General features: G+C 36.9%; 1 long non-coding RNA gene and 2 other non-coding genes across 7 annotated transcripts; 2 read left to right on the top strand and 1 right to left on the bottom strand.

The window, feature by feature from the left end:
* Positions 1–287,707: 287,707 nt before the first annotated feature.
* On the top strand, positions 287,708–287,814 carry LOC116664628. The gene has a single exon (XR_004321146.1). It is a non-coding gene; the product is annotated as a U6 spliceosomal RNA (small nuclear RNA).
* Positions 287,815–572,714: 284,900 nt separating this feature from the next.
* On the bottom strand, positions 572,715–1,152,003 carry LOC106730238. 5 transcript variants are annotated; one of them, XR_004320690.1, is made up of 9 exons: positions 1,151,364–1,152,003; positions 1,114,253–1,114,429; positions 1,089,419–1,089,531; positions 1,007,911–1,008,187; positions 972,435–972,543; positions 850,949–851,000; positions 826,686–826,745; positions 776,388–776,439; positions 572,715–572,806 (listed from the first exon to the last, which is right to left on the bottom strand). It is a non-coding gene; the product is annotated as an uncharacterized LOC106730238 (long non-coding RNA). The 5 variants fall into 5 exon arrangements; XR_004320693.1 differs by lacking the exon at positions 1,007,911–1,008,187 and adding an exon at positions 871,899–871,977; XR_004320691.1 differs by lacking the exon at positions 1,007,911–1,008,187 and adding an exon at positions 618,791–618,816 and having other exon boundaries at positions 572,723–572,806.
* Positions 872,353–872,424, top strand: TRNAP-AGG. Its single transcript has one exon. It is a non-coding gene; the product is annotated as a tRNA-Pro (tRNA).
* Positions 1,152,004–1,153,433: the final 1,430 nt, after the last annotated feature.

Below are 1,153,433 nucleotides of genomic sequence, written 5' to 3'. Positions count from 1 at the left end.
ACACACACACTGGGTAACGCCACTCTTCCCCAGTCCTCCATGCCTGTCCATAAAAAGAAGCTCCAAAGATGAATAAGGCACTCAGTGTGGGTGTGTGGACGGCTTACTCTTGTGTCAGGAGGGAGTTACAGAGAACGCCCAGCAATCAGATATGTTAAGCACGCTAGTGAGGTACTTAGCACACAAGAGATGGTATTGTGGTTTATAATTTGGTACTTAATAATGTAGACTCAGTCTGTAATTCCTTCCTGTACACACATCACACATGGAGACCACTACAAATACATGTTGCTTCTCCTAGGATTTACAGATTTGCAAATCTTAGCAAATCTTAGCATTGGAAGGGATTTTAGATGTGAACTGACTGGTGTGGAATATACTGAAAGCATCTCCCTCGACTCAGGCACCCTTCTTCACTTACTACATTTTAAGTTTTATGCTCTTTTAAAATTAAAAAAAATTTTTGTTAAAGTATAGTTGATTTACAATGTTTCAGGTGTATAGCAAAGTGATTCAATTATACATATATTTATATAAATATGTATCATTTTTCAGGTTCTTTTCCATATAATATAGGTTATTATAAGATATCAAATATAGTTCCCTGTACTATACAGTAGGTCTTGGTTGTATATCTATTTTGTATATAGTAGTGTGTATCTGTTAATCCCAAATTCTAAATTCATCCCTCCCCACCTTTCTCCTTTGGAAACCATAAATTTGTTTTCCATGTCTGTGAGTCTCTTTCTGTTTTGTAAAGAAGTTCACTTGTAGCATTTTTTTAGATTCCACATATAAGTATCATGTGACATTTGTCTTTCTCTGTCTGACTTCCTTCACGTAGTATGATAATCTCTATGTAGTTGTAGGCTCTTGATTGTAAGGTGAATCACTCTGTCCATTAAAACCCCTGGGTCATTTTTCACAGACTACTGTAAGGCCTGTTTTCCCTCTTCTTTCATTTTTGCAGTTGAATTTTTAAACCCAAGAGTTGCATTTACATATCCTTATTATGTTCCACTTTTCTGAACAGTCAAGGATATTTTGAGTTCCTCTTTCATCATCTATCAGAAATCTCAGGATCACTCTCGGCTCCTCACTTCTTCTCACACCTCACATCCATTCCATCTGCAGAGTCGGTCACCTTGGCCTTTAAAACATATTGGATGCAGTTCCTTCTTGTGCACCTGCCATTATTACTCTAGTCTGAGCCACCACCATCGCTTGCCTAGGTCTTAGCCCCTGCTGTCAACTCAGCCTCTACCCTTATTCCCTGACAGTCTGTTTTGCTCCACTGTTAAAATTTAATGATCTTCCTTTTGAGGAGAGAGGAAATGGCACAGACACACAGAGAACAGCAGCTTCAGTCACAAGTCACAAGCAAATACAGGGCCCAGTTTGTCAGATCTTCGCAAAAACTCACTGGTCAGTTCCAGCAGACTTGCCTCAAGCAGGGGGGAGCCCCATGCCTGTCAAAGCTACCTCACCTGTGATGTTCCTTGACCCAGGCACTGGTCTCTGTTTCAGGGTGGCATAGAATTTTCCTCTTTTAAAATTTTGAGTGATTTGAACTCATAGTTCACAAGCCGAATAACATTAGGATTTTACTGATAGCTGCAAATAAAAATGTGCAATCAGTGGTTCAGGATGTGACGTGAGTTCTCAACACTGTGGTTGAGGCCACCCAGTGACCTGACCAAACTAGAGTTTCATGACTTGGTGACAAAGAGACAGGTGTTCCCAGGCCAGGACACATCAAAATTTCTCAAGACAACCGATAAATAAAGGAGAAAAATATAAGGAGAAAATCAGGTTCCCTGTTGTCTGTCACCCAATGGAAACCAGATGATCAGGGCATAGAACGGAAGCCTGTCTCCTGGCACCACTACCACCTCCAGAGGGAATGAAACAGTAGTTGTGTGTAAAACAGAACCAGACCTGGCCAAGAACTAGGCTGAATCCAGGAACCAAGAGACAAATGGTTAGAAATGGAAATTGGGTTGTTGGGAATAAAAATTCCACATTTCCACAGCTTTTGACTTCAGGAGCTGAGAAAGACAAACCTGGATGAAAGAAGCCTGAGTCCTGCATTTATCAGGTAACATAGCTAATTAAGCCCCAGGGGGTGAAAGAAAAACTCAAGAGGTTGAGGCGGGAAGCCCCATAAAAAAAACGGCAGGGCCCGCAAGCAGGGCCACTACTCTGGTGCCGGCACCATCTGGTTCCCTGGCCCAGAGGCTCTATCTCACTTTTCACCTCTGAAATGGCTTGCTTACCCCTAAAATTCTATTGGTTCCCTGAGCTCACTCCTGATTGGTTATTTCTCTCACTCCTGATTGGTCTATTTCTACAAAGCTTGTTCTTGGTTGGTCAACTTCTGTTATACTCTATTTGCATATGATGCTGCAAAGTGTAAAACTGGCAGCCAATAAAAGCCTGTGTAAACCTAAAGCTGGGGTCCAGAGCTTCGAGTGTTAACTCCTCTGGTGCCGCTGGTGCCATAAACCTGAGTTCTCCAGCTCTCCAAGGGCTGCTTGGTCTCTCGCCAGGATCCAGGTTACTGTCACAGCTGAGCTGTAACACCGAGCTGTGAAGCATTTTTCTGCAGCGAGGCGAAAGCAGTAAGAAACCGAAAGGATCTTTAATTGCAATCTTTCACAAAGAAGACCAGCCTTCAGAATTGGGTTTCCAAGTAAAGGAAACAGCAAGTATTTACGGAAGAAAGCCCTTCAAGGTTACCACTGGTTAGCTGTTCATGATGGGAAACAATGACAGGTTTCACACATAATGATTACATCTGAAGGATTATCAACTCTCTGTAGATGCTAGTACAGCAAAAGTCAGGGGTAAACAGGTTCACTCTTGAGTTAGCAATTTTGGGGAAAGGGCTCAAGGTCTCATTTATTTTGAGGGCTAATGTTTGATAGGATCTTACTATTTTCAAAGTTTATCTCCTGATATAAAGTGCTTTTTAAAAAATGTTAGTTAAAATTTTTTTTTAGTATGGAGTGTGTTTGGTCACAATGGTGGCAGAGCAAGACAGAGCTTTGCTTGTTCATTATATGTATCAGTTTCTCTGGTTAATGTCTATCTTCTGCTTTTAGAATGAAAGCTCTATGAAAGGTTTGATCTCTGCCATATCTGCATACCTGGACTAGTGTCTTGGCACATAGCACAGGAAACTATATTTGATATTTTTGTGGTAGCTTATGGTGAAAGATAATATGAAAACAAATATATGTATATTCGTGTATGACTGAAGCATGGTGCTGTACACCAGAAATTGACACAACATTGTAAACTGACTATACTTCAATTAAAAAAAAGTAAAACAAAAAACCCCAAAAAACATTGTAAATCAACTATACTTCAATAAAAAATAAAATAAAATAATTTTAAAAATAAAGCACATAGTAGGTAAGTATGCAATAAATATTTGTGGAAGGAATGAGTGGATTTGGGATAGTAGATCTTTGTTCCAGCTTTGAACTTCTATGAATTTGATAACCTACATTCTGTGTCATCAAACTAGCTGCTATGACATTAAATATTGAGGGAAGTCTGAGCAGACCGTTGTTAATCCTCTGATTGAGAACTCTTGGGGATGGTTAATGGAGTGATTTCTCTCATACTGATGTCCCCACATTTTTTTTTTTTTGGCTGGGAGAGGGGGAGGTAATTATGTTTGTTTGTTTGTTTATTTATTTATTTATTTTTAATAGAGGTACTGAAGATTGAATCCAGGACCATGCTTGGTAAGCAGGTGCTCTACCACTTGAACTATACCCTCCCCTCTCCCACATTCTTGAATGTTGAAATTGAAAGCTCCATCATAGATGAGTTGATAGGGGAGACCACTTAAAGCTGTGACTGGAACCATACAGGATGGCAGTGACTCTTTCAGAAAAGTCCTGCAAGGCAAGAGTTAATCCTTCTTTTCCCAGGCATGGCTCAAAATTGACAGCACTCTTGATTGCATTGATTATTATCAACACCTTATTCAAATGTCAGCTTTGTAGAATTGAAGTTTTTTCAGAAATGGTATTTTTTCATTGTTAAAATTAGTTTCATCATTAATAAGCTACCTTTTTTTTTTTTTTTTACTAAATTAGACTGGGTGTTAAATACACAGAAATAAAAGGGAGTGGTTTCTACCTTGAAAGAGCTACAAGTCCTATGAGAAGGACACTGTATAAATAATCTTGCTCCTGTGTAGAAGGTGTTTACAATGTGCTATGGGAGTAGGCGGAAGGCTGGGGAGCAAGGAAGGGCTCAGTTTAGATTGTCCACGTCAGTTGTGTTAAGGGCTGTCACGGAGGCGGAGGTAGTAAGAATGGAGAAGAGGGGACAGAAATGAGAGATGTCAAAGCATTCAAGGTTTCTTTACCCAATACTTATTGGGCATCTCCTACATGACATGCTCTAGGTTAAGTACTAGATCATAGAGAATAAGGCATAATCTCAACCTTTGAGGAACTGGGAGTCTTCTAGGGTAGAACAGACAGAAAAATAAATGTTATGATGGAAGCGTGTATATATGCTACATGCTCAAAGAGGAGTCGAGGGCGACCAGTGGTGGGAAGGGAGATGATCAAGGTGATACTGAGCTGAGTCTTAACATGAGTTTTCCAGGTGGACCAGGTGGAGAGGGCAACCTGGAAAAAAGAGCAGAATGTGCTTAGGCAGAAGAGGCTGGAACAGTTGAGTCACTGGTGCTTGAGACAAAAGGAAGGTAATAAGCATAGGAAAAGATTTAGCTAAGCTTATCATTCAGCTTTTGCTGTGTAACACATCTCCCCAAAACTTCATGACTTAAAAACAACCACCATTTATTTATCTTATGATTCTATAGACCAGCAATTTGGGCTGGGCTCAGATGGGCAGTTCTTCTGGTCTTAGCTGGGCTCACTTTTGTATCTGCCGTTGTTCTCAGGACAGCTGGGAGATACCTGATCTAGGATGGCCTTAGCTGGGATGACTCATCTCTGGTCCACGTGGTATCCTGTCCTCTAACAGGCTAGCCAAGACAGTGCGCAGAAGTGGGCTCAGATCAGCCTCCGCAGCATCACTTCTGCTGCATTTTACAGGACAAAGCAAGTCACAAGATTACTCCAGATTTATGGGGTAGGGAAACAGACTTCACCTCTTGATGAGAGGAGCTTGCAATGTACATTGCAAGGGGTGTGGATTCAGGGAGGTATGAACAGCTGTGACCCTTTTTGCTATTTACTACAATATGTATAAATATGGAAAAGAAAGATACTTAGGGCTTCTCTTCTCTGCAAATGTGGATTGGGGCAGAGAGCTTAGGAAATTGATGTATCTTGGGAACATCAGGCTATAAAAAATAGAATAGGGGCATGATTAGAAAATGAATGGCATATTGAGTAAGATGGAGGGTCCAGCTGAGAATGGAAACCATATATCGGAAACAAAGCATGTTTAGGCTGTTTTCCTTCTCTGTCAACTATGATGAACAGCAAAGATTTATCTGCATCACTGTGACTCTGATGGTTTTTCTCACAGCACACTTGTAGAATGCTGGAAAAGAGTTGACTCATAGCATTATTTTCTGATTAATGATAATAAGTAATGACTTGTTGGCAGGTTTTTAGTGAAATTCAAGTCCTTTTATTTTCAGTATTAAAGCAACAGTTTTCACTTTCATTCACTCACGCACTCATTAATTAATTAATTCATTATTTCAATACATTTTTCTCTTGCATATCTACTCTGTGCCAGGTACCGTTCTAAGGGTGGGAAATACATTAGAGATTCAAACGGAAAACAGAGCTTTTGTGGAGCTTACATTTCAGTGAGAGGGGAGAGAAAGTAAACAAGATACGTTTGAAAACGTAGAGTATGTTGATGATAAGTGTTAAAGATAAAAATAAAGCAGGGAAGGGGGATATGAAAAAATGTTTAAAAGTTGTCACAGTTTTAGAAAGGATGTCAGGATTGGCCTCACCGAGAAGGGGCCATTTGAGAAAAGACGGGGAGGAAGTATGGAGTGGGAGGGTTGTTGGTGGGGGTGGATCTTAAGACCTTTAGTCAGTGTGATGGTCTTTCCTCTGAGTGAATTGAGGAGTCCATTGCGGAGGGTTTTTTTTTTTTTTTTTTTAATTGACGTATAGTTGATTTACAATGTGTTAGTTTCTGGTTATACATATGTATATTTTCCTTTTCATATTCTTTTTCATTATAGGTTATTACAAGCTACTGAATGTAGTTCTCTGTGCCCTACAGTACGTCCTTGTTGTTTATTTTACATATAGTTGTTTGTATCTGCTAATCTCAAACACCCAATTTATCCCTCACCCTACTCTTTCCCCTTTGGTAACCATAGTTGTTTTCTGTCTGTGAGTCTCTTGCTGTTTTGTAAATAAATTCATTTGTATCATCTTTTTCAGTTTCCACATATAAGTGATATCATATGATATTTGTCTTTCTCTGTCTGACTTAGTTCATTTAGTATGACAATCTCCAGGTCCATCCATGTTGCTGCAAATGGCATTATTTCATTCTTTTGTTATGACTGAGTAGTATTCCATTATATATATATATCACAACTTCTTTATCCAGTCATCTGTCAATGGACATTTAGGTTGCTTCTATGTCTTGCTTATTGTAAACAGTGCTGCTATGAACATTGCAGTGTATGTATCTTTTTGAATTAGAGTTTTCTCTGGATATATGCCCAGGAGTGGGATTACTAGATTATATGACAACTCTATTTTTTGCTTTTTAAGGACTCTCCATACTGTTTTCCATAGTGGCTGCACTGTTGGAGAGTTTTAAGCAGAAGAATGAGGCAATGTGACAACATTTTGAAAGGATTAAGTGTCTGTCTTGAAATTAGAACTTCCTCTGAGACGTGGGGCAAGGACAGAGCAGGGGGGCCAGTTAGGAGGCTGTTGTACAGGAGAGGGAGGCTGGTGGCGGCGGTGAAGTCGGTAAGAAGTGATCAGTTTCCCGAAAGATTTTGATGGCAAAGCCCACAGTCTTCATCTTCTCTGTTGGACTTTTAATGTTTTAACTAAAATTATTTTCAAGGCTTATTGTATAAATAATACCTCTTCCCCCTGGTTTTCTCAAGGAACTTTCTTTGTAAGTCTTTTAGGAGAGTATCTATTCCATGACTGACCCTTGAAGTTTACACTAAACAAGGAGGTGAGGAAGGGGGTGAGGGGAGGGTGAAGTGAAGGGGAGAAAAGCGGAAAAGACATGAGGTCTGATTGCCAGGCCTGGTTCCAGTCAAGGAGAATAGGAAGTCCTGACAAAAGTCTTGCTCCACTCTGCAGATTGGTTTTATTTTGGAAAAAGGAGTAGGAACGGTTAGGAGGATCCTATTGTAAGATTTTGATGATTAGGCCGGGAGTGTGGGCCGTGCCACTCATTGGCTCATATTTGTTGTGCACCTACTGTGTGCCAGGCACACTGAAGATGTGGGGGGGGACAGTAAGACAGAGTGACAGCCCTCAGGATGCTTGCAGTCTTGTGGGTCACACAATGGAGCACACAGGCAATGCTGACACCGGGCTACGGGACACATGGGAGGTGCATCTAACTTAGCTTTAGAGAGTCAGCGAGGACTTCCTGGAGGAAGAAGGCCAGAACCACAAGAAGCAATTACCTAGGCAAATATAAATGGGTAGGAGAGTGGTATTTCAGGCCGAAGAACAGAGTGTACAAAAGATGGAAGATGAGAAAGAGGGAAGTTCCGAGTGCCTTAAGTGAAGGATGCTGGGAATCGGCAAATCATAAGACCAGATGACATGAGTAGGTCCTTGTAAACCACAAGACTGCCACAACGTAAGATTTCTGCTATGTTCCTGTCTCCTGGCTTGCTTTGTTTTATTCTGGAAAGCAGCTATGTTTGCGACTGTACCATCAAGCCCTGCTTTTGTTTTATTTTTGTTTGAGCTTCTTGGGTTTTCCTCTTTTCTATTAGCAAGGGTATTAGAAATGAATCAAGGAAGAATCAGAGTTTACTATCAGCCACTGCAGATTTATTACAGATCTTAACAACCTCTGCTCTTAACTTAGCCTACTTGTTTGCTTCTATTGTTTCTTCTTCTTCTTCTTCTTTTTTTTTTAAATGGAGGTACTGGGGATTAAACCCAGGGCCTCGTGCATGCTAGGCATGGGCTCTCCCACTGAGCTGTACCCCTGCCCCCTCTATTGTTTATTCTTTATGAGCATGTAAAAATATCACGGACACAGAGTCCCTGCCACTGCAGTGTCCAACTTTTGCTAGAGAACATGAAAACAAGACACATTTACACATATTATTGGTGAATCTATTTCCTTCCTTCTTTCCTTCTTTCATCTCTCTCTTTCTTTCTTTCCTCTTCTCCTTTAATTCTCATTTTATTAGAATTAGAACCCTTCTCTGATGACTGTGCTTCATGTGGGTGCTTGAAGCACAAAGAGTTTGTTTATAAAGACTTAATAAAGGGATGGAGACTCCAGGTGAAGAAGGAAATGCAAACTTGAGTCCAGTGGAAACTTTTGCCTGGAGAGGGGGATGCGTCCTCTCTCCCCTCCCCATCTCCCAGGTACCCTTCCATTTGTGCCGGCTCAGCCTTATCCTGTCCTTCCAGTTCACTCTCTTGCTGCTCAGCAATCAGAGTTGATGTTAAATCACTCCTTTGTTGCTTAGGAGACTTTACATCTGGAAGGAATTTAGAGATTATCTGGATTATTGTTCCCCATCTACCAATAAGGAAACAGCCTCCGAGAAGTAAAGAGCTGGCCTTCAGGCACGTGTCCCATCCACTGCCGAGCCCAGAGGAGCCCTCAGACCAGAAGCTGGGTTTGCTGACTTGTATATGAGGGTCTGTTCCCTTCATCTGTTAACTCTCGCCAGAGGCAAAAAAAAAAAAAAAAAAAGGAAAAAAACAGCAGTCTTAAGATTGCATGGGTTTTTGCTTGATATGACTACTTGATATGACTTCAAAACACTTGGGTAGGGAGGTGGGTACAGCTCAGTGGTAGAGGTCCTGAGTTCAACCCAAAGTATCTCCATTAAAATAAACAAATAAATAGTAAAAATGAATAAACCTAATCACCCCTCTCCAAAACAAATGAACAAACAAACAAACAAAAACCTAAAAACCAAAGGGAAAAAAAAAAAGAAAACCACTTAGGCAGCTGGTGTTTTTGTTAAAGCAGTTGATCTTGAGACATTTATGCAAAGTTATACAATACAGCAAATGGTATAGATTCTAAGATTAATGCAGGGATATTAGAAAATGATTAGTATTGTGGGAAGTATTTTACTGTGTACGCACTCCTTTAATTTACTAGTTATATATACATAAATATATAAAATATTTTACAAATATAAATATATAGACATACCTATATATGGTTGGCTATATGTCTGTCTGTCTGTCTATGTATCTATCTCAGGTTTACATGCAGCTTTTCCAGAAATCTATTGCATCAAGTGAAGCCTGATCGTGGGCAGGAATTTTGTAACTCACTCTAACTGTGTTTAAAAGGCTCAGTGAAAGTTTTTGATTTTCATGCTGAACTCTGCAGCAGTTTGTGATAGGTCAGTTATGGCTTCTCCCCTAGAGTTCCAGTTGAGTGTGTGTCTGAGCCAGCAGACACGGGACTTGGGTAGGAAATAGGAGATACTTTTTGTTTTGCAGGGGTAAGAGTAGATATGACTTATCCTGTCTTTATAGCCCTCTGGTTAGATTTTCTTATGAAGGGTTCCTTTGACTCTTCAGGCTGGGACCTGTTCTGTGATCACTACAGCTTTTCAAGTCTTGATATGTACTTATCTCTTTAGCAGGCTTCTATATGTTTTAGAATTTTAACTCTTTGTGATACAATGATAAGTAAGCAGTGGGAAGCCACCGTAACTGTTTCTTCCTGAAAAGTCAAACAGATAAATGTTCTTAGTCTATCCAGACAACTTAGGCCTGTGTTAGTAGGCATGGATAATCTTAATGCCTAAATAACATTAAGAATTTATACTGTAAATTTATTAAATATGTCTAGCAATTTCTCAAGCCTGTGAAAGCCAAGTAATGTTTAAAAAATAGGTTTAATAGTATTTGACATCAAAGAAAAATTCCTTAAAATTAGAATAAATACTGCGGATGAGCGGCAGCTCCTTACTAAAGAGTAAGAGCGCAGTGGTACAATCAACTGTATTTGTTCTTTCTGACATCCAGTGGTTGAGTTGATTAATCCGCACTCTGTGAGATTAGTGAGATGCGTCAGTCTGCAGCATTAACTCACGTTTTTCTACAAATGGTCCTATTATTCTGTCATTGGGTTAGGCTGGGGGAAGTTACAGTAACAAACAACCTTTCCTTTTTTTTAATATCAAAAAAAATTTTAACACCTATATTGTGGTATAGTTCCTGTGTAGTAAACTACACATATTTCAGATGTACAGTTTGATGAATTTTGATAGATGTGTACACCAATGAAACCACTACCACAATCAAGATAGCTAACATTTCCATCACTCCCCAAGAGGTGCAAATTTCAAATTCCCAATTTATCCCATCTCACCCTCTTTTCCCCTTGGTAACTATAAGTTTGTTCTCTATGTCTGTGAGTCTGTTTCTGTTTTGTAGACAAGTTCATTTGTGTCCTTTTTTTCTTTTTTAGATTCCACATATAAGTCATATCATATGGCATTCTTCTTTCTCTCTCTGGCTTCCTTCACTTAGAATGAAGATCTCCAGGTCCATCCATGTTGCAGCAAATGGCATTATTTTATTCTTTTTTCATGGCTGAGTAGTATTCCATTGTATAAATATACCACATTTTCTTTATCCAGTAATTTCTCGAAGGACATTTGGGTAAACAACCTTTACATTTTGATGGCTTAGTGTAAAGAAGTTTATTTTTTGTCCCTGTCACATGATCAATGAGAATTGACAGGAGGGCTCTGCTTATCATAGTCATAAAGAAACACTCAGGGAAAAAAAACCACTCAGGATGATGGGGATTCCAGTTCAGTCTGAGCTTCTGTGTTTCCTGGGAAGGGTGACTGGAGTTTGAAAGAGTCTTACCCCGGTAATTAAATGATTCTGCCTGGAAGAGACACGTATCATTTCTACTCATATTTCATTGGCCAACATGGGTCACATGCCCACACCCAGTTAAAGGGTTCAGAGCCACACAGTCCCAAGAGTCTGGAAAGAGGAAAAAGACCAATGATGCAATCATGTTACAGTAGTACACTGAACTGGTAAGATATCATCTGTAATGCTTTTTTCTCCTCTCTGCATTTCCAATAAATGAAATAAGATAATGACATTTCCAGTGATAAGTGATTGATTTTTATTTAAAAGGCCAAGTAGATTATTTTAGAACACCCTCTTTTATTATTTTTACATAGCTGCAGTGTGTGGTCCCTGAGCCCACAACCATTTAATTTATTTATGTCATGCCCAGAAAACTTACTTAAATATTGAATTCAATTGTTTTATAATTTCTAGAGTTTGAATTACTCTTTGTCTATTAGATTTCTTCTATAATTTTTGAAATTTGTTTAATTAGTTGAGAATCTCTCACAGAAAAAAAAAATACACTTGTATACAACAAAACCCTTAGAACCTTAAATCTAAAGGCTCCAGCTTATTGAATACGTCCTATGTGAGGGGCACATGAGTAGGCACTTTACCTAAGTTATCTCATTTAATCTGCCCAGCAATTCTGTACTATTGGTATTATGGTCTCTATTTTATAGGTGTAGAAACAGACTCACAATAGTTAATCAGTTAACCTAGGGAAACTTCCTTTATGGAGCTGGGATTTGATCCAAGGCCGTTTGACTCCACATCCCAGCCTCTGTCCTGTGTAATTTGCAGCTTCCTTGTACCCAAATTAATTCTGTAGCATAACAACTGTTATTGTCTATCTTGGCCTATCAACTTGATGATGTTGTTAATGATATGTGCACAGAAAGACTTTCTAGAACATCAAACCTCTGATTACAGCCCTTGAGCCACATGAGGAAGCAGCATGACTTGATAGGTAAAGGGCAGAGACTTTGAAACTGCCTGACAGTTGCTTGACTTCTTCCAGCCTCAGTTTCCTCCTCTGTAAAATGGGGCTAATGATATACCTTACCTACCTGATCATTTATGAGGATTAAATGAGTTATTTGTAAAAGAATGGAGCCTGGCAGAATAGGTGTTGTATAATTGTTTTACACAAATAAAATCAGTGGTTCTTTGTCATGAGGGCACAGAGTTGTGCTCTGGTCCTTTTGGTTAATGATGAGGTTCAATGTAGCTACAAAGGCATGTGCATATGTTTGCCCTGGACTGGAGAAATGGTTTTCAGAGGAATCCTATGAAATCTTTTGGAGGATGGAGAGAAGAGGTGTCACGTGGTCAAAGCATTTCTATTGAAGAGATTGGGTTTTGGTTGAGGGGCTTCTTCACTTTTCCTTGTTGAGGGCAAAGTATGTAGAATTTCAGGGACTGCTTGGATGTCCTACAATGCAGGTGCCGCTGGAGCAGTGGGTGCTACTATACCAGGATTCTTCCCCAAGCCCTCGGCCACTGTCGTTTGACTGTTCTGCCCTTGAGGCTGACCAGCGTGGAAATAAGCATATAGGGAGGGTGTGAACTTTTCTTACGCCAACCTGAAATTCGAAAAACAATGAATTCTGGGATAATTTAGATCTCAGGGCATGAGACTAGACCTTTTGGACACTGGGTTAAGCTGCTAAGAGCTTTGTATCCCCTGGGAAGGGATTTATAAAGTGCATACTTTGAACTAGACGTTGTGTTGAATTTGTCTACAGTATCTTTAAAAAAATCATCACAGCAATCCTGTGAAATAGATTTCCCTCATTTTAAAAATAAGGAAACTGAGACTTAGAATGCTTGAAATATGCTCGAAGCCACCTCAGTAGTACAGAGAAGAGGATATGGTTTGAGCTGATATTCATTCTTTTCACAGGGGAGAGAGGGACTGAAGGCAGAGGAATCTGCTCAACCATTTCTGTAAGTGGATTGTTTTTAAATCAAGGGTTTGAAAGTTGGAAACTGGCTTGGACCTAGGAGTGTGCGTTTGGGTAAAGTGGAGGTAGTGGGGTAGTTGGTACCTTTTTTTTTTTTTTTAACCAAAGGATTAGGAAATAAATCTGTCACTTAAATTTTTTCCCCTAATATTTGTTTTTTTTTTAAATGGGTGGTAATTAGGTTTATCTATTTATCTATTTATTACTTAGTTTTAATGGAGGTACTGGGGATTGAACCCAGGACCTTGTGCATGCTAAGCATGTGCTCTACCACTGAGCTATATATACCTCCCTGCCTCACTTAAAATTTTTTGAAACTCTGAACAACCAAGAATTCCCAAAGAGGTCAGGGTAGAAAACCAGGAGTATCTCTTTTAGGCAGAGGGAAGCTATCCAGTTTTTGACAAGAATGGAATAAAACTATAATCTTTATATTTTGTGGAAGAATGTGTCCAGGCTCCATCTATTCTGTAGGTGGTTGGCTGGCCACTTCTTCTCTCCTTTCCTTAGACAAACTATGTTCCAGAACAGATGCTGCTAAGTTACTTGAGTGGAACAGAAGACCTGAACCTGAGTTAGGCAAACGGAAGGTGCTTCACTACTTGAAAGACGGTTAGGGAGTGAGTTTCTTGAGTGTGGAGACTCCGTGGGTCTCAGCCCCACCACAGTACCTTGTATGCCATGGCTTCTATGTGAATATTTGAAACTCAAATGGGCTGTAAGAGCAGTTCTTGACAGTTTCTCCAGATAAAACAGAATGCAACCTCTGTTTAAATGTGCAGATTCTTTCTCGTTTTTGAAATTATGGACAGGATGGCTATTAGGCAAAACTCACAGCCAAGGATATGCAGCTGTGCGGTTTGAAAGGAGCTTTATTATTTGTCAGGAATATTCTGATTTATGTTTTTACCTTTTTTATAGTGAAACCAAGATAACTTCCTATATTTGACCCATATTTGGTATATTTGGAGTTTTTTTTTTTTTTTTTTGTACTTTTGTTCATATCATGACCACCTGGACTTGTGCTGTTTTACTATAGTGATTTAAACTAAAACATGATAGCCACTGTGAAATTACATTATTAAAATCAACATCACCACCAAAACAGCAGCAACGTTTCGTTCTTAATGGCACTACTTATGGGTGGACAGAAACATATTTGCTAAAATTTTTTTTCATGTTGGGAATAACATTTTAGGACAATCAGTGAAATTTTAAGTTAATCACTAGATTAAAAACTCCCTTTTATGTGTATTAAAATTGTAACTTCTGAATTTAAACCTTATACTTTCTGGATTGTTATACCTTTTTCCCTATTCACTTAAAAATTTTAAAAAATTGTGGTAAAATATACACAACAAAAAATGTACCATCTTAACCATATTTAAGTGTAAAGTTTAGTTGTGTTAAGTACATTCATGTTGTTGTGCAACCAGTCTACAAAACCCTTTTCATCTTGTAAAACTGAAATTTTTGTACCCATTAAAGAACAATTCCCCACTCCATGGTACTCCGAGCCCCTGGCAACCACTATTCTACTTTGTATCTTTATAAATTTGACTACTCCAGGCACATCATGTAAGTGAAATCATACAGTTTTTGTCTTTTGTGACTGACTTATTTTCATGTAGCATGTTTTTAAGGTTCATACATATTGTAGCATGTGTCAGAATTTTCTTCCTTTCTATGTCTGAATACTATTCTATTATATGGATGTACCACATTTTATTTACCCATTCATCCATCGATGGGCACTTCAGTTGCTTCTACCTTTTGTCTATTGCAAACAAGGCTGCTATGAACGTGGGTATACAGATATCTCTTTAAAAAGAAATCCTGCTTTTCAGAGGAAACCATAAACAAAATGAAAAGACAATTTATAGAAGGGGAAAAAAATATTTGCAAACAATGGGACTGACAAGGGACTTATTTCCAAAATATAAAAGCAGCTCATACAACTCAATATTAAAAAAAAAAAAACAAAAAACACCAAAACTCAGTCAAGAAATGAGCAGAAGACCTGAATAGAAATTTCTCCAGCGAACACATACAGATGGCCAACAGGCACACAGAAAGATGCTCAATATCAATAATTATTAGAGAAATGCAAATCAAAACTACAATGAGGCATTACCTCACCCTGGTCAGAATGGCCATCATCAAAAAGTCTACAAATACTAAATGCTGCAGAGGCTGTGGAGAAAAGGGAGCCCTCCTACACTGCTGGTGGGAATGTAAATTGGTGAAGCCACTGTGGAGGATAGTATGGAGGTTCTTTAAAAAACTAAAAATAAAAAAACTGAACAAAAGAGTTACCATATGATCCAGCAATCCCACTCCTGGGCATATATCTGGAGGAAACTCTAATTCGAAAAGATACATGTATCCCAATGTTCATAGCAGCTCTATTTGCAATAGCCAAGACATGGAAGCAACCTACATGTCCATCGACAGATAACGGGATAAAGAAGATGTGGTTTACATATACAATGGAATATTACTCAGCCATAAAAAAGAATGAAATAGTGCCATTTGCAGCAACATGAATGGACCTAGAGATTATCATAGTAAGTGAAGTGAGTCAGATAAAGGCAAATACCATATGATATCACTTATATGTGGAATGTAAAAAATAATACAAATAAACTTTTTTACAAACCAGAAATAGACTCATAGATATAGTAAACAAACTATAGTTACCAAAGGGGAAAGGGTGGGGAGGGATAAATTAGGAATTTGAGATTAGCATATACACATATTACTATATATAAAATAGATAAACAGTAATGACCTGTTGTATAGCACAGGCAACTATATTCAATAACCTATAATGGAAAAGAATAGATATACATGTGTAACTGAATTACTGTGCTGTCCACCTGAAACTAACACAACATTGTAAATTAACTATACTTCAATTAAAAAAAAAAAAAGGAGATTCTTCTTTCAATTCTTTTGGATATAAACCCAGAATATGTGATTGATGGATCATTGAGTAATTCCATTATTTTTTTTGAGGAACCACCAGACTATTTTTTAATAGCTTTTTCTTATTCACTTTAAATTAATTTTTATTTTTTACCAGAGTAACCTGTGCATGTAAATAATGAGGTAGTACTAAGAGGATTCAGTTACTCCACCCATTTCCCTAAAGTAATTAGGTCACAAATTTTGGTTAAATAACCAGTGTGTACATTATTATGACTATTGTAGATATTTTACATTGCTGAGCCAATGTGAGCCGTATGAGAGGTTTCTTTTTCTTGTACTAATTTTATTTTTCAGGTTGACAATAACATTTCAGGCTAATCAATGAAATTTCAAGTGCATAGTTAAATGATGAGTTCCCGTTATGTTTCTTTCAATTATTCCTAGAATTGTTAATGTCTCATTTTTTACTGGCTCTGGCTCTGGCTCTGCACCGTTGCTGTATTTCCCAAATGCTTCAGTAGAGCTGTCAAATGCTGTCACTAGTTTCACCCAAATGCTCAAGCACGCAGGTCGTGCTGTCTGGTCCCGTCCCCCTCGGCAGCCCTCCTCTTGCAGCTGTGCCCTGCAGCTCCACTCTGGCCGGGTTGAGCGCTAGGTCTGAAGCACAGCATATGTTCTGGGACTTGTCTTCACCCACTTTGTGTGTTGGATGCTCTTCCTTACTTCTCCCATCTTATGCTGACTTTTGCTTTTTTCTACCTTGCTTTTTGCTTCCTGAAAATTTTAGAATCTTTATTCCCAGTATAAGTCTATATTCACTGTGCTTGGAACATGGTGGGGCCTTTTGTACGATTTCATGAATGGATGGCTCCCTTCTCTGTTCATCTCCGTTCTCGCTTAATGAAACTTGTATTATTTCAGGTTGGATCTCTCAAACTAATTCTCTGATTTTCTTCTTCATCTCCTAGTTTCCGTTTCTTTGTCTTTTTGTTCTATTTTGGGAGATTTCCTTGATGAAGACCACACTCCAGACTTTACTGAGTTTTTCTTTTTGGTTTCATATCTATTAATAATTTTCCGGTAACTCTTTTTTGTGCTCTCATTGCTCTTTCAAAAAAATTACCTTCTTGTTTCTGTTTCATGAAGGCACTACGTTCTTTTCGCTCACTGAGGACGTTTAATATGGATTTAAATTTTTTTCTCCTTTCCTTTGCTTACAGTTTATCCATTTCGTCCAAGTTTTCCTTTTCTATTTATTTTTATGATCTCATTCTTCCATCCGAAAGTCTTCCCTCAAATTTCTAATCATCCTTGGTTGTCTGTTTCCACTTAAATGTGGGCATAAAAGCGCTGATAGAAAACTCTGTGATCACAGGTGGGCTTCTCTATAGTGTGATCAGGTTATGAGCTGACCTTGTGGTCAGGGAAGCCTTAAAGATCAGGATTGTTAGATCTTTTCTCTGGGCTGTTCAGATTCTCCCATAAACTCCTCAGTCTCCTTCCAAGAGATGTGGCCCTGGCTGTTAACACTCTGGACATACAATAAAGGTTTTAATAAGCAGCCTTCATTGAGTCCTGATTTGTAGTTTTGCATCTCATTCCTGCCCTCAATTCTCAGTGCCTCTGAGCTTGGTGACTATCATGCTGATGAAACTGCCTTCCTAAAGCTTATAAGTTGCTATTTCTCAGTTCTATTATAATTTGCCTTACTGGCGATATCTGAGGTTCTATGACTATAAGTTAATAGAATTAAAAAAAAACACATTTAACATTCTGGAAAGACAGCAAATACTTTTCGAAAGTTACATGCACAGAGGAAAATAATCACAGAGAGAGGAGGAAGAGATTCCCCTAGGCAAAAATGTTTTCAAGAGATTTAATTTTTGACCTGACAAATACAACTGATAAAAATAGGAATGCCAAGTTACTAAGCTGCTGTTACATGTGATCTAGCAGTGATATAAGGCATAAGACAGCTCACATCTGGGCGGCCACAGGACGAAGATGGAGATAGTAGTTTGAAACAAAAATAGGTGAAACACAGACACACACAGATGCAGCCTCTGAAACCTGGATGCCAGGAGGGATCTGCAGGAGGAAGTAGAAGTTCCTTCTAAAGCCAAGAACAGGGAGGAATTCGGAGGGAGAGAAGAGCTATAGCATGAAGCATGGTGTGGTTAATGTACAAGTAGGAGCCTTACAAGCTGAGACCAAGAAGTGCCAAGTGACCCCACTGGCTTTGATCCATGACCATGAACCATCTCCTCCTTCTAAGGGAGCAGTGAGACACCCTGTCCCGGGACTGTGCCCCTTACCTTCCAGACTACAGTCTTGTGAGGTCCTGCTGTAGGAGGATGCTCTGGTCCCCTGGGTCTGGCCAGGTGGCTGATTTCAGGTCTTCCTCATGTCCAGTGGTGGAGGGAGCCTTTCTTCTTTGCCTTTAAGAGCAAATACAAGGCCTTTATAACTAGAGTATCAGAAAATAGCTCTGTGCTCCCAGATGTTAGCACTTCTGGCGGGCTGCCTCTTGTTTGCAGAGACTTAACAGTTGCTTTGGAGCCTCCCAAAGGGTTCATCCTCTACTTCAGCTACTTCTATAAATTAACCTCTTTCTTTTTCCTTCTTTTGGAGAGGGATGGCCCAAGCCTTGGGATTAGTCCCTCCCAAAGGCTTTCCTTCCTCAGCCCCCTCCCTAGGCTCTGTAGGGTCAGACCGGTCTGTGGTGGTGGGGTGAGTGAGGAGAGTGTGCTCCATGCTGTGGAGCACCCTGAGTCCCTGGAGCGGGCCCTGCTGTGTCTGGGCTGCAGTGGGCAGGGACACTGTGCTTCCCTGTGCAATCAGTGGGGGGTCTGCAGAGGCTTCTGTAAGCACAACCTTTCTGTGAAATCTCTTGTATTTTGACAAAAATTCATGCAATTAAAAAAAGCTAAATCCATACTGTTTATGTATTGTTCTAATATTGAAATATTAAATATTACATAAGTAAAATAATATTATTTCCCCTCCAGTCTTCAAATACCTTTGATACTTACTCTCGATCATGTGAATGCGAGCCCTTTGTGGCTCTCTCCTGTGAACGGGGGTTATGTATGGACTAATCTGAGAAGTAAAGAATTGAAAAGAACATTGAACCAGACATCGGAGAATGTGGCCGTGATCCTGGTTCTCTGCTCACAGGCCATGTACCTGAAGGTTTACTGCCTACTTGCTCTGAACCTCTGTTTTCTCATCTGTAAAGCTGGGAGGTTGGAATAGACATTCTCTTTTTTTCCTCATTAGCATTTCTCTTTCCTAAATTACCTAGATTTTGCCTCAGCATTCTGCTTCATTTCACACAAAATCATAGCCACCCTGTAATCTCTATGGACCTCCTGTTATTTGCAATATTTGTGCTTAAATGATATTAGTGCTCCCTGTGGGGTTGTTGGAAACCATCAAGAATAGAAGTTATTGCAAAGCTCTTTATGTTAAGTACAGAATAACATAACGTTATGTTAATTTTTTTTTAAATTGAAGTATAGTCAGTTACAGTGTGTCAATTTCTGGTGTACAGCATAATGTTTCAGTCATACTGTTGTCAGTAGATGTGGTCAGTGTCCAGGTTCTTGTCCCATTCCAGAAAGAATTCAGAGACAAGATGCAGATGTTAAGAAAGTAAAGTGGGGATTTATTAAGGGGTAGATAGTACACTCTCAAGGGGATAGCAGCAGGCTCAGGTGAGTGGCTGCCCTGAGTTTTTCTGGCAAGTGTAAACATGAATGGGTGGAATATTCATTGAGAGGGAAGCATTTGGGGTCGTATTCCCTGATTTTCACCCCAGCTCCACCTTCCGGAGGGGAGGAGGGATTTTTGTCCTTATTTAGTCTGGATCAGAAGTGTCCTGGTGTCGGTGCACGATGGGTACTTCTACCTGCAGGCTAATTTTATTGTAATGACGGCATAATGAGCAAAAGGTTACATTCGGACACTGAAGATTCCTGCCTTTTCCCACCTTTCTCCAGGCTGCTCATCACCCCAAAAGGTGTGACGGTTTATCAGCTCAGATGTTCCTGCTTTTTTTTCTCTGCCCAGGTACCCCTGGTGCTTACATGATGAGTGGTTTCCTGTATTTGGCCTGTGCCCCTCCTTTCTGCCCATTTCCTGCCATTTGGCCCGTGTCCCCCTTTCTCGGCTCATATCTAGCTCTCTGCCTGCTCTGACAATACATATACATACATATATTTATTTCCATATTCTTTTTCATTATAGGTTACTACAAGATATTGAATATAGTTCCCTGTGCTCTACAGAAGAAACCTTTTTTAAAATCTATTTTATATATAGTAGTTATGTTAATTAATTTTATGCTTACGTGGTTCCAATTCCAATCTGGTCTTTTCATTTGAATATACATTTGTATTTATGTATGAAGTGTGTATGAAGTGTGTGTAATTAGGTTTGTCAAATTATATTCTTGGCTTAAAGTCTCTTCCAGTCATGATATTTTAAAAATATCAAAACATTTAATTAAAAAGTAGAATTGTTTTGACTGTTACCGTTAGAGGAGAGATGTTAAAACCCACAGTGGCTTGGAGGTACTTTGAAGACGCATACATGCAGGTCTGAAACGCTGCTCTGTGTCTTTGATGTGACAGAAATTGATTAGATGTTTCCAAACGATTGTGTTGGGATTTAGGGATTTCTTTTTATCCTTGGCATAGAGTTCAGCTATTTTTCAGGGGGACAGAGTCCTGAAGTAGAGTAGGTACCCTTTTATAAGGTCTTTCTCCACCTTACATGGGATAATCTACAATTTACTCACAAGAGCTGGATGCCAGGTCCAAGGGGAAGGAACTTGGGGGATATTGCAGTTTCAAAATTGGGTCCAAGGGCAAAGAACTGGGACCAGGGGAGGAAGATTTTAGCAAAAGTTTCTGGCCAAGGAGACTCTTAAAATCTATGGAGATATTTGAGCCTTTGTTCTCACGGTACGTGTACTATCGTTTGATCGGTTATATGAGCAGAACATGTTCTTTTTGAGAACGTGGCTGTTCTCTGAATGTTTATCAGGGTTCAGTTCTGCTCAGACAGGCCCAAAACCTTCTACACCTCCAGTCCCATCTCCTGCCATTCCCCCTAGTGATCCCCAGTCTCTAGCCAAGCTGAACAATTTGCTATTCCCTAAACAAAACCAGTATGTACTCACGTGTTCCTTTCTTCTTTGCCCAGCTGGTCAAATCCCACTTCCCCTTCAATGGAAGTTTTAGCACCATCCTCTGCAGGAATTCTCTGCTGGTGGAATCTCTGCCCCAGAGGGAGTGAGATGGCCACCTACCATGTGCTAACACTCTCCTTGATCATTTCTCATCTCACATGTATTGTGATTTGGGGTTACTGTCTGTTCCACTGCTAGACTGGGCACTCCAGGAGAGAGAGGATGGACTGAACCATATTCAAGGTTATATCCCAGCCTGGCCCAGGCTCAATAAATGTTTGCTCAAATGACTAGTGCATGTCATGCCTACCTGGGTCTGTGTTTTCTCTAGACCATTTTGTCTTCCCCACATCAGTCAGATAGGCCGCGTGGGCTAGTGTTTTGAGGGCATGTGCTATGAAGCCAGTCTGCTGGTTGGATTCATGCATCTACTACTTACTAGCTGGGTGACTGCTGTCAGCCCTAGTTTCCTCGGCAGTAAAGTGGGGAACTCATCGGTAAAATGCGGGGCCTCAGGTTCCTCATCAGTAAAATGGTGTGTGTGTGTGTGTGTGTGTGTGTGTGTGTGTGTGTATTTAATGAGCGCATGTATGGAAAGCATTTAGCACAGTGTCCCACGTGTAATAAGTGACTGTAAGTGATTATTACTATTATATTAGTTTTATTGTTACTTTTTTTTTAATACTCAAGAGCTCCATTATGTGCTTCTGGAAGCCTAAAGAATTAAGTAACACCCCACTTCATCACACCCTGTGGTGTGAAATATCTTCTCATTTATTTAGAAGAGGCTATTAGTCTTGATGTTCAATGGAGCTCTTACAGGAGAGGCAAGGAAACAGGCATGAAATAACCTTTTGTGAAAAGAGCTATGGAACTGTCCCATATGGCATTCTTACCATTGGTGGAATTAAAAACTCTGTAATAGAAAGCTTCTCTTCTCAAGGGGCCGCAGCTCTCTGAGAGTAGAGCCTTCTGCTCTCCTGTGACTGATTAGTGTGGGGATGGATGTAAACTTGCCATCCAGCAGAGAGCCTGATTGAGTAGTACCCTAATGGAGCCACTGGCAAAGGATAAACCAAGATAGAAACAAAGCTGCATTCCAAATAATGCTCACTGCCTTTCTTGATACTTTCCATTATAATTCATTCCCATTAGAGGCACTTTGGACCGTTTTAAAGCTATTACATTGTAATTTCAGAGAGCTGACTGTAAATTTAGAACACGCACACACAGTTTCTTAACAATTCAAAGAAAATAGAAAGAATTGTAAGATTTGCCATCCAGAATCCAAATTCCAAAACCAGCGAGATGTTGAAATACTGCTCTGCATTTCATTTGAACTCAACAGACAACACCTTTCAGAAGATAATCCAAACTTTAAATTATCATTCCTGTGCTGATTGTGTAAATGTATATATCAAAGAGGGCAGAGCATTGAAGATCCGAAGGAGGAAAGGACCTTTCAAGAATCAAATGATCCTGAATTTGGTTTGAATCTTCAGCTAAGTTGTATTTAAAAAGTATGAGCTTTTGCCTTCCTGTTCAGGTGGCAGTTAAGTTATATGACAAAGTGTTAGATCAGTACAAAGAACAGCACATCTACTACAAAAAGCAAGTGCCTAATCTGTGACTCAGTGGCACTAATTCTATATTTGGCCTAGCCAAGGCAAAAAAAAAAAAAAAAAAAAAAAGCCTAAGTTAGTTAAGTGAAATCTTGCCAAGAGTTTTAAGACACAAATTTTACTAGATAATAGAGTTTATAGAGCTATGCCACATGGGCCACTTTGCAGACAATCTGTAGTTCAGGTGTACTGTGGGGTTTATTAATTTTTCTTTTAATAAATGTTCCTCATGGTCAGAGTGTTGATAGCTTTAATTGAAATAGCTTCAGCTTCTAGGACCTTCTTCCTAAGTCGGGAAGTACCACAGGCAGCTTTGGAATAGAGGGAGGAAGGAATAAAGGAAGAAATTGGAGCCACATTCTTTATTCTGCTGCCACATGGTGTTCCCCCCTGCCCTCAGCTAAAGGAAAGGGCTTCCTTCTCCCCAGGCCAGCATGGGGGTTGGGGGTGGAGATGAGCAGTTTAGGACCATTTCTGAGCAGACAGCCATTTTTCCCTGACATGTACTGTGGTCCTGGATGTAGTGCTGAATCTTTTCATAGCAAAACAAAAAACAACCTGATGCATAGTGAACAGTTCTGGAAGGAATTTTCATGATTATGTAGTCTCAATAGCTCATTTTGCAAATGACAAAACTGAGGCTCAGAGGAGGGACCTTCCCAAGTCACATGATGGGTTAGGATAGAGCAAGAACCTGTGTCTTCCCCACCCTCATCCTCCTGGCATTTTGGAGGCACGTGTTCTGTTGTATTTATCTACTTGGGTGCATCCTTTGATGGAGGGCAGCTACTTTGCTTGGCACACAGTGGGCTTTCTACCCTCGACATGACTGACTGACACTCTTCAACTCTGCATGGAAACACTTTGAGTTTACTCATCAATCCTTGTGTACTTGGATGGCATTATAGTACCATCTTTGAACACGACGAGACTTTTGTATTATGTAAAAACCACTCACTTTGAGGAGTGGCCTTGTGCACGTGGGCCATCGAGTGGGGTGAGGTCTTCAACTTCTTTCCTGCGCTCCTCCAGTGAATGCCCTTGTGGAGTGGGTGCAAGCTGCTGCTTCCCGAGTAGCAGACTCTCTCCCGAAATGTGCATTTCCCCAGCAGGTTAGGCTGTGTGGTGCACGTGGTTGAATGTTTCAGTTATCTATTTCTGAAAAATGCCCAAGGCACATCTACCCACTGAGAGCCCTGCAGGGATTGACCCTGAGATTCTGCCCCAGACCTCAGCACCTCCTCGTGTCCATCACGGCTCAAGGATTCCCCAGCAGAGGTAGGATTAGACAGTGAAGATTTATTGCTTCAGTATCAGCCTTTAACCTCTCTTGTGAACCTCTCCAATATGGTGGGTGAGTGAGCCTCATGTTTATGAAACGCTTTTTAGTTTTCTGTTTCTATATTCAGCCTACTTGTCATTCAGATTGGGTTCAAATAGTGGTCATGCCACTAGGTCTTTCTAATAATCACACATCACTGTTCTGCTTCCACTCAACGTCCTGTGTTCATCCTCAAAGACTTCCACTAAAAGCATCCCATTTTGTCTTCCCCTCCTCCTGCTGAGGATCCCTCATGCTGAAGTTTTTTTATTCATCTCTATGATCTAATCGCCTTTCTCACATAAATCATGTTTTACATAAACTCTACTATAGCATAGTATATATCAGAGGATGAGTGAGATAAACCCTATTATCTCCATTTTATAGATGAGGAAATGAGGTTTAAGAGACTAAATCATTGCTAGTAAGTAGCAGATGTGGGATTCAGACCCTAGGCTTTCAACCGGTACACTCTCCCAGTCCCACCTGCCTTAAACTGGTTTCAGCATCTTAAATCTCACTGTTGAAATTATGCACAAAAATCTGACATTTCTCAGTGACTATTAACTTGTATGAAAGCCAAACTAGGAGCAGCCAGGAAACCAGGATATTTCTGAACTTAAATTCTCCTATCTTTAAAATCTCTTGTATTACTTGTATCTTGCCTTTGCATCCCTACTTTTTGCAAACATCTTTGGTACTGAACTATAGGATGTCTATTACTCTTTGAATTTCTTTGATTCTATTGTCTGCTGGGTATATGGTCCTTCACAGAGGGAGTCAGGTGGAGAAGGAGCTCAGCAGAAGTGTGAAGGCCTTAATACTCCATTTCGCTTTTGGCTGTCTTCAGGTATCACGGAAAAAAACCCACATATTCACGTTTCAATGACAATCTAGGAAAAAGAATGATTTTCTTTAATATCTTTAAAAAAATCTTTAAGAATGTATTTTGTATAATTTGAGAGCAGTCTTTCCAGCTCAGAAGTAGAAAATTTGTTCAGTTTGCATCTATTGTTTTAATCTTTAGCTAATTTAGATACTGCACAGATCATCTCTGATCTGAAAATCTGTTTTGAAGGCATTCCACATATTGAAGGAGACAAGTTGATGAGAAACGTGGTGACGCTGACTTCTTCAATAAAAAAAAATCAGCTCCTGTAGCAAAACTTTTGTGTCGCTTTGGGTTTGTGCAGCTGTGCAATAGGCATTTTGAGATATAGAAATATCATACTTGGGGGAAATTATATTGGCTTTGGGGATAGTAAAATAGAAAGTTTGGAACTTGGAATGGTCCCTGAGTGTCTGAGTCTTAACGGTAGCGATAATCAGAGAACTTTCTTTCAATTTGGTTTGAGAGAAGTTGGCTGGACTGAGTAGAAATTCCTCTGATAGTATCTGAATAAAAATTCAGCCTACTGAGACAATCCAGGCTCCACCAAACTACTATTTTACCCCAGATAAATGGAGTAAGTGTGCTAGCAAATAGTCCTGACTCTGAAATCTCCAGATGTACATGGTGTCTGATTTCTCTAGTGCATATTCTGATCATATTTAGTCCAAACTCCCCAGAAGGTGCCTTTCTGTTTTGCTCAAGTTTAATGAAAATGCTTGGCTGTACTTCTTGAAGGAAGGCTAAGGGTAGAAATATATTAATTTACTCCAAATGGCAATTAGAGAGATCTCTATTATCATCATGGACTCTGTCATCTGTCAATTTGCCAAGCATGAAAAAACATATGATTGCTGCATAGTACCCAATGGGAAAAATGGAATTCTCAAATGTGTAACATTTTAATTTACCTCATGAAACCTCCAGGGGAGCTGCTACTTACAATTCTGTGAGTTCAGTTGCTTTTTGAGGAGAACAAATGTAACCAGGAACCGCCATATCACACAGCCAGCGATGCAGAGACTTCGCTGTGGCTGCTTCTGTCTGCTCTTCTGCTATTGCAAGTATAAAATGTTGGGAGTTCACAGTATGTGCTGATACCTTGATTAAGGAATTTTCTGGAAAGTGAGATCTATCACAACAGCAGTGTTAAAAAGAAGGAATCTGAAGCTGATGTATATTTGTGCAAATGCTGGCCTTGAGTTTGTGCCATTTTGAAGAAATAAACAGCCCCAGCCTCCAGGTTCCTCTGTTTCGCTGATGGTGACGACCTCTGTGAGGCTGGTCGTCAGCATGCTCAGCCTCTCATCTTTCCCATTCCACCTCAGCACCTTCCTTTCCCCTAAATTTGGGAAGGATCTGAGCTCAGCTAGGCACTGAGAGGTTAAGCCTTCTCTTTTCTACTTAGGGGAATTCTCTGCCTCCTATTTTAACTGAATTTCTGACCAGGAGTTGTGCTTAGAAACTTTCTCTCTTTATTAATAAAAGCAATACTGTTCTACAACAGTAACCCATCAAATTATGGAATTGTTTCACATCCTTAGCAAAATAATACCAGCCCATATAATGACTCCCTAGTTATGGATATAATCACTACAAATAGGGAATAGAGAATTTCTCTTTTGGGAGATTGGCTTAGTAGTGGCTTAATATTTCTTAATGATCATATAATTCATAGCCTGTATAATCCATAAACCAGTACATTGACTTTCTATTTCCTCCAACCCTTTTCGTGCCTCTATTTGGAATTTCCAATCACTAGACATCCATTCATTCATTCATTCATTCATGCTACTGCATACCAGCAACTGAATAGCATGTGCAAAAAAGAGTTACAATTGCAACTCAGTTCATTTCTACTGGAAACTCTTCAGCTTGCTGGAAGGACCTCACGTTCTCATTGGCTTTGATGGCGAAGGGTTAGTTCTGAGTCGGTGTATTTATTTTCTATTACTGCTTTAACAAATTATCGCAAACTTAGTTATCCAAACAGTACAGATTTGTTACTTACGGTTCTGGAGTTCAAAAGTCTGAATGGGTTTCCCTGGGCTGAGATGGAGCTGATAGGGCTGCATTTGTTTTGGAGGTTTTAGGGGAGATGTGTTTCCTTGCCTTTTCCATCTAGAAGCTGCCTGCATTCCTTGGTTTGTGTCCCTTCATCCATCGTCAAAGCTGGCAACGGCGGGTCGAATCCTTATGTTGCTTCTCTCTGGCCCTTCTTCTGTTACAGTATCTCTCTCTCTCACTGCAGCTAGGAAAGTGTCTCCATTTTTAAGAACTCACACAATTAGCTTGAGCCCATCCAAGTAATTCAGGATAATCTCCTCATCTCAAAGTCTTTTACCTTAGCGACACTTTTTGCCATATAAGGTAACATATTCACAGGTTTGGGGAGTAGGATGTGGACATCCGTGGGGCCACTTTTCTGCCCCCCATAGTAGGGTATGGAGAAGCTATTCAACTCTTGTAGTCTTTTCAAGTGCATAATTTTAAATGAAGAAAAGTCTATTTATGAAAGTAGTGTCATTATTTAATAAGCGAAGGATAAAGCTACAGTCTTGACTAATTTACTGAAGGGCATGTTCACAGATCTAGTAGGTGCTGTATTTGGCTCCTAGAAGGCAAATGTTTTTCCATCACTATAACTGAAGCACACTGAAAGACTGAAAGATTCAGTAAGTGGAGAATAAAACAAGATCCACAGGCCTGCCAAATTCCAGGAAAGTCTAGACTAATGTTCTATATTGTATTTTCTTTCTTAAAAGAAAAGACAAAACCCAAATAGTTTAACTGAATACAGAAAACTTCACATGAAAAAGGACAAGTTTCCATTTTTCCAGCATCTATAGACACACTTTCTTGTTCTCAAAATAATTTACTTTCTTGGTGAATTTGGTCAAAATGGAAGATATTGGAACAGTTTCTTGTCTTGGTACAAACTGGATGAGAAGATTTCTTATTACTGTTTCCTAATTGGTACACAAGGAAAATCTCTAAAACAGCACTCTGTTTTCTGAGAAGTTGAAGATCCCCAGTGCAGAAATGGCAGTGATGGGATGTGGATGAAATGATGTTTGGACCATGAAAAATGGACAGGTGATGGAGCAGCAGTGTCATGCACATGACTGGAGGTCAGGCTTAACATGGGACCATCACTTCCTTTTTTTTTAATTTCGGAGTTTGTTTGTTTATTTATTTATTTATTTATTTATTTATTTATTTATTCATTTTAGTTGACATATAGTCAGTTTACAATGCTGTGTCAATTTTGGGTGTTCAGCATGTTTCAGTCGTAAATATACATCCATATGTTCCTTTTCATATTCTTTTTCGTTGTAGGTTACTACAAGATATTGAATATAGTTCCTTGTGCTATATAGAAGAGACTTGTTTATCTATTTTATATATAGTAGTTAGTATTTGCAAATCTTTTTTTTTAAGTGAAATCAAGTTTATTTAGAGAGATACACACTCCATAGACAGAGTCTGGTCCATCTTACTCAGAAGAGAAGGCGACTTAGGCAATACACATTCCAGAAGCAGAATGTGGGCCATCTTAACAAGTGAGAGGGAGAGAGAGTGAGAGGTGTGGAGGTGTTTAGTTTAAAGTAAAAGTAGATACACACTCCATAGACAGAGTGCGGGCCGTCTCAGAAGGCAGGAGAGAGAGAGAGAGAGAGCGAGAAAGACAGAGACCGGCCAGAGTATTTGCAGATCTTGAACCCCCAATTTATCCCTTTCCACCTTCTTTCCCTCCTGGTAACCATAAGTTTGTTTTCTATGTCTGTGAGTTTGTTTCTGTTTTGTAAGTAAGTTCATTTGTGTCTTTTTTTAAAGGTTCAACATACAAGTGATATAATATGATATTTTTCTTTCTTTTTCTGGCTTACTTCACTTAGAATGACAATCTCCAGGTCCATCCATGTTGCTGCAAAGGGCATTATTTTATTCTTTTTTATAACTGAATAGTATTTCATTGTATAAATATACCACAGCTTCTTTATCCAGGCATCTGTCAATGGACATTTAGGATGCTTCCATGTCTTGGCTGTTGTAAACAGTGCTGCTGTGAACATTGAGGTGCATGTGTCTTTTCGAATCATTTTGTTTTAAATATAATTTCATAACAAGCCCTTGTTCTTTCCTGGTTGTCAGTAGGGAGAGGAGTGGAAGGAAAAGGGGAAAAAAAAGAGAAAATTGGAGACTGAATGTAGGTGAGAAGGACAGGGAAAGCTAATAGATTCTTGCAAAAACACTTGACGTGCAGCCATTTAGGATCAGAGAGAAAAAGTCCAATGTTGGATTTCAGTGATAACAGTTAATGATAATAATCACGACCTGTTATGGAGTGACAAGCCCTGTGGTAAGCATGTCACTTGTTTGCCTCATTTAATTCACCACGTTCAGTGAGGAGGTACTATTATGATCCCCATTTTATGGAGGAAGAAATTGAGAGAAAGGGAAGTTAAGCCACTTGCCCAAGGCCCTGCAGCTATTGGAGCCAGGATTTTACATTCCATTTGGTTTACTCATCATCCGTCTCACCCCCAGAATGGCTTGGATTGGGTGAGGCTGATGGCATCTCATGGGCAAATGTCTGCTGCCTGGCTGACCTCTCGGGGTGGTCCTGAGGGCTGGCGTTCTCCTGGAGTTGCTCTGATGTGGCCACTTTGGGGAGCTGCTGTTTCTGCAGTGGACCGTTGGCGTGTGTCAGTGGTTGGGTGTGAGCACAGCACACGTTTGTGAGTGGGGAGCTGGAGAGAGTCCCCTCCTGCTCTACTTAGGAGGCTGGCCCATCACCAGCTGGCTTCCAGCTGGGCAGGTTCTGGGGCATCAGAGGGGAGTTGGGCCAGGTCCCCAGGCCACCTCTGCATGTCCCCAAGTGCAAAAGGCATGTTCTGAGAGATGGGCTCCGAGGCTCCTCCCCTCCCCGCAGCAGGATGACTTACCTGGTGTTGGTTGGATGGAGTCCCAGCCATGGTGGGGAGGAGCAAGCTCAGTGCTTAGAATGATGTCATCCCTGCTCGGCAGAGACAGCATCCAGCATCTTAAAAATATCTGAGTGGATGTGTACATATTTATCAGGCCTTTCCTCCCTACGAGAACAAAAAGAATCTATGGAACCCAAATGAGCCTGTTGGGTTCTGAGTCCCAACAAATGTTTATTAAGCCAACAAATGTTTACTTGTTTATTCAGTGCACATTCTAGAGTAAGGACCATTTCTGATCCTTTGAGAGACAGCATGCCCAGCACACAGTAGGCATTAGAAGAATGTCAGGTGAACCAACAAAAAGAAGTAAAAGACTTGGTTTCCAGTTTTACAAATTTTAAATCCTGGTTGGAGGAAACTATACATATGTGAAACCAAGGAGAAAAACTGGAGATGTAAATGGGGCAAATCCCGGAACGCACAGAGCACTGGAGAGCAGCAGCCCTCGGCAAAGATTTGGTGGACGTGGGTTAAATTGTGAGGAGCACCTGAGAGTGTAGGAATAAACTGAAAGCAAGTTGGCGGGGGGCAGTGGGCAGAGATTTTGGGAAGAGGTGGAGCTGGGAAGGAACACGACACATCACAGGAAGAGCAGAAGGAACACTTGGATCTGTGCTGCGGTTCCGACATTGAAGCAGAGCTGATGGGGTGGAGTTACAGACAACCTTCCGGAAAGGGCGGCTGGTGAGAAACAGGAGTGGGTGTGGTTGGACAGAGGAACAGGTTGGCTCGTGGATGGCCTTGACCTCCAGAGCAAGGGCTTGTTTTTCATCTCGGTAGTCCTGGGGAGATCTAGGTTCATTAAGACATTCACTACACATTTGCTGAACTGAACTGAAGACAAATTCGGAAACAATATATAAAATTAATTGGAAGGGGTTTTAAATCTGCATTTCTTATTTGATAATATAACTTAGATGTTGTCATCAAGAATCAGAGGTAGCTTTTTATGGGACTTAGGTTGTGCGGAGAGATATAGCCTAAGAACTAATTCTAAAAAGGTGTCACTCTTCTGAAGTCCCTTGCCCACCTCCTCGTTTTTGGTGGGGACAAAGGAGGCAAGGTGGCAATAGGAAAATAATCAGCTTTCGGGTTCCAGAGTTGCCCAGTGCCCCATGGGCCTTGTGCATGGCGTTCATGAGACGTGTTTTGCTAGCCTCTTAGACCAAGGGGGCAAACAGACAGGCGTGGGAACCAGCCCAAGCCAGGGTAGAAGCCTGCACATCTCCTCTGGTGCAGAGAAGCTATTGTTCTCCCAGGCACGCTGGGCCCTGCATTTACTTCATCTGGTAAAACCCTAAGCCCAGTTATTACAGATGCCCTGTGAGGAAGCCACTCTAAAGACCCGCGTGGGGCCCATTAGCGCCTCAGCAGCGGCTCCCTGTGCGCCGGGGAACAGCAAGACATCATTTCAGTGACTCCAGTCCGTACCCGCAGCGTGAGAGCCATTTTAATCTTGACTTTGCCTCCTCATGCTTCATTGTATTTAGAGCTAGGTGTTTTTCTGCCATTATTTGGCGGTTTTCTTGCAAGGAAGCCATTTTATAAAAAATGCCTGATTATTGCTGCCAGAAAAATAATATCTAACAATTTCCTTGAACGACGGAGACTTAAAAGTTAGTGTTATTCAGACAAATGCAAATAATTTCAACAATTACTCTGCACTTAATCACCACCACATCGGGTCCTCCTGGCGTCCCTTCTGTCACTCAGTGTGCAGTAATGGAGTGTTTCAGGGAAGTAAACACCGAACACAGCCTTAGAGGGGAGGTATTCACCCTTTGCCAGCATGTCTCGTAGGAAGCCTGATCTGTTTCAGCAGAAACTAGTTGACGATTAAAGTGACCCTGGGCTAATATTTATGCTGTTAGGTCCCAACAGCCAATCAGAGGACATCACACATTCCTTCCAAGTGGTGAGGCTGGGAGTCAGACCTTGGGAAGTGATGAGTCCTGAAGTAGCTGAGTGGAGCCCAGAGGTGGGCTGCCTTAGGGAGTCCCGGTCTTGGGAGCTGTAATCTCCCTTTTTAAAGATGAGTCTGACCATCAATGAAAGCCTTTGCACGGGGGCAGGTCGTGGGGAGCTCAGGTCCCGTGTTGCTCATTCAGAGGCTGTTTGAGAGCAGGTCCTGTGCTCCCTGGGGTGTGTGGCATAAGGGTTCTCCAAAGCTTTCTGAAAGGGCTAAATGGATGTTTCTGATGTGCTGATACCCAAGAGAGCAAGTTCAAACCTTTTGAGGGACTCAGCTCCGACCCTCGCTCGCAGGCAGAGTAATCACAGCTAAGCACGAAGATCCAGGCTGTGTCTTCTCACCCCCGCCGGTAGTCGGTGGAAACTCTGCTGGAAGCCTGGAAAAGATATTGCCATGAAACTTCCCTCTAAAGAACTTTCGAACCTCTTTTATAAAGCAAGGCTGAATAAACTTGTTCCAGGGAACTGCTCTTTACCTGTATTGTCCTGGGGAAATGGGGTCTTTGCTGACAAAATGCCAGCTGGGTATCTCTTACATGAGATTTCTGAATTGCTGGAAAGAGGGTCTTAGATCTCCTCCGCCTTCCAGAGAGGAGATTCTATTCACATCCTTCACTGAGCACCTACTAAGGCCGGGCATCACGACTGGCACTTCCCCTGGGTAAGTCCTCCCCGGTATGGGCCACGTGTGTGGTTGTCTTGAACGATGGGGACCGTTTCTGGCCCCTATCTTCTGGTAAAAGGGCAGAGTGTCTTTGGATGAGTTTGGAACACCCAGGGATCACCATGGCTGTGACTAAATGGGGCTCGGGACCGCTGTGTGCACACTGTGCTCTGGGCGGTGGGTATCAAGACAGCTCCTCTCAGCACACCATGTGGTTTGCTAGCAGCCCTCCCCTTGCTTTCAGCCAGGCTCTTTCCTTGCCTTAGAATCCCCTGCTTGTCCAATAGGCACCTCTTGATTCAGAAGCGCTGAGAGCGGAGCTGGGGATCTGTATTTGTAACAAGATCTCAGATAACATCTATGGACACTAATTTGAGAACCAGTGGCTTAAAGGATAAAATTCTAATTACTTGGCCCAAGGGATATGTCCTTTCACAGTCTGGCCCAGCCCATCTTTCCCGCCTTCTCTCCAGGGCTCAGAACTTCTCCTGGTCTCCTCCCACCCCTGTATGCTCTTGCTCCTGCCCTTCCTGCCACCTGCCATGCCTTTCTCCTTTCCCTACTGACCAATTCCTCTTTCTCCTCTGAGACCCTGCTCAGATGTCAGTGTCCTTGTGAAGTCTTCCCTGAGTCTGGCCAGAAGAGTTTCTCACTCCATCCTGTCTTCCTGACTGGCCCCCTCAGGCTATGAGCACCTCCCCACAGGGCCTGGATTTTGGCTCATTGGCCATAGCCCTCAAATCCCATCATGGTGGGAACTGGAATGAGTATGAGTATACTGGAAATATTGGTAAATTGCCAATAGAGTGATTACTTTTATTTTTTTGTGAAGAAAACGGATTTGTTCTGTTTGTTTGGTGCCCATTCCACCTGGAAGTTCAAAAGAATTAAGTTTCCAAGAAGAAGAAGGACATAGTGAGAATTCAGTTGTCCAGAGGACCCAGGAGTGGAGGAGTTCCATAGTGGGTGACATTTATAAGACCGACTCCCCTCCCTCCCTCCCTTCCATTTATAACAAACAGTAATAATAGCTGCTCTTGAGTAGTAAGGGCACAAGGGGAAGCATTAAGTGACTGCTAATTGAAAAGATTAGGGCCACAAGGACAATGTGTCACTGTAAATGCAAAATCTGAGCATGGGATCACATTGCAAAAGAAAGGGTCATGGTCTCAAGTTCTCTTGAAAAGCAGGGTGATAGAACACATGCCCTGTGTCCACCACGGACCTCAGGCATGATGGCTTGTGATTTAGGAAGGATTTATTGCATCAGTGAGTGTCCAGAATCAATCCCGCATGTCAATTTCATTACTAGTTTCATCTAGAACAGGATTTGTCACAAGGGCTCAAGGATGTAGCTCAAGGGATTTCTGTACCCTCAAAATTATTCATGAAATTTGGCATGAGCTTATACGCATTTACCTGTCCATTGTTTTCATCCATTTTAAAAGGATCTCTAGAGGGTGGGTAGCGCTCAGTGATAGAGTTCATGCCTCGTATGCACTAGGTCCTGGGTTCAATCCCTAGTATCTCCATTAAAAAATAATTTTAAAAGTTTAAAAGTTTAAAAATTTAAAAATTTAAAAAAATATAAACCTGGGAATTTAGAAGCACAGTTCTAGAAGTCCCCTGGAGTGGAGCCATATTCTTTAGCAGCCAAGAGGAGAAGGGGCTTCAGAGCAGGCTTCTGAGTTCATATTCTGTCTTTGCTTATTTACTCACTGTGCGACTTTGGGTGAGTTACCTATCTTCTTGAGCCCTAGTTTCTTCAACTGTAAAATAGGTTAATAACTTTACCTACTTCACAGGATTGTTGTGAGGATTAAATGAGTTAATGCATGTGAGTCGTTTAGAACACTGTGACACAGTAAGCATGTGATTAATGTTGGCTGTGTTCATGCTATTATCGTTGTTTTTATTATTTTATTATTATCATCTAGTGAGCCTTGAATCTCTGACAGCCCTTTATATACCTGCTCCCTTTGCAAACCTCTACTTCCTTTACCCCACCCAGCTCATTGCCCTATCATTTGGCCTATAAGCTTAGGGACAGATAGAGTATCTCTTGTCTTTTGTAGTGAAATATCCACAGTGAACTGATCTATTCCTACTTTCTTACCATTAATCAATGATGCCCTGAATTCTTCAGGGCTATACTCTGCATAAATAATATTTTGCATAATTTTGCATTTTCTGCATCATTCTATTTTGCTGCATAACAATGTGTCAGTTCATTTTCCCCCTTTCTGTGCCCTGGAAAGAAAGTCATCTGAAATGGCTGGCAATCTCACAAGTGTTTGCTCGTTAACATTACATCTTTGAAACATTCCCCAGAGGTATGCTAATAAGCAACAAGCAAAACAACAATAAAGAAAATCAGGGGAGAGAAAAATATACACTACTGCAAAACAGATTTGTAGCTTTCAGTGCTTACCAGTCACTCTGCTGCTCAGCCTCTGAGCCGTTAATTGTATGTAATTATGAAGTGCTGAACGATGAACGGTCCTGACTTGAAGCTGGGAACACAGAGCGAGGCTATATTCAAATGATGCATCGATCTGTGAAGAGTAATATGCTGTTTACAATCTCAGTGAGTTGCTTCCCTCCTAGTTTTATGATTCTTCAGATAATATTTTTAGTTGTGGAGAAACTTAAAAAAAAAATGGTACAGATGAGAGAGAGCATCTTCCACATCAGGAGTTTAGGGACTTGAATAAAAATGAGATCTGCTTTCATTAGCTTATACCTCAGGATACAGGATTTTCATTTTGATAATTTGGACCTAAATCTTACTATGAGTATTATGCAAATGCTCTTTAAAGCAAAGGAGGAGGGTGCTTGGGAGCTGTAAAAAGGGCCAGGAGAGAACCAACAGCTCTAAGTGTGAGCAGTTGCGAGGTCTTAGAAGAGGAGAGGGCATTTTGAGTTGCCCTTTAAACCTACCTTGAATAGTTTCCATGGTGTGGAAGCTTTGAAAATGGCCATGATGGTGACTCTTGAACTGTCAGTAACCTTGAAAGTAAGTTAGAGCCAGCTAAGATTTTGGAAACCGGTAATTGTACTCAGTTTCATTTAGTTGTTGTTTATTGTACTTTCTCAGCCCAGAAAAGGCATTCTTTAGGCTGAATACACTAGAAAACGTTTCCTAATCATAAAATGACTGAAGGGACTATAGAATCTCTTGAAGACTCTGTGTTTCTATGTTTTTAATAAGTATTGAAACATTAGTTTCCAGAGTTAGACGTTCAAGCTCTACCACTTACTAACTACATAGCTTTATAGCCTTGGTCAGCCTTCCGTTGCCTCAGTCTGTAAGAGGGAGATGATAACAATATGTTTTCTTCTTATGTCGCTGGAATGTTCAGAGGATCAAACAAGAAATTGCCTGTGAAAGTGGTTCATCGACTGTGGTGTTCCATTAATATCAGCTGTTACTGTGGACCGATTTCTTTACCTCCTCAACTGCATAAATTTTCATCCCACTGATGTAACAGCTGTCACTTTTTGGTGCCAGAAATTGTGTTAGACACTTCACGTATACAGTCTAAGTTGATTCTTGGAATGATTCCATGAGACCAGTAGAATGATTTCCCACCGTGGTGAATGAGAAAATGGAGGCTCAGCAAATTAACTTATTAAGGTCACACAGCTAAAAATAGAAGTGAGGCAGGGACAAGTCTCTATTTGTGTTGATCAGTTAACAGATTACTGGGAGATCCACTTAACAGAAATAATAATGCGTTAAGCTTGGTAGATACCTGCCATAGTCACGACAAAGACTTTCTACCTTTGGTTTAATTATTCTTCGTAAGACAGATTACAAACCATGTGTTTTGGCAGACAAGACACATAATTTAGCATCATGATTTTCAGACAATCACTCAAGAAGCTTGTGAAATAGGCAGATTCTAGGGCCAATCATCCAAAGTCTTAAGTTAGGAGGTTTAAGGAGGGGCCTGGGGATCTGCTTTTGAATGAATTTTTCCAGGAGTTCTCCCAGGGTTTGGAGTGACTGGGAGACCACAGTGAAGAAAAACTGAGAGTCTGGCTGTTTGTGAGTCTTGGGAGCAGGATGTGTTCCTTTGCATAATGCTTTTTCCTGTTTCCATACAGTTCTTTCAGTTAAGTAACATGATAAGCCTTCTTGTGATGACAGCATATAGGCTGATTCAGGTGTGGTTAATGCTGAAAGGCATTAAAAAAAATCAATCTCTGCTAGTTTTTTTTTTTTCTTTTTCTACAGACCTTATAGGAAAGCTGTAAAACATAAGTCGAGTAATGAGAAATTAGGACCTGTTTGAATTTTTGAGCCTCGAAAGTGTGTTCGAAAAAATTTCCAGCAGCTTTAAGAATCATTAACTGAGATGTATCATAAAGGGCATTATTAGGGGGGTTCTTGAAAGTTCTTCTTTTATGAGCAAGGGACATTAACAGATATTTCACGAAAGAAGAAATGCATATGGAAGTGTCTTCAACTCCAATAATAATCAAAGAAATGGAAATTAAAGCAACAATATATATATAAATATTTAAATTTTTTAATAAAAATTTTAAGATTACACTCCATTTATAGCTATTATAAAATATTGGCTCTATTCCCCGTGTTGTACAACACATCCTTGGAGTCTGTCTTAACACCCAGTAGTTTCTCCCCCACACCTATATTGCCCCCCTGCCCCCGTCACTGTAACCACTATTTTGTTCTCTATATGTGAACCTGCTCCTTTTTTGTTGTATTCACTAGTTTGTTGTATTTTTTCGTGGTGCTGGGAAAACTGGACAGCTGCATGTAAAAGAATGAAATTAGAACATTGTCTAACACCATATACAAAAATAAACTCAAAATGGATTAAAGACCTAAGTATAAGACTAGAGACAATAAAACTAGAGAAGACATAGGCAGACCACTCTTCGACATAAATTGCAGCACTGTTTTTTGATTCTATCTCCTAAAGTAAAGGAAACAAAGGTAACAAAAGCAAAATAAAAGCAAAATAAACAAATGCGGTCCAGTTAAATTGAAAGGTTTTGCACAGCAAAGGAAACCATCGACAAGACAGAAAGACCACTTACTGAATGGGAGAAAATATTTGCAAATGATGGGCCCAATAAGGGGTTAATATCCAACATATATAAATGGCTCGTACAACCTAACAACAAAAAACAAACACTGTATTATTTTTTAACCTAGCACATTGGTGACTGTTTTGACAACTGACAAATCAGATTGGATGGCTCACTTTGAGCATCTATCACATTATTCTCAATGGGAATAGTATCACACCCCTTAGCGGGGTAAAAAACTGGTTCCTGGGGGCAAAAATGTTTTATACTTTTGTGGCTAAAGCACAGATGTTCATACAGTACATAAACAGATATAGGGTAGAGTTTTGGTTTTAAACATTAATGGGGGAGGGAAGTGATTAGGAAAAAAAGTGTCTTACAAGGCTCCTTAGTGTGATAGTAATGAAAAAAAGGTTCAGAAACACTGATCCAGTGGAATGCTAGGCACACAGTAGGCATTTCATAAATTCTTCCTCCTCCCAGAGCATTTAGTTTGAGAGCAGAAGGTGGCGGGGCTGATGTGTCCCCCAGCCCGGGAGAAGGTTTAGTCTGAGTTTAACACAAACAGGCCAGGAGGTAGGGGGCTAATCCAGGCCCTTGACTGAACAGGTCAAGTGCAGGAAGCAAGGCAGGCGCCAGCGAAATGCTGCTGCTCAGATGTTGTTTTGAATGCACACTAGCTTAGTTATTAAGCAGAGGCTTTAAAAATATTATGCAAGATTTCAATGTCACAATCAGTTTGCTATTCAAGAATAGATGAATATTCAAACCTAACAAATCCATGGGATAAATAATTTCTGCAGTAAGTGTAATATAATCTCTTGGGTCCCAGGGATAAATGCAAAATAAGTACAGCTCTATAGAGTACGGGGAAAACAACCCAGACAAATTCCTATGTGTGTTTGAAGGAGAAATTATTCTATTCACATATAATGTCTGTCTATCTATTTGTATATAAATCTTAGTTTTAAAAGAAAAAAATTAATACAAAAATAGAACAGTTAAGTACTTCCCACTTTCCTTTTCTGTTTGGGGTAATATTGTTTTAACTATTTTACTCTATGGGTAGAATTACTCATTCTATCTTTGCCTCTCTGGCCACATTAATACTCTGAATGTTAAAACATATAAATATGATCTGGATACCATTTATGAATAGACTCCCTGTTATAATTGAGAAACATTATAGAACATAGAGCAAACTCCTTCAAGGAAGTTTTAAAATGAAATCAGGCCTGCAGAGATGCTCTTTGTCAAAATGAGTCTTGCAGGACTGCCTACTTTACCTTCCTTTGGGTTTGGTTAACACACCTCCTGAATTGAGCACGTCCTTCACCGAGGACCTGTGGAGCCTCACGATGGCTGTTAGGGAGCTGAAAACAGTTCTTTGCCAATAAATAGTTTTCTTACTCAACTTTGTCAGAGGGAGCCTGGGCCCCTTTTCCTAGCAAATGAGGCTTATTTCAGCCTTTTGTCCCTGAGGGCCTGAGAGCCAGGAGAAACTCAAGAGAACCAGTTCTCTTTGGAATGTACAGTCCAGGTGAATGCGGTCATGGATGACGTAATTCCCCCCACCCCACGTCTAGGTAGATACCACACAAAGTTATGAAAGAGAAAAAAATTATTTTAGCTTCCCAGACTTACCCTCTCCCTTGTCCATCCCAGGTTGCCCACCCTAGTCTTTTTTTTTTTAATTAAAACTTTTTTATGGGGGGTGGTAATTAGGGTTGTTTATTTATTTGGAGGTAATGGGGATTGAACCCAAGACATTGTGCGTGCTGAGCATGTGCTCTACCGCTGAGCTGAGCTGTACCCTCCCCTCTGCCCACTCTAGTCTTGATCTCCCTGACACCACAGCCTCAGACACCGTTTCCTCTTTCCCCACCCAGAGCTTGTTGCTGCTCCAAGGGGAGAGAGGAGCAAGGAGAGAATAGGGGCTGCCCTCATGGAACCTTTCGTGTTCTAGATCACGTCCTCTAGGGCCGCTGGGTGGGAATTCCAAGACATAAGCCAAACGAAAAACACCTATGGGTTGAGGAAGATTGACTGACCCAGTGTGTCCTCATGGATTTGCTTCTGATGGGATCAGAAGCAAGTTTTGACTCTGAACTGGTGAGGGGTGCTAAAAACTTACGCACCTAGTATTATGCAGGCAGGGCTGGTTCTAGCACCACAGGAGACAATGCTGGTCTGTCGACTTCCAACCTCCCTTCACATGGCGGCCACGGGACGTGCCCCTCAGGTCTCTGACAGGTTTCCTGACTGCGGATAGCACAGTTGACCGAGGGCCCCAGCTGCTGTGCTCTGAAACCCATCCCAAGTTTCCATTAAAAAATTTTTATTTTTAAATTTATTTTTATTATTTTTTCCCAGATTTACTGAGGAATAATTGATATATCACAGTGTGTAAGTTTCAGGTGCACCATGTGATGATTTGGTAGATGTACATACTGAGAAATTATTACCACAGTAAGGTTAGTTAACACCTCTATCACCTCACATAATTACCATTTGTGTGTGGTGTGGTGTGTGTTGAGAACACTTAAGATCTACTGTCTTAGCAACTTTTTTTTAAAATTTCTTATTTTTTTATTGAAGTGTTGTCAACTTACAATGTTAGTTTCATGTGTACAGCAAAGTGATTCAGTTATTCATATACATACATATATTTCAGATTGTTTTCCATTACAGCTCATTACAAGAAATTGACTATAGTTCCCTGTGTTATACAATAGGTCCTTATTGTTTATCTGTTTTTATGTAGTACTGTGTATCTGTTAATCCCAAACTCCCAGTTTATCCCTCCCTTCTGGTAACCACAGTTTGTTTTCTATATCCATGAGTCTATTTCCAGTTTGTAAATACAATTTATATTTTTTTAGATTCTTAAGTGGAGGTCCTGGGGATTGAACCCAGGATGTCATGCATACTAAGCATACACTCTACCACTGAGCTATACCCTCCCTGCCCATAATTTTTAGGTCTCTAATACAGTGTTGTTAGCTATCTTCGACCAAGGCCATGCTTCTGCTCAGCTGCTCCCAGCCAGTGACTAAATAAGGAGGGGATTGTTTCTGGGAGATGTGAGACTTCTCTGATGGGCTGTTTCACCTCAGGAGTTGGTACCAAGCCTGGAGCTCAGGCCTTCAGGTCCTTGACCTGTGCCCCACTGAGTGGTGATCTGGAGAGAGGTTCTGGTTGGGTCCAGAATGGCCCAGTCTCCTGAAGAAGACGGACAGTGGCCTTTGGAGTCTTTCAAAGATCAGGTGCAGAAGGAGAAGAAACACTGGTTGAGAGGCGGGCAAACATTCCTCAAGCCTTTTTAAAATGGAAACAGCTGTGAACGGTAAGTCAGATGAAAGAGTCTGTTCACTGCCTGAGAGTGAGTTTCTGAGATAAGCTTTTCTAAATAGTTGCCCGATCATCTGTGCCATCCACAGACATTGTCATTCCATTGGCATTGGTGTGTCTTCCCTATTCGGGAGTCTAGGGTGCTGATCTGTATTGTTAATGACAAGCCAGGGAGATATAACATTCAGAATAAGCAGGCATCAGGAATGTTTATGTGTCCTGTTAGCTAAAAACTCAGTTTTGTGCTGCCAATAAAACCGGGTGACAGCTTTCTTCCAAGAATTTGTTTTCTTTGCCTGTTATTTGAAAATGTTGCTGTGTCTCAGCTGTACTTGGAAGGCAACAAATGGGACAAGATACGAATACGGCATGGTGTCAGATTCTGAAGACACCCATGATAGCAGCAAGACTTGTTTTTAGATGATAAACAAAATCCTTTCTAGAGTGAAGAAGAGAGCGGGTGGGGAAAACCTGTTTCTCTAAATGAGTGTAGTGGATTGGCTGAAAGTATACTCCTATTTCAAAACTTTCCCCCAAGATCCAGGAATGTCATTGAAGAAAAAGCATGACCTCTTCAAAAACGATGCTGGACACACACACAAACCTGGACCACATGCACGTCTCACACAGGATAGGTGCCCTATCCATTTTTATTGATAATGGTGATTACATTAGCTATGATGTATAACAAATTGCCCCCAAAACGTTGTGGCATACAACAAGAAATATTTATTATCTCACACAGTTTCTGTGGTTCAGGAATCCAAGAGGGGCTTTGCTAGGTGGTTCTGGCTCAGGGTCTCTCCTGAGGTTACTGTCAAGGTGTTGGCCAGGCCCATAGTCCCCTGAAGGCTCAAATGGGGCTGGAGGAGCTGCTTCTAAGGTGACTCACTCACATGCTTGGCAAATATATGCAGATTGTTGGAAGGAGGCTTTAGCTCCTTGCCACGTGGACCTCTTCATCCATAGGGCTGCTTGAGTGTCCTCACAACATGACGGCTGGCTTCCACAGAGCGAGTGGTGCAAGAGAGAGAGCAAGATGGAAGCCTCAGTGTATTTCATGACTGACTCTCGGAGGTCACTCTCCATCCTTTCTACCACAATTTATTAAAAGAGAGGCACTTAGTCCAAACCCAAAGAAGAGAAATTCAGCTCCACCAAAGGGAGGGGTATCAAAGAATGTGTGGACTGGTTTGAAACCAACCACAGTGACCTTTAAGATTTATGCAAAATGGAATACTTACGTTCCTCACAAGAGCAGCTGCTTCCCTCTGAAGATGATAAAGTCTCTGACATCAATCCAGAAAAACTGTCACTGTCACAGCATAGGTCGATAAAAAGAATGATGGAGAGTAAATGATCTTTTCATGGAAACAGATGAGAAAAGAAACCAACTTTCTGATGTTAAATGTGAGAAGGATTCACTCTTCAAGTTTTAGATGATGGTGGGTTTTATTTTGAGTTGAATAGCAAGAGATAAGGTTGAGATTTTTTTCATTCATGAAGAATGCTTGAGTGTGGGATTTGGGCCTCCTTCGTTCCCTGCTTTAATATCAGGATCCTAATTTAAATCCTCTTTTCCTCATGACTTATCAAATTTCCTTCTTTAAAAAAAAGGCCTCTGCTTTTACTCTGGATGGTGAGTCACTCTTCTCCAGAACTAACGTGGGGACACATATGCAATTGGAAGCATGAGATAGGGTTGAGTGAAAGACCCTACTTTGCTTCCTCTGTGATTTGGATCTCCTTTTACTTTGAAGTGTGACCTCCTCCCCCAGATGTCAAATCTGACTTTTATCAAAGACTAATTCTGAACTTGGGGAACAGGAAAGCTTTGCTCCAGCTATTTTGGATCTGTTTTCTCAGATCTAAAGAGAGATCTGATAGCACTTAGGACACTTTAACATCCTTGGCAAAAATAATTTGCACATCTTAAAACCAAGCGGAAGATGGTAATTATTATAGAGAATATTTCACGGGTGGTGAATTAGTCATGGCAATAGATTTCTGGATGGGAGGATTTCTTAGATGGTGGGATGAGATAAATGAATCACGGTGTATGAACACATCATATGAATGTAAAGGGCTATTCATCATCGTTCCAAAATGTCTCAAAATCTAAAAACGATATTCTGATAAAATGGCTTTCATTGGCACAGCTTGTTTAAGGAGATAACTTTTCTCCAAGTGGGCAGAGGGGATGCTGATCCCGCATCTAACTTGGTTCCCATTTTGGGTCTCTCTTCATTCTGGGGGAAAGCAGAGCTTGGCCGTGTCAGGGCAGCACAAGCCTGGCTGTTGGACACATCTCTATTTGAGTGTTAGGGCTGGGAATTGGGAACGGCCCTTCAGCGAATCCAGGCTGGTAGTGACCCTTTTTCATCCTGGTGTTCGTAATCATTCCTGGAGCTTTCGTGCTCCGACCCCATTACTGGCCTATCACTGACTTCCCTAGGGTAGAGAAGATGCTCTTTTGATGTTGACTGTCAACCATCACATTGTCCCTATTAGCTGATAACTCAGTCTACAGTGAGGCTGTGTGTGCATAATCATAGTGAAAAATCAGAGTTTTAACAGCTCAGGGAAGCATCCTGGGAGAGCAAGCACAAACTTCATCATGGAAAAACCCTATGCGAACAGGAATCTACTCATAGTGTTTTCTCTGCTGTGTGTTACTTGGGCATGTGAGTAATTACTCTACACATGATACCGGCCCTTAGATTTATTTACACTCAGACATGTTCCCCACGCGTTTGCAGGACAGAATCCATGGACCAGGATAAATGGTGACATTGCTGTGGGTACTGATGAACCATATTCAAGGTTGGCATTAGATTTTTGGTAGGACCCCCCTCTTCCCGCATAATTAGACTAATCAAGACAGAGATTTAAGGGGCTTAGCCAGGACTTGAAAGAACAGCTGCTCAATGATAAAACAAAATTTAGATAGTTTTTTTTTTTAACCTAAAGGAATCTGTGGTTTACTTTCTTTTTCTTTTTCTTTTTTTTTTTTAAAGCAAAGCACCTGTGAACCAGAATGCGGGAGAATTGCAGTTTTTATCTTTATGATAATGCTTGCCACTCTGATCCGCAACCTGAGCTGAAGTCTTTTTCCTCTTGCCATCTTCTGCCTCCCTCTCTCTTTTAATCTCTGCTAAGTGCTTGTTGACTTGCATGTGTGAATAGTAACACCTACGGACGGGCAGGGCTCCGGAGACGCAATCTGGTTGCCAGCTTCTCCTACCGCCATCCCCATCAGCACCTTGCACAGATTTTGAGTGTAATCAGTGTTTCTCCTTACTGCTGTGCCTGATCCTGCCTGGCTCTGATTTTCCTCCTCCGGCTCCCTTCCCTGGCGTTGGCGTGGCAGCGGATTGCTGGGAACAGCTCGATTTCACTCTACAGAAATACCAGAGGGATCAGTCGGAGGGCTATTCCTGTGTTCTAGAGGCAAATAGCTCACACTGTCTTTTTTAATCGAATAATTTCTTGCCTGTTTTGTCATTGATCATATCCTTCGTTTGAAATAAGATGATACTCCAGCTAGGAATTACAGGTCTCCATTGCAGTGCCCTTTGAACACTAGCTTGGTATTAGGAGAGAGATGAGACCAGCTTCTAATCAAAATTCACTGCATGAGGTTCTGTCTTTTCAATAGGGGACATTAAAAAAAATTGGGAAGAGAGGGGAAGAGGGAGGAAGCCATAAACATCACCATAATGGGAAAGTCCATGATAAAAGTGAAGGAGTCCACTGGAGGAAATTTTTTTTTTCCCTTGAGAAAGCAGCCTATCTTTCCAACACAAGGCCCCCTGTAGACTTCAATGACTGACAAGGCTGATGCTCTATATTAGCGTTCAGTGGGGGAAATGCGTTTAAGCAGTTCCCAGTGACTGATCGCAATGCTAATGGCAGCGTCTTTCCGAGGAGGCTGAAACCCCTGCAAATCTGCACCCCAGACACCTCTTCCTCTGGCACTTCCCTTCCAACCCATCTGCTGCCAACCAGAATCGCACAGTAGGATGATTGGCCAGGAGGTCTGTGCCATCTCGGGGCAAGCTTCCTTTGAACTTGAAATACATATCCACCTTCGGACACAGGGGCACACGGGTGGCGTCACATCTCCGTGTGAGACCTGGAGAAAGGGCATGGGTATGACTTCTTTCCATTACCACAGGTTTTCATCTTTTACTCACTTATTTTGCTTCTCATATAATGTTTTCAAAATAGCTCCAGGAGCATTGTTTGAAGTTGCAGCAGCCACGGGATAATTCACACAAAGTACCCTTTCTTCCCCCTTCCCAGACATTCCAGGCTGTGTCTGTGTATTTTTAAACCTGTCCGTAGTTATTTCAGATCAATGGCTGTGTCTGCTTAGTCCCTCCTCCCTCCTGAGTATATGAGAACCTCTTTAAAGATATAAAAGTGTCCTGTGAATGCTTTCAGCTGTGAAACGTTTTGTGCAAGCATCAGGTCCCTTTGTTGTATGAAAACCACAAACTTAATATTCCTATAAAATAGGTCTTGGACTTAAAAAAGGCTAGTTTGTTGATCTATTGATTGCCCCAGGCCAAGCAAGCTAATTCTTCAGCACTACCTCTACCTGTATTGAACAGGTTGATCCTTCCAGGTCAAATAACACACATCGCTAAAATAATATTAAGGTTTGTTGTGGCACAAACCAAAGAGCTGAGAAGATCCATCATTATCACCTGATGCCTCTGCTCTTTAATTTATATGATTATAAAAAGATGGAGGAAGAAGCAAAGAAAAGTACTGGGAAATGTATTCAAAGTGATCTACAGTGTTCTTAATAAAAATGCCCTTCCTTTATGAGCACCTGAATGGGCATTATAAATATCACCAGCAATGGGAATTTTAATCAAAGCTTTACAGGTCTTTCTTTTTCAAGACTTTGACTTCCTGACCAAGTTAACTTCTAGCCTGAGAGTTTCTGGCTTCCGTATTGATCTTAGGAGGACCCTTGCTTCTATTTTTGTGTTGGCTCTTTACCAGTTTAAGTTGGTCTCCTTTTGTGTTCCTCCAAAAGTGATTTTTCTTATAAAAAGGAATATGGTGAACATTTTGTAAAAACTTTTGAGAATTACTCAGGAAAGGAAAGCAACAGACTGGATGTCATCTTACTCACGGAGAGAGGTGCAGGGACCACCCCCTCACGTGATGCTGTGGGGCATCTGTGAGCCTTGAGCTGTAGACGATGCAGGTTTTTCCCGCTTGTTTGGCTGCGCTGGGTCATCCTCAGACTTTCTCCTTTTCCTACACAATTCAGGATTTAACCGGATGTTATCTCTGCAACAGGCGCAGTCTTGGTCAGTAAAAGGAACTGGGAGATGTGAATCTGAACATGGGGCAAAGTATCAGATGACCAAAGTGTGATGTTGCTCCTTTAAAGCTCTGACTGGCTATGAGGAAACAAAGAAGGAAGCAAACAAGAAACTTCCATGGGACAATGACATGGAAATGTCTGTGGAAGTCTGGAGATGTACTTAGTAACTGAGCGCAGTACTAAGTGCTTTGTAAATAGTTGCGGAAGGAAACTATACATACAGACAGGAATGAACAAAACAAGAGGGGAAGGGAAACAGAGACAGCCACGCAAGAGAGAGGCAAGTAGCGGGGGTTAATTTTCTCAGGAGCTGCTTTCTCACCTTTCCTTCCTAATATAATGGAGATCTCAGTTTGAGAAATTGAGCTGTGTTTATCCCTGGGTTTCTTTGTTCTGTCTGGGCAGGTAATTGGGAGACACTGCTGATACTCAAGGACTCAATCTACTTTCTGACTTCAGAATCTACCCTACAGTAAGACTTCACAAGAGCAAACACATCTTCTAACACATTGTAAAGGTATTATACATGAAAAAGAATGGAGTATATCCTGCAAGCAGCTGGGCACATTTCCCCATTCTGATTGGCAGAACGACTGGACTGTATAGGCACCTGCATTTAGAATTTCCCTCGAGCTTAGTGGTTCTCAAAATTAAATCTGTTTAAGAATTCTGGCTATAGAATTGAATGCAGGAAATCAGAAGCACTGTACTTTGTGGGTGATTTTAAGGGTAATTTTATGTATATATAATTAATTCAGATATAATTTAGATAGTACAGTATTTACATTTATTATATATGATTTTTAAGGGTAATTTTATTTATTTTATTTTGCTGTACTCCTTGATTTTATTTATTTATTTAAAATTTTTTTTTATTGAAGTATAGTTGATTTACAATGTTGTGTGAGTTTCTGGCATACAGCAGAGGGATTCAGTTAGACGTACATGAATATTCTTTTTCATATTCTTTTTCACTATAGGTTATTACAAGTTACTGAATATAGTACAGTAGTAGGACCTTGGTGTTTATCTGTTTAACATATAGTAGTTTGTATCTGCTAATCCCACACTCCTAGTTTATCCCCCTTTCAACTTCTTTCCCCTTTGGTAACCATAAATTTGTTTTCTATGTTTGTGATTCTCCTTCTGGTTTGCAAATAAGTTCATTTGCGTCATTTTTTAAGATCCCACATGTAAGTGACATCATATGGTATTTGTCTTTCTCTTTCTGACTTACTTCACTTAGTATGATCACTCCTAGGTCCATCCATGTGGCTGCAAATGGCATCATTTTATCCTTTTTTGTGGCTGTGTAGTCCCTAATTTTAGAGCCTAGGTCTCTGTAGAATGTGACTCCACCATAGATCCTCATATGCTCTAGCTGACTGTGAGAAGGACTCAAAAGTGTCCCGGGGAGAATGAGCCTGGCGTGAGACAAGAAGAGGGATGCTAGATCCAGACTGGTGTTCTTCACACAGCTCACTGTTGCTTGGCTTAGCCCTGCAGCCCTTAAGGGAACAGAGGAGGGAAGATGAAAGGTTCTTTCCTGAGTTTCTGGGGAGGCAGAATGGATGGGAAGACCAAGTCTTAGGCCTCTTCTGCTATGTTTTGCAGAGGAAGCAGATGAGGGTGTCGTGATTGGATGATATTGGAAGCTTTGGCCACACTCCTGGCAAAAAGCAGAGGACGCATCATAGTCATCCATGACAGGAGAGGATGAAGTTGGTGGCTGGTACATGGCAGGTGAGAGATCTCTGTGAGAGGACTTCCCCGGTTAGAGGCAATTTATCAAATTAAATTAAGAGTTTGAGAGTTAGTTAAGAGTTCTGATTCCAGACACAGACAGACTGCATTTATATCCCAGCTCTGCCATTTAATAATTTGGAGTTCTTGGGCAAGATAGTTACTGATCTGCTCTAAGTCTCATTTTCCTGTGTGTAAAGTGGATAATAATTTTACTTGCCATGCAAGGTGGTGATGAAGATTAGAGACATACTTAAAGCACCTGCCACCGATGGTAGCTGTGACTATCCTTTTTCTTACTTGGGTACCTTTCATAAGGAGACGTGATGATTTTGAATTGTTCATCCCTCCACTCATAATTTATTGTGTATGTACTGTGAGTTGAGTACCAGTCCAGACTCTGGGGATGTAGGAAGGCAGTGAGCTGGAAAGCAGGTATGGCTGAAAAGAAGCTATTTCATAGAAGATGTGGTATCAGGATACTTGAGTTGGATTGGGTTGTGACTGTGATTTGGGATAAAAAATTGCCACCATAAAATTGGATCTTAGTGTTCAAGTGAATATTACACTTGAGCAAGATTCAGCGACATTAAACCTCCTGTCATAAAGGCAGAGGTAATGGCTTTTTGTGGGCAGAGTAGTAGAAATGCTTCAATTGTTAAGTATTTATATAACCCTTTATATTTGCAATGAATGCACTTCATCATTTCCCAGAAGTTAATGTCTAGAAATATTTCCTAGTGGGAAGAGACTGCCATGCCTAGCACTTTGTGAGTTTTTGGCAAGTATTAAAGGACCCCCAAGAAGGCCATATTCAAGAAAGGAGGGAAAGCTAGCTTTAAAGTAAGGTGAGGAGAGCTAACGTCTCTTTGCTTCTTTGAGTTGTCTTCCTCTGGTCCCCAGTCTGAAAATTTCCTGGAGAGTAACACAATCCCCTGTAGATGCATCTGACTCCTTTCGGTGCACTGGTTGGAGAATTTGTTCCTGGGGAGTGCCTGGCTCGGTACCATTCCTGCTCTTCCCTATGTGATGACTCTTCCAGGACTTTCTTCACTGTTGGGCACAGGGTGTGGGGCCTCAGACTGGCCAATAGGGCTCATAATGTTACATGAACAGGGATGAGAGAGGAAGAGGCTAAGAATAATGACTGCTTATTTTTCTTACATGAGACTTTTATTTGATGTAACTACCACTACATTTTCAGCTAAGAATAGAGTTGATTATATTCCATTAGTCTTCCATTTGAATCAGAATTTCTTCCCAGGAACATGGTTTTGCTGTCTAGGTATAATTTCTCTCGACATTTCTACCATCAGTGAACAGGAACGATTACTGTGGTGTCTCTGCTTTCCAGCTCGAGATACTCAAATGCACCCAGTTTAGCTCTCTCAATAAAACAAAAGTGTGGTAGTGCCTCTAGATTTCTAACAGATGAGATAAAAGAATAAAGAAAGTCATCTGCAAAAAGGGGGGACATGCAGGACTATGTGAGATGTAACTGATGTATAGATAAAAAGAAAAAAGAGTTACCACTGATTGAGTAGTTATCACATTGGAGGCAAAGAGCTAAGCATTTTACATAGATTCTTCCTGTTTCAATTTCAAGACAATACCACGAGGATTATATTATCACTTTTATTTTGCAGATGATGGTAAGGAAACTGAGGCATGCAGAATAAGTAGCTTGTTCAAGTTCATGTGCCTGGGAAATATTGAAGATAGGGTTTGAACCCACAGATGACTCCCAGATGACTGTCATGTGTTCTTGATCACTACATGATGAGACCTCCCATTATGTAATGAGATTTTAAAACAAATGTGCCAGAGTATATACATCTAAATAAAGACTGTGTCCTTCTAAACCATCACCTTGAAAGATCACACAACTATTTCAGTGAAGCCGCTATAGCTCAGAACATTGTTGAAACTTCTTTTGAATATTGGCAAATCTTAATCCTTTGAGGGTGGATTTGATCTTTGGAAATGTCTATAAGTCACTTGGAGTTGAGTCTGTTGAATAAGGTGGATCATCAAGTTGGCTTGTTGGATGGGTCTAATTTTTCATCTAAATAAGGTGTAATTATAAAGACATATATGGACTTAACATGTCCTGAACGCAGTTCCAGAAACATTTTGGGCAATGGAAGTGTGACCGAACGTGTACATCTGTTGGGTGATTACTTTGAAGGATGTTATAGGAAGTCCACATAGAGTTTTATTTTGGGATGCTCACACCTTGCACAAACATAGATACACTTGTACAGACTGAGTTGATGAGCACGTTAAATCATCTTTAAATGTTTTTGTAGTTTAAAAGAATTGTCTTTTCAAGAGCAATGTGTTGTCTCAACAGCTATTTAAGCATATTCCTTGCAAAATGTTCCGTCTATCAAGATGTCCTGAATTGCTATGCATTGAATTCCCTTTTGACTCCTTTGTTCACATTATTTGTAACTTTTTCTTTATGTAAATATAGAAAAATGATCTTGTACATGCTTCCTGCTCTCTTCCCATTTCATATTTATGAGAGAGAGAAAAAGTTGGAAGGGAAGTGCTGAATGAGTGAACATTAATAGACTCCCATATCAACCTATGTAAAAATATATTTTGTGAAAATTGAAGTCACATGCTTTGAAGCACAGTACATTGAGGATAATGAAGCTGAAAGCAAAGTTTGAGTTCAGAAATATATGAAATAAGAACATAATCATCTACAGTAGTACAAAAGTCAGAGGTGTGGTGTGTTGAAGCCCAGAAGAGTTTGAAATTTTAGGTAAAAACTTTTGTTAAAAATTTCATGCTATAAAAATTGAGAAAGTACTTTGGTTGCCACGCAGTAGTATCCTGGGGCTCAAACAGGCTCACGGGAGCCTATTGCTAAATTTTCAGGGATTTTGTGGGCCAGTTGGTGTCATGTAGGTAGTCTGAAGTCAGCCATGGGAGGAGCGTGTGCAAATTGGCAAATGCCACAAAGAGTGATTTTTTTTTTCCCTCTCAGGGACTGCGAGTAATTGTTAAACATTACTAGAACACTACTAGTTGTATGTCTGTTTAAGTTTTACTTATCTTTGCCCCCTATTAGCATATGCATTATTCTCAGAATTATGATTCTGAGGGTCCCTCCTATTAATGACATTGGGAATCATCATGGAAACTAAAGGTTTCTTAGATCAACAGAAAAGCAAACTGATTACTTCCCAAGATTTCCCTGGGACACACTATGTTCTGCGGAATTTTACGTGAGTGGTATGGTGAGCAAATCTCTGGGATTTTCTGGAATTCTTATGTTCAGCAGACATAAAATACCACTTGCTATCTTCGACCCAAGGAAGTTGTGAGGATTCATACAGATAAAAGATAAAAAACTGTCTATAAAGTAATGATGCTGATTTGCACAAACCAGACCCCAACAAGTGTCAGGACTTCATCTTTATACTTCACATGTGGTGAGACTCTGATGCAATAAGCGTCGTTGAATCGATGCCCCAGATCTTCTACCTTTGACTGAACATTGTCTTCTTCAACAGTTTCCCTTTGGAAGGCAGTGCATTATTTAAATGATGCTTCTACTGCCCAAAATATATTTGGATCTCCTTTTGGAGGTAAGTCAGAGTCACTTCACAAACCAAACAAGAAAACGCATTTAATTATTTTAGAGCCACAGCTCATCTTGTACTCAGAATGGTGGTATCTAACAAGGTCGTGCTTTTATTATCAGGGTCTGAATGACCTGCGGGTAGTTTTCAGAAGTTAAACCTTTTCTCAAAAGATGGAAATTTGCCATCACCAAAGAGAGGGGCGGCGAGGGGAGAAGAGAGGGACCAGACACTCTCATGCATTGTTGAAGATGTAAAAATTTACATAGTCTCTTTGGAGAGAACTTTGGAAATGCTCATCAAGTATAAATGAACTTAACCTTTGACCCAGCAATTACACTTCTTGGAATGTATCAACTGATACACTTATAAAAGTACAGAAATAATCTTGTACGGATTATTTATGGTAACAGGAAGAGATTAGAGGAAACATAAATATCCAACAATAGGAGACATGTTAAGTGATTATAGAACATCCATAAATTAGAATACTCTTCCATCATTAGTAAAAATGAGGCAGAGATATATGTGCTGATAAGGAACAACCTCTAAGATATTATGTGAAAAAACAGAAAAGTGTACTACCATCTTTGTTAAAAAAAGGATATAAATACATATTGATTTATAAGCCTCTATATCTATATATCTATGTCTCTATTTGTATTTATCTCATCTCTGGAAGGATTTGAAGAAACAGGTAGCACACTCATTCTAGGGAGGAGAACTAGGAAACCAAGGGCAAAGGTTGAGAAGGGGATATTTTTTTCATCTTGTAATATTTGAATTTTTAAATACATACTTTCAAAAAACAAATAGAATAAGTGTCAGGCACAAGGTGATTTTCATGCAATTTCTAAAAGTTTTCAATAGTGGCAATACCACTATTTAAATAAAGAAATGATAAGGGTGCTATGAACAAAGATTTGCCACTTGGAGGGGACGCAGATGCATATGTTTCTTGAATATATATATGAATCTTAAACAAATATTATATATATATATATAAATACATGTAAGTGTATGTGTGTGTGTATGTGTATGTGTGTGTATATATATATATTATGTTATATATGTTATATATGTTAAAGAAATGTTTCTCTATTTTAATCTCCTTTTACAGAAGGATTCCACATTGGTGGGAAGGTGCTAAAGACAACAATGTAATGCCTGGACCTTAAAGACTCTGCAAAAGCAGGGACCACCATGTTTATTCATACCTAAGCCTAGAACGGTGTCTGAGTTAGCAAGCTGCAAGCAGTGTAAACCAGCCCTAACTAATTTAAGTAGGAAAGGATGTCAGACAGCTCACAGCATTCTGGGAGAGATAGAGAACCAGGCTTAGCGTTATGTAGCCAAGATAATGCCCCAATCAATGAAAAGTGCAAATGCTACTATGGATCCTGCTGATATCAAGATGCCTGAGTTGGGACCATTGTCACACTCACTTTGGACCCTGGGTGAAGCTGTAGGCACACTTCACTTTGCTTCTGTCCTATTGGTCCGAAATTAGTCACATGACCAACAGGGAACTGTATTACTTATGCTGGATGGCCATGTGCCCAGCTAAAACTCTGATGCTCTGTTACAATAAGAGGTAGAGGGGAGAATAGATATTGTGAGGCAATTAGCAGTCTGTCTCACAATGACTCCATGATGAACTCAAATATGAGCTGGTAAAAGTTAGGTAAGACTCATCTCCATGGATCTTGATGTGAAGACTTTAGACTTGAGTCAACTTGAATTTATGTCCCTAAAAATGATTTTCTTTTTCTTGCTGAAAATATACAAAACCATTGATTTTTGTTGTTGATTATTTTCTTGTGGTTTTGGCTAAACCACAGGAGCATGGAGCCATCTAAGGCATCTGTGTCTGCTGGCAGTTGGAGTAAGAGAAGTACTATTATAGTTCTGCCTTACTGGAATGAGTATTTTTAGGTTTGATCCAGTTAGAATTTTACCAGATTTGAACAAGTGAGTTTTCTTTTTTGGGGCGCACTGGAACCCGTCAGAGAGTGTTTCCTGCGCTGCAAGACTATTAGTGGAGTAGAGAGGCTCTAGCCATCAAATTCCTTGACCTGGGAAGGATACTGTTTTTCATTAACAGGGTACTTTCATTTTCTGGAATATGGTCAATAGTCAGGTGATGTTCTGGTTCATGGGAGACTCAAAGTAGCTGTGCAAATGTGTTCTCTCTTCTGAGTATTTGCATTTCCTGCTTTTCTTTTTCCTTGAAGAACATTACTGCTGGATGACCTCCAGGTTATCCAAAAATTTAATAATATTTTTATTGTTTGAGTGTGAGAGTTTTCTTATGTGTGATAGCCTGTGGAAATTGAGAAATGGTGACTGGTGAATCCAAGAGTATACTGGAACTCCACCAGAGATGCCAGCCTTTCTGATGCTGAGCAGCTGAGTTGTAGGAGCAGTCTGTGCCTGGATGGTGGCTATGGTTACAGCAAGGATCACACTGGAAGGTGCCTTATGTTGGATCTCCAGAAGGAATTAAACATAAAAGTTGTAATTTCTCTCAAATTCAGTGATATACCGGTTTCATTTGGTTTCAAGAAGCTACTAAGCATTTATGCAAATTTAAAAGAGGGGCGGTCTCAAAAATTCTCATAAGCAAAGAATTAAGACATTAAGCCAATACTTCTAATGCTTTAATATGCTAGCCCTTTAAGAGAAGCTCTCCAAATATTTACAGTGAGAGCCAAACTGTAAGTCATATTCTTTAGCTTGCAAAAATATGTTAAATAGGTTACACAGAACAGTCTGTACTTGGGAAAAGGGCCTTTGATCATTGCTCGTGAAGCCTGAGATTTGAAAGTGTTTGTGTTCTGTTTTAAATGTTCACATCCCGAAGGGTCTTATTTGATTCAGGCTTGTTTTCTTAATTTTTCCCAAAGTACTCAGAAAAATTCTGGTTTTTAACAGTTACCGTTCAAGGAAGAGCTCCTCACCACTGGGGTTTCCTTCTTTTGCCAGTTTGTCTTTTCTCCTCTGTTTGTTTATGGGGAATGCTGTCTTCTGTGTTTTTTTCTGAAAAGACTAACCTCTTGCCATGTCTACTGTTTATTCTCTGAGACTCTGGGTGTCTAAGGAATTCACTTCAGTATCCTATCATCCAGTCTCTCCTTCCAGGGGTGTCATACTGATGAGAATTGTGTTACGTGGTTTGGGAAAGTGAATTTTTCTTTGTTTTGAGGGACAGCATTGCAATGACTCCTTCAGTCTTCTCATCTGAGTCTGTCTTGGTGGAGTACAGAATTGTGATTAAAACTGTGAAATACGTATTATAATGGAACTGCTCTCTTGGCAAGAGTGGCCTTGGACAGTACCCTCAATTAACTACCGAGGATACAAGTGTGGCTGTAAATGACCAGGCTGAAGTTTAATTTAAATACACAAGCAGCTAAAAATGGAACAGTTGGCCTTTTAGCTGAGCTAAGGCATTTTATGATTCACAGATGGCTCTAGAAATAAAGAGGTGCAATAAATAGATACCAACTGCAAACCCGATCCTTCCCTGCAGGTACAAAGCTAAAGCCTGGCATTACTCTGGACGTACTTGTCACCTGTCCATGTGCACGTGTTCCTTACCAGCTTTTTAATTTCTGGAAATAACCCTACTGGTACCCAACTTACTTAGCCTTAAGATCTCTGGGTCACTTTGGATCTTCTGTTGTTTGTTCTATAATTGTGGTCACTTACCAAGTCCTGTCCATTCCTCTATTTGAAATCTGTCCCATCTTGAAGAAGGCTGTGCTTTCCTGTTAGTCTCACCTCCACAGCCCTAGTTCAAGGCTCGATGGATTATTGCAATAACCTTCTGCCTCATCTCCTTGCTTTGGTCCCTCTTGTTTTAATGCATTCTGTGTTGAACATTATTAATAGGCTCAGTCTTTGCAATGTATTATTTTCATCAAATTCTGTGATCCCAGTTTAAAAAATAAAAACCCTCTATTGGTTCCTCATGGGAAAAGCTCCAAACTTCTTGATCTAGTTTTTAAGCTTTTATTTAATCTGACTCAAATTTATGTCTTCTTACTCCCCTCTACAGATCCAATTTCTCGAAAGGTGATTTCTTGACTTTCTTCTTTCACTTCTGCTTTTACTGCCTCCCCTCAACCCTCCCAGGGTAGAGTCTGGCCTGACTCTTTCCACAGGCTGTTTTCTTATTTCTGGTATCTGCCCCCTGTTGGATGAGGCTGGTCTAGAGAATTATGCAGGTTTCCTGGCAGGAGTTGGTACTTGCCCACTGCTAGTTGGAGCTTGGTCCTGGACCTCTGGTGGGTAGGGGCATGCCTAGACGTGTTTGCGGCTCAGGAAGTCAGCTGATGGGTGGAGCTGTGTTCCTACCCAGTATGCTGTCTGGCTAGAGGCTTCCCAGCACTTAAACCTACAGGCTGTTGGGTGGGGCTAATGATCCAATCAAGATGTCAGCCTCCAGGAAAACTCATGTAGGTGGACACTCCCAGAATGTCCACCACCAGCTTTTATGTCCCTAAGGTGAGCCGCAGCTGTCCCCTATCTCCCCAGGAGAACTTCCAAAACCAGCAGGCACGTCTGGCCCAGGTTCCTATGAAATCACTACCTCTGCCCTTGGACCTGGCACACGTGAAATTGTGTGTACTTCCTAAGAGAGTGAAGTCTCTTTTCCCCAGTCCCATGGGGCTCTGGGAGTTAAGCCCCATTGGCCTTCAAAATCAGATGTCCTGGAGTCTCCTTCTCCCAGTGCTGGAATCCCAGGCTGGGGAGCCTGACATGGGGCTCAGAACTCTCACTCCTGTGGGATGGTCTCTGTGACTTAATTGGGTCGCCCACCCCGGGTGTATGGGGCCCGACTATATCACGAGCACGCCTCTCCTACTGTCCCTCCTATTGTCCTGCCTGGGTTTCCTCTTTATGTTTCTGGTTGAAGATCTTTGTTGTTAGGTTCTAGTCTTTTTCTCAATGGTTGTTTAGCAGTCAGTTGTGGTTTTACTGTAGTCATGAGGAGAGGCGAGCTCATGTTCCTACTACTCCTGATACAGGAACAAAAACGGTCGTGGGGCATGAGGAGGGCCGTGTCCCAGGTCTCGGATGAGTCCCTGGGACATGCCCTGTCAAGTGTGGGTCCTTGGCTTCGTGCAGGGATGAATTCAAGAGCGAGCCACAGTTCAGTAAAGATAGATTTATTTAGAAAGATACATACTACTTAGAATGTGGGTGAGAAAGGCCACAAGGTGTGGGGGTTGGGTGCTCAGGAGTAAAAGTAAGTACACACTCCATAGACAGAGTGCGGGCTGTCTCCGAAGATGAGAGAGAAAGAGAAGCAGTGAGGTGAGGTGTTGCCAGTTTTTATGGGCTCAGTAACTTCACGTGCCAACAAGTGGGAGGGCCATTCCAACTACCCTGGGGAAGAGGCTGGGATTCCCAGGAATTGAGCCACTGCCCACTCTTTGATCTTTTATAGTCAGCCTTGGAACTGTCATGGCACCTGTGGGAGTATTATTTATCATGCTAATATATTACAATGAGCATATAGTGAAGCTCAAGGTCCACTAGAAGTCAAATCTCCCACCATCTTGAGCCTCAAGGTCTACTGGAAGTTGAATCTTCCTCCATTTTGGTAGTAACTACTGTGAATGGCTGTGCCCTGCTCCCTTCCATCCTGTCTCACTCCACCGTCTTCAAAAATAATCTCCCCTACCTGTTTCTCAAGGCACAACTCTAGTCTCATCTCTTGATGAAGTCTTCTTTGTTCATTTCAGCCCATGTTGACCAACTCTTGCTCTGAGCTCAGAGGATATCGGAACTGCTAGAGGCCCGAGTGGTTGTTGAGTCCATTGGCTCTTCCTGCAGGTCATGTAGTTTATACTCTTATTACTGTCTCCTTTACTAGACTTGGGGGCATATCACGATTTCCCATTCCTGGCAAAGTGCCCAGTATATGGCACTTGGCAAGATGATGAAATGAAAAGAAACTGAGACCCAGACCATTGGCAGCAGTCCTGGACCAGGGCTTCAGGATGCACCCAGTTCTTGTGGTTCTCAGTGTACCTCTGAGTACAAGACTGGGTGGAGTTTTCTCTTATATTGTTATTTAATAATGCTTAAGTTTAATTCTTTGATGATTTTGGAAATAGCTCTTAAATGCCACTCTCTCTCTGTTCCCACTCTTCAGAGTTAAGGGTCATCTTTTTCTTCTCATTTGTATTCCTCCAAAACGTAAGTCCTAACAGACCAACTGTTGTGAGCAAAGTTGGTGGAGAGTTTCCTGAAGGTGTCTGTCCTTCTCTGATATCTCTGAGTGAGAGCACAAGGTTTGGAAGAGAGAGCAAACTTTTTCTGAGTGTTGGCCATGGCTGAGCGCTGACTCTGGAAAGAGGTTTTTTCCTTCCAGTTTCCATTTCTGGTACACTTTCGCCTCAAACTTCTGGTTAAAATGAATTTTTGAGTGTAGTCGGTTTGTACATTTCTACTGAGAAGACTGGCATTCTCTTTTCTCCTCCCCCCAGAGTGGTCGGATGCCATCTGCTGTCTGCCTTCTAGTTTGGATAAATATCCAAGGGGATCATTGGACTAGTATCCATTACATCCTCACTCTGACATTGGGACTTTATGGAATGAAAAGTGACCTAAGATCTTAGAAATGTGTCATATTTCAGCTGGGGTGGCTATGGAGTACATATTTTATATATTTTCTTGTAGAAAAGTCATTTTTCCCCCTGTTGAGCCAGGAGGCAAATCTGCAGGACTTGAATTTAAAACTTTTAATAGGCAATCACTATCACTCCATTATCATTCCACCGCCAGAGGGTGCCTGGCATGGCTAGTATGGCTGTAAATTATGGGCCCTTTATGATTGGACCTGAAATATACTTAGCTAATTTACCAGAGTGACATCTCCCATCTGTGTGGTATTAGAGCATTCTGAGGTGGCCAAAGTTCTGATCTATTTGACTTGTTTAAAAGCAGAGAATGGTTTTTACCCTGAGAAGTTGAAGGGGGCAGGATTTGAGTCACTTACAAATTATTTCAAGAATCCATTTCAGAAGGGAAGCCTGTTTAGATCTCACACTTTAAATTAACACTCTGAGACCCGGTACATTTCCATTGTCACCTTGGAAATGTCTCCTAAGTGCCCCTGCCGAGTCTCCATTCCCACTGTTTCTCCTTCCGAACCTCCCCACCAAAGTGGCTGCCAGATCTCTCCAGTTGCCTTTTCTGAGGCCAGCCCCACTCTCCATTCTGGGTAGCATCTCCTTGTCACATCGATCTTTCTTAAACACCTGCTTCATCACGTCAGTTAACAGTGGTTTCTTAGAGAAAGTGAGAATTTTTGGTCGGCTAAAACGGACAAATGTGGCTGCTTTCCCCATCCTCAGAGTCAGGGCTTTGTGATTGCGGTACATCTCGCTTCCTTCCCAGCCATCTCTTGTAGCCTGGGGATCTGGGAAACCTGGAGACTGAGAAGGGATAATAAAGCAAGAGGTTGAGTTAATGACCTTTCCCTAAAATCTATTAGATCTCAATGCATTGCTTCTGTAAGGGGATTTAGAAATCACCTTTCCCCACGATCTCCTCCCCACACCTTTCCATTTCATAAATGAATTTATAAATGAACTCCAGAGACTGTAGTTCATCCAGCCCAAGTTCATCCAGATATTAATGGCAAGATGTCTCGACCCCAATCTATCATTTCTCCTCTTCTTACTCTTCTGGGATGTCAAGGCCCTCCATGACCTGATCTCTCCAGTTAATCTTTGGTTCTTACAACTCTCCAACTCAGCCAGCTGTTCCGATTAAGGTGGATTTTTAACTCTCATGTGAAAGTGAAAATCCTGTGTCTGCGACTATGTTCTTAGCTTTTCTTTTTCCTGGAATACTATCCCCTCTTCCTTTTAATGGTCTTGTTTTATTCACTTGTGCCATGTGTTGGAAGAAGTGTGGATTTTAGAACCAGGTATTTAAGCATCTTGCGTGATCATGGGCAAGGGAGTGAGTTTGCTTCCTCCTAGGATAGTTGGCCTAATGGAGACAATGTGAGAAATGGAGTTGTTTAGTTCCTGGCACATAGTAGGTTATCATAAAGCAAGATCTGTTTTCCATCTTTAGTCCCATCTCAATGGCCACACAGTCCCCAGTGCCTCTCCTGACCATCTTCTCTCTCACCTCCTCAGGACTCCCGCAGTCTCTCAGTTCAGCCCGTAGTTATGTTTTCTGATGTTTGCTGTCTGTAGTGATTATCAGTGTTGCATATGGTTTATTCCCTTTTCCCTGTAAGAGGGTTTGTCCATCTCTGCCTCGTTGCTGTTGGGCTTGATCATGTGACTCGCTTTGGCCAATGGAACATGAACACATGTGACGTGGACCACTTTCTTCTTAGGGAAACCATGTTTCTGTCAGCTCTCTCTCACCCCTGCTGCTACAAGAATGGCTTGTTGCATCCAGGAGTTGCTTGAGTCCTAAAATGAGAAAATGTGGGGTGCTGTGGGAGTTGACCTAAAATGTGAGCACAAAAGAACTGTTTGTAGTTGTTAGCTTATGGGGATTGTTACTGCTGAAGATTCTTCCAAACAACTCCTGTTTTCTCTGGGTTAGTCCTGCTCTCAAAGTAGATTTAAACTTCTTTAGTTCATAAACTCAGGGGTCCAAGAAGTTTAACACATTTCACTCCTACAGTACTTCTGCCTCTGATCCTCTATGCAGCTACATAACTAAAAAACCCCAAAAGAACGATGCCAGCCTTTCTTGGACTCCCCTCCCCTCATATACCTCCCTAGGGTTGTGCTACAGTTATTATGGGGGCCCACATTCCTGGGGTAGTGAGTTTTGTTCAGATGGCCATCATCCCTGTGGACACGGTGGACATGACCTCTTGGGGTCTGGGTGGCTCTATAAGGCCATGCTCACGGGATGGGAGTCTTCAGCAGGGTTACCTGATCCAGATGCAACCCAGGACCACTCCCGGGTCTCTGCAAATGTTACCAGTGAGCAAGGACTAGTTTCCCTCTGTGCTTGAGACCCATCGACCTCTCCCTCTCCCCTCTCTCCCCCTAATCCAGATGCACGTCTTTCCAATCTTGGGGAAATCCTTCCTCTTTCAGATGTTTACAAGAAACCCTGTCTTTGCTCTCAAATTCTCTTCCCATAAAAATTGGAAAGCCTTGCAAGCTTCTGTTTTCCTTCCTTGCACCTGCTTACCTAGAGGCAAGGAGCAGAGAGCTGACTGTACCTATCTGGCTGCAGTGGAAGGAAAAGGGAAAAGTCAGAGAACAAAACTAAGTATTTCAAGTTATTATGAAACCACATTTCCGGTTTAGGGCAGGGTTTCTCAACCTCGGCACTATTGATATTTGGTGCTGGATAGATCTTTGTTGTGGGGACTCTCCTGCGCATTGTAGGACGTTTAGCAGAGTCCCTGGTCTCTCCTCACTATGTGCTAGTAGCATCCTCCCACCGCTGTGACAGTCCAGAATGTCTCCAGATATTGCCAAGTATCCTGGGGGTAGAACTGCACCCAGTTGAGAATCACTGATTTGGTGTCTGAACTGAGCTATAACCTTTGCTTTCCCCAAGACTTAGCAGAGTATTCAACCCATAAGGAGGTACTTAATAGATATTTTCTGGTTGAAGGAATAAAAGTAGTGAGTTTTAGTTACATTTGGGCTGGTGGAGGGGGTTGGGGGCTGCAGTTCCTTTTTAATGGGGGAAGTGAAGGAAAACAAATGAGTTTGTCTTAAAAACATTTCTCCTTCCCCACCCTGTTGCAGGGATGCCATTTAGATGGGTGAATTCTCAAACCAGTGATTGTTCGTGAGGGATGCTAATGAAATTCTGAATTCAGTCACTCAACCAGTGTGGTGATTAGCAAAAAGTTGCTTGAGGAAGAATATTTATGAAAAGGAACAACAGAACAAATAATTTACACACCGAAGAAGATAACTCCTGGGAGAGCATGAATCAGTCATAGGGTTCTTGCCAACGTCCCAGTCCCAGGGTCTGCTGAGGGGTTTGTGAGAGCGAAGGATGGAAAGGTGAATTGAAATCCCACGTGCCGATAAAGCTGCATATGCTGTCGTGGCTCCTGGGCTTCTGAAGACCTTTTACACTGACAGGAGCTTTTCCCTTGAAAGGTGAGGTCTTTTGACATGAGGTTTCCTTAGTGGGGTGAGGATCCCATACTGGGCAAGAGAAGAGATTGTATGTTCTTTGAGTAGGAGAGGTGAGTCTTTTGTGTGAGTGAGCGTGTGTGTGTTTGTGTCAGAGTTGAGAAAGGCATTAAAGGAAAATGGTTACTTATGTTTTATAGGAAATTAATCCTCCCTCTTTTCTTGGATACAACGGCAACCCAACTATGAAAGTAAAAAGACTAGCGAGGGGTTAGCATCACTCATGTTCTGTGCTGCTTATTGCCTGGTTATAGCGAACGAGGTGCTTCTATCTTCAGACACACAACAGATCTTCTGTCATCTTGGATTTTTGGAAATTTGTATGTGCAAACACTTGGCAGAGCTGGTATCTTTGCAACCTTTCTTAATAATAACAGCAGACTGCTGTTCAGCGCCTGGGGTACAATTTAGTGGGTACATCTCATTTTGGCATACGTGTGAAAAGGAAACCCTTGTGTGGTAGGATTACTTTACCATTATGATATTTCAGAAATTGCTGCAATTTAAATTACCATGGGGCTGTATTATTAAAGTGAGAGATTTATTCAGTTTACACCACAAATCCCCGGAGAGATAAGTGTGCCAATATTATAGGTAAAATCAGAAAAGTAAATACCAAGTCTGGACACCGTATTCCTTTCCTTTAAGTAGTATTTTAGTTGTATGATGATTTTTTAAGGACAAGAGCAGATGGAGGAGGGTTTAATCAGAATGTGAAAAATTAGGCTCAGAAGGAACCAAGAATTTAAAAAGAAGCTTATTTGTTTTAGACAATAAGCTATAACTGCTGACCTTACAATAGCATATTTTTTTTGCATTTTTTAAAAGACTCTACCAAGTGTGGTATATTTTCTCCTCCTTTCCCACCCTCCCTGCCAACTCTAAGAGGTTTCAGACTTACCTCCCCTAGACTTACCTTTCTCACTGAAATTTCCCCTTACTTCCTCTCGCCCAGTTATAGCCATCAATTTCTAGAGATCAAGGCCCAGACTCCCTTTGCTCCCAGAGTCTCCCTGCACTTACACTGATCTGTACACTGATGACTTGCTTGCTCGGGTGACCTCCACACTTCATTTCAGAATTTTCTCCTGGAACAGAGTTCTATCAGTGTACTCAAAAACTCTCTGTAGGCAGCTATAGAGAACAAATTAGTGGTTACCAATGGTGGGGGGTGGGACAATGTAGGGGTGGGGAGTAGAAGGTATAAACTACTGGGTGTAAGATAGGCTCAGAGCTGTACAACACTGGGAACAGAGCCAGTGTTTTGTAATAACTGCAAATGGAAAGTAACCTTTAAAAATTGTATAAAAATTAAAGAATGTATTACAGAGAATAAAGCTTTATGGGATGCTAATGTTAATAGGCATCACATGACAAAAGGGGCAGGTGTTGAAATCGGTTGGAAATCCCGTGTAGACAAAGCTTGCCACCTTACCCCCAGCTCCCTCACCGGACTTCTCAGTGATGTGAATCTCCAAAGTGGGAAAACAGTACATAGTAATTCCACATATTGCTCACAGATTTTTTTTTTCCTGTAACATCTATTAGCATTCCGTAGAACAGAACAGACGTTGGGAATGCTAAGTTAGACTCTGTGACTAGATGATGCTGGCTGTGCACATGCCGCTAATGAAGGGGGTGACTGAGATCAGAGGTGGAGACTACAAGTATTAGCGGGAAGTCAGGAAGGGAGCATTTCCACGAAGGTACCAGCTACAGGAGAGCAAGACAAATGGTCAGTAAATCTGATCCGGTTCCAGATAGGCACTGAGAAACTAGTAGACAGGGCGACATATCCCGGGGCTTGTGGGATAGAGAAATGACTTTGAAAGTGCTGTGCTAAAATTGTCAGAAAATCGAGATGGGAAAGAGATGGGAGTGAGCGTGATTATTCATACATTCACCAGATATTTATTGAGTATTTAATATGTATTAGAGATAGGGTTGCAGGAATGAAGTCACCAAGAATGACCTGCTCAGAGAGCTTGATATTTAGAATTTGGAGTGGAGAGGAAGAGGAAGAGGGGAAACCAGATCCTCAAGACATCTGTGCAGACGTTGAGAAGCAAGAGTAGGGAGTGGTCTGCCTGAGTTGGACTACACTGGAGCACGCTGGCGCTTCTGGCCTGGGGGCAGGGCATTCTCTGTAATTCCCAAACCCTACTGCTTAGCAGGATGCAGGCTGTCGACACACAGCCTGATGGCTTAGTAAGAGCAGGACCAGCTGGAGTCAGCCCAGGGGACCTAGCCATCCATGCTGTGACGGAAACAAGGACAAACTCCTTGTGTTGCTGAATAGGTTCTTGGTTCGTGCAGGAAAGAATTGAAGAGTGAGGCATAGGAAAGTGAAAGCAAGTTTATTTAGAGAGATGCATATTCCATAGACAGAGTGGGGTCCATCTCAGAAGGGAGAGAGGCTTAGGAGATAGACGGTCCATAGGCAGAATGTGGGCCATCTCAGAATGAGAGAGGGAGAGACCAAGAGGTGTGGGGTGTTTAGTTTAAAGTATAAGTAGATACATACTCCATAGACAGGGTGCGGCCGTCTCAGAAGGCGAGAGAGAGAGAGAGCGACCATGAGGTGTGGGGTTGTTAGTTTTTATGGGCTCAGTAATTTCACATGCTAATGAGTAGAAAGATTATTCCAAGTACTTTGGGTAAGAGGCAGGGATTTCCAGGGATCGAGCTCCTGTCCACTTTTTGACCTTTTACAGTCAGCCTAGGAATGGTCATGGTGCCTGTGGGTGTGCCACGAGGCTCAGGGTCTACTGGAAGTCGACTCTTCCGCCATCTTGGGTCTAACCAGTTTGTCTTGTTCTTAGCTGCTGTGTCACTCCTTCAATGGCTGTGCTCTGCCCTCTTCCCTCCTATCTCACTTGCTCCTAATGACTTCTTGGTTTTCAAGAACAGAGAGCCCCATTGGAGATGAACTCCCCTTCCACTTTCTTCTCATTTGAGAGGCACCTATCACATTTCTACAACCATTTGTTTCCTTTATTTCCTTCTTGAATTAACTCCCACTCACATTCTTTTATTTCCAATCACTGTTCAAAGACAGGCATATTATAATAGTTGGAAAAAAAAAATAAGGCAATTTGAGCCCTCTGGAACAGTTCCTCATTCTTCCTGCCAAGAATGTCCTGTTTCCACAGCAGGAAGTTCAATTAGCAAATCCATGAATCAGGATTTTAATGATACATTTATCCAGAAGGAAAATGCTAGCTTGACATCCCCCCTGTCCCTTACTTGTGGGAGTCACACCTTGCCACGGACTGAACCTGGGTCCCTGTGGGGAAATGCAAGATGGTGAAATGCAAGCACGTTGGAGGAAATTTCTTTTCTTTTGTTCACCAGTGTCGCTGTAGTTAGGAAGAAGCAAGAAGCAAGAATTCTTGGTTATCTGAAAAAAAATTAGAGTTGACTCTAGAAAGTTAAGAAGTATCCTAATTAAGAAATTTGCTAATTGTTATTCCTTGCTGTGTCTATAGACTGTGTTTGGTTTTAAGTCATGACTAAGCATCTGAACGTTTCCTCTACCTGATCGTGTTCTCTGCTGTCATTCTGCCTTCCCCACTGCCAGATGTGCTCTTTGTGGCTGAGGACATTCCTCCTCCTCCTCCTCCTCTTCCTCCCTCGCTCTCCTTCGCCTCTTCCTCCCTTCCTGCTGCTACTTCTTTTTCCCACTGCAGCTCTTGAACCTAGAGACCCCTAAATATTCACTGAGCATCTTCTATTAACATCTTTAAGAGAAAATTGCTTTCATCGTCTCTGTGGTTAGATATACCCTAACCTGAGTAGGAGGCTCGGCAAAAGGACTGGGTGTTGGGGTAACCAGACCCATCCTCTCTGAAGGCTGTGGCCCACACTGTCCAGAGTGAGAGAAGAGAAAACATTATTTGTCAGACAGGATCTTAGGAAATTTTGTTGACCATATCACCTCAGTCAACTCTCAGAGTCTGGAGGTAGTTTAGAGAGAGAGGCTTCGAGAAAGATTCAAGCACCAGACTTACAGTAATTCCCTAAATCCTTTCCAAAAGCCATCCTTCTCACGAAATGGCTAGACTGTACGCACTGTCCACACCTTTGTTGTACATATGGCAACCCTGACCCTTGGTCCTTTGAGGTCTAATCTTGTTTCTGAAGAGGCTGAAACCATGATCAGACTCCTTGGCTCCCCATGCCAAATTGAAAAACTATCAAATTATTGATTCTACATATCAGATGGGGGAAATACATTCTTTTCCTTTTCCCCTTTTCCCTGTTTACAGAGGGAACTTAACTGGGCTCAAGGTTTGCAGGCATATTTGTTTGACTCAGGGAGAGAAAAGGAACAAAAGAAAGCCAATAAGGGATGTCTGGTCACTCCAAGCCACCTGCCCCAAGTTGTCCCCTAGCGGTGAATGGGAAGAAGACCAAAGAGTGAACAGTTTCTGTCTTCTCTGGGTTCACTGCTAATTTCATCTTAACATGACACATAGTATCCCATGTTCGGGGGGAGGGTATAGCTCAAGTGGTAGAGCGCTTGCCTAGCACGCACGAGGTCCTGGGTTCCATTCCCAGTACCTCCTCTGAAAATAAATACCTAATTACCTCCCCCACTGCCAACATAAAATAATTAAATAATACAATTAAAAAAAAAATCACACATCCACACTAGTTAAGCTTACCTATGATAGAAGAGAATTTGTAGGCCAGTGAGGAATAAGAACTATCTCTTTAAAAGTGTGAGTTAGAGGTGTTTAAAAAGGAAATAAAAAAAAGAGGTAGGAATCACACAGTGATTCTTCTAAATGAAACCCGGAGCTAAGATTTCATCAAGACATTATGAATTTTTAGGATATTTCTGCTACAGGCTATTCAGTTTAGGCTTGTAGGAATGAATACTATGAAGGATAAAAAGAACTTTGAAGTTGGCTGAAGAGTTTATCTTCAAACGTTTTTCCTGGTGTACCCGTAAAGAATTTTGAAAAACAAAATATTCCTTCCCACATTTTAAACTTAATTTCTAGAAATTTTAACATACATTTAAGTAAAAGATGTAATTTACCACATGTAAATATGGACATTCCGAAATAAAGCTGTTAGATTCCTCTTACTCTATTTTACTGAATTTCTCTTAGACTCTCTCAGAGTCCAAAGACCACAGTAATTTACACTGAAGGTGGATTTATCTTATGTATTTTCCCAACCATAAGTCTCAAAATGTTAACATTTTTTTCTGTATAGAGTTATTACATGTTGGGGTAATTACTAAATAAAAATTAATTGGAAATGCATCATGTAATGAGACAGAAGTTTTAAAAATTATTTCTTATATTTGCAGATGAATTTTCCTAGCATGAAACAGAATTAGCATCAATATAAAATCTGTTTTCATTTTTTATGTTTTAAGCATTTGAAATCTGGTTCAAAGTGAGTAAATGGAAAGCTGGTTATTTCAGTGTCAGTCAGTTCTTTGGATTCCTTTTAAGTTAAATGTCAAAAAAATAATCAACTAGTGATCTTTCATTAGAATAGAGGAAAAAAGTTTTTAATGAATGAATTGCTTGACTCAGTCTTTATTTAATCGGATTAAAAGCAGTAAATTGGAAATCATCTGACTCATAAAAGGACACAGAGCCCAGTTAGAGAGTTACACACTTTCTCAGCAGTGTTTTGAGTGATATCTTTATTGCTGAGGTTTCTTCTACCTCGCAGGGCAATGCACTGATGTGAGATCTAGCCTGGGTGAGGTCTGCCTTTCTCTCATAGAATTCCAAAAGAGCTTTCACTGGGGAAAGGGGAGGAAGGGCCCAGAGTCAGCATGGTGCCCCGAGGGCATGTGTCCTCAGGAAGATCACTTTTAGGCACTTGAGGATCCTGAAATGGGCTCCTCTAGGACTGCCCAAGAGCCTTAGAGAGTTTTTGCACTTAACCTACCCCAGTTAGAAGACCACTCGTTTAGGGATGATGCAGATGTATGTACACTATGGGAAGTGGGCCCTTTTGGAGTAAAACCTCAAGGATTTGGAGTGACAGAATCTGTGAGAAAAGTTAAGAGAAGGGAAGGGAATATACAAAGAGACAGCCTAGTGGGTGGTGAGCAGTTACCCTTCATTTTATTGAAAATATAATAAGAATCAATATAATGCATTTAGACCAGAGTCCAAAAGGGTTCTACCATTGGGATGTACCATCGATTCTTTTTCTGAGAGATGTTTAAGAAAGTTGTGACTTGGTTTAATAATAAAATTTTCAAGCTTTGGGAGACTGCTAGTAACATATTTTTTTGCTGGATCAAAGATAGTCCAGGATAAAAGGTACAATTAGAGTGAAAATTATTTTCAATAAATTTTACTTGATTTGACTGCATAAGGGTATAGTTACTGGTTGATTGTGGTAGTATATTGGGCTCTATTTTCAAATAAAGTTCTGCTTTGGTCATTTACTTGCTGTGTAACCCAAGGAGATTTGTTAATTGTCTCCAAGCCTCAGCTTCCTTATCTGTAAAGCAAGGGCTACTTCATAAGACAGTGAAGATTAAATGAGATAGTATGAGATAATTAAATGTAAACTCTTTGCATGCTACTGGCACATACTAGTTGCTCAGTAAATAATAACTAATAGCCAAAAACTGGAGGGAATTTCAGTAAAAAGATTTTAACTCACCAGAGCTATATGAAGAATTCTTTGACTTTTGAGTCTATAAATTTTCCAGTTTTTATTCAGCTGTCAATTACTTGGTAACTCCTCTGTGAATAGGCATGGATGTCAGGATCCCCAATATGAGAAGCAGCGCTGAAATGCATAGTAACAATTAGTGAATCTTTCAGTCCCTTGGATGTGGTGAAGGATTTAGCAGTGGGGAGATTACTGTGGATTGGGGGTTGATAGTCTTTGATTCTCACCCTTGGTACAGACACTAAACAACAATGGTCATGGGCAGAAAATTGGACTTCAGCGCCATTTGCAAAGAAATGAGAATGCTGGTCAAACCTGTATGCAGAGGGCATCTGGTTAGTGTAAACAGGTGAGGTTGCAGGAGTGTAATACACTAGGTGCAAAATTGTCTGGGTTGTGGTTCAGGGTAACATCTGCCCGATTACACAGCCTTTGCAAAGCCTGGGTTGGCTTTGCAGAGCGGCCAAGCAGAAGTCCCGGTGGGAGAGGCATATTGAGCAGGATTTCCAATATGTGCTCTCAGATGTAGAAGGGTCTTCAAGCTTCCTTTCAGCCCTATAAATCTTATTCCTTGGATACATTTCATCTCTTTAAAAAAAAAATTGAATTTGATGGCCTCCCAATTTTCTGTTATCAGTACTTGAAAGGAGATCGTTTCATATAATAGACCAAATAATGCAAAAAAGAAAAAAATTGCAAATATAAGAGCATAAAAAATGTGTCAGAAAAGGAATTAAAATTATGTTGACAGCTTTCTTTTTCGTCTCAGGAAAGGATGAAACTTTTCTAAAAGATGAAGATGGTTGGTAATATGAAGTCCACATTTAATAAAATGAATATAGGCAGAAGGCACTTGCAGTGCTGTCAGCTTCTGATGGAAATATATTTAAGAATAGATGTGATTTTTCAGCCTGCAGATTTATATTTGCCAAAGAAGCACTTCTATAAGGATTCCAGAAGTACTCTGGTCCTAAAGGCCTCCTTTGTCTTTTTATAGTGTAAGCCCTCAAACAGAAATAGGAACTGCTAATTATACAAACACAAATCTTCACCTTGTAATTCTGCTTAAACCTTCAAAAGAATAAACTCGAGTTTGTGAAGGCTGCAGAGCAAAGGTAAATGCCCATTTTTCTTAAATAAAAAAGTAAACAGTGACTTAAGGTTAACTTTCTGTTTCCTGGTAAATCCTACAATAGGAGTCTTGAGGTGGCCACATTCCCTTTGAAGAGAGAAGTGGTTAAGATTGATGGTCCAGTTGATAAATTGATGGTTTCAGTTTTAGAACTCTTGCAAAGGCATCATAGCTCATCTAAATTCCACTTTAGAAATCTCCAGTTTCCTTCCGGAGGGCAAGAGAGGCAAAGATATGCTCATTATCACTATGCATGGCTTCTGACAATTAGCCACATTCCAGAAGCATCATCACAAGTCAGGGCAAGCCTTGCTGCAGGGCGAGTTGGGGGCTCCACACACCTCATTCACCGGGATTAAATCATTCAGCATCAAATGGGAAACCAGTCAGGACTTTCAATTATAATTCAGAAATGTGTTCCGTTTTACATTGTAATAAAAAATAACACTCTGGAGTGAAAGAATCAGATAAAGCACAGTTACAGGAAATGCTGAGGGAACAATTACCAAGAAGTGAAATTAGAAAGCTGTAAATGGATGGGTGAAACCTGCCTGGAATAAACAGAGCCTTCCTTTTGATAAACGGTCCTCACAGACAGTGACATCTTGAGCCTCCTAGGTCATGAACATTCCAGGAATGGTCCAGTTTTTGTAAGACTGGTTTAATTGTTAACGGGGTGGGGTCGGGCATTAAATTCTCACTTGATGTTACAGTTCGAATCTCCAACGAGACTCAGCCAGGTAATGCAGGGTAGAAGGTTGTTCCCGGCCAAGCACATGTATTTTAATAAACGGCAGTGATGTATTTATTAAACTAAGGAGATTTCAGTTGAAGCCAACTAATGATTACAGTTGATAATGAAAGTGTGCCCTTTCTTAATTGGTGAAAATATTAATGTTTCTCTTCACATCAGCTCAGATTATTCATTTACGATAGAGATGTTCAACAGTGCCTATAAACATCCTTCCTTTCTAGGCGATGGGAAGGAGGAGGCAAGGATTTCCACAACAATTGAGTCCCAGAACTGGCATCTGGAATTATCATACTGAACTTTAGAGTCAATTCAATTGTTTCCTATCCAGACAGAGAAACTTGGTGAGAGAGAAATGATGTTGAGACTTAGAAAATGCTTGAGAATGTTGTCTATATCTTAAGCCAAAATGTCTAAAATTAAGTATCGAAGCCTTCTTTTTACATAATTATATTTGAATATATTTATCATAATTTAAGTAATTGTATTATAAAGGGTTATTTTGAGTGGACTGTGCAGCCAAGGACATTGAACGAGTCAGGCGTCCTTCTTATACAAGATGACAGATGATGCTTATATGAGTCTAGTCTGTGTTAAGAATATTCTTATGCATACTGACTCATTCAGAGTTATGTGGTACCTCTAAAGGGTAATAATGTATTAGGTTCAGACTTTTGCTGTAACAGACTACTACAAATTTAGTGGCTCAAAACAGCAAAGATTTATTATCTTAGAAGTCCGGAGTCCAAAATGGCTCTCCCTGGGTTAAAAATCAAGGTGTTGGCAGGGCTGTGTTCTTCTGGAGGCTCTAGGGGAGAATTCATTTCCGTGCCTTTTCCAGCTTCTAGAGGCTTCCTCCATTCCTTCAAGGCAACCGTCTGTAGATTGTCACTTGGAGAATTACTCTTTTATCTCTCTTTCCCAAATTTAAGGACTCTTGCCATTAACTAGAGCCCACTCAGACAATCCAGGATAATCACCCTATTTTAAACCTTAATTCCCTCTTGCCATGCAATGTAACATGTTTACAGGTTACAGGGATTAGGATGTGGGGATTAGGTGATAAAACACAGAGATGTTAAGTAATTTGCACAAAGTCATACAGCTAGGAAGGATCAAGGGTAGAATTTGAACCTGACACTGAAGTCCATTCTTTTAATCACTATACTATACCACCTCCTCTGATACTTTAGCAGCAGGAGATTGGACCATCCAAGCTCAACAGTGTCAACATAGCCCTCAGCTAGAATCTACACATGCTCCACATAGTGGTTGTGGGTCCCTTGATCTAGAGGAGTAACTAGGATGACTGTATGTCCTTCAGGATAGTACTTGCTGGCTTTGATCTTTTACAATTCTAACCTAGGTCAAGACAACAGAGAACAGATAATTTATTCCTCCAGAGGTAGTTGCATTTTCCTACCTCCTTAACAAATGTTTATTAAGTCTTTATTCAGAAAAAAAAAATCCTTATTGAGAATTTTTCAGACATTGTGGTGGCTCTGAGGAACAACAGGTTAGTTATTGCTCCTGCCTTCCAAGAGGTCACACTCACTGGCAAAAAGACACAAAGGAACAATTAGAAAAAAATGTGGTAAGTGCTAGTACAGAATTGTGTAGAAGGTGGAATTCTATTACTTCTGCCTCCAAATCACATCCTGACTATTTCTTCTCCATGGCCAACCCTTAGCTCAAGCCAACACTGTCTCTATTATATGGACAAGAGTTTCCTCATTTGTCTTTCTGCTTTCCCTCTTGAATCCCTTACAATCGACTCTCCAAAGACCAATTCGAGTAATTTTCTAGAAAATACAAATCAGATCTTATCTCACCCCTGCTTGAATCCCTCCAGGAGCTTCCACTGTGCTTAATATACACTCTGTGTGTGTGTGTGTGTGCGTGTGTGTGTGTGTGCATATATATATATATGTATACACCTCTGTAACACGTTTTGAAACCCCTACAGGGTCTGGCCTTTGTTCATCTCTGTAAACATACCTCATACTCTCCTCACTTTTACTCACTGTTCTCTCACCAACCTACAGTTTTCTTAAACTGTTAATACACCAAGTTCTTCCTAGCTTCGGGCCTTTGCACGTGCTGTGTCCTCCGCTCGCTGTGCCCTTCCTTCTTGCTGGTTCCTTCTCCTCTTTGAGGTCTCAGACAGCTTGGCTACTTAAATGGATGCCTCCCTCCGTCATTGTTTCTGTTTTTTCCTTCACAGTTTGTACTGTCTGTAAGTTTCCTCAAGGCAGCAACCATATCTAGAGTCCTGCACAGCACCTGGAGCACAAGAGGTACACAATGAATATTAAAAAAAAAAAAAAAAAATCCCAAGTAGCCAAAAAGGAACCAATTAATTCAGTCAAAAGAAATGATGCTAGAATCTTCCCCTAGGGTTGTAGTGGGGGCTACAGGAGAGTTGGACAAAAAGAGGAAATTCACAGTGTACTTAGTGTGGCATCTGGTGTTGATGGAGTGTTGACTACGGTTACTTTCATAAATGGGTCAGGTAGTGTTTCAGTGTAAAATTCCATACTTATTTATCTCTTTAAAATACGTCTTAATTTTTAAGAGGGAGAAAAAATGGAGCATTTGTCTCCATTAGAGCTGAGTTTCATCCCACTTTTAGGTCTTTGCATGGAACAGCTTCACCAGAGGACTTTCCCTTCCTCCTTACTTTGAGGGCAGCTTTCACTCTGGTTCCTGGTTCCATCTTTCCCCTGAGAGTTGTCTGCCCTAATTGGACTCAGACCACTGCTTACTTAGCTTTACTAACAATTCTACTTGTTAATAAACAGAATTAATCTTGATTAAGCCAATTTATTCAAGTTATATTCTGATTCCTTGAGGGTCTGTTTCCTTAGGCTTTTATGTTTCTATCCTAAATTCACAATTTTTTTTTCCCTCTCTGAATGCATTTTCTTCCTCCCTTCATTCTCAAAGTAAACATGTTTAAAGTATAAAAAAGAGCTGATGGATGGAAATAAATGCGAGGCAAAATTCTCCTGACTTTATTCCCTTGCATCTGGCTAGTTGCATTTCCTTTTGTTTGTCATTTTAACTAAGAGACATGTTAATAGCCAAGTCAGATGTGTTCCCTTGACTTAGAGGTGGTTAGGCAGTTCAGAACAAAACTGGCTGGTTTGTTTGTACTGCCAGATGGCTATGGCTCACCAATCTGCAGTCAAACAGGGCTTGTACATCATCGTTTCCCTGCTGGAGTCCATGGGGATCCGTTTTCCAGCCTCTAGAAACATCCTCCACAAATCTCTGAAAGCACTTTGCAGAAAAACACTTCAGCCTGATTCAGTCAGCCTGCATCCAAAGTTTATCATCTGTTTTGACACCTGAAGTCACTCTTGTTCATAGACTGAGCTGCTTTGGCTGCACCCCTGCCTGGAGAACGTTCTCTGGAGACATTCTCCCATTTGGGAGGACTGGAAGGTGCTTATCTGTTTATGTTCTGTTTCCTGGTCCTCATATAATGAACCATTTGACTTCAATAGGCATATGGCCTGAGGTTATTAGTAGATTTTTTTCTTTTGCTTCACTGATATATATATAGGACTTAACTTCAAGGCATTGACCTCATTAAGATTGACACCTAAAATAGAAGATTATTGTTGGATAAGTAACTATAACTGGGCACGGGCTGCCCATTCTTTACAGGTGTCATTTATTGAATTCTGATATGTGTGTGTGTATATATATATAAATAGATATATATATAAAATATATTTATTTTATATATATAAATATATATATAAAATATATATAAATTCTTAAGGTGGAGTTTGTTGTTCTACATAGTAGATCTAATGTGAGCTCTCTCATACTCATTTAGTTCTTCTCAACCAAGATGCCACAAAGGAATTATGCACTGATCTGTTAAGGCATCCAATGCATGTAATGAATTAACTTTTTGCCTATGCATCTAGAGTGACTTCCATTCTTGGAAAAACTGAGACAAAAGTTATACCAGTCATATTCTGTAAAACTCAGTTCTCTGGTGGAACTCTGAGGGAATCTGGTGTCTGCTTTAGAATCTAGATTTTATGGAATCAGCTCTTTGTGTGGTACTGAAAGGCCCGTGTTAGAGATGAGGCCACCAACGCTCATACTCAAGGAACTTCCTAGTTCCTTCAGAGGCCCCGCCATCATACCAGCCTAGGAAGGTTGACTGCTTGTCTTCAGTTTGTTTCTCTTGGATTCGGGATTGTCTCTGATCTTTATTTCCTCTTAGTGTCAATACGGTATGCTCACACTGAAAATCCTTATTCTAGTCTCAGTTCTGAGAGGTACCACTTTTCTGACCTTTCCTAATCTCACCTAGTCCACATTAGGAATAATAATGTGAGTCCTTCTATCTCAAAGGAGGATCAAAGAAGGAAATATCCTTGAAAGTACTTTATAAAATACCAAGCCATATAACTGTTGTAATGATTCAGGCAATTATAATGTAGGGATGGGCAGTGGATTTAGATGGATCTGCATAAACAGGGGGTTCAAATTCCGATGGACACAGCTAGTCACACACCCAATTCAGGCAGCCAGAAAAGCTGGCACAAGGCATCAGTGATCAGGACACTCGATACTGAAGAACAGGTTTCTATAAGCCACCTCGAAGAGGTGGTGCACAGAACGGAGGGACTACACCTGAGAGAAGACGCGTGAGAGCACCCAGCTGGAAAGGAGAGTTAGGGAGCTGTAGTGAGGGGAGAGCCCCAGCCCGAGGGAAATAACAGGGGACTCCTTTTGGCCATTGTGTGTTATCTTAGTAAAATTCACTAGTGGAGCAAGTGCAAAAGCAGAGTGCTGAAATTATTTAAATTAGCATATGCCTAAGTATATTAGGGGCTGAAGAACCAAACTATGTGCTCAATTTGACTTGTACTTTTGGAACATATAGGGAAGCTGCCTCAAACTGATGAACACCTTGGAGTCTGACATATAAGAATTTACTATCAAGGAGGAAAATTAGCAAGTGTACATAAAAAAACTTTATATCACAACTTGGAAATACAACGATAATAATAGTAACTTAAAATTATTGTGCATGTTGTATGCCAGGCAGCATTTTAGGCACTTTTCTTATTTAATTCCTGTAATAACTCAATAAGGTAGGTACCGATTTTACCTTCTCCATGCTATAGCAGGCTAATTGAACCCTAGAAAGTGTAAGTGACTTGGCCAAGGTGACACAAGCAATGATTGGCATAGCCATGTTTTGACTCCAGAGTGAATATTCCTGTTTTCTCGTCTAGGCTGCTTTGAGGCAGAGGCTGATAAAGTGCTTGTCAGTAGAATGACCTTAAAAAGCTGGGATGGCAAAACCAGATAAGGCCATGAGATAGAACAAGAATTTAACTGAATATCATTTTAATATATTTATGAGTTATATAAGGTTCTATCAGAGATGGAGACTGGCAAGTTGCAGGATTTGGTCATATTCAAAGATACTTAGAGCTAGATGAAAGGATATCTAAAATCTTGAGAGCCAAAGAAATTCAAAATCCAAACAAGTAACATACTAGCCTGCGTGGGTTATGAGCTACTCAAGATCCACTTCTCTTTTGCTTTGAAGCTCCCATTATACACTGTAAATAGGACTCAGTAGGTCACATGAAGAATTCAATGGGGACTGGAAAAAAATAAAATGGAAGATAAAAAAGGAAAAGAACAGAGAACCAGAGATGAGTTGAATAAAATGTTGAAAAGTTTATGAGTTTGTGGTATCTGTTGAATTTTATTCCAAGGAATAGAGTGCGATTATACCAAATAGATTAAAGGCTATGAATAATTTGGGCTAATCTTAATTTTATTTCTGAATGATAAGAGGGACTAATGTACACATTCATGTTGATATTGAATTCAGCAGATTAAATGTGCAGTAAATACGCAGGTCAGGTGATATTAATGGAACCTGCTATTTACTGAGCACATATTTATCAGATATTTTGGAGACTAGTTGTGCGTTTCTCATTTAGTACAACTCTGTGTCCTGTGTTACACATACTACTAGTATTTCCACTTTACACATAAAAAAATGGGGCTTACAGAGGTTAAGTCATTTACTCAGGGTTATATGCTACTTGCCAGTAAGTGACAGAATTTGGGTTGAACTAGAGTCCATCTGATGCCAAGGAGATCATGGGCATGTCTATCCCTTAAGAAAAAAAATTAAAGTACAGTTGATTTACAATATTATATTAGTTTCAGGTGTACAACATAGTTATTTAATATTTTTATAGATTATACTCTATTTAAAGTTATTATACAATATTGGCTATATTCCCCATGCTGTACAATATATCCTTATTTGTTTTATATATAATAGTTTGTACCTCTTAATCTCCTACCCCTACTTGCCCCTCTCCTCTTCCTTCTCCCACTGGTAACCACTAGTTTTCTCTCTATACCTGAGACTGTTTCTGTTTTATTATATTCATTCATTTGTTTTATTTTTAGATTCCACATGTAAGTAATAGCGTACAGTATTTGTCTTTCTCTGTTTGACTTGTATCACTTAGCATAATACTCTCCAAGTCCACCCGTGTTATTGCAAATGGCAAAATTTCATTCTCTTTTATGGCTGAATAACATTTCATTATGTGTATATATATATATCACGTCTTTTTTATCCATTCGTCTGTCGATGGACACTTAGGTTGCTTCCGTATCTTGGCAGTTGTAAATAATGCATTGAGATGCATGCATCTGTTCGAACTAGTACTTTCATTTTCTTTGAATACATGCCCAGGAGTGGAATTGCTGGATCATATTTTTGTTTTTTTGGGAAACTGCCACACTGTTTCCCACAGTGACTGCACCAATTTACATTCCCACCAACAGTGACGAGGGTTCCCTTTTCTCCACATCCTCGCCAGCATTTGTTATTTGTGTCCTTTCTGATGATAGCCATTCTGACAGGTGTGAGGTGAGATCTTCTTGTGGTTTTGATCTGCATTTCTCTGATGATTAACGAGCATCTTTTCATGTGCCTGTTGGTCACCTCAATTTCGTTTTTGACAGATTAAAATTTCCCCATGAGGTCCTAGGGTATGTAGGTGAAGCTATTTAGCTGACTACTTATTTTATAGGTAGAGTGAGGATTTTGATCCCATGATAGAGCTGGTGATAGAGCCTGCCTTCAATAATCAGAATTGTTGTATCAGAGTACCTGGTTTCCTAGTGAAGCTGTATTAACTTTAAATTGAAGTGCTCATGGTACCCTGCCTTGTAACATGATTATGGAAATATCAGATAACCCTAATGTTTTATTCACAGGGTCATACTTTTAATAAGCCACTCAGAAAAATAATTTAAGTGAATATATCCTAGTAGACTCAGTTTAGTAGACTATTTATTTAAATACTTAATGGTTTCTATTTTTATTAGTTAGGAAAAAATACAGTGTACACTGTGAAACAGTAATGAATAAATTTTATTTTTTCCAGAATCAATTCAGTATGATGGTTTCTGGATTGGGTTCCCTAGGAACAGAACTGGAGATGAGGCCTTAGGAAATCAAATGACCTATTGGGGGGAAGGTGCTCCTTATAAAAAGGGAGGGAGAAAAGTAGAATAAGGCAGGGGAAAAAAAGATTAGCAAGAATGTCACCTCAGCTATAAACCAGCTCACTCTGAACCCACAAGGAAGCCCTGGAGTGTAAGCAGTATTGTAGAGTTGACCCCATCTTGAGGTATGTGTTATCCAGTCATTGGTCAAGATATGCCTCCTGGTGGTGGTGGGTGAAGCTTCCTGTGCAAAGCAACTCCCATTTGACAGAATGCAATTCTCCTTCAGAAGTGGGTAGAATTCTCATCACTTAATACTCATAGCCTAGGGATGGGTGTGATGGCTTAAAAAGAGCATTTGGGCAAAGAACCAGTAGCATCCATTCAAGTACACACCTACACACCCTTGTACTGCTCAGATCATTCTGCTCTCACATTAAATTCATGCCATTCAAACACATCTTCAGGATTCAGGACATGATTTCTGGGAAAACTTAGAAGAGGAAGGTTAGTGGGATGAACTACAGTCCTCCACTGCTGTAGTTTGTCCCAATGTCATAACTGATATCATAATTTCCCCCCTCTCCCACCCTTACCAGACTTCTATTCCCTTCGGTGAATCCTTGATGAATACTTCTGCTGGTCTCCGTGGCTTGCTTGGTGAATCAACCCAATGGCTGAGCCATCCTGTGTGCTTGGTTGTTTGGTGCCTTTTCTGAGAGGTCTGAGCCTTTGACTCCATGTCCTTATTAGTCTGTGGTTGCTGTAACTTGTCCATTTGCAGCTATGACTGGGCATGGCAATAACTGGAGTGTCCACTGGATCACTTTAATGCTTAACACATTTTTTTCAAGCTCCTATTGTGTTGCTGTGGTATTGATGATTGTTGCGATTTTTCTTTTCTTTGCTGCTGGTCTGTTTTATGAGGATTCCAAAGTGACCAGGAATCAGCTGTAGCTTTCAGTTTAGTGGAACTGTCACTTCTCCCTGTAGAGCAAGAATTCTCCCACTGGAAACCAGGACCTTTTGACCCACAAAGCCTGAAGTTGTGGGATAGGGAAGAAACACCTTCCCCACATGGGCCACTAGGAGAGTTTATGAGCTGGGTCTCTTCTGTTTTATCAGTGGGTTCCTGAACCTATGTATTCTGGCTATTGAGGCAAATACTACACACTGGCAGTTGGTTTAAGGTCTGCTGTATTCCCTGCGGGAATGTGGAAGAGGCACCTCCAGCTACTCATACGCAAAGCATTGTCCACCGGAGGGTCTTTGAACCTGCTTCTGCCTGCGATGTCTTTTTCTGCAGCCTTTGCTGGGCTAGCTCCATCCTATCCTTAAGACCTCAGCCTTCCACGATGCTGATCAAAAGTGGACTTGCCACCCACCTCCTCCTGCTTGCTGGGCTCTCTCTCAGCCCCTTACTGCCTCCTTTGTGTCTCCTTTCATCCTTATTTGTCTGTTAACTTATTTTTCATTCATCTCCCCCAACAGAATCTGAGCCTCACTTCAAGTTTATCATTTACTATTTGTTGAATGTGAACTTGAACAATTTTACTTTTTTTGTGTACCTTCCTTTACTCCTCAGTGAAATGCTAGATTAAATGCTGAACTCTTTGCACTACTGTACATAGATACTTGCTACAATTCATTCATAACAGCTCATGCTTTAAACAATCCACAGTTAAGTGTCTTCTAAAAAGAGCTGAAATAAAACTCAAGCAATTTAAAGAGTTGTTAATTGACTATACTTCAATAAAAAATAAGAATAAAAAAGAAATATAAAGAGTTGTTAGAAGGAATAAATTTCATATGTCGTTGACAATGTATACATGTGGGCATTAGAATTGGGTTTGGCTGGCAGTGACAGTAAACCCCAAACAGTGGTTTAAACAAGATAGAAATTTACTTAATTTTCATATTAAAGTCTAAAGGCAAGTGGTTCAAGGCCTGTGCTGTATGGTTTCAGACACCCAGGCTTCTCACATCTTGTTTCTCTGCGCTGTATTTGTGTTATGCATCTGCATTAAGATGCCCCTTTTAAGGCCATCTCCTGCTCTGAGACAGTGCTCCTGTTTCAGCCGTGACTTTTGCCCTCTGGCCAGCCGGAAGGAGGAAGGGAAAGGGGTAGATTGTGCCTCCTTCTCTGAAGAACAGTTCCTGGAATTTTCCTCAAATATTCTCCTCTACATCTTATTTCTGACTCTGTCATCTTGGTACACTTATCTTCAACAGTGGCTGGGAAATCTGGTCCTTATTTCAGGCTGCCTGTTAATCAATTAAAACTAAGGGGTTCTGTTAGCAGGAAAGAGTGTAGAACGGTTGTTGAGGGACAACTAGTGGTATTTGCCATGATGCATGCCTACAGTCATCTTTTTAGCAATGTCCTTTTTTAAAATAGTTTGTGTGTGTGTGTGTGTGTGTGTGTGTGTGTGTGTGTGTGTGTGTGTGTTGGGGGGGGTAAGTAGGTTTATTTATTTATTATTAACCCAGGATCTCATGCATGCTAAGCATGTACTCTACTATTGAGCTATACCCTCCCCAATGTCCTTTATTTTGTATGCAACAAGTTTTGGGTATACTGGAAATTCTTTCTGGTTACTCTGCTACATAAAAAGTAAATTTTGTAAGAACACTGACATTTCCATATGTGCTGTTTGGTCTTGTTTTCCCACATTTCCTGGTTTGTGATTTTATTTTCCAGCCTGTTTTACATGTGTTTGACAATATACACTGTAGTTGTGTTATCCGTCAGAGTCTGGTTGAACCATTTTTAGTCTTGGCATTTAACATTGCATAAAAAATTGTTTTTCTGCAAATTCGCAAGGTTAGGAATGCTAATCAGGGCAGGCTTACATTTCCTTCATTCCAATGGTTTTGTTTTCATTACAAAAACCATATTACTACTTCGATTTTTCTATTACAAACTCCAGAGTTGCTATGTTACCTCAAACTCACTCTTCTCATGTTCTTAAAATAAGGACGAAAATAACTTAGTTTAATTGTATTTCTCTGTAATTTGTCTTTATTGTAGCAAGTTAACTATGGCTTCTAGTGGTGCATTTCAGCATCACTGGGAAGATTTAAACAGTCTGAAGTAATCACAGTGCGCCTTTGTAAGGAGTAATGAATAATATCTTGGTTATTGAGAGCAGCTTCTACTTTTCATAATGGTAATGTCAGGTGGAGAGTAATTCCTAACTCAAGGTACTTGACTCCCTAAGGGGTGTACGCTAGGAAATCTCCAAACTGCGGAGTTTGTAAAAGCATATTTCCTGGAGTACAGTTCCTCAGATGTCTGTATGGGGAACCCTATTTTAAAAATACAAACAATGAACCGTAAAACACAGCAAAAGTGGTTTTTTTGTTTGTTTGTTTGTTTGTTTGTTTTGGTTGGTGAGGATACTGGGGAGATTGTATCTTTTTTTTTCTTCTTAGTGATTCTCACTTAGAAGCTGGAGATTTTACAGTATGTAAAAGAGGAATGACCTAGGGGGTTAAGGAGGGACTGAAGTAGTCTGATTATCTTGGTGTTGATTTAAAAAGTTACTCATCCCTGTTAGAGTTTTTCTGTACTATCCAAAATCCAAATTTTTTTTTTTGAATTTTTTTTCTTCCCTCCGGTTTCTAGGGTGACCTTCTTGGCGGCTGCCTGCTTCTGTGTTCTTAGCTTTTGGAACTGACAGCGGTAAACGTGTGCGTTACTTCCCCTCTGTGGAAGTGGGGTCACCTCTATAAACAGCTTTCCTTAGGATAGTTGTTTCCAAAACATATCTTTCATGCCGTCTTCATGATTTTCTTCTCATGTGTACTATTAGTTACTAGTTTTTCTTTAAACATACTCCCTTTAAAAAAATCTTGAAATGCATTTAAAAAAGAAATGTTACATTATTACTGCAAGTAAAAGTCAGTTTCAATTGTCACATGAAGAAAACTATAACAGTAAAAAATGAAAAAAAAAAAACCCTACACACTGTCATTAAATAAAGAGCAAAGAAAAGCAATACTATCAAGTTATAAGCCTAAGTGATTTATAAAATGCATACCTAAAAGTAAGTTCCTTGAGGAGAAGAATGAATTTTTTTCTCATTCTTTTTTATTGGAGTATAGTCAGTTTACAATATTGTGCCAATTTCTGGTGCACAGCATAATGTTTCAGTTATACATATACATACATATCTTCGTTTTCATATTCTTTTTCATTATAGGTTACTACAAGGTATTGAATATAGTTCCCTGTGCTGTACAGTAGGACCTTGTTGTATATCTATTTTATATATAATAGTTAGTATCTGAAAATCTCAAGCTCCTAATTTATCCCTTTCTACTCCCTTTCCCCCCAGTAACCATAAGTTTCTTTTCTATGTCTGTGAGTCTGTTTCTGTTTTGTAAATAAATTCATTTGTGTCCTTTTTTTTTTTTTTTTAGATTCCACATATAAGCAATATCATATGGTATTTTTCTCTCTTTCTGCTTTTCTTCACTTAGAATGATGATTTTCAGGTCCATCCATGTTGCTGCAAATGATATTATTTTATTCTTTTTTATGACTGAGTAGTAGAATGGAAGTTTTTTTTAATAGTCAATAACAAGGAGATAGTAGGTTTAATGTCATCTAATTTAAAACAAAGTTGAAGTTCAACTTCAATAGTATCATGGTTTGATTTTGGTGTCACTTAGCACAGAGAGTGTCACTCACAGGTGTATATGGCCAGAACGAGCCAAGGGTAATTTGTTGCATTTTCTAATGAAATTATGCATGCTTGTACATATGAGAGCTCAGTGATGAGTGTGGAAACATGGTTATGTGAGGATCCTTCTTAGAAACACAGGCCATCATTGTTCGTAATGCTCCCAAGTGGTTAAGAAAGCCAGTTACTCAAGGTGAGAATGGCTCATGCCAGTGCCAGGGCACAGTGCCTTGTTCAATCTAAATAAAATGGGTTACTGCGGTTGCAACAACTGTTGTCTCCTTCCAAGCCACAGGACGCTTGGGTGTGTTGTACTAGTTCTAATTTTTTCCTAAGATACTTTAAAATAAATATGGAGTTACAAAGAATGTTTCCTGATGTAATTCATTACTCAGTGGTTGTCCACCCCATCGTATTGCCCTTGAGGGAAGAGGTCCATATGCTGTTTGGCTCAAGTTAACAATCTGTAGAAGAGTGTTGATTTAAGGAACTGTTCAGAAATTTTCATCTGCACCAAGGTCTTTACTTGGATTTTTGTGCATGAGAAATTTCAGAGAATGGTGTATGTTTCAGGATATTTTAGGGAAAAAAATCTGGATCCTATCCCTGATGTATGTCCTCTAATTCTCAGTTACTCTAAATGCAGAGGCAGATACCACGTTGATATTTGATAAGGTAGAGGAAATGATTCCTGGAAGGGTCTGGGAGACCCTGTCATTGGCTATTTCTATGCAAACCATTATAACCTAGAATTAAGGATGTAGCAGGTTTCTTAGAGTGGTATGTGTCTTCTGAGCGCACAAAAAAGGCTTCAAAACTCTCCAATTTGCAGCTTGTAATAGCTTATAGTATAAAAACATGGGCTTTGAAACTCTGCTATAAAGGATAGAAATGAGAAGACCTCCTTGAACTCTCTTAAGATCTTTAAGAAGTCACTTAGTTGTGTCATTTCTATCAATAAATGACCTTCCAGTGAGCATGGTTAAAATACAGAATCAAAATCTAAAAGCTAGAATGCGCTGGCTTAATAGAGATCGTGTTTGGAAGTACTTTTGTCTGGAAAAGATTTGTCAATTTTTTTTCCCATTGGTCAAATGTATATTGGACTCAGTCTCCAAAGACTTCTTTGAGTTCTACACTTCTTATAATATTAAGATTTGGAGATCTAAGCTATTTCCACTGCCAGTTCTCCCAGTGGATGAGGGGACAGAAATGATTAAAGGTGGTTATCTTAAAGTTGCCAGTTAGGGATTTAAAAATGCTTTCTCAAATGAATTCAGCAATCTCATACAGGGATGTTAATAGTATCTTCTGATTTTTGTCCTAGAGATGTTCATTGTTGAGGAGGGAGGCAGGCATTTACACAGTTGTGTAAGTGATACCAAATTGTGATAAGTGATCTATAGCTATTTAAAATGGGAAAATGTGGGGAAGAGAAGGGAGTGATTAATTCCTGGTGGGAGACAGCTTTAGAGAACAATTACTTTAACAGAACTTTAGAAAATAAGGAGTTTGCCTTAGGGAAAATGAGAGGAAGTCATTTCAGATAGAAAGAGCTGCTTAAGCAAACGCATGGTGGCTTGCTCAGGGGTGGATGTGTCACCCTGTGGGGTTGGAGGTGGGTGTTGCTAAGAGTGAAGAGAAGAGGAGTCTCGTATGTGTTGGAGTCACTTGGGAAGGCATTTCAATTCCACACTGGGGAGTCTGGATATTATTTTGTAGAAGGAACTTGAATAGTGGCATGATACCATTCAATTGGTTTTAAAAAGATAGCCTGGAACAGTTTGGAGGAGGGTGGGATTGGAAGCAGAAAAAGTAATTAGGAGCTTACGCAGTCACCTGAGTGAGCAGATATGATGAGCTAGTGTGGGGATAGGAGGCGAGACAGACTGAATATGGGTCAATAGGACTTAGCTATTGATGGACATATAAATAAGTAAGTGTAATTTGTTGTTGTTAGTCCTGTAATAAAGGCACGTACAGGGTACTGTAAAGGTCAGAGACAGCTTCATAGATGAGAGGACATTTAAGAAAAATAGAGGCTTGGGGAGGGTATAGCTTAAAGTGCTAGAGCACATGCTTAGCATGCACGAGGTCCTGGGTTCAATCCCCAGTACCTCCTCTAGAAAATAAATAACTAAACCTTATTACCTTCTTCCCCCCAGAAAAAAAAAAAACACATTAAAAAAAAAAATAAAGGCTCACCAAGCTTTCAGACCTTACAAATGAGGATGGCGCTTGCCAGCACCAGTGTCCTCATGGTAGAACGAGCTCCCCAGAATTGGGTCTGTGTCCCCAGGGTCTGCTCCAGGCTCCTCCTGCCTCTCTGGGAGATGCTCCAAGATCAGTAAGTGGGTCTGACCCAGACTCCTTTCAAGTGACTGCTTCTGCCCTAGGTCCCGGAGTGTGTGAGATTTTTGTGCTCCCTTTAAGAGTAGCGTCTCCATTTCCCACAGCCCTCTGGCTCTCCTGAAAGTAAGCCTCACCAGCCTTCAAAGCCAACTGATACAGTTATTATAAGACTTAAATTTTCACTGTGTTCCAAACACTGTGGCAGCTCGGGGACAAGTGGTTATTTACCAGAATTTCATTTTCCTTAGAATTTGCAAACAAATGAACAAAAAGCAAAGAGAGTTTTCCAGAGTTCATTTTCTTTTTGCAAGACCATGCTGCATTCAATACAAGATCTGGAATCTCCCTGAAAGGACAAAAGAAAAGAAAAACCTCCAAATAAAACCCAAACCAAAAGTGGTTTGTGTTAGGACCAAGTGGTGAAAAATGGAAAACTCTACCAATTGGTCTGTTTTCTTTGGCCCAGTTCCTACGTACTTTTCCTAGGGCTCTAGGGTCTGTTTCTTCACTGGAGAAAAATTTAAAGATGCATACAGGGAAAAGGATGCAGGCTTTGATGACGTCTTCCCCTGGGATTTCATGGAGCTTCAGATGCACTGGGGAACCTGGAGCTGTGACTCAGCAGCAGGAATTTTTGGAAATGTGGAGGCCATGGATATTTTTGCACTTTTTGTGTTATGATTGGATGACAGCAGCAGAGAGCTGAGTTCAGCTCTGACAGCCTGCCAATATCCCTTGTCCGGCAGTAGCTGTTTCTGACATTTACATGGTGAGGGACTAGGTGCATCAGAGGGGCATCAATCTCTAACCTGCCCTTAACTTCAGGGGCTGATGGCAATGGCTTGCATTCTTTCTTCTTGGAATTTGGTGTTGGAGTTTGTTTATAGCTAATGAAGCTTTCCTGTTATGAAGCCATACATTTAGATTGGTGTTCCGAGAAATCTCCAAAGGCTGTTCACATGCATTTTGAAGAGCCCTTTGAACATCAAATGGCTCTCCTGAAGAAGGCTTTTTATCAGCTGAATGTGAACAGAAACAAGATTCAAGGGGAAAAAGTCCCCCTATGGGCTTTTTCTGAGGTGAACCACAGAGAGGGAGCTCTGGTTTGGAAAGCTGTGCTTACTTAAGCTTTTTACAGTACAAAGACAGTAGGGTTCTCATCTTCTTCCCTGTATTTACTCGGACCCTTGAAAAAGGTAGTTTTTTTTCTTTTCCCTGACCCTGAAAATTGTCTTTCAGATTTTTGGTGTATTTTAGTGGCTATGCCATCTCTGAAACAAGTGATTATTGACCAAAAGTTTGCTTTCTTTAGAGTTAGTGAACAAACAAAAGCAAAGAGGCAGAGTTCTCCTTCAGAGGTCATTTCTGGACTTTGCAAGCCAAATGCTGAATCAGCTGGGAGGAGTGTCTCCACTGGACAAGTTGAAACCAGAAGAACCCAAAAATAAAATCCCAAAGAGTGAAAATAAAAATTCTGTTGTCCTGGAGATGCTACCCATTTTCAGTTGGGAGAGGAATTAACAGCAGGAGCTTAGCTGGTGGGGGAAGCAGGCTGATTCTCGCTGCTGGGGTCTGCTGGGAGGAAGCTGTCAGACAGCAACATGATATATTATCCTTTGCAGACTAAACAATACATGTAAAAATAAGTAGCCATCAATGTTAAGATCCTGTATTGCAGGCTGACACATGCAAGCGTGTACCTCACAAACAGGTTAGTCTGCCATGCTCCCTGTCTTCTGAGATGCTGGGAACCAGCCTAACACGGAGGGGCAGGGGAGGGGGAGGGGAGGAAATGAAGAGATGTCGCCCTCTAGTCACCCTTGGTGTTCTTGCTGCAGCTGTGGTGGGTGAAGAAATTCATAGTCAAATGTTGGGCGTTTGGGGAAGATAAGGGTCTGGAATTTGCAGATACATGCCACTATATATAAAATAGATAAACAAGGTCCTACTGCTTAGCACAGGGAACTATTTTCAATAGGTTGGAATAACCTATAATGACAAAGACTATGACAAAAAATATATATGTATATGTATATATATAACTGAATCACTATGCTGCGCACCTGAAACTAACGCAACATTGTAAATCAACTATACTTCAATAAAAAAAATAATATTTGACTGAAGGGACGTGGTTTTGCAGTGGCATGAGAGTGCCTGAGACCGACTTGGAGTTTTACCAGTTGTTCTCTTTTAAAATAAAATGATGCAGTTTATTTTTACCATTGCACTGAGGAGAAGTCCTGTTAACTGAGGTTGAAGGGAAATTGTTAAAAAAGGAAAACCATTTTCAGACAGTCTTTCCTTTTGGCCCCATAGCTGACCCCCACTGATTTTTAGTTTAGTATCATTTTGTTATTAGACTCCAAAATCTGACCTCAAGGGACCCTTTAATGTGTGGATTTTTGAGCTATACATTACTGTGAATGGCTGGGTTAATCTCCTGAGTGCTAAGAACCAGTTCTTTGTTCCTTGAGTTTCTAAACACCAGAAATATGCCTTCCTCTTAAAAGCAAGGTGAGTAAGTAATATGGAAATTCACTGCAAGTGATCAGTTATACCGAATGGATTTCTAAGGGACTTTTTTTTTCTGTGTCTGACTCATTGTTTGTTTTCTGATCTGCATCCTAAAGAATATGAGCACGGATTGGGTAGTAATAGATGCTCCATCGTAAAAAGAGTTCTGTGAACAAATCAGTTTGTGACTCTCTGGCTAAACAAAATCGTGTGTGTGCGTGTGTGTGTGTGTGTGTGTGCGCGCGCGTGTGTGTGTGTGTGTGTGTGTGCGTGTGCGCGTGTGTGTGTGTGTGTGTGTGTGTGTGTGTGTGTGTGTGCGTGTGCGCGCGCGCTCGCGCGCGCCCTTAAACTGCGGGACCGCTTAGAGCCTTGTCTTGTCGGTATGCATTGGACTTCCGATGCAATACTTTCCAAATCGATTTGACCATGGAACTTCCAAGGAACCCAGTTTGGATTCTGGATAGATGGATCTATTTTTTGTAGGGTTTTACAGAAGAAATACTATCACACAATTTCTATAACCTTAGGTTGTTTATATTTGTAGTATTGCCAATGTTTTGAATAAAAGCAAAGTTTCAGTAAAAATGTCCTAGGAGACTTTTTTCCAGGTAGCTCCAAGGCCAGGAAGGAAGCACACTGATTTTCTGACACTTTGTTTAAATGTTATTCTTCATGTTGACACTATATAGGCTGGTTAATACTTTGTCTTCATTTCTAGTCCAAATTCTTAAATTCCAACTGTTCTATTTTCAGTGGCAAGGATAACAATTGAATTCTTAAAAATGTAAAAAAAAGTTTTAAATTAAAAATGACTTCCTTTTCATTGTAGAAAAGATAGAACAAGTGTAAACAACCAAATGGAAGAAATAAAAATCACCGGAAATCCTGACACCCAGAGAAAACCTCTGTTGACATTCTGCATAAATAAGAGTTGCTAACAGTAGTTTGCAGTTGTGTTTTATTTGGCTGTGTAATATTTACATGTTTTTGAATTATAGTGCCAACATAAAAAATTGTGATTTCTCAGAAACACACATATTTCTAGCTTCTTCTGAAATGTCGGCGTCACGTGATCTGTGTTGTGGCAGGTCAGGTCACAGAGCTGAGCAGGGTTGCTCTCTTTAGGAAGGAACCCCGTGTCCTAGTTAATCTGCCTGTAAACTGAGGTATTTCTGTTTGAAACCCCAGGTATAAGTCTTTCCATTCTTTTCCCTCTTGGATAACATTTAATTTAAAAAAAGGGACTTATCCTTTCATATTCAAATATAAGCTTTTTCCTCTTAATATTTTATAAGCATTTTCCCATGCCATGAAATATTCTGAATCACTGCTTTTGTCTGCTTCATATTCTGCTATATAGGTATACCATACTTTATCTAACCAGTCCCCTACTCTGTTGGACTTTCATGTAATTCCTTGTTTCACGTATTAAATATACAACACAGGGGGATAAACATCCTTTGGGCAAGTCTATGTGTAAATCCAGGATTGTTTCTTTAGGGTAAAAAGTCCTGTACTTGGGATTGCTGAGTCAAGGAATATAAATACTTTAAAGACTTTTGAGACTATTTGCTAATATTCTCAGCTGCATTTTCACATGCTTGACAACAGAGTTATCTCTTCAGAGCTCTTAGTAGGCTAAGAGCTTGTGTCTTCCTAGGAGTGTGACCGTGAGCAGTATTCCCCACGCTTTGACACAGGGCTCGTTTCTACCTACCTCCCAATAGCCCACGACACAGTAATGCTCTGCAGAGGAGTGTCTGAGAAATTTCAAGCCAAATTGGTGGTTCTGAGAAAAGTACTGAAAGGTAGAGGGCGTTCCAACCAGCTGTATTTACATCGCAATTCTGTTCAGCTGTCAGCTAGGCGTAGTGCTTCTGTATATTGTATTATGAATTCCTATCTGAAGAACAGTTTTCTTGAAAAGCTTGCAGACTGCTCCGGGCAGGGACTTCTTCTCACCCTCCTTGCTCTCGCTGACACCGCTGCCCCCTCTCTCCCCCGTCTTCCTCACCAGTGCTGCCCTGGTCACCCCTGGTTGTTTCTTTTCTTATGGGTGAAGAAAAGAGTAACCACCCCCAATTTTTTTTTTTTATAACTTGAACTTAAACAAACTGACAAATAAATAAACTCACTGTAGAAATTTGGGAGAAGCAGCATGTTTTGCAGTGTGGAGCCATAGCAGGTTAGTGTCTACAGGGTATTGAGGGCGAAGTTGGAGAGGGAGGCAGGGGGAGGTCATCTGAGAAGGTCTTTAAAGGGAGCGACCTCACGCCTCGTGGAGAAGGGATTTGAGGGGCACAAGCCCGAAGAAGGGAGAAGAGTTAGAGGTCATTGGAGTGGTTCAGGTGACAGAGAATGTGTGTGTGAGTGGTCAGGGTCTTGAACTAGAGCTTTGGTGGAGGAGGGATGTGTGGTAAAACCAGAGAGGAAGGAGAGAGCACTGAGGATGACTTTTCAAGTATCTCAGCCATCAATAAGGTATGAATTTTTGTCTATGTATAACTTCCCAGAACCTTTATATCCAACTACATTCATGGAAAGGGTGAAAAAAATTAAATTTTTTAAAAAATTGAAGTGTAATTGCTTTATAATGTTAGTTTCAGGTGTACGGCAAAGCAATTCAGCTATACATATATATTTTTTCTTTTCAGATTCTTTTCCATTATATGCTATTACAAGAAATTGAGTATAGTTCCCTGTGCTATACAGTAGGTCCTTGTTGTTTATCTATTTTATATATAATAATGTGTGTCTGTTAATTCCCCAACCTCTAATTTATCCCTCCCCACCCTTTCCCCTTTGGTAACCAGCTTGTTTTCTATAAGGGTCAAATGATTTTAAGTACACATGTTTAGGGTTAATAGGCTCTTAAGTATATAGTGGTCTTAAAGTTTTTTCAAAGTTAAAACAACTTCATCTAAAAAAATTGAAGTATGCTCGACATACAACATTATACTAGTTTCAGGTATGACAAAATGATCCAGTACTTGTATATATTGTGAAATGATCACAAGAAGTTAACATCCATCACCACACATAGTTATGGAATCTTGTTTTTTCTTGTGATAAGATGTTTTGAGATCTACTCTTATTGACTTTCAAATATGAAAGACAGTACTACTAACTATAGTCACCATGCTGTACGTCACACCCTCAGGACTCATTTATTTGATAACTAGAAGTTTGTACCATTTGACTCCCTTCACCCTTTTCACCACCCCTTTCCATGCCTCTGAAAACCAGCAATCTAAAGCAGCTTTATTTTTTAGTTAAAGATCTGGCTAATATGAAATTATTAGAGAAATGCAAATCAGAACTACAATGGGGTGTCACCTCACACCAGTCAGAATGGCCATCACTGAAAACTCTACAAATAGCAGAGGAGGATATAGCTCAGCGGTAAAATGCATGCCTAGCATGTACAAAGTCCTAGGTTCAATCCCCAGTACCTCCATTAAAAAAAAAAAATCCTAATTACTACCCTCCCCCAAATTAAAAAAATTTAAAAAGTCTACAAATAATAAATGCTAGAGAAGGTGTGGAGAAAAGGGAACCCTTCTTATAGTGTTGGTGGGAATGTAATTTGGTGCAGCTACTCTGGAGAATAGTATGGACGTTCCTTAAAAAACCAAAAATAGAGTTACTGTATGATCTAGCAATCCCACTCATGGGCAAACATCCAGAGGGAACTCGAATTTGTAAACACATATGCACCCCAATGTTCATAGCAGCACAATTTAAAATAGCCAAGGCAAGGAAGCAACCTAACTGTCCATCAACAGATGAATAGATAAAGAAGATGTCGTAGATATATACAATGGAATATTACTCAGCCTTTATGCTTTTTTATAAAGCATGAAACAATGCCATTTGCAGCAATGTGGATGGACCTAGAGATGCTCATACTAAGTGAAATAAATCAGACAGAGAAAAACAAATATCATACGATATCTCTTGTGGAATCTAAAAAAATGATACAAAGGAACTTATTTGCAAAACAGAAACATACTCACAGACACAGAAAGCAAACTTATGATTACCAAAGGGAAAAATGTTGAAGGGGGAAGGGATAAATTTGGAGTTTGGGATTAACAGATACAAACTACTATATATAGAATAGATAAACAACAAGGACTTACTGTATAGCACAGGGAACTATATTGAATATCTTATAATAACCTATAGTGGAAAAGAATCAGTCACATATATAAAACTGAATCACTGTGCTATACACCTGAAACTAACACAACATTGTAAATCAACTCTACTTCAATAAAAAATTTAGCTAATATTAATAAAAAACATTAATAAAGTATTTTTAAAAATCATTTCTAATCTTAATATACAAACTATTTTAACATGTGTGTATTCTTTTAGAACTACCGGGCTAATTTCTCATTAAACTCTTAATGAGTCATTATTTATTTTTTATTTTTTTAAAATATGATCAGAAATTTCATTGCATTCTCACTATTTTCTGGTGCTGCACAAAACTTTCTTGAAACAGGAAAAAGGCTGAGAGACTGCCTGCCTCTTGTTTTGAATGTATATACACAGTGCTCACTCGGGCGTGTCTAGTTTTAACAGGCTTGCTGCTAACTTATTCACTAAAAAGGAATATAGTAGCAACTTTTCTTTCTTCAGGCTTTAGTCTCTTTTAAAGTCATCAAAGATGACCGCCATTTCTTCCTGCAGTTTATTCATTAGTTCCCACGTTTAAAAGTTAGATTTTGCAACTTTGAACCTACAGACGTGAGTTGGTGTTTCTTGAGGGGAGTGGGAGGGACAAGAGGAGAGTCAGGGGGCAAGAGGGTGGAGGGTTCCCTGGGAAACAAACTTTGAAGTGGAGATCTGCAAGCAGAAATTTTATTGAGGAGGTTTCTTGGGCATAAGCCCTATCAGGGAGCAAAGAAAGCAGACTTGGGCAGAAGGGAAGTTGAAGTATGCAGTCGCCACAAGAGCCTCAGCCAGTTTCTAGAGCTGAGAGGGTCCTCCAGAAGTGTCCTTAGGAAGGGCAGGGTCTGGGCCTTGGTATCCCTGCATTGGCCAGTAATTAGATGGGAGCTGCCCCTGGGAAGAGGGAGTAACCTGGGATTCTGGCAGCTCCATTTATCTGAGGGCAATTCCTGAGGACTCACCTGTGCCTGTCACCTGGAAAAAAAAATGAATTCTTTGATTCAGGAGGGATCAGAATGGTGCACCAGAGGCCCATCAAATTCCATATCTCATGCCACTTGGATCCACTTGCTCCATGTAATAATTTTATCCCTTCTGAGAACTGCTCTTCTAAAATTATCTGTGGTTCCCTTTTGCTGGGGAAACATACAAAGTCAGTGACATAAACTGCCAAGTCTGTTGCTGCTCTGGTCTCAGGACTGCTTCTGGTACTCAGCATCTCCCTACTCTCGGGTCCCCTCACCTGTAGCACTTGTGCTGGTCTGGGTTGCCTACTGGGGTTGGGGGGGGGTAGGTGTGACTCGTTTACGCTAATTCAAATAAGTCAGACAAAAAAAAGGACAAACACCATATGGTTTCACTCATATGTGGAATCTATAAAACCAAATGAACGAAAAAAAAACAAAATGAAACAAAAAACATACTCATTGGTACAGAGAACAGATTAGTGGTTTCCAAAAGGGAAGGGAGTTGGAAGTGAGCAAAAATGGTAAAAGGGTCAAATGCGTGGTGATGGATGGTAACTTGTGGTGGTGATCACTTTGTAGTGTATATAGATGTCAAATTAGAATGCTGTATTCCTGAAACTCATATTGATAAAATGTTGTGTTCCCTGGTGGAAGTATTCCCCCTCTAAACTTGTGGGACCTGGAGGCCCATGTTTGTGGGAAGCACACATTTTACAAGGGATCACTAGAAGTCGTGGTGAGACATGCCACGCCTACTTTTGTCTTTTGAGTCCCAAACTCATATTCTACCTCCTGGGGAAATAGTACTATACAATTGTGGTTGCTTTAGGGTAACAGTGCTTCCCTGAGAATGGCACCCCATCCTTACTAGCTATCATTTCACTTGCTTATTTATTTTTTTAACGGAAGCACTGCAGATTGAACCCAGGACCTTGTGCATGCTAAGCCTGCGCTCTACCACTGAGCTACACCCTCCTGCCCCTAGGTATTGTTTCAAAGCTGGCACCTCAACGATGTCTTCAAAATCCATTCCATTGCTTTATAATGCCAGCAGCTTTTAGATGCTGCAGGATGTGATATATATCTCTGTAACTCCAAGGATGTGACGTAGGCTCTTGGACCCAATGAGATACAATGTAGGATCCTCTGTCAGCGAATCAAGAACACTCTGTGAGTGCCATACATATGCTCAAATAGTGCTGCTGGTTTAGGTCCTGCAGGGCAAATAGCAAATCCATACTTACAGTAACTGTTGATTCCAGTCAGGATGATTCACTGCTCCTTCTAGCATAGAAGGGGCCAATGTTACAAAACGAGTCACTTTTTGCCCATCTGATACAATTAACATGCTATCACGAATGCAGTGGACTAACGGTACGTTTTCTGTCTTAGCCACGTCAGGGAATGGCGCTTAGAGGCTCCCACTTGGCGTCCCACGCTATGACAGCTCTCACCCTAGAGGCCAACAAACCGGTGTGCTCTGGCATTCTGCCAACGATTATATTTTGAGGGGACCAGACAAATGACCACTGGGTGTGTCCTTGGTCCAGTGGACTCATTATGAAGCCGACCTCAAATACAACTATTTATTGTCTGACCCCTTCACTCCCTACTCTATAGTGGGGCCATTATGAAGTTTCAGGCCTCCAAGTGTCAGTGTCAACTTGGAGCCTGCGTCCAGTATTCCTCCAGTGTCTTGGTATTTCTCTTTACCCAGTGTGTGGTTACCCAAGTAGATGTCATAGGTCCATCTGGCAAAAAACTGGGTAATCATTACCATATACATTTACCTTGGTGTTTCAGGGTCCTTCATCCTGGGGACCCAGTCTCTCCTTCAGTCAGTGGGTCTTGGTTTGAACAACAACAACAACAAAAAAACAGGCTCAGATCCAGAAACTGGACAAGGATAATTCCTTTTTTTTAAACTTAAAACTAAGATCTTACATTGTATTTTCCTTTTTTAATTGAACTATAGTTCAATAGTTGACATACAACATTATATTCATTTCAGGAATACAACACAGTAATTTGACATTTATATATGTTATGAATTGATCACCACAATAAGTCAAGTAACATCTGTCACCATACAAAATTCATACAGTATTATCTACATTTCCTTTGCTGTACAGGACAAGGGATAATAACTTTAATAGGGAAGTTTCTCTAATCCTTCTGGTTATCCATTCTATTTTTTTTTTAATTTCATAGACTGAGAAATACTCTTTTTTGCCACTTACATGTCTTATGCTTGTGGACAGTGTGTTCTATTAACCATCGCCACTGTTCTGTACACACAAGAGCCCTGGATCTCACTTGGACCATGGCATTTATCTTGCCTCTGATGCTTAAGTATGCCCATTGGCCTCAATTATTTTGGAATTCTGTCATCCTCTTCCTATTAGGGAGCTGGGTTGTGTAATGGTATCTCTTTCTGTTAGCCCTGGCTTATGAAGGACAGCCATTCTTGAGCTTCTCAACAATGTTAGTGCTTCTCTAATCAGAATTTTTGCTACTTTCCTCATTGCTTTAAGTAGACTTCTGATCCTCCTGTGGAACGTGGTTGGCTGACGAGTTCCCTGCATGTAATGCTATATCCACTCTAGCATGTCCACTTCTGAGTCTTTTGGTCCCTTGCCTATCACTTACTATACCAATCCTGACATTTCCATGTCACTTGTCGTGGGCCATCAATTTTTCCAGGCATCCAAGGACCAGCCCAGCAGCATGTTTGTCCCATCTTTTGGGGTCCTTGCAAGGGTGTAAATCTTATATTCCTTTTAGAAATTAATGTTCTATGCCACAGTCTCTCCCAATCAAGCTCCTTCTGGATCCAGCCCCACACATAGGCTCCTGGCTCCTGCTGGTAAATGTTGACTAGGTCCTTCAGTGTGTGATGCCTTTCCTTCTAACAGACCCAGTGCTTTCTGGCTGGGTTATATTTTGACTTGGTCTTGATTACTGGTCTTATTTACTAACTAGGAAGGGGGGTGCTAGAGGGAGATCATGAAGGGGGCGCTCATGTTGTCCTGCCATGTAGAAGCCTCTGTATTAACTGTAAGCAGAGCAGGGAGTGGGGGAGTTTCCAGTCTTCAGCATAGGGGAGTGGGACTCTTCTGTAGGGGGATCTGGGTTTTTGTTTTCAAAAATCTTTTTTTTTAAATTGAAGAATGCCAGTATACAATGTTGTGTCAATTTCTGGTGGACAGCATAATGTTTCAGCCACACATGTACATACATATATTCATTTTCATATTCTTTTTCATTATTGGTTAATACGAGATATTGAATATAGTTCCCTGTGGTATACAGTATAAACTTGTTGTTTATCTATTTTATTTTATTTTTTTCCATTTTTCAGTTGAAGTATAGTTGGTTATAATGTGTCAATTTCTGGTGTACAGCACAATGTTCCAGTCATGCATATACATATATATACATTAATTTTCATATTCTTTTTCATTAAAGGTACTATAAAATATTGAATATGGTTCCCTGTGCTATACATAAGAAATTTGGTTTTTTAGCTATTTTTATATATAGTGGCTAACATTCGCAAATCTCAAACTCCCAAATTTATCCCTTTCCACCCCCTTTCCCTGGTAACCATAAGATTGTTTATTATGTCTGTGAGTCTGTTTCTGTTTTGTAGATGAGTTAATTAGTGTTCTCTTTTTTTCTTTCTTTTTTAGATTCCATGTATGAGTATTGGTATTTTCCTTATGGTATTTTTCTTTCTCTTTACGTCTTACTTCAGTTAGAATTACGGTGTCCAGGTCCATCCATATTGCTGCAAATGGCATTATTTTTTTCTTTTTTAAATGGCTGAGCAGTATTCCATTGTAATACCACAGCTTCTTTGGATCTGGGGTTTTAAGGTTTCAAAGTGCTTCAGCCTAGATGTCTACATCTGAATTCTCAGGAATCTTCCCACCCAGTCCCTGGTACAGGAGGTTTGTCAGGGTTGAGAATACAACCTTCTCTTTAGCTCTGCTATCCTTGTAACTAAGTCCTGAGACTAATTCTTAACTTTTTCTATCTTTTGGCTGCAGGAGATGAAAATGTTTTTATATGTTATCATCTAGGACCTTTGACAATCATAATTCACATTAAATTGGTGATTAATCCCCCTCAGCTTTTCATTGTCTTTCTCCAGTACATTGATAGCACTCATTCATCGCCTTTATAGTAACTACTTCTCAACAGCCTGAGATAATCACCGGTCATGCACCTCCTTCTGTCCGTATCCCATCCCGGTTCACTACCAGTGAAGATTTTAACATTTGCACTCCTACCAAATGCCAGGGGCTTTAGTCCTGCACCTTCCACCAGGCACCTTCCACCAGTGATGGAGCCTTTATTGCCAGCCACCTAGCAGGTAGAAAAGCTTCAAAATCCCATTTTAGATTCTGCTTTCTCAGTTGCTCCTGGCATCACGTGTGTTAGGTTAGGTTTCCTGGGAAACAGACTGTGAGACAGAAATTTAAGTGCAGGAAGTTCACTGGGGAGTGATGTTGGGGAGAATACTTGTGAGGAAGTGAAGGAAGCAGGGAGAGGGAGAAGATGAGCTACAACCCAGTCACGGCAAGGACCTCAGCCAACCCCGTGGGGAACTCTGGTCCACGATGATGCTTCAAAGCAGTTTCAAACTGAGGCAAGGGAGCCAGGCCATTGCATCCCCGCATCAACTAATCCTCAAGGACATGGAGTAAACTTGGATGGGGCAATTTCCTTGGAGTAAGCGCACTATCTAGGGAGGAACTCAGCTATGAACTGTCAGCAGCCACCACTCCTGGCAGGTGAGGGAATTAATACCTTGATCTTGATGACAGAACTGGGACGTACCGCAGCACCCACTACAGTGTGGTCTGAGATTGCTACTTGGATGTCCAACAGACATCACAGGCTTACCATATATAAAGCACAGCCCTTGTGTTTTTTTCTTTCTGAGCCTCTTTTTTTTTTTTTCAGACTTTTTTTCTTTGTAAATGCCATAATTATGGATCTGTGAGGAGCAGGCCATAGCTTTTAGTTTATTTGTTTCCTGTCTAGACCTCCATCTAGTATGCTAGCAAGTCCTCCCAACAATGACTCCAAAAACTATATTTTGAGTCCATTCACCTCTTTACATCTCTACCGCTGCTACCTCAGTCAAGCCACTGTCACCTCTTGCCTGTTCTGCTGCAGCTGCCTTCTGGGTCCTTGTGTATACTCTTGTCTTCTACAATTAATTCTTCATGTGGTAACACTGTGATCTCCCAAAAATGTAGATAAGACCAGATCACATTTTTTCTTAGATACTTCATAGTTTGTATTGTATTTAGAAAAAAATCTAAACTCTTTACCATGGGGTACAAGGTCCAATATTATCTGTTTTTTCCCAAATTCTCTGACCTCACCTTTCCTGCTCTCCTCTATCAGGACAGTCACTGTGATGGTCTACCCAATAGTCCTCTTCTCCCCTTCTTAGCAACAGGATTTTAATTTTTTTTATGATGTCAATATTCCTAGGTGATGGAACAAGACTCATCCATACCAAATATGAAAAAAGAATCCCTGCTTTCCCAGCCTACTTCGCTGCTAAATGGGTGGGTGGGGGGTGTTTATGAACAACTCAGGCCAATAATACTAAATTGAATTTTGCTAGAGGGTTTCTGAGAAGGTTTTTTTGCTTGTTTGTTTTGTTTTTTGTTTTTGTTTTTTTTTTTTGCTTTCTTATTGAAAGGAGATGATGCAGCTAGCACACTGGTCCTTCTCCATTCTTTCTGTCATGAATGTAGACGTAGTATCTGGAACCACAACAGCCATCCTGTAACCTTGAGGAGAAGACCTAGAGAATTACCGAAGTGTTGACTCTGAAGGTATTTGGTCTCTGAACTGGACTCTTTATCACTCAAACACTAAACTCTACCGCCTCCCAGGCAGGCCTGTATGCTAGTTCTCAACGACCTGAGACTTTTCTCCCATATTGTCCCAAGGCTGGCTCCTCTTCATGCAGATCTCTGTTCGCCTCCTCCACGGGGTCCTCTCTGACCACCCAGTCCCAGGTAGCACTGCTCCCTCCAGTCCTGCCCATCTACTCTATCATGATGCATGTGTATATATTTAAAATAGCACTCAGAATTTTGTGAAAACAGCTTATTGATGGACTCCTTTTTAATAATCTGCCTCTTTCCACTAGAACATGAGTTTCGTGAGAGTGGGGATGTTGTTTGCCTTGTTCAATACTGTTATGACAAGGATCTGGCAGACAGTAGTGCTAATGAATGTTTGTTGAATAAATGAATAAACACCACCAAATACTAACCGTATTTGATCTTTCTTTTGACCCTCTTGAGCTTCATAGTTTTGTTGTTGTTGTTGTTGTTGTTGTTGTTGTTTTTGCATAGGGATCCTGAGCAATAGCAGTTAGACTGATCGTACAGTGCTGTGAAAGTCAAATGAGATCACATGTGTGGAGATGCGTGGGCACATGGAGCTCTCGGGACGATGCAAACTCTGAGACTGTGAGTGACAACCGCCCTTTCTCATTTCTGAGTGTTCTGTAGTCATTGCCAATTCCCCTCTTTTATTAGACTCTTGTATATGTAGAAGAGAGTTATGAGCTTAGGAACCTGGGAAAGTAAAATTGAATGACTTGATTGCACTGTTTATTGCAGCAGGCACCTGGGAGCACTCCAGTTGCTATGTTTGAATGTGGCATTACTTGGTCTGGGGATGGCAGAGTGAATGAGTTTGAATTTAGTGTACTAAAGGTAAAGTCAACATACAGGCAGTTGCTGGCAGAGTGGAATGATAAAGGTGTGATTATCTGAGGAATGTGATCGGGGCTTTAAAAATCAGGCAAATCATAATAATAAAATCAGAAATTGGGCTTCATCAAAAGAAGGGAAAAAACAGAAGGAGGCATTAGGGAAAGCTGTCATTGACTTGTTAGAAACAAGTATACAGAGGTATTTTTGGCTACTGTTTACAAAGGTGATGCTAGGGGAAAATTATGAAAACTAGAGAGATTATTTCTTGATAATTTAAAAATGGAGGTAGACTGGGCAACACCCCTCTCTCCATTGTTTCCAACCAAACATAAGAGCTTAATACGGAGAACAAAAACTTAATTACTACCCAGATATGAGCTGATGGATATCTAAGAACATAAAAAAAGAAAAAAAAGAGTTATCTGATATTACAGTGGAAAGAGGACTGGACTTGGAATCAGACAATGATTAGTTAATTCACTAAATATTATTGATTAGTTATCTTCCATGTCTAGACATTGCTTGGTTCTGAGAATACAATATAGTCACTACCATTAGGGAGAAACTCCAGAAGAGGCTGTGGGCAGGTTGGCAAGCAATTTTAATAGTGTCATAATACTCTAGTAAGGGAGAACAGGATGCTTTGAGAGCACACAGAATCAGTCCTTCTGTGTGTGTGTGTGTCTGTGGGGGTGTGTGTGGGTTAGGAATATGCACTGGAGGAAGTGACATCTAAGCTGAGACAGAAACATGCTAAGTTGGTTTGTGCCACAGGGCCTTTGCACTACTTGGTCCCTCTGCCTGGAATGCTACCCACTAACCTCTGCATAGCTGACCTTTTGATATTCAGTTTTTAAAGATCTTCTCAGAGACGTCTTTCGTTTCACAGAAAATTTCTACCAAATCACCCTTCTATTTTTTTTTCAGAGCTTTTATCATTATATAGTATTTTCTGGTATTTTTTATTATTTGTCTCCCTTTAAAATATTTGCTCCAAAGAACTTGAACCTTGTCTGCCTTTTCCATCACTGGATGGTCAGTGCTTATAACAGTGCTTGTCTCAGAAGAGGTGCTCAATAACTATTTGATGAATAAATGGTAATAGCAGTGGGAAGAGGGAATGGGGAGAGGCCAAGAGAGAGGAAGAGAATGTTCTGTTAGAGAACCCAACAGTTGTTGTGGGTTCTAATTGATTCCTAAGTCCCTATTAAGTTTTGTTGGAGAAACTGGATCATTTCTTCTCAGGGGAGCCTCCTTTGCCTGTGTAAGGGACTGGCTCTTGTGCACTGATGGACTTAAATTTCAATCTGATCGTATTCTGCTACATAATTCAGAGTTAATTTTAACTCTGTGTTGGCACTCTTCCTTGGTATTCCTGTTCTGTTTCAGAGGTCTTAATTTTTAGATTTCCTTGGTCCTTTCAATTGGATTGAAAGGGTGAGTGGTCAATCTGTGGGTTCAAGTTGTCATCTTGAATCTGAAAGTCTGAAATTTTACTCTGGTAGATTTGAACACAGGTTGCTTTTCCCCATAGACCTCTGGTCTGTGTTAAGAAAAGGAAACATACTTTAAATTACCCTGTGAAAAGCAGAATTAGAAAGGAAAAATTGCTGTAAAAGCAGTTACAATGTATCTAATGCAAATCAAACATTTTGGACTAAGCCCACCAAGCGCTTCCTCCTGTGACTGTGGGTGATCGCATCTAACATGCACGTGCCAATGAGGCCCATCCCCCACCCCCAATAAATTGCATTAATATGAGGCTGGCCTCGTGGTGACTGGTGCTACACATGCCTTCACACCTCACGGTCTAGGAGACCATTTACTAGGAACCACAGTATAATAAGGTAAAGAAAAACTCTTCATGGAAGGATTTCTTGGGGAAGCCAACTCCATGGACTCATCAGCTCTAGAACTGGATTTTTAGGTTCAGAAAAGTAATTTTACTGCTATTTTGTTGGGCGGTAGCCAGGCTTCCATGATTCTAATTTATCCACCTGAATGTGCTGGTGTACATTGTTCTGCCCAGGATATCTGCTTCTAGAAGACTCCCTTAGGAGACCACATGTTGAAGAGACCTAGGAATAGAGCAGAATATAAATTTAGAATAGATTTATACAGAAGAATGAATAAAAGTCCAAGAAAAGCTAAGTTCACTTTGAAAAGAGGAGCAAAGTTGGAGGGGGTGTTGCCCCATTAGAAGTTAAGATCGTATCACAATGCCATGAGAATACAAGCAGTGAGGTTCTGGCTCAAGAACAGAGAAGCAGACCTAATGGAACAGGACAGTGTCTTCCAAGAAGATGTGAGTGTCTGAGGCGAGGTTTTGATAAAGATGGCACTGCAAGTAAACGGGGAGAAGGTGTAAAGGGAGTAAAGTTCTTCCTTCCTTCCTCTGCCCGCTTTTTATTTGAGTCGCTTTACTTTGCTGTTTCACTCTTCCGTCTCATTCAGTGAGAGGGTGGGTCCCTGCTCCGAAGGAGGAGCCTAACTCCAGGTTCCTAACTTAGGAGGCAGTGGAAGTGAAGCAAAGGAGGTGGTGTTCAGATGACTGGGACCTATTTCTTGTCTAGGTGCCAATCCAGAGTCACAGGAGGCTGGAGAGGGATTTATGGGTAAAACCCTAATTAGTATAACCCAAATGTAACTGAGCTCCTTGGGCAGCCTATGCCCTTGCTTCGTACCCTTTTTGAGGCATTTCAACCCCAAATCTAAATGCAATACTCAAATCATCAGGCAGTCAGGTGGGTTCACGAAGACTTGGGAAGAGGAGACACACGGCCTTAACATACCACATTAAACATCTTTGTTCTCCAGCTGCCTGGTCTCATCTCTCTTCCTGTTCCCACTCCACACCCAGAGTCTTTCCATGACCCTCAGGCCTTTGGCTCCCCCTCTTAGCTTACCCACTTTTCTCAGAAAATCTCTTTCAAGCTTCCTCCTTGAAAGGCAGAAGGGAACTGTCCATAGCTAGTAGTTTATTTTCCCTTTGCCTGGAATTTATGTGCAGTAGACTACACTTTCTTGCTTTCCGAAAGCCACAGGAGGCTCATCCCAGACTTGTGGTCTCCAGATCCTGGTTAGCACTTCCCGGGGGCGCAGCAACAATGAATGTTAGTCAGTAAGTGGTGATGGTCCTGTCTTAGACTTTAGGGTATGGCTCCTGTTTTGGGCTCTTATCTTACCCTGCACGATCTTTGTGGACTATTTCTAGTGTTAATTATCTTTGATGGCAGATCTTCTTTCACTTCTGGTGAGAATGGGCTTATTGTTTGAAACCTGAGTGTAAGAATAGACTATAATGACTTTTCCCTGCTTCAAATGAACTTTTAAATATTCATTTCATATTTGTTTGTTGGAGGTGGCAGGTACTTTCCCTTCTGTGTGCTTAAGATAGAAAACAAAGTTTCAGCAGAGAACAGAAAAACCTTTATTTGGAAACTTTATTACTTGGTGGAATATATAGATATATGTATATATTATGCATATCTTTTATGGACATCAAATGGACATTCTTCTATACAGGAAGTCTCCACTCTAGTCTTGTCCTTTCTTGCTTGACTGTCACTGACATGGGAGTCATTGTCAATACACTAGTGCTTGAAAATAAACTGTGGATCTGGAGTTGGCGGTGAGATGGAGAAGAAGCTGTGAAAACCAGGAGCAGTTTAGGGGAAGTGAACACTCCTCCCTCACCCCAGGCTAGCTCCCAGGTAGTTCTGTTCTAGTTAATGTTGTTCCTTCAGCCCCATTATTTCACTTTATAATTCAGCCTGAAATTCCAGCAGTCAGAAACTCATTTGGGCAAATAAACACCTGTTAAAAACATGCACTTATCTGCAGAAAGCATAAGTAATGTTCTCACAGGTAGAATTAATCTCTCCCTTCTCTATGTTTTTCTGAAGTTACCTTAATTCGGTAAGTTACCTCTTGCTGTATAACAAATCATGCAATGTTTAGTGGTTTAAAGAACAATGATCATTTTATTTGCTCCTGATTCTGTGTGTCAGTGATTTGGACTGGTATCAGCTGAGTGGTTCTCCTGCCGGTCTCTCTGGGGATCACCCATGTTTCTTCAGTCATCTGGGGGTCTTAAGTTAGACTGGCTCATCTCTTTTGCCAGTGGACCTATCTTCCAACAGACCAGCCTGAGCTTCCTAACATGGTAGCATTGCCTTCTAAGAGAGGGAGACTTCAATCTGCAAGACGTATTGACGTCGTGGCTCTGATATCACACGACACCATTTTTGTGGCATTTCATTGGTCAAAGTAAGTCAGAGGTCAGCCAAAACACAAGGAGTGAAATAACAGGCCCCTCCTATTGATGAGAGGACTCACAAGGTCTCATTCCAAAGGAGGCGTACCTCCAGGGATGGGAGGAATTGTCGCCGCTGTCTTTGCAGATAGTCTATTTGCAGATAAGCTTCTGCGATGCATGCATGGCTTCGTTTCTGAGCTGCCAGACAGTGGGAACTTTTACTCGATCATCCTGCACCACAGGGACTAGAGCCTTTCACAAAGTGGGTGTTTGATAATGGTTGGCTGGACCGAATTCATATGTAGAGGAAGGTTACCTTGAGGCCTGCAAAAAGCCAAAATCTGGGTGTCTGAACATCAGATGAAGTTAGGGAACTTGGGGTAGACTCAAAGGCTGGAAGCCTCAAGTATGTTGGGCGTCTGCTGAGACAACAGCCTCTGGGTGTCCATGGCGGGCAGGGAAGTTCAGGCAGGGCTAGGGGTCAGAACTGAAGTCAGGCATCAGGAAATGGGAGGGGGTGGAGTTCAGTAAAGAAGCCTGGTAAGGGAGTTCAGGCTTTGGGATAGGTTGGTGGGTCAGTAGGGCTATCTGGGTGTGCCTTTGGAACTCAGGACCGCGGGTCCCAGGGGTCCTCCACTGCGGCTTGAAGAGGGGTGTGCAGATGAAGCCTGGCTGTGTTTACTGTTCCCTGGAATGGGGCAGGGTTCTGCTAACTACTGCAGCAGGTACTAGGTCCTTGAAAGAGCCCCTGAAATTCTGCCTCTCTCTTGCTTTGTAATTCTTCCTTCCTCATCTCACTCCCACACTTCACCATTCCTTCTGGTTCAAACAGTTAAAATTCCCTGCCTCTAAAACGACTCCCTTGACCTTCCTTTTCCATAGTGATGGCATCCTCCTTCATTTTCTTAAACTGTCCAATGCTTATTCAACTCATAAGACCCTTTTGTTTCTCTCATGTATTATTAATATTCTTTTAAATATTTTTTTCTAAATCTAAATTACTGGCTTCTTGAGAATAGGGATTGTACCTTGTATTTTCCTGTGCTCTTTCCATAAAACAGTGACCTCCCCATAGTAAAGGCTCAATAAGCATTTCTTGTTTGGTATATAAATTAGTCTTTGTTGCATAAGGACCCGCTTAAATTAGTGGCTTATAAACCCACATTTATTAGCTGACACGCAGTAGATGAGGGACGTATGGACTGAGCTCTGTCAAGCAGTTCTTCTCTAGTCAGCTGGTGGAGGGGCTGGCGGCTGGATGATTTAAGGTAACTTCACTCGTATGTCAGTGGTTGGCAGGTTATCAGCTGGGTATAGCTGACTAGTTCTCTGCCACGTGGTCCCTGGTCCTCCAGAAGACATGGGGTTTGTTCACATGGCAGACTCAGGTTTCAAAACACAGCAAAGAAAAGGGAAAGCCCCAGTGCTTTTCATCTCCGCTGTTACATTTGCTAACATCTTATTTCCCAAAGCAATCATATGGCCAAGCCCAGCAATCATATGGCCAAGAGTGGAGCAGTAGAGCCTACCTCTCAATGGGAGTAGCTGTAAGGTTATGTTACCTAACTCAGGTACAGCTGTTCACTGCTCAGAAGCCAACACTAGACAGGCAAGTGCTGGCTGGAAGGGAAACGTTGCTTTATTCAGAAGGCCAGCAACCTGGGGAGCAGGCAGACTTATGTTCAAAACCACCTCCAAAGATTCTATTTGACCATGAACATTTTTAAAGGAAGAAAGAAAAAGTGAATTGCAGTTAATCATTTGGGGAGGGGGTCAGAGTCTTCCATATCTTCCCCTGTGTGCAGACTTCCTTCTGATAGGTGGGTGATGTGGTAACTGGGAGGTGTTCGAGGAATCTGGAGGTCAGCCTAAATTTACCATCCCTCACCTGGGTGAGGGTCTTAGTTCCTGCAGAAGAACTCAAAGATGTATTGTTATGTTTATTCCTTGAGGGGGAGCAGGACCCATCTTTATCACTTCACTATTGTTTCTTTACTGCTCCCCCCTTGTCTCTGCATTCCTTCCCTTCCCTGATTAGCAACTGTCTGAATCTGCCCTTTGGAACTCAGGGAAGGAGGCGGAATGAAGCTCTTGTCCTACTGAAAAGAAACGGGGGTGGGGGTGGTTGGGAGGAAGGATTTGTACCCAGGAGTCTCCTACAGGGTCCTGCTCGGTTTCAGTCACATTGTAAAGCAACATTCTGAAAAGGAAATAATTTGTGGCCATTATTATAATCAACTCATAGCCTGCCTTCTGACCATCAATTATTCATATTTCTCTCACATGCAAAACACTTTCAACTCAGGACCCCAAAGTCTCTTTTTAATTTTGTCACCAGGCTTGAAGTCTAGGATCTTGTGATCTACATCAGGTCCAGATCCGGCTCCTTGGGTGGGCAGTACTTTTGCTATAAGGACCTATGAACTAAGAAGACAAGTTATAGAGCCGCCTTGTGAGATAGGGCCAGGATAACTACAATAGAAATGTCTATTCAAAAGGCAAAAAACAGGAATCACATAGAACTTTATGGTCCAAAGGAATTCTGAAGCCCAGAATTCCTTCTGGGGTCTGGGAACGATCCTTGATTAGGGCTGGATTCTGTTCCCTGGGTGTGGCCCCTGAGTCCATTATTCTTTATAGCTCTGAGCTCCATCTTTTAAGATGTCTTTCATTTCTGTGAGAAATGGCTGGTGTTTGAGGCCGAGTAGCTTTATGAGTCTGCTTCTTTCTCCTAGCAAGCAGGAGGCCCAGAAGCTTTTCTTCATTTGTAGGTGTCTCAGTCCACTTTAGTCATCAGAACAACTCTCCTAAAATCTCTGTGAGTTTCTCTAAGACTCTGATTCAGATCTACTCCATTCAGTAAAAGTCTCACCTGTGATTCTGAGATAGACCTCTCTCTTCTATGGGAGCTGTATCAGGCTTCAGTGGGACCAAAACTTTAATGAAAGCACTTTGTATAGCTGAGAGAGCCTACCAGTCCCTGCCAAAAATCTTTCAAAGGTACTATAAATGGGCTTTCAGGATCACCTTGATTTGATCTTTGTCCTGAGGCTGTTTCGTAACTTGAGCATCTTCTACTACCTTGAGAGACTGAAATCTGAGACAATTTTTTCATCCAATCCAGCAAGTTGTGGCTCTTCTCTGTAGCTTTGAAATTCTGTTTGCAAACTGAGCAGTTCTCCTAGCTCCACCTCTCTTCCCACACTTTCTCATAATCAGCTAAAATCAGCCAATGGACCCTTCCAACGTTCTGCCTGGAAATCATCTTGCCAAGATCCACAATTTCATTAGGCTCATTTTCTATCTTCTGAGTTACCGTAGGTGATAGTTTTGCCAATTGTTTCTTTATTGCCTGACACCGGTGTCATTTTCCTGTCTACTATAGCAGGTTCTTCATTGCTCCGAGCCTCTGCTAACAATTTGCTTTCCGTTTTTCAGAGTTGCCTAAAACTGTATTTGCTGCTTTTCTAGGCTCTGCCCGCTACCTAGTCTTAAAGCCAATGCTTTAGATTTTAGCCAATGTTTTAGATTTTGGTATATTAGGACTCTAATTCTGGAGTTAGATTTCTCTCTGTTAGATTTTGCTTTGTAACAAATCATTGCCAAACTTAATGTCTTGAAAGAAGAAACATTGATTATTTCACACAATCTGTGGATAAGTTGGGTGGTTCTGATTTGGGCTGGCTGAACCTGGCTGAGGGGGTTCAGGATGACCTCTCTCCCATGGCTGTCAGTTGCCTGGATGTCTATGGGGTTGATGGAGCTGACTTGACTGGTGTCTTTCATTTCTTCTGTTACAGTAGTTGCACTTTTGCAAAAGTATCAGAAAAAGGCAAGCACTTTTTGAGTCTCTGCTTGTATTATGTTTGCCATTATCCTTTTGATCAAAGCAAGTCAAATGGCCAAGCCCACAGTCAGTGTGGGAGGGGACTGCCAAGGGCAAAGATAGGGAAGGGAGCCATTGCAGCCATTTTTGCAAACAGCCTCCTGCATTTGGTATAGCCAGTGTCCCTTTTAGGATTTTAATTTTCATTCGGTATTTGTTGCATTCCACAGAAAGAAGTTCCTAAGAAGTAGCATCTAAAGTTTTGTATTTGTATTTTTCCCTGCCGCCCAAACCAATGTATGTTTACAATGTTCACGAACAATAAAGGGAACTTTCATATCTGATAGGTGATGAAGTAAACATTAAAGAATGTTTCTTTCCCCAGTTTTTGTAAAGATCTTATTTGTGAGGAATTGCACGTAATTTTGTATATTCTTTTTTCACAAAATGTAGGCTCTCAATTCTTTGAAAGCATTGCCAATGATATTTAGTTAACATGAATTTTTTTTTTTTTTTTTTTGTCGTCTAAGAAGCAAAAACGTTTGGGGGTGGAGGGAAATAGCTCAGTGGTAGAGAGTGTGCTTAGCATGCACGAGGTCCTTGGTTCAATCCCCAGTACCTCCATTAAAATTTTTTTTGAAAAAAATGCATTCACATTTACTGCATTGTGGTATTAACAATAATAGCTCTTACTGCTTAGAAAACCAAAACCAAAACAACCTGAGATCTTCAAAGTTTTTTCCTTAATGGAGAACTGGGCTTCTAAGTTTTTCCCCTTAATGGTGGACTGGGGATTGAACCTAGGACCTCATGCACAACAAGTGCACACCCTACCCCTGAGTTTTACTGCCCGCTCCAAGATCTTCTAAGTTTTATATTGACAGTGCCCCATCAAGAATTTGCAAGAGAAACTCCTAATGGTAATATCATTTAAAAAAAAAAAAAAAAGCAGCCGAGCAAGATAGTTGAAGAGAAATGGAAAGCAATTAGCAAGCAGTTTAAAAAAATTAGTCTGGTGAGGAGCAGGTAAACCAAAAGAGTTATTAAAAAAAAATCCTTGTGCTATGTGATGGTTAATTTTATGTGTCAACTTGACTAGCTATAGGGTTCCAGATATTTGGCCAAGCATTAGTCCAGGTGTGTCTGCGCAGGTGTTTTGGATGAGATTAACATGTGAATCAGTAGACTGAATAAAATGAATTGCCCTCCTTATGTGGATGGGCCTTACTCAACCAGTGAGAGGCCCGAACAGAACAGAAAGGCGGACCTCCTTAATAGAAGGGAGTTCCTCCTGTCTGACTGCCTTGGGCTGGGACACCAGTGCTTTCTTTCCTTTGGCCTCTAACTGGAGCATGGGCTCTTTCTGGGTCCCAAGCTTGCTGGCTTTCAGACTGGAATACACCATTGGTTCTCAGCTTGCTGTCTGCAGATCTTGGGACTTGTCAGCCTCCATAATCTCATGAGACAACTCCTTATGATAAACTACACACACACACTCACACATACCCAATTGCTTCTGTTTCTCTGTAGAACCCCAACTAATATAGGCTAGAAGGTTAATTGGAAAGGAAACAAAAAATAGAATTACAGAGAGGTTTCAGTTGATGAAGTTGTCTTTTAATGGAGAAATCCATAAGTGCCATTCTAGAGAGAGAGTAACTATGCCTCCTCCCCTGAGGCTCTTCTAGTCCAGAATTGAAGAGAGGAAGATCTGAATGAAGGTGCAGTGGTCGCTATGCAGTTCACTAGTTTTTATGTGAATTATAAAGCTTGGATATGACAGAAGAAAGCAAATTACAGGCTGATTTGAAGATGTTTGGCAATACCCAAAACCAACAGGGGGACGGCATGCACACAGCAGCAGGCAGTGGGGAAACCCAGCACGAAGGATGGCAGGGAAGGGGCTGCAGGGCAGGAGAACTTGCTAAATTCAGAATCAGCTTCTGCATAAATGGGAGTTGGCAGAATGGAAAAATGCCTTACATATTTCTAACAAAATATTAACTACTCTGGAAGCCAGGCTAATGCTTGGGCTTGAGGAAATCAGGAGATAAAAGGAGAGCAGAATTAGGAGTACCCTTTTAAAGGTGCTTTAGGGGTGGATATTATCTGGAAAATGGTAGCTTAAATGTTTTGGGGGTCACTAATGTTCAAATTAGAAAGTTCCTGAAAAATAAGAAATAATTACAAAGCCCATTAGAGTTTTATAGTAGTTGTGGGAAAAATAGTAGAAATAACCTTTCCAAATTTAATGAGGGAGTACATTTAAAGGCAAATTTTGATGCAGTGAGAACGCATTTATAACAGAGGGATGTTTTGTTTAATTCCTGTTCACGGAGGGTATTTGTGCCTCGTATAGAAGATGAATATAGGTGACTAGGCAGGTTATTTTCTTTTATTAGATGTTCAAATGAAGAAAGTTGGAAGACAATGATGATGAGAATTTTAAAAGAAATTATAAAATAGAATTGAGTTTGGAATTCTTATAATTAAAATGTTATATGAGAAATTTTTTCACATTATAGAAGACTTGGACATTAGGGGAAAAGTCACCAACAGTCCCAAGACCTCACTACTATCACTGTTATTATTTTGATATATTTTATTTCAGTATTAAAATGTATTTTTAAACATAGTTTTAGTTCGGATCGGTGCATAGTTTTCATCTGGCTTTTGTCATTCTATTATAAACATGCAAGAAAGATCATAATTTTAAAATATTCAACATCCTTTTCTCTTTTTTTGCTCTAGTGGGTACCCAGCTTTTGTTCTTAACTTCCCTAGGCACACAAAAGTCTGAGGTTGCTACAGAGTAAATGCCACGCCCCAGGCTGGAAGGTTAGATGCCTGTTGGCTACTTACTCCATGTCTATCTCACTGGTCTTTGCGAGAACACTGATTTTGTTCAGGTACCATCCTCCTTTACATGATTCAGGGGAGGGTGACCCAGTCTCTGGCTTGAGTCCTTCCTTCATCTGGGCCAGAAGACATGAGGGTGGGGAGTCTTTTCTTGCTCTTAAGAAGACACCAGCAGAGATGGTCCTTTTAACGTCACGTCTAAGGTTGTGCCTATGGGTGGCAGAACCAAATTATGAAAGGAACCTAGAATGATATTGATAAGCCTAAATCAATTAACTCTGAAACCTCTGGCTTCTGTTGAAGCACATTTGAGTTGAATTTTTTATATCCAAGGATAAAAGATCCTAACTGAAAGATGGAGGTCATATTTTGGTTTGACATTCAAAATAAAATTATGCAGTAGGTCAAGAACAGTGCGAGTCAGGCTTGAGAGATTTACTACATTCTCTCACACTCTCTCCTCCCTCCAGCATACTGACCACTGAATCTGGAAGATTTAGTTCGAGATGTTCTCCAACTGTGTAGTGGAGATACTCCTGCAAACCCCTAAGACTTAAGTGGGAATTAGAAGAAAGAAGGTATGTCTTAGGGACAGTAAAGGACATGGTCAACCTTTCTGGGCTCAAGGGACTGTGGGACTGTGGGAGGGATGAGGAGAGGAGGAGACAGGGAAAGAGAAGGAGAAAGGGGATGAGAAAACAAAGCATTCAGATATGAGTTTCCTGCGCTCCTTTCTCTACTTTAGGAGTGGAGATCCATTCTTGGGGGTCATCCTGAGCAGAAAGAAGGGGATTATTGCCTTTTCTCCCCTTGGCCACAGCCAGAGGGAAAAGTAGCCTAAGATGTTCAGGCAAAGGGCAGGGAAGTGAGATTAACTTTTTAGGGAGTAGTTCCTGTGCAGCACAGACGCTAAAACAAAAGCCAATAGGCCTGTAATGGGTTTACGTAAGGTGGAGGCAGGGGTGGATGCCGGGCCAATGGGCTGGGTGGGGACTGGCTGAGGCTCCGAATTCTTCAGTGTACACCCCAAGGGAGTCCTACTGGACTGAAACAAGAGAGACCTGACCACACGTTATACCAGTGGAAGGACTCACCCATGAATGCAAAGCAGGGCAGTGCTGAGGACAGAGGATGAGAGGCAGCAAACACTTAAGTCCAGCCAAGGCTAAGGGCCCCATTCTCTCCCCTCTTTGCCACCATGTACCACAGTCCATCCTCTTATAAAGAGAAACAGACTAGCTGACAGAACAAGCAATTTTATCCAAGAAAGCCTGAATAAAACCCAAAGGGAAAATTATCATTGTTATTATTAAATGTTTAGATTGGAGAAAATCTCAAACTGGACAGAATAGGAAAAAGTGATTTCTTTCTCATTTACTCAATGAATGGGAGCTCAGTAGGATGACCAAATTAAACATAGGCAAAATAAGGATATTACATTTTCCTTTGTATTTCCAAACAAAAGTGTGAGTTAAATTATATTTTTTTCTGTGCTTCAACCTAGTCCTCATTGCTGTAATTTATAACAGTGGCACAGTAGTCCATTAATGTTATATATTTTATGATTAGGTTTAATGACTTACAAGCATTGTACATTTAGGTGAATGTAAATAATACAATGACAAACATCTTTGAGCAGACAAATTTTTCTGCATTTTGGGTTATTTCTCGGGTTATATTTCTGCAACAGGTTTGCCTATTCCAGCAAAATGATTGTTTTTGCTTTTATGCTGAATTCTTCTCCAAGAAGGCAATTCCAATTTCCCTGGCTGTTAGCGCCAGAGTCAGTTACAGTTTCCTATCTTCTCTGGCATTTAATATTATTAAATCTATTTTTAAAATATGGTACCTGAAAAGCATTTGTGTTGTTTTAATTTGCATTTATTATTAGGTCCATGTAACATATATTTTTCAAAAATTCCTTTTCATCTGTAATGATTAGTGCTTATAATTTGTTATTTCCTTATATGCAATATCAAACACTTCGTGCTTTTAGAAAGCCAGAATGGAAATGTTGTTTACTATAAAGTGGTTAGTAGATTTGATACTGGTACTCTTGGAGGACATTAAGACACAGTTTTGCTGTTGCAGGATACATTGTCTATTTTGTTTTTATAATCCAAAATAGAATTGGCTGATCAATTCGTAAAATATATTTAATTCCAGCTGCGTGTTGTGGCCTTAGAGGACATTAAGAAGGATGGGAAGCGGGAGCGGCTGTTCAGAAGCCCCTGGAGCAGCTCCGTCTTGGGCGGGCTCACCTGGGGTGAGGCCCCATCCCTGAGCCTTAGCACATTTCTACCCGGTCCCCCCTGGTTGCCTGGCACCGTAACCTCCTTGACAAATTTCCTGGCCACAACTTAAAAGAAGGAAGTTTTATAAAACAAACAGTATAACCTCCCACTCTTGAAAATCATCCAGCAGCAAATATTGTCAAGTTTCATGGCTTTGATCTCTTTTCCTTTGCTCCGTTGCCCGCGGTGAGTGTGTCCCAGCAGGCGCGGGCCGCTTGCTTGACCTGCTCTGTGGGGGTGCAGGTTCCTTTCTTCTTATCACATCACTCCACACTGTGTGAGATTCCTGTGTCATCCGACAGAGTGTCACCACCCTCCTTTGGAAGTCAGCATCTGAGGAGATGACAGAGGAGTCACAAGGGTGACTGAGACCTCTCCCTGACCCCACCATCCTTCTTCACTTCCCACAAATAGTGTGACGTGACCTGTCCCCACATATCTGTATCTTGGTGACCCTCAGTTCACTCTCATTGGACACTGATGAGAAAAGCAAAATTGCTGTCAGTGCTTGCCATCTGGGGAGCCTGCCTCCAGCTGCCCCTGGAACAGACCTGCCCTGGGGAGGACCGTCTGGATCCCCAGGCAGTCAGTCCTGAAGGGTGAGATCAGAGGTCAGAGTTTTTCCTCTAGTTAAGGTGGGCTACCTATAGAAATACTAAGATTTATCACATTAAAAAAAAATCTAAAACAATCCTACAATATTAAAGAAGAGAGTGAAAACAGAAAGAAAAAGCAGCTTTATCCCACCAAACAAAACTATTTTAATAAATGTATATTCCAGGTCTTTTTTTTTTTTTTTTTTTTGCCAGTTTCTACAGATCTAAATTGTAATGTACACACAGTCTTGCAGTTTGCATTTTTGTTTCTGTGTGTATACAAACAAGCTTCCATGCTGTTACATAGTGTTGTACAGATATGGGTGACTTCACAAAATCAGACATGGTGACACCGGGCTCCTGGCCAGTGATTGGCCCAGAGATGCCCAGGTGACCCAGCTGTGGCCAATGTGATGTGACCGGGGTCTGCCAGATGTGTTTCTAGGAAAGAGGAGATGCAGAGGAAGGGCCAGCTCTCCTTCTGCAGGACATGGTTGTGTTTGCAAATGGTGCTGGTTACTCAGCCACCATCTTGTTACCAGGAGGCCAACTACAAAGCCAGCAAACACACTGCGGATGGCAGCTGTTTACTAAGTACTGTTATGTCCAAGGTGTGCTTCTGTGAGTAAAATGAACACATCATGGTCCCCACTTCTTGAATGTTACAATCTACTGGGGAAGACAAAGAGTCCTAAAAAATTATAATACAAGGCAGCACGGTGCTTCTTTGAGCGCTGTTATTGTTGAGCTGTGCATGGAAATAAAACTCTCCAGTGCTTTACCTGTTGGCAGTTCTACGTTAGAACCACCTCTCCGTGGTCTGATGGGATTACCACATATCCCTGGGTGTAGTTGTCTCATTTGTAGAATGAGGAGTTCAGACTATTTGGGGTCGAAGTCTCTTAATTATTAATAAGGTAATATTTTATATTTCTCCCAGTCTGGTAATAATAACCTGGCATGTGAACAACTGAATTAATGACTCCCTAGAGTTATTTTTTTGTTTGTTTGTTGGAGGGGATTGCATTTTGAGAATGTTGGGAAATTATGTAAATGTAAAACAACACAGTGAAAGAAAAAATGGAACGTGCACAGATGTTTGGTAGGCAGCTGGAATTAGATATACTTTGCAAATTGATGGAACAAAACCCAGCCAATTCTATCTTGGATTATAAAAATAAAATAGACAGCAGATTCTGCAACAGAAAAATTGTGTGTCCTGGAAGAGCTAGGAATTGGAAGGTGGCCTGAATGACATCTTCAGGATTGTGAAGGGCACAGGGCTAATCGTTCATCTTCTTCGTTTTGTGTCCCCCCCATCAGTTCAGTAGGTCAGTGGTGCTGATTGGATGATGAGTCAGAGCACATGAAAAGAAACCTATTTCTACTCTGGGTTCTCAGCACATAGATTTATTGCCCCTGTATTCATTTCAGCAACAAATATAGAACCTAGACTCAAAGTGACAAGTTTAGAAGCAAAGCAGGGTCTGCAGTTGAACACATACCCCAGGATAATGAAATTTTCTCCTTGGAAACCAAGTTTTACCTTAGAGGTTAAGAAAGAAAACCAACCCTGTACAGTATTGTCAAGTTGGCTAGATCCACACTTAAGTGTTTATTTTAGAAATATTTTTGGGATAGGTTTGTTTATTTATTTATTTATGCAGGTACTGGGGATTGAACCCCAGACCTCGTGCACACTCAGCATGCACTCTACCACTGGGCCAAACCCTCCCCGCTAGATCCACACTTCAGATATGTAAACATGGCTTTGACATACCCCAGTGCCAGATCTTTTGGTGCATCAGTTATTGTAGGACTGCCCCCAAATTGCCTGACTTTGCTTTGAAAACTTTGCATTCCTCGAATTACTTATTGGGAATTTACTAGAGAAAAGAAAGTAAACCAATCAAACACTCACCACAAAAGCAGACACAGAAGGAAGAGAATTTAAACTTAACGTTTGAAGACAGCCTTCCCTCTGTGGCACGTCTCAGGTCAGAGACTCCTCTGCTCTGAAGTCTATTTCTTCAGTGGAAAGTTTGGAAGTTGATGACTGACATTTGGAAGATTTCCCTTACTGAACGTTTTAGGATGAGCCCTGACCAAAACTCTGCTGCTGGAAGTCGAAGGTCTTCCTCTCTGCAGAGCTGTTAGAATGTTTAAGTCCTTTTAGGTCACAGCATATCCACCAATTAAATTTGAGCTTCTGTCACGATTGGGTTAAGAGCAAGCTTGAGCACCCACTGGCTTGGAAACATTAAGACAGACTAAATTTAAATTATTGGACGTGATTAGAGATTAACAAAATGACTTTTAAAGTACCCACAGAGAAACTATCTTACCTTATGGCATCTGCTATCCGTGTTCAAAATGGCCTGAAAAAAGTACCTTCATTTTTCGATTAAAGAGAGCAAATGCAAAGGCATGGGAAACAAAACAAAATGTTAAAATAAATGCTAATCCAAAGAATAATATTTCAAGGCCAAAAAAAAAAAATGCCCTCTATATTATGGCCACTTTTTTGGACACAGTCTTTTCTGATTGGCTCTTGTAGTCACTAAAAAACAAAACAATACAAAACAAAACTTTTTTTCTAGTTAACAAAATAATTCATGCCTGTATAAGATTTGTGTTATGCAAATACATAATGGAAGAATAAAAATACTTCACAATCGCACCCTCAGAGCTAATCATGATGTCAGTTTGCTGTGTATTCCCTCATGTCTTATTATTTTGTATTCTTTTAACACTTTTTTTCAAATGTGTGTTTATTTTCTTTTATCTTTTTTCAACTCTCAATCTTTTCATTTCACTCTTCTTTTTAGTGACTGAAACTATGTCATGTTTAAGTGGTCTGTAAATTTTGATAGCATATATGAAAATGTTTGTTTTTTAGGATAAAATAGGTGACAGAATTTATGGAAATAATGGAGGTAAATTCATCCGTCTAGGAAGAGTAGTCTACAATGCCATCTCCGCTTTCTCATTGCCTTTTGTGTTCCAGCCTGGTTTCTGCTGGAGTTACCTGTTAAAGTCAACAGTGACTGTTGAAACTAACGAAAAATTTCTGTCTTCTGTTTACTTGCCCTCCACCTAATTGCTTCTTCCTTTTTATAAAATTCTCCTGGTGTGTGAAATAACCATCCTTTCCTGACTTTCTGCCTTCCTAGCTTGCCTCACTGCACTAGTTAAGCGTTACTGGAGGTCCTCAGGGCTGGATCCTAGGTCCTTTTCAGATCTTTACCCTCTCCCTTGATGTGCTGATCATTTTCGTGATTTTAAGTACCATCTCTATGCTGGTGAGTACAAGTGTCCAGATGGCTGGACATTTCTTCAGGACTCGCGATTCATATCTAACTGCCTTCTTGACCTCTCCCTTTGAATGTCTCACATGCATCTTAAACTTAGCATCACAAATGAGCTCTTGTTTCCCTTCCAAATCTGGCTCTAACCAGTCTTCTCCATCCTGGCAAGTGGTTCCCTTGTCCACCTGGTCACTAGAGTGGTCATCTGGTAGTCATCTTTGACTCTTCCCTCTGAAATGTCTTGGATTCGTCTACTTTTCTCTTCCTTTACCAACCCGACTCTGGTGCCAGCCACCATCATCTCTCTACTTGTCCCTTATATTCTGCTCTAACTCTATTCTATTCTAACTATGATAGTCAGAGTTAAAGCACAAATCAAGCCACTGTACTGCTACAAATCCATCAGAAGCTTCCTAGTGTTACCAAGAATACAGTCTGACTTTTTACCATGGTGCACGGGATGCTCGGTTATCCAGATCGTGTTTTCATCTTCATCCTCATCTCACAGTACTCTCTCCTTTGCTCATTCTGCTTTGTAAAAAGAAACCTCCCAAGCTCCTTTCATTCAGAGAGCCTTTGCCATCATTCATTTACTTATTTATTCACTCAAATCATCCATTTGGTCAACAAATATTTACTAAGCCTCTCCTAAGGAGTACCAATCACTGGTTTAGGTGTGGTCATATAGGGTTATTACACGTGTGAGTTGGCATTTGGACACACTGAGAAGAATTTGCCTATGAAGATTGCAAAAATATCTTTCTGGCACTCCTAGTTTAAGTCAGTTCATTTTAAGAAAAGAAGGGGTTGGTATATTCTGTTACCCTTGCTTTTAAGATATTAGAGTCAGAACTCTACAGTCTAAAAAAACCCTGTGATCTCAAGAGGTAACCTATTTTCATGTCAGTTTTCTGTGCTTCACCTCTCATACGTATATCATAATGGCTCATGTTTATGGGGTTTTTTTTTTCATTTTTAAGAAGTTTGCATTGGGGGAGGTGCATCTTCTATTTATCTTCAAGGGGACATCTTGATTCTGTACTTCACAGTCAGCAATTTAAAGTCACTATTACACTAGGAAAGCAAATGGACCAGAGCCTAAAGGGCAGATCCAAAATCATATGAAAAATGACAATATTTTACAATGTAGAGAATACAATAATTATACATTCAAACCTCATCGGCCGCTGAGGTATCATTTAGTAACGTCCCGCAATTGGCTTCCCAGCAGGTACACTCCAAATGTAATGATGTTCTTGTGAAGCTTTTCTTTACAGAATCATTTCTCAAATGTGTACAAATTGCTTTGTGCCAGCATGGAGAGCCCTTTTAGCATTTCAACTCAGATTTCAGAGGAAGACTCATTAATTAGGACTTTTTCAGCCAAATTCCCTCACTGACAGGGAAAACTGATGACACATTACTGAGATGATACTAAAGTTCATCTTTGTATCTGTGAGAGATGTGTGTGTGTCTGTGGGAGAGAGATCTCTTCAAAGCTGAAATTTTCGTTCCCAAGTTTATGATGCTTCACTTTTGTTGATTTTATGTCTTGTGTCTCCAGCTAGTTGAAAAAATCTTGAGGAAAGGACAAAATCATTATTTTCCTTCCTTCCTCCCTCTCTCCCTCCCTCTCTCCCTGTATCTCCCCAACAAACACACCCATGGTTTATAGTATATAACAGTAAAGAATAGATACTCAATGTAATTTTTCCTGTTAGACTATAACCTGGAGACAAAGAACTATCTTATTCATCATTATAACCTCAGTGTCCAGTGCCTGGATATAGTAGGTACTCACTAAATTTTCTGAATAAATCAATGAATAAGTAAATTTTGTTGGTTAGTTGACTGATGAACTAAAAGGCACTTACTAAACCCCTAGAAACCCTGGAGAAGCCCCAAGGAAGTGGATGCTAAGTACATAAATGGCTGATTCTATTTCATATTGAAGACAGATTTGTGGCTCAGTTGAACAATTAAATCAAGACATTTGGGTATAACTACCTTCTGGCCCAACTATTTGTATGGAACTCCCCTAGAGAGAGCCAGGAGGCATCACCGTGTGTGAGACAGGTGAGACTGGAGAACCGCTGTTACCTTGGAGCCCTTTTGGGCTCTAGCATTGGACCTACTTCTCCTGGACCTGCCTATGCTGAGACTTTCCCTTCTTGTGTCCATCACCCTGGCAATGAGCTTGCAGGCTCATCTTTGTGTGTCCTTGGGCGTGTGGCTCTGGCATAAAACTGTGCACATGCTTAACTTGGGGGCAAAATGCTGCCAAAATGACTTGTTCTGTGAGAACCAAATGGGGTTGTCTGCTGCAGTGTCCCTTCTGTGTCAAGTTAATGCGGTCCTGGTTGTGCTCCTAAGGTCAACTGAGTTTCTGATACAGATGAGCTGAGCTAATAAACAATTAAAAAAACAGAATATGGTGAACTCAGTGAGACTCTGTACTAGGACCGTCTCCTATGCGGAATTTAAAGGCCATTCGGTGTGTCTTTACGTTCAGTTCATCAGACTTTTGATAGACTGTTTGGAGGTTCTTTTCTTTAATCATCAACTTTTAATATAAAGTAACACATATATTTATTTATCTTAAAAACAGTGTCTGCTATGAGTGAAAAAACAAAACAAATAAAAAACTTGAAAAAAACTAAGGATCCCATAGGGGTAAACCACAGGCCATTTACGTAAATTTGATTAAAGTCTATTACTTGGCATTAGACCTATTTTTTAAATTAACATACATAGGATGTGGATACAGATATAAAACATTAAGTTTCTCAAGTTATAATATTGAATTCCTTAGCTATGGCCCATAAAATAATGTCCAAGTTCTTCACTTTAAAAATCTGGGCTCTTTAAGATTGGGTCCAGACCTATCTTTAGAAACTTATTTTTCATTACCCTCACTCATGGACTTTTTAATTTAGCCTAAACCTTTACTCTCCATAAATATGCTTTTGATCATGCTATTTCCCTGCCTGGAGTTTTGACTTTCTCTTCTTCTCTTTTCCTTATTCCTAGATCTGGAAATGGTTTTACCTCTCTTACCTCAGTTTCTCTCTTGCTGTCTGTGCTGTTTTATCTTTATTCAGCTCCTTGTATGTATCTTATCATCCCCACTAGATTGTAGTGACCTCTTTAGGGGAGGATGCAGGTCTGGTTCTTTTCAAGCTCTCCCAGAACATGGCATAGCATCTTGCACTGAGTAGGTTCTCAATGAATCTTTGTAAGTAGATTAAACTTTTAAACAGTTGGAATTAATGTCATATGTAGGAGGCATCCAGGGAGCTACCTGAGCCTGAGGAATCTGGAAATGATAGTACAAATCCATATATTTCCCATTATCCAAACCACAAACTATAGTCAGCTCTAAATAGTTTCATCACTGACCAAGTCACCTTTTGGAGGAGGTATTTGGTATAGAGTTTGGTGTCAGAGAGACCTGGTTAGCCTCATGGCCTTGTGAAAATGAGTGAAATCTCATTCTTCATATCTGCAAAGTGGGAAAATAGTAGTTCCCAAGTAGAGTTGTCGTGATGACTAAATAAGTAAGGGAAGACTTTTATAGTGTCTGCCAACTCAATAAATGTCAAATAGACAAGACTTGGAATAATAGTTCAGTCCAAGGGGAGAGGCAGTAGGGTGTCGGGGGCTCTCCCACCATCGTCTGAGTTTTGACAGGAGTTTTCATGGATGAAATCCGGAGCTTCATGGGCTATTTTTACCTCCCTTTGGATTGGGGTCAGTCTGATGACCAGCTTTGTTTTTAACTTTGACATTGGCTTTTACCCTCTATTAGGATCAGTGCCCTAGGGCAAGACTGTGGTCCTCCTCAGTGGGCACACAAACCTCTCTAGTCTGATGCTTCTGTCCGATGGGATCATGGGACTCTGACCTTGATCCATTCCACGCCACTATTCTCCCAACCCCATTCAGGAGAACCCAAGGAACATGGGAAACTCTTCTTGATAAAGCACCACACTCTTCCAGGGGAGGCTGAAATGTGTGGATGGTGTTTTCATGAGGCACTGTTACATAACAGTCACATACACAGGAACAACCATAAGGCCTGATGTATGGCTCTGTACGGGCGACTATGTCTTATTTTATTGTCATTTCCTATTCTATAATGTTATTTGTTGTGCTAATGTAATGCACTTTATTATAGCTTCTAAATATATTCTAGCTAAACAATATAATTAATTATTATTATTCATACTTGTATTTGTGAGAGACAAGTTAGTATTCCATTCATTTTCAAAACCGATTCACAGTAGTGAGGTAACTTTTTGTGTGAGAGAAACTTCTCAGGAAGGGATTACAACCAGGCATCTCCTCAGCTGAAGGACCAGACCGTTCCCCAAACCCTCAAGCCAACTTTCTTTTTGATAAACTACATCTGGAACGTGGTCAGGAGGCTGTTATTACTGCAGTGTGGAAACATGAGAGAATTCTAACTTTAAGTGACACTCACTTCTTATGCACTTAACATTTTCATGACAATTTCTTCAAACTCTACAAAAAAAAATGCTGAAATATGAATGCTCTGAATGAGTCATGCTGCACTCAAGGGAATTAAGTTATCCTTATTTCTGTGGGTTATTGAACCCACGCATTTGATTTATTTCCTGTCATCTGTTTTGTAGAGTGTATATTGGAGTGAATAAGGGGTAAGTGAATTTTCACAAGACCTTGGAGTTGGAAACAGCATTCGGGATCATGCCCAATACAAGAAGCCCTGCCCCCAACTCCTGACAGGGGGGCCTGAGCTGCGTTTTACACATTTTCAATGACGAGCTGACTTATCACTTCGGCCACTTCAGTTTTCAAAAACTATACATTGTTAGAGGGCTCTTTTCCTTCTTTTCCTCCTTCCCTTTCTCTCTCTCTTTTCATCCTTTTCCTTCTTCTGTTGTAAGTGAAAATCTGACTTGTTTATATTTCCACTCACAGGTCCTCCAGAGCCATATATATATTGATCCAGATTTTCTTCCCCACGTTAGCCCTTTTGGTGATTGATGCTAACTCTCATGCTGGCCCCAGGGAGCCTGGTGTCGGGAATAAATATCACGGTTTCATCAGTCATTCTTCAAGGACAGGTTTCTCGGTCCTTCACTTCTCTGGATGAGCTTTAGTTTATCAAGTGTCACTTTTAACACTTGGAATCCAGCCTGGAAGGTCGTATTGTGGACAACGAGCTGTGCCTTCCACGCCCTAAGCGCTGTAGTCTGTTAACTAGTACCAGAGCCGTTAAACACTGTCCTTCCACCAGACTGATATCTGCGTCACTTACATCGTGTTATTGGTTCATATGATGGCAATTCAAATTCCTGGGTCTTTTTCTTTAAAAGTAACTTTCTTCTTATAAAAGTATAGGATATTGTGATTGTAGAAACTTTAGAAAATATAGGTAAGAAAATAGAAAAAAATCACCTGAGTAAATTCTTTATACTTTAAGAATGTATATTCTCAAATATATACACCCATATATTTGTATATTTTACAAAAGTGAATAATACTAGACATATTAATTTATAATCTGCTTTTTCAACTTTTTATATCATAAAAAAATCTTTCCACTCTAGTAAATATGAAATTACTTTATAATATTTGATGTTTTTATAGTTTTCTATTGGGCAGATGTACCACGATTTATTTAACTATTTCCCAAATGATAGTTATTTAAGGTGTTAAATTTTTCTTTTTCAATAATGAACAATGCAGTGATGGGTATTCTTGTACATCCATTTGCATATTTATTTGATAAATTCCCAGCAGGGGAATTGCTAAATCAGAACAGGCACAACTCCAGAAACTGCTGGCCAATTTACACTTCCTCTGGCAGCACAGGAGATTGGGCTCCTGGTCGATTCTGATGATAATAAGGGTGATGGGGGGCCAGGTGTACCACAGGAACTTGGAAATGTGGACATGGGGACGACGTGCTTGGCCAAATGCTCAGGTATATTCTTGTTATCGGTGAGTGTGCACGTGTGTGTGTGTGCATGCACGCGTGTGTGTATCTGGCAGATTTCCACGCGTGTGTAAATAAGAAAACGTCTAGCTGAGCATGTGCAAATGAGAGAAAGTTGTGTACCAGGGTTTACGGGAGGAGAGGTGACAGAGGACAGTGTTGGTGATGCCATGTGAGGAGCTTGAATGAGAACCACTTTGAGGGGATTCTTTGAGGTGTAGGAAAGAGTCCTGTAGGATCTAGTCTGTGCAACTGGGTTCCTTGGTCAGTCTTAGATTATAGGGATAAAGAGCTTTTCTGACATTAGCATCTCTGCTCAGTTCCTTATGTTGTTCCCGTGGCTCTCACAGCTGCAATGACTGGAGATCCATCTGCCACTCGCTAGGCCATCTACCAGCCTGTCTAGCTGGACTTCTTCCTGAAATCTGGTATCCTGTCTTCAATACCACGTTCTGGCCTCCTGGATTTATGCAGCTGACCTTAGTTTCTTGATCTGAAGTTTTACTCCCATGTCCTTTTTAAAATTGGATTTATGTCTCTAGGAACAAGAACTAGCTTTCAATGATCATATTCCAGAAATTAATACGGTATCTGTAACATAGATTTTCTGAGGTATCCCTAAAGATTTGAGAAATAAACAATTAAATATGACTTATTTTTAAAAATCTTTGTAAATATTTTTGTATCAATTGATTTAAAAAATAGGAGAAATCCTTTGTTAGGGTTCCCAAGAGGCAATCCTTGGTCAGGCTAAGTAAAACACTTTCTTAGTTTATTAAGAATAAACTGTCATTCTTTAGTTTAACACCCCTCAGTAGTGTCCCATCACTCTTAGGGAAAAGTACACACTGTTCAGTGCCCTCTTCAGTCCTGTGTCCCAGCAAACCGTGCTTTGTTCTTTATCCGCAGTTACTCCACACTTCCTTTATCTCAGATAAACACATTTCCTCTGTCTGGATGCTCTACTCTTCTTTCTCTGCCTGCAAATGATTACTTAATCTTCCAGATTGGGTCAGACATTACCTCCTCCAGGAAGACTGCCCTGATTTTCCCCTTACTCTAGGCCAAGGGGATCAAATGGACCAAGGTGTCTGATGAGACTGAACTGAGCACAGATTCCTCTAGGTTGCCTTGGCTGCATAATCTCCCTCTCTCCACCATGAAAATGAAATCATGGTAGGAAAAGCCACAAGTGAGTAAAGTAAATATTAATCAGAGCAGGAGCAGCCGCGGTTTAGCTAGCAGCAGCCAGAGGTGAGGTCTGTGAAGGAGATTTGGAGGGATTTGAGCAGCAGACAAATGAAATCACGAGGGAAGGAGTATTGGTTGTGTGTATAAAAAGGATAAAGCAGTCCTGCTGGATTTAGTTGTGGTCCCTGTGGTACCTGTAGCCAATAAACTAATGTCCACATGGCCTCACATACCTTGTCTGATTCCATTGCACCTGGCAGGGAGAGGGGTAGCAGATCAGCGCCACTAAGGCCTAGGGTGAGGCAGAGCAGACTCTCCTAGAGGACTGGGGACCCTGGAGGGTCAGCTCAGAACAGAATGGGAAACTAGTTCATACTGGTTTCAATTGTCTCTGTTCCTACACATGTCACCATCATTCCCCACCACGGGCATTCCTTCTCCTAGGTCCTTTCTTGGGCTCTGCCGTGTCGCTGGACCCCTTCTCTTGTTCCATGCTGATTTTTCTCTCCTTTTGTCCTTGGAGTCTGGACACTCGTACCTTCACTCCTTCACATCCTTTTGAGCTCGTCGGTGAAAAGTTCATTTAACTCCTCTCAGTCTGTTCCCCCAACTAGCGTACCTCTGCATCAGCAGAAAAGATCGTTCATGAGCTTTCCCCCGCAGAAGGCTGGTTTTCCTGTTAATCTATACAGCTGCTTCAGAAGCAATTGTTGTCCTTTATGTCTGAAAGCAAATCTTCTTTCCTGGGCCCTTTAGAGTGTTTCTAGGGGTGGGGTATCGAGAGAAATGGGAGAGGACTCTGGAATAGGAGAAAGAACCTTGGTCTCTGAGTCAGAAGACACTGTTTTAAATGTGCAGATGTGTGACACTGGGCGCGCCCTTTAATCTCTCTGAACTCTGGTTGCCTTATATTAAACCAGGAATAACAATAATGGTTGTCGCAAGGATGCAAGAAGAAATGCATTTAGGGTGAGCAGGACAGGGGCTGGATCAGAGCGGTTGCTCAAAATTGTAGTCATTTTTTTTAAAAAAGATACTTCTTACTTCTATGGTATTATTAGTCATTATTGTGGCAATGGTCTTGTTTATCTTTTTTATTTTTTTTCTCCTTTGAGTCTCATAATCTCACACCCCAGCCAACACTTGGCATTACCCAGCTTTCTGAGGTTCGGCACTCTAATTGTTGTACAGTTAGATTTCATTGTTTTTTTAACTTTCCTTTCCCTGATTACTCATGGATTTGAGGGTCCGTCCATGTGCTTGTTAGTCTTCAGGGTTTCTTTTATTGTAAATTGCATTTCCTAATCCTTTGCCCGTTTTTCCTTGAGACTGCTGTCTTTTTATTTTGGATTTAGGGATTTCTTAGGCATTCTAGATATTAATCTAGAACAAGTACAGCTTTGTGGATACCTTCTCCCACTCTGTTAGCACTCTATTAGTTATACCCATGGTATTCTTTACTGAACTAAAAAGCTTAATTTTAACAAAGCCTAATTAGTCAGTGTTTTGCCTCTGGGTTTGTGCTTTTGCAGTTTGTTTAAGAAGTCCTTTCTCATCCTTAGTTCGTGTTGGATATCCTACATTTTCTTCTACTAGCCATTATAGCTTTTAGGGAATTGTTATGGAATTAATGTTTGCGTCTCCCCCAGATTCATACATGGCAATCCTAACCCCCAGTGTAATGGTATTCAGAGATAGGGCCTTTGAGAGAATTAGGTCTTGAGGGTGGCAGCCTCATGAATGGATTAGTGCCCTCTTAAGAAGAGACATGGGAGAGCTTGCCTCTTCTCTGTCTCCTCTCCTTCAGGTGAAGATACAGCAAGAAGACGGCCATCCATAAACCAGGAAGTGGGCCTTCACCTGACACCAGGCCTGCCAGCACCTTGATATTGGTACCCCAGCCTCAGAACTGGGAGAAATACATATTTGCTGTTTAAGCCAGGCAGAATATGATACTCTATTACAGCAGCCTGAACTAAGACCATAATTAATCCAGTTTGAGTTTGTGTAGGGCTTTGCATGTGGTTGAGCAGGGATCCAGTTTTATTTTCCTTCTTGTTGTCTTCATTATATTCCTAGGACTTAATCGGTATACAGTTGTGTTCAGTAAAGTCTGAATGAAGGAACTGAGGTTTCGTCAGAAGTGGGGAAAAGAAGTGTTTGTGTGTATGTGTGAAGTGTGTGAGTGTGTGGGGTGTGAGTTTGTGGGGTCTGAGTGTGTGTGTGTATGTAAATCCTATGAAGGATATTTCCCTCTGACTGAGGAGGAACCTGGTAAGAACTGATCGGCAGAATCCCTTCCTACTGCCCCCAGCTCAAGTACTGACTTAGGGCATGTGTCAGGGTGGGAAGAAGGGAAGGGAAGAATAGATTTAAGAAAATATCTGTTGATTGAAATTTACTCAAATTTCTCTTTTCAATTCAGTGTTATTTGGGTCAGACTGTGATGGAGTTAAGGATTGTATTAAAATATGTAAGAGTTGGTACTGCACAGACACTGACCATTGAGGATGAATGCTTTTGATATGTCATCCTGGTATGTTCTGGCTGGATATTAACCATGGAAACAGTAGCTGCTAGATGTTATTAAATGATAATACATATAAAAGGGCTTTGTGAACTAAAGATTTACAAAAATGCTAGGCAATACTATTATCTTTATTTGCCTGATTACAAATGGAATTTAAAAAACCCTATTTTTCTATATAATATTGATTCTGGTTGCTGAAATACAACTCTATGAACCAATTGTTGAAAGAAGCCAATTAATTAAAAAAAACTTACTTTGACTTTCCTGAAAAATTCCCTGCATCTCAGTGTGACCTGACATCAGGGTCAACCAGCTCTAAAGAATGTTACCTCTTCTTTGATCTGTGACCCTGTTGAATTTTTAGTTCAGATAAGTTAGAGGACACCTTTGTGGCTCTCCAGTCTGATTTATGACTGTTTTCCTATTTTTAGCTGGATGTAGGGAAACCGATTCCAGAAGGTGGAGCTCTTTCTCAATGTTTGCTCAGTTTTCACCAAGGTGGAGACTTCTCTTTCACCGCTTTTTCTACACTGACTTAGTCATAACTTAGTACAGATACTTACAACAGTGCCTGAAATTAGCATCAAATGTCGGTTATGTGTTTCTGTAAAATAAATTTTTCCCCAAGGTATTTAATGGAACAGCTATGACTAATTTCCTTCTGAGAGCTGATGAAACACCACTGTTGTTTCTTTCCCCCCTCTTTGATTATCTGCATCAAAGACTCAAAATGCCTACACTTTACTATGAAGCTATGTCCAGGTCCAAGATCAAATACTGCATCTTTGATCCAAATTCTAATCGTGCATATCAATGCCCTGGCTCTCGTGTTACATGGTCTGTGTTGCCTCACTCCTCCTGTATGTTAACAATTTTGAATGTGGGGCTTAGCAGCTGCAAATGTATTTGATCGTAAATATGCATATAGCAAAAGAGTTCTTTCTGGTCTGGATAATCCATTTAGTGCTACATCTACAGGCCACTCTATCAACTTGGAATTATGCATAGGAAACAGAATTAAAAGAAAGAAATGTCTAGAGATTGTCACTTTAGAAGCAATATGCTGAATTTTAAAATAGACATTCCTGAAATAATGAGCCAATTTCTGGGCTTAAGAGGATTTTAATTTTTTGAAAAAGTTAGTAATGTATTTACTTAAGGAAATGCCATCTGAAACCTTAACTATAGAGTATAGCTTGAACTAATTTACTAGTAGATATTAACAAAATTCAAAACTTACATATGGAAATCAATAGAAAAGTTGTGATATCGTTTCTTCAGTGAACCTTCAGGAATTTTGTGCAGGAATAAAAAAATGTAGCCAAGGTGTCCAGCATCTGTGCCCACAGGTGTGAGAGCAGAAAATATAGCACATTCTTTTTTCATTTGTCCTGTTTTCTTCTCCCCCTGCCACCCTCTTTTCTGATGTTTGACTTGTGACAATATAGAAAGCACATCTCAAGTATGTGGTATTTTTCTACCATTAGCCTTGAACCATGATGAGTTGGCAGTAACAATGCATCAGTGGGGTGTAGTGAACCAGGTATATTAGGCTGTCTGCTAAGGTGCTGAGATATGTTTAAGGAAATTAGAGATAAGGAGGAGTAGCTGCTGCAATAGTTCCCTGAAGTTTCTAGGTATTAGGGAGGAAGACTGGAGATCACCCCAGTCATTTCATTGCTACTGTCCACTCTTCATGCTTCAAGGTGAATAGTAGGAAATACACGTAAACTTAAGTCTACAGATACTTACTAAGCGCTCAAAAAACAATGTTACTAGCAGGACTCAGGGATCTGAATAAACATGGATTTTGCCTTTATGAAGGACACACACAAAAGAAGAATTGTAACTATTGTGATAAGTGTTGTAATAAAGATCTATATATTTGTATTTCTGTATATTTATGAAGTGAATTCATTTCTTTGACTCTGGGTTTCCTCATATACTTTCCCCCACTTAATATGCATCTATTAAGTTCCAATGAATATACCATAGACTTTTCACATTTTTTTTTTCAAATAATTTAATTTAATCTCCACAACAAGGTTTGAGGAGGATATTATTAACCATAGTTTTCAGATAAGGTTTGAAGCAGTTAGAAAAGCAATGTTCCACTGACCACAGTTTGTTATCTGTAACATTCTTTTCCAGTGTCACACACTGGGACCTAGACAGTCAGAGGCTTGAGTTAATATATTCAGGTAGGATACAGTAGGAACTGTCCAAAATTTGGGGTCTGTAATCCTCATGAAATTATTAAATGTAAAGTTGTCCTTTTCCTTCAGTGGGTTTACCAGAAGGCCTTCAATATTAAAAGACCAGTGATCTTCCATTTCTTTAAAAAAATTGAAATAGATTTGACATATAACATTGTGTAAATTTAAGGTGTATAAACTCATTTCCTTGTGGCTATTGCAAGAATGTTACTGCATTGTGCTTTCAAGGAGGGCTGCAATCTTTCAGGAAAAAAATTTTCTCTCCTTTCCTCCTTAGCCTGAAACTGCTACCTCCAGGTGCAATCTTGTCTGTGAAAGTCCCAGCTGAGGGTCCTGTCTAATGATTCATTGGCACTTGTTCCCAGAGACAGCAGCTCAGTGGTGAGTTGTGGTGGCACTTTTGATCATAGCTCCTTTCAGAAACCTCTGTGGACTATAATAGCAGCTACTTCTCATTATGTCCCATCTCTTTCAATATTGCCTCGGTGTCTTCGCAGACAGTCTCACATTTCAGCACCACAGTGGAGGACAGCTCACAGCACTTTCCGTGCCTATTGAGTTCTTCAGGGGTGGATCTGTGGATGAGGGTGGGTTCACCAGGGAGGTGAGCCAAGGTTACAGGTCTACTGTGAAGTTTCCTTTTAGCAGTTCTGAACCTCCAAGGCAAGACACAGGTCTTCAGATTCTTCAGTGCAGAGTGAGCTCATATGCTCCTTATGGGTTACTATGAAGTACCTACAATTTCTTCCAGGCAATATCTAAATAAAAATTCATGTTCATATGCCTCCTCAGGTGGTCGTGAAAGCTGGAAGTAGCCTTAGGGAATCTCATATTTCTCTAAACTGCGTACATAGAACTAAGTTTCAGCAGGGTCCCTGGGTTAGGTACTGGAAAATAATCCCCTTTTGATTCTTGGTGTGTGACTTCTGAGGTATCTCCTGTCATTGACTTAGGGAAAAATAACAAAAAACCAACTTTCCCTTGTAAATAGTTCTGCTATGAACATTGGGGTGCATGTATCTTTTCAAATTAGAGTTTTCATTTTTTTCCGAGATGTATGTCCAGGAATGGAATTGTTAGATCATATGGTAGTTCTAGTTTTAGTTTTTTAAGGAACCTTCATACTGTTTTCCATAGCGACTGCACCAATTTACATTCTTACCAACAGTGTAGGAGGGTTCCCTTTTCCTCACACCCTCTCCAGAGTTTAATATTTGTAGACTTTTTGATGATTGCCATTCTGACTGGTGTGAGGTGATATCTCATTGTGGTTTTGATTTACATTTATCTAATAATTAGTAATGTTGAGCAACTTTTCACGTGCCTGTTGGCCATCTGCATGCCTTCTTTGGAGAAATATCTATTTAGGTCTTTCTGCCCATTTTTTGATTGGGTTGTTTTTGTTGTTGTTGTTATTGAGTTGTATGAGCAGTTTGTATATTTTGGATATTAACCTTTAGTTGGTCACATCATTTGGAAATATTTGCTCCCATTCTGTATGTTGTCTTTTCATTTTGTTGATGATTTCCTTTGCTGTGCAAATGATTTTAAGTCTGATTAGGTCCCATTGGTTTATTTTTGCCTTTATTTCCTTTGCCTTGGGAGATGGATCCAAAAAAACATTGCTACAATTTATGTCAGAGAATGTTTTGTCTGTGTTCTCTTCTGGGAATTTTTATGGTGTTGTGTCTTATATTTAGGCCTTTAAACCATTTTGAGTTTATTTTTGTATATGTGTGAGAAAGTGCTCTAATTTTATTGATTCACATGTAGCTGTTCAGCTTTCCCAACACCACTTGTTGAAGAGACTGTCTTTTCTCCATTGTATGTTCTTGCCTTCTTTGTCAGAGATTGACTGTAGGTTAATTAATTATTATAGATTAATTTTGGGGCTCTCTATTATGTTTCATATATATATATATATATTTAGATAGAGATAGATAGATTTTGTATGTGTGTGTGTGTGTGTGTGTGTGTGTGTTGTGTGTGTGTTGTGTGTGTGTGTATGCATGAGCATATGTGAAGACATGGAAACAGTTCAAGTGCCCATCAACAGATGATTGGTTTAAGAAGATGTGGTATAGGGGAGGGTATAGCTCAAATGGTAGAGCACATGCTTAGCATGTATGATGTCCTGGGTCAATTCCCAGTACCTCCTCTAAAAATAAATAAATAAGTAAACCTCATTACCTCCTCCCCAACCCCACCAAAAAAAAGATGTGAGATACATACATATATATAAATAAAGCTCGCAATGGAATATTACTCAGCCATAAAAAGAATGAAATATTGTCATTTGCAGCAGCATGGACAGACCTAGAGAATAGCATACTAAGTGAAGTAAGTCAGACAAGGACATATTATATGATAACACTTATATATATGTGGAATCTAAGAAATAATACAAACAAATCTAGATACAAAACAGAAACAGACTCACAGACATAGAAAACAAACTTATGGTTACCAAAGGGGAAAGTGGAGGAGGGATAATTTAGGAGTATGGGATTAACAGATACAAACTACTACACATAAAATAGAAAAAAACAAGGCTTTACTGTATAGTACAGGAAACTCTATTCAGTGTCTTGCAATAACCTAGAATGGAAAATAATCTGAAGAAATATATATATATATATATATATATATATATATATATATATATATATATATATATATATATATATATATATATATATATATCTGAATCACTTTGCTGTATATCTGAAACTAACACAATATTATAAATCAACTGTATTTCAGAAAAACATGAAAGCCAACTAGCTTTCTTCTAGGATAGCTCTGGTTTTTCCTTCTGTCTCTTCTCTCCCTCACCCACCAGCTCAAAGGTTTGAAAGAAATGCCTTTTTCTTAGGGGTTTATCTGCAGTGTTCTTGTTTAGTCCTCATCCTCTTCATTGCTAGGGAGGGCCTTCTTTTTCTCTCCAGTTTAGCTGAGGAAATTAATTTTCTTGTTACTGTTTCTTACATAGTACTGCTAGAAACAAGTAAATCGTAGGTAATTATTTAACCATTTCATGTTAAGAACATTTAACCATTCCATGTTAAGAAGCCCCACGAAGTGAAAACTGGCAGCTCCACACAGCGTGAGCTGTAGATCCCTCTATCTCTGCACTTTGTAAATCCCACATGGACAGGTAGCTGTGTGTGGTGTCGCAAAAGAATAGCATTTGCCCTGAGGCAATACTGCTGTTCAACTACCGACTATTTAAACTCGGGACTATTTCTGAAGCAGAGGTAGTGTCCTCACAAACAGTCCTTTAAAAAGCCTCCTGAGGGTGGGGGGTAGAGTTCAGTGGTACAGTGCGTGCTTGGCATGCATGAGGTCCTGGGTTCAATCCCCAGTGCCTCTGTTAAGGGGAACAAAAAATTTTTTTTAAGTAGTGAAAAAAAGAAGCCTCAGGAGCCTAAAGGTCTGTGGCTCCAGAACCTGCTAGCTGAATTAGGTTTTAAATTAGTATTCGAAGTGAAGAGCTATGTGCACTTGTCACAAGGCAGGACATATGAGGGGTTGTTTACTTGAGTCTTGGTTGTTTGAGAGAAGGTGACCCCAGTGGGTTCAACTGTATTCACACATTCGGTCAGTCTTACAATTAAGTTCCTGGTAAAGTAGAGAGACTTAGTACCCACCAGGAGCTTTGGGGAAGAACCCAGTGCAGACCTCCCCTCTGTTAGTGCCACAGTTTTTAAACCCTCTTATTTTATTATAAATAAGTGGGAGTTTTGAATTCTGCTGTGTACTATATCTTGAATTGTTTCAAAAGAAAAATAGCATTTGAGTTATCCACCTAAGACAATTGATACTCTACGTGCCATGTTTATCTTGGGGTTTTGCACATTCCTTGGCACACCAGGCACACAGACACAATTAGAGAGGGTAACCCTGGATCAGTTCTGAGCTGCATCCCTTGGTCTAAGCCTCTTGGGATAGGACCCAACATGCATGGTTCCTAGGAGCCGCCAGCTCACCTTCTCACCCTGTAGTCGGACCATATGAAAGCCGCACTCTTACGGTCCCTGAGCTTAGTTATGAATCATTCACTTTGGCCCATCTCAGACCTTACTCATTGACTTGCTCTCATCACTGCTGGCTCCTGTTGAGTCATTTGTCTTCCTAGTTTGGTCCTTGCCTCTGTCTTCTCCCCTGGGTTTAGGACTGCTCCCCAAGCTTGGTCTGTCAAGCTCTATCCTTGATCCTTTTCAGCCTTTCCTTTGCCTACTAATCCTTGGCCCCTTGGGCAGTCCATCCCTGCCCCCAGAATACCTGATTTCAACACAGCTCACTCCCAGTAACATCTCCTCCAGATTGGCTAATGTCCCATGAAGAGGGCTAAGGGTGGGTCCTGCTCTCTCAACAAGGAAGTGTACACAGACAATAAGAATGTAGAATTGGGTAATGCTTTTTAGCCACAGTTTCTTTCAGTATGTCCCAGAGCATTGAACTGGACTAACTTTTCTATCATTTTTTCAATTAAAATACTGTTCTCAACCAAACATTAGTCTGTGATAGTTTTAAATTACCATGCATGATTCACAGTGATTTGATATTAACAAAATTCCTATCTGAATATGTTCTGGAATAGGAAGTTGATTGGGAGTCATTTCATGAGTGGAGGAGAGCAATTTTAAATTGTTAGAACATTTCACATATCTTACCACTGGGTTCAGAATGGTTTCGTGCCTGCCTAATACAGGAGAATGTGAAATTGCCGTCAATGAAATTTTAATCTGGGGCTCTGCATCTGAGGGGAACTCTCCAGCAAATAGTGAGTTTTCTCACCACCCTCTCCTCTTGGGACATCCAGCCAACACCTAACTAGGCTTCGAGTTGTTAACAAGCTCCACAGTGATCTAGTCTCAGTTTCAGGCCTCAATTTCCTCTCTATTTTCTGTTATTTCAGAAATGGAAAAGGTCACAACGTATAACAGTTTTGACAAAAGCAAACTCCATTTCCCAAACTGCAGAATAATTATTTATTTCCCAGAAAACTGAAGCCTTTTTGGGGGTAGCATGTCCAGCATCGGTAGTATGAAGGTGCTTACACAACACCTGGGATTCAAAGTGTGGGGAAGCAGGTGAGGTTTTCTTCGGCTTGCATATTGCTAAACATCTGAATCTCAGTTTTATTTTAAGTTTAACTCAATGAGTTAAAGATTTCCACGTTGCTGTAAACTGTGTGAAAAGTAGATTCCTTACAGACTTGAAAAGTCAGGGGCTTGTTTCTTACTGGCCATTGAGAAGTGAATCCCTGACAAAAAAAAAAAAAGTTATCCTACCGGCAGTTCATCTCTATCTGATATGTTAAGACTATCGGGTATGTTCAGACATAGGTTCATGGTAATATTACTACCTTAAGTAAAACTGAAAAATAGATGAGGATACTTTTTTTTCTTAAACAATAGAAATTTATTTCTCACAGTTCTAGAGGCTGGAAAATCCAAGATCAAGATTCAATAGGGTTTAGTTTCTGGTGAGGAATTTCTTCCTGGCTCGAAGACGGCCACCTTCTCGTTCTCATTGTGTGCTTGTATGATGGAGACCAAGGATACTTTCAGGGTGTCTCTAACCTCTCTTCTTTTTCTTCTCTTCCAATTTTAATGATCCCTTTCAAAAAGTCCGCAGTACTCCAAAGCTTTTCCAAAACACATCTTCGTACCGTTTCAGCACCAACCCCTCCTTTTATAAAAATAAATGGAAGTATAGTCAGTTTACAATGCTGTGTCAATTTCTGGTGTACAGCAAAATGTTTCAGTCATACTCTCAGTCTTTCCTCTTTAACTCAGGGTAGTCCTCCTTCCTTTCTGTCAGAATATTTTGGTTCAACACGTGTCTTCTGGGAATTCTGATTCTCTTAGTGCATTGTTAGGTACTAATGGATTAATCTATAACCTATCACAACCTACATGTCTATTTTATTATTACTATTTTCAGATTTTATTTATTTACTTATTTTTAAAAAAGCATACAATGTAATGCTTTAATATGTATATAATTTGGAAATGACTACCACAATCAAATTAACACACTTATTACCTGTTCACCATTTTTTTTTGGTAGTGAAAACACTTAAGGTTTACTCGCTTAGCAAATTTCAAGTACACAATACAGTATTATTAACTATAGTCACCATGCTACACTTGAAATCCCCAGAACTCATTCATCTCATAACTGAAAGCTTATAGCCTTTCATCAATATCTCCTCGTTTCCCCCACTCCTCAGCCTCTGGTAGCCACCTTTCTATTCTCTGATTCTATGAGTTCAGTTTTTTTAGAAGTGAGATCATACAGTAATTGTCTTTCTGTGTTTGGCTTATTATACTTAGCACAGTGTCCTCCAGCTTTGTCCATGTTGGTACAGCCGTTGTGGGAAATGATATGGAGGTTCCTCAAAAAATTAATAGGACTGCCATATGATCCAGCAATCCTACTTCTGGGTATGTATCCAAAGGAAGTGAAATGAGTATCTCAAAGAGATGTTGAGGTATCTGCACCCTAGGTTCATCGCAGCATTATTCACAATAGCCGAGAGAGAGAATCTACCTCAATGTCCAGCCATGGATGAATGCGTAATGAAAATGGTATACACACATACACACACACATATATATATATTTTTTTTCATCACGTATATATTTCAGCCATAAAAAAGGAAATCCTGGTGTTTACCACATGTTTATTTTTAACAGTTCTTTGGAGACAGGAGGTGAATTCCCAGCAGTGACTCTGACCCTGGCAGTAGGAATTTCTGCCCCACGGTAGTTAGACACAGGGATATTTTTGAGCAGGTAGTCCTTTCCCGTGCCTTCCAAAGCCTTTGAGAAGGCCTTTATCCTTCACCGTTGACCGCGGATAAAGCCTGCAGGGACTACTGGTGTTTCTCCTATGTTTACTGAAGGACGAATCTCAGAGTACATTAACTTGTAAGAAATGCATAATAAGGCAGGCATGCAGTGGTTATTAACTTGTTTCAAAGGCAATTTAAGAAAGCTCAAGTCTGATTAAATGATACAGAAATGATGTTTCTGAAGAAAAGATCTCAGTTCATTAATTTTTAAAATTTGCTCCCCTCCCCCACCTTTTAAGCTGCAGTGCTTTTTGTTATTCTGTTATTTATTTATTTTTCCAAAAAGCTGTTTTGAAGTCTCTGAATTTTCCTCCTGGGTACATTTCACTCCTACTTCAGTCCCTCAACACCATTATTCAAATGTTCAGTATTTAGAATCACTAAATGTCTTTCCTGGGATTAGAACTTTTATTCCCGATTATCTAATGAATGCAAATCAAATATTTATCATGTGATTGTGATTAAAAAATATAAATCCCCAAAGATGTTTCTGTTGAAGCAACTCTTCCTGAAAAATATTCTTGTGTTTTTTTAACTGTTACTGAACAATTGTGAAGTGCATCTTTTGATACTAATATTGATAAAATTAAATCTCTATAAATATTTTAAAAGCATGATTTCTCATTAAATCCCAGGAAGCTATTTAAGTGTATCAAGAGTTCCTCATTTTAAGTGACTTGAGGCAAAGTCACCTGTCTGGGGGCTCACTGGGAATCAGGAAGGGTGCTGTTGAAACACACAGCCCCCGATGTCACCTTATGACATGCAGCGGTTTTCAAAATGAGCTCGGGTGAACACAAGCAGTGGCTACACCACCTTGAAGCAAAGTGGAATGTTTGTCTGTATTATTTAGGATAAAAGACATCCTCTCAATGAAAAAGAATTTGAGGGAGATATTTGTCATGATTAGTTATAGTGCATTGATCTGAGAAAGTGCTCAGGAAAGATGGGGAGACTCAGAGGTTCGGAGGTTTAGAGTGTGATGCCAGGAGCTGCCTTAGCTTTATGTGGCTTCTTGGGGCTCTCAGAGAAAACAAAGGTGAGTGCATTCAGGTTTAGGTGAAGTCTTGGAGAAAACCAAGGAGCAGAATGGAGGTTGAAAGGGAGGTGTATAAGGGCAAGTGTGGTGCATATTTGCTGGCAAGAAGGGAGGAGAAGTGAAGCTATGAGAGGGAAGGAGGCACTGAGGCTTTGAGGCACAGAGATGACCCCACTTCTGAGCTCGGGGCTAAGCATTCCACAGCAAGCCACATTTCATCTCACAGCATTCCCAAGAGGCAGGTGTTAGCACCCCAACTCACATGTGGGGAAAATAGGACACAAGGAGAGTTTAAAAGCTGCTTGAGGTCACAGAGCTAGAATGTTTCAGAATTAGAATTCTGACTCAAGCTTTAAAGGCCCTATTCTGTAGCCCAGGAGTTTACATCCATGATTCTGCTGATTCATGATGCAAAGGTACCGGAGAGGTTTCCTTTCCTTAACTTGCCTACCTCTCTGAAGGATGATTTTTCTCTCTGACCTATTTATCCCTTGAGATGCTCATGCACAGTGACCAGGTCTCCCCATAGATGGGCTGTTCACTGGGCGTTCTCCTGATTTCTTTTCATCACGATGCCGGTTTTAGCCCAGCTGGCCTGTGTCACTCCTCATTTAGATTCCAGAGAGAGGAGGCATCTGGCTTTTGGCAGCCCCAGCTTGGTAGAACCCCTGAGTGGCTTCTGGAGAGAGATGACCTCAGGGACATCAGCCATTCTCCCTGAGGTCCAGGGAAGGTGGAGTGTGGAGGTCCAGCTCACGTTATTCTATGATTAGCTCTGACTTCTGCAACTGCTTTCTCTCCATGCTGCTGCTTCCTGCATCAGGCAGGAGCCGTGGAAAGCCAGCTTGCACCTGTGGCTCTTGATGGGGTGTCTCTCCATGAGGTGAGCCAGGGCAGTTCCACCAGGCTGCAAGGTAGCTGTGGGTTCCCTACCACCACTGATGTTCTGTTTGGGATACCATTTGGAAAAGGCCACTAGGGTGTGAACATCTGTAGAGATGTACGTGTTCTCCCAGGTGGGATGGTTTCAATGCCGTGGTTGCCACCACTTTACCATAGGCATTCTGCCCTTTCTAAGAGCTAACATTGTGGACTTCAGTCTTTGTGATTATAGACTCGCAGTGGAAATGAGGACTCAGGGACTGAGTTTTGTATTTGTATCCATAGTGTCTGGGTCATTGTCAGGTATGTGCATGAGTCAGAGAGAATACTAAATATTTGTTGAATGAACAAATCATTAGTGAATGGCAAGCACCATTTGCTGGGATTTATTAAGAAGTGTTCTTGACAAAAGTCTTGTAAGAGAAAGTGGGGAAGTTGTACAAGGAAAAGAAGGAAACCAAGCAAGCAAGATCCCACGGAGGCCAACTTTGGATAAATCCCATGGAAGAGCTCTTGAGATAGCATTAATCACACACTAGAGTTGTCCATATCAGTGGTGAGGGCACTGAGGTATTGATACCCTGCATCAGTGATGAAGAGCTACCCCAGGGCATAAATTCTCCTGCTCTCCAGGTCTCGGGTTGTGACGGTGGCGCTGCTCCTGCAGTGTGAGGGCAGCCTGCTGACAAAAAGGTACAGTCATTGGCTGCTGGGAGTGAGGGCACTAGGGTCTGACATATGCACAGAAGCCTCAATACTTAAAGTGTGGCCCATGGACTAGCAGGACCAGCACCACCTGGGAGTGTGTTCAAAATGCAGAGCTTCAAGGAATTGTGAAATCATGAGATACCATATACCACAGTGAAGTCTGAAAAGTGCTATACTAATGGGATCCGAGAGACTGGGTGCAGTGCTGACATTGGCTGGACAGGGTTAGGCTTAGCAATTCTCCAAACTGAGAAATTCCCTGCCAACTGCTTCCTGAGGGGAGAAAACATGCTCAGCATGTGCCTCTTCCCAGGGGCAGCAGCAGTAGAGGAGGGGCTGATGGCTTCAAAATCCACCTACCCACCAACTACCACAACAAAATTCTTGTCCTTGAATTGCAGACACTGGGAAATCAGTGTTCGGGTCTCTAGGGAACAGAATGCTAATGTGTATATTGAGTTTTGCCTGTACAAGGACCATAAACTCTACAAAATGTAACATGTATCAGTCCTCATAATAATCTTGAGGTGGATAATTTTGTAATGACCACTTCCACTTTATAGATAAGAAAGTAAAAATACAGAGAAGAAACTTGCTCTAGTCACCTAGCATGTGGTGGAACTTGGAGTCAAATTTGGGTTCTCTGGTGCTTAAGTCCTTTTTTTGGCCACTGATCTAAGCCGCCTCTTGGAGGGGGTTGGGAGCTGACAGTGACTGCTCCTAGAATCCTCAAAGTCACATACCTTGGCTGCCTATGCACAGAGTCATCTTGAATTTTACTATATATTCCCTTCAAATGGCTTAATTTCAGGAGGTATTGCTTCCCTTTTAAATAGTCTCAAAAGTTCTTTTTGGGGGGTTTTATTTTTTTTACATTTATGTACTTAAAAAATTGAAGTACAGTGGATTTCCAGTGTTATATTCAATAACTTGTAATAACCTATAATGAAAAAGAATATGGGAAAGGATAAATTGGGAGTTTGAGATTTGCAAATATCCACTATAAAGTAGAGAATCAAGCAGCGTCTTCTGTACAGCACAAAGAACTTACTCTATCTTGTAGTAACCGATCATGAAAGAGAACATGAAAATGAGTACGTGTATGTACATGTGTGACTGGAACATTGTGCTGTCCACCAGAAGCTGACACAACATTGTAAACTGAATATACTTCAATTTAAAAAAAGAACATCAAAAGTTCTTGAGATGGAAAATCACTCAAGGCTGAGGCGACAGTGACACTGTTGTTGCTGGAGCCTCTCCGTGCTGGACTGAGAGGTGAGGCTCATGTGTCCGTTGGGTCAGATGCCTGTGGGCAGAAATGACCTGGCTCCAAGCCTTGGAGACTCCCAGGGGAGTCTGTTAGCGGAGGGTGCAAGTGCTAGCAGAGGGGTGGGCTCCTGTCCTCACCCTTCCTTCCAGAGCTCAAACACAGCTCCCCCAGGTACTCCCCCAAAGGCACAGCATTCTTCAACACACTGCGGGAAAGGCTCCCTGAGTGTGGAGGCAGGAGCCATTTCCACATGGCCGAGGCAGCTTGCCCCTGGCCTGGGTAGTTATGCGCCTAAATGGGAAACACAGGTAAAGAGAGTGAAGCACTGTCCCGCTGCACACGCTGATGGGGGCAGGGATGGGAGCCTCTCCTGTCACCTTGGTTTAATTAAGGGTGGCTGGAGGAGGACTTTCTTCAAGGAAATGCCATGAGTGTCTAAGGGATTTTTGAAGCAGGTGGCTCATTTGCGGTGTAAGGAGGGTGATTTTGTTCCATTGAGCAAATAGGCAAGGAGATGAAGAATGGTGGTGACGTTTAATTTCACTTGAAGGAGTTATGGACAGCAACATGGTGATGATTCCTGAGAGGCAGCAACAAGCCAGCAGACTCACTGTTAATGTCAGGGACTTTTGCTTGTATTTAAATCTTACTAGTTGCCTCTGTTCCCCCACTGACGGGTCGCACAGTCTAGAGCCCATTCCCTTGCCTCCGTTCTACCACGAGGAAGATGGAATTATTTCCATTCCTGGGGATCTGGTGATTCATGGGGTTCACCTCGGGAAGGAACTGGAGAGCGGTCCTTCAGCAACATTTTCTGAGCCTTGCAAAAATGGTGGGATGTGGTCCTTGATCTGGAGGTGCTCCCAGCCCAGGCTTGCCCACTTGTTTTTGAAGACAGAGAGAAAGCTAATTTTAATTTGTATTTTCTTTCAATTAAATTTTTGTTTCTTGGCTTAAGGATCCATCCTGCTGCTGAAAATCTGTGCTTTCTTTTTTCCCATTGTCTTGCACTGTGTACATCTTCTTTAGCAACTGTGAAAATCCCAGTGATGCCTCTAACTCTTCTCCTTGAATGGGGGGAAAATGCTCTACTGCCCACTGAGTTTTCTGTCAGCAGAATAACTCGCTCAACTGTTTTCTCAAGTCTCCTCTGGAGGGAAAGGCAAGTGTAAAGGCTTTGATTGTAGAGGCTATATTCTTCCCCAAGGGCCTGCCTGGGAAGGCTGGTGTTCCTAGTTTTCTTGAATTCCTAGGTTGCTTGACTTGGAATAATGCTATGAATTCATGTAAGCCTGGGCACCTGGCTCTCCAGGAACTTTTCCTTTTTTCCATAATGAATTTTCTCCCCACAACCTAAGTCGTTGGTAAGAGTGAATGAGCCTGTCACACAAATTCCCGAGGCCTTTCAGTTGTGGCCTCTCCAGCTCTTATTTCCCGCATCAAAGTCCAATGAGGAAAACAGAAACCACTCTACGTATTTCAAATAAAGTGAATTGAATACAAGGTATTGGTTACTATGGGTTAGGGAAGAGATGAGTAGTCAAGTAGAGGACAGTTGGTATTCTAGGGGTTAGAAACAACAAGGAGCTGCATTACCCTTACAGGGAGAAACAAAGGGAGAAGCTGGTGTTACTGGAGCCCATGGGTTGGGGTCACACATATCCGTCCGTCTGGTGTGAGCTGGGATCAGGGAAAAAACACAGCCTCTGCTGGAGCTGCTACTTAAGACAGACAGGGAGTGGGAGACCTGCTCTGGTTTCTCCCTTCCTCCTGCCTTCCAGCCTCTTTCTAGTGCTCTTGGTGGCCAAACCCATTTGGAAGCCAGCGGATGGGGGAGCATGGGAAACAGCCGACAGGGGCTGGTCCCTCTGCATTAGAGGAGAACAGGGGAAGGCTGGGAAGGATTTAGGAGCAAATGGGCCCAGGGCCAGCCCACCTGGGGCACAGCACCAACACGGGTCTTGCCCACGGGTCTCCCCAAAGTTCCTGAGCAGTGACAGCCCTCTGGATCATGGTGCGCGCTTGGTTGTATGTGTTTGGGAACCCGACATAAACGTCTGTGTGAGATCCTCCTCGTTGCTTGTTTGGAGAAGTTGCAGAGTCTGTCACCTCTCCGATCACCTTTCATGTTCTTTTTCCTATTTAGTCTTGTTTTCCATGCCACCTCCACATCTTCCTGCTAACTCTGGACTCAGACTTCCTACTAGCCAGCTCAGAGTCGATTTCCCAATCTGCAGAGGGTTCAATTTCATCCTAACTAATTTGGCCCTGATTCCTCTGCACTCCCTCACCCCCTCCTTGGTCATTAGGAATCATTTTCTCTGATAAGGTAATTGAGATGTTGGGCATAATGTATCAGCTAACATGGCTATATAAGGATTTCATATTAATGAAGACACAGCGGTAAGGCTGTGATTCCAGTTCCTGTTAAATATAAATGCATCCACTGCATTGACACTGACTGGCAGTAAACTACTATTCATTAAACTCACCAAGCTTATATTATTCTCCATAGACACAGCTGGAAAATTATCCTTGGGTGCCACAACACTAATTTTAATTTTAAAGAAATGAACCATGAACTGCTGAAAATAATAATTCTCAATGATGACACCTGAGAGGCTGTTGTGGGTATCAACCAATATATTAATTTTATCTCTAGTTTCCAAGCTGCAGAAACCCTCTTGTGCTAGTTACAGAAAAAATGTGTTAAGGCGTGGCCCATACACCTATATATATTTGTAAAGCTTCTCTACTTTGCTGAACAAGTCACTGCTCATCCTTTAGAGGGTCCTCCTGTTTGGAATTGTAGGGAGTTGACCAGGTAGCCGTCTTTCTGATAAGTGTATTACAATAACATTGCCAACATTCTTGTTTTAGGAGAACCGTATTTTAAAAAGATGCCATTCCTATTTAGAAAACTGTGTTTCTCTTTTTTTCTTTTGGTTGATTCGAGCAGCTGCTCTTTGAGACTGAAAGAATCTGTTTTGCAACCCAAGTGAATATTCTACAATACACTACTACCAAGTGATATATCCATGGCTAGGCTCTGAACTAGAGATGCAACAGCTAAAAAGAAACCCACTTCTGAATTCCAAAGGAAAAACGAGTCAGCATTACATTTTGATTTCAACTTATCACCATCAACATCACCACCCATTTTGCCTCTCTGTTTATAAATTTTCTCAGTTTTGCCTTTTTCATTCAGGTTCACTTAACATGTTGGTGTGGTTTCTTCAGTTATCCTCGTCGTGTTAAACCCCAGTTCCTGTTTCTATAGCTCCCTGTTTAATTGCACCATAGATTACAAGATGGATCTTATTAGGAAGCCTGTGTAAGCCCTGAACGGTGAGAGACTGGCTCTACATGGTTGCAGTTTTGTGCGCACCATGTGTTTGAAAATCTAATAATCGAATCCCCTCATGCTGAAGGAGAAGAAACTGCAGTTACTTGTTCTTAATTATTTAAATTTCAGTCTTTTCCCATCTCAGAAGCACTCCCATGGGATTAGCGGTTGACCTACCAAGGAGAAGATTTATTTTATCACGAAGATCTGGTGGTTTACTCAGAAGCAAGTGGCCACTGGAGATTTGGAAGAGTTTAGTAAGATGCTCTCCTTTGAAATCAGTGCTTTGCTCCTCCTGCTTCCCTGCAAGGTTGCTTTGAGGAGATGGGATTTTGCATGTAAAGTCTGATTTGCTTCAGGAAGCATGACTTTGCATCTGTAGATAATCTTACAAGAGTTCCTTTGATTGCTCTTTATTCAGCCCTGCACATAGTTCCAGAAACCTAACTTGTTTTCTTCTCATATCAGGAGGCCAAAATCTAGGCCAATGCCCAAGATAACCATTCCTAAAAATTTCCCTCTAAACACAATTTTTATATCTTTGCTTGAAAGCACATTTTTAAGAAAAGCTAAACCAGACAAAAAGAGAAATATATTATTAGCATACAAACTCAGTTCAAATCTCTCATGCTTTGTTTCGTTTAGATTCCATAGGTCAGAGTTTTAAAATTATTATTTTACAAGTTTCTTGAGGATATGAAGAGTCTAACAATTAATATCATCTCTAGCACTCAGGACAGTTCTGGGTATAGAATGGGCCTTGAATATGTTGATTAACTAATTGGACCTGATTTCATTGTGATGATGCAGATTAGTGAGAGTGCCTTGTTCTTGGAGATTAGGATTCTGTTGGTTAGGGTGCTACATTTTGCAAGTAAGAAAAGATCCAACTCAGGTTAGCTTAAAGAATAATGAGGCTTTTATCAGCTCCTGTACCTGAAAAGGCCTGAGCCAGCTGTGAGGGGTGGGGTGGCGGCAGGGGAGCTCCAGCTCTGAGATTCTCTCGGCTCTGTTTCCAGTTGGTCTTGTAAGAGGGCGGCCAGCCTCCCCTGGGACTACAGGAAGAGAGAGAAAGCACTACTTCCTGGAGTCCTGAGTTCACCCAAGTCTTCACCCCCAGAGACTCAGTTTCACTTGATCTTAGGTGAGGCTAAGGAGTTGATATGCTTGAAGGGCTCCCCAGTTGACTCTAATGTGCAACCAAGGCTGAGAACCACCATTCTAGTATGCATATATACCCGAGTCAAGGTGGCTTAATGAGATTTTTGTCTCCTTGGAATTTGAACATTGAAATACTCAGAAACTGAGTCTTGTTGGAATTGAGACATGTTGATGATAATGGTCTGCAGAGAGGATCTCTAAACTGTCCTGTTGAGATTTCTAGATTTACTGTGGTACTTACTTTTCTCAATTGTTGGCCTTCAATTCACTCTTTGATTCTGTGAGACACCCTAGTTTTCTTCCTTCCTTCCTTCCTTCCACCCATCTGTCTATCCATTCATTATCCACCCATCCATTATCCATTCATTCACTCATCTACCTATCCATCTATTCATTCATTATCCATCCATCCATCCATCCACCCATCCACACTTCAAACATTTATTCAGTATCTAGCTAGTTGCTCTCTCTTTCCCAGATTTCATGTAAGGAATCTACAACAGTGGTTTAAAAGTCTGACTTGGGTAAAAAATTTTATAGCCTGCTGTTCCCACTCTTGTCTTGGTTAACCCAAATACTTTCTCATTCTTCGGTCTGACTTTCTTCAGTTTGAAAAAAAAAAGACATTCCTTGTTTTATGTTGCACTGTGTCCTCCTCTTGTCCAATTTCTTGCCTGCCAGAGTGTTAGCCACCCCAAATCGGGAGACAGTTTGGAGAAGTGTTTACCTGCATGGGCTCTTGAGCCAGTCTGTGTAGGTTTGACTGTATCTCCTCTTACAAGATACCTAGTTTTTTGTTTGTTTCTTTCATTTCAACTTTATTGAGGTATAATTATATTGATGTATGACATTGTAAGGTATTTAAAGTGTACACCGTGATGATTTGATATAGGTATACACTGTACCTAGTTTCTTTTTTAAAATGATGATCATAAAATTGCTTCTAACTCGTAAGATGGTTGTGACAATTAAATGAGATAACCCGTGTAAATCATCTAGCATCTTTTCAAGGTAAATATTCAGTGAGTGAGAGCAACTGTTGGTCTAATCATCAAGTGTTCTGTTCCTCAGAGCATGTATATCTATTCTTTCTGTAAAGGGTCCAATGCAGCACAAAAGCAGCCACAGACAATACGTCAGCAAATGGGTGTGGCTATGTCCCATAAGAACTTATACAGAAGTAGGTGGTGACTGGCTATGGCCCATGAGCCATAGTTCGCCAGCCTCTGCTTTGGAGCGACAGGGGCTACAGGTGCGAAATAATACAGTTGTGGAGGAAGGCTTCTGCTCCGGAGAGGGGTGGTTTATTGAAACCTATAAGAAAACTTCTATTATTTTCAAGAACTAATAAAATTCTGGGAAGAGGAAGGATGGGTCAGGACTCCAGTCTTGGCAGGACTTTAGGCCATAAAACATAGGCTTCATCATTATCAACACACATTTATTGCTTGTACCATGTCAGCCGGTGGGAGGGGAAGGTCTAGAGGACCCAGTGCTCCCTGGGAGGGGCTGCACATCTTTTCCCCTCGATATACTTGTCACAGGCGTGGGTTCTAATGTCAATGGTGAAACGAGGATTCCTGGGACAGTAGAACCAAAGTTTCCTTGTGGGAAATCATTTTGTGAGGATAAACATTTCTCCTTCGAAGTGCTTGTTTAGCCATGTGGAAGCTACCCAGGGCTGTGCCTAGAAAGGAATTCTTTAAGGACCTTCCTGCATGTAGTTATAGTTTCATTTTTCAGGGCAGTGGAGCAAGGCTGTGAAAGTTTACTCTGCATTTAGAGGGGAAAAATGTGACACCTCGCTGTCCCATTTATCAGGAGCTTGGCTCTTTTGTGGGCAGAAAGGAGACTTGTAAAGAAGACAAATAAAACCACCGGGAACAATAGTGATTCACTCTCAGAGAGCTCTCGCTCAGCCGTATCCTCTCATTTCCTGGAGTGTAAAATCAGTACCGTTCCCCACAAAACAAGAAAACCTACATTGAAATCCCGAAGTGAGACAGAAGGAGAGACCCTTGAGGGATAGAAACAGGGGAAGAGAGAACCAGGGAAATGAGACAGAAGGAGTAAGAATTCTTTCCATTGTCCCAGGCCTCTTCTGCCACAGATGGAGAGAGACAAGGAGAGAGAGAGAAAGGAGATGCTATTGGCCTTCAGAGATGGGATAAAACAGGGCATAGTTTGTTGTGACACTTGAAACTAATTTTCATCATTTACGGCCTCATCTTACTGGGCTGCAGTTTATTTTGCTACCTGGTGTCTCAGAGAGAGATGTACAGACAGTTAACGGCCCTAGGATGGCATCTCCAGTGGGCTCACATACTCATTCATCCTGTTTAAAAAGCTAGCTCATTGGTAAGATAATGGTTCCCCTGGGGCCCTAAAGTTCATAGAATAATATTTATTGGCTATTCATAGCTCATGTTTCTCTCTGGTCAGCAGGTACATTTCTTAAGGAAAATGCATAGGATCGAAACTTAAAATACCTTTTGCTTCTCTAGCAGCAGGTGAGAACCAGGGATATGTGTGTGTGCTGCTTTTAAATCAGGGACTTTAACAAAAACCTTACTTGCGTGAGGGGGAGGGCTATACTGTTTGTTTCAAATTTTCCTTCTTTTCCTGTGACTTCGTTTATGGAAGAAAATGTGCTGTTTTGCTTTAGCCAATAGAAATTTATTGTTTTTTTCCCTCCTTATAGGTCTTAGAATTTAACATGAGCTAGCCTTTGAGGTTTTGCATTTGGAAAGGGTAGCAGCTGGGGTGATGAGAATTTTCTCCAGGGAAAGTGGGGAGAAATCTGAGATAATAAGCATTGCTTTGTTTTGCAGATATACTTTGGGAGTTTAAAAAAGCTTTTGAGGAAAACTTTTGGACTGACAATTTTGAAGGTCAGAAAATTTGGTTTACTCATGATAGACTGGCCATAATTTCACAGGTTCATAGACCACAGGACTTGAAAGACATTTTCTTAAACCAAAAAGAAGCTAGACCTCGGTCAATAAAGGATTTCAGGACAAATTGATGGCAGTATTTCCTTGGGCTACAGACTTTACTTCTGTTACAGCCACATCCCACTTTTGATTCTAAAGTGTGTTGAGGTCTGATTTTTCAGATTGGAATGAATTAAATGAGAGCTACTGAATAACTCACGTGGCTCCTTGTGTGGCATTGCCTGTAGTCTGTGCCTTGGGATGTATCAGGGCCATTTCTGTGATGGGGTAAGAGGATAAAGCACCCGGATGGAAACACGTTTTCACGGACACTGTTTGTAGACAGAAGCCAAATTCACGTGCTTGTCTGAGGCTAGAATGACTGTACTCGGATGGAATTGGTACCATGCACTGAGTTACATGCCCTCTCAAAAAGGAGTGCTAGCAGAGAGACGAGGAGTGTTTTCACACTTAGAGAAATGGTCTAAAAGCTCGTGGGAATGAGAAAGTAAACCAAAGCAGGTTTGAATCGCCTCTTCTCTAGGGACTCAGAATATTTCAAATTTCCGCTGTGAGCTGTGCTGCTCATTAGACTGCTGCGGAATGTCCATTCAGGGTACGCACTTCATCAACGGCAAAATGAAGATCAGAGCTTTCACTGTCTGCCTTTCATTATCCCCATGGACCTTTCTGGGAGATGTTTATCTCTTCCTGGAAATGAAAGTCACACTGCCTGCTTCACAATTAACCCCTTGAGTGTCGTGTAAAATGTGGGACTCAACTCCTTAGCTCTGGAAATCAGAGTTTGTCCTAAGGACACCCTGAACTGAGCAATAAACTGTTCATTGATTCTGAATCAACAAGAAAGTACAAACATGAGCCTGGTCACAAAAGGGGTCGGCAAACCAAATGAATCTCTCTTTCTGCCTGCCTGCCTGCCTGCCTGCCTTCCTTTCTATTGAAGTATGGTCGATTTACAATGTTGTGTTAATTTCTGGTGTTCCGCATAGTGTGTCAGTTATACATATTTATTCCTTCTCAGATTCTTTTTCATCATAGGCCGTTACAGGGTATTGAACACAATTCCTGGTGCTATACAGTGGGACCTTGTTGTTTCTCTATTTTATACTGAATTTCTTTTGAGGTTTGTGATGGTCTGTGTAGCGTCTTTCCCTGCCCTTCTTCTGAAAGGCATTTGTAGATGTGACACTCATGACTGCTGGTGAAGATCCTTGTCATGTAATCAAAGCACTACCCCGAAGACCTTTTTCTTCATTGAGTCATATGTTCTAATTACTTAAGAAAATTGTCCGAGCAGGGACATGATGTTATACTTGATTAAAAGCTATGGACGTTTGTTTATAATGGGGAGAGTTTCCTGCCTTTACTAGTTTTGTGTTCTTAGGCCATTTCAAACTTTTATTCATAAGTAAAATATTTCCGTGGGGACTAACCTTCATTCCTATCTCTGTAGTCAATATGGAAATAGTTCTGGAGACCTCTGTTCTTAGAACCCACTCATCATCACACAACTGCTTGTTGTAAAGAAAGGTCGTAAAGAAAATGGACCCTATTAGGGCTCCTGGAAGTCATTTTTGATGCCATGTTTGATGTAGACCACAAGCAATGAAGAACACACCCCAGTTATAACCTGCCCGTGCCTATGGGTGGCTGTCCACTCTACCGCTGGCCCACCTCCACCCGGTTGCTGGAAGGTCATACATTTTTCACAGCATGGAAGGCATTTTTGCTCTTCTCTTCTGAGCAGAAGTCTCTTCTGTCCAGATACCTATTTCAGTCCAGCAACTAAACAGTTGCAAGAGCTCTTGAACCTGGCCTTTTGGTGCTTCTGAACCAGCAGGTGCCTTGATCACAGACATGTAATTGTCGAATGAGATAAAAATGCTAGCGAGTATAAATCTGGTAGCCCTGGATTCGTATCTCTTCTTCCCATTTGCCATCAAAGGACTTGAGTACTTGGGGGAGAAAAGGCTGAAAGATGTTCACGTCTCATGTCCTGGTCCTCTTGGTGATGTTTGAATCAAAGATTAAGAGCAATTCGTGAGACTTTGACTTTTCCTTGTTATCCTCTTTAAGAGGAAAAATGACATAATAAGAAACATATGCCTGCAAAGAATGTGGCATTTGCTGAAAGAAACTGTTGGTGTTAAAGTCAAGCACACTGTCTTTCCCCATTCAGACTAGGGCACATCCCTGTCACTTTGGCTCACACTTTCCCTCCTCGGATGTGACAATGTCCCTTTGCTATGGGGGGCGTGTGTGTCACATTTTTCTGTTTCTGAATGAAAAAATCTTCTGTTAAAATTCTAATAACTCCTACACTTCTAAGAAGCTCTAGGCTCCTTAAGGGTGAACATGTTTATAAGTTCATTTTATTTGCTTCTCTGTGAAGTGGAAAGAGGAAAAAACTGAAAATAACCGTAGAGAAAAATTAATCAAGTTATGTAATGTGTGAGCTGTTTAAAGCCATGAACATAATTTTACCTTTGAGAGAATATTTTCTTCTCTGATGTCATTCCTGCTATTCCACATCCCTGAGTTCCCCTCTCCCATCAGACAGAATTGGGTTCTCTGTCCCTGACCCTCCTTCATGCCAGCAAATCTTCAGTGGAGCTTGGTATCCATAATATGTCCAGTACTGTAACTGTCTGTATGTCCTATTGAGTCATAAACCTATTGAGGGAATTTTGTGCGTCTCTGAATTTCCTCAAACAATAAGAAAGCGTGCTTTATACACTGTAAGTGCACAATACATGCTGAGAAAACTAATGGAGGTGTTTCTCCTTGTCCGTTTGAGCATTTTGGAACAACTGTTTCCTTCAGTAGTAAGATGCATACCTATTCAAAAGACATTTACTATATTATGTGCCAGATATTGTCATATGTGCTGGGGATACAGCAGAGAATAAAACACAGAAATCATTCCTGTGGCTAAATAAAAGAAGGACACACACACACACACACACACACACATATGCAGTTTGAAATGGGAGTTAAGGAGAAGAAAAAGTCAGGGGAGCAAACTTCCACTTTCTGTGATCTAAATCAGATGTTTTTGCAAAACTAATTTGAAGATGATGCATTTTAATGTTTTTAACAAAGGTGTTCAAAACTCACTGAAACTCTCCATTTGGAAGATTTAAAAACAGCCTTCAGAGAGGTGAGTGCTTACAATGGTAGACATCCAGTATTTTCTTCAACAAAATCACATAATGATGGAAGGGTTTTCAAACATTCATTTTCACAACGCTCTTTCCAGGCGTGAACTTCTTTTGAAAAGCAGTTGCTTTCTTGCTTATTGTTAAAAACATCTCATTGACCTTGAAGGGACAGATTACGTATGTAGCTGACAAAGATCTGGTAGGGAGACGGAAGTGTCAGCTTTGCCACTGTTGTCTCCTGTTTTTATTTGCATTATGAGTATGTTGGTTTCTTTGCAGAAATATCTTAAAGCCACCAGAGTGTTTGGCGAGGATCAGTTTGATTAAAACTAGATAATATGACCTGTGAGTCCACTTAGTTGGGCACATGTAAAGTGCAATAGAGAGCAAAATGCTGAAAAGCAAAGAACAAGCAAGGGCGGGGCTGTCTGTTCCTCTACCACCCCTTTCGGATGCATCTTCTAGAGAGGTGACATCTGACGACCTGGCAGCCGGACATCTGTGTGGAGTGGGGGTGCCGGAGCTGATCTATAGGTTAGATGTTAACAGACCTTGATTTCTTTCTCTTTTTAAGGATTAAAATATATTAAGAAATAATAGAAGTCCTAATATTTTTTCAGGACCCCAGATGATCACCTTGCCCTCTTCAGGGGTTTGAGCTTCCCATGTGGGAGAATCTGTCCTTGGTGCTGACATTTGCAAGTGGGGAGCTGGAAAGCCCCGAGGACCCATGAAGCATTAAAAAGTTTTGCTGCTCTGTTGTTTGTAAGATCCCATCAACAGAAGAGCAACCAAAAAAATAATGGTTTGGGAGACATAGATAATTAATTACATCACAGTAGTAATTGAGAGCAGTTAATTAAACTTTCTTTGGCTAGTCATTGTTTACCTTCAAATGCAAATGAGTGTCTACAGCTGTCCAAAAAGTACTGTGTAACTTACACTTTCTAATAGCTTAGGCACCATGGGGATGGCTTCCAGTAAGGATTCTTCCATTTATAAATTTCATTTTCCAGCTAGTTTCTGTCTTGTCTCTCCTTTCACGTTCCCCAGGTTGGGCGTGCCATTGCCGGGGAGAGGGTAGACTCATTTCTTCCTCCCTTGCTTTTGGTATCAAGTCATCAGTGTCATCTCAGGCAGGAAAATGGTTCGAGCCCAAAGTATCACTCATCTTAAATTAATGAATATTTCTAGTGACATACAATTCTGTGATGCTTTGTTTTTTGTTTTCTTTTTTTTTTTTTCAGGTTTTTTTTTTTTTAATGGCTCTGGGAAAACAAAGAAAGCTTTTCTTGTTTGTTTGCTAGCTTAATGGTGTGAAGGTACCTCTCAGAGTTAAAAATTCTCAGGGCTGCTGCAGAGTAAAAAATTTCCTTAACCTTTTCTTTTTTCCCTTTCCTGAAAAGTATCTTGGGAGAAGAGTGAACTGTTAAGAGGAAGAGGAATTGCAGATGGTGTGTGGTCTCAGTGTTGATGAGTGTTGCCACAGCTGAATAATGTTGGCAGTCCAGGGACGTGAAACGGCAGTAGAAAGAAAAATATTTAGTTTTATAAACATGAAGAGGTGTGTGGGCGGAAAATGTCCCTGGAAGTTTCCCTCCCTCCCTCCTTCCTTCCTTTCTTCTTTCCTTCCTCACCTCCTCCTTTCCTTCCCTATTTTCTTTCTATAGAGCATAGGAACATTTACAGCAAATTCTGTTGTGCTGGGGGGAGAAAGAAATCATTTATTCCAGATACAAGGAGTTTAAAGGTACCCAAGAACCCCAGAGATTTCAGAACCTGAGTGAAGTGAGAAGGGTGAGCCCATGACAGGGCAGCCCCATGTTGGGGGTCAGAGCCAGAGAAGGTTTTAGCAGGGCATCCGTACCGGTGGCAGACTTGTGGCCTGATGTGGGTGTCAGAAGTTGGGATGCCCATATCTGCTGCGTGTGGACAGTCAGGACAGGGTCTCAGAGCCCAAGCAGGCTAAGGAAAGTATTTACATGGGCAGAGTGTGACAGCCTTTTGTAAAACTCGATTTTCTCCCTTTATGCCCTGTAAGGGACAGGAAACATTTTTTCCACCTCTTGAAGCCAAGGGAAGCATTGCTAAATCAATGAAGGGTTGACCTGCTGCACCTTCACTTTCGACTGTCACAAAAAGGGATGTGAAAGATTAGGAGGAAAGCCCTGGACACATAAAGCATATTCTGCGGGAAGAAATAGGAAACTGATATTTCAAAATGTTTGGATAAAAACATAAACAGAAACCTACCAGTCAGGACTCCCAGTAATTTTATGTTTGTGCTTACAAAGCATGAACAAAAATAGGAAATCTCTTACCTTGAACATCACCTTCAGAATGGGAAACAAGAAACTGCTATTTTTTCCCCTCCTCGGCACGACTTTGGCATGACAGAGAGAAAAGGTTTCAGAATCAAATTTTGGATTTATACTTTATGAAGGGCATCGCTGTCGGGCTGTGGGGAGGAAAGACATTCTGGCCTGTGAAACTGGGTAGATCTCATATAGAAGGTGTCAGGTCCTTCTTCGGAAGCCAGTACGTGATCCTCCCTGCCTGACTTACGAGCAGAGACGGTGCAGTCAGAGAGGGCGAGGGGTCTGTTATGCCCTCACCGTAATTTCTCTGGGTGCCTCCAGGGGGTCAACCTCTTTCCATACTGTGGCTTTATTTGTACATCTCTTCTTTAAAGAAGCATCTATTTTGAGCTGAAACACAGCAATTTTTTATTCCTTCATATTCTCTCACTGTGATAGGAAACATTTTGCAATCTCTGCGCTCCTTTGGCCATTTAATTGATGGTTATCCTTGAGACTTATTTTTCTGATGCAGAATTTACCTTTTATTTATTTATTTGTTTTTAAAAAATAGGTGGGATGTTAGAACGAGTGTTGTGTTGGTAAATGTTTAATAACCAGCTTTCAAAATAACTAAGTAGCTAACAGCCCTGATTTCCAACACTTAACAATGTCTGTGGTGTAAATACTTCCACTAATGGTTGATTTCAAGCTACCAGTGTGATACAAGAAGCTCACAAAATTCAATAATCAACCATTGCAAGCTAGTACAAGCCTGCTCCAGCACAGCCCTGCAACCCTTACCCAGAAGTGATTCCTATATAACTGAGCTAATTCCTTTTTCTTTTTTTATTGAAGTATAATCAGTTTACAATGTTGTGTCAATTTCTGGTGTACAGCATAATGTTTCAGTCATATATGTACATACATATATTCCTTTTCATTATAGGTTACTACAAGATACTGAATATAGTTCCCTGTGCTCTACAATGGGACCTTGCTGTTTATCTATTTTTTATATAGTAATTAGTATCTGCAAATCTTGAACTCCCAATTTATTCCTTTCCACCCCCTTTCTCCCCAGTAACCATAAGTTTGTTTTCTATGCCTGTGAGTCCCTTTCTGTTCATTTGTATCATGTTTTAGATTCCACATATAAGGGATATCATATGGTATTTGTCTTTCTCTTTCTGTCTTCTTCACTTAGCATGACGATATCCAGGTCCATCTGTGTTGCTGCAAATGGCATTATTGTATTCTTCCTTATGCCTGAGTAGTATTCCATTGTGTGTGTGTGTGTGTGTGTGTGTGTGTGTGTGTGTGTAGGTTGCTTCCATGTCTTGGCTATTGTAAATAGTGCTGCTATAAACATTGGGGTGCATCTATCTTTTTGAATTAGTGTTTTCTCTGAATATATGCCCAGGAGTGGGATTGCTGGATCACATGGTAAGTCTATTTCTAGTTTTTCAAAGGAGTTGATACTGAGCTAATATCACTTTTTTTCCTTTTATCCATTTCTCAGTAAGAAACAAAAGAAGAAATAGAACTTAAATATTATTAGATATATTTAAACCTGATGTGATTATGAGTTACTTCCCCTCCCCCCTTTAAATGAAAACAGAGAAAAAGAGCTGTTTAGATAAGACTTTAGGATTAGATTTTAAAATAAAATGAATGCTAAATGAGTCTATACATATATTTTCTGGAGAACTGTAAAAATAACATTTAAACCTATCCCAGATCGACCATATCAAGTCTGGCTGGTGGCTGAGAATTTTCTAGAATGAAAGCTGAAACTTTCATCCAAGTCTCTTTTGATGTTTGATTTTATCAAGAGAGAGGTCTGTATGTTATTTTCTTATAGTTTTGAGATTACATCAGTCCACCATATGAGCTATTTTTATTTTTTGCTTTTCTTAAGTAAGGGTTCACAAGAGAGGGTTAGTCATAGTATAATGAGCACAAATTCCGAAATGGAAGCAAATTACTAGTCAACTGGCTTCCTTCAGCTCAGATGTATCCTGGGCTTTATTATGGTCATTGACCTTGGATATTCTAGGAGCTTGAAGTAAATTTTGAATCAGCTCATCTGCCCTGATTTTTAAATTCTAGAAATAGAACATTTCCTGACATGATACACAAAGATATAGATTTTAAAAATGACATATGGAGGTTTCCATCTTTGTTTTCCTAGCGTTACATTTTTATTTTGAGCAGATATGGATCTTCTTTTCCTCAAAAGGCTAAAGTTCAAAGTTAAAATCTACAAATCTACAAAATCTACAAGTTTATTCTCCTTTTTAGTCTACACCTTCATTTTCTTTCTCTGTCCCTTGGCTCCCTCCTTTTTCTCCCTTGGCTGTTTAGTGCTAGCAAACTGTGAACACTGAATGTAAGCTTCTCTTCTTTTCACCTTTGATGCACAACATTTGAAACTGCTTGGCATATAGTAGGCTTTTAATAAATTTCATTGAAATCCATTTTTAATTTTTTCAGATAATTTCTTTGCTCATTAGGCAATATCCCCTGGTTCTTAGATATTTTCCTTTGGATAGGAAATGAGATGCCGAATAAAGAACATATATGGAGAAGATGAGAAATAGTGGATTTTGATTTGAGATGGTTCATCACTGGCAAGTGTAAGAAGAATTTTTTAAGAAAAGCCTTCTTTTTAATAGGGCTGAAACTTAATTATTGAAAAAATGGAGTTCAGCATTAGGCTGATCAACTGTCTTGGTTTGATTGGGACTGAAGGGGTTCTGGGATGTGGTACTTTCAGTGCTAAAGCTAAGAAAGTCATGGGCAAACCTGGATAAGCTGGTCATCCTAAGACTGAATGCATATATAGGATGGGAAGGTACTCTACAGTCGTGGTTCTCAACTGTGAGTATGCTTTGGAATCAACTAGGGAGACCTGAAAAGCAACAACACTACCTCAGGATTCTGACATTGCTAGGATGTTGCCTGGACATCTGGGTTTTAAGAGCTCCCCAGACGATCCTAATGTGCAGCCGGGGTGGAGACCCGCTTATGACAGGAAATGCTTGGTGTGGGACAAAGTTGTTCTCATGGCTCTGGCAGTGTACAGATCATCTGGGCTTGCTGAGCTAGGCCTGATGGCAAACTTTGATTTGGGTTTGAAGATTGGTGAGAATGGTGACTTGGACTATGTTAAAGCTTACTTTGATTTTTGCTGCTCTTTACTACTGAAGTAAAAAACAAGCAACCAAAAGCTATACAGTAAATCAGGAAATAGCAGAGTGGATATAGTTCATCAAACTCCTCACATGCTCCTCTTGGGAGGCATCTTGACATGGACCACATGGTTCTGGTGGCCTAGGAAACTCTCCTCATCAAGAGCTCAGAGCTGTGGGTTAGCCACCTGGGTCCCCTAAGGGTGGATAAATAGTCACCTCAACACTAAAACTCCACCTAGCATATAAGGTATTACTGCTAACCCTTAGTAACAAATTTTTGCATTTTTTTTGTTACTGAATCATTGACTTTAAAAAGTTTGGCCATAGCCAGAGAACAGCAGAAAAATACAGCTGTGGATTCTACTTGTACATTTTTCTTACGGTGCACACCAACGTCATTAACCTGACAAGGACTCTGTTGAAGATGGGTTGTTAGAGAGGGAGTTTCTGTTTTACATCTTCAGAAACGGAAGCATGTCCAGGGGAAATTTACCAAACCTAGCCAAGGAAGATGAAGTTAGAATCTGCTTTCCTTGATGCTCTGGGAAATTTACCCAGCACTTCATAAAAGCTTTAGCCACTCTGTACTTCATTTGTAAAGGGGCCAATCTCTTCCTAATGAGAGAAGGATGGAGATAACAAACTCATTATTCATAGGTTACTGGAGAGTCATTGTGTGGAAATGACTTTCACTCACTTTTGATCTGGGTGGTATGGGGATACATAAATCTAGCAATAAAAGGCCTTGGCTCTTGTGGATAAGCCCTGAGGTGTTCAGTCCCCTAACAGTTTGCCCTTTTAAATTAAATTAGAATTCTACCTTTATCATTTAGGCAGCAGCATTGCTTTCTGGTCAAGCTTTGTGAGTTTTTCTAGAGGTGTGGGCATAAAAGCCTGTCCAGACTCGGTCCTCTTTCAATTTACTGAAGACGAATTGAACGGCTGAAAGTTGAAAAGGAGTCATGGTGCTTTGCAGCACTCTGAATTGTACCAGTTTGGGGGTGTCTTCAGGACAAGTGGCAGAAGGAAGGGACATGTTTGTCTCTGTGCAGCCTGCCTTCTCCCCAGTGGCCCACCTTCCACCCAATGTGGTTTTTCTGCTTTGATGTCAGTGAATGGGGCTGTTACTCACACGGCCCTGTGGACACTGTTTTACTGTAACGCAATTATCTTGGCTTCAATACATGATTAAAATTTGGACTTGAAGGCTGCTTATGCTTTGTTGAAATTTTATGTCCTTTTAAGGACCTAGACTTTTTAGTCTGGCATCTTTTTTTTTTTTAATTCACATTGGAAACACAGATTTCCCGCATTGTAGGATTTAACTGAAAATCAACCAGCTATTCCTGAACTTTGACCTCTCCAGGGCTGGCCACCTTTCCCTAGAATCTGTCCAGCAGCAGCAGCAACAGCTGGGTTGCTCCATAGTAAAGCTTCTTAGTAGAGGCCCAGGCTGTATCCTTCTGCATATCATTTGCTTTTGCACGATGCAGTGGGGGTTCTGCCTCTGATGTGGAGGATGAACTGTCAGAACATTCCTAGAAAATGATCTGATTGGCTTTAATTCCTCCAGAGAAGGGTGCAGGGTCGTTTGCCCTATTAAAAGCATCAACCCTTCCAAAAAAGATGTGGAAGGAGAGCATTTGCTTTAGGAATCTTCAAAAGTGATGGAGGAAAGTGTGTCTCAGACAGGAAAGAAATCTCTTACATAGTGCGTGTGACCTAGGTTCAAACTGAGAAATGATTATAAATTGTGTCAGTCTTCAAGCTATTAAAATCCTGCTCTCCTCAGCAAGTGAGTTTTCAGGAGTTCCTCTTTAGATAGGGTCACAGAGGGCACCCACCATCCCAGTAATGAACTCTGCCTTTCTGATGAGACAGCGAGCGGCAGGCGGTGGGCTCCGTGACTTCTACATCCGCCATGCGGCAGGAAGGATGTTTTCTCACACGATGAGCGTGTTTACTCTACTGTCACAACAGGAATGTCAAAACCTAAAGGGCCAGCCGATAGGCTGGAAAACAGATTTCCAAGTGTGAATGCTTATTATGAAATGTAGTTTCCAGGGAGGATTGACTTCTTTGAGAGACTCCTCTGGGTTTAGGACGAAAACTGTATGAACATGTCCCGATGCCTGGAAGGAAAACTAGAATGTGGTAAGTGGTGGAAATTTGGAAACTAGTTAAAAGGACCTTGGCTTTGCCCATCATGTCACACAGCCCTGGAGTGTTAGGCAGATTAGAAATGGAGAAATATGTGATTAGTGATTTAGAGCACTTGATAAGACTTTTTAAAAAAATTGAAGTGTAGCCAGTTTACAATGTTAACTTCATGGTGTACAGCATAATGTTTCAATCATACATATACATACATATTTTCATTTTCATATTCTGGTAAGGCTTGTTTAAACTGAGATTCTTTATTGAGCACTTATTATTTGTAAGCACTTACTATTTGTAAAAAATATTGTAATATTTACATTTGATTTTTGCTATCAAGGAACTTACAGATCAGTAGGACAGATGAACTACAGCTTCACATAAGCAGAGTTAAATTTGGTTTGTGCAAAGCACCATGGGGCGGGTATAGTGCTGTGGCCGTTTGGTGGAGAGACAACTCATTTCTGTCTGTGTTGATCTGGAAATTTCATCAAAGAGATGGCATTTGAACTGGGCCTGGAAGGATGATCAGCTAGGTGGAGATGGTAGGAAGCTAGTCCAGACAAAGGTGACAGCATCGGGGAAGTACAGGATGAGAAAGAGTGAGAGGCATGTTTGGGGAATGGCTAGTGGCTGATGAATGAGACTGTAATGTTTGTAGGAGGGGCATGTGGAAGATGAGATGGGCCAGACTATAGGAAACCTTGACTTCAGCATGTAAGAATTTCTCCTTGATTTGGTTGTCATCGCCCTGGTTTCTAGCCCGTGTGGATCATGACAAAAATAACCCCTTATTTATTTATTTATTTATTTATTTATTTATTTATTTATTTATTTATTTATTTATTATTTTTAATTGAAGTATAGTTAATTTATAATGTTGAGTTAGTTTCAGGTGTACAGTAAAGCAATTCAGTTACACATGTACATATGTGTGTATTCTTTCTCTGATTCTTTTCCATTACAGATTATTACAAGATATTGAATACAGTTCCCTGTGCTGTATAGTGGGTCCTTGTTTACCTATTTTATATCTAATAGTGTGCATATGTTAATCCCAAACTCCTGATTTATCCCTCCCCGCCTCAGCCCTTTTCCCTTTTGTAGTCGTAAGTTTGTTTTCTGCATCTGTGAGCCCATTTCTGGCTTGTAAATAAGTTCATTTGTATCTTTTTTGCTTGTTTGTTTAGATTCCACATATACGTAATATACGATAAAAAATGGCCCTTTAAGAGGCCAGCCTTGCCTTGCTCTATGTGCTGAGTCTGACTTGGTTGTGAGGAGAGTCAAAAGTAGTTTGTAAAGAAGATTAAAGTACTAACTAGTCTAAAAAAGTACAGTAGGTTTGAGGAAGCATTGGACTCTGACACTATGCCCTTTTTATTCACAGTATTTTGAATGCCTTCTGGAGGGGAGGGTGGAAGTGTTTCAAAATCTTGGATGAGCCCAGTGACTCTCGCTGTGCTGAGAGAACAAGGGAGCTGAGCATTGCCTTAAGAAATGCCTTCTCGAAAGATCTGAGAGATTGATTTCAGAGCATCCCAGCTGACCTTGAGATTTAGACAAATGATCTGTTGTTTAAAATCTGGGATAATGAATAAGGAAGTAGAATATGGGCCCCCTAATCTCCAAATCATCGAATGAAATGAAATTTTAAAAATGTTTCCTATAATAGTATATCTTTTTTTTTTTTTTAAACTAATTGTTTAACTGTGATTCTAAAACTGAGCCTGCAGAAGTGGGAGAAGCCCACTGGTTTTTCTGTGTTAGGAAGGGTATTAGTGACAGAATCTTCTCATGTGAGGAGGGAACTGTACCACAGGTGACCACAACCTCATTCTTTTCTGGAAGATCTGAAATGAGAGTGTCATGAGCTGACTGCTTTATTCACCCATCTGCCAGGTAATAATCACTGGGGTGATTTCAGTATTTCTCCAACTCCTTCAGAATATGTCGACGTATTAACTTGCTTGGTTACTGCATGTCTGCGAGTTTTCACGCTGATTCTTTTTGCTGAGGCATTCAGTGCTGGCACACACCTCCTCTTCATGGTATCTAACACACATTTAAATTTTTCTGGGGGTGGGGAGGTAATTAGGTTTATTCTTTTATTGTTTTAGTGGAGGTACTGGGGATTGAACCCAGGACCTCGTGCATGCTAAGCACGTGCTTTTCCACTGAGCCATACCCTCCCACAATGCACATTTAAAGGGCATTTTAACCAAAGGATCAGAAGGATCAGAGGCCTCTTGTAGGAAGAAATGAACGTTTATTAACTATCTATAACTATCAATGCCAGATAGCTGACCCAGCACTTTCCATCCTATGCATTATCCCACTTGATTCCCACCACAAAACTGTAAGGATATTAGACCCTTTTTTTGGATGAAGAAACTAAGGAACGTTCACCCTGTGGAAGTGATTTGCCAGCAGTGAGCAAGGACACCAGGATTTAAATCCAGGCAGATTTGAGACTTAGCTCCTTTTTTCCACCGGCTGTCTTTTGAGGTTTTGAAATCCATGAAAACTGTCTATTCTGACCACAGACAATCTGCTGAGGAGCTTAGAAATGAGTTGTCAGGTTGCCCTTTGGTTCCTAAACCTGGTACTTCAGTTTTATTCCATCTCTCTCTCTATCATCTGCATCTCACTGGCCTGCCACCGACATTTTTCTCCCCAGTGGTTCTGATTGTAGGAAAATAGGGGATAATGATGATCACCACAGGCCAGGAGAAGACTGACATGTGTGCACTTGTGTAGCCTGGACATTCCTTAGCAACAGAAGGCTGTTTTGGGAAAACCTCCTCACCACAGTGCCAATTCTTTTACACTTTGGGGTTCCTTGAAAAGGAAGCATCTTTTGATGACAAACAATCACCTCATCATATTCAGTCACCTTCCCCACTGTGGGTGTTATGTTTGCTTGACTTTAGCTACAGACACACCTTCTGTGTGTAGCTGTAACGGTGTGTATGTCGGTGCTGATTTTATGGTGGGTCGTTGACAAGTAGAGTGGGATAACGGAGAATGGAGAGTGGAGGTGAGGTTACTGTCCTGACTCGTCTTCCTGTTGTAACCAGACTGTCAGAGTTGTTCAAATATACTGCATCCAATTGCCCCACCCCCTGGTCCCACTGGAGCTGCTTTTACAATGTTGTCTAGTTTATAAGCTCAATGGACAATTCTCACCTCTTATCATACTTGACATTTTTATGTGCTTTTCACACGTTCACCACTCACTCCTTCCTAAAGAAAACTCTTTCCTTGGAGTGCCTGTCTTGTCATTGTTCTATATTTTTGTCCTCTGACTTCCTTAGTCACATCTCAGCCATCTTGAGAGTTTTCTGAACTATTCAATCTTTACATGATGAAGATTCTCAGGACCAAGCCTTCTATCCTTTGCACTGGACGTATTTGGACCCTAGGTGATTTCATTTGTTTCTGGGGCTTTAGATCTTTTTTCCAATGACCCCTAATGTTAAACTCTTAGCTCCAACCTCTGTCCAGGTTCAGGTCTATATGATATTCCTTCTTGGATGTACTGTAGGCCCCTCAAAATGGACATGTTCAAACTCATGCTCTTCTCCCTCAGACTCACCTTCCCATTATATCTCCAGCTCATCAAATGGCTGTACCCTTTACCTGGCTGCTCATGCCAGAAACCTAGCCGGCATCCCTTTCCCTCACTATGCACATCTAGCTTCATCATTGGCATCATATCCTACTGAGTCTACATCCTAGATATCTCTTACACCTCTGCCCACAATCCTATTGTGAATTTCCACCATCTTTTTTCCTGAGCTGCTGCTGTAGCCCCTACTTGATCTCTAAACAATCTCTCTCTTAAGTACATTTTCCATTCAGTGCCCAGATTTATCTTCTTGATATGTGATCTGATCATATCACACACCTGTCTCTAACATTATCCCCAAGCTGCCATTTGCTTTTATGATAAAAAGCCCACATTTTTAAAGGAACCCTCCTACATTGTTGGTGGGAATGTAAATTGGTACAGCCAATATGGAGGACAGTATGGAAGATCTTTAAAAAACTGAAAGTAGAGCTGCCATAAGATCCAGCAATCCCACTCCTGGGTATATATCCAGAAAAGACAAAAACTAATTCAAAAAGATACATGCACCCTAATGTTCATAGCAGCACTATTTACAATAGCCAAGGCATGGAAGCAACCTAAATGTTCATCAGCAGGTGATTGGAGAAAGATGTGGTATACATATACAATGGAATATTACTCAGCCATATAAAAGAATGAAATAATGCCATTTGCAGCAACATGGATGGACCTAGAGATTATCATACTAAGTGAACTAAGTCAGACAAAGACAAATACCATATAATAGTATATGTGGAATCTTAAAAAAATGACACAAATGAACTTATTTACAAAATAGAAATCAACACACAGACAGAAAACAAACTTATGGTTACCAAATGGGAAAGTTGGGGGGGGAATAAATTAGGGGTTTGGGATTAACAGATACACACTACTATATATAAAATAGATAAACAATAAGGACCTACTATACAGCACTGGGGACTACATTCAATATCTTGTAATAACCTATAATGGAAAAGAATCTGAAAAAGAATATGTATATATATGTAAATGTACAACTGAATCACTTTACTGTATACCTGAAACTAATACAACATTGTAAATCAACTATACTTCAACAAAAAACAAAATTCAAAAAGAGTTAAAAAAAAAAAAAGAAAGCCCACATTCTTGATAGGCTTGATTTCTCCCACCTCTTTGGCCTCATTTTTGGCTGTGCTCCCCCTTACGCATTATGCTTTCAGCTCATGGGCTTTCATTCAGCTCTTTGTCCTCATCTCATCCTCAAGGACTGCCTGGACCACTTGTCTCCTTGTTTCCACCCTTCTCCCAGACGCCAAGCTTGATCCACTTCTATTTATCCTTCTGATCTCAGATTAGATGTTGCTTTCTTCATGAATATTTCCTTGACTGCTCCTTTCTAGCTGACAGACCCACACTATCATACACTCTGGCAACACTTTAAACGTTTCCCTTGTCACACTCTATCATTTGGACAGATATTTGCTTAACATCTGTGTTTCTGCTAAGATGACAAGCTCCAAGCAGTATTTGAGCAGAGACGTGTTAATTCTTAATGCCTTGCACAGTGTTCAACACAGAGTAGGCACTCATTATACACATTGATTGAATGAATGAATGAATGTCCTTGGGGTGCCTATAGACCTATAATGTCTAATACAGTAGCCACTAGCACATGTGGCTTCCGAGCAGTTGAATGTGACCTGAAGTGAGATGTGCTGTAAGTGTAATACATACACTAGATTTTAAAGACTTAATAAGAAAAAAAATGTATAATTATTCATTAATAAATTTTTCTCTTTACTTCATGTTTACATGCTATTGTGTTGGACATGTTGAGTTAAATAAAATAGAATAGTAAAATTAATTTCATCTTTTTTTAATAATCTTTTTAAATGGGGCTTCTAGAAAATTTAAATTACATGTGTGGCATGCATTATATTCCTTTCGGACAGTGTTGTTATGGAGTATCACTTTGAGCTGAAACTGAACATCAAGGCTTTTACACTGTCTTATATTAAAATGTTAAAAGCCTCCATTTTAAAACTTTGTGCATTGTTCATACTGCAACCTCATTCTTTCCTTTTCCAGCGTGCTTGGTTACTAGGCTTGCGGGGTCGTCTGTCTCCCTGTCTTGCACCTCCCTGCTCAGTTGCTAATTTCTCTGCGGTCACAAGGGTGCTTGAGAAAGATCTGTAATTGGCAGTCCCCTTAATAGTGACTGTGGGGAAAATGTGCCCTTGGTGCAGTGATAGTGCCCACTTGTCAAGGAATCGCTATACTCATAAGTCTAAGAACTACGTGATTGGTACGTGAGTGAGAAATAAAAGGGGGTGTTTGTCCTTGAAACATTTCCTTCTCCAAGTCTGACTAAGCCACGTAGCAATGGTTTTGGCATCTGCTAATGAACAGTCCCTCCTCCACCCCTCCACACCGTTGCTTAGGTTTCAAAAAGAGTTATTTGGAAATATCTGATTTTTCTCTATTTTCCCTTAAAAATATGAAGAGTCTCTGTTGGGAGGCTTTACATTTGTCCTACACATTTTATTGTTTTTGCCTTTGCTGCGTTTGTGTTAGTGATCTATTTTGAATATTTGTCGTAGTGAACTGACTTAATTTGAACATTGCAGGGAAAAAGCACCATTTTCTAGTTATCTGTTACCTCAGTGTTACTTAATCTATTTGAATGCTGTGTGTATTAGTCAGGATTCTCCAGGGAAACCCAACCAATATATATCTAGACCTATACTAGATCCACTTCTATGTCTAGATAGATATGAGGAAGTATAGGATAGGATTTGGCTCATGTGATATGGAGGCCAAGTTCCACAGTCTGCTGTCTACAAGCTGGGAACCCAGGAGAACTGGTATAATTCAGTCTGAGTCTGATGACCTAAGAACCAGGGGAGCTGATGTTGTTAAGTCCTTCTTTGAGTTCAAAGCTCCCAAGAACTAGGAGTGCTGACGTCCAAGAATGGAAGATGAATGTCTCATCTTAGGCAGAGAAAATTCTCCCTTCCTCTGCCTTTTGGTTCTATCCAGGCCCTCAACAGATTGGGTGATGCCCACCCACATTGGTGGGGGCCATCTTCTTTACTAAGTCTACCTATTCCGTTGCTAATCTCTTCCAGAAACACCGCATAGACACACCCAGAACTGATGTTTTACCAGCAGGCTGGGTACCCTTACTCCAGTCAAGTTGACATACAAAATTAACCATCACACTGCAGATACTATGGACCATTCACAAAACAGAATAGAAATGCTTTGGCTTTGTCTTCAAGGAATTTGTACTCAGATTCATTACACTCTCAGTTTGGACTTTGTAACAGTCTAAGGCAGGCTTTGCCTGGAATGGGAGAATTACATGAGAGAAGCACACCGACTGAGATTCTCTGGCTTTTAAATTGGCTTTGTGTTTGTGCCCAGCAGTGTCTGATTAGGTTCATCATTAATGTCTGCATTTTAACTCTGATCATGTTCAGAAAAAGTCACCCTTGTTCCCTATGAATTGCCCTTTTAGAAGGGCTGCTTTTTCCATCTTCAGTTGATCAATACCCAGGGCATACAGAGTCTAGTTGTCTATTTTTCTGTGACTGTTGGCAGCACGAGGCCATCAGAATTGACTATTTTGAGTCCCGAATGGTGTAAAAGAACCTCCTTGATAGGCTCCCTTGCTCTCTGTGTCACATGTTTATGAGAAATAGAGGAGTTGTTTTTAACTTGGTGGGTGTTGTTCTGGCTGAGTGGTCCTTGTCTCCTGAGCAGAGCCCAGGGGAGGCGCAGGTGGGCTTCAGGTTTAGTGGCCTCCTTTTTACGTCTCAGACTCACTGGCTCATCCAGGTTGTCAGGATGTGAAGAGCCACCTGAAGAAAGGTCTTGCAAGCCCCTCACCACACAACCCACTTGTCTTGGGGATGTCAAGAAAATTAGTGCCACTTGGGTGAGTCCTGCACAGGTGCTATGGACCCCTGAAGTGTCTACTACATACCCATCCACTTACTTATCAGGTATTTTATTTTACTCTTTATTTCACTTTATTTAAGCCAAAACAAAGCAGTTAACTCATATCTCCTACCCTCCTACCCCCACCTGTATTTTAATTGTGCTTTTCTCTCTCTGATGCTTAATTTACAAGAATAAAACATGTCAGTTTCCAGAAGTAACTTATTTGATTCTTTTTCTCCCCTTGAAAAAGCAATTTTTTCTAATATCCCCAGCAAAGCAGGAGATGTGATTTCAAGTAGGTGAAAGCAGAATAAACTTTATTTTAAAAACTGTCAATCATTAATTGATTAAATCCATAAAACAAAGGACCAAGAGATGTCAAAGATTTGGAGTCAGGCCTGAGAAAATTAAAATAAAACAATTAAAAGTATCATAAGTTTGAGGAAAATAATCTGACCTTTACTCCCAGAACTCTTTTGATCTTTATCATGCAATGGAGTCAGACTGTAGCGGGCTGTGTTATTACAGACTTCTCGTCACCCTCTCTTTCTCTGGGAACTCCTCTTTGCTCAGGACAAAATCCAGTGGTAGGTGTGATGTGCTCAAAATCCCTGGCCAGAGTTGGCCTCCTGACCTGAGCTTGGGTGTTCATGTCCTCCTGGGGTTTTTAAATTTGCCAAGTGAGAGCTGATGAAGTGTCTTCTCCCTGGTGGTGAAAGTCATAGGAAGTCACAGGAGGTAAACTGCTGAGTGCTGCCCAGAACTTGCTATTTGGAGAGGTTAGGAGGCAGTGAAAGGGGATGGGGGCAGGGGGTGGTGGTGGAGAGGAAAGAAGAGATTTTTCTTTAGTTGTGGTCAGGCTGCTGTGCTTGACTCTGGCCCTGCATTTTCTGCTGTTTGCTTAGATGATCTCCTTGGATTTCATGAGCTGGTCTGCTTAACCTGATTTAATTTTTTTCTCTCTTTGCAATCAAGATAGTCATGATTCATACACTGTCTTTAAAGCTATTTTCAGAGGACAATAGGGATTTGACAACATAGCTTTCAAATTGCTTATAATACCCAAGTAAAAGGCTTGCTAATTTAGCTTTCTTTGGGAGTAATTTCCAGTTATAGGTGCTCAAGTATTTCACTTTAACATAACATATTATAGCAAATGTTCTCTTGTGTACATTTGGTGCGGTGTTTAGTATACAGTGCCAACCAGTGTAGGGAGAAAATCTCTTTCGTATAAAGTCCAATTTTATGACTGGTCTTAGACATTAAATTAAATTTAGACATTAAATCATTAAGCCATTAAATCGCTGAATCATGAAATCACATTGATTCCATCTTCACCGTTAAAATGAGAAAGTTTTAATCTCCTGGAACTTTCTGTTGCAGCTCGTGCAGGTGGAGTGAAGGGTGCTCTAGCTTTGCTGTAGCTGGTGGAGAATGCTGCCCAAGTAAAGCCTCAGAGGAGAGAATCCCAGCGAGATTGTACTTTTGCTTCCAAAAAACCTTCGACTCACCATCTTGGTGACCTGTCAGGTAAGACTGGTCCCCTTCTCCTGATGAGGGGCAGCTCTCAGTTTAGATGAATAATGACCTGAAGTAACTAGTGGAGAACCATTGTCTGGTTTGTTTCTTTTTCTTGATTTTATTCCTTCTGAAAGAAAATGGCTCTGACCCCAAATTTAAAAAGATGTCTTTATTTCAACTGAAGCAAACGACATCAGTTTGACTGAGATCAAGCTGAGCAGTGTATCATTTGTAACATCTGAAGCAATTTTTTTCCTCCAATTTCCTGAGGGTTGGAGGACAGTTGCTATTTAAAAAGACATTTCTCATCAGCATTCAGATCTTTGCCAGAGCATGAGTATAAGCCTAATGGTTCTGTGTCTAGCACCCACACATGGAACCCATGTCAAAAGACTTTTCTTAGTGTTAAATACTTCGGTACTGTTTTATTCTTTACACCTACAGATGATTTGCTCAACGTTATTTTTCTAAGTCTAAACTGCAGCATACTTAGACAAAATTCAGCCTGCCTAAGACATTACTCATTAAGGTCCTCCTTAACTGGGTTTGCCTGGCCTTGAGAGACAGTAGTGATGAGCCCCACCTCCCCAAACTATATGACTCTGTGGGTCATCATATCTGGAAGTATTCTTTAAATCAGATAATAAAACATTTGTAGAGATTGACTGAATTAATGTGAGCTACAAACAACCTCCTATAAACATTTCTATACAACACAGTGTAAGGTTGGATAGTATTTTTTAAAACAAATTTCCAACTCCTTCTTCAAAGAGGAGATTACTATCCAAAACCGTATCATTAAAAATATAGGTTCTATTAATGTCATTCAGAACTATTTCCTTTGTGCCCTAATGCTTACATCCTGGGGTATCGGCCCTGGCTGTCCACCTCTTGTCACTATGTCCTGGGCTTTCCTCAAACACGAATGAGTCACTTATTAATTGATTGGTTCCTGCTGAAGATTGTACTTCCCTCAAATAGGCTACAGAAAAAACGAACCGGCTTTGCCTGTTAAGGGAAATGACTCACGGGGTGTCAGCACGTTGTGCCTGCTTTCCCTCTGAGCGCTCGGTCTCTTTGTGGAAAGTATGATTTTTCTGTGCTCAGGGACCAAGAAGGACAATTAAAACTCTTCCTTAGTGAGAAGAGTCACTTCCTTCTTTGAGTCCAGGCCAGAAATAGACCTGTCCCACTTTGCACAGCACTCCGATATGTTTTCTAAAACCCCAGAAAGCCTTCTCCAAACAGCAACACCTCAAAATCATCACTCAGTTACTTCATGCCCCATATTGTGTGGGCTTTAAAAAATCAACTTTTTTTCCCTGTGAAAAACAGCCATACCCAGCATTTTTTCTATGAAATGTCTGGTGACGTTGGGTTTATGCCAGTGATTTTCAGCTTTGTAAGGTAAAGTTAAACTTAAAAAAAAAAAAACCTCATTAGAAGCCAGACCACATTTTGATAGTTTTGCTTTATTTAACCATAACCTTTCTGGGAGTGAGAGTGCCTCAGGAAGCTTCCAGAAGGCTTGACTGAAGTGTGTCAGTGGTGGAGACGATCAAGGAGCACATACAAGAATATAAAATGGTACAGCCGTATGGAAAACAATAGGTTTCTCAAAGAATTAAAAATACCACTGCCAAATGATCCAGCAATTCTACTGCTGGGTATGTTTCCACAGGAAATGAAATCAGTACCTCAGAGAGATGTCTGCACGCTCGTGTTCATCACAGCGTTATTCACCAAAGCCAAGGTATGGGAACACCCCAGATGTCCACCGATGGATGCGCGGATGAAGGAGATGTGGCATACAAATACAGTGGAGTCTTATTCAGTCATAAAAAGAAGGAAATCCTGCCATTTGCAACAATAAGGATGAGCCTAGAGGACATTATGTGAAGTGAAATAAGCCAGACACAGAAAGAAAATACCAAATCATCTCACTTACATGTTAGAGCTTGTTTGGACGTTCTAGCAGGAGAATGCAGCTACTCATGTACCCTTGCCCAAGTAGAATGGTCCTCCTCTATCGAGGATGGTCGTCCTCTTCCACTGGGAGGGACACACGTGGAGTGGTGAGGGAGGAAGGGGACACCCGCTTAGCCAGCCAGATCAGCCTAGCTGAATCAACCCTGGCAATCAATGGGGTGACATATGTCGCAGCCAGATCGCCCTCACATCCTGTCTCACTTATATGTGGATTCTAAAATATTTGAACTCATAGAAGCAGAAAGTAGAACAGTGACTGCCAGCAGCTGGGGTTTGGGGAAAGTGGGGAAATGTTGGTCAAAGACTATACGCTTTTAATTAAGAGATGAGCATGCCCTGGTGACCTAATGTGCTGTGTGGTGACTACAGTTAACAGCACAGTATTCAACACTTGAAGTCTGCTAAGAGAGTAAGTATATCTTTGATGTTCTTACCACACGCATACAGATGGTAACTATGTGAGGGTGATGGATGTGAAATTAACTTCGTTGTGATAATCATTTCACAATATATATGTACAGCAAATCACGCCATTGTGTACCTTAAATATACACAATTTTATTTGTTAATCACACCTCAGTAAAGCTGGAAACAGAAAAGAAACGGCGGTGACTGTAGTGCAGGTCCAGCTGTTTCAATGTTCACGGCGGCAGGTGCCGGCAGCACTCAACTGCATGATGTGTGCAGACAGTGATGCGGGATAAATGATCCTTTCTGAGGCTCGCGGCATGTGGTGATGCCCTTAGGGCCCTGGAAAAGGATGTAAAAGTAAGGTTGAGTGGCTTTCTGTGTCTTCCTGAATTTGTTTAAGCCATAAGATGGCCTGTCTAAAATGTCTTGTAGACTGAAAAGTATGAGGGGCTGAGCCAAGCGGGAAAATTCAGAGGAGTCTGATGGATCTAAATTTAGATGGTAATATGTAATTACTTTGGACAGGGTTCTTGGATGAGAGCAGATGACAAAAAGTGGTGGGTAGGTTGATGGGGAGCTCAGATGGAAAGCCTATCAGAGTGATCTGGGTGAATATCCCACAGTGAACTAGACTGAGATTCTGTTAGTTGAGTAATGGATTTTCTAAATATTCATTGTTTAGGAAAAAAGATGGTACCAGTCGGAAGGATAGAAAGTAATGAAAGTGAATAAGAAATATTGAGATGTAGCTGAGGACAATACCACAGAGGTCATTACTATGTTTTCTATAGGATGGTAGTAATTAGACACCAAAATGATGCATCCACTGGATTGAACTTGGAGCAGTTGGTTCTTAGGGACTTGAGTATTTTTGTTTCGTTGTTTAGTTTGAGGCATTCTAATGACCTGTCCTTTCCTTATAATATTTATATGGTCCCTTTTACATGCAATTCAATGTTAATTAATATTAGTCTTTAGTATACTGGTTATTTCCATTTGTATGCTGAGAATTATTCTTCTGTACATTGTGGGAGAGGGGGATGGTTAAACAAGACAAACTGTGAGGGTTCATGAAGAAAACATTAGAACTTTCATTTAAATTTATCATGTGTAAAAAAAATTTATCATGTGTATATTACATATGTGAGAAAGAAATTAAGCTTTACTAATGTTTAATATGCACATTGGCGCTGGCTCCTTTCCTCAGCGTGCATGTCACATGTCATGTGTCCCAAACAAACGCGATGAGAGACACAGGGGCTCTGCAGTTAGTCCCTAACCCCTGTGCTCACTCTCAGCATGCTGCAATATTTTGCTGGTCATTTGCACCTGGTTAAGTACATCTGTGGATTATAGTCTAGATGTAAATAAAACCCCTCACAAAATGGACAAGCTGTTTAAAAAGATTCTAACCAAAGAATCTGGGCTTGAAGATAAACTAGAAATGCCAGGAACTACAAGGGAATCACTGAGCTGAGACTCCTAGCCTTAATTTTAACTCTTTATCAGTCACATCACAAACCAATCACAGCTTGAAGCCATCAAGAAGAGTTACAAAGAAAACTACTAATTTACGGTTGTTAATCATCAATCTTATTCAAAATACATATTATACCAAATGATAGTAGGGAAGAACAATAGTACACGCATATATTTATAAACAAACAAACAAACATACATACATATCCTGGCGGTGAGTACTCAAAATTTTTTCCCGAGGGGCTGGATATATGATTAAAAAATTTGGAGACGGCTGCTCTTGATTATTTCTGTAGCATACAGCATGCTTTTCAATCTTCTGACATCTGTTTAAAGTTATTAAGATACCTAGATGTGCAACTCACAGTTTTATTAGAGAAAGTTACGGGATGTTATGAATCCTTGACAGCAGTGAGGTTGGGTGACGATGCCCCTCTGAGCTTCAGGGTGCTGGATCCCTTACATTTTGCTTCTCTACCAACTTACACTGTTCAGTTGTGTCTGGTCTTCCCAGGAGGCTTCCTTGCCAATAACAACCCTCTCTTTCATGCTATCACTAGGAAGACTGCATTTTTTTTTTTCAGTCCAAAAAGCAGGACAGGGCATGTAATAGTGGAACACTTAAAGTCAGATATGTTTTGAAAATCTGGGATGCCTGATTGCCATGGCTAAGTGTATATGTGTATAACGAATGCTAGGCAAGTGAAAGCTCAAAATTACTCTTGACTGTTTGAGACAAAGACTCTTTTCAAGCATGAGTGTATGTGGAAGGATGAGGTCTCTGCGTTGCCTTTGTTAAACACCGCATGTACTCAAACTTCAGTTCAGTGATTGCCCAGTTTTTCAGGGTTTGCGTTCGGTTGGAATACGACTCACAGTATGTAAATGAGGCAGTAATCATGTCTGCACTTTAAAAGGTGCTGGGTCTGAGATCAAGACAAATTTGGCATGTTTTACGTCCTGTGTTCCTAATTATTTGATCAGAGTTGATTACCCTTTAGTTCCATTAGGGAAATGTAATTGAGTAGGCATCTGTAATTCAGTTTCGTGTGTTTGTTTTGGGTGCATATGTTTTTATGTAGATACTCGTGTGTTTTTAGTTTTCCTCCCAATACTTAGTGTTAAAGCAGATACTAAAAAAGAAGATAATTTCCATTCTACCATGATGGCTCAGGGTACGGGTGTAAGTAGTTTCCATAGCTCAGATTTCTCCCATTTCTCAGCTGATTTATTGTAGTCCTTTCAGTAGCTTGTTGTTTATTTATTTTATAACCAGTCTTTCACGTCTACTTTTTAAGTCATAATTTGCTCTTAGGATGGCTTAGAAAGAGTATTATTTTTGAAAATATTTTCTCCAGAGATTATTTTATACAGTAGAAGTTTTTTTTTGTTAAACAAATTTTGTATCACTTAATATCTTCTATAATAGAAAAATATAATGAATTACACCAGATAGGAAATAAGCCCAAGGCGTATCTTTGAAAGAACTCAGGATATATAGCTCCGAGAAGTGTCAGTTTTAATTGAATAAGGAATCTGTCTTAGAACCAGCAGATTGTCTTTTTCACTTTACTTGCTATAAGTGATATTACAGACTTACTAAATAGGTTTTCTTTCCTTTTTTACGAATGGAAATTAACTGAATGAACTAATGTCAATTGTAATAGGTTCTGATTGACCAGACACAGATCGCGTTTGGGTAAATCAAACAAGCTTTATCCAGAGGTTACAGAAGGAGGTCACAGCAACATCAACCAGGGACAGACGGACGGACGAGTAAGTTTCCAGGTCACCTAGAAAGGACCTCCCCAGTGGGTACGCTGTGGTGGGTGGGGAGTCCGAGTGGCCGGTTTTTACATCAAAACTTCTGGAAGCTCCGCGCTGCCCTCCATGCCCAGCCTCTTAAGCCTGAGGCTGGAGCAGTTCTGCACGTGTAGTTTGGATGTGGGCTGGGAACACTCATCCGAGCCAGATGCATCTCATCCACGCTGGTGTTAAAAAATATACAAAAGGTCTCCTGTGTGTGGTTCAGTAAACACACTTAAGCTTGAACACAGTGCTCATTTATCATCTTCAGGCTCCCGAGGTCCTCAAAGCCTGGGCTTCCAGTGTCCCTGAACTGAGAGCCACAAAACGAGGATGGGGTCGGTTACCCAGACAGCTCCAGATTCAGGCTAGCAGGTCCTGAGACGAGTAGTAGGGTTATCCTGCATGTATAAATGTAAACTACCTGTAATCACCCCACCCAGAGAAATCCATCATTTACATTCTGGGGGATATTTCCCTAGGCATTTCCAAAACAAAATCATCCCAGGATGCTGTTTAATTGTTTGTTTTTACCTTGACAAAATACTATAGCTGTCTTAAAGACGCCTTTTCATATTAATAAATATTGTCTGTAATTATATCATTATTTTAATGGCTACATAATGTTCTATGATATGGTTTTATATTACCAGTTGCCAATCAGCTATTGATCAGCATTTATGTTGTTTTTATCTTTTTTGTTATTATAAAAATGCTGCATTGAATTTCCTGTAGTTATGCTGTCAAGTTAATTTTTTTCCTCTCTCCTAATTCTCTTGCACAGTTTGTGGGGAGACAGCTCATGATTTAATGACATTTTTTAAGTGCTTCATGAAAGATATTTTAACTGTGGACGGTCTGCCAAACAAATAATGGTTAGAAACTGGCCAAGGGTAGAGGGTAGTCTTAGACTAAATTAATTAAACCAAGAAAAAGAATGTTTTGATCAGGAAGGAGTTGTTTTTCTTCTAGGTCAAGTTTGTCATAGTATAATTTACATAGAGTAAAATTTACCTTTTTTAGGTGTTTGGTTCCGTGAATATTGATAAATGCATATATATAGGTAAAATCTTTTTACCTAACTTTTCCTTCACTCTGAAATGTTCCCTCATGCCTCATTTTTTTTATATTGTGTTATTTTTTAAAATTAAAGTATAGTTGTTTTACAATGTTGTGTTAGTTTCTGGTATACAGCATAATGATTCTATACATATGTATACATACTATTTTTCATTATAGGTATTGCAAGCTACTGAATACAATTCCCTGTGCTATATAGTAGGACCTTGTTGTTTATCTATTCTGTATATAGCAGTTTATACCTGCTAATTCGAAACTCCCAACTTATCCCTCCCCACCTTTTCCTTTTGGTAACCATAAGTTTGTTTTCTGGGTCTGTATATCTGTTTCTATTTTGTAAATACATTCATGTCATTTTTCCTCTTTTTTTTTTTTTGGAGGGGGAATTAATTAGGTTTACTTATTTATTTTTAGAGGATGTACTGGGGATTGAACCCAGGATCTCCTGCATGCTAAGCATGTGCTCTGCCACTGAGCTATACCCTCCCCCTCCTCATGTCATTTTTTAAGATTCCACATATAAGTCACATCATATGATATTTGTCTTTCTCTATCTGACTTACTTCACTTAGTATCATAATCTCTAGGTCCATCCATATTGCTGCAAATGGCATTATTTTATTCTTTTTTATGGCTGAGTAGTATTCGTGTGTGTGTGTGTGTGTGTGTGTGTGTGTGTGTGTGTGTACACACACCACAACTTCTTTATCTGTTTATCTGTCAATGGACATTTAGGTTGCTTCCAAGTCTTAGCTCTTTGTAGTCATTCCTCTCCCCCAACCCCAACTCCTGGCAACCACTAATCTATTCTCTTATTATATAGTTTTTACTTTTCCAGAATGTCATGTAAATGGAGTCATACTGTATGTAGCCTTTTGAGCCTGGCTTCCCTCATGTGACATGATGCATTTGATATTCATCCATATCATGACATAAATCACTAGTTTGTTCCTTTCTGTTTTATTCACCAACTGATGGACATTGGGTTGTTTCCAGTTTTTGAAAATTATGAGTAAAGCTGTTAAAAATATTTACATATAGGTTTTTATATGGACACATGTTTTTATTTCTTTTGGTTAAGAATTTAGGAGTAGGGTTGCTGGATTGTATGATAAGGGCATTTTTAACTTTATAAGAAGCTGCCAAACTTCTTATGCAGTGAAGGTATCATCCTGCATAACCATCGTGTATGGAGTTCCAGTTGTTCTACGCCCTCACCAGCCCTTAGCATTGTCAGGTTTTCTTCTTCCTTTCTTTTTAAATTCTAGATATTCTGGTGGGTGTATAGTGGTATTTCATTGTGGTTTAAACTTGCATTTTCCTGATGACTGAAGATGTTGAGCATCCTTTCATGTGATTTTTTTTTGTCCTCCATATATCTTCCTTGATGAGTGTTCAAAATTTTCCCCAATTTTCAAAAATTGGCATTTTAAAATTAGGTTTGAGAGTTATTTGTATATTTAAGATACAAGTCCTTTGAAACACCACTTTTTGAAAAGGCTGTTAGAAGCACTTTGGGAATGTATAGTAAGACCTCTGAAAATCTCTTTCTTAGAAGCAATAAAAACACTGGCAACAATCGTGAAAATCAATTTTTTTTTTATAACTCTGAAAATTAACCAAAGACTTGCAACAATCTGAGAGTTATTTATTCAATAAAAATGACTGACTCTCCATAAGAATAGCAAGCTTGTGGCATTTTAACTTGCTCTATTCGCATCCCCTTTTCCAAACTCTGTGGTAGCCTTGAAAACCAGCAGCCTTGCCAGCATGGTAGTTAGGGAAACCAGCAGCCTCTTCCACTGAAGAGGAAGATTTGGAGCTCCCTGCCCCGCCCCAACCCCTTTCCCAGGGAACTGTTAGTATTGGACCTGTCAGGAAAGTCCCTGGAAAAGACCACTTCACAGGGGTTGTCTCTGTTTGACTCAAAGCTTACTTAGTGGAGAAAGCCCTTTCCCTTTGATGTTGGTCAAAAACAAAATAATCAGCAGCAAATCTTTAAAGCCCAGCTCCCTGTGATAATAATACCAATTGGGGCAAACAAGAGGCTGGCCAGAAAAACTTCACAGTAAAATATGGGGAATGAGGTGTACAGAGGGGGCTTGAGAAAGCTCTGACATATTCCTGGCACTGTGATGGCCTTGTGCATGTGCAGCGCTGTGCAGTGCCGGGAAAGACCTGGGAACATTCCACTTTCTCACCTCTGGAGGGTCTTTAGGAAGTAAAGGCTAAGGACGATTTTCCAACTGCCAGAATATAGAAGTCATGCTCCAACACACACACCCAAAGTCCCTTAGCAAAGGCTGGGCGAGTTATTGGTTCCAGGCATTCAAGGAAATTTCTGCTCAGTTGTTAGCTGACCACCAAGCCAAACAAGCAGAGACTTCAGTGGCTGCACATGACAAAGGATATGGACTTTACAGAATTTATAGTCCAAGAAAGTCACTAAACAAATGGATGGAAGCAGCAACAGCAACAGCAACAGCAACAACAGCAAAAGCAAAATGCCTGGTGGGGTGTGTGTGTGTGTAAATCTTATTTTCAGAGTTGCCACATTAAGTTATTTAAAATATCCGGCTCTCAAATAAATATTATGAAACACACAAGAAACAGGAAACTGTGGCCCATTTATAGGAAACAGCAGTCAGAAGAAACTGTCCCTGAGGAAGACTTCAACAACACTATAGATATATATATACGTATGCACTACATATATGCACATATATACAACTAGACCTAAAAGACATATACAGAATCCTCCAGCCCACCCTAGCAGGATACAAATTCTTTCCAAGTGCACAAGGACCATTTCCAGATAAACCATATGTTAGGCCATAAAACATGTCTCAGTATGACCCAGAAGGCTTCACTGGTGAATTCTATGAATTTTAAAGAAGGATTAATATAAATTCTTCACAATCTCTTCCAGAAATATAGAAGAGGGTTACTTCCCTATTCATTGTATGAAGCCAGTGTTCCCCAGATACCAAAAGCAGACAAAGACATCATGAGGAAAGAGAACTACAGATCAATATTGCTTTTGAATATAGATGTTGAAATCATCAAAAAATACTAGCAGACCAAATCCAGTAACATACAAAAGGATAATACACCATGATCAAGTGGGATTTATCCCAGAATTGCAAAACTGTCCAACATATGAAGTTTATTCAAAGGAAACAGTCAATAGAGTGAAAAGACAACCAACAGAATGAGAGAAAATATTTGCAAACCATGTATCTGATAGAGTTAATTTCCAAAATATATTAGGAACTCCTACAACTCAGTAGCAAAAAACTCAGATAACCTGATTAAAAAATGGGCAAAGGATTTGTATAGATCTTTATCCAAAGAAAACATCCAGCAATCCCACTTCTAGATACATATCTATTTTAAAGAAGTTACTATGCTCCCATTGAGACATAAGATTGGCTAGTGAAATCTCCAAACATAGACAGAGTCTCAGTCTTTGACATTTGTCATGGGTTAGATAGAAATTGCCTCTATGTCGTTTAGATCTAGAACCATAGAGTAGACTGTGTTTCCTGGAATAAGGCCTTGAATAGTAGAGTTGTGTATGATGTTTCAGTATCGGATCCTTCTAAATTTGGAGCTCTTTCCTCTGTGTCTGATAGTTTTTATCCACTATTCCGTGTACAGGATAGCCCTGTACTATGGGGGAAACAGATGGAAAAGACAAAGAGCCCTAAAAGGCTTTATGGTTAGTCTTCCTTAATTGTGTGTCCTATTTGCCCAAGTAGAATAAAAGGGCTTTTTGGATAGCGATAACCACGCAGAAATAACAGTCACTAACATTTCTTGGGGTACTTGGTTTGTACTGCCCATGAATGATCCCATGCAGCCCTCACAACAGCATCAAGATCCATTTGATAGACAGGAGAGTGGAGGCATGGAGGGGTTGAGTAACTAGCCCAAGGTCAGGTACCCAGTAAGTGTTATAGCTGAGGTGTGATTGGAGTCAGGTTGATCCCAAGGGTACATTTTGAAATATTGATCTGTATGTGTTTCACATGTCACTGCAACTCACAACGATTGTAATTATTTGATAGCCAACAAAATGAAATAAAAATATAAGTCCATAATAAAGTCATAAGGCAACAACATGGCATCAAGCCCGCAGTAAGGACTCAAGCTGCTGAATTTTCTAGAAGTGGGGCTTTAACCAGGTTTAAAAATAAACAAGTTCTTGACATCCCTGGGAAGAAGAACGCTGTGGGAACTGCTGGTCAAAAATGCACATCACTGAGCTCCTCCCAGCGGTTGTAATTCAGGTCTGAGAGTAGTAATGTGGGAACCTGCATTTTAACAAAAAACCCATATCATGCTGATGCAAGTAGTTGGTGGCCCGTAATTTGAGAGACAGTGTCTTAAAGACTTCGGGACTTGACTAGTAAGAGGAAGAAAAAGCAGGGCATTCAGGAACTGCCTATAAGGTGGGGCATGTAGATGAGTAGAGGGAATAATGGGCTGTTTGCCCCAAGCTGTTGGTTCTGATTGTTGGGGCCGCATCACTCACCTATTTATCCAAACACCACCTGTGTGCTGCTTCCTACAAGTGCAAGCACTGCAAGAATACAAAGACGGATAACGGCGTAGTCATCTTCCTCAGAGAGCTTCACTTTATGGAGAGGCAGGCATGTGCACAAAATACAGCAATACAATAGCACAGCAATGCACGTATGTATCTGCTAAGGTGATGCTACAAACAAGGGCCATGAATAAAGCTAAGATTAACTTGGAAGGATGAGAGGGGTTTGAACACAGAGAGACGGGTATAGAGCAGTCCAAGCTAAGGGTACTAAGTGAACAAAAACATTACGGTGGAAGAATGCTGAAAAAGTTCTGGAATGACAAATAGTGCGGTTTGGGCATAAAGGGTGTGAGAAACAACAATGTGTAAGATGACTAGAGGGAAGTGTGTCGACCAGATTGTGGAGGTCCTTAAAAGTCAAGGCAGGAATTTAGACTTGATCTTATCAGCAGTGGGAACCATGGGAAATTTTGGTCAAGGGTTGTGAATTAATGCAGTCTGGTAGTGCTGAGTAACGGCCGTCATCGGATTAGAGTGATGTCTGGGACTGCTTAGGAAAATACCAGTTCTCAAGCCCCTCTGCTGTAGATTCTGATTTAGGTCTTTGTCAAGGCCTCGAAACCTGAATTAAAAAAAACCCACCCATGTGATTCTCATGATCAGGACTGTACAGACAACACTGAAGTGAGAAAAGCCTGAAAGCGGGAGAGAAGCTGGGAGGCCATTGCTGTGGTTTAGATGAGAAGTAATGGACAGTTCTAGACTTGGTAGCGCCTGTATTGTGGACTGGAGCAGATAGACTCAGAGCTATTATAGAGGCAGAATTATAATTATTAATAAGGCTTAGTGCCTGGATATAAGAGATAAGGGAAAGACAATGATTAAAAAGATTTTTCCTTGGGTTTCTGGAAGATGTTGGTGCCATCAACCTCATCAGGGAATCCAGGAATAGAAGAAACAATCATTGAGTTTTAATGGAGTGCAAATTTTGAGACGTCATTAAGACATGCAAGTGGAGATTCCTTCATGCAGTTGGGATGTGGGGTTTGCCTCCCTGGAGAGGGTTTGGGAGCGGAGGTATCGATCTGGGAGTCATCAGATGAGAGGTAATGATTAAGGACATGAGAATAGACCTCAAAGTGTTGAGTACCATCTACAAAAAACTTGGAGAAACTAGAAGGAGAAAGAAAGGAATAGTCTGAGAGCAAGAAAGGCTGTAAATGAGTGCAATGTTAGGAAGTCAAGGGAGAGAACATTGTAAGAGTGAGGCAAGAGTCAGTGAGGTTAAATGGTGAAGGCAAACACTTTATTTTCATACTGTTGGCCTTGTAATCGAGTTGTGACTTAATTCTTAGAGCTGTGGTAGACATGGAAATTTTTAACATTAATGCAGCTGGATCAGTCTGATTGACAAGCAACTTTCCAGAGGCGACAGAATTGTAATTCTTCCCCGTTTCTTCTAGTCTCTTGAGGATTTAAAATTGTATGTAAATCTTTAATTGTCTGATTAATTCAAGGTGCTTTATTTGTGTGATATACTTCATTCTTTCAACTGGCTGGTCATTTTTGTAAATGTAGCTTTGAATGGTTTCTTGTAATAATTCAAATTTATGTAATTTAAAAAGCACATCCTGTGAATTGCTATGCCGTTGCATATTCTGCTGTTGTCATAGCAACTAGTTATAGTCACCTCCTTTTCACCCGACTGTCTCAGTCTGGTCACTGAAAATTACATGCAAATGTGAGCTTCCACATCTTAGAGGAAGGGTAGGATGAATGGGGAACTTATGATTTGTTCTTTTCTCTGCTGAGAAGGTTAAAATTCAGAAGACTCGAGACCAGCTTGTGTTTTGTAGCAGGTTAGAGGAGAGAAAAGGCTTGTCGAAGAAACAAGCAGTTGGCAGTGCGGAGGAAGGAGATACGCCCGTCCCTGGGGCCTGAGGAGGAAAAGTAGGAGTGTGACAGGGGACCGACCATCCCAGACTGAGGAGTGACCTGGGGCTTTAATGTGGCAGGAGGCTATGGACTCCTAGGCTCACCCACTCTGAGCCCTGAAAATGTCCGTCACTAATCTGCCTCCGTTTGTGAGAGCAACCAGAACCAACTTGGAGCTGGAGGCATCCTCTTGCTTTCCTGGAGGTAGGAAACCATGAGGAAATGAGATGGAGGCTCTGCCCTTACTCCCTGCAGGGCTGCAGAAGGGAGAGGAGGGAGGGTTTCTGCATTGTAATACATTTTGCTGTTGTACCATCTCTGCAAGTTGTGGCTACAACTACAATACTGTATTCAGCTATATTCTGAGTTTAATAGGCTTTTGTAGACCAATCTAATAGGTATTGTACAAGGACTCCAAGCATGATCTTTGGAACCCTGTGGAGCTGAGTTTAAATTCCTGTGAGGCCATTTACTCCTTATGTGACCTTAGGCAAATTTCTTAACCTTTTGATGGCTCAGTTCTCTCATCTATAAAATGGGCACAATTACCTATTTCACATAGTGTTTTAATGATTTGCTGAAATTATACAAAGCACTAAGCATAGCGTTTAGCATACAATCAATTGTTAAAATGGTAGTTCATGTGGTAAACATATTCTAAATTCTAACAAACGTGGGACAGAGACTTCTGTTCTAAGTTGCATCCACATGCCATGGTGAAAGTCTGGCTTGAGACAGCCGCTAGGCTGGCTGACTCTTCTGCAAAAATTTAAATGGCATTCTTTATTCAACATATATTTAGTAGGGGCAAGGAAAACCTGACTTTCTATTAACAAAACCTGACTTTCTGGTAGCAAAAATTGACTTCCTCCTAGCAAAAATTATCTGCCTTGTTCTTCATGTTCAAAATAAAAGGATTATTATTTGTACTGAACATTATACAACATTTAAATTTATTTAAAATGGTCTTATTTTATGGTGTTCCATCCTTCATAAGTGGGTAACATTAGCCACATTCACCAAGGACCTTACATGGATTTAGTTACAAAATCTTCATAAAAATATGTGCAGCAAGTTAAAAGGATTTTTCATTATATATCTCTCTGGGATGTGTGGACAAAAGTATATGCCCTTTATTCTGTTTCTAATTAATCTGGTCCTTAACAGTTAAAAAAAATGAACTGTTAACTCTGATTGCACTCTGCCCTCAAGATTTAAACAATTTGTTTTGGTGGAGCTCAATTTCTAGAGGTAAAAATGGTTAATCTCTTAGATTTTGAGTCCTTTTCTCCCACCTCATCTCCTTTTGAGATTGTTTCTGGATATTGGGGGAGAGGAAAGTGAGGCATGACCATGTGGTGGTGGGGGTGTCCCTGGCTTCTGAGGTCTCTGGGAGGGTAATCACGTCTTCATCCTGGTTGCCCTCTGCCCTGCACAACTCACAGTTTGCTCTTTCCCCTCTGCCGGGCAGAGAGAATTCTACCCTAGTTCTCCTAGTGTGGAGAACAGAGTCTAGGGTGACCCCCAGTAATTTCAGTGTTCATGTCTTTGTGTGATCCCACCCCTTGATTTAGAGTGAGACCTGTGAATTGCTTCTAATCAACGCAATGTAGCAAATGTGATGTGTCGGCAGTCTTAAGTGAGTAGGCCGTGGGACCCAGGTCAAAGTTCACAATAGCTTGCGCATGTGAGGTAAGAAGTAAATGTACGCATGCGCTAGTAGCATGCGTCAGCATTATGAACAACACGCATGTGCGAGCATAATAAAAGGACAAGTGCGTACACCTGAGCGCGCTTGCCACCCGCTTGTGCTGCAATAAAGTGCTGTTTTGCTCCATATCGGCTCCTTCTGCCTTCTTCCAGTTGGGCAGCTCACCTCCTCAGATCCTCCTCCAGCCTCCCGTGGCTGACACGATGTCACACCCGTGGCTAAGTTACATTATATGGCAAAGGTGGAGGGATTTTACAGGTATAATCAAGGTCCCAAACCAGCTGATTTGGAGTAAATCAAAAGGAAGGTTATCCTGGGCGGGCACGATTGATCAGTTGAAAGCACTCAATAGAAGGACCAGTCCTCCTGGAGATTGAAGAGCCCGAGCAGGAGAGACTCTCCTTCAGTTTTGATGAAACAATCAGCCATGGTGAGGATGCCCACGTGGCAAGAAACTGTGGGTGGTCTCTAGAGCTGAAGATGGCCTCCGGCCAACAGCCGGTAAAAATTCAGGGCTCTCGATTTTATGGCCACACGGAGATGAATTCTGCCAACAGCTTGATAGAAGTTGTGAGCTGATTCTTTGAGCCTTCAAATGAGCGTGCAGCCTGACAACACCTTGACTGTAGCCTTGGGAGACCCTGAGCAGAGGAACCAGTTAAGCCCCGCCTGGAGTCCTGACCACGAAACTGAGGTAAAACAGGTGTATTGTCTTAAGGTGCTAAATCTGTGGCAATTTGTTACATAGCACTAGAAAGCGAATACACCTGCAAAGACCCACCCTCCCGATAGCAGTTTCACGCCTCCGAAGTCAGTTCTGACTCTCCTCCAGGAGAGACCTGACGTCTGCTCTGCGGCCCTTGCTTTGAGTCCACTTTGCCTCCCGCCATGGTGCACCTTCTGCTGGTCCCCTTGGCCGTCCTGCAGCTACTTCCAGGTCTCATCTGTGCCACAGGAGAACCAGGTAGAGTTGCTCAGAGATACTAAATTTTAGCACCTTTCTTTGACCAAACCACACCTACAAATTCACCAGGCAACTCCCCAGGTTGGTGTGAGAGCCACTCAAGGGCAATCTCTTTCAGAAGTCCTAAGCAGAACATGAGGTCAGTTTTTCTTCTGCCTTTGGCAGTATCCTTACTTGTTCTGTGCACAGAAATCAGGGCACATGCTTCTGGCTGCCAATGCTCCCTCCTTTCTCTTCTACAATTTCCTTGGGGAGTTGATAGTGAAACCTCTTTCCTGCCCACCGGCATTACATTCTTTCTTTGACAGAACAGTGAGCTACATGCCTTCATTATTACAGAAAGTTGCATTTTCTGCTCTGTGGGAGGACTCTGGGAGTTTGGCAACTCCAGGCTGAATTGGAAACTCCAGGATTGGTGGCTGATATGTTAAAGGAGGAGATAAAAAATTTAGAAACTCCCTCATTCATTTGTTCATTCATCCACTAAGTATTTATTGAATGTCTCCTATTTGTTGCGAGTCTATTCCCGGGCTCTGTTCATAGGCGATGCAGCCACAAACAAGAGAGAGAAAAGGCCTGTTCTCTTGGAGATTATAGTCACTTAAAATGAATGCCTGATGTTCAAGGTTATTTCTTGCTGCCTAATCTTATTTTGTGTATTAAAAGCTGGATATTACTTCATTCTTCCTTTGCATTCTTTTAGTGAAAAAAAAAAATTCTTCTCTGTCCCCAGCCAGATGACAGTTAAAGTGATGATCTCATACTCAAAAAAGGCAGGGGAAAAAAGCGCATTAATGATTTTCATAATATTACCATCACTGAAAATGTTTAAAAATAATTTTCCCCTGGATTTAGTGTTAGAAAGTGTTTTTCATATATAGATTTCTGTAATTGTTTTTCGCCTTCCAGGTTTCTTTGGTAATTTTTCAAATAAGACAATGAAAAACTTTAAAACTTTAAAATTTGGATGATAAAATGATTTCCAGGAAACTGCACTACCACTTAGGTTTCCTCAGAGTTTCAGGTGATTGAGAGCATTGACCCAAAATAACCATCAGCTGGCAGTTCTCAGGGTTACTGAGGCTTGTGGTTGTACTGTAAATTTTGTACACCTGCTGCAAAAAGACTCAACGGAGGTCAGTTGGTACTGTTGAGAAGTCTTTTAAAATTTAATTTTATTAAAACATTTCACTTAAGGTCACTCTTTTGGCAGGAGTGAGGTCAATTTCCATTTCATTAATTAAGGAATTATATGTGGAAATGAGATAATTGATAACAATATTTTCAATTTATACCAGTGATATTTTAGTAGCTGCTATGGATTGAATGTTTGTGTCCCCTGCACCACCACCCCCGTATTCATCTGTTGAAACCCTAATTGACAATGTGATGGTATTTGGAGATGGGTTCTTTGGGAGGTAATTAGGTCCTAAGAGTGGAACCCCTCCCACTCCCCATCATAGCATTAGTATCTTTAGAAGAAGAGACGTTAGAGAGCTTACTTCCTGTCTCTCCCCCTGCCACGTGAAGACACAGCAGAAAAACAGTTATCTGCAAACAGGAAGAGAGCTCTCATCAGAACCCGACTGTCCTGGCACCCTGATCTCAAACTTTCCAGCCTCTGGGACTAAGAGAAATAACTTTTTGTTGTTTTTAAGCCCCAAGTCTATGGTAATCTGTTGTGGCAGCCTGAGCCGATAAGACTTACTGCTGAAAGACTGGTGCCCGACCGAGCCGGCCTTGACTTGTCCTCTCTGAGTTGCGCTCATGCACGCGTGGGTGGTGTGAGGTGTCATAATCAAAGCCTGTGGCAGAGCTCTGGGTAGAGGGCTGGGGCTCATGGGGCGATTCCCCTGCTCCACTTCCCCTAGTCGATGCTTACACCAGAACGTGGTGTCTGCTTATATTTATGGTTTTATTTCTGTCATTTACTCGATACTGTATTATTTTAAGCAAAATCCTTTATAACTAATCTAGTACAGCAGCTTATAAGATCAGGATATACTTAATGACAGAAAGAAATGCTGAAAGGAAAAACTGATGAGAACTCTAGGAAATGCACCCTCTTTATACTACAAGATGTGTGCCGAGTCCTTTTTTTACGTAGCTACAATAGTACTGCAGATTTGGGCTGCAGCGGGGAAAAATAGAATGGCAAAGTGCAACCCAGTGCCATTTAGAAAATTTGGAACACACCAATTCAATTATATTGCCTGCCATTGGTGGAAAGTTCTGATTTTCGTATTCCTCGCTGGCACAGGAACTAGGAACAGAAGGCCACGAGGAAGGCTTATGTGACATGCCACTGTGTATTTCTATCTGGAGTGATATGGCAGATAAAAGAGAGACCTACTCGGTCTTCTGAATATACTACATCAAATCCTATGATTGGATGCTATTAAACAGAAATAAACACCTAGGGCACAGACGAAATGGGGAAAAGAAACAACTGAATAAATAAAGCATAAGCAAGAGACTTTGGTTTTTGAAGGGAATCAGCTTTTAAATTTTCTGTTGGAAAAATGTGCAGTATACTGTATATATGTATTCACATGAAATATAATGTGTATGTGCAGTCGAACTGTAATAATTCTACCTAATAAAACTGAAAAAGGAGAAACAAAATTTTTCAGTTGGAGCTCAGTATTTAAAATCTGCAATTACCTTAGTCTCCTCCCAATTTGAATCTTTCCTAAACTCATAGGGTACCAAAAGAAGAGTTGTTTAGAAGTGCAAATGGTGATAAGTACTAGAAATAGGTAATAATGTGATATCTCAAAGTTCCGTGATATGAAGATCCTTTGTGTTATTCAGTGCTTTGGGAAGTCAGCCTGCTGTTTTGAGTATACGTTGTGTTGAGGTGTGTGGGAATCCTAATTGGGTGGTGGAAACTTTGAGGATCCAGTGAAAAGGAAGAGGAAGTGATCCTGGGTCAAGACAGAACACTGATAGACAGTGAGACCCAAAGTGGCGCCTACCAGTAGACAGAACAGTTTCCCCCCTCCTGGCAGCAGAGACGGCTTGGTTATTGATGTACCTCAGGTGGAGACCAGACACGCGTTCCAGGACAGCCTGCGGTTTCCTGGAAGGGGAGGCATTCCATGCCAGCTTTTTCATGGAGGAGAGCCAGCAACAAACGAAAGAAGAAATGGTTGTTTGAGGAAGAGCAGAGAGAGATTTTCTGGCTATTTTTTAAGACTTGGCATATACAGTGGAGTCCTGGCAAAGCTGGGAGAAAACACAGAAGCAAATCTTGCTTCTGGGTCTTGCATAAATGTTAGGGAAAAGGAAAAAGCATGTGGTCAAGGACAAAGATAATGGTTTTTGCAGGTTAAGGTCATTTGAATTTTCAAGGTCAGGAAGTGTATGCACTTAATGTGTAACACGTGGGCTTATCTGAGAACTGTTTCGGCTATTTATGTACTTGTAACTTTCTAACTCCTTAGCCTGCTTTATTTTTCTAACACGGCGTTTATCACCACCATGTTATATATTCATCTGTTTATTCTTAGTTTCCTTCTGCTTGCTTTATAAAGGCAGGGACTTTTCTGGCTTCATTTATTTATGTCTGTCGAATGGTATCAGATGCAGACTAAATACTGAAATAAAGGTATTTATATATTATTGTGGCTAATGCTGGTCCTGGAAGTCCAAGGTATTTGCAGGAGTCTGAGATAGAATTGGGGGAGGGGAAGAAAAATGTGCCTGTTAGTGGGTGTAATGGTCTAAAAAGATGCCCACAAACTGATCCAAAATGTGGAGGCTGAGTTCCCTCTCCTCATGTGTGGGCTGTACTTAGTGACTCAGTTCTAAGGCACTGACTGTGGCAGAACCAATGGGTGTAACTTCTGTGTCTGGGCCATAAAAGACGTGCTGGTTGTTTTCTTTGTTCTCTCTCTGGTACCCTCGCTCTCTGTTTACTCTGGGGGAAGCCACCTGCCACGTTCACAAGCAGCCCTGGGGAAGGGTCCAGGTGGCAAGGAACTGTTGTTCTGGCCAATAGCCAGTGAAGAGCTGAGGCTTCTGCCAACAACCACACGAGTGAGCTTCGAACAGGTCCTCCAGCTCAGGTCAAGCAGTCAGCTGCCGGCAGCCCCTGAGAGCATCTTGTTTGCAACTTCATGAAAGACCTTGAGTCAGAGTCGCCCAGCTAAGGCACTTCCAAATTCCTGAACCTCAAAATTGGTATAAGAAATGTTTGTTGTTTTAAGCCACTAAGTTTGGGGGTAATACGTTTGGCAGCAACAGATAACTACTACAGGGAGGAATCTGCCCCCGAGAAATAGTCTGCCCCCTAGAAATGGTTTAGACAATGGCAATAACCTGGGAGATGAAAGGAAAATGGTGTGGATGGCAATGCACAGATCTACTCCTACATATTTTTATCTCTTTTTTCCACTTGGTCTCTTTTTTGGGGAGAAGACCATATGTTTTACATTTTTACAACCTCCTGCAGTGCCTACTCTCCTGCACGTTATCAACAGCTAATAAATGATGATGATAAGTCTTACAAATGTATGATGCAGTTCTGAGCTAGGACAGAGGGCAGTTTCTACGTCAAGATGTCCTTCCCTTTTTCTATTCAATTCCATTGTGTAGATCAAGATTTGTCATATCCAGGGAATGAAAAGTGTGTGTGTGTGTGTGTGTGTGTGTGTGTGTGAGAGAGAGAGAGAGGAGAACAATCTCTAACAGCCACATCATAGCTTTTCAGACTCACATCACATACAGCCTGAAAACATGTACCAAAACAGATTTAAACTGCTTCGTGATCAATTCAATTTTTCTTGAAAATTTGCTGAAAATCTGGTCCTTACCTAACGGGGATTTAATTAACTCCTGGCCAGAAAATTTTGCTGCAGAAATATGTTTCCTTTTAACTAATTTAAAATTCTTTCAAGACGTGAATGCATAATATCGAATGCTATTAGACATTGTTATGGATTTGGAAAAAGATTTCTCTTAGATTTTTAAAGGAAAAGTATGTAGTCCCTCTCTGAGAGTTTGTTATGCCATGACCTCTTTCTCAGCATTCAGAAGTGGAAAACCCTGATGAAGTTGTCTGTCTTAACCCTGGGCAGTGATGTTGGCTTTGGGAGTCAGACTGACCTGGGTCTCACCGTTTACAAGTTATGTGACCTTGAGAAAATGACGTAGCTTTGCTGATGTGTAGCTGTCCCATCTGCAGCCCCTCTCCCATTCTTTCACCAGATCAACTCAGTAGATGATGACAGTGATGATCTAGGCACTGTATTTGAAGCCAGTCCACGTGGCGATAGGCTGGTAGCTTGGTACTTAAAATGATCTTCAAATTGGGAAAATTATTCTGTTGCCCGCTGCCACCCATGAGGTATTCTACAGGGCACAAGTTTCATGGTTTCGATTATACAGACATGACTATGAGGGAGGGCTAAGTGGGCTGAACGCAGCCTCGGGGTCAGAGCTGGCTGTTAGGGGAATGTGTCGGCAGAGTCGTGGTATAAAAGGGCACTGCATGTTCCTGCCATCACTCTTGGCTTGTGTCAGGCGTGCTTTAGAGTGTGAGCCCAATTTAGGTGTAGCTATATATTTTCAACGTTGTAAATGAATATGAGTGATTTAGAAAAGGTTTGTGTGTGTGTGTGGACCAGGACGGTATGGCTCAGCACAGACTAGTTGGGTGAATTAATTATGTCTCGATAATAAGCCTGGCTTTCCAGCTTGAAGCATATTCTGTGCTTGAGGCTTCCTTGTCAGTGAAGAGAGTAGGCCCGCCGCTCCGACCAGACAGCAGTGCGATGTGGATCTGGGAGTGATGAAGTTGCCTTAGCCCTCAGTGTCTCTGAACCAGAACAATGTGAGAAATAGAAACAATAGCCCCAGCTAACAATTACTTATCGCTTAACTATGTGCCAGGCGACATTGTTTTTCACATGGATCATACAGCCTGACACCCCCATTCTCTGCCCTCTGCCTCAGGCCATCTTAAAAGGGAGCCGGTATTCCTGGCTACTGTTGGCATGGTGGTAGTCACCCTGTGCTTTATTATTTCCCCTCGCCCACCCCAAGGACCTCGCTTCCCACTAGCTGTTGGCCTTCTAGAGTCCCTCTTTCCTTTCTGTCATGATTCACTCTGGAACATTTCCATCATCTATTTTTCTCTTGTCTCTCCCCACCACCCCCAATAACCCAGCGATGTTGAAGAGAGTCGTTTAAACTTTGGTAACTCTCTCTCACACGGAGGAGGTCATTCATTCAGCGTGCTTTGTTGTAGGCACGGAAGGGAGAGCAGTGAATAAACAGACCAGAGTCCCTGCCCTGGCTTACATTCTGGTGGGGGGAGCTGGATGATACACAAGACAATGAAGGAGGACGTGTAGCACCACAGAGAGTGTCAGTCCCGGGGAGAAGAATAAAGCGGGGAACGGGAATGAGGTAGAGATGGGAGGAGACGTCGCAGTTGCAGACAGAATGTCTAGGGAAGATCTTACTGAGAAAGTGGCTTTTGAATAAAGAGTTGGAGGAGGTGGAGAGTGGCTTGTGGCTGTAACCTCAGCTGGGGCCCCATTAATGAGCAGCAATTATTTTGCACATCTCTTTGGACTCAGTGTCACGTACTACAGAACTTTCCCAAATCCCTCTCTTTAAGCTCCTTCCAAGTCCTTACCTTTATGAACTCAAGGTGTTTCATCCTTTACCTGGTAGGACTGAGCACAGAAGTTATTCTGCTGATATTTATTGAAAGTCAGTCATACAGAATGATCAAATAATCCTGATCTTGGGAGCTTAAATTTTAGTTTATAGAGCTTATATTTTAGCATCACTACCCCGTCTTTTCTTTCTTTTTTCCTCCCTCCCTCTTTTTTCTTTCTTTCTTCCTTTCTTCCTTCCTTTCCTTTTCTTTCTTTTCTTTCCTTCCTTCCAAGTGTCTCCATCTTTATTCTCCTGCCCTGAAGGTTTATTGTGGTACAATTGACAAATAAAATTGTAAGATATTTAAAGTGTACCACACGGTGATCGATACACGTATACATTGTGAAAGGATTCCCTCCATCTGGCTAATTAACACACCCAGCACCTCAGATGCTTATCTATTCTTTACTTACTATTTTAAAGGAGTAACTTAGCTTTTTTCCACCCATTTGTGCTATTGATCTCAACTTTTGCCTTCCTCTAAAACTGAGTGCCACCAATAATTGCCCTTTTGTTTGTCAAATCTTTCCTTTCCTGCTTCACTAGCTGCTCACTTCCCTACTGCTTACAGGTATGTTGAGGCCGCCCCACTCCTAAAACACCTTCTCTTAGTTCTCCTTCCAGTTGTTGTACGTACTTACTCCCCACTTTCCTTTCATTGACAGTCATCTTGAAAGTTTCACTGCATTGTTTGTCTCTTTACCATGATCGTTTCAAATGGAAAATCAAAGCACATGGTGTATTAAATGAACTTATTTACAAAACAGAAACAGGCATATGGACATAGAAAAGAAACTTGTGGCTGCCAACGAGGAAAGGGAGGGAGGGATAAATTGGGAGTTCTGGATTTGCAGATGCACACTATTATACATTAAATAAACAAGGTCCTGCTGTATAGCACAGGGAAGTATATTCCTTATCTTATAATATCCTATAAAAAAAGAATATAACTGAGTCACTTTGATGTATATCAGAAACTAACATGACACTGTAAATCAGTTATACTTCAATTAAAAAATAAAAAACAAAAACCCCACATGTTGTATGAGACAGAATAAGTTGACATTGGGAGTGTTCCAGAAAATCTAGGGTAGATTACCCTGATTCCTACCTATGAACTGAACCCACCCATGATTTTAATGAAAACGCTCTCTTCATAGCCCCCAATATCCAAAGCAATTTTGTCTCATTGCGCTTGAGCTCTGTGTGGAAATTTACAGTTGTTGGCATTATTGATGTCCTTCCTCTTAGCAGGGGACAGAGCTGTCTCCATTATCCCAGTTTTTTGAGGAACGTGACTCCTGACTCAAACTCCTTATTCATTATTGGTCTGTTCATATTTTCAGATTCTTCACAAATTTTGGCCTATTCTGTTGCTGAACTTGGAGTGTCTCTTCAGATTTGAGAAGTTCTTAGTCATTATTTGTTTAAATAAGCTTCCTTTCCCTACTCCCTCCCTCTCCCCTCTGGGACTTCAGTAACATATAAGTTGTTTCTTTTAATGGTATCCCATAGTTCACATAAGTCTCTCCAACTTTTTTTTATTCCTTTTTTGTTCTCCTTTGACTGAATAATTTCAAAGCATATGTCATTTACTTCACAGATTCTTTTTTTCTTTTGCTTGATCTAGGTTGAGATATGATGCTCTCTATTGCATTTTTCATTTAATTCACTGTATTCTTCAGCTCCAGAATTTTTTCTGTTTGGTTCTTTTTTATGATTTCTGTCTCTCTGTTAAGCTTTTCATTTTGTTTGTGTGTCGTTTTCCTGATTTTTTGAAACTGGCTTTTTGTGTTTCCTTCCAGCCCACTGAGCTTTCTTTTTTTGGGGGAGGGGGGGATTAGGTTTATTTATTTATTTATTTATTTATTTTGAGAGGCGGTACTAGGGATTAAGCCCAGGATCTCGTGTATGCTAAGCATGCGCTCTCCCACTTGAGCTGTATCCTCCCCCACCCCCGACATTGAGCTTTCTTAAAACAACTGTTCCAGTTTTTTACTGAACAAATTGCAGATCTCCATTTTTGGGGATTTAGTTACTGAAAAATTATTATGTCCCTTGGGTGGTGGTGTTTTCTCGATTTTTCATGCTCCTTGAGTCTTGTGTTGCTGCCTTCACATCTGAAGAAGCAGTCACGTCCTCCAGTCTTTAAGACTGGCTTCAGGGGAGAGAGTCCTTCCTTCAGCCCTGCTAGGGATTCTGAAGCTTCCTCAGACTTCTTCTGTGAATATACCTGCTGGTCATTTTTTTTTTCCCTCTTGTGGCAGAATTCTTAAGCTTGTATACTCTCTCTTGATCCTGTACAGGCCAGGTGCTGACAGCCTCCCTTTTGCTCGCGCCTAGGGTGGTGCTAAGTGTTTGTATTTGTGTGTTTTCTCCCATGTCTGCAGGGTTAGGCTGCTTTCTGCACATGCTCACTAGCCGTCTGGAAGAGCTCGCTCTTCCCACCTGCAAGAGTGCACAGGCTGCAGGTCACAGGGCTGGGGGCTGTGTGGGTTTGGTGCAAGGAGTGTTGGGGGAGCTCATGGACTAGATGGGGAAATTTGCAGTGACTTATGGGTGAGCTTCCTGATGGGGTCTGTGAAGTAGCTGGTAAGATCCACTTAACCTTAGTACATTCTGTCCTCATCCCTGGCTGCTGTTCTGCAGATGCTCCCTGCCCCACAGCTCACAAGTCAGTGTTCTTGATGGGTGAGGAAGAAGTTGGTTTCTTTGACAATATCCTACAAACTGGGGAAGCTGGGTGCTCACTTGTGCATTCCCATTCCATGGGAGAAATATGGGCCAAGAAGGTCTCTCTTGGCACTGAGCTGTGCTGTTTTGGGGGAGGAGTGATGCAGGTAAAGTGACACTGTTCTTCTTATCCTCTTCAATACTTCCAATCTCAGAATTTTTAGCTCCAGTGGTGTGCTAGAACTTCTCCACTGAACTCCTGGACTTCCCCAAAGGCTCCTTTGTCCATGGGTGATTGTTTAACTGGTGTTCTTTGGGGAAAGACAGTGGAAAATTCTTATTTTGTCATGATGATATCATCACTCCTTAATTTAAATGCAGCTTTGCTTTATATTAAAGAATGAGAAACATTATAATGTTATTAGTTAACTAAGCCATTTTTGTTCCAATTGAAAGTAACATGGGGCCTTGACTGTAACCACTAATTTAGCTTTTGTTCACGTTAATAGCAAGTGATATAAAATTACCTGATATAAAAGAGTCCTGGATTTATTGGAATCAGATTTCGTTTTTCAAACTTGTGTAGGGACTAAGGATATTCCTTTTGAGATTCAAAATTATTAAAATACCTTTGATGGATGAAAGTAGCCCCAACTAAGTTTGCCTGGAAGAAGGTACTTGCTCTTAAGGAAAAACTCATAATGTAAAGGCAGTTCTGGACTAGTGATTTGGGATCTCTACTAGGTCCTTGAGGGTTAGGGAGGAGAAATGATATGAAACTAAGCACGTGAAGATTTTTTTCTTACCAACTCTCCTTACTGTGAGCATGCTCTGAGGAAACTGGCTATACATATTTGCAGTGAAAAATTATAACACTCATGGAAAGAATGACCCCCTTCTGCAACCTGAGGAAACTTGCTACTTTGGGAGGGTCTGGACCATCAACAGGTGATCAGATAAGAACCTCAGCCCCAGTTGCAAAGCTTCAGCTTTCTAGGCTTTGTCAAGTGAAGGCTCTAGAACAATTGTCATTAGCAAGGAGAGGGGAGGAATATTTTCTGACTACCCAAATTTTGACTGTCTCTAGTATTTTGAGCTGGCAGCGTTAGCAGCTGGCAGTGTGATCCTGACCTAGAGCTGTCCAGTGCTTCTCTGGACATTACTTCACACTGAAGACCAGTCTTCAGTGTACATATGAATCATCTGAGGATCTTGTTCAAGTGTAGGTTCTAATTCACTGGATAGGCGGTGAATCCCAGGATTCTGCATTTCTCCTAAGTTCCCAGGTAATAGTAATGCTTCTGGCCTAAAGATCATACTTTGTGTAGCAGAGAGTGATAGAAAGATTTGTGGCCCCCAAGAAGATCTAATGCCCTAATCCCCAGGACTAGGAGCGTGTTACCTTACATGGCAAAAGACACTTTGCAGGCGTGATTAAGTTTACTAATCCACTGACCTTAAAATAGGAAGCTTATCTTGGATTATCTGAGTGGATCCAATATAATTACATGAGCCCTTAAAATCAGAGGAGAGGAAAATGTCAAAGAGATTCCACATGTGAGGACTTCACATACAATTGCTGGTTTGAAGATGGAAGGGCCATGTGGAAAGTGTGAGGAGGGAGTGGATTCTGCCAACATCCTGAATGTGCTTGAGAGTGTTCTTTTCCAGAGCATCAAGTAAGGCATGGAGCCCTTGCCTCATTTGTGATCGAATCAGACAGTCCCGCTGAGCTATTCTGTGTCCAGAATTATGAGCTACAGAAATTATGAGATAATAAATGGGTATTGGCTTAATTGCTTAATTTGAGGTAATTTGTTATGACAACAATAGAAAACCAATACAAGGCAATCTAGAGCACCTCGAATCAGCATGAAATCATCCTGCATTAAGAGGGTAAATCTGAGTTCCAGATCCAGGGAAGGTGTGAGAACAATCAAAATTGGCCTTTGCATTGATTAGATTCCTAGGTTTCTCAGAATTATTAAGGAAGGCAGGAGCCTGACAGATGAAGGATGCTCTCACAATAAAGAGATGTAGGGCCTTGGAGTCATATTAAAATAGGATATTTAGAGAGGTTCTCCAAGCTGGCAACTTATAGGTCATAATATATATGCAAATTATTATGTATAATTATATGTGATATGTATAATTATAAATAATGTTTTACACATAAAGCCATATATTGTATGAATCCCTTCATATGTAATGTCCAAAATAGGCAAATCTATAAAAATAGAAATATTAGTGGTTACTGAGGACTAGAGAAATGAGTAAGAAGATAGGGGAATGGGCACAGTTTCTTTTGGGGTGATGAAAACGGTCTGAAATTGACTGGTGATGGCTGCACAGTTCTGTGAATAGACTACACCATGGATTTGCACACTTTAAATGGGTGAATTGTATAGTATGTGAAATGTATCTCAATAAAATTGTTTTTTTTAAATAAATAATGTGTTAGAAGTAGTATCTATGTACTGAGAGAGAATTCTTTATGTATTTCTGCACTCTTGCAAGCAAAAGCACTGACAGCTTTTCCTGCAGACAATCCTTTCAAGAATGTTTGTATAGTGAACAGCCTTGGAAGATAGAGTGATGTCTTCCTCTGGAGCAGGGGCAGGTTTATTTACTGTCCAGTATAATAAAGACAATATTATACCGTAGGGCAGATTTGCTTGCTGCCTATTATAAAAAATTGGGTTTCCTTTAGCTTGATATTCCTTGGCTGTGATGAAAACCCGCTATGTGTACAGCGTCTCTGGGAGATGCTCAATGTTACCCCCACGGGACTTGGGCAATAAGGAGAACCAGTGTCAATGTGAAGTTTGTGCTTGCTGTGCCGTGAGTAATCGTGTCCTTCATCTCTGACCTAGAAATTTCTTTTCTTCTGTCATTGACCACGAAGGGGTGGCAGGCTAATTTGTTATGTTAGCACCAAGGTTAAGTTAAAACCTCAGACTTTCACAGTTCTTAACTATGTATGAGAAAACCTGTGTGCGATTGTGTTTGTTTATGATTGTGTGTGTATGCGCATGTAGATTTCAGATTTTAAAAAAATCTGTCAACAAGTAAGTTGAAGATTTACCTATTATGGAGTAGTCTGAAGTTTGTCAATACCATGAATTCAATAGGTTTTTGGCTCTTAAGCCATGTGGTGTATATTGAATCTCTTGCCATCAAAGAAATATTATGTTGAATCAGCAAGAAGTCCAAAAGTTTTACGGAAACAACAGCTATGTTAAGTATTTTTTGATATTTATTTTATTACCATGGTTGACAATGTTAAGTAACATGTATCTTTCTCTAATATTACATTATTTGGAATTTTTGGTTTTCTTGCACCGTTCCCATTAGTGTTGGTTTTGTTGTTGCTGTTGGAAGTATCTTTGCTTCATTTAAATAATAATGATAGTAATGATGATGAGCTAGGTTCTTGATGAAAAGTTTTCTTAAATAATACATTCTAAATTTGGGGCCTTGAGCCTTTATAAACTTCGTAAGAGGTAATTATTATTCTTCACAATTTTTAGGAAGATTTAATTTTGTAGGAGTGTCTCAGTATAATACCTATAGTCTCAGTATAATACAAGAACTGTTGTACTTCACTGGGAAAAATATCAAAATAAAGCAGATTTATTGTTCTTTGTAGGCAGACTAGGTAATTCTCTAAACTATGGCAGCTCTGTTTTCATCTTTTACATCTGTCCAGGAGGAATCTACATGTGAAGGTAACCTGAACAACATTCAGTGGGTTTCATTTTCAAAAAATGTGTACTTGGGGGTCTGGGAAGTTTCAGACACTTGAAGTATAGCATGTTTGGCATCGGCTATTCCCTGGTATCTTTCCCTGTCAAGGCCGTCTTGTCTTGACCATGCCTATTTAGTCTCTGTGTTTACTAGGACAGATCAAATATTTGCATGCATAATTGTTCCATTTTTATGAAAAGACTATAAACGATTATATGTGTATTGTTTTATTGTTTTTTTGTTTTTAATCATCACAGTTTCTCCATCTGTTCTTCATAGGTTTCTGCCAAGTGGAAAAATATGACAAAGAATCTAGATCCAATGCTACATTTTTTTTTTTGAAATTTTGAGTTTGTTTACAGAGGAAAAGCAATAACAAGTAATTGTGTATTAAGGTGTTGTTCCTGTTTACTGAGTAGAAGATGATTTCCTGCCAGACCTGGTTGAATTAGGGTGGAGGTGGTGGGGATGATGGAGGAAAATAATTCCATCTAAAACAGAGTTGTCCTCCTTGTATGGACTCGGTTGACCTGATTAATTAGCTTTTAAATTTAAAATTTTCTCAGTTAAACATTTTTATTTCTCTTACTAGGTGTTTTTTTGAGCACCTTCCGTATACAGTGCTTTTTCAGCTAAGCAATGCAATTCTTTTCTTTTAAAAACCTAACAAGTTTTGCCAAGCTCTCTTTATTCAACAAAGGAAAAAAAAACCAAGCTTTCTTTGCTGCAGTGGTACAGATTTGTGTTCAGTATTTCGAATCCAACCCTTGAATAAGATAATTTTTCTTTTCCAACAGATTACTGTCAAAATACAATTTTTTTGGCTGTTATGTAATATCTTGCTAGAGAGGTATTAATTCACTATTTCTAGATTAGTAAAAATCAATTTAGGATATTAATAAAAGGTCACCAAATGGCCTGAAAGGGAGGGAAAAATCACCTCTAAAAAAGAAGGATAGTTCTTGTTTCAATAAAATTTTAGAACCGTTGGCTTTCTCTTCCATGTTCTAGCTCCCCCTTTGATTCTCGTTGGGCTAGTAAAGTGCTGTGATTTGAGACTGGACATTTTTCAGCTGATGATGGGACACCATTTTAATATTAGGAATCCTGCCTTCTCTTTTTCTTTATTATGATGTTGATGCTTGATTTGGTTTTTCTAAACTATTTTGTAATACTGGAAATATAAATTTGACACCCATTACTGAAAATACAGCAGTGATTTTGGTGTTAGTTTGATATCTGATAGAATCTGACAGAGATGCTTTTATTCTATGAATTATAAAGGTTATGTAATCTTCCTAGAAATGATGAGTTTTATCAAATCATGAAAATGAGCTTATACAATCAGAGGCATGGAGTTTGTGCCTTTTTTGGTCCCTGGTGTCTCTTACTGGCTCAGTCTCACTGAAGCCAGGGTGTCTTACTTGTGCTGCCATTTCTGCACTAAATGTTACTTGTAAATACCAGTAAAAGGAGCATTTTTTTCATATGGCAGAGAATGTTCTTTTTATGATAGTTTATGGAAGGATAATAGGTTAAAAGTCCAAAGCACTTCTGTTTTTTTTTCCCTAATAATGGAATGAGATGGGAGTTGATAATGTTAACATTCCTCCCTTAGAAGGGAAAGTAATATTTCCTTTCCATGTGTTACCCCATCAATAGTTTTTCACATACCCTGTCCTCCCACGATATTTTCTGTATTTTCTTTGTTTGAGGGGAGTATCTTTAGCAGTTTCTTTGATTAAAGTGGGAAACATTCTCGGCAGCCTTCACAATGCTGTGCAGGTTCTCAGCTCAGCACTGGCTCACGTGTACCTTTTCCTGTGAGGCAATCCCTAACGTCACCATACCGGACAGCACACTCAGCAGGCAACGGGCTTTCAGACCTCCTCCTCCAACTTGTCTGACTCAGCCCACGTAGAAGTACCCCTTCCCCTCGTGTTAACTCATCTACCTCGAAAGAAGCCAATCACTTGGCTCTTTCTCTTGTTCTTCCGTGTTTGTGTGTTTTGACTTTCTGACTGCTGTGTAAACTCTGTGGGAGTAGAAGCCATGTTTTATAAGTCTCCTGTAACCCCGTAATGCTGGGAACAGAGTGGCAACTCAGGGAATTATCTTGATTGATTGGAAGTGACATCCTGGACTCCAGTATGAGCAGGGGTATTAGGTCCCATGTGTCTTTGGCTCTTGTCTTAGTCAGCTTGGCGGCTGCAACAAAAATACTATAGACTGGCTGGCTTAGCAACAACTGAAATTTGTTTCCTCACAGTTTTGGAGGCTGAGAAGTGCAAGATCAAGGTGCTGGTGTGTTTAATGTCTGGTGAGGACCTGCTTCCTGGTTTTGTAGATTCATCTTTCTGCTGTGTCCTCACCTGGTGGAAGGGACAGGATCACTCCGAAGTCTCTAAGGCTGCTAATCCCATTCATGAGGGCTCCACCTCATGACCTGATCACCTCGAAAAGGCCCTTCCTTCAAATACCATCATACTGGGAATTAGGTTCCAACATACAAACTTTAGGGGGATACAAACATTCAGTCTTTGACAGCTTCCTTTCTGGAAAGACTCAGTGCCTCTATGCTGAGGGAGCTTAAAATGTATTAATTGAATAAATGAATGAGATTGTGAATGGGATGAAATGGGTCTTTGCTCATTGAATTAGGTGAGACAATCTCTTAAAGCCACAGAAATGGCATAAAACTTGGCTGAAAGGGAGTGAGGCTTGCAGATGGCTATGCCAAGTGTGGTGGCAGCCAGTGGTACAGGGCACTGGAAACTGGGAAAAATGGGGAGACGGTAACAAGTTTCTGCTTGAAGTGATAAGATAACTTGCTTGGACCCATGCTCTATGGGGAATAAAAGCTCCGATTAAGAATCTCGGCTTCCTACTCCCATTCCTGAAGCCTGGCCATTTTTAATTTTTTTAAATCACGTTTTAAGAGTCTGACTTTTTTGAGTGAAAACAAACCTTTGTATATATTCTTGGAGAAAGTAATGGAGAGAAAAACTGAACAAATGAACCTAAAGCTACCGACCCAGGAGCAGCTTCCAACAGAGGCGGTGCTGCTTTGACAGGTTGTTTGTGACAGAGAGCTGCTCTCTTTGAAATATGAGCTGAAGGTGCACTTTTACGTGCGCTTTCAAAGCGTGTTCCTTGCTAGGTGTGAGCTGTGTTGCCCGCTTGGAGCACGTTTTCCTGCAAGGTTGTCTTAGCATCAAACTGTCACTATCAGAGGCTTTTTTGACTCCACAAGTGGGATGGCGAGTGCAGCGTCAGTGGTGAGCCCTTACATCGGGATTCTTTGAGCCGGTGTCTCTGTAAACGTTTCTCAATATTCTTTTGTTTCTGCAGCAGTTTACATGTCATCTCATCACCACTGACCTCAGTGGGGATGGGATTTTCCAGTAAGCTTTGGTGTGTTTTGCTTGTGAAAAATACATTTTAGAGAATAGAGCTGAGGTACCGTGGCCTAGAGTTCAAGGTACAGACGCCCTGGTGTTGACTCTGGCCTAGCGGAGATTTGTTATGGGCTCTGTTAGCAGAACTTGAATTGCTTGGGGAAAAACTGGTAATTTTCTTCCGTGGAAAGAAGCACCTGGAGTACTCAGATGCTCTCCTGACTTAGGGAAGAATCTGAGGCCCTAAAAAAAAATTCCCAAGAGCTGGCATCTATTTGATCTGTTGTTAAAATTATGCTGAGAGATTTTGGAGAAAGGTAACATGGAGGAACTATGTAAACATAATGCCTTAAAATCAGATTGAGAGTTCTAAACTTGTAAAAGGATACATTTTTCCTTTTCCCATCTGTATATTAATCTTTTAATGAATTACTATCTGTGGATTAATCTTTTGCATTTTTTCTTAGTTGGAGGGGTAAAGATCTTTCCACCTTTTCAAGGATAGTTTCTCCATTTTTGTCAATGATCTCATTTATTTGGACTATTTTCAGGTTAGTAAAATACATTTCTCTCCCCTTTTTCCATTTGCATGTTTAATCCCTCTGTCTCCAGTCGCTCCTTTGCCATTTATCTGCAGTAAATTGAGATTTTCTCATCATCCTAGAATCCCCTTCTTTTAACCTTGCCTTCCTTTTGGCCTACTGTTCTATTTCTGTTCTTACCATTAATTGTCCTATTCAATTTGCCTTCACGGGTTACGCATTATGTTGGGTACTGGGGATGCAGAGGTGAATTAACACAGAGTATCTGCTTTCAAGTAGCTGATTGTCCAGTGGAAGGTGCAAACAAAGCAGCCGATGCGGTAGATTATGATAAATACAAAACCAAGGTAGGTATAGGAGTCTAGAAGGATACAGAGCATTGGGCCATGTGACTCCATCGAAATGACCAGGAAGCTTTCTCAAAGCAGGTGCTGCTCTAGTAAACTCATCAGGGACAAGCAGTAAAGGTAGCTTTACTACTGCACGGACAGAGGCATAGAGACACAGGAGAATAACTGCTTGATTTGGCTGAAGAGTAGGAACTTTGGAAGGCACACTCAGACAATGATTCTGTTAACTACGATGGAAATTAGGCAGAGGTCCTGGGTTCAATCCCCAGCACCTCCATTAAACAAACAAACAAACCTACCTAATTACCTCCCCCAAGCCAGGGGGGAAAAAGATAGAAAATAAGGATGGAGGTGCCAGCAGATTTGGGATGACAAAAGAATTTACTTCAGTTTTGGCCGTGCTGAGCTTGAGTGGAGGGGCATGGTACCAGTGGTGCATAGGGCCCAGTTTGTGAATGGCCCCATATGCCATACAAAGGAGTGTTAGTTTTTCTATTGTTTCGTAACAAATTAGTACAGACTTAGTGGCTTAAAATAACGTAAATTTATTATCCAACAGTCAGATGTCCGAAATGGGTCCCATGAGGCTGAAATTAAGGTGTTGGAAGAACCATGTTCCTTCTGGAGGCTCTAGGGGAGAATCCATTCCCGGCCTTTTTCAGCTTCTAGAGCTGCCTGCACTCCATGGCTCATGGCTACATCACAAGTTCTGGAAATAGGGCATGGACATTTTTGGAGGGTCATTATTTTGCTTACCACATAAGGTGTTTGAATTCATCTTAAAGGCAAGGGGTAGCTATTGACACACATCCATCCAAAGAATGTGGTGATGCTTTAGAGATTTATGCCTCAGAAGGATCACTTTCTTGGAAATGTAGTTATTTGAGGCAAGGTGGGAAAGGGTACTGCAATTGTCTGTGCAAGAACTATGGGGTCCTGAAACACTTGGTAGTAATGAAGAGCATAACAGAAGGTATACAGAAATTTAAAAAAAAAATGAAAAAAAAAAATCCCCTCTCTTCCCTGTCTCCAGCAGAGGTCACAGTGTTTGGCTCCAGGCATAGCCTTGTTTGTTTTTTTTTAATTACTTTTTATTGATGAATAATATTTCCATTATATGGATAGCCTTGGTGATTAGGGAAAGGTGTTGTGTGATCTGAGGGATCCCCTTGGCCTGTAAATTTTGATAATATCTGAAAAATTAACCCTGGAGATTCACTGTATTATGGAAGCCATCAGGTAAAAAATTGTTGATTGATTTATCTGCCCTGGAATATTCAGATGTGAATGTTCCCCCCACCCTGTGTTGTAGGCATTTTAATTGAATCTGAGATGACTTTCTCAGGATGATGTTCTGTGATAAGATGTGATGGGACCATGTTTCATTGGTGCTGTAGAACTTGGCTTAAAGTGGGTGGCTAGGGAATCCAGGAATATAAACTACATATTAATTAAAAATTTTCTTGATGCTACAGATATTTATTGACACCTCCCCTGGGCCCAGCACTGTGCTGTGTGCTGGGATAGAGTCAGCCCCCACTGTGGATGAGCTGACATGACAAAAGGAGTGTGTTGGGCTCTAAAATAAACCCATTGCCTTGGGAGTTTTGTCTCAGGCTAGCTTGGTCTTTTCCAATACAGTATTTATCACCAGCAGATAAAGTTCAAGACAAGATTTTTCCAGAGAGAGATGACAGGTGGTAATCTGAAGCATCTTGTAGCTTTGCTTCCCTTCTTTTATTGGACTTTCAGTTCTGATACAGCCTATGAGACCGGAAGAGAAAGAGGCCAGGGAAAACGAGAGCTCCCTCCATCAACAGGTCTGGAAAAGACCTGATTCATCAGTGATGAGTTTGCAAATTAGGCTACAATGAAGTTTTAGAATTATCTGTGATTAGGGTTTTCTGTGTTCTCATCCATTATGTTTCCTGTAAATACAGTGTGTGACACCTACTAAGCATTAATTAAATGTTAACTGATTTACAGTTGAGTTAAATATCATTTCTCCTGTATGGGCAGATAATAAATGCTTTTGCTTTCAAGTATACCTGAGTTTTTCAGTTCCACAGATTATGATACTTGAAGATCAATAATTAGAGTATTTAAAAACACACACATACACACACACACACACAGATGAAGGGAAAGATACATCCCTTATTTTAATGCTCCTAGACTGAGTGGGATAAAGATTGGGCTATAGAGGGTAACAGCTTACTAGTGTATGGCGCTCGTTCAAGATTCTTCAAGAAGACTGACTTAATTTCAGCAGGAGAATGCAGTAGGATTAAACTTTGGTTCTTTTCTGCTGGTGCCTTTACAGATTACCTACTCAGATTTTCTAACCATAGTCAACTGCCTCAATTCTCATTGAAAATATTTTCATGAATGAATGACTGAAAAATTGTGCTGAACACTGGAATTTGACACAACATTGTAAAATGATTATATATCAATAAAAAATGTTAAAAAAAATAAATAAATAAACAATTTGCTAGATAATAAAAAAAAAAAAAAGAAGAAAATATTTTCAACTCAGAGAACCAGGGAGGCGCAGTCTGCTTGAACACTTGGGAACAGAGTAGATGTCAAACCTGGATGATGAATTTGGCTGCTTCTACACTGCTGAGTTGATGAATGGGAACTGCTGATAAATCCATACAAATGGGAACTTTCTGGAAGGCAGGGCAGTGATGAAAGACAACTGTTTTTTTTGCCTGGTGGTTCCAAGTTGTCCTGTGTTGCTACGCTCATGGCCCTACTCGGGGTATACACCTTCCTTTCTGTGTTGCTAATGGTCAGTTTCCTTTTGCGAGCGCTGGTTTCTCAAAGGATGTTCCAGGTGAGAATTTGGGGGTTAAGAAATTGCAACTCAGAGCTAGCGTTAACGTTTTTGGTTCACTTGCTGCTTACCCTTATAAATGCTTTAAAAATAGTCCTTTAAAAATACTTTTTAAAAAAACTGAAGTATAGTCAGTTACAATGTGTCACTTTCTGGTGTGCAGCATAATGTCCGGGTCATGCATGTGTGTGTGTGTATATATATATATATATATATATATATATATATATATATATATATATATATATATATATATATATATATATATATACATTTTCATGTTCTTTTTCTTTAAAGATTATTACAAGACATTGAATATAGTTCCCTGTGCTGTACAGAAGAAATTTGTTTTTCATCCATACGCATACGTTTCTGATGAATAGGTGACCAGTTTAAAGAAAACCCTGTATCCGCTGTGCTGACTGTAGAATGTTATTACTCTCTCACTTAACTCCATCAATAATGTTCATTAATAGAATTCTTATATTTTTGGTCTTTACTTTGACCAGGAATCTCTAGCTTCCTTGCTTTATGAATATTTGAAATGCAATTGTAGAAAATGCTCTATTTCCCTTTCTTGAGAGAGCTGCTTTTCCCTTCCTTGAGTCTCCTATTTCGATAGCATTTTATATAGCACTAAGCTGCCTCTTAGGCCTGTCTTATTACCAGCCCTGAAGCTCACTAATAATTCATGCTCCAGCTCTGTGACTTGGTAACTTTAATTAGCTATTATTATTTGCCAGAAAAGATAGTTTCATTTACGAGTTTTTTCCCCCCACCATGGAACAAACTACTTAAGGAATACAGGTATTTAAAAATGAAATAATTTTATTTGAACTGCATTTTAGGCTCCAAACTTATTCTTCGTTGTATTTTTTTAATTTTTTTAAGCTTGGAAGCTTATGCATAAAATATTTTTGTAGAATTGCATAGTTTTGTGCTTTTAATGCTTACAGTATTTTGGAAATGCTTTCGCTTTGTCTTTTCGCAATATCCCATTTTCCATCACCATATCTCATCTCAAATGATTAGTTTTACATATATTCTTTTGTAGACTGTAAACTTGTGAGACATATAAAGAGCTGCTTATGGTTTTGTCTAATATTTCATAAGCTTTTGTACTTAGTCGAAACACTTTTAGAGACTTAAAAAAACTACTTTTGCTGTCCTATTTTGACACTAGTCAACTTGAAGGCTATTGGACCTTCAGTCAGGCAGAACTTGGCCCCAAGACGAGGACTGCCCATGCATTTCTCTGGAAGCACAGTTAGGGTTGCTCTGAGAAGGCTCTGCACATGTTGATCTTTTTATCAGAAAGTATGGCTGTCCAATTATCCTAAAAGCTCTAATAAAAAAAAGTTTTAAAATTAAATTATTTTGAATTCAATTTGAATGCTTCAGAAATCCTCAGAAATAGGGAGAGCAAGGATGTTGCCAAATCTTTGGGCTTTGAGCCATTGGGTCTGACCAATAGTCCTTTGAGCTAGAACTTTGAAAACAGATGGTGAGATGATTGTATGAGGTAACAAGTTCGTGATTAAGTGTAGTACAAAAGAAAACCTTTAGAACTGAAGAAAATTTGAAAACTGTTTGAGTTTAATTTTCTTGGATAAATTAACTTTCATCTAAATAAACATCTCTACATAAACCTGAGAAAACCCAAGAACCCATTCAACAGAGTTATTTTTATTTGCTTATAGAACGACAGCATACGAAACAGTCCGGGAAAATATTCCAACTAGGGCAAATCCTTGGACATTTGGAGATTTACACATATTTACCTTCTTATGAACTGTTGTATTCAGGCTGAAGACATCTTGGAGAGATTGCCCCAATCTCTTTTGATGTTTACAGCTATTTTATTAAATAATCTCTCTTCTGCTTTTAACTTCACAATATGCAGAAATCTGTACATTGTCAGTTCTGAGCTTCTTTTGCTGCTATTTTAATTATTTACAATAAAAACTATTTCTGTTAGGCAAGTCATTTTATTTATTAATTGATTGATCATCTAATTTCAAATTAGGTATGACTGTGTGTGTATGGTTTACCACCATGACATTGTATGTGGTTTAAGTGATTATGGAAAGGACGGTGCTAAGTCTACCGAGTCCCCAAGAGCGCATTGACCATACTGGAGAAAGAGTTGTTCCTTTCTCTGACTACATTTCTGCCTCTGCTACAAATAACCTTCAAGTCTTCTGGGATCCTGGTTTGGTTTTTGGCCACTTGCTAATTGGCGTTCAAATTACAATTTCACAAATTATAAACAGAGTGTTAGGTCTCAGGGTATAAAGCCCATTTTTTTCCTTATGCAAAAATTAATTCATTTCTGTGAGAAAGGTGACATTATCTTTCACACTGATTTTAGCTTCTTGGAATAAATGACACTGGAAGAAAGTCTGTTTCCTCATTATGCTACAGCACCCCTCCATTCAAAACCCGGGGCCATATTACGTTTTATACTCCTTTTGCTGCTTTGCCTTGTTAAGGTTTCTGTGAAATGATTTCAAGAGCTGATTGCATTTCAGAGCATGTTTTAAGTGGAAATATGGATCCTCCAGGGAATTTATGTTATCTTGGAGGTGCTTTAGAAGAGGGAGAGAAGCAGAGATAAAGTGAGGAGAAAGCAGGTAGAAGGGATCTTTCACGTTTAGGTGTGTGTAGGGAAAGCCATATTAATTGATGGAGGTTTATTTTATGGGAACTCTAAATGGTAGCTCTTAAATTGTAGCTTTACATTTTCATCTACTATTTTTCTCTCTTTTCTTTTTTATTGTAGTGTAGTCAGCTTACAATATTGTGTCAATTTCTGGTGTTCATCTACCATCTTAATCAGAATTCTTTTGGTTGCAAGTGACAGGATATCCAACCCAAACTGGCTTGGGTTGTTTAAACAATGGAGTTTATTTGCACATATGAGTGAGATATGATAGTCCCAAGTGTGCCTTGATTCATGGCTCAAACCATGTTACCCCAGACTGAATTCTGTTATCCATTGTTGGCTTTGGGGACCTCACACAGTTATGAGGTGCCTGTCAGCAATTCAGAGATTTAGATCCAGGGTGAAGAAGCAAAGCTCCTTGTCTCAGTGTTGCCAGGAAATGTCCTGAGAGTCACCAGGACTCGACTGGATTGAGTTACCTGTCTACCCTACACCAGTAGTTGTGGCCAGGGAAGGTCTGACTCTGGCTGAAGGAGCTACCCCCCCAGAACTGCAGAGGGGGCCTGTTCTAGATCACACTATTTGAAAGTGGGAGAAGCAGATCTCCAAATAAAAACTGAGGCAGTTGCCAGAGTGGGGAGAAGGAATTTAGGGAGGCAAAGGGCGAATGTCTAGTATACATACCATATGGATCCCACCTTGGAGTGGATGTACTCTATAGATGTTATGTTGTGTGTTCATTCCCAGGACTTCGTAGAACTCCGAAACCTCAATACCAGCTGAAGTATAATCATCAGTAGGAGGGATCTGTTATATTTATTATATACTCTCAGGCCCCTAAAGAGCAAGGATTAATTCTGGTTACAACTTTTAACCTTTAATTATTGAATCAAGTAAGAAAGAGACTACTTCCAGCATCCAAGTATTTTATATTAAACATACCTGTAAGTCTTGAAGATGCTTTGAAGTTTAAAACCATGGTGTGTAGCCTTTTAGAATCAGATAAATTCTGTCAGCTCTCTCTCCAGAAAAGAAAATACATGGGCACATAAGCACAAAATATGGTATGTAATTTGGGGGTTTAGCAATTCCAGCTGAAGGTGAATAAAATCCCACTACTTACCCAAAGCTTGAACACCTTCTATGACACCCTAGCAAAACATTGTCCTGTTTAAACTTGACATCTCCAGGGCATGGCCCAACTTTGGCCCTAGACACCCGGGGCAAAATGGCTCTCAGTCTGCTAATCACCTCAGGAGATTCCTCAAGGCTTCTCTTTCACCCCTCATTTAAACCTAGGCTTTTACTTATTTTCCTTCATCTGAACAAGGATTGTCTCCCCTGTGCCCGTGATGGGACATCCTCTCCATCCATGATGGAGAGCTCATGGCCACTAGAGGGCGCCAACACAGTCTTTGGGCTGCTTCGGCAGTTCCTGCTTCCATGGAACCCAAACCTGTCCTTTTGTAGCTTCTGCCCTTTTGTGTTGTCCTGCCTCTTGAGGACATGTGGCATAAGCTCCAGATTACAGACCAGTGCCGGATGGGGGACACATTTACTCTGTCTATGTTCTTCTGGCAGCTTCACCTCCAGCACTAAGCAGGGGCCCCACCCAAATCACACCTGAGTTCTCCCACCCAGTGATCTTTTTGGTGAAAATACTCAAATCACTGGGACAGGAGAAACATTCCGTTTTTTAGCTGTTGCATCGGCAGTTCCCTTTTCTGTCCACTCAAACCAATAATTCTGGAACGGGAGCTCAGTTCGAAGTCTCTTAATTACTAGTAATCTACCTGCAAGTTGCATTGGTGGGTGTAGGAAGCTGGTGCTGTAATCTCAGGGGGTCAGTGTGCCAAGTTTGCTTGATGTCATGAGGTTTCATTTTCACTTTAAAGGGCAGATCACATAGACTTTCCAGCAGGCACTCTTCTCTTGTAAGCCCGCATTTGCTCTGCAGTCAGTAGATAAGTGGGGGGCTACGGGTGCCGCCAGCATTACCGCAGTCTCTTGCTCTTCATTTCCCAGAAGGATTGTCTCTGTGCCAGTGGGATGAGCTTTTTTGGAGAATCTAAAATGTGGAGCTGCTGAGCCACACAGGCAGGGAAGCCAGTGACAGTAGCTTTTCAAGTTGTCCTCTAAACTGGGCAGGAGGGATCGATCTGGGGAAGCTGATGCCAGAGTATGACTTGGACATTCCTTTCTGTCTGTGGTCAGCACAGGATTTCCACTTTGGACTGGAGCCAGCCCGCTGTAGGAATTATTTGAGTGTCTAAGCAGGATTGACATGATGCAGACGTGGCCACCCAGAGGCTTGTTTGCTCCCAATGCCAGTCTGTGTTTCTAAAATCCCCACCAGGTGCCAACATCACAGAGGAAGAGGTGTGAACTGGGAAGCCACTCTGGGGGAGTTAGAAGTGAAGCTGGATGAGATTGGCTCAGAGCAGACTCCATAGGAAATGAGGGAAGAGAGAGAAGACTGCAGGGAGAAATTCGAAGGCAGTCATGAAATACTGGATACTAACCAGGTGATGCCCAAATACAGAAGACGTTAATGCTGAATGGCTGAATGGGAGAAAGTGACACGACACTAACTTGATGGAGCACTTTGTAGTAACCTCGCCTGAACAGATGACACTTACGTAAATGTGGTCAGTTTTAGGTCAGGCAAGGTATGAATGTTTTCTCAGGTCCTACCTACACTCTGAATTTTGCCTCACATAAAAGTAGGACAAATGTTAGAAGAAATCCTATCAGGGAGACTCTGGCTTACAGGGGGCCCCCTCAAAGGTGGCCAGGCAAGCGGGTTGCCAGGGAGAGCGGAGCAGACCTGTTGGCAGCCTGCCTCGTAGCAGCTCTTCTCCCGCTCTGAGCCGGCAGCTGGGCTGGCCAAGCCTGCCCCGCTCCCCAAGCCAGTCCCGAGACCTAGGATACAAATGAGTAGTAGCCTTCTCCATGTCCCTTCCTCCTGCCTCCTTCCCTTCCTTTATTTGTCCCTTCTGTCACCTACAAATATTTACTAAGCACCGACCCTGTGTCAGGAATTGGGTTTGGTGGTAGGATTCAGAGGGGAAGATGAAGATGTAGTCCCTGCCCAGAGCTTGCAACTGAGCAAAAGAGAGGGAGAATCAAATAATCGTCTAAATCCACCTTAACAAGTGCCACGAAGGGGAGGCACAAGATGCTGGGTAAGTGTCTAACAACAGGGCCTTAGTTTTAGGGCTTAGGGAAGACTTCTATCAGGATGCACCATTTGAGCTGAGGTTTGAAGGATGGATGGGAGTTGCTATTTGGCTGGGAGTTGGGAGGGACACTTTGGGTGCATTCCCTCCACCTGTCAAGGTCTGATGAAGGGAAGAACATGAAATGTTTGAAGAAGTGCAAATCACGCTGTGAGTGGCTGGAACACACAGAGAGGAAGAGAACAATTTGATGTGTGTCTGGAGAGATGAGTAGGCAGCAGGTAGTCCTGGCGGGGCCACGCTAAGGTTTTGTTCTCTGCCTTACTCACAGTGGGGAGCTATTGGTGTGTTTTGAGAACCGGGGGAAGGGGTAGTGGAGTGGGGATGTCAGCAGGTTTACATCTTAAAAAGAATACTCTGGCTGCAGTGGATAGAATGGAAGGGGCTGGGTGAGTTTCTGGCTGAGGTAGGGGGAGGAGTTGAGGGGCTGTTTCAATCCCAGGGAGGTGATGGTGCCTGGATTCGAGTGGCAGCACCAGAGAGAGATATTTGGAAGATAAAATTGCAGGACTTGGTAATGGATTTGATATGATACGTATGTGTGTGGGTCTAGGGAGTCATGGAACATTCCAGCATGACTTCTATGTCCTTGGCTGGCAGAAGTAGATGGGTATTTGTACCACTCACTGAGAGAAGAAATTGTTAGGGGTGAAAAGTCATGTAAGTTGTTCTTGGACATGTTGAATTTAAGGAACTTTTGCAACTTTTTTCCACCTTTAAGATGGGATTGGAAGTTAATTCCCAGCACAGATGGGAATCTTGCCTCAGCCACAGTGTTCAAATCCAGACCCTGTCAAATCCTGCCCTGAATGCTCAGCGTCTATTCAGATCTGAGAGGTGATGTTTCAGGGCTTTGGCATCAGCTAGACTTGATTTCCAAGGCTGTCTGTGACTTGGACAATTTACACCTAAACCTTGGTCTCCTTTTCTATGAAGTGAAAGACTCATTGAGATGAAAGATGTACTAATTAGTAAGGCAGGACACTTTGGATGCTTGGCTTAGGAGAAGTTCTGGGGTATTTTTATAAACTCACTTAGGTGAGGGTTGCTAAGGAGAAAAATGCCTGCAGGCTGTTTCCTTATCGCCTGCCAATTCTGCAGGGATACGGGTCTTCACACTGCTCAGGAATGCCATCCATGCCATCCATGTAGCAGAACCTGTCAACCGTTTCATCCAGCACCATCTTTCAGACAGACAAGACTGAAGTCCCAGTAGGACTCCCCTCTGTCTTATTTTACTTCCGTTTATCTTTCTTTTTCCCAAAGCTGCATGGCAAAAATAGACACTTGGTTTCTTCCACTCACTTTACCTTCATTTTGTTTTGTCAGTTCCAATATTCATCTTTTCTAATCGTTACTGACATTGTGTGGATCACCTCGCACAATGTCTGGCATGCAGAAGCTACTCCACCGTCATCATTTCTTTCTCAGCAGAAGTCGCTTTTGCATTTGCAAAGACTTTCTTTAAGGCTGTAATTGCTCACATGTGAGCGAGTAGTTAAAGCACCCAGTGGAGCAGAGCTTTCCTCCCATGTTTGGTCTGACATTGTTATGAGATGCTTTAGAAATGGTAGAAGATGAACCATGGGGAGCTTCTGCTAAGAAGCTGGCATCCTTAAGCCCAGTCTCCTGCTTGGCCAACTACTAGGCTTCAGAGATGTCACTGGATTTCAAGGCTTCTAGGGACACAACAAGGCTTGGCGGGGGGGGGAATTTTAATGCGTTGCTCCTAGAAGATGGCTTTTGGCCATTCTGGATGGGACCTGGGCTTTGGACCAGTCTTTTGCTCTAGGAAATTTCTCCTAAGTCTTTATTTAACTGTTAATATTGAATGTTGAACTCATCTTTGTTCACTCAGTAAATACTGCTGATGCAACCATAAAATCCTATTCTTATCAAAAATTTAGTTCTCTTCTTTACATATTTTCTTGGTACTGGGAAACGACATGTGTGAATCTCTCTTATTCTTATTCTTATCAATGGGAAGGTGCTAAATTAGAAACTTTCATTTAAATGTTGCTAACTGGACTCCTTGCCCATGATTTTCACAGTCTCTCAGGTGTTAGGCACGGGGCTTTGTTCTTGCTTCTTGATTTTGGAGAGTAGGGGTCAACAGGGAGATATAACATAGATAATTCAAGCATGTTTAGCAAATGATTTACTAAAGATTAGTTTCTCGACACCAGTCTTGCCCTTTTCCATGCATGTGAGGAAACATGTTATTCCAGGGGAAATTACCATGTAACTAACACCTGTCGTCCAGGCTCAAAGCAGCCAGCACATTGGCTTGTGGTTCTGTGTTCCTCACTGGAATTATTTTTCAACTGGAAGGCTTTTCTGAAATCAGAGTTGGGCTGTTTAATGCTGTGTGATTTGCAGGGAGAAAGAAGCCCTTGCTCAGTGTTTCCTCCAGTCCTTCCCCAACGGCTGATCCTCCCACGGCTCCCACTTTCCCACACATTTCTGAGTGAGGGCTTTATCAAAAAAAAGTGGCTACAAAAGTTTTCTTTTTATATCAACCTAAACACCAGGTTCTACTACATGCAAATGGGATGCATATGATTGCAGTGATATCATTTTATTAAAACCCATCTCATAACCCAGCTCTAAAAGGCCTTCTGTTTCTATTACAGCTCGGTTATTGATGCTAAATAGTTCAGCAAATTGGGTTGTTGAAGCGCATCTGCCATGCATTATTCATTACGTGCATCTTCCACAAATCAGCGCTGTCTGTGGCCTCATCCTGGCATCTCTGTAGCATCACTTCTCGGGGCGTGTGCTTCCTTTGAGAGCCAAGAAACGGTGTCACAGGCACAGCCATCAGGCCCACACTTGGTTACATGGTCGTCCTCGAAGTGAAGTGCATAATGGGGAAAAGGTTTAATTAATGTTCTCCAGTAATGTGTCTGTTTATAAAGAAATAATGTACTATAAAATTAAGCAACGTATAGCGAATGTACCTCCTAATGGCAAGGCTGGCATTTTAAGTGATCAGTAAATCACTTACATATTAAGACTTTCTTGAACAAGGGTAATAAAAGGAGACATTTGGAAATGGTAGCTACCGGTGCGTACAATTAGCCACTAAATAAAACATTTTTATTGTGATTGCGGTGTTCATCACATTGTGGAACAGCCTGATCAGGAAATGTGAGAAACTGTACCTGAAGATTTTCATTTCTAACATGATGAACCCCTATACTGGAATGTAAGTCCCAGATATTTAAACCGGCACATGACTTTTTCTTGAGAGTACAGCCCTGCTTTAGTTTCCTGGGGCCCTGGATTGTTTGTAAAACTGCTCAACCTGCTTCATCCCATGGTTAAACCCTTCTTTATTTGGATTGCGGTATCTAGGTTTGGGACTTCTCCCAGATTCCTACCTCGGGGCTGTCTTTCCAGCTCTTGGGGCAGAACTCTATTCTCAGGTCTTTCCTGCTCCCCTCACGGTAGAGGGGACTGTCCCACTTCTGGCCTCTATAGGCATGACCAGTCCCACATGGTTTCGCTGGTCCAGTTCTTTGGTAGGTGATAACCCATTGCTTATGAGGAAGAATTCTGCAGGCTGATCTATAAGGCTTGATGTCACCCAGCTGTCCCCCGGATCTATTTCACAATCCCTTTATGACTGGCCTCCTTTGATCATGGAGGTCACACCCAAGGAAACTGAATGGACTGGGGGCTGTACTATGTTCCTCCAAGGATTCAGGCTTTACCACTAAGCTCCTCCTTTCTGGCATAATACAATTTTATCATTAACATCTTCTACTTTAAGCCTTATTAAACAACATGCTCCCAAACCATCATGTGCATTTCCCTCCCTCACTAATTAAAATTAAAAAAATTTAAAAATGGAACATTAACAAATGGTTGTACTTAGTAGTTAAAATTAAAAACAAACAAGAACTTGGATTCTCTGGTCTTTGCATATTGTGTGTGATGAAATGGAAATTGTCAAGTGTTGAGTCAATAATATATTCAAAATGCTCTAGAAAACATTCATTTTTGTTTAATCTTTTATTAGGCTAATATATATGAGATATATTATCTTTAGAGGGCTTTGTAAAACAAAATTGTAAATTCCAAGATGTTGTGCTTAATGGCTTGTGGTGTCTGAATCCCAGATCTCCACTGATGAATATTTGGCAGGTTGGGAAGTGAGATGAGGATTTAATGAACAAAATCTAATCTAAGAGATGGAAATGCTGTTCCTCTTAAATACAGAGAAATTGATGGGCTGGAAAAGGCACAAACGGTTTCGACAGCAGCACACAGTGATTTCCATAGTGGAGGGGATGGAGGCTGGCTGGGTGGGGCATATGCTAGTCAACCACTGCTGGGGACGAAACGTGACCAGTGGGAATTATGAAGCCTGTGTCGTTCCCATGCCAGATCCCCTGCTTTAGTTCATGCTGGTCCAGGGCCCTGAAAGGAGGTGCTTTCGATTGGCTTAAAGGCCAATGGATGTTTAACTTGATAGAACATCTTGTAATCATGTGCTTTCTTACTGTGACTTTGAGTAATTGAGACATAACTGTTGTTAGAAGATGGGGATTTAGCATTTTAACCAATGGAGATGGTTCCTCTTATTTCCAGTTAATATTTGGCTCTAAATTCCGATCAAATTTCTCATCTAGTAGAAGTTAAAATCTCTTTGAAATCTCTCTAGTTGGGATTTAGTTATGAGCCAGTGCCAGTTGCCAGGGGCAACCAGGGCAGAGGCAGGTAATTAATTAACCTCTGTCATTGTGTACAGGTTAAGCCACTGAGTCCTGGCTTGAAAGCAGGTGGAAGTGCTTTGCTGGGCTTGGGGAAGGGGGAAGAATGGCTTGGCTTCAACCCCATTGGGCCCCTCTCCACCTCCTTTTCCCAGCAGGAAATTAGTAGTTTTTGTCTGGAAGTCAGTATGGGAAGAAGATGAAGAGGCAGGGCACGAACTCAGGATGCTTATGGAGAAAAGATCCTCCAAGGGAATAAAACAAAGCCATGAGATGGACATTAGTTATTGGTTAGTGCCTAGCAGGTGGCACGAGGTCCCTTTAACCATTTGCGCGTGGAAGAGGGGATGGGAAACTTCTGGGTAGTTTGGAGTTCACTCCAGCTCTGGCACTGAAGACCCACAGCACTGGGGGTGGCCTGGAGGTCTGGATTCACAGTCTGAGTGAACGACAGACATGGTCCTAGAGCGCTAGTGATGCCGACACAGCTGTTTGCTGGCCATCCCTCTTTAGGTGGCCCACCTGGGTGGTAGGTGGTGAGTGGCCCTGGGCCTGCAGGGCTAATGGTCTCCCCAGAAGTGTCAGAGGATGGCAGATGAGTTTGCTCCGGAGGAACAACGTAGAAACCTTGGGGGCTTTGAAGTCTTCACGTAATCCAAGGAACAAGCCAGAGCAGAGAGTAATGGCTGGCTTCCAAGTTAAAATTTGGAATGAGTTAATAAGAATTAGAAATAAAATGATGACCAGCCAATCTGAGAGCTGAGCAGTGGGAAATGGTCTATATCTTAGGCTTCAGACTGACTTTTGAAAATATTACTCCAGAGAAGAGTTATTTTTATATTTGAAGTTTGTTTTAATTTGGCTGATGAATTCTTGCTTTCACACAGATAGAAATTCGTGATATTCAAATGTATTTTGCTGTCATTACGGACAAAATACAACGGATGCATGGGCTTCCTGTGAGCTATGAGAGTCATGGGTCAGCTCTGCTCAGGGAACTGGAGCGGGGGCAGGCAAGTGATTTTACTTCCTGTAGAATCTGGCCTTTGCTTCCTCTACTGACTGAGGGATGATTATTGCGTTGCCGGAACATTGGGAAAGGGTGAGGAGGGGAAGTGGGTTCTGTGTGTGTGTTTATCTACTGGAAGTAAGCTCTGCACAGCAGGGAACTTAGGCGTCTGCTCGCTGCCATGTCCTCAGGGCCTGGCGTATAGCAGACGCTTGACGAATAGCCCTTTACAGCCAGCTGTAAGGCCCTGCATGATCTGCCCCCGGCCTCTGCTTACCACCTCTCCGTCCTCCTTTCCTGCTGTCTTTCCTGCTACTCATGCAGCCTCAGCCACATGTTCCTTCGTGTAGTTTCATCTACACTCCAAGCCTACTCTCACCTCAGGGTCTTTGCACTGGCCGTTATCTCAGCCTGGAATGTTCCTCCTGGATTTAGGAGGGCTCTTTTCTCATCTTCAGGTTTCTGCCTAAATGTCACTTCGTCAGTGAAGCTTCCCTCTGACCTTCTGTTTAAGTTAGCTCCCCCATCTTCATGGACTTCTCTGTTTCTCATCTTAGCTTTATTTTTCTCTGTAGCATTTATTGCCTCTGGCATAAACATGCACATGTCTGGTTTGGGGACTGATCTGTTTTTAGTGACTCAAACAGAAACTCCAACAGGTGAAGGATTTTGTTTTGTTCACTGCTGCTTTGCAGGATCTAGAACAGTGCCTGGTGCCGAAGAGGCCCCCCCCCCCCATAAGATTGGTTGAATGAGTGATGGAATGAATGAATCTCCCATATTGTCTTGACTATACCTGCACATATTAATAACAGAGAAACTGTAGCTCTGTATTTTCTACTTTATTCACATATATAAATTAAAATAAGTGATTTCACTGGGGCTTGTTCCACAAACACACTTGACACGCTTGAGTGGTTATTTACACAAATACTGCAAAATAGATACTTACTTTGAGACTGAAAAAAAAAAAGAGATGCAACTGAACACACAAAACACAGGTTCAAAATCAAAATTTAACGTTCCATTTTGCTAGTATGAGATCAGAATCAATTAAAAGGCCCCCAACGATGACTTTGACTGCGGTAGGGTTTATCGTAGGTTTTCCTTGTTCCTGGGCTGTTTATAGTCCTCACTCCTGAGCATGGAGTAGGGACCTGTGCTCTTGGTTCTCCAGCAAAACATAACTGCTGTTTAGATCTGGAACTATGTATAAAATAGATAAACAACTATAAAGCATGGGGAACTATAGTCAAAATCTTGTAATAGCCTATAATGAAAAAGAATATGAAAAGGAATATATATCTATATATAAAACTGAATCACTATGCTGTCCACCAGAAAGTAGCACAACATTGTATACTTTAATTTAAAAAGAAACTGTGTAGGTCTCGAGCATGGATGACTTTCCACTGCATCCAGTGACCCCTACACTCGAATTGCAGAGGATAATGCTGTGAGAGCTGAAACTGCAAAAAATATTTCAACCAAGAAGTGATTCTTTTGTTACATAAAATTTCCTACAAACATCCAGAATTAAAAGTGAATAAAACTGCTATTTAAAAAAAAAATTTAAACAAAAATCTCCCTTTAAAAAAGTGGGGGGAGATTGCTTTCCTTTGGTTAATTTTGAGAGATGTTTTCCCTGTGTAGTTCTTTGAGAAAGTGCATGGATTGAGGCATTTAGAAACATTTTTTTTTCTTGCCTAATAATCTGGCTCCTAGTAAATAACTCCTGGGAACAGTGGTGAACAGTGGAATCCCCCTTTGAGGGCAGGTGATGGGCTCACAGGCAGCGTGTAGACAGGCATCAAGATGCTTTAGCTCCAAGCAGTGATTTTGAAGTAAACGTCTCTGCATCTCATCTGATATTCTGCTCTTGGCTGCATTAACTGAGCTCAAAGAGTGACTGCCTCCTCCCAAAGCTGACAAAGGAGCATTTCAGAGAGGGGAAACTAATTTATTCTGATGGCTTGTCGAGCATCAGCCTAACTAGCCTTATCTTTCTGCCCTAAAAGGTGCAAGATTCTAACCTTTGCTTCCCCAGCATCCACATTAAACAGCAGAATGGCAGAGCCGTTCCTACCAGGAGGCATTAGTACAGCACATTAAGAACAAGGAGGATTTAAAAGCAGTGATCTTTTGAAATCAGGGGCCAGATGATCAGTTATATCGACCTTCATTTCTCTCTTATTAGCAAAAGACATCTTTCTGTTTTACTTCAAAATGGTTATCAGGAAAGTGACTGAATTCTCTAAGCTTTTATGTACGTGACACAGAACTCCTGGGCGCGTGGCTACTGGAGACATATTTGGGAATAATAATGTGCCAGTTGGACTTTGCATGACTTTCTTCACAAAGAGCTTGGTGAATGCATTCCTGACGTGGGGGTTGTGGGGCTGAAGATTTGGGAAGTTCTCTGTTAGCCAGAGGAAAATTCCTGAATTGCAATCTTTATTATTTTATTTTGGCTGAAATTCACTCTAACTACTCTTCATATGGTGTCTAACTTAGCCATCCTAGAGGGCCGGTTATGTGTGCTGTGTGGTGTTGGCATGGTGGGTACTGGATCCAACAGCAGCCAGGATGACCTTAAAAAAAAGTGGATTGGATCATGTCACTCTGGCTTGGCTGTCTAGCAGCTTCCCATCTTGCTTAGCGTGAAATCCAGAAAAATCTTTACTGTGGCCCCAAGGGGCTCTGGGACCATCCCCGTCTCACTTCTCTGAGCTCATCTGCTCCAGCCACTCTGGCCTCGAGTGTCCTTCAAGTGCCCTGAGCTCCACCCAGCCCCAGGTTTTTCCCACCTGCTCTTCTCTCTCCTTGGAGAGACGCCTTAGGTCTCCATGTTCCTTTGTCCCCCTCATCATTCAGGTCTCAGCTAAGCTCAGCATCCCCTCATTCTTTAGTCTCTCCTGAGCACCTGATGTAACATTGCCCCTTCTTTCCTCTGTCTCTTTGTTTCATGTGACGCGTGACACTGACTTATCTTCCTCATTGTGTTTATCTCTATCTGAAGTGCCCCAGGACAAAGATTTGAGTTTAGGTCATTTTTCTAGGAGATGATCCCAGGAGGTACAGGTGAGGTTGTGTGGAAGTGAGGCTGGACTCAGTAGAAGCCAGTGTGGGGAACGTTAATGAGCAGGTGACGGCCATGGGCAGTTGGAGCTCATTGCCACTGGGGAACCTGAGTGAGGATGTAGGAGAGCAAGTGTCAAAGCTGTCCCACCTGAGAGCGAGGGTGCTGGGGTCTTTACCCACTAACTGTAATCTGTTTTTGGTGGAGGGCTGTTGCTGAGGCTCTCAAGTCCCCAGCTCTTTGGGCGTGTCCTGCATGAGGGTCTGGCAAGGCAGATGCAACGTCTTAGGTGCTCACAGGTTGGAGCTGTTGGCTGGTTTGCCTGCGAACCGTGGGTACAGAGGCACAGGGGTGCCACAGGCAGAGCCCTCTTGCTCATTGTGTGTAGACTGGTTTATCGACTGTCCCCCTCCTCTAGAGTGTGAGCTCCCTAAGAGCAGGGATGTTGACTATTTTGAGTTCCCCAGACATGGTGCCTGGAACCAAATAGACACATAGTACCCATCAGATGAGTGAATGAAGAGACATGGTGTTTCACTGGAGAACACAGAGCCTCTCATGTTTATTTCATTCTAAGGCAGGTAACCCTGATGTGGCAGATTCAGAAAGGAAGAGATATCACAGGAGATTTGGAAGTGGCCAAATAAATTGAGGACGTCTGGGGAAGGAGGGAGGGAGGGTTTCAGAAAGATTGGCAAGGTATGCTGGAAATGCTCTCGGGCTCAGGCCCAGGCCGAGATGCAGACTTCATGGGAACACTCCCTTTGTAAGTGGTCGCGGTCAAATCCTCCACCCTCTCTGGGATTCTGTTCCTTCAACTACTTCCGCTGCTTCACAGAGATGTTAAGATAATAAAAGGAGATAGTAGATTTGAAAGCTCTTCTACTAAAAAATTACTCTTCTGGAGAAAGCTAGTATTTAACTGCTGAAAATACGTTATATTCAAGGTAAAATGGTTCCTAAGTGCTGAGTCCCTTTAAAAAGTGATGGCTGCAGGCAGTAGCCATTTTGATGGACAGTTACTGCTCCCGGCGGAAGTGAGTAGAACCATCCATTTCCATGGTGTGTCTGACACCCTGTGGCTGAGGAGAGCCTCAGGGGCGATCGAGTGACTCACCTCATAGAAAGCTGGCAGCTGGGGAACCAGGGGATGTAGGACACGTGTCTCGGGTAACAGGAATCCGTATCTCTGGAAATCCGTTGTGATAAAGTGAATGAGCCAGGGGAGCCGGGGAGTAGAGCTGCAGGGCAGACAGCTTCTTGCTGCAGTGAGAACCGGGTGTGGAGGGCGAGCTTCTACTCTTACTTGTGGCGGGACGGTTGGAGTGTTCGAGGTGATCCTTTGAAAGGCTTTGATACCTCGTCCGCTGGACACTTGAAGGGCTGGGGCTGGAATATGAGTAGGGCTGGAGTATGAGTGGCCCTAGCCTGGTCCCTCTGGCTCTGCGCACGCATCAGGGGGCCCCTCATCCGTGCACGTGGTCCGCTGCCCCTGCCCGAAAGACCAAGCTCTAACCTCCGGCAAGCAGCCGCCCTGGCCACCCTTGGCCTGGTGGTTTGCACTCTGGGGGAGCGTGGCCTGGCTTAGGAGTGGTGGGCCAGGAGAAGAGGGCTGCAGGGGCCCTGGGGATGGGCGTCTCCTGTTTGGGTAGAAAGTTCTGGGCGTGGGGTGTGGACTAGAAGGAGGGAGGCAGGTCTGGGTGAGCAAGTCCCTTGACTTCTTGGACTTGTCACCCCAGGGGAAGAGGTGCAACCAGGAGAAATCCAGAGGCAGGATCTCTAAAAAAAAAAAAAAAAAAGGGACTCAGGACAGGGGTGCAGGTTCCAGATCTAAGAGAAATACATCTGATAGCCAACCGACGTTGCCCTCGGCAGTTAAAGCTATAACAAAGCATGAGTAGGCAGGTTCACTGCAAAAGCCCCTAACTGTCCAGTGAGACACCTCAAGGAAGCTGTTTTTTGGAAGAGAAAGGTGGGTCAAGGCAAACTCTCCAATGGGTTGCCACTTGACTCAGGGTAAAATCGTAGTCTTTGCAGTGGCTGTGAGGCCAAACGTGGTCTGCCACCACTCTGTCCCATGACATCCCTGACCTTACCTGCCCCCTTCCCACTCCAGCTAGCACCCTGCGCTCCATCCACAGTGGCCTCCTCGCTGCCTGTCAAAGGCGCCAGGCGTGTTTGCAACAGCTCTCCCCTCTGTGTGGAATACTCCCTCAAACTGCCCGTGCGCTCTGTTCAAATGTTTCCCCCCAAGTCACCTCACCTGACCAGCCTGTTCAACACTGAACCAGGCACTCTGCATCCCCCCATCCCTTCTGTCTCCTCCCGCTACCCCACTCCTGACCGCATCTATCACCTATTCATTTACTTACTGACGATTTGGTCTGTCTCTGCCCTTGGGGAATGTAAGGTTCATAAAGGCAGCCTCTAGTCCCCGGAAGAATGCTTGGCACCTGTAGCTGCTCAGTAAATCTTTGTGGCATGAATGAAGTAAACTGGATTAAGGTAAGTAGCAAACATGGAGAGGAATTCCTGAAAAAAGATCATCAGAGTTTCTTAAAATGCAGAGGCTGTATAATTTCTGAAATTCTTGCCGTATGCAGAGGGATATTTAAATGAAGGCTTTTCTTCCTGACCAATTTTCTTGTGGCTTCGTGGGTCTCACTTTTCGAGCCAATAGCATTCACTGTCTCTGAGTGTGAAAATTCAGCCCAAAGCAGAGAGTCAAAGAAATCCAGGGGAGGCTCTTGAAATCAACAGAAACTTCTGGGAAGATTTAGAAATGTTTCATGGAGATCAGATTGTGCACATTCGGCCTCGTTTCTCTGTATCCCTCTCAGTTTTTCCTCTCCCCTTCCCTCTGCTCTCTTTCTTCTCCTCCTCCTTCAAATTTGGAGCCAGGTGCTATGTTAGGGCTGCAGGACCCAGCGATGGACAGGGTCAGTTCTCAGGAGTTGACAGTTTGGTGGGGGAGATTTCTGTGGGAAGAAGTCATTTCAGCAGTGCGTGGAGAGTGCTGTCGTGGAAGCATGCCCAAACGTTGTCGGAACAAAGGTCTTGAAAGATAACTAGATAGGTCAATGGGGATGTAAGAGGCGGCCAGGGGAGCACTGGGGCATGTGGGCGGAATTCTATACATTGGAGACTTGGAAGAATATGAACTTATTGTTTAAACATTCTTAAATAACAGTCTTTGGTTATTTCTAAAATGCACTACTTTTCAGGTCCCTTTCCTACCCATTCTGCCTAAATTCTGTCTGATTTTCTCTCTATATATACACATACACACACACACATATATCCATACCAGTTATACTGTTGGTAAAGATATTATCAATATATCAACAGCACCTATAGTAGTAATTTTAGCAACCATCCTCAGGCACAGAGCCAGGCCCTTGGCATCAGTGACCTCATTTACTCCTTATAACATGTCTGAGCAGACGATACCGACACCATCCTCATTTTATAGTTGAGGAAACGGAAGCATCATGAATAAGTAACATGCAGTGACATCATTATTTGAGTCTTTCTGAGTTGGATTGTCCTTGTGTTCTTCCCACATCACCAGTATGTGTCACGAACACATTTATACTCTAAGATGAAGGAGAAACGGAGAAACAGACATGCGAAAACATGCTGCTGAAAGTGGCAGCCTCAACAAACAGCCAGTGTATCTGTTCTGGAGAAGTGATAGGTTTAAGAAACCCTCGAGACTGAGCAGGACTCAGGGACTGCTGCCTGTGTCTAACTGCCGTGAACTTTTCTATGCCCTCCGTTTATAAACAGAAACATCTGCTTTATAATAATGCTCACTTCCCTTAGAGTACTTAAGTGAAATTATCAAAATTTTATTTCATGGTTTTAGAGAATTTTAGTGCTCAGAGAGTTAAAGAAATGGTGGCAGGTCTCTGTGCTGGTGTAGTATGATGGGGATGTCTTTGTGGTCTTTTGTCCATGAGATTTAATCCGGTTCTCTAGGTATATTGGTTCTCTAGGTACACCAATATATGTCTTATTCCTGTTGAATTGTGGTTTCAAACGCTTTCCATTTATTCCCATGGTACTTTGGGCTAGCCAGAAATCTCTAAGGACACGTACTCCTTTCAATTAACATTTCCCAGAGCGCTGGAATTCACGTAACTCTTCGATAACCAGACAGTGATTCCTGATCATGGTGTCTGAGACATTTTAGAGGGTCTCCAGTTATCTGCAGGGATGCAAAGAATTTAACATTTTCTAATCAAATGTATTAGAATTTGTTCATTATTATTTTAAACATAGGATGAATTATCTGTATATGACTGAAAAACTCAGTGAAGGGCCAGTAGCCCTTATTTGCTTTAATTGCAAGTAACTTTGGCCACTATTCAAAGTGCCCGTTGCGACTTGTAGCAATGTAATGTTTTAAATGAGAACTTGAATTCTTAGAGAACCTGAAATACAGGACTGTGTCCAGTAGGTTTTATTGTACGTGTCTTTGTATTTGGGGGTTTCTATTACACATAAGGTTGTTGACTACTAATTTTATAATCTGCTGATGGAATAAAAATATGTACATTAGCCCCATTACAGGACTTCCTTCAATTCCATCCCATTCGGTTCTCTCTCTGACCCACATATATGGGTGTGGATAATTGGAGTAACTGAAAGTTCCTCTTCCCACATCGTTTTACCTGTGGCAGTGATGTGCTCATCAAGATTTTGTAATAAAGAGGTTCTCTAGTGACAATGCTGGGTATACCTGTTGGGCATCATCTTGGAGAAAATGAGTTTTCACCATGAAATCTGAATATCATAAGGGCAAATATAAAAATAAAGTGTGAACTTAAGAATAAGGGCCATTTCTGTCTCATTCACAGTTGGATCCCAATATGTGACACATATTAGGTGCTCAAAATGTTTGAATGAATGGATTCACTCGTAAAAGGGGTGTTTAGCAGAAACAGGCTTGCAGACATAGAGAACAAACTTGTGGTTACCAGAGACTAAATGGGGTGGGAAGGGATAAATTGGGAATTCAAAATTTGCACCTCTTGGGGAGTGATGCAAGTGTTAGCTATCTTGATTGCGTGGTGATTTCATTGATGTAGATGCATCTATCAAAATTCATCAAATTGTACGTCTGAAATATGTGTAGTTTACTGTACAGGAATCATATCACAATAAAGGTGTTAAAAAGAAATAAATAAAAGGGGTGTTTAGCAAGATGCTGGACATGGGATAGATTTGCAGAAACTATTCGCTGATCTAGATGTGAGCCTTGGACCTTCATATGTGGGAGCTGGAACAGCTTCCTAAGGCTTGGATGTAGGTGTGGCTTCCAGTGGGGACCGAGTTAGGTTAGACATAAATTTTTCACTTATTCTTCTTTCTTCCTCTCCTTCGTCCCGTTTGCTCCATTTATTACCATCTTGCTGTTGCAGCCGGCTAATCCAAAACCCTTTGTGGTTCAATTCCTTGAACTTCCTCCCATAGTATCTTTTAAATTTACATCCCAAAACTCACTGTGAAGTGACTGCTTCAATTCTGGACTCTGCCCAGTGCCTAAAATAGTGTGAGTCCTAAAAATACATGCACTCTGCCAAAAAAGTTTACTACATACTCAGTAGAAGCTTTAAACTCTCCCTCGAAGGTTAGAGAGAGTTGGCTCAATGGCAAAAGCAAATTTATTTAAATACCTTTTTTACACTCGTTTCATAATAGTAACATTTTATCTTTTTTACAGTGATTTATAGGCAGTGGAGCAGACCAGGGGAGTCGTGGAAAAAAAGCAATTAACGAATAAAGAGAAAAGTACCACTAGTGAAGGGGAAAAAAAAAATCTTCTGAAAGCGAAAGAAGAGAGAATAATTGATGGTTCCATTTTAGCTTAATGTTATTTCTGGATCTCTTTTATAATGTGTTATTTACTGCATAGTTTATAGTTGACAGAAAATAAACAGCATTTGCAATATAATGTCTTTAGCTCTGCCATGCACTTGCTCATTCCACTTGCCTGTCAAACTAGAACTTCAGCCAACATCCGTCAAAGTCTCCTGTGATGGAGTCTGTTTTTAATAAGCCCGGCACTATAATTACCTTATTGCAAAGTTAAAGCCAAATGACACTTATGATGAAGGTTTCATGGCTAAACAGTAAAGTCACTGAAGCATACGCGTACCAACTGTCAGACAGGAAATAGCTGTTCCAGGATTTGTTTCTTTATTGCTTGACGAGGGTCACTTCATTTGTACTTGGAAACTTTGTCCCAGCTACAACAGGTAGGAGAGAAGCAAAAAGAATGAGTGTCATGGAAAATGACTTAGAAAGATAACCATTATACATAAGTTTTTGAGAAGACTAATTACTGGGTGTCTGTGCTCAGAAACACATCTGTGTTGGGTGTTTCCACAAATACTTTTTAACTTCAAACTCCCTGACAATCCAAAGGGTTGAAGCATTGTCTGAATGTCACAAGTGAGGAGTCTGAGGCTCCGAGAGTTTTAAACTATGTGCTTGAGGCTACCCAGCTGGTGCGTGATAAAACAAAGTCGCGAACCCAGTCTGGATTATTCAAAGTGAGATGAAGTTGGCCCTTTATGTTATAGCTGCCATAATGGGAGGAGTTTGGCCTCACACGGTCCAGACTGTGGTCTGAGTGGAAGTGGAATGCAGTTTAGACATGTCCACATGCTGAGCTCCTGAAAGTAAGAAGGCAGGAGACACACTCAGATGAATGATCCCTGTCTGCATTTTATGGCCAAGATCTGTCTCTGGTTGATGTTGTTTGAAGTTGTACATTTCTGTGACAATCCCAACCAATTGTGAATTGATACGTCAGTGAACTTCGCATCACACGTAGCATCTTTCACCGAGGAAGCTCTGGAAATAAATGGAGTCTTGCTCTTCATCTTCGCCTGTGTGGACGACAGTGACAAAATGTGTGTCTGAAAGCTTAGGAGCATCATTTTTATTTAATAGATGAGACTCAGTGACTCGTTGAATCATTCGGCTCACTCTGAGCCCCCAGGCTCCTAAACCTGGGATATCCTTTCTCCATCCAACCTCTCAAAGCAGAAATATGAGGCTTCATTTCTGCCCCTTTCTCGAATTACTTCTGGGCAATGGGAAAAATATCAGATTCTTTTTCCAGTTCTCTTGAGGGTTAATGCTGCGTCAACCTCAAGAATCTCTCTGCGGGCACATCTGGGGAGAGGAGGGCCCCGTAGTGGCTCTGCTTCTCAGTGGAGGGCTTGACCTCGGTGGCACCAGACTGGTAATTAATTTACTAAGCAAGTAGGGTATTTTGATTATCAGGAGTAACTCCTTACAAGGGCAGGGTTTTCAAAGAATGAATGGATAAAGGGTAAAAATACCTGGTTGACTCACAGTCACGTGGTTACAAAATCTGCGTAAAAGAAAGTTGTGTTTCAGGCTGTGGGAATTGACATCTGGGTGTTGCCCTGCTATATTGGCAAAGATGGTAATTGTTGAAATCGAACTGTCGGCTCTTGGGTGGCATCTTGGTACAACGCCTAGGAATGGCCTCAGCTGAGCCATCAAATACTGTGCAACATACAAAGGGCAGCGAGGAAGTCAGCTAACACATGGGTGGTTTGAAAGCTGGCGCCCTTCCTCACTAGACAGAACACTTACTGTTCTCCACCTCCACTCCTCCTCTTAGTGGGTTGCTTCTAAGGTTGGGTGGGGAAGAGTGTCTGAGGGTTGGAGTGATATGGGGGGCTTCAGGACTGGTTTGGCTTGCTTTTAGTGGTCCATGGAAGGGGGATCTGGCCCTCGATTTTCTGCAGATTTCTCTAAAAGGTAGAGTACTGGAATGTCTCTGTCATCAGCTTTGTCTTCATGCCACCATTTCTGAGACAACAGTCTAAGTTCTCTCTCAACAGTTTGCTGTATTCACATGTTGTACCCAGAAACTTTGCGATTTCCTATCATTTCTACTAAGAATACAAGTATTGTATCTACAGTTTTCAGACTTGGTAGCTTTTCACGTTCCACTATTCCTCCAGCCACATGTAATCCCTTTGCAGTGTTAAACTTGCTCATGGCTAGACCAAATGCATACCTGATGTAAACAGGATGGAGTTACTTTCAAAAGAGCATCATTGGTGAGGAGCTTGTGGGGGTGCATTCGGGCCAGTGTCAGAGGGAGAGTGGATTCACTTCTGTTTGTGCCTTTCGCTTGGATTTAAGAATCATCAAATAGTTTTGTGTGTTATTTCCATCCTCAACATCCAGACCAGGTACAACAATAAAATAATTTAAAAAAAACATTCATGCAAACATATATCATGAGGAATAATCATAGCTACACCAAGGGCCAGAGATGAGCAGGATTAAAAAAAAACGCTGTTGTGAGTTTGGATTATTTGAGAGAGGCATCTCAGTAGAGTCAAGGGCATGACTTGAGAGGCAGAGTGGCTGAGAAGGACAGTTCCTGGCTGTGGTGGGGGACAGGGACAGGGAATGCCAGAGCAAATGCCTGGGATCAACCAGGCCCTATCATGCAATGTCTGCATTGAATTTTAAAACTAATAACCTATAATTACTATTCAAAATAAGATTATAATGGTCACTTAATACCTCCATATTAATGCATACACTTTAAATTTATGGACACCATTTTTAGTGTTCTATTGAAGAATATTTCTTAAAGTCACACCAGAATCACCTGGAGTGTTTTGGGGAAGCAAACAAGCAAGCTTATTTCTGGGTCCTTTCCCGAACTTTCTAGATCTGAAACTCTTTGGGTGCTGCCCTGGATTCTTCATTTAAAATAATCTCCAGAGATGACTCCTGTCCTCACTCAAGTTGGAGGCTCACTGGTAAAGAATAAGCTGCAAGTTCATGTGTATTTATAATGAAAGCGACTTAGGGAAACGGTACTGTGTAACAGAAATCTTGTCACGTGAGGGCTAAATGTTGCTGGTAAGTGGCTCTTCTTGCATCTAAGTGTTGTCAAGAAGGTATCATTTGGCTGCTTCAGGCAGAGCCTTCTGGGATGGAGTCTGTATGGATTTGGGGCCTGGACCTCAGCTTTGCATATGGAGGAATTAAATTGGATATATTTGCCTACAGGGAGGCTGACTCATGCTAATAAATTCACAAGAGACTTCCTGATTGACCACAATACTGCTTTACTAATTTGTGGTAGAAGTTATGTCTGACTCAAGAACCAGGACCACAGTGGTGAGCCCCGAGGAGAGACAATACACTTCAACAAGGGACTCAGTGAACAAAGAGTTGTCACAGCATTTTGTCTGAGCTCGTCTCCTCTTTCTAGACTGGACTCTCCTTGAGCGTTTCATTCCGGATACCCTCTTCATGTACTGCAGTGCCTGCTGCAAAGTCAGCCCTTAACAGAGAGCTGCTGAATGAACAAGCGATTCTCAGCCAAGGGGATCAGATAATTGGGAGGCATATCTAGGTTGACTTAGGCCAGTAGGATGGCTTGCTATTCTGCAGACCAGGGGATATTTCTGTCTGTTAAGAGTAACCTCTATCCTGGGCGTTGGTGGAAACGGACACATTCTTATTTCACACTCTCCTTTACCCCTCTCTGTGCAGACACCTGCCCTATGTTTTATATATATAGCTCTATCGCATATTGTCAAGGTAAATTCTGAGTAGGTGACCCTTTCTTGATTTGTTTAATAAGTTATATGTCAGTTGCTTGCCTGATGCCAGCCCTGACTGCCTTATTAAATATGAGCACTACTGTAATCTCATTTAAATAAACACTCTTTTTGGTGGCTTTTTAATTTCTCACTTCAGAGAATAGAATATTTCTGGCCTTGCTTTCATATTCTGGGACATTTTTAATTTTCAGTTTTATATTCACTTGTAACAGATTGTCTCTAGTGTTTGTGATGAACTTTTACTTATTTGTGCAGAAGTTTTTAGATAAGATGAACCAGTGGAAGATGCACAAGGACAGTGCTGTGAAAATTTTAAGTTAGGGAAAGAGTTACATTGTTCAAAAGGACAATGCATGTTTTCTATCAAACATACGCTTGGGCATTTATACATAGGGTGATTTCTCCCTAGGCTGAAATCTAGACAGTAAAACCCTCTTAAAGGGAAGTAAACCTCTTATCTTGTTGATTCTTGTAGAGATGGGGCCTTTCTCATAACCTTCATACACTTGAAAATACTTTAAAATTCTGACATCATAGTCTGCCTTCTCATCCTCCTCACTGTCTGAACTTACCTGAAAGACTTGGAAGAAAGAAAACAATCTGAAGAGGAACTTCTCCAAGAAAAGAACATTTTCGTTGCTGAGAAATTGATAAGATCTTTAAAATATGTCATATGTGGAAAAACTTACAATGACTGAATATCTGTCTACCTATCATCTGTCTGTCTGTCTGTCTGTCTGTCTGTCTGTCTCTCTCAATCTAGCAGAGAGTCTTTTTTCATTTAAACAGCAAGATCTCACCAGGTCATAATTTCAAGCCATTTGAACTAGAGAACAGGAAGTTTGTGTGTGTGTGTATAAATATATATATTTATAATATCTGAAAACATTGAAGCATTGAAACTCCATGAAGTTTGCACATAATGTAGTAAAGTATCTTGTCAGAGTGGAGAATGAACAAGATGAAGTCAGTTTTCTTTACCTGTTGGTGTATAAGTTAGTTTTACTAAAGAACACAGGCAATTTTTTTAATCAAAATAAGGTATAAAAATAACTTCTCAATTTTTCAATTTGCCTATTTCATAATAAAAGGAAAATAAGAAAATAATTTCTGTCCAGATTTCTTTATGGGATTTTTCCCCCTTTATTTATTATTTCTCCTTTTGATTGTGACTCAGCCAATCAAAACCATAAAAGTGCAAGTTCAGAAAGTGATGATGTGCATAAAATGCCAGACTAGTAGTGATGGATGAACCAAAAAAAAATTTTTTTTGTCTAGGATAGAATTAATTGTGCATTTTTTTCCCCTGATGGCTTTGTGAGTTACTGGATTTCCTTATTAGAGGTTATTCAATAAATTGTTGGGTGAACTTGTCAGTGACTTATTACATATTCATCACTGGAAAATATAGCAAATAGCATGTTAGGAAACATTTAGTAAAAGAGCATCTACATCTATTAGTGCTGTTGTTTTTTCTTTCTTTTTTTTTTTTTTAAGAAGAAAAGAATCCAAAGATGTTTTCATGGTTTGCCTTTGTGTGCGAGTCTATTAAGAGCGAGGTATTTCCGCTGCCCACATCTTGGTAGGTGATTGCAATTAAGGGTGGCATTGAAATACTGTAATTTCATAAATGCCTTAATTGACTAAGCAGCAGGAATTTACTGAGCTTTTATGAGATGCTTGGTAAGGTCTTGGGCATGTAGGGGAGGAAGGTGAGTTTCAAAAAGACCTGAATGAATTGAAAACAAACTGCTTATCCAGAAGTGTTCTTGGAGTTTTGGGCATGAGAATCTCAGCCCCAGGACTCTCCTGAAAATCCTTGCCATGCAGTAATTCCCTGGACAATGTTTTTGTTCATCTCTGTGAACTCTGAAAGTGCATTCTCTTTCGTGAAACTATTGAAAGGGAAACCAAGAAGCACCCCTGGGGAGGAGAATCTGGTGTTGGAACTGAGACATGTCCTGATTGAACGTGTCCCATTGTTTTAAACATAGTTCAGTTCGTTAAATTCCAGAGGTCTCACTCACGTGGTTAAAAAAACAAAAAGATTAATGATGGATGCTAAGCCTAGATTGGACCTTATATCTAAATAAAGTTGACTCTATTGGGGGCTGCTTCTCAATCCATATTTCTGATTAGTTAGTAAGTTCCTTGCCATTGTTATAACGCTACTATATATAAAATAGATAAACAACAAGGAACTTCTGTATAGCACAGAGAACTATGTTCAATATCTTGTAGTAACTGTTAATAGAAAAGAATCTGAGAAAGAATATATTTATATGTATAACTGAATCACTTTGCTGTACATCTGAAACATTGTAAATCAACTATATTTTAATTTAAAATAGACCACAAAAAGAATTTTTGAGACAAAAAATTAATGGGGTTTAAATAGCTGGTTTCCTGATTATGTGACCCAAAATTGAAAGTGTATGACATCTTGACTATGGACGTTCAGGGGCAAGAACATTTAGTGTGCATTGGACAATCACAGAGGCTTGATAAGATAGATTGTCAGCGAGGCTCTGAAATATGGCCGCTGTTTTGCATAGACTCAGAGAGCAGACATACTGGGGGAGAGAGTAACAGAGGTGGAAGCATAGAGCTGGAAATGTGAATTCCATGTGTGTGTAAACGGACTTGATAGGAAAGCAGTTCCCAGCGAACACAGACCATGGGGCTTGACGCTCTGTGGTAGAGGGCTTTGAGGGCTTGCAAGAGAAGTAGAGAAGGTTGTATTCAGCAAGGCAGGCAAAAAGTTGCATTGTAAATTACTGAAGGAGCGAGAGAGGGCCACAAAGAGTGTTCTGACCCAGTGATTGGAACAGATGGGGAGAGACTGAAGTCAGTTTTATTATAGGGAGAGAAACCAAATAGTGGGCCTGCCCCCAAATCTTCATGGCTCTAATTCTATTTTCTTTCACATATTTGATGCAAATGGAGGCCCCTGGTCAGCTGCCTGACCCCATCGTCTTCCCACCCTGGCTCAGTGCTGTCTTGCAGGGACCTCTCGTCTGTGGCTGTGGATGCCCCAGCACGCAAGCCCAGGCTCTGTCTCCCACCTCGACCCTACCCTGAAACAATGGCCCTGAGGACGTGCCACCTGTGGTGGTGTCTGCCCTCGGGAGAAGGGACCCAGGGAGAGGCCTGTGTAGGTTCAGCTCAGGGGTGTTTGGGCACCTGGGGTGAAATCCAGAAAGAGAAGCACAGCTCCAGGTGGGCTCATTGGCTTGGCCCCAAGTCCTCCACATCCTGTGGGGACGGGCTTGGCGGGGAGGGCCAGAACAGGGGCCACACAACAGGGTCCAAGTCCAAAGCCTCAGCCGCCCTGCTCTCAGTGCCACGTTTCTGGTTAGTGCTTTACGCCCAGAGGCATTATGAGTTGCATGGAGGCATCTTGACCCTCTTTTTTGTTCTTTTAATGAACTTTCACAAAACATTTGCTACATTTTTGTGAAAAACACTTCTTAGGACAAACGAAGGAAGCAGCTCCTTATTCTTCCTGAACGTCTCACCTCATTTCTTATAATTTCCTCAACAGGAGAAGGGCAGAGAGACAGGGTCAAGTCCTGTCAATTTCCCAGGCAGGGCTTTCGTATTATTCTTTCACTTATTCAGGAATTTATGGAACACCTTTCTTGTAGAGCATCTTTCAGGCACTGTACTGAGTAGATCCTGCAACTATAGGCAAAATAGGCACTCCTTTTTTTCCCAAGGAACTTACACACTAGAAGGGAGGCAGACTTTAAATAATCAAAAGATCGCACTGATTAATGTAATTAATGATAATGCATATAATTACAAAAGATACAACTAAAGAATATGACCCACAGTGAGAGGTTAGAGAAGGCTTCCTTGAAGGAGTGATGATTATTGAATAAATTGAGAAGTGAGAATTTTTTTTTACAGGGGGCACAGCTATTGGTAAGATCATAGAGGCATATTGACTGTTCAAGGAACCATGGGAATGCAAAGATGGAGGAGAAACAGAAGGGTGCAGAGTAACAACTGGCAGCAGGCAGAACATGTAGATGATTTAAAGAACATGGAAGTTATTAAAAGGTCTTTATCCTAAAAGTAATAGTAAGCTGTGGAAAGACTTATTTAAAGGGGATATGATGACATGGTCAGATTGTATATTGAAAACCTCCCTCTGGCCACATTGAAGAGAATACATTGGAAGGAAGGCAGGGGGCATGTGAGGAGACCAGTTAGGAGGCTGTTGTAGTAGGAAGGAAAAGATAAATAGCTTGAATGAGAGGTGATAACAATGGAGATGGAGAGAAGTAGATGGATTTGAACACTATTTAAGAGGCAAAATAAGTCAGACTTGTAGACAAGAGATTCCAAAGATGATTCTCAAGGATCAGCCCTAGGACTTTTATCCCTGTCAACATTTAGTGGCTGGTGGACCAGAAGGAGCCTACAAATAAATGTGAGAGGAAGCAGCTAGAGGACCAGGAGAGTGTCATCCAGAGGCCAAAGGAAGATAGATTTCAAGAACAATGTTTCTGAGATAATAAATCAAATGGAGAGGGTGAAACATCCTTTGGATTGGACAATGCACAGATCACTGGTAACCCTAGCAATGATTGTATCTGTAAAGTGATGGCGGAGCCAAAATCAGTGGGTCAAGAGGAAATGGGTAAAGTAAATATGGGTAATTCCAGAAATTTGGCTGAGAAATGAAGATGAGCTAAAGGTCTATATGGGTGTGAAGAAGGAATTTTTTTTTTTCCTCTAAGATCACAGCAATCTGATGTTTACATTTTCATGGAGGAAGACCCAAGAGAGAGAGAAAGAAGTTGAATACACTGCAGAGGGAGGCCTCTCCTTGTCTCCGCATCCACCGGTGGGTTGTCGTTATTTCATGAAAACTTGCTGTTCGCTGGAAAAATTCAGAGGGTAAGACTGGAACTTTGAAGCAATAGCGATAGGGCTAGGGATTTTCCCGAGGCAGAAAGAACATCAAGGAAGGAGTGACAGCTCTGATAATTTACATTCATACCTTCCATTGTTTTGCAACCGCAGCAGAGCTTGCCATTGTGCTGAGTGGGGCTGTGACTGCTATAGACCTTTTTCACAGAGCCTTTCACTCCTTGGGGTCCCCGGAACGGTGCGACAGTAGGTATCTGTGCTAGTTTCTGAAGCTTGACTTACTTCCATTGAAATCACAGAGAGAATGTTATTTGACTTATGAAAGGAGTTAGTCAGCCATTCACCTAATTTTGAAAGAGTGACAGGAATAGGGTGAAAGAAAAAGGATATTGAACCAGAACGGTACAACTTACAAGTTATCGAGATGCCTGAGGAAGATAAAGACTTTTTTAATACTTAGGGTCATAATTCATTTAAATGAAGTTAAAAAAATCAGTTTTCAAGACAATGCAAACTCACTAATGCAGACAAACTTTAAAGAGTGGATATCTTTTTAAAAGTTTGAACTATAGAATAATACAGAAATCTAGGTTAGCTACTTTAAATCCTTATTAAAATGAGCAAGGGTATGAAAAAGAAAAAGGGTATATTTCTTTTAAGTATATGAAGTTACTCTGTAACTATTAAAGCAAATCATTAGCATTTCTATTTAATAAGGTGGTGTGACAAATTTGTGTTGTCATGGTGTAACCGTCCATTGTTATCTCATAGTTTCTGTGGGACAGAAGTCAGGGGTGAGTTAGCTAGGTTTACTGCTCAGGGTCTCACAAAACTGAAATGAATGTGTTGGCCAGGGTTGTGATCTTATTTGGAGCTTGGGCTCCTCCAAGCTTCTTCTGGTTGTAGTTATAGGACTGATGCCCCATTTTGTTACTGATTTTTAGCTGGGGCGACTCTCAGCTCCTCAGGGCTGCCTGCCATTCCTGGCCATGTGGCCTTTTCTGTAATATAAGAGTTTGTTCTGTCAAGGCCTTCAGAAGAGTGTCTGTTGCAACTCTGAATCTCTCTGTCTTCTTTTGTCTCTGAACCCTAGACCCTCTTTTTAAAAGGTTCATCTGATTAGGCCAGACTGACCCGCACTCAAGAGGAAGGGATTGTGTAAGGTGTGCACACAAAGGGCAAGACTCTTGGGAGCCATCTTAGAATTCTGTCTCCCACAAATGGTTCAAATGAATAGTGGTTAATAAAGAGACTATGTACAGAGGAGTGAGCAGGACAGAGGGAGCAAAGGAGGGATGACAATGCAGCCAGACACTAGCGACAGTAGAATGTTGGTATCAGAACCTGGTGAGAGTTTGGACCGTGAGGGAACACTGTGGCTCTGGGAGAGGGCAGCCACTGTCAGAGTATTGGACTGAAGCAGGGAGGGAACAGAAGAAATCACCTACCTCTCCCTTCCTGACTTCTGATCCCCTGTGGGTGGCTCCCATGGGCCAAGCTGAATTTAAAATCAAGGGCTCAGAGCTTGGATCAGGCAGTCCATATGAGACAGGAGGGAAGAGGTCAGGGTACAACCATGAAAAGAATGACACAGCTGTTGAAGATTCAGTTCCCAGTAGACCTTGAAGCCCAAGAAGGTGGGAGATTTGACTTCCTGTAGACCTTGAGCTTCATTATATATTCATTGTAATACACCAGCATGCTAAATGACATGCCCACAGGAGCCATGACAGTTCCGAGGCTGACCATAAAAGGTCAAAAAGTGGGCAGTGGCCTAGTTCCTGGGAATCCCCACCCCTTCCCTAAAGTAGTTGGAATAAACCTCCCGCTTGTTAGCATATGAAGCCCATAAAAACTAACAACTGTGCACCTTATGGCCGCGTTCTTTTGCCTTCTGATATGGCTGCAATCTGTCTATGGAGTATTTATCTACTTTTACTTTAAACTAAACACCTACCTCCATGCCTCATGGCCTCTCTGGCCTTCTGAGACAGCCTGCACCCTGTCTAAGGATTAGATATTTCCCTGAATACATCTCCTTTTACTCAACTATGGCTCACTCTTGAATTCTTTCCTGTACAAAGCCAAGGACCCTCACTTGGCAGGGTGCATCTTGGGGACTTGCCCGAGACCTGGGACATGATCATCCATTTTCCTGTATCACATAGAGGTCAGCCTTGCAGGCACCAGAGGGGAAGAGGTCAGTGACTTGACCATCACAGTGTTCAAGAAATGGTAGTTGTTACGAATATGTATGACTGAAACATTGTGCTGTACACCAGAAATTGATGCAACGTTGTAAACGAACTATACTTCAATTTAAAAAAAAATTTTTTTTGTTATGAACATAGTTTTTGTTACGAACATAGTTATAAGAACATATTTATAAGTCTTAGAAGTATGGATGGCTGGCTTTCCCCATCAACATTCTAAATAGTTCTGGTAGGTGGGTGAGGACATAAATACGGGAGAAAGGAATGGGCCAATTTATTGTGAGTAGAACCATAATAACAAGCTACCTTGACCACATCCCCTTGCATGGAGGAGATAACTGACACATATTTGTAGCAACTGGCAATGTAATGATGAAATTACAAACAGTTCTTAATGAATAGGAACTTATTTCACAAGTATATGCCAAAGGAAGAAAACAGAATAATAAATTACATTAGTACTTTAAGAAAAAAATTCAGTGGGTTCCATTGAAAATTCTTGTGCTACAGGAGTGTGTGAACTTGTTCAAAGGAGGGAGGCAAGAGAGTGCATTTCCCTTTTAGGTTCCATTGACTGAAATGTATGATTATATTTTACTGTATCCATTAACAATGGCTTATGGAAACTTTTGAGTAAATTTTGAAATCAAAATTATAACTCCTACAACAATCACATGGAAGCCACAGCTATCCAAGGAGAACCCTCAAAGTTAAGATTAAAGTCTCTTTTATGAATTCCTTCAGTTGCAATAATGAAAGAAGTAGCATCTACTGTAAACTTTTTGGCACCAGAATTTTAAAATTAATAGTAATCCTTCCTCTGGCAGAGTTTATTTTTCATCTTATTGTGTAAAAAAGCATTTCTGTTTTCTTTTGAAAGTGTGATTTTTAAACTCCAGTGAGTGTAGGGACAGAGCAGGAGGGGCGTGGCTTGTCAGTTTCCATCACAGTGACAACTGAACTTGGAAATTTAATCATTCACATTGGACAGGACAGAGGGAGACCCAGATTCTGATTATCAGGGGTAGCATCTCTTTCTATTACATATCAGAAATGGAAAATAGAAATTAGAAACCGTTTTACTGTGGGATTTCTTCTTACTTGCCAATGATGGTTGATTATTCATTGGTGATTAATGAATTTAGGTTTCTAGTCAAATTAATAATGTTTAGTTAGAAATAAAGAAAATAACACATATTTCACATTTCTCTCCAAATGTGCAAAGTCTGATTTAAGAACTTTTCAATGTTCCACTGCCCATAATGCTTATTTTTATTTTTTGCATTGAAAAAATTGCCTTAATGTTCTAATTAGCATTTCCATCATATTCGCTAACACACTTTCACACTTATCTTATGCAGTGAAAAACTATAGTCAAATATTTCCCTAGGAAAATTAAAAGGTTATTCATCTGGATACATTTTTTTTTCTGATAAATATCACATGAGGGACCTCAGAAGGAACACTGGTTAGATATTCTGAGGACAGAACAGAAAGTCTGAGGCATGGAGACAATCTAATATTATGCTAATTTCATTTTTAATATTAGACTTAGAAACTTTTCTGATCTACCTTCTGCTTTGACTATCTATATCCACTTATATTATTTAAATTGGCCCAGTAAATGTAAAAATACCTCTCTGAAATGTATGTGGAAGGTAGGATTGTACCAATGTAGACCATCTGGTATTGTTTGAGTACCAGTGGAAAAGTTCCATTTTTATTAAAAAGACTTATTTTACTTCCTTAAATTTTATGAGTTGTTCAAACCAATCTAAGCTTTTCCTTTTCTCTTCAAATTTTCATTATTCTCAGATATCTAGCCTGGGTAACAATAATATAATTTTATTTCATGATTACTGCTACTCTATTTGTAATTTTCCAGTTTAACTCTAGTTATTCCAGAAATAATGATCATCTCTAGGTAGTTACAGTAGCCCCCACATTTTATGGTAGTATAACCTACCACTTTATCATTTAAAGGCTATAGTTTCATAAATATTTAAGAATGAAAGCTTGGAAAATAATGAGTGTTACACCTTTGTGAACAACTTGAAAACCGTCCAGTACTTTTGCTCTTTGCACTTTTTAGTGTGTTTTCTGTTTCCTTCTTCAGACTTCAAGTTCTCCCTGGAAAAACATTCACCAAAATAGGTTGAAATAACTCCAGAAGGAAGTACTCCATTAGTATAATTGGGTAGTTCTCTCTCTTTGTGAATTGGAAGGAAAGGAGCTAGGAAGCAGCATTATTTTGTGTCCTTGGAAACACTATTCAAAAAGCTGCTCGTTTGGGAGGAACTCTCTGACCTACTTTGCGCAGTCCCTTGGCCACATGGCTGGTGGAAGCCTTGTTCTGCACACCACTTCTGTCCTGGATTGGGAGGGCTCACAACCCTTCTGGAGGTGGGATTTATGATCCTCCTGTCCTGGGATCCCACCTTCATTGTATACAGTGTGATTTATCTGTAGTCCTCTGGTGGAAAAATACGTTGTCCTGTCATAAAATGAAAATTGTAATCTTTTGAACATTGAAGGAAAACCAGATAGCCCGATTATAGAAAATCCATTTTTTTTTCAGGCTATTTGACTTCAACAGAAGTAATATGTCTGTGGGTGTTAATAAATTGTAGTCTGACCTGTAGTTAATAAATTAACAGTCTGATCTGTATTGTGCAGAATTAGACTCCCTTAATGTTTGCTTAACTTGCTCTCCGTGCCAGAATTTCCACATTCTGAATGTGATAAGAATGTGAAAATTTCCATAAAGCGTAAATGCAAGTGACTGTTTAGTAACTGTTATGATGAGTGCTTGACAATGAACTTCAGTGTTTCCCTGTAATTCCAGTTTCTGGAGAGACAGTAAACTTAATTGTTTCAGGAAGCTGTTTAGATACATGGTATTTACACTCTAGTAACTGTGAAGTTTGGGTAGACAATTGAGTTGGCTAGCCCCGCATTTATTCAGGAAATTTGTCTAGGATAAGTTTATTTTGATTAGTGGGCTAAAGCTGTTTTATCTTTATGCCCTTGTTGTTTCTGGCATAAATTCTAGGTCAAGGTAACTCTCAAACTGCTAAATGAGTATTTTTCAGTGGAGTCTTGTAAGTTGGGGACAGTGCTCTTAAATCTTCTTGGCTGAGTTGCCATCCACTGAATTACTGGGCTGAGATAGGATCAAAGTCATTTTTTATATCTAAAAAAGTTAAGTTTTTATTTAAAAAAAGACTCAGTGCAGAGAGTATCTTCAGTCATTGAAAAGGAAGGTCACTGTGTATTTTTCATCCTTATAAATTATTAGCTGAAGCATTTGAAACAATTCCAGAGAAGAAGACATTCACATTTCCTACTATGAGCAATTGTAGTTCATGCCAAAACATTCTCATGATTTGTGTTTTTAATCAGTTTGTTGTTATTATAGTTAATCCGCCTACTATCTCTGAGAAGTAGGTTAAAATTATTAACCCTGTGTTATGGATTGGGGAATGGGGACACGTTCATGTTAAGTGGGGTCACAAGCATCCCACACTGAGTCACTGACACAGGGAGGATTTGTCTGATATTCCTGTGTTGTGTTCAAGCCACAATGTCTTTGATTTTACTTGTAATGAATCACAATATTGTATCTGTGTTCATATTTGGAAAGGAAGCACTGACATCTGACCATCTTTCTTTTCCCCTTTCCATAATCCTTGTGAGCCGTTAAAGATAAACTACTGTGGTTGTTGAAAGACTATAACGTCTCTTAATCCTTTGTGAGATGTGCATGTATTATGGTTGTAACCAACTTTCATGTTAATATTAAAGATCTTAGACAAGTCTGGAAATCAAATTAAAATTTAACCTATAGGTATATTTAATTGCTAGTCTTTTCAATTATAAGTGGAGACAATCAACCAAAGAGTATTTATTGAGCATCGGCAGACTTTGGCCGCAGACTTTCCTAGGCAGCTGTTGTGATATCTTTCTCCCAGGCAAGATACTGACTACACCTGTGGTAAATTTTAGGTCATTACTCAGCCTTCCTGGGTTGGTACTGGAGGACTTAACTCAGATAAGATCATGTTATAAAATTTCAGAGCTGGAGAGCTTAAGAGTCATTGTTCCATTCTCACATCAAATATTGCTGCTCTCTTCCCCCACCACACTCCTGGAGGCACAGCTCACATTTCATATACAATTTGTTCTGTTTGACCCTTCGCACTCCAGGCTCCAGCTGCCTGGGATAAGTGCCGTGAGGATGTTCTGCTCTCTCCCCTCATGACCAGCTTCTGTACTTGAGTCTCCTTAATCAGGTCACGCTTCCTCCCCTCCTGCCCCATCCTCTGTACCATGTCCCATTGACTCCCTAACTCTTAACTCCTACTCAGTTTTTAAGTCTCAGCTTAAGTGCCACCTCTGAAGGGAGTATTTCCCCAACATCTAGCCTAGATCAAGTCCCTTGCTGTATGAGCTCCGATAGCAAACAGCCTATACTTTCTCTTTGGTGAAATTCACTCTGCTTCACTTTGCTTGCTGCTAGATTATAAACTCCATAAAACCCTGGACCATGTCTCTCATCTCCATCTAAGTGACAAATGCTTAGTAGAGTCCTAGAGACAAAGTGGATGCTCAATATGTACTATTTGGTTGGTGGGTTGGTTGACTATCTCTAAGCATATAAGAGTGAAAAATTAGCAATTAATATACACCTTTGGTAGTACTTTCAATGTATAAAAGGAACAAGAACTTCTCCCTCATCCTAGGAAAGAGATTGAAGAGAAAAAAGAAGACTATTACAGAAATAAAGACAAAAGCAGAGATTATAACTTTAATAACAAAGTGGAATGTGGGCCAAATAATATTCCCTGACATAAAGCTAATTCTTTTTAATGCTAAAAGTTGGAATTCACAAGGGACATAATTATAAATTACCTTGCCTGTATATTTATATATAAATCACCTTACCTATGTAATTATAAATTATAAAGAAATCTTTCCATGTGGTGAAAAATTGAGACCATGGTATGGGACACAAACGAGAGAAATACCGTCATAATGCAAAGGAAAACATTAAAGAGATAAACGTGATAAAAATAAGAAAATAGGTATGGAAATTCAAGTTATTTTCCTTATGTATCATGGATACATAAGTATTCTTGAAGAATAAGACAGAAAAATTAATGTGGAATAAAAATCAAGGAAATATAAATATAAGAAATTTTTGTGAATTGGAAGATCTGAATTTGGGAATGAAGTTTCACCATAATCTATGTGTAATAAAAGAGAAAGAAGCTTGGTTTAGATTTATTCTAGTAAAGAATAATAAAATTTCTTTACATACCTAAGCACATAACCCAAACAAATAAAAATGAATTTGACATCACATTTCTTTTTCAGACCACAAAATAGTGTGTGATGATACTTAAAGGGTATTTTGGGAAAAAATGGGTTTTTTGAATGACATGTTTTTTCCAGGTTGGAGTTCATGTGTAACAGAAGCAGAGAGACTTTAATACGCAGAGTTGCAGAATATATATGTAGTACTTAGGAGAAATTCTAGTTTGGTCTTCCTGGGGAAAAAATTGTAATTCTCCTAAGAAAATTATCCATTTTCTATTCGTATACTCACCATGAATTATGCAACCACAGTGTTTTTTCTTTTTATTTTGATTGTAGGAATGATGAGTTAAATATATTTGAGGGCCACCGTGTTGAGGTAAAAGCTGCTAATCTCCACTGTATCTGTTCTTCTCTTCCTTCTTTATATGATAGAACTTTTAGCCGATTACATGACTGCCCAAGTAAAGATTATATTTCCCAATTTTCCTAACAACTAGGTGTGGCTGTGGGAATATATCCTACCCAGGGAGATAGAGTGGGATTGGTGTGAGCAGTTGGAATGCAGGTGTAATGAGGCATCACCTTGAACCGTGTGAACGTGGCCATACCTTAGAGATGACCGATCACAAGATAGAAAAAGTGGCTTGGGTCTCTGAAGACTGTGTAGAGCAGACCCACCTTACCTGCTTGAAATTTTACCTTACTTGCAATGAATTTTAAATTCATTGGTTGTTTTTTTTTTTTTTTTATCTCTGGCCCACCAGTGGAATTTTAATCAATACACACAAAAAGTCTAGGTACAATGCGTTTAGAAGTTTCAGTCCTAGCTCCAATTTTATCTTTATCATTATTTTTCCCTCTTTGACTATTTTTAATATTTCATCTTATTTTATGTGTCTTTGGATACTTGCTTAACTATTCTAAATATATATAGACACACTCACCTTCCTAATAAAGTTACTTGAAGACATAATGTAAATAACCAAGAAGTGAGTAAAAATCTAGACTCAGAAGTGAGGAATTAACAGTACAATAGGATCAATGTTGAACATTGAAATAAAATAAATGACAGTTGTAAATATAGCCAGATTATCTTTTTCATCCACCTCCCACCCTTTCTTGGGCGTGAGATGTATGAGGGTGCAAGAGAGAAGGAGTTTGGTAATACAGCTCAAGACTCCCTCTGTGCCCAGACTTGTCATGAAAAGAATAAAACACAGGCTTGACTTTCAGATATCTACCTGTAGGGAACAGAAAAATACTTCCAATAAAAGTCCTTCACTTTAAGAAACTCATGACCTTGAAGGCCAGCTTGGAGCTCATCGTCTTTAATTCCTAGATAAATACATAAACCAGCTAAGAATTTTTGGCTCTTGGTGGGGAGGGTAACAAACCCTCTATAAAAAACAAATTGTTTAGTCATATAAAACAAAGACCAGATTTAAAAATAAGATCCTGGACAGTGTAAACAAAAATTTAAATTTGTGGTTTATTTCATAATCCCAAATTGAATCTTACTTTTTTTTTTTTCTAAGCAGTCCACTATGGAATTTTTCTTAGAAGCAATTAGTCCCAAGTCCCCAGATCCTTTCACAGTAGTTGCTGCTGAAAAACCTGAACTCTATATCTCATGCCCAAGAAAGATGTGCAAATGAACTGCTTCAGTGTCTACTTTGTCTGATATTAATATTATCTTTTACATTCTTTGGTCCCCTTTGCTTGGTTTACCTAGCCTATCTGTTTGTTTTAGTTTTGTTCTAAGGAGATTGGTTTTGGCTTTTTCATTCTGACAGTGTTTGTCTCTTAACTGAATTAACTATTGAAGAGTAACAGCCAACATCATATTTAATGGGAAAATATGAGTGGCTGTCCTAAAATCAGAACTAAAGCAGATATATATAAAATAGATTATAAAACAAATTTCTTCTGTATGGCACAGGGAACTATATTCAATATCTTTTAGTAACCTACAATGAAAATGAATGTGAAAATGAATATATATGTATATGTATGATTTGACTGAAACATCATGCAGTACCAGAAATTGATACATTGTTACTGACCGTACTTCAATTAAAGCAGGACCTGAGATTACCATTATTATCCAACTATATTCTTGAATCTATGGACAGTGCAATGAGTTATGAAATAGAAGGAGGAGATACCAATATTTGAAAAGATTAAAAAATCATAATATCCAGATGATATGAATTTTTGGCTTAAAAAAACCTAGGAGAACCATTTGAAACTATTATGACTTTTCAGTAATTTCAGTAAACTAGCTAGAAACAAAATAGGGAAATAATATAATGCTAATAGTTTTTTTTTAATAAACCAGTAGTAACTAATTAAAATATAATAGATAAAAGTATAATCAAGTTCCCATTAAGAATAGCAATATCCATTTTACCAGCAAAACATTTTGAGAGCCTGTTGTGTACCTGCATTGAGCTACAAATTGTGGTGGGTGAGACTAACATGCAGACCTGCAATCACGGTATGTTTGGTGCTATGATCCAGGTAACACGCAGGATGAGGATGCTCCAGCTGAGTTCTGAAGGAAAAGTTGGGTGAATTTTAATAGGAAAATGTTATTCAGGCATAGGGGGTGACAGTGTCTCTTTTGAGGGGGGATCTCACTGATTCAGTAAGGCTGGACCATCGGCTGCAAGGAAGGACTAAGAGCGCTGAAGCTGCCAAGAAAACGTGTGGTCAGTTCACTAAGGCTTGTGGGCTGTGTTGAGGGCTGTAGGGAATTCCGTCTGTGACCCTTGCTGTCTCCTCTCTCCTGCGGCATTTTGAGGGTGGCAGTCGCTCAGCTGATATTGCTTCAATTTCTGTCATTCTGTCCTGAAGATATTTGATGTGGAGTTCTCCCTGCTCCTAGATTCTGCCTTTGTTACCAGGGTAATGTATTTGAATTCCTTTCTGACTGACAGATGTGCTGAGCAGGGTGTTTCCCCTGCACAGACTCCTTCCCAGGGATTCGGTATCTGTTGGTAGGAGCCTGGCAATGAGCCTTGGGCCCTGAAGCAAGGTTTTAAAATGGTCTTAATAGTCAAAGAGATAACCCATTATGGTGCACTTGAGGTCACCTGAGCCCACGAAAAACCCAGATGGGGACATTATACAGACTGTGTGATCCCACTGGGGTTAGCAGACCATGGCATCATGGTACTGTGAGCATCTGAGTCTGCCTGGTGGCTACACTCTGGAGAAATTCATGTCTGAAAGGTCTTTTGCTTAGGGAAGTGCCTTTCAGGTCTGACACTGGGTTTTCACAAAGAATAGTGAAGTTCTGTTTAGAAACTGGGGCAGTTCATTGCTTCTGCCAGTTGAAGGTAATGAGATTCTCGCTGGGTGGGAAGATCATGGGCTGATGTGCATGGGGCTGTGGTGGTCAGACATGCCATTGGCCTTCTGGCTTTTAAGATTTATCAGTTAATTTCTCAAGAGAGCTCATCCATCTTACTTGGCAGTGACTGAGCCACTTGATGGTAATATTAATGATAGCAGTTAACATTGATAGAGCAGGTAATATTATTCAAGGCTCCATGCTAAATGCTTTCCTTGAGTCTTCACACCCTTGTGAGGTAGATATGAATCATCATTCCCATTCTACTAAGTGAGTGGATTGAGGCTGGGGAGATGGCATCTTGCTCATGGTCATATAGATAATGCTTTGTGGGAGTGGGTTTCAGACCTACACCTGTCAGATTCCCAAGTGCATCCTCTTAATTAGAATGCCACACTGCCTTGGGGGTTTGGGATTTTGAGAAGTGGAACTCAGATCTGGAGTGGTCGGTCAGGCTGTCATTTTCTATGCAACAGACACCAGTATGCAACTTGAATGCAACTTTGTTGACTCTAAAGCTTTTCTCTACCCTAGAAATCTTGTTATTGCCCACTTTTTAATAAGAAACATGCACAGAGAGGTCTTGGGATAAGATGGAGCTGATGATCATTTTGGATACATTAGTCTCCTTTCTAAATGGCTTATGTCAACTGGTCTGGAATAGAAATGTGGAGTGGGAGGTACAGATGAAGGTAAGCAGTGAGTACAGACGGGTAGAGCAGCATCTGAGATGTAGACTGGGTGCAGCTGACAAGGGTCAGAAAGAGGAGCTCATGGGAAAGCTCATAGTTTGTCACAGAAGCATGAATGTGTGTTCTGATGAGCAGACATTTTCTCCCCATGAAATCCATGTCCATCTAGTCCTGCTTGAATCTCGCCATTCTGATCAGGTGGAAGGAACCAAAGAATGCACTTGTTCAATAAAACCTCAGTGGTATCTGAAGTGCCAAGAACCTATGAACATAGTGATAAACACTATAACCTTGGGTGGGAGTTGAACTTGGAAGCTGAGGCAGGCAGTAATAGACTTGGTACAGAACTGTGACTTTGTAGATCCCTGAGCAGCTTGGTAATTCTGCCCAGTTTATATTTTTATTAGGTTACCTGTTTGTTGTAGTTTTTGCCTTTTCTTAACTGGAAGCCTGTTGATCTCTTTATCAGGATGAGCCCTAAAAATGAATAAAGGCTATTTTCCAATATATCACCTCCTTATTTTAGGCACAGTATTGTTTTGGGCATGACGTTTGGCTAAGTTTCAAATATTGTCTCTTGAAATCAAAATAATAAGAAACAAAATGAAATTTAGTTATTTATAAATGGAAAGTGAATGTTACTTTATTATACATGACATTAATAAAAACCAAGTAAAGTGTTAAAAAAAAAAAAGGTTACTAAGTCAGTACTATTTATTTGTCTATTTTAAGTGGAGTTGTAAAATCATGTATGATTTTTTCTAAAGGGTAGTACTTTAAATCTACTACTTGATGGGGATAAACTAAGCTGATAGTGTCCCGTGTCTTTATGATCTGAAACACATGGTTTGGGGTCTGTGGGCAGATATGCTGGTGATGACAGCCCATGCTTTTTGAGCTATGATGAGATACACGTTGGCTGGAATACTTGGGAATGATGGTGGTTTAACTCCCCCTATTAAGCATATGGTGTCGTCCACGGTTAGAACTTACTCCTAATGGTGGCAATATCTCACATTTACAAGGCACTTTCATCATGCAGGGTCCCAGAGTGCCCTCTGAGCGTATGTTTACAGGGACAACTATTCTCTGTGATGCAGCCATTTCTTAGGAGTGAGACAACATCCATAAGGCCACAACCATGTGGTGCCCACCAAGAACACGGGTGATAATAACAGTCACTCAAGACTTAATTTTAAAGCAACATAATCTACTCACCCAATTCGACAGGCACACGGATATTAACATCCTTCAAAAGGTTTTTAGAGAGCCTGTGATGATTATGAAGTTATGCTTGAATTTTATGTGACCCTTGATAGAACACTGTCTCTTAATGTCTTGCCAACTTAGTATTTTTATTTTCAGTGGTAATAGTTCTCTCTTCTGACTTAGTAAAAATTAGATGTTGTATGTTCCCTCTACTACCCATATGTTCTTTGGAAATTTCTAATTTTTGTATTGCCTTTGTTTATGTTTGTGCGGGTTTCCTCATTAGGAACTAATCACCATGTCCTGGAAGGATACCAGAGAGACTTTTAAATTCCTTCCAGATATCTGCCTTCATAAAGGCAAATACAAATGAAAAATAAGAGGCTTAATTCTACCTGTGGAAAATAGAGACTCTTCCCTTTTCTTAGAAGATTTATTTTAGAAAATTTGTAATTTCAGGTTCCTTCTGTCTCTTTGAAATGCATGTAAACACCTTTTAAAGCTAAATAAGTCTCTTATCAGTTTCTTTCTTTGACCCAAGAATGTCTTTCTCAAGGACCTGGAAGCAATTCTTGGAAATATAATCATCAAGGAATATAGTGCCTCTAGTTTCCCAGTTTCTATAAGAGAGTAGAGGCTCACTTCACAGGGTGCCAGCCTCCAAAACCACCTCGCATCATAAAGGTATGGGAGAATTATTATTATTTTTTTAAAGATAAAACCATCTAGCTAGCACCAATGGTCACTTTAATTACCAAGTGAGTATCAGATGAACCATGTGTGACAAATGGTGCTGTCAAGTCCTCTTACCTGAGGACTAGTTATTTTTATATATCTACGTGTGTGTGTGTGTCTGTCGTGGGTTGTATCTGCTGAGTAAACAGAGGGAGATTTCTTTCTGTCTTTGCAGTCTCTTAGTGGATTGTCTGTGATGTGCTTCACATTCTGGTTTAATGCTTATTTAGCAATAAAACTGTTTTCTTTGTCACTTACTTTTGCTGAGAACTTTTCTAGATTGGCAGGGGATTTTGTTTTTAATTATATTTCCCCAACACCTTCCTTTGTGGGAGTGCCATTGGGTGATTAGTAAAGGTTTATTAAAATAGCCTAGGCACAGCTGTTAGAATTTCTTGTGTCATGAAAAATTAGTGCAGCCGAACTGCGCTGAGGATTGTTCCATGTGCTTTAATACATTTTTCTTCTGATTCTCTAAGAAAACCTGAGAGATGTCAGTTTCATTTTCTTGTACATTTTAAAAGATAAAAAGATAACTATTCAAACAATAATACATTAGTTATCATTATGTTACCCAAAAAGACGAAGGGAAAAACCTCGGTTCTTGTCTTGCCTGAAAGAGAAGAATTCAGATGGGAGATGTAAGCATTGTGTAGTGAAAGATTTTAAAGATTTAGTAAGTAGAGCAAAAGTGCACCTCCAGGAGCAGGAGGCGGGCTGATCCAAGGGAGGACAGCAGTGGTCTTTGTCCCCTTCTCTTACGCCCTCGCTTAGAGGTGGTCTCTTGATTGACGGCTCTTGCCCCTGGAGTGCCTGGTCATGCTCGTCCCCTTTTGTGCATGTCCTTACCCATGATGCACGCAGAAAAGCCCATAGGGGAGACCTAAACTGCAGTGTTAATTTTATTACAATGAGCATCAGGTCATGTACAGTTAGGTCCTCGCTACCATGCAGTTGCGGCTGTTGGGTTCTAACCCGTTTTGTTGCTGGCACTCTTTTAGAGGAAGTAAAGCCCCTTTATGTGAAGGCAGGCATACCACCATCTTCTGGACCATCCTCTTTCTCCTCCACCAGATCTGTCTGGTGCCCCCACTTACCTAATTACCTAACAATTATATACATTTTATATATTTTATAAAATACCATGGAGGGCTAGTGTTAAAATTCCCTAAATTTCACTTCTGAGATTGAGCCTTTGACTCCTTCTCCTGCCATCTGCCTCTAAACCTTGGCACCTGCTTGGAATCCTTTTCTTCTTCCCTTCTTCACTGATCTTGGGGGAAGTCTGCCTAGATGGGAAGGGTGGAGCTAGGGAAGATGCTGTGTGCCTGTAGGCTCTACTGTTGCTTGGTGGCCACTCAGTATGCCAAGTCATTAAACCAGAGCAAGGCTAAAGGCTATTAAGACAAATTCCTTTTGATCTCTTTCCATCAACATTTGGCCAGAATAAGCATACCTCTTTTTATTTAATTTTTTTTCTTTGCCACATTAAAATAATTAATTAAAAATATTCAAGTCTTTCCAATAAGCTTTCGGCTTCCATTTTTCATCAACATTTAATGAGATTTAAATATAATTTATATACTATAGTGAGCACAGAGCGCATGGAAGGGAGTCAGTGCTAGGTGTTGTTAGGTATTGTAGGCCACACAGTGGGGAAGGTGGAGGTGGAGGGAAGATGGGGAGGAATACAGTGACCTTAAATGCAGTTATTATATCACTTTTATGTAAACTTAAGAAAATTCTATAATCCCTCTGTGAGTCTGTCTCCTCATTTTCTGGGTGTGAATAATGCCAGATGATGTATTAAAATCGGAAAGAGTTTTGAGGGTAAGATCAGAAAGCAGAATGGAAGAGGTGAGTTCCTGCAGGGGGCTTTGGTGGCCTCCCCTCCTGCCTTCAGGATAAATACCAGGTACAGAGGCCCAGGGAGGTATGTGATTCAAGCTTTCTCCTCAGCCAGTTCTCTTGACTCACACACAGGTTTTCTAGCCAGCGTTCAAGAGGCACTGAGTTGCGTACCTCAGCACTGGTCCTCAAATGGACTTCATCAGAAGGGTGCACACTTCCAGTTGCAGATGAATATGTCCCAGGGATGTCATGTCCAGCATGGTGACTGTAAGTTAACAGTACTGTACTGTACCTTGGAAGTTGTTAAGAAATCTTGATCCTTCTCAACACACACACACACACACACACACACACACACAGAGTAACTGTGTGAGGTAATGAATTTTTAAATTTTTTCTTGTGGTTACCAGTTTGCAATATATATGTGTATCAAATCATCACATTGTGTAACTGAAACTTGGGTAGTGTTATATATCAGATATGTCTTACTAAAGCTGGAAAAAAAAGATACCTTGGGGGAAGTTGCCAGGCTGATGGAATCAGAATCATGGGGGTTGGGGCTTGGATATTTGCATTTGAAAACTGTCTAGGTAATTCTTATGTTCATTATATTTGAAGATTATTTTTTTAAAAACCTTTTTTATTTTTCAGTGGAGGAAGATAACCAAGGTGAGCCAGCTTTCCATGTTAATCTTAGTCTGGTTTCCTTCTGCCATTGGGGATACCTTTTCTTGCCACCTATACTTAAATATGTGAACTGATTCCAAAATCAGCTTAAACTAATTTAGCAATTGTGTGGTTAGATTTTTTTTAAATTGAGATATACTTGATTTACAGTATTACATTATTAGTTTCAGATGTAGAGCCTAGTGATTCAAAATATTTATAGATTATTCTCCATTTAAAGCTATTATAAAATATTGGCTGTATTCCCTGTGCTGCACGATATTATCTTTGTAGCTTGTTTTACACATAGTGGTTTGTATCTCTTACTCTCCTACCCTTGTCTTCCCCATCCTCCCATCCCTTTCCCCGTTGTCAACCACCAGTTTGTTCTCTGTGAGTCTGTTTCTGTTTTGTTACATTCACTAGTTTTATTGTTTAAAGTCCACATATAAGTGATAATATACAGTTAAAAATTCCATAGGATTCATTCTTAGGTCAAAAGTTGGTCTTCCACTTGGACTGTGCACTTCTCTCTGTTAGCCTGCAGACTTGGACATTGCTCCTCTGGAGATATCTCCACCGTCCTTTGCATTAGGAGGGGCTCCGCTGTCTGTCCTTAGCACCAGAGAGGGGACAGTCAGCCGCACAGGGAGCTGGATCAGCACCCCGGACGGCACCCCCGCAGTCACTGCTGTGCTGGCACCAGACCAGGCAACCACCCCCCACCTTCATCTTGTTTCAGGTGTAGAACAGGAAACTGCATTCCCGAGATCTGCCCTTGCAAATATATTTATTTGTAGCTCTGCAGTGGTAGCAGGAGCATGAGGCTAAACGTTAAAAATGGAATTTTCTCGGTGAGCCAAGCGGAGAATTTTTCATTTTATTCATCATTCACCTGCCACTGCAGCAAGTTTCTCCCAATCCCTCCCAAAGTTTTAACACAAAAGATGGAGATTGGGAGGTGTGTGAGGTATTGATGCCACGGTTAGAGAGTTCAATACGTTGAACAGAAGCAGAGAGATTTCATTTTCCAAACAGCAGCAGCAAACAGCCCTGACCAAATGGCTCTGCTTATTTGATGGCAGTGGAAAGGAGAGAGTCTGCCTGGTTCCTGAGCTGACTGGCACGGAGGGAGGCTAGAGAAGATGCTGGCCCAGTCTACGTGTGTTCTGACACATTGAGGAAACATTATTCCATGAAATAAGTTTATGTCTGATGTCAATTGGTTTGCTCAGGTGCATTCCTTTGCTTCATGCTTGAGGACAGATGAACACAAGTGGGGAAAGTCATACTTAGAAATGCCCTCTCCGGAGCTGCTGTGTTGTGGTGGGGACCACATGGTAGCTACAGCGGAGTGCAGAGTCTGGCAGTACCTACTTCATGAGGTTGTTTTAAAAAGGAAAGGAGAGAGTGCAAGTGAGATGCTTAACATTGTACCTGATGCAAAGAACGTGCTGAATGAAAACTGGTTATTTGATTTTATTACTGATGCTTTGAGAGGCAGCCTAATGTAGCAAGGTTAAAAGTCCAAGCTCTGACTCCTGCCTGCCTGGGTTTCAGTCTTGGCCCTGTGACCATGGGCAAGTGAAACTCTGGGCCTCAATCCTCTCCTGCAAAATGGGAATAATGATACTGTTTCCACCGTGAGGCTGTTATGAGGACTAAATGTGTCTAAAATAATGCATGCTACAGAATGCAACGTGTTTGTCATTAAAAAAAAGTGCTTTACATGACCTATTGCTAATGCTCAGAAAAAACGGCGGGTATTATCTGCTTTTTATAGAGGAGGAGGATAACCAGGCACACAGTTTCTAAGTGCTAGAGGCGCAATTTGAACTGCAGTCCCCCTGCCTCCAAAGCCCATACTCTCCCCAGAAGCAGGGCTGCCATCTAGCAAGCAAAGTTCTAAATTCCATTAGTGCTTTTTAAAACTTTTATCCCACATTTGGCTTAAACTTTGACTTATTAGCCTGAAAAATTACTGTGTTACCTTCATGAGAGAGGTTTTGTTCACATCTTACTTGCCCATCACTTGATTTATTTGAGGCTGAACCTGAGATTTTATTATTAGTGTTGTGGTGGTTATTACCATTTTTAGAACTCGGTTGTATGGGCTCCTAAAAACAAAAACTAACATTTTTATTGCTAAATAGTAAGTCTTTTATTACTAAATCTCTACTGTTTAAGACACTGAGTTGAAAATTAGGAAGATAAATTTAAATGGTTTTTACTTTCTATTTTCACAATTTATTTTTACTTTTTATAAGCATATTTTATGACAGTTGTGCAGTATTTAGCATGTCTTTCTATGGAAATTTTTGGAAATTAGGATTTTAGGAAAGGGCTAAGAGAGGTTTCCTTTTATTTATTTATTTTTTGTCAGTTTCTGTTGGAGGGCTTGAAGAGGACGCATTTATTCATTCATACACCCGAGGTTGGGGTGCCCTCGAAGTGCAGATGCTAAGCTTGGAGAGGGCCACGCGATCGAGGCATGGCTCCATCCCCAGGGACGCTGAGGGACGGGAGCTTATGTGAAGCAATACACACGTGCTGGGAATGATCAGCACCACCCAGCAGAAGAGAGGCTGCTTACTCATCGGTTCCAGTTCCTCTTATCCTATTAAACACCTTAAAACCTGGGCATCAGAAGCCAGTTTTTTTCCCCTTATCATGGTAAGGCCATGACTTGGCTTTAGCTATCCACCTCCTCCCCACGTCCTGATCTTTATAATAGGTAATTGATACGTCTTAATTCTTCTGTAGAATCTACACAAACACGATTTAAGTTGCCTCCCTCCCTCCCAGCCGGATATCTTCCCCTAAGTCCCTACTACAAGAAAATTCCTAAGCTGCCTCTGTTTCTCACTGATAGAGCATCTCTGTAAAAAATTAGACTTGCAGAAGGGATCTCACTTTGGTCTCTATTGTTTAAGACCCTGTAATCTGATCTTTTATGGTGTTTTCCTACTGTCTATTCTGTAAGTTAAATTTCCCCCTCCCAGTTACCCTGGAACATGTACGTGTTGAGGATATTGTCTGAAACATCGCTGCTTTATTATAAAGCTCCTGGATTCCTCTGCTCTTGTCAGCTCTTGGGTGAGCCCTGATGTTACAGTCTGTTAACAGAATTAACTGCCCTAACTCTTTGCTTAATGAGGAAAGTAAATTTCAGTGATAGATCAATTAAGCAGATGTATTGATCTGTTGTGAATTTTACTGGCTTCTTTTCTCATATTAAGAAGTTGTATAGATTCAAAAATACATAGGTTATCAAAATTTTACTTTCTACAGATTATTTCCATGCCCTCCCCGCTTGTCCTTGGTTCTGTGTTTGTCCTTCTAAGGCAAAATTTACAATATGCTATTTTACTTGTAGAGTTAGAGACAAGATATCCATATATTTTTCTAACTCTACTTCCAATCTTTCTTTGAACCTAACATCCAGCCTCATTTATCACTTATAAAGGCACTTTGAATAAAAGGGACAGAGTACAAATGCCAACAATGTGTCATTTCACTACACCTGTAATGAAACTATTGTTAATGGTTCTATCTATCTATCTATCTATCCATCCATCCATCCATCCACCCACCCACCCACCCACCCATCCATCCATCCATCCACCTATCTACCTATCCATCCATCAACCTATCTATCCAGCCTGAAAAGGACAGAAAAAATTTATAAGAAGTCATCTTTGGTATTCTTTTCTTAGAATTCTTTCTCATCATAAAATCTTATAAAAGGTTTACGCAGCTTAGAGCAAGTGAAACATCAGTGAAGGATGCTGTATTAATGGATGTAGGGACAATGAAAATGATGTGTTTGAACGAGGAATAAATTGGTTCACTCTGGTGGTGCATAAATTCTATCAGGCCAGTTGGACACAGTTTAATAAATTTTGTTTCATTGCATGAAATGCTTACCCATTAGCTGGAAATAGTGGTAGTGTCTCCGAGAAGGAAGAAAGAGCTACAAGAGCAAATTACAAAATGTGCAGACCAGATCACCCACCAACCAGAGGCAGTAAGATTTTGAGGAATAGGAAACATGGAGTACAAAACAATATATTGCTGGTGAAGTCTGGAGCAGAGCTGGTCTAACGCCCCTGGTTTGGCATCTCTGCCATCTGAAGTCCTCTTACTTTAGGTTTGGCAAGTGTATGAATTTTGTGTTGCTGTGTAACAGATGACTGCAAATTTCATGGCTTAAAACAGCACACGGTGATCATCTCACAGCTTCTATGTGTTGGGAGTGTAGGCAAGACCTAGCTGGGTCCTCAGAAACAATATAGTTAAAGTGTTGGCCAGGACAGTGGGTCAGCTTCCAAACTCACTCAGATTATTGACAAATGTCATTTCTTTGCAATTGGAAGACTGAGAGCCCCAGTGTGCTGCTGAGCTGGCCGCAGCTCCCAGAGCCCTTAGGGTTCCTTGCCACACCATCCACAGGGCTTCTCATGCCCTGGCAGTCTGCATCTTCAAAGCCAGCAAGACAGAAAGAAAGCAGCAAGTCTGCAGGCCAGATGGAATTTTACATAACGTATTCTTAGGAGTGATGCCACATCACCTTGGCCAGAGTCTGTTGGTGCGAAGCAAATCACACGTCGTGCCCGTACTCATGTGGAGGGGATCACAAAAGGGCAAGAAAACCGTGAGGCGGGATCATGGGGTCACTTTGAAGTCTGCCTGGTATATTTAATCGGGACACTTTGTAATAGGGAAGAACAAATCTGACTCCATATTAGATTTGTTCCTTTAGTTCTAATGCTGTGCTATGGTTCCTGTGCTTAGTAATGCTGGCTCTACCTCTTTTGTAAAAGAATATCGCCTGTAGACTGAAATATATAGGATAGCCTATTCTCAAGGCTCTGACCTTTAAGGGTATAATACTTTCCCACTCATATAGAGATAAAAAGTTACAGAACAGTGAGTAGCATTTGTCTTGTTGGAGGATATTACAGGAGCATCATGATCTGACTTACATGGACAGCTCCAAGAACAAGGGATTCCGACACCCAGAAGTTTGCAACAGCCAACCACACCCCCTTCCCTTTTTAGTACAAAGGGAGCCTGAATTCTGACTTGTGGAATATGGTTCTCTAGGACATTAGTCTGCCATCTTCTTGGTCTTCTGGCTTTCTCAATAAAGTCATTATTCTTCGCCCCAACTTGTCTCCCGATTTATTGGTGAGCAGAAGTTTGGACTCCATAACAATTTGAGTCATGCAGAGAAATGGAAATCACCCCCTGTACAGGGCATACAGGTATCTCCAAGACCGTGATCTGTCTGCAGAGTCACCTAGGCAGATCCTCAGTGAGCCCTCTTTAGGCGGGAGAGGAGGCAGCTACCCTAGCTTTTCATGCTTTAATACCTGACTTTGTTATTGTCAATTGCTGTGTTTATCTTTAGAGGTTTCGTTGGGTGAGAGAGTTGTAATGAACTAAAAACTGCTTTAAACTGTTTCCATCTAGTTGAGATTTTTCTTAGGGGGAGGAGAACAGGTTTTTGTTTTGTTTTGTTTTGTTCTGTTTTGAGTTTTATCAAAGTGATTTTGGTATTTTCCAGCATGCAGTATAATTCATCCCCAGTTACTGGAAAGAAATATTGTACCATGAACTCCTTGGCTGTGTTTGCTGCCACACTGCCTAACATCTTTTGCAAAACCTGGTATATTTTGTTTTCTGTTTTTGTTTTTGTCTTGCTTAAAAATAAAGCTAATTGGTTGCAATCAGAGGTACTAAATTCATTGACCCAAGGAACAAGGAAGCTTTTACTGAAAAATGTTTAGTCTTGTGATGATTTATAGCCAAGATGATGATTATTTAGCTACATGAGGATCTGAGACTGGTTTATTGCCCACTGAGGGGCTGGCTCAGATAATGCTGCTCATAAGTATGTTTTGATGGTTTTTCTTTCATAACAATTCATCTCATTTTTTCCCTCCCCTTTCTTTGTTGCCCCATTCCTTGTCATTTGTTCTTCAAATTGCTTTTGGGTACTCCTTAATGCTTGCATTACCACATCTACAGACCTAATATGAATAGTACACTCTGCCTGGAACGCAAGCACTAATTGAATTCGCTTGCATTCAGTGATTTTAATGGGGCTCTGGAGTGTGTTTAGTGACAACTTTTATGTGGAAGACACTGAAAAAATTAACATGTTACATTTAGTAAATTAGCAATTACTTAGCTCCATTATATCACAACCAGTCACCTATATTTATTAATATTATATTCAAAAAGCATGGCTTTAATGCTAGGATCCAGGTCTCTTTGTTTTTGTGGGACAGTGTTTATGTCAGCATTCTATTTCCCCTTCCAAAAAAAATGTAGTGAATGAATTCTTGGGTGAAAAAACCCTAGAATGTAGCAACCACTGTTATTCACTTTACCTTTCTTCTTTTCTGACAGACCCTTCCAAAGTGGTCTCAGTGAAAGCTGATCTGTCCCTAATTACAGAAGTAAACGTTGGTTGTCTCAGCTCACTTCTGGGCCACCAGTAATGTTCTCACCAGTAATGCTTAGGAAAAGGTGGTGAGATGAAGTCTGCGTGTAGGCTTTTGGGAAATTTATTTCGCTGTTATAAAGAGGCATAAGAAGAAATAGTCCCTCTTTTGCTTTTTGAGATTGTGTCCACATGTAACATCTGGAACTCTGGCAGCCTTCTTGAGGCCATGCGGGCAGTTGACATGCTGAAGATGGCAAAGTGTAAGGAGGGAAGGAAACAGAATCTCTATGATGTCATTTAACTTCTGAATTAGCCTATCCTGGAGATGCCCTACATTGGTACATCTGAATATCTAAGATAATACAATATTGTTACTATTTAAGTCAGTGCAATAATTATTTTTCTTTCATTCTTTTTTTTTTCCCCTTTCCTCCCTCCTTCCATTCTTACTTCCCTCCTTTCTTGCAACCAAAGGCATCTTGATTGATTCCCAAAGGTATCTGGGAATCAGACTAGAAAAGTGAGTTATCTTATCAAACTTTCTACCTTCCTTCTACTTTTTTTAATGATTATTTCAATGCGGATTTTTTTCATGCTTGTTTATTGAATGGATGGAGGGGCTACCCCCTACCTTATGTTATCATTGTGAGATTGACAATAATCAAGGCAAAGCACAAGCCTAGTAGTCAATAAATGGCAGCTACAATTGTTATATTAAAAACAAACAAACAACATTGGGGCTGGAAATTTCTACTCATCACTTATTTTTAGATCAATTATCATAGGCCCTAAAAAATTCTTGATGTGTGAATAAGATTAAGAGGCAAAGGATATATGAATGCACTGCCTGCATCTACCAAGCAGCTATTTATCGATTGAATGGATTTAGAATCAGCTCTTTTTCAGAAAAAAGTTCCACAGAGGGTTTGTTTGTTTGTTTGCTTGCTTGCTTTTTTAATCTCTGGCATATGCTTGCTGAGCTACAAAGCCCAATTTAGAGCCTGCAAGCCTGGGATCCAGACCCAGGTTTGCTCCTTTTAGAGATCAATGGCAGGTCACTTTCTCAACTCTGGGTCTTGGGCTCCTGCCTAGAAAATGGAGAAGGCTCTATCAGTGTTTGCGTACTTCCCTGATGATAAAAGTTACTTTCTCCATATGGGGTAGTGTGGGAATGTGGGGTCCAGCTTTTCTACCTATAGTCCTGGGCGTGATCACGGGCATGTCAGCTAACTGCTCTGAACTTCGGAGCCCTTGTTGGTAAGATGGAAATGACGCCTCACAAGATGGTGGTGAGTGGGTATCAAATATAACGTGTATGTGAAGATGCTCTTGTAAATGACAAAGTGCTACATAAAGGTGAGGTGAGAGTGTACTGTTAGGGTGATCATCATGGACCATCTTTTGTAGTTCCTTGTGAAGCCTGCATTGTCTTTTTAGCCCATTTTGTTACTACCCTTGGTCTACTCTAGCAGGGTCCCTAAGATGCTTTCAGGGGGTCTGCAAGGTCAAAACTATTTTCATTATCATTCTAACACATTATGTACCATTGTCACTCATTCTGTCACAATTGGACTTTTCCTGAGGCTACATGATTGATACCATCACAACAGACTGAATGCAGAGGCAGATATGAGATTTCTAATCAGCCGGATTTGTAAACATAGAAAACAATGCCACTCTTCTCATTACATTTTTGGGAGGAAAATAGTTATTTTCATAAAAAGTATGTCATTTATGTTCACATATAGTGGGTTTATTTTAATTACTTTTAAATGAATTAATGTAATTCTTGAAAGTTCTTGGTTTAACTTTCAATATGGCAAGAATCCAGTGAAAGCCGCATAAACACCGACATGAAACCTTACGTAAACAGTCTTTGAAGTTGTCGATCACCTTTAAGATTGCAAAGGACTCCGAAGACCAGCACATCTGAGAGTCGCTAGTGTAGACTGGGCTCCTTTTCTCTGACTCTCAGCGAGCACTATGCTCCCTGTGTCTGCTGCCTTCCAGGCAGAACGTCTTTGTCTGCTACACTGATAGTTCCTACTTAATGGCCAGTTTCCGGTTTCCTTCTCTCTTTCTGTGCCTCTTCTCTGCTCAGGTAGGAACCTGAGCACTTGTGACATGGGTTGATCTCTGTTTTCTGGATCTCACAGTTATCCTTTTTCACTTCCTTGGTCAGGAATCTCTGGCAAGTCTCCGTCCAGGCAATGTAGCATAGCAGTAGACTTCTGGGTTTTTTTTTTTTTTTTTTCTGTCTCACTTCCAAACTGTTTTTCTATTTTGGGGGATCCCCATATGGTTGACTTTTGGTGGGAGGCACCTGCATCTCCCACTTCAGTAACTGAAGGGAGCAAATGCTCCTTCTTTACACTCGTGGGCCATGGATACAGCCATGTGGCCTAGCCTTGACTAACTGAATATCCTGCCTGAGGCTTTGACTCTGGAGTGGGTGATGGAAGGAGGAAAAATGGGTTAGGATTTATTTGTGATGGCATAAGGTATCCAGTCATAATGATAATGGGGACACTCACAGTGTCAGGAGTAGCCATGTCCCGTGGTGATGCGGGCAGTGCTAGTGGCAGTGATGTTTTTACAAAGTCTGGGATCCTAATACATCGATGCATTTGTTCCTGCCCATTTGATGTGCTTTCTCTGGCCTTCCTGTCAGTTCTGCAAGCTACCTGATTTCCTTTCAATATATTCCTTTTCTGCTATGTTAGCCAGAGACCGTTTCTATTTATAGTCAGGAATTGCTAACACTTCAATAGTGCTTTCTGTGTGCCAGGCACTGTTCTAAGCACTTTGCTTATATTAACTCCTTTAATACTCAAAACAATGCTGTAAGAAAGATACCATTATAACCTGCTTTCTACATATGGGAAAAATATGATAGAGAGGTGTTAAATGATGTTCCCCAAATCACACGGACAGTAGTGGCTAAGCCAGGATGCAGACCCAGGCAGACTGGCTCCAAGCCCAGGTTTTCAAGCTCTCTGAACCACTCTGCCTGAACACATGCATGACTGAGACAAACATATTGTTACCAAAGGCAAGATCATGTGCTCGGTGCATCGTGAGGCTGAACAAACTGAAACATGGAAGTTTGGAGCAGAGAAAGGCTTATTGCAGGGCCGAGCAAGGAGAACAGGATGGCTCATGCCCAAGAAAACCCCGAACTTCCTGAAGGGTTTCAGCAAAGCATATTTAAAGGTCAAATAAGGGAGGGGGTCGCAAGGTACGTGATCAGCTCATGCACAATTCTCTAATTGGCTGATGTTGAGGTAACAGGGCGGTATCAACCCCTAGGTGCCAGACGGTCTGGGGGCCACGTGCTCTTGATCATCAAGTAGTTAATTTCTTCCTTTTGGTGGTGGTATTAAGCATCTGAAAAACTCAGGAAATATGCATGAGATGCTATTATCTGGGTGCATCAGAGAAGAGCTACAGCAGAGGATCGGGAGGAGGGGTCTGACCCTGGAAGGTCCCCAGGGTCCTACTCAGTTACAATATAAGTGTCAGTTCCACTGAGCAGGCAGTAGGGGCTTGTGCCATGTGAAATCCGGGCCTTTCATCAACTCTGACAACTATAATCCTTTTGACACCAGACATGCACCTTAATTTGAAGTCAAATTTTAAGAAGTAATAGCAAATTAGTTAATGGTTGCCTATGGCAGGTATTTTTCTAAATATTTTTTATTTCCCTTTCTTGCTAGGCTTTATATAGATTGTAATGAGAGTCTATTTAGGATCTGTCAAATCAAGTGGTCACAGACGCTCGACCTTTAGACATAAAATGTATTTTTTAAAGAATAAAACATCAATTTTTTTTTTTTTGTGCTACAAAAGCAAAAATAAATCCAAGCAGGTAATGAAATAAACCTATTTTTTAAGTGTTCCATCCTGGGATCTCTGTTCTAGAATTCAGTAAACAGTTCAACTTTGGGTTGCTTCAACACTTCTTCTGGATGCTTTGCGGGCTCCTTCTGATAACCATTTCTGTAGTTCAGCTCGTGTCTGATGGGAGAAGTCATCTACATTGTCATCATCCCAGTGATCCTTCCAGGCGTGTATCTTCATACGTACACATACGTATATACCTATATTAGGTGTATGTTACCTGGCGTGGCACTTAGTGTTTATGGCTTGCTGGTAGTTGAAATGGGGAAGTGACCAATGGTGTAATGTGGCAGCACTTCGGTGTGTGCTCCCCAATAACTCAGGATAATCTAGAATGGGTCTTATTCCTTCAGCCTCCATTCTCACCCTCCTCTGCTCTCCAGGGCTAAGCAAGGGAATATGGATGCTATATTTTATTTTTCTGAGACCATAAAATGAACATCAGGCAGTAGAATTAATTAGAAGAAAGAAAAAAAGTCAAACAATACATACATTTCAGGGCGTTAGATCAGTTCCATACACTGCATTGTGTAATTACTAACCACACAGCTTCTCGGCAATTACATCATCGTGAGCAGTGAAATTACATTTCGGTGATAATTTAAAAAGTACAACTGTGGCAATCCAGTATTAATAACTCTGAACATGATTACCGAAAGCTAGTGTCTATGGTTCAGTAAATACTACTGCTTGTCGTTGGAGTTAAATTTTCATTTACTGTAGATTTAACACGTTACCTCTTTAACCTTCATCAGTGTGTGGCTTGTTCTCTAAAAGTATCATGATCCCATTCAAACAAAGACAGAAAATAGTGCCGCGGACCCCTGACAGGGAACAGATAGTTTGGCTTTGAAAGCAGTGTTCCAGGGAGATAGTGGTGTAAATGTACCATACTGAAAGTTTTTTCTTTTCTAAGTATCTACCTTTATTTTGCTCTCCTTTTTTTGGGTTGAGAGGGTAATTCATTTTATTTATTTTAATTAATTAATTATTTTAATGGAGGTACTGGGGATTGAACCCAGGACCTTGAGCATGCTAAGCAGGCACTCTAGCACTGAGCTGTACCCTGCCCCACCCCCCACCCCTGCCCCGAAAAAGCTTTGATAACTTGGTGAGGAAGAGGCAACGGCAGAGATGAATTCTAATACGATGAGAAGAGCCTAGCTTTGAATGCAGGCAGAGCATCGAACTAGCTGGCCAGTCTCCTCCTGCTCCACGCGATGACAGCACGCCATGTTCTCTTTGGAAGGCATCTGAGGGTTCATTATTTTCCTCTGAATTATCAGATGCTGTCTTGCAGCCTAAGACTCCTTTTCTGAACTTCAAGAGTGGCTCAAGTCAGGGCTTTGGGCAAAATTTCACTCCAGGGATACTGAACTGTGGGAGGGTTCAGTTTAGATTTCTGTGTTTGGTCTGGTTTTACCAGAGGGCCGCTCTTTGATCAACACTGTGGTCAAGGCTGTGTAATTCTGGGCCTTTTAAGTGCTGCTTGTGAAATGCCCTAGCTCTGCTAGGGAAACTGGGTCAAGCAGAGCTTATGCTCCTCATGGAAAGAATTTCATATAAGTATTTCTTTTTTTTCTATCATAACTATGGAGAATCAGGAAAAGTTCCTGAAATAACACAATTGCTTGGTGGCACTTAATGGATCATGTAGAGTAACCGTGTTTCTCAATTAGGCACAGAGCAACCGAACTACCTAATGTTTCCTCTCTTCGTTGTTGTGTTTGAGCACAACTCCCTACACTGCACAGACACACATCTCCCCTAAGGGTTCTTTTAGTTTTACAGTTCTGGGTCTGTTTTATCACTGACCCTGTGTGGGGCACATCTGCAGAATTTTAAGAGGGATGGGAAATTGATGTTGTCCACTCTATCTTGTTCCCTTCCACTGAGTTTTGAAAAGTGTCTTGGGAACTTCTGTATGTCCTTCGAAAGTGTTTCTTCTGTTGACTTTTCTAGAAGTTGGGTCACTGGGATATGCCAGGGTGGATAGTAGGACATTGAATTGGCTCCCTGGAGTACAGAATCAGGGTGATAAATTGGACTATCAACACCTACGAGACTGGGAATTGCTTTCGATTTGTCTTCTCTAGCTTGTTTACCTGAGGATAACTTTTATACCAACAGCACACTTTGCAACAGACACTCACGTAAGACAAATGCAGTGCTGAAATATGAGGGGAGAGATCAGACTAAGTTCAAGTATTTTAAAACTGATGGGAATTCCAGAAGATGCAGGGTAATAAAAGCCATAAAATGAGAAAGAGCCCATGTCATAGATTTAAGAGAATTAATGTCTTAATTGTGAGAATCCATGGACCTTGGAACTCGGCAGTATTGACAAAGCCCTGCAGCCCAACTTGGCCATATACAGGGATCATGGCTTGATCAGAGCTCTGGGTAAATCAGTGCAGTTAACTTGTAGTGGCTGAGTAGACACAATGGTAGACAAAATGGAACAATTCTCCAATAATCTCCATGGCATGCTTTTTTTTAAGTTGAAGTATAGTTGGTTTACAATGTATTAGTTTCTGGTGTACAGCATAGTATTTTTAGTTATACATGTATTTCTTTTCACATTCTTTTTCATTATAGGCAATTACAAGCTATTGAATATAGTTTCCTGTGCTATACAGGAGTAGGAACTTGCTGTTTATCTATTTTATATATAGTAGTTAGTATCTACAGATCCCAAACTCCCAGTTTATCCTCCCCCCCCCAGTAACCATACATTTGTTTTCTATGTCTGTGAATCCATTTCTGCTTTGTAAATAAGGTCATTTGTGTCATTTCTTTAGATTCTACATATAAGTGATATCATACGGCATTTTTCTTTCTCTTTCTGGCTTAGAGTGATGATCTCCAGTTTCATCCATGTTGCTGCAAATGGCATTATTTTACTCTTTTTATAGCAGAGTAATATTCCATTGTATAAATATACCATAACTTCTTTATCCAGTCCCCTGGACATTTAGGTTGTTTCCATGTCTTGGCTATTGTAAATAATGCTGCTGTGAACATTGGAGCACATGCATCTTTTCAAATTAGAATTCTCTCTGGATATATGCCGAGGAGTAGAATTGCTAGATCAGTATGAGGAATCGCCATACTGTTTTCCATAAAGGCTGCACCCAACTACATTCCCAGCAACAGTGTAGGAGGGTTCCCTTTTCTCTGTCCTCTCCAGCATTTACCATCTGTGGACTTTTTAATGATGGCCATTCTGACTAGTGTGTGGCATCCATGACATGCTTTGACAGACGGAGTTGCTATCTGCTGGTTGTTGGTAGAAATCATCACACTAGTGGTAACTGATGAAAGTTTTGCCAGCAATTGACAGTCCAGACTACCTGGCCTGATATTAAATGCAAAATGGGAAAGTATTCAAAAGTACAGTTTAGCACAAGGGAATAAACACAGGCAATTTGCCCCGCAGCCATCAATGGGAGTGATCACAGAAATTGTCATTCATTCATTTAGAAAATCCTGAGTACCTAGAAGAGGCCAGGCATCCTTCTAGATGGCTATAGCAGTGAACAAAATAGTGAATATCCCCTGGCTCCTTCATGGAGCTTGCATTCAAGTTGGGGGACACAGGCAGTAAATAATGTGAGTAAACTATTCAATACGTTCGATAAGCACAATAAAAAAAATAAAGGAACAGACAACATGGGAAGTGTGCTAAACCATACTTAACTTCTGCTCTCCTGGCTTGAGGAGAAAGTGAAAACTATTCAACAATACGTTCTCTATCTTCTGGCTTATTATCTAAAATAAAGAGAAAACCTGGGGAAATCATAACTAAAGGAGCCAGGATATGAAAGATTCTGAGGCTGGCAGGGAGAATCAGAATGAGGAATAAAAGGGAAAGAGGGGAAGAGACGGGGTCAGAGGAATACCTGTATCACAGGAGTTTCTCACATGGTATGATATTTCTCAGCATCAGAGAAGTCAGAATCTTCTGGAGTGGATGCAGATTTAAAATGCTGGACTTCACATGTGACAGAAAGCCAACCTTGCCTCCTGTCCTGCCCCTCTCCTCAGTGTGCTTGTCCCAGCAGTACCTCCAGCTTAACCTCTGATGCCTTAAAATAGTGTGAAAAATCAGAAGAGCAGTCTGTGCTTTTCTTAACATGTAAGTCTCAAGACATATCCAGTATTTGGTCCAGTTCTGGGTGTCACAGTTTAAGAAAGACAATGCAATCTAGCGTATATTCAGAAAAGCCTGATGAGTATGGTGAGAACAGAAAGCAGGTCACAGGAGGCATGACTGAAAGAACTGGAGATTTTTAATATATTGAGTAGAGTTAGGTGTGTGACCTGTTAGCTATTTTCAGATATCTCAAATTTTGGGTGGTAAATGGTTTCAACGTGTTTTATGTAACTCAGAGGGAAAAACCAAGATCAGACAGCAGAGATTTCTGGGATGTGGATTTCCACTGTACCCCAGCTGTTCTACTCTAACAGCTAGATATCTCAAAATTGGAATGAAATGTCTTAAGAGACAGTGAGATTTTTGTTATCAGAGGCGGCATCTTGTCAGAATAGCCACTTGAGGGGCTATTCTAGACGGACAGAAGCCTCTATTGCAAGATTCAAACTCAGTTGAGAGATGTGATGGTGGCGTGGATCAGGGTGGCTCTTCTGGAAGAAGATCAGAGAAAGAGACAGCTTTCTCTGTCTCGTGTTGCAAGGGTTGGATTTCATATTTGGCCTGGTTATAACCACTGTCTAGAACTGGTGTTTGTAAACTGACTGTGCATCAGAATCCCCTGGCCCCATCCCTGGGAACTCTGATGTTGATGGTCCGCTTGGGACCTGGGTGTGGGAGTTTTTAAGAAGTTCCTCAGATGAATCTAATGTGCAGACACAGTTGAGACTACTGGTTAGAGGAAAGTCCATTCCTGGCATCCAAAATCTTCCACAATCCAGCCCCACCCTGTTCTCACTTTCTTTCCCACTATTCCATGGGGAAATCTTGGGCTGCAATCAGTTCTACCTATTTGCTATTTCCCAGACCTCTGTTGGATTTGTCTATACTTGGTCTGTGATCATGCCCTAAACTCCACCAGGAATATGGCCCTCCCACACCCTTATCCTGCTCACCACTGTCAGTCCTACCCTAGTCATGGCCACACTGCTCAAAATCCTCCAGACTTTCAAGTGCCATCTTTCTAACTGTCACCTCCCCTGTGAACTTTAGGATCTTGTTCCTGTTCTTGGAAAAGTTTTCCATCTTTCACCATTAAGTATGATGTAAGCTGTAGGTTTGTCATATATGAACTTCAGTAGGTTAAAGTATGTTCCTTTTATACCCAGTTTGTTGAGGATTTTTATCATGAAAGGATGTTGTATTTTGTCTTATGCTTTTTCTGAATCTAGTAAGATGATTATATGATTTTTATCTTTCATTCTATTAATGTGGTGTACCACATGTATCCATTTGTGTGTATTGAACTATGTTTGCATTCCAGAGTTAAAAACCACTTGATTATGTGTATGATCCTTTAAATGTGCTGTTGAATTCAGTTGGCTAGTATTTTGTTGAGAATTTTTGCATCTATATTCATTTCATGGGTGTATATATTTTTTTTTCTTGTACTGTCTTTATCTGGCTTTGGTATCAGGGTGATACTGGCCTCATGAAATGAGTTTGGAAGTGCCTCTTCATCTTCATTTTTTGTAAGAGTTTGAGAAGGATTAGCATTAATTGTTCTTTAAGTTTTAGGTAAAATTCACCAGAGAAATCATCTTGTCTTGGGCTTTTCTTTGTTGGGAGGTTTTTGATTAATGGTACAATCTTCTTACTCACTATTTGTCTGGTCAGATTTTCTATTTCTTCATGATTCAGTCTTGATAAGTTGAATGTTTCTAGAAATTTATCCATTTCTTCTGGATTATCCACTTTGTTGTCATATAATTGTTGATAGCAGTGTCTTATGATCTATAATTTTTGGTGGTATCCGCTTTTATGATTCTTCTTTCATTTCCGATTTTTTCTTGGTTAGTCTAATTAGAGGTTTGTAAATTTTGTTTATATTGGAAAAAAAAAACAGCTCTTGGTTTCACTGACCTTTTCTTTTTTTCTCCCCCACCACCATGGTCCCCCCACCCCCATCTCTATTTCATTTATTTCTTTATTTCTAACCTTGGGCCTACTTTTTTCTTTTTCTAGTCTTTGAGGTGTAAAGTTAGGTTGTTTAAGATCTTTCTTTTTTCTTGATATAGACATTTATTGCTACAAACATCCTTCTTAGAACTGCTTTTGCAGTATCCCACAGGTGTTGGTATATTGTGTTTCCATTTTCATTTGTTTTAAAATATTTTTGATTTCCCTTTTAGTTTCTCCTTTTACTCATTCATTGTTCAGGAGTATGTTGTTTAATTTCCTCATATTTGTGAAATTTACAGCTTTCCTCCTGTTAATGATTTTTAGTTTTGTACCATCATTGGGAAAGATACTTGGTGTGATTTCAGTCTTAAAGTTTGTGAAGACTTGTTTTGTAGCCTATTATGTGATATACTCTGAAGGATGTTCTGCCGTGTGCTCGAGAAGAATGCTGCTGTTGGATGGAATGTTTTGTGTAGGTCTGTTGGTCTAAGACCAGTGGTTCCTTGTTGATTTTCTGTCTGAATGACCTAATCATTATTGAAAGTGGACTTTGATCTTTGACAGTTTCATTTAATGAGTCTTGGAGAAGACTGTTACGGGTTGAAATTATGTGGTGGCCTATTAGCTTCAAAAACCTGATGTCCGAGTCTTTCCCCTGGTTTGGGATGTTCTCAGAACTATTTCTTTAAATAATGTTTCTGGTCCCATTTTCCCTTTCTTCTCCTTCTGGAACTCCAATAATTTGTGCATTGGTTCTTTTGATGATGTCCTACAGATCAATTAGGCTTTCTGCATTTTTTTTTTTTTTGGTTCTCTAACTAGGTAATTTCAAAGTTCCTATCTTCTTTTTCTCCAAAGGCATTGGTTATTTTATTTATATACATATATAATTTAGTTATTATATAGTCATAAGAATATTTTGTGATTCCATGAAGGAACGTTCTGAAGGCATAATCTTTTTTGGTGTGTGTATGTGTGTGTATATATATACATATATACATACACATATATCTATATTTCTTGAAGTAAAGTCAGTTTACAGTGTTGTGTCAATTTCTGGTGTACAGCATAATGCTTCAGTTATTCACAAACATACATATATTCGTTTTCATATTCTTTTTCACCATGTTACAACAAGATATTGAATATAGTTTCCTGTGCTATACAGTATAAACTTGTTTATCTATTGTCTCTATATTAGTTTCTTGTCAAAGTTCTAGCTCACTTAGTTTTCTTCTCTTTGGTTATTCTTATGTTGATGCTGTCCATTGTATTTTTCATCTTACTTATTGAATTCTTTAGCTCCAGAATTTCTGTTTGGTTCTTTTTAATGATTTGTATATCTTTGATAAATTTCTCATTTTTGGTATACATTCTTTTGCTGATTTAATTGAATTGTCTCTGTGTTTTCTTTTAGTCATTGTGTTTCCTTAAAATAGCTTTTTTTAAAACTTGATTAAAAGTACTTTATTGCTAAAAATGCTAAATATCATCTGAGCCTTCAGCGAGTCATCATCTTCTTGCTGGTGGAAGGTGAAAGTTGCTTGGATGGCTGCTGACTGATCAGGGTGGTGGTTGCTGAAGGTTGGGGTGGCTGTGACAATTTCATAAGATAAGACAATAATGAAGTTTGCCACATCAGTTGCTCTTCCTTTCATGAATGATTTCTCTGTAGTATGAAATGTAAAACAGCTATTTTGCATTCTTCATTCGGGTAAAAAAATAGATCTCCATGTCTTTGAGTTCAGATACTAGAAGGTTATTGTTATCCTTAGGTGATGTCATGTTTCCTTGATTTTTTAATGTTCCTTGGAGTTTTGCACTGTTGTCTTTGCATTTGAAGTAGCAGTCACCTCCTTAACCTTTACTAACTTCCTTTAGGGGAGAAATACCTTCCATCGGTCCTGCTGGAGATTCTGAGTCTTCTCAGATCTTTTATAGATACATCTGCTCTACGTTTCATGTCCCCTCTCGTGGCTGAATTCTTAAGCTGGTATGTCTTGATCCTATGAGCACCAGCCTGGCTGCTGATAGCCTCTCTCTTGTTTTCCTGAAGGTGGCGCTACAGCTCAAATTTGTATTTTCTCTCCGGCCTGCTTTCTGTGTGTGCCCTAGAGCTGTATACCAAAGCCAGTCTTCATAGCGGCCCTCAAAACTGTGCCCAGGCAGCCAGCCACAGAGTGAGGGGATGTGTGGGTGAGGCACACAGGTTGCTGGGATGCCTCTGGGCCAGTGGGGGACTCTGCTGGGTAATGCTTTCCCATTGGCTCATGGCTGAACGAGTACACAGTGCAGCCAACAGGACTGCATTCCTTTAATGCTCTCTATTTTGTCTGCCTCTCTCCCGTTATCCTTCCTCCTCCTACTCCTTGAGCTTCTGATTTAGTACTATGGATGCTGCAGGGGAGAAATGAGTCTGTCTGGCTGTATCTTGTACAGCTGGGGAAGCTGGGTGCGCTCTCAGCTGCTCCCTTTCCCCTGTGGGAGAAATCACAGGCTGGGAAGTTCTTGCTGAGCCCTAAGCAATGCTGGCTTGGGGGAGGGGTGATGTGGGCAAAGGCAAGCTGTTCCTCTTACCCACTCTATCCCATCATAATTCATATAGATATTATTTTCTCTGATGAAATACTGCAACTTTCCTGGAAACCTGCGCTTTTATAAAGGCTCTCTTGTCTGTAGGTGACTACTTAAGTCAGTTTCCTCCAAGTGCTCTTCTTGGCTGCAGCTAAGAGGGGCTGGAACTGGTTCACTGGCTACTGTGGGGACCATAGCTGGTCCTGAGGCCTGTCTGCCTTTTACTTGATGCACAGGTGGGCAGGACATCTCCCGGTACCTTTGAGTATGGTGCTGGGTCCCACAGCTCCCACAGAGGCACTTTTGTTTGTAGGTGAATGCTGAATTTTTGTTGTTGAGAGGAGGGACAAAAATGAGGGACACCTAATGCCACCATGATGCTGACATCACTCCAAAATTCCCTGTGGGACTTTATAGATAATTTGAGGTTGAGTGGTTGAGTGCACATCTTAAAAATACTGAGATTTCTAATCTATGGACATGTTTAAGTCTCCATTTATTGAGACCGCCACTCTTTTCTGAGCTCTGATGTTCTGTATGCTCCAATGTCTGTGCATTTACTCCATTGCCATGATCCTGGCAAAAGACAAAAGGAGAATTTTATCTGATCAAGACTCTTGTTTCTCCCTTAATATTCCAAGATATTTCTAACACCACCAGTAATTAGACAATGTGTTTTGAATGTCTCTGGTTACCAAAAGTTTATCCCTCAGGGCTTAAGTTCCCATTAAAGGATTTCTGAAAAGAGCAGAAGTATTCTAAAGCAGTGAGTAGAGAAAGAACAAAAGGAGCAGGGAAGTCATTACGCAAACATACGGACAGTCAAAGTTGTTCTGCCTTGAGGACATGTGATGTCAAATATCTAGCCAAAGATCTGAGTGGGCAGATTAAAAAAAATTTCTTTCGCACAGCTTGTCCACCTCACTTCTTGTTTGAATGTTGATCAGTTCTCTGGTAACATCAAACTTCTTCAGCCATAACTCTTTCATAGACCCCAATATTTCCATCCCAATCAGGCAGTTCTCAGTTGATGACGACTTTTCTCATGAGTCTTAAATCCAAACTCGCTTCTTTACTGACATAGAATTTGGGGGTGTTTCTCTGCCCTCTGGCTTTTTAGTTTTCATTCAGGGAAAGTCTTGTTCGAAGTGATTGCAGGCAAATTAGCTGATGGGACTCTACAGCTGTGATTTTTCAGAAACCGCACCATAGAAAGAGGCAGTTTTTTCCAGCCTTAGGTTTAGTGCTTTTTAACTGTAAGTTTATTAAGTGGTAACAGGCCTGTAGATGGGTTTAGCTGCTTGTTCCTATTGAGAATATAAAGCAGTCTCCCAGTCTTCTCAAGCAAAGAGGTTGTTGGCCGCTTTTACGTGAGGGCTAGGATGGATGGACTTTTTAATGCTGCCCAGAATTTAAAGGCTCATAATGGATTTACTAATATTATACTTTAGTAGAGAAACTTAGGTTTTGAGATATGTGTTGTTGGTTTGTTGTGTCTTTCACACATGAAAATTAAAAGGAGACTAGAACACACTTTTCCAGTTGAGAAACAATTTTGTTTTATGTCTCTAATGTGGAACGTTAATCTTAAGTTTGGCTAGCATTAAGCCCAGGTTGACTGAAACAGAGCAGGGCCCTGAGGGGTTCTCCCTGGTACAAATCCTTTCGGTCCCCTGTTTCTTGTTTGTAGGAAATAGACTTCATTCAGCCTCCTTGACCTTCCCTGAGTTCCAAAAGACAGATTCAGACAGTTGCTAATCAGGGAAGGGAGGGGATGCAGAGACAAGGGAGGTACAGCCGAGAAACAGTAGAGCAGCCTTGGGGCAGGGTCTTGGTTCCTCCACAAGCAATGTACATAATGATGTTTTTGAACTAAGCACCCCCCTTCCCCCACGTGGGGGATGGTAACTTTAGGCCATGCACAAGATTCCTGGAGCACCAGCCTGTGACCTCACCACAACCAATCAGAAGAAAGTCACACACCCTGCAGCCCCGACCCCAAATTTTGCCTGTAATAACTCCCCGAAAACCATCCTGGCGTTTGGGTTTTTAAGCACTAGCCACCCATTCTCCTTGCTTGGCCCTGCAATAAACCTTTCTCTGCTCCAAACTTGGACATTTCGGTTTGTTTGGCCTCACTGTGCATCAGTTACACGAACTTTTCTTCGGTAACAGACTGAGTGAGCTGGGCTGAGGGTAGAAAGTCTGAGTTCCCCAGTCCTCTGCAGCCTCCCCTGGTGACTTGTGTTGCTCAGGCTAAAGTAACAAGTTTTATGAGATCTGTCAGCTCAAATGGTATTTTCATACTTTGGACTAATTGGGAGATGATAGTGGTTCCTGCCCTAGGCACCTTAGGGAGTTTTAAATTGCATATTAGACAAAAACCATCCTAAGAAGAAGTTTTGTGACTAACCAAGAGGGAGAATCAGAAACTGGGGGACAGAAGTAGGACGACTGAGTATCATGCTAAAGGAAATGTGCAATTTCAAAGTAGAATTTTTATAGACAATAGGGCCAGTTTGGGTACTCTAATGAGCTGAAGTGGGATAATTCATTTTCTGGTTATGTAGAAGTTTTACTTCTTTCTTCACTTTCCTTATTTCTTCTTTTAAATATAGTGTAATTAAACTTTTAACCCACTTAGGACAATGGTTTAATTTTCTTATTCCTCTAATCTTTCAGTATTTTGGAGTGTTTAATACCTTTTGCATAAGAATGAAATATACTAAAATTGTGTCTTATGAATGTAAACTTTATGATTGTCTAACAAAATTATTTGCTTTACAAAGAAGACCAAGGAATGTAAAGTACCACAGAGTTCACAGTCCTTTTCTTTGCTAGTGGGCTTCTGCATTTTGAGAGTCCTGAACATTTACTCATTCTGCAGTGGACAGAGGAATGGGAGAAAGCCAAAGGTAAAAATATTTCTCTGGGACTAGACTAATGTGAGAAAGCCTGCTATGGTCAGCGACTCAGTTGTTACCTGAAATAGTATTATAAAGGGGAAAGCTTGGATTCCAGGATTCAAGGGAGCCATTAGCAGCAGACTGTTGAGCATTTCTATTTCCAGTTGGACAGCACAAAATATTTAGCTCAATAAATATTCAGGGGTCAAGTTCCTCCAGCCATCTCTTTCAGTCATTTCTGTGTTGGAGGGTATCTAAGACCACCAGGCTTGAGGCTTTGCTAGACAGATTTTCAGAACTTAGAAATGTTGTACTCATGGTGATGGTTTATTACAGAGAAAGCATTCAGATCAGAATCAACATGGGTCAAAAAGGAAAGTGGGTGAAGTCCAAGAGAAACGAGATGCAAGCCTCCAGGTCCCTCCATACCACCCAGTGGAGTCACACAGAGATGCCCTTAATTCTCCCAGCAGTGCTGTGTGACAACATGTGTAGTGTTGCCAACGAGCAAAGCTCACATGGAGCCTTGGTGTCCAGGGTTTTTATCTGAGGTCAGCCATGTAGGCATAGAGCATCTTCATGACTGACCTTAGCTGTTCAGTCTCTAGCTCCCTCCCTAACACCCAGAGGTTAAACTAAGAAGGGATGTCCCAGTGCGTTCAGCATACAAAAACAATCACCGCAAGTCACACTGTTAGCATAAACTCTCCGGCCAAAGGGATAGAAGGTGGTCAGAGGGCTCAGGAATATAAAACCAGTCTGAGAAGGCAGGATATCCCTAGGAATCAGACGATGTCTTGCAGGAGCTGGTCAGGGGCCAGTCTTCCTGGAAGTAAGTCCTTTTTTTGGAATGTGTGGGGTCTGAACAACCAGGACCTGATGGATTAACCGTTCACTTTATAACTTTAAACCTGAGAGGCTAGTGACGCGATTCACAGAGCCCAACACAACAGAATGGAGGTTCAACTTTTGTGTTCGCCACCTCTGCTCTTAATTTTTTTCTTTCTCCTTTTTCTTCAATCCTAAACCATCTTCCTTCAAATCAAGGCAGCCTTTCTTTCTAGTTCTGCTCTCTGAAATTATGGTGGCTTTATTTTAGTCATAACCCAAAAGGAGACAGAGATAATATTTATGTCTATTTTCCATAATTCAGATTTTGTAAGGATAACTTAAATGCTGTAACTAGAAACACTTTCCCTGTGCTGGGTAACTCTGATGGAATAATGTGATTGTTGGGCACACACATAGAGAAGGTCTCTTCAGGCCTCGATGTCTTCCTTTTTCTTTTTCTGAAATAACATTTTCGTCTAGTCCCAATGTAGCAACATATAATGAGAATTTTCACTTACTGTGCACAAGGAAAATTGCCATTTTGCCAAACAGTTATCCTAAATGCAGCAACTTAACAAGTTATACTAGAAATGAGTTGAAAGTATACAGAGAGCTCACCGCCTCCACGTATGGATAGCGTGAGGTGGGGTGTGTAGGCTGGGTTTGCGTAACAGACGTTGTTGATTGGGATTAGAAGAGCTGCTATTAACTCGCTGGCAAAATACATGTTTCTGAAGCCAAATACCTGGATGATGGTTCCAGACACGACAGCCTCTGAAAAGCAAAATATGAACCAAAACAGACCAAAAAAAGTGTCTATTTTACAATAATGGAAGTCACACATTTTGGATGTGTGGAGGGGGGGTGAGAGGGGAGCGCTTCACCACATATGTCCTGATGCAGGTCACCTTGGCTCTCACTTTGGGCGGCAGGTGCTCACTGTTGTAGGGAAGCAATGGTCTGGCTGACGGGGCTGGCTCGCAAACTGAAATCCAGGCTTCACTTCTCAGGAGCAAAGTCTGGTTCATTGAACAATTCCCAGTGGTACTGAAAGAGTATTTTGAGGACAGTTTTGGATTTTAGTATCTTCTTGTAACTTTTGTAATCTGTATTTATGCAAATGTCAATAATTGACTACATAATGCTACCCCCCATCCCCTCCCCCCCCCCCCCCCCAGAAACTGATGTTACTGTGCTGTTGTCTGATTCTGAGAGATGATCCTCAGCCCACTGCTCCAGGGATTAAGAGAACAACATTTCACTGTGCTGTTCACTGGGGCTGAGATGAAGGCCCAACTACACGTTGAGGAACAGTGTTAGGTCCCAGAGTTCAGGGCCTTTCGAGGGGTTGTATTTAGAGAGAAACCCCAGGCTTAGTGTATAAGATGTGATTACTTAAACTCTAAGACAGTTTCAGACCCTAGAAACCATACAAACAAGCGGTATCCTGAAGCTTTAAACCCTTAAAAAAGGGGACTCCTCTCCCATGGGCCTCTCGGGTGTTGCCATGGAGGTCCCTGCACAGCAGAGATGCTCTTGGTGAGTGGAGTGACCCTGCTGATGGAGGAGCTCACTTTACCATCCAGGTGGTGAGTCCTTGCTGGTCTCATCCAACAGAATGCAGTGCTATGAACAGCTGACCGTTGAATACTGCTTCCCTTTCTTTCCTTTCTCAAATAGGCATTGTTTGTCATTATTCTCTTTTCCTTCTATGTCTGCAGATGAAGTTTCGGTTAATCAGTTGACCATAGATGGCTAGATCTTGAGGAAAAACCTCCAATCCTGATGGAAATGTATGCATAGTATTCAGAAATTCTGAGTTTATGAGAATTTGGATCATATCTCTTGGAAAAAGGGATAATACATCATTGGTTATATGTGATATTTGCATTATGCTAAGTGAAATAATTTTATATGTGTATGTTTGAGAAAAAGGATTGCTGTATGCTTGGAGTTTAAGGGTGATGAATATAGTAGATATCTCCTGGTTTTATTGGTCCTGAATCCATTTTCCTCTTTCTCTAAAAAGATAATGCCCCCGTTGTGTGTGGCACGTAGGGAGGACCATTCTATGTCACTGTAGGAGAGGCTTAATCTGGTCTTGCCTCCATCAAAGGGGCATGTAGTAGCCCCAAGCCTGAACAGTCATGTTCCTGGCTAGAGAGCTTGGTCCAGGAAAGGACATACAATACCAAACAGAACTTTAGGGGAAAATACTTTCTTTATACTGGGTTTGTTCAACTCAAAAGATGTGATTCTTGGGCTCTAATGGCCATCATGCTCCCACCATGCCTGTCTCTTTTCTAAGGGATAGAGAGAAACACAGAGCCCTTTTGAGCACTTACATCCATCCATGTTTCCAATCAGACCTCCTTCTCAACATTTTGATGTGTAAACTAATGATCCTTCTTTCACTTAAGGTAGTTTGAATTGGAACTCAATTGCATGCAACTGAAAGGGTCCTGGCAAATATAGAAATGGGTCTTGGCTGAACTCTGAAACTTGGCTGATCTCTGAAACTAAAAGTGAGCTGTTAATGGCTATTTGGCAGGATTGTCGTGGGAATTAAAAATGCATTATAAACATTGAGGTTGGGATTGGAAGGTTTTATCAGTATGTCCTGTGAAGACATATATTCTCTAGTTAATATTTCTTTTTCTTTGTGTTCCCAGATTAGACAGTATAGTAACTCTCCTTTAAATATATCCTTTTATTTCTTATCTGTCAAACAGAGCTATTTGAGGATAACTTGTTCCCTCTTTCATCATAAACAGCTCTGCCTTCTAGCTTTCACACTCATATAGAGAAACAAGCTAATGATGCAGGACCTGGGGGAAGAACCCAATACTCATAGTGTTTAACTCTCTGTTAACAGATTCCAAGGAGGAAAATGGGTGACAATCGTCTAGTTAATAGCAAAGATTAAAATTGCATAGTGAAATACAAAAAAAGGGATTTTGTCTTTTGTGTTTAATTTTTTTTTTTTTTTTGAATGTCAGAAACCAGCCAATAGATAATCCTATAGCACTGTGGGCCATCTATGGTCTCAATTAAATCTCCTAAGATTTCAGGGAGTGAACAGTTTTCCTGCTCTTTTTAAGTTGCCCTGTAACTCGAGAATGCCATAGTGGAATCTTGACACCTGTAATAATGGTCTGGCCTTTCCATGGAATCCAAACTCCTGCCCCAATGGCCAACCTGCTCTGAATTCTAGGAATTAGTTGTGTATGTGTTTGCGTGTATCTGTGTGTTTTAACATTGATTATCTATTTATATTTTAAACAGAGTATCTGGTAAGGGAAAACATTAAGAAGGAGTTACAGTCATGCCCGTTTTTATAAAACACTACTTTGGTATTGGACAGTTAGCTTAGAAAGTCATACCATAGTGAGGCTCTAAAGGAAAAAGCACTTGGCCAGTAAAGTTTGCTATGGAAAAAGAATCAGAAATGGGTCTGAGCATGGGATGCTGATGTCACAGTTACTCTGTACAGAGCCAAGGATCAGCATGGGGTGTTAAAGTGCTTTGGGGGAGGTAGATGTGATAGAAAGAAGAAGGAAGAATGAGATTTGACCAACTTCAAAACTTCCCCTGGGATCAGACTTGAGTAATGTAGTGATCAATTCCATCCTCCAGCCTGAGAAGTCCAATGAGTGGTCCTTTGGTGAGTTTTGCAGGGGGCAGGGCTAGGCTACTGGGGCAGGCTTTCCTGGTGCCCATTTGCGGGACTCTAGGTGACAGCTGGAATGCCTCACGTTTCTTGATATTATTTTCCTAATTCTTAACTGTTCTGATACTAAATACCAACTATGACCTCATTTCTTTTTCTATTCAGTAGCATTTTTTATTTAGCTTAAATATGCCCGCTTTGTTTTACTTTTTGAGATGCCTAGATAACATTGGGAAATTATTTAAGTTAGGCACCCTGTATTTTTTAAGAGAAAGCTTACTTTCTCTGTTTCCTTATGATCAATCAGAGAGCCAGGCTGACATGGTTTCCAAGGTCACATTGGCCATTCCCATTTTGACCAGTAAAAAGGACAAAGACTGGAAGTTCAAGATCAAAGAATTCCTCTTCAGTGCGAGTTGCAGAAATTGCCCAGCTTTGTTCAGATCCTATCAGTGAGGGCTTGTTCACAGGGCCGCTTTTCATTGCAAGGGAAGCTGAAAAATGCAGTCACTACTTGTGGCCCAGCTACAATACTGTCGCCACAGAAGAGGAGGGGGACAGATTTTGAAAGATACCTCACGGTCCCTGCCATAGATAACTTTGTATAATTCCTTGAATCTGCCAAGGAAAACCGTGTATTATATCAGAAACTCCCTTTTTTCCTTGACTTTGAGAAAGTTTGAAGCTAAATGTAGTGGCTCTTAGGGTAAGTCATTTCTTTCTTTCTTTTTTTTTTTGGTATGTTTATTCATTACTCTGAACAGGTTTTTGATCTCCATTTTTACTGTTAATGGTCTTGTATCTCACACATTTTAATATTTTAAGTCATTTCTAATCCTTTTGGGAAGTAGGAAGAATATAAATAATACATGGAATGACACAGTGTGGTAAGGAAGCTGCCCAAAGCGTGGGTGATGTAAGAAGACTAAAAATGTAACTGTGTTTGGTAAATTTGAGTTGTTGATCTGCTAGGAGTGTGGGGAGGAGAGTTCCTTGGGAGGACACTGCAGCATTTACATTCATGAGGTGGGCAAACAGTAGTGGCAAAAGTCCAGGCAGTGTAACAAGAACAAGAAATAGGATGACCTCATGTCTGAGCAGCAAAGTTGCCTATCAGTATATAGGCAATATGTCTTGTCCCACAACACATAAGAATGACTGTTTTTTTGTGTATGTGTGTATGTGCTGCTGAATGATGCATTTTAGAGTCTGTGAATCAGTTGTTCACATGTCAGCAATCACCATCAGGATAAAAAAAAGCTCAGTGAGTTTTAAGCACTTAACATAAGCTCCGCACCCTGTTAATTTCAGCGGGAGCTATAACACAGGGCGCCCTTCCTCATGGATACTTAGACTCTTACAATCTCAAGAGGCATAATGTTATTGTACTGCAAAGCATTTTCATTCACCCTTATGAACTCCCCCTCTATCCCTGAACTTGGCACAGAGTGAATGCTCAACAACTAATGCTGGATGAATGAACAGCATTAGGATGTCACTGGATGCTAAGCTGAAATTTGAAATAGGTATTAGAAGTTTCAGAAATATGCAGAATTTCTACTGATATTCTCTATGCCAAGGTTTTGTTTGTGTGCACTAAGAGAAACTAAAACTGGGTCACTAATCTGACAAGGAAATTTATAGTAAAAGCCTGTTTCATGGCTCCTTCTGGATTTATTTGTCAATGAACCTGCCCACCGACTATCCTTCTTATCACTGTGAGAAAATGTGTGCCCTGTTCACATAGCCCTTTTCCTGAGCGTTTTGTAACAATATGCAGGCACCTAAGATGTGGGTACCTTGAACTTCGGCTAATAAAGGGATTATGCTTTTAAAATATCTCCTCGTTGACATTTATTAGAAAGTATGCTTAACATTTTATTAAGCTATAAGCTTTCCAAAATTGCTCATATTTTGAGCATTTTCCACCTTTGTTGGTGGTGGTTTTATCTTTGTTTATTCTGCCTAGATTCTGTTGTATTTAAAAAAAAAAAACTTCCAAATTCACTAAAAAGTCACTTGTTACATATAAAATCTGACACTTCTATAACTACCTATAATTAATGTGTCCAAATATGTGTTTATATATATATATATATATATATATATATATATATATATATATATATATATATATATATATATATATATATATATATATATATATATATACATATATTTTTTTTTTTGGTGGGGGGAGGTAATTAGATTTATTCATTATTCTTAGAGGAGGTACTGGGGATTGAACCCAGGACCTCATGCTTGCTAAGCATGTGCTCTACCACTTGAGCTATTCCTCCCCCTTCATATATTGTTTATATGAATACCCACAGAGCATGGACTAATGGTTGCTTATTGGAAATGACGGGGCCTTTCAGCTTTCAGTTGTTGATATCTTTACTGTGTGGCTTTGGGCTGATCATACTTTATCCTTTGGTGACAGAGTACTTTTTCATCAGTCAGCTTTACATGACACTGTTTGATGATCTCATTAACATTTGGGAAGCATTCAGAACCTGGGGAAATAGAAAAAGTTAACGAATATAATTAATAATAATAGTATTACTAGGCATAGTCATCTTACTTCCTGTGCTGGTAAGGGAATTCTTGCTTTTCCCACTGAAGAGGATTAAGGAGTCTTTTGATAATGGGGTGTTTATTGAATATGTCATAGATGTGAAGTAAATCAATTACCTAGACATAATAACCTATGTAACTTTCTGCTAGAGAAGCAATTCAAATGGGGCTTTAAGAAAATTATTTCTCTGTGCTTTATGAAAGTTGTTCACACTTCAACAACTAGGGATATTTGAAAGACCCATATCGTAAACATATAGGAGTTTACATTATCCGTAAGAACTCTGATTTAAACAGATAACTTCCCTAGGTAAGTTGAGGTCTTTTCTCTCCTGCCAGGGAAGCCTTGTGAGTCCTCCAAGAAGCAAGCATTTCAGGAAATAAAGTAATCTTTTCCCAGTCACCTGTCAATACATAGGCATATTTGACTTTATAAAGTAATTAAGCTTTATGGACTCTCTAGTTGCAAATTTTCGTTGAAAGATAAATCTGAAAATGTTTTGTATTTTGTGAGATTTCCATCTTCCAGAATTTTGGACTTAGTTGAGTGTTGCTTGCCTTGAGTTGTGTTAGGAATGGGACTCAGTGGATTGACTTCTCAGCAACATACTGCTTCTCTGTGGAGCAGTCCTGCCACCTTCATCAGCCCTCCAGTGCCACACATGAGACCTCACTCTGTACACTCCTCTCAATCAAATCAGGTCTTTTATCCCCGCTCCCTCCCTGCCTGCAGTGCCATCTTGAGCCAGTGACTGTCCTCTCAGTTCCACATCCCTTGGCTTTTCCTGTCACAGTAGTCTTAGTTTAGGTTCCCAGAAGGCAAGACTGAGGCAGTGGATTTACATGTTACTAGAGATTGTGATCCTAGGAGGCAGGAATGCAGGACAAGGGAAGTGAGGCAAAGGAGGAAAAAGAGCCAATACAAGGATGTGGTGGGAGCTGGCTGCTTCAAAATACAGATGATTGCTTGATGTTGGGGGGCTGTTCCCTGAACAGCCGTGTAAACAGCTTCTCGAGCTTCTCCATCCGAGGACAGAAAGGACACTGTTGGTGCCCCACCAGATCCTCTTTACTGGCCCCGTTCACCCATCCCCCAGCTGCTGTGTTGGCGGCCAGCAACTCCTCGACGCTCTCTGCTCTATTTGGAGCTCTCTCTGGGATATTGCCAGAAAGTCGCTGCAACACAAATTTATAGCCAAGACCCAGGGGCAGCCCACAGCCACTGGCTGACTGACAGGAGGGTCAAAGGACTGATCCCTTGCCCCGATTCATGTTCCAGTGCCCCGTGCGTTCAGACTGAAGCTACTTTTCTGCTGAGGTCAAAGTTTTGCTTGGCTCCTTCTCCTGCCATGATCAGCTTTCCTCACTCCCTTTCTTCCAAGAGCCTTCTTCCATAAATCCTATGAATGTACATTTTTGCCTCAGATTTTGATTCCTGAGTTTGAATGGGAATCATTTATCTGCTGGCTCCTGTCTCATTTGGTTCTAAGTGTCAAAGGGAAGAGAGGCAAGAAAGACACTTACTTAGTTCAGGTAGGAGGTGATGTGCTGTCAGGGTGCACCAGTGTGAAGTCACTAAGAGCCTGTGTGGAGGTGGCTCAATGTGGCAGTGACTGGAAGATGGAACAGATGAGGCCAAGAGTATCTGAAATGGTCCATATGAGAAATTTGACACAATCCACCCCTTGGACCACTCCCATCCTTCCATTACGTCTCTCTCTCTCCCCTGTCACAATATGGGGCCTCTAATACTGTGACATGGTGCCCTCACTTCTTGCCTGGGGGGGAGGTACATGTCACCGAGTTTCCTTCAAAGTGGCAGCTAGCTACATGCTCTGAGACAAGACGTAAAGTAAGAGAAGCTACCAACACAAATGCTGCAGCTGGTCCTGAGGCCTGATTTAATAAGTATTTTTAAATTTCCCACAATTTTAAATGGTGTTCCTGATTTCTCTCACTCTTTATCAAAACTTTGGCTAATCTGAGTTGCTTGTCTGGTGCCATGATCCAGGCTTCTTCCTGCAAAAGTCTGAGTCCTTGGTTGCTTTGTACTTATTCGGCTGTGGTTGCTGCAATTTACTGGTAACTATAATCACTGGGTGCAGAAGCACTCAAGATGCCCTGGGTTCCAGGTACGTGGCTCGCTGCCCCATTGTTTAGCAGACACACCAGCTCGTTTTGGTAGTCAGGGAAAGCCATCTTTGCCAGCACAACCACACCTTTATTTTCTTCCTAATTCCCTGGAATGAGGAAGCCAGAGTGACAAGAGACAAGATGGTGAGCATAGATGTAGCCCCTGGCAGAAACTCCCTACATCCCACCCCCCACATCCCCCCCAACCACAGACAGACACTTCGGGACCAGGATCTCTAACCAGTTAGTGACTAAAGTTATAGGAGTAACAAGCACGCATCCTGCAAGTAGGTGACTGGGAGAGGTTGAGTCGCCAGTTCTACTTTTACCCCTTGGGTTGCAGACGTGTATTCTAGTCTTTGGGTACACAGCCCCACATATCAGCCATTGCTCCCTAGATGAAGACAACTCAATCTGAAGGATGCTGTCTCTAAGGTGATGCCTTGGCTGTGCCTTTAACAGGGCACTTTTCCATTCTAGTCTGTTAGGCTAGCTACTTCTGAGTGATGGAGTTCATGGTAAGACCAGTGGCTCCTGTTGTCGTCTGTCTTCTGTCATATTTCCTTAGCCTTATGATAGGCCCGTTGGTCAGAGATAATATTGTTGAGGGGGCATTTTAGGGTTTTCTCCTAGGCTCTTCCTACCATAATGCCTTATTCCACAGGATATGGCTATTCCATTATAAAAACCTGGGAATAGAGAATAACAAGAAGCTGGGTCCAAAGACCCCTGGACCAACTGTCAGATACACTTGGGGCAAAACTTCATTAATTGATTGGTTTCCATAAGCTCCCATCTCTAAGCAGAGGATCGTGATGACATTTGGGGTCCCCACATATTGCTCAGACCCCATATCTAACTATTCTTGGGAAAGTTGCCACCCCCGACCCCTCAGTGCATAATTATGCAGGAAAATGGCACCATGTCTCTTTGGAGAAGAATCAGAATGATATTTACAGTACGTATTCCCAGTAGCATTGAAGGATCCATTCTCAGGGAACCTGGCCTCCTCATCAGACAGTGGCCTGTATAAACTGACTTGGATCTGGGAATTACAGAAAAAACCACACTGAAAAAAAGTTGTAGTGGTTGACATTGTCCTTCTGCTGGCCAGCTCTCAATTTCTTGTTTATTGTATACATTAAGATATATCATAAACCTGTTCTGGTGTCCACCTATTTTGCCAGGAACTCCATGATATATTAACTATTCCCTGAAATGGTGTATGAGAAGTTTCTGACACAACTACTGTCTTTCCTGTAAACACATTTCTAAGTTTGCCAGTGGCCTTGGTTGATGGTGCCACTTACTTAGGGTCAATAGATGAGGAGATTGAAGAGTCGATAGTGAATTTAGTGTGATTCATCCTGCATTCTGCTGACATGCAGGTGAAGCTGAACATCTGGGTCTGGTGTTGGGGAGGGGCCTTGCTTAAGGTAAAGATTTGAGAGCCATCTGGTTATAGGAGGTAGTGGAAATAAAGAAAGTGAAGGCTATCATCCAGAGAAAGAGCGAGCTCTAAGAAAAGAAAGATTGAGCTCAAAAACAAACAAACAAAAAAACCCAAGCACTTTGTAAATAGCTCTCATTGCATCCTCAGTCACTTCACAGAACCTCTTTTTCACTTGAATTAAAAGTCAACTCTGCCCACTTCCCCAGCAAAACTCTCAAGCCCATGCTCTTTGTCACCATGCTCCCTCACACCACGGGTTCCAGAACATACTCTGGGAGCTCCATGGCTGCTTCCTTCTTTGGTTGGAACACTTTCTAGAGCTCCTTACTGTTGTGACTTTCTGCACTTCATTCGTCGAAGGCATTGTTCTTTTCTGCTTCAACTCTGCCATCAGCCAGTGTTCATGAGCCGTGCAACGGCACAGCCCGGGTGGTAGGTTACATACACTCGTAGTTGGTGCCCCTCCTGCTGGTGATCCTCCCTGGGAAAGAATTACACGTCGCTGCTCTGTGGGCCTGAAGCACGGACACACAGCTTGATTTGGCCACGGAAGTGTACAAAGAAGTGATGAGTGTCATTTCTGAGGAGAAGCTTTGATAGTCAAGTCATGGTTTCCCATGCTGTCTTTCCCTCCTGTTGGAAGGCTGAGCGCATTCCCGATGGAGGTTACTTGGTCAGTGCGGGCCACAGTGTAACGGAGCAGAGCTTTTTCTGACCTGAGAAGGACATGTAGTCTGAGTAAGAAATCACTATTGGGTTTTTTTTTTTAAATGAATTTATTTACTTTTTTTTTTCAGATAGAGGTACTGGGGTTTGAACCCAGGACCTCGTGCATGCTAAGCACAAGCTCTACCCTCCCCCCAAGAAATCATTATTGTTCTAAAGTAAGGATTTGGTGTCATTTGTTATTACAGTATAACCTATCTCTACCTTCTAGAATTCCCAGTTTACCTCAATTCCAGTGATTACTCTCAAGGCCACATCTAGATGTTTAATAATCTCTGGAATAATTACAACTCTAAAACATTAAATGTTTATATACAATCTGGATTCACTAGCCTTTTATTCTTCTAGCTCTCTCATTTTCTCACTTTGCACTTGACCTTAGGTCTTGTGCCACTTGACATACATTCAGACTCTCCTCTCTAGTCACCACTAGAGTGAAATTTTGGTTGGGATTTGGCCTAATTTCGGAAGGTACCACCTGGCATCATCTCATCACATGTCCTGCTTTGTATAGTCCACACTTCCTTCCCTAAGCCTTCTCTGAGGGTATAGCATAGGGTGTTTCAGGAACCTGTTTGGCATTCGCTCACGTGCAAATTGGAAATACGATGGTGTTCATGTCCATGGGATCACCTTTGACCAGGGGTGTCTGAAAGTACATGGAAAATCTTTTATTCTTTTGTTCCCTGAGTGAAGAGTTATGGACATATTTCTTAGTTCTCAGAGGATCAAATGGGATTGAGCACCAGTTTATGTATCAGCGACTGACTTGTTAACATATCCTTGTATTGGCTTTCCTTTTTTTCCTGTTTAACTCTCCCTGGTCCTCATTCCGGTTCCTTGGAGTTTCTTAAATAAACTGTCCACCGACGAGCCTCTGTCTGTGTCTCTGCTTCAGGGAAACACAGACAATGACAGTTTTCATCAAGCTCTCTAGATTATCCATCCCTCAGTTTTCTCCTTAGTGCACTGCACTCTCATGGCTTCATTTCTTCCAAATATTACTTACAAGCTTGTGATGTATCACTCCCACTGTTTTCTTATCAGTGCTCTCAGTATCAGAGTTTCCCTGTTTCCCTCTGTACTGGATCCATTCTGTTAACTGATTTGGATCAACCTCCTGCCATCTCTGCACCTCTATCTTAGATGCTGAGAGGTGCTAGGTGGAATCAGAGTTGAGGGAACTGAGTTAAACTGATGGTCTCCCTGTGAGTTGCCCTTAATCAACTCCTCTTCTAATTCTCCATATCACCTTCCCCGAACACTGACCACCCTCTTCAATACACGTACCCCACTACTATTGCCCTTTCTCTCAGGGGACAAACTTTCTTCTCCATATAGAAAAAAAAAATGTGCTTGTCAAGAGAGGTGTACCCCTTGTAGAATTATATCTCCACCCATACCAATTTACCTGTGTCTGTTCTAGCACCTCATTTCCTTTTAACCTAGAGGAGATAATCTCTTCTGATGTCTAAGGCTGACTAATGATGCCTCCGTTGGTGGTCTTGATTTCATTAATGCTGGTTCTTATTTCACGGTTTCCCATGTTCTCTGTTATTTATACACTTCAAAATATTGGTATGGCTGAGGTCTCCTTCTAAAGAAACCCTCATAGACCCCGTCCCTACATGTGTTATCATTTCCCTCCACTAGCAGGGTTTTCAAAGCATGTCCCATAACTGCTTTCTTGTCATTTTAAGGGCCATTCTCTGCAGCCCATTATAATTTGGTTCCAGCCCCAGTATCCCTTTGAGTCTGTTGTCAGTTGCTTTCTAAGGGACAAACCCTAAAGACTCTTTTATTTATTTATTTGGGGGGTTTGTTTGTTTCTATCTTGTTTCATCTTGCACAGTGTTTACCAGTGCTGACCTCCGTCTTCTTGAAAATCTTTCCCCAAGCCTTCAGAGGTTTCCCTGTACACTGGCTGTCTTTCTACCTCTCTGAGTTTCCTTCGCAGTATACCTTTTCTTTCTCAAGTCCACATTTCCCATAATACTCACCTCCCCTTGACCAGATTTTGTTTCCAAACAAAAAATCGTGTGCGTGATGTACAGTGAGCCCAAACAAACTGAAACGTCGGAGTTTGGAGCAGAGAAAGCTTTATTGCAGGGCAGAGCAAGGAAGACGGGCAGCTTGTGCTCAAAAAACCCAAACTCCCTGATGGTTTTCGGCGAAAAGTTTTTATAGGCAGAATTTGAGGTGAGAGCTGCAGGGTGTGTGACTTTCTTCAGCTGGTTGGTGGTGAAGTCACAGTTGGTGTTCCCGGAATCCCAGGCTCAGACTGAAGGTTACCATCCTCCACCTGGTGGGGGTCTTAGTTCCTGCAGAGGCGCTCAAAGATGTGTATTCCTTAAGGAGGAACCAGGACCCTGCCCCAAGGCTGCACTATTGTTTCTTGACTTTTCCTCCCTGGTTCTGTACCCCTCCCTTCCCTGATTAGCAATTGTTTGAATCTGCCCAGTGGAACTCTGGGAAGATCAAGGAGGCTGAATGAAGCCTATTTTCTGCAAAAGAGAAACAGGGAAATGAAAGGATTTGAAACCAGGAAGGATGGCACAGGGCCCTGCTTTGTTTCAGTTTCATGTTTACTAAGCCGGCTTCTGATTACCATTTGGTTTCTCAGGTAGGTTTGCCTACAGGGATAGAATGCATTGGTCAGGGGATTTCAAGTAGACTCTGAAGGCTTGTTATAATTCTCATTGTAATGTAATTAACTGGCATTCTAATTTACTTATCAGCCTCTCATCTGACTGTTAAGGGTGACTCATCCTTTGTGAGACTGCTAACCTCTTTGAGCCTTACTAGCAGAGGGCAGATACTCGGACTTGGTGACCATGGCTCTGCAGTGTTACTCCATGAGGAGCAAGTAACCTCCTGTGGGGAACGTGCTGACTTCATTTCCCTGTACCTGCAATCGTCTAATTGTGAAGGAAAAGCCGGGCTGGTCTAACAAGATAACTCACAAGTCTAAGTATTGGAATACTGATCTGAGTTCTGCTGGACTAACTTGTAAATCTAAGTTAATTAGTGTTGGTTTGCTGTTTATGTTTTTTTGCTAGCCAGCTGGGTTTTTGAAGATACATATCTGGCTTTGGAATGTTGGTTTGCTGCCTCCCCACCTCCACTTTTGTGATGATAATGCTGCTAAAGCTGTTCCATGCCTATTGGCCTAATACCCCAAGCTTGTACTTTACCCTATAAAACCTCATGTGCATGTCTTGGAGGTGCTCAGAGCTTCAGAGCAGAAGCCCCTCTGAGCCCGCCGGCGTAATACATCTGAGTACTCCCACCCCCCGAGTGGTGCTTGTTTCTTGACTGGCCTGTCGTTTCCGTAACATTATGAGAACAGTAAGCAGAAACACTAAGGGTCCACGTGTGATTGAAAAAATGAATTATTAATGACTGATGTCGTATGGGGCTAAGGAGATTCTTTAAAAAAAAAAAAAACCAGATACAAGTGAAATGTAAAAATTTCTATTTCATGGGTCCTACGGTTATCTGCCTTAGAAGATGGGGCTTAGTATAGTGCCTGGTTTTAGAAGTTACTTTATGAATATTTATTGACTGAATAATAGGAGATTCTCTATATAGAAATTTAAACTTTTATCTGCATGTAGACTCTTTTAAAATTAAGGCTGCAATATCCACATCCCAGTTAAGTGGATGTTTTAATGACCACCAAGCACACATCATATATTCAAATGCTTCCATGAGATGCCATCATAATATATGTAATTTTTAGTCTTTCTAACATACTCCAAGGATTCCTTTCCCCACTCAATTTCAGGAAGAAAGATGCTTTTGTTTCTTTGGGGTTTTGATATTGGTGTCTGGGTACTTCCCAGGATTTAAAAATATCTAGCTACGCTTGTAGAGAATATTGTATTCTTGGGATTTTGAAGAGAGAGATTTCTTTGACATGTAATAATAGTAAAAAAAAAAAAAGTTATATATATATTAAAGTCTTAATTGATAAATTCTAGCTAGTGTGTTCGATTTTGCACTCTACAGAATAACATGCAGGAAGCTTGGACACAAGTATAGTAATGGCCCTTTACGGATGTTGTACCCGCATGTTTTTGGCAGATTTGATATTAGCTGTAAAAAAAAAAAACAAAGTAATAGTGCAGCAGCAAGGCAAGTTGAAAGCCTTCCTCTGAGAACAGTGATGACTCATCTGTTTTATTGCTGGATTTAAGAGGAACACTTGTTTTGAAAAATGTGATTTTTCTCTATTGCTGTGTTTAATTAAATGCAAAAGCCCTAGCGTGGAGAAACCTTTAAGACTGCAAATTTACGCTCATAAAAGTCAGATAATGGAAAAGTGAAGGTTGTGATAGCAATGTTAACTCATCCACAGCATATAGGTTGTATTTTGGATGACTAATTAGGCGATTTAAATAGGGGTAATGCCAATGAGGTCTCTTTCCTCTGCTCTCTTAAATCTGGGACTATTTTAAACTAGCCTTTCTATATGCATCATTTAGTAAGAGCCACAAATACTTTTAGTATAATTTAGTGTTAGTATTTCTTTCTAAGAAGTTGTATTAGGTTTGAGACTAACCCCACGTGGCTTGGATCAGTTCCGTTGTGGCTAGTTTCCTTCTAGTATATTTTCTCTGAATAATGTTTTAAACTTTAATATGTGGAAGACTAAAATAATAAAGCAACCAAGAAGATTCTATAGCCACTTTATTGGAATATTTTCCAAGAGACCACAATTTAATGGTCTTGTAATAAAGCTACTGAGATGGAGGATTTAAGAGGAATCAGTGCCACAGAAAGTATGTGGGTTTTGGAGCCAGACAACCTGTGACATAGTTGATATGTGACTTGAAGTAATTTACTTATTTTTTCTGATTTTGTTGGCTTTATAAAATGGGGGATAAAACCACAGTGCAGGATGCTTGTGACTAAGATGCTAATGGGTTGTGAGTTATTATTTCACTATTATTTCCACAGAGGGTGGAGTTACAATGATGTTCCAGTAACATCTGGAATATTTTCCTCTTGCCATCCAAGTACAATTTATTGAAAAACTAGTCTGACATGTTTCCTGATATGATGGACATCTGATACATTTTGTAAATTGCTTGCCACATAATTCTCTTCCTGCCTCTCCTCTGGCCCTCCTCTGATGCATTTTCCATACTTCTGCCACAGTGATCTTCCTGAAACGAGTATGATTGGTTTACCTCCTTGTTTAAATGCTTCAAAGGATCTCCATCGCCTTCAGGATGAAGTCCCACATTTGCCCCACATGTCTGCTTGGATGCTCCACAGTTAGTCTGTGTCTGTGCTTTTCTGCATACACAGCTGCTTTGCTTGGTATATATGGCTTTACACATTTCATTCATATGCTACATATTCTCATTCTTTTCCCTAATGACCTACTATGATGTGACTTCTTCTGGAAAGCTTTCTTTGAAGGCTTCAGCCAGAATTAGGTACCCTTCCTGGGGCTGGGAGAAGCATGATTCTCTTAACTTCCTCTTTCATGGTTTTTATTCTTTGTATTGTAATTGCCCATCTACTTATCTTAGTAGACATCCTTGGGTTAGACATTTTTGAGGCTAGTGTCAGCATTTTATTCATCTCACTATCTCCAGGACTCACTATCTCACTGTCAGGTCAAATAGCTGATAAAGAGTAAATGCTCAATAATTGTTCACTTGTGATGCAGATGCATGTGTAATGAGCATGATTGGGATCCCTGGTCCTTGGCAACTGGCTTGTAGAAACCCCTTGGAAGCATGCTGAGCTCATCTCAAAATACCTTCTAAATGGAACCTCCCTTCTAATGTATAATACTTTTGGATGGGGGCAGGGAGTAAAAGTAAGGCAGTGGTGTATATATGTGGAGTAATTTCTACCATAATGCAACTAATTTTTTAAATTATAAATGACAACAATATACTTAACTGTGTTGCCTGTGGATGACCAGAACCTCAAAGTGAAGTATTTCTTTTAGATTCTCCCTTAAGGATGGATCAAGTTGCATCAATCATTGTTCTATGGCAATATCATAAGGGGTGCTATTAGTTTTCCTTTAATTTTTAAAATCCGCATCTCCAAATGCATAATAGCAGCTGAAGATCAGAGCAAGCCAGATATATGAGCCACCTGTTCACTTTGTGTCAGGATTGGACACAGGCAGTAGGAGAGCTTGGCAGGGTGGTCCATTGATGTTAGGGCATTTTCCATCTAGACATGGACTCCTTACCTTTAGGTTACAGTAGAAATGCCATGGACAAGGTGTCTTACTTCAGGTCAAATGGTGGGCCAGGGAGGCTACTAATTAATTTTGGAGGGATAGAGTTAGGTGGGTTTTTATTTTAAACCACTGTCAATTTTCAAAATCAAATTTGCAAGTACTGATTGCAATCAGGCATTTAAAATAAATGAATCCAGTGCTTGCTTCAGCAGCACATGTACTAAAATTGGAACAACATAAAGAAGATTGGCATGGCCTCTGTGCAAGAATGACATGCAAATTTGTGAAGCGTTCCATATTTTTATAAATGCCGCAGAGGATGTGGAGAAAAGAGAACCCTCCTACATTGCTGGTGGGAATGTAGTTTGGTGCAGCCATCAGGGAAAACAGTATGGAGATTCCTTAAAAACCTAAAAATAGACCTACCATATGATCCAGCAACCCCACTCCTGGGAATATATCAAGAAGAAACTCTAACTCAAAAAGATGCATGCACCTTAGTATTCATAGCAGCACTATCTACAATAGTCAAGACATGGAAACAACCTAAATGTCCATCAACAGGTGGCTGGATAAAGAAGTTGCGTGTGTGTGTGTGTGTGTGTGTGTGTGTGTGTGTGTGTGTGTGTGTGTGTGTGTGTGTGTAATGGAATACTACTCAGCCATAAAAAGGATAAAATAATGCCATTTGCAGCAACATGGATGGACCTGGAAATTGTCATACTAAGTGAAGTAAGCCAGAAAAAGAAGGAAAAATACCATGTAATATCACTCGTATGTGGAATCTGAAAAAATGACACAAATGAACTTATTTACAAAACAGAAAGAGACTCACAGACATAGAAGACAAACTTATAGTTACCAGGGGGTAAAAGTAGATGGGGAGAGACAAATTGGGAGTTTGGGATTTGTAGATACTAGCTATTACATATAAAATAGATAAATAGTAAGGTCCTATTATATAGCACAGGGAACTAGATTCAATATCTTGTATAATGAAAAAGAATATGAAAATGAATATATGTATGTATATGCATGACTGGGACATTGTGCTGTACACCAGAAATTGACACATTAAAACACAAAGTTGACACATAAAAAATTAAAACTAATATTACCATACAATCCAGCAATTCCAATTCTGGGTATTTATCTGAAGAAAACAAACATTATTTTGGAAAGTTAAATGCACCCCAGGTTCATTTCGGCATTATTTAAAATAGCCAAGATATGAAGACAACCTAAGTATCTACTTACCGATGAATTGATAAAGGAGTTGTGTTATGTCAATGGAATATTGCTCAGCCATGAAAGAAAATGTTGCCATTTGTGACAACATAGGTGGTCCCAGAGGGTATCATTCTAGGTGAAATGAGTCAGACAGAGAAAGACAATATACTCTGTAATTTCTGGGGTAGGATCTAGCTCAGTAGCAGAGCACATGCTTAAGCATGCACAAGGTCCTGGGTTCACCCCCAGTCCCTTCATTAAAAAAAAAATTGTACGATTTCTTTTGTATGTGTAATCTGAAAAACAAAACAAACAAACATAAAGCAGAAACAGAGTCATACATACAGAAAACAAATGGGTGGTCCCCAGAGGGAAGGTGGCTGGAGGGTTGGGCAAAACAGGTGATGAAGTATAAGCCTCCAGTTTTTTTTTAAACTTTTTTTTATTGAGTTATAGTCATTTTACAATGTTGTGTCAAATTCCAGTGTACAGCACAATTTTTCAGTTATCATGAACATACATATATTCATTGTCACATTTTTTTTCACTGTGAGCTACCACAAGATCTTGTATATATTTCCCTGTGCTATACAGTATAATCTTGCTTATCTATTTATAAACCTCCATTTTAAAACAACCAAGTCACTAGGATGTAATGTACAGCACAGGGAGCAGAGTCAATAGCACTGTAATAACTTTAGTGACAGATGGTTCCTAGACTTATCACGATGATCAATTCATAATGTATATGAATGTTGAATCACTATGTTGAATACCTGAAACTAATGTAGTATTCTGTCTGCTCTACTTCAATAAAAAAATAATAATTTGAATTTACAAGCTTTAGAGCTAGAGTCATGTATTTTTCTTTTTAATTATTATTTTCTTGGAAAGCTGAGTGTTGAAAACACATCAAGCCCTCAGCAGGGAGTGTGGAGAGACTGTCTGGAAGTTTTATGCGAAGTTACAGCACAAGCTGGCTGTGGGTGATAGCACAGGAAGAGCTGGTTACCAGACTGTGAAAATCTAGGAGAGTTGGCCAAAGAATCACTAGAGATTGATTAGTGTCATACTGTAAGTAAAATTTAGAATCCTTAACACATTTGATGTGGTTTTACACTCCACCTGCAGAAACACAGTCAATGCAGGCTCTGCACTGAGTGAAGTCATTGAATTTTATCCTGTAGCTTCTGTCTGAAAAAAATCTTCTCTGCACATAAGCTCTCCAATTTGCTCCTACGTTCAGGAACACAAGAAGGAGCACACGCAGAGATAGTTTTTAGACAAAGAAGGGTCATACTTCTTATTGTTAAATATTTTAAATATAGTGAGTCATGTGTATGAATATTTATGAAAACAATTACTGGTAAAATGAAATCTCCTGCTTAGTTGTCTCATCCCATTTTTTTTCCGAGTGAAGATTCTCATAAATTTTATGTTTACCCTACCTATGCATGATTTGATGCATATGTACTTCACTTAAGTGAAATAAGTATTATTTTGCATGGTTTCCAGCTTTGTAACTGACACCGCACTGTAGATTCCTTCCTCCCAACCCCCTCACAATGTATTTCTGACATTGTGTTATTGGAATATACTGTATTTATCTATTCTGCTGAAGGGCACAAATCATTTTCAATTATTTTGCTGTTAAAATTGTGCTATTTATTTATGCATTCATTCATTAAACAAATCTTTATTGGCTGTCTAATGTGCTAGACACTGTACTAGGTGCTGAGGATACAGCAGTGATCAGAACAAAAAAAAATCCCAGTTTTTATGGAGGTTATGTTCTTTCCATTTCATCTTCTTTTGTGTCCTTAAATATTGTTTCATACTTTTTCTTATAAAGATATGTCACATCTTTTGTCAAATTCATTTTACATACCTGATATATTTTGTTGTTATAGTGAACAGGATGTATTTTTTCCTATTATACTTTCTATTTAGTTATTACTGGCATATGGGAGTTCTGATGGCTTTGATGAGTTGATCTTGTATTCAAAAACCTTGCTAGTCTATACTGACACTTCTAATACTGTTTCCCATAGTTTCTCTTGAACTGCTTAAAACTGTCTTCAAATAGAGTTCGTGTTGTTTTTTATTGTCTAGTTTTAGTTTCTCATTTTTATTGACAAGAAATGGTAAAGGACACTCTTGTCCTGGGACTGTCTTTCATGAGAATATTATTAAAATAGTCTTTATTAAGCATAATGTTTGCTGTAAGTTTGTTAAATACTCTTTATTAGGATCAGGTTAATGAAGTTTCCTTTTATTCCATGTTTGCTAAGAATTTTTTTGTGAATAGGTCATGAATATTAGTCACTGGGTTTCTATATTCATTGAAATGCTATTTGCCCTGATGATCTATGACCGCTGGGCATCAATTAATAGCTTTGGTGATGCTAGTCATCCTTGAATTCATGAGATAGACTCTATTTGCTTGTGATGCATTTAGCAAAAGAACACACTAAATTTGATTTACTAATGTTTATTTAGGATTTTTTCCCCTATAATCATAAGTAAAATAGGCCTAAACATTTTTTTTTCCTTAAACTTAGCTAGTCTTACTTGGTAGTCTACGCTACTTTCATGAAGCATCCTTCTTGTTCTATTATCTGAAAAGTCTCAAAAGATGGCATAATAAAATGGTTGTTTCTTTAAGGTTTGGGAAACGCAAAACCATCCCCTTACCATGTTTAAGTCTTTTAATTGCCCAAATTCCTTAACAGTTAATGATGTATTTTGGATTTCTAATTTCTCTTGAGTAAATTTTTAAGAAAAAAAATCTACTTCATAAACTTTTTCAAATTTATTGGTATAAGTTCATTCACAGATTTCACTTATGGTTTTCAAATCTAATGTATATTTCTAATTAGGGCCCCCTTTTCATTCCTAATATTTTTACTTACATATTCTCTCTCTCATTTTTCTCCCTTCCTCCCTCCTTCTCTTTCTTTTAAAATCTTTTTTTGTGAGAATGTTTTTTCAAAGTATCAGCTTTGATTCGTTGCTCTCTGTTGTTTCCTTTTCTATTTCATTCATTTCTGTTAATCTCCAATTTTCTTTCAATTTTTTTATTTTGGGGTTTAGTCTGTTATTGTCTTTATAGCTCCTTAAACTTAAAACTTGGTTTCTCTAATCTTTCCTTTTTCTATAAATGCACTTAAAGCTCTACAGTTTCCTCTAGCTGTTCCTTTAACTATATACCATCCCTTTTATACGACATTTTCATTGTTACTCACTTCTAAATATTTCATTATTTTATTGCTCTTTCCTCTTTAGTACAGTTCATATTTTATGCTTTATAAGGTTTAGAAGCATCCACTTTTATTATCTTATTTTCACTTTCTAATATTAAATTAAACATTGTCAGAAAATAAGCATCCTACTGATTGAAATTTTGTTGAGTCTGCTATTGTGGTTTATTACATGGTCAACTTTTATACATATTCTGGATTTTCCATATGTGAAAAGAATATATAGTTTCTTCTTATCCTCTGTAGGATGTTATATCTATTAGATATAACTTGTTAATTTTAAGGTCAAATCTTTAGACTTATTACCTTTTTTTTTTTTTTTTTTTTTTGCCATTTCATCCCTTGGTTTCTGACGGATATGTTAAAATCTTCCATTATATTGTGGCTCTTTCCATTTCTATATATAATTCTGTCATTTTTCTTTGGCTATTTTGAGGCTGGGTTGTTAAGTACACATACGTTTATGATTATTACATAGTGAATTTTTCGTATTAATACGTCATGCAATCTGTCTGTGCTTCTACTAATGATTTCTGCATCAGATACTGTTTTGCCTGGTCTTACTATTTCCATTCTTATAGAAGTTTAACTTGCAGTCACTAAATCCTGCCTCTGGATTGCGAGCTAGTGAGCCCTGGGCTTCATTCCATGCTCAATGCTTTGCTCCGCATTCTGTTGAGATATTTGTATTGTTTTTGAGTTTGGCTATTTTAAAACCATCATATTTTGTTAATCATTACCATATGTTTGGAATATAGGAGGTGTGTCAAAATGTGAATTCTTCTGATTCTGAAAATTGTATCAGAATCACCTGAGGTGCTTGTTATAAATTCAGATTCTCTTGTCTTACCAAGAACTAGTTAGCATCTTGGGGTGGTACTGGTGGGATCTAGGAATCTTCATTTTAAACAAGATTTGTGTAGGATTATCTTGTGCACAAAAGTTTGTGAACCACTATTCTAGAACATGATGCAAGCCATTGTCATTTTTTTCTAATCTTTCATAACATTTCTCTGAATATTTAGACATGATCCTGTTTTTGCATGTCTGGATGGTTTTTAGGTGGGTGGATGAACACCACAGTTGAGGACACTATAAGATTGATTCAGCTACTGGGGAAACAGCCAATAAGCCTTTTGATGAATGTAGCTGGGTGGCCTTGGGCACATTAATTATACTTTTAAGCCTCATGAGTTAACTAGATCTGTTTGGTTTAATAAGTGAGATTATGTATACCAGTGTCTGGCACTTAATAAATACTCAATAAATAGTAGTAGAATATGTGATTACAAAGAGAGGTCTGAGGCAAAAATCTTGAACTTTCCAAAATAATAGTTCCCCCAAACTTACTGTAGTTTCAATTTTTAAAACTATGCCCAGTACCTTAGAATCAGAATTGGTCCACTTTGGAGGAAGAATGATAGAATGCTTCTGAAAGAGCTTAAGTCATGAAAAAGAAGATTTGCATTTGACTCCAGTTACAAGTTGTAACTCATGTTCTAATAATTCCTTGTTTAATCTTTCTGCCTATTTGAAATCTAATTACATTCTACAACAAAATTTAGTAAAATTGGTTTTAAATTTCTCTAAAATCGGCAGGTGTAATTGAATGAATCGATATTTTCAATAAGTGAACTGGCATTCCATGAATCTCAAACATTAGAAATGTTTCTAGCATTGAAAAAACTACGTTACTATGATCAGTAGTTTCACCTGGTTTACCACCTCTTGTTAATTCATATATTTAGAAGGAATATTTTTAGATGCATGAAAATTGGTTAATATTTGGCACAGAACAGCAAAGCATGAGTTTACTTTAAGGAAAAGATCAGGATAACCAAGAAGACAAAGGTAGGAAAACATTTCAGAAGATTTCCTCATGTATATTTCCTTGGGAATAAGGCTTGTCCACATGCAAAGTGTTTACATCTCTGTTCCTGATACAAATAGTTCTGTCTTTGACTCCCATTTCTGCTGTTATCTGACTGTGAACAATGCTCACTGTCTTTGAAAATCTCAGTTCCTCCTCTGTAACAATGGGAAAAATAATAGTACCTATATTATAAGACTATTGTGAGGATTCAATGAATCAGTGTGTTTAAAGCTTTTAGGACTGTGTCTAAGCGTAGAAAGACCTAGTAAGTAGCAATTACTTTCATTAGCTTTCTAACACATCATCAGTATTATTTAATGGCTTCTTTAGTCTGTAATGAATATAAATAACATGGAGGAAGTACTTACTGTGTTAAACACTTTGCAACTCTACGAGCAAGTACTGTTATAATATTATTAGTATTACAAGTTTACATTTAAGGAAACTGAAGAACAGAAAGTGAAAAAATAAATGAGCGTCATAATAGCCAAGATTTGAACCCAGAGATTGTGTTTTGAGAGCTCATATTTTTTTCCCCACAATATTTAGGAATTGGTGGACAAGCATTTGCCATTTTACTAGAATGACCAGCCCAGGGATTATAAATCCTCAAACATTCATTCAAAGTTGGAGGCTGGCTTCTTAAAGGAAAGATTTCATCAGGTTATTCTCAGCAAATAAGATAATATCAGTTCATTGTTATTTCAGTGATATCTGCATCTGTTTCTCCTAATCTCTTTTTACTACCCTCCCCCCATCCCTACCAAGCTTATCTATCCATCTGCAACAGTGAAGCCTTTATATAAAATGAAGAGTGTCTATAATGGGACATGGACCAAGCGTTTGTACATTGTTTCATTTATTCCTATCAAGATAGCTTTTAAAAATATCTCCTATCTTGAGTAAAATTTCACGCTGGAGAATATATAAATTATTAAAGAATGATCTACTGTCTTTCATCAAGAAAAATTGATTTTCAGAATATAAGTTTAAGAGTGTTTTCAGGTGTATTCATTTTTTCCCCACAGAGTGCAAAGATTAATTTACCACCACGTCAGTGAGAAGGAGTGATTACAACAAACTCCCGTGTTGAGGATAGTCATTAAAAGTAAGCAACAGATATTTCACAGGTCAAGTATTTTGTCGGTGAGCCTTACCCTGGCTATTAGTTTTAAAATGTTGCTCTTCAAGGCAAAGTAAATTCTTGCAGACAGATCTTCTCTTTTACAAGGTTTCTCTTAGGGGTGGGTTGAGAGTAGGGTGAGGTGGTTGGCATTAACTCTTTTCTGGATGATAGAGTATAAATTTGTCACCTCACAGCTTAGAGTTATGTATCTGCCCAAGTCTTCAGAGTCCTCTTGAGTCATCATTATACATTCATTGCATAGAGTTAATCTACTGAATTGGTCTGAAACATTCAAAGTGGTGTTTCTGTAAGAGGTCTTTTTAAAAAGCAAAATCTTTTTATAGAACCGTAACTGTTGACTTTTGGCTATACAGAACCTATAGTATAATGGTCCTGTAAACATTAAGTAATAATTGCAGATGACTGGAGAAAACCTGTGCTTTTAGGAAAAGAGGTCAGTGTCATGGTGGCATAAGACATCCCTTCTTTTTGTCCCCCCTTTTAATAACAAAAATTCGTATGATAGCACTTATATGTGGAATCAAAAAAAAATGATACAAATGAACTTATTTTCAAACCAGAAGTAGACTCACAGACTAGAAAATGAACTATGGTCACCAAAGGGGAAAAAGAGAGGGAGGGTAAGTTAGGAGCATGTGATTAACACATATACACTACAGAGTATAAAACAGATAAACAACAGGACCTACTGTATACTATTGGGAACTAAAGTCAATATCTTCTAATAACCTATAATGGAAAATAATCTGAAAAAAAATATGTGTAACTGAATCACTGCTGCACACCTTCAACTAACAAAACATGGTAAATCAACTGTAATAAAAAATTAGATATGGTTGACATATAACATTAAAAAAATTCAGTATCCATCCACAAACAAGAGTGCCTCCGCAGGAGTTTTGGGACACAGCGCCACTTGCCAAAGGCCCCAGGAATAGTCTCATCCACGTGTGCATCTGGCAATGGGTAGACAGACTTTGGTATGAGCTGTGGACCAGCTCCAGACCCTCTCATCCTCGGTCAGGGAGGGAGTGCCTGGAGACAACTGATTCAGGCAGACACCCATGGCTGAGAGAGCCTTTGTAGAAGACTAATCTCCTGATTTCTGGCACTAAGTTGGAACAATAAGAATAACAAAACTACGAATTTGGATGTATTGGTGAGGGTAAGAGCAACTCTGCCAGTGCCGCCTCTCCCCTGAGGCGGCACACTTCCTGATTTCACACTACTACAAAGCTGTAGTCATTGAAACAGTATGTTACTGGCATAAAAATAGACACATAGACCAATGGAATAGAATTGAGAGCCAAGAAATAAACCCCCACATTTGTAGTCAACTAATATTTGACAAGGGAGCCAGCAGTAATAGTCAACAGGGAAAGGACAGTCTCTTCAATAAACAGCTTTGAGAAAACTGGATAACCACAGGCAGAAAAGTGAAATTGGACCCCTTCCTCACACCGCTCACAAAAATTAATGTGAACTGGATTAACGACTTAAAATCTGAAGCATTAAAAGTCCTAGAAGGTAACTTAGAAAAACTTCTTCACACGGATCTTGGCAACAATTTTTTGGATATGACACAACAAGGCAAGCGTCGAAAGCAAAAATCAATAAGGGGGACTGTATCAAACTAAAAAGCTTCTGCACAGCAAAGTGAACAATCTATAAAATGAAAAGGCAAGCTATGGAATGGGGGAAAATATTTGAAAACACTATGTTGGAAATTTGGTTAATATCCAAAATACATAAAGAACTCATAGAACTTAATAGCAAAATTTTTGCTTAAAAAAGGGCAGAGGAATTGAAAGGACATTTTAAAAACAGAACTGAATAGATATTTTCCCAGATAGTAACAAGTGGAATTCTGGGCAGTGAAAACAGCATATGCTGAATAAAGTTCAAGCTCCTTAGCTAGGCATTCAAGGCCACCGATTAACACTCAGCTTGTGTTTCTGCTGCTGGCTGGGTATGTTATCCTTTTCCTTTCCAGTTTTTTATATATGACTTGGGAGCTGACACTATACATTGACTGTCCTCTCTTTTTTTTCTTTCTCTCCATTAAAATTCATCTTTTAAACATTTATGCATTTCTTTTTGGTATTTTAAACCTGCCATGCAACTTTATCTTATATAGTTGATGTTCTACTTATTTATTTTAAGAAATTTTTTGAAGGAAAGTAATTAGGTTTATTTATTTTTTAATTAATCAATTTTTTTTTGGATGGAGGTACTGTGGATTGAACCTAGGGCCTTGTGCATGCTAAGCATGCACTCTACCACTGAGCTATACCCTCCCTCCCTTACTTGTTTATTTTGAATTGGTTAATTCTTGAAATTTGTTTTAATATTATGTATCTGTTAATATATGAAAATATTTTTAACTTTTTAAAATGACTCAAATAGTCATGTCACCATAGAACTCATTGTGCTTTTTCAAATTAGTAAGCAAGGGCTTGCTTCTGCAAAGTGAGATCGAGGGCTATGTATCTCATATACAACTTGTGTCTAGGATAAATCTCATATTCTGAAGGAAAAACTGGGCTGGTCTGACAAGATAACTCATAAGTCTAGGAATGTGAAGGAGAGGCTGGGCTGGGCTAACAAGTCTAAGTATTGGAATACTGATCTGAGTTCTGCTGGACTAACTTGTAAATCTAGGTTAATTAGTGTTGGTTTGCTGTTCATGTTTTTGCTAGCCAGCTGGATTTTCAAAGATACATATCTGGCTTTGGAATGTTGGTTTGCTGCCTCCCCGCCTCCACTTTTGTGATGATAATGCTGCTAAAGCTGTTCCATGCCTATTGGCCGAATACCCCAAGCTTGTACTTTACCCTATAAAACCTCATGTGCACATCTTGAAGGTGCTCAGAGCTTCGGAGCAGAAGCCCCTCTGAGCCCGCCGGCGTAATACATCTGAGTACTCCAACCCTCTGAGTGGTGCTTGTTTCTTGCCTGGCCTGTCGTTTCCGTAACAATACCACATCTTGAAAACTACATTTCTCTTTAAGATTTTAGATAATTCAGTCTTCTCAAAGATTCAGGCAGCAGAGCCACATGGTAAGATTCAGACAGACTTGGGTTGAAATATTGGATCCCAAGTCTGGATTCACTACTAACTGTATTACATTGGAAATAATATTTAACCTCTCCAAGCCTTTCTTTCCTCACCTGTAAAATGGGACAATATGTATTCACAAATGTTTATGGATTGCTTCCTGTGTGCTCAGAATTGTTCTTGAGGTGATATTTTGAGTATTAAAAGGTTGAAGGAGATTCCGCGTGGCACAAAGTTGTGCTCAGTAATTGCTAATTCATCATCTCCATCATCTCCCCTCCATTTATTTGAAAGCATGATTTTATTTGAACAGCACCATCTGCTAGAGAAGAACTGATTTATGTGGAGTTTTCCTTGGTTCCTTTGTAAACTCTGGGCTGCAGACAATGGAGGTGTTTGGCCTGCACAGTGTTTAAAAACAAAAGAATTTGAATATTTTTAAGGATGACTTGTATCCCTGAGTTAGTTTCACGCCTCATATCCCTTATTACATTATCCTAGGCCCATGGCTCTTAGCCTTGGACACCCATCAGCATTACCTGGGATGCTTTTGAATATCTGTATGTCTAGGATGCATCTTAGACAAACCATGTTAAGAACCTCTTGGGGTAGAATCCAGGCATCAGTGTTATTTAAGACTCTTCAGGTGATTCCAAAGTGCAGCAAAGACTGAGAACCATTTAGTGGGTGGGGAGGCGATTTATTTATTTCTGTGAACTTTGTAGCTCCTGAAGGCAATGGATCTCATTCCTGAAAGGTGGTCCTATGATCTTAACTTCTAGAACAGCCTTTTTATCTCATGTAATGTTTAGACTCTGGCTCATATCTTTCTGGTGGAGGGCAGTCATCCTCAGTTCCCTGTCTGCCTCTGAATATACCCCCTGAACTGACAGAACTTTGCTGTGGATAAATGTGCAGGATTATCCCTGACCCCTGTTTTCTGGGATCTTGGAATTTTTCTCCTGAGCTGTGAAACCAACTCCCCTTTCACTCATCCCCTGGAGGTCAGGCCTGCAGGCATCACTGCCCCCCCCCCCCCCCCCCCCCCCCGCTGTTCTGCCTTAATTTAGGTAGTCGGCATCAGGTTCAGGTCGGAGCTGCCCAAATTAAATCTTTCTGCTTAACTGTTGAGCCACTTTCCCCAGAAATGCTATTTCGCTTGTGCTCCTGTTGGGAGAAGCGCTGACCCCAAATGTAGAGACGTTAATATGAGGAAAATGACAACAGATGTGTCCTGAGCTAGAAATGTTGAGGCAGGGTGGGAGGCAGAATCAGTGATGATTTTCAGAAGGTTTAAAAGTAAACCTGAATAATTCCCATCTGTGTCTAACCTAATTTTTCTGTCTCCAACAATGTGTTTAAACAAACATATTGTGGAACTCTCAGCTGTATAATTTTAGTTGTTTAATGGGCTCAATAAAACCCTTGTGTGTATGTTTGTAATAACCTATTTGATCTGTGAAATTGAATGCCCAAGTAGATCGTCTCAGGGAACTGTTGGCTGCGAACACTTGCCTGTATTTTATTGTTTCCCGTGAAAGGTTGTGATTAGACATTGGGAGAGCAACTAATGCAGGCTGCATCTGAAATCACAGTTACCAGTTGAACTCTTGCCATGCATTTAAGGTTACGTAAACAGCTTGGTGGGCTTCACAGAAGGCAGAATTTAAGCCACTTGCATGAAATGGTGATGTAAAAATCCCTGAACAAACATCAACATTAATAATCCTTTAACAGTTTTATGATGGTGGTTATAAAAATCAAGGCAGGTTCCCGGAATCATTTCTCTCCCACTCTGTGATGAATGCATCCTTTATTATGAGATTTCATTGTTCAGGGTCTTTGGTAACCATGGAGCAAATGGCCATGGTGGCTCTTTTGAATCTCACTATTATTGGTTCATTTTATTTAATTTGGCTTTTCAATTTCTCCTTTTAGCTGGAAGTCACAAATTAATTGCTCTTGTGCTTCCCATAGAGTCATTGACCTAACTTGAGTTAGAGCATTTTAAATTTAGTATTTTAAAATTAGTCAGAGTATTTTAAATTTAGTAAATTCCCCGTAGCTGGGATGAATCTAATCTGTTCAACCCTCAACTTTCCACCGGTAACTCTAACCTAAATCTCTATTTTTGTTGCATTCTGAGTTCATTAGTCTTACTCTGGATAACCATTTCCGCTCACCTCACCTGCTCCTTTAATGGCCTTTTAATCTTCTTTGTCGAAGATATTGCTTTCCTTCTGAGCTGACCTATTACTAAATACACTTGACAAGTGCTTGGGAAAATGGCATCTCTTCTCCTTGCCCTTCTCCAAAGAAGAGCTGATCTATATTCCTGTTGACCTATAAAGGATGTTCACTAAAACATGACCTTGAGTAGGTCACCTGTGTTCACAAAACTCCAATGACTCCTCATTTGCTTTCAGAATAGCATCTTGTCTGAATTTCCAAATCTTACTTTGTCTATGAAGCCTTCTTGCCTATCCTGGATATAGGCAATACCCTCTCTTCTAGAAATTTAAAGTACTATTTTCTAAACCCCTTATAATTTATTGTCCTGTATTGTAGCTATTTTTTCTGCTGTCTGTATCTCATTCCTCTGATAGATAATAAACTCCCAGAGGGTTCCTCCCACAGAAGAAGTGCTCAATAAATATCTGTCATTGATGAAAACAGATGATAGATTGTATTTTGTTGGAGGATTGGAGGCAGAGTCTCAGAGGTAATCCTATAATTTTAGGCTTATCCCCTCCCCCATAATAAAACAGGGAGTCTTTGTTGAAGGCTTGTGATGTACCTGGTATTTCTCTTTTAATCTTCTAAATTCCGTACGGTTAGTGCTATTAATGGCTGAGGAAACAGAGGCATAGAAAGTTCTAATCACCCATCTAAGATCACATTGCTGATAAATAGGTAACTTAGATTTGAAACCAAGGGGTCTGATTCTAAAACATATACCTTAATGTTTGCCCATCCTGCCTCAAGACATTGCATCTGGACTAGTTTAGAATGGAAATTGCAGGGGCAAATTTCAAGAATCTGTGTTCCATGAATTATGAGGTCCCGCAGAAGAGTTTCAGGGGTTGCCAGAACGTAATTTCAATTACAAGTTCGCAACAAGGCCTTGATACTGCTAATCTCTGTCTTTGGAGAGGAGGAAAGGTGCCAAACCCCTTGTAGAGTTATCCTGGTTGAGGCTCAATGTGAATGAGGTGAGGCTTAGAATTCCACCTCTTTGATCAAGTCCAAAATGTTGGGTTTATACCGCGTTGTGCTTAATCTAAGACACCATGAATTGCCAGATACATCATCTTCATTATATTGAGAAAAATAACTGCTGCAATGATCATGGCACAACATTTTCTTATCATTTGGATTTTTAAATTTTACATTTGGTGAAAGAGCTCCTTTAGTCTTATTTATACACGTAAACAACATCACTTGGTCCAGGCGTTTCTAGAACTGCTTTGTATCTGGAATCTGAATCTCTGATGTCTATGTGTTTCAGACAGCATCATCCTTTCTGCCATCAGGGGTATAGGGGAGGCAGGATTTCTTGAAAGAACGCTCACTAGTTTTTCTTACAAGCAACTGATAGCAGTTTTGCGAGACTGGGTGCATATGTGCAGGCTATCAGATTTCAGCTCCGCTGCTTCCTGGCTGACAGCAATTATAAGACACTTCACGTTTTCAGAGAAGTGTAATGTGAAAAAGCATTCATCAGATTTGGTGAAATACAGCAAATATAATTTCACTAGAAAAATTGGTTCCACTATTTGAAAATATTTGAAAACCTCTCGCTTTGTCAGAGGAACCTCAGTCTTGGGGAATCAGAGGACCTGGGCCGAGTACTGCCTCTCCTGACTGGCTATAGCCAGCAATATGATCTCTCTGAACCTCAGTTTCCTGAACTGTGAACAAGGAAAAGCACACTTACCGCACAGGCTCATTGCAAAAATTAAAAGAAAATTTAAATGCCACCAAAGCAGGAATGTTTCTAGCTTGTTTGCCACTACCTTTCCATTGTCTGGAGCAGTAACAGGGACTCTAACAACTATATGTTGAATGAATGAACCATATGTGGCAAACCACATGCAGAAGTATCCATGTCGCCACGTTGCCCTGGGGAAAGGCAGTATATTCTCACTGAAGGAGAAAGCTGAGCAGGGAATGTTTTAGTCGGAATATAACGTTCTTTAGTCTCTTGCTCCGTTTTACCTTTGGCTTTGTGATTGTGAATTCTGTCTGCTTCCCCAGTACTGGCAATTTCTTCCAGTCTAAAATTGCTTGGTTATTTTCTTGTATGGCAAAGAAATTCTACATAAGTGTAGGTCAGAAAGCAATTCTGTCCCTCTTGAATCCTTAAAAATGTCATTTATTTTAATTTTCTTATATATGTTTGTTGTTGAAATATTAAAAGATACAGGAAATGTGGAAAAGAAAAAAAAAACATAATTCTAGTGCCTAAAGAGAACAATTCCTAATACTTTTTTCTTATGTCCTTCACAGTGCAGCGTACACATTTTGTAATCTGACTTTTCACTTGATATATTTGAGCATTTCTCCATACATATAAATGTTCTTCACCAACATTATTTATGATGGGTACTGTGTTATAATTTTCTGAGTAATCTACACTTGCTGGAAATTTAGATTGTTTCCAATATTTCACTATTTTAAATATCACAGCAATGACTGTCCTTGAATATTTATATTTATGTGCATCTCTGATTTTTTTTCAGAATAAATTCTTGGAAGTTGATTTATAGGGTCAAAGGGCTGAAATTTTACTCTAATTTAGTTAAGAACATTGGCATTTTAGCTGAAAGGTTTATCCAGAAGGTAATAAAATGAGGAAGGTGGTGGAGGTATATCTGCCTGGAATTGCCTGGGCTCTGCTAGATTCACCCTCTCATTTTCTCAAGGGCTTATCTGCTGTGTTGTGGTTTCTGAGTGATATTAGGGCTCATGAGTTGCTGAGACTGTCAGATGTTAGGACTGATAAGCCTCTTACTTATCTTTCTTTTTCCATCCAAAAAAAAAAATGAACGTGATGTCCTCACTAAATGACGGGTAACTATGAGGAACAAATCCCATTATTCCCTCATTTCATTTATATGATGAATGAGTTAGAAATGGAATGCAATGTCTGAGCACCAGGGAATCTGATTGTCACAGCATGAAAAGCCTTTTAGTGATAACTGCATACATGCTCCCATATTCCTGCCAACAAAGTCAATACAATCTTAGTTCGAATGGTAGATGTATTGACTCCCATGTGGAGCCACTGACATTTTTACAAATAACTTGCAGCATAGTGTCACTGTGTTTTGCCAAGCTGAATCCTGCTAGTGAAGTCAAATAGATCCAGGGAAGGGTTCAGTGTTCAGTGCCGCGGGAAATAAGGAAGGGAAGAAAAAAGCCTGGATAACTCTCCTAAATTATAATGCAAACCTGCCCTGGAAATGTGTATTATTTTTCTGAATGTGTTCCAGCTGAACTGGGGGAAAAATAACAACAAAGACCATAATGGCTCTTTGGTGGATATTGTCTCCCTTCTGTTGGCAGTCGTAAGAAAGGCTCCAGGCTGTTATATCTGAAAAGCTTCTCACTGGTCAAAAACCAAAATTCCTCTCGGCATTTTTCTGCCTTTGAACTCGTTTTGTATCTCATTTATTAGGAAGAAAAATATGAAAATGGTTGGATATTGACCGAAGGGCAGTACAAGTTTTGCATATTCCTTGCTTCTTTCTAGGGATGAGGATGAGATGGTTTCATAACGAGCGGCAAGAAAGGCTTTGTGAGCCAAGAGCTTTGACCAGGATTCCTACAAAGTGCTATATTCTTTGGTTAACTCTTTTTGTTTTTTTTTTTTAATATGGATTTTAATTTTTAAATTTATTTCAGTGAAGGTACTGGGGATTTTACCCAGGACCTCGTGCATGTTAAGCATGTGCTCTACCACTGGGCTGCACTCTGCCACTGAGCTATACTTCCCTCCTGGTTAACTCTTAAGAATTTAATACTTGTGATGGTTAATTTGATATATCAAGTTGACTTGAGACAGGTGCTCAGATTAAACATTATTTCTGGGTGTGTCTGTGAGGGTGTTTCCAGATGAAATTAGCATTGGTAGACTCAGTAAAGTAGATTGTTCTCAGTGTGAGTGACCGTCACCCAGTCCATTGAGGGCCTGAATAGAACCAAAGGCAGAGCCAGGAGGGTTTTTCCTCCTTCTCCTCTGTTGTTTTTTTGCCCCTGTTCACTGCTTGAGCTAGAACATCTCATCTCATCTTTTCCTGCCTTCAGATTGAGATGTGTGCCATCTGCTCCCTGGTTCCCATGACTTTGGACTTGGTTTGAATTATACCACTGGCTTCTCTGGGTCTCCAGCTTGCAGGTGGCAGATAATGGAACTTCTCAGCCTCCATATTCATTTGTGTGAGTCAGTTCCTCAAAATCAGTCCATCTCCCCCTCTCTCTCTCACCACCCCCCACCCACCCCCTACGCCACAATGGTTTTGTTTCTCTGGAGAACCCTGATCCAACAATTCACTCTGATTTTCCTTAAGGGAAAACTCAAACCTCATTGTATTTATGGTCCAGTGTATGGGTCATGGACTTTCACTCTTACAGGTTCAAGATTCTGCCTTAGATCAGATTTAGTTTATACATACGCAGCTAGACTCAACTGGTCAGCCATTGGCATGAGAACTGAGTGGCCTCTGGGAAAGTCTGTCTCAGGGACCCAATCTGAAAGCCTTAGTCACTGCAGAAGAGAGGCAGCTGTGAGCACAGAATCATGCCTACGCTTTGCCTGAATCCTGTCAGGGCATACGCGCTGCGGGTGAAACTGAAAGTGCTACTTTAATCCTTAAAGAGATGCTTTTACAACTTTCAGAGCTCCAGGCAGGGGGGTGGGGGGGCCATACTGAAGTGTGAGCCCAGACCATGGGCAGAGCCCTGGGCGGTGGCGCGGTGGGGGCCTGAGGGACCTTGCAGTGGAGGGCCTGTGCCCCACAGGGCCAGGCTTGCTGTGAACACGTGTGCCTCAGGCCGTCCCTGCAGTGTCCAAGTCTCCTGGAGTGCTGGGGGTGAGGGGGGCGGGGCTGGGCCTGCGGGACGAGCATCATCATAAGCCAGTGAAATCCATACCGTTTCTGTTGCTGTGACCTCATTTACACACTGGGAAATTAGAGCCCTCAGGTCAGCCTTCGGTTCACAGGGTATTCATGAGAATCAGTTAGTTAAAAAGTATTAATGTTGCGGAGACCTAGTATTAACCATACAGAGACCAGACGTGAAAGAAAATTAGGAGAACTAGTCAAACAGAGCTGCGCCGAAGGGCAGGAAACATTGGAATCTGGTTCTTCTTTTTCTTAAATGTGTATGCACTGGGAATATGACATTTTTTTTGCCCCAAGCTGAATGGCAGGTTATCTATATGATGTGGTTGTTTGGTGGTGGTGGTGGTGGGGTGCCTACACTTTTAACTAAGCTGCCCTGTGGATACAAAAGGCCAGCCTGCTTGCCTCAAGCTGGAATGCTCTGTGGAACCAGTAGCGCTCTTGAACTTGCCACGGGACCAGGCTCAAACGGACACACACAGACTTAACCAGGTTCCAGGCACTATTGTAAGTACTTTACCTACCAACTCATTTAATTTCCACTGTAACCTGGTGAATCATGTACTGCTTTAGCTCCATTTTAAACCTGAGGAAACTGAGACACAGGGAGGTTAAATAACTTGCCCAAGACCGCGTGGCTGGGAAGAGGCAGAACCGGAATTTGAACTTAGGCATCTGGTTCCAGAAGCCATCTTTTTAACAAGATGCTGCCCTGGTGCTTAATGCACTCACCTTTTGGTAGAAGTGTTTTAATGGTGTAGAGCCTATAAACTGTGTGTGTGTGTGTGTGTGTGTGTGTGTGTGTGTGTGAATTGGGGATGGTACTGGGAAGTAAGTGATGACAGTAACTACAAATGCAAGTCAATGATATTCTACCGTTTTGGAAGGAATTTTACATTTTTAAAGAAAGTTAAAAAATTAAAGTCGAATTTAAAGTTATCAGCAAATGGGTATTACAGGTTCTTCAGTCTGAGTCCTTAAATCTCTCCCAGTGTACTAATCCCTCATGAAGGACAGCAGCCTGATTTTGCTTCGTACCCTTTGACAGAGTCACCAGTCGCTGTGTGCCACCTGCTGGGTAGGGAAGGGATTAACTTTCATCTGATGAGCTGTATTTTATAAATGCAATTAGTCACAGGCTTCAGGGAGATGAGGTCATCCGATTTATACAGTGCCAGCATCAAGGCTGTATGTGCTCAGCTTCTGTCCAGAGGGTGAGCCTGCTCTTCTCCATGGAGGTGCTTGGCCTTAGCTTCTCAAACAAGGACGTTCTTTCTGCACGGCAGCCCTGCCTCCCTGTGCACTCACTCTGGCCTGGACAGAGAGGCCGTGAGAGTCAAACGAGTCTTCTTTCCATCGTGGGGGGCGTCTCCCAGCCTCGTTTGCTCCTGGGCTTGGAGCACCGTGCATTCTCTCCCAGATGTCTGTGGCACTTCTGGTCGCCAGCTTTTGCAATTTGTTTGGCATTCATTTGTCTCTACCGCTTGCTTTCCTCACCTGTGAGGGGAGAGGAGATATATTTTGCCTGGCCACTGTTTGTACTCTCCCTGGGCCCCTCTACACAAACCTGGCACGAAACTGATGAGCTGTCCCTAGGCAGAGAATCCACATTTCTGAGGCCCCCCAGAAGCCCTTTAGTAGCTCTGCATCCTCCCTCTGCTGGCAGTGAACTAGTTTCCAGCTCAGAGGCAAGGGCCTCCCCAGTACAAATCCTCTTCTGGATCTGAGATTTATTGCCATAACACAGACTTACACACACACACATTGTGTGGAACCTTAATATTGATGGAAGCAATGGGTGTCACCACTCCTGTATCTCCTGTGTTCTCCACCTTCACTATGTGCAATCCTGTAAGCAGACTTGGGTCATGGCTCACCAGTCAGGCATCTACAAGACCTAGTTTCTTCCTCGAACATGTTGGGCTTAAGAGTGCCATTCAAAGCTGGATTGATTGGAGGGCACTCGGGGTTTCAGTACCTTCTAAGGCAGAACTCAGGGAGTGTTTGATCTGTGGTCTCTTTGAGCACTCTCCAGCCCACTGTAGGGTCTCTTCAGTGTGGATGACCTTTAGAAGAAACCTAGCATTTTGTGGCAGAGGAGGACTGGAGGGGTCAGAGAAAGCACTTCTCTAACAGCTCATTTCCTCAGACCCACAGCACACGGGACCAGCTCTTAAAGGTTGCTTTGGCCATAGCTGGCCTTATTCACAGGGCCCAGCATGCTCTGCGCTGCTTTGGGAGCATCTCTGGAGCAGTGCTTCCCAGGGCAGCCAAGCATCTTGGTTGTGCTCTAGCCCTGAGGCTGCAGTTCATGCAGTGCTAGGAGACACCTTGCTAGAGGCCAGCTACTTCACACTGTGGCCATGTGAAGGCACTCTAGTGTCATGAGGCAAAGCTTTCCCAAATAATGCACAGGTGAAAATGGCAGTGAATAGACACAGCAAAGACCCTAAGCAGGAGGCTATGCATCTGCATACCCAGAGAAGGAGAAGGAAAGTTGGTGAAGGAAAGTGTTAGTGAGACAGGAAGGGGGGCGGGACACAGCTATTAAAGGAATAACACAGTAGGTAGCACCAAGATGGCAGAAAAGTCAACTCCCAGTAGACCTAGAAGCCCACGATGGTGGGAGATTTGACCTCCAGTGGACCTGGAGCTTCGTTAGCTTCATTAGCATGGTGAATGACACTGCACCATGACAAAAGCTAACCATGAAAGGTAAAGGAGAGGGTGGTGGCCCAGTTCCTGGGAATCCCCACGTCTTCCCCAGGGTAGTCTGAATAATCCTCTCACTTGTTAGCATATAAAAACTAGCAACACTATACCTTGCGGTCACTCTCTCTCTTGCCTTCCAAGCAGATAGTCACGTGATCTAAGGACTGCTTGACAGGGCCTTTGAGGGAAATGGGGAACCACAGTTGCCTGGTAGAGAAGTCCTGTGTCTCCCAGGAGTGGGTCGGCCTTAGTACCTGTTGCCTCAGCCATCCACGGCGAGCAGCCCATGAAGAGTGGCCTTGCTGTGGACACAGTGGTGGATTTCAAAGTGTAGCAGCGGGGGCTCCAGGCCAATTATGTTCCCTGTCGGTAGAGGTTTGTGAGAAGCATTCTCACAGCCACGGCAATAAAGGACTCAATGTGGAGCAGGCATGAGGCTGCCTGGGAACATAAACAGAATTATCCCTACTCAGGGGTGGGAGAGAGATGCTGGGTTTCTGAACACACTGGAAGGAGGACCTGTTCCCTCCAGTGAAAGAGAAGGCAGTCTTGTCGTGTTACCAAACAAAAGTTTGTGTTCCTAGTGTACAGTGAAGCCAAACAAACCAAAACGTCAGAGTTTGGAGCAGAGAAAGGTTTATTGCAGGGCCAAGCAAGGAGAGTGGACAGTTCATGCTTGAAAAACCTGAACTCCCTGATGGTTTGTGGGGAAAAGTTTTTACAGGCAAAATTTGGAGTGAGGGCTGCAGGGTGTGTGACTTGCTTCTGATTGGTCGGTGGTGAGCTCACAGGGCGGTGCTCCAGGAATCTTGTGCTCAGCCTGAAGTTCCCATCCTCCACTGGGTTGGGGGGTGGGCTAGTTCCTGCAGAAGAACTCAATGATAGTGTTCTATATGTTCCCTGAGGAGGAACCAGCACCCTGCGCCTAGGCTGCTCTGTTATTTCTTGACTGTCCCTCTCTTGTCTCTGCATTCCCTCCCTTCCCTCATTTGCAATCCTGTTTGATTCTGCCCTGTGGAACTCAGGGAAGGTCAAGCAGGTGGAGAGAAGCCTATTTCCTATGATAGAGAAACAGGGGACAGAAAGCATTTTTACCAGGGAGAATGCACAGGGTCCTGCTCCATTTCAATCTCCTCAAGCTTTCTGGTTTGAGAGTGAAAGACAGGAAGAAGCAGATAGTCACATCCAGGAAATGGGAACAAAGTAAGGAACCCTCTGTGGGAGAGGGACCCAGCACCCAGCACAGGGCTAGCAGAGAAACGCAGCCCTGTCAGCACAGGCCCAGGTTGCAGCCATGGGAGAACCAGGCACTGTGGAAGAGATGATGGCTGGAAGAGGTGATTCTTGTGCTGGCAGTGAGATACTGTATTTCTGCCATGACACAAAATGTGGAGAAGCAGCATTGACTCAAGGTCAAGTCAAAGAGAGTCCTAAGTTGTGATGACAGTAGCTGGTGTCTGTGGATGTGAGTCGGGGAACAGAGTGGATGGGGAGCTCAGGGCTCTAACCATAACACATCTGGGGAATCTCCTTCTCATGCTACGGGGAGGCACCTGTCATACGTGCATGTGCCAACTAAGGAAGTGTTTCCGTTTTCTCTTCAAGCACCAGTCAAGGATGATGAAAGCAAATGGTGCCTAAAGAGGATACAGAGTAATCACATGGTTAGAAATAGTCTGATTTGTGTGGCAGAAAACTCTGAGTAAATACAGGCAGCAGGTAAATAATTTTCCCATCCTGGGTTGACAAGAACATACACTGTGTTGGGGAGGGACCCTCTTTTCAGAATAAAATGCTCCCAGTCACTGGCTGACAGCCTTTAACTTATTTATTTTTACGTAAGCCACACTGAGCCCAATAAAGGGACCTGGCCAAATTAGCAGGATCTGGGTTCTCATTCCTGGAACTTGCTAACAGGAGGGTATCAGTCAGGCTTACAAAATTAGCATTTTACCGATAGCAACGCACAAAGCCTTTTAATGACGACTTTGGAGTCTCTGGGCTTAGGCTCTTGACTGCCTGTTCCTTAGCAACAGAGGGATTGGCAGAGAATGTGTTTTGATGTATCATTAAATAAAGGCTGCACAATGCTGAAAACTGTGGGCAGAAATTGGGATAATTGTATTTATTTTTTAGTGTATTATGTTAAAAATAAACAAAAATCCTTTATGCCCTAGAAAATGTGCTCTCAGCTTGCTCTCTCTCTCTCTGTCTCTCTATCTTTCTGTCTCTCTCTCTTGTTTTCTGAACCCTACCATTTCTTTTTCTCATTTTTTCCCCCTGCAATTTAAGCACAGCATTTATCTTTTTTTATGGACAGCATTTCAAGATTTTTTCCCTAGCTCTGTTCTATCATAGAAAAATTGAATCACATGCTATCACAGCCAAAAGGGGTCTGAGGGTGCCTTTAGCGACCTGCCTGGTTTTAGTCTTACAGAAACCATGCACAGTTGAGAGAGGGGAAGGGAATGCCTAGATCTGACATGTCTTTAACGTCACAGATTAATCATCACCTCCTCTGAACAGCCTCCCCGATGTCGCAGGAGTTGTGCGGCCCCTTGTTTGAATGGCTGTGCTCCATTACCACTCAGTTGTTAAGACACTGCCTTGTGGTTAGTAACTTGTTTGCCTCTCATAAGTTCCACAGTGACTCTCTTGCTCATTGTCCCACACCCGGAGCCTCATGCAGTCCCTGACTTGCAGTAGATGCTCAACAAATTGTCCAAGGCCGTGCCACCAGTTGGTGAAAAACTAGGACTAAGAGCTAGGCTTCCTATTTTAGTTTACTGTTTCGTTTACTGGGACTCCATGACCTACTACACCCGTTACAGTGATGTGGGGGAGATGAGCACGTTTGGAGGAGCCCAGCTGTGCTGAGTCTTCCCGCTGCTCTCAGTCAAGGGGAATGGATCATAAAGACAACCACATCCGACCTGCTGTGGCCACTGGGGCTCCAACTGCATCTCAGCTGTGGGCCAGTCTGCTACATGGAGTGAGCTGGGCTGTACCTCGGGTCCTCCCACTCTCCTCCCTCACGTTTAACAAGAGAACGAAGTACTTATGTTATCAGAGAGCAGGTTCTTGTCTTGTCACAGAAATAATTCAGAAATGAGACCAAGGGGTCAAATAGTAAAGTGAGGATTTTTTAAGTGATAGATATTATGCTTTCAAGGGGAGAGCAGGCAGACCCAGGTGGGTAGCTGCCCGAGTTTCTTTGACAAGCTGGTTATATGGGGTGTAAAATGAATGGGCAGAATATTCACTGGGTGGAGGGGTTTGGGGTCCTCTTTCCTGAGTTTCATCCCAGCTCCATCTTCCTGAGGGGAGGAGGGATTTTAGTCCTTATTTAATCTTAATTGGGAATCAGATGAGGGAACAATGAGCGAAAGGTTACATTTGGATGCTGGAGAGTCCTGTCCTGTCCCACCTTTCTTTATCTGCCTCCAGGACACTTATCAACCCAAAATGTGTGATTTCTTATCAGTTCAGAGGTTCCTGCTCTTCTTGGCCTGCCTAAGGGCCCCCGTTGTTCACAAGATGTATGGTTTCCTGCCTTTTGGCACGTATCCCCCTCCTCTGCTCATATCGAGCTCTCTGCCTGCTCTAACACTTATCTGCAGGTGCTGAGCTAGCCTCTGGTGACCCAGTAGTTAACAAAGACAGTCAGGGTCCATGCTCACATGGAGATGATGTCTAATCACAGGCACTTCTGGCCCCTCACACCTTTAACTCCACCTTATATCTCAGTTTTCCAATTCTCTCACTATCGCAGTCTCTGAGACTTACAAGGGAGATATCTCTAGTAAGATGCTCCTGCCCTATACATTTTCTTTCCTCATTAATCAGACTCTGATGGAACCCTCTGTACCCAGAAGTCGCAGCCAAGTGACTCCTCTTCATATCCTGCCTATTTGAAAGGATACATTACATTCTCTGCCTGACTTCAGCACCTCCCTTTTCTTCATAACCATCTACATTCTGGCTTCTGCTTCTCATCTCCCCAGCCCACCTTCCATTAGCCTTTACTTCAGTATTGCAGGAAATTTCTCTCAAAGTCACCAATGATTTTTAATTGCCAAATACAGTGGATAGAATTTTAATATTTATTGTGCCTGTTACCTCTGCGGCACAGCAAACCCTTGACACTTGGATGAAATATGACCCAAGAACATCCTATACCCTAGATTCTTGAATATCACTGCAGCCTATAATGTCATCACAACGTGCAGTAGATTGCAGCTGGAGAATTCTGCTGATTCAGATTCTTAATGAGAGTTAATGTGTCCTTGACAATAAGCAGAAGAAAGTGAAGCTACTTAGAGAGATGGATATTCCCTGCTAAGCGGTGTGCTCTCCGCACTGGTGGGGAACTCAAACTGGTGCCCTCACTACAATCTTGATTGTTACTTGTCATGAAATTTGGAATTGCTCAAACAACTGAAACTGATAAAGTTAAAGCTCCACATGCCTGCGGCTACCTTACTGTTGCTCCCTCCATTTTTAAAACCTCTTTCTTCTTTGGCGTTGGATCCCTTGATCCCTGTTTCTTCCAAGTCTTCATGATGGATTCCTTTCCTTGTACCCATCTCTTAAGTATTGGTGTGATGTACAGTACTGATCTCAGATAATTTCCTTCTTACTGAATAAGATTCTGTTGTGCCTGTGGGTTTAATCATTCCATCTTTTCTGTATGTTTAGCTTCTAATACTGGATGGTCCAAAACATAAATGTGCCGCGGGAAAGTCATGTCTGTACCAACGTGACTGCTGTTACAATGCCATCATCCCCCCAAGTGCCTGCAGCACACACGCCTGTGCTGGCTATTTTCCATTTGATCTGTTCTCTACTTGTTCCTGCACCGTTCTGTGCTCGGAAGGGCTGACCTCTAAGATCTGTATCACCTTACTGTTTGGTTAGAGATCAGAAGACAGGAGAAGAGAGGTCAGGGCGTCCACGGCCCTCTCCCCCTCCCTGCCTGGAAACAGTACCAGCAGTGGCCGTACTCCTCTGTGGCCATCAGTTTTGCTCGGTGGCCCCTCTTGCATGGCTCTGGTTTGCAGTGGGCTGTGATAACATGGTTCACGCCTGGCTTTACTAGCCCCTGGTTGCTTCACCATTCTCTTTTTGGTTCTCTTAACCATACCCACACTTCTGTAAATCATCCCTTCATTTGAAATCTCTTTAGTGAAACAATCCTGAACATGCCATCTGTTTCATACAGGTCCTTGAGAGATGCTGAACTAACTGCCTTACAGAGACAGGCATTAGATCATCTCCTCCCCTTCCTCAACTACTTTAGCTATTTTGCATGGTAACTATTGCAGTCTCAATTGTACAGACTCTTAGAAGCAGGGAAAGTCATCTGCAAGGAAAGAGCTCTGAGTCCTACACAACCTAACGATGTAAGGATTGGGCACAAGACAACGGATCAGTGGGTAAAGCTTTGAAGAAACAGTGAAGTTGATGACTGAGTCTTCTTTCTTCTTTCTCTTCATTATATTTTCCTTAGTGGCACCAACATGAACTTTCTAAAATTCAAATCTAATCAGGTTTCTCTCCTTAAAAACCTCCAATGGCTCCCTGGTATCCATAGAAGAAAATTTAAACTCCTTCATGTGGTTCACAGTTGGTTCATGCTTTGACTTTTCCTTGTCTTATTCTGACATCACTCCTGCCCATTCCTGACTGAGCCCCACTGAGCCTTTGTAGGCACCGTATCAAATATTTAGATGAGTATTTTTCTCTCCCCAGCTTCTCTTCCTTTGTTTCCTCTCTGGCTTAATTACACCATTAATCATTCAAATCCTAAAAGTCATAATAGACCTTATCTCCTTTAACTGCAGCATATAGTAATGTGTCAAATGCTACCTGTGAGAGAGACCCTGCTTCACACTTCCTAGAAAAGCCTCTCCATGTGGCTTTTTAGTTTTGCACATCCAGAAGAGTTTGGTATACAGTGGGGAGGTGAATAAATTAGCTCAGCATCCTGAAGGCATATGTCAGTGAAAGCAACAGAAGTTTCCAAAGAGCTTGTTCTCTCTAGCTTTTCCTTAGCTCCTTTTTTTTTTTATTATGTCTTTATTTCTTCTAGAAATAGATTTTCCCTTCACAGTGTATGCTCCAATAATGCTGTAACAGAGATGGAGAAAGTTTCCATGACTGTGAGGGTTTCCATAGCAGAGCCACCATCTAGTGGCCTTGGAAGAAAATAGGAATAATTAAGAATTCAGAGGCAGTTCACCATCGAAATACAAATTTGGCAGCTTTAATTTTGGAATTAAAACATCCAGATTGTGTTCATTTAAAATGTTTTATATTGGCATAGCAGATGTCTTCCCTGGGGAACAGTCTTAGCAATTAAATTATATAGATGTATATATTTTTAAATCCATTATTCTGCAGCATTGTTGTTTTATGTCACCAGCCAGAGGAAATTATAAAATGGTAATAATGGCAGACATTTTAACAAATTCCTCTTGTACAGACCCTGATTCAATGGGGAAAAGTGCCCTGAGATATTAAAACAGATAGATGATTGTCTTAATCTAAAGAAATCTAAAGGACGGAGGCACAGGAGTGATAAATTAGGAGTTTTGGAGTAGCAGATACAAACTACTATATATGAAATAGATAAACAACAAGGTCTTACTGTATAGCACAGGGAACTACATTCAATAATTTGTAATAACCTATAATGAAAAAGAATATGAAAAAGAGTATATATACACATATAACTGAATCACTATGCTGTATACCAGAAACTAACACATTATAAATAACCTATACTTTAATAAAAAAAAGTTCACTATGCTATACATTTAAGATTTGTGAACTTTACTGTATGCATGTGATAACTCAATTAAAAATCCTTACTGGATTTAGTAAACTGTAATAAGTGAATAATAACATTACACAATTAAAAAAATGTATTACTAAGTCATTGGATTTAACTACTGAATAAAAGGAATTGTTATTTTTTGAAAAAAAAGAAATCTAAAGAAGAAAGAGTGCACAGTTGGATTTGCCAACTCATATTAGGGTCCACAAAGTGCAACTGGAATTTCTAAAGAGAAATCTTACATACAAAATTTTTGATGCTTTATTGTGAATTTTCTGAGATGAAGGAAAAGAGTTGGTGTTTTGATAAGCAGATTGTACATTTATTATGTTTTCTTTTATTTTTTTGACTCAGAATTTTGAAATTGACCTAGGTATTTGCCAGGGTGCAGCCAGGAAAATGAAAACCATTCATGTGTTCCAAGTATGGAGGCTTTTATCCAGGGAATTGCAGGCTTCCAGAAGTTGGAAAGGCTAGAGAGACAAGGTTCCAGAAAGCCACCAACAATGATGTAGCTATTAATGGCTTTCCAGGTGTTCACTGGAAGCTTCTGCGAATCTCAAGGACTCTAGAAAGCTCTTGGCAGCATCCCTGAGACAAGCAGCCCTGAGACAGGTAGTCTGCAGGGCCACTATCTTAGCTGTCTTCTGCAGCCTGGAAACTGCCTGTGTTAGGTAGTCAGATGAGTGGGGGGCACTGGGTAGATAGGTGGAGGGGAGGTAGGATGGCCCAGAAGACGGCGGTATGCCCACCTTCAGCATTAAGGGGCTTTACTTCCTCTGAATGAATGCTAGCAAAAAGTTGGTTAGAACCCGATGGCTGCAACTGCTTGGTAGTGACAAGGACCTAACTGGACGTGACCCAATGCTCATTATAATATAATTAGCATTGCAGTTTAGCTCCCTGCCCCCACCATGGGCTTTTCTTTGTGCATTGTGGGTAAGGACATGCGCAAAAGGGGATGAGCATGACTAAGAACCCCAGAGGCAAGGGTCATCAATTGATCAAGAGACCACCTCTAAGTGAAGGTATAAGAGAAGGGGCAAAGACCATTGCTATCCTCCCTGGGGTCAGCTCACCTCCCGTTCTTGGAGATGTACTTTCCCTTTGCTAAATAAAACCTTTTAAATCTTTTGCTATACAACTCTTCCATCTCCCGTTTGAATTCTTATCTTTTGGGTAAGACAAGAACTGAGGTCTTTCATTTCCCCTTTTGGGGTAACACCTGTATATCCACAAATGTCTGCCTGTAGCTGTCTCCAGAAAATAATGGCTTCCCTCCATGCTCCGCCTTCCAGCTTTCACACCAAGGGCTCTACCCTGGCAGGTATAACCCAGAATCAGGTGAGGAAGGGGGCTTGGGGTGGGGAGCTGTTTCTGCCTTCCCCTTTCCAATGCAGAGGAGGCTATAGGAGGTGCGCTAATGTGGAAAGGGCAATATATCATTTTCAGTGACAGAAGTTTCATATACAGCAGCAAATTTCAAGTGGCATTGGAAAATTCTTTATTACTTTTTATTGGCAAGAAAGAAAAAATATATACTGGAAAGAGAATGGTCTTTGGAGTTGACATACCAGGGTTTGACTCCTAGCTCTACCACATCTTAGCTTTGTGATCTTGAATGAGTCACACCACCATTTAGAGCCTTTGTTTCTTCATCCAGAAAAATATGGATAATGATGTCCTTTTTGGAGTGTTGCTTTGAAAAGTAAAAGAAATAATCTATGGAAAGCACTTAGTTTTGCACCACAGGACCTGGTGTATAATAAGCAGTCAGTAAATGTTAGCTCTGTAAGAAATTGAAACTGGGGGCTGGCATTCAGGGCTATAGCAGATTGTCTATTTCTATGCCTTGAGCAAATTACAACGTTGTTGCTACATTTGTAATGGCTTGGCTTCTCCCTTGTAATACGTTACTTACAATTTTCAGTATCAATAAGCTTTTCTCTCTTCGTGTATTTCTTTTACAATTTTCTCTTCCAGAAGCAGCAGCATCAGGAAGGCAGCAGAGTTTGGAAACTTGGCCAATAATTGGCTGTGTCTCCCTGAACAATTAAGTTCCTTTCTTAAAGCCTTAATCTCCTTATGTGTAAGATGATGAGCTTGAAGTGTTGGGGGGGAGGACGAAGGGATGACTTAGACTGTTTGAGTATCTGTTTTGTTTCATTTGCCCAGTACTTCCTTGCCTGGTAAGTCACGTGTTAACCACTGTGAGGGTGATTTAAAAAGATGTATGTAAAAACGTGGCCCCTGCCACTGAGGACAATATAATCCAGTAAGTTAAAAAATATCAAAGAGAGACATATGGAATATACTTGTTGCAGAGTTCTGGCCTGAAATTTTAAGGTTTTTATCATGGTAAGTCCAGCAACTACATCAGAAGCTCCAGAGAGGAAGGTAAGCATTACCCGTTTTAAAAAACATTGTGAAACAGCAACGATTTACTGTACAGCACAGGGAACTATATTCAGTATCTTGTAATAACCTGTAATAGAAAAGAATCTGAGAAAGAATATATATATATTCTTTGCTAAATAAAATATGTATATATATTTATGCATGTGTATGTATATAACTGAATCACTTTGCTGTATACCTGAAACCAACACAATATTATAAATCAACTATCCTTCAATTAAAAAAATATAGCCCACTGGTTCCCCCAGGTGGTGGTGTGACACACAAACGACTGGTTGAGTTCTGCAGTCATCCTGTTGTCAACACCTTGGCACACACTTTCTGAGCATCTGCACCATCCTAGGCCCTGTTCTGGGATGTGGGTATCTAGGTGACTATTTTCTCTACTCTTGAGGATTTTTCATTTTAGCTGTTTGGACATAGCTTTTACAGAGTTGATGTGTACTAGTTACCATGAGAAACGTTAGTAGGGTTGGAAGGCTGTCAGTCATTATATTAAAATTTAACTCAGTTTAATTTTCTCTGAAGTTTTGCCTGCGACTCCTCATTTCCTCCTCTTACTGGGTTTTGATTTAGGAATATGGATGGTGTTGCCTTTTCTAATATCCCACCAAGTTAAATTTACAGAGTATCATTTTGTGCACTGAATACACTAGTCGTCATCTATAAAATGTTAATTAAGGAAGGACTTTAAAAAGCAGCATTAGTCTCAGTTTAAGTGTTGTTTTAATTGTGAAAATGTATGACCTACATATATAATTAAAATTAAGTTGCACTAAGAAAAACAGGTAAGTTGAAGGTTGTTCAAGTGGTGCTGAAATGAATTAGAGAAGTTACTACTAGATCAGTGTTTCCGAACATGTATTAAAAAGATGACCAAAAAAAAAACAACTCTTAAAGAATCAAATATTCCAGTGGTTCTTCGCAGCGTTGTTCCTTTGAGAAGTAAGGATGCTGTGAAACATAGAAGGTTGGTTTACTGTAGTGGTAATTGCAGTTTGGGGCATATTTTTCCCCAGTAGGGATACAACTCACATTGAGACAAGTGGTTCTTTTACTGAACCAGACTGGGGTCTGCTTGCCCTCACGTGGTAAAGCCAATCCACTGACACAGGGTTGTGGTGAAGGAAAGTGCAGCATTTACTGCAGGGCACCAAGCAAGGAGTTCAGGGCAGCTGGTGCTCAAATAGCCCAATCCCCCTGATGGGTTTCAGGAAAGTATTTCTCAAGGCAAGGTGAGAGAGGGGTGTCCCAGGGTGTGCGATCAACTCATGCACAACTCTCTGATTTGTTGATGTTGAGGTAACAGGGCGGTGTCACAGGGGTTAATTTTATCAATCCTCAGGCGCCAGAATGTCTGGGGGCTATATACATGCTCATGATCATCAAGTAGTTAATTTCTTCTATTTGCTGGTGGTTTTAGCCTCTATAAAACAACTCAGGAAATGTGCATCAGATACTGTTATTTGGGTACTTCAGAGAGAAGCTAAAGTAAAGGATATGGGGGTGGGGTCTGTCCTGGGAAGGCCCCACACCATCCTGCTCAGTTACACTCCTTTCAAAGATTTGTGGCTACACAAACACTAACGGATGGGGCATTAGTCATGCAATGGGAGAATTAGTTTAAGTTTTAAGGCACACTAATCCTTGACTTCTCATACCTCAAAAAGTTGATACTGGCCTTGCAATCCTGTTGCAAAACAGTATTTGATGGATTCTGTAGCATCCTGTTACTCATTACTGCTTTGTACAAGCTCTGCTGGTACCATTTCATTTTTGAAAGCACCTGATTAGAGATGTTGGAGATGGTCTGTAACATCTTTGTGTATCGCTCAGGCCATGCTTTATAATGAGGACAGGGATTTTCAATTCGAGAGTCTGACATTAAAATGGGTTTTCTTTACTACATTAACCTGTCCTGGTAACAGGTTGTCATAGTGTACCATTAAGCATTCCGCTTGCATTATCTCCAAGTGAATCTGAAGTTTCTTTGTATTGAGACCGACAGAGATTTGTTACAGAGTAAAGGAAATTTTGCAACTAGAAAGGACAAACCCCTTTGATTTCTAATATCTAAAATGTCTTGCCTAACTGGGTTATTTTACTGGCAGTACGGTAGTGAGGCCAGTGAAAAGTGGAAAGTGAGGTTAACGCATGTTATACCACAAGGTGATTACTTTGTCTTCCTCTTTAAAGTCCTATATTAGCTTTCCATTTTTGCCAAGCTAAATCCCCAACATCTTGGCACAGCTCTCCATCCTCTGAGTCTGGTTTACTTTCCCACTCTTACCTCCTACTGCTCTTCCCCCCACCTCCCACCCACAAGAGTCCTTAAAATCCAGCCGTGGTGAAATACTTGTCTGCCTTTGGTGGTGTCTCTCCCCTCATAACCCTCAGTTTGCTATATCTACCTAACTTAGAGACAAAACTCAAGTGACAACTCCTTTGAGCAGCCTTCCCTGACCAGCTCAAAAGGATTACAGAAGGATTAATTGAAAAATGCAAAAATTTTGAATGTCCCACCAAATTAACCCATATCGTATCAAATTAATGTGATATGATAAACTAGAGTTTATCCAGGCTAGTTAAAGGACTGTCACAGCATCCAATACGTGCCTATAACTTTATGTTTATCAGTCTCTAGTGCAATTTCTATGGACTGGTTTTTCTGCCTCATATTGTTTTTAACATCTGTATCTCTGGTGCCCAGCACCATCTTTGGCATAGAATGAGATCTAAGAAGTAACATTTGTTGAATGTTACTATATTCCAGCCACCTTACTAAGTCCTTGGCATGCTTTAATTCACTCATTTTCATTATTACCCTGTGAGTCAAGAGCTGTCATGATCTCCATTGTACAGATGAGCAATCAGAATGATGGGAAGTGTGGTCCATTTCCCAAGGTCTCTTAGTAAGGGACAGAATCAGGATCTGAATGGAATAGTCCCAAGACCCATGCTTTTAACCATGACATGAACTTCCTCCTTTGTGGATGGTAGATTCTCAAAAAAAAATTTGCTAGATGAACAACAATATAATTAATCTATGTATTCATTAGTAGCAAAGTTTACACAAAGGCCCTGTGTGTCTGCATTCTCAGTCCAGTGAAGCTTTTAAAAATTTTTTTAAAATCTATTTTTAAACATAGTGGCAAACATTTGCAAATCTCAAACTCCCAAATTGATCCCTTCCCACCCTCTTTCCCCAGTAACCATAAAATTGTTTACTACGTGAGTCTGTTTCTGTTGTGTAGATGATTTCATTAGTGTCCTTTTTTCTTCTTCTTCTTCTTCTTTATATTCCACACATGAATGATATCATATAGTATTTTTATTTCTCTTTCTGGCTTACGTCACTTAGAATGATGATCTCTAGGTCTATCCACATTGCTGTAAATGGCAGTATTTTATTCTTTTTTATGGCTGAGTAGTATTCCATTATATAACTATACCACAACTTCTTTATCCAGTCATCTATCAATGGGCATTTAGGTTGCTTCCATGTCTTGGCTATTGTATATAGTGCTGTTATGAACAATGGGGTGCATGTGTCTTTTAGAAGTAGACTTCCCTCCAAGTATATACCCAGAAGTGGGATTGCTGGATCATATGGTAAGTCTATTTTTAGTTTCTTGAGGAATCTCCATATTGTTTTCCTAATGGCTGCACCAAACTAAATTCCCACCAGCAGTGTAGCAGGGTACCCTTTTCTCTACACCCTTTCCAGCATTTATCACTTGTGGACTTTTGAATGATGGCCATTCTGACTGGTGTGAGGTGATACCTCCTTGTAGTTTTGATTTGCATTTCTCTGCTAATTAGTGATATTGAGCATTTTTTTCACATGCCCATTGGCCATTTGTATGTCTTCATTGGAGAATTGCTTGTTTAGATCTTCTGCTCATTTTTGGATTGGGTTGTTTGTTTTTTGTTAGTGTGTTGTATGAGCTGTTTATATGTTCTGGAAATTAAGCCTTTGTCAGTCACATGATTTGCAAGTATTTTCTCCCATTCCATAGGTTGTCATTTTGTTTTGCTTATGGTTTCTTTTGCTGTGCAAAAGCTTATAAGTTTAATTAGGTCCCATTTGTTTATTTTTGCTCCTATTCTATAGCTTGGGTAGACTCCCCTAGGAGAACATTGCTGAGATATATGTGAGATAATGTTTTACCTATGTTTTCTTTTAGATTTATTGTGTCTTGTCTTATGTTTAAGTCTTTAATCCATTTTGAGTTTATTTTTGTGTATGGAGTGAGGCAGTGTTCTAACTTCATTGATTTACATGCTGCTGTTCATTTTCCCAACACCACCTGCTGAAGAGACTGTCTCTTCTCCATTGTGATTCTTGCCTCCTTTGTCAAAGATTTATGTACTATAAGTCTGTGGGTTTATTTCTGGGCTCTCTATTCTGTTCCATTGATCCATATGTCTGTTTTTGTACCAATACCACACTGTTTTGATTACTATAGCTCTGTAACATTGTCTGAAGTCTGGGAGGGTTATTCCTCCAACTTCATTCTTTTTCTCCAATATTGCTTTGGCAATTCTGGGCCTTTTGTGATTCCATATAAGTTATAGGATTGTTTGTTCTAGGTCTGTGAAAAACGTTATGGGTAATTTGATAGAGATTACGTTAAATCTGTAGATTGCCTCGGGCAGCATGGCCATTTTAACAATATTGATTCTTCCAATCCAAGAGCATGGGATATCTTTCCATTTCTTTAAGTCATCTTTAATTTCCTTCAGTGAAGCTTTTTTAATACTAACCTGCTTCATACTTTATCAGTCAGAGGAATGATATAGAAAGTATTCTTAGACTGAGAGACCTGCATTCTGATTAAGCCTTGCCATGAACATGCTATGTGACTCCAGATAAGTAAGTTTACATATCTGAGCCTCAGTTGCTACTTGTATGAAATGAATGAATTGGACTTAGTGAATACCAAGGAAACTGTCAACTCTGGTTTTATCCTTCCTGAGTATAATACCATTTGCCTCCAACATGTAACTAAAATGGATATTTTAGGTGCTGCTACCAAATATTTCAAAATTCAGTATATATAGTGTATAAATAATCCTGCCACCTTAAGTTGTATTTAGTTCATGAATAATAACTGGTCTGCCCCACCAGTCTCTTTATCTTTGGGAAATCTAGTTGACCTCATCAATTTACAATTTCCTTCTCTATGAAATGAGGATAATAATAGTATTTGTATCAGAGAGGTATTGTGAGGATAAAATGAGATAATGCATGTGATATGGGTTGAATTGTGTCCCCTTCAAGATTCATATGTTGAAGTTCTAACCCCCACCTTGTACCTCAGAATGTGATCTTATTTGAAGATGAAGTGTTTACAGAGATGATGCTAAAATGAGGTCATTAGTGTGGGTGCTAATCTAGTATGACTGGTATCCACATAAACAGGAGAAATTCAGACCTGAGCCAGTGGTACGTGCCCTGTAAATACTGGTGTATTAACCATATGATAACAGTTCCCTCTTGTTGCTCAAAAGTAGTGCTTTACACTTTTTGATGTGTATCTTCATGCTTTGTTTTCTCTTGTGTCATAACAATGAATAGATTTAGATTAAATTCTGTTCATAAGAACTTTAGGGAGCAAAGAGATACGTCAACTGAAAAAATGTACTACCTGAAAGTTGAGAGTTACGTTTTATTCAGTGGACTTACTGAGGACTGTAGCCTAGGATACAGCCTCTCAGAAAGTTCTGAGGGACTATTCCAAAACAGTCAGGGAGGAGCCTGGATATGTAGGAGTTTTTGTTGGAAAAAAAAATATAATCAAATATCAAAAGATTATTACTAATCACAAAAACAGACATCTCAAATTAATGATTTAGTGTTTTTCTATGTCTGGGGAGATGCAAGAGTCTGGGCTCACGGAAATCATTCTTTTGATATGCATCCTAACTGTCTAGGGCCAGTATCCTGTTTTCTCCATCCTGAATTCCCCTTAGGGTGGGTGCACCATTAGGGGCAGCTGCAGTGGCTGGTGGCTTGGTGGGTGCAACATCCTTTGTTTACTGAAATGACAGGTGACGTTCTTTGTTCATAGGTATTACCTCTACTTTACAGATTGGCAAACTGAGGCAAAGGGAAACTAAAGGCCTTTTCTCAAGCTACTTATGTAATAGTTTTAACTAGGGTGAGCTTCAGAATTCAATTCCATACGTTCAATGGTAGGCATCGTTCTATGGACTCTGGCCAGAAGACCAAATGATATGGACTTTACATTGAAACCAACCACCTTTCAATAGAGAAAAAGACGTGAGACCAGTGTGTTGGTTACTTATCCTAGGGTCACTCTTCCTTATTCTTCAGTTCATAGAATCCTAACTTTGTTCAAGCAGTAATTTGCTAAGCCCCAGGTGACTGATTGGTTTATGACAGCAAAGGCATTCTGGTTTTTGTAGCCCAGAGGATCGTAACTCACATAACCAATAAATGTGTAAACAAGTAGATTAAGGAAAATGTAAGTTAAATCTACAATATCAAGAAAGTGGTTAACCTTCTTTTGGAAGAAATCAAAGGGCTTTTGGAGGAGTTGTCACTGAATATTATTTTGAACAATGGAAAGTTTTCCAGGTAGATGAGGGGCAGGAAGTCCTTCTAAGTAGTCAGAACATTATATGTAAGGGCAGAGATGAGTATGGCCCTTGGGTGTCAGAGAAAGTGACAATAAAGCAATTTGCTGGTGTTGAAATGTAAAGTGCAGGGTGAGAAGTGCTAAAGATGAGGCTGAGTACATCTCTAAGTTAGGTTAGATTCCTAAGGCTTTATATCGTGTGTTTAAGAAACTGAACTTTATTCTGTGATGAGCAGATGGTGAGGAACATTTGATTTTAAGCTGGAGAGAAATTGTGGTCATGGTAGTCATATTTGGTGTTTAGAAGGGTCAGTTCTTCAAAGCATAATTTGTGTGTGTGTGTGTGTGTGTGTGTGTGTTCATCTAAATCAGGAAGAAATATGAAACTATTCATGTGAGAGACAATGGAAGCTTAACTAAGTCAATAACAGCGATCACTCACTCGTTCATTCACTCAATCATTTATTGAACACTGTCTGTATTAGTGTTCCCCAGAGAAACAGAACTAATAGGATATATAGTTATGTATAAAGAGATTTATTATGAAGAACTGGCTAATGTGATTACAGAGGCTGAGGCGTCCCAATATCTGCAGCTGGCAAGCAGAAGACTTGGATTGGAACTTATACCATTAGGTCTCCTGCTTCTCAAGCCTTCAGTCCAAGTCTAAGTCCAAAGGCAGGAGAGGACCAATGCCCAGCTTGGAGACAGTCAGGCAGAAAGAGCCAATCACCTTTACTCTTTTTGTTCTATTCAGATGTTCAAAAGATTAGATGGGGGCCACTCACACTGGTGAGGAAAATCTTTGCTTAATTCACTGAGTCAAATGTTAATTTCATCCAGAAATGCCTTCACAGATGCATCTGGAATGATGTTTAACCAAACATCTGGGGACCTGTGACCCAGTCAAGTCAAGCTGACACAAAATTAGCCACCAACAGTCCATCCTTTGTCAACTTAACACCCATGTGCATCTACTTATATCATACTTAATCTCCAAATAAAGATAATAACAAGGTCATAATTCTACCTAACGTGGTACAACTATCCTGTAGACAACTGAAGGCACATGAACCCCTTCCCCAGAAGAGGAGGTAAAGTCCTGGAGTGATGTTGACTGATACCGACATCCTATGACTTAAATAATATGATATAAAATGAATAATACTTAAATACTGTGACATAAAGTCAATGTATCAGTGTTACATGATAACAGAGTAAAAGAAGGATAAAGATGTTTGTCTTATACATTAATAAATATATACGTGTATACACACACCGAGAAACCTGTTTATAACAAAATGAGAAAACACTCATGACAATTATAGTCCTTGTGTCTACAACGGGTCATGTGGTCATGGCTGGTATTTATTACTACTCCGTTTTCTACCCACTCTGCATTCCCTTTTCCTTCAACTTGTACCCCAGCTGGTAGTTGTTCTTTACATGGCGGAGTGAAGGAAACCTTCAGTCCTGGTCTGGGCCCTTAACAGTGCTGTCTGGATGGGGCTGTAGTTTTCTACTGACTTGAATCAAAGGATAAGGTAATTCTAAGGGATGTCCTAAAGGGTCTCCTGTATTCCAGACATATTCTTCCTAACCTCCTCTGTAAAGCAGCAGATCAGTCTCCTCTTGGAGGTGGAGATTAATCCCCCCAGCCATCACAGTAGCTCCCTTCTTTGCTTGTCGATTCAGAGCAGCCAGGAGGCAGTCTGAGCTTCCAATTTAATGGAATCATTGTTGTGTTGCTTGATGGACGCGTTCTTCCCCTTTGAATTAAGACCTCTAGGTCAGCAGAGTGTAACATCGCAGGAACAGGAAACAAAACTTCTGCTAGTGGGTCACTAGGGATAATAGTGGGTCATACCACTTCTGTTCCTGCCCCTGGATTCCTGGACCCATGCATCCTGGCTGTGGGGAAAAAACAGCATCGGTATTGATTGGATACTGATTCAGAGAATACACAGTTTTCTGGTGAACCTTGTCCCAGCCCTGCAAGGTATTACTGCCTAGCTGGGGATGAAACTGAATTTTCAAAAGGCCATTCAGGGTTCTATCAAGCATCTATGTCAGAACGGTGGGAACATGGTAAAACCAGTGAATTCCATGAACACAGGCCCATTGCTGCACTTCTTTTGCTGTGAGATGAGTGCCTTGTTCAAAAGTAATGCTGTTTGGAATTCAGTTGTCCCTTGGTATCTGCGGGGAATTAGTTCCACGACCCCCCATGGATACCAAAATCTGGAGATGCTCAAGTCCCTTATGTAAAATGATGTAGTACAGTCAGCCCTCTGTATCCATGGGGTTTATTTATGTTTATTAAAATCCTCTTCTGAGGTCACTCTTTAGTGAGCCTTTACATGGGACACATATCTTCATGTGTTTTGTCCATGCGGAGAGGTTTTCACATACATCTTCCCCAAATTTCCTTCTCATCAATTTTCTAATCAGGTTCCTCCCAACTCCCTCTCCATCCAACCAAACTAATAGTCACAGCTCATGAATTGGTGCATAATTGCACACCTGGCCATTTCTTTTTCCAGGCAAAGTAAACGGCTAAGTACACTGCCTGAAGTTCTGCCTCCTGGGAGGATTTCCCTGCACCGCTGTCTTTCAGGGCTGTCCGGGGAAGGGGCACTAGTGCTGCAGCTGTCCAATTCAGGGTGGAGTCCACACATCACACAGAGCTCTCCCTACACCAGGCCCAGGTCGCCTCTTCCTCTGTCAGGGAACTCCTGATGAAGCCTTATGTGCAGGCTGCGAGAGAGAAGGTGTAGCAGGAGAGGGGAACGCGGGCATTTGGGCCACTTTGTGACTTCAGGGCCTGCTCAGGTCCAAGCTCATACATGTCCATTTCGTTTGATGATGGAGTGCCCAACTCCTTAGCCTGGTGGGGCAGATAACAGCCAGCACATGATGCTCAGCTTGCATGGTGACTTGGTTAAGTGTTCAGTTTCTGCTGATGCCCAGAGGCAGGTCAAGAGCTGTTTTTCAAAAGGAGAATAGTTATTTGCAGAGGATGGCAGAGCTTTTTTTTTTTTTTTTCCCAAATCCAAAAGGGCTGCTCTGTGATTCACCTACAGGGGCCTGACCAAGGCTTCAAAGAGCATCCCTGTCTGTTAACAGGTACAGAGAAAGACACATTCGCTAGGTCAATAGCTGCATCCCAGGGTCCCAGCCTCCCTTTCATTCAAGGGGTTCTGGGTCTGTAAACTGGCTCTAGTTTGGAAATTGGTGGCAGGACAGTGACTCTCTGGTTTTACAATTCAGGTAAGACTTTTGTTTACTTGGCCTAGTATTTTTCTGTCTATACAGATCAGGTAGGAATTTAGTAGGCTTCCTACCTACTTCACTTCCAGGAACACCAGCTAGTGCCACAGGTCTGCTCAAGTCATACTATTCTGATTGCTGCTTTGACCCTGCTGTCCATTCCAGTATCTGTGTCCACCTTGCTTTTGGTGATTGAGTGCTGCCACTCAGCCCTGCCATCCCAGGATCTCATTACTCCCAGTGTGTTTACATTTCCAAATTTGGCGACTGTAGCTCCCATTGTAAGGTCTGGTCTACAGTGGAAAGTAATCACAGAACTCTTCAAGGAGGCCATGGCTCCAATCACAAATGTATTCTCATCGTCATAGTGCAAGATATGTCTTCTGGACCCTCCAAATAGGGTGAGTAAGTCTTAAATGACAGATCTACCCTAAGCCTTTGAATCTCTTCCTCTACTTTAAAATGAGGCAGGTCTGGTATTTCTAATTTGCTCACTTTGGGCCACCTTTTGGTCTATGTTTCAGGCAACCCATCAATGAAACAAAATGTGAGAACCTTTCCCAACTCCTTAAACTGCAACATCAGAGGCAAAGCCTCTGCTTAGTGAGCCCATTTCAGGCCATTCAGCCTGATCCAATTTTATATACCTTCCACCGTTATCTCCAAGCCTCTCTATCCATTCCCATATACGTTCCCTGGATTTCTGTCTGTGTTAATTAGAAAACTCAAGTATTTCTCTGGGAGTGTAATTCATCTCCTCATTGGTTACACATTGTACCTCACTTTGAGGGACCAGCTGGGACTTGAGTCTAGTTACAGATCTAGAAGCAAAGACGCATGGTGGGGGTGGGCCCTGCAGAGACAGAGTCAGCATTGTTGTGCATGGCACCTGCTTCAGAGAAGGACATTACAGTGTCCTCAGTCAGTGCAGGGCTAATTCCCTCAGACCTGTGTGGACAGACTGAGAGAAACCACTGTGAGTGAAGGGGCCACTGCCACTAGGTGTGGGGAGGATGCTTCTACTGGAGGGTGAGGAATTGACTTCCACTGTCAGGGAGGGATCATCAAAATTTAGGGGTTCAGTGTTTCCAGCTTCACCAGGGTCTTCCATATGTCCCCATCCCAGCTTATGGGGTCCCATTCTCTCCCATCCAATGCTTTCACTTTAGCAGTAGACACCTTGTGAGGCTGAGAGACCAACTTGCCTTGAAATTCAGCCCCTTGCAGGATGAGGTCCTGCGTTTGCTTAGCAGCAATTCAGCCCTGTGGCTGCAGGAGGTAAGGCCCTCCTTCAGGACACACATGGAAGTTCTTAGGCCATTTCTGTGCTTGAGCTGGGAACTCAAATCCCTGAGCTCATTCTTTTCTTTCACTGTTTTCTCCAGTGACACTAGGAGCAACCGATCAACATCGTATTTGTTAGTTCTCCCCAAATGTCCAAAAGGATAATAGACAGAGTCACCTAGCTCCTTGCTGCTTTTAAGTGGTTGATGAAGAGTATCCAATGCAGATATTTCTGGTATCTCTGTAAACACCTGACACTGTGGACGATCAGTGCTTTCTGTACTACTGGAAATAGTCATGAGCATCTTAAAAATGTAATCAGGTCAGGGAGTCAATTCCAGAAACCCCAGGACCAACTCAGAAAACTCAACTTTAACATTCTGTTCTTCTAGAACCACTCTCAGTACCAAAATCTCTATTAGGATTTTTCAGAAAAACATAGCCAAAAGGATGACTATATATATAGATAGATAGATCACACATACATAAAGAGAATTATTTTAAGGAATTGGCTCACATGATGATTTTGGAGGTTGACAAGTCCTAGGATTTGAAGTTGGCAAGCTGGAGACCCAGGAGAGCCAGTCTGAGTCTGAAGGCCTGAGAACCAGGAAAGCTGATGGTATAAGTTCTAGTTCAAGTCAGTCTGAAGGCAGGAGAAAGCCAGTGCTCTGCTTGGAGACAGGCATACAGAGCTAACTGTTGCTTGCTCAGCTTTTTTATTCTATTCAGGCCACTCACGTTGGGGAGGGAGCTGGTCTTTACTCAGTCTACTCATTCAAATGTTAATGTTATCCAGAAATACTCTCACAGACACGGTCAGAATAATGTTTCAGCAAAAACTGGAGACTCGTGGCCCAGCCAAATTGACACATAAGATTAACCATCTCACCTTTCTGTGCTACACGCTCCTCCAGACAATGGGGAATTACATCAGTGAAAAAAACAGACACGATTCCCTGCCCCCCTTCAGCTCCCACAGTGGCGGGAGACAAATCATAAAGAGAATGAGAGAAAAGAACAGGGGTCTTCTTGACTTCAGCAGCTAGGTTGTGTGGTGACACTGGCATCACCTGAGCCAGGTAGGAGGGGATCCAAATCTGGAAGGAGCCCTCCTGCCTCCCATCTCCTCTTTCTTCCTCATCCCTCCTCAGTTGTTACATTCTTATGCATTCTTTCAGTGCCCTGCTCCCTGCTCTGCTCCGGTGTCGTGCAAGTTTATCATCAGTGGGAGACAAGAGTCACATTTTGCCTCCAGTCTTTCTCCAGGTGTTTCAGTGGCAAATTTAGTTTGAGCAACCCATTAATTAACAACAACAACAACAATACTGAGCATCTATTATGTGTAAGCACCCGTGTGGTATTTGCCATGTTGCAGTTTATAGAGACAAAAGCACAGAGGAAAAGGTGTCCGTGAGTTGCAAGGAAGAGGTCCCAACAGGCTGGAATCACCAGGGGCTGCACACAGGGCATTTGATCTCCTTGTTGGAGACTAGGCAGGATTTCAGTCCATGAATGGGGAGGATGAAAGATTTTCTTGGCCAGTGATTCACAGCCTTCGTTGCATTTTGGAATCACTCTGGGGAGCTGTAAAAATAGCCATTTGTGGGCTGTAAGCTGTACTTCCAGTAATTTTGATTAACTTGGTCTGGGGTGAAGCCTGAGTATTAGGAATTTTAAATCCTTCCTAAGGGTTTCTAATGGGCAACCAAGATTGAGAAGCATTGTTTTAGGCAGAGGTGATTTAATGGACAAAGATGCCAGGACCAAATGCCAGGAGCATCTGGGGATGGCGAGGCCAGATTCCCGAGGAGGGATGTATGTGTGTGTACACATGGGTGTCATCTGTCAGAGGAAAAGGGGTCAGATTTTGGAATGCCACGAGGGCCAAAGTGAGAATGTTGGGAAACTATGGAAGGATTTTGAGCAAGAAAGAACATAATCAAAGTTTTTTTTGAAGGGATATGATTTATAATTTGGAAATTACTTTGACGGAATGCTTTGGCAGAATTAAAAATGTTGGCAAACAGTACTAGACCCGTGCTTCTCAAACTTTACTGTGCATCATACAAAGCTCCAGGGGATCTTACTAACCTGCACATTTTGATTCAGTAGGTTTGCTTTTGGTCAGTATAGATGAGTTTACATTTTCTAGAATTTTATAAATTGGATCACATAGCACGTATTCTTTTTTTGTTTGTTTAGTATCAGTCAACATAATTACTTTGAGATCCCTCTATGTTGTGTGTGTGCCTTTTCAGTGCTGAATCGTTTTCCATTGTATGGATGTGTCACATTTGTTTACTGAATTTTAATGGACATTAGGGTTGTTTTCAATAGTTGGCTATGATGAATAAAGATGTGGTAAGCAATCACGTAAAAAAAAAAAAAAAACTGGAGCCTGAGACTGCACTTCTAACAAACTTCCAGGTGATTCTATTGCAGCTGATCCATATACTGTTACTAAACAAAAGTTGTGTTCCTGATGCACAGTGAGACCAAACAAAGTGAAACGTCAGAGTTTGAAGCAGAGAAAGGTTTATTGCAGGGCCATGCAAGGAGAATGGCTTGAAAGACCGAAACTCCTTGATAGTTCTGGGGGCAAGTATTTATAGGCAAAATTTGGGGTGAGGGCTGCAGGGTGTGTGACTTTCTACTGATTGGTTGGTGGTGAGCTCACAGGACGGTGCTCCAGAAATCCTGTGCTCAGCCTGAAGTTCCCATCCTCCACCTGGCGGGGGGGCGCTAGTTCCTGCAGAAGAACTCAAAGATACTGTTCTGTATGTTCCTTGAGGAGGAACCAGCACCCTGCACCAAGGCTGCACTATTATTTCTTGACTGTCCCTCCCTTGTCTCTGCATTCCCTCCCTTCCCTGATTAGCAGCTGTTTGAATCTGCCCTTTGAAACTCAGGGAAGGTCAAGGAGGCTGAATGAAGCTCAGAAACAGGGAATGTGGACCCCACAGGGTCCTGCTCCATTTCAATACCCCATTTTGAATATCGAGGCACTGCTACTCAGAGAGCTCCTCATATGTGAGAAACTAGAGCTAAAAACCAAGAAGCACAAGCTAAGAAATGTATTGGCAATTCTTCACGGTTATTTTCCATTTTTCATAAGCTTAGAACATAGATGGTGTCTTCTGTATCTTTGGTTCTTACAATGACTTGACAGTGCTTTGTATGGATGGGGACTCTATATATTTACTAAGTGAATGAATTATTCCTTACAATTAATACCGTAATGCTGCTAAAAAACATTCCAGCTCCCTCATGTGCCCATGCTCACACTTCCCACTTCTTTCCTTTTATTCCTTTAGGGAAAGAATCCACACTAATTGCCTCTGTGTTATTGCTGCTTATGATGTTTTCTCGTTAATTTTAAATATCTTTCACCAGGGGGTTTATTTCTATAGCAGTTGTAGACTTCTGGCAACCTTAGTATTTCTTTTTCCATACTCAGTATAACTTCATTATTTTTTATTGAATTTTATAAACAGCTACTCTTTTATAAAAGAACTAATCAAGTATTTGGGTCGCACCCCCCCCACACACACATATACACTCACTTAGGAAAAATACATACTCTGAATTGCATAGATTTCAGTTTTCAAGGAGAAAGATAAAATATTTCTCAGTTTAATATGTCTAGATGAAACGCATTTTCAAACATTTGGTACTAACCTCTATACTTTAATATCTAGCAATCTACCCTTCATTATGTTAAATGCATTTTAAGAAAGTACCCTGTGTAAAATCCACAGACGACTCGCTGGCATGCAAAATGGGTTCATCCCCATAAAAATGCAAATTAACTGTGTGCAAACGTAGGCCTTGAGCATTTGTATGGAAAATAAAAAAAGCCTTCTCACTGAGCCCTGAGGAGCTCTACCACCAATGAGCTGATATGCAGCCACTGTAATAGCACCAGACACATTCCAGGGTCTTTCTCTGAAGATATTTCCTGAGTATTTAACTCAAAATTCAGAAGTTTTTAATCAGAAAGTGGCTTGCTTGCAAAGAATCAAAGACCTGTTAGGCCTTTGCCAAGTAGAGTAGAGCCTGCATCCTGTCAGCCTGAGATTATCTGGGTGTTGTAAATTTCCTAAATGAGAGCAGAAATTGTGCAGTAATTGGATCAATGAACAAAGAGAGGTAATTATTTAACTCGTGGCAGGCAACAACCACTAAGCCTATGGCCGTCTTCTGCCAGGGCGATCTGGAATTGTGTTGTGTGCAGTAGTTAGAACACCTGCTTTATGACGGTCACACACTATGGCAAATAGCCGTTTCTTGTCTTCAGCAGGGAAAACGTTGTTGAAATTTGGTACCAAGTTTACATGTGTATATTCATGTCTTCAGCGTCTGATGAGTATGATATATGTGTTACTATATTTAACTCCCCATGATGATTTGTAGAGTGAAAGCACTGGAAATACTCTGGTGAAACTACAAATTGCCCTTCTCTCTCTGTTTCCAAAAACGTTGTGTCATTTAGCAAATCACTTTTTCTGATGTGTTTGATCCCTGTGGCTTTTCAGTTTGCTTCTACCCAAGGCTGTGTGAGTGGAGGGGAGGAAACTCACACAAGTCCCTGGGGTTCCGCGATCCAGAAGGAAGCCACGTGTGAGGACGAGTCCTCTGTGTGCGATCTGAGCCAGTCTGTCCTTCCTGGGAGTGGGGCGCTTCCTCCTCCCCCGAGGTTCTCGGGGGCCCTGCTTCTCTCTCTCTCTCTCCATGTTTCTCTCGCTTTCTTTCCACAGCTCTGTCCTTGGGGAGAATGGGAAGACTCTGGTGAGCAACTACGCTGAGTTCTTTTGATACATTGGCTACATAAAGTGTAAAAATGAATGGGCAGAATACTCATTGGAGGAGGAGGGGTTTGGGGTTAAATTCCCTGATGATCATCCCAGCTCCACCTTCCTGAGGGGAGGAGGGATTTTTGTCCATATTTAGTCTGGATCAGAAGTGTCATGGTGTCAGAGCATGATGGGTAGTTCTAATCTGCAAGGCTAATTGTATTGAAACGAAAGCATAATGAGCTAAAGGTTACATTCACACACTGGAGATTTCTGCCTTTCCCCACATTTCTTTGCCTGCTTCCAGGACACTTGTCACCCCAAAATGTGTGATTTCTTATAAACCTGGAGATTCCTGCTTTTCTTTTTCTGCCCACGGACCTCTGTTGTTACAAGATGTATGGTTTCCTGCCATTTGGCCTAGGCCCCCTTTCTCTGCTCATATCTAGCTATCTGCCTGCTCTAACATCCTTAATGAGTTCCTTAATGTTTTTCTAAATGTTGGACCCGCCCATGTTGTTTTAAAGTAAGCCTTGAGTATGTAATTATAAAGCCAATTGACCAACAAAAAATTCTACTCTGGTTAGCAGAGTTTTCCTAAATCTTTCTTATGCAGTGCAATTTGTAAATGAGACAATGTCTATGTTAGCATATGTCCTGGAGTCTGGCCCACATTGACAGCAAGGATTGGCAACTGTTGAGGCTTTTCTCTTTTATCTTCATCTTTCTGTCTTCCTCCTCCTCCTGTCAGTGTCTGCCTTAAGCAAAACGGCATAACAGGAGGTGGGGGGGTGCAAGGAGATGTGGGTCAGAGGGCAGGGTGTCCTGTGCGCTTCCTATGGAGCAGAGTTCTGGGGACGACAAGGTCCCAGGTAGAGAATGTCCTTGCTCTATTAGGTGGCCTTCTTAGAGGCCTGTGCTCCAGCCTGACAGGGAAGCAGCAGGGGTTCTCCACGCCCCGTAACTGGCACACACTTAGAAGAGGAAGCCACAGGACTGGAAAATGCCTTTAGGATGAAATGAAGATCCACAGAAAGATGGGGCAAGACCTGAGATGGAGGCCTCAGCAGATACACCCTGGTCAGGATCCAGCCTGACTCAAGAGCTGAGTGGGCCGTCCTCTGTGAATGCCCTGTTTCTGAACCAAAACTGGGGTCTGTGCCTACACACAATAAAGCCTAGCTGCAGACACTGGGTTGTGGTGAAGGGAAGTGCAGCGTTCATTGCAAGGCTCTATAAGAGGAGGCTGAGATAGCTAATGATCAAAAAGCCTCGACTCCCACCTGCGGTCCAGGGAAGAGGTTTTATTGGCAGAATCTGGGAGGGAGGGAGGGCTGCTGGGTTGTAACCCCACTCTGGTAGGTTGGTAGGGAGGTAACAGGGTGGGGTTCCAGGAGTCTCAGTCATCAGCCTTCCGGTTCCAACCAGTCTGGGATCCCACGCTTGTGCTCAGTCTGAGGTTACCATCCTCCAGCTGGATGGGGGCCTTAGTTCCTGGAGAAGAACTCGGAGATAAATATCAAATTGTTATGCAGATCCCCTGAGGAGGAACCAGGACTAGTCCTCAGGTTTCTCTATTGTCCCCCCACCCCCATGCCCTTACTTCTCTAATTACTAATGGTTTGAACCTGCCCTCTGGAACTCAGCGATAAGTCTAGGCAGCTGAAACCTTTTTCCTACAAACAAGAAATTGGGGACACAGAAAAGCCCCACAGTGTCCTGCACGGTTTCGCCCTGAACACCTCTGGGAACCTTGATATAAACCTGGAGGGGAGGGCGGGACCCCAAACTGATGGAGATGAACTTTCTGCCTTCTTGGAAAGAGAAATTCCATTAAATCATTTTAAAAATAGAGTTATCACTCTTGCACACTTGAGTTTCTAGGCTTAGACTCATACTGACTTCATTAATAGACTGATAAAAATATGTCTTGCAAGGCGGCCTACCACCCTCTTTTTAAGGCCACTTGTATTATAAATCTTCTCTTTTTTAATCTTTCCTTTTTTGTCCCTTCCTTTTAGTTCTCACATTTTCCCCCTTTTAATGTATAATTAGAAGACTTGATGCCCCTTTTTAAGTGGGGAAGGAGATAAACTATGTCAAGAAATAAATCTGGCAACAGCAAGTTTTCCTTCTGTGAAACAGTTTGGCCAAAGAATCATACTGGTGGTTGCCGAGACAGAGTACACCTTGCTGGTGGGGGCCGGGCCACTGCACACACCCATGCAAAGGACTCTGAAAAAGACCTGGAGTCTTTCAATCCATTGAAGAACATACAGAAAGGCATCTACTTCTCAGGGGCAAGATTAATTTTGTAGAATACACACAACTGAGGGCTGTTACTGAAAGAGTAGAAAACTGACAAGATGGCTCTTGAGTTGCTCAGGCCTGTACTTATAGCTAAACTGATCTTAAACTATCATGCTCCCTCCCCCTCCCCTCCCGCTGTGCATTCTTTTCTTAGAATAACTTACCGTTTTACTTTAGAGGTCTTAAAAGAAAGTCACGGACTGACCCTCAAGTAAATGGGGCAGACCCTTCTAAATTCCTCCATAACAGCAGCAAGTTCTTATCAAGATGAAAAGAATGTAACACCCTGTAAAACGCCCTGATTGTTACCACATTTTCTGTTTCATCCAGCTTTTCTGGATGGGCTCAGAGTCTTTAAGGCACTGGCCTGCTGTGACTCCCCTCTGCTTGGCAAAGCAGTAAAGCTGTTCTAGTCTATCCTCCCCAAACTGTGCCTCTGACTCTCAGTTCAGTTATCGGGGCACAGAGGCTGGTTTTTTGGCAGCATTACTGATCCTGTGGAGTAAGCCTTTGCTCCCGTCCCAGTTAGGGCGTCTTGGGTGTGGTCCTAGGCTAGTTGAGGTCCAGGATGAGGACTGGCTGGATGAAAGCCTCTGGTCAGGAACCTTCTGTGTATTGCACAAGTTCGTCTCTAGCGCTGGAAGGCTGGTCACTTGCTAAGAGTCCCACTGCCATAAGCCCCTCACATGCCATTTTGGCTCTAACTGAAGATGGTCAATAAGACTTGTCTTTGAAGGCAGAAATTGAGGGAAAGGAAGAATTAAAAACAGCACAAGACTGTGATTGTTGAATTTTTCAATGCTGGTGAATGATAAATGCAGGAGTAGATTTTTTTCTGGTAAACAGTTATGGCAAACACAAAGAAGGCCCCTGTCTAGCTGAGGGAGGCAGAAGAGGGATTCGAGGAGGTGGGCTGCCCAACTGGAAAAAGGCGCAAGAAGCCGACATAGAGCAAAACAGCACTTTGTTGCAGTACAGGCGGGCGGCGCTCAGGTGTACACACCTGCCCTTTTAGTATGCTAGTGGCGCATGCGTATTGTTCATAATGCTGACTCATTCTACTAGCGCATGCGTACATTTACGTCTTGCCTCGTACACATGCCAAGTTATTGTGAACTTTGACCTGGGACCCACGACCTACTCACTTAAGACTACTGACAGCCCCCAACTGTGATTTTAAAAATGGAGTATATAGTCAGCTATCTTGAAGGGAGCCTTGGATATTAAGGGAGGCAGGCCCAGCTGAGGGCAGACTAGTGCAGATTGACTACACCCAGTTGGGGGGAGGGGGGCGGAGGCGTGGTCGGGAGCGGTAGACACAACACCTGTGTGGGAAAGCCCAGTCCCCGCGAGGAGCTGACTCTGATTAAGCAGGTCGCAGGCAAGGGCAGAGAACTCCAGCAGAATCCAAAACGTTGTAACAAAGGTTTGGAGTCAGAAAGAACACTGAGAAAACAGCCCCTTGAAGACAAGAATAAGAAAAGAAATAGAGGCAATGGCCAGACACGCCTTGAAATTCCAAATAGCAAGCCCGTGCTGGTGAGGCGTTTTCAGCTGAAGCTGGGGGCCTCGCCCCTCGGGAGGGTTAAGTAGCTTAAGTTGAATCGGGTGCGCGTGCTGGCGCTGATAGAGCGGACCCAGCCTCCCGTGAGGCAATGTAAGGCGTCACCTTCTCTCTCGGCGTTTCCCTTAGTCTCATCCGGCTCAGAGAACTCTGACTTCTCTCCCACACGCGGGGGAGAAATCTGCCTCCTTGTCTGGATCCTTCACCCAACACGGTAAGCTCAAGGTTTTTTTCTGGACTGGCTCCTTCTCCTGAAGTTTGTGACTGGTTGCTTGCCTGGCTTTGGCCGCCGCTTGACTGATTCCGCTTAATGGAATCAGACAACTGGTGCTCAGTGGGTGATGTTTTTCACCGAAGAGGCTGTTTCATGGATATATAAATAGAGCATAGTGCTAACTGTGAACCTCTGTTATAATTTACATTTTTAAATCCTTGCAACGGTTCTACCTTTTAACTCTCATGAGTGTTTTGCGTATGGCAGCCATTTGTTAAACCTTGAAATGATCCTTACTTTGTATCTGGCTCACACTCCGATACATTGGTCTTTCCCAACACTGTTTTCTTATGCATTTCTCATCTTTTTTACGCTTATGGAGATATCATTTACATCAACAAAATTCACAGATTTTAAGGATATAGTTTGATGCATTATGACAATTCTTTACACCTATGTAACATCCACTCAAATCAAGATAGAGGACAGTTCACCATCCCATCAAGTTCCTTTGTAACCCTTTCCATTTGATTCCCCAACCCGCAGAAAAACTGGCATCTGATTTCAACCCCGACCGATTTGTTTTGCGTGTTCTTGGACTGTATATAAACGAAATAATTTAACACGTGCTAATTGGGATCTAGCTTCTTTTGTCTAACAGTGTTTAAAGATGTATTCATGTTGTTGCATGTATTAATGGTTCATTCCTTTTCATTGCTGGGTGGTATTCCATTGTGTGACTATATCACAGTTAATCTATGCTACTGTTAATAAACCTTTGAGTTGTTTCTGGTTCGGAGCTATTATGAATAAGGTTTTTATCTTCATTCTTTCACAAGTTTTTTGCTTGTTTTGTGGTCATACTTTAGACATTTTGGGGGTTAATATTTAGGATTGACACTGCTGGGTCATGTGGTGTTTCCAAGGTGGTTGTGCTATTTTATACTCCCAACTAATCATTTCATATCCTTGCCACTATTTAGTGTTGTTTACTGGCTTAGCCTTTCTAGCAGGTGGATATGGCATCTCATCGTGGCCTTACATTACATTTTCTTGATGACTAAGGCCTTTTTATGTTTGCCATTCTTTTATCTTCTTTTCTGAAGTGTTTGTTCAAATAGTTTACCCACTTTAATTAAATTGTTGGTCTTTTTAAAAATTGAATCATAGGACTTTAAAAATACGTTTTAGATACCATTTTTATCATATATATGTTGTATTTTCTCCTATCTGTAGTTTACTTATTTATGTTGTTTCTTGATTAGCAGAATTTTTTAGTGTTTTATGAAGTCTGATTTATTAAACTCTTAATTTTATAATTAGTGGTTTTTATATTATACTGCCTGTGATATCTTTGCCTTCACTAAGTTCACAAAAATATTATTTTTCTTCTAGAAAACTCATGGCTTTTGTTTATAATCCATTCCAAATTAGTTTTTGCCTAGAACTCTTTCATATCTAGTTAGATTTTTCCTATATACTTGATATTTTCTGATAATACTGTAAATTTTTATTGTTTTAAAATTTTTATTTTTCTGTTTATTGCTAATATATAGAAATACAACTGACTTGAAAATATGCTAAATTCATTGTTCCAGTAGCTTTAAAAAAGATTTAGAATTTTCTATGTATACAATCACGTCATCAATGAATAACATTTTTTTACTTTCCCTTTTGTATCTCATACTTCTTAATTTCATTTTCTTGCCTCATTTACTGACTAGAACATCTAGTGTAGTGTAGAGTAGAAGTGATGAGAGTGGACATTCTTGCCTTTTCATGGGAAAATCATTTAGTCTTTCAGCACTGGGTATGATGTTATTTCTAGGTGCCCTTTTTCAGGTTAAGGAGATTTCAATTCCTAGTTTGCTGAGAGTGTTTATTTTTTTAAAAAATCAATATTATGCCTCTATTAAGATGATCACATGATTTAAATTTTTTTGTTTATACTTTTTCTTATTTCTTTTACACATTGTTGGGTTTGACTTGCTAATATTTTAAGAGGATTTTCCTACCTTTGGTCATAGGAATATTGCTCTGTTATTTTATTTTCTTGTGGTATTTTATCAAGTTTGGTATCAGAGTTATACCAGATTTGTAAAATAAATTGGAAAGTGTTTCCTCTTTTATTTAGGAAAGAGTTTGTGTAAGATTGGTATAACATTGGTATTATTTCTTCTCTCTCTCTTCTCTTTTGTGATTTCAGTAATGTTACATGACGATGTTGTCCTGCCATTATCAGAAGACTTGTTCAGTGTGTTTCTATTCTTTACCTTTGTACTATTATTTGAATGCTTTCTATTAACCTGCATTTTAATTCACTGACCCTTTCTTCTATTCTTAAACTTATCTCATGATTTATTTCTTTCTAGCACCATATTTTTCAGTTCTAGAATTTCTATTGGGTCATCCTTACAGTTTCCATTTTCCTGCTGAAATTCCCCACCTGTTCACACATGTTGTTTATTGTATCCAATTAGCATAATTAACACATTTGTAATGCTTTTCTTAAAAATTCTTCTCTGCTAATTTCAATATCTGGGTTTTCTCTGGGGATGCTTCTATTAACTTACTTTTTCCCTCTTATTTGGGGTCATGTTTTCATGCCTCAATATTTCTTAGAAGTTTTTATTGTATTGTCAACACCATGTATAAAAAAGAATCTGACGGAAACTGAAGTAGGTATTGTTTATCCCCAGAAAAGGCTCAAGTTCTACTGGAGTTAGTACACTTCCCCTGCACAATATTAAATTATACACTTACTCGTATACTGGTACCTTGGCCTGCTCTCATCTTGAATATTTGATTTTGTCTGGTCTAGTATATGGTGTACTCTAATGAGATACTTAAATTTCATATTTTCAGGGAAAACAAAATAAAACAAAGCAAAAAGTCTTTAACACTGGGTATAAACCAGAGGTAACATCTCAATGGGTAACAAACATAATTATATTATTTACCTATTCCATCTAAATACGTATTTCTTTAATAAACAATATAAATGAGTGTAATTACTGTTGAGATTCAATCATTGAGATTTAATCATATATCTCTGAAAAGTAACACAAAAAAACTTCCTTTCCTCATTGGATCACATTGCAACTTAATTTCTTAAGTCAGTCCTCTTCTCAGCTAGAATGTAAACTCCATAAGTTTAGGCAATTTACTGTATTCATCCATGAACTCTTTGTTTCAAGTAGGAAGACACAATAGCAAAAATCCACCCGTGTTGGTTCTTTGTTTATGTAATGTGTAGAGATGACTTGCATTGATTGGCACATGTGAAGCAATGCCAGGATTCAGACATCCCATGCTTTTTAAAAAAATTATTTATTTATTTGGGCGGGGGTAAGATCCCATGCTTTTTTGGCAAAGAGATAAACTCTTATATTTAGTTAAAGTAATGCTGATGAAACCCATAGCTTGAAAAGTCTGATTGAAGGTAGCTGACTGCAGAGGTTACAGGTGCCCTTTTTGTGAATGGGAAGAAACAGACCATTTTGGGGAGGTCTTTGACATTTCATTGTTGTATTGCCTTATTGGCTTGAGAGGCAGGGATCTTGTAGCTCCCCTCCCCACCATGACATATCTTAAGCTCTGGATGACCTGTAAGTGATCAGAAGGGGCCCCAGGGTACACAGCAGCATCAGTGACATTCCCCATGGCATCAGAAAAGTAGGGCCCAGAATGCCCCTCTTACCCTCTCCAGCTCCTCCCTCTGCCGTTGCTCCTGGGACTTACGGCTCATGGCTCACACCTCTGATCCCTCTTTCCTATTCCTGCATCCTCTCAGTACAAACTAAAGAACTGTGCTTTTTTTTTTTTTTTTTTTTTTTTTTTTAAGACACTGAACAATTGGTATTTGTTTTGTGTATATGTGAGTTTTATTCTTCAACATTAACAGAGACCTCAGCAACATTTTACATTGCTGTTGCTGGGTAAAGATGATTTCAAAACTCTTAAGGAAGACCCTCTAAGATATTTGTGTCACCAGGCTGCCAAAGAAATGACTTGGGAAGAATCTTCTTAAAAATGACAGTGGTTAGAACTAAAGGAATTACAAACATTAAAAAAAAAAAGCTTAGATGTCACCAGAGGTAGATGTGAAATGAGATTCATTTTCTAAATTATCAGAGGAAAAATATTTTAACAGAACTAATTTGAAACATTTATCTATGTTATTATATCCCATTATAGGAGGAGATAGGTAATTAGATATTTATGGGGACAAACTCCTTGTTCCGACTTTTTTTTTTTAAGGGAGAAAAATGTCCCTTTATGAAGCCTTGTCAAGAGAAAAGAAAGTCTGAGGGATAGATAATGTTTGTGATGAGTACCTCAGCTGTGATTTCGGTCCAGATGTTTTATTTCCTGTGATGTCCCTATTTAATTGGTAGCAGATTCAATATAGTCGCAGATGTGAGCCAGTGAAATGACGATGATGAAACCATTACACTGTATAATTGTTTTAGCTGTTTCAGTTATTTTTTTTCTTCTTCTCTAAAGGCCTATCGTGTATTCTCATCACAGATAAAATGTGTGCATCTGGGAAAAGCCGCAGCATGTTGTGTTTGGTAATGATTACCTTTGAGATTATTTTTCTTGAAGTGATTGTGGATTTTTCTAGATGTTTTGTGTAAACTTGCAGTTAATCGATAAAATAGTAAAACAAGGAAACAAAACAACAACACAGTGGACTGGAAAATTGTTCCGCATAAAACACTGAATTGCTGGGTGGCAATTTGTTGGAATAAAAGATTGAGGCGTTCGCATCTTTGTGGTAAAGAAGAAAATCAGGTAAGTTCATTTTGGATTGGAATTCTAATTAAGGGCTCTAGCTACTACTATGATGATCATTAACTATTTCTCAACAGTTGATCTTAGTTTGCTGAAACATGCTTTTATTTCTCCTCTACCCTCTGTACGTTCTTTCCTTTTACACGTTCTATAACAATCAGGGCATCAAAGCCTAGTTTAGCTATTTCTAAGGGAGCCATTGGGTGTTTTGGAAATGTAAGTTTATTAGTAAGTCTGTAACTTTATTGTACTTAATGAAATGTAAGCAAGCAAGCAAACAAAAAACAAACCAAGAAAACCTCACTGTCCATAATGGTTTACATGGAAATGGTCTGGATTTCTACAAAACTGTAGTTGTTATTTCCTGTGTTCAGATGTGCTAAGTTTAATCATCACCTTGCTATAGAATTTGTTTTCATAGAAGACATATTTTTTATTAAAGTCCAAAAGATTTTTCTGAAGAAACATGAAGATAGTAGCATGACATTGTTTCCCTTGCATCCTCATTCTATACGGATTCAATAGTGTCACAATGAGGCTCCAGTGTAGGATTTATAAAGCAAATAAGTAAACTACTATAAAAAATGTGAATATCCCCAATAATACTTTTCCTTCTATAAACAGGCTGTATCATATATTCAAACACCTACTCTCCTATGCTTTATTTTATGTTAACCAATCTATTTCCAGCCATCTAGCAAGGGCAGTTACAACTGCCTTCAAAGCTAGCGCCCAGGTGTGAAGTCATTAAGAGAGGTGATGGAGTGCTGCCTGAACTTTGTGTCTTGAAGACACTTTTTTGTAAAGATCAAAACTTCAGTGAACACCAACTGGTGATGCTTTTATTGCTGACAAACTGACAGGAGGGACTCAGAACTACACAGAAGCAACATTTCAAGTATCAAAAAGCAGTTTTACGGCACACTAGGGCTTTGATACGTTCCTGAGTTATAGAATACAAGTTTTGGATCTTTTCAAACTTCCTTGAATGAGGTACTTCCTTCTAAATGCTGGCCCTCTTTAGGAGACGAAAGCTGACAATCCTGTCAAATGGGATGTTTAAAAACTCTTAAGTGTATAATGGTGACTTAAGATGGAAAGTCCTGTTTGGACCTTTCTCCTTTTCATTGGCTAAAGATCAGAAAGAACAATAATAAGCTTTTACTTCAAGTGTTTTGAAATTTAAAAAAAATGTTTATCTTTGCAGGTCCATTTAATAAAAAACAAAGGAAACGAACATGTAAAGTGAGATATGATGAGCTTATTTAATATTCAGTTTTGATGTATATTAGGTGATTTCTGATAGTTTTGGTTTATAGAATTGAACTATTAAAATAATTTTTAAACTTGATTTCTCAAAATCAGGGGCAGTTTAGAACATAGTGCATCTTGCATAGGGGTACCCATTGGGAAAGATTAATTTTTAACTTTTTGTAATCCTAACTCCATTAGATGGAGCAAATCTGATTGTCCTTGTAGACTGAAATCTCACAATGTGAGAGTTGTGGGTTCAGGTTTATTTGGGGGCGAGATGAGGGCTATAGCTCAGGAGACAGCATCTCAGGTAGCTCTGAGGAGCTGCTCTGTAGAGGCGGGATGAACTCTATTTTATATGGTTTTAGTGAAGGGGGTTATGTGCAGTCAAGCACACATTTAGGCAGAGGCTTATTGCTGGTCACGAGGAGCAGATGTCACTGTGAATGATTTTAGTGCTTTTCTAGTTATGAGGAGATGCAAGAATTTGGGCTCATAAAATCTCCTGAAAATACCTAACTATCTGTTCAGCCAGTTTTCCGAGAGCACAGAGTGCCTCATTCCTGATCTCCACCCTGAACTCCTTTCAGGGCAGGTTGGAGGTCAGCGGCTGCAGTGGCTCATGATTTAATCTGAGCACAGGTACATGGCAAGTGCCAACGGGATTCAGTCCTTGTAGAGGCAGATGGCAAGAGCCAATTTTTAGATGGCATCCGGAACAAGATTAGTAATTTCATATGTTTAACCTAACAACCTTTTTTTTTTCCCCAGCCCAAGCAAAGATATAAAATAAATGTGAGCACGTATGAAGAATTTAAAAAAGAAAAAAAACACAATCACCATATAGGTTTATTAAACACCATTTTAATGCTCTAAGAAGGGCAAGGGAGGCAACTACTATTAGTTAACTAAACAGTTTTTCTAAGAGGCAAATGGTCCTTGAAGAATCATTAATGGTGCTTAGGGAATTTGTGATCCTTGTTTGGTAGGAGTGAAGTGGGTACAGGGAATCTGGTTGTATTAGTTTTTTTATTGCTGTGTAACAAATTACCTCAAAGGCAGCTGATTAAAACAACACAAATTTATTAGTTCTACACATCAGAAGTTCAGGTGGACTCAGTGGGTTTTCTGCTTACAAGGTCAAAGTCAAGGTGGGGCTGGGCTGGCCTCCTGTCTAAAGGTTCTAGGCAAAAGTCTGCTCTCAAGTTCATTCAAATTGTTGACAACATCCAGTCACTTGTGGTTGTGGGTCTGAGGTCCCTGTTTCCTTGTTGGCTATCGGTCAGGGGCACACTCTCAGCTGCCTGAGGTTCTGCCATCTTTAAAGCAGCCACTGTTCAAGTCCTTCTCATACTGAACTATCTCTTGACTCACTCTTCCACCTTCCTCTTTGCCACTGGCAAGAGAAATCTCTGCTTTTAAAGGCTGGGGTAATTAGATCAGAACCACTTGAATGATCTTCCTTTGCAATGGTGAACTGTGCCAGGTCATATAACATAATAGAAGTGATATCTCATCATGTTCACAGGTTCACAGGCTGTGGAATCTTAGGGGCCATTTCTGGGAACCCTGCCTACCACAAGGATTTTGCAGTTTTGAGGGCGGAGAAGCAAAAGATTGATTTAAACATTGACCTTCCTTATCTTTTGATCTTTGCTTTTCTTCCCACTCAAGTTGTCTGCCTTCTTTCTATTGTCTTGTGGTAGAAGTGTGGCTGGTTGAAAAGCAGAAATTGACTGTGATTCTTGCTGGCATTTGTTTTGAAAAACTTTTAAGACAAGAGAAGGTAGAAGTTGCCTGGCTAGTATTGAAAAAAAAATTGTTTCCAAACACCAAGGTAGCAGGATTTCCCCTTATGCTAGAGATCGCCAGTTGAGGAAAAGGCGAGGTAAAAACAGATGTTTCCCAGGCAGTGCCGCTGGGAGGCAGCAAGCTCTTGAACTAAAACCATTGTCAGCTTTATCTGGGCAAAGAGGTGTATCGTCAGCCTTAGGAAGGACTATGCCACCTGTGCCACAGAAGTGCCTGCAGTCACACGTGGCAAGGGGCTTTAAGGATCAGTATGGTTAATAACTCAGCGACTGTGGTGACTGATGAGAAGATCTCAGACCTCTCCTCTACTTTCCTTAGAACCCCCTCCCCCGTCAGATTCCAAAACTGTGGTTTGACTTGCTGATAGAGAAGCTAAAAACAAACAAACAAACCAGGTTAAATATAGAGTCAAGTTAAATTGTTTCAGAAAATAAATGTACTTTCCGTGTGCCTGGGTTGGGGGATTGTTATTCTTACCACCTTCCTCTTCTCTTGACAATTTCCCCTATCACCTCTTCCTAATCTTTGCTAACACAGAAAATGGAAACTCTTGTGGTTTATAAACACTAGCACTACCTTCAGGAGAGTGGAAGTACTAGGTGGTCAATTCACTCAAGCACTAAAAGCTAATGAAACAAAGAGTTCTGTGCTACGGAAACCCCAGAAACTATTGACCTTGGGCTGTATCCTGTAGTACTACTGGTCTAGGGCTGTCTACTTGAAGTTCTCTCTTGGTTTCGAGATGAAAGCGGCACCTCTGGGATTCTGGGATGTAGTTGCCCTACATTTATGTTGACTAGGATATGCTCATTGGTTCCACTTTTGGCCTATGGAACCTTTTCAGTCCTGTGATAGTCAGATCAGGCTGAGTTATGCTACAGTAACAAACTACCCCCAGATTTTGATGACTTGCAAAAGTTTATATCTTGCCCTTATTACCCGTTTATCCCGAATCACTGTGACTCTGCTCCATGTCAGCTTCACTGCGGGATCCAGACTGCAGAAGCTGCCCCTCTCTGAGATGCTGATCTCATGACAGAGGCACGAAAGAACATGATGACACCTGAAGCTTCTTTTCGGAAGGGGTCTATCTCATTGCTTCCATTTTATTGGCAAAATTAAACACAGAATTAAGGCTGACATCTGAGGGATAGCAATATATAATCCTATCACTGGGAAAGGAATAATTATTTTAAAAAATATAATAGGATCTACCACAAGTTCCCCCCCCCAAAAAAAACCCCATTGATTTTTATTTCTGATTCATTTTATGCAGTGATTTCGCTACTCTGAAATGATTTCTAATTTTCCATTTTCTCTTTTTCTCCTAATTTATGGTATCACTTACGTAGGGTTTAGAAGTTTGTTTTGCCTTTTGTGGGTTGGATGGATTTTAAAACATAACAAAGTATTTCTAGGTTATGCCAGCTTCCCTCTGACTTTCTTGGCTATTCCTGGAAGAGATCAATTGTCCTGATGTTGTCTGGACCAGGATGCTGATGCCGATTCAAAAACTGAAGTAGCTGGAGGCTCTGGCTCATGTCTGTCTCCGTTCACAGTTTATTAAGTAACCAGCATGAACAGGGGCTCTGTGAGACTCAGTCTTAGGAGGTAAGACAGAGTTCACTGGTCCCTGTCGGGGTTAATGAGCTTATAACGTCATCATTCTTTTTGTTTTACTTTGTTTATAATATCTTTGCCATCTTAATGATACATATAATTGCACATACATTAAAAATTAATTTCAACCCAGAAATCTTGAAATAAACAATAAATTCACGTATCCGAGGGAAAGTTTGGCTCAGAAGGGAATTATTTCAGCTCTAAGATGTTCAGGAATGGATATGAAGAGCTACAGGGAACATACAGATTTGAAATTAAAAATGAGCCATATAATTTTAGAGCCAGACGAACTTTGTATTTATCAAAAATCACCAGGTAACAAACTTGAGGGTGTTACTTGAGGTTGGGTGACAGTTTCTTTATTATACATAGCCTCTATTCTAGTATTGCCAGCTTTGTCACTCACATTTTGTGACTTCGGACATTTGTTTTCATTGAAATGATCGACTAAACTGTTCAAACAGTTTTAGAAGGCAGACATCAGTATAGTAAATTTCAAAAAATTCCTAAGAAAAATATTTGTCAGAATTAAATGAACAAGAAATATTTGATTTATTTATTTTCTTTAAATAGGAAATTCCATCAGAGTTTCCTTCCTATATGAGGTGGCACCAGAATCTGGGAGGCTTACAGTTAGTTAAAAAAAAAAAAAAATGGTGGGAGATGATGTTCACATTTTCCAAGCCAGTAATGGGGGTTTGAAACTTGATAGCTTTCTGTTTGTGAGCAGCACCTAGGGTAGGAGGAGCTTTGTGGTATCCTTTGGACCACATGGCCAAGGATCGTATGCCCTTGGGTACATCATGCTTCATGATTTGCCCCCACCTTGAGGGCACTTTCTCTAAGCTCTGAGGGCCCAACTCTCTCCCTTTCCCTCCCTACTCCTGTCTCCCACTCCTTTTTTCAGTTTTGTGGAAATTGCTGTTTCCTCTAGTTGCTTTAAAGAGAGAACTGCTGCCGTGTTTTGCCCTCAAGGGCACAGTTTTCTGCACAGCAGCAAAGCTGGTATTGAAGCCGCTGTGTTCGTGTGGCCTGAATGTTGCTAACAATCCTGAATGGATCTAGAATGTCTCAACTGTGCATTAAGTGTTTGGTTCTTCTCTTTTCAATGAGAGAATGGCCTTGGTTTGTCATTTGATAAATATTTCTTGTAGGTGTTGTAGATGAAACCACTCCAGAAATTGATTGGCACGTGAATCAAACAGCATGCCTTGCTTTTATCTGAGCTCTGATGAAGCCAGTCTGTCTACCTGCATCCCAACAGATGGTCTACCTTTGTTGACACAGTTTTCGTGATTCTTTTTCTTTTAGCACCAGTTTGACAGCCCACTCCTGAAATAACAGAACTCGGGGAGTTTCCCCAATGAGTTTTTCTTGTTGCTGCCAGTCATTAACCAAGTGATTCCTTGATAATGTCTTGACTGTAAACCACCTAAGCTCCATTGTATGTCTTAATCGAATTGTCTGGGTGCTTCGTCCTGTATTTTGTGTGTTCCTGGCACGCTGCAATAACATTTAGTATGATAGGATTTCTGTTGGTTTTGAAAATGACAGTTAATTGTAACCAGACCAGACTGGGTAAATAGAACTATTTATCCAAGTTCACATTATCACGAGCCCAGGAGTACCGGTGACAGGGAAGTTTGAAGGGTGTAATGAGCTTTGTGCTTCTGTGCAAAATGTGTGGGGTTGATAAGGTGTTGCTTTTGTGAAGCACTGGGAAATTAAATTGCTGAATGATGCTAAGCATTAGTAGGAATGAATGAGGTCTGTCTGTACCACGGGCCAATGACAGAGAGGGTGAACAGTGTATTTTATGATCAATAAACTATAACCTATGAAATTTAGTATGTCTTTCAATTATATATGAAGGCAACACACACTCTCTTAGCAGCACCTGTGACTTTGTCATTAATAGAAATCACAGGTGTTTTTATATTGTGGTGTTGCAGATATTTCAAAATATCATTTACACTCAACACTACTCTGAAATTATAGGTGTTGTTAGATACACCGCTACCTCCTGTAATTTAACGTGTAATAAAGAAGCACGTATATTGTATGATAATAAAAATTGTGATATATCAATTTGACTGGTTTTCTTTGTAATGCTATTTATTTTATTTGTGTTCATGCATTTGACAAGAGGTCCCCGGCAGCAAAGGGTAAGAGCCTTGGCTTTTATAGATGCCCTGCTTCTTGCCAGACCACGAGCGGATTCCTCTTTCTAACCTCTTTCTTCTCCTTGCTCTTCAGCCCTGTCAAGGATGTCTTTTCAAAGGCATGCCTTGCCTGCCTGCCCTGGATATGAGCACACATCCCCTGTGGCTCTGATTCTCTTTGGAAATTTCAAATTTGCAAGTGTGATTTGAAATGGGAAAAATAAGCAAGTAAAAATATATAGGTCCAAGATATTGATGCGATATAATCTCTGAGAGCTAGAAAATGCTAAGTAACAGAATACAGTTCAAAATATCTACTGTGTCTATTCAGGGACTGACCTCTTGAAACTATTTAAGCTTTTTATGGACTTTGCAAACCCTTCTAAGGGGTGGCTCCTGGACGATAGGGTACATGACTTGTTTAACATCATTCCTCCTTACAGTAACCTCAAGAATCCAGGTATTTGTTCGCATTCAGTTAATGTTTCTTGAATTGAGTCCTAAGTGAGAAATGCAGTTTTGCAGAGAGATTGAGAATATGCATGTTGCTTTGATTATTTCATTAGTGGTTGACATCTTGATGTTGCTAAAACCTGGTTTTTGGTAACAATAGTCACTAGAGACACATAAAATGAAATGTAATTCTACAATGAAGGCAACAGTGACCTACAAAATAAACAGGATTCTGCAGCGATGTTGGAACATTATTGGATCTAGCATAGTTATGATGTCAACTGAAGTACACTGCTTCTGTGCTAGATCGAAAGCTGTTCTCAGGCACCAGCTGCTTTTCCTGGTGTAATTACAGGTACTCTTTCTAGTTGTCAGTGTCAGAACACAATTTTATTGCTGTAGCTGACATGACATCCCCTTTGGAACTAAATAGATAACATCAGGTTTAAGATGACAATGTTTCTCTTTCTCCTGTTTTAGCTGCATATTTTATTAACTTCAGTTATGAATACATTTAAGGGATGCCCAGAAAAATGGACAATTTGGTACTGTAAGAGCTCAGATGTTTCAGAGAAGCAAACTTTTGTACTAGTGATTTTTAAGCATTAGCTGTTTTCTGGTGAAAATTACGTTGATAAAAGGTACAGATATTCCTCCCTCTTACTGTCTCACAATCTTAATCCTCTTCATTTTTATTTTCATTGCATTTATAAACTTCCAAGTTCCTATACTTGATGTGCATTGTTTATTGTCAGTCTCTGTCTAGAATGTGAGCTCCTTGAAGGTAGGAATTTTGTTAACTGACGTACACAAATAATCTGAAGTGATCCTAGACACAGTAGGTGTTTAATGAACATTTGCTGAATAAATGAGTGACTGATACATAAATGAATAAAGCCAAAGTGTATAGCACGTGTGTTTCTTTGCTAACTCGATAGTTTAAAATTTATCTCAAAATCTCCTTTTGGTCAGTTAATCCTGGTAGCTTAACATCACTTTCTAGATACTTTTGAATAACTGTAATTGATAACAATAGACTTTAAATGTAAGATAATTTATTTTATCAGTGGTGACTGAAGCATAAAGCAATATGGGACTAGTTAGGTTAGGTGATGATCACTAGTGATTATGTTAACTGTGTCACCAGCCTAATAATGTGAAATTTGTGAAGTGTTAGCATTGACATTTGTTACCAGCTTCCTACAGAAGTGCTGAGGATGAACCAGACAATGTGTATTGAAAGCTTGAGCCTTTCAGGAAAAGAATCAAGAAACTGATTCTGAGAGGTGGTGTCGTCAGAGCTGAGCACAGATTGTCAGCCATTGTAACAACGTAGGCCATGAGTCGCGGTGGTTGGTTAGGTGACAGTGCAGAAGGGAAGCTTGTGGAATGGATTTTTGTTTTTGCCTCCTAAAGATCAGCAGCTTGGAATTATTTTCTCTTACCCAGATACTGAACTGAATTTTTAATTCTGATTCTAATTTCTAATTTTTTACTTAAAAAGCTCATATCCTCAACAGCGAATACTTTTAAGTGTTGAATTAAAAAAAAAAAAGGTTTCTAGAATAGAGCATGAAAGGACCAGAGGACTATTTATTCACAGGTAGAGATGTCATTTTAAATGAAATGTTGGCCAGATAATCATCAGGAGTATGAATCAATGCACTCACTCCCAGTAACTTTAAAGAGCAGTCACTAATTACCCACTCCTTAGGAAAAACACGTGATTTCTTAGACTGCGGAACTGTACTAGCTTGGTTTGATTCTTTGAAAAATCTTTGCTCTGAGGAAAGAGAAAAAAATAAACTATGGTTCTTTCCTCATGGCACTGAAACAAATAGCTAAGAAGTGAAGTGTTTAGACAAGTGTCATTAATTATATTATTAATAAACCCAAGAGCAGAGTTAACAGGATTCAACAAAAATGAATTGGATGCAGTAAAAAAAAAAATTTGTCCTGGCACGCCCACTTTTCTTTTTGCTCCTATACCAGGAATGATAAAGAGAATAAATGGGCAAGGGAAGAAAGAAATATATTTGATACAGTTGAAGTCTGACCACTTTGAAAGGATTCTTAGAGGAAAATGAGGGTGTCCCAGCCATCCTAAGTTTATTGCCAGCATCTCCTCCTCCATGATTATACTTTAATTCATTTGATCCTAAAAATAACCCTGTGAAATCAGCATGATTATCCTCTTGTGTTTGCTGTATGAGAATGTGATGCTCAGAGGTAATACATTGAATTAAGCTCATTTGGACCAAAATTTTGGATTGCAAATCCCATGTATTTTCTGTTATGTGTGTTTCGAGGGCAGCAGCTCCTAATTTCAAGCATGTTGGGGTAAAATCATAATTCTAGATCCCTTAAGAGAACAGCTCCTGTTCCCATGATTCTGGACCTTACATGCCCTCAGATTTCATGATCACTTTTGCCTTTAGAGGCTGTCGTGGCATCTGAGAAGATTGTTTCACTGATTTGAGCTTGAACATGGACCTATATTTAAGGATTTAGGAGCTTAATAGCTTCAGTGGGAACACAAGCAGCAGGGAGCATCTTTGGAGTGAACTAATTAAACACCATAGGTGAGTCAGATTAGGTGCACATTGGCGAATATTTCAGTGAAGCACACAGATAACCTATATAAAATATTAATAATATGTAGATGTAATTACAGTGTGATTCTTTCCTTAAATACTCACCTATCATCTCCAGGGTATTAAGACAAAACCGTTAGAGCTCTGAATATCCAGATGAGCAGTTTCCTACCCAGTCTCAATCTAGCCATTCTGGCCTGCCTCCCACTCTTTTGGCTTTTGAACCCCCGTGAGCCTGGTTCTTTTTCTGTGTCGGTGCTCAGAGGTTCTCCTTATTGACAAGGCCTGGGCATATCAGGTGCTGCTTTATACTCTACCTGGGGTAACACTCCTATGTGATCGACGGTGATTTTAGGTAAGAAAAGGATTTCATTCCTTGGCCAGAAGAATTTTGTCCATTACTTGAATCCGAAACTGGATCCAGCATATATGTCGCCTTCAGTTAACAGGGTTACCACATAAGTTTTAGTCCAAAGGACCCTTTTGAGGGGACACTATTAATAATTTTACCAAGACAATAGTCATGAGCAGGGTCTATCTTAGGCAAACCAGGATACCCTATCAGTGAAGGATTGCTGAGTGAATGAATGACCGTCATGTCCTTCATTCCCTGTTAATGTTCTGTCTGTGACTGAAGTTCTGGAAATCTAAACAAGTCCTGCTCTGGGGCCGTCCAGAAACTCATCAATTTAGCCACTTTGCATTTCTTCCAGGTAGGGAACAATGACAAGATCAAAGTGTTCTGGCTGCCAACAATTACCTCAAAGGGGAATGCTAGTAATTACACAGAGCGGAGATTTAAAAGTCACATTTTGAAATACTTTCTATCATTGGAATCTATGTAGAGGTTTCTCCTTGACTTTGAAGAAAAGGCTGATGGCATTTTGTTACAAAACACATCACAGAATCTGTCCTCCAGAGAAGCTTCTGCATCTTTGTGAGAGATGAGTTTTCTGAGCTTGGATACGCTTTTGTGGTGTGCAGAATTCAGTGATCAAAGGCAAAAGGTCAGCAACGAACGTGACGCTCCATCCTCATGATCTACTCAGATACAAAGGTCTTTAGACGAGGCATCTACGGTGCTCTCCTACTGCCTCTGATTGGAAGCTGTGACGGAATTGTCATTTTCATGCAAATAAAAGACGTTAGCTTTGAAAAAGATGTGCAATGAATCTCTTCTGGGGTTCCAAGAAATCTACTGAATTCAAATACATTTGGATGCTATAAATGATACCAAAGTGAGAGGAGGAGGTGGACTATGTTCAGGAGGACAGCTCTAAAATGATCAACCTGGGGTAAACCGCTGCCACAACTCTTTATATCACTTACAAAATAGTAACTTGTCTGAATTTCTGAATCCATTTGAGAATCAAACGCTTTTTTAAAGCAAAAGGTCCATCAAAGAAATACACTATCTTCATGTGGAATAAAGTGATTTCTTATAGCTCTCAGTTGTTTTTAACATAAGGTTGACCTTTAGGTAGTTTTCAATTATTTCACACTCATGTTGTGTTAAGAGCCTCAGTCTGTATATAAATAGAAATGTTCTTGGCTGTTAAATTCCACAGCTTCTAAAGCTTTAGATAATATATGGAAAATCCGATCTCTTTTTAAAATCAAAATCCAAATGGAAAGTTGAGTGTTTAAGCAGTTTTGTGTATAATAGTACTCTCGAGCTATTAAGAAAGGGCAAATTGTAATGTGTTTTGAGGGCAGGCTCATTCCTTACTAATGTGCGTTTGAGAATTGACCCATAACAGCTCTTGTATGTAAGAAGGATTAAGCATTAGAGGCTACCGTGTTATTAAATATAAAACTTTAATCATTTCCTTGAAGCATGTTAGTGATGCGATGGAAATACAAATTATGAGAATCTAAATTCAATCCTGTTCTTGAGACTGGATGTATACACTTAGTATCAAATATTCTGAAGCCACGGTAAAGATTTATAAGAAATGGGACATGTTTTGAAAGATAGGAAAATTAGAAAGAAAGAAAGAATAGCGGCTGAAAGTACTTCAGTACTAGTTTGCGTGGGGGGGTGGGGAGTAGGTGGGATGCATATTGAGAAGTACTTTGGTAGTGGACTAATTTGAACTTGGTGAGTGTGCTCTAGTGAGGGAGAAGGAAAAATAAAAAATGGATCCAAAGTTTCCAGTTTGGCTGAGTGAGGGGACGAGCATGGTGTGAAAGGACAGAGGAAAGGAAGGGAGAGGAGTGCCCCTGGGTGTAGAGGGATGAGGCGTGCACAACGGTAACAGTTAAATGACATTATTCTGGAAAGAGCAATTTAGAATGATTTTCAAGTAGGATAGTAAGGAAAGAAAGGACATGGTGGAGACAGAGAATATTCCAAATGCAAAGACCCTTAGACAGGACAAGGTGTGGAAATGAGTAGCCACAGAAAGGTTTACTCTGTTCCCTGCAGAACCCTGATACCGGGTTAGGCTTCAAATGGTCCAGAGGAAAGGTATACATTTGTATGCACATTTTTCAACTGCAGAGCACCTTGGTGACAAATTGGATGTTTTAAAATATATTTTATCTTACACAATAATTGTATATGTAATTGGTTCCTGTTGGTTCTGCTCAGTGGTGATAAAGAAGGAGAAATTCCTCTTTTTGTCACTACGTAAAGATGCTGTTGTAGTCTCTTTGGGCTCCTATAGCCAATTACTATAGACTGTGTAGCTTAAAAAACAAACATTTCTTTCTCTCCGTTCTGGAAGCTGAGAAGGCCAAGGTTAAGGTGCCGGCAGAACCAGTGTCTGGTGAGGCCCACTAATGGCTTGTAAATGGCTGTGTTACGGCATCCTCACAGGACAGGAAGTAGTAACCTAGCTAGGTCTCTGGGCTTCCTCTTTTTTTTTTTCCCTCAGTGGTAATTAAAAAACTTTTTTTTAAATGGAAGTATAGTTGATTTACAACGTTGTGTTAGTTTCAGTTGTACAGCAGAATGATTCAATTTTACATATATATATATATATATATACACATATATATCCCTTTTCATGTTCTTTTTCATTATAGGCTATTAAAAGATACTGAATATAGTCCCTGTGCTATACAGTAGGTCCTTGTTGTTTATATATTTTACATATAGTAGTGTGTATATGTTAACCCCAATCTCCTAATTTATCCCTCCCCCTGACACTTTCCTCTTTGGTAAACCATAAATTTGTTTTCTATATCTGAGTCTATTTCTGGTTTGTAAATATGTTCATCTGTGTAATTTTTTTCTTAGATTCCACATATAAGTGATATCATATGATATTTGTCTTTCTCTGTCTGGCTTACATCACAATTAGATAATCTCTAGGTCCATCTATGTTCCAGAAAATGGCATTATTTCATTCTTTTTATGGCTGACTAATACCCCATTGTACATATATACCACAACTTCTCTATCCAGTTATCTGTCGATGGGTATTTAGGTTGCTTCCATGTCTTGGTTATTATAAATAGTGCTGCTATGAACATTGGGGTGCATGTATCTTTTCAAATTAGAGTTCCCTCCAGATGTATGCTCAGGAGTGGGATTGCTGGATCATATAATAACTCTATTTTTTGTTTTTAGGAACCTCCATACTGCACCAGTTTATATTCCCACCAACAGTGTAGGAGGGTTCCTTTTCCTCCACACCCTCTCCAGCATTTATCATTTGTAGACTTTTTAATTATGGTCATTCTGACTGGTGGGAGGTGACACCTCACTGTAGTTTTGCTTAGTATTTCTCTAATGATTAGTTATATTGAGCATGCTTTCATGTGCCTGTTAGCCATCTGTATGTTTTCTATGGAGAAATGTCTATTTTGGTCTTCTGCCCATTTTTTTGTTTGGGTTGTTGTTTGTTTTATTGATAATAACCTGTATAAGCTGTTGGTATATTTTGGAAATTAATCTCTTATTGGTTGCTTTGTTTGCAAGTATTTTCTCCCATTCTATAGATTGTCTTTTCATTTTGTTTGTGGTTTCCTTTTCTGTGCAAAAGCTTTTAAGTTTGATTAGGTCCCATTTGTTTCTTTTTGTTTTTCCATTATTCTAGGAGACAGATCCAAAGAAATACTGCTGTCATTTATGTCAGAATGTTCTGCCTTTGTTTTCCTCTAGGAATTTTAGAGTATCTGGTCTTACATTTATGTCTTTAATCCATTTTGAGTTTCTGTTTGTATATGGTAGTAGAAAATGTTTTAATTTCACTAACTAATATGTAGCTGTCCAGTTTTCCCATCATCACTTATTGAAGAGACTGTCTTTTCTCCATTATATTTTTTGCCTCCTTTGTTGTAGATTAATTGACCATAAGTGTGTGGGTTTATTTCTGGGCTTTCTATCCTGTTCCATTGATCTATGTGTTTGTTTTAGTGCCAGTATCAAACTGTTTTGATTACTGTAGTTTTTGTAGTATAGTCTGAAGTCAGGGAGTGTGATTCCTCCAGCTCTGTTCTCCTTCTCAAAACTGCTTTGGCTATTAAGGGTCTTTTGTGTTTCCATACAAGTTTAAAAATTTTTTGTTCTGGTTCTGTGAAAAATACCATTGGTAATCTGATAAGGATTGCATTGAATCTGTATATTGCCTTGGGTAGTATGGCCATTTTAACAATATTAATTCCTCCAGTCCAAGAACACGGTTTATCTTTCCGTCTGTTTGTCTTGTCTTCAATTTCTTTCATCAGTGTCTCACAGTTTTTGGAGTACAGGTCTTTTGTCTCTTTAGGTAGGTTCATTCCTAAATATTTTATTCTTGATGTAATGGTATATGGGATTATTTCCTTAATTTCTTTTTCTGATATTTCATTATCAGTGTGTAGAAACAGAACAGATTTCTGCATATTAATTTTGTATCTTTCAACTTTACTGAACTCATTGAGTTCTAGTAGTTTTCTGGTAGCATCTTTAGGTTTTTCTGTGTATAGTATCATGCCATCTGCAAACAGTGACAGTTTTACTTCTTCCTTTCCAATTTGGATTCCTTTTATTTTTCTTCCTTCTCTGATTGCTGTGGCTAGGACTTCCAAGACTATGTTGAATAAAAGTGGTGAGAGAGGGCATTCTTGTCTTATTGTTGATCTTAGAGAAAGATTCAGCTTTTCACCTTTGAATATGATGTTAGTTGTGGGTTTGTATATATGGCCTTTCATATGTTGAGGCATGCTCCCTCTTTGCTCACTTCCTGGAGAGTTTTTTTAAATCATAAATGGATGTTGAATTTTATCAAAAGCTTTTCTGCATCTATTGAGATGATCGTATGGTTTTTATTCTTCAATTTGTTAATGTGGTGTATCACGTTTATTGATTTTTTGCAGATACTGAAACATCCTTGTGTCCCTGAGAGAAACCTCACTTGATCATGGTGTATGATCCTTTTAATATATTGTTGGATTCAGTTTGCTAGTATTTTTTGAGGATTTTTGCATTTATGTTCATCACTGATAGTGGCCTATAATTGTGTGTGTGTGTGTGTGCTGTCTTTGTCTGGTTTTGGTGTCAGGGTTATGGTGGCCTCACAGAGTAAGTTCAGAAGTGTTCCTTCCTGTGCAATTTTTTGGAATAATTTGAGAAGGATAAATGTTAAATTTTCTCTAAATGTTTGGTAGAATTCACCCGTGAAGCCATCTAGTCCTGGACTTTTGTTTTTTGGGAATTTCTAAATTACTGATTTAATTTCAGAACTGCTAATTGGTCTATTTATATTTTCTATTTATTCCTGGTTCAGTCTTGGGATATTGTACCTTTCTAAGAAGTTGTCCATTTCTTCTAGGTTGACACTTTTTTGGCGTACAGTTGCTCATAGTTTCTGGCCTCTTAAAGACATTAATCCCGTTTGTGAGTTCTCCACTTTCGTGACCTCATTATCTCTGAAAATCCCACCACCCAATACCATCAACAATGGGATTAGGGTTGCAGCATATGAATTTTGAGGGGACACACTTAGTCCATTGCAGATGAGTCTTTTTGATTTAATGTAATAATACACTTTTCATTTTTAGGAGTAGAAATAATAAGATGAGGAAAATAAAACTTAGGGAGATTAAAAAACTTTCCCAGAGTTACACAACTAGTAGATGGGGAATTTGGCATTCAAATCAAGGACACCTGCCTTTAAAAACTGGTAGTCTTTGTTATTATAATCTGTAAGATAGTTGTTTCAAGGAATAGGAATGTATATTTGGACTAATGTAGATTCTCCTATTCATGAACCATTCACATATGTAAGTAAACTTACTTCATAAAGTAAGTGCAAAAATTCACCCTTAGGAAATTAAAATTATATACCATATTCTGGAAGAGATGATTTTAATACAAAAAGCCATCATTTGTAATTTAAGAAATTATCTGGGGAAGATAAAGATTATTTCTAAATATAGTGATAAGATGCTCTTGTTTTCCATGGGATTTTGTTTTTAATAAATCTTGGTTTATTGTATCATGTAGTAGCAGGAAAGAGAAGCTGAAATAAATCAATGTTTTTGTGTTTTTGTAAATATTTACATACAGTGCATACACACAACAGAGAAATCGGAAACTGAATCTTAAAAAGGTAAATGCAATTTCCTAGGTATGGTAGGTTTGTCTTCTGTGTATTGACAGCATTAAGTAGGAAATTGGGTGCATTTTCTTTGACTTAATTGATTCATACAGGGGAAGTTTTATGGCTTGAAAATCCAATAGACTGTATTTGCATTACTGTGTGTTACTCTTTTGAGGGATAATAGGTCAACACTAAAGACAGTACAATGTCCACCAGTCTTGTGGTGAGGTCAGTAATAAGAGCCAAACAGAGGCTTGGTGGAAGTCTGGTACTGAAAGCCCTAGGATTAGAGAAAGCCCAGATTATAAATTATATCCATTTAATCTTTTTTCCATGATTCTCTGAAGCTGCTTATGTGAAGAGCTGATAACTCATGCCTCCTTGTTTATGACAACTGTTATATTAAGGGCAGAGTGACTCCAAATTTAATCTATTGACATTTCTGTAAAAAATAACCTTGTCATCTTCCCTCAGTAGTGTTCCCGTATATCCTTGGGTTGTGTAAGTCTAAAGCCTCAAAACTCATCAGTCTCTTTGTTTTGTGACATGAGTGCGCATGTGCGCACACACACACACACACACACAGAGTTATAGCCTCAGATGTATTTTTATTATTACTAGATTTCTTCGATTTATGCAGGATGTTCAAAGAGAAGCATAGTATATTCATTGTTCTTAAGACTGTAGGTTTGTGTACTACCATAAAACTGAATTTAAAAAATTGATCATTACATTTTTTCCTAGTACCTTTCTTGAAAAAAAGCACTGCTGAGGTACAGAGATATTTTCAGCATAATCTTTCAGATCTCCAGGAATTTAGGGTATGCCTGAATGAGCCTGATTATAATCCTACTTCTCAGTGTATAAACTAGAGAAAAGTCACTTTTCTTCTTCAAATATACCACTGTTTACTACATTTATCATTATTTTAGTGCTCTCTGTTGAGCAGGTTAGAGTAAAACTATATCATAACGATCTGTCAAATCCAGAATAACAGTTCCGTGTGGTATACCATCATATTTGGGAAGGTATAGCGTAACTGTAATATTGTATATATATTTCAGAGAAAATTCTTATAATCTGATCTTCTCTGTGTTTGCAAATTTTATTCATTTTTAAGCAGCTGTATTATTTTGTTAGGTAGGCATCTAAAGGAATGCATATATATTTTGTCTTAAATGCAACTTCTTCTTAATGAGGCAAGTTTTATTTTCTTGGGAATGAAAAATTAGTGAGCAGGTATGCTTTTGGGGAAGATTACAACTTCTAGTTCTCAAAGTAGCTCTGAGTATTCCAAACGTTCATATTCTTCCAATACCTGCATTTTTCCTGTTGCTTTTCCTGGAATGCCAAATATTAGAGTAGGGCTCCCCAGAGCTAGCTGAGCCTTGTGATAGGCTAGCTGTTACAGCAATGAGACTGGAAAGAGGTAGTTTATTTCCGTCTCTCATAATAGTCCAGAGCTAAGGGATCCAGGGCTGGAGGGGTGGCAGTGTCATCCTAACATAAAACTTCAGTGCTGGCCCCTCTGATGGCATTTCCCAGCTAGTGGGAAGGAGGGACAAGGAAGTGCAGGCAGGAACAATTAAGGAAGTGCCTGGAAGTTATGTCTAACACTTCTGTTCATATCCTGTTGATTTAAATTTAGTCGGGCCACCATACTTCAGTGCAAGAAAGATTAGGAAATACAGTCTGTTGGTGTGTGGCCGTATGACCAGCTGAAATTCTGGGACTCTGTTATTCTGAGGAAGGAGGCAGCACAGTTAGAGGACCTTGTCAGGGTCAACCGCTCTGGTTCCCATGTATCTCTGCCCACCCTTGTACACCTGTCTCAACCATGTACCCTTGTTGACCCCTCTCTATGTTCTATGTAGGAGAGAACATGCACCTCTCCTAAGAGGTGACTGTGCATCCCATCCATTGCTCCGTCTGAGTCAAGGTCCAGGATCTCTGAGGGGTGCCTGTCTTCTTCCTTAGGTCTTCCTGCAGCTCTTTGAGGTTCACCAATCTATAAAATAAAAGGTGAGATATCACCCAGGCTGTCCCCATGGCTGATGGACAATGGAGGAATGTTAGTAGGCTAATAAATTTCATATTTAAGAGAGAAAGTGGGACTATCCTGTAATTACTGGTCTGGATCAGTTACCGAATCGTATCAGGTAGACACTGTGAGGTCTCTGCTCTGCTAGGAGGGTGAGTTCCTTGGTGAGCCCATCTTGCTGCGTCTGCCCCGACAGTCACTCCTTTTGCCATCGGCTGTGGCCTCTGGGATGTTCTTCTCTGATTTTCTTTGGCTGGATTTGAAGTACGTGTCAGAGAGTGTGCTTTCCTGGGCATCACACCCAATGTTTCCATCACACAAATCTACTCTCTGTAATAATCTGTATGTTCATTAGAGTGGTGACTTATACCATAGGGACCCCCAAAATACAGTGGCATAAATAAAACAAGTTTATTTCTCTCACGTAACAGTTTAGAGGTAAGGGGTCTGGGCTAGTGGGGCATCTCCACCGTCCTCAACATGTATGGCTTCTGGGTCGTCCCAGTCACTGTCACATCCTGCTTAGTGGGAAGAGGTGGGGCCGCCCGTGTTGAGGACAAGCGTCTTGAGGAGCCATTCTGGAAGTCACACACATCACGTCATTCTCATACAGTTGGCCCATCCTCTGCCGTTAGAGCACCTGGCTGGCTCAGGAATGGACTCTGGAGTTGGGGAGCCACGTGTCCAGCTGCAGCACTGCGGCTCCCATTGTCAGAAGGAAGACTGACCACTGGAGAACAGGACTGAGTGTCTTCTATTCCTTGTTTTTCTCAGTAGGCCCATTCTTCAACTTAAGACAGAGAAACTGCAAATAACAGCAAAGCCCAAAATCCCTCTAAAAAACAGAAATAAAGTAGAACAACCAACCAAACAAACAGAACCCCCCAAACTTTGTACTTCCAGTGCAATTAGAATTTTGGGATTTAATTTTTCTGACACTTTCTTATATTTTCTGGTTCAATTCTTCTGCTACAGGTGCAGTAGCCAGAAGGTGACAGAGCCCTTTTGACTATGACTTTGTTTTGGATGAATCACCAGTAGTCCTGTCATTCCTGTGAAGACATGGCTCTGCTACAGGTGATTTATTCCACCAAAAGTTATGATCACAATGGTTTTCTCAAAAGTCCACGTTCTGTATTAGGGTTCTCCAGAGAAACAGAACCAACAGGAAATTTCTGTAAACCACTTATCCAGACTCATCAAGTTTGAACGTTTGCTACATTTGTTCTATCATTCTCTCTCTGTCTCTTTCTCTGCCCACAACACTTTACTATTTTCTTTTTTTCCAAAAAAAAGTACCACATACATCCTACTTCTTTACCTCTTAATACTCCAGTATGTATTTCCTAAAACAAGAATATTTTCTTACATACTATTTATAGTTACCAAATTATCAAATTCAGGGAATGTAATACGATACAGCACTTTATCATTCATGTTCCAACTCTGTTGCTTGTTCTAATAATGTCCTTCATTGAAATTTCCCGTCTCCAGTCTGAAATCACACACCCAGTCTCCTTTCATCTAGGACAATTCCTCAACTGTGTTTTCTCTTTAACGGCACTGACATTTTTGAAGAATACGGTCTAGTTACTTGCTTGTCTGTTAATTTGTGTTTGTTTAATGTTCCCTCCTGATTAGATGGAGGTGATACATTCCTGCCCTGAACATCACAAAGATGGTGACGTGTCCTTCTCAGGGTATCACATTTGAAGGCACAAGATGTCCGTCTGTCCCTCGTAGGGGATGCTAATTTGATTACCTGATTCGAATTTTGTCTAGCTTCTTCACCACATAGCCACTTCTTCTCCCGTTCCAATGAGTGAGCAGTCTGTGGGGAGGTTGTGTGTTTAAGAAGTTGCTGAGTTAAGAGAAAGAGCTCCTGTGGATGCCATTTCTAGGCCTGCAGCACCGAGCCTTGGGTCAGCCTACAGACCCAGCAAGAAACATGTCTACAGAAGATTGAGGCTTTCCTTGTGTTGTAGAAGGATCGGTCCTTGATCTCTCCTGCGGCTGCAGTCCAGATTAAATGATAGAAATGATCAAGCTTGGTTGTGTACTTCCCACTTGAGGATGTCTCCTCAAGGAACTCAGGAGTCATCCCTCACCTGTATCCTTGGTCTCAGGAATGACTTCAGTCTCATTATTTGCTGGTTGGAAGTAGACTAAGGTGAGAACTTCATTCTTACTAGCATCCCACCAGTCCCAGGCTTATTTGTCTTACCTAGTTTATCTCCTTTTGTTTGTAAGAATAATGTGTAAATTGAGTTTTCATTGCTTGTAAACTGGTTCTACTTACAGTTATTTTAAGAAAACGGAAAACTCCTATTCTTTGGGATTAATCATGTTTTGCAGGCTCCTAAAGAGTCCATGTGGGTGGAAGCAACCGCATTCAAATAAAAAACTCTGGGCTCCAATTCAGTCTGACTGTCCTATACTATCTTAAATTTACATAGTCACAGACCTGTGGTCTGCAGCCCAGTTATGTAGGGTTAAGAATGATATGTTTAGGCCTATGCTGTCCACAAGTGGCAAATAACTACTGTATTGGTTATTGAGCAACTGAAATGTGCCTGGTCTGATTTGAGGTCCACCTTCAGTATAAAATTCACACTGAATTTCGAAGACTTAGTATCAAAAGAATGTGAAAGATCTCATTAATCATTTTTACATTAATTTTATGTTGAAAGAATCTTTTGGATATATTAGATTAAGTTAGGGATATTATTAGAACTAATTCATATGTTTCTTTTTACTTTTCTTAAATGAGGTAATTAGAAAATTTAAAAATGCATGTGTGGCTCACAGTATATTTTGTTTGATAACTCTGCCTTAGGGTTTTCATTTTACAGAATGAAGAACACATTTTCATATCTGTAGGCAGGAAAAATATGATTTAATAGTTCCTACACCTGATCTCAGTAGTAGTAATTTGCTTGTTACATGAATCTGTATGTAGATAAAAAAGGAAATCATGTTGTATCTATAATCAGTGGTCTGATTTTTTAAAGAGTAGCATTAATGTTAGTAAGGAGAAATGGTATTTTCACATGTCTTCCTTTGTTTTACACTTGCTCCTGCAAAAAAAAAAATTCTAATAATTGTTATTAGTTGAGACTGCTTCTAAATTACATTCCTGGCTGGATCAGTTTAAAAGAATTATCTGGACTTGAATGGACAATAGAGTCTCCTTCGTTGAATAACACATAAGAATAATAGTAATAAATATAGCTGTTATTATTATAGGAAATTAAGACTATGGAATATATTTTGGAGTTTCAAAGTAATGACCGCCTTAAATTCAGTTATAATTATAAGGAAGATATATTTTTAGTTGTAGTTCTGATATAATTTCCAAGGAAAACAAAAAAAGGAAAGTTTAAAAATATGTACTAAATGAAAATAAAATGAAAAAAAATCATGTGAATTATGGACTCACTCACTTTATGATTTAAAAGACCAGAACCTTTAAAACCAATTTTGGGGAAGAAAGGAGAGTCTGAGTAAGGGCATTTAAAGAGGCAGTAACAACAACAAACTATCATCTGTGATCAACAATATATCAGAAAACAACCAGGTTGTTTCAGAATAAAGGACATTGGATATCCTTTGAATTAGCTCAGCTGTATTCAACACTTACTGCATTGTCTTTATTCTCCTTATGTCACTGTTGACCAGTGACAGCTATACTGGATGGTGCCATTTCCCAGAATGGAATTGAGAGTCACTGATTCAAATGGACAGTGACTGACTTAATATGAGATTTTATAATCTCATTAGTTTAATTCATGAGAACCTTTTTACTCTTATATCTTAAAACTTGCAAGCATATTAAATATTGCAAAATTGTTTCAAATTTTATATTTATTCTTTGGCTTATTGAAGTATGAATGTTGACATATGTTCTCAAATCTGTATTTTTATTGCTCCTTTACTGACTTTTAAAATATTCATTAGAAGCACTAAAGTGTACATTAACTTTCTCCACGGTGGCTTTTACATAAGAATAGTTTAAAGATTAGAGTATCTTAAACAATTCTTAAAATGTTTGAATTTTCCTATAATTTTTCTCATTTTAGTAGCCACATGCTTTATATTGATTTTACTTGGAAATATGTATTAAAATGTAATTCTAAATAACTTAATTAAAATTAGATTTGGTAAAGCAAATGAAAAGGAAATAGCAGGTTCATTTTTCAGAGAGAAAAAAATCAAATTTCAGTATTTTTATTTGGAATAAGTTGAAATTTTTTTTTAAACATTTTTTATTGATTTATAATCATTTTACAATGTTGTGTCAAATTCCAGTGTTCAGCACAATTTTTCAGTCATTCATGGACATATACACACTCATTGTCACATTTTTTTCTCTGTGAGTTATCATAACATTTTGTGTATATTTCCCTGTGCTATACAGTGTAATCTTGTTTATCTATTCTACAATTTTGAAATCCCAGTCTATCCCTTCCCACCCTCCACCCCCCAGCAACCACAAGTCTGTATTCTCTGTCTATGAGTCTATTTCTGTCCTGTATTTACGCTTTGTTTTTGTTTATTTGTTTGTTTTTGTTTTTGTTTTTTAGATTCCACATATAAGCGATCTCATATGGTATTTTTCTTTCTCTTTCTGGCTTAGTTCACTTAGAATGACATTCTCCAGGAGCATCCATGTTGCTGCAAATGGCATTATGTTGTTGGTTTTTATGGCTGAGTTGTATTCCATTGTATAAATATACCACCTCTTCTTTATCCAGTCACCTGTTGATGGACATTTAGGCTGTTTCCATGTTTTGGCTATTGTAAATAGTGCTGCTATGAACATTGGGGTGCAGGTGTCATCCTGAAGTAGGGTTCCTTCTGGATACAAGCCCAGGAGTGGGATTCCTGGGTCATATGGTAAGTTGATTCCTAGTCTTTTGAGGAATCTCCACACTGTTTTCCATAGTGGCTGCACCAAACTGCATTCCCACCAGCAGTGTAGGAGGGTTCCCCTTTCTCCACAGCCTCTCCAGCATTTGTCATTTGTGGATTTTTGAATGATGGCCATTCTGACTGGTGTGAAGTGATACCTCATTGTAGTTTTGATTTGCATTTCTCTGTTAATTAGTGATATTGAGCATTTTTTCATGTGCCTTTTGATCATTTGTATGTCTTCCTTGGAGAATTGCTTGTTTAGGTCTTCTGCCCATTTTTGGATTGGGTTGTTTATATTTTTTTCTTATTGAGTCGTATGAGCTGCTTATATATTCTGGAGATCAAGCCTTTGTTGGTTTCATTTGCAAAAATTTTCTCCCATTCCGTAGGTTGTCTTCTTGTTTTACTTCTGGTTTCCTTTGCTGTGCAGAAGCTTGTAAGTTTCATTAGGTCCCATTTGTTTATTCTCCAAAGGAAAACAAAAATTTAAAACCTTTGGTCTATACATTTCCAGATGCCTAGGTGCTATTTTTACTACATAAATAACTGATTGTTGTAATAACCAGTGGGAACAAATCTAAAATGATTTATATCCCACCACTTTTAGATAAATTAGTTTTTAAAATTGATTTATATTGATTTTATTTATTTAAAATTAGATTTAAATAAATCACATAACAGAAAAATAAAAACCCCACAGAAGTACCTGTGCCCTAAACATAAGGGTTAATCTATTCTTTGAAAGATACCTTGATATTATTAATCCAGTGCTACCAATGAAAGCTCCATGAGGTCATCAGAGACTCAGATATCTTGCTGTCTTTTTTCTGTGTCATTCTTGCCTGTGACTTCTGTCCTCAATGATAGCTCATGGTTTGTTACGGCTGCTGGAGCTCCTGCCATCACAATAACATTCCAGGAAGCAGGAAGGAGGAAAAGGGAGGGAAGAGAAAAAATACCAAGAACCTTCCAGTCAAGTAGGCTTCTCTTTAAGGACTTTTCCTGAAAGTTCTATGTAAAACTTCTGCCAATATGTTGTTGGACAGATCTTAGACAAAGACCGTACCCACCTGCAAGGGAGCCTGGGAACAGGTTCTATTAGCCAGGCTCAGTGTTATCTTGAATAAAAGTCCTTTACCAAAAAAGGAGGAAGTGACCACTGTGTAGGCAAGCAGTCTTTGCCACATGTATTTCTGGTTACTAAGGTATTGAATGTAATGAAAGAATATTTCTATCAGGTAAGACCATTGGAAGATGCCAATATTTGATGATTTTTAACCTACAAATATGATCATTTCTTAGGGTTTAGCTTAATATTTTTGGCAAGTTGGCAGACTTGAGTTCCCCAAACTGGCTATGAAAGTACTAGAAGAAATATTGTAAAGATAAACAAGCAAGCAAGCAAATGAAAAACACACATTTATATAATTTCATTATCCTAAAGAAAACTACTATACAGGTAGTAAAGAAGTGCAAATATGCATTTTTGAAATAAAGGAGACTTAAAACTGCTGTATCCCCTGAGAGTGTCCAAGGGGCGCTTAGACCTTTCATACCTGAGAGGGGCTAGGGGTCAGGAGAGGAACCTGTGGACCAAGACTTGGCCCTGCATGGAGTAGGAAGCTGATTGGGAGACCACTTATATAAAGCCGGGCCTCAGACCTCATTTCCTACTGTTCTCTTGTCACTTCTACTTCTACCACAAGAGCCCCCTTGTTTCTCATTGAATGAGGTACTCAGAGTTTTTGCATTGGCTGTTCCTTCTGCCTGGAATGCTGTTCCCCCAGATAACTGCTTGATTCACTCTTTATCTCAGTCTTTGGTCAGTGCCACCTTCTCAATGAGAACTACCTTGATCACTCTATTTAAAATTGCAAACCCTACCCTACTACACGCACCCCTAATTTTTACCGATTTTTTTTTTGTTGTTCTTATAGTTTTTAACATCTCCTATATACTGTAAAATTTACTTTAAAAAATATCTACTGTCCTCTCATCCCAGACAGAGAGTAAGCTCTACCAGGGAAGGAATTTCTGTCTGGTTCACTGTTCCGTCCCACGTGCCTAGAACAATGTCTGACACTGTATTAGTCTCAACGCATCCTTGTTGAATAAAGGACAATTTATTGTTTTTCATACTAGTTACGGGATTTGAGTTTTGCCCTATGAAATCTGAAAGTTAGGTGGCTCTTTCTATTTGCTAGCTTGCCCTAACTCACTCAGGCAGGTGCTGGCAGACGGAGGTGTACTTCTAGGACCATTACACAAACATCTGGTCCACTCAGAAACCAAGTAGTTTGCCTGTTGTTTTTTTTTTTTTTTCCCAAACCCACTAAAGTAACTTTATTTGACTCCACGAAGTTACTGATATTGGTGCAGCCTTAGATTGGATTTAGGGTTCTTTTATTATATATCCCATAATGGACAGCAGCGTTGTGTTCTATTTTTCTACTGACTTTATAGCAGTGTCAGGGAGCAATAAAGTAGTTTCATTTTCAGTTTGAAACCAACCTACGTACTCTTAAGGCTGGTGAAAATGTATTGCTTCAGTTTTTTTTCCAAGTGTGACATTATACACAAAACAAAAACTAAACCACTCCAATAAATAAACTGGTGAGCTGCCATTAATTTTTACGTGCTGTCAAAGGAACTAAGAAATTATCTGTTGCTCTCTATCACTAAGCCCACATTCAGAGATTCACTGAAGATAATGTAAAATACAACATTGTGGCCTGGAAGTAGGACTCTTACCCCTCCAGACAATAAAGAAATGGAGCCACATATTCAATTTCTGGGACTCATGTTGGATTTGCATCACCAGAAGCAGGTCCCTTTTTTTAGTTAACAAGTGTGTTATTGAAAGACTGTGTGATGCCTCAACACTGATTTAAAATATTAAATGCTTTTCATTTTTATTGACTTTATTTAAAATTTTATTTTTTATTGAAGTGTAGTTGATTTCCAATATTAGTTTCAGGTGTACAGCAAAGTGGTCCAGTTATACACACATGTACATATATATGTATTTTTTTTTCAGATTCTTTTCCATTATAGTTTATTACAAGAAATTGAATATAGTTCCCTATGGTATACATTTGGTCCTTGTTGTTTATCTATTTTATATATAGTTTGTATCTGTTAATCCCAAACTCCTAAATTTATCCCTCCCCCCCTTTCCCTTTTGTTTTCTATGCTCGTGAGTCTATTTCTGCTTTGTAAATAAAATTTGCATCTTTTTTTAAGATTCCACATATAAATGATATCACATGATATTTGTCTTTCTCTGTCTGACATACTTCACTTAATATGATAATCTCTATGTCCATTATGTTGCTGCAAATGGCATTATTTTGTTTTTTATGGCTGAGTAATATTCCATTGTGTGTGTGTATATGTATATTACTCTAGAATATTAGTGCTTTTTAGTAGAAGTTTTCTAGATATGTTGTTGGAAATCTTGGCCTGAATTCAGGGAGGAGAAAAGGGATGGGGAAGGCAAAAATGAGTCATTATAGCCACCATGTACTCAACCAGCCCACCTACCTTCTAGATCTTTGAAATATGAGACATCTCTGAGAGCTTTCATTTGAACAAAATGTTACTACACTTACAAATTGACCTGAGGAATTCCTTTATCAAAAAATACTGAGATCTCATTGTACTTTGTAATCTGTTACCTACTTTTCTAACTTAACATCACATTACAATCTGTTAGAAAATCAAGGAATTTCTTTAAAATGTTGATTGCCATGCTTAATTTTTTGCATAAATATCTGTATATTTTTCTTTAAAATGCTACCCCTGTATATGATATAAACTTTTTGATACTCTCATGAAACCTGCATTTATAAATAAATCTTTAATAAACAGAAGCATATTTTATCTGTTTTCTGGTTTTGGAGATTACCAACAAAATTACCTAATTTTGTAAGTTAATGAGTGCATTTCTTTTCCTTAGTGAATAAACCAGCAATTCTTTGCAAGACCTTAACTTTACATGAACACAGACTGTGTGTTAAATATGTGATGAAAAAGACTTTAATTATAAGCATCAAAACCTTGCATACTTATAAACATAAGTATTTTATAAACACAAGCTTGTATTTGTTTTGATATAATGAAATTTCACAAAGCAGTTGGTGTTCAGATTATGATCTAAGTACATTTCTAAGCATTTGTTAAATCCTTGAGTGACACATTGGATAGCATAGTGAGAATTGACTGCAATTTCTCATATCTAATGATGGTTAATTGTTCAGAAAACAAGCTCAGAATTCACACTCTCATGATAGGGGTGTACCACTGTCAAATCACTTAGATATAATTATGATTTTGTAGTTGTAATGACTAAGTGCATGTAATTAACAAAACAACTTAGAGTGATAGGAGAAGAGAATGCTATGAAAATGTGTGTAAGTGATACCAGTTTATTCTTACTTGAAAACTGTGTGATGTATGTGTGCGTTCTGTTTCTAGAGGAAATACCTTAAAAAAGTGCATAAATTCAAAACCCAATACAATGCACACAATGAAAACAGAGCAGATGGATTTCTATTGCAGTTAAACTCACGAACTTGAGGTATAATGTATTAAAATTTTTCACAAAGCTACAGTGAGGTACTAAAAATGGGTTGAGTTTCAGATTCTCCACATTAATGGTGGGTGCTAATTTTTGAGCCTGATTTTTGCCACTGTCTTTGAACCCTCTTTGGGTATAAGTGAAGGGAAGAGGAGGAAAGGAGTGACAAGTTCAGGATAATCCTGAAGTGTGACACTCCAGATTGGACCCAACATTAATCAAGGCTCGTGTGACTTGCTCCTCCAAGGGAAACAGGAATATCAGATGATAAAGGGCTTGGTTGGGCAATGGTCTTCACAGTTCAGTTATCTGATTTTGATTGTGGTTGTACTTCAGTTTGTTCCTTTGATTTCCACTTACTTTTTCTTACTATTAATTTTTATGTATGTAATGTTTGTGACTTCTAACTATAAGTTAATGTATCTGTGTTTCTAGTATCTCCTTCTAGGAGATAAATTCTGAAAGTCAGAAGAAAGGTGTGTTTTTCTCATTCTGATTTCTTAGACAATTCTATAGAAGATGCTTAATACATATTCAGTAAATCTTTGTTTTTTTGTTTTAAATTTTCCACTTAAACTAGATTCCTTCTGTTCTTCTCCAAAGAGGCAAGATATGAACCTCTGGATAGAATACTTTGTTTTCCAAAGTACTTAGATATATGTGCTATTTAAAATTCATGAACAGGCTAGATAACATTTCAAATCCTAGGAGTAACTTTCCGCTTGATGAGTCAAGAGACTTCATTATGTACTTCCCCTTTGCCCAGTAGAGTACTTAGAATAACCCATACTGCCAAAAATATTCTCTCATCTCTACCATCTCAGATTTCTTCTCATTTCTTCGAGGAAAGTTCTTGCTCTTAGATTTTGGTAATATAATGAGCAATTATTATCATTACATCTCATACCAGTTTTCCTCTTAAGGAGAAAACTGTCTCTGCTTGAGAATATAGTTCCTTAAAAAGCTTGGGGAAGACAGTGACACTCTGAAATCCTAAGTGTCAGCAAGGAGACTGTGCCAATATGTCAGGAGGAGAGGGAATAATCAAATGCTGGCTCAAAATGATAGAGACAAATGGTATAATATTGGCATAAAAACAGACACATGAATCAGTGGAACAGAATAGAGAGCTCTGAAATAACCACACATACATGACCCAGACACATAAGGTCAATTTTTTGACAAAGACATGAAGAATACATAATGGAGAAAAGATAGTCTCTCCAGTAAAGAGTTTTGGGAGAACTTGACGGCCACATACAAATAATGAAATTGGATCCCTAACACCAGTCACAGGAAAATAAACTCAAAATGGATTAATGACTTGAAAGTAAGACTTGAAATCGTAAAACTTCTGGGAGAAAAATAGGGGATGAGCTCCTTGACATTGGTCTTGGCAATGGGTTTTCGGATTTGACACTAAAAGCGAAAGCAATAAAATCAAGAGTAAACAAGTGGGACTGAATGAAACTAAAAAAAACTTCTGCATAATAAAAGAAAACATCAACAAAATGAAAGGTGACCTATGGAATGAAAGAAAATAATTGAAAACCACATCTGTGTTAAGGGGTTAATACCAAAATATATAAGGAATGCTACAACTCAGTAGCAAAATAAATGAATGAATGAATAAATAAATAAAATAATGGGTTAAAGATCTGAATAGACAGTTTTCTAAAGAAGACATATAAATGGGCAATAGGTACATGAAAAGGTGCTCAACATCACTAATCATCAAAGAAATGTAAGTCAAAACCACAATGAGATACCACCTGACGTATGTTTGTATGTCTATGATCAAAAAGACAAGAGATAGCAAATGCTGGTGAGAAAGGGGGAGAAAAGAGATCCTTTGTGCACTGTTGGTGAGAATGTCAACTGGTACAGTCATAATGGAAAACAGTATAGAGGTTCCTCAAGGAACTAAAAATAGAACAACCATATGATCCAGCAATCCCACTTCTGAATGTATATCCCAAGGAAATGAAAAAATTGACATCAAAGAGCTATCCATACTCCGATTGAATTCACTGTAGCATTAATCACAGTAGCCAAGCTATGGAAACAACTTAAGCATCCATTCATGGATAAATGGATAAAGAAGATAGGATACACACACACACACACACACACACACACACACACACACACACACACACACACACTGTAATATGTATGATGAGTTCAGCCATGGTAAAGAAGGAAATCCTGTCATTTGAGACAACATGGCTAGACCTTGAGGGCATTATGTAAACTAGACAGAGAAAGATAAATACAAAACTGAATTCCTAGAAAAAGAATGTAGAATGGTGGTCTCCAGGGGCCAGGGGAATGGAAGAAATGGGGAGAGGCTGTTAAAAGGGTACACATTTTCACCTGTGAGAGGAATGAGTTCTGAGGACCTAATGTATAGCATAGTGACTATAGGTGATAACACTGTGTTGTATAATTGAAATTAGCTAAGAGTAAATCTCAGGCTTTCTCACACATACACACACACACACACACACACACACACACAAAAGTATGTGAGGTAATGGTGGGAATCCTTTCACGATGTATACATATATCAACTCACATTGTACACTTTATTATAATTTTTGTCAATTATACTACAATAATTGGGGGAAAAGTAAGTGGCAGAGTCAGAGGGTCACAGTGTGTTGGCTGCCAGTTGCTCTGATTGGGCGAGGCTCATCATTCTCAGTTTTGAGGGGAGTTGGTGGGGGAAGAAAGCGTCTTTCTATCCCTTTCAGGTAATTCCTGATTTGTGAAGCAAACTTAGATAGTATCATGTGTTGAAACCCAAATCATTTTATCTAAATCTGGTTCCACAAGGCTCCAAATTACTGTAAGTTTCTCCTAGATTGTGGCATGATGATGCCAGTTTCTGCTTCTGACATTATAGTGAATTTTTACTCTTTTGTGAAATTCTGTGGCCTTTGGAGAGGAACTGGGAAAGGCTGATGTAGGGATTGGGAATTTAAAAACTGATGATCACAGAATTGCATGAGTCTATTTAGATAAAATGTGTGTGTGTGTGTGTGTGTGTGTACAAGTCTGTGTATAGAGATACAGAGAAAAGGAAAAATATCACTTAACGGATAAATGCTCAGATGTAAACAATTTTTTCTTCAGGTGTGGCCTTGTGGCTGAGAAATTTAAAATCTTTTCTTTCCCATTTATTATAATAATGTATTTCTTGGAAACAGTATGTTAGCATGGGTCTTCCTTCTACTAAAATCTAGATAAGGTTGCTTAAAGCACAGTGTGTTTTTCCTCAGATCTCTTGGGGGGTTTATATTATGCTCACATCTGACTCCAAACCATTTCCTCAGATTCATTGAATTCAGGAATTGAAACACCTGTCTTTGCTTGCTGCCTTTATGTTACTATGTGGAATCCCAAATATGAACCTTGAGGTCTCATCCAATTTCCACAAAAGCTATTCTCATAGAGCAGATGTATATAATACACTGACAGTCTATGGGAAGATGAGGACAGATTTATCCCGCAGCGGTGCCATTTCACATTAGGAAATCTTTCTTTCTTAATCCTCTCTATAACCTGAGATTTTTCATCAGGGGCCTCACCCCTCCTAGATTCTGGCCACACACCATCTGGGCTGCTTCTCTCTTTTCCCTTTCCCAGCTCTTCTCTCCAACTCCTTTTGTCCCTGGATAGCCCAGGTAACTCCAAACTCTACCTCTTTTTTTGTAAAGCAATGTACTTTTTCTCAGCTCCTAAGCACGAAACTCATTTGGATGTTCAGAACAAAAGACTCCCTTTGGAAAGAACTACCAGAAATTGTGGTCCAAAATAGCACTTTTCCTCATTATACTTCTTTCATAAGAAGAGTAATGAGAAAGATGGTTTTTTTCTTTTTTTACCAGTCTCCCCTCTTCCCCAGAAGGTGGATGATAGAATATAAGATAAGAAAGCAGGCTTTTAACATGTTCCCCACTTTTTTTTCCAATCTGTATTAAACAATCCAAGGACAACAGCTTTTGAGAAATGTAGCTCATAGGAGAGCAGCCTGCATGAGGGCGTCCTTGGGAGAAAGCTCTCATGGTCGCATCTTAGAAGGTTAATGTTATGTTTTGGATGAAAATGTGGGAAATTCATGAGCAACATGAAAATTTGTACTTTCTTTTTGTTCTGCTAGTTGAAAAAAATTTTAATTCTTATTTTTTATTGAAGTGTGGTTGATTTACAATGGTAGTTTCATGTGTACAGCAAAGTGATTCAGTTATACATGTGTATATATATGTATTTTCAGATTCTTTTCCATGACAGCGTATTCCAAGAAATTAAATATAGTTCCCTGTGCTATACAGTAGGTCCTTATTGTTTATCTATTTTATATATAGTTATGTGTGTCTGTTAACCCCAAACCCCTAACCTACCCCTCCCCTCACTTCCCTGTGGTAACCAGTTTGTTTTCTACGTCCTTGAGTCTGTATGTTAGTTGGAACTTTCAGTATTTTGCAAGGTTGAACTTCTTTTAGAATTCAAGAAACAAGTCATGGGTTTCTGCCAGGTGTGGGCACATACTTTGTAACTTTACAAACGCAGACATATTGCAACCTGTTCTTGCTATTTCATCATCTCTGGATATATGACCTGAAACAGTCTCAAAGATGGGTAGGTGGATAAGAACACAAGTATTCCTTATCAGAATGTATTTTAAATTTTGTTTGATTTAGGTGAGATTTCTATTACAAGCTGACCTTGATTTGAGAAGGTGCCCATGATATTTGTTTCCAAGGGCTATTCTAATGTCACTCGCCATCCCCAGTGTGATGTACTAATGTGGTGGCAGAATCTGTGTGACTGATAATGATGTGCGTTTGCCCACTGCTGTGAGGCCTGGGGCCTGGGGAGTGCCCTGGGCTGCCGACCTAAGCATTGAGATTTGGTGTTGTTTGTGGACTGTCCTTGTTACATCCTCTGGACTGCATTTCCTCATTCATTACTCAGAAATAAGTGATAGAATTCTGTAACCCATCATTATCTTTCTCTTCCCCAGTACAATATTTTCCACACTTTGGGAGTGGAGTGGTATGAAAAATTCAGTTTTCTGGGCTTTACTCTAGACCCACTGAAACAGGCTCAGAGGGGATAACCCTGTTTCTATGGAAGAGATACTCAGTTTTGATGGCCGTCTGGACATGAGAGGAAATTTCTAAGGACCAAGATGCCTCACAAGCTGTAGTTGATTAAAAATGCTCGGATATGACCGTTTCTTCACCAATTCCCTTCTTACCCTCCTCCCTTTTTCTCCCCATCATCGTGTGATTTGGAGATAGAGAGACCAGTACGGACAGGAGAGGTTTTACTTGCTTGGTGCTGTTACGTCTGGTTTTAAAATCCTTGTGGTGTGGTACAGATTCAAATTCTGGTTCTTTTTTTTTGGAGGAGCCCAAGGCAGAGGTCTGCCTTTTTTTCAGTTCTTCTTCTGAGTCTTCGACAAGAGTTCTGGGGAAGAAAGAAACTTAGATTTCTGTAGCCCAGGAGACAACCAGCTTGGGGTGAAAGGTTAACCTCTGCTGATAACTAGTCACACTTTCTGAAGCCCTCTCTGCCCTTATTTGGCTTGAGTTTGGAGGGGACCTAGAGAGGGGAGGGGAGGGGAATCCTGGCACCCATCTTCAGAATGTGTGGGCATAACATTCTTTATTTTCAGACTTGGACTCCAGCAATAGCTATGAGAGGGCAGCAAAGTTCTACTTAATACTGTGTTTTCAGAGTAGCTCTTCTCTTCCCAGTATCAAAGAATTACATTTATACATAGATATAGTACCAAACTTTTCAAATAATTACCCAGGACCTATTGAGATGATCATTGCTTTTAAATTTGAATGATTATTGATTATTGGTCAAAGTTTCTAATAATTTCTAATTTGAGTCATAGTTGTGATCTCCACTCATAGATTCATAATATTAAGCAAGCATGGATTTTCCTGGTTCGTGTGTTATTTTTTTTTTAATATGCTAAGTTTGATTTGCAAGCCTTTTAGCTACTGTATTAGATCTATAGTCATTACATGAGATAGACCTACTGTTCTGTTTTTGTTTTCTTCTTGAACTATGTTTTTAGGTTTAATATCATGGTTATGTTGGTTTCATAAATAATACTTGTTGGATTTATAAGTTCTATGCTCTGGAAAAGTTTTATCAATCACTGGAATTTTCTATCCCAGTTCTAGTTTCTGCTTGTGCTGTATCACAGCAGGATTTGGAAGCATGTGGAGATGGACAGGCAGTCGTTCTGGTGGATGCTGGGTCAGGATAGGCTGTTTAATAGGTGTACTTGGTACCCATGGCACCCAGAATAGTCCACTCTTTTTAGTCCTTCCCCCACTCTGTGTACTTTCATTTCAGCAGCTACAAGTCACTTAGAGAGGATCACAAAGAAGCAGGTGCTCCTTTTGGGTGAAAACAGTGTGTCTTTTCCATCTGAGGAAGAGGGATGAAAGAGCTCCAACTTTCCTTTGACACATGGCGCAGAAAAAGTTTGAGAGATCATTTTATCCTTGCCATGTCGCTATGGTAACCTGGCTTTCAGTAGCTAATAGTGTACTTGCTTTTTTCTTTCTTTCCAAGTAGGATAATTTATACCCATGCTCAACCTTTTGAACAGCAGAAGTAAGGCACCCGAAAGTATGGACTGACCCCTCTGTATTTAGGAAAATTTGCATTTAAGAATTATTCACTATAGTTGGGGAGAGAAACTATGAATTCGAGAGTCTTCAAAGTAAACTAGAATATTTCCTACTTACCTGGTAATTGTGTTGGCTCTCCTGTAGCAGTTGGCTTTCGGTTTAAAAGAGAAGGATGACGTTACAAGTTTTGTTCCTTCCTGAAGGCACTTGGCCAAGACGTGAAGCCATGGGAATGTATGCTTGCAGCAAATGGTGGTTTATGCAGTGAAAAAAATCTGTCCTGCTCAGTGGTAATTGAATATTCCTGTGGTAAGACATGGAAGTAAATTGATATGGGGCTGTAATTTAAAATTATGAGCAATTCATGCCCAACTTCCAATGATTCTGTTATAAATAAGCCCTCTTTTGGTCTGCTATAATTCTGTTTTTTGAAAACCCTTGTAGCGTAAAACTGATGGGATGGTATTGTATTTTCTCAAGAGAATAAAACCTTTGTTTAATTTGGATAAGAAGAAGAGGAGAAAACAACCTAAGAACAATGCTGTCTTTAAGTAGGTTACACCCCAGGCCCACCCTATTTATAATGGAATAAAAAAAAAGTTCAGCAAAGATGTTTTTGTAGTTGCTGATAGAGTTATGGTTGAAATCTCTAGGGGGAAAAAAAGACTATGAAAAGAATGTAGACATGAAGGAAATTAGAAGCAACCTGTGTTGAGGCGGGTAGAATTCTGCTTATACAGATTAGACAGGACAAGTTGAAAGAGGCTAAAAAGAGTTGTGTATGGGTGTAACTATTCAATTAGGGGGATGTACAGACTCAAATCCATTTCCTTTGATAAACGTAGACCTAATTGCCCTATTAATATAGCAACTAGATGGAAGGACTTAGGTAGAATTGCATTGGGAGCTGCTATCCCTTTGAAACTTTGTCCAGTCTTAAATCTTTAACCACTGAGTAAGAATATCATTTGACTGAAGTTTTGGTGCAGAAATCTTTGTCTTCCTAACATGGGAGTTTGTACCTCCCTTAAGTCCTTGGAGTTGGACTAGATAATCTTGGAAAAATAAAAAATACCTTGACTGAGCACACAGACAAAAACGAAACAAAATAAAGAAAATTCATAATATGGATACTTTTGTGTTTACTTCAGGATGATCGTTATGTTTGTAATTTAAAATGTAATTTTTTGTCCAACTATTTCATTTCTTTTATTTATTTTTCTTGAGGGGGGGAAGGTAATTAGGTTTATTTATTTAATGGAGGTACTGGGGATTGAACCCAGGACCTCGTGCATGCTAAGCGTACACTCTACCACCGAGCTATACCCTCCCCCCTTACAATGTTTGTAATATTTAAGGTAATATAATATCTAAGTGCATACATAGTGTTTAGTTTATTAGGTCTAATAAAGGAGTAAGTACTTAAGAATGCACTTACCAGGTAAGTGAAGTACTCACAAATCAAATATATTAAATGTATAAATCCAGTTTAAAATATTGAAAGAAATTAAACTGAGTTAGGGACAGATTGCTTAGGAGAGTTTAATTTGCTCAATTTCTGTTAAAAATGTGAGTCAAAAAAAGTCAGGCTGGCTGGATCCAAATTTTGGATCTGTTGATTTACTGACTCCTGATCTTGTACAAGTTACTTCATCACCTTGTGACTCAGTTTCCTCATTTGCAAGAAGGAGAAAATAATTGTACCTACTTCATAGGGTGGTTGGGAGGATTAGAAGAGCCAGCACATACATGAGAACTGCTCAGAGCAGAGCCTGGTACATGGTAAGCCTTACACACATGCTTGTGGTCATTGAGAACAGTAACGTTAGCTCTCACAGCCTTCTTACCCTTAGCTTTTCATCTCCCTCAGGGATGTCTTCTGTGTTCTTCCCCAGCCTCCTCACGCCACAGTGAGTACTTCCTCATATGCCCTGGTTACTACTTCTACTTGGTACCATTTACAGTGGTGTTTAAAAAAAAAAAAATACATATATATATATGTATATACACATATATATTTAACCATGACACCATATATATATAAGCTTTAGACCCCTGCTCTCTCCTTTAGAGTCTCATGACCTTTGGCTAATCACTTAACATCCCTGAGGCTCAGTTCCTAAGCAATAAAATGGGAATAATAATGTCTACCTTCACTGTAGACATAAGAAGTGAATTAAATTTATGTAACAATCCAGGCACATAATACACCTGAAAAAGTATTATCTCTTTTCAACTACAAAAAGAATTACCCAAGTCATACCCTGAAGGTACTAATGTACTTCACTTGGGTTTACATATTACATGACAAATGTTATTTCCCTTGAACAAATTATTCAGTTCAAGTATATCAAGTTGATAGGTCCTATGCTAAACAACAAAAATAATTCAACATTTTTTTAAACAAAAATGCCAATGTCCCTAATAGTAAATGAAATTAAAAAAAATTGAATGATTCAACAGGCACTTAGTAAGTGCTATTTAATTTTGTCATTCAGGTTATCACCCTCCCATCCCTTAAGAAGGGCTCCATCCTGCCAGAACTGGCCTTCAGCTTTTAAGGCCAAAAAAAAAAGGAAAGGTGAAAGGATCAGAAGCAGTCAGTCTCAGGCTGGAGAAGGAGTGTAGGAGAAGAAAGCTGTGTGAGCATGTTAAGGACTATGAGGAAGTGCGTTGAGAACATGGTGAATTAGTAAGTAATGCTGTGATTATGTAGACCCTACTAGTGAAACTCACAAATTGGTATTAATTTTGGATTTAGGACTGTGTTCTTTCAACCACAAGATGTCATATATATATATATATATATGTATGTATCAAGGATCTAAAGCTTAAAGATTTTTATATCCTACAACCTTGGGGATGTAGGCATGTCCTGGGGAACCTTTGCCTCACCTTGGTAACCTCTTAGTTTGAAGACACTCTGTGAGCAGCAGTCCCTCTTGTCTATGGGGCATACATTCCAAGACCCTTAGTGGACACCTGAAACTGCAGATTGTACCTAACCCCATGTATACTATGTTTTTTCCTATACATACATACCAATGGTAGTTTAATTCATAAATTAGGCACAATAAGATTAATAATAACAACTCATAATAAAACAGAACAATTTTAACATACTGTAATGAAAGTATATTAATGTAGTCTCTCTCTAGATATTTTATTGTTTAAATTTAACGCCTTTTCCATCTTAACTAAGCACTTACCATGCGTGCACTGTGGCCGTAACTTTTGCAGTTTGAGGTTTTGACAGCAAAACTAGCACGAATTCCTTTTTCCTTCTTCAGAATTTCATGGATAGAATGTTCGTTCTTACCACAGATTTTAGCAACCTCAGCATATACTCTTTTTTCCTTATTAAGTTGAGAATTTTCAGCTTTTCACTTAAAGGAAGTGCTTCACAGCTTCTCCTGGATATATTTGAATTGCCAGTCTCACTACTCTTTCGCTTTGAGGCCATTATTAAGTAAAATAACAGTTACCTGAACACTAGCACTGTGATACCTCGATAGTTACCTGGTAACCGAGACTGCTGCTCACTAGTGGGCAGGATCTGTTGGGCAAGGGTTGATTCACAGTCCGGGTGGGATGGGGACAGCGTGATGCAAGATTTCATCATGCTGCTCAGAGGGGCACACAGCTTAAAACTTACGAATTGTTTACCTCTGGAATTTTCCATATAATATTTTTGGACTGTGGTGGAGAGGGTAACTTAAACCACAAACAGCGAAGCCATGGATCAGGGGACGACTGTCAACTAGTCTCCTATCAGTGTGTAAAGTACTTCATGGGTTAATCTGAGGGAAGCCAGAGTCCTCAAGAACTGTTCGATTTTGTTTTCTGACTGTAACATAGAAAGTGTTTAAGAATTTCTATATTGTAAGATTCTCTGTTCACATAAAATCATTCAAATTTAGCACATTTATTTCCAAATAAATTTTGAGGTATAGACATTGCAGAAAACTCATGCTTAGTGAAAACACCAGTGAACATTGAAACCATTTTTGGTTGTAAGTATTGTTCTGGGAATGTTATTATGTAAATGTGATGGAAATTTTATTGTTTATACTTACAAGAATACATTCATGAAGGTATTCCAGGTGTGTACTCACAGCATTGAGGAAAACCCTGATATGTGAGGAAAGCAGCACTGTTACTTTTTGTTTGTATTGTTAAATTTATTTATCAATTCACAATAAATTAAAATAGTCTAGAAAATCTTTTCATTTAGGAATTGAAGTTTGTAACATCCTTTTGAAACAAGTTTCGATTGTAACAGAAAAATAACCATCAAATAGATCATTGAAGTGGAATAAGTTAATTTGATCCAGAAGCTGTGCACAATAGATAGTGGTTGGCAGTTTTGCAGCCCGATTGAGGGCTGTTTCCTTTGTTGGGGGGCAGGGGCAGCGTGAGCTCAGGAGTGAGTGAGGGGCCCCCTAACTGAAGTCTCCCTATGTGGTTAGAGTGTTGGACTCACATGGCACACAGAGGAGCAGAGTGCACCAAAACATCATGGTCAAGAATAGAGTGACGAATAGAGGTGCATTGGAACATCAATAAGGCTTATTACCAAGAATGATTCTTAAAAAATTAAGCAGGATGCAGACAGTGATGGAAAATTAGAAAAAAAAAAAACAGGCTTACATAAACATATTAAAGAGGACTATAGATGTTGAAATTTGAGAACTGGCATTTTTAAAATGATTTTATTGGCTTCTTGAAAACATTTATTTGAAACATTAGACTTCATAGATTTTTCTGTTTTCCTTTTTGAGCTCTTACCAGTTACATGTAAACTATGCTGCTGAAACTGATTGGGTAGTTTTTATTGGCTAAAATAACAGAAGAATGTATTGCAATGTTAAATTTCACTATATTAAGCCATGTATGTTTAGTTATCTTGAAAATAGATGAGATGTTGAAGATGTTTCCCCAAACTGGGAATTACAGATAGCTTTAGAAATAGATTCTGATCTCCCTATTGTAGAAAAGAATTTTAATATTTAAAGTGGCTTAAATGGAAAGGTCATCAAATATTTCTACATACTCTACTTTGCTAGGTGAATTCTTCAAGTTCGAAGGCAGAATATGTTAGGGACCTTGGTTAAAGAGAGCCTGGAGAAATATAGTCTATGGATTTATTTATTTACTTATTGAAAAATTTTTTAAATTGATGTTCAGTGAGTTACAGTGTGTCAATTTCTGGTTTACAGGACAATGTCCCAGTCATGAATTTACATACATAAATTTGTCTTCATATTCTTTTTCACTAAAGGTTATTACAAGATACTGAATATAGCTCCCTGTGCTATACAGGAGATATTTTCTTTTGATCTTGAAAAAATTTTTTGTATATATATTTTATTGAAGTATAGTCAGTTTACATGTGTCAATTTCTGGTGTACAGCATAATGCTTCAGTCATACATGAACATATACATTCATTTTCATATTCATTTTCACCATAAGTTATTACAAGATATTGAATATAGTTCCCTGTGCTATACAGTATAAACTTGTTGTTTATCTATTTTATATATATGGGTTAGTATCTGCAAATCTCAAATTCACAGTTTATCCCTTCCCACCGCCTTCCCCACCCTGGTAACCATAAATTTGTTTTCTATGTCTGTGAATCTGTTTCTGATTTGTAAATAAGTTCATTTGTGTCCCCCCTCCTTTTTTTTTTTTTAAGATTCCACATGTGACATCATTATAGTATTTTTCTTTCTCTTTCTGGCTTACTTCACTTAGAATGACAGTCTCCAGGTCCATCCATGTTGCTGCAAATGGCATTATTTTATTTTTATGGCTGAATAGTATTCTATTGTATAAATAGACTGCAGCTTCTTTATCCTCTGTTAATGGATACTTAGTTTGATTCCATGTCTTGGCTATTGTAAATAGTGCTGCTATGAACATTGCATGTATCTTTTTGAATTAAGGTTCCCTCTGGATATATGTCGAGGATTAGAATTGCTGGATCATATGGTAAGTCTATTTAGAGTCTTTTGCAAAATCTCCATACTGTTTTCCATAATGGCTACACCCAGCTACATTCCCAACTTTAGTGTAGGAGGGTTCCCTTTTCTCCACAGCCTCTCCAGCATTTATTGTTTGTATACTTTTAAATGATGGACATTCTGACGGTGTGAGGTGATACCTCATTATAATTTTGATTAGCATTTCTCTGATAATTAGTGATACTGAGCATTTTTTCATGTGCCTGTTGGTCATTTTGTATATTTTCATTGGAGAATTGCTTGTTTAGGTCTTCTGCCCAATTTTGGATTGGGTTGTTTGTTTTTCTCGTATTAAGCTGTATGAGCTGTTTATATATTCTGGAAATTAAACCTTTGTCAGTAACATAATTTGCAAGTATTTTCTCCCATTCTGTAGGTTGTCTTTTTGTTTTGCTTATGGTCTCCTCTGTGTGCAAAAGCTTATGAGTTTAATTAGGTTTCATTTATTAATTTTTGCTTCTTTTTTTCTCCTGTTGCCTGGGTAGACTGCCCTAGGAGAACATTGCTAAGATTTATGTCAGATAATGTTTTGCCTATGTTTTCTTCTAAGAAGTTTATTGTGTCTTGTCTTATATTTAAGTATTTAAGCCATTTTGAGTTTATTTTTGTGTGTGGTGTGAATGAGTGTTCTAACTTCATTGATTTACATGCTGCTGTCCAGTTTTCCCAACACCACTTGCTGAAGAGATTGTCTTTTCTCCACTGTATATTCTTGCCTCCTTTGTTGGTGATTAATTGACCATAAGTCTGTAGATTTATTTCTGGTTTCTCTATTCTGTTCCATTGATCCATGTGTCGATTTTTTCCAATACCCTGCTGTTTTGATTACTGTAGCTCTGTAGTATTGTCTGAAGTCTCAGGGTTATTCCTCCAGCTTCGTTCTTTTTCATCAATATTGCTTTGACAATTCTGGGTTGTTTGAGATTCCATATAAATTTTAGGATTATTTTTTCTAGTTCTCTGAAAAAATGTTATGGGTAATTTGATAGGGATCACATTAAATCTGTGGATTGCCTTGGGAAGTATGGCCATATTAACAATATTGATTCTTCCAGTCCAAGAGCATGGGAAATCTGTCCATTTCTTTAAGTTATCATTAATTTCCTTAATCAATGTTTTGTAGCTCTCCATGTATAAGTCTTTCACATCCTTGGTCAGATTTATTACTAAGTATTTTATTGTTTTGAATGTAATTTTAAAGGTGATTATTTCTTTACTTTCTTTTCCTGCTATTTCATTGTTAGTGTAAAGAAATGCAACTGATTTCTATATGTTAATCTTGTATCCTGCTACCTTGCTAAATTCTTTTATCAGCTCTTATAGTTTTTGTGTGGAGCTTTTAGGGTTTTCTATATATAGTATCATGTCATCTGTATATAGTGACAATTTTACCTCTTCTCTTCCAATTTGGATCCTTTTTCTTTCTTGTTCTTGCCTGATTTCTGTGACTAGGACTTCCAAGACTATGTTGAATAGATGCAGTGAGAGTGGACATCCTTGTCTTGTTCCAGATCTTAGTGGAATGGCTTTCAACTTTTCACCATTGAGTATTATGCTGGCTGTGGGTTTTTCATAAATAGCTTTTATTATGTTGGGATATGTTGCCTCTGTACTCACTTTGATAAGAGTTTTTATCATAAACAGTGTTGAATTTTATCAGATGCTTTTCCTGCATCTGTTGAGATAATCATGTGATTGATTGCCCTTTCTTTTGTTGATGTGCTGTGGCATTGATTTACATACATTGAATCATCATTGTGCCCCTTGGATGAATCCAACTTGATCATGGTGTATGATCTTTTTAATGTGCTATTGGATTCCGTTTGCTAATATTTTTTGAGGAGTTTTGCATCTATGCTCGTCGTTGATATTGGCCTGTAATTTTTTTTTTTTTTTTTTTTTTTGGTAGTATCTTTGGTTTTGGTATCAGGGTGATGGTCGCTTTATAGAATGAGTTTGGAGTTCTCCCTCCTTTTCAATCTTTTGGAAGAGTTTGAGAAGGACTAATATGAGTTTTTTGTGTATTTGGTAGATTTTCTCAGTGAAGCCGTATGGTTCTGGAATTTTATAGGGAGGTTTCTTAAAATTGCTAATTTTATTTCATTTCTAGTAATTGGTCCGTTCTAGTGGTCTGTTTCTTCTGGATTCAGTCTTGGTGGACTGTATGTTTCCAGAAACTTGTCCATTTCTTCTAGGTTGTCCAATTTGTTTGCATACAGTTGTTCACATTATTCTCTTAGGGTCTTTGTATTTCTGTGGTGTTGGTTGTAATTTCTCCTTTTTTCTTTCTTAGTTTATTTCTATTCTCTCTCTTTTCTTCTTGTTGAGTGTGGCCAGAGTCAATTTTATTTACTCTTTCAAAAAAGCATCTCTTGGTTTGATTGATTTTTCTCTATGTTTTAATCTCTATTTTATTTATTTCCTCCTTGATCTTATTATTTCCTTCCTTCTGCTGACTTTAGGTTTTGTTTGCTCTTCTTTTTCTAATTCTTTTATGTGGTAGGTTAGGTTGTTTACGTGAGATTGTTCCTGTTTTTTGAGGAAGGCCTGTGCTGCTATGAAATTCCCACTTAGGATTGCTTTTGCTGCATCCCATAGATTTTATGTGGTTGTGTTTTCATTGTCATTTGTCTCAAAGCATTTTTTTTATTTCTTCTTTGATTTAATCATCAGCCCATTGGGGTTTTTTTTTTTCATAGCATGTTGTTTAATTTCCATGCTGTCATTTTTTTCTCTTGTTTTCCTGTGATTGATTTCTGGTTTCATTGCATTGAGGTCAGAGAAGATGCTTGAAATAATTTCTATCCTCTTAAATTTGTAGATGCTTCTTTTGTGCCTGAGTATATGATCTATCCTAGAGAATATTCCATGCACATTTGAAAAGAATGTATATTCTGTTTTTTGGGGACGTAATGTCCTAAAAATATCAACCAAGTTCAACTGTTCTGTTGTGTCATTTAGTATCTCTGTTGCCTTATTGATTTTCTGTCTGGAAGATCTGTCCAGTGATTTTAATTGGTTGTTAAAATCTCCTACTCTGGTTGTGTTCCCATCAGTTTCTCCCTTTGTGTCTGTTAGTATTTGCTTTATGTATTTAGGTGCTTCTATATTGGGAGCACATATATTAACAAGTATAATATCCTCATCTTGTATTGCTCCTTTAATCATTATATAGTGTCCTTTTTTAATCTTTCTTTATGGCCTTTGTTTTAAAGTCTATTTTGTCTGAAATCAGTATTGCTACTCCTGCTTTCTTGTTTCCATTTGCATGAAATACCTTTTTCCATCCTTTCACTTTCCATCTATGTGTGTCCTTCTCCCTAAAGTGGGTCTCTTGAATGCAGCGTATGGTAGGTTCCTGTTTTATTATAGAATCTGCCACTGTGTCTTCTGATTGGAGAATTTAGTCCATTGACATTTACAGTAATTATTGTAGATGTGTGCTTATTGCCATTTTGAACTTATTTTTCCAGTTGATTTGGTGTTTCCTTTTTGGTCCTTTCTTTTTCTTTTTGTGGTTTGATAATTTTCTTGTTTTTTTAGTTTTTGTGATTCTATTGTATGCTTTTGATTTGTGGTTATTCTGTTTTTCAAGTATATTAACCCATTACTATATTTGTTTACTTTAAACTGATAGTCATATAAGCTCAAACACATCTTAAAAAGAACAAAAAAACAAACAAAAAGAAAATCTGTATCTATTTTCTTGCTCCCCTCTCCCCCCTTAATGATTTTGATGTTCTCTTTTACATCTTCATGTTTATTCTATTGCAACTCATTATAGTTACCTCATTTCCAATTATGGTTTTCTCCTTTCTATAGCATCCTGTTTATTTTCTATTTAGAGTAGACTTTTCAATATTTCTTTTAGCAAAGGTTTAGTATTGCTGAATTCTTTTAGTTTTTGCTTGTCTGTGAAATTCCTTCTCTCTCCTTCTATTCTAAATGATAGCCTTGCTGGATAGAGTATCCTAGGTTGTAGCTTTTTCTCATTTGGGACTTTGAATATATCTTGTCACTCCTCCTGGCCTGCAATGTTTGTGTTGAGTAATCAGCTGAAAGCCTTATGGGGGTTCCCTTGTAACTAACTAACTGTTTTTCTCTTTCTGCCTTTAGAATCATTTATCTTTAACCTTGGCCATCTTATAATATGTATTGGTGTATGTCTATTTGGGTTCTTCTTGTTGGGGACCCTCGTTGCTTCCTATATTTGGATATCTGAATCCTTCTTTAGGTTTGGGAAGATTTCTGTTGTCCTGTCTTCTAAGTCACTAAGTCATCCCTCTACATCATCTAGTCTACTTTTGACAGCCTTTAGCTTGGCTCTTATCTCAGCCATTGAGTTTTTGGTTTTTAATTGGCCCCTCTTTATAATTTCTATTTCCTTTTCATAGTATTCTGCATGTTTATTTATAGTCTCTCTTACTTCCCTCATTGTTTTCATCATCCTCTTTTTGAAGTCATGAACTAGTAGACTATCGAGGTCTATTTCATTGATCATTCTTTCAGGGGATTTCTCTTGTTCTTTTAATTTGAAGTAGTTCCTCTGCTTCTTCATTTTATTTATATCTCTCTGGCACTCTGGATTATGCAGTATCAGTTATCTACTGTGGTCTTGAAGGGCTGTTTTGTTTTTTTTAAAGATGTGTTCCTGTGTAGATTGTGCACCTCTAATAATTTTATTGCAAGGTCTTTTTTTAGTGAGAATAGTTGCCACATCTTTCTTCTGGGTGTGTTGGCTGTTATTCCCTTGATTGGGGGGTGTGGTCAGTGTTGTGGTGATCAGAGACTGCCCTGGTTGTTGAGTGGGGCCTCCTTTTTGTTTCTTCAAACCCATAGAATGTACAATATCAAGAATGAACTGTAACATAAACTATGCATTTGAGAGATTATGGTGTGTCAATATAGGTTCATCATTTGTGACAAATGCACCACTCTGGTAGAGAATGTGGATAATGGTGGAGGCCCTGCATGTGCAGGGGCAGGGGTATACAGGAAATCTCTGTACCTTCCTCTCAATTTTGCTATAAACCTGAAAGTGCTCTAAAAAATAATGTCTTGTAAAGTCTTAATAAAAAACAAACGAAACAGGAATACAGAAAATATCAGATTTCAAGGTGACTAGCCAAACTGCTTTAAGTAATGCCTTTGTATTTTTATATTGACATTATGTTTACTGAAATTTTAAATTGGTGAAAAACACTTAATTCTAAGTTGAGGATTTATAGTTGTCACACAAGGGATCCAATCAACTGACCTTTTGACTTTTGTATAAAATACTCTAATTTTGGTGACAATTACAGAATGCTGGGTGTGTGTGCTTAGACACAGGTCTTAAGAATAACAATGTAGAATATAGCTGCCATACAAAATACTGCTTAATCATTTTAGTTTGATGGATGAGAAAATTATGCCTCTGAACTGTGAATTACAAAATCTCTTGGGAGTAAACAATTTGACACAAATGTGACATTTGAAGATGAAATTGCATCAATAATGTGGTGACTCCTCCAGGTTTGTTTGGAATTGTCAGTGGTGATTTGGAAAAGAGCTCAGACTGACTGTGCATCTGCTTCAGTAGCTGTGCTGCTCCTTATCAGGCTCAGTGTCAAATAAACTTCAGAAAGATTTAAAGCCTTGGAGATAAGCATGCAACTGAAAATGCATTCCTATTACGCATTTAAGGCAGTGTGGTACTACCTGTTCTCTAAACTGAATTTTAAACAGCTGGAGCTATTGGGAACTAATTTTCTGGGTTTAATGCTAATTTTCATGGCTCATTCTTACTGCACTTTATTGTAACATTCCATTTTAGAATATAAATTTGGAGTTATTTTAAGTGATTTTATAGTTGGGGATTATTGGTGAGAAGCTGCAAAGTGATTTCTGTGGCACAAACTTATTAAAACTAGCTTATGTTGCTGGTTTTTCTTACGCACAGGAGTCATTGCCTAGCAAGAATTACAAGTATGAGAACACCTGATTCCTTTTGGCATGACTATGATCAGCTTAGGGCTTATACCGCGAGACGAGTGGTTTTCATGAGCAGTCATCTGTTGTGTGTGCTGAAATGATTTAGTGCATGTTCCAAAATGCATTGTTCTACTTAGAAAAAAAAATCATAGATGATCTGTACCATGTTTCATTGACCCAATACCCTCTTCAAGATGATGTTGAAGGAAGAACATGGGTGAGCTGACTGGTGCATCCCAGCTGATCACATCCTTCATGGCTCTGTGGTTTGGGCAAGTTTCATAACTTCCCTGGACCTTAGTTTCCTCAATGGTGAATTGGGTATAATAATTCCCTACCTCAAAGAGTTGTTTTGTGATATTTTAAAAATAACAACATACATGTGAAACTACTTTTACAAAGTATGAAGCCTTATATAAAAGTTGGGTTAAGACTGCATCTCAATTGAGTTGCCCCTGGGGGACATTTGGCAATGTCAGGAGACAGTTTTGCTTCTCCAAACTTGAGCAGGAGGGATGTTACTAGCCAGGGGGAGGGTGCACAGTACAGCCTCCTATAACAAAGAATGCTCTGGACTCAAATGCCAAAAGCAATACCAAGAGCACTGATGCTGAGAATCCCTGGGTTAGCACTTAGAAATCCCAAACATTTATGTACCTCTAAGAAGCTTACTTTCTTAGTTTTCAACAATTCCTTAGTGGCTATAAATGACATATTGGCTACTTAATTTAAATTTTAATTCCAAATATGCTTAAAAATAATAGTACTTAACTATAGCATTGCAACTTATTTGCCTTACATTTTGGTAATACGTTACCACATATATTCACTCCTTTGTTAAGCTTTATACAAGGTCGTATAATTGTGATGCATGAAAATTCTCTGGAGTCAATTTGTAGGATTCCCAAATTCATACATATTTTAGTTTTTTTCAAAATCTTTTTCTAATAGTCTTTAATGCTAGGTTATTATATGTTCATAATCCGTTATTTGAAAATATTAAGCCAAATGTGTTTCAGACTTCAGAATCTTTTTGGATTTTAGACAGGCAACATCATGCTAACTTTTCTAACTTTTCATATATGCGTATTGTATAGTAGCACATCATGGTCTGGGACTGTGTGCTACATGCAATATTTATTCAGCAAACTGTGTAAATAGGCACACTAAGTGGGTTGAATGAGCTTATATGAGTTCAGATCACTTTTTACCACTAAAATAATCTAGGTTGGGTTTTGTGGCCAAATAAATTAAAAAAAAGGCTTTCAGTTTTCAGAGCCCTTGTGAATTTTGAAATTGTAGATATGGTGCCATGGACCTGTTTTTTCTACCCTTTTACTAAGCATAATGCCCCATGTCTGTGGAGTCATGTTATATCACCAAAAAAAAAATAACACGCAGATAGGCACCCCTCTCCCAACCATTTCAGTAATTGTTGGAAAGGGCATGTGTATTTGAAACATGCCCTGCTGTAATTAACATTCTGAGTTACGCCAGACTATATAAGTAAGTGTCCCAGTTAATGAGCAGTTGCAACCAATTTTCATAGTTAACAGGGAAAATATACCCTGCAAAATGAAAACACTCATAGAAAGGATAGAATTTATAACACAAGATGTTTACAAACTATAATTGGATATATCCAGTCTGAGAGTGAATGTATTATGTCTACTTTAATTACTAGTAAATATGTATGTTCAGAACTTGACACAGCTTCAGAACAGTGTCACCATGACCATGTGTAATTATGTATCCAACTCTCACTGTGTTCCCTTATGAATACTTAAAATTTAAGACTCAAGAAAGGGATAATGGGACAAATACTTGAGAAGTGTAATGAATTGGAGATGCAAGAAAATGCTTCTTAAAGACAGTGTCTTCTGCATAAAAACTGGACATGGAATGTGTAGAATTCATACTGAGATTTATATATGAGTAGCTTTTTCTCTGGCCAGTTCTTCAGGGCTCCTTCACACTAAAGCACATGATACTGAAGTGTTTTAGGGCTTTTTCTCATTATCTCTCATATGCTGTAGGAGCCTTGGCCCTGATTCCTACACCTTGTTAAGTCAAACATCTTTGATGTAGATTTCCTTGAAATCCACTCCATGGTTGAAACCCTCCAAAATAACTTTGGTTTCAAAGACTGTGGTAGTAGACAACCTGAGAATACTCCCACTATAAAAAATTTATGAGTGTATGAAATACAAAAAATATCTTCTGAATTCCAGAGCTAGGAATCTAAAAAGTAAAGAACACTTCCAGCTCCTAAAAATGGAGAGGGAAACAGATTCAGGAAGGATAGATCTGAAACAGCAGTTAATGGGGAACCTAGAATTTTAAGACTTACATGATGAGAGGAGACATGGCTTTGGATGAAGAGAGGAAGCTGAAACAGAGTTTCTTATAAAACGCCAATACCTTCAAACACCTATACCCTTATAACATGATGGGATAGGGAAAAAAATACTCGTTGGCTAGGAAATATGACAGAACAAGTTGGTCAAACTTGGTTTTGACACACAAAGAAATAAATACTTGTTTAAGAAAAGTTTGTAGTCAGAACTTCCTTTCATGTTCACCAAATGTGTATCCTCAGGAAATTGACAAAATGTATCTTTGGAGTAACCAGCAGAAGAGATGCCTATTGTTTCTATGGAAACAGACAGATTAAAGCCCTGCTCAGTATACGCTAATGACCCAAAATTACCAAACTTCCAAGGCAAAAAATCAAGAACGACTTAGCAAACATAACAAATATAGGGCATGACCCTAAAAATGTATGATCCCAGTACTAAACCACAACGTAAGTATTTTAGATTATCAAAGTAATAAAGAAGGAAAAAATTAGATGGATAAGAACAAGATAAAACATTACGAGGCAGCCATATGAGATCGCTTATATGTGGTATCTAAAAAAAAAAAGAACATAAATACAAAACAGAAACAGAAACAGACTCAGACACAGAGTACAAACTTTTTGTTGCCAGGGGGAGGAGGGTGGGAAGGGACAGACTGGGAGTTCGAAATTTGTAGATACTGACAGTCATATGTAGAATAGATAAAGATTATACTGTATAGCACAGGGAAATACATACAAGATCTTGTGGTAGCTCACAGTGAAAAAGAATGTGACAATGAATATATGTGTATTCATGTATAACTGAAAAGTTGCCCTCTACTCTGGAAATTGACACAACATTGTAAACTGACTATAACTCAATTAAAAAAAATTACCAGGCAAAAATTTAAAAATGGCATAATTGGTTGCTAGAAATAAAAAATATTGTCCAGTAGAAAAGCTTAAAGATAAAGTTAGAGAGAGTTTAAGATAAATGTCATGACTTATAAGGGGTAGTTATCCAGAATAAAGCCTGAGAAAAAGAGGTAGAAAATATGGCTAAGAAACATGGATCACTGAATGTTAATTGAACATAACCATCTATAAATGGGTACTAGACAGATAAAATTGGGGAAATAGGGGTTTTTTTTTAGCATTTTTTAATTGAGTTATAGTCATTTTACAGTGTTGTGTCAAGGGGAATATTATTGAAACAGAAAATAATTGAGAATTTTCCAGAATCTTCCAGAGTTTTCAGACACAACTTCTCAGATTCAGTAATTATGATGAATCCCAACACAAGATCAATTAAACTAAATTCACATTTGGAATATTATAATGAAGTTGAGGACAAAGAAGATTTTAAAAGCATCAGAGAGTAAAGGCTTAGGACATACAAAGAGGGTGATAGACTGTCAGCTAATTTATCAATAGCAATAATAGAAACCATTAAATAGTAGAATTATCTGTAAAGTTATTAATCTGGAATTCTATACCTAGGTAAATGATGATTTAAGAGTGTAGGCAAAATAACCATATTCAGACAAATACTGAGAGTTTCCTAAGAATAGATCCTAAAAAGGCAATCAAGAATGTACTAAAGGAAGAAGTCATACCCAGAAAGGAGGCATGAGAAGAAAAATGCAATGCTGAGCAAACAAATTATTAAACATACAGTAATTCAAAATACCACGGCTGTATAAAACAATGGTAGTAATAAGTGCTTATTCGGGAGTTACAAACCAAGCCGGAGATAGAATCCTAGTGAACGGTAACAAGCAAGGCCTAGGAGAGGCTATTCATTCATTCGTTAACAGTATTCGTGGGTCAGGCAGCTGCTTTAGGTGCAAGAGATACAGCAGAGAGCAAAATGGCGAAAGTCACTGCCCTCACAGAGACTTCAGTCTAGAGAAGAGATAGTTGTCTCCTACCAAATATCAAAGTAAAAATCGTACAGTATATCAGGGGATGATATAAGTTAGAGAAAATGAGAAACAGGGCAGAAATAAGAAATCCTGTTAGATGAGTTGTAATTTCAAATAGAGAGTCATGGGGGCTTCACTGAGAGTGACATGTGAGCAACCATTTGAAGGTGGTAAGACATTCTGGGCAGAGGAAAGATAGATGCAAATGTCACAAGGAGGGACCTTGCCTGGCATGTTTGAGGAAGAGCTGAATCAGAAGAAGCGAGGAGAGTAGTGGGAAGTGAAGTTAGGGAGGATTGGGGGCTGGATGACAGCGTGATCCAGGGTGTGTTGGGAGGAGAAACAATTGGAGGCTTTGGAGCAGAAGAGTGACAGGGCAAGAATTATGTTTTGCAAAGATTATCTGCATCCTGTGTTGGCAATTACCTGTTGAGAAGAGGAAATTGGGTAGGCGGAGGAGCTGGACACTACTGCAATAATCTGGGCAAGAAATGGCGGATGTGATGTTTCTAATGTCCTTGTAGTGTTCGGAGGGGGCAGAGAAATTGATGAGTTTTAGAGATTAAGTTGGATGTATATGTTAATGCTAACTACTCAACCATATAATATTACCACTTTTATAAGTAAAAAATCATCAAATATTAGCAACTTCATATGGTTCAACATAGCAGAACTTTAATAAAGTTAATAGGAAAATCTCAAAACGTTGAATGGAAAGATAGGAAAAGAAAACTGAAGACCCACAGAAAAAGAAAAATGAATACAAAGCACAGAACATGATGGTACAACTCTAAATGTATCAGTATCAAAATATATCCAAAGGGACTAAATTCACAGTTAAAAGACAGAGCTTGTCAGTTTGGAAAAAATAAAACTGCTCTAAGTTCTTAAGAGAGCCCTAAAATGTAAAAGACAGGATGGGGGGAAAGTAAAAACATGAGAAAATCATACTGGGTAAGTATTAGTCAGAAGAAGAAGATTGGTGAAGTTATATTATTTTTTTTAAAAAATATACTTTAAGGATAAAGATGATTCTCAGGAGGGTATAAAGTGATATCTCATTCTCCTAACATCATAATCTCAAAATATGTATGTAGAGAAATGTGATGAAAATACGCAGAATCTAAAATACCAACAATCATGGAGAGTTTAATAAACTTTTCTCAATAGCTAGAAGAAGCAGACCAAATGTTTTATTAGGTTATAAAGGATTTGTTTATAACAATTAGTGAAATTCATCTATAGAGTAAAAACTCATGCCAAAAACATAAAATTTATAAAAATGAATTGTTTTATGCCATAAGCCAAGTCTCAAAAATATAAAAGGTCAATATCATACAGGTCATGTTCTCTGGTCACAGTGCAACTAGTAGCAATAAAAGTGGTAACATAAAAACCCCTGCTGTCTGGAAATTAACACGTCTTAAATACCTCATGGGCTGACATTTATATTTAATAAATATTAGGAAATAGTAGATATTGTAAATTATTCGATAGCAATTGATATCAGATTATGAAAATGCTACAAATCAAATTTCAGTATTATAGTGAAAATAGAATTTAATGGAAACGTATAGCCTATAATTCTTAGGAAGAAAAAAGCCTGTGAATTAACTAAGCAGATAACTCTGGAAATGAAGTAGTAGAAGAAAAGCTCTAATAAACATATAGCAGAAAATATTAGAATGGAAAGCAAAGAAACAATGGAAAAGATCAACAAAAGTAAGAGCTAGTATTCTGAAAGTAATAAGAAAGTGGTATAATAAAATAATTGGCATGCTTGATCAAGACTAAAGACAGAAGGCACAAATAAACAATATTAGAAATGATAATGACGTTGTAATTATAGGTAAAATATAAGAAAGTTAGAATTCTATGAAAAATATTATGCCAATAAATTTGAAAACTTAGATGGAATAAGCTATTTCTTAGAAAAGCGTACAAAACTGTCTCAGGAAGAAATGGAAAAACTTACTAGACATATTAAAAATAAATATGAGCTCATCTCTCTCCAGACCCTGGGCCTACTTAGTTTTACTGGTGAGCTCTGGTACACACTGAAGAAACAGATGCTCTCAATCTAATGGTATAGAAGAAGGTCATTGTTAATCCTTTTTAAAAATATGTATACCATAGTACTTATGCTTTTAAATTTAATTTTAGGCATATAGTTAGGCTCTGAAATTCTATATGTATCCTGGAAACTCTCAGTTCTAATGAGCAATTGGTAGAAAAAGGGATTTCCAGACAAATAAGAACTATTTATGAAGAGCAAGTAGATAGAATTCTTATTTTAGTGGTATTTTCAAAGAGATTGTTAGATAAAAGTGAAAGATAAGATCACACACAAAAATATATGTATTCATTACCTGTTTGGAATGACCTATGTATAAGAATTTCTATTTGTAGCCATTCTTTTTTCTTACAGCCATTTAGGTGTCCTTGTGTCCTTATCTGTAGAAAGTCCTTCCTGAAACATTTCAAAGGTATAATGTTATTTCTTGAAGAATATAATCTTTAATCTCAAATCCTTATAAACCAATTATTTCTCATGGAAGATGATATCCAATTTAGGGTTTTTTATTTTATTTTACTGTATTGTAGGATAGAAAGTTTACCATGTTGTATCACTTTCTGATGTACAGCACAATGTTTCAGTCATACATATTCATTTTCATTAGAGGTTACTGTAAGATATTGAATATAGTTCCCTGTGCTATAAGGAAGACATTTGTTGTTTATCTATTTTATACATAGTAGCTGGTATATGCAAGTCTCTAACTCCCAATTTATGCCTTCCTACCCCATTTCCCCCCGGTAACCATATGTTTGTTTTCTGTGTCTGTGAGTCTGTTTCTGTTTTGTAAATAAGTTCATTTGTGTCTCCCCTTTTTTTAGATTTCACATATGAGTGACACCGTATAGTATTTTTTCTTTCTCTTTCTGGCTTACTTCACTTAGAATGACGATCTCTAGGTCCATCCATGTTGCTGCAAATGGCATTATTTTATTTTCTTATGGCTGAATAGTAGTCCATTGTATAAATATACCACAACTTCTTTATCCAGTGATCTGTTGATGGACATGTAGGTTGTTTCCATGTCTTGGCTTTGTAAGTAGTACTGCTATTCACGTGCTTGTATCTTTTCGAATTAGCGTTTCCTCTGGATATATGCCCAAGAGTGGGATTGCTGGATCATATGGTAAGTCTGTTTTTAATCTTTTGCAAAATCTCCATACTGTTTTCCATAATGGCTGCACCAAATTACATTCCCACCAACAGTGTAGGAGGGTTCCCTTTTCTCCACAGCCTCTTCAGCATTTATCATTTATGGGCTTTTGAATGATGGGCATTCTGACTGGTGTGAGAATAAAATAAGAATTCTATCTACTTGCTCTTCATAAATAGTTCTTATTTGTCTGGAAATCCCTTTTTCTACCAATTACTCATTAGAACAACTGAGAGTTTCCAGGATACATATAGAATTTCAGAGCCTAACTATATGCCTAAAATTAAATTTAAAAGCATATGTACTATGGTATACATATTTTTAAAAAGGATTAACAATGACCTTCTTCTATACCATTAGATTGAGAGCATCTGTTTCTTCAGTGTGTACCAGAGCTCACCAGTAAAACTAAGTAGGCCCAGGGTCATTGTAGCTTTTATTTGCATTCCTCTGATAATTAGTGACATTGAGCATTTTTTCATCGGCCTATTGGTCATTTGTATGTCTTCATCAGAGAATTGCTTGTTTAGGTCTTCTGTCCATTTTTGGATTGGGTTATTTGGTTCTTTTTGTTAGTAAGTTGTATGAGCTATTTATATATTCTGGAAATTAAGCTCTTGTCAGTCTCATCTTTTGCAAATGGTTTCTCCCATTCCATAGGTTGTCATTTTGTTTTGCTTATGGTTTCCTTTGCTGTGCAAAGGCTTGTAAGTTTAATCAGGTCCCATTTGTTTATTTTTGCTTTTATTTGTATTGCCTGGGTAGACTGACCTAGGAGAACATTGCTAAGGTTTATGTCTGAAAATGTTTTGCCTATGTTTTCTTCTGAGAGGTTTATTGTGTCTTGTCTTATATTTGAGTCTTTAAGCAATTTTGAGTTTATTTGTGTGTATGGTGTGAGGAGTATTCTAACTTCATTGTTTTACATGCTGCTGTCCTGTTTTCCCAACACCACTTGCTGAAGAGACTGTCTTTACTCCATTATATATTCTTGCCTCCTTTGTTGAAGATTAATTAACAAAGTCTGTGGATTTATTTCTGGGCTCTCTATTCTGTTCCATTGATCCATGTGTCTGTTTTTGTGTCAATATGACACTTTTTTTTAAACTGGATCAAAACAATCTAGGTTATTTAACTCCATTCTCTACACATATGTTCAGGAATTTTTTATCTGTCTCTTCCCCCTCTAGATATAAATGTAAGTTAATAAGGTAGTAGCTTTAGTAGATTTCTCATCTTAAATCATGTGAAAATGATTTTTTTCATGACAGTAGTATATGTAGTCCAGGATAATACGAAAAGGCAATTTATGAGCAAAACTTTACTTACTAATCTAAACACAAAATTCCTAAATTAAACATATGACAATTCAATTTCAGCAGAATGTTATATAACAATACATAACCATCAGGTTGTGTTTATTCTGAGAATGCTAGTATACTTAACAAATCAATAATAAAGGAGGCAATTCCTATGATCTACACAGATGCAGCAAATAAATGCATTTGAAAAAATTCAGCATCATTAATGGTAAAAATCTCTTACCAAACTATGAATAAACCCAAGGAATTTTACTTACCAAAACCACATAGTAATGTCAATCTTAAGCACTGTCCATTCACACACACACCCTCCTCAAGAGGAGTAGCAGAAAAAAAAATAGGTTTCCTCATAGTTCTTGTGGACAAGTGAAATTTTTACTGCTGAACATTTCACTGAGGGTAAAGCCCGTTGAGTGCCTGATCTTCTTTCTGCAGTGGTTTCAGGCTACAGGTGACTTTGCTGATGACAGAGCCTCATTTCTTGTTCTTGGAGCAGTTATTAATTCCCCAAACTGTAAGTTCCAGGTACTGGCTTTTTTACAAAGTCAGCAGAGTTCTGAGTCCATGATTTTAACTTGGTCTTGCTTTTATCTGACTCAGAGATTTTTCTGTAATTTCCCATTGAACTTAGAACTGATTTTTAAAATACGTTATTATAATTTATCTAGCATTTGAATGTTTTATAGCAGCTAAGGAAATTTAGCACTCCATATATTTATTGTTAAATATTTTAGGAGACTTAGCTCTTTGTGCTAATAGTTACAAATACCTTTCCTCGTTAGCCATTTGACATTAAATATCTGGGTCAGCACACACCACAGCCCCTGACACACAGCAGACGCCCAGTAACTGTTTCCTTTGCTATTGTGTTGTAGACTACTCTTCCCACTCCTCACCCCTAGAATTATATACAGAGAAAACTCCAGGCTTGGAGAAGGCAACTTATCTCATAAATTGACAGTTCTCCTGGATGAATTAATTGGTGCGTTTAATGGAATTTTAATGAAAATGGTAATAGGACATTTTTGTTAGGGAAAAAAATGGATTCTGAAGTCCATATGAAAAAAATAAGCAAGAATCGCTATAAATGTGTGTGTGTGTGTGTGTGTATGTTAGATGTTTTATGTATTAAAGCATGTATTAAGTCTACAATCATTAAAAATAGCCTGATACTGGATAATGGAATACAATAGAAAATCTAGAAACACATGTAGATGCTCATTGGACTTTAGTTTGTGACAAAAAATGGCATTTAAGATCAGAAGTAAAAAGATAGATTTAATAAATGGCTTTGGGAGAATGGGTAGACATCTGGAAAAAAAAAAAAAACTACATCTTCTTCTAAATTCAGAAAAATTCCAAGGTATCAAAGAGCTACTTTTTTAAAGCTATGAAAATCTTAGAAGAAATCATGTAACAATATTTTTACAATCTGTTAAATGGAAAAGTCCTTTTTAAGTATGACTCTAAGCCCAGAAAGAAAAAAAAACCTATGAAAATATTTACAATTTATATTATAATCAGTGATTAATGTTCTTAGTATATAAAGAACTCTTCAACCCAGTTAAGAGAGGCCCAGCCACACAATACAAAAATTGGCAAAGGATAGGAATAATGTCTCACAGAAAAGAAAATTCAAATAATTCTCACATATGCGAAAAGCTTCTCAATATCATGCATAAGAAAAGAGCAAATAAAAACTTGCACAAGAAAAAAGCAAATGAAAACTTTGACTTATCAGACACCACTAATTTGATACGCAGTGTGTCGAGGAGTGATAAGGTAGATCTTTAGTATTTGAAATAAATCAGTCTGGACATCTGTGAATAGAGTGGATAAAGAAGGGGAAAGAAAGAAATGTACTTTATACTGGATAAAGAAACAGTTGTAAGGGTTTGAAATCAGGTGAGAGATGATGGTGTAGTGGGTGAAAGCTTTAGCATTTTTGATGGTAAATAGTGGCCAGTTATGGAGGTAGAGAAGGCTGGACATGATAAAGAATTAAATGTGAGGAGTGATGGAAAAAGGAATTAAGAATGACTCCTAGTTTTTTGATCCATGCAAGTACATGGATATCAACAACTCCATGAGCTTGGAAAGAAATCCTGACCGCTAGAAAGAAACAGAACCCAGCTGACCCTAGATTGTACGACCCAGGACCCAGATGCAGGGGTCAGTTTTGCTTTGTCGGGCTTCCAGCTCACAAAAACTAGGAGATAATAAATATACCTTTGTGATAATTCATTTCATGTCAGTAGAAAACTAATACTTAAAAAAAATTCTATTCTATCTTTATAAAAGTAGTATTCTGGAAATGTCAGTTCCAGTTGGTCAGTAATGATTTTTGAGTCATGTCTTTCTTACTGATTGTCTGTCCAAAGACAGAAGTGTCTTAAAATCTTCAAGTATAATTTTGGATAGTCTGTTTCTCTTTTCAGATCTGTCAGTTTTTTTCTTCATTTATTTTACAGCTCTGTTTTTAGGCACTGGCATATCATTTGAATTGGTGAATTGATTCTTGTCATTTCAAAATGTGTTTATCCCTGGTAATGTATTTTGTCCTAAAATCTAATTTATTGATATTGACACTGTCAGTCAGGTTTCTTTTGATTAATGTTTTCATGATATATTGTTCTTAATCCTTTTATTTTTAATCTTTCTGTGTCTTTGAAGTATTTCTTGTAGCAGGGTAAGCCTTGTTTTTTTTTTTTTTAATCAACTCAGATTTCTGCCTTTTAATTTGAGTGTTTAGGCCTTTTACCTTCCATGTGATCACAGATACATTAAGATTGAAGCGTACCACGTTTCTTTTTTTCTGTTTGTAACATATGTTATAGTCCCTCATTCCCTGGTTTTTGGATCAACTGACTGTACATATGTATTTAATATTAGTATTGACTATATTCCCCATGACTACAGTTCATCCCCATGATTCATTTATTTTGTAACTGGAAGTTTCTACCTCTTAATGTCCTTAACCTATTTCACTCATTCTTCTACCCTCTTTCTCTTCTAGTAACCCCTTGTTTGTACTCTGTTTCTGTTTTTTAATACTTGGTCATTTGTTTTGTTTTTTAGATACCATATGTAAGTGAAATCATACAGTATTTATCTTTCTCTGACATATTTCACTTAGTGTTAGGTCAATCCTTGTCACAAATGGCAAGATTTCATTCTTTTTATGACTAAGTAATATTCCTTTCTCTCTGTGTGTGTGTGTGTGTGTGTGTGTGTGTGTGTGGTGAATGTGTCTGTGTAAGCGTCTGTGTACGCTACATTTTCTATTAATGGGCACTTAGGTTACTTCTGTATGTCGGCTATTGTGAATAATGCTACCAAGAACATAGGGGTGCACATATCTTTTGGAATTAGTGTTTTTGTTTTATGTGGGAAGCTGTCCAGAAGTTGTTGATCATATGACAGTTCTATTTTTAATTTTTTGAGGAACTTCCATGCTGTTTTCCACAGTGGCTGCACCAATTCACATTCCCACCGGAGCACAAGGATTCCATTTTCTCTACATCATCACCAACACTTGTTAATTTTTGTCTTTCTCATAATTGTCATTCTGACAGGCATGAGGCAATATCTTATTATGGTTTTGATTTGAATTTCCCTGATGATTAGTGATGTTGAGCATCTTTTGAAGTGTATGTTGGCCATCTGTAAGTCAACTGAATATTTTTATATCACTTTTATCTCCATTAATAATTTTTAGTTCTAGCTCTCTTAATTTTTAAGTGATTGTTCTACCATTTGACACGCATCTTTTAGTTACTATTCTCTACCTTCCAATTATATTGACTACTTAATGTATAATGTAAAATTTCACAACAATTTTCCTCATATCTTTTATTATTGTCATACAGTTTGCTTCTATATATGTGCTCCCCCCAAATATATTTCTATTAGTTTTTTATTGCTGCTGTGACAAATTATGACAAATTTAATGGCTTGCACAGTATAAATTTATTATCTTGCTGTTCTGTGGGTCAGAAGTTCAGTATGGGTCTCACTGGGCTAAAATCAAGGTGTCAGTGGGTTGCATGTTTTTCTGGAGTATCTAGGGAAGAATCTATTTCTTGCTCATTTGGGTTGTTGGCAGATTCATTTCTTTGAGGTTATAGAATCAAAGTCCCTATTCTCTTGTTGGATGTAATGTGATGGCCTTTCCAAGCTTCTAGAGAATGCTGCATTCCTTTGCTCCAGGTCCAGACCTCATGTCAAATCTCTCTGACCCTTTTCCATCATTGTATTTTTCTCTCTGACCACAGCTAGGAAAAGCTATCTGCTTTTAAAAACTTGTGTGATTATATTGGACCTATGTGGATAATCCAGGACACTCTCCTCATCTCAAGGTTCATAGCCTTAATCACATTTGCAAAAGCGCCATTTATCCTGAAATGTAACAAATTCACAGGTGATGGGAACCATCTTTGAACACCATTATTCTGCCTCCTAACTTGTTAATATTTATGCTTTAAACAATCATTTATCTTTCAACAAAATAAAGTAAAATAAAATCTTTCCTTTAATATTTACCATTTCTGTCACTCTTTGTTGCTTCATTTAGACCCAAATTTCCATCTGACATAATGCTCCTTCAGCTTGAAGACCTTCCTTTAAATTTTTCTGAGTGCCTATCTGCTGGTGACAAAATCAGTTGGCCTCTGTTTGACTAAAAATGATTTTATTTTGCATTTATTTTGGAAGAATATTTTCACTGGGTATAAAATACTAGATTAATGCATTTTTTCCAGAACTTTAAAGATGTTGCTCTTTTGTCTTTTGGCTTGCATTGTTTTTGATGAGAAGTCAGTAATAATTCCTGTTTTTCTTCCCCTCTTTGTAATTTGTCTTTGTCTCTGGCTGATTTAAAGATTTGTCACTTTTCACATGAGTTTTGTTTTGTTTTTTTTTTTAGCAATTTGATTTTAACATGCTTCGGTGTTGTTTTCATCATGTTTGGGGTTCATAAGTTTCTGTGATCTCTAATTTTATATTTCCATAATGTGCCAAGTGGCATGGAACTTCACTCTACTCGTGTGTAGCTGTGTATTTGAGCAAAGTCTCAAATGAATCCAATTTGAGCCACCACATCATTCCTGGAGTCCTTTCTCTCTCAACTCAGCAAAACAGCTATACCCTGCTTAGAACTACCCCTTCTTACACACTAACACAAGTGGATCTTGGAAAAAGCCACAATGATTATAGGGCTGGTGTTGCTTGTTTTTATTCTCTGAGGTCATGGTCTGCTGCTGTTTGTCACCTGGTTTGGTTTTCTACTTGTTGAGAGTGTAATTCTGGTCTAATTGCTAGTTGTTAGAAGCATAAGCTTGGTACTAATTGTTTCATCGTGGCTGGGTGCAGAAATAGGAAGCATTCATTTAAAAATTTTATTGTATAAAAACAGATTTCCCTTATTTTAACTGATATAGGCCATACATGAAAGGCAGAAATATAAATTAGATGCCTTTCGAGTATTTAGAAAGAGGTTGAAAATAAATATATAGTTTATAAATGACCTGGTAAACATGTCCGGTTGGTTAATTAAAAACTATTAAGTTAGTTTCCTGAATTTCATCATGTTCACTCATCCCTCAAAGTTGTGTGTAGAAGTGAGCTTGGATGAGGGCATCAGATTTCAAACATTCTAGAACCAGAACCGTATCATCATCTACTCTTGATATTCATGCTATTAGATGCTCTGCATATGGCTCAGTGTGTGCCTTACTTGCCAGGGGTTATTTTAGCTATAAAACCAGCCTTTAGTTTCTAAATCCTTGTATAAAATCTTACCAAATCTGAGCTAATGTAACATCAAAGGAGTGAGATAGAAACTTATTCTTTCATGAAGTTAGTGCCAGTATGTGGTCTCCAAGACTAAGAAATTCAGTATGACATAAGGCAGATTTAAAAAAAAAAGTTTAATTTTCAACATGAATGATTTGTAAGCGGTAAGTAGACAAAAAGACTGATGAATTTGACAATTTTAAAAGGACAATTCAGTCGCATTTATGTGGGTGCATTTATAGAGCCCAGGAAAGTTGAAGGATATTTCTTACCCATAGTGGAATAAAATACTTACCAAGAAGTAAATATGCATTTGTGCTTAAAAAAAAAAAAAGAATATATCCTGACCTGACAGTGTGTGGAAATGTTTTTCTCTTGGGGAGTGGATAATGCTTACAAAAAGAATACTTGAATTTCAAGACTCAGCTGGTTTAATATCTCACTCAATTGAACACAGCACAAATGGTAGGGAGCCAGCTGATATGATTAGTTTGGAAAGGCCTTGACATTCATTTCTTCTTATCCTGAACGTAACGGTCCAGCAGTTTTCTTATTGTTGGGGCACTGTCTGATCTGCAGCCCTCGTCACTGTGAATGCTTTTGTTTTTTTAAAAAAACTATTATGATTCTTTTTTTTTTTTTCAATTGGAAGTAGTGGGGATTGAACCCAGGACTTTGTGTATGCCAGGCACACACCCTACCACTGAACTTTGCCTCCACATTTGTAAATGCTTTGGATGTGACCAGCCATCTTGGCTAATTCTGAATTCACTGGAGCTATTAAACAAACCAATCTATAATGAGGCTTTTTTCCCGCAAGCCTTTTGCATATCTTCCTCAATGGGACACATTTAAAAAATAATTTAGTGCCAATTGCAAATCAGCATCTATACAGAAGCCATTATGTTTTTATGTACCTTAGAGCACTCTGTTGTAAGACAAATGCCATTTATGAGGTTAATTAATTTCCATGTGGTAGCTGACACTTCTGTTTACAGACTCATAATAAACGCCCACATGACAAGTGGAAGTATTTGCTATGAAATACACTATAGTTTACTCTATATAAATGATGCTTTCCCATATTCAGTTTCTTTAGGCTGGTTATTACTGTAAAGTTTCTAAAATGTGCTTTAGGATGCAAAGGTCTATGTGGATATCTTTAGTTCCTTAAGTTTTATCTCTAATTTTCTAATCATTTTTATCCTTGTGGTTGCTGTAGAGTCATTAATTTTAAAGTGATGAAAAGCAATATGTTTATTATGATTATCCATTCTGAAACCTTATTTAGAAAGTCTCTCATTTTTCAGTTATAAATCTTATTGGACATCTTCCCCCTAGTTCTTGCAGCATACAAAAGTTGTAAGATTCTGCTGATTTATTAGAGAAGTGAGTAGAAGATTATGGGTAACTTCCACATTGAAGTGTAATCTTTGATCCCTGTCACCACCAACTTTTCCTGGTCCTCAGAAGTGATCATTCATGTAAAGGACTGTTATAGGTACCAAAGCTATTATTCAGGCCAGTAACAATGGATCCTAAAGACTTAGAGATGGATCAACTTGATAAATCCGCTGGCTGTTCTGAATGGACACTCCCGCTGGTCTCGTTAGTACAGCAGTCACATTCAGAGTACCACTGAAATCACTCTTGCTGCAAGAATGCTGAAAATGAATGACACAGAGCCTTTTTTGAGGGCACTTGCTGTAACAAAATCTCATACACTGTGTCATCTTAACAGCGCAGAACCGTAATCATGATGGCTGATCTCTATTACTACAGAAAGTTCAACCAATTTTACCCATAAGGCTACCAGGATATTCCTGAATGCCACTGTTTTGGCTCCATAAATGTGATAAGCACTCCTGTCCTTAAATGATAAAGGACTAGGGATTGCATTTTCAAAGAAAAATGCCCCCATGAATATATGAGTGAGCATCTCAAAACCTCAAGGACTGTGAAGCTAACAATTATGCTTGGGAAACTCCCTGTAGGAAATACGATGGTTTGCTTTGTTCTGAGATTCTCATGTTCGTGTTGTGGTGCTATGATCTTCCGTGTTTGAAACTCAAGATGAAGTAGACCTTCGTCTTCTGTTGAAAGGCCTGACCTTCAGTTTCCTGTGATCCTTTGGTTAAAAGAAATAAAAGGACCTTTTCTTTCCTGTAAGATTGTCTAACAGGCATTGATAACCTTTTCAATTCCTCTGTCAAGCTAGGTGGGGCATATTGGAATAAGGTATGTCCCTGCTGAGTAACCTTTACCGGTGACCCGACATTTTAAGTGCTTCTTGTTCCATCCTCTCCCTAGAGCTGTAGAATCTTTATTACCATCCTTATTTTCAGAGGAGAGGAGGAATCTGATAGAAGAAAATGGAGAATAGACGTGGATGGAAAGATGTACTAAGTAGCAGCTGGAGCCAGACCAGGGAGCCTTCCTCTGACCTATTATAATATTTTCCCTGGATTTGACAATCCCAGGTTGAGAGTTTAGGGTTCTTGCTTATTAATTGCATTGTTTGTTTTTCTAAAAAAGCTATTATTCTGTGGCAGTGTCAATCTCCTAGTTTATTTCCCTGATAATGTCATTCTATGGTAATAAAAAAGCGGTGGTTCTCCACCACCATTTTTATTTCTGAAACACATCTTTTTCTAGTATTTCACTGGTGAAAACCATCTAATGTTTTCTATTGCCTATCCTAGAAAAAAGTTCCAGCTCTGTAAGTCCCTAACATGAGACCTTTTAAGATCGGGCCTTACCTTGCCTTTTTAAGCCCCTTCCTGTCATATCTCCCAGCATCCTCTATGTTCCAGCCACAATGGCCATAAGAATACTTGGTTTAGAGTTTTGTGCTAAATAATTCAGAGCCAAAGTTCCTCTCCAGCATCATCCTGACATCTCTTCATTCTCACACTTATTTCAAATCCCTCTGCCTTCCTGCCATAGCTCTGTCATTTCTTTCACTGAACACTTTTATGGTTGTTTGTCAATTATTTCAGTTCTCAGTGATACTTGCTCTTTGCTTCATATTACCTCGTGGCTTTTCTTTATCTGGAATGCACCCTCTAGGACTCCTTTTCACTTGTGAACTTGGTGACTGTGCTTCTATTTGTCAGGGGCTTTGTAAAATGTCATCTTCTTGCTTCCCATCCCTGACCCCTAGAGCTTGTCACACTTACTTTTCTTGCACTTTAAAGTAACTTTATTGTAAAAATTAGCCTGATGATTAGATCCCCAGTCTATGTGAGTATAGTTACCAAAACATGCATCTATATTCATAGGTTACCATCTGCTTGTCATGAAGCCTCTCAGAACTAAGTGAGAAGTATTGAAACAGCTGAGCACCTCTTTAAGGAGCATCTCTTGAGCTCCTAATGACTAAGACTTGGTCAACTTTTGGTTTAACTCCAACCTCAATGAGTTTTTCTGGGAGGTCCACGAGTCTTGTGTTAGACAGGTGAGACAGATCCCAAACTGCCTGGAAATACAAAGAGGTTGCCCTGAGGCTGGGGATGAGGGATAATGGGGTGCATTTTGGAGGGACTCAGTATCCTATGTAAAGGGCCATAGGTTTTGGCAGAGATCCAGCTTTGGAATCAATCTGGACTAGACTAAAACCATAAGGGAAATAGCAGGGTGATGAAGACTTCTTATGATTCTTGAAATATGATTATGGGCTCTAAAACTGCTCTTCTTTGGGACAAATTTCCATTTAGTGTTTTGTTTTCCATATTGATCTCTCCCTCTGGTCCACAAAAAAACCCAGAATGTTTCCACCTTTGGGTAGGTGTGTCTACCTGGGGTTATTCCAAACAGATTAATTTATAGTTTGATTCTACCAGAAGGTAATTACAGGGGATGAAGTTTTATTCAATGATGTATTGTTATCATAAGAGCGTTTTTCTTGGATTGCAGTCTTATGGGGAGAGAACTGAATGTCTATGAAGGAAATATAACGAAAGCCACAAATTGATGCTTTTAAGACTGTTCATTTGTTAGTGTACGTGGATGAAACACATTACCTCATCACAAATCTTCTCATTTCAAATTTGTTTTTTATTAAGGGAAGCAGAAAGGAACTAATATCTGATGAGTGCCTCCATGAGTGAGGTGTTCTTCCAAAAAATTTCCACATTATATTTCATGTAATTCTTCTGACAACACTCTGCTTTGGCAGATCAGGCTCAGCGGTGTTAGGTAATTTATTCATAGTCACTCAGCTAGTAAGGAGTGGCCCGCGTTTTGAAACCAGGTCCCTGTTTCCAGAACCCTATACCATGCTATCTTTCAATAAAAACAACAACTACAGCAACAGTAAATTTTAAAGTATTATTTTACTTTTGATAATGACTCCCTTCTGATAATCTCAAAGACACAACATGCATCTGTAAATAATTATTATAAGTAATAATTATAAACACGAGTGGTCGTAACAGGAAATGTTTAACAAAAAATGGCTAGAATTATTTAAAGAAGACCCGTGCTCTGTGTGGTTCTGGCTCACGTTTGAAATGCAAGAGGCATTGACCACTTTGAAAGTGGTTAAGCTTGGGCTCCTTATCTAAAGCAAACTTCCTGAACTTCTGGGTGAGATTTTCCCATCACACAAGGTGGCTGTGCACAAGGGTACATTTCATCGGGGCCTGCAGTGCTTTCTGAGTACTTTTCTTCATCAGAAAGTATGTTTCAGAAAAATCACAGTTCTGAATGCTATGTTTCAAGAGGCAAAATTCAGTATTATAGGAGTTGAAAAGGCCTGATTTTGGACGTTAAAGTTTACTAGGCTGTGATGATAATTTTTTTTTTTTTTTTTAGTGTTTGGTGGAATTTAACCTTTAACAGAATGATTTGCTAGCTCTAAATTGTCTAAATGCCCAGACACTCAGACTTACACTAAAATACTAAGTTTCTTCTTAATCTTGAAAAAGGTTATTGAAGTAGATTAAACAAGTGCTTAAGGAACCAAGTGTATTTGACACCATCCATTCTACCTTATAATAATACGATTTCTATAAACTTTTGACATTTAACAAGGGATCTGCTGATGCCTCTGTCTCAAGGACAATTCTACCAAGAAAAAAAAACAAACAAAAAAAAACTCCTAAAAGATAAGATGATGAAAACTTTCTAAAGTGGCAATATTTTAAACACATCTTCAAATGCAAAACAGAATCATGGTCCCTCTGAAATGCTTTTTATAAGTCCTGTTGTATAATGTGTTTCTATAAAATACCTGTAGTCATTTGTTCACATTTCTGTGAAACTTCTTCATACAGTATTAATAGTAAGTGTAGCTTTGTTTTAGATGCCAAGGATTTCAAGATTGTTATGAGGATTTATGGTTCTTCAGCTATCCTTCCCCCTTGCTTGGAATATTATATATTCATTGAGTGCTTCCTGTGGAGCTATGTGCCATTCTTAAAGGTTTACATTTTGCAGTTGGGAACGTTGAGATACCGAGGTTGAATAATTTGCCCAGTGTTATCCAGTTTGGATGTGAGGAGCTGGGATTTGAACCCCTGTCGCCTCCCTTGGCAATGCCAGCGCCCGCTGAGGACTGCTGATTCTCTTTTTTTTTCTGCCCCTGCTCTGTGATGTGTTGCTGAGATGATCATGGCTACATGTGATGTCAGCCGTCACTCCAAACTAGACATGCCATTGCTTATTTGGCCAAGTTTTTCGGTGCAATCTTGTATAAAATTGAATGGGTTGTGAGCGTGTTACCGGAAAAAGGGAAATAAGAATTACCTCAGTTCTTAATCACCCGAAAAAAAGAGATTTTTGATGAGAGACAAAAAGTGTGATATAAGCAAGATTTTTATTAGTGAAGTAAAGAAGTAGTGGAAGGTAGTCCACTCCTGAGAGCTGGGAGTAGGCTAGTCTAAAAGAGGAAAAATGGCACTGTTCCCTCATTTTTCCTGTTTTTATATCCTGGTTTTATGATTGATTGATTGATTGACAACTCAGGTTCCCTGCGCTCTGGCTGATTGACAGCTCAGGTTCCTTGTGTTCTGGGTTGTTCCTTTCTCCTCCCTCTCCCCTTCCCAGTGCTCATTTGTATCTAAACTACCTAACAGGGGGAAAGAGGGAGAGAGAAAAGGAAGCTAATCCATAAGATACTGTAAATCTAGGAAATACTGAGGGTGCAGCCTGACGTGAAAAGCCTGCCTGGGCAGTAAGCAGAGAAAATCTGTGAAGCATAGAAGAGGGGGAGCTTCATCTGGAGACAAAAGAATAAAGACTAGAAAGAGAGGTGCGCATTTCTTTAAGGTGAGAGGATTGGTGAAGGAAACTTTCAAAGTTTGGGATCACTTTGCACAGCAGACATCACTGAAACAGATTCAGTGACAGATTTTGAATGACTTCAAACGATATCGCTGTAGCGTTATTTTTATTATTAGTACTACTAGCTCCCATATCAGACACAAGGAGGAATCATCTTCTGATTGGCTAAGCTTGAGGTGCTCCTGCCTATTTTATTAGCTGCTGAAAAACACAGAGTTATTGTCATGAATAGGGATGAACATCTTTCATGTTGCCGTGCAAAACCCCGTAAATAGAAGGACATCACAATTGCTGGGATTTCCTTGCACTGAGAGACTTGATGAGAAGGGGTTATCAGTTTAGGGTGACTTAGGAAAGCAAAACCCACTCTAGACATTTCAGCCAGAGGGAATTTAATACTGGGCTCTTCGATACCTAGGTGGTTGGCTTAGACCTACTAGGGAACAGTGGAATAGCTCAGAGGTTAGCAACAGCACAAAGCTGCTAATACCTGCAGGGCTGCAAAGCTGACGGGTTACTGGGAGGGAGCTAAAACTAAGGCAGTTACTACTAAGCCGGAGCAGAACTGAGAGTTACGAAGTTGTGGCCATTCCCAGCGATGCTTCTAAGGTGGAAAGAAATACCTGTGTTTTCCCCTTTCTCCCACTTTCTAGTCTAGCCCGAGTGACAAGATAGCCTGAGAATGATAATTATTAGGAGAAAAGCTGGTCACATACCTGAGAGCAAACAGGCAAAGATGTTGGCACATTTATTAAAAATGTGTTTCAGAGAATAAGGAATCCTTGTTAGGAGGAAATGGAATGTAGGTATTTGTGAGGTTAAGATCCTGTGAGGTTAAGCCCAGCCTTGATGCGGAACAAAACTAGGGGAACAAGTAATGGTCTCTGTAGCCCAGACCCCATGTATAAACAGCTGGAACACGGGGGTGCAGGGAGAGAGCTGTCTCTCCTCCTGCTCCACTTCTCTTGCGGTCCCCTCACCTCATCCCTCACCTCAGGGGCCGCTCAGGCACGTGTGTGATCACTGCCATCCGCACATCTAAGCCTGTTCATCCCATCCTCCCCTCTGCCTGCGTCTACAGGTGTAGGTGCTGCTCATCAGAACAGACAGTAGCAGAAGTTGGCTGTATCCCTCACTAGACCATAAAGCCCGTGAAGCCAGTGTTCAGTTCCATGACCCACAGAAAGTGTGAGATAACGAATGAGTGTTATTTTAAGCTGCTAAGTTTGTGGTAATATTTTTATGCAGCAGTGGATAACTAATACAGGAAGAGCCTGTGTTAACGTGTTCATCTAGCCCTTAGTGTGCACATAAATATTTCCCAAATAAATGGATGAGCCTGTCAGATGTTTACGATGCACCACTAAGCGTAAAGAATTACTTTGAGTGTCCAATCCAAACAAAAGTGAGAGACAAAAATCCTGTTATACCAAAAGTACAGATCGATGGTAAAGCCATTGCTGGGAGTAGGCAGTAAAATGTAGATGCTGTATCATCCAGGAGGGTACAAACATTGGAACCAATTAGGCATTTATTTTATTTATTTATGTTTTGCATATATATATTTTATTGAAGTATAGTTAGTTTATAATGTTATGTCAATTTCTGGTGTATAGCATAATGTTTCAGTCATACATGAACATACGTATATTCATTTTCATATTATTTTTCACCATAAATCACTACAGGATATTGAATATAGTTCCCTGTGCTATACAGTATAAACTTGTTGTTATATATATATTAGTCTGTATCTGCAAATCTCGAACTCCCAATTTATCCCTTCCCACCCTCTTCCCCCCAATAACCATAAGTTTGTTTTCTATGCCTGTGAGTCTGTTTCAGTTTTGTAATAAGTTTGCTTGTCTTTTTTTTTTTTTTTTAGATCTCACATGAAGTGATATCATATGGTATTTTTCTTTCTCTTTCTGCCTTACTTCACCTGTTAGTGTAACACATTTCTTCTATTACAAAGTGAGAGGTAGAGAAAAAGAGAAACACAACAGAACCCAACTTGACAGAGGGCTCCAATTTCAGTGAGCTGGCACTGAAGGCCTTGAGTTGCTGAAACTGAGAAGAAGAAACCTCTTTATATTTTCCTGGGGTTTCAGGAGGGTTGTGGAATTGGTTTTGTGTGGCTGATCCTTGGTATCTCTTCAGCAAGAGCATCTTTGCTAGTGATCCTTGAGAAAAATTGTGCACCTCTAGACCTGAAAGATCTCAGCTTTGAAGTTAGGAAGTTGTTCCTTTCAAAAAGTCCAAAGGCTGGATGAAGTTAATTGTTATCCAATATATTTATTTATATGATTAAGAATTTCTTGCGGATTAACCTGAGTGGCTTATATTGTTATCTATGAGTTTGTTTTTAATCTCTTTTCAAGCAATTATAAGAAAATGTCTTAGTTTTACAGCCCAATTTGTGTACTAATCTTTCACGACTTAAGATGTTAGGTTGAAACCTCGTCAGAAGGCAGCTGGGTCAAAAGTCTGGACTCTGAATAACTGAAGTCAGTGTTCTCAAGGGAAAGGAAAATGGAAATACACTTTAGTCCACGAAAATAGAAAGAAATAACCCATTTCTTCCTTATGGTGTGCATGCCTTTTGTAGAGATGTCTGAAAATAACCTGCTGGGCTTCGACTCCCATTTGAAGATCAAACACGATGCTCATGGTATAAATTACAAAGCTTTTCTTGTGTCATTTTTATGAAGGAGAATGATACATACTATGCTTTAAATTATAGTAATGACCTACTTATTCAGAGGTGGAATTTCTGACAACCTCTCCCCTTGGGAACTCAGCCCAAACTTAGAAGGAAGAAAAACCAGCCCTGAAGGCTGACATAGCGGTTACAAAGGCATGCACTGCACCCCTAGGGTTGGAGCCTTATTGACTTCCCTTTAACGCACAATTTTTAACAAGCTCGGTGAGCTGGCTCCCTAGCTCGTAGCAGATGAGAAACTATAAACTGCAAAAGAGGCAGAGAAGAAACCGTTGGAGGAGGTTGTCAACACAGCCGTGATGGCTCACAGTCTGGCTGGAGAGGCAGAGACAGTGAAACTCTAAGGCAGGTACAAGAAGAGAATTACCTCCCTGGCCAGTAAGGATCCTCCATCATCCAGAAAACGCACTATGATGTCCAGCATTCCCTGTTCATGAAGTTAAGAAGTCATGTGTAGCAGTCTAATGCTTTGATATGAAACTGTGTATTTTTCAATTCCTTCTGCCGCTTCCCTTCTTCTTATCACTGAAACAGCATGAAAGTTACCTCTGTTGCTGTGCTGTGTAGGTTAGAGATGGTACAGAAAGAAGAGAGTCAAATTCTTGGCTTTTGAGCTCTTGTGCGTACTTTTATATATCTAGAGCAGAGATAAAAGTCTTAAAAGCTGCAGCTTTCAATCGAAAGAGCCAGGGACTCAGGTCAGAAAAATAAATTTCATAAATTCCACAACCTTGGCTTTAAATAGCAAGGCCTGGGTCTTGGAAGATTCAGGGCATAGAATCTGAGCTATAACTGCTAGGAGGGGAGGCATGTCTGATGAGATAAATGTCCTTTTCCTGGCCAGAGGTGATAAGAGAATTGAAGGAGTATGTGGCTTGAACTTAGATGCTGCTTGGGTCCCTGAGAAGGGCCCAGTGCCCCTTTCTGCTTTGGTAAGTCTCAGGGAGATGGTAGTGATTAAAACCTCATATAGACTTAGGGGGTTTGAAAGAAGTGTCTCTCAAGAGACAGAGGTAGAGGACCTCTGCGAGACTCCTAGGTAAGCCATGTGTCCCGTATGATGCCAGGATGATAAGGTAGCTGTATGTCAGTGGGTTTCTCAGCACATAATCTTTCAGAATTCTCTAATGTAGTGTGAGAGTCCATCAAAAAAGCTCCGGTCCCACCCACTCCCAAGTTCCCCTGAAGTGGCTGAGATGAGCCCACACACTTGGTGTAATTCACAGCATCAGGAGGCCATGTGTGTGGACCTGCCTGCCACAGGCAGAGGCCAGAGAGATGAGGATGACTCAGGAAAGGGCAGAAAGTACAGGTGATGGCAGCCTCTGCTCCCCTGTCCTCTCCTCTTTGACCTGAGCCCAGTGTCCACCTAGTGAGAAGGAAGCAAAGAATGTGAGGGGAGAGCCCTGGATGGACTGAGTAGTTGCTTGGAAGAGACTGAATTTCAAACTGGAAAGACTGAGTTAATTGGCAAAGATGAAGAAACAGAGATTCATAAGGTGTGAGGTCAATTGAGTTACTGAGAAGTAAAGAACAGGATAATTTTTGCCCATCCGAGTAGGTATTCTAAAAGATATAAAAAAGATTTTCACTTAAAATGGTTAAAATGAAAAAAAGATTTTGGCATTTGAAAGAGACATAAGGATTCACTTTTACAGAACATCTCGCCTCTTCATAATGCCACTAAAAACACACCAAATACACAAATCCTTCAGGTATAACATAGTAACGGCATTTTTATAGCCGCTCACCTCACCTTTTCTGTGGCAAAGCCCGAAGTACATTGCCCTCGTAGATGCTGTTTTTAGAGAACAGAAAAGCTTGCAGCTCACAATCGGTTAAATGCGCCTGAAGCACCATAATGTATGTGATGCACGTAGTAAGAATACTGATCGTGTCCTAGAAAGGAGGCCCGTTGTCACCCATTTTCATCTAGAGTTGCAAGGATATGCATCTCAGTCTGTCTCTTCCCCTGTGCACGCCTGTTACAGCAAGGGAATGCATTTTCTTAGTTACTCCCAGTCCTCTCAGTCCTCTTCCGCTCAGTAGCAGTTTTCATACATGATTAACACTCAGATAGCATTTTCCACATTAACCTTGTGATGTCTGATAGGGAGGACAGAGATGGATACTGCCTTGCTGAAATGTGTACGCATCCATAATGAATAATGGCAGCTCCTCGGTGACCATGACAGGGCATCTCAAGCAAGGTGAGGACCGGGTTGAGAAAGGTGCTGAGTCCAAAAAGCAGTATTTCACAAGTTGGCTAAGCATGCAGTTTCAAACAGCAGCAAAGATCCTCCCTGTTTGGTCCAACCCAGACGTCTCATGCTGTACCCAAGGAGACTCAGCCACAGCCTGTCCTTGACGTCCCTTTCCCATGGGGCATTGGCTTAGGTGGGGCTGCAGCATGTCCTCAGAGAGTTCCTTTCCCCACTTGTGCTCTGATCAGGCATCTGGAGCCTGCTGAGGTATCTCTGTGACTTTCTGTACTGCACACGTTCCAGCAGGGCTGTGGAGGCATCTGTGAGGGGTCTAAGTGAACGAGCTTAAGAGGCTTGAATGCTACTTGTGTCTCCCAGGGGTTGAAAGTGAATCAGCTCTGAAAAACTAATCCTGAATGGACACATTTTTATTTCCATTCTCTTAAAAGACTAAAGGTGATTTCTTCAATTTGTTTTTCTTGATCCTTGCGTCAGTAAGTGCCTCCTAGACTCTGATGTGCTCCTGCTTTGACTGTTGCCAGTCTGCTTCCCTGATGCAGACTTCAAGGCTTATGAGTCAGTGACAGCATTGCCTTCTCTGACTCACGCATACTCCGTGACACATGTTGAGACTTCGTATGGAAAACTTCATGCATTACCATGTGTTGAGACGTGATGTCTTCCCTGAGGAATTGTTTTGTGGATGAGCAATCATGCAATATGGTACCGCTTTTTCTAGTTCTTTGCTCTGTTCATAATGGAGTTAAATGTAAAGCAGAGCAGGAATCAAGTATCCTGCTGTGTTGTTAGTGTTGATATGCTTAGGTAGCACTGTCCATTTCAATATTTCATCCAGGATGGTCTTCTCCATTATTTATTACTGATGCCTTGTTGCTTTCTTATGAAAGGTGGAGTAAAGTGCTTCTCAGACTTTACTGTATGAATTGCCTTTGAATCTTGTGAAAATGTAGACTGTGACTCATTAGGTCTTGAGTAAGACCTGAGGTTCTATGTTTCTAGGATGTTTTCAGGTCATGGAGATACTGATGATCCATGGACCACACTTGAGTGGCAAGGCTACAGCAGGCATTGTGTTGGAAGGAGGATTAAGAGACGGAAAGTGTTCCATCTATTTACTTGCAGCACTCCTGCATTATCTCCAGTAGGGTGTAGTCTTTATTCCTCCCAACCTCTCCCTATGAATTCCTACAGTCTCTGTTGCATGGCATATATCTATAGTACATGATAGAAATGGCCCAAATTTCAGTCCTCACTAATGCTGTGACAGTGTAGTGGGTCCACATAAACTCTGTAGATCTGTATAGAAATCTTTGCCCCAGTAAAGTCTTTCTGCTTTAACTCTTCTTCCTTTAACTGATGCATGTATTGATAGTCAGGCTACTAAAATTTTTGCCTAGATTAATATAGAGTTGAAAGTGAGAATTTTAGCTCCTCAAGAGCGTAACAGAGAAAAGAACGAGCACATTTAGTTCATCAAGCACTTACTGACTACCTTCTTTATACTGCACTCCTTAATTATAAAGGCTGAAAAGAGAAATGAAATATATGGGAGACATGCCATATTAATGGGAGATATGAACATATTAATACAATGTTACAAGTACATATTGTTAATATTGATAAATCATGCACACATTTACCCAACTCAGTGAAATTTGCATCTGGCAATAGTATTTATCTGATATTCTAGGTAACAGTAACGGTACAAATACTGCTTCAAATTAAAAAAATAGCCCTCAGCCCCATGATGTGCGTTTCCTCCGTCAGTCCTTCATTGGCCACTGGATTTCAAGTTGAATATTTGAGTAGGTATACCAGTTAACTCAGATTCTTTTCTCCTCAGGTAAAATGAATCTGCTCCCCTTCTCTAAAACTAGACTAAATGCATCTCTTGCCACTTGATTATCTAGTATATGTGTGTTTGTGCATATGCTGATGTGCACTTTTGGTGAATAGCATAAAACCAGAGGTATACATGGGGCAAATCACACGTTACATTAAGACAATGAAGGAGATAATCGTTCAACAAAGTTTGAAATGACCTCAGCTGTTTCCTACAAAGTAATCCTTTGTGTGATAATATTCAGTAATCTTGACAATATTTTCTAATGATGTCTACGTGTTGATGGCTGCTTTGAAGAAAAACTTAACCAAATTGGTACAGTAACTGACATTTTCTTTTTAAAAAGGGCTTTCTGAATTGAATTCAATTTTAGTGAAACTTTAGTAACTTCTGTGTGCATATATGTGTAATATTTTTCTCTATAGAAGAGAAGATATGGATTCTCTGGTCTGAATCTGCAAAATTCAGTGGAAAAAAAGATTTTAAGATGAGAAGGAACAAATTAAAGAAGTTAACAATGTTTTATGAAATTCTATGAACATGTAGACAGGCAGTCCTAGGATTAGAATGGTCGATCTTAAAAATTGCATAGAATTCTAATGGGGAGGTTAGGTAAAGGGAGACAGGTGTGATAAGGTCTTAAATTAGGTTGGTGAGAGAGAAAAAGATAAAAAATGTGAAACGAATTGCAGAGAAAGAATGTGTAAGGCTTGAGAACTTACTGAATGTGAGGACAGGAGAGGATGTGATTCCAAGATTGTATGCAAGGTTGTTCCAATGCGTGTTGTCATTAACACACCAAGGAGATCGGAGGGAAGAATTAATTACTGAAGAGTGTAGAAAATGCATTTATTTCATACATGTGGAATTTAAGCATTGGAGGACAGCATATAGTAGATGTCAAGCAGGTAGATTTTGTGGCTCAGGAGAGTATTGCCTGCAGTGTCACAGCTATACATCTGAGTGTTGTCTGCATTTAAATTATAGCTGAAGCTGTGGTAGCACGTGAGGTCCCCAGGAGGGGAGAAGGGAAGCTAGAGAATTCTGAGCAACTCTTTGGAGGTGAGAAGTTTTGTCTGGAAAATACGGATTAATTTCAAGAAGGAAGTGATAGGTATTGTCAAATTTCAGGATATGAAAGCATTTTGGTCACTACGCTGATTGCATCAGTGGGGTAAATTGTTGAACTCTGCCTTAGTATAAGACTAAGTGTTTGTTTTCTGTTACACAGAAAAGAAACCTGCCTACTACAAAGGCCAAATAAAGTTAGGCTTGATTTAAATTGTTTCACCCAAGGATTATTAGTCTTACTTCTCCCCCTGCCCCTTTTTTAAATTGCCTTTCTGGGTTTGGAGCACTAATTCTGGAGTTCGGAGTCTCCACCGCTATACGTGATGGATGCTGTCTGTCTCTTACTTCCTTTTCCACTTTCCCATGCAAAAAATAATCTAATGTTGCTTAAGCTCCGCTGCTGCCCACATCAGTAAGAAACCTCTGTTTTGAATATAGTGCAGTGAGTTGCTCTCTTCCTTATTTTTTTTTTATTGTGGCAAAACACATATAATGTAAAAATACCATCTCAACAGTTTTTAAGAATAAAGCACTGCAGACTATATTGCACTTTTTTCTGTAACAGATCTCTAGAACTTTTTCATCTTGCAAAACTGAAACTCTCTCCCCACTGAACAACAACTCTCCTCTCCCCTTCCCACCACCCCCCAGCACTCGGTAACCACCATTCTTCTTTCTAAGAATTTGACTTCTTACATATCTCATGTGAGGTGAGTCATGCAGTATTTGTCTTTTTGTGACTGGTTTATTTCATTTAGCATAGTGTCCTTGAAGTTCATCAATGATGTCAAATATGACAAAATGTGCTGCTTTTCTAAGACTGAATAAAATTCCATTGTGTGTATGTACCACATTTTATTTATCCACATACCCATCAGTCGACATCCAGGTTGCTTCTGCTTGATGGCTACTATGAACATGCTTCAGTGAACATGAGTGTGCAAGTATCTCTTTGGGATTCTGCTTTCCATTCTTTTGCATAGGTACCCAGAAGTGGGATTCCTAGATCATGTGGTAATTCTGTTTATAATTTTTTGAGGACCCTCCCTCCTGTTTTTCATAAAGATTATACCACTTGACATTCTCACCAGCAGTGCACAAAGGTTTCAATTTCTCCGCATCTTCTCCAACGCTTATTTTCTGTTTTATGATAGTGGCATCCTTGTGGGTCTGAGGTGGTATCTCGCTGTGGTTTTGATGTGAATTTCCCCAGTGATTTGTAATGTTAAGCATCTTTTCATGTACTTGTTGGTCATTTGTATATCTTCTTTGGAGAAATGTCTATTCAAAGTCCCATTCTTCAATTTGCCCATTCTTCAATTGAGGTATTTGGTTTATTTTGTTACTGTTGAGTTGTAAGAGTTCTTCATGTATTCTGAATATTAATCCATTACCAGATAAGTGGTTTGCAAATATTTTTCCCATTCTTTAGGTTGCTGTTCACACTGTTAATGGTTCCTTTGCTGAACAGAAGTGTTTAGGTTTGACATAGTCCCATTTGTCTATTTTTATTGTTGCAGGTGGCTTTCTTCCTTCTTGTAAAGTGGGAAAGTGGTATTACTGACTCTAAAGTGATATTTGAACGTTGACCAAGAGAGACAGACACTGATCTCAAACTTCCCAGACCCATAAGGCCTGATATTTTCTCACCATTTTGGCATTGTGTCTTGAATTTTCCTTAGAGTCAGTTTATTGGGAGTGAATTCTATAAGATCCTTGGAAGGTCATACTTCTGCTGTTTGTCAAGATAGGACATATATTTCTGCTGATGGTATCACTGTTGGGTAAGGATTGGGTCAGAAGACTGTAACTAATGGTTCCCTCAGCTGTAACACCTTGTTACTTTTTATATACAGCAACACAATTCAATGAAGGGAAGAGCTTCTTCCAAAGTCAATTAATTGGGAAAGGCAAATAGTCCAGAAATCACAGAGGAGTTGCAGGTTGTCCCTCTATTGACTAGAGCTGGAAACAAAGCTGCTTAATGCAGTGTAAGGAGTTGTCATCGCAAGTGGGGCTTCGCTCAGTTTACTAAATGTATTGACTGTAGGATATAAACAAATCCCTTGCAGACAGATTTAAATGCATGGCAATTACAAAAACAGCCATCCATTTTTCTCTCTAATCTCAGGAGAGAGGGAGTAACAGCTGGTACAGCCGTTTGCCTCCAGGAAAAAGCACAAACAGCAATGCCGCTGCTTCCCTCTTTATCACCTCCCTTTACAGCAGTGTTGCTTCCACTCATCCTTTAATTGATATGAGAGCAAGGATTACTGTTTTCTGTGAGTCATAATTTCTCCATAAAAATAATCAAAAGCTCTGAGGATGAAATAAAGCCTTCTAATTCTGCTTGCATATAATTAAGTCATGTCCAACAGCTTGGTCAATCATTCTGTGCGATAAGGGGACAGTAAGATGAGACTCTGTAAGCACATCATACCCAAACATCAATAAGCTTGGAGGGTCTAGCTAGAGCAATGGCATAGCCACAGTCAACTGTATGCCAAGGCCATGAATTCACTTTCTTTTTTTTAAGATGGCTGCAGACAACATTGGTCCTCTACCTCTCCCATTCTTTAATTGAGCTCTGCCCTCCCACATCTAAAACGTGATCATTCTGGCCTCAGCCACCAAGGTTCTGCTGCCATCGTAACTCTTCCTTCTACTGTAATTGTTACCTTGTCCATTCGAGCTGCTAGAGTGGAGTACTGTAAGAGTGGGTGGTGTATAAACAGCAGAAATTCATTTTTTATTTCTCATCGATCTAGGGGCTGGGAAGTCCAAGACCCCGGCTCTGTAGATTCAGCGTCTAGTGGGCGCCCACTTCCTGGTTTATAGAAGGCTGTCTTTTTGCCAGGTCCTCACATGGCAGAAGGTAAAAGAGAGCTCTCTGTAGTCTTTTTTTTTTTTTTTTTTTTTTTAAATAAGAATGCTAGTCCCATTCATGAAGTCTCTCCCCTCATGACCCAATCACCTCCCCAAAGCCCTGCCTCCCAATGCCATCGCTTTGAGAGTTAGGATTTAACATATGCATTTGGGGTGACACATTCAGTCTGTAGTACTTTCCATCTGGCCGCTTTCATCTTTTCACTGTTGATTGGCAAACTGAAAGCATGGTGTTCCCAGGTTCCCACTCTCTGCAGAGTAGTAAATAGTAATGTCCAGAGAATATTCAAATGATTTAGGTTAGTTCCAGCACGATTCACAGCTGTTACCCTAAAATGTGTCTATCCTATAAGAAGAGTAGATACTGATTCCATGAGAAAAGCTACCTGGAAATCTGAAGATATCATTAAAGACAGAGAGATTAAATCTTTCAATTCCAGTGTTGGGGCAAATTAGATTGGCTGTTGTGATACAGAAGAAAATTAATATTTTACCAGAAAGATAAAGAAATGTGCTGAAGAAAATATGATTTGAGGAAATATTTAGTACCTGTTATAAAATCACTTTTCTGATGATGAAAACATTTTATGAAGAACAAATGAAAGAAAATTAATGCTGCAGTGAAACAGAAGCACAGACAAATCTACACTGAAACTCTATTAACAAGATGAAGTGCAGTCCAGGTGTCTTACAGCTGCCAACAGTGCAATTTTTCTTAGCTCTTGGAGTGCCATTTGAACGTTTGTTAAATGGAAAACCCTCTACAAGGAAGTTAGTATAATTGGCAGTGTATGGAAATTAACCCTTGGAGGTTACACAATTCATACTGCTTAGTCCAAGGGAGTGTCCACTTGATTTATAACTGAACCTGCATTTAAAAATTTCAGTTACAATAAATGTGCCTGGAAGATTTTTAAAAACGTTTTATTTTGAAATAATTGTGATTCACAGGAGTTTTCAAATTAATACACAAGGAAGTCTCACGCATCCTTCCCCCAGCTGCTTCTATGCTAACATCTTGTACAGGTTATAGGGCAATAACAAACTAAGAAACTGGCATTGGTACCATCTATAGAGTTTATTCAGATCTTGTCAGTTACATGGCTATGAAGGTTTTCTCAGAAAATTGTTATTATTTTATTGTAATTCTTTAGATGGCCTAGATCTAGAGCTTTTAAGCCTAAAAATCAAATCTTGTCTAAAATGGCAAAAAGCACAAATGGATACTTGTTGTCCTGAAAGAAGCTGCATGTACAGTTTGTGTAACGTTGAAGAGTCCACTACCAAAGCGCCACTCAGAGTGGACTGCTAGTAAGGCTTCCCTGATTTGATACAGAGCAGCAGCCAAAATTGTAAGAGCATCTCTTTCTTTAGACTGAGTTGACTTCAGTTAAGAAGGATTAACAGACAAGCAGTCTTTGATAGCAGTCATGGAATGGTTTACCTACTATAGCATTGGTCATCCATTTAGAATATTTTGGTTTTCATTTTCTCAAGATGTGCTCAGATTATTTTTGCTGAGTAGTATGCTATTGATTTTCATTTATAATCTGGTTTTTGCTTGTTTGCATTATGACTGGAGGCATCTGTGGCCTTGAACATCCTTTGTTTATTCTCTTATTCCTATTGACACTGTTAGATGCATTCCACCTGGCACACTGTAGAACAATAAATACTATTGGAAATGAATCGCTCTTTTGACTTCCCTGTTGGAACCAAAGACTTCATTTTCCTCTTAAGTTTGCTGCAGCCAGTGAGGTTCCCCAGCTCCAGCCCTCAAGTCCTGCAGGGTCTAGACCCAGAAATGATTTCTTTGAGGTAATAAATGAACCAGCTCCTATCTTATTAGTGCTTTCACGTACAAGCACCTCATCACAGATTTTCTAGCTATTCATTGGTTAATTTATTTGAGGGATTTCCCTTTTCTTCCTTAATTCCTTCTAGATCTAATGCTAAATATGTATGAGACTTTGCATAAGTCACTTTACCCCTTTAGGGTTGTTTTCTCATCTATACAGGGAGACTGAACCAGATAATCTTAAGTTTTGTTGTATAATTTAGTGGTTAGCTTGTTAATTGTAACTCCTAAGAACACAGATAAGTCCTGAAGATTTTCACCATTAATTAGAAATTGTCTATTGAGTGATGACTATATTTTAGAATAAATCTCTATATACACTATGTGTATATACCATTATAAAAATTTAAATACGATTTTTTTTATGCAGAAAGTGAGGAAATGAGGTTCTTGACTTCTTCGTTCATCCCCTCATTCCATCCTATTTACTTTCTATACATGAAAAAAGATAACAACACTAAGTAATTTTATATTATTTATCTGGCAATATATGCATATACGCAATATATAACATGTAGTCCACTTTGTTTACAGAAAGCTGAATTATGCACTATATGTGTTTTGCGTAGCTTGCTTTTTCCATAAACAATATATATTAGTTTTTCCTTGCCAATACTCTTTTTATCATTTGTATTATATTCCATTATATGGTTATTCTACAGTTTATTTAAGCATTTTTCTTTGGGTACACATTTGGGTTGTTTCTAGTCTTTTACCTGTTACAAGCCATGTGCTTTATAATTTTCAAATATATTGTATGAGTCTGGTGGTTTTAGTGTCAATGCTGCTGAGGACAGAATTAAAATATTGCTACTGAGGTAAGAGAAGTTGAATAAATTACTTCTTCAGCCCTCTCTCTCCACTCAATTAGCTGCTTTTATTTCTCTCTCTAATTCTAACTTAACGGTCTTTTAAATTTACGTATTCCGACCTCCTTTTTACTCCCTATCTTTCTAATCTCACTTGCTGCTCTTCATTTAGGCGGAGCGAGAGCCAGGCATCCCTAAATTCTGAAAGGCTAATTCCTTCAAAGAAAGTTGTATTTAGTTTATTCAGGCTTGTTTATGTTTATTAATGTTTGCCTCCATGAAGGTCCTTTCAACATTTCTAAAACCAAGCATGTGACTTGAATTTTCTCTGCTCTTTCTTCCAAAAGTAAGAAATCTTAGTAATAATGGTCCGAGCAAGTTACAGAATAAAGTAAACCAAGAAAAGTCTGATAGTGGAATAAGCGACAGAAGACAATCTTACCTGTTGCTCTCATCTTAGTAACGTTTAGCTGTTGTTGAAAAAATGTATTAGAGGCTGGAAATAGGTAATAAAGAAGCACAACTGTTGGTGAAGGGATTTTGGAGATTCTGTTTATGTCATCAGTTTCATTTTACTTATTTTACCTCATTCCTCCTCCCCTTCTCTTTCCACTTCCCCGCATTTCTAGGAGGAAGTCAGTATGATTTTTAAGAATGATAGCTAGTGTATTAGGCAAGTAACAGCTGAGCACGTTCAGGTTCAAACTGACCGCTTTATGGTTCAATTTCTTCATCTGTGAATGGGGATACTGCAATTTCCCTCTTAATATTCTCAAGATTAAAGTGCTTAGCACAGTGACCAAAACATTGCAAGTGCTAAAAAAAAAAAAGCTGTTAAGTATTAAATTATTAAAAGAAATTTTGCAAAATGTATGACATGTGCATTGCCCTGAAGAGGCTCCAAAAACTAGCTGAGGGAATACCTTTGCATCTGTCCTTGTATACATCTATCTACATTGTTCTAAAAAGAATTTAAATATGTTGGAAATATAAATGAGGTGCTATTAGAGACAGAGGAAAAAGTGACTTTTACTTTGAGAGAAAAGGAATAGAGCAGGGTAAACAAAGGAAGTGATGTTGAAAAATAATTGGAGTTTTTGACAGAGAAATGTAGTGGTGAGAAAGGCCACTGTGTATACAGAGGGAACAGTGTAATATGTTGTATTGGGTGAAGACGTCGGAGACTGAGAGCAAGGACTCAACCAAGAGCTAGAGGTTGAATGGGAAGGCAGAAAAAATGGAACTACCACCAGAGCAGTTAGGAGAGGGTGAAATTAAGAAGTATGAGAAAAAGGGTTGGCTCTGGAGAAAAAGGAAGGGTCTTCGACCGAGTTCCTAGGAAAGGAGGTAATTAAAAGAAGAGTTAAATTTAGAGGTGGAGGAGAGAGAAACGAGGTGTTTATGGTCATGCAAAATATTTGTTATTGTTTTGATTGGTTATAATATGAAGACTCTGGGATGATCCTTTGAGGATGTGAAGAAAGTGATGAATACTTAGAAAAGCCATTTGGGAAGTCAACCCAGAATGAGTAAACAAAAAAAAGAGAATAGCAATGAGAATTTGCTTGAGGTTATAAATCTCTTCCAGGTGTTTCTTGACCTGATAGATTCCCCCAGATTGTTTTGACATCACTTGCAAAGACCACTGCTTGAGTCCAACATGCTTTCAACAAATACTTATTCAGCACGTATTGTATGCTGGGCACTAAAATGATCATAGCTGACATTTATTGTGTGTTTACTATATGCCAAGCACTTTGAATCTGTTATTTACTCCTCCTCAAAACCTTTGAGGTAGATACTATTTTCTTATCTTATTTCACATAAGAAGTCATTGAAGTCAGAGAAGTTAATGAGAAAGTTACAAATTCGCAAAGCACGGCTGGAATGCAAGCAGGCCAGCTACAGAGCCTATGCCCTTAACTTGTATGCTATATGTCCCTGCCCAAGGTGTAGTGAACAAAACTGACACGGCCCCGGCCCTCTGGGGGAAAAACAAATAAAACTTGCATATAAGTAAAATAATTACAAGTTATGGTGAATGCTAGAAAGGAAATTAATAGAGTAGTAAGCTCAGTAGAGATAACAGGACAGGATGGGGAAGACGTGGGGACGTGGATCTGCTTTAGAGAGGTGAGGACACCTCTTCACAAAGGGATGATTTAAAGTGAAACCTGAGGGTTAAGAAGTTGCCAACCAAGAGAAAACTTTGGGACAGAATATTCAGGCAGAAGAAAGAATACCTGGAGGATTTCAGATGGGGAAGAGCTTGGTATTTTTGAAGACCTGAAAGAAGACTGGAAAATAAGAGAAAGTGGGAAGCATGACATAAAGATGGAGCTATAGGCGAACATCGCATCAGTTGAGGTCTTGAGTGCCATGGTAAGAAGTTAATATTTTAAGTGATTGTGAGAAATCATTGAAGGAATTTAACCAGCAAAGTGACAAAATCTGATTTATATTGCAAGTCAATATCTCCGGCAGATTTCCGAGAAGCATGGATAGGAATGAGTTAACGTGGCAGTTGGGAGGCTGGTAGGTGGCTCTAATAACAGATCGGGAAAAATACGATGGTGACTCTGACTAGGAAGATGGCCAGTGAGGCTGCAAGAAGGGCAGTGGTTCCATGTATATTGTGAAGGAGGAATCAACCAGTCTTAGAAAGGAGAGGGAGCAGGGAAGTCTCAAGGATGACTTGTACAGTTTTGGCTTGAGCAGTTAGGTGTATAGAGTTGCAAGTTTAAAACATGAGGAGACTGGAGGTATGGAAAGCTTTAGAGATACAAATCAAGAGCTGATTTTGGATATGTTAAATTTGGGAACTTGGAAACATCCAAGTAGAGATGTTTTGTCATGGGGTATGCAAGTAGAATGTAGAGGCGTATCATACAACTGTTGAGTTCTGCATTCTGCTGAGAATGGGCAGTTAATAAGTGGGTTTTGAACCATAAATCAAATTTAACGAAGTTTGGTTTGTGGCTTCAAAGCCATCTAGTAATGTAATTATATGTTTCAGTAATGAGTTCAGGGAGGACCTTGATTTCTTGATATTTTTCCATGAATCAAATGAAATTCTGTAACTATATCTTAGCAGTGATGACCCACTAACTAGAAATGTGAGAGCAGGGTCTATGCTATGTACATAAGCAAGACCAAATCACTGGCTGCTTAGGAGGAATGTGAGGGCCAACTTTCACATGTACTAGCTCTGATCATGAGATGTTCCACATACCATTTTGGTAAATACATGGTATAAACTGAGCCTGTGTGCATATCCGTTGTCTTTGACATTCTCAAAAAAACAAATAAACAAAAACAGACCACTGATACTTTCTGTTTTGCTGTGTTCTATCAAAAAGAAAAAAATCAGACTGGGACTGTATAAAATTATACTTGTGCGTATATAAAGCAGCTGTGAACCACTGAGCCGTGAAGGACCCCTACAGTCCTCTAACTTAACTATCTTTATGTTTCTTGACTCTCTCGGCAACACTCTTGCCAAAGGGCAACTAGATGATTCTCAAATACCCCTGGTGTTGTAGAATTCTCCACCTTCAGAAGGAGTCCAGTTTTTCATTGGGAAGTCTAAAATACTAGAAAGTTCCTTAGTGAGTCAAAAATTGTCTCCTGATTACTTCTATCTCCTGGAGATATGGAGCAAAACACACTTATTATGTGGAAGTCTTTCCGGTGTCCCCTCTCGTTCTTTATTTTTGGCCAAATGTCCTCATTTCCTCAACATTCTTCACATGGTATGTTTTAGCCCCTTTACCATCTTGGTTAACTTCCAAGGGCAGTGCCATTAGATAATTGAACGTAATAATCCATATGTGGCTTCATTAGCATAGAATAAATTAAAATTATTACCTCTTATATTGTAGATACCATTTCTGTTAATTCACCCTAAAACTGCATTAGTTTATTTGACAGACATATTATGCATTTGTGTGAACTTTTAGAACAATAATAAAGACAATAATAGTGACAATAGAAATATCATTGATGCAGTGTTGATTTTATGCCAGTCAGTATGCTAAGCACTTTATATGCAGTATCTCAGGAATTTGAATTTAAAATTTACCCTCGCCCAATGTCTTTTTTACATGCTTTTACAAACCACGTCTCCCAACTTGTACTTAAATGTATAGGTTTTGGACTCAAGAGAAGGAATTTACACTTTTATTCTTAAATTTAATTTTTATTATATTTGGCACATACAGTCAATCTCAATTCCAATTTAAATTTCTGTCATTTATAGATTTAACAAGTATTTCTTCTCTACTTTAAATCATCCTATTAACAAAAAAAATGAGCAAGACAAGGTCAAAGGTACCGTCAGGTACCACATCGCTAGAAACTTTCCAATAGGGCAGTCCTGATCCCTAACAAGAACCATTTAGGAACAAAGTTATTTAACTCTAGATTTGTCCCATCGCCACCCACACACCATCAAACTTGTTTCCTTCCGCGTCTTCTTTTATCTCTGTAAATAGCATTATCATTTAACCTGCTTGCTCGAGACAACCACCTGGAAGTCATCTTTAATTCTTTTTTTCCTTTCCCCTATCCAATCTATCAACAAATTGTCCCGACATACCATAAACAGATTCACCCTCGCCATCTCCACAACCATTTCCCTGGGCTCGGCTGCCATCACGACTCCCTCTTTAGCTCTGCTCCTCCCACCCAGCAGTGTCTACTTGCCAGATTCCAACCAGTGTGTCAGATTGTCCCTGCTCTACTTAAAATCCACAGATACTCTTTGTTCTCACTTGGAATGAAATCCGAAGTCCTTACCATGTCTCAAGTCCCTGTGTGATTTGGCCTTTGCCTCTCTCCTTTACATCTACCATTTTCCACTTTTTTCTCTTCCTTGAATAAACCAAGTTTGTTCCATATCAGGTCTTCATACCTTCTTTTCTCTCTGTCTGGGATGCTCTTTTTCCTGTTCTTCACGTAGCTGTCTGTCCCAGCTGTTAAGGTGCAGACCACGTATCCCCTCATCAGGGAGGCTTCCGTAGGCTGTTGGGACACCCCCTCCCCACACACCGTGCTGTTCGTCTCATCCCTTTGCTTAATTTCTTCATGCCACCTGTGCGTCTCTGAAACTAGTTTGTTGTCTGAATTTTCCACTAGGCTACAAGGTCTTCAAATATTAGGACCTTATCTATTTTTTGCATCACTCAATCCCAGGTGTCTCTAATAAATGACACACACATAATAATAAATGACAGCACATAATAGGTGCTTAGTAAATATTTGTTAAGGGAATAACAAACTTATTTTACTAACGGCCAACTCACTTTTTTGTCATGTTGTCCACAGGAATGTAATGAGTTTACCAAAATATCTTATTTAAATTGATATTTATATACATATATATATATATAATGGGCCCTTTTTATAGATTTATTAGTTAGAAATCTTGATAAGAAAGAAACGATTTGAATTGGACATGAGCTTTCTTAATGGGCTCATTAGTCAAGTTATGCATGAAATTAAATTTATAAACTTCCTGAAACTGTTTGGAAGATTTTGTTTGTGTGCATGTACATATTTTGGGAGGATAGATATGCATCCTGTATTGCAGTTATCCATCCCATATTTTGGGGGCAGATGTATCCATAAGTTGAATCAGATTTCTGAAAGGGTCTCTCATCATTCATGAAAGGTCGCCAGCCTCTGAGCTGGTCACGCCCACACACTTTCCTTTCACATTTGGGTCCTGCCTGGAATTTAAGTTTGCGCTCAATACACCTTGCCCCTTTTGAAGATTGGACTCACATTTACTGTCTTCACTGTTCTTGCCGCTTTCACTTTTTCCACAGTTCTCTAAAGATTACCTAAAGCAGTCTGCCAATTTCAAGTGAAAGTTTGTTCAGTAACCTGAAATATAATTGTCAGGTCAAAAGATGTGAACTTCTTTACAGCTTATAGATGTTCCCTTACAAGCTCTCCTCTCATTTTGAGCCTCATTTCCCAGGTAACCAACGTTTGTTCTCCTCAGTTTAGTCTAAATATCTTTTCCCTTGACAGTGAATACAAAAGCAAGGTAAGAGTTGAGGAGTTCAGTTTTCTTTTTGTCGTCTGTCAACAATACGCCATCAGCTTCAAACAGCGGGTGTGCGTCTCCTTCCCGGATGGGCTTCTTTCTTTGGAGAAACTCATATTTGCAGGTAGCACACTAAGAAGTATGTGCATGAGGCTGAAAGGAGAGGACAACAAAAGCAATACTGTTGTGGGCATATTGGAAAGACCTCCTGGGGTAAATGATGGGGGGACGTGTTGATGTGTTCCTGACATAGGTCACAGACCTGGGACAGAAACAAGAAAACAGCAGGGTAGGGGCCCTCCAGCCATTCAGATACAAGCACATTCACAAGGCTGTTACCAGCAAATCATCATCAATTATCACTACCTTTCAAGTTGTAAATTACCAACAAAGTAGGAAGAAGGCCTCTAAGGGTCTGAGAGAATTGTTCACTTTGCCCTGTTCTGGCTGCTTCTGCTTCTTGGGGGGTACACTTGGTGCATTCCAGGTGCTATGCTTGTTTTCAATGACATCATTGTGCATCAGTGGATAAATACATACATTTGAGTATCTGACTTTTATTGCTCCTTATCTCCTCCACTTTTTCTTCAAGACCCTAGAGGAAAGTAGCTCTGGGGTTAGGGGTAGGGTCTAGTGAGAAGTGTGGAAGATGTTAATTTGGGGAAGGTGGTGAGTGGGAGGGATCTGAACCAAAAGTGTGAGCTCGCTTTGGTAATGTGGCAAAAAAAAGGTTGACTTGAGAGATTTAAGGATGAATGGGAGCCTTCGTGTTTACTCTCCCATTTTATTTTAGGGTAATTAGCAACCTCAGCCACTAGCAGCAATGAAAAAAGACTTTGACACCCACTGGAAGAACATGAGTTCACACATTTTCCCAAGATTTTCCAGACCAGGGGCTGAAGATGCCAGGAGTGTAATGGGTGCCGTTCAGAAAGGATCCTTCAGCCTATACTGCGGACATGGATCCAAAGCAGTTTTCTAGTTAGTTCTCTGTAGCTATGGTTTGCCCAACAGTTTATCTGCGTAAGTGGAATGTGGAAATGGCTAAAGTATCTTGCAAGATTGGGATTGAGTGAAGAACTGAACAGTAATTTCCTCTCTCTCTCTCTCTGTCATTTGTAGATTTCAGATAGACCTTTTTACTATTCTGTGATCTACTCACAGTGGACAGATCCTTCTTTGTGTCATTTATGTGCTGTCAAATAACTGGTCAGGGTCAATGAGTTGCAATGTACTTTAGACAAAGCAGCCACTCCACAGAGGGTTTTCAGTTTCTGCTGGGGTGTAGGAGCCCGCTGTCACTGCGGGGTGATACTGCACACTTTGGTTTCTGTTCTTCACAGCCACCCCTGCCCTGTGGATCTTTCCCTTCCAAGTTCCCCCTCCCTAGTGTGATGGAAGTCTTTAACAAAATGAATGAATTTTCAGTGCCTTCTTTCCAGCATATTTCTGCTAAATGAGTGCAGAATCATTTCCCTATATCTAAGGAGACAAGTGTGCCACTGTGAGGAATATTTTTAAAATTATAGATAAGCTTAATGACTTTAAACACAGTTTCAAACATAAGTCTTAAAGATGAATCCCCTGACTTACCATAAGCAAGCAAACAACCATCCAGCTACCTAATTAACCAAATAAACCAACTGACAAAAGAAAGTGAGAAAGTGTGAAAAAAATCAGAAAAAGAAGCGAAAAGAAAATTTCCCTCACCCATAATTATTTTCTGTTCAGCCATTGGTTTTAAGGTAGAGCATTTGTACATTTAGGAGGTATTTGGAATATAATTAATTAAGAAGAGGCTTGTTTGGAAATCTGATTATTCTGTGAGTAGATAAGGCCCTGATGATAGCATCTATAAACATAAAAAAGACCAACGCTACAGTAGTTTGTTGAAGGTTTACCAAATATATTGGGTATAAAACCCTTTGGAAAGTGAGGAACATAGAGCTATTATGGATTTTTTTCAGTTTATATTGTTTGATAATACTGCAGTTTACACACACACACACACACACACACACACACATACATTCACTCTTCTACTTCCTCTTTGGAGGTTCTGTGATTTTCATACACACATTTTTTTTTCCCCTGCAAAGATCTTGAAATGAATTTTAGAGGAGTCTGCAGTGGAAAACATTAACACGCTTCAGAATACGACTGAGTTTGGCACCTGTAATAAATTTCCAGTGTCATTCTCTGAACCTGATAGACCTTGCTAGAATTTTAATAGCTTCTCCACATACCTGGAAACACAGCTAAAGTGTCTGTCACCTTTGGAAAATAATCATTCTGACATGCTTTATTCACTTACAACTCATTTGACACATTTTCAGTTACATTTAAATGTAAGCCTCATTTAGTTCCTCATTTCAAATAGCAAAGGTTAGGTATTCATGACATAAGTTGTTCCCAGAGATAGACAGACCCAGATCAACAGAGTTAGAATGTAACCAGAATACAGTACTCTTGTTAAATCTTCTGTATTTAAAATACATTTGCAATTAATTACAAATGTCTCTAATGGGATTTCAGGCTAATGGAAATATCAGTATTGATTGTTGCACAACTCACTTGCATTTCTCCCCCTCCCTGGCCAAAAGTGTCATTTCTTTTGCTCACAGGGAATATTTTATACTTGAAAACTTGTAGTTTGCTGAAAAAAGGAGAGAATTAAGTTGTTATTCAGAACTTGCATTTGAAATCTTCAATTTGAAATATTTTTCTTTCCATCTCAATTTAAGAAGGCATAGAAGGACTTCATATTTTGGAGGCATTAGGTAATTTCATTTCAAAGCTTGAACGATTTGGCAGTCTATTTAAAATACAGATGGACCAGGAACTGAACTTGCCCGTTTTTTTTTTAATTTAAAGAGAATTTGTAGCTGAGGGAAACTTAGAAGGAAGACAAAAGCTCAAGAAGTGGCTAGCTTTTCAGATTTGACGAGTTTACCACTACCAAACTCCCATCTCGAGGACAAATGGTGCTTTATGCCACCAGACCCCTGATGCACGTCTTGGAGGACGGTTTGGATGATACAGGATGGATGTCTACTTAGTAGGTAGCTCTGTGGCCAGGGGTTGTGGTTGATATTCAACTTATAATATGGAGGTGGAGGCGAAGGATGGTTTCACCTTCCTCCAGGTAGAGCACGGTGTGTTGAAGAGGGCTCAGAATAGGATCTTGTTCACCCTCAAGCACAGTTGGCTATGCTGTTTGCTAAACAGGTGTGTAAATTGTTAAATTAATTAAACAGTTAAATGCTATTAGATTGAGGTGTTTCTAATACCTTAGCAGCGTAGGTAAGCAAACCAAAACCTAAGCCTGAAAATGCCTCGAGGTTAAGAAATCAAAGCCTAAGAACAAGGAATAAGCTATGACCATACAAGGGTTTCCTTGCTTCGCTTCTGCCTTTTGTCCGTCAGTCTTCGCCGGAGATCCTGTTGGTGGTGTGTTTCTAACTACTTCTGGTTTGGCACTGCCCTATTCAAATTAATTTCTGCTCTAATAAACTCTTAAACTGAGGCATATGCATTGTTTTATCTTTTAACAAAATGTTTCATTTCCTCATAGTTTCACTCAGCCCTTTGAAGAAAAGGAAAAGGGGGGAGGGGAAAGGAGGAAGAGGTGGGCGGGGGGGGGGGGGGTGCTTAATCCTTGTCCTGCTGAGAATGACAGCCAGCCCATCAGGCCTCGGTGTGGCGATGTGACCTGGAGATGCTCTCTTGGGTGAGCGTGTGTGTGGGGAAGGGCTCTCCTGTGAGGAGGAGGATGGTTCTCCCTCCCAGGCACAGTGTAGGAAGGGAACTTAGGGGAAGATTGCTCATCATAAAGTGCTGCTTGTTCAATTACATTTGTGCTGGCCTTTGGATTTTCCAGGGTGCCTTTATTTTTCATAATCTCTTTTGTCCTCTGAAACAGCTCTGTGAAGTGGTTCAGGCAGGCATTTTCCTCAGAGGCGAAAGAGAACTCTGAAACTCCAAAGCAGGCCTTTAAAGCTTGTTTACTATGCTCTACTGCTTCCCTGGAGGAGCTGTGGAAAGAGAAAGATAGAATGTTCTCCTGGTGAACACAGTAGGATCACATCATTTATTCCCTTAGTTCAGATAGTGGCGTTAGTTTCTTATTTCTACCACCATTCTCCCCATCACCTCACTCTCCCACGCTAGCACACACACTTAAAACAGCACGGACTGTGGAACAATTGGGCATCCATATAAAAGACGAAATCCCCCCACTCCCTCCAAACCTAGCCGTACAAGGTTTAACCAAGATGGACCATAGACACAAATATAAAATGCAAAATTATAAAATTCCTGGAAGAAACTGTAGAAGAAAAATCCTTGTGGTTTTGTGCTTGGGAACAACTTTTTAGATGTAACACCAAAAGCTTGTTCCATGAAAGAAAAAACATATATTAGACATTGTTAAAATTAAAACGTTGCTTTCTGAAACATACTGTTTAAAGAATAAAAAAAAAAAGATAATCCATCAACTAGGAGAAAATATTTACAAAACACATGTTTGATAGAAGATATATATTCCAAATATACAAAACTCCTAAAATTCAACAATAGGAAAACAAAAACCTTAATTAAAAATTGGCAAAAGATCTGAATAGACACCTCACCAAAGAAGATATACAGATGGCAAATAAATGTGTGAAAAGATGCTCAACGTTATTTGTGTATTAAAAGAAGAGTGAAATGCTACTATACATGTATTAGAAAGTTTAAGTCCAAAAAACTGACAGTACCAATTGTTGGCATAGATGCAGAGCGACAGGGACTCTCATTCATTGTTGGTGGGAATACATAATGATATAGCCATTTTGGAACATGGTTCGGCAGTTTCTTACAAAGCCAAACACAGTCATGCCATACAGTCCAGCAGTTGTGCTCCTGGGTATTTACCAACTGATTTTGAAAATTTATGTCCCCATAAAAACTTGCATGTGAGTATTTGCAGCAGCCTTGAATCACCAAATCCCACAAGTAACCAGGATGTTTTTCAACAAATGATTCGATAAACTGAGATACATTGATGCTATGGAATAGTATTCAGTGATTAAAAGGAATGAACTATCAAGCTGTGTAAAAGCATGGATAAATCTTTACTGCACATTGCTTGGTGAAAGAAGCCAGTCTGAAAAATCTTTATGCTGTACGCTTTCATCATATTCCACTCTCGAAAAAGCAAAATGTTTGAGTTGATAGATCAGTAGTTGCCAAACTCCTGGGAAGTAGAGGAGGATTAAGTAGGTGAAGTATAGGGGATTTTTAAGGTGATGAAACCATTCTACTCCTCTACATACTTCAATGGTGGGTACATGACGTTTTGGGTCTCAAGGCCCGTACAATTTTCCAGCACAGAGAGTGAGCTTTACTGTATGTAAATTTTAAAAATTAAGAGGTTGAGGGATCCCAGGCTGGAATGCAGAATGTGGTGAAAGAATCTAACTGTATGAAAAATGTATGAAATAATCTCATACTTGAAGGTGGGAGAAAAAGCTGCTGACCTACATAACTCTGAAGGAGTGGAGACTGTAAGACTAACGGCAAGTGGAAGTGTACCTAAGCACCATACTCTAGTTGATAAACTTGTTCCCCACTGAGATACGGATGTATACTGAAATTGAACAATGGCAGACGTTGGGAGCAAGGTTTTCTATTGTCAGTGAGAGGTTATAAACAAGCAAGGGGAGGAAGCAAGAATGATCCATGAAATATTGAATCAGATGAGCCTGGAATATCTTGTCATCTTACAGTGGTAGGAGGTAAAGAAGTGCTAAAAGAGAATAAACAAACCAAAAAACCCCTCCGTGATGGGAGTATGTCCAAGTGACACAGGAGCTGACTGGAAGTCCTCCCACTGGCTGACACTGGGACAATTTGAGCAGCGCAGTAAAGTAGTATTAGGTTATATCTCAGAGTGTAAAGTAACTATCCATGAGTCTATATGTAATGTAAATCCATGATTGAATAAGTAAATAAACTGAGAGAATAGACAAATATGAGCAGAAGAATTCTAGATAATTTACCTAGATACTCTGTCCTCAGGGAGGAGGCTCAGAATTGTCATTCAGTGCTCCTTAAGTATGGTGTGCATGACTTTCTTCCAAACAGTACGTGCAGTATGTCTAGGGGGAAGGAACGTTGGAGAAACTGCACACAACCTCTGCTCGGCGAGCAAGGTTACCATCACCACTCATGAATTCATGTTGGTAGTATGTAGTCTTGATATGATGTGATGAGAATGGCATTTTTATCTCTATGGATTTTTTTTCCCTGAAACTCCATAACTCTAATCAACCTTGAGAAAAACAGCAGACAAATCCCAGTTGAGGGATATTCTACTAAACACCTGACCTCAAAACTGTCAAGGAAAAGTTGAGAAACCATTACAGCCAAGAAGAGCCGAAAGAAACATGATAGATAGATAAATGTAACATGAAATCGTGGATGAGCTCCTGGAACAGAAAAAGGACATTAGCTAAAAGTTAAGGAAACATGAATAAATTATGAACTTTAGTAAATAAAGATGTATTGATACTGGTTCATGAGTTGTGACAAATGTATCATACTAATGTAAGACGTCAACAGTTGGAGACATTGGGTGTGGGATACAGGGGAACTCGCTGCACAATTTTTGCAATTTCTGCAAATCTAAAACTGTTTAAAATTTTTTTTTTTAAATTAAAAAAAGAAACTTGAGAACTCCTAGAAAGAAAAACACAAACTGAACAAGTCTTACAGGAAAGTGAGAATCTTTTGAAATTCCCCACCTATTCTCCCATTGGCTGCCAGGTATTTAAGAGTTATCATAAGAGCAGAAAATTATAAGTAATCAGAAATCTACATGGAATTTTTTTGTTCTTTCCATTATTCTAGTGAGATGATTTTCTAAACTTTGATATGCATAATAATTACCATTCAGGGTTGTTGATCAAAGTCATGTACACTGTACTCTTGATGTAAGGGAACTTCTAGGGTAATTAGATTTGTGTGACTTTGGCCTTGTACCATGACTTTGTAATATAGCCCTGGAGTAAGATTCTGTTTTGCTGTAACTCATCTTGGCCAAGGTTGGATCCTTTGGCATGGACCAATGATAACGATGTGTTATGGACCAAGGATTATGATTGATCCTATTTTTCTGCATCTATTTATTTTTTGAAGGAAGCAATGAGAAAGAAAAGGAGGGGAAAAAAACCCCAACCCTTCTATTCTTCTTTAAAGGACAAATTTAAGTGTGTCCTCTGAATTTTTCTCCAAGACTACGGTGGCATAAACCATTCTGTGCCTCTGAAGTAGAAAATCTCCCAGAATGACAGGCATCAGTGTCTGCTTCAGACGTTGAAGCATAACGTCCTTGTCTGAGGCTTCAAGTAGAATCTGTAGGGGCAGCTGCTCCCTGTATCTGAAGGGGGTGCTACACTGAAGACAGGAAGAAAGCCAAGTAGAGCTTACATTTATCCACTCACCATTCTCTTGGTCTAGTCTTGGGGATGCCCCGAGGTGAGACTGGGCTTTTTAATAGGAAACATTGTGTAATCCTTTACTTTTATTAAGCAAACTTAAAGATAATAAAACCTATGTACATTTATTTTAAAAAGAAACTAAATTGTAATTTAAGGGAAATATAAAAGGAAAGTCACAATAAAATAATACACACTTCAATATGTTATATGCATGCATAGTTATACTAGAAGATCGAAAAAGTTTAAAAAAAAACCCATGAATTTCTGAAACACTCCTAAGGTGGGACCCAAATGTCCCATTTGGGACACTGAAGAACCATATGACCCAGGGGACGTGTAAATCTAGGTATTTTAAAAACATGTCTTTAAGAGTTGATGCCCCTCCTGCTGCTTCCTAGGATGGGTATGAGGCCCTTCAGACGTCTCGACTGATGTCTGCTCATCCTGCTTGTTTACTCCACAAAGTCCACGCATGATCAGTTTAATTGACTCTGCAAAGCCCCAGGTTAGTCCTAGGCAAAATTAGGAAATGAAACTTTCTCCTGTCCTTTCCTTTTATTACTTGGTTCTCATCCCAGGTCTGTGCCCCAGAGCCGAGGGTCTCTCTCTGTACTTCCCAAAATTTCCCACCTCCGCCAGGGTTAGCAGCCCTTTGTCCTGTTTGTGAAGGCCGAGCTGGGTGTAGGACTAGCCTGTCTCAGTCTTACTGAGTGTCAGAGCTGGAAAGGATAACCGCTTACCCATTCAATAAACACGTTTTTTTAGGGCCTACTGTCAGATATTTGTGCCTGGGTTGGGGCTACCAAGGTGAATGAAAGGATTTCCTACTTGCAAGGCATTTACGTTGTGGATTGCGGCACCCCTTGGTACAGATGAGCACGAGAGGCTTCTTACAGAGGGCAGTGCTTGAACTAAATTTTGAAAGAGTTAAGATTAGAAAATTGAAAAAAAAAAAAAAAAAGGCCTAATTGTCCTTGTGTATTCATTCCATTCCCCTGCCTCCAAGAATTACGGCTTTGCATGCAAAAACCTTCAGTACAGACTTCACGCTGCACTGTTTCCTTAAGACATTTGCTTGAGTATAGTAATTTTAGAGAGAATTCCACGCTCAGGATTTTCCTGAAGGATGCTGACTTGTTACTGAAATGAGCCTGCTCCCATGCGCTGCGGAGTGCGTCAGTGTGCAAGTGCAGCCAGCAGCCCTGCGCTGGCTCCAGCCTGCATGCTGAAAATAGCCGTAATGATGCTGCTGTTTGTTTTGCCTGCAGCATTTCCTCACAGCTGTTATTTTACACTCCTCTAGATACAGGGATGCTCTGTGAAGATCAGTGATGTTTCAGGATGAATCCTTTGAAAGCCTAGACTGCGGCAGTTCATTGAGGTTAATTACAATTCCCGGTGAGCATTTGCGTAGGTTTTCTGGGCTGCTGTGAATATCCAGAATCCCAAGTCTTCCTTCTCATTTTTGAAATGGGAATATTCTGTACTGTCGAGTGCCTGTGCTATTACCAGGTTACCCAGGCCATACTTCTGAGAGTGTGTTTCATGGGATTTCTGATTAATGCTGCTCATTTATTTAATATTGTGGCCAAAGACCATGCATACACCTAAGGAACCTGAGGGAAGTAGCAAATCCTGTATTTTAAAAATGAAAACATCATATATGTCTATGCTATGAATCATTCCGATTTGAAATGAGAATTTTATTATTTTTTTTTAAAGTATTGTCATCTTTTGAGTGATAAAATGTATTTGGAGGGGAGTCAGGGAAGTGGCCATTAGCTGAAAGGACTGAAAAAAGATTGTAGAGTTTCTGAAATATGTGTAAAAATTGCATTTGCGGGATGATTTAGGGTTGTTTCTGTTTCACATGCATTGCACTTTTTGAATGCTTATGGGTAAAATGACTTGATCAATTATTATGATAATGACACATGAGTCAAATTATGAGTTTAATTATAATTACCATCTTTATACAGAGTTAATTAATCATAAAAGGGTACATTATATAATCTTTCTGTTTAATGAAATTCATTATAGAGGCTCCCAAAGGCCTAAATATAGCTTAAAACAAATTAAACCTGTGCCTGGGGTTAAGACTCTTAATGCAAATGTGGTCTGGATTAGTCACTAAAAAGGACTGAAGAAGACATTAGACCCTAAAGTGTTGAAGCATCAGACCCTGATGGCACATCTTTTTCCCCCTAGTAAGCAGGACACATAATTTAGAGACTTTCTGAGCAGCCTTGAAATTTAGCGATAAAGCCGAGACCATATAATTTAACTAGTGTAGATGATACTAATGTCTGTATTCAACACCTCTGAGTGTAAGGAGCTACATTTTAAAGACTTGGAGTCATTTACAAGTATTGAAAGGGGAATCTATTGAGGATGTACGCTTTGCACCACTGACAAACCCTCACGTTCAGAGAAGCAATAAGTAAGAGTGATTAATGTACACTGTGCTATACAGGCGATGAGACAGAAAATGTCTGGAGAACAAAAGAAAGAGAAGGTAGAGGCCTGTGTTCCTGGCAGAGCTAAACCCTGCTGGTCAGTGCACAGGGCAAACCCTGCATTTTCAGAAGTTCCTAATCAAGATTTGTGCCAGTGTATTCCTTTATATTGCTGAACAAATTAGCCTTGGTCCCAGGACTGGAATGAAATGAGTCACAGCTGATGGAAACTGGGGCCCCGGATGATGCAGAAGCCTAACAGGTAGGGTCTAGAGAGACCATGGGACCCTGACTGTTCAGAAACAGCCGCGAAAGTCGTGAAAATGGCACGCAGCATGTCAAACCTTTCTCCCCTGGTTTGGCCCGGCCTCTACTCCCCTAGGTAGATCCTTACTTACTTAGTGCTATATTTTGGGACAGTTCCATGAATAGGTTTGCTTTTATGTATGGTTCTATCTCTTCATCTATGTTTGTTTCTCATTTTTAAGTAAATACTTTAGGATTTGGATAGGTTTTCTTTAGCTATTTTGTAGTGACTTTATGGACCTTCTGCTGTTAGAAATTTCATAGTAAGCTTTATTTTGATTATGAAAGTAATTCACTCTAGAAAAAAAATAAAGATTAACAAGACAAATGATAGTAATAACTAACACCAATATGCTGCTTACTGTGGTGCCAAGTGTTATTTCTAAGGGCTGTATGTACTCTAACTCATTTATTCTATGAGATTCAAAATAGTTTCTAAAGATCTTTAATCCCATTACTGATTTTAGGAGAGGCACAAAATAGGAGCAGAACAAATATTTGGTGAATGTTCGTCAAATGAGATCAACATTTTAAGACAGTTGATATATATGCTTTCAGACTTTTATTACAAAAATGGGATTATACTGGAAGAGGGGGGAGTAGGGGGTTATTTTTTAATGGGTACAAAGTTTCTGTTTGGGATGATGAAAAGTTTCTGGAAATGGATTGTCTAACATTGTGAATATACTTAATGCCACTGACTTGAGCGCTTAAAAGTAGTAAAATGGTTAATTATATATTATAGATATTTTAGCATGATAAAAAGAAGTCCTGAAAAAATTAGGACCATAGTATACGAAGTGTTTGGAGATTTATCTTTAAAAAAAAAATGAATGTCTTTTTAACCCATCCTCAGGTCAATAAACGAACAAGATAGATGAGTATCTGTAGCAATCATTCTCATTTTTTTTTTAATCCCTCCAATACACTTGTGGGTTTTGAGGCACTTTCACAGGTGTCCCCTTTAGGTATGAGGTCAGGAGAAGGTGGGTGGTGGTGTCAGAGCCCCATCAATGATTCTGATAGAACCATCTTAACTTATCTATGATATTCACACAATATAGACCAGACATTATTTTATTTATTGCCATGTTCCAATTTTGGACTTTTCCTGAGCTTTGGGGAAAACATTTTAAGTGATAATTGATGCACTGTCCCATGTGGAAGATATATAATGCTATTTGGCTGGTGCTGCATGCACTGAATTGCCAGACAATTCTAGGAGTAACCACTGGCTAGAAAGACTTACTTATGGAAAGCTAAATAGAAGTCATGGAGAAAGAACCCGGGATTTTCTCTACACCTATCCTGATAACATTCCCCTGCCTCTTATTTAGCTGGTCCACTCTGTGGCCTGAATGTTTGTTTCCCCCAGATTCATGTGTTGAAATCCTGATTCCCAGGGTGATGGTATTAGGCAGGGCTTTTGGAAAATGGTTAGGTCATGAGGGTGGAGACCTCATGAATGGGATTTGTGCCCTTATAAACGAGGCCAGACAGAGCTTCCCAGCTCCTTTCCCCATGTCAGGATACAGCAGAAAGACACCATTTATGAGCCAGGAAACGGGTTCTCACCCAACACTGAATCTGCTGACACTGTGATCTTGGACTTCCCAGGCGACAGAACTGTCAGAAACAAATGCGTGTTGTTTATAAGTCACCCAGTTTTTGGTATTTTGTTGTAGCAGCCTGAGTGGACTGAGACATCCACGTACCCAGAGTATTAGTTGCTGAGTCTCTCTGACTTCTGCAAAGGCAGAAGAGGCATATGTTGTCATGGTGATGGGATGGATAATGAGAAGGATTGGTAATTTAAGCAGGGTTTTGAGCTGTGTACGTTTCTATAAAAGCTAGATGTGAGACGTGACTTTACCTGAAGGAGTAATACTGGTGAGAGATAAGAGGTTGAAAAACAACCTAAGGTTCAGCCAGCTAGAATTAGAGACTAAAGTTATTAGTTTTAATAAAATTCTGCCATTCTGGCATTTGAGTATTTACTAAGGGGGTCACCTACTGTATTGGTTTCTTAGGGATTCTGTGACAAATTAGCACAGACAGCATGTATTAGAACAACAGAAATTTATTGTCTCACAGTTCTAGAGTCTAAAAGTTTAAAATCAAGGAGTTAGCAAGGCCAGACTCTCTGAAACCTGTAGGGGACAATCCTCTGCCTTCTCTAGCTTCTGGTGTTTGCAGTCAATACTTAGCCTTCTTTGATCTTAGGTGCATCACTCCAACCTCTGCCTCCTCCCCATGGCTGTCTTCTCCTGGTGTGTCTTCTTCTGTGTGTCTCTTCTTCTCTTTTTATAAGGGCACCAGTCATATTGAGTTAAGGGCTCACCCAACTCAGTGTGACGTCATCTTAACTAATTACATTTAGTCCCATTCTGAAGTATTGGGGTTTAGGATTTCATATCTTTTGAGAGAATACAATTCAACCCGTAGCACATACTAAGTTGGTTCTTAAATACACGGTTACAGATTTTGAGTCATTTCAACTTAATAGAGGCACTCTAACTTTTACCACGGATGCACTGAGATGCAGAGAACTGAAGTGACTAGCCAAGGCCAGGTAACTCCTTATAAGCAGATAAGATGCTCCGAGGTAGTTGCATTCTTCCTTGGGATGCAATGTATTGTCAATATCCATTGAGTTCTGGGAGGTGGGGCAGCTCTAACCCTAAACCCCTGTGTGTTAGTTTGTATGTGTGAGCATCATGTATGTACATTGGTGTGAGTGAGAGTATATGAGTGTAACTGCTTTGGAACCAAGAGTTTGAGACTTTGCCACGCTGCTAATTGCTGAATGATACAGGTAGGGTGACCAAAAGTTCGTCATAGAAACTGGCACGTTTTTGAAAGTGAAAGGATGCCATTAATGATTAGACCACCAGGAGAAAAGGGATAAACCAAAACTATACAGGCCAACTAAGATGTATGATTATCCTTGATACGAGAAAAGTTATTGGACCTCCCTGGGTCTTAGTTTTCTCGCTTGTAAAATATGACTTTCATCTCTAAAATTATCATTAATTCTAGACTTCAATTAAGACTTAACATCTTGATTATGAGCTTCAGTGAGCCAAAGCTTTAACTGAGTTTGGGGCATTGATGAGAATTGAACTAAAGTGGGTTTTTTTGTTCTGATAATCAGCTTTATTGAAGTATAAATCTAGGAAAATCAAATAATTTCAATGAGTTTTAATGGAAGTATACAATTGTCTAGCTACCAAAGTGATTTAGAACATTTCTGTCACCCATCATTTTCTCTGTGCACCTTTGTAGTCAATCTTAACCCTACTCCTAGCCTGTGCAATCCCTGATTTGCCTTCTCTAACCAGTTTTGCCTTTTCTAAAATTTAATTTAATTAAGAAAAAGAAGATAGTCACATGCGTCTGGCTTCTTTTACTTAGCATAATGTTTTAAAAATTCACCTACATTGTTGCATGTATCAGTAGTTTATTCCTTTTTATTACTGAATAGTATTCCATCATATGAATGTAGTGCAATTTGTTTATCTGATCATTAAACGATAGACTTTGGGATTGTTTCCAGTGTTTTGCCTAATGTGAATAAAACTTTCTTGTATATTCAGGTACAAGTTTTATGTGGACAAATGTTTTAATTTCTCTTGGACAAATACCTAGGAGTGCAGTGTCTGGATTGTATATAGGTGAATGTGAAACATTATAAGACATTGTCAAACTGCTTTCCAAAGTTGCCATATCAATTTGCATTCCTATCAGCAATGTGTGAGCGTTACAATGCTTTATGATTTATGCCAACATTGGTTTTTGTCCGTCTTGTAAAGTAGTGTTTCCTGGGTGTTTAGTGGTATCTCACTGAGCTTTTAATTTGCATCTCCCGAATGACTATAAATGTTGAGTTCCTTTATCTGTATTTGTTGATCATTTTTATATCTTCTGTGGTGAAGTGTCTTATCAAAATCATTTATTTTTTTAAAAAAAGCTGGTTACAAATCCTGTATCTAGTATTTATTTTATAAACATACTTACAGGTATGGCTTGCTTTTTTTAAAGTTTCTGAAGAGTGTCTTTTGAAGAGCAAAAATTTTTAATTTTGATGAAGTCTAATATATTTACTTTTTTTCTTTGACAATTCATGCTTTACTGTCCTGAAATTTGGTTTGTCTGATACTAATATAGCCACTTGAGCTTTTTAAAAAATTACTGTTGACATGAAATTTTTTTCCGTCCTTTTTAAAATTTATCTGTCGTTATATTTTGAGTGGATTTCTTTTTGAAAGCATGTATTAGGCTTTCGTTTTTTATCCACTCTTTCAATCTTCTTTTTAATTGACTACAATTTTCGTAAAGATGAGTTTAATTTATTAGCTTGATACTTGTTTTTCCATTTGTCCATAATTTTTTGGTTCTTTTTTCCTTGACTTTTTTGCATTAATATTCTATTTTCATTTATACTTTTGGCTTAGAATCTATACAATTTTATTTCTTTTTTTAACACTTTTTTTTATTGAGTTATAGTCATTTTACAATGTTGTGTCAAATTCCAGTGTCAAGCACAATTTTACCATTTTATTTCTTTTCTACATTTTACAATCTATATCTTTAGTTTATTACAGTCTAGCCTCAAATACTATTAATCCGTTTCACCTGGAATGTAAGAACCTTAAGACCACATAGCTCCATTTCTCTTCCTGTCCTTTGTGCAATTGTTGCACGCATTTTACTTCTACACATGAAATTGATGTCTAAGCATATCTTTATTATTTCTGCTTTGAATATTCAATTGTCATTTAAAGAATTTTATAATGAGGGGTATGTGCCTTTCATGCATACTGAAGTATCCAGCACTTCTGTCACTCCTCAAAGTTCCATCTGATGTCATTTTCCTTCTGCCTTAAGGACTTATTTTAATATTTATTGTCATGTAGGTCTGCCAGTAGTCAATTCTTTTTTAAGTTACGCTTTTAAGTTAAAGGTCTGTAGTCTGTGTTTATTTTTGAAAGATATTTGCTTGATAAAAAAATTCCAAGTTGACTTTAACTGCTTTAACTGTGCCTTTCTCCTCTTGCTTGCGTTGCTTCTGCAAAGAAGTCGGCTCCCATTTTTATGCTTGTTGTTCTGTGTGTGGTGGTGTCCTGGGGCCAGCTTGTGCCACCTTGTAAGAGCTGATGATGAGCCTCTGTCCCAAACTCAGCATTCAGGGACATCACATTGGCGGATGGAAACAGGCCGAATGGGAGCACATATACCCCAGAATCAGCAAATACTGCAAGTCATGTTTTTTTTCTCCCTAGAGAGCATGTTGTTAAACATTCATCAGCATCGCATTATCCTTCATAATCTCTCTCTTTCTCAGGCTGCTTTTAAGGTTTTTCTCTTACCTCTGTTATTCAGCAATTTTATTGTGACCTGACCTTGTGTGGTTTTTAAAATTTCTTTTACTTCAAGTTTGCTGATATGTATCCGATTTGGAGGTTTGTTTCAGACACCATTTCTATATATGAAGATAGATATATATATATTCTGTTCCTTTCTCTTCTTCTGGGATTCCAATTACAAATATGTTAGATTATTTGATATTAGGCACAAATTACTGAGGCTCTGTTCACTTTTCCCTCTCTTTTTTCTCTCTAGAAGTTTAATGTGCATTTTTTATGTCATCTGTTTCTCTCCCCATCATGTTCAGATTTTTCTCTACCCTCTTGAACTATTTATAAACACCATTTAAATGTACTTTAATACTCATTGTACTACCTTTGTTTTTTTTTTTTTTTGTTTTGTTTTTTGCTTTTTAAAAAAATTGATGCGTGTTGTCAGTTTACAGTGTAGTGTCAATTTCTGGTGTACAGCATAATGTTTCGATCATACATATACATGTATTCATTTTCATATTCTTTTTCATGATAGGTTACTGTAAGATATTGAATATAGTTCCCTGTGCTATACAGTAGAAGCTTGTTGTTTATCTATTTTATATTTAGTAGTCAGTATCTGCAAATCTCTAACTGCCAATTTATCCCTTCCTACACCTTTTCCCCTCTGGTAACCATAAGTTTGTTTTCTATGTCTGTGAGTCTGTTTCTGTTTTATAAATAACTTCATTTGCCAATTGCTTCTTTTTTATAGTAGACATTAATTTTTGTGTATGTGACATCTTTTCAAATCTTGAAAAATTCTAATTATATGTATTTTAAAGCTATCTGCTATTTCTTATGTGGGTTTTGTTTCCTTAGATATTCATTCCATGTTTGGTTCTAATCTCTGCTATTTCTGTGTCCAGTTCTGACTGGATATATGGTCCTTTTTCTCCACATACCTAGTAATGTTTTCATTGGATGATGGTTATTGTAAATTACATGTTCTTGGTTGCTGTGTTTCATGGTATTCTCTTAAACTGTGTCAGACTTTATGCTAGCATAAAGTTATGTTATTTGAAATCAACTGGATTATTTGAAGCTTTAATTTAAACTTTGTTAGGGTGGGTCCAGAGCAGCTTTTGATCGAGGGCTAATAGAGCCCCCCTACTAAGGAGACATCATAGAACTTTATTTAATGCCCTTTGTATTACAAGGTATTTCCACACTGTCTGATAAAAAGGTAAACAATTTCTAGCCCTGGGTTAACTCTGCCGGTCACTTTTCAGTGATTATTTCTCTGGTCTTGGGTAGTTTCTTCTCACACAGAGCAGATCAGTAGTTAGCCACAGATTCTCCAGAGCTTTCTCTGTGCACTATCCCTCCTCCGACAACAGATGACAAACTCTAGCTGTCTGGGCCTCCTCAAACTCCAATCTTTCTTCCTTGAACTTTGTGGGACTCTAGACTCCAGCTGGGTTCTCCTTCCTCTCATTGTGGCTTAGAAACTGATCTGGGACAGTCAACTGGTGCAGTCCCAGGGCTCCCGTCACTTTCTCCCTTTAGTCTTTTTTTTGGGGAGGGGTGTTTAATGGAGGTTCTGGGGATTGAACCCAAGACCTCATGCATGCTAAGCATGTGTGCTACCACTTGAGCTAGACTCTCCCCCTTTCCCGCCTTGTTCTTGAGGGATCAGAGACTTCTACAGCCTGCGGTTCAGGTTGGAGTTGTAAATATCATCCCTTGTATGTCATTATAATTGGAATCAGAAGGCAAATATTATTAATTCAGTTATAAATACTGTGAAGCAAATCATGTTTCTTGTATGTTTATCCTTGATTGTAGACACTAAACAATCTCTTAATCATTGGTCTCTATAGAAAATACTAACCAGTGCAGTGTTCAGTCCTTACCTACTTGGTCTTCAGGGCCTGCCATTGCCCATTAGTCATTTAATAAATACTATTTAGTACCTGGAGTATGCCCAGTGCCATTTCCAGTGGGTTTAAGCAGAATAAGATTTACCCATTATATATTTTCTAAAGGATATTATGAACACTTTCTATAAAGCAAACCTGAAGCTGAGATTTCTTTTCTCTGTTTAAATTCTAAACCTTCGTCTTGCCATCCTGCTCATTCTTCTTTCATACGCAAGAAACATCACTTCTGCTCTTTGAAGAGGAAAAAAGCAGAGGTGATCACTGACTGTGAATTTCTACTATCTTTGGAAAAGGGGCTATAAACTATGGAGGAATCTATTTCCAGTTCTGGTTGTAAAAATTTGGAAAGCAATGGAAAAGATATATTGTCAAACAGACACATTCTGATTTCTTACCTTGGGAAGAACACAGAAAGCATCATGCGTCACATAAAGGAAGGAAAGAGCACTGGCATGACCGGCCAACGCAGGAAAATCTATCCAAATCTTTGAAAGCGATCATGTCTTTTTGTAGGTAATAAGTCAAGCGTTCCATCCTTGGGCACTTTGTAGTAAGTGGAAGTAGGTAATATAAAATATAGCTCTTTCCTCTTTAATATACCTCCACACTCCTCTTTATTAGCCTAACAAATCTGCCCTGTCTCTCGGCCCTTTTGCTTTTTAGCCATCTCACTATTTTCCATCCCTGGAAATGCCCTTTTGCTGCTTCTCTGACAAAGCTTGCCTACCATACTAAAATCAGTGTCGAGATCACGTCTCTTCTGGAAGCCTTCCTAGATGCCCACTTAGCTCGAGCTCCCTTGACTTCAAGTTTCTTATTGAGAATAATTGATTTTTAAAATTGTGTACTTAGTTGAAATGACTCAAGCAATCATAGCTGACTACACACATAGGCATGGAATCACAAGAAGTGTACTTACGGTAGGCAGTATTTCTTTGATACAATAAATAACAAAGAAGAGGATACAAGTTTTGAGTTGTATCTCTAGAATGGAAGAATAAATAAAAACCACTAAATTACATAGGCTGACACCCCAGGATTTGATGTCAACCCTTTCTAGTCTTCTCTTTAATGCCTCCTTACCCACACCAACACTATAGTTAAATTTTACTTTGTGTTTTCCCAGCTCTGGGATTTTGTTTATTTTCCTTTGAAGATCATTTTATTTACTTCTGTTTTTCAGAGAGCAGCTCCAAAACAATCTTGTTCTAAAAGCCTTCCTAGAGCCTTTCCCATTATGCAAAATTTCTCACAATTATGGGCAGCATATTCAAAATTTCAACTGTGATCTCTTTCCCTATCCTGGGATAGAGTTTTTTTTCTAAGCCCCAGAAATTATCTTCATTTAAATTATGTAGGTTTTCGATACCTTTCGGTGATTTTTACTTGATCCATTGTTGATTATTTGCTTTGGAGAAGAAAGGAGCAAAATAAAAGTCTTCTTGTCTTGTTTTGCTTCATTATAAACTTGAACTTCTGCCATAAACTTCAGCCATGAACTCCTATAGCACTAACTTTCTTTCTTGTTAAAATTATATTTATAGATCCTGCTTTTATTTCTGCAAGATAAAATTGTAGTAAGGCAAAGAAAGACTATACCAGACACTTACTTTCTGCAGAATTTTATTACCAATTAGGTGGAGAGTTAAGTCTGGTGGGTTTGTTGCTATTTTCTGTATTTCACTTTGTGTCAATTAAAAAACCTACACATTTCTTTCAGAGAACAAACATTTGTTGAGTGAGTGCTCATTAGAAAAGACAACTAATGTACCAAAACATTAATTTTTTTCCATTTATGCATAAATTCTGTATTCTAGAGGAAGCATTTACCTGCCCCCCCCCCCAAAGATTAAAATGATAACAGGAATGAAAAGAGAATAAAAGGGTCAATTGCCACCTCTGGACAGTCAAAACACATATTGCAGCATGGTAACTAGCTGAAATTCAAACAGTTTTGAGAGAAACAGGGTTTTCTAAATTCTTTTCTCTCCTCCTGTAGGGTATTCCGTGGTGTGGATGCTGAGTGCCAGGCTCTCTGCCGTGGGATCTGTTTTGTCATGGAGGATAAGAGGCTTGTAGGCAGGAAAATGCAGACAAGTGGCTGGCTTAGTGTAACAGAGGTTCAGAGGGACCCACTGGGGCACCCAGAGTTGAGAAGAGCCCTGGGACACTGCAGAATCTTGACCAAGACCCAAGCATTGGGTTATGAGATCTACCAACTCCTGAATGTAGGGCCAGCAGGGCAAGCAGGGATGAGACAGGAGCCATCACCCAAGGCACCCAGGGAGCCAGAGCCCCCTGCACATCCCTCTTCCCTCTAGGTCACATAAACCGTGCCTGTCCCCACCAGCTATACTCTGAAGCCATCTTAAAAATGACCAGGAGATGGGGACAGAAATTTGAAACTAAGCCATTTTGCTTAAAAAAAAAAAAAAAAAGTCTGAGCATTACCTCAAGGGGGATATTTATGTATCACATCAGATTGAGTTGGTCAGAGTGGACGTTGAGTGTTTTAATGGTTTTGGTTTGTTTTCCTGTTTCTTTTTGTTGTGTTTTTGCTCTGTTCTCTTGTGGTATACCCCATAGTTGGGAACGGTGAGGAAAAGATGAGTCAGAGCAAAATTAAGGGACTAGATTTTTTTGATTTTTCTACACTGAAGAAAGGTGTGAATAGTTCTGTGACCATGGTCACACTTACTGTGTACCAGGCCTTCTGCTAAACGCTTGAACTACAATTGGCAAGAGGTGTCATGATGGCCCTCATAGAGTCTGCATCCAGTGGCTTAGGCGGACAGCAAACAAAACAACAAAAACACGTGGTCGCACATTGTGATAAATGTTAGGCAGAGGTAATGATGTGAGTGGGGGTGGAGTCAGAACAGCTCTGAAAGGTAGAACCTCAGCTGATACCGCAAGAGTGAGTAGGTAGCAGGCAGAATAGGGAGAAAGAACAGATGTGCCTAAATCCCTAGCCAGCTGTCTGATCAAAGACCAGGAGTGCTAGTGGCTCTTAAAAAAGGTGTGAGACGTGACTGGGGAGACAGGCAGGCGCCAGATCCGGGCAGGCAGTGGAGGCCATGGGAGGGGTTTGGATTTCAGCCTGAGTGTAGGATGGCTGTGTGCAGTTGGCTGAAGAGAGCGGATGGCCAGCATCTCAGGATGATGACTGGGGAGATAAAGGGTTGGAGTCAGAGAAGGAATGAGTACCGGAAGACTTGAGAGATTTTGTCAGTGACCTAGGCCAAGGACGACCGTTGCTCGGACCAAGATGATGGCGGCAGGAAGAAGAGTAGCAGACACATTCAGAAAACCCTCTCTTCTTGAAACCCTAGCTGCTGCTTTATGTTCTCTGCCGACATAGCTCTCCTAGCAGCTTGCCCTACAAATGAATGCTACTCTTTTCTTTCTCTGGATCATATTAGAGGTGGGAAGGGAAGAGATTACTGTAATTTTAAAGGAGCTGCCTAAAACTGGATATTAGACACCACAGATCTTTGGTGAGTTGGTCACAAGGGCTCCTTTGCTGGTGTCCTTCTCCTGAGGCTCCGCCCTGCTGGCATTTCAGGGGCTCTTGATCTCAACAGCTCCATCCTAGACCAGCCTCTGACGGCTACCTCTGATGAAGATTAAAAATGGCCCGTTCCCGAACTTTCTGAAACTAAACCTCTACGATTCCATAGACGAACGTCAGAGATCGCCTAAAACAGGGAGACAAGCTATTTCAGTGATTTAAAAAGCATTTTGCCGCTTACATTACACAGAGTGGAAGAGATAGCCCCTGTCTAGCAGGACTGTGGTGCCGGCGCCACGTTACGTGAGTAACGGCAGCGGGAGAGGGAGGGTGAGAATGGAAACAGCGCTGCTGCTTCCACCAGCTAGTGAATTGCCAGCCCGGCACTGTAGGTTCAGGGGAGGCTCAGACGTGTCTTGGACAGTTGTCTTCTTTGGTAGAGACACCTTTGTAATTGTAAAAACCCTGTAAGTGACCTTGGAGACTTGTGGTTTTGAACTGGAATGGAAAACTTTCTGTGGGGCTAGTTCTGCCATTTTTCCTACTGATCACCGCCGCCAGTTTACCCATCTAGACAGACCCTGTGATGGGATACATGGCTTCTTCTACTCTGATGCTTACAAGACAACACATTCTCTTGCTGCGAAGCTACGGAGCTATTTATAACACCCAGAGAACGTTATGCTCTCTTACTGCTCTCTGACTTTGCTTATCTATTTCTCTTGCCTAGAATGCCCTTCCTGTGCATAAGAGATATCTATGTTTCTGCTCAGCTAAGTACAGCCTGCTCTTCCCTGGTTCTCCCCTTCCCATCTTATCTGCCGCACTCCACATGGAGATATTTCTCCTAGATTCTGAGTGCATCTTATAGATATGCCCCTTATAGAATTTTCACTTTATGCTGTAATTGCCTGCTTTGAATTCCTGCTCAATTATAAACTCTCCAAAAGCAGTCTTCATTTTTGAATCCTCAGCACTTCAGGGAATGCCTGACACTTATTGGGCACTCAAAAATTACTGAGTGAATCAAGGCAATAAATACACAGTTGTAACTGGAATTCCTACAGCACGTTTGACCACAAAGGTTAAGTTCCTAAGGCTTTTATTAACAAGGCGCTAGGTAACCTGGTGTTTCCCTTCTGCCCTCACTGCTGCCTTTCCTTTCTGATTGCCTCTCACTCCTCTCCTCCTGGCTCCCTCCGCTCAGACGCGCTGTGGTATCTGCTGTTCCTCAGATGTACCAGGCGTGCTGCTGCCTCAGGGCCTCCACGGGGGCTGCTCTCTCTGCCAGGAGCACACTGTCCTCAGGTACCCAGATGGTCCGCTCCTCTCCTCCTTCAGGTCCCTGGACACAGGTCACATTCTCAACGACTGCAGTCCTGTTCCCCTCCCTGAACTAACTGTTGACCCTCTTACCCTGTTTTATTTTCTTATTTTTTCCATAGAACTAACTGTCTTTTAATATATGAACATACATCTGTCTCTCTCTTCTTGCTAGAATGTAACTTCATCAGGGCTGGGATGGTTGTCTGCTTTCTTTACTGGTATTTTTCACTGATGTATCCCTAACGGCACAGAATAGAGCAGTGTGTAGAGCATCGGAGACACTCAGTGAATATTTGTTGAATAATGAATGTATTAATATTCAAAAGTGTTTCTTAGGGGATTCCTTATTAAGCCACTGTCTTATGTTAATACTGTCTTACTCTGTTCAGGCTGCTATAACAAAATGACATAGACTGGGTGGCTTATAAACAACAAATTTATTTCTCACAGTTCTGGAGGCTGGAAAGTTCAAGATCATGGTTCCAGGAGATTTGATGTTTGGCAAGGGCCTGCTTCCTACCTGGTTCCTTTTCACTGTGTTCTCCCATGTTGGAGAGCTCTGTGGGGTCTCTTGTATAAGAGCATTTATACAATTCATGAGGGCTATGCCCTAATGCCTTAATCATCTTCCCCAAACTCCACCTCCTAATACCATCACCCTTATGAATTTTGAGAGGACACAAACATTCAGACAATAGCAAATATCATAGTGTCAGTTCATTCATTTGCTTTTCCAATAGACATCTAGGACCAGAGGAAATGAGATAAGGGCAGTGCATCTCAATGGAGAGAGAAATGGGCAGGCTTGGACACTGTCTTGGGTTGGGAATGGGAAGCCCAGGAAAGGTTTCACTTGTGAGAATCCTCGAGTGGCCCATGGATGGCTGTAAACTACGGTGGTGGAGAAGTAGAACAGAAGAGGTAGCCCTGAGAGCAGGAGTTATAGAATTTATAAAACAAATCTAGGCTTTTTGCACAACTTTGCTTAGGGTAAATCCTACCTAAAATAACTTCTCTCACCATAGTTTTCCTCTGAATAGATTAGCTGCATTTTGGGGATTGATATATTGGACAGAGACCCAGGATGGTCGTTCCCGTTGTGCTAATGATAGCACAGAATAGTTACCAGTTTGATGAACTTACAGAGTGTTCTAAAAATTTTATTCCAGAGCAAATGGATTCCACATAGGAAAGAGGGCCTCAGGTAATATGAAAATAGAACTTAATATTTTTGACCAAACTCTACTTAAATTATTCGAAGTTGAAATGAAGTAATTAATTTATAGTATATAATGCCTATTTTGTAAAAGAGGAAATATGTTTACAATCTATTAGTGACATTTGTGTGTGTGTGTGTGTACCATTATATTGACATGGAGAGTTAAAACTGCCTCAATATATAAACACTTTGCCTTATTCTTGAGCCCGTTTTTGTCATTCTTTATCTTTATAAGAATTGAGCAAAGATTTAGAAAGATTTAATATTTAACATTCAGGAATCTTGCCTTGTCACCTATAGTATTTCAAGCATATGACAGAGGAAACCATATTTGAGATATGAAATTGACTACTATTCATATCTAAGATAAATGGAAGGACAATATATCAAAATGTGTTTCAGTAAGCTGCACCCTGTGTTGATCTATGATGTTTTGACTTCCAAAAGAAAATTATATCTTTATCCTACAGGTTTGAGAATCGTATTAATACTGCAGGTTTCAGATGCGTGATGCAATACGTCTCCCTTGGATTAACTTTGCTAATATGTCTTATTCAAGACTAAACCACAATAATGCCACATATTTTTCATCACCATTGCAGAGGTAAAGATTAATATGATGATATTAAAGAAGAAAGCATGGTATCTTGAAATGCTGAAAGTTCATATTTATTTTCTCTCCTGTTAATAAAAAGCACTTTGAAGAAATTCTTTATACTTCAGGTCATAAAATGATGATGTAATAAAGACATGAAGAAACATTTTCCTCTAAGCTGTAGTGCTAAACATTTGGACGGGTACATCAAGTATATTTCCTTTTCTCTCTTCTTAAATATTGACTGTAGAGACCACATTTATAAAGTGCATGCAGAATCATTTAGAAAATAAATCTAGGACTACACTTTTCTCATTCTATGGAAGAGCTAGGCCAGAATTTGGGGGTTCTTTTGTTCCTAGTTGGAATACATATTCATGTCGATGGTTGCTGCTATGATGTCTGTGTCTGCTTCATAGCACTTCAGTCAGCAGTGGGACGTAGATGTGCATTGGCTTTAATCTCCACCAGAGGGGCAGTCAGTTACCTCAATCCAGTATCACACTCCAGGGGTGGTCAGCTAGCATTTAATTAGCAGGGCCACATTCCAGAAGCACTATTACAAATGCTTTAACTTTCTTTATCCCTAGCACCAAAGATTAGCTAATTAGCACATTAGCAATGGGTTTTCATTGGCAGAATTAATAACGTGTTAATTAGCATAATGGTTGATATAAATAAATTATGGGGGTGAAACTGGTGGTTTAAAATGACAGATTGGCTAACATATTTTAGAAGCATTCCTTACCTTGCCTAAACAGGATATAAATTTGATATAAAATTATAGTGTAGTGAGCAATGACACCTGAGACTTACTGCCAAAATGGTCTGCTGCGCTGTCATGGCTTTGGAGGATTCTGATTTCCTGAGGCTCGCTATCAGGTTAACTGGATTCTGCTTCTAGAATATGTTCAGACATGCCCCCTCCATCCAAGAGAAGTTTTTGCACAATGTATGGTTAAAGTACTTAAAAAGTCAGAGCTGGGATTTTATTAAACTTACAGAACAGGTTTTAAGATCATTTTATGCCTGCTTGCTAATCAATATGTGTATCCCAATGGAAGTATTTGCTTTCTTTACGATCTGGTTGTGAGCATAAAAGAGATGTCTACATTACCCGTCCTTCCATTTACAAACTTACCTGTTCACATGTTTATTCATTTAATACTTCAACAAGCAATTATTACAAATCTGCTACTTACCAGGCATTGTGTTTTTTGCTGGTGTTACTAAACTCAGCTTCAGCTGCTTGCTGCTTGAAAGCCAATACTCAAGAGGCAAATGTTGGTAGAAAGGAAAGTTGTTTTAATAAGAAAGCTGGCAATGTGGGGAGAAGGTAGACTCATGTCTCAAAATCAACTCTGAAAGACTCCACTCAGCCATGACAGTTTTTAAAGGAAAAAAAAAAAAAAAGGAATGATCTCAGCGAATCATTGAGGCAGGAGGTTGGATTCTGCATCCTTCTCCATTGCGTTCGGACTGGCTGACTCCTCATTATCTTTCTTCAGATGTTATCTTGTCCACATGATCTGCCTGCAGGATTGCTAAGGGGACTGTTGGAGGTAGAGACCTAGTCATTCTTTAGCTACTTAATTCTTCACTCTTCTTTTAATCTAGGAAAAGAATCAACAGGTTAGGCAATGCATGATGTACATTCAGGAGAGCATAAGTCAGGAGTTAGGTTAAGTTGCCTAGTGATCTCATTTCTGCAAGATTTGAGGGGAACAGAAATGGGCAAACAGGAAAGGGACAAAAGAGCTACTTAAATGGGGATATAGAAATAGAAAAGATGAGGCCATCAGGAGGAGTCCATGTTTATTGGCAAATACAAAAACACACAGATACTTATAGATAAGTGCAGAGTGTTATCTACAGAGCACCACAGAGGGCACAATACCCAATTAAAGGGGCTTCTGGGGCAAGTGACAATTAAGTTGATCACACTGGACAGATTGGATTTGGTTTGTTGAGGGAGTGGGAATAAAATAGGTAGAAAAGACATGAGCCAAGGATTGGAGATGAGAGACAGCACAGGGTGCACAGGGCAGACTTTTGAGAGGTGAGGATGTAGAGAGGGGGCCTGGACCAGGTCACAGAGGCTTGTGTGCTGTCGCTGTTAGAGAGCATGTTCTTTATCTTTGAACTGTCCGGAGCATCTGAAGAGCTTTAAGCTCTGGAGTCACACATTAGATTTATCTTAGATGACTGACAGCAGTGTGAAGGGAGACTCATAGAAAGGCACTAATTTAAGAAGCTGTTGTAGTGTCTGAGGCAAGAATTTATAGCAGGGATTAACACGAGGGAATGGATTTGAGAAGTATTTAAGAGAGAAAATTTGTGATGTGAGAGTGGCAAAGGGATGAGAAGAGTTGTTGAGGATAATAGCAGGTGGTAACTGACATCATGAAATAGTCAAGGTTTCCAGGCAGAGGTACTGAGTAAGATGAATAGTGGGTAGAAGAATAATCATCAGGGACCTTGCATGGGAGATGTGATGGAAGAGCAAGGGGAGAGGGAAAAGCACAGTATAGGGTAACCAGTATGGCCCTGAGCTGTACTACACTTTAGATAAGTTTCTTCCTGACTACAGGCTCCTAAACTTCCTTTTCTTCCACTTACAACAACACTTACAATTGTAAATTTTCCTTTGTCCCTTTGAGATGTAAATCTTCTCCTAGCCTCTTGCCAGTTTTATATCCCAGGAGTGTTTTTCTGCAGGGACCTAGGAGCCATCCTTTTGAAAGTTACAGGCATACCTCCCTGTTTTCATTGAATGTAGCTTTTTCGCCCTTCACAGAGACTGTGTTTTTTAAAATTGAAGGTTCATGACAACTCTGTGTTGACCCATGATGGTTAACACTTTTTAGCAATAATTTAAAAAAATTTTTAGACATAATGCTGTTGCACACTTAATAGGCTACAGTAGAGTGTAAACATAGCTTTTGTGGTTTCACAGTACATAGAAGTTATGTGACTGGCTTTATTGCGATATTTGCTTTATTGCAGTGGTGTGACACCAAACCTGTAATATCTCTGAAGTGTGCCTGTGGTCATCAGGAAAGATAGTGCTCCCATCTCCCAGTCTTTGTTGGGAGATAGGAGCCTAACTTTCGTAAGCACATGTGTCTAATCTCATTGACCAACCTCCCCGTTGAAGTCCACCAGTGCTTTTCCGTTAGCTCACCCCAGTATTTCAAACCCCTCCTGCCTTTTGTTTCAGTAGAGTTGAGTTCAGGCTCTCTCCCCTGTTGCAATAATCTTGAATAAAACCTTCCTTGCCTGTTTAACTCCATCTAGTGCGATTTTTCTTTAAGAAGAGGTAGGAAGAGGCCAGGAAAACAGGGAGGTCACAGCAACAGTGGAGTGGAGATTGATGAAGCAACCAACACTGTCAAAAGTAGCTGAGAGAAATGTTAACGAGTTCGACGGTGAAGAGTTCCTGGGTGCTTCGTGTTGGGTTGCCTGCCTGGCACTCAGGGAGCACATGGTAAGTTTTGTTGAATGAATGCAGTGTTGAATTAGTGAATAGAGGGTGAGCAAGTAGTAACATGATGCGCAGATGTCTTTTTTGAGAAACTTGGGTAAGGAATGGAAAAAATTATCTGGACAGTATCTAGCGATGAGTGAAAGTCTCAAGGAAGGGATTTTTTTCCTGACAAAGTCTTGAGTTTGTTTTCAGGTGAGGTGAAAGACATAGTAGAGAGGGAAGGAAAGAAGTTGTGTGTAAAGGAGTCTGACGTTGACAGAGGAGCAAACTCCTGAAGGAGGAGGAGAAAGGGACAAGACTTAGGTAGGGAATTTGGCCTTGAGCAGGAAGAGGACTATGTAATCTGAGAATAGAATAAAAGAAGCAAGAATGGCTATGGGTGTAAACAAGGAGGGCTCTGGGGTGACAGGGATCTTGTGCGGTGCGCTGATTTTGTTGGTTAAATAAGGTTGACTGCTGTGAGAGATGTGGCCTTGAGTAAACTGATGGTTTCTTACATGGAGCGTTTTTGGGGATGACAAAAACGGTGTGGCCTTGTGAGGAAGTGACTAATGTGAACTGAAGTGAGAATCACTGGAGTAAAGGCAGCTCAGAAATTGGAAGGTGAGGTTGTTGGAAGTTTTGCGTAAGTTAAATTTTCCTAGGATTATAATAAACATAGGGTTGAAAATTAGATTGTTGGAAATTAAATGTGATTTAAATTTAATTACAAATAAGATTTCATGGAAGTTAAAACTTCCTAGGATTAGAGTAAATATGGGCTGGAAGAGAAAACTTTAAAAGAATCTAAAGAACCCAGTAAATGGAAAGGATAAGGCTGTATATAACAAATGGGTAAATCTCAGCACTGAAAAAACTTTCTCATGGTAGTAATAGCTAACATCGGGGTGCGCCAGGCAGTGCTCTGCGTGCTTGGTATCTGTTCGCTCATTTCACCATTTACAGGCCTATGAGGCAGACACATTGTTCCCATTTTTCAGAAGAGGAAACCGAGTCCTAGAGTGGTTATATAATGTGCTCAAGGTCTCACAGCTCGTAGGCGGTAGAGCTAGGACTTGAACTCAGTTATGCAGTCTGGCACCCAGCCTTGGTCTCTGGTCACTTTGCTGTTTTGCCTTTGCAAGAATGTAGGAGTAATGGTCTGGAAGAGGCAATGAGAGATTCTGCAATCAGCACTCTGAAATTTATATAGCTTTCCCTGGAGAATCAAGCACAACAGTGAAGACTATTCTTTGTAAAGGCTGAATACATAAAGTGGCTTATTTATAAAAGAAAAGAGATTCTAGAAAGGCCTGAGGAAGAAGGTACAGTTTCAACAGTAAAACATTGGTTATAATCTAAACATCTTCCAGCAAAGTATCAGTTATATGAACCATGGTGAAATTGCATGGTAGAAAAATGATGCAGTCATGAAAATACAGAATATTTAATGACACAGAAACATTCAGGATGTATTCACTGAAAAGTTGGCCAAAACAAAATACTGTGGCACCATTTTATAATAAAGAAATTTATATGCATAGCTATGTATATAGCTATAGCACAGTAACAGTGATAGAGAATAAAAACTTAATAAAGGCGGGGGGGAATTATTGTAAAGATGCAATCAGCAGTGTTACAGATGCAGGGACTGAATTATTGTCCTCCCTTCTGGGACCCAGCACCAAGGAGCCACTAGGAGTTGATGTCCCAATCTCTCTGCCTCTCAAAGACTGGTCTTTCTTATTTAAGGTTTCTGTGCTTCTTTGTCTTTCACTCCATCCCTCTTAATCTGCTTATATAACACATAAGTATCAGTGGTAACTGCCGTTATCATCAGTCTCCCTGGATTTCATCTCAGATTTTTGAGATAAAGTGTGAAGAGAATGACATGATTTTTGGCTAGCCAGGCATTGGCTTCCTGATCTAATCCACTGTGACCAGGAACATGGGGTCATGTGGGAAAGCAAGGACTCTGATTCTGGGGAAAGGGTATAGCTCAAGTGGTAGAGCGCATGCTTAGCATGCATGAGGTCCTGGGTTCAAGCCCCAGTACCTCCATAAAGAAATAATTAAATAAGAAAACTTAACTACCTCCCCCCAAAACAAACAAAGTGCAAAAAAACAACTACACTTCAAGGCCTCTGATTATGCCCCATGGCCTGGGGTGATGGGCAGGGGAAGTTTCTGCAGCATATGATTCCAATATGAGGCGAGGGATGAACATCCTGTATATGTAATTAGTGTATATCTAGACGTTGGTATTCCTATGATTTATCTTATTCTTTTTGCTTTTAAAATCTTTTCTAAGTTGTCTAAAATAAATCCATAGTTTTGTAATAAATTTAGGTTAAAAGAAAAGCAATGGGAGATACAGGAGAGAGTAAGTACAGACCAGTCAAGAAATGTGACCAAGAATGCTGGGGGTTAAGATGGGTTAGAAATCACTGGGTGTGGGGAGGGTACAGTTCAGTGGTAAGAGTGTGTGCTTAACATGTACAAGGTCTGAGTTCAATCCCCAGTACCTCCATTAAAATAACTAACTAACTAAATGAAACTAATTACCCCCCCAATTGCCTCCCCCTCCAAAGAAAAACAAACAAAAAAACCACAAAAAAAGGAGAAATAATTCACTTCAAGTATGTTTGATAATATTTGTTTGTCAGTGGTAGATTAAAGGATCTCAGGTGATGTCTGATTGAATCTTGGGGCTGATGAAGCTGTATTGAGATTTCTAAAAAAGGTGATCAGGGCTCTACTTAGGCTGGAGACTTATGGGACTCTGGAGGAGGGCCCTCTCCTTAATACTTTACTGGCAAAGCTAGCTTGTCTCCTGAAGGTTGCTGAAGTTACGGAAACTAATATTACAAAGCCTTGCCCATGTGTATACAGTCTCATATTCTCATTTTAAAACATTTTATATCATTCCAGATTAAATGTTTTTCAAATCAAATATTTGCTTCTGCAAACTAAGGAAATAGACTCGAAGATCTGAATATTTTCTATCAGGATCCGTGATGATACACCATTTGGGGTCATAGATGTTTTCATTAGAGTTACGTCTTTAGCTCACTTATTTCTGCTGTGGTGACTTGACAGAGTTAGCTGTGATGCTCTTGTGTGGGAAACATCACACAGGTGAGGGACATTTGTAAGAAGTAAAGTGGAAACAATCTGAATCAGCTGAGCAGAATAATTGCAGGATCATACCTTAGTGAGAATTTGGGAAAGGATGCTAGAGTCCTGGCGTGACTGGGAAGAGATGCTTTCCAAACCATAACAAATGCCCTTTAATGTGTTGCAAAGCATTTTAAAACCAGGATTTCAAAATTTGTATTTTACATTTTATCTTTGTACATTGCCATTGAAAGGAAGAATGTAAATTTATTCTTTCACCTCCAAGAATAAATGCATAGATCAAATGCTAGATCAGATTTTTGGATAGGCAGGTTGGGTCATTTGTATATGATATTCCTCTCCTTGGGGATGAACTCTCATATAGAGCTCCTATGTAACCTGATTTTATAAATTGACCTGAATGGTCAGATCCCTGTCTGATCTTAGTCCCATTTCTTGGAAATTTACCTCTTCTATTTAGATCTGCTAGTCCTCTCCTTCAATATTAATTTATCACCAAGAGACATGTGTTAAACACCTGAAATACCTTTTTAAGAAACATTTTAATTTTTAATTTTGTTGGGAGGAGGTAATTAGATTTGTTTGTTTGTGTATTTATTTCTGTATTTATTTTAATGGAGGTACTGGGGATTGAACCCAGGACCCTGTGCATGCTACGAAACATCTTTTAAGTACGTGGAGTATATTTGGTACTCAGGATACAAAGATGTATCTTTGACTTCTTGGATATGTGAACCTAGTAGGGGAAGTAAATACAAGGATACCACAATACTATGTGAAACTGCCAAGTAAACATACATTCAAGGGCTAAGGAAGCCCAGAGGAGAGAGAAGTGATTTACCTTGGGAAAGTCAAGGAACTGTTAGTCTTCTGTGTTGGCTCTTAAAGAAGGTAATTGTATTTCCTGATTTACCTCGATGGTTTGTTTATGCTTGTTGTCCCAGGGTAATTCTTAATAGCTACCTCTTGAGTCAAAAGTATCCTGATAGGCACCTCACACTCATTAAGTCATCCTACTCTTAAAAGATGAAAGAAAAGAAGTCGGTTGGATCCAGGTTCCCAAAACCCAGGTACACCCAAGGAAGCAATTTCACTTGTTTCCTACAAGTTTTGGGAATCCTGGGTTTTAGCAGGAAGTGATGTTTTAGAAAGATGACTCAGATGGCAGTGTGGAGAATGGACTAGAGGAGAATCCTGAAAAAATAGATGAGGTGGTTATTGTCATTGTTCATGTGTCAGCAAGGCAGCCCTGAATTCAGTAGTGATGCTGGGGGTAGAAAAAAAGAAATCAGAAAGTAACAAACTTAAGATAAACACTCATTTGTTTGGTGTAAGATTACATTAATGCATGTAGTTTTCTGTTTAGAATGAGTACTTTTGCTATTCCAAATTATAATTAATATTATATACAACCATCACTTTTGAATTCTGGTAGTTATTTGAGATAATTGTTTGAGTAGCGGAGAGTAAACTTAGCAGGTTTGTTTTGTGGAAGACCAAATTCAACTCAATACAACATTTAAAAAAAAATTATGCATAGAAGCTTTGTAATTTTTAACTCTCAGGATAAACCAGTGGTTTAAAGGAATGACCAAAAATACTTTTTAATGTTTAATCTGTTTCTTAAAATGTGAAGATTTATCCATTTATCTTCCTTCCTACATATTTGTATATAAAAGTCTCACCATTTACCCCTCTCAGTAGCCTCCATTGGCTGTGAGTAGGCAGCTGTTTAACACATATATGGGGGTTATTAATCCAGCTTTTTTTTTTTTTCATCACCCAAGTTGCTATAGTAACCAGTGACAGTGCTGACTTCATGATTCACCCTGCACTAAAACTGCTTTTGCTTTTACCCGGATGAGTTTCAGTTGCATAATACCCTCTAATTTCCTACCTTTTGCATCTTTTCATTCCATATCCACCTTGTTCCAGTCCATCCCCCAACATATTTCTTAGTCTGAAAATGCAGCAATCACAGTTTTTCTCAAAGCAATCACCTTATTCAGATAGAATGTTGAAATTCAGCAAGAAGAGAAGTACATTTCAGAGACTCCAGATTCCAATGAGTTAACCAGAAGAAATTCTCATAACAGGAGTGATACCTTAGGGTTTTAATAACTCTTTTTAACTTGAATCACAGAAAATTTAATCAAGCTCCGTTGTGAGCTAGATGATCAGTGTTTGAAAACTCCATTTGTTTTGGAATATGATTTGAACTTCCTTAGGCATGATCTCTTAGTATTTCAGAAAAAGAGTGAAATAGCTTTTCCATTTGTAAAATTTAAACATCAAGGATGTGATACAGTGGGGGAGGGTATAGCTCAGTGGTAGAGTGCATGCTTAGCATGCACAAGGTCCTGCATTCAATCCGCAGTACCTCCATTAAAAATAAAAATAATAATATAAATAAATGAACCTAATTACCCCCCCAAAACACAAATGAGCCAAAAAAAATTTTTTTAAAAAGGATGCCATACAGCAGTTATACATGCCAGTACAGAAATCCCTAGCCCATATGACTTTTCACTTTTACCACCTTCTTAAAAGAATTTCAGCCTACCCCTCCTAACCTAGTTTGTGGGGGTGATACTAAATAAAATGACAGAATCTTCTCTTAATCTAGTGAAACAGGTGAAGTCGGACAGACATGGTTTGATTGTGGACTCTGCCACTTACCACCTGTGTGATAGAGCAAGTGACAACCTTACTGTCCTCTAAAGGAGGTAAAACTAAACCACAGCTTGGAAGGCCCTCCATGACCTGGATTGTGCTGGCTTCTCACACCTTACCTGATGGCACCCCCACCTCCAGAACCCCCTTGCTTACTCCATGCCCCTCAGTGAAGCCTACTGCCTATTTCTTGAATGTGCCAAGCTCATTCTTCAGACTTTGCTTTTGACCCTCCCTCTGTCCAAAATTCTGCTTTCCTGGTTTTACAAGCTGAGCTCTGTCTCATCACTCATATCTTATCTCAGATATCTTCTCTAAAGAGAGATCTTTTGTAAAATAGCACCCCCCATCTCCTCCACACCTTTGCCCAGCCATGTTGATTAATACAAGCCTGTTCTTTTTTTTCCTTTGTAATACTCATCACTAGCCAAAATAATACTGTGTACTGCTTGCCTCCTCCCATGAAATTTCACGAAGGGAAGGGTCTTCACTGCTTTCTTCACAGCTCTATCTCCAGGGCTCAAACAACGCCTGACAAATGGTAGGGGCTTATGGAATATTTATTGAATGAATGAATGAATGCATGCATGACTGCCTGATTTTTACAGGGTGTTATAAGTGAAGCATTTGACTCAGGGTTGATGCTTAAATGATGGCATTTATTCTTATTAAGTATACAAGTACTTTTGCTCTTGAAAGTTGTCAAGTGTTTATTCCAGTACAGAAATTAAGTTATTCAGAAATAAATGACCTTTGTTAAATAAAACCTCCATATATTAACTTACTTTAAGTAAGACATCTGTTTCTTTTTGGAATTCTGACTGATACATCTTTTTTGTTCATCAAACAAAAGATTGCTTAAGATTTTTAACATTCAGCCTTGCTTTTTTCTGTATAACTTTAGGAGTCTTTCTCTCCATATCCAGGTAGGAATGACTAACTTTCCTTTGCTGTTTTCACGTTTCTTATATACAGCCATCATGGCACTTACAATACTTTATTCTATTTTGGTGCTAAAGCATCAGTAATCTTTATTAGACCATGTCCTTGAGGAGAGGGCTTGTATCTTACTTGTCTTGGTACCTATAATGCCAAGTACAATGCTGAGCTCTTAGTGGCCTCTTACTCATTAATTATCAAATGAATAACTCTAAAAGGTATCAAATACCATATGCATTCCCATAATGTGTATTTTTATCATGATCGCCAAGACTTCAAATCCAGGCTTGTAAGGATAATACTAGGAATCTTACAGGTTTGGCACTTATTCTGAGAAGGTGATAATTGACATGACTCAATGCTATAGTACAAGTGAAGAGAGCAAAGGAAATAGGTCATGTTAAATATGAGGTTCCAAACTATAGGATTTAATATTCAGCAAGGCAGCTAACAGCAAGGAGGAAGTTGAATAGGGAAACAACACAGCAAGAAATTTGAGTAGGTAACAATGTTACAGCTTTCCATCCCAAATCAATTTTAACTACATACAATTTTTAAAAATAGTGAACAAAACTTATGATTAACAAAGCTTTGTGTTAAAATATTTGTCTTCCTGGTTTAGAGTTAGGTTCCAGTGCTTTTCAGAAGGTATAAGCTTTGTCCTCTTTCTGAAACGGGTTCCTCCTTTTTTTTCTCTTTTATAAGTAAAACATCAAAAGGCAAATGACCACGATGGACTGTGTTTTATAAAGGTAGTATATTAATGGTGATTACAAATTATGCTCTAGTGTTACATTAAATACCATTAGGTATTTTAGACAGAATTATATCTTTACCATACATGAGCAAGCCAGCAACAATTTAAATATACTCTAGATATGTAATTAATAACTTAATGGCCCTCACAGTATTAGCGGGAAAATGTATGTTCTTCATTGCGTTTGTAACGATATTACAAGAGTAAATTAAAATTCACCTACGTGCCAGAAGAATATGAAGAAAGCAGTTCTATTACTTGTTTAAATGTCTCGTAAGACAAATTGACATAACATATAACTCAAATGAGCCCACTTAGTCATACCATTTCTTCAATGGAAGTCTTGCTGCTGGCTTCAGATCCTCCAGGCCTGGTGCACAGTAATCTGTATAGATTATTTTTTTCTTTCTTCAGGGACTGAAGGCCACATCAAAGTCTAGTAAGCATCTGATGACTTTGTTAGTTACTTGGTGAAGATTTTAGAGTCAGTATTTCACAGAACTCTGATAGTCAGATTGTATCTTTGAGGCTTCAAAATGCTGAAAATGAGAACAAATCGGGCCCTCTGCATGGGAAAGTGGGAAGCCACCTATGTGGTATGTTTTGAGGGAAAAAATAATGGTCTACCTGCCAACACAATCTTCCCCGTTAACCTAAACTTTTGTCTAAGATTTCTCATCAGCATAATTTATTTTGAATTAAAACAGCCTTTCCTAAAAGACTCTGTTTTAATATAAACATTCAACCCCTGATAGTGAAATCCTATTAATCAACAAATATGGATAAACTCATAATCACAGATTAGCTTATGAGTGAGAGTAGTGCCCCTGAGAATTCCATCCTGGTTCCTTCCCTCGTTCCACTCCAACTCTAATGCTTGAGCATTCTCTTTCACCTCTGCAAAAATACAAATTTCCAAGGGTCCCCTGCACATCACCTACACCAGGAGTGACCTCTGGGTGCCTGCTAAAATGCAAACTATTGGGGCATCTGCCAGGCCTACTGTGTTAGAGACTCCAGGGCAATGTTGTGAAATATGCACTGGAATATTTTTAGCTTTCTAAGTCATCACTGACCTATTTGTTCATGGCTCTTTGTCTTTATGTTGGAGGCCTTCTTCTTCTTTTTTAAATTAAGATATAATTCACATACCATAAAGTTAACCATTTTAAAAGGTGTACAATTCAGTGGTTTTTAGAATATTCACAAGGTTGTATAATCATCACCATTATCTGGAAGAGGCTTGAGGCAAGTGCCGTGGAGAATTCAGCTGTGTAGTAAAGTCAATAAGTGGTGAATTAAAAGGATTAGACATACTGCTAAGTGAGCTAAGTTGTTATGCTTACATGAGATGTTGTGTGGCTTCACCCCTTTCAATAGTGACGTTCACCAGCTTTCAGTAGAAACAGTGCATGGCGGGGCTGAGAGTGGGGGTGAGGATAAGAATGGTTCCAAATTTACCATTTGGGGCCTCACTCAATATGGTAGCTATGTTGTGTATGTTTGTGGTAGTTAGATAGAGAAAAATATTTTAAAAGAATAATCCATCCACAACAATACATCTAATGGTAGTCCCTGTGGCTCTCGGGCGGAAGAGCCGGACACGTGCCTTCTTACAATTCTTAAATTAATACAACCTGTGTAGAAGACGGCTGTCTGCCTCCGCAGGGGTGGAAACGGGCCTTATTAGGCTCAGCCTCTTGAATGCTACTCACGTTCTCTGTAGATGGGTGTGAGATAGCAGCTAACGGCCTCCTCGCTAAATAAAACTGAACAACTTTCATCAGTAAGACTCTGAAAGCAAAGCAGAGTGATGTCTTTTAGTCACAGAATTAAAAGTGAAATTCTCTCTCTCCACCTTCAATGGTACTAGTTTATAAATTTTAGGAGAACTTTGAATATTATTTACATATGTATTTTTGGGATTATTTGCTTCTTACCATCTGCCAAATTTCTGAGTATTCTTTTTAGTTATTTCTTTTCATGAAATTTCTCTTTTTAAAAGTAGGAACAACAAATGGACCGAGTCAGTACAGTGGGAACGTCATGGAATGGTGACTTTAAGCCACTGCAAGTTCGAAACTTCGAAAAATTCAGTTGCTATTCTAATGGCTGTTTTTTATGGCACAAATTGGAGTGAAAATTTTGACATGATCTAAATTGGATTAATCCATAAATAGATGACTTGGGTTTGATAAAAATTGGTACTTAGGAGAACAGATGCTTTTTTTGTGCGATGTGTTTGTAAGCCAGTTAGAGATTTGTCAGATCTCCATTTCATGACTGAAAGCTACTCCCTGAGTGACAGTGGACAAAAGTGCTCACTTTGAAAAAACAATAAGGCTGATTTAGTAAAAGTAGGTTCCAAATATGTAAGTGATTCTTCAATTACTTGACTAAATTAAACTTCTTTTTTTCAATCAAAGTGATCTGAATATAGACAGAATTTGAGTACCAAAAACATCCCCCATCTCACTGGTGAATAATAGAATTTCCCTTATTATTTTTACGAAGCCCCATAGAATTTTCCTCCCGTCTCCACTAGTATATCATGTAAATACGTGACTCAGATTGCACATTCCAGGCCAAAGTGAAGATGCTTTTTTTTCCACCCTCCCCCAAACTTAAAAGTGTCTCAAGAGGGAGGATTTTAATGAAACCGCCTTCTCAGCCTTAGCAATTGCGTCTAGCCCGACACTGAAATGCTTGTTATTGGCAAGTTGAAAAATTTTACATCATGAAAGATTTACATGAATGATGTAAGGCTTGAAATGTTTTATGGCATGTTCATTCACACTAAATCAGCCTTTGCCTTTTTAGACTTTTCTTGCAAGACACTTATGCAAATCCAAGATGACAGGAATGGATTTAAAATGATTTTCAGCATCTGAGGATTAGGAAAAAAAATGACAGACCCATAAAGTACTGCACTTTTTCTGAGAGTGAAAACTTCCAGACATTGTAAGCTGGAACAGTCTGGAATGAGAATAGATAAACAGATTAAAGCTATTAATTTCATCTTTGTTGTTAAAGCAGCTCAATTCCTTACTCTCAGGATGCCCTCGCTGCCCTGCCGTGGGCATTGGAAGGTAATCCCATCCTTGGCATACAGACTGCTCTGCTCAAAGGCTTATCTGCTGTGTTTTCTGTGTTATTTCTTTATTGTGTTGTGTTGAACTTCACATAGGAGAGTTTTACATTTTATGCAAAGGTTTTATGGCAAAGAGTTGAATAGTGATCTGACAAATTTAACACAGTTCTCCACAGAAGTTGACTTTTCTCATGAAAGAGTAGAAAACAATTTTGTTGTGTACTTTTTATCATTAAATAACTATGTGAAGAGTTGTATGTCAAGACATAGAATTTGTTTATTGCACCCCCTTCTTGGTTTTCAGACATTTGTTTTCATTTTCTCACGTTCACTGTCTCTATCAGCGGGCTCCAGGGAGTGAAGGGCGCAAGTGTTGGTGATGAGTCATTCAGTTATTTGACAATCTGCTGAAGAATCTAGAAAAGTGAATGGGAAACTCTAGTAAAACCCTAAGTGCCGTGGAGAAGAATTACACTTGGGGTGGTTGTGGCAGATTCTGTTTTCCAAAGATGGCCACAACAATGTCGTCCATCCTACATTCTCTTCTACCATGTGACCTTGACCTCCTCTGTCACGAGATAGAGTCTAATTCTTCTATTGATTCTGGTCTGGCCACAGTGACACTCTTGTCTCCAGTAAAACCAGACAGAAGGAATGCTGCAGGGTTTCTGAGGATAGGTCAGAGGGAGGGTGACAACTTTGGCCTTGGGCACTTGGGACCCTTGCTTTCCAGAGGCTCTCTTTTAGAATGTTCCTTTTTTGAACTCAGCACCCTTTGACCTGGACAAGTTAGGCTGCTCTGAGCCCTGTGTCTCAGAATGCTGCACTTTGGAATATCTCTTTTGCAGTTTGCTAAGACTTCTCTTGTGCTTAGGGCTGGCAGTGCTATCTGGACAGGATGCCTCAGGCTAGACTGAATCCTAGACCCTCAGATCTGTTTCTCCAATCCTCTATGCTACACATGGGCTTGACCAGCAAACCCCAAGATTCATGCCTTTGCAGTTGTCCAGGGATCTCTGTGGCTGGGCCCAGTTTCTGAAATGGCAGCTTGTTGAGCAATTCACTCCTTCTGGCCTGTACTATATTTGTTTTTTGGGGATAATGTGAATTTGAGCTGTCAGAATAGTGCTGCCATGCTGACGTGGGGTGACTCAATCTCACATTGGATACAGGATGGGTCTAGGGCCCTGGGCTACTGATAGCCCATCTGTGATTCCAGGGCTTGAGTTGTTATCCAATGTTGTGACTACAGTGCAGGCTTCAGCCTGCAGCCCTGGGAGTCTTATGCTGGGATAGATGAGTGATGGACATCCCTTATGCCAATGCAATGGCTCTTTCCATTCTACCTATAGCACTTAATGGACAATTATGAGAGAGATGCCCACTTCATGTGCATCCATACACACACACACACACACACACGCACACACACGGAAAAGGGAAAAAAAACACCCAAAGCATTGCCAAGGGATAAAGAAATCAACAGAACAAGACTCAGAAATCTCTATGAAGTTGAATATTGAGTAAAGTGTAAGTAACTGAGTGAGAGATGCTGAAAGGAGAAGACACTGAGCTTAGGAAAATGTTAGCAGTTATTATTTCAGTTTCAAGGGTGCCAAATTTTAGACTGAAGGCATAGACATGGATGACTGAAGCAGAGTGAAGAAGCCACTGAAGTTTCCAAGGAGGCAGAGGGACTCACAGACGTGGTTTTAAATGTAAGAAATAACATTTAAAATACAAACCAAAATTAATTATATATAACCAGATATTTATAAATGTTCTAAAGCCCAGATAAAGGACATTTCTTGTGTATCACTCTAAAAAGAAATTTAGCAGAAATACAACAAATGGTTAGAAACCTGAAATTCAGCAGGGGGAAAAAAAAGAGCTTTAAAATGATTATATTTGAAGATAAATAAATATGTATATGCCAGCTATATTTTAATTTATGATTTAAATAATATTTTTTATTTGTAAATAAAAATAATACTAGGAATGGCATTTTATCCCCAGTGTAATTTTTACAGTTTGTACTCTACTTTTTGTAACAACAGAGCTCCTTTCTGCTGACCTAGCTTCTACCTCAAGGTCAATGTAATGTTTTAGTTCATAAGTTAATCACTATCTGTCTTTAGAAATGTTGGCTAACTTCAAGAAACCTTAGGATTTTAAATCAGTTTTTGGAATAAATGTCCCATATTTTGTTATAATACCATTTTTTTTTATTAAGGTAGAAGAAATAATCACTCCCATGCAGCAACTTCATTTGGTAGCTGATAGTAAATAATTAAGAACAATCTGGGAATGAGTGAAAATTCTGTCCTAACAATGTCTGATTCCTCATCTTCCTCCTACAAAAGGTGGTGATAACAGGACCTGTATATGTTATATAACTGGGAAAACCAGCAATAAAAATAACATAATTTGGCTTCTCCATCTAGAAAGAACTCAGATATGTGTACTTTCCTCCATCTAGGGAGACGTAGTTCCTGTCTTTTATGACCCTATGGCTGATATTTCTGTGACTAACAGCCTGAAGGTAGGAATAATTAAAAGTGATCTCTGGACATTAGAGAAGTGATCCATTGAAACCAAGACACATTTTGGTAGGGAAAATTCTGAGGTGGAATAACTACGAAGCAAAGACTTTCTAAACCCAAGTATAACAAAGTATTGAGGAATTGTAATGAGATACAAATTTGCAATGAGCCAGTAACAGGTGGTGGTATCCAGAAAAGCAAAAAGGATACAGTTAATTATGAAGAGAATGATAATCCACTAGCCTTCCTAATGAACACATTCTTGCTGATTACTTAAAGTTGGGATTCATTTCTGCATTTTAAGTAGGATTAAAAAGACTAGTGAGATGGACAGAAGGTTAGAGGAGGAAGACTTATAAAACCTGTGAAGAGGTTTGAATGTAGGGCAGTTAGGGTGACCCCACATCCTGGTGGATACTTGTTCCTGCTTAACTGTTTGTAAGCGATCAGTTATATGGGTTGACTATTTCATTGGCATTTTCCAGTGGGTGAAAATGGTTATGAAGAAGATACTCAGCAGCTTTCCCCATCTCCCCACCATCTTAAAGTAAAGAAGCAGAGAATTTGACACAACATTGTAAAATGACTATAACTCAATAATAAAAAAAAAAGTTTAAAAAAATAAAGAAGCAGAGAAAGGGACAAATGTTCTTTCCATAGCTACAGTCTTACCATCTAGCACTTCTTTTGGTGAAAACCCTCATGGCTTCATATTTACCCTTGGAATACAGTTCAGAATGTGTCACCTGGATTACAAGGCTGCCATGAACCTGCCCCTGGCTCATCTCTTTCTACTTCTTTTCTCAGTCTTAATTCCCTCCTCAGACTAAACTTGAAACTTTTCCAGACCAACACTGTTCTCATCTGCAGGCTAAAGAAGCATGGTATGTGGATCAATTCTAGAAGCTTCTAAGACTTGTCAAGCCTATCTGTGTGCTTTCAGTCAGAACTTTCACTGCCCCAGACAATGTTGGTCTTTCTTGTCTTTAAACCCCCAGTACCTCAGCATGTGACCTTATTTAGGAAGAGGGTTGCTTTAGATGTTATTACAGTTGACCTTTGAACAATGTGGGGTTAGAGGCTCTGACCGTCTGCACAGTAGAAAAGCTGCGTGTGATTTATAGCTGGACCTCTTTTCTGCAGTTCCTGTGTATCCCCAGTTCCTTCCCATGTGAGGTTCCATATCTGTATATTCAGCCAATCTCATGGAGTCCTGTAGTATTTACTGTTGAAAAAAATCTGAGTATAAGTGGACCTGGGCCATTCAAATATATGTTGTCCAAGGGTCAGCTGTAGTGGAGATGAAGTCCTACTGAAGTAGAGTGGACCCCTACCCAACGGGACTGGAGTCCTTATGAAAAAGGGCACACACACTCAGCGAGAATACCATGTGAAGATGGACTTACGCTGCCCACAGACTGAGGAACTGCCTTCGTAGGCCTGGAGCAGATTCTTCCTCAGCACTTTCAGGGAGCATGGCTCTGCTGATACCTTGATCTCTGAAACGAGGCTTTTCTGCTGTTTAAGCCGCTCAGTTTGTGGTACTTTGTTATGGCAGCCTTAGCAAACTGATACAGCGGGGAAAGAGGAGACTCTTTTCCAAAATTCTTGATTAGGCTTCTAGATTATTATTGCATGGAAGTGACAGATTTATTAAGGTTTAGTTGCTCAGAAATATTCTGGAAGTGAAGGGATAATTGAGAAGTAAGTTAATGATAAGGGAAACAATGTTGTATATGGAAAATGGGCTTTAACATTAGAAAGATCTGGATGCAAAATACAAACCTACAACATGTGACTATTTCTGAGCCATAGTGTTCTCATCTGTTGAGTCTTAGTGATGGTAAATGTCTATCTTATACAGCTGAGGTGAGATGCAAGGCGATAACATCTGAAAACCGAACACAACACCTTAAAGCAGTGACAGTGTTCTCTGGGAGTACTCCGTAAATGAAAACTCATTAGTATTTATTATTATTATTATCCTTCAGTTAATGTTAAGCCTATAATGATTCCCCTACAGAAAGAGAGCAAAACTAATTTTATTCATCTTTTCTTCTTGATACTAGATAGGAGAATCTTGCAGCCTGCCTGATTGGCTAGGAGAGAGTTATGGGTGTATCATTATGAGCCTCACCCGGGAATTCATTGGTAGATAGAATTTGCGGCTTTGTAAGTAAAGTGATTTAACCTTTAAATAAACGCATTAGTTTATCTACAGTCCAGTGCAGTCCCAACTCATCCTGAAGAGCATGTTCACCAAATCCGACATTTCCAGCCTAGAAAGGTCTCCTCATCAAATACTTTTCTTTGTGTCCCAGGACATTTTGCTTTATATATGCAAACTAATACAGTAGGACAACAGTCAACTCAAGAGCATTATTTTTTTGATAGTAGAGGTAATGCATTCTTATTTTAGAAATTTGGAAAATAGAAGGAGGAAAATAAATCTCTCTCTTTACAGTAACCATAGGTAAAAAAACAAGCACTAAGTTCTTGATGTATATCCATATATGTGTATATATGTATATGTATGGTATATATAACATAGATAACTTACATATATACATATATGTATTTATGAATAAAAATGAGTAAATATGGCTCTGTCCAGACTGTTTTGTAATTTAAAATACCTTTTATATTTTGAACATGAGTATTATTTTTCAAGAATATGAGGCTTAAGAACTTGAAATATGTGTCTTTATACTTACATATTCCATGATTTAATAACCAATCCTGTATTTTACACATTTATATTGTTTTAAAACATTGAAAACTGTTGGTGTGAATAATTCTTAAATGTGATTCTTTGTGAGTGAATCTAAGTATCTCCTTAAATTCCTGAAAGTTTGACTTATTATTAATTAACACATGAACCTTATTTTGGGGACTGATCTGTAAAAAACCAATCCAAGAAATCTGACTTGGGGTGCTTTTTCACGTAGAGCCTATTTTGACTAAATTCAGTAGAAAATACAGTTGTAATTAAATAATAAATAGATTTCATCTGTCATATTTATACATAGGAAAATCAAATATCAGGCCTCTTGTTTTAATGTTCCATAGACAAGGCCTTTGGTTGGCTGGACTCCAAGCTGGCCTGAAAACACCGTTGTCTCATCATTGTCATCATCATTATTATAATAGCTAACATTTGTGAAATGCTGCAGTGGGTGCTTTTTGTATTATTTTAATAAATCCTTTCAAGTAAATAGCACTATATAGAAGGCATTATCATGTCCATTTTGGATAGGAGAAAAGCAGCCTAAGAAATATTAAGTAAGTTTCCAACACCCCACAGTAAATGACAGAACAAGCTGAAAGTCAAGCCCAGGGTTGTCTGACTTCAGAGCACAAGTTCTTACCCATTATGCCCTAAGACCTCTCCAGACTTTCAGGGATTCCCAGGATTCTCAAACCTATTCACAGTTTGGATCTACTGTAATCTCTCTTAATTAGGTACTTCTTATACCTTCGTGTTTATCCTATCTCAAAAGTGTACTTCTGCTTCCAGGATTGTGCTGGCTTCCTGCTAAATACCTGAGCCCTGGAGGCCTCTTTCAGGGCATTAGGAAGTTTATGCATTCAAGAAGGGCAGACCATGCAAACCTTGCCCAAGCCCCATGCTGCTGAGGCTTCCTGGCAAAGGCGCTGTGTTCTGTACACTTCACTCTGTAACCTTAGGACTAATCCAGAAATTATGTAATTAAAATTTATTTTAAAGCATCATTGATGATACCTGGGGTGGAGAATATAGGTTTTTATTTTTGATTTAGCATGGAGAGCACATGTGGTTGTTAAAATCTTACAAACTTGACATTTGCTCTCATAATTCTCAGAGAACAACGTGAAAAGGAAATATTCAAAATATCAGACATGTTGTACAGAAATAATCTCTTTACATTGACTAAAGACAGACAAAGGTAAAAACATACATTTGAAGAAAGAGATTTATATAATATTTTGAATGTTTGAAAATGTCATGAGAGATGTGGGTAAGTTTAAATAATGTTAAAACCACAAATGAAGTTGTTAAATACGCTTTTAAAAAATTAAGTAGAGATTGGATAATGAGTCTTCCTTTCAAGTAATTATTTCAGTATTGTTAGATTTATCTAAATTCAGTAATTGAAAAATACATTTTATGCTAGACTTCGAAAAAAGACTGGAAGGAAAAGAGTGCAAAATTTTGCAATGATCTTCTCTATATTAGACCTTGCCCCGGTCTCAAAAGCTTGTGTTCTTGTCAATCCATTAGGTTGCTTTCTACATTTATTCAGATTTAACATGCAAAATATAAGATGTATATAGAAGGATTTGTATTTTTACCTCACAAAAATGAAAAATGGATTTTGAAGGTTCCCATTGGTGTATTTATCACAATGTAAAGATAAGGGGTGAGGGTGGGGCGACCGAGAGAGAGAGACAAGTAGACAGGCAGATATGTATACACACAAAGGGAGAGAGGGAGAGAGAATGAATTACTTGCATCTTTTCTTTTTAGATCTAATTTGTGAGAATGTTTGCAAACCAGAACAATGATACTTGGCTAAACTTTGGTTGTTCCCCAATGTCTAATCAATAAAATTCAAATCTGCTTGAGTCTTAGGTTTTGTGTTGTTGGATAGGGGAATGATATTTTGGTTCTACCAAATCTGAGTTTCTGCATAGCATCCAGGTTTATGTGTAGAATGTGAGGTTTGGAGCTGGAGAAAGGTTAGACCCTTAAAAAGAGAAGGAAGATGGCCTATTACAGTGCCTGACACCAAAGCTGCCACTCCGTAAGTGCTTTCTTTTTCCTTCTTAGGGAGTCAGAGAAGAGGCAGAAAGTTTTAGAGAAGTTTGCAATCACTTAGGATGAAGAGCAGGATTGGAACTGATGAAAGAAATGAAATATGCTTTCTCTTGTCTCTCTCCATCTCAGGAACCATCAAAAATTTACATCAAATTTACATCAAAAAAAGGGACTGAGGTGGGAGGGTATAGCTCAAAGTGCTAGAGCCCATGCTTTGCATGCACGAGGTCCTGGGTTCAATCCCTAATACCTCCTCTAAAAAAATAGATAAACCTAATTACCTCCCCTCCCCCCCCAAAAGGGACTGATATCTGACATTCACTGGTTAAGTAATTTGTTATGTATAAGTGCATCTCAGGCTTTGCAAAAATCATATATGAAATGCACATTTTGATAAATTACCTTATTTTTACGTGCTTAACAGGATTCTTATAATTGTAGGCTCAAGATCATACTGGGAGATAATTCTCCAAGGGTCTGTCATATTCGCATATGTGTTTGTATTAGAAGTAGGTATGTAAAGTATTGTCTTATAAAGTTCAAGTTAGATCTTATTTTCACAAGTGACATTAATACAAAATCTCTCAATTACAAAATGTTTCAGAGACTCAACTGTTGATCCAAACAGGTTAAAAGTAAAAACACAAATAGGTTAAAAGTGAAGGGATGGATCAAACAGTATTAATAAATAAAACAGGAAAGAAAACCATATCTATGTGATTTTAATTTTGACAAGTTAATTTTAAACTTGTTAAAATTAAAAGGCATGTACATAATTTAAGTCTCAGTTTGTAAGAAAATGTGATCATATATACCAAGGAGAGTCTCAAAGGAAGAACATTAAAATATTAGCATCTATGCAAAAAAAAAAAAGTATGGGAAAAAATCCATGTGAAAAAATTATGAGAAAAAATATATTTTACAATATAAAAACTGTACTTTCCAGAAGGAAATCTACTTCAGAATGACACCTGCACCCCAATGTTCATAGCAGCACTATTTACAATAGCCAAAACATGGAAACAGCCTAAATGTCCATCAACAGGTGACTGGATAAAGAAGAGGTGGTATATTTATACAATGGAATACTACTCAGCCATAAAAACCGACAACATAATGCCATTTGCAGCAACATGGATGCTCCTGGAGAATGTCATTCTAAGTGAAGTAAGCCAGAAAGAGAAAGAAAAATACCATATGAGATCACTCATATGTGGAATCTAAAAAACAAAAACAAAAACAAACAAAAACAAAGCGTAAATAAAGGACAGAAATAGACTCACAGACAGAGAATACAGACTTGTGGTTACCAGGGGGGTGGAGGGTGGGAAGGGATAGACTGGGATTTCAAAATTGTAGAATAGATTACACTGTATAGCACAGGGAAATATACACAAAATGTTATGATAACTCACAGAGAAAAAAATGCGACAATGAGTGTGTATATGTCCATGAATAACTGAAAAATTGTGCTGAACACTGGAATTTGACACAACATTGTAAAATGATTATAAATCAATAAAAAATGTTAAAAAAAAAGGAAAGTGTTTTGAGCTTCATATGACTTAAAACACAAATGTTTTAAGCAATAACTAGGGAGAAATTTATAGTGTTAAGTATATATGTTAGAACTGAAGAAAGGTCTCAAATCAGTGATATAGGCTTCCATTTTAAGATACTAGAGGAAGAAGAGCTAATGAAATGCAAGAAAACAGAAGAAAGGAAATAATAAAGCCGAAACCAATAAAACAGAAAATGGAAACACAATAAAGAAAAATCAAAGTCAAAATAATCCTTCTTTGAGAAGATATATCAAACTGATAAATCTCTAGCCAGACTAGAAAAAAAGAGAAGACAAAAATTACCAATAGACAAATAATATTAACACAAATAGATACTTTAGTTTTAAAAGAATAATGAAAAGAACAATGAAAAATGATATTATGACCAAAGTTTTCCAAATAATTTGATAACTTAGATGACCACAAAAGAGACAAACTTCTAAAACTCACTGAAAAAGAAAGAAATAAAATGAATCAAGAGAATTGAATTTTTATTTACAAACCAGCTCACAACGAAAACTCCAGGGCTGGATGGCTTCTCTGGTGAATTCTACTAAACATTTACGAAAGAAATAATAGCAACCCTATTTGAACTCTTTCAGAAAACTGAAGAAAAAGGAACACTAGAGAAAAAACTGATTTTTAACAAAGGTTCAGAGGTAATTCAGTAGAGATATGTTCGTACTTCTAGCAAATGATGGAAAGTTGCAAATCTGAATGCAAAAAAATCATAAAGTTAAATGTAAGCCTAAAATTATGACTCTTCTAAAAGCAACCTTAAGAATAAACCTTTGCCACTCTGAATTAGGCAAACATTCCTTAAATATGACACCAAAATTACGACCGATAGAGGAACAAATTGACATGTTGTACTTCATAAAAATTTTAAATGTCTGCTCTTTGAACTGCATTTTAAAGGAATGAAAGGTGAAGCACAGACTGAAATAAAATGTTTGCAAATATCCATATATCTGATACAGGATTTTTATGCAGAATAGATAAAGAATTCTCAAAACTGATATAATAACTTAATATAAAATGGGCAAAGATTGACCAAGGTGAATACAAACTGAACTACAATGAGATACCATTAAATACTTAGTAGAGTAACTAAAACTTAAAAGTTTGCTCCTACCAAGAGTTGGTGAGGATGTAGAAGAAATTTCAAACACAGCTAGTGGGAATGTAAAATGGTACAAACAATCTGGGAAACAGTTTGGCAGTTAATCTTAAGAGTTTAAATACAGTTGACCCTTGAACAACAAGGGTTTGTACTGCACGGGTCTGCTTATACAGATTTGTTTTCAATGAATATATACTGTGCTATTAAAGGATCCAAAGTTGGTTGAATCCACAGTTGCAGAGCTAAGGATACTGGAGGGTGGCTGTCAAGTTATATGTGGATTTTCACCTGCCCGGAGGGTCAGTACCTCAACCCCCACGTTGTCCAAGGGTCAACTGTATACCTATGTCTAATTCAATTCATTTCAATAATTTCAATAATTCTAAATTTTACCCCAAAAGAACAGAAAGCACACATCATTAGAAATACTTGGACACAAATATTCATAGCAGCTTTATTTGTAATAGCCAAAGACTGGAAACAAACCAGATATCCACCAACAGTGGAATGGATGAGCAAATTGTGGTATATCTATAGCATGGAATACTGCTCTACAATAAAAATGAATGAACTACTGTTCACTGTATATAAGCATATACATGAACATGTATATGTTCGTATGTATATTACAATAAAGTAGATGATCTTCAAAATAATTATGCTGAGAGAAGGAAGGCAGAATAAAAAAATACATACTGTATAGTTTCATTTATATAAAATTCTAGAAAATGTGAAAAGCAAATCAATGTTTGCTGGGAAAGGGAGGAGGCAGGAACGGGGAAGGATTACAAAGGAGTACAAGGAAACTTTTGGGGGTGAAGGATATGTTCATTATCTGGATTATGGTGATGGTTTTATGGATTTATAAATTTGTCAAAAATTTTCAGATGTTTTTAAATAAGTGTTTTAAACTTTAAATATGTGTTAACTTGTTCAACATGTCAAGTGTAGTTCAATACAAAATGCTAAAAAAGAATTATGCTCCTTAATTTTAACTTGAGTATTCCCTCTGGGGATTTATTATAATTACTAGTTAGTAATTGTCATTTGTATGTGATCTTGTTCTGTGTCTAATCGTATAAGGGACAATTTTAGGCTAAATCATTTTCTAACAAGTACCACTGAACACACTAAATGGAAATAACTCTAAAACAGTTTTGAAGATTTGGTTGGCAATCTGATGTAATGGATAAAGTGACGTGAGGACACATTTGTCTTTTAGATGTGTTTAGTATTACATTGTTATTTGTGCTTTAAATTGACATTTCTTTTTTTTTAACTTAAGAATGTTTTAAATGTGAACATGTCCTAGACAAGAGTTTGCAAAGCATTAAGATTATTTATATCTCATACAGTTATTTCTGGAATATTCTAGAGCTTGGTGAATGTGTACCATGTGGGAGGGGGAAAAATATCTCCAGGTGCCTGGCTGGCAAATAGGAAGAATATTTGTTGTCTACAATATCCAGAGAAGAACAGTATTTCTCATGAGGGGTTATTTACAAACGAACAGACCTAGAACAGTCCCTTGGGTTCTGCGTGTAACCAGGATGAGACACCGATCAGCCTACTCCTGTTCCTCATTTCTGATGGAACAAAGAGGATCAGAAGCCTAAGTCCTCTGTGCCAGGTCAGGCAGCTTGGTTGTTATGTTGAGTCTCTCTTGACTCTTCTTAAGATACCAGCCAAGGTTCTGCTATTCCACTTCACCCTGATGATTGAGTAAAATGTGTTTTTTTTTTTTCTCCCTGTCATATTAATTTTATTTTGAGCAAATGCTGACATAAAACTACAACGTAGTATCAATCTTATTTTGAGAAACTGGGCTATCTGATTCTGTTAGATGGAGTGAATGCCCACGATTTGTTAGACATGTGGAAATAAAAATCTTTAAGATTTGCACATTGTAGAAATGTCTGAGGAATATTTTTCTGAGTATGTCATTATTCTTTTCTAGACAACTAAGAATGGCAACAATATTTCTGTGTGTGGATGAGGCTGAAAAGACAATAGAGAACTAACTACCCGTCACCTCTACGCTGTGTACACCTGGCGTTTGTCATTTGCTTCGTTCTAGGGAGCAGCAATGTGAGTATCTTGTTACAGTTACTTCTGAGCTGTGGCTGAAGAATTTCATTTATAGCTGAGTGTCATCTTGACTGGTCTATCGCTGTTTTACACAATTGCATCAAGTTGCTTGAGAATTTTGACCAGTGGTTGATAGAAAGCCTTTTTTCAAACTCCCTTTTTCCACAGTGACTTCATTTTTGCTTCACTTACACAATAGCTATTAGACTATTCTGCAATTGTTTTTCTTTGAAATTCTTGATCACATCTTGGGGTAGCTCTGTGGTATGATCTGAACTCTTCATTGCTGGAATGGCTATTTTCTAGAAACTCATTGCAGCTCATCTTATCTTTCCATGGAAAGAGGTATCCAGAGAATGCTCAGGGTCCTGAAAATGTTGTCCCTGCTGGGTCGAGGTCCCATAGCTGGGTAAAAAGGTGAGAGATGCTGGTGATTCACAGACAAAATTAGTTCTGAAGTTTGTTGTTGAGGCTATGACGTTAGACTTCCAAGTTCCATGCCAGCCTTATGGTTTCAGTCTGAGCTCACATGTACATTTAAGTATTCATTCATTTAACAAATATTTCTTCATTACTTTTTCAGACCTGGTAATAGGGCTTCAGTGGAGAATAACGGAAAAGTAATTTTGGGGTTATCATCTAGTGAGAATTTTAGTCTAGGCAGTATCTTATGAGTTGAATTGTAGCCCCCTCCCCAAAAATGTTGAAGTCTTAAGCTCCAGTACATCAGAATGTGACCTTATTTGGAAATAGGGTCATTGCAAATGTAATTAGTTGAGACCACATTGGCCCAAGGTTGGGCCCTCAATCCAATATGACGGCTGTTTTTATTTAAAAAAAAAAACACAAAAAAAATCTCCATGTGAACACACAGACCTATTTGTTCCCTTGGCCACTTGCTCCTGTGGAAATTTGAGAAAAGATGTGTAAACAATCCTGAAATAAAGTTCAATGATTAAATCTGAGACCATTTGATTTGGAAAGTACTTTCCAAGGTCTCTGATTTAACCTGCTGCTTTATGCAGTGCTTCTTTCCATAGTGTGAATTATATCATGTTCCCTGTGAGAGTACGCACAAAAATGAGTGGTTACTGCCTTACAGGACAGTAATTGGACTTAATTTTTCTATTTTAAAACTGATCAATATGTATAACAAAAGTTACTGTCATAACCATTGTAGGTGTACAGTTACGTAGTGCTAAGTGTATTCACATTGTTGTGGAACTAATTTCAAAAAAGTTTATAAGAACTTTTCTTTTATCTTGCAAAACTGCAATTTTGTACCTACTAAACTCCCCATTTCCCATTTGAGAACTCTGCTGAAGTTCTTTTTTCTAGTGATTTCTAGAAGATAGAATTGTCTTCTTTCCTACTAAGTATCTAATTCTACCCTTTAGAGTTGATCCAACTGGCATAATGCCTTTTCTGTATAAAAATCCTGTAAATTATTATTTTGCTGTTTTTATGTTGTTGTTTCTGTTGTTGTTGTTATTTGCCTTCCAGGAACTCACAGGCTATAAAGTACCCACATTTAACCAGGAAGCAAAGTCTCTAAGTTACAGCTAATGTTCCTTGGATTTTTTAATCTCTTTTTTTGTGTCTGTTTCCACAATGATTACTCTGATATACTTCACTCACTTTATGTCTTTTGATTTCCATAAATCTCTTTCAATGTTTCAAAATTATCATTTAGCTTAATATGGTATTTTAAGCACACTTTTCTATTACATTTCTTCTCTAGGACTTGTATGCTAGTCTTCCATTTCCTGTGTTTGTCAGTCTAATTCATCAGGGCAGTTTCGAAGTCTTATTAATACCCTTCCATGCCCGTCGACATGTTTTTTGGTTTTTGTTTTGTATTGGGAGGGTGATTAGATTTATTTATGTACTTAACTGCGGTTAACTCATGCGTGCTAGGCACATGCTCTACCACTGAGCTGTACTTTCATCCCTACATAATGTTCTGACTCCTCGCAGAAGGTCCCTCTTGCTGCCTGCTTCAGCCCACAAAGTCTGAGAGGATGGAGTGTTTCTAAGCACCATCTTTCAAGTTACATACAACTGCGATTATATTTTGTCTCTTCCAGGAATGTGACCTGGGCCAATATATTTAGTTTCCTGAACTTAGATTTTCATCATCTGTGAAATGGGGATAATAATAACAGAATGTATCTAGTACACTTTTGCAAGAATTAAATGAGAAAGGGCCTGAAAAATGCTGGTCCTGCATTTCATAGTAAAAAAAATCAATGTTGTGATTTTTATTCATGTTGTTATTATTTCTGTACATTTCACAAGATGACCACTTTATGTATATAAATCTTACTTATCTTGTTAGAATTTAAGATTTTTCGAGGCAAGAACCAAAGCTTAAACTTCTTTTGAACTCTCTATTGCCACTAGTACAATGCTGTCCACATAGCATTAAATTAAATCCTGTATTTAATGAACATATGAAGATAGTTTTTCTTAAAATAAGGAGAGTTGGACCAAGAGATTTAATGGAAGGCTGGTAGATACCATGTTTCAGAAATCATTTTCTCATATCCTTACTAAGATATGTACAGATCCGTATCATAAAGAGGAACATGGCATATACCTCATTAGGGCGCTGCAGAAACATTGATGCTATTTTGACAACAGGAGGGTCAGGGCATCTGTGTAGCAGCTACAGGATCGCTAATGATGGATGTGTGTATTTGCCCATCAGTCCTTTGGTCAGTTGTGTATAAAACAGGAAACTTTTCAATAAGGTGTGGTTTGGAGAAAGTTCAATTTCTAGAATCACCGTGCTGTATGCCATAGAAAAAAGGAATTAAACTTTGCTTTGGAGCAAGAGATTGTGATGTTCTCTAAAGTATGTGCTCTGCAGTGTGTCGATCGTGGCCTCTTACTACGTCATCATGAAAAGTTCTACATTAGCCACAATCCATACCATCATTTAATGCAATGTCATTTTAAATGCGATTATAATGCAAAGCAAATTTTGCTTTGATACAGAAACCAAAGTTGCACTGTAAATATTCACATATGGAGTACAAAGTCTTTATTCATGACTGTAAAGGCTCCTTTTGAATTTCTTTAATACTTAGCATACCGTATGTTTATCCAGCCAGCACAGGAAACTTTCTTTGATATTACCTAGATTCTATTTTTTCTTTTTCTGCTGCACATAATTACCTTTGTTGCTTATTCTTACCATGATCCAACTTTTAAATGAATTCATTAATTTAGCAAATATTTATTGACTGTCTTCTACATGACAGACACAATGTGAGGAGCAGGGAAGATGTTAAATAAAAGAGGCACACTTACTACCCTTAAAGAGCTTATATAATTAATGATTTAATTACACATAAAATTAAAGATGACTTTGATTTTAGCAATGAAATAAGGGCTACATATAAGTGATATAAAAAATAAGTCTAAAAAGAGTTCATCTAAATGGTATCATGTAACAGTGCTAACTCAATGTACCCATTAGAAATTTCAGTTCAAATTTATGAGTAATTAAAACAAAGATTGCTGACGTAAAGTGATTTTGTAGGTATAAAAATATTATTCTCTCAATGCCTCTTCTTGTTTCTTTGTTATATTCCACTTCTCTTCTAAAGCTTAAAAATTGTCCGGTTAGTATTTATAAAATCAGATGTTCACAGGTTCATTACAAGTTATGCAGAGGATAAGAGGTTTTTGGGTAGTGACTCACAATGTCAATATTTTCCCCCATAAGTAAAGATGATAGCACATTATTTATAGAATTAATTTTAATTAAATGTAGATTTTTATGAACTATAAATAGACTACAAATAGTCAAATCTCTTAATGACTATGTAAGAAATAGTTAAGAAATGACCTATGTTTGTTATTCTCTGATAGGTAAATAATGAATGAGATTTTCTACATATTTTGGCTTACTCAGCACTTCAAAAAGAATTCTTTATTGTATACCTAGTTTTCTAAACCTTAGAGGGGATTATTGTTGAGGCTTGGCCTGTCGTGGGAAAATATACCCTTAAAATGAATATAAAATGACAATTAGAGTTCACGTTTCCATTTTGGGTCTTCATATTTTAAATTGTGTTGTATTTGGCTGAGGTATTTCCTCGTGAATTTAATGTGAACTTGGGAGTGAGAAATGTTATAAAATTCAATTTGTGGCTTTTCTAATGTTGCTTATTCTAAGTTGCATATAATCTCTGGTGATACTGCTTAGAAATACAAATTAGTATTTGCTGTATTGCAGAGAATTATAAATAACCTTGGCTCCCCCCCGCCAAATTTATTTGTTTAGAGGCTCCCCATCCCCCACCAAGACAACATTTCCTCCCCACCTGCAGATTGTTGATATTGCCAGCATCTCCCTGGAGATGGTTCCTTGCTATATTATGGAACTAAACAATGTCGAATTCAATTTAATACAACATAACTATGTGAAATGTTATCCCAGTTTTTTTTAAAGAGGTTGATCAAAGAATACTTTAAAAACAGATTGAGAATATGATTTTGCAACTTCATATTTTAACAGGTTCTTTAGACATTCGCTCTTCTTTCTAATCTCCTAGCATATTGCACTATATTGTGTAACCTGAAACTCCGGGGTTAAGGCTTATCTCAAATGTAATTATGATTTTGTCCAGCAGATTAGGCTGCCTTCCAACGCTGTTTTCCTTCATACTACTAGTTTAGTGACTTCTGTATGTAATGTAGGGTGTTTGCTGGGTAATATGCCCGGGAGATGGTCAGAAAGTTCATATGCAAATATGAAGTAAAGTTGTCCTGATGTAATATTTATTATACATCTGGCAACAGGTTATCATTATGTGACAAAAGACATAAAGAATAAACTCCAGTACAAAATATTAACCAACCGACTGGGATAAATGGGCTTTATTTTAGGCACTGGTTTAAAAAGAAGTATGTGATTATATTAATAAAAATGACAGTAAAAAATACTTTAATTTAGGGAAGACTAAAGGCCTTTGCTTCTGCTATTTTTTTTTCCTGTCTGATATATTCATCTTGTGCTCCTACCCATTCAAATTCTTCATATTTTCTAGGGAATCAGACAACCATCCTGTACAAGTCTTTCCCTGCTCTTCCAGCCCTCAGTTTACATTATACTGTATTTTTGCTTGTTATTGTTAAAAAAAAATATGGTTGAGAGGAAATACTTGGAAAAGCCTGTCATCATGTAATTTTTTCTCATCATTATCATAAAGCACCACAGATGGTTTTCTACTGTTTTATATTAAGTGTACACTTATCATCAATTATTCTGAAGCTGCAGAGTATAGTAATTCTTTTCTTTTTGACAACTTATATTACATTGAAAGATTTTGCAAATGTTCCTAATTTCTAGGATTAGTCTCATGAAGAATGCCTTCTGGAGTGAGGAAATTCATAGGCATGGTTATTTACTTTGTGTTGCCTGTTTGGTTAAAGATGATAAAATTCAAACCTGTGGTCAGTTATATAATAGACTCACATTCTAAAGAGCTTCAGAATGTTCCTGTAATGTTTCTGCTTTGGGACTGAGAAGGAGTGAACCATTGCTGTTTATGTCCTCAGGTCTTTGAATTATACAGAGCGTCCCTATGCAATACAGTCCTTTTAGCAAGAACTGCAGATCTTTAAAAGGGCTCTAAACTGAAATATTTAAAATGTTCTCAACCCAAAATATTACAGTACCTGAAGAGGCAATCTTATAGTTACTAGCTGGACTTGATTTGAGGCAAAATGGGCACTGAATTGCTAGAAACAATGATCAGCAACAGATAAAAAGTCTTTGTATACAGACACTTAAAAAGTCAATTATTAACCTTTCTCATTTTAGCTACTTGTGACATTGGGAGGGACAGTCGCTTAAACTTTCTGAGTAACTATTTCCCTCTTTAAAAATTAGGAAGCATAACCTAACAACCCCAAACCTATCTTTCACTCTAAAATTATCAAGTACCTGCATTCTTCTGTGTGGTATATATTGCTGTGAATAAAATAGAAAATAATGAAATGATGACATAACTTAAATACTTACCATTACTAAGTGAAGCCAGTAAACTACACTTCTGTAAATCTTCTAATAGACTATTGATTCATAATCTCCTCTTAGCCTTGTTTGGACTTTACAGCTGTTACTTGCATAGAACCCACTAGGCCATGCCTGCAGGAGGCCAGTGCTCTCTCACATTGGACTAAACTGAGAATCATATCAAGGACTCCAGTACTGATGTCCTCAACAGAATCACCTTTTTCCTCTGGCTTCCCATTCTACTTTGTACCCGTCTTAAAGAATTCACCACCTTTGCCTTGTATTATGTGTATTTTTTGTATGTGGCAAACATCCTACTTCCTAGGGATGCAAACTATGCTTTATAATTTCCACAGTTTTTAAAATTGACTTAGCATATAGTCATTTACTAAATAATTTGTTGAATTAAATGCATTGGCTTTTGTTTATCTGTCCCTTAAAGATTAGATTGACAACTTTCAGACGTGCGTGAGATTACTTGATCCATGAGATCAAATGAGATTCAGAATGATATTTCCGATGGAACATCTGGTCAGCCACAAGTGGCTGAGATCACTAGAAGGGTCTACAACTGCCCCTGATTCAGGGGATTCACTTGAGAGGTGACTGTAGCCTGTGGCCTTGAGGCTTGCCAACACCAAGGATTTCTAACTTTTTTTTAAAGAGTTGAAGCATAGTTGATTTACAATATTATATGTTTCAGATATACAGCATAGTGATTCAATGATTTTAAGATTATTCTCTGTTTAAAGTTGTTACGATATAATGGCTGCATTTCCCTGTGCTGTACAATATATTGTTGTTGCATATTTATTTTATACATTTTAGTTTGTATTTCTTATTCTGCTACCCCTGTCTTCCCCTTCCCTACTTCTCCTCCCCACTGGAAACCACTAGTTTGTTCTCTACTTGCAACTCTGTTTCTGTTTTGTTACATTCACTCATTTTATTTTTTAGATTCCATATATAAGTGATAACATAGAATATTTGATTTTTTCTATCTGACTTTTTTCACGAAGCATAATAGATTCTAAGTCTGTAGACCTTGTTGCATATCTCAATATTACATTTTTTATGGCTAAGTAATACTCCATTGCATATATATACCACAACATCTTTATTCATCTGTTGATGGACACTTAGGTTGTTTCCATATCTTCACTATTGTAAATAATGTTGCTATGAACATTAGGGTGCCTTTTCTGTATCTTTTCAAATTAATGTTTTCCTTTTTCTCAGATATATGCACAGGAGTAGAATTGTTGGATTATATGATAGTTCTATTTTTAGTTTTTTGAGGAACCTCCATACTATTTTCCACAGTGGATGCACCAATTTACATTTCCACCAACTGTGTACTAGGGTTCCCTTTTCTCCACATCCTCACCAACATTGATGATTTGTAGACTTTTTGGTGATAGGCTTTCTGACACATGTGAGGTGATAACCTCATTGTGGTTTTGATTTCATTTTCTGTGATGATTAGTGACGTTGAGTATGTTTTCATGTGCCTGTTGGCCATCTGTATATCTTTTTTGGAAAAATGTCATTCAAGTCTTCTGCCCATTTTTAAAACAGATGATTTGTTTTTATTTAATATTGAGCTGTATGAGATGTTTATATATTTTGAATATTAACACCTTATGAATTGAATCATTTGCAAGTATTTTCTCACATTCAGTAGGTTCTCTTTTCATTTTGCTGATGGTTTCTTTTGCTGTACAAAAGCTTTTAAATTTAATTAGGTCCCATTTGTTTAATGTTGTCTTTGCTTTTGCTTTGGGATACAGATATCTACAATATATGTCAAATATTTCTACAATTTATGTAAAAGAATATTCTGCCTATGTTCTCTTATAGGAATTTCATGGTTTCAGGACTTAAATGTATGTCTTTAATCCATTTTGAGTTTACTTTTGTGTATGGTGTGAGAAAATGTTCTAATTTCATTGTTTTACATGTGGCTGTCCAGTTTTCCCAGCACCACTTATTGAAGATACTGTCTTTTCTCCATTGTGTATTCCTGCCTCCTTTGTCATAGATTAATTGACTACAGGTGTGTGGGTTTATATATGGGTACCCTATTCTGCTCCAGTGTCAGTTTTTGGTGCCAGTACCATGCTGCTTTGATTACTGTACCTTCGTAGTATAGTTTGAGGTCAGGGAGTATGACACTTCCAGCTTTGTTCTTTTTCTTCAAGATTACTTTGGCAATTCTGAGTCTTTTATGGTTTTGTATACATTTTAGAATTATTTGTTCTAGTGCTGTGGAAAATATGGGTATTTTGATGGGGATTGCATGAAATCTGTAGATTGCTTTGGGCAGTGTGCACATTTTAACAGTATTAATTCTTCCAATCCACCAAGAGCATGGATATCTTTCTTTTTCTTTAAATCATCTTCAGTTTCCTTCATCACAATTTTATAATTTTCAGAGTATCACTTCCTTGGTTGGTTTATTCCTAGGTATTTTATTCTTTTTGATGTGATTTTAAGTGGAATTGTTTTCATGCTTTCTTGTTCTGATAGTTAAATATTAGTGTGTAGAAAAGCAACAGATTTCTGTATATTAATCTTGTATTCTGCAACTTTACTGAATTCGTTTATTAGTTCTAACAGTTTTTTGGTGGAAACTTAATGGTTTTCTATACATAGGATGATGTCATGTGCAAATAGTGACAATTTTACTTCTTTCAGTTTGGATGCTTTTTATTTCTTCTCTTTTTTTCTCTCTTTCTTTTTTTTTTTTTTTTGTCTGATTGCTGTGGCTAGGACTTCCATACTATGTTAAATAGAAGTGATGAGAGTGGACATCCTTGTCTTGTTCCTGATTTTAGAGGAAAATCTTTCAGCTTTTTACTGTCGTGTATGATGTCAGCTGTAGATTTGTAATAAATGGCCTTTATTATGTCAAGATATGTTCCCTCTATGCCAACTTTGATGAGGTTTTATAGTGAATTAAAAGTGAATTTACTCAGATGATTTTCCTGCATCTATTGAGAAGATCATGTGACTTTTATCATTGCTTTTGTTAATGTGATGTATCACATTGATTCATTTATGGACATTGAACCATTCTTAACAGCCCTGGAATAAATTCCACTTGATCATGGTATAAGATCCTTCCTATACATTGTTTGATTTGAATTACTAATATTTTGTTGAGAATTTTTGCATTAGTATTCAGCACAGATAGTCACCGGTAATTTTCTTTTTTGTAGTGTCTTTGTCTGGTTTTGGTATCAGGGTAATGATGGCATTGTAGAGCAAATTTGGGATTGTTTCCTGTTCTTCCTTTTTTTTTTTTTAATTTGAGAAAAGCTATTAGCTCTTCTTTATGTATTTGGTAGAGTTCCCTTGTGGTGCCATCTGGTCTGTAACTTTTATTTATGGAATTTTTAAAAAATTACAAATTCATTTTTTCTACTAAGGATCGGTCCCTTTGGATTGTCTATTTCTTCCTGATTCAGTCTTGGAAGGTTGTACATTTCTAGAAATTTGTCCATTTCTTCTAGGTTGTTCAGTTTTTTTGGCATGTAACTGTTCACAGTATTCTCTTAGGATTTTTTTGTCTCTCTGTGACAGTTGTTATCTATCCTCCTTCATTTCTTATTGTGTTTATTTGGCCCATCTCTCTTTCTTCTTGATGAGCCTGGCTGAATGTTTATTAGTTTTATCTTTAAAAAAAAAAAAAACTAGACTTTCTTTTTATTGATCTTTTCTGTTTTTTAATCTCTGCTTACTTCCTCTCTGATCTTTATTATTTCCTTCTTCTGACTTTGGGCATTGTTTATGTAATTCATCTAGAAACTAGATTAAGTTGTTTATTTTAGATTTTTCTTGTTTCCTAAGGAAAGCCTGTAATTGTATAAACTTCCCTCTTAGAACTGCTTTTGCTGCATCTCATGAATTATGGAAAGTTGTGTTTCTATTTTTATTTGTCTCAAGGTGTTTTCTGATTTCCTCTTTGATTTCTTTATTGACCTATTGGATTTTTAGTAGCATGTTGTTTAGTCTCCCTGTGTTTGTGTTTTTCCCATTTGCCTTCCTAAATTTGGTTTCTAGTATCATATTGTTGTTGTAGGAAAAGACACTTGGTATAATTTCAATGTTCCTAAATTTGTTGAGACTTATTTTGTGGCCTAGTATGCAATCTATCCTGGAGAATATCACATGTGGAAAGAAAGTATATTCTGCTGTTTTTGGGTGGAATGTCTTGTAGATGACTATTAATATAACTAGTCAAATGTGTCATTTAAGACTGCTGTTTCCTCATTGATTTTTCTGTCTCAATGATCTAGCCATTGATGTAAGTGAGGTGTTAAAGTCCCCTATCATTGTATTACTGTAATTTCTCCCTTTATGTCTATTAATATTTGCTTTATATATTTAGGTGCATACATATTGGGTGCATACATGTTAACAAGTTATATAGCCCTTCTTGTATTGATCCCTTTATCATGATACAATGCTCTTCTTTTTCTTTATGGGCTTTGTTTTAAAGTCTGTTTTGTCTGATTAGTACTGCTACCTCAGGTATATTTGCATGAAATATCTTTTTCCATCCCCTCACTTTCAGTCTGTGTATGTCTTTAGCCCTGAAGTGGGTCTCTTGTAAGACCATATACATGTCTCGCTTTTTAAAATCCAATCAGCCACCTAATATCTTTTGATTGGAGCATTTAGTTTAACATTTAAAGTGATTATTGATAGCTATGGACTTAATGCCATTTTGTTACTTGATTTCTGGTTGTTTTTGTAGGTCTTCTCTGTTCTTTTCTTTTAGTTTTTTTTTCCCCTTGTCGTTTGATAATTTTCTTCAGCGGTATGCTTGTGTTCCTTTCTCTCTAGTTTTTGTGTATCTATTGTAGGTTTTTGATTTGTGGTTACCATGGTTTTTATATATGTTGGCTTGTAACTATATCTACTTGTTTTAAATTGGTAGTCATTTAACTTCAAAAACATTCTGAAAAGTCTACTTTTCTTACCCCCCCCAATATTTTTGTACTTCTGATATCCTATTTTGTATCTTCATGTTTATTCCTTTATTTTTTATTGTAGTTGTAGTTGATTTTATATTTTTTGTCTTTTAATATTTATACTAGCTTATTTAAGAGGTTGATCCTCAGTCTTTATTACATATTTACCTTTACTAGTGCAACTTTTCCTTTCTTATAGATACTTTTTCTATTACACTTTTATACTTTTTCTTTCTTATAAATTTATTGTAGCCCTTTTTCCACTTAGAGAAGAACTTAAAAAAATCTTTTTAAGTTGTTTTTTTTTCCTGGTGTATAGCATAATGTTTCAGTCATACATATACATATGAGAAGACCTTTTAACATTTCTTATAGGTTAGGTTTACTGTTGATGGATAGCTTTTGCTTCTCTGAGAAGTTCTTTATCTCTCCTTCAATTCTAAATGACAGTCTTACTGGGTAGAGTATCCTAGGTTACTGGTTTTTTCCTTTCAACACTTTAATTATATCATGCCACTCCCTTCTGGCCTGCAAAGTTTCTGCAGAAAGATCTATTGATAGTCTTATGGGTGGTTCCCTTGTATATGACTCTTTGTTTTTCTCTTGCTGCCTTTAAAATTCTCTACCTTCAACTTTTGCCATTTAAATTATGATGTGTTTTGGTGTGGGTCTGTTTGGGTTCATCTTGTTTGGGACCCTCTGCCCTTCCTGTACATAGATACTGGTTTCCTTCTTCAGGTTCAGGAATTTTTGAGCCGTAATTCCATCAAACACATTTTCAGTTTCTCTCTTTCTCCTTTAGGGAGCCCTTATAATGCAAATTTTTGTATGCTTGATATTGTCTGAGAGTACTTTTAAACTGTTCTAATTAATTTTTTTTTTTTTTTTGCTGTTCTGATTGGGTGGTTTCCATTATTCTACCTTCCATATCATTTGTGCACTCTTCTGTACCACCTAGTCTGCTGTTCATTCCTTCTTGTGTGTTTTTCATTTCAGTTATTGTGTTCTTCAATTCTCACAGGTTCTTTTTTATATTTTCTGCTTCCTTTGTAAAATTCTCAATGTGTTCATCTATTCTTTTCCATAATTCAGTTAGCATTCTTATCACTAGTGCTTTGAACCCTTTTTCTGGTAAGTTATTTTTGTTTTATTAATTTTTTTCAAAGGTGTTCTTTTCTTTCAATGGAAGCAAATTCATCTGTCCTCTCATTTTGCTTAGCTTTCTCTCTGTCTCTATGAAATGAGGTAAAACAGTTACATATTGCAGTCTTAAAGAGGTGTCTTTGTAGAAGTGTCCCTATATGGTCTGCCTATGCCCCGTGGCTTTGGTGGGAGGGCTGAATCTGACATTAGCATGAGTTATATCTTTCCCTAGGGTGTGCTGGCAGCTCTCATCTTGGTAGGAGGTCGGGCTGGAGATGGAGAGACTGGGACAAGAGCCAGGTGTGAACCATTGCTTCTCCTCTGCTCAGTGGCCAACACTACCCTTTCAGATGCCATTCTAGGTCTGAGCTGGCTCTGCCTCTCACAACTAAGCATTCCTCTCATGCTGCAGCCCTCACCCTAGTGTGGAGCTGTGTTGTGAAACAAATGGGGCCAAAGTAGGAGCTTGGCTCTGGCTGGGACACATGCTAGGGGGCAGTTGAGGGAAATCAGCCAAAGTCCTGTGCAGTTTTAGTCTACTTTCTTCACCTTGTTTCAGGAGTAAGGAAATGTGTGCATGCTCTTCACAAGCAGAGTCTAGATTTCTTACTCTTAGTCCCACGATTTTCTAACTAGCTAAGGGGACTCATCTTCCCAGTGTTGTACCCCAGGACTTATTATCCAGTATGTGACTCAAACTGCTCAATCCCCAGGAAAGAACCCTGCCAGGGTAATCCCCTTTCTCTTCTGTGTCCCCTCCCTGGGGCACAGGTTCTGACCTGATAGCTTCTCTTCACTATCTACCTGATTACATCTGGATTTTTCTTACAGCCCTGGTTGTACAAGAGCCTTTCTGCAAATCTTCAGTTAGTTTTGATTGCACATGTAGATGTACTTTTGCAGTACTTGTCAGAGGCGGTGAGCTCTGCATACTCCTACTCTACCATCTTGATCTGACTCATCAACACAAAGGATTTTCAAGACTTATCTTATCCACAGGATTCTCCTTATTATAAGATACTCTCCACAATGTTTCTACTGTATTTTCCTGATTATAAAATACTATCTAGACTTTAAATATTCTTTTTCTAGATCATCAACTTTTGGCAACTTCATTGTAAGATAATTTTAAATTAATGTAAGGAATTAGGCGTCTCAGTAGGGAGGTAGAAGACGGTGCAAAAGCAATGTTATTCAGTAGTTCATGTCAGAAAATGAATGAGAAGGAAATCTGTCACTGAACCTATAGGCCAATCAGGGACTCACTCTAATAGGTACCTGGCCCACATCCTAAATTAAACTCAGTTAACCAAACAGATCTACCAGTTCTTGGTTTTTTGGTTTGGCCATAGAATAAGGTTATAATTTACATGTGCTATTAAACTGGAAAAATAGTTAGACAATTAGAGTGAGGAATTAGAATGTTTGAGCAGATGTTACTACTTCTTAGAATGTGCCAATGCTGAGTACCAAGCCAACTGCTAGCAAATTACTTTGACCACAATTGTAAGCATAATTAAATTGCCTTTGAGCACTAAGGAAACTTTGAACCTCTATGTATTCTTCAGATCATTTAGTGGCAGATATCTTCATAACTATTTTTTTTTTCTGTTTAAAAAAGAGGAATAAATCAGAGCTACAATTACTGTGATAAAAGGTAACTCTTAACTGGGTTAAAAGAAAGCACAGAGAAATCAAAGGTGCAAATTAAATTTCCATAATGATAAAAACATTTGCATGCTATCAAACAGTGAAATACCCTATTAGCTGATAAATAATCTCATTGCTGTGTACCTCAGTGTAGCTTTCTCACATTTTATGATAATTATTTCTTGTCTGGGGACATTTGTTAAGAAAAGCATTCAACACTCACTAACAGAAAGGTCATAAGATAACACACCTTTCTAATTAAATTTTAGTATGAATCAAATACATTCCTTGATTTGCACTGTGTCTAAAGAATTTGGCTCATATGATCACAGTTGATTTGTGGCAATCATTAGAATTTAAAACAAGTCAAATAAACAGAAAAGGGTAATAACAGTATAATAAGTATATTTTAATGCAGCTTTTAAGGGCATGTGTTATTAATGAAAGTATCTATAAGTAGTTCTTTTCAGAAATTTTTATATTTGTAAATATTAAATATTAATATTCTTGGATCAGATGACCAAAATGTTCATTATGCAGCCTTTCTTATTACTCTTCTCTGTATCTCTGTGCCATTTCATTTCATTTCTGTTTATTCTTTAGAAAGATAGGGGCTCAATATTGACAGCATTTTCCAAAGCAAATAGGAGAATTTAATTTTTACCCCTTAATCTACTCATCAAAGATTTTAAAGAAAGGTCAATTTTACTTTTGCTATAAGATGGCTAAGAGGGGGTTCTTGCTTATTGGAAGGAGACAGGTTACAATATGATACCCCAAACTGTTTTCTAGTTTAGAAAAATAGCATAATACAAAATTGTTCAGAGAACAATAATATTGTTAAAATAATAGTTAACTTTTACTGGCACACATGTGTCAGACACTGTGCTCAAACTGAAATAGTCATTTATTCTCTTAGCAGCTCTTTGAGATGGTTTCTATTATTATTCCTCTTTTACAGATCATCAGATCAGGATAGTCTGTATATTTATGAATGTATACATTTAGCTGTATATGTATATGCATACACACAATGGAATAATCACACTTACATATACTTTAAAATCTAAATTACTCAGTTCAGCAGTATGTTAAACACAATCTTTCCAAATCAATAGAGAGAAATCGTTACCTTTCCAGCTCCCTAATATTCTAATTCTTTTGGCAGATACTCAGATTGCTAAAAATTTTTTCTTTCATTAATGATACTCAAATAAAAATACTTATACACATTTTCACTTCTTTAGTTGTCTTTATCTTAAAGTGGATTCTCTAGGTCAGAGAATTGCATTTATTTAAATGTTGTGATACAGACTGTGAAACTGCTGTGCAGAAAGATTTTACCGATGTACAGTACACTCAGGTCAGTACTGTTGATGGGTCTTCATTTTCCCTACTCTATTATCAGCACTCAGTACTCACTTAAAAAAGACTGATGGAAGCTGATTGATAAAATATTGGTAGGAAGGCATGATTACTTACTTCAATTTGTATTTCTTTAGTTATGAATGAAGTTTTTTTCATTATCTTTATTCAAAATTTTTGATATTCATTTTATTAAATGTCTGGAAAAGTACATTGCCTTCTACTCTAAGGAGGAGTTTTTTCTTTCATCTGTCTATCTCTGTATCTATCTATTATCTGTCTGTCTGTCTATCTCTGACTGGACTTCTGGATTCTTACTTTTTCCTGTGGGCTATAATCACTTGATGTTGTTAAATTGTCCCAGATTGACCTGTGAGGGTCCTTTAATGCTGGCTTTTGTGTTCTATCGATATTTTGCCCCATTTCTTTGAGCACAATTTTACCTTTTGACACAGCAAGATGCAGAGGAATGAAGAAAAAAGACAAGTCACCATTTGGCAATGGCCAGTGACAAATGTTTTAGGCAGACTCATTAATGGATGCTAACACTAGTAGGTGAAAATGCTTACATAGACCCACAATAGCTCCCACAGGATCCGTATAATTAAAAAGAGAAAATGAAAAATGTTAAGGTGGAGAAACCTGATGACTCTAACTTAACCATTCAGTTAATTAAAGTTAAATCACCAGTAAGTAATAAGGCAAATCTATTCCCGTATCTCTTGATATGATGCACTGAGAAGCACACATCCTTGGTGATAATCCTTCTCTAAAGACATGAACTGCATCTAATCACAAGAAAACATCACACAAATCTGAACTGAGAGATATTATGCATAATAACTGCTCTGTACTCTTGAAAAATGTTGAGGTCCTGAAAGGCATGCAAAGACGGAGGAACCATATGGACTTCACCTAAAAAGATATGACAACCAAATGCAATATTTGATCCTGAATTAGATCCCGGACAAGAAAAACAATTAATTTTCTTTTGCTTATAGGACCCAGGTGGGATATTGGCACAATTTGAATATAGCTTCTAGATTAGATGGTAGTTCATTTTCTGATTGATAATTATAATTGTGATTATGTAAAAGAATATCCTTATTTTTAGGAAATACACACTGCATCATTTAAGGATAAGGTACATTGAATCAGCTTACTCTCCAATGGTTCAGAAAAATTAAATACACACATACAGAGAGAGAGACAGTGAGAGACAGAGACTGAGCAGGTAGGGAAATAGGGAAGGATGGGGGGAAGTAAATGTGTTAAAATGTTAATATTTTGGGACTTTGGTAAATGTATAAGAATTCTTTGTTCTATTTTTGTAACTTTTATTTAAGTCTTATTTTAACAAAAGCTTTGCTTCCTATAAGTCTTAAAATTTTTTTAACACACACAAAAGGTTAAAAAAAAGTTGATTTCCTTTAACTCTGTTCTGCTGTCAGTCCTTTCCTTAATGATTTTTATGTTCTGCTTTGTAAAGAGCGTCATTATGTTCTTTAATGGGATGAAAACATTTTCATTTAAACTTTTGCTGAAATTTCTAATTTGGGCTGTACTTTCCCCATAGGCTAGGACATACAAAGGAGATCAAACCAGCACTTTGATTTCCTGCTGACCCTTGATGATAAATATAAACATGGCAAAGAGATCTGTGGCCTAATTTAGAGTAAATTCACATATGGAGAAGGAATTTAAATGTGTTTTATTTGTTTTGATTTCCTCATATGGGTTTTACTATTCTGATCTCATTCAGTTTATTTAAAAAAAATCTTAAAACATATTTATGATAATTACATGTTTAACACCAGATACTAATTTTTACTTGCATGGCATTCAGATAAAATGTAATTTCTCCTGGTACTAACAGTGACCCTGCGGCTTTGATTCATGCGACGGAACTGTTAAGATGAAGCTGCTCTCATGAGTTTCTTCCAGCACTTTTAATAATTAACTTTATAGATGGCATTCGGGATAAACCTGCCTTATACTCCATTTCACACAAAAGGGAGCTGGACTGAAATAAGACCGTGGAGCAGTTTAAACTATAATAGCACCAGGTTTTCAAAGATGAGAATTTATTTTAGAAAATAAGTCTGAGTTGCCTCAGTACAGGATATGTGGACTATCCCATGGACAAACTTAGGATCAGAAGTGAGACAGATGCAAGTTGAAGTTGAGCCAGTGAGGACCATAGAACTCTGTACTTAAGAATAAAACCCTACTCCTTAGACAACATGGGACCCCACTGGGGAAGGCAAGGAGCGTCCAGTGCTAATGAATGAAAGCGTATTCTCAAGAATAGGGCTAAGTTAGACATTTTAAGAAGACAAGGATGCAGTAAATTATGCAACAAATACTGCAGTTAAATGGAATTTAGAGTGATGTGAGAATAGCTCCCTGTTTAGCAAAGACCAGCTGTGGAAAAAAAAAAAATCTCATAAAACGCAAGGTAGTGCTGATGCTTTGTGATGCATTCTAGCTGTCTTCTGAATTCTTCTTTGGGTGCTTTGATTAACCTTGGTAACCCCGTCCTCAGCCCAGTCCTCAACCATAGCTGAGCTGCTACAGAATTATGAGCCTGCTCAGTGTTGGGTCATCAAATTGAACGATGCAAGTTTGCTAATTCCAGTCCTTTTCTCCATTCTGGGACTCTGGAGTGTAATGAATCATGAAGAAATCTGGTGATCCTAGAGTGTTGTACATTTCAGCTTTTACTTCTCTTCCTGAATAAGTTCCCTTTCCACCAGAAAACTCAGTCTCAAAATTTATCATTATTTTGATGAAAAACTTTTTAGAAAGGATTATATGGACTATTTGGAAGTCATTTTAGGATCACATGAACTGATACTGTGTGTATGAATGTTCACCACTGTTGTTGGAACCCGGTGAGCCTTCTTACCATGCCCTTGCTTCATAGAGTGTATGGTGCATAAGAGAGCATTCAGAGCTCATCAGAGGAAGTGGCTAATCTCTGAGTGACATGGGCATTTTGGAGAGCCAAATTGGCAACCATTTGGAATTGCATTTTTAGATGACTTTCAGAGAATAAAATTATACATGTTATAAAAACAGGTAAGATACCCAGCATATTTACAGACTTCCATTTTATTTTTCCTTCTGTGTCTGCTTTTGAATATTAGATAGTAATGTCAATGTGGTTGATGGGTGGGTTTACTATAGAAACATGGGCGACCCATTGGCATATGTTGTTAAGATCTTGTCAAGTAATGGGAGAGTCCTATGTGTCTGACTGTGGCTAGCACATGACTAGCGTGTAGCTACCAGCTTCCTCTGCATGTGACTGGACTGTGAGCTGAGATGGGTCCACCTGCCAGGGATGATTCTCCAGGTGTTTTCCCCCTTATCTTGATGCTGTTATCTAGTTGAAGGTATAGAGTTAAGTCATCACGAGTTCCAAAATAATTGAGCAGAGCAGAGCTCTACTGCCTGGGAGTACTTTGGAATATGAGTCAGAAATAAGTTCTTGTATGTTAAGCTACTGAAAGGTTGTGGTTTATTTATTATAGCAGCTAGGACTACCCTAATAAATATAGAAGGTGATAATTAATAGTATAAAAAATTACAGCTAAATTTAAAAGCGAGCAGGAGAAGAATATAAGATCAGATTTTAAAAACTCATAAAAATATTAAGAAAATATTAGGAAATAAATATAGAGGGCAAGCAAGGATGTTAAATAAGAAATAAAGTAGATAGAAGAAATAAACCATATTCCAAGTGTGAATGAACTCATTTCCAGTAAAAGGCAGACTACTAGATAGAGTTAGAAAACAAAACCTAGCTGTATGCTGTTTACACGAAATAAAGTGCAAAATTGATGAGGAAAGGTTGACAAGGAAAGAGATCTCAGCAAAGATATACAGTTCTGAGCAAGTGAAAACCTAAAGAAAACAAGGGTGGCAGTATTAATAACAAGGTCATTTTTAAAATTTAGAGCACAAAACAAAATAAAAAGGACAATATATAATACAAAAGGCATATTTTTGAAGAGGTTACATTAGTAATAAATCTGCATGAAATGCACTCGGTAACAAAGAAAACTTTGGCAATTTTTTTTTAAAAAGGGCAATTGTGTTACTTTCTGCTCCTAAGTCAATCCAATTGAGGTAATTAATTAGAAATTGAAAATAAATTTTAACTAAAGTTAGAAAACACGTACCTATATAACTCTTGTATCAATGAAGAAATTTAAAAAAGAAATGATCAGCCCTGCAAAAAGCAGTGTAAAGGCGAGCACTTCATACATATGGAACATAGGAAAAACCAAAATGTAAGGGATACTGGATAGCTTTAAAAGGCCTCTTATCAAAGAATAGAGAAAAGAAGAGAAATCAATTACTCGTCTTAAGAATTTTAAAAAGTGCACTGACTAGGAATTCAAATCAAATTCCATGACCATGGGGATTTAGTCTTTTTACTCCCAATTTTATTGAAATATAATTGGCACACCTCACTGTATAAATTTATGGTGTATAGCACAATGGTTTGACTTACATATATTGTGAAATGATTACTGCAATAAATTTAGTTAGCATCTATCATCTCATATAGATAAAAAGAAGAAGAAAAAAAATTTCCTTGTGACCAGAACTCACGATTTACTGGGTTTACTTTCCTATGTATCATATAGCAGTGTTCACTGAAGTCCTCATGTTGTACATTACATCTTTAGTAATTGTTTTATAACTAGAAATTTATAACTTTTGACAACCTTCCTCCAATTCCCCTCCCACTGACCCCCAATCTCCCAACTCTGGTAACCACGAATTTGATCTCTTTTTCTGTGAGTTCGATTTTTCATTTTTTATATTCCACATATAAGTAAGATCATGCAGCATTTCTCTTTCTCTGTCTGACTTATTTCACTTAGCATAACGCCCGCAAGTCCATCCTTGTCACAAATGGCAGGAGTTTCTCGGGGTTTTTTTTAATGCCTGAATAATATTCCATTGTATATACATATCACAATTTCTTTATCCATCTATTTGTTGATAGACACTTTAGATTGTTTCCACCTCTGGGCTATTGTAAATAAAGCTGCTGTGAACTTGGGGATGCAGACATCTTTCTGAGTCTGTGTGTTCGTCCCCTTTGGATATATTCCCAGGAGTGGAATTGCTGCATCATGTGGTCATTTTGTCTTAATTTTTTGAGGTCTGTTTCTTTAGATTTGTAATCTTGGCCCCTAGCAGAGTACCCAGCTCATAAGAGACCTTTAGTAAATATTTGTTGAACAAATAGGCCATAGGAAATCCAGTAATGAAAACAGCTGCTGTTCACCAAGCATGTACAAGGTGCCAGCCACTGTCCTTGGTGTGAATTAGTTCACCTACTCAGCAATCCTGTGGAGGTATCCCATTTTTATAAATGAGAAAATGGAAGCTTCAAGAGGTCAAATGAGTTGCTAACCTAAAAATTTAGCAAGTGTCAGGGCTGAGGTTGGAACCCATGGGTCTTATTTCAAAAATTCATGAACCGAATTACTATTTGACTCAGGAACAGTAGAACCTGAATAACTTTGCAAAGAGAGGATTCCATTTTTCGTACAATTCGAGGGTATCAAATTTTCATCTGCTGGCCAGGTGTAAATATGGAGCTCTGGAAGTCCGTGTGACTGATCAGGACAGGCTAAGGCTAGCTGCACACTGCACTGTATTTCTTCTGAGAAGCAGTGGGTCAAGCAACAGACTTATTTGGTGGGCTGTGTTAGTTTCCTGTAACTGTTGTAGTAAGTCATTCACATACGAGTGGCCTAAGCGACAGAAATACATTCTCTCACAGTTCTGGAGGCCAGAAGTCTGAAATCATGGTGAGCAGGGCTGTGTTCCCTCCCAAGACTCCAGAGGAGAATTGATTCTGCATCCGCCCATGTCTGGTGGCTACAGGCATTCCTTGGTTTGGAGCCATATCCCTCCAGTCTCTGCCCCTCCTGCACGTTGCCGCCTTGTCTGTGCGTGTGTGCTGGCTTCCTCTGCTTCTCTTTGTAAAGACACCCGTGATGGCATTTAGAGCCCTCCCAGATAATCCAGGGCGATCTCCTTATCTCAGAATTCTTCACTTCATTACATCTGCAAAGACCCTTAATCCAAATAAGGCAATATTTGCAGTTCTAGGAACTGGGACTTGGTATCTTGGAGTGGCCCTGACTCATCTACTACAGGGATTTACCGAGACAGAGCTCCAGGTTTTGAGTAGAGGCAAGGCAGGAACACATCCATCTGAACAGTGCAGGTGAAAACTGTCAAAAGAACTGAGAAGAGGGGAATCATTTGGACTCAGGTTTGGGGGAAAAGCTGCGTGAAAGTAGGAACTGAGCTGTCTGAGGAAGACGGTAAAGAATTTTGTGGGGAGAGGATGAGCGGAGACCTGGAGCTGGGTATGATGAATGAGATGAATTTTGAGATGACAAGAGGGTCTGGTAAAGATTTCTCAGGATGGTCAATATTCATCAATTGTTAAGTGATTAATATCCAATAATAATTTTTTAAAAACCAGCAGTGCATGAATTGTGAGGTGGGAGGCAGCGTTCTCCAGTAAAACTCCATTCTCTGGCAGATGTTGAAGCAGCAGTTCAGAAATCCCAAATGTTCCCCCGTACGCACATCGCGGGGGCCATTTGTCTCCCCATATTTGAACTCAAACCTGCACTGTCAATAAGGAGTCTCTGAGATCCCAAGAGTGGGATGCAGTCCAAAGATACAGATGCCTTTAGGAACATCGAGGTAACATCTAGGGATTTGAGAACCAGAGCCTCTGCTCTTGAAAGATGATCAGTCTCTACTGATGTTGCTTCATTCTGAATATAAATCCTCATCTACCCAAGTTTTCTGTACAATATCCTCAGCTCACTTCTGTGTCTCCCAGCAGCTGATCGCTTGGGGCTCAGAGCGACTCTAGTAACTTTATTTTTGCAAAAGGTGCATTTATTCTTCTGGGGAATAACATCATTTTTCTTCATTCTTTCTGACATTTTGTCCATTATATTTTAAAATTGCCCATGGGACAGAAATAAATAGCTCAGGCTTCTTTAAAAACAATGTGCAAATTGAATAAATTTAGAAGCTGCTTGGTGTACCTGATGCTGATGGAAGAGTGTCTTTCTTCAATTTATTCAGTTCCCTTTTACTCCTAAAGGAGCCTGGTTATTTATTTTGGTTCATGGCGATAGCTCTTGGCGTCAAGGATAGAGCCAGAATAATTACAAGTAGCAGTTGGGCAAAACTATAGCCGAGTCGAGGCATTACTGAAAATCTGATTTATTCTCTGTCTTGTAAGGTAAAGGCAACAGCCTGATACCAGACAAACTATATTTGTGACTTGAGATTGTAACGTTTAAAAATCCTGCTCCAGTGTAAATTACTTGTGTGTCTGTGGTTCTGAGGAAACTCGTCTCGCGCAGAGGTCCTCAGTGTTCCCTGCTTTGTTTTCACAGGGGAGTTGCACTCCTCAGGGAACTCTGGCTCCCAGCTGGCTGCCAGGCTGGAGGGGCCTTTCAAGCAGCAGTTTTACAGTGAAACCCTTTTGGTCTAGAAGGAAAAGAGTACTCTTACAGGAAGTGGACTTCAAGGGTATGCTTCAAAGCACCTTCTGGTCTTTCTTATCCCTCCTTCAGTTTTGAAGCATGTTAAGAACCCTGCTGCTTCTTTGAACTTTCCCCCAGGCGCACTTCTGACCCTGAGACTTGGGTCTCACCTGGGTTCCACCACCCAGGTGGGGAAGAAGTTGGCCAGGGAGAAAAAAAAAAAACTAATATCCTAGCTCTCCTCTGACTCTGATTGATGTACGAAGACATTTCCTGATGTTCCAGCTTGCTAGTCTTAGGCACGATCTAAAGAAAATAGATAAAAGAGCTAAAATTGGATCGCCCCAGGTTTAGGTGAACAAAGCTGTAGGATGTAAATAATGCCAGGAAAAGTTAGGAACAGAACTAGCTAAAGATGCAAAAGGCTAGAAGGCTGTTTGCCAATTATTATCATTTCAAGTACCTATGTTTGCTCTGGTAAAGTGGGGATACACATAAAATATTCAAGGAATTTTGACACATGATTTCATGTCATGGTACTAAGTGTACGTATGAGCTCAAGTACTACAGGCTTACCTAGAAGACATTGTGGGTTTGGTTCTAATCCACCTAAGAAAGCAAGTCACACGAATTTGTGTTTCCCAGTGTATGTAAGTTGTATTGAAGTGTATACTTCAATAAAAAAAGAAAAAAATTGAGAAAAAGTTATGTTTACACTATCTTGTAGTCTATTAAGTGTTCAGTAGCATTATGTCTAAAAAAGTACATACCTTAATAAAAAAATACTTTGTTCAAAAATGCTAACTGTGATCTGAACCTTCAGCCTGTCACTGTAGTAACATCAAAGTTCACTGATCACAGATCATCATAACAAATATATGAATAATGAAAAAGTTTGAAATATTGTGAGAATTACCAAAATGTGATACAGAGACACAGAGTGAGCACAATGCTTTTGCAAAATGGTGCTGGCAATCTTGTTCGACGCAGGTTGCCACAAACCTTCAGTTTGTAAAGAACACAGTATCTGTGAAGCGCAGTAGAGCAAGGTGTCTGTATATAACGGCGATGCTATTTCCTACTTGAATTACAACATGAGTGGGTACAGATATCATGGCTTACTAATGCTGGTGTAGGTAATACAGAGCCATTTTTAAGGGGATTTTCCAATATTGATTAATGTCTATCCTGACCTATATTCCATTAGAAATGACTGGAAACTTTATCCAAGCTAGTTCAACATAAACACACTCAACTGGGGATTTCTAAGTCAATCCCAGATCCCCTAGGCCAGTTCCCTCCTCCACCTCTGCGGTGGGCAGACATCTAAGGTAGACTCCACGGTTCCTGAGTCTAGAGTTTGCATGTTTCTCGGCTGTTCGGTCAGTCACTAATGTAGGTTGCTGTGAGCAGCTTTTGCAGATATGATTGAGGTCCCAAATTAGTTGACTTTGAGGAAGGGAGATTATCTTGGTGAGCCTGGCCTCATTGCATGAGCCCTTTAAATACAGGTCTAGAGGTCAGAGACAGAGAAATCAGATTTGAAGCTTGTGAAGGATTTGATGTGAGGGAGAGTCCTCGTGGATGGCATGAAGGACGGGAGAGGCCACATGGCGAGGGTGCAGGCAGCCTCTCAGAGCTGAGAATGGCCTGTTGCTGGAGGGCAGAGGGAACAAAGAGTACCCACCGAACTGAGAGGGAATCTGGTGACCAAAAGATGAGGAAGGCAGGCAGCTCCACAGCACCAATGGATCAGTTTCTTACAGGGTAATTTACAAACAATGCAACAATGTTTCAGCAAACAATGATCCAGAAACACTCACAGCCACACTCCACACCGCCAGGGAGCCTTTGGGACAATTTCACAGGTAACCTAGGGTATGTGCTTGGAAACAGGAAGTGCATCCCTAAGTCAGGATTTATGAATGGGAACATAGTCCTGTGCATGCGGGGAACACGTCAGCAAAGGTCTTCATCATTGTTTGGGGACTAACAGAGCACAGAGGCCACTTGGTTCTAAAGATTGTTAAACAAAATCTGTTAACTACAAAGCACTCGATGACAGGGAAGTAATTACCGCACAGGACAGTCCTGAGTGGGGTCAGTGGAAGTACAGGAGGGAGGGACTGTACGGGCCCAAGGCGGTGTCGGTCACGCCAAGAGCCATGCCCGAGTTTAGCCCCCAAGAGCTGACAGCAGGCCCGGAGTGAGGCTGTGGTCCCGCAGGTTCAAGGATCTGAACTCTGCCAGCAACCTCGGTGAGTCCGGGAGCAGAGATCTCCTGAGCCTCCAGACAGGAGCTCAGGCTGGCCGACAGCTTCCTTTCAGCTGTCCTGTCCCACAGGGCCGTGCACTCGCCAGTGTGCAGCTCTCCATGCGGGGCCGCTCGCTGCAGAGCAGTAGCTAGCTAGCACAGCCTCCTTCCTGGAGGTTGCGTGCATGTTCTAAAAGGCCAGCGGTTTCAAGGTCACGGCGGCGGGAGAGAGGTCAGGAAATACCAGGCACGCGGGTGTAATCAGCCCAGGTGGGAACCCCATGGTCGCCACCCCATGGTCGACTCCGCACTCCTGTTTGCATTCCGCCGCCTCCCGCACTGGCGTCTGCTGTGTGCGCTCGGCCACCTGCTCCCCGGTCAGCGTCTGTGCCGGTCAGCGTCTGTGCCGGAGCCGCTGCTCTCCCCCGCTGTCCTCACCTCCTCCTTCAGAGGCTCTGCGAGGCTGTCCTCACTCTGAGATTCCTGGAGTCCCTCTGCAGGCATTTCTAATCCATTGTTCCTCGTCGTCTGGACATGGGACTTGTCTAGAAGGCTGGGAAAATTCCTGGAGCTTTCTAGGGGAAGAAAGAAATTGTGCTCTCAAAACTCCAGACTTGTTTGAGGCTCTGTCCTTCTCAGCTCACCGTTTCTCCAGCCCCCACACCGGATGTTGGACTCAGGAGAGGGTCAGGGTGTTAGTTCCCTTCTTTAGAGATTGTCATTAATGTCTAACTATGGCTTTTCTCCTCAGCACCTTCCAGGACAATTCTATATCCTCTTGAATGGGAAACACTTGTACAGCAAATGTTCTTCCAGTTTTTGTTTCATACCCAGGTTTTGGTTATATTAAATTAAAAGCCAGTAATTCGGCACATTTGCCCTTTGGTTTTGCTGTGACACCTCCACCAGTGAGTACTGCATAAGGGTGACGGGGTGTGAAAGGACTATAGGGAAGGAAAAAAACACACGAATTAATGCCTCCAACGTTCCTTCACAATGCACAGTTTTTTAGAGCAAGTTAAGAAAGGCACAGCTACTCAAAGAGAACATGAGCGTCTAATTCTGCATTAAGATTACTCAAGAATAATGACAGAGGAACTAAAAGTACTCTCTCTAGGGCAGGGTATTTAAAACCAAGTTGTTTTAGATAAAGAATGAGTTTAATTAGCATTGCTATCATATAATATTTTTCAAGTATTTACTAGGATAAATATTTTATTAAGATTTTCCAAATCGTAATCCAACATTCAGGTTTTGAAAGGATACTTGATAAAGATGAAGCTTTTTGCAAAGCTCTTCTGGAGAAATTAGCCTAAATGTTCTGATTTTTTATGTTACTTGAATACATTGGATTCCATATTTTTTCTTACCTGAAAAAATATTTTTACTGGATAATGAATATACTTGAACAATATGATGGAAGGATTTGTAGAATAATAAAATACTAGGACTATTATAAGGAGACTTAGTGGTAATTTGTTTTAAATTTCAGCCATTAATGCTGCACTGTGTATACTTAACTTACTCTTGTTTATAAAGGACATTTATTAAATTCTAGCCCACACTGTAAATTAGCAGGAGTTTAAACTGCTTTGGTCAAAGATTTAAAATTGATCTATCACCTAGATGTTAAAGAAACTGGTCAGTGAGAGAATGATTTCGATTTTGACTTTCAAAAATGTATCTTTAAGAAAGTAAACTAGTTTAATGTATCCCACTGATGGAATACTCATTTAGTATTTCTAATTCGAAAACCTGCTTTGTATGAATGAGATGTTTCCACAAAGGTAAGTGATAGAGGATAGTGTTGATAGCACTGTGTGAAACAGACATGTTATAAAATATTACAAACTTGTTGGTAGCTCAGGGTTAAATGCTTTTGTGTAAGCATTGTACACAAAGTAAACTTGACTGGTAAATCTTGTAATTTACCAATTCAAATATGATTTCTATAAATGTAGGGGGTAATGCTTGTGAATAGCAAGTTTTAGCAATATCCTCTTATTCAAATTTTGGGCACTCTGTTAATTGATGGATACTGAGGTTCAGTACATCAGGTTTGCCAACAGAAATGAAAAATTTGGTGTAGGGTACTGCTGCTTGTCTTTGATGGCACTTGCCACTATTTGGTAATTATCTAGTAGATACCAAGGCGTGCAGGAAGAACACATGTCTAGTAATTAGGAAACAAGTTGTGTCAGGATCCTTACCACTGGCCAATGCTAGAAACTCAACTGGTACTGGTTAAATGAACAGTGGAGGCTCAAGGAGCTTCATTGGCAGCCTGAGACAGTTTTTGAGGATGTCATCACTTATATTCTTCCCCTTTGGCTTTCCACTCTATCATTTAGTCAAGCTTTGGTCTCAGAACAGCATCAATCTAAGGAGAGCAGTGACTCTTAAGGAAGTCTCCTGGCCTTGCTTGAGCTATAATTCAGCCCTTGAACTAATCACAGTCACCCAGAGGGGAAGTGGGGTCTCCGATTAGTCAGCCTGAGTCATGTGACTTGAAGATCTTGGCAGAAAGCAGGCCTTCCTAATTTACAAACTCATCCCAAAAGCATTGAGTGGAGGAAGTGCAGTTCCAACTTGGAAAGACCCCCATAACTAAATCCTCTCTACCTGTGTTCTATCACATTTTTTCTTTCTTTCATTAACTAGAAGTGTGGCCAACAGCAAGGCACTTGAATAGTCTGGGCCCTGGTTTCTTCAACTATAAAATAAGGTGTCGTGCTCTCTGATTGGTATTCATCCTTCCTTCCGTCTGTCTGTCCTTCAGTTAGTGCCCACTCTCTGCCAGCACCAGGCTAGTCGTTAAGAATCCAAAGATTAATTATGACCCCCCCACTTGATGGTGTGGTGTGGGGAATAGACAGAAGGGAAGTAACAACGGTACACTCTTATGTAGAGTAGTGTGCAGTGTTAGTAATGCCAGCTATCACTTGGTAAGAATCTATTATGTGCTAGATTCTGGTCTATGTGGTTTATGTACATTACAGTATCTGGCCCTCACATGACATAACAAAGCAATTACTGAACTAAAGTATTTTAAATATGAAAAAAACCCCAAAAAACCAAGAGTAGAGGAATTTGGTAAATTACTCAGGAACAGATGATCAGTGGTAGAAGCTGGAAATTTTGGATGAACACTAGACTCTAGATTCTCTGTTCTTTTCACTCTTCCATAAGCAGAGAGGGAAACACCACCTCCACAGGGAAGGATCAGGGAGATCTTCATGGCAGAAGTGACATTACAGCTGAGTGGAAGGTTAAGAACTTGCCAAGCGGAAATGAGAAAAAAGCTTGGAAATGTGTGGTTTATCTAAGGAACAGTGAGCAAATGTTCCTGGAAAGTTGGGTCAGGAGCTCCTGGGGAAACCGAGAAAGGCAGCTGGAAGAGTTGACTACAAACTGAGAGGGGCCTTGAAGCAAGGACATTTGGACTTTATTGGTAGATGGTAGAGATGCTATGGAGAGTTTAAGACAAAACTTTGAAGAATCATATTTTGATTTAGAAATACCATCAGAAGTCCTTTTGATACTAATAGTTTAAGTAGTATCACATGCAATTGTACGTTTTATTGAGTAAGTTAAAACAGAGGAGCTTGAAACAGTGTGTTGAACAATTATTGTTTTGAGTTCTATAATGTCTCTCATATAAGAGTTAACATATTCTTTATTTTTTCCCCCATACTGTTTCTCTTCTTGGTTGTCATTTCCTGAGTACCACATGGATGCAGAATTTTAGATTTTATGTTTTTACCTGATCTCCATTTTATGTAACGAACAACAGATTCAGAAAGCTCGGACTTGTCTGTGGTTATATCTATGACTGGGCTTTCCAATTCAATGCTTTTTTCATACAAAGTACCTTGCCTTTGTGTTAATCAATAAATAGGATGAGTTAAATGTCTTGGGGTCATTTTCTCTGTGGGAAAAGACAGTACGAGCTGAGGGTGATCAGAGTGGCTGTGCTTAATCACAAGGCTGCCATTGCACTAGACTTAATTTTTTAAATTTTTTACCATGTGGAGTGTGATAAATTAAATGGAATGAACAAATCAACTAACTGTATATTAATGCTGTTAAATTATTTTTGAATCATTTTGTCTGGAATTTAATTATGTTTTCATGTTAAACCATTTTTCATTTGAAAATGCCCTCTAGTACTTACAGTGATGTCTCATTCATTACAATAATTTCTTTGAGTGTATCACATAAAAATTGGACTTGAGTTATTATGGCTTTTCTTGAGATGACGTTAACCCTCTGGCCTGGTGCTAAGAACGCCTTGCCACTTTAAATAGATTAGAGAGGGTCTTGTTACACTTAATAAAGATTGGCCATAAAGGACCCTAAAATTGCATGAAAGTAAAAATTTATATGCTTTGAAAAAGTAAAAGCACAACCCAAATCTCTTGTATTTTTATCTACTTTTTATGATAGAAGGTACAGATTCCCTGGGTTTTTATTTTGAATGAAAGATTAGCTACATTTAAATAATCAAACTCATCAAACTTCCCTTTCTTGAGCCCTTTTCCTTGATTCTCATTTCTGGATACAGATGAGGGGCAATACTGGTATTACAAGTCATTTTGGGTAAACAGACTCTGAGTTTAAGTGCTGTGTCTGGCATGTGGGATGGTTCAACCACATTCACCTTGGAAAGAAGCTTGCTCTCACATTCCTCTCTCTCTCTCATAGGAATAGGTTTAATACATATGTGTCCTCAGGTCAGTATATATCTTATACTCACATTAGAACTTTTTCTTTCAATAATTCTTTGTACCCATGGACTCTTAAAGCCAATGCCCACCTTGTTTGACTTCCAATTTCATTGCACCATTTGTTGCTTGGTTTTATTAAATTTATAAAATGTTTCCCTGATTTACGTGCAATTATATTTGCTCTGTAATTCCCCGGTGCTTAGTGGACACGTTACTATTCCTCATGGTTGGCTAAAGGGAAGTTTTCAGTCCACAATTATGTTGCTTCATTTTTGCTGGTGCAGGTCAGATAAGGTGACGGATTAGTAGTATACAGTCTTTATATTGTGTAATGTCTTTGCTGACACAAGGGAAGTTTATGCATATAGTAATGAAATTCTCTGTTCATCAAATAGTCTAGGAAAAGCTAATCTTTAAAATGTAGTATTGATAAGAGAAAGGCTGAGTAGGTGGAAATTATTTCTACCTAAGGGCATAGTGGGTAATATTAAGATGAGAAAATGAGTTAAGAAAAGCTTCAGGAACTTGGTTAAAACTGGGTCCAATGATTGTACTTTCCCGTTAATGCTCATTTGAGGATACATGCTTCTCTGAGGAGAGTCATGAAAAGACAGCACACATTTTTATTCCTGTTTGCAAAAGTTTCTCAGACTCCAGGAGACTGCCTCAAAACTGCTTAGAATGAATTTTGCAAGTTGCTTTTTATTTTATTCTGGGAAATAATAGGAACAGTCCATACTAGAAGAGCAGAAGGTGACATTTCAGAATGCACTTACGCTGATGAAGTAGAAATATTTCAGGAAATGTTCAAAACAGCTTTATTGAGGTATAACTGACCTAACAGACTGTGTCTGTTTAAAGCGTACAGTTTTCAAGATATTATACATCTGTTAGAGCAGGCAGATATCTCGATATGAGCAGAGAGAGGCGGGCACAGGCAAATAGCAGGAAACCCTACATCATGTAAACGACAGGGGTCCCTGGGCGGAGAAAGAAAAGCCGGAACCTCTGGACTGATAAGTGGTCACACTTTTTGAGGTGCCAAGTGACCTGGAGGCCAACAAAGAAAGGTAGGAAAAGGCAGGACTCTCCAGTGTCCGAATGTAACCTTTTGCTCATTATGCCCTCATTTCAATAAAATTGCCTTGCAGATTAGAAGTTCCCATCATGCACTGCCCCCCGACACGTCTGATCCAGACTAAATAAGAACAAAAATCCTTCCTCCCTTTGGGAAGGTGGAACTGGGATAAAAATCAGGGAATACAACCTGCAAGCCTTCCCTCCCCAGTGAATTTTCCACCCACTCATTTTCACACTCTGTGTAACCAACTTGCCAAAGAAACTCAGGGCAGCTGCTCACCTGAGCCTGCTGGCTCTCCCTTTAAGAGTGTACTGTCCATCCCTTAATAAATTCCTGCTTTACTTAATCTCTGTATCTCATCTCTGAATTCTTTCTGTGACTAGACAAGAACCTAGTAACTGGCGGGCAACACATCTAGACACAATTCTTTTATCAGATGCGTGATTTGCAAATGTTTTCTCACATTTATGAGTTGTCTTTTCCTTTTCTTAACAGTAGTATGTTTACACACTGTAATTTTTATGAAGTCTAATTTATCAGTTTTTCCTACATGGATTGCACTTTTGGTGCTGCATCTAAGAAACCCTTGCTTATTCTGAGGTCACTAAGATTTTTCTCCTATACTTTCTTCAGAGATTTTGTTTATGATCAATTGAGTTAAGTTTTGTATAAGATGTGAACTATATATTGAAGTTTATTTTTTGTGTATGGACATCCAGTTTTTCATCACGATTTGTAGAAAAGACTATCATTTCCTGATGGAACTGTCTTTGCAACTTTGTTGAAAATTAGTTTTCCATGTATCTGTGTGTATATTTCTGGAGTCTCCATTCTGTTCCATTAAGTTACTTTTCTGTCATTACAACAGTACCACACTGTCTTGATTACTCTAGATTTATAAGAAGCCTTAAAATCAGGTGGTGCTAGTTCGCCAGCTTTGTTCTTTTCTAAGTCATGTTGACTATTCTAGGGCCTTTGCATTTCCATGAAAATTTTGGAATCAGTTTGTCAGTTTCTACCAAAAAGCCAAACACAATTTGGAGTGAGATTGTATTAGATCTATAGATTAATTTGAGAGAATCAATATCTTAAAAAATCTCATCCTCTGACTCAAGAACATGATATATCTTTCCATTTATTCAATCTTTTAAATCCCTCAGCACTATTTTGTAGTGTTTAGACCTTGCAGTATTTTGTCAGATATATACCTGAGTATGCCATTTATTTGTGATTATTGTAAATGGTATTGTTTCACAAAATTCAAATTTCCAATTGCTTGTTGTTATTTTATAGAAATGAAATTGACTTTTGGATGTTGTTTTTTTATCCTGCACTTTGCTATTAGTTTTTTTTTTAATAGATTACACTGAGTTTTCTATTATTTAAATACTTGTATGCTAATAGTCTCATCTGTCACTATGCTTGATGTTTAGGGGCCATGAACACTTAGCAGATGCTTTCTCTAAAGTCACCTGTGAAAAATTTAACAGTTCCATAACAATTAACATTTAGATCTCCAACAGAGAATGCATGGTGTTACGGGAGTTATGGCTGGGACCCAAATGCAGCTAGAAATAAAATAACTATCTTTTGCCAGAGACCATAACTAACTAGAAATTTTAAACGGTTCCCTATATGTTAACGCCCAATAAATATTAAATATTAGTACAGTTAGGTGGGCTGCAGCTCTTCTTCCCAATATTGATTTACCTTCATATAACATTTATCTTCTAAAAAAATAGAATAATGCATTGAGGAAATCCGAGTGTCTCTCTTTAGATCATAGTTTTCTGTTCTTTGTCCTTGGGAACATTATAAAGAACTTTAATTAGGATTAGCAACAGTATTCTGCCTTTATTAAAGTACATTTAATGAGACTGTTTGGGTTATTTCCTCCTGAATAATTTCAAGTATTAAAACTTTGTTCTTTTAAGATGTTTACAGAGAACTAATCATAGCCAATAAATCACTTTCAGAAGTGATTTATTCCAAAGACAGATTTATATTGAAAGCATTCTCTCTACCTATTTAAAGACATGAAAATGCAAAATAATTCTAACTTGCATGGAATTTTTCAGGTAAATAGTTTCTTTTGATCTCTTTTAGGGAATCTGCTTTCTAATAAAAAGCTTTTGTTTTAATTATTAGGCAGTTAGATAAAGATATTTTGGAGAAATTGTTCTTATCCTATAAATCTGGATTACACTGTCCTGGGTGCTTCTAAAGCTTTCCATTTTTTTCTACTCATGACATTGCTCATTCTGTGTAGGGATTACCTGTTTTCATGCTGATAATCTCTCTCACTGTCAGCTCTGTGCAGTCAAGGTTCCCGTCTCCTTCTTGCTGCCTAGCATGGCATGGCAGACAGAAGGCCTTCCAAAAGTGCTGCTACTGAACAAATGAGTTACTTGAAGACATGCTGTTTTAGATCTAGTTTTAAGTAACTAGAGTCTATGAACAGTGTTAAATCGTAAGATGATTCATTTAGAATTCATGTAGAATTTTAGTCATCTAACTTGTATATATTTAAACATTATATAAGTAAATAATAGTATTAGCAGGTAAACCAATTATAATCTTTTTTAAATATAATTTTTTTTATGGCCGGGGAACTAAATATTTTTAACATCATGTGATGCTAATATTCAAAACAGAATGTTAGTTAAGAATACTTTGTTCCCCTAAGCCGTTATCTACAATTAGCATATTGCAAAATTGTTATTGTAGCATTTCTTCCTGTCACACTGTTACAAAGTATGCAAATATTAATAATAAATGCATCTTCAAAGGAAAGTCGATAAATTTGCAGCTAGCTATATTTGTTTATAATTCTAGTTTAAATTAAATGGAAATGAAGTTTGAAACTAATTATTAAAATGTGGGTTTTTTCCTGTTTGTAGATGTCGCTATTCATACAGCCCTACTCCCTGATCATGCAGCTCAGGTATGAGAAACGATGGTGCATTCCCTTTGCCTTTGGTTATCTAACATTTAGACCCTCTGTTTCTTCTGCTTCAATTACTTAAGGTTTCTAAACGTTGCAGACAAAGGAAGCTTTTCAGCTTTTCTAATTGATACCATGGAACTATGGCTTAGCACCAAGCATAGAATTAGAAATTTCAAAGAGAATTTAGTGTTGACTCCAACCCCTTTATTTTGAGGAAGAAGCATATATTATGTTTGGAAGTTCTATAATAATAGATTTTAAAATTCTTATCTTCAGAGATTTAGACTTTACCTAAATCTGCTTAACAAAAATCCTCCTAGGTGAATGAAAACCATAAGGATTATAAAAAGGGGAAAATCCTCTGCATGAGACAAGCTCATATATAACTCTAAATTTCAATCAGGATGCATATTTATCAAAATGTTTGAATTTATTGGATCCTGAGTTGCCAAAGGAACAATACTGTAGTATAAATCACAAGAACTTGGGTCAGGAAAAGGCTACTAGAAAGTCTGAAAATATTACTAGGAATTCAGTTCCATACTGCAGGGAAATAGCAGGGAAGAGCTGTATGACAGTTTGGGTTTCTTCAGAGTGGAGCCTGAGACAAGGATTTTGGAGCAGAGATGATTTAGACAGTGACTCCAGAAACAGGAATTAGGGATCAGGGAGGGAGAGATGAGGATGGAGGGAAAGGCAGCATGCTGGAGTGTTCTCAGAGTTGCTGAGGTGAGTCATGAGCATTAGATTCCACTGGGACCTCTAAGAAGGGTACAGAATGCCTCTCAGAACTTTTCCTTGAAGGAAGAGGCAGAACATTTGTCTCCAGGGTCCTGTCTTTAATTGGTTGAAGGCTGTCTCAGGGTCCCTGCCTATCCTTTGCTTCCAAGCAGTACTGGTGACAGATGACAGATGAGCGGGCTCCTGAAGTTTCTGAGAAGGAGTTGGGACTGAAAGCAGGAGGATACAGAGTTCCTGCTTCAGATGAGATGCTGGTGGTCCCAGGTGAGACTGAGCCCACACAGAACTGTCCACCAGAGCTACAGCCGATATCAGAAGTGGTGGGACATGAGGTATCAATTAGCAGCACCTGATCTTAAATGAGATGGTCACTTAGGCAACCTGGGAGTTCCAACACAACAAAAGGGCGATACTGGTGACGGAGGAGAGACAAAGAGAGGAAGCAGAAAATAGATTTGTAGTTTTGAGCAGCAAATACATTCTAAATCACTTGGTGGCTTCTCACTTTGTGTTTTGGAATTTCTTTTTTCAGAGCGAGCAGATCACCAAGGTGGTAGTTGGAACAGTGCACACGGGGTGATCTAGTTTACATTAGAAAAGTAGATTTTGACTCCAGAAAGTATGTGGAAACAAAAGAGCACATGGGCTTGAATTAAAAAAAAAAAAAAAAAGGACACAATAGTAGAGAAGTTGGAAAAGAGTTCAAAGAGAACAGAAAAATAGAACAAATTGAAAAAGTGAGGTGGGTGAGTTACAGAAAGAAACTGAAGATAGAAATAAAGGTATTAAAAATTAAAACCATATTGGAAGTAGTGAGTGGAATACATGATGAAAAAAGATAATTTATAATGCTAGTAAAAGCTCATATTTACTTACTATATTCCAGGAACTATTCTGAGGGTGTTACTTGTGTATAGCTCATTGACTAATCAGAACTACCATTAGTTAGTATTACCATTATCTGTGTTTTATAGATGAGGAAACTTAGGTACAGACATCGTGACCTGGCTGCATCTCTCTATTAGGAGTCCAGTTTTCCCAACACCATTCATTGATGAGACTGTCATTTCCCTATTGCATATTTTTGGCTCCTTTGTCAAGTTAATTGACCCTCTGTCAAAGTAATTAAACCCCCTATATGTGTGGGTTTATTTCTGGGTTCTCTATTCTGTTTCATTGATCTATGTCTTTCTGTTTTTATGCCAATATCATACTGTTTGGATTACTATAGCTTTGTGATATAGTTTGAAATTAAGAAGTGTGATGTCTCTAGCTTCGGTATTCTTTCTTTTTCACTTTGACTAATCAGGATCTTTTGTAAGTTTAATACAAATTTTAAGATTCTTTGTTCAATTTCTGTGAAAAAATATCATTGGAATTTGGATAGGAATTGCATTGACTCTGTAGATGGCTTTGGGTTGAATGGCCATTTTAATAATAATTAATTCTTCCAATCCATGAGCATGGCATATCTTTCCATTAATTCATATCTTTTTCAATTTTTTTCATCAATATCTTACAGTTTTCAGTGTTCAGGTCTTTGACCTACTTGGTTAAACTTATTCTTTTTGATGCAATTGTAAACAAGGTTGTTTTCTTAATTTCTCTTTCTGATACTTAGTTGTCAGTGTATAGAAATGCAACTGATTTTTGTGTCTGGATTTTGTATCTGCAGCTTTACTAATTTTAATTTATTAGTCCTAACAGTTTTTCAATGGAGTGTTTAGAATTTTCTATTTATAATATATCATCTTCAAAAAGTGACAGTTTTAATTCTTTCTTTCCAATATGGATCCCTTTTCTTTCTTTTTCTTTCTTTTTCTTTCATAACTGTTCTGGCTAGGACTTACACTATGTTGAATAAAACTGGTGAGAGTGGGCATTCTTGTTTTATTCCTGATCACCGTTGAGTATGATGTTAGCTGTGGGCTTGTTTTATACAGCCTTTATTGTGTTGGCATATCTTCCCTCTATACACATTTTGTTGAGAGTTTTTTTTTTTTTTTATCATAAATGGATGTTGAATTTTATCAACTGCTTTTTCTGTATATATTGAGGTGATCATATAATTTTTGTCCTTCATTTTATTAATATGGTGTACCATGTTGGTTGACTTGTGGGTGTTGAACCATCCTTGTATCCCTGGGGTAAATCCCACTTGATCATGGTGTATGATCCTTTTAATCTGTCATTGACTTTGGTTTGTTAGTACTTTGAGGATTTTTCCTCTATGTTCACCAAGGATATTGGCCTGTAACTTTTTTTTCGTGAGGTATCCTTAAATGGTTTGGTGTAAGGGTAATGCTGGCCCCATAAATTGAATTCTGAAGTGTTCCCTCCTTTTTGGGGGGGAAGAGTTTGAGAAGAATTGATATTCATTCCTCTTTAAATATTTGGTAGAATTCACCAGTGAGGTCACTTGGTCCTGGATTTTTGTTTGTAGGGAGGTTTTTGTTTTTGTTTTTTATTACTGGGTCCATCACTTTACTGGTAATCAGTCCATTAAAATTTTCTGTGTCTTCAAGATTCATTCTTGGCAGATGTATGTTTCTAGGAATTTATCCATATCTTCAAGTTTGTCCAATGTTAGCATAATGTCCTCACTTATCTTAACCAAAAGGCTGCAAAGTGATCATAGCAGTGCCTTATAATATCATATATTTTTGGTATCAGTTTTCATTTCTGATTTTGTTTATTTGAGTCATCTCTGTTTTTCTCTTGGGGAATCTAGCTAAAAGTATGTTAATTTTGTTTATCTTTTCAGAAAAACAGCTCTTAGTTTCATTGATCTTTTCTAGTCTCCTTTCAGCTATTTTATTCATTTCTCCTCTGATATTTGTTATCTTCTTCTACTAAGTTTGGACTGTATTTGTTCTTCTTTCTCCAGTTCCTTGAGGTATAAATTTATGTTATTTGTTTGTGATTTTTCTTGTTTCTTGATGTAGGCTATTTAGTGCTATTAATTAACCTCTCATTATTGCTTTTGCAAAAGTTGTGATGTTATTTTCCACATTAGTTCATCACAAAGTATTTTTTGATTAATCTTTTGGTTACTTCTGACTCTTTGATTATTCAATAGCGTGTTGTTTAACCTCTATATATTTGTGAATTTTCCAGTTTTCTTCTTGTAATTTATTTCTAGCTTCATACCATTGTGGTCAGAAAAGATGCTTGATGTGATTTCAGTCATGGAGGAGTGGCCTCATGTAGGAGATGAATGTTATCATTCAACTGTACTCTAGCTCTTGGTTGTATCTCAAACCTTTGTAGTTATCCAAGCAGCCTAATTTATTTTTTAGCAACTCCCTGTAGTTGAGGTTGTGCCAGGACCTGTCAGTTCCAAAGGGAAGGATCTCAGACAGCATCTAGATTCAGGCTGATTGGAAGCCAGACCCTCATGCAGCAGGTTTTAAATTATGAAACAAAAAATTATGGTCCTGTGAGATCATGAGTATAAGCCCTGTCTGACTGTGTCCTGGAGATGGCAGTTGATCAAAAACTGTCTCTCTATTTGTTACAGTTCCATGGGATCCAGGAATACTAGCCCCACTGGCCACGAGAGCCAGTCAATCCAGGGTCATCCCATGGGCAGCAGCTACAAACACTGGGGCACCTAAAATTTGTAAGATACTGGTACTCTGGAGCATGGCAGAGGAACGTGAACATATTGCCTGCCCTCCAGGATCTCTGGAAAGGATGTCAGTTGACCCTTAGATGTGTGTGTAATTAGAAGCCTGCACATCAAGCAGCAGCTATGAAGATAAGCTAACAATCCTCCTTCACAGAAAAACTGGGCTCCTTAGTGGTTGCCTCTCTGCCATGCCCTGGGGATGGTAGCCATAGGAACCTCTTCTCTGCTTGTTGCAGTCCTGTGGGACCCACAGTGCATGTCTCGCTGACATCCAAGCCAGGAGACCTAGAGGTGTCCTCTGGCTGGCAGTTGCATAAGTTGGAGCACAAGATGAGGGTGCAAGAGAGGAGGTACAAGAGGCATTTCGAGGAGATACATGTGAACTGGAGTGAGGCAGAGAGTGAGCGCAAAGATGGTGTCCACTGGCCTCCGTCTTTGGGGAATATTTCAGTAGACCTCTAGATGTGTGTTAAATTAGACGTTTGCCCCTCAGGCTACATGTATGTTTCAGATAATCAAGTAAGCTCCACTCATAGGAGTTCTGGGTGCTTAGCTGTCAGCGGGCACTGGGGTGGACGAGTCTGCATGCAGGAATCCTTGAAGAACCAATTCTCAGTCCTCTATGGGCTGTGGAACTCGCGGATGCAAGTTCCATTGACTTTCAAAGTTGTGTGTTTTTGGCGTTCATCTCTCAGGTGCAAGTCATAAAAGTTGGGGGGCCAAATGTGGGGTTCAGACCCTTCACTCCTCAGAGAGAAGCTCGGGTTTGTGAGTTTCCCCCCTGATTGTGGGTCGCTGTGTGGGGAGTGGCGTTTATGGTAAGATTGTGTCTCAGGCTCTCCTGCCCACTTCGATGTGGGTTTTTTTGGTTTGTTTGCCTGATGTGTAGGAATCACTTATCTATTTGTTTTTTTTATATCTTTATTTTTTTCTGGGAGGAAACTGTTTCATGTATAGCTGTAGATTTAGTGTATCTATGAGAGAAGGTGAGTTCAGGATCTTTCTATATTGCCATCTTGAATTGGAACCTATTAATTTGACTTTGATTTTTAAAATGGGCAAATAATAAAGTAGGCAGAATATTGGAAAACAAAGTAGCCAGTCAGCATGTGAAAATATGAACTAAATAAATGTGAATTTAAATACAATAAAACATGATTTTTTTAAATTCTCAGACTGGCAAAAATGAAAAAAAAAAAAAAAACAGATTAAGTGATAGCAAGGGTTCAGGAAATGAAAACTGTTAGATCCTGTTAGTGAAAGCAGATGAGCTCTTAAATTTATAGGACAAGAGTGGAATAGAAGTGCCCAGTGTTCAGTCTGCCCCTGTTCATGTTCCAGCCCCCTGTAAATCATTCACCAGAAGGAGCCTGGCAACACACATCTGCACATTCAGGTTCCACCCACCCACACCCACCTTCACAATCCTCCTTGGCCACCCCTCAAACCTCAGAGTGTCACTTGCAATCCACCCCAAGAAGAACAGATCCAGGAAGAGACCCTTGTAGTCCCTGGAGGCAGGCTCAGGTATGTTTGGCAGGAAATTCTCCAGTCCCCAGTACTCAGATTGTGATCCAGAATAGAGAATACAGGTTCTGGCTGGGCATAGCTTCTTAGTTCTGGGGTTTCATCCCATTCTTGGCAGAGCCATGCTTAGAGTGGGGCCAGAGGAGCCCTCTAAAGGGCAGCTTAGAGAGGGATCCTGGTTGCCCAGCTCTAAGGGTGGTTTAGAGTAAAAGTGTAGATTAGCATCTTTAGGGAAGGTTTTTAATAATATCTATCAAACTTTAAAACTATCCTGATGTCCATCAACAGGGAGTTAAATAAATTTTGATACATTCATACAATGAAGTTTCATACAGCCATTTTAGATACTGAGATACTGAAGTAAGTTACCATATACCATAAAAAATTGAACTAAATTAAAAGGCAAAGACCAAGGTGTAGAATGGTGGATTTAGATCATACTACATATGTTTCTCTTTTTACCATCCTGGAATGTTGCTCCAAGATTTCCTATGCTACATTCTTTTCCATTGTCTGTAATTCAGTTATGACTGAATTATGACTTGCTTTCTTCTTTTTAGAATAGACAGCAGTTAACACAAGATAGAGGAATTGGGTTTTTGAGAAGAGAGTGTTTTGAGTGGAGTGAAGAGAAAGTTTTTAATATTTTATCCCCACTCATATTTTCTGGACATGGGACATTCGTTAATTTATTATTAACCATAATAGTAAGAATAGCATGTGAAAGGAGACAGAATGAGTGTGGTTTTAATGTTTATTTTACTGCTGAGTAACAGGCTCAGAGGGACTGGGCTGACCCCTGTGAGGCAGCGACAGAAAAGAGCGCAGGTAAGACAGGTGGGTGGGGATATTCACAAGAACATCTTCAAACTAATTTTCTGTAGGAACAGTTTACTTTGTGAACATTGTTATTAATAGCATGAAGTCCCAATTTTTAATTCCAGTCACTCTTGGACTTGAAGTTCAACCCAAACAGCGGTTGGTCAGGCACAGTTTTAGAACTGGAGAGTGCTCTGGACAGGGCATGGAATGACAGAGGAGATATCTTCTTTCCTCATACTAGGTTTACTTTTGAATATATTTTTCCAGCCAATACAGAAGGGAGAGGAAGAGAGAGAGGACTTTCTTCTGTCTTCCTACAGTTATGAAAGGAAGGAAAATGGACATTTTCTGAGACACCATTCTTTTATGACTAAATCACAACCAACCAATTAAATAGCAACATCGTAACTATATACCTGAAGGCAATAGATATAGATGATGGAAATTGAAAAAAATTTCAAATTTGTCGAACCATGAAGACCTCAAAGGAAACTCTGTTCTCTCCATTAATGGGAACAGTCCGCATATGCCATTTTATTCAACTTCTATGCTTTAAAAAAATGTAAACAGAAACTAGAAATTCAGAACAGAAAAGATGCTGTCATCAGGAAACCGGCATCTAATGTTTAATTCCAGAAATGTCACTTGCCCATTGGAACACATTTACACACTCAAAAAGTTGTGGTATACATAACTTGAAATGGAAAGTGACTAAATTTGAGCTGAGAATTCCTTTTGTCCTTTTGCACCTTAGACTGTGTGCAAGAAATACAGTCTTTCTAGGCAGAGAATACACGGCTTATTGTTGAAGGAGAAAGGCCTACAGGAACAGCAATTTATCACCTGAGTGTAGTCCTAATGGTTTTCTCTGGATGTGGTTTTGTTCTAATCAGCCCTGAAAATTCTGGAAGGAAGTGCATTAACTGGTCTCCCAGGATCTGATTTTCTCCCTAACAGTCAACATATTAGTCAGTACCTATTAGTCAGTGGCCAGCTTTGACAATTGTGGTTGATAGTATTACTAAATCCACTTACAGTGAACGACTGAGAATAAAAAATTCATTCTCTTTTATAGTCAGGCATTTGATAATAGGCATTTAAAGACATCCCTTTAATTACTGAGGTGGTGGATCAAGTCCATTTTACCCTGACCCCTGCAAGTGTAACATCTGTTAAAGTTATCACCTCTCCCCCAATATGACTGCACAGTGTTGATTAACTAAGCATGTGGTCCTTCCAATTTGGTGATTCAAGAGAGCCCATATATCACTTAGCCCATCAGAAAGCATGTTCAATTGCTTTTGCCTTCATTTATTCCCCCACAGGACAGAAATGACTCTTAGCTTTCCTGATTAAAACACTATGGCTGTGCTTTAAGTTTAATTGTATACATTGCTAGTTAATAGCAAACACTTCCCTTGGGCATAAACTTTTAAATCTAATTTAGACTGACTCTCTGTTATGATAGAGGCTCCAGCTTGGGAAAAATGAGAGCGGTCACCGTATCTTTGGTCTCTCAACATACACAGTGCATCCTGGAAATTCACAGAAAAAGCAAATTCAGGTAAATTTTAGAGACAAAACCCCAAATAAATAATCCTAAGAAAATATTTAATTTGAATTAAAATAATGTCCTGATAACTTTCACATAAATAAAAGAAGCTTATCTATCTGGAACAAGCAGGCACCTTGACACTGAAACAAAGATTCTGGAAAATACATGCGATCAATTGCAAACATTATGATCTTTGAAACTGGTGACTTTCCCTTAATGGATAGTAAAAACAAAAAGCCAATAAATACATATAAATATGGAGGAAAAACAATCTGAAATGTTAAATGAATATAAGCCCTTCTAATTGTTATTTTTAAAAATCCTTGAGCATTCTCAATAACTTAATTTTATTATCAATAAATATTGAGAGTTTAAATGAAATTTATATTTTTTTTTAACAAGAGTTATTTGTATTAAGAGAATCTTTATTTTTTGTACTTTTAAAAATTTCCTTTGTTATACAGAGAGTTGGTCCAAGGGAATGACTTCTTAAAATCAAATCTGTACCATAAACTAGTGTAGATTTAGAGATTTCCAGGCATGTGCCTAAGATATACATTTGTCATTAATCAGTACAGTGTTTTATATGGTAAGTAGAGGGTAGACAAAATAAGCACAGAAAAAATAGGATTTAAAATTTAATTTACACAATGGCATATTGGGAGTAAGTAGTCTATATTCATATTTGCAGGTAAAATGAACACCTAGTAACCTATGTGAAAATAAGTGAAAATTTTTTTATGAACAGAAAATATTTTTGGTGGAGTGGTGGTAGTGGATTAACAAATGGTGTTATCTATTTAAATTTTGGTTTAGTGACTCCTTCCCCTTTTTTTCAGCTGATTTATTTAAGTGAAATACAGATGTAAGATCTTATTTATATGTATCAGTTTCTTTTTAAAGAGTCACTTTGATAATGTTTGCGTTAGTGTTTCTGTGTTTTAATCAGTTTGAGGTCCATTGTGAAGCAAGGCCAATGAGATGGCAATTTTGAATGCTAGCTAATATAATTCACTTGGAACACTTACAGGGCACTTACTACGTGCTGAGTACCATTCTAGACTCTTGGGGTCTAGTGCTGAACTAAAGCAATGACATCCCTGACATCAGGGAGTTTACATTCTAGTGAGGAAGACAGACAATGCAAATGAACACATACATATATAAAATATTAGAAAGATAAATAAAACAGCACAAGAGGATCTAGAATAATGGGAGATGGGTGTGCACAGTGGTGTGGATCCTCCTCTCTGGGAGGGTGATGTTTGAGCAGAGCCTGAAGGTACTAAGGTTTATGTGAAAATTCGTGTGTAAAGGGAAAGGTGGAAGGAATTGGGGAAGAGCCTTTGAGTCATAGTGATGAAAGGGAAAAGGCTGTGCTTTGAGAATGTCACTGGTTTATTGGAGAAATAAAGAAGATAGTAAGGCTAGAAGAGAATAAGTGAAGAGTGGCATGATTAAGGTGAGGGATCAGAGCATGGGACCAGGGCATGAAGAAGAAAGAAAAAGGGAAATTTTATTCTAAATATACTGGGGGTGACTAAGCAGGAGAGTGAAGTGGTCAGATTTGCATTTTAAATATCCCATTCTAGGTGCAGTGTGAAAAACAGAGTGTGGGTAGAGCAAGGGTGGGAACAGGAAAACCAGTTAGGAGATTGTTGCAATAGTCCATGTAGTGTCTGGACCACCGTGGTGGCAGTGGTGAGAAGTGACAGGGTTCTGAATTTTAATTTGATATGTTTTTATTGCGGAGATGATGGAAAATCGGCTGATAGATGCAGCAGTGGGTGAGTAGATGAGGAAAAGGCAAGAGTTAAGAATTACTCCCTGGTTTAGAGTGAAATAGCAGAGTGGATTATGCTTCCCAGTTTCTGAAATGGAGTCACTTCAGGGGTCAGAGGAATGATTCAGGAGTTCTGCTTTGGACTTGGTAAGTTCGAGTTATCTATGAGACATTCCAAAAGAGATGCCGAATGTGGCTGCATTTATAAAATGGTCACTCAAGGAAGAGACCAAAGGCAGATGTACATTTCCAGTTCATCAGTGTACCAATGTTACATAAAGCCATGGGAAGGGGTGAGTTCAACTATGGTGTCCTTTCAGAATAGAAGGTTGGTAAATGGAACTACCCCAAAATTGAGAAGAGTAGAAATCATCAGTGGAAATCCAGGACTGGTCAATGAGATAAGGAAAGCCAATTTTAATAGTTATACCCTGAAATCAAATGATGACTACTGGTTGGAGTAATGATCTCTTCCTGGAGTCGCCTCTTCCTGAGACACAGGAAAAGATGCTTTGCTCACAGAAGCAAAAGGTGCATTTTATGTGCCTGGACTTTGTGTCCTAGGTAGATGGAGAGACATGGAGAAGGGATAGTGTCTGTTTCTCTACTTTTGCATCAAAAATAATGAATTCTTTCCTTTGAAGGTACCGAATCATTCACTACAAAGGCACTAGCATAAATAGGAACATCACATTTTTGATAGATGGAAGTCCTAAGTAAACTTTAGTTGTTGTAGAGAGAGTAAAGTGGAGAAGGGCACTACGTGTGGATTTAGGGAAGCTCATTAAAGGTCATTACCATGTTCCAAGTCAGAGAGGATGGTGGCTTACGCTAGGGTAATAGTGATATTCCAGAAGGGCTGGAACCCAGCCAACCTGGAACCAATGTGATTTATTCTAGTGCCAACTAGGTTTAGTAGTTTCAGCGCCTAAAGGGGTTCTTTTAACATAGGATTTAATAAAGTATCAGTATTTATTGAGAAAAGTTAATTACTCTTTGGAACAAATTGCTTGTGTTTCACCAAAAGGTTATTTTAGAAATGCTTATCCACAGGGCAGTATAATTGTCTGTTTCATGTAGTTAAAAGCTCTGTTCCTTGTCTCTAGGAACCTGGGGATGCCCTTCTCCAGGAGTGGCTCTTGAAAGATTCTGTCCCTGTTCTGATCTAGGCGTCTTCTCCTTTTCTTATCTGACTCCACGTCTTTCTCCAGGCTGCTTCACTGACCCACGATGGTGTTGCATTGATTCATGCCTTGCTGAATTCTTTATATCACTGTGGATGTCAAAGAGTTCTACATTTCTCACAGGTGTTCAAAGTTCAGTCTTTAGAATATTTAATTGAATTTCTGTTCCCAAGTTATTTCTCTTATTTACTATTGGGCACTGATGAAATTCACTAAAACTGTACAGTCCTCTTATCAAGATGTCTGCCAGAGTTGGAAGGGGTTATATGGAAATTCTCTGTGGCATTCAGTGAGAAAGAATAGCTTTGTGATTGGCTGATTGATCTATCTGTCAATATATTTGTAACTGACATACATATACAATGTGTGTATAAATGTAATATATGTGTGATATACATATTATACATATACAAGTATATGTGTATATATACATATTTATACTTGTATACATGTAACATACATATGATATAGGTGTGTGTATATGGATATAAATATACAAATATATAATATATAAATATATATAAATATAAACATATATATAAATATTATATATAAATAATATATATATATATAAAAAACCACTTAGCACAGGGTCAGGAAAAGTGTCAACTCTAACCAAACTCGCCATCCCACTGTGAAAAAGTAAATACTTCTTTTTTGACCCAGCATAGTTCTGCAATAAATTACCAAGTAGCCAGACAGATAAAGCTAAAACATAAAATTATGAAATGACCGTGGCACCTTTCCCTGTCTAGGCACATGCCTTCATCTACATCACTTTTTCCATTTGGTAGTCCCACACAGGAGGCACAGTCAGTAGGCTGGTAAAATGCAGACCAAAAGTGTTGGACTGTTTTCTTTGCTGCTTTTTGGCGAGCACTGCACTTTTAGGGGAAATACCAGGTGTGCCTGATGACTCATTTAGTATCAAAGATAAACACTTGTTAAAATACAGTGCTTGCAAACCTGGTTTAGTTATAGAATAAAGGTGTGTGAATAAAATCAAGGACTTGGAAGTGGCTTGAAATGGTAAGCACTAGGGCATTTGTTTAATACTACATAAATCCAATTGTGAAACAGAACACAAGACACACACATACATGCAATTATAGAACTGAAATTTCTTTTTGACATAATTCAACGTATGAAAAATTTCAAAGCAATTATAAACTAGAAAAACATTTCAAAACATATGACAAAGTATTACTAAACTTAACACACGAGTATTGGAATCTTATAAGATAAAACTTTAAAATTTTAATAAAAAGGGGAAGTCCAAAAATAAAGAAATTTATAAAGAATGTTCAAGCTCTCTAGAAGGCAGACAAACATTAAATAAACATTTTTTATCAAAATGAATAAAATTTATAAATATGTATATCCAGGTTTGTAAGGACATGAAGAAATGGATATTAATTTTTCTTGAGAACAATTTGGTAATATAACTTTTTAAAAAAACCCTTAAGAAAATAATCTTTTTTATCTGATAATTTGATTTATAGAAAATAAACACTAGTTATAACAGTAGTAAAAGAAAAACATCTATAAATGTTCATTGTATGAGAATGGTTTAAAAATCCCCCTGGCAAACTCACAGGCATAAAATGATGTTGCCAGAGGATATATAAGTATGTGGAAAAGTACACCCAGAACACTGTGTTAGGTATGGCCGTGTGTGCACATTTGTGCGTGTGAGAGAGTGGGAAAGAAAGGAGGCGGTGGACGAAAGATTGAGGTTTTGGCTATGAAGCCAGACTGCATGGGTTCATATTCTGGTTCCATCATTTACTAACTCTGTCTTGGGCAAGTATTTCCATATTCTTGTGTCTTAATTTCCACATTCATAATTGAGAAAAAAATACCTTTCTCATCTCATTGTTGGAAGGACTAAATAAGTTTACACATGCAAAGCATTTAGAAAAAGGGCCCAAATAAACACCCCAAAAACATTATGTTTATAACCAAAATGTTAACATTGTGTATTCATTTATTCAACAAATATTTATTGAGAGCACACTGAAGGTCAGGAGTTTTATCAGCACTGGGGATGCACTGATGAACGAAACATCCTCAGGAAGGACACCCTTACATTGTAGTAAATATCCACAACATGGAGATAAATGAATAGGCAGTATAAAGTTATGCAATGACATGTTAATGAGGTTAAGAAATGGCAGGATTGGGGGGTGGATATAGCTCAGTGGTAGAGTGTGTGCTTAGCATGCACGAAATCCTGGGTTCAATCCCAGGTACCTCCATTAAAAAATGTAAATAAACCTGATTCCTCCCCCCTCCAAAAAAAAATAGGAAAAAGAAGAAATGGCATGATTAAGAAGAGGGGTCGTGGGGGCTGTTGCTTTAGATGGGGTTCTCAGGGAGAGCCTCTTTGAGGGGTGATATTTGAGCAGAGATCGGAAGTGCACGGCAAAGGCCGTGAGTATCTGGGTAAAGAACATTCCAACCACGGAACTGGAAATGCCCTGTGGTAGGAATGTGCGTGGCATGTTCGAGAAATCCCAGCTCAGTTCAGGGCTGGAGCAGGCTGAGCTAGGGAAGAGTGATGGGAAATTAAGAAGAAAGAGAGCCTGGGGCCAGGTCATTCAGGGCTAGGTTGGCATGGAAAATAATTGAGAGTTTATTTAAGCTATGCCAGGGATCCATTCAAGGGTTCTGAGCAGATGAATGCTTTAGAAAGATCACAGCAGTAGCTCTGTATAGGATGGACTCGTGCAAAAGTTAGCGGGATACTGGATTATTTAAATGATCCTTTGTCTGTCTATATTTTCCAAGTTGCTTACAATGGACAGGTATTCCTTTATAAGAAGATAAACTTGTCATTTTTTGTAAGCAAAGGTTTTGGGTAACAATTAAACATGTGAGCTAATTACTGTTTTTTCCATTTCCCCCCAGTCTTCAGAAGGGCCTGATTTTGTACAGACATATGAGGTCTCCATGTATCTGTTTTTCTTTTCTTTTTTTTTTCTCTAACCAATTCTTAAAAGTTTTTTCTTGTGAGTGATTTTTCCTTTGTCAGACCTCAAAAGACCTTTTTGGAGACATCAGCCTATCATTACATAGGGGCACCTTCACACCCACTGCAAGAACGGAACACTTTTCATACCCTTCTTCCTTGTTCTGTTTTCAAGACACTAGTACAATAAGTGCCACTGTTGTCAAAAAACAAACAAACAAACTCTTCTTTTTATTGTCTAGTTAATGCTTCAGTCAATGTGAACAAGTGATTGTTGATTTTCTACACCAGCAGAAGCTGTGATAGTTACTACTGAAAAATGGCACATGTGAGCCACTGTATCATTACCTACCAGCCGACTTTGGCCAAAATAAATAAATAACTACCCCTCTCCTGCTGGCAGTGAAACACAGCGTGTCACATAGATGAGACTCTTCTGACTTTACGCCACATTGCCTGTGAGAAGGACGATCACTGCTTGAAGCGTGCAGTTCAAAGGATACTGTGTGCACTTAGGCATTTACAATCATGGAGAATGTGTCTTTCTCACTGTCATTTTTGTGGACAGCTACTTCATATCTGACACTGATGCCCAGCACCAGAACTCCTGGTAACACATAAAAAATATTCAATATATATTTCAAAAAAATCCTCAAGTAGGGTCCTTTCCTTTGCAAGCATATGTTTAAAAGTCAAAAAGTGTAAATGAATAAAATGGAAATCGTTGCGATCACAGACATTTTACATCACACACTGTGATTTTAAGTACATGTAACAGCCTTCTGTTGATCTATTTTTAAAATAATGATAGAAAGTAGCTAAAGTTTAATTCAGGCAAAATGTGAGAACATGTTTTGAAATACCTCTCTGTTTAATCACCATTTTCGACATGAGATGCTCCTGTTTGTCCTGGACTGTGCCTCAGAGCAGGGAAGAGACACAGAGCCCCAGATGCCTCTTGGTTAGGTAAACAGATGGCTCTAACTCATCCCATTCTGCTGTTTCTTCTTTTTGACCACAGACCGTGGAACTGTGTTCTAGCCTAGAAATGTATATGGCCCCCCAGACATCATCTCATATACCCTGCAAGTAAGTGACATTAAAACAACAAACAATAATTAGAGCTCATATTGCCTGAGCTTCTACTACATGTGAGGCAAAGTGCGATGGGCGTTATGTACGTATTTCATTCCATCCTAATGATAACCTATATAGTAGAGGCTAGTATTTTACTATCCCTGTTATACGTATGAAGAAAACTGAAGTCAAATAAATTAATTATTCAAGATTGGACAACTAGTAGATGACAGGATTGGAACTGAAACCCAGGCAGTCTGACTCCAGACCCTGTGTTCTCAATCACTTTGTTATTTGGGCTAGCAAAACCCATGCCCGGTATTCTCGGGGAAGCACATATTTGGACTTGCAGGATTCACCCACTGCATCACACACAGGAACTGCTCTATCAACGTCAATCCCACATAATGAAATTATTCATGACTTTTCTAGAACTGAAATTACATAGGTAGGGTTTATTTAAATGTTTCAGAAAACCGAGGTGAGTCAAATCAGCTATATAACATCTTTTCATTGGCCAAAAAGATTCCTAAGGGTGCATGCTGCCCTCATTAGTTTCTTTAAAAAAAAAAAAATCTGTCCTAAGTGCTACTCGTCTTCAATTAAATGTTTTGCATAATATTTAGACTGTCTGAGCCGCTCTGTGAATGGAGCTGAGATATTTTTCTTAAGATTCAGTTTTGCTTTTTCCATTAAACAGGTTGAATGAGCCTCTCTTAGTGTCTTCTGTGGTTTAGGACCCCAGCTAGGTCTACAACCACATGCTCTCTCAACACACCCTATACACAAAGGCCCATTAGGCTCACGTGTTAGGTTCAGATGCATGATTAGATTGATCAAAATCTACTCACAGCCTCTGCAAAATCATTTCTGACTGACTAGCAATTGAATGTTTCTTGTTAGACCCAAAAAGAACATGAACTTATCTCTAGTGGCAGCAATTGAGGCAAAGAAAGCCTTTGCTCCTGTGTATACTTAGGATTTGCCCCACGTCCAGGCAGAGCTGCTGTATCAGCCATGCTAATGCTAACAACTGTCTGGGAAATCTGATCATCCGTTTGAAGGGAGCAACCCTGTTCTTACTGGTTTCTAAATTTATTTTAACTTCCATTGACACAAATTAAAATGGGACTCTTGCTGTCTATTGATTGTGTCAATAGGAGATGTTTTTCTCCCTCTAGAATTCATTTTTAAAGACTTTACTTCTATTAAACTAAATACTGTTGGTTAACTAAAGTCTTGGCTTTTATAGACTCAGGAGAGCAAGATCTAACATAAATTAATCATGACTTAATTGACTGAGCTAATTCAAGTTCCCTCCAGTCCACTGCACAACAGTATTCTTGTCCTCCCAAGGAAGGCTAAATGGTACATTGCTTCAGGGGTATCAACTTTTACCACTTTGGCACCACAATTTTTTTCTGAGACCTAAAGTTTTTAGCATTCTTGGAATTATCTCCAAATGTCTTCATAGTTAGGAAGACTTAATTAATTGACCCTCCATATTACAGCTGAGCAGTTTCTTTTCATTTTTCATTCCACACATGGACTTGCATCTTTATTTGTAATAATGTTAAATATACACACACACAACACCAATAACAAGTTGTCTGATTGCAATTTACATGTTTTTTTCCTACCTCAAAATAATTTGAATTCCTGATGCTACCACTGCATTGCTATAAAAAGCAAAAAGCACTTAGCAAAATGAGCTAAGACATCAAGGGTAACAGTTTTTTCAAAACATGCGTAGAAAGGATACTTAAGTACTGATAAAGCTGTAAAGAAACCATGAAAACTTTGTTCCATACCTTAGTTTTCTAAGTGCCAGATATAAGAAGGCAATGCAATAGTATGTGAAAATACAAATTACTCAAGATTTTTATATTTTTACCTTTTATATATTTTCCTTAAATTATCACCAAAATTTATAACAACTTTTAAAGCTCAAGAATTGTTCACTCTTACAGTGATAGGAGAGAAGTATGTAAAGGAAAAAATAATTAAACTTGGTATTACCTTTTTTCTCCAAATCAGTACTCCATTCGTTGGAATAGCATAGGGCACCGAAGAATACAGAAAAATGTATTTTTTTTCTAGAGATTAGAATTCCTGTGCAAAAATCTCGGTTTCTTAAAGCAGTTTTTTGGTTTTGTTTTCTTTTGGTTATTTGTGTTATGTTTGTTTCATTTTCGGTTTTGTCTGTTTTTGTTTTATTTCTTTGTTGGTTGGTTGATTTTGTTTTGTTTCGTTCCACTCAGAGTCGTCTCCTAGCTCCCCTCTTAGGACCTAAATGCAACTAAGAGTAATGAGACTGATACTGTGAGTTCAGGGATGTCACTGATTTTTCATTGACTGATTATAAGCAATAAGACATCACGTATCACAGGAATTAAAAGTCAGGGAATAAAGGACAGCATAATGTTTAAGCTTTAGTGAGGCTCTCTTTGTGTATCCCACGATATATTTAGTATGTCTTCTTAAAAAGTTAATATAAAAGAAAGATACGTGTGTGGTCAGATAATAAGAATTTTAGTTTTATTTCTGCTACTTGCTGCCAGCTTGGGCAAACCTGATATATTCAGGCTTTCTTTTCCTCAACAGTAAAGTGGGATTTTAAAAATCTTAGATGTTACTTACTAAAGATTAAATGAAATCACACGTAAAAGCATTTGATAAACAGAAAAACAATATCTACTTGTGAAGAGGCCCTGTTCTGCTTTTGAGATGAACTAATTCCAGGTATAAATCAGTTATGGAATCATAGTCTCTGAGTTTTTTTCTGATTTAATTTTATTGATCAAAAAACAATCCCACCATTTCTGAATTGGCAGGTTTCTTATAAATTTGGGGTCAAGGGTTTCCTACCAGTGTGTGGTGAGCAAAGCCAGGTGAGCCCTGCCCCTGAGCTACTGAGTACATAGACACAGGAAGCATGTGGAGGCACCGTCGTTATATGCACCCCAACTCCTTTTCCTGCTCAGCCTTAAGCACTGAATCTGTGGAGACCTTGGAATTTAATAGATGCAAATCTAAAAGAAGAAAAATCAAACTGCAGCCGCTGACCTTTCACTGGTTCTCATTGAACTACAATTGCCGGTCTCACTGTAGCACGGCTCCTTCTGATTTCCCAAGACCGTCGACCGGGCACCGGAAAAGGTTAGAAGATACGACTGAGCCAGGGGGATGGTGGCCTCCTTAACAAGTTCCTTGAAACTAAGGACTTACTAGGCAGCAGCTTTGAAATAAAGAACTGAGCTTTCACCAAATTTCGTTTCCCGTAAGTTAAAGTTCTCACTAATTAGATATCAAGCCTATATTAAAAAGCCAATATAGTAGACAATAGATCTGACATTTAATGTGACGCTTCTGAGGATATGGTTAAGTGGACGGAGAAAAAAAAATGCCCTTTAAAACAGACATAAAAATTTTAAATAGATATAAACTTATTTCTTAGATAATAGTGAAAATGAAATGAAATGCTCAAGTTCTACATCTTAATATAAAAATTTCTTTATTCTTTTTTCCACATGATTTCCTAAAAGTGAGTTAATCAAGTTAAAAGTTAGATGTACATGTAGGTTTAGTCTGTTTAAAAGCTTGAATTGTTGTTTTTTTGTTTGTTTTTACACAATTTAGATTCTATCTACTTCTTAACCACAACTGGGAAATTAACTCCTTGCAGGTATCTCAAACATAGGATTAATTAATGTATTTGCCCCTCTACTGTCATATGTTGGGTTGAATTATATAAAAATATTTTTGCAAACAAAGAGATCAAATCTTAGGAGTTTCATGTGGTTCAACCTAGTATATCTGTTTCTACCTCCTAGTCTTGTTTTGTGAAAGATGTGGTCCTTCCTGATGTATAGTACAGAGGGTATTAGACAATATCTGTATATGTAATCAGTATCCTTATAACTATGAGAATTTAAAAATGATTTTATTTGGTTTCCTGAAAATCTTATTATAAAGGGGGTTTTATGTCAATGATAGGAGGAGAGATTGCATTTCTGCTACCTTCTAGTGTTTTGAATATAGGAAATATTCTGGGTTGACTGTATTTGAAGCACTATTTCCAAGACTCAATGTAAGACTCAGTAATTAACATTAGTGAAACCTTTGTTTTAGGATTCTGTGTAATATGCAGTTCAAGGTACAGCATATTTACTGTACACACAGCATTTGATTCTATTTGCTTTCTTGGCTAAAAGACTGTCAAATACAAGGAAACTACTTTTCTAGCAGTTTTTTTTTTTTTAAAGAAATATAAATTTGTGTGCAACAGTAACTACCCAATTAAATACTGACTTCAATAAACTCTAAGTACATTTTCCTAGTATTCTCCCTAAGGAATATTTCATTACAAGGTTTGATCCTCTTACATGTCCATTTTGGTTATAGATCATTAATTACTGATAGGGATGATTATATTTTACAATTTTGGTGGTAATATTTCATTTCCTAAGAATACTCTAAAACAATGTGATATCCTTGACAAACTGAAGTATTTCTGTTATATCATGAAAATAGATATGAATGCTGAAGTGTGCTTTAATGCAGCTACATGTAATGAAAACTGAAATTAAATTTTAACTTAATAAAGGAGATTGTTTTTTAATTGAATGTATTTTCCCCTCAGTTGAGAGTATTCCTATTTTAATTATATTTTACTGAAAAGAAGGAAAATAAAAATCAATTTATTTCCTGACAGCTAAAAGAAAAGAATATTTCCCACCAAAGATGTAAAGAATTTTATGATAAAATCAATTAGAATAATTTGAAATTGACTAATTGTAATTTAAAGTTTATAAATTGACTTATGTTCCAGACCATGAGACATAAGCATAATTTTAGTATGACTACAATTTTTTTGAGAAGCCATGAGGATATATGGATTGAATATGGATGGGAAAAAAGAAGGAAACATTTACATGTTTTCTGAGCTAATATTGCTTTATATTTTAACAAGTTAACAACACATTAACTTGCAGAATTAAAAAAATAGTATCTCAAATTTTAAAATGAATTTTGTAAGTAATAACATTTATTACTGCTGATAAAATTCAGAGAAGATAAAAAATGAAACAAAGGAAATACATTCAAACAAATGTAATCTATGATCTGGATCAGGAATACACTTTCTGGTTCTGCATCGCAAGTTTAGGATCTTACATACATAGTTTTAGACATGCTGTGCTTGCAACGCTTGGTAAGTAGGTATCTGGGCATCCAAGTGGAGATCTAGAATAAGCAGCTGAATATAGTAAAATAACAACGTCATGACAATAGTAATGACAACAATAACAATAGCAATGCTTACCTGGCACTCCTTGTCAGTTGTGGGTCTTAAAGTTTTATCTGAGTTATCTCATCACTACCTATGAGATAGGTACTATTATTATGCACATTTTCCAGATAATGAGACTGAGACACAGAGAAGCAGCTTTTTCCCATGGTCACACTGAGCTGAGATATGAACCAAGTCAATAAGAGTCCACAGCCTACACTTTTACTCTACATTCAGTCAATTCTTGTAGAGGCAGGAGACTGCAGTGGAGATATTTGTGAATAGTCATTAATTGACTTACTATCATACCTGAGTACCTTCGTTTCTTTCCTGTGGAAATTAGTGAAACTCTCTTTGTGCCCATAGGAAGACAGTTTTCTCCACTTGGACACTAGATTGTTTGCTTGAGGTCTACTCAAGGGTTTTACTTCTGCAGTTACAGCTTAGTTCTGTTCATAATCAATTTAATCTCTTCTCTCTGAAAATTCCCATCAACATAAAAACTGTAGTATCTTCCTCTTAAATTCTAGCCCTCACAGTATACCTCTAGCTCCTACCTCATTCTTTTATCAAACATATTCTATACACAGTATTTCTACTTCTCTCTTCCCTCATTCACTTTTCAATCCACTTTGGTTAAACTTCTTGCCCTTGTCTACTGAAACTGCTTTTGTTAAAGTCACCAGTGTCTCTTATCTTGATAAGTCCAGTGGTCAATCCTTGTTTCTCAGCTTAGAAATTCTCAGCAGTGTTTCCACGTCCACACCCTCTCCTTCTATGATCTGATGTCCTGTGACTTCCAATACCATCTTATGTTCATGACTATAAAGTTTATATATCCAGTCCCAATCTCTGAGTTTAAGAATAATATACTTATTGTACCTTTTCAGAACTCCATATAGATATGTGGTAGGTATTCTAAACTTCATTTGTTTCAAAGAGAAGTCTCACTTTTGGCTCCAACTCTCACTTCCCATCATTCTGCTCCTAGTCCAGCCTTCTCCATCTCAGTAAGTGATGCAGTATGTATGTATGTATGTATGTATGTATGTATGTATGTATGTATGTATGTATGTATGTGGTGTGTGTGTGTATGTAGGAGTCTGTTGTTTTCCTTTTTCTGTACATCTAATCCATCAGCAATTTCTGTCAACCTTACATTCAATACATTTCCCAAACCTTACTCTTCACCTTTTCCATGATTACTGCCTCCATGATTATTAAACTTCTAAATTATTTGTCTGTAATCTTGCCAATTGGTTATTTTTGAAATATGTAGCTCCACTGCTTAAAATCTAATTGTTTTTTCATCATGCTAAAAGAAATCCAAATTACTTTGCATAGCCTATGCAGTCATAAATGATCGATCTGGCCCCTGCCTACCCTCACACCTCTTTTCATACTGTGCTCTATCCTGTTTCCTCTTCTTTGTCTACTTTAGTTTCTTACTTTCCTCCAACAATGTAAGTTTATTCCCAGCTTAGACATTTACATTTGCTTTTATCCCTGGAACTCTATTTTCATTGGATCACAAGCCTGGGTTATTTTCATCTTTCAACTTCCAGTGGAAATGATACTTCCTTCATAGGGCCTACATTGCCTAAAGTAACCCACTCAATCTAAGTTACTGTTTCCTACGTTTTCCTGTTTATTTCCTTCTTGGCCCTTAATAATTGCCTTGTGTTTTATTGACTGACGGATCATTTCATCCATTCAATTACTGCTTGTTTTCCTACAACTTGACTGTTAGTTCTAAGAATATAGGTGCTTGATCAGGGACATAGAATATGCTCAATAAATGTTTGCAGAAGGGATTAATATTTTAGAATTGACAAAGGATTTTTATGTATATAAACTCACCATCTAATTAACTATTATCGGCAAGAAATGCAGTATCTTTCCTCCTATCCTAGAGGCCTGACATAAATATGGCTTAAAGATCATCTATTCCAATTCTGCTTGTGTGCTACCATTATGAAAACATCATTTTAGAGAGATTTAATTGACTTGCACAAATCCTAAGAAAGGATTGAGATGGAGTTTACCCGAAACAACTTAATGTTAAATTATTCAGTGACTTCCTTATATCCCTCCTTTGACAGTTTGTGTGTGACTTATTTTAGAAAATACAGATAGCATCTACAGATTAACTTCTTTAAGTAAAGCTATATACTCGATATTAAACTTGACAAGATTAACATCTGAAGAAGTTACCTTTTTGAAGCAATAATAGATACATGTATGACTTTTTAGGAAAAGGGTGTTTCTCAGTCTCTATCTGTGAGATTTAAAAAGGGGTAAAAAATAATTAATCCAACAATACTAGGATATCTCCCATCAGTCATCAAGGTGATCAGAATATATCTATATTCAGATTGAGCCAATACATACTGAATAAATACTATGTGCTAGGGATTCTGCTATTTTGCTATGTTATCTCATTTAATTTGCATAATCATTTGGTAGTTATTTTTATATTTTTTCATTTGACAGAAAGCCTTGTATAGCAAGTTAGCTACCAAAGTCCTCTGACTCATAATTAATTGCTCCTTATATTGTCTCTGCACTGGCAGGAAAATGTGCAATAAAATTTGTGGAAAAAAATTGGCATCTTGACAACTATATTGTAATGTACCATCATGTTATACTAGTACTCATCTCCTCAAGCCCAAAGCCTTGGATTTTCCTTTATTTCTTCTTTTCCTTCATGTCCATCGTTCATATTTAATTCATCAACAGATCACGATCATTCTGTCTCTAATTTGTGTCTTGAATTGGTTCACTTCTCTCCATCTCCACTGTCGTTGTGCTAGTCCAAAGCCATACCATCTGTAAGCTGTGCTAACTGGTATTTCTATTCCTGCTCTTGTTGCTTACAAGCCATTCTTTGTAGGCTGCAAATAAAAAAAAAACAAACTGAAATCAGATCACCGCTCTCCGTTGAATGAAACAGAAACACAAACCAAAAATAAAACAACAAAAACTCTGTAATGGCTTATTATTGTGTTTAGGATCAAAACCAAATTCTTACCTTGGCTTACAAGACATCATCTGATCTGACTCACAACTGTTCCATCTCCTACTAGTCACTTCTTTTTCTAGGTTCCAACTACAAGGGCTTTCTTTCTCTTACTCAAACATGCCAAGCTCTTTCTTGGTCTTGTGGTCTTTCCATTTGTTATACCGTTTTCGTTTAATGGTTTCACAACATTTTTTTCATGACTGGTTTCATAATTCTGGTCTTTTTTTTTTTTTTAAGGAGAACCTCGGTGATCATTTCATTTAGACAGTTTGCCTCTCCTCCCTCTACCTGTTTAGTTACCCTTAATTATACCACAGTATTTAAAAAGAAATTAGTGATCACATATTAGTATTGTCTATTTATTTACATGTCTATTTTTCAAATTTCCTCACAGAGGCATATAAGCTCTGAGAATCAGGACCTTCCCTGTGTGATTACCGGTGGGTTGTCATGCTTTAGCGTAGTCCTGAATACCTGTTTCTGGAATGAGTCTGAAGATGAGAAGGACACAACTGGAATTAAGGAAAATGACAATCTTTAAAATTTGTTAGTATGACTTCTTCATTTCACTTTAACTCAACACATAAGATTGAGTCTTTATTATATAACATACAATGAAGAGGAAAGAACAAAATGATTCCTAAGGAGTCATTTTTGGTACTTATGAGAAATATACCTTAATTAGAGAATAACAATTATCCATCTAGCCATGCTTATAGAAACATTCCTAAAAAAGCTGTCTTTGTATTCAATAACAATGTGATTAATCTTCCATATAATAATGGAGAGCATTCCATTAGAAAATGACTCATATTGGTAATCTAGCCAGATGTGTCTCTCATTATATATAATTAAATTCACAATCTAATTTCAGATCACTTTCAATTCAATTGTATTGAATTTTAAAATATTTTTTTCACAAACAGTAGCAAAGATAAGCTAAAATCAGAGCTGATGATTAGAAAAGATTAATAAAACATCCTCTCATAAGAATAATTAAAAAGAAAGGATAATCAAGATGTCGAAAAGGTATCTGCACCCTCATGTGCAATGAGACATTATTTACAATTGCCCAGATATGGAAACAACCCAAATGTCCATCTACATATGAATGGATAACGAAAATGTGGCATACATATCCAATGGAATATTATTCAGCCTTAAAAACTAAGGGAACCCTACCTTTTGACAACATGAATGACCCTGGAGGTTATTATTAACGTGAAGTAAGCCAATTACAGAAGGACAAATATTGTGTGATTCCACTTACACAAGGTATCTAAAATAATCAAATTCACAGAAGCAGACAACAGAATGATGATTTTGAGGAAATATGGTGGGGGATATGGGGAGTTATTGCTTAATGAATATAAATGTCAGTTATATAAGATGAGTAAGTTCTAGATATATATATATATAATATAATGCCTATAGTTAATAATAGAGTATTCTGCACTTCACAATTTCTTAAGAGAATAGATCTCATGTTAAGTGTCCTTAACATACACACACAATCACATGAGGAAATTTTTGAAGGTTATGGATATGTTTAGCATCTTGATTATAATGATGTATGTATGTCCAATCTCATCACAATGTTAAAACTGCAATTTTTTAAATGTATCAATTATACCTCAATAGAACTTAAAAAAACAAAAAAGATGCAAAAGGCACTATTAGTTATAATGAGGATATAGATTCATTATATTATACATGTTTAAAATATCAACAAAAAATGAACATGTCAATAAAATTGAAAACTTAGATAAAATAGATCATTTGCTGAAAAACACTTAAAAGTATCAAAATGGCCTCAAGAAGTAAAAATCTGAAGAGACCTATAATTATTAAAGAAATTGAATCAGTGTCCTGTCTTCTGCTCCCACTTCTCAGTCTTGAATTTAGAAGAGTTTACAAGGACCTTAAAGAAAAGGTAATGTTAGTCTAGTATAGTACTCTAAAGTCTACAGAGCAATAGGTCTTCCAAATTATTTTGAAAAGCTAATATAATTACCACAAAACCAGACAAGTACAGTAAGAAAAAGAAAAGCTACAGGTCAATACTTATGAATGTAAATGCAGAAATCCTAAAAACATTAGCAAAATATATAAAATAATACATAGAAAAATACATCAGAATCAAGTAGAATTTAACCCCAAAGTGCAAGACTTGTTGAGTAGTTTAAAAAATATATTTTAATTGCTACAAATCCCTAAACAAATAATAATTAAGGCATAAATATTAGAAGCATTCAATTTAAAGTCAAGAATAAGCAAGGATTCCAGCTATAATGGCTTCTAACATTTCACTCAAAAGATTCACTAAAGTTAAGATTTTTTTTTTAAAGATGAGATAAAATTATTAGGAAAAAAACTTTACTATTTGCTTATGAAATAACTGTTGCTGTGAAAAAACAATTCAATAGCATCAACATAAAAAGTAGTAGAAAGAGCAATTTTCTATGCATGAACAACCAGTTAAAAAATACTTTTCACAGTAGCAACTAACCCTATCAGGTATTTAGAAATAAAGGCTATACACAAAGTGTAAGATCTGTATAGGGAAAAAAATGTGTGTGTGTGTGTGTATAATTTTACATATTTACATATATGTAAAATCACTAAAGGATATAAGATGCAAAATAAATGAAAACATATCCCTTCCTTGTATGGATGGGGGATGCAATATTGTAAAAATGCCCATTTTCTCATAATTTATGTATTCAAGGCAATTTCATAAAATATTCCAACAGGACCATTGTTTGAAATTTATATATGGAAGACTAAAGAGGTTTAAAAGAGCAAAGAAAAAAATTTGAAACAGTCTTTTAAAAATCAAAATACAATAAGAAATATGTACAAATTATTAGTTGTGCCAAAGCCCATGTCAGCAAAACAAGACTTACCACTTGACTTAATCGTAGGTTAAACCTTCTCCAGAAATGGAATTTTTTTTTTTTTTCAGTAACACCATTTTGGGTCTGTGGTTGTCTCTTTAATAATTCTCTCCTTTTAAACTGAAAAAATATATATGCATGTATGTGTATGTGTAACTGTACACCTGAAACATTGTAAATCAACTACACTTCAATGAAAAAAAGTAATTAAAAAAAAGAAAAATGTACAGATTATTAGTATAAAGCTTAATGTATCGCCACTAAATGAACTAACTCATGACATTACTATGCAGATTGAGACAAAACACCACTTGCACATCATTAGCCACCTTCACATTCTCCTCCTCCTCCATTAGTGATATCTCCCAAAGGTAATCACTTTATAACTTCTAAATCATATTTTAGTTTTGCCTGTTTTTGAACTATGGTTAAATGGTATAATAAACAATGTATTATTCTATGCTTGCCTTTTTTTCAACAGTGTCTGTGAAATTCACCCATTTCTTTAGGTATAAAAGTATTTCATTTATTTTGCAATACTATATAGTATGTAGTTTCCTTTTATTTATTTTTGTTATTATGCCACAATTTATCCGTTTTACTACTAATGGATATATGTCTTGTCCCCTGTTTGGGGTTATTACAAACAATACTACTACAAATAATTTTGTGCTTGTCTTTGGTACACACACACACCCACCACACTTGTTTTGTGTATATATCCAAGGATTGGATGGATGTGTATACGTTCAGCTTCAGCAGGCACTGCCAAGCACATATCCAGAGTAGTTACCCCAATTATACTCCCAGTTGGAGTGTTCCGATTGTTCACAACCACCCCAACGCTTGATTTTATCAATCACCTTAATCGTAGCCATTCTGGAGGGGCTGTAACTGTGTATTGTTATAGTTTATTTTGCATTTCCTGATGACTAGTTGACTTGCTTTTTATTTATTGACTATTCAGATATGCTGTTTTATGAAGTACCTCTTCAGGTCTTTTTGTTCATTTTTTATTAGGCTGCCTGTTTTTGTATCTGATTGATATAGATATTTTTTCCTGGATAGCAATCCTTTGTCAGTTTTATATGTTGTAAGTATCTTCGTTCATTCCTAGCCTTCCTTTTTACTTTCTTACATCTTTTGGTGAATAGACATGCTTAATTTTAATTAAGTCTAATTTATCAATTTTGCCTTTATGATGAGTACTTTTTTTCATGACCAGTTTTGGTGATATCTGTCTATCCTCCATGTATCTGTTTCTTGTGGCTGCTGTGGCAAATTACCAACAACTTGGCGGCTTAATGGAGCAGTTTATTCTCTCCTGGTTGTGGAACCCTAAGTCCAAAATTAGTATCATTGTGCTGAAATCAAAGTGTTAGTAGGGCCATGGTCTCTCTGGAGGCATATGAGAAAATCCCTTTTATGCCTCTTCCAGCTTCTGGTGGCTGCTGACAGTCTTTGGTCTGAAGCTTCATGACTCCAGTTTCTGCCTCTTCACAACTGCCTTCACCCCTTGTGTGTGGTCAGATCTCCATCTGCTTTCCTTTTATAATGATACATATGATTGCATTTCATATAATCCCAGATAATTTCCCCATCTAAAGATTCATTTTTTAATGCACTTTTTAAAACTTGGAGTATAGTTGATATACAATGTTGTATTATTTTCAGGCATATAGCGAAGTGATTCTAACTAGTTATACAAATACACATACTCTTTTACAGATTATTTTCTATTATAGGTTATTAAAAGATACTGAATATTGTTCCCTGTGATATACAATAGGTTCTTGTTATTTATCTATTTTCTGTATAGTAGTGCATTATCTGTTAATATAAAACTCCTAATTTATCCCTCCTCTTTCTTTCCCCTTTGGTAACCACAATCTGTTTTCAGGTATGTGAATCTATTTCAGTTCTGTAAACAGGTTCATTTATATAACTTTTAAAAATTCCACACATAAGTGATATATGACATTTGCCTTTCTCTGTCTGACATACTTCACTTAATATGATAATTTCTAGGTCCCTCTGCTGCTTCAAATGGCATTTTTTCATTCTTTTTTATGGCTGAGTAATACCCCATTGTATATATTTACCACATTTCCTTTATCTAGTCATCTATTGATGGACATTTAGGTTGCTTCCACGTCTTACCTATTGTAAATAGTGCTGCTGTGCACACTGGGGTGCATGTGTCTTATTGAATTAGTTTTCTCTGGATATACGCCCAGGAATGGGATTACTGGATCATATGCTAACTCTATTTTTAGTTTTTTAAAGAACTTACATACTGTTTTCCATAGTGGTTGCACCAATTTAAATTCCCACCAACAGTGTAGGAGGGTTTCCTTTTCTCCATAGCCTCTCCAGCAATTATTTTTTGTAAACCTTTTGATGATTGCCATTCTGACTAGTGTGAGGTGATAATTCATTGTAGTTTTGATTTGCATTTCTCTAATAATTTGCAGTGTTGAGCATCTTTTCATGTGCCTGTTGGCCATTTGTATGTCTTCTCTGGAGAAATGTCTATTTAGGTCTTCTGCCCATTTTTCGATTGGGTTTTTTTTTTTATATATATATTTTGGAAATAAATCTCCTGTTGGTCATATTGTTTGCAATATTTTCTCCCATTCTGTAGGTTTTCTTTTTGTTTTGTTTATGGTTTCCTTGCTGTGCAAAAGGTTTTAAGTTTAATTATGTTCCATTTGTTTATTTTTGCTTTGGTTTCCATTATTCTAGGAGACATTCCAAAAAAAAAATATTGTTTTGGTATATGTCAAAGAGTGTTCTGCTTATGTTTTCCTCTAGGAGTATTATAGTATCTGGTCTTACATTTAGGTCTTTAACCCAGTTTGTACTTTTGTGTATGATATTTAGAGAATGTTCTATTTCATTATTTTACATGTAGTTGTCCAAAATTCCCAGCAACACTTATTGAAGAGACTCTCTCTTCTCCACTGTTAATTCTTGCTTCCTTTGTCATGGATTAATTGGCCATAAGTGCATGGATTTATTTCTGGGCTTTCTAACCTGTTCTGTTGATTTTTGTGCCAGTATAATAACTGCTCTGATTACTGTAGCTTTGTAGTACAGTCCAGTCAGGGAGCACGATTCCTCCAGCTCCATTCTTCTCCTTCAATATTGTTTTGGCTGTTTGTTGTCTTCTGTGTTTTCATGCAAATTTTAAAATTATTTGCTCTAGTTCTTGAAAAATGACATTGGTAATTTGATCGGGATTGCACTGACTGAAGATTGCCTTGGGTAGTACCGTCATTTTAACAATACTGATTCTTCCAATCCAAGAACATAGTATATCTTTCCATTTGTTTGTGTCTTCAGTTAATTTCATCAACATCTTACAGTTTCTGAAGTACAGTCTTTTGCCTCCTTAACAGGTTTATTCCTAGGTATTTTATTCTTTTGCATGCAATCATAAATGCAACAGTTTCCTTAATTTCTCTTTCTGATAGCTTGTTGTTAGTATATAGACATGCAACTGATTTCTGTATGTTAATTTTGTACCCTGCAACTTTACCAAATTCTTTGATGAGCTCTAGTAGCTTTCTGGTGGCATCTTTAGGATTTTCTATGTGTAGTATCATGTCATCTCAAACAGTGACAGTTTTATTTCTTACTTTCCAATTTGGATTATTTTCATTTTTCTTCTCTGATTGCCATGACCAGAATTTCCAAAACTATGTTGAATAAAAATGGAGAGAGTGAGCATCTCCGTCTTGTTTCTTATCTTAGAGGAAAAACTTCGATCTTTTCACCATTGAGTATCATGTTAGCTGTTGTTTGTCATGTATGGCCTTTATTATGTTGAGGTTATTATGTTCCCTCTGTGCCAACTTTCTGGAGAGTTATCATAAACGGACATTGCATTTTATTAAAAGTTTTTTCTGCATCTATTGAGATGGTCATATGGTTTTTCTTCTTCAATTTGTTAATGTGGTTTGTCACGGTGATTGATTTGTGGACGTTGGAAAGTCCTTGCATCCCTGGAATAAATCCCATTTGATTATGGTGTATGAGCCTTTAAATGTATTGTTGGATTTGATTTACTAGTATTTTGTTGAGGATTTCTGCACCTATGTTCATTAGTGATATTGGCCTGTAATTTTTTTTTTTTTGTAGTATCTTTGTCTACTTTTGGTGTCAGGGTGATGCTGGCCTAGTAGAATTAGTTTGGAAGTGTTCCTTCCTGTGCAAATTTTGGAATAGTTTGAGAAGGGTACATGTTAACTCTTCTCTACGTGTTTGATAGAATTCACCTGTGAAGACATCTGGTCCTGAACTTCTGTTTGTTGGGAGTTTTTAAACTACTGTTTCAATCCCAGTACTGATAGTTGGTCTATTGATATTTTCTATTTCTTCCTGGTTCAGTCTTGGGATATTGAACTTTTCTAAGAATTTGCCCATTTCTTTTCTGTTGTCCATTTTATTGGCATGTAGTAGTAGTTCATAGTAGTCTTGTGACCCTTTGTTGGTGTCAGTTGTAACTTCTCCTTTTTCATTTTTAACTTTATTGATTTGGGCTCTCTTTTTTTCTTGGTAAGTCTGCCTAAAGGTTTATCAGTATTGTTTATCTTTTCAAAGAACCAATTTTTTTTAAAAACTTTTGTTGATCTTTCCTATTGTTTTCTTTAGTCTCTTTCATTTATTTAAAACCTGATTTTTATGATTGCTTTCCTTTTATTAACTTTGGGTTTTGTTTGTTCTTCTCTACTTGCTTTAGATGTAAAATTAGGTTTTCATTTGAGATTTGTTGTTGTTTCCTGAGATAATCTTGTATCTCTATAAAATTTCTGCTTACAGCTGCTTTTGCTGCATCCCATAAATTTTGTATCATCATGTTTTCATTTTCATTTGTCTCTAGGTATTTTTAAATTTCCTCTTTGATTATTTTAGTGATCCATTGATTGTTTAGTAGCATATTGTTTAGCCTCCATGTGTTTGTGTTTTTTGCAGTTTTTCTCTTGTAGTTTATTTCTAGTCTGACAGCACTGTGGTCAGAAAAGATGACTGAGTTAAATTTTCTTAAATATACCAAGGCTTGTTTTGTGGCCTAGCATGTGACCTATCCTGGAGAATGTTCCATATGCACTTGGAAAAGAAAGTATACTGCTTTTAGATGGAATGCTCTGTAAGTATCAGTTAAGTCCATTTGGTCTAATGTGTCATTTAAGGCCTGTGTTTCCTTACTGATTTTCTGTCTGGATGATTTGTCCATTAATGTAAATGGGATATAAAAGTTTCCTACTAGTATTGTGTTGTTGATTTCTCCTTTTGTCTGTTAATATTTGCCTTATATATTGAGATGCTTCTAAGTTGGGTGCATATATATTTACAATGTTACATTTTCTTTTTGGGTTGATCCTTTGATCATTATGTAGTGTCCTTTGTCTCTTGTAACAGCATTTATTTTAAAGTCTATTTTGTCTTATATAAGTGTTGCTACACCAGCTTTTTAAAAATTTCCTTTTGTGTGAAATATCTTTTTTAATCCACTCACTTTCAGTTTGTACATGTCTCTGGATCTAAAGTGAGTCTCTTATAGGCAGCATATATACAGGTCTTGTTTCTGTACCCATTCAGCCAGTCTGTGTCTTTTGGTTGGAGCTTTTAGTCCATTTACAGTGAAGGTAGTTTATTGACGTGTATGTTCTCATTGCCATTTTGTTAATTATTTAATTGGAATTGTTTTTGTAGGTCTTTTTTCCCTCTCTTTTGTTATCTTCTCTCGTGATTTAATGACTATCTTTAGTGTTATGTTTGGATTTTTTTCTTTTTTGTGTGTATACCTACTGTAGATTTTTGGTTTGAGGTTTTTGTATAGCAGTCTCTTTATATATGTGTGGTTGTTTTAAGTTGCTGATATTATAATTTCAAATGCATTCTAAAAACCCTGCAGTTGTACTCTCCTCCCCCTCATGATTACTATTTCTAATATATTTTACATCTAATTGTTTTATGTACCCCTTAACTGCTTATTGTGGATACAGATGATTTTACTATTTTTGTCTTTTAACCTCCCTACTAGTTTGTGTGTGGATGATTTTCTACTTTTCCTGTATGTTTGCCACTACTGGTAAGCTTTTTCATCTTGTGGTTTTCCTGTTTCTATTTGTGGCCTTTTGTTTTCCACCTAGAGAAGTTCCTTTAACATTTTTTGTAAAGCTGGTTTGGTGGTGCTGAACTCTTTTAGCTTTTGCTAGTCTGTAAATCTTTTGAATTCTCCATCAAATCTGAACAAGACCATTGCTGGGAGGGGTATTCTTGGTTTTTTCTCTTTAAAACGATGAACTTTAAATATATCATGCCACTGCTTTCTGGCCTGCAGGGCTTCAGCTGATAGCCTTATGGGAGTTCCCTTGTGTGTTATTCGTTGCTTTTCTCTTGCTCCTTTTAATATTCTCTCTTTAACTTTAATTTTTGTCATTTAATTATAATGTATCTTGGTGTGTTCCTCTTTGGATTTATCCTGTATGGGACTCTTGTGCTCCCTGGGCTTGGATGACTCTTTCCTTTCCCTGCTTAGTGAAGTTTTCAGCTATTAGGTCTTCAGTATTTTTCTCAGGCCCTTCCTCTTTCTGTTCACCTTCTGGGACCCCTATAATGTGAAATTAATGTACTTAATGTTGTCCCAGAGGTCTCTTACTTTTCATTATTTTTTTTTTTCTTTTTTCTGTTGAGCAGCAGTTGCAAATCTGCACATACCTGAATCAAACAAGCTACATGGATCCTCACTACATGTTCACAAGCCAGGAGCATTATGATCAGCTTCAGACTGTCATTTCCACAAAAAACACTGACATTATCACTTTTAGGGACCATGAGCATATATATTCAGAGCAAAGATGCAGTGTATCATAAACTACTTATTAAAGTCCTTGTTCATTCAGTTAAGTTAAATTTTGGCTAGTTTTTGACAAAATGCTTTTAATTTATAATCTGATTCATTAAAAAAAATTTTGACCTTATATATGATTTTTATTGCCCATTTCTCTGCCTTCTAATTCAACTACACATTCGTGCCTTCTCCAACTTTTCTATTTCTGTACTGTTTTTTCCTTATTGGAATTTAAGAATTGAATTTGTCCTAATTTTAAACCTTTACATCATGAAATATTTTAAATATAGTATACAGAAGAGTATAATAAACACATGTGAACCCAGGTACTCATAAATTAGCTTAAATATGACCCATCTTGTATCATCTACCTCTTACTACAGGTATACCTATCAAAACTATTCTCTCCATTCCTTTAGAGTTATTTTAATGCAAATACAAGGAATCATATTACTTTATCAAATATTTCAGTACACATCTCTAAAAGACAAAAGCTACTTTTAATATAGCCACAGTGTTACCAGCTCTAAAAATGAGTTTAATTTGGTCTTCTTTTCCTAAGTTCTTTTTTTTTTAAACATTTTTATTGATTTATAATCATTTTACAATGTTGTGTCAAATTCCAGTGTTCAGCACAATTTTTCGGTTATACATGAACATATATATATTCATTGTCCCTTTTTTTTCTCTGTGAGCTACCATAAGATTTTGTGTATATTTCCCTGTGCTATACAGTATAATCTTGTTTATCTATTCTACAATTTTGAAATCCCATCTATCCCTTCCCACCCTCCGCCCACTTGGCACCACAAGTTTGTATTCTATGTCTATGAGTGTATTTCTGTTTTGTATTTACACTGTGTTTTTTTGTTTGTTTTAGTTTTTGTTTTTTTAGATTCCACATATGAGCAATCTCATATGGTATTTTTCTTTCTCTTTCTGGCTTACTTCACTTAGAATGACATTCTCCAGGAGCATCCATGTTGCTACAAATGGCGTTATGTTGTCGGTTTTTATGGCTGAGTAGTATTCCATTGTATAAATATACCACCTCTTCTTTATCCAGTCACCTGTTGATGGACATTTAGGCTGTTTCCATGTTTTGGCTATTGTAAATAGTGCTGCTATGAACATTGGGGTGCAGGTGTCATCCTGAAGTAGGGTTCCTTCTGGATACAAGCCCAGGAGTGGGATTCCTGGGTTATACGGTAAGTTGATTCCTAGTCTTTTGAGGCATCTCCACACTGTTTTCCATAGTGGCTGCACCAAACTGCATTCCCACCAGCAGTGTAGGAGGGTTCCCCTTTCTCCACAGCCTCTCCAGCATTTGTCATGTGTGGATTTTTGAATGACGGCCATTCTGACTGGTGTGAAGTGATACCTCATTGTAGTTTTGATTTGCATTTCTCTGATAATTAGTGATATTGAGCATTTTTTCATGTGCCTTTTGATCATTTGTATGTCTTCCTTGGAGAATTGCTTGTTTAGGTCTTCTGCCCATTTTGGATTGGGTTGTTTACATTTTTTTCTTATGTCGTATGAGCTGCTTATATATTATGGAGATCAAGCCTTTGTTGGTTTCAGTTGCAAAAATTTTCTCCCATTCCGTAGGTTGTCTTTTTGTTTTACTTACGGTTTCCTTTGCTGTGCTTCTTTTTCTAAGTTCTTGAGAAGAGCGTTTTGTCAGAATTCTTTGCTAATATTTACATTTAAGACTGAACATTTCCCAACAAGAATGGTTTCAGCTGCAACCTACTAGCTGGGGTATGTCTTATTTTCATCATACTCAGTTCAAAATACGATAAATCTCCACTTTCAATCTAGACCATTCTTTGACCCTTGGGTAATTTATATGGATGTGCTTAATAGCCTAACCAATGGGGATTTTTTTGTGGTTATAATTTGTTTTTAATTTCTAGCTTATTCCACTGTGGTCAGAGAACATATTTTATGATTTAAATCCTTTGAAATTTTAGAAATGTGCTTCATTGTGTGCCAGTGGTTAAATTTTACAGTTAAATCAATATACATAAATGCTCTAAGAGCACTTGAAAAAAAATGCACTATTGTTAGGTACAGTGCTCTATTGATATCAGTTAAAAACCAGTAGTGTTAATTATCTTGTTCCAGTCATTTATATCCTGCTGATTTGGGTTTTTGCTTGTTTCATGAGTCTTTGAGATATATATGTTGAAATCTTCCACTGTAGTAGATGCTGTAATGTGCCACTCAAATTCTCTTTAGAAATGAGGATTTAGTACCCCAGCTGCACAGAGGAATATAGGCCAACAGCTTTTAGGTGATAACACACCTCAGACACCTCCCCAGATTTCCCTATACCCAGTCAGTAACTGGTCTCTGAAGGAGTATAAAAGTCTGGCTTTCTTATCCCAATTTGGAAAATATTGAAAAGATCATCTCATCTTCAGAACTCCCCTCAGGGTAAACTAAGACTTTTGTGGAGACTGCATTATTTCAACTTTTCCCATTGACCAGTTTTGCCTCTTTCTCTTTCTTCTATAGGTACTAATCCTAGGGGTACTCCTCAACAAATTTGCAAAATGATAATCTCCATGTAAGGATCTGATTCCAGAGAATGCAACCTGTAGCAGTGATGCCAGGAAGGGTCCAAGAAAACAGCCATGGGATGGAATTTCAGAGCTGGATCACATGCCACCCAGATGAGAGTGAATACTGCCATCCTTGGTGTAGGAGGTAAGTGAAGGCCAGATATTTCTACACAGTAGTTGTCTAATTGTTAGACTTCCACAGGTGTTGGACTGCAGTGATATCCATGTAAAAGAGAATGCTTTCGCTGACAACACAAATTGGATCTTTGAGAAACATGCAGAAAAATTTATACAGATAATTAAATTGGGAGGTTCCTGGGGTTTTTTATTTTGTTTTTTAAAATTTTTTATTGAGGTGTAGTTGATTTAAAATGTTAGTTTCAGATTTACAGCAAAGCAATTCAGTTATACATATACACACATTAGTATTTTCTTTTCAGATTCTTTTCCATTATATCGTATTACAAGAAAGTGAATATGGTTCCCTGTGCTACACAATAGGTCCTTGTTGTTTATCTATTTTATATATAGTAATACGTGTGTCTGTTAACCCACAACCCTTAATTTATCCCTCCCCACCCTTTCCTCTTTGGTAACCAGTTTGTTTTCTATGTCCATGAGTCTATTTTTGGTTTGTAAATAGAATTTGAATATTTTTTTTAAGATTCCACATCTAAGTGATATCATATGATATTTGTCTTTCTCTGTCTAACTTCACTAAATGTGAATCCATGTTGCTGCAAATAGTATTATTTACTTTTTTTTTTTAATTGAAGTACAGTTATAATATGTCAATTTCTGGTGTGTAGCAGTGTCCCAGTCACTCATATATACATATATTTTCATATTCATTTTTGGTAAAGGTTATTACAAGATATTGAATAGTTCCCTTTGCTATACAGAAGCAACTTGGTTTTTGAAATCTATATATATATAGAGAGATTTGAAATCTCTCTTTCTATATATAGTGGCTAACATTTGCAAATTTCAAACTCCCAAATTTATTCCTTCCCACCTCTTTCCCCTGGTAACCATAAGATCGTTTACTGTGTCTGTGAGTCTGTTTCTGTTTTATGGATGAGATCATAGTGTCCACTTTTTTTAGATTCTACATATGACTGATATCATAAGGTATTTTTCTTTTTTTCTGGCTTACTTCATTTAGAATGATAATCTCCAGGTTCATCCATGTTGTTGCAAATGGCATAGTTCTTTTTTATGGCTGAGTAGTATTCCTTTGCATAAATATACCACAACTTCTTTATCCTGCTTAGTGAAGTTTATCCAGTCATCTGTTTATGGACATTTAGGTTGCTTCCATGTCTTGGCTATTGTATACAGTGCTGCTGTGAACACTGGGGCACATGTCTTTTCAACTAGATTTCCCTCCAGCTATAGACACAAAGTGGGATCGCTGGATCATATGATAAGTCCCAAGTTGCTGGAACAGGAGCCCTGAGGTTCAGGTCTGAGCTGGCTCCATTCTAAGTGTGCGGTCTCTGCTCTCTCAGTACTGTCACCTTTGCCCCGGTCTGTAGCAGTCCCCAGAGAGGAGAGGTGCTGAAGCAAAGGGGGCCATAGTGGGTGCCTGGTAGGGGTATGCACTGGAGCTGTCCTGACACATCAGTCAGAGTTCTGGACCATTCCTGATTTGCCACCCCCATGAATGTCAGTAATAACTGCCCTCACCTCATTCAGATGCAGATATTCGGTCCTAGCTGGCTCCACCCCTAGAACAGCACAGTCTTCTCAATTGCAGCAGCTTTCTCCCTAGTGTGGAGCTGTGCACAGAGCAAGAGTGGGTGCACAGTGTGGGGCGGGGGTACAGGAATACAGCTGGAGTCCCAAGAAGTTTCAGTCTCCTCCTGCTTTGTTTCAGCCATAAGCAAGCATGTGTGCAGTCTTCCCAAGTGGAATCCAGGTTTCTTACAGACATGCTCTGAGTCTCACTGGTTTTCAAACCACCTAAGGACACTCATCTTCCCCATGTCAGACCCTAGGGGTGGTGTGCCCAATATGCAGTTTGAACTGCTTCCTCCCCAAGGAGGCTATCTGAGCCTGTGTATGTGTAATCCAATCCTCCTCTTCCGTGCCCTCTCCTAGGGGCACAGGTCCTGACCTCATTGCTTCTCCTTTCAGCCTGACTTCCTGTGGCTCTTTCTTACAGCCTTTGTTATGGAAGAGTTTTTCTGCTAGTCTCCAGTTTGTTTTCAATGAAAAATGCTCCACATGTAGGTGTATCTTTTACGTGTTTGTGAAGAGAGGTGAGCTCTGCCATGCTGGTACTCATTCCTCCTTGTTGATTTTCTGTTTGGATGATCTAGCCATTGTTGACAGTGAGGTATAGAAGTTCTCAACCATTATTATATTGTTTTCTATTTCTCTCAGATCTGTTTGTATTTGCTTAATATATTTAGGTGCTCTGATGCTGGGTGTATATATGTGCATATATATTTATGATTGTACTATCTTCTTGATTCATTGATCCCTTTATCATTATATAATGACATTCTCTGGCTTGTTGTCTATTTTGTTAGCTATATGAATATTGCTACTCTGCTTTCTATTTGCATAGTATATTTTCTTCCCTCTCTTCACTCTGAGCCTATGTGTGTCTTTAGAACTGAAATGAGTTCCTTGTAGGCTGCATAGTTGGATGTTCTTTTTGTCATTCATCCAGTCACTCTGTGCCTTTTGATTGGTGAACTCAATCTACTCACATTTAGAGTGACTATTGACATGTAAGGACTTACTACTGCCATCTTATCATTTGCCTTCTGTTTCTGCCTACATTTGTAAGCTGGTGGTTTTCCACAGTGAAATGTTTCTCTCCTTTTTAACGTTTAGTGATTCTATTCTAGATGTTTTGCTTTGTGGTTACCGTGAGACTTACATTAAACATCAGAGATAAAAGTCCATTTTATGCTGATAGCAACTTATTTTCTTTCTGTCATAACGGTTCCACCCCCTCAGTCCTCCCCTTTTATAGTCTGAATGCTCTTTTCCTTAAGCTTTATACTATAGTAAATGGGTTAACACCCCATTTTAATATAGTTACAATTTTATAATTCTGAGTGTTTTTCGCCTTTACCAGTGTTGTATACTTTCATACATTGTACATCCCTGACTAGCATCTTTTCAGTTCAGCTTGAAGAACTCCTTTCAGCACTTCCTGCAAGGCAAGTCTAGTGATGGTGAATTCTCTTGCCTTTTCAAAATTTCTCCCTCATATCTGAAGGATAACTTTTCTGGATAAAGTATTCTTAGGTGGCAATATTTAATCTTTCAACACCTTGAATATGCCATTCCATTCTCTTGTGGCCTGTAAAGTTTCTACTGGGAAATCTGATGCTAGCCTAATGGGGATTCCTTCATTTTTTTCCAGGTGGGTTTAAGAGTCTTTATCATTCATTCTTGACGATTTCATTGTAATGTGTCTTGAAGAAGATTTTTTTTTTTTTTGCATTGACACTATAGTGTTAAAGCTTTATTGACTTGTATGTCAAATTCCTTTCCATGGTTTGGAAAGTTCTCAGTTATTATTTCTTTAAACTCTCTGCTGACTTCTCTCTTTTCTCCTTCAGATATAGCAATTATTCTTATATTTGCCTTTGGTTAAACCTGACAGTTTTTTTTAGAAAAGTGAACCAACCCTACGAAAGCTAAGTTCCCCTCTTCTAACTGAATCATTTCTATGTCTATCTGCCAAGTCACTCACTGTTTCTTCTGTATGGTCTGCTCTGTTACCTATGCTCCCAATGTATTCTTCATCTGATTCACTGAATTCTTTAGCTCCAGAATGTCTGTTTGGTTCTTTCTTATAATTTCAGTCTCTTTGATAAAGGACTTTTGGTCATTAATGCTATTGCTTAGTTTTCTTGTAGCTTACTGAATTTCCTCCTAACAGCTATGTTGACATTTTTAATCAGAGCACAGTATTCTGTGCACTGGCGTTTGGTTGCTGGAGAAATATAATTTTCTCTTTGTGATACCACATTCCCTTGATTTATCATAGTGTCTTATAATATATGCTTCACCTTTCCACATAAAATAGCAGACTACTTTTTTAGTTAAGAGCTTATGTTTACTTTGTTTCTTACAATTCAACAGGCTGGCAATTAGGAACTTTTCTTTTGTATTCCAGAAGGTGGCACTATAGCTCAAGTTTGTGGTTTCTCCTACCAGAGCTAGAGTTAGCTTTCAGGGTTACACTGTGTGCACACACAAGCTGGCAGCAGAGTGAGGGGAGGTGTGGGCTTTGGGGGACTGATCATGAGTCTATTGGGGATTCTTCAATAGGGCACTCCCAGAAATCCATGGGCAGACCTCCTGACAAAATCTCAAGGGAGAGAATGCATTCCTTCAGTGCCCTCTGAAAGTCTTGTTTGATTTGTTCCATTTCTTATCCCTCCACCCAGAGACTGAAGGCCCTCCTGGTGATAAGAAATTGGTCCCCCCACTTGCATTCAGAACAAACTGGGGCAGTTGGGTGGTCGATCACCATTTTCGTTTTCCACCTCCTCTGTCGGAGAGGTGGCTTCAGATGCCACCAAAACCTACCATGTTGTAGTGTTGCCTGGTGGAGGGGTGTTGACTTGGAGAGATTTCTGTGTCCTCTTCCTCTCTGATGACATGCCAGATTCCCCTGTCAGGCAGCCCAGATCTCCACTAATTCTCTCTCAGCTGTGGGTATCTGCCCAGTTTTGTTCTCTTCTGCTGGATCCATCATGTCAAGTCAGGTCTTACCTGCCCAGATGTCTTACTATAATACACAGAAGCACTTGAGTTTGGTCGTGGATGTCCAATTAGTTATAAAAAAAGGAAAATGACATATGTTGCCATGATGCAGCAGACAAAAATGATTTATCTTTGAATTTTCAGACACACGTTTTCTTCTCTTTGTATAATGAAAAAAAAAACATGAGCACATGAACTGAAATAATTCTTACTATGTAAAGTAAAGGCAGCAGAAGACAAGTTTGCTCTAAAATATAAATGAACCTCCATGAGGTTTTCACACTTGATGGAAAACTATGTGTACGCAAAATCCTTCTCTAAATCATTTGTTGACTTGAATGATCAGAAACTGGATTTGAGGGAGACTCGGCCAGAATGAACTATGTAAGTTCAGAATGGCAAGGAGCCAGAGAGGTCATGAGAGACAAAGTATCTAACACCTGCCTGCCACAGTGTAGAAATGGGGAAGAGAAGCCCCATAGTAAGATGGTACCATGTTTACCAAATGGTGAACTCAACAACTGCTCCAACAGAACCACTATCTGTGGTTTCTCTCTTTGCTGCTGAGTTCAGATGGCCTTGATAGGTTATAGGGAAAAAAACACATTGTTTCTGAAACTAATAAATAAGCTGGTAGAGTTTATGAAGGTGGTGCTAAAATTAGTAAAATAACTTGAACAAAAAATTAACGTAGAGGGCCTAATGTATTGTTAAGAAGTCTTAGTGAGGTAAACTCTAAGTCATTGAAATCTCACAACTATTAAGTTTAAGATTTGCCACACCCATTTTCATGGGATATTTTCTCTAGATATTTATGTATGCATGAGAGTGCAGTTTAGGTCATTTTCCAATCATGAATTATTCTGGAAATTGGTAATGAGTTCTAAGTAAATAATATGAAAATGATCATAGGCTTATAAGAAAAGGTGCAGAGTTGATGTTAGCCACCTACCTAGTCATTGTTCAGGTGCTTTGATTTGAAAAAAAGCTAATATATTTGTTTCTGTATGTTAGTTTCTTGAAAGAAATAAATTTATGATTTTTTGGTATTTAATAATAGAATAGCTTATGATAATATTTACATGTTGCATAACAAAGTAGATAACCATTCTTTTTTCACACAGCTTACTTCATGTTTAGACTGTAAACCTGTATGTTCTGGAAGTTTGGTGAGTTAATTCAACGGTTTTAAGAATACTACTGTTACTTTCAAGTAACTCATGGATCATTTGTGGCCTTTGCAGTAACATATATTGATGACTTGGTTATTTTTAGCTCAGCCATGGAAATATGCCGGAGACTGTTGTCTAGGGAATTCAGAAAGCTACCTTAAGGGTAAAAGGAAATGTGGGTTTGGGTTCCCTAACATACATACACAATTATTAGGCTACTGAATATGGAGTGAAATGTACACCTTTCTGAGATATTGTTGAGGTTTTTAACATGGTGGAGGGAGTACTCAAAAAAACAAAACAAAACACTGTGAGCATGTCATCAGTGTAATATACCAGATTGGCCAAGATGGAGGAGTAGAAAAATCCTGAGCTCACCTACTCTCACAACTATCTGCTGATCAGTCATCAATGAAAAAGACCAGACTTACCAGAAGATCATTTATGACTAAAGACAGAAAGAAGAAACCACAATGGGAGGGGTGGACTCACGACATGACATAATCAAGTCCCAAACCACAAGGTGAGTGACCTAGAAACTCGACAATAATCATACTGCAGAGGTTCTCCAAACCCCATGTCAGGCTCCCCAGCTCAGGGGGTCTGTACCAGGAAGAGGAGCCCCAGGATATTAGGCTTTGAAGACCAGCAGGACCTAATTTAGGGAGCCCCACAGGACTGGGGAAATAGAAACCTTACTCTCAAAGGGCACATTCATAATCTCATGTGCACTGGAACCCAGGGGCAAAAGCAGTAATTTGATAGATGACCAGACCTACGTGCTAGTTTTAGAGTCTCCTGGAGAAGTGGGGTCAGCTGTAGGTCATCCTTGGGACACAGATAGTGGCAGCCATATCTGTTAACATTCTACCCTGTCAACATTACTGCTGGTGGGTGCTATCTTGGGATGCACCAGAACCAGGACACCTCAAGCCAAACAACTACCTGGGCAGGGACACAGCCTCCTCTAGACATGGCCCTATCCACCAGAGGGCCACGACCCAGTTCTACTCACCAATAGGCAGGCATCAGGACAGGCTCTAGGAAGCCTGCTCTGGCCTCTAGACCAGCCTCATGCACCAGGAGGCAGCTGCAAGAAAACTTATCCCACAGCTTGCAGTCCCAGCCCATCCACATCAGGCCAAGCTGAGCCCTGACCATATCCACTAGCAGGTAAACACAAGCTTCAGGACATCCCAGACCCCATAGCCAGCCCCACTATCCCCATCAGTGATCTGAAATGAGCTCTGGGATCCCTGCAGCCAGACTACAGGAGGTAGCTCTGCCTGCCAGTAGTCTAGCACTAACCCCAGGACTTGGCTTTATTTGCTAGTCACCTGTAAACAGAAGCCAGCAGCATCTGTACAAGGCAGTGCCTGGTAACCAACCTGGCTAGAAGCAAACCAAACCTACCAGACCACCCATATAGTCAGCCTGTCACAGCAGAAAGACACATGCTGTTGGGTCTGTAGGAGGAACCCACAGAGAATATAGCTTGGGCGGCAAGAGGGGAACACACTGCTGGGATGCATAGGATGTCTCCTATAGAGGGCTGCTTCTCCAAGGATGGGAAACATGACTGACTTACCATATACATAACAATACAAATAGCAACTTAGGTAAAATGATGTGGCAGAGGAACGACAGGATAAAACTCCAAAAGAAGAGCTAAGTGAAATGGAAATAGGCAATCTACCTGAGAAAGACTTCAGTGTAATAGTCATAAAGATAATCAAAGAACTCAGGAGAAGAATGGATGCAAAGGGCAAGATAGAAGTTTTTAATGAAGAGTTAGAAAATATAAACAACTGAACAGATGTGAAGACTATGATACCAAAAATGAAAAATACTCTTTAAGACATCAACAGTAGAATAAATAACACAGAGGAATGAATCAGAGAGCTACAAGAGGAGTGGAAGTCACTACCTCTGAACAGAAAAAAGAAAAAAAGAATGAAAAGAAATAAGGACAGTTTAAGAGACTTCTGTGACATCACTAAGCACACTAATATTTGCATATAGGTGTCCCAGAGGTGAAAAGGACTGAGAAAATATTTGGAGACATAATAGCTGAAAACGTTGCATCCTAGACTTGGACAACTGTTTCTTTTCCAAGGTTAGCAGAGTCCCACACAGGATAAACCCAAAGAGGAACACACCAAGACACATTGAGACACATTGTAATTAAAATGACAAAAAAGACATTAAAAGCAGTGAAGGTAAAAGCAACAAACAACATATAAGGGAGCTCCCATCTCAGCAGAAACTCTGCAGGCCAGAAAAGCGGCATGACATATACCTACAACAAAGAACACTCTACCCAGAATGGCTCTCATTCAGATTTGACGGATAAATCAAAAGCTATGCAGACAAGAAAAGCTAAAACAGTATAGCTCCAACAAACCAGCTTTCCAACGAATGTTAAAGGAACTTCTCTGGGTGAAACAAGAAACAAGGAAATTACAAAATGGAAAGGCTCACTGGCAAAGGTAAACACACTGTAAAGGTAGGAAATCTGTCAGGGAGGTTAAAAGAATAGCAAATAATAAAAGAACAGCAAAAAAAAAAAAACATCTATATCCCCAAAAAGCAATTATGGGGTACACACAATAACTAAATGTTAGTACGATATTAAAAGCACTAATCACAAGGGGAGAAGATTACAATTACAGGGTTTTTAAAATCCACTGGAAATTAAGAGATCAGCAACCTAAAATAGTCACATATATAGACTGCTATATAAAAATCTCAAGTAACTGAAAACCAAAAATCTATGATAAATATATATACACACAAAAAGGAATCCAATAATAACACTAAAGATAGGCATCAAATCACAAGAGAACAAAAGAAGGGGAAAAAAGACCTACAAAAGCAAATCCGAAACAGTACTACAATGAAACACAGTACTACAATGAAACCACAACTGACTGCTAGACAACCATCAAAAAAAAAAGACTGGAACCTAACAAAGATCTTCAACTGGAAACATAATCAGGCCCCCCCCCCCCCCCCGAGTGGATGACCCACAAGCTGAAGGATAAAATAAGTCGCAGAGGCCCTCCCAGAGGAGTGAGTTCTAAGCCCCACATCAGGCTCCTCAGCCCAGGGTTCTGGCATTGAGAGAAGGAGACCCCAGGACGTCTGGTTTTGAAGGCCACTGGGGACTTGGAAAAATAGACTTCATTCTCTTGGGAAGCATATACAGAATCTTGCATGCACCAGGGCAGAGGCAGTGATTTCATGGGCCAGGCCTGCCTGCTGGTTTTGGAAGGTCTCCAGGGGACATAGGGGACAGCTGTGGCTCACCCAGGGGACATAAAAGCTGGAGACAGACATTCCAGGAGTGTTCATCTACATGAGGTTTCCTGGAGGCTGACATCTTGATTGGATCATTAGACCTGGCCCCTACCTACCAGAGATTCAGGACCAAGTTTCACCCAGCAGTGGGCTCCTCCTACCAGGAAAGCTGCATAAGTCTCTAGTACAGCCTCATCCACCAGGGGGCAGATACCAGAAATAAGAAAACAACAATCCCACAGCCTGTGAAAGGAATCCACAAACACAGGCCAGACTCTACACTGGGACCAGCTGGACACTGCCCTTGGGTTACAAGAGAGGAGTGTACTGCTGGGACGTATAGGATGTCTCCTACAGAGGGCCACCTCTTCAAGGTAGAGAAATGTAACTAACCTACCTAAAAATATGAATAGAATATACAGACAATGTGAACTGGCAGAGGAGTATCTCCCAAGCCAAGGCACAAGATAAAATCCCAGAAGCTATGAGTGATGGGGAGATAGGCAATTTATCTGAGAAAAAGTTTGAAGTAATGATGGCCAAGATGTTCAGAGAACTCAAAAGGAGTATAGAGAACTCAAAAGGAGTATAAATGCACAGAGCGAAGTTTTTAGCAAAGAGTTGGGAAATATAAAGAATACCCAGAGTTAAAGAATAAAATCACTGAAATGAATAACACACTAGAAAGAACCAAGAATAGACTAAATGAGGCAGAAGAACGAATCAGTGAGCTATAAGACAGATCAGTGGAAATCACTACTGCAGAACAGAAAAAAGAATGAAAAGAGGATAGTTTAAGAGAACTCTGGGAAAACATGAAGTACACTAACATTCATATTATAGGGGTCCCAGAAAGAGAAGAGAGAAAGAACCTGAGAAAATTTTTGGAGAGATACTAACCGAAAACTTCCCCAACTGGGGAAAGGAAACAGTCATCCAGGTCCAGGAAGTGCAGAGTTCCACACAGGATCAACCCAAAGAGGAACACAACAAGGCACATAGTCATCAAATTGACAAAAATTAAGAATAAGGAGAAAATATTAAATTTAGCAAGAATCAAATCAACAAATAACATACAAGGGAACTCCCATGAGGTTATCAGCTGATTTTTTAGCAGAAACTCTACAGGCCAGAAGGGAGGGGCACACTATATTTAAAGTGATGAAAGGAGGGGACTTACAACTAAGAACAGTCTGTCCAGAAAGGCTCTCATTCAGATTTGATGGAGAAATCAAAAGCTTCACAGGTAAACAAAAGCTAAATGAATTCAGTACCACCAAACTAGCTTTACAACAAATGTTAAAGGAACTTCTCTAGTCATCAAACCATAAGAAAAGAGAAAAGAAGAAAGAGAAAGAAAGAAAAGAAAGAAAAGAAAAAAGAAAAGAAAAGAAAAGAAAGGAAGGGAGGGGAGGGGAGGGAAGGGAAGGATTGCTTTGGCAGTTTGGGGTCTTTGATGGTCCCATATAAAATTTGGAATTGTTTGTTCGAGTTCTGTGAAAAATGTTGTGAGTATTTTGACAGGGGTTGCATTGGATTTTGATAGTGTTGATTCTTCCAATCCAAGAGCACAAGATATCTTTCTATTTCTCTGTATCATCTTCATTTTCCTTCATCAGTGTTTTATGGTTTTCAAAGTATAGGTAACCTCCTTGATTAAGTTTATTTCTAGGTATTTTGTTGTTTTTGATGCAATAGAACTGTTTATGCCAGTTATAAAATTCTGGTTTTTGAAATGAAAAAAAAAAAAAAAAGCCAATGAAGGTCCACAAATGGCAAAATTTCCTTTCTTATGGGTGAGTTGTATTTCATTACATATCTATGTTGCACCTTCTTTATCCATTCATCTATTGATGTGCACTTAGGATGCTTCCATATCTTGGCAATTATAAAGAATGTTGCTGTTAATAGTGGGGTGTATGTATATTTTTGAATTAATTCTTTTTTCTGTGTGATTGGCTTTATTCCTTTGATAACTGTGTAAGTTTAAAAAGTTAAAGCTCTAAAGGTTCTTAGAAAAAATGAACAGTACATACATGTAAATTAAAAAAAAAAAACATGTGCCGTATATTGCATATATGCAGTCAAATTGTAACAATGCTATCTAATAAAACTGAAAAAAACCCAAACAAATCCAAAACAATTAACAAAATGATAATAAGAACATACATATCAATAATTACCTTCAACGTAAATGGACTAAATGCTCCAACTAAAAGACACAGAATCACTGAACATATACATCAACAAGACCTATATATATGTTGCCTACAAGAGGTTCACTTCAGATCTACAGACATATACAGACTGAATGTGAGGGAATGAAAAAAGGTATTCCATGCAAATGGAAATCAAAAGAAAGCTGGAGAGGAAATAGTTACATCAGACAAAATAGGCTTTAAAACAAAGGCTTTTACAAGAGACAAAGAAGGACACTACATAATGATCAAGGGGTCAACCTAAGAAGTAGATATACCAATTGTAAAAACATATGTATCCAACATAGGAGCATCTCAATATACAAGGCAAGTATTAACAGTATAAAAAACATGACTTATCAAGTCCTAGACTCACAGATGCTAAAAGTGAGCAACTGGTTGGTGGTGTACTTCCTAATGGCAAAAATAAAGAAGGAAACCAAATTAGTGTCCAAGGAATAAAAACCACACAGTTCATCAGAATGGGCATAACTACTGTTGGAACTGAAAGCTGAAAGAAAGGAGCCAATGAAGAATGTCACTAATATCCCTATAAACATGGTATCAAGTTTCAATTGAGCGATTCTTCTATTAACCTTAAACACAAGCCAAATACAAAGTAAATCAGTGAATAAAATTCTCTAAGGCAGAAAAAACCAGTGTTACCTTACCTATCTAAACATCTTTCTGATTATCCAGCTTGATCTAAGGATAAAATCTAACAAAAAGCCTATTCCTTAGCTCAGGGTTTTCTATACTTCAGTCACATAATGTGCTTGTTAACTTGCAGAATCTAGGACTTTATTTCAAGGTGTCCTATGGACAGACCACAGATCACGTTAAACACGGCTGTGGGCAATCTTTTATAAATAGTGTATGAGTTAGGAGTATATTTAGCTGAAAGCAGGAAAAATCTAATATCACAGGTTTAAACAAGGAGTGTCACTCTTGTTACAAAAAGGGTTAGGAGACAAGAAAGGTGTCACCAAGACCTAAACCATTCTATCTTTGTGCTCAGCAATCTTTAGCATGTGGCTTTCACCCAACTGATCAGAAAAATTTTCCTGTACCTTCAATGCCTCAGATTCAAGCAGAACGAAAAGAGAAATGCAAAGGAATAGAGGAAGATGAAGCCTTATTTTGTCCTTTTGGAAAAAAAAACCAAACCCAAGAAGTCCCACCTTGTTACATTTTCTTATAAAACTTACTACATTTTACTTATTTGAACTAACTCACTGGCTACTGCTAGAAGCAAAGGAGTTTGAGAACGTGGACATTTATACAAAGTATGCTGTTGCTCCAAAGAAAAAGTGGAATTCTCTTAAGGGAGAAGGAAAGGATGGATATTTGTGGGCAATCATCTGTGTCTGCCATATATTTCATTTACAGCTATCAAGATTTTAGAAGAAATGGTCATCAAAGAGATCAAGGCCATGTTTTATGTCAAGACCATGAAGAGCAGTTATGCTATGTTGCCAGGTAAGGATGTTGGATATGCAAAAGAACAAAGAAAAATGCTGGCATCAATTCAGGAAAGTAAGCAAGTACCTGTGTATAGGCTTAATACACGGTCAATCTTCCTGTGTCCAGGTTTATACTAAGGAAATACTCATGTATGAAACAGCAGCTTGTCTCAGAAAATAACCATGGGTCCACTGTAACACACTTAGAGAAACTGTGTTAAGATAATTCAGTAAATGATCTATTCAGCAAATATGTTTGTGTGTCCTGTATACATATAAGGCATTTATTCACAGGTATTAGGAATGATACAAAGAGGGAACAGAGATAGGCTTTACATAAAGTATGATTTGTTAGGAGAGATCATATGTACAAATAGCTATTAAAATCTATGAAACATGATAATATAAAATATATCAGTATACATTAGGGAAGTCCTGACAGAAGTATTTATAACCTGCAGTGGAGATCGAAACAATGGAACTGAGGATGACAGGTAGAAGAAGTGTCTGATTGTTTACTTACTTTGGAGGCAGAAATCCTAGGTTCAATTTCTGCATCAGCCACACTCTTACCTGTATGATCTTATATGGAGGTAAAATCAGCCTTATCAAGTCTTTTTTCACTGAGGGTATAAAAATACCAGCTATATCTTTAAAAGCTACACTGCTATGATTCTTCTGGTCCTCAAAAAGGGGTAAATGAAAATTCATTCTATTAATTTGATACTAGATGTTCCAAAGAAATATTTCTCCTCATAGATGAAAACAGCAATATCGTAACTATCTTATTTCCCCTCTGGACCTTTTTTGTATTTTTATACTCTAAAATCCTTATTCTTAATTAAAGGTCAGATACCTATCTTGCTCTGCAGAACCTAGGAAACAGTTAACATTTAGGGGAAAAAATGACATGAAGATGCAAAATATAACAATCTGTAACATATTCTTATTTGTATATTTGAGTCTTATAATAAACGCATCTTTCTTAGAAGTTTCAACATTACTGTTTGTGTTAACTAAAGTGTGGCACGTTGAACAGTAAGCAAATCAAAAGCCTTATTGGTCTTTCTCTGATATTTGATTTCAACATATCCTTAATCATCTGCACAGACCTCTCAGTATTAATGTTTGCTTAAGTATGGTGAAAATTCCTTACACTGAGCTGAGTTAAACACATCACTCCTTGTGTCTGAAACTGTTATGGAAATACAACTCGTATAGAGTAGCTTTAGATCGAATTAGGTTGAAGTAGAAGCACCTGAAACTATTTTGAAAATCCTACCAAAACCAACATGTCAAAACAGTTCTTCAAATTCAATACTGACTTTTGGTAAGTCCTTCTTACTCACATCCTCTGAAAAGTTGATGACTTTATAGGTTATGGTAAATATGTTGATATCTTTGTTTACTTCATGCATCATAATCAAATGTAGTTTTAACTAATATCTTCCAGTGACAGTTAAGTTTTCTATATCTACTCCAAGAAGTATCTCCAGGAATAGAAATCTATTTTCAATGAAAATGCATCATTTATGAGCAGACAGCTCAGTAATTTATCAACCCTAGAATCCTCATAATGGGTCTCCATACAAGAAAACAAAAATTAGGAACAGCAATTTTCAATTAAAACTATTTTTGATCACCCTAGATGAGAGATGATTTGAAAATTACCTACAAAAATATCACTAATTAACAGTTGTGAAAAATTTGATGAAGTTCAAATTTTGTGAAGAACTTTCATCCACAAAAAAATAAAATTAATTCATTGAAAACAATCAATGTATCTACATAGAAAACCCTAAAGAAGTGACCAGAAAACTACTAGGACTCATCAATGAATATGGTAAAGTTGCAGGATATAAAGTTAATACACAGGAATCTGTTGTGTTTTTATACACTAACAATGAAATAGCAGAAAGAGAAATTAAGGAAACAATACCATTTACCATCACACCAAAAAGAGTAAGATACCTAGGAATGATCTATCCAAGGAGGCAAAAAAGGATAGTATTACAAAAACTATAAGAAACTGATGAAGGAAATTGAAGATGACATAAACAAATGGAAGGATATACCATGTTCTTGGATTGGAGGAATCAATATTGTTAAGGTGGCCATACTGCCCAAGGCAGTTTACGAATTCAATGCAGTCACTATCAGTTACCAATGACATTCTTCATAGATTTGTGTGGAAACGCTAAAGACCCTGAATAACCAAAACAATCTTGAAAAAGAAGAATGGAGCTGGGGGAATCATGCTCCCTGACTTCACACTATACTACAAAGCTACAGTAATCACAACAGTATGGTATTGGCACAAAAACAGACACACAGATCAATGGAACAGGATAGGAAGTCCAGAAATAAACCCACGTGTGTATGGTCAATTAATCTACCACAAAGGAGGCAAGAATATACAGTGGAGAAAAGACAGTCTCTTCAATAAATTGTGCTGGGAAAACTGGACAACTACCTGTAAAAGACTGAAATTAGAACATTCTCTAACACCATGTACAAAAATAAACTGAAAATGGATTAAAGACCTAAATGTGAGACCAGATACTATAAAACTCCTAGAGGAATACACAGGCAAAAAACTCACAGACATACAGCACAGCAATATATTTTTTGAACCAGCTCCTAGAGTAATGGAAATAAAAGCAAAAATAAACAAATGGGATCTAATTAAACTTAAAAGCTTTTGCACAGCTAGGGATACCATCAACAAAATGAAAAGACAACCTACAGAATGGGAGAAAATATTTGCAAATGATGCAACTGACATGGGACTAATTTCCAAAATATACAAACAGCACATACACCTTAATATCAAAGAAACAAGCACCCCAATTAAAAAATGGGCAGAAGACCTAAACAAGCAATTCTCCAATTAAGACATACAAATGGCCAATTGGCACAAGAAAAAAATGCTCAGCATCACTAATTGTCAGAGAAATGCACATCAAAACTACAATGAGATGTCACCTTACACCAGCCAGAATGGCCATCATTGAAAAGTCTACAAATGATAGATGCTGGAGAGGGTGTGGAGAAAAGGGAACCCTCCTACACTATTGGTGAGAGTGTAGACTGGTGCAGCCACTGTGGACAGTATGGAGATTCCTTAAAAAACTGAAAATAGACTTACCATGTGATCCAGCAATCCCACTCCTGGGCATATATCCGGAGAAAAATAGAAGTCAGAAAGACACATGCACCCCAGTGTTCACAGTAGCATTATTTACAATAGCCAAGACATGGAAACAACCCAAATGTCCATCAACAGATGACTGGATAAAGAAGATGTGGTACATATATACAATGGAATGCTACTCAGTCATAAAAAAGAATAAAATAATGCCATTTGCAGCAATATGGATGGACCTGATGATTGTCATTCTATGTGAAGTGGACCAGAAAGAGAAAGAATCCCATGTGACATCACTTATATGAGGAATCTTAAAAAAAAAAAAAAAAGAACAAATGAACTACTTATTTGTAACTTAAATGATTGATTTCTTGAATAAGTGTAAGCACATTTGACTGTCCTTTATGATTGGATTAGTGAATTCTGTTGATTCTTACTTTGTAGTTGGCTTTATTCCTTTGATAACTAGGTAAGTTTAAGAGGCTAAATCTCTTTGTTCTTAGAAACAACGATCAGTACATATATGTAAACAACAAAAATGTGCAGCATACTGTATATATGTATTTACGTGCAATATAATGTATATGTGCATTTGAACTGTAATGATTCTACCTAATAAAACTGAAAAAGGAAAAAATAGCATAAAAAACAATCAATGTATCAATGTTGCTTTGAATGACACTTGCCATTAATACCAGAACAACTGTTGGAACCCACTAGGCCTGTGTAACATGAACTTTGTCCATTAGATGCTCAAGTATTTCAAATGATAGTTCTCTTAGGGATAAAAACATTTTCTAGTTCTTTCATTCAATAAATGACTCTGATAAGTTACCATGTCTGGGACATAGGTGCTCCAGTCTGTCTTCACTGGCATTGGTTAATGGTCATGACCAGAGGAAATGACATTAAACTCCTCTTGTAAACTTTCACTGCATAGTGTAATTCCACAGGTAGTTAACTGACAACTTCTTGTTGTCTTTCACTAGGATGAAGACTTGGAATACTTATTCTGACTGTTATTGAGACTATTTGCTTCGTAAGACTTTGTAAAATATCATTTATGGATTTGATAAGAGGCTTCTTTAAGAAGCTATGTGATTATTACAATTCTGAAGAATGAATTGTTGGTCTCATCCACTTGTAATATTGGTAATGTTCTAAACTATACCAATGTACTTTTCTCTCCTGGCATTTTATATAATTAAACTGTTCTTTGTTTACCTAGAATTTTTATCTGCCTTGAATTGGTTGGATGTTAAAGGTTGAGATGGAGAATAAGTTATGGGAAAATGCAGAAATAGAATACCTAGTTTGGTTATTTAAAGCAGAATATGGCAGTAAGAAACTCATCCTGAAGCCCTGAATTTGTGAAGAAAGACAGGCTTTCCTAAATTCTCTTAGCTTTCTTTTAATATTTCATAAATCAAGATCAAAAGAAACTATAATTTGAATTCTTCAAAGTGTTGAGAGGACATCTCTTCGTTCACAAAAACGAAATTTGCTGTACTAGAAACTGAAGGGTTAAGCTTTAGGTTTTTTACATCCTCAGAATTATTTCCTTCTGTTATCTAGTGCCTTATAGGAAAAAGTGAACAGGAGAGAAAAGAGGAAGGCGATCAAATGGATAAGGTACCAGTCTCTCCAGGACTTTAACCTCAAGTTGATGGGGACACTTCAGAAATATTCAGATTATCCAGATTAGTAAGGTGATGGGAAGTGAGAACATCTGACCTCTGGCATGCTTCAATCTAAGAGATGCCTTATCCATAGGGCTACTGCCAGTATGGCATGCAACAATAGCCAACACTTATCCAAAGGAGCTGGAATCACCATTTGTCCCTGGAGCCTCTGCCCCACAGGTAAATAAGCCACAGAACTCCATATGCCTCACTGTTGAGACCCAGAGTGTCTGAGAGTGCTGGTGACCTAGGTGGAAGTGGAGCAGAAACCTTGAGATTGTAGGAAATGACTGAAGAGGTGTATTCTGCGATGAACACTAACCTGGTGTTACCTAACACTCAAGTGGAACCAGTTGCATCTCAGCACTTAGAAGAGACGAGTTGCATTTTAGAATTTGCACAGCTATCTTCAACATTCAGGTGGAACCAGTTACATTTCTGCAGCCACCAATCCAACTACTAATTCAAAAGCGAGATGAGAGAAAATACAAGAGAGCAGGAAACAGATCCAAGAACAGTCTCTCTCAAGACATGAGGCTCTGTGAAACATAAGCCTATTCCAAATACATAACTCAATTTTGGAGAACCTAAAGGACCTGGCCCAGAAATCTGAAAGGTTAGCATTTCTACTAAAGAAATCCAATAAAGATTACCATTTTGGACTCTAGTTTTGTCGCCTCTGTCTCCAAATCCATCCTAAAAATTGAAGACTCATACAGTAGTTTAGAAGCAGTAGGGAATCAGAGAATTATTCTTTTGCCTATTTGAGAACATATATAATCTTTCTATGAGCATTTGCAAAAATCTCTAGGAAACATTTTATAATCATGTTACATATACACATATTTTAATATATTTATTTTACATCTCTCTCATATATATATATATCATGATATATAACATATATATATAACATATATAAAAATCTTGGTAATCTATTAGTTTCAGAAAGTGGCTGACATCAAACTTTTTAAAATGCCCCAGACATTAAAAGTTTCATTTGCTTCAAAGAATAAACTAAATGAAATTACTTTCCAAAAGGAACTGAAGGTGGATTTCCTAATAAATGCCTAATACTGCCCAGTTTAGGTACTGATTATGGGGCCCATTGGGTGGGGAGTTGGAAACAATGATATATTTTTCTCTGTGTCACTGGCTGACATTGTATGAAGGTGGCAGAATGAGTCATGAAAGTCACTAGAGTGATAATTGTTAAAGAACTGCGCATACAACTACAGTAACTCAATGCAAATTACTAACAATATTCTGTTTGTATTCCAATGAAAACCAAAACTAACTACTTCTATTTAATTTATATTTTCTCCTAACTGGGGGGTTCCCATATCAGTGTTTTACGCACCAACCAAGCCATAATCTCCCGAAAATCTTCCCACTAATCTTTCAATTATGGGTGAGAAATCAGAAATCTGTTATCTTCTGCTTATCTAGGATAAGATTAACTATCTCCTTAAGGAGAGTTTGCAAGTTTCTAAAATAATGCTTATATAAAAAGTCTGTACAGGAAATTTATAAATCATTAGGTTACCATTTCTTATGCTGGGTTAGATATTCAATAAGTATTTGCTGATAATAAGAAAATTCAAATTCAGTTACTTGATTCTCAGCCACATAAATTGTATGGTATTAAATGTTTAGATAAGATAGAATTCTGACTGTACTTGAGAATGAATACTCGCTGAATTTTCTTACATAGATGTTAGTAATCTATCTCATTATAGGCTTTGCAAGGTTATCATTTCTACATAAAGAGGCTTAAAAACAATGACAATGAAAATTTAAATTGAACACCCAAGAGACACGGCTTTTGGTGATCTGTGTGGATGTAAAATCCCGTATAAATATATTCTCTATTTAATTTCATTTTGTAGAAGTAAGATTACATTTTTCTCCTGTCTATCGTGTTTCATGAGCAATTTGCATTGTTTAAAGACAAAAAGAGAAGATTAGGATTTTTTTTTTTTATATTCAAGACAGGTATATACACCTTATCTATAATGAAAGCAGTCAGCTCTTACTGTAAGTTCATTCCACTTACAAAATTTTAAACAAAGCCTTTTGCTTTTCCATACATGAAACCAGCTTAAATAGGAGGTGAAGAAATGCAACAGATATTCTGATTGCATCAAGTTTCCAGAAATAATATTTACAATGAGAGAGAGAAAAAAAAAAAAAGATAGAAAGGAAAAGGAGCAGCCATGCATATTTTGTGACAGGCATATTTCTGTTAGCTTGTAAGGCCTAAAATGAACAACTACTGCAAAAGAGATTTGGACTGATGAATCTAAAATTTGCGAGTATTTGACATGCCTAGGAAGACAGCCCTGTGAAAGATTAAAATAGCCCACTCTGACTTCAGATCCATTGAGTAGCAGAATTAGCCATGGAGGATCGTTCAGAGGTGCATTTGGTTTCACTTCAAAGTTATTGTCACCCAGGTGCCATTTATTTGCTAATAAAATTACTCCAAAAATTTGTAATTTCACTCTTGTAATACTTGCACTGTGCTTTTTAATGACCTGTCTGTAAATATAAAGCCTAACTTAAAGAGTTCTGTGCATCGGTTCCACCCAGTGTTATCACGAGAAGGTTTTTATTGGGGAATTTTTTTGAGTTTTTCTTAGTTTGGTTTTTACTTCCTGTAAGTTTGGTTCACCCCCATAACTCATACATGCAAGACTGGGGTTTAATGACTTCATCCTTGAAGACTTTACTGTCATTGATAATGTACTTTTTAAACAAAGGTTTACCTTCAGCTAACTTGGAGTTTATTGCCTTTTTTTTTTTTTTTTTTTTGTATATAAAATCACAGCTTCTTTAGTCATCTGTCAATGGACATTTAGGTTGCTTCCTGGTTTTAGCTATTGTAAACAGTGCTGCTATGAACATTGGGGTGCATGTATCTATTCAAGTTAGACTTTCCTCTGGAATACATGCTCAGGAGTAGGATTGCTGGATCATAGTGAAAGACTATTTTTAGTTTTTTAAGGAATCTCTATACTGTTTTCCATAGTAGTTGCACCAAATTACACTCCCACTAGCAGTGTAGGAGGGTTCCCTTTTCTCCACACCCTCTCCAGCATTTATCATTTGTAGATTTTTTTAATGATGGCCATTCTGACTGGTATAAGGTGATACCTCATTGTATTTTAACTTTTCTGATTCTTGAGAAATAAACATATTTTATATGTTTAAAAATAAACTACAGAATTATGGTGAGGATTTAAATAAGACCATGAACATAAAGTATTTAGCAAAATGCCTAGCAATGAAGTTTTAAAGTTAACTATTATTTTTTTCTAAATGTAATTTGAAAAATTTAGTTAGGAATACAGGTAACCAACAGGAACTCTCTTATTAACTCTAAAACCAGGAAAAAGGGCTAGGATAATATGATAATTATGATTCAAAGAACACATGGAAAACATAAGTGGTGGCTTTTCCCAACACAGTCTTAATAGTGTTTTATGGAATGAAGAATGGATTTCCTGGCAAAACTTTTAACATAGAATACAGTGTTCACAAAGGGAAGAAAAAGTCATTAGCAAACTCAAAGAGCTTCACAGAGGAGACACCAGCCAGATAGAGGGTAGCAGGATAAAACAATAGGCACGTGGTTTGATTTTTAGAGTAGAAAATGCATAATTGTTGGTAAAGTTGCTTTTAAATATTTCGTTCATCAAATATCAAATTACATTTTAGGCATTTAATAATTGAAAATGCTCTGAATTCCTGTAATTATCATACCAGAGAAGTAAAAATTGAGACTATCCTCATGACAATTTATCTCTTCTTTTCACTAGTAAGACTGGTAAAATTTAAAATCAGATCAATATTTGAAAGAACAAATTTTGGTGACAGTATAAGGAAACAAGCACTCTCTTATGTTGCTGGTGAGGATTCAAAATTTTATAATCTCTGTGGAGGAGAATTTGGTGATATCTAACTTAACTATGTGTGTATTTACCCCTTTATGCAGCAACCCCATTTCTAGGTATTTACTCAAAGGATATTCCCAATAGTACAAAAGTATATATGCATATTTATTCACTGCAGCACTATTTACAATTATTTGCAATCTCCTTATTACCTTCTATTGGAGAGAGGTTGATAAACATTGTGTACATCCACACAATGGAGTACAACATTTCTGTTTTGAAAAAGAATGAAAGAGATTCTATAAACCAATATAGAATGAGTCTAGGATACACTTTTAGGTGAAAAAGCAAAGAGATGAAAAAGCAAAGAAAGAGTATCTTTAGTACACTACTTTCTGTAAAGAAATAAAAGGAAATACGAAAATATACAGGTATCTGCTCATTTTTTTTCTTAAAAAAACACCTGAAGGAAAAAAATGTAGACAAGTGAGACTGGTTATCTAAGGAGTGAGAATGAGGTTAAAAGTGTGAAGATACTTCTCAATACCTTTCGTGCATTTCTGACTTTTTGTTGGTTCACAACCCCAGGAACTTCCAGGGTTGAAATCTGAAACCATCCCTCATCCATGGAGGGCAGGAAGAGACCAAAGAAAAAGCCTGATCACTCAGAGTGGTAGGCAGTGGGTTTAATAAGCAAGGAGACTTACTTATGAGGCCTGTTTTGGGCAGCTGCAAGACGAGTGGATCTCTGCCCGCACCTACCAGAATCTTCAAAGTTTATACAGAGGCCTTATCTGGGTTCAGTCCTGTGTTCTGTCCTGACGACCTCAACAACACCTTACTATCTTAAGACTGTGTCCTCCTTGGGCAGCTCCTAGCATGGTGTAGGCGAGCAGAATGCACCTTCCAAGGACAGGGGACAGGGTGAGGAGCCTCCCATTGCCCGGGGCCAGCTCACGGGTCAGCCAGTGGGCATGTCTTCTCAGGACCTCCTCCAACACTTTTAGAATCATGTTAGTGTTTCAGACATTCAAAAATAATTTTTAAAAAAATCAAATAGTTTGGGTAAAACCCCTAAAAGCACATAAACAAATGATATAAACATTAAATATGAAACCTCACTGAAGGGCAGAGAAAAAGGAACCAGTTTTTGGATATAATATTTATACAAGCATAAACAAATACTGAACTCTAGTTATAGTATGTACGCTTTTTCAGTGGTACAGTTTAGCAATTCTCAAACTACTTTCTGTTTATTCTTGGATTAAGCAAATTAGTGCATATATTACAGATGTCTGAGTTTACCCTTAAAATGTTTAAAATGTAAGTGTGTGTGTGTGTGTATGTGTTGTAAGGGCAAATACATATTAAAAATAAGAAATTTGATTCTCTCTGTTGAAAATAAGGGAAGAGAGTTGCCTTCTCTCTTTTCTTAGAGCATGTACTTTAGGCAACTTGTAAGTTCATTCTCAGTATCTTTGAAAGGTATGCACACATTTTTTTGAAGCTAAATAAGGCTCTTGTTAGCTGTAAGACCCAGAATGTCTTTCTCAAAGAACCAAGAACCATCTCTTTGTAATGTGGTCATGGAGCGAAATAGTGCCCCAGTCTCCCATTCTCCATGGGCCTACCTTGGGTGAGTCCCTGACTCCAGGTTTCAAACAGATTGTATCTGATGGGTTATACCGAAGGGTGATATGCTCTTCTGTCTAGGCAATGTCTCTGCAGATTTCTTGTAAAGAGCACCACATTCTGAATTAATGCTAATTCAATAATACAACTTTCTTTCCCTTATACCTTTGCGGAGAGGTCCTCTGCATTGGGGTATTTGTTATTATATTACCTCAACAGTAGAGAAAGGGAGAGAGCATAAGGAAGAGAGAGGGAAAGACAAAGAGAGAAAAGGAGAGAAGGAAAAGCAAATGTGACAGTGTTGACATTTGGGACATTTGGGTAAAGATTATAGGGAATTCTTCGCATAGTTCTTTTACCTCTTCAGTAAGTCTGAATTTATGTCAAAATCAAAAGAAAAAAAAGAAAGCAATGAATAAAACAGAGTAAATAGTATGGGGGTACAGAAAAAGTGCCAAGCATGAAACTCACCAGCCTTGGGTTAGTTTCATTCAGGAAATCCAGGGCCTTGGTGCCTCTTTCAGAGTCGTGTTCCATCACTAAGGAGATCTCGAGCCTGACCTGTAACAAATTTATCCACCTTGTCAGTTTATCTACTTAGGAATTTTTCAGAACCACCTTAGCACTATAATAGGAAACATTTTCTCAATCTCGTGACAAATCAAGATGCAATTAAATTTCCAAAAATGACTGAGAAGTTATTATATTTGATTTGCAAATTTGGAAATAATGCATTATGCAATGATTATTTAGCAAATTCAGCAAACCTGTCATTTCCAAAGGCCAAAAAGTTTGTAAGTCACTCTTAATATGATAAACAACAAAAATTATAATATGTACAAAAAATCAACTGTGCCTAAAAATTAGAGAAGATCCTGTAGTTTATAATCAAACCTTCGGATGTTTTTAAAAACAATTTTATTGAACTTCAGTGGAAGAGAGGAAGCTGTAGTGTTTCTGTGAACTATCAGAAAGGGAAAATGTCTCAGTAAATTATAAAAAATTAAAGGTAAATACTCATCTGTGTCTACACGGAACATTTATTTTCCTATCTTTCTACATATCAGTTCTATAAATCCTCTATTCCAAAGTTATGTACCCATTGTTTTTATGGGATGGATAGTCTCTTACAGTGGTGAGGAATACACATCATTTAACAGTGTGAGTTATTTCTTTTTGTCCAAATAGCTTAGCCTGTAATTCAAACCATCTCTCCTTACTAAAATTATAGGCAAAGCAAAATGTGTTGAGTGTCAGAAAATAAAGACAAAAGCGATACCATGTACTATCTTCCATTTCTTGTACTCCTATTATCCTTTTGCCAAATCTCCATTCACTGCTATCCCACTAGCTCCATTAACTACATTGGTCAAAGAAATTCTAAAAGTATACAAACAATGATAATTACAAAAAAATAATAGCTAACATATGATAACTTGTGACATGTCATGCACTGTTGTGCTTTTACATTTATTTTACTTCTTACAACTCCAAAAGTCTTATTACCTCCAGTTTATAGATGAGCTAACTGAAGCTCAGAAAGATTAAGTAACTTTTCCAAGGACACAAAGCTAGTAAATGAGTGGGTCATTTTAAATCAAGGACTGTCTGATTTCAAAAGCCTGGAAAAACCATCTGTAACAATAGTATTTCTTAACCTGGACTCATCATCTGAACCATGGAATAAAAGAAAAGAAATTTGACCAACCACTTCCTCCATTTTCCCAAGGTATAAAACTAGACTATTCTAGATGCACAGAAGAGAAGTTAATTCATTAGCCTCTACTCATTAGTGATTACTACATTCAGGATAATGTGCTTTGCACTATACGTATATTAATTCATTTAATACTGAAAGTCACCCGGGGGAAACATGGCATCATCTCAAGCTTCCATGCTGGGAAACTAATGCTCACAACAGAGTGAATTGACTGAGTCCATATAGACACTAAGGGTGGTAAGAGAACAAACAGCAAGCGTGGAATTTCAGTTGATCCTGATACATTACTTAGAACATACTATAAAGTGGGAACTCCAGGTAATGAATGGGTTATTTACTCTGTCATTTTGTTCTCAAACCTGACTGCACAAGGTGCCTGAGTCTCACCTTAAGAAATTCTGTTAAAATGGATCTAGGGTACTCTCAGGGCATCAAGATTTTAAAAGCTCCCCAGATGACTCTAAGGTACAGTCAGCTTTCACATAACCTCGAAAATCATCTCTTCTCTTTTTTTTTCTTCACCACCTCCTCCTTCATTATCATCATTTCCCTCCCCAATAAATGTACCAATTGTCTTAAGTACTGTAAAGATATATCAGGCTATATTTCAAAGAGAAGCAAAGAGGTTATCTGATACATCTCATTGATTTCACATGATGCTATCTCTAAATCAGGCAAGCCAGAAGAAAGTATAAACTATTTCCACAAAGAGCAATTTTCTACTCACTTTTCATACAGTAGCATAGGATCCCTATCAGGAGGTCTGTCTTCAGAGGGAAATTCAGTTGTTGTAATGTAGGTTATCCAGTAATCTGCTGCACTGATCATTATCACCACTTTATAAACAGAGTACTTATCTGTGCTTTGCAAAATCTGAGAGGTAAGAGACAGACCAAGCATGTGCTGAGACTACCTGAGTAGATGTGACACAAGGGGTTGTGGGAAATAGTATAGATTCAAAGAATCAGAAGCTGGAAGATCACTCATCTTACAGATGAGCTAACAGAAAAGTGCACTGAATAGGCCATGGCTTCATAACTGAATATCAAGGCTCCCACCAGTAATGAAGCACCAAGTAGAACCACCACTATTGCAAAACCAGTTTTTGCTTGTGTGGCCCTCCCTGGTTAAATCTACTTCTTAGCTTTTCTTCTCTTGACTCCTTCACCCAAGGCTCACACAGAAGAAAGGAGATGAGCAAATAAGCCACATTCAAAGAAAAAGAACCAAAGAGAAATGAGAAAGTCATTGGTATCAAGGATACCATATTGATTCTCACTATTACACTTGTTAGGTATGTGACATCTGACAGGTAAACAATCTTGAGAAAGATCGAAGCCGGAAGTATACTTGGTGGTTTCAAACTAAATCACAAACCTACAGTGATCAGAACAGTGTGGCACTGGCATAAAAACAAACACATAGATCAGTGCAACAGAACAGAGAATGCAGAAATAACCTACGCATATATGGTCAGTTGGTTTTTGACAAAAGAACCAACTGGGGAAAGGATAATTTCTTCAATAAACGTTTTTGGGAAAACTGGAGAGCCACAAGCCAAAAAATGAAATTGGACTCCTATCTTATACTATAGATAAAAATCAACTCAAAATCGATTAAAGACTGGAATATAAGACCTAAAATTTTCAAACTCCTAGAAGAAAACATAGGTGATAATTTTCTTGACAGTGGTTTTGGTAATGTTTTTTTTTTTTACTTGGTAACAGAAGCAAAAATAAAGAAGTATGACACCATCAAACTAAAAGGCTTGTGTTCAGCAAAGGGAATTATTAACAAGATGAGAAGGCAAACTGGAATGAGAGAAAATAGTTTCAAACCACATACTTGATAAGGTGTTAGTATCTAAAATATATAAGGAAATCATACAACTTAATAGCAAAAAAACAAAAATAACTTAATTGAAACATGGATAGAGGATCTAAATAGACATTTTTCAAAGAAGACACAAAAATGGCCAATAGGTACATGAAAATTGCTCAGTATCACTTATCACCAGGAAAATACTAACCAAAATCATAATGAGATATCACCTTAGGACAGCTATTATCAAAAAAAATAAGACACAAATGCTGGCAAGGATATGCAGAAAACAGCACCCTTGCGCACAGTTGGTTGGAATGTAAGCTGGTGCAGCCACTATGGAAAACAGTACGTAGGTGCCTCAAGAAATTAAATATAGAACTACCATATGATCCAGCAATCCCATTTCTGGGTATATATCAAAGGAAACAAAACAAATACCTAAAAGGTATATTTGTACTCCCATGTTCCTTGAAGCATTATTGACAGTAGCCAGCATATTAAAACAACCTAATTTTCCATCAATGGATGAATGGATCCAGAAACTGTGATACACACACACACACACACACACACACACACACACACACACACACACATCTTCAGCCTTAAAATAGAAGGAAATCCTATCATTTGTGGTAACATGGATAAACCTGGAGGGCATTATGCTAAGTGTAATAAATTGGAGAAAGACAAATAACTGCATGGTATCACGTACGTGTGGAATATTTTTCAAGTCAAATTTATGGAAGTTGAGAGTAGAAAAGTGATTGCCGGGGCATGGGGGGGGGGGTTGGGCAGGGATAAGAGGGAGAAGCTGGAAAAGGAGTGCAAACTTTCAGCTTTAGGAAAAATAAGGTATGAGGATGTAAAGTATAATGTGGTGACTATAGCTGATAACACTGTTTTGTAAGCGCTGAAATTTACTAAGAAAGTAGAACTTAAATGTTCCCACCAAGTGTGAGGGAGGGATATATGTGAGGGGATGGATGTGTTAACATAATGGGGGGGATTCTTTCACAGGTGTATATATATCAAATTATCCGTTTTTATTCTTTAAATATCTTAAAACTTTGTCAATTATACCGTGATAAAACTGGAGAAAAAAGTTCCAAGAAGATAGGAATTTTGTTTTATTTGCTGCTTTAGATGTATTTTTTATAATAGTGCCTGGCACATAGGAGAAATTAGTTTGTCATCATCTCTAGGTGCCCTGCAGTTAATTTTCTCTCACTCTGCTTATCTTTCTTCCTCTGACCAAGTATTCTTCTTTTTGAGATTTCTGTTGTTTTGCTCACTACTTTCTGGCCTGGGGGGTTATTTTGCTAAAATAAAATCCTTCCTGAGTTTTTATCTGCTTTACGTATTCATCCATTGACACTGTCTTCCGTTTTAATTTGAATACTATGGTTACTACAGACAGAAATTTTCATTTTAATTTACTTTTCCTAGTTGAAAGTTATTAATTAAACAGCACATTTTCAATACTAACTATATGGTTGTTGATTGTATATATTGTAGAGGATACAAGAACATTTCAAGAAAAAGTAGCTTCCTTCAATGAACTAAGAATATAGTTGGGCAGAAAAAATTAGAGAATAAATATAAATACATGTACCTCAAAGTGATAGTTCTGTTACTATACGCAACATAGGTTGAGAAGAGAAAGTCTGGTGTGGGCTGCTTTAATTTCTTTACCTCTGCAGTAAAGGACTTGCTTTTCTCCTTAGCCTTCTCTTTCATACATAAGGGCATTTTGCTTCTAGTTTTTGTTTTCAATTATTATTATAGAAAATTAAAGCACATAGAAAAGAAGAAAGAATACTATAGTGAACCTCATGGACCCATGACCTAGTTTTAATAATTACTGCTTAACACTGATCTTATTTCATTCATACCCGCACCTAATCCTATGAAGCCAATCCCCAGTACCAAATCATTTTATTTGTAAATATGTCAGTGTGAATCACTAAATAAATGGACCACTTAAAAAATAGCAATAATGTTATTATTACACCTATACAAAGGAAACAATTTCTTAATATTATTAGAATTTACTCAATATTCATATTGTCCCAGCTGTCTTTTTTATAGTAGATTTTACTTGAATCAAAATACAAGCATTCTTTACCTTTGCAATTGATTAACATCTCCTTAAGAATATTTTTACTGACACGTGTTGAGTTTCTAAAGCTTGAACTTTATTTAATTGTGAAACCTTTTGTCTAAGCTTGGGCTGGAGAACATATTTAATGAGGCTATGACACTAGGAAGAAAATTGAGATATCAGAGTATGATTTCTGCAAAAAATTATTCCTGTTTCAGTGGTTTGAGGATGAGAGCTTTAACTAAGTGGCCTAGAACTTCCTACTGATCACTGTCTCATACACTGCAGTGGTCACCCTGATTGCGACACCTTCGCACGTGCATAGCCCCCACCTAAATTAAGAGTGAGTGATTCTCATGCCATAGGGATTCTTGGGCTGTCTTTTTACGACCATGGGTTGTTATTCAATGGCAAGTTATTCTATTTAAATGTTAGTATTTATTCAATTTCTGCTGCCATAACCTTATGTGATTTTTTTTTTTTTGCAAGGAAAAGAGGGGTAGCACACTGTAACAGCAATAATTGGAAATAACTCTTGAAATGTCAAGGACTTTTTATTTAAACAATAATTAGCAGATTAAATGCCAACAAGTACATTTAATAACTGTGATATTTTGCATTTGGACTACAGCCAACATCATCAGTAAATGTAGTCACTTAAGGATCACATGGCATTCTGATCTTAAATTGCAATGTTATTTATTAAGACATATTTTAATTACTCAATGGTAACCTTGACTATTATACGGTGTGTATTGTGAGTACCGAAAAGTTAACAGTACACAGAGTTTGCTAAAGTATTTGAGAGCAAACTGCATGTCATTTTAGCTTTTGTCTTCCTTGTATTTTTTAGGGTATAACTTTATTGTCCTACCATGAAAATTCAGGTTTTCTCAATTCACGTACAATGCTTTAAAAATACGATCATTACATTAAATAATTAACCCAGTGAATATGTATTTAATGCCTTTTGTATGCCAGATACTATTCTAAGGACTAGGTATAAAGCTGAGACTAACACAAAAAAATCCCTGCCTTCATTCATGGAGCCTCCTTTAAATTACCCTCCCAAGAGAAAAAAGGACGTTTCTGGAAAAAATATGAGTTTATTTATTAAAGATCTGACACGTTCCAGGCACTGTGCTAAGCAGCAGTGACCACAAGAGAGCACAGGCAGGAGTAAGCTGAAGACTAGGCAAACCAAAGAGTCAACAGCAGAAACACCAGGTGAAAACTGAAGGCCGTGTTGGCAGATGAGAATATTAGTGGGAGGTAATGAAAGAGAAAGGGACTGAACATGAGAGGATATGGAGATGGAATTTTCTCACCTTTCTGGATAGTAGATTCTTGGACAAACAAAGTTGATTTAGCTTTTAGTTTGTCATTGATTGAACTATATGACAAGCTGTTAAGAGTAGCAACTTCAGACTCCTGAGTGTGGGAGTTGAAATGCACTTTAATAAGCAGGTAAGTCAAAGAAAAAAGTATGCTGAAATTAAAAGTTTACTAAATCAAGTTGATGCAGAATTTGACCTAAAATATGATTCACAAGGCTTTTATGAATAAATGTCTGATCCTATAATTAAAAGTTTATGAAAATTAACAAGTTTTGTCCTCTCGTGATTTCTATTAAAAAATTGGCATTGGAATCAGAAAAAAAAAGTTTTCTTTGGTTAACTTTTGAATTTTATCACTTTTTTTTTTTTTTTTTTGGTCTCTCATAAAGGGCGAGTTTGTTCCTTTCATCACATTTGCATGTGCTCTTCCCTAGTCATAGGATGGTCCTCTCATCCTATTAAGTGTACATTCCTTCTCCTCCTAATTCCTTAGAAGCCTTTCCTGACCTCGGGCTAGTCAGCACACCCTCCATGTCCATGGAAATCATTTACTTCATCAAAACACTGATCAGACATTGACAAACATTGATTAATGTCTAAATCTTCCACTGGACTACAATCATCTCAAAAAAGGTAGCAACTCACAATTTTCTCCCCAGTGTCCTTCCAGGATTTCCACAGAAAATAATACAGAGTAGATGCTCAGTATCCATTTGCTGGATAAAGGAATTCAATACGTTTCCTAGAAGTAGCTATCTCTTCTGAAGAATAGTGAACCTCCGGCTAGTGAATATGTAACTCTGAAGGCAGAAACAAAGCACCATGTTCAACAGAATTACTGCTGACAGAGAATTACTGAGAACAAAGGATGTTTCTCTCTTCACTGTTTTCTAATCAATACTTCTCTGAAACCAGAACCCCAAATTTCTTGTATGCTTTACATATAGAAAGATAAGTCCACAAAATTCCTTTAAGAAAACAATCAGAAAACCAAAACAGTGTCCTAAAAAATTACGAGAAGAGTGATTTAGAATAGACAATCCTCCATCATATAAAGTCATTTAAAAATACAACAGTAATGAAAAGGTCTAAAGAGTCAAAGCAAAGACAGTGTTACTCCTTATTAGATTCATATTAGACCTCATACTCCCAATAACAAAGATAATTAAATTTCAAAGATTTCAGCACTGGTAGATAGTTTGATACCTTGGCAGACTTAGTTATAGTCTGTGCTAGATTTGTACTGATTTGGAAAAAATATTGAGATGCTGATGCTGTTGTTCCAGGAGTGGCACGAAGCAAATGGGCTCGGACAGAGTCTTCCCGAAGAAAAGATAACTACACGTACAATGAACATCTCCCCAAGTGGGTCTGTATGCATTTATGTGCATGTGTGGCTTTTAATATTTCTTCACTGAATATGGAATATCAGGAAATTAAGAGCTGTAAAGTACACATTTCAGAAATTTTAAAGGACAAACCAAAGTGAAAATGAAAACCAGAGAGATAAAAGAGGAAGGGAAAAACCAGCCCTCAATTTAAACCAGGTCCTGGCAGAACAAATCATCAAAGGATCATCTGCACACATATTCCTACTTAAATACTGATTCTCGTTTTAAAGAAATATATTTGGTTTTATGACCCTTGCAGAAGTTTTGTCCCTCTAGTGTGATTGTTATTTTTCTTTTTGTATGAGTACATTAAAAAGTAGGCAATTGGGAGCCAAGACTTTCGAGTAAAGATCAATAGTGTACACAGTAAAAGAATAAATAAGAACCAAAAGATACAGGTTTTGAAAAGCTAAAATGGCAAAAGTAATCTGTTAATCTGATCTATTCCCAGTTCAGGGAAAAGTGAGTATTGGATCTTGCAAATATCTGTTAGTTAAATGTAGCCATATTTAAAGGTATCTCTTCACACAATTAAATGATACGAGGGCAGATGCCAAGATGCAGCTCTGTTTTCAAGCTAATAATCCAAGTTCTAAAAGAGTACTTCAACATAAAAGTATAGATGAATAAATGCGAATGAAAAATAAACTCCTGCACTTAACCCCCACCCTCGAATTTAGCAGTAAGGAATATGCCTTTAAAACATATTGTTACTACCAGAGCATATGAATGATATATTGTAGTAGGCACATGGATGAAGATGAACACAAAGGATTCTCATTTCACTGACAAATAATACTACTAAGATGACTGCAGTTAGTCCACATAGGTTTCCAATCACTAAGAAATAACGGAATCATTGCCTCCTACAAGGACACTGCTAACTCATCAGTCTCCTCTGTGAGAACTGGAAAAATAAAACAACAGCTTTCCTTCCTTGGGGCAGGCTTAGCCCAGGACCAGGGTCGTTGTTGTTGTTGTTGTTGTTATTGTTGTTATTATTATTATTATTATTATTATTATTATTATTATTATTATTATTATCAGCAGCAGCATTTGAAATGACCATGAAAAGTCAAATGTAATTTTTAGTTATTTAATAAGGCAGAATGTACTTTTATGGTCAAAATGATTTTTTTGTCATTTTAACAACACATTTGATGAGGGGCTGAAAAATTAATTACATCTATGAGAGTTTTTTTAGTTTTGAAAAGTAAAAACAAGAATGCTGTAAGAATCTTAAACATACAGTTTTTAGCTATTTTCAATTAGTATTTACTGCACATAGGAAGGTATTATTTATACACTTGTTAAAATGAAAACATAGAGACAACAGAAGTTCTGTTGGTAAATCCATTTAACACCTAGGCAAAGCAGAGAATCATAAAAATGTAATAGGTACATAATATAAACATTTAAATTTTAACCTAAAACCTAATGTATATTAATTTATCATGTATAATTATATATTATAGAACACATATGCAATATAAAACATTTGTATTATATTATTTTTTATTCTTTTATAAATATAGAAAATATATTTACTACACAAACTATAGGCAGAATCCTTATAGAAGTTAGCCAGTATATCCAATCAGTTATAATTAGTCTCAGTTATAATTAAGTTATGGAATGAATGTTTATGTCCCCCAATTTCATATGTTCAAATCTTAACCCCTAATGTGATTGCATTAGGAGGTGGGGCCTTTGGGAGGTAATTAGGTCATGAGGGTGGAGTCCTCATGAATGGGATTAGAGTGTCCTTGTAAGTGGATGAAGTGACCAGAGCACTGGAGTCCTGTCTCTATGTCCACATCTATGTCTATCTCCTTCCTTTCCCCTCCCAACTCTTATATGAAGATACAGGGAGAAGATGGCTGTCTGCAAATCAGGAAGAGTATACTCATTAGATAGATAACAGATCTGCAAGAACCTTGATCAGTCTCCACAACTATGAAAAATAAATTTCTGTTAAGTCACCCAGCTTATGATAGTTTGTTATACCCACCTGAACTGACTAAGACAGTGACCTATATAAGGGATTTTTTTTCTCTTAACACCCAACTACCCTTTATTAACATAATTTTTACAAAGATATTTCATATAATAATGCTTAAATGCTTAACTAAATTTCATAATTAGAATTCAAAATGCAGTTGGCATAATCTTTAAGAAACACATGGATGAGTCTTTCGGATTATATCAGGTGTTGGAGTAAAAGTAGCTACAGGATTCAAAACAGACAGACAATAGCAGTAGTCATAATAAAGATAGGAAGTGGTGTGTTCCAGCTGCCTAACTCCAGGAGCAGATTCTTCTACTTAATGTGTGAAGTTTTAAGTAGGGGGACTACTTCCAACACACTACATTATTTTTTCTGTTCTAATTACCTTCCTCCAAGATCAAAATTACTTTGTTGCAGAAAAATGCAGACCAGCATTCATGAAAGACCTCAAAGAATGGCGTTCCCACCCTTTATACGTATCAAGCCAGGGACAGTTTGTGCAAAGTGTATAGTTATTATTGTCTTGTTCTGTTTTTCTCTCTCAAGAGTTATCTAGTATGTCAGTGGAAATATTACTTGGCAGCTTGAGTATTCACAGTCTGAAAAACACTTTAGTTCTAACCATATTTATCTTTTCCGTATCACTAAAAAACACATACGTTTCTTAACTCACCTGATTTCTACAGTAAACTCTTGAAGCTATGATTTGACTCCCATGATTTGGGAGAAAAGGTTTCATTTCTTTATAATTTTTAAAAACAAGATGTATAGGAAAGAAAAGGAGATGGTTAAATATAGCATAAATGTAAAGCATCAGACATACTCAGTGAAATTAACATTGAAATATCAAAGTTTCTGGTATTTACGGTTTCTCACGTCAGTGAAGGACTTTTACCCATGTGCCAATATTGTAAATTTACCTCAATGTCATAATTATATGCTTAGAATACAAGATTATGTGTTTTGGTAGAGTATTTGAATCTAGCTGCACTCTAAAATTTTATAATTTATTCTATATGTAGGCTTGTCAATTGCATCTATGTATAGATAATCATAGCCATAAATTGACTGTTCTTTGCTTTTCATATTTGACAGATTTTAATGAAAGGCACAAGTCAAGTATGTAATTACTTGCTCTGTTCATGCTCTATTAAATGACTAGGGTTCTAATTTTCCATTGGGTAATACTTGTGAGAAAGTATTCTTCCTACCCCAAATTCCTGCATAAAAATTAAAAGAAAAAAGGGAAAGGAAAGAAAAGAAAAACTCAGTCACCAAGTATCCAACCCTCTATACAAACAAGTCAAATCTATTACAGAGACTTTTAAATGGTATCCTCTATAATCAATTGTTCTTTTTTCTTCTAAGAGTTATATATGCTTTATTAATTTTTTATTGTAAATATATCTTTCCTTTTGATCCTTTAAAACTCCATAAAGTTTTCCTTCATTGTTCTGTGTGTATGTGTGTGTGTGTGTGTGTTGATATTTTGGGAAAATACAGTGGGTTTCTGGAAACTCTAAGAGGCCCTTCTTCTAATAGGGTTTGGAAATAAACAAAAAGCAGATATGATTATTTGAAAGCCTAGTATGTGATTATTGTAACAGAAACAATAACTATTAAAGAAATAGGTGCATTGAAATGACTTTTTTTCACATTTAGAAAATGTGAACTACATTTTAAAAACATGTTTACCTCATTCCACACCAACATGTTAAGAGTTTTTATTACAACTGAAAAATCTGAAGTTCCCATTCAACTCTGATGGAAATGGAGTGAGTAGGGATAATCTTTCTTTTCACATCTGGCAAATATTTAGCTTTGTAGATCATTAAAAATCCATCTTATGAATTAGAATAATGCACAACTGTTAAGAAAAGCACTTTTAAATATGTACTAATTAAAATTGCTTCATCTTTTTGTTAAATTACTTTAAGAAAATTATCTAATTTTCTTGGGGAATACCTAAAAGAATTTCATATTTATAGTTCTAAAATTTTATCCTTTATGACTTTAAAATTCATTTTAAAAGGATGAATATATATGTGTGCGTGTAGATATATATAGATAGATACTGCAATATCTGTGGCTGATGGTTTCTAGGAGCCAAAATCTGCAGATGCTTTCTCTAGTCCTTTATATAAAATGGCATGGGACAATGAACAGTCAGCTCTCCATATGTGTAAATGCAAAACCCATGAACACACAGGGCTGACTGTATAGTTATTAGAAAAAAAATCCTCATGTATACAGATCTGTATTATTCAAGGGTTAACTGTATTAGATTACAGTGTATATTTGATTTGTGTCGATTTGACTCAAACTGAGGATACAGATACAGGGAATATTTGTAATTAATGTCTGTTACTTGCTAAGTATTCATCTAGAAATTTCTTTTATCTTCCCCATGATACATATGCACAATTTTAAGATGTTCTCTGTCATTATGGAAGTATGTCAGAAAGGGTGTGAGCAAATGTAAAGAAAATTAACTAAAAATGTTTTGTATTTCTGTTCTAACTCACAGTTTAATGGTGTATTCCTATTTTTCCACTTTTAATTATATATTAAGTACTTGAAACAAGATAAAGCCAAACTGTCTCCTAAATATGGCAATTTAAATTATGACAACAAAGTTTAAATTTTTGCCTTTTTCACACTCTAAATTCGGTAAAATAAAATTCATAATGTAGGAGCTGAATATAGATACAGATACATTAAAATTAATCTTAACTAACGCTAATCATTTGAAATTTCCATTTCAATAGAATTTAGAAGAGTACATCATAAAATATGTGACACATTGCAGTGGGTAATTTTAAGTCAACTTGACTGTGCCACCGTGGTGCCCAAATGTGTGTTCAAATATTATGCTGGATGTTTCTGTGAGGGTGTTTTTGGATGAGATTAATATTTAAATCAGGAGACTTTGAGTAAAGTAGATTATCCTTCATCATGTGGGTAGGCCTCATCAAATAAGTTGAAGGCCTGAATAGAACAACAAACTGACCCGTGCTCCAAGCAAGAGGGAACTTTGCCAGCAGACAGCCTTGAGACTGGAACTGCAACACAGGTTCTTCCCTGGGTCTTCAGCCTTTGGACTTGAACTGAAGCATCTGTTCTTCCCTTAGTCTCCAGGCTGCTGGCCCAGCCTGCAGATTTTGGACTTGCCCGCCTTCATAATCACATGAGCCAATTCTATAAAGTCAGTCTCCCTCTCACTCATATAGATATATATCAGACATTACACACACACACACACACACACACACACACACACACACACATACACACACACCTGTCTCCTATTATTCTGTTTCACTGGAGAACCCTGACTAATGCACACATCAAAGTAAGAGTTACTTGTTTTATATGGTCCTTGAAAACACTAAATATTTTTTTATGTTTACATTGCCCTAAGCCAAGCGTATTGCCTATTATACATGCATGTCTCAAAAATGTTAAAAAAAAAAAAATAGTTGTAACTCATTAGCAATACTACTGTGTTAAAAATTACTGTGATTACATTCAGTGGTTGAACAGATTAAAAAAAAATGCTGCTTATAACAGACTCACCTCAGTTTTAAGGATACACAGAGACTGAAAGTGAAAAATGGAAAAAAAAAAGACATTCCATGAAAATGAATAACAAAAGAAAGCTGGGGTGGCTATACTTATATCAGACAAAAACTTTAAGACAGAGGCTGTAATAAGAGAAAAAGAAAGTCATTGTATCATGATAAAGGGGTCAATACACAAAGAGGATATAATATTTGTAAATATTAATGCACCAAGAGAACCTATTATATAAAGCAAGTATTAACATACATAAAAAGAAAGAAAACAGCAATATAATAATAGTAGGGGACTCCAATACCCTACTTTTATCAATGGATATAGATCATCCAGCAGATAATGAATAAGTAAACATGAGACTTAATGACATGTTAAGCCAAAAGGACTTGAACACTGACAGGATGCTCCATCAAGAAACAGTGGAATATAGATCCTTCTTAAACACACAAGGAACATTCTCTAGGATAGATCACATGTTAGGACACAAAACAAGTCTTAACAAATTTAAGAAGATTGAGATCATATCAAGCATCTTTTACAACCACAGTGTTATGAAAATAAAAATCAATTACAAGAAGAAAACTGGACAATTGACAAATAACGTGGAGACTGAACCACATGCTATTGAACCACCAATAGGTCAAAGGAAAAAAATCAAAAGTGAAATAAAAAAAATCTTGAGACAAATGAAAATGGAAATATAATATACTATAACCTATGGGATGTAGCAAAACAGTTCTAAGAGAAAACTTCATAGTCCTAAATGCCTACATAAAAAACAAGATCTCAAACAATCTAACTTTCACCATGAGGAAATAGGCAAAAATAAGAAACTAAGCCCAAGTTAGTAGAAAACAGAAAATAAGAACAAAGCAGAAATAAGTGAAATAGAAACAAAGGACATTAGAAAAGACCAATGAAACTAAGCTGTTTTTTTCAAAAGATATATTTGAAAAAAAAGTTTAGCCAGACTCATCAAGCAACAAAGAGAACACAAAATCAGAAACAACAGAGGAGACTTAGCTGATAGCATAGAAATACAAAAGATCACAAGAGAATATTATGAACAATTATATGCCAACAGAATGGACAGCCTAGAAGAAATGGATATATTCCTAGAAACTTAGAACCTACTGAGACTAAGTTATGAATAAATAGAAAACCTAAATGGAATAATTACTAGGAAAGAGACAGAATTAGTAATCAGAATCTTCCAACAGAGAAAAGTCCAGCATCAGATGGCTTCACCAGTGAAATTCTATCAAACATTTAAAGAATTAATACCAATCTTTCTCAGACTCTTCCACAAATTAGGAGAGGAGGGAACACTTTCAAACTCATGAGGCCAGCATTTAACCTGATACCAAAATCACATAAGGACATAAGAAAAGAAAATTACAGGCCAATATCCATGATGAACACAGATGCAAAAATCCTCAACAAAATACTAGCAAACCAAATTCAACAGCAAATTTAAAGGATCATATATCATTATCAAGTGGTATGTATTCCAGGGTCACAAAGATGGTTTGACATCTGCAAATCAGTATGATACATCACATTACAAAATGAATGATAAAAATTATATGAACACCTCAAAAAATGTAGGAGCAGCACTGGACAACATTCAACATCCTTTACAATAAAAACTCTCAACAATCTGGGTGCAGAAGGATTACACTTGAACATAATAAAGGCCATATACAACAAGCTCACAGCTAATATGCTCATTTGTGAAAAACTGAAAGCTTTTCCTGTAATATCAGAAGACAAGGATTCCCATTCTCACCATTTTTATTCAACATAGTACTAAAAATCCTAGCCAGAGAAATTAGACAAGTAAAAGAATAAAAGGCATGTGAATCAGAAAGGAAGAAGTAAAACGATCTTTATTTGAAGATGACATAATATTATATATAGAAAACTTAAATTCTTGATGAAAGAACGATTAGTACTGATCAACTAATTCAGTAAAGTTGCAAGACACAAAATTCATACACAAAAATTTGTTGCAGTCCTATACAATAATAACAAACTCTCAGAAAGATAATTTAAGAACATATTCCATTTACAGCTGCATTAAAAATACTTACGAACAAATTTAACCAAGGACGTGAAAACTTGTAAACTGAATATTATATGACATTGATTAAAAAAACTGAAGAAGACATAAATTATTGAAAAGATATGCCATGTTCATGGATTGGAAGAATTAAAATGTTAAAAATATCCATATTACCTAAAACAATCTATAGATTCAATGCAATTCCTATCAAAATTCCAATGACTTTTTAACAGAAATATAACAATCCTAAAACCTCAAAAGACTTCAAATAACCAAAACAATCTTGAGGAAGAATAAAGCTGCAGGCATCACATGTCCAGACTTCAAACTATACTACAACGCTGATAGTAATAAAAACAGTATGATACTGGCATAAAAACAGACATATAGATCAATGGAGAAGAATAAAAAGCTCAGAAATACACCTACTCATATGATCGATTACTTTATGACAAAGGAATCAAGAATATACAATGGTGTTGGTAAAACTGGACAGTCATATACAAAAGAAACTGGGCCCCTTTCTTACACCATACATAAAAACTAACTCAAAATGAGTTAAAGACTTAAATGTAAGATCTGAAATCATTAAACTACTAGAAGAAAAGACAGGAGGTAAGCTCCTGGGCATTGGTCTCGGCAAAGATTTTTTTGGACCTGACACAAAAGTAAAGACAATGAAACCAAAAATAAACCAGTTGAAAACATCATACCAAAAAGTTTCTTCTCAGCAAAGGAAATCATCAACAAAATGAAAAGGCAAGGGGTGGGAGGGTGCAGCTCAGTGGTAGTGTGTGCCTAGCATGCATGATGAGGTCCTGGGTTCAATCTCCAGTACCTCCATTAAAATAAATAAACCTAATTGCCTCTTCCCCCAAAATAAACAAAAAAAGTTTTAAATAACATAAATATTATTAAAAAATGAAAAGGCAATGTACTGAGTGGGAGAAAATATTTTCAAATCATAAATCTGATAAGGGGTTAGTATCTAAAATATATAAAGAACTCATATAACTCAATAAAAACAAGAAACAAAGAAACAATCTGATTAAAAAATGGGTAGAGGGCCTGAATAGATAGTTCTCCAAAGAAGACATAAAAATGCCTGTCAGGTACATGAAAAGTTGTTCAACATCACTAATCATTAGGAAAATGCAAATCAAAACCACAATGAGATATCATCTCACATCTGTTACAACGGATATTATAAAGAAGACTAGGAATAACAAGTGTTGCAGAAATAACAAGATATGGAGAAAAGGGAACCCTTCTGCACTCTTGGTGGGAATGTAAATTGGTACAGCCACTACAGAAAACAGTATAGATATTCCTCAAAAAATTAAAAATAGAACCATCACATGATACAGAAATTCTACTTCCGGGTATTTAGCCAGAGAAAATGAAAACACTAACTTGAAAAGACAGCTGTACACCCACATTCACTGCAGCATTATTTATAACAGTCAAGACACAGAAACAACCTAAATGTTTACCAACAGATAAATGGATTAAAAAATGTGGCATGGCATGGCGTGTGTGTGTGTGTGTGTGTGTGTGTGTGTTTGTGTATGGAACATTACTGAGCCATAAAAAGGACGAAATCCTGCCTTTTGTGACAACATGTTTGCACCCTGAGGGCATTATACCAAGTTAAATAAATCAGAAAGACAAATACTGTACTCACTTATATGTGGGATCAAAAACCACAAATTAAGAAAAAAACAAACAAAAAAGCCCAACTAAACTCATAGGTACAAACAAATTGGTTTCTAGAAGAGCAGGCTGGGGGGATGAGTGAAATGGGTAAAAGTGGTCAAAAGGTACAAACTTAGAGTTTATAAGATAAATAAGTCCTGGGGATGTAACATACAGCATGGTGACTCTAGTTAATGCTATTGCGTTGTGTATTTTAAAGTTGCTAATAAAGTAGATCTTAAAAGTTCTCAGTACAAGAAAAAAAAGTAACTGTGTGCAGTTATGTGTAGTAAACTTATTATATAATCTTTTCACAATATAAACATATGAAGTCATTGTGTTATATATCTAAAACTAACACATTATGTCAATTCTATCTCAATTAAAAATGTGTTTATTTTTGTATAAGGTGTTAGAAAATGTTCTAATTTCATTCTTTTAGAGGTAGCTATCTAGTTTTCCCAGCACCACTTACTGATGAGACTGTCTTTCCTCCATTGTATATTCTTGCCTTGTCAGATTAATTGACCGTAAGTGCATGGGTTTATTTCTGGACTTTCTATCTTGTTCCACTGATCTATGTGTCTGTTTTTGTGTCGGTACAATACTGTTGTGATTACTGTAGCTTTGTAGTATAGTGTGAAGTCAGGGAGCATGATTCCCCCAGCTCCGTTCTTCTTTTTCAAGATTGTTTTGGTTATTCAGGGTCTTTTGTGTGTGTGTGTGTGTGTGTGTGTGTGTTTCCATGCAGATGTAAATATTTTTTGTTCCATTTCTGTGAAAGATGTCATTGGTAATTTGATAGGGAATACTACTTCACCATGAAAAATAATAAAATAGTACCATTTGTAACAACATGGATGGACCTGGAGATCATCATTCTAAGTGAAGTAAGCCAGAAAGAGAACAAAAAATACTGTATGCTATCACTTATATGTGTAATCTAAGAAAAAGACCCAAATGAACTTATTTACAAAACAGAAAGAGACTAACAGTCACAGAGAACACACTTAACCATTACCAAGGGGTAAGGGGGGTGAGAAGGGATGAATTAGGAGTTTGAAGTTTGTAGATACCAGCTACTATATGTAAAATAGATAAACAAAAAGTTCATACTATATAGTACAGAGAACTATATTTAATATCTTCTAGTAACCTATAATGAGAAATAATATGAAAAGCAATACATGTATGTATATGCATGTTATGCTGTCCACCAGAAATTAACACAACATTGTAACTGCCTATACTTCAATTAAAAAAATAATAATGTGAACAAAATGCTTTAACTAGAGCAATATAGCAATGCTGTAGACAGAAGGCATTGCTGCAAAGCACAGAGACTTCTGCTTTGGAGTTGGGTAGAACTGAATTTGAAGTTAGGCTTTACTGTGGAATTTTGAGAAATTCACTGAGCCTTAGTTTTTCATCTGTAACATGGTAGTTCTAATAATTACTTTATGAATCTTTCTGTCTGCCTAGATTCTTCTAAACACCTTTCCTAGCTTTGAGGCTTCTCCACAGTACATATGTTTTGCCTTTCCAAGAGACAGATAAATCGGTCTTACCTAGCTTCTCTTACAGGTGGAATGCAGGCATCTGATCTGGGTGATGCCAATCAGATACACCTGCATGAAACGTGGATTTTAAAAAGAATGACTTGAGGAAGGAGGCTCCCTGTCAAATCAATGTGGTAATAACAGCAAGAGATGTTTTGGTTTCAGAGACAGCAGTGGCAGAGGTCCAGGTGCTATGTACTAGCAGAGTGAACCACATGCCTGTACCCTCTGAACTCAGCTGGTGGTATAATCTGAATTAAAAAAGACCTGAATCTTTGATTTAATGAAGCCTTCTTCCATTTGAACTAGTTAGAATAGGTTCTCTCACCTACGGCAAGACATCTACTTTACAGATATACACTATGAGTTAGAATATGTGCAAAGTCCTTAAGAAAATTCTTGTTACATAGTAGGGATACAAATATGATGTCCTTTGTCATTTAAGCTTTTTACTATTGAAGGCTTCTCCAAAATTTTTATTCAAGTTTTAGAAACCTTCTGTAGGTTATGTGTAAAGATCAGCACAGTGTCAGTGATGTAGGGTACTGTTATAAAGTGTATCTATGAACTAAATATACAGGGAAATTTCTTGTAAAGTTAGACTGACAACAAAAATGTCTGAAAATTATAAAAATCTTTCAGAAACTAATTAGATACTATGTATTCTATTCATATTTGTTCATGTCAAATATTGTATTTTATACCTTGAGTCAGAAATTCTGCAAGAAATCTCCTAACTTGGATAACTTGGATATCTCCTTGGATAACTTGGATATCTCCTTGGATAACTACCAAGTCACAACGACATCTGTGTCTAATGTTGAGATACTTTCTCCATCACATAAATTCAGCATAAGGTAAAAACAGAATTAATAAATAAGTCTGTTTAGTACATGTAGAACAATGAGAGAAAAAATATTTTCAAACTCAAGTCCTGTATTTGTTGGTCAAGAAGGGAGGGGTGAGTGTAAGGCATAGAGAATTATTTTAAAACATAATTCAGACCACCTCAGTCTTACAATTAGTAGAGTTTAAGGTGATTAAGGAAAATGGTGAATAAGATGGATGGGTAAAACAAGGTATGAAAAAAGAACTTGACAACCCCTTTCCCACAGGGTTAATCCAGTTCAGGTAAGGAAATTGAATAAACAAATTTGCTTACAGAAGAACTATTAATTGAGCTCTTCCTATGTGCCACCCACTGTTTAAGCATTAGCGCACAGCTGTGCACAAGGCAGGTAAAACACCCTTCACACAGTCTATTCCTCCTGAATGCCCTCAGAAGAATTTATATATACTCAGAGGAAGGAAAGTGAAATAAAACACCAAGGGGAGGGGTGGAAACCATTTTCATTTGTATGTTTCCTGGTTTTGTTTTGCTTTCCTCAGTACAAGCACTGCCCTGCGTAAACAATGCTTTCATGAAAAGGCTGTAAACTAAATTACAACTAACTCTGCTGGCCCTGTTGTATCTAAATAAATCAAAATGTTATCCCAGTCATGCTTTATACTATTAAAATATCCTTTATATACAGTCTAGTGTATGAGAAAAAGATAAGCACAAAAAAGTGCTGACTTTTCACAGAACTCATGTTTCCTTCAAACTGAGTCTTATGTACCTTTTAAAGAATCAATGTCATTTGAAAGAGAAGATTGTGGAGGTTATACAATCCACCCAATATCTTTAATACCTTTAGGACAAATCCACCTGTCTTGATGGTATAGAGACATTTTGTGCCTTAGAACAGTGCTTGGCATTTTGTATGAGTCATGTGTATTTGCTCCACATAAACAGAAAAAGTAACTTTTAGTTTAGGCAGTCTAGCATACTTTTATTATTCTAACTGAAAATCTCCCAAGATATTCGTTAAGAAACATTTATATGTTATAAACATCATTAGAGTCTTGAAAAGTATCTTGATTGGAAGCCCTTCTACAGACAACTTGTGAGCCAAAAGAAAACAGAAAATTATAATACAAATATTTTAAATGTCATTAAATAGACATTTAAAAGAACAACAAAAAAAATCACAGATAGCATCTGCTTATAAAACTGTTATATGTAACCATTAAAAATCCTGCTGCGGGAGGTAATAGGGACAAATTAAGAGGGAGGCTCTCTCACTCACACTAATTCCCACAGTGACAATTCACACTCCTCCGTACCTTTGAAGAACCGATTTTCCTCTCCATCAGCTCCTCAAAGGAGATCTAAAGGTGCTTGTTGCATGATGCTCTTCTCTAGTATAGTGATTGGTCTTCCAGTGGATTCATAACCCACTGGGTCAGTAACATACATGACATCCTGGCTCTATGAATGATCTAGGACAATGTTTACAAAACTTTCCAGGTGCTAAGAAATCACCTATTAACAATACTGCTTTCCAGGCCTTTCTCCTGGAAATTCAGATTTGGTGGGTCTGTGATGGGGCCTGGGAATTGGTATTTTAATGAATCTTCTGATTGGGAAATTTTGAAATGTCTTACTCTAAAGCCATGCTTCTCAAACTTTGCCCTGGGGGAATTAAAAACTCCAAATACTGAGGCCCCACTCCATACCAATTAAATCAGAATCTCTGGCAATAGGAAACAGGCATCAGTGTTTTTTGTTTTTGTTTTTTTTTAGTTCTGGGGATTAGCAGCATCAGCCTCATTTGAGAGCTCATTAGAAATGCAGAATCTCAGACTCTATTCCAGGCTTACCTATTCTTTATAATCAGATTTTTCATTTTAGCAGAGTTCACAGGTGGTTGTTATGCACGCTAAAATTTAAGAAGCACTACTGGGTGGGATTCTGATCCAAGCCAGGCAAGGGTTTCTCTAAATTGAGCTCGGAAAGAACTTCCTCTATGGTGAAGGTGGAAGAATATGGCCAGCAAGATTCATTTCTACCCTTCCTATGATTTGAACACGTGATCTGATGTGTTAAATTTTTCCTGCAGACACAAAAAAAGTTGTACCTCAGTAAGCTTCCCCTAAAACCACCTTCATTCAGTTAAAAAGTACTAATACTTCATGGTGAACCACTGAGGCCCGTTCTGTTTTAAGATGTGTTACTTTAAGTTTTACAACTTTCTTATTTGTTTGAAATTAAATGACTCCCTTGACCTTACATTCTTTCTCAATTTCCTATCTTTGAAAATGCACACGTAACTTTGTGGCCTCCTCGTATATTTTCAAGGTGCTGAAAGTATATTTTTCCTGGGCTTGCTCTAAAACTTACTCATTGAGAGATTACTTCTCTCTCCACCATGCTCATACACCAGTACAATGGGAGTTGGGAATAATGACTATTAGAGCATTCTTTTGTTCTGTGGCATAAATGGATTTGTAAGTATATAGAGTCTGAATATTTTTAAAATTGGGGGGGGGGATTAGAAACCCTTATTGTTACAAAAGCATAATTAAAGATAATGAATGAATTTAAGTGTGTGTTTCCATTGTGGTAACACAAAATAAATCCTTGGGATGGTGACTTAATATCACTGGCAAGCTGCTTTCAAACAATTTAACTCAAGTGGAAAAATTATTTGAAGGAGAGTGGTGCTGCAGTTCTTTGTTGGGTGGCTTCTGTGAGCCAAATAAATGTTAGGACTTAGAAGAAGTTATGACAAAGTGGTCAGCAAGCCACTGGCCTGAGGGGCCAGCAACCACAACTTTGACAATAAACCTGACTAAAGATTGGAAAACACATCTACCAGTGTGATGAAGGACAGGAAATCTCCTGAGATCTGAATGAGAAGTGGGATATTGAAGCAATGTAGTTTCCATGTGTTTTCCTTGTTCTAAATTCCCTGACGGATGCTCCGTTCCAGAGGCAGCAGCATAAGCACAGACTACTGGCCTATCCCTGTGGCCTTCACAAAGCCCCAGACATCCTTTTTTTCCCTTTGGTATATTTCCCACCTGACTTCTTAGACATCATGAACGAGTACTCATTAGATTCACAATAACAGCGTATAGAAATATTTAATTTTCATCCTGCAGGGAGAACTTACTGTTCTGATCTTCTAAATATGTTTTGTACTTTGTGCCTAAAGGACCCAAGACTGGTGTGAAATAAGGTAGGTCAGATCAGGTCATTACATGAGGTCCTACTGAGGCATTTTTCTAGAGACATGGAGAAAAGTGTTTTTGTTTTTGTTTTCCTTGGAGAGATAAAGAACGAAGGTGATACACTTCATACAAGTGGTTCTGCTCATACAGGAAACCCCAAGAGCCAACGCTCAAACTTGGCAGACAAAAATATACCACCGTGTCTTGTTTTGCTTTGTTTATTTCTTCTTTATCTTTTAGATTGTGCTTAACTTTAAATAACCTTGTAAAATTGTTTCCCTTAAATCAGTTAAATTCCCACCATAACAAATTCTAGTCTCCTACTTTATCTTCTTTTAAGTAACTGATTCTTCTAAGTAATTATAGATATACTCTGTTAATAACCACTTTTAATTTACATTTTTAGGAATTCTGTCTATCAGTGAAATATTACCAACATTTTACCATATTTTGAAAGTATTATAGGGAGTTCTGTCAGCAAGATAATGGAGTGGGAGGTGTTAGGCCCTCCTTCCACCCACAATCTTAGCAACAATTCGTGAACAAATGCCATTCCTGAGAAGTCAGAAAATAATTTTAAGGCACCTACCCCTTGGAAGGATACAAAACTAGACTGAAGCTGGTAGGGAGATTCGGGACACCTTCTTGCCGGACTCTTCCCCTGGCACACTGCCATATAACGAAGAAGAGACCTTCCCCCTCCCCCAGCTCCCAGTCTCACTAGGGGAGGGAAGGAATGGTTCACATGTTCAGTTACCCAGATATTTCTGAGGGGGCTCCTCAGAGGTCTTGCTTCTGAGTTGCCAGTCTTGGAGTTCTGACAGGTCTGGCACATGTTAGCTGCCTGTGGGTGAGGCCGTAGCTTAGGGCTGGCAGATGCCATTGATCCTGTCCCCTGACTCAGCACAGAGTGAATAGACAATAGTTGCCTACTTCTTCCTGATGAGGGAAAGAGTTGGTAGAGTCCCTCATTGGTAGGGATATTCCCCTATATGAGGTTGGTCCATGAAGACAGAGTGGGTGAACAGATTAAAAAAACAAACAAAAACCCAAGACCCAACTATATGCTATCTGCAAGAAACTTAGTTTAGATTTAACTCACATAGGCTGAAAGTGAAGAGATGGAAAAAGACATTCCATGCAAATAGCAACTAAAAGAAAGTGGTGATGGCTATACTTATATCACACAAAATAGACTTCAGAGGTCAAGACTTTAACAAGGAAAAAATAAGGATATTATATACTAATAAAACAGTCAATTCTCCAGAAAGATTAAACAATTATAATTGTATATCCACCCAGTATCAAAGCACCTAAATACACATTGATGGCTATGAAGAAAGAAATATACAACAATAAAATAATAATAGGAGACTTCAGTACTCCTTTCAAGAATGGAAAGAACATCAAGATAGAATATTAATAAGGAAACAAAAAACTTGAATAACACTATAGATCAAATGACCATAAAAGACATATACAATTCTACTAAAGCACACACAGATCTTTCTCTAGAACAGATCACAAGTTAGATCACAAAACATTTTTTAAAAAATTTAAGAAGACTGAAATTATACCAATTATTTTTTCCAGCACAACAGAATGAAACTTAGAAATCAAAGTGAAAATGAAATGGAAAATTCATAGGTGTGTGGAAATTAAATGATACACTCCTAAACAACCATCAGGTCAAAGAAGAAATGAAAAAACAGACTAGAAAATACCCTGAGACACACACACATAAAAACTCCCCAATACACCAAAATTTATGGTATGCAGCGAAAGCAGTACTTAGAAGAAAGCTTGTAGTGATAAATGTCTACACTAAAAAAGAAGAAAGATCTCAAACCAACAGCCAAACATTACACCTCAGGAACTAGAAAAAGAAGAGAAAACTAAAAAGAAAATTAGCAGAAAGAAGGAAATAAATATTAAAGCAGAAATTTTAAAAATAAGCTTAAAAAAAAAGAAAATCCATGAAATAAAGTTGGGTTTTTTGAAAAGATAAACAAAACTGACCAACCCTTAGATAAACTAAGACAAAGAGAGAAGACTCAAATAAATCAGAAACAAAAAGAAATACTAATGCTACAAAAATAAGTTGCAAGAGACTGCTATGAACAATTATATGCCAGCAAACTGAATAACCTAGGTGAAATGGATACATTCCTAAAAACACAAAACCTACTGAGTCTAAACTGGGAAGAATTAGAAAGCCGGAGCAAACCCATAATTAGTATAGAGGTTAAATAAGTTACTAAAAAAAGTCAAAGAAATGCTGAGAACCGAATGACTTCATTGGTGAACTCTATCAAACATTTAAAGAATAATAAAGGAAACTACTTCTTCTCAAACTCTTCCAAAAAACTAAAGAGAACACTTTCAAACTTACTTTATGAGGCCAACATTATCGTGATACCAAATCTAGACAGAACTACAGACCGTATCCCTGATAAATATAGATGCAAAAATTCTCAAAAAAAAAAAAAAAAAATCAGGAACCAGAATCCAACAGCATAGTAAAAGTATCATACACCATGGCCAAGTGGGGTTTATTACTGGGGTGCAAGAACTGTTGAATATATGAATGTCTACTAAGGTGATACATCACACTAACAGAATAAAGAATAAAAATTATAAGTGTCTCAATAAATGCAGAAATACTAATGGACAAAATTCATGACTAATTCACTGACACCCTTTCATGATAAAAACTGAACAAACAGGAACAGAAGAATATTTTCCCTACCTAATAAAGACCATATATGATGAATCCACAAATAACATCATACTTGATGAAGAATAATTAAAGCTTTTCCTCTAAGACCAGGAACAAGGCAAGGATGTCCACTGTCACCACTTCCAATCAGGGTAGTGCTAAAAGCCCTAGACAGACCAACTAGGCAAGAAAAAAGAAAGGAATAAAGAAGCATCTAAATTAAAAAGGTAATAATAAATTGTTCCTGTTTGCAGGTGATATAATCTTATATATAAAAACCCTAAAGACTCCATAAAAAACTTACTAGAACTAATGAATGAATTCAGTAAATTTTAAGGATAAAAAGAAACACAAAAATACCAGTTGAATTTCTTGATATTAACAGTAAACTATGTAAAAATAAATTAGGAAAATAATTTCATTTACAATAGCACCAAAACAAATAAAATACTAAAGAGGTGAAAGACTTGAATACTGAAAACTACACAACATTGGTGAAAGAAATTAACAAGACACAAACAGAAAGGTGTCTCATATTCATGGATTAAAAGACTTAATCTTCTTAAGATATCCATACTATCCAAAGCAATCTACAGATTCAATGTAATTCTTATTGAAATCCCAGTGGCATTTTTACAGAAACAGAATAAAAATGAAATAAAAACAAAGAAGTTCCAGTAACTAGTAAGGTACTGGACTAAAAACAAACTTACAGACCAATAAACAGAATAGAGGATCCAGAAATAAACTCATGCATCCCATGCATGTAAAGTCAAATGATCTTTGACAACGACACACAATGGGGAAAGAATAGTCTTTAGCAACAGTAGTGCCAGGGAAACTGGAAAACTGCGTGCAAAAAAAAAAAAAAAAAAAAAAAGAGAGAGAGAGAAAGAAAAAAAAGAAACTGGCCCCTTATCTTACACCACATACAAAAATCAAACCAAAAATGTATTAAGGACTTAAAACATAAGACCTAGAACTATAAAACTCATTAAAGAAAACATAGGGGGAAAGTTTTGTGATACAGGTTTTGGCAAAGATTTGATGGCTATGACACCAAAAGCATAGACAATCAAAATAAACAAGTGGACCTACATCAAACTAAAGAGCTTCTGTACAGCAAAGGAAATAATCAACAAAGTGAAGGCAATGGGAAAAACTATTTGAAAAGCATATATCCAATGAGGGGTTAATATCTAAAATATGTAAGAAATTCCTATAACTTAATAGTTCAAAAAAAACCTGATAAAACAATTTAAAAAATGGAATAAGAGTATATATATAAATTTTCTGCAAAAAACCCTTAAAAACAGCCAACTTATATAAAAATGCTTAATGTACTAATTATCAGGGAAATGTAAATCATAGCCACAATGACATAAATACCTTGCATCTGTCAATATGGTTATTATCAAAAAGTAGAAGACAAAAGAACGAACTAAGACTAAGGTTAGCAGAAGGAAGGAAATAATAAATATCAGAGCAGAAATAAGTGAAACAGAGGTCAGGAAAACAATAGAAAAGGTTAACCAAACTAAGAGTTTCTGTTCTTTGAAAAAATAAACAAAATTGACAAACTTTTAGCTAAACTAACCAAGGAAAAAAAGACTCGAACAAAATTATAAATGAAAAAGGAGACAAGTGATACTACAGAAATACAAAAGATCATAAGAGGCTACTCTGAACAACTATATGCCAACAAACTGGACAACCTAGAAAATTGAAAATTTCTTGGAAAGATATAAACAACCAAGACTAAATCAGGAATAAACAGGAAATATGAAAAGACCAATTAGTAATAAAAAGACTGAATCAGTAATGAAAAATTTCCCAGCAAAGAAAAGCCCAGAACCAGACAGTTCCACTGATGAATTATAGTAAACATTTAAAGAAGAATCAACACCAATCCTTCTCAAATATTTCAAAAACACATACAACTTAATAGCAAAAAATATATATGCAGTTTAAAATGGGCAAAGGACCTGAATAGACTTTTTCCAAAAAAAGATATACAAATGACTAACAGGTACATGAAAGATGATCAACATCATTAGTTATTAGAGAAATGCAAATCAAAACCACCATGAGATATCATTTCATACCTGTTACAATGTCCATAATCAAAAAGACAAAAGATAACCAATGCTGGCAAGGATGTGGAGATAAATCTTTCACATTGTTGGTGAGATTATAAACTGGTATAGTCACTATGGGAAACAGTAAGGAAAAATTAAAAATAGAACTATCTGTCACCTCACACCAGTCACAATGGCCATAATTTGAAAGTCCACAAATGCTAAACACTGGAGAGGACGTGGAGAAAAGGGAAACCTCCTACATTCTGGTGGGAATGTAGTTTGGTGTAGCCATTATGGAAAACAGTATGGAGATTCCTCAAAAAAATAAAAATAGACTTGGTCTATGATCCAGCAATCCCACTTCTGGGTATATATCTGGAGGGAACTCTAATTTGAAATGATATGTGCACCCCAATGTTCATAGCAGCACTATACACAATAGCCAAGGCATGGAAGCAAGCTAAATGTCCATGAACAGATGAATGGATAAAGAAGTTGTGGTATATTTATATAATGGAATACTAGCCAGCCATAAAAAAGAAAAATGCCATTTGCAGCAACATGGATGGACCTAGAGATCATCATTCTAAGTGAAATAAGCCATAAAGAGAAAGAAAAACGTTATATGGTATCACTCATATGTGGAATCCAAAAGGAAAAAAAAAAAGGACACTATGAACTCATCTACAAAACAGAACAGACTAACACACATAGTAAACAATCTTATGGTTACCAGGGAAAGGGGGTGGGAAGAGATAAATTTGGGAGTTTGAGATTTATAAATGTTAGCCACTATATATAAAAATAGATTAAACAAAACGTTTCTTGGTGTAGCACAGGGAACTACATTCAATATCTTGTAATAACTTTTAATGAAAAAATATAAAAATGAATATATATATATATATACACACATACATATGTGTGTGTGTGTATGTGTATATATATATATGACTGGGACATTGTGCTGTACACCAGAAACTGACAGACTGTAACTGACTGTACTTCAATTAAAAAACAAAAACAAAAAAAAAGTAGAACTATCGTATGATCCATCATTTTCACTCCCATGTATTTATCTGAAGAAAACAAAAGCACTGACTCAAAAATATTTATGCACCCCATGTTCATTGCAGCATTATTTACTACAGCCAGTCTACAGAAGCAACCCATATCTATCAACCAATGAGTGGATAGAGATGTGGTAGATATATATACGACAGAATACTGCTTGGCCACAAAAAAGAGGAAATTCTGCCATTTGCAACATTGTGCATGAACCTTGAGGGCATTATGCTAAGTGAAGTAAGTCACACAGAGAAAGACAAATACAGTTTGATCTCACTTATATGTGGAATATTAAACAAACAAACTCATAGAAAAAGAGATCAGACGTGTGGTTGCCAGAAGATGGGGATGAGAGTAGGGGGATTGAAAAAAGGTGGTCAAAAGGTACAAACTTCAAGTTTTAAAATACATAAGTACTAGGGATGTCATGCACAACATAATGATTATAGTTAACACTGCTGTATGATATATATAAAAGCTGTTAAGAGAATGAATCCTATGAGTTCTCATCACAAGGAGAAATTTTCTTCCTCTTTTTATTGTGTATATATATCTACATGAGATGAGATGTTGGATGTTAATAAACTTATCAGTTATCATTTCATAATTTAAGTCAAATTATTATGCTGTACACCTTAAACCTATATAGATGTATGTAAATTATATCTTGATAAAAGTGGAAAAATTCCAAAAGACAAAAAATATTCAAGGATGTGTAGAAAGTGGAAACCTTGTACACTGTTGAGAATGCAAAATGGTGTAGCCACTATGGAAAACAGTACGGAAATTCTTCAAGAAATCAAAAAATGTAACTACCATATGATCCAGCAATCCCAACTTCTGGGTACTTACCCCAAAGAAATCAGGATTTCAGAGAGGTATCTACACTTCTATGTTTATTACAGCACAGTTGACAAGAGCCAGTATTTGGAAACAGCCCAAATGTCTGCTGAAAGATGAATAGATAAAGAAACTGATGTATGTAGAGCTGCTCAGGTTCGAACTGCACAGGTCCATTTATAAAAGGATTTTTTTAGTAGATACCTACTACAGTACTATACGATTGCTGACTGGTTGAATCCTCAGATGTGGAACAGCACTGTACGTGTGGAGAGGTAACTGTGAAGTTACACTCAGACTCTCAACTACACAGGTGGCCGGTGCCCCTAATTCCCTGAACTGTTCAAGGGTCAACTGCATATACAATGAAATAGTAATCAGCTTTTTAAAAAAATGAAATTCTGCAAATTACAGTTGCATGAGTGAAACTTGAAGACACTATGCTAAGAGAAATAAGCCAATCACAGGAATACAAATACTGCATGATTCCCCTTATATGAGGTATCTAAAAGATTCAAATTCATCAAAGATTAAAATGGTGGTTGAGGGGAAACAGAGTTACTAACCGAGGTACATGAAGCTTCAGCCAAGCAAGATAAACATGCCCTAGAAATCTGCCAAAAAACATTGTACCTATAGTCTACAATCATATATTATACACTTAAATATTTGTTAAGAGGGTAGATTTTATATTGTATCCTTTCCAAAACAAAATAAAATAATATCGGACAATCCCTTGTTTCTTCTTCCAGAATCTGTAAAACAAAGATGCATTTCCTTATTTATCTTAAAAAAGGGAAGGGCATTTGGGTATCTTTCTTGATATGTATCCTAAGTCCCTCAAAGGATGGGGAAGATACATTGAAAGGCCAAATGATACCATTTGCACTATGTAAAGGCCTCCATTCTATGGTCCTTGGCTTAAAATCCAAATTGCTACTTTTGATTAAGATTTCCCTCATAATTAAATCAAATCATTATTAACAAGAAAATTAAAAAATAGTCAGATATAGCCTACTATTTTTTTCATTACTCAAAAATATAGTTAAATCATTGAAGCCCAAGAAATCCTAGCTTTTTATATGTATAACATTATTATCTTATGAGCAATGGGTAGAATTAACTTTGCCTGGTTTAACTTCTGATGTTCCTATTCATTCTTGCCTTTCTTTCATAGGATTAAATAATTTTAGAAACACTGTATTTAAGGATCTAGATAACTGTGTTTGTTTGATGTCTTATGTTATTTGTTATATTTTTTCTGTCCTCTTGGGGTTGAAACTAGTTCTGCTTCTTTGACTATGCAAAGCCTCTGCAGGTGAAAAGGTAATAATTATTAACAAGACTTATGATGGCTATGTAAAAAGCAAGTACCTGCCCCTACCTTCGTGTAGACTGTAAAAATGATTTAACATGGAAACCTAGAAAACTGGCACTGGAGTCTAAGGAGATTATTTACTACCCATCAAGCGTAGTTACTCTAACAAATGTTTTTTTGAGATTTTTTAAAGTATTTCTGGAAGACATTTCCCAATCCCCTGAAAGCTTTATAGCCTTCATGTTTGAGAGCAATAATTTAATATTTTTAAATTTATGGTTCCAAATAATGACAGTAAAGAATATAATTGTAATTTCATGTAAAAATCTCCATTGTCCACAGGGTCCAACACATTGTTATACTTACAGGGGGCTATTTTGTTGATTTTTTTTTTAAAGTAGTGCCAACTTTGAAAAGCAGATGATTGGAAGGAGACCAAAACCAAAACCAAAACAAAAAAACCAAAACCCCAAAACCAAACAAAAATAAACCAGATTTACTATTAACACTAAAGTATTCTCACATGCTTTTTCACTTTTCAAGATCCCGGACTTGAGCATGTTACTGCCTTTGCAGTAGACAGAAACATAATAGGTAAATTGCATATTTAGAATCATAGAATACCAGCTCTGGAATTGAACTTTGAAGTCACAAAGGTTAAAATATAGATAAACTGGAATCTAGCGAAGGGAGCAGATGGCCTCAGGTCATAGTTATATTCTTGACAGAGGGAGGAAGAGACTTAAGGACTCCTGACTTCCAGGTCAGTGCTTTCCCCTGAACACCACTTGTGTCAAGATTTTCCAAGACCACCCTAAGATTCAACGATTCACTAGAAGGATCTGCACAATCAGAAATTCACAGTTACAGTTTATTACATAGAGATTAAAATCAGCAAAAGAAAAAAGGTAAATAGGGCATGGGAGAGATCAGCCATAAGCTTCCAGCTGCCCCCTCCCAGTGGAGTCACACAGGTAGTGCTTAATTCTCCCAGCAATGACATGCGACAACACACAGGAAGTACTGCCTACAAGGGAAACTCACCCGACCTGTAAGTGTACAGAGATTTTTCTGACTTATATGAGTTACTCAATCTCTAGCCCTACAGAGATCAAAGTAATAGAGCATGGCCCAAGGCCCCCATCCTAAATCATACTATTAATATAAACTGTCCGGCATGGCTCATGACCTGGCTACACAAAGATACTCCCATCACACAGGATATCGCAAGGTTTTAGAGATTATCTCCCAGGACCTGGTCAAGGGCTAGTCCTTTCTTTGGAATGTACAGGGTGTGAACAACCTAATTCCACTGAATTATAACCCTTACTGTACCTTGAGCACCCAAACCCTGCTGAGTTAACTCTTTCCCGTGTACTACCTAGCATAACTGCTGGCATTAAGACACAGAATTCACAGGGGTCCATGAACTCTTGGTTTTGACGTTATGTTTTAGGAGATCTTTACTTTTCTTAAGATTCTCATCCAACTAACTATCCAAAAAGGATTTGAAGCAGTAAGAGGAAGAAAAGGGCTTCTACCATGAAGAGTTTTTATCCTTGCAGGCCTGAATGGATACTACTTTCTCAGACTTAACTTCCTCTTGTATCCAGGACATCTTGGCAACAGGCAAGGAAAGACAGAAATAAAGTGATGGCAGATTGGAAGTAGGACTCAAGAAGGTCATCATTCAGTTGTCCTTTCTTCTGAACACAATAAAAAGAACAGGAGTAGGATCTCTGGAATCTCACCAAGCACAATGTTCCTGCTGTAAATTGTGCCTTAAAAAGTCATACATTGCAATCTTCACTTCTTAGGGGATATTATCAGTGGTATGTGCTAGTAAATTTAATAGCCAGCTCTCCAGTGGAGAGAAAGTCTGATTTGAGGTATCTGCTGATTTCTGAGGTGCAGACATTCCCACCACGGCCAATTTCAAGCAACTAATATGAGGTCACTGAATGTGGAATTGGAAAGAAATGTGCATAATAGGCTCTTGCAAACCCAAAGGAATCTGCTCCAGGCCACCACTGGATATGACCGAGTAACTTAGGCATAACTGTGTCTAAGGTTCTAGTGTTTAATTATCCAATATAGATTAAAGATTTCCTATGGCAAGTCTAGCTACTTCTTCACTTGTATTTATGACAAAAAATGTATCCTCAACTATCATTAAAGTCCTTATTATACTTTGGACTTTTATTCTCACTTGCACAATAAAAGGTGCTTTGGCTCAGCTATATTACAACTGATCTTACTTTAAAATCTAATTTTCTTTTTATTATTGCTTATTTTAAAAAGACAAGTAGATTTAAAATATTATAAAAAACAATCCGAGTCCAAATTTGGCCTTTGGAATTTGGGTTATCTGTGGGTCATTGACGTCATCATCTCTAAAAGTAGTCAGAATAAATGTCACAGGCCTAGTAAAAGTTTGCTTCCAAAGACATTAAAGGATGAGAGCAACAGAAATACAATTTTAGGGCCATAGGTTAAGAAAACATTTCACGCTATCAAATTACTTAAGTAAATACAGCTAGACTCTGAAGAAATCTTTATATCTAGTATAGAAATATAATTCCCTAGAATGAAGGTAATTAAACATAAAAGAACAAATGTAAAACCTAATAAACTATAAAAAAGAAGAACTATTTGGGACCGAGGCTAGGGCTCCAATCCTCTTTTCATTTGCCAATGTCTCTAATGAGTTTTCCAATTCTTTAATAAGGGAAGACTGGTGATTAAACAAAATCTTCACATAATTGCAAATATTGTAACACATTTTACATCTACCAAATAGTTCAATACATCTATATTCAATACCATAAATATTTACTCTTTTTTTTTCTTATTTAGTTCATTTGTTTCAACTTTCCTAATAAAAGAATTCCCTCCAGGTGTTAATCTGAAATCACCTAAAGTGAAAATAGCAAGTGCAGCCTGGGTGCCAATAAAAGATCCTCCATAACACTCCAGGCTTACCTTGGGGACACTGCGTGTTCAGGTCCAGACTACAAGAATAAAGCAAACAGTGCAATAAAGTCAGTCACATAAATTTTCTGGTTTCCTAGTACATATAAAGGTTATATTTACACTATACTGTAGTCCATTAAGTGCACAATAGCATTATGTCTAAAAAACAATGAATGGACCTTAATTAAAAAATACTTTATTGCTTAACAATGCTAACCATCTGGGCCTTTAACAAGTCATAACCTTTTGATGGTGGAAGGTCTTGCACTGACGTTGATGGCTGCTGACTGATCAGGGTGGTGGTTGCTAAAGTTTGAGGTGGCTGTGACAATTTCTTTTCTTTTTTTTTTCTTTTTTGACAATATCTTAAAATAAGACTACAGTGAAGTTTACCACATCAATTGACTCTTCCTTTCACAAATGATTCCTCTGTAGCATGCAATGTTGTTTGACAGTATTTTACCCATAGCAGAATTTCTTTCAAAATTGGAAAGTGTATTAATCTAAATCCTTTATTGTCATTTCAACAGTCTACACAGTATCTTTACCAGGAGTAGATTCTATCTCAAGAAACCACGTTCTTTGCTCATTCATAAGAAACAACTCATCATCCATTAAAGTTTTATGAGATTACAGCAACCTTGTCACATCTTCAGACTCCACTTCTAACTCTAGTTCTCACGCTATTTCCACCACATTCGTAGTTAATAAAATTTAGTATATATGTGTTTTTACATACTCAGGTAGTGACCTATACACCATGATTCTTTCTGTGTGATTATTATACTACAAAGATGTCATCAATTATTTTCTGATGAAACACTAAACAGCAGATAATAAAGCACATATAATATTACTTGTGTCCATTTTGGTTTTCTCCTAAGAACTTTATCCAGGTATTAGGCTACTCCAGACCTTTACCCAGACCTTGGTTACTCTGATGGCTTTATTTCCCTTTTTTCTGTACCATGTATCTTTATCATTCCATATTTACTCACAACTCAAGATTTTTTTTTTAAAGGATCAGAGCAGATTTCTGGAGATAAATGGGCTTCGCAGGAGCTATTACTAAAAGATCTATTGTTCATAACTGAACACTGTCATTTAGTTTGCAGTTTCTATTAATATTACAATGGTTTTAAATTAATATAAGTATTAGTATTAACATTTTAAGAAAATAAACTGCACCAACTTCTCTCACGAAATAATTTTGTGAAAAACCCAGTCTCAATTATTTGACAATTTCAAATGCCTTTTGAGTTTTCTTAAGAAATATACAATTGCAACTGGAAGGAAGCAGTATCATTCTTCTAGAAAAACATAACTTAATGTGTACACTTTATAAAGTGGTACACATGTGACTGCTTCTTCAAAGGTATCCAGTATCTTCCTCTGGAATATACATGAAAAAAAAATCAAAGCCATTCTAGACATTTTTAATTTTTAGTTTCCAAGAATATGTCAGGAAAGTGAAAACATTCCTGTCTGCATCCACTGAATACGTGTGCATGCTCCACTGGCAGTACCATATGTGATTAACAGCACCAATGCAAGAAGATGTAAGGTTTTGCACAGTAACAAGGAGTAGATTCATACAGAGGACTGATGAGATGTTTTTCCTCCCATCTTTCAAAGGCAACTTTTCTTTAAAAGGAAATATTTTGTTGCATTACCGATTTAGTTGTATTAATTTTTGAAGGTATGTGGATAAGCATACATCGTCCAAATACAAAGTGCCTGTCATTGTGCTGTAAACAATGTCTTAGTCTTTGACACCTTTTAGGTCTCGCAATCCCATGTTAAATGGCAGATTAACAGTGTCAAAAATCACTTCTGCCACACCTATATCACAAAGCACAAAAAAGAAAAGGTCCAGAGCCAAAAGGCCAGTTTCCGCTTTGAATACATTTCACATTAATCTGTGACTATGAAATAGAGTCAAGGGGCCCATGCAACTTGGCCAGTATACTTCCTTCATTAGTGTAACCCATTCTTTCTGAAACCACTGTATCAGACCATGAAAGTGGCAACAATGCATGAGGAATCTTTATTAAATTGTTAAGCACTTGAGTCTGACTTTCAATGTTTTATGGTTAAATTTCCCTTTTCTACTTGCAGCTGGAGGAAAGTGCCTTGTAAACCAAGGAGTGAGGTAGAAGTGATGAATTCCATTTGCTAGAACTATTAGTCTTAAAATGCTTTCCACCACTGCTCCAAAAATCTAAAAATGCAGCCAAAGATAAGAAATTTCAGATATTAGTCTTTGATTCTATGCAAGAGATTTCATGGCTTGAATTAAAAGGCTATTATCTGCAAGCCAAATATCATATTTTGAAATATTAAATGGCCTAATTTTCATCTTTTTATGGATTTGTGAAGTTACTTTATGGGATTCCTACCAGTTAATTCAAGAAGCGAGCTCACCAGCTAAAGCTTTAAATATTTTACTTTCATTATAGCATATACATAGGTCTGACAGGAAACTTGCACAAGCACTGCTGATGTTCATCAAACACTAGATATGTATAAGAATTAACATTTTGCAGGGGCCCCAAGAGACTGGGTTTTAGCTAAAATGAGCCTGTGATTTTTGGTCTTTCTCTAGTCCTCACTTGGTTCTTTATGAGAAACAGAATGGAATAATGAAAAATGAAAATCTGTAATTCTACAGAATGGAAAAGTGTATCACACACACACATACATATATTAGCCCTCTTTTAGCCTTTGGAATTTTAGATTTATTTTTAATTTTCATTTTGAAAGCTTATTTGTTGGTCATTCTCTCCCACAATCAGTGTACAAAGATGTTTAGACTGCCTTATGACCTACTTCTGCCCAATTGTGTAATTTGGAAAATCATGCCCGCCCTTCTGCGAACACTGCTTGGCAGGAAGCACGCAGGCTGGATTTCTGTCTTCAGCTACCCCCTAGGCAGGTCTCTGTGAGCAGCGCACAAACTGCTGCAACTGTGTCCAGCAATCTGGCCATTGGTGAGAATGGCGTAATGGAGCAGGAAAAGACGCAGAGAGGGAAGAATTTAATAAAAGAACTGGAGCATGGGACAGTAAGGTGAGTTTTACTGCCTTGCTAAGGCTTCCTCTACTTGAACAGGGGCTAGTTCCAAGTGCTAATTAGAGGAAAGGACAGCAATAAATAGACATGATGTTAAAAAGCACATTCTCAGACATGAAGTAAGACGTCAGCCCTGAGCCTCACAGGACACGTGGTAAGTGTTTCTTCCTTGTGGTCACTTTTAGACTTGGATGAAAGAATCCCAGACAGTATGATGGGAGGTGTTCAGAAAATGCTATCCCCAAATTTTCCAGAATAAAAATGTTAATTACTCTCTGTTTGGATTTAGAATCCGAACTGTACATAAAAAATGTGTAGCTCCTGGCATTTCTGAGACAAACTTTGGAAGGTGTATTCCACCTTCCACAGGAAACATTTGCTGTCAACCACCAACAAAGTCCTTCATCTAGTCACATTATTCTCTCTCCCAGGGGCCTATTTACTTAACCTGGCTGAAGACGCAGAGGCCTAGAAGGTCAAGTAACTTGCCTAAGATCACGCAGTTAGAAATGATGAAGCTCAAATTTGCATCAGGAAATCTATATCTACCATGTTTGAGAGATAACCTCTGTAATTTCACTGAGCCTTATCTCTCCAAATGCCTGCTCCAGTACAGACACGTGCCCTTGGGCAGCTCAAGTGGCACTAGGAGTCTGAGATCCAACACAGGCACAAATATCACAGGAGACAATAGGAACTATTAACACCCACCATCTCCGCACGGAGTCAAACCCCAAAGCCTTGTGAGCCTGCTTATCATCCATCTACTCATTCATCCCCCCACCCACACATAACACTACCTGTTTGCTTGTTTATAAATATCACATGCACATGCACATGCACACACAGGACCTTTAAGATTGTCTGCAAGGAAAGCAGCATGTGGAATATTCCAGAAAACATTATAGAGCTCTTCTTAAAATAAAACCATGGTACATTTTGGAAATGTCAAGCATTTTATGTATTTCCCAAGAAAACTCTGAAGTCTGATTTGATTTGATTTATAAAATGAAGGCTTGACTCCCCAGCTTTGACGATAAGGTCTTTCTCTTTATATGTCAAAACCCCAGTTATCCATAGGGAGTTCCAGACTCCTTGGGAAGCAATATAAGTTAGAGGTTTCTTCACAAAGCTGTGCCAGCGTGGAGCTGCTTAGTTTCGACTCAGGCTAGAAAACAAATGAAACACTTGCTGTTTTAGTCTTGTTGCCTGTTACTCAAAATGTACAGTTGTGAATTACTGAGTATCTAACAAGGCTTAGGGAAAGAGATCAGTTACCAGTGAATCACCTGCTATTGGTTTTCACCTATAGGAAGCAGAAAATATGCTTGGTTTCTTTTTTTATGGGTACAGTGTCTCTTTAACCACTGTGTGGTATAACTCAACAACCTCATGCCTACTGTTTCCATTACTGCTGAATAAATAAACTCTGGTACAGTATATTAATCTAATCACCAGACTTATTTCTCGGTAGCTGAAGAATGTTATAGTCATTGCATTTAGTGGTTCAATTATATGAGAGGGCTATAAAAACTAGCAAAAAGCAAAATAATATATCAAAATATTTTAAAGCTATTATTTCTCATTCCAGAATTTTCCATCTAGTTCTAGTTCTTGGATATCCTACCATCTACTTAAAAATCATACATGAAAAGAAAGATAAAAGAAGTTTCGAGAGAAAAGAAAGCTCTAGATGTACCTGAACCACTTCATTACACAAGGAAAGCAAACTAACTTGCACGATGAATTGTTGTTCTAGCAATTTTACTGTCAATCATAGAAGCATGTTGCTTTTTGGATTTATCGTGATTTCATTTCTTCTCTCATTCTATACCCCATTCTAGTTTTCCCATACCTATACCCATTCTATACATCTCATGTAAAATGCCCTGCAAAGTCATCTTATTAGCTAAATGTAGCTGACATTCAGTTCTTTCAGGGGTTCTGTACTTGAAGACAGAAAACTTGTGCTTTCTCCCTTATTAAGCACTAAATTCACATTTAAGAAAAATCTAGTCTAAAGGTATGCTGAAAATTGATAAATCAACTAGGTATTTTTTTTTAAATAGCTTAATAGGTCTGAAGTTAAGGTGTATCTGACAATTGCTGATTACAGTTTTGTATGCCAAATGGGTAAATCTTTGTTCTAAACATAAGAAATGAAATTATCATGGCTTCAAGAACTGGTAGAGTGAATTGAGGCAAGTATCCATGTGGTTCTGGCACAAATACAATTTTAGATAAAAGATAATATCCAGCAGAAAGAGCCAAAGACTAAGAATTAGAAATTTTGGTTCTAGACACCTGTTATTAGATAGTTGGGTGACTTTGGGCAAGGTATTCAACTACTCACAGATCTCATTTTCCTCATCTACAAGGTGAACAAGGTACACATTTATGATATGCCTTCCAATTCCAAAATTTATTGATTTATGAATTATGTGGAAAATATTTCCAAATCTTTGTTTCACTTAGGTAGTTGAAGATTTAGTCCATAATGTAATTTTATAACAAGCTTTTTTGTACTGTGTGATTGATCAAGTAGTGGTTATATAGAAGCAAAATGTAGGATCATATTTAAATTCAGTAGCCATCAAAGTTAAATAGATAGACATCATCAATATACTTGTAGCTGTATGTTGAGCATATTTATATAGGTAAGACTTCTCATTCTTTTAACCTGGGTTGATTTATAATTAAAGAAACAATACTATTATACTATTTGACAGGATAATGACTTAGAAACTGATACTTTGAGTATATTGAGCTCACAGAATCAGAATTCCAGCAAACTTAACTATCTGGAATAACTCAGGAATTCATAGCAAATAAACCAACAAGAAAAAAAGATGCTATCAGAAACCATTCATCATTCTGCTTGAGATGATAGCTGTGTCGACCAAGGGCCAGAACTTACTCAGTCATATACACTATTCATTAATTTTTTCATGCATTTAATATTTTTATTAAGTGATAATTACTTTACTAGTTTACTGGGATTCAATACATTAAATTCAGCCTTCATATAGATTATATTTTTGAAGGAGAGAAGAAACATTATCAGATAAAAATTTAATTAAAATTGATAATTACCATGAAAGAAAACATACAAAGTTTTTTATTTCAAGCAGAGATTTTAGAGAAATGAGAAAATAAATTTTGAGGAGAGATCTGAAAGATGAGTACAAGTTAACTAAGGCAATGGGTAAAGAGCAGGGAAAAGGAGACTAAGCAAACAGCCTTTGCAAAGCTAATGTCTGAAGCTACAGGAAATATGGTGAGCTTGAACAAAGGAAGCACACATTACTGAAGAAACTTAAGCAAGTCTGTGACCAGATCAAGGTAAGACTTGAGAGGTAACATGGTGCATTAAAGGCATGTAAGGGTTTTGATCTTAATTTCAAGAGCAATAGAAAATAATTTTAAAATGTTTAGAAAAAGACGTGCTTGTGGAGAAGACGATGGATTAACTTTTGGAATGTATTATGTCTAAGCTATGATTAAGACTTCCAAGAAGAAATGTCAACTGGACAACTAGAAACTTGATTTTTTTCTCATTGAGATAAAAACTAACATATAATATTATATTAGTTTCAGGTGTACAATATGATTTGAAAATGTATATATTGCAAAGTAACCATCACAGTAAGTCTAGTTACTATCTATCCATCACCACACAGTTACAATTTTTTCTTGTAATGAGAACTTTTAAGATTTACTGTCTTAGCAACTTTCAAGTCTATGATATAGTATTAATTATAGTTGCCATGATGTACATTACATCCCCATGACTTATTTTATAACTGGCAGTTTGTACTTTTCACCACCTTCACTCATTTCGCTCACCTTTCAACCAGCTTCCCCTCTGGAAAACACCATTCTGTTCTCTGTATGTATGAGTTCAGGTTTTTTAGTTTTGTTTTTTAGATTCTACATATATGAGATCCTGCGATATCTGTCTTTCTCTGTCTGACTTATTTCACTTATCATAATGCTCTCAAGGTCCATCCGTGTTGTTGCAAATGATAATTTTCTTCTTTTTATGGTGGAATTATATTCCACTGTGTGTGTATGGTATATTTATGTGTATGTGTGTATATAAATGGTATATATGTATGTATTTTCTTTATTCTTTTAACTGTTGATGGCCACTTAGGTTGTTTTCACGTCTTGGCTATTGTAAATAATGCTGCAGTGAACCTGGGGGTGCATAGATCTGTTTGAGTTATTATTTTCTTTTCCTTGCAATAAATACCCAGAAGTGGAATTGCTGGATAATATGGTAGTTCTATTTTTAATTAAAAAATAATATAAATGTTACAAATAATTATAAAAGTTACTGTTATATTGTATAAGACAGAGAAATTATTTTTGGCTTCCAGGTACCTAAAAAGATTTTCTTTTAACCAACAATATTTGCAAGGGCAAGATAAACAAAAGAGAATACAGGCACAAACTTTGCAGACATTGCTGCACAGAACAGAGTATGTAGATTAATCCATAGATCTTAGAATTGAATAATCTCAATTTATGACTTTATACTAACTAGTGTTATGACACAGAACAGACTTTTTCTTTCCAGTGGTAGGAAAAGAAAAATTTTCCACTTGTCTGAGACTTTTTGTTGACAGTTGTTTAAAAAAATTAATAAAGTACAGATGAAAGTGGTTACAAATGTGATATGAAGTGTATAATATCTGTTTCTACCATGTACAGGTCTGTGGCTCAAAGGAGATGACTTACCTGGAGATCTGCACTAAAAATTGGTTGTAGAAATAGTCCAGATGCCAAAGCATGAGTGGCATCATCTTGGAAAACAGTGTAGTGTGAGAAGAAAGAGGAGCCTAAGACAAACGACCTCCCAATTCTCCATCCAGATTGTTGGCAGAGTGACGATGCAAATTACGCTCTCTGAACTCTCTTGTGGGCTGGGTTCCCAATGGACTCAGCAAAAACAGAGGCATCCGCAAGAGATTTGAGGGCCGTGTGAGAGAGAAGCCAGTGATTTCTTTTGTAACAAACTAACAAACAAAAACCTCAAATAGAGTCCAGAGACAGAAGGGGGAGCTCTCAGGCTCTGTAATGATAGCAGAGCCCAAGAGGAAGACTCCTCTTCTTTCCAGGCAACAATTCAGCTGATGAAAAGCCATGGACTCTTGTTTATTATAGTCCTCTAAATTTCCTTTTCTGTTCTGTGTAAGACTTCTCCTTTCCTTGCTGAGTTGGGGACTTGCACATGACTCATTGTGGTTGCAGACCCTAAACTGCAGTTGTATGCTAATCCTGAATAAAGCTTTTTTTTTTCCCTGGAGAAATAACTGGCAGTCTATTTTAGGTCAACATTTTGGTGGCCTATTCAAGAATCCAGAGCAGACCCCCTCAACTCAGGGCCTGGTGTATAAACAGGTGTTGTATCCACACTGAGTTCATAGTTGCTCACTGCTTTTCTTGCTGACCTTGGAGTTTGAAGGTACATCTTTCTCCTGGGTCTGACCTTATGCCCTTTTTGTATTTTGAAGTTCTCTAGGCTTTATTCAGGATTTATTTTAAGGTTTCTTTCTTTTTTTTTTTTTTTTTTTTTTCTGGTTAAGATCTTATTCTGTATCCAAGTAATCACCTGGCATTTTGGTCTGGTTTGAAATCAGACTGTTCCAACTGGACTGGTTCAGCCTTTGGTCTATTCCTTTGGGAACAGGGGCTGTCCTATGGGCATTGAGCTAAGAAGCCATCAGCCTGGCTCCTCTGGGATCAAGCTGCTCCCTTAGAACTGGCTAGTACTGAGCCTGCAGGTGGTTTGAGCTATTTGAGCTGTTTACATTGTTTTAGCTCTAAGCTGTTTAGACTATTTGAAAATTATTCTTTTATTCCAGAGAAAAACCTTTGGGAAATGGGATCCCAGTTGTCTAAATATTTTGATGATGTGCCCCTTCCTTTCCTCCCCACAGGAACTCTGGTTGATTTTATGTATGAAAACTGATCCTTGCTCATGTGCACTTCTAACTAAATGGACCAACCAGAGCAAAGGCAATGTAGAATATCAATGACCACATTGGAACTTTTGAAATCTCCGAACTTACTTTCTTAAAATGAATGATCACAGTTCTACAATTTCCAGAACTGAATGGAATACCTATTTTGATTGGTATTTCAAGGCTTCCAAATGTTATCAGGAGTCTAAGATTGCCTCTCTGCAAAATAAGATTTTAAGATTAACTGAGGCAAACAATTAAAAAAAGATGGTACAGCTACTAAGGAAAACAGAATGGAGATTCCTTAAAAAACTAGATGGTTCTTGATTTCCTTAAAAAATAGATGATCCAGCATCCTCTATTATCATATGATCCAGCAATACACCCCTGGGCATATATCTGGAGAAAACTAATTCAAAGAGACACATGTACCCTCAAAGTTCACAGCAGTACTATTTACAATAGCCAAGACGTGGAAGCATATATATATGTGTGTGTGTGTGTGTGTGTGTGTGTGTGTGTGTGTATACATATACACAATGGAATACTAATCAGCCATAAAAAAGAATAAAATAATGCCATTTGCAGCAGCAGGGATGGATCTAGAGATTACCATACTAACCAAAGTAAGTTAGAAAAAGACAAATACCATATGGTATCACTATTACGTGGAATCTAAAAAAAAATGACACAAATAAACTTATTTACAAAACAGAAATAGACTCACAGACATAGAAAACTAACTTACGGCTACCAAGGGGGAAGAACTGGGAGGGATAAATTAGTTTGGGAGTAGCAAACATTAACTACTACATATAAAATATACACAGCAAGGTCTTACTGTACAGCACAGGGAATTCCTTTTATTAACCGCTCCTCACACAACTCTTTTACACTGTAATCTCCTTAACCCTGCTACTCTTCCCCGCACTGTCACTGGTAAAGTCCCTCACACCTGCTGAACACTGACAGATCAGCTCCTGCCTCCTTATGATGGTCTACAGGAAATTCTTGGAGCAACACTGACTTCTCATGGCTCACTGATGGTTCTTATTTAAAATGTGACAATGGCAAATACCGTGCTGACTGTGCTGTTGCAACTCCCTTTGACACTGTTGAGGCAACAGCTTTACCTATATGGCTACTTCAGCCCAACAGGTTAAGTGACATGAGCTTACACACGTTTGTACTTCAGCCGAGGACAAAACTGTCGATATTTATCCTGACAGTAAATGGGCTTCCAGAGTAGCTCGTGGTTTTGGAATGTTGTGAAAGGAACATGGCTTCCTTACTTCCAGTGGAAATAAAATAGAAATGGCCCCGATGATCAGGAATTACTGGATCCAATACTTTAACCTGCTGTTTTAGCTATTACTAAGATTCTGGGGGCATTCTAAACTGGACTCTGTGGAAATTAAGGAGAATCAACTTGCTGACATTTCCACAAAGAATGCTGCCCTTAAAGGAACCAACAGCAGCCAAACCTCTGTCATGGTCCAGTGGTATATTTGCCCAAATGATAACTTAGAAAAAAAAACTGACTAAAGAAGCCCAACAACTGGCCTCAAAAAGGAACAAGGTTGGAAATTTAACAATTATTGTTTGATAAAAAGAGAAATCTCTGACCAAATAACAACCCAGTCCTACTGAAGATGCTAAAACTCCTGCTCCTTATCACTAAACCATATACATTAAACCACTGGTCTACTGACAGAATGACAGCCTTCATGAACCAACGTTGGTGGGGAAACAACAAGACCACAAAAAATGCCTATCTCACTCGCCCCATTGATCTGAAATGCAACCCAAGGAAGGCTGTTCATACGGCTCCTGGACATTTAAAACTGCCTAATGGACCATCAAGGTCTGGCAAATGGATTTCAGACAACTTCCTCTGTCTCATGGGTATAAATATGTTTTAGTCGTGGTCTGTATGTTTTCACACTGGACTGAAGCCTTCCCTTGCAGACAGACAGCCTCTTCTGTGACTAAAGTCCTTTTGGAAAAGAAAAATATCCCTACTTGGGGAGCTCCTCTTGAACTTCACAGTAACTGAGGAACCCATTTTACTGGTCAGGTGCTTCAAAAGATCTTTTCCATTTGGCCACTTTTACAAGAATTTTACTGCAGTTACCACCTTCAATCCTCTGGGTTAGTCAAACACACTAATGGCATTGTTAAGACTCAACTGGCAAAATTTTAGAGGCCCTCCAAATATTTTGGCCAAAAGTATTGTCATAGGTCCTTCTGAATCTCAGATCCACATAAACTCATAAACTCCCTCCCTTTGAGATAGTCAAGGGATGCTCAGTGCACTTGGATCCTGCCTCCTTTAACCCATAACTGATAAAAGGAGAGAGATTTCAACATTGCAAAGGCCTAGTTGCTAAAAGATACTCGGCAGAGCCACCTTTCCCATGTGCTCTCAGGGACAAAGCTGTTAAGCATTACACCTTGCAAACTGGATATTTCATCCATTAGACAAGATACCTCCATAAGGACTCTCTGCAGTCTTGCTGGAGAGGCCCATGGCTAATAAACCCTTGTGCTGCCAAACTCCAGGAAATGGATTTTGGGATTCATGTGACACATCAAAAAACAGCACTGACCTGACTGAATCTGCACATCATCTGGTGACCTGAAAGTAAAGATTTCCCAGAAACGAAGCAGACAATATCTGATGAGACAGCTTTCCCAGGGTATCCAGACCAGGCCTGCTGTAAGTTGGCTGCCAAATCTTTGAAGATAATGTAACACTTCAGATGACCTCCACTGTTTGTGATCTTGATAATATATAGAGTTTAGATCCAAAGTGCCTAAGCACTGTCCTTCCTACCTCTCCTTGTTACTCAACTGTAACCTCAATAGGTTTATAATCTGTGCACTTACCCTCTGACATGAGACATTACACCCAGGAAAGTCCATTCTTGGCACTGCAGGACAAAACGCTGCTGATACCAGAAAACCTGAGTCTTGATTAGCAATGCTTTCAGAGAAAGATACTGATCAAAAGGGGAAAATATGACTGGAGAAAGAAGCTGTGGTACTTTTATACAATGGTATACTACTTAGCCATAAAAAAGAATAAAATAATGCCATTTGCAGCAACATGGATGGACCTAGAGATTATCATTCTAAGGGAAGTAAGCCAGAAAGAGAAAGAAAAATACCGTATGATATCACTCATATGTAGAATCTGAAAAAAAAAGAAAAAAAGAGGACACTAATGAACTCATCTACAAAACAGAAACAGACTCACAGATATAGTAAACGATCTTATGGATACCATGGGAAAGGGGGTAGGAAGGGATAAATTTGGGAGTTTGACATTGGCAAATGTTAGCCACTGTCCATACAAATAGATTAAAAAAGCCAAATGTTTTCTGTATAGCACAGGGAACAATATTCAATACCTTATAATAACCTTTAATGAAAAAGAATATGAAAACAAATATATGTTTGTATATGCACGACTGGGACATTGTGCTGTACACCAGAAATTGACACATTATAACTGACTATACTTAAATTAAAAAATAAAATAAAATAAAATAAGACAAAACAAAACCCAACACATTAAACTTAAACCTGGCAGTGGAATACTGACAAGCTTTTATATGAAAGACTTCCAGATTAGCAAGCAACTCAGCCTGGTCAGCACATGTTCCAAAATGAGTTAACTCTGACCCTGCCTCCTCTCTCAGCAAAGTTATCCTTTTTAAAATGCCTTACATTTCATTTCTTTGAATTTGATGGAGTTCTTTAAAACATTTTTGCAAGCATTCATTCAATGTATTAGCAAAGTTTCTTTAAGGTCAAAGATGGAAGTGAGACTCGAATATCAGAATCTTAAAATTGAAATATCCGTTTTACATCCTTATGTTAAATCAATGGAATGTTAAAAATGTGTTGAATTCAGAAAAAAAATTAATAAACATAAACCTCTATGAGAGTTGGGGTTTCAGCAGGGTAGCTCTCATGCAGCAACAGCAGAGGCCAACAGGAAGAAGAAAGACCTCTTCTTCCCTAGCAACAAGTCAGCCAATGACAAGCCAGGGACTCTGTTTACTGTAGACCTCCTGACTTCCTTCTCCCCTCTAAAAAGAGTTCTCCTTCTCCCCTGTGCAGGAACTTGCATATGGCTCACTATCGTTGCAAACCCTGAACTGCAATTCTTTGCTAATCCCAAATAAACCCTTCCTGATTGGATGCCATCTCATTTCCTGCCACTCAGCACCACACATACAAGAGTTTAACCACTGAATTTTATGAAATTTCTCTATTCTTCTTTGCATATGAAAATGTTTCTTCTCTATAAGATTGCCTACATTTTCCTTTTTATCAAAATCCTACTGATATCTCTGGATCCAGTTCAAATCCCTTTCCCAGTGAAATCACCCCAGACAGATTTAGCTTATTTATCCCACAGAGCTTTATCTTTGACTAGGCAAAATAGTTCTCAAAGAAGTTTAGCCTAGCAGGTAATCCAAAAAGGTTGGCCCTCAAACTCCTGCTATTCCTAAAGTACTGGTTGGCTAGAGGTACTGCTCTTATTCCTTGGAGCTCCATCCTTTCCTTCTGACTGCATTTAGACGACACTGTTAGGGGAACAAAATGTCACTTTGGCATACAGATTACTTCAAGCTGAAGACAATCAAGGCCTAAAAGACTCTGGAAGAAACTTTGACCTTTCCCCTAACTGCCTAAAGAATGAGGACAGAGAACCTGTTCCAGGGAGGGAGCTATCATTGTAAGCATCTGTAGTATGAACTAGGAGGAACCTAGCAAGTTTGTTAAATTCCTCTGTGTCCCATTGTCTTTGCATGGCCTGGGGAACATTTCTTTACCAAACATTTGCTTTCCATCTCCATGAGAATTGCCTTCCTCTCCTCTGAAGTCCTGAATCACTACTCCTAACATTCTCTTTTGTTTTTAGCTGAAGATGGTACTTAAGGTGAACGTTTCAACCATTTTGGTGAAATACTCAGTTTTTCTGGGTCTCTCCCCGTATAGATGTTATTACAATTTTGTTTGATTTTCTCCTGTTAATCTATCTCATGTCAATTTAATTTTTTGATGAGTCAAAATAACCTAAAAGGGCAGAGGTAAATTTCTTCCTTCTGGACAACACAATAGCACACAGTATTCTGGAAGAGAGGAGGTGAGGGGAGAGGGAGAGAGAGAGGGGGAGAGGGAGGGAAAGAGAGGGGGGGAAGACAGAGAGAGGGGGAAAGACAGAGAGAGGAGAGAGGGGAGAGAGGGGAGAGAGGGAAGAGAGGGAAGAGAGGGAAGAGAGGGAAGGAAGGAAAGGTGAGTGCCTGTTCTGTTTGTCTCTATTTGTAGATATGTCCCTTTTGGGTGTTTGAATTTCCAGAATGATCTTCATATGAATTTCCCATATAAACTAACAGTGATGAAAGGCACTTTTAGGAATTTGGAGACAGTGATGATAAAGCACCCAGTATGCAGATTTTCATCCAGATGAAGACTTGTTTAGCTAAAAATGGATTTGGACAAAAAGAAGCTGGGGGGCAGACATTTTTCACAACAGCTACGAGCATAACTTCACAGGATTATCGCTCAGGGCTTCAGCCAATGAATTTCTTAAAAAAATAAAGCATACTTTTTTCAGAATAAAATTAAAGCTCAATCTATTTTCTATAAAAGTTTATCTGTTTCTCTTTATTAGGTCATATCAGATGTTAACCTCTGATGATAACATTTGTTAGTTGATATCTAATTGCTCTGTTTGCAAAAAAGCTTTCATCTTATTACCACGGGATGAAATTCACGTATTTTGAAATTCACGTACTCACTACAACATTATTGGAAATACATTTTTTCCTGACACTTTCATGCAAGAGTTGCAAGAGTTTACCAGGAACAGAGAGTAGATGAGAATTTGCAGTAAGACTGGTATTTGAAACAGTTTTGAGCATGGGAGATATTTCCTAATTTAAAACTACTGTAAGTTCTTCCTTTGGTAATATTTTTATATAGTTCATGTGGATTAAACTGTGCAGAAATTAGTACTGATTAATTCATTAAGTCCATCAAAAGAAGCTGTTTGCTTTTCCTATCAAAGCTGCATCCAAAGAACAATCTGGTAAATGTACTTCTTCCCTACATACTGAGCCACGTGAAAAACACTTGAGTTTCCTGCTTCTCAGAGGGTGAGGCTTTTCATTGGATAAAATTATCTGTTTCTTTTAAAGAAATATATCATCAGTTGTCATGTATTGTATAAACAGAGTTATCAAATATTATATAAATACCTAAGTGAATTCTAAATCATGTATCTCTTCAGGAATACAAATATGATATAATTAAAAGGAGGCAAACGTTCTTCAAATACAGCTATTTTCACTACAAGGTTTGCTTAAAGAAACTCAAATATTTGGAGAGGAGTAGACTGATTTTACTAGTATTTCATATTTGTACACATTCATTCAGAACACATTATTCAAAATGCTCTGCTGAAATCACCTCATTAATGTATGCAATTTCTCATTCAGGCAGCACAAATATATATATAACATGTTCAACTTAGAAAGTGGATCACAGAACAGTCAATTGACTGGCACCATTACCGAAAGGGGAGCCAGTTCTAAAACGGAAAAATACTGATCCATAGAAGATCAGGGTTGGAAAAGGACCTAAAATTCCCTCCTGTATCTCCAGCACATTCTAGTATTCACATTCCTTTTCAACATAGCAGTGAAGATAATCAAACATAATTATTTCTATATCTGTGTATCTCTTATTGAAAGTCATATCTATTTTTTTAATTCAAGTTATTTAAACTAAAGAAAGAAAAAAAAAACCAGTTCACCCACGTCTCCCACACTTCACCCTTGTTCTCTGACAACCACCAATCTGTTCTCTGTAGTTCTTTGTATCTATGAGCTTGTTTGTTTGTTTTATATTCTGCATATAAAAGAGATCAGTATTTGTCTTTCTCTGGCTGACTTATTTTTTATTCCATCCATTTGAAAAAAATCTATTTTATTCTATCTCTGTAATAGTAATTTAATCATTATTACATAAGTCTATTTAATTCCCCTTTTAAGAGAACCTTAATATTGCTTGTTTGGAAAGAGATTTTCCTTTAACTTCTTAAGATTTTCTCTTCTATATTCTTCATGTGTAAACAAAGAATTGAACTGAGTAATCTTTAGTTCTTCTCATTGCTAAGATTCTCTAAATTCTACTTCCACTTTGACCAAGGTGGGTAAGTAGGTGGGGAACTGGATTCAAGAAGGGTAAAGAAGGAAACAGCTATTGATATGAGCCTTAAAGGATGGGTAGACTTTTAACAGGTGATTTTAGAAATCAAGTGCATTCTAGGTGGAAAGGACAGTAGAAGCAAATGGCATCAAGGGGGAATAGTTGATAGATTTACAAATGAGAATCATCCCAGTTAGAGTGGAGCCTTGGAAATCAATCTCTCTCTCTCTCTGGCCCCCTCTCCCTCTCTGCCTTAACAAGCACTCTAGGTGAGTCTGATACAGGTGGTCTACAAACCACCGTGAGCAATATTGAGCAGGATGCGGGTGTAGAGAGTGGAGTAGGTCAGTATCGAACTCAGTACATTAGGGGAGCTCAGTAACTCACAACCGCAATAATCTCAACTCCTCTGAGAATCTCCCTTTCTCCCCTCTTCCCAGTCTTTCCCCATAATTTAAGCACTGGGTTATTATTTTACCCTTGTTATTTTAAGTGGTTTATTATTCTTGATGAATAGTGAATTATTCTAATAGTGTTTATTATTCTATTCATTACAACTTGAGGCTGATTAGGAGTGAATAGCTGCTAAGGAGCTGTTCCGATAGCCAAATTAGAATTTTACATTTTTATGGTGCTTATTTTTCAGTATCAGTAATTGCCCTGGTAGTTTCCATCACTCTACCATCTCTTTCTCTGCTTTAAACTACAGAGACATAGTCCAGTGATTTCAAAATAAAGAAATCTCTTTATGGAATAAAGAAATCATATTTCCAACTGACTATATTCTAATGGGTGTTTCACTTTCAAAAACTGTCTCACAAGCAGGCTGCTTTTCTAATCAATATGACAAAGATGATCCAAAGATACTGTGATGGTTACCTTATGATATATCTACATAAGGCTCTTACTAAAACGCAATAAAGAGATTCCAAACTTCAGCTCATGCTCATCCAGTCTTCCCTTCTTGACTGCCCAATGCCTGGACTTCTGGCTTGCTCAGCCAGTTCCTTAATATATTATATATAGTATGTACATAATGGATGCATATACATACACTTGTATGTGTACTAATGCTTCTCTCAGTCCTGATTAATATCATCTTTATCCCCATGTTACTACTATTATGTTATATCATTGGTATTTTATTCTATAACAATTACCTTCCTAGTTTTATCTATAAATTTGCTCAAAAATTTAAAATATTGCTATTACATATTATCTCTTGTGGAATTGAGTACTGTAATTGGACACCTAAAATAGAAAATAGAAATAGAAAATAGAAAATGTTATTTTATGTCATTAAGGATATGCTGCTCAACAAGACTATTACTAGAAAATGTCAGGAGGAAATGGTAGGAAGGGCAACCTATGATAATTATTCTTTAAGTTTTAACCTACCAAATGTTATCAAGGAAAACAGTTACATGCAACTGATAATGCCACATAACTGGTTTTTTCTGGTTTTCAGATGCCCAATTTGTACATTTCCTCTTAATCACAGTGAAAAGGAACTACTTGCTCTACTCCACCCCTCTTTGTATAGAATCTCCTGGCTAATATAAGGCAAGTTTTTGATGACACTACACATTCTCTTCCTTAGGATCTTCTTATGGAGCTCTCTGCCTTCCACACATACTTTGGACTAATTTAATACCAGCCTGTAGCACGTCTGTCACCATAGGATTTGATCTTACTGCTGATCTGAGTCATTCTTAGAAGCACTACCCTCCACGTTTTTGGAATCCCTTTTCTTTCTGTTTTACTAAACTACAAATAGTAATTTTCTTTTTCAGAAAAGGACTGTACATATTACATTTTCTGAATGCCTGTGTGTTTAAAAAATCTGTCTTTATAGTTGATGGTTACAACTTTGAATTGGCCATTTGGCTAAATATAATAAAGTTTTATGTTTAAATAATTTTGACTCAAAGGAGTTATTTCAAATTATTCTAGCGTATTTTGTCAGAAGTCTAATGTCATTCTCACTTTTTTTTCCTTCAAAGACAATTTCATTCTTCTCTTTAGAAGTTTTGTTTTTACACCAAAAATATATGAATTCCATTTGCTTCATATCCTCACTGAAACTTAGAATTGCCATTCTAAGAAGAATTTTTAGTCTTTTTTTAGTAGTAGGTAGTGACATATCATTTTAGTTTATATTTGCATTTGCCTAATGGCTAATGATTTGAATCATTTTTCCTTATGTGTTTTTGCCTTGCATATATATTCTTTGGTAAAATGTCTATTCAGATCTTTTCCTCTTTTAAAAATCAGGTTGTTGTTAAGTTCTCATTGTTGAGTTGTAAGCATTCTTCATATACTGTATTAGTCCTCTCAAACTTAAAAAGTCTGTAATTAAACTCTTCATTACCTGCATTTTTCTCCACCAAACTTATTCATTTTCCAATTACTTCCATCTCAGTAAAAATCCAATTAACTACAGGGGCTTAAGTATTTCTTGTTCTTAATTTTTTTTTTTACCCAACATCCAAATCATCATACAAACTCTTCGAGAAAAATAAATAATTTTTTAAAATCATCATCACTGAATTCAAGCCAGTCCAAGTCAAAATCATTTCTCAATTGCCATCCTGTAATATTCTCCAAACTGGTCTCTCTCCTTCCATTCTTCCCTCTAAATAGAAACCAGAGAGTTTTTTCCTTTAAGTTACACATTGTTTTTGCAGTAAGCTTCTCTCAAAGAGTTTGTATTTAAATTAGACTAAATTCTAAAATTCATACCACCACCTAAATTATCACTCCTGGAACTGTACATATACCAATGCTAATCCAAACCTCAGGATGCATAAAAATCATCTGGGCCAGCCCTACAGATTCTCCTTTGGTAGGTCTGGAGTAGGGACCAAGAATAAGCTTTCAGACCGTGCTGATGCTAACTTCCATGATCATACACCTGTATCTACATGACATGTGTCTTTCCAACTCTCAGACCTAATTATACTTTAGCTATATGGGCTTTTTTATTTGCTATGTCTTGAATGCAGCAACATCATTCCAATCTCAGGACTTTTTCTCTGCTTTCATTCTCTTTCCATAAATCCTCCTCACACCCCCCAAGACTGCCTCTTTTTCATTATTCAGATTTTATTCATAGAGCATCTCCCTGAAGAGCCCACATCCTGTTGTCCATTCTTCAGTCCAACAACTCATTAATTATCCTTTACTTATTTCCTTATTAGCACTTACCACTATCTGAGATTATCTTATTTGGTCATTTATATGTTAATTTGTATCTTGACCCACCCCACCCTCCACACAAGAAAATAAATGCCATTAGGATAGCGACTTTGCTTTGTTCAGCACTGTATCCTACACACCTGGCTTTGTATATGGTCATATCTATTTCTTGAATAAGCAAGTAAATGGAAACTCTAGAATGTCCAAGAATAATGGCAGAAGACAATTTCAGTGAGCTAGGCAGAGAGTAGTTCATTTAGGGCTTTAAATCAAATACTAAGACTCATCTAATAAAGTATAATGAGGAAAAATGTCACTTAAAGACCTATTTCAGTGTTTCCTCCTGGATCTTGGTTATCTCTTTCATTTGGCATTGTTTATCACCTATCATTTGGAAGACTGCATGAGCTTGAAAAGCATTAACTATTTGAAAAAGATCCAGAAGTACGTTAGTGAAGAAAAGAGAGTGGAGAAATACCTTTTAGTTTTCCCCACAAAGAGTGCCAGAGATGTTTCTTTGCGATAGCTCCAGTTGTAGACACAGAAATGTTATGCAGGTTCCAACCATAAACTACTCTCCTCTGCTTCTCTGTAACTTTTAAATCCCAAAGCCATAGGCTTACTCCGTGTACCTTAACCTCCCTGAAAGTCTAATAATTTTGGATTGGGTTAGCACTGGGAAACACAGTGGGAGGTCTTATCAACATCACATCTCTTGGGGGGAGGATATAGCTCAAGTGATAAAGCACATGCCTGGCATGTATGAGGTTCTGGATTCAAACCCCACTGCCTCCTCTAAGAATAAATAAAAATAAATAAAACTAATTACCCCCCCCCCAAAAAAAAATGATGGGAACATCACATCCCTACTAGTAGAATCGCCAAAGGAATCCTAAACATTAAGTTTGTTGATACTATGCGGCTGTGGATTTTTCCCTACATTAACATTAGCTCATCTCTAGTATTTAAAACAACCTCTTGGGAAATTATAATTACTAAGAATTTTTGAGAGCTAACATTGTAATTAAGTAAATAAGCTAAATAAGTAAATGTTTGTTTGTTTTAAGCAAACATGCAATGGGAGCCATAATGACTTTAAGTCAAGTTCAGAATGATTCCACGTATGGATAGAAAATTTAACTGGCTGACAGTGTTATAATTTTGCATTAATTTCAGTTATTCTGATCTACTTTCCATGGTCTCAAGTGTTAAAGAAAATGTCACTTACATTAATGACTGAATGACTTATGTTTTCAGAGGATAACAAATGTAGGCTGTTGGGAAATACAGTACAGTAATTGGACTACTGTTTGTTTTAAGAGAAATTAGTGCAAGACAAACCCAATATTGCTGTGGAAATGCTTTTTCTTTGTTAAAGTTCTGGGGAGCTTCCTACGATAATTCCCCTAATCCTATGAAATGAAATAAAGAAGAACCATGGATAAATCTACAATTTTTTATATCAGTGAAATAATTTAAAATGGGGTATAAAGTAGACTCCAAATGGCTTAAAGACTTAAATATAAGACAAGATAAGATAAACCTCCTAGAAGAAAACATAGGCAAAACATTCTCTGACATAAATCTTAGTATTGTTCTCCTAGGGCAGTCTACTCAGGCAACAGAAATAAAAGCAAAAATAAACAAATGGGACTTAAACTTATAAGCTTTTGCACAGCAAAGGAAACCATAAGCAAAACAAAATGACAACCTACAGAATGGGAGAAAATATTTGCAAATGATGTGACTGACAAAGGTTTAATTTCCAGAATATATAAACAGCTCATACAATTTAATAACAAAAAAACAAACAACCCATTCCAAAAATGGACAGACCTAAACAAACAATTCTCCAATGAAGACATACAAATGGCCAATAGGCACATGAAAAAATGCTCAGTATCACTAGTTATCAGAGAAATGTAAATCAAAACTATAATGAGGTATCACCTCACACCAGTCAAAGCGACCATCATTCAAAAGTCCATGAACGATAAATGCTGCAGAGAGTGTGGAGAAAAGCGAAATCTCCTGCACTGCTGGTGGGAATGTAGTTGGTGCAGCCATCATGGAAAACAGTAGGGGAATTCCTCAAAAAACTAAAAATAGATCTACCATATGATCCAGCAATCCCACTCTTAGATATATAACTGGAGGGAACTCTAATTCGAAAATATACATGTACGCCAATGTTCATAGCAGCACTATATAAAATAGCCAAGACATGGAAGCAACCTAAATGTCCATCGACAGAAGACTGGTTAAAGAAGCTGTGGTATACTTATACAATGGAATACTACTCAGCCATAAAAAAGAATGAAATAATGCCATTTGCAGCAACATGGATGGACCTAGAGGTCATCATTCTAAGTGAAGTAAGCCAGAAAGAGAAAGAAAAATACCATAAGATACCACATATATGTGGAATCTAAAAAAAAAAAAAGAGAGAGAGAGAGAAAAAGGATACTATGAACTCATCTACAAAACAGAAACAGTTTCGCAGACGTATTAAACAATCTAAGGCTACCAGGGAAAGGGGGTGGGAAGGGATAAATTCGGGAGTTTGAGATTTGCAAATGTTAGCTATGATATATAAAAATAGTTTAAAAAATGTTTCTTCTGTATAGCACAGGAACTCTATCAATATCCTATAATAATCTTTAATGAAAAAGAATATAAAAATGAATATATGTATGTATATGCATTACTGGGATGTTGTGCTGTATACCGGAAATGGACACACTGTAACTGGCTGTATCTCAATTTAAAAAAAGAAAGCAGAGTATAGAGTCAAAGCCCAAAGACTTGAGATTATTGTCTCTTCTGCTCTTACTTTCACACTAGTCTTTGGAAAATTTGAGACTTTATTTACTTCTCCCATTCTCCAATATTCCATAGGCTATTAAAAATGTCCAAACTGATGCTCTAATAACAAACTTGGATAAGATTCCATTTCAAAACACAGGTACATATAAAAGAGTAGATAATGTTAAATATTCAGAAGTAAACTTGATAGAAATTATTTGCAATTGCATTCTCTGATTTCAACCTATATCAAGATCAACAATCAAATAAGGATTATATACAGTCAATGTTTGACTTCTATCTTAGAAGGGATGCAAATACTTATACTACTTTTATTTTTTAGCTTTTGCTGTGTCCCATAAACTTTGGTATATTGTGTTTTCATTTTCATTTTTCTCATGGTACTTTAAATTTCTCTTTTGATTTCTTCTTTAACTTATACTCCTATTTTTAATTAAATTCAAGCTTTCAATTGCCAGCTTTCTCACGTGACAAAATCGTGATTCGCAGACTAAATATATTAAAGCTTTCAAAATACAATAAACAGAAAGCTTTGACGTTTCTGGACTCTCAGGAAGCATTATGGGCCTCCTATGTCATTGTTAGTAGACTAATACGCTCATGCTCCTCTCCTCAAAATTTACTGAAGTTTTATTTCTCCCACATAGTCTTTTAGGCCATATTGGAAAGCTCATCAGATAGAATTATTCAACTACTCCTATCTTGCAAAGATGAAAACACATCTGCACGATATTTCACTAGTAGAAGCACAGACTGGTTTTAAAATCTGTCTCCTATTTTCAACAATCCAAACTTTATTTCTATGGAAACAGGACTCCATTGCCTGCAGGAAATGTTAACCCAGTCTCTAATGCGCGTGTCTGATAGCTGACTTCCATTTCTTTTCCCAATGAAAACAGATGTCAAAACAGTTACGACCAAGGAAAGTTCTTGCAATGCTTCTTAGAAGAAATTTATCTTATTTCAGTTGCTCCAATTTCTATAGGACAAGATGCTAAAGGCAACTAGATACTGAGAATAAACCACTAGCTTATTTTAGCTCCAAATAGTCATCCTAGTTCTATGAATGAGCTGTTATATAAGGCAAAAGAACATTTGGGTTTTTTGCTCCTAAAATATTGAGGCATTACACATAGAAAATAGAAAAAGCATTCATTTAAAACCTTTTTTTTTTTTTAATATTTTTAAAATGCCCTTTTAAATTCACATTTTGATGTCCTTACAATAGAAAAACCCTTACATAGTATCTTTTAATTCTTTAATCACAAAATTATAAAAATAGTCTGTTTAAAGTAATGAAATGCATTCTTATAAAGTAAATCAAGGATGATCTAATCCCTGTTCCTACAGGTTAGTCCTAGGGGGCTAATATTTATCCTTTCTCTTATATGTGTTAAAATTGTTTTTAAAAATAGTATCTCATGACATTAGTTATGGGTATTAGAGATCAAACTAAATATCCTCATTTTAAATCTTCTGAAACACAGGGTTGGAAAAAAATCAAAACATGAGCAAAATCTCATATATTTTAAGTTCAAAATACATAGCATTAATATAACTGCTCAAGCGCTATCCCTTAGGAAGAAGTCCTGTGATGACCATATCTTAACTAGCAGCCCACTAACCTTGCTCTCCAATTCTGCTTCGTTTCTCTTCACTCTTCTTACTCCTTCCTATTGCACATTAATTTTACATATATTTTAAAAGTTAAATTAACTAAAATACTATTATTCAATATTTTTATATTTATAATGTTTAATATATTACTGAATCTAATAAATATTATTTTAATTAATTTGACTTATAAATTAATTATTTTATGTAAATAATAAAAGGGACTCTGCTGGAGTGCTAGATCAGAGAAGACTTGAGTGGCATGACAATAAGATGTTGTTATTGGATATTGGTTTAAACTATTAATTAAGGCAAAATTTATTTTCAAAGAAATGGAAATCATTACTTAGAAAAAATCAAATTACAAAAGAGAATATACTATTAAATCACATTTTGGTAAAAATAAAGAAAAAGAAAAACTCAATATATTACACATAGTAAAGGAGAAGTAAACATCTACAATAAGGTTTTCAGAATGGTAATTATCTTTGAATAATATAACCATGATGTTTTCACTTTCTTATTTTCATTTATATGTACTTTCTTTCTATGGTACACCTGTACTCATGCTTATGTAATAATAAAATTGTATTAATTTAAAAATGTGAATCAAGAAAGAAAGAAGACACACTGATACTTCCTAACATTGAGTACATGAGTTCGTCTTAGCATTCACCTACTTTTCAGTGTATTGAAATACTTCATAATGAAAATATGAATTAATTAAGTGCTAAAATATATATTGTATGTTATGTAGTAGCTTGGCAGAGAATAAAAATTGAGCACAACTGAACTATAAAAGTTTCTTCAATAAAAGTAAATTTTTCTAAAGGCATGAAGTTTGAGAAAAGTTGTGACCATCCCAATGATTAAATTACTCCACATATACATGATACATAATACTATATATTCATTCACATATTATACAATAATATAACAATATATTACATATTATATATTATACATATGTGCACACATATATACATACACACACACACATATCTGTATATATACACATATATACTGTTTAACTTTTATCTGAGGAGCCCAGTTTCAAGACACAAAACTTACGTGCGATCTTTAAGGCCTGGTCATAAGCAATTACAAGGTTCTACCTGGCATGTTTCTTGAGGGGTCACTGCCCTGCCCACACCAGGCTCGGTACACAACCAGTGCATTACTGTTTTCGGGAGGAAGTTCAATCACGGACTCAGCTCCCACTCTCTGGTTCAACCATGCTCATAACATAGCTGCATTCCTAGTCCAGGGACTTCCACTCATGGTCCTCCTTACTGGGATCTCGGCTGAGGCACTTTCCAGTAGTCCCCAACCAAATGTTCTTTATTGGAGACCTCAGCTGAGGCATTTTTCTCTACCTTCACTCAGTGGCTTTTCCCTTTTAGCCCTTTCCCTCTCTCCCTTCTCCCTTGTCCATGAGTCCTTAATAGGCAGGGGTCTTTTGTTCAGGCTCCTCGGCAGTGGGACAGTTCTCTCTATCTGAGCTGTATCTTTCTGACTCTCACCTGGTGCCACTCTGTGGAGGAAAATGCAACACTGTGGATGGAGCAGGTGCCTCTTTTTGCCTCTTCTTTGTACTGTCCTCTTATGTGACTCAAAGCTTGATTGCTACTTTCAGTTTGACTCATTTTCCTAGTTGACCATATCAACATTGCTCAACAGTATCCAGCAACTTGATTGAACTTATTTATCTTTTAATTCCAATATTTTAACAGTTTTCTAGTTTATGTTCTTGGACTTGTTTTATAGAAAGACATTTCCATCACCCAGAGATAATTATAATATTATCTCTTCCATTCTAGTATGTATACCTCATTTCTATTTTCCTTACATCCAAATGTTTTCACACATTTTGTACAATGATGAATAATAGTGGTTGATATTCCTATGTAAGTCATGACTTTGAAGGAAAGACTGTAATTTATTCCCTCCTAATATTTCACTTCTATTTCTTATAGATGCAATTTTTAAAAGATTATGTCTTGCACATATCATTTTCCTACACTATTTGCAGATTTTAAGTAACTTTCATATATATCAACTCATATCCATCTGTAATACTGCATTCACCCACTATTAGAAAATAAATTCACTGCAATATTTGATCAAAAACAAATCATATGTGATTTCAGAAACTGAAGTTTAAACAGGTTGCTTTGTAAAACAGTTTTGAGTAGAAAATTAAAATTTTTACAAGTAAAAATCATAAAATGACTATACACTAAGTGAAAAACTACTGATTTACAGAAGAACCACCAGATTTTTAAATTCAACAAAACAGTTAAGCAGTACACTAATAAAAAGGATTATAACAATATGAGTTGAAATCGGTAGGCAGGTACATTAATTATTCTGATAAATAATATAAATACTACATTAAGGCTACCATATATACACAAACGTGTGTTGAGGCACACATACTTATTACTTAGACTATATAAATATATTTATTTAAAAATGAGTAAGTCTACTGGAACGAAGAGCTAAATCCTATCTATTTTTCTCACACCTATATATAAGCATAGTTTAGGAATTCTGTATTTTTTTAAAAAAACTCATCAGAATAAAATTTAAAAGTTCTGAAAAATGAGGATTAGAGAAGAAAAATTAAATTGAATAAGGAATTTAAAAAATATGTTTGCTCTATAGACGGCTGGTCTTTTAATTAAAACATCTGTTTGTGTATTTGGGCTTAAACCAAATCCACAAATAGTTTCACAGCAGAAGGCTTTTCAGCAAACTAGCCCTGACATACTGTTAGATTCATCAGAAGAAGCCCCGTCAGCCAGAGATTCTCAGAGTCAAAAGAGACCTGAGAAATCACCTGATTCTTTCCACTGTAGTTCTTCTCACGCCACAACACGCTCATGACTCCCTCTGTGATGTCTTTGCTAGTGATCACGTCCCATTCACCTGAACACCCCTCATGATGAAAAACTCACTACCTACTAATGTATTTCACTCCACATTTGAATTATTGTGAATAATTTGTTCATCATCATGTTAAAGACAAATATGATTCCTCATAATCAACTGAGGATTTAAAAAATTAGAAGAAACCCCACATATCTGAAAAAAACTTCAAACATGTGAAGGCATCTCTTCTGAATAAATATCCCAACTACTCCTCAGAGTCCCTTTTGATTCTGTTCACCACCTAGAGTATATTCTTCTAGACACTCTTTTTTCCATTTCCATTAATAATATAGTTTTGTAGAGTTAATTACCACAGCTAGTTTGTCTACTTATAATATTTAACATAAATGCAAGTTTCCTATGTTATATACTATACTTAACTGCACACTGAATTTCTATTAAAGCAATATGATTTTTTCATTCTTCTGAAAATCATTCCGTACTGCTAAGTCTCACTGAGATTCTAGTAACCTAGAACTTTGAAATAGTTTTTATGTACCATTAGGAAGGCACTACTCTTTTAATCTTTACTTCAATAGATGTTTCTCATCAAGAAAAAAAAACTGACCTTAATGTGACCTTTTTGTTGATATTGTTGAAGTTAATCTTTTAGTAGGAAGTTAATAATAAATGTTATTATCCTTATTCTATCAACAAAATAATCCTCATCCTTTCTGTCTCTTGAATACTTCCATTGTTATCTTAATAAAAATGTTGACCAATTGAAGACAAAGAAAAGAGCTTTGTGACATGTATTACTTAAATAAACCCCTCTGTAAACTGTCTTATTACTTTCACCAGCACCTAGAAGAGTGTCTGGCATATGCAGGCATTTAATAAATTTGGGGGGAGAATGGCTATAGAAATCACTCTTACAGGGTTTACAAAGATCATACCAACACTCTTAGGATACTGTCCATTTACCAACTACTCACTGATCAATTCTACTACAGTATTTCATGTATACCTAAGAGGTATTCCTGACTTCACAATAATTCATGCTACCCCCCTTATCCAGTTAACCAAAAACAGAATGTAATTTATACCATTTGATATTTCTCCTTATATATATTCATGTCCTTTATATACCATCATACACATATATAAAACATGTACATATTTTATTTTACAATAATGGCATCATATTAAATACTTTGTAGAAATTCTTTCAAGTCAACTAAAAGTATTCTTTTAATGACTACATAATATTTTATGGTGTGCTCTGTAATCAAACTGCCTCCTATTGATGGGTTTTTGCTTTTTCTCAGAACAATTCTACAGTAACTATTCTTGGATAACAATAGTAAACTGATAAGGTTTTATTTTCATGGGGTAGATTCCCTGAGAGATTACTTGACAAAGCATATGCATATTCTTCAATGTAATCAGTGTTGACACACTGCTTTTCAAAATGGCTTAAACAATTCACATTCCTACCAGAATTAAAAATTAATTATTGAGAGAGTTCAAGATGGTGGTGTAGGAAGATCCTGAACTCACCTCCTCCCAGATACAACAAATCTACAACTACATGTAGGATAATTCCCTCAGGAAGGGACCTGCAAACTGGATAAACAGAGCCTCCACAATAAAGGGTAAAAGGGCAGCACTGAGACGGGTAAAAGAAACAGAGATACGGTCTTGTCAAGAAAAAAATCTACACCCCAGAAGCAGCAAACTACAATCGGGAGGGATCACAAAGGTAAGGACCTTTTCTCTGAAGAATAAGGGATTTCAGCTTCACAGCAGACATCCCAACCCATAGATCTTGCATAGGAGAGATGAGACCCCAAAACACCTTCTTTGAAAACCAATAAAAAATACGACCAAGAAAACTACAGAACTGCAGAGAACAGAAAACTTGCTCTTAAAGGTCTGGTGGACAAACTCACTCAACCAGAAAACAAGCACAAAACCACCAGATTGAAAAGTGCATGAACCACAGATGAAGGGGACCCACTTCCTAACAAAGAAGCCTCTGCCAGAGAGGCAGGAAAACAGCTGGGATTCTCTACGGGGACTGAGACACTGGAAGGAGCCATTTTTGTGATCTCAAGCTACCCTAATGCCAGTACTTACAGGTGTCATCTTGGAATTCTCCATCTAACCTGTTAGTATCAGTAGAGGTAGGTGCTTGCTGAGAGCTCCACCTACCCCTGAGCCATGGCCAAGTCTCACAGCCAGTCAAGAAACAGCCCTGCCCACCAGCACTGTGCAGCAGCTGTGGCACTGCCACAGCAGAAGGGCACATGCAGCCCTTGAGTGCCTGGCTCTGGTGGCCAGGTGGGATTGTGCTTCTGAGCTCCACGGGACATCTCCTAAATAAGGTCACTCCTTCAAGACTGGAAGTGATAGCCGATTTATCTACCGTTATAGAAACAAACACAAAGAATTAGGTTCTTTGAAAGGATAAACACAATTAATAAAACCTTAGCTAGAATAACCAAAAAAAAAAGAAAGAGTGCTCAATAAATAAATGTATAAAATCAGAGATGAAAGAGAACTTACAACTGATACCAAAGAAATGCAGAAGGTCAAGAGAAACTACTAATAACAATTATATGCCAACAAATGGGACAACCTAGAAGAAATGGATAAAATCCTAGAAACAGACAATCTTAGACTGGATCATAAAGAAATATAAAATCAGAATAGGTCAATTACTAGTAAGGAGATTAAAATAGTAAACAAAAATCTTTCAACAAGAAACCCAGGACCAAAGGCTTCACTGTAGAATTCTATGAAATATTCAGTAAGATTTAATACCTATTCTTCTCAAATTCTCTCCAAAAACAGAACAAAACTCAACACTTCCAAATAGTTTATAATGTCAGTATTACTCTGATAGCAAAATCAGACAACTGCATTCAAAAAAAAAAAAAAAAAGTTCCAAGATGAGTAAGTTCTGATGATCTAACGTATAGCATGGTGATATGGTTAATTGTGCCGTACTGACCACGTGACCCCCTTACTTAAATACCCTTAATAGATTTTTTCACTTCATAAAGATTAAAATCAATTGGTTAGCATGGTTCAAAGATCTCCTCTTGATCTACCTCATTTCTGAGCTTCACATCTGGTAATACTGAACTGCTGATGCTTTCACACCTCCATTCTCCAAGCATATGGCTAACTTATTTATCTTCTAAGACTCAGATTGAGCACCCTCACATCCAGAAAGCCTTCCTCAAATGCCATGTGTCACTCCAAGGGCACCTTGCCTATTCATCCTCTGGCCTTGCACTCCTCAGACATAGTTCTTTATGGGCAGGACTGAGAGTAGTGCCTAGAATATAGTGTATGCTCCCTAAATATGTCGCACTTTTAGTCATGCTCTTGCTGCTCAGAGTAAGGATCAGGCAAACTCTCTCCTCTCACCCCTTGCACGTGAACAGGAGAACTTTTTACGGAAAGACTTCAAGAATGTATTTAGCAAACTGTTCACTTTTAGCAGAATAACACTTCTAAAAACGTGTGAAGAGGTCTTGTCACCATCTTAGTTTGCTTCTGTGAAAGACTGGTATCACATACACATGCAAATACACACAAAACAAAATAAAATGTTTATCTTTTTCTTAGAATATATGTTCCTTAAGTGGAATCCACACCAATTTACTTTTTTATCCTTATCATTCTTTCCAGCAATCAATATATAGTAGAACAATATGCTGAAATAAATGGCAATCAGTAAATTGAATACATAGCACAGACTTCATTAGATTTTTAATCCCTCTGAGTGACATATTATCCTCAGGATCATCACTCCTGTTTCTTGTTCCATTTATTCTCACTAGTATGCTACCACACTGCCCTTGCTTATTTCTTTATGCATATATTGTTGCTTGATATACACTTATACTCCCAATTCCTTTTTGATCATCTTTTTTTTTTTTGAAAAAAAAAAAAAGTCTTATGCTGGCATGCGCACATGCGTGCAGAAACACCAAATGGGGAGCGTTTGGGTTTTTTTAAGTACCAACAGTTATTAAATTCTCTAAATGTTTAGAGGGACTAGAGTATATCATTTTTAGTTTAATGCTAAGCAAAGTTTAGGATGAAAAATAGATGTCCTGCTCATCTGTTGCCTGTTTGTTACCTTATATTTTATTCTGCTCCACCCCCGTAAGTATTTTTTAGGCTGAATGCATTTCTTAAAAATGATGAGTCAATAGAGAGCAAAACAATTTATCATGGTAAAACTCCAAAGCACACCTCTGCTCAATACCTGCTTTAAGCATACCTCAAAACTAAACTTTAGGTGGCTTATGTGTGCCTTTTTCTTATGGTGAAGCAAAGCAAAATTAAATAGCCCTAGCGAGCCATTGCAGACAGACATTATGTTATGCAGAACTTGTTTCCAGTGTTTCATCGGCACTACTGATTCTTAAGAGAGATTTCCAGTGGTCTCTTGATTTTAAAAATGAGGCTTCCAACCATTCATTAACAATTTCAAATGTCCAAAGCATGTAAAAGCTTATACTTTTGTTGAGGCAAATGTTTTGATCTTGTGCACAAAAAACTGCTGTGAAGTAGCATGGGAATTACCAAATAGGTGAGACTGCTGGACTTTACAATACCTTTACTTCAAGGTGGCTTTGTTGCTTTCTACTAGCAATAGGATTCACAAAGATAAGGGTTCTCAACCCAGCTGTGCAATCCAACCAGAGATAATTAGACAATTATCTTCAGCTACAATTTACATTTAATAAGTACCACACTTTAGACGATTTTTCAAGAGTTATTTATAATCCTGTCTCTACACTTTCCAACCTAATCACACTTTGAATATATACTCTGTTGAGCTCAGTTTTTAAAGATTACTGAAGATCTTTTCCATTAAAAAAAAAGGGTTAATTTTCAGTACTCATCATACTTAACATCCTAGCATCATTTAACACAAAAGACATCTACTTTTTTAAAAAATATATTCTCCACTTGCTTCTGGGGCATTATCTTCTTCTTTTCCATCTTGTCTCACTGACTTTTTTTTCTTAGTCTCTTTTAATAAATCTACCTCTTCACCAGTGTCTAAGTTTACAGCCCTCCATTATCTCAGATCCATCTACTGAAGTAAATCTTACTGCTCTACCATGTCTCAAAAAAAATTCTTTGGGTAGGTTATTCCAAAATATTTCTCTAGCCCATTAACAAAAATCTCACAAATACATTGTATTGATATCTTTAATGTTTAACTAAGGAAGACATCATTAACTTCTTTTTCTTGTACTGTCTCCAATCCATCAACAGAATCTCTTTGAAATGCCTTTGAAATCATATGGTACCACTTCATACTCCCTACACTGCTACACTAATACAAGGGAACTTATTTCTACCCTTAGTCTATTTTCCACAGAGCAGCTTGAGTGTTTCTTCTCAAATGGAAATAAGGACATATTACTTCCTTGTTCCCAACACAATTATGACTTCCTGTTATATTCAGAATAAAACTCCAGATTTTTACTATGGCCTATATGGCCCTACATAATCTGGTACATTTTCATGCTTCTATTTGGCAGTTACTCCTAAAATAATAAAAGGATAGTTTAAATTAATCATGTATATGATTCTGTAAATATAGTATGGAAAATTACTTGATACCTTACTATTCTAAAATGTAGAATGTATCAATAGTAAATTTCAAGATTTTGTACAATATTTTATTTGAGTTTCTCTGAATTTAAATAATTATAAGTCACTCCTTGATTTGGGGAAATCACAAACTTTTGCTATAAAGTTTGTGAATTATCAGTATTATAAGAATGATTTTAAATTAATAGATTTGGTAATATATTGAATTTCTATTTTTATATCAATTACTAATATTATTTTATTAAAATTGATAAAGGCAAACCCCCCCACAACTGTAATCAGTTTTAGTGATTATACATCTCTCTCTCAAAGATTCACAGAACATGTAGGCAAAAGTCAGTAAGATTACAGAAGAAAAACACTATCAACCAAATTGACCAAACTGACCTTTATAGAATGTTCCATATAAAAACACAAGAATACATATTTTTTTCAAATGCACACTGATGAAAATAGACCATGTAGTAGGCCATAAAAAACAAATCGAAAGGACTGAAATAACACATGTTCTCTAATGACAACTGAATTAAAATAGGAATTGCTAACGGAATATCTCAAAAAATTTTAAATATGTTGAAATTAAACCACACACTCCTAAATAATCCATGAAATAAATATTTTGACTGACTAAAATGAAAACAAAGCATTTCAAAAACTATAGGCTATATCCAAAGCAAAATGTAGAGGAAATTTTGTAGCACTAAACATTTACTATATTTGGAAAGAAAAAAGTTTCAGTTCAATGATTAAGCTTCTAAAGCTTAAGCTTAAGAAACTGGAGAAAGGAGATCAAATTAATTCCAAACAAGCAGAAGGAAGGATAGAATAGACAAAAAAGGAAGAAAAAATACAATAGAAAATAGAATAAGAATACAAAAAAAAAAATACTGAAAAGACACAAATTTGGTTCTTTGTAAAGACAATGAAATTAATCAACCTTTAGCCAGACTGACTGGGAAAAAGACAATTAGGAGGACAAAAATTATCAATGTAAGAAACGAGAGAGGGACATCACTGCTATAGAAGTCTGCTAGGTGAATATTGTGGGCAATTTTTTAGCAATAAACACAACAACTTAGGTGAAATGAACAAACTCCTTGAACTACATATATGACACTAAAGCCTACTTAAGAAGAAACAAGTATCATAAATAACATATGGGTTAAACAAATACAATTTGTGGTTAAAAACATACCCATTGAGAAAACTCTGGGCCCAGATGGCTTCACTGGTCCATTTTCCACAAACTTCTTCCGATAATAGAAATGGAGAGATCACTTCTCCATATATATTATGAGGCCAGCATTACTCTGATACCAAAATCAGAGACACTGAAAGAATTAAGATTCCAAAGTCTCTCATGAACATAGATATAAAGGCCCTTAACAAATCTGAGCAAACTTAATCAAGTTATACATAAAAAGATTAGTATTTCATGATCAAATGTGATTTATATCAGGGACACAAGGTGCAAGGTTGGATTAATATGCAAAAACTGAGTAATATAATTTGCCAACTCAGCAAACTAAAAAGAAAAGCCAGTGGTCATCCAATAAATTCAGTAAAATCTTTCAATAAACTTCAAGAGTCACATATTTTAAAAAAACTCTCAGAAGACTGGAAATGTAAGGAAAACACTTTCACACTGACAAATAACATCGATAAAACCCCTGCAACTAAAATGATGAAACACTGAGTATTTTTCTGCTAAGGTAGAGAACAGGACAGGAGTGTCTGCTTTACCACATATTACTACAGGTTCCTGGACAGTGCCAAAGACATAAATATAAAATGCAAAAAAAAGGAAGAAAGCAAGACAGAAAGGAAAAGAAATAAGAATTGGAAAGGAAGAAACTAAACTATATTTATTATCAGATGAGGTGATTCTCTTTATAGAAAAACTAACAAATACACAAAAGCAATAACTGGTAAGTTAATTTAGTAGAATCACAGAACACAAGGGCAATATGCAAAATCCAATTCTATTTCTGTATATTGGCAACAGATAATTGAAAATTAAATATTAAAATGTAAAATTTATATTACCATCAAGAAATATGAAATATTTAGGGATAAATTTAACAAAATATGTGCAAGATACTTACACTGAAACTATAACCTATTGCTGAAAGGAATGAATAAAGATCTAAAAGAGAGAGACGCCAGTAATAAAAAAAAAATGGTAACAACCAATTACTAGCGCCCACAAAACATCCTTAGAAAAGTAGGAATGTATACTTGCTTGAGTAGATAACTAGAACAGGTATTATTATGAACTACAAAATTATTATGATAAGTGAAAGGATCCAGGCACAATTTTACATAATTGAAATACTTCGATGTGAAGTTCTCAAAAAATTATAGTGTTAGAAAACAGCTCAGTCACTGCCAGGATCCAGGCAAAGGGAAAGGAGATGAAATGCAAAGTTGCACGAGGCAAATTTTTAGGGTGATAGAAATTTTTGCTATCATTTAGTGATGGTTATTTGATGGCAGATTTATCCAAATGCATCAAATTGTACATTTAAAATTGGTTAACTGTATTGTGTATAAATTATATATCAATAAAGCTAACTAAAAACACGTTTTGCCCTGCCCAATCCGTGATTTGTTCAGTTTCTATCTCATAGTCTTCTAGAATCCTAATACTTTATGACTTTCATTTATCTTTAGTGTAAACCACAAGAAGTGTTGTACAGAAATAGAGTTAATTTTTTTACTCACTAGTTGATTCTAAAACGGTACCTTTTCTATGCTACAGGTTATTTGTGCCAAGCTAAATAGGCCAGCTCAAGCTTTTGTCTTAATTTAATGATAAAATATTCATTAGCATCAAAATCCTTTACAGATACAGATGCTCTACACTGTGAAACAGTTTCAATAATAAAATGATAAACAAAAAAATGCAAAATTTAATCGTGTTCAATTGTTGAGTCCATATTCATCTTTTAAAAGGATCCCTTATCTCCCACTGGCAGGAGAATGAATTATAACTTTTTACAATCATTTTTTTAAGTAAGAAAATGTCCACTGGTCAAACGTACATACTTACTTATTTCCCTTTTTAATGAATCTTATAGTATTTTTAAAAAATATAGGTTTTGAGGACACATTTTCTTATCCTACTTTTAAGTGAATGCATGATTCAGATAATACTGCATTTTAAAGTATTTTGTTAAAGAAAGTATCTTCCTGGCCCTCTTGGAATAATATGTAGGAAGTGGGCAATGGGTTTCATATAAGAAATTCATTACAATTTTCTTATCTCCCAAGTATTTTTAATTCCTCCCTTTATGGGTTACCTAGAAATTTCTGCCATTTCAACTTCACTTAGCATACTACTTTTGTGTTAATATTTCAACCAACTAGCTAAGCATACAATTGGGCTATTCTCATCTTCTTGAGCTACAAAGTCCAGGCTTTCCTCTAAGTCTAGCCCCACCAATGAATTTCATCTACCTTAAAAATGTATCCCTTCCACTGTGCTGTAGTACATTAAGAATCTGTTCCTACATATAATCCCAAGTATCTACAGTAAGAAAGTCTTGCAAATCTTTTATTTCTTAGGTGATGCCTTGTTTTTGTTTTCCCAGGATGGTAAGTATCTAGCTATAGGTAATATGGATATCCCATCACATCACCTTGCAGAGTGTACCTCAAGTAAGACAATTATAGGGCTTTACAGAAAGGTAAGACCAGCCTCATTAGAAAGAAAAAGAGACTCAACTCTTGTGCCAAGATATTCTCAATGTGCTATGGGTATTTGAATCATCTGAATATACTCACATTTACCTGTTCTATTATTTGAAATTCTACCATTTACCAAACAATGTCTTAAATTCCATGTTGAAGACCCAGCCAGGTTAATACAACCTACACAGTAACTTGCCTACCCACAGGATCAGATCTTCCAACTGAAGCTATAAAAGATAAGGACATATTTTAAGGAATAACTGGTCCTTTGATCACAACCTGGGGCAAGAATTTAAAATCCTAAGCTTTTTTTTTTTTTTTTTAAATTTTGCTCAGTTGGCTCACAAATGTTGTACTCCACATTTTCATAATAATGAAAACTGCAGCAACAACTCAGCCTGCCAAACATTCCTTCAATGCACACTACATTTCAGAGGACTACGTTTAAGTAACTGTTTCATTAAATATAACATAAGTCACCAATATCTCATTGTCTGATGTTAATGAAGTCATCACTGAATCAAAACAATCAACCCCCAAATCCCATGTCCTTGAGAGTCTTATTTGCTACCACTCCTGAGACTGTCATAGGTCAGATGCAGAAAAAACAATGCCCTCTAGACAGTTTAAGCAGAAAACTAAACAACTGAGAAAAATCTGGAGAGGGCTGAAAATATGTATCATGGTATGATTTCAGAAAGTTCTTCCACAACTACAAATAGTTCTCTACCAGAAATCTACAGCTTCCAGACATCCATCAAAACCTGCCAATATCAGGAAATATCTATAGTTGCAAGTGGCATAACCAGGAGATGCCTGCTATAATCTGTAACAAGAGAATGGATGCTCAGAGCTCTGCTTTTCCCCATCTTTCAATCTCATTTCTGCCTTCTAAATCACATGTAAGAGTACCTAATTGGCCAGCTCTTGGTTACATTCTCAATCCCACTAGCCAAATAGTTCATGAAACTTAATTGTTAGTTGTCCAGTCTCTGCACAATAGAGGTGCACTGGTACGGAGATAAAAATGGAGCTAAACTGAAATCCAGCATATTCTTTAGTGACAGCAAATTTAAGGATCTCTTTATCTCTATGAATTATTTTCTCCTGTGATGTTTTACCCACAATCCAACCAGCATGGATTATTTTAAGGTGTCCAATGATCTACCACATTACCTAATATGTCCTTCCTTTTTGGTACCACATTCCAGGTAGAGGGAGGGGTTATCATCTTACTTTAAGTTCCTTTTTGCCTCTTTACATATTCTAAATAACTCTAAACTTAACATATTACATAAATAACATCTTTTCACAGTACAAAGGATTTAAAATTTTAACTGAAACCCCATTTAACATTAGATCACTATACCCCTTTAAATCAAGAGATAATACTATCCATAAGGCAAAAATGGGTCATTTCTTAACATTAATGGTGATTTTATGTACCTTTTATTCCTCCTTTGGAAATTGAATATTTCTCACTTTTTAAACCTAGGATATGTAGAGAATTTTGACTTGCAGGAGGCAAGTGGTCTATACTTTTGTGACATATCAAATGTAAAATATGAATGTTTAAATAATTTGAAGGAATACAGATAGTAGCAGCAGATATAATTACTCTGTTCCCCATTAAAAAAATCTATATATTGAGTCTTTTTATTTTAAGAGAGTATCAAGTTCATTGTGCTAAACAAGAGTTTTCTTTTAAAGAACCAAATATTTTGAGTTGATTAAAAAAAAAAAAAAAGCTTTTATCAGTCTGTTTGAGGACTAACCATGAAAAGAAACATCATGCCCTGACCTAGCTGCTAACAGGATCACACTTAGCCTTTACTGTGTATTTAACTTGGTAAGATTCTATTTATTCAACATAGAAAAACGAGGTGTAAAAGCCATTGTTTCACCTACACAGTCTATTAATCTAACAAGCAAACTAGAAGCTCAAGATCTTGATAGCTCCCTAGCCACACTATACTGAATTCAACGTGTCCCGGTAAAGACTAAGAATTTCTCTCCCATCTAAATTGTTACAAAGGATTGTTAGAAAGGATACCATCTTTGCTCTGAGGAGTAAATAAAAATATCATTTAGCAATTCATCAAAATCTCCTGATAAGAAGGAGGAAAGTGATGGGTTCTGCAAAAGTAGCAGGGAATATTAAAATAGATAAAAGGCTTATCAGGAAAAGACATTTTTACAGATTCAGCTCACCCTTTTTTTCCCCCCACATGCCTTAAATTTTAAAAGGGACAGAAATATCTTCATCACTACCCTTCATTTTGAGTCCTGCATTTTCATGTATTTCATGTTGCCTCTGAAGCAGTCCACAGGGTTCCCCTGCTCACTGGTGTGTGTGCACTGAAATTCATTCTTTCATAATAGTAGTGGTAGTCGTTACAGGGTTGCTTAGCATGTGACAAGCACTGTTCTAAGTACTTTCCATTTACAAGTTAATAATTTAATCCTTTCAACTTACCCGGTTCATAGATGAAAAAACGGAGGCACAAAGAGTTGAAGTAACTTGTTCAAGATGACAGTACTAGTATGTGGCTGAGTTGGAATTTCAATCCAGACTCAAGGTCTTGCATTTTAGCATTACATGATTTGAGCAGAAAAATAGGCAAGAAAGCGGTTTTCTCAGCCTCTCACATCATGCTTCAGGCCTCAGACATTAGACATGACTAATTCTTGTCAGTTCTATGGCATTAAACTACATGTACCCCACTCCTCTTTTGAAGTTAATATTAACCTCTCAAAAAGTAGAACGTTATTTGCTGGGGATTGTTTTTAGAGACAAATAAAATGGAAAGTTTTTTTCTTTTTGTTTGTTTTGTTTTTATAATATAATTTAGGAAAATAAGACGCATTATAATTGGTTTAACAACCATTGCTTTTGAAGGAGACAGAAAATTTTCCATTGTATTATTCCTCTTCTCATTAAGGCAACGTATTGACTCATAATCTGGTTAAGGACATGATGAGTGTCAACGCAAAGAGAGAGATGTTGAATGGAAGCAAGCGTTCTTTCATTATGTCCTTTTACTGATTGCTGAAATTAACAAAAGTCTCCTCCGATTTAGAATAATGTTCAGGTTCCAATGAAGTTAAATCATAGCACCATTCCACTTAAAAACCCTTACATTCTGATTATTCTCTCTTGCATCTGTGAAACAGAAGAAATAGTGAATTTCAAGTAGATAACGTTTATAAAAGAAGTCACTGAGCTCAGGTTACACTTCAAAATTGTACTTATGAAACCTCGGGATGAGCCATTTCTTTCTTTTGGGGGGGGGGGGATGAGCCATTTCTGTTTCAAAGTAGTAGCAATGTTTTTCATCATTAGTTAGAAACCCTAGCAGGTGGCCCATACCTAGAACTTCTCATCAGCATGTTTACCATTTCAATCTAACCACATAGCCTACAACTAGAGCTTTATTTTCTGCCCAGCTACACATCTTCTGAGTATGCTAGTCACCCTGTTAACACTGTCAATATCCAACACCACTAAAAAATTCCTTCAGCTTGGGATGAAATGCTACAGGCTGCTTTTCTGTGATCCTTTAATGTTTTTGTCCTTATTTATATTTTCTCAGTACATAGAAAATGCAACCTAAGAAACAGGTCAAGGATGTAGGAACTGTAATGAAATAAAAATGAGTTAAACTGCTAGTAGACAGAATTGATATACTTCTCTCCACAGGCTGACTTTTCAATGTATTCCTGTTTCAGCCAGCAGGGGTCTACAGGTGTTGGCCGGCAGGTATCATCATCAGCTGGCAAGGCATGAAGAGTCAGGGATATCAGAGTAATTGCCGTGGAAGGATAAATTAGCCTAAGTGCGACTTGCCAGCAGAGGGCTATTGGAAAGCTCTCTTCCTCTCATTCTGGATCTAATGCACCAATTAAGTTTTAGCTCTTCCTATGAAGAAAAAGGTTTAAAGTAATAGCAAAGCTCTATTTGCAAGTAAGGGTGGGGGAACACTTCTCGCTGAAGAGTTATACCTGTTCTAATTCCTATTGCCATTTTATCATCTTATGTTTCCAGAATCACCTTACATATTAACATAAATTATTTCAAGGAGACAATTTTTCATGCTCAGAAGTTTTATGAATTAGATATTTAAGCTACAAGTTATTGCAATAGAGGCTAGAAAAGTTGTTTCCATAAGAAGTACTAAACTTCATAAAGCAAATCACTGTTGATGAGGTACCACATGCACAAGTATTACCTAATGTGCCATAACCACAAAACTTACAGGAAGTAATTTTTTAACATCTGAATTATATACAATGCTTAACATTGCTCTCAAACTGCAAATCAGTGTATTATTGGGCCACTGTTTATTGCATCACTTGGACAAGATTCTTCTCAGTGGGAAAACAATGGAGTAGGATTTGAATACGCTCTCCTGATTCTAAAGATCATGCCTTTCCACTCAAGTTTATCACACTCCTTAGATTCTGATATTGTCCTGATTTCAAGTGACTTTATGACTTCAGTAAAGGTACTTTATTAAATATGGACATAAATGTGTTGTTATAATATATTGGAAAATTTCATGGAATATAAAAGTAAATATATATAAATATAAAAGCAAATATATATTATATAATATATATGTACTTATATATAGACATGTAAGTAAAATTAATAAATCCATTGTAAGAACACATGTCTTGATGTTAATGGAAAGTAAGGCATTTCTAGTGATATACTCTGACTTTGTAACGAAAGAAGTTAACTGGTATTTGTTCAGTGAAAACTATTTAATAAGCACTATACACATGTTCTTTCATTTTCCTCAAAACCTGTGAATCAGACCCAATATCAACTCAATTTAAGATAAAAATCATAGGGATTTTAAAAGTTACATAATCACTCACTATGTTGTAAATAGTAGACCTAAGAACTGAACCCAAGTTTACGAGCTCCAGTGGTTTTGTACTTTCCCCTATACTGTGTTGCCTGAAAAAGAATGGTCCCCTACCTTAAATTTTCTGCCAGACATTCCTGATCTTCACCATAATATCTTACTAAGTATAATGAATGCAAATCTCGTATCCAGTATTCATTTTTAAATTTGCATTTTTCTTACTTTTTGTTTCCATTTTTGATGCCTTATCATTTTAAGACTAGATATGTTTATTTAATAATCTCTCTAGTTTCACTCCCATATTGGCATATTAAAAGTAAATTTTCTAAGAAAATGATGGTGTAAAATGAAGATATACATCATTAATTAAGATGGTATAACTTTTGTGAATCTTAGAATAAAGCAAGTTCTTGTTTTGAAAATATAAACTGCCATTTTGTATTAAGGATCAATTAAGTTATTTGTACTTTACACAGATGGAAAATTTTACTCTTAAACCTAATTACTTGTTTGAGTCTTCTCTAATTGAAAATATGACCATTTTTCAAGGAAGTCATTTTACCTGTCTTTACTTTTCCTTTCACCAAACCAAGTAATGGTGTGCTTCAAAGTATGAAGATTTTGAGATAAAACAAGATATTAAACAATAACACAAACAAAATTATAATTTATTCTCTTTCAAAAAACATTAACCAATTTTTTACCATATTTAAAAGAACTAAGCCATCATTCTTTAATTAATACATCAGAGGTAACTCATATAGCAGGGACAGCTCGCACTTGTATTCCAAAACCAGCTGTTCCTGCTAAAATTAATGTCTGTAGAATCCTGGCTGGCAGTGGATGATGGAGCCATTAATCAAAAATGTGCAAGTTTACTGGGGTTTCAAGGTTTGGCACAACTGTAATTTATTCCTCCCCAGTTTCCTGAGAAATATAGGTTAAAAAAAAAAGAATTAGATAAAGTTCTGATTAAATAAAGTCAACTTTTTTTAATACTGACTCATCAAATCCTTCTTTACTTTTAAAAAGTCTTTCTTTGTCATGCATGCAACATTTCCCATCTGTTTATCATATGCTAGTAGCTGAAATAGAGAAAAAGAAAGAAAAAGAGAAAAACTCGAGAATATAAAATGAAATCAAAAGAATTTGAAGCAAACATACAGGCACCCCTCCTTGATCTATGATCCTAAAACATATCCATCAATTGATGTAAGTTTAATCCATTATGCATTTAAAAATGAAATTTAAAAGTTTACACTTTGTTCTACACCCAACCAAGATGTAAAAAAGGGACCAGATTTCCTTTCTTGCTGGAAACAATTTTTAAAAACTGGAAAAATATATGAAACAGCAGTTTTCAAAATTTTGGACATCAGGCATCCCTGAGAGAAACAGAAGGTGAGCACTACGATTGTTCCACTGTACAGTGTAGAGACAGTTTCCGGGCTGCAGGAGAAAGAGAGGGAACCAAAGTAGAGCTTGGTAGTCTTTCTATTGAGAAGAATGAGCTGAGAATATGAGGAGGTAAAGGAGGCTAAAGCGTGCATGACAGAGTCCCCGAGAGAAGAGAGCTGTGCAGAGTCACCATCAAGTTTTCTGCAAAGTCCTAATAAGCACAGGCATGCAAGGAAATTACTGCAGTTTGCAGAAAAAACAACAACCAGAGTATAGGGCACAGTCTCTTAAGCTCATACAAGGCTGAAAATATTTACTATTTCCAACAGGCAGAGTAGAAAAATCATGGAATTCAGAGCACCGGGTAGAGTATTCAGAAGGGTTTTCCCTCAGAAGCGGAGTAATAGTAACCCTAAATTGATTCTGTTCTGACATTGCCTAAGAAAGCTTAAAAGTAAGAAGCAACCTGTTTCTCTGTAACTTAATCATATTCCATAACAAAGTAGAAGAGTATTTTCAGCAATACAGAAATACTTTAGCGAGCTAAAATAAAATGGTACTTTCTCAATCTGATAAATTGCAACTATGGAAAACCTACAGCCAACATCGTAAAGACTGTGTATTTCAATAATAATAATAATAGAGTATCTACTCTCATTATTCTATTAACTCTGTATAGGAGGTACTAGTCAGCAGTAAGGAAATAAGACAGAATAAAAGATAGTCATATTGGAAAGGAAGAAGTAAAACTCTCTTGATCCGTGGATGCCATAATCATCTACACCTAATGGAATCCACAAAAAAGGCTACTAGAATAAATGAGTTTACCAGATTGCAGGATACAAGATCAATATACAAAAATCAACTATATTTCTATTACTAACAATGAGCAATCAAATATTAAAAGAATATTATTTACAATAGCTTCAAAAATATAAAGTGCTTAGGGATAAATCTGACAAAATACGTGCAAAACTCATATACTGAAAATGATAAGGCAGATACAATGACTAAATAAGGTCTAAGTAAGTAGGGAGATATACAATGTTCATGGATTGGGAGCTGCAATATTTATCACAGTGTCAGTTCTTCCTGACCTGATAATAAATTCAACCAAAGATCAATCAAGGTCTCAGCAGGCTTTTAATATAGAAACTGATAAGCTGATTATAAATTTAAATATAAATCCGAAGAACTTAGAATAGTAAAGGCAATTTGAAATAGAGGAGTAAAGTTAGAGGACTTATATTAACTGACTTAAAAATATTTTTTTAACTCTACAGAAATCAGGACCATGTAGTATTGATATAGAGATAGACAGATAGGAAGTCAATAGTCATGAAGGTTCCATTTTTTGGCTGGAAAACTTAAGGGTCAAGCTTTTCTTTTGATACCCAGTAACGTTTCTATTATATAAGTTGAAATTCAAGCTATATATTGGTACTGAGTGTCACCATTTAATCTCTTATTAAATTACAGCATATTTATACTCAGTGATCATTCCCACTGAATTATGACTAAATTCTGTACAATGTCTGCACCTTATACATCTTAGTTTTTTTTTTTTAAAACATCTACTTCAGTGCCTAGCAAATTGTACATCTTTAATAAAGAGTTGTTGAGTGATTGAGTGAGTGAATACAAGAAAAAGTTTTCAACATTTTACTACTCTGACACATCAAATCTACTTTTGGTTGCCTAGAAGAATATTATTTTGGGCCAACAAAAACAATAGTAATAATTCAATGATTACTGTATTCTTACTTTGGTTCTTATACAGATTTAAGCATTTCTTGCTTATTTCCTCAAACAATATTGATACTTCCATTTTGTTGTCTTGGGCAGATAAATTTTGCTGTAGATGAACAATACCTGATACAAGGCACATATTCACATATAGGATTTTCTATGAAGTACATTGGTTCAGAAAAAAATTAATAAAAGAAGGTATCTTATTGATATTAATTAGGCTTGAAAATTGCATTTGCACATCTCTAACTTTAAGTACAATTCCTTTCATTAATCTTTCCCATTCTTTAAGGGTTCCCCATTTCATGTGGCAAAAATAAACCTATACTGAAAAAAAATCAAGCAGTAGGCCTTTAATAACAATAGAAATAGAGAGGAACAAAGAATATTTCCTTTATGAATCCACTGATTCTTTAAATCTTACGTGTATTGATCATGACCAGATATTTGCAAAATAATAATAATGATAATTGTAACAGTAATAATAAACAGTGGTAAAGGGGCTACTATGAACTGAGCAGAGAAAGTATTTAGAATAATCATAGTTGACAGGATAAAAAATTCTTTGTATAAGACTATGTCTTTTTTTGCCCTTATTAATTACAATTACCATATAAAACACAAGCCATCTATCTGGCTTTTTAGAAACTGTAAATATACCTGGAGAGATGTGTGTGTACACATATATATACATGCACACACAAACTTTTACCTTTTCTAACTATAAAATATTCATTGATTTTTAATTTTCCCAACAAAGTGATGACAGTAAACTCTACAAATTCCCAAAAAAATTTGTTCAAAATGGTCTTGAAAACACCAAACTTTTTTCTTGCCATATTTATTATGTTACAGCTACTTAGTAATATTATGCTAACAGTTTTTCATAAGTAATTGATGTTAGTTTCCTGTTTTTATAGCCAAAATATGTCTCTATTTTAATATATAGAGAATATTTTAATATTTTATATATATTAATAATATAGAGAGAATATTTAAAAATATATTTTAATACATATTTTTATAGCCAAAATATATGTCTCTATCTTATCCTGCACAAATTTTAAATAATATAAATAGAATGATAACTATATTGGAAACACACTAAAACTAGTTTTAACATAACCAAATAAAGACAGGCAGAGGTTATTGCCCAGGCCCATAAAAATAATTATAAAACAGTAACATTAATAAAAAATGTTGACCAAATATTTCTTAATCAAAAGCTTCAACTAATCATTTAATATAATGACCTAGAATAAAACATATTTTTATTATCCAAGACAAAATTTATAAACTACATTTAAAAAGTCAGAGTCCTGGACATGTTGATTTCTCAGATACATTACAGGAGCTTAGATCAATAAAAGTAACTGAATGGTGACAATCAAAGAGAAAAAATTTGAAGTTGCAGGATAAACACCTATACACATCATCAATATAGTCTACCTTTTTTAAACTCAAAAAGGTAAAAAAAAAAAAAAAATCCTTAACGTTTTCTCAAAACCTAGAATAAATGGACCTCATTATCTTCGGACTTCTGTTTAAAAAAATGGCTTTCTCAGTTTGGGGGTATTATTTAATTATTTCCTTAAAATCAACAGACACAAAATATCTCCCAGTCTTTTTAAACTGAATATTTTTAAATTCTGTTGTCCCCTCTTTTTTGCTAGTCTTTCTTGTCTCAGAGAGCAATAATCTGACCATTCCTGATGAGCCTGAATTTAATGGTTTTGCTTCTTTTTCCCCACCAGAGTAGTAGTGATTTAATCCAACAATTGCCTTTTTCTCTTCTGTCAAGTCTTCTGTAACATAATCCATCAAGCCCTTTCTTGAGTTGTCTCTACTTATTTCTCTTCTTCAAGGATAGTGAAACTCCTTTTCTTAGAGATCAGGTTTAATTATAAAGGATAAACATGCACACACACACACACGTGTTCATTTTATTCTTCTATTTGAATATAGTCCATGTTCTTATAATGAAGCCTATAATGAGTCATGCTTTTACTAATTAACCCCAATAGCAACATATACTAGAGGAAGGAAAGAATATTATCTTAGAAATTCTAAAGGAACTGGATGGTAGTCCTGGATTTCCCATTAACAGTGTGACTTTTGGAAACTGTTTACTTTGTACTTGCTTCTACATCACTGAGCTGGTAAAGGAAGAGTGCAGGCTCTCTCCCAGTTACCTAATCTGTTGTGATTATTTAGATTTCTTCCAGTTCTCTTGCTACCACTGCCACCGAAAGATAAGAACACATTAAATGGATTGAAAAACAATTGTCAGATCAAATTCCTGTTGGCAAAGGCATTGGTGATCAACAGGTGAAACTAATGCCTGAGTTCACAATTTGGATTTCATTTCTCTATTTCCCTAGAGATTTCTTTCAAGTAAAAGTTGACTGTAACTGTTTCCTATTTACTTCAATGACCTTGAGAAACTAAGTAAATTTCTCCATGGACTTCCTTGAAAAAGTTGCATCTCTTTCACATCTCTCTCTTTAACATTAGTAATGGTATAGAATTTTAGGTCTTTAGCTAACAAAAATTTTTGTTCACATGGGGCAGAAAGGAAATCTAAATGGCTACTCATAGTACATTCATTCCTCCAAAATTTCTGCTCACCAGGCACATTTCTAGTATTACACTGATTCAATAATTATTTAAAGCAATCTAAATTTAGGGTATACACAGATTTGAGATAAAAACCAGAGTGAATTTTAAGCTTCAATTTTACTTCCTGCTGGCTTTTTCTTTATACCTAGGAGGATTGCTGAAAACCTGTTTCATTTGATAAACTAAAACCAATTTGACAACTTTTTTCTCTGAAGTTATCAACATATTACTCTTCTAGAGTGAAAAATCTAATGGGTTCAAAGTGATGTGATGGATTCATTTAGGGAGTGAATATTTGATCTGAAATATGAAGTCATCAAAACTTACTAAATTGAAATTTAGAGATTCTCTGAGGCAGTGTTTAATCAGTTATTCAATGAATTTTTACTTACTATCATTTCATTTAATTAGTTATTCTCAATATTTCTTTCTAAAAAGTCATTACAAAGATGTTTTAAAACTACACCCTTCCTCCCACAAAAAATGAAAAGAGTATGTATACTTTAGTTTGCAGATTAGGGCAAAATTCTACAAAATGCTTCCATGTAAAGCATTAACTATTCAAGCTATTTCAAATCTTTGAAATCTGGGGCATAAACTTCAGTCAGTCAATTCCTTAAACAGGCAGTTTCTGACACTTTCTACCTTACCTTAAATGCAGAGAAAGATAGTTTGATTTAAACAAAAGTGCAAATATAAACTCTGTGGAATATTATTTAATATACACTGTACATCTATTGTGAATGAACCTTTATTATATTTTAGGTTGTCATTTTTTACTGACTTAGACTTATGACCAAACAGCAACCAAGAATTAAAATTAAAAGTTATAGTAAAAAACAGTAACTTTAAACATATACACTAGCATTTACACATGAGAACAAATGTTTCTCCCCCCTCACACTTGTCACATCTGGAGGTTATCTGCCTATTCCAATCATTGTAAATCTGCCTGAAACACAATTAATGAATGCTTCTAAAATACAAGATATTAAATATTTAATATAACAAGACACAAAATCCGTGATTAAAGTTGTACAATTATTTAATAAAATTTAGTAATTTTACTCAACTTTCAAGAGTGAAAGGCTAGTCTCTAGATGGCATGAGATTTTAAAATAGGAACAAGGAATTAAAATCTGATTTCATCTTTCACCATTTTCTAAATTATTCCCTTTATTCCACACAATGTTTAATAAACAAGTCAAGATGGTGTTGCCATCAGGGCCCTACATTTATTACTCCCTTTACCTGAAGCTCACTTTCTCTAGATTTTTCCAAGTCCAATTCCTTAGACTCGTTCAGGTGTCAGCTCAGAGACTGCACTGACTGAAATATTTTAAGTTGCCTCCCCTTTCCAAAGTCACTTTCTATTCAACTACTGTTTTCTTTGCTATGAAATACTTAATACTATCTGAAAATTATCTTTATGCCTATTTATTCTATTTTCTATTTTTTTTAATTTATCCCCTCCCTTAATGGTATGTAAGCTCCAGGAGACTGAGGACCTTACTAACTAAAATATATCCACTAGTTAGTATAGTACTAGCATATTGGTCCATGAGGGGTTGGGCAAAGAACTCCATGAATGAGATGTTTGTGGATATGAGTACAAACCATAAATGTTGCTAAATTATCAAGATGATTTGATATTAGACCAACTATTACTTCCAGTTAGTTTTTGCTTACACAAGTTATTTAACATTCTGTGCCTTGAATCTAATGCTTAAACAATAAGGATAAGGACACAATGACCCCTCCTTATATTTAGCTTATGATAATATAGTCCTTACCACTTACATTTAAAAATAATATTACACATAAACACATTTAATAAATGTTGAATAACAGAGGAATTAAAGATGTGACCATTGGATAAACTAAAGTTATATAATTACAATAAGATTCCTCAATAAACAGATTTAAAAAATACATAGGAAAACAGAAAAACAAAACTGAGCCAACTGATTGCCAGCAGATCCACTCTAAAAGAAATTTCCCAGGGAGTTTCCTTGAGCAGATGAAAAAATGATTCTTGGTGAAATCATTGAAATACAAGAAAGAAGAGGATTAAAACAAAGCATAAATACTTGAGTAAATATTGATCAAACAAAGCAATAATAATAGTCTCGGCGCACAATAATAACATAAAACACTGCAAGACAGCCTTAAAAGAGCAAAAGGGCAAGCCAAAGATTCAATGTATATGCAATTTACGTCGTCTGACAAAAGGCTTTGATGTAGGACATACACAGAACTCTTACAAATCAGTAAGAAATGACAGGCCACCTGATTTTAAAATATGAGCACACAAGTATACAGGCGCTTTACAAATGGTCAGTAAACACATGAAATGTTCTCAACTTCATTAGTCATCAGAGCAACAACACAAATGAAAACCACAGTAAGATTACTGAGTTTATACCTCTAACTAAAATAGCTCAAATTTAAAAGATTGAAAACAAATATTGGGGAAGATAAAGAGAAACTCTCATGCAATGCTAAGAGTGTACATTGTTACAACTCATTTGGAAAATTATTTGTCAGTATTTACAACAGATAAAAATGTACATACACCCTATGGCTCCCAAACTGTTAACAAATACAGACAAAAATATATCCACAAAAGTATTTGTGGTAGGTTTAAGCAGAATAACAAAAAAAATGGAAATGACCCAAATGTTCATCAATAGCATAATGGAAAACAAAGTGTGATATATTTATAATATGGAAGACTATATAGCAATAAAAATACTTCCACATGCAATGGCATCAACAAATTTTTACAAATGGTAAGTGAAAGTTATCAGACACCAAAGAAGTACATGCAAAATTTAAAATGAAAAAAAAAAAGGAGGTAAAGGTAAGCAGCTTATTTTAGACAATTCTCCTATAAATAATTATTATAAACTTTGTATAAATATTTTTTAAAATAACTGTCAGTTCTGATAGAATGTGTATTTGGAAACTGCAAATCTGTTCCAAAACAACTGATATATTAGGAAATAATCTGAACCTAATTCAAATTCCATGTATGCTTACATTCAGTTTCATCTCTGAGGAATATCAGGTGAAATGGGAATCTGCATACTTACATAGAAATACACAAAATGCAAAGACACGCACGCACACACTCCTTACATCTACTAGTTACCTGAGTTCATCATGTGTGTTATGAACCACACTCATCTACATCGGGTAGATGGCTTTCAGTCAGATTTCAGATAGCACTTCTACCGCCACACCATAACTCACAAGCTGCAACCTTTCCAACATCCACCTCTGTAAAAATTTTAAAATTCTTTTACAAGGTAAGGTGCCACATTTATTGTAGTATTTATGTATTTCTTAACTATTTAACATATATAAAACTAGGTTACAATTTTTACCAATATTCTTTTTTTTTAATATCACTGATGAAATTTTGGGCGTTGTGTCCTTAACCCCATTTTTTCTCTAAAATCCTTATAGCTTTCATTGTATTATTTGCATATCATAATGCAGTTTTAGAAACACGTATGTTTTGTCAGAGCAGAACTGACTACATCTAACAGTACTGTATAATGATCAAGGACAGGCAGAGGCTGGAGAGGAGGCAAATCTTTTAAGAGGCAAACTGCACTCAGTGTATTTGCATTCATGTGTCTTTTTGCCTGCAGGCATGCCCTGATCTGTACCAAAAGGGGATTATGCATGATGGAACTCAAGCAGAATTCCCCAGTTTGACTATCTTGAAAAATGAGGAGTTTGAAGTTAGAATTTAAAGGTACCAGAGCAGGTAGAAAGTGACCAAGAAATTCCAGAAATGAAAGAGCCAGAGAAAGATGCAAAATAATATGTAAATGTCCCGGGTATTTGATTAATCTCTTAATTGCATACACAGGAGAGACTCCAAGCACGGGGTCAGCTGTTAGGCTAAGGGAACCAGGCAGACATTGTGACTACTGTCCACAACAGGGGAGCATTTAAGTTCGAATCTGGACAAGCTATTTGCCTAGTAAAACAAAAATCAATCATTAAAATTATACCATAACTCTACAGTATATCATCTACAATGCCCACAGTGTAATATTTAAAATTTAAACATGAAAAAAACCCAGGCAATGTCACCACAATCAAGGGCAAAAGTTGTCAACAGAAACTAAAATGAGTTATGTTAGAATTAGCAGACAAACCTTTAAAGGCAGCTATATAAAATATATTCAATGATTTAAGGAAAATATGGTCATAATGCAGAAGGAGATTGGGAAATCAGTACAGAAAGTAAACTATGGAGAAAAAAAAGAGAATTTAGAAATGAGACAGAATAAATAAAATTAAGCATCAAATTTCCTGGATGGGTTTACCAGCAGACAGACAAGTCAGTAAACTTGAAGAGACTGGCTGACATTTATCAAGTCTGAAGAATGGAGAGAAAAATTATTAAATTTAAAGAAGAGAGTCTCATTAAACTGAGGGACAATATCAAGGACTCTAGCATCCCTGACATTACAGTAACCATGTAAGAGAGAGGGAGACTGGGGCAGAAAAAAAAATATTGAACATAGTAATAGCAGAAAACTTTTTTTTTGTTTGTTTGAACACATATACTTTTAGGTCCCAAAAGGCCAATGAACCTCAAAAGCAGAATAAACAGAAGGAAAACATCAGCTAAGTACATTTAATTAAGCTGCTGAAAACTAAAGATGAAGAGAAAATCACTAACACAGATAGAGAATGCAGCTAGCGGCAAACAATGGTACAAATGAATGTAGGAACAACAAAGAGAAATAGAAAATGAAAAACTTGCTGAAAGAAAAATACAGCAGAATTCTATACCCTGAAAAAAAAAATTGCTTCAAAATGAAAAGTAGACAAACTTTGGTTTATAGAAAGGAATAAAATGACCTGAAATGCTATGAATGTCACTAAACATAAAATATTTTTCTTCTGTTTTGTTAAAATACCAAATTAAATTTATTATAAGTTTTATAATTTGTGAAGGTGTGATATATATGACAATAGTACAAAAGATAGAGGAAGATAAATCAAGGTTCTTACATGTTCCATGTAGTAATGTGATATTAATTATAAGTACATTGTGATAAATTAAGCATATATACTGTAATAACTATAGAAACCACAAAAAATAAAGCAAAAAATCCAGTAGAGAAATTAAAACATGTAAAAGATACATGATTGAGCCAAAAGAAGGCTGTAAAGAAACAGAATAAGAAAAAGATGAGACAAACAACTTGTAAATGACAGACATAAATCTAAACAACCTAATAATTGCATTAAATGTAAATAGACTAAAAAACCTCATGACATACAGAAAATGTATTTAAAGATGCTCACACACCCCTAAACTTAAAGCTCAAAATATAAAGTTTAAGTAAGAAACTTTTAAGGGTATCCCTGTGATCCAGACAAAAGAGGTTTTAGATTGGACATCAACAGCATTAGCCATAAAATAGTGGGAAAAAAAAAAAAAAAAAGAAAGAAAAAGAGGTAATTCAGACACCTTCAACATTAAAAACTTCTGTTCAATGAAACATATTAGTAAGAAAATTGGCAAGCCAATTTTAGAACACATATATGGGAAAAGATTTGAACAAAACATATACTCAAAACTACAACTCAATAAAAAAAAAAGACAAACTAGCCAATTAGAAAAAAAATGGGTATTTCACACAAGATAACATTTGAATGGCTAATAAAGCAAACCATGTTTGTAATCATTAATTATGAGGGAAACACAATTTGAAAACAATATGATATTTCACTTCACTCACAAGAAAGACAAAAAACATAAAGACCACTAATATCAAATTTTAGCATGGATGTAGATCAAACAGAATTTCCATTAAATTTTTGCGTTAAAATGGTAAAACAATTTTGGGAAAAAATTTTTTTAAACAAGTAATGTATGCACCCACTTATGCCAAAGTGCAGTAAAAAAATATGTCCATAAAAAGTATCTAGAAACTGCAACCAAACCAAATGTTCATCAACAAGAACATAAAGAAGTTAGAAGAGATTCATACAATGGAGGTATTTTCATACAATGGCTACTATTCAGCAATTAAAAAATGAACTAACAATGCATGCAACATGAATAATACCACACACATTAAGCTCAGCAAAAGAAGCCAAAAGCAAAGCATGCATTCAATAGTATCCCATTTACATGAAATTCTAGAGCATTCAAAACAAATCTACACAAATAATTGCTTAGCGTCACTAGATCCACTATGAAATGGTACTGAGTAGGGCACCAAGAAACCTTGTGGAGTGATGTTAATGTTTTTATTTTGATAGGGCTGAGTTACATGGGTGTATAAATTTTGTTAAATCTCATCAAAGTATACAATTAAAATTTAAGTATTTTGCTATATTGAAATTATATTTCAAAAAAATTCTGTAAACAAATACTAAACTCTAGTTAGTAAGTTTGCAAATCACAATATTGCGTGTTAACTATTTGGAAAATACTTTCTACATAGTCTGTGCACATTAAAGCAAAAAACTGAATATATTGAGGATAATGGGCACTTGGACAAGCAAGTCCTAAGAATGGAAAAGCTTATGATTAAAATGTGCCCTGAGGTTTCTGAATTGAAATCAGAAGGGTGAGTATGATCTCATGCTTTTTTTTTTTTAATAGATAGAGAATGAGCACACACAATGAGCACAGAGTGCACACATTTTATTTTCTAAATACCATTCTCCACTGGAAAATATTATGTCTTCTAAGAGGTATGTTAGATTACATGGCTAAGGCAGGAAGTAGTCAAAGAGTAAGACAGATACATCAAAAGGACAAAGGGGCTGGCTCATGAGGTTCATACTGGTGAAATTTGAGATAATTTAATAATTAAATAACTAATAATGGGTAAGTCCTTTGAATAAAATAAAAATCCAAAGATCCATACCAGTATAGATAAGTCAATTTAAAAATTAATAAATGGAGGAGAAAGAAAAGTTCTTCCTAAGAGTAGAGTATCAATAAAGAAAAACTGATGGAACCAGAAAATTGCCAATGAATTCTAAAAAGCAGGTGATGTATTTGATGAGAAATAGGACATTTTCACACTATCAACGTATCTCCCCACAATTATCTATTAATTACAAATCAAAAACAGTAATTTTAAGGTGAAGTAACCTAATGGACAACACCTTAACCACGTTATTAAAGTTAACATCACCAATTTCGAGACAGATCAACATCATTTACTTCCTGTTATGGTACACTGAGGAGGAATTGCCAGTTTTTCCTTTGGTATTCCTACCAAAAATGTACAAGCTGAATGTAATTATGAAGAAATATTAGACAAACATAAATTAAGCAACACGCTACAAACGTCTGTACTTTTCTAATACATAAAGGTTAAGAAAGAAAAAGAAGTTTGAGGAACTATTTCAGATTTTTAAAAATACTAAAAATTTATGGCAATTAAGTGTAATGCATGATTAAATTAGATCCTAGACTGAAAGTAAATCGTGAAAGATTTTATGGGGACAGTTAATGAAACTTGAATCGTAACCGTGAATTACATATTATTGTATCAATATTAAATTTGCTATACTGTAGTTCTGTAATACAATGCACTTTTTTTGGTAAACACACACTGAATTATCTAGAGTTACAGGGGCATGAAATCTTCAACTTACAAATGATTCAAAAGAGAGAAAGAGACGGACATGGGAGTGGGGAGAGAAAATAAGAAAAAAAATGGAGTCCAGTCTTGGTAAAAAAAAAAAAAATGTCCCTTTTACTATTCTTGAGTTTTTTCTGTAATACTGAAATTATATAAAAATAAAAATGTCCTCCTCAAAACAAAAACATGGTAATATAAATCAAGATAATAGTTTATCCATTAGTTTACTAAAATTTCAACTTTGTTCTATAATTCAGTCAGGTTTGTAATTCAGGAAGAGTGATCATTCTACTCACACATACCTCAGAACAAAGTATATTTTTGTTTATGTTTAGATTTTAAGGACTTTATCAGATCCATAAACCCTCTAAGGACATATTTATATGGTTTATCAATTTATTTTGTCAGATTAGTTTATAATCTTATTTTTATCAGGGTCAACATTAGCTTAGATTGAAATAGATTTGTCATTTCTAGTGAGGAAAAATACTATTTTTGTGTTTCCTCTTGAGAAACTACTCAATCCAAAAAGTAGCATGTCAATGGCAAACAACAAGGAAAAGTACACGAAATGGTGGCCTGTATCCATCAATGTTTTGATTAGGGGAACTTGATGTATGTACTTAGAGACTCAAGGAATGAAGGATTTGGTTTAAAGAGAAAAGGGTATATTAAAAATATCTTCCTACATTAATAGGAAAATGCCAAAAAGGTGTTATATATGAGTGAACAGATTCAGAATTTTTAACTTTGGATTTTAGTTATGCTGCCTATATATTTCTACAATGACCATGTTTTATGGCTATCACACAATAAATACACAATATATGGATCTCTTTGAACTGTATCAATGAATTTTTCACATTTTCCCAAAATATTTGTAGTAAAACTAAGTTTTACTCAGTTTTAAAAACACAAGAAATGGCAGGGTAAAAAATGAGAAAGTGAACACAGTGCCACACATTTTATACCTAAATATGTTTTATTCATTTTTAATAAATGTATAGCAAGGTGCTCATTAAATTACTGGCTAATCCAGAGTGACAGAACACCCTGGTTTTTTTTTTTTTTTTTCCAAACAAAATTGAAGGAAGGAGAAAAGAAAGATGAGAAGGAAATCACAATGTGTCTGTTAGGCAGTCTAAAAACAATTACGTATAATTGTGCTCAAGCATACTGAAATTAGAAGCCCCTAGTAAATAAATCAATAAACAATTTGAAATGGAATGAATTACCACAACATGATGGCTTACGTAGGAGTCTATTAGCTAACAGGTGAATTCCTGAGCCAGGTTTTCATGATCTTTCATAACGTGGAACAGGCCCCTTATACTTAGTCAACCTCAGTGTTGTACCCAAGTTCTCTGCTTTAGTCACATCATCTTCCCTGCCTCTTCTACATGCCAGATCAGTTCCCACCACTGTACCTGAATACTTATGTTGGCTCACTACTAAAAATCTCCTTAACTTTCCCCCTAAGCCACATCCATCTTTTAATGTCCACCACTTCCTTGGAATTATCCTAAGCTATTATTTTATCAGAAAGATGATGGTTTTTATTTCCATAGCAGAATAAAATCAAAGAAAGTTTAGACCAAACGGGAGGCTAGAAAATTCTAGAAATATCTTTCGTAGGCACTTAGTCATAACCTGAGTATACAGATTTATTAATTACTGAGGTATTCAAATCACAAAACAGTACAGGTATAATTTTCATCAAACCATGTGTTTATACGATACTTAGTCATTTTGTCATGAGTTTATAAGTTTCACTCTTGCCTCTCAACAATTAAATACGTAAGTAATTTATAACCTCCTTAGGGCAGAAAGCATTTTATATTCATTATATACTTAGCTTTGAGCTAGACACATCATCCTGATTGTAACTTGCCCTTCCACCCAAGCTACTCTCGTACTTAATTCATCATCTCTTGCCTGGACAGTATCAGCAGCTTAACTAGTCTCTGCTTTCTGGCTTTCTACACTAATCCATCGCTCACATGCCCAGGGAATGACACTTCTTAAACATACAAGTTGCGTACTTAAAACCCCATGGTGCTTGCTCATCTTTGAAAGATAAAGTCTCAAGTCCTTTACAGAGCCTATGAAGCCCTCTGTTGTATACCTTTCCTTTCTGTTTTACTTGAGCTCCTCTTTCACCCTAAAATGTGAATTGAGCTCTGCCCTAATGCTTCTGTGAAAGGCTTTCAGATTTCTAATCCCATTTGAGTTTTGTCAAACTTCCATAGACTCTTCTGCTCCCCTCTCATCTCACACACACACACACACCCCTGAAATAGTTCTCATTTCCTGGTCTCCCTGGTAAATGTCTACTTTCTCTCAGATGCCTCCTCAAACATTTCCTATTCTCTGAGGATTCTCGAGAGCCACCCATGTATATCCCTCTTTGACATTAACTTTTCATGTATCTGCATTGCAAGACCAAGAACAGGAAAAGGCAGGGTATGTATGTGTGTGTGTGTGTGTGTGTGTGTGTGTGTGTGTGTGTGTGTTTCTAGGATGTGGCTCATGGTAGAGGACCTATAAAAGTCTGTTGAATAGATACATGGAATTGTCCTCAATAAACAGCTTTTGTTTGTTACAGGTATATTTTGGCTAAAAGTATCAGTAACTCTAACATAAGCATAAAGACAACTGAGTTTATCTAGCCATGGACAGCACAGAGATTTGGATGAGCTTGAAAAACAAGACCAAATTATATATTCCAAAGTATAATTATATGCACCAGATTTGTAAAAATGCCCTATAAATACAGAATACTCAAGAAAGATATTAACGGTACACAGCAGTCCCCATTCTTCAAGAATTTCTCAATTCATCCAATTCCTTCAAAGTGATTAAAATTTCAATGTTAAGACTTAACATTTCTGCATTTTAAAAGCAACCTAGCCCTCTGTAATCCATCAGTCTGTGCCATCTTCTTTGAGCAAGAACAAGGGAAAATCTTCCCACTTCATTCTACTAGGTGAACACAGGAATTATGTATCCAACTATATGGGAGAAGTAACCAATTAAATTCAGTGATAGTTTACATTATATAATTTAGAAGTCATTTTTTTCTTTCCTGCTAAGAAAGTGCACAGTGGCCCTAAATTTGCATGCTTTCGTAAAAAAAAAAAAAACCTTTCACATTAAATAATGAAAAGAGTTCTTTATTACTGACTAGCTCTAACCTAACACTTTATGAGATAATGAGATATTTTTCAATCTACTTTGAGGAAAATGCTGCTTAAAGCTCTAAATGTCCACAAAACATAAGATCATAATGTTAGAAAATTAAGCATAAGAATGAATCAAGATATAGTTGCCAACACTTTTTGGAGTTGCACTTTGGAATACTTTTTGGAATTTGGAGGATGCCATCAAGTATTTTGCACAAGTAGAACATGATGTGCTTAAACATTTTTTCTCCCTAATTCCACTGGATTCACTTAAAGCAGCGTTCATCGTAATTGACTAAGGCACTTAAAATGCTTCTGAAAGCTGTCATAATCCTCATCAGGCAATATATGGTCAGAAAACTGTTTTCATAAACTCTTGACATAACAGTAGCCTTTACTGAAAATCACTACACAGGTAAGAAGGGAAAAAAGGCTTTCAATAAATGTATACTTCTTCATAAAAAATCACCACAAAAGGAAGATTTAATAATAGGAATAATATACTAAGACAGCTGGGATCCTTGGAGAACAAAATATACTGAATTTTGAGCAAGTTGCAACATTGCTATAATACAGTAGAAATGTCTTCAAATAAAAAAATTACTAAAATGTAACTTGAAAAAAAACCCCATTAATCAGCAACCTAACTCTACCTTATTAAAAATGGCTCTTACAATTATCCCTGAGATTTTGTACCAAAAAGGAAGTCCATGGGGATCTCACACTTCCCAGAGTTAATAATACCAGCAATTTCTCCAAGTGGGAAGTATTTTCCAGAGTGGAATCTTGAGAGTCCTTGTGTATCCTGAGAGTCTGAAATATTCTTAGGATACCAGTATATCTGCTGAACAATAGCCCTGTGTATCCTATCTCTGAATAATATTTGGCAAAAAAAAAAAATCCTGATTCCTACTGGATGTTGATCATATTAATATCTATATTAATAATTTTAATTTTCACAATCAACTTATTCCTTTGTTTTAATTATCCTAGGCAGATTGTTAATAAATTTATTCTTTCCTACTCAGTAATGTAATACATGATTAAACATCAATAACTCAGCTTTCCAAATTATTTATGCTGGAAAAAAATGGTAAAATGACAAGCAAATTAATTTTTTTTCAGCTTATTCTATCCGCATCAAAATTAAGCACAACAAAGTATTATAGATGCTTTGTTCATTCAGCTCACATTTAATGAATATGGTTTGCGTCAGGTACTGTGCTAGGTGCTATAGCTGATTAATGCAAAACAGACACCTTGAATACCAGAATTCCAGTGTGTTTATTTCCAAAAGGGAATACTCATACCCATTATCCATGGGAGTTCTTATCAGTATAAAACTTCTAAACAAGTAACTTCAAGGTCTCTTGATGAGCACAGAACACAGCAAAGAGAATTAGACTGTCTTGAGTAATATTTCTTCCTGTCTACTAAGAAGCCTGATGAACTATCGCTGCCTCACAACAGAACAGATATCCCTTGTGAATTAAACAACTGTCTGCCAGATACATTTCTCTTTCCTTTGGAATGTGTTGACTAAATACTTACAATTTCTTTCCATCTACTTTACTATTATCTACTATTGCTTGCCACATCACTATTTCTGAAAAGAAGATTAAAACACAATTGAATGAGTTCCATCTATCCCTAGTCTGGGGATATATTCTGATCCTTTTGATTGGGTGTGGTATCTCTCAAGTCTCCAATGACAGCATTTACCAAGACATCTTCTCTTATTTCTGAAAGATAGACAGCTAAGTTGTCTATTTTATGAGGGACTGCAGTTCCTTTTTACTACTTTTATTCTAAGTGTATAAGCTTATCTCCATATCCTGAGACTAGCTTTATGATTCTAGACACTGACTGAAGTTTCTGAAGTTCTATCATGTATCTTGGCTTTTATAAGAAGGGTTAACTCTCATAAAATGAAATAAAATATAAAGTACTGATATATACAACATGTATAAACCTCAAAAACATTACATTAAGTGAAAAAAGCATTTCATATTTATATGAAGTGCCCACAATAGATAAACCTATATAGACTGAAAGCAGATTAGTGGTAAGTGATTGCCAGGGGCTGAGGGAGGAGGGAACGAGGAGTAACTGTTAATAGGTACTAGGTTTCCTTTTGGGCTGATGAAAATATTTTGAAGCTGTTATGGGTAGTAGTTGCACAACATTGTTAATGTAGTAAATGATACTGAATTGTTCACTTTAAAGCAGTATTTTTATTATATGAATTTCATCTCAACAAAAAATGTTTAAGAAAAGAGCATGCTATAGATTAAAGCAGAATAAATGAAACATCACATAAAAGCAGGACATTAATGAAACAAATAATATACACACACAAAGTAGCCTGTGTTACTCAGTTTTACTGTCAAAAAATATGGTCATGATATGATGATATGATACAACTGGCTAATTGACTCAGATACTCTTTCTAATACAAAAGAAGTCTTTGCCATGCAGAAGGAGTCCAGATAGAGACATACTGGTTTTGAATGATTATTGGTATTTCTGGGCAGATGAGTAAAGCAGATAGTTGGAAATTCAAGTTTGAAGTTTTTGAAATTTACAATAGTGACCAAAATTAGCAATATACATTTAAAAGTCAAGAGCATGTAAGTGATGTGAGTATATTTAAGTGAGCAAGTACCCAGAAAGTATACAGAGAATAAAAGCAGTAACAAAATAGATACAAACTTTTTAAAGGGAAGGGTAGAAAACAGTGAAAGAAAAATCAACAAAATTGAGAGTGTGAAGTAGAGAACAGAATTACTTATATAATTAAATCAGTAATAATTTGATTCCTATTTGTCCCAAGCTCCAGAGACACAGCCAGGAACAATGATGTGTGCTCAATGAGAAAATGTTTCTTATCAGTCTTGCATAACATTGTATTCCAAGATTGCAAGCAAGTATCTAGCACTGAGGAATCTTTCTGGTCTGATATGCTGCTGTAATTGAAGAATATGAGGAAAACAGGCCTCACACAGAAGACTGTTTCAAAAGTCTTTTCAGATAATTGTGAGTGGTCCTCTTTAATACTACATTAAAACTCATCAGGTGGTAGCCTTCTACAGATTAACTGCAGTGTTATATGAAACCATTCATATATGCAGTGATATGAAAACATATCAATGAGTTTTCTGTACTTTAGTATTAAGTTCATTCAGTTTATCTGTACTTTAAATGGATCCTTTTATCCATGTATGATTTTGTAACATTATGTTTTAGTCATTTGAAAAATATTGGTTAATTACACAATTAAAAATATATATTCTTCTAACCAATTTATCAGAAAATATTTAAGTATTGGGAAGCTGTCAATCTCACAATGGAGGATATAATGGATGTCTATACTCCTAATTTTCACTTGAAAGCTCACATTTTTTCATTCACAAATGTCTGTTGTTTCCCTGAAATAAAAGGCCCACTTTATTTTTGTGAAAATGTCTGCCATATGCCCAAGGCAAAATAACCTTACTTTGTAAGTTGTTCTTCCAAGTAAAAATGGTGTTTCATTTAAAAAGTTCAATTTATAACCCACATATGCACACAAGTTCTTTTCCCCAAGAAAAATACCATACCTCGTATGTGGTAGAAGTATTCTATGTATATTTGCCATTGTCATTCAGGATATTTATAAAAATACATATAAAATATGTAATCAAGTGTTGAGATTTAATATAATCAAAATGTTTTACTGATTTATCAAGGACATTTTTACATTAAACTGGAATTTTGTTTTCTGCAAGTGCAGGGCAGTGAAGAACCAGTATTACCATTTGGTGCCACAGCCATGATTTGTATGTACCAAGGTACATCATTTTCACCCATCACTGCCTTTCCATCATCACAGCAAATATCAGCACAGTGAAAATGCAAAGGATGTCTTAACATTATGAAAATAATTTTGACCTCAGGTCAGTTGTCCACTGACCACACTTGAAGAGCTGCCATGGAAGAGAATGGGAAGAGAAGTTAGGTACTGGTAGATGTTTCCATCCTTAAAGATCTTTTATCCACTAAAATAAATGGAGTGGGGCTGTAGTATCTATAATAGTGGTAAAATTTCTGAAATATCTATGGATAATATGGGAGAGAGTTGAATAAGGTTAAAAAACTCAAAGTGATATACAAAAGCACTAGCTGAGATTGGAAATCACAAACTGATGAGTCAGCATTTGAAGGTTTTATAATTTAAAAAAAGATTCAGGCATGTGGATTATCAGAGATAAATCAGACATACATAATAGGGGAGGGGAAATTAAAAGTATTATTGAAAAACCACCAATGTAGCAGTTTTATAATTTGATTTTAATGAAAATTACTTTTCTCTTTAAATTCATATATGCAGATAGAAGACCGGACACTTCCTCATAGCTCTATTTGCTGACTTTGTACCACAGTAGTAAGATAATGCAGACCTATGAATTACAAAGATAACATATTTGAGATACTTGCAAAATATATTCATATATTTAATACTTTAATATGAGGAAAGAGTCCAGTAGATTATTTTGAAAAAAGTACAAGTTTGTCTTCTCCCTTATTAAATACATGTTATACAAAAAGCCTTTATCATACATAAAAAAAATCCTAGGATATATCCATTGGTGGTTATAATTACTGGTATAAATTTCATGTTCTTAGAGTAAGGAAAGGATAGGATTACATTTTATACCATTATTCCACATTCTACTATTACTATTCAAACAGTTGAAAAATGCCACATTTGTTTGATTAGATGTTGAATAGTACATGAATATTCAATCACTAGAAAGTTCCTACTTGAGGTGTGAAAAGTTTAATTTTCAAGGTTATTAGAATGGAAGTTGCAGTCTCAGCATCACAAATGTACCCCTAATTTTTTTTTCTGTAAACCTTATCACTTAAACTGTTCATAATAGAGATGCATGTTTTCTGACGTTTGATGTGCATAAAATAACCTCTAAGGTTAATATCAAATAATAACCATTCCTAACCATTATCATCTAAATATCACAAACAGGCATTAGCATTAGCACAAGAAAGGCGAGAATCCATACTCAGTGAGCTTTCCAATAAAGGAATTACTTTCTTCACACTTAATACTAGGAACATTTCTTAGAGTGTGAGGCCAAAGTTGCATACAAAATAATTTTCTAATTTCTTTTCTAATTTTCTATCTTACTTTTTCCTCTTACGTAATTGTATTAGCTGATACCTCATATCTGTACTAAATAATACTAATAATAACAGACATATTTATCTTATTAATGATTTGAATACAGATTTTCCTAGCATTTTCTCCATTGTGTATTACAAAGATTTAGGATTAAAACAAATACATGCTTTTCAACCTAATAAAATATCTATGCATTTTATTTTTTATGAAAAAGGGATATTTAATTATATTGAATAACTATTATTTTGGAGTTGCTCATGTAATTTTTCTTTTTTGATTTCTTAATATGGTGAATTATATTATCAGCATCACAGTACTGAACCATTTTAACATTTAGTGAATATGTCCTATTTAGGTTGCCTTTATATGCTGCTTGATTTGGTTAGCTAACGTTTTATTAAACATGTATTTACGTCCTGTTCATAAGTGAGATCAGTCTATAATTTTCATCTTTTGCGCCTTTCTCTTTAGATTTGTTATCAGTGTCATACTCACTTCTTAAAATGACACTGGAAGTTGCCCCTCTTTTTTTTTTTTTTTTTTTTTTTTCATTTTCTTTTTTGCCCTTGAACAATTTAAGTAGCAGTGGGGTTACCGGTTCTCTAGTAATTTTGTAGAATTTACCTAAAAGAAAGAGGGAATCTGGGCCTATTATTTCTGTCGGGTAGCCTTTTGACAATATTCTCTTTGTCTTTAGTAATTTATGTGTTTAGATTTTCTCCTTCTTTTGGGGTAAGTTTCATTAGTTTGTAATTTTTCTTTTATAAAGCATTTCTTTTGTAAAGCAACCACAGCTTCAAATTCATTTGATCAAAGTAACCTTTTATCTTCCTTTAAACATGTCCCCTATCTGTGCTTATACTTCCTTATTTTTTTATTTTACTTGACTTTAATTGGTTAGGTTATCTAATATTTGTTTTTTCAAAAAGTCACTTCTTGCATTTGTTTATTGATTCTATTATTCTTTTCCTAATTCAATCTTTCTCCTTCCCATCCTACAATTTTATTTTATTGCTATTATCTTAAATTTTTGAACTTGGTCTTTATTTTTCTTATTTCCATTCTCACTTATTTTTTAGCATAATTACTTATGGATGTAAAGCTTTCCTCTGAGCTCTATTTGAGCTGTATCATATATGCCCTGATCCATGGTTTTTCATTATTATTTTTAAGATTTTTTTATTTGATTTTTCTTATTTATTCAAGGTCTGTGTATTCGTAAGTGTGAGTTGATAAAATTAGCTCCCAGATAGTAAGAATTTTGTTGTGGTGGTTACTTTCTAATACTGTCTTTCATTTATATTTTTAATACAGTATGATCACAGATAATATCAGTATCTACATACATAAACATATATATTTAAACTCTTTATACTTTGGAATGATTAGTGCTCAACAAATAATTTAGGGATCAGCAAACTTTTTGTATAATTTGGCAAGATAGCAAACGTTTTTGAGTTTGTGGTCCACACAGTCTCCCCCTCAACTATTCAGTTTTGCAACTGGAGCACAAAGCCAGCCAGACATGAAAGAACGAGCATGTCTGTGTTACAATAAAACTTTACAAAATCAGGCAGCAGACCAGATTTGGCACATTGGCTATAGTGTATGCCCCTGTCCTAACACATGTCCTAATACACAGTCATTTTGTGGATGTTCTGTGAAAACTTTAAAAGGACCATTGTCTGTTTTCAGGCACAGAATTCAGTACTTATGTAAGTTCAAATGACTGAGCTGACTATTCCTTACCTATTATTGTGCATTTTAACAAGGTATGCAAGTTAATTTCACATTCTATTTACTGCCGTTTTATTTTGTGAATGCTGATCCATGTAGTGTTCACATCTATTAGATCTTCATGTTAGCATACTATTATTTTTTATCATGAAGACCCTTTCTTTATCTAATTTAATGTCTCTGTCCCTAAAGCAACATAATCTTAAAATAACAACCCCTGTTTTTCCTCTTTACCTGTGTTTTAAATTTTATCCTGTGTCACTTTGTTGTAGTTATGTCTCTTGTTTACTGTTTTTAGCTGGGTATTAGTGATTAAACTTGAAAGTCTTAACATAGGTGAGTTTTACCTCATTCACATTTACAGTCATGGCAGATACATGTACTCAGTTTCTATATTTTATATATATTTTTCTGTCTATAGAAATTTATATGTATTTCACAACAGGCCTGTAGTAGTTTTGTTTTCTGTGTGTGTGTATGTATATATATACACACACACATATATATAAAATCTTCCGAAAATTTGATAGAGTTTTTTTTCTAATTTTGTTCTTGATTACATTTAAAGTGATACTTTAACACACTCCTCTGTATGTATAATAATAAAATTTGCATATCTGTATTTCTTCCTTTTCCTCCTATGAATTTACAATGCAATTTTAGTTGATTATATAATTTTTATTGGTGTTTCCTTTGATTTTTATCACTTTTATTAGATTCAGATAAATTCTTTTAACCATTAACATTAAAATATGAGGAAATAAGCATACCTCACTACTTCTTACCTTCTCCAGAATTTTTTGATCCAAATTTTTCTTCTAATATCAACTTTCATTTTTAAGATTTGAAAGATATTTGTCTTTGGAATTTTAACTCCCACATTTAACAATATTTCAGTCACCTCGTTAAATAAAAATCATGCTCATTGTTACTCCTTTGGACACAGGTTCTCTGATGATGCTTCTGGCATGATACTTATACTATAGTTCTGGGGTTATTTTCCAAAAGAGATAAAAGAAACTGAATTCGTAACTTCTTGAATGTTCAAACATATTTGTTCTATGTGTTTGCTCTTGAACAACTCTTCAGATGAATATACAAATCTTCCTCAAGATTTTCAGGATTATTCATAATTTTCTAGAACCAAACATTGTGACAGAGGCCTATGAGAAAAAAACTGATGCTTTCATCCTCACATTTAACAATCTTTTTACTTGCCTAACAAAGATTCTTGCTCTAACTGTCAAAGCTGGAAATTTTAATAAGATATGTTACATTGTTAAATATTATGCATCATTTTTTCCTGGCACATATTATTCCCTTTCAAAATATGGATTGCTTTTTATTTCTGCAAGATTTAAACAAATTAAATTTAGTATTTTTACTCTTCTACTAGTTTTCATCTCTTTAAGGATACTAATGCATCTATCAAATCCATTTTGTCTTAAGTGTCCATGATTTTCTCTTTAGCTAATTTCATTTCATTTCTCAGAAATTAGCTAAGGAGAAATATCTTTGTGCTTTACTCAGTCCTGATTTCCTTGTTGTTTACTGTGTTTTCTTCAGTGTTATTCTGTTTTGTGGGGCTGATTCTAATTTGGTTTCCACTAATATTAGAGTTTAGTTTCTCTCTCCCATTTTTTTCCTGACTGCTCATGTTTTGTTTCACTTTATGTTACCGTTATAATCTTCCTGAGCTCTTCTATCTCTGCCCTTAACTTTGGACTTTCAAATTCTTGGATTTAATATAGATGTGTTTGATCACAATCGTCAATATTTTTAGAAATATTTTACTGATGCATGTTAATATGCTTTTGCTTTTTCAGTTTTTTTTTTCTTTTGTCCGATCTTTGTTCTAACTATTCATTTTTTCATGTTGGGAGTTCTTCCTGGATCAAAGATTTTTACTTCTTTGCTTAATTTCTATGTTCTGGTGGGAGAAACAGCCAAGGACATGTTCAAAGCTGACAGCAATTTAAGAGATAGAATTGTATGAATTCTGTTCATCTGATCAAAATCAAGACTTCTGGAGTGATCACAATGCTCAAGTTTGCCTAATTAATCCATGGCTACTATAAATGTGATCATCTTTGTAATCTCCTGTTTATCTTTGTCTCTAATGCACCTAAGTAAACTTATAAGCTTTTGCACAGCAAAGGAAATCATAAGCAAAAGAAAACGACAACCTATAGAACGGGAGAAATTATTTGCAAATGATGCAACTAACAAAGGCTTAATCTCCAGAATATATAAACAGCTCATACAACTTAATAACAAAGAAACAAACAACCAAATCCAAAAATGGGCAGAAGACCTAAACAAGCAATTCTCCAATGAAGACATACAAATGGCCAATAGGTACATGAAAAAATGCTCAGTATCACTAACTGTCAGAGAAATGCAAATCAAAACTCTAATGAGGTATCACCTCACACCAGTCAGAATGGCCATCATTCAAAAGTCCATGAACGATAAATGCTGGAGGAGGTGTGGAGAAAAGGGAACCCTCCTACATTGCTGGTGGGAATGTAGTTTGGTGCAGCCATTATATTGTGGAAAACAGTAAGGAGATTCCTCAAAAAACTAAAAATAGACCTACCATACGATCCAGCAATCCCACTTCTGGAGGCAACTCTAATTCGAAAAGTTACATGCACTCCAATGTTCATAGCAGCACTATATACTATAGCCAAGACATGGAAGCAACCTAAATGTCCATCAACAAATGACTGGATAGAGAAGTTGTGGTGTATTTATACAAAGGAAAACTACAAAGCCATAAGAAAAAGAATTATGCCATTTGCAGCAACATGGATGGACCTAGAGATCATCATTCTAAGTGAAGTAAGCCAGAAAGAGAAAAATACCATCTGATATCACTCACATGCAGAATCTAAAAAGAAAAAAAAAAGGACACTATGATCTCATCTACAAAACAGAAACACTAAAAGACACAGTAAACGATCTTATGGTTAGCAGTGAAAGGGAGTGGGAAGGGAAAATTTTAGGAGTTTGAGATTTACAAACGTTAGCAACTATATATAAAAATAGATTTAAAAAACAGTTTATTCTGTATAGCACAGGGAACTATGTTCAATATCTTGTAATAACCTTTAATGAAAAAGAATATGAAAACAAATACATGCATGTAATGCATGACTGGGACATTGTGCTATACACCAGAAATTGACACATTGTAACTGACTATACTTCAATTAAAAAAAAAGTTTAAAAAAAAAAAAAAACCAAACTGGGTGCAAGGAAGTTCCCACTACAAGTCTACACACACCCTTCCAAATATAGCAAACAAGTCACCATTGGTTTGCACTTGTGTGTGTCATTAACGTTAGAGAGTGTATTCTGAAAGTTCATAATGAGGTCTGAAAGCAAGGTTACTAAATATGGTTGCACAAATAAATTTTGAGCTGGAGGCAATTTTAGGTGGTACAATAGGTACTGATTTCCTGAGCAATCTTAAGCATGCTTGAAACCATCGGTCACCCTTGTTTGACATTTTCTGGCTTTGGTTGAGGATATCAGGTATCTTCTGGTTTGTCAAAGGTGGATTTTACAATTTAATTTCTCACCTTTGATGTTGCTTTTGGGTGATGTGCAGAAGAAAAAAGGAAAATTGTAACTGAAAGAAAGCCTAAAAAACCCAGATATTTGAGTATTAATCTTATTTTCTTCCATTTGCTTATCCTCCATAATTAGATATTTAATTATCTTTCATGTGTTAATCCTCCCTCTGAAACCAGCCCTACCCTATTTTAGTAAATTACATAAACAGTTATGTAAACTAAAATACTAGTTCTCTCATGAGCCCTCCTTGATGTGGATCTTTCCCTGAGTCCCCACAAGTCTTCCCATTTCACCTTGTTCTCTGCTGCCACCATTTTGCTGTGTCTAGTCATATCTTAACCAGACAATGCTAACCATTCCATAACAAGTTTCCCTGTTCCAACTCTCACTTTTGCCCACTCTACTTTCTACCCCTGTTCTTTCCACTGCAATAGACAAAAGCCACTGGTGGCTATGAACACTTAAAATGTGGCTTATCTGTGTAAATTACATATAATTTTGAATACTTAGTAGAAAATATATAAAATATATTAATAACTTCATATTGATTACATACCAAAATGATAATGTTTAATTAAAAATTAATTTAACCTACTTATTTTTACTTTTTTAATGAGGCTATGTGAGGCTACTTTAAAATTTTAAATTACGTATGTGGTTCACCTTTGTGGCTCACAATGTATTCTATTGGACAACACTGTTCCATATAGTAATGGATATAACTCTGTTAAAACACAGAGAGGATCATGTCACAGCGGGGTCTAAAACTCTCAAATGACTTTCATACTTGAAATCTAATCCAAACCTCTGACCGTGACTTAGAAGATATTTCATTACTTGACCTCTGCCTATCGGTCCAACTTCACTTTGAGCCGTATACCTTCCCACTCATACCTTTTGTCATGCTAGCCTTCATTCTGTTTTTTGAACACACAATATTCCTTTCTGTGTCAAGACTTGGCATGGGCTTTCCTTTCTTATTAAAACATACTTCCCCTCATGCTTCAGTAGCAGCTCATTTCCTTCTTTTTAGTCTCAGCTCAATGTCACTTTTTGCAAAAATACTCTTTGGCTGCCCAATATAAAATAAGTAACCCTTTGTGATTCTTTATAGCATTGCCTTATTAACTGATCATAACTTGTATATATTATACAGTATTATTAACTGATCATAACCTGCAAATATTATACCGTATATGATAATTGGAGATAATCTGTGATGATTCTAAAGTATTTTCAAATCCTGAAGATCCTTTTGCCCTACACTTTGCCACTCATCTAATCAATGGATAGGAATCAGGGAGAAAGCTGATGTTATTGATAACACAGTTCATATCTCAACTTTCACCCTCAAAGATAATTTCTTTTTAAATTCATAATGAAAAAGTAGCCACTAAATCAAAGAAAAAGATTCTAAGTTGTTTCACTCCTGCAACATGCCAAGAGCCAGCCCTTGTGGAGGTGGTAACATCAGAAGCCAAACAACAACAACACAACAAAAATTCCAACTAACTGAAGTGGGAAAAAGTAAGGAGAATAGAGAAAGGAAGGCAAAAAAAGTGTATTAGGATTTCCTTTTCCAAGGGAAATTGCCATAAGGAAGAAAATATTAGATAGGTTAAAAAAAAAAAAAAGGCCAAAAGCAGAGAGAATTTTTGTCTTAGTTTCTCAGTAGATCTTGAGACAAGACTGCCAAGCTAGATGGCCCTATGTTCAACTCAGCAGATTAATGATGGCAAAAAAAAAAAAAAAAAAAAAAAAGCATGGTTAGACAGAAAGAGAGGAGAAGGAAAGAAGAGTGACAGAGATAGATAGAGAACTTCTTTCATTTCCCAAAGGGACCCAGAAGTTACCCCATGCCCCAGGGACAGTGAAGAATGACAACATGTTTTTTGGAGACATCAACAGAAATGAGCAGACTTAGTACAAGCAGCTGCAAGGTAGACAGCCTAGCCAACATCCAGATGTAGAATGTCTAGGGCATCTCATGAAGGTACAGAGTATATTGCAACTTAGCTATAATACAGTTAGTTGAATCAGCCAAAGAGAGCCACTGAGCTTTGGAATTCTCCCAGGGAACTAAAGACAAGTTCCACAGCCTCACTCATAAGAAATCAACTCAATGGATCTAGGAATTAGACCAGATCAGTTCATCACAACAGAGACGAGCGATGAAGCAGTGGGTATCAACTGATTCAAGGCTGCCTCTTTTACTTTTGGGAGGTCAGAATTCTCATCTTCTACCTCAGTCACCGTCTCAGGAAGAGAGAGGAAGAATTCTGAAAGAATGTACATTTTTCTGTAAAAACAAAGAGACACTTAAAATAAACTATTTAAAGAAAGAGTTGCAGAGATAATTTTGCCAATTTAAAATATCTTCAGCTCAAGAAGATGGACTCATGAATAAGTTTAGGTAAGTCACAGAAAGACATCCAAGTGCAGGGTATACCCTTACATTTTTAATTCTCTCTCCAACCGAAATCTAAGCTCCACTGGCATGAACTAAGTCTTCCTCATCAACATCATAACCCTGGCACTTAGCATAGGGTCTGGCACGCAGTAGGTATTCAATAATATAAGAAGGCAGGAGGGTCAGAGTTAGAGATGTGCTGACAGAAGCAGATGGCCTCTAGAAGCTGGAAAAAACAAGGTAACAGATTTTTCCCTAGAGCCTCCAGAAGGAATGCAACTTGTCAATAATGATTTTTTGCACATGAAACCTATTTCTGATATCTGATCTCCAGATCTGTTAAATAACAAGTACATGTTGTTTTAAGCCACTAAGTTTGTTATCAAACTTCTTACAGTAGCAATAGGAATCTAACATACACTCTTAGTAAATGAGGAAATTAATGAATATCTATTTTGGTGACTTCCAATAATCCAAACTATCTTAAATATTAAAATTTATTATTGAATGAAGGTTTTTAATCACACTACACAGTTAATAGTGTTCAGACTCCAGAGTGCATTTCTATATTTTACTCGTTTAAATAATGATGGCACATTGAGTTTACATAGCTTATGCTCAGAAAATAATACCAGAAGGTAAAATTACAGCTAATCATCCTCTTTAGTATTTGAGTTTGTATCAAGAGTACACTCTTGTTGCTAAGATGGCTTTTTACATGCTTCAATAAATTGTTTCATAACTTCATAACAGTTGCCAATCTTTTGTATTTATCACACTAAAGCTTCCTTTTATTTTTTCAGGAAATATTTAGCTAGCCATAAAGAAGAATTTTCATTAAGCTCCCATGCTCAGTTACAAGTGCACAGTCTTGCCAAAGGAGAATCTGGTATACATAACTCCAAAATAGCAAGGTAAATTTAGGAAGTTATAATTCACTTAATGGTTTACAAAAATATTCCTTTATATAGAAAGCTCTGATAAAGTAGTTGCTTCACAAATCACTGTGTACTTGTCAGAATGTCTATAGAAATAATACTTCCAGAGTTAAAGATTGAAGGTAATCAGTGTTACTGATTGAATAATGAATGAAAATATGGCACCTATTAAATTCTAATAGATGCCAAAGATAAAGTATGAGTCCATTTGAAAACAACCAATTTTTAAAAATCCATTAAAGAATACAGGCACTGTATAAAGAGGGTACATAATTTAAATATTTCTAGTTAAGTGACCATGATTCTCAACTCACTGATTTTGCTATAAAGAGCTGAAAATGTACCCACTCCTCCTGTGAGTGCTGAATTGACTATTGAAATGATTTTTTATGCAAATAAAATTCATAGTAAATACTAATTGCCAATATCATCTTTATTTGCCTCAGACTTTTCATTTCTCCTTATCCTTGGATTGTAATAGTCTTCCTATGCTCTCTCAGTTTTGTCCTACTTTAAACCTAAGAAGAATGGAAGATGACATAGCTATCCTACAAAATGTTTCTTGTAATTTTAACTGACAGTCTAATGGAGGGTCTAGTTCACCCTTATAGGACTGTGATGAGACCAATGTATTAGTGCAGAGTTCACAGTCAATTTCTTTATTTACTTTTCTTATAGGGCCAATAATTCCATAGCATTCATATTTCAAATCCCAAATGTTAGCTTGCAACAATCGTTTAGCACCTACCCTTTCTGGAAATGTGACAGTGTTTATTCTTGAAAATAAATTGAAATAGTATGAAAGCAAGAACAGCAGGATGGAGGAGGTGATTGAAGAAAGGAAGGAAAATTGGGTTACTCTGATTTGTTTTTCTGAAATGTCCTTCAGCATGGCAGATTTATACAAGTAGGACGTTTACTACTTCAATATTAGTACATTAGTATTTTCCACTAAAATAGTCATATTTTCTAACTTGTCACCTATATTTAGGAATGTAAGAATGACACACACTAAAAAAAAAATTGTATCTGCAAACATGTCTAAGTGATTATAAAAGATTAACAAAACTTCATTATTTAACTTCACTAAGCATGGAGTGTCCAGTTGTAGGCAGGAAATGATTGTGTATGTCTGTGTGTGATTTTGAAAACAGACCTATCCATTCATTAATATATTAATTCATTCATTCAATATAAATATTTACTGAGAGAAAAGATTCTGACTGTAATTTACATGATACGTCATTGTATAATCATTGAAAATGATTCCAAAGAAAATGTTATGTTAGGCCTATACTTAGTAACATTTTACTTGCTGCACCCATGGTGACAGATTTAGATTTTTTTTTTTATCTCCAGCATCAGAAATAATTTAAAAAAACATTAAATTCTAACTTAAGATATTTCAAACAATTCAAATTATAAGAATATTTAGTCAAATGCATATATTTAAGTTGCATTATCTAAATCTAAATAGATAAATGCTGAAAAAGATATAAACACACTTTTATAAAATAAAAATATGATTGAAAATAACTGTCTAGCAGTATCAGTATAAATGTAAAGAAAATAACGACTGTATTTGTTTAAACAATTTAAACAGTTTAATTGTTTATTTAAAACAATGAATTCATAAGGAAAATACAACATTAACTTGCTAAGTTTGACCTAACTAGTCTTTTTTATGTTTATCTCAAAATGGCATATTCACTCTATTCTTGCTTGATAATATGTGTTTGATTTAATAGCAATGTGGAAGCCCAAGTAAATCAGGTTTAAAATGCAACTAGACAATAAAGTGACTGTTTCTTCAATAAGTATAAAAATTACTAAATATTTAGAAGTTGCTAACAGAGAATTAAAGTTGTCACTTTCCTTTGTCCCTTTATCTAAGTTCAGAAAAATAGTGGAAATAAATGCAGCATTCTGTGGATCTGTTAGCCATGAGGTGAGAGGGGTAATTTTTAAAATTCAAGACATTTTACTCACTAATTTTCCTTCTTAAAAATCCTTGACCTTTCAAAAATTTGCATGTGGATGTTGTTCTGATGGTTTGTTTCCCTTGGAAATATTTCAAGAGGAGTTCTCATTTTACCTGAAGATATTCTCCTATTAATAGCTTCCCAATAGCCATAAATAGAATATGGGGATACCTTCCTTGATTTTAGCTGCAGTGTAGGGTTTTAATTCTTTGTAAAGTGTTCCACAACACCTCCTGATGGAACATGTAAGTCTGCATTTGACATTTTTCTGTTTATTATTAATGTCCCTTAAGCAAGTAAAAGTTTGCATCCCAGCTATTCTTTTCATCCAAACTGTTTTCAGGTTTATGGGAAGTGTAATGTGGACAATTCTGGTAACAGCCTTCCCCTATCAAGGAAAAACTTAGCAAGATGGATTCCTTCTCTCTTTGCCACTAAATTTAATTCATTTTTAGATTCCTGTTTCCTCAAGGAATTTATAGTCTGTAAGCTGAATATTTTCTAGTTTTTCCTACATTATTCTACTAACTAAATTAGGCAGCAACCTGTTAGAGCTGCTGCTTTTGAACAGAGCTGGCACTGCAGGAAATACCAACTGCAAAATAATTTTCCACGATTGGCTCATTTTACAAAAAGCTGACACTTCAATATTTGTGTGTCCATCCTAACCCAAATCTAAATATGACTTGGTCACCTGCAACTCTCCTGCTGCAGCATAACAATTCTTCCTTTCTTCTTTGCTGGCCCCTCATCAGGACCACAGTGATTACTGATCTTGCAGGTCGAGCCGTGTGCCTGTCTGACATTTACATTCTGACGACCTACTCATCCAGCCCCTTGAGATTGTTCTCATATCTCAAGGGGTCCCCAGGTCCAACAGCACTTACAATAAAAGACAAGTAATGAGAAACTGTGGTAGGGTTTATGGTTCCTATTAATGGCTAGGAGCATTATGGAATGCCATGGTTTTAAGTTTTTGTTAACTTATTAGCTAATCGTAGGCGATCAAAATGATGACTATTTCTAGGTCTCTGAGGCATGCCACATAGACAATTAAAAGTTGAAATCTAAAGTTTCAAAACTTATCTTACAATCACTGAAATATAAAAACAGTCATGCACAGAAGATGTTTAGAATTAGTTTACTTCACTTTAATAAGTATTAAATAACTATTTTTCCAAGTACTTTTCTTATTGTTCTAATGAACACAAAGGACGTGTGAGACATAGTCCCTGTACTAAAATGTGTGTATTCTAGCCAGGGAAAAGTGACTAACACTTAGGAATAATTAGATTAAAATACAAGGCAGTCCATTCTTAATCCTGTAAAGACAGAGAGATAGGTTAGGTCTTAGGAATTAGAGAAATTTCTTAGAATTATGGGATGTAAGAACTGCAGAGAGCACAGGAATAATTTAGTTAAGGTCCATCATTTTGCAGAGGCAGAGAAGAATGCACACTGGTCAGAGGACCTGCTCAGTGATTCAATGCCTATGTTAGGTGTAAATATCTTGTATTAACTCCCACCTAGGGCTCCTTCTATTACAGCCTGCATCCTTGTTTACCAAACTGATTGTTTATTCTTAAATATTAAAATGGCAATCCAAGTATTTCCTGCTGATAGTTATCTTACATAAGCATAAAGCCTAGTAATATCATTGGTTAAATATTCTGGAATAAACTATACATACTACTTGTTTAACTGGAATTTATAAGTTGAGAGGGCTGGTGGCAAGTGGAACCCATTTGCCCAATTGTTCCTAGAAGGCTGAGGAGGGACTCATGTCTGCTTGGAAACACATCCGCCAGCAATCAGCATGGTTTCACTGCTCTTCTGCTCTCGAGCTCGAATTCCCTTTCGTTTTCATGTAGCCAAAACTCTTGTCAAAGCCTGAAGCTACGGAGGGCCTGTCAACTCTTCTATTTTGGTGTTGCAAAAGAAAACTATGCTGTGTTTTACATGTAAAGTAGTCTTTAAAAGCTATGCAAATTAAATAGGAAGCCAAATTCAATCTTTTTTGTGCATTCCAAAACCAAAGCACGTACAAAATGTCCTGTATATTAAGATATTATATGTTTCTTGGACTAGTGACAAATGACAAACTTAAGGTGATGTTAAGGCCATGGTGGTTAAAAAATAAAACAGTATTTTCTTTCTTAACAACAACTGTTCCTGCAATGGGTTAATTATTAAAATGTTATTCCTATGTAATCTGTGAATTAACATATTTACACTTAACAGCATGTAATGCATTCTAAGGTTGAGTGCAAAGAGTAAACAGCTGCATAAAATTTTATATAGAGGCAATGGGAATAGATTCAAAATGAGCTTGCCTGATTTAGCCGACTGTGATCACAGAGCCTTGGCTGGCTCCAATGTGTTCTCTTTAAAATAGTAACTTAAGAGACTTTAGTCTTAGAAACTACGAAGCAATATAGCCTCTCTTTCATTCTGAATTAGAATTTCAAACTACTGGGGATAGGAGCCATCCAGGAAGTGCTCAATATGAAAATTAAGAATAATTTAGGGACAAGAATTCTATAGACCAGGCAAATTATCAAAGTCAACATGTAATTGGTTTGCTTTCAAATAGTAAAGTTAGTAGTTTCATATTTTGATACAATTGTTGTGGTAGTAGGTAGAATAATGCCCCCTCCCATGCCTCAAAGACGCCTACATCTCAACACTCAGGATGAACACATTATATTACAAGGTAAAGGGGAATTAAGACTACAGATAGAATTAAGGTTGCTAATCATCTAACCTTAAAATAAAGAGATTATCCTTATATATGTATATGTATATACATGTGTGTGTACACAGAGGGAAAGAGAGACTTTCTTTTAAGGATTTACTCATACTATTGAAGGGGCTGGCAAGTCTGAAATCTCCAGGGCAGACAGGTGGCAGGGGACATAGGGAAAGGTTGCAGCTGGAGTGGAAGGCAATCTGCTGGTAGAATTCCCTTTCTTTCGGTGGAGGTCAATCTTTGTCTTAAGGCCTTCCACTGACCAGATGCGATCCACCCATATGGTGGAGGGTAATTGCTTTAACAGTTAAATCAGTTGATTTTCGTAATCTCACTGACAAGGTACCTTCACAGTAACATCTAGATTGCTGTATGACCAAGTATCTGAACCCCATGGCTCAGCCAAGTTGAGACAAAATTAACCATAATAACTATCATACATTTTGGAGGTCAGAAATCTGAACAAGGTCTCACAAGTTGCCAAAGGGCTTTCCTTCTGAATGCTCTAGAGGAGAATCAGTTTTCTTGCCTCTTCCAGGCTGCCCACCTCTTCTGGCTTGTGGCCCTTTTCCACCTTCAGAGCCAACAAAGGCCAGTTGCCTTTCTCAAGCTGCACTGATGAGACACTGACTCTTCTGCCTCCTGCTTCCACTTTTATGGACCACTGGGCCCAGCCAAATAAGCCAGAATAAACTCTGTATTTCAAGGTCAGCTACTTAGCAACTTTAATTCCACCTGCTATTTCAGTTACCCTTTGCCACATACTCACAAATTCCGGGGATTAGAATGTAGACATGTTTAGGGGCCTATTATTCTGCCTATATACTCTTCCAGAGTATATACAGCCCTTCAGACACCATAACTTTGGCCCAATCTTAAGCCAAGTCAGATTTCCAACACCCAGGACTGTAAGATAATGAATTTGTGTTGTTTAAGCCACTATGTTTGTTGTGTTATTTCAGCAGCCATAAGAAACTAATACAGTTGTCTAAACTTCTTCCTTCATCATGACAGAGTCTTTATCTAAACATAAAGCTCCCTGGGAACTTTCAGTAAATCCAGAGGGATTCAAACATTTCATGCACTTTAAGCATGATGCTTCCAGGGTGTTAAAGCCTAGTATTAGGAAACAGAAAAACATAGTGCACAAAAGAAAACAGAATTGACAGTAGACCAGGAGGTAGATAGTACCCTATGTCAAGCTTCTCAAAATGTGTTCCTTAGAGTATTAGTGCTCTATGAGATTGATAGGTTTTCAGGCAAAAATAAAGTTCTCCAAAATCAAAGATTCCTTAAAAATTCAGGTGCTTTTTTTTTTTTTTTAAAACATGGGGCTTTACTGTGTTTACATGCAGTAGAAATATTCAAATGCTTAAGGTGCAGACTTGGCTCAAAATTTTGTCACAACCCAGTGGGAATGATTACTGAGTGAAAACATACTATAGTTTAATAAGAGATTAAACAGAGACTACAGGTATCAATGTGTGGCTTGGATTTTGACATACATAACAGAAAAATTATTGATTTTCTATTATCAAAAGCTTGACTCTTGAGTTTTCCAACCAAACATTGGGTCCTTCATGACTACTGACTTACTAAGACTTTAAAATTCTTTCATATAAAAATTAAGGCCAGAATTATGAAGATTGTTTTAAAAATTTCTGACCTTGACAGAACAGTTTAAAAATAGGATATTGGGGTGTAACTGATATACAATAAACTTCATATATTTAAAATGTATAATTTGATAAGTTTGGACATACATCTTCAAATCATCACCACAGTAAAGACAATGACCTCTAAATGTTGCCAACCATCTCTTTGTAATCTCTCTCCTGTCTTTCCACCTCCCTTCTCCAGACAATCACTGATTGGCTTTCTTTCACTGTAGATTAATTTGTGCTTAATATAAAAATATTTTGTATAAATATTTTATATACTCATTTTTGTCTGTCTACTTTCACTCAGAGTAATTATTTAAGATTCACCCATGTTCCATGATTTTTTTTTAATTGAAGAGTATTAGTCTTCTAAAAGGATGTACAACAATTTGTTTATCCATTTGCCTACTAATGATGGACTTTCAGATCACTTTAAGTTTTTCATTATTACAAAATAAAACTGCTATGAAAATTCATGAACAAGTCTTTGCATAGATACAGGCTTTCCTCTCTCTAGGTAAATACCTTGTAGCGCAAAGCCTGGGACATGTGGTAGGTAGGTTTTTACAAAACTGTCAAGCTGCTTTCCAAAGTAGTAGTAACATTTTAAATTCCCACCAGCAGTATACAGGCATACTTCATTTCATTGTGCTTTGCAGATAACTGTGCTTTTTAAGTGGCATGACACACAAAGCAGGTATAGACCACTGAATGTCTAGGTAAAACTGGAGAACTCTTTGGTTCAGTGCATCCTATGGTGAGAACCATGAAAATCAGTGTATGACTAGACATGTTCCCTCAATTCCAATTAACCCACTCTTTTCTGTTGAGACATCTCTGCAGTGGTGTCAACAATCAAGGTTGGACCTCCTTGCTAGGCTCACTTACCCAGGGCTCTACATCTCAGGTGTAGCCACAAAGTAAAGAAGAAAAGGAAAAGTAAACAATCTTGAGAGAAAAGTTACGAGCAGGATTGGAGTAAGCAGGAAAGGCATGTTGATCTTTGTCTACAAAGAACATAATCCAGTTGTAAATAAGATATACACACATGGATTCAAAGTACACAGAGAGAGTTGTGAGATTAGAAACCAAGTACATGATTCAGATAATAAGTTCTAACAAAAACTATGAGAAAGAGAAACAACATGGGTAAAGTGACTTGGGGTTCTGGAAACAGTGATATATTAGCTGAATCTTGTGGATTTTGGTTTTCGGGAGAAAAGAGGAGAAGACATTCCTAGGTGAGGGAATGTGAGAAAAATGCAGACACAGGAGAGAAAAATACATGCAGACTTCACTTAATCATGCCAGAAAGCACTGTCTAGAATTAATCAAGTAAAGCTTCTTCTCAATGTATTTTCAGTGGACACCATTCATAACTATCTTAAGATAAGTTGTAATTAATGCATGTATGTAGGTGTTGGAAAGATGTAACGTAGCAAGGACCTGAGGGCCAAAGTCTAGAAAGAAAATAAATCCCACAGAAGAAAGCCACATAGTTAGTGCAACTTCTCTCCTCAAGGTGCTTGCCAATTTTAAATCAGCAGCTAAAAGACTAAGAAGTTAAGCACAATGTAATAGCTGAGCAGAGCTTGTGGTAATACAATGGGTTTAGGGAGACAAAGAAGGGAAATCTGTACCCAAAATGAAGAGAGACTCTAGTAAACACCCCAGGTTTTAGGCTAGACATCATTTTGAGAGTAAAATATCTCAGGAGTAAAAGAAATACAGAAGTAGACCCACCTGTACCAGTACAGATGTCCCTCTGTATCCTGGGGCATTAGTTCCAGGAGCCCCTACCCCCTGTACTAAAGTCAGCAGATGCTCAAGTCCCTTATGTAATATGGCATATAGTACAATGGACACATTTTGCCCCGTATCTGTGGTTTTTGCATCTGTGGATAGAGGACCAACTATATAAAGCCCCGATTCAAATAAGGGCATTTTGTGATTGGATTAAAGTGAATTTGCTCTACTTAAAGGCCTGTCAGAAACAGAAGTAAATCCTTTCTGAAGAATAACATTATTTAGTTTCAAACTATCTTTAGTTTATTAAATACAATACCCAACATTCAATCAAAATTTGCCAATTATTAAAGAAGTGAAGGTCGCATGACTACAAATCAAAAGAACAGAAACAGTCCAATAAAAGATCCAAATACTGGAGTTATTAGGCACAGAATTAAAATATCTGTGAGTAACATATCGAAAAACTTCATGACAAAGAGGAAAAATTCAGCAGAAAATCAACAACTTATAATAAGTGGAATTTATAGAATTTAAAATAAAAATAACTAAAAGTTCAATGGATGCTTTTCTTACACATAGCAGAATTAGATACAGTTGAAATAAGAACACATGGAATGTAGGTCATGAATAAAACATACGCATGAAGCATGGAGAAATAAAGTGATGAAAAAGAGAGAAAAAGAGCATAAGAGACAAACATAATGATAAAGTGTTCTAAATAAATGGAACTGGAATATCAGAGGGAAGGCATAGGAAGTACCGAGGAACCAATATTTGAAGTTATGATGGTTGGGAATTTTCTGACAAAAGATACTGTGCAAGAAGGTCTTAGAATAACAGATCTGGTCTTCTGCAGTCTTGACCCATGGCTGGTGTCTGGAAACTTGGTTTTTGAAATATTCTGTAAAGGTGTTCCTGCTATGTCAGCCAGCTTAGACTATACAAACAATGTGATTTATGGTGAACATCTGCTTTACTCCTGAAGTCTGGAATTTTGGTCATGGAGAGTGTCTGTGTTCTGAGCTCCTAGTAAAAACCTTAACATCTAAACCTCACAAAGGCTTCTCTGGACAGAAACACTGCATATATGCTGCTGCATTTTCACTGCTGGACAAAGGAGCATGCTCAGTGTGACCCTTCCTGGGCTGAGGAAGAGAGAGCACAGAGTACTGGAAACACGTGCCTTAGTTTTTCAAAATTTTGCTTTATGTGCATTTTCCCTTACTGATTCAGCTGTTCATCCTTACTGTGCCACTATAATAAATTTTACTCATAAGCACAACTGTATGTTGAATCTGGTGGGTCCTTCTAACAAAGCATCAAATACAGGGGTGGTCATGGGGCTTCCTCAACAAACAGCTCCTTGCAAATCCAAGAAACTACTCAGCAACCTCGGACAGCATAAGTAGAAAGATGACCATATCTAAGCACAAATACTAAAAATGTAGAAAAACAAAGATAACGTGTTAAAGGCAGCCAATGGAAAAAGATACATTACTTTCAAAGGAGCAACAGGACACCCTCAGTTGGCTTCTTAGCATATCCAATGGTAGACAGAAAAAAAAAAAGGAATAAAATATATCAAAGTTCTGAAACAAATTAACTACTAATTTTAAAATGTATATCCAAATGGAGAACAGACAGTCTCTTCAACAAGTGGTGTTGGGCATAATGGGCAGCAGCATGTAAATCAATGAAGTTAGAACACTCCCTGACACCGTACACAAAAATAAACTCAAAATGGCTTGAAGACTTAAACATGAGGTAAGACACAAACCTCCCAGAAGAAAACATAGGCAAAACATTTTCTGACACAAATCTTAGCAATGTTCTCCTAGGGCAGTCTACCCAGGCAATAGAAATAAATAAAAACAAACAAATAAACTTACAAGCTGTCGAACAGCAAAGGAAACCATAAGCAAAACAAAAAGACAACCTATGGAATGGGAGAAAATAACTGCAAATGAGGCGACTGACAAGGGCTTAATTTCCAGAATATATAAATAGCTCATACAACTTAATAACAAATAAACAAACAACCCAATCCAAAAATGGGCAGAGGACCTAACCAAGCAATTCTCCAATGAAGACATACAAATGGCCCTTAGGCAGATGAAAAGATGCTCAATATCACTAATTATCAGAGAATGCAAATCAAAACTATAATGAGGTATCCCCTCACACTAGTCATAATGGCCATTATTCGAAAGTCCACAAATGATAAACGTTAGAGAGGGTGTGGAGAAAAGGGAATGCTCTTACACTGCTAATGGGAAGGTAGTTTGGTGCAGCTATTATGGAAAATAGTATGGGGATTGCTCAAAAAGCTAAAAATAGATTGACCACATGATACAGCAATCTGACTCCCAGGCATATATCTGGAGAGAACATGGGGATACATGTACCCCAATAGTTACACTATTTACAATAGCCAAGACACAGGAACAATCTAAATATCCATTGACAAATGACTGGATAAAGAAGCTGTGGTATATTTTTACAATGGAATACTACTTAGTCATGAAAGAGAATAAGATAATGCCATTTGCAGCAACATAGATGGACCTAGAGATCGTCATACTAAGTGAAGTAAGCCAGAAAGAGTAGAAAAATACCATACATTACTCATATGTGGAATCTAAAAAAAAAAAAAAAAAAATGACGCAGATGAACTTATTTACAAAACAGACTCACAGACACAGAAAACAAACTCATGGTCACCAGATGGGGAAGAGGGTGGGAAGAGATAAATTGGGAGTTTGATATTTGCAGATACTAACCACTATGTATAAAATAAACAACAGGTTTCTTCTGTACAGCACAGGCAACTATATTCAATATTGTGTAGTAGCTTATAATGAAAAATAAAATGAAAATGAATATATGTATGTATATGTACGACTGAAACATTATGCTGTCCACCAGAAATTGATACATTATTAACTGATATACTTCAATTAAAAGTAAGAAATGTATATCCAGAGAAGTATCCTTCAACAATGTAAGATAACTAACTCCTTTATGTTCTGTCTACCTCCAGAATGATACATTTCATTTTGTTCCCCAAGTTAAAAGTTGTGCCGAGGCAGATGCCTATAATAAAGGGCTGTGCTTTTGGAACTACTGTGAATGATGGCAGGTATGCTTACCACAAGAAGCAACAAGCTACTGCTTTGACTATAATAACTAGGAAAGAAAAGATAAATTTAAAACACAACATAATAAATAAAAAACATAAATTAAAAAATAAAATAAAATGTAGAGACATAAGGGAGTTATATAAATCAAGATAACTGAATAAAATGTAATCCCAGAAAGCCCCTCCCGGGCAAGTGAAGACCATCAGCCAGTTTCTTTCTTGAAAGCTTTTGCTAAGCCAGGGTAAGGGCAGATTATCATGCTTGACACAGTCAAAGAGACGCCACCAGGAGAAACAGAGGCCTACAAGAAGGGCACGACAGGGCTCTCTCTCAACAATTTTTTCATATTTTAAATATCTGTGAAATGTGAGGCTAAAGAGTTAACCTCAAAACATTCAACAGGCCAAACTTTCAATAAGGCAGAGAGAAGATTGTCAGACTCCATCAAATGCAGGAAAAGTAGCACTTCAGGGCCTAAAGGCAGTGTATTCTTCTACAGCCTTATAATGCTTACGAAATTACATCCCATGAGAGGGAGAGACTACAATAAACATACACTTGGTCTCACCTACAAGACTTAGGACATCAGAGGTGGGCTGAAACTAACTGGAGTTGCAACCCAGTTCTAACCTGGCTCAGTATCTGATTAGATTGAAGTATCAGCCTTTCACAATATTCTCACAAAAGAGAAAATTTTCTAAGAATAAATGGCATCAACTTCTATGTCTGTGGGTATTTTGTATAGTAGCATTTTACTAAATGTTATGAGACATGAGAAGATTCATGAAATGTGACAGATAATCAAGAAGAAAAAATCGTAAAAGGAAACCCAAGGATTATCCACATGTTGGGCCCAATGGACAGGGACTTGAAAAAAACACTATTGATAAGACATTAACGAAAATGGAGGAAAAGGTACAAAATGGATAAAAAGATAAAGAATCTCAACAGATAATTAAAATATATAAAAACATAAAGTATATTGTAAAACTAAAAAACAAAGAGTATGAAATTAAAAATCCATTAGATGAATTAACAGAACAAATATAACAGAAAACAATATTAGTATACACTAAGTCAGGTGAAAAATAAATTAATGAATAAATATTTATATTTATATTAAATATAAATGTATTCACTTATTAATAATTGGAGTTTCAGAAAGAAAGGAGTGGAAAAATTTAGTAGAAGAAATATTTTTAGTAATAATGGTCTATCATTTTCAAAATCTGATTTTAAAAGACAAACAATATAGTCAAGAAACTCAACAAATGCAGGAAGGTAAAAACAAAGGAAGCACATCAGGATAAAAGTGTAAAAATCAAAGACAAGAAGAAAAGTGTACCTATAGCTAAAGATAGAAGATTTAGTATATACAAAGGAACAAGAAGAGAGATGGTAGATCTCTTTATGAAAAGATGCAAATTATTGCCAACTTAGAATTCTACACCCTAAGAAGAAAAAGAAAGGGGAATGTCGGAATGAAGAGCTGATTGGATAAATAGAAAGCAAATACCCAGATAAAAGACTTTAACCAAAATATATCAATAATTAAATATAAGTAGACTAAAAACTATAAAAGATAAAGATTATAGTCTGTAGGAATTAATAAAACTTAATGTTGTGCCTGTACAAGAGGTACACTTTAATTAAAAGGCATAAAATGGATAAAACTAAAAGAAAACCATACCATACAAAAACTGACACAGATTATTGAAACTCTATTAATATCAAGCAAAGCATATTTTAAGACAAGATGTAGTAATAGAAACAAAAAGAATGTTTCTGATAATAAAAGGGGTAAAAGGGTCATTTCACCAAGAAGATAGTAATTCTAAGTTTGGAGGGCAGCTATGCTCACTACTATACCACTGACACCACTAACAATTCTAAGTTTGTATGCATCAAATAGCTTCAAAATATATGAAGCTAAATTTGACAGAATAAAAAACAGATAAATTCTAAATCATGGTTAGAGATTTTACTACTCCTTTCTCATTAATTGACATAAATCAGTAAGCACAAAATCAGTAAAAGATCTAAAATCAAGGATATAGAATACTTGATTAACACTATTCCCCAGACTAAACGATTATATATGCTCTATACCAATATAACATTCAGATATTTCATGCAGAATATATATGCAGAATATCAATATATCATGTAGAATACGGTATTCTCGAAATTATATACGGATCGTCCCAGTCCATATACTGGGACACAAAGAAGTCTTAATAAACCTCAAAGACTTGCAACATTAAGAGAATACTGATCACAGAGGAATTAAACTAGAATCAACTATAAAAAGAAAATATCGGAAATGTTTGAAATTTAAGCAACATAGCTCTAAATAATTCATGTGTCAGAGAAGAAATCAAAATGGAAATTTAAAAAAATTTTGAACTGCATGAAATGGAAATTAAAGTATGCCATAATTGTGAAATGTAACTATACCAGATCTTAAATATAGCTTTAAATGTGTATATTAGAAAAAGATAACGTTTGAAAAGCAGTAATGTAAACTTTCACATTAGCTAAATTTTAGCTGCTGGACTTTCTAACTTCTAGAAAAACAACAGTAAATTCTACCCTAAGAAAGTTTATGGGTGAAATCATAAAGATAAAGGCAGAAATCAGTTAAATGGAAAAAACTCAAAGATTAACAAAACCAAATGTTGGCTGTCTGAAAAATGTTAACCAAATTGATAAACTTCAGCAACACAAGAAAAAGAGAGAAAAACACCAATTACCAGCATCAAGAAAGAAAAAGGGATGGCCACTACAATTCCTGCAGACATAATAAATTAAAAAAGAGGATATTACAAAAATTATATGCCAATATTCTTGAAAAGTTAGATAAGATGGAAAAATTCTTGAAAACACAACTTATCAAAACTGTCACAAAAAGAAAGATGTCAGTAGCCCTCTGTTACAGTAATTGAGTTTGTAACTAAAATATTTCCTACCAAAAAAAAATCCAACACCCTGATAGATTTAATTTTGAGTTTTCCCTCAAAGTTTAAGGTAGAAATAAAACAACTGTATATGGACACTTTCTGAGAATAGGAAGGTAGAAATAATTCCCACATCTTATCATGAGGCCAGCATAAATCTTACACCAAATGACAAGAATATTTCAAGGAAAAAAAGGAATTATAGATGAAAATTTCTCATGAATCTGGACACAAAGTGGAAAGAAAAAAAATTATCAAATCTAGTGATATATAAAAAGGATAATATTAAATAAATTGAGTTAATTCCACTAATGCAAAGTAGGCTTGAAATTTAAAAAAAAAAATCAATGGAATTCACCACATTAACAAAATAAAGGAGAAAAAACATAATCATTTTATTCAAAACAAAAAGCATTAGATAAAATGTGATAACTATTTAAGAAAAAGAAAAATCATTAAGAAAATCCTTAGAAGTTGGCACTGCAAATTAGTGGGGAACACACTTTTCAACAGATTGCCCATCTATGTAATAAAAAGAACATAGATCCCTTACCTTAAACTATACACAAAAATCAATTTGAGAATTACATATCTAAGCATAAGAGGTAAAACAAACTTTCTAGAAAATAATATAGGAAATACCTTCAAATCTTTGAGGAAGGCTACTGTTTGTCATGAGGATACAAGAAATAGTATAAATGAAAATTTTGGTAATTGGACTACGTAAGTATTTTTTAAAGTCGATTTTTAGACATTAAGAACGTTACAAAGTGGGCCACAGAGTTGCATACATTTTTAATACACATAACCAACAACCTACTTGTTTCCGAGCCATGTAAGATTTGCTGATAATAGAGGAAAACAGGTGACCTAGTTTTAAAAAATGACATTTATAAGAACTTCATAGAAAAGGAAACTGAAATGGTCAGTACTCAAGGGCTCTATTTCATTCATTGTCAGTAGAAGTCAAATGAAATAAATCATGATATGCAACTACCTTCTCACCACCAGAATGGCTAAAATGAGAAACTGACAATGACAAGTATTGGTGAGGACAGGGAACAACTGAAAGTCTCATACACTACGGGTAGAAGTGCAAATTGATACAAATGCTTTAGAAAACTGGTGATATATGTCAAAGACAAACATGGATACATCTCATGACCGATCAGTTGCATCCTTATGTATACGGCCAGTAGAAACTCATACTATGTACAGCAAAAATATAAAAATATTCAAGGCAACATTTTTGAAATAATCAAAAAATAGAATAGGATGAACAAATTGAGCTATATTTATAAAGTCAGATATTCCACAGCAATAAAAATCAATGTAGTTCTACTATATGCAGTAATATTTATTAACCTAACATTCCATGAATGATGCAAGACACACAAAGGAGTATCAACTTTAACATTCAATCTATGTAAAAATACTAAAATAAAATCAAAATTAAACTATGATGTTAAAGCTAGGAAAGCAGTTATCTTGAGAAGAGGGTAGTTAATGTTAATATTTTATTTCATGGTTGGTTTAGTCGACACATGCATCTCCCTATATATTAACTTAGACATAGGTTTTATGCACTTTTCTATATATGTTTTAATTTAAAATTAGGAGATAAATTCTTTAATGTTATAGCAGTATAAAAATAGAGTAAAACTAATTCTTAACTGATAATCATAACCAATAAGCACTTATGTGTGTTAAACTAGCCTCGTGAATATAAAAATTACTTAGGTAACATCAAAAACTTGGGAAACGGTTGATAGTAATTATTATTAATATGACACACCTAGGTGGCGCAAATACACAGGAGGGTAAAAAATATATATCCAAAATAATCCTGACAGATTCAACACTGTGTGGTTTAATACCTTTAAAACCACATTTAATATAAATAAACAGAGGGCCTGCACTTGGTTCAAAATATATTCTAAACTAAACTAGTCTGGGAGAAGAGCAATATAGGCAGAAAGAAAAAAGTGTCTTAGATTAAGTTCTCTGGAAGACAATTAGACCAATGTTTATAAGGGGTCAACATATGTAAAGGCACGGTGGGAGGGGAAGAAGGTGTACTGGGCACAGGAAAAACTGAAAGAAAGCCTTGGCCAACCCAGTGGGGAGCTAACAGATCAAGTACTGCCCACCAGTCATCCCTTTTTGGACAGAAATGGCTCTCCTCCCTCAGTCAAAGACGTGCTTAGCTGACTCTGATTAAGGCTCTTCTCTGTAACTGATTCTGATCCTGAAGAAATTAATGACTGCAGGCTGTTTTCTGACCTCACTCTCCTCACCTGGGCAGCAGGTTGAGGAAGAGATCTGAGTAGAACATTTCCCTGTCTATGGCATATATGGAAAAACTGGAGTATATTCAGAAGACAGTAACTGGGATAGTGATTATGCCATATATTCATGAAACCATGTTACATATCCTAAACACGTCATGTCTACCCTAAAGAGGGGAAAAATTAGGGGGTGTTTTCAAATATCTGAAAAGTCGTATGGTGGGTAATGTTTTAAACATAGGTATCATACAAGAAAATTAGGACCGACTGAAAAATTATTTAAAGGCATATATATGAACAGTACAATGAGTAATATTAAGTAACATAACTTAGATTACTTTTGTGAGGTGGTAAGCTCCCCAAGGCATCCAGGCAAATCCAGATAACCACTTGTCTGGAATAGAGAAGATTTAAACATCAAAGAGAAGACTTGACTGTTGACATCATGGATCGTATCAGGTCTAATAGTCCATGACTTTCAGTAGTCACTGGTCAAGAAACTTTAAAGCAAAAATGTAAATAAATTAGATGTCATGCAAATTAGAGCGGACAATTACATTTTTATAAGAGGAAAATTATTTTTATTTTTATAAGAGGAATCATTAAAGATAAGAGATATACATTCTAAAATTATAATAAAGTCGATTGATTTCAGAAAAGATCAAAGGAAAATGGCACTGCTTGGCTAAGATTTATGAAGGAAGTTCTGTCAGAACTGGAGAATGTGGAACAGGAAGGTCAAGTTGACTGTGAATTAAAGATATGAGACAAAGGCATGAAACATATTACAGAATATCAGAGCGAGGAGAAAGAATTATGCAAAAGATGTGATGGAATCAAGAGAAAATGTTTTTATTTGATCTCATTCCCTTGAAGATTTGATAAGCTGCAGATTTTTTTTGTCATCTTAATTATGGCTGCATGTGCACAAAGTACAAATAACACTTAATCTAGACAATTCATTAAAAAAAAAAAAAAAAGCCCTCCGAGGGTTGTGAACAGACTTGATAGATTAGTCCTATCAAAACAGTAGATTTGGTAGTTTTAGCTCTATTTCTATTTACAACGCTGCTGTTACTATTTCAGTTAAATGTATGACAAATCTGTGTGTTCCAATCTTCAAATGTATCCAAATGTCATCAAAACACCCACAAAAGTGCACCTCTATAATCTGCCTGCTCCTCAAAGTTGCTGATTTCAAAATACTGCATCGTTTCGGTCTATTATGACATCATGATTCAAATGTTATCTGTGTAGGCTGGTATGGTTTTGGGACTGAAAGACTTGGAAACAGCTAGTCCTTGCTTCCGTGATTATCTCTCAGTCCTACCTTCCAAAGATGAAATGAACAAATATATTTTGTTGCTCTACTAACATGCAAATTCCAGCTCCCTGCATTGAGAGTTTTGGAGTGCAGATTATTGTAACTGATGGAAAAGTAGAAACTGGTGGAAATGCTGCTCTTGGCCTTGACATAAGAATAGATGATTAAAATAAAATTGCACTTCTCTGGTGCAGTTAAACATTGGCCAACTGCCCAAATTCAGCGGCGCACATTCTGGTAGATTTAGCTCCTCTCCTGACACATTGCACCACTGAGCACAGACTTCCCCTGCCGGTTACTTCAGATGTGCTAGGATTGATATATTTATCCCGCCTCATTGCCTGTGAGTATCTAAGGCATTAAAGAAAAGATTAACCCGCAGGTATGCTGAACACTGGGGACTCTTCCATTAGATGTTACTTCTTGAGGCATTATCTTTCAAAGATGGCACACGCACGAGCCAGATCAAAATGAAATTTGTACTATGTAGCAGTTTTAACCATTTTCTAGAGGACTTAAATGTGTATAAATAGGACATATCATAAACCAAACGCATGCTGGAGATTTTATATCTCCACATGCATCATAGTCAAGATGTGTAACGGCAGCAAAAGGTCCCATGAATTGTTCCTGGGGAAAAAAAGATCTATACAAATTCCTGCTTTATGTAGCAGACCAAAAGCTCAAAAGTTCTTTCTAAACTAATTTAAGAAAAATTTCCCTTTCTTCACCTACACTCTCCAATTGATTGGTAGCTTGGTTGCATTTTTATGATTTAATTACATATTGCCACATAGGATAGAAGTCATTATAATGTAGTGACTGGGACTGCAGACACAGAATTGCCAGAATAGTAATTGTGACCTAGAGTGCATTTCTAAACATGGCTTTCATGTCTGTGCCTCAGTTACCTCATCTGTTTAAAAAACTTAGCTACTCTCTCATAAGGCTGCTGTAAGAACTAAATGATCTAATACACAATAAGCACTTAGAGCAGTACCTGACTCCTAGCGGATGTATGGTCAATGCTGGTTGCTATGATTAGACAGGACATACTGAATGTTCATGAAACCATGGCATGTATCAAACTGCCCGTGTTTATCTCAGAGAAAAAGAAAAATTGGAGGTGAGATGGTAGCTGTCTTTAAATGTCTCAGCTGTTAAGTGGTTAAGGCTCTAAACTTAATAAAGTAGCCCCTACTCATCTGCAGTTTCAATTTCTGCCCATTAAGAAAATATTACATGGAACATTCCAGAAATAAACAATTCATGTATTTTAAATTTCATGCCATTCTGAGTAGCTTGATGAAATCTTGCACTGTCCCTATCTGAGCTGCCTGGGGACATGAACTACATCCTTTTGTCCAGCGAATCCCACCTTTAGTCACTGAGTAGCCATCCTCATTATCAGTAGACTGCCGAAGTCCTTGTGTTCAGTAACCGTTATTTCACTTAATAATGATCCAAAGTGCAAGAGTAGTGATACTGGTAATTCAGATAATGCCAAAGAAGGAAGACAAAGTGTTTCCTTTAAGTGAAGAGGTAAAAGTTCTTGATTTAATGAGAAAAAAATCTTACGCTAAGATTGCTATCCACAGTTAAGAACAAATGATCTATCTGTGAAATTGTAAAGAAGCAAAAAGAAATTCACGCTAGTTTTGCTGTTGCACCCCAAATTGCAAAATTTATGGCCACAGTGTGTGATACGCGCTTAGTGAAAATGGAAAAAGCATTAAATTTGTACAATTAGATATTTTGAGAGAAACAGAAAGAGATCACATTGAAATAACTTTTTTTTTACAATGTATTGTTATAATTGTTCTATTTTATTATTGGTTATTATTAATCTCTTACTGTGCCTAACTTATAAGTTAAACTTTATCATGAGCATATATAGAAAAAATAGTATATATTAGATTCATAACTATCTGCAGTTTCAGGCACACAAACACATATGTATATACACACACATCACCTCTCTGTTCCCCACCAAAAGCCATGCTCCAAGGATCCTGAAAGTAATATACATTTTGACAGAAATCATTTGGATTACAGAATTTAAAGCAGTCTATAAGATGGAATCAGATAATGTACTGAACTCTTAAGAGACTGAGTTGTTCACACAGACATCATAAATTCCAAAAATATGTAAATCCTCAAGTATCCCTCCCCCAGTCTCATCATCTTCTCTTAATCAAACAGTGTAGTTTCTTATAATCTGGTGATAAAAGACCAGGGCAGAGAAATACAAGAAACAAAGAAACAGCCTTTTTCTTGAGCTTTATTATCCTGTTCTTTAATGTTACAAGAAAACCATAGTCAGATCACGTAACCAAAATTCAAAATTCCTCAATTCTAAAATTATATACACTTACTAGGGAAAAAAAGCCTTCTGTAATTTTCAGACCTACTGATGTTTTACTAGGATGGTCTAACAGTTCAAAAAGCAGTGATTTAATTTGGGATGAACATTAGGATCACCTAGAAACTTGAGAAAAACACTGCTATCCAGGTTACAACCCCAGGGAGTTTGACTTTATTAATCTGGGGTGGTGACCTGGAACCAGTGTTTTTGAAAGCTCTCCAGGTGATTCTAGTATGTAGCCTAGGTTGAGAACCATTGATGGAGTCTTAATTGTTCAAAGGAGGTATTCTAATATAATGAATGAGAAAAGAAATAAACAACGAAAATTATTAAGCAAGTTTATAACCTTTTAAAGGCAGGGTGCCTTGTTGGAGAAGGATAGTACATTTGGACTCCAAGTTCTTAATAAAGTTATAGTTGATATCAGGTTTCCATGTGAATATCTATACAACCACTACACACATAAAAGTAGCCCCAGATGTATCACCATAGTGTAGCCACAAAAAAAAAAGCACAATCTAGGCTCAGAGGTAGGAACATAAATATGGCCAAAACAAGGCCTCTGCTTACAACAAGCTCAACGTTAAGTTTCAACCTAAACTAGCAGGCTAGCTTGAGCACGGAGCTAATATTTATGGAGTTCCTACAATGTGCCAGGCAATGTTCTAAGCAGATCGCATGGATTATCTTCTCCCCACTTTACAGTTGAAGAAATGGAGGAATTTAGGGACTAAGAAAACTATCCAACATTACATTGCTGCTAATGGTGGAACAAGGATTTTATCTCGAACAATACCCATGGAGAGTCTGCACTCATAATGACCATGCCATACTGCTTTTCAAGTTCAAAACTTCTCCAAGCTTTTGTCACTCAATGATCCACTATGTCTTCATGGGAAAATCCATATGTACTTATTACAAAAGAAGTGTTCTTTTGAAAACAGATTATTTGATGCCTTGTTAAAAATAAGATTTGATATGCATTGCTTTGCTGCTCTGCCTTTTTTTTTTTTTAAGGTTTTAAACAGTCTAACAAAAATAAATTAGTGATACTTGATGGCTTTCAATGAAAAAGAATTCTTGGTAACTTACAACCTAGATAATTTTATAGAAGTATTTAGATGACATAACCCACAGACCTGAAAGAAAACCTAAAAGAACAAACCTTGGGAAGTTCAGGCACCAAGGCGGTTCTGGCAATAAAGGGAGCAGGAACTTGGAGACTCTTTGATTGGAATAGTTTCCTCACCTTGTACCACTTCAGTAAATGTTTAAATTTCAGGAAAAGTGTGATTGGCTGAGCTTAGGTCCCATGCCCACCTCTTGCCCAAGAAAGGCTTGGCATTTGATAATTAATCTCACCATGATCATTTGAAATAAGAGGGAATAGTTCTCCAAAGAAAGTCAAGGTATTGATACCAAAAATAAATAAATAAATAAATAAATAAATAAAATAAGGAAAACAAGCAATAGTAACAGCTGTCCAATAAATATCTACTGCTATTGAAATGAAGCAATGCAATGACTTTGAAAATCTTATATAATGAGTCAGCCTATTGGTCAAAAATAGCCCTTCGAAAAGGAAGGTGCAAGTAGGGCAAAGTGTAATTCATTCTCAAGATAGCTACAATGACAGTCACTATGCATCACTAAGCTTTACTCCTACCTTCCTATCCCCTACGTTACACTTCCAGAACAAGATTGATCCTTTCCTAGATAATTAAGGCTGGAGCTGATGAACCCCAAAGGTCCCATCATTGAAACTGATTTAATGTGAGGTCAGGAAAAGCTCTTTTCTAATTTAGCTAAGGTAAAATTTGAGATGACCTGCCTGTCTTCCCTTAATTAATTCCCTTTCGAAGGATGGATCTCACCCTCAAAGTAGAATAAGCATTTGTCCAGGACAGGGATTTGTGGTAAGGCATAGGCATTCTCTTACCATCACCTCTACATTTAATGTAACATCGTCTTCATCTTATTTCTGTGCTAAAGATCCTTCTGCTACCCATAAGACGAAGTTCAAATTCCTAGTTCAGCCTAATTTTCCAGCTGCACGTCACTCCAAAACCCAAGGCTTACCAGCTGTGTTATGCTGCCTCTTCTCCAAAAAGAAAATGAGAGTGGATATAATCACCTCTGGAGGGCTGGGTAAGTAAAAAGAGAGAGACCTAGACATTCCTAAGGAATATCAACATGTAAGGAAGGTGGAGATAAAGGGCTGCCTAAAAGGCAAAGTGAAACAGGGAGAGTTTGTATTGTAGGACAGGGCATGATGGCTAGCACAGAACAGCTACTTAATATCTAATGAATAGCTAAACAGAAAAATATAATCATTAAACTAGTTATTTTTGCATTTATTTCTTGAAGAAAGTCTGAGGATCATCCTTAACTACTCTCTTTAAGAGGATTTAAGAAAATATTTATCATTTTCCATAAATAAACATGAAATCACTTAAAGGACATTTTTCAGTTAGGTTGAAAATTGATTCCAACTTGAGAGACCTGTACTCTAAATTGTGTAGATTTATTCTAATTAAGTCAAGGTAGAGAATACAACATAACTTGATGATTAGATACTTACTTAAGGCCATATTCATAGTTCCTTTCTTCATGGAAAACTGCTTACAAGTAGAAATTGCCGATTCATTGCAAGCCTTGACAATACAATCCATCAAAGATGGAACTGCTGACCAGATCCTGCATTTAATACTGGGATAGGTTCTGACTGGAGCATTTCATAAATGCATTACTGTTTCCACTTGATGGACAACATAGAATACATTCCTGGACATATATGCAAATGTTCAAAACATAGAAATGAAATGAAATAAATGAAAAAGGAAGTTTTAGATTCCATTAGTATGCTCCAGAGAAAGAACAAGGATGAAACTCATTCAAGACAAACCATTAGGGTGATCCTTCCAGATGATATTTTAAAATATGAGAATCATGAGATAAATGTTTATAGGCCTGGCTCATTGGCACTATTTTGTCGGCTGCAGGGTATATCGTGCATCAATCTGGTTAGTCAAGAGAGAGAGGGGAGGACAAAAGTAAATAGGTAATAGACTATTGTTCAGTTAAAGTCATTGGAATGCTTAGAATTGACTTAGTTCCATAATCAAGGTCAATCCACCTAATATAGCCCATTATATTCCACTCAGAGGCCTTCCCTCTAAGGCCTTATCCAACAAACTTTCCATTTAGTAAACAAACTTTAGTAAAAACTAGGAAAACATAATACTTTCCTAGCCAACATACAACATACATTATCTTTAAAATCCTGTTTTCAATCACCCATAAATTCACAAATAGTTTTACTACAGTTAGTTCTCAGTATAGGGCACAATTTGTCTCCTTTCTAGTATGCTAATTTACCCTATCAAGTGACAGATATATTTTCTCATATGCAACTGAATGAAGGAGCATATGAATTGTGTGTCTAATAACCAGTCATCTATGAAGCACCTTGATTAACGATGATGCCTTCACCTCTGTTCTCTTCCATTCACTGTCCACACTTCGGTAATCTAGCCAGTGCCAGAGCCCATTGTGCAATGCTGTCAGATGTACTTTCTGATGGTTAAAGGAGTCTCCTTAATCATCTTCTGTTAGAATATCAATTTGGAAATCCAAGCAGGCTAAAGCTTCTAAAATAGTATCATAATGGGGAAATGCTCTAGTTTTCTTTGTTATGTAGTATTATTTGCCCCCAAATTGTGTGGCAGATTATTCTTATAGTTGAGTTTTATCAAACTACTTTTTATAGTTTTATGACCTAAATAAATCATTTATGGAAAAAAGTTGTAAGTTATTGACTGTGATCCACAGCAGATGCCACATTTTCATCTCCATTTTGCATGTCTTACTCTTTTGAGGATTAACACCCTGCCATTTCAAGCATGAAAATTTAAGGACAAAGAAAACTTCTCCTTACTATGAACAAAGCTACCTATAATCATGTCCCTATACTTCTTCCTTCTGAGAATCCCTTTTCCTATAATCCATTTACTACTCAATTCACCCCAGCCTGAATTGAGACACCATTCTACAAATTATTCTTGCTAAGAGTACCATTTTACATCATTAAATCGAATGGTCTTATTTCTTTCCTCATCTTACTGGAATTATCAGAGGTATTTGATAGAGGTATCGGTTCCCCCTTCATGGAAAAACTCTTTACTTTCATGATATAATATTCTACGATTTTTTCCTCCAACTTCTCAGAGCTCTTCTCACGTCACATTTATCAAACTCTTCCTTTCCTAACCCCTGAAGCTTGGTGTATTTCAGGACCAAATTAAGCACTCTGTTCTTCTCATTCTGTATTTTCTCTTAGCTATTTCATCCACCCATGTCTGATTTCAATTTTACAGTGAATACCAGCAAAATTATATCTGAAGTTAAGCCTCTCCCCTGAGCTCCATATCTACACTGACCACCAGATATCTCCACTTGAACATCCCACAAACATCTCAAATTCAATGTACCCCAAACTCAACACTCTGCTATCCCTTCAGTGTTTGCATCTCAGTGAATGGGACCTCGCACTAACCAGTTGTCCTAACCAGAATCCTGACTGTCAAGACTGACCTCTCCCTTACTTCATCTGCCAACTGCAACTGCCAGTTCCTACTGATGTTGGTTACTAAATATATTTACATTATAACCATTTTCCTCTGTCCTAACTAGTCCAAGTCACTGTCTCATCCTATGTGCAGTACTATCACAGCCTCATAAGTGTTTTTCTTATATCCTCTTACTCCTTTTTTCCATGAATAATTATATTTTTAATTAATTAAAATGTTCTATTTCATATTGGAGAAAATTATACTTTTAACAAAAATTGTATTACATTTTTTTTCCATTCTTAAAGCCTTTCAATTGCTTTTAGTTCCCTTCGGATAAAGTTCATTTCCTAGGGTAATACCACTACTGGTGGCCCAACCAACAGCCATTCTCCCCTCTGACCAAGCTGGGAACACCCATATTTTGAACTATTGCCAAAGATTTAGGGACATTACAGCTTAGTTTTGAGCTAAGTTCCAAGCTATTTACCATTTTCTCTCTCCCCTTCCCCTCCCAGACTAACTAGTGTATAGAGCTGTATATGTTCAATGCCTCCATTTTCTCATCTCCAACACCTTTCTCAAATGACTTTAGTTATGGTGGTCATATTCCACTTATCAGTGACCAGTGTGGAAAGCTAATGATCCTGTGACTCACTAGGGCCAAGGAGATGAAAGGGAAATTTCCTGGGTACTTATGGGAATCATTTATTTTGAAAAAGAAGCACAAAGAAAATGTTATGTTTACAGCTCTGGATATTGGCATGTGACTCATGAAACTGATGTAGGCATAGTGCAACATGAGGGGGAGTTAACATTCTGAGAACATCATTTAGAAATAGAACTAATTTGATCATATGACTTGCTAAATTAACCAACATCAAAGCAGAGTCTTACTTTATGACCTTATCTAAGACCAAAAAAAAAAAAAAATAATCCCTATTTTTGAAGCCAGTTGGGGTGAGATTTTCTATTATCTCTCTTCAAATACAAAGCACTGAAACTGACAGGTCTGCTTAGAGACCCATGGAAACCTGGCCCTAAATTCTTCTTTAGCCTCTTTGGCTGTTGGTCTCCTCACTCCTCTCTACAGTGCAACCATATTGGCTCCTTTGACTGATACCCTGATAAAATACTGTGCTCAACTCCACCTCAGAGTTGTTTCACATATAGTGTGTTTTCCTGGAATTCTCCTGTTGTGCTCTACTGCCTACTCAAGTCTTAGTGGAATTATCACTTGCCTCCTTAGTCCTGTGTTATATATGTTATAGCATGACACTTGTCCTCATACTACTCATCATACCTCTAAATGCTCGATGACATCCATGCCCATTTCATCATCAGTTTTATAAGAGAGCAGGTGTGTCTGTCTTATTCCTTTTAATTCCCAGCAGTGAGCCTAGTTCTTGGCACATAGTATGTGCTAAATAAATACATCTTAAATAAATTAAATTTTAAAAAAGCCATAAATCAAGAAAAGACTTCCAAAGTTTTATTCCTGGATGTGTATCATTTAATTCTAGAGCCTACTTACTGAGAAAAGTACAATTTCCAGCCATATCCTAATCCTGTTAAGACCAGCCCCATAAGGAACAGCAGTGGCCAGACACAGAGTCACTTGCTATGAATAGCACTCCTTACCTGGACCCCAAGACTTAAGCTAAAATAAAAGTGGAGAGGAGATGGGTAGATGCAACCTCAAGGGGAAAAGGAAACTCAGACAGAAGCTGTGCCTTCTATCTATAGACAGTCTATAGCAGATCCATTAGTCTGCGTGAGACTCACAGATGTACTAGGGGTACAGATGGATTAATTTGGTGCATCCATAACAACCTCTCTACCAACCAAAGCTGGAGAAGAAAAAAAAAAAAAAAAAAAAAAGAACATCCTAAGCAAAATCATTTTCTTTTCTCATTTTATTCTTTTCAAATAGTACGGTCTGCTCAAGAATATGTAGCACATTCAGTATCAATTACTATCTGGATGCTGAAATCCATCCCAGGGGCCCCCGTCCCCTTCCTACTCTGGTCTATAAGCCCCATGTGTGCCAAAACACCCCCTTTTTATTTTTCTGATCTTTCCTTTATGACATGTATTGTAATTATGTCTTCACCTATATTTGACCCCACTTTTCTACGACATGGACTAAATCCTACAGAAGTAATGTATTATTTTTAGCAACTAGCAAATTGTGGGACACATGGTAAGAATTTAGAAAACACTTCTATTAATGTTAACTAGATGGACTGTGTTGAAACTGCCAGCTGAAGGAATCTTCTTACACTGAAGGATATATTTGTATGAAAAGATAAGATGAAGTGGGGGAAAAAAATCTCTCCTCCACAGGTAGGCTGAGGATATAATTTAAAATGTAGCTTTCCTCCCTAAGATGGACCCAGCTATCTTTTTCATAAATCAGCCCTTTTATAAACACTATTGAGAGATCAATTTGAAAGTGGCTTGTAAAAGTGCATTTTTTATGTTAAAAGTACCATATTTTCACTAAAAATATTGTCATGTATTTTCTGATTTTATAAGTAAAAAAGACGTAAACACGAAAGATAAAATGGTAAAACTTCTGAAAGAAAATATAGGAGATAACTTGACAACTTTCAGATCGGCAAAGATTTCCAGAATACAAAAAGCAACCAACCTTTAAAAAAAAATGATGTTAGAATTCATCAAAGGTAAAACATTCAACTTTTCAACTTACTGTTAAGAAAATTAAAAAGTAAGCTCCAGGTTAGAAGAAAATGTTTGCAACACATGGAGCTGAAAATGTATTTGTAAGAGCTCTTAGAACTCAATAATAAAAGGACAAACAACCCAATATTTTTGAAATGGACAAAATCTTTGAACAGACGAATCTACAAAAGAAGATATACAAATATGCATATGAAAAGATGGCCAGCATCTTTAACTTATGAGGGAAATAAAATTTAAATGACAAAGAGATACCAGCAGGTACTCATAAGAATAGCTAACATTAAAAAAGCTGGCGATATCTAGTGTTGACAAGTATATGGAACAACAAAACTCTCACACATTTCTGGTAGTGGTGCAAAATGGTACAACCATTTTGGAAACCTCTTCAGTAGTTTCTTGTAAAGTTAAACATACTTCTACCCTATGATCCAGCAGTGTTAGTGCTGGGTATATAGCCAAGAGAAATGAACATGTGCCTATAAAACACTTGTACGTGAAAGTTTATAGCAGCATTAATCATAGGAAAAATCTAGAAACAATGCAAATACCCTTCAAGAAGGAAATGAAAAGCCAAATTGTGGCATCATATAATGTAACCAGCAATATCACGGAGCGAACTACTGTGTGAATACACTATAGCATGGTTGAATCTAAAAATCAATACACTGATCCAAAAAACACAGATCTGAAGAGGATACTGTATGATTCCATTAACATCTAAAAGAAGTAAATTAGTTAAAAAATAAGATAAGTATTTCTCTGGGGCTAAGGGCTGGGGGTGAGAGGACTGACTATGAAGACAAACTTTTTCAGGGTGGTGATGGCAAATGTGCACATATTTTTCAAAATTTATAAAAATGTACACTTACAATTTTACCTCAGAACTTTTATTATATTAGCATATTTTCACTAACATATTTGTTATTTATTATAAAAATTAACTATAATCCTTCAAATATTATAAAAGTATAATATAAAACATGAAAATGGAGATCTCCCACATTATTACCCCTCCTAGAGTAAAACAACTCTAAAATAGTTTGGTAATATCTTACTCTACAACTTTGTGTATGTATATATGTTTGTATGTATGTATGTGTGTGTACAGGTATGTGTATATACATATTTTTACTTTACAAAAATGGAACAAGCAACATATAACCTACTTTTCTACTTGTTTTTTTTTAAACTAATAATGTTTTTTGATGCTGTTAGTTCTAACGAATGTAATCCATTTTGCTGATGTCTACCATACTAGTGGTATGGTAATTTATCTTACAGCACCACCATATTTTATTTTACTAATGATAATTGGTGGAAAAAAATTCAAAATCTACTTCTAGATCTTTAAGCTGACAAATAAAGGTTTTAGTCTTTTAATATAAAGATATCTTTATTGACCACTTTAGTAGAGCAGTGCTTTGTGTAATTTAACCAGGGTCAGAATAAATTTGATTTAGTCATGCATACTCTCACAACTGATGAAAAATGTTAACAATACAAACATCACATGATAAAGTGTGATGTTCTTAAGAGATCACTTAGATTACATTACAGAATGCAGCTCAGATTAATCAAGAGACATACCCAAGGTCGTATATTGGTTGGTGTATATTGGTTGTACATCTGGTTGCCAGAACCAGCATCAGTGCCAGGTTCCCTGATCTTACTGTAGCATCTTCTACTAATTTTCCTTTGTCTATAGTTCACTAACCTGGAAGAGGCTTCAACCCATCATCTTGGCATCATTAACATTGTGTCTAAACACCTGGGATCACCAGTCTTACCTATATTTGAATCATTTAGAAAAAAATAGAAAAAACACTCTGTGATGAACGCGTGGAGGTAACATGGAGCTTATCTTTCAGGAATGTTTCTTTAGCTTCACAATTTAACATACTGCAACAGCATGACGCATCTAATGATTTTTTAAAACAGCTTTCTGCTGACAGCATAAACAGAAACAAGTTTATTTTGAGTGAGCAGCTGCTGTTTTTTCATCGAGGAAAGGTCGCTTGCTGAAATAAGGCAGCAGGCTGGCACTGCCGTGAGTGGATAAACATCTATGGGGTTTGTGGACTGGCAAACATAGGACCATTCTGCTTCTGCAGCAATTACCAATAAACCAAACAGCCCATCTCCAATTTTATGAGAATGAAAAGTTAAGCCAGTCTGCAAAAGACTTACAGAAATGGGCTGCACAGATTGTCTTATTTTAATGAATGGATCAACTGCAGATGTCAGATTTTTTTTTGTCACTATATGTGGGATTTGTAAGTTTCTTTATTTTCTAGGTTATCTGAATTAATTAATCCTTTAAAAAAATTCTCATTTCCCTTTAAATGGCATTTATTACAAGGAAAAATTAAGGCAAAGCTATGGAGTTTCATTAAAACAAAATTCTTTTTTGCCCTCCTTAACAATTTATTTATTTGTATATATTTACCTCCTCTTAAAGATTTTAGTGATCCTAATTTGGCCTGAAAGAAAAAGAGTACTTGGGAAAGGACTATTGGTCAGCAAATGATCTCAAGAAAGTTGTGATGGACAGAAGTGTTGAAATGAAGGATGTCTACCTTTTGCAGTGTTTTACAGCTTTTATCAGTGCCACCTTTATTTTACTGCTTCAGGGAAAGTTGACAAAGTCTCTGGCCTGAGATCTATTATTTATCCTCCTGTTTGTACACTTTGGCATACCTATAATTAGGTAACACCATCATTTGGCTGAACTCACACATAACTAGTCATGTGTTCTATTAAAAAGATTTTTAAAAACTGACCTCACAGAAGAGTTACAAAAATAGAACAGAAAGTTCCATATACTCTTCACCGAGCTTTCCCTTATGTTGACATGTCATATGGCCATTCATCAAAATCAAAGAGTAAAGTTTTAAATTAGACTTCGTAATTTTTAGATACAAGTATATTCAAGACAAATATAAACTATAAACATACAGTACAAGCACAAGGACCTAAGAGGAAATCAAGTATGAAGAGTTTCTGAGAGAAAGAGATTACTTTCTACCAAGAGGAATACTAAAGTGTTCATGGTTGAGGGGAATTTCTACTGGAACCTAGACAGGGACAGTGGAACAGGAGGGGGACTTTTAAATTAAAAAAAATAATGAAAGGAATAATACAGAAAGCAAAAATTTAAGAGTAAATGAAGTTGTGGAAAACACTCTATGAAAATTTGGGAACAGACAAGAGAAATCTAGGGCTCTTTTCAATGCTTTTTCAGTGTAACACTTTTGCTGTTATATCATTAGAGAAACTACAGTTGTATGGAACACATCAAAATTAATAATTAAAAGAAAACCTTCAAACTTTGATCCCTTGGTAAGCTACTAAATGTGCCATTAAATTAGATAGTGAACTCTTTCTTGGCCTGATCCCAGGTAATTATAATTCTGCTCTCACACACTTTCACCTTTGCATAGTTTGCATCTCAGCAGGTGAACAGGTCAGGTCCTTAGGGTGTCAATTAATCAAACTGCAGAAACTTTACCATTTTCTTTAGCACTTTAAGCACATTAAAACTAGTCTCCTTAAGGATTGTGGAAATTTGCTGAAAATGCTAAGTATAGTAAATGCAATCTATTATTCATGTGATATTGTTACCATTTAGAATTTACACTGCACTGACGTTTTAAAAATAGGACAGGTCTGAATTGATGTAGGCATGGAACAGTCACAAAGGCAGTGAGTTGCTGGAATAATTCCTAGGTTTTATTGGGTGAACGCGCAATAGCCTATTGTCGTTACAAGCGCTTGTTGTTCTTGCCTCTTCTACAAAGATTATTCAATGCCTACTTGGAATCACTGTTTCTAGAAAGAAGTGCCACAAAAATTCTAATTCTAGAAATTTAATTTTATCCTCAAAAGTGAACATCTCTCCTTATATGGAACTTCTAAAGTCTTGAAAGCAGCTTTAACAGAGAGAGATAAACAAACTTGTTTTGATCCTTATTTAAACAAAGCAATAATCCTGAGGAATTTCTATTTCTAGAATAAAATCTAGAAATCGATGGAAGAGAGCATTCAATTTATCACACATTATGTGATTTTGTTTTGGGCTCTTATTTTCCCTTCACTGAAGCCATTACTAACCAAGAACTCAATTCTAAAGGTCATTCTCCCCTCTTCTCTGCCCAGGTAAACTATCAATTCTACATGATCCAGCATTCAACTGACCACCCCTCCTCAGGAGTATTCCCTCCTCCTCTGTTACGTGTGTAGCATTCAAGTTCTACATCTCTTATTGAACCCTATCTACTATATTGTATTTTATCACTTGTTCCTGTACCATACTTTACCTAGTCGTCTCAGCTGGACTGTGATCTACTGGAGAACAAATCTAATAAACGTATTAACAATCCATTCTCTGGTAAATTTTTCCCGAAATACTGGAAACCCAATCTTTCTAAGTATTTTGTTTCTGACCTATGAGGGCCACTACAGGCATAGATCACTACAGAACACTATGTATCACCTAACTGACCAAATCATTTTTTATTCATCAAGTAATTATTAAGGGCTCATTAAGTACAAAGCACCATATTAGGGATATACAAAGATGATTCATGTGCAGGTTCTGTCTCTACAGGGCGTGGTGTGCATAATTCATGTACATAAATAACTATAATACATGTGGGAAATCTGTATGTGATTAAGAGAGTCATACTTAAAAGGCTTCCCATGTGCTAGGGGTGCACTTGAAGGACAGGAGGATTTCAGGATGAGAAGGTGTTAAGGAGACCATAGCACACAAAAAATCCTGCTTAAGTCATTGCAGGAAAGTGCAAAGAATCCACAGGGGCTAGTACGGAGTTCAAACTGATAGAAGAAATAAGTGATTCTAATTAATTTTGAAAAAAAGAAACCAACTCCAAAACAACAAAGAAATATTAAATGTGATATTTAGGAGTTTTGATTTTATTCTGAAAGCATGATATTTTTTTTTTTATTTGACAAGACCTTAAATGTGTTTTGAGAAGGTTATTCTTACATCAGAATGAAAGACAGAAGTGGGAGATAAGGGTCTGGAAGCTGATGTCTTATTCTGTGTGATAGTCTGGAGAACAAGCATTGGAAATGGAAAGGAGGGGATAGATGAGAGATATCAGAGGAATGTAATCAAAGTTACATGTATGTATCATCCTTCAGCAAACACTCCACTTTCTTCAGGGACCCATATTTGAGGTGAAAAATATACTTTGCTTTAATGAAGAAAAATTAGACATTCAGAATCCCCAGGGAGCAAAGAGAAATTTGAGGAATTATCTTACCAAAATCTTTCAAACAAATTAAGAAAAAGTATACTAAAGACGGTATTGTCTTAATCAGGAGGCAAAAAGCAAACTTTAAAAGAAATATTTTAGAACAGAGATAAGGAGTTGCATGTATCAAAAGAAATTTAAAGGAGTCAAATACTTTATAGCAAAAGAGAACACCTTCGGCAAAGAAAAGGTTAAAAGATGGCAACTTAGTTGTCAGCTTTTTATTTAACTACACACTGGATATATCTAAAAGATACTCGTTTGGGTAAGGAAACTGTATTACTAAACATCCATCAAACTATATACCAAGAGCATGTATAACCAATTATCTCATGAGCCAAATGAGGATTATATGCTATTCAGATTATATTTTATGCTATTTCTGTTTATTTCCTTTTTGCTTAGCAGCCAACAACGTCATAATTTTAAAGAATCTCTGTGAGTTTAATCATACTATATATGTTTCTGGTATCATGGTACATTATTAATGACTTTGGAGAGATTAATATTGTGTACTAGGGTAAAATAAGAAAAAGAGAACTGTTAATCTAAGAATAAGATGTTTAACTGCAAAGCAAAAGAACATGAACTGAAAAGAAAAAAATCAAAAGTAGGAGCCAATAATAAAAACCGTCAAAAAATAAAAACTATTTATGAATTAAACATACTTGTTTACAGTAGCTAGAATACCTATTAACTTCTATTGATCAAGATAGTGGCACTTCTATGAACAGCCAAATCTGTTTTCTATGTAACTATTTTCCTCACAGAATATTTTATGATAATTGAGCATGTGTCTGGGGAAGCTGCTTCTTAAGAATACCTGATGCAACTGGTGCTACAGGTACAGGATGACTGCCAGCAAAAAGGACATATATTCAGCCATTTCTCTGAGATCACGCAATACACACACACACACACACACACACACACACACACACACGCAGTCCAACATGTTTTATAGATCGTGATGCGTCCCCAGTTAATGTATTCTTCAGTCATGAGACCATAAATATACACATGTTCACATACAACACATACATACATATGTATATAAATATTATATTAGGGACTACTTTATCTGTCTTTATGGCCTAGGTTTTGAAGTCTATTTTGTCTGATATGAGTTTGCTACCTCCACTTTCCTGTCATTTCCAGTTGCATGAAATATCTTTTTCCATCCTCTCACTTTCAATCTATGTGTGTTCTTTGCCCTAAAGTGGGTCTTTTGTAGGCAGCATATTGTAGGCTCTTGTTCTATTATTCACTCTATGTCTTTTGGTTAGAGTACTTAGTTAGTCCATTAACGTTTAAGGTCATTGATAGATGTGTGTTTAATGCTACTTTAAACTTTGTTTTCCAGATGATTTTGTATCTCTTCTTTTTCTTTTCCCTTTTGAGGCTTGATAATTTACTTTTGTATTAGCTTGATTCCCTTTTCTTTTTGTTTTTTGTGACTCTATTGTATGCTTTTGATTTGTTTTTACCCTGTTTATATGTATACACATGTATATATTATATAAATAAAATATGTTTTATAGTATCTTCTAATCTTCATGTTAGAGATTCTAAGAAATCAAAATGCTCATATTCTCAATTAACCATAGTTGAAAAAGACAAAAGCAGATTTAGTATGTGGTATTAATAAATATGGACAGCATCCAAATTTTACAGATCAAAAGCATCAGTAATTGTTTTTACTTCTCATTGGCTCGTTTCTCTGCCTCCTATAAAACCAGGGAAAGACTTGGCAGAAGCCACCTACTCTTAAGAGGAAAAACTCATTTCCTCTCAGGAGTCCTTAACACAGAAATAGGCATATCTTTTTTGAATTTCTTACACAAAAAGATACCTCTGTTGTACTGGGAAAAATATGAAATATTCACCATAATTAATTCATTTTATTCCAAAGTCACCTAGTATCTTGATTCAAGATGTTCATTAATTACACCCACCATTACAGCTCTGATTGGTAATAAGATGGTTGCTCAATCATTACTGAAAAATAGAGATTTTACTATGTCTTAAGGATCCATGGGCAGAAACAAATACAACTCAGCATGAAATTATGTGATTCTTGTGACTAAGTATGATAGTGAGGAAAATTATTTCCCTTCCTTGATTATTTACTTTTAATTATTTATGATATCAGGATAAAATTACATAATGGCTTTCAGAATCCATGTTTAATGAATTTATCTCCTCTCCTCTCAAAGGGGGTCTTCCTTGATTTTACCATCATCCGTAAAGCAATGCACTTCTCAGGGCTCCATGTTATGGAAAATAGTACAGACAAAGATGAAATGAAAGAACTGATCTAACATCTGCCATCCCAGAACAATATAGAAGACAAGATCAGACTAAGAAAAGCACTCAGGAAATCACAAGAAAAAGAAGTATTTAACTTTCTTTTTAACCAAGAATGAAAAGTTGATCAAATAACTTCCTCCAAATTATGGGTTCCTAAAAGTTGAATTTACATTGCCTGGAAGGTAAGGATGTGTGAATTTACGACTGATGAAAGGAGGTAGCAAGTGCCTTACACCTGGTTATTTGCAGGCATCTGGAAAGGCTTATTTGTAGAGCAGTTCTTGAGATCCTTTATCCACCGAAGACTATTTGCTGAATGCACAGTCATTGTGGAAAACAGATGGAAGAGGTGCTCACTTGTGGATAGCAACCTAATTATATTAAATCATAGTGATTTTGCCAGGAGAGGGAAAATGCATAATGCACTTGCTTAAATCTAATTGCTTTTTGCAGAGCTAAGAGGATACAAGAGAGTGCATGTACACATGCAGAATCTTCCTCCACATCTGGAGCATCAAGAAAATGCTAACTTCAAATATACCATTACTATGCTTAGCACTGCTATCAGCCCCAAATTTTTCAAAACAATAGGGAAAGAACATTCTGGTAACAATCCTTATGGCTGCTAACCTTCTTGCTTCCTAACTCCATGACAATCATGGAAGCTTTTTTTGGTTGCAGTCAATATGCAGATACTTTTCTTCACGTGAAGAAAAAACAAGCACAGAGTGGACTTATTTTCTACCTGTGTTTTTTAAGAGATGTGATAGGTCACTGGAATGGCAAATTTACTACCCATACAAATACAAAATACTGCTGCTAATCTTTTCTACAGTTTCTACTAAAATAATTAAAGCCCTCTAGCTAATTACCTAGATACCAAGAATTTGCAAAGAAGGGAAGTTTTACAGGAGCTTGAAGGCAAGCATGGTGAGAGGAAAGAAAATTCTGGCTGAACTAGGATCACTAGGTGTAAAATTGCTGAGCAAGAAAGAAGTATGTAAATTGGTTAAATTTTTCAAAAGAGAGTCATTTTCCTTTCTTTTCTTCTCATACTGAGAACTTTTTTTTTTTTTCAAAGATCATGATCACTAGAGGTTGAATACCTCACTAAAAAGCGCATTTCAGCACAATTTTATGTCAAATCTTGCTAGACTGAATGTGTGCTGGTCTTTGTGGGTACTGATATCTTTGAAATAAAATGTGTGCTAACAAACAGTCCATAGTGGTGATACAAGTTAATTGCATCATTATATTGTGATAAGGGAATGCAATTAACACATGTCACTATACAGAGTTCTCAGGATGGGCATCCAATTAACTTGGGTCACCAGGCGCCTTGCTTAAGATGGGGTTTTCAGACTGTTCCTAAGATAACTTCACACAGTTGACTATCTCCTGAACTGCAACAAAACTTTTTAAAGAAATAAATCAATTTTGAAAAGGTTAGGAGAAAAGTGCTGTATCAACTTGATTCAGAATATGCTATGCTGATAAATCTTTTCCAGTGTGTCTTAGAAATATTGTTTAAAATTGAGCAGAGTGACTAGGATATGCAAAAGTTCATCATATTGTTTTCTATAAATATTTCATTCACTGATTGTAACAAAACAGAGGATGTTAGAGTTGACTATAGTCTCAAAAATATCAGAAAGCATGGATAAAGGTCTATTTTAAACTGAGATGATTACTGGAATGTCACAAGCAGAGCAAGAATCTAGCATGTAATTTTAGAAAATTTGAAATGGCCTTTTAAAATGTGTCAAGGAAATAGGTTTTAGATATATAAAGAAATGTGTAGTATCATGAAAAGGTTCTTTAATTTGTTATCCTGAATAAAAAAGCAGCCCTGGGCAGAAATGGCAAAATAATCAGCATTTGTTACATCTGTTAGCACCAGCCCCTCCAGCAGAAGCTGTTACCCTCTTTGCCACTACTAGCTCTATTTATCACTTTTATAAACACTTGTCATATTGCAACATAATTATTTCCACAATGATGTAAATTGCTTAAAAACAGTGAATGTATCCAAATTCACCTTTTCATCCCTGTTGTCTATAATACAGTTGGTTTCCCCAATAAAAATTTGTTGACTAAACAAGGGAAAATGTTATGGACAACAATGTAATAAATTCCATTATTCATTAAACCACACAGTATTGATCTTTTGTAGTTATTTCAAAGGGGGCCATCCTCAGCTTTATATAAAAAGTTAATAAATGGAATGACAGCATAATGTTATATGTTACATGAATTAAAATGCTTTGGTTTGTCACAATGGCATGGGACCACCATACCATGGGTCCACCAATGGGACAAGCCATAAAGTGGAACTAAACATAGTTGCTAAAGTTGGTACAGATGCTGGGAGAAACTCCAGCCTAACAGACCATATACAACATCCAAATATAAACCAAGGTAATGCATTGGCACTGACATTCCTCAGATGGGAAGTATGATGCCAGATGATATTTTATAAGTCTATGTCAACATAATGTCTGTATCTTTAAGCTCTGTCAACAATTCCCTGACCACTGCACCAAAGTTCAGAGACAGGTCTCTTGGTTTTTAACTTAGACAAGGGCTTGGTCCTAAAGAGGCTGAGATTCTGGTCCAAAATCAAGACAGGGTTTGTCACTGGGAAAAGTACAGTGATCCAGAAGCTGGGGACAACATGGAATGGGATCTAATAAATAAATCACAAGTCCAATATAGAGCTTTAAATATAGAAGAAAGTTGACCTGGCACTTGGATGACTTAATTCTAAGCTGCAGATTGCTTTTCTTTTTTACTATCAAAGGTTAAGTATTGCTTCCAGTGACAGGCTGGTTTGAACCTGCTAATAGGAGATGAGCACCTTTATCTATCAGTAAAAAAAAAATGTATGTCACATTAAAGAATTAGGCAGAGTCTAACACAAAGTCTGCAACTTTGGTTCCCCACCAGCATATCTGATAATTCTTCATTATATGCAGCCCAATTCATGGTTTCAAGAAGTGAATTTAAACAGAAAGCAATTAGACATTTTTAGCCTCAGAATGGTTCTATTCATTGGGCCATATTCCAATCTGCAGTCTGGAATGACCCCAGATCTGTTACCAATTCCTATCTGAACTTCATTTATATGGGTCTACGCTCCCGGTTTCCTAAACCTAAGTCCTTAACTGCTCAAATCTTGGCATCAGTGTGTTATTTACCTTTGCTTTGGAAACATGAACACTTAGCTCGTGGGTCACATGTGTGTTTGGACTCAAGATTCAGTTGTGAGTAATCCTCTTGAACTAGATGAAACCCACATCCCAATAGCAGTTGGCAAAACCCCTTTTCTTGTCACTGTCCCAACCTTGAGGACATGAGATGAGATGGCTCTACCTTTTTCCTGCTGAGTGACCCCAACTGTGAAACTGCAGGACGAATGACCAGCCTCTGATTAGACTTGACTTTAGCTGACATGTTAAACTCTTGGATCACTGTGAGAACAGTATGCACGGCCCTGTGCTATTTGTAGTTCTGCCCCAAGATGTATCTCTTCTCTCAGATTATAAAGGGTATTATTATTCAGGGTGACAAAGCAAGGAAAGCAGATCCCTGCAGCCGCATGGCTTCTGCTTCTTCTGTTTATAAAGATCTAATCTGTGAGTCTAGATGGTGCAGCTACCAAGTCCCTGGAAACATGACTTCCGCATGCTGCTGGCAGAGAAGTGACAAGCTAACACTCGTAGAGACCACACAGCCAGGAATGCAGCTGTGTCCTGGAAATCAAGATTGCACACCCTAGCAAGGGCACTGCAACAACGAGGTGCTGGGGAGGTTCTTCTACCCTTCACTCTTTGGGAAAATGTGTTTCCCAGATAACCAAAAAAAGTGTATGTTACATATTGAACTTTAAAGGTAACTGCACAAAAACTATTTAAAATCACAACTTTATTTCCAACCTTTTGAATAAACTATATTCAAATGAAGTTACCACAATTTTTTGCTTCTGCTTATGATGAAGATGCTTAAGGCATATTTAACAACTTTCTCAGTTTCTTTTTTTTATAATGAGTTGTACAGTCAACCACATGACTTTAGGTAATAGACTTCCAGGTCTGTTTTTAAATGCCCTTCAAAAATTAATAATAACTGACTGGAAAATCACATTTACATGTATTGGATAAGAGAAATGAGAAGGGTTTTTGTTCTCATTAAACCATCTATGTAAGTTCTCAAAAGTTAGAATACCCAAGGTTGAACTGACATTTAATATTGAAAATGATCAGCAGTCAAAGAGAATGCGTTTAGCTTTTTAAATTTTTTATTTGAAACTGATGTATAAATATTGTATCTTCTTCGAATGTTTCAAATAACTAAATCACATTAACTAAAAGCAGAGAATAAAATCTACCTTTAAAATTGGTTTAATCAGTGTAGGAATTTTAGAAGGAAGCTCTCACACCACGGGATTTTATCAAGATACCCACAGATGCCATGCTTTCTCAATCTGAAACCTGTACTTGATGTTTTACAAAAATTATAACACTGTAGGAATGCCAGACTTTGAGATCAGATGGCAATGTATGAGTAGTGTTTTAGTTTACTTAAAATATTTAGCTACCCAAAAGGTAGCCACTCAATTGTTCTTGCCCTGGAACTTTTATAACAACCCCAAACTCTCTATGGAATGCTAGCACAATACACAAATAGCAATGTCTAATACTGAAACAGAGGAAAAAATTAATTAACTACTGCACTGGAAACCTTACGTGATTTTTCTCATAAAGCTTTCCCCTTTCCCTCTTGTGCTGTGGCAGAAAAAGAATCTCCTTCAATTAGACTTTATTTCATATGGCTGTAATAATCTTAAGAATTAAAAATTACATACATACTTCCTTAACCTTTTAAGACTCATTTCAAGTTGTGCCATATGCAATTAGCGAATTGTGTAAATTGGCCTTACAGGAACCATAAAGTTTTTCCCATTGATTCCATTCCAAATAAAATAATATACTTTATTAGTCATCATGATTGTGTCCTAGATTAAAAATTCTTGCTATATTGGGAAAAAGAAACTTTTCTCCTTAATACTGAATCATTTAAAATGATCCTAATTGACTAATAACCTACTCAGTTTTACATTTTCCAAGCTCAGATCCATTGTTTTCAGTAACTTGTCTTCAAAGACAGACGGATTCATTCCTATGAATCTACATTTACAGAAATCATGAGTTATAGTATATCACATCTTACTTTTTATTTTTGCTATATTAATTAATACCATCTGATATTTCAGGGGGTTAGCTAGCATTTATCAGTAACAATTGTAGAACTACAAACTGTAAAACCTACAATAATTATGCCTTTCCTAGGCTGCTTAAAAATAGCTATTTTTATAATAAACTTATTTGATTAAATTTATACTGGGACATTATGTATTCTCACATTCATAAACTATCACTCTAATATGCCTCAAACTTTATAATTAATCCTTAATATCAAAGTAGATCTTCTCTTTGTTCTGTAAGTATTGTTTAGGCTTTTGGCCCAAACCAATATAATTCCAACTTAAGACCTATGCAATGCTTAAGTATGCTTATGCAGAGTGTATCTTACTCATGATCTCCTGTATCATTCTTTTACCACATTATTTTTTCCAGGATAAATTTAAAATGAAAATAACTATGGTGACTTAAGGCCATCATCATTCTTTAGATGGCTATTGTTCAACAATAAATCACAGTATTTGAGATTAGATATAAGATTAACAAAGACTCCCAGTTATCTGGGAAACTACCCAAAATCCAAATCCCAACTCCAAGCCCAAAGGACTCAGAGTTACCTGGGAAGAACAAGAATTCAATAAATATGACTAGATCCATCCATGTGCCTCATGAAAGACCCAGACTTCATCAACCATCTCTTCCAAACACACACCAAGCGCCCCATTTTGCTCATTTATTTCCTCATTGAGACTCTCATCCCCTTACCCTAGACTGTGAAACGGAAAAGAATACACAGTTGGAGGTTTCAAAACTCTATTTTCAGTCAGTTCCTCTTGAATAGCCTCCAAAACGCACCACCAAAGAATGTATGTAGGTTCATGTATTTTATGGGTTTATGTATTTATTGAATTCTTTTAAGGAAGCTCAAATTTTTGTATTATAAAGATAATCATGTACATAAATCTGTGAAATCACCTATCATATGACAACAGTGGATAGATTTTATCCAAATGTGGGATTTATGTATGGGGTGATATGACTTACAATGTGGGTTCTATGTCTATTTGGAATTCAGTTTGGAGAGACTTTGGAACTAAAGAGATTACCAGTCATGTCCCAGAGCAAATGGCACTGATGTCTAAGGGAGAGGACTGCACGGGGGCCTTTGGGGAAAGATACAGTGTTTGAGCCAAGGGGAGGGGGAAGCAACAACATAGTTGGAGCGTCACATATGAAGACAGGCTCTTAAGTGGTGGGCCCTGATTTTTAACGTGCTGTACACCTCATCTGGAAATACTCGTATAGCTTACTCCAAGGGAACAACAGCAAGATTTAATTACACAGAGAAAGATGCACCTGCCTTTTCTCTCTATTTTGCAGGACACCTTGTAGCACATGGAAGATTTTCTAGCCCTGGTCTCAAACACCCCAGATATTTCTGCATCTTAGTTTGGCCCCTGAGGCTCACCGACTTCCTCAATATCAAGGCCCTAAATTCAGAGAGGTAAAGAAAAGAACTAGAAATCAGAGCTTTTGCATCCCGTTTTTTACATCCGTTGGAAAAATAATTTATAAGTGGTATTTTCCGGCATCTTTATAGTTTTGACACCTTTCTCTCTGAAATAATGTTTGAAAACCCCAAACATGAAACACGTAATATTAGACAGGGACGGCCACGAAGTGGGGTTTCAGTGAGCAGCAGACTGCGAAGCACCTGCACACTCATGTTAGCAAACGGGCTGCATTTGTCTGGCAAGTAAACAAAGATGTGAATCACCTCCTCGCCTAAAGCTGCTCATTCTTTGGAGCATGATTATCACAACAGAAGAAAGAACAGTTGCTAATGTTTGCTCGTGATGCAACCCAGAGTGATAGCTAACAGAAAACATTACCAAAACATTTGGTGAGTTACATTTACATTGATAAATCTATAAAATCCCATCTGCATCTTGTCAATAATATATAAACCTAGATCAAGCTTTGATCAATAGCAGCAAGTGCTTATCTTGGAAAAATTTATTTTGCCTTTTCATTTTTGGACTCTGTTCTTACGGTGATTTACTGATTGAATTTTAGATCTCATCCACAAAGAGTGAAGATTATTAGCATTCTTTGAATATAAATGAATACTCTGTTATGGGATTCAATTTCACCCTGAATTTTAATTTTGAAGATGTTCTTTTTTTCTTTTGTTCATATTAATAATCAGAATTCTAATCATTTTTATGTTCCCCTGGAAGTACTACAGAATTGGAAAAAGAAACAAATGTAGTTAGATATAGAAACCATAAAGTTTCAGCTCTGTGACAACATTAAGATCATAATATACCAGAGACAGGTCTCCAATGTAAAGCAATTTTATTGCTATTTTAGTCCATAAAAAGAGTGACTATGATGAAAAGGTGTTCACTGAATACACAGCTTTTCCTTTCCTGGTGATGACTTCTCCTGATCAACTATATAACAAGTCACCTAAACATATTAAATTGCTTTTAGTTTGTATCCATATGAGGCCACTAACTGAACTTGCTCAGGGACATGAAAATAAATACCACACTTGTCAGTTCTTCCCCAAATCAAAAGAGAAGATATATAATATCACAAAGAATTCAGAGCAAATGGCTGCTATCTGGGATAAATCTTTAAGGCAGATTCTATTTTCACCTTCCAGAAAGCAGACATTAATCTATCTCTCACCTTTTTCATCAACTCTCTCCCCACAAAACTACCTTTTATTAATGAAATAACATGAAGTATAAAATGTAATGTCTCAGTTAAGGTTCATTCCATAGACAGCATATGACTGTTTAAGACTGAAATACCATCATTAGCAGATAACTGAAGTAGTTCCATTTTTGCGACTACATGTTTCTGGGTGTCCATGCCTTTACCCTCATTCTAAGGGTATTTATCTACTAGCATCAGATAGTTAACATTGAAAATTATTATTTTGCTTTTCATCAAAAACTCTACTACTGTAGAATAAACTAACTTGCAACTGTGCTATATACAACTTTAAGCTCCTGTTTACTCTAAGTAGGGATAGGTGTTCAGAGAGATTTAGCTAACATTCCTTCAGGAGAAAAGATGAATTTAAGGAATTTAAGGATGTATAACAGTGCCTGGAGATAAAGATACCGAAGCAAGAAAAAATTTGTAGTATTTAACTTATCCTAATTGCATTTGAACAATTTGGGGAGCATGTGGTTAAATCTAGACATTCAATTTATACAAAATATTTTAAAAATCAGTTTCTTTAAGTAGTAGATACAAAGTAGAATCTGACCTAATGCTGCACCAAGTAGCTAAGAATATAGGTCTTTTAAAGCATCAAAATTCAAATATAAAATTCAAAATAAAACCAACATTTATGCCATACAGTTTATGTACACAATGACTATCTGAATAATGTAGAAATATCTTAATTTTTTCCTAATTTTTTTACAAGTTTCATTGTACATTTCTTCTTGTATTTAATCTAAAACTATATTTGTCCTCTTTTCTTAGAGTTTGATGAGATCCAGCCTTTTGAGTTGGTGTAATGAGGTGAACAGGACGTCCTTGGTAAATGAGCAGTTATTTAGACTGGATAGGTCCTTTGCTCTACCAGAGTTACTCAGTCCTCAGAAATTTGTAAGAGATTTCTAATAAAAAGTTTTAACATGATTTTACCCTTCTAAAATTCCCAATCTAGAAAGATTTCTACATTTTAAAACAAGTGGGAACTGGACCAACCTGAAGTCCTGATGGTCAGGCATACAGATGACTGCCGTGTTACATCATTAAGTAAATTCCACACTTTCTTTTTAAATATATGCCCCAATTTCCTGAACTTTTTCCAGAGATTTTTACCTTCCGTAGCCACCTCAGTACTTTGGCAGTAGGGAGAGCCCTGAAAACATTCGATTTGAATTAAATCTATTGCTTTCCATTTGGAAGAACTTCAACTTATCCCTGTTCCAGCCTTTCCTCCGTCCTCTCCGCTGCACCCTAATCACGTTTAAACACATTCCACCAATGGTTTTTTTTGTTCTAATACTGTACCAATTATCAGCCACATTTTAAAGCAAATTCCAAAACCATGAAATGTTGGATAAATTGTATTAAAGGAATTTGGGGGAGATGATATTTTTTTAAAAAGTGATTTAAATAAAACCTTCTAGTTCTTTTAGCTACTCTGTGCTGGAGGATGTTGCTCTCTGTATCGTCTCGGTTCAGCTTCCTGAGAGTGCAGAGAAACCCTGTCTCCAAACGTAGCCTCTACAAAAGCAGCAAGAGGCAAATCATCGAGCCTCGCCATTGCATGCGCTTTTTATTCGGTTCACTTTATAGGAGCACCTGTTCGTGTAGATAAATGATGTCAAACTTGGATGCCAGCCTAAAAGATAGTGACTTCAGTGAGGGAAGCCAAGCAGTTGGACCTGCGTGCAGCAGGGTCCATCCATCCAGCCTCTGTAATCAGGCCCTGAGGGCCCACATTTGTGGCAGCTGTTTGGACTTCCTACATGTCTGCTCATCCTGCTTACTGCAGGAAAAAAAGTGCACTTATAAACCCAAACCCTGAGTGAACATCCATCTATGTCTATCAGTTAAAATGGGTCGTCTAGTCTACATTCATTGCTTGGCAATTCAAGAGTCCATTTGAATGAACATGGTCTTATGTAAATAATTTGAAGTGTGGCAATTATCACAAGTGTGCACATCCAGCAGGCTTTGTCTACCTTCACTTGTTGCCAATTCTACAATGAAGGGGCTATTTCTGAGTCAGAAAAACAGCCAGCATACAGACCTGGTCAAAAACTGCACAAGGTATTTCCTATCAAAATATACAAACTACCTTTTGGAGCACATCATCATCAGCCCAAAGTTGAAATAAATCTTAATGTTAATCCAGGATATTAATCAACTCTACTGGAAACAAAAATCATTAAAAAAATTTTTTTGAGGTGGGAGGTTGTTTATTTATTTATTTAAATGGAAGTACTGGCGGTTGAACCTACGACCTCATGCATGCTAAGCATACACTCTACCATTTAGCTACACCCTCCTTCACAAAAATCATTTTTAGAACCAGTTTTGTTCCCGAATAAATACTACTGACTTTATGAAAACTAACCCTCTATAGTTGGCACATCACTTTTCCTAATTATAGTTAAGTAGGACTATGTTTACTGATGTGGAAAATACAGTAGCATATGTAGTTAAGTGGAAAAAGCAAGGGCAAAAACGGAGGTACTGTCATTTGCTAGGAAACAATAGTAAATACTTATAAATATGTAGAATATTTTGATACAGTACAAGAATCTATGAAAGTAGTTGCCACCTGCAAGGGAAACTACATAGTTGGGAGCAGACGAAGGAGGGAGACTTGTTTACGCTCTTTGGAACCTACTGAATTTTAAATCTTGTGTTTTTATTACAAAAGAAAAAGAAAGAATAAATAAATGTCTTATTACTGCCATGGAACTATAGGAAAGTTAGTTGTGTTGGTGGTGGCTGTTGTTAGCAGGGCCTTAGATAAGAACTTGACATGCATTACGTCATTCAATCTTCTGGAATTCAGATTATTACCTCTCCATCTACATGGTGAGGGGGTTATCAAGTAGAGGCTGTGCTTCGTTCACTGTTGTTCAATAATAAGATAGGAGCCAGGGTTTTCCTATTAGCTTTAACACCCATTTCTTCAGATGTCATAGATACCTCACTCTGGGGATAATGAGGTGCTTGTCTGAGCCAATGAAACCGGTGGTGAGGGAAGACCTTCCACACAGTCTACATAAAAATCTGCAAAGACCACAGTCAACAAAAGGGTCATTCTGCTGGACAACCATGTGTAGTTAGTTTTCAATGGGAGGTTTTTATACCACGGAATCCAAAACAACAGCCAACTTATTTTTTCTGCTTTGCTGAGCCACATTCCTACACAGAATGGCAAAGGGAGACCTGCTAGAGAGGGTAGAGTTTCCCCACAACTCCCTGCAGCTGGGTGGGTCGGGTGCCTAGTCTCTGCTCCTCTTGCATTTGTGCCCGCCCATCCCCTTGCCTGGTGATCCTCTTCTAAACCCTTCAGGAGTGGAGGCAGTGCTGTTTGGCTCTAACTCTGTGCACTTTTCAACATTATTCTTTCGGCATAAATTCTCTTCCTAGCTCCCCCTAATCCTTCCTTTCTGATTATCAAGATCCTTTCTTTATGAATTACAAATTACTTCTCAAGACAATGTATAGAATTCTGTCCAACTAGAAAAATTATCAAGTAAGTATAAACAGTAGAAAAAACTTTGGTATTTCCAGATATTATCTTCCTGCACGTAGATGAAGAAATTGAGAGAAGTTAAGTCAACCAAGACAATAGTTACTGTTTTGAAAGAGAGAGGTTCAAAACACAGACCTAACTTCAGTGCTCATGTTTTGAAACACTAGGCTTCACATTATTTCATCCAGTTCTCAAAACAAACCAATACAATAATTTTCTGTTGCTGCTGTAACAAATAACTACAAATTACAAAAGCTTAAGACATCATCACAGTTTAAAACAACAAAAATTCATTATCTTACGTTTCTGGAGCTCAGAAGACTCAGTGTGCTCCTTTTGGAGGTTCTGCGGAGAATATTTCCTTGCTGTTCACCTTTTCCAACTTGTGGCTTCTTCCTCCAACCTCAAAGCCAGAAATGGCAGCTCGAAGCTTTGCCTCACTCTTACAATAACCCTTCTTCCACAGGTGTACTTAAGTAAGGAGATGACCTTGAATTTATCCAGGTGGACCCAATGTAATTACAAGCGCACTCTACAACTGCAGAGCAAGCTGGCAGCCCATTCTGACCAGGGATCTTGGTTGGCAGTTCAGCCTGATTTGGGTCCTCAGCCAACAGGCCATATTTGCCATAGAGTAGGTTCTACAGCCCTATAGAGGAAGTGAAGCAAGTTCCAAGCCCAGCCTAATGACTGAGCATAATCTACATCCTGCTCCACTGGGAAGTATGGTCACAGACTCTTGGCAGCCTTTCATCCTACAGCCTGTGCAAGCCAGGAAGAAAATCTGCAAAAAACACCCACAGCTGCTAAGCAGAGCCTCCAGTCCCACGTGACCAGGAGACTGGCCAGAGAACCCAGGTAGCCACGAGCCCTTCCTGCAGCCCTGCTCTGACAAGGAGCCAAACCAGGAGCCACCCCCACCTGCTGAGCATTGCATCTGGCATCGTGTAACCAGGGAACCTGAACAGTGATCCTGGGCGGCCTTGGAGCCCAGCTTATGGTACTGCCCAGCTGTGGAGCCCAGCCTGTAGCCCTGCCTGACAGCTGTATATAGCCTGTGACCTCTCCGAGGGAGTTGTCGGCAGCCTCAAGAAAGTAGGCCGTTGGGCTCAGGCCAAAGTTCACAATAGCTTGCGCCTGGTAAAGGATAAATGTACGCATGCGCTAATGGCGTGAGTCCGCATTATGAACACCGGGCATGCGCCAATAGTGTGAGTCCGCATTATGAACACCACGCATGCGCCACTAGCATTATAAGAGGACAAGTGCATACACCTGAGCGCCAGCCGCCAGCCGCCAACCGCTGCAGGCGCCACTCGGCTGTACTGCAATAAAGTGCTGTTTCGCTCCATGTCGGCTCCTCGCGCCTTTTGCAGTTGGGCAGCTCACCTCCTCGAATCCCCCTCCAGCCTCCCTCAGCTGACAGGAGTCCAGCCAGTAACCCTAATTGCAAAGCACAGCCTGTGGCCCCCACCTGACTGGGAAGCCTTGGCAGCAATCCTGCCCAATTGCAGAGCATGGTCTCCAGCCCCAGTGAACTATGGGATGCAGGTGGAAGTGCTGCTCAGTGAGAGAGCCCGGCCAGTAACATTAACCAACAAAAGAGCACAGTCAACAGCCTACCCGATCACCCTACCCATGTTTGGACACAGCCTGTGACCCCATCTAATTGCAGAGCATAGCCTGAGTGTCCACAGGACTGCCAAGTGCTCCCTGTGGCCCCACCTGAACAGAGTCCATCAGCAGCACTACCTAGTCAGGGAGAAGCCCTGGCCAATCACAGACTCCATACAGTAGCAACAGTCTGCAACCCTACTCAGTGAGAGATGACTGCACATCCCATGGAGTGATCCCATTTGACCGTACAGCCTGGCCAGCAAGCCCACACATCTGTGGAGTCCAGACAGTGGCAAGCTCCCAACTCAGTAAAGGCATTTCTCTTATACCAAAACCAGATAAGGACACTACAAGAAAAAAACAAAAACTACAGGCCAATATCTCTGATAAATATAGATGCAAAAATTTTCAACAATAGCAAACCAAATTCAACAGCATGTTAAATATTCATATGCTAATAAAATGCAATGTAATGGCATTCTTCATTTTTTTACCTTCCTACATTATTAAGTATTAAAATGACAAAATATCATACCATAAATATTAAAAATATTGAAAAGACACTTTGATAAAGATAATAGGATGCAAAATTCTTCCTTTCATAAATATTTTTATGATAACATCTGGAAAGCATCAGAGCTATTTGCTGGCTTTTTAAGTGACTACTTCAGGTGTGTCTCTCAGCTACCTCTTCTTTTCATTGCAGCTTTTCTTTAACTTTTATTATCAGTTGCTCCTGTATTCAAAAGGAAAATCAAGTTTCCTTGAATGATGAAAGCTTCAACTTTCAACCTTAGATTTAGCATGCACTCAGGATTTTATACCTCCAAAATACACTCACATTACAACCATTCTTTTTAATCCTTTAACCTCTTTCTAATTTGTTATTCAATGTCAAAACATTATAGAACTTTGACTTGACTTGTTAGCCTCAAATGCACTCCCGGACATATGAAAGAAAGCCTTTCAGTTGCCAAATTCCGGCCTTTCACTTCTGACTCTGCCACCACTAACAGACAGAAGAGTGAGATAATGGAGTTCAGATGAACAAACTCAGGAAAGGAAACAGAAGTAAAAGAGGAAGGAACAGGTCATTTATTTTTGTGTCATGCCCATCACCTGGAAACCTAAAAGAAGGGATTATACCAAGTTTAGTTTGGGAATAGGAAAGATGAGATGTGGATCTAGGCTAAGTCTGGAAGCCAGAAAGAATCTTAAAAAATAATCACTAAGAATACTAACTTATCCTCATCTTCATTAGGTATAATTCCGGGGCTAAGAAAAGAAAAACAAGTAAGTGAGAATCCAGAGATACCTACTCTTTAGTACTGTAACTTGAAACAGGACTCAAAGTATAACAATCCATTTTCATTTTATAGCTAACACATATGTCAAGAACTCTGACTGAAAAACAGCATAAAATTTTCCCTGTGATAGAACCACTGCACTATAACCTCTTAATCAAGAAATATCTTCTGAAAACATTGATCCTGTCCAATGACCCTGTGTCAGTTTCAATAGACCTATACCATCAAGGCTCAACCTGAAATTTGCCAGATGACGAGGACAAAATCCTTCATTTAGCTATAAATTTAGGCTTGTCTTTTCAAGTAATGGCCTAAAACTGAAGATGAACCACTTTGCTGGTTTCAAATAAACTCAACTTGAACTTTTCCCTAATATGGTTCATTTGTGTATGTGTGTGAGGCATCTCTTGTAACTGGAAGGATTAGAAAATCAAGAGGTGGAGTTTCCTATCTTCTGATTTATGTTCAGCCCATGAAAACTTTGGAGATGTACACAAATTAGGACAAAAAATACAACTGTGAGCAAACTGGGGTATTTATTAAATATGATTCCTTAGAAATTATAATACTTATGAGCAATGGAGGAAAATTATAAGATCATTATCTCATCAGGGAATGCTGTTTGCATACCAGTAATGAAGTGTTAACTTCCTTTTCCCAACTGATATGCAACTCAGAGAGAGAGAGAGATTTTTGCAATACATATTGAAGAATATGTTTTTATTTACATGTTGAATACATTTTTTAAAATGTATGGGGTATTGTGGGAGACAGATCATCCTGAAAGTTATACAATCAGAAGAAAAGATTCTAGTAGTTTAAAAAACTTTTCTTCTGTGCATGTCTCAGGTCTTAGGATCACTTCCTACCAGTATCAGAAGCACAGGAGGGTATAAGTGAAGAAGAAGGGATGGGAGCAGTGAAACCAAACTGAATGAAGCAAAAGAGAGAAAAGAAAAGTCAGACAGAGATGGAAAGGATATCTGATACTGATCTTTGAGCAATACACAGACAGGAACTAAGAGTTCTCTGCAATTTGTTTGAAAACTCAAATTCAAAATGACATGAGTATTCTAACATGGATGGTGCAGAATGTATTAGGCACAGAAAGAATCAGTGTACAATCAGGCCAAAGAAAGCAAGTGTTGACAATCAAATTAAACCAAGAAAAAGACAACATTTGCCACAAAGTGCCTACAGGTTTCACCAATTCTCTGATGAAGGCAGATTGCAGGCTAGCATCAGGACCAAACTGCATATTCTTTATAATTCATTATTTATATTTAAGCTGTTAGATGAATTATGAATAATTCATTTTACAGTTGGGTTAATTTTTGAGTAACCCTTTGGTTACTATGTCCAAGTCCTAAGTTAAAGATTCCTCCCTTCTGGTGTTAAATAATGCTAAGCTGAAGTGACTCAAAAGAATGTTGCAGCCACTACCTTGATGGTATTTAGAATGGACAGACCAAGTTAGTAACACCTGCCTCAGAATGCTTACCCAGCTAGACTTGCAACTGTCTGTGAAAGCCACAGATAAAGCCACTATCTGGAGCTCAGGTCTGCCCTGAGTGTCCTTGCTCATAATGGCTTTGAAAAACATTACCAGTATCTCCTCTCCTTATTAAAAGTGCAATGCATTTTTGCAGCTGACAGTAATTAGTTTAAATCTATTTCTTTTTATATTACCTTTTATATATGATCTATTTTCAGTGAAAAAATATATAAAATGATTTAGGCCATTTATAGAAGAGTTTTTTCCCAAATGATAATTCATGGAATTGGTTCTTCTGGAGCAGGAAGATTTTTAAGAAGTCTCCCAAAGGTGACAAAACTCTAGAAATTTAAATTCTTTGTTTTACAGCCAAACGCCTATCCAACTTCCATCCTTCCTACAATGTAATCCCATTTCCTATTGCTCAGACCAAGTATCCAGATGACTAGCCTTCTAGTTTGTCATACATTTTGACAAATTTTGATTTACTTCTTATACTCCAAACCCTTGATCATCTACCATATCTTTGCAATTTATCTTTTTGTTCCAGTTTGCCTACCTAATTTTTGACCCACCAATTATTTAAACTCATCTCTTCAGTACGTCTGGCTGTCTGGTTACAATCTAACCCATCAGCACATAGGTACCAACTGAAACCCAACTCGGTTTCCATAGTACTCATCTTTCTCTCCTGTAACATGACTCCTCTCTTAGGCTAGTGACCCCTCCCCATGTATAACCCACCTTTCCCAACTCCAGCCTTCATGTGTGCTCTCTGTCCTATATCTATGGCCCACAAGATACATCCAGGCAGAAAAGGATACAAACTCCCTGCATGGTATCATCTTACTTCATAAAAAAAAAAAAAAAAATTGGCAAATGAGAAATATTTGAATTGTCTCTGAATTGCAATAAAATAATTTTAATTTATAAATGAATCACCATTGAGAAAGACATGGACAAGCGACACATTCTTCTTACTGAAGTTAAGTGTGGGGGAAAAACAATAGAAAGCAGAAGATCTGGTTTTTAATAGCCATCTGATAAAGTGTTTTAATTCCTCTGAATTTGGTTTCTACATCTGTAACAGAAGAATGGTTCTATCAGCCTTACATATGTCAGAGGTTATAGGAGAATCAAATAAAATTTAAATCAGTGAAAACTCCTTGAATACAGTATGAGCTCAACAATATAGAGGAGTATGTAAAGAAGCATGAAATTCAAAGCTAATGGCCCTCTACTATATAATATATCTTAAAATAATTTTCCAGTTGTGGTGACAGATTTGTCAAAAATATAAGTAGTATTTTCCCCTTGTCCGTGAACCTTTGGAATACGCCTTACAGTAGTGACATTGGTGTCCCTCCCCTTACCACACCAGGGACATCCACCTGCCAGTGCCCACATGTAGTTGCTCTGGGGTTTTCCTCTGGCCAAATGAGCCCACTTTGTTATCTGCTCAGGAAGCCAGACTTTTGCATCAACTGGTTGGAAGAATTCTTAAATGTATACACTCATCCCTTGGTGTATGTGGGGGATTGAACTGGTTACAGGACTCCCTACAGATACCAAAATACACAATTCTCAAGTCTGTTATATAAATTGGCCATAGTACTTGCATAAAACTTATGTACATCCTCCTATATACTTCAGGTCATCTCTAGATGACTTAATAATACCTAAGACAACTAAATGCCATGTAAATCAGTGTAAATACAATGTAGATGCTATGTGAATAGTTGCTGGCACGAGGCAAATTCAAGGTTTGCTTTTTGAAACTTCGCAGATTTTTTTCTTTTCAAATATTTCAACCTGCGGTTGGTTGAGTCCATGGATACAGAACCCATGGATATGGAGGGCCAACTGTATTTTACACCAGCCCTCAGAGTTCTCCAGTGGGATTAGTCTATAGGTACTCAAAGGGGGAGCTGTCCGGATAAACTCTGGGCTGCCTTGACTTACTTGTTTTACTGTCACAATACTTACAGCTGGTATCCTGGGACCATTTAAAAAGATAAATATACACTTTTGTTTAAAAAAAAAAGACCTTTTAAAATTTGTAGAGAATATCAGATCCTTAACCTACCATTTACTTCTAGTTTCTTCCTTTTCTGAAAATAATACGTAGATGGACAGATTCAAAACCAGTTGTCAGTTTTATCTTTATTTATTCAACAACATCATCCGCAAGAGAAATAAAAGCACTGAAATGAAAAAACAAAAAAACAAAAACTCCTTCTAGGAGTCTTTGCTTTAGGGCCAAATTCTAGGGCCATCAAAAACAAAGAAATTTCTTTAAAAATAGAATATAGAAAGCATTCCTATACACAGTTTTTGATCACATGACTGACTTTAAAAGCACATCTATTTAAGCCAATTGACTGTTGGCTTAATCTTAGATACCTACTACCTAAGACTACCTAAGCCAATCTTAGATACTTAAGTTGCTTCCATGTCTTGGCTACTACAAACAGTGCTGCTATGAACACTGGGGTGCATGTATCTTTTCAAATTAGAGTTTTCTCCAGATATATGCCCAGGAGTAGGACTGCTGGACAGATGACTGGCTTAAGAAGATATGATATATATATATAGATATGATATATATATATACACACACACACAAAGGAATATTACTCAGCCATAAAAAACCGCCATTTGCAGCAATATGAATGGACCTAGAGATTATGACACAAAGTGAAGTTAGACAACAACAAATATTATACATTACTTCTATGTGGAATCTAAAAAATAATACAAATGAATCTGTATACAAAACAGAAACAGAGCCACAGATAGAAAACAAATTTATGGTTACCAAAGGGGAAAGGAGTAGGGGATAAATTAGTAGTATGAGATTAACAGACACAAACTACTATACATAAAATAGGGAAGCAACAAGGATTTACTGTATAGCACAGGGAACTACATTCAATATCTCGAAATAACCTATAATGAAAAATAATCTGAAAAAATATATTTATATAAAACTAAATCACTTTGATGTATACCCCAAACTAATACAATATTGTAAATCAGCTATACTTCAATAAAAAAAATAAGTAAAACCCAAAATAAATTACATTAATGACCTGGTAAAACAAAACAAAACAAAAACACATCTAATTACTATTTCCTGTTATTTTGAAACCTGAAGTCCAGCAATGGGCTCCTGACAGCCTACCAAATGATGTGCATCCCTCAGGAACATTCCCTACATCTGCCCTGTGCTTCAGCCATAATGAGCTACTTACATGTCATCTACGGGGAGATTTAATGCTTCTATGTCTGCTTTGCTAGTTTTATAGGACCTGAAGTATCTCTTCCCCATCCAGTACTAGGAAAGGATCTACTGACTTTGGACATGCAGGTTGACTATCTTCCCCATTATAAAGCTTGCCCAGGCTTCTCAGACAGACTTGACTTTTCTCTTTCGTCTGATTTTGTCCTTTGTCTGTACATCTGAGATACCTAACATGGTCTCTGGAAAAAGAGCTCCCACCCAACCCCCACTTTTCAAAGATCATAATTCCTGACAGTTCCTGCACACAAAGATTCATGATCACACCAGGACAAATAAAGCTCTGCTGAGATGAAGACTTCAGATGGAGCCAGCTACACTTAAAGCCTGACTAACTTCTGCATGACAGGCTCACAATGCTCATGGTCACTGTCTCAAAATTACTGATTATTTCCATTTCAAGAGCCAAGGAAATACTTTCAAATAGTCAAAACTACAAATGATAAACCAAAGAATGCCATGAACCCAATGTTTCTAATTAGTCTGACTGCAATTACTGTATTTCTTTGATATACATCTTCCATTTAGATAAATATAGTACTTACGGGAGTAAGTTTTCTTTATTCCCAGACCCTAGTAAAGTACAGACACATAACATGAACGCAATAAATATATGTTGAACTTGGAAAATAAAGACAATTATAATTTTGGCCATTACATTGAGAACATACATCTTAATAATATATGTTTAACATTGAAGGTCCAAGCAGTGACTGGACGAGATGCCAACCTGGATGGAAAAGAGAATCAACTGGGCCAGTTAAAAAGTAGGAAGGGAAGCAGGGGCTCCCTATGCATTTATAATATACCCTGGTTGCCTTGGTGACCAACATGCATTTATTTCATAACTCTTTCAGTCAGCACATGTTTACTGAGTATTTACTATTTGTTACACATTATGAATTTGAAGAGCAACTAACAAGAACAAAATGGATCCTTGCAACTGTGCAAAGGAAGAGTTTTCTTGGTGGTTGCTGATTCCTAAAGGCTGCCCTGTCATGTTCCCAGAAAACTTATTTTTAAACTTTGCTTCATGATCACTTGCTCACATAGACATTATCATTTGCTTGAGAGCTGTTGAGATACTAAGTATGGAATTTGCTGTATTTCATAATGATAAGAGGAGGAGAAAGAGGGATATTTAGAAAGTAACAAATAACTGACTTCGTAGTTCCACCATCCGTTAACAGATCCCAGGCATTGCCTTTTTGTTCCTGCGCACCTACTTTAGTAAGGCTTTCCTGAATAAAGAAATAAGTGTATAGTAGTTAGCTCTACCCAGACTGAAGAGCCCACGGTTTAATCTCAGTTGTGCACTGATGGAGTGTAATTTGCAGATTCAGGGAGATACATGAAATGCATCTAAATTTAGAATCTGACACAATGGCGGTTGCTAGGCGCTCAAAAAGAAATCAAGGAACAAAGGGAGTGGCTTTTGAAGTGGTTGAACTCATTTACAGAAGCAGAGACAGTACCTTGTGATGTGGCCTCTGTGCTGCTGTCGACTATTAGGGTGAATGACTGAATGATAGAGGGATAGCTCGGCAAAAATGTCATAAAAGCTAGCATTCCAGGAGAGGCAGAGAGGTGCCTTTCATTACAGTGAGCCAGGATTCAAGTATGAAAGTCACATTAACAATGGCTGAATCTCATGTCTAATTTCCTGCCTACTGAGTCAAAAATTGTCTCTAGGTTTCATATAATGATAAAACGTAAGGTATTTTATTTCATCTTGTCCTTTTTTAAAAAGCTATATGCACAATTTCTCGAGTCACTATCCATTTTCCTCTGATTTTGTTCCTTCTCTATTGATGCCATGCTCATTTCCTGCAACTTGTTTTGTTAGCATTAAGCTGCTCTGTACAAATACTCCAGAAGGGCTAGGGGTAAATCTTGATGGTGTCAAGTTATTTAATTACTAAGGTTTCTTTTGCCAGTGCCTTCTATAGCACCCCAGCTAATCCCTTCAGTTACTGAAGTAGGCAGATTAAAACGGAACTCCAGGATTGACAAACTTTGGTTGGAATCAGCAGCTGAGTCTCCATATAGTGTTTCAGGTTATTGTTAGACAACAGCTCTTGTCTATCTGATGCTCAAAAACCATTCATAAGACAGAGAGTTATCATGTAATAATCCCAGTGGTGAAGTGAGCCAGGAAACCTAGCACATTTGGAATAGGAGATGGAGTGTGGGTTTTTGTTTTCACTAATAATAATCTTCTATTCCACTAAGATCAATGCAACTCCAGAGTCTCTTCACAGATTTCTAAGAATGGCTTTATTTAAAACAAGCCCCTAATCTGCCAGAGACTATCCCTCTCCCTTCTTCACAATCTGTTTTAAATTTCTTTTAAAACTCCATTTGTTTCCATACAGTCTGGAAAGTTTCCTAACCAAAAAAAATGTTTACTTTTTTTCTAACAAAAGAATCAGCAATCCAGCTTTCCAAGCTGGATTTACCTATTTTCAACTTCTGTAGCTCAGGTAGTATGCCATCAAATAGGTCCATCCAAAACAGACCATCACCTTGGAATAGACTATTAAGAAAAACAATATGAAAAGGAGTATATATATATATAAATATATAAATATATATATATATATACATACACACACACATATATATATGAGACACTGAATCACTATACCACATATCAGAAATTAACAGAGCATTGTAAATGGACTATACTTCAACTAAAAAAAAAATAAAGACCATCAAATAGGTCCTTTCTGAGTATATACACTATGTCTACATGGCTGTGTTCTCTCACTTAATGAAAGGTAAAAAAATGTCAGGAATATGACCCAAAATTCATACTTATAGAACTCTGGCCCTAAATGAAGGCATCATAGGTACCTTTAATCAGGTCGTCCAGAGACTTCTCTACTGAATTCAGAGCGAAGAAACTTTAGAGTTAGAAGTAAGGTCTCTGGACCACGTAACTAAAACCTATATAACATTAAGGATGAGAGAAAAATAATTTTGCCTAATAAAACCTAGGGAACAAATAATGGAAAAGGGGGACCAGGGATGCCCAGGAACCAAGGCAGACAAAAGCCCAGAAGTGCATGCTTGAAGACAGGGTGGCATCAGAAAAAAGTAGTGATGCCTCATAAGGAGCTCCTGAGTCCCTGACATTTATAGAAAGAGCTAAAAACCTAGAATATGGGGCTCTCTTTAAGAATCTGAATAACTTCTACCATGACTCCCAGGGTACCACTCACACCTGCTTTATTTTGTTGGTTGTTTTCCCCAAATTCCCCTATCAGTCTTCTTCCTTTTCCATCCTTCTCCATCTGCACCTTGCTTCCTGGGGTTCCTTACTAAGTTCCTATCTCTCTTCACTAAGTACGCCCTTTCCAGATGAATGCATCTATTTCCATGGTTATAACTACTATCTATTGACTCTATCTTGAATTCAAACTGCTCTTTGAAGACTAGTCCCAGTATCCCAATGCCTTCTCCACAGCTTCACCTGTATCCAGAAAAGTATCTAAATTTAAAATCTTCATCTGTCTTCAACCTCCAAATTGTTCCCCCCCTCATATTTATCATGCTTGATAACCTCTCCCTTACCATTAGTCCATACTTTCTACATTGGACCACTCTCCAAATCTATATATTATACTTGCTTTGTTTGTATTTAACCTTCATTTATTGAGACCTACTGTGCACCCAATGCTGAGCTCGGATCCATGGATACAAAGTTACACAAGGGAACAGGGAATCCTCATGGAGTTTACAGTCTAGTTGGGAGACATACAATTAACAAGTAAGCAAATAAATAAACTAAATATTTAGAATTTCTGCTAGGTAGGATGAAAACTATAACCAGGTTGTCATGGGGAATTAATGGCAGGTTGTATATTTTACACAGATTGTTCAAGGAAGGTTTCTGACAAAGTGGCTTTCAAGCCACAAGTAGAAGCATTATCAAGGACCAGCCCACTAGAAAAAAGTGTTTCAGGCTAAAGGACAAAACTGGAGAGTTCATGCTACGTTGTGTTGGAAGGCCAGTGAGGCTGAAGTGAAGTGAATGGAGAGAATGGTGTGACGTGTTTAGCTGGCATTTTCAGAGTACTTTCCATGGCCCAACTATTGTACTGGAAGTTTAAGCAGGTTATCATATTTTACACTGATTGCTTATCTTATGATTTTTATCTTCCTTTTGGGAATTAGGAAACTAGGTCACACGGATGTTAAGAAATTTACACCAGGTCGCACAGGTACCAAGTGGTGGGGTGAAATTTAAAGACAGGCAAGCTCACTCCTTCGAGACTATCGTCACGTGGGAGCCATGTTTTGCAGGGACTTTAAGGACATAAGAGTGGAGATTTTAATTTTGTTGGAGTTGAAAGGACACTGATGGTTTTTAAGAAGGGCGATGGTGCTTATTCCGTGAGACCCTCTGAAGTCTGTCTGCACTGACAAAGTTCTCACTTTATACCTTCCTTGGCTCCTCCAGGTCATTGTCTCAGTCTCCACCGACAGCTCTGGTCAATCCACATTCCACATCACCATCAGCTTTTAACATTCATGAAATCCAAACCCAATTAAATCGCAACCCTCTTAAAATTCTTCCACAGCTCTTTAAAGCCTTTGCTTCTAAAACTCACTCCTCAGGATAGCACACTTTGCACCTCATGATCTGTCCTCACTGCTCTTTCCAGTCTCCCTCAAGCCAGGCTGTGATTTTCATCTAGTGCTCCTCCCACATGGAACCTCTTAGAGTTCCTGAATGTGCTCCTCCTCCCTGCTGTGAGAGCACCACTTCACCACCACTGCTCCGGACCCCTCACTCTACTGATTCACTTGGCCAACTGCCTCTGCTACGCACTTTTTAGATCTCAACTCTGGAGTCACCTTCTTTAGAAAGCCATATTCTCACAGCATGTGACCTCTGCATCCATGTATCCCAGCACGTGTCATATAGCATTTTAGCTGTTGTTTGCTTGTCTTCTCCAATAAATTATGACCCCTTAAGTTGAAGAACTTTGTCTTATTGATATAGCCCAATCCTTGGAAAATGATGTGAGTTTTAATAAAAATCTGTTGTATGAGTAACAGAGGATGGATAAAGGAATAGCCATAATTCAGAAGTTAGCCCAGCAAGTAATTAATGAAGATCAGGGGCCGCGTGAGTTATTTGTGGAGGGATCAATTTCAAATGATGACATCTATAAACTTATTCTACCATTTAAGATCCTCCAAACAAAAACAAGCTTACTTATCATCTGAATCAACTAGTGAAAGGTGTTTATTTCTGTTAAAAGCAGATATGACACTTAGATTATACAATCTATAAATTGGGAGGAGGAAAAGATAATAATAAAATAGGATAATACTTACATATTCAGAGTATTTTACAGTATGTCTAGTTCTTCACTGCAGTTTTTTTTCATACGTTCACAGCAATCCTGTGACATGTGACGTGTATTATTTGCAATTATCATTTTAGAGGTTAGGTGATAAAGTTTCTAAGAGATGCAAATCTGCTAGAAGTTCAGCAGCCAGGAACCTAACCTGAACTCAGGCTTTCTCCATTTAACATTAATCTGATATTTGAGTAGATTTTATAATCTCATCTAAAAATATTTACTTAGAAAAAAGACCTTTGACCATATAGTTTGATTTAGGAGTAACACAGTCTCTTGAAGGCGTGGATTTTTATTTTCAAGTTTGCTACATGCTACAGAGTTAACACTTCTGATGCCCCTTGTGTTTTTAATGTCTTTGTCTTGCTATAAAGGCTTAAAATTTCTGACCTCTTTTCTGAGATGGAAGCAAATGTTTTTATCCTAAGAATTTTCATGTATTCCAGGGTATCTTGTACCCTGGCCTAGAAAACGCAGATATCATTACCTTTATCCTCTTAGCAGAAAGGGAATTTTAGCTAATTCGTTTCTAGGCCAGAGTTAAGAGTTTTATGCATATCTGCGATGTTGTTTTGTGCTGTGACCATGAAAAATTATGATGCTCTGATTTGCAGTTAACTTTTAACTTCACGTTCTAAAGAAGAGAGACTACAGAGAAGAACACCCACAGTCATTTGTCAAGCTTACAGTAAAGCATGCCTGAAAAACAGGACATGTTTAGTTATTTAAGAAGAAACATAAATGGAAAAAATACTCAAGGAGGCAGAGTAATTAAATATTTTCAATAATATAAGTCCCATTCATTATAGAACTATACATCTTGCATAAATATTTAGGAAGATTTTCCAATAAAATAAATATGTTCAATTTCCATCAACCTGAGGGAGGTGTAGGGGCAAAAAAAAAAAAAAAAAAAAAAAGCAGAAAGAAACTCCTAGCTGAAAATATCCTCCAGCAAACATTGCTGCAGCTGCCACCTTAAGGATGCTGCAGATGCAGACACAGCCTTCCAGGTTTCCTGACTGGAGAATGCACCAAGATGCCCCTGCCTCTGAGACTGGATCTGCTTCACCTCAACACTGCCGTGGAGCAGTGGTACTGAACCATCTGTAACTAGCCACATTTTTTCCTAAAGATCCACTGGACAATTATCTCTTCAGGAGCACTTATGAACAGATTATCATCTGATAATTACTATTTCGACAATAATGGTAACCTTCCTGGCTTTGAGCTGACAGTTCAGTGTTCTAACACTCCAAAGTTCAGCAGCTGGGAAGTTCAATGGCAGAACTAACTTGAATCCAAGTTTTCCAAATCTAAATAATGTAACTCATTTAATGTTAAACTGACATTAGAATAGATTTTATAACCCCATCCAAAATCATTTACTTGGGGGAAAAAAAAGAGTTCCAGTCATCTAATATGATTCAGAAACAAGCAGCCTATAGTAAGGCTATGCAGGCACACAAATAGTCAAAATGCTGTGTGCTAAGTGTTCAAGGCGATGCTTGTACAGGGCGATACGGGAGCACAGAGAGATCAACCCAAACCTTGCTTGGGGGAAACAGGTTCTAGGAGGAAGTAATGTTGAAATTAGAAAGGATGAAGTGAAGTTAGCTGGATGTTAAAGACAAGGGAATCCATTCCCAGCAGAAACAGCAGTATACAACAACATATGGGGGAGGGTACAGCTCAGTGGTAGAGTGCGTCCTAAGCATGCACGAGGTCCTGGGTTCAATCCCCAGTACCTCCATTACACAATAACAACAACAAAATATAGGTCTGAGACAGAGTAGGGAGAGTTGCAGAAAATGAGGTGGTTCATTATGAATATAGTGCAGGGTGAATGAAATGGATGTGGGAGATAATGCTGATTTGATTGGGAGATGTCGGAAAATGCGGGAATTTGTACATCATGCTACAAAATTTACATTTTATCCTATATGTAGATAGTTATTACTGGATTAAAAGCAGGAGAATAAGTGACATGGTCAGACTCACATACTGTTTTTATATTGCTGAAGTACTACAGAGAAGGAACTTCAGTGGGACAGAGAAACAGGCTAACACAATTGTCCTAGTGAGAAAATTATGAGTATCTAACGAACACCAACACCATGGAGACAAGAAAGAGATTAACTTAGTAAATATTTGGGAAATACACAAGGTATAAACTTGATAATCACGATAAAGTGATAATAAATGATACAAATGATTTCTAATCAGTGATAAAGAAGAGGAGGTCTAGAATGACATACTTATTTCTACCTTAAGCATGAAATGATTGGTGAGAAAAAAAATCAGTACAGGGAATACAGAAACACACTGTAAAAGAACTATACTTCAATAAAAACAAACAAAAAAAAAGGTGGCAAATAAGCATATGAAAAGGTGCTCCACATCATATGTCACCAGGAAATGCAAATTAAAACAGCACCACTACACATCTATTAGAATGGCCAAATTCCAGAACACTGACAACAACAAACGTTAGCAAGGATGTGTGGAGCAAAGGGAACACTCATTCATTCCTGGTGCAAATAGAGAATGGTACAGCCTCTTTGGAAGATAGTTTGGTTGTTTCTCATGAAACTAAACAAAATCTGACCATACAATCCCACCAACAGTGCTCCTTGGAATTTACCCAAAGGAGTTAAAAACTATGGCCACACAAAAACCTACACACAGGTATTTATGGCAGCTTTATTATAACTGCCAAAACTTGGAAGCAGCTAAGATGTCCTTTAGTACATGAATAAACTGTGGTACATCAAGACAATGGAATATTCTTCAGCACTAAAAAGAATTTTTCTATCAAGCCATGAAAAGATATGGAGGAAACTAAAATGCATATTATTAAGTGAAAGGAGACAATCTGGAAAGGCTACATACTGTAAGATTCTAACTACATGACATTCTGAAAAAAGGCAAAACTATGGAGACATTAAAAAGATCAGGCTGCCAGGGACTAGGGGAGGAAGCTATGAATAGAGCACAGTGGAGTTTTAGAGTAGTGAGGTTACTCTATATGACACTATAGGGTGGATACACATCATTATACATTTCTCCAAGCCCATAGAATGTACATTAAGAATGAACTGCAATGAAAACTATGAGCTTTGGGTGATAATGATGAGTCAATATATGTTCATCAATTGTAATAAATGTACCGTGGGGGATATTGATAATGGAAAGATTATGCATATGTGGGCAGGGGGTGTACAGGAAATCTCTGTACCTTCTGCTCAATTTTGCTGTGAACCTAAATCTGCTCTAAATATTAAAATCTATTAAAATTGTATAATTTGGAGATGTTGATTATAGTGTTCTATGTATGTAATTAGTTCAATTTGTAAATCTCTTTCAAACTTTTTATATCCTTATTTGTAATTTGATTTATTAGTTACTATAAGAGATATATTAAAGATCTTTCAGTATAATTGTTAATTTTTTACTTGTCCTTGATTTTTTATCAATTTTTTTCTTTTATATCATGTAAGACTATTATTTGGTACATACCAACTAGATATGTACTTGATATGACAATTTAGAATTGTCGTATCATCCTGAAGACTGATTCTTTTGTAATTATGAAATGCTCTCTATACCTATGCATACTTCTTTCTTTAAATTACAATTTCCTTCTAATAACATAGCTTTGGTCAGTTTTTTCAGTTAACATTTGAATGGTATAACTTTTCCATCTTTTTATTTTTAACTTTCTAGTGTACTTACATTTAAGTTGTGCTTCTTGTAAGCAGCATATCATTGGAATTGATTTTGTCTATTTCCTGTTTAACAATTGCTCTCCTTTAATTCAGATCATTTATTCTATTTAATTTTAATATAGTTACTGATGTATACTGTCTTAACTTTGCTGTTTATTTGTCCCACTTCTATAATCCGTTTACTTTCCTTCCTTCAAGTGAATCAGTCCAACTGGAATCAGTCCAATTCTAATAACTGAAGAATTATTCCAGTTTTCTCCTCTATCAGTTTGTTGATTCTTTATCACTCTTCCAGGAGACACTGACAGTCCCACATCCCAGACAAAGCAAGATCTTTAGAACACTTTATTCATTCCCTTCCCAACTTTCATGTAATGTTTTATTTTCATTTTATGTGTATTTTAACTCTCAGCAGTCTTTTAAAAAATACAGTCAACTTGAATTTATATTTTCTCACATATAAGCCCCTTCTAATTATATTTACTTTTATCCTTTCCTGCATTCATTCTCTATTACAACTTGGCATCATCTCCTTTGCTTTAAAAATATTCTGTGATATTTATTTTGGTGTTAATCAGGAGATGCTGAATTACCTGTTTTCACTTGTCTAAAAATGTCTTAATTTCACCTTGAATAATATTTTAGCTTGGTATGGAATTCTAGTTTGACAGTCTTTTCCCATTTAAAGATATAATTTTAATATTTTCTAGTTCCCATTATTTTTACTTGCATGTTAGGCTATCAGACTCCTTTGAAAAGTAGTGTTCCTTTTCTCTGACTGCTTTTAACATTTTCTCTTGGTCTTGATTTCCATCAGTTTTATTATCATCATTCTATGTATTCCTTTATTAATATTTATCCTGCTTAGAATTTGTAGCATTTCTTGAGGCTCTGACTTGATGTCTTTCCTTAGTTCTTTTTTTTTTTTCAGAATAACCATATTTTATTTAAAAAAATGAACTGACCAAGGTATCTATTGATAGCACAATTCAATAAAATGTTGAATTTTAGGGTCTGACATTGGGTCTTTTGTTTTTTCACTTTATAAATCATCACTGAGTGATTTTTCACTTCCAATTAGTTAAATTAACATATACTTGCCTGAATGACTATCCAAGTCTCTGATCCATTTGTTCTGTGATGTTCAGTACCTACAAGTCACAGTATCTTACACGCGATCTCCCAGATACCCTTACCGCAACAGGCTTTTTTTTTTTTTTTTTTTAAGTATAGTCAGTTTACAGTGTTGTGTTAATTTCTGGTGTACAGTATAGTGATTCAGTTATACATATATAAAATATATTTCTTATTATATTCGTTTTCATTATAGTCTATTACAAGGGATTGAATACAGTTCCCTGTGCTATACATAGAACTTTGTTGTTTATCTATTTTCTATATAATAGTTAGTATCTGCAGCAATCCCATTTCTGGGCATATGTCTGGAGGAAACTCTAATTCAAAAAGATACATGCACTCCACTGTTCAAAGCAGCACTATTTACAACAGCCAAGACATGGAAGCAAATTTTCATTAGTTTGAAAATTTCTCTGCAATAATCTTTTCAAATGTTACTCCTCTCTTCTTTTTCCTTTTGGACTCTAAAAGTGTGTTATATCTTTCCATCATTTCACACAGTGAATGTCTCTCAGAACTTTTTCTGCTATTTTCCATCATTTTGTCTTTCTGTTACCAAATACAGATATTTCCTTTCAGTCTATCTTCCAATTCCCTAATTATCTTCAGTGTTTATAATGTGATTATTAAGCCTAAGTCTTTAGTTTCAGTTATTGTGTTATAAAGCTGATTGTCACATATATTAAAATGGTAGAGATAATTTGAGTATCTAGATTTCGTTGTATTTTAAGGCAGGATTTCCTTTCTTTTTTTTTCAGACTTAAGGCAGAAATAATTCATACTAATGCAATCAAGAAATTGAGGTAATTTGAAACTCTTTGCACTCAGTTGCATGATTTCTCTTCTTATGAAAGAAAACAGAAAAATGGAAATTATATTTGGTAGCTACTTTTTACAATCTTTCTTTGCTTAAGTTTCTTCATCTGAAAAATTACAGTGTGCTTCTTACAGCTTCTCACGTAGGATTTTTGTTAGGTGAAAGGAGAGGGCTCATACTCAGAGAGATCATAAGTCTATCCTGTACCCTGCTGATGAAGTTTCAACTTTTGAAAACTGTTTAAACCTTTAGAGAAAAATGACATGTTTATTTTAGTAATTTATGTTACAAGATTCTTATAAAATAAATTTCAAAAAAATTTGGAAGCCTTTCCACAGTCTTTATGCAGCCCCCTTGGTCATTTGAACTAAGACTATCTTTGAAGTGGTTAATCAACTAGAGAGGAATGTATATGATCTGTAAGGATTAATCTAAACAAATTAAAATGTTAGTGCACCCTGAGAGAGGAAAACACAGAGGGATTTGGGTCTTAACTCTTCCACAATCCATTTTACAGAGGAGTAAATCAAGAACTCGTTAGTTCAAAAAACTAACCTGAGGTCTGGGTCCGGATAAAATGTAAATGTGAATTTATAGTCACTTCCGACATTAAAGCTAAGCACTGTAAAGACAGTAACTAAGGTAATGTCAGGTTTTGTTAGCCACCTGAGGGAATGGGATTTCTACTGGGATTTAGGGTAGTAGTTGTGAGCACTTTGGGAAATGTGCTGATTTATCCAACGTGGACCACTAGGGCTGGCATACTGCAGAATCTCAGCCCAAGTTCAGGGCATAAATGAATGGTGTGATCCTAGATCCCAAATGCAGCAAAAATACGATCCCAGATGATTTCTTTTAAAATGGTTTTATTTGGGATTATATTTTACACATGGGGATTTTAGTTGAACACCAAGATCTTTTTTTAAAAATCCGTTTTCTAAAATCTATGTTTCCCAGATTCAATACAAAGACTAGAAAATCCATGGCTCTAGAAACACTTTAAAGTGGTCTCTCCTGGATATATTTCCTATTATTCCTTTAGGATTGTATAAGCCTTCATTTGAGATATTGCCTGTAATAACTACTGAAGGTGAGCAAAATCACTGGGTGAGGTACATCTTGCTTATTTGCTATCAGAGCAATGCTCCCCATGGTTTTGAGTAGTTATAATTTTTTTTCCAAATTAGGTAGAGCAAACTAGCTTATTTACTATGGACAATTTTCCACATATGGGTCAAAAGCATGCACATCAAGTTACCTCTAATGCAGAACTAAAATGCCTGACTTGTGCAAAAAGTACTCACGCATCCAGTCATTAGAAAGATAATGGCAATTAGCCCAGCTGGTGCCAACAGGACCACAGTTATGGTTGGTAGACAAGATGCTTGATTTTCTTTTTATCAAAAAGGTATGAAAAGTTATGGATGGCATGGAACACTATCCACCTCCAACCAGGTAGACAACCACAAAAGCTTACAGAAACCTTGCTACAGAGTAGACAAACTTTACCTTGAATCCAACTCCTTTAAAAATTCAGAGGACACACACTGAACTTCAAACTTGTTCTGATAGGTTTCATTAGATATTTTATTTGCTAAGGATTACAAAGTGGAGATTATGTGAAAGCTAAGGCTATGCTACTTCTAAAAGAGTGGCCTCTAATAATTTAACTGGGGAATGTGTGTATGTATTCTTCCTACTGAATCTACCGCTTGCTATTCATGTAAGAGTGACTCCTTTTTTTCTCTCACGTTGCAAATCCAATCCAACAGCAAATTCTGTTAGCTTTTCCTCCAAAATCTATATAGAATCTGACCACTTCTCAGCACCATTACTATCACTACTACCTTGGTCCAACTGTTAGAGCAAGCAGATAGCTGGGTATGAGAAGAGAAAGAGGGGTATGGGCCAGATGGTAGGAAACCATACATTTTGTAAACAATAGGGGCCCTTGGGCAGACAAAGAAATGCAGGAACCTTCAAACAGATAAGAAACCACACATTTTGGGGTGTCAAGTGTTCTGGAGATAGACAAAGAAAGGCGGGAAAAGGCAGGAATCTCTGGCCTCTGAATGTAACCTTTGCTCATTATGCCCTCTTTACAATAAAATTAGCCTTGCAGATAAGAAGTAACCATCACGCACTGACGCCATGACAATTCTGATCCAGACTAAATAAGGACAAAAATCCCTCCTCCCCTCGGGAAGGTAGAGCTGGGATGAATATCAGGAAATACTCTCCAAACACGTCCCTCCCCAACAAATATTCCACCCATTCAATTTTACACTCCATGTAACCAGCTTGCCAAAGAAACTTAGTGCAGATCCTCACCTGAGTTTGCCCAGTCTCCTGGAGAGCATACTACCACCTAATAATAAATCTTTGCTTTACTTTCTTGACTTCCATGTCTCATTTCTGAATTTTTTCTGCAACAAGACAAGAACCCACTCTCTGGTAACACAATCCACCCTCTTTCTCTTCTAGACATTGCCATCACCTCCTAATTGACCTTCCTTCTTCCATTTTTGTCACCAGCTGGCCACCAGCCTGTTCTCCATTCTGCAGCCAGAATGATTCTTATAAAGTAAATGAGATTCTGGTATTTCCTGCTCCGGTTCCTCCAAGAGCTTTCTGTCTTATTCATGTAAAATCCAATGTTCTAGCCGGCCATACAGTTAAGCACCACTCTGAGCTCATTCCCACCACTCTGCCACTCTTTCACTCTGCTTTAGCCTCCTAGGCCTCTGACGTTTCTCAAAATCACAGAACAAAACTTCAACCGAGAGCTTTTTCCTCTGTTTAAGAGATCATTCTCCACATACAATAAAGTGCTGAGGCTAGATGTTATCCAGTAATAACTTGCAATGAGGAAGAGGGTCCAATGCGAACTGAACTTGACTTCACTGAAACAAAAGCAGGAGAGTTTTTAAAAGTTGAGGTGTGCTAAAGCAGAGGCACTGAGGGTATTAAGACAGGTTGGTCCATGTGGCTGGGCCATATGGTACCGTTCATTGGAATTTACCCAGAGGAGAAGGAAAGGGCTGAATTTTTATGACAGGAGGCAGTGTTGCAAGTGGAAGCAAGGCACCTGCCAAAGTCGGGGCCCTTTCCTTCTCAGAAGGACTGGGGAATTAGAGTGAGAGTTACCTCCTCCTTGAGTGTTTCTGCATTTCAAAGAGACTGGCTCTCAGGTCCTTGAGAAGATAAGGAAATTTACATCTCTAGGAGGCAGAAAAGGATTTATAATGGTAAGTTTTCTAGAGTAACTGCCCTAAGAGGGAGTTCAGGGGCCTATTTGCCTATCACCAAGTTTTTATTGGAACAAAGAGTAATTTCTGATGATATAAACGTATATATGTAATATAAACAGGTTATATGTATAAATATGTACTCGTATATTGTATATCACCTTAAAATAGAATACAAGTTCTCTAAAGGGCTTTATTTTATTTACTACGGAATCTCCAATGCCTACTGTTGTACTTAACACATAGTAGGGACTCAATATTTGCTGATAAAAAATTTAATTATTTTAAAACATTTATTTAGAATTGATTGTCTATATGGCACTGTGATTCTCATCCAGCTTATTAAGATATGTAAAAAAAAGTCCCAGACATTAAAGAGTTCCTGGTTTAGTGGAAGAAATAGACATGAACACAAATTATTGCACAATAGAGATACCTGTTGAAAATTAACTAAGTACAAAATACTAAGGGAATACTAAAATCTGAACAATGATCTATTGGAGATATGTAATATATCAAGAATAACTCTAAACAAGAGTTGATTATTTGGTTAGAGTCTTAAGGAAAGAGAGCAAATGTATTTGAACACATTTCCAACAAAATTTGGCATTTAAAAAATGTATTGATGATTTGTGAGTATAGACATTTTTATTTTTCCTGCTAAACAAGCTCTTCCTATGGAAATTTGACAGCTGGTAACACAGTGGAATTACTGACTTAAATCTTATTGTCAACACAATTTTATTTCCTTTTTCTTCCTTATCACAAGGATCTGATGTTTCATTAAGGAACATGCTCCTTTTTTGGTAATCCATAAGGTTACCCACAGTTACACATTTCTTTGCTTTTTTTCTTTCCCAATCACCAAATGACTGGGTCTAAGGAAGATGACTGTATTATTGCTACTAGTATACATGACTATAAGAAGGGAATTTATTCATGTCCCAAGTTCCTATTACAATTCCATCTCCACCCCACATGGTACCAGTGCTTCTTGATATAAAAAGTATCATAATAATTATTTCAATAATTTAACCTTAAATATACATTTACTTAAGTCATTGTGCATCTACATATTAACACTGAACCATTTCAAACCATACAATCTCAAACAGATTTCACAGGCAGGGACTTAACAAGCATGCAGATATTTTACAGGGTTTTCTTTTAACAGACTATATGTATAGCACCAAAGTAGTGCTAATAGAGTCTTTTTCTGGGAAATGGAAATAGTTATTGCATAATCTGAAATACTATGATAGTAGTTATTAAAATGGAATTCTGTCTACATTGGAGAATCACACAAGGCACAATACTAATTATGGGTCAAATTTTCATCTTAGACAATGAAGTACCTATTATCCCCGTGACTGAGGTAGTCAGTAGTAATCAAGAAGGGCAAATTTCTTTTAAAAATCTTTTAAATAAACACACTTTCCCAGAAAGTTACCCAGCATAAAATATCTCAAGTTAGTTATTTTCTCAAGTGCTTACATGATGATGTAAATGATACACAGTGACACTCCATTTTGACATATGCCATCAAACCATTCTCACTCACTGAATGCAGTGTTGTCACAATGGCTTTAGTCACTGAATTTCAATCACAAACTGCTCAAAAAACACAAATGATAATGAATGCTCTTATCACTACAGGTTTTTTTTTTTTTTTTTTAATATTCTTACATCATTACCAGGAAGTGAGAGGTTAATCTCCTCTGCATTACCATTGATCACCCTTGAGGAGTGCTTTCTCAATCAATGAAATGACAATGAAGGCCAGTGCAAACATTTACTGACTTAAGGAACAGGAGCTTTAGATTCTGTGAAATATAGATTCCAACAAGATGCCAAATATTCTTTGTGGTTTACAAATTATAAATTTGGGAAACTATTTGCTTCATACCTGTATCAGCAAGAGATGGCGTGAACAAATGGGTTAATTTATATGAAGTGGTTTACACTCTTCTCAAAAAATCCTGACACAAATTCAACACACCAAAATTCCAAAGTAATTAGTTTCACTGTCCCCTAGAGTAAGAATATTCATGCATCATTATCAAACTAGACATTCAGAAGCTATTTAGCACTGCTATAAAAATAAGCTATGTTGATTCCATTACACCCCAAGTACTTTTGAACCAAATTGCCTTGTGTTTTTCAAGTACTTGAATTCTGTTTTGTAAAACACAGCTTATAGTTTTCTAAGAATTAATTCATAGAAGATATTTTAAATATCTTTATAGTCTTTAGTAAGTCTTGTCCAAGACCAAATAACTGCTTTACAACTCTACTGTACTAATAATGTATAAATATATCCTCAATAAATGTATTTCCCAGGTTTTGTTCTCTCTTTGAAAAAAAACCTTTCTTATTGAAACTACAACTGTTTTGAGTGGGCCTTCAGCCCAGGTTCCAACTTCACTGTTTTCACACAGTCTTTGTAAACAATACTTACATATCTGTATACCATTCTATTGCGTGTTTGCGCTTTTCCTTACTTAGCCATTTTCTTACTGATAGAATGAGAGTATCACCTATTTTATCCTCTCATAATAAGTGCCTAAAAATATCTTTGGGCATAATTTTCTCATTTTTGTATTTAAGATTGTTTCCTTAGAACAGACTTTCAGAAGTAGAATTTTACTTAGCCCAAGAGTGTTAAAATTTCAATGGCTTTTATACATATACTGCTAAACCATTTTCCAGGAGTTGTTCCAAACTACATGGACACAGTCAATGTAAGAGAGTGTCTGTTTCACTCTACTCTCATTATACTATCAGAATCAAAACAGTAAGACTATTGTCTATAAAATTAAGCCAAACCAATACCAAACAAAAAAACTGGTGACTCTTAGTTTATATAGAAGTGATCCAATGAGCAATAAACGGATTACACTATCTACTACTCATGAAATTTGGGGTTAAACATGGTGCACTGCATATACACATTTATCATTGCTTCTCTCTAAAATCTGGGTAAAGTGGAAGTGAAGAAATACATATGGTATAAAAAAAAAGTTAGATAAGAGATGACAACATAGTTTTTAGTAGTTGGAAAGTGGATATGAGATGGAAAGGGAATGTCAAAGGCAAGCAAGACAGTTCTCGCTCCAATGGCTCTCACACTGGAAGAGCAGGTATGGCAGAAGTGGGAGCAGACATGGACGAAAATGAGAACAAATTGAAAGTATTTGCAAGAATCTTTAACCCCTGGGCTCCTTCCCAATCCTATGCAGCCAGGCATCTGCCTCTCTCACTCCCTGCAAGAGAATAGAGGTTTATTTGGTAGAAAAACTGAACCAGAGGTTCTCTACTTAAAGACACCCAAGGTACAGTAGAAGAGGGAGAGAGGCTGGCATTAAAGAAGAGCTAATAAGGGAAAGTCTAAACCCTCTTTTCATATAATAATACAAGGGAGTGGTTAATGCCTTAAACTGATAGCTCAGAAATCAGAGTATAACACTACTATTTATAACCAGTAGGTAAGTGACAGATAAGATAGCTACAAAATTTAGGGAGAGGGATTCAGGGATAGGGAGAAGTAAGGAAGGGGGTCTGTTTTTCATTATAGTTAGATTTTAAAACTGTACATGTAATACTTTGATTTTAAAAATCTGTGCAGAAAATAAAACATGGTAATAAAGGCTACCCACATGAGTGATAGGACCAGCATTTATAATACTTTGGACAGTTCCTTACTCCTGGGTCCTAAGGGTAGGAAGGAGAGTGACTTAAGCTTAACTCTTTTCTAAATCTCTTATATTCTTCCTCTCACACCCTCATTTTATTTATTTGTTGGTTTGTTGTTGTTTTTTGAAGTATAATTGACCTACAATGCTATATGAGTTCCAGGTACACAATATAGTGATTTGATATTTCTATATACTAAAAATGATAACCACGATAGGTCTAGTTACCATCTATTATCACATAAAGTTGTGATAATGTTATTGACTATATTTCCCATGCTGTACATTTCATCTTGGTGACTCATTTATTTTGTAACTGGAAGTGTATACCTCTTCATCTCCCTCACCTCTTTTCCTCATCAACCCACTCACCTCCCTCTCTAGTGAGCATCTGTTTGTTCTATGCATCTCTAACTCTCTTTGTTTGTTCTTTTATTTTTTAGATTCCACACATGTGAAATCAGACAGTAATTGTCTCTGTCTGACTTATTTTACTCAGTGTAATAGCTGATAGGTACATCAATGTTGCCACAGATAGCAAGATTTCATCCTTTTTCATGGCTGAATAATATTCTATTATGTACATATTCCACATTTTCATTTTTCCATTCATCTATCAGTGGACACTTAGGTTACATTGATATCTTGGCTATTGTAAATAAAGTTGTAATTAACACAGGGGCACATAAATCTTTTTGAAGTAATGTTTTTGTTTTTTCCAAAAAATACCCATAAGTGGAATTCCCACCAACAGTGCATGACAGCTCCATTTACTCAACATCCTTGCAAGCACTTATTATTGTCTTTTTGATAATAACCATTCCGATAAGCATGAGGTGATATTTCATAGTGGTTTTGATTTGCATTTTCCTAGTAACTAATGATGCTGAGCATCTTTTTCATGTGCTTGTTGGACATCTGTATGTCTTTGGCAAACTGTCTACTCAGGTCCTCTGCTCATTTTTTAATTGGGTTATTTGTTTGATTGATGTTGCGTTACCTGAGTTCTTTATATATTTTGGATATTGACCCTTGATGCATATATCATTTAAAAATATTTTTTCTCATTCAGTAGGTGGCCTTTTCATTGTGTTGACTGTTTCCTTCACTGTACAAAAGCTTTTTAGCTTGATGTAGTCCCATTTGTTTGTTTTTGTTTTTGTTTCCTTTCCCCGAGGAGACATCCAAAAATATATTGCTAAGACTGATATCAAACAGCATACTGTTTTCTTCTAGAAGTTTTATGGTATCAAGTCTTACAAGTAAATCTTAAATCTGTTTTGAGATTATTTTTATAATTGGTGTGAGGAAGTAGTACGGATTAATGCTTTTGCATGTGTCTACCCAATTTTCCCAACACCATTTATTGAAGAGGCTGTCTTTTCCTCACTGTATTATTTCCTCCTTTGTCATAGATTAATTGCCCATATGAATGTGTGCTCATTTCTGGTCTCTCTTTTCTTTTTTTTTTTAAATTTTTTATTGATTTATAATCATTTTACAATGTTGTGTCAAATTCCAGTGTTCAGCACAATTTTTCAGTCATTCATGGACGTATACACACTCATTGTCACATTTTTTTCTCTGTGAGTTATCATAACATTTTGTGTATATTTCCCTGTGCTATACAGTGTAATCTTGTTTATCTATTCTACAATTTCAAAATCCCAGTCTATCCCTTCCCACCCTCCACCTCCCTGGCAACCACAAGTCTGTATTCTCTGTCTGGTCTCTCTTTTCTGTTGCACTGTTCTATGTGTCTGTTTTTGTGCCAGTTCCATACTGTTCTGATTACTATCTGAATACATATACTATTTGAATAATATAGTTTGAAATTAGAAAGTGTGTACCTCCAGCTTTATTCTTCTTTCTCAAGATTGTTTGGGCTATTTGGAGTCTTCTATGTCTTTGACAAATATCAGAATTATTTGATCAAGATCTATAAAAAATGCCACTGGTATTTTGATAGGAATTGCATTGAATCTGTAGATTACCTTGAGTAATATGGCCCTCTTAACAATATTAATTCTTCCAATTTCATAAGCATGGTATGCATTTCTATTTGTTTGTGTCATCTTCAATTCCTTTCATCAATGTATTATGATCAATTTCCAAGTATAGGTCTTTTATTCCTTTGGTTAGATTTATTCCCAGCTATTTTAGTCTTTTTGATGCAATTATAAATGAGACTGTTTTCTTAATTTCTCTTTCTGATAGCTCACTGTTAGTGAATAGAAATGCAATAAATTCCTGTATATTGATATGAATCCTTCAGCTTTACAGAAATCACTGATGAGTTCCAATAGTTTTTTGGTGACATCTTTAGGATTTTCTATATAAAGTATCATGTCATCTGCAAACAGTGGCAGTTTTACTTTTTTCTTTCCAATTTGAATTTCTTTTCTTTCTTTTTCTTGTATGATTTCTGTGGCTAGGACTTCCAATACTATGTTGAATAAAAGTAGTGAGAGTGGGCATCCTTGTCTTATTCCTGGTCTTAGAGGAAATGTTTTCAGCTTTCCACCACTGAGTAGGACATTAGATGTGGGCTTGTCATATTGGCCTTTATTTTGTTGAGGTATGTTCCCTCTATACACACTTTTTGGAAGTGTTTATCATAAAAGGATGTTTATTTTTGTCTAAAGCTTTTTCTGCATCAATTAAAATGATCATACTTTTTTATTCTTCACTTCATTAATGTGGTGTATCACATTAATTTACTGATATTGGACCATGCCTGAATCCCTGGGGTAAATCCCACTTTGTCGTGGTGTGTTATTCTTTTAATGTACTGTTGAATCCACTTTGCTAAAACTGCACTGAGAATTTTTGCATCTATGTTTATCAAGGATATTTGCCTGTATTTTTCTTTTATTGTGGTGTCTTTGTCTGGTTTTGGTATCTAGGTGATGTTGGATTCATAGAATGAGTTCAGAAGACTTCCTTTCTATTCAAAGTTTTGGAATAGTATGAGAAAAAATATGCATTAACTCCAATTTACCTGCGAAGCCGTCTGGTCCTGGACTTTTGCACTCAGGGCTGAGACTGGCCTGGGTGACTGCCAGGCCTTGCCTCATGTGGAGACTGCTGGCCATTGGTGGGTAGGAAATGTCTTGGCATGGCTGGCTACGTGGCAGGGAGTCCCAGGGGTGGTCCTCTTGATGGGTGGGGCTGGGTTGTGACACAGCTGGTTGTATGGCCTGAAGGTCCCAAGCCTAAACTGGGGTTACCAAGTGAGTCCAGGGGCTGACCCTGGTCTGCTGGTAGGTGGGGCTGGGACCCAAGATATCTGGCTGCTTCCTCATGCCCTCATTTTGGTTTAGCCTCAGCAATGCTTCTCAAACAATCTACTCAGAATAAGTGAGCCTCCCAGTCTCATTATCACTTACTTTATTTAGATTTGCTTTTCATTATGATGTCATTTTGATAAGGTGAAAGTCCTATTTTCAGGGTAACCAGAAATAGTGTATGTAAAACAGCTTTAATCTTTAATTATTTTAATACCCAGAAGCTATTTTTTCTTGAAGTGGTGAGAATACTAATCATTCTGCAGTCCTGTCCATTTACTCTTTTAAATTATTTCTCTCCAAATTCTGAATGACCCACACTGTTTATAATAAAGTTACTAATCTAACCCATTCTAGTTATATGAGAGAAGTTGAATGCTATTTCAAACTCTTCATAAATAGCTTTGACTTAAAAAAAAATTCCCACTTTATACACTAAATGTATCATTTCATTGTAGTTGTAAAATAGGAAATAATTTTATATAAAATTCAAATGGTGCGTTACAGATATCTATCTCCAGCACTCTTGTGCACTGAAGTATATATAAGAATTCACAAGAGGAGCTTATTAAAAACACAAGTGCCTACTCCTCCCCCTTCTTTTTGTTCAGTAAGCCTTGAGTGAGACCTAGAGTGTCAGCATTTGTAGCAAGTACTCTGATACAAGTAGACTGAGAAACACGTTTTGAAAAACATTAGTTCAAGCATTTTTCTTCTGTGTTTGAGGAGGTGATCTAGCATTTCCTACTGAGAAAATACTGTCATACCTAAAAACATGCAGTTTATCTAGCATGAGTATGTGGGAACATCCAGTGCATAAGTGGACAAATAAATACTTTAATTTCTGAATTATTAAAATATAAACTCAGATGAAGAAGAAAATAACACCAGTACTGGGAAATCCTCTAAAATCCTCTAAAATGAAGAGGAAAATAAAGACCATCCGATGTTGATCAACCAAGTTAGTATCTGCCTAACGAATGAAATATTATTGGGAATTTAAGAGAACCCATATAATGGACTCTTCTAGAGATAACTTTCATTTTCACGAAAGTAATTAAGAGGAAATTCTACTGGTGCTAATTAAAGTTGAAGTAATTTGAAAGATACAAAATGAAAGAATGCATAATATAAGTTCATTTTAATGATTAAGGATAATTTAACATGCTGCTACTAATTGTGATGTTTATTATGCCTGTTTCAGCATAGGAAATTTTTCTCCATGTTCCTTACTTGATTTCTGTATGTCTTGAAGTAACTTAATCTTCCTATTTCTTTAAAAACCAGTGAGCCTTTCTGGCTAAATTTATAAAAAATGGAGCAGAGTGGTTTTGTTAATCATGCCAACTTATTCTTTTCTTCAAATGCCAGCAAAATCTATGAGGCAGCCTGGCTAAAATGACTGATACATTTGGTTCTTTACTGATTAACTCCTCAGGGTATCTATCCTGCATCTGTCCAGAGTGGGAACTGGAAATCTTCACAGAGTCTTCTAAGCACTATGATTGGAGGTCAGCTTTACATAGCATTGTCTCAGTTTGAAATCATATCAGTTTCAATCTTTTAACGGCAGGCAATTGAAATTTGTGTTGATTTCTGTTCTGTTGGTATGTGTGATTTGATTTGATGTTGTGAAATACTTAATAGGTAAAGTTCTAAATTTTAGAATTTGATTTTCTGTGACAAAGTAAATAACCTGATGGAAAGGTGCGGTCCTAGAACACTCAGCCAAGTACCAGACAATGGTCTTCACCATGGAGCAAAGGGGAAATGATAGAATTTTGCCTGCATGGAGAACTTGAGGTATATCTTCTCAAGATGCTTGGCCTCCAAGCTTCTCTTACAAGGGTGTCCGAAAGCTTGTCATCTCTCACATTCTTATCCTGAAGTGCATCTATGAATTCTAGTGCTACAGAATGAAAGTTTCCAAATTTTTATTACATTGGCTGGATTCTCCATGTTTTGATCTGCTGTATTTTCATTAACAGTGAGTTCAAAATATTTTCAATTTCCCTTGTAATTGACTTAAGAAAATTCACCCAGAGGCTAGTTAAAAGGATTCTGATTCATTTCCCCAAATCTAGAGATTTTCTATTTACTTTTTCCTTACTGAGCTCTAATTTAATTTTACAGTATTCACAGAACATACACTGTCCTATTTTAAACCTCTGAAATGTGTTGAAACATAATTCATGATTCAGAATACTTTGATAAATGTTCCATGTGCACTTAAAAAAATGAATTTCTTGCACTTGTTGGATGCAGTGTTCTGTAAATCTCAATTAGGTCAAATTGGTTAATCATGTTGTTTCAATGTGTAATAATTCTCAGCTTTTTCTATAAATTATTGAGAGAAGTGTTATAAGATCTCCAACTCACATTGTAGATTTGTTGATCTCTAATTTTAGTTGTCACATTTTAGTTTGTATATTTTAAAGCTATGCTATTAAGTTTATGTAAATCTATTAATATTTTAAATTCTTGTTAAATTACCTATCATAATGAAATGTTCCTCTTTATCTCTCCTGTTACTCAATTTTAAATCTTTTTGTGCTATATTAATGTTATATGTTAATATAAATTAAAAACATATAATATTAATACAGAAAAATCAGCTTTATTTTAGCTTGCATAGCATGCTTACCTAGCATGAATCTCTGCATATTTGGAGAATAAAATTTTGCTCTTTTTGTTCTTTTTGGGCATTTTTATTTTTCCTTTCCTGGCTTTTTTGTATTAACTGCATTTTTTTTGTATTTCAATATATCTTTTTATTATCTTATTTGCTATGACTTTGATTATCATCCTTTTACTGGTTACTTCAGATACTACAAGATACCAAAAAACAGTAAGACACCTAATAAACTTAACCAAGAAAGTGAAAGACCTATACTCTGAAAACCATAAAACACTGATGAAGAAATTTGAAAATGACAGAAAGAAATGGAAAGATATAGTATGTTCCTGCACTGGAAATATTAATGTTGTTAAAATGTCCATAAAACACAAAGCAATCCTAGAAGAGAACATAGGCAGAACATTCTTTGACATAAATTGTAGCATTAGTTTTTCAGATCTGCCTCCTCAAGCAAATAAATAAAAGCAAAAATAAATAAATAGGACCCAATTAAACTTAGAATCTTTTCAAAGTTTTAAGCTTTCAAGCAAAGGAAACCAGTGGCAAAATGAAAAGACAAGCTACTGAGTGAGAGAAAATATTTCATGTGATAAAATCTATGAGGGGTTAATAACCAAAATATATAAACAGCTCATACAACTCAATATGAAAAAAAAATCCAATCAAAAAATGAACAGAAGACCTAAACAGACATTTTCTCCGAAGACATACAGATGGCCTACAGGTACCTGAAGACGTGCTCAACATCACTAATTACTAGAGAAATGCAAATCAAAACCACAATGAAGTATCATCCCACACCGATCAGAATGGCTATCATCAAAAACTCTGCAAATAATAAATGCTGGAGAGGGTGTGGGGAAAAGGGAATCCACCTACATTGTTGGTGGGAATATAAATTAGTGCAGTCACTATGGAATACAGCACGGGGGCTCCTTAAAAAACTAAAACTAGAGCTACCATATAATCTGGCAATCCCACTCCTGGGCATGTATCTGGAAAAGATGAAAACTCTAATTCGAAAAGTACATGCAGTTCAATGTTCATAGCAGCACTATTTACAATAGCCAAGACATGGAAGCAACCCAAGTGTCTACCAACAGTATAGAAATTTGAATATATTATAATAAATATTAGTGTAATTTCAGTTAATGTTATAAATCTTTTTTCTACATGACTACATAGGTGGCAACCGATTCATACGGAAGACAAATGTTAAAAAACAATGAGAAATAACTGAATTGGCCAATAGGAAGATATACCTCTTCTTCATGTGTTTTTGTCATTACCATTAGAAAAATAAAAATATGTAAAATAAGTGTTAATAGTCTCCACAGCTGAGCACAGTTAAAGGAGATAGTTCCATATATCACATGTTTTTGGAAGTTAGCAGGAAACATAGCATTATAGATTCTCTGTATATTTAATAATCTTCTAAGTACTGCTTTAGACTGTGTGATTACAGAATTGGCAACACCATTCTCCTGAGAATGTGTCATAACTGTACTACAGAACAATTTCCTTTTATTCTTCCTTGACTAGGATGAAGCATCTGATTCCTAAGGAAACCAAGGTTCTTTGCCAAGGCACAGTTTACTCAACAACTAGAAGCTGAAATTCAATGAATTGAATTTTATTTTAATTTCAAAAGCCTGCATGTGTCTCAAGTAACTTGTCCTCAAGAGATAGAAGGTGAATTATCTTCTTCATCTTAATACATTTTCATGTTGTTTTGAACTTTCTCTGTTAAGGCAGAGTATTACTATCCACCAGTTTTCCTAAGCTGGAAACCCTGGAATCATCTTAGACATCCCTGACTCTTATTCCAACAGATCATCAAGTAACGTTTATCCATCTTCATAAATCTCCCTTGTATTTATCCGCTTGTTTTTATCATGTTACTGTGCCAAGGAACATTGCTTTGAGGGGAAAAAAAGAGAAATCCATAGACGTTTTATTGGTTCTTCTACAAATACAGGAGTTCTAGCTTTTGCAACCCACTCTTTAATTTTAAATCCTTTTATTTATTTCTAATTGACCCCTTTTTCAAATCCCCATAGGGGACATTTCAATTTTTCACTAGTTCTTGAATGCATTCTTTCAATTTACATCTCTATTATCACAGGAAAACAGTAGGCTTCAATTAGGTAGTTTTACCTGGTAACCAAACACAAATGTTTTAAATTATATGGTGCAAGATATGATGTGATAAAACATCTGAATGCAGAACTATCTTTTCCTTCAAGAATTCCAGACTGAAAATCAGTAGTTTCATGGAGAAAATACAGCAATCCCATTGACTAAATGTTATGTTTGCTTAATTAAATTAAGCTATTAGATCTTATTACACTAGAAAACTAAAAACCAGCTTAATTAAGTACTAATGCTTGAGCTTAACAAATTTTAATATAAAAGCAAGGGTTGCTTTAAAAAGCAATAATTCCTGTTTAAGTATTTTTTAAATCATTGAGAGTATGAAATTACTTTTGCTTGTGCTTTCATGCTGAATTCATCATAAAAATAAGGCTTAGTCAATGACTTTGAACAGAAAGGCTTAGAACTTACACAAAGGCTGCAAATCCATATTGACTTGAAGCTATGAATTGGAGTCATTTTCCTAGTCAGTGAGTAAAAACTAATGATGGTGGCCTCTTCAGGTTAAAGTATTGACTATAACATGCTACCAATTGCCCTTATAATTATGGCTTTAACATTGACATTAAAGATATTTTTGATACTCTGCAGATGACATGTAACAATGGCACTATGTTTCACTGTTTCTCATTACAATGATTCTGACATTTGGCATAAATTACAGACATTATAAAATTAGACGCCTGGAGGGTTAAACTTGGAGTTGTAAGCACTTAAAAGTTTTATAATGGTAAGACATTTTTGCTTGTAACTGGCTGCAGATTTGAACTTTAGGATTTTAGAAGAACAGGATATAATTCAGTTAAAACTAGAAATCCTATCTATGAGAGCTTTGTACTTGTGTGGAATTTGAAATCTATACAAATGAGAAACAGGTATATAAAAAATCTTTTCCCATCTACTTTTGAATGGGAAGAAATTTGCCAATTACAGTATTATCATAATTACAGAGATTTGATAATTATGCAATGCTTAGATTTAGAAATACAGTCTGATAATTTTAGGTAAACTCTCTAATCTTTAGGGTGAAATTTTCATTTGCCATTTACATTCATCATAACACATTTTCCGATTCTGACTTTTCACCTTCAAAGGTCTCTGTAAGCAATTTTCAAGAGTGATGCTAAGTGAGATTACGCTAGGTATTCCAGTGGCGGTTGGGTGTGGACAACTTAAAACACATGTGCCTCATAAACCTCCCCCTAAAAGTTTACTGTTTCTGTTAAAGGAGTTCTAGTTCAAGGGTTACACTTAGAGGAATCCACCTGCATCTTTAATACATGTTGCCAGTGAAGCCATGGTTAGCCCTGGACACTGCCCTTTGAGGATTAATTGAATCAAAGTCCCTGTGTTAGAAAGTTAGGTAGAAATGAGCACTGGGCAAGGGGAGAGGAAAGGGTAGGGAGGAATCCAGAAGATAACAATATGCTTGTGCTCAGGATAAGGAGCGTCAAAGAGTTTTTCTTTCTCTAAATGAGCGTCAACAAAGAAGCCCTTTAGAACTGAATGCTGCGGCTGAGCATAACCTAATACTCATTATACTGTAATATGCATTGCGGTTTGGGCCCCCTCCCACAGGTTTTTCTGTGTGTATCACGGGTAAGAGCATGCACAATGGAGACAAGTATGCCTGAGCACTCAAGGTACATGTGTTGTCAATCACAAGAACGCCCTCAGCCAGGATATAAGACAGAACAAACAAAGGAGTGGCACCATGTTCCTCCTTTGGGTTGGCCTGCCTTCAGTTCTCAAAGGTGTAATTCATTAACTTTTACTCTACTAATAAAACCATTTGTTACATAATGTTTTCAATCTCCAGTTTGGATCCTTTCTTTTGAGTAAGACAAAAGAAGCTAGGAAGCCCTTTGTAACAGCTGAATGCCCATTCACAGGCCTCAGGGATGGGATCTCTCCCTTCCAGCTGTGCTTTCTCCATCTGAGAGAGATGGAGACTCTTGTTACACCAAAGTCCTTCTCTCAGAGGCTATCCTGGTGCAGTGCCTCTCTTCCCACGTGTCATTTAGCATGTGACCTTAGGCAGAATAGTGGTTCCCTAAAGTTGTCTAGCTCCTAATTCTCAGAACCAGTGAACATGTCACCTCACATGGAAAAAAGAGACATTGCAGATATGATTAAGGTTAAAATTTTTTGAGATGGAGAGATTACCCTGGATTATCAGGGTGGGCCCAAACTGATCACGTGTGCCCTTAAAAGTTGAAGATGACAGATGACAAGGGACGGGTGGATCAGAGAAATGCAACAACAGAAGGAAGAGAGATCTGAAGTGTGAAAGGCACCGGGCTTACCACTGCCGGCTTTTAAGGAAGGAACTGGGCTACAGCCAAGGAATGTGGCTGCTCTTTAGAAGCTGGGAACAGATCTCAGCTGACGGCCAGTAGGGAAACAGGGATCTCAGCACTACGAGTGTAAGGAACTGATTCTTCTAACCACACCAATGAGCAAGGGAATGGATCCTTCTCTAGAAGGATCTTTCTCCCGAAAGAAACAAAGCCCTGCTGACACCTTGATTTTAGCCCAGTGAGACCCATGCTGGGCTTCTGATCCACAGACTGTAAGATAATAAATGTGTTGTTTAAGCCACTATTTATGTAGTAATTTGTTACAACAGCAATGGAAAACTAATTTACAGGTTTCCTGTACTTTTCCACTCATGCTTAATAAAAATAGTAATAACAAAAATATTGTACAATATTTATTGAGTTCATATTAAGGGTCAGGCATTAATCTGATCATTTATACTTATTAACTTATAATTCTCAAGAGATATTATATGTATTAGTATCTTTATTTCAATTAAAAACACAGGCCCAGAGAAGTTAGGTCACAAATTTTTAGAACTTGGTTTGTGGCCTATGATCTATCCTGGAAGAGTTTCCATGTGCACTTGAGAACAATGTGTAGTTTGCTGCTATTGGATGGAATGTTCTGTAAACGTCTGCTAAGCCTATCTGATCTAATGTGCAGCTTAACTCCCATCTTTTCTTACTCATTTTCTGTCTGAATGATCTATCTAGACTCTACCCTGAATCTGGGCTACTGAATCCTCCTACTATTACTGTGTTGCTATTTCTCCCTTCACATCTGTTAATATTTGCTCTATATATTTAGATGCTCCTTGGCTGGGTGATTAATATTTATATATGCTCTATCTTCCCAATATATTGATTGCTTTTTAAATTATATAATGACTCTGTCTCTTGTTACAGCCTATGTCTTAAAGACTAATTTGTCAGCTACCACAGCCACCCCAGCCATTTTTTTTTCTTTTCTTTTGGTTTCCAGTGCATGGAATATTTTTCGCATCTGTCACTTTCAGGCTACCTGTGTTCTTCTGCTAAAGTGAGTCTCTTGTAGGCAATCTTTTGATTGGGTAATTTAGTCCATTTACATTCAAAATAACTAAAAATAATTACTGATAGAAATGGACTCGCTGTTGCCACTATGTTAATTCTTTTTTGGTTGTCTTTTAATTTCTTCGTTCCTTTTTTCCTCTCGCTCTCTTCCTTTGTGATCTGAGGATTTTCTGGAGTGGTATGCTTTGATTTCTTTCTATTTTTATATATACTAATAAGTTTTGCTTAGTGGTTACGATTCTTAAAAAAAAAATCTTGTAACAGTCTATTTGAAGTGGATAATACCTTTTAACATACATAAACTCCTCTATCCTCACATTCTGTGTTTTGAGGTCACTATTTGCACCTTTGTATAGTGTATGCAGTCATTAACAAACAATTACAGTTATAGTTATTTTAATACTGTTTTTCATTTAGCCTGGCTACTAGAGTTATAAGTGATTTGCTGACCACCATTATAACCTTAAGAATATTCTAAATTTATACTTTCATTTGTTTTCCTGCTACTAATTAGTGTCTTTTCATTTCAGCTTGAAGAACCTTCTTTATCATTTCCTGTAAGACTGGTCTAGTATTAAACTCTTAGAATTTGTTAGTCAGGAAAATTCTCTATCTTCTTCAATTCTGAAGTATAACTTTGCTGTGTGAAGTATTCTTAATCAGCAGTGTTTTTTCTTTTGTTCTTTGTTACAGCAATATATCATCCCACTCCCTTCTTGCCTACAAGGTTTCTGCTGAAAAATATGCTGATAGCCTTATGGGGGGAACCTCCAGATGAAGAAGAAACCACACATTTTGGAGTGACAAGTGGCCTAGAGGTAGGCAAAGAAAGGTGGGAAAAGGCAGGAATTTCCAGTGTCCAAAAATAACCTCTTCTTTATTATGCCCTCATTACAAAAAAATTAGCCTTGCAGATTAGAAGTATCCATCATGCACCAATGCTGTGAAACTTCCAATCCAGACTAAATAAGGACAAAAATCCCTCCTTCCCTTGAGAAGGTGGATCTGGGATGGAAATCAGGGAATATGACCCCAAACCCTTCCCTCTCCAATGAATATTTTGGCCACTCATTTTTACACCCTATGTAACCAACTTGCCAAAGAAACTCAGTGCAGCTGCTCACCTGAGCCTGCCCACTATCTCCTTGAGAGCATCCCATCAATTAATAAATCCTCACTTTACTTTCTTGACCTTTGTGTCTCGTCTCTGAATTCTTTTTGCAACAAGACAAGAACCTAACTGCCAACAACATCACCATCTTACTCTGGAACCTTTTTCAAATACATTAAGCAGTCAAGCTTGAAATTTTTTCTGCAAGAAAACGGTGCAAATATTTAAATTAAAATACTTTAGAGAATAGCAGTCTCATTTAGGAATTTACATTTTATTTTTATTCTGTATAATATAATTTCACTTATATTCGTCCAAATTATGTGATGTTGGGACTAATCTAAACTAACAATAGCAACAACAAACTAGCACTGAATAAAATAGCCAGAAATCTTAAATAAAAGTTTATCTGCACTTAAAATCTCAGCATAATAGACAAATATCATTTAAAATTTAATTACCTTGTTCTTATATTTAGTATCATAAATTGTTTTGATATGTGTTAATTGTACATATTTTCATTTCATGTTAAGGCTAACTTGGTGAGGTTTAAAGTACACATTTGCTTTCACTGGTAAAGGTAATACTCCCATTTATAAATTACTTCTGGGACTAACTCTATTTCTTAGTGTCTTTACAGAGTTATTGTAACTCAGTCAGTCAGAAAAGCCAGTCAAGAATTAATATTTCTTTAGAGCGAGTCTGTATGATGATGCACAATGCTCACTGCTAGCCTAAAGAAACCCAGTGTAGTGGGAGCCTGAGTCAACGATTTATCATCCGACCCAACTTCCACCATAATCTACAGCAGTGTTGCCAGGGAATACTGCACGCATGCTTTTCACATAGCCCGAAGTTCATCCATGTAATGGATACAGTTCAATGGTTTTCATATATTCAGAGTTGTGCAATTATCACCAAAATCTAAATTTAGGCCATTTCCCCAAACCCATTAGCAGTCATTTATTATTCCTCCCTACCCCTAGTCCCTGGCAACCCTTAATCTAATATCTTTTGATATAGGTTTGCCTATTCTGTATGGTTGATATAAATAAAAGTACACAACACATGGTCTATAGTGACTGACTTCATTCACACAGCCCAATGTTGTAGCATCTAATAGTACTTCATTCCTTTCTATGGCTAAATACTATTGTATTATCTGGATATTACACAGTTGGTATGTCCATTCACCAGCTGATGGACATTTGCATTGTTTCCACTTTGGGGCTATTGAGAATAATATGACTGTGAACATTCATGTACAAGTTCTTGTGTGGACATATATTTTAATTTCTCTTTGCTATACATTTAGAAGTGGAATTGGCACCATATGGGGACTCTATGTTTAACATTTTAGGGATCTGCCATACTGTTTTCCGAAGTACCTAAATCATTTTATTTTCCCACCAGCAATGAATGAGGGATCTAATGTCTACACATTCTTGCCAACACTTGTTATTGTCTGTCTTTATTACAGCCATCCTCATTTGTGTGAGGAGGTATCACACTGTGCTGTGGTCTAATTAATATTTCCCTAATGATGATGTTAAGCATATTTTTCATGTGTATGTTGGTGATTTGTACATCTCCTTTGGAGAAATGTCTTCAAACCCTTTGTCTGTTTAATCCATTTTTTGTCTTTTTTTTTTAAACTAATAGATTTAATGCTTAATGCAGATTTAAGTTTACACAAACACTGAACAGAAAGTACAGGGAGCTCCCATAAGTTTGTTTTCCCACCTACTCACAGCTTCCTCTATTATTCACATCTTGCATTGGTGTGGTGCATTTGTTACAACTGATGCATTACTATTAACTAAAGCTCATTGTTTGCATTATGTTCACTCTGTGTTGTACAAACATATGGTTTTGCCAAATGCATAATGTCATGTATATACTGATACAGTACCATACAGAATAGTTTCACTGCCTTAAAAATCCCCTGTGCTCCAATGTATGCATCCTTTTCCCATCTCTCAAACCCCTGGCAACCACTTCTTTTTATTGTCTCTATTTATTTATTTGCCTTTCCCAGAATGTTACATAGTTGGAATTACATGGTGTGTAGCCTCTTTAGACTTGCCTCTTTCACTTAGCAATATTCATTTAAGCTTTATCCATGTCCTTTTGTAGCTTGTCAGCTCATCTCTGTTTATTGATGAAAGATATTCCATTGTATAGATGCACATATGTTTAATTCACCTACTGAAGGGTATCTTGGTTGCTTCCAAGTTTTGGCAATTATGAATACAGCTGCTATAAAGATTCATGGGCAGATATTCATGAATACCTAATTTTTTAATTCATTTGGTTAAATACTTAGGAGTTTGATTGCTAGATTGTATGGTAAGACTATGCTTAGCTTTGTAATAAACTGCCAAACTGTCTTCCAAAGAGGTTGTGCCACACTGCATTCCTATCAGCAATAAATGACAATTCCTGTGCTCCAAATCCATGACAGCACTTGGTGTTATAAGTGCTTTAGATTTTAGCCATTCTAAGAGGTGTGTAAGGGTATTTCACTGCTGTTTTAATTTGCAATTTCCTAATAACATATATTATTGGGCATCTTTTCATATGTTCATTTGCCATACGTCTGTATATGGTTTTTGATGCAGTATCTGCTCAAATCCTTTGCCAAATTTTTGATTGGGTTGTTAATTTTCTTATTGCTAAGTTTTAAGGGTTATTTTGGATATAAGTCCTTTATTAGATTTGTTTTTTGCAATATTTTTTCAGTCTATGTCCTATCTTTTCATCCTTGTTGTTTGAAGAGCAAATATTTTTAATTTTAGTGATGTCCAACTTACCAATTTTTTCTTTCATGAATAATGATTTTGGTGTTGTGTCTAAAAACTCATTGCCAAACCCCAAACATCTATATTTTCTTCTATATTATCTTCTAGTTTTATAGTTTATACCTAGTTCCATTATTCATTGAATACATTTTGTAAATGGTATAATGTTAGTTCTAGACTCCTTTTTTGATTATGTGAGTGCCCAGTTTTTTCAGGACCATTTTTTTCCATTGGATTGCCTTTGCTCCTTTGTCAAATGTAAGTTGACTATATGTGTGTGGCTCTATTTCTTATTTATTTATTTTTTATTATTGTATTATAAGAGTTATTTATACATCCTAGACACAGGTCTTTTAACAAACATAATTTTCAAATATTTTCTTCTAATCTGTATGCTGCATTTTCACTTTATTGTTGGTATTTTTTAAGTGACAAAAGTTTGCATTTTTGATGAAGTTCAATTTAGCCTTTTTTTAACCTTTTTTAAAATCTCTTTTGTTTTTGGCATTGTATCTGAAAAAAAAAGTAATTGCTTTATTTAAGCTCAAAAAGATTTATTTCTGTTTATTTCTAAGAGCTTTATAGCTTTAGCTTGTAAAATCAAAATCCACAATCCATTTTGAGGCAATTTTTGTGTATGGTGTGTTGTAGGAGTCCAACTTATGTTGGAGAGCTTTTGCTATTTTATTTCAAGGCATACTATAATGATACAGAATTAAACTGTGTCTCTTACTGGTATAAACCTAGACATAAAAGTCAATGTAACAATAGACCCTAGAAATAGACACACATGTAAGTGGTCAATTGATTTGAGAAAGGTGCCAAAGAAATTCAATTTGAGAAGACTATGTTTTTCACATATTTTCTAGAACAACTGTGTATGTCTATAGAAAAAGAAATAAACTTCGCCCCTTACCTCATAAAATATAAAAAATAAAGTCGGAATAGATCACAGACCTAAATAAAAACCTAAAACTATGAAATTCTAGAGGGAAACATAGTTTTAGAAAGAAATTATAGTCACTGTGAACTGGGTGGAAGCAAAGATTTCTCAGAACAACAACAACAAAAAAAGCACACACTGAAAAAAAAAAAGGCAATAAACTGGACTTCATTTAAAAATCCTCTTCAAAAGGCAACACTGAACAGTGAAAGTGGAATCCAAACAATGACAGAATATACTTATAGTACCTAATAACATATAGGGCTTATTATCAAAATGTATGAAGACCACTTATAACATAAAAATTAGAAGTAAAAAACGGGCAATAAAATGCTCAAGATATTTAGTCATCAGGAAAATGTAAAATAAAACACCATAATATATGTGATTGCACATCCACTTGAAAAGCTAACATGAAAAAGAGTGACAATACCAAGTCTCTAAGAAGATAATGAAGCACATAGAAATCTCATGCATTTCTGATGGAAATGCAAACTGGTATGGTTACTCTAAAAACTAATTTTCCAATATCTTGTTACATTGAAACACACTATTATGCTATCATACTTCCAAGTATTTTACCAATAAAAATAAAAATATACAACTGCACAATAACTTGTACATGTTCCTATAAATTTGTTCATAAGAGCCACAATATCCATCAACAGGTGAATAGATGAACCAATTGTGGTTTATATATTCAATGGAATACAACTCAGCATTAAAAAAGAATACACTACTGATACATGTAACAAAACAGATGAATCTCAAAAACTATTGCGCAGAGTGAACGAGGGGATGAACAATAAAGTACGTAAGATGTTTTTCTATTTATATGAAGTTCTACAAGAGGAAAAGAAAATCTGCAATCATAGAAATAAGATCAGCAGTCGCTTGACTGAGGAATGAGGTAGTGTTTACAAGGTTGTATGTTATTTGTTAAAATTCAGCTCCATCCACACACTACTTGATTGTGTTTTACTGTTAAGTAAATTATACCTAAATTAAGTATTTAGATTGTAATACATGCCAAAACAAAATAGAGTCAAACAGAAGAAAGGTAAAAACTTAACAAAAAGTAGGTCTTTCTCCAGCCTACTGGCAAACACTTGAAACATTTTAGGGTATATTTTCCCAGAAATATTATCTGCATATATATAAACTCATCAATGCATAACTGAGTTTATTTTTTACTATCAAAGGAATATTTTTATGCGTGAAAAGGTGCACTTATAGATGTTTGTTTTCACACAAAATTTAATAAAATTATAAACTTAAAAAATCTCATTTCTTCCACTGTATAGAAATAGAGGCCAATGATAACATTGCATTAAATTTGGTTTCCTCACTATCTCCATTCCTTAGTCAATTCCAGTGCTTTGAAGATAATAGCAGGTCAACACACAATTGTTAAATTAATATAGCATATCTGGGTCTCTTCAATCTCACTACCAATAGGATTGGGGAATATATTTTTGAAAAGGAGCATGTGAAATGTAATAATCAGAGCTTGAGAGGGAGTTGTGTTTTAAATTTGTGTAGCAATTCAGAATTTTAAAAAACATTTAGCTCTACCAAACTTTTTATAATCTAGCCACTTGATTTATAAGGATTATTTTTCCTTAAAAATGAGTAAGCAAAGTAAAGTCTCATAATTTTCACTAGAGATTTATGTTATGCTGAAAAGTTGATCTATTCTTGGAAGATTAAACATAAACTAAACAATTTTGATAAATGCTTATAATGAACAGATTTCATCTTGCTCTCCCTTGAAATGATTTTTCAGCACTAAAGTTCCTTGTTATAGCCATATACATATTTAAATTGAAGGAAAGATTTAATGATGAATACACATTGAAGAATAAAATTAGTTGTCTATTCAATGGCAAAAGCTTTGAAATGAATGAGAGAGCACATCACTCACATTTGATGAATGTGAGGAGTCTGAGCCATTTTAGCAAATGATTTGTTAGATTGTGAAAGTACACTCTTTTGTTACGTGTCTCTAGAGTTTCCTTCTTATTTTCCTTGTGTATTCATGTTTTTTAACAACAAATCACGCACATCCCTCAGGACTGATGTAAATTCATAACTTAAAATAACATTTATCTAGAACTGGCAAAGTAAATAAAATCTGATATCTGAGAACACTAATAAAATCTCAGCTTTTTTTTTCTGTGATTTTTATTAGGCAAAACTGATAAAACCACATTTAATTCCTTAAAAAAAAAACTAGTGAGTTTTATAGAGGGGTAATTCAAGATGTGGATTCAAGAAATAACTTTATAGGGTCACAGAATGGATTATTCATAGAGCCAGAAATAGGTTAAGTATTTCTAGTCTATCAAAATTATATAAATAACATACCAACAATTTGCTTTCAATATTGTATTGTCTCTTTTAGTATTAATTTACAGTTGGAATTTTGAAAGCATCAAGGCATTAAGTAAAATTGAGTTACAAAAAAAGGAAGTTCACTTTATATGAGAAGTGTCTAAATTAGGCAGTCACTGTCGGACATCTTCAGTCATTATTTTGGAGCATATTATTGGCTGTATTTGGAAACAACTTGAACTTACTGTGTTTAGGACAGAAGTAACTGTTAAAAGAACAAAGAATGGAAACTATCAGGAGACATTCAGAAATCATGAAGAAAAAGAAGGCTGTAGAGCACAGTATATGAAGAATTAATCACTGAGTAGACAACTAGAATAGAGTTCAGCCCTCCAACAGAACAAGACACAGCCCATAAATCTCAAAATGAAACTCAGTGGGTGCAGCTTACAATGTTCTGCATTCCATATCCACCCAGATGTTTATTTTTTGCATCAAAGGACTGAGATATAAAATGGAAATTTGTATTTTTATCTAAAATATGTTCATCATACAATTTTCAGAATGACTGAACTATTTTACAGGATGAAATTAAATTAAGGCTGCATTTTATATTCAGTTTTCAGTAAAGTTTCCTTTTAATCTAATCTGCAATAGATTCTATACTCACTTTCTAATTAATGATAAAGTCCAAGCTCCCACATTACTATATAATAGATCTGTTACACTACTGTATTGCATATCTGTTACACTACAGTAATAGACAGCTCATATGGGGGAATCACTTTAATTCTTACAGTTTCTATTAGCATACTCAACCACAATTATTGTATTCTTGTATTTTAAATATTTTAATGTTTTATCACATGCAAGCACTCCTTTCTGAATATAGCAAAAATTATTCAATTAAAAATTCTAAAAAAACTGAGCATGACAATTAATGATAAATTTATCATCTGAAAGGATCCATTTTAAGATTAGGGTCAACCAATAAAAAATAGTGATGACTGAACAAATATCCACTCAAAATGATTCCTGCTCATGCTTCATGTTACAATTCAGAGAAAAACACATTAATTTTATGAATGTAGGCTTTTGCCCTAAATAGCACAATGACAACTAAACCTGTTCTTTTCAACAATGACTATTTTATCATCAAAATTATTGGAAACAGACTTTTGACTTTCTTAGAAATGAGTCCACACACCAGAAAACATAAATTAATGATCCTCAAGCAGTAAGCCCTGAGGATGCTGTACTGCTCTGTTGGCCCTTCACAGGCATGACATCTAATGGTCTCCTGCTATCTATTGTTTGCACCTTGAAAAAATAAGATTATTTATGCCAGCCTTGCAAATAAGCACACAACAATTTATCAGGACAAAATTGTTGTGTCAGCCTGTCTTATGCTATAGTTTTGCCAGTTAATGAACAATAACTTACTTTACCTCAGTAGCCTAACATAAATCACTGCCTGTTCTCAACAAATGTCAGTAGCAGTACCATCCAAGTTGATAGCAGTAGTGTCTAAGCAAGATAGAATAATATTAGCATTGATTTGCTGTGTTTTAATGTTATAGGCATTATACCTAAAGTTCTGTGTCATTTTGGTCTATATAATATAAAGGAACCCTTATCTGCAGTTAAAGCTAGCATACCGATGCTGCACATTTTTTGCCTCGTCCTCAAAACTCCACACAAAAAAATGGTAATACAAAATAACGGGTTTAGATCAATAAGAGATCAGTAAAGAGAAGAGATACTAGCATTCTGGAAATTACACAGAGAATGGAAAATTTATAATAGCTTAGCAAACCGCAGAAAGATAAACTGAAACAGCTCTGGACAATTGGGGCAAGGGTAGGGATACAACATAAAACAGGCTTATTCTGGAAATTTGTATCCAGAAAGGTTCTGATGCCCACTTGTGAAGACAGGGTACAGAGGTCATAGTTTGAAGGGTGTTAGACTCCTTTATTCCTTCCTTCACCATGACTGATTACTTTCTAGAGATGTGGAACCACACATACAGCTTTCGATTTGAGCTGTGATCAGGGCTGACATTGGAGGTGAATTGAAAGACAAAGAAGAGTGGAGTTACACACTTATCTTCATGATAAACATGAAAACTCTCACACTCCACATTTCTCATTAAATCCTTTTTTTCGTAACAGTGACTTTCATTTGGGTATTTTCTTACTTGCAGCTGATACCAAGCAGGACCCTGTGGGGTCCCCCTAGGTATGAATGTTTCCATGTCCCGTTTCTTGTTTGTAGGGAGTAGGCTTCTTCCAGCCTCCTAGTCCTCCCCTGAGTTCCAAAGGGAAGATTCAATGGTTGCTAATTTGGGAAGGGAAGGAATGCAGGAACAAGGGAGGAACAGTTAAGAAACAATAGTGCAGCTCTGAGGCAGGGTGCTGGTTCCTCCTCAAGGAATATACATAACAATATAGTTAAGTTCTTCTGCAGGAAATAAAGGCTCCCCAACCCCTGCCTCTTATTTATGGCTGAGCAGTATGTTCAGAGCCTTTTTTGGGGGGGGATGCTGGGCCCACCAGATTGCCAACATTCTGACTAAAAGCAATTTTCCTTTTTGTACTATGGCTGTTGCCCCTAGGATCATAGCCCTGCCTCTTCCTCGAATAGAAAACAATTACTCTTATCTAAGTTCAAGTTAGTGCTTGAAAATCTGCTTCAACATAAATAAAGTACTTTGTCCCATTAGGGAGTGAGAAATTTGATAAAGGTACCAAGGCATAATTTAAGTCATACTGCTATTCCACTAAAGTGTATTATTAGACCTAGGAGTGAGAAGGAGCAACAGTGTTTCTCCATGACCTTCTGCTCAAAGCTGCCTGCTACTGATAAAGTAGGAATGTCTGGATCTGGATATGTTAATGACCCTGGGTTGATTAAGACAAACAATAGAACATTTCTTCCTTTGGCCATTTCTCACTTTTATTGTTGGTATCTATCCTAATCAAGTTACATAATTAAATGCTAATACTAGTGATCTGTGTAAACAATAACCACCCTTTCTGTCCATTTATTTGTGTAACAATTATAAATAAGCATTTCATTAAACATTACATACTCCTTTACTTTACTAGACTTAGGTGATTATGACACTCATTCTTTTTGTGTATGTTCATACCATGTAATTTGCTCCTGTGCTTAAAAAATAAAAGAATGTTTGTTTCATGATATAATGCTTGTGTTAATAGCAGGAATTTTCAAACTGCATCCAGTCCTAGAGTTCTGCAGAGAAAGCCAAAGGGCTTTCTTAGGGGCTGGTGTGGGTATGTGTTTATGTCTACGTTTAAATTATGTCTATGTATAATTGTAAGCAGACAGGGTAGGGGGTCCCCAGAGAAAGAACCAGGAATGTTTTTCTTGATGTAAGAGAAGCCATTTTTGGCCTGAAACATTCTGTGATCTAAGCCTGGCCACTGTGAACGAAAATACTGCAACTGTATCAGTAAACAATGCTGAAATCAAGTCATCAGAGGCCGCTGCCACCCCCCAGTGAGGACAGGCCTGCAGCCCTGCCTCTGTAGCCACTCACAATGGTGCACCCTGAGGGGACTCAGAGTAAGAAAGGACAGGATACTGGCCCTAGATAGCTAGGTGCTTGTCAAAGGAATGAATTCAATGAGCCCAAATGTTTGCTTCCTCCCATACATAGAAAAGCACTAAATTCTTTAACTTGAGATACCTGGTTTTCTTTAGATAACAAGCAATCTTTTATTGTTCCAACTATCTGATCTTTGTTGTAAAGCTCCTATATATCCTAGCTCCTCCCCTTCCTCTTCCGGAGCAGTCCCGCAGAGCCATCTGAGGGGCTGTCATCACGGCCCGAGTCCTCCCTACAAATAAAACATAACTCAACTTTTAGGCTGCACATTTATTTCAGTCGACACCACAATGCTTGCCTTTGTACAGGTTTCAGTAATTAATGATCCTAAGAGAACAATGTGACTATTATCAGGCAAGAGAAGTAACAAAAGCAAAGAAAAAATCAGTTGTAAAGACTCTCAGTTCTGTTTCTACAGTAAAGATTAGCCTGAAAGCTCAACCACCAGAGCTACTGGAACCTAAAGGATGATGTTGCTGACCTTTTCTGACCCTTGTAACTTCAATCAACTAAAGACTGGATTCTGTAGACTGCCCAAGCCCCTTTATGAATATGCATGTACCCTTACCTTAAAACTTCCCCAATGTTGCTGTTATGGGAGACACTGCTTTGGGAAAGATTTTAGGTGTCCCTGGTGTTCTCTTTACTTGCTGCAAGTAATAAATCCTTCCTTCTCTCGATCTTTGATCTTTGGCGTGGTTGTGTCTTTTGGTTTGATATCCACCAAGAAGCGAACCCAGTTTCCAGGTATCATGATTGTACATGCATGTATGAATGAATGTGTGTGTACATGTGTGTGAATGAGTGTGCCTGTGAATGTGTATGCATGTGTATGTGAATGTAGGGGATTATTCAAAGGACTCCAGCTCTTACTTTACCCACAGGAACTATAATTACATTTATTTTGATTTTTAAGCTTCTTATAAGTATGTATTTAGGAAAACAATATTAAAGAGAGATTAAAATGTAAAAGAAGCTCAGCAAACAGCTAAAAATCATTTAAACCTACTTGTCTAAAATAATTAGGGACATATGTACATTAAATCCACATATAATCTCTCAATTTAATTTTACCAAATATATTCACCCTTTCTACCCTACTAAATATTTTTTTCCTAAGTGAGATAGCTTTCCACAAATAGCCATGTTTTCATTCAGATTTCTTTCTCTTTTATTTTTTCTTTTCCCTAGATCACCTTCTGGAAGAATTATAAGCAGCAGAAAAATTGGCAAAATACAAGGATCAGAAAGAAAAAAGAAATGGAACAGGGCTAGATAATCCATAAACTGCACAATAAGCTTTAGAATAATTGAATTGATTCTAGTTCAAAAATGGTTTGGCCTAAAATATTCTTCCCTGTCTGCAGTCTGTGTATTTGCATATGCTTTCACAGAAATCAAGGCCAAATCACTTGGCAGAAATATCTTTACTATATTTGTCATTTTTTCTAGTGACTCTGAGGCTTTTGCTAAATTCATAGAATTTTAAAATAATTTATGTACTTCCTGGAGATTTCTGGAGAGTAGGAAACACTAGTGGAAATACAGCTATGCATATAGAAATATCAATGACTACAGGAAATACACAGTTTGAATTCAAGTTTTTAGACAAGAGGCAACATGGAAAAACTAAACTGCCTTAACATTTCCTATTTTCAGAAATTAAATTTTAAAATGATAATGTGACACTCTGACAAGTAATATGTACATCACATTGTGTTTTCAATTTTAGACCGTCTGCACTCCATTTTATAAGGTGTCAAACTTGGCATTATTCGTACCTCCCAACCCCACAACGACCCTTCTTCCCTTCAAAGTGCAGGGTCCTGCTTTCTCTATTAGAAAACCTTACTCAGTCTGTTTTATTATGACTCATGCCTGTGCAACACATTGTCTGGCATTTATAAGATGCAAATTCTAGGTATTTATTTAGTTGGAATTTGGATGTACCATACACTCAAAACTTGTACAGACTGGTAAAAACTTGTACAGATGCCTTCTCTAATGGCACTGGTGTTCCTCAAGGCTCAGCCACAGGCCATCTTCTATTCTCCTGTTATGTCTTTTTATCAATGATTGAATCCATTTTCTATAGCTTTAAAAAAATTCTGTAACTCAACAAACTCCTTAATTATTATCACCAGGCAAACAGCTCTTCTAAATCCCAGGTTTATATATAGACTTGCTTTTTTGACATCTTCACTTGAATGTCACATTTTTTTTATGTTCCCAAACTGAACTCTTATTTTCCAATAACTGATTTTTTTCTTCAGTATTATCTATAATGGAGTATGACATGGCTTAAAGAAAAACTTTTTTTTTTCCTTTCCCTCACAGTTACGGAGGTTCAAAGTCCAAGATCAAGGCACCAGTGCATTTGTGTCTGGTGAGAGCTCTCTTCCTGGTTTGCAAAGGGCCATCTTCTCTTCACATCCTTACATGGCAGAAAGGAGAGAAGAAGCAAGCTGGCTCTCTGTCTCTTCTTATAAGGGCAGTAATCTCATCGTGGGGCTCCACTCTCCTGACCTAATTACCTCCCAAAGGCCCCACTTCCAAATACCATCCAATGGTGGTTATGATTTCAATTCATTATATTTGAGGAGGGGGGGGACACAAACATGTAATCCATAATATAAACTCAGATTCTGTCAATTTAAAATTTCTCCTGATGTCTTCTTATGCCATCCTCCTATAAGTCACCATCTTGTCTCACTTAGAATAATTACAAATATAAATCTGAACTCAGAAATGCCTTGATAAAATTTCTTGATGCTTCCAATTGCTCCTAAGATGAAATTCAAAATTATTACTAAAATATACAGGCCTACATAATCAACCCTAACTTCTATTTTCAGTCACTGTCCTTCTACCTGCTGTATCTCTGCCACACACACCTGCATTTTTCTCTGTCTCTCCAACACATGTTTCTTCCTTTCCACTCTCAGAAACTTCATTTGTGCTGTTCTGTCTTCCCAATTCCATGCTTCCTTCTCCACATCTAACCACATCTTATTTTGCCTGGCTTGTGTAGGACAGGAGAGAGAAAGCTAAATAGAATTTATACCTATTAATGGGCATGTCTCTTCTCAGGCTATTAATGTAGGGGATTGATTTGAACTAATTAGGGGGTAAGTTGGATTTGGATTTTGTTGTTGCTATGTTAATTTTGGTATTTCTTAGAAACTTTAAAAAATATGTACACTATTCTATAAGATATGAAGTAAATATTAATTTTATAAATGAGGAAATGCACGATCAAAAGGATACGAAGCATTCAAGTTAACACAAATTATAAAGCATCTTAAAAAGCCAGGTGTACTTCAAAGCTGTTGCTCTTAATGGCTGCCTACAGCCTTCAGAGTTTTAGAGCTCATGAGCACCTAAGATAGGATAGAAGTTCCTGCTAGGTAAGAAATTACAGGAGAGCTTCTAGCTGATCTGAACGAGTGTAAGTCACATGGCTCAAACTTGTTACCTATGAGCACAGTAGGAAAATGTGCATTTAATGAATGAACTTTGGTCATCTTTAAATGATCATATAGAAGAGGAAGGTCCTTAAAGTCTAGAAAATGTAAAATATCCAGTTTTCTCCAAGGGAGATAGATGAATATAACAAATCATAGACTGATGACACTGACATTAATAATAATACTAGTCTAAGTTTTGAATTATTCATTTGTTGTCCAAGAGAAAGGCTGGGTCAATGAACAACACAACATGTCATGTTCAGTTTGTAATCTTTCATTTTCGGTCATTTCAGGATGGACCTCCACCTCAAATTTGGTTTTGATGTTGAGACCAATGCTCACACACGCACACATCTGAAAAGGTTATGAAAAGGTTTGTTACTCACGTGGAGGCTTTCTGGGGAGAATGGGGCAGCTCTTAAACAGATCCAAAAATAGCTGGAGAGAGAAAGAAAATGTTATTGGCTAGGGGTCTCTTACAGTGGTTGGGGGTGGGGCTGGAGTAAGGGATATCACATGTGGCTTGAATTTGAACTTCTCACTGGTGCTAAGGGAAAGATCACCCAGGCTTTCTCACATGCCTGTCTAGATGTGGGGCAGAGAAGAAGAGGAAGGAGCGACGCTTAAAAGCTGTCATCAGTGGAACATAAAAAATGGAGCCACATCCTTTATTTAAATGATGAAACTACTAATAGATAGGTAATATCCTATCAACCCAGGATATATGTTAATATCCTAACTTTCAATGTCCTGGGACCTGCAGGTAATGTGAGTTCAAGCCTATACTCACAACGCACCAATATTTGGTTACAGATTGTCAAAGAAGATGTTTTAATTTTTCTACCCAGGTCCCAGTAAATTTTCTTTATCATCTTTTGGTCCTGGGCCTTTTAGAAAAATGTATGTTTATTATTTAGAAAAATTTTCTGGGTTTGAATTAGTTCGTAGGACATCTATTTTATAATAATATTAGAAATGAGCATTGATTCTGTCCATTTCATTTCCTATTTAGACAGGTAAAGCTAATTTTTAACATAGCACTTAATATTTATTTTGCATATAAGAAGAAAAATGTTGGAGACATTGCAATAGAAACAGCGTTTGGATATCTCAAATCAAAGTACTAATAAATTGTGCATCTCCATCTGGATATTTATGAAATATTTACTTTCCTTTATAGTTTACACAATTTGCAAGGTAATTTTTGATTTATGAGGATTGATAAGATGCAATGTACAAAAGAAGGGTAAATGCAAATATTTTGTAAGTCACATTATTTTTTAAGATGCTTACAAATTTAGGGTATATGTACATAGATGAGGAAAATTAGTAATATTTTATTATCTTTTTATCTATTAATTTATTCAGGAAGTATATTGGGGTCACCCACATGTATGAGGAAGTGTTTTAAGTCCTGGGTGTATGGTGGTGAGAAATAAAGTTATACAACCTAGAGATCTCATAGAATGAATAAAATTTTTATGTATGGTTGGATTTTGTTTATAAAAATCAGTATTTTGTATGCTTATTTACATTCTTAGAAAACTTCTTAAATGATACTTTTTTAGAAACCAAATATAATTAAAATGAGAAATATTAATTAGTTTCTATTTAGATGATAAGGAAAATGTTTTAAAATAGTTACTAAGACTTTTCCATCATCAATGTTGAATAAGCATTTTAATTACTGAGGAAATTTTAATCATATAGTTATTAAAAATATCTTTCTGAAAAATTTTCTTAACTAGTAATTCATAAAACACATCATAGAATGCATTATTCTTTGCATTTTTTCAATAGAAGTTTCATTTAAAATTTGCTGTCCTACACTAATTAATACATCAATATTCAATCATGTCAAGGATAATTTGGTACCATTGATAAGATCAGTCCTGTTTACTGATATAAAACCAATTTGGAATACATACAGCAGGAATCTGAAAACCGTCAACTAAATGAAACCCCTCAAATGCTTGACATATATTTTCTTACTTTTCACCAGAAAAGGTTGATGTGTAAAGTTTTAACTACATTGTATCTTCAGAAGTGCTCATGCTTTGGGGATCCACAGACAACAAAAAATAGTTGATTTAATTATGAATTAAATCCTACCACTTTTTAACTAAAGAGTTCAACTCCAAGCAGTTAAAAGTGGCTTAATTAAGTAATTTTATTCTATTGCAGCCACCCCATAAATAATTTCATGGTTTCCAAGGGCATAAATTAAAAAGATGATTATGGGAAATAGCTTTTCAGCATTTTTAAGATGCAGTAAATTATTGGAAAACTTGTAGAGGCAGTATCATAACTGTTTCACTGAAGCAATACAATCATACTAATTTGAACACTTTCAGAAATGCAAGTTAATTTTAAATTTTGCTTTAAACGGCAACTTTATGCCTACTGACATTCATCTTTTGCTATTTCAGAGTGGAGCTGGAGCTTTTCTGGACGTATCACTATTGAGGCTTAATTAAAGAATATCTAAAGTTTTATACCTTCCCTAGATACCTGATATATTTGCTTTTCTTTGAGTAACTAAGTCAGATTTTGGTTTCTTTTACTTTTTATGTATCCTTTTGTTCTCTTTTGAAACGTTATTGTCCATGTTTTACATTTCATGAGAGCCACAGGACTATTATATCTAATTCTCCTTAAGAGAATAATATACTGCTGTTTAATTCACAATATAGAGAATGAGGCTGTGTAAGGTGAACAGAACAATCAAAATTATCTTAAATCTTTTGTATATCATATATTCAAATTTAATTACAGGCAATTTAGTTATCCAAAGCAGAATCATGTTGTGACTCGTATGTAACAATAAAACATATCTTAGTGCTTTACAGAATATATATTGAAAAATCTGAGTAATTTCAGTAAAGTAGATAAAACACACACACAAATAGAATTTACCTCGTGAGGTGAATGTCAGCTAAAGTTTCTAAACTTGAGCGATTACTGCCAATATCCTCAGAGTAATACCAATCAGAGTCTTTCATTGTAATACAAAGTATGCAGCCCCCTCCTAAAATCCTAGTCATGTGTATTTCTCTTAATTTTAAGTCCACCATTTTTTTATACATCTGTATTTCTTAGCATGCTGACTTAAGGAAGCAGAGAAAACACATTTTCAATATGCAGCTTCCAAAAGAGATTGATTGGTACCAAGCTGTTAAAGCTACCAACTCTATTCTAAAAAGCTTTCTGTGTCTTCTTCTATCTTTAAGGTTACAAAATTAATCTTTATGTAAGATTTTTAGAGGAAATAAGCCACATAAAGGCATAGGGAATTTGTAGTTCTAAGGCAGGGCTGATCTCTTCCTATGTCAGCTATTAACTACTGGAATGGTTTCCTATTAGGTGATGAAAAGCTCTTGCCTCCAGTCCCTGAGGGTCACTTGCACTATATGCTCACTGTGACTTCTTTCTAGAGATTCTGAGGACCTCATCTAATCCAGGGGAATTTCAGGGCACACCTCAAGGTATCCAGGACCCTACCCTGGTATCTGGTCTGATTGGTTGGTGTTTTCTCCATACATTTGTTAAATATGTTAAATACACATCCCTGGTGTAGGAGATATAGTCCTACTAGAAGACAAATTCTACATCACCGATGTTCATATGATCTATTCTCTGTGTACTATGCCTTAAAATATGACAATGGGAGTAAACCAAAAGTTTATAAATAAACCCAGAAGTTCATTATTTGCAGATTTAGATGCTGTTTGTATAGTGAAATATATAAGGTGTAGTATTAAAAAGGCTGAACAAAACGTCTGGGTCAGAGCCAGTCAAAGATGCTTGTCCCCTTCCATCTTTCTCAGTGCAGTCTTGGGTTCACAGGGCAAATAAAGTGGTGTGAAGTGCTTAGGGAGTTACTTAGCCTAATTATTTCCAAAAGCCTAAACCACAGACTGGAAAAAAAAATTTGATATCCACCACCTTGACACAGGGAGTTCTTCCACCTCCTTTCCTGGACAATCCACCCTATGAGCCGTCACTCCAAATTTCTTAAAACCCAGGTCAAGAAATATGATCATTACATGCAAGTTTTTAGTCACCTCTCCCAGACAGCCAAAGTAAAACCTACAAGTCGGGAAACAATGATATTAGGCAGAATGAAATGGAATGAATACTGTGGTAGGATTCTGACCCCTCCAGCTGCTACATGTGAGCCTCTGAAAATAACTTCCCTGATAAAATGTGAATGCTAATACTAGTTCAAAGAATTGAAGACTGAATATGGTAAAATATATGTCACATATCCATTTAGTGCTTGGCATGTTCTAAGAACTCAAAAGGTAATATTATTGTAATTATATATGCTGCCCTTGATTACAAACAATGTTAGTTTCCTTGCCTTTGGATGATTGCCATATTTTTATCCATCTGTTATTAATGATTTCCAAAATGCCAAAGGCAGAAAAGCATCAAGAAAAGAGAAAATGGAAAGAAGAACCTGTTAAAGAGTAAAGGGGCTATTTATCTATTCATTTCAGACGGAGATAGTATTCATATGAATTATCTGCTAAAGTATAACTTCCTATCTTTTTGCATCAGTATTTCCATAAGCGAGTTGAATCAGTGATCTCTCCTTGGCTCTTTCTCCTTCCTTTTGGTGCTTCTTCCCACATTATCACCAAGAAATATTCAAAATATTACTTAGGATATTCTTTATTCTTAGAAATGTTTGGCAAAAATATATATTTAGCCCTAAAAACACATGCCTATCATGTACCAAGTATTGGCTCAGCTGGGTATTTTTTTTCTTTGCCTATTTTGAGTCTGCATCTCAAAAATGTTAGGTTCTGGGGGAAAAAATGCCCCTGAAAACTGAGGCATTTCCACTGATCCAGCAGCTGAATTCTCTTAGGTCTGACAGTACACCCTGCTTTCCACCAGGCCAAATAAAATCACTTATTTCTGATTGGAAGTATTTCACACGACCAATACTGTTTTATGTACAACTGAATTTTATTGATAGAAATTAAGATTTTGTAGGCTTATTTTTATCCTGAGTAAACTTCCCAAATGAAACATTTTTTAGAATACCTTCTATATTAGTGTTCCATGTGCACTGAAAAGAATATGGATTCTATTGTGGTAAGTGCCTTTCAAAATATATTTTAAAATATTTTTTGAGTTACTTTTTCTAAGAATTCTTAATAGCAATGTTTCTTCAGTTCTATTTATCATTTTTAGAGCATTATAAAATATATCCTTTTTAATTGGGGTCTAATGAGTATCAAACTTATTAGATTCAATTAATTATCCTACATTGCAAAGCTAAAACATAGGTTACTGCAATTCATTATTAAACGGTCTAGTTTGAAAGTTACTATTAATTTATGTTTTTCATTCATGTTCTTAACTGTGGTTTGTCTTTTAATGATTTTGCTTTTGTGTTCTAATATTTAAGTGTAAAGGCTATGCTACCTTCAAAAACTGAGTTGATTATATCTTCTATGCTTCAGAATAGCTTATATGAAATGAGAATTAGCTATTTAATAAAAGCTCCAAACAACTCTTCCATGATATTTGGTTCCAGAAACTTTGTGGATATATTTCCTTGCTAAATGAAAAATATTCACCAAGGTTGTTGGTCTAGTCAGGATTTTAATATGTAATAACTAAACTGTGTTCATTCATATATTTTATATAATCTACTTCAAATGGTAATCAGATTTGTTGTGCAATTATAGCTTTATTCCTTCTTTCTTAACCTACTTAGCACTTAAAAATCCAATTATGTTCATTTCCTGTTTCTAGTTCTTTTTTTAATTAAAACTTCCAGGACTAATGATATTTACTTATTTGTCTTAAAGAACTATCTTTAAACTTTTCATCAGTTCTGAGCTTTCTTGGTTTTTGTTCACTGATCTTTGCCTTTATCTTTTCCTTATGTTAGCTTTGTTTTCTTTTTCCAACTGTATAAATTGAATGCTTACATCAATAATTTTGTTTTTATTAACTTAATGGCACATACCTATGGTAGGATTTTAACTTACAGATATTTTAGAGGTATAGCCAATTTTTAGTATACAGGATTTAGAAATAGATATTTGTTACAGTGTTTGCCTATCTATCATCAAAGGGAAGTCGGCCTGCCATCTAAGTAAGCATATTCCCCCGCTATCCATAGTTAATTCTCCAAGGTGTAACCACTGAACCCAAGTGAGACAATCCTTACAGTGGACAAAAGAACTGGACCGGTTTCACATATATATGTGAATTATGTAAGATAATATATATTGATAAATTCATATGTGTATACATGTATATATATTTATGGTATATAGACACAATACATATATATAACCTATATATACACTCATATTCAGTTATACATATAGTTTTATTATATCACTATTATTCATACAAATAAGCACATAAGTCAAAGTCTATGCTATTTTAAAATTGTCTATAATTGGATTTTGTATTTCTTATTAAATTCATGAATGTATTAAACATGCCAAAGGGTTGAGTATTTTTTAATTAATTTTTTTTAATTTAAGGAAAAAATGTTAATGTTTTATTTATTTATTATTGTATCATTTTTTTTAATTGGTGGGGGGGATTAGGTTTTATTTTATTTTTAGAGGATGTACTGGGGATTGAACCCAGGACTTCAAGCATGCTAAGCGTGCATTCTACCACTTGAGATTTACCCTTCCCCCCTTAAGAAAATTTTTTATTGAAGTACAGTTGATTTACAAAGCTGTGTTAGTTTCAGTTTACAGCAAAGTGATTCAGTTACACACACACATATATACATATAGGTATGTACACATGTACATTCTCTCACTCTCGCTCTCTATTCCTCTCTTCTCCTCCAACCATGGGAGGATACAGTGAGAAGATAGCTCTACAAACCGGAAAGAGCTCTTTCCAGACACCGTATCTGCTGACTTCCTGATCTTGGACTTACCAGCTTCCAGAACTGTGAGAAGTAAGTTTCTAACAATCTGTGGTAAGTTGTTTTAGCAGCCTTAAACTAAGACACTTAGTTTTCTTACAACAGTGAACTTTTTTTCTCGTTCATGTTATGTAAGAGCTATTGTTTGGCTGTGGGTGTGCTGAGTTGTTGTAGCTCAACTGTACTTATCAAGGCTCATTTCCATATGTCTTCTCAATCTGGGACCCAGGCTAAAGGAGTAGGCACCATCAGGTATATGCTTTTCACATGGTGAAGAAGAAGAATAAAAAAGACAAACTAGGCAAGTACATGTAAAACTTCCGCTTGGATGACGCATGCATCAGGTCATTTTTTACTGGCTAAAGGAAGTCACGTGACCAAACCAAGGCCAATGGTGAGTATACTCCTGTTACAGGAAAGCATGGCATGGGCAGAGAGAGAACAATAATCATGAGTAAATACAACCAACCACAACTGTCTAGCATAAAACTCTTCTGCCAGAACTTCCTCTTTTTTTTTGTCTTTGCTAAAGTACATCAGACACTTCCATTTTTAAGGAGTGTGTACATAAGTAATTTATTTTTTCACCTTTTTGTCTTTGTGCTTTTAGAATGTCTTTTGGTTATTTTTCCCTTAAGTAGGTCTGACCCTTTTGGCACACTAAAATTTTCCCCTTAAAACTTACTTGATAACTCATCAGATCCAGAGAAAATAAAAGTAGATGGAAAAGGGAAAAAAATTAAGAATTATTTATATTTAATAGAGAAATTTCCTTAAAATACTAAATAAAAGCAGAGTGAAAACTGGTAGAATAGGTAAAGGATTTCAGTAATGTTTAAAAATGTTAGCATAGTTAAATGATGCTGAGAGATCAAATAGGATAATGAGTGGAAAGAATCTATTAAAGTTAGTAAGAAGGATGTCATTACTTTCTTGATAAGAGCACTTTCAAGAGAGTGATAGGGAAGATTTTATTCTATAATGAGAAGAGAAGGAGCATAAACAAGTGCAGACAATCTTAACCCACTACTGTTTTCCAGGAACAAAGCACTTATAAGTCTAATATTCTTACAAAGCTCAATCTTCAAAGCAATACTCTTACATACTCTTATTTTACAGAAGAAGAAAAGGAGATTCCAAAAAAGCTACTTATTTATTCAATGACACACATCTTAGCTTGGATTCAAATTCAACTATAACTAATTCCAAGGTCAATCTTTTCCTTAAACTTACCTTCTTGCCCTTACTTACAAAAGAACTCTGATTCCTCATTTAGACATAAACTGACTGTGATTAGATGGCATTATCTACAACCTTCCAAGTGTAGATCAACTGTAGTTCCCATATTTAAATTTAACTGTCAAGAATAATATTTTTGAATATTCCAATATACCTTTGCAATTATTTATTTAGGAATTTGTTTGTTGCAAATGTTTAGATCATTGTGAAGAGCAGAAGGACATTATCATGTTGATGCCTTAGGCTATATTGTTTTTCTTACACTTTTACTGCCTTCTAATGGCTGGTTGCATCTTTTGAAAATTAGATGGGGAAATTAACAGTTATTTGTGTCGAACTTTCTAAAATGCAATTGCTCTTGGGCATTGCAAATATTAATTATTTTACATAAAGTTATTGTTTGTTGAGCATTGCTGCATAAGTCTTTGTATTTGTTATTTTATAAAAAAATTTCTGATGAAGTAGAATATATATAAATAAAATATGAATAAATAAAGAATAAATATGAATATGAATAAATAAAATTAATAAAGAATAAAACAAAATATATATTTGGCCATGTTTGATAAAACATTTTCTTAAGAATTAAATGTAACTACATGCTTAATAAAGCAGAGACTATAGACAAATTAATTCCATTCTGGGAAAAACATATTTTCTGGCACCCACACCTTTATTCTATTTTAATTCCAATAAGAAATCTTCCTGTGGCAACTTACATGGATCCACTATTACATTAAACCATTGAGTAATGGTTACCTGATATTCCTTTATTTAAGTTATGTAGTAATTTTTAAATATTCACTACATTATTTTGTCATTTTTGAAGAATTTTAATTAAATCATGTCTATTTTACATTATTCAAGCCCTAGTACTGTGAAGTAAAAATTTTAAATAATACCTTGAAAATATATAGCCTATGATGACCTAAATAGAAACTACATTCATTTACCAATCAAATCATTCTAATTTTATTATGGCATTTATTTTTGAAAATAGTAAAGTAGCAAATAGAGTTTCTAAGAAGTAAACAGTATGATTTTTTTTTCTGGAAGATAAAAATGATTCAAATTATTATTGTGAAGTTGTAAATAATGTTTAATAATACAAATAACAGAATGAAATAATATCCACATTACAGTTATACTACCGTAGACTTTTTGGCTAGTATGGACAAAGTTTTAATCAATGAAACCATCCACCTGTAAATAACTTGAAAATCTGAGACTTGTCAAATGTCACTTAAATCAGACAGAAGAAATAGTAATGACAGTGACATTTTAGACTATTTTAACAGTCAACAGAAAAATTATGTAATAAACTGCCACACTAGGAGGTTGGTTTGGGATGATTTTTAAGTAATTAATATTTATTCACTAATACTATCGAATAAACCATAATCATAAAATTTCAAATATAAGAGATAGATAACTTATTACTGCATTCAATATCACATTATTAGTGTCACCTAAAGTGCATAAATATTTCTCTAAAAGTGATTTTTAATGTAACTATAATTAATGTTTGAAATTATCAACACATTGGTGTCAGAAATATGATAATATGTTTAACTTATACATACAATAAATAAAGCTATTTAGAATCAGGTAGCCTGATCCATGCCATATAACTCATTTTTCCTGGCCAAAGAACTGGTGGCAGAATCATTTCTTATCAATACTTGTCCAGCCCCTCCAACTGTGGGACTACTATCCCAGTTAGATTTAAACTTTTGAAAAATTTGAAATAGCCTCGCCGTTCAGCCATTGGGATGCATGTCTGAAGACACACTGAGATTCATAGGCCAGGGACTGTGACTTTTTGTGGGGGAAGTTGCCCTCAGTCTCTTCAATGACTTTTGAAATTCATAGATTGAAGAAATCTGGCTGCCATCTGTCTTGCCTTTTGGAATGCTGTATTCTGCTAATCATAAGGATGATTTAATACATACAGTTTGACAGCATATTTTTGCAAAATTTTGTTGTATCATTAAATAGTTTATCTTTAAACATTAAATTTCTCAAAAAATTTAGGGTTTAATTTGGCTTTAATTAAGAGTATAAATTGAAAAGAAGTACATTTGAAAAGTTTTCACAGTTTTATGGTTTTCTTTATGCATTTCTCTCTTCACTCTTACTCACCCTATCTTCCCAGATAATTTATATTGCAATTGTTTTAGTGAATGATGTTACCATTTTGCTTATTAAAGATTACCAAGAAAACTGTTGAATTTTTAAGGCTTATATGGTCACCTTTCTAAACCATTTGCTTCTAACAGTTTTGAAATTAATTTAAAAAGATACATGTACCACAATGTTCATAGCAGCCAAGACATGGAAACAACTTAAACGTTCATAGACAGATGACTAGACAAGGAGTTTTGGAATATTTATACAATGAATGCTACTCAGTCATAAAAATGAATAAAATAATGCCACTTGCAGCAAGATGGATGGACCTGAAGAATGTCATTCTAAGTGAAGTAAGCCAGAAAGAGAAAGAAAAATACCACATGATATCATTTTTATGTGGAATCTGAAAAAAGAGAGAGAGACAAACGAACTTATTTACAAAACAGAAACAGACTCACAGACACAGAAAACAAGCTTATGGTTACCGGCAGGGAAGGGATAAATAGGGAGTTGGAGATTTGCAGATACTAACTACTATATATAATATAGATAAACAGGGAACTATATTCAATATCTTATAATAGCTTATGGTTAAAAAGATTATGAAAACAAATATATGTATTTCCTATATGATTGAAATATTATTCTATACTCCAGAAATTGACACAACACTGTAAATCGACTATACATCAATAAAAATATTTTTTAAAAAGAAATTTATTTTCCTGACTTTCCTAACAATATGGATATTCTCTGGATGTTAAGTTCTGTTTCCTTCTTTATTGACATTTATAGCTCTTCCCCCTCTACTTATTGCTTTGGATAGAACTGCCAATACTACACTGACTGAAGGAAATTATTTCAGTTTTCTTAAATGGTACTGTTTCTAGAATTTTCACTAATAATGATTATTGGTATTTCATGTTTCCCAGGAAATATGTTTTACTAATAAATGAAATTTCTTTTGTTTCACTTTTGCTAGGAGCTTTTATTAATTTGAGGAATTAAATTTTATCTAATGCTTTTTTAAAGCAAGATTACTATTTCTATTCAACTTCTTCATGTAACATGCTAGACTGAAATAACATTTTTCTAATGTTGAATCATCCTTGTATTTCTGGTACAGTCTGAGATTGGTAATGAGTTACTCTTTAAACACCATTTAATATTTATATTTAAGAACTGCAAATTCGCACATATCTGTAAGTAAAATTTGTCTATATTTTACATTTTAAATTTTATCATTGTTTGGCTTTAGTATGAGTTATCCTAACCTCATAAATGATTTAGGAAATGATCCATCATTTTCAATGTTCTAGACAGCTTATAAAATATAGATGTTGTTTACTTTTGGTAATTTTGTAGCTCTCAGAAGTCAAAGACTCTAGACCTGGTAATCTTTTTTTTAAATAAATTCTTAAATATTTTTAAATGTTCCTATAAATTAACTGTCTATTCTACTGCAGGTACTCTTGATTATGTCTTGTTATACACATTTCTTTGCTCTACCATTCAGAATATTTTCACAGTAACTATTAATCTCAAAATATATCCTTATAAGTCTGTTACCAGCATTTTATCAGGGTATACAACTGAGTTCAGATAACTTTAGTGACTTGCTGGGAATCTACATAGTTGTATTTTGTGCCAGAACTACATTTCAAATTCTCATTCTTTCAATGGCTGTTAACATTTTGTGGGAATAACACAGTAAGAATAGTTGGGGGACTCCTGTTACTAACTCTGGTGCTATCAAGCAAGCCACTCAGTTTTTATGAGTTTATTTCCTCATATACATGATTAAGTAAATTTTGAAAGTCGTTTCAGTATAGGATTACTGACTATATTTCTAATATAACATGTTATTTCAAAATATATGTAATTTTCAATCTACTGTGAAAAGGTATTTTATAGTCAGAGAAAAGTCTTCTGAACAATAATATGGTTTCTTAAGATATAAAAATTTGGCTAAGGAAACATCTATTACACTGCATAAGAAAACTAGAAGACATTATTATAAACCCTGACTTCCAGTTAGTTTAATTCCCTCAACTAAAAGTAGCAGGGTAAAAACAGAAAACTGGTTCATTTTTAACTCATTCAAATTAACAGATTTCTGGAATATTATTTTAGAGATATTAATAAATTTGTTAATAAAGATGTATTTATGATAAAAGTACTTAATTACCAATGGATTCATTATTCAGAATATCATAGATATGCCTATAATAATTTGTGGTAATTGAGGATTATTTTTCCCAGGGTAGAAGAAAATTAGCCATAAATTTATACTGAGGTATTTTCACTTAATTAACTTTTTCAGCATTCTTAATTCAATATTCTCATTGTTTTGTCTGTTTGTTATAATTTAAAGAATATGTATTCTAACTTATATGGCTATAGAAATGTCTGTAAAATACTAGCTTTGAAGCAAATTATGCAAAATGGGAATTTATTAGCCTTCCCTGAGGAAAATATTATTACATAAAATAAAAGCAAATTTACATGTTTTGCTCTTTAAGTCCATTCATGAGCTAATAAAAAACAATTCAATATGTAATATATAATGAATACATACAGGAAAGTCATCATGAGAATACAACATTCATTTTTAAGATTCTGTCCTATAGGATTTAACCTGCCACAGAAAATACTTAATTTGCATGACTTGTAGAACTTAATTTTATATGTGTATTATATTACTCATCTAAAATTTTACTTTCAAGTACAAGGGAAATTATATGGTCATTTCCAAGAGAATTCTGCTGTACAGCAGACATAATCACACTTTATTTTCTATTTTAATAATGTTTGGCCTTTTCATCTTTTTTTTCTTTTTAATTATAGGCTTTGCTTGAATCTAATTCACGTCAGAGAGTTAATCTAATGGCTTACTAGAAGTTCAGAGTCCAGTTCACCAAATAAGCATCATATTAGGGTTCATATGGAAAATCCTGTAAGTTACGTTATGAACATAAGTTATTTTTATTCATCTTGGGAATAGAAATATGTTCCCTTTCTCCATTCTTGGAATTTGTTAGGGTAAATTGGTATGACGAATGATCCCTTGGTGTTCTTAGTGTTAAAGCTATAATCTTAGTATTAAAAGAATAGTTCTTAAGTCTTTGAAAATACATATATCTATGATTCTGAAAAACCAAAAATACAGAAAAATATATGAATAAGTTTATCAGATCACATGACTGGTAGGAAAACAATAAATCAGCTTTGCAGAAAAAAGCAGGGGATAGAAAGACAAATCCTTTGTGGTACTTATTGGACTGAACTTGATTACAGAAATACTTTATCTTCCTCCATGTTGGAAATATATTTTGAGAGTATACATATTATCAGGAAAAAAAATACAGCAAAATGTGTGTGTGTGTGTGTATCATAACTACAAACACTCATCTTCATTTCTTCCCATGTAGCAGAGGTACAGTTAACTGGATAAGGACTTTTGTCTTTGTCAAGCCCTTGACTCCATTCTGACCCAGCTGAGTGAGATAATATCTGGGTGGTGTGTGTTGCCTTATGGACTCTACAGTTGTGATTGGTATACCTACAAAAGGATAACACAGCTACCTTTCTTCAGAGCAACTGATGTATGTAAGCTTGAAGGGTCTGCAAATGAACTATTTACCCTCTTTCCCACTAAGTAAGTGTATTAATTTCCTATTGCTGTTATAACGTACCATGCACTTTGTAGCTTAAAACAACATAGATTCATTATTCTACAGTTGTAGAGGTCAGAAATTTAAAATGGCTAAAATCAAAGTATCAGCAGGGTTGTGCTCTTTTCGGGAAGCTCTAGGGGATAATCTGTTTCCTTGTCTTTTCCAGCATCCAGAGGCCTCCCACTTTTCTTGGCTTGTGGTCCCTTCCTCCACCTTCAAAGCCAGCAGCACAGCATCCCTAATCTCACTCTGGCTCTAACCTCCTGCCCTCCTCTTTCACATTTAAAAGACCCTTGTAATGATATATATTAGGTTTACCTATATAATCCAGGATAATCTTTTTTTATCTTAAAGTCGGCTAACTCACAACACTAATTCCATCTGCAACCTTAATTTCCCCTAACATATTCACAGATTGTAAGGATTATAACATGGGCATCACTGGAGGGGTTCCAGGATTCTACCTGCCACTACATGTTATCAAGTCCTTGTCATGTTATTACATTAATAATACCTTTTGAATCAGCTAATGGATTATTGAGTTCACTTGCTATAAGATAATCTGAGAAATATATGAGAAGAAACACTGGGCTGGGAGTCAGAAGGTATAGATTTTAGTTCTAATTCTGTCCTTGAAGATATGCATTGTTTCCATGAAGTCACACTGATATCTGTGAGACTAAAATTCCAAATATGGATTGGGTAACCTCTAAATGCTCATAAGCCCTAAAATAAAAATTCTTATTTATGGGAAAGAAAGAATGTCAAGTCAAACAAGAGGCTTGTAAAACTGGAAGACTAAGTAAATAGTAGCAGACTTTGAGAATTATCAGATACAAGATTCCAAAGGGGAACATGTTTGATTTTTTTTTAAACTTTCGGAGTTAAACAAAGAAAGAGAACAATTCCAAACTCTGCATTGTTTTGGCATTTCTTGAGCCATGCAGTGAGAGCTGGATACAATGCCTACATGGTCCACAGTCTCTGGAAGAAGCAATGTCAGCAGGTTATGTACATGCCCAGGGAGACTCTGATATTAATGGCAGAGAAGAGTTTGAGAATTAAATGTCTTTTCTAACCCCTCCAAAAAGCAGTGAGTAATATGTGAGGAGAAGAAGTGAGGACTCAGTCTATATGGAAATGTCTCCAGTTTGGGTATAGAGAGGGTTAAAGCCCAAGCATTGAGACAAGTTGTGGGATAGGTGAGAGCTCTGATGACTGAACTACAGAACCAGCATATCTCACATTGCTATGACTTTTAGATGGGTGAAGTGAATAAGCATTAGGCTGTGGGGCTTGAGATTGTCATGGAAAATTTTATCTATCCTTCATAACTATATCATTAAATTTCTCATTATAACTTAATGTAGACTTAATCTCAATGTAATCTCAATGTAAGCTTCTTATACTATGTTCTGGCTATTTCTGAGACTTCTTGGATTAAGGAATTAACTATCAGAAAATGTTATATAAACTGACTACCCTTAGAATTCAATAAAAATAGCAAACATGAGTATATTTAAGAGTGTGTATATGTGTGTGTGTGTGTGTGTGTGTGTGTTAAGGTAATAATGATCATCTGTAGCCTACATAATAATATACGATTGAAGGATTTATCAGCCCTCCAGTATAATACATATTTAACTAAATTTATTCTGAGAAACTTATAAACATATATACTTGAATTCATGTTAGGGACATCTTACAAATAAGGGACTTTTGTTGAGTTAGTGAGAGTAGCAATCAAGAATGTCTTTTCTCTATGAATGATAAGAATTAATTAGCAAGACCCAAAATGACACACTCAGAGTCATGAGCTGTTTGGAAAGCAGTGGAAATAAGAGTTGGACAATTTGGGAACATATCAGGCTATCTGTGGGCATCCCTATGCATTCTGGAGTAGCTTCATGTCCATAGCTAGGAGTTAAAACCAGGGGTTCAGGCTGCTGCTCAAGGCTTAATTCTGAGATTTGCAGACAAGGTCATGCTCTCAAACATACAAACATTCTCTCTAAATACAACTGTGTTGCCATGACTAGAGCTGTAAAAATATTCTACTATATTTCCTAAAGTCTAGAGGGTATAAAAATGCTGTAGAAGAAAAAAAGAAGAATCATATTTATTTCCTTCACCCTTCAAAAGTAGTTTAAAAATAAATTAAGTTATTTTCCAGTGTTTCCTCTACCAAACTGCATCATACATCCTAAAGGAAATACACAGAGCATAAAAGATAAAATAACACTTGTATGCACCAGAACAGACTAATAAAAAACCATCCTGAATTTATTCACAAGGAAACAACCTAAGGCTAGAAAAAGCTGAGTACGATAGAGAAATGAAAAACTGAGGATACTCAGATGACTCCCTCAAAGGGCTGTTTTATGGCATGATTTATGGACAGAGGATGGGGAAACTCCTACAGAGTGTATACTCAGTCATAGCAACAGTAATTCACAACAATGGAGTCACTGATGATCATTCAAGACTGTGCATATATATTTTTAAAATAAAAGCCATACATATTTAAGTAAGCAATTTAATAAAGTATCATTTTAATTACTCTCTTACACTTAGAATTTATCTATTGTGTATCTGATAATAACAAAGCCATTTATCAGCACATTGCTTCAGTAGTTCCCACATTGATATACAATATTAGCAAGGCTTATAGACAGAGGTTTTTCTATTTGCCTCTTAAGTAAGCTTCCTTTAAATAGATATTTAGACAAAGAGTCTTACTAGTAGTTTAGAAAAAGCTGCTAAAGGGTGACAACTGTAGTTTAGATCCTGGAATACACCAATTTGCTTCTTGTACTGCAATCTTACTAAGCATGCCTTTAACTTAGTCTTTTAAAAATTGTATTCACAAGATACTGTTAGTGGATCACCATAAACACTTATTCATCATCACTGAACATAAATTCACTATCAGTTTTGACTAAAAGTGCACCCATGATATAATTTTCATAAATGAAAGCATATTCTTAATACCTGTTCTACATTAAAAAGACTACTAAAGAGAAAACCATAGAAAATTTGTTAGTAAGCTAAGAACTAAAGAGCAAGTATTATGTAAACTACTTGATGCAATTCCACTAAAACTAAGAAAGAAACTTTTATCTTTAATGTAAATATTTACTCTTTAACTTGGCAACAAAGATAAAAATTTTATTTAACTTTAATTAGTGCATATTGGACATTTCCTTTGGCATTATTTAAAAACATTGACACCAAAAATGAATAGGTATATTTATAATAATGATAGTTTGGTTTTGATTTATATATATTAAAGCTACATAATGATGAACAACTATATGGAAACAAACTGGACAACCTAGAAGAAATGGACAAGTTTCTGGAAACATACAGTCCACCAAGACTAAATCAAGAAGAAACAGACCACTTAAGCAGTCCAATCACTAGAAATGAAATAGAATCAGTAATAAAAACCTCCCTACAAACAAAAGTCCAGGACCATAAGGCTTCACTTGGGAATTCTACCAAACATACAAAGAAGAATTCATATCGATCCTTCTCAAACTCTTCCGAAAGATTCAATAGGAGAGAATACCCCCAAACTCATTCTATGAATCCTAATACCAAAACCAGACAAAGACACTACCAAAAGAGAAGACTACAAGCCAATGTCACTGATGTACTTAGATGCAAAAATCCTCAACAAACTATCAGCAAACAGAATCCAAAAGTACGTAAAAATGATCATACACCATAATCAAGTTGGATTCATCCCAGAGACACAAAGGATGGTTCAACATATGCAAATCAATCAATGTGATACACCTCATCCACAAACGAAAGGACAAAAATCATATGATCATCTCAATAGATAAAGAAAATGCATTTGATAGAATTCAACACCCATTTATGACAAAAACTCTTACCAAAGTGGGTATCGAGGGAACATATCTCAACATAATAAAAGCTATTTATGACAAACCCACAGCCAGCATAATAGTCAATGGTGAAAAACTCAAAGCCTTCCCTGTAAAATCTGGAACAAGACAAGGATGCCCACTCTCACCACTTCTATTCAACATAGTCTTAGAAGTCCTAGTCACAGAAACCAGGCAAGAAAAAGAAAGAAAAGGGATCCAAATTGGAAGAAAAGAGTTAAAATTGTTACTATATGTGGATGACATAATACTATATATAGAAAACCCTAAAAGCTCCACACAAAAACTATAAGAGCTGATGAAAGAATTCAGCAAGGTAGCAGGATACACGACTAACATACAGAAATCAGTTGCATTTCTTTACACTAACAATGAAATATCAGAAAAAGAGAGAAAAGAAACAATCCCTTTTAAAATCGCATCCAAAACAATAAAATACTTAGGAATAAATCTGATCAAGGAGGTGAAAGATTTATACATGGAGAACTACAAAACACTGATTAATAGAATTAAAGATGACTTAAAGAAATGGGAAGATATTCCATGTTCTTGGATTGGAAGAATCAATATTGTTAAAATGGCCATACTGCCCAAGGCAATCTACAGATTTAACGTGATCCTTATCAAATTACTCATGGCATTTTTCACAGAACTAGAACAAATAATCCTAAAATTTATATGGAATCACAAAAAGACCTGAAATTGCCAAAGCAATATTGAAGAAAAAGACTGAAGTTGGAGAAATAACCCTCCCAGACTTCACACAATACTATAGAGCTACAATAATCAAAACAGCGTAGTATTGGAACAAAATGGATATATGGATCAATGGAACAGAATAGAGTCCAGAAATAAATCCACAGACTTTTGGTCAATTAATCTTTGAAAAGGAGGCAAAAATATACAATGGAGAAAAGACAATCTCTTCAGCAAGTGGTACTGGGAAAACTGGACAGCAGCATGTAAATAAACAAAGTTAGAACATTCCCTCACTCCATACACAAAAATAAACTCAAAATGCCTTAAAGACTTATTATAAGACAAGACACAATAAACCTCCTAGAAGAAAACATAGGCAAAACATTCTCTGATATACATCTTATCAATGTTCTCCTAGGGCAGTGTACTCAAGCAATAGAAATAAAAGCAAAAATAAACAAATGGGACCTAATTAAGTGTATAAGCTTTTGCACAGCAAAGGAAACTGTAAGCAAAACAAAAAGACAACCTACAGAATGGGAGAAAATATTTCAAATGATATGACTGACACAGGTTTATTTTCCAGAACATATAAACAGCTCATAAAACTTGGTAACAACAACAACAAAATCCAAAAATGGGCAGAAGACCTAAATAAACAATTCTCCACTGAAGACATACAAATGTTTAGTATTGCTAATTATCAGAAAAATGCAAATCAAAACTACAATGAGGTTACCACCTCATACCAGTCAGAATGGCCATCATTCAAAAGTCCACAAATGATAAATGCTGGAGAGGGCATAGAGAAAAGGAAATCCTCCTACACTGTTGGTGGGAATGTACTTTGCTGTAGCCATTATTGAAAACAGTACAGAGATTACTCAAGAAACTAAAAATAGACTTAGCATATGATCCAGCAATCCCACTCCTGGGCATACGTCCAGAGGAAACTCTAATTTGAAAAGATACATGCAACCCAATATTCATAGCAGCACTGTATACAACAGTCAAGACAACCTAAATGTCCATCAACAGATGACTGGATAAAGAAGTTGTGGTATATTTATACAATGGAATACTACTCAGCCATAAAACAGAATAAAATATGCCATTTGCATCAACATGGGTGGACATGGAGAATGTCATTCTAAGTGAAGTAAACCAGAAAGAGAAAGAAAAATACCATATGATATCACTCATATGTGGAATCTAAAAAAAGAGGACACTAATGAACTCATCTACACAACAGAAACAGACTTGCAGACATAGTAAGCAATCTTACGGTTACCGGGGAGAAGGGGTGGCAAGGGATAAATCTGGGAGTTTGAGATTTGCAAATGTTAGCCACTATATATAAAAATAGATTAAATAAAGGGAATTTCTCCTGTATAGCACAGGGAACTATATTCAACATCTTGTAATAACCTTTAATGAAAAAGAATATGAAAATGAATTTATGTATGTATATGCATGACTGGGACATTGTGCTGTACACCAGAAACTGACACACTGTAACTGACTATACTTCAATTAAAAAAAAAACAAAACTCACGTCTAACATCATACTTAATGGTGAAAAGTTGAAAGCCTTTCCTCTAAATTCGGGAATAAAACAAGGATGCCCACTCTTACTACTTCTATTAACCTAATGTTGGATGTCCTAACCCCAGTAAATAAGAAAAGTAAATAAAAGACCTCCAAATTTGGAACGAAGAAGTAATACTGTTACTATCTGCAGATGGCATGACACTATATATAGAAAACCCTTAAGACTCCACCAAAATAACTATTAAAACAGATGAATTCAGTAAAGTTGCAAGATACAAGATTAACATACAGAAATCTGTTGCTTTTCTGTACACTAATAATAAAGTATCAAGAAGAAAAAGTAAAAAAAAAAATGCCATTTAAAATCATATCAAAAAGAACAAAATATCTAAGAATAAACCTAATCAATGAGGTGAAAGACCCATACCCTGAAAAATATAAACACTAAGGAATGAATTTAAAGATGATACAAAGAAACGAAAGATGTCTCATGCTTTTGTATTGGAAAGAATTACTATTGTTAAAATGGTCATACTACCCAAAGCAATCTTTAGATTTAATGCAATCCCTATCAAAATACCCATAACATTTTTCACAGAACTAGAACAAATAATCCTAAAATGCATATGGCACCACAAGAGACCCCAAATTGCCAAAGCATATTGAGAAAATTGAATTGAGAAAAAAGAATAAAGCTGGATGTATCAGCCTCCCAGACTTCAGACATCAAAGCACCATGGCACTGGCAAAAGGACAGACAAATAGATCAATGGAACAGAAATGAGAGCCCAGAAATAAACCCATGCACCTATGGTCAATTAATCTACACAAAGGAGACAGAATTTACAATGGAGAAAAGACAGTCTCTTAAATAACTAGCACTGGTAAAAGAATGAGTTACATGTAAAAGTTACACATTAAAAAAATGAGATTACAACATTTCCTCATGCCATATACAAAAATAAACTCAAAATGGATTAAAGACCTACACTGAAGACACAAAACTGTAAAACTCCCAGAAGAGAACATAGGTAGAACACTCTTCGACATAAACTGTAGCAATGTCTTTTGGATCCGACTCTTAAGGCAACAGAAACAAAAGCAAAAATAAACAAATGGTACCTAATTAAACTTACAAGCTTTTACACAACAAAGGAAACCACTGACAAAATGAAGACCACCTACAAAATAGGAGAAATATTTGCAAATGATATGACCAACAAGGGGTTAATATCCAAAATATAAACATCTCATACATCCAAAATATATAAAAGGTACATACAATTTACTAGCAAAAAAGGAAACAACACAATCAAAAAATGGGCACAGGATCTGAGTAGACATTTTTCCCAAGAAGACATACAGATGGCTAACAGGCACATGAAAAGATGCTCAACACTGCTAATTATTTAAAAATGCAAATCAAGACCACAATGAGATATCAACTCATACCTGTCAGAATGGCTATAATCAACAATTCTACAAATAACAAATGCTTGTGAGGATGTGGAGAAAAGGGAACCCTTGTGCACTGTTGATGGGAATGTAAATTGGTTCAGCCACTATGGAAAACAGTATGGAGGATCCTCCAAAAACTAAAAATAAAACTAACTCATGATCCAGCAATTCTACTCCTGGGTATATATCTGGGAAAAAAAACAAAAACACTAATTTGAAAAGATACAGACACCCCCCAGTGTTCACAGCACTATACAATAGCCAAGATATGGAAGCAATTCAAGTGTCCAACAACAGACAAATGCACAAAGAAGATGTGGTATAGATATATAATGGAATATTACTCCATAAAAAAAGAATAAATCCTGCCATTTCCAGCAATGTGGATGGAGCTAGAGAATATTATTCTTACTGGCATAAGTTAGACAGAGAAAGACAAATACTGTATATCAGTTATACATGGAATCTAAAAAATAATACAAATAAATGTATATAGCAAAACAGATATCGAAAACAAACTAGTGGTTACTGGAGAGAAGGAAGGGGAAGGGGCAAATGAGAAGAATGGGATTAAGAGAGACAAGTTACTATGTATAAAATAAACAACAAGGGTATGTTGGATAGCACAGGAAATTATAGCCATTATCTTATAATGACTTTTAATGGAGTATAATCTGTAAAAAAGGTGAGTCATTATGCTGTATACTTGAAACTAATGTAATATTGTAATTCAACTACACTTTAATAAAAAACCAAATCAATAAATATTTTTGAAATGAATAAAAAATAAACATGGAATTATCTGCTAACATATCTTTTAATGTGCACTGGAGGGAAAACAAGAAAACAAAGCAAAGTGCACTTTGTATTTATCAAGGTGAGTTTAGGGGACTGCACCTCAAGGTAAAAAAAATCTTTGTATGGCAATCTGGGGCTAACTCCTTTTTTCCCAGTATCTGCTTTCAGTGAACATTTCCTTGCCACCAATCAGAGCAATGCATTATTCCAGGAGTTGCCTAGCTCCTGGAAGTCAACATAGCTGGAAGGAAAGGGTTTGCCTGTCACCCACACAAGGTATTACCTCTAACCACTTCTCCTTTCCCCTATCATCACCACCACTACTGCTTCTAAATGATGCTAAGCTAAGTCTTCTGCTTAGCCTGGAGTGGGGCAAGAAATTATTTGGTGATGAAAATGCAGACAGCCACCCACAGCCTATCCCACATTTGTGATGCATTATGGTTTTTCCCTTTATCAGCAACATCTACTTCCATCCCTACACACACCCATACAGACATACATAGAAATGGCAATTTTCTTTTTCCTTAAAGAATTATCTTAGGTTTTATGGCTGGGGAAACAATCCAAAAGCCCATGCTCATTTGCCATATTCCACAGCTAACTTCTGAATAGCAAAAAAATAGTGGTCAGACAAAAATGGGCTCATAGTTGTTTTCCTGATAGGGAACAGCGACCGCTAAAGGATTCCAAGTCAAAGTAAGCCATTCTCCAATTTGAGGGCATTATATTTGAAGACATTTAAAAGACTGCAAATTTAGTATTCATGAAAGCTCACTGAAAAAAATACAGAAAGATCAACTTCAGGAAGAAGAAAATTGAATACAAAAGAAGTACTAGAAAAAGCCACAATGATCATAGCAACAGACACATGTTTTGGCAAATCAACTGTCATTTTCATAAATCTAAATTCATGATGGATTAAAAATAAGTTGGGCCAAAAATACTAGACAAAAATAACAAGATGAAAAGGTAGGCAATTTATAAAACATCCTAACTTATGAGAAGAATAAAGTTATTAATTTAGACTGTATTATAATATGAATTAAAATGTAAGGACAACTGTTAAGACAATATAAAGTATATATTATCTTAATCACAACTGCAGGAACAGAGAGATGAAAAAAAAATAAAGAAAACTAAAAATCCAAAGGAAAAATGGGGGAAAAATGTACATTCAAGGTAAACAGTATAAATTGCAAAATAAGATTTCAAAATTAATTGCTCCAGTAAATAAAGAAGAATTAAACTTACTTAAAGGCAAAGCTTATCCAATTAAATTTCAAAAGCCAAAGCAAGAACAGATACACACTGATCAGAAAATCAAATAAAAAACAAACATTGAAGAAAAAAATGTTATACCAGGCAAACACACATAACAAAATAAATATCAACATCAGACAAGTATTGTTGCAAAAAATCATTTAGAGGGGTAACATGATATTTAACAGGTTAATCCATCAAGAATATACAATACAAATATACAAACATATATGAGCCTAGTAGTTATTTTTTAAACTGAAGTACAGTCAATTATGACATGTCAATTTCTGGTGTACAGAACAATGTCCCAGTCGTGCATATATAAATACATATACATATATATACATATATATATATATATACACACACACACATATGCATACATACATATACACACACACATATACATACATATATTTGTTTTCCTATTTTTTTATTAAACGTTCCCTGTGCTAAACAGAAGAAACTTTTTTAAAATCTATTTTTATATATAGTTGAGCCTAGTAGTTATAGCCTTAAATATATTAATGCAACACTATAATAAAAAAAAAACTGAAAAAACTGAGGGAGAATCTGTCAAATCTTCAAAGCTGGAAGATTTTTCTAATTTAATAAAACATTCCTCCTTTAATACATAAATAGATCCCACAGCTATCTTCTTTACAAACTTCATTTTCTTCAATGCATGTATCATTCTAATTTAATTCTTTGTTTACTTCCTTATTTTCTGCCCATCCCCAACTAGAATATCTTCTTATAGAATTGGTCATTATCTTATTTAATATTGAGTTCCTGTGCTGAGACAGTGACCTGGACATAACACACAATTATTTTTTCCCAAAATTACCATAAATGATCATTTTCATTAAGTAATTGCTTATTAGCAAAAAGAAATTTACAAATTCTAAAGAATTAATACCATACAGGATATAATATCTAGACCAATGCACTTAGACTGCGAAGAAAATAATTAAAAATTATGAGTGAAACAGGTATTTTGAACTTCTTTAAATAAAGTACAGATAAAACATTATACATTAAAATTGAGGGTTATAGTAAATTGATCTTTAGAAACAATTTTTAGTTTTAATACATTTATTTTAAAAAATGGTAACAAAGGAAATCAGTATTTAATTCAAAACTATGGGATGAAAGAAAAAGAAGGAAATTATAATTAAAAAGGAGGACAAACTGATGAATAGGAAAAAAAACTAACAATAGAATTTAACAAAACCTTAGGAGGAAATCTGAGGACTTTTATTTCAGTCAGTATGGTGAATTAAGCATCCTGAACAGTATTATTAAAAACAATTAAAATACAGTATAATAAAGTATACAGATAATCTCCTAGCTATATCACTAGGCAGACAGGAAAGGACCCAAGAGGATGCACATAAAGGGAAAGGTAACCCAGGCAAGCTCATAAGCTTCAAAGCTGGTTTTCACTGAACTGTGGTGCATGTGAGCTTCCATGTTTGCTATTCACAAAAGTTAATCTACAAGGCTCAGTATTTTCTGTCACTCCAAATAAACAATGATAAAATGTGAAAATAAATAAAACTTAGAAACGTATCTGGGAAAAACAATTCCAAAATTAGAAGACTATAACAAAAACTTTAAAACTCTAATAAGGAACATTGAAGATAATCTGGATAAATTAAGACAGACTCCATGCCTTCACATTGGATGGCAGAATACCATGAATGGGTCAATTTTCTTCCATTTTATTCATAAATTCTAGGCCATTCCTATTGTACACCAGAAATTGACATATTGTAACTGACTGTACTTCCATTTTAAGAAAAATTTTAATAAAAATAAATACAAATAAAAAATAAATGCAGTGACATTTGAATAGTACATGAAATTTATTCTAAAAAAATGTATGGAGAATAAAGGTCCACATAGGGTTAAATAAGATTTAAATGACGATTAAGGAACAAAAACTTGCCTTTTCATAGTCATAGGTAAATACCATACATTAATCACAAAAAAAAGAAAAAAACGACCAATGCAATACAACAGTCAATACTGATAGAATCCCATATATATGGAACTTGATAAAAATTACCAACAAATTCATGACAAGAGAAAGCATGTTTATTGGATTTTTTTTTTTTTTTGGCAAATTGGCTTACTAGGAGGAAAAAGTAACTCTGAGTTTCTAACAAACACCATTTAGAAAGGTAGGCTTCATATAGATTAAATGCTTCAATGTAAAAGGTAAAAACATGAACTTAGGAGTAAAAGGAGAATATCTGAGTGACCCAGAGGCAAAAAGTGACATTATAAAAACATTTTTGAATAAGGAACATACATTGGAGAGTTATAGCTTCCCTGGTCCAACCCACAATACAAACCATAAAGTTAAAATATTTCAGTATCTTCGATTACAGAAACATTAGATGTTAAATCATTACATTGCTCACATTTATATATAACGACATTGAAGGCCAACCACTCTGGGAAAGCAGGATGCTGGGCATGGTAAGAGGAAGCAGTATTGTGTAGGAAAAGGAACACCCACTTTGGATCCAAGCTCTATTATTTACTAACTGTATAGGCACAAACTAGTCATTTCCTTCTTTTCCCACCTATATCAAAGTGAAAAAACCCACACTAAGGCCTTGTCAGAATCAGAGAAAACATAAGTCGTCTAAGATAGCAAATAGTTAAGAGGATAAGCTGAGCAACTGGAGTGGTGTTTTGTTTGTTTGTTTGTTTTTGTTGCAAACTCATTCCTGGCAAAGTGCTCAGAAAGGGTTTTAGAAAATAAATGAATCGTCTATCAAGAAGAAGTGCCAGCTGCCTCTAGCTGATGCTTTTGAAATCCAGCCAGAGGTGGCATCTGTACCCATAACTGAGAGGAAGAGAGAATCAGGTTGTATAGACTATTGCTCCAAAGGGGGAGTTTCTTTGAACATTCTCGGACTACTTGATTTGGTTTAAATGAATCTTAAAAAGGTGTGGATTCAACTGAGTCTGAGATTCCTAGTAGAGGATATGGATCATTAAGAGTTTACTTCAGAAATTATCAAGACCTTGAATCTAAGCTAAAAGTCATCTACCAGTAGTTTAGAAAATATCATATTTTATGATAATCGTCTAACTCCTACCTCCTATGTATTTTTAGTATAAGAAATTATTCCTTCTCAGATCTTTGGCCTTCTGGCTTCAGCTCTAATGGATTAATAAGTACCTACCACAAATGAACAAACTAAATCTTACAGTGTATTTGTGAAGATTTTACAATTTATTCCAGGTGACCTATTCACCCCTAAAAGCAGGATGTTTCTTGGATAACAGCCAACAGACTCCTTATTTTTATTAAAGTTAGGATTATTCTGTTAACTTGTTAATTTCAAACATTTTTGTGATTTGCTATAAACAGGTCAAAGGAATCATTAAATTTTCTTTTCACACAGTAGAGTGTGTTTTAAAGTGACAGATAAATAGTGGGTTGAAGAGGGAAATGCCCAGAGGGAAGAAGGAACTAGCATAGGGTAAAAATTAGAGGAAGAAAAAAATCTAACAATTCCAAAATAACCTGTCCACCACAGACATCTCTAAAGAATACAATGGTGGTGTGGTATTTCAAAGAACAAATGCTTCATGTGTGAAAAGAACAGTACTGAAAAGCTACAAATACAGATTTGGAATCAGAACTGAACTTATGGAAGCTGAATTTGTGCAAGGAGCACTTTTTAACAACCATTCACTACTCAAGAGTCTCATAAGCAGTGATTAGGCTACTAGAGCAATAATCACTTCACCAAGATGGTACATGAGCAGAATAATGTACATTTTCTTATTTCAATTCATTCTTCACAGAATTCAGTTTGAAGGTAGCTGTATAAATCACTTCCTCATCCCTGTGATTTTCTAATTCTATACCACGAATTTAGTCCCAAATATTTGTGTAGTCTTTTGGTATGGTTTTTATTCATTCATTTAGTTTACCATTTTATATTCAATATTCTGTACTTCTTTAGTATTATTTTCAAATGCTTTTATACCTTAAGCCAGGTTCCAAATCAGCCTGCCAGAGAAAATGACTGCCAGGAATTGTAACAGCATGCATGTTTCACCTTCATCCTTTGGAGAGTATTTCACTAAAAATAAACGACCTCTCCTCTAACCTCTAAATCTATTTTTACACCCATATTAAGCAAAATTCAAGAGGAAGAAAACATATATTTTCCTTCAAATAATATTTCATGTATCTTGTTTATAGTAACATATTTCCTAGAGGCTAAGAAATACACAGGAAAAATATATTTCCCCTATTGATAGAAGTTACTAATTAACCAGTGTGTTTCTTATGTAGTTTTTCAGAACATTATTACACAAATGCAAGATAACATGTTCCTGGTTGGAACTGTTCCATAATTTTGTCTTATTCACTTGATCACTATTTCAAAGATTTAACAGTAACATTTATGTTGGAAAAGCATCATCAAGTAAACATATTTTTGATAAATGTTGAAATAAGCAACATACCTCTTGAATAGATGCCTTTTTTATTATACAATAGCTTCCTCAACAGTTATAGTGAATGCAGAAGTTATTGCTTATCCTATAGAACAGCATTATAGTTATTATGAATAACATTCTAATCAAGCAAAAGTTATTTTTTAACCAATTCCCTAGTCTAAACTCACAGACCCAACCAAAGGTTACTCTACTGAAGGTCTTCAGTAATTTTTCATACTCTCTGCTCCCCCAACTCCCACATTCTCCAAACTTTCACTGGCTAACATTCAGCATATTTAGAGAAAGTTACATAATCAGTTACAGTGAGCAATGTTGGTAACTTATCCAAATTGTTAGCATTTTTAGAAATACTAAGATTCATGCTAACATCATGCTTATCTATTTCACATATTAGAAAATTTTATCACTGTACTTTAATTAAAGAATAAAATGTGGCCAAATATAATTGTGTATTTTTGGTTAATTCTGGGATAGGAGAGTCTGAAAAACTCAGTGGGGTTTTATAGTATTCCAATTGGATCATATAAAAACTTGAATTATCAAAGAGGATCTTTAGGACAGTGAAAATACTCTGCATAATATGAAAATGATGTCTACATGTCATTATATATTTGTCCAAATCCATAAAATGTACAACACCAGAGTGAACCATTTGTCAGCTATGGACTTTGGGTGATTATGATGTGTGCATGTAGGTTCATCAGTTGTAACAAATGCACTGCCCTGGTGGGAGATGTTGAAAATGGGGGAGGCTATGCATGTGTTAGGGAAGGGGACTTTTGGGGAATATCTGTATCTTCTCTTCAATTTTGCTGTGAACCTTAAACTGCTCTCACAAAAAAGTCAAAAAACAAAGAAAAGAAACCTCCAATTATCACATGATCATGCCCTAGAATATGACAGGCACAATTCGAACCAATCTCATCTCTTAATTACTATCCCCTCCGCTCACTCTACTTCAAAACATATTAACCTCTTCACTGTTACTCAAACCAACCAGGTCTGCTCCTGTGTCAGGAACGTGCTACTCCCTTTGCTGAAATGCTTTTCTCCCAGATGCCATTATGATTCCCTCACTCAAGTTTCTGCTCAGATGCCAACTTCACAAGGAGGCTACCATCTCTAATACTACACATGCCCCTCAAACACCTATCTTAACCTACTTCCATACTTGCATTTTCTCCTTAGAAATTACCAGCAAATTAAATAATATATATATTTACCTGTATATTTTTGTTTACTGACTAAACATTTTACTGTAATTTTACTGTATTTGTAAGGACAGAAAATTTTTTCATTGGTTTTGTTAACTTCTGAATACCCACTACTTAGAATAGAGCCTTTTAACAACTAGGTTATCAAATAATTGATGTATGAAATCATGAATAAGAAGAATTATTATGGGCTTTACTACAGCACTGTTAGTATCACTTTGTATATGAGGGTTTTTTAATAAAGAAATTTGAATTTGAAGAATTCTGAGTATGCTTGAAAAAGCAATTTTAATTTAAAACAATTTTTTTATCTTGTTAACTAAGCATTAATAATGAGCATTTCATTTTAACCTTCAATTTCAATATTCTAAAGAATATTACATGGTAGCAGTGTTAGAAAGATGATAAACTGTGTAAGACAAATCACCCATTAAAAAGAAACCATTAGTTACATCACAAATGGATAGTACCAGCTACAGAAAAAGTGTCATGAAGCCAATTTATGCTGCAACTCTCAGCACTGGCACCTTGATAACCTGCACTTAGCTTCTGGAAAGATAGGCAGAGCCTAAAGCTTCCTTGATTCATATAAAATTTCTAAGACTTCCCCCCATTATCTCAGCACCTCTTTTTAGATTAAATACTACTCTGAAAATATTTTTATTGGGAAAGACTCTTTTATCAACAAACGATAGTAGACTAGATTCAACATCTTTAGTCTACATTTTGGAATATGTGAACCAAAAATAAAACAAAAACAAAAACAAAAAAGATTTCCCCTGTGCCAGTTTAAAAAAAATTGTTTTCTACTGTGTCTTAGGAACCTGAACTAGATCCTTCTCAATTCTCTCTCTTCACAAGCTACCTTCACTTAGCGTTTAATGGCAATTTAAAAATAATGGAGAAGTGATATTGACCACATCATGGTAGGCTTAAGGATTGCCCCCAACTTCTATGCTTTTTGGAACTATTTTTCTTGTTAATGTTTAATCATCTGTGTTCTTACAACACTTAATTTCTCAAAAAACCGATAAAAATAAATATCTATGCGCTCATTTGTTCATTTTTCTTATTATTTTATTTATACCTATCTTACTGTAGAAAGACCAATTCTATAATACTGTATAAATGGGTTGAAGGTTACAAATATAAAAAGCTAAAATAAGGTGGTGCAGAAATCTAAAACAGTTCAAATGAGCAAAGGATGGGTAAGATAAAGGTGGGAATAAGGCCAATACCCAAAATACACACCCCAAAAATGTGCATAATTTCCCACTGTAGGCTAAAATCCTGTCTCTATACTTTTAAAAAGTCACCACAAAGAGGAAAACACAATGTTTTATGATATATGAAGTCCTTAAGATAAAAGTCACAATTTAGAATGAGGAATGATATGCCTGAGATTAAGTCAAGAGAAAAGTTTTCCTGGTAAGATCTGAGAAAGAGCCCACTATACTATAATTCACTACATTATTATGGTGAATTCAGCAGTACATTTCACTGGCATGTTTTTAAAGAGTGTCTAATATGGGCTAATCACAAAATACATACATAGAAAATAGAATGTTAATTTGGAGTTTAGCATTCTCATGTTTTTCTCATTCATTCACCAAATGATGCTCTGCATTAAGCACTGGAATTACAATGATGAACAAAAGAATTGATAGTTCATATGAAGTTCATAGTGTAGGAGGAGAGGGAGATATTAAATAATAAATTACATGAATAATTGATTTTGTAGTAAGTGCTAAGGAAGAAAATTTACAACATGCAGCAAGAGTTAATACATGATCATAATCTAAAGGAAGAGGGATGTGAATAACAGATCTATAATATATCTCAGTCATGGAAAATACCTATCCATCAATGATTAAGTTTGATTTTAACATAGCTGATCTCCAACATCTTAGACCAACGAGTAGGAATGAGATTACATGGCCAATTATATTAGATAATTAGATAGTGGATTTTGGCAGTAAAGTAACCAATGTATAGAATATATTCTCTCTGGATAGAAGGGACTAGATCTAGTTTATGCAAATATGGCTCCAAATTACAAATCCATTTAACTATTGGTAACAAAGAATAGGAGTCAGGTCTAGGAAACATCTGGTCAAAATATCATTTCTACTAGCCCTATAGAAAATCTATTAAGGATTGGATTCTATATATTTTTAGTGGTCTGTTCTATATTCAATTCATAGAACTTAATTCATAACCCATATTTCATACTCAGAAAATTTAAAGAAATGTTACTAAATGTTTCAAACATAATTCCATACTGATTTCTCAACAAGTTGATAAAATAACATAACATGTCAACAATAGACTAACACTTTGAAAAGCCTAGGAAATCTCAGCTTTTAATTATCTAGAAGGAAACTGGTGCAAGTTTTGTTAGATGTTTTGTAAGAAATTTCTTAATGGTCTATAACTGAAAGGGATTAAAGGCTATTCTTTGAAAACTGATATTTGTCATTACTAAAATACAACTAGATGTAATCATTTATTTGTAACTTAAAAATTTTTTTTAAAAAAAAGCAGTCAAATCCCATCCTTTACAAAGAAACTTACTGTCTCGAAGGAAGAACAATTCATTAGAATCACCCTGGGATGCTTGCAAAACTGTTGGTTGCCTGTCTGCTCCCTAACCTACTGATTCTGAATCTGCACTCTAGGATGATTCTTAGGTACATGAAAGTTTGATAACCACTTCTTTAGGAAAATAATCCACCATTTCTAAAGACACAAATCTTCCTCCAGGGCTTTTTTTCCCTTGAACTGTTTAATTAACTGCACAACATGATGGAGTGTTTACTGTACTCAATCAGGAAATGGACACAAAGATTAGAAATCTTAACTTCTTGGGAAAATGTTTGCTGTATGTCCACTGATATGTTAGATGATGAAATCACACACACACACACACACGCAGAGTCATACCACTGGAAACTGTAGATCGGAATCTGCCTAGTCAGTTCTGAGAGTATAAGTTCCACAAAAGCAAGGTCTTTATCTACTTACTACATTGTTTTATCTCTAGTGTTCATAAAGATGACTGGTACATATAAAAATACCAAAAAGCAATTTTGAATGAGTAAATGAATGAGAGTCTCACTGATGTACTTTTACATGAATTTATATATTCAATTTTAAGGAAATACATTTATAATAATTGTAATAATAATTTGAGAGAAATTTCAAATGTTTATTTTTATGGCAATGACTAGTTTTAGAACAAATATTCATAATAAGCCTTTATTTTAGACACAAAATATATTAAAAGGAAAAACAATGAGTTATATTAACATCACTCAGATAACTTACCAATATACCCCTTCAGTGGGTTTATTCTTTCAAGAATACCAATTATTGTAACATTGGATTAAATACTTTTTGAGCACTAAATTTTCCTGTGTGTTATGCTAGGCACATATAATACACTGATTAGTAAAGACCTTCATGAGATTATTTTAATTTAACCCCCATATCTACTTCTTTTCTCTAATTGTGATTTGTTATTTTCTCCTGTTTCTGATCTTTCTCTTTATGTCATATATTTATGATGTATTTGCTCTGTCTTATATATTTATGCTGTTTCAAACATATTTACTCATTCTTTCTGTTGTTATATTACTGTATTGATTCTTGTTTTTCAGTTATTTCTACAACTTCCTTTTGTGCATCATTTTGTGGTTTTATAGTTCTTGACATCTTATTTTAATTCATTAATGTTATTGTTAATGTCCACGATAGCATGAAGCACCTGTGGAAAATTTTACTCATTTTCTACTGTAACTTAAAAATACTATCAAAAATAATCGTTCACTTTTCTTTTGCCTTATCTGTTCCTTTCCCCTTTTCCTCCTTCAGTTCCTTACTCTTCCTCTCCCTACTCTTTCTCCTCTTCACTGCATTATTTTTACATATTTGCTATGTCATTTCTTTTCATCTAATACATATTCAATGTGTGCAACTCTACCGAATCCCTGGTCTACTAATATTGAATTATGAATTATATGTGATTCCTTCAATATCAGCAATTTGTTTGTCTTCCTCTTGTATATTTTAACATTACATCTGATTATTATTCATCTTATATATTTTTCTGCTATCACTGCACCATGAAAGGATAGTAAGGGGAGAGAAATTCATGGTTAAGTTGCAACTCTTCTGCCATTAAAACAAATCCACACTGAATTTAGTTCTGCACCTGAATTTTGCAGGGATGAATATGGGAGTAAAAATGGGAACCTAAATATTGTATGTGAAATTTGGAAGTTGCAACTCAAGCTGAAAAAAAAAAACTTTCAAAAATGTTCTTTCCTGCTAAGTTGGCATTATGATTTCATAATGACACATATGGAAAAACATGTAATAATTGTATGTATTGGAAGGTCTGTTATAATGTCAAAGATAACTGAATTTGTTTATTGTTGGTCATGTCTAGGTATTTTGGGGTGATAATGATGTTCAGATGTGTAATAAAACAAGCATAAGTGGTAAATCAATATATATTTCACTTCATAATATTTTTTTCAACAAGATCACTAATTATGTTTTCATAACCAAAACTCCAGTGCAATATTAAGTAAAAGTGGTGAAAGCAGACATCCTTGCTTTCCTGATCTTAGGAGGAACACTCTTAGTTTATACTATTAAGTATATTACCTATGGGTTTTTCATAGATGCTTTTATCAAGCAGAGGAAGTTTACTTCTCTTCAACTTTGCTGAAAGATTTTAATCAAGAATAGATGCTGGATTTTGTCAAATGCTTTCTCTGTTTCTATTGAGATGATAAGGAAACTTCAGCATTAAAAATCATTTATTAGAGAAAATTAAAAGGCCTTAGCTTGCCTCTTTAAAAATATTTTTTTAATCCTCTTATCTTTGGGAACTAAAACTATTTACATAGCTTTAAGTTGTCAAACAATTCACTAATTATTTGGTAATTTTAAAAATTCTTTCCATTTTTGATTTGGGTCATTTCTATTGAAATAAAGTTATCCTCTGCAGTGTTTAATGTGCCATTAATGCCATCCAGTGAATTTTTAATCTCACAAATTATAGATTTTATTTTGTGAAGTTTAATTTGGCTCCTTATTTCTACTACCATACTCATTTCCCTCCAGCTTTTTCAATACATAAAAGATAGCTAGAAAAACATTTATTGCTTTTCTCTGCTAATTCTAACAATGGTTATATTTCTTGTTCAGTTTTGACTGATGGAATTTTAATCTCTTTAAGTGTTGTATTTCTTTGCATGCTGATAATATTTTATTGAATACCAGACATTCTGCATTTCACCTTGTTGTATACTGGATATTTTTATATTTGCATAATTTTTCTTTAGTTTGTTTTAGGACATGTTTCTTAAAAATGGTTTAATCCTCTCAAAGATGCTTTTAATATTTATCTGGAAGGAACAGAGAAGCATTTACCTTAAAGATGACTCTTCCAACTATGCAGGCAAAATATTTATGATTATTTCACCCAATTCCCTCTGAATAATGACTATTTTCCAGTCTTGAAGTGAAAACAGATACTCTCCTTGACCCTGTGTAGCCTCCCAGTACTGCTCCCTCAAGTATATTCATGAATTGTTGTTACTTTTTCCCCAGCGTCAAGTGGCTTCCTCTTCCATACGCAGTGATTAGGTGGATTCTCGGCAAGTCTCCAGAGTTCTCTTTCTCTCTGCAGCTCACTCTGCTCCAGTATCTGCACCACCATCTCTAGCTGTCTTGGTCTCCCAGATTTTCAGCTGCATCTCCTCAGACCAGGGAGTGCACCAGAGCCCATGTGGGCCCCCCTCCCTATGCTGTCACTTGGAATCTCTCTCAAATCATAATGCATATTCAAATCTTAAAATCTACTGACAGTACATAATGTGTTTTTCAAATAATGCAGTTAGAAAACTTACATGCCAAATGAAGGAAAAGTTAGACAATAAATAGCATCAAACATTTGAAGTAGTTTGCCAAACCTTTCTTTTTCTTATTATATATATATCCTGTACATGTTTCATGTCTGTGGTTTATAAGCACACATTCATCTACTTCCAAATTGTTTATAATATTACATAGATTTTCAGAATTATTCAAGATGCCCATGTTACTGTCTCTGATAGGAAATAGTAATGTGATCATGGATATTTCTTAGCAATTTACTTTTGCTTTGGCATGACTATCCCAGAAGCAGAGGCTTTGGAGACCAATACCTAGGTTCAAATTCTAGATTTGATAATTTTTTGTTCTGGGTGTCTCTGAAGAAATTAACATATATCTTTTTCCTTGATGAATATGACTTTAATTTCATAAGTTTGTTGTGAGGACAAACTGAGAGGACTTCAAGGAGCATAGTGCATAGTAGGAGTATTGTAAAACATAATTCCCCTGTCTAAAATTGCTAACATCAATTTAGCACCAAGGCTGATGGTTTGAGTTCAGACCTGATATCACTTAACTGTAGTTATTACCGATTTAGGTCTGAAATAAAAGATCAAAGATGACTAATATGTTTCAATTCACATGCAAATGCTGATTGATTGGCTGTGGCTTCCAGGAGTACTATATTTAAAAGCATTCAAGGCTGCATCCAGATTCAGTGGGAAAGAGTTTAATGATTGATTAGTGATTTCCCATTAGAAAATGTTGCTTGTTTCTCTATACAAACCAAGAGCTAGTCATAAAATCGTGGATACTGTTGGCACAATTTTGGTCCCTCAAAATATAGTTTAGCTAGCATTATTGGAAGCTTTTAGGCATAAAGGATAAGGAATATATTTCTGGCAAATCATAAAAGCAAGGATTTAATACACAAATTGAGTGCCCTTATTTCTAGTAAGCAAAAATGCTTTTTTTTTTAAACTCTCTGGCCTATGTCTTCAATTCTACACAGTTTTCTACGTATGTAGTCAGGATTATATATTATTCATATAATACAGGGGCTTAACGAGGAACAGAGATTAGAGTAACAATAAAATGTATATTTGTGTTATATATGCTGAACATTAATGAGGTAAATTTAAATAGATATTGACAGCAGATGCATTTCTGATCAAATAAAGAAATCTGGGATATTAAATATATACATATACACACACATACATACACACATAGACCATCAAAAAAAAGAAAAGAGAGCTCTAGGTGCAATAAATGACAAAGATAACAAAAGTCTGAGAATGGTGAGAGGGATCTGAATCTTTAATGGTGTCTCTAGGAGAATCAGACCACAGAGGCTGGTGGCTGAAGTTTTATGTCCATGCCAAAGCAGACAGAGATAATAAAGCTCCCTACACAAACTCAAGTACTATGAGGGGACCTTCTTACTACTGACACAGGAAACTGAGAACATTCCACCCTCCAGTCTGAGGAATCAATAAAGAAAATATGTGATGGGATGAAACTAACAAAAGACAGATAAATAAATGAATAATAAATAGCAGTAGGTATTTTAGACATAGAGTCACTGAAATTAAAATTTAAATAAACATTTTAAACAAAAGATTGGGCATATCTGAAGTGATAATTGATAGTTTTACTGAGAAATCTGAGCAAATAACCAAGAAATCAGGAGTTAAGAAGAAATGTAAAGTACTTAACAGCCATTAAGAATCATTGGGGATAACATGAGAAGGATAGAAACGAGCTGTACTTTCAGCATTATAGACTGGATTAAAAGGAAGAAAAGGTCTAGTTGAAAAAAAATTTAGCTGTAAATTTTCAGAACTTAAAAACAAAACAAAAACCCTACGTCTTCAGACAGAAGCAACAGAAAAGTTTCTGAACAAGAGAAAAAAACAAGTTCTGGTCCAGAAACACCATTCTGAAACTACAAATCATAAAATGTACAGAAAAAAATCTTAAAAGCTACAGAGGAAAAAAACATAAAATGAACAAAAAATAGTCTTAAAACAAACATCTCATCAACAATAACAGATGCCTATAGAAAGGTAATATCCTAGAAGCATCTGTCCACCTAAGAATAACTCTATACTCAACTAAGCTATCATTCAAAATTTACTGCAAATTACAATTACAAAAAATAAAACATTAAAAAAAGATGAGACAATTTCCTACCCACACACTCTCACTAAAAGGTACCCTCCACCAAAAAACAAACGTCAATACGAAGGAAAGTGTGAGATGGAAGGATAAAGAAGAATGACCATAGAAATCCATAAACATTTAGGTAAATAAAACAACTGGTTACACAGGGAGGTTTAAAAAGAAGTTATAAATAAGATACTTGGTAAATTCTGAAAGTTTTAAAAATTATAAAAGAAGCCTGTACATACAGATTTACTTTAGACCTAGTTAAGCCAGGTGTGCATCTAAATTTTATAAACTAGAAACATAATATATGACTTCCAAAGAAACAAATATATTTTAAAAAAGGCCAAAATGTGACAAAATTGGAAATCAATTACAAAAAGACAGACAAGAAATTCCTACTTGTTTGAAAATGGAAACAAGACAAAAATAATTAAATAAATAAAGAACTTAAGTTCAAAGAAGAAATTAATACGGTAATGTCTGTAACTAAATGGCAACTGTGCCACTATAAATCAACATTACTTGCCTTCTTGAACAGGCATCATTGAACTTAAGAATTTAGAAAGAGAAAAAAAGTCACTGAAAGGACTAAGAAAATAGATCAACCTTAAGCAAGATTTTTCAAGGAAAAAGGAAATAAGATGCAAATTGAGACTACTAAGATTTTAAAAGGGGACCAATTTGTGCCTGGAACAGAGTAGGAACAAATCAAACTGGGACACTATGTGACATTTTATACAAAATATTTTGAGATAAATTGAAGTAAAATATTCTAAAAATATAAAAACTATCAAAATTGATTCAAGAGAACACAAGAATCAAACTATAGCCCTTAAAGAAAGTGAATTTTCAAAATATCCCTCAAAAAAGCATTAGGCCTACGTAGTTTTACATATTAACCAAATTTTCAAGTAAGAGATAAACCTTACTTTATTATAGGTATTTCAGAAATGAGAAACATTTCTCAATTTAATTTATAAAGCCAACCTAATCTTGTCACCAAAAAACTGGTATCACAATCCTATCAAAATAAAAAATTAAGGGACATCGTTTACTTTTGAAAATTATTAAAATTTTTCTAAATAGCCTGAATAACCTTAGTTTGGGCACACATTTTCTAGCTGGCCACAACACAAGCACTCCCTGTCTATACTGCAGCTATGTAAGATTTATGCTAACTTAGTGATCCACTCAGGCACCAAACGGTTGGGCAGCAATGGGAGGGTACACTTTGGAGGGGGCTCTTAGCATCCATTTGGATAGACCCATCATTTTTCCAAAATGGTGTATAATTACTAGAATTTTCTCCATGTGCTACATGTCGAAGAGAGTTGGGATCAATGCCCTCCTGTCTTAACACCTATTCCAATTCATGTATTTGCTATTTGCCACCTCCCTGTGAACACTCTAGTTTTAATCACAGATGTCTGAGAACTAATTTTAGTTTTACTTAACTGAAAAATATAGTTGATAATAATAATAAAATAATGTTGGGTGTTGCCTTTGGGTACAATTGACATGGTAACTCCAGCTTGTACAACTATAGGCTAAATTTCAGTTTACTACTTTTGCTTTGTAGTAAACCCTTTGCTCTCTCCAAAATCCAAACAAAAACAATTGAATGATTTTTCTTCTGAATATTCCTTTCCAGAATTTCATATACATAGAATCATAAAATATGTATACTTTTGGGTATGGCTTTTTCTTTTAGAAAAAAATCTTTCTGATTCATCCATACTATTACCGGCATTGATAGTTCATTCTCTTTTATCCTGAATAGTTTGGAATACTATTCCACACAACATTTACATGTTGAAGGACATCTTAGTTCCTTCCAATGTTTAGAGATAATAAATTAGACTGTTGTAATCATCCATGTACAGGTTTTGTGTGAGCTTAAGTTTTAAACTCACATATGTAAATGCCATGAGTGTGTAAGCTAAGACTGCAGATTACAACTTCAAGTGGAATGCTGCTACCTCATCACGCCTTACATTCCTTTACCCTCCCTCCTTTATGATACAGTTATCTGATATATTCTCCTCATCCACTGAGAGCCAGATTGAACCATTTTATAATTATTTTTGCTTTTAACTGTCAGGCATAATTTTAAAATCTTAAGCATACGTTTATTCTTTTCACTATTTTGCTCAATCTCTAGTATTTTATATTTCCTTACATTATAATTTATTTTCTGCTGGCCCCTCCCCAGTAGATCCTGTGAACTGGTACCACAGTCTTATAACACACAATATGTTCAGGGCAGAGTGCAAAACTACTTGTTGTTCTAAGAATCAGGTATATCAGGCAAGATTCAACCAGATAAGAATCTGTAGGAGATTTATATTAAGTTTACTGCAAGGAATTGGCTTACCTGATTGTGGAGGCTAGCCAGACAAGTCTAAAATTCATGGAACATGCTGTCCAGAAGAAGAAACTGTTGGTATTTGGCATAGGCTGAAGCTGCTGTCCTCAGAATAAACTTTTTCTGCAGGGATGTCTTAACTATGCTAAAACCTTTCAATTGATTGACTCAGACTGACACAGATTATGTAAAATAATTTGCCTTACATAAAATCAACTGTTTGTGGACTTGAATTACTTTCACCAAACGTATTCACAGAAAAACCTACATTATTGTTTGACTGAATAAGTGGGGACTATCCTCCAGTCAAATTAATACATCAGAATGACTGTCGTACCAAACAAAATCTCAGTTTGAATGAGAAAGGACTGAGATGACTCAGATTTTGGAACTCTCTGACAAGGATTTCAAAGCAGTCAATGTTATAAATACTCTAGCGAGCGATTACAGACATTCTGGAAACATTTAAACTATCAAAAATCTCAGCAAAGAAATAGAAGACATAAAGAAAAATTAAATGAAAATTTTTGACTTAAAAAGTACAATAATCAAATTTTAAAAAAATCATTGGATGGGCTTAATACAAGAATGGAAACAACAGAGGAAACAATGAGCTTGAAGATAGAGCAACTGAAATTATGCAATCTGAACAACAAAGAGAAAGTGTATTGAAATTGATTTTCAGGGAGATATGAGGCAATAACAAAAAATCTAATGAAATAATTGTTCATCAGAGTCCCAGAAAAAAAAAAAAAAAAAACTTGTGGAACTGAAAAAGTATTTGAAGAAACCAATGGCTACAAACTCCCAAAAAATCGTGAAAAACAAAACATAAACCTACAGATTAAACAAGTTGAACAAACTGAAAACAAGATAACATTAAAGAAATCTATGCCTAGACATTTCTTGATCAAATTTCTGAAAGTTAAAGACAAAGGGAAATCTTGAAAGTAGACAGAGAGAAACTATGCATTAACTATGAGGAACAAAGGCAGCAGATTTCTCATCATAAACCACAGAAACCGTAAGAAAGTGGCACATTTTTTAGGTGTTGAGGGAAAAATAACTGTCTGCCCAGTGTTCTATATTCAGGGAAAATACGCTTCAGGAATGAAGGTGAGATAAAATCATTCCCAGATGAAAGAAAGCTAAAAGCAGATCTGCTCTAAAGAACATCTAAAGGAAGATCTCTAAACCTCAGACGTTCACCAGTTACTTTTTACAAGTTAGAAGAGCAGGAGAAAGAATTAGAGCACTATATTGCTTAGTGATTCTTTTAAATGCATGTATTATTCTATGATTAACACTTTAATAATAAGATAAATATCATATTCTGAGAGTTCTATTAATTTTGAAAGGATCTAAAACAAGAGTAAGAATATGGTCTTAACATAATGTCATCACATAAAGTAAAGCTTGACATAAATTGATGACCGAAAGATACTACAGCGAAAAAAAAAAGGGGGGGGGGGCAAAGACAATGAATAAATGATTCAGAGAAAAGTAGAACGAGTAATACTAAATATGTGAAAAGATTATCAATTTCTCAAGCAGTCAAAAATATAAATTAAATGATAATTAGTAGTCACTGTATACCCATAAGATCAAAAATTTTAGAAGGAATGATTCCAGTTGCTGGTGCCAATGATGATAGCCAGGGGATAGGTATTCAAATAGCTATGAAAATGCCCATATCCTTTGTCTTCAAAATCCATTCCTAGGAATACATTTCATTGGAATAAAACTACCAACACATAAAGATGTTTTCTGAAGTCTTGTTTGTAGAGTTAAATACTAGAAACAAAAGGAACCTCATCAACAAGTGGAGGGTTGAACCGTAATTTATTCAAACACAGGACACTATACTGATACTAAAAACTATGTATTTGATGTATAACAACTGACTTAAGACTTTTACAACATACAAAAAAATGACAAAGGAAGATGTAGAAAACTATATAATACAGAATTATTTTTTAAATGGAAAACAAAAACATATAGGTGTGTAACTGAACATGTATGTGTATGTGTGTACGTGAATGCATTTGTGTGTAGTTATGACCATGGCATTCCTTATGCAAGAATACACATTAAAGAGTTAACATCTGTTACAGTGGTAGTGGGGGCAGCCATGAGACAGCAATAGAAAGGAGAATATGTGAAATAAAATGACAATATATTTTGATAAATGCTTAAGTAAAAACAAAACAAAGACTCTATGAATTGAATAATAAACAATACAATCATAAATCAGGAGGAAAAAATACCCAGTGTGAAACACACTGTAACTTTCAAACCTGTCCCCATACTATATTAATCAGACTGTATGGTACCTCTACCCACACAGGTTCAAGGTTAAAAGTTCCCTAGAGATGAACATTTTAAAATTCATTTCAGAATATATTTTACATTATACATATTAGTATTTATAGAAATATGTGTAGTATGTTATATGGCATTTTCACCTAAAGTAATGAAAACAAAACCACAAAGCTTATTTGTCTTATGTACTTATCAAATTTATACTTTTGAGCACAATGCATTTGGGAGTGATGGACAGGGATTACAGCAAAAAAAGTGACATTCTCCCATGAAAGTATCTAATTACTTCACTTCTGAAACTGTCAAACTTCACATTTAGTTTAAATTGTTTTACACTCCAGATAGGACAAATCAAAGTATGAATAAAAATTACACAGAGAAATCCGTGTAACCAAATGTGAATCTGCATCAAAGCTAATTACCCTACTAAATGTGTTGAGTCAGCTGGAAATCCAGTCAATTGTTAGCTGATAGAATTACAGCTGAAGTGATTTTCCTGTCAATATACATTGATCTGAAATTGAACAAAATCTGATTTAGACTTCTTCTCTGCCACTCCATAAATAAATGGAATAGGTAGATACATACATATATACATGAATGCATAAATAAAATAGTGAGCTTATCACTGCTCAGAATGAAAATTCCTACTCTTAATAGCATAAAGACAACTGATACTATTAAAAAGGAAATTTGGAAAGGTCCATTATCATTGTTGCCCTTTAAAATTAGTAACAATTAAACTTAGTTTGGGGACAAGTATAAACATGAATCCAGTATGGTATCAGATTTGAGCAAAACATTTTTTAAATAAGGATATAAGATATCTTAAAATCCAAATCTTTCCTGAGATGTACAATTTTTAAATCCTTTAAAAATAGAAATTCCTATACTGTGAGTTATAAAAGTACTCATATGTTAAATTTATATTTGCTCTATCAATATAAATTTGCTTTATCTATTTATTTGCTTTCTCTCTTTATTTATTCAAATAGATTTGCTTTATCTATCTGGATAAACATAAATTAAATGGGACACAATGCATTTAAAGAAGCCTCTCAGTAAAAAGACAACTGTGACACTGAGTCTACAGTATGAAGATTCACATAGACTATTAAGGTCAGTACTAATGAGGAGTGCTTATTTGACAAGTATAAATAAAGCTCACTTTTTTTTTTTTAACGTTTGAAAACTTGTACCCGAAGTTTAACAAGATGAGTTATAGACTGAAAACATCACTTGAAAATGAGAGTGGAAAATTTTCCCTGAGATTTTATGCACACAGTCTCAAACTTTTAGACTTATAAACTTAACTACTATGAGAACTGTCTCAAAAGTACATCATCTAACAAACAGAAACTTACTGTTTTCAATATTTTTGAACTGATTCCTCCTCGGAGAGAAATACTAGATTGATCTACGAGGAGCATCCTTCCCATGGAGCCAGACTTGGCACTGAAAACATTGTATACCCAGAACTAGTCCGATTTGTATAAAATGCTGAGTAGCTCATGGAACAGGGTAGGGTTAGAAGGTTACAAAAAAAATTAACCAAAATGGTCACAGCCACAAGGAAAACACAACTGGTGTAAAAGTAATCTGGGAATACAAGACAACACGAGATTGTTAGGCTAAATGGAAGTGTGATGTGGGAAAAAATGAGAGAGCTGTTGCCCATAACCAGCTTTCCTGTGGATGAACCATTAAATGGGTATATTCTCAAAATGGACCTATAATGAGTTTCATTAAAATATTTCCTATCTTAATTTCAACCAGAGATAATGCTTTTGCATTCAGTCCCTATATACTTCTTTCTCTCAATTTACCCTCTTTGCTACTTGTGCTATAATTCTTTCAACATGCATTAATATCACATAAGCTTACTGTAAAAGAATATGGAGTATACTAGGCATCCAAAAAAATAAAATAAAAACCAACCACATACACACTTCAATATTCTCCCCATCATCTTTTCATCACTAGTTTTGACAATTATTTTAAGGCAGAATTGTTTGAGTGCCTTAGGCATCTGCATTTGGACACTCCTTCAGTTCCTTCAATTATTCCAATTAATCATTTATGAACATCTCTGCTAATACCTAATCTGTATCACCTATAGGCTTTTATGATCCCTTAGATTCATTTCTGTTTTAACGACGCAATTTAGAAACTTCAAAAACAAACTACCATCATGGCTCTAGAAAATCAAGAGGATAAAAATATATAGAAAAATGATTTTTAAAAATTTTTTTCCGGAAAATATTGGTATCAAAATTGTCATTTTTTTGGTCTTTTCTGGGGAGAAGTTTTTTCTATAATCCATTTAAACCTGGGCAAAATATTTCCTAGATACAAGTTTGAGACATTATATTAATCAATGGTGTGCTGGTAAGCCAGCTCTCTAAAACAAACAAAAAAAAAAAAAAAAAAGAAATAAACTGATCTGCAGCATTTGCTGATGTTCATGAAATAAGTATTCCAGCATGACCAATTCAAGCAAAAACATGGTATCACTGAATTAGAAAGAAAAGCAACAAATCAACTATCATGTGAGTCAGCTCCAGTGTTCTGGGGCACTGATACATTAACCAAAATCTGTAGTTTACATTAGGATTGTACAGGTGTTGCACATCACACTGCTTTTGGAAAGTATAATAACATGTATCCACCGATATGGTATCAGACAGAATAGTTTTAGTGCCTTCAAAATCCCCTGTGCTCCACCTATTCATTCCTCCCTCTCCTAAATTCTTAGTAAACACTGATCATTTTACTGTCTCCAGTTTTTCCTTTTTCGGAATGTCACAGAATTTAGAATCCTACAGTATGCAGTGAGCCTTTTTAGATTGGCTTCTTTCAATTAGTAATATGCACTTAAGATTTTTCCATGTCTTTTTATGGCTTAACAGCTCATTTCTTTTTACTGCTGAATATTGCACTGTATGGATGTGCTACAGTTTATTTATCCCTTCACCTACCGAAGGACAACTTGGTTGCCTCCAAGTTGGTTGCTTTTGACCATTATGCATTAAGCTGCTATCAACATCTATGTGTGCTTTTGTGTGGACATGTTTTTAGCTCCTTTGGGTGAATGCCAAGAATTATGATGGGCTGGATCCTATGGTAAGAGTACGTTTAGTTTTGCAGAAACTGCCACACTGTTTTCCAAAGTAGCTGTACCATTTTGCATTTGCACCAGCAATGAACAAGAGTTCCTATTGCTCCACATTCTCATCAGCATTCAATGCCGTCAGTGTTTTGGATGTTAGCCATTCTAGTAAGTATTTAGTGGGGTCTTGTTTTAATTTGTAATTCTCTGCTGATATGTGATGTTGATAACCTTTTCATATGCTTGTTTGCCATAAGTATATCTTCTTAACTATTTTGAAGCAAGAACTTACTAGAGAATTAGCTTAGTGTAAGGGTTGGGAATAAAGGGAAAGCAAGTTCAATAAATGTTTGGAGCAGGTACAACTGCAAAGGAAGTTCACATGAAGGACAGCTAACCATTTTATGAACCAAGGACAGAAAGGTCACTTTTTATTGATCTTAAATCAGAATCTAAGAGAACATATGCTTAATATATCAGGGGCACAGTGAAAAAATAAAATCTGACAGGTACTTTACTACTGAAATATTAATAATGAATGTTTATTCCTTCCCATTAGTTAGCAATGGTCATTAACGTGGTAACTCATTAAAAAAAGGTAAACAAAGCAGTTCCTGATTTCATCTCATCTAGGGCATTTCTCATACTTTTCAGTGTTCAATTCCACAGATACGTTTGGAATTTGCACTAAAAATCCCTGATGATTTCATTTCTCCGTATTTGTAAATTAGTGAGGTTAAATCCTATCAGAGACCTAAAGGGAAATACAGCTATTCTAAAACATCCATTGTAGAAAAAGAGAATAAAAAGGAATACCATGAAAGCCACTGTGCAACTGTCTGCTATTCAAAGCCATTGTGGATATGAGAGATGAAGTCCCGGGGGGGCAGATTCAAATTCCCCTTGTCCTTTCAGTTTGGTCTGAACGATTTTTGTAAGATACTTTCTATTCTAGATTTTAAAAATAATTCAAAAGGCTACCTATGTTCAGTCATAAAAGTAGGGTGATATTAAAAATATACAGAAGAATATATAAAAGTGGAAGCTAAATACTAAATAACTTGAATAAACTTGAAGAGGATGCTGAAAAAAAAAAAGATGACATTGGACTGTTTTCACAAGAAAGGAGAGCAACAAGTGAGAGAATGAGTAAAAGTTATGGAAATACCTGAAACACCCATGTGGAGCAGTGTTAGGGGTTTCTCAGAAAACTGTGAGCAAATCACTAGGAAAAGCCATAAAAATAGAACATGATCCTAGTCCGGTCTGTTATCTAAGACAGACATTTAGTCAGAACTCTCCAGAAATCCAAGTGCAATTTTTGATCCAAATATAGAAGAATTAAAATAGTACTCAGAATTGAAGAGGAAATTTCAGGTTAACACATTTGCTGAAAGTCTGTGTGGAAGAAAACAGCACCCTGGAAGATGTACTTTCAAATATGTCGACCACATAGTCATTGAGAAGGGAGAAATCTGTTTATTCTAACTATCCATGATTATCTGTAAAAATGAAAATACAAAACTGCATGCAGTGAATTTCTAAATATGGAAATTATGTTTGTGGATGAAGGATCATCCATACTGGCATTGCTTGCAAATCACTTTAGTTTTAAAGTACATGATAGTCAATGTTCCTGGGAGCATGACATTATAAATATTTCCCAAGCAAATATAGTAATAAGATGATGTGGTACAATTTTCAGAAAGGGCTATAAGAAAACAGACTATATCCTGGTATACTTGTAGGTCTATTTACTACAGTAATCATGACAGGACTTCCCCTAGACACAATCCTGTAGTCTTATCATTTTGCTTTCTAAGTAAATTCACCATAATGGTAATTACAATGTCATATCAGTGTACTGATCTCAGACTTCTCTCTTAAAGGTGTATTTATTTTATTATTAAAATTGATTATCTACAATATAATAACAATATGAGATAGGGACAAAGAATGTTATTAAGTTACGGATTATTTAAAATAAACACACTAAGAAAAAAATGACAAATTATAATCTAATTAGTGTGTCGTTTTAGTGCTAATTATTGATCATGAGTTAACGGTAACCCATCACATTTTAGCGTGCCTAGGGATATGTGTTTGTCTGGTCCTTCTCCAGGGGAGCCTCTGGCCCCTTCTCCTTTACACTGATTTAGTGAATCTTGCACCTGCCTCTGACAAACATTCTCTGCTTCTTGTTCAAGGGCAGCAGCTTCCTGATGTTAATGCCAATACACTTACTCCAGAGAGCTCCAAGGCTCTGGTTCCAAAACTTCAGACTTCAAACATAATTTCAGATATTATTGTTCATGGTCAGTTTTAAACTCACACTCTTGATTCAGTCTCAGTAAAATTACAAACAGGAAAGAGCATCTGTTAGTACCTCTCTAGTTTAACATGAACTTAAATGCTCTTTATAATGCAACGAGAAAAGAAAAAGGGATTAAACTTCATATCAACTGGAAAAGAGGGCCCCACTCAGTATTATCTCTAAAAAAAAATATAGCTTCAAAGAATTATTAGGAAAGACTTGGAAGTTTGTAAAAGTAGCATATAAGGTACTTAAGGCTTTCCCACATGACAGAAATGATCAGAAATGAAGACCATGAAGCTTCATGAAAAAGACCGTGAGCTCTGGCATCAGTCAGTCCTGAGTTTGAGCCGTTAGACACAATAAGAGAGAACTCATGTATTCTTTGAAAATCAAAAACTATCTTAGGTTTCATATGACAGAGAAAACAGCTGCACAGATTGTACACAGTATTTTAGTTGTTAATTTCACCAATGCTGCAGTTTTACCTAAAAGTCAGTGTGACTTACATGCTTCTCTTGGAATTATAACTCAGGAATTTCCAGAGGCAGCATCTCTCAGGAAGAGATGTAGAGAATTTTTTGATAATAAAATTTAATTTAATTTTTTTCATTCTACAATAATTTTAATAGATGAGTTTTTTTCAGTATTAATCAGGTAGGATATAGAGAACCTGGCATAGGATAGGTCATCAAGAACAGTTCATAAATATTGATGCTTGTTCTAGGAGAGCAAGATGGAGATAATGTCATATGCAGGAGATACAATAAATATTTATTCTAATTAGTCAGGAGAGACAGACACAGCTTTCTCCTAAATCTCACTTGTCCTCTTCCATAGCATTAAAAGCATACAAAATGGCATTCCTTCAGTGTTTCTGATTCCAGCCACTTGAGTTAGAATGTCTAAGTTGAAAAAAAAAGAAACTAAACAGAAAGAAAAACAAAGCAAACAAACAATAAACCACATCCATAGCCCTATATTAAAAATCCTGTACTTGGAAAAAGTGAAAAAAAGTCCCTTTTCTAACATTACATATTTAAATTTCACTTTAGTAATGTTTATGTTTGGCATGTGCAGTGACGTCCCTTGCCCAAGTGTAATCATCTGAAATTGGATTATTTTAAGCTTATTTCTAAGAAAACTTTTCCTTAGGCAAAATCTTTCCTAAACTTAACTGGCTTCTTGGGAAACATTTTCCTCTGTTGCTGGACAGCACCCTCTTTAGGCTAACCAGAGCGTTTGTTCTCTTCCAGGGCTTGACTTTCTTCATCTACCTGCAGACCTAAGGGCATCCCCTGGCCTCTGTCTCAGGTTCATCATCAGGTTCTTTACTGAGATAGCCCCTCCCTGTCCTTTGCTTAGCATTTTCACTTTCAGTCACTGGTCTCCACCTTTTTGTGCCCTGAGACATGGGGTCACTCTATAGACTCCCTAACACATGGAAGCACCATTGTGTCAGGCTCAGACCAGACTGTCCCGAACGCAAAGTACAGTCTGTCTTCATCGTGGTCATGCCATGGCTTTAGGTCAGCTTGTGAGACAGGATGTCCTCACAACATCCAAATCTCCGCCAGGCAAATGGATGTCTCCCTTCATAATCAGCCATTGTCTCTATTCTTTTTACTCATCCCTATTCTCTTGTCTTCCTATGAAACAGAGACTATTCTCCAGCCTCACTACAGCAAGGTTTCTCAGGCTCAGCACTGCTGATATTTGGGGTGAGATAACTCTTTGCTAGGGGTGGAAGGGCCATCGTGTACATTGTAGAATGCTTACAGCACCCTTTGTCTCTCTCTACCCACAAAATGCCAGTAGAGCCACTCCATGCCAGCTTCATGGTGACATTCAAAAATGTCCCCAGATTTTGCCAAGGGCTACTAGCTGGGAGTGCAAAATTGCTCCCAAATGAGAAACACTGCTCCAGAAAAAAGACACAATCCTTAAATCTCACTCACCAAAACATTTAAATATACCAGAAGCCCTCTGAATTTTTTAAGGGGTTTTAGCATTTTGGAAACAAAAGTTAGTAAAGACTTACAGAGTGTTTTCTGTTTTCCATCTAACTCATATCCCTTACCCTGAGATAATGACTCCAAATCTGCTTAATTGAATGAAATGAAGGAGTGGGGGAGAAAAAAAGAGGTAATTTCAAGAACTGAACATCAACTAATATTTCAAAAATATTGCTCTGTCACATGTATCTGTTATCCTTTCAAGTCCAGTCTTCTGTATTAATGAGAAAATAAATGGTCTTTAAAATATTCTTAGAAGGAAGTAGGAAATGAAAATGATTTGCCTTACTGATACGCTTCTCCGCATAGCGCACACAGCAGATTACCTCCGGATACTACTGTGCATTAGTGCGTGCCTTTTATCGGGGGTTGCAAAGTCCATCTCTTCTCTCTGCACTTCTTTCTTCCATCAGTGACTCTTCCTTCTTAAGGCTCACCTTTCACTGGGACTCCTCTCTCATTCTACCTGATCCTATTCCTCTAGCTGTGAATTCAGCTGACCACCTGATTGCAGAACAGTCTTTCCCTCAAATCTGACATCATTAATGTATGTGGGCACTTGTATATACGTAACTGCATGTTAACTCCTCCTTTCCATTGACCGGAGGGGTTATTTTATCCTACCTTCTCTTTTCTAACCTGTGAGGTTTTCCCTTAACTTAATTACTCCTCTGTTTCTACTATCATCTTCCTCTTATTATTTTTACAATTTTAAGTATAATTTTTGTTCCTTGTTTTCATTTTTTTACTTACTTTTGTTTCTGTGAAAATCATCTTGAGGTTATCCAGATCTAATTCTTTAGAATTCTCATTAATTTTAACTTATAGTACCTTGCTCCAACTCAAACCAACTTGTTTTTACAAATTTGTTCTTAAGAATCTATAGGGTAATTTTTCTCAGGAAAATCATGTTAAGAGTCATTCTTGACTCTCTTCTCTCATGACCTCCATTCTGTCTGTTAGAAAATGCTGATGGCTCTCCCTTCAACATGTATCTATCCATCAGCCAATGACTCTGGTTTATTCTCTAATACTTCACAAGTGCTGTACTAGTGTTTGGAAATAGTAGTTTCTCAATAATATTTGTTGAATAGATGAAAACAAAGATGTTATTATCTATGTACATGACTTAGTTCACATACCTCATAAGCAAGTGTACGTAAAGTCAACAGCCACGCCAATTATGCAAGAATTTATTTTGACTGTAAGACATAAAAATATTATAGTCAGTAACTACCATTTTATTGTTGGGTAAAAAAATACAGGCAATGTCATCAGATAATTGGTAATTATGGTTATGAATTCAACTATTTCCTTATCTCTTAATTAAAAAAATGTTAATTGTACACTTGTAAATGCATCAAATTAGGAAAATGCTGTTATAAAAACACAATTTACCACATTTTTCTCCAGGATTTTTTTAATTAGGTTAAAGAGAAGTGACTATTGTCCTTTCCAATTTTTTTTTTTTGCTTTGAATAAAAATGTGGGCAATTAAGTTCTTCTTAACATTCTTCTTATGACACCATTTTCTCAGAATCACTGAACTTTTTTTTCTATTATTTGTAACTTATTAATTAAAAATCTAAACTGATTGGAGAATTTTCTGTAAAACTACACTGGTTTCTTTAAGCATTGTTTTTGTTTGTTTTACCTTCCCTTCAGAAAGCATGTATTTGTTAAACAGATTAACAACGCAGTACAATATGTTATTGGCAAGTCAAAATTACATATTTGTAGACTTCCAGATTCTCTGGTTCTATTTTCCCTTTCAGATATTTCTACTAGAAAGCTTTTATTCAAGAAAGCTTTTACATATATTTCTACATGAAATATTTCATGAATGAAAGGCACACTGCATCTTTGAATAAAGCAAGACACTTTTCTACATTGAGGTGTATCTCCTTCTGCATAGTTTTGTCCTTTTCGGCATCACGGTCACTTACTCCTAGGGACCAGTTCCGTCAGTTGCATTTGGCCTAATAGCTGTTTTGATCAAAGTTGGTCCAATTTATCAGATCCCCTTCACTTTCGCCTTGTGTATAGAGGATACGTGTCAACAAGAGAAATCAAATATCAGCCAGGTAAGTCTGCTGTGGCTGCATGAGTGACTAGGCAGATGTTTAAGTGGGTAAAGTACTCATTTAATTCTCCTGCATTTGCACCAATATTGAGAACTGCATATGGAATTTATCATCTATTTACATCATCAAGCCAGATGGCTTATCATATATTCCTCAATTGATGCCATGTGTCTCACTCTTTTCTTTTATTCTATTTATTTGGAGAGCTAGACATCTGTTAGATTTCTTTCCATATTTTTCACTCTCAGTAAGAAACAATTTGATATAAATTTGTATCGTTTCCTGTCCTGTTTAAGTTCTGAAGGTATTCTTGGTAGCCATAGCTTTATCTAGGCCCTCAAGTGGATATCAGGCTAAGTTACAAATACAATTAAGTCTGCACTAGTATAACTTTTAATGGATATTTCTTTCATATAAATATATGTTAATATATTAATCATAAAAGATAAGAGAATAAAATGGTCAAATACCCTTTAGAAATAAAAATGTGCTAGTATTAATTATAGTCCTTAGTGGTAAAGTGAATTTAATCAAACAAGTCGCTGGAGAGGGAAAATATATGACTGGAGTAATTTTCCCATCATTTTGTAATTAGAAATCATTTAAATAAGCTAGTATATAAAATGTAATCAAAATAGTTTAATAAGTGCTTTGATAGTACTGTCAAAGTGACTTCAAAGAGAACTGATTATCTAACTTGCTTTCTCAAATATTTAAAATAAGGTTTTGTTCTATACCCTCCAAATTCCAGTTAATATTAAATTGCTTCATTGACAATGTTAAATAAAGTTCAGCTTATGTATGGTGATTACAACACAGATATAATTCCTAATGAAGAAATATAAAAACTTGGTTTAAAAAAAAAAGAAAATGAGTTTCAATATGGGTATATTATAGCATAGGGTTGGTTCCAACCAACTGGAGCATAATTTTGTTTTTTTTCCTTTAAAATGGGAATAGCTTTCTTAAGAAAGATACTTAAGGAGTAGAAATCCTGAGGCTGAGAATGTTAACAGTATAATAGCCAATCATAGAATGGATCAGAAATAAAAGCAATTATTTGATAGCGGTTCTTCATTAAGATGATAGCAGTGCACCTTGTGGTCATACCTAGTTAACACATGGCTGAATGATACTGTGCTTTGATTGTAAACCTCTAGTTACTGAAACACACATAGGTCCTTATGAAGTCTTATGCATTTAATCATTATTTCATGCAGTTATAACATTTTTAGAGTTTTATTTTGTTGAAGTGTGAAAGAAAAGCCAGGCTGGTTTCTTTCTAACAAGGTAACTCACAAGTCTAGGAATGTGAAAGAGAGGCTGGGCTGGGCTAACAAGTCTAAGTATCGGAATACTGATCTGAGTTCTGCTGGACTAACTTGAAAATCTAAGTTAATTAGTGTTGGTTTGCTGTTCATGTTTTTTTTGCTAGCCAGCTGGGTTTTCAAAGATATATATCTGGCTTTGGAATGTTGGTTTGCTGCCTCCCTGCCTCCACTTTTGTGATAATGATGCTGCTAAAGCTGTCCCATGCCTATTGGCCGAATACCCCAAGCTTGTACTTTACCCTATAAAACCTCATGCGCACGTCTTGGAGGTGCTCAGAGCTTCGGAGCAGAAGCCCCTCTGAGCCCGCCGGTGTAATACATCTGAGTACTCCAGCCCTCCGAGTGGTGCTTGTTTCTTGGCCAGCCTGTTGTTTCCGTAACAAAAGTGCTTTTCACTTCTGAATTTTAGTTTTCTAAAGGACATTTTTTTAAAAGATTTTAGTTATTACATTTCTCTAGACATTACAGTCTGGTTCCCTCTGACAGGAAACACAATGGACAGGAGATGATTCCTCAAAATAGCAAGGATGAGTGAAGAGAATTTAATTTCAATAAATATGCAAATGATTAAAATCTACAGCAATTTAAAGGGAGATTAAAAGGAAATGGTTGAAATGATTCAGAGAAAAACAGGAGTGGTATCAAAAAAAAGTTTTGTTATCATTTTTGCTCATTTTTTAATGTTACTGAATTGACAGTTTTTACATTAGTTTGACATATGCTACAACTAGAACATGCTTGTAAAGCCAAATCTGCTGCCCTGCTCTAGTCACCTCATATACTTTTGGAGATTATTTGAAATAGAGATTGGGTTATCTGTATGTTTGAAAACAGAAATTAGCATTCTATATAATATGAGAAAATGGAAAAATATTCCTTTAAAAAACATCAATAAGAAAGCTTTTAAATGTTCAAAAAATATAAAGATCAAAAGATATACTGCATAATCAGTTTTCTTTTTCTTCATGCTTTAGCTTTCAAAGACTTTTATACATAAAGCAATGCTATCCCTGGAACAGGAAAGAATTTATTTTCCATGAAAGTTTTACTTAAAATTAAATTATCCCTAGACATTGAATAGTTTTTCTTATTAACTGTATTAAATTATTTGGATTTTGACCCCTGTTTTTACAATCTGATTGTAATTGTAATCTATCAATTTATAATTGATAGATTCTGGAACAGAGTGATGAAAGGGAAAGTTATACAATTATGTATTATTTCTGAGTCACAGATCCATGACAAGCACCACAAACACACACTTTCCTGAAGTGGTGGTTTGTGGGATAGAGAGAGGTGGAAGACTCCGTTGTAAGCTTTAAGACTGGCTAGGACTGTGTTTCTGGGGGGTGGGGGGTGCACGCTCGCACACACAAACATGCTTGTTAATGGAATCTGGATGCCAATCTGGTCTAGATGTTTTCATACATAAAGACAAGGATTCAACAGTTTACTACAGGACATAAAACTATATACTTTCAGGCAGGAAGAGCAGTAAAAGTAAAATTATGTGAACATTATGGAAAGAGGACTTTATTTCTTTAATTGCTGTTCAGTAAGTGAACCACTGAAATGTTATATTGTCATAGAAACATATAAGACAGTATTGAAATATTGACTTTTCATACTAGGAGCCAGTAAATACTGCTATGGTTTCCTGAATAGAAAAGAAGAGCTGCCAAATTAACCACAAAGTCCACAGAAAATATTCTGTAAACTTGAGCCTGTGTTGTGAAACTATTAAGAAGGGCTAAGAGCCTGGCTCTAGAACAAGAAAATCCAGCTTATAACTAGCTCTCTGAAAACTGAGAGCTGCATGATTTTCAGGAGATGACTCAGTTCATATGAATTTGCTTTGAAGATATTAGCCTTATTATGTTAGATTTACAATAAAACTTCCTTCAATAATTTTACCATCAGGGAAGTAAGTTTCCTTTTGATAATTAACACAAAATATACCTATCTTCTACTTACAGTAATTTGCATATACAAATTCCCACCTAGAATAATGCCAGAGTTATTTATTGCGGAACCAATTCATCCACCAATGAAAACTTGGAAAGCAGAACAAACTTTAAACCAACAAACAACATTTGTTTCAAATAACTAGTGAGCTACCAAGCCATCCAGATACAAGAAGGCTCAAATCCCAATGAAAACTAAATGCCTCTAGGTGAGTCTGAAATTTGGTCAATGATTTTTCATGTTTAGGTGTTTGCTGATTTGTTCCTGGTATTGTGTCCAGAAAGTTAGAGTTAAATAAATAAGAGACCATAGGTAACTATAGATTTTAGTAATGCTACAAAACTGGGTGACAAAATTTGTATTTCAGAGATTGACAAAGAGAGACCATTATATCATGCAAATTTCTGACACGGATCTTAGAAACACAATTACCAAAGAAGTTAGTGTAAAAGTAGAGATTCGCCAGCTTTCACAAAGAAGCTCAGTTTCAAACTACCTAAAATCGTGTATTATATTAAATGTATACGCATTATTTTAATTTTGTACCGTGGAGAAAAAGAAAATTGTCTCTGTTAAAAGATAACATCAGATAGATCTCCAAATCAGACCTGTAAGTTTTTATACACAAAGTCAGGAATTAAATAGAAACATATGAGAAATGTCATTAAAAGTAGGACTAAATGATCAAAATCTAAGTAAAACAAACAAACAAACAAAAACAGTAAAACAGATACCTAAGTGCTCTAGAAACTGGAATAATCAGAGGAAGACTAAGGATCTTGATAATCATTCAATATAATGACAAGTAATTTTGTAAACTGGGCAGAGAGCATTAGCCACAAATGAAAAGACTGAAAAATCAAACTAAAGAATAGAATTTCTGTTCCTCAGAATACACTTTGAGACTGAAAATTTTATGCACAGAACGAGAAACATTACTTACAATACAAATAACTGACAAATAACTTGTATTCAAAATAAACAATTCCTACAAATTTATAAGCAAATAAAAATAATCCTATCGAAAACTGGAGAAAGATTTAAAAAGTGGATTCTTCATAAAAAAGAATATTTTAAATTTCCTATAAACAAATCAAAAGGTCTATGTCATCATTTGTAAGGGAAATGCAAATTAAACCATAAAGTGTTACTAGACAGACTAAGATTTTAAAAGGTTGACAAGTATTTGGAGAAACCAGAGCTATTATATATTACTAGTGAAAGTCAACTGATACCTTAAATATTGGAAAACGGGTGATAGTTACTAAAGCTGATAATACATTTACCCTATGACTAACAATTTCAATCCTAGGTGTATATCTAATAGAAATATGTTTGTATGAGAACAAAAAATGGTGAAAAAATGCTTATAGTAAAATTATTAATAATACCTAACAAATGAAAATAACCGACTGTCCCTCAACAACGAAAAAGAACAAGTACATTTTGATGTATTTATACTGTGATGTACAAAACTGCATTAACATGAACCAACTACTGCTATACACATAAATGACTCTCACAAAAATAATTTTGAGCAAAAATAGTTAGACTGCAAATAACAAAACTAATTTATTGAAGTAGAAATCAGCAATTGTTCCTTCTGGAATTATACTGAAGCAGTACAGAGTAGGAGCATGAAGAGAGGGCTTATGGGGAAATGAAAATCTTAAGTTTCTTGACCTAGAAGTGGTTACATCAGTGTCTCCACTTTGTGAAAACTTATGGGCTGTGTATCTATGATTTGTTTATCTTTGTATATGCATGTTGTACTTTAACACATAAGATTTATTTTAGAAAACAAGCATTCAACTAATGGAAAGGCAAGGAGTCACACAAGATCACCTTAGACATAATGATGCCAGGGAACTATAGCACTGGATTGTAGAGAGCCATGAATAGCAGAACAGCAAGAAAGAACCCTATGTTAACGCTCATCTATGCTAACAGGGATGGCCTTGGAAAAGCCTTCAGGATTTAATTTACATTAGTGGACTCTGGTATGCACAGTACTTAACCCCGCTGTAGAGATGAAGACATAAGGTTAACTCTGTCTTATTATACCTTATTTCTCTTTTATGAATTAATGTTTACCAACAAATCTGACTATGATTTTACTTTCATCACAAATCTCAGATATTCAGTAGTCAAGTGGATTGTCTACGTGTACCTGTTCTGCCTGAAAGTTTCCCATCCATCAAACAAATGTTTCCCCTGAAAGCCTAACTTCTCGTTCTAAATTAATATGGATATTTTGGTTTTATAAATTAATCTCAGAAATGGACACTAATTTGAGGATACCGTCTGGAACTTATTTTACTTCCATGACAATGTTCTCAGTTTTCTGAGTCCCAAGACCAAAGTAAGACTTTGTTCTCTACTCTTCTCTATTCATCAAGGTCATGGGAGGAGGCTCAGGAGGCTTCTAGGTGCATAGACATCAAGCTGTCTCCAGTTAATCATACAACCAAAACTCTTTGTGACAAGAGAGTTTTCTGGAGTTGCTGCCCACAAAATTAGTGTGAGAAAAAAAAGAATAAAATGTTAAAATATAAGCTCTCTCCCACCACTCCAACTTCTAATCTCCTACATTCACCCTTACCACTTGGCTCCAGCCACACGTCTCCTTTTGTTTCCTTAAATCTACCACTCCTGCCTCACAACTTTAGAATTCCTGTTATCGTAGTTTGAAATACTTTCCTACAGATACTTACACCTGGTTCTCTCCCTCTCACCTTCTTCAAGTCTTTGTTCAAATGTCGTATTTTCATGAGGAGACATGCACACACTATTTGAATTGTAATCCATCCCTCCTGGTACTCTACCTGACTGCACTTGTAGGTTTTTTATTTCCTGTAACAACTATCACCTTTGCCCTATAATATGGTTTATTTATTATATATTTATTTATTTTTTTGTTTGTCTTACCTGACTAGAGTGTAAGCTTTCAAGGTAAGGGGTTTTTATTTCTTCTGTTTGGTGATGTATCTCTAGGGCCTAGAAGAATGTCTGGCAGACACTTTAGTAGATATTACATAAGTATTTTGTGAGTAGTGAGAATACTATGAATGTTATAAAGCATTACAGAAATACAGCCTAACATAATAATAATGCTACAAATAATAATACTATTGAAATATATGGTTCCAACCTTTGCATGAATTCCTTAAGTGTTTTCAAGCTACTTAAGAGAAACAAAAAACAAAAACCACCAGAAGACAGAAATTGATTGATGTCACTTATATGTGGAATCTAAAATAGACTCATAGAACAGAGTAGAACAGTGGTTGCCAGGGACCAAAAAGAGGGGGGAAATGCACAGGTGATGGTCAAAGTGTGTAAAGTTTCAATTATGCAAGACAAATAAGTTATGAAGATCTATATATGGCATACTACCTGCAGCTAACAACACTCTATCTATACTTAAAAGCTGCTACAAGGGCAGATATTTTGTTAAATGCTCTTACCACAAAAATTATAATTATAATCATAAGGAAGTAAAAGAAAATTTTGAGAGGCTGTTTTTGGCTTTGATGGTGGTGATGCTTTCATAGGTATATGCTTATCCTTTAACTCATCAAGTTGTATACATTGAATATGCACAGCTTTTTACATGTCAATTACACCTCAATAAAGTAGTAAAAAAAAAAAAGCCTCAAATAATTACTCAGATGGTAACATTTATTTTTTGATAGACATTATTTAGAGTGTTACATAGGTTCAAAATAAAATTGAGCAGAAGGTAGAGTTTTCCCATATGTACCTTGTCCCTAAATAAGCACAGCCTCTCCCACTATCAACTTCTCTCAACAGGGTGGTATGTTTGTTACAATCGATGAACCCACGCTGACTCATCATTATTAGCCAGCGCATAGTTTACATCAGTGTTCATTCTTGGTGCTGTATGTTACATGGCTTTTGACAAATGTATAATGATATGAATCCACCATTATAGTATCAAACAGAATAGTTTTACTGTCCTAAAAATCCTCTCAGCTCCACCTACTGATTCCCCAATTCCTGGCAACCAATGATTTTATTGTATTTCCATAGTTTTACCTATTCCAGAATATCATACTTATGTAATCTGACCGTATGTAGCCTTTTCAGATTGGCTTCTTTTAGCTAGAAGTATGCATTTAAGTTTTCTTTATATCCTTTCATGGTGTGATGGTTCATTTTTTCAGTGTCAAACAATATTCCATTGTCTGGATGTACCACAGTTTATTCAGCCATTCTCCTACTGAAGGACATCTTGATTCCTTTCAAGTTTTTGGCAATTATGAATAAACTGGCCATAAATATCCATGTGTAGGTTTTTGAGTCAACATAAAACCATTTGGGTAAAATTTTATTTGGGTAAATACCAAGAAAGATGGTTGCTGGATTGTATGGTACATGTATGTTTATTTTTGTAAAAACCTACCAAGCTGTCTTCAAAAGTGACTATTCTATTTTGCAGTCCTGCCAGCAATGAATGAGAATTCTTGTTGCTCCACATCCATACCAGTTCTTGGTGTTGTTAGTGTTTGGATTTTAGCCAATATAATAAGGGCTTGTTGCAATTTGCAATTCCCAAATGACGTAAGACATTGATCATCTTTTCATATGCTTATTTGGTATGTGTATCTTCTCTAGTGAGGTGCCTGTTTAGATTTTGCCCATTTTCTAATTAAGTAATTTATTTTCTTATTGTTGAATTTTAATAGTTATTTGCATATTTTAGATAACAGTTCTTTACCAGGTATGTCTTTTGGAAATATTTACTCCCAGGCTTCTCATTCTCTTAACAGTGTCTGTCACATAGAAAAACTTTTTTAAAAAAATTTAATGAAGTACAACTTATCAATTTTTTCTGTCAGAGATCATGCTGTTAGTATTGTATCTAAAAAGCCATTGCCATGTCCAAGGTCATTTAGATTTTCTCTTAAGTTATCACCTAGGAGTTTTACAGTTTTCTATTTTACATTTAGGTTTCTGATCCATACTGAGTTAACGTCCATTAAGATTGTAAGGTCTGTGTCTAGAGATATAGATAGATAGATAGATAGATAGATAGATAGATAGATAGATAGATAGATAGATAGATAGAGATATATTTTAAATGTGGATGTCTAGTTGTTCCAGTACCATTTGTTGAAAAGACTACTTTTCCCATTGTATTGTCTTTGTTCCTTTGTCAAAGATCAGTGGACTATATTTGTGTTAGTCTATTTCTGGGCTCACTATTCTGTTCCATTGATCTATTTGGCTATTCTGATGCCAGTTCTACAGTTCTTGATTACTGCTTCAAGCAGTAATACAGGTAGTCTTGAAGTTGGATAGTGTCAGTCCTCCAACTTTTTTCTTCTTCAATTTTATGTTGGATATTCTGGGTCTTTTGACACTCCACATAAATTTAGTTTACCATATGCATGAAATAAATTTTAGGATTTTGACTGAGTTTGCACTGAATCTATACATCAATTTAAGAAGAACTGATATCTCAATAATACTGAGTCTTCCTCCAATCCATGGACATGGAAAAATCTCTCCATTTATTTAGTTCTTTAATTTAGCTCATCAGAGTTCTGTAATTTTCCTCATTTAGATCTTACACAAACCTTTTAGATTTATACATATGCATTTAATTTTTGAGAGTGCTATTGTAAATAATATTGTGTTTTTAATTTCAAATTACACTTTTTCATTGGTGATATATAGGAGAGCAACTGTTTTTGTATATTAATCAAATATCTTGAAACCTTGCTATAATTACTTGCTAATTCTAGTTTATCAATGATTTCAAATTTTCTACAATTATGTCATCTGCAAAAAAAGACAGTTTTATTTCTTTGTATATATCAATAATTTCCTTTTTCCTACTGCATTACCCAGCACTTCCACTATGATATTGAAAAGATGTGGTGAGATGACACATCCTTGCCTTTTTTCTTAATCTTAGCACAAAACTTCTAGTTTCTCACCATTAGATGAGATGTTAGCTATAGGGTTTTTGTAGATGTTCTTTATCACTTTGAGGAAGTTACTCTATACTTCTAGCTTGCTGAGTGATTTTATCATGAATTGGTGTTGAATTTTATCAAATGTTTTCTTGTTTTTGCATCTATTGACATTATCATGTGATTTTTCTTCTTTAGCCTGTTGATGTGATAGATTACATATGTTGATTTTCTAATGTTGAACCTACCTTTCATACCTGGCATAAATTTCTCTTGGCAGTGACTATAACTCTTTTAACACATTGTTATATTCCATTTGCTAATGTTTTGTTGAATTAGTTTTGCATCTATCTTCATGAGTGATACTGGTCTATAGTTTTCTTGTAATTTCTTGTCTCACATTGGTATATTAAGTTAGTGCTGACTCCATAAAATGATTTAGGAAGTACTCTCTTCTGCATGTATCTTCTGGTAAAGACCGTAGAGAATTGGTACACATTCTTCCTTTAGTGTTTCGTATAATCCACAGTGATCCTATCTGAGCATAGTATTTTCTGTTTTGAATGACTATTAATATTGATTCAATTTCTTTAATAGATATAGTCCTATTCAGATTGTCTGGTTCTTCTTGTGTAGGCTTTGGAAAATTGTGTCTGTGACCCTGGGCTATGAACTTTACAACCACTTTTTAGCTTTCTGTTTCCCCTTAGGTAGTACAGGATGGTTAATGGGACTGGAGTTGGGTTTTTCCATTCCCACACCATTACGCTCTGATAAAACCCTAACAAGGTTAGGTTTTGACAAAATAATTTCTGTTGAAGGTGGGACTTGTTAAGAGGAACAGATGCTCTGGAACATTACAAAATGGTTCCTTTTGTCCTCCCCTCATTGGAAGCACAAGGAGATTTTCTCTGATTTTCACTCAGAACTTGGTAGGACACCTAGAGATAAAAACTCAAAAGTATGGGGCTTGCCCCTATGACTGGACTCCCTTGGAGTTTTTAACTCTTAGATTTGTCCACATTGAGCCTAAGAATTAATCAGTTACAATTTAGGTTTTCCTACCCCGTGGATGTTTTTGCCTATGGGTTTCTGCTCCAGTGAGTTATGACTTTATTTACCCACCTGTCTGTCTCTCCATTTTGGGGGTAGAATTTTGCCTTGTGAACTCACTTCTCTGATGGATCTAAAAGGGGCTGTTGATTTTTTAAGCTTGTTAAGATCTTTACTTGTTGTTAGGATGGAGTGATGATGTCCAAGCTTCTTATATGCCAGACTGGAAAGTAAAAGTTCATTTGTTTTTAATAAAATTGAAGCCCAATGTTATCGAAAGAAAGCCATTGATAAATAAGTTGCCCTCTTTTCCCCTCCGTGTTCATTTTCATCTTTGTTTATAGCAACAGTGAATTGCCTGCCATTTACAACTAAATAGGCTATCAAGATCTGGTAATCATTCTACACAAGCATAATGAAATGGAATGCTGGAAGGGGAAGAAATTTAAATCCATGATTTTCCCTTTTCCTTTTGGGATGTTAAATAAAAAAATATCTATGAGCACTGCTGGCTATTTAGGGGCAGAGATATGGACAGGTACCCTAGGTGTAAGTCAAGAAAGACTTTCAAAGGATCCCTAAGAGTTGTAGAGAGTAGAGGTAACATGTCCTTGGATGTGTTACTAGATATGATTGTTGTATGTTCCAATTTGCAATTGCTTACTATAATAAAGTGATGAGAGTTATTAACTCTTAGGTAAATACTCATCACTAAATAACATACAGTCCACTCTGGGCCTTCAGTATTCAACAAAAATTTCAGAATCTCTGACTCCTACCAACTTTTCTATTTTATTAAGTTTCATTTTTATTCCAGCACGTAAGAAGCTTGGACATCATCACTCCATCCTAACCATGACTTCAGTATACTCAGGAAAGAACTTCCTATCATTGGAATAAAATGAGTCATTTCTGTAAAATTTGGTTGTGATATGGAACCACAGAGGAGAGAAAAACTCATTTAAATGGTCCAATGGATCTTTATAATGTAAAATAATTATGGCAACTTAACTCTTTAGTAATATGGGCAAAAAATTATGGAACACATATTCATTTAAACAAGTTTTAAAACATTAAAGCAATAACTAAGTTTTATTAATCTTTTTTCAGTAACCAGGGTAGCTTATAATACCTTATTTTTGCTTCTGTTTGCTTTCTTTATTCAACACATACAATGATTTAGTTTGATTTTATTTTCTTTGTTAAAACTCTCCTACTAGTGTCTTCCAAGGGTCAGCTGATAGAGATGTATGCCACAACCTGCTCACTCCAGCATTTCTCTAAATAGAAGGTGAAGTTTGTGTACTCTGTTTTTCTCTCCTGAGTAAGTGATTTATTTCTTCAAGGGCAAGGGTACATTTACTGAAGTGCTGACTTTAATTAAATATTAATATTGACTTATTCCAAGAAAGGAAGGGTGCCCCAGTTTCATAGGCATAAGAACTATTTCCAGACTCTATACAATTTCAAATTGTGAAAATAGTTTTTTAAAATAGAAAATATCAGGATTTTATATACAATAGTATGTGTTACAGTGTGAAGTCCTGGAATGTTAACACAACTTTTAAATTTAAACAATATATGTTCAGAGTATATATATATATATATTTCATCATTAAATTTAATTTTCAATGAAGGATTTTAAAATAATATTTTAAATATGGTAGCCTATAAATCATCTTTCAGTATAATTACTGTATATTCATATAAAGAGTTAAACTATGACTCGTATTTTTATAGTTATAAATTATACATATGTATATATATCTGACATGCATGAATATATTTATGTGTATATGATCCCATCAATGTACTTGTATTCCCTTGGTTTTATAACTTTTTTATAAAAAGTTACTTTATCATAGTAATATTTTCCCTCAGAATCCAGTGAAATTGCATAATAATTCTCTGTCATGATGGACTTTGCACGCTGAAATAAAGGGTAGATTATTTTTTAAATGCTTTCATGATCTTTTGTTTTATTCTTATTATTGAGCTTTATTTTCAGATTATATTTCCTATTTGACAGTGCTACATTTATAGTGTATAAGAATATTAAGGTCATTATTTATATATTTGTAATTCTTCCCAATGGAAATTTATTTTCTGAATAATACGGAAATAATATTTCATTGTTATCTCTCAACACATTTGTAATTATATCAGAGTACTTGATATAATCTTTTTAGAAAAGGCAAAAGAAAAAGTTAATTCAAATGTCTAAAAATTACTCCAGGGTTAAAGAGATCCACAGAAAGCAAGATTTATACCAGAGAAAACATCAATGTTTCAATTACTAACATTGAAAATTACATTTCAAAATAGTAAGATGACTAGAACAAGAAAGATTATTTTACTTAATTTCTAAGAGTATTTTTAAAATATTTTTGCAATTAATTTTATTGAATAGATAGTCCTGACTTCAATCCACCTTGTGCCCGAAAGAAACCCAGTATGAAATATATATAGAAATAATCTTAGAAATATTTTACTCAAGTAGTGTCTTAAAATTTTAAAAAGTTACTCATGTAAGTTGTCCTATACCCCAAATTCCTTATTGTGTAGATTTTTAAAGGTGTGTTTTATACTAATCTGTGTCTATAAATAGGAATTCAGAGAAAATAATATTAGGTAATTTTATCAGAGAAGCACCAATAATAAAAATTTAAGTGATTTACAATGCCTAAAATACAAGAGATCTCAAATTTCTTTATTAATAACATATCTCTCTGTTCAATAACATATCATCTATAATGTAATTAACAGTACAGTGAAAATATTTTTGGCTACATCCCATTCTAATTTCCCTACAACAAAAAATAAGGTGGACATTAATTCATCAATGTATGTATAATTTAATCACTAGTTTTAAGAATAGGGGCTATTTTGAGTGTTTTCAGTATGCTCAGATGGTAATGTTTTGAAAGCTGTCCATGAACTATGCACATAAAGGCTAGGATTCCCAGACAATCAATTTGTAATAATGTAACAAAATATCCTGAACTCAGTAGTGAAGTCACACAACAAATTGACTTATGGTGAATATGCACAATTAGTGGACTTAAACCATCTTTCAAAGGTATTATGTATTATTCCACCTTTAATAACCTTTACATAATCTTACTCTTTTTGCCCTAAAATAAACCACAAGAATTGGAAAATCAAGCCTATTTAATATGCTATCTAACATAAATGCAAATAAAATATCCAATTTTTCTCAGTTGTTGAAAGAAGCGTGAAGTACTTTTTGATTAAAGTTTCCTTTGTGTCACTATAAATAAGGACATTTTGTTATTTTTTTTTACATATATCATGGCTGATGTTTCTAATTTCTAGTGTGGAAAAAATTACAATTTCTTCAAATTTTAAAATATTAAAAATATACAGATGGATTTAAAATATATATATACTGATTTACACATGACTGTAAAGTTGAAAATCAGTTGCTTATTTTAGAACTTCATTCTAATCCATGTATCAACATATTTTACACAAATCAAAGAAAGAATTGAAACCATGTAGTTTCTTATTTGATATCACAGAGTGTAAGATGAGACTCTTTGAGGAATTCTTTCCTTAGTAATCTTTTTGTTAATATTAATAGGTAATTAACAAAGAGTTGGTAAATGTGAGCTTGAATGACTAATTAATTTAGAGTACCCCTACTAATATTCTTCTTCCCAGCCTTTTTTGTTAATTCCTTGTCCTTGACTTGACTTACAAACTCTGGAGATTTCAGGTTAAGCTTTAGATTCTCTTTATATCTCACTTTCTTCTTTCTCCACTCTCGGTCTCTCATATCCTTTATGGTCTCATCTATCTTCATGACTTTCCTTACTGTCTGTATCTCAGGCAAAATACTGCACAACTACAGTTTTATAATTGAAAAACATCTCAATGATTCTTTGGCTACTTCCTCTTCCTTATTCCACATATTTAATCTAATATGGCTATTAATTCTGTTTTCGAAATCTCTCTTACGTTTAGCCCTTTTTCTAGATTGCCACTGCTATAAATCTAATCCAAACTACCATTCACCTTTTTCTTGAACTGTAGCAATGGTTCCTAAATGACTTTTTATAGTGGTTAAAAAACACATAAAATTCAGCATCTTGACCATTTTAAAGTGTAGTTTAGTAGTGTTAAATATACTCACGTTGTTGTGAAACAGAGCTCCAGAGCTCTTTCATCTTGAAAATCTGAAACTCAGTACCTTTAAACCACAACTCCGCTTTCCCTCCTTCCCTGTAAGCCCGTAGTAGCTACCATTCTTTTGTTTCTTTGAATTTGACTATTTTAGATACCTCATATAAATGGAATCGTGCAGCCTATGTCTTTTGTGATTGGCCTTTTTCACTTAGCCTAATGTCCTCAAGGCTCATCCATGTTGAAGCCTGTAATAGGATTTCCTTCCTTTCTAAGACTGAATAATCTATATGTATACACTAGTTTATTCATCCATCCCTTGATGAACATTTGTGTTGTTTCTACATCTTAATTATGAATAGCACTGCTATGAACATGGGGTATACAAACACTTCTTGAAGACCTGCATTAGATTATTTTGTATATATATACAGCAGAAGGATTGCTGGATTATATTGTAGTTCTTTTTTTAAACATTTTTTAAATTGAAGAATAGTTAATTTACAAAGTTGTGTTAGTTTCAGGTGTAAAGTAATTAAAAAAATATATATATAATTTTTCAGATTCTTTCCCATTACAAGTTATTATAAGATGTTAAATACAGTTCCTTGTGCTATACAGTAGGTTCTTATTGATCTATTTTATATATGGTAGTGTGTATATGTTAACCCCAAACTCCTAATTTATCATTTGTCTTTCCCTGCTATCCTCTCTGGTAACCATAAATTTGTTTTCTGTTTCTGTGAGTCTATTTCTGTTTTGTAAGTAAATTCATCTGTATCACTTTTTTAGATTCCATATATAAGTGGTATCATATAATATCTGTCTTTCTGTCTTACCTTACTTAGTATGACAATCTCTAGGTTCTTCCAAGTTGTTGCAAATGGCATTATTTCATTCTTTTTTGTGGCCGAATAGTATTTCATTTAGGACAGCTGTGTTGAATAGAGTGTGGTTTCAAGGGGGATAAATGTTAACATGATCAAACTCATGGGCCAAAACAAGGACATAACTACTTATTCAACTACTTATTCTTCAAATTTTAAATACATGCTTTGAGTTACATATCATCCTCCACCATATTATGTTTTCCCTATGAGTTTCACCCTATTTGTATCACTTTACAACAGGTATTCCAACAACTTTTAGAAATGCATTAAAGCATGTAGATTGAAGTAATTTAGAATATTTTATTGGACTAAGAGAATCCTGCTAGTTTTAATTAGTTGTCTAACACTCCCAACTAGAATTGTACACAGCTACTTGCCAGAAACCATCTCTCCCTATGACCAAGGAGTATGGCTTACTTTTTCTCTCTCTACCTGCTGGAATTTAATCATAGTACACTGCTCTGATCTTAACAATAATCTGCCAAATATTCTGTGATTATTTAGATTAGGACTATGAAGACATTAACATTAAATGGCAGTTTTACTTTCTGACTGTGACTATTATTTTTATTTCCATTACTCTAAGAAAGGAGACACTTTTCCATAAATAGGTAGAAAGAAATTTTAATACTCTTTTTGAGGTGATGTTTTACATTATTGTACATGAAGAGATTTGTCTTGATTATTTCATAAAGATATCTTTTACTTTGTGAAAGCCATCATCTGACAGTTGTGAATGCCCTACTTTGCTGAACAAGCTGTAACTCAGGAAAAATACCAAGAGTATATGAGTGATTGACCTTTAAACAAGGCTTGCCTTCTATTGGAATTTTTAAGTCTTTGTGGCTGAACTCCTCTCAAAGGATTTTTTTTCTATTTTAAATTGTCACATAAGTAATAGTTTTTTAATTTTCTAATAATGTTGCATTCTGTTTATATAAAACATATATGACCCTGATGTTACACCTTGAGTGGCCTGACAGTTACCTCCATCACTTAGTCATCATGTAGGTAAGAGGGGCTATTTTCTTTCCAGTGGTACTTCTTGTTTTGGCTAATATTAGGTGTATATAAAAGCAAACTGACAAAATTGTATGCCTAATACTTCTTTTATTTTATTCCTAATACCTAAAAATTGTCTCTTTGGGAGGTGGCATCTTAGATATTATAATAGTTGGTGGCCCTCTAAAAGGCCCTCTAAAGGACTACCATATATAAACAGACACACAGTAGATCTATGGTATTAAAATTCCAGGGAAGGAAAGGAGTGATCAAGAACAGTATGTCTACAAAGGTTCCTTAGGAGGTAGAAAGTTTAAAAAAAAAAAAAAGAGTTGACAAACACTGATCCTTCCATTTATGCACTTCAATTATGGGCTCAGGCTAAGTCACTGTTACAACTCCTTTTAGCCCTCCTTCCATTGGTACCATAGAATCATCATGCAGGTCATAACACGGGTGTTTACAGTGATTATTTTCCGCCCAACGTTTGTTTGCATGTAGCCATCACTTACATCTTCCAATCTTTCAGGCCTATATTTCTAGATCATTATTTAAAGGAAAGGACTTGAATCCTAAAGAAAACTCCTCTCAGAATAAGTTTATACAGTGAAGAGAAATTTTTCTAGCTTGATAATAAACATTCTCCTTATGCTGAGAATTATTTGACTGTGTTAGTTCTGAGTTAGAAGGCATGATATAGAAGTAGAGCAAAAAGCTGAGCACAATTCAAGTTACTCCATATTTAGGAGCAGTTTCTTCCACTTTTAAATATTAGATACGAAGTATACCAAAAGAATGAGTGCTCCTTTTCATGTTTAAATCCAACATTTTGTACATGAAATAAACAAATTTGTTCGTTTAAATAACTTGAGCAAAGAAATTTATTTTTAAATTTCCCTTTGTTTTTCATGAAACAAGGTAAAAAGATAAAGAGCAAAGTAATTGTACGCAAGTGACCCAGGCTAATATTAGGCTTGTCATCAAAAGGTAATCAGTTTTCACAAAGGCTTACAAAATTATTACCAGCGTGATTCCCAAGAGCCTGAGAGAGTGGTTAAGCCTTTACTGGCCGCAAATCATAACCTGCAGATACTAAGTAGACGGCCCATGCTAAGCACCACTTCCTCAGTTCTGCAGAGAGCCCTAACTGCAGTCCTCAGACTACCTCACTACAGTTTATTGACCAAATGGCAACTTCCAACAGAAACCAACTCATCAATGGTTACAGGTAGCATTTTATAAATTTTAGACTAATAAATAAGAATACCTAAGGTGTACTCAATTAGGCAGATAATCAAATTTCTCATTATATTGTGATAATATTTTACACAAACATATACATACACACATACAGGTATAAAATGCCCAATATAAATATATAATGAGTCTGGTAAACAGAGTAACAGTCCCCTGAAGATGTGTATGTTCTAATCCCCTGAACCTCTGAATATGATATGTTACTTGGAAAGGGGGAATTTAAGTTGCAGATGAATTTGAGGCTGCTACTCAACTGATCATAAGATAAAGAGATTATCCTGGAATAGCTGATGGGTCCAGTGTAATCACAAGGGTTCATACATGGAGAAGGGGGAGACAGAAGAGTTAGAACTTGAGAGAGAGCATCACGAGAAAGACTCAACTGGCCATTGCTGGCTTTGAAGATGAAAAGGAACTACAAGCAAGGACCAAGGTCAGTCTCTAGAAACTGGAAAAGACAAGAAAGTGAATTCTCTCCTAGAGCCTCCAGAAGGAGTGCAGCCCTGCCAGTTTGATTTTAGCCCAGCGAGACCATTTCAGACTTCTGAGCTCCAGAAATACATACATATATACATAAATACATAAAACTATAAATATATATATGTATGTATATACATATATATATACACACACATTTTTTAAGCCACTAAGTTTGTGGTAATTTGTTATAGCCCAATAGGAAACGAATACAATACAGTAAAATATTCAAAGACTAGAAATGTATTAAGGGCAAATAAATTTCAAAATGTCAAAAATTATGCTTATTCCTTCAAAAACATTATTTATGTAGAGACATAGTACCACAATATAGTTCAGAAGGCTGCTAGAAGAAACCTGCTTCGTTTTAAATCCTAGCTCTACTACATTCTCCATGGGTAACCTGAGCAAACTGCTTAGTATCTGTGGCTCCATTTTCTTATCTTTATGGTGGATGAAGTAATAATTGCACCTCAAAAATTAGACTAAATAAATACATCTGCTACTGTAATCAGTAGGACTGGGCATAGAGTAAGTCCTATGTGGATCCTGCCTATTATTTTTTACTGGATTTATTCTTTGTGCCATTATTCTTCTAAGGTACAGCACTGTAGCAGCCAGTTTATAGCTTTTGTATTATATATTATATAATCGTAAGTCTTTTGGTTTCAATATTATACCTCAAAGAACTGATATAAAGTGTTAGCCTTTCTTTTCATGGAGCTATAGAGGGAGATTTTTCTAAGGGATATTTTGTAACAGTCTTATTATCATAGGTGAAGCATGAACTATCCCAGGCATCCTTCTTCTCTGACTGGCCATGTACATGGTCAGACTCTCTGACGTGAGTATCTTCAAGATAAATTTTGTATATCAAAAATAAATATGGGAAACCTGGTGATTTTTAAATCACTTGGTGGTGTGCATTTTAAAGGTAAATTAGCTTATCTGAAGGATATTGTTCCTTCTTCACAAATATACAATGATTTTATATATTTCTATATGTATTCATGTACTGAACAATTAAAATTTACCAATTATTTGCTTACTTTGTGGTATGTTTTTATTAAATAGAGCTATTGGAAAAATTAACCTGTTTCTTTTTTTCATGCCTTTGTGTAAAGAGGACAATGTACACATCAGATAAACTTCTCTTTCATTTGTCCTCTCCTTATAGGGAAGTGTTGACGTTAGCCATTTTTTAACAGTGAAACATCCGATCTCCTTAATATATTTATGCCTCCACAAATTCACTTATATCAGATAACCTCAAGGAAAGGAAAACATATTGTACATTGCTTAAAGCTACAAAAAACCACTGAGATGTAAAAAGTTATCTAATGACTGTTTTTATTTTTAAAACGAAATTACTGTTTCATGGGAAAAAAAGGAAATCCAAGCACTGCAAAATCTTAGTGGTTTTTTTTCCCACTTCTGTAAAGTGAAATTAGATTAAACATTCCTAGCTTCATCTAGTGTTTTTGAAGCTTGTTTTCATTGTACATGATGGAAGGATGTTTTGTAGTTATAACCACATCAAACCACATCAAAAAGGTGATATTTTGATAAACTCAGCAACTAATGGAGCCAAAGGATTTTGGAAGTCATCAAATCCATACACACTCAGCTAAAATTCAACAATATATAGAATAAACTATTAAAATTCATATCGCTTTTCATGTTCAGGATATTAGAAATCTTATATATTTGTGTTGTGACATAAGCGCTGTTAGTTTTGTCTATTTATAGCTGAAGTGAAAAATACTAGATTGATTTGCTTTGTTTGTTTTTCATAATAAAATTTCCTGGGATTGGAGACAATTTTAAAGCTCGCCTTTCTCTGTTTCTTTTTTTTTTTTTTTTAACACCTTTATTGTGGTATGGTTCCTGTACAGTAAACTACACAGATTCCAAAGTACAATTTGATAAATTGTACCACAATCAAGACAGCTAACGTTTCCATCACTCCCCAAGAGGTGCAATTTTCAAATTCCCAATTTATCCTTTCCCATCCCTTTTACCCCCTGGTAACCATGTCTGTTCTCTATGTCTGTGAGTCTGTTTCTGTTTTGCAGATACGTTCATTTGTGTCCTTTTTTTTTTTAGATTCCACATATAAGCAGTATCATATGGCATTTTTCTTTCTCTTTCCGGCTCTGTTCCTTTTTTAATCAGATAAGAGAGATTCTTTCTTTGATCCTTAGGTTACAGTTTTCAACATCTGGTCTTTCCCACTACAGCCTTTAAGTTTACTCCAAGTTTCTAAATAATATATTGACTACAATTTTCTTAATTTACTTTAAAGGCAAAACATCTGCTAGTATTCTCATTAGATATTATCACTTTATAATGAACATGATAAATCAATCTTCTCATTGAATGCATTTGATATTCAACATCCAAGTCTAATAAAAAACAATGATCTAATTAATGAAGATAAGAGAAAGAAATGTTTTGTTTTCTTAAGACTGATAAATTTAGTCAAAATACAACTGAAATGTTCATTTATAGAAGGAGTAAAACCTGTTATCAGAAACTGAGCTGTCACAGATGAATTTCTCTGTTCATGAATTTCTTTGGGAGTTTTTTTTTTTAAGTAAAGTTGATTTTAAAGGAAAAAAAATTTCAACTCTCCTTAAATATAGTTTAGTTGGAGAGATCAAGGAAGCACAGGTAAATATCACTTTGAAAATTTTGTAGTATTATCTCAGAAAATAGGGTGTAATAATGTTCTTTCAGAAAGAAAAATATAACCATTTCCATTCTGGCAATTTCAGGAATAGAAAATGGGAGGTAGGGGAAGAAGGCAGTGTGAACTGAAGAAGATACATTAAAACCCGTGTCCTGAAATCTGAGGCTAGAGCTCTCTGTCTGCTAAATGCAGTGACACTGATTAGGCTTTAATGTGAATGTATATGATACAGGTTTTTAAAAAGAGATTCAAGACTGTAATTAAACACATATTATGGAAGAGTGTAAAGTAGCAAATAGTCTTTATCAGCATCTCCCCCTTTGCTGTCCAGTTTGAAAGTACAGAATTAAAAACTAATGTGTATGTGATAGAATAATGCATTATATATATGTTTTTTTTTTAACTAAATTGAAGTTTGACAATTGGCATGAAAGTCATAATGTTCTCTTTTAGTCGGGATAATCGTCAATACAAAGAATATCTTTTTATTATTCACCTTATTAATACGATAGAGGCTTTCAGAAGTTAACATACATCCGTCAGGGATTGTTACAGCTTTTCTGAAAAAGTGGTAAGGACATCCAACAATAATTCTTTTGTATACCATGGAGAATAAACAATAAAATAAAGCATTATTTTAAAATGGTTTAATAACAACAATTATAAAATAACTACAAACTAAGCAAGCTTGCCTTAAATGGTATTTTTCTTAAATTTATTGTTAAAACTTTAGTGAAGCAATGCCAACAGGCACTTACAGATTCTTAAATTCACTGTCCCTAAAAGGTGAACTTGAACTATTGTCTGTAAATTGGGAACACCAACTGACTAATCCATTTAAAAAGGTCTTATTGTCAGAGTTTTAGAAAAGACAAAAATATGACACTAAGTAAGCATCAACATACTCATAGTATTACGGCCAAAAAATCCGTTATACTTAGTCAAAACAGGTGTCAAAACCACTTCTCAGCGATATTTTTTCTCCAAAACTTCTTGGAAAATTATGTACCATCATTTTTTATAATCTGACACCTCTCTAAAATGTTTCACATGCTGAAAGGCTTTGGAGACAGAAATAAACCCTTTACTATCCCTGTGTTCCATTTAGCCAATACGTGCACTCCAGTCAGAGTTGGTGCAAGCAAGTAGTACAGCACAGCAGGAGAAAGCAAGAACATACCATCATGGAGGGCCTACCATTCCATGTGCAGCCCATGTTCATTTCTCAATTGTAGGTGTTCTTGGTATCAGATTATAAACAAGCCATGTGTAAGGCATCTCATTTTCAGGGTTGCCCAGTCAAATTTTATAGCAGTACTTTTTTCCTCCAATGGTTACATAGCTAAAGCCAGGTTCTATAGGTTGAACCAAGTATAAACCATCAATCCACCCCCAAGCAATGTAGGACAATTATGTGCTGGGCACCTGTAGCAGAGTTTCAAACTGTAAACTACACCTTTATCAATAACTAACACATCTTCATTCTTATCAAATGTCAGCACCAGACTTCCAGGCATTCCTGGAGATAAGCACAGAGCTGACCAACCACAGCTGAAAGATAACCATATCTTACACACAACTCGTAGTATCTTCGTTTCATGGAAGGAAAAAAGAAGAGGCAAAACCAGTCATTGATTCTCTTAAGTTAATCATTGAGAGTCAGTATTGGGATTCAACAACTGACACCTAGCCCTGAATCTTTCAATGGAACACACAACCTCTTAGAAAAAAAGTCTTGATATTTTACGTTTGACTGAAAATCAACAGCATATAGATTCAGGTTTCTTTTGGCCAGAGTTATAACCACTTTCAAAAAGAGTGAGGGCTTTTGTGCTTTTTCCATTCGGAGAGCACAACGCAGACAAAGCATCAGAAAGAAGAAAGAAGAAGGAGGGGAGAAAAGGGGAGTGAAGAACAGAGAGAAGGAGAGGAGAAAGAAGAGGAAGAAGAATCTAATTTATACAAAATTGTAAACGGCCAATAGAAGTTTCTGTCTTTTGGCAACCTCCCCAAGTGCCTTCATGAAAAAATGGGAAACAATCTCATAAATTCCAGGAATGATTTACTAATGGTAGAATATGAATTGTCAAAAAAGCACAAGGATCGTTTTCACTGGGACCAAACCAACAGTAGGAACCTCAGTTAACAACCTTGCCCATGTAGAGCTTATAGTTTAAGACAATGCAGTGTCCATGTAGGCATTTAGTAAGTGGACAGCGCGTGTGTATGAGGGTTGGGGAGACGGCGTGTCTGCACAATTTAGAATTTATTGGCTTAACTGGATTCTTAATCTTACCAAAGAGAAAAAAAAAAAGGGCAAAAATCATGGTATCAAGGAAATGAAGTATTTGCTAATGGTAAATGAATAATCTCTATAGCAATTATTTATGCCAAGTAGAGAAAATATCTTTCTAGACCCTGCCCATGGCTTCTCACTTCCTCATTTTCCATTGCCTTATCCCAAATAACACCATGTGCTTCCAACATAAAGCCATTTGTTCCTTGCTTTTAAGAACTGGAGGTCTTATTTGTTCTTATTCTCAACTTTACAGAGAAATGCACTTACTATTGCAGGTTTTCTGGATCACTGAGAGTCCACAGTATTCCATGAGCAAAAACTGAAGGGAAAAAATGTATTTTTACTCTGAGAAAAATGTAACTGGCAATATGAAAAGTTATCTTCTACTTTTTCACTTGTTGTTTTGTTAGTTAAATTAAAATACCCTTCTGATCATTTTAAGGTACAAACATCATCACATGATGGTCCTGCAGTGAGTGGTGAAGCCATTCACTTTCGCTCAGGGAAACAGCCTGGCCTGACATGCTTCTCATTTGGTAATTTTAGCACAAGTTGGAATAAATGGTGTGAAGTGTCACACTTAATTGGAAGAACCTCATTGCAGAGCAGAAGTAGCTTTTTCAACACTTATTCAGTAAAGACATCTTCCTTAAATCCTTGTGTAAAAGATGCACTCAAAGTATGACAACGAACCACAAGTGTGGCTTTCTAAAGCTGACACTCATCACAGTGCTATTCTTCCTTCTCTGGCTCTCTGAAGTCCACTATGCTACTAGGCTCCTTCCTCTCTAAGTGTTTAGAGTGCATTTCTTTTTTCCTTCCCTTCTATATTAGTTCTCACCACTTAGGAGGGTAAAGAACACCAAATATATTGACCCTTCTCCTGGGTACTGTAGAGCTTGAGGGAAGAATCCTAGTTTCTTTCAGCTAACTCACAGTGGCACGGCTATGGGGAATAAAGAATCCTAAGAATAATATCTCCCACACTGACTTGGAATCTGCTAAATACAGGCTTAGATTATCTTGGATCACTGTGGTCATTCACTGTTTCTATTCCTATTGGTAGTAAATCTTAACACATGCTCCTATGTATTTCAGCGCTCCATAACTTCATCTGTCTGAATCCAGATGTCAAGAAGCTGCAGAACTTCTTGAAGTGAAAGATGTCAAGAAAAGAGACCCTTGAAAAACTCTCACATATCAAGGCATCCTAAGGAGGTAGGAGCATTTTACATGATATCAATGCTCTTGTTCGTTTACCCATTCAACAAGTATTTATTTAGTGCCTACCATGTGGCAGGCACTGTTATAGGTACTAGATATATAGTGTGTCCTCATGGATTTTATTTGCAGTGGTGAGAGACATTCAATAAAAAATATAAATAAAAAGGATGTGAGTTATGGTAGAGAAAAGTAGAGAAGAAAGATTAGAAGAATTGGGATGGAGGACTATTAGTTACTGTGCAGGAAAGGCCTTTTTGAGATTACAATTAATAAAATATCTGGTCAGTAAGGACCAAGATATACGGTTTTTTGGGGAGAAGAGCATTCAGACAGAGGAAGCCACAGGACAACTTGGGTTGGCTCAAATCATAAACTTTCCTAGCATTGTTGCTATGCCTAACTCAGTAACAGCATAACTATACAAAAGCTTGACAAAGTTGTTCCTAGGAGTTTTGCATTTTCCCCATTTTTAATCTTTAAAACTATTTGAAAAAAAAAAGCTGCTTTTTAAAACTACTATCATTGTGAAACAGTTCAAATCTTAAAAAAAAAAAAAGTAAACTGAATAAGCCAAACATCCATATACTCACCACCTAAGTTTAAATTTAACCTTCTATTTTTGCCATGTTTTCCAAAATTCTTTTAAGGAAGTAAAGCATCAGAGAGAAAATGAAGACATTTGTGTACCTGTGTTATTTCAGGTTTATGTGTCACGAGTAACAGAAAATAGTATGAGGACCAGACTGTTGGCTGATGCTAGCACCAAGAATGAGAATGTGGTTCTTAGCATGGAAATGGTCCATCAGTGGGGAGAAATACAGGTCAGGATGAAGACTGCCCAGAATGAAAGGACAAAGCTACCAGGGAGGGGACACTCTAGAAAAGTGTTCTGAACTGCTAGGGATTCAAATTGCTACACAGGTAATTCACAAAGGCACAGATCTAGCAAGGAGCAAAGACCACAAAGGTTGCCATGTTCTCTGATGACAGAATAAGATGCAAACGCTCAAAGGAGAGCCTCATCCAAAAAATGGTGCTCAGGCAGTAAACAGTACCAAAGGCTGCAGAGATTCACTGGGAGAAATGTTCTGTGAGCGCCTATATGAGTGCATGGAAAGACACTGAGCTGATCCGGAATACACAAACTTCCTCCAAAGAAGAGACCACGGAGAGTAAGGACGGACACACTCGGCCAGCTATACGCGGGACCAGGGTTTGCTGCCTTAATCAACATGTCGTAGGTGAGTGAATGCAGAAGACAGCAATCTCCTCACTATCTCAGAACACAGCCGCAGATCAGGAGATGTATTCAGGTATTACAGCACTTACGGAAGCAGCAAAGGGCCCCGCCCCATCCTTGAGTTCTTTGGAGAGGTTAACACTTGATGATGACAGTGAAGGAATTGAAAAGAGCCAGGGACATGCAGACCTTCTGAATGCTGATTATAGACTGTGTGGGTGAGATGAAGGGCACGGCAAACTGCAGCAGAGATAATCACTGAAGCCGGATAAACTGTCCCTCCAATGACTTGTTCCAAACAGCACCCATCCTGGCCATGAAACCAGTTACAGAAATTATAAAACCACTCCTCAACAGGAACTGGGTAGTCCCATGATTAAAGTACAGACGAAACTTAATGGGTAACATTTTTATATCACAGGACAGCAAAGAAACAGGTGAAGAAAGATAACACAGTGACCACTGACAGAAGGAAAAGCTTCGCAAGTGTGTCCTGCTCCTCCTGTGACAACAGCAAAAATTTCAGCTGTCGCCTTGACGTCAATGGCTGGCAGTGATGACACTCAAATAAATAGTTGCACATCACTCCTCAGAAATCTGCTCGTCTAGAACAGGATTTTTGAAGATATATTATTGATTAAATTGTTTAAATTGGTACAGCACATTTAATTGAGTAAAGTGAAGTTAAATAATATATGAGGTCTCTGATTATTAAAATAAATGAGAAAACATGGTGGGGAAATTGGGGTGAATGGAATGAAATACTTTCCGCTGATTCTAGAGCCATGTATCTGTCTTCAAACTTCAGCACCACTGACCCATAGAGGAAAGAAATTTAGATTGTCTAGACTGCTGAGAACAGCAGCCTACAGAACCAACATAAGAACACTTTCCAACTCCACTCTGGTTCTGTGCTTTTCTCACACAACACTTTTAAAATCTTTTAACCTATTTTTTTTTCAGTCTAAACTAGTGATGTTATTAAAAAGTTAGCTCTAACTGTCAACTAGGCTACTTCATCTGGGTGAGATTTCATCTTTTCTTATATATGATCAGAATGCATGATGAGACAAATAATTTTTTCAATTTGGAACTGCCTTTGATTTGTTGCTATAATCAGACTCTAACAGGGTTTCTTGAACTTTAATATGCATATGAACTACTTGGAGATCTTGTTAAAATGCAGATTCTGTTTCAAAAGGATTAAAACCAAACCAGATCTGAGAGGCTGCAGCTCTTACTCTCAGGTGATGGTGATGCAGTTGATCCAAGGATCACACTTTGAATAGCAAGGAAACAGACCCCACTCACCGTTGCAACTCAAACCCTGGCCAGCTGTGGCTTTCGTATCAAGAAGGGAAGTCAGGTCTGGAGACAATGTCAGAGACAAACATGAGATATAACAGTTTTTAAGTAAACATCTCGGGAGGGAGGGTATAGTTTAGCAGTAGATTGTGTGCTTAGCACATACGAGGTCCTGAGTTCAATCCCCAGTACCTCCATTAAAACAAACAAACAAACCTAATTACATCCCCCCGAAAAAACTGATTAAAAATAAAAGAAAAAAAAATCTCATGCCCTAAACAAATTGAAAATATTTTCACAGTGTTTTCCTTGCAGCCAAATTGTTAGGTCTGTGGAGATGTAAGTAGGTTTTTATTTGTATGCCATAAGCTTGTCTTAAACACTTTGTAATATTTTTTAATTAACATGTAGCAAGAAATAGGCCTCTGAAAGTTAAGAACCACAAAACAATAAAAGAAGTAAACCCTTTTGTTGAAAAGCTCCAATTCCCATGTTAATGTCTCATTCGCAACCTAATTGTAACCCAATTAGGAAAATTAAGATAAGTAGAAACAGCTGGAACAGAAGGCGCTCAGAGTGAAGTGCACCCTCCACACTCATTATTTGATGGAGATCATTACCCAACTCCACACACAGTGCGTGATATTTAATATGATTGGGCTAATTTATGTCTGAAAAGAATAAGCTCACCTTATGTAAAGAAATGAACTGACCTATTAGCTCTAATTCTCTAAACACTCTGTTATCCATTGTTTCAAATGCGGTCATGTGCTAAACTTAGGAAATTCTGCTAGACCCCCTTCAATGTCTCCCCACAGCGTTCCCTTTCTACCTTTCAGTCATGGCACTATATTCATTCTGAGTGTCTCAGCTAAAGTGCACTGTGGACAACACTGAGTCTTCCAGTGTTCAGCTGCATGTGTGGTTAGTGTAAAAAGAGAATAAAGGCTTGGTTTGATTTTTACATTGGTAATCACATAACAATGTCCTGCAATTCAAGGAACTCATACTTTAAAAAAAAAAAACCCACACTGTCAAAGCATGTTGTTTAAGAACACATGGCAGCCATCACAGGGAGAATTTTTTCTTTTCCTGTATTGTGTCTAAATGAGAAGAAGGATGTTAACTAAACCTATGGTAATAGTTTCACAATTTATGTAAATCAAACCATCGTGCTGTACACCTTAAACTTATATAATGATATATGCCAATCATTTCTCAATAAAACTGGGAAAAAAAAGAATACAAGTTATGCAGTTCAAATTAATGACTTAAGTTCTCCAAGACTTTCCTTATATGTAAATAATGGGCAGTAACAGGGCACATCTCACAGGGCTGTTGAAAGAATTAAATGAAATAATTCATGTAAAACATGGATTGTGTGTGGCCTATGTAACTACTCAGTAGACATTAGCTATTTTTGTGTACTGGAACCCAACACTCTATTATGACTCATAATCTCTCTCCTTCAAGAGCAACTCCTAGATGAGTTAAACACACTGTCCTTTATACACTGTCCAGTGTGTATATACAGGACATCTCACCATCCCAGCAGGCCCATCTGCAATTATGCTGTGGAGTCCTTGAAAACAAGTAAAATAAATGACAGGAAAAAAGACTACTTTTGATACATAAATCAGCAATGTGAACATAAACTGAAGTATTAATGAAGACAGTTTCAAAGTCTCTTGGTGTGCTTCCATTTTAAATGGAAACCCCAAAACATTACATTTTCTTGACATCATGTTTAGTTGTTATCCACAGCTTCTGCACTTTAAGTCGATAGAGCAAGCAAACCTAATAGTGCAATATAACACATGATATCTAAGGACCACAAAATCCCACCCTCCTATACACACACACACACACTACACCACACATCCGACTACATGTTTATGGGAAATATGGCCATGTAAAAAACGGCCCTGAGTAAAGCCTGGCAAATCTGAACTTTGTCTGTACAATACTAACATGACTCTTCAACTTCATCAAGACTGAAAAACTACTCATCAACTTCATGGGAGGTAGGGCTGCTTCCTGGAATTAGCCAGTGGTTCACTGAGTTCACTGATTAATTCAATCAACTTGTTGATCTGATAACCCTGGAGAGAGAGCCTGCCAGGGTCAGTAGCCTCATGCACAGCTCTGGTTTTCACTGGAATGGTAATCTAACCATTTCAGAGTTGGAGAGAGTTCTCAGATTCTGTAAGAAAATGAGCTACAGGCTATATTTTGTAGTGCCAGAAAAAAGAAACAAAAAAAGATGAGCTCTCTGGTACGCATGTAATATGTTATATCCACGGGATAGATGGGCTAAACTTTCATTTCTGATATAGCAATCTCAGATCCGGAAGAATAAAAATAATACATTCATGACTGTGACCAGATTTGCATTAACATAGCTAAAGGTAAAATTTTACCCCTTGTGATTATGCTTCTAGACAATCTGGTACTTAACTGGGGGGGGGGGGTTCTATTTCCAATATCCCCAGGGGATATGCATATATAAAAATGTTCAGCTACTTAGAAGTGACATGGAAGAAATTTTGCATATCTTTCATGACTAATGAAAATACAAAAAAAAAGCAGTTTCTAACTAGCTAAGCCTGACAAGTTTATATTCATACTTCACAAGCCTGATTATTTATAGTCCATTTATTTCAGTACTAACTACAGAACAACCAGTCATTGAAATTTCATTGTTCTTTTGAAGATTAATAAACAAATTAGTTTGCATGTTTTGTCTGGACTGTTTTTTTCCCCCAATAAAGTTATTATTTTTAAGACTCTAAAGAAGAATAAACATGCATAGTATTAAATAATAGTTCTTAAAGAAGACCAATTTCAAGTAACATTAATGAATCTGAAAATAATAGGTGCTTTTTTAAGGATCACTATTCTGCAATTAAGTGTATAAATTCATTATGTTTAAGACAAGATTATTAAGAAAAAATAAAAATATAAATGCTCTATTAGAGAATTTTTTAAAAATTTCTTTGCGGGGGTAATTAGGTTTGTTTGTTTATTTTTAGAGGGGGTACAGTGGATTGAACCCGACCTAGTGTGTGCTAAGCATGCACTCTGCCACTTGAGGCTATACCCTTCCTCTTGAGAATGTTTTGACAGCAACTCTGAAAGTTTCATCACAGGACATGTATGTCCATACACTTAACCTTATAAAAACCCTCCTGGCTCCCTGAGCCCCGTGCGCTCCATCTGCCCAGCCTCCTCAGTCCCACCTGGATTGCAGGTTGTGGGTTTTGGGTTTCGTGGCCCTACCTCTAACTCGAAATGCCGGTCTGGGGTCTGAGGAGTGGAAATAAGTGTGGAGCTCGTGGGAGCACCGTGAACCACGACGAAGAGGTTCAGTGTGCTGGGACAAGCTGCCTCCACTGCCTGCTATACTGGTTTACAGGAAAAAACTAGTGCGCGCGCCGGGCAAATCCTGCTACGGAAAGAGGAACGGGCCAAAAGGCCGAGGTCCGCGGGGACGCTGGCAAGGTCAGGCGGAGGGCGGTGTGAGGCTGGGCTTCCAGCAGAGACTGTTCAAACTTACAGGCCTACAACAAATCCAAACGCTTCCCAAAATGCTCCTAAATACGGAGGTGCTCAGAAGCCCTCCAGTTACGGGGATTTCATACATGCTGCCAAGATAGGGCCTGGCGCTGGAAAGCCGAGGCACAAAAACTGTTTCCGGTATGCCCACTGTGGGGAGTCGAGTCAACAATTCTCAGAAAAACGGTGCAATCAGTTGTAGCAGATGCTGTGCAAAGAACTCTGGGCCCGAGGGATTTGAGCAGGAGCCCTGGCTCATGCTCAGTAAAGCTGTAAACCCAGAACCAAGATCACACAGAGAATCTCTACATAATCTAGGCGCAGGTCATCTAACGGGAAACTCCTGTAAGCTTCCGCCAGCACTTAGGTATTGTATGTTTCCCTGTACTTGGATTGCCTGGCCGACTAGTAGGAAGAGAGCACTGTGTCCTTCTGCTTTATCAGAATTTTCCAGAACCACTTCTTTCACATTTTAAATAAAATTTCAGCTTTCTCTTTGTAATATTTACTATCCAATACAATAATTCAGAAGTGTATATATTAATATTAAATAAACATAATATGATACAACTTCTATTTCAGTTTCAACCTTATTCCTTATTTGCACTGCTTTGCAATTGGGACAAGACCATTAATTTCACTAAAGCTCTTAATATCTGTAAATTTTATCTGGCTTAATTTTCTTTTCCACTTTAAAAAATATATGTAGACTATCAAAGGCACCAAGACAAAACTCAAATTCTCTAAGAGGTCAAAAGCTGGATTTGAAAAGTCCTCACAGATTGCAATTGCCCTGGGCTATAGAAAGGAGTCGGAAGGATAATGCTGAGTTTTCCAAAGAGCATATGCTCTCTAGGAAAAGTAGAATCTGATTCTTTCCAACATATGCTTGACATTTCCTCCATCCCATATTCCCTAAACAATTCTACCAACTCTGCTCATGTCTTCAATACGCAGTTAAAAACCTACTCTTTGAGGCGATTTATCTGCTGATTTTATCAAACCTCAGTCACTAATTTTATTTTTTATCCCCCATTGATGGACTTTGAAATCTGTCTGTCCCTGTGCTTCCGTACCCATCTTTGTTTACTACACTCTTCCCTTCCATGTTTCTAATTAACTCCTATTCATTCTTTAAGACTCCATTTTGACTGAACTTCATGGAAGTCAGGATAGCTAGGTTACACTATAGAGCCAATAATCCCCAAATCTCATGGCTAAAAACATTAAATGTTTATTTTTCACCCATACCAGATGCTTGATGTGCTTTGGCAGGAGATTTTGTTAATGGCAAGTCTTCCAGGCTGGCAGAAGTCTTATCTCCTCCTTTCAGGATTGCTGTGACAATTAACAGGGAAGGAGAAGCCAACCCACCATGCACTGGTCCTTCAGGCTTCTGCTCAAAAGGTAAAATACCACCTCCCCCCACATTTCATAAACTGAAGCAAGTCACTTGAACAACAAAATTAACTCAAACAGCGGTATTGGGTGTGCCATCCTACAGTGCCTCTGAAAGAAAGACCAGCATTTGTGACTATCCCTATTATCATCAAGGGAATAAAAATTGTGTCATATTTACCATGATATGCTCTGGTTATGTATCTTTTAGATTCTGTATATCCAGAGTGCCGATTCTATGTCTAATGATGTATAAGTTATTTATTATTAATAAGCATAACACATTATCCTTGCTCTTGAGAACAAGAAATCAACATTCAACTGTAAGTTAATCATTCTATCTCTAACTTGCAAAACCAGAACATGCTAGAAGAATCAATAGGTCTTTGAGATTATTTTTTTCCCTTTTTTTTCTGGAAACTTTGAGGGAAAATATTCAGCACAAAAACATGAGCTTTTATAGTCAAGGGTAAAACAGCATTAAAAATAAGTGGTATAAATGAGCAGAGGGTGAGGAAAGGTCTACTGCCTGCTTAATTAGCCTTCTGTTTTTAAAGGCAGGGAAATATTCAGACAAATTGGAAAGCTTATCACAACACTGAGAAGGAAATTCAATTTTCACACAAGACCATATAAAGCATAAATGAGATCCCAGAAATAATCTCCATTTTATTTTTGACTAGGGCATAGCAAAACACTTAGATTCCCCCATAAGAGGAAACACTCTCTTCTCTGCCCAGATATAGAAGACTGTGGAGGTGTTAATGACAGATCTGATTATGCACCAAGAGAATAGTAGCATCTGCACATGGGCAAAGATTCCCAAAGGCTGACTGACAACCCCGCTTTAGCAAACAGTTCCTGGAAGGGAAAAATGAGTTTCTGTAATCACTTGTCACCGCTTCTCTAATGAACACTGTCTGGATCTGACTGGCAATGTCCCCCCAGCTGTACCCAATTAAGGTTATATAATAGTGCTAGGGAGAAAAATGTGCCTTTTGTCCTGGTGCCATATGTGTGCCCAGCATACAGATCCTTTCTTCCTGGGTGATAGTCATGTGATCACACGATTCCCTTGTACTTCCAAGCGCATTATTTTGCAGTTGATTTTGTGTTTTATTATTTTGCATTCACTTCCTAGAGCTTATAGTGCCTGGAAGTTTTTATCTAACTTAATCTTCCTGCTCACTTCTTTAAATATATGAGAAATATGCTTCGGTTAATGGAGCTAGATAGATATCGGGCAGAACCACTTTACTGAAAGATAAATGAGTCTTAGAAAAGCAAAAATCGTATTTTCACTTGCATAACAAGGAAGAAATTCCTGAGCTCTTCTCTAATGCAATTTAAAATACAATTTTAAAATTTTTAAATTAATCAAATTAAGATACTTTTCTATTGCAGCTCCCTTATCATCTTACCATCTTAAGCACAGTGGATTCTTAGTAAATTCTGCTTCATGAGAATGATGATCATAAAGTCCAGACAACTGGGAAATGCTGTAGCCAGTTCAGGCTCATCCCACTATCCAATGCCTCTGAATAACTTGATGAGAACAGGCATTAGGACCAAATTTTGTGCTGGAAAAGTATTCCCCATTCTGGTCCACTTTAGACATTCACAAAAGCTTACTTTTCACTGCCTTCCTACCATTGGGAACCATGCTGCTATTTCACTTACCAAAAAATGCACCTTAGGATATTTCTCTCCCCTGGGCCTTTATGCTAATACCATTTTCACCACTGTCTTTTATTTACATGGAACAAATAAGGGTTGTTTTGACAATCATAGTAAGACAGGAAAATTCCCTCCAATTTTTCACTTCTTTTGGCCTTGACCATAGGATTTAGCTAGCAATTGACTTGCTTTTTCAGAATAATATTTGTATAACTATAAAAGACCATTTTTATAAAAGTCAAGAAAGAGTAGTAAATGATGAATGTTGCTTATACTCTGATTTTAAAAACATTACCTTTTCTTGCAATACTTTCAGAAGTAAAACCCAAGAGGCTAATGTCTCTGTAAATTTTGGTAGAGGTGCAAATGTGACCAATAGAAATATAATACCTGTATTTTATTTGCTGGCACAGGTCCATATTAAGCAGACAGTTTTAGCATTTGCATGTGTATTTCTACTGAAAAAAGGAAAAGGCAATTACTGTTTTTTAACCATTCACACTTAAGTATGAGGTACATATATCCATAATACTACAGGAATGATCTAATAACACCACAGATAGGAACTACAGATAGTAAGGAACAGTAAATGGTGGCATGGATCTTAGCATTCTCTGAATGATACAGGAAAGCAAATAACAGTTACCACAGAGGGAGATGAGGTCCATATTAGAGCAGCAGAGACAGAGATACCCTGTGATTGGGACTGTCTATGGAGCAGTGTGTGGCAAGGCAGCAAAAATAATGTTACAACAGAGATCTACAGATTGAATAGTATTTTAATAAAGGGTTGGGGAGGGAGTGCAAATGTCTAAGTTGTGCATGTGTGTATGTGCATCCGCGTGTGTCCCTGTGTGTGTTTTCAGACAGAGAGCAATATGACTAAGACAGAGGAAAGGGACCTAGTTTTGAAATTCTGATAAGCTGTAAGTCTTATAGGCTATATGAAAATTCTATCTAAGAGCAGGACTGGCTCTCTAATGTGTGGGGAAGAGTGTAAAATGAGACTATAGGGCTCCTTGTTCAAAAATTATTAAGAATTTTAGGACGGTAGAGTGATCATTAAGCCAAGTATGGAGCCCTTCTAAGACTGGGACATGTGCAATTGCTCATGCCATAATGCCTGTGAAGCTGGTCCCATCTAAGACTAAGACGAAACTATGGAAAGTTTTAAGTATGTAGAATGCTAAAAGGTCATTCGAGTTTTAGAAATATCCCTCTGTCTCTATCATAAAGCATAGCTTGGAAGGGAAGCCATATTTGAAGCAAAATGATTTGCCTGAGGGCTATAAAAATAATTCAGATGATAGATAATCTTGGCCTGAGATGTGGTAAGCATAAAAATGAAGTGAATTACAAAATTTCAGAATGTATTTATAAGAAAGAACACAGGAATAATAACAGATTGATGGCAGAAATACAGAGGCAAATTCAAGAATGAATTTTAAGACATGTTGGAGGATAAAGAATACAAGAAATGAAAAAAGGAGGGCATAAATTGCTTTCACAATCTAACTGAAAACTACAGTAATTAGTTGTATGCTATGAAATAAAAAAGAGATCTATACTAAAAAAAATAGAAGCTAGGAAGTCACTGGTATTCCTGAAAGAACTTGAAAGGATGGAGTTTTTGAAACAACTTGAGACTGTGTACAGTGAGTAGAGAATAAGGCTAGGAACAGAATCCAGAGAAAAGCTAACACATAAATATATAAACATAACATAGAAACATATAACATATAAAGCAGAAAAACAATCCTGAAAGTAAACTAAAAATTAGTAAGATGCATAGAAGAAAAACCAGAAAAGTAGGTGTGATAGAAGACTATGGAAATGTTTTTTAAGAATCAGTATGTTACCAATGATATAAATGGTGCTGAAAGGTAAGAACTAAAAAGGATTTTGTGATTAAAAATTCATAAATGGCCCTGATGGAATTGGTTTCTGTAGAACGTGTGCATATGTGTATGTAGGGAGAGATGAGGAAAACAATGTGTGCAGACAATTCAAGACTGGTTTTGAAAAGGTCAGAAATAATGTGATCACAAAGTAGGGTTAAAGAGCAAGAATAAAAAAGGAATGGACATTGACTAATAATGTTAGAGAAGCGTGGTAGAACAGTGTTTCCTCAAAGATGTTTATGCCCTAATCCTGAAACCTGTGAACATGCTACCTTACACAGCAAAAATGACTTTGCAGATGTGATTAAGTCTAGCTTCTTTAGTTGGAACGATGAGACATTTCTGGATTTTCAATGTAATCGTAAGGGTTCTTATAAGAGGAAGACAGGAATGTCAGACTCAGAGAAGAAGATGTAAGGATGGAAGTAGAGCCTGGAATAACATGATTGCTCTCTGGAGTCCACAAGAAGAGAAATCCAGATAGCTGCCACAATTTGGAAAAGGTAAAGAAACAGATTCTCCCTTAAAGGCTCTATGAGGAACAGAGCCCTGCTGACACCTTGATGTTAGCCCTCTAAGACCCATCTGAGACTTCTGACCTCCAGAAATGTAAGATGATAAATGTATCACGTTCTAAACCACTATAGTTGTGGTAACTTTTTACAGTAGTGATAAGAAAATAATATAGAAGATATTAGTACAAAAATTATAAAATATAGAAGAGGGGGAGTCAGTAGTGGCACAGTCATGAGAAACAGGACAAGATGGAATCTAAAGCCAGGGAGCAGATTTGAGCCTGGGCAGGAGGAATGGGATCAGAGGATGAAGATGCTGAAGAGCCTACAGTTTAGGAGGCTAGAAGTTATTGGGATGTAAAAAGAAGAAGGCAAGTGTCACGTGGAAGGTTTAAATAGAGGTTTGCGGTAAGTGGAGAATGGGTTAGAAAGAAGCCTTGGAAAACATAAAGAATCTTCAGGAAGTATTTAAGGACTTGCAGAGATGGAAGTCTCACAAATAGAGCAGCACCTGCCTGCTTGCTTATGTGATTTTATTTGTTATTTCTCATAAGTTCAGATTCAGAAAAGCCAAAGGTTTGGATTGATTTTTAGCTGGGACGTTAGTGCAAAGGAAATAATACTGTTGGCTAAAAGGATTGCCCATGGGTTCTAAATCTATGTGCTCTAAACTGCTGATGAGAGAAACTGAAACATTTACCAAAGGAAACACAGCTGGTAAGAAAGGCCAGCCTTGCACTTAAAAACCCCTACTCATCCTAATCTCAAAGTTCATGTTCTCATGTGCATCGGTCACTACATAGCAAAATCAGCAGGGATGGAGAACCTAGTGGTGGATAAGAGGACACTAGAAGGAGAAGAAACAAAGAGACTGGAATAGCCACAAGCTCAGTTTTGTTTCTCCAAATAATCTTGAGTTGAATACTTTAACACCAATTTAGAATTATCCCCAATTCATATATATAGCTCTTGTTATCAACTCGGGATGCAGTGCTACTCAGTATACAGAATACTATGCATGTATTTCATTCAGTAAAATAGAGTATTTTGAGAAATGTGTTTTACTTTACTGATAGTGACTAAATGAAGAAGAAACTTTCAAAGTTTGATTTAGATATGTATTTTAACACAAAAGTATTGAAGTGCTTTCTATGAATTTCCTCAGAATGATCAGTTTGTAGATTCGGGCTCAGGAAAAGCAAGAAACACTTATTTCTGTCTGCTTAGGCTCTCTGATCTGTTTTACCATTATCTTGATCAATGACTGTTTTTGGTGGGGTTGAACATACCTTCTAAGCCCCAGTGGTAGGTGTATGCATGTGTCTGACTAATCAGAGTTCTCCATTCCATGGATACGTAATTAGTCCAAAAATTGGTATGGCCCAAACTGGGCTAATGAGAATCCATGTTGGGACCTCACCAGAGATATCTGGAAAAACATATGGTTGTTATTTTTCAAACTGGCATGTCAACCTCCAAGGAACACGTAAATTGACAGTTGCCTGGGGCAGCTTGTTGCTTTACTTAAACAGCATCTCTCGAAGAATAAGTCAAATAGAGCTGAGAAAGGGAGAGACAGATAAAGAATTCTCATGATGCTCTGAATTCCTGAAGCCAGCCATGCCTGAAGATAATGCCATCCTTTGAGTCACTAAGTTCTCTTTGTGCTAAGGATAGATTGAGTTGTATTGTCATTTGTAACCAAAACAACCATGGCTGCAAAAAGAGAGTAAGTGTGTTTTTTGCCTTTATTAAGGCTAGTATCTAATCTCAGTGGGAAAAATTCTATCAGTTAGCTTTCTCACTATGAAAGTGTTAATCAGGCTACTGTGTCAACAATGGTTTCATATCAGAAGTAATTTTTACACAGTTTCAAGTGGATTGCAAACTTGTCTAACAGAGAGAATTTCTGTTTATTCACATTATAATGCAGAAGATGCATCTAAGAGATTGTTACAAAAGGACTGAAAGTATGAATGTAGAAATAATGAACTCAGGGAAAAATAAGCAAAAAGTCATAATTAGAAATTTGAGGAAATAATGTTAGTTTTTATCCACCAGGATGATCCACTAATCTGTCTATATAGTCACACAATCCCAAAACATACTTTGATGGAAATAATCAATTTTGGAAATTTTAATCCTGTTTATTAAATGTGAAAATTTAAGAAAAGTACTTTGCATACAACTTATAGGAATTTATATTTCTATATTTAAGCTATTTTGTAGGTCATTTTCCATATCTTTCTAACATCTACAAGGTAAATTAACATTTAAAACTGTGTACTATAATTTATGTTATATTTTAAATCTTTTAGAATATCAAAGGTAAAATGTTTGTGTGTTTAACACCAAATAATATTTAAACTCATATAATTTTGCCTATTTTATGGAAAATTAATATCAATGCTAAATAATTGTGATTTAATTTCCCAACTAACAAGTTTACCAAAAATTTATTCTAATAAGGAAGAATATCAGCTACCACATTTAGCTTTGTCAGAAAAACTCTCCAACCTCTATGACCTAAAGATCCTTAGGGACTTTAAGGATTTAAATGAGACAAGTTCACTGGTTGCTGATTTGTGGGGTGGCTGACTTCTGTTTTCAATGATTGGTTTTTGTCACTGAGAGAGGACAGTTTGAAAGTACAGTAGAGTACAGTGCTATGAATAATGCAAGACAGGATATGTTCACATGCAGTTGTATCACTTGTAATATGGTAAGTATATTTTTTGTGGTAAAAGGTATAATAGTTAAGAAAACACACACACCTGCACATGCACTAGTGCTAATAATAGCAAGGGAAGTTCAGTCTAAATTTCCTCCTAAGAGTTAGCAGGCAAAAGCATTGGGTCATTTCCTGAAGGGGTTTGCGTCTGTACATTCTCCTTTGCACTTATCAATTGCAATGATCTTGGTTTGTGTTTATATTTATTATCACTAACAAATATTAATAATTTTAATATGTAATTAATTTTCTAAAATATTTGTATTTTCAATAATCAATTATATTTGCTAATCATTCTCCGTGAATATTAAAAATACCTAGAGTGTCTTTTTCTACTTATTTTTAAATTTATATTTCATCAGGTTTTAACTAGATGCATGATTTCTCCATTGGGGAGAATAAACAAGTAATACTGGTTACCAAATATGGATTTCTATTACTCAGTAAAACTTTTGTTCAGTTATTTTTCTACTCACTTATAATCATTGAATAGGTGTGAATAAAGAGATGTTCCCTTACTGTTTACAAATCAATTCCAAAGGAATAAATATTTCTTACCTAACAAAGAGTGTGTAAACTGAAGAGATCCTTCTGGCCACCCAACCTGGCCCCTGCACCTTAGATGACAGCATTTACCTCAATGAACTCACTGCTGTCTGAAACCTGGTAAAGACGTATGCTTTACACAGACTAATCTGGGGAGCACATTTTGAAGGTATTCAGATCTCCGAGCTGGACACTCATTACGTTCAAACAGACTGATTGAAAAAAAGCCCAAATGCTAATATGCTAATTTATAATAAAACTGCAAATGTGACAAGAATGTTAAAATTAGTGCTTTTCCTTCCTGCAGCCTTGTGATGCTATCAAATTATAATCTGAATAAAATTTTATGAATGTACAATGATGTGAAACATGACTCTTAGTCTCTCATTGAAGGCAAGTTATATCAAGCGCCACATTACCAACAGTTTGCTTGATAAACACAGAAGGAAAAGACGGAAATTAGCCCATAGGCTGCTAGATAAATGCTTACGACTATCAAGAGCTATGAAGGATCTGAAAGTTTAACCTACTTGCAAGCAAACAATTTAGCCTGCCATCGCTGTAGAGATGCCGGTAGAAGGCACACAACTCCGAGGCCAGACAGAAAGGAGCACTGATAACTCAGAGCAACAGCAGCAAATCTCATCCCTTTGTGTCAGTTGCTGATCCCCAATTTTCATATGGTAATGAGAAGAGGGTCTGATGATAACTGCACAAGCAACACATTTCATTACAAAAGAGGTACCCTGACCACAGGCAACTGCACTCTTTTTCAGTGCTTCAGAGGAAGACACTATTTCTATTTCCCAAGGTTGTTTACTATACAGACTTTCTTGAAAAGAGTCTGGAAAAAAAGAGCAGTTAGTGCCTTGTTAACAATACACACAGAAATACGACAGACTCACCAAGAATTGTCTTCCAAAAACAGACTCTTTAAAATAATTGAACAAGGATCATCATTGGGCATCTTAACAATAAATTTAGATTCTGGATTAATCACTGTACCTGTACCTATACTTTTGGGTAATGAAGGGTGACCACTGGGAAACATATCTACCCATTTCTAGAGCTCTTTTTTTTTTTTTAACATGACAACTGTCTCAACAAATCCTCCAACCATTCTCTAGAATGATGCATTGTCTTCAAAATAGAAACAGAATTTAAAGGTTTTGGACACCCAGAAAGGAGAAAGTCTATAAAAGGGTAAAAGGCAATTAATCAACTTAGAGTTAAAAGCATACGAGCATCTCTGAAATGGATTTACCTATAGGAAATCCTTAAAGAAAACAAAAAGCCCATTGATGCAACTATCCCCATCCCCATCACAAGTGCTACATGATTAAATCAAACCATAGATTTAGTGTACAGAATGTGGCTCCAGTTACTCTCTTAAACATGTTTCCAAAAATGGTAAGAAAACAGAATTTTAAAAACAGAATTTCTGAAGTCAAAAAATAGTTATCTTTTGGGCCTTCTGAGTTTCACCTGTGATACTCATCTTGCCCACATTCTGCACTATTAGCTGTCTCTGTTGATACTCTCGAAATACCAACATCTACGTTGTCATGCTTATACAAGAGAACTTCTTATGAAAATCGTAGTAAGCTTTTGAACTTTGGGGATCACAGCCTCTTTTTTCTGGCATTTATATTTCCTCTACTGATGATCCTGGGAAAGGACATCTCCAATGACTCATTCTTTAAATTAACAAATCATTATTGAGTCCCTACTATGTGCAAATAACTGTTCTAGGCAAGACAGCTTTAGGTCTCCTCTTGTCAGAACAGACAAAAACCTTATTCTGACTGAATTTAAATTTAAATGGAAAAGAAAAATAGTATTACAACATATTTTGAAATGAAATGAATAAACAAGATTACATGATGGAATAATGAGGAAGGATTTTACATGGTGTGAAAATGAAGAGCTTCTCTACAAATGAGACATGAGCTGAGAGACAAGAAACACCAAGGAATCAGTACTGCAAAGTCCCTAAAAAAAGCAGTGCAGGCAAAGAACTCAAAGGACAAGAGCCAGGGCCCTGAAGCAAGAAAGAAGGACAGAAAGTCTGTATGATTATAGGACAGTCAATGAAAAGAGTTCAGAATCAGGTGAGACAGCTGGTAGACCTAAAGGCTATAGTAAGAAGTTTGGACTTTATGTTTTAAAAATGCAAAGTCATTAAGGAATTTTTATAATGTCCCTGAAGAGGGACATTATTTGATTGGATTTTTAAAAAATACTGTCATTCTAAGTGCTGTATGAAAAACGGATTGAATGGGGCCCAGAAATCGAGGCAGGAAAATTGGTATATTTAGAAATAGCTGAGTTATTTCTAAAAGCACTTGATGATGAGTTGGATGAGGAAAACATGAGTGAGAAAGATAGAAAGTGTCTCCCAAGTCATGGGTTCTGCAGTGTCATTTCCTGAGAAGGGGACTCCTGGGAAGAGATAAAAGATGTAATACATATTGGACATGCTAAATTTGAGATGCCTATTACATATCCAACTAAAGATGTAGAATAAAATATTGAATAACCATCTGAACATTTAAACTGAGTAAGTATCACATGCAAATATTATTTATAGCCATGGTACTGGATGCCATCACCGGGGTGAAAGATAGAGAGAAAAGAACAAAAGTACTCCAGATTAACCTCTGGGGCACGAGGAAGTAGGTATTTCCTGAAAAGTAGACCTAGGAAGGAGGGAGAGGGAGAGAGGAGAGGAAAGGCAGGGATGCGTGAATTCAAAGACTCCTAGAGAGGAAACATCCCGGAAAGAAGAGGGGGTTGGTGAGATTTCAAGTAAGACAAAGCTAAAGAAATAGCAATGAGTTTGGCAACGTGTTTTTTTTTTTTAATCACCTAGGTTAGTATTGTCTCCGTAGTTGTGGGGACAGAAGCTTAACTGGTTGACAAGTAAACAGAAGATAAGATCAGATACAAATTGTGGAAGATACTTAGCATACTTAGGAGACTATGAAAAGGAACAGAAAATGACCCATCACTGGAGGGGTTGTGTCATCAAGGATGAAATTCTCTATTTTTGTACAGTGGAATTACAATTCACTTAGTAGGGGACACTAGATCAGCTAATGTTAATGATCCAGTGGAGCAGGATAATGTAATGATTTAGAAGGAATGATGAGTAGTGAATGAGCTAAAATTTTGACTAACATCAATGAATATTATCCAGAACCAAGGGAAAAGAAGGGGTTTTGATAAAAGTAAGGGAACAGAGAAAAGACAGATGAAAGATACAAATTTGTGTTTGACTATAGATGTGTTACTGGAAAAAATAGTTCCTTTTGAGTGTTAGATTCTACTTTCTTGATGAAATATGAAGTGAAGTCCTTATCTGAGAGTGAAGGGCAATGGAAAAAGGGAGGTGGTGAGAACTTGGAAGATAAATGAAAATATACTAACAGAATAATAGTAGGTAAACTTGGAAGTGCTGATGTTTGTGTTTGCAGTTGGGAATTTCTAGTAAAACAGACCACCACGCTTGTGACATTTGCCCCCAGCTACACCCAGCAGCTCTGCGGCATGTGGACAAATGGAAGACCCTGCATTCAAGGATGATGGAGGCTGAGTGGGAAAGGGAGTTGTGAAGGTTTGCAATTCATTTTAGTGGTAGCTCAATACATACAAATTGAAAACAGAAGTGCAGGAAAGACGGTGCTGATGAATGAAGAAGATGAATATGGTAGAATAAATAAAATGAATCAGTAAGAAGTGGTGGTGAAATCCTTAACATAAAGCTCTTAAAAGTGGAGGGCATCCTGACTACTTCCTATATCTGAGGGATGCAAGCAAAACGTCCTTAGCAGACTCTTAAATTTTAGATGAGGTCAGGAGGTGAGGAGAACTAAAAGAGATTTATGAATTGTTAATTACTGACTCAGAGCTTCCAAGGGCACAGTGCTTTAATCTTGGCCCTCGCAAAGGAGGTGAAAGATGAGAACAGATTAGGAGATGCCCAAGATGGTAAGGAAATTCGAGTTCAGGTGATAAGGCAATAATTGGGATGCTTGGTTTCTGGAAATTACAAATACTTCCCACAATAAACAGTAGTAAATAATTAGAAGTGATTATGTCATTGAGCAAAGTGGGCTATTAGTTCAAACTTGCTGTTACGGGTTTCTGGAACCTTTAGTCTGTTTTATAGCCAGGAATGATATCACACTATTGATTAGAGATATGACAGCAGAAATGTTCCCCCTAGATCCTGTCCTAAGGCAGTGTGGTTAAAGTTATAACCACTATATATATACTGATACACTATATCAGAAGTAATATAGACATAGCTTCAAATCATAGCTACATAATTTAATTGCTAGGAGAATCACGTAACTTTAGGCCAAGGAGTTTTCATTTGTTAACAAAAAAATGAAAAAAAAATATATAAGGAAGATAAGTAGTTACTCCTATCTTAGTGGGTGATGCGCAGATTAAAGTCTACGGGAAATGAGGATATAGGAAAGTACCTGTAGAACATCTGAACGCCATTTTCCTCTTCCACCTTTCTTCTTACGGGACCTGTGGCCCCCTTATCCCCACTCCTGCATTTCACTACCTCATTAGTATGCAACTCACCAGCTTGTAATACTGATAACTGTAATAACTGAAAGAGGTGGCATTCATTTTTTTTTTTTGATAGCCTGGCTCATACTAAGTTCCCTAAATATTTATATAGTGAATTACCAAAATGTGTAACTGTGATCATAATTAAATCTTGAGATCCAATATCTGCAACTTTAGTACTGAAGAGCTACTAATACCATTTTTATTATTTAAAAAGATGCAAAACTTCTTTGACATTTTAGATATATGTAACTATTGGTACTTTAGTTTCTTTTTTTTTTAAAGGAAACTTTGCAGGGTAATGTGATTAGAAATTCAAGAATTATCCACCTGTTAAAGGATTCAACTTGTGCTTGAAACAGGGTTGCCAAAATAAGAAAGACGTCCACATGTAGCCCATATTTTAAATGCTAGGGCTAATATAATTTTTATCGTATGTCACAGACATGTGGATGATACTGTTTTTCTGCTTTGTAAATTCTCATCAGCTCCCTTGATTAATGTTTACTGAGCTCCCACAAAGAAAATGACACTATACCTGGCATTGAATTTATTCACTTCTTCAAACTGATGAATCAGCACTCTAGGATGAAAGGATGACTTTAAACATGAATGCTCTACAAAAAAAAAAAAAAAAAAAAAAATCTTTCAACCAGGATAATTCATTATTCTCCTTTTCAGTGTTTTGGTCTTTAAAGGTGCAGGCAATCAAGTATTGCCTTTGCTTCATAAAATGCTCCCTTTGCATTACTGGTATCATTCATGCTATTTTTCTTTTTCTGTTGCTGTCTTTACTTACAAATCATAAGTAGATTATTTTTCTACAAAGAAGAGGGTCGATTCTAACCTTCTATTATTTCAAAGGAAAAACTGATAATCTTATGATATTTGTATAAAAACATTTTTGAAATTAAGTCCTTCCTAAATCCTTTCCTACAATTCAAGCAGAAAATTGCTTTAAAAGTTAGATCTCAAAATGTTAGCTTAGTGGGGAGGGTATAGCTCAGTGGTAGAGTGCACACTTAGGATGCATGAGGTCCTGGGTTCAATCCCCAGTACCTCCATTAAAAATAAATAAGTAAATAAATAACGCTTTACCTATCCCCCCAAATTTAAATAAAAGTAAATAAATTTTAAAAAAGGAACAAGTAAATACGCAATTTTTAAAAATTAGCTCATTTTCATTTTAATGTTTTACACAAACTTAATTATCCCCCTCTCTGCTAGATATTTGACACAAAGCTGAATTCATATTAATTATGTTTTAAAAAATGAACTTCTGATATCGTCTGCAACTTTTTCTTGTTAATGTAGTCCCGCATATTTTTCTGCCTGAGACAGACTTTGGATTCATCACAATCTGTTTCCCTGAAAAGAGTTGGAGTGAAGAAAAAGAAAATTTGCTAAGACTGCTCAACCTGCATGACCAGCATTTCTTCCTGACTTTTCCCTTGGACCCTCAGTTGTCAAAATTGCAATGTCAAGAATCTTGGTAACATAGATCTGCTTCCTTCTAATTAAGGAATGCAGGAATTAACTAACCTAGCTTCAGAGAGGCAGAAGCAGAGTATCAGATCTGATCATGGTTTGATTTTTAAATCCTTTTCTAAAATGTTGTGCTTGCCTTTCTTTGCATAAGGAAGGTTCATTTAATTGTCTTTGAGTCCAAATTCTAACACACAACTCAAGTTCCTAGTACTCTGCTTCCGCTACCATCACTTTTATCTTTGAACAATCTCTGGTTTGCATTTTGTCTTGATGCACTCATTTTGGGGCTTTTTAACCAGAGGTCTTTTTGTTTCTCTTCTCAGATATAAGCTTTCTCATTTACCAGCTGCTCTTCAGAGCTCCAGGGAACTTGCCTTGTCTTCAGATCAAAAGTCCCCCAAATTAAGTGTCATGTCCTTAAGATGCATTGCTTTATCTACCCTGAAGAGTTGTCATAAAGGCAAATTTTGTTCAAAGTCCCGTAGTAGTTGCTTTACTCTGATCATCTTTATGGTCAACTCTGGTATTTCCTGTGGTTTTTGAACCCCGGACCCAGTGATGTATGTTCTTTCTGCCTACTCTGATTTGCTTGATGGGAAAATTTTTGAATCTGAAATTTTGGTTGAGACATACTCACATTTGAGCTGAGTAGCTTAAAGTGTACAATTCCCTCAGGAAACTACAGAGACTAGACTCCTTTATTCTTTACATTGAAAGACAACTGCCACCCGCTTTCTGACTGTCCTGCAGAGTACAAATAACCACATTTAACATGCAAAACCTGCCACTCATACTCAAACTGTTGATGGCCCAGCAGAAAAATATCCTTCAACATTTAAAGTTCATTAAAGCTTATTGTCTCACTGTATTTGCGGTTTATCATAGGTGCCACAGAATCCTAAATTCATTGATTTCCATAAACAAGCCATTTTCATTCTTTTATCTTTTAATGACCTTTCTCCTAGTATTTAATCATAGCTTACGGCACAGATCTGTAAAAGCAATTATGAGACAACACATGTTTGGCAGTCTTGTCATTACCTCATGAGTTAAGAAAGGTCAGATTTTCTCAGCACTTGTATGGAAAGCTCCAAAGAAAAGACAGGTGTTTCATGGATAAGCACTGGGGATTCACACAGAGGAACTCGTCCTTTGAGACACAATAGCACGCTCTTCATAAAACAGTAAACTCCCTGCCCCCTGTCCCCTACCTAGTGAAATAGCTCTGTAGTTTTCAGGCTAAAAGAATAAAATGCCCGTGAATGTATATACTAAAAAGAATGGAAAAAAATGAACATTATCAATTTTTAAAACAAGGCTTTTCTTCCAAGAAAGTAAAATAATTGAACTGGCAAGATGCGGAGTTGTTTACACAATGTGGCGCCCCTGCTCATCTCTCCCCGGTCTAATCTTCACAAGGGAGAAGGAGGAACGGCAGGTACTCATGGTGATTAATTACACACACATGCCTCCCCAGAGCCATATCATGGTGATAGATGTCTGCATAGTGCTGAAGTCCCCTAATTAGGACTGACTGAATATGGCAGATTAAAATTCTAAATATTAGGCTTTGGGGAGAAAAAAAATCCAGCCCCCATTCAATTTTCATTAGCTTGGAGTCATTTCATATATTCAAAGTCATCTGAGAAATACTTCTAGGTTTCCTGAGAAATTTAGCTACAACCCAGGAATGCTGAATTTGATAGTTATTTTAAATCCTGGATTGTTTCAGTGGCACCTTCTCTGTAGGGCCAATGCCTTTAAAACATTAAGATAATTAAGGGAAAACAGGCAGAATATTTTCTAAATTATTGTGTTATTCTGTTCGCTCCTTAGTTTTACAGCTTTACCCCAGTTTTCGTAAGTTAGAGATTTACACCTTGCCCGGATATCTGCCTACTCTACTCTTCTGAAGCAAAATTCCCATTTCTTAAATATGTTAGTTCTGAATACATCATTTGGGATAGAAAAATAACCCAAATAAGTTTTCATTTCATCTTCTTTTGGTTACCAATTTTTTAAGAGAAAGTTTTATTCTAATATATAATATATATGAATTAAATTAAAGAAAATAATATAATTAGAATAATTAGTAAAACAGTTAAATTGGAAAACAACTTCAGCAGGCCACTGAGAGTTAGTAACTCATAAATTTAACTCAGTTAATAGATTTGGTAAACTTCCTTAAAATCTATTTGGTCTCAACACTGCTTTGAATTTCAAGGAAGTCATGACAGGAGATACACTCTCTGGTGGTCAGTTTCCATGCCTGTCTGTTCCTCCTCAGCTTGAGTTCTAGGAGGGCAAGACTGCTTAAAGATGCTCAGAAAGACTGAATGGAAGGGTTTGAATGGAGGGAAAGGACCGGGAGAGGTCCTTAATCTGGAATCTACACCAACCTCTCGAAATTCCCTCTGGCAGAACTCCCGGACAATGTCCTGCCTCAGAAATGCAGACAGAGCCTCAAGCAAGGATTCCTATTACTGAACTAATCCCAGGTTTGAAGACTATCACCTGCCTGTCAGCTGAAAGTTTAATGAAAAACTTCACGGGCAAAATGACAACCAGAAAGTGGGAAAAATGAAAACTAAGACATGAGCAAGTAGCAAAATAAAATGAATAGCTTCCCCACTTGGCTCTGGCTGTCCACTGTACATTCAGAGGCATCAGTTAGTGTTGGCATTTTTGTACTGGTTTCCATCTCCATTTTTGTACAGCCATGGTATACAAGGGGAGTCTTCTGTCATATATTTTGTTCATTTTCCCTGGTTTATATAGTTGAGACAGATCAGGCATGGACATTTTTCTCTGCTTATGTTCTCATTCTGATGACTTTAGGATAACAGGAAAAAGTACTGAAACTTCCTACTTATAGCTTAAGTGTAAGCATCTGCCACTCAAAGGTGTGTTTATGCCATGTCTCAGCTGAAGATGGTGTGGGAGAGAGATCTGAACACCAAATTGCACTACTTCAGAATGAAAGGTATCCCTGAGACACTAAAGGGGTTTACGCACAATTATAGGGTAACTATGTCAGGTTGTATCTTTATCATTTATATTTTAAGTTTTTTTGTCCCCTTTTCTACCCCTTCTGCTTCTTACCATGACCAGAAAGCCTGACATGTCCCTTGGTTAAGATTTTCTTATTTTTCTTTCTGCCAAGTTACCATTCTTCAGGTTTTTCAGTTACTGTTTACCTAAAACTTGAAACTATTGAAGAAAGATTTCTCATTCCATTTTAAAGGCTATTTAGCTATTATTGGCATCAAATAGGAACAAGCTTTTTAAAAATCACAAAGACTAACTATGTCAATATTTTAATATCTACTTTTATCTTTCTCACATGTGGAAGTCTTGAGGTAAACTGTCCAACTGTTTTTATGCCAATTCTCCAGTGTGTCCCCTCTAAAAACTCAGGTTATCTTGTTATTCTCCTAGGAGTGGTTTTTATCCCTAAAATCTTACAGTCCAAAGTGGTTGCTTTGACTCCAGACATCACACGTTAAAGGCAAAAGTGGTGAAGAAGACACATATCATCTTTCTTGAGGTAGATTCCCTGAGGAAGAGCCACATCCCCTTGGATCCCGTTGGCTGCACCTTCGTCAGATGCTATACAGAACTGCAAGTGCATTGAGAAATCAGGGTCCAACACAAATCAGGAATTCTATCACTATGACAAGAGGGAAAACATATTAAAGACAACAAGCAATCTCTGACATCTTCTACTAGAAATGAAACTTGTGAAATCAAAAACCTTGCAAGTAGCAGATGGTACATGTGTTGGCTTCTGACTTTACTTTTAACTAGACTTGCAGGAAAAAAAAAAAAAAAGGCAAGCTAACTAACCAATCTAAGCTTTCAAAGTCTTAACAATAAAATGGGGAAAATAATGACAACATTCTCAGATTATTGTGAGGTTTGATCTTCTCTAAAAGGAGCAGGATAACATTCTGCACTTAATATGTATTCAAAAAATGTTAACCTCCCTCTCTTAAAACATCTTTCCTTGTAAGCTAGCTTGCAAGTCATACAGAAGCTTTAATACTTACAGAAAATTGACAATTAATGTCCAACAGAAAAATCATGTGAGCCACAAATGTGCATAAACTCCAGTATACATCTTCTAGTAGCCATATTAAAAAATTAAAAGAATAGGACGAAGTTAGTTTATATTCTTCTCTATTTATACTTATATAGTCAAAATGTTATCATTTCAATATAAAATAGAAAATTACTGAGATGATTTTCATTCCTTTATCATGTACTAAATTTTCAAAATTGCTATGCATTTTACACATATAACCTATGCCAATTTGGATTAGCCACATTTTGAATTTCAATAGTCACATGTGACTAGTGACTACTATATTGGACAGCAGAATCTATACCCTTTTGCTGGAAGCAAAAAAATGCTGATGCTCATAACTAATTTTTTTCCAGAAACACAGAATATCTACACGTCAATATCTAAAATACTCCAAATAAAAAAACTTTCTGATTATATATGCAATAGAGAAACTAAATGCTCTTCTAGGAGTTAGAACAGGCAAAAAATGAACAGTGGGTACACATTTGATGATGAAAAAAATTTTTGTACAGAAAATTTTTAAAAATACTGAATGTATTGATGTGTATTTGTATATGTTTCATCCACTGAATCACCAACTGACATATCCTTATTTAGCACGTCCGTTTTTGTGTTCAAATACAGATGCAAACTTGTTTTATTTCATTAATAATAAGGAAAAAAAAGCAATGAGATTTTAATGGTTCTTACTAAAACTTTAATTATTAGAGGCAAGTTTCTCATCTCAGCATTAAGGCTGCTAGTGATGATCCGTTGTTAATATTATAAGTGAGTACGTAAAATAGGTCACAGAATCAGTGGTACTGAACATAATCCAGCTGTACTTCCGAGTAGGAAGAGTTGAATCAACACTTGATTTTGCCACAGCTAACAAAGTCCATTGGAACCACTGTACTACCTCACAAAGGAAAAGAGATAAACAGATTGGATGTAGGCAATTAAAATGCAGACAACTAATGAATCTCTGTAACAGTAAGTAAACAAAACTGACCAACTCAATGTGTCCTTTTACTGATCAATTAAATTTACAGTAAAGTTCATTGGTTTTTATGTTTAAAGGCATCAGAAAATTAGGATGAGATTATTTTAGAACAAAAACGTTTTTCCTCCCACTTGAAATCCCTTATTTAGTGTATGGAAAAACTAAGGCTCAAGGAAGGTGAGTTAATTTACCTCTAGATAACTAGTCCGTGTCAGAGGCACTACAATGAAGCTCTAAAACTGCATAAAGAATGAGTATGAATGCTGATGATTCTATACACTATAAATGTATAAAAGACAAATTTCCCTCCCAAGTTGCAATTGTGCCCTAAGTGATGTTCCACAGTCCTGCTTATCACCACAGTCTTGCTCAAGCCCTCCATGTGCACACTTGTCCTAGAAATCTTAAGTTTCCTTAGAACATTCACAAGAACCAACTGTGATTAGTGATGTCAGAGGCAGCACTTTTATTCTAGAAGTTTAACAGTTGCTGTGTTGGCTTCAAACAACAGAAATGTATCCTCTCACACTTCTGGAGTCCAGAAGCCCAACGTCAAGGTGTTAGCAGGGCCATGCTCCACCTGAGCACCCTAGCAAAGGCTTCTTCCCCACCTCCTCCAGCTCCTGGTGGTTTCTCAATTTGTGGCAACATAACTCCAATCCCTGCCTCTGCCTTCATATGGCTTTTCCCTGTGTTTCTATGTGTCCTTTCTGTTACTTGTAAGGGTATTCTCATTGGATTCAGGGTACAAGTCCATGCCAATATTTACCTTACTTACATCTACAATTAAGTGTATTCACAGATGCCAGGGATTATGATTCAGACATCATTTTTATTGAAGGATGGGGAGGCAGCACTATTCAATGTAATAAAGTACTCAAGAAAGTTATACTTGCACAACTTATTTTTTACAGAACAAACCAATGCCATATCTATCACAGTAATGTGATTGTGGCTGCCGTTTGAATAATGTTATCATATTCCAATGTTACCTCTCATAATCAGTTTGGGTTTTGGCAACTTTTGAGACTTTGACCATGGCATTAATCCATCTGATATGTGGTATTTCTTCTGATGTATGACCTTCACTTGCAGCAGGAACAATTTTAGGGATTTCAGTATGACTTTCTTGGTAATTTCAGTTTTACAATCAGTTCGTAGGCCAGATTTTCAACAAGTCTGCTCTCTGGCTACAAGAAATAAAGACCTCCTTAAACGCTGTCATAAAGACCTGGCCTTCGTACTGTGCCCTGAATTAGTAATTGGCTGATTTGAGCATGTCCTCCTCTCTTCAGTGCATTACCTTCCTTCCCCACAGCGAACCAACTCCAAAAACTTAGGATTTCCTTTGCCATCTCATCTCTGAAATGCTGGAGACATTGCATAAATTACTGCTTTCTCCTCCACCTACATCTCATCCCAAGTCACCTCATATGAGCATCTTACTGATGTGATACTCGAGCATGCCAAGGGTTATCATTCCCCTAAGTACTGTCTTCAAAGAGGGTATGTTTTCCATTTGTCTGAGACACTTTAGAACAAGTGATCCAATTTTAGTGTCCTATTCACAGAATTTGCTTCCTAAGGACATTTGTATTATCAAATATCCAGCAGAAGCAGACATGTGACAGGATTTCAGAACAGTAAGTTCACTTGAGAGGTAGAGGAAAATCTTGGGGGAAAGCTAGGGAGTCATTCAGGGGAAGAAAGGCAGGTAATAAAAGGTCCACTTTCAAGGAATGATGAGAGCTTAATACATGGGGAAACTTGGGAAACAGTAAAACGCACATCTCAGCATCCATCCACCCAACCCACCCAAGCAGCTTAGCATTTTTACGTACTTCTTCCAGCCATTGATTGAGAATTATATCCTGGGCTTGCCAACCATGAAGGCTGTGTGCCCTTTCAACATCTTCAGGGAAAAAACCAAATCTGGCCAAGAGATACAGATGCTGGAATTAGAAGTAAGTCACAGCTCACTGAAGGGATGTGGCCATGGAAATGAAGCATCTGCTGCACTTACACTGTAAACTTTTTATCAATGTCCCCAAAGTTTGTTCTTCTCCATTTATGTTCACACTGTCCTCAAAGATATTACAAGCTTTATTTTTTCATATTTTTAAAATTGTAATTTTCTCTACTAAAATATAATCCATGTCAGAACTATTTTTGTTAACATATTTGCATTCATCTCAGTAACTGACAGAGTACTTGGCACAGAGTAGGCTCTCGAAAATACTAATCAAAATGAATACATGTTATATCAAACAATGCACCCTTGTGTGATCATCTGGATTGCTGATATTGTCTCCCTAGACAATAGGTGGCAGTTTCTGCCTATCTATCATTATCTATTTATTCACACAAAGATGGAAATCAGATTTCCGGTTGATACCTTGAAAATGTTGAGAATTTATAAGGGAAAGTTTTAGATTTTTGTTTAATATATGACTTATTTGGGGAAGAATAAATACTCCTCCATTAAGCTAGCTATTAAGAAATTGCAGAAAACAAACTAGCAGTATATTTGGGATGGAAGTGGTTTGAGAAAGCTAACTATAACTTGGACAAATATGGAAATGTTACACCAAAACAAAAGTGATCTGCACATCAAAAAGACTATTTCCTTCTCATGCTTCTGTCTCTCTCTTTCACACACACACACACACAACCAATTATATCTAAAACTAAAAATAAACTCCTAGAGAGAGAAATGAAACATTCTATGCCTTATCATTTTTTAAGTGACTGTACTATGTCATACACCTTCGTATCTCCCATGCTCTGGTACTTTTACTACTATACACCAGGAATTAAATAAAATTCTTATTTAGATTCAGGTGTAGTTATAATAGTTCAGTACATTCAGATATTAGAATGTATAAGGTCTGAGCATAATTAACACTCCTTAACACTTAATGTCATTGCAATCCTCTCTCCTGACTAAGAACTCCTATTCTTAGAAAAGAGATTTAGATCTTCTATAAAGGTCAGAACTGATTTATGTTAATTTGGTGTATGTGTGTTTGTTTCATATTCACGTTTGGATAGTGAGTCAATAAGAAAGTTTAAAGAAAATAAAAACTACTCTTAAAATAGATTCCCTGCACTGAGCAAAAAGACCAGCTCATCGAAGATGCTTACTAATTATTTGTTGAATGAATTGCTTTAAATTTCTACTTAAATTTTTCTTGTAACACAATCATAGAAAGTATCTGTGAAACCACAAACTTCCTGACATTTCAGAACAAAGCAGAGAAGATCTTCTGGGATATATTTTTATTCAGATCTTAATCTGAATAATATCAATGGCCATTTTATCTTTTTGCCTTCATGGCTTTCATTGAAAGAAAATAAAAAATCATAAAATATACTACATAGACATTGTTTATTGGTCAAGTAAATATAATAATGCAGTTTATTTTCCTGATATAAATGTGAAGGAAGTTTCTTTAGTTAGCTGACAGTCAGAAATGTGCAGCAAATATATCTGAAGAAGAATATTACACTAAACTGAGTGCTTCAGGATGCTTCCTTTGATAAATCAATCATTTCCAAATAATCCATGATGATCTCTTGAACAGACTAATGATACAATGTGTTCAGTGTTACTTAAAACTATAATAGTTTCCTCACAGATATGGAGAACAAACTAGTGGTTACCAGTGGGGAGAGGAAGGGAGGTAGGGTGCAAGATAGGGGTAGAGAATTAAGAGATATGAACTACTATGTATAAAATAGATAAGCAACAAGTATATATGGTATAGCGCAGGGAAATATGTCCATTATTTTGAAGTAACTTTAAATGGAGTATAATCTATAAAAATGTTGAATCACCATGTTGTACACCTGAAACTAATATTATAAATCAACTATACTTCAATAACAATTTTAAAAAAACTATAATAGCTCCATTCTAAATCATAAATGGCTTGAATTAAAACATGATTTTTAAAAATTACTCACACATTGATCACAGAACTGATATTTGATAGATACAAATTATTTAGACATAAAAGAAGTTTTATATGGGGTAGAGCTAATAGTATGGTTTAACTGTATGGTATCATAGTGATTCTAGACTTATATTATCCTCAGTCAACAAAACCAGTTCGCTAAAGTTAAAGTTCCTTGAATCATACAGGCCACCTCCTTCAGTGTAGCCCATCAATCAGAGGGCTTCGGGAAGTGATCCTAATTCCCATCCTGCCTCATCTTGGCTCCTTCATCCTGGGACCTCTGACTTCAGGCCAACAAGGGAATAGGACTTGGGCTATGGGGATCTTCAGTTTGTTTCTCAAGTTGCAGGGGGGAAGAAAAGGTAAGGTCAATTTCCTAGGGCTATCAGAACAAACTGTCTTAATATAACAGAATTTTATTCTCTCACATTTCTGGAAGGTAGAAGCTAGATGTCTGATATCAGGGTGTCAACAGTCAGTTCCTTCTGGAGGCTCTAAGGGAAAATCTATCCCATGTCCACGTCCCTCTGCTAGCTTCTGTGGTTTCTGGCAATTCTTGGCATTACTGGTTATAGCCACAGGAATCTAATCACTGCCTCTGTCTTCACACTGCCTTCTCTTCTCTATGTCCATGTCTTCCCCTCTTCTGTCTATCTGAAATCTTTCTTTGCCTGTCCCTAATAAGGACAAGTGTCATTGGATTTGGGAGACACCTGTATCCCCCACTTGTATCTAGGATGACCTCTTCATCTCAAGGTAACATTGACAGATTCCAGTAAGTAGAATGTGGACGCATCTTTTGAAGGGCCACCATTCAACCTACTACAAAGTGACTGTTGAAATCAAAAGAGGAAAAGTTAATGAACCAAGAATTAGTGTAATATAACTATTTAGTAATGACAGTATTTTCCTTACATCGGCTGTTGAATTCACGATTGTGAAAGTGGGGTTGTGCAGATATTTTGAGAAAGGAAAGTTTTAGGAAGAAAAGCACCGTTTTAGATAGCTTTTAAAAGAATATGTGTGTGTGTATAACATGTCAGTGCATTTCTGCATATGAATATGTGTGTGTGCATTTTGAGGGAGATGGCTGAAAGATGAAAATTCAATCCTAATAAAAAACTGACAAAAGCAGAGAGTTGGATCCTGTCATAGTGAATAAATATGCTCAACTATTGTCTAAAGAAGAAAGTTGTGGGAGATCTTTTTTGTTTTTTGGGTTTTTTTTTTAATAGATGAAGGGTTAAATTTGGTAGTTTGTGTCTTTTGATGTTGATTACCACTCAGGGAAGATGATTGAGTCTTTTTACATTGTGAACAAAAATACTTGAAGAACCAATATGGGAAGTCCAATGACAAATTTTTTAAAAAGTTAGTTCCCACTTTCAATGGCATATTTATTATTATTATTATTATTATTATTATTATTATTATTATTATTATTACTTGGTACTTTCTACACTAAGGTCATTATTTAAGGAAGAATATTTTTATTTCCATTTAATTTATCAAACTAATTCATAAGCATGGTTTAAAAAGTCAAATGGAGGATAATTAAAACCGCACATTGGTAATTTTAAGCTCACCCCTGAGAATGCACACTAAAATGAAGGTAAACACAAAATGGGACTAAATACACTAGAACAAAAAGGAGAGAGAAGTGCCAACAGCAGATAAAGAAGACTAGACATGACAAAACTTTGGAAAATTAAAAGTAGATGGAAAACTAGTATCTGACTTAGGACACTGGGAGCTATTAAAATCTGAAGTTACATAGTAAAGAGATCCAAACTAAAAATCTCCTAAATCATTCAGTGTTGGAGATAAAGAGCTGAAAATAACATTTGGTTAAAACATTCTTAGGGAGAGGAGCTGGACTTCTAGACACCTTCCCATTCTATTTCAGGGATGGTACCGGGTGCTCTGAGCCAAATTCTGCTCCAAAGGACAGTGGGAAGGTGGGAGGGAACTATGTATGACAAACAGAGGGCTTAAAAATGAAAGTCCGCCTTACTTTTTTTTTTTCTCCACACTCCTTCAGGAGGGTAGACTAGAGCTAGACTTATGCTCCCAAAGAAGAGACTGAGAAATTCATCTCAGGGATCCTGGACAAAGCAAAGAGAAAAACCTGTATTTGGGGCTTTTACAGTAAAGTCTTTTCTTTTCAAGCCACTTTTTAACACAGCGGTTCTAATATGTTTGTGAGTGCCAAAAACTGACAGATATTTGAGAAAAGTACCTAAACTGGGAGAAAGAAATCAAAAGATACAATCTTAAAAGTGGATTCTGACAAAACAGAGGCAGAGACATTGCAAGGAACAGAAGTAAATTTAAACACAAAGGAATTTAATATTTTCAGAGAAGTGAAAGAAGAGATTGCATTTGTAAAATAAGAATAGGAGGCCATAAAACAATCATAAAACAAAAAAAGAACTTTTGGAAATAAAAAATGGTGACAGTTTATTTATTTTAAAAAATAGAAAAGTTGAATATGAAGTTGAGAAAAATCTCACATAAACTGAAACAAATTGCCAAAGATGGAAAATACGAAAAATATAAATCCATTAAAAAAAAATTAGTCTAAAAGATCCCATATCTGATTCAGAGTAGCTTCTGAAAAAAGATGAAAACTGGCATCAAAAAAAGAAAAAAAAAAAAAAAGAGAGAGAAAGAAAAGAAAACTAGTATCTTCTTATTATCAAAAAAAAAAACTTAACAAAATTTTCAGAACCAAAGGCCATGAGTTTCCAAATCGAAAGATTCCTCCAAGTGCCTAGAAAAATAAAGTACACACACACACAAATACAAAGGCTCATCATCTTGAAACTGAACAGAAAGAACAAAGAAAAGATGCTTAAAGTTTGCATATAAGGAAAAAAATCAGGAAGTGGAACGGCATCAGATTTCTTAGCGTCAGCAAAAGTAGCTGGAAGACAGTGCGCAATGTCTTCAGGTTTGGAGAAGAGAAAATTTCAGATTTAGTCACTGTCTGTCCATCAAGCTATAACTTAAGACTGAGTTTATTATATTCCCAGACCTGAGAGGACTGAAAAAGCTACGTCCTGTATACTATTTCCCAGAAAGCTTCTAAAGAATGTCCTCTACACAAAAGGTGTAGAACACAAGGAAAAGAGATACCATGGCATCTGGGAAACTCATGGGCTTTTACACAGGACCAACACAATCCCAGGATGACAGAAAGGAGGGTACCAGTATACCACCATGCAGCAGGTGCAGGAGCAAGCAAACCATCCCGGATCAGGGAAGGCGAAGGTTAATCTCAGGAGGGGCAGTGAGTGGGGAGAAGACATGTGGTAACAGAAACAGACTGATTCCCTGTTGGGATTGATGTTTATGAAAAAGCTTTCTGCTCTGTCACAGATTTTGCAGATACATTTCTAATGGGTTTCTTTTTTAATTTAATTTTATTTAGGGTGGGTTTCTCTAAGATTAGAAGTCTCAATAAATATGGAAATATGGAAGCAGACTCATGGTGTTGCGATGACTGAAAACAACAACACGGAACTCTCTGAATCTGGGTTGCACAGGGAAAATGAGAACAAGGCACCTCAGGGCAGGAGTTATCAGCCCCCGTGTGCAGTGGTTAAGCAGTTTGTTAAACTGTCTCTGGGTCTCTTCTGAAATCCACTACATGTACAGTGAGGCTCTGTTCCCCGGGTTATGGTCATAAAATGCTAGAATCCTGAATGTCTTTTCTACGTGGAAAGGCCTTTACTAATGTACTAAAAGAAAAAGTCAACTTCAGATCCAGGATGAACTAAAAGCAAACAGAGAAAAGCAGGACAATTCTACAATTTTGCAAAAAGGACATATTTGCTGTCTGTGGTCAGTGGCCTGAAACAATCAACGGTCAGATTACAATGAATCTTTACGAATAATTAAAGTATAATCTGCCACATCCCAAAATTAGTGAACTGATTAGGAATCTGTATATTTTTAGAAATTTGGGGTGTGGGAGTGAGAGGAGAGTCAAATTAACAGTAGAACCTGAATCTCAGATCCTTACCAAGAACTGAAAAACCCTTCTTAACAGAGTGATAATATCTTTCATTATTAGACCCATCATTTATAAACCATTTATCAAGTTCTGTAAACCACAAACTAACACATTCTCTAAGCTCTTGTATCCTCACCTATAAACTATACGGTCATCTGAAAAAGTTGCGTTTAGATATAATGTAACCAGGAAGTACACTGAGTATGTACATTACAATTGATGAAATTAGTACGAGTGTATGGTTATTTTCAATGGATTTTAGTTACCTGCCCAGTGTTCTGTACATCATACTTGACCAGTATTTCCTTCCTACTGACCTTTTCCCAGGGACTCCCTCCTCCCACACCCATGGTCTCCACAGCAGAGTCAGGCTTAAGCAGTCATTTTTGCAACCTCTGGCCCTTTCCCTATGTGACTGACTCTATCTAGTCTGTGCAGAGTCAGCAACATTCTCTCAAGAGTCCTCATCTTGGGAGTTGTAGATAACAAAATAAGTCAGACAGGACTCTTTCTGTTGAACATTTTCATAAAGCTTAGCCAAATTTCCTATTGTGTTTTACGAAGTGCTGTGCAATTATTAAAATAACCTTTTTAACCTTCTTTGAGTGAATTTCTGTTCCAAAAACAAAAACATTCCTTTAATAAAATATTTTGGTAACTTAATCATTTATCAAATTATAGTTTCTATGGGACAGTCATATTTAACTCACATTATTACAATAAATAGAATAGTTTTTGCATATATAACTTGCCAACTATATTAAGATGTTTTTCTATAATGAATGCTGTGTCAATATTTACATTGACATGAGCTTTATCTTGTATGAAATAAGATAATGGATGATGAATTGGGAGAATAAACAACTTACAGCTTTACCCTTCTAAAATATCACAGATATAGATGAATATGGTATTATAAAATAAATCTCTCTCAAAATCTATAATCATATGACTCTTTCTAGTTTTAGTTCTAAGAAATTTTTTAAAAATCTTATTTCTGATTCTGATTTAAATTTAGTCCATTGAAAAAAGTAAGAGATTGTAAAACACCTTCTGGCTACTAGCAGGTATAAGTAAGAAGCATTGCTTTCAATATCAATTTAGTGCTATAATTTCATTTCTATTTATACACTCTTTAGTAACATTAAGTAAAAACACTTTACTATATTCTCAAAATTGTTCATTAAATTGTTGTTTATTAAGGCACTGAACTATCTATGATATTGAATTTATCATACATTCTGAAGTTCAAAAGTGAATTTAGAAAAAAACATAACTGAGAGCAACATTTAAAGGTTTGTAACTCCAAATGGTTTCCGATAAATGCAATTACCATAACCCAGAAGGTGAGTTAAAAGGTTATTCACTTTGGATCATAAGACTTTTCCTTTTGCTCTTTTATGTTAGTGTCCACTGTTATTTTGCCATTTGTTATTTTGACAAATGAAAGTGATTCTTAGAAATAGCAAAGATATTTGAGGGCAATGGGCATGGTAAATTTTAATTAAGTATATGCACCACTGGTGGTCTTCCCACTACCATGCCTGTCACAGACCATAGCCTGCCCCACGGTCTGTGTCAGCAACTTCTCCTGTTACACTTAATTTCACGTGCAGTTAACTTTATCTTCTCAAAGGATAGCTAAGATGATTTTTCTACCCTAAGTCAAAAATTTTTGGTTACACAAACATTTGTTATTTTTGAAGCACTAGTCTTATTGAAAAGGCATGTATCCTATTCTTAACATCTCCAAGTCAAAGGAAGACATGAAAACAATTATGATACAGAAACGATTCATATGTATATGATTCTGGGAGCCCTAATTCCCCATGTGATTATATTGGAGACAGAGTTTTTAAGGAGATGATTAAAGTTAAATGAGGTCTATCCTTATGACCACATTTAACCTTATGGTAGATATGGCAGAACAGGTGCCCTTATCAAAAGAGGAAGAGACACTAGAGGTTCCTCTCCACCATGTAAAGATACAACAAGAAGGTGACCATCTGCAAACCAGGAAGAGAGCTGTACTAAAACATGACCATGCTGACACTTTGACCTTGGAATTCTAGCATCAAGAACTATAAAAAATAAATTTCTGTTAAACCACTCAGTCTATGATATTTTGTTATGGCAGCCTGGGCTAACTAATATACATGGAATGGGAAGCACTAACATTTAGTAGGGGAATGGGGATGGTATAAATCTTTACAGAGAAGCTGAGTGTGGTAGGTAAGATAATGTGCCAAGATATCTGTATCTTAATTCTGGAAACTTGTGTATATGTTTCCTTGCATGGCAAAAGGGACTTTGCAGATGTGATTAAGTTAAAGATTGTGGATGAGAAGATTAATCTGGATTATCTCAGTGGACCCAATTTGAAGATAGATGCTGCACTGTTTGCTTTGAAGATGGAGGAAGGGGACACATGCCAAGGAATACAGGTGGCCCTGAGAAAGTGGAAACGGCAAGGGGACATATTGTCTCCTAGCATCTCCAGATGGAATGTAGCCCTACTGAAACCTTAATTTTAGCCCCATAAGATCTATTTCAGACTTCTGACCCCAGAACTGCAAGATCAGATATTTGTGTTGTTTTAAGCCACTAAATTTGTGGCAATTTGTTACATCAGCAATAGAAAACTAATACAGTGGCTGTTGAGCTGGTTTTAGAAGGCAGAACGAACTTTCAAAAGAAAAACAAAAACTGAGCTAAAGATAGCACACACATCCAAATGAAAAAAATGGAAGGCTCAGGTAACTGCAAGTGATTCAGTTGGATGTAACGCAAGGGGTGAGTTGGAAGCCAAGGGTAATGAAGCCTGAAAGTACTGGCCAGGTATGGAATTTGAAGATCTGGGAGGCCTTGCAAGTTACTTGAGTTTTGTTCTGAGGAGTGAGAAGAAGCATTAGACAGAAGTGCCATGCTTGGAGATGCATTTATCAGAAGACTAATGGAAAGGCATTGTGAAAGACAGGGGGTGGGGATTTGGAATGAGGATAATCCTGACTGTATGAAAGCCAGTTAGAAGGCTAAGAAACAGTGACCCCCACCTCACCAGATCCATCCTCTGGTCTCCCTAAGCAGGCCCAGGGAGACTCTTTGCCGTGTTCCATCTGTCCAACTTCTCCTATCCATACAAAAAGTTAATAATTAAAATATTGCATGATACAGTTTTTAAATATTAACTTTTTGGTTTTTACCTGATTAAATCCCAAATCTGGATATTGAACTTCTTTTTTGCCTCCAAGAACCAGGTATTTAGAATGCAGGAATATAGAGGGGTTCCTTTTTCAGCTATTGCTACCCTCTCCAGATCATATACACTGTCTGCTCCCCAAAAGTTCAGGGAGTTACTCCTCTCTGTGTTTCCATAATTCATCGTGCATAATCACCACTGTGTATCTGCATTGCTATTTTGCATGTTTATGTCATTGGTAGATGGTGATTCCTTTATGGCAGAGAGAAATTCTTTATCTTTACATATCTGACATTTATTACTAAATAATAATAAAGCCTCAGTAAATGTTTATTGAAAATATGATAAATAAAGGATTAACAAATAACAACTGCTGTAGCGACCATTTTCATATTCATTATTTTCCCAGAGAAAATCATTTGAATTGTGCAAGGAGAAAAAAAAGTCAGTATCAAATAATTTATGTTAAGTTCAGAATTGAGGATGCCAAGTAGCCAAGGAAGACTTTACATGAAGATGAAACAGCAGGTGTGATGAGATACAGTAGCATGTGTGTTCCATTCAGATCCACAACATGCAAATAAAGATGTTTCAGCAATTACCAGCCCTCCACACAATATCCATCCAAGCCATACTGTTGGATATTATTCACGCATATTGCTCACAGCAGCTGGCTTGAAAGAAAACAGAGTTGTCAGAATAAAATGGTAATTGTTTGAAATTCTTTATCATCATAATTATTAGAATTTTCATGACTTTACTCACATATTAATTAGTTAACTATTTTATGTATTTGTATACTTGACAAAGTAACCCTATTGTTCTCTAATTGATGTACAGAATTGTACTGTTTCTATGATCTACTATATCAGCAGTAACATTAGATTTATGAGAGCTAATCTCATTAATATTAATGGAATTTTTGCACATAAGTCTCATCATGTATCACTAATGGATGAAGCTTGGTGAAAGCTCAAAATCTCATGTGCCAAGGACATTAGCGAAAATAGTTGGTATCAAGGAATAGAAACTTTATTAAAGCATGATCATCTAAATTATGTCCACCAATGTTAATATACAATTGTCATTATTTCACAGAGAAAATGGCCTTTTGTAGAGAATCAAAATAGTTTCAAGATCCTCTTCCTGTATTTTGGGGAAATACTGTGTTGATGCCTGCAAATGGAAAAGTCACTGAATATATCTTTTGATATAAAGCATGTCTGACAGCTGTCTAATTTCTTTTGAAGTTATGTATTTTCATGCTCTCTTAAATTATGGATTCAGTGGGGGAAGAAAACCTCAATTAAGTTCTTACTTTCCTAAATATCTCCATCCAATTCTGAGCAGCTACTTTTGCCATGCTTAGAAATTTCAATGCGATAGTACAGGCAGCGGCTGTAGCAGCAGGGGTAGCAATGGTATTATTCCCATAGTAAGAGTGCTTTTCATCAACAAGCAAAGTGAGCTTAGGTTGAACACGGCACAGGTGTATCATAAGGCAGCACCTATTTTGATTTGAGAATTATAAGCCGATTAGCACAAATATACCCACATATACATTAACTAAAAGTATTTAATCGGCAGTAAACAGAAACTGATGTTGCAGCATGGGATGATGAGACAGCCATTTCTTTGTTTTTTCCTCTCTTTTATATAAAAACCTGTGATCGCCATTCCTCTGAATCAAAGCATTTCATCTCATCTTAATTAAACATCATATCAATATAATTTTGAATGGAAAAAGTACTTTGATGATGGCAAGTTAGTTGGATAAAAATGATAAGATGGAATGAAAAGAGAAAAATCACCTATTAGCAATGACTCTGTCAACTTCATCAGAGCATACAGGATATTACTTGGAATAATTTCAGTCCACTCACATGTATTTTCAACACATTTGCCAACACATCTATTAAATACTTATTATGTATGATAACACTGTAGTAGATACGGGAGGTGGACATGGAAATAAAAATACAAATAAATATTTAATAGAAAAACAAATTGTGTTAAGTGTAAAGAAGAAAATTACAGGATAATATACCAGAGAGACGTAGCCTAGATGCAGAGTGGGGAAGTGTAGATAGCAGCATAGGTGAGGGCTTCTTTAGGAAGTAACGTTTAAGATCTGAATGAAGAATGAGAGATGTTTGATTAGGTAAGAGATGGCTGAGGGGTGGCAGACAGAAGGGTCCAGACAGAAAGAACAGTGCTGATAACTACCTAAGTTAGAAAGAACCATAGCAATTCATGAACTGAAAGACTGGTGTATGAAGGTTCAGAGTGAAGCAAGGTAAATACAGAAAGATCATGAAGGACCCTGACGTTCATGTTAAGACTTTTGGCCTGTATCCTCATAGTTATCAAAGCTGCTGAATCATTTATGTGGGAGGGGGTGAAGTGATCAGAACTGATTTATAAAACATCACTCTAGCTTTGATATGGAAGGAAGCTGGAGTGAAAAATGGATGATACTCAAGTAAAGATTTTTTTGTGTTGAAAGCATTATGAAACATCTGTAGTCTTTCAATGGTTAGGAAACAAATACTTCTTGATGGTCAAATTCTATTTTGTTTAGTATATAAAAATTCACAATTAAAATTCACTCTGAGTTTAAAAATATCTCTCAGATACTTCATATTTAATAGAATATCACAAAATTCCTATAATTAAAAACATAAAATAAGTAAACATTTTTTCATAATTAATAATTGTGGCAGATACAGTCACATATATTAAAGATACATTAAAAGATATTTTTATAAAGTTAAATTTTTCACTAGTATTGAGAACATATTCAAAAATAATGTTGTCTAAAACAAAATTGATACACCTTTAGCTAGACTAAGAAAGAGAAGGCTCTAATAAATAAAACCACAAATGAAAGAGAAGAAATAATAACAGATATCACAGACATACAAAGGTTTATAAGAGAATATTATGAATAGCTATATGCCAACAAGTTGGACAACCAAGAAGAAATGCACCAATTCTTAAAATCATACAACTTTCCAAGATTGAAGAAATAGAAAATCTGAACAGACCAATTACTAGTACTGAGATTAATACAGTGATCAAAATGCTCCAAAAATCAGAAGTCCAGGACTAGGTAACTTCACAGGTGAATTCTACCAGTCAAAGGGGATTTAATACCCATCCTTCTTGAACTGTTCCAACATGCAAAATGATAAAACTAGACCATTATTTCACATCATACTCCAAAATTAACTCATACTGGATTAAAGACCTGAATGTAAGACCTGAATTGATAATACTCCTAGCAGAAAACCTAGGCAGTACATTCTGTGACATCAGTCTTAGCAATATCTTTCTAGATAGGTGTCCTCAGGCAAGAGAAACAAAACCAAAAATAAACAGATGGGACTACATTAAAATAAACAGCTTCTGCCAAGCAAAGGAAACCATTAATAAAACAAAAATACAACTTAGCAAATGGGAGAAGATACTGGCAAATGATATGGCTGCTAAGGGGTTAATACCAAAAATGTGTTTTTAAAAAATTCATACAATTCAACAACAACAAGAAAAAAAAACAATCCAATTAAAAAATGGATACAGGAGTGAATAGACAATTTTCCAAAGAAGACATACAGATGGCGAACAGGCATATGAAAAGATGCTCAACATTGCTAATCATCAGGGAAATGAAAACCAAAATCACAATGAGATATCACCACACACCTGTTAGAATGGCTAATATCAAAAAGGCAAGAAATGACAAGTGTTGGTGAAGATGTGGAGAAAAGGGAGCTCTCATACACTGCTGTTGGGAATGTAAATTGGTGCAACCACTATGGAAAACAATATGAAGATTTCTCAAAAAGTCAGAACTACTATATGATCTATCCTACTTCTGGGTATCATTCCAAAGAACACAAAACCACTAATTCAAAAAGATATATGCATCCCTATGTACACTGCAGTATTCTTCACAATAGTCAATAAATGGAAATCTAAGTTCCCACTGACAGAGGAGTGGATAAGAGATGTGGTATGTGTGTATATAGATAGACATAGACACAAACACACACACACACACAAAATGAGATTATTCAACCTTAAAAAAAAAAAAAAAGAAATCTTATCATTTGCAACAAAAAGGATGGAATTTGAAGGTATTAAGTGATTTAAGTCAGAGAAAAACAAAAGCTGTATGATTTTACTCATATGGGAATATAAAAAACAAACAAAATAATGAATAAACCAAACTAAACAGAAGCAAATGCACAGATATAGAAAGCAGTGGTTACCAGCGGGGAAGAGGCAGATGGGAAGGTGAAAGGGGTAAAGGGAGTTAACTGTATGGTGATGAGTGGAAACTAAATTTTTAGTGGTGACCAAATGGTAGGGTATATAGAATTAGAAAGATAATGTTGTGCACATAAAACTTACATAATGTTATAAACCAATGTTATCTCAATAAAATAAATTAAAATTAATTTAATATAAAATTAAATACATTTTAAAAAACTATTATATTAATTATTTGTGTCCATTTTCACCTATAAAAAGTTTCAAAAAGTAATGACAGTAGAATGCAGAAAAATTGTATAATTCTCCTTTTCCTACAAGCAAAAATGTAAGCAAACAGCAAAAGCTACAAGAACAACCAAGCAGCATAAACGTCTTCAATGGCACCCAGGGGAAACGTCTGTTTCTTTCTTGTGTATTACTTTTTTAATTCGAAAAATTTAACACACCAAACATACAAAATAAGTAAATAAGAGTAAAGGCCGTGGCATGGGTCACAACATGTAGATACATCAGACATGTTCAAACCAAAGATCCAGTCCCAGTGGGCACTGAGACAAAGCTGACATTTAATCTCCCTGCTTAATACGTTCTCTTTATTAGCTTTTGTTTGTAGTGCAGTGAAGTTTGTACAATTATTCAGAACTTGCATCCCTTTGACACATTCATCAATAAAAATATACAAGACCTTAAAATCATTTAAAATTAGCATTTAGTGACACTACAAGTAAGGCTTTAATTGGTAGAAGGAGACTTTGCATGCAAAGTGCATATTGTATGTCACCTTTAATTTACTGCCATGGCAAGTTCCATGCTGACACTTCTGTAAGGGTAAAGTCATTATTTATTCACCTAAGACCAAGAACATTGCATACCTTTTAATTTCCAGCCTATTGTAGGTTTAGTTTGAACATCTTTACAACAGTTGTTCGCATTACTTCTAGTGGTGAAAATGCAGATGTTTACCAAGAATCACATGTATGCTCAAAAACTTCAAGCCATCAATACGTTGACAACCCTGATCTGTCAAATGTAAGTTGATTTCATTTAAAAAACAAAAAAGAAAATTAGAGGTGGTATGATTAAATTTCTCAAACCATCAATGGCAAATTGGAACCATATTTAAATAGAAAGTGAATTGATCTATTATAGTACTTATTAACAGGTTCTAATTTTAAACTAAAAACATAGCTATCTCTTGGAATTAAAAGCTCAATTTTCACACACTAACAAATACAGTAGAGGTGGTATTTTGTGGCTAGCTTGAAACTAGCTAGAATACGATCTTGACTAGACTTTTAGTTTTGTTCATTTAAAAATATTAAAAGTGTATATTTTCTCCTGAAATCATCAAAGCATTACAAAATAAGTGAGACAGAAAGTAACTTTACATATAACACAAACACATATATATAATATTTTACATTATATATTTATGTATAATGCACAGATTCATATTAATGTATACTATATATTTTTTCATAATCATAAATATTTGGGGGTTTTAATTCATGAACTTCTTAGCCTAAAGTGTGTCCTCATCTTTGATTTATGTTTTTTAATAGTATGAAAGACACTCCTTAAGAGTAATATTCACAGATCTGATCCTGTTGAATTTTTAAAGTATATAAATATAATGGAGAATGATGGTTTACGTAAAATGCTTACTACATAAATATGATGATGATGATACCCTGTCAGCAAGACATGCATCTTTTCCACTGGTGGTGTTTTCCACCAGTAACTGGAAATTTTATCAGACAGCCTCTTTGATTCCTACCCACAGCAAACCTTTATAGGGTTATGGGGTTTTCATGGTTGTCCCTGGTCACTAACAGGATGGCATCAGGGTGGGAGAGAATTATCCAACAGCTGAAATAAGTACCATACATTTTGATTATGCAAAAAAGAATATTATTTATTTGAACATGTTTTAATACCTGGGGTTGGATATATATAAAAATGAACTTATGATTATTTTATGTATGTTTTTTTCTTCAGTTTTTGTTTAGCACCCAAATGCAATGCCCTGTGCAAAATACATACTTATTAAATGATGTAATGGGACCCCTATTGTAAAATCTGACTTATCTTGTATGGTCAGTGTTAATAGTCACTTGTATAAAATTCTGTTTCAGCTAATAGAATGAAAAATGGGAGAAGAGAAACAGCCAGTCTGGAAGAGGCATAACCAATAAGATGGTATGAATATAAGAAGGAGAAGTCATGCAAGAAAGCCCCTGATTACCTTTTTGTCAGAACATGGCATTAAACGAAAGGAATTCAGTAAGCACAGATTATTTTTAGGAGGGCGTATTTTTGCAGTGCCTCAAATATTTATTTTAATTTAAAATGACTTTGAAATGAGTTCTGCTTTGATGTGTGAACATTGTTGGAAGTATAATCAGACAATGATTGTGTATTCAGGGCAAGTGGTTTATCACTTACCACGTGGTACTAGCAGTTACCATGTAGAGGAATGGGCTGAAGAGTCAGGCGGCACGTTTGAAACCAGAATTCATAGTCACATATATTTAAAAGCTATTCAAATTAGTGTTGACATTACTGATCCTTTTAAAATTGTATTCATACTAGTTATTGCAATCTAATGTAATAGTTTACCTGTTTCTTATTCATCTCCCCACTCACAAGATAATTTCTATAGAAACAGGTACCTTATATTACTTATCTACAAGACAGTAGAAGACGTCTAGAGCTGGTATTTCATGGCTGGCTTGGAACTAGCTACAACACGATCTTGATTAGATTTTAGCTTTGTGCACTTAAAAACATTAGGTATAAATTTTCTCCTGAGATCATTGTGAATGAAAAATACTGCCTGCCACATCAGTAAACAAAGGATGCTGCAGCCATGAAGTCATCAGTTACTACCACTGCCCCCGACTGTGAGCCGCTGAGCTGGAGGGAACTCAGGATGGCGTACACGCAGGCAGCCTGGCCTCTGCAGCCAACCCCCGCTCCCCCCAGTGGTACCCACTGAGGATACTCGGGATAGGAAAGCACAGGACACTGGCCCTAGAAAGCTAAGGTGCATATCAAAGGAATGATTTCAGTGAGCCCAGACTTTTCCATCTTCCCATACATATAAAAGCACTAAATTACTCAAAGAAAAACAGCTATCTCAAGTTAACAGTAGTCTTTTGATGTTTTGACTACCTGGTCTTTGTTGCAAAAATTCCTATATATCCTGGCTCTTCCTCTACCTCTTTGGAGCAGTCTGCTCAGAGATATCTGAGAGGCTGCTATCGCAGACTTGAAGTCCTCAGAAATGTCTGCTGAATAAAACAGAACTCTAAACTTTTAAGTTGTGCATTTTCTTTTTCAGTTAACATCATCCAACAACTTGTAGATCTAATAACGTGGGCAGACATAGGAGCACACAGTAAGCATTCAGTTAAAAATTGTTGTTGGAACGGATGAAGTTCATTTTTATGCTCTTCAGTATTTTAAAAATTTTATGCATTTAGTGTGCGTTTCTTTTATAAAGAGAACCCACAGGAAAGTTATAGAATTATCCTGTTTCTGTAGCATTTATACATAGAGTTTATTCATACAAGCTAAAGGATTCAGAGAACAACATAGTCTCCTGTCACGTCTATGGAATCAGCAGTTTGGGGAATAATTATATTTTTATTTTTAATATTTACACACGATTTAAGGATGTTATAAGAGAGTGAAAGAAAGGGAAAACAGACTTTTAATTTTGGATTTAATGTTTCTTTCACTGTGTATAAAGAAAATTATCAGGTGTCCACAAATAGACATAAAATTATTTTTAAACATTCCATTTCAAGATAAACAAGTTCATAAGGTATAGAACAGGGAACTATATTCAATATCTTGCAGTAACTTATGGCGAAAAAGATATGAAAACAAATATATGTATGTTCATGTATGACTGAAGCATTGTGCTGTGCAGCAGAAATTGGCACATTGTAAATTGACTATACTCCAATTAAAAAATATACAAAACAAAAAAGATTCCATTTCATTGACATTGTTCTCAATCCAAAGCTTTCAGAGAGATCTCTTTATAATTAATTATTCTGATAATCATATTGGGATATTAATTAGGAACAGAGCAATTATTGAATGTTTGCTGAATATAGAATCCCTGCAGGCTGCATTTTTAAGAGAGATTTCTAGTATTTAGCATAGTGCTTGGGCCATTAAAGCAGCAAAATACTGATTTTTTAAAACAATGAACAAAAAGGGAAAGAAAAGAACAGCCTCTTGTCTCCAAATATTCTAATTGTAGAGATGTCTCTACATACATAATTTAAATACATGATGTATGTAGAGGTAATCTTTTTTTTAAGCAAAAGATTTTCAAAGATTTATTTTAAAAAAAGCAAAAGTGCACCCCCAAGAACGGGAGGCAGGCTGATCCAAGGGAGGGATAGCCTGTAGACGTAATCTTAATTGAATTAAGTGAATGATGCAGCTTAAAGTGCTGCAAGCAGAGACAAGTAGTCTCCTTAAGTTACTTGTGTTGTAAATTATAAGGTGAGGAATACTTGAATAAGCTTAGTATCCTCTCCATGTACAGTAAGATGAAATTTAAAGAAACCATACCAAGACATTGGTCCACCAAACATTTGAAACTTAACTAGCTAGAAAATTTAGGAAAATACTTTTTAAAATAATTTATGCTTCCCACAATGGGCAGCCATCACTCTAAAATGTCAGCGCCAACAAAAACAAAGGAAGGTCAAAGCTGTGGGGGTGCTGAGTTATATACCAGGGGGTATTCTGGAAGCATATGGTCATAAGCTATGGAGGGTGTGGGCAGGGCGGGGGACATTCAGGAGAGACGGTACTGGTTAAACAGAGGCCATGCAACAGGGATAGTGAAGTCAGTTATCAAAACTTAGGTAGGATATAGTCAAAGCTAAACTGAGGTCTCTAAATTGAAACCAAGAACACTGTTAAAAGGAGAATTCACAAGTCCAACTATACATTTTGCACAAGAAACAGACTGAGGAGTTGATACAAAGCCAAATAAGTATCAAAGCAGGAGAAACCAAGAATCTCCTGGAAGTAGTCCAGGTAAAATGCTGATAGGTCATGGAAGAACTTTTTTTTAAAGACCCACAACTCTCATCTCTACACATCTGAAAGAGAAGGCACACTGATTGCAAGGACTGACAAGGCTGCTGCTCTTTGCTGGCCAATTTACGTAACACTATGTCTTGTGTACTGGTTTCCCAGGGTTGCTGTAATTAAAACCACAAATTGGATGTCTTAAAACAACAGAAACATATTGTCTTACATATCTGGAGACAGGAAGTCCCAAATCAAGATATCAGCAGGGCCACATTCCTCTGAAACCTGTAGGAGAGAATCCTTCCTTGCCTCTTTCTTTGGTAGTTGCCAGCAATTCTTGCATCCCTTGGCTTGCAGCTGCAACGCTTTAATCTCTGCCTGCCTCCATCATCACATGGCTGTCTTCTCTTTGAGTCTGTCTGTGTCTCTCCTCTTCTCGTAAGTAAACTAGTCATACTGGGTTAAAGGTCAGTCATTCTCTAGTATGACTTCATCTTCATTTGTTGCTTTAATTACATCTGTATAGACCCTATTTCCAAATAAGTCATATTTATGGGTACCAAGTGTTGGGGCTTGAGCGTATGTTTTGGGGGGACACTATCCAAGCCTTAACATGTTGTCTTTGACAAATTGAAAGAGCCCTATGGTGAATGTGAAGCTTAGGCTAAAAAAAAGTAGAATAGTGGTTTCTGCAAGGAAACAGTCAAAGGCAAGGTAGACTGACTGGCACAATGCTAACAGCCAGTTTGAGGACTGACTTGTGACAGACACTGTTCTCACTCCTTTACAAAGATTGACATATGTTTTCCTCACTATGATGCTATGACATTGTAGTTTTTATTTTGTTTTCCTGAGGTTATAGTTTGTATTTATCTAAAATGAGGAAACTAAAGCACAGAGAGATCAAATTGCTGTGATGCGTTGAGACTGGAATTTGAATTCAGCTAGTCTGGCCTGGAATCTATATGCTTAACTAGGATAAGATTTCCAATCAAAGCTGGCTCCTCAGACTTCTACACATTGTTCATTATCAGCTACATGTTCTTTCTACCTCTTAAGAGCATGATGAGGTGCTAATGGGTGAGATGAGGTTACATGTAACTTAGAACTGGCCATAAAAGGATGATCAAGTTTACAAAATATAGCTGGTTCTAGCTTTTAATTAGTGCATACTCATACTTAAATGCATACTTAAATCTCTGTTTATTCTCACTATAATACCTATGTCTATCTGTCTGACAGTAGGTGTCTGAGTTATAAATTTATATATATACTACCCACAACATTCTGACACATATTTTTAGTCATGAGCTATACTGGGATAAATAGTTGAAGAACTGACATTTCAGCTTGCTACACTTAAATCTGCTACACTTAAATACTATTTTATGAAGAAATGTCTACATAGACAGACATGCATACATATATGAAAATAAATACAAACATAAATAAATATACAAAAATTATCTCAACCTTCTTTGTAAACTCCATGTTATTTTAGAGGCTGAATAATATTTCATCAAATCTCTTTTCTGTATTTTATTGAACCATTAGTTGCTGGATATTTCATTACAAAATTATTTATAATTGAAACTCAAAACTAATACACTGAAAAAGTGTTATTAAACTCATTGTTTATTAACTCAATGTTATTAAACACATTACCAAGGTAAATGTGATAAGAGATAACTCTCAACCTAATGGTTTCTTAATTTAGATTTATTTTCTTCAAAACAAAATAGATCAGGAAGATCTGACTGACACTGAAATGTGACCATATGACACGTGAAATTTTTTTCCTTTTTTTGGTACTTGACACCTGAGTCTTGCTAAACTTCTAAGAGATGATGTTCACATGGGGTGGACCAACAACAAACCAAGAACATAACGTAAATATATGATTCAAAGCTATGAGTAAAGCAGTTAAACTTAGGTGTGCTCACCCACTGGTGTTTCATTCTGGGGTATTTTTATTATAGTCTGTAAAACGGTGATGTGGAAGAGTGGGCGCTGAGAAGTCAGACTCCAACATCACCAAAGTAGAAAATCTTACCCAAATTTTAGGAAATGAACTGATTTTTACTGTCTTGGTCAGAAAGCTTAAAACATATATCCTCTTTCAAAACACGTAGGCACAGTTGGATAGAATCACCATGGCTGGCTGAACTACCAACCTTGTTGAATAGAAAAGCAAAGAGTTTTACAGACCTTAGAGCAATTTCTACAAACCTGACATCAGGAAGCAAGGTCTGGTTCAAATTGCTCCATTTGATGCTTCCATGGGCAACTAATGGAGCAATTAAATCTGCCTACTACAAATAACAGTAATACTAGGGAATTAAAATTGAACTCAAGATGAATTAGGTGCTGGTAATGCTGCACTATTTCTACGCTTGTCAAGGATAAAAAATAAAACAACAACCCAGATTTCCAAAGTGATTTTTTAAAAAAGTAACATTAAGCAAAAATCAAAAGTAACCCTGCAAAACAATGCTAAACGTAGGAAGCCATTATGGTCACTATTTGAACATCAAATGGAACTTTATTACTAATAAACCTGCCAGTGGAACCACCAGTATTCTACACTGCTCCATCTCTGCTCAGGCATAGTATCTTTCCAAATCGAGTCTTGGGAATTCTGGTCACTGCCCTTTTGTGCTAAAGCATATCTCTCAGTTTTAGTGACATAAACATAACTCATTGTTGGGAAATTACATTTTGATTTAATTAAAATATTTTTCCTTTAAGATTAAATACTCCACACCTAACTGAAGACCCTATTATGATATAACTGCTGTTAATGGTATGAAACATTTCTTTGAGAGATGGGAAACGCTTGAGATAAAACAAAGCATTTTGTAGGGAGAGGAATGCAGTGTGAATTTTGAAATACTATCTTTAACATGACCTCAGAAGGGAAACGGATAGCAGGTTTTCCTTTCTTATCAAGGTACTTTCATTGTGAAAAGAATATTTGTGGAATACAAGACTAGAAAATACAAGTCACATGACTTTCTCTACTAACTATTCTAAACTGCATTAAAAGAATGTGTGATTAACAAAGAATAAGCTACCTTTAAGTGAAACAAAAAGTTTAATTCATCAATTATGTCAACTTAAACAAACATCTTACAAAGTCTCATTTTTAATGAGAGTTGTAGATTTGGATAAAGAGGGAGACGTAGGAAGAAAATTCACACACTGCTATTCTACTTTTCTCTGGTCTTAATATGAATCTATTCATTCATTTAACACATTTATTGATCATCCACTGTGGGCTAGGTGCTCACCTGAATGCTAAAATATTACTCCTTTCTATAGTCTATCAAAGTAGTTTATCGATCAAGATCATGGAGAGTTTTCTTTAATGTCTTATCACAAAACATTGTAAACATGTACCAAAGTAGATGAAGAGATAAAGATTCTTCATGTACACAAAACTAAGCTTCAAAAATAAGAACTCATGGCTATCTGACTGTTCTGCTTATCACTTCTCCAGCTGTCATGTTACTTTGCATCAAATCCCACACTTTATATCACTTTGTCTATAAGTAATTCAGTAATTATCTATAAAATATAATCTTTCTCTTATAGTTTTTTTTTTACCAAACCACTGCACCCTTATCACACCTAAAAATTTTGACAATCTCTTAATATCATCAAATACTCATTCAGTGTTCAAATTTTCATGATCTTTAAAGTGTCATAAAGTAAAACTTAAAGGACTTTGACTATGACCAAAATACAGTCCATACAATGCCACTATTCGATATGGCTCTTAAGTTTCTTTAAAACTATATAGGTTCTACTTTCATCAAATTTCTCTCCTCTTTCAGTTCATTTTTTGAAAAAAGCAAGTTATTTGTCCTGGAGAGTTTTCCCACTATATGGATTTTGCTGATTACATCCCATGGTGCATTTCAAAATGTTTCTCTGTCCTTTCTCTGTCCTTCTTTTTGATTTAGAAGCTTGATAAGATACAGATAGGAGTGTGTTAGGGAGACAGTTTTATTAGTAGTGGATATGTTCTGCAATCTGCAAACACATGATATCTGATTGTCTCATATTTTGGTGATCAGTATTTGATGCCCAATGCCTGGAATCATTGTTATCAGAGGTTGTGAAACATTCTAACATTCTTTTTTTCATTCATTAGGTGAAATACTTCCGTAGGGAGAAACATCCATCCCTTCATTTTTCTATTAAGTTTTACACTTGTAGTTTTTATAGAGAAAATAAGACACATACTTGATTTTTCTCTTAAACTAGTTATTTTGAAAATCATGTTACTTTATTAAAAACCTCAAGCTATGAACAATTATTTTTTAATTGTTAGGAATTCATGAATTTAAACATATCTGACCTGTTTCAACCTTTTACAATTATTTTCCCTAAATAACTGTAATTGTGGAAATAGAGCTATCTTTGCCAGTGTGAGATACATTGACCCCTGAAAACTGGCAAGATTCAAGTGATCTTGGCTAGCTCCTTTGCTCTCTGCTATGACAAGATGTTTTATAATCATTCTGTACATTTCCTGTGCCAGATCTGGAATCATCTACTTTCATTTTTGTGGACAGAACTCCCCACTTTTTGGATCTGTTTGTTTATCATGCTTAGAGTCATGTGATTAATTCCAGGTTGATAAATATCCTAAGTGATACCATGTCCCTCAAAGGAGATCATGTCAGGAAGCACACAATGTCAATCTGCCTCTCACTGTTAATATTAATTTGTTTCATCCAGTCAAGGTGTTGTCCTGTTTCTCCACTTTACTGTTGCTATTTTCTTTCTTGAAACTAATAAGGAATTTGTGGGAAGACACTGTCAGATGATGTAAATATCCCATATCTCATTAAAAAAAAAATCCTCCTAGGTTTAGCAACCATTACTGATACTTGCCTGCACCAATATTCACTGTGATGAATACAAAATGGTATTTTTCCATCTCCTGAAATCCTTCTCATTTAGGGGCTGTCAACTGACATTCTACTATGAGAAAAAGTTCTCCAGCACCTCCTTTTTATTTACTTACTTACTTATTTATCTGTTTATTTATGATTACTGTGTACTCATGGATTTCTAACTTTGTTGCTCAAATTGTCCAAGATTTGACCAGTAGGTGTCACAAAACTGCCTCCTGGGGCCTAGTAATGTGCCCCTTATATTTATTTTATTATTATTATTTCTAGCCCTTTCTTACTTCCTGGTATAGCAAAGTTTTCAAGCTCATGTCCTGCCTATCCTGACCAGCTTTAGAGTCAAGACATTTTTATGAAACCAGGACAAATCTGACATCATAATCTGATGAATACAATATTAAAAAGTAAAAGTAGAAGTCAATCTCTGCTATAATATAAATGAAAAAATTCATAACAACATTTTAGGACAACAACATTTTCTCCAAATCAAAAGAAAAATGTTCAGTCTCTTTTTTATTCCTAGAAGAATGAAAAGTGAAAATTAAATTATGCAAAATTATAACTACAGCATAATTTGAAGACAAAGAATGCTGACATTGTAGATAACATTAAATAGAGAGAGGGGGAAAAAAGCACCGAGTTCCAGTACAGAGCCTCTCCGGCCACCATCCTGCTCTTGCCCTGTCTCAAGGCTTTGCGGCCAGTGAAGACAGAATGAGGAAAACTGTGGGGAAGACACAAGAGGGAGACTAGTAGGAGGAGCCTAAAGATGATTTGCAATGAGCACCAAAAATACTAAACCCATCCTAAATCAGAAACTACTGGAAGAGTGTCTGGGCAGATCAGGGCTTAATCTACAGAGAAGAGATTTTTAAGTTTAAAGGATTTAAAGGAGGAATCGCTTTTTAAAGAGGCAGGCTTGGTTTAAAAGGGGGAGATGTCATTTAAAGGAATGGAGGAGACTTAAAAGGGGACTTTCAAAATGCAGAGCTTCTGTGGGAGAAAAAAGACAGAAGGAAAGCAGACACATCCTTCAGCAAAAGGATGGTACGTAGGGAAAAAAAACAAAAAGACAATTTTAAGGTTCTGCAGGGTAAAAGAAAACCATGAAACTGGAAGAATTACAACATTTCTCCTACCAACCAACCAAAAAGCAAACTAAACCCCTGGATTGTGCAATACTGACTGAAGGGAGGAGGTGTTTACAGATCATGCTCTGGTGTTACAGGTACGAACTCTTTGATTAATTCCAGGTTACAAACATTTTCTCCTATATTTACTTTTGTAAGATTTATAACTGTGTACATTTAGATTTCTGATGCATTTTGAGTTAATTTTTTGTATAAGGTGTAGGGTTTAAGTTGAGGTTCAGTTATTTGTTTGTTCGCAAGTGAGTATCACCAGATAGCTTTTCCTTGCATTCTGTCCACCTTTTATGGTTTCTTTCAGTGGGAGAAATAGGATGAAGTTGCTTACTTTATCTTATTAAGAGCCTCCAGTATCTTCTTTAATGGAGAAATACTAGAAGCATGACTACTAAGATCAGGCAAAGATAAAGATGCTCACTATGTCATCTGTTACTGTACTAATAGTATTAGCCAATGCAATTAGACAGAATAAACTAATTCCTTGCATAAAAAGATGTAAAGAAGTAAACCAGTCTCTATTTTGAGACAGACACCATATAACAATAGCAACCAATTATAAAATAAATTAAAATAAATAATTCAATAAAGTAGCAAAATAGAAAATTAATGTTAAAAAATCAGTAGTCTTTCTTTTCACAAAACATAAATAAACAATATGTGCTAGGAACAAAATCAATTTATAATAGCAACAAAAATTAAATATTTAGGAAGAATTTATTAAGAAACATGTAAATCTTATGTGAAACATTTTAGAATACATCTGAAAGACACAAAAGTAGAATTGAACAAAAACAACAATACAACATTAAAAAGATGACAATTATCTTTATATTAATCTATAAAGTCAATAGAATAGAAATTAAAATGCCAACAAAGTATTCCAGGGAGTGAATTAAATTAATACTAAAATTCATGTGGAAATATAAACTTGCAAGAAAGGGTGGCATCATCAAGATGGTGACATAGACCATTCTCGACTTCAGTCCCCCTCACAAGACCAGTCAGCAACTATCCACAGACAAAACATCACTGTGAAAATCTCAGAAGCTGGGGAGTGAGGCTGAAGAGGTTAATATCTAAAATATATAAGAAATTCATACAATTCAATAGCAAAAAAACCCACAAAACCTGATTAAAAAATGGGCAGAGAAACTAAATAGACATTTATTGAAAGAAGAGTTACAAATGGCCAACAAATACACAGAAATGTGCTCAACATCACTAATCATCAGGGAAATGCAAACTAAAACCACAATGAGATATTGCCTTATACCTGTTACAATGGCTATTATCAAAAAGACAAGAGATAACAACTGTTGGCAAGGATGTGGAAGAAAGGGAATTTTTATGCACTGTGGGTGGGAATGTACATTGGTACAGTCACTATGGAAAACATTTTGAAGGTTACTCAAAAAATTAAAAATAGAACTACTGTATGAGCTATCCCACTTTCTGGGTATATATATATGAAGGAAATGAAAACAGAATATCAAATAGATACGTGTCCTTTCATGGTAATTGCAGAATAATTCACAATAGTCCAAGTATGGAAACAACCTGTGTCTATCTACAAATGAATAAAGAAGATATGTTAAATGTATGCACTGGAATATTATTCAGCCATAAAAGAGAAAGAAACATTGGAAGCTTATTCTCTAGAGAAATAAAATGAGAGAGACCCTGGACTTGGAAATACCAAATTACCTGGGAGTAAAAGAGAGGTGTAAAAACAGAGGTTAAGTGAAGGTCTCTACCCAGTTTGTAGCTCCCAGACATTGTCAGTCAGCCTTACTCTCCTCAGATGGGAGATCAGAGGATTCCTCATGAAGAAACTGACAGACATTTGAGGGTCTCCCCAGTGAAAAACTGGCTTGACATTTTCTCTTGTTGCCATCTGCAATAACGTGGATGAAACTTGAGGGCATTATGCTGATTGGAGTAAGTCAAAGAAAGACAAAGTCTGTTTGATCTCACACATGTAATTAAAAAAAAAAAGGAACTCAAGGACATGTAGAGTAGACTGCTGGTTGCCAGGAACAGGGGAATGGTTGGGGTGGGAACTGAGGAAATTTAGTCAAAAAGTACAAACTTTCAGTTACAAATGAATAGTTCTGGCGATCTAATGCATAGCAAGGTGACTAAAGTTAACAATACTGTGTTGCATACTTAAAAGGTGCTAAAAGAGTAGATCTTAGCAGTTCTCAGTCCACACACCAAAAAGGTCACTATGTAAGGTGGTGGATATGTTAACTAACCTTATTGTGCTAACCTTTTCACAATATATACGTGTATATCAGATCATCACCTTATATGCCTTAAACTTACACGATGTTATATGTTAATTATAACTTAATAAAGCTGGAGGAAAAATAAAACCTGACTTCTTGACTTTAAGATAAATACATAGAATATAAAGTAACACTAAAAATCATAGAAAGAATAGTCAAGAATATTTTAAAAATAAATCTCTGAGTGGGACTATTCTGCCTTACATTAAAATCTTCTATAGTATCTCTAAAATTAAAGCCATGGGGTACTGGCTCACAAACAGAGAAACATAATCTTTGAAACAGAAAGTCTAGACATGAACCTCAGAACATGCAGATATTTAGTATATGAAAAAGGAGGTATCTTAAACCTCCTGAGTAAAGATGGACATTTTAATAAATAATGCTGGAGTGACTCTGCAGCCATATAGACAAAATTTGACCTATATCTCACACTACATGAGAATAAACTCTGAATTAGGGATCTCAAAGCAAAAATAAAGCCGTACAAGTACTAGAAGAAACTTCAGTGAATTTCTCTTTAACCTTGGTATGGGGACAGATTTTCTAACTCTGACTCAAAATCCAGGGTCAGTAAAAGAAAAGAGTGATAAATTTGATTACATTATAAAAAGCATGGCAAAATTGATCATAAACAAAGTCAAAAGACAATTGACAAACTAGTAGATCATCTCCAAAGCCTATCCCACAGACGAAGGGCTAATAACTTTATACATAAAGAACTCTTAAAAGTTGAAGGACAAGGAACCAAAAAAATCATATTGAGCTGTAAACTGAAGACAGGTATCATAAAGTGGGAGCTGGCTGATATATAAAGCTATGAGACGGAATGAGGTCACCTTGGGGAAGAGTGTAGACAGAGGAGACCTAGGATGACTGAGCCCTGGAGTTTTCAAGTAGAAACGTGGAAGAGGAAAAGGAAGTAGGAAACGGAATTGAGAAAAAGCAACAGGTTGATGAATGAATTGGGTACATATTGTGTTCTTTTTCCATCTTAATGTAAAAATAAGGCTCAAAAGTGAGTAAACCACAAGGACCTCGGAGACTGCTAATATAACAAAACAATCTACTGAGAAATCTGTTGTTTCAGTTGGATAGTTCGTTGTTATTTTGCATCATTTAAACAAACAACTGTTGTCACTGTTGGACTGAATTAATGATTTCAAATTTTAATTGAAGTAAATTGATCTGTATATATCTAAATTATAGCTTCTGCAATGAGATGTATCGTCTCTTCACTATGCTCTACGCCTGTTATTCTCTATGAATAATTAAGTGCCTTTTGGAACCATTTAGGAAATTGTTATCTTCCCTCTGCTTTACAGAATCATGAAAACAGAGCTTTTCAAAGTACAAAACTTCTTTCTAGGGGATAGCAAATCCCCAAAGAACACAACTTACTAAATAAAATATTTTAATTGAGAAGCAGGGATTTTCCAAAACCATTCAGAGCAGATATTAAGTGAAGGACATAAATGCCCGGAACAGTGTTTCATCCACGCTGCCTCGATGGCCCATGTTAAAATGTAGTGACAGTAAACAGAGCTTGCTGTTTGACACACTATCTAGAGCAGGTATGGAGATGAACGTTCACTGTTTCTAATCATTAGCTTGAAATGATTGATCAGCAGTATTACTGGAGTGCTAGTCATTTAAATATAAAAGCACTTCGAAGTTTCTAATTTTAGAAAGAAATAATGGAGTAAACAGCCAAGTTAATCATCACGGATGCCTTAGCATCAGGACAGGCAATTCGTAAGTTTGAAGAACAGTAGTATGAAGTAAAAAGAAATCTCATCAAGTGAAAGTGGTTTGTTTCCTAAAATGTTATTTAAGTGGAAACTAAACTTGAGTCACTTTGACTCAGATTGAGTATAGCAAATAAAAGAGAGAAAGCTGACTTATTCCCAAATTTAAAGACACGTCATTTGTACTTGTCCTTAGAAAGCAATTCATCACTTCAGAAATGTGCCTTCATATACATCATCCATTAATATTTATAATAACCAAACTATGTAGTACACTGAAAGGCTGGAATATTTTTATACTCAATGTTTTCTTGTTGTGTTTAGATTGGAAGGTAAGATTAGGCAAAGTATTCTGTCTAATGGTCAAATAATTTGAGAAAGATTGGGAGAATCAAAAATGAAAATTTCCATCATCTTTAAAAGATTCTAAGAAAGTTGTGGATGAAACTGTATTTCCCTTCCCTGAGAACTACCTGTAAGTTTACACTTCAGCAGCCACAACACTGTCTTTATGAGCAATGTACATACAATGTACACTTAGAAACACATGGTAGATACATTACTGATGGAAAAATAGGCCGTTGACATTTTTAAATATTGAGAGGCAGAACTAATAGAGGTAATCCGTTGAAGGATGCTATTTTCCTAAAGTACATTTTAAAATACTTTAGAACTTGAAAATCATCTTTTCATGGAAACAACGGTGGTTAGGTTGTCACAGAGATGATCTCATGAATGCTCCCAGGACAATCAATTTCTAAAATCCTATTTGGGAGGCTGGAAGCATACTTTAACCCCTGCAGAAAAATGACTAATCTTTTTTAGTGCCTGATAATTTATTTCCTTAACATTTGTGTAACAAGAGGCAAGCTTCCATTCACTCCTTGGAGTTCTACACTGTGCATGTCTGTGAGGTAGGTGTAAGAGGTTGTGTGTTTATTATCACAAGCTACCTGTGTCTGAAAGTGTCCTTAATTGTTCCTCCTTCCTGTGCTCACTTGGGCAGCACATGTACTGATGGTTCCTCGTTCCTGCAGCCAGTAAAATTTAAGCAGTTTGACCAAGTGTATACTGATGAATGTCTGTACTGAACGCATTGTGAAAGATAAAAGCCTCTGGCACTATAGATTTAAGTCTTCTAGTTCTCCAAATGTGTAATGGGTGTTCACAGTGAAATCTTTCTGTTGGTGCATTTTAATTCTTATAAGAAGGCATAGCCTATGGAAGTTAAGACAGAGTTCATTGTCCATAAAAGTTTCCACTTGGCCTTTGTCCTGAGCTTTCCAGCAGGGCTCTCATTAGTATCAATTCTCCTGACAGCTTTCACGATGTGGACATACTGACACTAGGAACCGGACTGTGATCCCTGACATAAACTACAGAACTGCTGTCAGAGAGCAGTGACTTCAGATCATTTGCAGAGGATTTAATGTAGTGAAGAAAATTAACCTCATCAAGCACTTAGCTTGTGTATCATGTAAGGAATATGTTTATTACCTCCTAGTAAAAATGATTTGAGAGAGAATAAGCTTTCATGGTTCTAATTAATACAGAGCTTCAAAAAGTGAGATTTCCCCCATAATTTCTACTGATAATGTGTATAACCCCAGGCAAATCATTTTCTTGATTTTTCCTTTAATATCCCATCAGCAGCAAGATACATCATGAATATTTAAAACAATGTGTTTTATTGTCAATAAGACACTCTACCTTGAGTATGAGGCTTAATGATGCATTTTCTCTCAAAGACTTATGGTAAAACACTGTTGTATTCTTAAATCAAAAAATAGGTATTTTTAAATATTCTAGGAACATAAAAATGTTGCAATACAGGAAATACATTTCAATTTTTATTCTGTAAAGTTCTTCATTGTTCAACAACTTTTAATAATGAATACCCATATGTTCTTAGGTTTCTTGGGATATCAACTGTGAGGTTCAACCTGCTGATCCCTGCATCCACTCCTGCTGGATGGGCCCACAGTAAGAGGTAGGGAGTTACATTTAAAGTGCAAGCTACTATAATTACTAGAATTTCAAGCTAACCCATACACACCACCATTTCTATCTTTTCCCATTTGAAGGTTCCTTCAAGGGACAACCTGACAATAAGGGAAGTGAAACAACGCAGATTTAGAACGACTGATTTACTGGCACTAAGAATAACTAAACCAGTAGAATAAAAACAAAAAACAAAAACAGGTTCCATCAGATACCAATTTCATCCATAACCTAAAATCTGTTTATTGCTTCAAATTCCATTTGCTACACAAACTCCTACCCACATCTTTTTTTTTTCTCAGATGAAGCTGCCAGGATAACGTGTTACTGCTTCATTTTGGGTTACTTTTTATTTTACTTATATGAGGATTTTTCTCATTATAATTTTATTGACATGAGGGGAGGCCTACACTATCTAGATAATCAAGAGTGGCTACATGAAGCGTAGTGATTGCCAAGGCACGGCTGCCTCTGCTGACAAGGCATCACATTCTTGGTTCACACTACCACTTACAGTTGGACATATGCAGAAAAAGTTTAATAACATTTTGGAGTCTCTTATGTGTAGGAAAAGCCTCTTAACCACGGCATTTTCATTGCCTAGACTTGACAATCATAGCTTTTTTGGGACCAGGACATATTCACCCACAATTTCTAGGTTAGTACATTTTATTTTCATTATTAGAAGTAAAAGTAATCTCAATCTCATTAAATTTAAAAAGACTTTTGACCCAATGCAATAGTTACTGGAATTCTGACAAATCAGAATTATACTGTCACGTATTCCTTAAACATATTACTCTTTTACTAACCAGTTAAATACAGCACAAAAACAAAATTCCCTTCTATATTCCATAGATTCCATCACTTTCTTTCCATAGAAAGAGTAAGTTGTGTGATTTGTTTGACCTAGACTAACACCATATCAGTCACATCTTCAAATTCACTGCCTTCCCAAAGACTCACTTGTAAAACTTAGGATTCCAAGTGGGGAATGGAAAATAACCAGCTGCAGTTTCCTTTCCTTATTACCATATTGGCAAATTTCTACTCTCTTATGAATTCTGGGAAAGGAAATAACTGTATAGTTCACCTAACTTAGAAAAAATTTATGGAAAAAAACCCTCAATATTTAAATTTATAAGAACTATTCTAAAAATCAATCTCTATTTACTGAATGAGTAAAAGATCAGATCAGTAGGTCTTTACATGTATTTTTTGTCACCTTAAAACTAATTAGCAAGATGGTAGATAAATAAATTTTATAAAAAGATATTTAATATTTCAATTTACCATTAAATGAAATAGATATATATACATTAACATATTAATAATGGCAATAATAATAATAATGATAATAAGCTACCTGCATTTTTTCTTACTTGCAAATATGGGGGAAATAATAGGTCAAACCTGTTTGCACACAGCTCCTTTTTTAAGATAGTTCTTTACCACATTTTGAATTGCTGAATTAAGACTATGGAAAATGGATCAATTACCACTCAGCTAAGAGTCACAAAGATAAATCTTAAATTGTCACCTTATAATAGCAAAGGTAATTAGGACATGTTTAATTTGATGACTACTGTCATTTCCTGAGGGAGCATGCAGTGGGAGGATTTAACAACTTTTCTCGGTCAGAAAGGTATCAACATCTTTTAACCTTTCTCTAACAGGCAGACTCAAACACTCAGGCCAGCATACACTCTACAATCTTGTACCTGAGAAAACCGAGAAAGTGAGCACTGCGAATGCAGACAGAAAACAGATATTGACTGCTCCTCGCCCCCTGCTGCTGCTCCTTTGTCAGTGAGATCTATGATCATGGGTGGCAGGACAGAACTGTCTGGGCTGAGTAGTAGGTGTTATAAACACACAGCGTAAGTAGCCAGCTGCACCCTTGATGGGAGAAAAAAATGTTCTGGTATCTTTTCACACTTTCTAAGGGTTTGCACCCTAAGGCACGACTGCAATGGTATTGTATGTGTCAAATCTAAAACCGCACGTGTAAGAGGGTGTCCTGGAATTAACCACAAGAACCACCCTTATGGAGAGGACCTGAATGGGATCTGTGTGGTCTGCTCCTCATTTGAGCTCCTCTGGCTTTAAAAAGTAAAACAATATTGTCTTTTGACAGGTGACAAGCAGGCAAGAATGTGAAAAGGAAGTGAAAAGAATTTTCTTACTCTTTCCACCTAAGGAGATCTTCGGTAGAAATCTGAACTGGTGATTGGACTCCATTAAAATAATATGAGTAAAAGAATTTGAAACTTGCTTTAGGTATAAAACAGTTAAGGATAAAAATAAGCATGCTAAAAATAATTTGGAAATATATATGTTTATACACATATGTGTATATATATTCTCAAATATATATATTATATATTTTATATATAATTTGATACATACACACACACACATTTATATATATATATATATAAAAATTATTTGGAGCAAAATAAGTTTGGTAGAACTAACTTTCTATCTAATCTCTGAGCTGCGCAAAGTACAGCTCACAGTAAATACCGTTTGGCCATCACGGTGATCTAGCTCTCTGGGGATTTGTTCACTACTTCATACCAGTTAGATCTGAAGCTGGCATTGTAAGACCACTGTACAGATCCAGAGAAATAGACAAGAGCTGCACTGAATCGTGTTTCCCTTGCTAAAGGTTTCCCATTGCAATGAGAAGAAACTCAGACCAGAAGGCCCTTCATGGTCCTGTTCTCTCTCCTACCTCACACTCTCCTACTTACATCGTCTCTGGCTCTCCCTGCTCCAACCACATTGACTTTTCTTTCTTCAAAAGGGCCATGATCATTCTCTCCACCTAGAATGTCCTTCAGATTGAGCTATGGCTACCTGTCATTCATTACCTGGCTTCAAATAGCACTTCCTCCAGGAAGGCTTCCTGCATGCTTTATCCAAAATTTCTGGAAACCTGGCTACTCACTAAATGTAAACTTGCTTAACTTTCTAAATAGCACTAGTCCCTGTCAGAGATATCTTTTTCTTATTTACTTGTTTATTGTCTGATTTCAACTCCACATACGAGCTCCATGAGGGAAAGATTTTATTTTTTGTTTACCGCAGAGCTGTCATAGAGTGAATTCTCAATTAACGGTGAAGTTAGCTACAACAATGAGGTCCTAATAAGAATTTCTAATTTTTGTATAGAGAAAGTCATAGAAATAAAATTGTTAAATGCAGCAGAATAATGGAATGATTTCATAAAGCTGTGGTAAATAAGCAATTTTCCATAAATCTTTTCAAATAAGATACAATATTTCAACATATTTCAAACTAGTCTACAAATTGGCCCCAGCTACTTTAACTCAACAGTTTAACTCAAAAGCTTTGGCTACTACCAATTTGCCTACACCTACTTTAGAATTACTTTGAAAAAGTTTTGTTTTGTTTTCCCCCAATTCCAAAAGAAATCAGCAAGGTAACATTTATCACATTAAAGATGTCTTAATGAAATAAATGGCTGATCTAATGCTTTTGTTTTTTAAAGCCAAAAACAATAGGGCAATATTATGCACATATATATTCAACAGGATAAGTGCAATCAGCATTGCCAGATGCAGTTTTACCATTTGCTTGATTTATTTCCATGTCAGACTGTTTATCCATGTCTGTTCTAGGCTCAGTGAAATTGCATGAACAGTAAATTAATGGAAGTGTCTTTAAAACCTTGTCCTCTTTCACTTAGTCTAATTGCAGTAGATCTCTTCCCTGTCTCTGAAACTCCTCTGCCCTCAAAGCACACCTCATTCCTTGAATATAACCCAATCTCAGTGACTTCAGTGATGCAGAGCTGATCATATCTGTCCCTTTAGTAATGTAAATCAATTGTCCCCGTCATTCCAAGGACAAATTCCTTATTATGGTACAAAAATCTCTTCAAGACTAGAGCCTCTCTCCCTCACACGTCCTAGTTCAAGCCATATCATTCTAATGACCCTCCTCTCCTTTATCTCTGTATATTTGCACATATTATTCTTCTGCCTGTAACAGCCTACCAATTCACACTTCTCTCAGATTTGTGTGACTAATTCCTTATCACCATTCAAGCCTCAACTCTCTTATTTTTCCTTTGAGCAACCTTTTCTGAGCCCTATAAGGACTTCTAATAGTATAGCCTTTTCGTCACCCAGCATAGCACACGTTGCTTTTAAACAAAAATAATACTTTTCAGTTTGTCTATCTGCATCATTGGACTTTGAAATTCTTGAGCAAAACGGACTTTGCCTTTTATTTCTCTGGCCTAGTACTTGAAACATGATAGATGTTCAATAACGCATTTATTGGATAAATTAGTAAACATACCACAGAGAAGATAAATGAATGAAAAATTTGAAATGAAATATAATGGCCTTTAAGCTCCATGAAAATAGAGATCATGTTACCCAATTCACTGTACCCATTGGCTCTAGCAAAGATCTGGCCTATGGATGAAATTTAATATATGTTCAATAAGTGGGCAAACTAACTTAATATTAGACAATATCAAAATGTGCTTTTGTAGGTCAAGTGATTCTCTCAGTAAGGAGTGTCTGCCCATTAGGATATCATAGTGGCTAAAAACAAAACTCTGAATTTCTGACCCAGTGGGTAGACACTAATTGGTATCTCTAAAACTTAACTTGTCTCCTAAACTTGTTTTCTATAGTAAGGTTTTTGAAAATGAAAGAAGGTAGTCAATATACAGGATTCAGCATGTGTTCCGACACCTACTAAATGGTCAGTTAATGTACGACATTACCAACGTTATTCCTACCACCATTCCTCCCTTCCCTCCTCCTCCTCCTCTATCTACCTAGACTGCTAGATAAGAGAATTAGACACTTTAAAGATAAAGCAGCAGCAGCATGTTTTAGTGTAATAACAAAATGACACAATTTCTTAATGTCCCAGTTACCGTGATGGTTAATTTCACGTCACCTTGACTGGACTAAGTGATGCTCACAACTGGTAAAACGTTACTTCTGGGTGTGCCTGTGAGGGTGTTTCTGGAAGAGATTAGCATTTGAACTGGTAGACTGTGCAACGATCTCCCTCACAATATGAGTGGGTGCCATCTAACCCCTTGAGGTCCTGAATAGAACAGAAGGCAGAGGAAGTGTGAATTTGTTCCCCCCGCTTTAGCTGGGACCTTCATCTTCTCCTACTCTTGGACAATGGTAATCCTTTGGACTCAGACTGGGACTTACACCATCAATCCCCCAGTTCTCGGGCCTTAGGTTTGGACTGGAACTACACCGCCAGCTGCCCTGGGCTTCCAGCTTGCAGGCAGCAGATCTTGGGATTTCTGAGCCTGCATTAACAGGTGAGCTGATTCCTTATGATAAATCCCTGCACGTCTATATACAGCCTATTCGCTCTACTTCTCTAGAGAACTCTGATACGGCTATTGAAGCATAACCCCTGAGCACTGAGCAACACCTTCACAAAGCCAGAAATAGTGAAAAATCCTGAATACTCTAGTGCTGCATTTTTATGTATCAACCAATGATATATTGGCATTAGTATATTTATAGTACATTTTTACAAATGGAATAGCCCTAATTTTCAGCCAAATGCACATATTAATAGAAATTAAATAGGAAATAATCAGTGACAGTAGTAAATACTGAGAATATAAATGTATATGCCCATGTGAGTATGAATTATCAGGCCACCCACATATCAGGAGTGGAATCCAACAATTCTCAAGTAACATGTTTGTTGCCTCCAGCCTCAAATTCATGACATTAATTTTCTAATTAAACATGCTTGTCTCACCGCATTTGGTGTTGCTACAATCTGATGCGGCACTAAACTGGTTCAAATTGTTTTACGTTTTTAGTCTGTGGATTCATTGATATGCAATGTACTACATGTTCTTTTTCTTTCCAGCACAACCAGCTAGGATATCCTTTATTTATATTCTATACAGTTTGGGTAGCAATCTGGATTTTCTGTCAACATTCCACAGTGATATGTGCAGGAGACTCATTTTCCAGCATGCCAGAGATATTTATAAACCTGACTGCCCAGAAGGGCCAATGTGACTTTGCCAGTGTTCTAACAATGGCTTGCAGTATTTACAAATGAGTCATCTCATAAGCAGTACACCGTCACAGAAGCTGATTGTTCATTGTATCCACACGGTGATGACAATAAATAGCCCATACATAAAGATGAACACAAACTTTGCTGCACACACGTACGTTGCACTACCCTATTTTGAGACACTTAAATTGGAATTGCTAGCAGTTTTTGTGTGACCTCTTCCCAGCTCCCCCCCTAAAAAAACAGTTCATTATTTTTCTTAAAACAAGCAAATTCTAGATAAGACAGTAACATGGGAATAGTACTTAGGCTATCTTCTCTTAATTTCATACCATGACTTATGTGAATTCTCTATGCTGGGAAAGAAAACTACAAGATTAAGAAAAGAGCTGGGAGAAACCCTGAACTGTAAGTTAAGTCTTTTAAATCCAAGATGATAAAGTTCTATGACCTAGAAGGTAAGTGTGTGGTGAGGAGGGGCTGGAGGAGGGTGACGCTGAGCCCATCAAAACGTCCATCTCCTATATCCCTTTATATTTCTGTCTGTAGAAGTTGACTGTTATGGGGATTGCTACACCAGAGAGCTAGAACTTTCTATCCACCACTTTTTCATCTCCTACTGTGTCCTCTTTCTCCCCTTAACTTAGGCTTTGAAATGATAGGTCTATTTATAAAAATGTTTCCTCTCTTATTACATAATTTTCAGTGACTTTTTGAAGAACAAACTTTCCTTGGTCTTTGTTTTACACTAATACCAGGGAAGTCTAAGAGACAATGATAGTGAAAAACCATAACTTCACATTCTGAATAAGATATAAGAAAACAGTGTTTTTACCAGAAAAAGGAAACACATTATGAGTGTATAAAACATCAAGATTAATATAGCCTAACTTATGGTAAAATAAATAAAATACTTGGCATAGCAGAAAATAAAATAGGTAAGCAGAGGACATACTTGATAAATATTCCCAGAAAGGAGAGAAAAAGATTAAAAAGGTGGAATTTATGGGAAAAGAGGTAATATATGAGGACAAACTATATGTTTAAAAAGCTAGAATATTTTATGTCTCTGGAAGAGAGAATCAAACAAATAAAATGACTGAGGACATGATAGGACAATGCTTTCCTTATATTAAAAAAAAAAAAACACATCTGAAACCAACACACAATGTTACAAGTAATTTTGTGAAAAAAAATCTGTGCTTATACACAAATTTAACTTGCAAAAACAAAGAAACAATCCAGTAATCCTTCAATCCCTCAAGCATGCAAAGAAAAATGAACACACAAGGTGCCAAACAAAATATCTTACCCAGAAAAGAATAAAAGTCAAACGGATTGAAGACTGCTTTATGACATTAAATGCCAGAAGAAATTGGAGTAACCTCTAATATTTAGAAAGCTGGGGCTGGTGTGGAGGCCACGATGTAGTTCGTGTATGAACACGCAAAAGGGTATTTGCAGATATGCAAGTATTCAAAAAACTAATCATGATTTTTTCCGAATAAAACATTTGATTCCTTGTATATGACTAGATTCCAGGAAGATGGGTCAAAATAAGAATTTCAATATCGGGAAGTAATAATGAAAAAAGTCTAGGCACAATGAATGAAAACATAAAATACAGAAATAATGAATAGAGTTACAATCTTAGATGAATGACCCCCTTTACAATATGGTGTGTGTACGTGCGTGTGTGATTTTCTGTGGCTTTAAGTATGTGCATATGTGTATGCTAAGTCCTTTGAGTTCCATCTAGCAAACTGGTCCCCACTTGCTGTGCAGTATTTACCATAATCTGGCCTAGGGCCATTTCTCCTTCATTTTGTCTGTTAACTAGCTCCCATCAATGTGCTGTTTTCCACAGATTTGTTAAAAATTTTAGTCCAACACCTTCTCATTCTTTACATCACAAGAGATTTATTTCATCTTGGTTTTAATCACTTTTGTTTCACAGAGATCCCATGGATGGAAAACAATTCCATTTCTCAATTTGTTAGCTATTAAAAATAAACAAGGGTCCTATTCCTTATTTCCTAGAGTACATCCCTTTCTTTAAATGTCTGAATTGGCAGTTAATTGGAGCAAATAAAACCAATACAGTACATGAGGGATTGAAATCTTTAACAGAAATCTAAACACCTCTCACTGAATAATCCTCTTATGTCTTTTTGTATTTCCAATTTATCAATTATTTTATAAGTAAGAATGAATTTATATTAGCATATTTACAGTAATTGCTGGAGTGTATTCTGTAACTATGCAGGCATGCTACATTGATGAAAATCATGTTTTAAAAATATTTTAGCTGTGCTTAAGAAATGCTTGAAATTCAACTGTTTCTGTTTTTAAAATGAGCTAGGGCTTAGTTCTTTTATATATTTTTGAAAACCAGTGAAAGGGGTGATATCATTTCTTGCAATACTATCTGCATCACATTTATTTAACTATAACACTGTTACCTTAGCAAGTTTCATATTATCTGGATACTCAAATATATTTCATGAGAAAAACTATGGCACTGGGAAACAGAACTCCTGGGGTTTAGTCACGGTTCTCCAACCGTTAGGTCGCTTGGGTCTATCTCTTAGCCCCTCTATGCTATAGTTTCCCAGTTTATAAAGTGAAGAACCTAAAGTAAATGATTTGCTAGGTCCTTTTTTGTGTACATTTTCCCAAAGCTTAAGGAGATTGGCAAATGTAACATCACTTTCTGGAACAGGATTCTGAATACACTTACTATGGTCTAATCAGTATTGGATTGGTTTTGTGAGTATCTGTGATCATGTAAAGAAAATTCTGCAAGAAAAGCTATCTAGAGAAGCACACCTCAATTTATAATTGAAACATAGGGAGGAGACAACAAGACACTAACATGTAATCTAAAAAATGGGCTACCTAGAAATAATGACTGGATTCCACTTTGCCTCTGGGCCTGATTAGCAAAGACCAGAAATAGTGACAGGGAAAGCAAATCCTATTATTTTTCATGTTTGTAATTATTTCACTCTATTTTTTTAAATTTACATGGAATTCAGAATTAGAATGTTACATACATGTAAGACATAATTTAAAGATATTTTAGCAGGATAGTATCATGAAACTTTACATCAAATTTTTAGAAGGGAAATAAATTTTCCCCTGTACTTGCTTCAGGGCTGAGTTTCCACTCCTAGGACACACCATGGGTTGGGGATAGCAGAGAATTTATTCTTCAAGAAACTCTGTTTAAATGAAGTCCTTTTGTCTTAATACTTGAATTCTGGGTCCAAGAATATGTAGTCTCCAAAAGGCAAAGATTGCCATTTCAAATCTACTCAGAAGAGAGAAGGCATTATTTATTTTATTTTATTTTATTTTAGATTTTTTTATTGCGTTATAGTCATTTAACAATGTTGTGTCAATTTCCAGTGTAGAGCACAAAGAGATAAGGCATTATTACAACTTCAGGTAAATACTGTTCCTTTTCTTATGAGAAAACCAACCTTGGCTCTTTTAGAAATAATAATTTAAGTCTGGGAAGTCCTCTAGAGTTGAAGTGCCTTTATGGGATGTGATCACATAGACTTCAGTTATAAGGAGAATTGTGTCCTTTCAGTGAGAGCGTTGAAGGAAAGAAAATAATTTTCCACCTAATAAAAGCATGAAGATTTCTCTGGATCTAGAAAAGAGGAAAGTTTCTTATTCTTATAGAGTTGTGCGAGGCTCAAGTCCAAGAGGTTGCTAACATGATCTAGGAAGCAAGCCAGCAATTCCAGGCAAGGGTATGGGTTAACTTCATGGGGCCACTTGACTGAGCTGCATAATGCCCAGATATTTGGTTAAACATTATTCTGGATGGGTCTGTGAGAATTTGCCAGGATGAGATTAGCATTTGAATATGTAAAGTAAATAAAGCAGTTTGCTGTCTTCAGTTTAAGTGGGCCTCATCCAAACCATAGAAAGAAAAGTTGAGCAAGGGAGAATTAGCTCTCTCTGTCCTAAGGTCTTAAAGCTTCGTCACTGGTCCTCTCTTGCCTTTGGATTCAGACCGGAATTTACACCATCATGTCTCCTGGTTCTCAGGACTTGGACTGCAGATCCCGGCACTTTTCAAATTCCATAATTGTGAACCAATTCCTTATAATAAACATACATATAATATACACATATATTTACCTAACTATAGACATAGAAATCTCCTATTGGCTCTACTTCTCTGAAGAATGCTGATTAATACAGAACCCTCTGCACAGGAGTCATCCTTTTAGACCTAATTTATAAAATGAATTGAAATGAAGAATCTAAAGTCTGTGATGAAAGAAAAGCAAATTATAGTAAAGGAGACAAAATTGGGAAGAGACCCATTCTCCTACATTTGTGCAAAGCTCACCACCCCCTTGGCATTCATGCTGGTGGTGGTCTTAGAACTGGGAGACTTCCCCCTTGGTGTTCAAGTAGGCATTCTCATAAAGGACACTGGAGGGAGCATCAGAAAACTGACAGTTTGAAGAGGAGGGCTGGTCAGAAGGATTTAAGAGGATTTGTTACTGAGGTATAAATTCAGGGACTCTCAATAATGACCAGAAGTTACTTAGAAGGCTACCTGAATCTATGTGTAGTTTTAGTAATTTTTTGTACTTTGAATATAAATGTAAATGGGACTTGAGTTTACCATTTTGGGACATAATAGTTATACACAATATTCTTCAAGTGGGTGACTAACTGCCAATCCTACTTCACTCAAAATGTGTATAGCCTCCTGCCCTTTGTCAATGATTCAGTCATACAAAAAGCTCCCAGTGGTCTAACTCATGTTGTGAAAAAAGATTGAGCCATTTGTATTTTCAGATAATTTTATGAAGTAGCCAAGTGAAGGTTGTAGACTACCTTTGGTTAACGAAATAAAAATCAAGAGAAAAATATTGTCTTACTTACTTGGGGATAGAGGCAAATATTTGAGAACATCATTTTTATCAAGATGTTTTCTTCACTCACTACAAATGTAGCAAGTTAATCCAAAATGCTTCCTCATTAGGAATAAAGCAATTAAAAATAACTACAATTGCATAACTGCACCACTGTTTTTACAGCCTAATTACAGAACCTCTTCAGGGCGATGGAAATGTCAGCTCATTAGCACAGAGTTTTTATTATTTGTAGCAGACTACAACCAATATAAAAGGTGCCATCTTAAAGTTAGCCATTTTTCATGACAGGCCATATGACTAAATTAATATTTCCCAGTCCTTAAATATGCATTGATACTAATTCTGGGTGAGGTTTATTCCTTAGGGTATGATGTGAAGGATAAGAAGAGAAAGTAAATCTAAGTTATGCCAAAGTGTTTAAAAGGATGACCTCACATTCATACTTTAAGAAAAATTAACGTATGCCTTCATTTTACGGAGACCATAAGTTCTCTTTTACCCTGATCTATGTAATTTGAAGCTTTTCTGGTGCTGGGCAGTATTTTGATTAAGCAGCTGTTTTCTCTACTGCCATTCTTTTAATGTCTTTGACTACTGGTGCTCAGTGGGGATGAATGGTTTTGGGCATGTGTACTTAGAAAATAAAAATCTTGTATTGTTTTCCAGCTGAAATATACATGATACATACTTTCAAATGATTCCATGAGACCCCAATTAGTAAGCCTGAAAGGCCAGGTAGGGGATCGACTGGCAGGGGCACTAAGAGGAATTCTTCCAACTGCATGGTATTCAATAGTGATGCCAACAAATGCAGTTGCATTTTTCTTATCGTAACTCTGAGTGTGTTATTCCAGCAAAGCGTGCGTAGCCCTATCTCTGTGTTCCAACTGCTTGACAAAACGACTTTAGAATTTCTGTGGACATCACTTGTTGTCAGGCAATCTGGGTTCTAGTTCTTATTTTTTCAAAATAGTTGAGGAACCTTTAGCACACCCTCCCTTCACTCTGGACCCTGGTTTTCTCTAGTATAAAATCAGACTTGACTTACACGGTCTCTAAAGTCCCTTTCAGGGTTGACATTTGATGACTTGATTTTAAGAATGTAGTCTCAGCTGTCAACAGAAGGGCACTTTCCTTTTGTACTGCTACCCTCCTCGTCCATTAGTTACATTTGAAGAGCAGAGATCTGTCCTCCCTCCTAATCAAAATGAGCTCCGCATGCTGTGCAGGAGAACAAGAGGATTTTACCTTCATGGTGTTTGTATAAGAGAATAAATGTCTATTTCGTCTGGCCATCTGTAATAGCCAGTCGAATGAGTGACTCATATCAGGATTCTATCTCAAAGTGGCTAATGAGGTCTTCTGGAATATCAGATGGTATTTTTTCCTGTTGTCCGAGACTTGATGCCGTAGCCCAGAGCTGAGGACAAAATTACTGAGTGCCCAGCAGTCTAAGGTGAAGACATCATGAGTAGGTGAGATCAGCCAATTTTCCTCCAAGTTAGTTGAAAGGATTAATAACTCAGCTCCTTGCTTCTGCCTCCACCCTCACACTGACATAGGGAGATGGCTGAGAAAGTTACCAGCTTCTTAGGGACGACAAGGTCTATGCACAAGAGGCTTAAAGCCAAGTGTCCTCCCCACCCCACCCCGTCTCAAAATCACTTGCAAAGACTAAGTGTACTTGCAAAAAGTGACATCAGTGTCTTCTTCAGCTTGATGATTGCTCAGAACCTACTGACCACCCCACACACTGCCCGGCATCCAGATAAGAGCAGAAGGTGGAGAAGTCATTCCTGAGAATATTCTGGGAGGTTGGTATTACGGTTTTGATAACTTATTAATTCTTCTTCCCTTCTGTGGGGGAAAGCCTGGTATATATTTGAATTAAAGAATAGCACCCACCTCTAGTATAGTGATTTCTGAACAAGGAAGGGCTGTTGAAGCAGTCTTCACCAGAGTGTTAGAAGGGGAAATGGTTTGGGTATGCCTGGGGAGAAAATAGGGGGTCATTCACCTTGTATCAGGGGCCCAAGGTTGAGCGGTCAAGCTCGTCACCTGTCCCCAGGACTTCACAGCTAAGAGAAGTGGGCTTAGCAGAGGGGAAGAAGCTGCAGGCAGCTACTGAGCTAAGTGAAGGCATGCCCAACCTGGTGGCCTATTCCAAGGGCATACCCACCTGAAGATCACCGTATTAGCAGAGGGCTAAAGATCAGTAAGAACAGACTCAATCAGAGTGAGCCCTTCACTGCCATGACAGAAGACAGTAGTCTGGTTGAGTCTAGCCCCTCTCCCTGATCCTTGAGCCCCACACTGGAGCCCATGCATAGACAAGAGACAGGAAGGAAGCATCCTAAAGCCAGACCAGATCCTTCCCTATTTCAGAGCTATGGCCAGGGAAAAAGCCTGCCCTCACGTAGCGGGGCAAAGATCAAACTTTGAACTGAGTTAAGAATAAACTTTTAAAAACAAAAATAACTGAATATTTATATGAAAATCTTTATATGAAAATAACCAAATTATGACAGAAATTCTAGAATGGAGCCAGGATATTTGGACACCTTCCCAGTGTGAAAGGAGGACTTACTGGAATATAGTTGGAGACAGTTATTTAAAAAAAAAATCTAATATATACCCTGAAGAGTTAAGCCTCCTCCAAAATTCAAGAAAAGAACCAGTAAAATTTCTTAAAAAAATTTTTAAATGCAGAGGTGAATAATTCCTTCTTTCAGTTTTCTAGTATCTACTTTCATTTCCAATTTTCCCAGCCACTAGGTGAACATACTTAGTCTGTGACCTCTCTTGGAGTATCAGTCTCACCTATCAGGGAGCTCACCCATTGATTTATCCTCAATTACACCTGATACATTTCAGACATGGACTTGGTTTCATTCTCATGCTAACGTTACAGTCTGACACCTGTGTACTTACAGATCATGCTCACCACCAAACTAAGACTCATTGCTCAGTGTTTTTAAAGCATATATATATATATATTTCTTTTTTTTGGCCAAATATAACGTAACTCACTGGTCCCCATGGAGGAACAGGATTCAGGATACAGAGACATGACTCCACTGACTCCTTCTTTAACCTACACATGATCTCACATACAACATTTAAATCTAAAGATTATAAGAGGAAAATCAGAAATAAGGGAGATACTATCTTAAATATAGAAAAATCTTAGTAGGAACTTTTTGTTATTAACTAAAATTGGATACCCAGATAAACTCCAAAACTGAATTTGGTCAGGAGGAAAAACCCTTCAAACTTGATCAGCTATGTTAATAAACCTGTAATCATCAGATCTGAATGAAGAAGTAACTAATCTTGATAGATTTTGAGGTGAAAATTCTTATATGCCTTGTGGTTGTCACTACCTTGACAGAGTCAACTGAGGTTTTTCATATCTCAGACGTTAAAAATTTATATCTCCGCTCTGCCTCTTTTCTAGCTGCGTGAGCTTGAACTTAATCTCATTTCCTTCTACGTTATTTTCTAATAATTTAAGACAGAATACGACATGTAGAAAATGTTTAACGGATTTAGTTGTAAATTCTAGTATGGTCATCATCAATAAGGGATGATTTTAGTAGATACCGATATTCACATGCACACAACCTGAGCATTGGTTTCTTTCATGTTGTCCTTGTATATATAGTTTGCAACTTCAGTCAATGTTCAAAGAATATTAGAGGTAGATGCATACGAGGTCTTCTGTCATTTTAAAGGGGAGAATTGAGTTAGTTATATTTTGCATGAGTTCCTGACTCATTACAGTGCTTTCAGAATTCTGTTGAAAATTCGGAGTGCTGCATATAAAAAAGGCCATTTGGAAAAGAAGCACATTATTGTTGGTGCTATAAATATTCTAAGCAAATATAGTACACTAGTTGTTCTGTCTATATTTCTGACATTATACCCTTGGCATCTCTAGTCCTGGGTTATTACTAATACAGTTTTAAATTCTATTTATATTAAGTGAACAGATTATGAATCAATTGGCTGGTTGAGAAGTCATAAAATAGCAATAGCAACCTGGAAAGGCACTATGTCTTTATTGTTAAGGCAGAGGCTAGGTGGCTGCAAAAATAGACCTAAAAGTGTAGTGGTTTAAACAAAAGAGCCATTTATTTTTCTCATATAACCATCAGGAAGTAAGCATGCCAGCCCAAGTGGGGTGGCTTGATCATTCTCTAAGCATGACTTTGTATCTGAACCCAAGGGGAGCAGGTCCATTTCCCACATCATACCCCAAAAAAGGAGGAAAGGACCAGAGCAGAACACATTCAATTCTTCTGAGGGTAATTTCCCCATTTGGTACATATTAGATCACAAACATTCTGAACACAGAACTTCCTTGGACACATGTAGCCACACAATATTGTCTTTCACTGCGTACTTAGTGATGCGAACAATGAAGACAGAGATTGTGGAAATCTTGACATAAAACCTATTTTCAAATAAATCTTGAGCTATGGTTACATTCACAAAGAACTAATTGAAACAAATAGACCAGAAAAGTTTCTGATTTTTCAGAAGAATTATATCGCCAACCTTAACAGAAATTTGGCATGAAAAACCCAATGGTTCCACTTCTAAAACAACCTCAGGCCCCAAACCCACATAAGTGTGAAACATGGAATATGGCAAAGGAGGTCTTACAGTGTGATGTCCAGCTCATACAAGATCTGTGAGATAAGAGAAAAGGAAGATTTGTCCAGATGCAAAGTCTAGGATTACAAAGGACAATGAACAAGAAAGGTCCTCCCAAATTGCATAGCTCTGGTGTCTAAAAGGAACTTAACTCTATGTCCACGACAGAAAGACCTCACCGTTCTGCTCTGTGTATTATCAGACAAGCACAAGTATTTGAAAGCTTTCTCTTTTCTAAAAGGAAGTTTTATTTTTTATTTTTTTTTATTTTGCTTCTTTGTTTTCACTTATGTTTTGCTTCTCTGCTTTAGTGGTTATCCTGTTTCTTCTCCACCATTCCATATCAGGTGCAAGGCACCAGAGTTATTAATTTGTAAATCACAGGAACAGGAGGAGGAGCCAAATCTACATCTGAGGGAGAAGGAGGCTGTGAGTGATTCAGATTTGACGATGGCCTGGATTCTCAGTTAGCCGTGAACTGCTTGACTGGAAATTTATATGGAAGACAAGTGGATGTGTGTCTTGAATAAGTTACTGCATTTGAGGATCTCTTCATTATGGCAGTTCAGTCCATGCCATGTTCTAATCTAAGGGACTGCAAACTATGATTCCTGGGCTTAATCCTATAACCTGTTCCTGTAAAGACAGTTGCATTGCAAGACAGCCACGCTTACTTATTTATGTCCTGTCATGGCTGCTTTTCTGATACATGTGCAGAGTGGAGTAGTTTTAACAGTATTGGCCTATTACATCTAAAATATTTACTGCCTAATGCTTTATAGGAAAATCTTGCTGACCCCTGATCTAAACTCTCAACGTAAATTGTAAATTGATGGAGAAAATAATATAAATAAGATGGCTAAAAGAGCTGTTTCCCTGAGTCATGATATCTATCTACCTTCTTTTCAGAAGGTTTCTGGCAGAAAAGGAATGAGAGAGATGATAGGGCAAAGAGAAAGCTCATGTGCTCTTCTTAGAGTAAAATCATGAGTTTGGTCAGTTTAACATTTCTTTTTTCTTTTCTTTTTCTTTTTAATTGAAGTACAGTCAGTTATAATGTGTCAGTTTCTGGTGTACAGCAAATGTACCAGTCATGTATGTATGTATACACACACACACACACACTCATATACTCGTTTTCATATTCTTTTTTCATTAAAGGTGAATTACAAGATATTGAATATACTTCCCTGTGCTATACAGAAGAAATTTGTTTTTTTTAATCTATTTTTATATATAGTAGTTAACATTTCCAAATCTCAAACTCCCAAATTTATCCCTCCCACTCCCTTTCCCCCAGTAACCATAAGATTGTTTACTATGTCTGAAGGTCTGTTTCCATTTTACACATGAGTTCATTAGTGTCCTTTTTTCTTGTTGACTCCACATATGAGTGATATCATATGGTATTTTTCTTTCTCTCTCTGGTTTATTTCAATTATAATGATGGCCTCCAAGTCCATCTGTGTTGCTGTAAATGACATTATTTTACTCTTTTTTTTTAATCACTGAGTAATATTCCATTGTATAAATATACCACAACTTCTTTATCCAGTCATCTGTTGATGGACATTTAGGTTGCTTCCATGTCTTGGCTGCTGTATCAGTTTAATATTTCTAATCTCTTCCTTCCTTCCTTCCTTACTACTGCCAAGGTCCTGAGTCTTGCCTAGGCCTTGGCCTTCTCTGCCACCTCAGGAGAGGTAATCAACTTGGAGTCCCATGCCGTGTACAAATAGACTTTAGCATTTTCCAGGAGTAAACAACTTTTGACAATTTCTGACTCTCAAGAGAAATATTCTGGGTAAATGGAGAAAAATTCCCTTATCCCAGGACCCTACCTCCTCTTTTTTATTTGCAAAGTCCGTTTAGTATTCAGGGTGATCTGGGAAAATTTTCTTCAACCATCCAGCAACCTTATTAGAAACCATTGCTACATCTTGATCTGAGCCCACTGAAGTTTACTGAATCTAGCCTCTTTTAAGTTGCTTCACCTAAACTTTTGTTCATCTGTCTATGGCCCTCATTGAATGTAGCTGTATCATTCGCGTATAAGAGCACTCATGACCTTGAATCTTCATCACCAATCTGACTCCTCTTATCATACATGACTTCACTTCTATTCGTGTTTATGATCATTTCAGTTACTTGCCTATCACTTTAAGAAAATCCTGCCATCTGGCCACTTTAGAAAACCAATTTAACAGTTGCAGTACTATGTTATATTTAATAAGACATTACTTTGTCTTTTCAAATTACTGTCATATACCTAATATAACTGAGAGCACAGTCAAGAGAGTAAACTCCTATAAGCATATTGAAAGCAGTAATGTCTAACCCTCGTTAGCACTTAGGAATAATTGCTTTTTTACATGACTAGAGGAATGCTGAGAGTCGGGCTGCTTCTTTGCAGGTTGGATAATCTAATGATATCCTATGCTGGACTCTCCCAGAGATAATGAAAACATTATCTCAAGTTCTCAGCATTTAATTCAACCACTGATAAACTTGATGCTCTATTGAATCTTTGTTGAAAGCTTTTAAAAATGTTTTAAATAAATAGTACTAAACTTTCTTCTGCTCAAGCTGTATTTCTTCAGGCAAGCTACCTGAAACTATCCAATAATAGCTGAAATTTTCCATCCAAGAGTATAGGAAAAAGAATATATTAAGTTTAGTAAGCATGATGAAAATCAATGAATGGTAACTGTATATATATCAAGTGGTAATGAAACCAAATGTTGAATCCTTTTTTTAACCAGAAGGAAAAAACTTTTTTTTGTTCTTTTCAAATTTTTAGAGCTGTTCAATTCATTTCTTTTTGTCAACTTTTTTTTGGTTTGTATTTCAGTTTGTATGTTTTCTGATATAATACCACAAGTGGAATTAAGATTAAACATTGATAAGATTATTTACATAGGATTAAAGAATGTAATCTAGCAAGGAACTGGACCTGGTATTGATAACTCTGGTGTGATCCTTTAAAACATACAGACAATGATAGCCCTTTGGAAGATGTTTTTTGCAATATTTATCTAGCATCTGATTTAATATCTTGGCTGCAAAGGGCAGTTTCAGAGACTTCCACTTGATCTTTCCACAATAATTGCTCTTATTTGAAATGTACAGGAAGTTCTTGCAAAAACATCTCCACTGAAGTTAAGGTCAGATTATTGCATCTTGCACTATTGACCATTAAAAGGCATAGCAGTATGTGAGCCTGTGTGGATTTTGAAAAACATATACTGCACTTGGGGGTGATGTTCCCATCAATTTATCAGGTGAATTGGAAACTTCACAATTTTGAGTGAGACTCCAATAAAGGGAGGCTTATGCAGTTGAGTCCAAGCTGTGGTGCAAGATCACATTCAATCTTACAAGAAATATCTATGTTAGAATCATACTGTCAGAATCAGACCCAAGCAGTTACAGAGGGCCCAGAAAATTACATGGACAATTCGTTCTACACTCCATTACCCCTGCTGCAATGATGCCACTTCCATAATTTAATTTATGGAATCATTAAGTCAAGAGGGACTGATGCAGCAGCAGTAACGGAGCTCTCAGGGGCCTCATAGAAGAAACTCAGGCCTTATTCACAGAGAGAAAATATGGCCTGCTATAGAGATATACGTGGACTGGGCAATACAAATGCCTGGTTGGTCAGGACCCAGAGAACCAACAGCAAAAGGTCATAGAAAAGAGATTGTGGAGGGGACGCATGTAGATGGACCCGGTAGGAAGGATCTGATGCAGAAGGACACAACAATACGGTGGTCAGAGGACATACTGAGTGGGTGCTAGCCAGGCTGTATGTCCAGCTACATACACCGTTGCTTATGAAAGAGACTCATGAATGAAGCGGTCATGTTTGCAGCAATGGAGACTACACATGCAGCCAACAGCACGTACTTCCTCTCACCCATGCTCATCCAACTACAACTGTATTGAATGTTTTATCACCAGTGAGCCCTGAATGAGAACAACTAGCCCTTTGGGGGCCAGCTGTTTACGTTAGATCCCCTCCACTTCGGCAAGGGCAGCAGTTTTCCTTGTTGTAACAGATGCCTCACTCCCAATATGAATTTCCTTCCCTACTCCAAGTGTTTCTGCAGTCATCGCTATTTAAAGGTTTAGAAAATGACTAATTCACTGACATGGAATCCCACATAATTCAACCCCAGATGTAAGTAGCCATTTTATAATGATATATGCAATAATGGACATGGGTCTAAGTGATCCACTCTTTCTACCACATATCAAAATACTGCAAAATAGCTGGCCGAAGATTGGCATTTAAATAAGTCGTCAACTTGAGGACTGACCCTGCAGGTGTTATCCTCCAGGATGGCATATGTTCACTAAGGCAACATCCAATATATAGTGCCGTGTCCTCTGTGTACTGAAGGCATGGTCTGGGAACCAAGGGATAGGATTAAAATTGGCTTCTTTATGGATTTTAGTGGTACTGCTTTTAGAAATTGTGCTCTACTGATAGGAGTTCTGGTTCCTAGCAGGAAACACAAGTTTGAACCTGAGGCTTTGAATATTCTGAATAACTCTTTCAGATCAACAGGGCAAAAAAGGAGTTACTATACTGGTTGAGTGTCAGATTCTCATGATTATAAAGAGGTGGGGTCGCAGTTTCATAGCAGGGGCAGGGAAAAGTATACTCAAAACTCAGGGAATTCACTGCGGAGTCTTCTGATGCTTCCATAGGTGTAATAACACTGAAGGGGAAAGTGTAGAAGCTACAGCTCAACAAGGGCGAGGCAATCAGAGCTCAGCCTGCTCAAGGCTGAAGGCATGAGTTGGTTAACCAGGTAGCATACATCTCAGCTTATTTTACGTCTTTTTATTGTCTCAAAAAAAAAAAAAAACCCACACTTTCTAATACCTTACTGAGAAAAAATTAGAGATTTTTTGTTTGTTTTCTGTAACATAAGAAATTTTATGACTAAATGCAGTATTAATTTATTTATGGCGCTATACAGATAATTTATCCTTTCAAAAAAAAAAAGTAGACAATTCATATTCTAAAAGGAAGAATATTTGGATTAGCTCAGATATCAGATGATACCTAGAAGGAAATTCAATTGATACCTATGGATTTTGGCTTAACGGCATTCAAACACACACCTTTTGCTGGCGGACATTCACCAAGGCCGTGTCTGTAACTGATGTGGATACTGTTATGATACTCTCATTCAGATATTTTCCACTCTCATTATGCTTTGGTGACCTTTGTGTGACGTTATCCAGTATCTCCTGGATTGTACTTGCTTGTGTTCACATGTCCATTTATATAAAAATATTCTTACCTCTACTCCTAAATCTTTATTTAACAAAATCCTAATGAAGGTTTATCTTAAATGTTATTCTATAAGTGATAAGTAAATTGGAGATACTTCATTCTGGGTTTTTCTGTGTCACCTAGATCTTTAACTGTTCATAGAGCCCTTATCACAGAGTACGTTGTTAAGTTACACTACATTAATGGTCTATTAAAAGCTTTTTGTTTTATATTAATTTTAATTTATTTATATCAAGTCCGAGAGTTGAAGTTAACAACAATGTATCATGTTATAGACATCAGTGTTGTTTTCTCTCTCAGTCAACCTGACTTCTAGGTCATGAGTTATTTGAGGGCAAGGTATTTATATTAGTTTTGTTTCAATCTTTTGTTGCCATGGAGTCTTAGAGATACACTAGCCAAATCAATGTAGAATAAATAAGTCCTTCATGTTCACAGTAAGTTTCCTTTTGAAAAAGTGGTATTAAAGCATGTTTCTATCGCTTAACATAGCTATTAATACTATGCTAAAATATTTCTTATTAAACTTTTTCAACGTTAATTAGGTGTCTGAATGGTATAAATACAGTGAAGAAATTTATCATTTCTTACAACTATTATTATATTCTTATAACTTATTATGAGAATTTAATTTGTTTGTAAAAAGAGTAAAAAAATAGTAGAGAAAGAAGACATTAACTTATTCTTGACAACTATTTAACTGTGGAAAAGACAGAAAATTTTCACAGACCATCAAAAATATGACATGTGTGTTTGAATAGCAATACAAAAGTGTTGAAATCCATTAGTACTCAATTTGGAATAATTACTAATTCTAATCTATTTGTTGCAATAAAAATGCAATTATGCAGAGAAAATTTATGCACAATCTAGTATTCTTTAAATGTCATAAAATGTTCTTTTGGATATGATTAAATTAATCAAATTTGAAAGGCAAGTGATGCCATTTACATTAATGTAAGGTTAATGACATTAAATGAAACAATAACCTTTTATTTAAAAACAAAACAGCAAAGTTCAGCTAAAAGGCAAATAAATGCTGACTGATATAAATGCTAGGGATTTTGAAAAACTACAAAATATTTTGCTAATTTGCTGAAATACACATATCCTGAAAACTTTAAGCCATGTTTAAGTCTGAGTGTTTGCCTGTAAATTATACCATATAGAAATAATTATTGAATTCTTAGCATGCCTTCCAAATCTGAGATTATAATTTTTACAAAACCTTTACTATGATAGAGGTGATAAATATGTAAAAAATATATTAAATTATTTTTTACTTTATGCAATATTAATAACAAATTCGCATAGTAACATAGAAGGTTGCTCATGGTCACTTGCAGCCAATGGATGGCCACATAAAATACTAACCAACAGAAGAAACTAGAGCTGGGAATTAGGCCAGGTATAAAGGGGTTTTGCAGGTACGTTAAATTAAGTAGTTTAGTGGGCAAGCCCAGAAAGGGTAATTAAGGGCATAGATAATTATACACATTTATTCAGCGCCCAGAAACAGAAAATACTGGAGAAATAGCACAATTAGTAGGATGATCGTGAGTTCAGTGGGATATCGGCAGACTTTGAGGAGGAAGTGACAGAATTTGAAGAGGATGCCAGTTTGAGAAGGATGCTGCAAAACATCCAAGGGCAAATGTACAAGAAAGAACTGGATATGAGTATCTGGAGTTTAGCAGAGTATAAGTCAACAGTATCTAAATGACAACTGAAGAAGAGAAGACAATGGAGATTAGAGAGCAATCAGAATGAAAAGGAAAGAGTAACTGAGTATAAGGAAGAAAAAGGGAGGAAGAATCACCCACAAAGGAGACTGAGTAGGATTAGCCAGAGAAACAGGAAGACATATTAGGAGCATGGGGGTATCAGAGAGGACAAAGTGCTACATTTTTCAAGCACTGCTAAGAGGGCAGGACACATGAGGAGTGATAAACTATGTAGTGGCCATAGGAATAAAAGGATCTTGGCAAGAAGACTTTTAATGAAGTAGAGAGGTGCAGAAATTAGGCTTCTAAGGATTGAGACACAACCCTGTTCAACGTATCTCCAGCACAAAACACATGAAAACCACACCAAGGCACATCAAATTAAAATTTCTCAAAACCACTACAAAGAGAATATCTTAAAAGCAGCCAGAGCAAAAAAAGACATATTTCATATAGAACATGCAGAGTTTTTGTCATGAACAATGGAAGTGAGAAAACAGCAGAGAGACATCTTTTAAGTACTGCAAGAAAAAGAAAAACCTGACAACGCAAAATTTATACCTTTGCGATATCTTTCAAAAATTAAGTTGAAATACAGATGTTTGAAGACATATACAAACAGAAGGAATTAATCAAGAGCACACCCTCACTGTAAAAAAAATGTTTAAGAACAGCTTGTCAGGCAGAAGAAAAATGATGCCGGAGGAAAATACAGACCTACACAAATACGTGGAGAGTGCTGGAAATGGCATTGGGATTTTGTTTGTGGTATGTGTGTGTGTGTGTCATTTTCTTTTTTATGTTTCAGCCATTATACTGTTAGGTATTTACTAGAGAAGGGAAGCATATGTCCTTGCAAAGATTTAACACAGGCATGTTCACAGCATCTTCTTTTGTTATACTCCAAAATGGCAAACTACAGGCAAATGGATAGGTGGAGGGGAATAGCTCAGTGGTAGAGCACATGCTTAGCATGCACAGAGGCTTGGGTTCAATCCCCCAAGCCTCCATTTAAAAAAAACAAAGAGGCAAGTAGAGAGTATGGAATACTACACAGCAATGAACTAACACATGTATTAGCATAAATGAATCTCATTATTCTGAGTAAAAGAAACCAGGTGACAAATAATATAGACTATAAAATTTCATTTTTAAAAGCCCTTTAAAAATCAAATGAATCTATAGCACAGAAAAAAAAATTAGTAGCTGCTTCCAGGCCCTGTATTATTGATTTCAACATCATCTGAAGAATCATAAAGAATTTTTAGCAAGTGGAACATATGTTCCATCACAGACAAAGACACAGACATCAACACAAAGACAACTGTCTAATTAAAAGATGCCTTACAATTTGAACAGTGTAAACCTCTGAAGTTCAAAACCCAAAGGAAAAGAAAGACTACCACAGGAAAATTTTCTTTGATAAACTGGACAATTAAACACAACACCCAAAGAAAAGTATAGGAGTAAAACAAATATTTGGCTACAACGTGTACTTTGTAAATGATTAAATCATATAGGGATATAGATATTGAAGGCTTGAATGTGATAGTATTGTGATTTTACTTTAACCAAAATTTTACTTATTTCAGGGCTAGGAGCATTTTTGATTCATTTCCTTCACTGTCTATGCTGGTTATCCAAAGGCACCTTAAAAATTACTTTTCTTTCTTTTTTTTTAACTTTTTTTTATTGAGTTATAGTCATTTTACAATGTGTCAAATTCCAGTGTAGAGCACAATTTTTCAGTTATACATGAACATACATATATTCATTGTCACATTTTTTTTTTTTGCTGTGAGCTACCACAGGATCTTGTATATATTTCTGTGTGCTATGCAGTATAATCTTGTTTATCTATTCTACATATGCCTGTCAGTATCTACAAATTTTGAACTCCCAGTCTATCCCTTCCCACCCACCTCTCCCTTGGCAACCACAAGTTTGTATTCTATGTCTATGAGTCTGTTTCTGTTTTGTATTTATGGTTTTTTTTTTTTTTTAGATTCTGCATATAATCAATCTCATATGGTATTTTTCTTTCTCTTTCTGGCTTACTTCACTTAGAATGACATTCTCCAGGGACATCCATGTTGCTGCAAATGGTGTTAGGTTGTCATTTTTTATGGCTGAATAGTATTCCATTGTATAAATACACCACATCTTCCTTATCCAGTCATTTGTTGATGGACATTTAGGCTGTTTCCATGTCTTGGCTATTGTAAATGTGCTCCTATGAATACTGGGGTGCAGGTGTCTTTTTGAAGTAGGGTTCCTTCTGGATGTATTCCCAGGAGCAGGATTACTGGGTCATATGGTAAGTCTATTCCTAGTCTTTTGAGGAATCTCCATACTGTTTTCCACAGTGGCTGCACTAAACTGCATTCCCACCAGCAGTGTAGGAGGGTTCCCTTTTCTCCACAGCCTCTCCAGCATTTGTCATTTGTGGACTTTTGAATGATGGCCATTCTGACTGGTGTGAGGTGATACCTCATTGTAGTTTTGATTTACATTTCTCTGATAATTAATGATATAGATCATTTTCTCATGTGCCTATTGATCATTTGTATGTTTTCCTTGGAGAATTGCTTGTTTAGGTCTTCTGCCCATTTTTGGACTGGGTTTTTTTTTTTTTTTCTTATTAAGTCATATGAGCTGCTTATACATTCTGGAGATCAAGCTTTTGTCGGTTTCATCATTTGCAAAAATTTTCTCCCATTCCGTAGGTTGTCGTTTTGTCTTACTTATGGTTTCCTTTGCTGTGCAGAAGCTTGTAAGTTTAATTAGGTCCCATTTGTTTATTTTTGCTCTCTTTTCTATTGCTTCAGTAGACTGCCCTAGGAGAACATTTTTGAGATGTATGTCAGATAATGCTTTGCCTATATTTTCTTCTAGGAGATTTGTTGTATCTTGTCTTATGTTTAAGTCTTCGATCCATTTTGAGTTTATTTTTTGTGTATGGTGTAAGGGAGTGTTCTAGCTTCACTGATTTACATGCTGCTGTCCAGTTTTCCCAACACCATGTGCTGAAGAGACTGTCTTTATTCCATTGTATATTCTTGCCTCCTTTGTTGAAGTTTTCTTATTTGCTTCCATGGTACACTGAAACCAGCATGTATATCAAATGGGAAAATCCTGTCTTTCTGATTAAAAAGTTGTAAAAAGTATCAGGAAGTTTTATAGTGTGAATATAATTTCTTTAAATAGGTCTTATATAAAATATGTGTGCCATATAAAATGTGGGGGTGGTATCTTCCCTATTACTTGGCATTTTAAATCACAAATAATAAATGATGAAATAAACAGTAATTTTTCTCCATTCAATTTTAGAACATTTGAGTGATGGACCAGATCCTATTTTAGATGCTTTCCTGATAGTGCAGTGAAGTACAAACATTACATACTGTTTTGTCATTTACTAATTTTTGGCCATGAGTGACTCAGGGCAGGCACTATGACTCAGAATCACAGAATTATGATTATTAGTGAACCGTGGTATGACAGAGTCCTCTTCATCCTAATGTCTAACCAACTCCTGATTTATTCAGACACAAGAATTAATTATAATGGTAAAACAACTTTTGATTTCTTCCTCACTCTCCAGTTTCTCTTACTTGCTACTTGGCGAAGGGGTATAATAACTGTCTGGAGGTGAGCCCAGCCCTGTTTGCAATGGATTTACTGGTCTCAGTAGGGATGAATCACATGACGCACAAAGATTATATTAAATTAGCCAACACATTACCAGTCATTTTTCATCCTGGAGAAGCAACAAAAGACCAGAGTGAATATTAACATTTCTGTCTTCCAGAAAAGCATGAGTGATAAAACCTAAACTTCTTCCAATAGCAATAGTTTTCAACCAATAGTTTCACTGCTGGTGCCTCTCCACACACATACACACACGCACATGTACAAACCACCAATAAACACGTTCAGGAAGATACAGAAAGAAGACAAATGCACATGCTATATATTTTTTAGTTAGAGGAGAATAAAAAATCTCAAACAGTCAGTATTAGACCTAGTATTAGAAAACCCTACCAAACACTAGTATTAGAATTTTTTTCTGAATTCATTTAATAAGCTACCTTCTTCACTAAAAAAGGTCAGGCACAAGATGTCCTATAAGGTGAGTTCACTGAGGTTTGGGGTTTAGATATATCTTATAAGTTAAAGCAATTTACTCAGATGTTACACAAAGTAAAAATTCTAGCTTACAACAAAGCAAATTCTTTCTAGAGCCTTCTTGGAAAACTCTCAAAAATGTACAAGGGAGCCTTCTTGGAAAACTCTCAAAATGTCACCATGTAAATAAATGCCTATTATCTTTCTGAAGACCCCAGAAAAGTCTGGAATTATTGTATTTGGAATTCTGAAGGGAGGTTTAAGTTCATGAAGGTTTTGAAAAAAAACTCATTTAAGTATTTTATGACACCAAGCCAATAAGAATTAGAATATCATAGTTACACATAAAATTAACTTTGAATTTAAAATCTTTGGAAATGTAGTAATTGAAGTGTATAGTATATCTGCTATCTCACTGTGAATCTTACTATTCAAAATTCTATGACATTCTCAGTTTTGAATCTTAAAATATCTATTTTAATGGAATAATAATCATTACTAATATTTTGCTATCAAGGAGTAATAACAGTATGGATTTTTAAAATGTTAGCAACTTTCTTCAGATGAAATTAATCACCTCCCATATAATCATTTACACCAAATGATTTTTACATACATGTTGCAGGGTTCAATGAATTGCTATCTTGCTACTTTTATTGATAAATTTGAAATAACAACATTTCAGAAAATAGGGAAAATTTCAGCATAACACTAAATCAACTTGCCAAAGTTTCTATTAAATTACCAGTGCTATATTCGTTTAGTCTCACTCTTTTCGAGACCAGTTCCACAATAAAACGTACCAGGTTGTTAAAATCAATAGTTTGAAAGAACATATTTCCAGATAAAACAATGCAAATGCAAGAGTTAATAAATCTGATTCTGTCTTTGCTACAAAAGTTATCTCTGTGACCAGTAGGGCACACATGAATGATTAACTGCTTTTGTGTATTTAAACAAAGATTTTTAACAAGTCAAAAAGCTTGTAAAAGTCATTTTGTCTCTAACAGATAAACAGTAAGGCAGAGAGAAAGTTTATTTTTATATTTTCATCACCTTGGGAAGTATAGCAAAAGAAAAGTCCAATTATTTGAATGTTGCACACATTTTATCCAAATAGTTATATAACTATGGAACTTCAAGAGTAGAACAGACAATCAAGGGAAAATATCTCTTTTCTAGATTCTGAGAAAACTAACACAAGTTTTTCTAGGCCAAATATTAAGGAAAATGTCTTCATTAAATAGATATTGCTAAAGGTATATTATATTAAGACCAAGGGATTTCTTATAATATTGTTTGTCTGTCGGATGGGCATAGGAGGTGCTCTACTAAATATTGGTGAGAAAACAAATTGTCACACGTTTCTGTTGGAAGGGAGATATTTTATAATACAAAAATTTGTAAAAATATGTGTATGCTTTGATCTAGCAGTTTTACCTTCTGTTTCTATATCTTAAGGAAATAATCATGGCTAGATACAACCATTACCTACAAGGATGTAAACTTTAAGTACCCCAAATACCAAATATAGAACTGATTAAATAATGTGACATATTCATGCAGTAAAATACTACATGGTTAATAAAATGATGTAAAATCTATAAATCGGGACAGAAATATGTTAAGGATATATTATTAATTGAAAAGATACAACTATTTATTTCCGTATTTCTGAAGTTGTTGTTAAAAATTAAATACTTACAGAAGGCATATATTGAATTATTTCCTAGCAGAAAATTAACTCCCCTTTTTAGATATCTCTCCACCCAAATCCTCAGGATTCATTTCAGGGATGCTCTGTTTATGGATCATAGAACTTCCCTCTTATCCCAATCACAGTTGATTGATCTAGGCAGCCATGGGCACCTTGCCAGTCTGGACCAATTAAATCTTCCTCAAAATGTCTTCTGAGAAAGAGAAATTTATTCTGCAATTATATCTGTAATATGTGAACTTGTGAGATCTCAGAAAGACTATCTACTATGTGGTCTGGAAAATAGAGAAAGATATTCTATATGGAAAGAGATCAACAAAACCAACACTCAGAGAGGAGCAAAGATTAGGGGCTGAATAAAAGAACTTGCAGCATCCTAGGCTGAGAATCTAGCCTGCGCCCAAGCCTTAGCTGCAGTCTTGAGTTTAACTGAATAAAAACCTACATATAATAAATCCCTCATTTCAGTTTCTGTTGCCTTCAGTGAATTTCTATATGTCAATAAACATGATCTTTGCAGAAGTTCTGGACAGATATCCATCCGAACATCAACAGCTACTCATGCACAGTAAAACAAAAGGCATTTCTACTTGTCATTTTCCATCCAATGTTAGAACATCTGAGCGATGGACTAGACCTATTTTTATACTCTTGCCTGATAAGTGCAGTGAGGTATGAACATCATACACTATTTTGTCATTTACTAATTCATTGCCACGAATGACTCAGGGCAGGCATATGACTCAGGAGCACAAAATTATGATCATTACCAACTCACAGTATCTCAAAGTCCCCTTCAATAAATTTAAAAATTAAAATAAATAAAAATACATACTTTTGAAGGAATGTAAACTGACAGAAAAATAGTGATGAAAAGCATACAAACTCATTTATCAGAATATTTAGGATGCTTTAAATCTACTCATATATACTCTCATGAGTGCCAAGACACACACACACATACAAACACACACACACACACAAGCTTCTTTTCAGAATTTTCTGTAACAGCATAACATTGAAAAATAATCTAAAGGTCCATCAATATAAAAGTAGATGTGATATACTCAAAATAGAGACTTCTATACAAACATGAGTTAACGTGTATATATGTGTGTGTGTGTGTATATATGTGTGTGTGTGTGTATATATATATAGTATGTGTGTATTGATATCAAACATTTAAAGATGAGTGGAAAGATGAAGAGAATAAGCCGGTTATATATACTAAAAAATATCAATAAGTATACACGTAGGCATATTGGTATTTTCAGATAAATCTTTTGGAACTTGGTATGATACGTGTTTGTCAGTGGTTACTTCCTGGGGGGGAAAGTAGGAGGATGAGTCAAGGCTCACATTTGGGGTTTGGAAGAGGGAGAAGTTTTTAAACATATATACTTTTTTATATTTTTTGAATTTTTATATACCATCACATATTTTTCAAACATTCTTTGCTATTAATCATATAAGAAAACCATAAAGGCAGAGAGAGGGAGGGAGGGAGAGAGAGAGATGAGAGATGAGAGACAAAAAGAGACAAAGAGGGGCAGAGAAATGGAGGAAAAAAGGCAAAATATGAAGATGGCTTCACTCTGACTCTTGGACATGCACCTGAGTGCACTGACACTGTGTGACAGTACACATAGCACTCAAATTCCATTATGAATCTGAAGAAAAAAAATTTTTTTCTTCTTAATAAAGAAGATGTGACCATTTCTTTCATTAGGATAATAAGGTATTTGCATTGTATGTGGGTAAAGAATTTATTTCAATCATATACAATTGTAGTCTTAAAATAGTCCTTAAAAACCTAGTTATAGTTTTCAGCATTTACCAGAAACCAAATTAACCCTACAAAATGCTATTTTAATTCCACTACTGTGTCTCTGCCAATGGATTATGTGATTATGCATGAGGCTACACAATGAAGCTTTCAGCTGCTACATGTTTTAAAAGTCCACTTCTAAGATTAAAAGGCTACAGCTGTATAGCACAGAGAACTATATTCAATATCTTGTAATAACCTTTAATGAAAACGAATATACATATGTATATGCATGACTGTAACATTGTGCTATACACCAGAAATTAACACATTGTAACTGATGGCACTTCAATTAGAAAAAAAAAAGGCTACAGAACTGAAATATATTTGTCCATGTGCCAAAAATAGCAGTGTACTTATAAATAGAAGGGAAAGTTTATGGATAGATCAACACAGAGAGTATTCTTTCTGTAATTTCTGAATTTTGTTCTCACTTACACAGAATGGTTAAAATACTAAAACTATTGTATTCTAGAGATAAGAATTTCCTGATGTAACCTAGAAACTGGCAGCAAATCCTAGTACTATAACAAAATAGAATTTTGTCTAGTGATTTTCTTGAGATTAGGAAGCACATTGAAAAACCTAGATATCCATTAATCTCTGATGAAAACACAAACTTAATGAGATTTTTTTTTCATTTTAAGTCTTTTGTTTTGAGAAGTATGTATCACCTACTGTTCTTGACATGAATTAACCTACTTTATTTTCTACAAATGCTTTCCTACATACAATAGGAAAGTAAGCCATAAAATGAAAAGGGCTTTACTGTGAAAATCAGCATTAATCCATTTTCTTATTTTGCAAACACTCTACCATTCTCCATGGTCATGAGAGGTAAAAGACATTTTTTAATGTTAATGAACTTCTCTGTTCTATCCTCTGTTGTAAAACAATGCATTGCTCCTATGAGACAAAGCAGTGTGTCTCATAAGAGGCTCCAATAAATCCAGTAGAGTTGCAGGTGTCAGCAAATTATGTCAATCAGGTAACAAATGCATGACGATGATGAAGACAGTATCTCTCCATGTCAATATCTGAATATTCAAAATTTGTAAAAAGCATATGGGGAAATAACAAACTGCTAACATTTCTGAATGTTCACTATTCTTACTAATGAGAAAAATCTTAATGTACACTTTTATTCACCTATATCTGTGCTTCATATTTAAAGGAGGAGGTGGCTTAAAAATCCATACTTAAATCCAAAATATGATAACTGCATTTTCAAGTATGAGGGAATATATTTTCTTCAACTTGTTTTCTGAGTAATAGGGGGCATATTTTCATAGCTTTTCCCACAAGTTTATTGAAATGCGAATTTCCTTTTGGAACAAGGCTCCTTATCACTGTCATTCTTGGATTATTTCTCCTCACTTTTATTCATTCTCACCATGAGTTTATTGGATTTAGATTAATTTAGTAAGAATATGTTGAAGTTCCGCTGTTGTGGATTTTACTGAAATAATGTACTAATCAACAATCATGAATGCACCTTCCATAATCCCCACTCATAAAAGTGCCCATATCTTTTTGTCATTTTGTTATTAAGAATCACTGAATAATGTTTTATTCTAACATTTAAAAATACTAAATCATGGATGCACAGAATAGTTTTTACAAAGATCTATCTACCCCATTATAGATGATTCCCTTATATAATATTATTTGATTTGAAAATTATATTTCAAAATAAAAATATATTTTGTTGCTTGGATTAAATATGAACTCAATAACAACTATAATAACATAACTCAGAATAATTATTCAGTATAACGCTCTAAAGCATCACGGTAATGCCTATATATTAAAATTCATTCTATATGCATAAATCTGTTGCAGAGAAATATAAATGCATAATTAATACAAAGCTTTAAACTGTAAATACATATGATACATGACCAAATTCTGTGAGAAAAATTGTCTGGAAATGTGAGTTCTAGGAGCAAAAGAAATGACCATTAAATAAATTATAATTCATATATATTTCTAAATAAATTATATGGGAATAAAATTACCATGATACATCGATTCTGGATATTCTGAATTTTCCTGGATTTTCTGGACTAGGCATAAAGTTGCCCTCCATTCTAGTTTTTATTAGGAGAGATTGGAAATAAACTACATTTTTAGACTCATTTGCATCTCTTTTAATTATTTTCCAACAAGTAGATGTCCTCCTACGAGGTTTGGACCAAGACATTTTCTTACAACTCTGGGCTGATGTCTGGTAAGCAATATTGGAGAAACGAAGCCACAGGGTACCAACATTCATGCCAGTATCGATTCTCTAGCTTCCCAGATGGGAGAGGAAGTTAATTCATATTAATAAGTTAATTCATATTGTTTCTCATTTATTCCTTTATAAGCTGTTTATAACAGAATGTGTCTCAACATCTGGCAATGTGTTCAATAACATAGGTTGCTATACATTTAATAGAATTATATGGGCAAGTAGTGAATATCTGGCTTTATTATTTATATATATAATATGTGGTTTTGTATTAGATTTAAAGTTTACAAGGACTACAAGTAGTCCTCCATTACTTGCATATTCAAAACCAAAATGTTTAAAAGTGGCAAAAGAAAATAATTTACAAAGTACAAGTATATACATAGAAGCTATCAATAAATAATTCTTAATAAAATATGAAAAATGTTCCATTTTATAATAGTTATCAAAGCAACTCAAATTTAAAGAATTATATCAAGTATATATTTTAAGTTTGTGATGGCAAAGACAAAATTAAAAAGATTAATTTTACCCTCCTTCTTTTAACAAATGACACTTAAACAAAATACATGAATCAATTTGAAAATATATAAAACTGGATCACCCATAGTAAAAGACATTAATCCATGACAGAAGGTAAACTATCAAGGTGACCCTAATGAATTCTCTTTCTCATTTTCAATAGATCATTTCTCGGCCAAAGGACATAACAAGGAAACCATACCAGGGTACATTATTGTCCATTTGCTAAAAACCAGTGATAAATTAGTTTTTATATTGAAAGATAAAGAAAGCAAAAGCAAAAAAAAAAAAAAAATGATGTATTATATACAAAAAAGCAAAGCTAAGAATGACATCAGCCTTGTCAGAAACAAGGCAAGCCAAAGCACAATGGGGTGACAGAGTCAAGGATAAACCAGGAAATCCTTTTCACATGGGAATATATATCCAGGAAATTATTTTCAAGAAGGAAGGCAAGCTTGTTCATAAGGTAGAGCACTGCAAAGAATATAATTCCTACACAATAATGAGAAAAATGCAAGTAAAGTTCAAATTTTAACTTTTTGGTGACCATCAAAGACCTGAAGTTGCAAAGCAACCAAATTATTTTAATTCCAAGGAACAATGAGACCTTTTGTCTTAATTTATTAGGGTGGTCCTAACTGCTTACCACAACTAGATGGCTTAAAAACAATAGCAACTTACTGTCTTATTGTTCTGGAATCTAAAAGCCTGAAATCAGGTGTTGGAAGGGTCATGTTTCCTCTGAAGCCTCTAGGGGAGGATCTTTCTGTGCCTCTTCCAGCTTCTGGTGGCCCAGGGCATCCCTTGGCTTGTGGCAGCATAACTCTAAGCTCTGCCTGTCTTCACATGACTATCTTCCTTCTGTCTCTGTGTCTTTGCTCCTCTCTTATAAGGACACCAGTTACACTGTATTAAAGATTCACTGTTCTCCAGTAGGAACTCAACTTGATTATATCTACTAATACCCTATTTCCAAAAAAGGTCACATTTAATTTTATGAGGAGTGAGGACTTAAACATATACCTAAAAATGATAATATCCAATCTATGACACCTTCCATGACACTGTGAAATCCATGAATGTTCTCATCTATGGCAAATCATAGGAGGATAAGTTTGTTCTCAGAGAAATAGGAAAAAAAAATAAGCTAATATTTTAACACCTTTGTAAGGTCAAATGTGACTTGATATTTCAAAGTAGAGTAGCTGTGTTCCCAGAGACAGGAGTAATTCATAGAGGGAGAGTTCAAGACGACGGCAGCCTAGGAAAATCCTGAACTCACCTCCTCCCAGAGACACAACAAATCTACAATTATAGACAGGATAATATCCTTAGAAAGAGACCTGAAAACTGAGTGAACAGAGCCTCCACAAAACGCAGTAAAAGGGCAGCATCTAGGTGGATGGGAGAGGCAGGGGTCCTGTCTCGCCAAGGAAAAACCCACACAGTAGCCACAGCGTTTCACAACCAGGAAGGATCATAACGTCACAGATCTTTCCCCTGAGGAGCAAGGGACTCAAGCTCTGCATCAAGCACCCCAGCCTGTAGAACCTGCACAGGAGAGACAGGCCCCCCAAAGCACCTGGCTTTGAAAACCAACAAGGAACATGTCCAGGAAGACTGCAGAACTGTAGGAAACGGAAAACCTGCTCTTAAAGGGCCCATGTGTGAACTCACAAAAACACCAAATTGAAAAATCCACGGACCACAGTGAAGGGGACCCACTTAACTAATCTCAATGCGTCTGCCAGAGGAGGAGAAAACAGCTGTGATAATTCTCATGCCCTAAGTCCGTAGGAGGAGCCATTTTTAAGATCTCAGGCTATCTTGCTGATGACACAGCTGGCAGGTCCCATTTTGAAATTTTCTATCTAATCTGTTGTCACCAACAGGCTGCCTTACCAATGCACACAGCTATCCTGGTGGCCCTTCCAGCCAGTCCAGGGGCCAGTCCCCTCACCCACCAGGATGCTGCAGCAGCAGCCTCACCACAGCAAGAGGGTGCATGCAGGGAAAACTCCTCGAATGCCTGGCTCTAGCGGCTAGGTGGGGTCGCACAACCGAATCCCACAGGACATCTCCCAAAGAAGGCCACTCCTTCAAGACGGGGAGAGAGAGCTAATGTACCTAATACACAAAAATTTCTCCACTGTCATTTTTTTCTAGATCATTTCTTCTGATCTTCATCTCTATGGTAGGGCAGAGAGTATAATGTTTTTCTTCACACACTCCCGCTGTTCTCCTGGCAAGCACACCAGTTTGCGCTGAGATCACACATGGTTGGTGAGTGCCTTGAATACGAAGACATTCACAGCAGGATAACCTGTGGTTTATCAGAAATATTTCTCTTAGGATCTAAATATCCTGAGTACTGGAAACATTGTCCCTTGTAGCTCTCCTGGCAAATTTTCCTGCAGTTTACTCCAGTAAACTGAAGGATTAGCATACATTTTCGCAGAAAACTTACCAGACTTAACGGACTCCTGCTAAGGCTTTATCAGTTGATAAAACTTATGGGAGATTCATGTCAGCTAAGATATTTCCAGCAAACAGTCAATCAAATAAATGCTGTTTGACTTGTTGATTTTTACATGTATATGTGTGTATAGATACATTCATATACACATATATCCTGTAGTGGATTCTCCAGTTCTAGTCAAACCTTCATGCAGTCCTGGCAAACATCATCCGAGAACCCCTACAAGAGAACCACCTAAATCACCCCCTAAATCCAGACTTGTAGAAATTGTTTGAGTTAGTAAATGTTTATTGTTTTAAGTAACTAAATTTTGTAATAATTTGTTATGTCAGTTGATAACTAACAGCCCAGTGCCAACTCATCCATATCTCACCACATAATTAGAGACTCTGCTTCCTTAATATAGGATAAAGGTGGTCAGGCTCTTTTTTCACTGATAGTATGACAGTCCAGTCAGACTTTAGCATGCTAGATTATTTGATTTTTTTTTTCTGGCTAATATTTTCCCTTTCTCAATCACTCAAGTCACTCACATCATTTTTTCCTACCTGAAGGTGATATGTCAAGTTTATTTCATCACAAACCAGCAATTACTGTTCTAATCTGCATTACTTTGAAATGCCCATGTACATAGACTAAACAGATATTAAATTCCATGTATTCTTTATTTGACCCCTGAGAAGTTCTTGAGGAAGAACTGTATCTCACTTGATTTTGTATCTTCAGTTGTCTACTATAGCTAGTTTTATCTATCTGTCTGTCTGTCTGTCTGTCTGTCTATCTATTCCCACATTCATTCAGGATTTTTTACTGAGAATAGCCTGGTAGTCCCTAAGTTCCTCATGATTACATCCAGTGGAAGAAAACAAGCAGTGAACAGTTTGGGTAATCAAATCCACCACTTCAAATTATGAATAATTATAGACAATGAACACAGTTCTGTAGTAGAGAAAAAGAAGGAAGATGCAGGTCCTAAGTGGATGGAGTGCAGGAGAAGCCCTCCGAGGAAAGAATATTTAAACAGACTGCTGAAGAAAGGGAATAATTCAGGAAGATGAAGAGCCAGAGATGAAAAAAGACACGATAACTGCAGCTTAAAGAGCAACCTCCTAGAAGATCACCAAAAACACCTGCTGATTAAGCTGAGCCTTGTTGATCAATCACCACATAGAGAGACACTGACTTTGACAGATTCTTCGTAGCACCTCTGAAGGGCGATGTTAAGGACAAGATATTTTTTATATTCTTGCAGTCTGATTTAACGCAGAACTTTCAATGTGGGGCTTATTATCATGGACAAAATTTCTTATATAAAAATTTAGGGCTGAGGGAAACAGAGAGTTGAGGGTTTGAAATAAACTACGAAGAATAAACAGCTACAGAGAAATCCAGAATCACTGTCTGATAAAGGAGTCCTTTACCCTGAGGGGGGGGCAAATTGAGTAACCTGTTCTTTAGTTCTAGATGTTTTTGAAACAAAGTTATTTTTCTTCCTGGGCAAGAATTCCCTGGATAGTAAAATCATGTTTATGGAGCCAGTCTTCATTTCTTAGTCCTCTTACGCATTGTGGTTTTAGTCTAGATGGTTCCAATTTTCACTCTAAGTTAAGGCTGGAGAAGTACAATGTCCAGATTCTATACCATACCCTGCAGACCATGATGAGGAATACACGTCCAGTGCACAAAAACATCATTGCTATGTTTGAATGAGAACAATCATCCCACTTGCATTCTATAAATATTATTCTAGCTTTTGGGTAGATAATGGGTCAGAGAGTGAAAAAGAAAATAAACGTGCCATTTTGCCTTCAGTCTAGTTCTATACTTGTTTGCACACATCAAGTCTCTCAACCTGTGAGAGCTTGATACTCCTAAGAAGGAAAAGCTTTGTATTTCTAAAAAGCCTACATGTCAAGATAAACCCAGAGTGGCAAAATCTTCCACAAAGCATTCTTGAATTACAAAGAAGTCTAAAATGCTTCCAAAATAATAGGAACCGGAGTTTTTAAGAGGCATTCTTAAAGCCATGCTACTTGAAACCAGCATAAAATAAGAATGCTTCTGTATTTTGCAATTGAATATGGAGTCTTTTCCTTGGAAATCAAAAACTGACCCAAACTGTGTTGAGTGAGAACTGTTGACTGCCTTAAAATAATCAGAGGGATAAGTGCCATTGGTTCCAGTGGCTCTTTCTGGTTGGAAGATTCTGGGGGTTTTGTTGTTGTTTAAAAGTTTAGTTCCCCTATGTGAAATTAATGACTTTTCTCCCTCATTATTTCAAACTTGTTTATGAGAAATTTTGATTGTTTAACAATACAGAGAAAAATGAGGCAACAAATAGAGAAGTTACTGCAACTGTATAGGCAAAGTGCCACCGTCTAGACTCGTTTGGAGACGTGCTAATGGAAAGAAATGAATGCAGCACACCAGACATTAAAAGGTACTCAGTGAGTTTTTAATTCCACTATTATCTACTTTGTTCATTTTTATAGGTTAATGAATGCAAAGAATAATGGAAATGAGCCTAGACTAATGCTGAAGTCATTCTTTCTCTTTTTATTCTATTTAATTTTTACAATGAGCAAGTTTATAAAATTTTTACATCTGCAAAAGTTTTCATATACATCACCACAGCTAAGACTTGCATAATCCTAAAGCCCTACTTGAATTCTTTACTCGTTCTTGCCTTCAGCTATTAAAAAAAAAAAATCAACCTCAGAATAATACAGTGTGTTCCCCATCACCATGGTTGTCACACTAAGGCAGGATGGCCATTTGATGAAGATATTGCTCAATGAAACACTGGAGTTTGGATGCCTTATTTAATAATCTACAGTAGAACAAAAACATTTTAAAAACCAACCTTCTTAGGATTCATAATATCTTTTCTTCTTTTTGCTATATAGTATTAAGAATAGATAGGGTAGAGTGACCTGGAGGCCATGATAATTTCATGAGATCCAAGATCGATATTGATCATGTCTATGCCAGTGGCCAGGAATAGTAGAAGTAACTCCAAATAGCAGTAAAGATGGAGGGGGTTGAGCTACTGCCAGAGGCTGGTAACCAGTCCAAATGTCCCAGTGTCACCATCTGGCGTAAGTACTAAAGGTTGCCAACCCCTTAAGTTAGAGCAATCACATGCATCAGCAGGTTTCCTGTCTTCTATGGTCGCCGAGAGATTGGTTCAAATACTACATTGTATTAAAACACCAAGCTGAGATACTTTGTTGCTATGAAAACAATATTCAAAATAATTTAATTGTCCTTGAAACTCAGTGTAATCCTCATTCAGATAATAAGTACATTCCTTTATAAAATGTAAAGTTATATTCTTGTAATGATGAAGTTGCTTATTATAAATAAAAAGTACAGCTTTGTTAGAAGTACAAAACTTGCAAAAATTATTTTTTCTAATAACACTTTTCATTGTAATAAAACATCATTTATAAGATTAAATTAATGTGGTAATAATATTCCTAAAGTATAGTTTTATATTTTTCAGGGAAAGCTACTGTCAACATTACTAAAAAAAAGTTCTGACATTTTTTGTTTTTTAATTTGAAGACTCAGTTTGAAATTTTGGTAATTATATTGAAATAACTGTTAAAATAAATATCTTGTTTTCTCACAAAGAGTAGAAAAGAAATACTCTGGAATTATGACATTCAAGGGGTTCATCTCTATGAGTGGAAAATGAACTTAAGAGGGAGATTATACTCAATAGATTATGAGAAATAGGGTTCTTTTCTTGTGATGGTAAAAGATATCCTTTAATTTTCTTTTCTTATTAAAAAAGTGTGAAATTATGAAGTTAGTGAACACTGAGTACGTTGAATAATAATGAATAAATAATGTTTTTGCCATTGTCCAATGTCAATATGAAAACTTTATTGCTTTATTTTTATACTTGATTATTAAAATGAAGATGACTATCCTCATATGCATATTTCTTTGGCATTTGAAATAATATCATTGCAGACACAGTTAAAATTTATAATACAAGATTAAAAAGGACAAAGACAAAAGATGAAATTGGTAAAAGAAGAAATGATTTTTTAAATAGCAATTCTTCAAAAGGTTCAAGGACTAAAGAAAGGATGAGTTCACTTCATTCTTAAAATAAGTCTTTTGGGATTAGTTGAAAATTTTTTTCTTGGGTATTTGGAAATAGACCTGGAATTAATGACAAGCCTTCATAGTAACTGAACTCTGTGTATAACATCAATACACCAGCAAGGCAATGGAAAAATAGAGCATATTACTATAAAGAAAGGTCTCCATTATCAACTTAGTAAGATAAAATAATAATAAAAATTTACATTTGTATGCTAGTTTTTAAATTTCTAATATTTTCCCAAGTATCTCCAGAAAACTAAAATTCCAGAGAATAAAATAAAATCTTCTCAAGCATAAAGGTGAAGTTTAAATTAAATATAAATCACTTGAAAATGTATCACTTCATATACTTGTGAACTAGAGCATTTACTAGAAAAATTGTTTCCTACAAAAATTATTTTCCCTAAAAATGTTTTAATAGGAAATTTTCCAGATGCACTTATCTTTCCCTTGAGTACCTTCATTATTTATCTAACAGAGACATACAGCTAGACAAATGTCTAAAATCACATTCCACTGATTGCCAGTGTTGAGAGTAGGCATAATTTCAGGGTTTAATAAATTTTTCCTCTTTTTTTAGTTCCATATATATATAATATTAATATTGTATTAAACTGTAATTTTCAAAAGACTAAGAATCATCTCTCATACAAATGGACTCATGTTAAAATTTATTCAACTAATTAAAAAATGAAAAATGTGAGATTTGCAATTTAATAAATAAATGAATTTTTAGGATATGACTGCTCCCTTAGATATGAAACTGGTTAAAATTCAACAAGGCTATGATCTATAACCATTGGGATTACCTGATTCACCTGACAGGAATTAATTGCATCTTTACTGGGGAAACCTTTATAAAATTAGTTTGTAGCATTACTAAGTCTGGAACTATAACTGAGCAGTAAACAATGTCACACTAAGTCATTCTCCAAGATAATCCTTGAATTGCCTTTCAACATATAACATTGAAAAAGACACTTTTTTCCTTATTTAGATTTCAGATTTGTTTTTACTTTTTATTATCTTGTTATCATTAAGCAATCTCTAAAGACTATTCTTGTTCACAAAAAGGTTTATGGGTTTTGATTTGACCTAATTATTTACATAGATGTTACAAGAGTATTTATTAACCACACAAGGTTTCTTGAGTTTGGTCTATAAATCTAGAGCCATTCATATTAAGGAAGTACAAGTGCCAGAAAATTAACTTTTGTCTGGAAATTTGTATGCTGAATTTCAGACGGGGCTTGGAAACACCTTTCTTATTTGTGCTTCTATTCCAAAGCTGGAAAACCAATCCCAAGAAACCTACTTTGCCAGATTTCATGTGCAGTACTCATAAATTTAGGTAAATTCCTCTTTTCTTGAGGTTCCCCCAAATACGCTAATATCTCTTACATGCCATGAAGTAACTTCTCTCACCACTTGTGGAAACGGGACTCAGCAAATCAGGTATCAGGTCTGGGCTATGGGAGTCAACAGAGTAGCATTTCTATATGCTACACAGCAAAGAATTTCACAAGATCCTAGGTGAGTATGGGCTGAATGCATCAGCTCCTCATATAAAGTCAACCCTGGTTTCTTAATAGTGGGCTGGCCGTGCCTGGTTATATAAGACTCATTCTCAAATGAAGTGCTTCCAGTATGGCCTTAGCTACATAATGAATTTGTCCAATTATATGCTGGTAAATAGAAAGATAGGTTTGTTTGTTTGTTTGTTTTGTTTTGTTTTTTAAATGGAGGTACTGGGGATGGAACCCAGGGCTTCGCTGGGGTAGCCCAAGCATTCTTTCTGATTTGACAGTTCCTATGCAGGTCTTACAATTGCACTGGGCTAATTAAAGCATACGGAGCATGAGAATCAAGCCCATTTCTAGTGTCCCTTTTTATAAAGTGAGAGAACAGACCTACATGATTTTCCAGGGGCTTTCTGGGAAACGTAAAAGCTAATTTCAGGTACAAAGTTTTTTCCTAATAATTTTTATTTTTTTTTATACATGGTGGGCCTGATCTTGAAACAGCAAAATCAAAAGATTTATCATAAGACATTTGGCCAGTGGGTTCAGATAGAAACATGGGTGCCAGGGCAACATGATTTTAAGGAAGCTTACTTAGCTCCTTCACATGTGAGGAAATTTTGTTCTATTTTTAATAACAAAGGGAGTGATAAAGTCATCTCAAAGAAGATGAAATCATGTGTCAGTCATGGAATCTCTGCTAACTGGGCAGACTGCACAGAAGGTAAAAGATGATCATTTATCATGTTAATAGTAGAGAAAGCCAAATTCCAGTCTGGCGTTCATATTTGGCAGTCAGGGCTTCACAGCATTTCTAAAATAAACACATCAAACTGAGCCAACTTTGGCACAAATATTTACATAGCCCTTTGTGTCTTTACAGATCCAGTATTTGCAGATATTATAAATGATGACAAGTAAAACTCCCCTTTCTGCATGCACTGCAAACATTTTCATAATCATTCACGTTTTGCTTTCACTATCATCTTTCAAATTATGGAAAAACTGGATACTTTAAAACTATTCCTTTCACATACTGACCAAAAAACCCACAAATTTTATTAACTTATCTACATATTTATGCTTTATGCTTCTCAATCATCATTTTCCCCAGGATAATCTCAATTATTCATATTAATTATTCCTTTTAACCAAAAGAAATAATAACAATTTAAAATAAAATGCCTGGTGGTGGTTCACTGGGAAATGTCTATCATATTCAAGGATGTTAGCAGATTATCAAAATTCATGAAGACATACAATAATTTTCTACTGCCACATACATTTCTTTGAGTATCTTTTTAAGGTGGCAAAATGAACATCTTAATATGATCCAAAGATATAGTCTCTTGAAACACATAAGAATAGGAAGCAAAATGTGTAAAATTAGGCTTGGTAATCAATGTTTTAGTATTCACTATTAGGAAGAAAACGAACAGATGCCCAAAGAATACCAGAATATCAACTTTACTTAATATTAATCATACTTTAGGTTACTTAAAATCTTAGAAGTAATGTTTGAGCTAACACACAATACATATAATTACTGCTATAAAAATGTTTATCAGAATTGTTATTCAAATTTGTTGAACACTAATTTACCTTTTAAAATTCTTAAATATTATGTAGATGAGTAATGTCAGCTCATTTGATAAGCAAACCTATATAAGATATTTAGGAAGTTCAGACTAAAGAGGACACTTTGATAAAACAAATCTATATCTTATAAAAATAAGATGCATTCTTGTGCTATACTTAAAAATGATAAAGTAGAAAAAAAAAATAATGCTGCTTCTTTTTGCTTTCTTAGACCAAAACTATTAAACCATTTCAAGTTGTCCAACATACATCTTAATTATGCTAATCTGGACTTATTAAATGTTTGAGAAAACAGTTTCAGTAAGAAGGATTTTTTTAAGTCAAGCATTTTACAATATTTTTCTTCATTTCTGTGAATTTTGGAAACACTGCATAAGTCAATACGAATAGCACTCATTTAATTTAAAAGATGTAATGAGCTAATTTATTAGTACACACCACAAATAGCAAAACGCTTCACATTCACCTAAATAAAGATAAAGGTTTTCCTAAAAGACAGACCTACGACATGGAGAGAGAGCTTACAACTTAGAACTTCAGTTTCAGCCACAGATAAAAGATAAACCTAGTCATGACCTCAAAGAACTGCTCTCCTTGCCAGCAGGCAGAAATTTCCCAGTTCTTTGAACTCACAAATAGACAAACAAACACACAAAGAATAAATACAGACTTGATTCTCTGTCATCTTTCATGTGACAGGAGATTGATCTCCATTATCTGACAGAGATCACCAAAGTCATCCCATAAGGCTCAGTTTGCACTCACAGTTCTCCTAACAGTGGAAAATAACTTTTTCATCTGCATGATTCAGAAACAAACAAAACTCCCCCATAAGATCAGTCAAAAAGCAAACAAACTTTGATATTCCCAGAGTCAGCAGACTTAAAGTACTACCAAACTCAGGTTTTAAGCAGTAAGCCAAAAAAAAAAAAAAAAAAAAGCTTGAACAGCCCGTTAAGTGCATGCACTCCTCCAGCAAGGTAGTTTACCTGCCCTCATCAGATGGGGCCACTTGCATATTTCAGTGGATGACCTACAAAAGTGCTAAACTCTAATTTTCAAAAGGTTCAGTGACATGACTCCTATGTAAATAGAAAGTGAGAATTTACATATTTTAAATTTTACATATTTTATTTAACTTGCTATAATTTACATATTTTATTTAACTTGCTAATTACTGGTAGAACCAGAAGATATTAAAACTGGTCCAAAGAGTATTTGACAAATCATACATAGATGAACAGATGGAAAGTAAGCAAGCCAAGAAGTAGAAACAGAAGTAGAGGTATAGATACACAACTTAATAAAGAAATGCTGGATAAGACAGATGAATTAAATGCAACTGTCACGTAAAATAGAACCATGAACTGTAAATTTTGGTATTATCTGTTGTCCTGGATAGAAGTTATTTGCATCTCTACCTCAAAAAATTCTACTAGTTGAGTTGTAACTTCATTAAGTCTGGGATCTTCTATCTTTAATGCTTTATAAAAAAATATTTGGGTCACAAATACAGCAAAGGTAATAAATTTTTAGTATAATGTTTTAATTCCAGTTTCTAAAACTGCATTGTATTAGTATTCTATTGAGGTGAAAATATCACTTAATGACTGAAAACAACATATTTTTCTTATCTAACAATTTCCATGGGTCGAAAGTCTGGGAGAAGTTAGGATGATCCTCTGCTCAGAGTCTTCTAAGGCTGCAGTCAAAGTGTCAGCTAGGTTATGTTCTTATCTGATGTCTTCATTGGGGAAGAACTCATTTCCATGTCATTAAGATTACTGGCAGAATACACTTCTTTGCGGCTGTATGTCTAAGGGTTCCCAGTTCTTCCTGGCTGCTTGTTGGAAGTCATCCTCAGATCCCACATCTGTAATTCCCTGCCACGTGGCCTTTTCCATATGTAGTTCACACAATAGCTCTTTGCTTCTTCAGAGTAAATTCTCTAACTCCTAAGGAGTTTTACCTAATGTGATACAACCATGGTCATGACATCCCATTACCTTCACTGTACAATGTAACCTAATCTACAGAGTGGCATCACATCACCTTTGCCTTTTCTTGTTGTTGTTGTTAGAAATAATTTAAGAATTCTGCAATACTCAAGGGAAGGAGATTATAAAAGAATTATTCATTGATGGGTCACTCAAGAGTATGTGAGCCATATGGATGTATAGTTCTTTTAAAATCATATAACTTTGATAATTTTTAAGGAATTTTTATGGCTGATGCTATAAGAAAACATACAGAGAGAATAATCTACACTACAGTTGAAGACATGGGATACTGAATTTTAAAGTAATATGTTACTAGCCATCCTCAACCTGGCATAAAAGTAGACTTAATCCTCAATGGTATTAGAATTCTGCTATCAATTCAGTCATCTGTTCAGATGATGCTACCAAGTACTTAATTATATGCCAACTATCAGATGCTAACATACAGACATGGGTATAATAACAGTCACTGCCCTCAGAAGCTCACAGTCTGCTAAAATACTCACATATGAAAGCACGTAATTACAATGAATGTAATAAATCTTGTAACACAAGTGTTTTTGTCCTGGCACAAGGGAGGGGAATACTGAGCCTCCTTGGTAGCAGGAAAAGCCTCACTGGAAAAGTTTATTTGGGGCTGAGTTCTTAAGGATAAATCAACGTTCCATGGAAGTTAGGGGTAAGGTTTTGTTTCAGCAATGAACCATCACACTTAGCAGAGAGCATAGCATGCTAAAAGCATGGGAACAAGTTACAGATTGGGATTCCCCAAGAAATAGACTGAGATAAGGAATTTTGAGGAAGTACAATACTTGCAAAGTGGTCCAAGATGAAGGAGCAAGGTATAGAATGAGAGAGATGATACTAGGATGCAGTGATCAAGTAACTGCCATAAGAAATAGGAGTTTGATTCTGCCAGGACCTTCTTAGGAAAGAACAGAATGCCTTTTTATGACCCCAGTGATTGGGAGTTGCTGCAGAACTGTTTGATTCCCTCATTTTCTGGCTGTGCTTGTTTGTGGCCTAAGATGGCACCCATGGCACTAGAAAAAGGCTTAAAGCGTAAAGATGAGCCATTTATGACTGATGTATTGACAGTGACAGATGAATTCTCACAAAACTGTCCACAGCATCTGCAGGTGAAATTAGAAATGAGCCAAGGGATTTGAAGTGGGCACTGAAGATCTCTGCTACTGAGATTAAGCCAACAAGGTGCATTCAAAACTCTACAAGTAATTTAGCAGAGCTGAAGTATTGAGAATTAGATGGAAATAGTGTAGGAAGAGAGATCTGAATGGCAGTCTTGTAAGATTTGAAGGGACAGATGATTTGGCCCCAAAATAAGATGGAACTGGGAATTGAAAATTCCACTAAATAATTTACCAAGATTGATATATTGGCTATTTTCCTCCAGTATGCTTCACTGTTTATTTTTCTTTATTGGTTCTGAATGTATATATATAATGTACATATATAATATATGTATATAGTGTGATAATATAAGCAGATGCTATTTTAAAACACCCTTTAACATTTTTAATGGTTGGTTAACACTTTTCTTAAATAAATGTGTTAATTTGCTTAATTCTTTTTATTGAGCTGTTCTCATTTTTTTCAGCTTTATCTATCTGAAAGACAAATGTCTGTACAAATAAATTATTTTAATTCTTTTGGATTATTCCCTAAGACTAGGTCTCAAAAGTAGAATATTCTGGCTAAAGGCAGTTGATAGTGTAAGGGTACTAACATTTTCCTGTTTGTTTTCCCTGAAAAGATTAAAACAAGCTGTAATTAAATTAAGGAGACATGATGGGAGAAAAAAAAAAAAGAGATGATGACAGTGAGGACCATGTGGATGATGATGATACTGATGATTACAGAGATAATAATGTTGCAGCTCTACTTCCAAGATCACCCACCCATCATGAATCACACCTCCTACTTTTCACTTTTGCATAGTTTCCTCCCCTTGAATCCAGGATGGTTCAATGACTCATTTCCGTCAAAAAGAATGCAGCCCACGTGATGCTGTATGGTGACAATAGCTGGTTTAAAATACTGTTATAGCTTATGTTTTGGTCTCAGGTTACTTATCCTGTGGGAAGCCAGGCTACATTTGAGAAGTCCATCTAACCTGAGAAAGCCACGATGCAGGAAGTTCAAGCTGCCAAGTGGAAAAGTCAAGTGGAGAAAGAGATGTCTGGCTACTACAAGCTATTTCTGATACTGTAGATGAGGAAAAAGACATGCATGAATCTAGAAGAAATCATCTTCGATGTCCATCCCAGTTGACCCTTCAGATAATTCCAGTCCAGCTGCTGAGTGATTGGAACCACATGAGGGACTCCAAGAAGGAACTGCCCTAAGGAGCTCAGTCAAGACACAGAACCATGGGAGAGAAAAAATAAATCACCACTTTGAGACACCAAGTTTTCTGCTGTTTTGGTAATAGATAATCAAAAGATAATTAATAGGTAAACAACAATGGAAACCAAAAAGTATTGAGGATTTACTATATTCCATGCATGATACAATATTAAATTATTACAAACATTAAATTATTCAATTCCCCAGCAACCCTATGACATGTACATCACAATTTTATGTTTAATAAATAAAAAAAGTAAGTTCAGAAAGTTTTTGTAACTTGCTGAAGATCACACAAACAGTAAGAAATAAGAATGAGCCTTTAACTCAGGTCAATCTGAATTTAACTCTGCTTTTAAATGTCTATAGTAATGCCCCTTAACAGCATTTCTATTTTGCAAAGTTTATTGATGGAAAATGAATCTGCATTTTGATTTTAGGTTTTGTATCTTTTTTCAATCTAGGAAAACAGGAAATGAATCTGTGAACTAACAATAATATCAATAAGATAATAACAGTATATAAATAAATCACTTTACTAAATGTTTTCTGGTAACTTAATTCTCCCAACACTCCTATAATAGAATAAGAACTACTCTCAGCCACATTTATGGGTAGACATTTGAGGCAGAGATTCAGTACCCTGCCCACCTGTAAGTGGCAGAGTCAGGCTCTGAACACAGGCAGCCTGCCTCTAGGGCAGTCTGCATACGTATACAGTGTCTTCTGTGCCATGTAAATACACTGCAATGTTAATATCTAAAACAAAAAATCCTCGCTTTCTCAAAACTGATTAAAACCATTTCAAAGTCCCAGTATTAATCTTTGAGAATTCAACATGTCACAGTAGCCAAGATGTAGAAACAACCTAAATATCCAGTGTCCATCAGTGGATGAATGCATAAAGAAAATGTGATCTCACCACATGCAACAATATGGATGAACCTGAAAGACGTTATGCTAAGTGAAATAAGCCAGTCACACGAGGACAGATACTGCATGATTTCACTAATGGGAGTTAAAAAATAGACTGGTAGCAGCAGAGAAGAATGGTGGTTGCCGAAGGCTGGGGGAGAGGGAGATGGACAGTTACTGTTTAGTAGGTATAAACTTTGAGTTATGCAAGATGAGTAAGTCCTAGAGCTCTGCCTTACAACACTGTCTACAGTTTACAGTTCCATGTTGCGCACTTCAAACTTGTTAAGAGGGTAGATCTCACGTTAAGAGTTCTTACCGCATACACATAAGATTCCACGTAGTACTAGACACTATATGCCTGGTGATTAAAAATAACACTCTCAACAGCACATACTTCAGACGATAGATATAAGAGATGTCATGGCTACAAAGAGTATCCATGTCAGTTTAACTTTTAATCATTATCTTCAAGAGTCTTGAGAGAGAGGGCTATTTCTATGTTGATGTTGCCACTGTTACTGCTGTTGGAGTCTACAAGAGCAAATGAGATCCTGGTAAATTTTCAAGATATGTAACATGTGTCTAAGGCTACAAAAATCAAGCCCTATCAGCCTAACTTAATTCCTTCTGAGTACATGATTAAATCTGTGTAGTGCCTCATTGATTATCTACTGTGCAGGCAGCAAAGGCTCGGTGTTCACTGAATGTAGATTTATGATTGGACATGAGGAAGAAACCAAGAGACAGAGTGACCCTTAATAGCATTAGTGTTTGGATTTCATGTGCCCTCAGTGTCAACAAGGACAGTAATATTTCTCCAAGACTTTTATTGGTGAGGCTTAACCTTTTTTCCCCCAAAGCCTAGTAAATGGAAAAGCAGGTGCAATGTTAGGCTGAAGGAAAACTCTGAATCCCATTTAGAAGATTTCATGTATAAAGACATCTGACTGCCTAAATTCTCCCTTTCCTGGCCATTTTATTTTCTATTTCAAACCAAGGTTTGCCAACCACGTGCTTATTGTGTGTAAATGTAGCAGTTTATTTGAATTGCAAACTACCTTTTTAAAAAAAAAAAAAAAAGAATAATTCTAACTGTTTCATAGTATTTAGCTCCAAAAGCCTACTGGATTGGTTTACTAGAGCTTCCATAACGAAGTACCACAGACCAGGTGACAAAAAAACAGCAGTTCTCCTTGGCTTCTAGATGGCTGGCTGCTTCCTGTGTCCTGTCAGTGTCTTAATCTTCCCTTTTAAAGGACACCAGTCATGTTGGATAAGGTCCAGGTTACATTTATTTAACACTAACTACCTTTTTAGAGATCCCATCTCCAAAGACCATCACATTCAGAGGTACTGGGGGCTAGGATTTCAACATATGAAATGGGGAGAGGGCAACATTCAGCCCAGAACAGCTACCCTCCCTCCGCTGTTGCTCCGTCCCATCTACCACAGGTGTTTCGTGCTTCCTATAAATGAAAGAACTCACCACCCAGGAAGCAGATCCTGTGGCAAATTCTTCCTCCCTTAAATCTGTGAATGCATAGATGTTAAAAAGAGCCAGAGAGGAAAAATCAAGTGAAGGCATCAAATATCTTTTCAAAGGCTTCCAAAAGATGAGAACTTAATGTAACTACCACCCAGTTCCACCATAATGATTAATCACTTCTGTGAAAATTTTCCACAAGGAACAGACTAAAATGTTAAGCATGATCATACTAAGGAAACAGTATTCCTTTACCAAATTAGGTAGCTGCATGTCATAAATATCTTGTTCTTGAACATTGTGAAAGGGAAATGTTAAATCACTGAATGGAATTGTAGGGTTTTACAATGTCCAGAGTATGTTGATGGAAATTATCAAATCATTGGAAACATAAAAGTAACACTTGGGAAAATGGAGATTATAAAGGCAACCAAAATAGGTTTTACAAACTTTACAAGTTTCCTGTGGATGGTGAAAGCCAATAGCAATCACACTAAGGATCTCCTAAGTGCCTTTTAACACTTCAAGTGTTTACCTTTGCCCCCCCCCCCCCCCGCCCCGTATTCAAAGAATCTGTGTAACCTCCTGAGGACAAGCCTATGATAAATACATATTCACTCTTATTCTTTTGCAGTTCTCTTTCTATCCTTGACTTGAGGGTATTTCCCTAGACCTTCAGTCAAGTCAATTCATATTAACCTAACATGAAATATATAAAACACATGTGTTGCTGGTAATATTCTAGAAGAACTGATTTTTTTACGGGAGGAAATATGCATACAAAGTGTCATGATGCAAGGTAGACTGTGATGAGTGGAATAAAACATTGAAATAAAAAAATATGCAGACTTCAGAATTCTAAGAAAGGAGCTCTCACCATTAACTGAGAGATTTGAGAAGGATTTGTGATGGGGATGACAGTTGTACTGGATTTTTTGTTGTAAGATAGACTTCAATTCCAAGCAAATGAAGTAGGATGAGAAAAGCAGAGAGGGAAAGGTGTGAAGCCTCCATGAGGAACAGTGGTGAGATTTGTTCAGTTCAACTCAAGAGGAGATGAAAAGCAATACAATCCAGAAATCTGGACTTAAACTTAGAAATATGAATCTCATGTTTTATGTAAATAAGATAACTCTAAAATGAAGAAAAATGGAGTGCAGAAATTTTACTGCTTACTTGGGCTCTTAAGCAATTATAGTGGGACTAGTAGGGGCAAGTCTTTAAGATTTATTGACTTCTTATGGAGAAAAACACATAAGCAAGGTGAATTCTAAGGAGAGAAGAAATGGTTGCCAGAGTCATAAGACATTCTGCCATTATATTTGCATAGTTAATGGTTGTGATTTTTCTGGTTTTCAGAAAGCAGGGCTGTTCATTTCTTTTAAAAGTATAGATGGGCATACTTTGGGTTGACATTCACTGATAAAGCAAGACAAAAAAAAATCACTAAATAGTCTCAGTCTGTAGTTACTGTGAAGAAACTTGTAACAATGGTAAATGAAATTCAAAATGAAAGACTAACAACAAAGAGACTTAATAGTTCTGGAATTACTTTAAAATACAGTAAGAGCTTTGTTGGCCAATATGGTAGCCACTAGCTATTGTGGTTATTTAAATGTAAACTAACTCAGCTTAACTAAAATGTAAATTTCATTTCTTTACTCGTACTAGCTACAATGTCAAATGCTCAATAGCCATGTTGCTGGTGTCTATATATTAGAGAAAATACAAATATTTCCATTATCACAGTTTTGGAAAGTGCTGCTTTAGTACTGCTTTAGTGGAGTAACACAAATTAACAGAGGGTCACATAATTTGAGATTTTAAAAATGTCTGGTTAAATACAAAAATATATATTGTAATTGTGATTACATTACAATGCCATGTAGGGGGATATATTAAAGACTAAAGACCAATATACACACAGGTATGTTTAATTTTGTTTAAATGATATATATCTGTGGAAAGCTAATCATGTATGTCAATTATTAAATGAACATTTAAAAAAATTACATTTGCCTTCAGAATATTTGGAAAGCTCTGAATATCAAGATATTGAAAGTATTCATTTTGTAAATGGGTATTTTGAGATTATACAAGCAAAAGTTCCAATGTAAAAATATCCAACCTTTAGAGTCTGAAACACACATCTGCAGCTTTCCTTCTACTGAAGACCACTAACTAAATGAATTATCAAGAACATTTAAAATAAGCAGCCCAGTTGGAAATTTTGGCTATAAACTATTGTTGAAAAGGATTTGATTTATAAAATGACAATAGCCTTACCCTATTCTAATAAGATGTTATTAGGTTGTTTTTATGGTTTCATTGGGAGGTAAAGATCTGAGTCTTTTAAAATCTTTTTCTTCCCCCTCCTATTCTAGCACATTGTAAAGATTCCTAATTTGCTTTTTGGGCATAATTCTGCATGGAGAAATTTGTTTAATAGCGAAGGCTTCCATCATAGCAATTTCTAATGGAAGCAGTAGGAATGCATGGAGAATTTCAAAACAGAACATTGAAACTTTCTTTTGTAACATTTAAGCACTTCTCTTGAAATATTGGAGCAATTATTTTGGTCTACTCATGAAAAGAAAAGCCTTGGTGTCCTGCCTCTCCTTGCTGCAATCATTTTGCTGCCAAAGCTAAATTTTTTGAACTTCATGAAACATTGAACATCAGAAAATGAAGGCAGCAGAATGAGTATAAAGCACTTTTGAACATCAAATTGGAATAATCAAGAAATTGTGAAGACATATTTACTGATTTTTAGAGGCAATGAGTTATCATTCTTGTCACTCTGTGTATGTTTGTGTCTTTGATTTTTCAGAACATCTTCTATGTTTATGCTTCTTATTATTCTTAGGTGGAGCCTAATATGTTTGAATTTTTTTCCCTATTTGTTTCCTGCAGTGATTTTAAGGGAGTAGATTACCTGACCTTTTGGATCCAAGAATGACAATCAAGTATCTTCCACTGAGTTCTTACACTTCACATATTTTTGCAGTTACAAAATTAATTGGGTGCAAATGAACAAATTATCTATCTTACTTTAAATCTTAATTAGAGATATGGCCCAAAAGTATTGCAAAATTCTGAGAATTCGTATTATGGAAAGTTTATAAAACCTGTAATGACAGAGGACATTAAGTCCCTGAAATTGCAGCTTGGCCTGAGGATGACCTTTAAGAAGTCTAGTAATGAAAAAAGATATTTCTGAAAATATGATGCCTTGGGTTACAAATGGAATTTTCTCTTCTACTAGATACAAGAAAATTTATTTTCACTGTTTATGATGCAAGAATCCAGTCCACCTTGTAATATTGTATAAATTGTTGCCATGCTGAAAAAAAAAGTCTACTTTGAAGTTAGCCTTACCCAAAATTTAGAAACTAACTAGCAGCAGCTAATGACTTTAAAAGCTCATTTCAATCATACTGCTGTTAATTTTCCTAACTTTGAATTTATATATACTTGTATATATAATTGTATTGTACATACTTATTATTTCTCCTTAAAATACATTTATTTGTTATACATTCTTATTGTATATATTATTTCTCCTTAAAATGTATTTCTATGATTTTTAAAATAAAGCTAAAATGAATTACCTGGATTTGAACCATCAAAAAATGCATTGACTATGCTAAAATCATTATTTGAATTTGTAAAACTCTAAAAAAAATGGATTCTAAGTATTTATTTAAATCCACGTTTTAAGACATTGCATTTAACACTTCAGATATAATTTTATTGCTAAATGACTTGTAAAATTTATTTTCTTACTTTTTTTTTACTTTCAATCATAGAATTATAACCTCAAAGTTTGAATAAATATGGATACTTATCATGTACCCACTGTATTATTCATCCCTACTGCTCAGTTTAAGATAAGAAACACTATTCCTAAGTTAGAATCTTTTACCTTTGGATAATAATGAAAATTCTTCTCTAAATTGAGCTAAAATAAGTTTATGGGTATCCACAGCCATTGGTTTAGGCCTTCCCCTCATAAAGGCATTCTGTATTAAAAATCTCCTAATGCAAATTTCATATGACTTTATAATCTTTTCATTCTAACAAATATTTATTGCACATATGAACCAGATCTTAAGGATTTAAAGATGAGGTGGAATTAGACATTTAGAATTATTATAGTCGATTAATAAGTAACCCTACACATTTTCCTTCTCAGTTTCTCATTAAGTATCTTGATCAATTTCTTTTGAGGTATAGAGACCCTCCCCCAGTTAGTGTATTAATCCCTGGTTATGTTTCCTTCCCTAGATCCATCCTCCTTCCTTTTTTCTCATTTCTTTGTTTCCTTCTTTCCTTCCTACTCCACTTCCTTCCTTCCGCGCAATGATGGCTGTTCATTAGGATGAATTAATTGAATTTTTACCATTTTACTTTCCTCATGGCTTGTGCAATGATATTGATTTTTCAGTTATTTTCAATCAAGATGTGGTAGTTTTCTTATCAAAAAAAAAAAAAAAAAAAAACTCTCTCAACCTTTCCCAGTTAAAAATATTATGTATGTTAACAATACAGAAAAAAAATCGTCATTATGAGATGATATGCTGTCATTTGTATCAGCATAATTACATTCATATCCCTTCAAAATAAGAATACAGATGAACTAAAGTTTGTTCCTACACATTTGTGATCATATATAAGAAATAAAGAAATCTGATGCTATAGTAAACTTGTAATTTGAACTCCATTTTTAACTGATGATTTATGGTAGTCAAGAACACACATTTATAAAAAGACCTTAAGGTTAAAAAAAAGCAATATTTTGTATATTCAAATAATTGACTAACGCAGTGTAATTCTCTTTTATTGCTTTATACACTTGGCATTTTCTTAGTAAGTTTGTATGACCATATTTCTGACTGTGATTATCAGTGAAAGCTTGCAGCTTCAGTATTAACTTGATTCAACAGAGTTGAGGAAAAAAACATACGGAAATAGAAAAGTGCCCATGCCCTTCAACTGTGGTAATGAACTTGAGGAAGCTGGAATGCACTAATATTGGAATATGCTAATCCTGTGAATACTGCTCAGATAGGATTTTCCATTGTGGCTGATCAGCACAATGGCTCCAGGAAGACCATCCTGATGAAACAGCTATTTGACTGTATGCTCCACATTGCAAGTTGCATCCTACATAAAATTCTTTCTCTTTTCTTAGGTTCAGATCAATTTGGTTTGATAATGTCCCTAGACATCACTCTGCACAGTTCTGCCAATCCCTCTGCAGAAAGTATGAGAGATTGGAACATATCAATAAATAACTGACCTCTTCAAGTTTTGGAAAAAGAATTAAAAAAATTTGCAGTTTAAGATGTCTTAAACTTTGGGAAAATAAGTCTATACTAAAATAAATGAATAATGTACGGTATATAAAAATAAATTACTTTGGAGAATTGCAAAGCTAGCTTGTTTTTCTGAGAGGATACGGAGAAATGAGGAAGTGTCATCTTAAGGGGAAATCAAGCATGAACCCACTCTCTCATTTGAGGTCTTCTGATTTAGACAATTTTCCTTTGGGAAGTAGGCGAGATAAGTAAAGAAACAATGAAGAGTAAGCTGACATTTGGGGAAACTGTTTATTGTTCTGGCATAAAGGGACTTTCAGCTTTTACTTGATAAAAATAGCTGTATTTTGACCTTTGTTAGAAAAGAGAATAGTTACCAGGCTGTAAGGTTGTGAACTTGCTTCTGACTGCCCCTGCCCTGTCCAAGGATATACTCTCCTTTGGACCCTTTAGCCCAAGGTGAACTCGGCTAAGCTAAACCTAAGAAAAAGCGTGTTTGACCTCAAGAGGAGACTTGATATACTTTCACCCCATTCCCCATGCTTTTCCTCTTACTTCTATGACTCCAAATGCATTTGTAATGCATTACATATTGTCTGGCAGCCTAATACTGCCAGTCAATATGTAATGCATTACATATTGGAAGATTTCTGGTACTCTGTAAGAACAAAAACATCACTTCTTATCTTCAAGGAATAAAGTTGTTGCCTTATCTTCAAGGAATAAAGTCTCACAAGAATATTTACTTGTTAGGAACATGTGAAGTTCAGTTAGACAATAAGTGATCAACCACAGTTTGTATTATGTCATTTTTGGAATTACGTAAACAGACATTTGATTCCAATATTAATTATATGGTATACTTTCTTCTGATCAGCAGTGACATCACTGATCTTGAAACATGTTTATAGTAATAGGCATTTTTTCCTATCCAAAACTCCTTGGATAATCATGCTATTTCTGGTTTTTGAGAAATAATGATAATCTATTAGGGCTTTTAGGATACAAATATTATAGTATGGTGCTCCTCCAAGTAACTATATCCCACAGTGCATTTGTAACTGTTCGCTCTTCCCTGCAAGGCCCACATTTGAGTGAGACTTGGCTTCTACTAAGAAGTCTGACGACCGTCTAATTGTTAGCACTTGAGAATCAGAGTCGCTTTCTGAGACATCTGTTTTTGTGTTTTGTTAGCAAACATCACAGAGCTCAAAGTTCTGATAGAGAACGCTTCACTCTGACATTAGAGCCAAGCTGTAATGACTGTTGTCACTCACATTTTCTTTAAGGATGTTTTGCATAATTTTGTGATTGTTAAATAGATACCTTTCCACTGACTATTTTCAAGTTTTTGTTCTGTTGTTTCAATGGGTTTGCCTTCGGCCAATCTGTGTAGCAGCTGGATTTGAGAGTTCTTTTCTGTCGGCCTCACCTCTTCCTGCGTTTAGGTTCCTCAAGTCAGCATTCCAATGGGTCTCACTCGCTTGTTGCTACCCTACTTTGACAGTGTTTTGCAACTTTTATTTTCCTATAGGAAAATAAAAAGACCTTTTGTGTCCCATCTCTTGGTGACATTTTGCTGCTAATGTGATGTTGGGTGGTAATAAGAACTAAATAATGAAGCATATTGCATACTTCCCAGGTAGTAGGATTATATTTAACAAGGGCTTTCTGAGGGCAGCAGCTTAAGTTGTGACTAATGAGATAAGGCTGGTCAGTATAGGAGACATTTATGGTCAGGCAAGAAGCCTTTGTATTCTGTTTAAACCATAACATGACCAATACATTGTTTACCGTTTTCCTTCTGAAGGCTAAAAGCACTTATAAGCACTTTTCCACTAAATTTTGGAAATTAAAAAAAAATATATATCTATATATATATATCTATATCTGTATCTATCTTAGTGGCTCTATTCAGTTTTGGAAATAATACTCTTTCTCTTAAAAATGAAACTTTGATATCAAATACTAAAGCAAAAATTTTCTGAGTTTCCCCTGAAATGAACTGACAGTATTATCTAAAAGTCAACATGTTTCTTGGCCACAATAGAAATAGCCCATATGACAGTATGATATACAGTTACTACAAGTATTAAAATATATGTACTTTTCAAGTTAATAAAAAAGGAGAAACATTTTACCATAGAATACAGAGGCCTGTATTCTAGTCCTAATTTCTTAAGCTAATACGACCTTCAGTCACCCATCACTGGACATGCCCTTCCTCTTCTCAATTTTAAATTAAGGTGACTCTACCAAATGGTTTCTAAGATTCCTTTTACAATGAAAATTCTATGCCTTTTATGTGAATGTGTAAGGAATCAGAAAACTAGACTGATGACTTAAGAAGGTGGAATAGTCAGCTCTGACCTCCCACCATTTAACTAGGATTCCAAAGTTGGCATTTGTTCGTGTTAGAAGACATAAGGGAGTTAAATGCAAAGGAGTCCATATTACCAGCTTCTGGCCAATTCCCTTTCCCAGTAGAGAAGTTAACAAGGAACCGGAGGAAAATTCACTTTTTTCCCCTTTCTCTTTTACTAATGAGTACAAACTCATGCTATATGTGGGTTCAGAGAATGAAGAGAATATTTAAGGGAAAAATCAAACATTTAGTTAGTTAAAAAGAAGACAGTCTTACTGTGGCAGGCTCTAACGCCAGCTGTGTGGTTCTACAGCAAAGCCAGGAACAGGGACAGATTTGGGAAACAATCATAATCACAGAAGGGGACTAAGGGAATCCAGCCAAAAGCAGATTACTGAAAGGGCAATTGGGCCCCTGAAAAATAATTTACATTGAGGTGGTAGAAAACGGGGCCAGGAATGGACTCTGAAATAAGTTCTCAAAGGAGCACAGATGCCAGTTCCGCACCTGCCTGCCCTGAGCCATCCTCCACGCACACCAGTTCCCAAAGGAGAGGGTTCTGTGAACAAGTCCAAAAGTCATCACCCGACACTGCAGCGTGAAAGATCTCAGGTGATGAAGCAAAGAAGGAAGGAGACTCTTCCCTCATACTTCAAAGACATACATCCTGACAAGAGTTAGCAGGGGCCAAAGGGGAAAATAGCGGTATTAGTGTCACACCCCTATGAACTACTGTCTACCAGGGTTGATTCTGAAACTCTGGTTTTGACAGCTGAAGCAACAATACTGTCAGCATGAGCAAACATAACAAAACGTTATACTCATTGTGAATCAGGAACTGGGGGACTGGTTAGGAATAGTATTGAGAGAAAAACTGTTTCACTACAGGGATGACACACATCAGAGGCTTACTCCAAGAAACTAATTTGGAGACTCAGTTTGCTACTTTCATCACCTTGCACTCTTTAGTCTCTTACCCCAGCCCTAAAAATGCCTTACCTCCCATCAAGCAAATATGACATAAAAGGATCTGTGATTGATCTATCTACCTCTCTACTAGCACCCAGAATGGACTCTCTATCAGAATATACAATGGAGTAAAGACAGTCTCTTCAGCAAATGGTGTTGGGATAACTGGATAGCTGCATGTAAATCAATGAATTTAGAATTCTCCCTCACACCATACACAAAAATAAACTCAAAATGACTTAAAGACTTAAACATAAGACAAGACATTATCAACCTCTTAAAAGAAAACATAGGCAAAACATTATCTGACATACATCTTAGCAAAATTCTCATAGGACAGTCTACCCAGGCAACAGAAATAAGAGCAAAAATAAACAAATGGGACCTAACTAAACTTAGAAGCTTTTGCACAGCAAGGGAAACCATAAGCAAAACAAAATGACAACTGATGGAATGGAAGAAAATACTTGCAAATGATGCAACTGACAAGGGCTTACTTTCCAGAATATATAAACAGTCTATACAACTTAATAACAAAAAAACCAAACAACCCAATTCAAAAATGGGCAGAAGACCTAAACAAGCAATTCTCCAAGGAAGATATACAAATGGCCAATAGGCACATGAAAAAATGCTCAATAGCGCTAATTATCAGAGAAATGCAAATCAAAACTACAATGAGGTATCACCTCACACCAGTCAGAATGGCCATCATTCAGAAGTCCACAAACGATAAATGCTGGAGAAGGTATAGATAAAACGGACCCCTCCTACACTGCTGGTGGGAATGCAGCTTGGTGCAGCCATTATGGAAAACAGTATGGAGAGTCTTTAAAAAACTAAAAATAGACTTACCATATGATCCAGCAATCCCACTCCTGGGCATGTATCCAGAGGGAACCTTAATTCAAAAAGATACATGCACCCCAGTGTTCATAGCAGCACTATTTACAATAGCCAAGACATGGAAATGACCTAAATATCCATCAACAGATGACTAGATAAAGAAGCTGTGGTATATTTATACAATGGAATACTACTCAGCCATAAAAAGAATAAAATAATCACATTTGCAGCAACATGGATGGACCTGGAGATTGTCATTCTAAGTGAAGTAAGCCAGAAAGAGAAAGAAAAATACCACACAATATCACTTACATGTGGAATTAAAAAAAAATGATACAAAGGAACTTATTTACAAAACAGAAATAGACTCACAGACATAGAGAACAAACTTATGGTTACCAGGGTGGGGAAGGAGGTGGAAAGGGATAAAGATTTGCAGATACTAACATATATATAATAGATAAATAACAAGTTGATACTGTATACCCCAGGGAATTATATTCAGTATCTTGTAACAACTTACAGTGAAAAAGAATATGAAAATGAATATATGCATGTTCATGTATAACTGAAACATTATGCTGTACACCAGAAATTGACACACCACTGTAAACTGACTATACTTCAATAAAAATATATATACACAAAAAGAAAATTAGAAGGAAATTGGGATTATGGAGATGATAATATGTACTAGAATCATCGATGCTGCAATGTTCTTATCACGAATGAAAAGTAGATAGTTAACCAGTTCCTCAAGCATTCAGAAACAACAAAAATCAACGTAATACCATCACAATGTTGAGCTGCAATATGGTTTAAACAGGTGGGTTGTCACCTGGAGTGAGAGGTACCGAAGATATGTCTGAAATTTAATTAGGACAAGCTGTAGTTTGAGACAACACAAGGACTGGGCTGCGTGAAACCGAAGAGCCCACAAGAGTAGCAAACCTGTGGAAGTATGTGACTTTCATAAAAAAATAGAACAACTTTCATCATGATTTATAATGTTCACTGCTATTCTGAGTGCCCCCAGTTTCTACAAAATCTTTCATAATTTCAAAGACCTAATCTGGCCTTCAGTACCCAGTAAGGCTTTCATAAAGAGCCTAGGCCACTCGGTCACGCAAGATTTTTCTCCAGGCCTAATAAATGTGTATTTGGAAGATGTCACCAGAGTTTCTGCTAAAGGATATGCCTATAGTGGCCACAGAGGATGTTAAAAAAAATCTCTGCAAACAGTTTCTCTGCATCCATCAACATGAAAGTACTGACGACCAGCACTCGGAGCAGTTGGGACATGAAGTTTAAACACCAGTGTGTCAAGCTCCCCTGGGCATCACCTTTTGTGCCCCCTGGCATCCTCCACCCTTCAAAGTACTCAGTAGCTTCTGCATAGTAACCTGTTCTGATATTTGATGTCACCCTGCTTACTCTGACTCTAATCTATCCAGACGCCTTATCCTCAAGGAAATTTGTGTATTTATACTTCTAATTCATGATTATAAAATTAGAGAAATATCAACATCAATAAGTTACATTTTGACGACAGATGAGCTTTCTCCTTGATCTTAAACCATAAAATGCAAAATGTGACACTGCAGATTTAGTCATTTAAAAAATACTGTATTGAAGTTGAGAGAGTAAGAATGAAACAGTCTTATGTTTCTGTGCCCCGATTACCCAGCTCAATTATTGACCAATAGTAGGGAGTAGTTCCTGAAAACACTTCACGGAGGTTCATTACTTTAGGAGTTGCAGAGACATACTAGAACAGGATACTGGACATGTAACTTACACAGGTGGAAAAAATTAGATGATCACATTTATACAAATAGAGCCTGGATACCAGTGAATATCCAGGTGGAAATATGGGATAGAAAATATGGAAAGAAGCATAGATTCAAGATAAAATTATATAGTAATCCATATAGAAGTAATAACTGAATGTATCAGAGTGAATAATGTCCCAGAGGGAAGGAGCCTAGAGGGAAAAGGAAACAATAAGAAAGTAGACCCAACCGTGCAGAATGTCCACACTGATGATGTAATAGGAGGTAAAGGAGCCAACAGATGAGGCAGAACCGTCACAGAGGGAGGAGGCCAGCCAGCGGGGGCCAGGGAGCCACGAGAGAACAGAGCATCAGGGACGAAGGAGCAGAGGGGAGAACAAAGGGAGGAAGTGAGGAAATGTTTGACAGTGAAGAAAGAGGGATGATGGACTAGGGGGGAAGAAATAGAAGATAAGTAAGATACTGATTTACATGAACTTTCTACTTTGTAAATGGGCCCTTTGGGTCTGGGATGATATAGGCACACACAACGAATGTCAAGTGGATTACCTTAATGAATGAATAATATAGTAACGAATGGGCTAGAGTTGTCAAAGCATTAATCTGTGAATATTCCCATTAGAGGCTGGATTCTAGTTTTCAGAGAACCTACATGCCACTGTGTTGTGACACTCGCCAGCAACGCTGAACAGCCTGAAGTCAATCAAAAAGGACTCTAACCATGAGCATGACACAGGCTGAAGAGTGGAGTGGCAGGTGACGCAGGTCACCAAGGAGCCACACACTTCTTGGCATCGTATAGACCAACTGGGGGACCACGTGACCAGGCTGACCATAAACCACCACAGGCCAGAGAGGAAGACACGTTAAGACCAAAAAAAAAAAAAGGAAGATGAATGAGTAGTCGCAAGCTGATTGTTCCCTGCATTCTTCCACAGTTTTATGCACATGCTTTGAGGGCTTGTTGTACACACTTTCCTCTCCTCACACCCTTAGCTGCCTGTGCATAGTGACTTACCTGTGTCACAGGCCTGGTTCCTCCTCCATCCTCCTCTAGGGCCAACAGCAACCAGCCACACGGAAGGCTGACATCACACTCAGTTGAAGAAAACTGAAAGTCTGCGTTCCTAGAACAGAGAAAGCTTGGCTCACTGGTTTACTCATTACAGATTGTATTTCTGTCCTTCCCGCCTACTCGTTTCGTCTGGAGAACTGAGAGAACAACATCATTAAAGATTCAGAGAGATGGAGCTCTCCCCAGATCAACAGAATCATATGCAGGTTCATTACAGACACACACGAACAGCCACAGATGGCAGGAAGAGCAGCAGCTAATTACAGCCCCCGGAGCCAGTGACCAGGTCCCACTGCAGAGGTCTGGAAGCGCCAGACTGAGCTCACTGGGCCTGGGGAATCGCCGCCTGTGGTTGTTTTGGTTTTCAAGGGTAGCCAAACAGAGAAGCTGTTAACGAGGAGAAGTGAGAAGTATCTAATTTTCTCAAGTAAAGAGCCGTTTGCCATTTTCTAGAGCTACTTTACATTTAAATCTTTCTTTTATGATGGCTAATGGTGAACTCCAGAGCAATACTAACAAGTTATCTCTTTCAACTTTAATAATTTAATCATTTTCTATGTCAATTACTACAATCATATTCAACTTAAACATAGAATGTATATTTTTTTAAGTATGAAGAATAATACATGGAGATGAAACTATACACTATTCAGTGAGTAAAAGCAGACAGGATATACTAGTATGTTAGATTTAAAGTCACTTTGAAAAACTAGATACAGATTGCAGACAATCCCAAGACAGTTAACAGAAATATAACTAGCAAAAGAAATTTGCATTATCATGACCTCTACTGCTGTATGAGTAGCACATTACATCAATAAACGGCTAAGAGTCCATTTAAAAGTTACAAAAGTTACATTCACCCATTAATTCAACAAACACATGTTGTATACTTTGTGGAAGCTCGCTACCAGATACTGGAATATTAAAAAAAAAAAATCACATCTGAGTTCTGCAAAATCTCATAATCTTGTTTCAGTGAATACATCATATGTATCTTCTCATGTTTCTAAGTACATCACTATGGTTTTAATAGTTTTTTGCGCAACATGAATATATATGTGTGAAATATGAATAGATGTGATATGTGACTATATGAAATGTGAAAACATGCACAGAGAGCAGTCACTATCATTTTGGTGCATAAAGTTTGTTTCCTACATTGCTTTTTGTGTATAGTAAATATCCTTGAAACTACATCTTTGCTTACTTCTGTCATAACCCATTAGGTTAATTTCCAGAAGAATTGATGCATGGAGCCATTTGAAAGCTTTGGCTGTTTATTATCAAATTGTGTTACAGAAAGCTTACAACTTCATTCTCCAATCAGTAATGTATGTGATTTTTCATTTTCTTCTACCATTGCCGATATTGAGTGTTATCATTTATAAAATTCTTGATGATTTGATCATTGAAAGATGGTGGCTCGTGAACATTTTAATTTTTATATCTTGCTCTATCAGTGAGCTTCAAACTGTCTTCATACATTGGTTAGCTATTTATATTTCTTTTATGCCCTGTTCATGCATGACCTTTAAAATTTTTCTACTTGGGGTCTTTAATTCGTAAAAACTTCTCATTAATATTAATTTACTTTAAACATGTCTGCCATACAACTAATAAATAGTGTTTCATAAGAAGAATATTTTTATTTTAATTTTTCTGCTCTTTACAAATTCTTGCACTAAAACTTTTGGTGATACATGTTATTTTTCCTTTTCATTTCTCTGTGTCTTTAGTCTAATGATGAGGTTGACAGTTTAGCTCAAGGGTAACATTCTGTCATTGAATTGCTTTGCCAGTTACTTGGTAAAGTTAGGCTTTGGGGAAAGACATAAAACCCTGACAGAATTGAGGAAAACTCATTTTACATTATAATGAAGAAGAATATATCTTAAGAAATTCAACTTTCTGATGGAGGAAACGTTCAAGTGTATAACAGACACCATTTCCATATAGTGGAATAGCCAAAAAATACACAATTAGAATAAAAATTGTAGTGGTGCTGATTCAAATGAGACATATAACCCTCTGTTAAGTAACTCAACTGCAAGGAAATTTTGTACAAGCAAACAATTTGTTAGCAACTATACAACCAAGAGGATCCGTGCGTCTGAATTAAGCTACTAGACAAAGCAGCAATATGATAATCCTGAAATCTCAGAAGGTTCTTGTAATATTCCTTTATCTTCTTCAGAGGAGACATTACTGGGGCATCTGGGAAAAATCCTATATAATTTTAAATCACACACTTGGGATGCTTTTGACCACTCTTAGTGACCTTTACTTGAGTAGAAAAGCTAACAAATTCTCTCCATTTACTTTCTCCCAGGTTCTCTGTGTATTAACAGTGAGAATAAAGGGAATTTTCAACACATGTCCCCAGAGGTGGATTAAATTGTAGAAATTTCACCTCTTGTTTCTAACAGAGACAGACACTGCAATACCTGTCCGGTTTCCCTATTACAATACACACTTTATCAAAGAGGTATCAGAAATAAATAAAAGACCAACATGGGAGGAACACTCTCTAAGTTTGTCGGACAGATGTGCATAAAAGGAATATTTGTAGAATATTGCTATGGTCTCCAATTCTACTAAAAATAGACCAAAGGAACTGTGCTTTATTTATTTTTACAGAACCTTCTCCTCTGGAGAAATTATTAGGACTGGTCTGCAGTAAATATTCAAGATTACAAGAGACCTGTGAATATAAAGGACCTGCTCTAATTTCTATTTCTCCTCTTCAACACTGGTTTCTATGTGCTGCTGGTCTATAGGAGTAATTTCAATCACGTTCTCTATATTTTGATTTAGTTGCAGATTTAGTGAACACTGCTAGAGATCATGTAGTTCAAGCTCCTCATTTTACACATGAGAAAACAGAGACCTTAGAGGTTAAGTGATTTGCCCAAGGTCGCACAGCTAGTTAGTGACATAGTAGAAACTAAAATACAGGACTCCTGATTCCCAACTAACCTTTCCACTCTACTACGATGACTTTCCAAAATAGTACAGGACCTTACATTAACCTTCTAAATAGTTAACTTTCTTAAGGTTAGTGAGAACTCCGGCCAAGCAAGTAGAAAAATTATACTGATTTAACTTGATTCACTCTTTGCGATTACTTGTAGGTTTTTTGCCTTTGTAAAAACAAAACATCATAATTATCGTCAACAACAAGGCACATCTGTGGCCTCGAAAAATTTTGCATATTCGCGAAACTCCAAAGTGATAGCTTTGAAAATTCAGTTTTTTTAAAGTTGTTTTTATTTTCATTTGAATTGATTGGCACATTACATCTTCCAGGTCGTTCATAACTGTTAAATGCAACCAAGGCTGTGGAATAGGGCTGTAAGGCTTTTCCTTGCCCCCACCCTTCTCTCTTCTACTTAATAACTGTCATCTGCCTGCCACCTCGTTCAGGCCCTGCGATAACTTACAGGAGACCAAAATCAATTTGGCATAGAAAATTAAAAGACTTTATTGACCTCAAGATGCCTGCAGCACTGTATGAGCCTGGTGCAAAACCTCAGGCTTAGCTCAGAAGTTTGAACATTCCCAGAAGTTATTCCCCTGACAACACTACAATGTATTTTCTAATCCCTTTCTAATTAACCTCTGTCTCGCCCCAAAGGATTAAAAATAATTAATAAGTGGACTCATTGTCAAGAGAGGCATAAGAAGGAACATTCAGTGTTTCTCTACAGTATCCAGCCTGTGTTCGTAGCATCTTCATAAGAGCTAAGTGCACTTTACGACATCCACTACTTGGTAACTAGTTCTCAGGAAGACTTACTGTTACATCATCTTTCAGACACAGATCTCAATTACAACCATAATTGTTCTGCTTAATATTCAGAATCTAAAGCATCAAAGTGAATAACTCCCGAAGTATATAATGCTACAACAAAAAGGATAGAAAATTAAAGGTTTCTTTCCTTGATTTTCTTGCTATACACTACATTTTATTTTTCAGCATGCTTTTTCCTTCCAGTTTTGCTGACATCATCAACATACAGCACTGTGTAAGTTTAAGGTGTACAGCATAATTATTTGACTTCCATACATCATTCAATGATTACCACAATAAGTTTAGTAAGCATTCAGCCTCTCAGAAGGATACAAAATAAAAGAAAAAGAAACAAGTTTTACCTTGTCATAAGAACTCTGAGGATTTACCTTCTTAACCACTTTCTTATCTAAAATACAGCAGTGTTAATTATATTAATCATGTTACACATTACATCCTTAGTACTTATTTATCCCATAACTGGAAGTTTATATCTTTTGACCACTTTCATCCAAGTCCTCCTCTCTCCATCCCTGTCTCTGGTAACCACAAATCTCTTTTTCTCAGAGTTTGCTTGCTTGTTTGTTAAAGTACAGTTAACCTAGAATACCGTGTTAGTTCTCAGTATATAACATCGTGATCCGATAGTTCTATACATTACAAAATATCCCCACGATATGTCTAGTTACTATTTGTCACCAAAGATGCTAGATTGTTACTAATTATACTCCCCACCCTGTACAATTCATCCTCGTGACCCATTTATTTTGTAACTGGAAGTTTGCACTAATTTACAAATGAGGTTTTAAAGCAACAAAGAAATGAAGTTTGACCCTAGAGGCAAGAAGGAAATTCAACTTGTTAAAGTAGAAAAAAGAGAGAGATAAATGTAAACAAAACTAGTGAGGGGGTGTCAAGTGTACTAAAGAAACTCAGTGCTGGAGACTTTCTGAAATTCAAAGATGAGGACTGTTGTTTTGTCTTTTGCCTCGAAGTTGTTCAGGGTGATTCCCCCAGGGTGGGTTCTATTGGAGTATGCCAGCTATTTTAGGTCATGTTCACTTGGCACAGATTAGGTAGCGAAGAACTGTATGCAGATGGTTTATTGTGGAGTGTTCTTTGTAGATACAAAAAAAAAAAAAAGTAGAAAAATGTAAAAAGAAAAAAAAAAAGCAGCAGCAGCAAGATTGGGCAGCAGGAAAAACTGCCCTGCAATGTCATTGTGACTGAGGCTTCACCCAATCATATGTAGAGCTTTGGAGCTGAGATGACAGAGCTGCTCCAAATTGAAGCAAAGAGGGTATGCCTTTACATTCATCAGTCAGTCACTCAGCAACCTTTAGCCACCCCTGGGAAGAGGTGGAAACGTGGGTGAGCTAATTCTCTGTGGACTGAGCAATTCCTTGTGGACACTGTTGTGCCTCTGAATCTAATATAATCAGTGCGGTAGGATCCAGAAACTGAACAAGGGAGCATGACTTTTTATTGAGATGCCTGCCTTCCTGACTATCCATACTTGATTTATTTTTAGTGAAAAATGAGGCACTGCAGGTCCCGCTTCCCTCTCTGATTAATTGTGCCATCCTTACTTCTTTACAGGTCATAGCCTCGAAGTATTCACAGGTAAAACTTCTGTCCACAATTCTTTTATCTAGAATCTATTATCACGTAAGCAAATTTTAAAAAGCCAGCACCAGGAGTAGAGCTTTAAAGCGGATTCTGAGATGGGATTTTTGACATTGATCACATACTAGCTGGCTGTCAATGAAGAACCCAACACTTGTAGAACGTGGCGTATGAGTAGCTTCTGGCATGACATGTAAGTGCAATTGTTAACTGCCACCGCTAGTAAACTGGTAAGTGACAGTGGTGGACAGGGATATACTGGCTTGTGTAATATCTTAGGCAGTTGGGAGAGAGGCAGGAAATGGTAACTAAGTGGGTAATCCAGTGACTGCTGTAGTGTGCCACTGATTCACTAAAGGGAGAGAATGTCAAACTCATATTTATGAATCACTAACACAAGGTTAGATGTTGAATCCAAAGAATTTCCTTGACAGCATTTGTGGAAATCCTAATCTTCTCTAGCTTATCTGGAGGGCAGACAGAGTTTGAACCAGGCTTAGAACTCAATCATAAAGACTGACAGTTTTATCATTTAGAGATTTTAGCAGATAAATGACTTAAGGTACACTTCTACTAGAAGGAAAAAGGACTTGGAAGGACAGCATAGGAATCCATTAATGGATGGTAAGCAATGCACTTGGCAAATATTTTGGCAATCTAAATGTTTCATTATAATCATGGTTTAAAACTTCAAGTTTATATACTTTAGCAACAGATAATTGAATGTATGTATTTTAAATTACATGTGTGTGAACTATATATAAACTGTAAGGGCTAAATCTGATCATGTCACATCTTTGCTTTAAACCCTTCAGTGCTTATCTGTTTTATTCAGAGTAAAAGCCAAAGTCCATAAAATGGCTTCCAAGTTCATCACTAACCTCTTATGATGTCACCTCTTAACAGTCTCCCCTTTACTAATTCCACACAGCCTCTATGATGGTCATGTGACCAGAAATATGTTTCTGTGTGTTGAGGGCTTTCAGAGCAAATTTGCCTGATTCTTAGAGCCTGGGCTAAATGTCCAATCTGGCAGTAAAAATACAACTGATTAAACCAAAACATACCTATAACAAGTAAAGAAATCGAATTAGAAATTAAACATCTTTCCGGAAAGTACAGGCCCAGATGCATTCACTCATGCATTCAGCAAATGTCTAAAATTAAATAATGCCAATGTCTCAAAAACTCTTCCAGAAAATAGAGAAGGGAAGAAATGCTTCGTATCTATTCTGTGAGGCCAGTTTCACCCGAATACCAAAGCCAGCCAGAAAGAACATCACCCACCCATACACAAACACAAACTACAGAGCAATATACCTCCTGAATATAGATGCAAAAGTAGACATCCTCAATAGAATATCACAAATTGAATCTAACACATAAAAACAATTATATACCATGGCCAAGTGAGATTTATCCCAAGAATGGAAGATTAATTTAACTTTCAAAAATCAATTAATATAAGAAACCCATTTTAGTGGAACAAAGAAAAAAAATCACATGATGGTATCAATGCACACAAACAAAGCATTTGCCAAAATCCAACATCCTTGATTATTTTAAAAACTCTCAACGAACTTGGAATAGATGGGAACTTTTCACCTTCATAAAGACGTCTATCGAAAATCCTCAGAAAACATCACACTTGATGAAAGACTGAAGGCCTTCCCTTTAAAATTGAGAATAAGACAAGGTTACCTGCTCTTGCCATTACTTTCAACATTATACTAAAGAACAACCAGTGCAATCATGCAAGAAAAAACTAAAAGATATTGGATTGGAAAGAAGGAAGTAAAACTGGCCTTATTTGTAGACAATACGATACAGAATATAGAAGAACCTAAGAAATTCACAAAAGACAATTATTAGAACAATCAATTACAATAATGTCTGATAAAAGATCAACATACAAAAATTGTTTTCTGTATGACAAATAAATGATTCATAAATGAAATAAAGAATACAATTCCTTTCACAATAGTATTAACAAGAATAAAATCTTAGGAATAAGTTTAACTAAAGAAGCACAGGATATGTACACTAAAAATTACAGAACATTAATGAGAATTAAAGAAGATCTAAAGAAACGGGGATACATCCCACTTTCGTGGATTTGAAGATTCAGTATTGTCAAGATGACAATTCTACCAAAATTGACCCACAGGTTCAATGCAATCCTTACCAAATTTCAGCAGCCTTTTTTTTTTAAGTATAGATCCTAAAATTTATGTGCAATGGCACAAGACCTCACATAGCTAAATCAACTTTGAAAAGGAATCAAAGTTGGCAGCCTTTTGTTTCTCAATTTCAAAACTTAATATAAATCTATGGTTATAAGACGGTATGTTACTGGCATAAGATAGACATAAATTAACAAAATTGAGAGTCCATAAATGAATCCTCAAATTTGTGGTCAGTCAGTTTTGGACAGAGGTTCTAAGGCAATTTATTGGGGGAAAGTAGAGTCTTTTCAACAAATGATAGTGGAACAATTGGATATTCACATGAGAAAATGTGAACTTAGACCCTTATCTCACAGCATGTGTAAAAATTAACTCAAAATTGATCGTAACTTAAATGTAAAAGTTAAAGTAATAACATTTTTTAAGAAAACAGATTCTGGGTTAAGCAAAAAATTCATAGATACAACATGAGAAGCATGGTCTGTGAAAAAAAAGACTGGTAAACTGAACTTCATCAAAATTCAAAACTTTTGTTCTTCAAAAGGCACCAAGAGCAAATGAAAAGACAAGCTTCAGAGCAGAAAACCCACAAAAGATTGAAAAAGGGCTGTATTTAGAATATACAAAGAAGGTATTTAAACCATAAGAAGACGGCAAAACAATCCTATTTAAGAAACTGAAAAAAGATTTGAATAAACATTTAACTCTAGAAGATATATGAATGACTAATAAGCACATGAAAAGATTCCCAAGATCACTAGTCATTAGGGCAACGCAAATAAAAACCACAGTAATACACCATTTTATTATACTCACTATAATAATGTATTACAGCCATTATAATGGCTATAATAAAAATGACAGAAAATAACCAACAGAAATGGTGACCGTTGGTGATGATGTGGGATAAAAGGAATCTTCTCATGTTACTGATACGAATGTAATATGATGCAGCCACTTTGGAAAACAGCCTAGCAGATACTTCAGAGATTAAACAAACATAGAATTACCATAGGACCCAGCAAGTCTATCTTTTATTAATCTATCCAGAAGAAATGAAAACATATATCCACACAAAGCCTCGCACACAATGTTCTATCATTATTCATAATAGCCCCCAATTGGAAACAACCTAAATGTTCATCAAGTGGTGAGTGCACAGATAAAATAGAACAATGGAACACTGCTTTAGCAAAAACGTAATGAACTACAGATACATGCAATGACACAGATGAGCCTCAGAAACATTACTCTCAGTGAAATAATCCAAAGACAAAAGACCATAGATTATATAATCTCATTTGCATGAAGCCCAGAAAAGGCCAATCTAGAGACAGAAAGTAAATTAGTGGTTGAAGGAGGGAAGGAAGGAAAGGGGATTAACAGTAAATGTTCAAAAAAGGTCTCACTAGGGCAATGAAAATGTTCTCAACCTGATTACTGCTGATGGTTAAGCAACTTGGTACATTTACTTAAAAATTATTGAAGTGCTCTTTTGAAATGGATATATTCTGTGACATGTAAAATATGTCTCAGGAAGGTTATTTTTTAAAATAACCACTGATTACTTTGTGAGAACTACAGCCAGATTTATTTCTCTGGAAGTATGTGTTTCATTTCAAGAGAGTAAAACCCAGGACCATGGAGATACCCTCTGGGCTGTACACAGGTCTTATCTTTCTCCTGGAGAGATTAGTTTGTATTCCAAAGGTTTAGGATCAGGACCTATGTCCTACTACATTTACAAGGAAATTCTCCAAAAAAATCCCAAGAAAGGGATGGAGGGAACTACTTCTCTCTCCTCCCTTAACATCATCCATATTTCTTATCTTTATTTAATTTGGTATTCTCCACTTACAATCCAGAAGCATGTGTGTAGGATGACATTTGGCTTTTATTGCATCACTCCCAGGGGAAAAAAAATGGGACACAGAATTGCAGCTATTAATTGATTAAAATAATAAATAATAACAATCTACTGTTTCAGAAACCATAGATATGAATCCCATATAACATTAATAAATATTAATATTAAATACTGAACAGCCTCTTTGGTGCTCTTAAACATACCACGCATGCCCTGCCTTTGATCTTTATCTCTGTTTGGGGTCCTTTTTCTCAAATACGCAAATGGCTGGTATCCTACGTCATTTACATCCATGATCAATTTCATTGAGACGTTAACTTCCCCTTCCCTCCATCTTGACATGCTCCACAGCTGACTTTTCTCTGGTTTTTCTTTCTTCATAGCACTTACCGCCATCTGGAATACTTATTCAGTAGTCTGTGTATCTCCTTGCCCTCCATGTCACTCCACTAGAGGCAGGGCTCTGTGCCTTCTAGTTCACTGCCTCATCCTCAGCAACCTACCTAGTGCTTGGTGGGAGTTCAACGACCCTTTGTTAAATTAATGCTGAGGGAAGAAAGAGCCCCTAGCAAGGATGGAGATAACAAGGAGGCTTTACAGAGATGCTGACATTTAAGTTAGGTTCTGAAGAAAGGGTAGAGTGTTATCAAAAAAAAAAAAAAAGAGCAAGAGAGAACTTTCCAGCTGTCTGGGTGGAAGAAAGGAAAATATAATCAACACTGTCAGTGTCCTGTGGAATTAGGAAGAGGTCTGACGACTCGGCAAAAGCATCTTCAGGAGGAAAAAAATGCGTTATTCTCTAATAGACTATCTAATATATACAAAATTTTAATATATGATAATGCAAAATATAATGCATAGATACATATGATACCTATTTCTATAAAAAGAATCTATGTAGTTGTTGATGAAGTCTTTCATTCTTTTAGGTTAGTCCTTTGTCAGCAGGACTGCTAAAAAGGTTGCATTCGTTTTGAAGCTTGCACTTATTACAAGAGTCAGTATTTAAAAGCATTTTAGGGGGGGTGAGTATGGCTCAGTGATAGAATGCCTGCTTAGCAATTCCCAGGACCTCCATTAAATAAATAAATAAAAGCATTTTAGAGAGACAATAAAAATGAAACATTAGAAACTAATTTTAGTTTTTCCTTTACAATTGAATATATGGCTTCATAAATAATGACATGTGTGGTAGAATGAAAGTTTCTTTACAGCTAGTGGGATGTAGCTTCAGGTTAACCAACTTAGTGAAATGTTTCTAAAATTTGGAAGTTTTCAATAACTATTCAAAAAAAGAGAGCATTCACTAGTAAAAATATAACATGAACGTTGATGTTCTTTCATATAACCATCTTAAATGTTGGGAGATTTTATTTGACTAGAATCGTCATGGAATATTTATTTTCCCAAACCTAAAATCGAAAGGTATTTAGATTTCTGCTATGAACTTGCCAAGTGGGTGACTAATTACTAGTTGCCTTACCTACAAATCTTAAATGCTCAGTAGCTTTACACAAAAGAAGCCCATTATGCACTTATGCTCAATTTAATCTGGGCTGGCAGGAGGAAATCGGGCAGGTTCTCCTCAGTCTGGTGATTCTGCGATCCAAGTTTCCCCCATTTTCAGTTCTTGCCATCTCATCACAAGGCCTCCAAGTTTGCAATGTCAGGGAGAGAGCCGCCAGTTAGCACAAAGGATTTAGTGCCTTGTTATGGAAATGACGCACTACATTTCCACTCACAGTGCTTTACTTAAATTAGTGACAACACCCTTCTATTTTCAAGGGACGCTAGGACATTTAGTCTTCCAAAATGGCCAAGAAAAGGACGGTATCTAGTAATAAGTAAACTATAGCCATCTCTACTATCCTTGGGAAAAATGTGGTAGCATCAGGGACTCTGTAAAAAAGTTAATGCTCTCTGATCAATTTTCAATTATCTCAGTGTTTTTATTTAGCACTTTCCCCCTCCAAAATCATGATTTTTCTTTTCTTTTCTTAATATATAAACTTTTTTTTATTGAGTTATAGTCATTTTACAATGTTGTGTCAAATTCCAGTGTAGAGCACAATTTTTCAGTTATACCTGAACATACATACATTGTCACATTCTCTTCTGCTGTGAGCCACCACAAGATCCTGTATATATTTCCCAGTGCTACACAGTACAATCTTGTTTATCTATTCTACATTTTGAAATATCATATAATTAGAATAATCTCACCTACATTAAATTAAATTTAGTCATTAAATTTCTCAACAACATCCTGGAGGCTTTCTGCCAGCACAGAATGTAAATTGTACATTTTTCTTTCTCTTTTCCAGTTTTACCATCTCAACTGTTAACATTTCCATCTAAGTTTTTAAAGCAACAGGAAAAACAAATTTTTAAAAATTGCTTATTCCTCAAAATCACAAGTCAGATCTCTCCCTAAAGTGAAATATCACTTGTTCTACAGATATTTTACTATCATGTTTGTTGAGGTGGGTAATGTGGATGAATTAAGAAACACTACCTACTCAGTTAGGCTAAAATTTTTCAAAAAGCAAAGCCTACCATATGCAATTATTTGCAAATCACACAAGACACAGCCAGCATATAATTAAGTACAAAATTTTTAGAGAAGAGAAAGGTAAATGAAGTTTATGAGTAACAAAAGCTTAAAGAGGGAGTGGTCAGTTTATCAGAACTTTAAACAATACAGATAGTTGGACTCGAGGTTTGAGTAATTAACAGATGTGGGTATGTTAAGATAAAAAGCAGAACAGGTACTATCACAGTGGTTAAATCTACATTTTTAATTTAAATTAAAAATGAGCCAAATGAATCAGATTATTGCAGGTCAAAATAAATCTTTAGAATACCCTTCTGGCTGTGGATGGTGAATTCCAAGAGCAAAGACTTTAAAACCTCACAAAGTAATTAATACCATTTTCCACTCTACTTTGAATTATAGACATAGCCAAGGTGAGATAACTTATTCCAATCCATGATCAGACACTATGATATCTAGATTCTGAAACATTTGTTATGCTAAAATATGAGAACAAAGAACATTTCCCGATTTAGTTTCCAAGATAGCCATATAATTATAATTAACAGGAAAAAAATAGTTATTTCTGCTGGTTCTATAGACCATTTCTCAGGGTAAAATGATTATGGGCATTTTTTTATCAAGAAATTGAAATCATTTCTAGAAAAAGAAATCTCAACTTTAATTGAAATTATGTTAGTGTTATTTAGAAAATTTCTATCCATCTACTGCAAAATAGAGAAATAAAATAAAAGCAGGGCTTCAAAGTAATAATTTCACAGGTTTATTTTGATGTTTAATTCATTTTGGTCAATTGAACTGCTTTTTCTAGTGTATTTACCATTTTTGTAAGGACACAGCTTCTATACACAGACACAAATTACTTCTGGACAAGATAATAGTCCCAGTATTACATTCTCTTATAGTTTCCTTATATTCAAGGAGAAAAACAAAAATATAGTTTTTATGTAATATAATGTTAGAAAGTAAAATACAGGAGAGATAAATGTATCCTGGAAAGCTCAGATAAGGAAAGCCTCATGGATAAAGACAGATTTCAGATCATATTTTTAAAGAAAGATAAGAGAGGCTTAGGGGAATAGTTAGAAGTATTTCAAGAAAGTAGTATTTTTGTCCATTCAGTGTTACCCAGGGTGACCTAAGAAGCTGACTAAAGACGTATAATTGGTCAAAATTATCCCCAAAATATTAATAAACAGAGGAGAATTCATAATAGTAGAGAAATAAAACTGAAGGACATTTTATTTTCTACACTTAGATTTAACATATTTAGCTATAATTAGAAGAAACAAAGAAATGAAAAATATTAATTCTAAAAAAACAAGAATAGAGAAATTCCCATGTACTCTTGCAGGATGAGAAGGAACAATTAACAGAAAGAAAATAAAACTAAGATAAAAATTAAAGTAAAAATGAGATACAAAAAAAAGTGAAAATCATTCCAAGAAGATTAAACTATTGTCACAGAGCTAGGACATCAATATACAAATCCAAGGAAACATTAGATAAGCATTCTCCTTTATCTGTAGAACATGGGCCCAATGGACATCATAGTGCCAAAGATGTTAAACGTGGAACAAAATATTGTGAACTCTGTCAGGACAGAAAATCCCCCATGGACCTTGAGTATCCCGACAAGGCATTGCTGAGTATGCCAAAAATTCAGGGCTCTGACCACTCTTTACCCCGGCCATTTCTCATGGCTGTGCCTGCAGCAAGAAACCTTGAGAGATGAGATAACGCTTACCTTGTTTAAAGAGCAGGCTTGCTTCTACTAACCATAAAATTAGTGAAGCCTCAAGTTCATGATTCCACAATTATCATGCAATTCAAATCTGTCAGGGTCCCTTTGTGTTGCCTTCCAGTGGGATTTGGGGATCATGGTGAACCAAAAGCAAATGAACATCAAACTCTGGAAACTGCTTTTCCCACAAGTAATCAAATTCTTTGTACCTAACAAAGGAGTGTCATCTCTTTTGCCAAGATACATGAAACAGTAACAGACTGACAAGTTAGTTTGTAAGTAGGGTGATCTCTCAGAACCTAGCAGTTTCTAGATATTAAGACTTAAAGTTGACAAATTCTGTTGATCAAAAAAAAAAATAAGAAAAATAAAATAACACACTGACAATAACAATAAACAAGCAATTCTCCAAGGAAGACATACAAATGATAAATAGGCACATGAGAAAATGCCCAACACCACTAATTATCAGAGAAATGCAAATCAAAACTACAATGAGGTATCACCTCATGCCAGTCAGAATGGCCATCATTCAAAAATCCACAAATGACAAGTGCTGGAGAGGCTGTGGAGAAAAGGGAACCTTCCTTCACTGCTGGTGGGAATGCAGTTTGGTGCAGCCACTGGGGAAAACAGTATGGAGATCCCACAAATACTAGGAATAGACTTACCATATGACCCAGGAATCCTGCTCCTGGGCATATATTCAGAAGGAACCCTACTTCAGGATGACACCTGCACCCCAGTGTTCATAGGAGCACATTTACAATAGCCAAGACATGGAAACAGCCTAAATGTCCATCAACAGATGACTGGATAAAGAAGTTGTGGTATATTTATACAATGGAATACTACTCAGCCATAAAAACCGACAACATAACGCCATTTGCAGCAACATGGATGCTCCTGGAGAATGTCATTCTAAGTGAAGTAAGCCAGAAAGAGAAAGAAAAATACCATATGAGATCGCTCATATGTGGAATCTAAACAAAACAAAACAAAACAAAACAAAAGCGTAAATACAAAACAGAAATAGACTCACAGGCATAGAATATAAATTTGTGGTTGCCAAGGGGGCGGGGGGTGGGAAGAGACAGACTGGGATTTCAAAATCGTAGAATAGATAAACAAGATTATACTGCATATAGCACAGGGAAATATATACAAGATTTTATGGTAGCTCACAGAGAAAAAAATGTGACAATGAATATATATATATATATATATATATATATATATATATGTTCATGTATAACTGAAAAATTGTGCTCTACACTGGAATTCGACACAACATTGTAAAATGATTATAAATCAATAAAAAAAGTTTAAAAATGTTAAAAAAAAAAGAAAAAATAAGAAAAAAACCACACTGACAATAACAATAATAAACATTTATAGAGTGTTAATTATATGCCATAAACTATACCACATTATTCACCTATATTAATTTTTTTCTCTCATAAAAATCTAATTGGCAGATATTATTTATTACTCCCAATTCTCTGGTAGAGAAAATGAGATGCCAGGAGGTTTTGTAACTTACCTGAGATCACACAGTAAGTGAAGAAGTTGGAATCCATATGTAAACACTCAGGTTCCAGCTACCGTGCTCTTAATTACTACATAGCCATACTGTTCTAATTAGTGCACAATTTAGTGTTCCAATACTTTCAGTCCTAATGATGTTGGTGATGAAGATGATAACGAAAAATTTTTAACAGACTTACATTAGAGTTTTTATTATTTTATTGCTTGATTTCACCTATGACCAAAACCTATGGGCTTCTTCCAAAACATGCTAAGTCAAATAGAATCAAGCATTCCTACATTCTATACTAAACTTCTCCTTTTGGCTTTTTTCCAATGTACTGATTAAATGATGCCACTTAGAAGTCATCCGTACATGTGTTTAAAGACTTTTAGACTACTAATAGAATCATCATTCAACATTGCTTAGTCAAATATCAAGGTTGTTGATTCAAAGCTTTGTATAGTAGTTCCTCATAATTGGTTCAAACAAAAAGTTCAGAACTCTCATTGTAAGTGAGGGGGGAAAAAAGAAGTTCCTACAAATAAGCAATCTATGGTATTCCAGAGAGGACAGCCCTACGTGGCGCACAGACACAGGGATGCTGGTCTTACACTGACATCTCTCTGTTCAGCAAGTTATGTTCTGGGGATTTTTTTTTTTTTTTAAGAAAAAAATAGAAATAGAGCTTCGGAAATAATAGCTACCCCTTGGAAATGGATTCACGATAGCTTTAGGCCAAATCTTTGACGTTCATTTTTAGCTCAGAGTAAAGGTTCTGACGGTCACATAAAACAGGCTATGCAAGCTCAGAACTGATCTCAGGAAGAAATACGAGTAGAGAGGGAGGCCCAATAAATTGAACCAAACGAGGTAATTTTTTAAATTAAATGGCCCTCGATATCTTTATGAAAAGAAAAACAAGGAGCTATTGATACTGACATGCAATCTTTTAACAGATGACTATACTGAGGACCTGGGAGGTAATCCCTCCCATTACAGCTATTAGCAGTGCAATACCATCATTTTACTTTATACCAACCATTAATGGAGCAAAGTGCTAAGTATATTTATGCTTTGTGAGAAATGCCACATACTCTGTAGTTTTTGCCATTGAAATAAGGAAAATAGAAGCTGTGTGTGTAAAATAATCCATTTTTAGAGGTAAATTTTTAAATTGACCAGATTCTCAAATATTCCCTCAGTGTATCTATCTACAGCAAGAGAACTGAAAGTAAAGCATATAGTGTGTTCCTCCTGTCCATCTCAATTAAGGGAGAACTAGTTTCTTATGTGTATTAATTATATTGGGAATATCTTAGAAAAATAATTGTAAAGACAATCTTTTTGTTATGTTTCTTCCATTTAAAAAGTTCTATTTTTTTAATTTATTTTTTATGTATTTATTTTATTGACCCGTAGTCGGTTTACAATGTTGTGTCAATTTCTGGTGTACAGCATAATGTTTCAGTCATACATACACGTATACGTATTCTTTTTTCATTATAGATTTCTACAAGATATTGAGTATAGTTCCCTGTGCTACACAGAGGAAACTTGTTGTGTATCTATTTTATACATAGTAGTTAGTATCTGCAAATCTCAAACTCCCAGTTTATTCCTTCCCACCTCCTTTCCTCCCTGGTAACCATAAGTTTGTTTTCTATGTCTGTGAGTCTTAAAAAGTTTAATTCTGACAATTAGCTCTTCAGTTTTATTTCTCTTCTTATGTCTCAGGAGACAGCAGTGTTAAAAATCATTTAATGTGATACATGGTAAAGTGGAACTTGGAAAGGGAGAGGTGAAGCCCAGAAGCAAAACAGGAGAGATGATGAGAGGCCTGCCTTAAATGTCACACCAAGGAATTACTCCCATGCATCAGTAACTATCAGCTGAGGAGTGCAAACGTCAGTCAAGTCTTGATGAGGGTGAGGATTTTTATTTCCTGGTAATTCTCATCTTTCTCTGTGAGTTGGCATAATTCTAAAGTTTACACCTCATATGAATAGCAGACAGCTGTAGCAGGCATGTATGCAACTTAATATGAGCTACAAGAAAAGCAACCTATTGAACAAAAATGAATAAAATAACACCATTTGCAGCAACATGGATGGACCTGGAGATCGTCATCCTAAGTGAAGTAAGCCAGAAAGAGAAAGCAAAATACTGTATGATATCATCATATGCTCATATGTGGAATCTAAAAGAAAAAAAAGACACTAATGAATTTATCTACAAGCAGAAACAGACTCACAGAGTCCTGAGGAGTGACTGCCGTGTCAGAAACAGGAGAAGGGCATGGCGCAACTTGGGTTTTAGAATTACCGTTCTGACGTCACTATAAAGAATTTGAGGAGTAAAGCAAGACTTACTTTGGGGGCTTTTTAATAGCTGCTTTCTTGTGTCTTATTCTTATTCCTATGTTGCCAATGCATTTTTGCATCTTATTTATTCTGTTAGAAAATTCATAAATTTATATTATGTACTTTTGATGTGCTAGACACTCTTCTAGGATGTCCGGTTACAGGCAGGAACAAAGCAGGCACTGCCCTTGCTCCCACACAGTCTTGAATTCACTGATGTTGAGAGTCTCTTCCACTCCCTGGGCTTTAGTTACCGAGAATATTCTGACAATTCCCAATACCTCTGGCTGACCCCCTCTCCTGAGTGCCATACCTCAGGAGCAAACTGGTTACCTGGGAACTCTCCTTGAGTTCTCTCAAATACACCTCAACTGCAAGCTAAACTTTTCACTTTTCCTTAAAACCCAGTCTTCTTCTAGTTCTTCACTTCAGTAAACAGTATCACAACCTCTCTTAGTTGCTCAAGCCCAAACCTGGTGTCATTCATCTCCAGCGACCTCACCCAAATCTAGGACGCCTTATCTCTCAGCCGTGTACCAGTAATAATGTCCTCACAGGCCTCACGCCTTCAGGTCTGCCTCCTCCAATTCTCTCTATAGCCAACAAATATCTTCTAACTGTGGAGTCATGTCACCACAATTAAAATATTCCAGTGGAAGTCTAGTATCTTTACAAAAGATGTCTAGAGTCTTAAAAAGGCTTATGCAATCTCACACACTTTAACCTTGTTTTCATTCCTACTCTCAAATAATTTACCTCCTCCCCAGGGCTAATTATTACAGATACATGGCTTTCTTTTTCAGTGCCCAATAGAAATTTTTCTCCATGCTTTCCACTACTTTTATTTTTCCCAGAGCTCTTTGACTTCCTCTCCACATAACTGAATCATTTCTGCATTGTGAGGGTCTATGACATGAAAATAATTTTCTGTATCAGGTTAGATCCCTTTTTATGTTTCCCATTACTCAGTATTTTGACTTTGTGATGATTAACATATTAATAATTCAGTGTTTGTTCCTATACAGTTGGTGCTTAGAAGAGGACCTGGCCTACGTTAAGTGCTCATTAAAAGTTCTCTGAATTGATGAAGATGGTTGGGCAATGCTGATGGGCCACTTGTGGCTAGAAAGCATGTTGGGTAGTGACTGACCTTCATCTTTAGGGTTGTTCATTAATTTTCCTTAGCAATTATTTTTATTATTGTATTATACATGTGTTATTTTACTATATATGTTTTACCAATGTATTTTTAATTTTTATTATGGCAGCCTAGTTTTTGATAAGGGATTTAAATTTTTAGCTGAGTTTACTGTGCTTTTTTTCTTCCTCACATAAAGTCTATAAAGGGCAGATCTAAAAAAAAAAAGAGCCTCCAGAAAAGCCTGCTCTCTTTAGCTAAATGACAGGAAAGGGGCTGTCTCACAAGACAGAAAACATCAGGACAGTAATTGTTCTACTGCAGCCAAATGTCACAGAAAATAACTGCAGCTCCTGCACCCTCTTCAGAAAAGGCACAGTGAGGAGCCTAGGTGCTCACCCCCATCTGTGGTGACAAGGCCCTGCCCCTGCTCGGATGGCACCAGAAGCAGCCAGTTGAGAAGCTGGGGTACCTATCACCTCCTGGCAGCAACAAGTACACCCACTCCCACTCCCACTCCATGCCAGTGGAGAGTCCTGGTGGAGAACGTGGACTTTTACCCCTACCTGGGAGTAACAAGGTAAGATTGCCCTTCCACTGCCAGCACAGGGTCAGAAGAGGTCCACTGAAAAGGATGTAAATAAGATCCAGAGTCTCATAGCAAAATACCTAAAATGTCCAAGACTTAATTCAAAATCAATCATCAAGATACAAATTCCTATATATATAAAATAAACAGCAACGTCCTACAATATAGCACAGGGAACTATATTCAATATCTTGTAATAAACCATAATGGACAAGAACATGAAAAAGAATATGTGAATATATATATATATACATATACATATATATATGTACAACTGAATCATTTTACTGTACACCAGAAACTAACACAACATTATAAATCAACTACACTTCAATTAAAAAAAAAATAAAAAATATTTAAAAAGTAATCATCATACCAGAAACTAGGGATATACCACTTAAATGAGAAAGACAATCAACAAACACCAATGACCCAGATGTTAGAATTACCTGACAAGGGTTTCAAAGCAGCTATCATAAATGTATTCAACCAGCAATTACAAACAGACTTCAAACAAATGAAAACATGGCAAGTCTCAGCAAAGAAATATAAGATACCGAGAGGAATCAAAATTTTAGAACTGGAAAATACAATAACCAAAAACAAAACAAAACCAACAACTAACTGGGATCAGTAGGAGAATGAAATGAACAAAGCCCAAGAACTTGATGAGAGAACAACAGAAATTATCTTATCTGAACAACAGAGAAAACAGACTGAACAGGCAAGCTAATGGACTATAATAAAGATCTAATATTCTAGATGTTGGAAACCCAGGAGAGGAAAAAGGAGGCAGGGATGAAAAAGTACTAGAAGAAATAACGGCTGAAAATTCCTTAATTTTGGCCAACGACTAAAACATACAGATTCAGGAAGCTGAGCAAATTCCAAACAGATAAACCCAAGTAAATCCACTCCAAGACGTACCATAGTCAAAATTCTAAAAATCAAGGTTAAAGAAATACGTTGAAAGCAGCAAGAAAGAAATGAAACTTTCATGAAACTAGAAGGTTGTGATAAATAACAGTACTTTCAATAATACTGTAACTGATTTAAACTGTATTGACAAAAAATACACAAATAAATAACATACCCCACAAATGAAGATCATTGAAAAGAAAATTATTTGCCACTGCAGTTCATCTTTTTTCAGAATACTTGCCCAAAGTCTTCAAAATTTTCTAATAGACTGATAAAAATAAAAATAAACAGATAAAATAAAATAATGTATTTTAAGTAAAGTTATTTAAAATGTTTAAGATGTAATCATCACAAAAATTAATAGTAAGAGAGTTTACATTTTTTTGAACACTAGGCTATAAAAATGGTGTATTAAGCACTTACAGCAGATCTCAATTCAGACTAGCCCGATTCAAGTACTTAATAGCCCCATGTGTCTTGCACCTGTCATATTGTGCAGAGCAGGTCTAGAGTGATGGCATTAAGAAATGATGGTGTGGAAAAGCAACAATGGGGTTTGTTATTCATAACAAAGTTGTTGTTACAAGACTTTCCAGTATTACTATAGGTCTCACTGACATGAATTAACAATGAAAAATGTCAGCATCATTTAAAAATTGAATATGTAATGCCACACAGATTGTCATTTTCACTGAGACATTTTAAATTGTAGACTCAATCAACTAGTTCACAATGATATGGCTAGTGAATTCCAGGTTTTTCATGTTCATACCAATGTTTATTGGCTGACTTGAGGTTGCTTTCAGAAATATTTTATAAATTAGATCTCCAATATGCCATGGCTGTAGACACTTGATTTTTTTTTTTTAATGTTCTTTTTTTTTTAAATGGACTGGAGATTGAACCCAGGACCTTCAGCATGCTAACCACACACTCTACCACTGAGCTATACACTAACCCCCCAAACTTGATTTTTTAAATGATTATTTCAGACCTCAAAATTTGGAAATCCAAAGTGACTCTGTTAATTCTCTAAAAATGCAAATAAAAGGCAGTGATGCGTTAAAACTGAAACTTAGCCATGACTTGAAAACTTGATCATGTATTTAGAAATTTTGAATTTATATCTGAAAAAGATAGCTAAGATTATTTTCATAACATTTTTAAACTTCTCAAATACTAGGACATATTTATAAATATTTTCTATTCACTAGTTAGCACTTAAATTATCTATTATACCCATTGTCTCCCTAAAAATTGAACACTCATTTAAGATGTGAAATCAAATATTAAATAGTGTTGCTAAATCAGGCTTAAAAAATACCATAGTGTTCATTTTGAAACTTTATATCAATTAGAAGAATGTTCACCAGATACAAAGCAGAGTTAACAACTTCCTTTTATAAGCACTTATTTGTAAGATTCTCTTCCTACTTTGCAACAATACAAAAAAAAGTACAGTAGTAAATTAGATAATGCAGCAGACCATACTGCCACTCTCATCTGAAATCATCATTAAAAATTTGATGCTAATCAAAACTGCCTCATAGTTCTTTCCTCTTAGTAAATAAATATCAAAATTTGAACTGATTCATTAAAATTAGAGTATTTTTTTCAGTTCATACATTGAACTAGTTGCTACTTATTCAATGGCTGATCTCCAATTCAATTCAGTAGGTAATAATCCACTAACATCCTGGCATTGTGGAAATAAATAGGAATAAAAGGAAAAAGAAAAGAGAGAAGAAAAAAGAAAATGTTATTAAGAATGAACCTGTGTTTCTATAAACTGATTTTTATTAAGAACTTAACATGATCTATATCTGAGTTTAAAGACTTTAAACATTACACCAATGCTAATAAAAAGGTGGGCATTTAAAATAATGGCAGCAGGAAATTTGACTCTATCAACTCTCATTAACTGCAAATTTGGTCACAGTTTTCCCTGGTAGCATAAGAAAATAATATCTCCAGGAAAAAACTTAAAAGGCTATAGTCTGAGACAGATAGAAGACTGGGAAAATATTATGTCTAAGTTATGTAGTCATAATATAGCTTTTTAAAATGTTTATTAATTCCATGTTTTATCATTTCCTATATGACTAAGTCTTCTAATATCCCCAGAAAAGGTTAGGACATGGCACTCTTAACAAAACTAATCCACATACTTCTGCTACATTAGTAAGTACTTTCTCACTGTGTAATTTTTAGTAAATTCTGTCAAGGTCTATTTTTCACAAGAATATAAAGACAGAGTCCCTTATTTGTGATTTGTCTCTTTTCTTGACTTTTGATATATAAATTTGAAAATACTCTGCTATGTAATTTCCAAAATAATGTTTAAATATTCAGGAAAAAAAAAGATGAAACTGTGAGAGTTTCACAAAGTCAGCATTAAGAGCAATCGAAATACATGCAAACAATCAAAGATGCTGTGTGACCCACCCACCCAAGTACCTTTCAATCACACCCATCATTTCTCCTCTAGAAAGTTGTTCCTCTCAGTAAAGCATTGTCTTGTTGTGGTTCTATTTTAAAATGTAAGAACTCCTGAGGGTGGTCGGGGGTGGGGCGGGATGAAGTATCTATAGAAATCAGTTTATTATTATATTATGTTATCAGTACAGAGGAACCTAAGCAGCATGAAAGTGTCTGAAATGAGGAGCAAGAGCTGAAGGGAGGAGAGCATGAAAAGTACCCCAGGTGGGGATGACATGTGTTGCCTGTATCACATTTTGCTTACACTGGCCTGACTGTGTCAAGAGAAATACCATACACAGAAATACTATTAATGTGTAAACATTCACACTTTCAGTGAGAATTGGAGTTCCATGAGGAATACAATGGTGACAGTTATTCAAACAGCAGTTCCCAGCCTGCAATGCCCAGAATAACTAAAATTCTAACTGAAACTCCCCAATCTTATTGGCTTGAGGAGCAGAGGATCTGGTCTCAGGTAACAAGAACCACTGGGATAGTCCTAGAAGGGAAAGAGACAGAGGGGAGGCACTGGAATTACCCCTCCCTTCCCAGTGGTCCATCGCTGTAAGTACATTTCCACTGAGTCACCATCTTTAAACTGCAGGCACTTCAGATCACGGACATGAGCGTGTAGAGTGAACTACAGGACTGTCATTTCCATACCAAAGTTTGTGAGCTGGACTGAAGTTAGTTGTTGGCACAAATATTTCATTATTAATTGCTTAAGATTTCTCTATAGCTTTCCCTTGGAACACAGTGAATATTCTCGAAGTTACATAGGAAAGAATTTAAATAAGTGAATTTCAGGAGACAATAAAGAGTCCAAATTGTTCTGCTTAATAGAAAAATATCTATTTACCACCAAATAAGTTATGTAATTATTCCAAAAAGGTGAGGTGATAGACCACAACAGAATAACTGTAACGGAACTTTTTGACAGTGTTTATAAATTATAAAGGAAAGAATCATTACATGCTGATTTTCATTTTTGATCCTCTGTGTAATTAATCACCAGTTATTTAGATCACTACACAGTTGATTTGGTTCTGGCCCTGTTGTATTCATAGTGACAAAATTCCTTATGCAAAGATGGTGATTTTGAAGAATGCATTAACTAGGGAGTCTCCCGGACTTAAAGAAAGACATTATTTGTTGTTTATGTAAATCTGGTCATCATGTCTCTAAATCACAAATTTCAGAGAAATCTCTTGTTAGTTAGTTTTTTAAAACTTCCTGAAGCAAGAATTTAGAGTCAAGTTTATTGTACTGAAATACTTGCAACACAAGTAATACAACAGAGGCTTCCTCTCGAGGCATAAGTAAGAAGACATTTATCTTTTTAAAATAATCGTATTAATGTTTTTAATTATTTTATCACTATGAATGCATGTCAGGATAAGCAACACCCAATGTTTCCTATTTTGTAGTCTCTTAGAAGAATCTAGGAAAATGTTTACAAGGCACTTTATTCCTTATGGCAACAGCTAAAATGAAAGATTTTAGAAGTACCTGGAGGTATAGAAATCCTAAATTACATGTAAAACATGACTGGAGAATCTGGAAATAAAAAGGATTTATTCTCTCTAGGCTATTTGAATGCTGCCTCCCCACAAATAAAGGTTAAGACATCCTTATACACAATGCTTCCACTATTTCAGTCTTAGTTGCAAAATAACTTAATAATAAATAATGGACAACATTTTTTTAAACTGACAGATCTCCTGAAATTCCAAACAAAAGCATGAACTAGAAGACTGATAAAAGCTCTTAATTAAGAAATTGGTCCCTAAGAGCAGATTTTCTTTCAGCCTAAAGAATTGCTTTACAGCTAGATTATCAATGTTTTTATTTTCCATCAGTTTCTCTCATTTGCGTGCCTGCACCCACACACAATAATGCAAACATATTTTGTTTGAAGACAACAACAAGAATATAAAAAATTACTTTGCAAAGCAGGTTAACTATTCAGATATTCTTTTAAAAAAAGGCACATTTTTTTTTTCTGTACTAACAATTTCAAAATGAGACAAGCCTTCAAGATGTGGAGTTTACAACAAATCTCTTCCCTGATAGAATGGCTGTATTTTTCCAGAGTCTCCTTTAAACTGTGAGAATTATTGGGTGTTTTTTCACTACATTCAATATATTTGCTATCGTCTACACTGGACATGGGAACATAAAAAGAAAAGTGATTGTTTTTCTCTTTTTTTCTTTTTTCTATCATTTTCATGTATAATCTGTAATAAATTTGATCTGTATTTTTACTTTTCTTTAATGAATATCTCATTTTATAGTAAAAATGCTCATGAAATAAAACAGCATTGTGAATATTGTCAGATCAATATTCACAATATCCAAATACTTTGCAGGATAGGAAAATAAACTGATATCAAGCTCAGATGAACTGCTTGAACAGATATTTTTAATCTGGTAATAACACTTTGTGTAGAACTTAGTTTTCAGTGTACAATGGAGGCAACAGAAAAGTAACAGGACTATGCTAAGGTTTTGGAAATAATATGAAGCAACTGTTAGTAATAGTAATAGTATTAGTCTTCTGTATCTGACCTCATGAATTAGCTTTCATCTTCTTTTAATGATATACAGTTCACAATTATTATTTTTAATTACTTTAGTTTTTCTTACTGGTTAAATTTAATAAAATGGGAATTATGGATAAATGACAAGCTTGCATAACGATGGGATGCTATATTGTAAACACCCCATGCAATAAAATAAAATATTAAATATATTTTTTGTACGTAGTACTTAATTTTAAGCTAAACTATTAAAATCTATTTTATCTTCATTCAAATCTGACATCTTTTATATCATTTTCTTAAATAAATTATCCAAATACCTATTATGTTTAGAATACTAAAGTGGCTTAATTTCTATGTGCATAAAATACTGAAGCAATAAAATTTTGAAGAAATGCCATGCTGATATGTGAATTACCTGGGGTATCTTCTCTTCCTGTGGTGATCAATTTCACTTTATTTCAGACCTCTCATCTCCTCCCTTCCAACATTACTTCTTTGCCATGTATATCATAGAGAATCAATACATGCTTTTTTAAACATTGTAATTCAGGGAATTTATAATAAAATAACCATTGCACATTGGACTTAATCAACATAACAACGTATCATAAGTATCAGCACAGGAAAAAATAATAATAAACCTCTAGAGTAATGTAACTGTTTATCATATTTTCTTTACTTTCAGTAAGACACTCCATCTATCTGCCCATGTTCCCTAATTAAAAGTTACTTTCATATCAACTTTGTAATAGTATCTTTTTTTTTTCAGGAAAATAAATAGATCAAATCAGTTCAATGTTAAATGAGCATAATTTATGTGAATGTACTTTCAGAACATTTTTGTTTGTTTGTTTTGCTTAAGTAAATTTAAAAGGCTTCATTATAAAACTGAGACATATAAACGGTCATAGAGAGAAAATAATCCCCAGTAATCCTTAGATAAAGAGCCAGAGGACCTGTATGGGAAATTCTGTCCCAGAAGACAAATTTTGTCTTTAACAAAATGAAACCTTCATTTTTGGATAAATTATTAAGTTGAAAAAAACTGAATTTAAAACACTGTAAAAAAAAAAAAAAAGCCAATATATTACTGCTTTATCATAAAACAATGAGGGTAAAACATGTTGAGCTAAAGATTATATTCTCAAACTTCTAAATTCATGAAATCCTAAAGTCGCCTCATTTTAAATTCAGTCCTTGAAGCTGTCCACTGTAAATCTATAAATGTTGTATTAAGATAGAAAATCAGAGCATAAAAATATGCATCATCTCAATTCAAGACAGCTGAATTAAAATTATGATTATTGATTACAATAGATGTGGGTATTTTCTTGATTAACAATTTAAACTGTGAAGTTTAGAAACCCAAATAATCTGTCAACATTTTATAAATCGTTGAATTTTTTCATCTGGTTTTTTTTTCCATTCTTGCCCCTCCTTCATCCTTGTTCCACTAAAAGAAAGAAAAAAAAAAAAAAAAGGAAAACATAGCTACTGGCAATGAAATCTGAGAAACTGCTATTGGAATCCCATAGCCTTGGATTTAGCAAGATTTCAGTTTATTAGCTACGTGGTTTGAGCAGGCTACTTAATTTTTGTGACTGTTAGTTTTTTGTTTTGGTTTGACTTTCTCTGAAAAGTTGATAAATTGATACAACTGTATTTTCAAAGTTTTAGGATAGTTAAAAATAATGCATGTAAAACAAACATCAGAGTGAGTACATTTGGTACTTACTGATTATGTAGCACTAATAAAATTACTTTTAAAGTATTACTATAATATAACCTGTTTTTCCTATAATTACTCATTATTATTATGATGAGAATCATAAATCAAATGTTGGTTCCCAGGCAGACAAGAACATAGATGAAGCAATATGAGTAATATGGCTTAAGATCGTATAATTTCTTGTAGAACGATAGTGTGTATAGTGTACATCTCTTTCTTGCCTAACTGTTGCCAATAAAGTGAACTTACAATGAACAGCAGAGTGATTTTACAGCTAAGTGACTTTTATTAGTAATGCAAAAAGCAAAGCTCCTCTTAAGCTCAAAGTTGTGCAGATTGTGTATTACAGCTTTCACTAACACCTCAATTCTAGACAGCTTTTTCCTGTTCCATAAAAGGACTCTTTGGCCTGCTCTCAAACTCTTCTTACAATATAGATCAAATCTTAATTTAGGGAAATGTAAAAATTAGTAGTAAAATTTAAAAATACATTCAAAAGAATAGACGTTGGAAAAAAACTTCTCTCAGATGTAGATTTAGACATTGTGAACAACAGAAATAAGATGGATTTCATTTTCTTGATTTAGGTCCTGTCTATGCTCTTTTGTTTTGAACAATCTTCAATTTCCTATAAATTATAGAGTTCTGTGCCTGGCATGGCCAAATAATCTCCCAGTGGACTAACATTTCTGCAGATAACAATTACAAACTCTGGGCAAAACAATTTCCTGAAGGCACTGAAGAGGGACAGAAGCAAGCAGATATTCCATGGTAGCTGACACATGGAAGACAGGAATGACATGGGGGAAAATTACTTATGACTCATCCTGCATTCATTATTCAATGTGGATAAAATTTAACAAAAACCCTGCAATCCTACTGGCATAAGGAATCATGGGACAGGATTTAGGGTAACTCCTATTACCCAAAGGGAATAACAGAAGAAAAATCACAGAAGGAAAAGTGAGGGAGATTCTTGAATTCTTTGTACACTCTCTGCCCAAATCCCTGGCTAACCTCTGAACTACTCATGCATGGGGAAAACTCCAAACAGATCTGTTATGGCTAAAAGGGGAAACTCAGTTTCATAGTTCAAGTGCAGCCAAGTAATATGCCTTTGAAAATAAAATTTAAAAAATAATCATCAGAGGTTCATAAATCATCTACAGTTTAGAAAATACGTATTTTAGTTGCAATGTCCAAGACACAGTCTAAAATTAATCAATAGCCAAAGAAATAGAAAACATAATTAATTGAGAAAAGAAGAAATAATCAACAAAGGATAACACTGTGAGACCTAGATGTTGAAATTCAGAGACAAGGACATTATATCTGTGAACACAGTTACTATAGTCTCCTTTAAAGGAAAACATGGTCCTAAATTACTAAAAAATAGAAACTCTGAATGAAAAGACTATAAAAACCACTAGGAAAAAGTAAAAAAAAAAATACATTATGTAAAATAAAGTCACTGGATGAGGTGAGAAAATAATAGTAATGGCTAAGGAAAGAATCAGGGAACAAGGATAGATCAACAGAAATTGTAAAATATGAAGGGTCAAAATACATGTATATATGTGTACATCTACATATATAGAATACATATGTAGATATAAATATATAATATATAAAATACAAAATAAATATATTTGTGTGTGTGTATATATATATCACTAGCCCACAGAACAATATTACATGACCCAAGTGTATCTAATTGAAAACCTAGTTAAGGTTCTCCAGAGAAACAGATCCAACAGCATGCCTATATAGAGAGATCAAGGGAAAGAGATCTATTATAAGGCATTATGGAGGCTGACGAGTCCCAAGAGCTGCAGTCAGCAAGCTGGCAACGCAAGATCCTAGGTATAATTCCAGTCCAAGTTCGGAGACCTGAGAAGCAGGAAAGTCAATGGTGTAGCTCCAGTCTGAATGCCAGCAGGTTTTCACTCTCTTTGTCAGAAAGACCTGACATTTCCATTTGAAATATGGAAGAGCTGATATTTCAGTTCAAGTTCCAAAGCCCCAGTTCAAAGCTGTCAGGCAGGAGGCGCTTCCTCTGACTTACGGGAGGGTTAGCCTTTTATTTCTGCTCTGAAACCCACATTAGGGAGGACAATCCATTCTTCCTCAGCTTACCCATTCAAATGTTAGTCTCATCTAGAAACCAACTCACAGACAAACCCAGAATAATGCCTGACCGAATGTCTGGGCACCTCATGGCTCAGTCAAGTTGACACATAGAATTAACTATCACAAGTCCATCCCTAACATGGTATCAACTTGATACTATCTTGTGTACAGCCAACAACACACTAACCTCTTTCCCAGAAGATATTCCATCTCTTATTTGATATCCTATAACAAATATTATGATGTAAAATTAACAATACTTAATACTATGATATAAAGTCAATATATCTCATGTTATCCGGTAAGAGAATAAGAGGGAAGAAAAACAGATACTTGATACACACACAACCATATTCATAACAAAATACAGAGGAAACAGTCATGACAGTCAGTCTCTGTTTCTGTAGCCTGGTTGCAGCTGCTATTTATCTCATGATTTTCCCCTACCCATTCTGAATTGCCTTTGCCTTCAGCAAGCAAATATATATCCTAAACACAGAAAAAGCCCCTGTAAGAAAGAGATTAACCCCACTGATGTAATGATAAATTTGATGCATATACTTTGAAAATATCAGAATCAACAAATTCAAAACACTATAGACAATTTCAGAAAATATTTGCAAAATATATGATAGACAAACATTTAAATTTTTACTAATGAATGTTTATTAACCACCTAATAGAAAAATATTTAAATAATATAGATTTCTGTAAAATACAAGTATTTTTTGAACACAGGATACTCAATTTGACTCATAATTGGATTTTTAATTTTTTCTACTTTCTAATTTTATAAGCATGTATTTTCCATATAATATGAGAAAATATTAATAAAGTATCTAAAAATAATTTTTATTTTAGTAAAATTTACAACTTAAATTTTGCTATGTCTGGAAAAAATTTTCCACTAAAATTTGCTATTGTGTCATATAATTTCTGAGAGTAGGTCTCCATTTATCCCATGAATATGCAAGAATCATTGCTTCAACTTTTTAAACTGTAACAATAAGACATTTTATATTGCAATCCTGCACACATAAATACATAAACTCATTTGCTAAACAACATTTATGCCTACTACTTATTATGCATGTAGTTCTCTGGTCTGTCCTATCCTATCCAGTCCTGCTTTACTGAAATAAATGCTAGTCTCAGGCACTGAGTTGAAGCCACTGGACTGTGACCCACAGTTTTTAAAGCACTGCTCTAGCAGGTGCCAAATGAGCTTACATGTAGTCTAAATAGATTAATATAGATTTTGTGACATAGTAAGGATATTATTATTTATGGCTATCTAATCTGAAAGCTTAATATAGCAAAATGCAGCTGTGATCAAAAGATTCTGACAGAAGAAAGCATCACTTTAGCACCCAACCTTCTATGCCAATCAGTACCTAATTGTTGACTTTGATTACAGTTCTCTGATAGTGAGTACTTTCTGAAAAGCATGTGCTTTTGTTACCTTTTTGAAAAGTATAACATTTTAAAGAATTATGTCACTCTGAAGAGAATTTAAAAAAAAAAAGTTGTGGCTTTGAGTTTGTAGGAAAGGAAGATAATACTTTCACTATGTTAATGGTCCAAATAAGCCAACATGTAAAACTTCTGTAGAATCCTATCAGGGATTCTCAGTGTAATCTCTCAATTAAAGTAAAAGGGTATTACTTACTCTCAATTGTAAGTAAAAGAATAGTGCCAAACAGTTTTTCTGTTCTAAAACCACAAAGTAAACTTTTCCAATCTTCTTCTTGTCTTCAAAGCAATATAAGCAATGACTTGTCACTGTACACCTGAACGTAACATTCTCCTTATACCTTTAACTCTATTGGGCCATTTTCAAAGCTGTCATGGTTCAAAGTTTCAGCCATTTCTTCTTTGTTATTTCCTACTTTGTCACTCCAAGAAATAGTGTGTTATTCTGAATGTAGATTGGGAACTGTCATCCTCTATTCTCAGCTGAAATCTATTTTCAGCCCTATATTATCAAAACTACAAGATAGGAAGGTAAAATATATATAACCTGAACATAGGAAAAGCTCCTTAAGAAAGCCCCTATAACCATGGGGACATTATGTCCCCATTGACATAATGATAAGTTTGACTATGTACACTCTGAGACTATCTGAATCAACAAATTCAAAACATCATAGACAAATTCAGAAAATATTTTGAAAACATATGATAAATATCTAAATTTTTACTGATCAATGTTATTAATCACCTAATAGAAAAATACTTACATGATTTAAAGTTTACAATAGAACATTAAATTATTATTGGATAACTTTGTTTTGTAACATTAGAAAAATAGTGGCTATATTCCTAAATTCAGTTTAAAAGTTAAGTGGAATCATGCAGGAAGCCGTAACCTTTTCAAGTTAGGATGAGAAAGGGAGAGGGAAGCTGTAAAGGCCATTGTGAAGAGAGAGAATATTATGTTTGTAAGAGTTGATTCCTATTTCATGATTGTTGTGAAAATATGGCTCTCAAAATGTCTTGTGAAATTTCTTAATTACAATAAATGTCTTTGCTTATATTAAAGTCCTCACAAAAGATAAGGCTTTGGTAACAAAAGGGATAGATAGGTGTAATGAAGTTACAACTCTTAGGAATGTATAAAATCCTGTATTTTATTTGTTGTTTTTGCTATCTGCCCTATCTTTTCACTTTCAAAAATGTCAAGTCTATAGAAAAGTTGTAGTGAAAGTGATATTTTAATGACACTCACCCCTTAGTAGGATTCATCAATTGTTAATTTTTGACCCATCTGTCTTCTCTTTCTCTTAGCTAAATATTCAGAAGTAAATCATTGACATGACAGTACTCATTTCTAAATATTTCATTATCTTCCTTCTAAGATCAAGGACAACCCCCTAGGTAACCTATGTAAGTTCATTTTCACACCATGGAGTTTAACTTTGATACTGCAATGTTACATAAAACGCAAGCCAGAGAGGAGGAGATCAAGATGGCAGAGTAGGAGGACACTGAGCTTCCTGCACTCCCTGGGGAAAGACATGACTTGTACTCACAACAGATCGCCCTCTCCCCCAGAGCCACTGGGCACATGCAGACTGCATGGAGAGGCTCCTACCCAGGGACACCCCTTCAGGACCAGGATAGGTAACTATTTCATCTAATTTCATAGTCAGACAAAGTTAAGCAAAATGAGAAAACAGAGGAGGTAGTTTCAAATGAAAGAAAAAGAAAAATGCTTTAAAAAGAAAAAAACCTAATGAAACAGAAATAAGTAACTCACAAGATAAAGAGTTCAAAGCATTGGTAACAATAGTGCTAACTAAGCTGAGGAAAAGAAGAGATGAACACAGTGAGAATGTTAACAAGGAACTAGAAAGCAAAAAACAACCAGTCAGAATGGAAGAATAACTGAAATGAGAAATACACTAGAAGAAATTAACAGCAGACTGCATGATACAAAATAACACACACACTTCTGGGTCATTACCCAGAAGACAGAATAATATAAATCATCCAATCAGAACAGCAAAAAGAAAAAAAAAATTTTAATGTGAACAAAGGAATCTCAAAGACAATATCAAGCATACCAACATTTGCATTACAGTGGTCACAGAAAGAGGAGAGAGAAAGGAGTTGAAAATATATTTAAATACATTTGACTAAATTCTGGTTAAAAACTTTCTAAACCTGAGAAAAGAATGGGAATCACAGAGTCCCAAACAAGATGTACACAAAGAGACACACACCAAGACACTTCATAACTAAAACGGCAAAAGTTCAAAAAATAAATAAATAAATAAATAAAGATAAAAGATTATAAAGGCAGCAAGAGAACAACAAAGAGCCACATACAAGGAAGACCCCATTAGGCTATCAGCTGATTTTTCTGCGCAGACTTTGCAGGCCAGAAGGGAGTGGCATAACTAATTTAAAATTATGAAAGGGAAAAACTTACAACCTAAGATACTCTACCCAGCAAGATTATTATTCAGAATGGAAGGAGAGAGAAAGAATTTCTCAGATAAGCAAAAACTAAGACTTCATCAACACTAAACCAAACCTAAAAGAAGTGTTAAAGGGTCTTCTCTAAGTAGAAAAGAAAAGGATACATCAAGAAGAATGTATTGGAAAGGAAAAATTCCACAAGTAAAGGCAAATACACTGTAAAGACTATGGATCAACCACTTAAATAAGCTAGTATGAATATCAAAAGGTAAAAATTACAAAATTAACTATAACCACGATAAACAGTTAAAGGATAAGTATGAAGTTGTAATATATGACATCAAAAACACAATATGTAGGAAAGCAGAGTAAAAAAAAATTGCAGGTCTTTAGAATGTGTTTGAACTTAAATGACTACCAGTTTAAAACAAGTAGATATAGTTACAGGGCAACATATATGAACACATGGTAACCATAAATTCAAAACGTATAATAGATACACAAAAACAAGAGAGAAAGGAACACAAGCATACCACTACAGAAAATTATCAAACCATAAGGGAAGAAACTAAAAGAAAAGAATAGAGAAGAACTACAAAAACCACTGGAAAACTAGTAACAAAATAGCAGTAAGTTCATAGTTACAAATAATCACTTTAAATGTCAGTAGACTAAATGTTCCAAGGAAAAGACATAGGGTGGCTGATTGGATATACCTAGCTGCCATCTGAGTAGAAGTGACTGATTGTTAATTTCACCCTTATATATACCCATGTCCCAGAAAGGTTTTGGGGCCCTGGAAATGTTCCAGAGGTTGTTAAAGTTCCCAGGTTCTGGGATCCTGGAAAATTTCCAGGGTAGTTATATTAGGAGTCTGCAACATAGGTCGGCCTTTAGCAGACTCTCAAAACCTAGAGGTTAAGTCCACAGCATAAACCACTGGGGAACTTGGGGAAATATATCAGAAAAAGAAATTTGGACTATTTTGACCAACAGCAGATCAAAATCTACTAGGTACAAGTTAAACTGTTAAAAGCCATAAGGGCATTCACCACTACAAAGAAATTCATGAAAGGAATAACAGGTCTATTACTAATGAGACTCTCAGAAGCCAAAGCTGCAAAACTGGTAGACACAGGTCAAGCATTTATAAGCTGATAGAGCTCGCACCACCTAAGACTCCAGTGCTAGGAAACTGGTCATAGAATGGGTTAGATTAACAGTAGCTCATTGGTTAACCTTAAGAAAATTTCTTTGCAATGAGGTACACTGTAAAACACCACAAAAGCCCCATCCCAACCTCATATGCCTCTTAATTATTAACTGAGTTCCAAGAGACCCAAGGGTTAGCTGTACAGAATCTTCAAGATTCAAAGGACTGAGTGCACCACCTCCCGGCACACCTGCTTAGTTTATGTCTAAGAACTGTGGTCCCAGAAGCTGTAAACACCTACAAAAATGGTGGAGAACTTATTAAGACAATCTACAATTCCATTAGTTGTTACGGGCATTGTTCCAATCAGACGAGATTATTCATTTGAGAAGTGCATTTGAAAGCCAAGTCAAACTAAACAAACAAAAAAAGCCAACAACAGAATGGGATACCTATTTTAATCGTTAGGCAACAGACTTAAAAAAACGTCAAGATTCCAAAATAGCTTCACTGAAAGATTCACTGCAAAAGGCTAATGAAAAAAACATAAAATATACCCAAAACAAGGCTGTAAAATGGATGTGACTCCTCTACTTCCCTCACCTGAGTACTCACAGTCTATTAATTCTCTATTTGAATTGGCTTTTCACGCTAAAGAAACTACAAGACCATACACAAAAGTCCACCAGGTTGGTGGTCTTGCAACTGCAGCAATGTCAGAAACCTAAAACAACACCTGGGTCTCCCCGACAGTACCCTCCTAGGGGTCCAACATCGAAACACTGGCCCTGAAACTCGTCTTATTTGCAATCAACGGGAGGAAAACAAAAAACAAAAAAACCCCACTGTCCTCAAAAGGAGTGCAAATTCTTCCACATCAACTTGAACACCCCCATATCTACCCTCAAAGGAGGGCCACCATACGGGCCCCTCCCAGGACTGGTGAGACGCCGAGGGATTTTCTAGTAAACTGCTATAGTTATTCCCTTAAACAGCCCACAGGAAACTAAAATCAAAATGAATGCAAAACCTTGCCAAATTCTGGCAGATACTGGGTTACACACTCTACTCTAAACCTCACTCACTCTGGAGCCTCCAGTCTGGGTCTTGAGAAAACTGGCAGAAGCTGGTTGAGGGTGAGAATTCTTACCTGAGTCGACCCTCCGAAATCTCTACTGCGCCCAGTGGAGCAGGTAAGGTGAAACTTCACGTTGTTTGTTATCGGGTTTTTTATCCTTTTCTCTCCCATGGACGGCTATTTCCCTCTTAGTTTGTCTCGTTCCATGTCCTGAGAACTGGGCTTGGCTTTCTTTCTGTCTGCAGCATGTCTGTTGTTGATTCTTGCGCAAGCAGGCAGCTCAATTGTCAGGCTGAGGTCCCCAAAATGTGGGCAGAGATGTGGGCTGTAGTCCCTCTGTGGCTAGGGTCTATCAAGGACAAAACCGAAACACTCTAATAATAAGTTTGACATCCTTTATTCAAAGGAAAACCACCCATGGTTTGGGGAGCACAGAGCCTCCCAGCAGGGGGACGCCGCTCCTACGCGCTCTGGAGCGAGACTGTTAGAAGAGGCTCCTGGGAGGGAGGACGTGATTGGCTAGGAGGCTGGGGATTTCCCTTTAGGCTAGAAGGTTCTATTTAATAGGTTACAGTAAACAGGCTAAAGTTGAGTTACAGGATGTGATTAGTATTATGCTAGGATTCCTTGACAGGTGCTTCCCATAAGGGCAGGCTGATGCAGGTTTAGATTTGGGGCAGCCTCTTTCTTGTAGGTCCTGATACACAAATAAACTTTATCAGGGACGACTGACTTTTGCCAGCTGTCAGGAAAATTGTCTTTTGGCTATTTTGGGGAGTAGCTCTCGATCTGGGTGGAGTAGTATCTTTTCTTGTGTCCAAAGAGGTCACTCAGTACTGCCAGGAATACTGTTCTCTTTGACCTGGCTGAAACCTGGCAAGACATTTGAAAGTTTTTTTTATTTTCATTTATTTATTTTTAAATAAATAGCTCTATGGTAAGAAGTTAATCAGATTAGAAGCTGATATTCAGGGCCTGATAGGATTTTTTTTTTCTCTTTTTAGGACTTTTCCCCTCAGCTAAATGAAACTATGTACCCAGAGGGGATAAAAAATATTCCAAAGACAAACAGCTCTAAATCTAGAACATAGGCATCTTTTGATCTCCATCCTAGCTAAAGATTTTCTCCCTGATGTAAACAAGCAAACTGAAGATATAGTGGGATGGTTAACTCAGGCCCTTGACAGCATTCACATTACAAACCAGTTCTTTGATTAATTAAAAACAACTGTTCTACAAATTGAAGACAGCTTGTAAAACCTGTCTTACAGACTGAGTCTTTAGGAAAGAGAAAAAGTCTACCTATCCTTTTCACAAATCCCCAAATCCCCCCTAATTCATCTCAAAATGCTTACAGATACTGCAAAAAGTCTAAATTTAGGAAACAAAAGTTCTGGGAGAAACTTGCATTCTTTCTTTGTGCTTTTGAGATGTAAACGTTCTACCCTGTCTACTCTAGAAACAGGATCATCTCTGAAATGCAGACTTCAGGGAAGTAATTCTTAACAGAAGGTGGGGAAAAAAAAAAGAGATAAAATCTATTTGGAAACTATGTAAATGAAAAATCTTAAAAGTTTTCTCCACAAACACTAGGAAAAAATATAATCCATCTGAGCAGGTAAATTTAACTTACTTCGTCTGCCAGAAACACAATGTGGCTACAGCTGTTCCATTATAAACTAGCGAGTTTTACATTATCATCCCCGTGTTAACTGAAAACCGGGTTTGCCTCTTGGTGGGTGTCCAGCAAAAAGACACAACCAAGCCAAAGATCAGGAGAAAGAAGAATTTATCATTTACAGCAAGTAAGGAGGACACTGGGGATCTTTCTTATAGCAACGTCTCCCTGAAAACCAAAACTGGGTTAAGTTTCAAGCTGAGGATACAAGCATATTCATCAAGGGGCTTGTCGGCAGCCTTAAGTGAGTAGGTCGTGGGACCCAAATCAAAGTTCACAATAACCTGCGTGTGTGAGGTAAGAAGTAAATGTACGCATGTGCTAGTAGCTTGAGTCAACATTATGAACAGCACGCATGCGCTGGCGTAATAAAAGGACAAGTGCGTACACCTGAGCGCGCTCGCCACCCGCTTGTGCTGCAATAAGGTGCTGTTTTGCGCCATGTCGGCTCCTTGTGCCATCTTCCAGCTGGGTAGCTCACCTCCTGGAATCCCTCTCCAGCTTCCCACCGCTGACAGGGCTTGAGTGATGAATTCAAAATACAACTGGGACAAAGGTTGACAGAGCCTGAGCTTTAGTTGATTAAAGTCATGAGGGTCAAAAAAGGTCAACATCATTATTTCTTAGGTTCCGACCAGTCTGGGATCTTATCATATAGTTACCATCCTTCACAGGGTGGGAGCCTTAGTTCCTGCAGAAGAACTCGAAGATGTATAATTATGTATATCCCATAAGGAGGAACTAGGACCCTAAGGGGCCTTCTCAGGACAGATTCCTCCCCCATACCCTTTGCTTTAGCTCCTCTCTGAGGCACATTCCTGAGTTGTAAAGATGCTAAAACCACCACCAAACTGAAGATGTTAACTACTTGATGACTAGGAGAACGAAGCCCCCAGGCCTACTGGCTCCTAAGAATTGATGATGCTAACCCCTGTTATCTTACCATCAACCAGTCAGAATTGTGCATGAGCTGATTCCATACCTTCGGATTCCCCTCCCTCACTTTGCCTTTAAAAATGCTTTGCTGAAACCCATCCGGGAGTTCAGGCTTTTTGCACACTAGCTTCCAAGACTCCTTGTCTGGTGCCTTATAATAAACGCCACACTTTCCTTCACCACAACCCAGTGTCAGTAAATTGACTTTACTGTGCACAGGCAAGTGGACCCAAGTTTGGCTTAGTAATACTACTTGGTTTCAATCCTTGCTTTTCTTTGATTCTCCTCAAATTTGAGGAGAACAGGTGTTAGACAAGAAAGGATCAACAATTGCGTGAGAGGTTAATCACAAACTTGGCAGAGGAACTCAGTTTCAGTAACGCTGAGATAAGCTAAACGACAGATATTCATTGACTGTCCAGATCATTTCAAAATAAGATAAAATCCTGAAACATTAATTACTGAACATAGTTTTTAACCAGTGTTGGTTTCATTTTATAGAGGAACTAAAGAGATTTGGGTTTATTAGTAAACATGTTTTGTATGACATTAAAAAAATTTGCTATGAGGTAGAATATATACTTCAAGAAACTGTAAAATGTATTCATAATTTGTCAGTTCACAGAATGCTAGTGTAACAGACAGGCTACAATTGCTTACTTTTTAGTTTTCACTAGTAGTTAAGGATTCTAAGGGTTAAAATACTAATCAAAACTATTTTGAAATAATAGGGGTGAAAAAACAATTGTATATGAAAACTAGTTAAGGAAAGTAGGATGTTTTTTGATAAGGACAGCTGTGGAGGACATGTTTTGTTTTGTTTTTTTAAGTTTTTTTAAAACCCCACTTAACTGAGATTGATGTCCCACTATACTCTAATTTGCATTCCTTTCACATAATCTTTTCCTTTTCTGATTGACCTTTCCCATTTATTTTTCTGTGAATTGCCTGGATGTGTACTTCATTGCTTATTTTTTCCTATCAGTTTGTTATAAAATTTATTATTGCTTTGTAGGAGCTCTTGATCAGTTCCCTTAACCAAACAGGGAAATAATTTACAAGACCTGAAAGGTGACATAATTTTTTAATGTTACCACTAACTCAACAAGAATCATTATCACACAAAAGTGAATAGAAGTAGTTTTAAGGTCACCAACACTGAGTTTACTCAGTGTAACTAATTTATTGACATGTACACTAAAAACATTCAGTAAATATTTAACATATTCTTGTAGATTTGGACTTCCCATTTTTGAAAAAGAATCTGTTAAATATGCCCAGTCTATGACTAACTCTTTGTCATTAGCAAAGCCTTTCACTTTATCCAGGTTTTTCCCTAGTAATATTTTCCTTTTTCTCCATAAAGAAAAATAAAACTTTGGTCAATATTTCCCTGACAAATTCTGTACTGGTAAGTCAACCTTTAAAAGCACTTTCCACCCATCTTACTAATTTACTTTAAAAAAAAAGAATATCCAAAGCATTGTAAGCCCATTTTTGATGCAATTTTTCTTACCACCCACTGACTATATATAGAACATAAAGATGCAAAGTGTTAAAGTCTGCTCCATGGCTGATTGAATGTGCACAATTACTTTAATGCAGTCTGCTATTTCCCACTATTTTGTCGGCTACATATTTGATTCTATTACATATGTATTTTTTTTCGGGAGATACCATGCTTCATAAAAATACTCACATGTATTTCTCAGAACATCTTTACTACACATTTTACCATCAAGTACAAATTAGCCATCTCATTAAAATCGCCCCCCACTGTCTCCATCCATCTGCATGGTAATGACAATGCTTAATCATTCTAGAAACTCAGCTGTAAGGATGCATTTGGATGACACTAAAATCTTTCTTGTTCCCATTTGATTTTCACATTAGCCACCTTGTTTACTGAGTCAGTCAAAGGCATATCTGGGTTATCACTGCAGGTTTTAACTGATTTCATTTGTGATATTGTAACTCACTACAGTGTATGTACACATCGGTTTTAAAATAGTCTATTGTGATGACTAAATATCTTAATATGAAAATTATCTCCTTTAATGATAGCAAAAAAGTGTCTTATTTTTGTTATTGTGATCATTTAGTACCATATCATTGTAACACTAGTGTACAATTTGCTGGAAGACCAATTATTATTGTGGTCATATAAGACAGAAATGGTTATTTCATTGTGGGGTTGTTGACATGATAAAAGGAGATGATCCAGAATCTTTAGCAAAGGCATTCTAAAAGATAAGGGAGGAGACTAAACCCTGGCTATCTACAAAAACATTAAACAATTTTATATCAACTCTTCTTTCAAAGCCCAAGATATATGAAAAGAAACAAAAATTTGATCTGCAAAGAGCTTTTAAACTACTCTGATAATGAAGCATCCATTTAGCTTTGAAATGGTCTGTTTCCCCATTTATTTCGGCGAATGGACCAATGAGAAGGATTGATTGCAGTACCTAATGTCAGAAACTTGACACCTTCTTTTCTAAAAATATTTAAGAGCTGCAATTTTCTCTCTCATCCTTGATCTTCACAACAACTCAAGCTGGCAGCAGCAGGTGTCCCATTCTCAAAATAATAGGTAGCTCCTTAACCAAGCCAGTGTTTGGAAGTATCCATTATAAGGGTTCTTTCAAACTAATCAATGAGACAAGAAAAAATATTTATTTTGAATATGGAGCACAAATAAAAATACCATACCCAAATGTGAAATGCACGGTGGTGTGTGTGTGTGTGTGTGTGTGTGTGTGTGTGTGTGTGTGTGTGTGTGTGTGTGTAAGATACTTTACCAAAATGAATTTTCCCATTTGCTAGAAATCATTCACTAAGATGAAAATTGTACAACTTTGTTAAATTCTTTGTGTCTCATTTCTATATAATTAAAATTTCAACAAAAGTCTCTAAGGAGATGGCTCTTATAAAACACTCTCTAAATCATGTGTCAAATTATGCAATTGACATTTTATTAGAAAAATAGTGTTTATTTTCAAAATTGCACTTTTGGCCTGTATCTGATTACCAAAGCAATGTATTGTAGGTCATTTGGAGATTATAAACAATTATAAAAAATAATAATTCCAGAGTTACTTGTAGAATTCAATCTTTTTACAAAGTATTAATATGCCATTAATACAGAATGGGATATCAAACAGTATCCTGATATTTCTTCTCAAAATAAAATGAGAATTGTTTCCATGTTGTGAGGCCTCCATGAAGCTGTTATTCCAGCATGTTACTCTGTAATGTTCATAAATTTTCCTCTATTTTTGGACTTCAATTTTTTTCCCTAATAAATGCTATTATAAACAATGCCTCTATATAAGGATAAATTTTGCTATATGTATTTTAAACCATGAATAACAATGTTATAATTTAAATCCTCAATTCACTTTTTCCACTATTTTGCTTAAAACGTTATATTAAATTCTCTAACAGACACATAGATCAATGGAATAGAATAAAGAGCTCAGAAATGAACCCACTCTTGTACAGTCAATTACTCTATGACAAAGGAGGCAAGAATATACAATGGGGAAAATACAGTCTCTTCAGTAAATTGTGCTGGGAAACCTGGACAGCTACATGCAAAAGAATCAAACTGGACTATTTTTTCACACCATTCATAGAAGTAAACTCAAAATGGATTAAAGACAAATGTAAGCTCTGAAACTATAAAACTATTCAAAAAACACATAGGCAGTGTGCTCTTTGGTATAGGTCTTGGCAATATTTTTTTAATCTGTCTCCTCAGGCAAGGGAAACAAAAGCAAAAATAAACAAATGGGACTACATCAAAATAGAAAGCTTTTGCATAGAAAAGGAGACTATCAACAAAGGGAAGGGGCTGCCTACTAAATGGAAGAAGTTACTTGCAAAAGACAAATCTGATAAGGGATTAACATCCAAAATATATTAAAAACTCAAACAACTCCACATCAAAAAACAAACAAACAAACAAACAAAAAACCAAAACTCTAACCCAATTAAAAAGTGGGCAGAGGACATGAATAGATATTTTACCAACGAAACATACAGATGGTAAACAGACACATGAAAAGATGCTCAACATCACTAATCATCAGGGAAATGCAAATCAAAACCACAATGAGATGTCACCTTGCACCTGTCAGGATGGCTATTATCAAAAAGAACAAATAAGTGCTAAGGAGGATGTGGAGAAAAGGGAACCTTTGTGTACTGTTGGTGGTAATGCAAATTGGTACAGCCACTATGGAAAACAGTATGGAGGTTCCTCAAAAGAGTAAAAAACAAAAAACTACCATGCCATCCAGCAATTCCACTCTTGGGTATTTATCCAAAGAAAACAAAAACACTAATTCAAAAAGATATATCCACTTATATCCACTCCTATGTTCACTGTAGCATTATTTATAACAGCCAAGATATGGAAGCAACCTAAGTGACCCATCAATAGACAAAAGGATAAAGAAGATATGTATACACAATGGAATATTATTCAGCCGTAAAAAAGAATGAAATCTTGCCAACTGCAATAACATGGATGAATCTAGAGGGCATTATGCTAAGTGAAATAAGTCAGACAGAGATGGACAAATGCCATACAATTTTACTTACATGCGAAATCTAAAAAACAAACCAAATGAACAAACATAACAAACAGAAGCAGAGTCATAGATACAGAGAACAAACAGTTGCCAGCAGGGACTGGGATGGTGGATGAGAGAAATATGTGAGGGAGATTAAGAGGTACAAACTTCCAGTTACAAAATAAATGAGTCACAGGGATGAAATGTACAATGTGGGAAATATAGTCAATAATAATATAATATCTTTGTATGGTGGCAGATGGTAACTGGACTTATCATGGGGATATTTTGTAATACATAGAAATATCAAATCACTATATTGTGTTCCATGGACAAACATAGTGTTGTAAATCAATTATACTTCAAAAACAAACAAACTCACAGAAAAAGAGATCAGATTTGTAGTTACCAGAGGCAGAGGGGTAGGGGTGGGAGGTTGGGGGAAATTGGAGGAAGGTGGTCAAAAGTTACAAACTTCCAGTTATAATATAAACAGTACTAGGGATGTAATGTACAAGATAATAAATATAATGAAACTGTTGGGTGTTACACATAAAAGTGATTAAGAGAGTAAATCCTAGTAGTGCTCACCACAAGGAAAAAAAAATTTTTTTCTTTTGTTTTGTATCTATATGAGATGACAGATGTTCACTAAACTTATTGTGGGTAATCATTTCACGGTGCATGTAAGCCAAATCATTACACTGTACACCTTAAACTTACACAGTGGTGTATGTCAATTACATCTTAATAAAACTGGAAAGAAAAAATGTTACATAAAAGTTTCACACTGTGATCTGTATTTTTATCTGTTTATCTACACATTGCTCCTGGATATTTTTTCTTTAATGTACTTCAGGCTTTTGTCATTTAGTACATAAAATTTCGTGAATGCTCTCTTCTCTTTGTGGATTCATCCTTACCTATATAAAATAACTCCTTTTCCCATTTAGTACTTTTGGTTCTCAATTCTTTCTAGATAATAGTATAACCATCATTGCTTTCTTTTGTCTACTTTTTGCTATTATATATTTTATCCATCCTTGATTTCTAGTCCTTTATTTTGTTTAATGACTATCTCTTAAAATAAAGTTTAACCCATGTTTATTACATTAATGGATCTACTTGTTGTAATGGTTTTCTGGTCTATTGTAAGCTGCTGCTTTTTCCTGTATCTCCTCCTCCTTTCTCTTCTCTATTCCTCCTGTCCTTCCTCCCACCCCTTTCTCTTCCTCCTCCTTCTTCATCATTTTCTTCTTTTGCACTTCTTGGCTGCTATATTTTATTTTCTCTTTTCTTAGTTTTTTCCTATATGCTTCAAGACACTATTGATCTTTGTATTTGCTAGCCCCATAATAGCTTATGCAGTTTCTGTATTGTCTAGTATACAGAGGTACTGGAGGACAACACCACTGGTCTGGACTCAGACTGCTCAACTCAAATTGCAGTTCCATCTCTTAATAGTTCTATGACACAGTATTAATATTTTCTAGATCCCACTGTTCTTATCTCTAAAAGCTGCTAAATTCATCACACATCTCTTTGGACTTCTCTTTGTACCAAATGACACACTGCATGTAAATATTTAGAGAAATATCTGGAACTGAGTCATAAAATTAATAAATATTAGTACTATTTTCATTAATATCATTATTAGTAGTAGTATTAAAATAATAGCTAATAACAGAATCATCAAGAGGCTCTAGATTGGGTTTGGGAAATACTGATACACAGTCATGCCTCTTTTCCATCATTTGCTGTTCTGAGTTCAGAGGTTTTCATGGCCTCCTACTCTCATGTCTTTGAATTGTTTTTTAGCTTTGCTGTTTTTTCGCATGCAGTAAGTCAAATAGACTTTTTCCAAAAGGTTTAATGTATCCTACAACTTGCAGATTTTGCTGAGATTTTGACATGTAAGTTGGTATTATATTTTTATTTTTAATATTATCAATTCAAAAAGCTTTATCTTGAGGAGAAGGGAAGAGCATTAAATGCACAGGCTCAGTCTACTATTTTTAATTACAAATTTAAAAAACTTGATTTCAAAGAGAATAATAATATAGTTAACCAGGAAAAAAGTGTGTCAAATTCACGCTTACTTGAAAATACTGATCATTATTACTGATTGTGTCCAGAAACGATTTTGGTTCCACATCAAAGAAGAGTGAGAGACAGAAGGATTTTTTTTTAAACAACTATCTTATTGCTTCCTAATGTGTGAATAAGCAGCTCTGAAGATCTTCATTCTGATCTGTGCTCTCTCTATAGGATTAAACCCACTCATGTCATCTGAAGTGGGGAGGAATAGTACTCTGGTAAGTCTGATGGTTTGTTTCTAGCATTCACACTGTCTCAGAAATTACATACATACTTATTAGCACTTTCTGAATCACCATAACTAGTCAGAGGTAATGTAATCTCTCCTCAAGCCAGTAATAGTACACTGTTTTTAAAGTTAACTTGTCCTCTAAAAATAAATAAACCTAATTACCTGCCCTCCCAACCAAAATAAAATAATTAAATAATACAATAATAAATAAATTAAAATTTAAAAAAAGAAATACCTGAGAAGATGATAGTTGTCATGTTTAAAACAAGGTACGAGAATTGAACTGTGAGATATCTGATTTAAATCTTTTACCTTACTTTTATTTTTAAAGTAACTGTAGTTTACCATCCATACTATAAAAGGTACATTATTACTTGCTGTACCACATAGCTAATTTTGTTTACTTTTGGCGCCAGATTGCACTTTAATTAAGAACATTTCCAGAGAACCACAATGCCGAAGTTTTGCTTTTCTAATTAAAAGAAAAAGCATAGTAAGCTGTTTTTATTAGTAATGTGAATGATACTATTAAGAGCAGATAGATTTAGGGAGTAAACTTAGACTAGGGTGAACTTTAGTGCAGAGTACACAAAACACAGTGCACACTAATTGATTATTTCATGGTTGCCAAATATTTTTACACAGATATGTAACGTGAAGTCCTGCTTTTGCTACCTATTCTAAAGCAACATGTCTTAAAATTAGAGATTGTATGCTTTATCAAAAATGGAAATAAAGTCATATAAACTGTATGTTTGCATGTGTGCACACATGAAGAGAGAAAGGAATCTATGTGTAAATATACATTCATAATAGTGTAGATGAGAAATCATCATAGCATTGTTTTTTTTAAGTAATGGACAAGAAAAAGCTGAAATTGGCAACAAAATCAAGCTGGGTAGATAGATTTTAATATGTTCCTACAAAAATTATTATGCAGTCAATAAACACATCCAAGATATATTATTAAGTGGGGGGGAACAAGATGTGGAATAGTTTGTAATATATATTGCTATTTGTAATGTCCACATACAATTTTAGCATCTTTTCAGGATCTGAGTAAGCAGTTTTGAGGGTCACTTGGTAGGCTAGGCATGCACTCTCTGTGGATATGTTTCTATTCCAGGCTGAGCTGAAGCAAGTGTTACAGTAAAGGCATAGAGAAATAGTTGATCTTTATTTTTTTTTTTTTTTTTGGAATGTAGGATATGTAAGAAACTGTTAATAGTGGGAAGTTGGAAGTAAGATTTTCATGTTTATTGCTAATAGTATGTGAATTGTAAAAGCATATTAAAGTATCAATAGGCAACTTAGTTTTTAAAATAAAAGGTTTTAAGGAAATTTAATCAATTTCAATGTTTTAGTCTCGCCTAGACAGACTTTTTAATATAAACTTGAATGCATCCAGCTTTTAAAAAGACTAATTTCAATAAAAAATTTAAAAAAATTTTCTCTTACCAACTTTCAAATATAATCATTAACTATAGTCACCATTCTGTACATTTTTAATATGTATACGTATATCAAATCATTTTTGTATACCTGAAACTCACATGTCAATTATATCTCAATAAAAATAATTTAAAAGGTAAATAATTGCTACATTTTTCTAAATTATCCTTTGTTATATAAGCAGAAATTAATTTTTCCTTCTTACAAGGAGAGAAATATGAGGAAAATATGTAGTTCTGTAAATCAAAAGATGAACTTTTCTACAGAAGTCAGTATTGCCTAGTATAGAGTTATCTCTATCACAGAAAGCACCTGCAGGACATTCTGGACACTTGCAGACCAGAGGCTCTGCCTGTGGGAAGGAGGCTGGGCTGCAAGAGGAGAGACCACTGTCTCTGTTCAACCAAGTGTGCAAGCAGGCTGCCCGCCAAGAGGGGCCTCTCGGCTGCCACCTGCTGGCTGACCCACAGCCTCTCCAGCCTTCCTGCCTGCCCTGTCCTCCTGTCCAAGCTTGCAACCAGTCCTGGGGCCTGGAAGTCTGCTATGTGGGCCTATAGCATTTGGGGGCCAGGAGAGGGTGTCTGGCCAGTGCCCAGGGCTGGTCCAAGCACCCAATGGGTGTGCAATAAATACAGACCAATAGGAAAAAACAAATAAACAAACAAAACAAAACATAATCAGATTTAAAGACTGCTTGATCATATTCTGATATGATTCCAAAATACTCTCTAGGACTAAAATACTTCTGAAATAGATGTGAAAACATGTTAAAACACAAGGATTTATGTTTAACCTGCTGCTGCAGAAGTCAGTTTCAGGTTGACATGCTTTGATGTAGTGAAGCCTGCCTAATAGATTCCCATCAGTCTTTTGTAAGATTTTTTAAAGTGGTTTTCATTCCTATTGGAAAGATAACAGAAAATGATTGACAATACATATATATATTGTTTAGGACTCAAATTGCTCTAAGTGGAAATAATTGTGCTAATCAGAAATATTTTATAGTCGTGAACAGAAATTTAATATATGTTTAAATGATTCCTAGAAACTCACTGGAATGCATATAGATGCATGTTTACAGAAACATTATGAGCACTGAAAGTGAGGAGATACGTTAGGTGAATTTATCTGTTTACTGACTGAGCACGTGCTGTGTGCAAGTCACCTGGTGAAGCTGCTCGCACCAGGTAGCTGCTGTGTAAGGGCAGGTCAGCCGGAAGCAATTGCCAACTGGCTGAGAAGATTGTTTACTATCAAATTCTTAAACTGACTGTATAAGCATATGGGTGTGTATGTAGGAAATGTGTAAATAAGTATCTTGGGGAAAAGCCTTAAAACTATCTTCAATCAGAAGTCCATCTCCACACTCAGGAGAGAGTTGGATTTTGCTCATTGTCAATAACTGAAGGGTCTGAAGTTTTACCCTCCCTCCATGCTACAGGTTGGCTTGCCATCCTCTCATGGATGTTGGCAGGTGTCACAAGACTCCTGCGTCAGAAATAAAGGGCTTTATTACTCACGGCACAGCAAGAAATTTGAGCATATTATGTGTATGTTGGTTCTCCTGGCCCGCAAATCCCATGAAGGTGATGCAGGGGCAGGCTCGGGGGTACAGCCGACACCGTGGGTTTGCATTATAGCTGAGGAGCCCTGAGCGTAGGAAGCCCCTATACTTTAAAGGGAGCTGCTAGCAAATCTGTTCAACCTTTGCCTCAGAGGAAGACATTATCCTTATTACCTTGCACAACAAATAATTCCGAAATTTGCCCCTGGAAGAGGCACAATCTCTGTCTTCTGATGCTGTGTGCTATACAAACATCTATGAAAAGATAGTGCAGAATGGAGGATCTCTCTTTTTTTTAATTGGAGTGTAGTCAGTTACAATGTGCCCATATCTCCAATAACAGTATGGAATTATAATAAATAATAATCTGACTGTAGATTGTTATTGAAACCAATTCAATATTTATTCCATCAAGGAGAGTATGAGAAAGTAGAAATATATTCCAAAATACATAAAAATATAGTTTTTTCCTCTTTTAATCTCTGTCACTTCCCAGGCAGTGGTGTACTGCGGTGTGTGAACACTCAGACTACAGATGTCTACCTTCAAATATATTTGTAATTTTGCCCATGTTACATTTGTGAGGTTATAAGGTTTTACAATATTTCAACAAATAGAGAAGTGACCTAAGAAATATTAGATTAAAATATTAGAGTTTGATATTTCTTACTTTCTCTTTGATTTTTCTCTCTAGGAAAATCAACATGATGACCTTTGAAAATTAATAGCAAGTATTTGGCTCTTTATAGATCTCACATCCCTCCCTTTCTTTTCCCATTCCTCATTCTTGCATGATAATTGCTTAGATTTACATAAATTGGTTGTGAAAATACTCTTTTTTCCTACCTAATAAAACTTCATACTTTCCCAGGAAAATTGATAGAATATAGCTCTGTGGCTTTAAGAGGAAGTTCACAGTAGACAAGATAAAAGTAAGTCTGGAAATAAAGTCCTTGCTTTTGGATAAAGATAGTCAGCTGAGGCCTGGTAGTTAAATTAAATTCCAATGGCATAGTCCAGAGAATAAGCAAGGAGTGTTATATGCTCGTCTGTTAGTGAGTATCTTCTGGCTGAACTTAAGTGAATAAACATCTGTTTTACTTTAAAATGTTACATAAAAACAATACTTACAATATTAGTTTCCTTTTTTATATATTTAGAAAAAAACTACTTCATCCCTTTCTGAACATTCTGCAGATTAACGGTGGTAGTCAGGCTACACAGAAGAATGAGGCTACAGTAAACTGAGGGTAGTTGCAGACTTTGTTCCTGAAATAAGACGTCATCCATAGGTATTTCGGTTTTTTCTATAGACTTTTTTGTGTCAAATCATTTTGAGAATCCTTAACTCCTTTCCTTCTGCTTCTTCAGTCTTGAAAACTACCAGCTGGACACTCTGGGTTCTCATTTAGACCTGCTGTAATTTCTAGACTTCATTTAAACATTTAAAAATGGCTCAACAACTTGCTTGTACTTAAAAATTTACACTAGAAATAGCCAAATCCTTGAGTTTTTTTAAAAAAGAACAGAGGCACCTCCACGGTCTGCTATGTGGCTCCTGAGAGATTGATACCATTTAGGACCACGGCAACAGACAGTGATGACGTTAAAGTTTAAACTTCTCTTTATCAGTAAGAAGAAATAAAATGGAATAAAATGAACAAAGGCTTTGGAGGGAAGGACAGTTTGCTATTCAAATAGACGTGTTAGGATTATCAGGCTATTTAAACAATGAGTGTGCAAATTTTAAGTTATCACTGAAAAGTAACAAAAAAGTCGTAGAGAATAACTCAGAAAGAAAAAAGACTGCCATTTTTATTGTTAAGAAAAAGTCTGTTTTCTGTGCTAGAAGTTTCATGTCTTTAAGGTTATCAGAGAAGTAGGTTTGAAATGCAGTGCATTCCAGTAGCAGAAGAGAGTAAAGGCGTATAGATAAATTTTCGAGGTGAAAGTAGTCATATTTTGTGTCCCAGCCTTCACATCTGACTGGCAGAGCCATTAATGCTCGTAGATATCAACGCAAATTATTTTTATTTATTTATTTTTATTATGACCCTGAACGAGTCTCTTAAAGGTTAGGAGCACGGTGCGTTAGAGTTTTCCTAGGAGCCCTGCAATCTGTGGGGGAGCTACATACAAGCTTTCTGTACTTTAATTTATTGCATCCAAATCCAATCTATCTTCAAATCCAATACCCAGGCAATATTCTTTTTTAACTTTTCAAGATGCTTATTCATCTTCTCACATTTGAGTATCTCAAGGTGAGGTTTATAGTACTTTTTCTGAATTCTAATATGGTAAAACGGAAATAAACATGTCAGAAAGTAAACCACTATGTACCCAGTAGAATAGATAAAACGAATAACACACAAATATGTAATGATCAGGAAAGAGTTCCTTCACATATTTTTCCATCATAGTAATCTGAATTTTCTTTTACCTTTCCATGTTTTATGGTCATATAATTTAAATGCATTTAATATATATGTACTGAGCATTTATGGCTAGTCATTGTGTGTGATGGAAAAATGAACAAGGCAGAGATCCTGACCACAAGAACCTTGAGATTCAATAGGAACCATAAAATATATATGTGGAGGTGTGGAGAGAGAATATGATATATTTATCATGTATATAATATTAATATATAATAAAAAGCAGGATATAACTTGCCATATTAATTACAAAGTAAAGATAAAATTAAATTACATAATGTAAATGAGTCAGATAACACATTCTAACATATTCACTAAAAATTTGGAAGACTACAGAGAAGGCTGGCCATTAACCTCCTCTGGCAGTGGTGGGTAGACACAAGATTTATACAAACTCCCAAGCACATGTGTGAGTGAATCACTGGCTTTGGTGCTGCAGAGAGGGGAGCTCATTAGAACAGTTTTGTGTAATTTCTGTAGCCTCCTAATCTCTGAAAGGACATACTTCTCTGACCCTTGCTCTCCACACCCTCTGATAGTTCTCTAAGTACACCTAATGTTCTGTGTTCTAATCCTTTTCAAAATACTAAGGGTATTTGGAAATAGTTATTTTCTCTAACACTTTGAATATGACTAAACCCTGACTGACAACAATTTATGTCCACATCATTAACTGTCTCTCTCCATGTCTATCCATAACCATATCTATACATAGTTATCTGTTGATGAAAAGGAGTTATTCAGAAATGTCAAAATAAATGCTAGAATTGCCTTTGAACAATGATTTCCATGAAACCAAAGAGTTCAATTCATATATTATTAAAAATTTTTCCAAAATATCTATCTTGGCAAACTACTATAATTCACAATAGTGTGTAATTCCCAGTAGCATGCAAAAAGCTGCTCAAAGACACATTTTAAATTATTTCTGGAATGTTAAAAATAAAATATTAATTTTAGTGTATATCCTTATAATTCTATTCATAATCAGAGAAAGAAGCAGAATCATTAGTTAAAGCAATATTTCAATATTCATGTGTCTTTCTGGAAATGATATGGCAAATTTTAAATTTATCATTATCTTTACATTTTTAAGTTACAGAATCCTATAACTGTACTCACTGCTTGTGAAGATAACATCTATGTCTATCATTTAAAACACCATATTGGTAGTTAAATCTATTCCCCAGGACTTTTGATTGGAATTTAATGCTGTCCTTGAGAAAGGACAGTTCACTGACTAAAGCAATAATTTCTTAGAATAAAAATCATAATTCTCTAAAACCTCCAACAGATTTAGAAGTATATAATGTATGGGGGCTAATATCAAATCTGAAAAAACATAAAATAGTTTATAAACTCTTGAAAGGGATAATTATATCACTTAATTATTATTGATGGTTTATGTAATTCCAGACAACTAATATTCACAGTCTCCCAGACCAGACTATGTGCCTAGAGACTAAATTACCTTACTCTTGGGTCCTATAGGAAAGTGGTGGCCCTTTGTATTCCTTTTTTATTCATATCTGTGCTTTCACCTGATATACAACTCTTCTTGAAATGTCCCTTTGTTCTCCCACAGTAAACATATTGCCACAATCTATTAAACGACTCTGCTATATTCTGAGTATCTTTGTAGGACACAAATATGATCAATATGACTTAGAGAGCCTTTTCTGTTCAAGTTTCCTCTTTGCCACCAAGCCATAGATCATGATAGCTGGCTCTTCATTCTCTCTGTTCTAGAGTTAATTACTTATAATTTCCTGAATGGGTGAAGTTGTCTTCAGAACAACTACAGAACTGTACTGAGCAGAGTGAAGGTGGAGGGGAATGGAGATGGATGCAGCTCTGGGAGATACTGAGGAGGCTGTAGTCACTCACACCCCCTCAGTTTGGAGCCAATTCTATTTTCACTTCCTTGGAAGAAATAGAACAGAGTTTCCCAAAGAAGTGATTTTAAAAGGATGCATGTGCCGAAGTGATCACTGACTACTGAGAGAAAGCATAGTTCTTCCCTCCACAAAAACACCACACCTGACAAATTATTTCTTATTCTTCAGGCCACAACGTATATGTCACTTCTGGAAGACCTTCAAGGCTGGAATGGAGGCTCTTGCTTTTGCTTTTCCGTAACATCTTGTACCTTTGCCCATTTGATAGTACTGTCTAATAATGCATTTTTCAAAATTTACTTTTATGACCAAAATAATATGTTAATATTTTTGTTCCAATAAATTGAAGTAATGTCTTTATTACAGTAACATGTTTATAATTTACAAGTGATCTACCCAGGGAATTATATTCAATATCTTGTAATAACCTTTGATGAAAAAGAATATGAAAATGAAAAAAAAGAAGTGATCTATCTATTGCCCCTAACTTGTTGTAGAGAACTGCTCACAGGGCATTTATATACACTAGAGAAAAGTTTTCATTACTTTTCAACTCAATCTGTTTTTATCTATTTTAAGTATGTGGCTTCTCCATGATAATTTTTTGAAAAAATTTTTTTTCCACTGGAAGTTTAAAGACTAATGAATCGGATAAAGTATAGCAGAATATGTCATTACATGCCTGATGTTTTAGCAAAGAACTGATACATGGCATTCAGAGTTGAGAACAGACAGGTTTTAAGAAATGTGTTATAGTAACTTCTTTTGAACCAAATGTCCTTCTATACAATACATTTAAAAATACCTTAAACTATTTTATCTTCTATAAATCATCATCAAATGTCTATGTTTTTAGACCAATAATCACAAATTTTATAACAACTTACTAGCTAATGTAGTCAGACCCTTGTCTTGTTCCTCTTTTACAAACTGTGGAATTTGGTTGACCCTGGAATTGCTCTCCCTCCTCTGCACCAGTGTCTGAATTCAGCATCCTCAGTTGGTTTGACCCAGCTATCTTAGTGAGTCTGTCAGCTTCTAACGTGTCTCTGTTCTTGCCATTGTGGACTGTGGATTCCAAAAGGAACTTGGAATGAGACAGAAAGGAGGCAGGGCACAGCCATTCAAGGAATGCCACAGCAATTAACATCAAAATGGAAAGATTCAACCCCCAGTAGGCCTTGAGGCACAGTGTTGCTGGTTTTTATGGGCTTGGTGGCTTCATATTCTAATAAGTGGAAGGACCAGTCTAAGGGGAAGGGGCTGGGATTCCCAGGAAGTTGGCCATTTCCTACCCTTTGACCTTTTGTGGCTAGCCTTGGGACTGTCATGGTGCCTGTGGGAGTTGTTCTTCACCATGTTAATATATTACAATGGGCATATAATGAAGCTCAAGATCTACTAGAAGTCAAATTTCCCACTATCTTGAGCCTCAAGGCCTACTGGGGGTTGAATCTTTTAGCATTTTGATGTTAATTGCTGTGGCATTCCTTGAATGGCTGTGCCCTACCCTCTTCCTGTCTCACGAAGACTTTCTCTTCAAGCAGTACGGGGCCTGGTCTCCCTCAAGGACTGCCCGGAATCTTGCAGAAGATGGCTTCCTGGTCTCCGTGAGGTTGCAGGATACAAGGATCCTGATCTATTTAATAGTTCCTTTAGGTAAGATAAGTTGAGCCAATAGTAGCCAGACATTTTTATTCTGCTTATGTGTTAGAAGAAATTATACAGTTGAGATTGAGCCCCCCTTTGAGGAGCAAGACTGATGCAAAGCTGGTTCTGTTTTTTCCTTCTATTTTAAAATAATTTTAGATTTTTAGAAGAGTTGAATAGCTAGTGTTCTTGCATACTTTTCACCTAATTTCCTTTAATGTTGGTATCTTGTATAACCACGGCCATTTATCTGTGAGTTTCATTTTGATGGGCAAATGTTAGTAGAGAACTTAGAGCTTCTAAAATAAGCATCCACTCTTTCATTCAATGACTATTTATTCAATGCTTCAATAATCCCATTCACTAGATTAAAATAGAGAGTAGCCCAAAGAGATAGTGTCAGGCACTGTTCCAGGTGCTGGAGATAGCACAATACGAAAGACAAAACCCCTGCACTCACTGAGTTTACTCATTAGAGTGGGGGACAGACAACAGACAAGACAAATAAATGATATAGTATAATGGATTATGCTGAGCAGTACTGGCAAAATTAAAGCCAGGAGGGAGATGCACTGTGCCGGGGACAAGAGATGAAACTAAATAATGTTGTCAGGGAAGGACTCAGTGATGTTAAATTTATGCAAAGGTATGGAAAAGTTTCATTCTTGAGCCTTGCAAATCTCCTGAGGAATGCATTCAAAGAAAAAGAACAGCAAGAATGAAGACCCTGAGGCAAGAGCTCTGGTAGAAAACTCAAGTAACAAGGAGCAATATTATTGGAGCAAAATGATTAAGGCATGCCAGGTAGGCTCCTGCCTTTGAACTTTAGTGCCTACTGTTCCCTCTGCTCAGAACTTTCTTCCTCCAGAGGTACACTTGATTAAGTTTTTATCTTCCCCTACTATATGGGCAAATCACCTTTTCAATGAGACTTACTCTAACTACCCAAATTAATACTGCAGCTGCCTGCTCCCCCGTGCACCACTAACAGCCTGGCATTCTGCATCCTTCTTACCCTGACCTACTTTTACTATTCTTCATAGAATTTCTAATAGAAAATATAATTTATGTTTTCCGTTGTATTTGTCATTTACTGTGTTTCTTCCTTGCTTGAATGTAAGCTTATGAAGGAAGGCATCACTTCTGCTTTGCTCAGTAATAGACATCACACATCTGAAAGAGTGTCTACCATGCAAATACATTTGATGAAGAAATCAATGAATGAATGGAGAATGAATAAATATTTGTTGAAGAAATAAATAAGTGAATGGAGGGCTTTTAACCAGAGGAATGCCGTAATAACTTAGATGTACAAAGTAGCCTTTAGGAGAGTAATTATGAAAGCATGGGTACAAGCTATGAATACAGGGAAGAGATATTGGTGGCTTAGACCAGGGTGGTAGCTGTAGAAATAGAAATGTTGTCAGCACCTGGATATAATTTTGCCAAAAAATGGGATGTAATTTATAAGACAAAGAGAAAAGTTGAGTATTTTGCCAAGGACTTTGGTTGAAACAGCTAGAAAGACAGTGTTTCATTTAACTGAGTTCAATGGGAGAACAGATATGGGGTGGCAAGGGGAATCAGGAGTCCATACTGAATACGATCACCAAGAGAATAAATGGGGACAGAGAAAAGAAGTCCAAGGATTGAGCCTGGGCACTCCAATATTCCGAGATTAGGGGTAGAGGAGGGACCAATGAAGACTAAGTAGAAGTAACCATTTGGGCAAGAGGAAAATTGTAATGTCCTGGAAACTAATAGTGGGAGTGATTAATTTTGTCAGTTGTTACTGATGGGACAAGTAATATAAGGTATTTAATGAATATTTAATATTGATAGAGTAAGATGGAGGTATTGGTAAGCTTGGCAAAGCATTTGACACCCTCCCCCACACACAAACACACACACTTCTTCCAACACACATCATCCAACCTGTCTCCTTCTGGCATACCACAATCACTGATGATACTGGTTTCAAAATCATTTATTTCCCTCATTTATAAAATGGCATTGAATTTATCATCTTAAACTTTCATTGATTGGACCTCTGGCCAGTGAGTTTCCAGAATATGGCTACAAGTTGCTTACTTTTGATTTGAAACAACAACACAAATACACAGGCCATGTGTGAATCAGAAAAGCCTATTTCGGCAACACCTTTGCTGTGTATCATTGATCGGGGCCTCTCTGGGCTTCAATGTCTTTTTCCACAAACTAAAGAGAATAGATTAAATTATTTAGAAATTGTCAATCCTTCCAAGCCTGAAGGGAAATCCTAGGACATCAAATGCCCTGTGGCTCAAATAGTGATGTGAGAACGGATTGTGCAGAAAGGAGCAGAAAATCCAGAAAGAACATATGAAAATGCATCAGATAAATTTTGCCTTTAGTCAGCCATGGGCACCAGTCTCCATTTACGTGAGCTGTCTCAGGAAGTTTACAACTCAGTATAAGCATTAGAGTTTAATTTCACCACGAGAGCTCACAAATTTTATGATAGTGCATATTGTTACTACTGAAATCTCATTAAGATCTGCTGTTACCTAATTGAAGTGTGGAATAATGTGCAATGTTAATGAAATGACAATGACATTCAAATGTCATTGTGAAGATTTAGAGCAATAACAAGTTTCTAAAGAGTCTAAAATTTTATGCCACTGTGTATGATGGACCACTCATTTTATCAATAAATGTTTATTATCTCAATAAAATCAACTTAAATTATTTTAGGAAATGGAACAGTATTATATAATATAGGTAACAGATAATAATTTACCCTCATGTATTATCTTGTTTTAAGTGAGTCTATCAATTAAATTAATATTTTATATGTATGCAATCTTATTGAAAACATTGACTTAACATTATTTAAACATCCTCCCAAATTTTCATCTATTTTAGGCATGTTAAAAAAGGTATTTCCTGGCATTCAGTCTTTACAAAGGAGAGGAAAAGTCACATAAAAAGTTTTAAAATCCACCAAGTTCAAGATTATTCTAATAATCTTTACTATGTATTTTATAGTTTCTCTTGACTTCTGTGTCCCATCCTAACATTGAACGAATGGGCCCTAAATGTGCATGAACCTGAAAAATAACGAATTGCTTACTCATTTGTATAGCCCACGGTGTAATACCTTTGTTCACAAGTGGTCTCAAACGTTCGTTAATTGATATGTAAAACTACAACATTCAATCCTCAGGACAAAAAAGTCTGGGCATTTAAATTAATTTCTCGTCTTAAAACACATTTTAACTGATGACATCAGAGACTAGAGGTGACCTGGGAGCCTAGAGGGAAAAGCCTGTCGTTACACAGCAGCAGATGTGATTAGTACTTGTAGACCACATTGATAGACATCTATTTTGATTTCTTAAGTATGTAAAGGCAAATCCACATACAATGTATGCTTTAAAGTTAATTTTTAGGAAAAACCCATGTATTTTAACCTAACATTTATTATTGAATATCATCTTAGCTGTTACTTATTTAAGTTTTTGACTGCACAGTTATTGACAGAAACTTCATGAAAACCACTTCTATTTCCCTAAAGTCACGCCAGTGGCAGTGTGACTATCCTGTGCTGCACTGCACCACACTTTATAGAGGAGTGTCCACTGCACAGAGACAGCAGACAATACATCCCCTTCCTATGACATTCCCCTTGGACAGACATTCACAGTCCCTGACCTTCCACATATTTATTTTTCTCATCTATAAAATGCTAGCTATTAATTTATTCAACAAATACTACTTTTGTGACTATTCCATGCCAGTTATTATTCTTGACTGTGAAACAGTTATAGACAGTTTTCAACAGGACAGATGAGGTACCTGATTTAAAAAAATTTCATTCTATCATAGGTGAAATACAGTAAACATACATAAGAAAATATCACCTACTAGTAACTCCTATGAAAAAAGAACTTTAGATGCAGTGGTGATTAAAGGCCTATTCGGAGGCATACGAATGAAGAGAAGGCATGAAGATTTATGATAAAAATATCACCCAAAGGGGTAGCAATCTTAAAAGCCCTGAATTGAAAATAATTTATTCTATTTGATTAACACAAAGAAGAATGTTTGGCAGAAGGGAGAGGTGATAGAAGATGAAGGAAGAGAGGGAGGAAGCAGAGCTGTAGGACCTTGAAGGAAATTGAAGATAGTTTAAATTATACTAACACATTTGAAAACCATCAGTAACTCTTTTACTCTTAAAAAATAATAATAGGTTTTAGAGCAGTTTTAGGTTTACAGAAAAACGTAGTGGAAACTATAGATTTCCCGTATATCCCATCAACTATGCCCATCATTCATATAATTTGCCCTATTATTAACATCTTGCATTAGTGTGTTATATTTGTTTCCATTGATAAACTAAAACTGTTGCGTCATTAACTAAATTCCATAGCTTACATTGTTTCACTCTTTGTGTTGTACATTCTGAGTTTTGATAAATATGTAATGACGTGTATCTACCATTGCAGTATCATACAGAATATTTTCACTTGCCTAAAAGTCTGTGCTCCCAACCCATTGATCTCTTCCTCCCTTCTAAGGGCCCCTGGCAATCACTGATCATTTTACCATCCCCACAGTTTTGCCTTTTCCAGAATGTGTGATTATTAGAATCATAAATTATGTAGCCTCCTCAGGTTGGCTTCTTTCACTTAGCAATATGCATTCAAGGATCCTCCATGTCTTTTCATGGCATGAAATTCATTTCTTTTTATAACTTAATAATATTCTATTGTATGAATGTATCCATTCATTCACTGAAGGACATCTTGGTTACCTCCAAGTTTTCACAATTATAAACAAAACTGTTATAAACATCCTTGTGCAGATTTATGTGTGAACATAAGTTCTCAGCTCATTTAGTTAAATAGCAAGGAGGCAGTTATTAGATTGCATGTTAAGAGTATATTCAGGTTCGTAAGAACCTGTTAAACTGCATTCCAAAGTGGCTGTATCATTTTGCATTCCCACCAACAATAAATGAGAATTCCTTTTGCTTCACATCCTTGCTGGCATTTGGTGTTGTCAGTGTTTTGGATTTTAGCCATTCGACTAGATGTGTACTGGTATCTAGGCCTATAATCCATTTTGAGTTAATTTTTGTGTATATTTGTTAGAGATTGTTCTAATTTTATTTTTTTACATGTACTTGTCCAGTTTTTACAGCACCACTTATTGAAGAGATTATCTTTTCTCCATGGTATAATCTTTCCTACTTTGTCATAGATTAATTGACCATAAGTGTGTGGGTTTATTTTTGGACTTTCTATGCTATTCCATTGATCTATGTGTCTTTGTTCCAAACAGTACTGTTTTGATTCCTATAACTTTGTAGTATAGTCCAAATCAGGGAGTATGATTCCTCCAGCTCTGTTCTTTCTCAATTGTTTTGGCTATTTGGGGTCTTCTGTGCTTCCATACAAATCTTAAAATTATTTGTCCTAGTGTTTTGAAAAATGCCATTGATATTTTGATAGGGATTGCACTGAATCTGCAGATTGCCTTGGGTAGCATGGTCATTTTAACAATATTGACTCTTCCAATCTAAGGACACAGTATATTTTTCTATCTGTGCCATCTTCAATTTCTTTCATCAATGGTTTTCTAAGTACAGGTCTTTTGCCTCCTTAAGTATTCCAAGGTACTTTATTCGTTTTTGATGCAATGGTAAACGGGATTGTTCCTTTATTTCTTTTTCTGACAGGTCATTGTTAGTACACAGAAATGTAACAGATTTCTGTACATTTATTTTGTAGCCTGCAACTCTACTGAAAACCTGATTTTAAAATGGGTAGAAGGACTGAATAGACATTTTCCCAAAGAGGAAATACAGATGGCCAACAGGCATGTGAAAAGATGCTCAATATCACTAATCACTGGGAAAATGTAAATCAAAACCACAGTGAGACATCACCTCACACCTGTCAGAATGGCTATCATCAGAAAGGACACAAATAACAAATGCTGGTGAGGATGTGGAGAAAAGGGAACCCTTGTCACTGTTGGTGGGAATCTAAATTGGTGCAGCTACTGTGAAAAACAGTATGGAGGTCTCTCAAAAAACTAAAAATAGAACTACCATATGACTCAGCAATTCCACTGCTGGGTATATAGCCAAAAAATCCACAAAACCACTAATTTGAAAAGACACATGCACCCCAATGTTCACAGCAGTATTATTTATAATTTCCAAGATATGGAAGCACCCTAAGTGTCCATCAGCAGATGAATGGATAAAGAATGTGTGGTATAAATATATACAATGGAGTACTGCTCAGCCATAAAAGAGAATGAAATTTTGCCATTGGCAGCAACATGGATGGACTTGGAGGGTATTATGCGAAGTGAAATAAATAATTCAGACAGAGAAACAAATAACGTATGATACCACTTACATGTGGAATCTAAGAAATACAAAAACTAGTAAATATAACAAAAAAGAAGCAGACTTACAGATATAGAGAACAAACTAGAGGTTACCAATGGGGAGTTGGGGGTAATACAGAGGTAGGGAATTAAGAGGTATAAACTATTAGGTATAAAATAAGCTACAAGGATATATTGTACAACATGGGGAATATAGCCAATGTTTTATAATAACTATAAATGGAGTATAACCTTTAAAAATTGTGAATCACCATATTGTATACCTGTAACTTACATAATATTATACATCAACTATACTTAAATTAAAAAAAGAAAACAGAGGGACACTTGATTGTATGAATTCTTGTTTGTCAAATGTTACTCTGCTATCTCAAGAATGGGTTGTAACGGCAGTGGAAAGAGGATAGGTTAGGAGAGAGATTCTGGAGGATTAGTCAAAAGAAATTGCTAGTACTTTGTGAAGTGAGGATGAAAGAAAGAAAGCAGGACACAATGATGCTCTAGCAATCTGAACATAGGGAATGAAGACAGACAACCTCTTACAGTCACAGTCAGCCCGAGGCTCCGTGACTTTAACGTTACCTGTGAAATCTGTGTGGTGTTAAAATCATGGGGGGCGGGGGCTGCTTGTTCATTTCTGCTTCTATTTTTTGTTGCTTTAAAATCATTGATTTTATAATTATAAATTTTATTTTACTGTAAGTTGTATATTATTTTAATGGCTGTGAATTTATTCTACTAACATCCCATGACTTAGGTTAATTAGAAAACATGAATAAACACCCAGGGAAGATGTGTCCTAAAGATATTAACCTAAGTACCTTAACCATCTTTTCAGAATGACAGTGGCAAGCATGGTGGGCAATATTTTGCCTGTGACATTACATTCAATAATTTCTTACAATGTAGATCAAAATATCTTAGTTTCGTGTTAAACTTGAATTAAATTATTTCTGGTAATTTTCCAAATGTTAAAAAAAAATGGTACTGTATAGAGCTGCAGTGTTGATTAACACTTTTAAAAAGGTTGAAAAATTAAAAAAAAAATAATAAATTTTAATAGTAAGTTCTTCATAAACTAAAACTTGGGAAGAAATTTGTCACACTAATGATAATAATCTTGTACGAAACAGAGTCCACTTATATAATTAGGTAAAAATCACAAAGGAGAAAGTAACAATTGCTGCAATTGTAAAATGAAATGCCCATCCTCTAGGGAGGGATGATTACAGTTTCTAAGAAGATTGATTTTAATTTTCCTTTTATTCTGGGAACATAAAGACCATAATCTTTGGAAGCTTGTTAGTCAAATCCACTTTACTACTATCCACGCAGGTGACAATGGGTGTTCCTGTAAAAAGTCAGGGTAATAATCCTACCTGGATTGTAGTAAGGCTTCCCCATATTCCTTCCCTTAACCTTTTATATGCTTCAGATCTCTTTTGGGCAATACTTGTCATGAAGCAACCAAAAGATATGTGATTGCCATATTGTGCAGAAATGAAATTTACTAAGTTCTACCAACATATTTCACTTGCAATAACTGTAATCCCTTAATAAGTTTATAAATAATATGTCTATACAGGCAGTTATATAATATTTACACCCAAAAAGGCTGAGGAAAAAATGTATGTTTTATGCAAATCATGTGTTCATCAAATAAAAGCAATGAAAACTTTATGTTTGAAGTAGTTTCCATTATGTATTTATTTATAACTGTGTTATAAATAAATAACTATATTTATATAAATAACTATATAAAGGGATAACTACCCACCACACAATTACCCTCAGAAAGCTTGTAATCTCAATTTTAAATTTTGCAGAAAATGTAAAAGTCATTTAGTTTCAACTATGAATTCAATTCATGAATCACCTCTAAGATGTCTAATTCTGTGGTTCTCAAATCTGGCTCCAATTAGGATCATCCCATGGATTTAAAAAAAAAAATACTAATGCTTAGGTCCTATCCAGAACAATTGAATCAGAATACCCTGGGGCAAGTCCTGTTCATCAGCATGTTTTAGGAAAAACTCTCCTTGTGGGAATAACAAATCATGTGGATGAAGGAACACTGTTCCAGATTATACATGTGATGACAATTAGTCAGAATGACTCCAGGGACTGTTCCCCAACATTTGAGAACAAGACTCATTAGGGAACTTTGAAATCTCTAAAGATCAATAAAAACTTGCCCTGGACTTCTGGAATGGCAGTGTGAGGGTCTCTCCCCATAAAGCAACCATTCATCTGGTGAAAATTAGTTCTTCTTCTTCTTCTTCTTCTTCATCATCATCATCATCATCATCATCATCATCATCATCAACATCATCATCATCATTTAAAGTCTCTGGAAATTGTCCTCTGTGCATACAATTTCAGAAATATTTACTCAAGAAAATCTACTAAATCTGGGTAAGAACAGCAAATCTGTGACACATGAGACACAACCTCCTCCCACCCCACCCCCACACACCCTTCCACATCTGAGTGCCTTGTTACTACAAGTGCTCCCAGCTGTTCCACTTCAAGAAGCGGCTCCCACCTTCCTCAGCTCCTGCTCCAATGCCGCAGTTTCACCCAGTAGGAGCAGGATGCCCAGCACCCTGAGTTGCAAACACACTCTTCCATTCAGGCACCCCAGACTCCACTGGGGCTCTCCACTGAAAATTCAGGAGAGAAAAGGTTCTACTTGAAACAGAGTTTCACAGCCATAGGGCACTGAGGCAGCAATAAATTAAATGAAACTCAAGTGGCCAGAAAACGAATGCAGCTTCTTAAACTGACTGTTAATCCCAGAGACTACTTGAGCATTTGGAAGACTTGGAGTTATTTATGGTCTCCCAAGTGTGTTAAAATGTATCTAAAATATAAAATAGGCATTTTTGAACAATATTCAAACATATTTTTAAACAGTTGGAAAACATACATTAATACAAATATATATATATATATGTAAATAGAAAATTAAAATACTCACTTTTAATCTCTGTAAATGACCTGACATACTATGGAACTTCTTATCCAGTTAAATATAGAAGGAAGAATACTTTCAGGTTTTCAACATAAGAGAATGTCTTAAAGAACAAAGCTTCCATTGTCATGGTCACCTTTTTGCAGGGAAATAACTATGTTTTAGAATAGGTTACTTCATTTATTCACGTGGCTTCCCAGTAAAATACGCAAAACGGTCACAGAAACTTCATGCTCATTTTCCTCTTGGTGTTTTTACCCTAAAGTTTTGTTTTGTTTTTTCTCATTTAGGCACTGCAACACCTAAATTAAGTTTTACATCACACACACACACACGTGTTCCAATTTAGAATTCAAAAACAGAGAAAGTAAAGACCATAGAGGTGGGAGGGGGTTCACGAGGAAGTGTCAAGTGAGATTATGTCAATCTACATAAAGAAGGGCAAGAAGGGGGCTGCTCTGGGGAGTGTCTGAGAGAATGTGGGAAGAAAAGAGCGTACAGGAAGTATGTATCAGCGTTATGACTAAAGAGTTCCAACCCTGTTTTTGGAAGATATGAATAAAAATTGAAGTTCCTTTTAAATTATCTTTATGGTTTTGGCACTGTTTCTGTGAAGGTGATGCCACTTCAGAACTAGTCATGGTTTCAATTGGATGACAGAAGTGAAAGCCAGGTTTTTGAGACCTTGAGTGCATGTGTAACTTATTGGAATGAGGCTGTTGAAGTTATTTTACTTACTTTGTAACTCTCTTCTACGATACCACCCATCTGTCACTATGGAGGCGGTAGAGCATCTGTCTTTGAGGTCAGATAGGACCCAAGTGATATCTAAAGTCCATTAACTGTGTGACATTGGCCTTGTTGTTTTACTCATTTTCCTCATCTTAAAATGGGTAATGAGAGAACAAAGTCTCAGACCTCCTGAGTTTTAAATAAAATAATGCATATGAAATGCTTATTAAATTTCTGGAACATAGAAAAGTAATAATAGCTAGCTATGATTGGCTGCTGGTTGTATTTTTTATGAAAGAAAATAGAAGCACCAAAGAATGAAGGCTAACGCAGTGGGAGGGACAGAGAGGGGTGGGTGAGGAAATCCACCCTGAAAAATACACCAAAAAACGCTTAATGAATGCCTGAAAAATGCAACTTTGAATAGGTGAATGATTGGCTGAACAAATTCAAAGAAAAATTTTACAACTGTATTTACATGGTAAGTGTTTAATGTCTATGATGATAAAAATATTTCAAAGGAATAACTATGTTCAGTGTTTCTCTCTTCCACATCCTAGTACATTCTTATTTAAACATCTTTCATTCTCTGGCAGTACTAATACTCTTTACAATTTAACAAATGATTGATGCAGCTAAAGCATTCTTTACAATGCACAGTTAGAAGAGATAGCTAAATAAAAGGTCAGGGTATTTTTTTAAATTTTATCTCTGTTGCCAACTGAATATATTAATTATACTAATCTTCCTTAAAATATATTTCAGTAGGTTTAATGTAAATTATTTATTATAAAATGATATAATTCAGTAAAACATATGGTCTAGCCACAACCTTGTTATGTTTGGTATCTTGTATGACAATTGAAAGCTAAATAATTAAATATGATTAATGTAGATGACTGTTTATCGCTTGGTAGAGATGCATTTACCTTTTTGTTTTAGATGAACTTGTTAGTTATCTAGTAAAACTAAAATAAATAAGAATCATATTTAGTAACAAGACTGGAACAGTATTTGGACTATTCCTTCTGAAAACAACTAAAAATGCTGAATGATGTATATTTTAAAAGCTTCTTTTTTTGGGTCTTTCAATTTTTTTAATTAAAAATTTTTTTTTTATTGAAATATAGTCAGTTTACAATGTGTTAGTTTCTGGTTGTACAACATAGTGGTTCAGTTATACATATATATTCTTTTTCATTACAGGCTGTTACAAGGTACTGAATACAGTTCCTTGTGCTATGTAGCAGGACCTTGTTGTTTACCTATTTATATGCAGTAGTTAGTATCGGCAAATCGCTTAAAGCATCAAAGGATAATTAGGTAGCAAAAAATAATTGTGCCGATATCTAAGGTAAACCAGGAGTCTAGGAAGTAAGGAGAGTATTGAATTCCCTTAAACTGAGAGCATTTTTCAGGACCTAAAAATCACTAGGTGCCCAGATTAAAAGAGGCAAACAGAAGGTGTTTACATAGGGAGTACAAAAGGCTGCACATTCAGATCGACGGTGATCCGGCAGCAAACATGCCACACACCCACAACCCAAGTGGCTGCCAGGAAAGTTGCCCAGGTGTCAGGAAAATCAGAGGGAGAATGCAATGCAATTGTGACTCCTGGTCACCTCTCACAAGGATTTGCCACCCAAGTAACAATTACCTGAACATTCCAAAACAAGCACAAATTTAATCAAAAGTTTCGTAGACAGGTGGTCCTGCTGCTCTGCACAGAAGGAATGTATGTCTATGCTAAATGAATTTCTTCTTGTCTACTTAAATCAATTTCCACAAACAGTATTACAAGGGAAGCAAAAAGTTCAAAATAAAAATGAATGTTATTAAAAAAAAGCATTATGGGTGAAAGCCAGCCATATAAGAGATATGACAAATAGACTAGCAAAATTTTAGAAATAAATATTATAACTATAACATAACAATATTAACTATATTTAAAGAAATAAAATGCATGTTTGTGAATATTTACATAAAATTGGAAACTGAAAATAACCAGATTTTAATGAGAATCTAACTATTAGAAATGAAAATGTTGTAAAAGTATAAAATTATGAACTGCAATTAAAATTAAATACATCTTTGTAATGATATGAAGATCAGAAAATGCTGAAGAGAGAATTAAGGAACTGGAGGATTGATGCAAATAAATTACCAAGAAGGCAGCACAGAGGGACAAAGAGATAGGAAATATTTTTGAGAAGTAAAAAATATGGAGGAAGGAGTTGAAGATTTGACATATGCCTGAAAGGAATTCCACAAAAGAGGAAAAAACAGCATAGTACCTGTGGAGTGACATCTAATCACATATTCATGAAATCCAGTGAATCTCAGGCAAGAGTAAGAAAAATTCTACCCCTTGATGCACACAGTGAAACTGCAAAAAGGTAAGATACAAAGAAAAATCTCTGAAAGCATCCAGAAGGGAAAAAAGACAAAAATACCTTCAGTTGTTCTTTTATTTTTTTTGGTGGCGGGGGAGGTAATTAGTTTATTTATTTATTTTGATGGTAGTACTGGGGATTGGACCCAGGACCTTGTGCATGCTAGGCAAGCACTCCACCACTGAGCTATACCCTCTCCCTCCTAAAAATACCTTCAAAAGAGTGCCATTTCAGCTGTCAGAATGGAAGTTAGAAGCTAGAGGCCAGTAAAAACATATTTAGATCATAGCGTGGTACATCTCAACTAGCTGAAGAATTAGTTTTAAAAAATTCCCTATCACATTCCAAAAAAAACTAATTTGGCACTTATTATGGGTTGAATTGTGACCCCCATGAAAAAAAGATAGGTTGACCTTCTAACATGGAGCTGTTACAGGCGTAATTAGTTAAGAGGAGGTCATACTGGAGTACAGCAAACATTAATGTGACTGGTGTCCTTATAAGATGACCATGTGAAAATACAGAGACATAGGAAAATACCACGTGACAACCAAGGCAGAGATTAGAGTTAAAGCAGATGCAAGCCAGAAAACACCAAAGATTGGCAGCAAACCACCAGAAGCTGGGAAGAGCAAGGAAGGATTCTCCTACAGGTTTCAGAGTGAGCATGTTCCTACCAACCCCACAATCTTGGACTTCCAGTCTCCACAACTGTGAGACAATAAATTTCTGTTGTCTTAAGCCATCTAGTTGACAATTCGTTACACCTGCCTTAGAAAAGAAATATAGTAACTTAGTCAATTATTGACATATTGAATATCTTTATTGTATGATATTTTGTTGTTATTAAATGGAATTGTTCTTACTTCACTAATAACTGTATTAGGAAAAAAATTCATAGTATGGAGGTTACAAATTACCCAATGAATATTAGTTTAATGGGGCTCCTGAAGGGGCATGATTAAGGAAAAGTGACATTAAACAAAAGATTGCACTAAAATTTCTAAAAAATCAATAAATTGGAATATATTAGATTTTGATGAACAATTTACACTACAACTTATATGACTGGGTAAGCAGTTCCATGCGTATGTGCACAGTTGATTTATGTTACTAAATTAAGTGCTAATTTACTAACATATTAATATAAAACTGAATATTGCAATGTGTGATTTATTTATAAATTTATATTGTTTTTATACTCAAAATATTTTGAATATTTGAATATAATTCCTATATATTATAAAAAATACATACCACAACTTTTAAATTTAGAACAAATATTAGTTATAAAAATGACAATAAAAATAGAAAACATGAATATTATTAAAACTATTATATGATCATCAAAAATTTTCCCCAACAGAAAGTCTCAGTACAAGCTGGACTTCAGGGGCAGTTTGGCAGTTTATCAGAATATTCAAACAAGAAACAAATCTAAGCTTATAGAAATTTTTCTAGAAAATAGAAAATTGGAGAAGAACTCTTAAGTAAATATAAACTTGACACCAAAACCCCCACATGATCGATGTCATGAAGTTTTCCTAATGTTTTCTTCTTGGAGATTTAGATCTTAAGTTTAAATTTTTAATGCATTTTGGGTCAATTTTTGGTATGTGCAAGATATGGGTCCAACTTCATTCTTTTGCATGTGGTTATCAAGTTTTCCCAACATAGCATTTGTTGAAGAGATTATACTTTCCCCGTTTTGTATTCTTGGCACCTTTGTCAAAAATCTTTTGGCCTGATAAGTGTGGATAGGTTTCTGGACTCTCAATTCTGTTCCTTTGGTCTATATTTCTGTATTTATACCAGTACCACACAGTTTTACTTATTGTTGCTTTGTAATATATTTTGAAATCAGGAAGTGTGATGCCTCCAGCTTTGTTCTTATTTCTCAAGATTGCTTTGGTTACTTGGGGTCTTCTGTGGCTCCATATGAATTTTAGGATTTTTTTTTTCTGTACATAATGCCAGCTGGGTTTAAATAAGTAATTGCATTGAATCTGTAGATTGCTTTAGGTAATAAGGACATTTTAACAATATTGTCTTCCAGTCCATAAACAGGATGTGAATTTCCATTTGTTTGTGCTTTCTATAATTTCTTTCATCAGTGGTTTGCAGTTTTCAGTTTATGAGTTTTTCATTTCCTTAGTGAAATTATCTGTAAACCATGTATCTTATAAGGGGTTAATACTCAAAACATATAAGGAACTTCTATAACTCAATAGCTAAAATAAATAATAAGTAAATAACAGAACCCCCCCCTACAAATAACCCAATTTAAAAATAGGCAAAACAACTGAATAGACATCTCTCCAAAGAAGACATACAAATGACCAACAGATATATAAAAAGATGTTCAGCATCACTAATAATTGGGGAAATGCGAATCAAAATCTCAGTGAGATTTCACCTCACATCTATTAGGATAACTGATCACCAAAAATAGAAAAAAAGAAAAGAAAAGGAAAAAAAATATAGTCATACAGATATCTTAGATATCACATTTATTTTTTTGTATGAATCATATAGCACAGATAAGGCATGAACAATCCAGTGCTTATCTACTTTAGTTTCTTTTTTTCTAAAGTGGAGATGTTGATCATTTTAGAACTTAACTAATTCAGTGGAATATTGCTTTTGACAGGAAGTCAAAGTGAGTTTCCTGTCATTAAATACGTTACCTAGAAGTTCAGGTTTTGGAGTCACTTGGGTTTGAACACTTAATTAGGCTTCCTAACTGTGGACTGGTGCAAATTATTTCAGATATTTGATCCTCATTTTCCTGATTTCTCATCTACCTCCCAAAGATGTTGTGAGAAATAAGTGAGTAACTCCATTTAAGCACTTAACACTGTGCCTGGCACACAGTAGGCACTCAATAAGCAAATAAGCATTCTATATGATCAGTAACACAGGTATTGTCATTATGACCCTGAATAGTCACTAAATTGGGACTTTACAGTATGAATACAAACTAGCAGAGTGAGTTAAATTGGGGAACTTTGAAGAATTCTCAGTTTATGATATTTTCTAGGTGTGCAAAATTAGAAAGCAAAGCTGATACCATTTTAACATCCTTTGCATAAATTAACTAAGGCAGGAACATATCCTCAACTATTACATAAGTCAATGTGTTATCAGCATGAATTTGGAGTCTGGTGCTTCTTGACATTTACTTTCATGCTTAGTATTGTTAACCTAACTACTTACAGCTAAGCATAATATAAGAGCTAGAGGTAAAGAAAATCAAGTGCTATAATCAATCTGTGCTGGCCATCAATTCTTTAAAAACAGTATTAAATCTTATAAATTAAATGTAATATATAGCATTTAATGTTCAGATAAATATTTCAAAAATTATCATCAAACACTTTGGCCATTAGAATTTTCCATTTGCTATTTGCTGTATTATTTGTATTTTATACCAATGATAAGATCAGTTATGATTGTTTTTCATGGGCTTTTATACTTGAAAATATTTTATATATTATGCTAATCACATTCTATAATTAAAAAGTAGACATTTTCTTCCAATTTCTTTTAAATAGATTTAGTAAGGTATAAGATATAATCTCCATATCATAAAATTCACCTGTTTTAAGTGGGAAAATCAATGACTTTTTAGTAAATTAAGGAGTTATATCACCATCATCACAATACAGTTTAAAACCTATCACCCCAAAGTATCCCTCATGACCTTTTGCAGTCAATGCCCATTCCGACCCTCAGTACTGGTAGTCATTAATCTACTTTTCTTTATAGAAATTTTTATAGATTTACCCTTATAGAATCATATAACATGATGTCTTTTGTGCCTGGCTACTTTCACTTAGCATAATGCCTTGAGGTTCATCCTTAGTTATAGCAACTATCAGTACTTCCATTTTTTTGTTAAATAGTGTATCATTGTATGAATACTTCATATTTTATTTCTTCATTCTCCAATTGTTGGGCATTTGGATTGTTTCCAATTTGGGGGTGTTATGAATAATGCTACTATGAACATTTGTTTGAAAGTCTTTGTTGGAATGTAAGTTTTCATTCCTCTAGGGTAGATACCCAGGAGTGGTATTGCTGGGTGATATGCTAAATTGATGTTTAATTTTATAGGAAAGTGCCAAACGGTTTCCAAGGTATCTGTACCATTTTATATCCCAATTATATTCAATGTAATAAATACTGAAAGAGTCTGATTGGCCCAGTTGATTCTCCATCTCTACAGTCTTGTGAATAACAATAACACACTTTCCTCCATTGTTTCATCATCGGTGATAAACTTGGAAAGTAAGAAGGCTTACTGTTTACTTCAAACACACATTTGAGGAAGCTCTAGTTTTTCTATTTGAGAGTTAACTCGCTAGAATGTACATTCTGTGAGGACAGGCCACTTGTCTGTTTGCTCATGGTTGTATATACCTAGGCTACAGCCTGGCATATGAGGCCTTCAACAGACAGTTGTTGAATATAAATGAGAGAAGTTATTTTATTCAAGCCCTTTATTTCTCTCTTCACATCACCTGAGTACAGAGTTTATCTGCAGCATGTATTTTCTATGCACTCCTCAGTTGAATGCCTGGTTTTATACAGTGAGAGATGAACTTCGCTACAAGCCACCAGTGTTCCCAGCTTACCACCATTTGACAGCACGTGTAAAATAGCATGGGTTGCCTTTTCCCTATCAATTTCCATCTGGTTATCACCTTTTAGAAAAGTGTTGGTAAACTGTGTTTTATTCTTACAATAATATGCTTTCATATGCTTTCGCATGCACACTTTTTTATGTAGTAGTACCTTTTTTCCTTAATTTATTGTACATTGTATCATGCGTTACCAAGTTAGAGTCAGTTCTAAATATATCCCTCCATGTTTGTGTCTCTAGGCATTTAAACATTTCCTTAGCTATGCCGACCGCTTTATTTTGAAGGAGGAAATAAAAGGAAGCAATCATTCATTCACTATAATAAAAGGTTTCTGTGTACTAAAATTAGAAAAAAAATTAAGCATTAATAAATAGAAATCTCTGTCTGCCCAGACTAACTGAATTTATTAATAGCATATAAAAATTGCTAAGCCATAGAGTTAGATTTCTGTTTCCTTGTGATTGTCTCTGCTATGCCTACACTGCTCCTTAATATTACAGCAGCTGTATTGTAGGAAAATTTAAAGGTTTTTTCATGCCTCACTGCTCAGGAAGTATTAGGATAGGTTATAAAATGCCCCTTTGAAACTTTGAAGCATTACATTTCAAAACTCATCACGTGGTGTAATATATTGAGAGGAATAAAAATTATCCATGAAGAAGAAATGTTAAATTAGGGAACAATATCACAAATTGTCCATAGTTTGGATAGGCTTTACTCAGAGTATATCTCTTGCTTTTGTCCACATTGCACAATATCCAAGACATGATTAAGAGTGGTAGATGTGCTCCCACCACATCTGATTTCAGCTGAACTAAAGTATATTTTGATGCCTTTTGTTGTATAACAGTTATAATTTAGGACTAAAGAAAGATTTTAAGCAATCCCAAAATATCAATGGAGTTAAGCAGAATCTCTCCTTAATTGGCCAAATGAATTGTAGGCAATGGATATTTTATACATATCTATGATAAACATATAGTGTGCAAATATATCCTATTGTCATAAACACATACAATAAGTCTAAACTAAACTGTGAACCCATCTAATCAATCACTAAACCCTGTTTTTTATGTACTAGAAACCAAGTATGAGACTGGTGGGAGCTAAACTGTACATTGCATGTTTTCTGCTTTTAAGGAGCAGCCATTTATTTTGAGAGGATAAGGAAAAAATATGGGATGAAAAGGGCCCAATTCAAAGTCCATAACTACAGTCCCTACCCCAGAGGACAATTATTCACCCTGGCTTTGTTTAACTCATCTGTGGAAAAAAAAAAAAACGTGCTTTAACTAAAGAAAAATGAGCAAAAGTGATGCCTGTCACTTCTTGTCAGAAGTGTTAAGAACCAAAATACAGTTTGCTGTTATTCTCTTTCCCTCTGCTTAGAACTATAGATTCTCCAACTCCAAGCTATCCTATCATCCCAGAAGATGTGTAGCAGACAAACAGCATGGAAAAAAAGACATACTTTTGGTTTTAAAGGCCACTGGGATTTTCAGACTCTGTAACTGCACAATAACCAGAACAGCATGGCTAATAGAATTCATGTGAAATACATAAATTTTCATGAAGAGAGCTTTCTCATATTTTTTACTGAAGTATAGTTGATTTACAACATAGCTTTATTTTTCTTAAATTTCAAGAGAAACATGTTTGTGATGATAGATTTAAGCAACACTGGTAGACCTATGTTTACTCTAAAGTAAATATAATTTTTTTTCATGTTTTTGGCTTTATGCCAAGTAAACTTTTTTTACATTGAAGTATAGTCAGTTTGCAGTGTTGCAATGCAATTTCTGATGTACAGCATAATAGTTCAGTTATACATATAAAAACATATATTCATTTTCATATTCTTTTTCATTACAGGTTATTATCATCATTTGAACAGACCAATCACTAGAAATGAAATAGAATCAGCAATAAAAAACCTCCCTGCAAACAAAAGTCCAGGACCAGATGGCTTTACTGGGGAATTCTACCAAACATACAAAGAAGAGCTCAAACCAATCCTTCTCAGATTCTTCCAGAAGATTGAACAGAAGGGAATATTCTCAAACTCATTCTATGAAGCCACCATCTCCATGATACCAAAGCCAGACAAAGACACTACCAAAAAAGAAAACTATAGGCCAATATCGTTGATGAACATAGATGCAAAAATCCTCAACAAAATATTAGTAAACAGAATCCAACAACACATAAAAAAGATGATACACCATGATCAAGTTGAGTTCATCCCAGGGACACAAGGATAGTTCAATATATGCAAATCAATCAAAGTGATACACCACATTAACAAGAGAAAGGAGTAAAATCATATGATCATCTCAACAGATGAAGAAAAAGGTAAATATGATTGATTTATATTCTTTATCCTAAGTTTACTCAAAAGGATTCAGAATTCATCTTTCCAAATACATGTTATATTTATACAAATATATATATATAGGTATTTCTTTACCCAAAAGTATATCATATTCTTTATATCAACTTCCAACTTTTCCCTATTCATGTGTTTTAAGGGATATGTATGAGTCTCCATATGAGGTATTTACTGTTAGGGGTCTTAGCACTGGCTCTTCTTATGAAGTAAATAAGTCATTTGCTATAGAATATGAATATGAATTCATATTTCTCTGGGCAATCATGTATAGATTCATATTTAAATATATAGAAATACAGGCAGAATTTCCAGTAAAGTTGCACATACTTTACAACCTCCAAGGATCAGAGTATCTTCATAAACTTAATAAAAATGACAGGATGGTTTTTTCTCAATCCTTGAGTGGCGTTTTCTTCTCAAATTTTAACTTGATTCTTTCTGTAAAATTATGAGACTGGAAGAGAATATGAAGCATGAACGCTTTCTTATCACTGTGTAGCAAAAACTGTACAAAAGTTTTGAAATTTGAAATAGATTGGGTTTTTAAGAGAAGTATTGAGGGCAGAGTGGAAAACAGAAGGTAATTTTTATACTAACTATAAATGATACCCTTTATATAGCAAGCATTTCAATCGAGATCTTCAGGTAGAGAAAAATCCACCAGCAATGCAAAGAAAAGTAGAAAGTATTGGATTAAAAATACCTTCATTTACCTTAGAGAAAGTAAGAGTACTGAACGAATGGGCTGAGTTATTGACACCACTGATTAAGAAGCTTGAGTCAAAGTCCAGAAACTGCATTGTCCATTGAGTTGGCATGAAAGATAAAGGCCTTTAAAAATGAGCAGGAACCATGAAAATAAAGACGAAATTCTAAAGTCACGTGAATCAACACTTTAAAAAATGCTATAATAAGGAATGTTACAGATTGTTTACAACTGGAATGTACAAATGCCCACAATTAATAAAACAACGAAACCTATTTGTAAGTCAGCGTTTGAGTGATTCTAGAGAAAAACTCACTGAAAGAGGAAGAGGACTTGTTAGAAGATGGACATTCATACATATTTACTTAATTCCTATGGATTTTGTTTTGAAGCAAAATCATTTACTCACTTTAGCCATAAGATGATTACTACAGGGATGGAAATGTGTTTATTCTTATATCTGAGAGATGCCATTATTTATTTGTAAAAGCTCAAAATTAATGTCCATCGAGGAGACAATAACTAAGCTGCATTTTTATTTTCCTCTGAGCAAATATTGAGATTCATTTTGTGAAGTCTTCTAGAATTACTCAGAGTAAAAAACATGCTGGTTTAGAAATAATTTCAAATGACATGAGCAAACATTTGTAAATTAGTTGATAAACTACCTATTATATAATGGATACAAAATAAGTGGTAACTACTTAAATTACCAAATGTTCTAGAGTCATGCACAGGTAGAAATAAGAAAGAATGCTGAAGAAAGGAGAACAAGTAACTTTTCCCAGGGTTTGCAAACCAAAACTTGGCCTTTTACTACCTCTGTAATAGACCCCTCAGTTCAAAAATCTACCCCCTTAATCATCCTAAGTGTCTTTGGCTGGAAATAGTGTGGTTTCAAGGACACTCGAGGAACTAATGCTCTGTAGATGCTGGCATCATCCTAAGATGGCCACGATACCACAAAAGCATCGTACAGAAACTGGCAGTTCCTGGTAAGTGAATACAGCAGAGCGTGGCAAAGCAGAAGATCCTGAAGCTGAAGACGCTAAAGGTCTGGCAGGCTTCAAACATAGGTGAGAAACCCAAAGCCTTTACAGGACCAAATAAACCTTATTGTTTTAATATCTGGAGAAATCAAATAAGTATCTCAAAGGCAGACATTTTTACAATCTAGTAAGTTCATTCGATAGAAATGGAAAAGATATGGTATATCTAGTTTTATATTTTCACTGCTAAAGCTTCACTTCTCTTTTATCTATGCTGCTTGATGTTAGAATTTGTACAGGAGGCGAGTGCTCTGGGACTGCACTGAGGCACTCGAGTTCACCCTTCTTGGTTAGTGGTATGGATTTTTTAGGACCATCAGGGTGTCATCACAAATATTCCTTCTCTAAGTCCAATACAAGTTCTGAGATTGAAGTGACTCTGAAGACAGATTGGATTCCAAATGTACTGTCTATAGAAATAAATAAAACTTCTAAAAGATATTTTTGTCTCCTCTTAAAATCTGACAGAAGTTTCTCAACTTTTGCCATATACACCCCAGGATTTTTCTCTGGTGTGCTTTTTCATTCCTTTTCTTGGATAGTTCTTTTCCAAAATAACCATTGTTAGATGTTTACTTATCCTTCAAGACTGTGATTATCCAGAATTCAATTTTTTTAATCTTATACTTTTTTTCTCATTCTAATATTGTTTTCATTCTATCAAGTTTCACTTTGATTATTCTGGATTTTGTGTGTATCAGTTAACTCTGAAATCTTTAACCCAAAGGCTATCTCATAATGTTTATATTTTTCCCATATAATTCTTGAATGCTAGGAAAAAACAATTCAACTAAGTAGCTACTCAGAAAACATTTTCCTGAAGGGGCAGGAAAAGCCCACCTTATGTCTCACAGAATGAATGTTTCTGATTAATTTAGAGTACATTTTCTGATAGTTAGCTCTTTAATTCTGTTCCAGGCTTGACTACTGTTTTGGCTACCTTGAAATCTGACCTCTGGCCTTTGTGGCATGATCCGAGCCACCATCCCAGACTCCAGCCTGACCGAGACTAATGCCTAAACCAGCTATCTGCCCAGCTTTTATCTGGCCTGCCTTTGATCAACCTCCAGCTACTTACATATCATGCTTCACAATATCTCCTTCCTAGACCTGTCATCCTCCCTGGCTGTGCCAAGAATTTGTGGCATGATTCTTCAACAAGTTTTCAACATTTGTGATAAGTTATGGCCTCAGACAGTAGTCTACTTTTCTTTTGATTAAATTGCCTCAAGTCCTTTAATATTCTAATATTCTCCAGACTTTACAATTTCTAACTGTGAGCAGAATTTGCAATCATTTCTCTTTGCCCGTTCCTAAAAGATCTGGTATACTGGTGGCTTTGTATGATCCAACTAGTCAAATCAAATTAAATGAGATCAGAGATCATATGATGTTCAGCAAGTAGAATGCCTCATTTAACAATCTTATATTTTCCAAATCATTAATTTGGTCTAAAATTAGGTCCCTGATTCTTCCCACCTGCCTCAAACAGCTAAAATATCCAATCACACTCTGCCAAATGTATATATAGCATTTCCTCCATTAGAGTGTATTGAGTTGACTGAATTTATTTATTTATTTTTTTGTAGAACTATACACAGAAATGATTAAGAGTTCTTGCTCTGCATGTAAACTACTTGGTTTGGCTTACCTTTAAATTCTCTGCATTTTAGTTTATCCCATGTTAACTAAGCATAACCCTAATCATAACATCTACCAGATAAGATAAATACATATTAGAATGAATTTTATAAATATCAACTGCAGAGGGAGGGGGAAAAAGTTAAGAGATTAGTTAGAGTTGATTATTGTAAACTACATTATATAGGTGTTGATTATAAGTGAATACCAATGATGGGTGTGATGAGAAACAGCTGAACACAGGATATATTTTGAAGATAGAGTCAAGAACATTTTCCAAGGGATTGGATGAGGGGATGTGATAAAAAGATAAGAGTATGGATGATACCCACGTTTTGGCCTGAGTATTTGGAGAACAGAGTTTTCACTTACTGAGGTGAAGAAGACTGACAGTAAAGGTGGGAGGTGTGGGGAGGGATAGGGTTGTGTTGGCTGAGTCCTGGGAGTTCAGCGTTAGTCTGTTAAGTCTGAGATCTGTTTTTGGCCAGTCATCTTGTTACCTAGCAGTATAGTAACACCTCCAGGACCAGAACAATTTTCAGTAAACCATAAAGAATAGCATTGTTAAATTTATACTTTCTGTGGTTTAGTGTTTACATATGAGCTCCATAGAGATTTCTAAGGTAAATGATGTACAGGATAAAATCCAGAATTTTAATGAAGCCCAGAAGAATTGATTTTTTTTGCCTTCTCTTTGTCTATAATCTATTTTTTACTGAAGTATAGTTGAGTTACAATATTTTATTAGTTTCAAGTATTCAGCACAGTGATTTAATATTTGATAGATTATATTCCATTTAAGTTATAAAATAATGGCTACATTTCCCTGTGCTGTACAATATATCCTTGTTGCTAATCTATTTTATACATACTTTGTATCTCTTAATCCCATACCCCTGTCTTGCCCCTCATCCTGGCCCTCTCCCCACTGGTAACTATTGATTTGTTTTCTGTATCTGTGAGTCTGCTTCTGTTCTATTATATACATTCATTTGTTTTATATTTTAGATTTAATATATAAATGATAACATACAGTATTTGTCTTTCTCTGTCTGACTTATTTCACTAAGTATAAATAATCTTCTCTAGGTCCATCCACATTATTGCAATTGGTAGAATTTCATTCTCTTTTATGGATATATTCCATTTTACACATCTTCTTTATTCATTCATCTGTTGATGGACTCAGGTTGCTTCTACATCTTGGCTTAATAATGCTTCTATGAATGTTGGGGTACACATATCTTTCTAAGTTATTGTTATTCAGGTTTTTGTTGGATATATAGCCAGGAGTGGAACTGCTGGATCATATGGTAGTTCTATTTCTATGTTTTTGAGGAAACTCCATATTGTTTTCACAGTAGCTGCACCAATTTACATTCCCACCAACAGTGTATGATCGTTCCCTTTTCTCCATATCCTTGCCAACACTGGTTATTTGTGGTCTTTTTGATGATGTGGTTTTGACTTGCATTTCTCTAATGAGTAAAGATATTGACTGTACCATTTCATGTACTGGTTAGCCATCTGTATATCTTCTTTGAAATATATCCAAGTCTTCTGACCAATTTTTAACTTGTTTATTTTTTGGATATTAAGTTATGTGAGTCTTTTATGTATTTTGGATATTAATCCCTAATTGGTCATATCATTTGCAAATATTTTCTCCTATTCAGTAGATTGTCTTTTTGTTTTGTTGATGCTTTCCTTTGCTGTGCAAAAGCTTTTAAGTTTAATTAGTCCCCATTTGCTTATCTTTGCTTTTATTATTTTTGCCTTAGGAAACAGATCCAAAAAATATTGCTGTGATTTATGTCTAAGAGTGAACTGCCTATATTCTCTTCTGTGAAGGTCCTGATTTCAAGTCTTACATTTAGGTCTTTAATCCATTTTCAGTTTATTTTCGTATATGGTGTAAGAAAATATTCTAATCTCATTCTTTTACATGTAGCATTCCAAGCTTTCTGAAAAAGATTTGGACAAGGGATACCTAAAGCAAAATCTCTTTAGAACAGTAGCAAGACCGTTGATTACAAAGGCCAGTGAAGGGTTCTGGTGCAATGGTCGGGAAAACAAGCAGACATCACTGCTCCTAGACTGCGGCCTGGAGTCTAGGAGCCTTTCATCACTTTCTTTCAGGCCCTACTTTAATCTCAATCTTGAATGTTTTATATCAGTATTGATTTCCACTTTCTAATGAGTAGTTGAACTCTGAACCATCTTTTTCTCTCTCACAGATTTTATTTGGGATATTTACTTGGGATATTTCCTGAACAAGTTAATTCTATATAGCCAACAAACTGAATGTGATCAATTTTAAATTAACTTTAAACAAGCAGAATATGACCTATTTTTCATGGATTAAAAACATAATTGGACCATGAATAATAAAAATAATGAAAGGGTAAATATCTTTGTACTGGAAGAAAAGTTTTAGAAAATCTTTGACTAATTGTGATGAATTTAAAAATGGATTTAGTACCTTGAGAGGAAATGAAATTTGTGTTATATAGATAGAAATAATTGGGAGATGTTGCCTTTATTTAGGTGTCATAGACCTTAAATCTAAATGGGGGGGGGGATAACAGCTCAGTGGTAGAGCTGATGCTTAATGCACAAGGTCCTGGGTTCAATCCCCAGTACCTCTATTATAAAAAAAAAAAAAAAAAAAGTCTTATTTAAAAAATAATAAAGTAAGTATTAAAAAATGGTAGAGAAAAACTTGAAAGAGAGAAAAATGCTAAAGAAAGTCATAATTTAAGTAACAAGAAAGCATGAATAGCAAGCTGATAGTGACAATTTTCATCAAAATACTTTTCATTGACTCTGACTTGATTTAGGACCTTACCCTGCTAGAAATCACCCTGCTAGAAAAATGCAGAATTAGGCAGCCAATCTCAGACACCTCAGTCAGCAAAATGATGCAGAAATGCTGGAGCAAATCCAGAGAAGAGCAATTTAAATAATTAAGGAGACAGATATACACTCATGAAGAAACATAACAAAACAAAATGAAAACAAACAAAGCGACCAGTGTGACCTGGCCAAAGGGGAAAAGAAGGGAACAGAATCCTTGAATTCTAGAACTGGAAGAAAACCCAGCTCTCTTATCCAGTCCCACCAGTTGACATTTTTTAATGGAGGTAGTGGGGATTGAACCCAGGATCTCATGCATGCTAAGCATGTGCTTTACCACTTGAACTATACCTTCCCCCCATTATCTCTTTGAATCCTTATTATAACTCAGTTTTCAATTAACATTCCATCTACTTTTACAAATAAAGAAGCTAAAATAATTTAAGAAGGTAAATTACATAATTAACCGAAGGGTACCATAATTAGAAAGGCCAAACAATTTTCTTTATACCTGTCTATCCATCTAAGTGTATACATATATACATGCATACTAAGATAGATATATATATCATTCATATATATATGCTAATTTTCCATCTACTCTTACGAAAGTCAAAACTTGATCAGACAAAACTAATGATGAAAAGCTGATTTACAGATTTGAATTACAATTCTTATGTGTGATGAAAGACCTAAAAGGAAATATATTTATCCAAGAATTATTCCTAAAAAAATACAGTGAATTTATTTTACCAACAATAAGTCCTTAAGTAACTGAAAAAATTAAGAAAGTGTACTCAACTATTAAGTTACACACTAATAAGTTGCCTCCACATGGGTTCATTTTATATTTTACGTTTATCAAAGATAAGGATGAAGAAAATAGCTACCATGGCAGCATTTTATACACAATTTTTAAATCTATCTGGAATCATATCTAATCTTCAAAACTGCAAGTTCAAATCAATCACCAAGAATGGTATTAAAATATAATTAGGTAAAATATGATGTACTTGTATAAATTTCAAATTTTTTCCAGATGAAAGTTTTACAAGTAGTTCATATTGAAAGATTTTGAGAATTGAATATGAAATGATTGGAAATTATGAACTGGTCCTATATGAAGCCAATGACATTTGAAGTAATATGCCTATTACTTAAAGCTTATCTTTGATCTTGATATTTGAAATAGAAATATGTGCAAATGATCTGCACTTAATTTTCAAAAGTTCAGAAACGGGCATAACCTCATTGATCATATGGAATTTTGAAAATTGTTTAAACATATGCTACTTAATACATGTATTTAGAATAGAAACATAATATATTCCTGTACCAATCTGTAAACCATAAGGAGAAAATTAAGTAAATAATGTAAAATATTGAGAATAAAAACTGAATGTGTTGTAAGTCTTACACTTGACGTATGTATGTATTTACAGTAGAAAACCTCCCTGGTTACCATCTTTTCATATATGGTTAGAGCCAAACTTACTACTATCAACTTAAAAGTCAAAGGGTAAGAAATGGGATCAAATAAACTACCTCTTTATTATTAATGCCAATTTTAGTTTCAAAGTGATCATTGTGATTATATCTTCATTTCTAGCTCTTCATTCATTATTCACTTTTTTGGTATATATATGTGTATATATATATATATATTTATTTATTGACGTATAGTCAGTTTATAGTGTGATGTCAATTTCTGGTGTACAGCATAATGTTTCAGTCATACATGAACATACATATATTTGTTTTCATATTCTTTTTCACGATAAGTTACTACAAGATATTGAATATAGTTCCCTGTGCTATACAGGCTGAACTTATTGTTTATCTATTTTATACATATTAGTTAAAGTAACAAAATAATGTCTCAGTGATCAAGCTACAGCTCCAGAAAAAGCACATTCTTTTCTGCAACTCATTCAACCATTCTTCAGCAGACTGATATAGTCTGGGTTTATTTCCCACCACTGGCCCAGTTCTGCTCAGAATATACACTTGCGACTCTGGAGTTCAGATAGTCTTTTATTTCCTGCAAATCTGGACTAAAACCAAACTGCCTAATAATTTGAACATTAGACTTATATTTTCCATTCAGAAGTATTTTTTGATGTCTATACTCAATGCTATGCACTAAAAAATTGCTTGTGAATATCATGGCAAACAAAGTATACAAGATTCTTAAATTCTGCTGGGGAGGGACACAGGTAGGAAGGTGGTTAGCCCACTACTACTTAAGAATAAAGACTGGTTTGGGTAGAGAGTGGAGCTAATCACCATTTTCATTTCATGATGATAAATGTGTATCATCAAGACAGTTTTCTTTATACCTTACTGGGCATGTCATTATTTTAAAATAACCTGAGCTCTGGCTAGAATTTTACTGTACTATATTCAGTACTTATCCTAATGGCAGCACAGATAGGAAGGTAAGCTTCATGGCTTAGACAGACAGAGAGCTACAGCATCTTACAGCAAAAGTCAGCATGCAATCTGCAAAGAATGAATTCATTAGAACACATGCAAATATTTGTTTCAGATGACCCACCATAACTGCTTTAACACTCTATTAATTTTTTTTAAATTATTACTTCTTTTGCTATCATTTGGATGTTTGTATAAACCTATCTCTGAATTTACTAATCTTACCATCTCCTGTTGGTTGCAGTTTGCTATTAAACCCATCCAACTTGTGAGTTTCTGTATTTTGAAATTCTAGAACAGACAATTTATGTATTTAATAGATTCTAATTCTTGAAATTCTCAACATTTTCTTCCATTTAGCCTATTTCCCCTCATTTTTACTAGTATATTAATTTTCATTATTTTGGGCTTTTTGGCCACTAGCTTCAAGATATGCATAATTTTTGTTTTATTTTGTATTACTATGAATTCACTTATCTCTTAAATGTGTCACATTATCCTTCACAAGTGTAGCACTTTTTAAAATGTAATGCTAGATATTGTATATGATCTTTTTTGAGTCTCTGGATTACGTTGTAGTCCTAGGAATGTTCTTCTGGCAGGTTCTTAGTTGCCTCTACATCACTTTCATCATGTGGAGACATAGTTTCAGACTTAACTCAGCTGCATCTAATTTAGCTCTGCCTAAGTAGCACATGATCCTTTACTGATGGGTTTGGCCTTTCTGAGATATCCACTAAAATCTAGACTAGCTACTAAACCTCTGCATGGGTCAGAACTCTAATGTTTCCCCAAAACTGCATGACCTCTAAAAACCTCCATTTCATTCTTAGGTTTCCAGCAGCTATTCTTGCCTGGTATATACCCAGCTTAGGAATTTCCTGAGGAACCAAGGAATATTTTAATGTAATTTTTGTGCTCCTTCTCTGCAATGTTGTTCCCCAAATGCCAGTTGCTTTAGTAATTTGGAACTCTACTCTGTTTCCGTTGTTCAGCAAAATTGTCATTCTCTTCTTGGGCTTTATTTTCCTGCACCAGTATGTCTGAAAAATGCCCTAAGTGAGAAACCTAGGATGAATATAGTGTTCATGCCCCCAAACACTGGTTTTATATATTTTGTTTTAAATATTTCATTTATATACATTGCTCAAACACTCATTTTATATATGTGTGTGTGTGAATATATATATCTATATATATCTATATATCTATATCTCTATATCTAGATATAGATATATATATATATATATCTTCTGGTTATTTAACACAGGAAACTAAGTACAATAGTATAATTATGCTATCAGGGCCAGAACTTTTCTTGAAATGAAATAAAATAACTCCTTTACATATTATTTAAAGGCCTTGTTTACATTAAAAAATCTTATTTAATTATCTTATTAACTTAAGAAAAGGACCACCTGGGTGCCTTTGTCTGAAATTTGAGTTACGTGATTCTCAACTTTAGCTGTACATTAGCACCACCTTATCTCAGTTCGGGATGCTATAGCAGGGCACCATAGACTGCTTGGCTTATAAACAACAGAAATTTATTTCTCACAGTTTTGGAGGCTGGGAAGTCCAAGATCAAGGAGCCAGCAGATTCAGTGTCTGGGGATGGCCTGCTTCCTGGTTCAGAGATGGCTGTCTTATCGCTGTGTCCTTAAATGGTGGAAAGGGCAAGGGGGTTTTCCAAGATCTCTTTAAAAGGGCACAAGTTGCATTCATGAGGGTACCACCTTCACGATCTACGTTCCTCCCAAATATTCCTATCTCCAAATACCATCACATGGGGGATTAGATTTCAACATATGAATTTGGTGAGGGAGAGGGGCATGAATATTCTGTCAATAGCACACCAGATTAGTTTTTAAAAACTGGATGCCTAGAGAACACCTCAGACTAATTAAAATCTATTTATAGAGTAGGACTTAAACATAATTAATTTTTAATCTCACCAGTTAATTTTAATGTTTATCCAATGTTGAGAACCACTCTTATAGATTAAGTGTGTAGGTTAGTTTAGTAATTCACAGAATAACCTTTGAAATGCTGCCTTAGAATGTCTTTAAGGGGAAGGGGAAAAAAAAAGACGTGTAAGTGTAAATAGTAAGTGTACTGACAAAAATCAAAATACTAGTGTCTTTGTGTGGTTTCCCATTTTGGAAAGTACTCTACCAAAGGACCCAGGTGCTGGGGGGTAATATGGAACGTGATCCAACAGCTGTCATTTTATGAAGTGGCATGAAAGGAGTAAAAGAAGGAAGTATAATAAGTCAGAGACTTGGCAAGGGAGGCAAGGTGCAAACAGGTGTATGAGGTGTCAAAGAGAAGCTGGGTTTGGGGTTAACTCTGGGTGCAGTGATGGACATATATTCATATGCAAGAATATACTTCCTTATTGGTGGTGATTTTATAAAATTAAAAGAATAGTGTGTACTAAGTACGTGAAATGGGATCAAACCTAGTTGACTGAATCAATATATCACCTACACAGATACACTTTTCCAACTTACTCCTGGTTTATAAGTGAATTTAAACCATCTGTGAAATAAAAGTGCAAGCAGCATCCCAAAAGGGGGCATTCTTTACAGCAGTGACAGTGAGGTCATCGTTATGTTGCTGGTGTTATCCCAGTACAGTAGCTAAAGTACTCCGTGACTAGTACTCAAAACATCTCAAATAAATGTATGAGGGACTTTTCTTCTATGTATAATTTATTGCAGTCCTTGCTAGAATAAGCGGTCTATAAGAGTAAAGGTTGATACATAGTCAATGAAAAGTAATCATGTTCAATGTGATTCAACACCATTTCCAGCTGACTCAGTAATTCAAATGCAAAATCCCCAACTCCGGAGAGACTTGGGCTTTCACAACACTCCCCGCAGGACTTTAAGTTAAACACCATCGAATAGAATACATGGATTACAGGAGTCTATGTAAAGTCACTTGTTCTGCTTTGAGAGAGAAGGTATGGGTAATCTTGCCATAATAAATAATACAAATTATGTACACTGCAAATTATTAATATTTTTTTCTGAAATGACTTTAAAAATCAATGTAGTAAATGCTAAAATGGCTAAGATAATTAGGAAAAATACTGAGAAAAGTTTAAAGAAGTGTGTTTCAGTTTTAAGACCTTTTTTGAAAGTCATGCCAGATCACGATATGAAAATAACTATGTATCTTCACTAAGTTGGATGTGTCAAGATTGAAGTCTTCAAGTTTCATTCATTTTTCAAACTGAAATATACCTTCCCAACCAGAATCAAAGAATATGTTTTATATATGTCAACACATATTTTTGAATAAAGGACCAACTATGTACTTTACACTTTTCTACACTTTGAAATAAAAGCTAAACCCCCTACTCTTTACTTATTCTTCCCCTCTAATTCCGTAACCAAATTAAATCTAGCTCTTCTTTATTTGGTTCATTCAAAACACATTCTTGAATATATTTCCTGTCATTCAGGCAGTGTTCTGGTACAAAGATTAGAAGTTAAGAGTGCCTCACATCAAGATTCTTACTCTTAGATATGGAGAAAAAATACTCAGTTGTGGTAGCAAAATAAATGCTCCAATACAAATATACATTAAATGCTATGGGAATAAATAATAGAGAAAAAAACTTAAAGGTCAAGGAAGTTTGGGGCTTTGAATCATATTGTTGGAGTTGAAAAATGCATAGAAAGTAGGCCAATGGAAAGACTGTAGAAGTGTTTGAATTCCGAGAAACAGAATATAATCCTGTTATACAGGCATACAGTAGTACGACCCATTCCAGGAACTGTAAATCGTAGATTAGACTAGGGTCTGATGATATCTTAAAGGGTAAAAACATTAGCTGGAGAGGTAAACAAGGCTCAAATTTTAAAGAAGTTTATACACTGTATTAGGTAGTTTCATAGGGATACCATATATGATGGGGAGTCATGGAATAATTTTAAATGGATGCATTAAAATCATCCATTTAAATTTACATTTAGACATATCACAACCAATTCTAGTTTCAACTCTGACATATAGAAAGCTTGGAAGGCTTCACTTCGATTTTTTTTAAATTGACGTATAGTTGATTTACAATGTTATGTTCACTTTCATTCTTAAAACAATCAAAACTAAGCTGAACAAACTGAAAATCAATGACTTTCTTGTACTTATCAGAGAATTAAGGTTGCAGAGCAAACTGGCACCCTAACAACCAGAGTAATAGGATAAAATATAACATGCAACTGAGATATCCTTACCAGAAACAAAAGCTATTGGGGCCATTAACTGTCTAAAAACTTAGATGTCAATTTTGAGATTATTCCTGGAAGCTGAATTCACAGCAGTGCGAATCTCATAGGTGCCATAGCTTTGGGGCCCTTAAAACTTATTTGAGTTTTATGTTCAGGAACATCACGGATTTTACAGAGATCAACTAAGAACAATTCTACCATTGAAGGAAAAGGGAAGGCAAAGGAATAATTCTGAAATAGGCAAGAGCTTTCTCAATGATAAAGGCCTACTCTTTAGGAGAAAAGACATTATCAGAGCTGTGCAGCTGACCCACTCAGCTGAAAATTTGCTTATACCTTGTGACTCCCCCAAAACTTCAATACTAATAGCTTACCGTGACCAGAAGTCTTATCAATAACGTAAATAGTCTATTAACACCTATTTTGTATTATATGTATTATATACTGTATTCTTACAATAAAGTACACTAGAGAAAAGAAAATGTTATTAAGAAAACCATGAGGAAGTAACATTTATAGTACTGAACTGTATTTATCGATACTGTAAGTTTACCTCGTCTGTTTGCCAGATGATCGTTTGTCTGTCATGAGCTACATCAATGTTGCCTCACATTATACAAAACATTGTAGATATTATACATATTACTAACACCAGATACCAAATATGAAGAGGTAAAGTGAAAAAGAAATTCATATTTATTTACAGGTATAACAATTAATGCATTGATAAGGAAGAAGCAGCATTATTGAAACCAAGAGTAGTTATCAGTTAGATCCTGTAAACTGTAACTTGCTTAATCAATAATGAACTATAACCTGCCTTCACTGATCAAGCTCATTTTAACTGTTTTTATGAAAACTTTCATGACCTCCAAGGGTCATGTAGCCTAAAAAATAAGATGTTTGGCTGAGTTGTTTCTCAGGAACTTGGAGTCACCTGTGTCCAGTTTCATCTCAAGCCTCTTAAGACTGTTTGGGACTACTAACCTCCAACTAGACCTGAGTGAGTGTATGATTGAGAGAGATACGATTTTGATGTCAGATTGCCAAAAACTCTACCCTCATAACGTAACAACATGGCCATTTTCTGAACATGTGTCCCAAAGAGAAACATGTGGCTTAGTTGCACCTGCCCAGAATGATGCAATAAGATGAGACTGACAAGGACTTAATCTCCAGAATATATAAATAGCTCATACAACTTAATAACAAAAAAACAAACAATCCAATCCAAAAATGGGCAGAAGACCTAAGCAAGCAATTCTCCAATGAAGACATACAAATGGCTAATAGGCAAATGAAAAAATGCTCAATATCACTAATCATCAGAAAAATGCAAATAAAAACTACAGTGAGATATCACCTCACACCAGTCAGAATGGCCATCATTCAGAAGTCCATAAAGGATAAATGCTGGAGAGAGTGTGGAGAAAAGGGAACCCTCCTACACTATTGGTGGGAATGTAGCCATATGGGAAACAGTAAATTTTATCTCCAGTTAACGAAAGTTGGGGATAAGAATAAATAATTTTTTCCACGAAATCATCTTCAACTCAAAACTAGGTATCGGCATTTCAAAAAGATGCCTTAATTAAATTAAAAATACATAATTCAATACTAATTTCAAGTTGATATTCACAATCATTGGAGGTAGTAAATTTCAGAAAGAAATGTTTTAAGCAGGAAATACAATTATACTGTCACATATAAAATATGATTTGAAAAATATAACTGAGATGAAGTGGCCTACCAAATTGTAATTCAGAACTAAACACTCTATTTGCTCCACTGTTTCCCATCCCTTAGTACTTACCACATCACCCCACCAAAAAAGATTAGAATATAAGTGCTTTTCTGTACTCCAGCTCCTATTTTGTAGTCTCAGATTATGATGTTTGGGTAAATGGAAAATTATTTATTACAAATTTGATGAGAGCAGATCAAAGGAATTTAAGAAAGATATTGAAAAATTAACCTATCTTCATGAATTCTGAGGATTTTTTCAAAAGCAAACTCTTATTTGTTTATTCCACTTACAATATTTTTGAGGATTTCCTCCAGGAGATTCAATGCACAAATAAAAGTATTCATAATCTTTTCCCCACCTTCCCAAATAAATACAGGTAAATAGACCTTCTGTTCTTTTAAAGCAATATGCTTCATCATTATTTTATAAAATAGAGATCTAACTTTTTGTGTGCCATATACAACATGGCTGGATTCAGAGGCTTATGCATTTATCAACACGATAATTTTTAATATCAATATTTTGTTAAAATTAAGTAACAGAATTATCCTGTTTTTATATGTATATTCATATTAAATAGTTAAAGAAAATTATGTTAGGTTTTTATATTTCTCAATTAATAAACTTTAAACCCTCTATATCGAGATAGATTTGTTGAGGTATAATTCAAAATATTTTGATACGCTTTTATCATGTTTAATTTAGAACAGCTTTACATATAAGTTTGTGAACTTATTGGTGCTTTCATCAACTACAGTAATCCTGTGGCAATTCAAGATTCAACGTGTAAAAATGTTTCAGTCTGAAGAAATATGACTTTCTCCTGCATAGTAGTCTTGCAATCCACAATCCAAAAACATTCTAACATTCTAGTGTGGGTGTCTTTTGTGTCACCTTATTATTAAAAAATATGGGGCTTCTCATTTTTTTGGTATACTTCTTTTAAATGTTAAAATGTACTATTTATCCAAATGCCTGCTGGCTGGGTTGCTGTCACTTTAAAATAAAAAAAAAAGTGCTCATCTCATTACAAATCTGTTACCCTTTATGATCTTGTTTATTGTTAATGGCAACATAAATTTCCTAAATTGCAGTTTTACTCGTTCCTCTCCTTCACACTGTATTAAATCAATCAGAGTCCTACAAATTCCTCTCCAAAGTGCCATAATAATTGCCTCTTCCCGAAGTTTTCTGGGACTTCCTTTCCTTACTCCAAGTCTTATTTGTATTGTTAAATAAAAACCTTTTTCTGGATGTGTTGACTCTCCACAGCAGTGGAAGTCCCAGCATCGTGAACTATATTCCATACTGATTGTACGATGCAGCAAGGAGCCATGTGCCAAGGAAAGTTGTGGACTGCAGAAGCTGGAAAAGGCAAGGACACTGATTCTTCCTTAGAACCGTCCACAAATGAACTCAGTCCTCCCAACACCTTGAATTTTGCCCCAGTTGACCTCGGTCAGACTTCTGACCTCCAGAATTCTAAGATGCCAAATTTCTATTGTCAGACTACTTATTTTCATAAAATGTTCTTTGAAGATATTAAGGGTGTGACACATCGATCCCCTCCGCAAAACCAAAGCGCATCTCAGAAGCTTAAGGCACTCAAGCCATTCTCCAACCCAGAACTCAATTCTCTGTCCCCTTCCCCACAAGCGCAGACCCTCAGCCCAATCAGATCCGACTATCCTCCTTCCTCTTACCCCACCCCACCAGTGTCCACGGCAGCCTCTTCCAGCACTAATCATAACCCGGTCGCTGCCCCCAACCCCAAAAGGGGAGAATTGAGCTGTGGTCTGCTGGATGCTTAGGTTTTGATTTTTAATTTCTTAAAGGGTTTCAGCTGTAAGTTGTTCACTATTACTCAGTGCACAGCGCTCCCACCTGCCCATGTAAGGCCCCTCAAATTAGTCATTTTGTTCCCACTTTCATTTTTACCCCTTTGCCCTTAACCCTAATGCCTGAGCCCTGTCCCCTCCCAGCCCTCGTCATGGGCCAGCACCTCATCTGCCTGCAACCTTGTGAAAGGGGTTCGTGTGTCTGTGTTTTTAAATTCCATAAACAACATGCTGTAATTTTTTTCTAAAATGTGGTTATACACCTCTATCTTCATGGAGGACAGATGAAGAACAAAATATCCTTGTTACTGTCTGTGTTATCTCATCAAAAGGCAAATATAGACATGAGTTTATCTAAGAAAGATTTGTGAAGGAGCTCCTTCCTAATTAGTGAACTAATTAGTGAACTGGGACAATCAGGAGCAAAGCAGAAAAATCTAGAAAGGTGTATTTTTAAAATGTCTTAGTTCTTCTCATGGTAATTCCTTTCAAATTTATGTTTCAGATTTCAGGGATAAGTCTATGGTAAGTTTTCTTAATGTTTGGTCCAGGGGTCCCAAGTATCATTCGTCTAAATTTACATAGAAAATTAATATGTATGATGAAAGGGAATAGTGAATATGCATTCACTATACTGCCCATAAAATTATGAATATACGTTGACTAGTTGTAAGTTCTAAACGTCATTTGCACTCAACAAATAAATACTTAGGCTCTGCTGATTCAAATGACAGAAGAAGGCAGAAGTATCTCTGTGATGGAAATAAATGATGGAAACATATCTACAGTGATTGGTCTCGAAAATCTCAGCCCTCCTAAAGACAAGCGACTTTGAACAATTTAATAAAACTTTTTGAGTTGCTGACATTTCGCTCTTCATCTGTCCTCCATGAAGATAAAGGTGTGTAACCACAAGAACAAACGAGCAGAGAGTCAGCTGGTTTGTCAGACCCTCTGGTTCTCTAATGAATAACGCCGTCAGCACTAATGATGTCAGCATTTTGACCTGGCACCAGAGACAATGTTCAGCCACTTGTGCTACCTTGAGGCACAGCTGGCTCTCTGGAAGAAGATTCTCCCCATGAAAGCAGTCTAAAAGTGGCTCCCTGTGACATGCAGACCTTGGAAGAAATTCCTTTTGGCTAAATAGTGTTTTAATCTGTTGACAGCATTTTAATTTTCTCTTTCTGAAGAACCTCTGAAGGAGGCCCTGTGGAGAGAGAAAGCAGGTCAAGAGGAAATTAAAACTGAAGATTTTGCTTTCTCATAACTACGATGAATTTGCTAATTAAGCCAACCCAGAAAAAATGTAGGCAATTTTTAATTTACGAACTGTTGAAAGCTTGCTATCAAGTAAATTGATTAGCAGCACTCGTAATCAAAGGCTCTGGATTAGTAGTTAATTTGTGGAATCAATTAATAGGAACATTTATCAAATGACTTTTGCCTCCAGAGAATAACAGATTCATTGCCCTGTGTTCTTGCAGATAAGAAACGCTGGACTCTGGGATATGCAATGATTCCTGGGGATATGATGCTGTTTGTTTTTGCTTGATTTCTTGTTTCAAAATATGTGTTCTTGAATATCTGGATTTAATTTTTCCTTTTTATAAGCATAATATTAATGGCTGACATGTAAAATTATTTACCAGCTAGATGTTTTTTGTATTAATTTATTAAAATGTTCTGTCAAATTTTTGTCCTGGATATTTACGGCTAATTCACTTAAGGCTGAAAATATTTTTCCAAATTAATAATTAAAAAAAAAAAAAAGGCCCAAGGCTCAATTATCTGTAGTTAACCCTGAAATGAATTAGATAACTTTAATTTAGAATTTACTGTTTGCTTAGTGTTTTTTTTCCCTGAATCTAAAAGTTTCATATAAATGCTTAAACCATGTAATATACTATCTGAATTGATAGGACTTTTAAAACAAATAACTAGATGTTATTGAAGAACTGCTTTTCAGTATGTTCATTAAAAGAAGTTGCTGAAGGCAAAATTTTAAAAGTATGTTTAAAATATGTTTTGTAAATCAGTCATTACCTTAAATCATATTATCCTGCAAACTAACCTCACATTGTAGCATTTGATTATACACTGAGAGAAAATAGAGAGAGCCCTACTACCTGACCCATGTGAAAAATATAATCAACTACTTAACTTTTATTTTAAAATTTTAGAATAAATTTGTTTATGGTCTCTTTTCTGAAAAGAAAACATATCACCTCAGTATGTTTTCTATTTTTCAGTTATTTTCTACAAAGATAAATTGAAGCAGTGTTTGGTAAAAGGGTCAGCTGTACTTGAACCAACATTTTTAAAAAATTATACTTAATGTATTATAAAGCAACATAAGAAATATGATATTTCTGTTTAATGCCAACCTTTTCTTTTATTTGGAATATAATTTTACAGTATCATGTCTGAAAATTCTTATCACAGTTTTAGCTTTCTTTATTGTGTACATAAAAATATCCCACAGGATTGCAAAACTGCAGTTGCTTATTAAGCCAGAAGAGAAGAGTTTAAGAAAAAATGTCTTTTCAGTCATTATCAATTCTGCCTAAATAGGCTTTGGTCTCACATTCAAACACGGTGATGGCTCAAAATGACCAGAGTTCAACAGAATGGGAACAGAAGGACTTGATCATTTAAAGCCACCTTCTGCTCATTTTAAAGGAAATGTATATTAACAGAGCCCTCTATATTGTATCTCCACATATCATATACATTACATGAACTTTCTTAATGTACATGAAAATATTTATTAAAAATTGGGCATTGATTTTAATTCCCAGCCAAGCTGGAGTAACAAGGACTGACTTTACACTCCTACCTGAAAAAATTAAAAATACAGGCAACGTATATAAAAGAAGAGTATAGTTTTTAAGGCCTGTGGACATGAGGGAATTAAGGATAGTGATCCCTGAAAGGCAGGAGCAAATAAGGTAAGCCCTCTGACTGCACCAGTTTGCTTCCTAAAGAAAACTTCCCTCTGAGGAAAGACAGGGGGCCCAGGAAGAGGTAAGAGTTGAGGAACTGAATCTGAGGGTCCTGAGAAACCAAAAAGGCTAGAGTTCCCACGGCCCAGGGCAGAAGAGTGAGCTGGGTGCACAGAGGACTCTGAGAATCTGCAGAGCAGCCTCCTGGGGTCTTCAGCTGAGTACTAACACGTACATAGATTTGGGGAAACTACCACCCAAAGAAAGAAGCACTCAAAATCATTAAAGAGAAAAATCTCCAGAACTCATACAGAGCCGGAAATAATACCAGTTCTTACCAGTCAGACTGGAAAGACTTGCAGGGCAGTGGGCGAAGCACTAGAAGGGCAGTGCCCTAGTGATAAGGAGAATCAGTCCTCAGCTACACGCTGCTCTTAGCCCACTGCGCAATGCTTAAAAACAAGACCTGAAAGGATCAAACTGCTTCCAGGTAACTTAACTGCATGCTGGAATGAAGCCTAGGAATATTTATGAGAGTGAAAAAAATCCAGCACCCAGCAGTTTCATATTGTCCAGCATTCAGAACTTACCCAGAACGCAAATAAGCAAGAAAATGCAACCCACAGTGAGGAGAATAATCAACTGAAGCAGAACCATAAATGATGCAAATTATGGAATTAGTAAACAAGGACATACAAAGAAGTATTATAAATGTATACTACATGTTTGAGAAGCTAGAGGAAAAATTAATGCATTAAATAGAGAAAAAGAAGATATTAAAGCAGGACCCAAATTCAACTTCCAGTATGAAAGCTGCATTATCTGAGAGAAAAAAATTCCTTGGGTGTGTTAACAGAAGATAATGTATTGCAGGGGAAAAAAAAAGTGAACCTCATCAAACATGAATAGATAAATCTAAATTAAACACAGAGAAAAAACAGGATGAGAAAAAAGTGAACAATGTCAAGTAACGTGACAATTAGCTGTGTGACAGTATCACACTGTGTGTGACAACATTAAGCTGTGTTGCCATAGCAAGCAATTTAATATACGTGTAATTGGAGTCTCTTAAAACGGGGCTGAGGCAAAAAAACAGTAGGATGATAAAAAATGAAAAAAAATTGTGAAGAAATTATGGCAGATTTTCTTCTCAAGTTTGATAAAAATTGCAAAGAAGCTAATCAAACCCTAAGTAAAAGAAACATAAAGGAAACTAAGGTGTACCATGAGCAAAGTACACAGAAAAAGATAGTATCTTAATAGAAGTTCAGGAGGAAAAGATATACACAGGGAATATAGAAAGGTGACACCAATGTTTTGGCCGGAAAAAGTGCTAGACAGAAGATATTAGAACAACATCTTTAAAGAACTGAGAGAAATCTGTCAATTTATAATTTTATAACATGAAGAAATACTTTCCAAAAATGAAGGTGAAATAAATACTTTTCACACAGACAACTGCTGAAGAAATTCAACACCAGCAAACTTGCACTATTAAATAAGAAGTTAATGAGACAACTTCAGGCAGGAAAAAAAAAATGGTATCAGGTCAGTGGCATAACCAGTACTATCAGATTAGATGGAAAAGCAGGACCCAACTACATGCTGCATGTAAGAAAGCCACATTAAGCAGGGAAACAAAATCTATTTTGTTGTTAGTGTTAAATCAGCAGTTGTGAAGGAACTGAGATGTTACTTGCAAGATTACATCCTAGATAGATAGATAGATAGATAGATAGATAGATAGATAGATAGATAGATAGATACTAGCAGAAACTTTGGGTAGTTTTGAGTCCAAGACCAGAGCTTTATCACGTTGGTCCCCCATGCCTACTAGTGTGCAGGTGACATGATGAGTGACAGATGAATAATCCTAACTGTATGGTGGGTTCAAATTACAGGAAGTAGAAAATGCAAATATGAATCTGGGAATTTATACAGGAGAGGGGTAACTCTTTCCCCCTTCCTTCCTTACAAAAGAAAAGAAGCCTTTGCTCCCTAACAGACAAATTCTCCCCTGGAAGAGAAAGGGGAAAATCCTGGTTTCTTACCATTTGTAACGTACATAAATATCTCTAAATCATCTTCTAAGTTTACAGCCAGAGTTTTAACCCCTCTGAAATACAAACACATAGGGAGACATGTCCCTACATCCCTATGGAAGTTACTTTCAAAGTTTTCCCTTAACCCAGTACCCTGGAATATAAGCATGGGCTACAGGGGAGAAAGGGAAGGGGTGTGTGTGTGTGTGTGTGTGTGTGTGTGTGTGTGTGTGTGTGTTGGGGGTCGGTGGGGTTCTTTGCTTGTTTTTATTAATCTTCTGAATGGGACCAAATGCTTTCATCATGAAGAAAGCAAATGGTTACATGTTTAATACAAGTGCCCTGGGAGGAGCAAATACTTCGGGGCAAACGAAAGAAAACTTACTCTATATAGCATATCAGTTTCCATGGCTCAGGAGGCCAAAATTTCCTAGGAAGACAGAAATGCAAGAAACATCTGACTTCCCACAGCTAGAAGTAAAATAATGGAAAAAGATATACCATATAAACATTATTCAGTGATCAAAAGACAGCTGGAATGGCTATTTTAGTATTATACAAAATGATTTCAGAGCAAAAAATATTATCAAGAATATAGAGTTATTTCATAATGATACAGGGATCATTTCATCCAGAGGATATAATCATCCTAAACATTTAAACACATAAGAAAATATCTTCAAAAGGCAGAAAACAAAAACTGATAGAACCACAGGGAGAAATAGATGAAATTCCAATTAGTCAGCAATGTCAACACCATTTCTCAATAACTGATAGAGAAACAGAAAGTCAAGAAGAATACAGAAGTCTTGAATCATACTTTCAATGAACCTGACTTAATTGGCTTTTATACATACTTATCCCTAAAACAACAGAATATGTATTCTTTTCAAGCACAAAAGAGACATTTATCAGGTGTCGGGGCTAAAGAAAACTTCTTTCTACCCTTCTAGATTCTCTGGCTGGTCTAAGAATTAAATTGACATGAGACAAATTAACAGGAGAAAAACCAAATTTAATTTTATATGTACTGGAACCCTGAATCTATGAGAGGTTCAGCAACAGAAAGGTTAAACTAGGTATGTATGCCACTCTGAGCTAAAGAATGGGACAAAGGCCTGGGGCTTCAGAGGGTAGGAAGGTAATTCATGGGACATTAAGGAGAGCAAATGGTTAGTAATTATATGTTTGTCCTGCCATACAGATAGGTCAAAAACAGTTATTTCCAGTAATAACCCTTATTATGGGCAAGACACCCAATTTAAATTCTTTTTTTAATTTTAATTTTTTATTGAAGTGTAGTCTATCTAAAATGTTAGTTTCAGGTGTACAACAAAATGATTCAGTTACACATATACATGCATACATGTATACCTTTTCAATTTCTTTTCCAGTATGACTCATTACAAGAAATTGAATATAGTTCCCTGTGCTATACAGTAGGTACTTGTTATTTATCTATTTTATATATAGTAATGTGTATCTGTTAATCCCAAACTCCTAATCTATCCCTCTCCTCTCCTTTCCCCCCTGGTAACTATGTCCGTGAGTCTATTTCTGGTTTGTAAATTTTTTATTTTAGATTCCACATATAAGTGATATCATATGATATTTTTATTTCTCTGTCTGACTTACTTCACTTAGTATGATTATCTCTAGGTCCATCCACATTGCTGCAAATGGCATTATTCCATTCTTTTTTTACAGCTGAGTAGTGTTTCGTTGTGTATATATACCACATCCAGGTTGTTTCTATGTTTTCACTATTGTAAAGTGTTGCTGTGAACATTGGGGTGCATGTATCTTTTCAAATTACAGTTTTCTCTGAATATATGCCCAGGAGTGGGATTGCTGGATCATTTAGTAAGTCTACTTTTAGTTTTTTGAGCAATCTCCATACTGTTTTCCATAATGGCTACACCAAACTACATTCCCACCATCAGTGTAGGGGGATTCCCTTTTCGCTGTACCCTCTCCAGCATTTATCATTTGTGGACTTATGAATGATGGCCATTGTGACTGGTGTGAAGTGACACTTCGTTATAATTTTGATTTGCATTTCTCTGATAATTAATGATATTGAGCATTTTTTCATGTGCCTATTGGCCATTTGCATGTCTTCACTGAAGATTTGCTTTCTTGTTCCTGATCTTAAAGTAAATGCACCTCTCAATAATTTCAAAGGATTCAAATCATACAAAATAATTCTCTAAGCAAAAGTAAACTAATATTAAGATCAATAACTGAATGATCTTTGGAAATATGCAAATATTTGTAGATAAATAACACATTTCTAAATAGACAGGGGTCAAAAAAGAATTTTAAATTAGTATTAAAAAGTATTTTTTACTGAGTAAAAATGAAAATAACAGCAGAATTTGCAGGATTCAGCTGCAGCAGTATCCAGAGGGAAACTCATAGCATTTATTGTCTGTGTCAGTGGACAAATACATTAAAAGAAACAAATCAGCACAGTTCACTCCAGAGGAACAGGCATCTTAAATAACTCTAAATTTATTAAAATTGAATTTTCCAATAAAAACCTTCCCTAAAAGAAAAATCAAGGCCCAGATGGTTTAACTGAGGACTCTTCTTCTGTTGTTAAGGGTGAATTGTCTGTGTTCCTCATTGGGGGCGACAACCTCTCTTGGTGCACTAGATCTCATGTTTTTAAAATATCAAGGGGATTTTTCCACCAAGATTCCTCTATTTTACCTACATCATAATTTCTCCTATTTTACAAGATCATTCTTAAAAGCATACATACATACATTGTTACCTCTACTTTAAATAAAAATCTTTACATCCTTTCTCCAGCTGCCCCATTGCTTTCCTTACCTCCATTGAAAACCTCCTTGGAAATACTGTCTGTACCAGTGCTGCCCAATAGAACTTTGGGCAATGATGGCAGTCAAGGAATTAGATACCATTTCATTTCTATGGATTGAACGTAGGAAAAAAAGTCTGGTAATATCAAGTGTTGGTGACAATGTGCTATAATGTGAATATCTCTAACATGTTAGTAGCTATGCAAAGTCCATACAATGCTTTGGAGAAGTAGAAAATTAATATTTAGTAGATACAGTGCTATCTTTTTTGGCCTCACTATTATAGTGTAAGTAGGCTTGGCTTTCAGCTGCAAGCATCTGCATAGTTTTACCTGAGAGTCTTTTCTCTGATCACACTCACCCTAGGCATGCATGCAGGGCAGGCCTGAAGTCCGAGAGAATTAATGGCTCTCAGAGCAGCCCTCAACTGATAACAGAGGAGTCAGTGTATGAAATACTCCAGCTTCTTCATACTTAAGGCTGGACATCTCTGAGGTTCAACCACATTCTCCACTGGTTATTATTATTTCTCAGCAGAATTAAGCTCCAGTTGCCCATAATGGTAACTTACTTGAAAATACATCCTTTATTGACTGCCTTCCCTTTTTTATCTCATTTCCTTCTGGGATCGCCTCCCAGATAAACTACTCATAACTGATTCTTTATCCAGGGTCTGCTTCTCAAGAACACAAGTTACGGCAGACTTCTTCAAGTAAATTTGAAGATGTGAGTATCAATGAAACAGCAATTCCAGCCCTAGGATTTTACCTTAGAACGTCTCTTGAATATGTGCCCCAGGAGACATCTACAAAAATGTTAACAATACCTCTCTTTTTACTAGTAAATAGCTGGAAACAGGGGAGTGGTAATAAATTAGTAACTTCATACAGTGGAACACTACCCAGAAGTAAAAATGAATGGATTTTAGCTATAAGTGCCATCAAGCAAAAATACCAGAACAAATGTTCTGGAAAAAAAGGAAAGGTATTTTGAAGGGTATATATATTACAATTTGCTTTTTATACAGTTAAAAGTATGGAAAATGAAGAAAGTGTCCGGGGATGCTAACATATGTGATAATACTACAAGGAAATATAAAGTAAAAGAATGAAAAAAATGTAAAATTTAGGACAATGGGTACCTCTGAAGAAGAAGGGAAGTGGGTTGGAATAGGAAATAAAGAATCTTTAAAGATGATTACAATAGTCTTCCAAATTAAACTGGGTGGTAAGGATATTATTGTTCATTATTCTATATAAAACACAAATTTGACAAATAATATTTTGTGTCAACTTAATCTTGAGATTAGAAAACCTTAAGAAATGAAATTTTATGATCAGAAAGGTAGTTTCTCTACACAAAATCGGTTACATGTCTACTTGAAAGTTAAATACAAATATTTGGTTCTATGTTATGAAGGATCAATGAAAATAGTTTTCTATGAACATTGGCGAATGTTCTGACATTAGTCCTACATTACAGGAAGATTTGAAATTGGCTTATTTACTAATTAGTGAAGGGGTAGTATTTGCATCTGAATTTAGGCTTGATATCTGGAATTATTTACACTTTCACCAACAGCATGATCAAACTGAATCATGTCTTATCAAATGGAAAAGACTACCCAGAAATATACTTTGGTTGAATAGTATACGACATATAAAGGTGCCGAAAGGCTACAGAATATATCAACTATGCAAGGGGGTTAAGTAAATCAATGCTGGCCAAGAAGGAATTCATTTAAAAAAGAGAATCAAAGTGCCATGTATCCAGGTGATTATGGGTAAACATATATTTTCTTTATTCAAAGACTTTTTTTTTGGCTAACCTATCCTTCAGGTTTCCAACTGACTATGACTCATATTTGCATGAACATTTCAGTAAATGCAAACACACAGTATGTTAGCTGCTCATAGGGTCCCTTGTGACACAGCACCAACTTGTTATTTTTCCCTAGTGCTGTAAAAAGGAGACAGTATTTTTCCTACTTCTTAAGACTGCCCTTTCCACATTTTACGTATTTTGCTGATTATCAAGTCATCATCATCTATAAAATAAGAAAAATAATGCCTTTACTGTTAAACGTATGGTTGTATTGAGATTTAAATAAGATAATAGATGTTAAAATGTTTTGTAAACAGTAAAACACTCTACGTACAACCAAGGCATTTTGAAGAGTATTTTACAGATTCTTGTTGGGAGTGATGTGAAAGAACATTTGTATTCTCTTTGTTTAATTCTCTACCAATGAATAAATTAATATAAAATTTAGCTATCTCACCCTTGCAAACAAAAAGTGTTTTTTAAATATTAATCTGATACTTTTAAGCTCACTATCTCAGAAACAGTGAATATGTGTTGATGGATGCTCTTGTTGATATTTGATCACATAGCATTCACTCCCACTTTCTTACATTACATCTCTTTTCTAATTTTAATTAGTGGGAATCTAGTAGCTTCGTATTTGAGGTGCCTTCCCATCCAAAGTCCAGGGATAAGCACATGACATGAACTAATGAAAAAGACAGGTTTTTGTTTTTTTTTTCCCTAGTACTCCTTTTGTGAAGCCAAGGGAAGCAAGAGTTGGAGAAATTGGAAAAAAAAAAAAAAAAAAAAGAAGAATTGGTTTGGAAAATTAACAGCTGCCTAAATTCCTCAAGATACCTGTGTTCCTAAGTGTCAAATCTTTCCCAATTGGTTCCATAGCCGTTTTCCATTCCCTGACATAACTTAATAACTTAAGTTTTAAAAGAGTAGTTTCTTTTTTTAAGTGAATATATCAAGCATTACTTTAGCCAGGCATTTTATTTATTTTTATTTTTTAATATAACTTTTATTTTTTCTTTTAGCTTCATCGAGATATAATCAACATATATTATTATGTTAAGGTACACAATGTGACAATTTGATACATGTATCTACTGCAAAGTGATTACTACAATAGGATTAGTTAATACTTCTATCACCTCACATAATTACAATTTGTGTGTGTGTGGTGAGAACATTTAAGATATACTCTCTTAGCAACTTTCAAATATTTAATACAATATTAACTATAGTCAGCATGCTGTACATTGGATCCTCAGAATTTATTCATCTTATAACTGGAAATGTGACAGCAAACTTTGAGCCCATTTCCCCCACCACCAGCCCCCACCAACCACCTATCTACTCTATGTTTCTATGTATTTGGCTTTTTTAGATTGCACATGTAAGTGAAATCATAATATATTTATCTTTCTCTGTCTAATTTATTTCACTTAGCATAATGCCCTCAAGGTCCATTCACGTTGTTGCAAATGGCACGACTTCTTTTTTTCTCATGACTGGATAATATTTCATCCTATCAGTATACCACATCTTCTTTATCCACTCATCCATTGACAGGCACTTAAGTTGTTTCCCTATTGTGGCTATTGTGAATTATGCTGCAATGAACACAAGAGTGCAGATATCTCTTCAAGATTCTGATTTCATTTCTTTTAGATATATACCCAGAAGTGGAGTTGTTGGATCATAGAGTAGTTCCATTTTTCATTTTTGAGGAAACTCCATACTGTTTTCCATAGTGTCTGAACAATTCACAACCCTACTAACACTGCACAAGGGTTCCCTTTTCTCCACATCATCACCAACACTTATCTCTTGACTTTTTGATGGTAGCCTATCTATGGCTGTAAGGTGGTCTCATTATGGTTTTGATTGCATTTTCCTGATGATTATTAATTTTGATTATCTTTCATGCACCTGTGGCCATTGTATGTCTTCTTTGGAAAAAATGTCTATTCAAGTCTTTCGTTCATTTTTAAACTGGATTGTTTGCTTTTTTTGCTATTGAGTTGTATGAGTTCCTTATATATACTTTGGATATTACCCCTTATCAGATACATGGTTTGCAAATATTTTCCCCCATTCCTTAGGTTGCCTTTTCATTTTTCTGATTGTTTCTTCTGCTATACAAAGCATCTTATTTGATGTAGTTGCATTTTCTTTTTCTTTTGCTTTTGTGGCTTGTATAGTTGGCGTCAAATCTAAAAATATAGCTGGGTGCTCTGATGTTATTTGCATATATATTTACGGAACTTATGTCCTCTTGATGAATTGACTCCTTTATCATTATATATGGCTTTCTTTATCTCTTGTTACAACTTTTGAGTTAAAGCCTATTTTGTCTGCTATAATTATAGCTAACCTGCTCTCTTTTGGTTTCACTTGCATGGAATATCTTTTTCCATCCCTTCACTTAGAGCCTCTGTGTGTCCTTGAAGTTGAAGTGAGTCTCCTGTAGGGAGCATATAGCAGTTAGACCTTATTTTTTGTTTATCAATTCAGCCATTCTTTATCTTTTGATTGGAGAACTTAACCATTTACATTTAGAGTAATTATTGATAGGTAAGGGCTTACTAATGCCATCTTAGTCATTGTTTTCTGGCAGTTTTGTAGTTCCGTTTTTTTTTTTTTTTCCCTTCCTCTCTTGATGCCATCCTTTGTGAATTGATGATTTCTCATAGTGGCAGCCTTGATTCCTTTCTCTTTATCTTCTGTATCTACTGTAAATTTTTGCTTTGTGATGTCATGTGTTGGGAGAGATCACTGAGAAGAAATTGACTACTGGTTGACCTGGGAGCATTTGGAAGCCCTCCACCCTCTTTCCTATCCTTGAAATGTGCATTCCTCTTGTGTCCCCAGTTCCCAAAAGCTGCCCCAAGGAAATGGCCCAGGGATAGAAATAAGTTGTTGAGACCACCTGGATGGTATACGTGACTGAACCCAGTAAACACCTCTATATAAACTTTTAAGATTTGCCAGGTGGGTACAAAAATCCAGTTGTCTTGAGGCTGCCCAAGAAAAGCCTAATAAATAAGTTCCCTTGCTTATTAAAACTGCCACCTATCAATCTGGAGTAGTCTCTCTCTTTCTGTTGTCTCATCCCAACCTTCACGACTATGGGGGCCAGTTTCAGATTACACCCTGGAAGTTCCTAAGAAGGAAGCAAACCAACACCAAAAGGTGAAAAGAATAGTTTTAAGTGACTACATAACAATAGCCATAAATTGGAGCAGTGAAAGAGTAGGTTGTCTAAAAATGATGAAAACAAACCAAAACCTATTTGGAGATATAGAAAAGCAACTAAACCATTCGGACTGATAACGGTTCTGAACGCTGCAGTGTCCTCACTTTTGATGTTTCATTTAAAAGGTCACAGAGTACAATGTAAAATGCTCGACTCGAGATTTTAATGCAGTATACATACAATTTTCAAGGGTTTTTCACATAATTTTTTTCTCCAGGGAAATTTATCTAAAAAATTTCTTTTCATCCAGAATACTTCAGAAACATTAAAGTGCACACTGACATAACTAATAAGCCACTCACTACTCCTACAAATCTATTGCTTGGTCAGTCAGGATATCAGGTAGCATTAAACTGCTTTATGGGGGATTTATCTTACTAAAGATGAAAGTTTATGCAGCATTTCTAAAATTATTTATAAAAAATGAATTTACGTGTCACTTTGTGTCTGCCAACATTTTCCAGCTCTCACAACCAAAGTGGAATCAGAATGACCCAGAAATGCCCAGAAAATGTTCATTAAAATTGATTTTTCTGTCCAGTTTCATTGCCAGCGAAAATGTATGAAACACACGTATTTCATTTATACCACTAGTTTTATTCTCCTGTAATGGAATGTCCTTAATAATATGTTTTTTTATTAAGAGGATGTCTCTAAAATGGGACAAGGCAAAGAAATTCTAATTTTTCACTGAAATCAGGCAAAACGTTTTGTACAGATGGAGAGAAATATTTGGAGTTTCTGCTTGTGAGTTCTAATCTTTCAAGAGATGTGGAACATATCCCTATGCCCAATAATTGCCTTATTTTTCTTGATTTTAGAGACAGTCAAAAGTGAAGATAGAAATTAACTAATAGCCGGATGGCAAACTATAGTAGTAGAAGAAAAAAGACTAAGTGGCATTCCACTTGTCATCGTATGGGAGCTTATATATCACAGAGAAGAAAGGACAAGAAGGAAAATGACAATGGAGGTGAACTCTTAATGCATGTAAATTAATCATAATAATTTTGTTTTTTCAAAACTTTGTTTCACAATGTTCATTTTATTTGTGAAATCCACCATCAGAAAAGCAGGGCTATCATAAAATTACTAACTGCAAAATGAATCCCGCAATGTATTTTTATACAATATGTGAATTCTTAGAAGTTATCCTAATCAGAGGGATTTAACTTCCTTCTGATTTCCACTGCTATTTACCTACCTCAAACCAAACACAAACATTACACAGTGACTGTGCTAAATAATGTTTTGCGATATGTAGTGAAAAATGCACATAAAATTAGACCTATTACTAGATTCAACTAGTTCTATAGTTCATATAATTTGGTTCTCCTTAAACACAGAGGAATTGCCTGACCAAAGTAGTCTATATGCGAGCGGTATAATCTGGTGTGGCAGGAAGATGAGAGGGCACATCAGAATAGGTGTTCATTTAACAAGAGAATCTGACTTATCTGATAACGGCTTTAAAGAAACAAACTGTTTGAAGCATCTATCCCCAGAACTAGAAAAGAGTAACTTCCAACTAATCTCTTATGAGATTCAGCTGCAGAACGTAATGCCAGGATCCTTGGGGGTTTTGGCTGGTGTTTGTTTTTACTTACAAACACCGCAGTATTTCTTTATTGTATTTACTCCAGGACAGCCTGTTGCAAAACTGAAAATAGTACAGTGATGCTCTCGTTCACCGGCATCTTCAGCTTCATTCCACAGGCTGCTGGTTTAGTCTTGACCCCTGGCAGTTTACTTTGGCAGAAAGCTTTTAAGATGGGGTGTCAGCCACACCACGCAATAGGAAAGGCCAACATGGTGGTTTACAGAATTAACAAGAGCAGCTATCTTCCTTGACAGATTGCTCTGTTTAATTATAGCTGTTGGGGGCTGAGTCAGCTGCTTGAACAACAGGGAAAATCAGAGGGTCATTAAGATGGTCTATTAATATTCTATCATGAGTAGCTGCATATCCATGATCTGCACATGCAGCGTGGCAGGATACTTTCCAAATTACTGGCCTTACAACCCCCATGGTATTTTTTTAAAAATCCCTGTGGTAGCTTAAGGGATAGGAAAGCTGTGGTGATTTTGGACGCAAATTTATGGTAGTTAAAATTCATCAGGTGGAAAATTTGGGGTTCCAAAACTGATCTGAAAATATTTTTAGAAGAAGAAAGAAAAAGAAATCCAATATATTGCCTTCTCCTGCTAAAACTATTCGTTGTTTCCACATGTAACAAATAAACGATATTATATTCAATCCTTGGCCCATCCTTCTTCTTGGAAGAACAGATATCTATTGTAGATATCCAAATAAATATTCTCTGCAGAAAAAGGGAAAAATATTTCTATTTGCTGTCTTTCAGGTGGGACCAAAAAGGTGAATAATCAAAGCATCCATTCCGCGTCTGGAAAAAGCACTGGAGGTGCAATGGTATTTATTTGGCAGCCATGTAGACTCCCAAAGAATGGCTGGAAAGAGCAACCAGTTTACGCAATCTTTAAGAACATCCTCCAGGGCCTTCCCAGCAGCCTCAAAATGCTGTAAATAGTTCCGAGTTCTACGCACTAACATGAGAAGAGACCTGGAACTGGAGCTGACAATCGACAACTAATACACGTAGTCCTGAAAGTTTTCAGATCTTCAAACTCCTGGAATACACAATTCTTAGTGTCTTAACACCAGCAAGGATCGCTTTTATAAAGATTGCTTTTGCAAACTAGAGCTCTCTCCACAGGTGCTGAGGTTGGATACTTTGCTTTACCAGATTCAAGAACTCAGGAGGGAAGTGTGTATCAATTTAGGGGGACTTTCTAATCTATGTGCCTGCCTATAAATAAGAAAACACAATCTCTATAATTTAGTCCTGTGTTCCCAGGAAGGTGATTGCACTTCAAAAATAAGGAAAACCATACCCAACATGATTAAGTCTTCTTCAAGTATAACACATATTTCATTAAAACTCATTGAAACTGGGCTGACCATGCATTAAAACAATCTCAAGGAAAGCTTCCACACCTCTCTTTCCAAAATGGGTCTAATTTGTTATTTATATCCCACTCTTAAATGGTGAATTTCTCCTTATTAAAAATATCTCCAAAGTGGATTTTAATTACAGTGCTTCCTTTTCGCTTTTTTTATACACGGTGGAAATTATTTATCTTCATAAACTGGTTAACCCTCCATGAACTGAAAGTAATAAGTAAGCCAAACACTTTAATTCTAAACACCTAAAGAGGTATAGATGTTAAACACAGATATTTATACATGTGCTTGTTTACTTGATACAACTCCATGCTGTGAAGTCATTAAAAACTGCAATTTAGAATATTTTAAAATGAAATATAGGGTTAAATCAAGATTAGAACGAGGATAGAGAAACTCAAATCTCCTAAAGGCTTGCTGCTTTCCCCTTTCAGTAGATTAGCAAGAAACTGGCTCAGCAAACCTGAGTTACTTCAGTAAAAACACAAGCTGGTACAAAAGCCAACCTTCAGAAATTTCCTTTCTCTAGTAAGTCCACTTTTTCAACTAAGAAGCTCCCAGTCCTCCAGATGTTTCCTTCCCTGATGTTTCTATAAAGATGCAGAGTTTTATGTGGATTCATTCCCTATTCTGGAGCCTTCTCCATGGTGAGTCCAGTTCACTGATGCCTGCGTTAAGTACACCTCTCTGTATATGTAATAGGAAATAATGTGTATTCTGCTCATTTACTGTTTTAAATCTCCTCCAATGAAACTTAATTCACCTACGTAACACGTGGCTCCAGTTACTCCTTTGTGTATGGCACAGAAACACTGAATATACGCTTCTGAAGTGCCCTCCCCCAAATTATTTGATGCAATGAAATATTAAGGACATACATTTTGTACTATATTCTTTGAAATTAGCTTCTTTCTGCCTGGAAATTTTCATTACTTAGAATCTTAACCCATAAAACTCACTTAATTAAGGACAGAGATATTTGTATTGCAGATAATATTTGATTTTATACAAATATATGATACTTAAAACAGGGAAAGTTATTACTATGGTAGTAAATGAGCTGGTCCTTAAATTAATGGGTAAAAACTTTCACAAATGAGTTTCAGAGTAATCCATATCTTAATTGAAGATGAGTTGTTTTTGCCTGAGAAGCTAGTATTCAGTGCAATTTGCATCTCAATGGAACCATCTATTTAAATATATGGTTACAAATAAATATTTTACATAAAAATGTTAAGAAAATACAATTTTTGCCATCTTTGGTAATTGGTCATGATTTACCAAGTGTGAGTTGAACTTCTTTATACAAAAGACATAATGGATTTAACCAATACTTGTTAAAAATATGACCCCCATTTATTCCTTCAGAATCTATTCTAATTATTGTATGGAATTTGATGCAAATTACAAACTGTATCTATGTATACAGTTTAATTATTTAGGAGTTTTTGACTAAATAGTCTTAAATATTTGTGATAAGTCAATTATGTTTTTGAAAGAAGTCATTTTCCCTAATCAGCATACAGAGAGATGAGAGGAAGAGATGTGGTTTAGAGCTGTGCTCATTGGGTTGGCAACTGCGCAGAATCTTTCGGAAGAGTAAGTGTTTTATATGTAAGTGCGGAATGATGGTCTATTTATAAAAGGAGTGAGGATAAAATGAGTTCAGTACCTTCAGAAAACAAATATGTAATTTTAAATCCTGGTATGCTGAAGAATGAGGAGTAGTCATGGGGAAAGCAATGCTGGCTATGGTGAGATGATAAACAGCCACGATGTTTATGGACACAGTGTACAGAGACTATGTCTCAGCTTTGAACCTGCAGCACTGAAGTCAATGCCTAGAAAAGGGTCACTGTTGTTAAATAATATTTTTGAAACATGGACTTTTTAACTAAATAACTATAAAAAAAAAAGAATGACATGAATAGATTTAATTTTAAAGAATTTCATGCAAAGAGAAATGAAAAGGAGGATCAGGAAATACTGGATGTTAAGAAAACCTAGATCAGAATTGGGCCACAGGCCCTGCTTGAGGTCCCAAATGATGGTATATATTCATTAAAAATAATGCTAACAGATTTCTATTTCCTGACTGAATGGCAGTATTCAGCAAACACCCTGGAAAAGGCCAATATATCTTTATTTTTAAAGTGTCTGTTTAAAAGCATCAGAAATTTTTGAAGCAATGAGGAATAAGAAGGACTAAAATTCCTGATGAGTGAGAACCATAGTTCAGCAGCTAGCTGCTTTTTCTTTGGAAGCAATTTCTAGTTCTCATGAGGGCAAATGGATGAGAATCTAGGCTTTATCTGGAGAGAGGACCACAGATGGGAACCAGCAGAATCAGGGGAATGTTTAATGGTCTTGTAGACCTAGAATGGCAAAATTGGTGTGATAAAATGATGGGCTTCAAACACACAATTGGTTTATACCTTAAGACATTTACTCAACTCTAAAGGAACAGAGCATGGAAGGTCAAAGAGCTAACCTCAAACGCTAACCTCAAACCTCTGAAAATTAGAGCAGAGTTTTTCCGTATAGAGGAGGCGAAGATTTGAGTTTCGCTCCTATAAGGGGAAGGCATCCTGGTTAACACACCAAGATATCAGCTGGATGTCCTGATGTTCTATGCCACAAGCAATGCAGAAATTTAGTGGTAGGGTAGTTCTTACCAAAACTGAACCCCAGTTCTGTCTCAGCTCTCTATCTGATTGAGTTAAACTGATAAGTTTTCCCCCATCAGCCTCACAAAGGAGAGAGGGAATACTCACTAGAAAAAAATAATATCACCAATAAATAATGATATCATGTATTGAAATGTAAATTGCTAGGAATTCCAAAAAAACAGTATAATGTGGTGGAAAATCAAGAGAAAAACTAACTGAAATGACACACATGTAAGCTACATATTACAGTCCTCAGACAGGAATTTGAAGAAAATAGTGAAGGCTATGGAGGGAAAAGATAAAAAAAAACATTAATTTCATCAGACAATTATTTTTTAAACAAAAGAATCAAACACTTTATAGTAAAAAAATAATACTTGATATAAACTCAATAATTGGATTTAAAAATAAATTAGACACAGTACAAGGCAATATTAATGAACTAAAAAAATAGACCAATAGATCACATGCAAACTGACCCACAGAAAGGACCAAAATGGAAAAAATGTGAAAAGGGTGTAAAGACATGTGTGATGTGGTTAAAAAAAAGTTTATACATATGTTTATTTGGGGTCCCAGAAAGAAAGGAAAGAATGGGATAGAAGTAAGATTTGAAGATATAAAGAACAAAGATTTTTCACAGTGGATGAAATACACTAACCATGGAAAAAAAAAATCTCTATATACTCAAGGAATGATAAATGCAAAGAAGATGGCTCAAATAGAAAAAAAAATAGTGTAAGATAAATAGAATACATACTTCAAAAAAGAGGCTAAGACTATGAGAACTGGTTAAAACAAATAAACAAAATAACAACAAAATCCAGTACAGTCAACTAAAATTTGACAAGGGAGCCAGAGATACTCAATAGGGAAAAGATAGTCTTCAATAAATGATGCTAGGAAAACTGGATATTCACATATGAAAGAATGAAATTGGACCACTATCTTGTACTACTCACAAAATTTAATTTGAAATGGATTAAACACTTAAATATAACACCTGAAAACCAAACGAAAAACAAAAAACAAAAAAAACAAAGAACATAAAACCAGAAAACATTGGTCTTGGCAATACATTTTTAGATTTGACACCAAATGCACAAGCCACAAAAGCAAAAATAAATAAATGGAACTACATCAAATAATAAGGTTCTGCACTTTATAAAAGAAACAATCAACAAAGTGAACAGGCAACCCAAGGAAAGGGAGAAAATATTTTCAAACCAAGTAGCTGATAAGAGATAATATTCAAAATGTATATAAAGAACTCATAAAACCCAACAGCAAAAAAAAAAAAAAAAAAAAAAAGTAATTAAAAACTGGGCAGAAGACCTGAATAGATAAGTAAAACTAGGAGAAGTGAGGTTAAGTAATTTGACCAATTTCATATAACTACTGGACAGGGCAAGAAGTTGCATCAGGCAATTTAGTTGCACACACATGCTTTTAATCACCATTTTAAGCCTACACTTAGGCAAAGCTAATGTGCCAAAAATTCAAGGATTTTCCTTATAAGAGAGCCATTTATATCTACCCTAGTTGGTCTTGAGCTAGACATTATTAATAGCCATTCTGGTTGCAAAGAATAACTGAAAGAAATGAAAAGTGATAGTCTTAAATAGGCCAAGACATGCCATGGAGAGAATCCAGTTACAGAACTAAAGCAAGCAAGCAAGAACATCATCAGAAAGCGGCACTCAGCTTGGGGACATTCAGTGAAGGGTTTCCCTGTCACCATAGGGAGCTACTGCACTGTGGGACAGCTCTAAATTAACAAAACCCTGGATTACCTCAAAGAAGCCAAGTTGTATGCGTCATATTCTGTGTCAAGCAGGCAGCAGGTGAAGTAAAACATTTCAGGAAAAAAATCTGGATACAAAATGTTTGAGAAGCATTGATTTTAATAGAACAGTTCTGAAATGAGATCCCACCGAATGAAAAAAAGGAAGATGAGTCCCTCGGACAAGGTTGTCCTTGTCCTATATACCCAGGCCTTCACTATAGGTTCTAGAATACCCCCGCACCTTGTGGAAATGCCAGGACTGTTTATAAATCTTTTCTTTTAGAATTTCCATAATAAGCTTTTAAAAGAAATATTGGAGTTTTTTTTTTTGCTCTCATCAATCATTTTCTAAACACACAATCTTTTCTAATATAAGACAACATAGGATACTAAACAGGTGGCTATGCTAACAAAAGTTCACAGACAAAACTTGAGAATTCTGAAAGGTCAGTGCATTTCTATACACAAAGTAACTCAAGACAAATTGAGTGGCAAGTTCACTGTAAATGATTGTTACAAACATAAAGGCAAAAAATGGAAAGACTTAAGTTATAAAAATAGCAGCTGAAATCAACTGTTTTCTGCTTTACTATTAGGTTAGCTCATCTTTATTAAAATTCTTTCTAAAAGGTTCAGATAGTAATCTTTTTTTTTAAATTCTACAAGGTTGAAAGCTTATATCATGGTATTAAATGAAATTTAGAAAGAAAAAAATTTGGGCTTTTCCACCAAATTATTTACTTCATTTTCTCCCATGAGAATGCCTTGTTTTTAATTCTTCTAAACATACGGTCACTAAGGTTATGGTCCTCATCAACTAGTTTCTGAAGATTTATTGTCTTGTCTTTGTGCCACTCACACTGCTCTGTGACCTACAGGGACAGATGCAGTGCCTTTTCCAATTGGAAATAAAACATTTATTTGTTGAATATGTTCACAAAGTTAAAACTTATCTGCTTCATTCCTAAAGAACATAAATTTCCTCTGGATTTATTCTTGGATCTATTTTTAAATAACCACTTTGCGATTTTGTGTTACAAAGGACATTCAAAACGTATTTGCTGATTTATGTTAATCTGTTAAGGGTTTTGTTTGGCTTGGGTTTTCTTTAGTCTGATTAGCTAATTTGTAGAAGATTTTATGTTCAACTATTACCAGCCTTAAGAGATATTCATATTGTTTACTACACAATTTTGATATTTTATACTCATCAGATGTTTAGTTAAAAAAATAACAGTAGAATATATTGTCTCATCTATCCCATAGCAATTAAAATCTTCAGGTGGCAAAGGTTTTAACAGGTGAGTTTGTAACTTTGGTCAAGATTAGAAGACTGAACATAAAAGAAGAAAAAAATTTATTCCTGGTGATTGTTGGTCGAGACACTGGTTGGCAAGAGGACTGAAAGATTTACAGCCTAATTTTAACTTATTGCATTGTAGTCTTCCTAGTGTTCTTAGGTACAAGTACTATATTTAGCAAAGCAGATTAACTCAAGGTAACGCACCTCAATGTTCACAGCAGCACTATATACAATAGCCAAGACATGGAAGCAACCTAAATGTCCATCAACAGGTGACTAGATAAAGAAGTTGTGATATATTTATACAATGGAATACTACTCAGCCATAAAAAGAATAAAATAATGCCATTTGCAGCAACATGGATGGACCTGGAGATCATCATTCTAAGTGAAATAAGCCAGAAAGAGAAAGAAAAATACCATATGATATCACCTATATGTGAGATCTTAATTAAAAAAAAAAAGAAAGAAATAAAGAAAGAAAGAAAGAAAGAAGAGGACACTAATGAACTCATCTACAAAAGAAACAGATTTGCAGACATAGTAAACAATGTTATGGTTACTAGGGAAGGATAAATTTAGGAGTTTGAGATTACCGAATGTTAACCAGCATGTATAAAAATAGGTAAAAAAACAAATTTCTTCTGTATAGCACAGGGAACTATATTCAATACCTGTAATAACTTTTAATGAAAAAGAATATGAAAATGAATATATGTATGTATATTCATGACTGGGACATTATGCTGTACATCAAAAATTGACACATTGTAACTGACTATACTTCAATTTAAAAAAAGATAACATGGAAGCACTAATTTATAGACAGCAAGAACCATAGTGTTTCGATATGAAAGTTGCCTTCAGAGAACACTCTAGCCCACCCCTAATTTTACAGATAAGGAAACAAAAGTACTAAAAGCTAGGTAATTTGCAAAAAGTTACACATCAATTAGGGAAGGATCAAACTCTGGTCTCCTGAATTAGTCGCGACCTGTTTTTACTTCACTGAAGCACAAGAAAGAGGAAATGGGAAAAGCAATAGTTTAACTGAAGGAAGCTAGCGCTTGTGCTTTTTTTTCATTCCAAGGTTTCATGTGCAGACTCAGTGGTCTGTGCTGATCCTGTACACAAAAGAAGGCTTAAGGAGACATCAGGGATTTGGTCAGATATTTTTTTTAAAACCATGAGGGGCTTTTTTTAGTTTAATCAATTTTTTCCCCTCTTTTTTTAGGAAGAGAAAGTATAACATTCAGCTCAAGGGAAAACTTGTCTTTTATCTTCTAGTAGGTAGCACTTGGCCCAGTGTAACTAAATGTTTTATTTTGTTTAGTTTGCATAATCTCTTGTCCATTGCTTGTCTGTTTCACTCATGGCCTCTGTGTCCTGCATATTAGTCTGGTTACATTTTGGTCTTACACATGGTGAATGAATCAATAATACTGTCCCTCATTTTTTATTACTTTTCCCTCCCCTTACTTACTTGCTCTTCCATCACGTCCTAGGGCTTCTTAACCCTACTCCATCCATTGAAAACTTGTCTAGCTCCAAAATTCTCTCTCTCCTTTCTCCTTTAAAACCCCTCTGTCTCATACTGCATTAGCTCAGGAGTTAGGAAATAGCTTATTGAACTTAGATCACATTTCAGTCTATATTACTATAAAGCTAAAATTTTGACCAACTCATCACTGTTAATTTCCTCTATTTCCTGCCTTTATATAAAATGGACAATATTGGCAATTGCTTTCACTCCGTTCCCCACAAATATAAAGAAATAAATAGTTATTTTCCTGTCAATTCTTAAACCTCTATCCCATCTTGCTTTCTCTGAAAAATCACTCCAGTGGAACCCTCCCTCCCCACTGAGGTTCTTTTCCCTTAGTTTAAAATGTCTCGTTTTGGTGAGCATGCACACACACGCTGACCAAGACAGCCTTAACATTCCCCTCAGCTTGATTAAACACTAGACAGGCTTCTTCCCGACTACAGGTCCCTGATCATTATTTTCTTAGAATATGTACTTTGGAAAACTTGCTGAGTTCTAGACTTTTATATTAAACTTTCCACTGGATATTTAATTTTAAAGCTTAACTGATCATCATTCCTCTCTAACTGGTCTTTATATAATAATCAATCAAGTACAGGCTGCCAACATCTAGCAACTTGCCCACAACAGACATCACAGGGTCCTCCCTGACGTCTTTTTATCTTTACCTCGTGAACGCAGTCAGACATTTTACCTAGACTAACCCTTTAGTGTCCTCAGCCCCAAACTAGCCCCAAACTGTCTCTAACCTGTTTCTAACAAGATACTGAGTGGCTTTGCAGAGACAACAGAAAAAAAAACCACAAGTCACACAGCCAAAGTATGTGTGGAGGAGAAGATTTTGACCTCAAACAACGCCCAGAACCAGTGTTTCTCCAAGCCACAGAACCAAAGCAGCAGGACAATACCAGAATCTGAACGGTGGAACCCTTTCAGATGCAAAGGGCCCATTGTCATGAAAGATGGGTGTTGAAGCCCCCTTCATCTTACCTTACAATATAAATGGCCAAGTTCCAAAGCCCTCCAGGGGAAACTTGCCCCACAGTGCTTCCACGTACCAGTGCGTCTTCCTCTAATTCACAGAAGTTTGACCGAACCCAAGAGCAAACCCAGATCAAGGAGAATGTTTGGAGCCCTGCCTTTTGTCTCCTTGCCGGGTGAGCTCACAATAAAGCCTTTTCTTTTCTCAAAAGCCAGTGCCATAGTATTGGCCTCTATGCACATTAGGCAGCAAGCCCTTTGCCAAATAACAATGACATACTATAGGTGTGGTTTAGCAAGGGCAGTGAGGCCAGAAAAAAATAGGAACAAATTTAACTATACTGCCCCTTTCATGATGCCCTTATCTTTGAATGTATTGTATTCTTACAGGTTGCTATCATTTAAATAATCAAGATGTAATTAGCTTGTTGGTTTATAAAGTATGGCCCAGCAGACCAACATCATTGCCATCACCAGGGAGATTATTAGAGAAGACACGTTTCAAGCCTTTCTCCCAAACTACTGAAACAGAATCTGTATTTTAAATGATTCTTGAAGTGATTTATATTCACACAAATTTGCCAAACTCTGTCCTACAGAATTTTGCAGTCTTCATATATTTTCAACTAAAGCAAAAAACAATCACCCCAGTCTTCTTATAAATAAAATACTTAGCATTTTGAATTTAACTGTCATTTTCTACAACAGAGATTCAGAGTGTCAAAGAAATATAAAGGCTCTAAACTTTTGGTAACCTATTTGGTTCTCATTATAAACACTGTTCTTACCACTTCTGCACAGTTATCAAGACCTGGACAAGAAAAGGATCCAGAGGTTAATCATTTCTATGATGACATTAACAATTCTATTCCTGGTGAGGTTAATAGTTTTCCTGTTAAACAAATTTTATAATTTGTGAATTTGGAAGACAATTAAAAAATGACCCCTGGTCAGCCATTTATTGTTATTTCAAGCATTTGGTCCTGTCAGTGACAAGTAGATAAAGAGCAGTGCCTTTGACTAGACTTCAGGTGTCCTTGGGGGCAGTTCTGGACAGTAACGTTCAATCCAGTAATTAGCTCCACAGAGAGGATGAAACTCCTGTTACAGTATTATCAAAGGAATTCTCCAGAAGAGGGAAACAGCATTCCTACTCCTTTATAATTATCAAAATGTTATTGTGCACTGAAGATTTATCAGGGACCCTTCTAGGCACTAAGGATAAAATAGTGAATAAAATAAAGCTGTTTATTTATACACAGTCTCCTTACCATTTTAGATTGAGAATTACAGCTATGTTTCTTTGTATGTGGAAACTATTTATGTCTTTGGTGTTAAGTCATCTTTAAATCAGAGTTTGGTTTCATTTCACATACTGTATGTCTACTGGTAATTTGAAAGATGTTTCCACTGGATATGGAAATCTGAGTTGACAGTTTTACTATTTCAGTAATTCTCTACTGTTTTGCTTTTATCAAATTCATTGATAACTTATGTTTAAAATATCCCTCCTTCTACCTTCTTTGGTATTGGTTTGCTTTTTTTAATTTTTTCAGATTCTTAAGGTGGAATCTTAGATCACTGATTTGAGAAATTTCTTGTTTTCTATTATAAGCCTTAAATGTACAGATTTCCCTATAACTGATTTAGCAGTCTAACACAACTTTTAAAATAATGCATTTAAAAGCATACAACTCAACATGAAACAAACAAAAAACTCAATTAAAAAGAGGCAGAAGAACTGAATAGATATTTTCCAAAGAGGAAATGCAGATACTAACAAATACATGAAAAAATGCTCAACACTGCTAATCATCAGGGAAATGCAAATCAAAACCACAATGAGATATCACCTCACACAATTGTAAGAATGTCAATTATCAAAAAGGACACAATAACAAATGTTGGCGAGGATGTGGAGAAAGGAAACCCTTGTTCACTGTTGGTGGGAATGTAAATTGGTGCAGCCACTATGGAAAATAGTATGGAGGTTTCTCACAAAACTAAAAACAGAACTATCATAAGACCCAGCAATTCTACTTCTGGGTATATACCTGAAAAAAACAAAAACACTTATTTGAAAAGATACATGTATCCCAATGCTCATAGCCGCATTGTTTACAATTGTCAAGATATAAAAGCAACCTGTGTCCATTAACAGATGAATGAATATATGAGATGTTGTGTGTGTGTGTGTGCGCGTGTGCACAATGGACTACTATTCAGTCATAAAAATGAATAAAATTTTGCCATTTGTGGCAACATGGATGGACTTGGAGGGTATTACGCTAAGTGAAATAAGTCAGACAGAGAAAACAAATACTGTATGATATTACTTACATGTGGAATCTAAAATATACAATAAACTAGTAAATATAACAAAGAAGAAGCAGACTCACTGATACAGAGAACAAACTGGTGGTCGACAGTGGGGGTGGGAGGGAGCAACATAGGGGTGAGGGAGTGGGACATATAAATGTTGGGTGTAAGAGACTACAAGGATGTACTGTACAACAAGGGGAATATTGCCAATATTTTGTAATAACTATAGATGGAGCAGAACCTTTAAAAATTGTATTAAAAATCTTGGTTCCTAAAAATAAATAAATAAATATCTAAATATTCTCTGAAATATGCTCATTCTCTATGGGATTAGAAGTGTTTGCGTAAACGTTTTAAAATTTGAGATTTTCCAGATATCTTTCTTTTTTGTTGTTTTTTTGTTTTCTCGGTATGGCATTCAGTGATTCAGTGTCTCTCCCCGTTTGTTCTGCCACATATGAGCCAAGTTGCTTCATCCTACCTCTCATTAGACATACCTGTCTTTTCTAGATTTCAGGCTACTTACCTGATACGTCTCTGTAGCCCTCTGATGGTGTCTAGAAGAATTAGAACTTTGTAGATTATCCAGCATTTTGATTGTAGTAAAAGTGTAGTGAAACTCTTTCTGGCATTTATATCCTAGGCAGAAATGAAAATCTCTTAAAATTGTTTTTTTAATTGAAATACACATAATATAAAATTTACCATCTTAACTATTTTTGCCTTTTCAATTATTTTGAACCTGGCTCTAATCATAGTGTGGATCCAGTGCTTATCACTTTTTTCCTTTAAATTTATATAAGAGAATGTATTAAACATGAAATTATAACATTTCTCAAAATTATCGTTTTGATTTCCTACAAATTGTTATAAACAGATATACTACTGTGTCTTTAATGGTTTTTTTTTCTATTTTTAAACTTAAAAGCTATTCATAATGTATCTTATATTTTAAATGGAATCACAATAGGCATCTTTTATATAATGTTCTGAGTTAGGGCTAGAGGAGCATGATAAAATTGAGTGATAATACCTAGGGTTAAAATAGTATGTGCCAGTTTTTAATGAAAACTTATGCACTTTTATATTACAAAAAGTTGTGGATTTTTTGAGAAATACGGTGTTTGTATATATATTTGATTCACTGTATGTGGTATTTGAATAATTAATTTCAACATTCAAATTTGATAACTTGAATAATCAATAGGATCCCTCTAAAAGGCCAATTTGTGCTTAAATAATGCAAAATATACATCCCCTATTTAAGAATTTTTATACTCTTTTAGTAATCTTAAGGTGAGTGGTGTCAAAAACACAGTACACGTATACTGTCACTATTTTAGATATTCACGGTAAATAACTGAGTGCGGATAAAGTAAATTGAATTAATCTATGTATGGAACCCCAGAATCAGTTAATTCATAAAGAAGTTGGCTCAGCACTTTTTGGTTCATGGTAGGACTGCAAACCTGTATATTTGAACACTTCCTCTGAAGGACCATTTTTCCTGCCTTCAGGAGAGAATGAAATAACTTGAAAATAATAAAGAGAACATACAATTAATTGCTGAGGCAAACAGTTTTGTCTACATATATTATAGGATTCCAACTAGGGCTGGAATTATTAACAATGAATACTATGATGCATTTATCTATAGACTTCAAATTGATCATTTCATTTAGTCCTCAAAACAACCTTAGAAGTTAGATGCTACTGTTATCCACATCTTACATAAAAGAGAGCTGAAGCACAAAGATACTATATTATTTACCCAAGGTCACAGAATTAATAAGGGGCAGAGTCAAACTGAAATTGGGATATAATCCAAAGCCCAAGCTTTTAACTGTTTGCTTAATGGAGAAAATGGAACTTTAATTCTTGATTCCAATATATTTTAGATTGAAAAGTAGAATTTCTGTGTATGTATTCACATGTTTTTTAAATGTTATATCTTATTTCTCAAGGACATTTAATACCGGGAGAGGATGTATTTGGAGCTCAACACTAAAGAAATTATTAGTTCTATTTCCTAAATCCACCTGTAACAATTTCAAAGGTAACAGAAAGATTTACAAGATTTCTCAGGGTGTCCTAGTGATAGGCTTTAATCTAGGCAGAGAATACAGTGTAGCAAGAGAGAAAAAGCATCTAGAACTCAACAGGCTTCCATGTCCAGTGCCACAGGATGCTCTCTGTTTCAGAGGACGCACTTCGTCTCTGGAGAACGAACCATGAAAATATGTGTAAGAAATCTTGGTATTAGGAGAGCTTGATCAAGATTTTCCAGTGGAATCTTTTAATTCCCATTGGTTATATAGTCAAGCCAGAATTTGTAACCAGTTAAACCGGGTCTAAGCCATCAATCTACACATCTCTAACTCTAAACAAGCTAGCCCTGGGGCCTGTTTTCTAGTTTCAAATTTTAAACAGCACTTTATAAATTACTAGATAGCCCATCTTATCCTTGTCTTAGACAAAATTCTGTATCATGGCACTCTTGACAATAAGCCTGTCCAACTAAAAGACAACTCTATCTTACGCATGATCAAAATTTATATTCTATTATATATGTCTTTATTTAAACTGGGGCAAATGTATTTTCAATAGGTGAATATCATATTTGTTTGAGACTAAGAAAAGTGATATCTGAGAAATACAAATGAGGAATATATGCCATTCAAGTCAGAAATCTGAAACTTCAAATGGCGCCTGGAACACAATGAAAAAATAATCATGTGACATATTTAGCTAAAAGAGCTCAATGACTCAGTGAAGTAATTAGTTATGTCAGAGGAAATAAGATGGGCTTTATGGGTGATTGGAATTTACTGCTGCAACTAGTTGGTATGCTAGTTTTCCCTAACATGGTGCGCAAATAAGCATAATGTCATTAAAGTACACTTATCATAGAGCAGAAAGGAAAAAAAAGAATTAGATGAACATATACATTTAAATCAGCTCAAATCCTGGATCATTTTATTGTAGTCTGAATAGTGATGTTTGTTGAAAAGCATCCATTTTACATTTTTAATTTAATAATGGAATCCAGCACATGGGCAGTGACATATTTGGAAAGCAGTAGTTGGAAGTAAAAAAAAAGTGTTCAAAGGTACAGCTGATATTCCTTTCTATATACTGCAGAGGGAATAGAACAGTTCTAAATACTGCTCATCCAAATTAGATTTTTTTTTCAAATTAGATTTTTAAATAGGTAGAAGTATTATTTTTTTAGTCAATTACTTTTTTAAAAACTATGATCCTTAACAATCTTTCCAGCTAATTCACTGTGAAACCTTTTATGAACAGCCCATTTGAGAGGTCTTTTATATAAAATGGCTTAAATACTCTATGATTCGTGTATTTAAATCTCACTGTACCAGGGGATTATCTTTATTGATTGATTTTTATTTTTAAATAGACTCTATGGTTTAAAGCAGTTTTAGTTTCCCTGCAAATTTGAGTGGAAAGGACAGAGAATTCCCATATATTCCCTTTTCCCACACAGGTACAGCTACTGTCAACATCCCACACCAGAAAAGTACATTTGTTACAACTGATAAACCTATATTGACAAAAAACGATCGCTCAATGTCCATATTGTATATCAAGGTTCACCTTTAGCATTATACATTCCCTAGGTTTGGACAAATGCATAAGGATATGTATCCGGCATTATAGTGTCAACCCAATAGTTTCACTGCCCCCCAAATCTCCTGTGCTCAGCCTATTCACACCTTCCTTCTCTCAACCCCTGGAAAATACTGATTTTGTTACTGTCTTCATAGTTTTGCCTTTTCCAGAATGTAATAGAGTTAGAATCCTACAGTACATATGTAGCCTTTGCAGATTGGCTCCCTTCACTGAGTAATACACATTTAAGATTCCTCCTTTTTTTTTTTTTCACTTCTTAACAGCTCATTTCTTATTAGTGCTGAATGGAATTTTTCCCTTTGAAATATTGAAGAACATTTTGGTTGCTTCCAAGTTTTGATACTTAATAATAAAGCTGTTATAAACATCCATGTACAGGTTTTTGTGTGGTGGACATAAGTTTTCAAATCTTTTGAGTAAAGACCAAGGAGCACAATTGCTAGATCCTATGGTAAGAGTGTGCTTAGTTTTAACTAAGAAACTGCTAAACTGTCTTGCAAAGTGACTACTGTTTTGCGTTCCTACCAGCAATAAGACTTCCTGTTGCTCCCCATCCTAAGCAGCATTTGGTGTTGTCAGTGTTTTGGATTTTAGCCATTCTAATAGGTGATGAGTGGTATCTCGTTCTAATTTTTGATTCCCTAATGACATGATGTTTAACATCTTTTCATATTCTTATTTGCTATCTGTATGTTTTCTCTGCTGAGACAACTCTTCAGGTTTTGCCGATTTTTAATGGGGTTGTTTGTTTTCTTATTGTTAAGTTTTAACAGTTCTTTGCGATTTTGGATAATAGTCCTTTATCAGATATGTCTTCTGCAAAATATTTTCTCTGGCAATTCAGTTTGTTTCATTAAGTTTATTTTTCCATGTCTATTTTGTTTGTGGCCATCGTGACTTCTTTTTATCTATACTTCTGAAAGAGGTCTTTTCTTACATGAAAAAAACACATAAAATACATACTTTTTTTGAGGATGTACTACACATTAAAGTTTGACTATATTTGTTTTAGTTTCCATAACCTTCTTGTATGAGTGTATTTTTACAATTATAAGTGTTCTAAACTAGGATTCTAATACATGATTTAGCAAAGAGTAGCATTATAGGGGTCATTTGACTTTCATGGCAGATTTCATGTACATATTTGCTGAACAGCACTTCATCAAATTTAGTTAAATTTTTTAGGATAAAACAAAAATATTATCGCTCTCATACTTTTAATACTTTAAAGATGTATTTAAATATGGTAGTATAAAGCATAAAGGCAACTCTTTAAGTGACAAAATTAGGGATTAAATATGATCAAAAATGTAAGCCTAATGTGCTGTGCAAAATATACCCAATGTTACAATGACACCATGCTCTCCTGGATTTTTTTTTTTTTTAACTCAGCTTTGTCTTAGTACTTCTGTAAATTCCTCCTATTGTCCTCAATCTCTTAAAATAGAAGTGTCCTGAGGTTTAGTCCTAGGTGCGAATCTATTCCCAAACTCTACTCACTTTCTTGATAAACTAGTTCATTTTCATAATGTGAAATGCCATCTATAGGTCAGTGATTACACCCACTTTTTTACAGCTCAAACTTCACTCCCATGTTCTGACCCCATAAATCCAATTGCTTTTAAGACATCTCCAATTGGATATTTAGTAGATAATTCAAATCATTTCATATGGAATCGAGTTCCTGATCTTTCTGGCCAAAGCTTCTCCCCTGGCAGCATACATCATCTCATTTGACAGTATCTTCATTCTTTCAGTATACAGGCCAAAAAAATTCGAGTTCTCCTTAATTCCTCTTTTCCTCTCACATCTCATATCCAGTCTGGAAATTCTACTTGCTCTGGTCTAAACATACTCCATGTAGCATGTAACTATTTTTCATCACCTCTGTTGTGACCTTTCCTTCTTTGCACCTTATCTTTATCCTTACTTTCCTGGATTACTGAAATAGTCTTCCTACAACTCCTTCTGTTTTTGCCCTTCCCTTGATAGTTTCCATGAAACACAACACCTAGAGTGATCACTTTCAAATGAAACTCCATTTATCTCACTCAAATTTGCTGAAAATACACAATATTTTCACTCGGTATAAAAGATAAGTTTCTAGTAATGGCCTGTAATGGCCCCAGTTACTCTCTACCTTATATTTTACTCCTCTCCCTCTTGAGCATTCTGCTTTGCACAAAGCAGCATCATGTGGTCCTTCCCTTTAACACACCAGGAACACTCCACCGTAGAGGAGTCTGCACTGATTGTTTCCTTTGACTAGATTCTTCTTCACTCAGTTACCTGTGTGTCTACCTTTTTAACTTTCTTTAAGTCTTAGTTCAAATGCTGTTTTTCCAATAAGGTTTATCCTGATCACCCTGTTGAAAGTTGCAATCTACTCCCTCTCCAGCATTCCCAAATGCCCTCTACCTTTCTTTACTCTTTCATTTGTCTGCAGCGTTTATTGATGTAATATATTTACCTTAGTAATTCCTTTTTTGTACTATTCTCATTTTTTAATGTCTGCCTCCTTCCACTGGAGTGAAAATTCTACACGGACAGGGTTTCTGTTTTTTGTTCACTGTTCTATCCTAGAGACCTAGATGAGTACCTGGATGTGTTGGTTATTTAATAAATATTTGCTGAATTAATATAGAAAGTTTAAAAGTAATTGTGTCTTTGTCTGTGGATCAGAATTGCAGATCCAAATGTAAATTTCTTTAAATTGTATTTTGTTATTGTATCTCCATACAAAAACACTGAAATTATTTTGACTGTGCAATGAACTAATTACCTGATGGTAATGAACCACTCAGTAACCACTCCCTTGACTCAAAACTGGTTGGTTCTGTGTACAGTAGAGTCTGTGCTGATTGAATGAAGTAGGAAATATGCATGACATAAAAAGATAGTCAAATGGAACCAAGTTAGCTGATACCTAAGGCATTAATCTCTACAGAACACACTTTGACATATATCATGGCAATATGCTTTTGAATCCATCTTCTAGAGTAAAGAAAATAAAAGCAAAAATAAAGTAAAATTACCTAATTAAACTTAAAAGCTTTTGCACAGCAAAGGAAACCATAAACAAAATGAAAAGACAACCTATGAACTGGGAGAAAATATTTGCAATTGATATCACCAATAAGGTATTAATATCCAATATATATAAACAGCTCATACAACTCAACATCAAAAAACTAAATAATTTGATTTAAAAAACGGGCAAAGAGCTAAATAGACATTTTTCCAAAGAGGACCTGCAGATGCTAACAGTCACATAAAAAGACGTTCAACATCCCTAATTATCAGGAAATACAAATCAAAATCACAATAAGATATCACCTCACACCTGTCGAAATGGCTGTCACCAAAAAGGACACAAGCAACAAATGTTGACGAGGATGTTGAGAAAAGGGAACCCTCACGTTGTTGGTAGGAATCTAAATTGGTACAGTCACTGTGGAAAACAGTATGGAGGTTTCTCACAAAACTAAAAATAGAACTAATATATAACCCAGCAATTTCACTTCTGGATATATATATGAAAAAAAAAACCCCAAAAACACTAATTCAAAAAGATACATACACCCCAATGTTCATAGCAGCATTATTTACAATTGCCAAGATATAGAAGCAACGTAAGTGTGCATCAATAGATGAATGGATAAAGAAGATGTGGTACACACACACACACACACACACACACACAGGAATACTACTCACCCATAAAAAATAATAAAATAATGCCATTTGTAGCAACATGGGTAGACTTGGAAGGCATTATGCTAAGTGAAATAAGTCAAACAAAGAAAAATATTATATGATATCCCTTATATGTGGAATCTAAAAAATACAACAAGTTAGTGGATATAATAAAAAAAACGAGATGCACAGATATAGAGAACAAACTAGTGGTTACCAGTGGGGTGAGGGAAGCAGGGGGTGGCGAGCTAGTGGAAGGGAGTAAGAGATAAAAACTTAGGTATAAAAGAAGCTACAAGGATATACTATACAACGTGGGAAATATAGCCAATATTTTATAATAACTATAAATGGAATATAACCCTTAAAATTATGAATCACTATATTGTATGCCTGTAACATATATTATTGTTCAGCAAATATACTTCAGTAAAATAGAGATTTATCAGGGAGACTGGCATATAGATTTTTGTATCAAGTTTATTCAAACCACATAAAATCAATCATTAGGATTTTTTTTCTCTTTCTGGAAAGATTTGTTTGACATTGATGTTATATTTTCTTTACATTTTGGGGATCCAGCAGTGAAAATGTGAGGATGTGGAACTAAGTTTATGGCAAAGTTTTTAAGCATAGATTCTATTTATATAAAAGATAAAAGACTTTTTTCAATGAATTTATCAATTTTAGTTAAATTTTAAAATTTATTGGCATGATGTTGGCCATGGTATTATTTTTAGAATCAACAGTGCTTTTTTGTTTAGTCTTGTTGGAAATCAGTGCCTTTGTTAGCCTGAATCCTTGGATAAACAAACACTAAGACAGGATTCTATGCTGAAACAGAATGACTTGCTTATCATATTGATACTATTTAATACACAGACTTTTAACAGTAATGTACTGACAATAATCTCATTTGAATTTATTTTTACATCTAAGGCTAATATTCCTGGAGACATTTTCTTTCCTCCAGTAATCAAATAAAACACTTATTTCTCAGTCACTCATACTGACTGTACCCTTGCAGATGCCAGCTCCTGCAGAAGAAAATAATACCTCGCTCCTTAACAAACAGCAGGACTTCCTTCTCAGAATGCAGACAATTTATCATAAACACAAACCCTCCAAGACGTCATTAAGAAGAAATCCACCAGGACTCTAATGCATCTATCATGAGTCTATGACTAATGTGGTAACACTCTCTCCTGCTATTTATATTCTAGTCTACTGTATCTTTAGACTGGTTTGGTTTTTCTCACTTTGTATCCAACTTCTGCATTTTCCCCATCCTGGCTAAATCTTTCCTTGTGTCTTTCTGAATTTCTGCTGCAAAAAATTTTTAAATTCCCCTTTTGTCTTTCCCTCTGGATTTCATTTCCATCCGTGAGCCTCAAAAATGAGAATGAGCTTTCAGTAACACCACTTACTTTGTGCTTCCTGAAGTGTAGGCCGTGCATTCTTTCAAATCTCGTAATACAACAAGATCGTGAGTCTAATGTCATTCCAGTTATACTGATGTCCCTCTCCCTGCTCCATTGAGACGTGTGGTTATACAATTACATTCTCCCCCTTACTTCTGTCATTTACTTAGTTCCCTGTCACTTTACCTCATTATATAAAGACTTCCATTCCACACTCATAGTCTCTTCCTCCCCACCACAATTTTTCTGCCATAATCCTAGATATGTTCCAGTTTCTCACTGACAATCTATCCAATTCAAAGCTCTCATCTCCTTGACCATTTTTATCACCAATGAAGTTAACCTTTCTTACAGCTTGGCCTCTACCAATATTCAAAACTTGTCACCCACAAAATCACGAATTAAAATATCCCATTCTCTAAAAATGGTTTCTTGTTATTCAGACTTTTAAGGCATTGCTAAAACTGGGCAAGGCCTTTTTCTCACTCAAGAAAGAATCTTAAGTCCTAAAGAAATCCAGTTCTCTGAGAAATTATTCTTCTATAGCTTTCAGGTCTTTTTCTTCGGGCCTCAGTTCTCACAGCTGGGAATCCTAGTTTATCCTCAGGATAATAGATTCAAGGATTCAGTAAAGCTATCAAAGACTCAGTGTCTTCCATCCCTTGAGGCCACCATCCTTGGTGCACCTTCACCCTCAGGCTCGTTCCAAGATGGTGGCAGTTGTTTCAGGCATTGCATCCTGACACAAAAGGAGGAAAAAGAGCCTCTTCACCCACAGTCTCTATAAGGAATTCAGATCATTTTTTTAGAGTATTTCAATAAGTTACTAATAAGTTTTGACCTATGTAATGTTGTCTTCTCCATACCAATAATTGTACATGGAACAACTGGATTAAGTATGCAAACATTTCCATATAACTCACTTGCCTTAAGTGTCTTCTCATCACAACTTCCAAATTCTTTAAAGGTCTAAAGAGATCTTCAAAACATGCTCCCTAGCAAACACCCTAGTCTCATCATGAAACAATCTTTCTCTTGCTTACCAGACTCACAAGCCTGTTTTGTTTGTTTTCTTATTAGCAGACAAAATTCTTTCTATTTCATTGCCTTCTAATATGCTAGATTTTATTGCTGAAATATTCTTTTCTCTTGCCCCATGCTATTTTTTTTTTTTAACTGGCAACTTTTTCATGTCAGTTTTTAGGAAATTACTCCATCATAGGTCAAGTATCTTTCAGGCTCTCACAATACACCCAGCCTTCCCTTTGAGACACATCACAAGTCTAAGTGAATAATTATCTGTATAATTCCTATCCTTAAAAATGTCTAGCTCTCCCCATAAATTCTAAGCTTCTTGAGGGCAAATGTCATCTATTTTGTTCTTCTGTGTTTTCAGAAAATAGAAGTATATGACACATAGTAAAACACAGAGACACATACAAACACACATGTATGTTGAAAATAGAGGTAAAATAGTTAATTTATATTTTCTATAATAATAAAAAGATAATTTATATTTCTGCCATACACATTTTATGCTTACCACACACACTTTCCATTTTTGCAAAAGATAATTTGGCTCCTATTTCACACACAAATGAATGGGCAATAGGCAAGATTATTTGTTTTTATATCTCTTCTTTATTAGTCTCCCTTTGGGGTTAGAAATCATATTTTTTATAACACCAAGTAAAAATACTGTGTAATTTTCTCCAGCTGCATTTAGCATTCAAAAGTAGAAATGATGAAACTTGACTCAATCAGGGAAAAGTTTTCTTTGGTGAAATAGTGGAAGACCAGAGAGTTAAGGAGAATAGATTATTGGTGAAACAGCCTTTGGCTTGATGGAAGTCAGAGAATAAAAACAATTTATTAGTAGAGTGTAGAGGACAGTGTACATATATAACTGGAATGAGGGTGAGACTGACAGACATAATGAAGTGGCCAGAGAGAATAGTTTTAGAAATGGATTTTAGGGATGGAAAAATTCTGGACAATGATAGGATCTATTATTCTACCATAGATGTGTAGGCTAGAGAGGAGTGGAGTTAATTGGCCAAGTGGTTAAAATACAAAATTTATTTATAATGTCAATAAAATTATATTAAACATAATATATAAATACATATTGAATATATATAATTGAAAGAGTGTGTGTTTGTGTGTGTGTCTGTGTGTGTGTGAGAGAGAGAGAGACAGACAGAGAAGGACTTAGAACATGGAAAAAAATGCCTATTTTTAAGATAATACTGGAAATTGACCAGTTTGACTATTCAGGCGTATTGGAAATTTATAGTTAGGACAGTATTTTCTTCTATAATTACTAAAGGTTTCATTGTATGTAGAAAGAAAATCTCTCTAGAAACTTCTCTTTTACTGTTATAAAACAAGGAAAATATCTTTTGGGGGTTATAGGAATTTGCAGCTGAGACGCCTACCTTAATGTTCCAACACTCTCCCTCTACAATGACATATTTTTCTAGAACTCACCGAGACAGAAAGTTGGTTCCTTTGTGTTGATAGTGTTCTCTTTTTCCTAATTGTCATGGTATTGATCCTGTTGTGTTGTAATGTGAGCTGTCAGCACATCAGAAGAGGAAATTGGAAGGACACTTTGTATATAAAGACATCAGTATGAGAAAGTATGAGTTACATTCTACAGTTAAACCAATATTGTGTGGTTAGAAATACCTGCCTGGTAACAAACAGATTTCATTTAATTACCATGTGTCACGAATACCTTGTTGTGCTCATGGAAAGGGGTTTAACTGTTGTGAGAAAGCTCTTTGGATCTAGAAAACCAGATTGCCTGGGTTCAAATCCTGTTTCTGCTACTTAATAGCTACATAAACTGGTAACCATTTACAACCTTTGAATGACTGACTGAATTTCCCCTTTTGTAAAAGAGTGATGGCAATTCTAACATGTTCATATTGTTGCTGAGCCTCAATGAGGTGAAACGTACAGAGCATCCCAGGCAGTGTCTTGCATACGTTGACGTTCTATAAATATCAGCTCTTGTCTTTGTTGTACTTGTGTACCGGAAAAAATCAAGATCTTCTCTCGCTGGCATTTTTCAGTGACATGGAGGGTGTCTGTATACAAACTATAGAGGCTACAGAGTCTAGAAAGTTGTGTAGCCTATTTTCAGCTGGATTTCTTCAGCTACGTAAGGAGCCGACGTAGATGACTTCTTTCAGCTCTAAGATTCTATTATTCTATCACTAAGCATTTATCTACAGTCAAAATAAAGATGTGATATTAGGCAAATTATTGGTTTATTATTCAATACTTGAATATACTGATTCAAAAAAACTAGAGCAAATAAGCAAAATACTTACAGACACATACGTCTTTTTCAGAATCATGTGAATAACCACTTCAATGATCACTTTTATTTTTTTAATAGGAATAATAAATGTCATAGTATTATATTAAGTTGTAAAACTTAGGAGAAAATACAGAGTTTATTAATGCATTTATCAGACATAAGAACACCTGGCTTTTATAACTTGCATGTGAAGCAAGTCCTGAGGCATGTTTTACATTGGCCCAAATCTTTCATCATCAATTGAGGTGAAGTAGGTTAATAGTTTCCCAGTATTATTCTGAATTCCTTCTCTCCAAGCTATGTACTAGCAACCTTAATAAATTTCATTCCCTTTTTATGTACAATATTTAAGCATTCATTTCCAATTCATCTGTGAGATGAGTGTTATTGCCCTTAAGCTATGCCTCTGGCTCAATCTTTCAATGTTTTTTAGAAAACAATTTTGAAAATATTTTTACTTCCCTGGGAAGTATCTTAGGTATTGCTTTATTAAAAATCAATGAGGAAAAAATATATATGTATATATTCACACATACATATATAATTTTAAAAGCACATTGCAGCTTAAAATTATCTAATAAACTTTTATAAGGGACTTTCATAGATATATTTTTAAGAATAAATTACCACTGTATAACACAATGAAATGAATTAATTATATGTAAATTTAGTCTATCTTTTATATGGTAAACCAGTTTTTCAGTTCCCCTAGAGCAGAGCTTCCCAAACTTTTATACCTTATGGCACTCAGAAAAAAAATACTAAGATTTTTAACCCTGGATTGAACTGCAAGAGTTGTCTAAATGTGATTGGATGTTAAAATTTATTTCATTTTGAGTATATTATATAATTTTAAGGAAATGAAATATAAAGATTATTATTGGAAAAGATAAGTTTGTGCCATAAGCATAAACATAAATATGGCTTTATGTTTAAAATGGCTATATTGAATGCTTACCCAAATCTTTAAGTGATTATATATTCGGATTCTTATTGGTAACCATCTGCAAGAAACTCTGCATATGTAGATGATAAATTATAAGCCAATTTTTATCACCATCCAAAACTATGTGAGGAAGAGTTGTATTTTAAAAATCCATATTTCTTCTTGCTCTTCAGTTAGAAAAGAAATGCTAAATATTGATGGCATGATTTGATTTTGAATGCAATTGAAGCATTTCATATCAAATATATTAAAATAATAATGGTGCCCGAATTTAAGGAATTGACATGTATTTGCAGAGTAAAAATCCTAAGTACCTGCCTGCTCCCTTTCTCTCTGATCTGCCCACAATCCCACTGGCAATCAGCTGTACAGTTCACCATGCTTTTCATATTTTAGGACCTGGAATACCCTTTCTTGCAGCAGCATAGACTCCTTGCTACTAGGAACCAGGGAGCATCTGCAGCTGCTTAATGAGGTAGGTGTCCAGTGCATGGAATTTCCTTGGCCATGCCTCAAAGCTGTTGGTACTGGCTTTTGGCTTTTTGTATTTGCTGTCTACAGGTAATGTATGTGGCAAGTTCTGTTTGAGCTTCCTTATGTGAAGCTCCCGATGAAGCTAGAAGAAATTGGCTGAGGTCTGTGGTGATCCCTGAAGAGAGGTAACCCGGTAACATATTTATGGCTTCTTAGTGGGAAAGCTCTAATTCACTGTATAGATACTTATCTAACTCACACCCATAAGTCAATCACAGAAAAGAATAAAACTTCTATGAAATAAATGATGATTTTTGTTACACTTTATCAGTAGAACATATGCTTTCCAAACTGTTTTTTTGTTTTGTTTTTGTCAATTAGAATAGAATATTCTTAGAGGAGAAAACTTTCTACCAATCTTCAACATTCACCAGGTATTTGAGTCCTTATATAATGCATGCTAGGCCCTTTGCTAGTCACTGAAGTTAAAACGGGTAACAGAAAGAATCATGATAGCGATGCATTTACAAAGTGTTTTCTAACTGATTTATCGTATGAGACCACTAGAATATCATAAAACTAACAGTTGCATAAAAAATAAACTTACTCTCATTGGATGGCAGTAGAACCAACTAAATTAAATAGCCCAGAGACAATTGGACAAGCTAATATTTGACATTACATTCATCACAGCACAAATATTTTCTGTATCAAGCACAAACACTATTTATTTTATTTGGTTAAAATTTTGTATGAGGGGATAAAATACTGCAAGGCAATCACCCAGGATTAATATCAGACTCCACAGGGGATCACGTCAACCAGTCAGGATGGCCATCATCGAAAAGTCTACAAATAAATGCTGGAGAAGACACGGAAAAAAAGGAGCCTTCCAACAATGTTGGTGTGAATGTAAACTGGTGCAGCCACTATAGAGAACAGTATGGAGTGTCCTTCAAACAACTAAAAACAGAGTTACCATATGATCCCTACTCCGGGGCATATATCCAGAGAAAACTCTAATTTGAAAAGGTACATGCACCCCAATGTTCATAGCAGCACTGTTTACAATAGTTAAGACATGGAAACAACCTAAACCTATTATTCAGCCATAAAAAAGAGTGAAATAATGCCATTTTCAGCAACATGGGTGTACCTAGAGGTGATTATACTAAGGTAAGTAAGTCAGGCAGAGAAAGATAAATACCATACAATATTATTTATATGTAGAATCTAAAAAAATAATATAAATGCACTTATTTACAAAACAAAAACAGACTCACAGACAGAAAAGAAACCTATGACTACCAAAGGGGAAAGGAGGGGAGGGATAAATAAGGAGTTTAGGATTAGCAGATACATACTACTATGCATAAAATAGATAAACAACAAGGTCCTACTGTACAGTACAGGGAACTATATTCAATATCTTGTAATAAAGTATAATGGAAAATAATCTTAAAAAGAATATATATAATATATAATATATATTTTATAGATATATATTAAATATAAATATATTTTATATACATATATAATATATATACCTAGGAAAATGCTTTAGGTATTATTACAGTTTTATTTTAAAAAATATAAATCAGGACCAGCCAAAATGAAGAGACACAAAAGAGCAGGTTTTGAAGGGTCCTGAGCACATAGCTTCTGTGCTTCTTCCCTGTGCAATCAGGGCATATTACCCTCTGGACACACTGTTGTCTTCACCCTCAGGAAGCCCCACCAAGCTTCAGTGTCTAGAGATTTAACTGAGGTCTCTTATCCCAGATATTATTGATTGGATCATTGACTACCTGTTGGAACTACCTGGAGCCTATAGTCTCCCTCCCCAGAGCTTGGGAGGTTACCCTGGTATCATACAACTCAAAGCCCAAACCTTCTAATCACATGGTTGGTCTTCGTGGCATGACCATCCCCAATTCTGAGTCATCTCTGGCATAAATATCAAAAGGCACTAAGAGTCACCTCCAAGTAAACCATCAGGGCCCACCATGAATAACAAAGGTATCCCATCACTCAGGAAAATCCAAGGGTTTGAGTTTCTCTCCCAGGTACCCAGGACAAAGATCAGACAAATTCTTTATTATGTTATGTGAACTTCAGGTGTATGGAATCAGAACAAAACCACTTCCTTCCAATCACAACTCCAATACCAACATATTCATCCATCCTGTGTAAAAGAGTTTTTGGGCCTGCAGAGTAGCATGTACCACTTGGTACAGATAGAGAATTACTATGCTTCCTCCTGTGGGCCAGACAAGAGCACAGGGGGTGCCATAAAGGGGCTGGGGGATGTGTGTCAGGAGGCTGATGATTAGGAGCAGAATATGATGGATTCCAAGAACAATTCAGCCCTGCAAAATTCCCCAAGCTAAGTAAGTTGGTTCAGTCTACTTCAGCCCAGAGGAGACTATGGAAGCAGAAAGGTTTCCTTCTGGTGCCTTGGTAGGAACCTGACAACCTGATTTTATTGGTTTCCTCCAATAGGATAACACATCTGGGACACAGCTGAAACTGGAATCATCACATTACTATGTTTTCAATATTCTCCAGGAAACATCTGTCTCCTTTAAGCATAAATATAGTACTTAAATATAGATATGATAAGAATCAGTACACCTGCATGTTCCAGGGCTGAAGTGGTGATCCCACTTGCTCCAATTCTCTAACAGAACATGACATATCTTCTGAAAGATCATCATGATAAGAAAGGGAATGATCCAGGGATTTCCACTTGAGTTTTCCTATCCTGATGGCCCTCACTGCACAGTTCAGAGGGGCAGGGTAAGGACTCTGCTGTTTATTATAAATCTATATGTACTACGCCTATTACTGAGATAATAACTTTGTAACAGGATCAACAGCATCAGTGCATAGTCTCATCCATGCAACTGGAACCAATGTGAGACAGGCTTGGAACCAAAACTATACATTACTTATTTCCATAAGCCTCCTCTCTGATGAGTATATCACTGTGACATTCAGAATCTCTCTAATCACCCCTTGGGTTTCTCTTATTTCTATTACATCAGTGCACAATTACCCTGATAAAGACCACCACTCCCTCTGAAGCTGAGTAAAAGGAACATTTACAGAATGCAGGTATGACGTTACTAAGGCCACATCTCAAGTGTAACGGGCCTCCCCTTCACTCAAAGGGATCTTGCTGTCTTAAGAGCTGATTGTTTCCTAAACTGCATCCTTTGTCCAAATTTAGATCCATAAATCAAATGCAGTGACAGCATCTTCCATTTTCATTCTCAGCCTATAGAGGATGAGAACCCTTTCCCTTGTCATTGAAGATCCTTTTGAGGATGCTTGTACTCCCTTCTCCAGTGTATTTCTCAAGGGTCTGGTAAAGAAAATTTTCTCTGAGTTTTCCAGAGAACATAGGCAAGTGGCGGGTAAGAGGGTACTCCTGATAAATCCAGTGTAACATTCCCATGAACATACTTTAGCAAATCCATTCTTCAACTGTCACTTTATAAACTCTCACATCATGGTAGCACAAATAGAAAATGACAATATTGTTTGTTAACCTGGCCTCTGGCCACCTCAAGGTCCACTTTCACTCCCATCCTATGATTTGAGAGCACCGATATCTTTCTATATCTGGAATCTAATAGGAGCAGATATGTGTTTTACACTAAAATAAAAACAAATAATTTTATAATCTCAAATCCATTCATCACTGACCACTGTAAGTCTAGATTTGCCCAATCAACACAATAAAATAATGAGGTCCATTCTTACCACCTAGGTTAACCTATAGTCTTGGGTAAGTGCACCCATATTAACAAATTCAGTCTCACCTAGGACTTGTTCAATCTTCTTTTGCCTAGTAAATTCAAAATCCATTTTTTGTACAAATTATTTGTGTTGAGTGATTTAGTTACTATCAAAATCTCAAATTTCCTCCTCTGGAGTGAGTATTCCTTGTAGTTTGTCCCTTGGGCATGCAAGTATCTGACTCAAGTTATGGATGTAGAGGTAATGGTGGGTGGTAGTGGTAGAGCATAAAAGAAGTTGATATCTTCTTGCAAGATTACTCATGTTACATGGTCTTTTACCAAGACAAGACTAGCATCTTCAGACAGGTGAGGAAGGGCCAATTCTGTTACCAGTGGGGTCTCAGGGACATCTGGGAATATGGGGAAACTGTAGTTGTCTCAGTTCTTCGAAGTGGGTTCCAATGTTTTTTATTCATTTCCCTTTCCCCCCCTTTTTTTGCATAAGGAAACAGAAGATGAAAATTAAACTTCACTCATGCACTATTCTAATTTTTGTTCCAGTGCCTCTGGAACAAGTGATGACTTTCATTCAGGATAATAAAAGATGCTCCATCATTCTGTGATCCCAGTAAGCTAAGGAACCCTGAACCTAGTCATTTCCTCATATAACTTGTCCAGTGCAGGTAGTAGTACAAATACTCCCACCATGGGCAGTTTCAATCCACCGACATGACAAAGTAGAGAAGAAATATGTACAATAGCCTTGATTAGCTGATGTGAGATGGCTTCACCACACCACTAAAGGATTCCCAAAACCATGCCGTTCGACTGGCAATACAGGAGAGTCATGATCAGGAACTTGAGAATCAGCAAGATGCTGCCAAAGCTGCAAACTCCACAAACTTACTGTGCCTGCCATGAAACATGCCAGCAAAATGAATGTCTTGCTCACAGTTTATCTCCCAAATCAGAGCTCTAGCTATGAATGAGTCAGGAAAATGTAGTGCTCGCTCTTTAACCAGTTCATTATAATAAATTACGCTTGAACTGAGTTAGAATTACTGTGGAGCTAACCAATATAAATTATAGATCGCATCCATTAACAGAGGCTTAGACTGTTTTACATAGGTATTGTACAGTGAAGAAAAGAAATACATATTTGTATGTATGTGCATGGGTATATGATTGTGTTAAAAAGCATTAAAGAATATACTCTGAGTTGTTGACTCAGGTTATTTGGCTTGAAGGGGAATCAAGAAGGAAGAAGCAGGGAAGTCATTTTTTAAAATTAAAAAAAAATGAAATTAATCAATATATGCACTACTATATATACACATGTTTATGTGCAAAAGGAAGTAGAAAATATTGAGTTACATCCTATCTACTAACTTGTAAGTATATCCATGAAAAACATGCTAAGATTAAAAAGTAGTATTCAGTAAGATTTGTAGTATAATTCAATTTTGGAAAAAAATCCACAAACAAACCTCCCATATAAGTATTTATGGCTTGAGTATGTTTGTATGAGCAAAAGGAAAGACCTTGAAGGATATAACCTAAGCCCTTATTGTTAGCTGAATTGTGTGTTCTATTTTTTACTACAATAATGTATTAATTTTATAGTTAAAAAAATTTAAATATAGATAATTTGAAATCCAAAAGTCTCTTCTGGGATTCAGTCTCCATGATTGATTGAGCCACATAAATGAAACGAAGTGAAAATTAATATTGCTTGAGTATTTTGCAAGTAAAGTTTCAATAGTATATACAGTTTTCCAAGAATGAATCTTATTTGAGCCACCAGATAATAAGAACAAATTGTAAATAATAAGGAGCAAATAGAATAAATCACATCGGGAGATCTTTGATTAGGTAGTGAATGTACATTCTCAGGGAAAGCGAGGTCAACACCTTCTATTTATGCACATGAAATACGTCCAGCAAATGACACAACTAGAAAAGAACCAAAATCGTTTTGCAGGAAGGAACAGTGATATGGGCAATCTATAACTCACAGTTTATTGTATTACACTGCATCTTCACTCTATTCAACGTCATGTTTAGTGATGGGAATGTTTTACTCTGGACTAGTTTGAGATTTTTGAATAAAGGAATAAGTGAAATGATTGCCACTAAAATATATCAGATCCTCTTTACCATTATTTAGAAAAATACAATTGTAACAGGGAAGTCCATTGTATTCTTATCTGCCTTTCCTGGCATAGTCTGGACAAGATGTCAACTTCACACGTCTCCTTCTTCTCACCTCTTTAGGGAGCTGTTTGAAGTTTAAAGCCTTAGCTACGCTGAGGAATCTAGAGCATACTATACTGAATAAGCCATCTCAGCAGGAAAACTAGTGTGTTCTTTGGATATGGGAGCTGCCCTCACTTCTGTGGCATTCGCTTAAGGATTTCTATAATACCAGACTCAGGAGGTAAAAGGTAAGCCCATTTTATAAGATATCTTTGGGGTTCTTTTGCTTTCAGAATAGCAGGCCATATGGCATTCTCTGGCTTGATTTCAAAATCATTAACAAAACACACATCCTTTGTTTCATTTCATTATTCTTTTTGCATAATTTTAATTTGACGCTGCCCTATTAGGAATGTTATGTCTGTGATATCTCAGAATTTTTGAGGTAAATACATACTAACCAAAAAAACTGGCAGCTGTCATAATGATAAACAGAAGCACTGTAACGGATTGTGTTCAGAAATAATAAAGACAGGCGCATGTCTTACAAATTGTGGGGAAATACATATACACGCTATAGCTTATTATTTTCCAGCAAATAAGGGAAATCGCACAATCATAATAGAAAACTTCTATTTTCTATAGAAAACTTTCTATTTCATGATAGAAAACTTGTATTAGTAAAACTTCTAAATACTTCTCCAGGTATTTCAAGGCAGAAACCAAAAGGTCATCTGTTCCAGCTCAGGATTTCTCGAGTTGGTAGTCATACTTTTCAGGTGGGAAATAGCTGTTTAGGTAAGTCAAACTTGGGCTGTGAGAAAAATAAATTATGAGGTGTTTTTTTTAATGAAATGTGATTAAATCTTGAATTCCTTCATTTCCTTCTAGTGTTTTGGAGTCTTGTCTGCTTATAGTGTACATTTAAAATATATGTGTCTGTGTATATATATATGTGTGTGTATATAAATATGTGTAGATATAGATATAGGTGTATAGATATATAGGTTTGGAGTCTTTCTTGTGTCTCTAACCTAATTTGAATATATAGATGACAGACAGAGAAAGAGACAGACAACTTGGGATTCTTTCACTCTCATACGTATTAGCAAATTAGCCACATATAAATAAAAGGTCAGCCCATAACAGATGCATTAAGAAAAACAAGAGCAATTTAAAGTAAGTACTTCCCTCTAAGAATAGAAATTGCCCTCAGTGTATGTCTGATTTGTGAGGTTTGAGGGGCCTCTTTTTTGGAGACTATAAACAATAGTTTGAATTGTCTCCTGTCAGATGGAGTCCCTGCCTTGACAGAAAAGATGGACCAAATAACCTTTAAACCCAACATCTGCATCAAATTCTGTGATTATAATTTCTATTCAAATTAAGTTACCATAATTCAAAACCTATTATTATGAGCCCACAGGGCTAAAAGTTATGTGGGAAATGGATACATCCTATTGTACAGAGAAATGCAGTGTTAGACCACAAAGAAGTAGACTTCAATCCTACCTTTAGATCCTTAGTTTTTCCTCCACTAAGATTCTACATACTTAGGCAAGCTTCTTAAGTATTCTGAAGCTTATTCTAACATACACACACACACCCACACACACACACAACATAACAAGTGTATACATGAATATATGAATTCTAGTTTAGTCCAGGCAAAGTCGAGGTTTCATTGTTTGGAGGACAAGAAAACTCCAAGCTGAGTAGGAGGAATAAATCAATTAGCCAGGATAAATTGCTGAAGTGATAAAAAGTATAGAAAATAAGAGGATGTGGAGAAAAGGTTCCCACCTATTACCTAATCAGGATATACAACATTTACATGGTATTCATCCACTCTTGTTCCCATCCTAGTGTTAGTCTTGGATCTCTAACTGAATATATTTAATTCTCACTGGCAATCCTTCTGATAAAGTTTCCCTAGTCTTGGTTGAATGAAACTCATCCCATAATGACATTCTTCAGGAAGGCTTCAGGAAAACAGCATTCTCTGAACTCTTGTACATCACTTTCTCTTTGGTCTGAGGTGGAAGCCCAGCCTCACATGCGTCAATGTACTTTTTATTTTAGCCACGTGTACAATGGACAGTTGCACACACACTCAGACTCTCACCTTGCATGAGAATTTGGTCCCAAAGTGCAGACCATGCCTATATTTTCATCTTCTTCCCCAGACTTTCCTTGATGTTGCAGTCAGTGTACAAGTACAATCAGAAGGCAAAAGAAGTAATACCCCTCCAGCTAAAGCTCAACCAGAGGGAGCAATGGATAAATATTTCAGCCTACTCTCCCCAGAATACCAATGGGAGGTATTCCAAACACCCCTCAGGAAGTGTGATGAATTCAGTCCCCACTGCTCTTGGAAGTACCTCAATTATGCACTCTTAGGCTTTAACTACTTCCCTAATTATTCTCCCAACTCCCTCCCTCCAACTTTATGGAGTCACTTCCCAAATGATTAAAACTGCACTTAAATGCTTATCTCAGGTTCTTTTTTGGGGAAAACTCAAGGTAAGAAAGTCGGTACAAGAAACTATTCTAGAAAGCACATTCTATGATGAGGTTCTAGAAATGTATCACCAGTCACGTGACAATAAGCACTGCCTTGTTGATGCTGATAATCCCTAGTGTGTTAGTAAAGGGCTCTAAAGCCTTAAGGTGGTGAAGACAGTAAGTTGCTTTTTTAATTTGAGACCAAAGAATTAACTGCCTACTCTATATATCAGAAGGTCTCAGAGGACATTCGCTTCATCAAATCAATAATGACTTAATTAACGTGGCAGCACATTTGAGAAGCTCTGTGGTGGCTGTGGGGTGTCTCATAGTCATATCTTGCAGGTAACAGAATCCTCATTTTGGTTCCCTGAACTATAGAAAAACTATTAGGAACAGTCAAATGGAAATGGCTTAAACTGGTCTCTCCCCCTTCAAAAGAAGCTATACTACATGGGGGTGGTGTTGCAAAGATTAGAGCTACATTCAGTAGCTTGGATAGAGAGTGGCAGTTTCCAGGACATCTCTGTTCACTTTACCTGCATGACCTCTGCAAAAATAGATGGGTCTTAATGGCCTGAAAGAGACTAGTATGATATGAATTAAATGGCAGCTCCAAGAGTGGATATTGCACTGGTGGTAGTTTCTTCACTGAAATAGATAAGCACAACTTCTGGCTCTTTTAATTTCTCCAGTCAATAACCATGACTGGAGAAATTACCCCAACCTGACCCCAATGAGAGTCGTCCATTTAATGGCCAAGAGAACTTGTTAAGTAGCTTGAATGAAGAGTGGGGCCTCATCTATTTACAGCATTAGTGGAAGCAAAAAGGAAAATTTCTACATGTGATGTATTTTGGCTACATGAAACCAATTTTGGACATCCCACCAAGAAGGAAGAATTTTGGAACACACAAATATTTACAGCATCTGTCTGTTTCATTCCCGAGGTTCAATAAATAGTTTGAATTCTCAATGAATGTAAATGAAAAAATAAAATCAAAAATACAAATTAAAGTTATGAAAAGTATGACATCATAAATACTTAAAGAGAAACAAAACTAACCAACTACCATTGTTGAATAAGAAGCAGCCTGCCTTTCAGCATCTATTAAAATCTCATGCTATAATGAAAACCCATACAGCCCAGAGAAAGCTGTAACACACAGTATAAATTAAGAAATTTGTCTCCATGTTGAACACGGAGCCTTCTGTTCAACAAACCACCATCATTCATTGAACAATGAAGTACATCGCACGACATGGGTAAGGCAGTGTTATTCATGAAGGATTCCCAAACCACGTGAACTGTCATTTTGCACATAACCTTGTTAGTAAGGAAGTCCATTTACATTATCGGCTTGACTAAATTAGGCTAGACGCTTGGAGAGTAAGATTGGGACACATCCAGAATCGTAAGATAATCTTCTGAGTTCCAAACAAAAAATAACAACTGTTTGCCAAAGAGTAACATCTGGGGTGTCTCATAGCACAATCCCCACAGCAGTGAAAATGGGTACAACGTCCAATTTTCATCTGTTGTAAGTGCTAATTCTGAAAATGCATGTGGCCTCATTTGCTACTTCAAATAAAAGTACCAGAGCATCTGTTCAGGTAAATCCCACATCCAGGGGAGTTAACTGTGCTCCTTAGAGCCAGATTTTATGTTCTTAAATAAATATGACTTCTGCTTCAGAAAGGATTTTATCAACAAGATTTGAAGATTTGGCTCTGCTGAGAAATTCTTCCTAAGAATTATATTCTATAATATCATTTAATACTGACAACATAAGGAAGACCTGTTCAAAGTGATGTTCTGATTTATCTATAAATAAATGTGTTTCTATAACATTTTTCCATGCGAATGAAGACAATATGGGTAGCTTCAGCTGTCTTCCCTAGTTCCTAATTGCTTGTTCTTTTTGTTCTTTCCTTAGGCATGAATGAGTCTCAGGTCCCTCCTTTCACTCTAACCATACTTACTTTGACCCCTCTTTCTCAACAGACAACATCAGAAACTAAATCTCAAGATTAATAAAATATATTGATGTTATTCAATTAATAATTAAGCATTTTTTTACATTGGCTTGTTTTTGTCATCATAAATTATGTCATAGTACTGTGATTAAAACCATCCTTCAATAGCTCAACGTCTCAATTACTGGACCTCCTCACTCACCACCAATGGTCTTGTCTCTACCCCATCTTAACTACCATTCACCAGGTCATGTCACTACTGTATCATTTTGGTCTCCAAGGTGCTTCCTAGGACTCTTCAAAAATAATTTTGATTATAACTCATCTCATAGTCTATAGTTTTGTCAGACAAAGCCTCCATTATGTTTGGAAATGTATCAACCATTATTTCAGTTTTTTGTCTGTCCAACCCCTTCCCACTGAAAGTCTACAGTTGCATGTATAGCAGTTTGCTTGAAACTGACCTACAAGTTACTGATGCTCTTTTCATTTGTTTAATTTTTTTCTCTCGGTATCTTATTTTGAATAGTTTCTACTGTTATACCTCACAGTCCCTGATATCTTTATCTGTAATATCTGATATGGCATCTATCCTATCCAGAATTTTTTCATCTCAGACACAGTTTCCACATTTAGAAGTTTGGTTTTGATCATTTAAAAATATCTTCTACATCTCTACTTTTTACTATAATGTTGATAACTATTTCAATGACTTTTTGATAATTCAGACGTCTGTGTCAGTTCTGTGTCTTGATTGACTTTTCTCCTCCTGTTGAGCCTCTTTTCCTGCCTTTCTGCCTGCCTGATAATCTTTGGTGGATTACTGACATTGTGAATTTTGCTTTGTTCCATGCTGGATAATTTTTAACTCCTAAAATTTCTCTTGAACTTTGTTCTAAGGTGTGGTGAAGTTACTTAGAAATGGTTAGTTCTTTTGGACCTCTTTTAATGATGTGTTAGGTGGGTCCAGAGCAGTGCCCACTCTAGGGTTTATTGTTCCTACTTCTGACTCAAGACTTTGCTGGATATTCTGTCCGATGTTCCACGAATTAATCAATTTTTCCAGTTTATCAGCCTTGTTTGAACACCAGGTACTATTCTCTTCTATTTTTTTTTTTTATTATTATTACATGGTTATTTCCCTGACCTCAGGTACTTTCTTCACATGCATATACTAACCAGTAATTTGCTGAATACTTTAGGTGGACCCTCTGTGAGTCTCCTGGATTCTGTCTCTAGGATGCCCTTTCCTCTCTATTACTCTGTTCTGTGAACACCATTTTTCTTGGTCTCTTCAGAAATTCAGCTCTGTCTTGTCAACTTAGGGAAAGTGGTGGGCTCTACTCCAGCGTCCACTCCTTGCACTGTGGCTTGGAAGCTCTTTCAAAGCAGTAAGTTGGGCGGGAGGAGGGCTTACCTTATTTGTGTCTCGTCTCCTTTCTCTTCATTGCTTGATGTCCAGTGTTTTGGAAATGACTGTTTCATTTTTCTCTGTATTTATGTTCTGTATTATTGTTCTTGATTTTGTTGCAGGCAGAATAAATCCTGCCCCTGTTACTCCATCTTGGCCAAAAAGGAATTTTCTGGTCATGCTCTGAGATAGAAAACAAAAGGACACCATGGTTGGCCATTGGCATAGTATTCTTGAATTTAATTAAAATTTTACTATTTGGGTCATTCAACATCTCCTGAGGTAAAATTCTAAGCTATTCTTCACTTTTTTTTCTTGCATAAAATATATAACAGGCTATGGTTGTTGCAGGAGACTGGCCTCTTGAAGGTGGGAAGTTCTTATGAAGCATTAACCATATTTCCAGTTCATCATAAGCTTAATGGCTAAGCCCTAAAGGATTAAGAATGGAGACACTGGGAAATTTTATTTCTGCTTTCATCATATGTTTTTATGCAGAGGGCTCTCCACTAGGATAGTACTCCTTGTCATTCTCCCTAGCTCTGTCTCCTCTTCAAGACACAAGGGGTCAGTATTTGATTGATCAGTTGAGGTGCCAGAATTCAAACTTCTTTTTCTCTATTCTTTTCCTATTAGCTTATCTTTGGAGCATATTCATACTCTTGGATTCTCCATGATGTAAGCTTTATAAGCATAGTCTCTTCTGCTCTTATATTTTCCCCGAGTTTCACTACATGAAGCAAAGCCCAGGAGCAAATTTTAAAGGAAAACCAACCACGCAACCAAATTCTCTACCTATATATTGCCCTATTTCATTGTTATTTTCCTTAATGCACTTAAAAAATTTGTATAAATAGAGAAAAATGCTCTGGGCAGGAAAATCTGTGAAACAGATAATTGGGTGAGAAGAGTAGAGGAAGGAGAAATTAACTGAGTCTTTTGCTATCCCTTGGCTTCTCCAGTTTCTATTACTAGGGCATTTCAAAATCTTCTGAGCCTCTGGAGCAGAGAGACTAGAGGCAGTCCAGAGTTAACTGAATTTTAGTCAGAGTCATATTTACAAAAGTAATTTTAATGCCTGTTCTGAGATGTTTTTTCTCCTATCAGAGAGCCTGGGGACACTCAATGAGTACAGCCATTTTTTTTTTTTTTTTTTTTTTTTTACAACAGGCAATAAGGAATTCCCACATCCATTCATGGTTATCAAAAGAGCACTCCAAAATTTGAGATAAAGAGTACAGATGCAGACAATGTTTGGAAATCCAAATATGGATGGAGGGTGATGAGAGAGCAGTTTCCAAGACACTGCACTCATATCATGGTATAAAAATGTAGCTGCTGGCAAGAATAAGGAAGCACTGTGACAGTGGTGTTCACCAAACCTCCCATTTCCTCGCTTACCTCCCTAGCCTCCCTGGAAACTAGATGGACGTCATGTGGTTGGTTCTGGCCATTGACACATAGTAGAAGAGGTTTGATACTTCCTGGCCAAGGCACTGAAAAACTTGTGTGTGATTCTCCAGGTTTATCTTTCTGTGCCTATAGAGTGGAGGAAGCTACTTACCCCGTAATGACCATATACAATATGGTGGTGCTGCTAATTCCTTCGGGATCTAAATGCTCTGTGAATCTAACCACCATCTGACCATGTGGAACTCATAGTGTGTGGTTGAGCAAATTTTTGTAGTGTTCAGCCACTGATATTTTGGATTTGTTTCTTACCACAGCATAAATTAAGACTATACTGATGAATACAAGCCCCAAACCTAGAAAGACAAAGGGTTCAAAACAGATCACTAGCAAGAAGTACACGTTGGAAAAAACGCAAGGATAAAGCTAACAAAACTTGTACACAAGATCAGGATTAAACTTAATATTGCATCCTAGAGTTCTAGATGCCAGTTTTGTGTATATTTCTTGTCTACACTCAATATCATTTTAATCAAAATATTAAATTAAGGCTCGCGGGACCCAAACTATGAAGGCAGGAATATTATATAAATTGAGTTCTCAGCAAAATCTAGTCTAGAATAACACTGTACAACAATAACTATAATCTTATATTAATAACCAGTATATGTTTTTAGAATGTGTGTTTAAAAAATAAGGAAGTCCATTTTTATGATGAATTTTATAATAAACTTGGTTTGTTATGCTGAAACTTCAATGTGCATACCCTTCTTGAAAACAAAGATTAAATATTGCTTCTATTGTAACTTAGTTAACCTTCTGAACAATTCATGACTATGTGCTTCTTGAAGAAAGACCTGCAATGCTTCTAGCCCCAACTGTCCTAGAAAACCAAGGTTTTAGCACTATTTTTACTTGCTTGTGTAACTTGTAGTACCATAGGATACTAACCTTGTTCATTTATATTTTAGAAAAAAAAAATGAGTTGAATACTAGAATCTTAACGAGCTCATTTTCACTAAAAGTAGCTTAGGACAATTACATTTCTGTAACATTTAAACTACACTTAAAATTCTCTTTCAGATTTGTGAATTATAAAATTAACCATTAATCCGTAGGAAAAATCTGGTATGAATAAATCAAAGTCTTTGTAATAATGAATCTCACAAAGTAGACAGTACTAAGTATTAATTAATTCTCTTAATTGCCTTAAAGAATACAGTAGTTATTATGTAGGAGAGGAAATTACCCCAGGATTAAAACAGCCAAAAGCAAAAGTTTCTGAGTACGTGTTTCCTATCACTTTAAATGCACTAAAGAGAAAATAAGGACTTAAATGTTTGATCTTCTCCATCCTCCCCTTCGCCTTCACCTGGATACTCTCATCCCTTCCAAACTTCTACTAAATAGTTACTTGGAAGAAATCTTACCTGCATTCAAGGAACTAACCCACACCATAGTGTCTGACTTTCAATTTCTTTCTTCCTTCCTACTCTGGTTCATTGACTTGAAATCTATGGTTTCTGTTCATATGAAAGCAATAGTATATGTGAGACAGCCGCTGTTGACATATAGGCTGAGGATGTAGATCCCAAGGGTCAGAAACACAGATCAAGGGCACCTGTGTTCAATACCAAGGTCTTGAAAGGGCAGTGGTAATAGCACCCTGCCTGCTACTCTGCTTCCCACTGACACTGTAACCAGCAGGGCTGACAACACCACTAAACACGCATCCTGGATACTAATCAGGCTGTGCAGAGCTAGATAAGCACTTCAGTTCATTCCATAAGTGTCTTCGTTTGTCTCTACATTACAATTGTGAGATTCTTGCTAAAGCAGATGAACAAAGAGTCTGTATGACAGACATTAATACTGCTGTATCCAAATTACTTCCCTTTTTCTCTTGATTCATTCTTCACTTTCAAGAAAAAATAATTTAAAGAGAAGATATTTTATTTTTTGAAGATTACCTTCTAATTCAGTAAAAGTTTCAATATTTGTGTATATCAAACAAAATTTGCGTATATCAAACAAAAATCTTGCATCTTATAATTTGTCCTCTTTTAAATTTGCGCTTTTAAATTTTAAATACAAGTAAAATCTCTGAGTGATTGTACTGAGTGATAGAACTGAAGTAAGCTCGGTTTCTTTGTCTTCAAAAATCACTATGCTATCACTTTTTTTTTAATTCCAAAACTACTGATTAAATTCAGTGAATTGTAGTACTACAGGAGTTGGAGATATGACTGGATCAGAATTAAGCTGAAATAATTCCAAATGATTATGGATGTGCTCTGGAAATGAATACAGGTGGCTGAATCTGCACATGCCAGGGTTTGAATATACTCATGAGTTTTCCATATTGACTTTTACATTGGATACAATGTTTCTTAATGTGTAATAAGTGAAAAGTATAAAAAATTAAATATAAAGCAATAATAAATTGATAATAAAATTAAGTTTTAAGAATTTCAAAGGCTGATTTGATATTATATACAAGCCATTAATTGCAGCAATTACATGGTCATAATAAAAAGCCAGAGTGGCTTATAGTTATCTATTTTCAAATTCTTCACAAGCAAGGAACCGCCTTTCCAACTGCATGAAGATATATTAATTTGACCGCCTTGTCCTTGGCACAAAACTGACTTTTATAAAGTGAGAAAAAAATACAATGTTGTTACTGGCTATCCAATAATGAAACTTTTGAAAATGGCAGAAACGCCAATGAAATTATGTCCTTTTATATCAAAATTCAACAACAGCACATATAAGCACCAACAGTTCTTTGAATTCTGAAGTTGCATGTATTGTATTTTTCAGCCAATTTGCAGTAACGTAACTGGGAATATTGGATAATTGAATTGTCCATGCATGAGTGCCTCATTTGGTTTTTCTGGCTGCAGACTTCAGGAGGGTCTCCGGCTGATGGGCCATGGGGGATGAAATCCAGCCTACGCTCTGCTTGCCAAGCTATGAGCTCAGGCGTATAACTGCATCTGCCCAGAGGAAGTGGCACATTTGACTAATTAGCATAAGGACATCTATTTTCTTAAGGTGCATCCCTCTGGGGCTGCATTTACCCAGAGGGTGCACCATCCGTTTGTGCTTTGTACAAACAATCCCTTCAGACTATTGAAATATTTGTAACTCAAAGAGTTTATTTTAACCCCCACTTTTTTCCAGATCAATTTCTTAGGCAGAAATTTACCCAGTATTTTATTAAAATTTCTTTCAAACTTTGCTTCGTATCTAAATCATATTCATAGCTAAAGAATCAAATAATACCGTCTCTTCCCCATCCCTCTGAATCCAGAGACCCATCTTTCAATCATTATTTTTGACACTTCTAATGAATAACTTTATGTCAATAATATTTCTTTATATTTTCACAGTTCTCTTTACTCACTAAATGATAGATGAGAATGTGCTTTTTAACACATTAATATTTTGATACTTCTTTTTGTACAGTTCTTTGTTTGCTTCTTGAGTATCTGAGTTCTCCCTGTTGAGAGACAACTATCTGGCTTAGAGAATATGAGGGTTTGTTGCAGGAAAAAAAAAAAGCAAAGAGAAAGAATAAGGTAATAATCAGTTCCGTATCTGCCAGATAGGATTATTCAAAAAAAACTATCTTCTTGAGATCTATACAATCGTCTTCCTGGAAATGTAGTGGAGACAATTAGTGCAGAATGGACTTTTATCCTTGGCTCCTGGAGTAAGGAGAATGGCCTCCCAAAGAGGTCCATGTCCTTATCCCTGGAACCTGTTTATACTTAACCTTACATGACAAAAGGGGCTTTGCCAACTAAATTAAAGATTTTGACATGAGGAGATTTTCCTGGATTACCTTTGTGGACCCAGTGTAATTACAAGAATCCAAGAAGAGGCAAAAAGAAGAACGCAAGAGATATGGAAATGTTATTCTGTTGGTTTTGAAGATGAAAGAAGGAGCCCAGAGTTAAAGAATGCAGGTGGCCTCAAGCATGCAGAAAAGGTAACAAAACAGATGCAAACAAACCAACTGACAGCTTGATTTTAGTAAAAGTGAAACCTGTTTCAGACATTTGACCTTTAGAATTGCAAGATAATAATCTTGTGTTGTTTTACACCACTAAGGGCGTGGGAATTTGTTACAGTAGCAATAGTTCCCTTTACCAATCCCAATACCAGTCCAGTTCCCTTTAGAGATCTGGCAACAATTGCAGGGCCGCCCTCCCACCATGCCCCTTTAATTTTGCACCATCTTGTTCTGGCAAATGGAGTCTGAAATTAGGCTTTCCACGTCCCTGCATTTTATTTGTGGCATGGATGCTAAATAGGTAAGTAATGGATCTGCCAGGAGGACTCCCAGATGAGACAGTCACATTCACAGCCTGGGCGTGGGGTGCTAGATTAGTCGTTAGATACACGATGCAGCTGCATCTCGCAAGTTTCAGCCCGAGGGACCCAAGTGAAGCTGTATCAGTCAGGAAGGGGTATCAGACTCTGAACAAGCTGAGAGAGAAAAGGTAGATATTACCTTTAAGCAGCCATAGAATCCTGCCAATGATAGAACAGTAATCAGAAACTAGGTGGGAGGCTTAGGAGTAAAAATAGAATAGTTTCATTAAGTAAAGATACATATTTTTTGTACACGTAAGTTGTGATGCAGATGTGTTTATGACAAAAGCACAGCTCCTTAAATTAAACTGTATCTCTGTTTTTATCATCCTTCATGTATTGGCATCTGTATTCCCTCTTCGCATTACCTCCGCCTCTCCAAATAAGTTCAAACATTTCGTGTTCTGTAAACCACAGACACTGTCTTTTGACTCTACGTTGTTAGATGAGAACATGAGCATTGTCCTCATTCCCTTCACTTCTCCCCACGTCCTTCCATCTCCTAAATTCTTTACTTTCATATCTTCTAGTAAATATAGTCTTCTGAGATTCTAGAAACCTAAAACTAATGATATTATTCAGATAACTTTGACCACATGAATAAGATTTTTTTAATTCAGTGCCAAGTTAAAATATAATCATATTGTATTTGAATGTGAACCTAATTCTGAACTCTCATATTACCCATCAGACAATGTACAAAGTATCAAGTTCTAGTGAATGTCCATTTTCACCATCTATCAGATGTCCTCATCATTAGTTGAGGGTTTTTCAAAATTCTCATCCTGCTATTTCTTTCAAAGGACTGCTCTTTATGCATGGTTTTAGAACTTCCCTTTATTTTCTTCTAGGTTGGATCCAAAGTTTCTTTTCATACCTTCTTTCTTGGCTTAATGTCTTGTTTTGTTGGACATAAATTCTCCACTGAATTCCTTAATAAACATGCATGCAAGGTAAACTCAGAGAATATTGCACACCTGAAAATGCCTTTATACTTTCTTTACATTTGTTTCATTTGGGACAGGATTCTAGGCAGAAAATAATAGAAAATCAGTTTCTTACATTTCCTTACTGAAAGTTAAAAGCATCAATCCACTGTCCTCTCATGCCCAGTGCTATTGATGGGCTAGCTGACACTATTCTTCTTCTGGTTCACTTGTATGTAAAGTTTTGATTTGTTTGTTAGTATTTTCATTTACTTTTGGTGTTTCCTTTAATTTTTTTCTTGTTTTAATTTCACAAAATGCACATTCATTGTAGAAGGCTCTGAGTCTTCATTTGAAGACTTATTTCCTTCAGATCCAGAAATTTCTCTTTCTGTAATCTCTTTGACAATTTTATCTCAAGTTTTTCTGCTCTCTTTCTAGAACTTTGCTTAATCTCATTTTTTGCCTCTTAGATTGATTCTTTATATCATTTTCTTCTGTTTCATCCATTTTTTTTCCTACTTAGCTTAGGTTTCCTCAACTTCATGTCCCAATTTTCTATTGATTAGTTAACTTATTTGTAATATATACCACAAATAAGGAATAGTTTATAAATCATAAGTGTATAGCTTAATGAATTTTCACAAAATAAATATACCTGTGCAACTCTCACACTGGTAATAAATAGAATGTATCTCCCAACTTAGAAGTCCTGGTTGTGCCCCTTTCCAGTCACTAACTGTTCATATGTAAACAGTATTATGATTTTTAACAGCAAATATTACTTAGGTCTGGTTCCAAAATTAATAGATTTGAGTCTTATGTATTTTTTTCTGTCTGATTTATCTCACTCAACATAATGTTTGAAAAATTAACCCTTTTTTATTAATTTTCTGATAACAAACTATTTGGCTTAATACTGTGATCAGCATGTGCATATGAAGAAAGTACCTAAGGCCAAAGAAAGAGTCATCCAAAAAAAGCCTGAGGGAATATTTGCAAACAGAGCTATGACTGTGCCTGCCCCTTCTGTACATGGCCCAGTATGTGACGGGCACTTCATACACATCTATTGAAAGAGTAGAAAAATTTTATCAACGACTTTGGAAGAATAAAATAATGCCATTTGCAGAAACATGTATGGACCTGGAGATTGTCATACTAAGTGAAGTAAGACAGAGAAAGAAAAATACCATATGATATTCATATGTGGAACCTAAAAAAAATGACACAAATGAACTTACCTACAAAACAGAAACAGACTCACAGACATAAAAAACAAACTTATGATTACTGGGATGGAAAGAGGGTAGGAAGGGATAAATTGGGAGTTGGAGATTTGCAGATACTAACTACTATATAGAAAATAAACAACGTTTCTACTGTATAGCACAAAAAACTGTATTCAATATCTTGTAGTAACCTATAATGAAAAAGATTATGAAAAGGAATATACGTATGTACATGTATGACTGAAACATTAAGCTGTGCACCAGAAATTGACACAGTAGTGTAAACTGACTCAACCTCAATAAAAAAAATTGGAAAGTTAAAATGAGCTAATTTTAGAAAACGTTAAATAAGAGCAGATATAATTAAAAAGAAATAGGTTACCGTGAGGATAAATAACCATCAATGAAACCACATTTGTAGACAAAAGTCAAAATTCTCTTAACACAAAACATCTGCTAGAATATGGGAAACTAGAGCTTTCTTAATCAACTTGTGGGAAGTAAATTGGGATCTCCACTTTGAAGAATAACTTGACATCATCTAACAGACTTGAAGTATACATAGCCAAGGACTGAGTACTGTTGATATTAGGTATAAATCTTACAGGAACTCTGGGTCCTCTAAGATGTGTCATCCATCAGGACACAAATGCAGTTTAGGTCAATGCAGAATTGTTTCTAATAGAGCAAAATGAGAAAATTCAAAGGTCTTCTTTAGAAAAATAGATTAATAAATTATGATTTAATCAAATAATGAAATATAGAAGTTAGATTTATATGTATCCACTTGGATAATTATTGAAAATATTCTGTTAAATGAAAAATATGAAAGAAGGAAATTTCACACAATTTACAGTACAATGGGATTTAAGGAAATTAAACATGAACAACAATATGTATTATCATGGACTCATTTATATGATGTAAAATTTATGAAAAAATATATAGCAAATACAGGGTAGTGGTTTCCTCTACAAAAATAAAATGGGAAATGAATGCCTTGGGGAGGAAGGCAAGTAAAAATTAGGTCTTCAACTTTATCTGAAACGTTATATTTCTGTCATATAAAAATAATCAAAGAAATAATTGAAAGGAAAACTGGCCAAACTGTTATTGTTTATTATGTTTGGGTACATAGATATTTGTTATTTCACAGCTAGCTATTTTTCTGAATTTAACCCATTATCTTATATTTTATAACTTTAAATTTAAAAATAAAATATATAATGTTCAAAGATATCCTTAATATGTTTATTATCTATTTTATTATTTTAAATAATCTTAATGGTATAGAACCAACCTTACTATGTAAGGATAAGACATTTGTTTGAACTGTAGTATAGTCATGCAAAGGTAAATAGCGTTTAAATGACATTACAAAGAATCACTTAAAAACACTGAAAGATTTTCATAATGTATCATATAGCTGGTCACCCCACCAAAATTTAACTAGCAGGAAAAGCACTCAGAATTTTCATTTACTCTTGATGTTGCTGACAGTTACTCTGAAAAAGAGCTGTGTGGAAAACAGGCAATGGAAGGTAGGTATTGAAAGATTGAATCACTGGGAAGTTATATAGTTATTTCCACATATTTCCAGGGATGGAAAACCTGTCCTTGAGTTTGTAATGACTGCATCCTTCTCACTGCCTGGAAAGATTATACTTTTGTGTTTTCTAAAGCTCTTGAAAGACTTTCCACTTCTACTCTGAATGATTATTAGAGGAATAGGATTAAAAGAAGAAGGAGAGTACCTTGAAGAGAGACTAGGATGAAGGGGTTAGGATTGTGCTAACTCATTGCTCCATCATGAAGATAGAAGAAAAGCTTGTCTATGGCCAGAGAAATGTCTAGGTTAGTGGGAAAAAATCATACATTGTCAACCAAGACTCATCCAAGCAGATGTACCAGGGCAGGTGATGCACACATAAATGCAGTTAGACGTTGTTAATGATTTAAAACCTAAACTGCTGATTACTTGGTTATCACATGAATTGCTTCAATTTCCAGCCTGTTATTTGAGACTCCACATGTTATTCATCACGCTACATAGGAAAGATCTACTAATTAAGCCTCAGGATACTTGTAAATTCTGAGAAACCACTGTGTACCTCTCCATAAATTATTTTTGTAGGAGGGAAACTGCTTGCTGCAAAACAAGTCTCTGTGGAGAGTCATCTTTATACTCATTTGGAAATTTTTTGAACTAAATAAAATCAGGATTTTTAAAATCCTACCTTTCATGTGCTGAAAATTTGCAACAAATATGCATTTTATACTTTAAGAATTCTCTCTCCTGTTAGTCTGATAATCAATTCAAATTCAGTATCTTAATGGAACTGTGGTTCTGCTACTGGAAATGTGGTATGATTTGATGCAGAAACTTCAAAATATAACATTATGTTAATTCCTATGGGTGTAGGTTTATCTAACATACTAATGGAAAGAAAGCCTTATTCTAACTTAATATAATTTGGGGTACATGGTAAGCTTCCAGCAAATAAAGAACTCCATGAAAAAGACAGCATTTGAACTGAATCAGAAAGGACGTTAGAGCATACCAGGTATAGGCAACACTGGGAAAAAGGCAAGAAAGAGGAAAAGCATGTTTGTGCTGAATGCGAACAAGAGTAAGTCTCTATCTCCATGCGTATAACAATAGGATTTTAAAGTGTTTCTTGCCATATGATCCATCAATCACACTTCTGGGCATATATTCAGAGGAAACTCTAATTTGAAAAGACGTATGCCCCCAGTGTTCATAGCAGCACTATTTACAATAGCCAAGATGTGGAAGCAACCTAAATGTCCATTGACAGATGACTGGATAAAGAAGATGTAGTGTATATATATATATATAAATATATGTGTGTGTGTGTGTGTGTGTGTGTGTGTATATACACACTATATGGAATACTACTCAGTCATAAAAAATAATAAAATAATGCCATTTGCAGCAACATGGATGGACCTGGAGATTGCTGTACTAAGTGAAATAAACCAGAAAGAGAAGGAAAAATACCATATGGCATCAATTATATGTGGAATATAAAACAAAAAAAGACACAAATAAACTTATTTACAAAACAGAAACAGACTCACTGACATTGAAAACAAACGTATGGTTACTAGGTGGGGGGAAAGAGGGTAGAGAGATAAAGCGGGAGTTCAGGATTTATTTGCAGATTCTAACTACTATACATAAAATAGATAAACAAGGTCCTACTGTAGCTCCTACAGGGAGCTATATTCAATACCTTGTTAAAACCATATAATGAAAAAGAATATGAAAAGGAATATATATATGTACATGTATAGCTGAATCTATGCTACATATAAGAATAACACAACATGTAAATCAACTACATTTCAGTGAAAAAAATTTAAAAAGTATTTCTAATAGTTTAAAATTTTTAGATTAGGACATTTAGTGGATTCATCTTGCGTGTATGTAGCCTTTCTAAACATGTATTTATCTAATTGACAGATACATCACTTGGCATTTATCTAATCAATGCTCTATGATTTTTAAAAAGTCTCATTAATGATTGTATTTGGGCAATTTTATGATTCATTTTGTACATGACGAAACCAGCATTAAAATGCAATTAGAAATATATATGCTATTCTATGTATTTCCAGCTTGATTATTCTTATTGTTGTGTAGAATCCCATTGAAGAACTGTGTGTCAATACCTTTATCTGGTCTAATGTTGGTTGGCATATGAATGGTTTCAAGTTTGGGGCAATTAGGAATACCACTGATATCAACACTCTTGTGTTTGTATCCTGGTGGGGTGTTAGGGTATTCATATTTTAAACTTTATGAAAAAAATGTCACAATTAAAAATGTTTAAAAGGAAAATAAAATGAAGACAATCTTTTATAATTTCAAAACTGAGCCAGGAATTTATGTTGGGGTATCAATGCGTTAAAATTAAAAAAAAAAAAAACAAAAAACGATTTAGAACATGACTTTCCAAAGTCATACGACTAGCAACTGTCAAAGATAGGCCTGGAGACTTTTTATTCCAAGTCAAATTGAGTCTAATTCCTCTTTAATCAGTAAGTTATTCAAAGGGATGAAAACCATATCAGGATACAAGAAAAACTGAAATTTACCTATTAACTCAGAGTGTTTATTAAGCGAGTTACAATTCATTCAAAACAGTTTTTTTAACCTAAATCTGGATGTACTTTGTTTTGGAAAAATAGTATCTAACTATCAACTTAGTCCCTCGATCTTCATAATCATATTTCTTAGGTTGATAAGCACGTGCAGAACAACAAAGTAAAGAGTTGTTATGTTATAGGAAGCAATTCCCATCACTTATTGACCACTGAGGAAAAACAAGGCTACTAGAGGATTATAAAAGCTGATTCATTTTTGATAATTTCTATTTAAAGCCACAAAGCTTATAAAATCACAGGGTAAAAAAAATAAGGATATTTTACTTGTGACTGAACTACCGAATCACAGAATACCTCAGAGAATAAGGCCACATTTTAGATAGGTGAATTAATAAAATAAAGACTCTTTTTTTAATCAGAGTATATCATTTCACTAATACAACTTTTGGTTTTTCAAGCCAGGTTGAATTTAAAACCCCAGGAAAAACATGTCACTGGCTTTTACATTTAAAAGGTGTATTTTAGTCTTTGCTTACTCTTAGTCTCCTTTTATCTTTGCAGAAGATGGGCTTTCAGGAGAGCTGGAAAGCTAACATCAGATACATTGCTCAGGAAGGGCTAAGGCCTGACAATGCTTTCTTCTCTCACATGGCCTTTTTGGTACCATTTGCTCAAGATTAAGAGCGCCTGATGTCTGTAAACATTGCTATAAAAGGAAAAGCAAGGAATTTAAATTCTCTGTATAGCCTTGGATAAATACATTGGGAATACAATCTAATCTTACTGAGGATAGATATCTACAGTTCATTCTCACCAAACTCTGACCCATTCAAACTGCTATTTTCTATTTAAATTTTCAAGTATTTATTTTTAAATGTCTTAACTTTCTCCAGAAAACAGGCCTATTATGAATGCTTGTGAAATACCTGCAAAGCTTATTCTTAGAGGAGAGATGTCTGTGTGAGTTTTAGTACATTTAGGCATTTGACTCAAATTTTGTTTTCTCAGCAATGTTCTGAATATTTCCAAATTCTCATTAATAGTTTTTCTTCAGTTATTGCTCCCAATTAACCTTTATAAGTTTCTTTAATACAAAAACATTGCACTTTCTATCATTTGCATTTTTATCTTACTAATAACCTTTTTCATCTCAGTCTTTTGATTTCAAATCTAATTATTTTGAGACTACTATCACCTAAGTGTTGTAAAACCACTGTTATCAATAACTTCTTTTCATTAAAAAATTAAAATTTACCTTATCATTGTTCATCGCTCAACATCCTGTTATAGGCAGTGACCCTACTGGCTTTGTAAACGTGTCTGTTATTTCAGAAGCCTCCACCCGTTATTCTCTAAATATATCCCGACGGCATTAGGTGAGTTTTGATTTAATCAAACTGAAGAGTTTTATATTCAGCTATATGCACCCAGAATTTAAGCTTTTCCTTAAGTAAGTTTATAAATATACAGGTCAAAACAAAGCTGTAACGTTCCCATGTTGGTAAGCACACACACACACAGGGTAAGCACTTAAAGAATAATAATAGTCATATCTAGTTATTTTCCAGGAATTATGCTAAGCTCTTTGAAGTAAAGAGGATTACTTTAATCTTTATAAACCTCCATGCTGTAGGCGCAATAGTTTGTCCCATTTTACAAATAAACTAACTCTTAACATCATCTGTGTTCACCACCCCCAGTCAGTTAGTTTTTCTCTAAATTTATCTCCTTCTACTCTCCTTCTTTCTCCCCACATCCCATATTCCCCAGTTTTCCTCTATCCCTCCAACCCAATCACTAGCACATGGTCCTCAAACTATCTAGGTATGCTCCTACCTCAAGGTCTTTGCACACTTACTCCATTATTTCAAAATTTAAGCATCTGAACAAAATCCACTTTACAAATGGCTTTTATTGACTTAATATTCTTATCATTCTAAAGTTTAAAAAGACATGCCGTGGTCAATATATTGTCTTTAAAATACTATAAAGGCAATCTTGAGGATACCTTCCAACAAAAAGCAAGAGGGTCGTTTACCATCGCAAAAAATCATGACAAAGAAGAAACTCAAATTGAAATACAGTCATCCCATTAAATAGGATTTTATCCCCTGACAATTACTAGGACTTGACAAATAAAGGCAAATTTAATTTTCCTATCTAGGGAATGGGCCTCTAAGTGTTATCTTTTTTAATAAAAATGACAATAAAATTGACAAAACCAGTCACTGATCCACATATGGTTTAGCTCTATGATAAAAAATAAGATAATCTTATAAATGCACCAACAATGATAAATCAGAAAATCAATTGCATGCAATTTGATTTAATATATTACTGCATCTAAAATTTGATTTAATATATTAATGCATCTACATTTTAAAAAATTGTTATTATTTACATAATTCCTACATTATTTTCACAGAAAAGTTAGAAGTGAAGAAATCTCTTTGTCAAAATCATAGATTTTCTTCATGCAATATTTAACTGCTCTCTCCAAGGACATTTGAAAAAACAGTTTGGGTTAACCGACGGCTACTTTAGAAATAGTTTGGTGGTTTCTTTTTTTCATTTCATGAATTTCTCTGGGGATTGCACAGGCAATAAAGTTTAATTTATTGGTTATTTTAATGACTTGTGCAGAAAAGAATATATTTTTCCTTCTTGAGGCACTATCTTATAATCATAGAAGATAAGAGTTTATATGCTATTAAAATGTATAAACTAATCCGTACTTCCCTTAACAGTCTGTACATTTGATCTTCGATTAAAATAATTTTACTGTGAAAACACTTAATATTTGTTTCAAATGCTGTCTAAATTACTCAAAATCAACTAAAGCAGAATTTTCAATCTCAATCAGAAGTATATTTAAAATATATTAAGAATATTTATATGTTGATATTTTTAATAAAATAACCCAATCATTTCCGTAACACTTTTTTTTTCTTTGTGATAAGTAAGAATTTTAAATACTGAATTGGAGTTTCTTTTTTAATAATAATATCAAAATGTATCTATCCAGTTCAGAATTGTCCTTTATAGATTTACTCAGAGAAGTAGAAATCCTATTCAACAATATTGCTAAATCTTGAAACATTTCAGAAGTGTTCTTTTGAATTTATCACAAGAGCTATAAAATTAAACACAAGAAACAAAACCAACATTCTACTTAAGTAAAAAATATAACTTTCATTGTTTTTCCTTTTATTTTCTCTTTTTTTCTATCATCATTTAATTTAGCTCAATTCCATCCATCTCATTTTTTTGGATTCTTCCAGACTCAGCCTTAGAAGAGTTTACACTGTGGAATTATATTAATTACATGAAACAGAATGACTGAAGAAAGTTAATAAACATATGGTAGCTACATGACAAATGTGGTTAGTCATAACATGGTTGTAAATAATAGCATAATTAAATTTCCAGACGTCAAAGACTGCTTGTATAGTCCATACAAGAAGAGACAGTGTAATGTAGTGAATGAGTCATGGCATTTATTTGAATTGTTCGAAAAACTTTCAAATATATTTTAAAACTAAATTAGAAAACACAAGTCAAAGTACTCTGCAAACTGCAAAAGACAACAATCATCAAAGATAAAGCAATAAAAAGCCACAACTTAAACTTAGAACTTCATATTGAAAGGTGTGATCTCACCACAGGAAATATTTTTTAATATTCAACAAAACCTGCTACCTGAAAAGTTTAAGCAGACTTTGAGGAGACGAATGCCAAATAATTAGATGAGCAGTACTAAAGCATAGGAAGACTGATTTCAAAAGAGAGAAATAACAAAACAGACGATTCTGGATCAAGCATGGCATAAAGTTCATGAGACTAGAAAAACAAAGTTGGCATGCACTGTTTGTAATGTATAACCTTTAGGGACAAATTCATTTAGATTTTGATTTCTTGAACCAATGGAATTTTTTAAAGAATTGTTTATTTTATATTTATTAGCCTCATCTTGTTTAGCTCTCTCTTCATTTTAGAAATTCTTCATCTTCAAAAGAAATGTTTTTCTACTCTAAATCTTTTTTACAATAATTTGTTTTCTTCACCTTAAATTTGTTAACTTTCACGCCCTTTCTTGTCCCTTTCTGGCTGACTCCAGCCCTTCACATATATTATTAGTTTGTCTGATTTCCTATCTAAATGTCAGACAAATTTTTGAAAATGAGAAAATAATTTTGCTCCTGGCTTCCTGGACAAAATATAAATCTATTAAGCCATTCTCTGCCCTCTGGGCCAATTGTGACAAGATTTCACCAGCATACTTTGCATTGCTTCTCCTGCTGAATCTACATGGGGCTTTAAATTCATTTTGGTTTAAGAAGTGAATAACAATTATTGAGAAAAATGGACATACTTCAGTTTCAGCTTAGGTTTTATTACCATCAAGGAAGTTTTCTGACTCCTACAAATGCCTTCTCTCTGTTTCAGCAAGGTTTTCTGCAAAATTAGAGTTTTGTAATGACTCTAGCTTATTAGATTGTCTCATTATTTTCATCTTCATTAGTAGGCTTTGAGCTCCTTTAATATGGAGATTGTTTTATTCATCTCTGTACCCCCAGTGTTTGACGTGGTGCTGGTACACAGGAGATGTTCTGCTGAGGTTTAATAAGTGTTGAGCAAATTAAAAATCGACATCTCTGAGAAGAAAAAATTTATGGTTCACGTATTTCTGTTACAAATTAGATTAATACTAAGAATTAAATTGAAGAGAATGTATGAGGTGATATTTAACTTCTTTTATTATAACAAAATTTAAATTAGCTAAATTTGCTAATTCTGTATCAATCTGCAAGCTTCATTAACTCAGCTATGCTCTATCTCATAGTATGCACAGGTACCACCATGACAATAAGTATCACCCATTCCCAGCTGAAGCCTATAACCTAGCCTTAGACAAGCAGATCAGAACTTTCTAAAGTAGATACAAAACCCAAATGGGTATTTCTTCACAAATACAATTTTAGGGAAGACCTATGTCATTACAGATCAGTTTAACATCACATGAACATTAAAAAAAACAAAACAACATGTCTTTTTCTTCAACGTGAAGAAATGGTGCCAATTCCAAAGAAAAAAGCAAACTCTGTCATAAGGTTTTTATATAAGCAGTACAGAGTCTCTTCTGCCATCCCATAAACACCAAATAATTTAGAAATATAGAACCATTATGTTTCCAGTGGTAGCAAGGCATTTGAAAATGACAGAGCACAGCAAGGCACGTTTTACAGAATGAAAGATAATATATATGGTCTATCATTACCCCAGGAATGAATATAAGTGAGGTGCTTATCCAGAGAACTATATTTAGGAAAATCACACAGAAAAATGTGGTCTGTGAAGAACTGATTTCAAAATGAAAACTTAATGAAACTAAGATTATGACAAAAAAACAGGGGTAAGCTTTTGCCTATTTCCCAAATACCAACAAATAAATGCAAATGGGAAGTAGGAAACTACTTCCTTCGTTTAGCAAATGTGCATGAAAGAGCTTTTATAAAGCCCTGAAAAGTCCTGAAAGATACTAACCGGTACGAAACAGTTCTTGCCTTTAAAGATAAGCTTTGTTTTCACTGGAACAGAAGACAGGCACATGCATAAAATACGTTCAATATAAGATAGCAAATGATGAAGTTTAGGGAAGAAATGCAACATCCCACCATAGTCTGTGTTACTCCCTTTTTTATGGTAGCAATGGGCTTTGACGTAAATCCTGATTAGTGAAAGCCATCATCAGTAATCTCAGATTCACTGCTAGTCCCGGAATCCTGGGCTGGACCAGCACATGGAATCGGTACCAGGATTTCCCCTCAGTGCTGGTAATTGGCTCAGTAGGACACGTGAACCAGGCTGGTCTATGAGACTAAAGGAAAGGAGTGGAGAAGGGGTGTTCTTACTTTCCCCACTGCCAGAGGTGAACGAGGCAACTTGTTACCTCGTGGCAAGTGACAGCCTTTCTGCAAACCGACAAAGAAATAAGCTGAAGAAATTTACAATATGGACAGCAGACAGAGTGATTGACAGAATTAGGCCTTCGATACTGTTGAGCCACTAGACCAATAAACCAGGAAGTCCTCCGTACATGTTATATGAAACAGTACATTATATTGTTGGTTAAGCAATTTGATTTGGGTTTTCTTTTCCTCGAGGTCAGAGACCTCTTAATGAATCAACATCATTGGTTCATTTCTGACATCATATTTTGTGATTATTTTTCCTCCCTCCTGGGTATGGTATAATGACCACAATCACTCACCTTGTTATAAAATAACTTACTGAGAAATACTGTGAGTTTATGAAAAATTTAAAAATAAAATATCCCCATTTTCCCCACTCTACCCCTTATAAAACTATAAGTAGGTAGTGGGAAAATTAATTCCCAAAGGAAAAAATAATTAAAATTATTCTGTGAGAGTACTCAAGTCTCAATGGAAAAAATGCAGAAACACAGGGGTCCTTTTCCATAACCTGAGTGTATTTTTGCTAAATGCAAAGCCAAAGGTGGAAGGAAAAAAATGAACTTGTAGGCTACATGTGCTATTCAACAGAAGAAAATAAACTAAACAAGCCCTTCTCCCCTGCATCAGTGTTTGTTAGATTAGATATTGAAGGTCTGTATCATCCAGAAAATGGATGAGTGACCCTCTATCTTGGGTCCAACTTTGTGTGAGCCAGAATCTGGAAATAGGATAAGACTGGTTAACAGTATGTTGTAATTCTTTAGGAAATCAATCTCTTCAGAAAACAAGTTACAGTGTTTGCATAGCAACATCATTTTAAATGAAGGACAGACAGATGATTGGTAGAAACATGTAAAAATATATTTACTAAAAAGGAAAATCCATTTCTGATAAAAATAAATAAAATAATAAAATACCCAATAATAGGAGGAGAAAGATGCTTTTAGGAAATAATACACCTCAATAAATATTAATAATATGAACAGGGAATAAGAAATTCTTCATTCAAGTTAGGGGCATAAAATTATATTATCATAAGAAACCCTACCCATTATACTATGACAAGACACAACAATACAATGACTGTCTATTGAAAAATATGAGACAGAATCATCTTCACATAATATGATATAATTGTCTTTTAGTAATACTGAAGAGAATCATTTAGAAATGAAACTGAAGTTTAGTCAATTACTAAATATACTTAGAAAAATCAATTGCTTTCACATATACCAGTAAAAAACAGTTTGAAAGTAAAATAAATTTGTTATTTATTATAACAATAAACAATGCACTTGACAGAAGCAAACTTAAGTCATATCAAGGATCTAAATGAAAAAAGTTAAACTTTACAGAGAGATGTAGAAGATTCGAATAAGTGCAAACATGCCTCTGGAAAGTGCAAACAAAGCTATAAATTATTCTTAATATAAATTATATTTCAAACTCATTTACAAACCACATGCTCAATGTTTATCTACTTTTCAACTTAATAATTAAATAAGTATTTATAAAAATTCATAACAAAAGTAACAATTTAGAAATGCTTGTAAAAATACTGTTAATAAAAATTGTCTCTTTACAACATAAGGGTCACACCAGATGGGCTCCAAATGTGTTGGCCATGCTTTAGTTCTTACACTGAGTGATGGTTTGTTACTAATTATATAATACATTATGCCTGTTATTTATACTATACTATACATTATTTTGTATGTATGTATTTAAGGCATTGAACAAAATTGCTATCTCAGCAAATGGACAAATGGCGTGGTTAAATAAAACATAGGAGAAGACAGACATCTGGTAAACATGCAAAGAGGATCAACCTTGCTAATGATTAAATCCATGTGAATTAAAACATAAAGACAATCTACGATTAACTCACTGAATCATCAAAACAGTAACAATGAAATTTTGGAGGCTAGAGTTGAGAGAGAGAGATGCACTTTTGAGGGTGGGTGGTGGATTATAAAAATTGGACCAACTTTTCTGAGAAATAGCCTTCCAATATGTCTTATGAGTTTTAAAAATGCGCATTGTCTTCCAGTGCAGTGACACATTTTTTGAGTCTATGCTCAAGGGGAAAAATAAAACAAATACAACAACAACACTAACAAGTTAGAGGTGCAGTCAAATATTTATGTCAGAAGGGGGATGTTTTCTGCTCCAGTTCCTGCTGAGACATTATGATAATAGATGCCAGGTTTCCAAGAGCTACATTAGATTCCTCACTATATATATGAAAAGAATGTTGTAGAATAAAAGGTTGTCAATCTTTAGCTGACCTCCCACTTTCATCCAAAAATGAAAGTGGGTTTGGAGGGGCTGATAAAAGAGAGTTTGGTGATCAAAAGACAACAGCTAGCACCTAAAATGTCATCGTGAAGCATCTGCTAAGTTTAAAGTGTATTAATGCCAATCACCTTGACACACCCATCAGGGAGAAGATCCTGCTCCCTCACTCCTACCCCCACATGCGTCCATCTTTAAATAGTCAGAAGTCTAAAGACTGCAGAAGGAAAACCTTAAAAATCAACCATGTCCTTTTCTCAACTACAGTTTTCTGGCTTACAACAATTCCACGCTGAAGGGTGAGAGAGGCCTCCATTTTAAATCAAGAGGGAACTTTTGATTAATACATGAGAGTAGACATTTAAATTATTGAATGGAATGTTTGTGTGCTGATTCAAAATGAAGCGCAACTTTTTATTTATGAAGAGTGATTACCAAGTCATTGGAGTTGGGGTGGGAAAGAACTACTTGTCCACATTTAAAAGGAAAGTTAAAGACTAATATAAAGTTACCTCATTATATCCTCTTACAGGTTATATAATATGCATTGTTACAGTCTTATTATTAATATATGGGAAAGTATTAAGTATTGGATGGTAGAAATTTTTAAAATAAATTATACTGTATATGAATACAATATCAATTTAGCCATCTATAGAGAACCTGGAATTCTGATCATCCTTTAAGTTTTAAAATTCTTTTTATATAATACTATTATTTGATAATGGTGAGCAAAGTTGAAAGACTGCAATAGCAAAGTTGATAGAAAATAAGAGGTCTTTCTATTTCAGCATCTTCAAAAGATACTGAAAGATTAAAATGAAATAAGTGGTAAATGCATTAGTCAACCCTAATTTAAACAGTTTTAAATATTTGTGATTTCTAAAAGGGAGGAAGGAGCAAGAAATGTAAACTAAAGGACGATAATACAGAAAAGAAATAGAAGATATTGAGACCAACATCATATCATAGAAAATTATTCTCTATAGAAATTAGGATGGCAATTTACCAAAACATATGTAATAGGAACAAACTTGCCCACTCTTTATGGAGATCAATCATAAGTCTGTTCATCAAGAAAAATTATTGAAATATCCCACAATGCCAAAGAAGTGTATGTTCATAGGAAGAAAAATGTTGATGGCTAACAATAGAAACAACTCTCTAGGATGCTTATCTTTAAAGCAGTGAATAGGAGAGTATAATTAAATAAGAGATATGAGCAATAACTCAATTAGAGCAAAATATAGTTAAAATAATACTTGTAAGCTTTAATTAATGATTTACTCAACAAAAAGCAATCAAAGCATCAGTAATAAAAATAGAAAACTATTAAGTAACTTAAGTCAAAGCTGAACTTACTCAGAAATACATAAGCAAATGAGAAAAATACATTGAACTGTTTAATTATCCCAGCACCCAACCCTTCTATACAATGGCTGTTTATAAAAACAATACAGGTTGAATCTTAAGTGAATTTTGGATTACTGTGAAATGTCATTGAAAGACTTGTAGCATTTATAATGGAAAAGCAATGGTCCAAGCACGTGAGCATTTCCTCATGCTGCAGACCTTCAAGCATTACTTGGGCAAACTCAGACATTAGGTCCACATGTCAGACAGCCATCGATGGCATAATTAAGGGAAGATCAGCGTTTCCAGCTTTATACCACAAAGCTAAACTGAGCTGTATAACTAAGCTACACAAACTTTAATGAGGCGAATGCTTCAGTCTTAGTCTTATCCAATTTGTGGCATTTTACAGACTCAGTCATAGATGTTAGTACACACCATAAAAGACAAATGACTCCAAAAGCGAGTAAAAGAGAGGCCGAGAAATGGTGGTTTTATATGAGAATGCTGCAGAAGAGAAAATTCAGTGATGGAACTTTTACAATGGCTTCATGCTCTTGCTTGGTGTGATTTCTTACTTCTGAATTGACTCTTTTATTACTTATTATGAATAAATGGAATAACATAATTATTTACAAGGGTTGGTGATAGAACTCTCTCTGTATGCAAATTCTAAGCAACAGCCTTCCAGGCGTGTATTTGAAGGATGGCAAAGTAAGCAGAATCAAATTTTTGAACTTAATGACAATGTCAGTGTAGCTTATGAAACCATAACAAGGTAAGAAGAGACATCTGGCGTGCACCATGCATGTAATGTATGGTTAGCTTCAGTGATTCTCCCAAGTTCCCCTTGTGCTGTAATATACATGTGGCGAAGTGCCACTCAAACAAAGTAGAATCATTCAACCGTCTTGAATACAAAGTAAAGAATATAATGCTTGACTAGGCAGGCTAGTTGCACATGAATTTTGATGCAGATGCCCAGGATAAATGTTGCTGATAACTTGTGGTAGAAAACATCTGAAAGTACCAATAAAGAAAGGTTTTTTTCCTAGAAAACATTTAACTGTGTTTATGATGCAGTAATTTCAAATATAAACACAGGTTTTATGTCACATTCCATCACTGGGACTGTTGGCTACAAGGGACATGGTACCTGATACAACCAAAATAAGATGTGAAGTAGTGTGTGTGTGTGCATGTGTGTGTGTGTGTGTGTGTGTGTGTGTATAGTCATAAATACCTAAATCTGTGTGTATATGTATTTGCATGCATGCTTTGAAATAACATCACCTTATTTAACAGTCCCCAAAGAGGAAAAAGGCACATGTCCAGACTTTGAATAAAATGCTATTATTTTAAAAATATTACTTGATCTCTAACACATAGATTTTCCCACCTCATATTTTTTCTTCTGAATTGGTGGAATCATGGGTGAAAATCTCTGAGACAACGGTGAACTTGTATTTTTCTCACTCTCCTCCCTTCCTCATCTGTATTCCTCTTCAGAGCAGAGAAGTTACTGGGCCCACCTATTGACTATTGGCTGACAATAAAAGGGCTATATGAGAATCCCAGTAGGAAAAGATGCCATAGCACTTTCCTCCCATTATAGGTCAGCAGATAACTGATCAGAGAATGTTTCATTACTAATGAAATCTGAGGTAAAGATTAGAAAGCTGGGGATTCCAGAAAGTTTGGCCGTCCTTTGTGGGTAAAGTTGGCACTGTCCAACATGCATGAATGGGTTGGACCTCAAAGGCCACCAAGAACCCCAGGGAGGGCTAAGAGAAGGGGCTAGGTCCTTGCTGCTCCTGCAGAAAGTCCTAGAAGACTAGGGAGCAGTATGACTTCCTCCTGGTACCTTTGTGGAAGAATAGAAAGAGAAGGCTGCCTGCAGATTCCCTTCATTTTGAGTCATCAGCCACACCTGATTCAACAAGTAGTGTTGGCATAATTGACTACTCACTTGGGGGAAAAAGTGGTGTTCACTTTTTCAACATTAACAGAACGATTTTGGGGAGACAGTAGGAGAATATGTGAAAAATAACTGAGTCACAAGATTTGATATGTTTGGAGTGAGAAAAACAAGATGCAGAACAATTCACACAATTAACTCATTTTTGTCATACCTTGACCCACAAATCCACTATATTTATAAAAGCCCTAATAGGATTATATTGACAAGTATAAAAATACATAAAAATGAATACCAAATTATTAACATGAGTAACTTGATGTGGGAGGAAGAAAAGTAGAAGGAAAGGGCAGAGGAAGGAAAAAAAAAAACTGCTTTAGCAGAATTACCTCACATCTGTTATAAACTTTCATATAATATTTTAAAAATTTAAAATAGTGTGTATATATTGATATTGAAATAAATTACATAAAATTATAACCCTAAGTGAAATATTACAGTGCATTTGTAGTTTTGTTTAATTACGAAGGAAAAATAACATGCACAACTATGATTTACTAAGGAAAATGTTCATCAAATTACATCGTTGAAAAAAATAGGACTGCTATAGCTATTCACAATATTAATGAATGTACAAGGTAATAGCTAAAATCTTTTCAAGGTACATTATGGGTATTAATTCCAGAGCACAAAATCTTCACAGAGAAACTCCGAATAAGCATTATGAAGAAAATATTGCCAGGACAAAAGAGCTATAAAGATAAAAGCCTGAAAGCAGTCAGAGAGATCTAAAGATACAGTTTAGTGTCACATTAATACCTCCTCTTGTGGGTAGCATATTGTAGTTCTTTTCAAAGTCTCCTACATCTTATCCAGCTCCTTCAGCACTGCCAATGTTGGTAGATATTAAAAAAAAAAGTTGCCTCCCCATCCTTTATTCAACCTCCACATTTCAAAATAATTATTTTGAAAATGCTCAGTCAAAAATCATTTGCTGATTCTTCTCTGGGCAATCATCTATATGGCTGACAATTTTAGGTGAAATGAAAATGAACTTTCAGAAATGTATATATTTGGTTTTCCCTAAAAAGTGCTAGCTTCTTTGGTTCATTTAAATTATCAAAACAAATTCTATTTACAAAACAGAAATAGACTCATGGACATAGAAAACAAACCATGGTTACCAAAGAGGGAAGTGAGGGGAGGGATAAATTAGGGGTTGGGAATTAACAGACACACATTACTATATACAAAATAGATAAACAACAAGGACCCACTGTATAGCACAGGGAACTATATTCAGTTTCTTATAATAACATATATTGGAAAAGAATCTGAAATGAAAATATATATGTGTATATATATATTTGAATCACTTTGCTATACACCTGAAAATAACATTGTAAATCAACTACACTTCAATCAAAAATTTCAAAAAAAAATTATCAAAACAAGAGGAATAATTTCCAGTAATGATTTTGAAAGAAAGCTTGGCCTGTTTTCTTCTTTTTGCAGAAGTTTTAAACAATTTTAAATAAAGGTAAGCATGATTCTAATAGATTCCAACTCTAAACACAAAAGAGCATTGTTCATGCTTCAACTAAACTCTAGCATTATAAGAGTGAATATGATAGGTTCTCACAATATGTTGGATGTAATAGCGATAATTCGTATTAATGTTGGAAAAGAAAACAAGTGCTGTGCTGAAATGTAATGACACATATGGGAGTGGACCTCACTTAACTAGGGTGTTCAGAAGTAATGACTGCCCACTAGGGAAATATCGAAAGTATCAGGGTAGGGAATTTGAAAAGTGATAAAATTACTTAGTAATGTCATGAAGATAAAACTTTTGTGCCAAGATTAAATGATAAACACCAGACTGAAAGTCAAGCCCCTTAATCTCTAGCCTCAGAAAATTAAAGGGTTTGTCAAGAATATGAAATATAATATCACTAATTTCCATATTAAATGGATGTTGTTTATGAGTCTCAAATTAACACAGTATCACAAACAATATGATTAACAACAATCTGTTAAATTAAATTTGATATCTTTAGTTATTTGTGTAAGTTTGAATTCTATTAAACCCTAAGAAAAACTATTTTAAAATTTTGACACCTTTCCAAAGTTTACTCCATTTTATAATATTCATACACAAACTATTTTCTCAAATTAAATTAAATGTTGTTATTTGATCTGGCTTAATTCAAATGCTGAAAAATAGGAAACATTTTCAATTATTTTCTAAAAATACGTTTATTTTAATCATTCAGTAGGTTCTAACTTATTCACATAAGGAAACCAATAATCCTTAAATTCATAAAGTTAAAATGAAAATTATCATTTACCAACAAAAAATTTTCATAGATTCATGACAGAAGAAGAAACATACTCATTAATCAAATACATATAATACATTTTTTAGAGGGAAAAATATATTTCAGAGGAATGGCAATGTATTTCTGTCACCCATGACTAATAATTTATTACTTTGCCATAAAAAGCTATTTTATTCATTAAGGAAATTTCTATTCAAATAGGTCATTGTGCAATAATAATAAAAGGGTATCTATCTATCCATATATATTTACATATAATTCCCACAGTTGCAATTTTAAGAAAAAAATATTGACAGGAGTACAGAGATACAGAGTTCTCTTAAACTGATTTTGGGAGTGTGATTTAGTCCAATTTTAGCAAATTGTTTTAAAAGTCCTTAGAAGTGTTCATTTCCTTCACTCCAATAATACCATTTCTGAAAATAAATCCCAAGAAAATAATGCAGGAAGGTAACTGTAATTATGCAATGAATTAAAAACAAAGTAAATGCCCAAAGTAAAAAAATCATCACACTGTGGATACTTTTCACCTATTAGAAATCATTTTGGTCATTAACATTCATTGACATAAAAGACCTTCATGACTACTCTCTGCATATATCTACAAGGATGATCTGTAATTATACATATCAACTGTGATTATCTCTGCACTGAGAATTAAAAGGGTTTTTTTTTTTACTGTTTTCGAATTATCTGTAACTTTTAATTTTTAATAAAATTAACATGTATTGTTTTTATAATGAGGAATCTGTTCTTAACTATACCAAAAATAATTAAGGATTTCTGATAGTAGCAATGATCACTTATTTTCCTTTTAAATGTATTCATAATGTTATGTAGTTTCATTGTTTTATGTTGATAAAAGTATCTGTCAATAAATTGATTAAGTAACACAGAGGCAATTATTTAAAAGCCTGGAAAATAAGCTAACTATAAAGGAATTTTCTACATTACCTTTTTCTTTGTTGGAGGGGGTAATGTGGTGTTTCCTTTCCTTTCCAAAATTTTAAACAAAGGAATTTCCTACTTTCTATTTATTTTTGGCCAATTGCTTTTCCTGTCTAATTTCCAAAGGAAAGATTTTCCTATATTATCATGTGTGATTTCTGGGGGCACTCTGACCCCTTTCCAAATTTTTAAACTATTGTTCAGAATATTCAAGAATTTCCTAATAAAACTTTGCTAAAAGGCCACAGGCTTTAAACATTCTCTCTGAGAATAATCTTATTTTTCTCTCTTTTCCTCTTAACCCTTAGATGCATAGTTCAGAGAGACAATCTTACCCCTAAATCTACCCCTCAGTTCATCAGTTTGTGTGAATTACTATTACCATTTTGTTATTCTTTATTTAAATATTTTAATTGTTAATTTTGACACCTCCAATTTATATCCACTGTATTTGTTAATCAGTCTTTGAATATGTATGCAAAATGTATAAAATTGAATTATATGCTTTTTTCTTGAATGTATTATTAATTATATCATACATGTAAATGATTAAAAAGCACAATTCATTAGGCCAACATAACTATAAAATTATGTTCATGAAATAAATGGTCTAAATATGTATTATAAGATTCATAGAAATGTAATGACTAATCAACAAATCTGTCATCATTTTGAGGTTTTTCTGACACTATTTTTCAATTATTGTTCCTTTAATTATAAACAAGTAAACATAAAAAAATTGAACCATGTAATTAAACAATTTAATTCAATGGCTATATATAAAACCATGTATCCAGATACTAGATAAAACAACCTTGTCCATTAGCACAAGAAACATTTGAAAATATTTGTGATATAAGAAGTCATGGATTCTGATCTTGAAATACAGGGACCTGAAAGATTTAATGCAATTCCTTTAAATGGAAACTGATTTAAGACCCAGTACACACACACACATACTAAGAAGATGACAAAAATATTTTTTGCCATAATTAATACAGATTTACAAGTCATTTTTAAAAATCTGGCCCCATGGATCCAAAGGGCTTCTAAACTTAATTTAAAAAGAAGTCATAAAGAAAATCTCAACAAATTTTAAAAATATGTGTCATACATGCTATTCTCTGCCTATGACATCAAATTTAATATCAACAATTAATGGGCAGAAAAGATAACCATAGTTTTGGAAATTTAAACAATAATATTTAAATATCACATGCATTAAATATTTGGAGCTGAATAAAAATTGAAATATTATATATCAAAAGTAAAAATTCTGAATAAGTGATATTTGGAGGAGGAATTATGTCCTTGCATTCTTTCATTAGAAAAGAAAAAGTCTGATAATCAATTAGTTGACTATATAAATAAAGAAATAAGGGGAAAGTTGAACTAGTACATGCTTAAAGTAAGACTGAGCATGACTTTGAGTGGAAAAATTAAAGAATGAAACAGAAATTAAAGGATAAAAAAATGTTACAATAGAGGTGATCGAAATATACATAGTTTTTTTCTTAAAAATCAGTAGTGAAGTCCAATATCTTGTCTTACTGATGAATGATTGAAGAGACACAAATAAACCAAGTTGAAAAAGAAAAGGTTATCAAAGATGAAGAATATATAATAGACAATATCATGAAACTCTTTGTTCTAATACATTTAAAAACATATGAAAAGAATAAATTTCTAGAAAAATATAACATTTAAAATCTTACAAAGAATTAGAAATTGTAAATAACTGCAGAGTCATTAATGAATTGGAGAAAACAGTTAAAAATATCAACTGAGTTTGGTTTGAAGGAAAATTCCAGCAAAACAGCAAATAAGAGATAATTCTGGTCTATGCAAACTCTTTCAGATAACAAAGAAAAATAAGAATTGTAACTCAACTCTTTCTGAGCTAAAAATAATCTTGGTTGCAAAAGCAAACAAAATTATAAAATAATCTCCCTAGTGAAGATAGAGGGAAAACTTTTTAACAAATATTAGTCCATCCAATCTAGAATTACTTTAAAAAAAAATGAAGCCATTAAAAAAAAAATTGCAAGTGATTATATAACAAGCTTAAGGGAAAAAATCATTTTCATAGATTTAGAAAAGATGTGATAAATTTCACCATTCATTTTTAAAAATAAGCAAATGAAAACTTAGAAAACAGTAATAGAAGGTGACATTCTTAATCTGACAGAGTAGCTACCAAAACCTACAACAATTACTACCCTTAATAAATGATATCAGAAGAATTTCCTTAAAATCAGGAAAAGCCAATATCTGACATAGTTTTTATCAAACATGTATTGGTGGACCTAGACAAGTAATAACTTAGGAAAATTAAATTAAAGGCATAAAGTTTGGAAAGAAAGAAACAAAATTGTCACTAGGCACAGATTAAGTTATTTTCTAAATAGAAAACCCAAAAGGAATTATGGATTTTATTAGAAATTATAGTAAGTTTACAAATTATTGAATCTAAGAGTAATAGATCTCTTTTACTAAATTTCTAAACATCAACAAAGACACTTAAAAACATAAGGATATACTATTTAAAATATCAGTGAAAGTTTTGTAGTATTCTTGGAAATGTTTCTCAATTAATAGCCCTCAAGTTCCTCCAGAAATTATTGTTTTCAATATTGGCTTCTTCCAAACTAAAATCCAGACAGAAGATACGATTGAGATTTTGAACAAGGTCCTTATATGATATGTCCCCTCCCAAAAGGATAATTATGTCACCCTCTCCCCATGATCAAGTTTGCCTGTGAAGGTCCTCCCATAAACTTCAACTCACCTCTATGGAAATTATAATCTCAGCAATCTTTTTCCTAAAATGTTAAATAGGATGATAAAGCTATCTGACAGTCAATAACTCTAGGCTTATAAAATTCTGATAGACCCTTCTAGGGGGCCAACTCTACCACCAGTACCTTTTGTGAGATCACAGGATCATGTCACTTTAATCCATTCCAAGTATCCTAGAGTATCAATCCCAATTTCAGACCTCAGAGTTGCCCTCAAGTATATTTAGCCTGTTCACTGTTCTCTTCTGAACCCAGATTTTATGATTCCCTGTTTTGACAATCCTGTCTTGACAATCAAGATTAAAATAAAAAAAGAAGAACTAGAGTGCTCCATATGGATGGTTCTTGCCTCGTGTAACCACAGATATCAGTTCAATTCCAGCAACAAGGAGAGCTCACATTTCATTCTTAAAGGACTTTTAAATGTGCTGCAGCCTTCTATGGAAGGCTCATAAAAAACAAGGTCTCATAAAACAACAGTTTTAGTGAACTCAAGCTCACCCCAACTCAATGTGTAAATAGCTATACTGATCCATCCACACTGAAATTCTGTGTGTGGGCACCATGTAAAAAACTACCCTGTGATATATGCCTGTCGGATGAATGACTCAAACTGCTCAATTGGATTCATACTTTGCCCTTGTTTCTACGTTCTTAGATTTCCAATGCACTGACCTCACTGCTTATTCTGTTGTTTGCCTTCCCTCCAGACCTCTATACAACTGTCTTCTGATTCTGAACATAGCTATTCTCTTGAATAAAGCCTTGTGTCCTTGTTTCAGAAATACACTCTTGATTTTCTTTTGGAATGCTACACCATACCCAACTTTATCCCCTGTAGAGCTCCAAACTGCAAGTGACCCTGAAGCCCATTCAGCTGATCTTTTTGTCTCAGAGACGAATCCTAAATAGGGAAGAACATTACTGCCAGAGTGAACAAAAATAACTAATGGGGAAGAGCAATGGGAAAGAGAGTCAACCTTTGGTGTTCATTTCTTGTCTTTCGAAGTAACTTAGGGTTTAACCCTGAGAAGCAAAGAGAATAATGAGGGTTTTGAAAGATGGATTTACTGAATGAGATATTTTATAAACCAAGTCAATCTAGAGTGATGCAGAATATGAATTAGAAGACAGAACTGGAGGAAAATGAAATCAGAATGACTACTAATTACCAAAGAAATGTTTCCACTTGTGAAGTAAGTGTTAGACTTAACATTCAATGGAATGTGAATAAAGAATTTTACAAAATTGTTTAACTTTTCCAAATCATATTTTAGAGAAATGCTGTAGTGAATAACGTGATTACACAAGCCATTGCTCTGAAAAATATGGACACGCTGTGCCTGATATCTCCACTAATTAAAAATGTGAAAATAATACAGGAAAATCCAAAAATTTGTGATAAATTTGAGTATTTTAAAATAATGCCTGGGGTGTTATTTAGTGTATGATCTCCCACTGTACTAAGTAATTTTTTTATTGTCAAGACAATGATTACATGAATGTCAACCAATTCACCCTTGGTATCCAAAAAAAGGTAAATAGAGCTGTATCATTAAATGAAAAATGAGAAGCAAACACTGTCATGCCAGCTAATGGCTGAAAGAGATTCCATTCACAGAAAAGGTGAGATAAGTCAGCAATTACTACCTTCACTCATTCACCAGAGTGCACGCAGGCTGTAAAATTGTGTTCTGAAACAGTTTTTTTTTCTTTCATGGAAAAGATGTAAGTAAATCTATTACCAAAAAAAAAAAAAAAAAAAAAAAGATAGTACAATTCAGCCTTTGATCATTGCAGCAATGTGTAAAATCCCTCTCAGCAAATACATTTTCATCTATATGTATATATCCATTTACGTATAAAGGTATATGTAGGTGTATACATTTTATATGTGTAGTTTTGAGAAGTCGGCTAAGTCTCAATCCAACTAGTCACTTGTATGAAGAAATGATCAACAAATATGTCTTTAAAGGTCAATTTTTACAACACCAAGAATGAACCATAATGTAAACTACATACTTCAGATGATTATGATGTGTCAGTGTATGTATATCAATTGTAACAAAGGTACTACTCTGGTAGGGGATGCTGAAAATGGAGGCTATGACGGAAAAGGGTATATGGGAAATCTCTCTGTACTTTCTCCCAAATTTTACTGTGAACCTTAAACTGCTCTAAAAAAATAAAGTCTTAATAAAAAAAAAATTAAAAAGGTCAATGTATCCAAGGACATCTTATTTATCAGCTACTCAGCAATCAATAGATCATCATTTGTTTAATCATTCAAGCATACTGAATGTCTACTCTTATTTTAAGCAGTATATTAGGTATCTGGATTACAGAAATCAATAAGAATCGTGCCTTTACTTGATGATCTTACAGTCTGATAAACAAAGCTGTTCTCTGTTCAGTGAACAACACTGATGTTACGGCTCTGAGTGAATGTATTCAAAGAGAAAACACAGCAGATTGTGTATGAATTTTGAAGTCAACTGCATGGACCTGAACCCCACTAGCAAGATCAACTAACTTTAGTAGCCCTTTGGGGGAGATTAATTCAGCTTTTCCTTTTTTATTTCTCTCAGTAAAATATGTCTGTAATATTAATATTTCTTCAGCTTGTTAATTTAATTCCATAATCTAGATAAAACTCTTAGAATACCTGGTGCCTTCTAATAAAGAATGTTTATCATTACAACTATTGGTAAAAACAGTTGTGTTCTGCTTCAGATACATCGTGATCCGACTGTCTAACCAGTAATGAAAAAGTAAATAGATGTCTCTCTATTGAGGAATATCCATATTGTGATAAATAGTTGTTCAATAATTCTAATAGCATACTTCCACTGGATAACCCAAGTGGTCATTAGATATGCTCAGATTCATAACTCCCTAACTCACCAGCTTTGTGCTTATTACTTAATACTAAGTACAATGTGCTTGAGATCCAACATAGAGTAGTACACATCTGCATCTGCCTGTCTATACACACAAATGCAAAACATGTTCGATTGGCAGCATATGTTAGAGTGAACACCAATCTGTTATGGTAATGAGTTCATTGTTGGCTGTATTGCAGAGGCTTGGTCTATAATGTATTTTATTAAGACGGATGTGCTTTAGTTCATTCATCCAGTCATGGTAAAATATTTGGCTAATGTTTTTATTGCATGCCATCTGGGTGGGCAGTAAGGTTGTCTAATAACACATGAAATGTCACTGTTTTGAGTGGGCATCTAATTGAGATTTAATCACATGGATATTTTACATTAATTAAATGCCAGCTGATTAATGAAAACATATTTTTGATATTTAATAACTATGTAAAAATGAAACATGTTTAGCTCACAATTCCACAGATTATGCACGAAATGCAGATTTTCTCATGAATACATGCGTGCAGGGCAGTATGGTTGAATCTTGATGCGTTTAAATAGCATTAAAATAAATGTCACCCTGCTATTTAAGAAATAGCAAGCGCTATGTGTTTGGAAATGATTCTCTCTAATATCTGGATCTCTTTGACCCCTCTTTGTACTGTCATAAAGCAGCATATTTTTTTCCTCCACAGCTGGGAATAAATCTAAATGTACCCACTCCCACTGTGACAAATAATCAGTTCCATATATGCAAAACCAGAAGCAGTGCTAACTATCAAAATGATTGTAAGGATCATAGGAGAATAAAATCAGGCAAATATTTTGAAAACAAAACAAACTGCTGAAATTAAGCTTCTCTCAGGAAAACTCTGAGAAATAACTAAGCTTCACTCTCCACTTGTCTTCCCTTATCATTTTCCATCCTATCTCTTGGCAAAGCCATTTTTTTTCAGTCTGGCTAGAGTTCACTGCAGGTACCCATCTCCAGTTTATCAGCCTCCCCTTCCCACGAACGATGGTTGTTTCCTGGAGACCACAAGGCAAATTCTGTTCACAAGAGAAGACCGGTCTTCCACGACATTCTCTTACAATTTGTCTCAACAAAATTTATTTCTCCCCGCTTTGCTGGCATTTTCCCTTCAGACTAAAGAGAAGTCAAAGTCTAGAATTAATAATTGGACACATTTGAGACAGAATCAGGCCCAGAACTTTCCCTAGTACGGAGCTGGATTGCAAGTGCCCCAGAGCTCTCTTCCCTTTCAGGTAACAGTAGGTAAAGGCAATTTTGGATTTTCACATTTTTGTATCTGTAGGCCCTGGTCATGGCTGAAGCTATGAATAAAGGGAGAGATGTTATACATACATGAGCATTTGCCCCACTTACTGTGTAACCGTGTGATTCTTGAGACGTGGAGCTGTTTCTTATTTTCTATCTTCAGTGACAAACATACTAACAATTATTTGAACAGACTATTGTTTAAATACTTGATATTATCTCAGACCTGTAAGACTGACTTCCCTTTCCACGTATTTGCAATGAGGTTCCAAAATTAGCTATTAGACAGGTAGATGTATCATCTGACCATAGTATGAATAAGTCAGCTTATGGCATTCTCTTTCTAATCAATAATCTATCTAGCCCAGGAAATTCACAAAGTTTAAGAATTTTTAAGCATCCCCAACCCCGTGCAAAAACTGGCTAATTCATGAACTAGTTTCAATGTTTCTGAGGCTATATTTTTAGTCTTCAACAGCAATTTGGATAATAATAGTATTGAGTTTGCCACCTGCTGCAGTTTTGCTTGACTGAAAATTTCTCATTTCAGTGTGAGCTTTTAGTTCTGCTATTCTGCTTTGTATGTGCATGTGTGTGTGTGTGTGTGTGTGTGTGTGTGTGTGTGTGTGTGTGTGTGTATGGGTAAATCCTTTGACAACAACTTTTGTGACTTATTTGTGTGTGTGTGACTTTTTGTGTCATCTAACCTCCAATACTTTTAAAATTGTTTTACACCTGGGAGTTTACTACTTGTACTTGATTTTCCTATGAATGTTTAAAAATATAGATCAGGCAAGAAATATGGTTTACAGTGAAACATCACTATTGACACTTTGACATCCAGATGTATGAACTCTTTTTAAATTCCTGTCTCTAAAGAGTACACACGATAAAAAGAAGAGCAGTCATTCTGGCATTGCTCTTGGCAGAAGAGCAATGCCAAAATGACTTTTTGAAATTCTTGATAAATTAATTTTAAAAATGCTTAGTAAGAGGTTTGCTTTTTTGTTTTTTGCTTATAAAATTCAAGTTGCTTTTTCAAAATATAAAATGATCTATCATCCACTCTTTTCTATGTATCCCACCCACGTGGGCACCAAAGAATGGACTCTCAACACTGTGTTTGCAGAGTGTCTTGTAGATGTCCGTCACATTGGCAGGGTTTTTGTACCCTGACACTGCAGTTTTTGTTCCAACAGGAAATGCACTTTGTCTAACAATTTCACAATTTCACCCTTGAGTTCTTTCAAAACTTTGGGGAAATTCCATCTGGTCCTGGGGATTTATTTACATACAGTTTCCAGATTTTCTCGTGATTTTATTACTTTTCAACTAATTATTTCTTCCTGTTATTTTTCTTTCTTTAATATCTATTTCTTGGGCAGCAACACCCAATATTATTATTTTGATGTCATCATCAAATTATTTTGATGACATCAAAATAATTATTTTCAAAACTAATTTATCATAGCATTATGAAACCTTCAAACTTATAAAATATTACTAGTATGTTTTCAAACTTTGGGATTTTTCAAGTGGAAATGGAAGATGCACACATATATTCAGAGAAAATAGAATCTCTTTCCCCCCATACAGACATGAGCACACACTGATAAATATACACAAATTTAAGACAGTTTTCTGTAGAAGGTATAGCATAGAGGTTAGTAAAAGAAACTTGAATATAATTAATATAACTCTCCAATTTTTAAGTAATATTCTACTACTTTTAAACAGAGTACACATCAAGCTCACTTACATACTAAACTTAGATACTTATTCTTAAAGTTAATAATAATTTCAATTGTTAGACATTTCAGATCTAGAGAGATTTGGGCCCTAAATAACCCTATTGATAATTCCTTTAACAATTTCCCTTTAAGTTTCAAACTTTATTATTATCCAAGTATGGCATTTAAAGTAAGATTCTAAACTAATACAATTTATGCTTAAATAAAAAGGTATGAATTAAGTAAAAATATTTAACAGAATTAGCATTTTGGTAAACAACAAAGATTCAAGACATTGAACATTTGTGTTAGATTTATCACAATGTATGAATGTTCCAAGTAGATCATTTTTATTTTAACATCATCAAATTTAAAACACGTATTTAATTTCACCAGCCCACTAACTCTTAAGATGAGTTCCATTTTGCACACGAGGAAACTGAGGCTGATGCATGATCATCATCACACGGCCACAAAGATTTGGAGTCTAAACCTGAAGCCAGATCTGAACACCCTTTCCATCATGCTGCATTCTCTCTATTAATCTCACATTTCCCTTGTATCCATTTAGAGGCCCCTTATCTCCAGGTATAGCCTGGAACATGTGGATCAGAAGGCAGCAAGAGAAAAATTGGGTAAGATAGAATAATTTTTCTTTTCCAAGAGCAGAGTTAGAACAACTGCATTTGCTTTTGTACTGGGTGGGTGTGAGTGTGTATTGAGGTGGACAGTGTAAGTACACTGGAAGGAACATCAAAAGGCCTCTGTCAGAATGTGGTTCTTTAGGAAGGGAGACAAATTGGTAATCAGGATGCACATCCAATCTCATTACCCTTTTAACTTTTCGATATAGTTTGAACATTTTATTTCATGCATCATTTTCAATCCTGTGTTTCTGGTTATCAGATTCCCTCCACAGACTGGAGCCAAGTGAAACTGAAAGATTGACGGCTTGCCTCTAGAAAATTTATTTTAGTTATAGGATCTCCTTGAAATGTTGAACAAGAGGCTATCATACAGAGCCTGGTTATGTTATTCAAGTCAGCAGCTGTGAAATTAGTGTATTTAGTTTAAAGCACTCAGTTCTCCTAAGAGGCTCTCTCTTTCATTCATGGAGATTTCTGCAAAGCATGAATACAACATCACACGTCCCTTTCAGATCTAAATTGGTTGGTTCCATTGGACCAATGTAACAAATATCAGAACATTATTTCAGGGGAAAAAAAAATGTCTGTAAAGACATCAGACTGGAATGACTAATTTGTTTAATAATTAAGGAAAATGTTCTGTTTCTGAGTCATTGCTATTCCTCCTCTTGTATTTTCCATTTCAATGAATTACAAAACCATGAAGCCCACAGAAAAAAACAAAAAACAAAAAACAAACAAACCTGAGAATCCGATTCCATCTCCCCCATGCCTTGTCTTCCTACATTTAAACACTGAGCCCAGTAGTTTAAATGTCTCAATATTCCTCAAACCATCATCATTTTCCCACTTAGTTTCAACTACTACTTACAGTCTCTTGCTTGGCTTTCTGCTGTGATGTGCTAGTTCATCTTCAAGTACAATCTAAACTATCTTCAACAGTCTGGACAGTGAACTTTTAAATTATGATACTGATACCACCAAATTTAAAATATTGCCATTGCTTCTTATGACTTTTTGGATACATTGTAAGTTTCTAAACTTTGCTCATAAGGCACAGCAGCATTATCTGGTGCCCAGTGTCCCATCTCTGAACTTTCTGCTGCTCCTCCACTTCCCCTCGGCCTCTGCCCCACTTCTCTTTAGGCATACAGAACTTGCTATTTCATCAGCCTGTGACATGACCAGTCTTCCTGTTAATTAGTGATAGAGCAAAGATCATGAAAGAAAACACTAACTTTCCTCTTTCCGTTCTTTTTTGTTGCTGTTGAAATATCATTGATGTACAATATTATGACAGTTTCCAGTGCACTCTGTAATGATTTGATGTTTGCATGCCTTATGAAAATATTACCACCAGTAAGTCTAGTAACCACCTGTCCTCATTCAAATTATTACAGTATTATTGACCACATTTCTTACACCATACATTGCATGAAGTGACTTGTTTATGTATAACTGGGAGTTGGTACCTCTTAATCCCTTTCACCTACTTCAGCCACCCCCTCATCTCCTCCCTTCTGGCAACCAGCCATTTGTTCTCTGTAGCTCTGAGTCTGTTTTCATTTTTTTTGTTTCACTTTTATTTGTTTTGTTTTTTAGATTCCACTTATAAATGAGATCACATGCTATTTGTCTTTCTCAGACTTATTTCACTTAACATAATACCCTCTAGATCTATCCATGTTGTCGCAAATGGCAAGGTTTCTTCTTTTCTTGTGGCTGAGCAATATTCCATTGTTTGTGTGTGCATGTGTATGTGTATATATATATGTGTGTTTGAGTAAATACCCAGAAGTGAAACTTTGAATCATATGGTAGTTCTATTTTTAATTTTTTGAGGCCCCTCCATACTGTTTTCCATAGTAGGTGCACCAGTTTACAATACCACTAACAGTTCATGAGGGGTCCTCTTTCTTTTTTTGTGTGTGGTGGGGGGCGAGGAAGGTAATTAAGTTTATTTATTTTCTTTTTAGAGGAAGTACTGGAGATTGAACTCATGACCTCATGCATGCTAAGCATGCACCCTACCACTTAAGCTATACCCTCCACCTAGGGGACCCCTTTCTTTACATCCTCACCCGTACTTGTTATTTGTTGTCTGTTTTCTACAATAACCATCCTGACAGGTGAGAACTGATACCTCATCGTTTTGATTTGCATTTCCCTGAAGACTAGTGATGTTGAGTATCTTTTCGTGTGTGTGTGTGTTGGCCATCAATATATATTCTTCGGAAAAATGTCTATTCAGGTCCTCTGCACATTTTTTAATTGGGTTGGGGTTTTTTTTTGATGTGAATGAATCCTTTGTATATTTTGTATATTAATCCCTTATCAGATATATCATTTGCAAATATCTTCTGCCATTCAATAGGCTGTCTTTTTGCTTTGCTGATAGCTTCCTTTGCTCTATAAAAGCTTTTTAATTTGACACAGTCCCATTTCTTTTTGCTTTTGTTTCCCTTGCCTAAGGAGACATATCCAAAAAGTTATTGCTGAGACCAATGTTAAAGAGCGCACTGCCTATGTTTTCTTCTAGGAGTTTTATGGTTTCAGGTCTTACATTGAAGTCTTTATCCACTTTGAGATTGTTTTTGTACATGTGTAAGAAAGTAGTCCAATTTGATTCTTTTGCATGTGGCTGTATAGGTTTCCCAAGACTATTTATTGAAAACACTGTCTCTTCCCCATTGTATATTCTTGCCTCCTTTGTCACACATTCATTCACCATTTAATGGGTTTATTTCTGGGCTCTCTGTTGCGTTCTGTTGTGCCATATGTCTGTTTTTGTGCCAGTACCATTTGAGTTCTGTAGCTTTGTAGTATAGTTTAAAATCAGGGGCTATGATTCCTCAGTTTTGTTCTTTATCAAGTTTGTTTTGGCTACTTTGGGTCTTTTGTGTTTCCATACAAATTTTGGAATTATTTGTTCTGGTTCTGT

Source organism: Camelus ferus, chromosome 6 (genome assembly GCF_009834535.1).
Source record: "Camelus ferus isolate YT-003-E chromosome 6, BCGSAC_Cfer_1.0, whole genome shotgun sequence".
NCBI classification, from domain to species: Eukaryota; Metazoa; Chordata; class Mammalia; order Artiodactyla; family Camelidae; genus Camelus; species Camelus ferus.
The sequence above is the reverse complement of the archived record's forward strand: the minus strand, read 5'-3'. Positions and strand labels throughout refer to the sequence as shown.